We start from the raw sequence: 1153433 nt of genomic DNA on the forward strand, positions 1-1153433 counted from the left end.
AGTTTCTAGAGTTTCTCAATTCAGCATTTAACGCAGCACTGCCCTTCTCCATGAGGCATTGGAAAGCCCACCTGCCCCCTCATCCTGCTTTGCATTCATTGTCCTCCAGAAGATGAGCACCTCACCACTGCTTGCTCAGGAGTCTCCACCGCCCCATTGCAGACCTGGGGTTCATCATGCAACTCTGTCACTACTGAACCTGGACACTGATCTGCAGTTCTCCATCTCCGTTCTGAGGAACACCTGGAATTTGTGACTGCTCACCATTGCTGCTACAAATTCATTGGTCTCAGATGCAGGGCCACACTCTGCACACCCCCCACCCCCCGCAGACCCATGCTGTACCACAATGCAACCCAGCAGAACCTAGTCCCAGGACCACACAGCTGTGATCCTGCAATGCCACTGAATAAAACGTAGCCCCTAACATCACATAGCCTGCAGCAACACACAGATCCAGAATAAAACACAGGCACCAACAACACCGGTTCCCAGAACCACACAGGCCCTAGGGCCACACAGACCCACACACGTCCCAGCACCACACAGTCATCCAGAAGTACACATCCAGTTTAGCACCACACAGCCTCTGGTCCCACAAAATTACTTGGGAAAGTAGCACATCATGGCCCTAGGGCTTGGGTCCCTGCACCCATGTAGGAAACTTGGAAAACCCTGCGGGCTTCTGGCTGAGGACCAGCTCAGCTCTAGTCATTGTGATGGTTTAAATGGGGAGTGAACCAGAGGATGGAGGACTCTCTCCCTCTCTGTCTTTCTCTCTCTATGAAACTCTTGAATTCAAATTAATAAATAATTTATTTTGAAAATCTCAAATATATTTGGAGAGTTCTGCCTTCTACCATCCCATCCAAGCCTGTAATAAACAAACACAATACAAATTATTTGGGCCTAGCACAATGGCTCAGTGGCCAAATCTTCACCTTGCATGTGCTGGAATCTCATATCAATGCTAGTTCATGCCCTGGCTGCTCCACTTCCCATCCAGCTCCCTGCTTGTGGCCTGGGAAAGAAGAAGAAGAGGACCCAAATCCTTGGGACCCTGCACCCACAGTGCAGATCCACAAGAGACTTCCGGTTTTGGATCAGCTCAGCTCTAGCCGTTGTGGCCACTTGGTGAGTGAACCAGTGGACAAAGATGTTTTTCTCAGGTAAACAGAGAGGTGGAGAGACAATGAGAAAGATCTTCCATCCAGTGGTTCATCCCCCAAGCAGCTGCAACAGCAAGAACTGAGTCAATTCAAAGCCAGTAGCGTCTTCTGGGTCTCCCATGTGGCTGTAGGATCCCAAGGCTTTGTGCCATCTTGTAATGCTTTCCCAGGCCACAATCTGGGAGCTAGATAGGAAGCGGAACAGCTGCAACATGAACCAGCACCCGTAAGTGATCCTGGAGCATGCAACACAAGTACATTAGCCACTAGGCCACCATACCAAGCCCGAAACAGTAAATCTTGAAGAAAAAAGAAAATGATTTGAGGAAGCACACAAGGAAATGGTCCACTACGAGTTAGAGTCAGAGAGTGCCCGGAATGCACTGGAGGAGAGCTCAGTTCCATCTGGCCTCCTAGATGGAAACCAGGAAATTTACAGTAGCAGTTCTCAAAGTTTCCCCTAGATTGAAAACAAACAAACAAACAAACAAACAAAAAACACATACACTTCTTTTCTGGTTACCAAGGCCTGACATGTGATTCTAATGATTTTAGAAAATATAAAAACAAATGATGGAGAAAATATCACTCATTTTCCTACTACACAGAAATTGTGCTGGAATTACTGTGCCCTGGTTCAAACAGACACCTACAACACTGCCATCCCACATCAGAGCACCGGTTTGAGTCCTGGCTGCTCCACTTGGCATCCAAGTCCCTGCTAATGCACCCGGGAAGGATCCCTGCACCCATGTGGGAGACCTGGATGAAGCACCTGGCACATAGCATTAGCCTAACCTAAGTCTAAGGTCCTGGTCAATCAGGGAGTAAAACCAACTAAAGGAAGCTCTCTTTACCTCTGTTACTAAGCCTTTCAAATCAATAAATCTGCCATGTCTTCAGTGGAAGATCCTTTGTTCCCTGTGCTGTGGTCTCATGCAAGGTGCAGGTGCCTCCCAGCATGGCCTGAGATAGGCAGAGAGGAGCGTGCAGCTGGTCCTGGGTCAAACCTTGTGCTGGGTCACAGGGAGGCTGTGAGATGAAGTCACGCATGAAACAACAGCAAGAGTGTATCTTGCAACCACCAACAGAGTGAAGGTGATGGGTCTCCACATCCAGCCACTCACAGAGGCAGCAAAGGCAGGGGCCACAGAACGAAAACAGAGGAAACTGCCCACAGGGAAGCTGGACCCACCCCTGGTAGATCATAGCACCAATGGGTGTGGGTGGGAGGGGAGCAGATTGTGAGGGAGGGAAGCAGCAGGGCCTGTGGAGGACTCCAGCCACTGACCCCAGAGTGTTGGAAGCAGGAGGTATCCCTGGGAGAACACTTCCCTTGACTTTTGCCCGGGAACAGCAGGTTGGTGGGCTTGAGAGATGCATGGTGGGTGCAGAGTGAGCAAACCTGGCTCTGGAGTAGCAGGCTGGCAAACGGCCTGCTGCAGACTCTGCATTACTGGCTGTGCCTGCCTGATTCTGGAGCGGCTGGCAGGGTGGTAGGAGGGCTAGAGGCATGGGGACCCCTGCTAACCTGCTGTTTATGCTTCTGTACAAAATGCTTTGCCAGTTTCCTGCTTTTGGGGCCAGATCACTAGGCTAGCAAGTCTGCTAGTCCCAGGAATCAATATTGTATGATTTATTCACTCGTCGTTTGTATGACTGTCTTCTGTGGCATTGTCCCCATGGCAGCCTACTGTAGATGTTATAGCCTACCAATTGTCCACTCATTGTCCCCATGGCAGCCTCCTACAGTTGCTCAATGCACCTGGTACCCATGGCTGTATAACAACTCACTCTTTCTATAAAAACTCATCTAACGCACACTTTGGGGTCACTCTCTGAAGGAGAGGAGAGCTGACTCCAGCCGGTTGGTTTATCTGTCTCCTCAATAAACTTTGCTGCTTAACAGAGTTTTCTGGGGTGCATTTCTTGGGCAGAGGTTTGATTTGGAGGCAACAAAATAAGCCCATTACATACAACCCAAGCAACACAGGGTTATAGAGAATGTTTCCCCCTGGGATTGGACGTAGACTGGGTTGCATCTTCTCACAACCAGATTCCGTGTTACACTGCAAATGTGGACAGGGAAACAATCAACAAATAGAAAGCACAAGGCCTGAGACAACACTATGAAGCAACAGTAGATTTATCAATCAATCCATCAGTCAACCAACCAAAAGACAAAGAGTACCCTACAAAATTCAAATCTATCTTCCACAAATTGGCAGGTGGACCAGATCTCATGAACAGAAAACAACATCCTAAGAATCTCTTTTGAAGTAAAAACAAATAAATAGCTTCTTGAATCCATTCCCGCAACCATGCAGAAAATACATTGAATAGAATACAAATTTTAAATCTTAACCTTCATAATCTCATACAGATTGTCACAAATAAACCTGAAACATACAACGCAAGTAACACAGAATTATTAAAAATGTTTCCTCTGGGATTGGATGCAAACAAGGTTGATCTCCTCCTGACCTGTTTACAATGGAAATGTTGTCATGGAAACAACCAACAAACAGAAAACACAGGGCCTAAGTGTTTATTTCAAGCAAAACAGCTAACTAACTAACCAGCTAACTAAATAATGCAAAGTATAACTCAGGCAATCAAACCCTAAATCAGTCAGTTCACGTGATGACTGGATCCAAAGAAGGAAAAACTACAATTTGCAGAATGACGCAGAGGCATCAAGTACAAACACAAAATGCTGGTCCCTGCCCCCCCAAAAAAGTGGGGTGGGACTAAGAAGGGAGACTACCTAAAATTGAAATGCAGTAAAACAGGATGTAAGATCTGTAAGCATTCTTTACAACAAGCCTGTAAATAAAACCCATGACATAACACACCAAATGCATGGAAAGTATGGAGAAAAGTTCCAAGAGAAGGATGTGGGGGGAAAGTTGTTGAAGTTTGACATTCATAGGATTGTAACTCAGTTGCCATGGGTTGTGACAAGCTCCAGATCACAGTGAGATCTGAGACACGTGGAGGAATGAGTTGGATCATTGAGAAGGTGACAGACAGCACACCAACTTTGGTGGGCCAAGACCAAATAAAAGCTCAGAGGTTTGAACCTGAGCTCTGGCTTCAGCCCTCACTCTTGCTTTCCTAACATACCCTGGTGAGGCTGTCCTGATAATAGGGAGCATTCTAATTGGCTGCTTCTCTTTGACCTCATAGGGTTGCATGGTGATACAAGCTGTCCAATCAGCAGCTACCAGGTCATAGCAGCCCAGAATCCTGCAGCCTCAGCATTCTACAAAAACTTGCTCTCCTGAGTGATGGAGAAAGGTGGTGAGTGGCTCTGCTTTCTATGGTCTTTCTCCCCACAGGGCCTGGCAGGGAGGATGTTCAGCCTCCGTGGAAGCCAGAAGATCATGAGTGTATGGGGCTGGGTGTCCCTTGAGTGTGAGTGCGCTAATCTGCTGAAAATGTGGTGAAGTCTATGGCTTTTTTAACACTGGTACTATGAAAACCTTTCCATTTTCCATCAATTAGAATAGCTGTATATTTCCAAGGAGCCAAAGTGATCTTAGTGTTCAATTAGAGGAGGTGTTTTGAAAAGCGTATGTCATGTAGAATAGCCAAGTCAAGCTGATTTCCACAGGCAGATCACATCATATTCCCTATCATATCTCTCAGTGAGATTTCCTGAACAGCATATAGTGTCATGTGATAGGGTCACCATATTGTAAAAGTGGTCAATTCTGGGTGATGGTTAGGTTTAATGGTGTGGATGTGTGCAGGGTGAGACTTCAGGTTCTCATTATATCAAGGGATAGTGTTGTGGTTAGCCCAAAGCCTAAGTTTTGGGTTAGGGCTAAATTTATTGTTAGTGTTAAATTTAGGCTTATGATTTGGATTCTCAATGGGATAAGAGCTAGAATTAAGATTAGATATAGCTAGGGTTAGGGTTACGGCTATTGTTAAGGTTAGATTAGCAGTGAGGTTACTGTTAGGTTTGAGAGTGAAGTTATGGTTAGCCTTATGGTTAGGGTTAGGTTTAGATTTACAAACAGGATTAGATACAGTCCTAGGATTAGTGTTATTGTATGAGGTAGGATTGGGATTAGTGTTAAGGACAGAGTAATGTTTAGGTTAAAGCTAGATGTAGAGTTTAGGTTAAATTTATGGTGCAGACTTAGCGTTAGGTTAGTGCTAGATTGAGAGTTATTAAAATTAGGATAAGTGCTATGTGGCATTAGAATAGAGCTAAGCTTATAGTTAACACTAGCTTTAAAGCCATGGCTAATTTAGGATTAAGTAGTTTTGTGTTGATTTTTGTATTTTGGTTAGATTATAGTTAATGCTAGAATTATGCTTAGAGCTAGAGTTAATGTTAGGTTGAGGGCTAACGTTAGTGTTAAAGTTTTTGCTAGGATTAAGGATAGGTCAAAATCAAGTGTTAGGCTTATGATTAAGGTTTTGGCAACAGCTGAATTTTGGCTTAGTGTTGTGGTTAGGATGATGATTAGAGTTAGCATTAGGATTAGGTTTAGAAATACAGCTAGGGGATGGTTCAGTTCAGGGCTATGCTTAGTATTCCAGTGATGACTACATTTGTGTTAGGGTTGGAGTCAGGGTTAGGGCTTTGTCTTAGGTTGGGATTAGGGTTAGGATTACATTTATATTTGGGGTTAGACCTAGAGCTAGTGTCGGCATGAGGGTTAGGATCAGGGCAAGGATTAGGCATAATCATCATTTCTGTATTTGGGTATGATGTAGGTTGGAATTAGTATTAGTGCTAGGCCTCATGTAAAGGGTTGGGTTAGTGCTAGGGCTAGGTTTAGGGTTAGGATAATGCCTAGAGGTTGAGCTGTGTCACAGCTAGATTTTATGTTAGGGTTAGTATTAGGGCTGGGGCTAGATTTGGATTTAAATTAGTTATTTCAGGGTTAGTGTTCTGATTAAGGCTAGGTTTATTCTAAAAGCAGGGTGAGGGCCAAGGTTAGAACAAGGGTAAGAATTATGGTTAGTATTAGAGTTAAAATTATGACTAGATCAGGTTGAATTAAGACTAGAGTCAAGGTTAGGATTAGGATTAGGCCTACAGCTTGGCTCATGATTACAGCTATAAAAAGTCAAGAAACAGTTAGTGTTATAGTCGGGGTTAGGATTAGGAGTAATGCTACGGCTGTCACTCGGTTTAGGGTTAGCTGGCAGTGGAGTTAGGATTAGGATAGTTTGAGGCTGGGGTTAGAGTTAGGGCTAGAGTTAATTCATGAGATTGTTACTATCCATACTTGGGGTTAGCCACAGCCATAATCCTGACTCTCATCTAGTCCTAATGTGAGCACTAATGCTAACCCAAACATGACTCCTAATTGTAAATCTAGTACTGATTCTAAATCTAGTCCTAACTCTAATCCCAACCCTTGTCCTAGTCCTAACCTTAATCCTACATTCAACTGTAGCCCTACTGTAGCTCTCATTTCAACCCAAGTTCCAATTCTAATCCTAAACCTAATTATAATCATGCCCTAACTAAAACCCTAACCCTGCCCTAACCCTAAGCATAGACTTAACTCTAACCCTAGCTCTAACCCTAATACCAAATGAATGTTAAAACATAACCCTCCCTCATCCTGTCGTAACCCTGACACTTCCCCTAACATTAATCCTAGCTCTAACCTTAACCCTCACACTAATTCTAATACCAACTGTAGTCCTAACTGTAATCATAATCCGAGCTCTAAATCCTTACACTAACCTTTGCCCTAGTCCTTATGCAAACCTTTCTATAACCATTGAACTATCCCTAACATTAACCATAACATGAACACCAATCATAGCCATAGTGTTAACTGTAGTCCTAATCCTCTTCCTAACCCAAACTTGCTCTAACGCTGACCTAACCTTAAGAGTAATACCAAATTGCAGCCTTAACTCTAACACTAACCTTAACCCTAAATCTAATACCAATTGTCACTCTATTCCTAACTCTAATTTAACCTTACTCTCAACATTAACACTTGCCTTAACTCCAGCCCTATTTCTAGCGCCAGCTGTAGAACCAGCCCAACATTTAATTCTAGCTCATTCCTAACACTACAATTTTCCCAGCCAAGTGCAGCAGCCCAGCAGCTAAAGCCCTAGACTTGCACACACCAGGATCCCATACGGATACTGGTTCTAGTCCTAATGCCTCTGCTTCCCATCCAACTTCCTACTTGTAGCCTGGGAAAGCAGTAGAGGATGGCCCAAAGCCTTGGGACCCTGCATCTGCATGGGAGACCTGGAGAAAACGCCTGGCTAATGGCTTCAGATCAGTTCATCTCCAGCCATTGCAACCGACTGGGGAGTGAGTCAGCAGACAGAAGATCTTCCTCTCTGTCTCTCCTCCTCTATGTATGTCGGACTTTCCAATAAAAATAAAATAAATCTTTAAAAAAGGAAAAAATACACTTTCAAAATGCCTGTACACTCTGTGAAAACAAAACAAAAACACTGCATTTTTCCCTAATTCTAAGAGTAATCCTAACCCTAATGCCAATCAAATCTCTAGCCTTAATTTTAATGCTAGTCCCAATTCTTCCTGTAAAACTAGTCCTAATTCTAATTTTAACCCTAACATTAATACCTATCTTAGACCTATCCTTTCTCTTAATCCTAGCCCAAATACTATCCTAACTTTTGTTCTTCATTACCACTGGCCCTAAGCATAATCTTAGCCAACTCCTAATCAAAAAATTAAAAAAAAAAAATCAAACTGAAATATGAATATTAAAGCTAAACAAAGTCTAAACACAACCCTGAAGATTCAATTAATCCTGAACCTAGTCCTAAACCTAAAATAAGTTCTGTTCCCAAGGTGAACCCTGTCTATAACTCTAAGCCAAGCTCTACACTTTACCTAGTAATATCTCTATAGTTTACCTAATAATACCCCTAAAGCTATCTCTACTACTAAGCACATCCCTAGCTCAAACAAAAATCAAATCAAAATCTTATGATCATTCCTTCACCTTCACCTAGTATTGATTCAGTTGGGTTTGTATTTCTCTTTTTGTCGTTCTTTTGTTAAAGGTCAGTGAGACAGATCAGGGCAACCCAACCTTTCTATGAATGGAGGCCCTTTACAAGAAACTTCTTTTGGGCCCGGCAGCGTGGCCTAGCGGCTAAAGTCCTCGCCTTGAACGTGCCCCGGGATCCCATATGGGCACCGGTTCTAATCCTGGCAGCTCCACTTCCCATCCAGCTCCCTGCTTGTGGCCTGGGAAAGCAGTTGAGGACGGCCCAATGCATTGGGACCCTGCACCCATGTGGGAGACCCGGAAGAGGTTCCAGGTTCCCGGCTTCGGATCGGCGCGCACCGGCCCGTTGCGGCTCACTTGGGGAGTGAAACATCGGATGGAAGATCTTCCTCTCTGTCTCTCTTCCTCTCTGTATATCCGGCTTTCCAATAACAATAATAAAATCTTTAAAAAAAAAAAAAAAAAAAAAAGAAACTTCTTTTTATCTGTTAAAACTATTTTCTTTTCCTAAATCTAAATGCCAATATAGAATAGAAATTTCAAACCCTTTTCCTTTAGGAACTCATAACATTTATCTCTCTTTAGAAGATGCTCCATGTACTTTCTGCTGTACGTGGTGGGAAGCCAGAATGTGTCATTCCGTGTAGTGTAGCAGTTTGGGGCTGTGCGGTAAATAAAATCTTTGTACCTCCAGGGTTGCCATATGTTTCTACAGTATTGCCAAGCCATTTCTTAAGGAGATCATTATGCATCTTAGGGTAACTTCCAGGACAAAGGAGGGCACATAATAAGATGTTTGGGAACAATATAGGCTCGATTGTACTACTGTATACTTTTAGCTGTGTGTTATTGTCTTAAGTTGCTAAAGACCCTTTTACTATATAGCATGATTAATAAAGTCACTTTCAGGTATTATACCAGCTAGAGAAATCATTTCACATTTGCAGAAAACACCACCACCCTCAAGAAAAAAATTGCATGAAATATCAGGCAGGTGAGCAAGGGTCCATTCAATGAGATGAGGCAGCGATGAGGTGATCAGAGAGACTCTTTCAGGCCTTGCCAAACAGCCAGAAATCCCTTGTAGCCTTGCTAACCAGCGAGCCATACTTCTCACACCCTTGTGCCATCTGCCCCAACTGCAGGACTTCCCACAGATCCTAACATGTTTCCATTGTTGAAGACAAAGTTCTAAGAAGCCATGGAATGAAGATCCAGTTTCGTACGCATTTACTGCACAGGTTTCACTCCTGTTCTCACACACATCTCACATGAATGCCATGCACCTCAGCAACATTCCTTTGCCCAAAGTTTCAAGCTGGTAGATGGGATCTGTGAAACAACTGCATTGTTTCTGAAGTTATTTCCAAGAGTAGAGTTCTTCCGAAACTAGAATATGAATGTTGCACCTTCTGGTATGCAATGTATACCTATAACTTTCATTCCACATTTGTAATATGTAATGTAATAAATAAAATGTAATAATGTAATAGAGTACATATAATGTAATGTGTAAGCAGTCACCTTACTAATGTGATAAGGGACAGGGCCTTAATTTTATTGAAAATTTTATTGAAAAAAGTGTATGTTAAGAAAAGTAGTTTGTAACACATACAGTAGGTGCTTAAAACATTTACTTCTCTGGGAGCTCAACGCGTATTGATCACAACTGACTCATTCAAGGAGCATTTCAGTACCCATGCTATTTTCTTTTTATTATTATTATTATATTTTGGCAATCTTTGTTAATTAGGGTAAAAGGTACAAGGGCCACGCGAAAGTGGGTAAGACCACCATTTCCCTATTGTTGCCTTCATATATCTGAGGTAAAGGGAATATTGAGGGAGACGCCCCACCCAGTCTCCCACCCACCCCAGGTCCCGGATGTAGGGCACGCTCTGAGATCCTTGTCCAAGTGGTTCCGATAGTTAACCAGCTATAAATCACTGCCAATCTCGCCACCCCAGGCACAATGAGGCTGTCGAAGAATCCTCTGATTGATACAGTCCATTATAGAGTCTCCCTTTGTCCAGTATTTCGCTGCCAACATATAGCTGAGGTGGTTGATTGACCTGCTCTGTCTTCCATCTTTTCTTGGTTAAGGTTCTGAGTCGCCATTTCAATTGAGGGGATCCCCAAAGAAACTTTGAGGTGTTCCCAGACCAGATTCCTATATGTATTAGCAAGTACAGGGCCCGGCATAGTCCATCACCCCAGTCAGCTGGTGGTTGCAACTGCTGGGTTAGTTCTGTTCTCAGCCCCGACCTCCACTGGAACCAATGAGTGTTGCAGTCCATCCTGGCTCTGCCCAGCACATACTCAGCCCTCACATAAACCAGTGGGAGCTGCAGCCTAGTCAGAGCGACCCACAATAACCCTCACCAGGCCCGCCCCTACCCTGGTTTGCCAGTATGTGTAGCTGACTAGTCCAGTCTGCCCCATATTCCATCTGGCTCTCGTAAATGTTGAAGGGTTTAGTTCCATCTAACCAGCTCAGCTATCCAGCCCTCATGAATGTTGTTGAGTGCCTCTCTGTCTAGCCACCCCAAATCCCGTCCTAGTTATTTTGTGCTCTCCCATGAGAGTGGTAACCCAAGAGGGAGGAGCCCACTATTTCCCTCCCAGGTGTCTCTCACTCCCAGATTATGCACTCTCCAGGTGGCTCTGTGGTTAGACTTGAAGTATTAGCCCCTAGTGCCAAATTCTGCCACGGATAAGCCCCAACAGCTCTCACCCACTCTAATTTTGTTTGCACCAGTAGGAATAGTCCACCCATCCTGGCTCTTCTCTGACCTGGTCCACATGAGGCGCACAGCTGCTGTAGCCCTGCCTATTCTGGTCTGCCCCCATCCCAACTCACGCTCTCCAGTGGGAGTAGCTGTCTGGCGAGGGGACCACCCCTTATTCCCCTGTCAGCTCTGCCCCTCCCTTGCTGATTCTCACGTGTGCTGGTTGGGTGCTGCTGGTTGGGTGCTGCGGTCCCATCTGGCACAGGCAGCCCCACCTTGGCGTTCTGTGTTGTGTACTACTTTTGTCGCGACCGAACCTGGCTCGACCCACGCTCTGCTCCGGTGGATGACGTGAACTGATTCAATCTGGTCCACCCCCAACCCATGCCAAATGTATGCCAGTTACCCATGCTATTTTCATCATTCTCGTGCAACAGTTGAAATACCTGTTGTTACTGAAGTTAGTTCAAGGAATCAAATTGCTTTTCCCCTTTGATAGTGACTGTTACATCCAATTTCTTCTGTGAGGTCAGTGACTGTTGCCTGTTCCCAGGACTCGATTTATATTAGGCACACCAAAGCAAACATAAAGAGAATGGGTTCTAGAGTAACAAGTGCTGTAGGCAAATTTGTATCAAGCCCTGAAATCCATATCCTATTTGATATGTATTTACAATATACACTTACTTTCTTTTAGAACACATAAACTGTATAAATGCTATGCATTTGAGCAAATATCCTTGTCCCAAATATTTAAACTCAGTGTAAGCACAACCAGTTCAAGACATGTATTGTTTCTGAAGTTATTTCTATGAACAGAGTTCTGGAAGTAGAAAATGCTATACCTTCTGGTATGTTGTTTTCACCAACATTTTTCTTTCTTTGCTTTTTCAAAACGTTGTTATTTCTCCCATTTTTTTTATTATTATCATTTTATGATACACTTCCACAGGCCCTGGGATTTCCCCAATCCCCTTCCCTAATCCTCTCCCACCACTGAGATCTCCAATATCATTACAACAGCTTAGTTCTTCATAAACAGTCATAAATCCATCATTGCGGGCATGATATGTCCAGCATCCCATTGTCAAGACACATTCAACAGTTTCACTGGGACTCCATCCTCAATCCAAAAGCAGAGATGCACACCACACCATATCCTCACATTTTTACATGTCAGTCTCCACTACACAGTCACTGTAAATCCCCCCAAGGGAAAAGCCACCAAAGAAAACCAACAACAGGAAGAAAAACAGAACATGTGCATAATATGCCATCAGCTTATAAGATACAGTGTTATTAAAAAGAAGTGAATTTATCTCAGGAAAAAGGAGTTTCTAACTAGTTCAGTAGGTGCTTACCTCCTTTGGTGTCACTGTGAATACAAAACACACAGCAGTCAGACAAGATTTGCTTGCCATGTGTCAGGAACCTTGGCTCAACAGGTTAATCCTCCACCTTTCAAGTGCCAGCATCTCATATAGGCACTTATTCATGTCCCAGCTTATCCACTTCTTCGCCCCCCTGCTTATGGCCTAGGAAAGGAGTGGAGATGGCCCCAGTGTTTGATACCCTGTACCCACGTGGAAGATTCCAAGGAAGCTCCTGGCTTCAGTTCAGCTCAGTTCTGGTCATTGCGGCCTCTTCTTCTCTCTGTAAAGCTGCCTTTCTTTTAATGAATGGACTTACGTCCTTGAGACCCTGCACCCCATAGTATGCCTGGAATATGCTCCTGGCTTCTATCTTTGGGATGGTTCTATCCTAGCTATTAAAGCCATCTAGAGAGTGAATCAAGAGATTGAAGATGTGTTGCTGCATGTCTCATGTTTGAAAGAAAGAGAGAAAGAATTTTAAAAAAATAACTGGTGATGAGATTGATACTTCAATTTATAAGATGGCTATAATAAAAGAGTAAATAGAAATTTCTTCATAAATATGGAATATCTAAATATTGATTATTGATCACGATGAATAATAATGCTTAACATGCAGCTGGTTTATTCTGGAACAAGGAATAATGGCTTTTGTGATCTGTTTTGAATGACACACATTTAAAATGCCACAATGCGAGGAAGAACAAGGGTCCTATTCACATTAGGTGTTGAAACTGCATGTAGCCTGTAGTCCTAGGCAGAAGATTAGAGATATACAAAACCAGACATAATCACAGGCTCATGAGGCGGGAGACATGAGGAGGCAGACAAGGCTTGTTAGTATAGGTTTCTGAAATCCAGGAAGGAGTATAAAACATGCCACATAAACCAGCACAATGGGAGGGGATCTAATAGAACCCATTTCTAACCTCAAGTACACTGAAAAATCAATGACTGAAGCAATTCCTTAACAACATTAATAAGAATTAGGGTTGTGGTGTGATGGCTCAGCGGTTTACCTTGCAGAAGTTGGGATCTAACATGAGTGCCAGTTCATGTCCTGCTGGTGCCACTTCCCTTCCAGCTCCCTGTTTATGGCCAAGGAAAGAGGTAGAGAATGGCCCAAATCCTCGGGACCCTACATCAGCATGGGAGACCAAGAAGAGTCTCTTGGCTTTGGTGAAGTTCAAGTCTGGTTGTTGCGACCACTTTGGGAGTGAACCTGCAGATTAGAGATCTTTATGTTCGTCCCTCTGTGAGCTGCCTTTACAACAAAAATAAATACATCTTGCAATAAATAAATACATCTTTAAATATCAATAAAAGCCGTTAAGAAGGAGAGATGTGACAGAAACAATCACTTCCAGGAATAGAAACATCGTGCTTCACAAAATGTGTAAAAGCTTTCACAAGATCATAACAGCATTTTCAGAACTACTTAGAAATAAGATGTTTTAAAGCAGAAACCAAAAGCCACTAAATTTTTGATACCACTTTACCAAAATACACATATTTAGTAACATAGGAAATATAAACTATATTGAACCAGAATTGGAAAAATCAAATCAACCAATGAACAAAATTCACAAGCAAAGCCGCAGGTCCAGACTTGTTTTGTTCATATGTCCATCACTGCGGCAGACTTGTAAAACATTCCAGACGCTCAAGGAAGAAAAGCACTCCTCCATTTGCAAGATGCTCACAAAGTAAAAACAAACAAACAAAAAACCAGGAAACGAGTTTCAAGTTCTTGCCTGAGTTCAGCATTACATGGATGACACAGCTGGATCAGGACATGAAAGAAAAAGGAAGGAAAAAAGCTTTCCGAAAAAATACACAAATATTTTAAGCACATATTGGCAAGCTAAGTATGAAAACAGGTGAAATCAGTAACAATCAGGATATGCAAAGAAGGTGCAACATGGTTAACATTCCAAAATCAAGTAAGTAACCGATGCAGAAGGCAAACATAAAAAAGACCATTAATATTAAAAGTTAAAAAGCTTTTAAACAAAATTCAGCTTTTAGTGATAAAAGGAAACTGCTAACTGTATAATAAGAATAGCAATTTCCCTACTATAACTAAGGCTACAATGCACCTATAATGACCAGTATTGATAACATAGAACACTGATATTCCCTCGAGTTAAAGCTAGAAAAGGTTTCTTCTTCTCTCTGGTTTTTTTTTTTTAAGATTTATTGTATTTTTATTGGAAAGTGAGATATACAGAAGGGAGAAAAATAACAGAGGAAGATCCTCCGTCCCTTGATTCGCTCCCCAAGAGGCCACAATGGCCGGAAGTGCACTGATCCAAAGGCAGGAGCCAGGAGCCTCTTGTGGGTCTCCCACACAGGTACAGCGTCCCAAGGTTTTGGGCTGTCTTCAACTGCCATCCCAGGCGACAAGCAGGGCACTGGATGGGAAGCAGGGCTGCTGGGATTAGAACTGGTGCCCATATGGGATCCTGGCACATGCAAGTAAAGGATTTTGGCCACTAGGCTACCACGCTGGGCCCACTTACTTTGCCTCTTATGCATTGTTCTGGGTATGTAATCAGGCAATTAAACACAGAAAGGAAATTGTATGCATAGAGGTCAAGCTTTAAGCAGAACTATCAATCTGTAGTAATGATCCTAACATTAATAGAGAGAATAAAACAGAGTGGAAAACCAAATTTAACATGAGAGAATCAAGCAAGATTTCTATGCACTAATGAGAAACATATGAACAACATTAAAATACAAAATACAGACCACAAAGTGAGCATCAGTAAGAGAAATGAGATTGAAAAATTAATCTAAACAGTACTTTCATATATGCTTCAGTTCTGTATATTAAAAAGTCACATGACCTTACAGTAAAAAGCCAACACAAAGAAGACAAGTCCCAGAATTTATTGAATATTCGGTGAATTGTTACTCATTTTGGGGATTGTCACACATTTTTTGGGATTCTAAACTAACAGGATTACAAACAAGGAGGGAAGGACAGACCAGGTGGATTCATCTGTGAGGTGACAGCGCCCCCTGCTGTTGGAAGCCTCAAGCTGCAGGAGATGAGGACGCTTCAGACGTCAGGTGAAGCCCCGCCCCCTACTCCCCCGCCCTCCAGAAACCCAAGTGTCCGCCCTCTTGCCCAGTGTGATTCTGATTGGCTGTGCGTCCTCTGACACCACGCGTACTCGAGGTCTGTGCGCGCCCAGGAAATACGGGGTGTTCCTTTCTGGAGCCGCCATATGCACGTCCCTGGTTCTGCTCCGGGAAGGCCCCGGTGGCTGAGCCAGTGCTGCCCTGTGAGCTCCGTCCCCGCAGGAGCCTCTGCAGGACCCCCGACTCGTCAGAAGCCGAGAAGGGTGAGTGTGTGAGCGCATGTCCTGAGGCCGCGGGGCGGGCGGGGCCGGTGGCCGGGACTCTGCAGCGCTGCCCCTGAAGCTTAGGACTCCCGCTTTCCAAACTGTGCAGTGAGCGGGGGAGGGGGAGAATGAACAGGGACCGTTTGAACTTCATGTTCAAATTTCCTGATTGGTTTTTTCCTTTATTTAATTGTTGTTTTCTTTTAAAGATGTGACGGTTTTTTTTTTTTTATTGGAAAGTCAGCTTTACGGAGAATGGGACAGAAAGATTTTCCATCCGCTGATTCAGTCCCCAAGAGGCCGCAATGGCCGGAGCTGACCCGATCTGAAGCCAGAAGTCGGGATCTTTTTCCGTGTCTCCCACGCGGCCGTAGGTGGGTGCAGGGTCCCAAGGCCCTGGGCTGTGCTCTAATGTTTTCCCAGACCGCAAGCAGGGAGTTTTATAGGCAGTGGAGCGGCCGGGAGGTGGTCTGGTGCCTATAAGGGATTCCGGTGCATGCAAGGCTTTCACCTTTAAAATACCGCGCCGTGCCTTCATTTTTATTTATTTATTTATTTATTTACTATGGCCCTGATTTTTTTTTTTGGAGGGGTGAGGTTGAGAAACAGCGTCTCCAGTCCCCCCCCCCAGCTCAATTCTCGGTATAGCTCCTCCTAAGGGCCTGGGGCAGTTTTCTGGTTGCTGATATCAGACCAGCATAGACTCCAGCAGTTAGAACAGTCTTTTGACCTCACAGTTTCCTCCCAGGTTGGGGGGCAGCATCTGGTGAGGGCGTTGCGCTTGGCAGAGGCCTGGGATGGCACAGCGAGCTTGTAGACAAGGGACAAATCTAAAGGGCCTTCTGTAGGGGAACCGGAAGAAGAAGCTGTTCAGGCAACAGTTGACTAAACTGATTTATCCTGATGACTTCTGATATGGTACCACTTGTCCCCACTGCTTAAGTTCTCCTAATTGGGGTTAGATATCCGCATGAATTGAGAGGTCGGGCTCAGCAGAGAGCATTAAGGCAGGGAATAAATCCCTGATTGGCCAGTCTCTTACCACAATGCCTACTGCTGCCTTCTGCCCTGAGCGATCACAACACTATCCACTATATGCCCCAGGATACAGTTCATTCAGCTTCAGTAAATTGTCTTCTTTTTTTTTAAAAAAGGTAACTGTTAGCTCTTTAAAAGGACTCTTCTGTTTGAACAATAGGCATGAGAGAAAAGCAGTGAATGCCCCCCTGGTACAGCACAGGAAGAAATCATTGCTTTGTGAGTGTGTGTATGTCTGTGTGTGTGTGTGTGTGTGTGTGACAGTAGTTCAGATGACGCGTGTGCACTCCTGTGTCTGTGTCAGAATGTCTGGGTGTCAGCTCTGTGCAACTGCAGTGTGCAGCTAATGCCCAGGCTGGGAGGCAGCAGACAGTGGCTTGGGTACCAGTGTGAAAATTTCAATTTACTGTCTGTCTTGTGGCTTCAGCCTTGCCAGTTGCAGGCGTGAGGGAAGGGAGACAGTACATGAAGAGGTCTGCCTTTGTCTCTCAGCACAGTAAATATACAAAACTAAATTAAGCTTCAAAAGTCTTAGTACATCTCCTTTTACCTAACTTAAGTGCAGACGTTTTATCAGAACGTCCCTGGTTTTTGATCCTCCCTTGAAACATTTATACATGGTCCTCAGTACACACTTTTGATTTTGCTGAGTTCAAAACCGATTGTAACAAACATGACCAATTTACCCTGGCTCCCTCATTCGCCTGAAAGATAGTAGTAGCATGTGGGTTGCCAGTCAGAGTGGCAGCTGAAGCCCTAAAACCGGAGGATATCCACTGTGTTCCATCTATTTTATAAAGCTAACCTCTTGGAGCATTAGTATTTTCTTTACCCATCCACAGTCCCATTCCTTGGTGACATATTAATATCATTTTATTAGAAGCAGATATGTAAGGGGCAATGCAGAAATGACTGATAAACTCTGTGTTCTCTCGGGCTCACCTTGGAAGGGAAACGTTGGCAAAGGCTCGGGTAAATCCTAGGACAATGTGCTCGGGGCATAGGGCAGTTTCATTTTGCATCCCGAGTTGGTTTAGTCATGGGATAGTTTGTACCAACAAAGAGTCTTGGTGAAGGTAAAATGGTGGTGGACTAGAACACTTGTAAATTTGTGACTGCATTTGTGACTGGTTTCATAAATTATCTCAGAGAATGTTTGCAGTGGTCCAATTCTGGTGGTAGAGAGGCTTGTACATGTGTGAGTGTATTTGATTGGTTTAATAAAAAGTATCATTTGTGCTCACTGTCTGGGGCAAGGATCTTAAGACCCAGGGAATTTACTTGGATAAAAGAGTAGCCCTGATATTTTGTTACAAGCCTCTACCAGACCCTAGATAAGCTTCTGCTAAAGAGATGGCTCTGGGTGAGGTCCCAGAGCCATCTGGAACAAAACTGCTTAAAGGGTACAAAAACCAGACAGAGTTAAGACTTGCCATCCACCAACATTAACCTGCTCCTGTGTCTAGAGTTTGAGACTTCACCCTGAGGCCTCTACTAACTCTAGATGCTGAGAGAACTGAATTGCTTTGCCGTTAGTTGTTGGTGGTAAATTGTTATTAAACCAACATAACACATGTGGTGTTAGAAGTGAGAAAAGAAAATCCCAGTGGTCACAACGTTCACTTGGTTTTGAATTTGTGGTTGCAGAAGTGAAGACAGATAGGGAGGAGCCACTCTAGGCTGTGAGGAGTTCCCAGATTGACATTGTCACATTTCTTGCTACTTAGGATTCCTTCCATCAGTGAGGTGAGCCCCCTGGGCACTGTGTCCTCAGAAAGAGTGATCCCCCAGGCCTGGGAACATGGGGAAGCTGCTGAGTGCATCTCCCTGTGAAGTGCAAGCAGGCTGCTTCCCAGAGCTCATTGTATGCTTTTATATTGCTCAGTTATGAAGGAATGATGTGCCATGAGTTGGATGTTACATCTTTGTTCTCTTACATGCAACCTGAATTTTCTCAGTGGTGTCAGAGAAAGATAACAAATTCTTAATACCATCATTTTCTGTTATGTTTGTAATACTATGCACAATATAAACTGATTTGCCTAAGTGAGAAAAAAGCCTGTGTCAGTTCAGGTCTTGGTCTCTTTTACCTCTGTCCCTAGAGGTGACTTAGTCCTGGTTCTGTCTGATGTTTGGTGTTTTTGATTGCTTAAAATTTGTTTCTCTGGTAATGTGGTGGCACAGGCAGTCCAGCTGCTACCTGCCTGTGGGTTCCAGTTCAAGATCTGGCCGCTTCACCTACAATTCTGCTCCTCACTGATGCATCTGGGAAAGCAGTCTAATGTGTCCCAGGTGCTTGGGTCCCTGCTCCCTGTGGGACACCCAGAAGCTCTAATTTCTTTGGCCAGGTTCAGTAATTGCTACCACACATGGAATGAACCAGCAGATGGAGGACCTCTGTTTTCTGCCTTTCAAATAAATGAATAGACCTTAAAAATATACATTTGTTTATTTTCAAGGGACAGTTACAAGTAAAAGAGACAGACATCCTCAGTCCAATGGCTCACTCTCCAGATGGCCCAAATGAACCGTCCTAAACCAAGCTGAGTCCTGGAGCCTGTAGCTTCCTCCAGGTCTTCGGTGTGGGTGACCAGGGCCCAGGCTCTTGGATGATCTTGCACTGCTCTTCCCGGGTGATTACCAGAGAGTTGGGTTGGAAGTGGAACAGCTGATTCCATATGGGATATTGCGTATTACAGCACAATGCTGGCTTTTACCTTAGCTTTTGATACTGATGACAATATTTTTCTTTGTATTTCTCATATGCTAATTTTGGCAAGTGTTTTACATATGAGACAGTACTCTTAGGTTACAAATTGTGGACAAATTCTGATGCTGTATGAGGTGTTTGTAGGTTAGAAGGATTGGAGTCTATCATTTCCTCCCTATGCACTTCTTTAGTTTGTGGATTCTCTAGGATCGGTGTGACTTTATTTTCGTCATTTAGTACTAACTAATATGCCTGGGTGATCACATTGCTGAGTAGTGGCCACCCCTGGCTGGGCACTGCTACTGTCGCATTAACTTGTCCTGATTACTGCCAGTCAGTGTGTACCTTCCCTTACTGTTCTGTGAGATTTTCCTTTACATAATTCACTGCTCTATTTAGGACCACTGGGAACATACATGTGGCCCTCCAAGCTGTGTGTGAAAAGCTGCACCAAACATGCCAACTCTGGTTTTCACATTGTTTCCTTTTGTCACCATTTTTAAAACTAATTTTTTATTCATGTATTTTATTTCTAACATTCAGAGACAGAGTGATCTACCATCTGCTAGTTAACTCCTTGAATTGCTGCAAGATTGTGACAAGGTCTGGTCAAACAGGAGCCAGGAACTAAATCTGTGTCCATGACAAGCAGGGGCAAAGATTCACATTCTGTTTTTTTTTTTTTTTTAAGATTTATTCATTTTTTTTATTACAGCCAGATATACAGAGAGGAGGAGAGACAGAGAGGAAGATCTTCCATCCGATGTTTCACTCCCCAAGTGAGCCGCAACGGGCCGGTGCGCGCCGATCCGAAGCCGGGAACCTGGAACCTCTTCCGGGTCTCCCACGCAGGTGCAGGGTCCCAATGCATTGGGCCGTCCTCGACTGCTTTCCCAGGCCACAAGCAGGGAGCTGGATGGGAAGTGGAGCTGCCGGGATTAGAACCGGCGCCCATATGGGATCCCGGGGCTTTCAAGGTGAGGACTTTCGCCGCTAGGCCACGCCGCTGGGCCCAAGATTCACAGTCTTATGAAATTTCCTGCCTGCTTCCTGGGAGTGCGGTAGCAGCAAGTCCAGTGTAGGGTGACGGTCTCCTAGCAGTTTCTCAACCACTTCCCCAGATGCCCACACATGCTCATTTTAACTGAGCATCTTCCAGGATTGTATTGTCTGTCTTTTATTAAGATATCAAGGCTGTGTCTACTAAATTTTGTTTGTATAGTTTCCTTAGAGCCTGCAATGTACATTTGTCAATAATCTAAACCCAATTATAAGTAATACTGCTCCATTTCTTGAGAAGTTCAGGTATGTTATCGTCCCAGTTTTTTTCACCTATCCTATATATATTTTCTATCATTTCTTTTAGTTATTATAAGTTGTAACATTTTTGTTGATTATTGGCAGTATCATTTTGAATAAAGATGTATATATTAAATGGCATGGAACTGGAAAAAGTGAATGTTTGTACCGTCGTTTGATGTCAAACACTCTCCTTTCAATGACCTGACATCCAAAATCACATTGCAGTTTTTTAATAATGTCTCTTTTATTTGTTTAACAGAATGTGAGAGACGTCAGAAATCCGGTTCACTGATTTACTTCCCATACGCCCACACCTGCAAAGTATGGATCGGGACTAAAGCTGGGAGCTGAGAACTCAGTGCAGGTTTTTCTGTGAGTAGCAGAACCCCAGTGCCTTAAGCCGCACCACTGCATCCCAAGGTCTGCCATACCACAGAAACAGGAATCAAGATCAGAACTAGGAGTGGAACCCAGGAACCCAGGCACTGCAATGTAAGAAGTTCCTTACCTGCTAGCCTAAACACTCAGCATGGTTTTTGGGGTTTTGGTTTTTTTTGTTTGTTTGTTTGGTCTTGTTTTTTTTGTTTGTTTTTTTGTTTTTGGTTGTTGTTGTTAACTAAGATGAATTAATTCAATTTTGAATATCTTAACTCTAATTTTGCAGGGAGATTAAAATGAATAAAACAGCATAAGTAGGGTATGGGAGTGGTAGAATGAACGCATCTTATTTCAATGCAACTAACTCCAGTCCTGGCTACTGTGCCCTCTCACACCAGCCCCCTCCTCATGCATCTGAGAAACATCTGGTGGTGGTGTAAGTACTTGCATATGTCCCACCCACACGTGAGATGCCAAGAGGGGAACCTGGAGTCTGTGTGACACAGCCACAGCTGGGAAAGGCATTCAGAAATCAACCAGTGAACAACACATCTGTATTTCTGTCGTTCTTCCTTTCATGTGAATAGACATTGTAACCAGAGCAGTGTAATTCCCTTTCCATCTAGATTTCAGGTAGGTTTTCCAGCAGGTGCATGTAGAAAATGCCAGGTAACATCATTGTAAATCCTGTACAGGGTGAGCAAGAGGTTCAATGAAAAAGCAAGCCTGACTTCTGATGACAAGGCTGTGTATATTTAAATAATCCTTGTGATGGATATTGTGACGTGACATGTTTTATTGCTACATGCAACGCCAGCGTTCTATATATGGACCAGTGATAGTCTGATGTTCACTTTCTGATCTAATTCCCTGCTACTGTGCTTGGAAGACAGCAGAAAATGTCCCAGTTCCTTGGACACCTGTACCCCTGTGGAGGATCTGAATGGAGTTCCAGAGCCCTGGTTTTGACTGGACCTTGCTGATCATTGTGGCCATGGGGGAGTAAGCAAGTGGAGGGGAGATCTTACTCTTTCTGTCTTTGACTCTTGTACTGTAATTCGCACACTTAAGCAAATAAATAAATTGTTTTTAAAGAATTAGAAAGGGCCTGGCATGGTAGAGTAGAGGCTAAAGTCCTCAGCTTGCCTCCGCCAGGATCCCAGAAGGGCAGTTGTTCATGTCCCAGCTGCTCCACTTCCCATCCAGCTCCCTGCTTGTGGCCCGGGAAAGCAGCAGAGAAAGGCCCAAAGCTTTGGGAGCCTGCACCTACATGGGAGACACTGAAGAATCTCTTGGCTCCTGCCTTGATAGCAGATTGTCTCCAGCTGTTGTGGCCACCTGGGGAGTGGACCAGCAGATGGGAGATCTTTGTCTTTCCTCTCTTTAAATCTGATTTTGCAATGCAACCAAATAAATATATATGTATTTTTAAAAATTTTTATTTATTATTATAATCTTACTTAGCTGATTAGGATACAAAGGGTCAAGGGCTACAGGAAAGTAGGTAATACCATTATTTCCACACTAATATCATTTTTCCCCCTGTATCTGAGGTCAGGGGAGAAACAAAGGGAGAAGCCCCACCCAGCCTCCCACCCATCCCAGGTCCCCAGTGTGAGGCACACTCTGAGGGTCCTGCTCAAGCAGTTTTGATAGTTCAACAGTTATGAATTGCTGCCAAACCTGTCGTTCGAATCGCGATGAAACCTATTCAGAATCCACTGGCTGACATAGTCTCCCCATGGTTGGGGTTCTGAGATCAGCAGTTCAGTTGGAGGGATCTCCAAGGAAACTTTGTCTGATGTGATCCCAGACCTGATTCTTGTGTGTGCTTGCCAGTACAGGGTCCGGCACCGTCCATCGCCCCAATCAGCTTATGCACATGCTGGTTGTTACAGTTGCTGGGTCAGTTCTGTTTCCAACCCTGTCCTCCACTTGAACCAATGGGTGTTGTAACTAAATAAGTGTTTTTTTTAAAAAGACAATAAGTAATTTAAAAAGCACTAACTGAATTTTATACTGTGTATATTGGGACTATTTCGTTTTTTTAGATAGCTCATTGTTTGAAGGGATGATTCTGATTTTTAAAAATTCGAGTGAATTCTGATCAACATGAACTTGAATACTATTTTGTAAGGTACAGTGCAGCATTTGAGTATATATACAGCACAAACTGAGTAAAGCGGGTGGCCGGGCTTTCCATTTATCTTTGTTTTTACAGCATACCCAGTCCTCCGTACCAGTATCCTGCATAAGCACTGGGATGGAACACTGGATCGTGTTCCTTCTGTCTCATTTTCGTTGCTAGCTGTTCTACCTCCTTCCTTTCCCCAGGCCTCACTCTTCCCAACCTGTAATAATCACCACTCTAAGTTTGCACCTGTGAGTTTTTGACACATATATATATATATATATAGTAACATGTTAGATTTATTTTCATATCCAGTTCATCCATTTTGCAGCAGATAACAATATTTTTGTTAATGACTGAATACAGGCTTGGCATTCATTAGGTTTCATTATTAAAATCAGGGAAACAAACACAATTGAATATCTGTATTCTATTTCTGTGCCCTTTATTTCCTTCCCTCGTCTACTTCCGTTGGGAAAATATTAAACTGAATAACAGTAAAAAGTTGGCACTATTATTTAGTTGCATATCTTAGAGGAAATTACTCTCAATTGAGGTATATTGAAGTATATTTAAATATTTCTAGGTTTGCTAAACTTACATATAAGTGTGTGTTATAAGATAAATGGAGAATTTTATTGAATATTGTCTATAAGATTTTAATGATACTTACCCTGCTGATGTGAAATGTTTGGTTTGCTGATTTGCATTTGTTTCCCCCATTTTCTACACCCTTGGGTTAGGTTCACTTTGATTATCATAAGATTGTATTGGTGTGTTGTTGGATTCCTTTTATGTATATTGTGTTAACAATTTTACTTTTATTTTTATCAGGTGTACTGGTCTGATATCTTCAAGTAGATTTCTGGGGTGTGAAAAGTTATTTCAGAAGAAATATTAAGAAATATACAGAAGATAAATTGTGTAGCAATGGAGATTGCATTTTTACTGAGCAATTCCATGGTGTTTTTCAATGTAAAACACAGTCAGATGTAGGTGAAGATCTCCCAACTGCTGATTCAGTCCAGTTTTGGAATCTAAATATTGTTGGGATCAGGATAAGTTTGAAACTGTTTTCTCCCTTTCAGCTTTTTATAATATTTGTAGAAACTTTGGTGTTAATTTGGTAGAATTTAGTAGTAAGACACCTGGTATTGACTTATTTTTGCAAACTTTATTTATGATTCAACATTGTTACTATTGGTTTTGTCAGGGTTTTTTTAATTTAAGATGATTTTGAAAGGCAGATATGCAGAGAGAAAGATCTTGCATCCACTGGTTCACTCCCCATGTGGCCTCAATGATCACAGCTGGCAGAAGTGAGCCAATCCAGAGCCAGGAGCCTCTTCCCGGTCTCCCTGTAGTGTCTCAAGGCTTTGGGCCATCTTCTACCGCTTTCCATGGCCACAGGCAGGGAAGTAGATGGGATCTGCAGCAGAAGGAATTAGAACCAGCACCCATTTGGAATACTGGCACATGCGAAAGAGCCATTGGGCTATCATGCCAGGCCCTAAGGTATTTTTTTAGATTTATTTTATTTATTTTTATTTTTTTTATTATGTTTTTGACAATCTTTACTTAATTAAGGTAAAAAGGTTCAAGGGCTATAGGGAAGTGGGTAAGACCATTATTTCCATATTGTTTCCTTCATGTGTCTGAGGTAAAGGGGGATATTGAGGGAGAAGCCCCACCCACCCCAGGTCCCGGATGTGGGGCATGCTGTGAGATACTTGCTCAAGTGATTTTGATAGTTCACCAGTTATGAATTGCTGCCAGTCTCGCCATTCCGAGCACGATGAGGCTGTCGAAGAATCCACTGATTGACATAGTCCATCATAGAGTCTCCCTTTGTCCAGTATTTCGCTGCTGAGGTGGTTGATTGACTTGTTCTTTCTTCTGTTTTGTCTTGGCTAGGGTTCTGAGTCCAGCATTTCGATTGGGGAGATCCCCAAAGAAACTTTGAGGTATTCCCAGACCAGATTCTTGTGTGTACTAGCAAGTACAGGGCCCGGCACAGTCCTTCGCCATGATCAGCTGGTGGTTGCAGTTGCTGGGTTGGTTCTGGTTTCAGTCCCGACTTCCACTGGAACCAATGAGTGTTGCAGTCTAGCCTGGTTCTGCCCAGCACATACCCAGCCCTCACATCAACCAGTGGGAGCTGCAGCCTAGTCACAGCGACCCACAATAACTCTCACCAGGCCCACCCTCTACCCTGGTTTGCCAGTATGTGTAGCAGAGTAGTCCAGTCTGTCCCACATCCCATTTGGCTCTCTTACATGTCTATGGGTATTGAAGCTTAGTTCCATCTAACCAGCTCAACTGTCCAGCCCTCATGGGTGTTGTTGAGTGCCTCTCTGTCTAGCCACCCCAGCCCCCATCATAGTTTTCATGCCCTTCAGCGGGAATAGTAACCCAAGAGGGAAGAGCCCACTATTTCTCCCCCAGGTCTCTCTCAATCCCGGTTTATGCACTCTTCGGGTGGTTCTGTGGTTTGACTTGACAAAATTAGTCCCCAGTGTCAGCTTCTGCTAGATGATGTTGCTGTGGCTAAGCCCAAACAACCCTCACCCACTCTAATTTATGCTCGCACCAGTAGGAATAATCAGCCCAGCTTGGCTTTTCCTGATCTAGTCTACATGAGGCCCACAGGTGTTGTAGCCCTGGTTAGTCTGGTCTGTCCCCATCCCAGCCCACGCTCTCCAGTGGGAGTAGCTGTCCAGTGAGGGGACCAGCCCCTTAATCCCCCTTTCGGCTCTGCCCCCTCCCTTCCTGGTTCTCACGCATGCTGGTTGGGTGCTGCAGTCACATCCAGTACAGCAACCTCACCTTGGCATTCCACATTGTGTACTGGTTTTTGTCGCGACCAAACCTGGCTCGACCCACGCTCTGTTCTGGTGTTTGGATTTGCCAGTGGATGACGTGAACTGATTCAGCCTGGTCTGCCCCTGACCCATGCCAAATGTATGCCAGTGGGAAACTTTCCATGGCCTATTCTGGGCTGTTTCCTATCATGCTTCTTGCGCTTACCTGCAGGGTCTTTGTCCTGCCAGAGGAGTTGCCCAGGTTCCTCCATTAGAACCCCTCCCAATGCCAGATTTTGCGCATACCAGGGGGTCCATGAGCCAGCCTTACTCAGTTCACCTGCTGTCCTAGCAGGAACAATGGCTTTTCTTGGCTTGCTTTCAACCCATTCTGGTTCTTGCTGTTGGATGTTTCAACCCAGCCATGGCTCGTCCATACCCACATATGGCTCACATATGGCTCACATATGGCTCAGTAGGGTTGAGACCTAGCCTAGTCTGTCCCACATCTATCCTGGTCCTCCAGACACCAGACAGCGTTGGGGGTCTGGCCTGGCCTGGTGCACCCAGTCCCAGTCCACACTTGTGCCAAGGGGGACTACAACTGTTTCCTGGTTAGAACGCAGCCTCCATTCCAGCCTACGTGCTCCTTGGTGGGAACCTCAACCCAGTTAGGGTGTCCCCTTGGCTTCCCAACTAAGCCTATTACCAGCCATAGATCATGCGCATGCCAGTGGTTGCTCTGACTCAGCTTGACTCAGTCCCTCACTTGTCCTGGCCTCTGCCTTAGACACTGTGGCTTAGCGTCCTTGTCTCACACAGACCAATAGGTGCAAGAGTCTAACTTGGCATGACCTGTGCTCCATCCTGGCTTCTAGTTTCGCTTGTAGGCTAAGGTTTGCTCAGTCCTGCCCAGTGCATCCCATTCCAGTACCAATTTACACATTAGCCAACTGTTGGAGCTACTTTGCTCAGCTTGTCCGACCCCCAGGTCTGGACCACATGTTCACCAGCGGGAGCTATGTTTTTATTGGAAATACACATTTGCAGAGAAAAGAAGAGACAGAAAGATCTTCCATCCACTGATACACTCCTCTGGTGTCCACAGTAGCTGGAGATGAGCTGATCTGAAGGCAGAAACTTCTTCTAGGTCTCTGCAAATTCAGTGTCCCAAGGCTTTGGGCTACCCTCTACTGCTGTGCCTTGCCACAGGCAGGGATGTGGATGGGAAATGGTGCATCCGGGACATGAACTGGTGCTCAAATGAGATCCCAGTGCGTGCAAGGCAAGGACTTTAGCCACTAGAGTACTGTGCTTGGACCTTATTGGATTTTTAATGTCTTCCTGATTAAGTCTGGTAAGCTAGTACTGAGAAATTAACCATTTATAATAAGTTGTTAGTTCATAATTAGTATTAGTAGTCCCTAGTGATCTGTTGTATTTTTTTTTTTTGTCAGTGAAGATTTATTTTATCTATGTGGAAGGCAGAGTCGTAGAGAAAGAGGGAGAATTAAAGAGGTCCCCATCTGCTTTATGCCTTTCCAGGTGACCACAATGGCTAAAGCAGGACCAGGTTGCAGCTAGGAGGCAGTGGCTTCTTCCAGTTCTCCCACGTCAGTACAAGGACTCAGGTCCTTGGGACATCCTCTGCATTCCCACGTGCGTTAGCAGGGAGCTGGATCAGAAACGAAGCAGCCAGGACTTGAAGTGCTGTCCACATGGGGTGGTCACACCACAGGCAGTGGTGGAATGTGCTGTCACAGACAGCCCTGGTCCTCTGTACATCTGTGATAGCAATTTTCGTATGTTCCCTTTCTTTTCGATTTTATGTACCTGAGTCGACTATTTTTTTTTTTGACCTAGCTAAAAGTTTATTAATTTGGCTTTTCAAAAAATTAGTGTTTCCTTTATCTTTCCTTGCTTAGTAGAGTTTATTCATTTCTTCACTAATCTTTATTTGGGGTTTCCTTTTACTGTTCCTAGACTTGGTTATTTTCTGGGACATGGAGATCAGTGCTTAGGTTGCTTATTTGATATTTTGTTGTTGTTGTTGTTGTTTAGGTGTTGGGCACCTAAAGTTATAACCTTTGATTTCTATATTTCTCTGACGATGGTGGGTTTTCTTTCTCATTGGCTGTAGGAAGTGTAGTTACAGATAAGGGTGTGCTTTGGTTGCCATCACAAAATAGACTAGATTATGTGCCTTGAATTCAGGTGATTCTTTTCTCGTGTGTGTGTGGTTTTTAAAGACTTATTTATTTTCAACAAAAAAATTAGGTTTAGAGAATTAAGGCGAGACAGAAAAAGATGTTCCATCCACTAGTTCACTCCCTAAATAGCCATAGTGGCCTGAGCTGAGCCGATTCTAAGCCAGCATTCAGAAGTTTCTTCCAGGTCCCCGACATGGGTGCGGGGTCCCAAAGCTTTGGGCTGTCCTTGACTGCTTTCTTAGGCCACAGGCAGGGAGCTGGATGGGAAGCAGGGCTGCGGGGATTAGAACCAGCACTCATATGGGATCCCAGCGCGAGCAAGACGTGGGCTTTAACCACTATGCTATCACGCCAGGCCCTGTAGTTTCATTTTAAATATTATCTGTCAGCATTGGCTGATGCATATCCATACCTACACATACCCAGAACACCTCTATATGCATATATACACCATTATGAAAATGCTTTGATAATCCTGTGTGGGTAATCATGGGGTAATCCATAAAACATAAACTAGAAAGAATGATAAAAATTAACATATGCTAATCAGCATTTATAGTTATTAAAATATAAACTCTGAAATCTGAGAACCTAAACAATGCCAAACCCGCACATAGCAATCCTACTGAACAGTCAATGTGAGGATGATTTTCAATGTTTGTACAAACGTTTTTGGGGATTAAATGAAACATGGAATGTCACATGTCCAAAAGCATAAACCTAATGCCATTGTAGCACAGTTTTAGCTAATGCTTATTTTTTTACGTTATCTACTAAATAAGCCCAGTGAAAATGCAGCGCAGGCTTTCTGCTCTTTGATGAGCAGTTGTAATGCTAAAATTTCCAAATGCATCATAAGTGGTGTATTTGTCAACAAATACACTAATGTTGCCTGTTTAGTGAACTAGGGGTGACATTTCCAAGATGAGAAAGAACATTTATATTCTAGCTATAAGATTGAAAAAAAAATTTTTTTTCTCATGAATCCAGTGCTGTCAGCTCTTCTGATTGAAAATAATTAGGACCCTAGGACAAGGATGAAGACAGTTATTCATGAAAGTCTACAAATCACATGGTTACAAATTCCTCAGAGTTGTGATGAATGGCAGGAAGTAGGAGATTTTGTCATCATAATTCAAAAGGAACCACTTAACTAAACACGCAAATGAACAATGAAGCCAGTTTTCTGTTGGCCGTACCCAATGCTTACATCGCTTGAAAATATGAAATTGTGGACAGTAGCTTCCCTTCAAAAATGTGGTGTTCCCTAAAGTCACACACCATATGAAAGTGAATTGGAGATTAGAAACTACTACAGGGAAAAGATTGTGCAAAAACAAGTTCTGCAGCTGCTGTTTGTTTTTTATATGTGTTGTGGTGCAAAACTTGGAGAAAAGGCAGCAAAAGTTGATATTCATGCTTTTCTCCTTGCAAATTATTCATGTTTTCTTATTAGTGCCAATTTCCACAAATGCAACATTATTTATATTTAGTTCCTAGTAGACAAGGTTATGTCTGATTATTTTTAATAGTATAAAGTATATTAGGTGTTAAAATATTTGATTATTAAAGTTTTTAAAAGCATAATCTATACTGTGGTAGTATGAGGGTACTTTCAGAAGTTTGTGGAAAATAATATTAAAAGGACGAGTTTTTTTGGGCATAAAAATCTTTGAAATCCATGCATACAAGGAGCCTTCAAATATTTGTGAAAATATATATTATGATGCAAACAAGCATGAGTCATATTTTTATTTTTTGTTCCACAATAAACTTATCTTTTTAATTTCACTTCTTGTAAGCATCTACAAGTACCCTTTTACTGTTTTTGACTACAGATCTATTCTCAGCTCTCATGATTAAGCTGGATGAAATACTGGTTGATATCTTGAGTTTGACAAGCAGTGTTGTACAACATAGCATTTTGACACTCAAGCAAATGCATTACAATACAATGGAAAGATGGTGCGTTGTAAGCATCTGGGGTGATATGTCTGCGAGACTTGGGAGCACTCAATGACCTCAGTATCAGTGCAACCACCACTTTTATCCTTTGCTTTTCTAAACAGTACATTAACTGTCCTCATCTCCTGAACAAAAGCAAGCACAGCCCTGAAGCATGAGCATCTTTAAAATGAGACTGAAGACAGGCAATACATATCCACCCAGAAATAGCACAGAATCACAGGAAATTTAAATGCTCCGAAACGCTAAGACCAACCCGAACATAGATGATGGCGGACGGTAATGTCAAGGGGGCAACATATAATGTCAAGCAGACAATCTCATTTCCATCTAGGTAAATATCTTCTTGATCTCCTTTAAGCACATTTCACGACTCTCTAGAAGGTGCCTCTGTCATTTCAAGGACCAGTTCCCAAAAGGTTTCACTCCTACAAGGAAGATAACAAGAAGGAACCAAAGGAAGGAACACATTTGCCCAGTGCTCACCACCAATCACTGTTTTTCTGAGCACAACTGTTTTGCACTTGGGTTCCTGGCTTAGTGAAATTAAATAAATGCTTAAATCATGAGACTGAAAGAAATATACACTATTAAGGGCTATACGCATGAAGAAAGACATTTACTTACAGAAGAAATTGGCCAGCATTATGTTTTCCAATTAAGAAATGAAGGAACTGGGATAGTTTTAATTATGAGTGGTACCGATATCATAAAACATAAATGTGTTTTATTATTAATCCAGTCATTGCCAAAATATCCCCACAACCAAATATTGGGAATTTATAGGAATTATTCATTTTGTATTTATATACTTTTTGTAGATTGGCTGAGGAATTGGGTATGAGTGAATTAGGGTGGGTGGGGGTTAGGGCAGTGAAATAAGAGGGCCTAGGGAGGAAGCTGGATGATGGTAAGAGGTTGTAAAAAATCAGTTTTGTTTAAAGATGATTTAAATGACCACCAGAGGGACTCCAAAGTTCACTCATTGATGTTGAACTTCAGGAAGGGACTATTTGAAAAGATTCAGATTTCTTCCATGGTCTATGATTATACCACGCGTGGGGTTGGGCATTAACTCACAGAAAGGCACTCAGTTGCTTGAAAGGGAGAGCTTTCAAAGATCAACAGGAGACCTGTCAAACTTCACCTGGGCCCCCTCCTGGTCCACAGGCACTGTCGCATTTCTCTGGCTCTTCAGTGTCCCTGTTCTGCCAGAAGGGGCTGCTCTGAGATAGCTGGGATTGGAGGACAACGTTAGGTGAGAGGAAATGTGGTCAGACTGAATAAAGATGTGCACTGTACAAGTCCATATGGCTCAGGCACAAAGCTATCCATTATATGGGGAAAAGAGGCCTTTACTGTAGAATATAGTCAAAGTCTCTGAAACACAAAAATAATGCAGGTCATTAATGGGATACATATCATTGGGTTTAATTTTCTTTTACCTAGTGTTTCCTGCTTCTGTGGCAATGAGACATGTAAATTCACAGAATATGCAAGCACTCATTGAGACAGTGAAATGAACACAAAGAGCCATTCTCCAGTTCATTCCCATCAAGACCCCAGGGTCTCCAATTGCAGGTTTGGCCAGATCCAATCTAGGAGCAAAAAATCACATTAAATTCTCCCAGGGTGGGTATCAGCAGCCCCATCCCTGGCATCTTCCCCTGCCATTTACAGCTGATCAGAAGTAGAGTAGCTGGTACAGGAACTCATGCTCTGATAACAGGATGCCAGTGTTATATTAGTAACTCAACCTGTTGTGTTTCAGTGCTAACCCAGATAAAAAGATTTTAAAGACAAGAAATAAAAATCTTTTTTTTAATAGTTTTTTTTTTTTTTAAGATTTATTTTTTATTGGAAAGGCATCAGATATACAGAAAGGAGGAGAGACAGAGAGAAAGATCTTTCTTCCATTGATTCACTCCCCAAGTGGCAGCAATGCCTGGAGCTGTGCCGATCCGAAACCAGGAACCTGGAACCTCTTCCAGATCTCCCATGGGGTTGCAGGGTCCCAAAGCTTTGGGCCATCCTCTGTTACTTTTCCCAGACAACAAACTGGGAGCTGGATGGGAAGTGGAGCTGCCCAGGATTAGAACCCGTGTCCATATGGGATCCTGACACGTTCAAGATGAGGACTTTGAGCCGCTAGGCTACTGTGCCGGGCCCAAGAAATAAAATTCTTATTAGTTTCTCAAGATGGTATCGTAGACACAACAAATGGAGACATATTTGAAGAAAATTTAATTTTTTTTTTTTACTTTTTATTTTAAATTTTGATTTGTATCGTACGATTCTGTATAGTTTGGGATTTTCCTCTCCCCAAGTCCCACCCCCAACTTGATTTTTCCCGTATTGTCATAACAGTACATTCCTTCATAAAGAGTTGCAATTCCATCAGTTTGCTATTTAAGTGTGCCCAGGCATTGCTGGTACAGACAATGTCAGACAGTCCAGCATCCCATTGTTTAGATATGTCCAGTGCTTTCGTTGGGAGTCCACCTTTTGTTTGGAAGTTGGGATGCATGTTGCATTGTGTCTTCACATCTGGATATGGTAGTCTCCATTGCTCCATCACTGTGCGTTCCAATTTGCATGATAGTTTCCTTATATTAGAGAAAACATGTATTTGTCTTTTTGGGATTGACTTATGTCACTGAGAATAATGGTCTCTAGTTAGGACCATCTAGTTGCAAAGGGTATAATTTTCTTTTTTTTTTTTAAGATTTATTTATTTTATTAGAAAGGCAGATGTAAAGAGAGGAGGAGAGACAGAGATCTTCCGTCCGATGATTCACACTCTCCAAGTGGCCACAATGGGCAGTACTGCACTGATCCGAAGCCAGGAGCCAGGAATTTCCTCCACGTCTCCCACGCAGGTGCAGGGTCCCAAGGCTTTGGGCCGTCTAGCAGGGAGCTGGATGGGAAGTGAAGCTGCTGGGATTAGAACCGGCACCCATATAGGATCCTGGCGCATTCAAGGCGAGAACTTTAACCATTATGCTATTGCGCCAGGCCCAGTTTTATTCTTTCTAATGCTTGAATAATATTCCATGGAGTAGATGTACCACTCCTCTTTGGATGGGTATCTAGGTTGTTTCCATGTCTTTGCTATTGTCGATTGTGTTACTGTAAATATAGTATAACAGATCCCCTTCTCATGCAGTTTTAATTTCTTTTGGTTGTATTCGTAGGAGCAGAATAGCTGGGTCACATGGCAGATTTATTTGCAATTTTTCAAGCACTCTCCATACTGATTTCCGTATTGTTTGTACTAGCCTGCACTCCCACCATCAGTGAAAGAGGATACCTTTCTCTGCACATCCATGCCAGCAGGTGTTGTTAGTTGAGTTCTGAATGTAGGCTGAACTGACTAGAGTAAATGGTACCTTAATGTGATTGTCATTTGTATTTCCCTGATGGTTAGGGAGCCTGATCATCTTTTCATATATCTTGATGTCTGTTAACCATTTGAATCTGTTCTTTTGAAAAATGTCTGTTGATTTCCTTTGCCCATTTTTTTCAGAGTTGTTTCTTTTTACTGTCCCTGGGTTACTGAAGCTCTTTGAAAATCTGGATATTAGTCCCCTATCACTTGTGTAGTGTGCAAAAATTTTCTCCTATTCTGTTGGTTGCTTCTTCACTTTGTTAATTGTTTCCTTTGCTGTACAGAAAGAAGCTTTTTAGTTTGATGTAGTCCCATTTGGTCATTTTGGCTTTGACTGCCTGTGCTCTTGGTGTCATTTATAAGAAGACTTTCCCCATTTTTATTTCTTGGAGAGTATTTTCTGTGTTTTTATTTATTAGTTTGATGGTTTCTGGGTGTAGATTCAGGTCCTTGAACCATTTAGAGCTGATCTTTGTATAATGTGACATGGGCGGGTCTTGCTTCTTAATTTTGCAAGCTGCTATCCAGTTGCCCAACAGCATTTGTTGAGTAGACCAGGCTTTTCCCCTGGATTGTTTTCAGTTTTCTTGTCAAAGATTTGTCGTATATACATGTGTGGGCTCCCTTCTGGTGTTTCTATTCTGTTCCACTGATCTTCTCTGTTTCTGTGCCAGTACCAGACTGTTTGGATGACCACTACTCTATAGTATGTCTTGAGGTCTGGAATTGTGATTCCTCCAGCTTGGTTTTTATTCTTCAGAATAGCTTTGGCTGTTCATGGTCTCTTGTGTTTCCAGATGAACTTTTGTATCATCTTTTCTATTTCTGAAAAGAATGTTGTTGGGATTTTGATTGGGATTGCATTGAATCTGTATATTGCTTTTGGTTATATGGACATTTTGATGATGTTGATCCTGTCAGTCCAGGAATATGGTAAGTTTCTGCATTTTTCAATATCTTCTATTTCCTTTTTAAATGTTTTGTAGTTTTCATCATAGAGGTCTTCTATATGTTTAGTTACCTTAATTCCTAGGTATTTAAGATTCCTCTCCAGTATTTCAAAAGGGACTGTACTTACAATTTCTTTCTCATCCATGGAGTTATTTGTGTACACTAGTGACACTGACTTGTGTTAGTTAATTTTGTATCCTGCTACTCTGCCAAAGTCTGAGTTCCAGTAGTGTCTCGAAAGAGTTTTTTGGTTCTTATATAGAGAGAATCATGTCGTCTAGAAATAGAGATACTTTCAATTCCTCATTACCAATTTGGATTCCTTTAATTCTTTTTTCTTGTCCAATAGCTCTGCTAGGACTTCAAATATTATCTTGACGAGTAGTGGTGACAGTGGACATCCCTGTTTAGTTCCAGATTTTAGCGGAATGGCTTCCAATCTTTCCTCTTTTAGAATGATACTGGCATTGGGTTTTTCATAAATTGCTTTGATTGTGTTGTAGAATGTTCCTGCCTTGCTTAGGGTTTTCAGTATGAAGTGGTGTTGGATTTTGTGAAATACCTTCTCTGTATGTATTGAGATGATCATATGGTTTTAATTTCTAATTTTATTGGTGTGATGTATCACATTTATTGTTTTGCGGATGTTGAACCATCCATGCATGCCTGGGATGAATCCCACCTGGTCTAGGTGAATGATCTGCCTGATGTACTTTTGGATCGTTTTGGCTAATATTTTACTGAGGATCTTTGCATCTATGTTCATCAAGGATATCCGTCTGTAGTTCTTTTTCTGTTGTTTCTCCATCTGGCTTTGGTATTAAAGTGATATTGGCTTCATAGGAAGATTTTGGAAGAATTGCCTGTCATTTCTATTGTTTGGAAATCTTGTGGAGGATTGGGCAAGGTTCCTTTTGAAACATTTGGTAGAATTCAGCAGTAAGCCATCTGGTCCAAGACTTTTCTTGATTGGGAGGGCTTTCAATACTGATTCAATCGCAGTGCATCTTATAGGTCTATTTAGAATATTGTTGGCTTCTTGATTCAATTTTGGTGGATTGTATGTGTCCAAAGATCTATCCATCTCTTCTAGGTTTTCTGATTTATTCGCATATAGTTGCTTGTAATAGTTCCTAATAATTCTCTGGATGTCTGAGGTATCTGTTACATTTCCTCACTCCTCTGATGCTATTGATGAATATCTGCTCCCTCCTTTTTTGGACTATTTGAGCTAGTGGGGAGTCTCCTTTGTTGGTTTTCTCAAATAACCAGCTCTTTGATTCATTGGTCTTATGTATATTTCTCTTGGTCTCTATTTGGTTTATTTTCTCCCATGTTTTGATTAGTTTTTTTTCATACTGATCTTGGGATTGCTTTGCTCTTGTTTTTCTAGTGCCTTCAACTGCAAGGTTAGACATTGACTTGGTGCTTTTCTAGTTTCTTAACATAAGCATTGATTGAGATGAACTTTCCTCTTTTTTTTTTAAAAGATTTGTTTATTTTTATTACAAAGTCAGATATATATAGAGGAGGAGAAATGGAGAGGAAGATCTTCTGTCCAATGATTCACTCCCCAAGTGGCCGCAACGGCCGTACTGCACCGATCCAAAGCCAGAAGCCAGGAATTTCTTTCCGGGTCTCCCATGTGGGTGCAGAGTCCCAAAGTTTTGGGCCATCCTTGACTGCTTTCCCAGGCCACAAGCAGGGATCTGGATAAGAAGTGGAGCTGCTGGGATTAGAACCGGCGTCCATATAGGATCCTGGCGCGTTCAAGGCTGCTAGGCCATGCTGCTGGGCCCAAACTTTCCTTTAAACATGACCTTGATTATGTCCTGTAAGTTTTGGTATGTTGCATTGATGCCTTCATTTGTAGCATGCAATTTTTAAATTTCCCCTTTGTTTTCCTCTCTAACCCACTCACTACTCATTTAGTAACATATTATTTCAGTCTCCGTGTGGTTGCAAGTTTTTTTTTGGTGCTTCAGACCATGATGGTCTGAGAAGATGCATGGTATAATTTTGATTTTTTTTTTTTAATTGCTGAGGCTTGTTTTGTGGGCTATAGCATGGTCAATTCTGGAGAAGTTCCCATGTGCTGATAAAAAAAGAAGTGTATATTCTCTGTAGGATGCAAGCTTCGGTAGATCTCAACTAAGTCCATTTGCTCTTGTGTTTTGGTGAGTTCTGTTGTTTCCTGGGTTGCTGTTTTTTTTTGATCTGTCCATTGATGTCAATGGGGTGTTAAAGTCGCCCTCTGTGATTGAATTGGAGTCTGTTTCTCCCTTTAAATCCATTAATATTTGTTTCATGTAGCTAGATACCTTGGCATTTGTTGCATATACATTTACTATGGTGAGCTCTTCTTGCTGAATGGATCCTTTGATCATTATATGGTGTCCTTCTTCATGTGTTTTAATGTTTTTCACACCAGTGTCTGCATAATCTAAGAAAAGAATGGCTATCCCTGCACATTTTTTCTTACCATTCACTTGAAATATATTTTCTGTCTTTTTACTTTCAGTTTCCTCTTACATTTGTTGGTGAGATGTGTCTCCTGTAAGCAGAAGATAGATGGGTTTTGTTTCTTGATTCAGTCTTCTAATTTATGTTGCTTGATTGATGAGTTTAACCATTTACATTCAATGTTACATGGATAGGTGGCAGTTTGGTACTGAATAGTAAATAAATACATAGTAAGTATACAAAAGTAAATTTAGCTTCAATTGTCTTAGTACATCTTCTTTCAGCTAACTTAACTGTAGACATTCTATCAGAATGTCCTCAATTTGTGATCCCCTTGGAAAAGGAGCATGATCCTCAATACATCCTTCTCTTTCTGTTTTGCTGAGTTCAAAACCCTTTGTAACAAACATGACTAATTTATCCTGGTTCATTCATTCCCCTGAAAGACAGTAGTTAAATAAGGATTGCAATTCAGAGTGGTAACTGATGTCCTTAACTGGAGGGCATCTATTGTGTTCCATCTATTTTATAAGAGAACCCCTTACAGCATTAATATTTTCTTTACACATCCACAGTCCCATTCCTTGATGACATATTAGTATCATTTTATTAGAAGCTGATATGTAAGGGGTGGTGTAGGAAGGATTGATGCACTGTGAATTCTCTGAGCCTTGCCTTCCTAGAGAATAAAACCTTTGCAAAGGCAAGATAAATACTAAGATAATGTGTTTGGGGCATTCAGCAGTTTAATTTGCATCCACAATTGGTTTAGTAAGTTATCTCAGAGAATGTTTGCAGTGGTCCAATTCTGGTGGTAGAGAGGCTTGTACATGTGTGAGTATATTTGACTGGTTTAATAAAAAGTATCATTTGTGCTCACTGTCTGGGGCAAGGATCTTAAGACCCAGGGAATTTACTTGGACAAAAGTGTAACCCTGATATTTTGTTACAAGCCTCTACCAGACCCTAGATAAGCTTCTGCTAAAGAGATGGCTCTGGGTGAGGTCCCTACAAAACTGCTTAAAGGGCAAAAAACAGACAGAGCTAAGACTTGCCATCCACCAACATTAACCTGCTCCTGTGTCTAGAGTTTGAGCCTTCACCTGAGGCCTCTACTAACTCTAGATGCTGAGAGAACTGAATTGCTTTGTCGTTAGTTGTTGGTGGTAAATTGTTATTAAACCAACATAACACATGTGGTGTTAGAAGTGAGAAAAGAAAATCCCAGTGGTCACAACGTTCACTTGGTTTTGAATGTGTGGTTGCAGAAGTGAAGACAGATAGGGAGGAGCCACTCTAGGCTGTGAGGAGTTCCCAGATTGACATTGTCACATTTCTTGCTACTTAGGATTCCTTCCATCAGTGAGGTGAGCCCCCTGGGCACTGTGTCCTCAGGGAGAGTGATCCCCCCGGCCTGGGAATGTGGGGAAGCTGCTGAGTGCATCTCCCTGTGAAATGCAAGCAGGCTGCTTCCCAGAGCTCATTGTCTGTCCTGTCCTTGTGCTTTAATGTTTGCTCAGTTAGGTGGGAATGATGTGCCATGAGTTGGATGTTACATCTTTATTCTCTTGCATGCAAACCAAGATTATTCAATGTTCTCAAAGAAAAAAAAAATCCTTGACAATTTTATTCTCTGCCAAGTTTCAATTTGAGTGTAAAGAGTTTTATACTCTTTAGTAAATGCCTAAGTGAGAAAAAAGCCTGTGTCAGTTCAGGTCTTGGTCTCTTTTACCTTTGTCCCTACAGGTAACTTAGTCCAGGTTTTTTGTGATGATTGATGTTTTCAATTGTTTAATTTGTTTCATTGGTAATGTGATAGCACAGGCAGTCAAGCCGCAACCTGCTATGGGTGCCAGTTCCAAGATCTGGCTGCTTCACTTACAATTTTGCTCCTCACTGATGCATCTGGGAAAGCAGTCTAAGATGTCCCAGGTGCTTGGGTCCCTGCTCCCTGTAGGAAACCAGAGGAAGCTCTAATTCCCTTGCTTTTGCCTGGCCCAGCAAGAACTACCACATATGGAGTGAACCAGCAGATGGAAGATCTCTCGTTCTTTCTGCCTTTCAAATAAATGAATGAACCTTAAAAAAATACATTTGTTTATTTTCAAGGGACAGTTACAAGTAAAAGAGACAGATATCCTCAGTCCAATGGCTCACTCTCCAGATGGCCCAAATGAACCGTCCTAAACCAAGCTGAGTCCTGGAGCCTGTAGCTTCCTCCAGGTCTTTGGTGTGGGTGACCAGGGCCCAGGCTCTTGGATGATCTTGCACTGCTCTTCCCGGGTGATTAACAGAGAGTTGGGTTGGAAGTGGAACAGCTGATTCTATATGGGATATTGGTGTTGTAGTTGGCAGTTTTGTACATTCTCCCACAATGCTGGCCTTTGCTTTTGCTTTTGATACTGATGGCAATATATTTCTTGCTTTTACTTTTACATGCTAATTTATAGCAATTATATAACAATTGGGATAATATTCCTACTTTACACATGGTGGCCCAAAGACTGAAACCATCCTTTAATGCTTTCCTAGCCATTAACTGGGAGCTGGAATGTAGGTACAACAGCCGAAGTTGAAGCAGCACCCATATGGGATGCCAGCACTGTGGGTGGATCCTTAACCACGGGATGCTGGTGCCATCCTGTGGAAGGTTTTTGTTTTAGAGACAAGGACAGAAAGCTTGCAGAGAGATTACTCTCAGAAGCTGGTTCCCTAAACAAATTCTTGTACCATATTGCTTTAAGTTAAAATTGGGAGCTAATGAGCCGGTATGGCAGCACAGAAACTTTAGCAAATTATTTGGGAACCCATATTATCTTTCAAGAGTGCCAGCTTCCATTTATGTTCCATTCAAGGAATTTGTCACCCAGGAAATGAATCCAATGAAAGCTGATACATTAGTAATGAAGAATACAGTGGGGCAACTAAAAGTATAGTAGAGAGTCTTAGAATGGAGGAGGCAGAAGTAAGAATCTCAGAATTGGAAGGTATTTCCTGTCATCAGGGGGAAGCAAACAAAAAGCTGAAAGCAGAGCTGGATCAGGCCAAAAAAAAGTATTCAAGAATTGAAAGACACTATTAAGAGGCCAAATATAAGAGTTATGGGAGTCCCAGAAAGTGTAAAAAGAGAAACTGGTTTTACAAATAAATTTAATGAAAGAGTAAGGGAAAATTTCCCTCATCTAGAGAAAGAATGGGAAAACAAAATCCAGGAGGGGCACAGAACTCCAAACAAGGTTGACTAAAAGTGATCTTCACCACGACACATGATCATCAAGCTCTCTTCAGTTGAACATAAGGAAAAGATCCTTAAATGTGCACGTGGAAAAAATCAAATGACGTATAAAGGAATAACAATTAAATTCACAGCAGACCTCTCACAGGAAACTCTACAGGCCAGAAGAGAATGGAGTGACATATTCCAGATTAGAAATAAAAAAAATTGTCGGCCTAGGAGAACATATCCAGCAAAGCTTTCTTTTGTCTTTGAAAATGAAATAACATTCTTCCATAGTCAAGAAGAGTTAAAAGAAGTTGCCTCTTCCAAACCTGCCCTACAAAGGATACTTCAAGATGTTCTCTTGACAGAGAAGAGGAATAGCACCTACCAAAACCAAAGGCAAATGGGAAGAACATCCCAGTAGAATGACAACAGAAGACTAAAACAATGAACAACCCATTCCTAAATTGACAGGACCAAAGTACCATCCATACATATTAAACTCTGAATGTAAATGGCTTAAGCTCAATGAAATGTCATATTTGTAGACTGGATTAAAGAACAAAATCCATCTATTTAAAGTCTAGAAGAGACACATTTCACCACCAAAAACCAGCAAACACTATATCGCATGGGTTTTGATGTTTTCTGTTAGTTTCATCTCTTCAAAACACTTTTATTATTATTATTTTTTATTACAAAGTCAGATATACAGAGAGGAGGAGAGACAGAAAGGAAGATCTTCGTCTGATGATTCATTCCCCAAGTGACCACAATGGCCAATCTGAAGCCAGGAACCAGGAACCTCTTCCAGGTCTCCAACAGGTGCAGGGTCCCAAAACCTTGGGCCGTCTTTGAATGCTTTCCCAGGCCAGAAGCAGGGAGCTGGATGGGAAGTGGGGCTGCTGGGATTAGAACCTGCACCCATATGGGATCCCGGCGTGTTCAGTGTGAGGACTTTAGCCGCTAGGCCACACCTCTAGGCCCAAAACACTTTCTTCTGATTAAATCATTCAATGACTCGTAGATCATAGAGTAACATAATTTTCTGCAAGAAAGTTCTTGATTTTCGTTTCTTCAGCTACACGTTAGTCATTTAGTAGCATGTTATTTAACTTCATGGTGTTGTTTATTTCTTTTTTCTCCCTGATGTCGATTTTTTTTTTTTTTGTGGCTTTTCATTTTAGGGGATGTATAGTAGCTGTGTAATGGAGACTGTCATATCTAGTAACATGTTATTTAACTTCATGACATTGTAAATTTCTCTTTCACTTTCTGTTGTTGATTTTGTATTGTGACTTTTCATTTGAGGGGATGTACAGTAGCTGTGAAATGGAGACTAACATCCAGATGTGAGGATACAATGTAGTATGCATTTCTACTTCCAGACAAAGATGGACTTACAATAAAACTGTTTACTGTATCTTGACTCTCTGCCATTGTCCATGCCCGCAATGATGGATGACTGTGTATGAAGAACTATACTTTGGTAATGATATAGAGGAACAAGGTTGTGGGGGAGAGAATTGAGGAGGGGATAAGGGAAATGCCAGGAGCCTATGGAACTGTAACATAAAATGATAATAATAATAATAAAATGTAAAAAAAGAAAAAGAAATAAAATTAATTTGAGAAACGAGTTTTCTGAATTCAGTGTCCCCCCATTTTCTCAATGTCTTGTTCAGTTAACTCTGAGATTGTCATGTTTTGCTCCTTTGCAGGGGAGTTTTCAGTAATATTCATTGTGCCTTTGTCTCTCCTTTTGCTTTTGGTCATTGTACTTCTGGTTAGCAGATTCTTCTCCTTGGGGCAGGTTTCTAAGGTGTGCTACCCACAGGTCTACAGTTTGATTTTACTTATTGCATTGGTACACAACTTTTTGCTTGCTCCAATAGTGCCACTCCCTCCAGCATGTTCCAGGTCTGGGTTCTTATGTTAGATTTCCACAAAGAACTCCATAGCCCCAACTCCTGGCTCACCAATATCCACTTCCTATGATACCATCCTGAGGCTGCACTGTTGTCAGTACAACCTTTCTCCTACTTCCGATTGGAGCAGGTCCCATGACTAGGGAGACAATATAGCTAGGTTGTTGGTGGTGCTGATCTGGTCGGAACCTGTTGGACTTTAGGTATGGGAGCCACACGGACCTATTTTGACCCGTACGTTGCCACAGTCAGCATTATTTTCCTGTAGGACCAGTGCAATCCAGTGAACTCAGTGAGTTCTTGTGAGCTCAGCACATGTGCAATTCACTGTTGTCCCCTGTAGTCCAAAACCTTTTGCCACAGTGTACAAAATGGCACCTGATGTGCCACTACTAGAGTTCTTGATCTGCTGGCTGTCAGATCTGAGGGCTACCCAGACCTGTCTTGGGTGGAACCTCTAGAATGCCACGTTGATGCAATTCACTGAGTCAGAAATGAGTTCACTCCCAGCTCTGTGTCAGCTCAGTCCTTTCCCTTGCCTTTTCCTCCTTAAGCAAAATGGTGCCGAGTTTGGCTCTAGGGGCCTGACTGAGCTGTGAAATCCACCCTACTCTCACCCTGTCCTTTTGGGATCTGCTGCTCTGTCTCTGCTCCTGGTCAAATCAAACAGACCAGCAGGACAGGCAGTTCTTTGTCTGGGTTCGCCTCCCAGGCTCCCAGTGAAAGTCCCTTTCCACCTGGTTGCTGGTGAAGTTCCGGCTGCTGGTGGAGTTCCGGCTGCTGGTGGAGTTCAGATTGCCGTTAGCTGAATGCCACTGGAGTATCAGTCACTGCAACACCACACTGTTGTGTCTGCTACTTTGCTGTGTCTGATAGTCTCCAGGTACCTCTCTGCTGTTGTTCTATCCTCTCCTGTTTCCTGGAATGTGTCCTGTCTGCTTCATCCTGATTAAATGTTTCTCTGTCCGTTTAAACATGTCCTTAGCCTATTCCGCCATCTTTAATCCTATGCTTGATCATTTTTATATGATATATGTTTTAAAGTTAGATTGCAGAGAAGAGAGATGTCCCATCACTGATTGATTCACTCTCAAGATTTCAGGACTTGTCATGCTTAGTCCAGCAGCAGGAATCCATCTAGGTTTCCCAGGGGGTTCTTGGAACCCACCCACTGTGTTCCAGGCACAATAGTAGGGTGCTACATTGGAAGTGTTACTTAGCCAGTAGACCTAAACAAGGCATCTGGGAATCAGATGAGATCTATTCCAAGCAGCAGCCCAACCTCCTGTATCATGACATTCACTCCTCCAAGGCTGATGGTTTTCTCTGGCTGTTGCCATAATGTAGCTACTTAATGAGGTAAAGGAAAAACACCTTTCAAACTTTGTTGCTGTTTTATTTGTGGATGTCGTATGGGCTAAGGCAAATAAAATGGCAAAGTCCAGTGTGATTGAGGGTTTAGGAGCTGGGAAGTGTCATCCAAGTCATAAGAACTTGCATTTGGCACAATCACTGGAAAGCTGTGTAGAATAGATGTGTATTATATCCATTTTTCATATATAGGTGTAGACAAAGTTACTCTGATTGAAAGGTGTTTGCCTTCTAGAAAGTTTTTACTATTTGCAGCAAGAAGTGTTCTAATGAAAGTCCTTACATGGAGTCTTTTGCAGCTCATCTGTAGAAACAGAAATACTGAACAGCACGCAAGTGTTGTTCTGTCGCATGAATTTTATTGACAGTGATGTTTCCATGGTGTTTTGTGATTTGAACATTAATTCTTTTTTTTAGTCCTACAATTGTGTACTTTTATTTCAAAAGAAATTTTACATGCCGATTTTATTATGTTTAAGTGTATTTACAATTATTTTTTTGTAATTTTATTAATTACATTGCTTTATGTGACAGTTTCATAGGCTCTGGGTTTCCCCCAACCCCTCCCCATGCCCTTCCCCCATGGTGGATTCTTTCACCTTGTTGCAGTATTACAGTTAAACATTAATTCTTGAAAAATGTTGGTGCTTGGCAGTTTCATCAATATTATTATTATTATTATTATTATTAATTTTCATAGGAATATCAGAGTTACAGAAAGGAGATACAGAAAGATCTTGCATCTCCTGGTTCACTCTCCAAGTAGCCACAATGGCCACAGCTGAGCCATCCTGATGCCAAGAGCCAGGAGCTTGTTCCAAGGCTTCCATGCAGGTGCAGGGTCCCAAGGTATTGGGCCGTGCTTGACTGCTTTCCCTGGCTGCAAGCAGGGAGCTGGAATTGAAATGTAGCAGGCAGGATATGAATCAGAGTCCCTGCAATATCGTGGCTCATGCAAAATGAGCACTTTAGCCACCAGGAGCTGTGCACAGTAGCATTATTCTTGAAATGCAATAATAAAACATTAATATAATGAAAACTTGAGTTTAATCACTGCCAATTATTGAAATTGCTGATACTGTTTCAAGGAAGTCTTCCTGGCACATGTCATTGGTAAAGCACTGTTCTTGCCCTTGGAAGCTGATTGCTTTTGCTTCTCCAGCCATTGTGTCTGCTTCCTCTCCTGACATTGCTTAGCACAGTAGGAACTGCTAAAGAGACTAGGAACAGGCAAGACCAGTTCATCACACCGTCTCTCCACCTTCTCTTGCAGGTGCAGCTCTGCAGCCCAGTACATGCTTCCATGCCTGGAGAACACAAACACACCTTCAGTAAGTTGTTTGTTTACTTCTCAGCTCATTTTACATTGTGTTTTAGGAGCTTGATGATGGTTTTAAGCCAAAATGAAAACAACAAGTAAGAGGGAAAGAAGGCAAAATTGTCATAAGACATTGGAGCTGTCAAAGCTGATTGATTGAAACTTTCTCTCGAGGTTTTTTGATGCTGTAACAGGACATGATTACCAGACATGATTCAAATGAAGATAATTTAATACCAACCCGAAAATAAACACTGAACCTTTTGGAGTACTGCAATTTCCAAATATAAATATATATAAGTCAATAAATAAATATGTATATATATGTGTGTATATATATATATATCTATTAACCTTTCACTTTTGCTTTATTGGAATTGCTGAAACAGTGTAATGCCTATTAACACTTGGAGGATGTACTATACTCATGAGCTGCTACAGAAATGAGTAGAGAATGAAATATTCTGCAGGTTCTTTGATTAAAGATTTAAATGATTCTCATGTGTTATATAATTTTTATTTTATTTATTGCATATTATAAAGTTGGACTTGCAGAAAGAGAAGGAGACAGAGACAGACATGTCTGCTATCTGCTGATTGATTCTCCCAATGGTCACAATGGTCAGGGCTGGACCATGTCAAAGAAGAACCAGGAGGTCCATCTGAGTCTCCCATGAGTCTCCCACCCAAGTGCCTGAGTCATCATGCACTGTTTCCTGTTCACATTGACTTACAGTTGCATTGGAAGTAAGGCAGCTAGTACCTAACTTGCTATGCCACAGTGCCATTTCCTGTTGCTGGGTAGCTTTATTTTGTTTTGTTTTAAGACTTATTAATTTGAAAAGCAGAGCTACTACAAAAAGAGAGAGAAATGAGGAGAGAGCTCTCATTTGCTGGTTTGCTCCTCAGATAACCAGATTGACCAGAGCGCAAGTCTGGCCAGGAGCCAGGGGACTGGTCCAGGTCTCCAACTTGATTATAGGAAGCCAAGTGCTTGAGCCATCCTCCACTTCCTTTCTAGGCCTGTTATGAGAAAGTTGGGATATTCTCGGAGCACCCAGGATATGAAGCAGTGTCCATGTGGGATGCCAGTGGCTTTATCTGCTAAACCACAGTACTGGCCTCTTGTTGTATTATCTTTGGTTTTTATTTGAAATGCAAAGTTGTAGGAAAACTGTGAGCGAGAGGGAGGGAGAGAGAGAGAGAGAAATATCTTCCATCTGCAACTTCACTCCCCACATGGCTGCAGTGGCAAGAGCTAAGCCAATGCAAAGCCCGGAGCCTCTTTTGAGTCTCCCACATGGGTACAGGTGCCCAAGGACTTGAGTCATCCCTCTTGCTTTCTCTGGGCAAAAGCAGGAAACTGGATTAGAAGTGGAACACGCTGGACATAAACTGCACTCGTGTGGGAAACTCAGCCCAGCATGCTACAGTTCATTCCACACATAGTGGCAGCTTTGAAAGGAAGCAGAGGCAGACCATGAAAACACTGACATGCTCCCTACTTCTTCCAGCCAGTGCCTTGCACTGGTTCCAAAGTCTGTGAAAACGTTAACAACATAGACAGCCCTTGAGTACTGTTTCTAGTATTTGTTTCATCATCGCACACTTAGATCAGTAATGCCTTACTTCAGTTTCTCTGTGAACATTTTTGAATGAAGGACATTGCAGTGGATATAAAGTGGTATTGCATGTGGTTACCATTTGATTCACCTAATGATAAATCCTGCTGGGTATCCTCTTGTGCTAATTAAGCTTTTGTTATCTTTATAGAAATGTCTGTTTAGTTCTTTGTCCATTTTGGACTCTGTTTTTATTGCTCTGAGTCTCGGGCTATTTCCTGCCAACAGACCCCGAGACCACCAAGGGGGTGAGGCATCAGTGTTCTTCAGCTGCAAGAATCACTGGGGACAGTCTGATGGAACATATCCATTTATTATGAAGGAAGCCCAAGTCATATTGACTGGGAAAGGAGGCTACAGACGGGCATTCCCTGGCAGCCTTCCCACCCCACAATGACACTAAATGAGTAGTAGACACGTCTGTCCCTTTAGAACCTCCAGTCTTGTCACAGGTCATGTTCTGCACCCACAGCTGGAAGCCATGCCTCAAGTTATGGGCAGTTAGGCTATCGTTCATGTCCACTGGGGAGCATTTAAGTTGACTCTCATACTTATTATGTAATATGCAGTTGTTATTTGCGACTGATGCAAATTAAATTGTGATTGTCCTGTAACTCCACTATGCAGTGACCTTAGTAACATTTTGGATGTCTGTTCTCTAATTATTCTGGTGAAGAAATTCCTACCATCTGCCCACACTGAGTGCGCTGAAATGTGTGAGTAGGAGTGAAATTTTGATGACTACAAATTTGGCTTATAATGCCATTGTTATGGTACAGTATGTTTAATGTATTTTCCAATTTATTCTGATTGGAATGTCAGATTTACAGCAAGGCAGGAGAGACAGGGAGAAAGATCATCGATCCACTGATTAACTCCAGAATGGGCCACAATGGCTGGGGCTGAACTGATCTGAAGCCTGCAGCCACGTGTTTTTCCAGGTTTCCCATGCAGGTGCAGAGTCCCAAGGTGTTGGGATGCCCTCTACTGCTTTCCCATGCCACAGGCCGGGAACTGGATGGGAAGTGAGCAGCCAGGATACAAACCAGTGCCATGTGTGATCCCAGTGCATACAAGGCTTGAACGTTAGCTACTAGGCTACCATGCTGGGTCCTAAATTTATTTTTTGAAATGTTTCTTACTGAATTTCATGTGATCAGAGATGTTACCTAATGATCTTAATATTTTGAGTTTTAGATCTTGTAGTCTTCATGTGCCTTAAAATACATTTAAGGATTATATAGGAAGAAGCAATAAAAAATTTGGAAGCAATGATTAGACCCACTTTTTCCTAACCCTTGAATCTCCCCACCTTGATCCACATGTAAAAATCATCTAAAATAAAAAATATATATATAAACAGTTTTAATTTTTTTAAAAGATTTATTTGTTTTTATCAAAGTCGGATATAGAGAGAGGAAGATCTTCTGTCCGATGATTCACTCCCCAAATGAGCCGCAATGGCCGGTGCTGCCCCAATCCGAAGCTGGGAACCTGGAACCTATTCCAGGTCTCCCACGCGGGTGCAGGGTCCCAAAGCTTTGGGCCGTCCTCGACTGCTTTCCCAGGCCACACACAGGGAGCTGGATGGGAAGTGGAGCTGGCAGGATTAGAACCGGCGCCCATATGGGATCCCGGGGCGTTCAAGGTGAGGATTTTAGCTGCTAGGCCACTGCACCAGGCCCCAACAGTTTTAATTTTATTATTGGAATCACAGATACACAGAGAGGGAGATGCAGGGAAAAATATTATTCACTTATTGTAATCATTGTTTTAGATCCAAGGGTGTTTAGGGAAATGTGATATAAGGTGTTTGTCTTGCTGGCTCTGTCTTCAGACCAGAGAGGGTATACCTAAGAAGCCGTTGAACTTGACTGGACAATAAGATGCTGGACTCTATGTTTGGTATACGCTTGCAATGGGGGAATCTCAACTGAACTTGAGCTGTGGTTATGCAACTAGGTGGAGGAATCCACCATGGTGGGAGGGTTTGGGGAGGGGTGGGGAGAACCCAAGTACCTATGTAACTGTGTCACATAATACAATGTAATTAATGAAGTTAAATAATAAATAATTAAAAAAAAAGAATGGGATTATAAAATGTATTGATTTTTTTATAATGTATGATCAGACACCCGAGGTACATGAGAATATTTTTAGTAGTAATGAGTCAAAAACACTAATCTTTCTTGCTGAATTTGTGGTGTAATGTGTTAGACTACTGTTGGTCATACTGCATAGCTGTGCCAGGCCATAAAGGAAATCTCGGAGACTATTTTTTTTAATCATAAAATTACAAATAAAATATAGGGGAATGAAAAAGAAGTAGATTGCCTAAGTACCTGCAAAAATATCAATGTAAGTATCTTTGTGAAATTCTCTTTATTGAATTTGAAATACATTTCTTCTTTACTCACCAATATATATCCAGAAATCAAATTAAAATGTGTAGTTATGTAGTCTTTAAATACATTAATTTTTGTGATCATTTTTATAAATATGAGATGTGTTTGAAAGTTAGATTGCAGAGAAGAGAGATGTTCCGTCACTGGTTGATTCACTCTCAAGATTTCAGGGCTTGTCATGCTTAGTCCAGCAGCAGGAATCCATCTAGGATTCCTGGGGGTTCTTGGAACCCACCCACTGTGTTCCAGGCACAATAGTAGGGTGCTACATTGGAAGTGTTACTCAGCCAGTAGACCTAAACAAGGCATCTGGGAATCAGATGAGATCTATTCCAAGCAGCAGCCCAACCTCCTGTATCATGACATTCACTCCTCCAAGGCTGATGGTTTTCTCTGGCTGTTGCCATAATGTAGCTACTTAATGAGGTAAAGGAAAACACCTTTCAAACTTTGTTGCTGTTTTATTTGTGGATGTGGTTTGGGCTAAGGCAAATAAAATGGCAAAGTCCAGTGTGGTTGAGGGTTTAGGAGCTGGGAAGTGTGATCCAAGTCATAAGAACTTGCATTTGGCACAATTACTGGAAAGCTGTATAGAATAGATGTGTATTATATCCATTTTTCATATATAGGTGTAGACAAAGTTACTCTGATTGAAAGGTGTTTGCCTTCTAGAAAGTTTTTACTATTTGCAGCAAGAAGTGTTCTAATGAAAGTCCTTACACGGAGTTTTTTGCAGCTCATCTGTAGAAACAGAGAAATACTGAACAGCACGCAAGTGTTGTTCTGTCGCATGAATTTTATTGACAGTGATGTTGTTTCCATGGTGTTTTGTGATTTGAACATTAATTCTTGAAAAATGTTGGTGCTTGGAAGTAACTATTTTAAAATAATTGGCACGATGCTTTAGCTTAGGGTTGAATTCCTCACCTTGATTGCACTGGGATCCCATATGGGTACCTGTTCTAATCCCAGCAGCCCGGCTTCCCATCCAGCTCCTGGCTTGCAGACTGGGAAAACAGTCAAGGACGGCCCAGTGCCTTAGGAACCTGCACCCACAAGTGAGAACCAGAAGAGGCTCGAGTTTCCTAGCTTTGGATTGTCTCTGCTCCAGCTGTTGTAGCCACGTGGGGAGTGAAATATTGGATGGAAGATCTTCCTTTCTTTCTTCATCTTTGTATATCTTACTTTGTAATAAAAATAAATCTTAAAAAAATCTTTAAAAAAATAAGTAGGAATTGATAGCATCAACCTAATGATGACTGGAGTTTAGTTACTGCCAGTTATTGAAAATGCTGATACTGTTTCAAGGAAGTCTTCCTGGCACTATTCTGATTGCTTTCTGAAGCAAAAGCTGATTGCTTTTGCTTCTCCAGCCATTGGGTCTGCTTCCTCTCCTGACATTGCCTAGCACAGTAGGAACTGCTAAAGTTCACTCCCTCTCTCCATCTTCTCTTGCAGGTGCAGCCCTGCAGCCCAGTACATGCTTCCATGCCTGGAGAACACAAACACACCTTCGGTGAGTTGTTTCTTTACTTCTCAGCTCATTTTACATTGTGTTTTAGGAGCTTGATGATGGCTTTAAGCCAAAATGAAAACAACAAGTAAGAGGGAAAGAAGGCAAAATTGTCATAAGACATTGGAGCTGTCAAAGCTGGTTGATTGAAACTTTCTGTCGAGGTTTTTTGATGCTGTAACAAGACATGATTACCAGACATGATTCAAATGAAGACAATTTAGTACCAACCTGAAAATAAACACTGAACCTTTTGGAGTACTACAATTTCCAGATGTATATATATCTGGAAAAAAAAATATATATATATATATTTTAACCTTTCACTTTTGCTTTATTGGAATTGCTGAAAATATATATACATATATATATTTTAACCTTTCATTTTTGCTTTATTGGAATTGCTGAAACAGTGTAATGCCTATTAACACTTGGAGGATGTACTATACTCATGAGCTGCTACAGAAATGAGTAGAGAATGAAATATTCTGCAGGTTCTTTGATTAAAGATTTAAATGAATCCAGTTATTTGTACATTATAAAGTTGGACTTGCAGAAAGAGAAGGAGACAGAGACAGACATGTCTACTATCTGCTGATTGATTCTCCCAATGGTCACAATGGTCAGGGCTGGACCATGTCAAAGAAGAACCAGGAGGTCCATCTGAGTCTCCCATGAGTCTCCCACCCAAGTGCCTGAGTCATCATGCACTGTTTCCTGTTCACATTGACTTAGAGTTGCATTGGAAGTAAGGCAGCTAGTAGTTAACTTGCTATGCCACAATGCCATTTCCTGTTGCTGGGTAGCTTTATTTTGTTTTGTTTTAAGACTTATTAATTTGAAAAGCAGAGCTACTACAAAAAGAGAGAGAAATGGGGAGAGATCTCCCATTTGCTGGTTTGCTCCTCAAATAACCAGATTGACCAGAGCGCAAGTCTGGCCAGGAGCCAGGGGACTTGTGCAGGTCTCCAACTTGATTACAGGAAGCCAAGTGCTTGAGCCATCCTCCACTTCCTTTCTAGGCCTGTTATGAGAAAGTTGGGATATTCTCAGAGCACCCAGGATATGAAGCAGTGTCCATGTGGGATGCCAGTGGCTTTATCTGCTAAACCACAGTACTGGCCTCTTGTTGTATTATCTTTGGTTTTTATTTGAAATGCAAAGTTGTAGGAAAACTGTGAGCGAGAGGGAGGGAGAGAGAGAGAGAAATATCTTCCATCTGCAACTTCACTCCCCGCATGGCTGCAGTGGCAAGAGCTAAGCCAATGCAAAGCCAGGAGCCTCTTTTGGGTCTCCTACATGGGTACAGGTGCCCAAGGACTTGAGTCATCCCTCTTGCTTTCTCTGGGCAAAAGCAGGAAACTGGATTAGAAGTGGAACACCCTGGACATAAACTGCACTCATGTGGGAAACTCAGCCCAGCATGCTACAGTTCATTCCACACATAGTGGCAGCTTTGAAAGGAAGCAGAGGCAGACCATGAGAACACTGACATGCTCCCTGCTTCTTCCAGCCAGTGCCTTGCACTGGTTCCAAAGTCTGTGAAAACGTTAACAACATAGACAGCCCTTGAGTACTGTTTCTAATATTAGTTTCATCATTGCACACTTAGAGCCGTAATACATATTTACCTGTAATTTCTTTTAGTTATATTCTTTGTAGAAGTGTCTATTTAGCTTTTGTCCATTTGGGGTCTGTTTTTATTGCTTTTGAGTTTGTGGGGATTTTCCTGCCAGGAGGTCCCGAGACCACCGAGGGGGTGAGGCTTCATATTTTTGGCTGCATTACTCGCCAGGGACAGCCTGAGGGCAATTTCCACTTGGCTGTAAAGTGAGCACAACCAGGAACACTAAGAAATTAATGGCAGATGGGCAGTCCCCGACAGCCCTCCCACCCAATAACAGTGTAATTGAGTAAGAATGCACAGATATATTGTAATACACAAGCATCATTTATTTTGAAACTTATGCACAAGTTAAATTGAGCTTTTCTAATAACTACCACCCATTGACCTTAATAACTTTTTTGAGCTCCCAGAATGTGTAATGATTTTCGCCAATCCTTTCCTACAACCAGCGCACACGCAATGTGTTGTAATGTGTGAATAGGAGTGAAATTTTGATGACTCCAAAGTGACTTATAATGCCATTGTTAAGGTACAGTTTGTTAGATGCAGTTTCTAATTTATTTTGATTGGAAAGTTAGATTTGCAGAGAGGTGAGACATAAAGACAAATTTCCATCCTCTGTTTCACTCCCCAACAGGCCGCAATGTCTGGGGCTTAGCTGATCCTAAGCCAGGAGCCAGGAGTTTCTTCCATGTTTTCCACACAGGTGCAGGGTCCCAAGGCATTGGACTGCCCCGTTCTGATTTATCAGGACACAAGAAAGAAGCTGTAAGGGAAGTGAGCAGCCCAGATACATGCCAGTGCCCATATGGGATCCCAGTGTATGCAGTGCAAGGACCTTAGTTGCTAGGCTACTGTTCCAGGCCTCAAATTTATTTTTAAAGATGATTTCAAACTTAATTCCATGTGATCAGAGAAACTACCTAATGATTTTAATAATTTGGCTTTTCACTCATATTTTGGTCACTTTGTTTTCCTTTTAACTACTTGAGGAAAACGTAACATCTTTATTGAAATGTGAATTTAAGCTTATTTTGAAACTTATGCTTAAGAAAGTAACAGGGAAAAAGGGAAGATAACTGGTCAATAATGTTAAAGGGCATTCAAAATATAAAAAAGCAAATAGGTTTCTTATAGCATGGCATTTGCCATATTTGTATATTTTCTGTTCAACGTCCGGCAGTGACTGGCTGATACTAGTTAATGTGTTACAAGAAGATAATTCCTAATAAGGCTGTAATTTGTTTACCTACAAAGCTATAGTTTACTATGTAGTGATTAAATTTTAGTGTAATTTAAATATTATTTCATTGAAAAGTAAAACAATTAGAAAGTAGAAAGGATTTTAATATGTATATACTCAGATGTAAAAACTATGGGGTTCAGTCCAGCGCAGTAGCATAGCAACTAAAGTCCTTGCTTTGAACATGTTGGGATGCCATATGGGCACTGGTTCTAATCCCAGCAGCCCTGCTTCCCTAGGAAAGCATTCAAGGACAGCCCAATGCTTTGGGACCCTGCACCTGCATAAGGAGACCTGGAAGAAGTTCCTGGCTCCTGGCTTTGGATTGGCTCAGCCCCAGCTGTTGCAGCCACTTGGGGAATGAGCCAGTGGACGAAAGATCTTCCTCTCTGTCTGTCCTTCTCTCTGTATATCTGCCTTTGCAACAAAAATAAATTTTTTTTAAACAAGTGTGGGGTTCATATTTATATTTAACTCCAGAATAAGCAGTAGGAAATAGTTACTCATTTACTCAAGGTCAGTTTAATAATATTTCCAATATTCCATTATTTAATATGCGAATAAGAACATTGTATTTTATTATTGCTTTATAAGATATTGAAGTATCTCAGGATATTTGAGAACAGCCTAAATTATTAAAAAATTTTCTTCTTATCCTTTGCAATATTAAACATGTCTTCATTATCTGATCTAGCATGTTGTTTAGTTCATGTTATATATAATCTGTATGTATATTATATATTTATATGCATTGTATATACTATATATGTTATATGTATCTACAAATTACACTGTGAATTCATCTTATAATTATAGAAAACAATCTGTTATAGAATAAGAAGGAAATTGTAACTTCAGATTTGCACAGAATTAGCACATAGTGCGCAGGAAATTTGATACATAGCTCAGTAAATGTTGATTAGAATTTTCACTGATTTTTGTAGTTTTTTTTCCTATAGGACAGCTGATGAGACACAGGCATTCTACATTCTCCATGTGCAGGTTTATTCTAGCAATGCCTTTCAAAATTTGCCATCCTGTAACCATACATGTAGATGTATATATGGGTGTTTTCCATGATCCCAAGCACTTGAATCATCATTTGCCACCTCCCAAGATACATTTTCAGGAAGCTATATATGAAACAGAGCAGGCAAGGCAAGACAAATTGGCACTGTTATGCGGTATAAGATATCCCAAGCCTAAGTTTGAATTTTTTTTAAAGATTTATTTATTTTATTGGAAAAGCGGATATACAGAGATGAGGAGAGACAGAGAGGAAGATCTTCTGTCTTATGATTTACTCCCCAAATGACCATAATGGCCAGTGCTGTGCCAATCCAGAGCCAGGAGCCAGGAACTTCCTCCAGGTCTCCCATACGGGCAAAGGGTCCTAAAGCTTTGGGCCGCCCCTGACTGCTTTCCCAGGCCACAAGCAGGGAGCTGGATGGGAAGTGGAGCTGCCGGGATTAGAACCAGTGCCCATACTGGATCCCGGTGAGTTCAAGGTGAGGACTTTAGTTGCTAGGCCACACTGCCAGGCCCTAAGTTTGAATTCTTGTGCCAAATTTTTTGTCCTGTCCCCCCACCACTTAAAATATACAACTTCAGGGCCTGGGACAGTGGCCTTGCAACTGAAGTTTTCATCTTGAATGTGCCAGGATCCCACATGGGCACTGGTTCTAATCCTGACTGCTGCACTTCCCATCCAGCTTCCTTTTTGTTGTCTGAGAAAGCAGTCGACGATGGCCCAAAGGCTTGGGACCCTGCACCCAAGTGCAAGACTCAGAAGAGCTCTTGGCTCCTGGCTTCGAATCAGCACAGCTCTGGCTGTTGTAGTCACTTGGGGAGTGAATCATTGGACGGAAGATCTCCTCTCTGTCTCTCCTCCTCTGACTTTGCAATAAAAATAAAGAAGTCTTTAAAGATGTTAAATCTTAAAAAATAAAAAAACATAAATCTCCAAGTAACGAAATTTTTATTTTTAAGAGTTATGTTGTTAATGCATTAGTACATAAGATGTAATGCTCATTAATATTGCTCAAGTCCATACTTTACTAATACTAAAATCTGCTGTATTTAGACTGTCAGGGAACTGCATTGCCTTTATGTGAGCATTTGAAAAAAAAAATACTTAGATGTTATTCATGGATATGGTTACTCTGTTTTCTCATTTCAGATCCGTACAGAAATAACGAGCTGCTTGGAGCTAATCAGAAAAGTCAAGAAATAATCTTCAGGCAAGTTGTAATCACAACAGTTATGTAATAACCCCCCCCCCCAAATTGCATTGCCAAAATGCTTAATCAAGCTCTGGCCATAATTGAAATATGATATGAAAAAGAAATTGTACAAAAAAAAGAAACTTGAGAAATACTTCTTTCTTTTTTAATTTTTTTTGTTTTTCATTTGCAGGCAGAAATTTTATTTGCAAAGTGACCAGATGAATGTCGAAAAGCAAAGGGAATGGAATAACATTTTTTGGGAGAGAGCAAGGAGATGGGGTGACTAGTGAATGGAGGGAGGGAGAGACACCAAAATTTTTCAGAGGGCTCTTAGGTTTTCTTTTTTTTTTTTTTCTTTAATTTTCTTAATTACATTGCATTATGTGACAGTTTCATAGGCTCTGTGTTTCCCCCATCTTCTCCCCGTGCCCTCCCCCCATGGTGGATTCCTCCACCTTGTTTCAGTATGACAGTTCAAATTCAATCAAGATTCTTTCTTTGCAAACATATACCAAGTATAGAGTCCAGCATCTTATTGTCCAGATAAGTTGAACAGTTTCTTGGTAAGACCATTTCTGGTCTGAAGGTAGAGCTGGCAGAATATCATCCCAATCAATTAAGAGTCCCAACATAACATCAACAACAATTTACAACATTATGGAATTGACATGGTTTTGAGTAACCAAAATGTTAAAAAAAAAAAATGCAAGTTCTTAGCCACATCCTGTGATTAGCTCATTGATATTTCAATTTTAGTTTATATACAGAACCGGCTGCTAAACCCCTTAAAATGGTTAAAGGGTGCTATTCAGCTGTCTCATGTCTATTTTCATTTTAGTATTTAACCGTTTGTTGTGTTGAAGCATAATTTTGCTGAACTTGGCGGATTTTGGCTTATAACTCTGACAAGACATTTGTCGACAATTATGGTGCAGAACATTTTGTTTTTGGAGGGGTGTGCAGAGAAATCTTTAATACCATGGTGAGGAGTGACTAATCTTTGTGTCCCACCTAGTGAGGTATGAGAAAATCCACGTTAGCTCTTCCCTGTCAGATTCTAAGCTTTACTTTTTGTTGTTTGTGTATTTATTCTAGTTGTTTTTTGTTTGTTTGTTTTGAGGAGTTTCGGGAGTGATCCCGATGGTCATGGTTTTTAGGTTTTCTAAGGGTTTCCTGACCTTTTCAGGTCTGGGAAGGAACCTGTGGGTAACACATTTCTCATTGTCTCTCAGTCAGACAGGAAAGAGCTCTTACTGCACAGCTCCAAGTACACCCCTTCCATTCGATGGCTTTTCAAGGCTCAATGGTGGGAAGCCATGTGAATGATAGAATTGAGACAGGAGATATTATAGAGATTGATCTTCTCTCAGTTCATCTATGAAGTATAGAGGGAGTCATCCAAAGGCCCACATAAGTCATTTCAACAGATCAAACCCAAGCAGAATACTTTTGGGTGCTAGAAGTCTCATCACTCCACCAACAAAGGTAAACCAACCTGAAACATGAGAAAAAAGCCCAGAACTTGGGTACTGTGTCAGGTGGTCGGCATTCAGAATCCACCTGGGGTGTTTCAAGTCACGCAGAAAGTGGCTTATTTCAGGGACTGCCAGTCTTTCCTCAGGATTTTTTGTTTTAAACACGCACCAAAAGCTTTGCTTCCAAAATGAAAATTGAGGTGATAGGAAAAGTCCAAATAGGTAGTTGGTGATTAGAGCCTCTTAGGTCTTAAGCTGCTATGCTTCCTATTTCCACCACCGTTAAAGTACAATGCATCTGGTAATCAGTGAATCAACAATCAATGGGAGTCAGACTGCCTATGACCTACATCAAAAAATTTTAAAACCTAATATACTTTTAAGACCCTAAGCTACTTGGAAACGGGGACGGGAGAGCAGAGAAATCTTTCATCTCCTTAGGAGGTATGAGGAAGACGTGAAGTATAACCTATCGGGAACATAACAAGTACTCATAAACAACAGACTCGAAGCAGTATTAGACAATAGTAAAACTACAAAGACATATAGGGGGAACCGAGAGCGATCCTGACAACCTCTCAACAGGAGGTCATATGCACAGAACAAGAAGGGGGGGGGAGACCCCAGAGTGGACAGGAAGAGGCTTGTATCCTAACCCTGAAGACTCTCAGATCCTCACCAAGGACTATCAGTATGGGCACCAAGGACTACATCCCAACAGCCAAGGAGACCACGGGGAATTGCACTGCCTTCAGAGGCCAAGAACTCTGAGGTCACCCAGCCCCATTTGGATCTACCACATGGGATGGAAGAAACCCAAATTCTTCCTTGCATGAGCCAAGAAACAACAGCCAGGATCCCTGAGTGGTCTGCAGAAACAGAAGAACAGTGAACTTCCTTCAGGACTAGGGAGAGGAGCCTTTTCTGGTCCTTACTTAGTTCCAACTTTGGATCCCCACCCTCTCTTGCAATGACCATTAGGGTCACTCCAGAGCCCTCCCCTCCCCTTAAAAACAAATTTTAGAATAGATAGAAACAGAAATACAAGGAAAGCGTAGAACCAGACAGGAAACAGCATGGATCCACATATACCTTACTAGATAGGACACAAAGATTAGTTAGTCCTCACTAGGATATTGAAGATTTCTCTGCACACCCCTCATAAAACTGTTCTGCACCTCAACTGTTGACAAATGCCTTGTTAGATTTATAAGCCAGTTTAGACTATCCTAAAATCTGCCAAGTTCAGCGAATTATGCTTCAACACTATAAACTGCTAAATACTGAAATGAAAATAGACCCAAGACAGCTGAATAGTACCCTATAGCCACTTTAAGGTGTATAGCAGCCAGTTCTGTGTATAAACAAAAAATGAAATGTCAATGAGGTAGTCACAGGAGGTAGTTAAGAACTTACATCGTTTTAACATATTTGTTACTCTATACCATGTCAATTAATTCCATAATGTTGTAAATTGTTGTTGATGTTGTGCTAGGGCTTTCAGTTGATTGGGATGATATTCTGCCAGTTCTGCCTTTAGACCAGAAATGGTCTCCCCAAGAAACTTGCATTTATCTGGACAATACGATTGATGCTGGACTCTATGCTTGGTATATGTTTGCAAAGAAAGAATCTTGATTGAATTTGATCTGTAATACTACAACAAGGTGGAGGAATCCACCATGGGGGGAGGGCACGGGGAGAGGTTGGGGGAAACACAGAGCTTATGAAACTGTCATATAGTGCAACGTAATAAAAAAAAGAAAGAAAAAAAGTACAGTGCACCTGAAGGCTTAGCCAGAGCTAGACAGTAGCTGGAGGTGTGGTGGTTGGATGGGTGGGGCCATGTTTGTATAGAGCTATGATGTACCGAGGGTCATTTGTACAGGTCATCCTGCTTTGAGCAAAGGCATGCCAATCTTGTGAAGTAGTCTCTCATCTGTGTCAAGCCACGTAGTTCTGGTCTTAGAACCAGAAGTCTTTTTTTATGTATCATGTTGAACACCAGAGCAAATGTTACCAGGAAGACTCAGTGGCTCATTCCCGAACTTAGTACATTAACAGAAACCGGGAATCAGTTGTCATCAGAAGTTTTACTTGCTAAGTGAACAGGTGAACTTGGAAGAGGGGAGGGGGGAAGCACCTTCTGGAACAGAGTTCAGAGATGGGGTGCCCTTTGAAAGGAGAGAGGGATATACACCATAATTTATTTCAGAATGTGTTCTTTCTTTTTCCTAGGATGCCTGATGAAATGCCATTTGGGAAAAAGCATGCCTCTGATGCCCCCGAGAACAATCTCCAGTGTGAGGAAAATTTCAGTCAGCATGACAAGATGCATGTTTGCCAGCAGTCTTTTGAACACAATGGGAAACAGATATTCCTTATGTGTGAGAAAGTTTATATGAAAGACCCATGTAGTAAGCAACCTGTCCATGTGGAAGAAACAATTCAAGTTGAACAGAAAGTGTTCCATAACAATCCTTACTTTGGCACACATCAGCAAACACAATCAGGAGAGAATCTCCTCAATCATTTCAAGAGTGAGAAATCTCTTCTTTATGAAACAGATCTCCAAGTAAGTCAGACAACCCAAACAGAAAAAGGTCATTATGTATGTGTCTACTGTAAAAAATATTTTAGCTATAAATTTTGCCTTACAACTAATCAGAGAACTGACACAGAAGAAAATTTTTATGTGTGCAATGAGTGTAAAGAAAACATTTACCAAAAGTCAGAACTCATGAGAGATCAGATCCTTCACACTGGAGAGAAGGCACATGAATATAATGAGCTTGGAAAGGCCTTTTACCAGCAGTTATCTCTCATCAGACATCAGAGAATTCACACTGGGGAAAAACCTTACAAATGTAGTGAATGTGGAAAAGATTTTTCTCACAAGTCATCCCTAGTCAGGCATCAGAGAATCCACACAGGAGAAAAACCTTATGAATGTAGTGATTGTGGAAAAGGGTTTTCTCAAAAGACATCCCTAATCAGACATCAGAGTATGCACACTGGAGAAAAATCTTACGAATGTAACCAGTGTGAAATATCTTTTAACAAATACTCAGATTTCGTTGCACATAAGAGAATCCACACTGGGGAAAAACCTTATGAATGTAGTGACTGTGGAAAAGCTTTTTCTCGGAAGTCATACCTAATCATACATCAGAGAATCCACACAGGGGAAAGACCTTATGCGTGTAGCGAGTGTGGAAAAGCTTTTTGCCGGAAATCATACCTAAGCTTACATCAGAGAATCCACACTGGGGAAAAACCTTATGGTTGCAGCCAGTGTGTAAAAGCCTTTACCAACCAGTCAGATCTCATTAGACATCATAGAATCCACACAGGGGAAAAACCATATGAATGTAATGAGTGTGGGAAAGCCTTTTATATGCAGTCACATCTCATTAGGCATCAGAGAATCCACACAGGGGAAAAACCTTATGAATGTAGCCAGTGTGGAAAATCCTTTAGCAACCACTCAGATCTCATTGCCCATCTTAGAATCCACACAGGGGAAAAGCCTTATGAATGTGGTGAGTGCGGAAAAGCCTTTTATATGCAGTCGGATCTCATTAGACATCAGAGAATCCACACAGGGGAAAAACCTTATGAATGTAGCGAGTGTGGAATAGCTTTTTCCAGGAAATCTTACCTTATTAGACATCAGAAAATCCACACAGGGGAAAAACCTTACGAGTGTAGCGAATGTGGAAAAGCGTTTTCTCAGACATCATACCTAATCATGCATCAGAGAATGCACACAGGAGAAAAACCTTATGAATGTGGTGAGTGTGGGAAAGCTTTCTCCCGGAAGTCATACTTAAGCTTACATCAGAGAATCCACACAGGGGACAAACCTTACGAGTGTAGTGATTGTGGAAAAGCTTTTCGTCTGAAGTCATTCCTTATCAAACATCGGAGAATCCACACAGGGGAAAGACCTTACGAATGTAGCAAGTGTGAGAAAGCCTTTTACATCAAGTCACACCTCGTGAGACATCAGAGAATCCACGCAGGACAGGAAACATGAATGTAGCGAGTGTGGAAAAGCCAGGAACACTAGCCAGGTTTCATTTTACATCAGCATATTAACAGATGAAACCTAATGAATGAGTGTGAAAAGCTGCACAGTGTTAATTTTTCAACAAGTGTGGAAAAATTCTTACACAAACAGATTTTGAATGAAATAGAAACATAAAAATTTCAATAGTTGGCATATACACAGAAAGGAATAAAATATCACTGCATTGACTGAAAAGTCATTTTTCTGAAGTCAATTCTGTTGAGCCATGGAGCTCAGAAATACGAAAGCATACAAAGAGAAAAAGTAGCTACCATAAACCTTTGTTGTGGAGTATCAGAGTTTTCAAAGTGAATGCAAGAAGCATTAGCCAGAATGCAAATAGAAAAACACTGTGAAAGTGCAATGGATGTGGAGAAACATTTTGAATGTCTCAGCAAGTGTTAAATAATAAACATGAGGAGTGTCTATTTCAGAACATAGGCTATGTACTGCTAAAATAATTAAGATGCAATTTGTATGTGACCTCCCTTTGTTGAGAGGAAAAATTGTAAATAATTTTTCATGTTTTGAATATTGATAATAAATATTCAGGCGTAACATTTGTCTGAAATATCATTTTTATCATTCCCACATTTAATATAGCTTTTTTAGAACCTGAATATTCGCCCATATTTCATTGCAGACTAATATTGGAATCACTGATATCAACTGATGCATGTGGGCCATGGTAATGCTGAAAATTCAGCTCTTGTCCACAGTGGAGCTTGTGACATCTCGGTACTCTTATCTCCTTGAATACTCTTGTGTGGGAGATCACCCCTGGGTCTCTACCAGCTTAGCCCATGTGGGAAGCCATAGGCACACAGAACACCCTATGTCCAAGGGAAACCCCTGCCAGTAGAATCGGCTAACAGATTCCAACCTGGCCTATTCAATGAGCATGTAGCCAGAGTGGTTGGCTGCACCCCTGTCTCTTTGATCTTGGGAGGAACTGTGCTAGAGCTTCCCTGATAAGCAGCTCTAAGAAGTTAAAAAACAACCCTCATCTTGTTTACCAGTCATATGAAACGAACAAGATCCAAAGCATAGCTCTCATCCCAGGTGCTAGCTTATCTTGGCCTACCTGCGTGTGGCCTTAAACACAGCTTCCAACCTGTATGTGGAATGGGACCTGTGACTTGATTAGGGGGTCCAGAGAGATAGGCATATCTACTAGCCAGTTATAAGGGATTGTTGGTGGTAGTAGTGCTGGAACCACCCTTCTGCCTTCCTCCTTTTCTGTTCTATATTAGCTTGTAAGATATCCCCAATACACAGATATTCCTCACAAGTTTGTCTCTGGTGGTTCTATAGCCAAAGAATACCATCACTTCGCCCCTCCGTGGTCTTAGGGCCTACTGGTCAGGAAAGCCCCAGTAGTTTAGGAGGTATATCCCAGAGACATAAGAATGTTATGATATTAGACTCTTGGGATGTGGTAATAGCCACTGGAGTTTATGTATCAGCTGCTACCACTACTGATTCCATGCTACCACGCTGATTTCATGCATCATTACTTCCCACAGTAACTTTCTTGCCAGTGGATGAGCTACTCCATTAGATACCAGCCTGTGCCTGAAGTCTTTCAGTTACAAGGGTGAGAACCAGGACCAGCACTGTTGCATAGCAGGGTAAGCTGTCTGAGGTGCTGTCATCCTAGAAGAGCACCACTGGTTCACATCCTTGCTGAGTTCCTGATCTTGCTCCGGCCTTCTGGCTTCATATCAGTTCAGCTACTGCAATTCAGCCATTTGGGATGTGAACCAGTGGATGGAAGATATCTTCCTGCCTCTGTTTCCTTCATTGTAACTCTGCCTTTAAATAAAATTTAAAAAAAAATTAAGAGTGGGTACCATGACTGATGTTAAGGTAAATCAAAAATTTAGTGTGAAGCCCATTAACATGTATCTTTTTTTTTGTGACATCCTTGTCCACTTCCACTACTTAATATTCAGAAACAAGGCCCCATCAAACCCAAAAATGATGGGCATTGAGTGCAGGAGAGGCAATTTTGTTTTTCTGCAGAATGTTCCACATAATCACTGCCTTACCTAAACTGCAGAATGAAGTCTGTACAGTCTTACTGCTTCCCGCCAACATTCCCATGTGAGCCCCCAGCTGTGAACCCTCTGCTATTGTTGCTCATCAGCTCCTGGCTCAGGTCCTTCCTAGGAACAGTCCTCGGAGAGCCTGCTTGGCAGTGAGATTTCATGCTTTGCTGTTCTTGTTTTCAAACATTCCTAGCCTCTCTGACATCTTAACATCCTTTGATTCTTGTGATTGCGTTATAGGAAGGTAGAATAGGGCAGAAGAATAGGATTCAAGGGGATTGAGATAAAACAGAGGAGTGGGTCATGTATTCCTGTTGTAAATCCAGCTTCAGTAACCAAGGGTTGGAACAATGTTCAAGCTGTACTGATTGGGTTTCTCTCACCTTTCAAGAGGCACCTACCACTCAGCTTTCTCAGGGAAGTGTTTTCTGTTTCTTCTTCCCTTCCTCACCTGGCCACTTTGCAAATAAAACTTCTCTGTCTAAAAATGAATAAATGTAGTTAGAGACACAGTTTCTATATCTATGCACTTCTTCAATACGAGCAACTGGGACTTGGTCCAAATCTCCTCATGTGCACTTGCTGTTATCACCTAATCATTTTTTTTTCATGTTTTGGGTTTCTGTGCACTTTTTAATAATTTAATTCCCCTCACTGTATATATAGAATTTCCAAATTTTCTGTTTTATATTTTTTATTCCTGTTTTGGGTAAGTGGGGTTATGGGGAGAAGTCATACCTACCCATCCAACCATCCCAATAGCCCAATGGTGAGTAATGGCCCCCACATACTAAGGCCCCAACACTATCCAGTTCACATTAGGGCTGGACTTGGGTCTGACTAGGCTGGATGGGGTAGTGACCCCCATCAGCAGGAGCCAGGACTGGGAGAAGACCGAGCCAGGACAGGCTACAACACCTGCTGCCAAATGCTGAGTTGATTCATGTTGCGCCAGACTTGACCACAACACCAAGACGTGAAACCTGCAGCGTGGTTGGTGGGAGGTTACTGCTGGCCTACTGCTCCCACTTGAGAGTGTGACTACTGTAACCAGGGGCAGACAAGTCTGGGCAGTTCTACAACACCCCTTGGCCTTCATGTGTACTGAGTTGGAGAGAGCCAAGCTGGGATAACCAACTGTATCCACTGGCGTAGCCATGAGCCAGAATAACTGAAGGCTGGTTTGGCTTTGCCTCAGCATCAGCTGGCATTTGCTGGAAATAAGGGCAGTTCCTATCAGACAAGACAGTAGAAGTGGGCCTGGCACAGTAGCCTAGCTGCTAAATTCCTCACCTTGCAAGCACTTGGATCTATTATGGATGCTGGTTCATGTCCTGGCAGCCCACTTCCCATCTCACTCTGTATTTCCTGGGAAAGCAGTCAAGGTTAGCTCAATACTTTAGAACCCTGAAGCTTGTGGGAGACCTGGAAGAGGTTTCAGACTCCTGGCTTTGCATCATCTCAGTACTAGATGTTGTGGACACTTGGGAAGTGAATCAGTGGACTGAAGATTTTTCTCTCTATATATATCTGAGATCTTCCTCTCTATCTGTTTTCTCTCTATATCTGATTTTTCTTATTTTTAAGATTTATTTTTATTGCAAGGTCAGATATACAGCAATGAGGAGAGACAGAGCGGAAGATCTTCTGTCCTATGATTCACTTCCCAATTGACCACAATGGCCAGAGACTTCCTCCAGGTCTCCCACACCAGTGCACGATACCAAGGATTTGTGCTGTCCTCAACTACTTTCCCATGCCACACGCAGGGATCTGGATGGAAAAAGAGGGCCACCAGGATTAGAACCAGTGCCTACAAGCCATCCCCATGCATTCAAGGTGAAGACTTCAGCACTATGTCACCATGTATGACCCATATGTCTGGCTTTCACACACACACACACAAAAAAAGAACCAGTGGGGGTTGTTGTGTATTCAGAAACAAAAAGCAAGAAAACAAACAACCACCACCCCCCAAAAAACACTAAATTTAAATAACAACATTGTAAAACCACCCAGTAAGTGCAAGTTCCATAGTGTGAGGGGGCCTGTTGGGGAATTTGTGAACACCCGCCCTTATGGGCTACAACTCTGGCCATTGCAGCGATTTGGGGAGTCAATCAGCCAGTGAAAGATCTTTCTCTCTGTTTTTTCCTTACTCTCTGAATATCTGCCTTTCCAATAAATAATAGTAGTACTAATAATACTACTGATAACAAAATAAAAATAATAAGGTACTCTAAATTTATTGAATTTCATTCCTACAGTTGCTTTAGCAGGGTCAGACAAAATTGTTTCACAGGCTTCATACAAAGGTTGGTCCAGACATTACTTCTTTCCTTTTAAGGCAAATGGAAAATCAGTTTAACTGAAATGACACAGAATAGGTTCTTCCCCCAAAATGTTCCCAACATTTGACTAAAGTCTCCTGTTGTTGCGACAGGGCTCGACACCTCTGTAAGATTATCCTGTCAAGGAATTGTTAGGGGTCCCTAGGGACATGCCTCTGTCCTCACTGCCCCGCATGTCAAACTACTCTGTGCAAACACCCACAGCAAAGCTGCACTCTGTGCTGTTAGCATCTACTCAGTACTAGTGTGAGATGTAGAAGTGAACTGAGCAATTCTTTTTTTAAAAAAAGATTTATTTATTTATTTATTTTAAAGATTTATTTTTATTACAAAGTCAGATATACAGAGAGGAGGAGAGACAGAGAGGAAGATCTTCCATCCGATGTTGCACTCTCCAAGTGAGCCACAATGGGCCGGTGCGCACCGATTTGATGCTGTGAACCAGGAACTTCCTCCGGGTTTCCCACGCGGACACAGGATCCCAAAGCCCTGGGCCGTCCTCAACTGCTTTTGCAGGCCACAAACAGGGAGCTGGATGGGAAATGGAGCTGCCGGGGTTAGAACAGGCACCCATATGGGATCCCGGGGCGTTTAAGGCGAGGACTTTAGCTGCTAGGCCACGCCGCCAGGCCCGATTTATTTATTTTTAATGGAGAGTCAGATTTACAGAGAGAGAGGAGGCACAGAAAAAGATATTGCATACGATAGTTCACTTTGCAAGTGCTCACAACTGGAGCTGAGCTGATCTGAAACAAGGAGCCAGGAGCTTCTTCCAGGTCTCCCACATGAATGCAGAGTCCCAAGGCTTTGGGTCATCCTTTACTGCTTTCTCAGGTCACAAGAAAGGACTTGGAAGAGAAGTGGAGCAACAGGGACATGAAGTGGCTGCCATAACAGACCCTGCCACATGCAAGGCAAGGGCTTTAGCCACTAGGCTACCGACAGGAACCTGAGCATAGTCCAATGACAGTGATGTTTCAGTCCCAATTTAGTAAATCAACAGCAACAAAGGAATGGTTCTGGGAGTAGTATTTCCTGCAGGTGTTCCCCAGGTCAACAGATGAGGCAAAATTGCTGAACCTTGGACAGGTACTGAAGGCTCTGGATTCATTCTCACGGTTGTATGATATCCAGGATTGGGAGAGAGTAAAAAAAACAATTGTCTTTGGAGTGTTTGTTGGAGTGTTTTTTGGAGTGTTTGGAGTGCCTGCTAAATAGTCCTGCACCAGCACGCTTTCGTTTGACTTGTGTACTTCATGCAGAAGTATTAGGTGTCTTTCCTGCAGTTATACCCCTCTTCCTAGGAAACGGGTTACTTCCTGATTTTTGCTCTCATTTTGTATTTTCTTTTTCATGTTATTTGACCCTTGTTACTCTTCCTATTTTTTCTTAACAATGCATTGTTTCTTATTTCCTGTAGCTATAAATGCGCTCTCTTGAGAAACTTTTCCCAGGTTTACAATTTCCATGCAGTTTATACTGAGCACATGGCTTCAACTATGAGGAGTTCTTGTGTGGCTCTTTAATCCACAAAATGAAAGAAGAAAGACCGTGTGCATAAGCTGGTATTGCTGACAGTAACATGCATTTTTGATTATGGCCTTGAGAGAGAGGCCCAATGCATTTTCACAGGCTTCATAATGTGCAGATTGCCCTGCGCATCCTAAAGCAATGACAGGCAAGAGCACCCCATGCTGTCCTCCTTGTGCCGGGGCCTGTTTGGGAGAGTTGTCACCTTAAGTGAGGCCTAAATGAAGAAAACCAGCAAAGAAGATGGAAAATGGGGTAGCATTTAGGAAGGGGGATTAAAATGCTCTATGAAAATGAAGTGATCATGAATGATGAATGCCACAACTCTGAGGTGAACAAAGGCTGTGAGCTACTAAGCATTGGTGATTTGATGGCTTGGATTGAAGAGCAGCAAATAGAATATAGGAGGTTTGGATATAGGAAAGAAGAAAAGGGTTTTTGCTTTCTCAGTAATTAAAAAAAAAGTAAGTTGTGCTTCCAGACATAAGGGGAGAAGGCTTTGAAAATGAGGCGCTGTGGGTGGGTGGTTAGAGTGCATGACAAAAAGATGCCTTCAAGATGTACCAGTCCAGTTTCTCCATGTTACAGATAAAGAATCAGATGTGAATAGGTGGAATTGCCGTTGCCTAATCACACAGGAAAAGATGACGGGTTAACTCAGCTCTCTTGAAGGGTAGTTCAGTGTTCCCTCTGCTGTCCTGGCTGTATTCTAGCAATTTGCCTTCCATCAAATAAAAGAAAGATGCTTCTTTTTTGTGAGATCTAGGGAGAAGGACAGAAGGAAAAGCTGAGGTGCAGCCATGGTTTGTGATGGTGAGGAAGATGCATGGAGGAGAAAGAGATTCTTCTGCTCAGCCCAAACTGCGTGGAAATGATTTCATGTAGCTCACCTTGCCAAGCAACACGACATTTAACCATGGGTCAGTGTGACATTAAATGGCATGCGTATTTTTAAAGTCACTTCAGTTTTCTCCCTCTTATCAGTGACTCTCATTAACTTGGGAAAGTCTCTTTCTGGATGTACTCATAGGCAATTATTGCACTTGTTGCTTGATTTTTTTCTACTGCAAAGACGTACGGGCTGTGTGATGAAAATGACCCTAACATAAGATTTTCCTGGATCAGTATTGTGGTTGGTGCAGTGGGTTAACCTGATGCCTGCAACATCAGGATTCCACATGAGTGATAGTTTGAGCCTTGTATGTCTTACTTCCAGCCCAGTTTCCCGTGAATGTACTAAAAAAAAAATAGGCAGATTGCTGAAGTACCTGGCCCATGCCACCCACGTTGGAGAGCAGGAAGGGGTTTCAGACTCTTGGCTTTGGTTTCACCCAGCCCTGGCCATTTGGGAAGTAAACCAGCAGATAGAAGATATCTCTTTCTCTCTCTCCCTTCCTGTCTATCTCTAATTCTGACTTTCAAAATAAATAAATCTTTCCAAAAAATTCCTTGAACATCTGTTAGAATGCATGTTCTTTAATTGGCACTTAATAAAATAACTGTTCAAATACATTAATAAAGGAAAAGTGGTAGGGACAGTGAACGCTGATAAGCTGTTTAAGAAACGAGAGAAAGCAGCATTGAAATACTAGTGTGAAATGCTAAGCGAAACTTAAGGAGTCCCTAGGGTGCAAGATAAATTGAGAAGAATGGGTTAGTAGAGGTCCAAATAATTACAAAGCAGATTTGGTTACTGTGACAGGGGGAAAGCATGGCAAAGAATGCCCTTGGAATGGCTGAGTCGCAGGGGAATTCTGGAACAGCTCTTAGTGGTGCTAAGGTCCAGGTCATAACAGTGCAGTGATCAGAGTACGGTAAAGCACAAATCATCAGCATGGAGAAGGTAGGTGTGAGGTAAAGCAATAGTTTGGGTCACAGGCATGAGTACTACAAGCACACATCAGGATAGCAGATGATCAGGTCGGAAAAAGAATTGAAATGTGTTGAAGTCACTAGGAAGGATCGGTGGAGACTGGATGGTGGTTTGGCAAAGGGGATAGATTTCACCATCCAAGGTGGAACCAGTGAGACTATGGCATGTGGAATTGACTAACACCATCAACTCAACCCAGCAACTGTAGATGCTTAGTGATCAGAAAAGCTGAATTTCGGGGCCAGCACCATGGTGTAGCAGGCTCGGGTTCTGCCTGTGGCACCAGCATCTTATAGAGGTGCTGGCTTGGGTCCTGGATGCTCCACTTCCGACCCAGCTCCATATTTATGGCCTGAGAAAGTAGAAGAGGTTGACTCATGTTCTTGTGCACCTGCACCCATGGGGGAGACCTGGAAGAAACTCCTGGCTTTTGATTCTCTCGGCTCAGGCTGCTGTGGGGAGTAAACCAGCAGAAATGATATTTCTTTCTTCCAATTAAAAATAAATAAATCTTTTAAAAAATGAAATAACTGAATTATTCCACCTCTACTCCATCCACCCACAGTTTAGAAGTAGATACTGAGATACAGAAGAAAAAGATGCTCAGGTGACCTTTAGCATCAGGAAGAAGCAAGGTTTCTGTTTGAGAACTCACTAGGGTCTTTTGGAAGCATGTCTCTTTCAGTTCAATGGAAGAGAAAAGGGAAAGACAACTCAAGGGCAGTTACAACTGCACAGGAGCTCTCCATCATATATGGACCATATTCTCACAATGTACTTTTTAAGAACTATGTATGTGTTTGAAAGTTAAAGAGACAGAGAAATCATCCATGCTGTAGTTCATGGATATCATCCAAATGCCACCTCCCCGAATTGCCACAGGGACCAGTGGCTTGGCCAGGCTGAAGAAAGGAGACAGGTACTTCATAGAGGTCTCCCACAAGCACTCAGGAACTCAAGCGCTTGGGACATCTTGCAGTGCATCAGCAAGCAGCTGAAATGCAAGTGGAGTACATGGGACATGAACCAATATGCATATGGGATGCTGCATTGCAGGCTCCAACTTTACCAGTAAACTACCTGTAATGTAGCCTTTTCGTTATTGTTTGTGCAAGTTTCTATTCTTTGCCAGAGACTTCAAGAACCCTCTTGCTTCTGTCGACACTGGGACTGGTGACACATTGGGGAAGCCTCCTGCAGAGAACACTGAGGTGCTTGCCTCTGGGAGAAAGCTTCTCACCTCTTTGATAATTCTAGCTCACAGCCAAATGTTCCAAGGTTTATTCTTTCCTCTAGGAGGAACAGACAACTTGTATGCTCCAAAGGAGAATCTGGAGAGAGGAAGTGGACCAGGTCCATTCCTATGTCAGACACACAGAGAAATTACATCTCACCCAGTCCTTTGCTTCGCCAAGGATACGCCATGCAGGTGGTGATTCCAGATTCTGAAATATCAGATCCCCTTACTCTCCTAAAAAATCCTGCATCCATGAGGGTTGAATATGAATGGGGGGGTCATACAAATGTGTGCAGCATGGGTCAAACATCCCCACCTGGAGGAAACTGATCCCATGATCCCAACCCACATGATTCTGACACTAAATGCTCAACGTGGCCTTGGGAGTTTCTCATCAGTACACCAATATATTTTGTGTATGTTGCTCAAAGGTCTATATCTCTAAATTTAAGCTTCAACACAGTCAACCCATCTATCCTGTCTCTTTGTGTTCTTCCATATCAACCATCTGCATTATTCATGTATGTGGCATCTAGATTATTCCTGAAAAACATTCTCCCCTTTAATGACACCCAGGTTACATTTTTCTAGCCTTTTCCCTTTTTGTCTCCATCATTGTTTCTTGCCTTGCTCTATAATCTTAAACTCTGCCCTTTACCTCCCTGAACATATCCTGCAGTTTATAACTTCTAACCTCTGGGGAGAGACTCTGTATCTGCTTCCAGATGACTGACTATGCCACTGCTGCCAAGTGGATGCCTCCTCCTGATGATGTCTCATGGCTGCCGCAAACTACAAGCAGTGCTGGCTACCGTTCATCCCAATGTCTACCCATTGCTGCTCATTACCAATGACACCTTCATTTCCCAGTCTCGCAGGCTGTGCTTCCATCTCATTTGGTTCATCCCATATAAAAATGAGCCACTCATTACCATTGATCCCAATTCCTAGTTCGGCTTCTCAGGCTCTCTTGCCTTTGTTTTTCCAAAGTGTTTTGCTATAGTTCCAATATGCCTGTAAAATTAATGTTGATTTTTTTTTTTTTACAAAGATTGATTTATTTGTATTGAAAAATCAGAGAAGAAACAAAGGGAAAGATCTGTTCCTTCCACTGCTTCACTCCCCAAGTGGCCACAATGGTTTGTGCTGACCTGATCTGAAGCCAGGAGCCAGGAGCTTTTTCCAGGTCTCTCACGTGGGTGCAGGGTCCCAAGGCTATGGGCTGTCCTTGACTGCTTTCCAAGGTTGCAAGCAGGGAACTGGATGAGAAGCAGGACCTCACGGACACTAACCAGTGCTCATATGGGATCCTGGCGTTGATTTTACCCACAGGGGTACGGCGCTGGTTCCAACCCAATTAAGATTTAATGGTCAATGTATTGGTTATGAGGTATGTCCTTTAAGACTTAGGAGGAAAGAACCAAAATTGTGCAATAAAGATCAGAACACATTTAAACGGACAGAGAAACATTAGCCAGTGTGAAATAGAGAGGACACATTCCAGGAAACAGGAGAGAACAGAATGACAGCAGAGGGGCACCTGGAGACTGACAGACAAGGGAAAGCAGTGAACACAACAATGTGGTATTGCAGTGATCACTAACCTGGCAGCATTCAGCCAGTGGGAAACTGAACTGCACCAGCAGCTGGAACTCCATCAGCAATAAGGTGGGAAAGGACGTTCCCCAGAAACCCAGGAGAACTGAGACAAGGAACAGCCCATCTTGCTGGTCTGTTTGATTTGAACAGGAGCAGAGACAGAGTGGCATGTCCAGACAGGCAGTGTGAGAACAGGGTAGATTTCACAGCCCAGTCTGCCCCCTAGAGCCAAAATGGACACCATTTTGTATAGGGAGACAATGGCTATGGGACAGGACTGTGAATGCCCTGAGCTGTGACGGAGCTGATTTCACGCTCAGAGAATTGCACCAATGTGGATTCCGACAGGTTACACCCAAGAAAGGTCAGAGTGGCCCTCAGACCTGAAGGCCAGCAGATCAAGAACTCTACTAATGACACATCAGGTGCCATTTTGTACAGTATGGAAAGACTTTATAACTGCAGGGACAACAGTGATGTGTGCCTGCACTGACCTGGGAGAGAACTCACTGACTTGAGTGCATTTCAATGGTCCCACAGAGAAAATACCAACTTTGGCATTAAACAGGTCAAAATAGGTCTGGGTTCCCTGAAAACTAACCCACAACATATTCCATCAGCATTAGCACCTCCAACAACCTAGGACTGCTGTTGTCTCCCTAACCCTGGGAACTGCTAAAACCAGAAGTGAGAGAAAGCTTGCACAGACAACAGCACAGCCTAAGCACATATCACAGGAGGTGAGCCAGGGGTGCAGTGGTGAACCAGGAGCTGGGGTAATGGGGACCATGGTGGAAGTCTATCATAATAACCCAGACCTGAAGCTCACTGGAGAGAGTGGCACAAATGACTGCAGACAAAGATTGCTATGCCAATGGCAATAAGTAACGCTGAATGGCAGAACTGTGGGTGATGCAGATTAGACTCCTGCCCCAAGGAGAAGAATCTGCTAAACGGAAGTACAATGACCAAGAGCAACAGAAGAGACAAATGCACAATGAATATTATGGAAGAATCCCCCTGCAAAGGAACAAAACCCTTGGCCGAGAACAGACTAAACTGAGGGAGACATTGAATCAATAGGGGATACAGAATGCAAAACACTTGTTATAAAAATTCTTATTAACAACCAGAAGCACGTAAAAAGGCATTCAAGGAACTCAAGAAATTTGTCACGCCAGAAATCAATCAAATGAAAGCTGATATATCAGAAATAAATACAGGGGAGCAAATTAAAAGTATAATGAACAGGCTTCAAAATAGAATGAAGAAAGCAAAAGTAAGAATCTCAGAATAGGAAGATATTTCTTTTGACCAGGAGGAAACAAATAAGCTGGAAGCAGAACTGGATCAAGCTAAAAAATTACTCAAGTATTGGAAGACACTCTTAAAAGGCAAAATATAAAAATTAGGGGAGTCCTAGAAGGTGCCGAGAGAGAAACTGGGTTTATAAATGTTTTTAATGAAACAATAAGAGAAAATTTCCCTAATCTAGAGGAAGAATTGGGAAAAAGCATCCAGGAGGGGCACAGAACTCCCAGTAGCATCAACAAAATGCAATCTTCACCAAAACACATGATAATCAACCTGCCTTCAATCCAACATGAGTAAAAGATCCTTAAATGTACATGTGAAAAAAAAACCAACTGACATATAAAGGGATGCCAATTAAATTTACAGGAGACCTCTCACAGGAAACTGTACAGGCCAGAAGAGAATGGAGTGACATATTCCAGATTCTTAAGGCAAATAAATGTCAGCCCAGGATAATGTACACAGCAAAGCTTTTCTTTGTGTTTGAAAGTGAAATAAACATCTTCCACAGTAAATAAAAGTTAAAAGAATATGCCTCTCCCAATGCCTTACAAAGGATACTTAAAAATGTTCTGTTGGGCCCAGGGGCATGGTCTAGCAGCTAAAGATCTCATCTTGAATGCCCCAGGATCCCATATGGGCAGCGGTTCTATTCCCGGTAGTTCCACTTCCCATCCAGCTCCCTGCTTGTGGCCTGGGAAAGCAGTTGAGGACAGACTAAAGCCTTGGAACTCTGCACCCATGTCAGAGACATGGAAGAAAATTCCTGGATCCTGGCTTCGGATTGGCATAGCACTGGCCGTTGCGGTCACTTGGGGAGTGAATCATCGGATGAAAGATCTTCCTCTCTGTCTCTCCTCCTCTCTGTATATCTGACTTTGTGATAAAAATAAACGAATCTTTTAAAAAAATCTCCTCTTGATGGAGGAAAGGAATATCCCCCACCAAAACCAAAGGCAAATGAGAAGAACATCCCAGTAAAATAACAACAAAGATTAAATCAATGAACAAACTATTGTTACAATGACAGGGACAAATTACCACCTATTTATATTAAGCCTTAATGTAAATGGCTTATATTCATCAATCAAATGTAATAGATTAAAATAACAAAACCCATTTGTTTCCTAAAGGAGACATTCCTCACCAACAAAAACTCAACAGAAATTATCTCATTTTTTATTTAGTTTCATCTCTTCAAAACACTGTTTCTCTTCAAATTCTTCACTTACATAGATCATACGGTAGTATGCTTTTCTTCAAGAAGGTTCTTGATTTCATTTTTCCTTTCTTCAGTGACACTTTAGTCAAGCAGTAGCATGTTATTTAACTTCATGTCATTTTTTAAAAAACATTTATTTATTTATTTATCACAAAGTCAGATATGCAGAGGAGAGACAGAGAGGAAGATCCTCCGTCTGATGATTTACTCCCCAAGTGAGCCGCAACGGGCCGGTGCTGTGTCGAGCTGAAGCCGGGAACTAGGAACCTCTTCCAGGTCTCCCACGCAGGTGCAGGGTCCCAAAGCATTGGGCCGGCCTCAACTGCTTTCCCAGGCCACAAGCAGGGAGCTGGACGGGAAGTGGAGTTGCCGGGATTAGAACCGGCGCCCATATGGGATCCTGGGGCATTCAAGGCGAGGACTTCAGCTGCTAGGCCACGCTGCCGGGCCCAACTTCATGTTATTTTTAACTCTTCTTATCTGCCTGTTGTTGATTTTGTAGCTTTTCATTTAAGAGGGATGTATAGTAACTGTGTAATGGAGACCAATATATCCAGATGTGAGGATACAATGCAGCATCTCTACTTCCAAAGATGGACTCCCAATGAAACTGTTTAACTGTATCTTGACAATACCATGCTGGACTCTTTGCAATTGTCCATGCCCGGATAGAAGGACATATGACTGTCTATGAAAAACTATACTGTAGTAATAATGTAGAGGAACTCAGAGATAGGGGGAGGGATTTTGTGGAAGGGCAAGAACAATCTGAGGGCCTCTGGAAATGTATCATAAATTGGTAATAATAATAACAATAATAAAAGTTAAATAAATTCTCTAGAGCCTTCAGGAATGGATCAGTATGGCACTCACAGTGCAGGGTGGAAGCAGTGGTTAGGGACTGGTTACTGCCAGAGTGCGTCTCTTACACGTTTAGCCTTTTTCTGTTCCTTATATCCACAATGACTTCTCTCTTGTGCTTCCAACTTCTGTGATGGGATGTCTCTTGCCAACTATTGTCACAATACTCCTGGATTTTCAGCTCCAGAATGACATTTTTCTGCTACTCCTTAATCATTTCCTGTGATGCTTTAGCACAATTATGAGCTAAGTGATCTCCTTCATCTACTCATTCGCATTCTTGTTATTAAATATGTCTTAAAAAAAGATTTCTAGTGTCACTCTATGTTTGCAACCCGACTGTTCACAATAAAGTTTGCAATCTCTAGAATGAAATTTAAAATACGGCAAACTATATGGAATACATTTCAACTTCAGTATTCTATTTCAACCTAATGAAATCCTATACACTTTTTCAAGGATTTATTTTTTGGAAAATCAGATATGCAGAGAGGAGAGACAGGGAGGATTTTTCTTCTGCCTGCTGAGTCACTTCCAAACCAACCAAAAGGGCCAGACTGGAGTCGATCTGAAGGAAGGAGTCAGAAGATTCTTCTGAGTTTCCTACAGGGGGGCACTTTCCCAAGGCTTTGGCTGCCCTTGATTGCTTTTCCAGGCCACAAGCAGGGAGCTGAATAGGAAACAGGGCTGCTAGGACATGGTATGGATCCGAGCACCTGCATGATATGTACTTTAGCCATTAGGCTACCACATTGGAAACAAGAAACAACCCCACATTTTTTACATTTTTTCTCTTTCTTTTTTTTTTTTGATTTATTTATTGTATTGGAAAAACAGATATACAGAGATGAGGAGAGACAAAGAGAAAGATCTTCCCTCCAATGACTCACTCCTCAAGTAGCTAGCCAATCCAAAACTAGGAGCTCTTCCAGGTCTCACACGTGGGTGTAGGGTCCCAAGGCTTTGGGCCATCCTCGACTGCTTTCCCAGGCCACAAGCAGGGAGCTGGATGAGAAGCAGGTCCACTGGGAATTAAACTGGCGCCCATATGGGATCCTGGTGCGTGCAAGGCAAGGACTTTAACCACTACATTATCGTGCTGGGCCCTCTTTCTTTCTTTCTTTCTTTCTTTCTTTTTTTGGGTGGGGCAGTCTTAAATCCCACCCTTTCAAAAAGTTTTTGTAACTTTCTCCCACTTGCACAGACTGATGCATTTCATATGCTTGTACTGATATTAACGTTGAGATCCACAAACTAATGGAATCCTGTGTGCTTTTCACACTGGCCAGCATAACATAGCATATTTAGCCTGCACCCAGTGAATAACTGCTAAATGAAACATCATCCTAACAACGTTTTCTCCTAGGGTTAGTATAATCTGGAGCAATAGCACAGCTCTCCAAAATGAACCTTCATCCTATTAGTAGTAATAAGAATATAGCTGAAAGTGATTGAATATTTCTTAGTTTCTGGCACAGTGCTAAACATGTGTTTAGCATTACTTATTTTATCCTCTCCAAACATTCTATTAGTTTGAATGTGTGTTACTAACCTTATTTCCCATGATAAACGTGAATTCTTGGGAGATTTTATTCAGCTGTGTGAGTGGCAAGATGGCATTTAAAAACATAAGCTTGATCATAGAATTTATTTTCAGAACTTCACATTTAATAATGCTATATCCAAGGAAGACAGAAAAAAACACTGGATGGATGGAGGGATAAATGGATGGGTGTGTGGGTGGATGCATAGCTTGTGAATCTGAACCGGAGAGAAACTTTCTGCATCCATTTTTAAAGCTACTCTCTACTGTCATGCCAGTGTGAATATACTAAAAATGACAAGTGGAAATTTGTTTAACTTTTAAGGAATCTCTATGATATGCTAGTAATCTTATCCTAAATTATATTTCAAAGTTCTTAAATATTAGATCCCGACTACACTTTAGATTTGCCATAGGAAAGATATGAAACCAACTGGTTAAGGAACTAAACAAGGAACCTGAGAAAGGAGGATTAAGTGCTTGCACATGGGGATATGGCTGATGAAAAGAGGGCGCAGGCCACCCCTGATTGCTTTTGGAACAGGCAGCAACATCTTTGCTATGCAGATCGAGCCTGTGGAGCACAGCCTCCACTTCATTGGCCAATCTTGGCTCATATGTGAAGGGCAGAGCCCACCCGGTTTGCTTTTCAGGCAGCTGGCACCATCTTTGCTCTGTGGCTGGTCAGTGCACCCATTGGGTACAGGGCTATACTGCTGACCACAACCCCAATGAGCACTGAGGACTTTGGGGTGACGAATTAGTGCCTAGGGACATCCATGTTTCCTAATTCTCAATATTGAGCTCTTGCTATATAAACTATGGTATGGACCTAGTGTGTGTGTGAGTGTGTGTGTGTGTGTGTGTGTATGTGTAGCCTAACTCTTTGAGAAATAGGGATTAAAAGAAAGACGGAAAAGGTTCACAGATTCCCTGTAGTGACACTGCGCAGCCTGCTCCACCTCTGCTTCCCACATGTAAGCCCCTGCATCACTCTACTTGGCCTTCCGTCCCCACACCCCACATTATCTCTAGTGTGGTTCTGTAGGCACAGGGTGACTTTGTCAACAAGCCAGCTCCATGACAGCAACCCATGCAACCCAGCACAAATCACTTGGTGTAACAGTACTCCTTACACTACTTAATTCTTTCAGACTAGCATATGCTAAAGCTTCCCCCACCCAATACAATTTCATTAGAAATGAAATGCAAGACACCTTGTGGTGCTGAGGGTCTGCTTGAGCAGTGCATGGTAGACACAGAGAGTCTATGGGATCATCAATCCTAGGTTTGAGACCCAGAACAGGCACATGTTTGCACTGTGAATTTGACCCCTGAGCCTCATTTTGTATACCTATCTTAGGACAGTTATGTCGAGGAAAATAATACCAAAAAATAACACAGTGCTTTCATTCTTAAGGATCAGTAATGCTTCAAATATTCACTAGTCAATAAATATTTATGAATTACTATTAAGAGATCTGCCATTCCTATCTAGAAATTTGGAGATATATATCCTACACACTACCAGCAAAGTGTCATCTGGAAATTTTCTTCAATAAAGATTTATTTATTTTTATTTGCAACATCTACAGAAAGCAGGAGATACCAAGAGAAAGCTCTTGCATCTCCTGGTTCAGCTGCCAAGTGCTGCAGTGGCCAGAGTTGAGCCAATTAAAATCCAGGCACCAGGAGCCTCACATGGATCTCCCACGTTGGGTATATTCTCCCAAGGCTTTGCGGCCTCATCAACTACTTTGCCAGGATACAAGCAGGAAACTGAATAGGATGTGGAGAAGCTGGAATATAAATTGATGACCTTATGTGATTCTGGCATGTGCAATATGAGATTTAGCCACTGCACCACTGCATCTTGTACTGGGCCGGTGCTGTTCTTTTCAAGTGGGTGATCAAGAGCAAAGGTTCACCTTCACCCCCACATCATCCTCCTTCCAATCTTTGAAAACTTTCAGTTGGTAGTGTAATAGTAGAACCTGCATTTCAGATATTGAGGACCAATGCTAGGAGAAACACTGCTCCCAGGGACCACTCTCAAGCATCAAGGGAGAAACCATGTAACTGTCCCTGAGAGCAGAGGCCTTTCAGTATTGACAGCTCTACAGTGTCTTCCAGAGGAAAATTCAAGTGAACAACAGCATCATTGGAGCTCACCTTAGGAACTGTCATTATAAAGCAACCCAAGGGAAGGTTATGGGGCTGAGAATAACAGCACATGATAATGGGATATCGCCTTGCATTGGCACAGAGACCTGAAAACCATCATGAGCTCCTGCAGACACACTATAAGCACATTTCCCCCCTCTGTCTTTCAGAGTATCTGGTTAGTGCTGATTCTGGTATCTACTGGTTCCTAATTCCTTACAAACCACATTTTATACCTGCATTCTGCATTCAAACTTCCAAGAATCAGTAATAATTGTTATGAGAGCTTATAAAAATCACTGTAAATATCCATACATCCAGTTCCACTTTGATACATTTCCATGATACATTCTTGGAGAATAGGAAGCACAGTGGTACATTTGCATAATGGTTGCTTGTTACTTATATGCAGGTCACAAGAGAGAATCAAACTAGTCTTTTATTGAACCTTTCTGTAAAAATTTGTTTTTTATTTTTAATGTTTACCAATTTTTGATGGATACGAATTTTAAGGACTAAGGGAGCTTGGGTGACAAAATAGCTTCCATTTTTTCCTACTCCTGCATCATGGGTTAGAGCAGAAAATACAGGAGCGACATGCAGCTTTTGCACTGCACCAGTAAGCAGGGATGGGGAATGGCCACCCAATGGCATCCTAGGATCCCTGATGTGGGGCATGCTCTGAGGGTGCCACAGAAGCAGCCTCAATAATCCTGACTTGTTGATCTGACCAATCCATGGATGAGGAAATCCTTCCAAGGTCCACTGGCTGATACAGTCCAGTTTAGAGTCTCCATTCACCCAGATATTTACTATCAATGCCTGGCTGCAGTAGTTGTCCAATTTTTTCTGCTCTCCTTCCTCTGATATGGCACCAGATGTGCTCCGCAGGCCACAAGACTGTCATAAGCTTCATACACATCCGGGGATGCCATCCACTCTTCCATCCTAGCAACTGAGGAGGTCCAGCTTTGATACATGAATTCCACAGTCACTCCACAGATCCTGAGGTTCCCCCCTTGGTTGGAGTTCAAACTCCAGTGGTACGGTTGGGCCTATCCCCAAGTAACTTTTTCTGAGGTAATCCCACACCTGACTCTTGCATGTGGTTGCTAGTACAGGGTCCAGCTTATTCTATCACCCATGTCAGTCTGTGCTCACAATGGCAATTGCAATGGTTGGGTCAGTTCTGTCTCAAACATGGCTTTTACATAAGGCAGTGGATCTTGCAGCCCAACCCAGCACTGCCCATCACATACTCAGCCCTCACATTCACTAGCAGGAATTGCAGCCTAGTCAGGGTGAAACCCAAATACCCTTGCCAGGCCAACCCCCAGCCCTGAGTTTTCAACATGCCAGCAGGTACATCAGACTGGTCTAGTTTGCCCCACATCTCATTCAGCTCAGATGCAACTATATATGTGTTGGAACCCAAATGACACCACTGTCCACTTCACACACATGGCAATGGGAGCCACTGCCCATCTAGCCAGGCCTACTCCAGCCTTGATTCTCATGCTCACAATTGGGATTTGCCGGGCCCGATGGCGTGGCCTAGTGACTAAGGTCTTCTCCTTGAATCCGCCAGGATCCCATATGGTTGACGGTTCTAATCCTGGCAGCTCCACCTCCTATCTCTCCTTCTCTCTGTATATCTGACTTTGTAATAAAAATGAAATAAATCTTTAAAAAAAATTGGGATTTGCAGCTCATCTGCGATGTGCCGAAAGCTTCCCTACTGGGCCCACTTCCAGCTGCAGATCTTGAACTCATCAGGTGCTTCTGCAATCTTGCCAGATGGGAATTGCCCAAAATGTGCCAGCTGGTATGGAGGTGAAGCCCAACCAGCCTGCACAGCAAAATACAGTTTTTTAGCCCATCTTGGCTCTCTCCCTAGTTCAGCTCACATGTAGGCCTCTGCCCAGACTGGTCTGCCCCTGGTTCAAGTTCTCTAGCTTACTAGTGGGAGCATTGGCCCAGCAGGAGACACCCTTAAAAGCTCCCCACAAGGCTTTCACCATTCAACCCACTGGTATCACAAGCGTTAGTGGGTGTTCCAGCTATCTGGTATGACATGCCTCAACTCAGCATTTCATGACAGGTGCTGTAGTATGTCCTGGCACAATTTCCCCCATGTCTGAGAGGAGCTTCCTATGGTCCTCAGTTCCAACTTGGGATCCCTATCCTATCTTGCAATGACCATCAAGGTGGCTTCGGAGCTCCCCACCCCCAAAACACACACACACACACACTTATACACAAATTGAAATATATAGAGAACAAGGAAAGCCTGGAACCAGACAGGAAACGGTCAGCTTGTACTCACACATGCCTTACTAAATAGGACACAAAGATTAGTTACTCCTCACTAGGGTATTGAAGATTTCTCTGCACACCCTCCTAAAACTGTTCTGCACTTCAACTGTTCATACATGCCTAGTTAGGGTTATAAGCCAGTTTAGACTATCCCCAAATCTGCCAAGTTCAGCAAAAGTAAGCTTCAACAGTATAAACTGCTGAAGGCTAAAATGAAAATAGACAGGAGACAGCTAAATAGTACCCTATAGCCATTTTAAGGAGTATAGCAGCCGTTTCTGGGTATAAACTAGAATTGAAAAGTCAGTGAAGTAGTCACAGGAAGTGATTAAGAACTTGCATTTTTGAACATATTTGTTACTCAATCCCATGTCAATTAACTCCATAATGTTGCAAATTGTTGTTGATGTTATGTTGTGGCTTTTCATTGATTGGGATGATATTCTGCCAGCTCTACCTTCAGACCAGAAATGGTCTCCCCAAGAAACTGTTCCATTTATCTGGGCAATAAGATGCTGGACTCTATGCTTACAATGAAAGAATCTTGACTGAGTTTGAACTGTAATACAACAAGGTGGAGGAATCCACCATGGGGGGAGGGTATGGGGGAATCCCAGAGCCTATGAGACAATATCACATAATGCAATGTAATCAATAATAACAAATAAACACCCAAGCAAACAAAACAATTTCCCCCATGTCTGGTGCCTATTGATGGGAGCCACTGCCTGCCCAGCCAGCCCTGAATCCCGCTTCTAAAATGGACTGAATATTGGGAACGATCCCAGCATGTTTTGCATACCTTATGATTCTCTTATCCTCTAGTGCGTGTTGTGAACTGGGCCAGCATGACCTGACATCAGTCCTGACCCACACATGTGCTGGTGGGAACAATTGCCAGCTTGGCCCGTGCTGCTGTCTTTGGTCTTGTAGTCACCTAATACAGGGACTGGATCCTGACAGAGGAGTTCCCTGAACTTCTCTGTCAGGTCTCCTTGCAGTGGAAGATCTCACATACACACTGGTGAGTCAATAGCTGAGACTAAATTAGTCCACCTTCTAACCTTGCAGCAACAATGGCCTTTCCCAACGTGTCCACAACCATTTTGCTTTTGTTTTTTTTGTGCTACAGCCCAGACACACCTGGTCTGTGCCAACACAGCTCTCATGAGGTTCAGTGGGTACTGAGATTTAGTCCAGTCCATTATACAACCACCATGGCTCTAATGATTACCAGTGGGTCCTGGAGTCTAACCCTGTTTGGCACATACTACTATCATTCCACACCCAATTTGACGGGCATCACAGCCATGTCTGATCCAGATTGCCACCCCTATTCTGGCATTTGTGCTCACCAGAATGAGCCAAAACCCAGCTAGAAGTCCCTCAGTAGTCATTCATCATCTGCAGCATATTCCTTCAGTGGTCTTCCCTCATACTCATATTACCCTCATCCATGATCAATTCATGGATCTTGTACTTAGGGAATCCCAAGGCTTGTTATACTTACCTCAACATGAGGCAACAGGTCTCCTCAGTCCAATCTGCAACCATTCTCCAGGGCCCAGCCAGACCACCTCCCTATGCCCCAACAAGCACTCCACCTTGGGCCAGGCCACACCCCACAGCAGCAAGGCGAATGATGGCTGTTCGCTCTGTGCTGTGTGGCAGCCAGTTAATGACAGGTGCTTGTGTGAAGCCGCCCAACTCCCCCCAAAAAACAGATTCTTGTAGACAGAAGTAAAATACCCAAATGACAAAAATTCTGGCAGGAACCAAAGTTTTTCTTAAATCTTTACTCAAGTCACTGAGAAATCTCAGGTTGACTATAATACTTGTCCTCAGTACCTAGAGCTTCGGTTCCCAGCAAATTTTATGCATGAAAATGAAATGGTAGTCCCAGGGAGAAGACTGCTGGAGAGATAAAGTCCCAAGGGACCTTCAAGTTCAACCTTCTCACTATTAAGGAGGGAAAACACAGGTCCAGAGAGATGATCTAACTGTACACCAAGGGGTTAATCACATAAGCAGCAATGACTTTTGCCCCAGAGCACATCGTTGTAGATACTGGATGGGGAGTAAATAGAAAAAGAAAACAAACAAGCAAACAAACAAGAGAAATACACCACTCATATCCAAGCAAACATGAACTACTTTTTTCCTCGAACTAACCTGTACAATGCGAGAAATTTAGATATGGTCAATCCAGCATCATGTGCACTTCCTTCTGAGGGAGAAAATCACCTGTGCCTTGTGTGTCAAGCTTGGATTACCTAATTGTAGAAAGGGGTCAGGATGGGCCCGTTAAAACATCCACTTGCAGATCTGAGAACTACGATGGGTTGCACGAGGCCTAGATTGGTCTACAACAAAAGCCGGTTCACATCAGGGTTAGGACTGGGGGCTGGCTATGCTTGGTTAGGCTGTAGAATCCAGCAGCATGAGCTGAAGTTGGGTGCAAACTTGACTGAGGCAGGTTGCAGCACCCATCAGGGCTTGACGAGGTGAGGTGGTTCATGCCAGTCAGGAAGGTAGATGCTGGGCTCATGAGCTCCAGTGGTGAAGTGCCCAACATGGTCTGCTTTGCTGGGCTGAGACCCTGGTTGGATTTTAAAGTTGGTGCCAGGTTTGTGAGCCCAAGGTCCTGGGGTATTCAGAGGTATATGAGTTAGTTGGCCGGTGTCCTTGACCTGCCTTTGTAGTGAGTGCTAGGTCTGTCAGCCCTGGGAGTGGGGGATCCAGTGAAGCCCAAGTTGCTTGGCCCAAATCCTTAGGCTCATAAGTGTGACTGATGCCGGTTCCATGTGGCCTGGGGGTAGGAGAACTGGCAGGGCCTGTACCTCCTGGCCTTGGCCATTGGGCAGTCTGCACAGTTAGTGCTGGGTCCATGAGCCCCATTGGTGGGAGTCCAGTTGGGACCTGGTTAACTGGCTCAGGTCAAGGCCCACTTTTCAGAACTAATGCTTCTCAGTAAAAAAGGTTCAGTGTGCAGCTGGCTCAGCCAACATAGAATATGTTAGCTCACTGAGCCCTGCATAGGACATCTGGACCATCACAGAGGGAGGACAGAATAAATTGGACAACCACCCCAGCCAAACGAGGACAACAAATATCTGGGTAAATGAAGACTCTTAAGGTTTACTATGTCAGTCAATGGGCATACAAACTATTCCCTTAAGTCAGTGCGACAACATATCAGAACTATTGAAACCACCTAGGCAGAACCCTTGGATTATATACCACTAAGGACCCTGAGTTGGTCATGACGGCCAGTCTCCATCCCTGGGTACCTGGGTGGTTGGGAGGGTGGGAATGCCTTCTAGCATTCCACCTCCAGAGACACAGGAAGGAGAAAAAGAAAATTTGAAATAATTACACTCACTTTTGTCCAGTATGCATTCTCTGATGTCTGATTAGGCCCAATTTTGCGCAAGAAACTTTACCACACTGGCTACATGCATAAGGCTTTTTCCCTGTGTGGAATCTGTTAGTTATGATTAGAGATGAATTATGACTAAAACTTTTTGCACACTGGCTACATTTATAAGGATTTCCTATTTATGGATTCTCTGGTATTAGCTTCGATGTCATTTCTGGGAAAGGAAGCTTTTCCAAACTGGTTACATTCATCAAGCTTTCCCCCCAAGTGGCTTGTCTGATGTACAGTTTAGATGTGATTTCCAGGAAAAAGCTTTTCCACAGTGTTTACCCTCATAAGGCTTTTCACTGTGGATTTTCGGATGTCTGATTTGCTCTGATTCCCAGAAAACAACTTTTCCACACTCACTATATTCGTAAGGGTTTGACCGGTGTGGACTCTCTGATGTCTGATTAGCTCTGATTTCCGGAAAAAAGCTTTTCCACACTCGCTACATTCATAAGGCTTTTCCCCAGTGTGGATTCTCTGATGTCTGATTAGCTTTGATTTCCACAAAAAAACTTTTCCACACTCGCTACATTCATAAGGCTTTTCCCCAGTGTGGATTCTCTGATGCGAGCTTAGCTGTGATTTCCGGAAAAAAGCCTTTCCACACTCACTACATTCATAAGGCTTTTCCCCAGTGTGGATTCTCTGATGTCTAATAAGCTCTGATTTCCACAAAAAAGCTTTTCCACACTCGCTGCATTGATAAGGGTTTTCCCGCAAGTGGATTCTCTGATGTCTGATTAGCTCTGATTTGAAGAAAAAAGCTTTTCCACACTGGCTGCATTGATAAGGCTTTTCCCCAGTGTGGAGTCTCTGATGTCTGATTGCCTCTGATTTCCGCAAAAAAGCTTTTCCACACTGGCTACATTCATAAGGCTTTTCCCCAGTGTGGATTCTCTGATGTCTGATTAGTTGTGACTTCTGGGAAAAGGCTTTACCACACTGGCTACATTCATAAGGCTTTTCCCCAGTGTGGAGTCTCTGATGTGAAGTTAGATGTGATTTCCGGAAAAAAGCTTTTCTACACTCGCTACATTCATAAGGCTTTTCCCCAGTGTGGATTCTCTGATGTGAGCTTAGTTGTGACTTCTGGGAAAAGGCTTTACCACACTTGCTACATTCATAAGGGGTTTTCCCAGCGTGGATTCTCTGATGAAAAGTCAGAAATGATTTGAAGGAAAAAGCTTCACCACACTCACTACATTCATAAGGCTTTTCCCTGGTGTGGATTCTCTGATGTCTGATTAGATGTGATTTCCAGGAAAAACCTTTTCCACACTGGCTACATTCATAAGGCTTTTCCCCAGTGTGGATTCTCTGATGTCTGATTAGCTGTGATTTCTGGGAAAAAGCTTTACCACACTCGCTACATTCATAAGGCTTTTCCCCAGTGTGGATTCTGTGATGTGTTATTAGGGATGACTTTGCAGTAAAAGCTTTGCCACACTCACTACATACATAAGGTTTTTCCCCAGTGTGGATTCGCTGATGTCTAATTAGGGATAACCTCTGAATAAAAACTTTTCCACACTCACTACAATCATAAGGCTTTTCACCAGTGTGGATTCTCTGTTGTCTATTGAGAGATAATTGCTGGTAAAAGGCTTTTCCAACCTCAGCACATTCATTTGCCTTCTCTCCAGTCTGAAGTATCTGATCTCCAGTGAGTTCTGACTTCTGACACATGTTTTCTTTGCATTCATTACACATATAGAAACTTGCTCCTATGTCAGTTCTCTGATTGGTTGTAAGGTGAGATTCATAGCTAAAAGATTTTTTACAGTAGCCACATATACACTGATGTCTTCCTGCTTGGGTAATCTGATTTACTTTCACATCTGTTTCATACACAAGAGATTTCTCACTCTTGAAACGTTCATGCAGTTTCTCTCCTGATTGTGTTTGCTGATGTGTGCCAAAGTTAGGATTGTTATGAAACATTTTCCAATCAACCTGAATTTTTTCTACACAATTGACAGCCTGCTTATTACATGGGTCATGGATGTAAACTTTCTCAGACGTAACGAGTAACTTCTTCCTGATGAAATGTTTTGCTTTCCCATTGTGTTCAAAAGGCTGCTGACAAACGTGCATCTTGTCATGCTGACTGAGATTTTCCCTACTCTGGACGTTGTTCTCAGGGACATCACAGGAATGATGCTTTGTTCCAAATGGCATTTCATCAGACTTCCTAGCATAAAGAAAGAATACATTTTGAAATAAATGATACTGCATTACCTCTCATTTCAAAAGGCACGTCAACTCTGAGCTCTCTCCTGGGAGGAGGTTCCCCCTCCCCTCTTCCAAGTTCACCTGGTCACTGAGAAAGTACAACTTCTGTCTGCACTTGTTTCTCAGTTTCTTTCTTTTTATACTAAGCTCAGGAAAGCACCACTTAGCTTTCCTGGTAACATATGCTCTGGTATACAACATGAGGCATTAAAAAGGTTTGTCTGCCTTCCCTCCAGTGGGACTGACCCTGTGAAAACCACCCTGGGCACTCCGTGGCTCTGAGAAAACATGAACACATCCACCATCCCCCACACACAATATTTGCCTAGCTCTGGCTAAAGCTTCAGATGGATTCTACTTTTAGGCATATAGGAAGTACAGCAGTTTAGGATGAAAAAGGCTCTAATCACCAACTACCTACTATATGAACTTTTTCTATCCCCTCAGTTTTTGTTTTGGTAACCATGCTCTGGGTGTGTGTGCTGGAAAAATCCTGAGGGAGGATTAACAGGTCCCACTTTTCTGCATGACTTGAAACTCCCAAGGTGGATCCTGAATGGTGACCCTGAATGGTGACTCCTTTCTCATGTTTCAGGTTGGTTTATTCTCACTAGAGGAAGGATGAGCCTTCTGGTCCCCCAAATTATTTTGCTTGGCTTTGATCCACTGAAATGACTTATGTGGGTCTTTTGATGACCCCCTCTACACTTCACAGATGAATTGAGACAAGACTAGTCTCTTTATTTTGTCATTTAGCTCAATTCTACCACCCATGTTCTTATGGTTTCCAACTCTGTCACCTGAACAGTCATAGAATGGCAGGGGTACATTTGGAGCTGTGGAGTGGGAACTATTTCCTGGTAGCTTCAGAGGCAACCAATGGGAAATGCCTTACCCACAGGTTGCTGCCAGGACAAGAAAGGGTCTTGGGACACTTAAAAACCTAAGACCCTTCTGAAAAACATTGGTGTCTCTCCCTCCTTCCACTCAATAGTCACCCCATCTCCTGGCTATCTCCCCTCAAAATATTATTTCATACTCTGTTCTTTCTACATTAACCTGGTCACTTTGTAAATAAGACTTCTGTCTGAAAAAGAAAGAAAAAGAAACAATGAAAGAAAGAAAGGAAGGAAAAAATCATATTTCTTAAGCTTCTTCTTTCTATAAGTTTCATTTCATATTATGTTTCTATTATGACGACAACTAACACGAAACATATTTGGCAATGCAACTCCCTTTGAGCTTATTATAATTTTCATAATTACAACTTGCCTGAAGATGATTTCTCGACCTTTCTTATTACCTCCATGCAACTCATTTTTTCTGAAGGGATCTGAAATGAGGAAAAAGAGGCACCATATCCATGAATCACTTGTAAGTATTTGCTATCAAAAGCTCAAGTAAAAGCAATGTGATTTCTTGCTATTCTAGATACAGCAGATTTTAATATCAGTAAAATGTGGACATTAATGAGCATCAATTATAAGCATTATATCTTCTTCATAAATGCATTAATGTAAATTTCAATTACTTGGAGCTGTGTATTTTAAATTGACGGGTGGCACAGGAATTCAGACTAAGGCTTGGGATATCTTATATCACATAACAATGCCAATTTATCTTCTCTTGGCCATTTTGTTTCATACATAACTCCTGAGAATGCATCTTGTGTGGTGACAGATGCTGATTCAAGTGCTTGGATCATGGAAAAGACAAATATTGACTTCTAGGTTTATGCTTAAAGCATGGCAAATTTTGAAAGCCAGTGCTAAAATAAACCTGTATGTGGAGACTGTAGATTGCCTATCAGCTGTCCTACAGGAAAAGTTTAAAAAAATCTGAATGAATTCCAGAATTCTAGTCAACATTTATTGAGCTATGTATTAATTTCCCTGCCCACTATGTGCTAACCTACCTGCAATTTCCTGGTGTACAGATTTGTCCGCTGTCCATGGTGCTGATTCCTGCTCCAATTTGCAGATCACATCAGGCTTTGTTATGTTGTACCCTGGTAATGGAAAATAATGCAGACTTTGTGAAGTCACTCTTGGTCCTACCAATGACGACATTTTATAAACTCTACTTTCATTTCTCAAGTATAAAGAAACATCTTGCTTGGGCATGACAGAATTGTACTCACCCAAAGACACTAGATTGTTATAGATCTCAAGAATCACCTCCCTGTACAGGGTCCTCTGAGTATTGTCCATGATCTGCCATTCTTCCTGGGTAAAGTCCACGGCCACATCTTCAAATGACACCAACACCTATAAAGCACATGTCTCCTCAGTTCTGCATCATTAAATCAGAAAGACTAACAGTGCATTGTAGGTACGTGTAATTTGCAACATTTTTTGATGCAGTATAGTTAATCTATACAACATTACAGAGCAAAAACAAATGAAAGTGTATATACTGTATTACTTTGCAAATCTAGTACTACAATAAAATATCCCATATTATTTATTCTGTTAAACCTTATTTTCTGGAAAGATTCTGATTTTAAGCAGCAGTTGAAGGCATTGTTAGAATAAACCTACAAGTGGAAGACATCATCCTGTTTTTCCTGTTATTGGCACAATTTTTTCAACTAAGTTAAATATTCATATTAACATGGAGCAAACAGATTAACTTAGTGTCTGTAACACTAAGCTGAGTGTTTCTCAACTGGCAAGTTCCCACATATTTTCTTTCTTTAGAATTACTTCTTTTTGAAAAAAAAAATTTCTTTTTACTGTAAAGTCAGATATACAGAGAGGAGGAGAGACAGAGAGGAAGATCTTCCACCCGATGATTCACTCCTAAAGTGCCCACAATGGCCAGAGCTGTGATGATTCGACGCCATGAGCCAGGATCTTTTCCAGGTCTGAAACACAGGTGCACGGTCCCAGGCATTGGGATTTTGGGCCGAGCTCAACTGCTTTCCTAGGCCAGAAGCTGAGATCCAAGGGAAGTAGAGCTGCCAGGATTAGAACTGGTCCCCATATGGCATTCAGGCACATTCAAGGTGAGGATTCTAGCCACTAGGCAACCTCGCCAGGCCCCGAGAATTGTTTCTTCTTAGAAGGATGAGATTGGGGCTTTTCTACCAATTTCTTCTCAGAAGTGGTCTTTTTCTTCTAGATCATTCATTTACAGGTATAGGAGTAGGAAATGAATCTGTTCTCCATTGAAACCCATAAATTGAGAACAGAATCTGTATCCACAGTTTCACTGGCTGGCCATTTTTGATCTGGATCTAGAGATGCATACTGCATTGTATCCTCACATCTGGATATGATCATCTCCATTACAGTTACTATACATCCCTCCTAAATGAAAAGCTACAACACAAAATCCACAAGTAGCAAAATAGAAATTTACAACGCCATGATGTCCTCAAGACGAGTTCACAGTCCAGTAGTTGTGAACTGCTCTCAATCCCACTACTCCAATTGTGATGAAATGTCTCCAGAATCCACTGGCTGCTATGGTCCATCTGAGAGCCTCCATCTGCCCTGATACTCACTGCCAATGTTGGCTGGAGTACTTGATCAATTTGTTGTCACTTCTGTCCTCTGCTATGGTAACAGGTTCTCTGGAGGGTCCAATATACTGCGTTAACCTACATGTGCACCTGGATAGGCTGTCCACTGCTCTATCTGAGACTGAGGAGGCCAAGACATAAGTACTCCACGGTCAGACCATGGAAAGTGTAAATCTCTACATCGTTGGAGTTCTGAGTACAGTGATTCAGTTAATAGTAAATCACCAAAGAACCATCATCTGAGGCCATCCCAGACCTGATTCTTCTATGTGTTTGCCAATCCAGGGTCCAGCACAGTTCAGCAACAAAACCGGCAATTGGTATTTGCAATTGCTGGGTCAGTTCTGTCTCCAGTTCTATGTGTTACACAAACCACTGCTTCTTGGAGTCCAGACCAATCCTGCCCACAACATACTCACCCATCACGTAAATCAGGGCGAGATACAGGGTAGCTGGAGCGACCCACAATAACCCACACCAGGCACACCCCCTGCACTCTGGTTCTTGTGCTTGCCAGTATGCAAAGCTGACTGGTACCATCAGTCCCATGTCCCAATCAGCTTTTGGAGGTTTCAATGGGCATTGAAGTCCACTTCATCACAAACAGCACCACCATCCAGTCCACATTGGTGGAGTGCCACAATCTGCTAGCCATGCCTACACCTCACAAAATTTTTCCCCCATCTGCCAGCTGATGCTGGGGCAAATCCTGCTCACCCAGGCCCATTCTGGCTTAATCATGTTCAGAAACTACATTCAGCCCAGCCTTGTTTTTCCCTGAGCAAGCTCACATGTAGGCCATCAGATGGCCCAGCTGGGTCTACACCAATCTCAGTTCTCATGTTCACCAGTGAAAGTAGTGGCCCATTAGGAGGATCCATAGAGCCCATTCTCTAGGGCCATCCCCACCACCCCACGTGGGTGCTTCATTGTTAATGATCAATAATACTTCCAAACATTCACTAGTCAATAAATATTTCTGTGTTAGTATTAAGAAATCTACTAATTCTTCAATTAAAAAAAAAAAAAAGTTCAGCAGCTTGTTAGCTGCTGACGGGTGCCAGGCCCGGATTGTCTACATGCTTGCAGCCCTGATTCCAGCCACTGCGTTCACGTGGTGACCTGTCCCTGGGCCTGCTGGATATAGAACCAACCCAGCAATTGCAACCACCAGCTGATTTGGGCAATGGACTGTGCCCGGTTCTGTACTTGCTAGTACATACAGGAATCTGGTTTGAGAACATCTCAGACAAAGTTTCCTTGGGGATCTCCACAATCGAACTGCCAGAGTCAGAACCCTCACCATAAAAACACACAGGACAGAACAAGTCTATCAACCACCTCAGCTATATGTTGGCAGTGTAAAACTGGGCAGAGACTCTATGATGGACTATGTCAATCAGTGGCTTCTTCAAAGACCTCATCGTGCTTGGAGTGGCAAGATTGGCGGCAATTCATAACTGTTGAACTATCAAAACAACTTGAGCAAGACCCTCGGATCATGCCCCCTATCAGGGACCTGGGGTGGGTGGGAGACTGGGTGGGACTTCTCCCTTAAAATTTCCCTTCACCGGGCCCTAGAACAGTGGCCTAGTGGCTAAAGTCCGCGCCTTGAAAGCCCCGGGATCCCATATGGGTGCCGGTTCTAATCCCGGCAGCTCCACTTGCCATCCAGCTCCCTGCTTGTGGCCTGGGAAAGCAGTCGAGGATGGCCCAATGCATTGGGACACTGCACCCGCGTGGGAGACCCGGAACAGGTTCCAGGTTCCCGGCTTTGGATCGGCGCGCACCGGCCCGTTGCGGCTCACTTGGGGAGTGAATCGTCGGACGGAGGATTTTCCTCTCTGTCTCTCCTCCTCTGTGTATATCTGGCTGTAATAAAATGAATAAATCTTTAACAAAAAAATTTTCCCTTCACCTAAGATATATGAAGGAAACAATATGCAAGTAATAGTCTTACCCATTTTCCTGTAACCCTTGAACCTTTTTATCAAAATTAACAATGTAGAGATTATCAAAAATACAATTAAAATAAGGGGAAAAAAGAAAAAAACGAATAAACCAAATTGAAACAAAAAACATCAAAACACATGGGAGACAGTCAAAAAGCAAGCAGGCAAACAAACAAATACAGTATGGATTGGATAATTGAAGTTACACTTTTCATGTTGGTTTCCTTATATTAAGAGAGAACATACGGGTGGGCCCCAGGATGGGGTGTCCTGCTCGGATCCCGACTCCAGCCACCAAGTGCACGTGATGAGCTGTCCCAGGGCAGCCAGTGCACCATTTGGCACCAGGCTTTTCCTGCTGGCCGCCCGTCTGGGGTGCTCTGGGGTATTGGTTGTCTGAATCGTTGCTTAGGTAGCTTCAGGTTGATCCCACTGTGCTTCTGGGATCTGAGTCAATCCTAAAGATTCCCAGTGGCAGTAACTCTTCCTTTGAAGAACTTGTAATCACATAACAATGCTGAGCGCTGAACACCAGTTCATGCAAAAGCTAAGGATGGGGGCTTGTCCAGCAGGATATCCTTTTACCTGACATGATGCTGAATCAGGAGACTGGTCACATTAGGCAGGGCCATAACATTAACTAGCACTCGAGAACCATATCCGGGGGTAGATTCTGTGTGGGATGTGTGGGCCACACCCTGTGGAAAGTCTAGCCCCACTGGTAAGCCCAAGAGTTTTGGTGGTTTTGGATTAAGCTAGGTGTGACCAAGGAGTCTGCCATCAATCACAGGTAAAGGAACCCGCAGCAGCCTGGACTTGTCAAGGCAGCAGCACCTGAATGTGCAACCCGAATAGGGTGTGGGGTGGGCTGGGCTGCAACATTCACCAGCTCACATAAGGCCAAATGGAAGGCCAGACTGCACCGGGCACTGGTAAAACCCATTGGCATGTATGAGAACTGGGTCTGGGAGTGGATCAAGTGGAGGAACTTGGGAAACTCTCCTGGGGAGTCACAGCTCCTGCTGGTGAACATGTGGTCCAGACCTTGGGGTCGGACAAGCTGGGCAAAGTAGCTCCAACAGTTGGCTAATGTGTAAATAGGTGATGGAACGGGATGTACTGGGCAGGACTGAGCAAACCTTAGCCTACAAGTGAAACTAGAAGCCAGGATGGAGCACAGGTCATGCTGAGCTAGGCTCTTGCACCTACTGGTCTACGTGAGGCAAGTACACTAAGCCACAGTGTCTAAGGCAGAGGCCAGGACAAGTGAGGGACTGAGCCAAGCTGAGTCAGAGCAGCCACTGGCACACACGTGATCTATGCCTGGTAATAGGCCTATTTGGGGAGCTAAGGGGACACCCTAACCTGGATTGAGGTTCCCACCAAGGGGCGCATGTGCTGGAATGGGGCTGCATTCTAACTAGGAAACAGTTGTAGTCTCCCGAGGCACCAGTGTGGACTGGGATTGGATGCACCAGGCCAGGTCAGACCCCAACACTGTCTGGTGTCCTGGAGAACCAGGATGGATGTGGGACTGACTAGGTTAGTTATCAACTCCCTACTGAGCCATGTGTGAGCTGTATGTGGGTATGGATGAGCCGCAGCGGGGCTGAAACATCCAACAAGAACCAGAATGGGGTGAAAGCAAGCCAAGAAAAGCCACTGTCCCTGCTAGGACAGGAGGTGAACTGAGTAGGGCTGGCTCATGAACCCCCTGGTATGCGCTAAATCTGGCATTGGGAGGGGTTCTGATGGAGGAACCTGGGCAACTCCTCTGGCAGGACAAAGACCCTGCAGGTAAGCGCAAGAAGCATGATAGGAAACAGCCCAGAATAGGCTATGGAAAGTTTCCCACTGGCAAACATTTGGCATGGTTCGGGGGCAGACCAGGCTGAATCAGTACATGTCATCCACTGGCAAATCCAAACACCAGAACAGAGTGTGGGTCGAGCCAGGTTTGGTCGCGACAAAACCCAGTGCACAATGTGGAATGTCAGGGTGAGGTTGCCTGTACTGGATGTGATTGCAGCACCCAACCAGCATGCGTGAGAACCAGGAAGGGAGGGGGCAGAGCCGGCAGGGGCTAAGAGGTGGTTCCCTTGCTGGACAGCTACTCCCACTGGAGAGCGTGGGCTGGGATAGGGGCAGACCAGACTAAGCAGGGCTACAACACCTATGCGCCTTATGTGGACTAGATCAGGGAAAAGCCAGGCTGGGCTGATTATTCCTACTGGTGCAAACAAAATTAGAGTGGGTGAGGGTTGTTTGGGCTTAGCCACAGCATCAAATGGCAGAAGCTGGCACTGGGGTCTAATTCTGTCAAGTCAAACCACAGAATCACCCGAAGAGTGCATAGACCGGATTTGAGAGAGACCTGGGGGGGAAATAGTGGGTTCCCCCCTGTTGCGTTACTACTCCCGTGGGAGGGCATGGAATCTAGGATGGGGGCTGGGGTGGCTAGACAGAGAGGCACTCAACAACATCCGTGAGGGCTGGTTAGTTGAGCTGGTTAGATGGAACTAAGCTTTAATACCTATTGAGAAGTAGGACAGCCAAATGGGATGTGGGACAGACTGGACTACTCTGCTACACATACTGGCAAACCAGGGTAGGGGGCGGGCCTGGTGGGGGTTATTGTGGGTCGCTGTGACTAGGCTGCAGCTCCCACTGGTTGATGTGAGGGCTGGGTATGTGCTGGGCAGAACTAGGCTGGACTGCAACACTCATTGGTTCCAGTGGAAGTCGGGACTGAAACCAGAACCAACCCAGCAATTGCAACCACCAGCTGATCGTGGAGATGGACTGTGCCGGGCCCTGTGCTTGCTAGAACATACAAGAATCTGGTCTGGGAATACCTCAAGGTTTCTTTGGGGATCTCCCCAATCGAAATGCTGGACTCAGAACCCTAGCCAAGACAAAACAGAAGAAAGAACAAGTCAATCAACGACCTCAGCTATATGTTGGCAGCAAAATACTGGGCAAATGAAGACTCTATCAATCAGTGGATTCTTCAACGTCCTCATTGTGCTTGGAGTTGTGAAAATGGGAGAGATTCATAACTGATGAACTATTAAAACCACTTGAGCAAGGATCTCAGAGCATGCCCCACATCCGGGACTTGGGGTGGGTGGGAAACTGGGTGGGGTTTCTCCCTCAACTGGGTGGAGCTTCTCCTTCTACTGAGATCCTTTGAGCATTTCTTAATAAAACCGAGGATTTTCCATTGTTAAGGTCACATGGAGTTTGAAAAATGAAATTGTCAATTTGAACAGCACACGCAGCTTCTTGTGTCAGGATATTTGAAAAATGTTTAATCAAAGATCAAAAGAGGTGAATACTAGAATAAAATTTTGTCTTACCTGGCTGAGAACGCAAAAACAATGTGCTGTTGGAAAGAACTCCATTAATATGAGACGCTCTGATGAAAGCACTGTCATTCAGTGACACATGAGGATTCACGTACCATGAAACACAGGTAACGGTACATTTCAGTAGAAATTTAAGAATGTGAAAATTGAATGCTCCCCAGATCCAGCCAATGCTATAATCCTAATAATCCAAGAAACTCATACTACAAGTACAATCTCTTCAGAAAAGAAACTTTTTTTTCTTTTTTAGTGAAATGTGCCCTTCATTCGGATTTGGGGGTTTTCTGTGTCCCTGTTTTTGAAAGATTTATTTATTTAAAGATTTAAACCAGGAAGACAGAGGAGAGAGAGGAAATTGGAGTAATGAACCTGGTGCAGTAGCCTAGAGGAGAAAGTCCTCATCTTGCATGCACTGGGATTCCAAATGGGTGCCTGGTTTTGTCCTGACTACTCCATTTCCCATCCAGATCCCTGCCTATGGCCTGGGAAAGGAGTAGAGGACATCACAAAGCCTTGGAACCCTGCACCCATTTGGAAGACCTTTCTTATATGGTGGCATCAGAAGTGAGTTTATGGTTCTTGGCTTCAGTCTCATACAACTATTGCAGATATTTGGGAAATAAGCCAATAATCAATACCTCTGTCATATAATCTCTTTCTGTGCCTTGAAAGAAAACAAAATTAATATACTTTATCAATGCTAATCATAAGAAGTTACACTGGATATTATATTTACCAGTAATATATAGAATTCAACAAAAAAGACAAATATCATATTTTACTTACCTGTGATTACTAATACACTAATACCTAAACAATGTTACCTCTTTGTATGAGCCACTATGCCCAGACTATTCTCAGTCACTGTGCCCATGAGTTTTGGCAGTTTCCATGCTGACTCAGCCCATCACCACCCCAACTCTTCAGCTAACCAGTGGGACTTGCATTTCTACAAGGCTGACCCACTTATCCCCTGCAGAATCTACCCTCACATCTACTTCTCTAGCATACTGGTTAGTGTCATGATCCTGCCTAATGTGACCCTGTCCAGACATTCAGTCAGGTACTGGAATCAAATCCTGTTAGATAGGTCCCTAGCCCTCACTTTTGCATGGACTGGCCTGTGAGGGTCAGCAAAACCCTGTGCTAACAAGCACTTCTCAGAACTCCTACATGGGCTAGTGCATCAGTCTGACCATACAGATCTTCCAGTCTCTCCACTTCAAACTACCAGGTCTCAGTCCCCTCGCTACCCTGCAAGTACAGTGGCCCTATGTTGGGAGTCCCTCAAAATTCATTCCTCACCTACACACACACACTGGCCTTATCCATGGATGTACCAAGGCAGCAAGTTTACTCCTCTAACACTTCAGAACTTGCTTCTCGGTGGCCAACACTGGTTGGCACTCTGGTTGCCCACAAACCCATGGTGGTGATGGCAGGAGAAAGCTCTCATGCCCAGGCAAACCTGGGACTCACTCACTGCTTGGCAGCAGTGGCTGAGATTAGGAGCCTAAACATTAAGTCCCACCAGGCTCAGGTACCATCAGCTGCCTCACTGCTGGGAGATTCCTCACCAAACTGTTAAGTCAAACTCATTTGGGCCACTTCCAACAAAATGGTGGCACACAGAGCCAGGAAACCTTCCCGAGCTCCTGAGAGATTCCTTCACAGTGGACTTACCATGAAGGGAGAAAATTCTTGGGCCTAGACAAGTCCTGGACTTGCTCACTGCTTGGAATGGTGGCTGGGGTTAGGGCTCCAAGCATTAAGTCCAACCTGGCTCAGGTAACCCCAGCAGCCACCATGCTGCTAGGAGTGCCCTCCACTCAAGCTGACTACTCCACTTATGACACAGCCCCCTGCTTATGGCCAGGGAAAGCAGCAGAGAAGAGCTCAAAGCTCTGACCTGGCACTCTTGTGGGAAATCTGCACAAAGTTACTAGCTCCTGGCTTCAGCTCAGCTCAGCTCTGGCAATTTCAGGCATTTGAGGAGTGAAAGAACGGATTGGGGATCTCTTTCGCTCTCCTTCTCACTCTTTAAAATTGGCCTTTTAGATTAAAAAACTTAAATCAAGAGGCTGGCATGGCGACATAATGAGTAAAACCCCTGCCTACACTACCAGCATCTCCTAGGGCACTGCTTCATGTCCAAAGGCTCCACCTCGATCCTTGTTGCTGCCAAGGTCCTAGGAACAGCAGCAAAGAATGCCCTGTTTGGTCGCCTGCCACCTATGTGGGAGATCAATGAGAAAAGCTTTTAGCTCCTGGATCAGCTGCAACCATCACACCTGTATGGCGAGTGAACCAATGGTTGGAAGGAACCTCTCTACCAAGTAAATAAAGGAATGTTTCTTTTAAGATATGGGTCTAGCATAATAGCCTAGTGGCTAAAGCACTGCCTTGCACCTATGGAGATGCCACACGGGTACTCATTCATGTCCCAGCTGGAAGACCCAGAACACGCAACACCTGGTTTTGGATCCTCTCAGCTCTGTCTGTTGCAGCCACATGGGGAGTGAACAAGCAGGTAGAGAATCTATCTCTGTGTCGCCCTCTCTGTATGCTGTGTTTCCAATTAAAAATTATTATATACATCTTTTATTTTTGATGATGTTTACAAAGTTGATTAGGGTAGGAAGATTCAAGGGTAAGGAAAGACATATGAAGATCTAAAAGTCAAAATATTAAGATCATTAGGTAACATCTCTGCTCACATGGAACTAAGTAAGAAATTATTTTTAAAAATAAATTTAGGACCCAGCATGGTAGCCTGGTAGCTAAAGTTCAAGCCTTGCATGCACTGGCATCACATATGGCACTGGTTCGTATCCTGGATGGTCACTTCCCATCCAGTTCCCGGCCTGTGGCACGGGAAAGCAGTAGAGGGCATCCCAACACCTTGGGACTCTGCACTTACATAGGAAATCTGGAAAAAGCACCTGGCTGCAGGCTTCAGATCAGTTCAGCCTCAGCCATTGTGGCCCATTCTGGAGTGAGCCAGTGGATGGAAGATCTTTCTCTCTCGTCTCTCCTGCTCTCTGTACATCTGACTTTTCAATCAGAATAAGTTAGAAAATACATTAAACAAATTGTACCATAACAATGGCATTATAAGTCAATTTGTAATTATCAAAATTGTACTTGTGCTCACACATTACAGCACACTCAGTGTGGGCTGATTTTAGGAATTTCTTCACCAAAATTATTAGAGTTTGGACATCAAAAATATTAGAGTTACAGGACAATCACAATTTAATTTGCATCAGGCACAAGTTAAAAAACAATTAAATATTACAATATAAGTATGAGAGTCAACTTAAATGTTCTCCAGTGGGCATGAATGAATAATAGCCTACCTGCCCATGATGTGAGGCATGGCTTCCAGCCGTGTGTGTACAACATGACCTGTGACAAGACTGGAGGTTCTAAAGGGACAGACGTGTCTACTACTCATTTAGTGTCATTGTGGGGTGGGAAGGCTGCCAAGGAATGCCCTTCTGTAGCCCCATTTCCTAGTCCATATGACTTGTGCTTCCTTTACAATAAATGGACATGTTCTATCAGACTGTCCCCAGTGGTTCTTGCAGCCGAAGAACACTGACACCTCACCCCCTGGGTAGTCTTGAGGCTCAAAAGCAATAAATACTGATTCCAACATGGAGAAACACTACACGGACATTTTTACAAAGAAAATAACCAAAGACGAATTAGCACAAGAGAATTCTCAGCATGATTTATCATTAGGTGAATGAAATGGTAACCACAATGAGATACCACTTTACATCCATTGCAAAGTCCTTCATTAAAAGAGGTTCAAAAAGAGAAACTGAAATTAGGCATTACTGATCTAAGTATATAATGATGAAACCAATATTAGAAATGCTAGGGAGAATCAAGATGGCGGAATTGGGTAAGGACATGTTTAAACAGGCGGAAAAACATTTAATCAGGATGAAGCAGAGAGGACATATTCCAGGAAATAGGAGAGGACAGAACAACAGCAGAGGGGTACCTGGAGACTGACAGACACAGGAAAGCAGCAGACACAACGATGTGGTGTGGCAGTGACTGATAGTCCAGCTGTATTCAGCAAATGGCAATCTGAAATCCACTAAGCAGCCGGAACTCCACCAGCAACCAGGTGGGAAGGGACTTTCACTGGGAGCTTGAAAGGTGAGCCCAAAGAACTGTCCGTCCTGCTTGTCTGTTTGATTTGACCAGGAGCAGAGACAGAGCAGCAGATCCCAGATGGAAAGTGCAAGAACAGCAGCCCAGTCAGCCCCCTAGAGCTGAATTGGGTGCCATTTTGCTTAGGGAGGAAAAGGCAAGGGAAAGGACTGAGCATATGCTGAGCTGAGAGTGAACTCATTTCTGACTCAGTGAACTGCAGCAATGTGACATTCTATAGGTTCTACCCAAGACAGGCATGGGTAGCCCTCAGATCTGATGGACAGCAAATGAAGAACTCTAGTAGCGGTATGTCATGTGGCATTTTGTACACTGTGGCAATAGCTTTAGGACTGCAGGAGACAACAGTGAACTGCGCATGTGCTGAGCTCACGACAACTCACTGAGTTCTGTGGATTGCACTGGTCCTGCAGGAAAATAATATCGACTGTGGCATTGTACGGGTTAAAAGAGGTCCGTGTGCCAGCCAGTCCTAATATCCAACAGGTTCCGGCAAGATCAGTACCACCAACAACCTAACTCTATAGGACACCTGGTGTCTCTCTAAACCTGGGACTTGCTCCAACAGGAAGTGGGAGAAAGGTTGTGCAGAAAATGGTGCAACCTCAGCATGGTATCACAGGAGGTGGAGAGTGGTGAGCCAGGGGCTAGAGCTGTGGAGACCACGGTGGAAATCTAACATAAGAACCCAGACCTGGAACTCGCTGGAGAGAGTGGCACAAGTGATTGCAAACAAAGAGCCGTGTACCAACTGCAATAAGTAAAATCGCATTGTAGACCTGTGGGTGACACAGTTTAGAAACCTGCCCCAAGGAGAAGAATATGCTAACCAAAAGTACAATGACCAAGAGCAAAAGAGAAGACAAAAACACAATGAATATTACCGAAGACTCCCCTGCAAAGGAGCAAAACTCTATGCCAACTCTCAGAGTTCACTGAGGAAGACATCGAGAAAATGGGACACACAGAATTCATAAAACTCATTTTAACGCTTCTGATCAACAATGAGAAGCACATATAAGAGTTCAAAGAATTTAAGGGAGCCATAAAGTAAATCAAGGCTGGTATATCAGAAATTAAGAACACAGTGGAGCAAATTAAAAGTGCAGTGGAGAGTCTCCAAAATAGAATGAAGCAAGCAGAAGAAAGCATCTCAGAATTGGCAGATATTTCCTGTCATCAGGGGGAAGGGAAGCAAACAAAAAGCTGGAAGCAGAGCTGGATCAGGCCAAAAAAAGTATTTAAGGGACTTAATAGAAGAGCTATGGGAGTCCCAGAAGGTGCAGTAAGAGAAACTGGGTTTTACAAATGTATTTAATGAAATAATAAAGGAAAATCTCCCTCATCGAGAGAAAGAATTGGGAAACAAGTTCCAGGAGGGGCACAGAACTCCAAACAGGCTTGATCAAAAGCAGTCTTCACCAAGACACATGATCATTAAGCTCTCTTCAATTGGCATAAGGAAAAGATCCTTAAATGTGCACGTGAAAAAAAAATCAATTGACATATAAAGGAATGCCAATTAAGCTCACAAGAGATCTCTCACAGGATACTCTACAGGCAGGAAGAGAATGGACTGACAAATTCCAGATTCTAAAAGAAAAATTGTCAGATAGGATAACATATCCAGCAAAGCTTTCTTTTGTCTTTGAAAATGAAATAAAATTCTTCCACAGTCAAGAAAAGACAAAAGAATTTGCCTCTTCCAAACCTGCCCTACAAAGGATTCTTCAAAATGTTCTCTTGATAGAGAAGAGGAATAGCACCCACCAAAACCAAAGGCAAATGTGAAGAACATCCCAGTAAAATGACAACAGAAGACTAAATCAGTTAATAACCCATTCCAAAAATGACAGGACCAGAGTACCATCCATACATATTAACCCTGAATGTAAATGGCTTAAGCTCAATTAAACATCATAGATTAGTAGACTGGATTAAAAAACAAAACCCATCTAATTATTGTCTAGAAGAAACACATTTACCAAAAAAAAAAAAAAAAAAAAATCAACGGAAACTGTATCACATGGGTTTTGTTGTTTTCTGTTAGTTTCATCGCTTTCAAAACACTTTTTTCTGATTAAAGCATTCAATGACTCATAGATCATACAGTAGCATCATTTTCTGCAAGAAGGTTCTTGAGTTTCATTTCTTCAGCTACATGTTAGTCATTTAACAGCATGTTGTTTAACCTCATGGTGTTGTTAATTTCTTTTTTCTCCCTGATGTTAATTTTGTTTTGTGGCTTTTCATTTAAGGGGATGTATAGTAGTTGTGTAATGGAGACTGCCATATCTAGTAACATGTCATTTAAGTTCATGGCATTGTAAATTTCTATTTTTCTTTTCTATTGGTGATACTGCATTATGACTTTTTATTTGAGGTGATGTACAGTAGCTGTGAAATGGAGACTAACATCCAGATGTGAGGATGCAGTGTAGCATGCATTTCTACTTCCAAACATGGACTTGCAATGAAACTGTTCACTATATCTTGACAGTAGGATGCTGGACTCTCTGCCATTGTCCATGCCCGTGATGATATCATATGACTGTGTATGAAGAACTATACTTTAGTAATCATATAGAGGAACTAGGTCTGGGGGGAGGGAATTGAGGAGGGGATAAGGTAAATGGCAGAAACCTATGGCATTGTATCGTAAAGTGATAATAATAATAACAAAATGTTAAAAAAATTATACCAATTAAAAAAAAAAGAAATGCTAATTAAGGACTGCCTAGGTTGCTAACCTTCTCACAGATATTGGAACCATTACAGGGTTATCTGCTGCAAGAATCAGGGAGCATGTCAGTGTTTCCATTCAAAGCTGCCAGTATGTGTGGACCTAACTGTAACATACTGGGCTGAGTTTTCCATATGGGTGCAGCTCATGTCCAGGGTGTTCCACTTCTAATCCTGTCTCCTGCTTTTGCCCAGAGAAAGCAACAGGGATGGCTCAAGTCCTTGGGCACCTGAACACATGTGGAAGACCCAAGAGTCTCCTGGCATTGGATTGGCTTAGCTCTTGCCACTGCAGCCACTGTGGGTACTACACAGTTTTCATTACATCCTTCATAGGATCAAAAATCACCACTTCAAACTTGATGTCCTACAATCATTAACAAATTCTTACTCTCAATCTGAATCATGTCATAATAATCCTGTCTTGTTACTGCATCAGAAACCTGAAGAGAAAGTTTCAGTGAGCTCTGACAGCTCCAATGCCTTAGTTATGACAATTTTGCCTTCTTTCCCTCTTATATCCTCTTTTCATTGTACCGTAAAAACATCATAAAGCTCCTAAAACACTATGTAAAACAAGCTGAGAAGTAAACAACTTACTGAAGGTGTGCTTGTGTTCTCCAGCCTGGGAAGCATGTAGCAGGCTGCAGGGCTGCACCTGCAAGAGAAGATGGAGAGAGGGAGTGATGAACTGGTCTTGCCTGTTCCTAGTCTCTTTAGCAGTTCCTACTGTGCTAAGCAATGTCAGGAGAGGAAGCAGACACAATGGCTGGAGAAGCAAAAGCAATCAGCTTCCAAGGGCAAGAACAGTGCTTTACCAATGACAAGTGCCAGGAAGGCTTCCTTGAAACAGTACCAACAATTACAATACCTGGCAGTGATTAAACTTCAGTTATCATTTGCTTAACGCTTTATTATTGCATGATTCACAATAACATTACTGGGTCCAGCATCATAGTCTAGTGTCTAGAGTCGTTACCTTGAACACTCAGGGATCTCTTATGGGCACTGGTTTATATCCATTCCAGCTGCCTGCTTGTAGCCTGGGGAAGCAGCAGTCAAGGATGGCCCAATACCTTGGGGACCCTGCACCCACATGGGAGACGTGGAAGAAACTCCTGCTTTCTGGCATTGGATTGGCTTAGTTGTGGCCTTTATGGCTACTTGGAGAGTGAACCAGCAGATGCAAGATCTTTCTTGCTGTTGATACGAAAAACTGCAGAAAGCAAACACCTTTCAATCAGAGTAACTTTGTCTACACCTATATATGAAAAATGGATATAATACACATTTATTCTATGCAGCTTTCTAGTAATTATTCTAAATGCAAGTTCTTATGACTTGGATCACACTTCTCAGCTCCTAAACCCTCAATCACACTGGACTTTGCCATTTTATTTGCCTTAGCCTATAGGACACCCACAAATAAAACAGCAACAAAGTTGACAAGTGTTCTTACTTTATCTCATTAAGTAGCTACATTATGGCAACGGCCAGAGAAAACCATCAGCCTTGGAGGAGTGAATGTCATGGTACAAGAAGTTGGGCCACTGCTTAGGATAAATCGTACTGATCCCCAAATGCCTTGTTTAGGTCTCCTGGCCGTGTAACACTTCCAATGCAGTAGCCTGCTACTGTGCCTGGAACACAGTGGGTGGATTCCTGGGAAACCTAGAAGAGGTCACGCTGCTGGACTAAGCATGGCAGAGCCCTGACATCTTGGGAGTTTACCAAGCAGTGATGGAACATCTCTCATCTCTGCAATCTACCTTTCAAACAAATGTCATATTTATAAAAATAATCAGAAAAAATATACTGTTTCTACTTATTTTAAGTTGATTTGTGGATATATCCTGGTGAGTATCAAAGAATGACATGTCAAATTCAATGAAGAGAAATTCACACAGACACTTCTACACTGGAAATTTTTACAGGCACTGGGCATTCTACTGTTTTACACACCCCCTTATTTTATTTGTACTTTATGATAAACTTTCATAGGCTCTAAGATTTCCCTTACTCCCTGTCACTGCTATGCAGTATGACCAGCAGTCGTCTAACACACTGCACAAAGCCAGACCCAAAGATCAGTCTTTTTCATTCATTACTACGAAAAAATATTCTCATGTAGTTTTGGTGTCTGACCATACATTTAAAAAAAAAAAAAAAAAAAAAAACCTTAATTCGGGTCCTGTACAATAGCCGTTCACCTAAAGTCCTCGCCTTAAATGTTCAGGTATCTCATATGAGCATCACTTCTAATCTTGGCAGTCCTGCTTCCCATCCAACTTCTTTCTTGTGTCCTGGGAGAGCAGTAGAGGACCTTGGGACCCTGCACGCAAAGGGAGACCCGGAAGAAACTCCTGGCTTCGAATTGGCTCAGTTCCAGCCATTGCAGCCACTGGGGAGGTGAACCATTGGACAAAAGATCTTCCTCTCTGTCTCTCCGCTCTGTATATCTGCCTTCCCAATAAAAATATAATAAATTAAAAAACTAAAAAATAAAATTAAAAAAATAATTCATTTCATAATCCCATTCTTAAAAAGGCAAACACAGTATATCACCTTTCCACAAGGGCTCTTTTTAGCAATGATTGTAATTCAGGTAATTTCTGTGTTACCATCCCTTACTCTTACATTTATATTCATGCCAACATACATATATGCAACACAGCCTCCAGAGGAAAATCAAGTTTAGTGTGGACTGGAGCTTGACATACTTAAATGCACTTGACAACTTTGAAACGGTTCATTGCATCCTTTTAAACTGGCAAAAATCATCTCCGTAGAACTCACCAGAAAATTTATACATTAAGCTCATTGTTTTTCAAGTGTCACCATTACTACCATCAACTTTCAACTGTTTTTATCTTCTATAAAATGTTGGAGATGACAGGGTGGTCAAGTTTCTGCTTGGGATCAACACAACCCAGAGTGCCTGGTCTGAATGCAAGCAGCACGCCTGACTCCATCACAGCTGCCTGCACAAGTCCATCCGGGACATCACTGAAATGTGAAGTTCAAGCAGACATTTTCAGCTATGGTGAACACTTAGATTTAACACACAACGTCCAACTATTCACCATTATTTAATTGACTTCAATGAAAAATGGCTTCAACATGGTGATTCATGCTCCCCACACACTCACAAGAGGCAAGATGAGTCAAGCCAAAGCTAGCAATGAGGAATTCTATCCATGCTCCCATAGGGATGGTTACAAACCCATGGGGCTGGGCTATTTTTACTGTCTATCCAGGAACAGTAAAAGGAAGCTGCTAAGTATAAGTAGCCAAATCCTTAACTAGCACACTTGATAATCAATATGGGCTGTGCTGCCACACTGGCTCAGCAGCTTCCAGGTTTAACTTAATTTACCATGGTACAAGAATGTGGCTAGTGAAACAGCTTCTGAATACTCTCTCTCTGTGCTTGTGTCCTTGCCTCTAAAATGAAAACATACCAAAAGATGGCACCAGCGTCCTGTGGCTGAGCATCCACCTGCACTGCTGCTTTGAGTACAGCTGCTCCACATACATTCCAGCACCCTGCTAATGGCTAGGGAAGCAGCAAAGGATGCTCTAAGTCCTTGGACCACCACTTGTAAACTAAGAATATTATCCCAATTGTAAAACTCTTGCTATGAATTATATATGAAAAGTAAAAACCAAGAAAAATATTGCCATCAGTATGAAAAAAAAAGCAAAGGCCAGCATTGTGGGAGAATGTACAAACTGCCAACTACAACACCAATATCCCATATGGAATCAGCTGTTCCACTTCCAACCCAACTCTCTGGTAATCACCCGGGAAGAACAGTGCAAGCTCATCCAAGAGCCTGGGCCCTGATCACCCACACCGAAGACCTGGAGGAAGCTACAGGCTCCAGGACTCAGCTTGGTTTAGGACGGTTCATTTGGGCCATCTGGAGAGTGAGCCATTGGACTGAGGATGTCTGTCTCTTTTACTTTGTAACTGTCCCTTGAAAATAAACAAACGTATTTTTTTAAGGTTTATTCGTTTATTTGAAAGGCAGAGAAACAGAGGTCTCCATCTGCGGGTTCACTCCATATGTGGCAGCAAGTGGTGGGCCAGGCCAAAGAAATTAGAGCTTCCTCTGCATGTCCGACTGGGAGCAGGGACCCAAGCTCCTGGGACACCTTAGACTGCTTTCCTAGACACATCAGTGAGGAGCAGAATTGTAGGTGAAGCAGCCAGATCTTGAACTGGAACCCATAGGCAGGTAGCAGCTGGACTGCCTGTGCCACCACATTACCAGAGAAACAAATTTTAAGCAATCAAAAACACCAAACATCAGACAGAACCAGGACTAAGTCACCTCTAGGGACAGAGGTAAAAGAGACCAAGACCTGAACTGACACAGGTTTTTTTCTCACTTAGACATTCAAGTTATACCATTCACACTCAAAATGAAACTTTGGCAGAAAATGAAGTTGTCAAGAATGGTCTTTGCTCTCTCTGAGATCAGTGAATAATCTTAGGTTGCATGCAAGAGAATAAAGATGAAACACCAAACTCATGGCACATTATTCCTATATAACTGAGCAAACATAAAAGCATAAGGACAGGACAGACAATGAGCTCTGGGAAGCAGCCTGCTTGCACTTCACAGGGAGATGCACTCAGCAGCTTCCCCACATTCCCAGGCCTGGGGGATCACTCTCCCTGAGGACACAGTGCCCAGGGGGCTCACCTCACTGATGGAAGGAATCTTAAGCAGCCAGAAATATAACAATGTCAATCTGGGAACTCCTCACAGCCTAGAGTGGCTCCTCCCTGTCTTACTTCACTTCTGCAACCACACATTCAAAACCAAGTGAACGTTGTGACCACTGGGATTTTCTTTTCTCACTTCTAACACCACATGTGTTATGTTGGTTTAATAACAATTTACCACCACCAACTAACAACAAAGCAATTCAGTTCTCTCAGCATCTAGAGTTAGTAGAGGCCTCAGGTGAAGGCTCAAACTCTAGACACAGGAGCAGGTTAATGTTGGTGGATGGCAAGTCTTAGCTCTGTCTGGTTTTTCCCCCTTAGAGCAGTTAGGTAGGGACCCCACCCAGAGCTATCTCCTTAGCAGAAGCTTATCTAGGGTCTGGTAGGTGCAAGTTCCACAGAGACAGGGCTCTTTTGTCTCAGTAAATCCCCAGGATCTTCAGATCCTTGGGCCAGATGTTGAGTCCAAAAGAACTAACTTTTTATTAAACAGTCAAGTACACTTACATTTGTATAAACCTCTCTACCACCAGAATTGGACCACTGCAAACATTCTCTGACATAACTTACTAAACCAGTTGTGGATGCAAAACGAAACTACTCTGTGCCCCAAGAACACTGTCCTGGTATTTACCTGGGCCTGTGCAAAGCTTTTATTCTCTAGGAAGGCAAGGCTCAGAGAACCCACAGTGCATCAATCCTTTCCACACATTCCCCTGATATATTAGCTTCTAATTATTTGAAACTGACATGTCATCAAGGAATGGGACTGCCGATGTGTAAAGAAAATATTAATGTCCAAGGGGTTTAGCTTGTCAAATAGATGGAACACAATCGATGCCCTCCAGTTACAGGGCATCAGCTGCCACTATAAATGGCAACCCACATGCTACTACTATCTTTCAGGGGGATGACTGAGCCAGGGTAAGTTGGTCATGTTTGTTACAAAGAATGCTGAAATTCAGCAAAACAGAAAGAGAAGGGTGTAGTGAGGGTCATGTACATTTTCCAAGGGGATCAGAAACTGAGACCATTCTGATAAAATGTCTGCACTTAAGTTAGGTAAAAGCAGATGTACTAAGACTTTTGAAGCTTAATTTAGTTTTGTATATTTACTGTGCTGAGAGACAAAGGCAGACCTCTTCATCCACTGTCTCCCTTCCCTCATGTCTGCAACGGACAAGGCTGAAACCCCAGACAAAAAACAAATTCAGTTTCCACACACCTTCTCAAAACCTAAGCCACTGTCTGTCGCCTCTCAGCCTGTGCATTGGCTGCACACTGCATTGGCACAGAAGTGAAACCAGGCATTCTGATAGAGACACAGGAGTCCCAATGTCATCTTAACCACCCTTACATACACTCACACAGGGCAATGACTTCTTCCTGTGGTGTGTCAGGGAGGTATTCACTGCTTTTCTCTCATGCCCGTTATTCAAAGAAAACAGCCCTTTTAAAGAGCTAATGACTGTTTTGTGGAAAGAAATAAGACAAAATACCCCTCTGCCAGCCTGGCACCCTCCCCCCAGGTTCTCACATGTGCTGCCTGCTGATCTCAGAACCCTAACCATGGAGAGAATTACAGGTTCCATGGTCTGACCATGGAGTGCAAGTGTCAAAGCTGAGCCTCCTCAGTGGCTCAGATGGAGCAGTGGACAGCATATCCAGGATCACATGGAGGCTATGGCAGTCCATCGGAACCTGCAGAGGACACCTGGTCCCACAACAGAGGACGGAGGACAGAACAAATCGATCACCTACCTAGCCATGTGCTGGCAGTGAAGATATGGGCAAATGGAGGCGCTAAGATGGACTATGTCAGCCAGTGGATTCTGAAGAGATTTCATCATGCTTAAAATGATGAGACTGGCAACAATTCAGAAATGTTAAACTATCAAAACCACTTGAGCAGTGCCCTTGGAGCATGCCCAGGTCATGAACCCTGGGGACGGGTGGGAGGCTGGGTGGGGCTTCTCCCTTTATTTCCCCCCCTTACTCCACAAACAGAGAAATAATAATAATAATGTGGAAACAATGGTCTTATCAATTTTCCTGTAGCCTTGGACCCTTTGTGCCATAATCAACAATGATTACTAAAATAAAATAATGATTTAAAAAAACCAAAAAAAGACAAATTACCGAAGTTAAATGAATTGTATCTTGAGGAAAATAGATTGTGTTGCAATATTTCAGGGCAGTACTTGATCCGAAAGTAGAGCTACATACTGCGTTGTATCCTCACATCTGGATGGATAGTCTCTATTACACAGTTACTATACATCCCCTTAGACGAAAAGTCACAAAACAGTATCAACAACAGGAAAAAAATAGAAATTTGCAATACCATAAAGATAAATAACATGCTACTCAATGACTAATGTGTCACTGAAGAAATGAAAAAGGAAAACCAGCTCAAAGATGGACTCCCAATAAAATCGTTAAATACATCTTGACAATAAGATGCTGGACTCTCTATTATGGTCCATGCTCACAATGGTGGACTTATGACTGCTTATGAGGAGCTATGCTACAGTAATAATATAGAGGAAATCATTTTGTGGGGAGGAGACTTGGGGAGAGGGTAAGGGAAATCCCAGAAACTATGGAACTTTACCATAAAATAATAATTAATTTTAAAATCAAGAAAAATGGGGGAAAAGTGAGCACCTAGCCGTGAGGTAAGAATTCTGGCCACTTAGGGATTTATTCCCTGCCTTAGTGCTCTCTATCGAACCTGACTCATCCCTCTAAACTTCATGGGGATATCTAACCCAATGAGAACTTGAGCAGTGGGGACAGGTGGAACCATACCAGAAGTCCTCAGGATAAATCAATCCAGGCAACTGGTAACTTAATGGTGTAGTGTTTGGGTTCTTCTTTTTTTTTTTTTTTTTACGAGTTATTTATTTCTATTCCAAAATCAGAAACACAGAGAGATTAGAGGAGACTGAAACAAGATCTTCCCTCCGATGATTCACTCCCCAAGTGACCACAACGGCTGGAGCTGAGCAGACCCGAAGCCAGGAGCCAGTTACCGGATCTCCCAGGAAGGTGCAAGGTCCGAAGGCATTGGACTTTCCTGACTGCTTTCCCAGACCACAAGCAGGGAGCTGGATGGGAACTGGAGCAGCCAGGATTAAAATGGGTGCCCATATGGGATCCGTGTTTGTTCAAAGGCAAGGACTTTACCGCTAGGCCACTGTGCCAGGGACGTCTCTTTTTTTTTTCAGGACTTATTTTATTTTTATCGAAAACTTAAACATGCAGAGAGGAGGAGGGGCAGAGAGGAAGATCTTCCATCTGCTGATTCACTCCCCAAGCAGCCAAAATGGCTGGAGCTCAGCTGAAGCTAGGAGCCTCAAGCCTCTTGCAGGTTTCCCACGCCTATTGAGGGGCACAAGGCCTTAGACTATCAACAACTGATTACCGACAATAAGATGATGGACTCTATGTTTGGTATATGCTTGCAATAGGGGAATCTCAACTGAACTTGAACTGTGGTTATGCAACAAGGTGCAGGAATCCACCATGGTGGGAGGGTTTGGGGAGGGGTGGGGAGAATCCAAGTACCTATGAAACTGTGTTACATAATACAATGCAATTAATGAATTAAAAATAATAATAAAAAAGAAATAAAAAAAAATTGATTACCAAGCACACAAATAGGGAGCTGGATCAGAAGTGGTGCCACCAGGATTCGAACTAGTGCCCATATGGGATCCTGGTGAGTTCCAGGGCAAGACTTTAGCTGCCAGGCTACAGCTACCATAACCGCCGGGACCTCCTCGGGTTCCCCTAAACAAGGCCCTTTAGGTTAGTCCCTGCTGCGCCCCCTTGCCTCGTCTACAAGCTCGCTGTGCCATCCCAGGCCTCTACCAACCAGAACGCCCTCACCGGATGCTGCCCCTCAACCTGGGAGGAAACTGTGAGGTCAACAAGACCGTTCTAACTGCTGGAGTCTGAGCTGGTCTGACATCAGCAACCAGAAAACTGCCCAGACCCTTAGGAGGAGCTATACCGAGGACTGAGCTGGGGGCTGGAGACGCCGCTACATCTCAACTCAAGAACATCAGAACCACATAAAAATATTTAATTAAAATGTTTTAAAGTTGACGCCCAACATGAAGTTCAGTTTTTCCCTGATCATTCTCCCCCCCTCACTGCACAGTTTGGAAAGCTTCAGGGGCAGCGCTGCAGAGTCCCGGCCACCGGCCCCGCCCGCCCCGCGGCCTCAGGACATGCGCTCACACACTCACCCTTCCCGGCTTCTGACGAGTCGGGGGTCCTGCAGAGGCTCCTGCGGGGAGGGAGCTCACAGGGCAGCACTGGCTCAGCCACCTGTACCTTCCCGGGGCAGAACCAGGGACGCGGCTATGGCGGCTCCAGAAAGGAACACTCCGCACTTCCTGGGCGCGCGCAGAGATTGAATACGCGTGACGTCAGAGGACGCACAGCCAATCAGAATTACACTGGGGAAGAGGGCGGACACTTGGGTTTCTGGAGGGCGGGGGAGCGGGGGGCGGGGCTTCACCTGAGATCTGAAGCGCCCTCATCTGCAGCTTGAGCCGTCCAGCAGCAGGGGACGCTGTCACCTCACAGATAAATCCACCTGGTCTCTTGTGTTCCTTCCCTTGTTTGTAATGCAGTTGAAGTCTGGGATCCCTAAAAATGTGCGATAATCCCCAAAATGAGTTACAATTCACTGAATGTTCAATAGATTCTTGGACTTCTCTTTCTATTGGCTTTTTGCCATTAGATCATTTCACGTTTTAAAATACAGAACTGAAGAATACTTGAAAATAGAGTATAAATAAGGGCCTGACACAATAGCCTAATGGCAAAAGTCCTCGCCTTCATGTGCCAGGATCTCATATGGGCTCCGTCTCATACACTGGATGCTCCACGTCCCATCCAGTTCCCCGCTTGTAGCCTGGGAGAGCAGTGCAGGTTTGCCGAAAGCCCTGGAGCCTGCACCCATGTGGGAGCCTTGGAAGAAGCTCCTGATCAGCTCAGCTCCAGCTGTTGTGGCCTCTTGAAGATGCATCAGCAAGCAAAAAAAAGTGAATCAGTGCATGAAAGAGCTTTCTGTCTCTCTTTCACTCTGTAACGCTATGCATTCTAAGTAAACTATGCCCACCAGTTCTGACCCTAGCAGCCCCGTGTCCCGTCCTGTACCCGACTTGTGGCCTGGGAAAGTAGTCAAGGTTGGCCCAAAACCTTGGGACCTTGCACCCCTGAGGGAAACCAGGATAAATCTCCAGGTTCCTGACTTTGGATCGAATCGATTCATCTCAGCTCTGGCCATTGTGGCCACAAAGGAGTGAATCATTGGACGGAAGATCTTCCTCTCAGTCTCTCCACTCTGTATATCTCACTTTGAATATAAATAAAACTTAGATAAATAAATAAGGCCTGTCGTAGTGGCCTAGCTGCCTGGGTCTCACCCTGCGTGCCTGAATGTCATGTGGTGTTGGTTCTGGTACTGGAGGCCCTGTTTCCTTTTTTTTTTTTTTTTAAAAGGATCATTTATTTGTATTGCAAAGTCAGATATACAGAGAAGAGGAGAGACAGAGAGGAAGATCTTCTGTCTGATGATTCAATCCCCAAGGGACCAACAACATATGCTGCATTGATCCGAAGCCAGGAGCCAGAAACTTCCTTTAGGTCTCCCATGAGTGTGCAAGCTTCAAGGCTTTGGGGCGTCCTCGACTGCTTTCCCAGGTCACAAACAAGGAGCTGGATGGGAATCGGGGCTGCTGTGATTAGAGCTGGCTTCCATATGGGATCCCGGCATGTTCAAAGCAAGGACTTTAGCTATTAGGTCACCACGCTGGGCCCTTCCCTTCTCTCTATCCAGCTCCCTGCTTGTGACCTGAGAGGGCTGTCAGAGATGGCCCAGGGCCTTGGAACCCTTGGTGGGTGACCTGATGGGGGATGGTCGAGGCTCTTGGCCACTTGGGGAGTGAGGCAGGATGGTGATTTTTCATTCTGCCTCTCCTCCTCTCTGTGTAGCTGACTTTCCAATAAAAATGGAATGGATCTTTCAGGAAAATGATAGATAGATAGATAGATAGATAGATAGATAGATAGATACATAGATACATAGATAGATAGATAGATAGATAGATAGATAGATAGACAGACAGACAGATACACTTGGGCTGCCTCATCAATCCCTCCAGAGACCCTCTTAGGCTGCCTTGACATCCACTCCTCCCACTCCACCCACAAATCACACTCTGCTCCACCTACTTCTCACAGTTCGCTGCTTCTTTCCCCACTTCCGTCTGAAGTTGACTAGCTAGCTCTCCACACTGAGAATCTGAGTGGCCACAATCACCTCTCCCCCTCCTCCTTCCTGTTTCTATGTAAACCACCCACTCGCTACAACTGCAGTTTTTCCAAGGTTTAAACTTATTCTTTCTGCTTTTGTCAACTGCACCCACCATCACCTCTTAGTCCAGTGGGGTGGGGTAAGACGTAACCTAAATAACATTTACTTCTGAAAACAATCTGTTACTTGTCAAACTTGTTGAGTAACTTATTTTTTTTCTTTTGCGTAACTTACTTTAGCAGAGTCCTCCAGCAGCATGAATATTCAACTAGAGATTTTGACAGTTTCAATTTTCATGTAAGTGAGAGAAATAGTTTTTAAGTGAGAGAAACATTTTCTACATGTTAACTTAGGAAGACCTATCATCTGGCCAAGTGAGTTAGCCTACTGGCTAAAGTCCTCAGCTTGCATCCCCTGAGATTCCCATATCAGGACTGGTTCCCAGCTGCTCCACTTCTCTTCGAGCTCCTTCTTTGTGGCCTGGGAATGCAGTAGACAATGGCCCAAATCCTTGGGACCTGCACCCATGTGAGAAACCTGGAAGAAGTTTCTGGCTCCTGGTTTTGGAGCAGCTCAACCATGGCCATTGTGGTCATTTGGGGAGAGAACCAGGAGATGGAAGATCTTTCTGTCCCCTCTGTAAATCTGCCTTTCCAATTCAAGTAAATAAACCTAAATAAAAGAGAGAAAAGGAAAGAACACATAACCTCTTGAATCCTAAGAGCAATGTTGCTGCCTGATTGAATATAACTCTTGGGCCTGGCATGATAGTCTAGTGGCTAAAGTCCTTAGCTTGCACATGCTGAGATCCCATATGAGCACCAGTTCTAATCCCGGCAGCCTTGCTTCCCATCCAGGTAACTGCTTGTGGCCTAGCAAAGCAGTGGAGGATGGCCCAAAGTCTTGGGACCATTCACCCTTGTGGGAGACCCGGAAGACACTCTGGGCTCCTGGTTTCAAATCAGTGCAGCTACAGTAGCTGTGGCCACCTGGGGAATGATTCTGATTTTCCAATTAAAATAAAAAATAAATTGTTTTAAATAAATAAATATAACTCTGAAGTTGTTCTCTAAGAAATACAGCATTCAGATCAAGGACAAACTGCTATAGAATTAAAAACTAATCCAGTGTTAATTTGTGCCAAGCTATGAGATGAACCCATGTTCTCTATCTGTTAGATTTTATATTAAGATACATAATTGTTACAAGCATAGAAATGTGTTCTTGATGAAGATCGTGAATGAAAACCTCATGTAGGATATAGGTGATTGTAGTCCGTAAAGTATCATCTGCAGCATTTCCTAAATATTGACCATTCATACATGGGATTAAAGTCCGATCCTCTGTTAAAGCAACAAAATTACCTCTACGATGTTATTATTTTCAATGGAAAGATAAATTTACAGAGAGGAGAAAGAGGAAGCATTCCATGTGCTGGTTCACTCTTCAAGTAGCCACAATAGCCAAAGAGAAGCCAATCTGAAGCCAGGAGCCAGGAGTGTCTGTCTTCTGAGTCTTCAACGTGGATGCAGGATCTCAATACTTTGGGGCATCCTCCGCGGCTTTCCCAGGCCACAAGCAGGAAGCTAGACAGGAAGAGGGCTGCCGGGATTAGAACTGGTGCTCATATGGGATCCCAGTGTATGAAAGCAAAAAACTTGAGCTGCTACCTACTGTGCCAGGTCCCATGGCAACAATTTAAATACCTGTTTCCCTTAGGTCTTGACTTCTTGAGGATTCCTGAGTTCTTTAGGTTCAAATTTTGTTGTCTGCCAATCTGCTGTAACATCAAAACCCTGTTCTCCTCCAATCTGCTGTAACTTTGTAACCCTGTTCCCACCAATCCATTGTAATCCCATGGCACCATACCTGATAACCCTATGCATCAATCTCTCATGGCCCCTCCCATAACCCTCACATAGCAATCCACTGCAGCGCCAGCAGTCCCATCCACCAATCTCTCACAGCCACTGATATCCACTCTCAAGTGGGTGCGTGCTCTCCCCCTCTCTCTTACTTCACTGGCGCCCCAATCTGCCACTATGGCAGGAAACGTCTCCCCCCTAGCTCTGCTCCTGTCCCTACAGCCATCATCCCTGCTGGGATAAGACCTCCTGTGTCCCTCGCTGTGTCTGGTGTTTTGGGTTTGTTGTGGTGGCAATCTAAAAAAAAGCGAACAGAAAAAGAGCTAACACCAAAAAGACATAATAAAGTTTTCTAGCCCTAGGCAGTACTTCAGACACCTGATGACTTTTAGCTTCTCCTAGGACGACCCCTGAAAAATACCCTGCTGCTGTTTATGTCCTCCTTTCAAAACATGATGCAACCAAAGTGGTCATCATGCCCTGTTCCTAACAGCACATAGGGTCCTTTCTTCTCTGGGAAGGAATGTGAGGAGTCAGCTGGGATATAAGCAGTTAGCGTTTCTAGACCCTGGTGAAGTTACCTTTCTAAAATAGAAAATCATACTTCTCCCCATTTCTTACCCTTCCAAGAGCAGTTCTCCATCAGGTTTAATATATAAATGGAAGAGGAGGGATCTGTAGGAGAAAACTTGATTTGAACTGTAGGACTAATTTACAAAACAAAGTAAGGTCCTTCCAGCAAGGGCTGTGGGAATTCCCACAGTGTTCTAAATGAATCACAATATGAGGTTGTGCAGAAGTGATTGCTTATTATTTAATGTAGCAGGGCAGCCATCATCTGACAGGCTGATGCACCAAGGCAAAGAAAGTGAGGGTTTTCACCAGGAGCGTGCATGATCTGGGAGTGGGAATGGGCCCAGTAGGGATTCAGTGAACGCCTTTCTCTTGGGTGAACACTTCCTCTTGGTGAGCATGAGAACCAGGACTGGGGCAGGGATGGTTAGACAGAGAGTGGCACCCTGTCTAGCATATGCACAGGCTGGATAGGGACGCTGGTTAGGTTGAACTAGGTTTCAATGCACATTGACATGTATGAGAGATGAATGGGATGTGGGAGAGATTGAACCAGTCTGCTGTGTGTACTGGCAAGCATGGGAACCAGGGCACGGGTCAGGCCTGGTGGGGGCTAGTGGGAGTCACTCTGACTAGGCTGCAGCTCCCACTGGTTTACATGAGGGCTGAGTGTGTGGTGAGCAGAGTCAGGCTGGGCTCCAACACCCACTGATTTGTGTAGACGAAAGGGCTGGAAACAGAACTGACCCAGCAATGGCAACCACCAGCATATGCATAGGCTGATTGTGGTGATGGACTGTGCTGGACCCTGTACTGAAAATTACACACAAGAATCAGGTCTGAGATCACCTTAGGTGAAGGTCTTTGGGGATTCTCCCAACAGAACCGCTGAACTGAGAACCCTAACCAAGAAGACAATCACAGGTTCCCTGGTCTGACCTCAGAGTGCACCTCAAAGGTGGGCTTCATCGGTGGCTTCAACGGAGCAGTGGACAGCGTAACTAGGTGCACGTGTAGAATATGGCAGCACATTGGAGCCTGCAGAGGACACCTGGTGCCACAAGAGAGGATGGATGACAGAAGAAATTGATCGCCTTCCCCAGCCATGTGTTGGCAGTGACTACCTGGGCAAGCAGAGACACTAAGGTGAACTATGTCAGCCAGTGGATTCTAGAGAAATCTCATTGTGCTTGGAATGGTGAGATTGGCAGCAATTCAGAATTATTGAACTATCAAAGCCACTTGAGTGGTGCCCTTGGAGCATGCCCCACATCAGGGACTCGGGGATTTTTGGGAGGCTAGGTTAGGTCTTCTCCCTTTATCTCCTCCATTTGCACACATACAGGAATAAAAAATGAGAAGGTAGAAAAAACGGTTTAGCCCACTTTCCTGTAAGAATTCTTTCATAGCTCTACAGTTACTCCAGTTGATAGACTATATTTCTAGTGTCATATAAAATAGTAATACAAAGGAGATTAGATATTTACATATTGTTCTAGCTTCTTTTTTAAGATTTATTTTATTTTCTTTTTATTGGAAAGTGAGATATACAGAGAGAGAATGATCTGCTGTCCACTGACTCACTCCACAAGCAGTCAGAGCGGCCGAATCTTTGCCAAGAAGAAGCCAGGAACCAGGAGCTTCTTCCGGGACTTCCATGTAGCTGCAGGGTACCATGGATTCGGGCTGTCCTCCACTGCTTTCCCAGGCCCCAAGCAGAGATCTGGATGGGAAGCATGGCTGCTGGGATTAGGACTGGTGACCATATGGAATTCTGGCAAGTGAAAGGTGAGATTTTTAGCCACTAGGCTGCGACACTACATCCCCATGTAGTGGTATACTTTCCATCAGTTACAATGAGAGACAAAACCTGGGTTAGGTCAAAAAGGGTGTGAATGGTTTCTTTCTTTGATTTTTTATTTTTCTATTTCAAATAATGTGTTCATGGTTGATCAGGGTGGGAATGATTGTATGTAGTTCAAAGATAATACAATATTAAGCAATTCTGTTTCTTCAGAGGTCAACTTGGAGGGTGAATTCCCAAACATATGAAAAGTATTTTTTTATTTTTAAAATTTTATTTATTTATTTATTTTTATTACAAAGTCAGATATACAGAGAGGAGAAGAGACCGAGAGAAAGATCTTCCATCCGATGATTCACTCCCCAAGTGAGTGCAGCGGCTGATTCTGTGCCAGTCCAAAGCCAGGAACCAGGAACCTCTTTTGGGTCTCCCACATGGGTGCAAGGTCCCAAAGCATTGGGCCGTCCTCGACTGCTTTCCCAGGCCACAAGTAGGGAGCTGGAAGGTAAGTGGAGCTGCCGGGATTAGAACCTGTGCTCATATGGGATCCAGGTGCGTTCAAGGCGAGGACTTTAGCTGCTAGGCCACACTGCCAGGCCCAACATGGGAAGTATTTGAAATCCTGAAGAGATATTCAGGTTTTTGAGGAATCAAAATGGTGCAAGAGAGTAAGGACATGTTCAAACAGAGAAATATTAGTCAGTGTGAAGCAGAGAGTGTGGGGAGCCATGCAGTTGGGTTGGATGGCATGGGTCTGATGAGCACCGCTCCTCGGTTCTCAAGGCTATGAGGAGATTCTGGCTGTGAAGCAAGGTCTGCCGGAATGTCTCTGGTCACCTCATTGCCTCCCCCACACCCGATTGTATGGACACTCAATCACCTCTCTGATGTTTCATAGAATTCTCCTGAGGGTGTTGTTGTTGTTTTTCTGCTACTGTGAAGTGATTCCTGTAACTGGTATGACACCTCAAATTGATCAATCATGTTATGATAAAAGCATCTTTAGTTATGTAAGGCTGTGGCACACAGCTAAAAGTATATAATAATACAGTTGAGCCCACTATGTTTCCAAATATCCTGTTATGTGCCCACTTTTGTCCTGAAGTTTGCCCTAGTATAAGTAATGTTTTCCTTAAGAAATGGCTTGATAATATCTTGGAACTGATGGCAACCATGGAGGTACAAAGAGTTTGTTTACCATGCACCTCAAACTGTTACAACACATGATATGATGCATTTTAGTTTCTCACCACTGAAAGCAAAAGTATATGGGGCATCTTCTATAGGGAAACAGATGTGAACTCCCTCAAAATGGCTTAAAATCTCTATCTTATATTGGCACTTCTGTTTAGGGAAAGAGAACAGTTTATAAAGATAAAAGCAAGTTTCTTGTAAAGCCCTTGTTTGCAGTTTGGCTGTGCTGCCTTGGTCCTTTTTACCACCCTTTAACAAAAGAACAAAAACCAATTGAATCAGCACTAGGTGAAGGTGACGGTAATTAATGTATGATTTGATTATAAGATTTAGCAAAGAATCTATGTTATATGCCTTTATAAAATCCTTTCATTCATGATCTTTCAATTCTGCACTCTTAATATTTTAAGCAATATTAGTTTGATTGTGTTTAGTAAAAATTGATTTTGAGTAAAGTAAACTACTTGTCACTATGTAACCGCATGTGCTGCCAACTGTGGAGTTCCTGGCTTCAGCAAGGTGACTGCAGGTTAAAATGAGTAATGGTTTGTTGAGAATGTTTTCTTTAGGATTGTTTTTTATATTCTCTTAATTATGAAGTAAAAATGAAGCAATTCGTCATTGTGCAAAAGCTTGTGATGATTTGTGTATAAATAAAGAAGGCAGCTTTTCTGAGTTGTCCATTATGAGCATCATGCCATAGTGGTCCATGTCTTATCTCTTCCTCTTATAGTCTCGCCGATCCACGCTACCTTTGCAAGCTCTCAGTCATCTGGAGCAGATCTCCGGCAAGAGAGGGCACATTCTAGGAGATAGGAGAGGACAGAACAACAGCAGAGGGGTACCTGGAGACTAACAAACACAAGAAAGCAGCAGACACAATGGTGTGGTGTTGCAATGACTGATACACTTGCTTGCACCATTCAGCAAATGGCGATCTGAAATCCACCGGCACCTGGAACTCCACCAGCAGCAAAGCCGGAAGGAGCGTTCATCAGGAGATCAGAGGTGAACGTAGATGAAGAACTGCCCAACCTGCTGGTCCGTTTGATTTCACCAGGAGCAGAGACAGAGAGACAGGATCCAGAGAGCCAATATGGAAACAGGGTGGATTTCATTGCCAAGTCAGCTTTCTAGAGCCGAATTTGGCACCATTTTGTTTAAAGTGGCAAGGGCTATGGGGCAGGACAGCACCCGCCCGGAATTCGGAGTGAACTCATTTCTGACTCCGTGAACTACAACAATGTGGCATCCTACACGTTTCACCCAAGACAGGTCCGGGTATCCCTCAGACCTGATGGCCAGCAGATCAAAAACCCTAGTAGTGGTATAACAGGCACCATCTCTTGCAGTGTGACTAAAAATTTAAGACTGCAGGGAACAACAGTGAGCTTCACAAGCACATGCACTGAGCTCATGAGAACTCACCAAGCTCAGTGCATTGCATTGGTCCCACAGGAAAATAATACTGACTATAGCATTGTATTGTTGTGGGGTGTAAGCGAGATCACACCAGACATATCTAAGGTTTATTAAGCAGTCTTTATTAATTAGGCTTGGTGACAATAGAGCACACTAGAAATAGCAAATCACACATCCATATGGCAATCCAACGAATCACAATCCAGCCAGTCATAATCCAACCAAACAAAACCTCAAGAGGATCAAATGGTCATTACCCTCAAGTCAATCCACTAAGCTACACACCTATGTCCCAGCTTCCCCAACAATGTAAGTTATCCTAAGAGACATGCAATGAATAACCCAATCACACCTACAAGCTTGCACACGTTCACCTTCCCCTGGCTACTCTGCCCACATTCCATCACTGTTAGGCTTTACCTCTCCTGGAACTCCTGATAGCACGCAGACCAGAAATAACATTGTTACACTCATTGTACCATCTAAGCAGTACCCAGGGAACATGCTCAGGGGATTACCTGTCCAGGGTCAACCAAGAGTCTAGGTGCCAGAGCAATGGAAAGACCCGAGCAGAAAGAGAGCGAGCCCCTGCTTCACGGGCATTTTAAAGGGGCTTGTGAGGGGAGTGGTTACACAACAATGCAATACCATCCCCTCTCAGATGATAGGTGAGTCACAGGTGGGCAGGAGAGAATACGTAGGTGTGTGGAGGGGTTGGATGAGGGTGGAATGAACATTCCATTGCTGTTAGGACCCACCTTCAGGACAGAGGGTAGGGGTCACAGCCACATTTCATTTGCCCATCGTCAAAGGGTGCTGGCTATCACTGGCTGCACCCCGTAACAGTTTGAGTCAAACTAGGTATGTGTGGCCATCAGACCTAATGGTCAACAGGTTCTGGCAAGATCAGTACCACCAACAACCTAGCTATATAGGACACCCGAAGTCTCCCTAATTCTGGGACCTGCTTGAAACAGAAGTGGGGAAAGGTTGTACAAACAATGGTGCAGCCTCAGCACAGTATCTCAGGAAATGGAAACTGTTGAGTCAGGAGCTGTGGCTACAGAGATCACGGGGCTAAGATCCCAGACCTGGAACTGGCTAGAGGGACTGGCACAAGGGACTGCAAGCAAAGAGCATGTATTAGCTGGAATAAGTAAAATCAAATTGTAGACCTGTGGGTGGCAGAGCTTAGAAACCTGCCCCAAGGAGACGACTCTGCGAACCAGAAGTACAATGACCAGGGAGCAAAAGAAGAGACAGAGGCACAATGAATAGAACTGAAGACTCCCCTGCAAAGGAGCAAAACTCGATGCCAACCTCAGAATAAACTGAGGAAGACATCGAGAAAATAGGAGTTACAGAATTCAAAACATGTGTTATAAAAATTTTTAGCCATAAGGAGAAGCACATAAAGCAGATGTTCAAGGCATTTAAGGAACATGTCACACTGGAAATGAATCCAATGAAAACTGATACATTCGAAATGAAGAATACAGGGGAGCAAGCTAAAAGTACAGTGGAGAGTCTGCAAAACAGAATGAAGGAGGCAGAAGATAGAACCTCAGAATTGGAAGCTATGTCCTGTCACCAGGGGGAAACTAACAAAAAGCTGGAAGCAGAGATGAATCAGGCCAAAAAAGGATTCAAGAATTGAAAGACACTAAGAACTGGTCTGAAATATGAATTATGGGAGTCCCAGAAGGTGCAGAAAGAGAAACTGGGATGAAAGGCATATTGAATGAAATAATCAGGGGGAAATCACCCTAATCTGTAGAAAGAATTGCAAAACAACATCCAAGAGGGGCACAGAACTCCCAACGGGCTTGAACAAAACCGATCTTCACCACGACACATGATAATCCATCTCTCTTCAATCAAACATATGGAAAAGATCCTTCAATGTGCACATGAAGAAAGAGTCAGCTGCCATATAAAGCCATGCCAATGAAACTCACAGGACACCTCTCACAAAAATCACTACCGGCAAGAAGAGAATGGAGTGGCATAGTCCAGAGTCCAAAGGAAAAACAAAACAAACAAACAAAAAACCTCTTGGTCCAGGATAACATATCCAGCAAAGCTTTCTTTTGTCTTTGAAAGTGAAATAAAACTCTATAGTTCAAAGAATTTGCCTCTTCCAGACCTGCCCTACAGAGGAGAGATACTTCAAGATGTTCTCTTGACAGAAACGAGGAATAGCACCCACCAAAAACAAAGGCAAATGGGAAGAACATCCCAGCAAAGTGACAACAGAAGACTAAATCAAGGAACAACCCATTCCTAAAATGACAGGATCAAATGACCACCCATTTGTATTAACCCTGACGTGAACGGCTTAAACTCATCAATCAAACAGCATGGATTAGTAGACTGGATGACAAAACAAAGCCCCTCAATTTGTTGCCTACAGGAGACACATTTCACCAACGGAAATCAGCATAAACCATATCTCATGGATCTGGACGTTTTTGTTGTTAGTTTCATCTCTTCAAAACATGTTCTTCTGATTCAATTCTTCAATGACTCCTTGATCATGCAGCAGCATCATTTCCTCCAAGAAGGTCCTTTATTATCCTTGACATTTCTTCAACGACACATGAGTCATTCAATAGCATGTTCCTCAACTTCATGGTGTTGCTCATTTCTTTTTTCTTCTTCTTATTGTTGATTTTCTTGTGTAGCTTTTCGCTGAGGGAGCTGTATCCTAGCTGTGAAATGGAGACTCTCCTATCCAGATGTGAGGATACACGGCAGTATGCATCTCTAGTGCCAGACTAAAGATGGACTGCCAACGAAACTGTTCACTCCATGACAACAGGATGATGGACTGTCTGCCATGATCCATGGACACAGACATCAACATATCCTGTGTATGAAGAACTAGACTTTAGTCATGAGAGAGGGGAACTCGATGGGTGAGGGACTGGGGAGGGGACAAGGGAAATCTCAGGGGCCTATGGAACTGTATCATCAAATGATCATCATCATGATTCATGAAAGATAAAAAGAAAAACAAAATCCGTATCTGACAAAAGGATGTCTGAGCTTCTAATTCCATCATTGCCAGGCGTCTCCTGGATTCCTCTCCGCCCCTGCCCTTCACTTGACTGGCCATCACTGGCCACTGCCTTGCTTGTTCCGCATCAGTGGTCAGATGTGGGCAGGGAAGGGTATGATGTGGCGAGCCAGCTGGGTGCTGACTGATTGCAAAGCAGAGCTGTTACCTAATGCCGGGTTCTGTCAGAGCCACAGGTATGCTGCTCAGAAGTTGAGAATGAGGCCAGCCATTCAGTCGACACTGAAAACAATTTTGTTTCTGCTTGGTTTATTGGATTTTGCATACAGACTCATCACACTGGAGGAAAAGTGTACCAGTCAATATACATTTTTTATGGAGATGTGCTCACTGTATTCCGGTTCTTCAATCTACAAGGATGCAACTGTGAGCCCAAGTGTGCAAAGTCAAAGCCTTCGGCTGCAGCTGAGAGGAGAGGGTAGGAGCGGGAGCCCAGGGTGGGTGGCATGTCAGAAAGCAGAGAGCCTCCTCCCCAGGGTGAGGGTGAGGGTGAGGGTGAGGCCTGGGAAGCCTGAGGAGCAGGGTAGGGCGGGGAGACTCAGGCCAGGGGGAGGGGGCAGAGACCTCCCTCTGGCCTGGTCAGGAGCCTTACGGGGTAGAGGGCAGGAGCTGGAGAGCACCATTTCCTGCGGGTGGGAGGAGGGAGGGACGGAACCTTCAGGAGAAGCTGGGAGAGGGTTGCCCGCCCCAGGGACAGGCCAGAGCAGGCTGCAGCAGGAAAGACCTGAGGCAGGCACAGTGCCCAAGAACCCAGCTGGCAAGGCCAGGGGAGAGGCTGCAGGAGGGGCAGCCCAGGGGCACTCCCAGCAGAGTCCGGCCCCCCCACCGCGAGGCAGGGAGTGGCAGTGCAAGGATGCTCAGCTAGGGGTCACGGACCCCTCAGGGCCAGCCTCTCTTTCCTCTCTGCTGGGCAAGCAGTTCTTAGTGCAAATCTGTGGGCCGCTCAGCTATGCAGGCCGTGCCCAAACCGGCACCACAGGGCGCACCACTCCCGCCGTTGCAGCCGCCACCCCCGCTGCCAACCAGCCTCAGTCCTCAGTACAGCCGCTTCTCATAAGAGTGCAGGCCATGGACGCCACCCTCCATCTGGGCTGACACGGTCCGCTTCTCGAACTTGAGCTCTCCTGAGTACATCATGCAGCGCAGGAGGGACAGGCTCCGGGCCCCGATATCCTGGCAGCCATGCTGGAGGCCGGCGATGAGGTAGGGCAGGAACTTGTGAATGGAGCCCTTGTCCTGCAGGGAGCCCGACACGCCCTGCGCGATCTTGACCTTGTCCCCCTCGCTCAAGTATCGCTTCTGGCTGCTGCTGCTCTTCTCCATGGCATCTAGCGAGCCCATGCCCCGGTACTTCTTGAGCCTCACCCCATCCGAGAAGAAGTACTCACCAGGAGCCTCCGTGGTGGCGGCCAGCAGAGAGCCCATCATCACTGTAGATGCGCCCAGAGCCAGGGCCTTGACCATGTGTCCCACGGCCTGAATGCCGCCATCAGCTATCACGGGCACCCCAAAGCGCCGAGCGTACTGGGCCACCTGGTACACGGCCGTGCCCTGGGGCCGCCCGCAGGCCGTCACTTCCTGAGTGATGCAGATGGAGCCGCAGCCCATGCCCACGCGCAGCCCGTCCACGCCAGCGTCGATCAGGTTCTTGGCTTGGGCCCTTGTCACCACGTTGCCCCCAATCACCTGCAGCTGGGGGTACTTGTGCTTGATGTAGTGCACCATGGCAAGCTGGTAGGTGGAGTTGCCCTGGGAGGAGTCCAGCACGATGACATCAGCACCGGCCTGAGTGAGCAAGTGCAGGCGGTACTTGTCGTCCTCCCGGGTGCCCAGGGCTGCTCCACACAGCAGCTGCTTGTGGGAGTCCTTGGAGGCCAGAGGGTAGTCGCGGTTCTTCTTGAGGTCGGTGCGGGTGATGAGGGCCACCAGCTCGTCCCGCTCATTGACGATAGGCAGCTTGCCTTTCTTGCTGCGCTGCAGGATCTCCTTTGCCTCCTTCAAGGTCACGCCCGCCCGAGCCACCATCAGCTCCAGGCGCGGTGTCATCACCTCGCTGAGGAGCCTCGTGTGGTCCTTCTCGGCGAGGAAGTCGATATCTCGGGTGGTGACCATGCCCACCAGCTTGCCGCCCATGGCGCCCGTCTGTGTGAGCGGGATGCCCGAGAAGCCGTGCCGAAGCTTGGCCTGCAACACGTCGCCCACCGTGTGCGAGGGACTCAGCACCACCGGGTCCGTGATGAAGCCCTGCTGGAACTTCTTGACCTTGCGCACCTCGCTGGCCTGGAACTCCGGGGTGCAGTTGTGGTGAATGAAACCAATGCCTCCCATGAGAGCCATGGCAATGGCCATGTCGGCCTCCGTCACGGTGTCCATGGGGGAGGAGATGAGCGGTGTCTTGAGCGTGATCTCCCGAGTCAAGGCTGAAGTGAGGTCCACCTGGTCAGCTGTGAAGTCGATGAAGCCTGGCAGGATCAGGAAGTCGTTGTAAGTGAGGCCGTCGGCGCTGGCGAAGAGCTGCTGCGCTGTGAGCCCGTCCTGGGGCAGGGAGCCGGTGCCGCCACCGTCGCCGCTGATCAGGTGGTCCGCCATGCTGCTGCTGCTGCTGCTGCTTCTGCTTCTGCTGCTGCTGCTGCTGCTGCTGAGACCCGATGGAAACACCGCGTGGGCAGACAGACCTCCTCCTCCTCCTCCTCCTCCTCCTCCTCCTCCTCCACCACCACCGCCACCACCACCACTCTGGGTGCTGCTGTCGCTGCTTCTGCTGCTGCTGACGCCACGGAAAAGCTGCCTCTGCCGGCCGGGCGGGGCCGGGCGTGCCTGGGGTGGAGCAGGCGGGGTGGGGGCAGCTTCAGCAGGGCGGTCTGGGCACCACTCTCCCTGCTCTCCCTGCCCTCCCCGCCCACCAGCCCGCCCTGGGGAGGCCTCCCTGCAATGCCCTGGGGAGGCTGCCCTGCCCTGCGCCGCACATAGGCGCCTGCTCCAGTCCTTCAAGATACATTTGAACATTCACAGTGTTTACATTTTACATTATGCATATATAGATTTACATGGCATGTTGATATGGGCATTTTTTTCCCAGGTGTTTGAAGTTATTGGAATATATGTATTGCATTGGGTCTATAGGCTTAGCTTATAAAATAAGGACACACTGCCAAGCAAGGGTGTGGGAACAACTGAGAAGATCTACAGATAGACTTAGCGGAACTCCCATAACCAATATGTCAATCGCTCAAACCCTCCTCCCTTATCCTATGTGGCCCTCAGTCTGTGAAACCTGATGCTACTTGGGTGTGGACCAGTTGGAGTCCCAGGGGCAGGGGATCTGACAGGGATCCAGGTAGCTTGGCTCAGGTTCTGGGACTCCCCCGTGTGGTTGAGGTTTGTGTTTGTGAGCCCCTGGGGGGAGGAGAGAACCGGCAGGACTTGGGTCACCTAGTCCAGGTCTAGGAACCTGCCTGTGAGGTGGGTGATGGGTTTGTGATCCCCAAGGGTGCAGGATCTGGTGGGGGTTGAGTCATTTGCCTCCGGTCCTTGGGCTTCCCTGGAATGGGGTGCTGTTTGTGAGCTGCAGGGGTGGAGCATCCTGCAGGACTCAGGTCCTGGGGCTTGTCTACTCAGTGGTTGTCAGGTTTGTCATGCTTGCCAGTAGGAGTAGTGCCCCAGCATGTGGGCACCATCAGCGACCCCACTTGGTCCCTCCCCACCCTTTCCCTGGGTTTCACTTTCACATGGACTGCTTGGGTGCTACAGCCCAGTCTGGCACAGGTTGCCTCACCTCCCTCAGCATTTGTCAGTGGGTGCTGTGGCCTGTCCAGCCCAGGTCCACCCCCAATGCCAGCCAACACTGGTGCTGGTTACAGCTTAGTCTAGCCCCGCGCATCTGCCCTAGTCCCAGGTCTAATGTGGATTGACTGGTATTGTGCCCTGACCCAGCTGGACCCACACTTCATTCTGGTACTGCGACTCACCACCAGATGAGATGGACTGATACAGCCTGGTCTGTTTCTGATCTGCGCCAAATGGATGCATGTGGATACCACATTTTGGCCTGATCTAAGCTACTCCCCAGCTTGCTCCTTGCACTCACTTGCAGGGACTAGTTCCCTACAGAGGAGTTCCCTAACCCCCTCCACCAAGATATGTTCCAAGGCCAGACCCCTGTTCCTACACTCAAGCAGGTTCTGGGATCCAGCTCTGCTACACAGGCCCCACAGCCATAGATTTCATGTGGGGTGGCATGTGTCTGTCAGCGAGGCTCTGTGCCTACAAGTCCATTTCAGGACTGTCACGTGGGCTGGTGAATCAGTCTGACTCACACAGAGAGATCTTGCAATCTCCTCCATACCACCAAGTTTATCTGTAGATCTTCTCAGTTGTCCCCACACCCTTGCTTGGCAGTGTGTCCTTATTTTATAAGCTAAGCCTATAGACCCAATGCAATACATATATTCCAATAACTTCAAACACCTGGGAAAAAAATGCCCATATCAACATGCCATGTAAATCTATATATGCATAATGTAAAATGTAAACACTGTGAATGTTCAAATGTATCTTGAAGGACTGGAGCAGGCGCCTATGTGCGGCGCAGGGCAGGGCAGCCTCCCCAGGGCATTGCAGGGAGGCCTCCCCAGGGCGGGCTGGTGGGCGGGGAGGGCAGGGAGAGCAGGGAGAGTGGTGCCCAGACCGCCCTGCTGAAGCTGCCCCGACCCCGCCTGCTCCACCCCAGGCACGCCCGGCCCCGCCCGGCCGGCAGAGGCAGCTTTTCCGTGGCGTCAGCAGCAGCAGAAGCAGCGACAGCAGCACCCAGAGTGGTGGTGGTGGTGGTGGTGGTGGAGGAGGAGGAGGAGGAGGAGGAGGAGGAGGAGGTCTGTCTGCCCACGCGGTGTTTCCATCGGGTCTCAGCAGCAGCAGCAGCAGCAGCAGCAGCAGAAGCAGAAGCAGCAGCAGCATGGCGGACCACCTGATCAGCGGCGACGGTGGCGGCACCGGCTCCCTGCCCCAGGACGGGCTCACAGCGCAGCAGCTCTTCGCCAGCGCCGACGGCCTCACTTACAACGACTTCCTGATCCTGCCAGGCTTCATCGACTTCACAGCTGACCAGGTGGACCTCACTTCAGCCTTGACTCGGGAGATCACGCTCAAGACACCGCTCATCTCCTCCCCCATGGACACCGTGACGGAGGCCGACATGGCCATTGCCATGGCTCTCATGGGAGGCATTGGTTTCATTCACCACAACTGCACCCCGGAGTTCCAGGCCAGCGAGGTGCGCAAGGTCAAGAAGTTCCAGCAGGGCTTCATCACGGACCCGGTGGTGCTGAGTCCCTCGCACACGGTGGGCGACGTGTTGCAGGCCAAGCTTCGGCACGGCTTCTCGGGCATCCCGCTCACACAGACGGGCGCCATGGGCGGCAAGCTGGTGGGCATGGTCACCACCCGAGATATCGACTTCCTCGCCGAGAAGGACCACACGAGGCTCCTCAGCGAGGTGATGACACCGCGCCTGGAGCTGATGGTGGCTCGGGCGGGCGTGACCTTGAAGGAGGCAAAGGAGATCCTGCAGCGCAGCAAGAAAGGCAAGCTGCCTATCGTCAATGAGCGGGACGAGCTGGTGGCCCTCATCACCCGCACCGACCTCAAGAAGAACCGCGACTACCCTCTGGCCTCCAAGGACTCCCACAAGCAGCTGCTGTGTGGAGCAGCCCTGGGCACCCGGGAGGACGACAAGTACCGCCTGCACTTGCTCACTCAGGCCGGTGCTGATGTCATCGTGCTGGACTCCTCCCAGGGCAACTCCGCCTACCAGCTTGCCATGGTGCACTACATCAAGCACAAGTACCCCCAGCTGCAGGTGATTGGGGGCAACGTGGTGACAAGGGCCCAAGCCAAGAACCTGATCGACGCTGGCGTGGACGGGCTGCGCGTGGGCATGGGCTGCGGCTCCATCTGCATCACTCAGGAAGTGACGGCCTGCGGGCGGCCCCAGGGCACGGCCGTGTACCAGGTGGCCCAGTACGCTCGGCGCTTTGGGGTGCCCGTGATAGCTGATGGCGGCATTCAGGCCGTGGGACACATGGTCAAGGCCCTGGCTCTGGGCGCATCTACAGTGATGATGGGCTCTCTGCTGGCCGCCACCACGGAGGCTCCTGGTGAGTACTTCTTCTCGGATGGGGTGAGGCTCAAGAAGTACCGGGGCATGGGCTCGCTAGATGCCATGGAGAAGAGCAGCAGCAGCCAGAAGCGATACTTGAGCGAGGGGGACAAGGTCAAGATCGCGCAGGGCGTGTCGGGCTCCCTGCAGGACAAGGGCTCCATTCACAAGTTCCTGCCCTACCTCATCGCCGGCCTCCAGCATGGCTGCCAGGATATCGGGGCCCGGAGCCTGTCCCTCCTGCGCTGCATGATGTACTCAGGAGAGCTCAAGTTCGAGAAGCGGACCGTGTCAGCCCAGATGGAGGGTGGCGTCCATGGCCTGCACTCTTATGAGAAGCGGCTGTACTGAGGACTGAGGCTGGTTGGCAGCGGGGTGGCGGCTGCAACGGCGGGAGTGGTGCGCCCTGTGGTGCCGGTTTGGGCACGGCCTGCATAGCTGAGCGGCCCACAGATTTGCACTAAGAACTGCTTGCCCAGCAGAGAGGAAAGAGAGGCTGGCCCTGAGGGGTCCGTGACCCCTAGCTGAGCATCCTTGCACTGCCACTCCCTGCCTCGCGGTGGGGGGGCCGGACTCTGCTGGGAGTGCCCCTGGGCTGCCCCTCCTGCAGCCTCTCCCCTGGCCTTGCCAGCTGGGTTCTTGGGCACTGTGCCTGCCTCAGGTCTTTCCTGCTGCAGCCTGCTCTGGCCTGTCCCTGGGGCGGGCAACCCTCTCCCAGCTTCTCCTGAAGGTTCCGTCCCTCCCTCCTCCCACCCGCAGGAAATGGTGCTCTCCAGCTCCTGCCCTCTACCCCGTAAGGCTCCTGACCAGGCCAGAGGGAGGTCTCTGCCCCCTCCCCCTGGCCTGAGTCTCCCCGCCCTACCCTGCTCCTCAGGCTTCCCAGGCCTCACCCTCACCCTCACCCTCACCCTGGGGAGGAGGCTCTCTGCTTTCTGACATGCCACCCACCCTGGGCTCCCGCTCCTACCCTCTCCTCTCAGCTGCAGCCGAAGGCTTTGACTTTGCACACTTGGGCTCACAGTTGCATCCTTGTAGATTGAAGAACCGGAATACAGTGAGCACATCTCCATAAAAAATGTATATTGACTGGTACACTTTTCCTCCAGTGTGATGAGTCTGTATGCAAAATCCAATAAACCAAGCAGAAACAAAATTGTTTTCAGTGTCGACTGAATGGCTGGCCTCATTCTCAACTTCTGAGCAGCATACCTGTGGCTCTGACAGAACCCGGCATTAGGTAACAGCTCTGCTTTGCAATCAGTCAGCACCCAGCTGGCTCGCCACATCATACCCTTCCCTGCCCACATCTGACCACTGATGCGGAACAAGCAAGGCAGTGGCCAGTGATGGCCAGTCAAGTGAAGGGCAGGGGCGGAGAGGAGGAGACGCCTGGCAATGATGGAATTAGAAGCTCAGACATCCTTTTGTCAGATACGGATTTTGTTTCTCTTTTTATCTTTCATGAATCATGATGATGATCATTTGATGATACAGTTCCATAGGCCCCTGAGATTTCCCTTGTCCCCTCCCCAGTCCCTCACCCATCGAGTTCCCCTCTCTCATGACTAAAGTCTAGTTCTTCATACACAGGATATGTTGATGTCTGTGTCCATGGATCATGGCAGACAGTCCATCATCCTGTTGTCATGGAGTGAACAGTTTCGTTGGCAGTCCATCTTTAGTCTGGCACTAGAGATGCATACTGCCGTGTATCCTCACATCTGGATAGGAGAGTCTCCATTTCACAGCTAGGATACAGCTCCCTCAGCGAAAAGCTACACAAGAAAATCAACAATAAGAAGAAGAAAAAAGAAATGAGCAACACCATGAAGTTGAGGAACATGCTATTGAATGACTCATGTGTCGTTGAAGAAATGTCAAGGATAATAAAGGACCTTCTTGGAGGAAATGATGCTGCTGCATGATCAAGGAGTCATTGAAGAATTGAATCAGAAGAACATGTTTTGAAGAGATGAAACTAACAACAAAAACGTCCAGATCCATGAGATATGGTTTATGCTGATTTCCGTTGGTGAAATGTGTCTCCTGTAGGCAACAAATTGAGGGGCTTTGTTTTGTCATCCAGTCTACTAATCCATGCTGTTTGATTGATGAGTTTAAGCCGTTCACGTCAGGGTTAATACAAATGGGTGGTCATTTGATCCTGTCATTTTAGGAATGGGTTGTTCCTTGATTTAGTCTTCTGTTGTCACTTTGCTGGGATGTTCTTCCCATTTGCCTTTGTTTTTGGTGGGTGCTATTCCTCGTTTCTGTCAAGAGAACATCTTGAAGTATCTCTCCTCTGTAGGGCAGGTCTGGAAGAGGCAAATTCTTTGAACTATAGAGTTTTATTTCACTTTCAAAGACAAAAGAAAGCTTTGCTGGATATGTTATCCTGGACCAAGAGGTTTTTTTTTTTTTTTCCTTTGGACTCTGGACTATGCCACTCCATTCTCTTCTTGCCGGTAGTGATTTTTGTGAGAGGTGTCCTGTGAGTTTCATTGGCATGGCTTTATATGGCAGCTGATTCTTTCTTCATGTGCACATTGAAGGATCTTTTCCATATGTTTGATTGAAGAGAGATGGATTATCATGTGTCGTGGTGAAGATCGGTTTTGTTCAAGCCCGTTGGGAGTTCTGTGCCCCTCTTGGATGTTGTTTTGCAATTCTTTCTACAGATTAGGGTGATTTCCCCCTGATTATTTCATTCAATATGCCTTTCATCCCAGTTTCTCTTTCTGCACCTTCTGGGACTCCCATAATTCATATTTCAGACCAGTTCTTAGTGTCTTTCAATTCTTGAATCCTTTTTTGGCCTGATTCATCTCTGCTTCCAGCTTTTTGTTAGTTTCCCCCTGGTGACAGGACATAGCTTCCAATTCTGAGGTTCTATCTTCTGCCTCCTTCATTCTGTTTTGCAGACTCTCCACTGTACTTTTAGCTTGCTCCCCTGTATTCTTCATTTCGAATGTATCAGTTTTCATTGGATTCATTTCCAGTGTGACATGTTCCTTAAATGCCTTGAACATCTGCTTTATGTGCTTCTCCTTATGGCTAAAAATTTTTATAACACATGTTTTGAATTCTGTAACTCCTATTTTCTCGATGTCTTCCTCAGTTTATTCTGAGGTTGGCATCGAGTTTTGCTCCTTTGCAGGGGAGTCTTCAGTTCTATTCATTGTGCCTCTGTCTCTTCTTTTGCTCCTGGTCATTGTACTTCTGGTTCGCAGAGTCGTCTCCTTGGGGCAGGTTTCTAAGCTCTGCCACCCACAGGTCTACAATTTGATTTTACTTATTCCAGCTAATACATGCTCTTTGCTTGCAGTCCCTTGTGCCAGTCCCTCTAGCCAGTTCCAGGTCTGGGATCTTAGCCCCGTGATCTCTGCAGCCACAGCTCCTGACTCAACAGTTTCCATTTCCTGAGATACTGTGCTGAGGCTGCACCATTGTTTGTACAACCTTTCCCCACTTCTGTTTCAAGCAGGTCCCAGAATTAGGGAGACTTCGGGTGTCCTATATAGCTAGGTTGTTGGTGGTACTGATCTTGCCAGAACCTGTTGACCATTAGGTCTGATGGCCACACATACCTAGTTTGACTCAAACTGTTACGGGGTGCAGCCAGTGATAGCCAGCACCCTTTGACGATGGGCAAATGAAATGTGGCTGTGACCCCTACCCTCTGTCCTGAAGGTGGGTCCTAACAGCAATGGAATGTTCATTCCACCCTCATCCAACCCCTCCACACACCTACGTATTCTCTCCTGCCCACCTGTGACTCACCTATCATCTGAGAGGGCATGGTGTTGCATTGTTGTGTAACCACTCCCCTCACAAGCCCCTTTAAAATGCCCGTGAAGCAGGGGCTCGCTCTCTTTCTGGTCGGGTCTTTCCATTGCTCTGGCACCTAGACTCTTGGTTGACCCTGGACAGGTAATCCCCTGAGCATGTTCCCTGGGTACTGCTTAGATGGTACAATGAATGTAACAATGTTATTTCTGGTCTGCGTGCTATCAGGAGTTCCAGGAGAGGTAAAGCCTAACAGTGATGGAATGTGGGCAGAGTAGCCAGGGGAAGGTGAACGTGTGCAAGCTTGTAGGTGTGATTGGGTTATTCATTGCATGTCTCTTAGGATAACTTACATTGTTGGGGAAGCTGGGACATAGGTGTGTAGCTTAGTGGATTGACTTGAGGGTAATGACCATTTGATCCTCTTGAGGTTTTGTTTGGTTGGATTATGACTGGCTGGATTGTGATTCGTTGGATTGCCATATGGATGTGTGATTTGCTATTTCTAGTGTGCTCTATTGTCACCAAGCCTAATTAATAAAGACTGCTTAATAAACCTTAGATATGTCTGGTGTGATCTCGCTTGCACCCCACAACAATACAATGCTATAGTCAGTATTATTTTCCTGTGGGACCAATGCAATGCACTGAGCTTGGTGAGTTCTCATGAGCTCAGTGCATGTGCTTGTGAAGCTCACTGTTGTTCCCTGCAGTCTTAAATTTTTAGTCACACTGCAAGAGATGGTGCCTGTTATACCACTACTAGGGTTTTTGATCTGCTGGCCATCAGGTCTGAGGGATACCCGGACCTGTCTTGGGTGAAACGTGTAGGATGCCACATTGTTGTAGTTCACGGAGTCAGAAATGAGTTCACTCCGAATTCCGGGCGGGTGCTGTCCTGCCCCATAGCCCTTGCCACTTTAAACAAAATGGTGCCAAATTCGGCTCTAGAAAGCTGACTTGGCAATGAAATCCACCCTGTTTCCATATTGGCTCTCTGGATCCTGTCTCTCTGTCTCTGCTCCTGGTGAAATCAAACGGACCAGCAGGTTGGGCAGTTCTTCATCTACGTTCACCTCTGATCTCCTGATGAACGCTCCTTCCGGCTTTGCTGCTGGTGGAGTTCCAGGTGCCGGTGGATTTCAGATCGCCATTTGCTGAATGGTGCAAGCAAGTGTATCAGTCATTGCAACACCACACCATTGTGTCTGCTGCTTTCTTGTGTTTGTTAGTCTCCAGGTACCCCTCTGCTGTTGTTCTGTCCTCTCCTATCTCCTAGAATGTGCCCTCTCTTGCCGGAGATCTGCTCCAGATGACTGAGAGCTTGCAAAGGTAGCGTGGATCGGCGAGACTATAAGAGGAAGAGATAAGACATGGACCACTATGGCATGATGCTCATAATGGACAACTCAGAAAAGCTGCCTTCTTTATTTATACACAAATCATCACAAGCTTTTGCACAATGACGAATTGCTTCATTTTTACTTCATAATTAAGAGAATATAAAAAACAATCCTAAAGAAAACATTCTCAACAAACCATTACTCATTTTAACCTGCAGTCACCTTGCTGAAGCCAGGAACTCCACAGTTGGCAGCACATGCGGTTACATAGTGACAAGTAGTTTACTTTACTCAAAATCAATTTTTACTAAACACAATCAAACTAATATTGCTTAAAATATTAAGAGTGCAGAATTGAAAGATCATGAATGAAAGGATTTTATAAAGGCACATAACATAGATTCTTTGCTAAATCTTATAATCAAATCATACATTAATTACCGTCACCTTCACCTAGTGCTGATTCAATTGGTTTTTGTTCTTTTGTTAAAGGGTGGTAAAAAGGACCAAGGCAGCACAGCCAATCTGCAAACAAGGGCTTTACAAGAAACTTGCTTTTATCTTTATAAACTGTTCTCTTTCCCTAAACAGAAGTGCCAATATAAGATAGAGATTTTAAGCCATTTTGAGGGAGTTCACATCTGTTTCCCTATAGAAGATGCCCCATATACTTTTGCTTTCAGTGGTGAGAAACTAAAATGCATCATATCATGTGTTGTAACAGTTTGAGGTGCATGGTAAACAAACTCTTTGTACCTCCATGGTTGCCATCAGTTCCAAGATGTTATCAAGCCATTTCTTAGGGAAAACATTACTTATACTAGGGCAAACTTCAGGACAAAAGTGGGCACATAACAGGATATTTGGAAACATAGTGGGCTCAACTGTACTATCGTATACTTTTAGCTGTGTGCCACAGCCTTATATAACTAAAGATGTTTTTATCATAACATGATTGATCAATTTGAGGTGTCATACCAGTTACAGGAATCACTTCACAGTAGCAGAAAAACAACAACAACACCCTCAGGAGAATTCTATGAAACATCAGAGAGGTGATTGAGTGTCCATACAATCGGGTGTGGGGCAGCAATGAGGTGACCAGAGACATTCCGGCGGACCTTGCTTCACAGCCAGAATCTCCTCATAGCCTTGCTAACTGAGGAGCGGTGCTCATCAGACCCATGCCATCCAACCCAACTGCATGGCTCCCCACACTCTCTGCTTCACACTGACTAATATTTCTCTGTTTGAACATGTCCTTACTCTCTTGCACCATTTTGATTCCTCAAAAACCTGAATATCTCTTCAGGATTTCAAATACTTCCCATGTTGGGCCTGGCAGTGTGGCCTAGCAGCTAAAGTCCTCGCCTTGAACGCACCTGGATCCCATATGAGCACAGGTTCTAATCCCGGCAGCTCCACTTACCTTCCAGCTCCCTACTTGTGGCCTGGGAAAGCAGTCGAGGACGGCCCAATGCTTTGGGACCTTGCACCCATGTGGGAGACCCAAAAGAGGTTCCTGGTTCCTGGCTTTGGACTGGCACAGAATCAGCCGCTGCGCTCACTTGGGGAGTGAATCATCGGATGGAAGATCTTTCTCTCGGTCTCTTCTCCTCTCTGTATATCTGACTTTGTAATAAAAATAAATAAAAAATAAAATTTTAAAAATAAAAAAATACTTTTCATATGTTTGGGAATTCACCCTCCAAGTTGACCTCTGAAGAAACAGATTTGCTTAATATTGTATTATCTTTGAACTACATACAATCATTCCCACCCTGATCAACCATGAACACATTATTTGAAATAGAAAAATAAAAAATCAAAGAAAGAAACCATTCACACCCTTTTTGACCTAACCCAGGTTTTGTCTCTCATTGTAACTGATGGAAAGTATACCACTACATGGGGATGTAGTGTCACAAGCTAGTGGCTAAAAATCTCACCTTTCACTTGCCAGAATTCCATATGGTCACCGGTCCTAATCCCAGCAGCCATGCTTCCCATCCAGATCTCTGCTTGGGGCCCGGGAAAGCAGTGGAGGACAGCCCGAATCCATGGTACCCTGCAGCTACATGGAAGTCCCAGAAGAAGCTCCTGGTTCCTGGCTTCTTCTTGGCAAAGATTCGGCCGTTGTGACTGCTTGTGGAGTGAGTCAGTGGACAGCAGATCGTTCTCTCTCTGTATATCTCACTTTCCAATAAAAATAAAATAAATCTTAAAAAAGAAGCTAGAACAATATGGAAAAATCTAATCTCCTTTGTATTACTATTTTATATGACACTAGAAATATAGTCTATCAATTGGAGTAACTGTAGAGCTATGAAAGAATTCTTACAGGAAAGTGGGTTAAACCGTTGTTTCTACCTCTCATTTTTTATTCCTGTATGTGTGCAAATGGAGGAGATAAAGGGAGAAGACCTAACCTAGCCTCCCAACAATCCCAGAGTCCCTGATGGGGGGCATGCTCCAAGGGCACCACTCAAGTGGTTTTGATAGTTCAATAATTCTGAATTGCTGCCAATCTCACCATTCCAAGCACAATGAGATTTCTCTAGAATCCACTGGCTGACATAGTTCACCTTAGAGTCTCTGCTTGCCCAGGTAGTCACTGCCAACACATGGCTGGGGAAGGTGATCAATTTCTTCTGTCATCCATCCTCTCTTGTGGCACCAGGTGTCCTCTGCAGGCTCCAATGTGCTGCCACATTCTACATGTGCGCCTACTTATGCTGCCCACTGCTCTGCTGAAGCCACCGATGAAGCCCACCTTTGAGGTGCACTCTGAGGTCAGACCATGGAACCTGTGATTGTCTTCTTGGTTAGGGTTCTCAGTTCAGCGGTTCTGTTGGGAGAATCCCCAAAGAACTTCACCTAAGGTGATCTCAGACCTGATTCTTGTGTGTAATTTTCAGTACAGGGTCCAGCACAGTCCATCACCTCAACAATCGTACGCATATGCTGGTGGTTGCCATTGCTGTTTCATTTCTGTTTCCAGCCTTGACGTCTATATAAATCAGTGGGTATTGGAGCCCAGCCTGATTCTGCCTACCACACACTCAGCCCTCACGTAAACCAGTGGGAGCTGCAGCCTAGTCAGAGTGACTCCCAATAGCCCCCACCAGGCCTGAACCATGCCCTGGTTCCCGTGCTTGCCAGTACACACAGCAGACTGGTTCAATCTGTCCCACATCCCATTCATCTCTCATGCATGTCAATGTGCATTGAAACCTAGTTCAACCTAACCAGTGCCCCTATCCAGCCTGTGCATATGCTAGACAGGGTGCTACTCTCTGTCTAACCATCCCTGTCCCAATCCTGGTTCTCATGCTCACCAAGTGGGAGTGTTCACCCAAGAGAAAGGTGTTCACTGAATCCCTACTGGGCCCATTCCCACTCCCAGGTCATGCACACTCCTGGTGAAAACCCTCACTTTCTTTGCCTCGGTGCATCAGCCTGTGAGATGATGGCTGCCCTGCTACATTAAATAATAAACAATCACTTCTGCACAACCTCATATTGTGATTCATTTAGAACACTATGGGAATTCCCGCAGCCCTTGCTGGAAGGATCTTACTTTGTTTTGTAAATTAGTCCTACAGATCAAATCAAGTTTTCTCCTACAGATCCCTCCTCTTCCATTTATATATTAAGCCTGAGGGAGAACTGCTCTTGGAAGGGTAAGAAATGGGGAGAAGTATGATTTTCTATTTTAGAAAGGTAACTTCACCAGGGTCTAGAAACGCTAACTGGTATTATCCCCTCTGACTCCTCACATTCCTTCCCAGAGAAGAAAGGACCCTATGTGCTGTTAGGAACAGGGCATGATGACCATTTGGTTGCATCACGTTTTGAAAGGACATAAACAGCAGCAGGGTATTTTTCAGGGGTCGTTCTAGGAGAAGCTAAGAGTCATCAGGTGTCTGAAGTACTACCTAGGGCTAGAAAACTTTATTATGTCTTTTTGGTGTTAGCTCTTTTTCTGTTCGCTTTTTTTTAGATTGCCACCACAAATCCAAAACACCAGACACAGCGAGGGACACAGGAGGTCTTATCCCAGCAGGGATGATGGCTGTAGGGACAGGAGCAGGGCTGGGGGGAGACGTTTCCTGCCATAGTGGCAGAATGGGGCACCAGGTGAAGTAAGAGAGAGGGGGAGAGTGATATTCACTTGAGAGTGGATATCAGTGGCTGTGAGAGATTGGTGGATGGGACTGCTGGCGCTGCAGTGGATTGCTATGTGAAGATTATGGGAGAGACCATGAGAGATTGATGCATTGGGTTATCAGGTATGGTGCCATGGGATTACAATGGATTGGTGGGAACAGGGTTACAAAGTTACAGCAGATTGGAGGAGAACAGAGTTTTGATGTTACAGCACATTGGCAGACAACAAATTTGAACCTAAAGGACACAGGAATCCTCAAGAAGTCAAGACCGAAGGGAAACAGGTATTTAAATTGTTGCCATGGGACCTGGCACAGTAGGTAGCAGCTCAAGTTTTTGGCTTTCATACACTGGGATCCCATATGGGCACCAGTTCTAATCCCGGCAGCCCTCTTCCTGTCTAGCTTCCTGCTTGTGGCCTGGGAAAGCCGTGGAGGATGCCCCAAAGTATTGAGATCCTGCATCCACGTTGAAGACTCAGAAGACACTCCTGGCTCCTGGCTTCAGATTGGCTTCTCTTTGGCTATTGTGGCTACTTGAAGAGTGAACCAGCAGATGGAATGCTTCCTCTTTCTCCTCTCTGTAAATTTATCTTTCCATTGAAAATAGTAACATTTTAGAGGTAATTTTGTTGCTTTAACAGAGGATCAGACTTTAACCCCATGTATGAATGATCAATATTTAGGAAATGCTGCAGATGATACTTTATGCAGTACAATCACCTATATCCTACATGAGGTTTTCATTCACAATCTTCATCAAGAACACATTTCTATGCTTGTAACAATTATATCTTAACATAAAATCTAGCAGATTGACAACATGGGTTCATCTCATAGCTTGGCACAAATTAACAGTGGATTAGTTTTTAATTCTATAGCAGTTTGTCCTTGATCTGAATGCTGTATTTCTTAGAGAACAACTTCAGAGTTATATTTATTTATTTAAAATGATTTACTTTTCATTTTATTAGGAAAGTCAGAATCACTCCCCAAGTGGCCACAGCTACTGGAGCTGCACTGATTTGAAACCAGGAGCCCAGAGTGTCTTCCGGGTCTCCCACAAGGGTGAATGGTCCCAAGACTTTGGGCCATCCTCCACTGCTTTGCTAGGCCACAAGCAGTTACCTGGATGGGAAGCAGGGCTGCCGGGATTAGAACTGGTGCTCATATGGGATCTCAGCATGTGCAAGTTAAGGACATTAGCCACTAGATGACCATGCCAGGCCCAAGAGTTATATTCAATCAGGCAGCAACATTGTTCATAGGATACAAGAGGTTATGTGTTCTTTTCTTTTCTTTTCTTTTCTTTTTTAGGTTTATTTACTTGAATTGGAAAGGCAGATTTACAGAGAGGACAGAAAGATCTTCCATCTCCTGGTTCTCTCCCCAAGTGGCCACAATGGCCAGAGCTGAGCTGCTCCAAAACCAGGAGCCAGAAACTTCTTCTACATTTCTCACATGGGTGCAGATCCCAAGGATTTGGGCCATTGTCTACTGCATTCCCAGGCCACAAAGAAGGAGCTGGAAGAGAAGTGGAGCAGCTGGGAACCAGTCCTGATATGGGAATCTCAGGGGATGCAAGCTGAGGACTTTAGCCAGTAGGCTAACTCACTTGACCAGATGATAGGTCTTCCTAAGTTAACATGTAGAAAATGTTTCTCTCACTTAAAAACTATTTCTCTCACTTAAATGAAAATTGAAACTGTCCAAATCTCTAGTTGAATATTCATGCTTCTGAAGGACTCTGCTAAAGTAAGTTACTGAAAAGAAAAAAAATAAGTTACTCAACAAGTTTGACAAGTAACAGATTGTTTTCAGAAGTAAATGTTATTTAGCTTATGTCTACCCCACCCCACTGGACTAAGAGGTGGTGGTGGGTGCAGTTGACAAAAGCAGAAAGAATAAGTTTAAACCTTGGAAAAACTGCAGTTGTAGTGAGTGGGTGGTTTACAGAGAAACAGGGAGGAGGAGGGGGAGAGGTGATTGTGGCCACTCAGATTCTCAGTGTGGAGAGCTAGCTAGTCAACTTCAGACGGAAGTGGGGAAAGAAGCAGCGAACTGTGAGAAGTAGGTGGAGCGTAGAGTGTGATTTTGGGGGTGGAGTGGGAGGAGTGGATGTCAAGGCAGCCTAAGAGGGTCTCTGGAGGGATTGATGAGGTTGGCAGAGTGAGATTCTGGCATGTGCAACATGAAATTTAGCCACTGCACCACTGCATCTTGTACTGGGCCGGTGCTGTTTTTTTCAAGTGGGTGATCAAGAGCAAAGGTTCACCTTCACCCCCATACCATCCTCCTTCCAGTGAATGAAAACTTTCAGTTAGTAGTGTAATAGAACCTGCAGTTCAGATATTGAGGACCTATGTTTTGAGAAACACTGCTCCCAGGGACCACTCTTTAGCATCAAGGAAGAAACCATGTAACTGTCCCTGAGAGCAGAGATCTTTTAATGTTGACAGCTCTGCAGTGTCTTTCAGGGAAGAAAATTCAAGAGAACAATGACATCATTGGATTTCACCATTGAAACTGCCATCATAAAAGAACCCAAGGAAAGGTTATGGGGCTGAGAATAACAGCACACAACAATGGGATATCACCTTGCATTGGCACAGTAACCTGAAAACCATCATGAGCTTTCACAGACACACTATAAGCACATATTTTTTCCCTCTGTCTTTAAGAGTATCTGTTTAATGCTGATTCTGGTATCTATTGATTCCTAATTCCTTACAAACTGCATTTTACATATGCATTCTGCATTCAGATTTCCAAGAATCAGTAATAATTGTCATGGGTTTTTATAAGAATCACTGCAAATATCCATACGTCCAGTTCCACTCTGCAATTTTTCCATGATACATTCTTGGAGAATAAGCAGCACAGTGGTACATTTGCATAATGTTTGCTTGTTACTCATATTCAGGTCACAAGAGAGAATCAAACTAGTCTTTTATTGAACCTTTGTGTAAAAATTTGTTGTTTTTTATTTTTGATGATGTTTACATGGATGATCTGGGTAGGAATTTTTAGGACTAGAGAAGCATGGGTGAGACCATTGCTTCCCCTTTTTCCTCCTCCTGCATCATGAATTAGAGCAGAAAATTCAGGAGGAGCTCTATGCAGCCTTTGCACTGCACCAGTAAACAAGAATGGGGAGCAGCCACCCAATGGCATCCTAGAATCCCTGAAGTGGGGCATGCTCTGAGGGTGCCACAGAAGCAGCCTCAATAATCCTGACTTGTTGATCTGACCAATCCATGGATGAGGAAATCCTTCCAAGGTCCACTGGCTGACACAGTCCAGTTTGGGGTCTCCATTCACCCAGATATTCACTATCAATGCCTGGCTGCAGTAGTTGTCCAATTTTTTTTTTCTGCTCTCCTACCTCTGATATGGCACCAGATGTGCTCCACAGGCCACAAGACTGTCATGAGCTTCATACACATCCGGGCATGCCATCCACTGTTCCATCCTAGCAACTGAGAAGTTCCGGCTTTGATACATGAATTCCACAGTCACTCCACCGATCCTGAGATTCCCCCCCTTGGTTGGAGTTCAAAGTCCAGTGATATGGTTGGGCCTATCCCCAAGTAACTTTTTCTGAGGTGATCCCACAACTGACTCTTGCATGTGGTTGCTAGTACAGGGTCCAGCTTATTCTATCACTTATGTCAGTCTGTGCTCACAATGGCAATTGCAATGGTTGGGTCAGTTCTGTCTCAAACATGACTTTTACATAAGGCAGTGGATCTTGCAGCCCAACCCAGCACTGCCCATCACATACTCAGCCCTCACATTCACTAGCAGGAATTGCAGCCTAGTCAGGGTGAAACCCAAATACCCTTGCCAGGCCAACCCCCAGCCCTGAGTTTTCAACATGCCAGCAGGTACATCAGACTGGTCTAGTTTGCCCCACATCTCATTCAGCTCAGATGCAACTATATATGTGTTGGAACCCAAATGACACCACTGTCCACTTCACACACATGGCAATGGGAGCCACTGCCCATCTAGCCAGGCCTACTCCGGCCTTGATTCTCATGCTCACAATTGGGATTTGCAGCTCATCTGCGATGTGCCCAAAGCTTCCTACTGGGCCCACTTCCAGCCGCAGATCTTGAACTCATCAGGTGCTTCTGCAATCTTGCCTGATAGGAATTACCCAAAATGTGCCAGCTGGTGTTGAGGTGAAGCCCAACCAGCCTGCACAAAATAGTTGGTTATCCCATCTTGGCTCTCTCCCTAATTCAGCTCACATGCAGGCCTCTGTCCAGACTGGTCTGCCCCTGGTTCAAATTCTCAAGCTCACCAGTGGGAGCATTGGCCCATCAGGAGACACTCCTAACCACCCTCTGCAAGGCTTACATCATCCAACCCACTGGTATCACAAGCGTTAGTGGGTGTTCCAGCCATCTGGTATGACATGCCTCAACTCAGCATTTCGTGACAGGCACTGCAGTATGTCCTGGCACAATTTTCCCCGATGTCTGGCTCCTATTGATGGGAGCCACTGCCTGCCCAGCCAGCCCTGAATCCCGTTTCTAAAATGGACTGCCTAGTGTTGGGGACGATCCCAGCCTGATTTGCATACCTTCTGATTCTCTCATCCTCTAGTGGGTTTGTGAACTGGCCCAGCATGACCTGACACCAGTCCTGACCCACACATGTGCTGGTGGGTACAGTTGCCAACATGGCCTCTGTTGCTCTGATTTTGGTCTTGTAGTCACCCAATACAGGGACTGCATCATGACAGAGCTGTTCCCTGAGCTGCTTTGTCAGGTCTCCTTGCAGTAGTAGATCTCATATATACACCAGCGGGTCCTTAGCTGACACTAATTTAACCTACATTCTATCTCCACAGCAACAACGGCCTTTTCCAATGTATCCACAACCATTTTGCTTCTTGCCTTTTTGGGATACAGCCCAGACACACCTGGTCTGTGCCAACACAGCTCTCATGAGGTTCAGTGGGTACTGAGATTTAGTCCAGCCCATTATACAACCACTATGACTCTAATGATTACCAGTGAGTGGGTCCTGGAGTCTAACCCTGTTTGGCACATACTACTATCATTCCCCAAGGCTTGTTATACTTACCTCAACATGAGGCAACAGGTCTCAGTCCCCTCTGCAACCATTCTCCAGGCCCCCGGCAAGACCACCTCCCTAGGCCCCAATAAGCACTCCACTTTGGGCCAGGCCACACCCCACAGCAGTAAGTCGAATGATGGCTGTTCGCTCTGTGATGTGTGGCAGCCAGCTAATGACAGGTGCTTGTGTGAAACCTCCCAACTCCCCCCCCCAGAAAAACAGATTCTTGTAGACAGAAGTAAATACCCAAATGACAAAAATTTGGGCAGGGACCAAGGTTTTCCTTAAATCTTTACTCAAGTCACTGAGAAATCTCAGGTTGACTACAATACTTGTCCTCAGTACCTGGAGCTTCAGTTCCCAGCCGTTTTTATCCATGAAAATGAAATGGCAGTCCCAGGGAGAAGACTGTTGGAGAGACAAAGTTCCAAGGGACCTCCAAGTTCAACCTTCTCACCATTAAGGAGGGAAAACAAAGGTGCAGAGAGATAATCTAACTGTACATCAAGGGGTTATTCACACAAGTAGCAATGACTTTTGCCCCAGAACACATTGCTAAAGATACTGGATGGGGAGTTGTGGGGAGCCATGCAGTTGGGTCAGATGGTATGGGTGTGTGATGAGCACTGCTCCTCCATTAACAAGGCTATGAGGAGTTTCTGGCAGCGAGGCAAGGCCTGGTAGAATGTCTCTGGTCACCTCATTGCTGCCCCACCCCATTGTATGGACACTCAATCACCTCTCTGATGATTCATAGAATTCTCCTGAGGGTGTTGTTGTTTTTCTGCTAATGTGAAGTGATTCCTGTAACTGGTATGACACCTCAAATTGATCAATCATGTTATGATAAAAACATTCTTTGCGATGTTAAGGCTATGACACACAGCTAAGAGTATATAATAGTACAATTGAGCCCACTATGTTTCCAAACATCTTGTTATGTGCCCACTTTTGTCCTGAAGTTTGCCCTAGTATAAGTAATGTTTTCCTTAAGAAATGGCTTGATAATATCTTGGAACTGATGGCAACCATGGAGGTACAAAGAGATTGTTAACCATGCACCTCGAACTGTTACAACACATGATATGATGCATTTTAGTTTCTCACCACTGAAAGCAAAAGTATATGGGGCATCTTCTAAAGGGAAACAAATGTGAACCCCCTCAAGATGGCTTAAAATCTGTATCTTATACTGGCACTTGTATTTAGGGAATGAAAACAGTTTATAAAGATAAAAGCAAGTTTCTTGTAAAAGCCCTCTGTAGATTGGCTGTGCTGCCTTGGTCCTTTTTACCACCCTTTAACAAAAGAACAAAAACCAATTGAATCAGCACTAGGTGAAGGTGACGGTAATTAATGTATGATTTGATTATAAGATTTAGCAAAGAATCTATGTTATATGCCTTTATAAAATCCTTTCATTTATGATCTTTTAATTCTGTACTCATAATATTTTAAGCAATATTAGCTAGTTTGTGTTTAGTAAAAATTGATTTTAAGTAAACTATTTGTCACTATGTAAATGTATGCGCTGCCAACCGATGGGTTCCTGGCTTCAGCCATGTGACTGCAGGTGTCAATGAGTAATGGTTCGTTGAGAATGTTTTCTTTAGGATTGTTTTTTGTATTCTCTTAACCATCAAGTAAAAATGAAACAATTGGATATTGTGCAAAAGCTTGTGATGATTTGTGTATAAATAAAGCAGGCAACTTTTCTGAGTTGTCCATTATGAGCATCATGTCATACTGGTCCACGTCTTATCTCTTCCTCTTATAGTCTTGCCGATCCACACATCCTTTGCTAGCTCTCGAGCCAGCCAGAGCTGGTGTCTGGCAGGGAGTAAATAGAAAAAGAAAACAAACAAACAAATAAACAAAAACAAACCACTCTTGTCCAAGCTAACAAGAGCCACTTTTTTCCTGGAACTAACCTGCACCATGCGAGATATTTAGACATGGTCAATCTAACATCACGTGTACTTCCTTCTGAGGGAGAAAATCACCTGTGCCATGTGTGGCATGCTTGGATTACCTTATTGTAGAAAGGGGCCAGGATGGGCCAGTCAAAACATCCACTCGCAGATCTGAGAACTAGCACGAGCACCTAGATTGGTCTACAACCAAAGCCGGTTCACATTAGGGTTAGGACTGGAGGCTGGGAGGCTGACTGTGCTTGGCTAGGCTGGAGAATCCAGCAACATGAGCTGGAGTTAGGGGCAGGCTTGACTGAGGCAGGTTGCAGCACCCATCAGTGCTTGACGAGGTGAGGTGGTTCATGCCAGTCAGGAAGGTAGATGCTGGGCTCATGAGCTCCAGTGGTGAGGTACCCAACATGGTCGGCTCTGCTGGGCTGGGACCCTGGCTGGCCTATGAAGTTGGGGCCAGGTTCGTGAGCCCAAGGTCCTGGGGTATACAGAGGTATGTGAGTTACTTGGTTTGTGTCCTTGCCCTGCCTTTGCAGTGAGTGCTAGGTCAGCCCTGGGAGTGGGGGATCCAGTGAAGCCCAGGTTGCTTGGCCCAAATCCTTAGGCTCATAAGTGTGATTGATGCCGGTTCCATGTGGCCTGGGGGTAGGAGAACTGGCAGGGCCTGCACCTCCTGGCCTTGGCCATTGGGCAGCCTGCTGTTGGTGCTAGGTCCATGAGCCCCATTGGTGGGGATCCAGTTGGGCCCTGGTTAACTGGCTCATGTCAAGGCCCACTTTTCAGAACTAATGCTTCTCAGTAAAAAAGGTGTAGTGGGCATCAGGCTCAGCCAACATAGAATATGATAGCTCACTGAGCCCTGCACAGGACATCTGGACCATCACAGAGGGAGGACAGAATAAATTGGACAACCACCCCAGCCAAACGAGGACAACAAATATCTGGGTGCATGCAGACTCTAAGGTCTATTATGTCAGTCAATGGGCATACAAAGTATTCCTTTAAATCAGTGAGATTGACAACATATCAGAACGATTGAAACCACCTAGGCAGAACCCTCAGAGTATGCATCACATAAGGACCTTGAGTTGGTCATGAGGGCCAGTCTCCATCCCTGGGTACTTGGGTGTTTTAGAGGGTGGGAATGCCTTCTATTATTACCCCACCACAGACACAGGAAGGAGAAAGAACATTTGAAATGATAATGACACTCACTTTTGTCCAGTATGCATTCTCTGATGTCTGATTAGGTCCAATTTTGTGCAAGAAAATTTACCACACTGGCTACATGCATAAAGTGTTTCCCCTGGGCCCGGCGGCGTGGCCTAGCAGCTAAAGTCCTCGCCTTGAAAGCCCCAGAATCCCATATGGGCACCGGTTCTAGTCCCCGCAGCTCCACTTCCCATCCTTGGGACCCTGCACCTGCGTGGGAGACCTGGAAGAAGTTCCTGGTCCCGGCATCGGATCGGCGCGCACCGGCCCGTTGCGGCTCACTTGGGGAGTGAAACATCAGATGGAAGATCTTCCTCTCTGTCTCTCCTCCTCTCTGTCTATCCGGCTTTCCAATAATAATAAAATCTTAAAAAAAAAAAAAAGCGTTTTCCCTGTGTGGAATCTGTTATGTATGATTAGGCATGATTTGTCACTAAAACTTTTCCACACTGGCTACATTCATAAGGCTTTTCCCCAGTGTGGATTCTCTGATATTAGCTTAGATGTCATTTCTGCAAAAAACCTTTGCCACACTGGTTACATTCACAAAGTTTTTCCCCCAAGTGGATTCTCTGATGTCCAATTAGATGTGATTTCCAGGGAAAAGCTTTTTCACAGTGCTTACACTCATAAGGCTTTCCCCTGGTGTGGACTTTCTGATGTCTGATTACCTCTGATTTCCAGGAAAAAGCTTTTCCACACTGGTTACATTCATAAGGCTTTTCCCCAGTGTGGATTCTCTGATGTCTGATTAGACGTGATTTCACGGGAAAAGCTTTGCCACACTGCTCACACTCATAAGGCTTTTCTCCCAAGTGGATTCTCTGATGCCTGATTAGCTCTGATTTCCGGAAAAAACCTTCTCCACACTGGCTACATTCATAAGGCTTTTCCCCAGTGTGGATTCTCTGATGTCTGATTAGATGTGATTTCCGGAAAAAAGCTTTCCCACACTGTTTACACCCATAAGGCTTTTCCCCGGTGTGGATTCTCTGATGTCTGATTAGCTCTGATTCCCAGGGAAACGCTTTTCCACACTGGCTACATTGATGAGGTTTTTCCCCAGTGTGGATACTCTGATGTCTGATTAGATGTGATTTCACGGAAAAAGCTTTACCACACTCGCTACATTCATAAGGCTTTTCCCCAGTGTGGATTCTCTGATGTCTGTTTAGCTGTGATTTCCCGGAAAAGGCTTTTCCACACTCACTACATTGATAAGGCTTTTCCCCAGTGTGGATTCGCCGATGTGTGATTAGGGATGACTTTGAAGTAAAAGCTTTCCCACACTCACTACATTCATAAGGTTTTTCCCCAGTGTGGATTCGCCGATGTGTGATTAGGGATGACTTCAATGTAAAAGCTTTTCCACAGTGGCTACATTCATAAGACTTTTTCCCAGGGTAGATTCTCTGATGTCTGTTGAGAGATAATTGCTGGTAAAAGGCTTTTCCAACCTCAGCACATTCATTTGCCTTCTCTCCAGTCTGAAGTATCTGATCTCCAGTGAGTTCTGACTTCTGACACATGTTTTCTTTGCATTCATTACACACATAGAAACTTGCTCCTATGTCAGTTCTCTGATTGGTTGTAAGGTAAGATTTATAGGTAAAAGATTTTTTACAGTAGCCACATATACACTGATGTCTTCCTGCTTGGGTAATCTGATTTACTTTCACATCTGTTTCATACACAAGAGATTTCTCACTCTTGAAACGTTCATGCAGTTTCTCTCCTGATTGTGTTTGCTGATGTGTGCCAAAGTTAGGATTGTTATGGAACATTTTACATTCAACCTGTATTTTTTCTCCACAATTAACAGCTTGCTTATTACATGAGTCACTGATGTAAACCTTCTCACACATAACGAGTAACTTCTTCCTGATGAAAGGTTTTGCTTTCCCATTGTGTTCAAAAGACTGCTGACAAACGTGCATCTTGTCATGCCGACTGAGATTTTCCCTACTCTGGACGTTGTTGTCAGGCACATCAGAGGAATGCTTTGTTCCAAATGGCATTTCATCAGACTTCCTAGCATAAAGAAAGAACACATTTTGAAATAAATGATGCTGCATTTCCTCTCCTTTCAAAAGGCACGTCAACTCTGAGCTCTCCTGGGAGGAGCTTTCATCCCTCACCTCTCCCAAGTTTACCAGGTCACTGAGCAAGTAGAAATTCTGTCTGCACTTGTTTCCCAGTTTCTGTTTTTATACTAAGCTCAGGAAAGAACCACTGAGCTTTCCTGGTAACATCCGCTCTGGTGTGCAACATGGAGTTGAAAAAGACTTATGCTTCTTAGACCAGAGCAATGTGGTTTGACTCAGCAGACAGAAGATTTCATAAGTTTTGTCTGCCTTCCCTCCAGTGGGACGGACCCTGTGAAAATCACCCTGGGCACTCCGTGGCTCTGCGTAAACATGAACACATCCACCATCCCCCACACACAATATTTGCCTAGCTCTGGCTAAAGCTTCAGATGGATTCTTCTTCTAGGCAGATAGGCAGCAGTTTGGGACAAAAAAGGCTCTAATTACCAACTGCCTACTGTATGAACTTTTCCTATCCCCTCAGTTTTTGTTTTGGTAACCATGCTCTGGGTGTGTGTGTTGGAAAAATCTTGAGGAAGAATAACAGTCCCCACTTTCCTGCATGATTTGAAACTCCCAAGGTGGATCCTGAATGGTAACCACCTGAAATGGCACCCGAGTTCTGGGCTCCTTTCTCATGTTTCAGGTTGGTTTATCCTCAGTAGAGGAAGGATGAGCCTCCTGGTCCCCCAAATTATTTTACTTGGGTTTGATCCGCTGAAATGACTTATGTGAGTCTTTGGATGACCCCCTCCACACTTCACAGATGAACTGAGACAAGACTAGTCTCTTTATTTTGTCATTTGGTTCAATTCTACCACCCATGTCCATGTGGTTTTCCAACTCTGAGACCTGAACAGTCATAGAATGGCAGGGGTGCTTTTGGAGCTGTGGAGTGGGAGCTATTTCCTGGTGGCTTGAGAGGAAACCAATGGAAATGCTTTACACACAGGTTGCTGCCAGGACAAGAAAGGGTCTGGGGACACTTAAAAACCTAAGACCCTTCTGAAAAACATTGGTGTCTCTCTCTCCTTCCATTCAATAGTCACCCCATCTCCTGGCTATCTCCCCCCAAAAATACTATTTCATACTCTGTTCTTTCTACATTAACCTGGTCACTTTGTAAATAAAACTTCTGTCTGAAAAAGAAAGAATGAAAGATAGAAAGAAAGGAAGGAAGAAATCATTTTTCTTAAACTTCTTCTTTCTATAAGTTTCATTTCATATTATGTTTCTATTATGACCACAACTAATACGAAGCATCTTTGGCAATGCAACTCTCTTTAAGCTTATTATAATTTTCATAATTACAACTTGCCTGAAGATGATTTCTTGACCTTTCTTATTACCTCCATGCAACTCATTTTTTCTGAAGGGATCTGAAATGAGGAAAAAGAGGCACCATATCCATGAATCACTTGTAAGTATTTGCTTTCAAATGCTCAAGTAAAAGCAATGTGATTTCTTGCTATTCTAGATACAGCAGATTTTAATATCAGTAAAATGTGGACATTAATGAGCATTAATTACAAGCACTATATCTTCTTCATAAATGCATTAATGTAAATTTCAATTACTTGGAGTTGTGTATTTTAAATTGACGGGTGGCACAGGAATTCAAACTAAGGGTTGGGATATTTTATATCACATAACAGTGACAATTTATCTTGTCTTCTCTTGGCCATTTTGTTTCAAACATAACTCCTGAGAATGCATCTTGTGTGGTGGCAGATGCTGACTCAATTGCTTGGATCATGGAAAAGACAAATATTTACTTCTAGGTTTATGGTTAAAGAGAGGTAAATTTTGAAAGCCATTGCTAAAATAAACCTGTATGTGGAGACTGTAGATTGCCTATCAGCTGTCCTATTGGAAAAGTTTAAAAAAATCTGAATGAATTCCAGAATTCTAGTCAACACTTATTGAGCTATGTATTAACTTCCCTGCCCACTATGTGCTAACCTACCTGCAATTTCCTGGTGTACAGATTTGTCCACTGTCCATGGTGCCGATTCCTGCTCCAATTTGCAGATCACATCAGGCTTTGTTATGTTGTACCCTGGTAATGGAAAATAATGCAGACTTTGTGAAGTCACTCTTGGTCCTACCAATGACTACACTTTATAAATTCTACTTTCATTTGTCAAGCATAAAGAAACATCTTGCTTGGGCATGACAGAATTGCACTCACCCAAAGACACTAGATTGTTATAGATCTCAAGAATCACATCCCTGTACAGAGTTCGCTGAGTATTGTCCATGATCTGCCATTCTTCCTGGGTAAAGTCCACGGCCACATCTTCAAATGACACCAACACCTATAAAGCACATGTCTCCTCAGTTCTGCATCATTAAATCAGAAAGACTGAAAGAGCGTCGTAGGCATGTGTAATTTGCAACATTTTTTGATGCAGTATAGTTAATCTATACAACATCACAGAACGAAAACAAATGAAAATGTATATCCTGTATTACTTTGCAAATCCAGTACTACAATAAAATATCCCTTATTATTTACTCCATTAAAGGTTGTTTTCTGGAAAGATTCAGCAGTTGAAGGCATTGTTAGAATAAACCTACAAGTGGAAGACCTCATTCTGTTTGTCCTGTTATGGCCACAATTCTTTTCAACTAAATTAAATAGTCATATTAACATGGAGCAAACAGATTAACTCAGTGTCTGTAACACTAAGCTGAGTGCTTCTCAACTGGCATGTTCCCATATATTTTCTTTCTGTGGAATTGCTTCTTTTTGCAAACAAAAATAATTTATTTTTACTGTAAGGTCAGATATATAGAGAGAAGAGACAGAGAGGAAGATCTTCCACGCGATGATTCACTCCTATAGTGACCACAATGGCCAGAGCTGTGATGATTCGATGCCATGAGCCAGGATCTTTTCCAGGTCTGAAACACAGGTGCAAGGTCCCAGGCGTTGGGATTTTGGGCCGAGCTCAACTGCTTTCCTAGGCCAGAAGCTGAGAGCTGGAAGGGAAGCAGAGCTGCCAGGATTAGAACTGGTCCCCATATGGCATTCAGGCACATTCTAGGTGAGGATTCTAGCCACTAGGCCACCTTGCCAGGCACAAGAACTGTTTCTTTTTAGAAGGATGAGATTGGGGCTTTTCTACCAATTTCTTCTCAGAAGTGGACTTTTTTTCTAGATCATTCATTTACAGGTATAGGAGTAGGAAATGAATCTGTTCTCTATTGAAACCCATAAATTGAGAACAGATTCTGTATCCACAGTTTCACTGGCTGTCCATTTTTGATCTGGATCTAGAGATGCATACTGCATTGTATCCTCACATCTGGATATGATAATCTCCATTACAGTTACTATACATCCCTCCTAAATGAAAAGCTACAACACAAAATCCACAAGTAGCAAAATAGAAATTTACAATGCCATGATGTTCTCAAGACGAGTTCACAGTCCAGTAGTTGTGAACTGCTCTCAATCCCACTACTCCAATTGTGATGAAATGTCTCCAGAATCCACTGGCTGCTATGGTCCATCTGAGAGCCTCCATCTGCCCTGATACTCACTGCCAATGTTGGCTGGAGTACTTGATCAATTTGCTGTCTCTTCTGTCCTCTGCTATGGTAACAGGTTTCCTCTGGAGGGTCCAATATACTGCGTTAACCTACATGTGCACCTGGATAGGCTGTCCACTGCTCTATCTGAGACTGAGGAGGCCAAGACATAAATACTCCATGGTCAGACCACGGAAACTGTAAATCTCTCCATCGTTGGGGTTCTGAGTGCAGTGATTCAGTTAGTAGTGAATCACCAAAGAACCATCATCTGAGGCCATCCCAGACCTGATTCTTCTGTGTGTTTGCCAATCCAGGGTCCAGCACAGTTCAGCAACAAAATCAGCCATGCACACATTTTCGGTATTTGCAATTGCTGGATCACTTTTGTCTCCAGTTCTATGTGTTACACAAACCACTGGTTGTTGGAGCTCAGACCAATCCTGCCCACAACATACTCGCCCTTCATGTAAATCAGGGCGAGATACAGTGTAGTTGGAACGACTCACAATAACCCACACTAGGCACACCCCCTACACTTCGGTTCCTGTGCTTGCCAGTATGCAAAGCTGACTGGTCCCATCAGTCCCAAGTCCCAATCAGCTTTCGGAGGTTTCAGTGGGCATTGAAGTCCACTTCATCACAAACAGCACCACTATCCAGTCCACACTGGTGCAGTGAGTGCCACAATCTGCTAGCCATGCCTACACCTCACAAAATTTTTCGCCCATTTGCCTGCTGATGCTGGGGCAAATTCTGACCCACCCAGGTCCACTCTGGCTTAATCATGTTCAGAAACTACATTTAGCCCAGCCTTGTTTTTCCCTGAGCAAGCTCACATGTAGGCCATCAGATGGCCCAGCTGGGTCTGCACCAATCTCAGCTCTCATGTTCACCAGTGAGAGTAGTGGCCCATTAGGAGGATCCATAGAGCCCACTCTCTAGGGCCATCCCCACCACCCGCCGGATTTCACAAATGTTGGTTGGGTGTTGTGTCTCAGTCTGGCACAGCCTGCCTCACCTTGGCATTTGCCAGTGGGTGCTATAGCCTGGCTTGGCATGGCAAAACCCCAGTTACAGCTCATGCAGTGTGTCCCAACACAGAAGCTGCCCAAGCTTCTCCATCAAGATGTCTTCCAATACCAAGGCTCATGCACACCAGTGGGTCCAGTGGCCAGCCGTACTTACTCCACCTCCTGTCCCACAGAAACAGTGGACATTCCTGACGGGTCCTCACCCATTCCAATTCTTGTTGTTCAGTGCTACAGTTCAGCCGATCCTGGTCCTCACCCAAACACAGCTCACGCATGGCTCAGAAGGGGCAGAGATATAGCCTAGTCTGTTTTACACCCACCCTGTTTGTCCTGAGCACCCGTAGGTGTGCAGTCTAGCCCAGTCCAGCACATCCCAGACACAGCCTACACACATGCAGACGGATCCTGCAGCAATACTAGACCAGACTGCAGCTCCCAGTTTGACCAACAGGAAATCACACTCTGGCCAGGGCGTCCCATTTGCTCCACAACCAGGCCTCTTACCATCCCCAGATCTTGCACATACCAGCGACTGCTCTGACCCAGCCTGGCATAGCCCCTCATCTGTCGGCCTTTACGTTTGGATACTGCAGTGTGGCATGATCTAGCCAGGCCTAGTCAAAATCTCGCTGGTGGGTGCTGCTACCAGGCCCTGCTCAGCTTGCTTCCATCTGCAGCTCAGGCAAACCAGGTGTGATGCCCTACCCTGGCATGACCTGTACTCCAGCCTGGATTCTGCACTAGCCAGGGCAGAGATTTGCTGGGTCCTGCTCAGTCCACCCCCTTTGAAAACCAACTCCAGCACTTCCCAACTGATGGAGCTACCTTGCCCAGCTTGCCCAATGCTAGGTCTGGAACACATGCTCACCAGTGGGATCTATGCCCCTGCAGAGGAGTTTCCCAGGTTACCCATCTCAGCCAAAACCCAGACAAAGATCTCACATGTGCCAGTAGGTATTAGGTCCTTGCCCAACATAACCTGCCCCTCCATGTTGGCCTTTGTGTTAGCTGGTGGATGTTGTAGCCCGGCCTGCCCTACACCCTACACCCTGTTTTAGCATGCACAAGCAGGTGCTGAAGTTTATTAGAGAAACAAAATGCAGCTGCATACAGAACTATCTTCTTGCAACAGGTAACTAGCATCAGCCAGTCACAGCCTGACAGTTACAGAAAATATACATATAAGCGAGATGCCATGCTGTAACACACCTTCATTTTGTATACGTGTTGGAAGGTAACCAGTTATCTGTTGTGTTTTCTCTTTTTGCTAGTTATTTATTCACACATTTTAATATAAAAGCAGATGTAATGTAATTGATATACGTAATTCTAACAGGAGAATGATTCCACGTTTGTATCTTTCCTTTTAAACCAGCTTTTTAAAATATTTGAGTAAAATAACATGTTTTAAATTTACATCAGACTCAAGATTCTCATTTTCTCATTAATGATTACAAGGAAAGTAAAATGACCATAGTTTAAGAGGAAATGGGTAAAAATAAAATGAAATGATGAGTTGCAATCACATATAATTTACAAACACAGATCATTAAAACTATAGTAGAATATTGGGCATGATGTGACAGGCTAGTGGCTAAAGTCCTCGCCTTACATGCACCAGGATTCCATATGGTGCCCCGTCTAATCCTGACACCCCTGCTTCCCACCTGGCTACCTGCTTGTGGTCTGGGAAAGCAGTCGAGGACAGCCCAAGCCTTTGAGACTCTGAACCCATGTTGGAGACCTGGGCGAGACTTCTGGCTCCTGGCTTCAGATCGGCACAACTCCAGCCACTGCGGTAATTTGGGGGAGTGAATTAAGTGGTTGAAGGATCTTTTTCTCTGTCTCTCCTCCTCTCAGTGTATATGACTGCAATAAAAAAATACATCTTTTTAAAAATAGATTCTTATTTCGAATTTTGAATTATATGATATAATTTCATATAGGCTGGGATTCAACTCCAAACTCCCACCCCCCCCATCAGATTTTCCCCATTTTGTTACAATAGTGTAGTCCTTCATAAGGAATCATAATTCTATCAGTCTCTTATGTAAGTGTAGCCCAACACTGTTGGTACAGACAATGTCAGATAATCCAGCATTTCATTGTCTACACATGTCCAACAGTTTCACTGGGAATCCAGCTGGCATGCAGGAATGCATGTTCCATTATGCCCCATGTCTGTATATGATAGACCACAGTACTCTATCACTATACATTTGCATAAGTGGGAAGTCATGAAAATAGGTAAAAAACTGGCATGAGTTAGAACAGCCATAACAACAACAACAACAAAAACTTACAGCACCTTGAAAAAACATGCCAATGATTAACGAACACTAGGGTGATAATCCATGAGCCCGTATAATCCATGAGCCCGTGAAGAATTTGACAAAAGAAAAGAAATTATTTGGAATAAGCCAAACTGAGAAACTTCCATCAGCCTGCTGGTGGTTGGTGGGTCCCAGGCTGGGGAGTCTCCATGCTCGGATCTCTGACTCAAGCCAATAAATGCACGTGGAGTGCTGTGTCCGGGCCTACCAGGGCTCCATGGGCTGCTCCCTTTAGTGTACTCACCCCAGATTTTTTGGATTATTTTTTTGTATGGGGAATCTAAAATATAATGGCAAAGGTGTGGTTTAATTGCCAGGAATGTTGTTGTTGTTATTATTATTATTTTAATAATCTTATTTAGGTGATTAGGATACAAAGGGTCAAGGGCTACAGGAAAGTGGGTAACACCATTGTTTCCACAGTAATATCATCATTTTCTTCCCTGTATCCGGGGTCAGGGGAGAAACAAAGGGAAAAGCCCCACCCAGCCTCACACCCATCCCAGGTAACTGATGTGAGCCATGCTCCAAGGGACCTGCTCAAGTAGTTTTGATAGTTCAACAGTTATGAATTGCTGCCAAACCTGCCATTCCAAACAAAATGAAATCTATGCAGAATCCACTAGCTGACATAATCTCTTCATGGCTTGGGTTCTGAGATCAGCAGTCCAGTTGGAGGGATCTCCAAAGAAACTTCATCTGAGATGATCCCAAACCTGACTTTTATGTGAGTGCTTGCCAGTGCAGCGTCCAGCACCATCTGCTGCCCAAATCAGCTTATTCACATGCTGGTCATTGCAATTGCTGGGTCAGTTCTGTTTCCAGCCCTGTCTTCCACTTGAACCAATGGTTGCTGTAGTCCAGTCGATCCTGTCCACTGCATACTAAGTCATCATGCAAACCAGCGGGAGCTACAGCCTAGTTGGGGTGACTCCCCATAAACCCTACCAGGTCTACCTCCTACCCTGGTTCCCATGCATGCCAGTATGTACTGCAGGCTTGTTCAGTCTTTCCCACCCTCCAGTTAACTCTCATATTTTCAATGGGCATTGAAACCTAGTTCAACCTATCAACCTACTATCCACCCACACACATACTGGGAGGTGCCTTTCTGTCTAGCCACCCTGTCCCTGTCCTGGTTTTCGTGCTCTCCATTGGAAGTGGTAACCCAAGAAGGAGGTGCCCACTAACCCCCTACTAGGCCACTAAAACTTCTAGATTGTGCACTCTGCAGATGGTTCTGGAATTTAACTTGACAGAATTATGTCCCAGTGCCAGCCTCTGCTAGCTGATGCTGCGAAAAGCCCAACCTACCCTCAGCCACTCTAAGTTTTGCTTGCACCAGTCACAACAGTCAGCCCAATCTGGTCCTTCCCTAATCTAGATCACATGAGGCCCACAGGTGTTGTAGCCCTGCCTGGTCTGGTCTGCCACCATCCTAACTCATGCTCTCCAGTGTGAGTGGTTGTCCAGCAGTGAAACCCACGTTCCACTGCCAGCTTTGCCTCCTCTCCCCCCCCCACCCTGTTTCTCACATGTGCTGTTTGGACCCTTCAACCACATCTGGTGCAACTCAACTCATCTTTTTTTTTTTTCCAGGTCACCAAGCTGTTTTTATTAGGGCAAGTGTGTCTACGTCCCATAACTGATTTCACCTGCGAGCCAGAGCGGAGCAGTGTCTCCCCTACATGGGCCTCTCCCAGGGTCTGGTCACGACATGCCACCACAGTGGGGGCAAATCCCCTTCCTTCCGGGCAGGGGGCAAAGCTTCTGTCTTGGGACCACCAGGTGGGGTTTCGTCCTGCAGCTGCTTAACCTCTTGTCCCCAGCTTTCCTGCTGCAGCTTCTTCCACTGCTCCCTCTTGGCGAAGTAATCAGGATACATGGCCTTCTCCGAAGGATGCCAGTAATCCAGGCACCAGTCTGGAACCTTATAGCACTCATATCGCTCATAGGAGGTGCCCCCAGGAGAGTCGGGGAAGATGTACGGCTGGGGGTGCTGACTGCACCAGAACTCTTCCTCTGCCTCCTTCAGCAGCTGGGTGGCTTTCATCATGTCCTTCTCATTCTTGTGTTCATCAAACCGCGCTCTCATCAAACATGCAAAGTACCGGTACTTGTCCCTGTGGATGCACCACGACTCGAGGTGACGCAGGGCACGCTTGTAGAGCCGCAGCACCTTCTGCTGGTGCGTCAGGTAGGCCCCGGTGGCCGACAGCGCCATGGCGGCCGTCCCTCAGCCGGCCGACTGCCTCAACTCATCTTTTTAATTTGCATTTTTAACGTGCACTGGTATGTGTTGCAACCAAAGCTGGCCTGCTCCACACCCTATGCTGGTGCTCAGATTCGCCAGCATGTGATGTGAATAAGTTCAGCCTGATCTGCCCCCCACCTATGCTAGTGTATGCTGGTGAGTATTTTCCTCTGGACTGCTCCTTATTGTAGTTCTGCTGCTCACCTGTAGGGACTGTGTTCCCTCCTTCAAAACCTCTCCCTATGACAGATCTTGTGTACACTGGTAGGTCCATGGGTCAGTCCTCATTGCTGGCCTTCAACCCATTCTGGTTTTTCTGTTGGATGTTTCATCCCAGCCACAGCTTGTCCATACCCAGACACTGCTCACACATGGCTCAGTAGAGGCAGAGACCCAGTCTACCCAGGTTGTCTAGAGCCCCAGATGGTGCTGGCGTCTAGCCCAGCTTGGTGTGCTCAGTCCCAGTCCACACTTCTGCCAAGGGAGATTACAGTCATTTCCAGACCAGAACGCAGCCACCACACCTTCCGTGGGAATTCCAACTCAGCAAGGGTGTACTCTCACAGCTCCCCTACCAAGTCTATTCCCAGCCCTAGATTACACGCATTCCAGTGTTTGCTCTGACCCAGTTGGCTTACCCCCTCACCTGTCTCCGCCTTTGCCTTCATTGCTGTGGCCTAGTATTCCTGCCTCATGCAGACCAGTTGCTGTAAGAGCCTAGGTCGAAATGACACGTGCTGATTTCTGTTCTGTTGTGTGAGTTGAGGTTTGCTTGCCCCTGCCCAGTGTGCCCTCTTCCCCACACTGTATTTTAGGATACATCTTTGGGTGGTGTATTTTAGCTAGGCCCACCTCACATTGTATTTTAGGATACACCTTCGGGTGGTGCTGCCTTGACCTGCCCAGACTGTTGGTGCTTCCTTTAACTATAAGTGATGGCAGGTGCCATACAGTCACTCCTATCCTAGCCCATTGACACCCAGCTCGCAAGCTAACCTGTGGACTTCCCCCACAGTGTCTACCCCCTCTCTCGCATGCTGGTTAGTGTCCTGACCCTGCCAAATGGGACCAGTCCACTATTCCACCACCCAGTCAAGTAATAGTACCCAGCATGCCAGACAGGCCCCATCCATAGCTTTGCTGTGGAGTGCTTTGTGGCATCAGTGATGCTCAATGCTAACAGCCCATCTCAGGATTCCCAATTGGGCTGGTGAATCAGTCTGGCCCAAACAGATCTTATGGATACTCCCTTGCAAACCATCAGGTCCCCACAACACCCCGAAAGTTCCATGACCACATTGCTGGGAATCACCCAGAATTCATCTCTCACCTACACTAAAACTGGCCTTATTCATGGGTGTTCCTAGGCAGCAATTGCATATCCTAAAAACCCCAGAGTCAAGGACTCAATCACTGCCTTTTGGCAGTGGCTATGGCCTGAGCCCCTAGCATTGGGTCCCACCAGGCAGGGACACCCCCACAGCAGCCACAATGCAGGGAGCTGTAGTTGCCCCCAACCCCAAGGGAAAGGACTGAGCATAAGCTGAGCTGGGAGTGAACTCATTTCTGACTAAGCGAACTGCAACAAAATGGCATTCTACAGGTTCCACCCAACACAGGTCTGGGTAGTCCTCAGATCTGATGGTCAGCAGATCAAGAACTCTAGTAGTGGCACATCAGGTGCCACTTTATACACTGTGGCAATAGCTTTAGGACTGCAGGGGACAACAGTGAACTGCGCACGTACTGAGCTCACGAGAACTCCCTGAGCTCTGTCCACTACACTGGTCCCGCAGGAAAATAATACAGACTGTGGCGTCATACCAGTCAAAATAGGTCCGTGTGGCACCCAGATCTAACATCGAACAGGTTCCAACAAGCTCAGCACCACCAACAACCTAACCATATAGGACACCTGGTGTCTCTCTAATTCTGGGACCTGCTCCAACCGGCAGTGGAAGAAACGTTGTACAGATAACATGCAGCCTCAACACCGTCTCACAGGAGGTGGAGACTGGTGAGCAAGAGTTGGGGCTGTGGAGACCATGGTGGAAATCTAACATAAGATCCCAGACCTGGAACTCGCTGGAGGTAGTGGCACAAGTGGCTCCAAGCAAAGAGTTGTGTACCAACTGTAATAAGTAAAATCGCATTGTAGACCTGTGGGTGACACAGCTTAGAAACCTGCCCCAAGGAGAAGAATATGCTAACTGGAAGTACAATGACCAGGAGCAAAATAGAAGTACAATGGAGAGTCTCCAAAATAGAATGAGGCAACCAGAAGAAAGCATCTCAGAATTGGCAGATATTTCCTGTCATCAGGGGGAAGCAAACGAAAAGCTGGAAGTAGAGTTAGATCAGGCCAAAAAAAGAATTCAAGAATTGAAAGACACTATTTTTTTTTTATAATTTGTTAAGTGGTTAGATTTATTATTATTATTGGAAAGCCGGATATACAGAGAGGAGGAGAGACAGAGGAAGATCTTCCATCCGATGTTTCACTCCCCAAGTGAGCCGCATCGGGCCGGTGCTGCGCCAATATGATGCTGGGAACCAGGAACCACTTCTGCGTCTCCCACACGGCAGCAGGGTCCCAGTGCATTGGGCCGTCCTCGACTGCTTTCCCAGGCCACAAACAGGGAGCTGGACGGGAAGTGGAGCTGCCAGGATTAGAACCGGCGCCAATATGGGATTCTGGGGCGTTCAAGGCGAGGACTTTAGTCACTAGGCCATGCCGCCGGGCCCGAAAGACACTATTAAGAGACCTAATATAAGAATTATGGGAGTCCCAGAAGGTGCAGTAAGAGAAACTGGTTTTACAAACACATTTAATGAAATAATAAAGGAAAATCTCCCGAATCTAGAGAAAGAATTAGGAAACAAGATCCAGGAGGAGCACAGAACTCCCAACAGGCTTGATCCAAAGCAATCTTCACCAAGACACATGATCATCAAGCTCTCTTCAATTGAACATAATGAAAAGATTCTTAAATGTGCACGTGAAAAGAATCAATTGACATATAAAGGAATGCCAATTAAACTCACAGGAGGGGCCCAGAACAGTGGCCTAGCAGCTAAAGTCCTCGCCTTGAACGCACCAGGATCCCATATGGGCACAGGTTCTAATCCCAGCAGCTCCACTTCCCATCCAGCTCCCTGTTTGTGGCCTGGGAAAGCCGTCGAGGATGGCCCAATGCATTGAGACCTTGCACCTTCGTGGGAGACCTGGAAGCGGTTCCTGGTTTCCCGCACTGGCCATTGCGGCTCACCTGGGGAGTGAATTATCGGACTGAAGATCTTCCTCTCTGTCTCTCCTCCTCTCTGTATATCTGACTTTGTAATAAATAAATCTTTATTAAAAAAAAAAAACTCACAGGAGATCTCTCACAGGATACTCTACAGGCAAGAAGAGAATGGAGTGACATATTTCAGATTCTAAAAGCAAAAAATTGTCGGCCTAGGATAACATATCCAGCAAAGCTTTCTTTTGTCTTTGAAAATGAAATAAAATTCTTCCAGTCAAGAAAAGTTAAAAGAATTTGCTTCTTCCAAACCTGCACTATAAAGGATACTTCAAAATATTCTCTTGATAGAGAAGAGGAATAGCACCCACCAAAACCAAAGGCAAATGGGAAGAACATTCCAATAAAATGACAATAGAAGACTAAACCAATGAACAACCCATTCCTAAAATGACAGGACCAGAGCACCATCCATACATGTTAACCCTGAATGTAAATGGCTTAAGCTTAATCAAATGTCATATATTAGTACACTGGACTAAAAAACAGAACCCATCTATTTATTGTCTTGAAGAAACACACTTTACAAAAAAAAAAAAAAAAATCCGTGCACATTATATAGCATGGGTTTTATCGCTTCTCAGCGTTTTGGCTAAGACCAAGTGTATATAGCATGGGTTTTGTTGTTTTCTGTTAGTTTCATCTCTTCAAAACACTTTCTTCTGATTAAAGCATTCAATGACTCGTAGCACCATATAGTAGCATCATTTTCTGCAAGAAGGTTCTTGATTTTCATTTCTTCAGCTACACATTAGTTATTTAATAGCATCTTATTTAACTTCATGGTGTTGTTAATTTCTTTTTTCTCCCTGATGCTGATTCTGTATTATGGCTTTTCATTTAAGGGGGATGTATAGTAGTTGTGTAATGGAGACTGTCATATCTAGTAACATGTCATTTAACTTCATGGCATTGTAAATTTCTATTCTTTTCTACTGTTGATATTGTATTATGACTTTTCATTTGAGGGGATGTACAGTAGCTGTGAAATGGAGACTAACATCCAGATGTGAGGATACAATGTAGTATGCATTTCTACTTTCAGACAAAGATGGACTAACAATGAAACTGTTTACTCTATTTTGGCAATAGGATTCTGGACTCTCTGCCATTGTCTATTCCCGCAATAATGGACATAAGACTGTGTATGAAGAACTATATTTTAGTAATGATATAGAGGAACTAGGTGGGGGGAGGGAATTGAGGAGGGGATAAGGGAAATGCCAGGAACCTATGGAATTGTATCATAAAGTGATAACAATAATAATAATAATAAAATGTAAAAACAAATTATACCAATAAAAAAAAAAGAAATGCTAATTAAGGACTGCCTAGGTTGCTAATCTTCTCATAGACATTGGAACCAGTAAAGGGTTATCTGCTGCAAGAATCAAGTAGCATGTCAGTGTTTTCATGGTCTGCCTCTGTTTCCTTTCAAAGCTGCCACTATGTGTGGACCTAACTGTAGCATGCTGGGCTGAGTTTCCCATATGGATGCAGTTCATGTCCAGGGTGTTCCACTTCTAATCCTGTTTCCTGCTTTTGCCCAGAGAAAGCAAGAGGGATGGCTCAAGTCCTTGGGCACCTGTACACATGTGGAAGACCCAAGAGTCTCCTGGCATTGGATTTGTGGGGCTCAGGGGCAAAGAAGTCGCTAAGATGGCAACTAACAGTTCAGGTCACTGGTGGGCAAGATGGCGGCCAAGGACAGAGCCCTGGGCATGAACGAGGGCTGGAGTCACATAGTTCCAAGGAAATACTGATTAACCAGGGCCATCTCGCTCACCTATCCATGGCCTATGGGAGGTGGCTTCCATATTCATTCTCCTAGCTTCTCCCCTGCTGGAATTCCCAAAATTCCTGGCCTGAGGCTACTCCTTACCCTATTTAAGAAATTGAATTTCCCCAATAAATCGCAACTGCTTAGACAGAACCCTGTCCATCTGTTTGTGTCTCGCGGGCCGGGAGGCTGGGTGGCGGGTAGCAGGCTCATCCCCTCCAGCAACTGGGTACTAAAGGAATCTGTGGGGGAGACCCTGCAAGACTGGCTTAGCCCTTGCCACTGAAGACACGTGGGGAGTAAAGTTACAGAGGGAAGATATTTATCTCTCTCCCTCTTTTCTGCAACTTTGCATTTCAAATCAAAACCAAAGATAATGCAACAGGGGTCAGCCCTGTGGTTTAGCAAATAAAGTTTCTGGCATCCCACATGGACATTGCTTCATATCCTGAATGCTGCACTTTTGCTCCTATGCCAGGAAAGGAAGGGGAGGATGGCTCAATCACTTGGTTTCCTGTAATCAAGTTGGAGACCTGGACAAGTCTTCTGGCTCCTGGCAGGACTTGCTTACCTCTGGTCATTCTGGTTATTTAAGGAGCGAACCAGCAAATGGCAGATCTCTCTCCATTTCTCTCTCTTTTTTTTAGTAGCTCTGCCTTTCAAATTAATAAATCTTAAACAAAACAAAGCTACCCAGCAACAGGAAATGGCATTGTGGCATAGCAACTTAACTACTAGCTGCTTCACTTCCAATGAAGCTCTAAGTCATTGTGAACTGGAAACAGTGAAAGATGTTAGTAGGCATCACACTGGTTCAGTAATTCCAATAAAGCGAAACTGAAAAGTTAATAAAAAAATTTTTTTTGTATGGTTGGAAACTCCTTCTTCTGCCAAATGCTGAGTGTTTATTTTTAGGTGGGTACTACACAGTTTTCATTACATCCTTCATAGGATCAAAAACCACCACTTCAAACTTGATGTCCTACAATCATTAACAAATTCTTACTCTCAATCTGAATCATGTCATAATAATCCTGTCTTGTTACTGCATCAGAAACCTGAAGAGAAAGTTTCAGTCAGCTCTGACAGCTCCAATGCCTTAGTTATGACAATTTTGCCTTTTTTCCCTCTTATACCCTCTTTTCATTGTACCGTAAAAACATCATAAAGCTCCTAAAACACTATGTAAAACAAGCTGAGAAGTAAACAACTTACTGAAGGTGTGCTTGTGTTCTCCAGCCTGGGAAGCATGTAGCAGGCTGCAGGGCTGCACCTGCAAGAGAAGATGGAGAGAGGGAGTGATGAACTGGTCTTGCCTGTTCCTAGTCTCTTTAGCAGTTCCTACTGTGCTAAGCAATGTCAGGAGAGGAAGCAGACACAATGGCTGGAGAAGCAAAAGCAATCAGCTTCCAAGGGCAAGAACAGTGCTTTACCAATGACAAGTGCCAGGAAGGCTTCCTTGAAACAGTACCAACAATTACAATACCTGGCAGTGATTAAACTTCAGTTATCATTTGGTTAACGCTTTATTATTGCATGATTCACAATAACATTACTAGGTCCGGCATTGTAGCCTAGTGTCTAGAGTCCTTACCTTGGAATCTCTTATGGGCACTGGTTTATATCCATTTCAGCTGCCTGCTTGTAGCCTGGGGAAGCAGCAGTCAAGGATGGCCCAATACCTTGGGGACCCTGCACCCACATGGGAGACGTGGAAGAAACTCCTGCTTTCTGGCATTGGATTGGCTAAGTTGTGGCCACTATGGCTACTTGGAGAGTGAACCAGCAGATGCAAGATCTTTCTCTCTGTATTTCCTTTCTTTAATTGTGATTTTACAAGGAAAATTGTTATTGTTGTTAATAATAATGTCACTGCCAAGAACTAACTTATTTTGTCAACAATTATTGTTCAAATTACAAAATTCCATAGAAAAAAACATCATACTGCCACTAAAATTTATGCTACAGAAAAATATTTGGGTGGTGTTAAGTATTTCTCTGTTTTTACAGATGAGCTGCAGAGGACTCCATGTAAGGACTTCCATTAGAGCTGTTGATACTAAAAACTGCAGAAAGCAAACACCTTTCAATCACAGTAACTTTGTCTACACCTATATATGAAAAATGGATATAATACACATCTATTCTATGCAGCTTTCTAGTAATTGTTCCAAATGCAAGTTCTTATGACTTGGATCACACTTCCCAGCTCCTAAACCCTCAATCACACTGGACTTTGCCATTTTATTTGCCTTAGCCTATAGGACACCCACAAATAAAACAGCAACAAAGTTGACAAGTGTTTTTCCTTTATCTCATTAAGTAGCTACATTATGGCAATAGCCAGAGAAAACCATCAGCCTTGGAGGAGTGAATGTCATGATACAAGAAGGTGGGCCACTGCTTGGGCTAAATCGCATCTGATCCCCAAATGCCTTGTTTAGGTCTCCTGGCTGTGTAACACTTCCAATGCAGTAGCCTGCTATTGTGCCTGGAACACAGTGGGTGGGTTCCAAGATCCCCCGGGAATCCTAGATGGATTCCTGCTGCTGGACTAAGCATGACAGAGCCCTGACATCTTGAGAGTGAATCAACCAGTGATGGCACATCTCTCATCTCTGCAATCTACCTTTTGAAACAATATGATATTCATAAAAATAATCAGAAAAGATACACTGCTTCTAAAACTACTTATTTTAAGTTGATCTGTGGATACATCCCGGTGAGTAACAAAGAATGACATGTCAAATTCAATGAAGAGAAATTCACACAGACACTTCTACACTGGAAATTTTTACAGGTACTGGGCATTCTACTTCTTTCCCCCCGCCCCCATTTTATTTGTAGTTTTATGATAAACTTCCATAAGCTCTAAGATTTCCCTTACTCCCTGTCACTGCTATGCAGTAGGACCAGCAGTGGTCTAACACACTACACAAAGCCAGCCCCAAAGATCAGTCTTTTTGGTTCATTACTACTAAAAATATTCTCATGTAGTTTTGGTGTCTGACCATACATTAAAAAAAAAAAAAAACGTAATTCGGGTCCTGCACAATAGCAGCTCGGCTAAACTTCTCGCCTTAAATGCTCAGGGATCTCATACGAGCATCACTTCTAATCTTGGCAGTCCTGCTTCCCACCCAACTCCTTCCTTGTGGCGCGGGAGAGCAGTTGAGGACCTTGGGACCCTGCACCCACAGGGAGACGCAGAAGAAGCTCCTGGCTTCGAATTGGCTCAGTTCCAGCCGTTGTAGCCACTGGGGGAGTGAACCATCGGACAAAAGATCTTCCTCACCGTCTCTCCGCTCTGTATATCTGCCTTCCCAATAAAAATAAAATAATTGTTTAATTCCTTAAAAAAACTTAATTCATTTCATAATCCCATTCTTAAAAAGACAAACACAGTATATCACCTTTCCACAAAAGCTCTTTTCAACAATCATTGTAATTCAGGTAATTTATGTGTTACCGTCCCTTACTCTTACATTTATATTCATGCCAACATACATATATGCTACACAGCCTCCAGAGGAAAATCAAGTTTAGTGTGGATTGCAGCTTGACATACTTAAATGCACTTGAAAACTTTGAAATAGTTCATTGCACCCTTTTACAATGGCAAAATTCAACTCGGTAGAACTCACCAGGAAATTTATACATTAAGCTCATTGTTTTTCAAGTGTCATCATTGCCACCATCAATTTCCAATTGTTTTGGGCCCGGCGGCGTGGCCTGGCTGCTAAAGTCCTCGCCTTGGACGCCCCAGGATCCCATATGGGCGCTGGTTCTCGTTCCGGCAGCCCCACTTCCCATTCAGCTCCCTGCTTGTGGCCTGGGAAAGCAGTCGAGGATGGCCCAAAAACCTTGGGACCCTGCACCCACATGGGAGACCTGGAGGAGGTTCCGTGTTCCCGGCTTTGGATCAGCGCAGCATTGGCCATTGCGGCTCACTTGGGGAGTGAATCATCGGATGGAAGATCTTCCTCTCTGTCTCTCCTCCTCTCTGTATATCTGACTCTAATGAAATAAATAAATCTTAAAAAAAACCAAAAACTTCCAATTGTTTTTATCAACTGTTGGAGTTGACACAGTGGTCAAGTTTCTGCTTGGGATCAACACAAACCAGAGTGCCTGGTCTGAATGCAAGCAGCACGCCTGATTCCATCACAGCTGCCTGCACAAGTCCATCCGGGACATCACTGAAATGTGAAGTTCAAGCAGACATTTTCAGCTATGGTGAACACATAAATTTAACACACAACGTCCAACTGACTTCAATGAAAAATGGCTTCAACATGGTGGTTCATGCTCCCCACACACTCACAAGAGGCAAGATGAGTCAAGCCAAACCTAGCAATGAGGAATTCTATCCATGCTCCCATAGGGATGGTTACAAACCCATGAGGCTGGGCTATTTTTATTGTCTATCCAGGAACAGTTAAATGAAGCTGCTAATTACAAGTAGCCAAATCCTTAACTAGCACACTTGATAATCAATATGGGCTGTGCTGCCACACTGGCTCAGTAGCTTCCAGGTTTAACTTAATCTACCATGGTACAAGAATGTGGCTAGTGAAACAGCTTCTGAATACTCTCTCTCTGTGCTTGTGTCCTTGCCTCTAAAATGAAAACATACCAAAAGATGGCACCAGCGTCCTGTGGCTGAGCATCCACCTGCACTGCTGCTTTGAGTTCAGCTGCTCCACATACATTCCAGCACCCTGCTAATGGCTAGGGAAGCAGCAAAGGATGCTCTAAGTCCTTGGACCACCACTTGTAAACTAAGAATATTATCCCAATTGTAAAATGCTTGCTATGAATTATATATGAAAAGTAAAAACCAAGAAAAATATTGCCATCAATATCAAAAACAAAAGCAAAGGCCAGCATTGTGGGAGAATGTACAAAACTGCCAACTACAACACCAATATCCCATATGGAATCAGCTGTTCCACTTCCAACCCAACTCTCTGTTAATCACCTGGGAAGAGCAGTGCAAGATCATCCAAGAGCCTGGGCCCTGATTACCCACACCGAAGACCTGGAGGAAGCTACAGGCTCCAGGACTCAGCTTGGTTTAGGACGGCTCATTTGGGCCATCTGGAGAGTGAGCCATTGGACTGACGATGTCTCTCTTTTACTTTGTAACTGTCCCTTGAAAATAAACAAATGTATTTTTTTAAGGTCTATTCATTTATTTGAAAGGCAGAGAAACAGAGGTCTCCATCTGCGGGTTCACTCCATATGTGGCAGCAAGTGGTGGGCCAGGCCAAAGAAATTAGAGCTTCTGGGTGTCCGACTGGGAGCAGGGACCCAAGCTCCTGGGACACCTTAGACTGCTTTTCCAGATGCATCAGTGAGGAGCAGAATGTAGGTGAAGCGGCCAGATCTTGAACTGGAACCCATAGGCAGGTAGCAGCTGGACTGCCTGTGCTACCACATTACCAGAGAAACAAATTTTAAGCAATCAAAAACACCAAACATCAGACAGAACCAGGACTAAGTCACCTCTAGGGACAGAGGTAAAAGAGACCAAGACCTGAACTGACAAATACTTTTTCCTCCCTTAGGCATTCAGTTTATACCATTCATGCTCAAAATGAAACTTTGGCAGAAAATGAAGTTGTCAAGAATGGTCTTTGCTCTCTCTGAGATCACTGACTAATCTTAGGTTGCATGCAAGAGAATAAAGACGTAACATCCAACTCATGGCACATCATTCCTACATAACTGAGCAAACATAAAAGCATAAGGACATGACAGACAATGAGCTCTGGGAAGCAGCCTGCTTGCACTTCACAGGGAGATGCACTCAGCAGCTTCCCCACGTTCCCAGGCCTGGGGGTTCACTCTCCCTGAGGACACAGTGCCCAGGGGGCTCACCTCACTGATGGAAGGAATCCTAGGGAGCCAGAAATGTGACAATGTCAATCTGGGAACTCCTCACAGCCTAGAGTGGCTCCTCCCTGTCTTACTTCACTTCTGCAACCACCCATTCAAATCCAAGTGAACGTTGTGACCACTGGGATTTTCTTTTCTCACTTCTAACACCACGTGTGTTATGTTGGTTTAATAACAATTTACCACCAACAACTAACAACAAAGCAATTCAGTTCTCTCAGCATCTAGGGTTAGTAGAGGCCTCAGGTGAAGGCTCAAACTCTAGACACAGGAGCAGGTTAATGTTGGTGGATGGCAGGTCTTAGCTCTGTCTGGTTTTTTGCCCATAGAGCAGTTAGGTAGGGACCCCACCCAGAGCTATCTCCTTAGCAGAAGCTTACCCAGGCTCTGGTAGGTGCATGTTCCACAGAGACAGGGCTCTTTTGTCTCAGTAAACCCCCAGGATCTTCAGATCCTTGGGCCAGATGTTGAGTCCAAAAGAACTAACTTTTTATTAAACCAGTCAAATACACTTACATTTGTATAAACCTCTCTACCACCAGAATTGGACCACTGCAAACATTCTCTGACATAACTTACTAAACCAGTTGTGGATGCAAAATGAAACCGCTCTGTGCCCCAAGCACATTGTCCTGGTATTTACCTGGGCCTGTGCAAAGCTTTTATTCTCTAGGAAGGCAAGGCTCAGAGAACCCACAGTGCATCAATCCTTTCCACACATCCCCCTGATATATTAGCTTCTAATTATTTGAAACATATGTCATCAAGGAATGGGACTGCTGATGTGTAAAGAAAATATTAATGTCCAAGGGGTTTAGCTTGTCAAATAGATGGAACACAATCGATGCCCTCCAGTTATAGGGCATCAGCTGCCACTACAAATGGCAACCCACATGCTACTACTATCTTTCAGGGGAATGACTGAGCCAGGGTAAGTTGGTCATGTCTGTTACAAAGAATGTTGAAATTCAGCAAATCAGAAAGAGAAGGGTGTAGTGAGGGTCATGTACACTTTCCAAGGGGATCAGAAACTGAGAACATTCTGATAAAATGTCTGCACTTAAGTTAGGTAAAAGCAGATGTACTAAGACTTTTGAAGATTAATTTAGTTTTGTATATTTACTGTGCTGAGAGACAAAGGCAGACCTCTTCATCCACTGTCTCCCTTCCCTCATGTCTGCAACGGACAAGGCTGAAACCCCAGACAAAAAACAAATTCAGTTTCCACACACCTTCTCAAAACCTAAGCCACTGTCTGTTGCCTCTCAGCCTGTGCATTGGCTGCACACTGCATTGGCACAGAAGTGAAACCAGGCATTCTGATAGAGACACAGGAGTCCCAATGTCATCTTAACCACCCTTACATACACTCACACAGGGCAATGACTTCTTCCTGTGGTGTGTCAGGGAGGTATTCACTGCTTTTCTCTCATGCCCGTTATTCAAAGAAAACAGCCCTTTTAAAGAGCTAATGACTGTTTTGTGGAAAGAAATAAGACAAAATACCCCTCTGCCAGCCTGGCACCCTCCCCCCAGGTTCTCACATGTGCTGCCTGCTGATCTCAGAACCCTAACCATGGAGAGAATTACAGGTTCCAAGGTCTGACCATGGAGTGCAAGTGTCAAAGCTGAGCCTCCTCAGTGGCTCAGATGGAGCAGTGGACAGCATATCCAGGATCACATGGAGGCTATGGCAGTCCATCGGAACCTGCAGAGGACACCTGGTCCCACAACAGAGGACGGAGGACAGAACAAATCGATCATCTACCTAGCCATGTGTTGGCAGTGAAGATATGGGCAAATGGAGGCGCTAAGATGGACTATGTCAGCCAGTGGATTCTGAAGATACTTCATCATGCTTAGAATGGTGAGATTGGCAACAATTCAGAATTGTTGAACTATCAAAACCACTGGAGCAGTGCCCTTGGAGCATGCCCAGGTCATGAACCCTGGGGACGGGTGGGAGGCTGGGTGGGACTTCTCCCTTTATTTCCCCCGCCCTTACTCCACAAACAGAGAAATAATAATAATAATGTGGGAACAATGGTCTTGCCAATTTTCCTGTAGCCTTGGACCCTTTGTGCCATAATCAACAATGTAATGATTACTAAAATAAAATAATGATTTAAAAAAAAAAGACAAATTACCGAAGTTAAATGAATTGCATCTTGAGGAAAATAGATTGTGTTGCAATATTTCAGGGCAGTACTTGATCTGAAAGTAGAGATACATACTGCATTGTATCCTCACATCTGGATGGACAGTCTCTATTACACAGTTACTATACATCCCCTTAGACGAAAAGTCACAAAACAGTATCAACAACAGGAAAAAAATAGAAATTTGCAATGCCATAAAGATAAATAACATGCTACTCAATGACTAATGTGTCACTGAAGAAATGAAAAAGGAAAACCAGCTCAAAGATGGACTCCCAATAAAATCGTTAAATACATCTTGACAGTAAGATACTGGACTCTCCATTATGGTCCATGCTCACAATGGTGGACTTATGACTGCTTATGAGGAGCTATGCTACAGTAATAACATAGGGGAAATCATTTTGTGGGGAGGAGACTTGAGGAGAGAGTCAGGGAAATCGCAGAAACTATGGAACTTTACCATAAAATAATAATTAATTTTAAAATCAAGAAAAATGGGGTGGGGAGTAAGCACTTGGCACTGAGGTAAGGGTTCTGGCCATTTAGGGATTTATTCCCTGCCTTAATGCTCTCTATCGAACCTGACTCATCCCTCTAAAATTCATGGGGATATCTAACCCAATAATGAGAACTTGAGCAGTGGAGACAGGTGGCACCATACCAGAAGTCCTCAGGATAACTCAATCCAGGCAACTGGTAACTTAATGGTGTAGTGCTTGGGTTCTTCTTCTTCTTTTTTTAAAGATTTATTTATTTTTATTACAAAACCAGAAACAGAGATTAGAGGAGAGACTGAAACAAGATCTTCCCTCAGACAATTCACTCCCCAAGTGACCACAACGGCTGGAGCTGAGCAGACCCGAAGCCAGGAGCCAGTTACCGGATCTCCCAGGAAGGTGCAAGATCCCAAGGCTTGGGCCATCCTGGACTGCTTTCCCAGACCACAAGCAGGGAGCTGGATGGGAACTGGAGCAGCCAGGATTAGAATGGGTGCCCACAGGGGATCCCTGCTTGTTTAAGGCAGTGGCCGCTAGGCCACTGTGCCAGGGCCGTCTTTCTTTTTAAGCTTTATTTTATTTTTATTGAATACTCAGATATGCAGAGAGGAGGAGAGACAGAGAGGGAGATCTTCCTTCTGCTGCGTCACTCCCCAAGCACTCAAAATAGCTGGGGATGAGCTGAAGCCAGGAGCCTCAAGCCTCTTGCAGGTTTCCCATGCCCATTCAGGGGCACAAGGCCTTAAATTATCAACAACTGACTTACCAAGCACACAAGCAGGGAGCTGGATCAGTAGTGGGGCCACCAGGATTCGAACTAGTGCCCATATGGGATCCCGGTGAGTTCCAGGCCAAGACTTTAGCTGCCAGGCTACAGCTACCATAACCGCAGGGACCTCCTCGGGTTCCCCTAAACAAGGCCCTTTAGGTTAGTCCCTGCTGCGCCCCTTGCCTCGTCTACAAGCTCGCTGTGCTACCCCAGGCCTCTGCCAAGCACAACGCCCTCACGATGCTGCCCCCCAACCTAGGAGGAAACTGTGAGGTCAACAAGACCGTTCTAACTGCTGGAGTCTGAGCTGGTCTGATATCAGCAACCAGAAAACTGCCCAGACTCTCAAGAGGAGCTATACCGAGGACAGAGCTGGGGGCTGGAGACGCTGCTACATCTCAACTCAAGAACATCAGAACCACATAAAAATATTTAATTTGCCCAACATGAAGTTCAAATGTTCCCTGATCATTCTCCCCCCCTCACTGCACAGTTTGGAAAGCGGGAGTGCTAAGCTTCAGGGGCAGCGCTGCAGAGTCCCGGCCACCGGCCCCGCCCGCCCCGCGGCCTCAGGACATGCGCTCACACACTCACCCTTCCCGGCTTCTGACGAGTCGGGGGTCCTGCAGAGGCTCCTGCGGGGAGGGAGCTCACAGGGCAGCACTGGCTCAGCCACCCGTACCTTCCCGGAGCAGAACCAGGGACGCGGCTATGGCGGCTCCAGCAAGGAACACTCCGCACTTCCTAGCATCGCACAGACTTTGAGTACACGTGGCGTCAGAGGACGCACAGCCAATCAGAATTACACTGGGCAAGTGGGCGGACACTTGGGTTTCTGGAGGGCGGGGGAGCAGGGGGCGGGGCTTCACCTGAGGTCTGAAGCGCCCTCATCTGCAGCTTGAGCCGTCCAGCAGCAGGGGACGCTGTCACCTCACAGATAAATCCACCTTCCCTTGTTTGTAATGCTGTTGAAGTCTGCACTCCCTAAAAATGTGCCATAATCCCCAAAATGAGTTACAATTCACTAAATAGATAGATTCAATAGATTCTGGGACTTCTCTTTCTATTGGCTTTTTGCCATTAGATCATTTCACGTTTTAAAATACAGAACTGAAGAATATTTGAAAATAGAGTATAAATAAGGGCCTGACACAATAGCCTAATGGCAAATGTCCTCGCCTTCATGTGCCAGGATCTCATATGGGCACCATTTCATAGCCTGGATGCTCCACGTCCCATCCAGCTCCCTGCTTGTAGCCTGGGAGAGCAGTGCAGGTTTGCCGAAAGCCCTGGAGCCTGCACCCATGTGGGAGCCTTGGAAGAAGCTCTAGGTTCCTAGCTTCTGATCAGCTCAGCTCCAGCTGTTGTGGCCTCTTGAAGAGTGAATCAACGAGGAAAAAAATTGAACCAGCGTATGAAAGATCTTTCTGTCTCTCCTTCTCTCTGCAACTCTATGTAATCTATGTAAACTATGCCCACCAGTTCTAATCCCAGCAGCCCCGTGTCCCATCCTGTACCCCACTTGTGCCCTGGGAAGGCAGTCAAGGATGGTCAAAACCTTGGGACCCAGCTCTCCTGTGGGAAACCTGGAAGAAACTCCAGGTTCCTGACATTGGATTGGATCGACTGAGCTCTGGCCATTGTGGCCACAAAGGGAGTGAATTATTGGACGGAAAATCTTCCTCTCGGTCTCTCCTCATTTATTTAAGATTTATTTAATAAATAAATCTTAAATAAATGAATAAATAACTATGACTTGTTGTGGTGGCCTAGCTGCCTGGTCCTTACCCTCCATGCGTAAATTGCATGTGGGCGCAGGTTCTGGCACCAAAGACTTTGCTTCCTTTTTTTTTTTTAAGATTTATTTATTTTTATTACAAAGTCCGATATACAGAGAGGAGGAGAGATAGAGAGGAAGATTTTCCATGCAAAAATTCACTCCCCAAGTGACCGCAATGGCTGCTGCTGATCCAAAGCCAGGAGCCAGGACCTTCCTCCAGATGCCCCACGCGGTTGCAAGGTTCCTAAGCTTTGGGCCATCTGTGACTGCTTTCTCAGGTCACAGTCAGGGAGCTCGATGGAAAACAGATCTGCCGGGATTAGAACCAGCACCCCTTTGGGATACCGGCATATTCAAAGCAAGAACTTCAGCTACTAGGTCACCGTGCCGGGCCCTTCCCTGCTTCCTATCCAAGTCCCTGCTTGTGGCCTGGGAAGGTGTCAGAGATGGCCCAGGGCCTTGGAACCCTCGGTGGGTGACTTTGTGGGACATGGTCTAGGCTCTTGGCCACTTGGGGAGTGAGTCAGGATGGTGATCTTTCACTCTGTCTCTCCTCCTCTCTGTGTATCTGACTTTCCAATAAAAATGGAATGGATCTTTCAAGAAAATGATAGATAGATAGATAGATAGATAGATAGATAGATAGATAGACAGACAGATACACTTGGGCTGCCTCATCAATCCCTCCAGAGACCCTCTTAGGCTGCCTTGACATCCACTCCTCCCACTCCACCCCCCAAATCACACTCTGCTCCACCTACTTCTCACAGTTCGCTGCTTCTTTCCCCACTTCCGTCTGAAGTTGACTAGCTAGCTCTCCACACTGAGAATCTGAGTGGCCACAATCACCTCTTCCCCTCCTCCTCCCTGTTTCTCTGTAAACCCCCCCTCGCTACAACTGCAGTTTTTCCAAGGTTTAAACTTGTTCTTTCTGCTTTTGTCAACTGCACCCACCACCACCTCTTAGTCCAGTGGGATGGGGTAGACATAAGCTAAATAACATTTACTTCTGAAAACAATCTGTTACTTGTCAAACTTGTTGAGTAACTTATTTTTTTTCTTTTGAGTAACTTACTTTAGCAGAGCCCTCCAGCAGCATGAATATTCAACTAGAGATTTTGACAGTTTCAATTTTCATTTAAGTGAGAGAAACATTTTCTACATGATAACTTAGGAAGACCTATCATCTGGCCAAGTGAGTTAGCCTACTGGCTAAAGTCCTCAGCTTGCATCCCCTGAGATTCCCATATCAGGACTGGTTCCCAGCTGCTCCACTTCTCTTCCAGCTCCTTCTTTATGGCCTGGGAATGCAGTAGACAATGGCCCAAATCCTTGGGACCTGCACCCATGTGAGAAATGTAGAAGAAGTTTCTGGCTCCTGGTTTTGGAGCAGCTCAGCTCTGGCCATTGTGGCCACTTGGGGAGAGAACCAGGAGATGGAAGATCTTTCTGTCCTCTCTGTAAATCTGCCTTTCCAATTCAAGTAAATAAACCTAAAAGAAGAAAGAGAAAAGGAAAGGAAAGGAAAGAACAGAACACGTAACCTCTTGTATACCATGAGCAATGTTGCTTCCTGACTGAACATAACTCTTGGGCCTGGCATGGTCGCCTAGTGGCTAACGTCCTTGGCTTGCACATGCTGAGATCCCATATGAGCACCAGTTCTAATCCCGGCAGCCCTGCTTCCCAACCAGGTAACTGCTTTTGGCCTAGCAAAGCAGTGGAGGATGGCCCAAAGCCTTGGGACCATTCACCCTTGTGGGAGACCCGGAAGGGACTCTGGGCTCCTGGTTTCAAATCAGTGCAGCTACAGTAGTTGTGGCTGTAAGGTCCCCAGATGGGACAACCTTACCGTCTATCTCGAGAGAGTGAGTTTTCCCAATGACCGCCGAAGACGAGACTTGATGCAAACGCAAGAGGCTTTATTCGTTCCCTAGTGCGCTGGGGCCAGGGCCAGTTCCTATTGCAGGAGGAAAGAGACAGGGACCCCAAATCATTGCACAGCATTTCTTTTAAAGGCTAGACCAAGGGTAAAACCATAAAACCATAAACAGGGAGAGCAAAGGCTAAAACCATAACCATAAACAGGGAGGGGAAACCATAAATGTAAACAGGGAGGGAGAAACCATAAATATAAACAGTGAGGGGAACCATAAACATGAACAGGTAGGGGGCCAGGCAATTAGGGGCGGAGGCTAGTTGCAGGTGCCCCTTATCTCTCAGGCTCCCAGGCTCTATCTAAACTTAATCATGAAATGTTCCTTCAGCTATTCACTGTCCTCTACCGCAAGCAAATACAGAAAGCAAAGAAAGCAAATTAAATCCTTCTGTCCTTTTAATCCTAAATGTTCCTTTTCATGGCCACTTGGGGAGTGATTCTGAGTTTCCAATTAAAACAAAATATAAATCATCTTAAATAAATAAATATAACTCTTATGGTGTTCTCTAAGAAATACAGCATTCAGATCAAGGATAAAGTGCTATAGAATTAGAAGCTAATCCAGTATTAATGTGTACCAAGCTATGAGATGAACCCATGTTCTCTATCTGCTAGATTTTATATTAAGATACATAATTATTACAAGCATAGAAATGTGTTCTTGAGGAAGATTGTGAATGAAAACCTCATGTAGGATATAGGTGATTGTAGTCCGTAAAGTATCATCTGCAGCATTTCCTAAATATTGACCATTCATACATGGGATTAAAGTCTGATCCTCTGTTAAAGCAACAAAATCACCTCTAAGATGTTATTATTTTCACTGGAAAGATAAGAAAGATAAATTTACAGAGAGGAAGCATTCCATCTGCTGGTTCACTCTTCAAGTAGCCACAATAGCCAAAGAGAAGCCAATCTGAAGCCAGGAGCCAGGAGTGTCTTCTGAGTCTTCAACGTGGATGCAGGATCTCAATACTTTGGGGCATCCTCCACGGCTTTCCCAGGCCACAAGCAGGAAGCTGGATTGGAAGCAGGGCCGCCGGAATTAGAACTGGTGCCCATATGGGATCCCAGCGCTTGCAAGGCAAGAACATTTGCCTTCCTAGTGCTTGCAAGGCGAGGACTCTAGCCATTAGGCTATCACACCAGACCCTAAAGAAACAAGGTTTTAAAACACGCATGGAATTGTAACATCTTTTAAATGCTCTTCACTTAATTAATAACTCAACTTTCCAGCTAGCCCCAGTAAACTCTAGCTCTGACCATTGAATTGTCTCAAGACATGACATGAATGAATGAACTGCCTCTTTATATTAAGGTAATTTTTGTGTTCACTGGCTTTCATCATGTTTTCATTACTTAAGATCAACAAAAGCTATGTAATTGTTTTAAATCTATTTGAGTGATCACTTTATTTCAGTGATGAAATATGATCTATATTTTATTATATAAAAAGATTATATTGCAACCAGATAGTTTTAAGCCTTCTTGGCAACCTTGACAGTCATTCAAATTTTCAAAACGCCCCAATTCTGGTATTTTTGGTATTTATACTAAGGCCACCTGGAAATGTCAAAGGAATTATCTCTCATTTTGTAGAGGCAACACCGATGAGGTGATTTGGACTGCATTTAAAATGCCTCCTCCTCCCATTCTGATAAGCCCACAACTCAAGCACCAGCTCTGACAGCAAGCTGGAGACGGGATTAGTATGAGCTATCTCTCCTTGCTTTGGTTATGACAACTCAGAGATAGGAATTGGCATGTTGCTTCTGTTCTTCTGGTCTCCCTCAAGGGGAGAACTTGCTCTTGGAATATAAGAAATGGGGGAGGGCTCGGCAGCGTGGCCTGGTGGTTAAGGTCCTCGCCTTGATCCCATATGGCTGCTGGTTCTAGTCCCGGCAGCTCCACTTCCTCTCTGTCTCTCCTCCTCTCGGTGTATCTGACTTTGTAATAAAAATAAAACAAATCTTAAAAAAAAGGGGGGGGGGGGAGAAGCACAATCTTATTATTTTGAAAATCAACATCTCCAGGGATCAGATTCCCTAACTATTATCTCATCTGACTCCTCTCATTCCCCGCTTAGATGAAAAACAAATGTCTTTAGCAGTTTCAAAGTTCGATTAAGTTGAAATAATTATGGATTAAAATTCTATATATTGGGCCTGTGGCATTAGCCTAATGGTTAAATTCCTCACCTTGCATGCAGCAGGATCCCATGTAAGTGCCTGCTCCATTTCCCAACTCTCTCCCTCTTGTGGTCTGGGAAGGAAGCAGAGGATGGCCGAAGATCATGTTACTCTACAACCAGGTGAACACCTGCAAAAAGCTCCTGGCTCCTGGCTTTGTATCAGCTTGGCTTTGATCAACTTAGGGAGTGAACAATTGGATAGAGGCAACAATTTAAATATCTGCTCTCCTAGGTCTTAGCTTCCATAAGATTCATGACTCCTTTAGGTTCAAATTTTGTTGCCTGCCAATCCGCTGTAACATCAAAATCCTGTTATTCTATCTGCTGTAACTTTGTAACCCTGTTCCCACCAATCCTTTGTAACCTCATGGTACCACACCTGATAACCCTATGCACCAATGTCTCGTGGCCCCTCCCGTAGTCCACACATACCAATCCACTGCAGCACTAACAGTCCCATCCACCAATCTCTCACAGCCAGTGATACCCACTCTCAAGTGGGTACGTGCTCTCCTCTCTCTCTTACTTCACTTGGAGCCACCTTCTGCCACTATGGCAGGAAACGTATCCCCCCAGCTCTGCTCCTGTCCCTACAGCCATCATCCCTGCTGGGATAAGACCTCCTGTGCTCTTCACTGTGTCTGGTGTTTTGGGTTTGTTGTGGCAATCTGGAAAAAAAGCTAACACAGAAAAAGTGCTAACACCATAAAGACATAATAAAGTTTTCAAGCTCTAGGCAGTACTTCAGACACCTGATGACTTTTAGCTTCTCCTAGAACGACCCCTGAAAATACCCTGCTGCTGTTTATGTCCTCCTTTCAAAACATGATGCAACCAAATGGTCATCATGCCCTGTTCCTAACAGCACATAGGGTCCTTTCTTCTCTGGGAAGGAATGTGAGGAGTCAGCTGGGATAATAAGCAGTTAGGGTTTCTAGACCCTGGTGAAGTTACCTTTCTAAAATAGAAAATCATACTTCTCCCCATTTCTTTCCCTTCCAAGAGCAATTCTCCCTCAGATCTAGTTTACACATTAATGGGGAGGAATCTGTAGGAGAAAGCTTCATTTGATCTGTTGGACTAATTTACAAAACAAAGTAAGGTACTTCCAGCAAGGGCTGCGGGAATTCCCATAGTGTTCTAAATGAATCACAATATGAGGTTGTGCAGAAGTGATTGTTTATTATTTAATGTAGCAGGGCAGCCATCATCTCACAGGCTGATGCACCGAGGCAAAGAAAGTGAGGGTTTTCACCAGGAGCGTGCATGATCTGGGAGTGGGAATGGGCCCAGTAGGGATTCAGTGAAGGCCTTTCTCTTGGATGAACACTCCCACTGGTGAGCATGAGAACCAGGACTGGGGCAGGGATGGTTAGACAGAGAGTGGCACCCTAGCATAGGCATGGGTTGGATAAGGGTGCTGGTTAGGTTGAACTAGGTTTCAATGCACATTGACATGCATGAGAGCTGGATGGGATGTGGGACAGATTGAACTTGTCTGATGTACATACTTAGCAAGCATGGGAACCATGTCAAGGGGCAGTTCCAGTGGGGTTATTTCAAATCACTCTGACTATTCTACAGCTCCCACTGGTTTGCATGAGGGCTGAGTGTGTGGTGGGCAGAATCAGGCTGGGCTCCAACACTCACTGATTTGTGTAGATGACAGGGCTGGAAACAGAACTGACCCAGCAACGGCAACCACCAGCATATGCATAGGCTGATTGTGGTGATGAACTCTGCTGGACCCTCTACTGAAAATCACACATAAAAATCAGGTCTGGGATCACCTCAGATGAAGTTTCTTTGGGGATTCTCCCAATGGAACTGCTGAACTCAGAACCCTAACCAAAAGGAGCATCGCAGGTACCATGGTGTGACCATGGAGTGTATGTCAAAGGTGGGTCTCATTGGTGGCTTAGAGCAGTGGACAGCATAACTAGGTGCACGTGTAGAATATGGCAGCACATTGGAGCCTGCAGAGGACACCTGGTGCCACAAGAGAGGATGGATGACAGAACAAATTGATTGCCTTCCCCAGCCATGTGTTGGCAGTGACTACCTGGGCAAGCAGAGACTCTAAGGTGAACTATGTCAACCAGTAGATTCTAGAGAAATCTCATTGTGCTTGGAATGGTGAGATTGGCAGCAATTGAGAATTGTTAAACTATCAAAACCACTTGAGTAGTGCCCTTGGAGCATGCCTCCCATCAGGGACTCGGGGATTGTTGGGAGGCTAGGTAGGTCTTCTCCCTTTATCTCCTCTATTTCCACACATACAGGAATAAAAAATGAGAAGGTAGAAACAATGGTCTAACCCACTTTCCTGTAAGAATTCTTTCATAGCTCTACAGTTACTCCAATTGATAGACTATATTTCTTGTGTTTATATAAAATAATAATACAAGGGAGATTAGATTTGTTCATATTGGTATAGCTTTTATTTCTAAGATTTATTTTATTTTTATTAGAAAGTCAGATATACACAGAGAGAGAATGCTCTTCTGTCCACTGTTTCACTACCCAAGTAGCTGCAACAACGAAGCTGTGTCAATCAGAAACCAGGAAACAGGAACTTCTTCGAGGTTTTCCATGTGGCTGCAGGGTACCATGGCTTTGGGCCATCCTCGACTGCTTTCCCATGCCACAAGCAGAGAGCTGAGTGGGAAGCATGGCTGCTGGGATTAGAACCTGTGACTACATGGAATTCCAGCAAGTGAAAGGTGAGAATTTTTTTTTGAAAGATTTATTTATTTTTTATTGCAAAGTCAGATATACAGAGAGGAATATCTTCCGTCTGATGATTCACCCTCCAAGTGAGCACAATGGCTGGTGCTGCGCCAATCCAAAGCCAGGAACCAGGAGCCTCCTCCAGGTCTCCCACGCAGGTGCAGGGTCCCAAAGCTTTGGGCCATCCTCGACTGCTTTCCCAGGCCACAAGCAGAAAGCTGGATGGGAAATGAAGCTGCCGGAATTAGAACTGGTGCCCATATGGCATCCCAGCGTGTTCAATGCAAGGACTTTAGGCCACGCCGCCGGGCCCGAAAGGTGAGAATTTTAACCACTATGCCAGGTCCATGTATTGGTATAGTTTCTATCAGGTACACTGAAAGATAAAACCTGGGTGAGGTCAAAAAAGGTATGAATGCTTTTCTCCTTCTATTTTTAATGCTTTATTTTAGATGATGTTTACAGCGTTGATCAGGGTGGGAATGATTGTGTGTTGTTCAAAGATAATAAAATATTAAGCAGTCTGTTTATTCAGAGATCAACATGGAAGGTGAATTATCAAACACGTGGGAAGTATTTGAAATCCTGTAGAGATATTCGGGTTTCCAGGGAATCAAGATGGCAGAATAGAGTAAGGACACGTTTAAACAGACCAAGAAATATTAACCAGTGTGAAGCAGAGAGACCACATTCTAAAAAATAAGAGCGGACAGAATAGCAGCAGACGGGATACCTGGAGACTGACAGACACAGGAAAGCAGCAGACATAATGGTGTGGTGTTGCAGTGACTGATACCCCAGTGCCATTCACCAAACGGCAATCTGAACTCCACTGGCAGATGGAACTCCACGATCAAGAAGGTGGGAAGAGGTGTTCACCGGGAGCTCAGGAGGTGATCGCAGACAAAGAACTGCCTGACCTGCTGGTCTGTTTGATTTGATCGGGAGCAGAGACAGAGAGAAAGGACCCAGACAGGCAATGTAGGAACAGGGTGGATTTAATTGCCCAGTCAGCCTCCTAGAGCTGAATTTGGCACCATTTTGTTTAAAGAGGCAAGGGCTATGGGGCACGACTGTGCATGCACGAACCTGGGAGTGAACTCATTTTTGTCTCAGTGGACTACAACAACGTGGCCTCCAAAAGGTTCCACCCAAGACAGGTCCTGGTATCCCTCAGACCTGATGGCCAGAAGATCAAGAACCTAAGACATGGCCTATCAGGTGCCATTTCTTACAATGTGGCAAAAAGTTTAAGACTGCAGGGAACAACGCCGAGCTTCACAAGCACTGAGCTCATAAGAACTCACTGAGCTCAGTGCATTGCATTGGTCCCACAGGAAAATAATACTGACTACACCACTGTACTGTTGCAGGGTGCAAGCAAGATCACACCAGACATGTCTAAGGTTCTTAAAGAGTCTTTATTAACCAATATTGGTGATAATAGAGCACACTAGAAATAGCAAACCACAAGACCATATGGCAATCCAACTGAGGTGGTCAGGAGGGTGGGAATGGTTTCTGCTATTTTCCCCTGCCAGGAAACAGGAAGGAGAAATAGAAAATTTGTAAATGGATGATCACACTCACTTTTGTCTAACCCTTGATCAGTCCCATCTGATCAACTATTATAGCATCATAGATAGATAGATAGATAGATAGATATACATTGAGAGCAATTAAGTCACCAAAAAAGTGCAGAAATGCAAAATATGGAAAATGATTAGACAACAAGAGCAAGGGCACATAAGAAAAAAGAAAATATGGAAATTTAGACTAAATTCTAGTAGCTTATATTGAGGAGGTGGATAGATATGGCAACTGGATCGCTAATTCTTTCTTATATGTTTATTTATTGCAGACAGAGAGGCTGTATTTGCAAAGTGGCTAAGTGAACAGTGTAAAAGGGGGAAAGCAGAATGCACCTCCCGTGAGAAAGCTAAGTGGTGAGGAGCATCTTTAAAAGACAGTGAGACACTCAATCTGTAGCTCTTGAATGGTGTTTCAACTTGTGGTTATTGAGACAGGATCTACAACCCGAATATATGACCCACTCCTGTTTTGTCTCAATTCCCATGAATCCCACTCTTCTGTCCTATTTCACCTTGCTGGGGTCCGTGCAGTAGGTGTGAATAATGTGAAGGTGTGAAGAGAACAGCTCCCCTGCTTGGCAGGGCCCAGGGGAGCTTCCGGCTGTTTGGATTTCTCTCTGACCACCTTGACACAGTTTCAGCCCCTTTCGCATGGACACTCAACCACCCCACTAAGAATTTTGTAATCCTTTGAGGCATTGTCTGCCCCACCCCCCGTGAGATGGCTTTTACAACCAACATGAGCTTAAGAGTTAATGTTACTGATAATGTCTTGGTGAGTGGACCTTTAACTGCACACAATTATGGAGTACAATTAAGCCCATGCTGTTTCCGGACACCTTATTGTGTGCCTACCCATTGCCATAAAATCTGACCAAGACATTTAGCATGCTTTCTGGGAAGTGGCTTGATAAGAATTTTACAAACTAACGGAAGTGATGGGAGTATGGGCTAAAACTGCCATGACAAAAAATATAGCTACTGGGACCCTGTAAGCTATCCTGTTATAGTTACTGTGACCCTGAAGGCCATCCTGTTATGGCAAGGAACATAGCTACTATGACCCTAAAGGCTATCCTGCTAAGGCAAAAAAATATAGTTACTGTGACCTTAAGGGTTAGCCTGTCCTTGCAACTCTTTAGAACATAGAAAATGTAGTTGCTTTAGCTGCTTTCATAATTCTTTAACTAGAGGAAATATAGGGTGATTTCACTAACATCATAAAGATATACTTTGGATTATTGTTTGATCATGTATGAGGCTGTAAAACCTGCAGTTGTAGAGGAACTTAATGTTTGAAACTTTTTGTCTTAGACCTTTGTGTTTTTTCTCTTTTGATGTATTTCTCCCATGAAGTGATGGATAAGTTGTAGAATAAGAATTGTAGTAGGAGTGTATTACTGAATAAGACGTGTTGTCTACTGAGAAATTCTTGGCTGCAACGTTGGAATGGATAATGCGGTCTTAAGGTGAAACAATTTGTAGAAGTATCTTTGGAAACATTCACTTGTCCATTGTAGAGTTGAAACTTAAATGCAGTGAACATGGCTCATTGCTAATTACAATTCTTTCCGCCATTATAACTCTTGCTTTACTTGTTTAGTTAACAAACTGTGTAAGCTTGCAGACCTAATGGCCTTTAGTGCCAATGGTCCCTAATCCCCATACACCAAGACCGCAGACTTACTAACTCATACATAATTCAAGGTAGGGGTCTGGTTGTCACAGGCGGCGCCAAAGTTAGAGCCCAGACCTGAGGAGAACAGGTAAAGACTGGCAACCCAAGATAAGCAAGGAATGTGGAATCCTTCCTCAATCATTTCTCAGGAAATTGTAAAGTGTGCCCCCCTGAGGCTATGTCAAAGTGCCCCTAAAAGAAAACCTTGTACTGCTTCTGTATAAATAAAGCAGACAGCTTTCTCACAGGGTCCACAATGATCTTGGAATTGTAGCGGTATGTCTCTTCTTCTTTCTATGCCTATTTCACGCACCCTTCTCGAGCTCCAAACTCAGCTGGAGCTGGACTCCAGCATCACCTGGCTATGATGTAATCACAAGAATCAAATAATGGTAAGATATCAGAGAGGCTAAGAGTGCATGAAAAGAGTAGTAGCAAACATAGAGATCTCACTGCAAAGTAGACTCTGAGAAGTGTTCCTAGGGAGGACCTAAGCAGGGAGCTGATCAGCAACGACAGCAGAGGGTTCACAGCTTGGGGCTCACACGGGAATGCCGGTGGGAAGCAGTTGGGATTGTACAGACTTCACTCTGCAGTTTGAGTATGGCATTGATTACATGGCACATTCTGCAGAAAAATTTGCCTCTCACACTCAATGCTCATCATTTTGGAGCTTGATAGAGCGTTGACTCTAAATTTGCAGTAGTGGAATTGGTTAAGGCTGTCAGAAGAGAAACATGTCAATGGGTTTCACACTAAACATTTGATTTACCTCAACATCAGTCATGGTACCCATTCTTAAAACAAGACTTATTTTACTTGAAAGACAGAGCTATAATGAGGAGAGAGACAGAAGCAAGTAGATACCTTCTATCCACTGGTTCACATCCCAAATGGCTGAATTCAGTGGCTAAGCTGATGTGAAGCCAAAAGCAAGGAGCGGATATGAACCAGCTATGCCCATCTGGGATGTCAGCACCTGAGACAGTTTATCCTAGTATGCCACAGTGCTGATCCTGGTGCTCACTCTTATAATTGAGAAACTTTAAGCACAGAATGGGATCTAGTGGAGCAGCTCATCAAATGGCAAGAAAGTTACTGTGGGAAGCCATGATGCACAAAACCAGTGTGAATCTAAGCAGTAGTGATGGCAGTCAACACATAAACTTCAGAGGCTTTTACAACATTTCAAGAGTCTGTTGCCAGAAAATTCTATTCTCTGTGATATGCTTCAGAGAGTCTTGGGTGTTTCCTCACCTGCAGGCCCCAAGACCAGTGAGGGGTGTAGCAATGATGCTCTTCGAATGCAGAACCACCAGAGACAAACTGGTGGGGAGTGTCTGTTTACTAGTAACATCTTACAAGCTTATATAGAGTGGAAAAGGAGGATGGTAGAAGGGTGGCCCCAGGATTATTCCTACCAAACAGTGTCTTATAACTAGGTAGTAGGCATGCCTATCTCTCTGGATCCTCTACTCAAGTGACAGTCACATTCCACATGCAGGGTTGGAAGCTGTGTTTCAGGCCACGCGAATGTAGGCCAAGACCCTAACACCTGGGTTAAAAGTTATGCCTTGGGGCATGTTCATTACATATGACTGGTACACAGGATGAGGATTGCATTTAACCTCTCAGAGTTGCTTATCAGGAAGCTCTACCATAACTCATCCAAGGTCAGATTACTGGGGTGCAGCCCACTACTCCAGCTGTATACCCAGTGAACAGGCCAGGTTGGGATCTCAGTTAGACGAGACTACAGTCAGGGAGTTCCCTTGAGGATATGGTGTGCCATGTGCCTATGGCTTCCTACATGGGACAAGCAGGCAGAGATCCAGGGGTGATCTCTCACACTAGAGTATTCAAGGAGAAACAGTGACCAAACATGACCCACATCTGGCCAGATATCACAAGAGAATTTGCATGCTGGATAAGATTCATCATACAAAGCTTGATCTTTAGCATTACAGTTGCCACAGGCATCAGTTGATAGTTATGATTCCAATTTTAGTCCATAATAGAATATGGAAGAATATTGATATTTTTAAAAAGCTATAGTAGATAAATGTGTAAATGTTAAAGATGGTATTTTAACCAAGTGTTGTGCATTGCATGATTATCAACATTAAAATTTTATTTTTTACGTATTATTATTATTATTATCATTATCATTTTATGATACAATTCCACAGGCTCCTGGCATTTTCCTTATCCTCTCCCCAATTCCCTCCCCCACCTAGTTCCTTTATCATTGCTTAATTTCTGATATATCAGCCTTGATTTGCTTTATTGCTTCCTTACATTCTTTGAACTCTTACATCTGGTTCTCATTGTTGATCAGAAGCGTTAAAATGAGTTTTATGAATTCTGTGTGTCCCATTTTCTCGATGTCTTCTTCCTCAGTGAACTCTGAGGTTGGCATAGGGTTTTGCTCCTTTGCAGGGGAGTTTTCAGTAAGATTCATTGTGCCTTTGTCTCTTCTTTTGCTCTTGATCATTGCATTTCTGGTTAGCAGAGTCTTCTCCTTTCTGACACCCACAGGTCTACAATGCAAATTTACTTATTGCAGTTGGTACACAGCTTTTGGCTTGCAGTCACTTGTGCCACTACCTCCAGCAAGTTCCAGGTCTGGGATCTTATGTTAGATTTCCACCGTGGTCTCCACAGCTCCAGCTCTTGGCTCACCAGTCTCCACCTCCTGTGATACCATGCTGAGGCTGCATGTTATCTGTACAACGTTTCTCCCACTGCTGGTTGGAGCAGGTCCCAGAATTAGAAAAACACCAGGTGTCCTATATAGCTAGGTTGTTAGTGGCACTGATCTTGTCAGAACCTGTTGGATGTTAGGTCTGGGTGCCACATGGACCTGTTTTGACTGGTATGATGCCACAGTCTGTATTATTTTCCTGCGGGACCAGTGTAGTGGACAGAGCTCAGGGAGTTCTCGTGAGCTCGGCACATGCGCAGTTCACTGTTGTCCCCTGCAGTCCCAAAGCTATTGCCACAGTGTGCAAAATGGCACCTGATGTACCACCACTACAGTTCTTGATTTGCTGGCCGTCAGATCCGAGGACTACCCAGACCTGTCTTGGATGGAACCTGTAGAATGTCACGTTGCGGCAGTTCACTTAGAAATGAGTTCACTCCCAGCTCAGTGTATGCTCTGTCCTTTCCCTTGCCTTTGTCTGCTTAAGCAAAATGGTGCCCAATTCAGATCTAGGGGGCTGACTGGGGAGTGAAATCCACCCTGTTCTTGCACTGTCCATTTGGGATTACTGCTCTGTCTCTGTTCCTGGTCAAATCAAACAGACCAGCAGGATGGACAGTTCTTGGGCTCACCACCCAAGCTCCCAGTGAAAGTCCCTTCCCGCCTGGTTGCTGGTGGAGTTCCGGCTGCTGGTGGAGTTCAGATTGCCATTAGCTGAATGCAGCTGGAGTATCAGTCACTGCAACACGATACCATTGTGTCCACTGCTTTCCTGTGTCTGTCAGTTTCCAGGTACCCCTTAGCTGTTGTTCTGTCCATTCCTATTTCCTGGAAAATGTCCTCTCTTCTTCATCCTGATTAAATGTTTTTCCGTCCGTTTGAACGTGTCCTTACCCTATTCCGCCATCTTGATTCTCCCGGTTCTCTATTATCAACATTAAAATTTTAAAAAATGTTTTCCTCTCACACAAAGGGAGATCACGTACAAATTGCATCTTAATTATTTTAGCAACACATACCCTGTGTTGTCAAATAGAGTGACATTCCTCACAATGCAACCTATATGTTTGAAAGTGACAATCTGGAATGTAATTATTGTGTACAGCCTTTGTTTATCCTGAGCAATAGGTTTCTATTGTTACTATTATTATTGCCTACTTGCCATGTATTGATATATTTATCTAATGGATGGCTATACTTGTGATTGTGAAATGAAATCAAAACGTGCTCTTGTAAAAAGTAGAGGTAAAAAGAAAAAAGAAAGGACGGTGGGTAGGTAATGCAGGCAGGAGGGAGCGTAGAAGAGGAAAACATCAGTAAACTAAAATCTGTACTTTGATACATGTGATTAGTTTACCATATACAAGTATACGTATATGTAAGTAATTATACACACTACATAGACATTACCTCATAACAACAAAGCTTCAGAATGATACAGTTATTAAGTAAATGTGCCTAAAAACAAATGTACAAAAGACATGACACAAAATAAACACAAAAAACTCAAAGAATTACAAATAGTGTCAAAAATCTTGTATGCATTTTATACTAACTAAAAAAAAACTAATAAAATTCAATTGTAAACATAAATGACAATGTTTCTACCTCATATTGTGCAACTATAACAAAAACAGACGTATTGCAAAAACAGACGCTGAACCGTAAGTCAAAAGTACAATCATTGCAACCGATGTGGTGGTAGACTAATCCTTCACTTGTGGGGCTGCTCATGTTCTGGCTACTCCACTGCTTTTTTTTTTTTTAAGCAAAGTTGCTTTTTAATAACAGCACAACTCATTTCTAAGTAAGAAGATGAGGAAATTTGGTCCTAAAGTAATTTTTTATATGTAGTGGTCCATTCCGGCTGACTTTTTTGATATTTTCCGTTTTAAATTAATTATGTGTATTTTTGATGATAGTTGATTAGGTAATAAAGGTCAAGGGCTACAGGAAGGTGGGAGAGATCACCATTTCCACATTCTTTTTTTTTTTTTTTTTCTTCCTGTATCTGGGAGGAAGGAGGGCAATAAGCAGAGAAGCCACGTCCAGCCTCCCAAACGCCTCTGCACCATGGGATGGAGGACAACCACCGAACACCATCCCAGGGTCCTTGATGTGGTGCACACTCTGAGGGTCCTGTTCAAGAGTTCTGATAATACAAGAGTTCTGAATTACTGCCATCTCTGACCACTCAGAGCATGATGAAATTGCTCCAGAATTCACAGGCTCCTATGAGCCAGGGGCAGATGATTCATTTATTCTGCTCTCTGTCATGATACCAAGTGTCCTCTATAGCTCCAATATACTGCCACATCTGTAATGTGCATCTGGATATGCTGTTCTCTGCTTCATCCAAGCCACCGAGGAGGCTTAGCTTTGACACATTCACTATAGGGTCAGACCATGGAACCTGCAATTCCCTTCATGGATGGAGTTCTGAGTCCAGCAATTCATTGGCAGATCCCTGAAGAAACTTCATCTGAGGTGATCCCAGACCTGATTCTTGTGCATGCTTGCCAATATAGGGTCTGGCAAAGTCCATCACCGCAATTAGCTTATGCATATGCTGGTGGTTGCAATTGCTGAGTCAGTTCGGTCTACATCCTGTCTTCTACACAAACCAAAGGGTGTTGGAGTCCAGCCCAATCCTGCCCAGCACACCCCTCACGCAAGCCAGTGGAAGCTGCAGCCTATTTGGAATGACCCGCAATAAACCCCACTAGGCCTACACCTTGCCTTGATTCCTGTGCTTGCAATATGTACAACACACTGGTTCAGTCTGTCCCACATCCCATTAATCCAGCTCACATGAGGCCAACAGGTGTTTTTGCCCTGCTCAGTCTGTTCTGCACCCATAACAACTCATGCTCTCTTGTAGGAGTGGTGGTCCTGAAGGGGAGCCCACACTGCACCCATACCAGCTTTGCCCCCTTCCCACTCAGTCTCACGTGTGCTGGTTGAGTGCCATGGCCTGGTCTGGCATGGCCTTCCTCACCTTGGCATTTGACAGTGGGTGATGTAGCATGGCTGGGCCAGGCCAAATCCCAATTCCAGTTCATGCTGGGGTGCTGGGAATACATCTTAATCCAGCCCAGCCCAGCCTAACCCAGGTCCCAGCCCTCATGTGTGAACTGCCAGTGTTGTGACCCAACTGAACTCTGTTTGGATGTTCGGATTCACCAGTGGGTGATGTGAACTGGCCATGCCTGATTTGCCCCAACCTGCACCAAAGGTATGCCACTAAGGTACTGTTCCCTGGCCTGGTCTGGCTACTCCATATCGTGTTTAGTGAACTCACCAAGCTCCACCATTAGAACCTCTAACAATGCCAGATCTTGCACCTATCAGTAGGTCTATGGGCCAGCCTTTCTTAGTCTACCTCCTGTCCTAGCAGGAACAGTGGCCTTTCCTGACCAGGTTTCAACCCATTTTGGTTTTTACTGTTGGATGCCAGCCCAGCTAAGTCTGGTCCACATCCAGAAACAGCTCACACTTAGCTCAGCAAGTGCAAAGTCCTAGCCTTACCTGTCCTGCAACCACCCTGGTTCTCACAAACACCAGTGTTCACTGGAGTCTAGCACAGTCTGGCACATCCAAGATCCAGGCCATACTTGTGCTGAGGAACGCTGCAGTCATATTTAGACAAGAATTTAGCCTCCACTCTGGCACTCATGCTCACCAGTGGGAACCACAATCCAGGCAGGGTATTCACTTTGTTCCCATCCAGTCCTGTTCCCAGCCATAGACCTTGTGTGTGCCAGGGATTGTTCTGACCTAGCTTGGCATAGTCCCTCCCCATCTTGGCCTTTGCCTTTTGATGCTAAATCCTGGCCTGACCTGGCCTGCCTCCAATCCCAGCTCTTACTGCCCAGTGCTGCAACCTGGCCCTACTCTGTATGCTCCCATCCCTGGCTCATGTACACCGGTAGGTGTGACAACCTAGCTTGGCATGATCTGTGCTCCAGCCTGGTTTCTGCACTTGCCAGTGAGCTAAGGTTTGCTCGGCCCATGCCCTTCCAAAACCAACCCACACATTTGCCAACAGTTGGATCTACCTTGCCCAGATTATCTGATTCCCAGGCCTGGACAATGTTCTCACCACTGGGAGATGTGTCTCACTAAGGGTGTCTGCTATGTTCTACCATTCAGCCCACTCATGCCAGTGAGTGTTAGGCCCTTGCATGGCATATCCTGCTCCTTCATCTTGACCTTGTATGAACTGGTGAATGATGTGTCCTGGTCCACCCCACATCCTGTTTTAAGATGCACACACGAGTGCTGCAATCTGGATCTGCCCAGACTATCCTCAGTCACTGTACCCATGAGTGTTGGCAGGTTCCATGGTCACTCAACCCATCACCACCCCAACTCTTTAGCTAACCAGTGGGACTTGCATTTCCACATGATTTGGCCCTGTGTCCCTGAGGAATCTACCCCTGGACCTGGTTCTCTCACATGCTGGTTAGTCATGATCCTTCCTTTGATGACCCATCTCCTGTTCTAACATTCAGTCAGGTACTAGAATCTAATTCTGTTAAGTCCCTAGCCCTAACTTTTGCATGGAATGGCATGCAAAAGTTCTATGCTAACAAGCCCTTCTCAGAACTCCCGTATTGCATGGTGAATCAGTCTGACCCATACAGATCTTCCGGTCTCTCCACTCCAAACCACCAGGTCTCAGTCAGCTCCCTATCATGCAAGTACAGTGGCCCTGTGTTGGGAGTCCCTCAAGATTCATTCCTCATCTACACACACAGTGGTCTTATCTAAAGATTTCCCTAGGCAGCAATTCTACTCCCTAACACCCCAGAGTTTGCCTCCAGGTGGCCAGCAGGCAGAGACTGGCACTGGCTAGCGCTCTGGCCAAATGCAAAACCAAGGCGGTGATGGCAGAAGAAAGCTCTTGGCCCAGGCAAACCTGGGACTCACTCACTGCTTGGCAGTGGTTGAGGCTAGGGCCTTACGCATGAAGTTTCACCAGGCTCAGGTACTCTTGTCAGCTGCCTCACTGCTGGGAGATCCCTCAACCCAAGCCAGTAGACCAAACGCATTTGGGCCACTTCCAACAAGATGATGCCACACAGAACCAGGAAACCTTCCTGAGCTTCTGAGAGATTCCTTCACAGTGGACTTGCCATGAAGGGAGAAAATTCCTGGGCCTAGACAAGTCCTGGACTTGCTCACTGCTTGGAATGGTGGCCGGGGTTAGGGCTCCAAGTATTAAGTCCAACCTGGCTCAGGTACCCCCAGCAGCCACCATGCTGCTAGGAGTGCCCTCCACTCAAGCTGACTACTCCACTTATGACACAGCTCCCTGCTTATGGCCAGGGAAAGCAGCAGAGAAGAGCTCAAAGCTCTGACCTGGCACTCTTGTGGGAAATCTGCACAAAGTTACTAGCTCCTGGCTTCAGCTCAGCTCAGCTCTGGCAATTTCAGGCATTTGAGGAGTGAAACAGCAGATTTGGGGATCTCTTTCGCTCTCCTTCTCTCTCTTTAAAATTAGCCTTTTAGATTAAAAAACTTAAATCAAGAGGCTGGCATGGTGACATAATGAGTAAAGCCATTGCCTACACTACCAGCATCTCCTAGGGCACTGGTTCATGTCCAATTGCTCCACCTAGATCCTTGTTCCTGCCAAGGTCCTAGGAACAGCAGCACATAATGTCATAAGTGTTTGGGCCCTTGCTGCCAATGTGGGATTTCAACAAGGAGCTTCTAGCTCCTGGATCAGCTGCAGCCCTCATGCCTATATGGGAGTGAACCAATGGTTGGAAGGAACCTCTCTATCCATGTTTCTGTAACACTTCCAAGCAAATAAATTAATGTTTATTTTAAGATGTGGATCTGGCATGATAGCCGAGTGGCTAAATCTTCGCCTTGCATCTACTGAGATCCCATATGGGCACTAGTTCATGTCCCAGCTGTTCCACTTCCCATCTGGCTCCCTGTGTGTGGCTTAGAAAGCAGGAGAGAATGGCTCAAAGCCTTGGGACCCTTCTTCTGGGAGGCCCAGAAGACCCAACTCCTGGTTTTGGATTCACTCTGATCTGGATGTTGCAGCCACACAGGGAGTGAACAAGCTGATAGAGAATCTATCTCTCTGCATCTCCCTCTCTGTATACTGTGTTTCCAATAAAAAATAAAATAAAATTTGTTAAATAGATCTTTTACTTTATTTTTATTTTTGATGATGCTTACATGGTTGATCAGGGTGGGAAAATTCAAGGGTTAGGGAAAAGTGGGTCTAGTCATCATTTCCAAATTTTCTATTACTTCTTCCTGTATAATCCTTAAAATGAATTTTGACACAGATGAACACTATAAGATCGAAAATGAAAATATTAAGATCATTAGGTAATTTCTCTAATCACATGAAATTAAGTAAGAAATCATTTTTTAAAAAATAAATTTAGGACCCAGCATGGTAGCCTAGTAGGTAAAGTTCATGCCTTGCATGCACTGGGATCACACATGGCACTGGTTCGTATCCTGGCTGCTCACTTCCCTTCCAGTTCCCGGCCTGTGGCATGGGAAAGCAGTAGAGAACATCCCAACGCCTTGGGACTCTGCACCTGCATGGGAAACCTGGGAAAAGCACGCGGCTTCTGGCTTCAGATCAGTTCAGCCCCAGCCATTGTGGCCCATTTTGGAGTGAGCCAGTGGATGGAAGATCTTTCTCTCTTGTCTCCCCTGCTCTCTGTAAATTAGACTTTCCAACCAGAATAAGTTAGAAAATACATTCAAAAAATTGTACCATAACAATGGCATTAAAAGCCAACTGTAGTCATGAAAATTTCACTCCTACTCACACATTACAGGACACTCAGTGTGGGCTAGATTTAGGAATTGCTTTACCAAAATTATCAGAGTTCAGAAATAGGAAATATGATTAAGGTCAATGGACAGTAACAGCATAATCACAGTTACATAATCACAGTTACAGCATAAACACAATTTATTTACATCAGTGGCAAAACAAATTAACAAACGAATATTACAATTTACATATGATAGTCAACTTAAATACTCCTCAGTGGGCATGAATAATAGCCTACCTGCCCATGACTTGAGGCATAGCTTCCAGCCGTGTGTGTAGAACATGACCTATGACAAGATTGGAGGTTCTAAAGGGACAGACATGTCTTGTACTCAGTTAGTGTCATTGTGGGGTGGGGAGGCCGCCAAGGAATGTCCTTCTTAGCCCCCTTTCCTAGTCCATATGACTTGTGCTTCCTTTACAATAAATGGACATGCTCCATCAAACTGTCCCCAGTGGTTCTTGCAGCCGAAGAACACTGATACCCCAACCCCTTGGTGGTCTCAGGACCTGTTGGCAGGAAAAACCCCTGAGACGCAAAGTAATAAAAACAGATTCCAAAATGGAGAAACAACTACACAGACATATCTACAAGGAAGATACCCAAAAGACTAACTATAGTTAGCACAAGAAGATTCTCAGCATGATCTATCATTAGGTGAATGAAATGATAACCACAATGAGATACCACTTTATTCCCATTGCAATGTCCTTCACTAAAACACATTCACATTCACAAAGAGAAACTGAAATTAGGCATTACTGATCTAAGTGTAAAATGATGAAACTACTATTAGAAGTGGTACTCAAGGACTGCCTATGTTGTTAACCTTCTCACAGACTTTGGAAGAAGTTACAGACAGTGTTACAGACAGAAGATCTCTGACACTCTTTCTCACACATTTTTCTGCAACTTTGCATTTCAAATAAAAACCAAAGATAATGCAACAGGGGTCAGCCCTGTACATTAGCAAAAAAAAAAAAAAAAAATCACTAGCATCCCATATGGACATTGCCTCATATCCTGAATGCTGCACTTCTGTTCATATGCCTGGAAAGGAAGGGGAGGATGGCTCAAGCAGTTGGCTTCCTGAAATCAATTTGGAGACCTGGACCAGTCTCCTGGCTCCTGGCCAGACTTGCTTACCTCTGGTGATTCTGGTTATTTGAGGAGCGAACCAGCAAATGGGAGATCTCTCTCCATTTCTCTCTTTTTTTAGTAGCTCTGCTTTTCAAACTAATAAATCTTAAAATAAAACAAAACCACCCAGCAACAGAAAATGGCATTGTGGCATAGCAAGCTAAACTACTATCTGCCTCAGTTTCAATGTGGCTCTAAGTCAATGTGAACAGGAAACAGTGAAGGATGACTCAGGCACTTGGGTGGGAGACTCATGGGAGACTCAGATGGACCTCCTGGCTCTTCTTTGACATGGTCCAGCCCTGACCATTGTGACCATTGGAAGAATCAATCAGCAGATAGCAGACATGTCTGTCTCTGTCTCTCTCCTTCTCTTTCTGCAAGTCCAACTTTATAATATATGAATAAATAAAATAAATATGATAAACAAATAGAATTCATTTAAGCCTTTAATAAAAGAATATGTGGAATATTTCATTCTCCACAATTTTCTATAAAAGCTCATGTGTATAGTACAGCCTACAAGTGTTAGTAAGCATCACACTGTTTCTGTAACTCCAATAAAGCAAACCTGAAAAAGTTAATAAATAATGTTTTGTTTGCATATTTGGAAACTCCTACTACTGCAAAATGTTGAGTGTTTATTCACATAGGCACAACCTAGTTTTCATTATATCATCTGTAAGATCGATAAACACCATTTCTAACTTGATATCCTACAATCATTAACAAATTCTTACTCTCAATCTGAATCATGTCATAATAATCATGTCTTGTTATGGGATCAGAAACCCGAAGAGAAAGTTTCAGTCAGCTTTGACAGCTCCAATGTCTTAGTTATGACAATTTTGCATTCTTTCTCTCATACTTGCATTTTCTTTTTAGTTTAACAACCACAGTAAAGCTCCTAAAACACAATGTAAAATGAGCTGAGAAGTAAACAACTTACTGAAGGTGTGCTTGTGTTCTCCAGCCTGGGAAGCATGTAGCAGGCTGCAGGGCTGCACCTGCAAGAGAAGATGGAGAGAGGGAGTGATGAACTGGTCTTGCCTGTTCCTAGTCTCTTTAGCAGTTCCTACTGTGCTAAGCAATGTCAGGAGAGGAAGCAGACACAATGGCTGGAGAAGCAAAAGCAATCAGCTTCCAAAGGCAAGAACAGTGCTTTACCGATGACAAGTGCCAGGAAGGCTTCCTTGAAAGAGTATCAGTGATTTCCATAATTGGCAGTGATTGAACTCAAGTTATCTTTGGTTAATGAAATTATGCAAAAATAATATTACTGGGTCTGGCACCGTGGCCTAGTAGCAAAAATCCTCAACTTGCATGTGCAAGGATCCCATATGGGCACTGGTTTATATCCTGGCTGCTACTTTTCCATTTCAACTCCCTGCTTCGAGCCTGGGAAAGCAGTCAAGGATGGCCCAATACCTTGGGACCCTGCACCCATATGGATGACTTGGAAGAAGCTCCTGATTCCTGGCTTCAGACTGGCTCAGCTGTTGCCATTGTGACTACTTGGAGAGTGAACCAGCAGATGCAGATCTCTCTGTATTCTCTTTCTGTAACTCTGGTTTTCCTATGAAAGTTTTTATCTTTAATAATAATGATGATAATAATAATAATAATGTTACTGCTAAGCACTAACTTATTTTTTCCACAACAATTGCTCAAATTACAAAATACCATAGAAAAAAGTCATACGGCCACTAAAATTTATGCTACAGAAAAATATTTGGGTGGTGTTAAGTATTTCTCTGTTTTTACAGATGAGCTGCATAGGACTCCATGAAAGGACTTCCATTAGAGCTGTTGATACTAAAAACTGCAGAAAGCAAACACCTTTCAATCAGAGTAACTTTGTCTACACCTATATATGAAAAATGGATATAATACACATCTATTCTATGCAGCTTTCTAGTAATTGTTCCAAATGCAAGTTCTTATGACTTGGATCACACTTCCCAGCTCCTTAAACCCTCAATCACACTTGACTTTGCCATTTTATTTGCCTTAGCCTATAGGACACCCACAAATAAAACAGCAACAAAGTTGACAAGTGTTTGTCCTTTATCTCATTAAGTAGCTACATTATGGCAATAGCCAGAGAAAACCATCAGCCTTGGAGGAGTGAATGTCATGATACAGGAAGTTGGGCCGCTGCTTGGGATAAATCGCATCTGATCCACAAATACTTTGTTTAGGTCTCCTGGCCGTGTAACACTTCCAATGCAGTAGCCTGCTATTGTGCCTGGAACACAGTGGGTGGGTTCCAAGATCCCCTGGGAAACCTAGATGGATTCCTGCTGCTGGACTAAGCATGACAGAGCCCTGACATCTTGGGCGTGAATCAACCAGTGATGGCACATCTCTCATCTCTGCAATCTACCTTTTGAAACAATATGATATTCATAAAAATAATCAGAAAAAATACACTTTATCTAAAATTACATATTTTAAATTAATCTGTGGATACATCCTGGTGAGTAACAAAGAATGACATATCAAATTCAATGAAGAGAACTTCACGCAGACACTTCTACACTGGAAACTTTCACAGACACTCGGGCACTCTATTTCTTTTCTCCCCCTGGATTGTATTTGTAATTTTATGATAAGATTCCATGGTTCTAAAATTTCCCTTACTCCCTGACACTGCTATGCAGTATGACCACAGTGGTCTAAACACTACACCACAAAGCCAGCCCCAAAGATTGGTCTTTTTGGTTCATTACTACTAAAAATATTCTCATGTAGTTTTGGTGTCTGACCATACATTAAAAAAAATTAATTCTGGCCCTGCAAAATAGCAGTGTGGCTAAAGGCCTCACTTTAAATGCTCAGGGATCCCATATGGGCCTCACTTCTAATCTTGGCAGTCCTGCTTCCCATCCAATTCCTTCCTTGTGGCCTGGGAAAGCAGTTGAGGATAGCCCAAAACCTTGAGACCCTGCACTCTTGTGGGAGACCAGAAAGAAGCTTCTGGCTCCTGACTTTGGATTGGCTCAGTTCCAGCCATTGCAGTCACTTGTGGATGTGAGCCATTGAACAAAAGATCTTCCTCTCTGTATAAATGCCTTTCTAATAAAAATAAAATAAATCTTTTAAAAACTTAATTCATTTCATAATCCTCTTCTTAAAAAGGCAAACATATATATAACATTTCCCCAAAAGCTCTTGTACCTGGATCAATCATTGTAATTCAGGTAATTTATGTGTTATCATACCTTACTCTTACATTTATATTCATGCCAACATACATATATACAACACAACCTCCAGAGGAAAATCAAGTTTAGTGTGGATTGGAGCTTGACATACTCAAATACACTTGAAAACTTTGAAACAGTTCATTGCATCCTTTTAAACTGGCAAAATCATCTCGGTAGAACTCAACAGAAAACTTACACATTAAGCTCATTGTTTTTCAAGTGTCATCATTGCCACCATCAACTTTCAATTGTTTTTATCTTCTAAACACTGTTGGAGTTGACAGAGTGGTCAAGTTTCTGCTTGGGATCAACACAAACCAGAGTGCCTGGTCTGAATGCAAGCAGCACGCCTGATTCCATCACAGCTGCCTGCACAAGTCCATCCGGGACATCACTGAAATGTGAAGTTCAAGCAGACATTTTCAGCTATGGTGAACACTTAGATTTAACACACAACGTCCAACTATTCACCATTATTTAATTGACTTCAATGAAAAATGGCTTCAACATGGTGGTTCATGCTCCCCACACACTCACAAGAGGCAAGATGAGTCAAGCCAAAGCTAGCAATGAGGAATTCTATCCATGCTCCCATAGGGATGGTTACAAACCCAGGTAGCTGGACTATTTTTACTGTCTATCCAGGAACAGTTAAATGAAGCTGCTAATTACAAGTAGTTAAATCTTGAAGTGGCACCCCTGAAAGAAAATACAGTTATCAAAATCACTTGCTAAACTTGCTGTGCTGCCAAACTGGTCCATTAGCTCCCAGCTTTAATTTAATCTAATATGGTATAAGAATTTGGTTAGTGAACCAGCTTTTTAGAACTCACTTTTCATGCTCTCTATCCTTATCTCTAAAACAAAAACCTTTGAAAAGATGAAACCAGCATCCTGTGTCAAAGCATCAACCTGCACTGGTGGCATCCCATGGGTGCTGATTCAAATTCCCAGGCCTTGGGGATCACTCTCCCTGAGGACACAGTGCCCAGGGGGCTCACCTCACTGATGGAAGGAATCCTAAGCAGCCAGAAATGTGACAAAGTCAATCTGTGAACTCCTCACAGCCTAGAGTGGCTCCTCCCTGTCTTACTTCACTTCTGCAACCACCCATTCAAAACCAAGTGAACGTTGTGACCGCTGGGATTTTTTTTTCTCACTTCTAACACCACATGTGTTATGTTTGCTTAATAACAATTTACCACCAACAACTAACAACAAAGCAATTCAGTTCTCTCAGCATCTAGAGTTAGTAGAGGCCTCAGGTGAAGGCTCAGACTCTAGACACAGGAGCAGGTTAATGTTGGTGGATGGCAAGTCTTAGCTCTTTCTGGCTTTGTGCCCTTTGAGCAGTTAGGTAGGGACCCCACCCAGAGCTATCTCCTTAGCAGAAGCTTATCTAGGGTCTGGTAGGTGCAAGTTCCATAGAGACAGGGCTCTTTTGTCTCAGTAAATCCCCAGGGTTCTAAGTTTCTAAGGCCAGATATTCAGTCCAAAAGGACTAACTTTTTATTAAACCAGTCAAATGCACTTACAATTGTATAAACCTCTCTGCTATCAGATTTGGACCACCTCAAACGTCCTCTAAGATAACTTACTAAACCAGTTGTGGATGCAAAATGAAACTGGTCTATGCCCCAAGCACATTGTCCTAGTATTTACCTGGGCCTTTGCCAAGGTTTTACTCCCCAGTTAGGTAAGGCTGAAAAAACTCACAATGCATCAATCCTTTCCGCACCACCCCTTATATATCAGCTTCAAATTATTTGATATTAATATGTCACTAAAGAGTGGGACTGTGGATGGGTAAAGATAATATTAATGCTCCATGGGGTTAGCTTATCAAATAGATGGAACATAATAAACACCCTCCAGTAACAGGGCATCAGCTGCCACTACGAATGGCAACACCCAGGGAAATGAGTAAACCAGGGTATGTTTGTCAGGTTATAAAGAATTCTGAAATACAGCAAATCAGAAAGAGAAGGGTGTAGTGAGGGTCATGTACATTTTCCAAGGGGATCAGAAACTGAGACCATTCTGATAAAATGTCTGCATTTAGGTTAGGTAAAAGGAGCTGTACTAAGACCTTTGAAGCTTAATTTAGTTTTGTATATTTACTGTGCTGAGAGCTGAAGGCAGGTCTCTTCATGTACTGTCTCCCTTCCCTCATGCCTGCAACTGACAAGGCTGAAGCTATAAGACAAAAAATAAATTAGATTTTCCATACAGCTTCTCAAAACCCAACCCACCGTCTGCTGCCTCCCAGCCTGGGCATTAGCTGCACACTGCATTTGTACAGAAGTGAAACCCAGGCATTCTGATAGAGACACAGGAGTCCACACGTGTCACCTTACCTCTGTCACATGCACACAGACTCACATAGGGCAATGATTTCTTCCTTTGGTGTGTTGGTGGTTGGGGGGCATTCACTGCTTTTCTCTCATGCCTAGTGTTCAAAGAAAACAGTCCTTTAAATAAGCTAAGGGCTATTTATTTTTAAAAAAAATAAGGCAAATCACTCAAGTTGAATTAATTATATCTTGGGGGATATAGTGCATATTGTTATGATTTTTTCAGGGCCAGTGACAACACTTGGCATTGGTGTATGAGTTTTGGGCATGTAGGGACTTATTCCCTGACTTCATGCTCTCTGTTGAACCTGACTTTTCCTTCTAAAATTATTGGTTGTGTTTAATCCCAATTACGAGAACTTAAGCAGTGGGGCAGGTGGAACCATATCAGAAGTCATAATTATAAATCAGTTTAATCAACTGCTGCCTTAACAGGTTCTTCTTCAGGTTTGCCTACAGAAGCCCCTTTAGGTGTTTGCAACCCTTGGTTGAATATCAACACATAGACAACATAATATTCAAATGAGTTTTAGGGGAATGTTGTGACAAGCAACGGTTAAAAAGGGATTTATTTTATCTTAATTTACAGAGACAAGGAGAGGCCCCAATGACCAGAATTGAACTGAACTCAAGGCAGGACAGGAGCTTCCTTGGAATGTCCCATGTGGGTGCAGGGTATCAAACACTTGGGCCATCCTCCACTGCTTTCCTAGGGCATAAGGAGGCAGGCAGTCTGATAAGAAGTGGAGCAGCTGGGACATGAACAAGTGCCTAAATGGGGTGCTGACACTTCAAAGGTGAAGATTTAGCTTGCTGAGCCAAGGTTCTTGAGCCATGGCAAGCAGATCTTAAGCAAATCTTTTGTGAATGCTGTGTGTTTTGTATTCACAGTGAAACCAAAGGAGATGAAGTTCCTGCTGAATTAGTTGGAAACTCCTTTTATTGTGATAAATTCACTTCTTTTAATAACACTGTATATTATAAGCTGATGGCCTATTATGCACGTTCTGCTTTTCTCCCTGTTGTTGGATTTCCTTTGTGGCTTTTTAACTTGGAGGGATTTATAGTGACTGTGTAGGAGAGACTGACATGTCCAGATGTGAGGATATGGTATAGTGTGCATCTCTACTTTCGGATCAAGGATGGAGTTCCAGTGAAATTGTTGGGAGTGTCTTGACAATGGGATGCTGGACACTCTGCCATTGCCCAGGCCTGCAATGTGGATTTATAACTGTTTATCAGGAACTATGCTGTTTTAATTATATTTGAGACCTCAGTGGGTTGAGGGGATTAGGGAAGAGGATTGGAGAAAACCCAGGGCCTGTGGAATTGTAGTATAAAATGGTAATAATATGATAATAATAAAAAAGGGAGAAAATAACAACATTCAAAAAAAATGTTTGTGGAAACAACAAACCAGAAGGTATATCATCTTCTATTTCCAGAACTCTATTCATAAAAATAACTACAGAAACAAGATGCATCTTGAACTGGTTGCGTTTACACTTAGTTTGAATATTTGGGACAGGGCCATGTGTTCAGATGCTTGGCATTCATACAATTTTTGTGTTCTAAGAAGAAGTAAATGTATATTATAAATACAAATAGGATATAGATTTCAGGGCTTGATATAAATTTGCCTACCACACTGGCTACTCCAGAACTCATTCTCTTTATGTTTACTTTGCTATACCTAATGTAAATCGAGTCCAGCTAACCAGCAACAGTCACTGATCTCACAATTAGATGTAACAGCGATTATCAAATGGAAAAACTAATTTGATTCCTTGAACTAACTTCAGTAACAACAGGTATTTCAACTGCTGCATGAGAATGATGAAAGTAGCATGGGTAGTGAACTGCTCCTTGAATGAATCAATTGTGATCAGTATGTGCTGCGCTCTCAGATATACACATGTTTTAAGCTCCTACTAAATGTGTTACAAACTCCTTTTCTTAACCTACACTTCTTTTCAGTAAACTTTTCAATAAGATTGAGAGTCTGTCCCTTCACATTTGTAAATGACTGCATATTACAAATATAGAATGAAAGCTGTGGGTGCACACTGCATACCAGAAGGTGCAACATTCATATTCTAGTTTCAGAGGAACTCTACTCTTGGCAATAAGTTCAGAAACTATGCTATTGTTGACCAGATCCCATCTATCAGCTTGAAACTTTGGGAAAAGGAATGTTGCTGTGATGCATGGCATTCATGTAAGATGTGTGTGAGAAAAGGGATGAAACCTATGTAGTAAATGCATATGAAATTGGGTCTTAATTCCATGGCTTGCTAGAACTTTGTCTTCAACAATGGAAACATGGTAGAATTTGCAGAAGTCATGCAGTTGAGGCAGATGGCGCAAGAGTGTGAGAAGTACAGCTCTCTGGTTAGCAAGGCTGCAAGGGGTTTCTGGCTGTTTGGCAAGGCCCAAAAGAGTCTCTCTAATCACCTCATTGCTGCCTTATCACATTGTATGGACACTTGATCACTTGCCTGATATTTCATTGAATTTTCTTGAGGGTATTGTTGCTTTTCTGCAAATGTGAAATGATTTCTGTAACTGGTATAATACCTGAAACTCACTTTATCAATGATGTTATGGTAAAAGGGTCTTAAACAACTTAACACAATGACACACAGCTAAAAGCATACAATGGAATAATTGAGTCTATATTGTTCCCAAACATCTTATTACATGCCTTTGTCCTGGAACTTACCCTAAGACGCGGAACATTCTTTTTAAGAAATGGTTTGGCAATACTGTAGAAACATATGGCAATTCTGGAGGTACAATGATTTTATTTACCGCACAGCCCCCAATTGCTGCATTATATAGAATGACACATTTTGGCTTCCCACCACCTAAAGCACAAATTACACGGGGCATCTTCTAAAGAGAGACAAATGTTGTGATCCCCTAGAGGAAAATTGTTTGAAATTTCTATCCTATATTGGCACTTAGATTTAGGAAAAGAAATTAGTTTAAAAAGATAAAAAGAAGTTTCTTTGCAAAGCGCCTCCATTCATAGAAAGGCTGGGCTGCCCTGATCCTTCTCACTGATGTTTAACAAAAGAACAATGATAACAAAAAGAAAAAGAAAAACTCAATTGAATCAGTACTAGGTGAAGGTGATGATAACTAGTTTAATAAGAATCTATGATATATGTCTTTATAAATTCCTTTCATTTATAAGCTTTCCTTTTAACTCTGTACTCTTGATTTTGAAGTAATATTAATTTAAGTTCAGTGAAAATTCATTTTGCATTTACATAAATCACCTGTCACTATGTAACCACATGTGCTGCCAACCATGGAGTTCCTGGCTCCAGCTGGGTGAGTACAGGTTTGAATAAGCCACAGCTTGCTGAGAATTTTTTAAAAGCAAAATGATAGTAATTTTTAAACGTTTTTTTAAATCATTCTTTTAACCATGGGGTGGAAATACAACACCTGGATGTTGTGCAAAACTTTTGAAGGCAACTTTTCTGAGTTGTCTATTATAACCATCACACTGCAGTGCTCCACGAGTCAGCTTGTCTTTTTTTTCCTGCTGATTCACGTATCTTTCCTGAGCTCTGAACTCAGCTGGAGCTGATCTCTGGCAAAAATTAGATCTAGAGTTAGGATTATGGTTATGGTTATGGCTACTGTTATGGCTGTGATTATGGCAAAAGTTAGGGTTAGCCTTAGGAGTTTGATTTGTCTTTGAGCTAGGGATGTTCTTAGCAGTAGAGATATGGTCATCATTATGTCTAGGGGTATTGTTAGGTAAAGTATAGAGCTTGGCTTAGAGTTATAGACAGGATTGGTCTTACGGCAGGGTTTGTTTTAGGTTTAGGACTAGGTTCAGGATTAATGGGGTTTTTAGTGTTGTGTTTAGGTTTGGAGTTACAGTTGGGGCTATGACTATAATTGGCATTATGTTTAGATTTAATGTTTATATTTCAACAAGATACAAAAATTGGGGGATTAGGATTTAGCCAGGATTATGGTTAGGGTTAGTGGTATGGATGAACAAGGGTTAGTGTTAGTATTTGGGCTAGGATTAAGAGAATGGATAGGTCTATGGTAGGTATTAGTGTTAGGGTTAAGATTACAATTAGAGCTAGTTATACCGGAAGGGTTAGGACTATTGAAAATAAGGGTAAAGGGGCCCGGCGGCGTGGCCTAGCGGCTAAAGTCCTCACCTTGAAAGCCCCAGGATCCCATATGGGCGCCAGTTCTAATCCCGGCAGCTCCACTTCCCATCCAGCTCCCTGCTTGTGGCCTGGGAAAGCAGTTGAGGACGGCCCAATGCATTGGGACACTGCACCAGCGTGGGAGACCTAGAAGAGGTTCCTGGTTCCTGGCTTTGGATCGGCGTACATCGGCCCATTGCAGCTCACTTGGGGAGTGAATCATCGGACGGAAGATCTTCCTCTCTGTCTCTCCTCCTCTGTGTATATCTGGCTGTAATAAAATGAATAAATCTTTAAAAAAAAATAAGGGTAAAGATGTTATTGACATTAGGGTTAGGATTAGGGGAAGTTGTAGGGTTTCTTTTTACTTGTTTTTACAAACTATAGAGGCATTCTGAGCATTTTTAAAAATTACTTTATTTTTATTGGAAAATCTGATATACAGTGAGGAGGAGAGAAAAAGAGGTAGAACTTCTGTCTGATGATGCACTTCCCAGTCAGCCACAGTAGCTGGAACTGAGCTGATCTGAAGCCAGGATCCTGAAGACTCTATCAGATCTCCCACACACGAGTGCGCGATCCCAAGGTTTGGGGCCAGTTTTGATTGATTTCCCAGGTCACAATCAGAAAGCTGGATGGGAACCAGGGCCATCAGGATTAGGACCAGTGCACATATGGGATCCTGGCACATGCAAGATCTAAGGCTTTAGCCAGTAACCTACACACTTGACCCAGAGATTTGTATTGTTAGGAATGGGCTGGTATTAAATTCTGAATTAGTGCTACAGTTGGCACTAGGAATAGGGCTGGGATTAAGGCAAGTACTAAGGGTGAGATTAAGTTTAGAGTTAGGAATCGAGTGATAATTGGTATTAGATTTAGGGCTAAGATGAGCGTTAGGGTTAAGGCTGTGATTTGGTATTACTATTAGTGTTGGGTTAGCGATAGAGCAGGTTTGGGTTAGGATGAAGAATAGAATTAGAGTTAGGACTATGGTTATCATTGGTGTTCATGTTATGGTTAATGTTAGGGATAGCTCGATGGTTATAATTAGAGAAAAGTTAGCATAAGGACTAGGGCAAAGGTTAGTGTAAGGATTTAGATCTCGGATTATCATTACAGTTAGGACTACAGTTGGTATTAGAGTTAGTGTGAGGGTTAAGATTAGAGGTAGGGCTAATGTTAGGGGAAGTGTCAGGGTTAAGGCAGGATGAGGGTTATGTTCTAAGATTCATTTGGTATTAGGGTTAGAGCTATGGTTAGAGTTAAGTCTATGCTTAGGGTTAGGGCAGGGTTAGAGTTTGGGTTTGGAATGATTGTTATTAGGGTTAGGATGAGAACTTGGGTTGAGATGAGAGCTACACTGGGGCTACAGTTGAATGTAGGATTAAGGTTAGGACTAGGGCAATGGTTAGGATTAGGGTTAGGACTAGATTTAGAATCAGTACTAGATTTACAATTAGGAGTCATGTTTGGGTTAGCATTAGGGCTTTGGTTAGTGCTCACATTAGAGCTAGATGAGAGTCAGGATTATGGTTGTGACTAGACCTAAGCATAGACAGTAACAATCTCAAGAATTAACCATAACCCTAACTCTATCCCCAGTCTTAACCATGAATCCACTGCCAGCTCCAACCCTAAACCTAGTATCAACCTTCACATTACTCCTAATCCTAACCCCAACTATAGCACTAACTCAATTTCTTGACTTTTCATATCTGTAATCATGAGTCAAGCTATAGGCCTAATCCTAATTCTAACCTTGCCTCTAGTCTAAACTTCAACCTGATCTAGCCATAATTTTAACTCTAATGCTAATCATAATCCTTACCCTTGTTCTAACTTTGAATACACCTAGCCTACTCTTAGAATACACCTAGCCTTATTTATACCACAAACCCTGAAATAACTAATATTAATCCAAATCCAGCCCTAGCCTTAACACTAGCCCTAGCATTAAATCTAGCTGTGACACAACTCAAACCCTAGCCATTTACCTAAGCCAAAACTTAGCCCTAGCACTAACCCAACTATTTACTTGAGGCCTAGCACTAATACTAATTACAACCCACATCACAACCAAATCCAGAAATGAATACGCCTAATTCTTGCCCTAATCCTAACCCTCATGCCGACACTAGCTCTAGGTCTAACCCCAACATAAATGCAATCCTAACCCTAACTCCAGCCTAAGTCAAAGTCCTAACCCTGACTCCAACCCTAACATAAATGTAGTCACCACTGTAATACTAAGCATAGCCCTAAATTGAACCAAACCCTAGCTGTATTTCTAAACCTAATCCTAATGCTAACACTAATCATCATCCTAACCACAACAATAAACCAAAATCCAACTGTAGCCAAAACCTTAATCATAAGCCTAACACTAGATGTTGACCTAACCTTAATCCTAGAAAGTTTTAACTTTAGCATTAGCCCTCAATCTAACAATAACTCTAGCTCTAAGCATAATTCTAGCATTAACTATAACCTAACCAAAATACAAAAATCAACACAAAACTTCTTAATCCTAAACTAGCCACAACTTTAATCCTAACATTAAGTATAACCTTAACTTTATTGTAATGCCACATAGCACTTCTGCTAATTTTAGTAACCCTCAATCTGGCACTAACCGAAAACTAAGACTGAGTCATAAATTTAATCTAAACTCTACATCTAGCATTAATCCAAGCACTAATATGTCCCTAACACTACTCCTGATGCCAATCCTACCTCATACACTAACACTAATCCTAGGAATCTATTTAGTCTTATTTCAAAGTTCAAACCTAACCCTAACCATAGGGTTAACCATGACTTCACTGTCAGTCCTAACAGTAACCTCATTACTAATCTAACCTTAACAACAGCTGTAACCCTAACCTTAGCTACATCTAATCTTAATCGTAGCTCTTATGCCATTGAGAATCCAAATCATACACCCTAATTCAACCCTAACAATAAATTTAGCCCTAAACCTAGGCTTTGGCCTAACCACAGCACTATCCCTTGATGATAACCCTAAGCTTCACCCTGCACACATCCACATCATTAAGCCTAACCATCACTCAGAATTGACCACTTTTACAAAAATTGACCACTGTTTCTATTTGGAAACTCTCATTGAGAGACGTGGTAGAAAGTGTAATGTGATCTGTCTATGAAAATCAGCTTGAATTGGCTATTCTACATGACATACGTTTTTCAAAACACCACTTCTCATGGAAAACTAGAATCACTTTGGCTAAGTATTCTCTTCAATGGAAATATGAAATGTTTTCGTAGTAATAGTGCTGAAGAAGTCCTAGGCTTCACTACATTTTCACCAGATTTGTACACTCAGACTCAAGGGACACCCAGCCCCATACACTCAAGATCTGCTGGCTTCCACGGAGGCTGAACATCCTCCCTGCCAGGGCCTGTGGGGAGAAAGATCACAGAAAGCAGAGCCTGAGCCACTCACCACCTTTCTCCACAGCACAGAGCAGCATGATTTTTCTAGAATGCTGAGGCTATAGGATTCTGGGCCATTATGACCAGGTAGCTGCTAATTGGACAGCTTGTACGGTCACAGAGCCCTGTGAGGTCAAAGAGAGACAACCAATCAGAATGCTCCCTGTCATCAGGTAAGCCTCACTAGGGTGAAGGAAGAGTGAAAGCCAAGGCTGGAGCTCAGGTTCAGCCCTCTCACTGTGATCTGGAGCTTGACACAACCTGTGGCAGCTGAGTTACAATCCTATGAATGGGGCCTGGCGGCGTGGCCTAGTGGCTAAAGTCCTCGCCTTGAATGCCCCGGGATCCCATATGGGCGCTGGTTCTTATCCCGGCAGCTCCACTTCCCATCCAGCTCCCTGCTTGTGGCCTGGGAAAGCAGTCGAGGATGGCCCAAAGCTTTGGGACCCTGCACCCATGTGGGAGACCTGGAGGAGATTCCTGGTTCCCAGCTTCGGATTGGCATAGCACCGGCTGTTGTGCTAACTTGGGGAGTGAATCATCAGATGGAAGATCTTCCTCTCTGTCTCTCCTCTCTGTATATCTGACTTTGTAATAAAAATAAATAAATCTTTAAAAAAATAAAAACAATTCTATGAATGTCAAATTTCCACAACTTTCCCCCACACCCTTCTTTTGGAACTTCTCTTCATACTCTCCACTATTTGGTACATTGTGTCATGGCTGTTATTTACTGGCTTCTTGTAAAGAATCCATACAGATCTTACATCCATTCATCCTCTTTTGCATTTCAATTTTAGGTAGTCTCCCTTCCCAGTCCCACCCCAACTTTGTACTTGGTGCCATTTTGTCACTGTGCAAATTGCAAACATTCCTCCTTTGGATCAAGCGATCATGTGAATTAGTGATTTAGGGTTTGATTGTCTAAAGTATACTTTGAATCATTTATTTATCTATTTATTCATTTATTTTATTGTGAATTAGATGCTTAGGCCTTGTGTTTTCTATTTGTTGGTTGCTTCCATGACCACATGTCCATTGTATCCCTGGAGTCTGGTCAATAGAAGATGCAACCTTGTTTGCGTCTAATCCCAGGGGAAACACTGTCAATGACGCTGCGTTGTTTGTGTCGTATGTTGTTGGCTTTTTTGTGCCAATCTGGATGTGATTAAGAAAGTTAACATTTGAAATTTGTGTTCTAGTCAATGTATTTTCTGTGTGGTTGCGGGAATGGATTCAAGAAATCATTTATTTGTTTTGGCTTCAAGAGACACTTAGGTTATTGATTTCCATTTGTTGGATTTGGTACACTTGCCAATTTGTGGAAGATGGGCTTATGATTTTGTAGGGTACGTTTTCTGTTACGACTGGTTGACTGATTGATCCAATGGTTGATTGGTAAATTTACTGTTGCTTCAAAGTGGAGTCTCAGGCCTTGTGTTTTCTGGATTTTTTTTTTTTCAAGCTTTCATTGTTAGAGTGTGGGTAAAATGTTATTGTTGGGCAGTGTGAGATTCCTTCGTACTGAAAAACTGCTACTTTGCTAGGCCAGGAGGTGCCTGGACTTTGGGAGGGTTCCTCTTTAGCGATAAATCTGTTCTTTGCTGCCTTGCAACTTTGTGAAGGCAAGGGCACAATTCTCCACCGGTCCCAGAAACAGGAGGAAGATAAGGGTGTGAGAATGGGATGAGCCATAAAGATAGTGCATATGGGAACGGAACAGGCTCCCTGTGCCTGAAGGCCATAAAAAATTAACATGTCTAAGGTTGTTACTTTTGATATATTTCCCAGTCCAAAAGGGCCTATATAATCTTCTGTCTTGGGCTCGTTCGGGGTCCGACCACCCGGCTTGGCTGGCCTGTGTGCCCCAAATGCAGTCTGGCCCCAGCATGCTGACGCAATAAACTCTGATTGCTGTTTGCATTACCAGTGAGACTTTTTGTCGTTCTCTGGGGGTTGACTAGCTCGCACCCTGACATCCGGGGACTTTGGCCCGGACTCTAACAATCTGTTTCTTAAATTTTAAACACTTTTATTACACTTTTATGATACAGTTCCCTAGGCCCTGGAATTTCCTTTATGCGCTCCCAAATTCCCTCCCACCCTCACTGAGTTCCCATATATCATTACTAGAGTTCAGTTCTTCATACACAGTCATATATCCATTATTGCAGGCATGGGCAATGGCACAGAGTCCAGCATTCTATTGTCAAGATATAGTTAATATTTTCCTTGGGAGCCCATCTTTGTCTGGAAATAGAGATGCATACTGCGTTGTATCCTCACATCTGGATATGATAGTCTCCATTACACAGTTACTGTACATCCCTTTAAATGAAAAGCCATAAAACAAAATCAACAACAGGAAGAAAAATATTAAAAATGACATGAATTAAAATAACACGCTACTGAGTGACTAACATGTCACTGAAGAAATGTTAGAGGAAAGCAAGAACCAGCTTGAAGAAGATGATACTTGTGTATGATCTATGAGTCAGTTAAGAATTTTAAGGGAAAGAAAATGTTTTGAAGAAATGAAAATAAAAAAAATCCAAAAAATTTGAAATCCATGAGATATAGTCTCAGTTGATTTTTTTTTAAAGATTCATTCATTTTATTACAGCCAGATACACACAGAGGAGAGACAGAGAGGAAGATCTTCCGTCCGATGATTCACTCCCCAAGTGAGCCGCAACGGGCCAATGTGCGCCGATCCGAAGCCGGGAATCAGGAACCTCCTCCCAGTCTCCCACGTGGGTGCAGTGTCCCAAAGCATTGGGCATTGGGCCGTCCTCAACTGCTTTCCCAGGCTACAAGCAGGGAGCTGGATGGGAAGTGGAGCTGCCGGGATTAGAACCGGCACCCATATGGGATCCCGGGGCTTTCAAGGCAAGGACTTTAGCCACTAGGCCACGCCGCTGGGCCCCTCCGTTGATTTTTGTTAGTGAGTTTTGTGTCTCCTGTAGGCAACAAATAGATGCATTTTTTTAAGTTCAGTCTGCTTATCTATGATGTTTGATTGATGTGTTTAAGTCATTTACACTCAAGGTTAATTTGAATGGGTGGTAATTTGGCCTTGTCCTTTTAGCAGTGAGTTGTTCATTGATTTAGTCTTCTCTTGCTACTTTACTGGGATGTTCTTCACATTTGCCTTTGGTTTTGGTGGGTGCTATTCCTCTTCTCTGTCAAGAGAACATCTTTAAGTATACTTTGTAGGGCAGGTTTGGAAGAGGCATATTCTCTTTTTTTTTGTATTTTTTTCTTTTCTTTTTCTCACTGGCAATAAAACACATTTTTAAAAATTGATTACATTGCTTTATGTGACACAGTTTTATAGGCACTGGGATTCCCCCGGAAGAGGCATTTTCTTTTATCTTTTCTTGACTGTGCAAGAATTTTATTTCATTTTCAAAGAGAAAGCTTTGCTGGGTACATTATTCTGGACAACAATTTTTTGGTTTTAGAATCTGAAATATGTTGTTCCATTCTCTTCTAGTCTGCAGAGTTTCCTGTGAGAAGTCTCCTGTGAATTTAATTGGCATTCCTTTATATGTCAAATTTTTTTATGTGCACATCTAAGAATCTTTTTCTTATGTTCAATTTTTCCTTATTATTTCAGTGAATAATTCGTTAATCCCAGTTTCTCTTTCTGTGCATTGTAACTCCCATGAGTCTTACATTTGGACTTTTAATAGCGTCTTTCAGGTCTTGAATGATTTTTTTTCTTGACCCAGCTCTGCTTCCAGCTTTTTGTTTCCTGATGTTGACAGGAAATTTCTTCCAATTCTGAGTTTGTTTCTTTTGCTTCCTTCTATCTATTTTTTCAGATGCTTAACTGTACTTCTAATTTGTTCCACTCTATTCTTAATTTTTGATATATCAGCTTTCATTTGATCCATTTCTTGTGTGACATACCCCTTAAATTCCTTGAACTCCTGTTTTGTGCTTCTCCTCATTGATAAGAAGCTTTATAACAAGTGTTTTGAATTCTGTAATCCCCCACTTACTCAATGCTTTCATCAGTTTACCTTGAGGTTGTCAAATGCTTTTGCTCCTTTGCAGGGGAGTCTTCAGTAATATTCATAGTACCTTTGTCTTTTCTTCTTTTTTCTTTTAATTTCATTTTATTTATGTTTACTTCTTTTTTTAAGATTTATTTCTCTTCATTGGAAAGGCAGCCGTACATAGAGGAGGAGAGACAGAGAGGAAGATTTTCCGTCCGATGGTTTACTCCCCAAGTGACTGCAATGGCTGGTGCTGTGCTGATCCGAAGCCGGGAGCCAGGAGCTCTTACGGGTCTCCCACACAGGTGCAGGGTCCCAAGGCTTTGGGCTGTCCTCGTCTGCTTTTCCAGGCCACAATCAGGGAGCTGGATAGGAAGCAGGACCACCAGGAGTAGAACTGGCGGCCATATGGGATCCGGCACTTGCAAAGCGAGGACTTTAACCACTGCGCTATCACACAGGCCCTATGTTTACATCTTATTAAATTATTATCATCATTCCATGATACAGTTCCATATGCTCTGGGGATTGCCCAGCCCCCCTCTCCAAATCTCCTCCCCACCACACCAAATTCCCCTATAGCATAGCTCTTCATAAACAGTCACATGTTCATCATTGCAGAAATGGACAATGGCACAGTCTAGCATCTTATTGTCAAGATAGAGCTAATAGTTTCATTAGTAGTCCATCTTTGATCTGGAAATAGACATGCACACTGCACTGCGTCCTCACACTTGGACATGATAGTCTCCATTATACAGTCACCACACATCCCTCCTAAATAAAAACCACAATACAAAATCAACAACAGGAAGAAAAGTAGATATTTACAGTGCCATGAAGTTCTCAAGAGGTTTTGATAGCTCAACAGTCCTGACTTGCTGGTGATACCACCACTCCAATCATGATAAAAATTCTCCAGAATCCAGAATCCACTGGATGCTATACAGTCGACCCTAGAGTCTTTGTCTGCCCAGATCTTCACTGCCAACACTTGGCTAGGGTAGTTGATAAATTTGTTCTGTCCTCTGTCCCTTTGCCAAGGTACCAGGCTTTCTCTGGAGGCTCCAATGTACCGCCATAGGCTCCATCTGAAACACTGAGGAGGCCTAGCTCTGACACATACACTCCATGATCAGACCAGGGAACCTGCAAACCTCTCCATGGTTAGGGTTCTGAGTCCAATAGTTCAGTTGGTAAGGAATCGCCAAAGAAACCTCATCTGAGGCCATCCCAGACCTGATTCTTGTGTGTGTTTGCCAATACATGTTCTGGCAAGTCTGTCACCCAATTCAGCCTACCCACACACTGGTAGTTGCAACTGCTGGGTCAGTTTTGTCTCCAGTACTCTGTTTAATGCAGCCCAATGGATGTTGGAGTCCCAACCAGTCCTACGTACCACAGACTCAGTCTTCACGTAAACCAGTGGGAGCTGCAGTCTAGTCAGAGCAACTTATGAAAACTTCCAACACGCCCACACCTGCCCTGGTTCCTGCGCTTGCGAGTATGAATAGCAGACTGGTCCCATCTGTCCCACATCTCATTCAGCTCTTGTATATGTTGAAGGACATTGAAGCCCACTCCATCCCAACCAGCCCCATTATCCAGTCCACACTAATGCCAGAGGGTCCCACCATCTGTCTAAGCTGTGCCTGGGCATGACAGAATTTGACCCCTGAACCAGCATTTTCCAGCTGATGCTGCAACAAAGCCCAATCAATCCACACTCACACTGACTTATGCATGTACCAGAAGGTAGAGTCAGCCCAGCCTGACTTTTCCCTGATCCAGCTTACATGTGGGCCATCCGATGTGGCCCTGCCTGGTCTGGTCTGCTTCCATCCCAGCTCTCATGCTCACCAGTGGTAGTGGTGGCCCAGTAGGGAGGCCCTCACAGCTCCTTCACTGGGGGCATCCCCACCATGCCCTGGGTTTCACATGTGCTGGTGGGGTGCTGTGGCCCAGTCTGGTACAGCCTGCCTCAACTTGGCATTTGAGAGTGGGTGCTGTAGCCTGGCCAGCCTAGGCCCACCCCCAATTCCAACTCACATTGGTGGGGGTGATAGACTAGCCAAGCCCTGACAGTCCCCAGTCCCAGGCCTCATGTGTATTATGCCCTGACCTGCCTGACCCACACACCATTATGATACTCAAATTGCCAGTTGGTGATATGAACTGACCCAGCCTGGCTACGGCCGACTTGCCCATCCTGGATGTTGTTTCCCAATTCTTTCTCTAGATTAGGGAAATTTTCCCTTATTATTTCATTAAATACATTTGTAAACCCAGCTTCTCTTTCTGCACGTTCTGGGACTCCCATAACTCTTATATTTGGCCTTTTCACAATGTCTTTCAGTTCTTGAATTTTTTTTAGCTTGATCCAGCTCTGCTTCCAGCTTTTTGTTTGTTTCCTCCTGGTGACAAGAAGTATTTGCAAATTCTGAGATTCATTCTTCTGCTTCCCTCATTCTGTTTTGGAGACTCTCCACTGTACTTTTTTCTTGCAACCATCATTAAGTATATATTATAGTGAATACATATATAAGGAGATATACAACCAATACAAAAGATATGCCTTAGTCATATATGCACATTGCAATATACATTTTATCCAGTTGTTGACTGAAAAACAAGCAAAAACATAAACTCCCAATGTAACAATGACTAATGTAAAAACATTTACTTCCACAAAATGCAGTTATTTTGTTAGGAGATTACTGGAATGACCAGAGTAACTGGTAATCTGTTGATCATTATTGGTTCCTGGCACACAACTCATATGCATATAGACCTCAGCAGTGCCAGCTGTCCACTCTGGCTTACATACCCAGTCAGCTGTCCACTACCCAGCAAGTTGTAAACATTCACCACAACTATTTAGAACTCTGGGATTTACTGGAAATTGCAGCACAGCTATCACATTCTTAAGTGTCTCCTTATAAATTGGCACTCATCTCGTTGGCTCAATTGAAGAAGATTACTGGGTGATGTGAACTGGTTCAGCCTGGTCTGCCCCCAACCCTTGCCAAATGTATGCCAGTGGGAAACTTTCCATGGCCTGTTCTGGGCTGTTTCTTATCATGCTTCTTGCACTTACCTGCAGGGACTGTGTCTTGCCAAAGGAGTTTCTCAGGCTCCTCCATCAGAACCTCTTCCAATGCCAGATTTCGCGCATAGCAGTGGGTCCATGAGCCAGAACTACTCAGTTCACCTTCTGTCCCAGCAGCAACAGTGGCCTTTCCTGACTGTCTTCGACCCAGACTGGTTCTTACTGTTGGATACTTCAACCCAGCCACAGATCATCCATAGCCACATATGGCTCACATATGGCTCAGAAGGGGTTGAGACCAAGCCTAGTCCATCCCACACCTACCCTGGTCCTCCACAGCACAAGAAGGTGTTGGAGTCTGGCCCGGCTTGATGCATCCAGTCCCAGTCCACACTTGACCCAAGAGAAACTACAACTGTATCCTGATCCAAATGCAGCATACATTTCAGCCAGCACACTCCTTGGTGGGAACCTCCACCCAGCTAGGGTGTCCCCTTAGCTCCCCAGCCAGACCTATTCCCAGTCATGGATTGTGCGCATGCCAGTGGTTGCTCCAACTCAGCTTGGCACAGCCCCTCACCTATCCTGGCCCCTGCCTTAGATGGTGTGGCTTAGTGTCCCTGGCTCATGCAAGCCAGTAGGTGTAAGAGCCTAGCCTGGCATGACCTGAGGTCCATCCTGATTTCTAGTTTTGCTGGTGAGCTAAGGTTTGCTCAGTCCTGCCCAGTCCACCCGGTTCCATTATCAACCCACACATTAGGCAGCCAGCCCTTGGAGCTACTTTGCCCAGCTTGTCTGACCCCCAGGTCTGGACCATGTGTTCACCAGCAGAAGCTATGACCCACCAGGGGAGTTTCCCAACTTCCTCCACTTGACCCACTCCCAGACCCTGTTCTCATACATGCCAGTGGGTTTTAGGCCAGTGTCTGGCATAGTCTGACCTTCCATTCGGCATTGTATGAGCTGGTGAATGTTGCAGCCCAGCCCATTCCATACCCCACTTTAGGATGCACATTCAGGTACTGCTGCCTTGATCAGCACAGGCTGTTGCCATTTCCTTTACCCATGAGTGAAGGAGGGCTCCTTGGTCACACCTAGTTTAGCCCATCACCACCACAACTCTTGAGCTAACCAGTGGGGCTAGTATTTCCATGGGGTTTCGCCCACACATCCCCCAAAGAATCTACCCTCAGAAATGGTTCTCTCGTGTGCTAGTTAGTCATGCCCTGCTTAATGTGACCCATCTCCTGATCCATCATCATATCAGGTAATAGGATATGGTCCTGCTGGACAAGCCCCGAGCCTTAGCTTTTGCATGGACTGGTGTTCGGTGGTCAGCGTTGTTCAGTGATTACAAGTTCTACACAGGATTCAAAGGAGGATGGTATATCAGTCTTATCCATAGAGATCATCAGGTCCCTCTCCTCCGACCTACCAGGTCTCATTACCCTCACTTACCTTCAAAGGAAAAGTTACTCTGTCATTGGGAGTCTTCAGGATTGATTCATATCCCAGAAGCACAGTGGGCTCAACATGGAGCTACCCAAGATCAATTCAAAGTCCCAAAACCCCAAAGCTGGCCGCTGAGCGGCCAACAGCGGAGCATGGTGCCAAATGGCACACTGGCCGCCCAGGGACAGCTCACCACGTGTACACAGTGGCTGGAATCAGGGCTCTGAGCATGAAGATGGACCTGGCCTGGCACCCACCAGCAGCCAACAGACTGCTGGAAGTTTTAACCCCTAAAATCCAAGGTCACCCCTACTCCATCCTCATCCACTGCACCATGATGGCTGAGGGAATGTCTACTGGGTAAATTCATGTGAGAATCTGAGCTCACAACGCATGCACAAATAGTTGAATGGTTGGATGAGTGAATGGGTGAATATTGACATGTGTAACTGCCCTACTTGCTTGGTCTTTATTCTTGTTCCTTTTGATTTTCACACCACTACTGCCCTCTCCCAGCCAACTTCAGTATTTTTATTTGCTTATAACTTTTTAATTATTATCATTTTTTTGATACAGTGCCATAGGCCTTGGGATTTCACCCAAAATTCCCCACCTGAAGTTCCCTTTCCTCCCACTCAGTTCCCCTATATCATTACTATAGTATATTTCTTCATAAACAGTCATATGTCCATCAGTGCAGAAATGGACAATGACAGAGTCCAGCATCCTATTGTCAAGATACAGTTAAGTTTCATTGGGAGTCCATCTTTGACCTGGAAGTAGAAATGCATACTGTATTGTATCCTCACATCTGGATATGATAGTCTCCATTACACAGTTGCTATACATCCCTTTAAATGAAAAGCCACAATGCAAAATCAACAATAAGAAGAAAAATAGAAATTTACAATACCATGAAGTTATCAGTAGATTTTGATAGTTGGGCAGTTCTGAACTGCTGTTGATCCCAACACTTCAATCCAGAATCCACTGATTGCTGTGGTCTACCTTAGAGTCCCTGTCTGCCCAGATCTTCACAGCCAATGCTTTGTTGGAGTTGTTGATTGGTTTGTTCTGTCCTTTGTCCTCTGCCATGGTACTGGGGTCTTCGGGAGGCTCCAATGTGCTTCCATATCTTCCAGTTGCATTTGGACATGCTGTCTACTTTCCATCTGAACCACTGAGGAGCCCTGCTGTGATACGTGCACTACATGGTTAGACCAGGGAAACTGCAAACCTCCCCTTGGTTGGAGTTCTGAATCCAGGGTTCAGTTGGTAGGGAATCACCAAAGAAACCTCATCTGAGGCCATCTCAGATGATTCTTGTGTTTTTGCCAATACATATTCTGGCAAGTCTGTCACCGAGTTCAGACTACACACACACTGGTAGTTGCATTTGCTGTGTCAGTTCTGTACCCAGTCCCATGTTTTAAGCAAACCAATGGGTAATGGAGTCCAGCTTGGTCCTGCCCACCACATACTTGGCCTTCACATAAACCAGTAAGAGATGCAGCCTAGTTGGAGCAACCCACACTATACCCCACCAGACCTGACCCCTACCCTGGTTCCCATGCTTGCTAGTGTTCCCAATTGACTAATCTCATCTGTCCCATATCCCAATTGGCTCTCAAACATGTCAATGGGCATTGAAACCCAGTTCATCCCAACCAGCCAGTCCATACTGGTACCAGCGGGTACTAGCATCTGTCTAGCCATGCCTGTGCCTGACATAATTCTCCCTCCATGTCAGCATCTACCAGCTGGTCCTGTGGCAAATCCCAAACCACTCACATCCACTCTGGCTTATGCATGTACTAGAAAATACAGTCATCCCAGCCTGGCTTTTCCTGATCCAGCTCACATGTAGGCCATCAGATTTTGTGTACCTGCCCAGCCTGGTCTGCCTGCATCCCAGTTCTCATGTTCACCAGTGTGAGCAGTGGCCCAGTAGGGGGGTCTCTATAGCCCTCTCCCCTTCAACTGGGTCTGCCCCCACCCATGCCCTGGGTTTCACATGTACTGATTGGGTGCTACAGCCTAGTCTGGCACAGCTTGCCTCACCTCAGCATTTTCCAGTGAGTGCTGTAGCCTGTCTGGGCCTGGCCCACCCCAATTCCAGCTCATGCTAGTTGGGGGCTACAGCCTAGCCTAACCTTGCCAGCTCCCAGTACTGACCTCATGTGGATTGGTTGGTATTGCGTGCCAACCCTGCCTGACCCACCCTTCATTTTAGTGCTCGGATTTGCATTGATATGAACTTACAGGGTGCCCTGCCCCCAACCTGTGCCAAATGTATGCTGGTGGATACTGTATTTTGGCCTGGTCTGGGCTGCTCTTCATCTTCATTCTTGCACTCACCTGCAGAGAGTCTGTCTCGACAGAGGAGTTGCCCAAGTTCCTCCATCAGGAAATCTCCCAATACAAGAACTCATGCACACCAGTGGGTCCATGGACCAGTCTTACTTATTTCACCTTCTGTCCCACAGGAACAAGTGGTCTTTCCTGACTGGCCTTCAGCCATTCCAGTTCTTGTTATGTGCTACAGCCCAACAAAGCCTGATTCGCACCCGGGCACAGCTCACATATGGCTCAGCAGCAGCAGAAACCTAGCCTAGCCCATCCTACACCCAATCTGGTTCTTGCAAGCACCAATGGGTGTGGAGTCTAACCCAGTCTGGCACATCCCATTCCCTATCCAAACCCAAGGCGAGGGATCCTGAAGTCATATCCTGACCATACCGCAGCCCCCACCCTGGCCCTTGGGCTCAACAATGGGAATGACATCCCATCCAGGGCGTCCTCTTTGATCCCCAACCAGGTCTGTTCCCAGTCACAGATCTTGCGCATGCCAGTGGTTGTTCTGACACAGCCTAGCATAGCCCCTCATCTGTCTTAATTTTTGCCGTCAGATGATGCAGCCTGGCCACACCCAGCCCCCAGCCACAACTTTCATTGGCATGTGCTGGAAGATTGCCCTGCTCAGTCTGTTCCCATCCCCATCTCATGCTAACCAGTATATGTGATGCTGTACCTCAACATGACCTATACTCCAGCCTGGCTTGGTTTCTGCACTTGACAATGGGATAAGGTTTGCTTGGCCCTTCCCAGTCCACTCCCTTCCAAAACCAACCCACACACTTGCCAAGGAATGGGGCTATCTTGCCCAACTTGCCCAACCCCTAGGTCTGGACTACATGCTCACCAATAAGAGCAATGACCTCACAGGGGAGTTTCCTAGGTTCCCCCAGTTGGTCCACTCCCAGACACAGATCTTACATGTGCCAGTAGGTGCTAGGCCCTTACCTGGCATAGCCTGTCCCTTCATCTTGGCATTTCTATGTACTGGTGTATGTTGTGGGCTGGCCCGACCTACACCCTGTTTTCGGATGCACACACAGGTGTGGCAGTGTGGACCTGCCCAACCTATTCTCAGGGGCAGTACTTGTGAGTGTTGGTGGGTTCCATGTTTGCACCTAGTTCAGCCCATTACCACCCCAACTCTTAGGCTAACCAATGGGGCTTGTATTACCACAGGGTTGGGTCCTCATTTCCCCTGCAGAATCTACCTTCAGTCCTGGTTCTCTCATGTGCTGGTAGTGTTATGGCCCTGCCTGATTTGACTTGTGCCCTTTTCCAGTGGGCAGGTACTGAGATCTAGCTCTGCTAGACAGGCACCCAGTCATAGCTATCATGTGGTGTGTCATGTAGTGGTCAGCTATGCTTACAAGCCCATCTCAGGACTTCCATGTGGGCTGGTGAATCAGTCTAACCCAAACAGATCTTCTAATCTCTCCCCTCCAAACCACCAGGTCGCAGTCACCTTGCTTACCTGCAAGTACAGTGGCCTTGTCATTGAGTATCCCTTAGGATTCATTTCTCACCTACATGTACAGTGGTCTTATTTATGGATGTCCCTAGACCATAATTTGTCACCCACAAGTCCCTTGTGCTTGTTGGCAGGCTGCCAGCAGGCAAGCCCCGGCCCCAATTGGCAGTCTGGATGCCTGAGCCAAGATAGCCAAAGCCACTCTGAAGCAGCCAGGCTAGACCACACCCCTACCCTGACCAGCCAGAAGTGGCTGATGGGGTGAGTGGTCCCATTTGTGCTTAGCACTCCAAGCCTTCCAATTTGGAGAGGTGGAATCTTTGCTAACCAGGCTTGGTGATAACAGGGCCCACTAGAAATGGCAAATCACAAGTTGATATGGCAATCCAATCAATTGTAACCCCAAGAGCAACAAATGATCATTACCCTGAAGTCCATTCATTAAGTTGAAGACCTATGTCCCAGCTTCCCAAAAATATAAGTTATCACTAAGAGATAAGCAACAGATAACCTGAATACAATTACAAAGCTGCAGACATTCACCTTTCCCTGGCTTCTCTGTGCACATTCCACTACTGCTAGGCCTCACCGCTCCTAGAACTCCCAATAGTACACAAATTAGAAGTACAAGGCATCTTAACATTGCTATCTCCCTTGTCCCACCCAAGTAGTGAACAGAGGGAGAGGAATACAGACACACGGGGGTCATGTTCAGAGGATACCTGTCCTCAGAGATACTGGGGAGACCAAGAGTCAGAATTCCAGAGCAGCAAAGCACATAGCCAAGAGAGCCAGCTTCAGTATTATGAGGTAATATATCTATAGTTGGACCATTTTCTCCTTGTGAGACCACAGTCCCTCACTTGTATTCCTTAATCTGGCTCCTTTGACATGTTTTGCCATCAGTCTCTAACTGCCTGCCATTCCTCCTCCACTTCCCATCCAATTCCCTCTCTCCAACTGCACCTGTAGCACCACAAATAACTCAAACAGCAGCACAGTGGTCTGTTCCACATTCTCAGGATGCAGTCTTGCTCCCCAACTCCAGCTAGCAACCAGGATGGAGACAACATTGTGGAAAAGGGCTAAAACCATTTATCATCCAAAGCAGGCCCCAGGAGTAGGGAGACACCAGGTGTCCTATATAACTAAATTGTTGGTAGTGGTGATCTTGCCAGAACCTATTGACTGTTAGTTCTGGGGGTCATACAGACCATTCTTGACCTGTGTGATGCCATAGTCAGTATTATTTTCCCTGTGGGAACAGTGCAATGCACTGAGTTCTGTGAGAATGTGCACATGATACACCACTACTACAGTTCCCGATCTGGTCGTCATCAGGTCTGAGGGCCTCCCAGGACCTCTCTTGGGTGCATGTGCAGCTCAATGCTGTCTCCATAGTCTCAAAGTCCTTGCCACACTGTACAAAATGGCCCCCGATGCACCACTACTAGAGTTTCTGATCCACTGCAGACCACATGGATCTGTCTTGAGTGGAACCTGTGGGATGCCCCATTGTTGCAGCTCACCAAGCCAGAAATAAGTTCACCCCCAGCTCGGTGCATGCACAGTACTGTCTCATAGCCTGTGCCTCCTTAAACAAAATGACACCCGATTCAACTCTATGGGGCAGACCGGGCTGTTAAATCTACCCTGTTCCTTCTCTGCCCATCTGGGATCTGCCACTCTGTCTCTGCTCCTGGTCAAATCCAACAGTCCAGCAGGATGAGCAGTTTTTTGTCTGGGTTCACTTCCTGAGCTCCCGGTAAAAGTACCTTCCCATCTGGTTGCTGGTGGAGTTCTGGCTGCCAATGTAATTCAAATTACCACTCACTGAATGCCGCTGGGGCATCATTCATTGCAGTACCACACCGTAGTGTCTGCTGCTTTCCTGTGTCTGTCAGTCTTCAGGTACCCCTCTGCTGTTGTTCTGTCCTCTGCTGTTTCCTGGGATGTGCCCTCTCTACTTCACACTGGGTAATTTATCTCTGTGTGTTAAAACGTGTCCTTACCCTATCCTGCCCTCTTGATTCTCCACATGCACATTTAAGGATATTTTTTCTATATTCCACTGAAGAGAGCTTGATTATCATGTGTTGCATTGAAGTTCACTTTTAATCAACGCTTATGGGAGTTCTGCCCCCTCCTGGATGTGTTTCCTAATTCTTTCTCCAGATCAGGGAAGTTTTATTTATTATCTCATTGAATACACCTTTAATCCCAGCTTCTCTTTCTGTGCCTTCTGCAACTCCCATAATTCTTATATTGGGCCTATTGATTCTACCTTTTATTTCTTGGATAGTTTTTTAACTTGGCTCGACTCTGCATCCAGTTTTTTTTTTTGTTTGTTTTTGTGGGAAGCCGAGCAGCTGGGAGTGATGGAGCGAGGGTGTGACTAGCACCGCTCCTCAGTTAGCAAGGCTACACAGAGTTTTTGACTGCATGACAAGGCCTGGCAGAATGTCTCTGGTCACCTCATTGCCGCCTCAGCCCATTGTATGGACACTCAATCACCTCTCTGATGTTTCATAGAATTCTCCTGAGGGTGCTGTTGTTGTTGTTTTTCTGCAAATGTGAAAGGATTCCTGTAACTGGTAAAACATCGCAAACTGATCATTCATGTTACGGTAAAAGTGTTTTTAGCAACATAGGGGAATGACATACAACTAAAGTCATACAATAGTAGCACTGAGCCCACACTGTCCCCAGGCATCCTGTTATATGCCCACCTTTGTCCTGGAGCTTGCCTTAGTATAAGTAATGTTCTCCTTTAGAAATGGCTTGATAATATCTTGGAACAATTGGCAATTGTGGAGGTACAAATAGCTTATTTACCATGCAGCCTCAAACTGCTACATTACATGAAATGGTGCATTTTGGCTCTCCACCAGACAGAGCAGAAAGTATATGGGGCATCTTCTAAGGGAAACAAATACTGTGAGCCCTCACAAGGAAATGGTTTGAAACTTCTACCATTGGCACTTATATTTACGGAAAGAAAACAGTTTATAAAGATACACACACCCTGCAGGATGCAAAGCTGATGCTACTCTCCCTGTGGGTTCAACTCAGTGCAAGTAGCTAGAAACGAGCCCTCTCCAGGCCATGCCTTCAAATTCACACTCTCTACCCCACTACACAAGATTGCACCTGGCAGGGCACGGATGGAGAATAGGGGCTGCTGGCTTTCAGATCTGGGGACATTACAGACCCTACAGGATGTGAAACTGGTGCTGCCCAATGCATGGGGTCAGCCCAGGGCTACCAGCCAGAAACAAGCCCACTCCAGACCGTCTCTCAGATCTGCACTCCATGCCCCACCACACAAGACAGCGCCTGATTCCCAAGCTGTGAGATTCACACTCCCAGTGATCAAACCCTTGGAGTCCACCACTCCTTCTCCACTCAATGCTGTGCCAAACTATTCAGCAGGTTGCTCAAGTCTCAGTCTGCGTTCACTTTCCGAGCTCACCACATGAGCCCACTCTCCCACCTGGCTTCCACAAGCACCCTGGCCACCACTGGATTGCTGGCTGTCGCTGGAGCTTGAATCATTGGAGTCTAGATCGTTATGTGGCACTGCTGGTGGGTTTTCTGTTTTCTGTTGTCTGAAACACCACTACATTGTTGCCACTGCTTTCCTGTGTTGAGGGGATCTCCAGGTATTCCCCCGGCAAAATGTCTGACCTCTGTCTTTTCTCTTTGTGCTTTACCCTAATGATTCTCCATCATCCCAAACCTGTCTGCACTCTAAGCTGCCGTCTTACCTCTCTCTGCTTGTAGAATCTTGAGTGGTGAGTCTTTGTGTAGAAGCCAGCCCCCTAACTTCCAGGAACTATAGAGTCAAGGCAGGTACATGTGTTCATCTGTCCCATACATGATCACAAGCCAAATCTGACTTTTTGCATCACACGAGTAGTTCTATGAACTCAGAATTAGAGGAATCATTTGTCCATGGGGTTGCCAAAATGTGTTTCAAGGATCAGTGGAATTCTAAATTGGATATTGGAGAGGTCTTAGCAAGGCATGGGGAGCTTGTGAAAACTGAGAGGTCTTCTCAGCCATCTCTGTAATGGGTCAAGGAGGCAGGTGGTCAAGTGGGTCTAAGTTTTCTTGCCCTCTAAGACCACTGGATTCAAGAGATGCCTGTCCTTGTTATCCACATTCATTAAGGATGCTTTAGTGAGGGAGGGGAAGTGAGATTGGAGTGCTCCCTCATCCATTCAATGGCTCTCAGATTGATCAAATGTATCCCTAGGACAGTAGGAATAGCAAGCCACCTCACTGCCTGCCTTCTATCCACCACCGGGAAGAGGAGAGCTCTGGTGCTCTCTAGGGCAGCTAAAGGGTGACTGCCCCCTGGTGGAGTCGGGCCTAATGCAGGCACCATGCCTCCTCCTTGTTCAAGGATTGCTTATCTTCATTTGCTTCATGTATGAAATGATGTAAGTGATACTTCAGGACACTCTCCTTTGGATCTGTGACCTGCTGAAGACCACCCTTGCTAAGGATCAGCCCCTCCTAGAGTAGAGAGCTAGCAGTCCACAAGGTGGAGTTCCACTCCCAAGGACCTCTAGTTTATGTCCTCATGCAGTTGCCTCTGTGCTGGTAATGGCCTGTGATGACCACTAGAGGGAGGAAGTCTGGGGCTGTGATCCTTCCTTTGCCAGTTCGTGCCAGGGGCAATGCCAAGTAGAAACAGCCTATCAGCCTGTGCTTACGTCCTGCCTCCTTCCTGCATGCATGGCATCCCCCAGTACAGTGACCCTCATATGCCCTTGACATTTGTCCTTTTGTGCCTATGCGATACATTAATTTTCTTCCCAGAATGATGGACTTAATGCAATCAAAGTAAGACACTGAGTCCTCCTCTCCCCCTGTTGACTATAGAATGGTTCTATTCTGCATCACCCTGTCCATAGCCTTTCTCAAGGTCTCCCTCAGATTTTACTCAGTGAGGTATTTTGGGCATGCAGGTGTACATTTATCCCTCCACGACCATCCCCAGGATCCTTGTGCACCTTTAGGTGCTTGCATTTGGCCTCCATGTAGATGTGCTAACAGCCTGGGATGGACTTTGCTTAGTCTTCCATTTTCAGACCTCCACCTTTGTCCAGGTTCCCCCTTCTCCATTAGCCAGATGTGTCTGTAAGCTGTTACAGGCTGGATCACTCCGCTTCCTAGATCTGTGTAGCTTCTCCCAGCTCCATTCTGCAGCTTGGGGCATCACTGAGAATCTGTTAGGACAGATAGCCTCGATCTCATGCCAGGGGTGCCACCTTGAGCATTCCCTTTGAGGCTATGATCCTTAACAAGGCTGCTCCTTCGGGACTCAGGCCCAGGAGTACATAATCACAAGGCCCAAAGTCACCTCTGAGATGCTGGCTGCAGTCCGTGTGGCTGTGAGGGAACTGGCTGGACAGGCAGGAGAACCCAGAAACATGCTCACTGTTGGTTGAGATAAAGCCTCTAGAGGTAGCGGGGGCGGGAGGCAAGAGAAACAGATCTTTGTTAGGCAGATGGATTCAGTTCACTAATCTATGATATTTCATTGATTAGTTTAAACCATTATGTTTCGGGTTCATACAAATAGATTTGGTACAGTCATTTTAGCAAATGGCTGTTTATTGTTGGAATTAGTCTCCTTTTTTGCCATTGTGTGGACATTCTCCATGTTTCCCTTTGATTTTGATAGGTGCTATCCCTTATCCTTAAGTACCATTTGAAGGGCAGGTGTAGTAGAGGCTTTGCCTTTGAGATACTGTTGTCTGTGGAAGTATTTTCTTTCTTTTTCAGGGATGAAGGAAAGCTTTGCCAAGTAAGTTGTTCCAGGTTGACAAATTTTTCCTGTTAGTATCTGGACTATGTCAATGAACTCTCTTCTGGCCTCAGAATTTCCTCTGAGAGTTCAATGTGAGTCCGATCAGGGTTTCTATATATGTTAATTGATATGTTAATTGATTTTTCTCACGTGTATATGTAAGTATCTTTTCCTGTGTTTATCTGAACAGAGCTTGATTATGACGTGTTGTGACAAGAATCACTTCAGGTTGGTTCTATTGGGAGTTCTGTCCCATTCCTGTAGTTTGTTTCCCAATTCTTTCTCCATGTTAGGAAAATTCTCATTTTTTAATTTCACTGAATACATCTTACAGTGCCCTCAGCCACTCCCATAATTCTTATACCCAGGCTTTTATTAGTATTCATTAATTCTTATTTTTTAAGATAATTAATTTTATTTTTGATTAGTTTACATAGCTGATTAGAGTGATAAACATCAAGGGCTCCAGGAAGGTGGGTGGGTGAGATTATTTCCACGTTCTCTTTTTTTCCTTCCTGAACCTGCGATAAGGGTGGAGACAAGGGGAGAAACCCAGCATCCTAAATGCATCCTTACCCTGGGATGAAGGAAAGCCACCCAAAACCACTGCAGCATCCCTGATGTGGGGAAGGCTCTGAGGACATGTTCAAGAGGTTTCGATAGCTCAATAGTTCTGACTTAACTGATCTCACCACTCCAATCATGAAATCTCTCCAGAATCCACTGATTGACATAGTCTAACTTAGAGTCACTATTTGACTGCCAGTTATCCACTGCCAACAATTGGTTGGGGTAGTTGATCAATTTGTTCTGTTCTCTGTCCTCTATTATGGTACCAGGTATTCTCTGCAGACTCCTATGTATTGCCATATCCTCCATGTGCACCTGGATATGCTGTCCGTTGCTCTGTCTGAACCACTGAGGAGGCCCAGCTCTGACACACGCACTCCGTGAAATCTGAAATTCTCTTCATGGTTGGGGTTCTGAGTCCAGCAATTCATTTAGGGGGATCCGCATAGAAACTTCATTCCAGACCTGATTCTTATGTGTGCTTGCCAACACAGGGTCTGGCACATCTGTTGCCCCAATCAGTTTATGCACATGTTGGTGGATGCAATTGCTGGATGCAATTCTGTTTCCAGTCCTGTCCTCTACACAAACTATTGGGTGTTGCAGTCAAGCCTGATGCTGCCCACCACACACTCGGTCTTCACAGACACTTGTGGGAGCAACCCACAATAACCCCCACCAGGCCTGCCCCCTGCCTTGGTTTCCATGTTAGCCAGTACATTCGACAGGCTGTACAGTCTGTCCCTCATCCTATTGGACTCACATACATGTCAGTGGGCATTGAAGACTATTTCAACCCAACCATCTATTCAGCCCACACATGTGCCAGCAGGTGCCACTCTGTCTAGCCATGTCTGCCCCAGTCTTGGTTCTCATGCACAACAGTTGGAGTGGCAACCAAACTGGGAGGTACCCATTGTTTCTCTAGTAGGCCCACTCCCACTCCCCTACCATGCACCCTTCAGATGCATCTGCAGTTTGTCTAGACAGAATTAGTCCCCTGTGCTAACATTTGCTAGCTGTGGCAGAGCCCAACCAGCCCACACCCGCCCTGACTTACACTTGCACCATAGGAACAGACAACCCAGCCTGGCTTTTCCCTGGTCCAGCTCACATAAGGCCCACAGGTGTTGTTGCTCTGCCCAGTCTGGTCTGCCCCCACCCCAACTCACGCTCACTATTGAGAGTGGTTTGTCCAGCAGGAGAGCCCTCTACATTCCCCCTACCCGCTTTATCCCCTTGCTCCCAGATCCTGCGTGTGCTGGTTGGGTGGTATGGCCCAGTCTGGCATGGTCTGCCTCACCTCAGTTTTTGCCAGTGGGTGCTATAGCCTGGCCTAGCCCGGGCCACCCTGAATTCCAGCTCAGGTTGATGAGGTCTATAGCCTAGCCCAGCACAGGTAGCACCCAGTCCAAGCCATAATGTGTACTGGTGTGTTGCAACAGAATTCAGCCTGATCCACACTCCATTCTGGAGCTCAGATTCGCCAGTGGATGATGTGAACTGGCCCTGCCTGGTTCACCCCTGACCCGCGCCAAATGTATGCTGGTGGGTACTGTTCCCTGACCTGGTCTGAGCTGCTCCTTATAGTGGTTCTTGCACTCATCTGCATGGACTGTGTCTTGACAGAGAAGTTTCCCAGTCTTCTCCATCAGAACTTCCTCTCCCAATGCCAGATCTCATGCACATATCGGTGGGTCCATGGGCCAATCATACCTAGTCCATCTCCTGACCTAGCAGGAACAATGGCCTTTTTCTTGACCAGCCTTCAGCCCATTCCAGTTATTATTGTTGGGTGCTACAGCCCAGTCTAGCCTAGTCCACATGCAGACACAGCTCACACCAGGCTCAGCAGGGACAAAAACCTAGCCTAGCCCATCCTACACCTACCTTGGTCCTCACAAGCACCAGTGGGTACTGGGGTCTAGCCCAGTCTGGCACACTCAGCCCCAGTCCACACTTGTGCCAAGGTATGCTTACCAGTGGGAACCAGAATCAAGCCGGACAGAGTGTCCTCTTAGCTCCCCAAGCAGATCTGTTCCCAGCTATAGATCTTGCACATGGCAGTGGTTGCTCTGACCCAGCTTGGCGTAGCCCCTCACCTGTCTTAGCCTTTGCCTTGGATGCTGTACCCTGGCATGACCCAAGTCCCACCACTCTCTGGCAGGTGCTAGAACATGGCCCTGCTCCGTCTGCTCCCACCCCAGGCTCATGCAACCAGGTAGATGTGACAGGCTAGTTGAGCTTGTGCTATGCTTCAGCCTGGTTTCTGCTCTTCTTGTGAGGTAAGGTTGGCTCAGCCCTGCCCAGTCCACCCCATCCAAAACCAACCCACACATTAGCCAACAGTTGGAGTTACCCTACTCAGGCTGCCCAACACCCAGGCCTGGAACATGTGCCCACCAGCAGGAGTTGTGATCCCAATAGGAAAGTTTCCCAGATTCCCCCACTTGGCCTACTCCCTGACCCAGATCTCACATGCTCTAGCAGGGCCTAGCATTGCCTGCCACTCCATCTTGACCTTTGTATAAGCTGGAGGATGTTGTGGCCAGGCCCATCTCACACCCTGTTTTGGGATGATGCATGTGTGGATGCTGCAGCCTAGACCTGCCCAGCCTGTTACCAATCCCAGCACCCATGAGTGTCAAGAGGTTCCATGGTCACTCCTAGCTCAGTCAATCACCACCCCAACTTCTAAGCTAACCAACAGGACTTCTATTTCCACAGGGTTGGGCCCATTTATCCCCCACAGAATCTACCCCTGGATCTGGTTCTCTCACGTGTTGGTTAGTATCATAACCCTGTCTAATGTGATCCTTCCCCTATTCTGACTCTCAGTCAGGCATTGGGATCTAGCCCTGCCAGACAGGTCCCCAGCCCTAGCTTTCATGTGGGCTGGCATGTGGCAGTCAGTGATGTTCTGTGCTAACAGCCGATCTCAGGACTGCCATGTGGGTTGGTGAATCAGTGTAACCCAAACAGATCTTACGAACTCTCCTCTCCAAACCACCAGGTCTCAGTCTCCATGCTTGCCTGTAGATTCAGTGACCCTGTCACTGGGAGTCACACAGGGTTCATTCCTCAGCTACACGCACATTGGCCTTATCCATGGATGTCCCTAGACAGCAATTACATACCCCAAAAACCCTAGAGCTAGCCTCCAGGCAGCCAGCAGGTGGAGCCTGGCGCCACTTGGCATGTTGTCTACCCAAAGCCCAGGACTCGCTCCCTGCATGGCAGTGGTGTCCATGGCCTGAGTCCCAAGTATTGAGTCCAACCTGGCTCAGGTACTCCCAGCAGCCACCATATTGTTGAGGGATCCCTTCACCCAAGCCTCATGGCCGAACACCCCCTAGACTCCTCCTGCCACAAGATGGTGATGGCAGGGCAGAGCCAAGGACCTAATCCATTTCCCCAGATTCTCTCATAGCGTACTTACCCGAGGGGAGAAATCTTAGGGCCTGGGGAATCCCAGGATTCACTCACCATATGGCAGCAGTGTCCATGGCCAGAGTCCCAAGCATTGAGTCCCAAGCATTGAGTACCTGGCTCAGGTACTCCCAGCAGCTGCCACACTGTTAAGGGCTCCCTTCACCCAAGCCCCGTGGTTGAACCAAGAAAAAAATTTTTAAGGAAAAAAAAAAGGTGTTCCAACATTCAAAGCCATTCGATGTAGCACAGGTATTTGGTGCAGTGTATGAGAGACTGGTACTCTCCTATCTCAAATAGTACCTGAGTAAAAGTCCCAGATCCACAACCCTGCTGCTGCATAACCTGAGAAGGTAACAAATGATGACTCAAACAGTTGGGTCCTTGCCATTGAGTTCCAAGCTCCTGGCTGCAGCCTGGCCAACCCTGATGTTGCAGACATTTGGAAAGTGAACCAGCAGGCTGGAAATTATCTCCATTTATCTGTCTTTCTTCCTTTAAACTAAAATAAATGCATGAACAAGAACAAAATGCAGAAAATTGTAGTTTTCAACATTAGGAGCACAAAGAAAACCTATACATTCATCCCCATAAATGCAGTCAGATTTAGACAAAATTCCACATCCATTGATTATGAAAGTTAACAGCAAACCAGAGGTGGAAAGGAGCTCCTTGTGCCAACAGCATCAATAGGGCCTCTTGTGGTGGCTCTATGGCTAAATCCTCACCTTACAAGAGCTGGAATCCCAATTCATGAATTGGTTGCTTCACTTTTTCATCCAGCTCCCTGCTTGTGGCATGGGAAAGCAGCAGAGGATGGCTCATAGCTTGGGACCCTGCATACATGGGGGAGACATGGAAGAATCTTCTGGCTCCTGACTTCAGATTGGCTCAGCTCCACCCATTGTGCCCACTTGGGGAGTGACCCAACAGATGCAGGATCTTTCTCTTTGCCTCTCTTTCTCCCTGTAAATTAGATCTGCCTTTCCAATAAAAATGAAAGTGTTTTTTAAGAGCAATAACAAAAATTCTACAGCTGATACTACACATCAATGCTGAGACATTGCGTGTGGTTCCCTGTGGTTGAGAATGAAACTGGGGTGTTGGCCCCTACCACTTCCCCTTGATGTTTCTTAGGCAATTCTGTCTTTGGGGCTAAGTTCAGAAATCACCATAATCAAGGTCAACATAATGCCGCATCATTTCATTCAATCCAGTCTCCCCACTAAGAGTGGATAAAACAAGTCTGGATAGAGGGAAACATACCCATAATTATTGCACTCACATTTCCCCTCTAGGAAAACTAGAAAGCAAACTCCTTCTACAGGTGCTCCTATTTGACATTCTCTTCTTGTGAGGTTTTTACAGACAGGCATCATTTTCCTAGGCATATAGACTTGCCACTGAGAATCAGTGGAAAGTACCTCACCACCTGTCACACAACCAGCCAGGAAGGGGCAGGAAGTCCCACTTCCCCAGTCTCTGCCTAGATGCTTAAAAATTGTATCTATAAAGATTTCAAACCTGAATGAAGGGATTAGGACTTTACGCTGTGGGTGGAATGGGTCCCCCAATGTTCACGGGTGTTTGATTCCCAAGGCAAAGGTGCTGAGAGCTAGGACTCTTACCAAGAGATTATCGTGGAAGATTCTGCCCCCATGAATGGGTTAATTGTATTATAGTGGGAGTAGATAAGCCATGGAATGAGTGGCTTCCTAGTCAAAGAACATGTTTTGTCCCATTCTTCTTCCTCCTTCTCTTCCTCTCTCCTTCTCTCTCTCTCTCTCTCTCTCTCTCTCTCTCTCTCTCTCTCTCTCTCTCTCTCTCTGCCACACACACCCCAACACACCTATCCTTCTGTTTATTTACCACTCCAAGGACACAACGATGGTTTTCTAATAAAAACCTTCACATTGTTCAATAGTGGAAACTTCTCAGAGTGGCCCTGAAAGAAGCAGACAATAAACCAGCAGCATTACCCAATACAAACTGCATCAGCTCATTCATAATGCACCTGAGGGAAGAGCCCAGGCTGCTCTCCATCCTGTACCTGCGGATGTCCAGCATGTAGAATTCCGACTGCACCATGGAAGGCAGAGGTCTTCTTCCTAGGCCTGCACAACACAGCAGGGATCAACAAGAGAAGGACAGTGCTCAGACTGACAACCCAGAAGGGTGACATGAGAAACACCACAAAAGCTAGAACCAGAAACATGCCCCAGGATTTCACTAGGAAAGCTTTACATTCTACACAGAACATCAGGAAGCGTCATTTCAGGAAAGATTTATCCCACTCCTGGGTCTGACTGCCTGATCCCAGGCAGCAGCAGGATCCTGACACATGCTGATGGACAAGCAAACACAGCCCGTGAGCCTGCAGAATCCCTGAAGCTCTATAAAATAGGATGTTCCTATGTGCACTGGTCACACAAGGGTACTTCCAGTCATGGAAAACAGAATGCAAGTTTTATCTCACCACCAAAGTGCTTGAAAAAATGTAAAAATCAACAGGGTGATCTGGGTCCTCCAGGTGCAGGCATGTCTGGGGCGAGCTGGACTGCTTAAAACCTGGGCAGGTGGTCAGGGTTTCAATGGTGCCTAAGGGGCATCAGGCAGGGCACTCTGGGGACTTGGGGGTGTCGACTTAATGGTTGATCTGTGGGACGGCACAGGAGGAGGCAAGCATGGACCTGAGGGTTCATGTCCAGGTGAGGAATAACTTCTGAGGGTGTTCCATGGACAAGACCACTGTATTTGCAGGGCTAGATCACAGAATCCACCAGGAAAAGTCGGAACAGGGAATGGGTGAACAGCACGTGAACCAGCACGTGAACAAATTAGGTTGGGGGTAGAGCCTGTGGGGGAGTTCCCATGTGGAACAGCCATCTATGCTGGCATGTGTAAGATCTATGGCTAGGAATAGGCCTGGTCCGCTAGCCAGTGGACACCCCAGCTAGGTTGGGACTCCCGTTGGTGAGCACAGGAGCCAGAATGAGGGTAGCAGACTGGGCAGGACATGGCTGCAGTCTTCCCCACCATGGATGGGGACTGGGTCTGGGTAGGGTCCAACTAAGCTAGATTGCAGCACCCACTGGTACTTGTGAGAGCTAGGGTGGGTGTAGAACAGGCTGGGCTAGGTCTCAGCTCCCACTGAACCACGTGAGGGCTATGTCTGGATGTGGACCAGGTGTGGTTGGGCTGCAACACCCAACAGTAAGAAGCAGATTTGGTACTTGCCAGTTGGGCAAGGATAGTGCTCCTGCCAGAACAAGAGGTGGACAAATGAACCTTGGACAAGGACCCATCGGTATGTGCAAGGTCTGCCTCAGGGAGGTAACCTGATAGAGGAGCTTGAGGAATTCTTTGTCAGGATGTAGTCCTTGCCAGTGAGTGCAAGAATCAAGGCAAGAAGCAGCCCAAACTAGGCTAGGCTACAATACCTGCCAGTATATCTTGGTCAGGTCAAGTTGGGCCAGTTCATAAGCTCAACTGGCAGATCTGAGGACTAGGATGGGGTATTGAAGGGGCTGGGTCGGGCCACCACACCAGCCAGTTTCATACCAGGGCTGGGATGGAGGCTGACTGGGTCAGGATAGGCTGCAGCGCTAACCAGCAGGAGCTGGAACTTGGTACAGGCTAGACTGAACCAGGCTGAAGCACCTGCTGGTCTGTGCCAAGGTGAGCTGAACCATTTCAATCTGAGGGTGGTGAGTGACAGGGCTATGAGTCCCAGAGGTGGAGGGTCTGGCAGGGCCTAGGTCACCTGGTCCAGGTCCATAGGCCCATCTGTGCGGGAGCTACATATCTGTGAGCCCCTGGAGCAGAGGAATGGCAGGATCAGGGTCACCTGGCCTGGGTCCTTAGGCTCACCTGAGCAGTGGTTGCTGAGTCTGTGAGCCCCAGGGTTGCAGGGTGGGTCAACCTGCAACCCTTGGGTCCACTTGCAAGAACTGGTCCTCTTCAGCGGAAATCTGAATGGATTTAAGCGGTAATGGACGGCCGGCCCAGATCCACACAGAGGATATGCCAGACCACTGGAGCCTACAGAAGACATCTGTTACCACAGCAGAGGAAAGAGAGCAGAACACACTGGACAACTACCCCAGCTCAGCAACGGAAACAAATATCTGGGTGAATGGAGACTCTAAGGTGGACTATGTCAGCCAATGGACATTGAGAGGGCTCCCTCACCTTGCACTGGTGAGATGAACGTTTCAGAACTGTCTAAATCACCTGGACAGAACTCTGGAAGCGTATTCCACATCAAGACCCTGGGTTAACATTAGGTGGCCGTTCCCCATCCCTGGGTACTGGGGCGGTTTACTGAGGTGGTTGGGAGCCTGGGTATGGGGTATTCCCCTTTCCCCCCCTTTCCCCAGATACAGGAAGAAGAAATAGAAAAGTTAAAAACAATGATCACATCCTCTTTTCCCTAACCGTCAATCCTTCCCATCCTGATCAACTATTTAAACTTTATTTCAAATAAAAATTTATTGTTTTAATTTTATTCTTAATGCTATGATACAAGTCCATAAGCTCTTGGGATTTCCCTTACCTCCTCCCCAAACTCCCTCCCCTGCCACTGATTCCCCCGATTTTTATAATAGTATAGTCCTAAGTCATAAGTCCATCATTCTGCTAAGTCCAGCATCCTAGTCTCAAGACATATCTGACAGTTCCACTGGGAGTCCATCTTTGCTCTGGAAGTAGAGATGCATACTGTATTATATCCTCACATCTGGATGTGACAGTCCCTACTACACAGTTACTATACATTCTCTTAAATGAATAGCCATAAAACAAAGCCAACAACAGGAAGAAAGTTAAAAAAAATTGACAACAGCATGAAGTTAAATAACATGCTACTGAATGACCAATGTGTCAATCGAAAAATGAAAAATAAAACAAAATGCCTTCCTGGCGAAAAAGATGCTACTGTATGACCGCAAGTCAGTGAAAAATTTAATAAGAGAAAAGAGACTATTTTGATGAGATGAAATTAAAAACAAAAATATCAAAAACTGGGTCTGAGTGGCACCCAACTGTAGCAAAAACAGTATTGAATGGATTATTGATCCTGTAATTTGCATGAATAAGAAAAAAGCAAAACTTTACCTTAGCTTTTTGTAATATGCATTTTCCATAAATTTTTATAGTGCCCACAAATAAGAACTTCTTTTTCTCTTAAAATTTTTTTAAAGATTTATTGTTTAACTAAAAGAAAGAGAAAAGGAGGAGGAGACACACAGACATTCTTTCTTCTGTTTGTTTACTCCGCAAACAACAATAACAACTAGGGCTGGGCCAGGCCAAAGCCAGAAGCTATAGCTTCTTCCAAGTCTCCCACATGAGTGCAGGGGCCCAAGGGCTTTCCCAGGTGTCTGAGCAAGGGACTGAAATGGCAGAGGAGTCTTAGTTTCCCTAATGATAACCAAACATGAGCTTCATCCTTAGAAGTGTGCATTGCAGGGCCAGGCGTGGTAGCCTAGCGGTGAAAGTCCTTACCACATACATGCCAGGATCCCATATGGGCACCAGTTCTAATTCTTGTGGTTCTGCTTTCCATCCAGCTCCCTGCTTGTGACCTGGGGAAACAGTCAAGGACAACCCAAAGCCTTGGGACGCCATGTGGGAGATTCGGAAGAAGCTCCTCACTCCTGGCTTTGGGTCGGCTCAGTTCCAGCTGCTGTGGCCGCCTGGGGAGTAAATCATTGGATGGAAATCTTCCTCTCTGTCTCTCCTCATCTCTGTATATCTGATTTTCCAATAAAAAATAAATCTTTTTTTAAAAAAAGTGTGCATTGCTCCTTTTCATTCCGGTGAGTGTCAGACCCATTAATAAACATTAGCCTGTTGTCATGTTCTTAGACATTTAAAGGGGCAAGGTAGTTGGTTCACCCCAAACCCAAAATTCAGAGAGTTTAAGCTGTGGATGTAATCAAGACGATGCTGGTGGATGGCCCTCTTGAATTGCTAACTGAATACTTTTCAGGAGTAATCAGTCTACCTGCATTGCCTCTGTCCTCAGTAGCTATGCATGGCCAATGCTACCCAGAAAAGGCAGATAGAAAATGAATATCAAAGCTAAACTGAAGTCATGTTTCAGCACATGAACAATCTATCATGCTGAAGGTTGCCACCAATGTACCAGGTGAACTGTCGCCTCAGGCCAAAGATGACTTGAAACAGGAAGTGTCTCCAGTCCGCCTAAACCCTATCAGGACAATCTTCTAAGTGCTTCACATATCCTAAACTGCTCATTGCACAGGGCTGCATTTTTAATATATACTTTTTTTAATTTATTATTTTTAAAATGAATGATTACATGGTTGATCAGGGTGGGAAGGATCAGGGTTTATAGAAAATTTGGTGAATTTGTTGCTTCCAAATGTGCTGTTTCTCCTCATTGTTCCTGGGGTAAGGGGAGAAGCAAAGGGGAATACCACTCACGACTTTCCACACATCCCAGAATCCAGGGATGAGGAACCGCCACCTCATTCCAAAGCAGAGTCTCAGTGTGCACACATTCCAAGGGTTCTGTCCAAGTGACTTGGATAGTTCTGAACTGCTGCTGATTTCACTGATCCAAGGATGATGTCACCTTCCCAATGTGCATTGACTCCATTCACTGAAGTTATTTGCTGTCATCGTTTGGGGTTGCTGTCCAGTTAGTTCTGTTCTTCTGCTACAGCAACAAATGTGCTGCCTTAATCTCCTTTTACAACAGGGCCTGTGTTCACTGCTCCACCTTTTTCATTAAGTAGGGTATGTTCTGGCAGGCATGTCCAAGTACCTAGTCCAGGTGTCCCAAGCATTGATGGATCCCACACCCCTGGGGCTCACGAACCCGACACCCACCTATTATGCGGACCCTGGGACCCAGACGAGGAGACCCAAGCCCCGCCAGATCGCCCACCCCAGGGTTCACGGAACCAACATCCACCTAGAAGATGGGCCCCAGGATCTGGGCCAAGTGACCCACACTCCACCAGTTACCCTGTCCCCGGAGCTCAGGAACCCATCCCCCATCACACATGTGGGCCCCATGACCTGAGCCAATCTACCCAACCCCTGTCAGATCCTCTGTCCCTGAGATTCATGTACCTGGCTCCCACTTGGGCCAGGCTGGCATAACTTGCCCCACCTGAGCATCTGCAGTCTTATTGTGCCACCTGACCCAGTCTAGTCTGCCCCCTGTTCCAGTTCCTGTTACTGGGAGCTGCAGCCCTATCCCAGCCCAACCTGAGTGCCGTCCCGGTCCTAATGTGAACTGGCTGGTGTTGCGGCTGGATTTGGCTCCTCCTGCCCCCTATGCTGGTTCTCAGATCTGCCAGTGGGTGTTGTGTGCTGGCCCTGACTGGTCTGTCCACAGACATGACCCACATGTATGCTGGCATGGTCTGGGCTGCTCCTTGCCTTGCTTTTTGCACTCTCCTGCGTGGTCTGCATCCCAGTGAAGGAGTTTCCCAAGCTCCTTCATCAAGTCTCCTCCCAATGGCAGTTCTTGCACACACCAATGGGTTGTTGGCCCAGGGTGACTTTGTCCACCTCCTGTCCAGGCAAGAACAGTGGCCTTGTTCATCCAGCCACATTAATTCTGGTTCCTGTTGTTGGTTGTTGGTTGTTGCAGCCCAGCGCTGCCTGGTACGCTCCCAAACACAGCTTTCATGAAGTTCAGCAGGAGTCAAGACCTAGTCTGGCCAGTTTTAGACCCACAATGTCTCTCACAAGTATCAGTGGGGGCTGGAGTTAAGCCCAATCCATCGCTCCATCATCCCAGTGCGCATCTGTGCAGGTGCAGTCTGTACTCATGTATAATCATGCCTTCTGCACTCAACCCTACCCGACATACTTTAAAAGTTTCATGATGCTAACAGGATATTTAATTCTGACAACTGATTGCAGTTTCCTGTGTGTTTCCTCTTACTCATTTCCCGCCCTGCCCTTGGCCTGCAGGTCCCAGAATTTCACACTCAGTGCTGGGCTCACTTCATCAGGGCACACAGAATCTGTCATTTCAGCACCCCACTCCTGCTGACCTCTGGCGAAAATTCCCTAACCTCTCCCTTTGCCGTGGATCTACGAGCTCCTATCTGCTGCCTTGTAAGCCTGATACTGACCTTGACTACATCTCCTTGCACATCTGTAGTAACATTGACAGCAAAGGATTTCATGTCACAGCCCAATTCCACCCAAATCCAGCGGAAGGTGCTGGCCAGCCACTCCAGCTGCCAATGTCTCAGAAAAGGGTGCTAACTCAGCCCAGACATGTGTCTCCAGTCCTTGCTCGTGACTTTGGCTTTCCTTGTGATGGACCAAGAGGAAGCCTGTGCCTGTTTTCTACCAACAGATACTTTCGAAAACATCTTACATGCCACCACCTCTTCCCAGGGGCACGCTTCATGGACTTGAATGGTCCAGCCACGGATTAAACCACAAATATTAAGATGCACATGTGGGGAGCCAAGGAAATAGACAGCTCACACAGCAGTATTTAATCTGATTTACCAGTCCCAAATGGCTTGCGTTAGGTATCAATTTAAGCCCTAAGACTCCCAGGAAGCTGCTTCAAGGGTGGCTTGGGAGGAGGAGGATAGAATCACAAAGTGAAAATAAAAAACTAAAAATACAAGAAATGCTTTACTGTCGTGAAAATCAGAACAGAGAGAAAAAGTCTCCAATAAACTTTGAACAAAGCTTTACGATAGTCACTGTCATTTTCAGTGTTCTTCACCAGCCATAGGCTGTCATGATGTCAAGTCTGTCATGATGTTGCACTTGATGTGTGTGATAAACAATGATCTTAAACTATAAGCACAGGGGGGCCCTGTGTAGTAGCCTAGTGGCTGAAGTCCTCACTTTGCATATGCTAGTATCCCATATGGACACCATGTTGTGTCTCAGCAGGCCCTGCTTCCCATCCAGTTCCCTGCCTGTGGACTGGAAAAGCAACTGAGGACAGCCCAAGGCCTTGGGACCCTGCACCCACATGGGAGACCAGGAAGAAGCTCTTGACTCCTGGCTTTGAATCAGCTCAGCTCCGGCCAGTTGTGGCCCCTTGGGCAGTGAATCAGGGCACGAAAGATCTTCCTTTCTGTCTCTTCTCCTCTTTTATATCTGACTTTCCAATGAAAATAAATAAATCTTTATAAACACAGGTATGCAATTTGGAAAATAAGCAAAGACTTAAAGAGGCTCCACTTGGTGCCCAGCCAGTTACTGCCCAGCCCCAGGAGCCTGCCCTCCCATGGATCCCTCCTTGACTTTCCTGCCAAGAAGTAAGTGGGCCTGGCAGTTGGCTGAGTGCCCTCCTGCCAGAGCCGACTTGCCCTTGCTGCTCTCTATCGCTCTCTTTTTTTTTTATTTTAATTATTTATTATTTTTACTTCATTAATTACATTGTATTATGTGACACAGTTACATAGGTACTTGGGTTCTCCCCACCCCTCCCCAAACCCTCCCACCATGGTGGATTCCTCCACCTTGTTGCATAACCATAGTTCAAGTTCAGTTGAGATTCCCCCATTGCAAGCGTATACCAAACATAGAGTCCAGCATCTTATTGTCCAGTCAACTTCAACGGCTTCTTACGTATACCCTCTCTGGTCTGAAGACAGAGCCAGCAGAGTATCATCCCAGTCAATTGAAAGCTCCAACATACCATCAGCAAAAATTTACATCATTATGGAATTAATTGACATAGTAATGAGTAACCAATATGTTAAAAGTAAATGCGAGTTCCCAGCCACCTTCTGTGACCACCTCACCTACACTTCAATTTTAGTTTATACACAACATATAACATTCATAATATAACATGTTATACATAACATCATTTCATCTTAAATTAAGGCAAACATGTGGTACTTAACCTTTTGGGATTGGCTCATTTCCCTTAGCATTATGGTTTCCAGTTTGGCCCATTTGGCCACAAAGAACTGCATTTTGTTTTTTTTAATAGCTGAGTAGTATTCCATGGAGTAGATGAACCATAGCTTTCTTATCCAATCCTCTGTTGATGGGCATTTTCGTTACTTCCATGTTTTTGCAATTACTGATTGTGCTGCTATGAGCATAGGAGTGCATGTTGGTTTCTCATAAAACAATTGTTCTGGATATATTCCTAGGAGTGCTATTGTTGGATCATACGGTATGTTGAATTTGAGTTGTTTGAATATTCTCCATACTGATTTCCATAGAGGCTGTACCAGCCTGCAGCCCCACCAGCAGTGGAGTAGGGATCCCTTTTCCCCGCAACCTCGCCAACAAGTGTTGTTGGTGCTTTTATTCATGTGGGCCAGTCTTACTGGCGTTAGGTGGTACCTCATTGATGTTTTAATTTGGATTTCCCTTATTGCCAGGGAACTTGAGCATTTTTTCATATGTTTATTTGCCATTTGGGTTTGTTCCTTTGAGAAGTGTTTGCCCATTTCCCATGCCCATTTCTTGAGTGGCTTGTTTGTTTTGACATTTTGGTTGTTTTGTAGCTCTTTGTATATTCTGGAGATCAGCCCTCTATCACCTATGTCGTGTGCGAAGATCTTCTCCCATTCTGTGGGTTGCCTTTTTACTTTGTTGATTATTTCTCTAGCTGTACAGAAGCTTCTTAGTTTGATGAGGTCCCAATCTCCATCGCTCTCTTTTTTGTCCCAGTGGCAGAGTCCTCTTCTTCTGACTGTACGTGGTATTTTTGGTTTTACCACTCATTTCCTCCCTCACCTCCTGAGTCCTCTACTCTTTGCTTGGCTCCTTTCCTCACGCAATGCCAAGGGGAGATTGAGTCCTCCTTACCTGAACACACATGTGTTCTCCTTTCCACACTACCCTCTTTCTCTTTGCCCATCATCTCCTTGAAATAAAGAGGTCGTGTATGTGGGTCACTTGCATTTTGTAACTGCCTTGACATGATCTCACCCAAGGGACAAACAGACCGCAGAAATCAGGGATCCAGCCAGGCTGTGCGGAATGTGGAACCTGCAGGGGGCACTGCCCCCCAAGAGGAACCCTGGGCCACACCCCTGTCAGAGGGGCTCAGATGAACACCCAGACCCTGAAGGAGCAAAGGACAGAAGATGAGAGGGGAAGGAGGGAAGGGAAGAAAGCCTGAGTGATTTGGAATTGCAAGCTCCTGTTAGAAGGTCAACTTAGAAATTAATTTGATGTGTTTAAGTAGGGAGAAACAACAAAAACACCTCTTCTGGTTGGATTCAGCCTATGGTATTGGCCTTAACAAAATAATGCTTTAAACCTTTGGCTTTCTTCACCCAGTACTCTCCAAAACCAGTTCTCCAGTGGCCTGTCAGCTGCCTGGAACAACAGCCTTACCCATCTCTCTTCTCAACTTCGAGGGTCACCATGTTTTATCAAAAATTAGGATGAACCACCCAAGCTGAGAATCCTGCCTTTTCCTTAAACTTCTTGGTCATTTCTTTTTCTTCTGTTGTACCCAGATTTTGAGATCCCCAGAAATCATCAGGAGTCTGACGTCGATGCAATCGCAAGAGGGCAGTTTAATCAGGCTTGCCTGGGCTCCTAATTATCGCCAGCGGGACTAGGGGAGGGCCACAGCCCCAAGGTTGGACACCATAGGGTTTTTATGCACTTCAGGCTGATTCCACACAATGACACAATTGTGATTGGTCAGTTTAACTGCTAACTTTTTTTTTTAAAGATTTATTCATTTTATTACAGCCAGATATACACAGAGGAGGAGAGACAGAGAGGAAGATCTTCCATCCGGTATTTTCACTCCCCAAGTGAGCCGCAACGGGCCGGTGCGCACCGATCCGAAGCCGGGAACCAGGAACCTCTTCCGGGTCTCCCACGCTGGTGCAGTGTCCCAATGCATTGGGCCATCCTCAACTGCTTTCCCAGGCCACAAGCAGGGAGCTGGATGGGAAGTGGAGCTGCCGGGATTAGAACCGGCGCCCATATGGGATCCCGGGGCTTTCAAGGCGAGGACTTTAGCTGCTAGGCCATGCCGCCGGGCCCTTAACTGCTAACTTTTAAAAAGAGCAAGCTTGCAGGCTTCTATTGGTGGGTTTGAAGTGAGTAACTTTGGAATAGTACGAACTGATGGACTGTGGGATAGTGAGCAACTTTTACCTAAAAAGCATGCCAGGGGCCTCCCTCCTGAGGAGTGCTCTGCCTATGTGACCTGTCAGAGATCCTGTAGGCTGTCAGTCCTGGGGTTCACTCAGCCCCCAGCCAAGCAAGCAAGGCAGAAACCACAAATGCGGAAAACACCACAGTTAGCAAGGAGCCAAGGGCAAATGGTTGGGATCCTGACTGTGAGGTTTCTCACTTCCTGTTTCCAAAACCACTAATTACCAAGGAGCAGCTGTTCTCCGGGCGTCGGCTATTCCCATTACAGAGCTCTCCGCCCCATAAATTGCCTCCAGCGACCCCTGCACCTGCAGCTGGCGTACCTCATGCTTGTGCACTGTGTGTATTATGCACATGAGCCACATATTCCCAGGGTGACTCCTCACTTTCCTAGTGCCGCTGTCATTCCTGTTTCTTCCCAATCCACCAACCTCTCAATGCACTAATAGCTCCCTCTCTCCTCACGCCCGAGCCACCTTGCTTCTGAAAAACCTGGCCCCTCCTCTTCTTCCACCCATCAGCTCTCAGAAGGACTGCCAATCGCAAAGCTTGCAATTCATCCCCCTTGCCATTTCTTCATCCCTTCCCCTCTACTACTGTGGCTCAAGCCCCATCACTCTTCAGCTCAGACCAGTTACTGAATCAATCAGCTTCTTGCCACACTCTGTGAGCTGACCCTGACTGACTTGACCAAGCTGTTTTCCCTTCACTCTCTTTACGGTTCCCCACGTTTCAACTACACTTCCTTGGAGGCCAAGGTTGAGGCACAGGGGCACCAGCATCCCATGTGGACATCTGCCTGTGTTCCAGCTGCTCCACTTCCTCCAGCTTCCTGCTTATGGCCTGGAAGAGTGGTGGAGGATGTCTCAAGGTCTGGGACCTCCGCACCCACAGGAGAGACCCAGAGGAAGCTCCTGGATCCTGGTTTCTGATCAGCTCAGCCGTGAACATTCAAATCATTTGTGGAATGAGCCAGCAGATGGAAGATCTTGCTCGCTCTTACTTTCTCTGCCTTTCCTTCTCTTTCTAAGTCTGCCTTTCCAATAAAAATAAATAAATTTTTTTTTAAAAAAACTTCCAAATGTGTTTCAATGAAAGGCTCCATCCCACACCATAATCCATTAGTTCATCTCAACTGAGACAACGCTATGCTCTTTAGTATGCTTTCAAACGTTGTCCCTCACTTGCAAATATATTTAAAATATAATCACTTCATTTACAGAAACAAAGGAACAGCTAGCATGCCCCGTCTGGCATGGCCCACCTCTCCTCGACATTTGCCAGCGGGTGCTATAGTCTGGCTGCGGCCAGCCCACCTCCAAATCTAACTCATATTGATGGGGGCTACAACCTACCCCAGTTGGCATCCAGTCCCGGCCCTCATGTGAATCGGCTTGTGTTGTGACCTGACCCACACTCTGTTCTGGAGCTCAGATTCTCCAGCAGATAATATGAATTGGCCCAGCTTGGTTCGTCCCCAACCTATGCCAAATGTATGCCGGTGGGTATCATATCCTGGCCTGGTCCAGACTTTCCCTATCGTGATTCTTGAGCTCACCTGCAGGGACTGTGTTTCAACAGAGGAGTTTCCCAAGCTCCTCCATCAGAACTTCTTCCAATGCCAGAACTCACTCCCATCAGTGGGTCCATGGGCCAGCCTTAATTTAGTCTACCTCCTGTCTTAGCAGTAACAGTGGCCTTTCCTGACTGGCCTTCAGCCGATTCCAGTTTTTACTGTTGCGTGTTACAGCCCAGCCAAGCCTGGTCCACACCCAGACACAGCCCACACATATGGCTCAGCAGAGATGGAGACCTAGCCTAGCCCGTCCTACACCTACCCTGGTTCTCCCAACTACCAGTGGGTGCTGAAGTCTAGCCCAGTTTGGTGCACTCTAGACCTAGCCCACATTTGTGCCAAGGAACATTGCAGCCATGTCCAGACCAGATTGTAGCCCCCAATCTGGCCCTGTCACTCACCAGTGGGAACCACAACCTAGCCAGGGCATCCTCTTTGCTTCCCAACCAGGCCTGTTCCCAGCCACGGATCTCACATATGCCAGTGATTGTTCTGACCTAACTTGCCATAGTCCTTTACCTGTCTTTGCCTTTGCCTTGAATGCTGTACCCTGGCCTGAACAGGCCTGCCACCAGTCCCAACTTTCACTGACAGGTACTGGAACCTAGCCCTGCTTAGTCTGCTCCCATCCCTGGCTCATGGAAACCAGAAGGTATGACAGTCTATTCTGGCATGACCTGTGCTCCAGCCTGGTTTCTGCATTTGCCAGTGAGCTAAGTTTTGCTCAGCCCTTCCTGGTCCACACCATTCCAAACCAACCCACACAGTTGGAGTTACCTAGTCCAGCCGACCTGACTCCCACGGTTGGACATAGTGCTCACTAGTGGGAGTTATGACCCACTAGGCGAATTTTCCAAGTTCCCTCTGTCTGCCCACACCATGCCAGCAGGTGCTAGGTCCTTGCCCGGCATAGCCTGCCCTTCATCTTAGCCTTTGTATGAGCTGGTAGATGTTGTGGCCTGGCCCACTCCACACCCTGTTTTAGGATGCACATACAGGTGCTGTAGCCTGGACCTGCCCAGACTATTCTTTCTTGGAACCCATGAGTATCGGCAGGTTCCATGGTCACTCCTCATTCAGCCCACCACCACCCCGATTCTTGAGCTTGCATTTTCACAGGGTTTGGCCCAAATATCCCCCACAGAATCTACTCCTGGACCTGGTTCTCTCCCATGCTTGTTAATGTCATGGCCCTGCCTAATGTGACCCATCCCCTGTCACAGCACTTAGTCAGGTACTGGGAACTAGTACTGCCAGACAGGCCTCCAGCCCTAGATTTCACATGGACTGTTGTGTGGTGGCCAGCAATGTTCCGCGCTAATAAGCTCAACCTGGATTCTCATGTGGGCTGGTGCATGAGTGTGACCCATACAGATCTTCCAGTCTCTTCCCTCCAAACATCATGTTTCAGTCCCCTCACTTACCTACAAGTTCAGTAGTCTTGTTATTGGGTGTCCCTCAGGATTCATTCCTCACCTACACGCACAGTGACCTAATTCATGGATTCCCTAGGCAGCAATTCCAGACCTCCAAGACCCCACAACTTGCTGCAGGACTACCAATGGAGGAATCCCAGCACTATAGGATTCCCACAAGCCCAGGATTTCCATACCGTTTGACAGCATTGGACAGGGAGCTAGGATCTCCAGCAGGAATCCTGGCTCAGCATCAATTCTCTCCCAGCCACAGACAGCCATGTGGCTGGCAGAGTCAGCCACCCGCAACTCTGAGCAGACTTATCTGGACTCTGCCCACCAACATGGCAGTGGTGGGCAGAGCCGAGATCCTGTGCATACCCACAGCTGTCCAACATTTATCTGCGGCATGATCGCTGTGGACAGAGGAAATTCTCAGATCTTGGGCTTGGACAAGCCCAGAATTCACCCACCGCTTGGCAGCACTGGACAGGGAAGCCAGGCTCAGCACATGTTCTTCCAGCCATGGCCACATGGTTGGGAGATTGAGATACCTGCACCTCTGAGCGGACTTACCCAGACTCTGCCAAAATAAATCTTTTCTTAAAAAGTGAATAAGAGCCATCAAAGAGCCTCTTGGCCAATCTGGGAGCTCCCCCATGGCAGAAAATACATTGTTCACCCCTCCTCATCCATGTGTTAAGGCTTTATTGAGTAGTTATTCTGAACCAAGCACTATCCCGGGACCTAAAATACATTGTGAAACAAAACATGTGATTCTGTTTTCACAAAGCTTATTACCTAAGGACCATGATCAATACTTTAAGATAAGTGTTATTTCATATTTAAACAAATAAGGGGAAAAAACTACAGGTGAGATAAGTGAGCTACTAAAGTGTTCAGGAAAGACATGTCACTCTTTAGGTTACGTTGGTAGCAGAGAAGATGAAAATCACTAAGGAGATTTAAGATTTTCTAGAAAACAGGACATAGGAGTTGCAGAAGCTTATGACAAAGGGGAATAACAAAATTTTGGTTTAAGAAACTGGATGATAAAATGTTGCATGAGTTGGCGTTAAGAGAGCTGTGTAAAGGTCCTCCATAAAACCCAAGTGTCCAGATCTCTAGAACATCTAACTAATCCAGAAAAAAATCTTTGCAGATGTAGTTAAATTGAAGCTGTTGAGACGAGATTTTCCTGTGTTATCTCTGTGGCCCTAAGTGCAATAACATGTGTCCTTGTGAAAGGAAAGGAGAGCAAAATTCAGAGAAAGAGAGAAAGAGGAAGAGGAAGAGAAGGAGGAGGAGGACAAAGCAGACAGAGAGAGCTGTTTGAAGACTCTGACCTAGAAGACAGGAGAGATTCACCCACTAGGAAAGTGGCATAGGTCAGTGGATACCCAGATATCTGACCCAATACTAGTCTAAATTCATTTGAGTGAGTGTTTCTGGAGGAGACATAAGTGAGCTGACCACATCCATCAGATGACTCTCCTAATGTCGCTGGGTCTCATCCAGTTGGTTGAAGATCTAAGTCATGAGGGCTGAGGGGGCATTTCTCCTGGCTGGACAATTGCTTCCTGCCCTCAGAGTGGAACTTACGCCAGTCACTCTGATTGGTTTCCACCCAGCCAACTGCAGAGCAAGCCTCTGCTCAGCGTCTGTAGCTGCGTAAGCAAGTCCTGCTAGATTATCGTGAGGTGATAGCTAGCTAGATCGATGCATAGATATCAATAGACAAGAGCCTAGATGGTGTACAGATGGAGAGGAACGTGAGATGACCGGTACATGAGTTGATCGATGATGATGGATATATAGACACATTGGTAGGTGACATATAATATGGATCCTATTGCTTCTACCTCTCTGTAATTGCAATACTCCAGGAAATTACAGCAGCCAGAAGGAGCAGAACAGACAAATAGCATGCCCTGCTGGTACTGGAGTTCAACCCACTGAAACCGACTCTGGATTTCGAAGAGAATGAGTGTATGCTGCTCTAAATCGGTAGACATTTATTACAGAATCCAAAATAAATTAATAGAATAGAAACTACTGTAAGAGGAGCATCCAAGGGGACAGGAGGGACAGCAAAATGCAGCATGAAACATGGATGCTGAGATCTGCTCGAGAGGCAGGCCACACGGGGATTTGGATCTACAGTTGTGGATCTTGCAACACAGTATGGACATGCGTCAAAAGTTCCTCCGTTCTCAGGACTCTGGAATCATGAGGGAGGACGGACGAAACAAAAGAAACTACAGTTACGAAACTCTGTGTCCTGAGAGCCCCTCAGCATTGAGAACCGAGATGGAAAGGTGGCCCAGGAAAGAAACCAGAAGAACACGAGGTCCTGGAAGACAAGGGAGGTGAGGGTGTTTGCATGACACCATGAATTCTGGAGCAGAACCCATTGGGTAGTTGATGGGAAAGCAGAGGCGGCCTGTGTGGACCACTGCATCTTGAAATTTTGGAGGAAATTATACAGAGATCAGAGACTTACTCAGATACTGAGTCCAGGAAGTTTCTATGCTTACTCTCAGGTGGAAGAATCTGGAGCATTACGTATGATTTCAAAAATGACCCAGTAGTGGGAATGCTAGGAAACACAGGTGAGTGTAGGATTAGCTGCCGAAGTCTACAAAGGCGGAGGGCAGGGGCACACAGGCAGCAGAACAAGAGCCTGGAGAACGTTTAAGCTCTCAGTACAATCAAGACCCATGACGGGAGGTTGTCTGAGCTGTGACCTGAGTGTCCGCCATTGCTGACAAGCTTGCTCAGGAGTGCCACCAAATGGTGAACGTTGTTCAAATCATACCTGGAAGGCTTGGCCTGACGTGCAAAGAGGGTCAGTTTTAAGTGCCTCTCAGATACAGCTAGGTCAGGAAGTTTGGTGACCGTCAACCAGAGATTTCCCAATTGCTACTTTTTCTTTGCAAACTTCAAGCCAAGCTCAGGTTCTATGTATTTATTGGACATGACATGTGAGTAGGAGAAGGCAGAGCTCTGAAGTTCAAGACAGGCGACCATGGTTGATGCTGAGAGTGGACCAGAGAAGGTGTCCATGGGTAGCATGGGTGCTGGGAAGGACTGTTAGTGAACAGCTGTCCCCAGCCATCCTTTCACGGAATCCACTTTCGTCAGACTCCAAACAGGTTCCATGAGCAAGACGTTGTCTCCAAACCCCAGAAGGGGAGGCCAATGACGACAAGATTCAGGAGGAAGGGTGGGATGCTAACCTCTAGGGGCACAGAAGGTGTCTCCTGGGCACTCAGCATGTCCCTAAGACACATGCCTTGTTCCCCATGCACCACATGGGAGGGCGTGGAGAAGCATCCAAAAGTGACTCAGCTCTTGTTTCCTAGGGATAGCTAGCACAGCCTGTGGCACTGGGGCATCAGCGGCATAGTGTCGCGTGGGTTCTGCCGCAAAGCAACGTCGGGGAGGCATCTGGCAGGGTTGCAATGTTGTGGTCAACTAAGGTTTTCCCCTGGTTTCTCCATTTGGTGATTTCACCATGTGATGTTCACAATGTGGTCACTAGGTGGCAGGATTCACATTTGCTAAGTCGCTGCCTGCGCAATGCTTACTGTCTGAGAGCTCGCCTAACAATGCCCTCAACTCAAACTTGCAGGCAGGCAGGCAGGTGTATTTCCTGGGTCAGCGTGGGTCTCAAGCAGACGAATAGTAAATACGTCGCCATGTTAGGCCCCTGCCTAATCTAAGCTCACAAACACCCGCTTGGCTTTGTTTCTTGCCGGTTTCTAGCAGTTATATCTTGAGCACTTGAAGTGTGGCTTACGTGACTAAGAAACTGAATACTGACTTTTGTTTCATGTTAGCCCATTTACATGAAAAAACCAGATCCTCCACTTAGTCATTGAAAAACTTTTAACCATGCCTGCCACAACTTGAGTCTGTCTGTATTTGCTTTCAGCTGTAAATTTGATGAAGTCTAAAGGCAGACCCAGAATCTCCAATGAAAACATGATGATGAAATGGAGAGGCGCTGTCGGTGTAGAACCTTGGGGTTGGAAGCCACGGAATGACACTTGGAAGGTAAATAGCCCATGAATATTTTACACCAGTGATATTGATGTTAAATTGATTCAAATAATATTTGAAGTACCTGTGGTGTTTTTTTTTTTTTCCACTTTGGAGAGGAAGAAGTGCTGTGTTAGTTTTGGAAAGGAAACCAGTGGAGCTAAGGGGCTGCGCTGGGAATGCAGCACAGTACAGCAGGTGTGCCCTAATCCCAGCTCTGGCCCCTGTCAGCTGCCCCCAACCAGCCCAGAACCCTGGGCCTGCCCCTTGCCCAGCTGCCCTCCCTGCCTTCCCCAGGAGCCGTTTCTCTGAATACAGAGCCAGACAATTTTCTGTGCCGCTAAGCTGGCAACAATGACCTTTCATTTTCTGTGCCCTTCTCTCCGTCTCCTCTGCCCTCTGTCCTGTTGGACCACAAGGCAGAAGGCTGTGACCGAAGAGGACCCTGCCTGTGTGCTTGTCCTGGTCCGTGCTCCAGCCCCTCAGCCTCCCAGCCCCTCATGCAATTTCTTGTACATTCTTCCAGGGGTTGTTTCAAGGCCTACTTTTCAGCACCCCCAAAAGGGAAAAAACTTATTTAAAAAAAAAAAAGATTTTGTTTGCTTATTTGATGAGCAGAAAGAGGGAGGGAGACAGAGTCCCCAACCGCTGGGGGACCTGGACTGAGACCAGAAGCTCAGTCACGTCTTTTCCATGAATGACAGGTACCTGACTCCTTGAGCCAGCTGCTGCCAGCCCCTAGAGTATGCATTTGCAGGAAGCTGCTATCCGGGGCAGAGCTCAAAATCATGATCTCTAATGTGGGATGCAGGTATCCCAAGTGGAGCAAATGCCTATGTCCAGAACTGAGCAAAATGGAAAAGCAAGGCGTAGAAGGAGGCAGTAGCAGTGTGTGTGTGTGTGTGTGTGTGTGTGTGTGTGTGTGAGGATGCCTTGCTTTTCTTCCTGTAGGTTGAATGTGGGCTCTTAGAGAACTGAGATGAATTCCTATCCAAGGGTGCAGCTCAGCAGCACAAGCAGGGCCAGCTCTTAGAAGAGACGGGACTAAAGCTGAAGGAGAGCAGGAGACAGCACACGAGGAGGCTGGGACGTGAGGCCAGAGTGCAGCTGCAAGGCACAGGGCTGCTATGACCACAAGACCCGCAAGTTGGGCATGAGCAGCAAGCAAAGGATCAGGGCTCTCCTCAAAGCTTGGGCAACCCTGGCTGTTCCAATGGCTTTGCCTTTCTTCAGACTTTGCTGTCACTTCTGTTGCTTCATTTCTGGAGCTACAGTTCCTGGATTCAAGCCCCTCTTCAACCACGCCATGGAGCATCCATTGAGCTCCCTCGTGTGTCTCTACCTGGAAATGACAACTCGGAGTTGAAGCATCGGAGTTAACTGAGCCCTGGGAGAGCTGCCTGACACTAGTCAACACTCTGTGTTGGGGATCTTGATTTTCATGGTGGTAGTGAGGGAAAAGGATGCTTTTTACGAACTTTGTTATAAAGATGAATGTTGTAAAACCTTAACATTCGAAGGTATATTGAAAGCAGGAAGTGATAATCCAACAACGAAAAAGCTGCATGACACGTATTGGACCCTGACCGTGTTAGCTACCAAGTAGAATTCTGGATTGAGACTGAGCTATCTCCGGCCCCCGGAAGCAACCAGCCCTGCCAGTATCAAGCTTCCCACTCCAGCCCCTTACAAAAAACACAGAGGATGACACACGGGACCAGCAGGTGCATTCGCCACTTGACCTAAGGCCTCATTACAGGGAACTCCAGGGATTGTCCATGTCTGCACCCATTTGGACACCAGGACGAACTCCTCTAAACTCTATCACAATGCAGGATCCCCTCACGGTTTCACACTTGCCTGTAAAAACATCAGCCTAGGAAATCTCAAGTGGATTCTGAGAGCAGTTCTCAAATGACTGACACGTGAAGCCAAGCCTTTTGTCACTGGTTCCATTTCTTATTGGCATGTGACTGCTGAGTGTGCAGACTTCCATGCTACAAGTGAGCCTCCCTTTACTCTGCAGCGTCTGTAGAGTTTCATTTTGCAAATCAGCTCAACAGAGCATGGGCCCGGTCTGGGGGCTGTGCAGACATGCATAGGATCTCTATGAGGCAGCAAAAGGGATGACACGGGTCTAACAGGAAGGGTTTTTTGAGCAAACTCTGTACGTAATCTGAGTCCTTTGCTAAAACTAATTTTCCTTGTTTGAATTTTTTGGCGGGGTGGGGAGAGGGTAGGAGACGGATTTACAGAGAGGAGGGACAAAGAGGAAAAAGACAATCCATTTATTTGTTCCCTCCCTAAATGGCCACAGCAGCTGGAGCTGAGCCAATGGGAAGAGAGAGGAGTTTCTTCTGGGTCTCCCACAAAGTGTTCCCAAGGCTTTGGACCATCCTCCATTGTTTTCCCAGGCCATAGGCAGGGAACTGGACGGAAGCAGAGCAGCTGGGAAGCAAACCAGGACCTGTATGGGATGCCGGGACTTGCACATAGAGGATTAGTCAATTGAGCCATCATGCTGACCCCACATTTTATTTATTTTATTTTATTTTATTTATTTTATGGCAGAACCACTTAAAAGCAAATTCAACGATATTTAAAAACGGCAAGAGGAGTGTTAGAATTTCCTCTTTTCTTCTTCCTTTGCCATGTTAATAATAGATTGCAAGAGGAACTGATTGTGCTCCAAAGAGGAAGACAATTGTAGAACTGAAGTGAAAATTCTATACTTTCCCCACCCGTGGCCCCGCTGACTGTATCTGTGTACAGACTTTTTCTCAGCCTGCATGTACCTAATCTCATCATAACAAATGCTTACTTAGCAATATAAGACAGATTTGTTTCATTTCTTCTTGAAGACACACCCATTCTTTAGCTTTCTATTTCTGTTTCCACAACAAAGCTGAGTTTGTACCAGCTCAGAGGTGAACTGCCTACTGTGTCACGGCCACGGGGCATCCGGGATACACTCTCTGACGTTAGGTCACGTGGGCCCATCTTATAGGTCAGGCTAAGCTGAGCACAGGTGCCTGGTCCTGTAATAGAAGAAGTTCAAAGCTGACATGCAAGGCAGATGTTGTCTCACACAGCACTGCCTGCTGAGCCAGTCAGACAATCCAGACAGCGCCAAGGACTCTAGAGTGTGCACAGCCATGAAACAGTCCTCTGAGACAATGAACACAACGGGTTCTGCCTGAGCCACCAGAGATATGAACCGGATGATCCCTGAGACAATTTTCTGATGAGTGGGAAATAGCGACAGAGGCGAGACGGAGGAGTCATGGTTAATAGTGTGGCTCGAAAATAAAGAGGGGTATATAAGCCTGAAAAGAAGAAACCCAGAAGAGAGACAAAATTGCAGCAAGAACCAAAGGCTGATAACTCATCCAGGCCTTACAGTACAAAAATGTTTCATCAGAAATGCAATGCAGCTGAAATTGACAATAGCCAACACATCCATGTGGCCTAGGAGAGAATCCAAAGGAAATCATGCAAAGAAGCCAGACCCAGAAGCCAGGGGATGGTCACGTGCTGCCCCAGCTCTCCACCCAGCTCATCTAAACAGACGAGTATCTATCACTGGAGTTCATTTCTTCTTAAGTCAGAAATAATCATTGATTCAAGGGCAGATATTGAAAGTGAAGACTTAATCGTCATGCATCAATACAGCCCTTTTATTTTGAAGCAAAACTCTTCGATATAAGTCACTCCAAGCTAGCATTTCCCCCCGCCCCAAAATCCTAAATATCAACAGTTATAAAATATGCAGAAACGAAAACAGAACTTTTCACAGTTGTCTTTAGCAATGCGGTTTACCAGAAGAGAAATTTCACCAATTGAATTGGAGTAATAATACTTCTCTTTAGGGGATTACTGGGTGGGAGAGGGTTTTGGTTGCAGTTCGAGGTGGCTTTTAAATACTCATGAGAAAGAACAAAAGCCTTCAAATAGAAGCTGAGGTGGACATTCGGTATCCTGATGAAGACACAGGATGCGCGCTTCCTACCTCCAGGTGCCTGAGCCCAGCTCCCAGCTCTGCCTCCTGGTACAGCGTCCTGCTAACAAAGACCTTGAAAGCTGCAGGACAGCTGTTAATCAGGCTCCTGCTACCCACAGGGGAGGTCCTGATTCAGTCCTTATCTGTCAACTTTGGCCCTGCGCTCTTTGAGGCATCTGGAGGGTAAGCCACTGGACAGAAGTTCCCTCTTGTCTCTGCCTCTCAAGTAAGCAAACTAAAATTAAAATAAATAAATCAATAAAGTAGTGACTAGCACAAGAGGTTCAAGCCATCCCTAGAAATGTTCTGAAACGTGTGGCTGTTCAGATGGTGTCCAGTAAAAGCCATGTGTGAGCAGACTGTTAACCTTGTGCTTCTGGCTCCTCAACTCTCTTCAAACCTCCTCACTGGTCCTTGGAGCCATCACAGGCAGCTGGCATCTCATTATCTTTTGTGATTGGAGAGAGCCACGCCCCTCTCAGGAGGAAGCTGCAGAAAGAGATGGAGGATGTAAACCTGGCAAGCCTCCTTAACAACCTCAGCCATACTTAAAACCCAGCAGCCCGTGATGCTCTCTAATTCAGAAACTCAGTACGTTGGGCCCAGAATGGCCACCCCCTGCCGTAACATCTAAGAGGTCTATTTACACAGGACACTGCAGGCAATCCATCTCCGTCAACTGGGAAACCACCCCAGCTGCCGGTATTGGATGGTGAGGGGCAGCACAACCTTCGCTGGACAATGGCATCAGGCACGCAGTGATCCCAGTGGTAGCTCAGAGCTATAGATTGTGCGCAATTAGGAAGATACATCTGTGCGGAGCAAAGGATGGCTTGCAGGTCTGCGGATCAAGTCAGCACGCCCTTGACAGTTACTTAGTCCTGATGTCTTTATCTTCTGGGCAGAAGTCAGAGCCCATCCAGATGGCATCTTGATTGCTCTCAGCCCTGCTGCTTGCATTTCTGAGGCTGCATGCCAGGAGGTCGTGAGGTGAACCCAAGTGCCTGGGATGCCCATTCTAAGCACGTGCCTTGCCACACAGCTGGAGTTCTCGGATTCCTCTTGCTGCAAGCAAGGGGATTCCTGGGAAGGCAGCACAGGAGGGGTTTGCGTCTAGGATCAGAGAGAGCCAGTTAGGAATCTTGAGTCCTCTTCTTCCAGGCCCCTTAACCTTGTACATTTTCCTCAACTTCATGGTGGTTTTCTCATCCATAACCTTGGCATACAACTAGGAGATATGTCAGTAAGTCAGTGTGGAAGTGTATATAACAATGAGTATAGAGCGTTGACACTCCTCCCTGGCACCCTGGAGGGGCCCTCCACAGGCACAGTTATCTCTGCCAGCTAACTTTCCTTTACACAGTTGTGAATGAGACCAAGGAGCCTGTCTCATTCCTCACACATCCTTTCTACTAGAAATCATTTGAAATTCTTCATAGTCCCTTATGGGCTTCCCTCCTTTGTCATAAACATTCTTGAGAGGTGAGTAGGCAACAGTAGATTATTAAAGATAAGATACATCGGGGCTGATTACCTGTCCAAGGCAACTGTGTCTGAAGAGGGATACCCTGAGCTTGGAGTACAGGAGTAGACAGAAGGTACCCTCACACAACCAGCATCCTGCCCTGAGGGTTGGCTAAGTCGTTTCTGAGGGTCACTAGCACGAAGCAAGGGTGCCACACTGCCTTGTACGGACGTTGTTGTCCAGCCATCGGAGTGGTGTGTCAGGGTAATCCGCCACCTTGTGACACCAACGTTCCATATGCACACCAGCTCATCCCCCTACTGCACCACTTCCAATCCAGCTCTCTGCTTATAGCCTGGGAAGGCAGTGGAGGATGACCCAAGTTCTTGAACCCCTATACCCATGTGGGAGTCCTGGAAGAAGATCCTGGCTTCCACCTTCCAATCAGCTCAGCTCTGCCAATTTCAGCTATTTGGGCAGCCAGCTGATGGAAGCTCTCCTATGTCCACTTGGGCTAAGCGAATTGAACACAACATGCACAGTGAAATGTCCAACTACAAACTGAATGGGAAAAAATGTCCCCGAAGAGCTAGAAGTCAGTGACTGAATGATAACGTGAATAATCCTGACTCATGGGCTGTGTCGTACATTTACATTCCTAACGAAAGAAATGACAGAGATGTATGAGATTGTTTTAAAGTTTATTTTTAACTTTAAAATGCCTACGTTATAAAGCACCACTCCTGGTACCACTTTAATTTAGAAGTGACAGTTTTTATGTCTGAATCCCAATTTGCAGTCCTGAACTCCCGTGCTGGTGTCTCATTGCCTGATCATATTAAATTCACTTAGAGAACGAGTGAAAAAAAAAATAAAATCCTTGGATACTTTTGACATTCACGCCTTTATGAAATACATCAGTTGAAGGAGAAGTGGTTCTTTCTAATATTGGTAGTTATTGTTTTGGGTTTTTTTTAGAATTTTTTTTTTAAAGATTTATTTTTATTACAAAATCAGATACACTGAGAGGAGGAGAGATAGAGAGGAAGTGGAGCCGCTGGGATTAGAACCAGCGGCCATATGGGATCAGGGTGAGGACCTTAGCCACTAGGCCACGCTGCCGAGCCCGGTAGTTATTGTTAAGAAGCAAACCGCGAGCATGGAACTGTCTCTGGATCAGGCCAGGCAGGATTACCCCGTTCTGCGTGCATGTGGTGGGGTGCTCAGGCTAGGACGTGTGAACAGCCTAGAGTGTGTTGTGTGCCATGGGAAGGGACCAGGGCTGCTGTGCTGTTGGTGTTGGGGCAGAGAAAGAGCCCCATTCTGAAACAACCCATCGGGAGAGCAGCAGAAACCTGGAAAGTTTCAACAGGACGCAGCTGGGCATGAAATGGAAAGTCAGAACCTTACCCTCCCCAAAAAATATGCCACTTGGCACGTCGATCGTTCTGAGTTGAAGATAGTTGAAAGCAGGTGCTGTGCTGCCAACCGCATTTCTGCCCAAAAACAGGGATACATTTCCATGACAACGGTACCCTCCCTCACCAGCAAGACTCTGGAGAGCAAGGCAAGGCAAAGCTCACAAGACAACCTTGACCTTCTGTCATTTTCCCACAAGTGACTGCTTCTGGCCCAAACCCCTTTCACTTGTCTTGCCACATCTTTGCATTGTATTGCTCTTTGTTAAGGTGAGATAGATAGATATATATATCCATGGGTTTCTGGCTTCTTTAAGGTGGCTCTGTCTTTCTAGACTGCTCTTTCACACCATGTAAAAATATTAATATCAGATCAATCTAGCATACCCTTTCTCTTATTAATCTGTCTTTTGTCACTTCAATTCACAGGCCTCAACCTCAGAACCCAGGAAGGTATGGGAAAAAGTCTCGCCTACCCCTGCCAAATCACCTGAGGTGAGCCGTGTTCTTTTTCCACAACCACATTAACAGGAAGTCCAATTTCAGACAAGCTGAGGGCCCTGTTCAGATGTGTTCAGGAATCAATACCCAAAGAGCCTTCAGACAGAGGGAGCATCGCTATGCGCTTGTTGTGAACATGTGGTAAAATACTTAAATGAATAGTTATTGTAGAATAAAACAATGAAGAAAAATAGCCATGAAATATTCAAACAGACCTTTAGGTGCAAACAGATGTGACCATCTGGGCCTGGGGGTGGGGGAAGGAGGGGAAACAGGCAGGAGTCAAAAGCAGAACCGAAACTGAGTGTGAGGAGACAAAGAAGTAAAGAAGTAAAGTAAGAAGGAAAGCAGGTCAGTTTGACACCAACTAGTGCCCAGAAGACACTATGGAAGTTACACATCTCTGGTTGCTCACTAAATATGGGCTCTCGACCTCATAATTTGTTTTGCACATTTATGAAAGAATGTAATTATGCTCTTGTGACCACAGGCTAGGGCCTGAAGACTCAAACGAGGTGTCCTGGTACCCAAGGGGCTCCCCAACTCAAATCATGTGGAGACGTGGGGGAGGCAATGTCCAGAGCTCACTAGACACGGAACTGAGCAGTTCTCTCAGCCATCCAGAGAAAAACAACGAAAGACGAACCGCACAGAAGACAAGACAGGACTGCTAGTTCTGTGGGGAAGATAGCGTTTGGATCTGTACGTGAACCTGTGTTAATAGCCAAAGGGAAGACACTTGACTTTCATGGAAACTTCCAGAGTCCACAGATCTGTTGGCCGATCTGAAGAAATACATGAGTTGCCAGCACCCTTTCCTGTCGTCTCCTCCATCATGGCAGAGCTCCAAAAACTGGTCCTTAGCATGGAAGACAGCTCCAGTCCTTATAGCACTGTGAATGAGTTAGGATTGCAGTGGTCACCACACTGTGATGCCAGGTAAACCTTGCTCTCTAGTTTGCATTTATCAAGAACAGCTAAAACAGAACACTTCGAGAAAGAAAGAGAAGATGGTCCGCCGAAAACACTGGAAATGGAACTTACTTGGCTAAAGCCAAAAACTCGGCTATGTAAGCAAACTAGAATCAGTTCTGAATCTGATGGAATTTTACATGAAGTTCTACATGAAGTCTCACAGATAAAGTAGACCAGCTCCATCATTTTATATAAGAGAAAATGGAGGCACCGAGAGACCCTCACAATCCTCCCAGCAAAGCTAGGGTTAAAATTCAAATCAGTGTTTCCTGGGAGATTTAGAAATTATTCAGATAAATAGATGGCTAGGAATCTTAATGCATGAATTTATGACACTCTTGGAGGAACCAGGGATTTTTAACCTGGAAAGGGAAGATTTGGAGGCACAACTGTTTTCAAATACCCAAAGAATTGGCAAGTAGGAAAGCGCTTGAGTTTGCTCCAGTATAAACAAAGAACACTGTGGGGGTGTTAGAGAGTAGGTTTGAACGGTTTAATATAAAAGAAAACCTATTCGGCAGTCAGAATTAGCCAAAACCATTTTACCACCTGAGGCATTTCTGAATAGCCTAAAAATATTATGGCGAATGTGTTTTTTTGTCCACAGATTGCACTGGTGTAAGGGGTGTGGAGGAGAGAATTCAGGCATGAAAATCATTTGGATGGGGTGACTTTTAAGAGTATGTGGTTCTTTACAACCTGGGACCAAATAAGGGTTTCATTCTTGCCTCTGAACTCTAAAACCTATCTTCCCATCTGTTTGCAATAGTTTAAATTTTAATCTATTTCATATTTCAGGGTATTATGCCCTGAATATTTGATTTGAATGCTGTGGCAGAAGGTCACTCATATTCATTTATTTTCTTTTACTCTTATACACTTGCAGGGAGTCTTTTTTGAATCCATTATGCAAACACATGCAAACGATATGCAAATGGTGTGGTCTCAGAAAATGACAAAATCTTATGGCCTTAACTGAGCCATCAAACCTTTCTTCAGGAAGGGAAGCAGTATGCCTTTTCAACATCTCTGGGGCAGGAGACAATTTCCCAAGTGTGATATTTACATGACATTGGAGTCCATGCCTCAGAGGGGTCTTTGCTTCACATTCTTCATATTTATGTAGCACTTTCAAGTGAAGGAAGCATTTCACAGGTACAACCCTGTCTGATCCTCATAATTACCCTGCGAGAGAGGCAGGATAGAAAATCTAAGTCCCGTTCTTCAGATGGGGAACAAGACATGAAATGACTTGCCCAGGGTCACTCCATGCATCATGATGGGTCTGAAGCTTTGGGGTCTCGAGACCCCCCCAGAGCACCATGTCCCCGGGTGCTCTGCAGCAGAGTTCTCTGGGGTCGACCTCTGTTCACAGATGCTTTGCTAAGGAGGATGGCCTTGGAAAGGAGGCTGGTGGTGGTCCTGGCGCAAGGCCTAGGACAGGATTCCTCCAGCCCGGTTTGCTTTTCAGCACCCGCTCTGCAAGTCACCAGAGGGAAAGTACTTTTGCCCCAACTACTCCTCAACCCCTTCCAGAGGCAAAACCTCAGCTGCAAAGTTGCCTGGATTGAAACTTGTGTTCTTGGGGGGAGTCATTTAATTTCTCGAAACACAAGTTCCTCTGTCTATATAAAGAGTGAGTTAGTAGCCCTTTATGGCACACAGGGAAATACTCTCAAATGGGGGAAATCAATGAAAATAAAGATAAAATTTGTTCTGGTAGGTGACACAGAGTAAGAACTCAGTAACTAAAAGCTACCCTAAAAGTCATACTGGTGACAGTGACCCCGTACTAGGATGGGCCGGACCTTGTTGCTCGTGATCTCACATGCCAGGAACCATGGGGCAGGAGAACAGTGCCCACCTGCCTCCACCACCGGCTCCTGTGCCTCAGATCTGGAGACCCAATGTCTGAGGGAACTAGTTCAGCCCCTTGAGAAACAGTTGAACTTGGACTTTCTTACGTTACTGCCACCCTGTGCATCATGGCAAGGATAATGCGCAAACCTCCTCCCAAGTTGTTTCAAAGAGGAACTAGAGCCAAGGCTGCCATCCTAAAGTTGGCTTTCCTGTAGCCACCTTGCTAGGCTCACAACCTTGCCTCCACCTGCCGGGGTCGTGTTGGGAAGAATCAAGGGCAGATTCATCCCAGCTGCCTTCCCGGGCCTTTACAGCCAGAGAAAGTGACAGAGGGATCCTTTCCCTGCACTAAGCACGGAGAGGGCTGCCTGAGATGACCAAGGCAGCAGCTGGGACTCCAGGAACAGGTACCTACCTGAACCTCATCCTGTCCTCATCATTCACTAGGACAAATCAAAGCATCTGTCTCAGTGTGTGCAATTTCCTGCCTCCTCAGCCTCTCTCTGTGTTGGTGACTAGAAAAGCAGCTGTGGGAATTGGCCAACCCTGTGAAATTGGCTCCAAGTCAGTCAGAACCACTGCACTGAGAGGCTGTGTTTGTTAGCCCAAAAGGCCCATCTGACCCATGCATGCCAGGAAATGCATGGGCCAATCCTAGGCTAGGTCTTCTATTATTTTTGGCAATAATGAGTGGTATACCAAAGGGACTTCCCCTTTTCTGCCACACAGAGTCACCAACTGCTGAGCAGTCAACAGCATTTCTTGTTCCCAAATCATCTCTCAGAGCACCTCTCTGGCTGCCAAGGCAGGCCATCCTGGCGTGACTCCGTTTCTGCGTTCCAGGCATTAGGCAATCCCACCAAGCTGGGATGGCTGCTAATGTCAGCTGCTTCCTTTTGGTGCTGCTGATTCCTGCAATCTGTAAACTCGTCATCTCTTCGGATCAGGTGTGCATTGAGGTGAGTCCAAATGGTTTGTCTATATTCAGATGGAAAGGTCTGGAAATTTTGAAATTAAGCTGTAGTCCCATTGGAACCCTGGCTTAGCATCCACTATTTGTGAGAGGGGCAACTGCATACACAGGTTACCTCCAAAAGTGTATAGAACATGGACAAAAAGGTAAGATTAATTCAGTACCAAAAAAAAATGACTGATCCATACACACAAGGATCTTCAAAATGTGCTTGGAAAAATCATTCTGAAATTATGAAATAACTGGGAACCTGTTTTATTTTTAAAATGAATTGAAATAGGCTTATCTTTAGTACCTTTTTTTTGTTCATGGCTTTTTGAAGTGTCCTTATAAGAAAGTTGGTTTGGGTTTTGGTTTTTGGGGTGTGAATGTGTGTGTGTGTGTGTGCACGCGCGCTGTGAGAAAGGAGACAAAGTGTGTAGGCAAGGAATTGTCAGGTGACATCTTAGCAGGAGGAAAGGAGAGGTTTCCTTTCTTACAAAACATTTTCCTCAAAGAATCCACATTGGACCATAAGACATGAACAGGAATCAGGCAAACAGCACATATCCACCACCACCGCTCAAAAAAAGCTTCCACCTCGCCTGTAGAAGCTGTTTTCCTGTCCTCCCAGCATATGACCACCATCCCCAAAGGCCCTTTGGCTTCCTAACTCTGAAGATAATGATTAGCGAGTATAGGATTCTGCCAAAGTTTCGGACTTGTAAAAGCTTACCCTGAATGGGGCTGACTCTCTCCTGTGTTTGGACAGATCGCCATGTTTTGCTAACCCACAGAGGTAAGAGATCTGATAACAGAGCCAAATGACACTTTCTATTTTGAAGCATAACAGTATTTATCAACAGTTGGGAAGTTCTGGGAGTGAGGGATGAGAGAGATCAAAGACCTGAGCTCAGCCTCTTGCCATCTTCTAAAATGCTGGAAGCTTCTTCCCACTGGCTCAGACCCTGCGTTGGGAGATTGATCTGCAAAGCAAGGCAAAGACTGGCCAGAGAAGACCAGAAATAAAATCTTGGCCTAGAATTTAGTTTAGAACAGAAACTAACAGAACCTTTTTAGTCGAATGGTGGGAAAGCCAGGCTGTTCTCAAAACCACAAGGGTCATAACAAGCAAGAAACATGAGAGCAGGAAAATGTCTGGCTCTGCTTGAGATGCCAGGGAAAACTAATATAGAATGGGTGATTTACACAACCGAAACGGATTGCTTCACAGTTCTTCTGGCCACAGGTCAGAGAGCAAGGTATTAGTAGGCTGTTTTCTCATGTGTGCATGTATGAGACACAGAGAGACTGCATTTATCATCACACCTTTGTTATGAAAACTCTAAGATCTTCAGAGTTTATTTTCTTTATATATTTTATTTTTTCAAAGTTTTAAAATTCTGTTTATTTATTCGGAACTTAGAGTGACATGACACAGAAAGAGTGAGAGCCAGAAGATAAAGAGATCTTCTATCCACTGGCTCACTCCCCAAATGGTCACGGCAGCCAAGGCTGAGCCAAGCTAAAGCCAAAACCCAGAAAGTCCACATGGGTTTCCAATATGAATGGCAGAGGCCCAAGATCTTGGGCCATCCTCTGCTGCCTTCCCAATGGCATGCCCAGGGAGCAACAGTGGGGACTCAGGTCACCAGTGTGCTATGGGATGCCAGCATCACAAGTGGCTAGCTTTAATCTTTTGTGCCACAAAGCTGGCCCCATATTTTCTATTTCATAGATTATTTATTTGTTCTTATTTGTAAACGCATTACAGGCAGAATGCTCTTCTGTCTGATGGTTCATTCCCCCAAAGTGCAGAGCAGCCAGGAGTAGGCAAGGCTGAAGTCAGGGCACAGGGAGAACATAGTGCCAGCCACACTGGCTGTGGGGGGTGCCCAGTGACTCATAGCCTCATCATCTGGCTCCCTGGGGCACAGTAACAGCAGAGGTTAGCAGTTGATCCAAACACCCACCCCTAATTTTCAAAATTTTAAATTGGCTTATAATACTTGTACATTTTTTCTGAGCATAAAAACAAGTTTCTTCTGCCTTTGTCTTTAGCCTTCTTTGTGGGTCTTCACAGAACACTCTCATGATGAGTGACTGTGGGCTAATTCCCTCTCCTTTTTGAAAAGGATGATTCCATGTTCTATTTCAGTGTATGTTTAATATAATTGCATCCTTTTCTAAGAGCCATCTTGTAATTTGAAAACTAGCATGGCTGAAAAGTTTTCAGAAGACTTTTCTGGGGGAGAGGTATGTTCCATCAGCCTGCAAATACTATTTATTGTAATACTTTACCTTAAGGCATGCAAAACTATTCAATTGCGTTTACTATGTGAATACCGGATATCAATTTTACTATCTCAAGTAATAATTATTTGAATAATGTTACAGTAACTAGAATCGTTTAAAGAGTGCCAACTGAGACTTTCCTGACTATTGTAAGCCCACCTTAAAAACATAATTCCAGAAGAAGTGCTTGCACCATGTACAGATTTTGATAAGTGCAAAGAGATTACTGGCTATGCTCTACCAAAAAAGATGAAAAGCAAAATTAATTTTATACTGTAGATTTATACAAAGAAACATCTCAAACCTTACCTTTTTATCCTGTGTGCCGAGATTTTTCTTTGAATAAATAACAGAATGCATCACTTCCTGCATGTCGATGAGATGAACTTTTTTTAAAGCTTTATTTATTTTTAGTGCAAAGGCAGATTTACAGAGATGAGGAGAGACAGAATGATCTTCCATCCACTGGTTCACTCGCTAAGCATCCGCAACAGCCGGAGCTGAGCTGATCTGAAGCCAGGAGCCAGGAACTTCTTCTGGGTCTCCCATGGGGGGTTCAGGATCCCAAGGCTTTGGGCTGTCCTATTCTGCTTTTCCAGGGCACAAGCTGAGAGCTGGAGGGAAATGGAGCAGCCGGCGCATGAAGTGGCACCCACACAGGATCCTAGCACGTGCAAAGAGGATTTAGCACAAATAAGAGGAAGTTCTTAGATAAAGATTTAAAATTGTTGATAATCAGCTCCAAAATCTTATGCCTATTTTTCCCTCCTTCTATCAATGCTTAAAGAACTCTGCCACACCCGAAACATCCTGTATTGCCTATCCTGTCTCTTCTTTGCTTTCAACGTTTAGGCAGTTTTTTTTTTTTTTCTTCCTCCAGCAAACTGTATAGTTCCAGGCTCTGACTTTCACAGTGTCAGCTTCCTGGTGCCAGCCTGGCTCTTCCTGCATTCTTTCTTCTGAGTGTCAGATTTGACACTCTCCAAATTGACACTCAGAAACTCTCCAATCGCTTCCACTGGGTTTCATCGGAGCACCGCTCATCTGACATTTTCCCATGCTTCAATGTCTTCCCCTACTTCCCACCCTCCTTGGAATTTAGAAGTTGAATGCTTCTGTTCTACCAGTGTTTACGCAGTGCTTGAAGTTGATCCCACATTTTTCAGAAAATCCCTTCACACACATTTGTTTGCCACAGTTGAGGTGTTTCAGCCATCTGCTGGGAAACAGGAGGGTTCTAGCTTTGTGCTGATGGCACCCCGTGGGAGTGAGTGTGCAGTGTGGCTTCAGCTTCAGGATGCAGCGCAAGTTCATTTTCACGTTAGCTGGGAGGAAACAGCCCCTCCACATCTCTGCTTCAGTCAGGGAAGCCCCGTTACCATGACCCTTGCTTCCTCTTTGCTTGTACGGCAGCTCCCCTTCATTGTGCCTTGAGTACCTCTCTTGAGTCACTCTCTTCAATTACAGCCTGAGATCCTGGGGGGTCAGGATTTTGTCATATGAATTTAAGGGGTGGGAAACAGCAAGGGAAGATCAGGGGTTTTTACCAGCCCCATAGGCTGTTTCGTTCAGGCTACAAGGTCAGTGTCACAAGACATGCAGATGACATGATAAGCAGGCAGGGGGGACAGCACCTCTTGCTGGTCGGGGAGGTGTGCTATCTACCTCCTCCAAATGTCCTCAGATAGGATCGTGTCACCATGAAAGTAGTTATTCTCGCACTTACTACTTCAACTCTCCAGCACCTATGCCCCTGCAAACCTCTGAAGGTCATTCCTTGAATGTTGCTGGCAGGTTTTGTAGAGCCCATGCTAACCTAACTGCCTAGTGAAGACATCAGGCCTCGCTGTTGCCAGTTCATTGGTCATGGCTCCCACTTTGGAACGGAAGAAAGTTCAAACGGGAGAGAGAAAACTAAAAGTGAAATATCAATGAGCTAATCACAGGATATGGCTAAGAACTTGCATTTTTTTTAACATATTGGTTACTCAAAACCATGTCAATTCCATAATGTTGTAAATTGCTGATGTTATGTTGGGACTCTTAATTGATTGGGACGATATTCTGCCAGCTCTACGTTCAGACCAGAAATGGTCTCCCCAAGAAACTGTTCAACTTATCTGGACAATAAGATGCTGGACTCTATGCTTGGTATATGTTTGCAAAGAAAGAATCTTGATTGAATTTGAACTGTAATACTGCAACAAGGTGGAAGAATCCACCATGGGGGAAGGGCATGGGGAGGGGTTGGGGGAAACCCAGAGCCTATGAAACTGTCACATAATGCAATGTAATTAATAAAAAAAAAAAAGGGAGAGAGAAGACTCTGGTCCCTTGACTACGTGCTGGATGGCCTTGAGCACTGGTCTCAGGAGTGCTGTCCAGTGTCCCAGAATCCACAATCCTGGCCTTGTGATGTAGTAGAGGCTTTTCTTTCTGGAGAAGAAAGGTGAGATGGAAACCTCCTAAGACAGCAATTTGCAGCCTTCCCTGTGAAAGCACTTGACTTTTACATGGCCTCATGACATACTCAGTTAATGCTGGCTCCTTTTTAAGAATGATTATTTATTTTGAAAAGCAGATTCACATACAGAGAGAGAGAGAGAGAGAGAGAGAGGGAGAGAGATTTCATTTGCTGGTTGGTTCACTCTAATTGGCCACACAGCTGGAACTGGTGAAGTATGGGAGAGGGAAGAGAGAGAGAGAGAAAATGAATCACTCCCCACATGGCTACCACAGGCTCAAGCCAGGTATCAGGAGTTTTGTGAGAGTCACCCATGTGGGTGCAGGGACCCAATCGCTTGGATCATTCTTTGCTGCTTTCCCAGGCACATTAGCAGGGAACTGGACCCGAAGTAGAGCAGCCAGGACAGGAGCCCATGGCCATGTGGAATGCTTGGCTTGTAGGCGGTAGTTTACAACATTGGTGCTGTGCTTTCCTTTACCTCTCCTGTCTCGCCTGAGTTCTCCGCAGAAGGGTTCTAAAGCTATTTATAGTGTGGGTGCTGGGAAGGAGATGCTGGGGGTCAGAGAGGATGAACGGGAGCTGGCTCTGAGAGTAAGAATTTTCTTGACTGCTGTTGAGTGAAATAATAGGAGTGGTTAGAAGAAATGTTTGCTGATGATAGAAGGGTTTGAAATAACAAAACCAGGACCACAACTGAGCCTTTCGAGGCTGACAAATATCCAAAGAATAGCTGGGATTCAGTGTTTTGTGATTGGGTTGTACTAACCTTAGACATTCTCTGAAACAATTGTGTGTGATTGAAGACATGCCCACAATCCCCTCAAAACCATGGCAAGAGAGACTTCCTATCCCTTAAGGAAGGGGTCTGAACGTTTAGTAGACCTCATTCTTGAGGCAAACTCCAAGTTGACAAGTACAGGGGCTTCCCAGCAGATTTGGGTAATAGCATGATTTTCTGATGAACAGTGACATGTTGATTCCTTTCATTTATTACCAACAAACACTGCATCATTAATCCTCACAGTGGGGCTGCAAAGTGGGGTCGCTTGTCATCTACTGGCCTCTGAGCCCAGAGAACACAGCATGGTGGCTGAGAGCTGGAATGTCAATCCAGGTAATCTGACTTTTCTAAAACAAAACAGAAAAATGAAGTGCATATACTTGGAATATTCTTTTCCTGGGGGAGTCAGATCGACTGCAGAGGGTTAGAGGTGTGCCTACTTAGGACTACTTCTTTTATTTGAGTGTTGCTTGCTCTGGGATTCAGTTTATCCATCCAATTGCTGCCTCTTGGATAGGAATGTGATTAATCAGGGGAGTCAGGAGGCAGCGTCCAGGATGCCTGCTGTGTCAGGGGAGCTGGGTGCTGTGCGTGTCGAGTACAGATGAGCTAGCCGCCAAGTTGGCAAGAAGCACTTGAGAGTGAAATTCAAAGGGCTCCAAATTAGAAAATGTCTGAACCCTTACAAAGAGAGAAAATAAGGCAGGGTGGGAGGGAGCTATAGATGAAGAAAAAAGAAGCAAAATAAGATCTTGATTGAAAAAAATGCAAATGAATACCTGAAGGGAAAAAAGATCTCAAATTCAGATGTCCCACTTGGCAGCCCTGCTGAGGCAGGGGACAAAACGGTGAAACAGGTCCCAGGGCCCAGCAGGTCATAACCCAAAGTCCCCTGACTTAGAATACGGGTGGGCACAGAGCAGTGGGTGAAATCACGTGGCCTTGCTGCAGCTGTGCTTCTGGGTGGCGCACATCCAGAAAGGTCCTGAAGGCAGTGTACCTGCAAAGGAGGGAGGAAATGCTGCTGGAATTGGCCACACAGTAAGTTCTAGAAAGAGAAGCAAGTCCTACAGAAGGTGGTCATGCAGCCCGGGGAAACCACAACCATGGGCGGGTATCTGCCCAGAAAGGCAACTGAAACACATGGTCCCCACAGAGGGTCATGCTGTCTGCTGCTTTTCTGGAACCTGCCCTTTCACTCTCTGCCATCTGGGTTTTGCTGTCACGAAGCACTGTCTGGAAGCTTGGAGCCAAATTCTGACAGCAAGGCTCAATGAAGATGGTATGTTTTAGCAACAAAAGATGTGTAACCTTTGCTGATTGTCAGTGGCAATAGATACACTTTTAAAAAGTGTGAAATAGGAGCTTGCATTCATCAAAACTTGCCCATGTCAGGAAGGACAATGCAAATATAAGAACAGGCCACCACAACTAAATGCAATGTGGGATCCTGGAAGGAAGAAAGAAAAACTACCAATCAGGTTATTATTGGGACAGTTGGTAAGATTTGAATATAAATGCTATGTTGGCTAATCACTACAGATCTGTGTTAATATTCTGAATTTGATCATGACATTGTGCCTATACAGGACAATATTCTTGTTTGTGGGAGATAGGAACTGAAATATTTAGGTGTGAAGGGTTATGATGTTTATAAATTAATCTCAATGAAAAAGACTAAGAATGACAGTGAGGGTGTGTGTGTGTGTGTGTGTGTGTATTTCCTGTCTTAAAAATATACAATCACTGGGGCCAGCATAATGGCTCAGTTGGCTAATCCTCAGCATTACAGTGCCAGCATCCTATATGGGTGCTGATTCATGTCCCAGCTGTACACTTCCTGAAACAGCTCTCTGTTTATCATCTGGAAAAGCAGAAGAGGATGGCTCCTTTGGACCCTGCACCTGCATGAGAGAACCAGAAGATGCTCCTGGCTCCTATCTTCAGGTTGGCTTAGCTCTGGCCATTGCAGCCATTTAGGAGCAAACCAGTGGATAGATGAATTTTCTCTCTCTCCCCTCTATAAATCAGCCTTTCTAACAAAACAACAAACAAAATTAAATCTTTCTTTTTAAAATGCAATCAACTAAAAACAAACTAATACCTCTTAAAAGAGTCCAGAGCATATGGCACTTCCTCAGGAGCCATCTCATCATACCAATTTTGATTGTACAGTGGGATTATAAAAGATATGAAAGGAACAGATGCAGTGGTTAAGCCATTGCTGGGGTTGCCTACAACGCATGTCACAATGCTCAGGTTTGAGCCCCTCTTCTGCTTCTGATCCAGCTTCCAGCTCCCATTCACCCCTTATTCAAGAATTCAGGACTCCCATGTGGGAGAGACAGGTGGAATTCTGGGTTCCTGGATTTGGCTTCCTCAACTCTGGCTGTTGTGGGCATCTAGGGAGTAAATTGGTGGGTGAAACATGACACTCTCTCTCTCTCTCTCTCTCTCTCTCTCTCTCTCTCTCTGTCTCTCTCTCTCTCTCTCTCTGTCTCCCCAACCCCAGCTCCTTTCAAATAAACAAACTTGTTTTTAACAAGTTGCAAGAGAGGGACCATTTCCAAAAAGAGATTGTTTTATGCTGCATTCCAGGTCTGATGTGGTCTTCTGACTACCCTGTGATTAGAGTCATCTGCTGGTTGTTGAGTTTTCACTAGTTCAGATTGAGCTGTTTCATTGCCCTGCCTTTCAGTTTCTGGGTGCTCCTTGCCATTCTCTGGACATCCAGCAGGCCCCTGCTCAGCATAGCTCCTCCTAGATTCTCAACTTTTTGAGTCACACACGTACAGTAACATGCTTAGTATGATTCACAACAGGCTGAGCCTCAGTATCATCTAGGCACCCCTGGGCACTGGCATGTTCAGGAGACAGAGGAAGTGCCAGCACTGAGCTGTTGGATAGAGGGCCAGAGTAGAACAAGATGAATTAAGGAAGTCCCATTTCATCAAATATGTGCAGCAGCATCAGTAATCCCAATAGGGAGCAGAATTTTTTTTTGAAGTGTGTTCCCAGCTCACGGGTACCTTCACCACCATCAGCATGGCAGCTGCATATGCGTAACACTAAAGAGACATAAAACAGCAACTAGAAGTGGCCCTTCTTCAGCTCACCATTCAGGCAGAACAGTTATCACAAGATATTTTATTGTTTTTTTTTTCACTTTTTTTTTTATTATTTAACTTCATTAATTACATTGTATTATGTGACACAGTTACATAGATACTTGGGTTCTCCCACCCCTCCCCAAACCCTCCCACCATGGTGGATTCCTCCACCTTGTTGCATAACCACAGCTCAAGTTCAGTTGAGATTCCCCCATTGCAAGCATATACCAAACATAGAGTCAGACCAGAGAGGGTATACCTAAGAAGCCGTTGAACTTGACTGGACAATAAGATGCTGGACTCTATTGTTTTTTTTTTTTAAAGATGTATTTATTTTGTTACAAAGTCAGATATACAGAGAGGAGAGACAGAGAGGAAGATCTTCTGTCCGATGATTCACTCCCCAAGTGAGCCGCAATGGCCGGTGCACCGATCCGAAGCCAGGAACCAGGAACCTGGAACCTCTTTCAGGTCTCCCATGTGGGTGCAGTGTCCCAATGCATTGGGCCGTCCTCAACTGCTTTCCCAGGCCACAAGCAGGGAGCTGGATGGGAAGTGGAGCTGCCAGGATTAGAACCGGCGCCATATGGGATCCCAGGGCGTTCAAGGCGAGGACTTTAGCCACTAGGCCACGCCGCCGGGCCCTATCACAAGATATTTTATACACTGCCAGTACTTTCAATGAGGATAGGGCTTGATGATTTCAAGGAAATCGTCCATATTTATGGGTACCAAAGCCAGGCCTACCAGCATATATAGGGCTTTCTTTTTCCCTACTCATCAGCTCAATCTGAGTGTTACATGCCAGGTGTGTGTTTCAAAGACATTATGTGGATTTGCGGCAGTGCCTGAGGAAGAATTAATTACCAGAAAACATAAGCATGGTATTTTCATCAGTGACAGTTATAGTATTGTCACCATACTGAAGAGAGCTGGTGATTTCCTGTAGTTGGGCATGCTCTCTGAACCTACTAAAAAGTGTGTCAGTAAGCAGAAATTGGAATAAAATGGAAAGCTACTAAAATGACAGCATCTTGAAAAGTTTGTGTTTCAGAGAGAGTTGTGTGTAGTTCTGTTTATGGGTAAGCAGGTGTCTGCAACTTGGGGAGGAACGCTGCTCAAGTTGGAGGTGCAGGGTCAGGTCTTTTCTCTGCCAGCAGGACAGTCTCTGGGGGTCTACCAATGAGCTCTCATGTGGATGGTTGGATGGACTTTCCTGGATGCTGAGATTGTTGCAGCCCTTGGTCCTTGTGTCTCCAAGGACACATTCCCTGGAGATCATTTTTCTAACTTCTAGAAGCAAAAGTAGATTCCACCAACCTTCACGCCTGCCCCACTACTTCCATTCCGTTCCATTGCATTGCATAGCCCTCTCCCCAACTACCTCCCAGTTTTTGCCTAGCTAGTTCAAGAGTTAGAACTTGGGCCCAGGGATCTAATAAGCCCTGACTAGCAGGCTTTTGAATCCTTAGCTATGCTGGGGTACCAGATGAGGAAGTCATCTACCCCTTGTGCCCCTAGGCCTAAGGGCTGATAGCAGCAGCTGACAGATCCAGAGATCAAAATTAACTCCTACTCGAGATGTCAGAGACTAAAACTAACTCCTGCTATTTTCATGGCATAGTGAGAAAATTCTAAACATAAACAGAAGTATTTACGAAGAAGTTTGCACATATATGTCATGCAATGGCCAATAGTCATCAATGTTTTTCTTAAACTTTATTAGCGCCTCCTTTTTCAATAGTTTTTTTTCAAGTTTTATATTTTGTTAAAAAATCTATTTTTATTGGAAAGGCAGATACACAGAGAGGAGGAATCAATAGTGTTTTAAAGGAAATCCCAAACACCTACATATTTTGTCCCTAAATATTTCAATATGCACTTCAAAAAGAATATAGCATTTCTTTTACATAACCACAAGGTCATTATCATTAACAAAATCCATAATTTCTTGAAGCCATCAAAGCCTATTCTCCTTTAAAGTTCTCTAACAGTGCATTAAAATGTCTTGTGACAACTCTTCTGCCTGAATGGGGATCCGAACAAGGGCCACTCTTAGTTGCTGTTTTATGTCACGTAAGAAATCTCTCTCTCTCTCTTTTAGACATACTAATAAAACAAAGTCACTTCTGTGAGCCTCCCACATTCTGTTTTTTGACTGATTACTACTGTGTGGTATATGCTTAAATCTACCTTATCTCTAAGATATGAAGTTAGGTCAAATGTCTGGAGAGGATTCCAGTTTAATTTTTTTGCATTTGGGTAGGTTTTTATTGTTTTTGTTTTTGAAGGGGGAAGATGTTTATTCCAAAACAGAATATATAATGTCTGGTTGTTTTGCTTTGAAGAATCCAACCAGGAGTCAACTTGTTTTCAAAGGGAAAGAAGACATTTCTATGCATCACCAATCAATCTCAAAAACTCTACACAGAGAAGTCTTTTTTCCATTCCCCCGCCAGTCCCATCCTTTCCCTTAAAGATAATCAGCTTGTAGTTTTCCATGATTTCTTTCAGTAATAGTAGAAAAAGCAAATACACCTTTCTCACACAAAAGCTGGTATGCTATTTATTATTTATGAGAGGTATGGATTTCAAAATGTCACGGAAAACAAAATTAAAAGATAAGCTTATTTTTACAAAAAGCAATGTTTTCATGATTTTTTTCGTAACATGCATTTTTTCCATATACTTTTTCTTTGTACACCATATACACTATATGCAGTTTTGTATTTTTGCTTTCTGTTGTTGCTACCTGCAGTGTGTCTGGAATATCACTCACTATCCATGTAGGGAGAAGTGGCCAGCTGCAGCTAGCTGTGTGCAGGGTTCCATTTTGGGAATGTATCATGATTTGTTCAGTTAGCCCTATGTTGAAGGATCATGTGGTTATTGAGAATATTTTGTTATTACACAAAAACACTGTAATGGGGAAGTTGTTTTGTCATTTCGCAAGCACCTATCTGGTACTTTACTATATGTAGGATTACAGCTGAAAGTGTAAATCACATGTGATTTTGCCAGCTACTTACACAGATTACCAAATGCAATATTAATGGACGATGTTTCTTCTACCAGAAAGAAGTGAACAAAACCTATAACTGTGAAAACTTAGGACTCAACAAAATTCCTGACACTCTATCAAACGAAACAGAAATTTTGGAATTCAGCTTTAATTTCTTGCCTGCAATTCAAAATACAACCTTTAACAGGCTCCCAAAGCTTACCTTTTTGGATATAACCAGGTATGTATTTAAGTTTCTTGTGCATTCATAAACTTAAGTAAATTTACAACTTTGATTCACACTGTTTCCAGAAACTTCTCATGGGTGTTAGAACGAATCTGCTTATCCTGGATGCTTATTCCTTCCCATGAAATACTTTTTAAAATATTTTTAGTTTAATTCTTAATTCTTCTTAACAGATCCATGCAATACATTTATACCAGTTAACTGTAATTTAAGTAAATGGCAATCAAAGGAAGGAAAGTGAATTTTTCTGAAGTCAGTTGTACCAGCGGTGCTATGCAAGACATTCGTATGAATAATTGCAACAACAATTGAAATTCATCCTGTACTAAATCAGATACCGAATGCTGTATTACATAATATTTTAGCATGGCTGACTGTGACTGGGTGATGACACTTCTGAAAATTTACAGCAGGAACACACGCAATCTACTGACCTCTTTTTTCTATGAGTTGGAAAAGGAATTCCTCTGTTGTGTTGCAGGTGTAGAATCAGCCTTCCAAATACCAAGCTTGATTTGAGAACTGGTGGGAAGAACTAAACAAGAAAATGCAGTGTGTGTCTGTGTGTCTGTGTTCCAACATACATACCAAGTTTACACCCTCGTAGCGATCCGATTTCTGCTGCTTGGGTCCTTCCATTTGCAAGGTTTCAGAGTGACTGAGCCTTCATTTCCATGGAGGAAGTCATGTTGTATAGACACCCCCCTCCAACTACATGAAGAAACCAGCTGTACATGAGTGTGCATGTTTACATATGTGTATAATCCAATATTTTAGTTGTAATGCCAATATGAGATTCTCTGAACCTCTGATGACCATACATCTGGAGTTGTCGTGTGTATCACGTGACTCCCAATAGTTCTATAAAGGAGTCATATTTCTGTACTCACTGATGAACAGAAGTTGAGAAAAGAGATCATCTGTCCAGGATGGCACAGAAGCAAGTATTGATGTATTATGAAACAAATATAAGTGACCTTAACAAGTTGGTGGAAAATGGAATTCAAAGTAAGTTTATTTTGGTGTAGAACAGATGTTGAGATCCGTGTGTATAAAGGATATTCAAAAAGTTCATGGAAAGGGGCTAGCGTGTTAGAGTAGGTTCAGCTGTGCACCAGTGTCCCACATGAGTCCTGGATTGAGCCCGGCATCTCCATTTCTGTCCTAACTCCCCACTAGTGGCCTGGAAAGCAATGGAAGAGGGTGTCCAAGTCCTTGGCCCCTGTTAGAACCTCCTGGTTCTTGACTTCATATCAATCTAGTTAGGCTGTTATGGCCATTTGAGGAAAAGACTGAACCAGCTGGTGGAATATCTTTTTCTATCTCTCCTTCTCTCTATAGAAGTCACCCTTTCAAATAAAAACAAATAATTTTTTTAAAGTTCACGGAAAACATGCAGTATGAAAAATCTATGTGATTTTCATTTTTTACACAAAAATAAGTTTAGCTTTTAATTCCATTTTCCACAAGCTGTTAGAAATGTCCCCATGCTATATATTATTGTGTGTGTGTGTGTGTGTATAAAGAGAGAATTTATATGTGTAACTTGAGAGGCAAATAAACATAAGAGAGAGCTCCCATCTGTTAGTTCACTCCCCAGGGACTGGGCCAGGTCAAAGCTGAGAACCAAGAATTTGATCCAGGTCTCCCATGTGGCTAACAGGGACTCAACTATCCCAGCCTGATGTTTCCCAGGATCTGAACTAGCAAGAATGTGGACAAAAGAACCTGAGTTGGGACGAAAAATCAGCCACTCTCATGTACAAAGTTGAGACCTTAACTAGTGTCCTACCTACCAGGCCAAACACTCAGCCCTATTGTCTATTATTTTAGCAAAAATAGTAAATCACAGTTTGATTTTGTCTATAGTCAATTAAACCACCCATAGTTGCTAAGAAATCAAATGCGAACCTCTGAAGGCTCCATATAATGGGACAAGATATCTGGAAGAAATTCCAAGTCAGAGTGTTCAGAACTAATTACTGATGAATAGCTCATTAATTAATTCAAGTACTAAAGTAGGTTTTCCTGTTTACCTTGAGTAATACTATAGACAGCTTCACTTTACAGAACTGTTAATGCATGCTGCATGTCTTGTTCTGTTAAATGATTGTTGAATGCCTATGTTTTCCAAAGGTGTCAGATTAACTGGATACATGAAGATGCTTTTCAAAGCCAAAGTCAACTGAGCACTCTTGTGCTCACGGGAAATCCCCTGGTATTCATTGCGGAAACTGCGTTTAAAGGGCCCGTGTCACTGAAACATCTGTTCTTAATTCAAACAGGGATAACCAGTCTTGAGTTTATCCCAGGGCACCATCTGAAACATTTGGAAAGTTTGTATCTTGGAAGCAACCATATTTCTTCCATTGAGCTCCCTGAAAACTTCCCAATAAAGAATCTGAAAGTTCTGGATTTTGAGAATAACGCTATCCACTTCCTCCATAAAAAAGACATGAAGTCCCTGAAACAGGCTAGCAACCTGAGCCTTAACTTCAATGGCAATGACATTAAAAGTGTTGAATCCGAGGCTTTCATGTCAATGACCTTCCAAAGAGTGAACTTCGGAGGGACTGTGGACCTGTCTGGCATCTTCAAGGGTCTGAGGAAGTCCACCATTCAGTCACTGTGGCTGGGCTCATACGAGGACACTGATGACGCAGAACTGAATTCAACCACATTTGAAGGACTTTGTGAAATGTCTGTGAAGAGCATCAACTTGCAGAAACACCATTTCCAAGATCCCACGGCAGCCACGTTTCAATGCTTCACACAGCTGCTGGAGCTGGATCTGACAGCCACTCACTTGCACCAGTTACCCAGTGCGATTAAGGGCATGCAGTCACTCAAGAAACTAGTTCTCAGTGTAAATAAATTTGAAAACTTGTGTCACATCAGTGCTGCCAGTTTTCCATCCCTTACACATCTCTACATCAAAGGCAACACAAAGAAACTCCAGCTCGGTGTTGACTGCTTGGAAACATTAGGAAACCTTGAGCACCTGGATTTGAGCCATAATGATCTAGAAGCTGCTGACTGCTGCCAGGTACAGTTCAGAGGTCTGTTGCGCTTGGAAAACCTCAACCTGAGTTACAATGAGCCCCTGCAACTCCAGAGTCAGGCATTCAAAGACTGCCCTAGACTCAGATTTCTGGATTTGGCCTTCACCCACTTGAAGCTGAGTGAGCAACCAAGTCCCTTCCAAAATCTCCGTCACCTGCAGGTTCTGAATCTGTCTCACTGCCTCTTAGATACCAGAAATCAGAATCTCTTCATGGAACTGCCTGATCTCCGACATCTGAACTTACAGGGGAATCCATTTTACGACGGGACCATCCCCAAAACCAACCTGCTTCAGACACTGAGCCGCTTGGAGAGTCTGGTTTTAGCCTCTTGCGGTCTTCACTCCATTGACCCCCAGGCATTCCGTAGCCTTGGAGAAATGAGTGTTGTCGACTTAAGCCATAACAACCTGACACATGATAGTCTTGAAGCCCTTGGCCACCTAAAAGGAATCTATCTCAACTTGGCCACCAATGTCATTCGCACAATCCCATACCATCTCGTCGCCATCTTGTCCCAGCAAACCACCATTAATTTAAGTCACAATCCCCTGGACTGCACCTGCTCAAATAATGCTTTCTTAACATGGTACCAAGCAAACCTACAAAAGCTCGAAGGCTCCGAGCAGACCGTATGTGCCACCCCGCCGTCTCTCAGGGGAGTAAAACTCTCTGCTGTCAAGTTACACTGTGGGCTGACAGCCATGGGCATTTGCTTTCTGGTGGTGCTTTTAGGGTTGTTCATCATTCTGCTCGTTTTTGCAATTAAGTTCCTCCTCAGGTGGAAATACCAGCACATTTAAGGATGCAAGTTTTCAGCCAAGGCCAAGAAGTGTTCAGCAAAATTGCCCTCAAGGAAACAAACTGTCATCTGCAGCTGAAAAGATGTAACAGATGGTTTCAGGAGCAGGGAGATTTCCGGGTGCTTTTTCTGACCCCCTCTTTTCACCCTTGTGAGTCACAGAAACCATGAGCCTCCTTGGTGGGGATGCAACCCAGGCTGGAGGACCAGTTGAAGCTGTGAGACACAAACAAGGAAATGGGTGCACAACAAGGAAGAGGCCACGACTGTCAAGTGGCAGGGGCAACTGGCTTTGCAGCCAGACCCCTCCACTCACACAGACACCAGCAGCACCTCACACCCCGTGCTGGAACGGCACTGCCAGGCCACTCTGAACCCCTCATCTTTTCGCATAGCTTAGGCACTGTGCTTGCCTCTGGGTTCATGGTCGTGGATCCATTTGGGAAACAATCTGAGAAAGTCTCACTGTTCGTTTCTTTAAATGAACAGAATAAAAACACAGCGAATTTAAAGACTGGGAAATGACTCTTGCTATTAAATAAACTCTTTAGTGTCCTTAATCCGTAAGTTTCTAACATCTCCACCATGTCCCTTCGGTTCAAATCGTTACTAAATAAATACATGAATAAATATACCTGCCCAGGCGCAATGGCCTAGCTGGTACAGTCTTCGCCTTGCACACACAGGGATCCCATATGGGCTCCAGTTCTAATCCCGGCAGCCCCACTTCCCATCCAGCTCCCTGCTTGTGGCCTGGGAAAGCAGTTGAGGATGGCTCAAAGCCTTGGAACCCTGCACCCACGTGGGAGACCCGGAAGAAGCTCCTGGCTCCTGGCTTCAGATTGGCTCAGCTCCAGCCATTGTGGCCACTTGGGGAGCGAATCATTGGACGGAAGATCTTCCTCTCTGTCTCTCCTCCTCTCTGTATATCTGCCTTTCCATTAAAAAAATGTTAGAAAAAATTAAAAATAAACAAATACACCCACCCTTCTTCAGTGCAAAGCTTAGGATATTAGCCACATCTGGTTCACTCCTCCCAGAGCCAGGCTCCCTGTGGCAGATCTGAGGTACTCACTTTCTCTATAGATGATAATATTCATCTATAGAGAAGGTGGGCTGTGATCCCAAGTGTACTTTACCTCTGAATGTTGGAACTTTAGAAGCATTTCTTCTACAAACATGGTGAGGTAAATGCAGTTTGTTTCTAGGCTGGCCCTAAAAAGCCTGTTCCGCTGGAGAGCACCTGTCACAGCACATTCACTGTGAACAGGATGGTGTGGAAGGAGATGTCCCAGTACGCCACCTACTGGGCACACCAGGAGGCTGATACACAGCAAGGTGATTTCCAAGAAGGCTGAGCTGCCTGCTAAGGTAGTTCCAGGGACAGCCAGGTGACTGGGCCAATGAATGCGGACAACCAGGTCATGAGAAAAATTATATCACAGCTTAGACCTTCCCAAATCCCAGCGCAAACATTGTGAAGTCTGAATTGTCAGACATTCCTTCTTGTCATGTTTGTCCTCCAATACTGCACTGATACGATTTCGATTCAATTCTAGATAAATGTACCAACATTTAGATTGTGTATCAGTGTAAAATGGCTTGACTTCAATATCCGATCAGAAGTCATCATCCCTGAGGCTGTTGGCATCACAGTGGCGCCTAGCAACAGAGCAGCCACGAGGGGACCAGTCCTCTGTATCTCTTCTTCACTCCCGGAAAAGCAAAGCAGGCATTGAGGGGAACTGCTGGGGATCTCCTTCCTGCTCAAGGATTCCAGCTCTTCCCTGCGCTTTCCGTTGTCCGCAGCTGCTGCCACTGCTCTCTGCCAATGAGGTCCCTCGCACAATTGGGTCAGGGCTGATGCTGCTTCCCAGAGAGAAGCTCTTCCCTGCCTCACCCACGCTGCACTCAGTTCACTCTCTTAGCATCCCGATTATCTTCATTACATTTGTTGGGATTTGGAATTATCTTTTTGTTTTGTCTCTCTTCCTGTCTTGCCTCCAGGAACAGGCTATTTTGTAGGATCCAAGACTATACCTGGGATGCAGAAAGGGCTGCATATATATATATATATATATATATATATATATATATATATATATATAATATATATGATATATATGTATACACATATATAATTTTACTTATTTTATTAGTATCATTTTATAATACAGCTTCATAGGCCCTTATCCCCTCCCCAACTCCCTCCCCCCTCACTGAGTTCCCCCGTATCATTACTATGGTATAGTTATTCATATACAATCATATGGACCTCTCTACTGTTCCCTGGGGCTCCTGGAAGTACGCCACCTGAATCTCCTCTGTTTCTGGGTTTTACCCCCAGAGATTGGGATCGTTGGCCAGAAGTTGCCACTGGTAGCTCAGTTAAATGAATCTATGTTAAATCTTTTTGTATGACACAGGTAAGTTTATTGTGCCTACTTCTCCCGTCTCAGAGTGTCGAAGGTCTGTACTCCTGTCTTAGGCTGCAGCAGCCCATGGGGGTCCCTGGGTAATTTTTCGAATGTGAGCACTTGTGGTGTGTGTTTAGCACCATGGAAAAGACCACTCGGATATCAGAGCACCTGGAGTAAAATCTAACTCTGCTTCATATCCCAGTTCCCTGCCTCCTGCTAACGGACACCCCGGGAGGCAGCAGATGATAATTCCAGCATTTAGGTCCCTGCCACCCACAGGGAAATAACAAATTGAAATCTGGGGTCCATGCAGTGGGTGCTTAGAACCACCATCAAGTCACTGCTTAGAAAGTATTCCGTATTTGTGTATGTGGTTCAAGTTTTGGCTAACTCCACTTCTGGTCCAGCTTCCTGCTAATGCACATCGTGAGAGCCAGTAGATGATGGCTCAAGTATTTATATTACTGCCACCCTGATAAAATACCTGGATTGAGTTCCCGGGTCCTGGCTCTGAACCTGCTCACCCCTGGCCATCATGAGCATTTGTGGAGTGAATCAGTGAATGTGATACCTCTATCTCTCTCTCTAACTCTGTTTTTACCTCTCAACTAAAATAGCAACGAATTATTTATTTATTTATTTATTTATTTATTTATTTATTTATTTGCTGAAAGAGGATCAGGCTCCTCGCTTTGGCCTGGCCCAGCCCAGGCGTTGCAGGTATTTGAGGAAGGAATTGGTAGGTAGAAGATGTCTCAAACTCTCACCCCTTCCCCCTCTCAAACTCCCACCCACCTCTACTTTTCAAATAAAAAATAAATTTTAAGATTTTTGTTATTTGTGAACTGTTTTCTGCCTTAGGGATTTATACTGCAAATAGAAATTATAATTGCTGGTCCATCACCCAGGAGCCACACTGTGTCCTTAATACTAAAGATGTAACATAGAAAAACAAAAGCATCCCTGTAGCAAATCTCTGATGCGGATTGCATCACACTAAAGACGACAAGGTCCCAAGGTTAGCAAAACATAATTACCCGTCTTGCTTGCATCCATCAGGCATGCTCCCCTGTGTCACCTGCAACTTGCTGCTCCAATAATGCACTTCTGTCTAAGGCTCCGTGACAGCTCCTCTGTTTTAAGCAACAGTAAATTCACCCTGAAAAGTCAGAACGGGAGGTTTATGTTGGCTGCTGTCAATTTTATTGCTTTATCCTGGTGAGTAGGATAGAATCTGTAGACATTGTGTGTTTATTGGTTTTATGTATCGCATGTTGCTGCTGTTCTGACAAGCCAGTCCTATAAAAATGTGCTCTTATTGCATGATGTAGCTCAGCGAGCTGACCCTGCATTTCAAAGTGTACTGAAGCAAATAGCATTGAAGTCCATAAAGGCCGGCTGGTCTCCGTCACAGAGGCCTCTGCGTGAGCTGCAAATCTTACAGCCTGGCAGAAAATGATCCACTTTTCTGCATCTGTAAAATTCCAAGGCAGGAAAGCCTTATATCAGTCCAACTTGTCCAACTTGCTAGTGAGCGTCATTTGGAATGTTGACATTTATGGAACTAGGGAAGAAGAAGTTTACCTCTTCTTTTACATTAGAAAAGAATGCAGGAGGTGTGCCCTGGGCCCCAGCGGCATGGCCTAGCAGCTAAAGTCCTCACCTTGAACGCCCCGGGATCCCATATGGGCGCCGGTTCTGATCCCAGCAGCTCCACTTCCCATCCAGCTCCCTGCTTGTGGCCTGGGAAAGCAGTTGAGGACGGCCCAATGCATTGGGACACTGCGCCCGCGTGGGAGACCTGGAAGAGGTTCCTGGTTCCTGGCATCGGATCGGTGCGCACCGGCCCGTTGTGGCTCACTTGGGGAGTGAATCATCGGACAGATCTTCCTCTCTGTCTCTCCTCCTCTCTGTATATCTGACTTTGTAATAAAAAATAAATCTTTTTAAAAAAACAAAAAAGAGGTGTGCCCTGAATGCTAAAGAGAAATAACTGGAGTGACACCAAGCTGGGGTGTGGTTAGCTCTAAGCAGGTCATGAGGGAATCCTGAGTATTGGAATAGAATTGATTGGAAAATTAATGTTCAGCTGTAGAGAAAAGACCTTGCCCCAGGGTGGCTCCCAAAATTGGGTAACCAGCAGAATCTCCTGGGGAGTTCTTTACAAAACAAATTCTTCTTCTCCACCCCTAGCTATTGATGTTTGTTGACTGGGGTAGGCCCTAGACTCTTAGCCAAATGATTTTGCATACAACGCTTCCCTAGCCTGAATTTTGGCAATCAATAGCAGGAGTATGTTTAGGCGCCATGTGTCAAATGAACTGTTTCATGTCACAAAAGGAAATTTCCTAAAAACAAAAGGGAGTAGTCACTGGGAAGCCCTCAAGTCCAATGGCAAAGCATGTCAGGCAGGCAGTTTCTTTGTCTCTTCGGCTGTCTCTGCCAGGCTAAGTCCTGAGCTCCAAACCATCACCCACACACTCCAACCCCATCTGAGCTAGTTGCAGCCTGAAATTGCTTATTTGGAAAACAACTTCAAAAACTATAGTTGAAAAAAGAAAATTGACAGATTACATTAAAACGCATTACTACTCAAGAAAGATTAAGCCACGAAATTTATCAAATGCCTTGCTCCATCTTTCCCATCTTTCGTTAATATCCTCTGAGAACTTGAAATCCAAGACGTGGTGCAAGAGTCTGTAAAAGGAAGCGGAAGGCACGTGGCCACCACAGCTTTCATCTACCTCCTCTTCCTCCCTTTGTGTTGTTTTTACAGATTTTCTAAATAGTTTGGGTCTCCCTTTTTCTTTCTCCTCTTAGAAACAATCTAAAATATGCAAAGACAGGTATTAAATTAAGGGGGATAGGGCTCAGCAGCGTGGCCTAGTGGCTAAGGTCCTCGCCTTGATCCCATATGGCCGCTGGTTCTAATCCCGGCAGCTCCACTTCCTCTCTATCTCTCCTCCTCTCATTACATCTGACTTTGTAATAAAAATAAAATAAATCTTAAAAAAAAAATTAAGGGGGATATATCACATGCTTTTAAATAAACCAGCTATAAACATGTCAAGTCCATTAGCAGAAAATACCAGTTAAGATGAGATGAATTGCTAAATCTGATGGAGAATACGGAATAATGGAGTGGGTGGGATGTAGAGTTACAGAAGGTGCATGCCCTTCTTACAGGAGTATAGACTGCTACAGTCATATGGCACTGTGGCAACAAATAGTCCAATATGTGACTCACAAATTCTGCCCTGAAAACATATTTCGTGGAAATTTCTTATGTTAACAAAGAGAGTGGTTTGAATATTTTTCAATAAAAGAGTGTGGATGGAAGAAGTCCAAATCCTACCTTGAAGAATCCAAGGTCATCGGAACGACAGCCAGGAGCCCTGAGCGGTCCGCAGAAACAGAAGAACGGTAAACTTCCTTCGGGACTAGGGAGAGGAGCTTTCTCTGGTCCTTGCTTGGTTCCAACTTTGGGTCCCCACCTCTCTTGCAATGACCATCAGGATCGCTCCGGAAACCCCTCAAAACAAGCAAACAAACAAACAAACAAAATCTAGAATAGATAGAAAACAACAAGGAAAGCTTAGAACCAGACAGGAAATGGTCAGCATGGATTCACTTATACCTCACTAGGTGGGACACAAAGATTAGTTACTCCTCACTAAGGTATTGAAGATTTCTCTGCACACCCCTCCTAAAACTGTTCTGCACCTCAACTGTTGACACACATCTTGTTAGGGTTATAAGCCAGTTTAGATTATCCTAAAATCTGTCAAGTTCAGCAAAATTATGCTTCAACACTATAAACTGATAAATACTAAAATTAAAATAGACACGAGACAGCTCAATAGTACCCTATAGCCATTTTAAGGTGTATAGAAGCCGGTTGTATATAAACTAAAATTGAAGTGTCAATGAAGATGTCACAGGATGTGGTGAAGAACTTGTATTTTTTTTTAACATATTGGTTACTCAATACCATGTCAATTAATTCCATAACGTTATAAATTGTTGCTGATGCTATGTCAGGGCTTTTAATTGATCGGGATGATACTCTGCCAGTTCTACCTTCAGACCAGAGATGGTCTCCCCAAGAAATCATTGAACTTATCTGGACAATAAGATGCTGGACTTTATGCTTGGTATATGTTGGCAATGAAAGAATCTCAACTGAATTTGAACTGTGGTAATGCAACAAGGTGGAGGAATCCACCATGGGGGGGGGGGGCGGGGTTGGGGAGGGGTGGGGAGAATCCCAGAGCCTATAACACTGTGTCACATAATGCAATGTAATCAATAAAAAAAAAAAAAGAGTGTGTATGAGAAGACACACAGCTCCTTATGCAAAGAATAGAGGCAATGATTAAATACAGCCATGGCCATGTTGTTGAATTGTAAAATTGTTAAGAGTCTAGATGAATTAATTTAGCAGAGTTTGAGTAAAGAAGGATTTATGAATTGGAAAGCTCCATGAACCAGTCACAGTTCAAAGAGCTCTACCCAGCGTTTGACTTATTTGGACACGATCCGATGCAGCATATGCCTTAAATGCGCACAATCTGATTAGATGGCAGCCTATGAGTATGTGAGCTTGCCTATTGTGATTGGCTGAGACTCCGGTATCTGGTCCACAAATATACTTGGCTAGGTTGCAGTTCATTTAACGATCATGGCTGCTTGAGGCTAATTTTTTTTTAAAGATTTATTTTCATTTGAAAGGAAGAGTTACAGGGGAAGGAGAGACACAAAGATCTTCCATCCACTGGCTCACTTCCTAAATTGTCACAGTAGCTGCAGCTGGGTCAGCCTAAAGCCAGGAGCCTGGAGCTTCTCTTGGGTCTCTCACAGAGGCTCCGGAGCTCAACAACCCGGACCGTGCTCTGCTGCTTCCTCAGGCCATCAACACAGAGCTAGATCAAAAGTGGAACAGCTGGGATACCAACCTGCACCCAAAGGGATTGTTGGTGCTATAAGGCAAAGGATTAATGTGGAGCCACAATGCCACCCTGAGGCCAAATTTAATTTAATAATAAATTTAACTTAATAAAGCTTAGTAGAGGGGAAAAAACCAAAATAACATATTGACAAGTCATTTTCATGAATTAGAAGGCTTATACAAAAACAAGGATATACATGCTTTAACGTAACACAAACCCAAAAAAAAACCCGTTAACATATTTGCTGAAGTTCAGGGAGAGGAACTAGACGGTAGTGTTGGAATCATCTCAACAGAGATAGAAGGAATTACTGGGAAATGAACTGGCCCTAGCACAGGCCAAGGTGGAGGTGCCAGGAATTGAAGATTAAGATGACCTCTATATCCTGTATAGGAGATTTTCTAACATACATGGGAAAAATTAATATGGCACATACAAATAAGAAAATGCTTTGAAGGCATTATAAATAACACAAACACTACTTTTATAGACACTGAAATGCTCACATATTTGTGTTGTAATATGCAACCAAAATAGCAAGTTGCTGAAGAGTATTTCTGCTATTTTGATTTGTAGCAAAAGAAAACTATACCTATCAATGAATGAGGGGCCGAGTGGTCAGTGGATTTGCAGTGTCTCAACTACTTCCCTTCTTGTTTGCCTGTCTTTTTAATCAGCCTTCTGTGACCAGGTTTGGACAAAGAGGAGAAAAAAAAAATACCTCATTGTTCCCCTTCTTTTCCAATTTATCTTCTGGTTAAAAGTTATAAAATTTTAAATTAGCAAGTGATAACAGCTCATTTTTATAAAGTATAACTTTTTCTTTATTGAAAAGCTTTTTTTGTTTTATTCTATTTTAATATATATATATTTTTTTTACAAAGATGAGGGTTTATAGACCCATGCGGGCTTCCCATTAGGATGGAGAGGGTTGAGCTTTGGGGGACAGTAAGTAGGATATATGTTTCTGTTTTCCACCCTGTATCTGCTGGGGGTGCAAGACAGGTGCACAGCTTCTCACTGTCAGACTACATCGGTGCTGGGGACTAGAACAGTCCTTTGATATCACCCTAGAGTCCCTGTTCTGGGGATGAATGTGCTGATGGTGTTACTTGAGTGGTCTGGATTGTTCTGAGAAGTTATCAGCTTCATTCCGGCAGAAGTGAGACATTCTTTCTAAGGTCTGTTGTCTGTCCATGTCTAACTCTAGGTGCTTGCTATAAAATATAGCCTGGAATGTTACTCAACCTGCCCCTCTTTCCATTCTTCAGAGAGATACTCAAAGTCTTCTGTTGGCTTAGTTGAGCTAGCTGTATTGCCTTTCATGTGCACCTGGATATACTCTCTATTCTTGAAAAAGAGTCAGTAACTGAAGTGGCTGTAATGTGTGCTCTAGGTTGGACCCATTGTCTACATGATTTTCTCTGAAGTCAGAGATTGAGCGCAGTGATCTAGTTGGAGAGCCCCTTAAGGAACCCCACCTGAGAAGTCCTCAGATCTCAAGCACACCAGGTCTACCACATGTCCACAGAAGCATAGATAGTTCATCTGCTTGTCCAGACTTTGGGGATGCAGATGTTGGCTGCCAGCTTTGCAATGCCTTCCTTCTTCACCTCCCAACCACCGGACAGCCATCTCCAGGCAGTGCGTAGTCAAGGGAAGGATGAATCCCGGCAGGAGTGTCACAGCTGTGTAGCATCAATAGGCTTCTGTAAGGCTGTGTGGGCAGCAACTAGGGAACATGCTGCAATTGAGCCTCTCCTCACATCAGAACACGGTGGTCTGGTCTCTGACAGTGTCATGGCTCAGTTCCCACGCTTTGCAAGTGCTCTTCTTCATCTAAGTGAGGCTGTTAAATAAGATTTTGTGAGAAGCCACAGAATTGGAGTGAGTATATTCCCTGGGCCAACAGTTGATACCAAAGTAGGGTTTAACCACAGTAACTCGGCTTTGGCTGATAGCAGGAGTCCCTGTAGCCACTTAACTCATCCACATGTAAACAGTTAACCAGTTTAGCTGGCAGCAATTGACTGCCTGGCTGAAGCAGGTGTGGCCCATTCTGATTTCTGTGCCTTGCTTATGCTGGCTCGTATCTCCGTGTCAGCCATGTTTCCGCTGGAAGCTTTGCGAGTCTGCTCCTGTTTTGGTACATGTCTGACTCCGGAATCATTTTGTGTTGCTCAAGTAAAACTCAACTAAGGTTTTTTGAACCTAAGGAATTCTCCTTTCAGGACCTCCTTGAAGGATCCGAAGCAGGGTTCCAGCCACTCCTGGAGCAACAGATAACCGAGCACAGGGAGCCCTGAGCCTGCTGCACTGTTTGCTTGCTGCATCTGCAGGATAAGGTAAAGTCAAATTTGTGTTTTGAGCTCACTGTGAATGAATTTTTGACCTGGATTAGGTTTGGAAATCGACACTGAAATGAGAGCGTGTGCTATGAGGAGGTTCAGTAGAAACAGAACCGCGACCGTGAACAGACCTCAGGGAGCTGGCTCTGTAGTTCAAGAAAAAAAAAAAATGTCAACCTGGGTCCCGAAACTAGGTATTGTTGCTAGAAGACAGGGGGTTACTATGAGCTCATCTGGATCCATGGAATCTAGAACTCCCCACCTGTGGAACTCCACACAAGGTGAGCACACACAGGAAGCATACCTGCTCCAGGGTGCTACCATGGGGCCTGACTGTGCTGTTGGAGGGTGTATGACCTTTAGGGATTGGTGGGAACTGCCTGGGGTAAACAGAAACAGGACTGACCCAGGGTCCGGCGCTCCTCTGTGTGGCACTCCAGCCAACTTCGTGTGGAAGAACTCCTCTGTGTGGCACTCCAGCCAACTTCGCGTGGAAGAACACCTAGAATTTGTACTGCCAGCAAGGAATCAGGTGAGTCTTAACAGAAATAACTTTGAAGGCACCACAAGGGAGTTTTAACCGAAACTGGGTAGCATGTATTAGAACATATAGGCTCAAGGACTCCACAGAAACAATGTGGGACTCCTCTTTTAATATTAATTAGTATGTAGGGGCTGCTAAAAGACTAAAGGAGGAGAAGAAAGAACAAAGTTGTTCACAGAAATTGAACTTTGATTACTGAGGTCTGCCTGTTTCACCACCTCTATGCCTTAGATAAAAATCTCTTTTTGGAAAAGTATTTTTATTTTAAACATAAAGACAGGTTTTAATTGGTTGATTCATTCCCCTAAATGCTTGTAATTATCAGACCTGACCCTTGGTGAAGCTGGGAGCCGAGGACTCAAGCTGAGTCTCCTGTGTGGGTGGCAGAACCGTCACCTCCTGCCTGCCACAGTATGCACTTAGCAGGAGCTTGGATCAGAAGCAGAACTGGTTGTTGAATCCTGTCATTCAGATGTGGAATCTGAATGTGTTAAGAGCTGTCTAAGCTCGGCACCAAACTCATGCCCCTTGGTTTAAATCTTAGAAAAGCAATGTTGCTCTACTTGTTGATAGGCTCCGGCTTGAACACAGTGACTTCAAGAACTCAGGCTGGGCAGGACACCTGCCTGTTGGTGATCTGTGACCTGTCTCGAGTGAGCTGAACATGCATGTGTGAAGGTCTTCACTTGGCAAGGTGTTTGCTTCTGCAGTTGGAAGAGAGGATTAAGTTGCTGGAAGGTTTTATAGTGAGGAAGGCAAACTTTGGGTCTGGGTAACAGGCCTCACCTTTGACTATTGCTTGAAAGAAGATTCCTATCTGTGCATTTGATTTTGATCTGCAGGTGATGGTATTTAGGCCTGCAATGTGATCACCATGAGCATCTTAGCAAACAGGTGTTAAGGGCATAGTCGGGATATTTTGACTCCCCCTTTGATGAAATAAGAAAAATGGTGACAGCAAGTGGTTTTTTTAAAAAAGATTTATTTATTTTATTACAGTCAGATATACACAGAGGAGGAGAGACAGAGAGGAAGATCCTCTGTCCAATAATTCACTCCCCAAGTGAGCCGCAACGGTTGGTGCTGCACCGATCCGATGCCAGGAACCAGGAACCTCTTCCAGGTCTCCCACGTGGGTGCAGGGTCCCAGTACTCTGGGCTGTCCTCGACTGCTTTCCCAGGCCACAAGCAGGGAGCTGGATGGGAAGTGTAGCTGCCAGGATTAGAACCGGCGCCCATATGGGATGCTGGGACGTTCAAGGCGAGGACTTTAGCCGCTAGGCCATGCCGCCAGGCCCGAGAGCAAGTGGTTTTAAAGGAAAACAAATAAGGCTTTAGGAAAAACAGAAGGACTACAGCAATACCTGTCTTAATGTGTTTGGTATCTTCCCACCTGGGATACAGTTAATTTTCAGAGAACAGGAGACAACTGAGAACTTTTGGAAGTTCAGGTGTGTGCATTTTTAGTAAATAAAGGGGAATTTTGCATTTTGGTGTTTTTCAAGTCACTTTACCTTAAGCAATGTACATAATAAGGCATACTAACATTTTGAAGTGGCATTTCATGCTCTCCAATGGCTGACTTTGTTTAACTAAAGTATAAGTATTAAGAACAAATATATCAAGTGTACATAAATATGGCAAAAGTTTGAAAGAATTTGTCATAGTTTCAGGAATCTTGACATCAGTGGCTTACAGTCTTGGAATCATCAAAGTCTTGAAAAATGAACATTAGGTATTGGTGAAATATGAGTCACTTTCAAACTGAAACGTCTTAATCATTCTGATTGTATTTGTGTTGGAGAAAGGTCTAATAAGTTTAGGATAAATATGATTCTGACTCAAGGAATTCTGATTCTGTTGGTGTCGGATACTAGAAATTAAAGAGAAAGTTCCTGTTAATTGCTTTCATTAACAAAAAGGTGGAATGTGCCTTGATCAATTGGAAAGTAATGAAATATTAATGAAACATTCTGTGTGGAAGACATTTCATTATGGTTGGACATATATGGCAAAGTAGACCTATAGATTCCTTATAGAACATCATACAACAGATGTGCACCTGTAGAACAAGAGCAAAAATACAGAAGCTAATAGTTATATCAAGTACTGTGAAGAAAAATAGGGCATTCCACTGACTGGTGCCTGGTGGTTTCTGAACTAGATAACTGATTGAATTGCACTGCTGTGTCAGTCGTTTCTGTTATTTGTTTAGGACCAAACATAGTGCTGGTCTTCCTTTTATAATTTGCTAAGGAATAATTTCTGCTTGGGAACATCTTGTATGCATGAGATTTGGGAAAGGTAGATGTATTTGATTCTGGTTGTAGATAAGATAAAGGTTGAGTGATGAGGAAACAAAGTTCTAAAGACGGCTCATTGGTACCCTGCTGTGAAATGCTCATAGAAAATCTCTTGCTTCCTACATTTTCATTACAAACTAAGAAAACTGTGAGCTTAAAAAATATACATAGTTGTTAAAACTAGAAAAAAAATAATGTCAGGGAAAATAGTACATTCTTGTTTGTTTTAATAGGTAATGCTCTAGGGCCCGGCGGCATGGCCTAGCAGCTAAAGTCCTCTCCTTGAAAGCCCCGGGATCCCATATGGACGCCGGTTCTAGTCCCGGCAGCTCCACTTCCCATCCAGCTCCCTGCTTGTGGCCTGGGAAAGCAGTCGAGGACGGCCCAAAGCTTTGGGACACTGCACACGCGTGGGGGACCCGGAAGAGGTTCCTGGTCCCGGCTTCGGACTGGCGCATACCGGCCCGTTGCGGCTCATTTGGGGAGTGAATCATCGGATGGAGGATCTTCCTCTCTGTCTCTCCTCCTCTCTGTATATCTGGCTTTCCAATAATAATAAAAATCTTTAAAAAAAAATAGGTAATGCTCTAAAGTATGAACAAACTGTGTGTGGGATAACACATTTCTATTTTCTAAATAGTACATATTTATACAGTAAAGGGTGATAATTTGCATACAGTATGTACTGATCAAGTTGAGATAATCAATATTTCCACATCCTTATTAACTTTGAAGTCTTCCAAGTTTATCTTTCCTGTTTGTTCAGAAAGGGTGTAACAGGCCATTGTGAATTGTAGTTACCCCTCTGTGCTATACAATTCTTGAATATTTTTTTATGTTTGAGTATATTCTGATATCTGTTATCTAAGCTCCTTTTATCCTTGCTACCCATCCCTTCCCCAAACTTAGTAATCAGTATTCCACACTCAGATTCTTTGTTTATACCTTTTGTGAGTAAGAAAAAGATGTAGTATTTATCTTTCTGTGACTTTTTCACTGAACAGATGTTGAATTCCAACTGCTTTACTAAAAATTATAGGATATCAATTTTATAGCCAAATAACATTCCTTTGTGAATGTATGTGGGGGGTTTTTTGTTTCTTATTTGTTAAGACAAGTTTCATGTATTTCATAGATACATGTTGAATAGCCTCATGATACTTCCCACCCTAACACCTCTGCTGCTCATATTCCCACCCTTCTACTTTCTTATTTTTTCTTTTTCTTTTTACAATGGCATACTTTTACCTTACTTTATAATCAGAAGTGTAACTCCCCACCAAATGATCCAAAAAGTTGTAAGGAGAAATGCAGCAGTTCCTGAAGAGTACGGTCAAGAACTGCAACCATCAAATGTCAAAATCTCAATGTCACTCATATTCATTATAGGTTTAGCTCTCTGTATGTTGTCTACCACACAACAGGGGAAACATAAGATATTGGTCTTTTGGCTTATTTGACTGACTTATTTCACTAAGCATAATGATCTCCAGTTGCATTCATTTTGTTGCAAAAGACAGAATTTCATTCTTTTTATGGCTCAGTAGTATTCCATAGTATGTATATACCACATTTTCTTTATTCAGTCATCAGTTGATGGACATGTGGGTTCACTCCATGGTGTCGCCACTGTGGATTGAGGTGCAACAAACATGGGAGCATTCTGTAGAAAATCTTTTGATATGTTGATTTCATTCCCTTTGAGTAAATTTCCAGGAGTGACATGACTGGATCATTATCGTAGGAAGTAGTTTCAGACTTCTGAGAAATCCTCATACCGTAACAGTTACACTAGTTTACATTCTAATAATCAGTATATTAGGGTACTTTTTCTGCTACATCCTCAGTGCTTTTTTTTTTTTTTGATTGTTTGGAGATATCTGTCCTAACTGGGTTGAGGTGAAACATTATTGTGGTTTTAATTCATATTTCCCCGAGAACCAGTAATCCCGAGCATCTTTCCATGTGTCTGTTGGCCATTGGAATGTTATTCTTTGAAAAATGCCTATTACTGTTTTGTTGTTGTTGTGTTTCTAGAGTTCTTTGTCAATTATGCATATTAATCCTTTATCAGTTGCAAAGTTTGTAGATATTTTATTCCTTTCTGTCAGTTATCTCTTCATTTTGTTCTCTTTTTTCCTAATTATTATTTTTTTTTTTTACAATCTTGACATAATTAGGGTAAAAAGGTTCAAGTGCTACAGGAAGATGGGCAAGACAATTAGTTCCGTATTGTTTCCTTAATATATCTGATGTAAAAGGGGATTTTAAGGGAGAAGCCCCACCCAGTCTCCCACCCACCCCAGAACCCTGATGTAGGGCATGCTCCGAGGGTCTTGCTCAAGTGGTTTTGGTAGTTCAACAGTTCTGAGTTGCTGCCAATCTCGCCACTCCAAGCACGATGAAGACGTTGAAGAATCCAAAAATGTCCATCAGAGAGTCTCCATTTGCTCAGTTTTTCACTGCCAACATATAGCTGAGGTGGTTGATTGACTTGTTCTGTCCTCTGTCTTTTCATGGTTAGGGTTCTGAGTCCAGGAGCTCGATTGGGGGGATCCCCAAAGAAACTTTGTCTGAGGTGTTCCCAGACCAGATTCTTGTGTGTACTAGCAAGCACAGGGCCTGGCACAGTCCGTCACCACGATCAGCTGGTGGTTGCAATTGCTGGGTTGGTTCTGTTTCCATCCCTGTCTTCCACTGGAAACAATGGGTGCTGCAGTCCAGCCTGGTTCCGCCCAGTACATACTCGGCCCTCACATAGACCAGTGGGAGTTGCAGCCTAGTCGGAGCGACCCACAATAACCCCCACCAGACCTGCCCCCTACCCTGGTTTGCCAGTATGTATAGCAGACTAGTCCAGTCTGTCATACATCCCATTTGGCTCTCGTACATGTCGATGGGTATTGAAGCTTAGTTCCATCTAACCAGCTCAACTATCCAGCCCTCAGGGATGTTGTTGAGTGCCTCTCTGTCTAGCCACCCCAGCCCCTGTCCTAGCTTTCATGCCCTTCCATGGGGGTGGTAACCCAAGAGGGAGGAGCTCACTGTTTCCCTCCCAGGCGACTCCCACTCCTGGACTGTGCACTCTCCAGGTGGTTCTGTGGTTTAACTTGACAGAATTAGCCCCCAGTGCCAGCTTCTGCCAGCTGATGCTGTGGCTAAGCCGAAACAACCCTCACCCACTCTAATTTATGCTTGCACCAGCAGGAATAATCAGCCCAGCCTGGCTTTTCCCTGATCTAGGCCATATGAGGTGCACAGGTGTTGCAGCCTTGCCTAGTCTGGTCTGCCCCCATCCCAGCTCATGCTCTCCAGTGGGAGTAGCTGTCCAGCAAGGGAGCCACCCCTATTCCCCTTTCGGCTCTGCCCCCTCCCTTCCTGATTCTCACGTGTGCTGGTTGGGCGCTGCAGTCACATCTGGCACAGGCAACCTCACCTTGGCATTCTGTATTGTGTACTGCTTTTGTCGTTACCGAACCTGGCCTGACCCACACTCTGTTCCGGCGTTCGGATTTGCCAGTGGATGATGTGAACTGATTCTGCCCCCGACCCAAGCCAAATGTATGCCAGTGGGAAACTTTCCATAACCTCTTCTGGGCTGTTTCCTTTCATGCTGTTTGTGGTTACCTGCAAGGTCTGTGTTCTGCCATAGGAGTTGCCCAGGCTCCTCCATCAGAACCCCTCCCAATGCCAGATTTCACGCATACCAGTGGGTCCATGAGCCAGACCTACTCAGTTCACCTCCTGTCCTAGCAGGAACAGTGGTTTTTCCTAACTGCCCTTCAACCCATTCTGGTTCTTGCTGTTGAATGTTTCAGCCCAGCCATGGATCGTCCATACCTACATAGAGCTCAGACATGGCTTAGTAGGGGTTGAGACCTGGCCTAGCCCATCCCACATCTACCCTGGTTCTCCAGAACACCAGAAGGTGTTGGAGTCTGGCCCGGCCTGGTGCATCCAGTCCCAGTCCACACTAGTGCCAAGGGAGACTACAACCTTATGCTGATCGGAACGCAGCCCCCATTCCATCTTGTGTGCCCCTTAGTGGGAACCTCCACCCAGCTAGGGTGTCCCCTTAGCTCCCCACCCGGGCCTGTTCCCAGCCAGTGTTCAGCATGCCAGTGGTTGTTCTGACTCAGCTTGGCACAGCCTCTCACCTGTCGCGACCCCTGCCTTGAACACTGTGGCTTAGCATCCTTGGCTCACACAGACCAGTTGGTGCAAGAACCTAGCTGGGCATGTCTTGTGCCCCCATCCTGGTTTCTAATTTTATTTATGGGCTAAGGTTTGCTCAGTTCTGCCCAGTGTGCCAATTCCATTGCCATTTCATACACTGATGAGCCGTTGGAGCTACTTTGCCCAGCTTATCTGACCCTCAGGTCTGGACCACATGTTCACCAGCGGGAGCTATGACTCGCCAGGGGAGTTTCCCAAGTTTCTTCCACTTGATTCCCTCCCAGACCCAGTTCTCATACATGCCAATGGGTTTTAGGCCAGTGCTCGGTGTAGTCTGGCCTTCCTTATGGCCTTGCTTGAGCTGGTGAACATTGCAGCCTGGCCCACCCCACACCCTATTCAGGATGCACATTCGGGTGCTGCTGCCTTGACCAGTCCAGACTGTTGTCAGTTCTTTAATCTGTGATTGATGGCAGGCTCCTTGGTCACACTTAGTTTAGTCCATAACACTGCATCTCTTGAACTAACCTGTGGGGCTAGAATTTCCATAGGGTTTGGCCCACACATCCCGCACAGAATCTCCCCCCAGATATGGTTCTCTAGCGTGTTTGTTAATGTCATGTCTCTGCCTAATGTGACCAGTCTCTACTGGGTCAGTTCTGTTTCCAGCCCTGTCTTCCACTTGAACCAATGGGCATTGTGGTCCACCTCGATCCTACCCATTTCATATTCAGTCCTCACTCAAACCAGTGGGAGCTACAGCCTAGTTGGGGCAACTCCCCGTAACCCCCCCAGGCCTGCTCCCTTCTCTAGTTTCCATGCATGCCAGTGTGTACCATAGGCTTGTTCAGTCTGTCCCACATCTCATTAAGCTCTGGTATTTGACAATGGGCATTGAAGCCTAGTTTAACCCAGCCAGCCTACTACCCAGCCCACACACCTACTGGCAGGTGCCTTTCTCTCTAGCCACCCCTGCCCCTGTCCTAATTTTCATTCTCTCCAGCGGGAGTGGTTACCCACGAGGGAGGTGCCCACTATCTCCCTACTAGGCCACTCCAAATTCTGGATTGTGCACTCTCCAGGTGGTTCTGGCATTTAACTTAACAGAATTTGCCCTCGGTGCCAGTCTCTGCCATCTGATATGGCAAAGCCCAACCAACCCTTACTCTAATTTTTCTTGCACCATTTGGAACAGTCAGCCCAATCAGGCCCTTCCCCGATCTAGCTCACATGAGGCCCACAGGTGTTTCCCTCACCTGTCTCAGCCTTTGCCTTCAATGTTGTGGCATAGTATTCCTGCCTCCTATAGACCAGTTGGTGTAAGAGCCTAGGTTGGAATGACATGTGCTCCATCCTGATTTCTATTTTTTTTTTTTTTTTGTGAGCTGAAATTTGCTTGGCCGTGCCCAGTCCACCCCTTCCAGTTGCAGCTCGGGCCACCCCACATCCTGTTTTAGGATGCTCCTTCAGGTGATGCTGCCTTGACCTGCCCAGAATGCCATCAGTTCCTTTACCCATAAGTGATGGCAGGTGCCATGGTCACTTGTAGCTTAGCCCCACGCCACCCTAGTTCGTGAGCTAACCTGTGGGACTTGTGTTTCCACAGGGTTAGGCCCACACTTGCCCCATAGAGTTTGCCCCCAGACCAAATTCTCTCGCATGCTGGTTAGTGTCTTGACCCTGCCGAATGTGACCAGTCCACTATTCCACCACCCAGTCAAGTAATGGTGCCTAGCTAGACAGGCCCCCATCCATAGCTTTGGTGTGGACTGGTATGTGGCAGTCAGTGTTGCTCTATGCTAATAGTCCATCTCAGAATTCCTAATTTGGCTGGTTATTCAGTCTGGCACAAACAGATCTTATGGACACTCCACTCCAAACCATCAGGTCTCAGTCCCCATGCTTACCCAAAAGTTTCATGACCCTGTAACTGGGAATCACCCACAATTCATCTCTCACCTACACTAAAACTGGCCTTATTCATAGAAGTCCCTAAGCAGCAATTTCATCTCCTAAAAACCCCAGAGCTCGCCACTGGGTGGCCAGCAGGCAGAGCCTGGCACCATTTGGGGCACTGGCCACCAAAAGCCAAGGATTCGTTCACTGCCTTTTGGCAGTGGTTTTGGCCTGAGTCCCCAGCCTTGGATCCGGCCTGGCAGGGGCGTCCCCCACAGCCGTCCTAATGTGGGGGGCTGCCATCCGCCCCCAACCCCAAGGCCCCAAATCCTCCCAGACTGGTCCTGCCACAGGCTTTTGGCGGCAGGGTGGAGCTAGGACTTTAATCCCATTCCCAAGGTTCCCTTGTGGCGCATTCACCCTGAGGGAAGGTTTCTCTTGGGCCTGGGGAATGCCAAGGACTCAGTCACTGCCTTTTGGCAGTGGTTTTGGCCTGAGTCCCCTGCCTCGGATCCTGCTTGGCAGGGGTGCCCCACACAGTCGCCACACTGTTTGGGGCTGCCATCCGCCCCCAACCCCAAGGCCCCAAATCCTCAGTTGTTTTCTTTGCAGCACAGAAGCTTCTTAACCTAATGTAATCTCATTTGTCTAAGTATACTTCATTGCCTGTGCTTCTGAGGTCTTTTCCAAGGAGAATTTGCCTATTGCTGTGGCATACTTTTAGCTTACGTTATAATCAAAAGTCTAACTCCCCTGAGAAAGCAAGGCTTTCTCAATGACTCACGCAAGTAATTTCATGGTATCAGCTCATAGATTTATATTCCGAATCCACTGTGTGTTGATTTTTGTTTGAGATCTAAGTTAGGGGTCTTGTGGCATACTTCCACATGTTGAAATGCAATTTTTCTGGCATAATTTCTTGAATAGACTCATTTCTCCAGGGATAGGTGTTAGGTCACTTATCAAAGATTAGTTGTTTGCATAAATTTATCATAGCGTTCCTATTTTGTTCCGTTGTTCCACATGCCTACTTTTGTGCCCAAACCAGCTGTTTTCATTATAACATTCTTGTAATATGTCTTGAAATCTTGCAATTCCTCCATCATTGTTTTTGTTAGGAATTTCTACTTATTTAGAGGGATCTTGTGTCTCCATGGATGTATACTATCACTTTTTTTTCTAGATCTAAGAATTCCTTGGTGTTTTGATTTTGATTGCATTGAATCTAAATTGCCTTGGAAAGTATGGAATTTTTTTTGAAAATTTACTTTTATTTGAAAGGACAATTACAGAGAGAAGGAAAGACGGAAAAAAATTTCCATCCATTGGTTTACTTGCTAAATGGCTACAGTAGCTGGAGCTGGGCTGATCTAGAGCCAGGAGGCAGAAGCTTTCTGTGGGTTTCCCATGTGGGTTCAGGGGCACAAGGACGTGGCACATCTTCCACTGCCTTTCCAGGCCATAAGCAAGGAACTTGATCAAAAGTAGAGCAACCGGGATACAAACTAGTGCCAATCTGGGATGCCTACATTTTCAGGTGGAGGATTCACCAGTTGAGTCACTGTACCAGCCCCTGAACATTTTGAAGACATGAATTCTTGCAATCCATGAACATGGAAGGTATTATTATTTGGGGTGTGTGTGTGTGTGTGTGTCCTGTTTCTTTTTTTAAGATGTATTTATTTTTATTGGAAGAGCAGGTTTACAGAGAGAAACCTGTAAGCAGGTTTATAGAGGGAAGGAGAAATAGAAAGATCTTCCATCTGCTGGTTCATTCACCAAGTTGCTCAAGCCCAATGGCCTGAGCTGAGCCAATCCAAAGCCAGAAGCCAGGAGCTTCTTCTGGATCTCCCATGTGGGTGCAGGATCACAAGTCTTTGGGTAGTCCTCAACTGCTTTCACAGGCCACAAGCAGGAGCTGGCAGGGAAGAGGAGCAGCTGGGATATGAACCAGTACTCATATGGGATCCTGGTGCTTGCAAGGTAGGAACTTTAGCCACTAAGCTATTGAACTGGGTCCTTTGTTTGTTGTTGTTGTTTGTTTTAATATTCTGTAATTTTCATTTTACAGATCTTTCATTTACTTAGTTAAGTTTATTCTAAGGTATTTAAACTCATTGTACCTTTTGTGATTTGGACTAATATTAAAATTTCTTTCTCAGGGCCCAGCGCAATAGCCTAATGGCTAAAGTTCTTGCTTTGCATATGCCAGCATCCCATATGGGTGCTGGTTTGTGTCCCGGTTGCTTAACTTCCTTTCCAGTTCCTTGATTGTGGCTTGGGAAGGCAGTTGAGGACCATCCAAAGCCTTGGGATCCTGCGCCTGTTATGGCCACTTGGGAAGTAAACCAGTGGATAGAAGATCTTTTTCTCTGTCTCTCCCTTTCTGTGTGAATCTGACTTTGCAGTAAAACTAAGTAAATCGTTTCAAAAATAAATTTCTTTCTTAAAGCATTGTTTATGTATGTAAATGCTACAGATATTTTTGCATTGATTTTATATGTCTCAGCTTTATGAAACTTTTTTATACGGTCCAATAGTGTCTTTTTTTTTTTAGATTTATTTTATTTTTATTACAAAGTCAGATATACTGAGAGGAGGAGAGAGAGAGAGGAAGTGGAGCTGCCGGGATTAGAACCAGCGGCCATATGGGATCAAGGCAAGAACCTTAGCCACTAGGCCACGCTGCCGAGCCCCCAATAGTGTCTTAATGAAGTATTTTGGTTTCCCTGTGATGTAGAATCCTGTTGTCTGCAGATGGATTGACTTTCTCCTTTCCAATTTGCATCCCTTTAATTTTTTTTCTTGCCTAATGGCTGTAGTTAAAATTTCTAGAACTGTAATGAATAGCAATGGTGAGAGTTGGATAGCTTGTCTGCTCCTGGATCTTAATGTAAACACCTCCAGCTTCCCCCCTCTTTAATTTGATACTGGTTGCAGGCTTGTCACATATTGCTTGATTGTGTTGAGGAATTTCAGTGCATAACTAATTTGCTTTATATTTTTATCATAAAAAGGATGTTGTATTTTATCAAATGATTTCTCAGAGTCTATTGAGATAATCATATGGTTTTTATTATTAAATTTGTTAACGTTGATGTAACATATGATTCATTTATGTATGTTGAACCATATTAGGAATAAATCCCACTTGGTCTGTGTGAATGACATTTCCGATGTGTTGTTGGATTTGATTTGCTAATATTTTGTTTAGGATTTTTACATGTATGTTTATCCAGGATATTGGTCTATAGTTCTCTCTTTCTGTATCTTTTTCTGGCTTTAGAATTAATATGTTGCTGGCCTCAAAGAAAAAGTTTAGAAGGATTCTCTCACTTTCAATTGTTGAGAATTGGAATTAGTTCTTGGAAAGTTTAGTAGAATTTGTCAGTGAAACCATGTATTCCTGGGATTCTCCTTGTGGGCAGACGCCTTACTATTGATCAATCCCTTTCTTGGCTATTGATCTAGCTAGGTTTCCTATACCTTTTTGTAATTTTTATTTTAAATTTTGAATTTTATGGTACAATTTTGTTTAGTCTGGGATTCCCCTTTTCCCAATTACTCACCCCCTGACTGTTTTCCCCCATATTGTCACAATAGTACATTTCTTCATAAGAGTTAAAATCCCATCAGTCTGCTATTTAAGTGTGCCCCGACATTGCTGGTATACACAATGTCAGACAGTCCAGCATCCCATTGTTTAGATACGTTCAACATTTTCACTGGGAATCCATCTTTGATTTGGAAGTCGGAATGCATATTGCATTGTATCGTCACTTCCGGATATGGTAGTCTCTATCACTCCATCACTATACATTCCAATTTGTACAATGGTTTCCGTATATTAGAGAGAACATATGGTATTTGTCTTTTTGGGGTTGATTTATTTCACTGAGTATAATGGTCTCTAGTTGGGACTATCCAGTTGCAGATGGTATAATTTCATTCTTTGTAATGGCTGAGTAACATTCCATGGAGCAGATGTAACACAGTTTCCTTAACCACTCCTTTTAGCTTTGTATGTCTTAATGATTCAACTTTGGTAAATCTTATGTGTCCATGAGTCTGTCCATTTCTTCTGGATTCTACAATTTTTTCATATATAGCTGTTTAATATTTGATGACTTTTTATTCATGTGTTATCCATTGTAACATCTCTTTTTTTAATTCTGGTTTGATAAAATGGGTCCTTTATTTTGCGTTAATTGGGCCAACAGTGTGTTAATTTTGTTATCTTTATTTTCTTCCTCCCACCCCCCAAAAACAGCTCTTCATTTCACTAATATTTTACATCATTTATTTTCAATTTTATTAATTTCAGTTCTTTCTTTCCTTCTACTAATTTGGAATTTGTTTCTTGTTTTTCTAGGTTCTTGAAATGCATTATAGAACACTCATTTAATGCCTTTCCAATTTCTTGATGGATGCATTATAAAGTTCCGTCTTAACACTGATTTTGCTGTATCCTATAAAGTTTAACAGGTTATACCGTCACCTTGGTTTTAAGGATGTTTTTCATTTCTATTTTGATTACATCTGTGACCCACTGTTAGTTAGGAGTATAGTGCTTCAGTCTCGTGTTTTTCATATTTTCTAGAATTTTTAAGTTGTTAATTTCTAGTTTTATTCCATTGTATTCTGTAAACACACATGGCATAATTTCATTTTTTGAAGTTGTAGAAACTTGCATTATGACCTAGTGTGTGGTCTTTCCTACAAAAGTTCCATTCCTTGCTGAAATAAATGTCACTGTGGAATGAAATGTTCTATATATATCAAGTCCATTTCATTCATAGTATAGATTGGTTCTGCTATTTAACTTTCTGTCTAATCTATCCATTGATGAAAGTAAGATGTTGAAGCTCCCATTATCAGTGCAATGGAGTTTGTAATCACATCTTTTTATCATTACATAATAACCTTATTAGTCTCTTTAACAATTTCTTGTGTTTTGTCTGATATTAGGATGGTATTCTGTCTCCTTTTTGGATTACATATAGCATGGAATATAGTTCTTCTATCCTTTCACTTTTTACCCGTGTTTGTTGGTGAGGTATGTTTCATGTAGGCAACAAATAGATGGCTATAGCTTTTTAATTTATTCAGCCAGCCTATCTCTTTTAATTGGAGAACTTGGGTTATTTACATTTGAGGTTAATTATTGATAAGTGATGATGTGCCCTGCTGTTTTCCCATATATATCCCAATTGTTCACTTTGGATTTTCCTTGTGCTTTTGCTAGGAGGTTTTCTGCCTTCACATTCTTTCCTAATGATGACTATCTTTTTGTTTCTCTGCATACAACATCCTAAAGTATAAGGCGCAAGCATGGACCAGTAATGAAAAATTCAACTTTGTTATGTCATTTATATAGAAGAGCTAAGCAGGATGCAGTGTTCTGTGTTGAACCTTTTTTTTTTCCTTTGAGGAGTTGAATTGTTTTTCCATTTTCTCCCAGCCTAATGGTTTCTGTTGAAACATCAGCTGTCAGTCTCATTGGAGATCCTCTGAAGGTAATCTGGTGTTTCTCTTATGCACATTTTAGATATTTTGTTTTGTTCTGCTTTGTTTTTTACTATAATGTGTTGTGGTCGTCTCTATTAGCAATGCAGTGCTTTCTGTAATTGGATCACCCATTCCTTCCCCATATTAGGGAAATATTCTGATACTCTTTCACTGAAAGACCTTCTAATTCATTCTTTATTTCCATACCTTCAGGGACCTGTAAGATCCACATGTTAGGTTGTTTGGTGTCCCATAAATATTATGAAACACTGTTTTCAATTTTTCTTGTTTACTTTTTAATCTGAAATACATCCAAAGATTCATCTTCTACCTCTTTCTTTGGATTGCCTCACCAACTCTGTTAAGACTTTCCAATGTAATTTTTGACATTGAAGCCTTCATTTCAAATATTTCACATTGATTTCAAAGTCTCTCTTGACAAAATTTTTCATATATGTTGTCAATGAACTTCTCAAACTCATGAATTTGCTTTGAATTAATCATAATTCTTTAAAATTCCTATTATGACATTTGTCAGTCTTTGTCTCCATATTATAAAGTTTAAGTGCTCTTATGTTTCTTTGGGAAAATTATACTGTCTTCCTTGTTCATGTTTCTCATGCTTCTATATTTTTAGGCACTTCTGGAAACATGTGTTGGTTTTCGTGTTTGTTATATCCCTCCATGTTTGGTGAAATATCTGCTCCTTCAGTGTTTGGTGGGGCCAGGGTACTCCCGTGAGTGCTCAGAAATGGTGCAAGAGTCTGAAAGTGCTCAGAAATGGTGACGTTCCTGTTGGGTATATTACATCTTCTCTATTGTCAGCAGTAGGGACGGTATGATCACATTAGCTGTCGTCATCACTGTCTCCCCTCCTCTCTGTTAAGGTGAATAATGCCCAGGGAAAGACCACAGTGCTGTACATCCCATCCACACAGAGGCATAAACTACACAGAGAATCTGTGTAGCTCTCAACGTGAACACAGAACACTCTGCAGTGACCCATCCCAAGCACTCAGGAAACTCTGAGCCTCTAAAACCAGACATAGTAATTGTCCAGGGATTCAGCTACACCCACAACCACAGTGCTTGATGCTCCCACAGAGGGAGCAGGAAAGCCAAGCTTGGCTCCATGAACCTGCTCCACCAGGGAGAGAGCAGATGCATGCCAAGAGCCTGCTGTTTCAGTGTTCCACCTTGACAGCATAAGGATAGAGTTAGGGGAACCAAGTGCATCACAATCTGAAACTGGCATCCAGCCCTTGCCAACCCTCCAGGCCAGAATTGAAGGCAGTTAGCACCACAGGTTTGTTCTTCAGAAGAACATCCCCTGTGCACATGATTATGAGCCTTGGCTTCCTGCACCTGCCTTATGAAGGTGATGCCTCCACCCTGTGTGTAACCAACAACCTTTGTGGAGGGGGTGGGAGATGAGAAGCAGGCAATGCACTCTATTAGCAGAGCTGGGTAGGCACCCTGCCTCCCTCTAGTGCTCCAGTTCTTACTCAAATACGAGGCAGTCCATGATGTTCTCCTTGAGGTAGTGTCTGCAGTGACATGGACTGCAGAGTCCTCTGGCCTCTCACTATGAAACTGACATTGACTCCTATTGCCTAAGTTTTAGCTGCTGAGTAAGGGGTTCTGGGGAGTCAGGGAGGGGGAACAAAACAAGGCAGCTCCCCTGTATCAAGCCTGGCAATTGCTCAGACCACAGTCAGTTCCTGAGGCTAAAGTCGGTCAGCCACTATGAAATTCCCTCTCAGTTGAAATACTAAGCTGTGGGGCACACAAAAATTCTTTCCTGCCTAATAGGGAAACAGTGATAGGGAAACTCTGATGGGCTGTCACTCCCATTAGTGAGCATGCGAACCAGTACTAGGGGTTGGCCTGACTAAACAGGCAATGCCACCAGCCTGAGTGTGGGCTGGATAGTGGGATCTGTTGGGTCTATTGGATTGAGCTGGGCTCCAATGCCCATTGATGAGTATGAGACCTGAATGGAATGTTGGACAGACTGGACCAGTCTGCTGTGCATACTGGCAAGCACTGGAACCAGAGCTGGGAATGGGCCTAATCCGGGTTAATAGGGGTTTCTCTGACTTGGCTGTGGTTTCCACTGGTGTGCAGGAGTGCAAATTGTGGTGGGCAGGGTTAGGCTGGGATGCAGCATCATTGGTTTGCATACAACATAGGACTAGGGACAGAACTGATCAGGTGACTGCAACTACCAGTGTGTGTGTGTGTAGGCTGATGTGGGTGATACACAGAGCAAGACCCCATACTGGCTAGCACACACAGGAGTCATGTTGGGGTCACCTCTGGTGAGATTTCTTTGAGGATCCACCCACCACTTCAACTGAATCACTAGACTCCAAACCCCACAGTGAAAATCAGTGAAAATCACAGGATCTGGGGTCTGACTGTGGAGTGCATGTATCAGAACTGGGTCTCCACAGTTGCTGGAGCCTGTGCAGTGGATTGTGGGCCCAGATCCCCTTGGAGACATGACAACCAATTCATTGAGGCCTGCAGAGGATGTCTAGTACAATGGAGGGCCGAACAAATTGGACAGCTCCCCTGACAAGTATCTGAGTGAATCAGGACTCTCAGATGACCTATGTCAGCCAATGGACCTTGGAAGGATTTCCTCATCCATGGATTGGTGAGATCAACAGCATGTCAGAACTTTTAAAACCACTTAAGAAGTACCCTCAGAACGTGTACCACACTAGGGACCCTGGGATGACATCATGTGGCCCTGCCCCATTCCTGGGTACTGATGTGGTTGATTGCTAGGAGTAGCCCACTCCCCTTCTCTCTCCACTTATCTCAGATACCAGAAGGAAAAAGGAGATTGGAGGTTGTTGTCTCATCTACTTTCCCCCATTCTCAGCCCTCCCCTGCCTAACTGGTGCTCCACATGGGCATGCATCCCTCTCAACTATGCAAATGTCATAAAAAATAAAATGAATTTGTTATTTTAAAAATAAAATGAAGAAATAAATGTAAAAAAAAAAAAAAAAACAGAGCTCCCTCCTACGTTGAAATGGTAAGATTGCTACTCTCAGCCAGCAGCTGACCAGGGTTTGTGGCTGCATGAACATTGTGTTTGTCTTCTCTCCAACAAAGTCTTCCTTGGTTTTTCATCTAACTAAACATTTCTGTAAGATCTCTGGAAACATTGTCCTTCCTTTATTCTTTGTATATTCCAAAGTAGCTGAGGTAAGCATGGCTGTACACTACTCAGCCATGTTGAGAGTCCCTTACAAACATATTTATCTTTAAATGTGTTTGTTTATTTGAATGACAGAGAGTGAGCAATTGAGCTTCCCATCCACTTATCACTCCCTAAATGGCTGCAATAGTCAGAGCCGGGCCAGTCAGAAGCCAAGAGCCAGAGCTGCTTCTGGGTCCCTCACACAGGGACAGAGACCCAGGCACTTAAACCTTCTTCCACTGCCTTCCAAGGCAAATTGATCAGGCAACTGGCTCAGAAATGGAGCAGCTGGAACTCAAACAGGCACCCATATGGGATGCTGGCACCACAGGCAGTAGCTTTACCCACTATACTGCAGCACCAGCCTATATGTTTTTAATGCGTCTGTTCATTGATGTATATGTAGGCTGAATCCATCTCTTAGTTATTGTGAACAGAACAGAAAATAATATATCAGGTTTCTCTTTGACATGCTGATTTAATATCCTTTGATATAATATATGCCCATCCAAAAATGGGACCATTGCATGGTATAATTGATATATTTTTAGTGTTCTAAGGAACTTCTGTACTATGGTCTATGGTTTTATAACATAATATTTTATAAGCAGTGTGTGAGCTCTTTTTTCTACATCTTTTCCTGAATCTATGTTTTATCTCTTTAATATATGTTGGCATTTAAATTTCCTTGGAGAATTGTACATTTATTTCATTGGAAAATTTTAAGATTTGGTTATCTGTGGGGCTTTTCTTTCCTGTAGTTTCTTATTTATTCTCAATCCTTTCTCAGATGAATAATTTACTTTTTTTTTTTTTGGTCTTCTGTGGGTTATGTTTTTATCCTGATCTGATTATTTGCTTTGCAGTGCTTTTAATTTTATTTTCAAATTATTTTTTGGTGGTGATGGGGGGGGGTTCTTATTAAAAAATGACTCTCTATACCGTTATCTAGAATTGCTTACTTTTAAGTATTACCACTAGGTTTACTTCTAGTGTTTCATCATTTACAGTCTTACCTTCAGATAGTGACTCCTTTTCGCTTTTCATCTTGGGGGGGAGGTTCAAGCTGCAATCTTCTACAAACAGGCCTCCACTCTTCTTAGCATCACGTGTTGAGGAAGCTGTTCCTCCCCCATTGGATTTTGATGATTTTGTTGTATCAGTTTGCAGTAGATAGGTGGATTTGTTTCTGGGATCTCCACTCTGTTCCATTGGCCCATATGTCTGTTTCTATGCCAATGCCATGTTGTTCTGGTTGCTAAACCTCTTTATGCTTTTTGCAAAGTAGCTCTTTAATTTTGGATCCTCATGTAACTGCAGATTCATGGAGTGAATCTGTTTTGATTTGTGTCAGATTGTGATAAATAGCAAATACACCACCTCAGACACTTCTTTGGGGGTGAGAACCTGAGAGTCCTCTCCTGTAGTTGGGTCGAAATTCACATGATTGCGAACTGTTCACCAGACTCCAGGGGGAACACAAGAGCATCATCTTCTTCCCTTCGGATGCTGACACCTTGCCCCTGACTAAGCTCTCTCTGCTCCTCACCCTTCTCCTTGCCTTTGGCCTCTGGTAAGCATCATCATCATCCTCTCAACTTCCCTGAGCTCAACTTTTTAGATTCCAGAGAAGAATGAGATCGCAAAGGAATAATGTTAACGTGCATGTGATGTGATGTCCTCAAGGTTCATCTGTGTTGTCACTAGTGACAGGGTTTCAACCATTTTAATGGCTGTTATTTCCTTGGATGTACATACCACAATTGCTTTATTAGTTTCTCTGCTGATGAAAAATTAGGTGGACTCTACATCTTGGCTCTTGTAAATGGTGTTGTACAAAATGAGAACAGCATAGGTATCTCTTATGGGCTGACATTTACTTTGAGTAGATCTTGGAAGTGGTGTTTCTGGAACACAGAGTAACTCCACTTTTAATTTTGAATGATATGAAATAATTTTGTCTCAAGGATATTGTCAAGCATATGCAATGTACATAATCAAAAACAGAAAATTATAAAATGACAGAAATTTTTGAATAGCTGTCTCTGTATTCAAGAAATTAAATTCATTTTTAAAAACATCTTCCTCCAGAAATAAGAAAAGGCCACAATTTCACTTATGAATTTTGAACATTTAGAGAGCAAAACAGTAATGCAATAGTGTGTAATTTCATGAAACATTAAAATATAAATGCTTTTCAACACCTTTTAAGACACCATTGTAATTCAGATATCAAAACCAAATAGTAAAAAGGAAAAACCACAGAACTATAGTCCTAATTACTAAAGGTGAAAACATGTTTAACTAAATGTTCAGCAAACCAAATCTTGTAAAACATAAGGACTTTTTTCTTTTTGTGTATCTGTTCTACTCGTGGTATTTACCTTTTTATGTGTGATAAAAATGGGAATTATCCACACTACCTTGTAATATTAGGCTCCCTGATGCAGTTCCTATTGGATAAGCTTGATGGTGCTCAAGTCCTGGAGGTTTCTCACTGGAAGTCTTCATGTTATGTTTGTTTCTGAAGGACACTCTGCTGTGGGTAGTATTCTTTGCTGGGACATTTTTTGTTCCCTCATGTCTAGATACTTCATCTCATTGTCTCTGGCCAGTAAGGCTTTTCCAAGCAAGTATGTAGTTGGTCTTCTTGGTACTCCAATACAGAGACTTGATGATTTTCATACTATTGTTCTTACTCTATTACATAACCTTTTATTTCAGAATAATTTTAAGTTTTCCAAATATAAATTGTGAAGTAGTATAAGGAGCTCTTGTGTACACCCATAGAGCTTTCCTTGCTAACATCTTATGGTATTATAATAACTGTCACAATAAATAAATCCCACCCAGTTTCCCCATTACTATCTCCTACTAACATAACGTATTTGTCATAGTTAACTGAACCTAAGTTCCCCTATTCTTGAAATCTAAAGTCCCTCTAGCCCTCCAAGCCTGTAATAGTCAACATTCCATATTCAGATTGTATTTGATGTTTTGAACTCACACATCCGAAGGAGAAATGTATGATAGTTTTTGTTCTGTGTCTCATCTGTTTCACTTAACAGGGTGTCCGCTAGATCCACTCATTTTACTACAAATAACAGAGTTTAATTTCTTTCTGTAGCTACCAAATATTCCTCTGTGCGTGTACACCATATTGTCTTCATTTGGCTGATGATGCACTGACATGGTTACATATCTTAGCTATTGTGAACTGTGCTACAATTAACATGGTGGAGCAGGTATCTCTTTGAAGCAATGATTTCATGCCTTTTGGCTATATGTCCAATAGCGGGATTGCTAGGTTGTATAGCGGATCTGTTGCTAGTTTTTAAGAAATATCCATGATGTTGTCCATATTGGCTGTGCTAATTTACATTCTCAGAAATGATGTCAGTTCCCTTTATTCGTATCCTTGCTAGCATTAGTTATTAGCTATTAGTTACATTCAGACAGGTGAAAGGAGGTGTCTCATTGTGGTTTAAATCTGCATTTGCCAAGAGCATAGTAAAACTGAACATTTATTCATATCTGCGTGCCATTCACAATGTTTTTGAGAACTGTATTCAGGTCCCTTGCACATTTATAACTGGATTAGTTGGGTTTTTGTTGGTGGTGAATCTTTCAGTATGAGTATATGCTGGATGTTAATCCTTTGTGACATAAGTAGCATGGAAATATTTTTCCCACCCTGTCCAATGTCTCTTTATTGTACTGTTTCCAAAACTACATAGAAGCTCCTCAATTTGATATAATTCTACTTGTGTAATTATAAAATTATTTACCTGTGTTTTTAAGGTCTTACTGCCAAGGGTTTTTTTTTTCTAGTAGTTTTAAACATTTGTTTTTTTTATAAAAAGATTTATTTATTTTTATTACAAAGTCAGATATACACAGAGGAGAGACAGAGAGGAAGATCTTCCATCCGATGATTCACTCCCCAAGTGAGCCGCAATGGGCCGATGCGTGCCGATCCAAAGCTGGGAACCTGGAACCTCTTCCGGGTCTCCCACGCAGGTGCAGTGTCCCAGTGTATTGGGCCATCCTCAACTGCTTTCCCAGGCCACAAGCAGAGAGCTGGATGGGAAGTGGAGCTGCCGGGATTAGAACCGGCGCCCATATGGGATCCCTGTGTGTTCAAGGCGAGGACTTTAGCCACTAGGCCACGGCGCCGGGCCCTATGCATTTGGTTTTATATTTAGGTCTTTAATTCATTTTACTCTATGCTTTCGGGAGTCTAATTTCATTAGTCTACATATGTATATCCAATTTTGCCAGAATTATCTATGAAAATATTATCCTTTCTGTAATGTGTGTTCTTATCACCTTTGTCAAAAATCAGTATACTGTAGGCTATATATTTGTTTCTGAGCTCTCTCTATTCCATTGATTTATGTGCTGATTTTAATACCAGCACCCTTATTTTCATCGCCATAGATTTGTTGCTTTTTAAAATCTGGTATTGTGCTATCTGAAACTGGATACTTATTTTTCTTCTTTTAGGGGTGAATAATTTATGATACCATATAAATTTTTGGAATGCTTTATGATTCTGTATGGAATGTCATGGCATTATCATGGGAGTTGGAGTAAATTTGTAGCTAATTTTAGATGGTGTGAATGATTTCATGATTGCTGCTGCCCACAGTGGTGAGAATGGGTTTGGGGTGGAAGGTGACATACAATTGAGAAAATAAGAAATGAGACAGACAGAAGATAAATGTTACAACGGTGAGGCAGCCAATGCAACCTCTCTAAGGACAAGAGGTTGACTCAAATGGCTTCCTGTCTTAGCCTTTTATTGAACTGCTTGTGGAGTCAAATTACAAGAATTGATGCGACACAAATTTTGTTAGCTATTCCCAATATTGATGTTAATCAGTCAATGCTCAATGATCAAGAATCGACAGTGTGAAGCAAGAGCAAAACTCAGCACATAATTCACTCAAGTATATTCTCAAAGCACACAGTTCTGTGGCCTTAGACCTTTGCCCTTCTGGGGATCCTCTCCTGCAGGACTTAGCCTTGCTACTAGACTTTTGCCCGCTCATGGACTATGGCCTGCAGAATTTGAACTTGGTCTGCAGTACCAGCTGCCTGAAAACTCAAGATTCCAGAACAACCAGTTCTGTTCTCCCTTATCAAGTCACTGTTTAACAAATTGCCTGAAGCACTTGATGATATTATAATCCATGAATGTGGAGTATCTTTCCTGTTTTCTGTCTCAGATTCCTTTCATTAGCGTTCATAATGTTATAGTTTTCATTGTCAGAAGAGATCTTTCACATATTAAGTTTCCTATAAATCTTTGTAACTATTTTGAATAGGAATTATTTCCTCTTCTCAGGAATTTTTTTCAGCAACATCAATAGTGTATTGAATAAGAGGGGTAAAAATGAGATAGTTATCTTGTTACAGATCCGAAGAAAAAGGCTTTTAGCTTTCCTGCATTGAGTATGATTTGTCACTGTGAAAAATCATACTAATTTTATTTGGAGGAATGTTCTTTTTCATGAGAAAATGATTATAAAGCTGTATTAATTTTTTCAAATGATTTCTTTACATCTGTTTATTTTGTTCTTCATTCAGGTCTTCTGATATATGATGCTTATTGGATTTAGAATATTGGACCACCTTTGCATTCCAGGGATAAATTTAATTTGATGGGGAAGAAAGATCTTTTGATGCAGTGTTGATTTGGCTTGTTGGAGCTTTGTTGAGAATCTTTGCTGCTGTGTTGATCAAGAATATGTTAATATATTCAGTTTTCATATCAGAGTAATGCTGCCCTCATAAAAAGAATTTAGCAGAGTTTCGTTTTTTAGAACATGTTGAAGTCATTGAAAGAGTCTCAATGCTAGTTCCTAAATGCTTTTCACATTCAAGCATAAAGATGTGGAGTCTAAAACTTAGTTGTTTTTTTTTAAACTTTTTTTTAAAGATTTATTCATTTTATTACAGCCAGATATACACAGAGGAGGAGAGACAGAGAGGAAGATCTTCCACCCGAAGATTCACTCCCCAAGTGAGCCGCAATGGGCCGGTGCTGTGCCAATCCGATGCCGGGAACCAGGAACCTGGAACCTCTTCCGGGTCTCCCACGCGGGTGCAGGGTCCCAGTGCTTTGGGCCATCCTCGACTGCTTTCCCAGGCCACAAGCAGGGAGCTGGATGGGAAGTGGAGCTGCCGGGATTAGAACCGGTGCCCATATGGGATCCCGGGGCTTTCAAGGAGAGGACTTTAGCTGCTAGGCCACGCCGCCGGGCCCTAAAACTTAGTTTTTAAGGGAAACTCATGACTTTTATGGGTCTGTTTGAACTTTCTAAACCTTAATTTAATCCAAGAATTGATTGGTTGCTTTGAAATTTTCCAATCTGTTACCATATAGTTATTCATATTACATTTTTATTATTGTATTTCTGTTATGCCATTTGTAATGTTTCCTTTTTCACCTCTAATTTTCAATTTTTCTCCCTTTTTTGTTAGTCTGGCTAAAGATTTGGCTACTTACAGTTTTAGGAAATAAGTCATAGAATCAACATGGCAGGATGACAGAGACTCATTAGGCAGGGTAAAGTACAGAGACCTAGAGACCAAGAAGTCAAAACACCCAAGAAAACTTGCAAACACATGGAGAATAAATAATATGTTACTAAATGAGCAATGGATTAGAAAGGAAATCAAAGGAGGAAATTATAAAATTGCTTGAAACAAATGAAGGCATCAACACAACATATCAAAACTTACGGAACACAATCAAGATAGTGTTAAGAGGAAAGTTCATTTCAATCAATGCTTATGTTGAGAAACTAGAAAAGCATCATGTAAATGAGATAACTTTACAGTTGAAGGAACTAGAAAAGCAACAACAAGGCAATCCCAACATAAGTAGGAAAAAAGAAATAATCAAAAATAAGGAAAGAAATAAACCAAATAGAGACGAAGAGAAATGTACATAAGATCAATGAATCAAAGAGCTGGTTCTTTGAGAAAATCAACAAAATTGACTCCCCACTAGCCCAACTAATCAAAAAAAGAAGGGAGAAAATATGCATCAATAGCATCAGAGGCAAAAAAGGAAATATAAGATACCTTGGATATACACAGAATTATTAGGAAGTATTACAAGCAACTATCTGCAAACAAATCAGAAGACCTAGAAGAGATGGATAGATTTTTGGACACATACAATCCGCCAAAATTGGATCAAGAAGCAAACAATAATCTAAATAGACCTATAACATGGCCTGAGATTGAGTTAGTAATTAAAACCCTCCCAACCAAGAAAAGTCCTGGACCAGAGGGCTTCACTGCTGAATTCTACCAAATGTTTCAAGAGAAACTTACCCCTACCCTCTACAAGCTTTTCCAAACAATAGAAAGAGAAGCAATTCTTCCAAACTCTTTTTATGAAGCCAATATCAACTTAATATTAAAGCCCAGTAGGAAAACAACAAACGGAGAACTACAGACAAATATCCTTGATGAACATAGACACAAATATCCTTGACAAAATACTAACCAACAGGATCCAACAGTACATCAGGCAAATCATTCACCCAGACCAAGTGGGATTCATCCCAGGTATGCAGGGAAGGGTCAACATTCACGAATCAATAAATGTGATGTATAACATCAATAAAATGAAAAATAAAAACCATGTGATCATCTCAATAGATGCAGAGATGGCATTTGATAAAATCCAACACCACTTCATTCTGAAAACTCTAAGCAAGATAGGCACAGAAGGTATATTCTATGATACAATCAAAGCAATTTACATAAAAAAACAATGCCAGCATCATACTAAATGGGGAAAGATTGGAAACCTTTCCACTAAAATCTGGAATTAAACAGGGATGTCCACTGTCACCACTACTCTTCAATACAGTATTGGAAATCCTTGCCAGAATTATTAAGCAAGAAAAAGGAATTAAAGGAATTATAACTGGAAACAAGGAACTGAAATTATCTCTGTTTGCAGATGACATGATTCTCTACATGGGAGATCCAAAAAGATCAGTCAAGACACTACTGGAACTCATAAGAGACTTTGGCAGGGTAGCAAGATACAGAATTAATGAACACAAGTCAATGGCACTAGGTACACAAATGATTCCATGGCTGAAAAAGAAATTGTAAGTAGAGTCCTTTTTGAAATAGTGGAGAGAAATCTTAAATACCTAGGAATTAAACTAGTTAAATATGTAAAAGACCTCTATAATGAAAACTATAAAACATTTTAAAAGGCAATGGAAGATAGTGAAAAATGGAGAAACTTACCATGTTCCTGGATTGGCAGAATCAACATCATCAAAATGTCCATATAACCAAAAGCAATACAGAGATTCAATGCAGTCCCAATCAAAATCCCAACAACAATCTTCTCTGAAATAGAAGATACAAAAGTTCATCTGGGAAAGCAAGAGACCACAAATAGCCAAAGCAATACTGAATAATAAAAATCAAGCTGGAGGAATCACAATTCCAGACCTCAAGACATACTACAGAGCAGTGGTCATCAAAACAGTCTGATACAGTTACAGAAACAGAGAAGATCAGTGGAACAGAAACCCCAGAGGGGAGCCCACACAGGTATAGCCTACTAAATTACTCCACGGAAAAAGCTTGATCTACTCAATAAATGCTGTTGGGACAACTGAATGGCAGCGTGCAGAATTAAGAAACAAGACCCACACCTGTCACGTAATACAAAAGTCAGCTCTAAATGGATCAAGCACCTAAACCTACACCCAGAAACCATCAAACTAGTAAAGAAAAATGTCAGAAATACTCTCCAAGAAAAAAGGAATGGGGAAAGACATCTTAAAAAAGAAGCATAGGCAATCAAAACAAAATAAACAAATGGGACGACATTAAGCTAAAAAGCTTCTGTACCACAAAAGAAACGATTAACAAAGTGAAGAAGCAGCCAACAGAATGGGAGAAAAATTTTGCATACTACACAAATGATGGGGGCTAATACAAAGAGCTTTAGAAACCCAGGAACAGTTTAAAAAAAAAAAAAACCTGTGGGCAAAGGAAACGAACAGACCTTTTTCAAAAGACATTTGAAAAATGCTCAGTCTTCCTAACCATCAGGCACATACAAAATGAAAACCACATTGAGGTATCACCTACTCTAGTCAGTTTGGCCTACATTCAGAACTCAACTAACAACACCTGCTGGCATGGATGTGGGGAAAAAGGCACCCTCCTTCACTGCTGGTGGGAGTGTAGGCTAGTACAACCACTGTGGAAATCAGTATGGAGAGTGCTTGGAGAATTGCAAATAAACTTGCCATATGAGCCAGCTATCCTGCTCCTAAGATAGATACAAAAGAAATTAAGACTACATATGAGAAAGGGATCTAGAATCCTATATTTACAGCAGCACAATCTACAATAGCAAAGACATGGAAACAATGCAGATGTCTGTCCAAAGAGAAGTTGTTAAAGAAATTGTGGTACATCTACTCCATGGAATATTACTCAGCCATTACAAAGAATGAAATTATACCATCTGCAACTGGATAGTCCCAGCTAGAGACCATTTACTCAGTAAAATAAATCAATCCCAAAAAGACAAATACCATATGTTCTCTCTCATATATGGAAACCAGTGTACAAATTGGAATATATAGTGATGAAGTAATAGAGATTACCATATCCAGAAGTGACGATACAATGCAATATGCATTCCGACTTCCAAATCAAAGATGGATTCCCAGTGAAAATGTTGAATATATAGAAACAATGGGATGCCGGACTGTCTGACATTGTCTGTACCAACAATGTCGGGGTGCACTTAAATAGCAGACTGATGGGATTTTAACTCTTATGAAGAAATGTACTATTGTGACAATATGGGGGAAAATCAGTCAGAGGCGGGGTATCCCAGACTATATAAAATTGTGCCATAAAATCCAAAATTTAAGCTAAAAATTTTTTTAAAGTCTCTCAATTGTTGAACTTATGTATTTTTATTCTTTTAATTTCATTTCTACTTTAATTTATTTTTTTTAAAGCTTAGTCATTTAAAAAATCATTTATTGGGCCTGGCACAGTAGCCTAGTGGCTAAAGTCCTTGCCTTGCACACGCTATGATCCCATATGGTGCCAGTTCTAATCCTGGCAACCTTGCTTCCCATCCAGCTCCCTGATTATGGGCTGGGAAAGCAGTCAAGGATGACCCAAAGCCTTGGGACCCTGTGCCTGCATGGGAGACCTGGAAGAAGCACCTGGCTCCTGGTTTCGGATCAGCTCAGCACTGGCCATTGCGGTCACTTGGGGAGTGAATCAATGAACAGAAGATCTTTCTCTCTGTCTTTCCTCCTCTCTGTATATCTGACTTCCCAATAAAAAATAAATAAAAATCTAAAAAAAATGATTTATGTTCAGATTTCCTACTTCTCATCTCCTGCTATCTATTAATTCTATACCTGTTTAAGTATTTCAACTAGGCCATTATATTATTTGAGTCTTAATGCAAGTACTTACTTCTACAAACTCCATCTTAATATTGTTTTGCTATATTCCAAAGCTTTTGTCATGATTTAGTCTTTAGCTGTTTCAAGAATTTTTTTCTTTTTTTTTTTTTTAAAGATTTGTCAGTTTTTATTGCAAAGGCAGATTTACAAAAATGTCTTCATCCACTGGTTCACTCCCCAAGCAGCCACAATGGCCAACGCTGAGCCAATCCAGAGCCAGGAGCCTCCTCCAGGTCTCCCACCTGAGTGCACAGTCCCCAAACTTTAAACAGTCCGTTGCTGTGCTTTTTCAGGCCACAAGCAGGGAGCTGGATGTGAAAATGGAGCAGCCGGGACACAAACCAACACCCCTATGGGATCCTGGCACGTGCAAGGCAAGGATTTAGCCCCTGAGCCATTGCACTGGGCCTTTTTCCCTTTGTAATGTATTATCAGCTCATTCACATCTCCATGACCTATAAAGCTTCCTATTTTTATGGCTTTTAAAAATGTATTCCTTTGTGCTCTGAGAATATACATAGCATGATTGCATCTTTTCTATTTTATTGAAAGTTCATTTGCAGTCTAACGTATGATCTGTCCTAGAAAATGTTTCGTGTTGCCGGGCGTGATGGTGCACGCCTGTAGTCCCAGCTACTCGGGAGGCTGAGGCCAGAGGATAGCTTGATTCCAGGAGTTCTGGGCTGTAGTGCGTTGTGCCAATCGAGTGCCTGCACTAAGTTCGGCATCAATATGGTGACCTCCCAGGAGTAGACCACCAGGTAGCCTAAGGAGGGGTGAACCGGCCCAGGTCAGAAAATGTTTCATATGCTGATGAAAAGAAAATGTATTACATAAGCGTTGAGTGAAATGATCTAGAAGTACCTTTTAAGTCACTTTAATGTACAGTTTGACTAAACTCCAATGTATATTTGTTGATATTTTTGTCTGCGTGATCAGACAAAAATTGATGATCGTGGTGTGATCAAGTTCCCCACTGTTCAGTTGGAGTCTTCTCCTTTGGGTATAACACTTGCTTTATATGTCTGAGCTGTCTTGTGTTGCATACATCATTACTTAAGATTATTAGGATTCTTGATGAGTAGATCCTCTAATCAACATTTGATTTTCTTTTTGCCTCTATGTATTTGAGTATTGCTATGACAGCTTGGTTCGGTTTCCATTTGGGTGGTATGTGTTTTTATTTCCCTTGCCCTTTTGGTCTGTGTGTATCTTCACCTGTGAAGTGAGTTTTTCGTAAGTAGCATATCGGTGAGTCATAGTTTTAAAAGTTACTTTAGAGGGAGAAAGCACGGGGAAAGATAGTTCCTCATACACTTGTTAACTCTTCAGATAACCACAACAGCTAACTGTGTGTGAGGCCAAGTCCAGCAGTGTGGAATTCCATCTGGGTGTTCAACGTGAGTGACAGGGAGAAAACACTTATGCTGGCTGGTGAGCTTCCCAGGCACTTTAGCAGGGAGCTGCATTGGAAGTGACAAGACCATGACCTCACTTCCTGTTGTGGTCCAAGATCCCCGAGTCACCTGCCACAACGCTAACCCTATTATTTTATATCCATTTGAGCAACCTTTGAATGCAAATTGAATCCATTGGTATTCAAGGTTGATTTTGATCATGACTAACTCTTATCATGTTCTTCAGTGATTATTATTTATATCTTTCTTGCTGAATGTGGTAGTGCGATATGTTGTCGCGGCTAGCTGAGCCGGCGTAGTAGGCACGGCGAATGTCCGAGCGAAAAGTACTGACACAGGGAGACCATGATGGTGTTACAAGTGCTGGGAGCCGTCTCTCTCCGAGCCGTCTCTCCCCAAGCCTCTTTATTACCATCTTATCTCCTCTTTCTCCCAAGCCCATCAACAGGACAATAGGACGCCAATGAGTCTGCAAAGGTTAGGTGCTACTGCCCTAGGCCCGATTCCTGAGTGCTCAGCTTAAGGAATGTAAATCAACTCCTTAGCCCACAACAATATGTGAAGTCTCTATTTCTTGACTTCGAATGTATCAGCTTGTTCTCTTCTAGGATGTAATTGTCTGTGAGAAATCTGCTGTTAGTTTGGCCTATCCTTCATACGCAATTTGATGTTTTTTCTCGTTGTCTTAATATTCTTTTCTTGTCCTTTGCTTTGATGTTCTGACCATAATATGCTTTTTAAAATTTTTTTCATTTATTTTTTTTTCATAATATGCTTTTGCAAAGTCTTTTTTTTAGATTTCATTGAGGTGGAGTACGTTCAGTTTCCTATATATGTATGTTCTAATCTTTCAACTCTTGGAGAATTTTTCAGTTATTTGATTCAGTAGATTTTCAATGTGTTGTCTTTCCTTCTTCAGGTATTCTTTTTTTTTTTTTTTGATCTTTATAATTTGCTTTATTGAGTCCTCTATTTCCAGTAATTCGGCTAGATTTTGTTTCAGTGTTGCTACTTGTGGTGTGAAATATTTCTTAAATTCTAGTGTGTGCTGCTTTTTTTAAATTTATTTTTAAAAATTTTTTAATTGTATTTTTGTTGACAATCTTTACATAGTTAATTACGGTAAAAAAAAAAAAAAGGTTCAGGGGGTATAGGGAAGTGGGTAATAGTATTATGTCCATGTTGGTTCCATCATGTATCTGAGGTAAAGGGGGATGTTGATGGAGAAGCCCCACCCAGTTTCCCACCCCCCAAAGTCCCGGATGTGGGGCATGCTCTGAGATATGTGCTCAAATGGTTTCAATAGTTCTCCAGTTATGAATCGCTGCCAGTTTCACTCGATGAGGTCGTCCACTGATTGACACAGTCCATCATAGATTCTTCATTTGCCCAGTATTTCGCTGTCAACATATAGCTGAGGTGGTTGATTCACTTGCTCTGTCCTCTGTCTTTTCCTGGCTAGGGTTCTGAGTCCAGCAGCTCGATTGGGGAAATCTCCAAAGAAACTTTGAGGTATTTCCAGACCAGATTCTTGTATGTTCTAGCAAGCACAGGGCCCGGCATAGTCCATCACCACGATCAGCTGGTGGTTTCAATTGCTGGGTTGGTTCTGTTTTCAGTCCTGACTTGCACTGGAACCAGTGGGTGTTGCAGTCCAGCCTGGTTCTGCCCAGTACATACTCGGCCCTCACATAGACCAGTGAGAGATGCAGCCTAGTTGGAGCAACCCACAATAACCCCCACCAGGCCCGCCCCCTACCCTGGTTTGCCAGTATGTATAGTAGACTAGTCCAGTCTGTCCCACATCCTATTTGGCTCTTGTACTTGTCAGTGGGTATTAAAGCTTAGTTCCATCTAACCAACTCAACTATCCAGTCCTCACGGATGTTGTTGAGTGCCTCTCTGTCTAGCCACCCCAGCCCCCATCCTAGTTTTCATGCCCTCCCTCGGGAGTAGTGACCCAAGAGGGGGGAACCCACTATTTCCCTCCCAGGTCTCTCTCAGTCCCGGTTTATGCTCTCTTTAGGTGGTTCTGTGGTTTGACTTGACAGAATTAGTCCCCAGTGCCAGCTTCTGCCAGCTGATGCTGTGGCTAAGCCCAAACATCCCTCACCCACTCTAATTTATGCTTGCACCAGCAGGGATAATCAGCCCAGCCTGGCTTTCCCTGATCTAGTCCACATTAGGTGCACAGGTGTTGCAGCCTTGCTTAGTCTAGTCTGTCCCCATCCCAGCTCAAGCTCTCCAGTGGGAGTAGCTGTCTGGCGAGGGGACCAGCCCCTCAATCCCCCCGCTGGCTCTGCCCCTCCCTTCCTGGATCTTGTGCATGCTGGTTGGGTGCTGCAGTCAAATCCAGTATAGGCAACCTCACCCTAGCGTTCCATAGTGTGCACTGGTTTTGTCGCAACCAGTCCCGGCTCGACCCACACTCTGTTCTGGTGTTCGGATTTTATCAGTGTATGACATGAACTGATTCAGCCTGGTCTGCCCCCGACCCATGCCAAATGTATGCCAGTGGGAGACTTTCCATGGCCTATTCTGAGCTGTTTCCTATCATGCTGTTTGCGCTTACCTGCAGGGACTGTGTCCTGCCAGAGGAGTTGCCCAGGCTCCTCCATCAGAACCTCTCCCAATGCCAGATTTTGCGCATACCAGGGAGTCCTTGAGCCAGCCCTACTCAGTTCACCTCCTGTCCTAGCAGGAACAGTGGCATTTCCTGGCTGGCTTTCACCCTGTTCTGGTTCTTGTTGTTGGATGTTTCAGCCCAGCCATGGATCGTCCATACCCACGTACAGCTCACACCTGGCTCTGTAGGGGGTTGAGACCCAGACTAGTCAGTCCCACATCTACCCTGGTTCTCCAGGACACCAGATGATGTTGGGGTCTGACCTGGCCTGGTGCATCCAATCCCAGCCCACACTAATGCCTCAGGAGATTGCAACTGTTTCCTAGATAGGACGCAACCTGATTCCAGCACACACGCCCCTTGGTGGGAACCTCAACCCAGTTAAGGTGTCCCCTTACCTCCCCAACAGGGGTTGTTCCTAGTCATAGATCATGCGTCTGCCAGTCATTGCTCTGACTCAGCTTGTCTCAGTCCCTCACTTGTCCTGGCCTCTGCCTTAGACAGTGTGGCTTAGTGTCCTTGACTCAAATAGACCAGTAGGTGCAAGAGCATGGCTGGGCATGACCTGTGCTCCATGCTTTTTTCTAGTTTTGCTTGTAGGCTAAGGTTTGCTCAGTCCTGCCCAATACATTCTGTTCCGTTACCAGTTTCTTCAAAAGAAGAGTTACCGCCATTGGGAATGTTTAGGATTGACTGAGATCCCAGAAGCACAGTGGGATCAACCTGGAGCTACCTAAGCAGCGATTCAGACAACCAATATCCCAGAGCTCCCTGGCCGGGCGGCCAGCAGGCAGAGCCTGGCACCACATGGTGCACTGGCCGCCGTGGGGGAGGCTGAGGACTCATTCACTGCCTTGGGGCAGTGTCTTTGGCGTGAGCCCCCAGCATTGGGTCTGACCCAGCAGGGGCACCCCCCACAGCCACCACACTGTGAGGAGTGGCACTTGCCCCCAAACCCAAGGCCGGAACCCCTCCCAAACTCACCCAGCTGCCAGATATACCAGCTGGGTGGAGTTAGGAATTTTAACCCAGTTCCCAAGTTCCCTCATGGTGCACTTACCCTGCTTCAGGTATTCTTGTATTATGGATATGGCTATTTGTTCATGTAATGATGACCTTCATGTCTTGTAGGTTTTCTTTTTTTTAAAAAAAGATTTATTTATTTTTATTGGAAAGGCAGATGTGCAGAGAGGAGGAGAGACAGACAGGAAGATCTTCCATCCGATGGTTCACACCCCAAGTGGCCGCAACGGCTGGAACTGAGCCAATCCAAAGCCAGGAGCCAGGAGCTTTTCCCGGTCTCCCACGTGTGCAGAGTCCCAAGGATTTGGGCCGTCCTTGACAGCTGTCCCAGGCCACAAGCAGGGAGCTGGATGGGAAGCAGAGCTGCTGGGATTAGAACTGGCAACCATATGGGATCCTGGCATTCAAGGCAAGTACTTTAACCACAATGCTGTCGCTCCAGGCCCTACTTTATTTTCTTATTCTTATTTTTTCCTGATTTGATTACTTCAAAGCCCTTGTCTTCAATCTCAGAAATTTTCTTCAGCTTCATTCATTCTGTTTGTTGAAGTTCCTGAATTGAACCTTTATTTATTTGATAATAGTTTTAATTTCCAAACTTTCTGATTGTTTTTCTAAAATGATTTCTATCTCTCTGTTGAATTGCTCATTCAATACAGATTGTTTTCCTGCCTGGCTTTCAATCCACTCCGGTTTTTACTGTTGCATGTTACAGCCCAGCCAAGCCTGGTCCACACACAAAGAAACAGCTCACATATGACTAAGCAGGAACAGAGACCTAGCCTAGCCTGTCCTATGCCTAGCCTGGTTCTCACAAGCACCAGTGGGTGCTGAAATCTAGCCCAGTCTGGCACATCCCAGATCCAGCCCACATTTGTGCCAAGGAACATTGCAGCCATGTCCAGACCAGATTGCAGCCCCCAATCTGGCCCTCTCACTCACCAGTGGGAACCACAACCCAGGCCTCTGCCAAGCCACAGATCTTGTGTGTGCCAGCGGTTGATCTGACCCAGCATGGCACAGTCCCTCACCTGTCATGGCCTTTGCCTTTGAATGCTGTACCCAGCCTGAACAGTTTTCCCCCCAGTCCCAACTCTTGCTGGCAGGTGCTGGAACCCAGCTGTACTTAGTCTGTTCCCTTCCCTGGCTCATGCAAAGCTCTAGGTGTAACAGCCTAGCTCAGCCTGGTTTTTGCACTTGCCAGTAAGCTAAGGTTTGCTCACCCCTGCCCGGTCCACACCATTCTAAACCAACCCACACATTTGCCAACAGTTAGAGTCACCTTGTCCAGCTTGCCTGACCCTAGGCAAGTCACTAGGTCTGGACCTAGTGTTCACCAGTGGGAGCTATGCCCCACTAGGGGAGTTTCCCAAGTTTCCCTACTCGGTCTGCTCCCAGACCCAAACCTCATGCATTCCAGTGGGTGCTAGGCCCTTGTCCAGTTACATGGCCCACCCCACACCCTGTTTCAGGATGCACATGAGGATGCTGTAGCCTGCATCTGCCCAGACTGTTCTCGGTCACTGAAATCAAGAATGTCGGCAGGTTCACCCCAACTCTTGAGCTAACCAGTGGGACTTGCATTTTCACAGGGTTAGGTCCACATATCCCCCACAGAGTATACCCCTGGACCTGGTTCTCTCCCATGCTGGTTAGTATTATGGTCCCGCCTAAAGTGACCTGTCCCCTGTCCCAACACTCAATCGAGTTCTGGGATCTAGTCCTGCTACACAGGCTCCCAGCCCTAGCTTTCATGCAGACTGGCATGTGGTGGTCAGCAATGTTCCATGCTAACATGCTCAACTCTGGATTCCCAAGTGGGCTGGTGCCTTGGTCTGACCCGTACAAGTCTTTTGGTCTCTCCCCTCCTAACCACCATGTCTCAGTTCCCTCACTTACCTGCAAGCACAGTGACCCTGTTGTTTGGAGAGCCTCTGAAGTCATTTATCACCTACATATATGGTTGCCTCATCCATGTGTATTCCTAGGTAATTCTTCACCCCGATCCCTAGAGCTCATTTCCCAGTGGCCAGTGGGCTTCGCTTGGCACTGTTGGCACACTGGCTGCCTGAGTCAAGATGGCACCAGCCACTTGGTGGCAGCTTGCATTTTAAATTCCCAGCTCTGGAGCTAGTCTCTGCCCCCAATCAACCAAAGCGGCTGTTGGAGTGTCCAAATTGATCAGGTGCCCAACCCAAACCAAGGTGGTGCACAATTTTCTGTTTTAAAGATAACTTCACCAGGGACCAGAGACCCTAACTGCCTTATATGTCTGACTCCTCATACAATGATAAGAAGTAAGCATTGCTCTGGGGCTTGTGCCCAGAAATCTCAACTGCAAGTTGTGAGGAGCATGTTCTCTGCTCTGCAAAGTACCCAGTCTTCAGTTCTAGGTGTATCTAGTATCAGTGAGTCTGCTTACTGGCCCGTAAGTCAGGAAATTTTATCACTAAACAGAGCAACTCAGTCTGAAATGTTTGCGATGAAGCGAGGTAGCCTGGGTCCCTTTTTGCAACAACACGTAGTTGCTCAGACCCCAGTCAAGTCTCTCTAGGCTGGAGTTAGAGTTGGTAAAGACAGTCCACTTCTCCTGGGGATAAGTCTACCTGTCTGTGTAGATGGCAGGTGTTATGGAACATTCCCGTTAGTTTTCCTGAGCAACATGGGAAGAGAGCCAGTGGTATGTAGCAGCTGTTTTGGCAGTAGCGTGAATTTTTCCTCCTATGGCTTTCAGAGTAGTACTACTTAGTGTCACCAGCCCCTCGTAAGATTTCTGTCGATCAGTTCTGAGTCTGCAGTGTTGTTTCAATATGTTTCTATGGCCTTACTATTCACCCATCCCTGTCCCCTCCTCTTGATGTTTGTGATTTTTACTTCTTTAAAATATACTATATCTTAGAGAAGATCTTTTCTGCTTCAGTTTATTAAAGGCCCTTTGTGTTTTCTGGGCCTGCATGTCTGTTTCTTTCCCAAGCTTTATCAGTTTTCATTAATTATTTTATTGAATCTGGGTTTTGATATCATTTCCTTTCTCCTTTTCTTGAACACGTGTGATTCAATGTGTACTCATCAATGATGACCCATAAATCTCAAGATTTTTATTTTATTTTTTTTAGCTGTGGTATCAGTACACTTAATTTATTTTTTACCATCTTTTAAATTTTTTTTTTAATTACATTGCATTATGTGACACAGTTTCATAGGCTCTGGGATTCCCCCAACCCCTCCCTATACCCTCCCCCATCCCCATGGTGGATTCCTCCACCTTGTTGCATTACCACAGTTCAAATTCAGTTGAGATTCTTTCATTGCAAACAAATACCAAGCATAGAATCCAGCATCTTGGACCCGGCGGCGGCGTGGCCTAATGGCTAAAGTCCTCGCCTTAAATGCCCCGGGATCCCATATGGGCGCCGGTTCTAATCCTGGCAGCTCCACTTCCCATCCAGCTCCCTGCTTGTGGCCTGGGAAAGCAGTCGAGGACTGCCCAAAGCTTTGGGACCCTGCACCCGCGTGGGAGACCTGGAAGAGGTTCCTGGTTCCCGGCATCGGATTGGCGAGCACGGGCCCGTTGCGGCTCACTTGGGGAGTGAAACATCGGATGGAAGATCTTCCTCTCTGTCTCTCCTCCTCTCTGTATATCCGGCTTTCCAATAATATTAAAAAAAAAAAAAAAAGAATCCAGCATCTTATTGTCCAGGTAAATTCAACGGATTCTTGGGGAGACTACCTCTGGTCTGAAGGTAGAACTGGCAGAATATCATCCCGATCAATTAAAAGCCACAGCATAACATCAACAACAATTTACAACATTATGGAATTATTTGACATGATATTGAGTAACCAATATGTTAAAAAATGCAAGTTCTTAACCACATCCTGCGACATCTCCATTGACCTTTCAATTTTAGTTTATATACAACCGGCTTCTATACACCTTAAAATGGCTATAGGTTACTATTCAGCTGTCTTGTGTCTATTTTAATTTTAGTATTTATCAGTTTATAGTGTTGAAGCATAATTTTGCTGAACTTGACAGATTTTAGGATAATCTAAACTGGCTTATGGCTCTAACAAGACGTGCATCAACAGTTGAGGTGCAGAACAGTTTTAGCAGGGGTGTGCAGAGAAATCTTCAATACCTTAGTGAGGAGGAACTAATCTTTGTGTCCCACCTAGTGAGGCATAAGTGAATCCACGCTGACCACTTCCTGTCTGGTTCTAAGCTTTCCTTGTTGTTCTCTATCTATTCTAATTTTTTTTGCTGTTGTTTTTAGGGGTTTCTGGAGCGATCCTGATGGTCATTGCAAGAGAGGGTGGGGATCCGAAGTTAGAACTAAGTAAGGGCCAGAGAAAGCTCCTCTCCCTAGTCCTGAAGGAAGTTTACCGTTCTTCTGTTTCGCTGTTGTTCCGATGAGCTTGGATGCTGCGAGGAAGGATTTGGGTTTCTTCCATCCCATGTGGTAGATGCAAATGGGAGTAGATGATCTCAGAGTTCTCGGCCTCCGAAGGCACTCCAATTCCCCGTGGTCTCTTTGGCAATTGGGATGTAGTCCTTGTTGCCTGTATTGACAGTCCTTGGTGAGGATCTGAGAGTCTCCAGGGTTGGGATACAAGCCTCCTCCTGTCCACCTGCTCCACTCTGGGGTCCCCCCCTGTTCTGTGCAGTTGTTTAGAGGTTGTCAGGACCGCTCTTGATTCCCTCCTGTATGTCTTTATGGTTTTGTTAATGTCTAGTGCTGATTCGAGTCTGTTGTCTATAAGTTACCTGTTATATTCTTGATAGGTTATAATTAACGTCTTCCTCACACATTCTAAGGAATGACCGTATTGTATGACTGTATTGTTGAAAAGGCTGATCTACAGGTTGGCAATTATTTCTTCTGTCTGCTAAACTCTGCTTTTAAGATTCTCAGCCCAATCTTCAATTTTATTTTTAGTTAATTTTTGTTTTCAAGATTATTGCCTGATTCTTTGATGGCTGGCTCTCTCTGCTTCATTTATTTTAAAATCTATTTATTTTATTGTAAAGGCAGATTTACAGAGACAAAAAGAGAAATGGAGAGAAAGATCTGGCCAATCTGAAGCCAGGAGTCAGGAGTTTCTTCTGGGTCTCCCAAACGGGTGTAGCTTCCCAAGGCTTTGAGGCTCCTCTACTGCTTTGCTAGGCCACAGGCATGGAGCTGGATTGGAAAGGGAGCAACCAGGATGCAAACCAGTGCCCATTGAGATGTTGGTGCTTGTAAGGCAAAGATTTTAGACACTGAGCCATAGTGCCCAGCCCTTATTTATTTAGTGGTTTTTCTTTTCTTTTTATTTCTTAGATTTATTCATTTAATATGAAAGTCGGCTACACGGAGAGAAAGATCTTCCATATGCTAGTTAACTCTCAAATGACCACAACAGTCAGAACTGATCTGATCAGAGCCCAAGTTCCAGGAGTTTCATCCAGGCCTGCCTCCCAGGCGGGTGCCAGGGCCTTAAGCACTTGGGCCATTCTACGCTGGCGTTTCCAGGACTAGAACTGGTACCTATAAGGAATGCCAGCATTGCTTGCTATACTATTGTGCAGGCCCTATTTTTCTACTCAATGTCTAATTCCTAGCATGAATTTTCCTTTTTAAGACATATTTTTATTTCAGAGACACAGTTACAGAGAGAGAGAGAATCAATTAGGGACCTTTCATACTCTAGTTCACTGCAAAATGGCTCCAAAAGCCAGGACTTGGCTAGGCTGAAGCCAGAAACCAAGAGCCGCTTCTGGGTCTGCCATGTGAATGCAGGATCACCAACACTTGCTCCACCTTCTGCTATTCTCCCTGGCAAATCAGCAGAGAAGTGCAGGAGCTGGGACTTGAATTGGTTTCCTTATGGGATGCCAGCAATGAAACTGGTGGCTTAACATTGCTACGCCACAGCACCTGCCCACTTAAGTTCTTTTTAAATATCTTCTAATTGTGGGTATTGCAGCTTAGTAAGTTTTCTTAAAATTTGTCTGGTTGAAACTGTGCTTAGGATGCCTGTATTCCAGATCAAAGCACCTCGTTTGTCTCAGCCCAGCTTGTCCTTCCAGCATTTTGCCATTGGAGACAGTAGGCGATGGCTCACCCAGTTTGATCCCTGCTACCCACGTGGGATGCCTGCATTAAGTTCCTGATTATAGCATGGCAGGAGCCCTTAGGGTCCTCTCCCCAGGAAATAGGAAAAAAAAAACACTAAAAAAGGCCAACAATGGTAGATTTTTTGAAGCGGGGCCTTCTCTGAACAGTGGGTTGGGCAGAGGAGGGGGAAGGAATGGTTCTGAACGCTCCTCCAAATGCATCCAGTTCGAGTGAAGCAATGATATGAGGTCAGCTGCAGCAGTCTGGGTATCTGTAGCTGTGACTTCATGTAATGGCTATGCGGGCAAGTGCAGTGGTACTAAAATGTCCAATCAAATACTGCCAAGATGCATATGTATTAAGATGCTTGAAGTTATTTGTGTCAGGTACATAAGACAACGTGCTGCCTTGTTCACGGTCCAGAGTTTGGAGAAAGAATTCTCCTGCGGGTCTGCTGGCAGAAAAGAATCAAGCTGTTATTACTGTCACCAGCCTGGGTGTGTCCTGCTGCTCTGGCCTGGCTTGGTGCTGACTGCTGTGGACACCTGAAGTGTGAACACTAGTGGAAACACTCTCTTTTCCCCCTAGCTTAATACAAATTTTTTAAATCTTTCAGTTCTCTTAAATCATTTTTTTTTAAAGATTTTATTATTATTGGAAAGCCGGATATACAGAGAGGAGGAGAGACAGAGAGGAAGATCTTCCATCCGATGTTTCACTCCCCAAGTGAGCCGCAACGGGCCGGTGCGCGCAGATCCGATGCCGGGAACCAGGAACCTCTTCCGGGTCTCCCACGCGGGTGCAGTGTCCCAAAGCTTTGGGCCATCCTCGACTGCTTTCCCAGGCCACAAGCAGGGAGCTGGATGGGAAGTGGAGCTGCCGGGATTAGCACTGGTGCCCATATGGGATCCTGGTGCGTGCAAGGCGAGGACTTCAGCCACTAGGCTACAGTGCCAGGCCCTTTCACTGAATTCTTACTCGCCAATTTGTGTTTGTTGTTATCACTTTTTGTTGCCTATGTGCATCTGATGGATCACTTCCTTCTACAAATTCTATAATGTGAGTTTTATAGTAGAAGACTTCCGGTTGGTGATGTGGTCTAGGATACTATTTGGGTGTGCTAAATTTGCTTTGTCTCATATTGGTTACTCATTACTATGTCAATTAATTCCATAATGATGTAAATTTGTGCTGATGGTATGTTGGAGCTTTCAATTGACTGGGATGATACTCTGCTGGCTCTGTCTTCAGACCAGAGAGGGTATACCTAAGAAGCCGTTGAACTTGACTGGACAATAAGATGCTGGACTCTATGTTTGGTATACGCTTGCAATGGGGGAATCTCAACTGAACTTGAACTGTGGTTATGCAACAAGGTGGAGGAATCCACCATGGTGGGAGGGTTTGGGGAGGGGTGGGGAGAACCCAAGTACCTATGAAACTGTGTCACATAATACAATGTAATTAATGAATTAAAGATAATAAATAATAAAAAAATAAATAAATTTGCTTTGTCTCTAGCTAGACATCTGAATAATATCTATGCAACTTTTCCAATGCTGATCTACAGTAAGGATGTTTGGGTGGCTCATGGCCTAGGATGCAGGGGTTTGGGCCGATTTCCCTGGCAGCTCTGTGCGTAGTGCAGCTAGCTGTTGCAGCTCTGGTGTACCTGTCAGTTTCTGTAGGTCATGCAGGGGCAGAAATACCTTGGTAGGCCTTGGTGAGTGCGCTGTTGCATGCCTGTTGGTGGACTTGTGTTACCGCTAGTGTCTGAGAGCCACATGGTCTGGGCCTCTGTCAGTATGTCAGAGCTGCATGGATTACTTGGTGAGGCCTCCAGGAACCTATCTGCTCAGGCCAGTCTGCCCAGCTGCTTCCCATACTTGAGCATGGATGGACAAGGCTGAGCATCCGCCTCTTTAGGACCCAAGTGGGTGGGGCTTTTGAAATCAGGTTGTTCAGCTGTTTCCTAAGACCAATGAAGGGTGGTTGGGGCTGCCCAGTTCCTTGTCCAGCTGTCTGTGGACTGAGCTATTCAGGATTGGTCATCTGGTCGCTTTCCAAAGAAGAAGGTACATGACAAGGGTACCCAGCTGTTTCTGGGGCAGTGGGAAAACGGGCAAGGAAACCCACTGTTGAGAGCGCCTAACGATCTATGGGGCTGTCTAGCACAGCACCGCAGACCAACGCCCTGGCGAGGGCAGCAGTAAACAAGTTCAGGAAGTGTCTTCCCCTTGGGGCGTGGCTGCGTGTCCTGCCTGCTGGAGTGACCTTTTAGCTGATTGGCTAGGTGTTATATATAAGCAGGTTGGGTCCTGGAGCAGAGAGCAGAGTAGAGACAAAGAAGGAGCAGACGGCTCTCCTGTTTGCATGCTGCCTGATGGAATAGAGTTCCTACACAGTCACTCAGCGTCTGGTTTTCTTCCGCGGGTCCGGAGATTCCCCGACAACCCACCTCTTCCCTGATGATAGATATGAAGGCCAAATCTACCAGACTGTGCCACCCAGGTACTTCCTGGTTCACAGGCACTGTTCTCTGTGTGCTGTGTGCTTAGTTCCCTTCTTGATACGGCCATTGAGACTCTCCCATCTCTGCACTTCCCATGCCGTGTTGACCCTGCTGCCCACTGCCTCGAAGGTAGGGCCTTCCTCATCTGAGCTACCCAGGGTTAGGGCAGCACTGCTGGAAGCAGTCCTTCTGCTGCATGGCTGCACAATTCCAGAGGCTTGGCACTTGAGCATGGGTCTCACTGCAATAAGTTGCAGAAATACTTAGCAAGCTTAGGCCTGGTACCGGGACCTGGACTGCATTTCCCTCTTCTTTTTGTTTTTAAGATATTTTGAAATTGTAAAGTCAGGTATACAGAGAGGAGGAGAGACAGAGAGGAAGATCTTTCGTCCACTGATTCCTCCCCAAGTGAGCCACAACGGCTGGAGCTGAGTCGATCTGAAACCAGGAGCCCAGAGCCTCTTCCAGGTCTCCCACAGGGGTACAGGATCCCAAGGCCTTGGGCCATCCTCAACAGCCTTCCCAGGCCACAGTCGGGGAGTTGGATGGGAAGCAGGGCCACAGTGACGCGAACCAAAACCTATATGGGATCTGGGTGTGTGCAAGGTGAGGACTTTAGCCACTAGGCTACCAAGCTGGACCCTGCATCCCCTTCTCTTGCCCCCAGGCAGGGTCTGTGTCTCTCCACCCTGCTGTGAGGAGGTTGGAGAGGGATTACTCCTTTCTTTCTTCTTCAAAGTGTCTTTTCCTGTTTAGCTAGATCCAGGCAATACGGCAAATTCTAATTATTTTGGTTCCAAAGTAATATAAGAGCCCCTGAAGCAACTGAAAGGGTGTTATTAAGTTAATTAGGACCACTTGAAAGCTCAAATTGTATGCAAAGCATTTTTGGGTCAGAGCTGCTAGATCTTTTGAGTTGTATTTATATGGCAGTATTACAGTTTTCCAAATCCTATAAGTTGTGCAGAACTTGATAGTAGGATACAGTGCTATCAGACACAACTTCAGTTATCATGTCGTAAGATTATTTCCACATCAATTGCATCATCGTTGTCATGAGTCTCTAACCCTGGCCATTGGAAGCTTTGTCATTTCACACAAGGTTTGTTTACTTCTGCCTAAAGTGTTTCATCTTCACAAAGACTCATTGAAATGACTCAGACAAGTTCAGAGTTTCTTCACTTTGGGATCATGTCCTTGGGCTGAATTAGAATCCCTAGAATTTTCATGGACTGGTTGACTGTTCCTAAGTCTGCTGCTGATCTAGCATCAGACACAACAGGACAGGTTCTTGCAGGTTTCCTTTCTGGGTCAACTCATGCCAGTATTGTTGGGAAGTACAATTGAGTGAACGCCTAAAGATTCATCTCAGACTGCCTGCTATGACTTGTTATATACTTGAATTGGATGAACAAACCTGCTGTTTGGAAGGAATTAAGTTCAGTTTTAAATATGGACTCATGGAGGGCCTGGGAAACCACTTGGTCTCTCCTGGATGTGTTTTATTTATGTATTTGAAAGGCAAGGGAGGCACACACACTCACACACCCATCCCTCTGCCACTCAAGTCCCTGTAAAATGTGGGGCTGGACCAGGTTAAAGCTAAGAGTTGTCTCCCAACCATTCGAGCCGTCACCCTCTGCTTCCCAAAGTGAGCATTTGCAGGAAAATGGAGTGGGGAGTTGAGGCAAATCTCAGACCCAGGTACACTGATATTGGGCGTGGACATCCTGCACCAAATGCCTGCCCCTCCTGATTCTAGAAAGCCTCTGTGGCTGGAGGATTTGCGCTTTGATCTCTGATGGAGTAGGCAACCGTGGACTTATGACTGGTCTTCTGTTATCTCATGATGGACTTACATGGGTACTTTTCTCATGCCTCCCACTGCAGTAAATCTTGAGGGACCAGAAACTTAACATCTCAACATTTAAGGGAGTCTTCCGGACTCCTGGAAATGTACACTATTTGGAGACTTTAAGGCAAAGCCAATGAGGCAAAACCTCCTCTAGAAGCAAACAACATTTTAAGATATACCAGCTTATTTATTTATTTTTTTTTGTCAAGCTGCCAGAACAATCATCATCATGAGGTTCTTATTTCTGATTTCCTAGTGGGGTTTTCAGTTGATTGGGATAGACTAGTGACTCAACCCCCAAAGCCAGGTTCTCATTCTCTGCTTTCTACCCAGATATGGGGTGCTAGATAACTGGCTGAACTGGGAGGAGTCTGCCCATGCTGTATATGGTTAGATACGTTACAATCCGTAAAGACCCCATTACAGAAAATTAACAGGAGTCTTTTGTTAAAATAGAACCCTCACCCAGGGTTGGGGCAGGGACTCTTTAATCATCTGATTTATGAGGATTATGGTTAATGAGCATGCTTCAACTCTTGATAATCTAATTTTTTTAAAGATTTTATTATTATTATTGGAAAGCCGGATATACAGAGAGGAGGAGAGACAGAGAGGAAGATCTTCCATCCGATGTTTCACTCCCCAAGTGAGCCGCAACGGGCCGGTGCGCGCCGATCCGAAGCCAGGAACCAGGAACCTCTTCCGGGTCTCCCACGCGGGTGCAGGGTCCCAAAGCTTCGGGCCGTCCTCAACTGCTTTCCCAGGCCACAAGCAGGGAGCTGGATGGGAAGTGGAGCTGCCAGGATTAGAACCGGCGCCCCTATGGGATCCCGGGGCTTTCAAGGCGAGGACTTTAGCTGCTAGGCCACGACGCCGGGCCCAATAATCTAATTTTTTTTAACAATTTACTGGGCCTGGTACTTTGGCTCAGTGGCTAAATTCTTGCCTGCATCCCCCAGGATCTCATACGGGTTCTGGTTCGTGTCCCAGCTGCTCTATTTCCCATCCAGCTCCTTGTTTTGGCCTGGCAAAGCAGTTGAGGATGGCCCAAGGCATTGGGACCCCAAAACCACATGGGAGACATGGAAGAAGCTCCTGGCTTCAGATGGGCTCAGCGCTAGCCATTGCAGCTACTTGGGGAGTAAACCAAGCAGACCAAAGGTCTTTCGGTCTCTCCTCCCTGTGAATCTAACTTTCCAATAAAAATAAATAAATCTTTTAAAAACTAATTTACTTACGTTACTTAAAAGTCAGAGTTACAGAGAGAGAGGAACAGACAGAGGAAAGGACCATCTACCAGGTTCATTCTCCAAATGACCCCAAAGGCTAGAGGTTGACCTATGCAGAGCTGGGAGCCAGGGCTGTTTCTGGGTCTCCTAAGTGGGTACAAGTGCCCAAGATTTTGGGCCATCCTCTTCTGCTTTCCCAGATCATTAGTAGGAAGCTGGAATTGAAATGGTACAACCAGGACTAGAACCAGCGCCTGTGTGGTATTACAAAGCCATGGGCAGAGACTTAGCCTGATATGCCACCATGCCAGCCCCTGATGCTCTATGCTTAACAGTTGTCATGGTTATCACCCTAGTACTCTCTGTTCTCTCATCTGCATGCCACCATCTGCCAAGTGGTCTTTCTCCAAGAGATGAAAATGGCTTTATCAGGAGGACGCCATAACTTACCCATGATATTTGGAGACTGGAATCCCATGATGACATTGTTTGAAGGTGACACAGATACTCTTAAGTTTTGATCGGATTCTCCAATGATAGAACATTGTTAAAGAGAAACTGTTGAAGTTTTGCAGGAAGCTGTGACATGAGTCAGGCACCCGCATTTCGCTAAACCAAGATAGACTTTAGTCACGGGGACTTAAGTTTTGGCTGAATGTGGAAGGTCCTGCAAAGGCTATAAACATGTAACTAATTAGGTTGTAATCAAATGGCTGATTAGTTAAAGTTTCTGTGCTTTGTTTTTATTTTCCTCTATGTGCCGTCTGATCATGTGGTTGATAGAAGGCTTCAACACCTTTTTTAGTTCTGGGAGCTGCCAATCATTGAACATTTCATTTTTGCTTTACTCAAACTCTATGAAATTTAACGGGTCTACAGAGCTTTCCTCTCTGAAGCACTGACAATCTAATAAGTTGAAGTTATGACATGATTTTGTCTCTTGGAATGCACAGTTCTGGTCATTTTATGGTTTGTTCTGAGAATGGGTGCCAATGATTCAAGATCTACATTGTCTGAACTTTCATACAACTTGAACTTGGGACAAAGTGCCTGGCTTTTAACATGAAGTAAGTAATGAAATCAACCTTGGCTATTGCTAATGCTTATTTTTAATATGTAAAACATGTACAGTAGAAGCCACAGTTGTGGACAAAGAGGGATAACTTAAAACACTTGAGGAATGACTAGGAAACAAATTCAGCTTAGAAAAAGAGCTCTACCGTAGAATTCTGTAACACTTGACTACAATGAAGGCAGCAGATTTCCTTAGTTAATGTAGGCATACTTTTTCATGTTGTATGTGTGCTGTGAGCCAAGAGTGCAGATGGAAAATTGCCCTCTGATTAATTACAACTAATAAAAGAGCCCGGTTTCGGAGAGTGATTAACTTCCTTTGCTGATACTTTTCTACCAAACTAATGATTTAGTACTGTATGATTTTTCTATGTGAAGGGAGAAAAAATACCTGGGTACTTCAAAAAGCCACGGAAGATGAAATTGAAGGATAAGTTCATTTTGGTGCAAGATTTGAGATCCATGCAAGCTTTTGTGTTTATGAGATACATTTTCCACGACCTTTTTTGGCCGTGTGTTTCCCGTGGCTTCTTGGTAAGATTCACCTGCCTCTCCTATCCACTGTTAAAAACAAGCAAGCAAACAACAAGAAACAGGTCCCTAGAGATTTTTGAGTGGCTCTGGGATGAAGCCTGGAAATCTGTATTTTTGTTGGCAAATAACTTCTCCGTCATGTCAAAATACAGAACGCCCGTGGGTGTGGCGTGGGGCCTGAGCGCCTGTATTCCTTGCAGCCTCACAAATAGTGCAACAGTTGCCGGTGTGGTAAAGAGACAGTCTAGGTAACTGGACCAGCAGTCCTATGGGACATTCCTTAGAGATCTGTTGGCAACAGCTTTACAAGGAAGTTGAGTTCATCTGTGTCACCCTGTGTGTCGGTGGTTTCTTTTTTTTTTTTTTGCTTTTCAACCTTGACTGCGTATTACAACCACCCAAGGGAGATAAAGATGCCTGGGCCCTTGGAGATTTGTTCAGGCAGGCAGCACTGACAGGAAGCAAGTCTGGTCATTTGAGATCCAGCGTAGCTGGAGGCTGGGCTGCCGACATGATTCACACACACATCGGGCAGTCATTGTCTCTGTTCCTCTTGTGTCTGGCTGCCGATTGCCCAATGTGACTGGCACGAGAGGGTCAGAGTATACATTTTTTAAATTCTACATCTTAAAAAATGTTTTTCTTCATTTCCGTTTCCAAGGCAAGAGTTCTCTGGTCCTCTTGGTAGTCTTGGCCCCCACTTGTTCTCCCCATTCTGAAAGAGAAATAGTCTTTTCTGTAGGCTGTATCCCACTGTATTTCTAGTTAGTTATAGCAATTTATTAAAAAATAGCGCCCTAGGCATCAAGGAAAAATGTAGCCTTCACTGCTAGGAAAATAGTATATTTCAAACACATATTTAACAACATTTGCATTAAAATAGTTGGAGTAAGTTAACATAATACTTTGTGGATGTTGCAGATACAAGAAGTTATGCCTAGGGGCTGGCATGTTGATGCAGGATGGTAAGCCATCACTGGCACCCCATACGAGAGAGCTTGTTTAAGACCCGGCTCTTGTCCAATGCAGCTCTCCACTCACAGACCCTGCTCCCAATACTTGGGCTCCTACGCCAAGCACTGGGAGAGAATGAGTCACTGTGAAAATGCAAGCCTGGCCCTGGATTCCTCTGGCTTCTAGGCATCTCTTGCACTCCTGTTAGAAAATCCTTGCTAGAGAAGCAAACACATAGGGTCACTTTTGGCCTATGAAACTACAAGTTAAATAATTGTTTAATAAAATATACAGCCTTGGGCATTTTGTTGCAGCAATGGAAAATGGGTTCCTAGGCTAGGATTGTGATTAAGGAGATGGTGTTATCTCAGAGAACATGAACATAGGGGCTTTCGTGTTTATAACATCGCATGAACGTTGGGAGGAACAGACTGGGGGTGATAAGGGCAGAGGAGGGACAGCAGTTAGTAGTCAGCTATTGAGTTTTTCTCGAAGAGAGACTATGCTGGCCACTGAAGTTACTGGAACCCCGGGGTGGAGGATGCATTTGTCTAGGAGAGCATTTTGCAAAAATAATGAACCTGATATTTTAGATACAAAGGGAGAAAGAGCTTACCAAAACATCTAGGATCTGGCTTGGAAGAAAGATAGGGGTATGCGGTGTCCCTTGAGGGAATGAAACACAGGGCAGAAGAACCATTTTTTTTTTTTTTTGGTTGGTTGGTTTTTCCAAAATTTTGGATGTGAGGTAGAGGAATTCAGCAGAAATGCCCAGTGTTCAAGGGGACAGGCACTTGAAGAAGGAAGCGGATGTTCTCAGAACATAGAAAAGACAGTGGAAACAGGTTTGGAGGGTCGGGGAAGAATGATGGTCCATGGGAACTTGGTCCATTGTAAGTGATGTCTTGAAAAGTGGGCTTCCGGCCACTGGTGAGCTTCCCAGAGCAAAGCTGCCGGTGTGGAGGACAGAAGCCAGATTTCAGTGAGGAGAGAAGGGATGTGAAGACGGGAAATATCAAGTGCGGTCCATGGGGCAGTCTAGGCAAGGGTTTCCTTAGAGAGAAGGGAGGAAGCAATGCTGATGCCAAGGGGCTGAGGCAAGGAGGGAGAGGCCCCTTTTGTCTCTGTTAGTGTGGGTGCTTCAGGCGAGGAAAACCATTGGTAGGAAAAACAGGAAGTGGCTATAATTCCTTAACTTTGAAGATTGGATTCTATGTTCATTACTTTTTTTTTTTTTTTTTTTTTTTTTTTAGAAAAAGGAAAACTGGTCCATGCAACAGAAATGCAATTTTCAACCCCCCGCCCCCTACTCTCTCTACTATGACTGGTTAGGACTCGAGTTTGGGTGTGTGTGCGTGTGTGTGCATGTTGGAAAAATCTCATCACTCGTCATCTGTTCATGCTAAATTTTTATTCAATGTTATGCAACTGCATAAGTATAAATATCTGTTCAATGTACAACAATGATGACATCCATAGGGAATTTCTTAGAGAAAATAAGACTGCAAACACTTTATTGCACAGAGTCTAACAAACTTTGAAGCTGGTAAATCTACAGCTGGGAGTACTACCAACGAGCACATCTTACGATCACACAGAGACTGACCAACTAGAACACCGGAGAACTTTCACCAGCTGATTGGAGAGGTTTACAACAAACAACAAGTATTACACGGATTCAATCTTAGGTATTCTCGACTCATCCAAAAATGCAAAAACATATTTGGCAGAAATGATAATATGCTATACAAAATTTACATAAAAATATCATCTGTAAACAAGCAGCTAGTTGTGCTTCAAAGGAAACTGAACAGTTAAAAAGCAAAGGCTGTAAACCATGACCGACCTCCCCAACAGACCTGTCTGAGTGTAGAATTGGGCTAGAACGACCACCATACACAGATATGTATTAACAAACGTTGAGACCACTTCTGAAAGTCATGTGATTTCTTGTAACACAGCCGTTTCTTCTATACTTTCACAATGGAGTGATAGGGGCTAGCTAAAACTACATGGAAAAAAATTAGAGACAAAGAGGAGCACACTTTTTTTTTTTTTTGCCATTGCCAACTCGTAACAAAGGACTACGGACTGATGCCTTTGTCTTTGGATTGGAACTTCTAGCCCCTGTTGGACGAGTCGCACTGCGTAGGCCATAAGATGACGCTGTGCTTAGAGAAACAACTTTAGAGCAGAAAGGTAGTAAGGCATCCCCGAGGGACTCTGGGTGTTGGATTCATTATTGACCTAGTAACAGATATTTTTTTTTTTCTGATAAAACAAAATAAACATCCAGGGGGTGGATCCCAAGCATCTCAGAAATACCTATCTGTGTTTTCTCTTAGTGTCTTCCTTGATTCTTATGTCAGCAAGTGCCATCTGACAGCACAAAACAAGCCATCTGCAAAAACAAGAGAAACTTGGCACGCAAGTGTTGGGACAGAGTGTACACGTTTTACGATATACAAAGTTTAAATAAGGCTTAGCAAAAGTAAAAAGGATGGTCACATTCAAGCACCAAATAGCTCCAACAAGTGTCTTTGTTACAAAAATTGCTGCTCTTGGGTTTTTTTTTTTTTTTTGCATACAAATAAGGAGATCATGTTATGAAATATATGGAGCTACTTGATGCACCAGAAAAGAATGTGAAACCTGGGGAACTTGCTAAAAACAGCAAGTTTCAACTACAACATAAGGCCCCAGCTATGTACTCAAATGTATCTGATGTCCTGGTTATTCCTTAGCATATATGTTAGGATGCCAAAATCCGCCCCCCAGTTCTTTTCTCAAAAAGGAAAAAAAAAAAAAAAAAGCAAATGTAAAAGTTCTTCCGATGTCTCAGCCTAAGCACTCGCAGGTTTTGCACGAGGCCATTTTCCTGTCCCTTCAGGGCAGGGCTGGTGCGGGACCAGTGCGCTGTGCTGTGTGTTATCTGCTCACAGCGGGAAGGCCTGAGTTTAAGAGGTTGAAAAGGAGGAAGAGAAAGACAACAGAAAGCAAGCTTAGGTGGGTAAGTCCCTGCTCTGCCTCACCACTCACACGCCTCCAAAGACGCCTGGCCCATCGGACGTGTGGACCCTATATCACGGCACCCATGGGGACGGCCCTGATGCAGAAATGGCCAGCTCCAGGCGCTCTGGCCATTCCTAGGCTGGGAGGATTCCACAGGCGGCCAGGAGGGGAGAGCCAAGCTGTTGGCTTTACTCTGGACAGTCGGGTCGCCAGAGCCAGTGCCATCAGAAACTGGTTAAAAATCCACATAAAATCTCAAATCTCCTATATTTCAAGGTTTTCCTCTTGACCTCTAGTTCATGTCATAGCTTCTAAAAAATGGAGCCTTAAAAGATCCTCTTTAAACACAGACCCAAACATGTTGGTGAATGTGTCAATATACAAGACTATGGATGGATCCATTTTTTTCACATACACCCCAGTTCTGAGCGTCTTGCTTTATTACATTACCGGAAATGTTAAAGCTAACATCTCATGAGAAATGGAAGCGGGGGGGGGGGGCTGTAGTAGACGCCATTAGCAGCAAGAAATACACTCCACATCCCAAACCAAACACATGGCTAGATATGTACAGGGATCTTTCTCCTCCACAGGCCGCATCTCAGGTCGGGTACTTTCTTTTCACAGTCTCTGGTAACAGTTTCAGAGGTTACAGCTGGGAAGGCATCTGGAAGGAAGCCGCTGGTTCGCTCGCGCCCCTCGTTCCTTTCAGCAGGTGGGCAACACCTGCCGCGCCCAGCAGCTTAGCACGCCTTTTTGTGTGGGCTGCTCCTCAAACTCTCTTTCCCCCGCCTCTGCCGCACTACGAAATCTTTCTCCGAGGAAAGGGTGATGGGGCGGTCCACGCTGGCAGCCGGGGACGGCTTGGCGGCATCTCTGCCCGCAGTGTGCTTCCTGGCCGGGGCAGGCTCTGTCGCCCCCCGTGTCTCCCTGTTTCCCGAGAGCGCGCGGTGCCGGGTACTGGCCCTGTCCCACGAGCTAGGCTCTGGCTGCTGGGCCTCGGTGGGCGGGGTGGAGACTTGGAAGGAGGGCAAAGAGTCGCTCTTGGTCATCTGGGTTCTGCCTTCGCCCCCCGCGGGAGCCCTGCGCTGGTCCCGGGAGGCGGTGAGCTCCACGGTGCCCGCGTGGCCCTTGGTGGATGCGGCCGCCTCCTCGGCGGCGGCGGCGGCAGCAGCGCTGGCCTCCCGTCCTCGGGATCCGGCTTCTGGGAAGCTGCAGGAGTAGCTGAGCGGTTTCTCGGGAGGAGCCACGACCCGCAAGGTGCTCTGCCCGGACACCGAGGGCGACCGCTTCATGCCACCCGGCTTGGCGGCCTCGGCTGGCGGCTTCGGGGCGCCGTTGCCTTTCACTCTGGCTTCGGCGCAGCCCTTCCCGGACCCCGTGGCCGGCCTCTCGGTGGCTCCTTTGGGTCGGCCCTCCGTGTGCGCAGGGGACGGGCTGGCCTCTGGCTTGATGCTGTCTGCTGGCGTGTGGTAAAGTGCTTCTATGGGTTTCTTCCCTTCGGGAGCCGGCTGGCCAGAGCTTTTGTCTGTCTGTCTGCAGGCAGCAGGAGGAGGGCAATCTTTCACAGTGGCTGGTTTGGGCTGCTTTGGAAACAGGCTTGGCTTGTCAGTGGCTGCGGGCAACTCCTGGTCCACTGGCTGGCTGAGGCCCGGGTGTCCTTGTTTGGGTCCTTGCACAGGCTTATTATCCAGGGCCTCTGGGGGCCGCCCACTACTGAGGGTCTGCAGTCTGGCATCTGGCAGGCTCCCTTCAGCTTTCAGGGGGCTGCAGGGCCCAGCATCTCCCTGGTCAACCACGCTACAACCTCTGATCTGGGCGTCTGCATCCAACACGGCTTTGCTGCTGCCCTTGCCCGAACTGGAGAGGGCCTGGCTAGCAGGTTCTTTGCCCTTGGCAGCCCCGATGATGCTGGGTTTGGGGGCGGAGAGGGACTTCTCTGGGTGCTTTGATTTTGTGGGGCTGGGCTCAGGGCCAGGCTGCTTGTGGCTACTGTTGTCGCTGGGCACTGAGGCAGGCTTGGCAGGGTCCTGGAGGCCTGGGTTGCATTCTGCAGTGGTGGCCTTGGGCCCCAGCTCTCTGCCAGAAGCGTGACTCAGGGCACTGCACTGCTGCCATGAGGGCAAGGCCAGGCCGGGCAGGTCTTTGGTGGGCAGCAGGGGCTGAGGGCTACTGGTCAGAGGTCTCTGTGTAGGTTGCTCCTTCCGCTCCGGGGGCTCCTTGGCGTTGTCCTGCAGGCCTGGGAGACGCACAAGCTGCTCGTTCTTGCCTCCGTCACTTCCGGGCAGACAGTACCTGGCAGGAGGGCCCTTGGCCTTGGGCTCCAGGCTACCTCTGCCCTTGCCAAGCTCCTTGTCACAAGGAGCCCCGGCTGAGTGTAAGGAAGACTCCTGCCTGGGCAGTGGCCTCTCCTCCTCCCGGCCATCTTTGTGGTTGGTTTTCCTCCAAGGCCCGGCCACCGTTGCCTCGGTTGCTGCCACGTTGTCTGGGCTCTGGCTCTGCGCATGGAGATACGGGCAGGTCCTTCCCACAGATGGGAGGCCTGGGGAACCGTCGCTGGACCTGATGCTTTCTGGAGGACTTGGTTCCCCAGAGGGCTGTCTGTGTGTGTCAGCCCTGGAGGTGGGTCGCTCGCTTCTGGCTGTGGGAGGGCCCCTCTCGCACGGTTCCCTCGACTTCTCCTTCGAAGGGACCCCTTCGGGGGCAGTTGTTTCCCGTGGCCTGCCAGGGTCTGCACTGTGCGGGCTCTGTGCTGGGCAGGGGAGGAGCTTGGTGTCCATGGGGGTGGGACGACTCTCTCTCTGTGGCAGAGTCTCAGTGACTGTCCCAGGGCTCCTGCTCATGAGGCGAGTAACTCTCCGGTCTGGCTTCAGCTCCTGGGCAGGGGCTGGAGTTGCTGGTGGCGCCTGCAGACTCCGGCTGGGGGGCAGGAACCGGGGCTCGAGGAGGTACGACTTACTCACCTTTAAGCTAGCAGGGGAAAGCTCTTTGGGATCCGCAGTTTCGCCCTTTTTCTCGCTGCTGCTGATGGGAGTGCCCGGTGGCATGGGAGGCCCCACGTCACTGCCTGGGCTGGGACTCAGGACAGACTCTGGGGAAAGCAGCTCCGGCTTGGAGGCCTGGGGTCCCGACAGGAGGGCGATGTCTAAAGTACCCTCGAGGGGCTTCAGGCACGAAACCGATCTACCTTCCAGCTTATACTCGGGGCTCTTCCTGACCGGGGACTCGGTGGAGGTCACCAAGCCCGGCTTCTCTGTTCCCCCGTCCACTCGGCCAGCTAAGGCCTTGAGAGGAACAAAGGAGCTGGTGCTCATCGGGGCTGGGTGGTTGCTGTTGATAAACGCCCGGCTCTCGACTACCGTCGGGGTGTCCTGCTGCCCACCCATGGGCCGGAGGGGGGTCCCCGGCAGGCACTCTTGGGTGTTGGTCGTCAGCCCTGGGCCGGAGCTGTCATCTTTGTCTTCGACTGCCACTTTCTTCCAGAGGTAATCGATGTTGGCCAGCCTGCCGTCTAGCTTCTCACTGCGGAAGTGCTCCTTGACCTGGGGACCCTTCTCCGCGTGCTCACCCCGCCCAGAGGAGGTGGGCCTCTCCAGGGAAGCACAGACCCCGTCCTGCAGGGGCCTGGCAGCAAGGGCCCGTTTGGAGTCCCCTGGGCCCTGGCTGTGCTCCTTGGGTGCTGGACTGCAGCCAGGGGCTGCCACTGCATCCAAGGTGGCCCCCTCGGTGGCCCGCACACTGGCCTGCTTGTGCAGGGCATCTCGTAGCAAGCTGCCCATCGTCGGGGTCTCCGGCCCGGTGGCTTTGCTGTCAAAATGACCTGCTCTTTCTAAAGCTTTGGAGTAAACTTTCTTCTCTCTCTCCTCCCGCCTTGATAGAGGGTGATTTTCCAAGTCACTCTTGAGACCAGGGGCTTTCTGTGAGGGTTCTTGTTTGTCTGGGAGGCCCTCTGGTTTCTTGACCACCACCTTGGCCTTCAGCTTGTCCCGGTCCAGGTCGTCCACCGACTCCTGTCGGCCTAGCTTCCTGGAGACGGGGCGCTTCAGGCAGCCTTGCTCCACCGGGCGGGCGCGGCTGAGAGAGGGCGCATCGCACATACTCTCCTCCAGGCTCTGCAGCGTGACCTCCCGCTGGCTCTGCTCCCGCTGCACCTCTTCCTGGGTCACTTCCAGGCTGTGCTTGCGTGAGCACAGGTGCTTCTTGTCACCACCGTAGGAGGGTGCCAGTTTCTCCTCGGACTGCACGCGTTTGAGCAGTGGGGATCGCGGGGGCTCAGCGCTCTTGGGCCTCACCACGTGTCTGACGATGGTGGGAGGGGAGTGCATCTTGTTGGGAAAGGCTTGGGCGATCTTGGCGCTGCCCAGGGAGTGTCCCAGCAGCGGGGATGGTGAGCGCTGGGGAGAGGTGGGCTGGGGAGTCGGAGAGGGCGTCCGGGCCAGTGGAGACAGGGGGATGCTGCCAGCCGACTTCCGGCGTCCTGAGCGGTATCTCTGCCCGCTGAGCTTGGGAGCCAGGCCATGGAGTGTGCTGGGCCGGATGTGCCCCGACCCCGCTGGGGAGTTGGGGGCGCTAGAACTTGGGGAGCTGCTCTGGGAGGAATTAGTACCTGCAGGGGATTGGGGGGATGGAAGACAAGGCTGTGAGCATCCAAGATCTCCCTGGTTCTCTTCCCACGTCCAACCCACGCTGCTTAAGGTAAGGTTGGGAAAGGGCAGTTGCTGAGCGTCCTCCCCTCCCCCAGGCTAAGCCCAGGCTCTCAAACACTGCCTGTGTCACGCGGAAGTCACGTGGTGGTTTCCCAGGGTCCCAGAGGGTGACTTTTTCTCGCTCCCCACTTTCTCACTGTCTAGATCCGGGACCCTCACTCACCCGATGGGAAGTCGGGGGTGGAGCGATAACTGGGCGTGGGGGAGCGAGGGGACAGGCTGTGCGTGGGCGACCCGGGCAGGCTCTCTCCTGAGGATAGGGACCTGTTCAGGCAGGAGAAGCTCCGGCTGGTATGGAGTAAGGGAGATGGCTGCTTGGCCAACTTCTTGAAAAGGGATCTCCTTCTGCAATGAAAACAGATGTACTGAGAAGGGGGCACGTACGGAGGAGCTCGCGCGTCCCCACCCCAGCACCCACGAGGTCAGCTCGTGGCTTCGTCAGAACTGATGTGTTGACCCCATTTAACTAAGGGAGCATGCAAGGTCTGGGATGGTGATGCAGTGAACAGGGGCTTCATTCATGAAGGGCTGCTTGCGGCGCTTTCACCCCTCCGGGCTCCTGAATGTTCCTGACAATGCAGCCTGTGCATTTACATAGAAAACACCCGGAAAGCTGAGGCAGAAGCTTACCGTGGCGGCAGAGGCTGGCAGCAACCATCAAAGTGAAATGTGCATTTTGAGCACATCTTAAAAAAAAAAAAACAACAGCTCTGGCAGCCGGTATTGAACCTCATGGTTAAGAAGGCAGAGGAAATGGGCCCGGCGGCGTGGCCTGGCGGCTGGGGTCCTCGCCTTGAACGCCCCGGGATCCCATATGGACGCCAGTTCTAATCCCGGCAGCTCCACTTCCCGTCCAGCTCCCTGCCTGTGGCCTGGGAAAGCAGTCGAGGACGGCCCAATGCATTGGGACCCTGCACCCGTGTGGGAGACCCCGAGGAGGTTCCTGGTTCCCGGCTTCGGATCAGCGCGCATCAGCCCATTGCGGCTCACTTGGGGAGTGAATCATCGGACGGAGGATCTTCCTCTCTGTCTCTCCTCCTCTCTGTATATCTGGCTGTAATAAAATGAATAAATCTTTAAAAAAAAAAAAAAGGCAGAGGAAACGCACAGCCCGTACGGGAGTGCCTGGGCTCCAAATGCATCTCCAGCCTTGCCACCAGAATGGACTCTGGGAGCCTGCGGCTCAGGTTCCTGAGAGATCTCGGGTCTGGTCTAGCCTGGAACCTGGCCACTGTGGGCATTCGAGGGATGCTCCTACTGTTTCTTCGATTTTCAAGAAAGAGGCAAAATGAAAATGAACAAGCTCAGCTGCCCTGACTCTTGGGTGCACACAGCTGTGTGGAGCTACTTTACCACTCCGAGAGACTAACCCTCTTCTCGTGAGCTCAAACAAAGCTGAGTCCTGCCCGGCCTTGAGCCAGTTTCTTCTAGATGACTTAAAAATGCGATCAACAATAAAGCGCCACCAAAAAAGAAGGATCCTAGAATTTGGGTGTGCAACTCTAAGCCAAGTAGTCACTTGGATTTAAAAGTCAAACAGTTCTATAAAATGAAAATGAAAAAGAGCTCATATATTCTGGTTTCTCTCCACTCCCCCCAAAGCCCCCGTTTCTCCCAGGTGTCTGTCTAAGGCTAAAAGACTATACTGATACTACTTAATTTTAAGAATAACCTGTGAATTTCCTAATGTGGGAGATGAGGATTAAGCTCTTCTACCACCCTCTACCACCTTTGCCATATGCCTCCCCTGTCTGTCTCTCCTGTATAAAAAGCCAAAACGTTTTTGGTGAGAAAAATGGCTAGTGTTTCATTCTGCAGTAGAAGTGCTGTTCACAGCCAGTCCATGTGCAGCGGAATTCTGTATCTTTGCTTCCACTGCTTGGGACTCTTGGCGTTCACAGATCATTCATTTCGGGTTTAATTTCTATCATTAGAGATCCTCTTAAGATAAGGAGAGATGCCCCGGCACGGTGCAGGAGGCACACCTGGAATGCCTGCCAGCATCCTGCTGGCATCCGCGTCAAGCCCAGAAAGCTGGTGCGCAGCGTATCCCAGGCTGCAAATGTGTGCGACCTGCTTAGGGTTTCCTGTCAGTCAAACAATGCCCTTTGAGTCCTGGGCTTACATAGAAGCTGTAAAGATGAAGTGATTTTACGATAGTTGGCCTTTTTTTTTAAAAGAAGAAAAACACCAACTGTTTGTTTTTAGATAAAGTAAAGGACCTTTTAAATGCGGATTGAATATGAAAAAAACTGCCTACAGGTCTGGTTCCTCAAATCCAAGTGCTCTGAAATGAAGTCTGGAGGCTTGAAAAACAGTAAAAGGTTTTGCATGGTGCTCACGCATGATAAAAAAGCAAGTTCTATCTTTGTACAATGAAAATATGTAAATCCTTTCACTAGGAAAAATAATGCTATTGTGACTACGAACTTGATCAGTGTGTGAAGTGCACTTCTGTATTTCCCATAGAGAAGTGAATGCTTGCATAGGACACGGATCTAAGCGAACCAGGGGATAACTTGTGTCCAGCACAGGCAAAGACCAGGCACTTTAGAAACGCCCCTTCCACTGACCTCTCCAGACTTTCTTTCTTCTTGGATTTCTTGCTCCGCCTCACCATCCGGCTCTTGTAGCTGTTTCTTCTAGCTGGTCCTGTTTTGATCGAAGTGTTTTCAAATGGGGTGGTGTTGATGGATACTTTATTTCCGCTCTGTGAAAAAGAAAAAATGAGGTGCTAGTCAAGCGAAGGAAAGTTGTGATGGAAAAATCAGAATCAGGTAATAAGATCCCAAATGAACTAGAGAGAGGCACCCTCAAATGTACACATGGCTCCGCTCGCTCAGTAACTTTTCCCTCTGTGGGGCTCTGCCAACACAGACCAGCCGTAAGGCCAAATGTGGAGGATCCGCAAGAGGCTGGCCACCAGGGTCCTCAGCTCTGAGTTCGAAATCTGCTCACTGACACAGGCAGGCTGCTTGTCCTTCTGGGAAGCAGCTTCCACTGCTGGCGGGGGGCCCAGTCCCAGCTCCCAGGGCTCGTGTGGCGGTTAAATGAGAGAAGGCAGACACAGCCCGCAACCCCAAGTGTGCCACATGGAAGGGGGCCTATAAATAACAGTTCTCTTCATCCATATGCATAAGGCCGCACATGCCCAGCGGCTGTCTGCTCTCGCTTGATTTATTTAACTTTTTTCTTCCTTTTTGTGTGTTTCCTTTGGCCTCGAAATTATAAGAGGGGAAAACTGAATGAGTCTTTTCATTTTAATTGCTTTAAAAGCTTCCTTTCTTTATTTTCATTAAAAAAAAAAAATCTTTGGAGATCCCTCCAATTGAACTGCTGATCTTAGAACCCCAACCATGAAGAGACTGTTAGCCAGTGGATTCTGAATAGGGCTCATTGCAATTGGAACTGAGAGATTGGCAGCAATCCAGAACTGATGAACTATCAAAACTGTGTGAGCAGGACCCTCAGAGCGCGCCTCCCGTTGGGGATCTGGGATGGGTGGGAGGTTGGGTGGGGCTTTTCCCTTTGTTTTTTTCCCTGACCCCAGATACAGGGTAAAATGATATTGCTGTGGAAACAATGGTATTACCCACTTTCACCCTGTAGCCCTTGACACTTTGTTCCCTAATCAACTAAGTAAGATCAATAAAAAAAAAAAAAAAAAAATCCGTCAACGTGCAAAACTGGTGAGTCTCTGCTCGCCAGAGGGCGCTCTGCCCCGACCCTGATCACAGAATCCAGAGAAGGTTCCAGGCAGAACCTTGTCTTTTCACTCAACCCTAGAGGGGCGCGGGCCTGGGGGTGTGGAAGGCGAGCTGAGGGCGGCTCTGCCTCAGCGACAGAGGCAAATTGAGCTTGGATTATGTCCTGAGTTGGTGGGGTGGCGGGGAGGAAAGAATGTGTCCTTTCAAAGTCAGACATGGCCCTGAGTACCTTAAAAGCAACACAGGGAAGGCCTGTTCCGAAGGCCTGGGACAGGGAGAATGCCCAGCAGCTCATCCCCACGTGGTACCAGGTCTTGGGGAGCTAAGTAGGTTGGGCGTGAGAGACTGGAGAAACAAAAATGACGGCTGTGATAAAATCCACTCTCCCTCCCCGGCTAGGGATAGAACCTGTGGCTTCATAAGATGGAGACTAGACAGCATAAATAGCTAGATTAAAATCACTGGGGAACCCCTCGCCCGATGCCACGGTCACCTCTCCATCCATTTGCTGCTCGGTTTTCTCAGGCAAGTATCAGCATATGTTCTCATTGATGGACATGTTTCACGTTATATAATTCTGAACATGATTTTTTTAAAAATACATAAAGAATATATTGCCTCAATGAGAGAATGAGAATTTAACCATTTCCGTACTGCTGTTTTCCATGTCGTTTATTATGGTTAGTGGTAGCTCTTCAGGAAACGGCTTGTTCCCGTCTCGCATCTGGTTTAGCCCTGGAGAGTCCTGGTCTTTCATTCTTGGTTTTACAGTTGCTTGTATGTTCAAGAACAAATAACCCCACACCTGTGTCAGATTTGTGCAAAATAGGGTTTGAACTTCAACGGAAGTTTGTTATTCTGAAAGAATACATTAGGAACTCTTTATGCAAATGCAAAAACTTGACTAGCATGGCGGCTGACCTTCTGCTCTTGCCTTAAGAGGGGAATTCAGCGGATGGTGATAACTTCAGAGCTCATGGGAAGTTGGGGACTGAATTTACTTTGGTGCTCCAAAATGTTGAAATGCGTGCTTTAACAAAACAAACAAAAAAACTACTACATACTTGGAGCATTTGGAAGAGCCTTTGGGTAATGAATGGCGTCACCTGGAATTTGATGCGTGGCTGCTGTCTTTATTTTTTGCAATCACATCATGAGGTTGTTGGTTTCACCCTCATGACTCGGGACAATGGCCGCTTCTTTCCAAGGTCGTAGAGCCTGGTACATAGCCTGCCCCGGCCCTTCACCTGTCCCCCAGTGGCTTTGGGCACCCTGGCCCCTCAACTCCCCTGTGCCTGATATATGCATGCTTTGTCCTCAGCCAGGGGACAGAAACACCATGACACGGTGTAAGATAAACGCAGAAATGAATGAAGATCAGAATCTACTAAACAAGAGCCTTAGTGTCACTAATTGCTGGCTGCCTTGACCCTCCAAAATCAAACCCAGTTTTCCCTTTGATGGTTGCCAAGGTAACCGGAGTAGGGCGCAGCCCAGGCCCAAAGCTGTAACCCGCATGGTTGGCAAAATCCTGGTGGGTCCCTGAGGCAGTAAGATCACCACTGCACCAATGAAGGGCGACCCCGCCCCAGCTTCCATGTAAGGGGAGTTTAAAACTCCCTTGCACGGCTCTTCCGGGCTTTTCTCTCCCTTTGCAGCCCCTTCCTCCGTGTCTGCCTTTCCACTGCACGGGGAAGCGAAGCTCATGACCATGGTTTCCCGGAATAAAGGCCATCTAAATTCTTCTTATACATTTGGCTGAGGTATTCTTTCCCTGGTGGTCGGCGAATCGTACACCCTTTTCTACATGTGATTTGTTCCACAGGAGTTAACTTTGATATGGGCCCAAAAGATAACCTCCCATTCACCAAGAATTCAGGGGCAAATATGAGGCTGGAAACGTTAGCGGTCGGATAAAAAAATGGCAAAAAAATTGGAGGGAAAAAAATCAAAATAGGCGAGGTTTGTGAAGCCTGCCATCTGGTGGATCCGTTCGGCTATAGCAAGTGCTTCCTTAACTGCTGCACATGGCTTACGGGGCTGGTTTGTCCTCTACTAACATAAAGGAGCAACTCAGTGGCACTTGTTCCAGAAATAACAGCAGCAACAGAAATTCTCACAGCAGACTCTTAAATGTTCAGTTAATTCACTTTCCCATTCAATTCTTTGTGATCCATGCACAGTGGGAGGGAAATTGTTTTAAGCTAGCCGAGTTGAATATAATAGTCTGGTTATGCAATTTCTTCTCTCAATCTGGCTCTCTCTGATAGCTGCTTATCAGTTGGCCTTGGGTAACTCACCTCCAGCTTAACTGTCTGCACACTGCTTTCTCTGCAAAGCTCTGCACAGTCTCCCACACGGACCCCCTTCATTCCTCAGCCCCACCCATCCTGCACACTGCATCCACACAGGCTGGGGGTTCCTTCTCACTAGGTTCCTTCTATCTCACGTGCCTTGCGGTCTCTAGCCATTGAATTTCCATCCCTCTTCATTCCTTCCCATCCCCATGAAAGGTAGCGGCATTGGTGGTATAGTGGTGAGCATAGCTGCCTTCCATCCCCATGAAAGATCTGAATTAACACCTATTTCCTGCACAGATACCCAATTTTTGTATGCAGTTCCTGTGCACCGTGGTGAAAGTCCATCCGTCCTCATTCGGAACTCGTGTTTGTGGCCTGATCCTCATGTGGGATTCTGTGATAACAGCCTGGCATACCCTCCCCAATCCACCCCAGTAAACATTAGACCGGAAGTCACTGCCACTGTTGGCAGTGGAGCGCCAGAGCTACACTGCCTGGTGGAAATTATCTGTTTAGACAGACTTGGGATGCTATAACTTTTCTCTGCTTTGGTTGGTTCACCAGTAAAATGGGGCATTTATTTTTACAGAGTCTAACTGTGAGAGCTGTCTGAGTCAATTTGTGCACACCACCACAAAGCTTGGCAGGAAGCAGGTGCGCCATTTGCTATTATTTGTGTGTGTCATTCCCATGTGATCCTTGCAGGACTTGACCCCAGCACATCAGGAACTCAGTCAATCTGATGCTCATTGATGGCCACCACTGCAGTATCTCCAGGCTTTTTCAAACTCTTGGAAAAAGGAACATATGAACCAGAGGCTGGTGAAGTTTTAAGACATCGCTTATGTCTTTGGGGCATTTACTCTGATGCTGTCCTAAGAAAGCAACCTGGTTAAATAGAAGTTTTCTGATAATGGAAGCTAAGACTGGCAGACTCTCATGTAAGCGGAGTTACAGGTGGATCTGTATGGTCGTCCCTGGTAGATGTAGAACGCAAACAAAGTTTGGAGACTGTAAGTTCTTTGTGCAAGACTGATGCTGACTGCAAGTAAACAGGAGGTGGCTAACTCCTTGAGGAACAAAGGGTGTGAATTCAAGTCAAAAAGGTACATTGCGGGCTTGGCACAATAGCCCACGGCTAAAAATCCTTGTCTTGGGACCAGCAGCCGTGGCCTAGCGGCTAAAGTCCTCGCCTTGAACACCCCGGGATCCCATATGGGCGCCGGTTCTAATCCCGGCTCCTCCACTTCCCATCCAGCTCCCTGCTTGTGGCCTGGGAAAGCAGTCGAGGACGGCCCAAAGCCTTGGGACCCTGCACCCGTGTGGGAGACCCGGAAGAGGTTCCTGGTTCCTGGCATCGGATCAGCACAGCACCGGCCATTGCAGCCACTTGGGGAGTGAAACATCGGACAGAAGATCTCTCCTCCCTCCTCTCTGTATATCTGACTTCGTAATAAAATAAATACATCTTAAAAAAAAATCCTTGTCTTGCGTGCAACAAGATCCCATATGGGTGCTGGTTCATGTTCTGTCTGTCCCACTTTCCATTCAGCTCCTTACTTGTGCCTGGGAAAGTAGTTGAGGAAGGCCCAAAGCCTTGGGACCCTGCACCTACACAGGACCCAGCAGAAGCTCCTGGCTTCAGGTTGGTTCCAGCCATTGTGACTACTTGGCAGTGGTTGGAAGATCTTCCTCTATGTCTCTCCTTCTCTCTGTAAATCTGACTTTCCAATAAAAAATAATAAATCTTAAAAAAATAAAAGAGTACACTGCAGAGGATTCACCGAGCTGAACAGGGTCTGAACTAGACCGTGGTGATGTTCCATAGTTCCATGGGTCTAGGACGCTATGGACAGGCTTTTGGATATAGGCTTCCCTGTGCATGAAGTTATTAGTTTCTCCATTGTACATTTACCTTGAAGTTATGAAGGTAAATGAAGCCCAATGTGAAGCTCTGGGCGTAAGGAACAGGCTTTATGCTAATAATCCAGAAGATGACTAGTGCATGTTATTTCAAAACATCCAGCCCTTCTCCACCTGAGGGAGTTGTGACAATCTGGGGAGTGTTTCGCAACTACAAAATAATACGAGGTACACAGCCTCTGTGAATATTAAAGGAATAGCTCTCCAATGTTAAGCAGGGACAGCACACCAGCACCCAACAGTGCGACTTGTCATTTCACACTCTCTGCTCCAGAATCACTGGGTAAATTTGGAAGAAAGCTGCATGATTACACACTTCACTGGGAAGATAATTAAATCCCTTGTATGCTCTTTGTTTTATGGCACTAGTTACTCTTCTGGAGTGCTTCCTTCACCAACTGGATACAGGCTCGGATTTGAGATGGAGCCCACCAGAGTAGCCTAGAAGGCCCGGGGGCTCCCACCTCTATTTTTGCACGAGCCATTTCAGGGCTGCCTTGCAAAGTGGAGGCTAGAGGTTGTGTTATGTGCCCTGGAACCAAACCAGAGCAAATAAATTAGATGATTCAATTCTTCTAAGAGATGCTGCCAGACCTTTAGGGGAAGCCTACATCCAAATTTTATAAAAGCAAAAACATCAGTTAAATTACAATTAACAAATTAAGTAAGTTTACTTTTTAAAAAAAAAAGATGTTCATAGCAAAAGTATAATGAAAACACTACAGTTTCAAAAAAATAGCTTCAAAATGTTTGTGGTGAGAGTATCTTGTAATTTTATTTTTCCACAAATTTTTGAAGCATTCTTGCATTTCAGGTAAACCTCCTATTTATCTCCTTGCATTTCATTTACCGCCTGTCCTGATTTTTCTGAGCTCAGGATATCACAGAGATGCTATTAGACATGTAACAAAGAATGAAGAAGGCAAAATCCCTTCCACCTTTTTTTTTTTTTTTCAGATGAATGAAAACCAAGAGTTCATCCTCAGAACAGACTTAATCCCTAACACGAAGGGTCAAGGTGAACTGGGAACACTCAGAGAGGATTTGAGAAACAGTAAGACCCTCCTTTCTCCCCACCCCTGTGGTCCTGAGCAAGACGAAGCTTCACTGTTGACACAGGAGACAAGGAGAACACACAACTTCCCTGAGTCCCTGATCACCTGCCACGTGGCACCTGCCCACTGGCTCCAATCCAGTGGGAAAAGCACTTGGTCAGACTTGAGTCTTTGCTCTTGTCCTTCACGCCGGCTTTCAGGAGAATAAGATCTCATCACTTTCCCAGTCAAGGGATCTCAAAGTCAACAACTATGTTCTTCCACGCATCGCCTGAACACCAACTCTGAGAGAGGGGTTCATCTCTGTCGGACATGAGAGGAATACTGTGCAAAACTGATGTTCACTGAAGCTAAAATCTCAGGACTTCCCCACACGGGTGCCACACTGAAGGCATTCGTTTCTACTCAGTAACCACTTAGCAAACATGTAAAGCTTACAGTTTTTACTAAACGAGTTGTGTGATATTTGTCCTCTCGTGGCCACTGTGGGACAACAGGCAAATAATGGCTCATCCACAAAGTAAGCCTCTCTTCCCTATGGGACCTGAGCCCAGGACCAAAATCTTAGTACTGATATGAATCAGTCCACATTAGTCACTTTTCTCTCTTTTCATACCATTTCAATACTGTACCCTTGGATAGCCGTCCTATTTAGCAATAGTTCCAGGACCTCTTTGTGTGGGCTGGGAAGATGGCAGAGAAGGGCAGACTCCTTCAACTACTTGCACCCCACTTCTCTAAATGCCTGCCAAGTGTAGTCTGACGTCACGTCCCTGCGGTGCCTCTCCCTACTCACACACATTTCCACGCACAAGTGTAGTGTTTCTCCCCCACTACAACCTCCATCGACTATGTTTCTTTTTCTTAGATACATCCCCTATACTTTTTGAGGACAAAGATCATATCATGCCCCGGTACCCAGAGTCTTCAGTGGACCTAACTTACCTGCTAGTGCTCCAGCTAGCACTCTAGCTAGAGGCTGAATATTAAAATGGCATACGGGGCTGGTGTAACATAGCAGAGGGTTGGTTCTAGTCTGGGTTGCCCTACTTCTGATCCAGCTCCCTGCAAATGTGCCTCAGAACTTGGGGCCTCTGAGACTCATGAAGGAAACCTGGACAGAGAGTCTGACTTTATTCTGAACTAGCCCTGGCCGCTGTGGCCATCTGGGGAGAGAACCAGCGGATGAAAACGATAATATGGATCTGTTATACAGAGGAACTTTGAAACAGAATGAAATTCGGTGCGAAAGAAGTAAAATTCACGCACAGTTTCACAATGCATATTTTCTATGAAATCTTTAAAACCTTTTGTATGTGTGTATGCTAATTAAGTCATTGATTCTAAGGCCCAAATCTCTGGCACCTAGTCCCTTAAACACTCTGGACACAATGTTTAAGAAGAGATTGTCTGGGCCCGGCGGCGTGGCCTAGCACCTAAAAGTCCTCGCCTTGAAAGCCCCGGGATCTCATATGGACGCCGGTTCTAATCCCGGCAGCTCCACTTCCCATCCAGCTCCCTGCTTGTGGCCTGGAAAAGCAGTTGAGGACGGCCCAATGCATTGGGACCCTGCACCCGCGTGGGAGACCCGGAAGAGGTTCCTGGTTCCCGGCTTCGGATCGGCACAGCATGGGCCAGTTGTGGCTCACTTGGGGAGTGAATCATCGGACGGAAGATCTTCCTCTCTGTCTCTCCTCCTCTGTGTGTATCTGGCTGTAATAAAATGAATAAATCTTTAAAAAAAAAAGAAGAGATTGTCCATAAATCTGCTGACTTGAAAAGTAATGCAAGTTGGGAAAGTATTTCTCATCACAAATAAATTCACCTTTTTCTAAACAAAGTTTAAATTCAACTGTATTTTATCCAGATCCACACTGGAAAATGGACTTGTATATGCTAGAATCAGATGGCAAAGCAAACTCAGTGTCAGGGAGGATGGGGTACAACATACTTTCTCCACACAAACCCATGCTTCTGTTGAGTTTATTCCGTGGGATTCACTCACAATCTACTAGTAGGATCTCTAGTTAAATTAATTGTCTTGGGAGTGGGAAGAACTTAATAATTGATAGAACCACCAGTTTCACAGAGGGATATGTATAACTGTATAACTATGTGTGTGTGTATATATATATATATACTTTATATAAAGTATATAAAATTTTTGATAGTTTTGTATTCCAGAGAAATTCCAGCTTGCAGACTAAGCCTTCAGACTGGACCTCAGAGTTTCACAGTATCTTTTCTTTATTACACTAGAATAAAAATTGCCTGATGGTTCCTGCAGAAAATCATTTTTAAGACAGGTAATTTGCAAACAGGCATATAAAGAAAAAGAATTCTTTCTTTTGAAGGGATTTCAGAAAGTTCTTATGAAATGGAATTAAAACAAATACTTTTGGTCCCCCAAGGTTCCTGAGCTCCATGCATATCATTCCATAATATATATTTCCCATTAACTTTTTGAAGACCCCTCATCATTGCAATTTAGAATGAGAAGCAAAATTAGGGAATGAGTGGGTAGATAAAAGGATCTTACTTATGATGGAAAATCAGAGAAATGAGAATATCTTTGTGTCTATATGATATCAGTAATGGGACTGGTTATCTGGGTGTACTATAGAGAATCTCTTGGTTCCAGCTCCTTTGGTTACCTGCCTCCTTGCGACATAAGACAATACCTTGAGTAGAAGCTCTATAACTTCAGTGTGGACAAGTCCATGGACTGGCTCTCCGTTGATGTGTGTGATCAGGTCCCCGGCCTTCAATCCAGCCTGGCAGGCCAGACTTCCTTCTTCCACATTCTAAAGCCCAGAAGGAAAGTATTTATTTGTCAGCAAGTAGATGGCAACTCTTTCCTGCTAAATATTTGAGTTTGATTAACAGATGATCCCAAGTTGCTCACAGGAAATCAAATAGGCATGGCTAATCTTCCTGTTATGGCACTGTCCTAAAAAAGTGTAGGGCCGGTGTTAGGATGCTGAAATCAGTGCTGCAGAGGGAGACTCCAGGCTCCTGGGAGCCAGTGTCTGGTAGCCTGGTGTTCCAGTTGGATCGGTCCCTGTCACTCATTTGAGAGGTTTGGTCTGAATTCCCAGCTGTTCCTGGCATGTGGGGAGTGAACCTAAAGGGACTTCACGGTCTCTTTGAAATCAACTAAAACTGAAGGTGAATTCAAATGGCAAAGGCTGGTAAAAATGGTGAAGTAAAGTAAAGGGAGGATAGAAATGGGACCGTTTTTGTCTACTCCTATATACCAAGCTGGCAGACATAGTCAATCAAATATGAAAACTTAAGGCTGGCACCATGGTATTGTAAGTTAAGCTCCTGCTGAAGGTGCCAGCATCTCATATGGCCACAAGTTCCAGTCCTGGCTGCTCTACTTCTGATGCAGCTCCCTGCTTATGGCCTGGGAAAGCCGTGAATACGGGCCTGAGTCCTCGTACACCCAGCATGGCAGACCTTGAAGAAGTCATTGGCTCTTTGGGACTAGCCCAGCTCCAGCCATTGTGGCCGCTTGGGGAGTAAACCAGCAGAAGGAAGATCTCCCTCCCTCCCTCCCTCCTCTTCCCCTCTTTCTGTAAAGTTGTCTCTCAAAAACAAAGCTAAAAAAAAAATGAAGTCTAGAAAGAACTATAAGAAATTACTAGCTTTTGCTAATTCAACTCCACTACAAAAACATAAAAACCAAGGATGACAGAACAATGACGCAGATCTTGCTGCCATCCTAACAGATCCCTTTGTGATGAACTCTGCCATGGCCCAGCTGAACTTACCCAGATGATGTGGTGCACGGTATAGACGTCACTGTCTCCCACATACACCCGGATGGCACGCATGGTGAAGCCATAGTTCTTCCCCGAGCTGTGGATCACGATGGGCTGATGGGGACTGGCAGAGGCTCCCGAGGAATCCCGGCTAGGAGAAGAATCCCGGGAAGAGGAGGGATCCGAGGACAGGGAATGGGGAGACATGGGACTGCCCAGTGGAGAAACAGCAAACATGTCTGCAACAGAGAAAGCAGCCGTCAGCGCTGAGCCTGTTCCATCCCATGACCATGCAGTGTGCCCTCACCCCACGGGCCTCCCGGGGTCACAAGCTCAGGCCCCAAACAAAGCCGTTCATCCTCAGGACCATGATGCAGCAATCACATACATGTTTATGCAGGTAGCTTGTATGGACTTCAAAACAGAAAAGGAAACTTCCAAAGTGTTTCTATTTTAACTAGCTTGTCAATGGATACTTAGAAGTAACATTTTCTAAGCTCTCTACACCTACTTCCTGGCTATTTTGATTTACTGTATTAGTAAAAGAAAGAAGCCATAGATGCATATGAAAAGATACTTCAAAAAGGTTGTGGAAAATGGAATTAAAAGGTGAGTGTCTTATGGTGCAAAAATTTTTGAAATGGATGCGTATCAGGAGGTCTTCAAAAGGTCGTGAAAATGCATGTCATGATAAAAGTGCAGGGATTTCAAAAAACTTTGCACCAAAATAAACTTTTAATTTCTTTCTCCACGAACTCTTTAAAGGTCTTCACATTTCAAGTATGTCCTTCAGCACAGACCATAATGTACTTTGGTCAAAGATAGTGGGACTGAAAATCTTGCACTAAACAGCTTAAACATGTTTTTGTTTTTTTTTTAAGACACATGCCAGGAAATCAATCTATCAGTTTACCAGCTGCTATCTTATGAAGTTATTAAATTATTACTTCTAAAAAATAATCAGGAAAACACTGAAGTGGCAAATTCTCTATAAAAGACTGACTCCTTACCATAGCTACAATGGCTTCTCTTGATATATTGCTGGAAATTCTAATAATCCTAATAAGGTTTCTGAAGATAATTCAGATGAAGTACAAAAGCTCAAGGGAAGTTCAATTCATGTTCTAAAACATCAATTCTGTCTGTTTTATAAGCAAACAGCTAAGGTCTAGACGTGTGAGTTCCTTTCAAATTCCTATGCTGAACCCCAAGCTGATGCTAACTGTGAAGTGGGCCTTCTGCAGGGTAAAGACGTCAGGGACAAGGGGCCTTTGCATGAGTGGTTCTAGCATCTTCAGAGGGAACAGGCTTGCTTGTCCTTCAATGACAGCACAGAAGTGCTCATCTTAAGGGCTGAGCCCTCATCAGGAGCTGGAGCTACTGGCACTCCACTCCAGGACTTCCTGGGCCCCAGAACAGTGGACAATAAATGGACTAAGACACATACATTTTCAACTCGAGTTGCTATCACTCTTGTATCTATGCTTTAACCGTGGGCTCAGAGTCAGGCTACGATGTGCTTCAGTGCTGTTGAAGTCATCAGGGTGTGGTGACTTCCACTGTGGGCACAGTAAGCTGAAAGGACCCCCACTGCCATTGCTCCAACTCGTTGACTATCTGAACAAGAACGAAGCTAGATGTATCGTTCCTCCTGCTCCTTCTCTGACTTTATGTCGCCTCCTATGGTGACCTTCTGTCTCCACACTGAGAGAGGTGTCCAGGGGAGTAGGAGTCTTCAGGAGAGGTGACAGGATGAGGCGAGAGTGCTGTGCATAGCTCCAACTGACCCAACCCTTCATTTCATATCACTCTCCCTTCTCTCCCCAAACTGGATAATTTCTCATTTCTAAAGGATGAGTCTTCTCTCTCCAGCTTTCCAAAGTGCCCTGAACAATATCAAACCTACCTTTCCCTTCAGTGTGACTGCACTGGGGCAAACCCCCTCAGGTTATGAAGAGCCCATCAGACGATGGCCAGAGGGAGTGGTCTTACAGCACCAAGACAATCTACCGGCATGCATACTGCCCCAAATGAGTGTGTGTTTAGATCTGATTTCCTGTTGCACAAATATGGAATACAAAAATGCAACCCTCTGTCTACATTGTATGTACTCTCCTAAAGAGAAGCCATCTGTGATACGATCCAGTTCCCATTCCCCCACTCTTAGTGTCACTTAAATGATGTCATAAACATCAGTGTGTGTATTTCATCTCTGCCAGTGGAGTTAACTACTGATTAGTGATCAGCAGAGGCAAAAAGCAAGCTGTGGAAAAAAATATTGCAATTCAATAAAAGCATCATTAAGCCCAGTTTTCCAAAACAGGGCAGGAAATGACTTGACTACCAGTAGGAGGAAGCATAGCTCAACCTACAGTGTCAGGAAACCGTCCTCTTCTCAGGACTACCTGTGACCTTGGATCGCTGGAAAGGAAAAGCTCACATCTCTGTGTCTCTAGTCTCATTAGTTAGATGAGCAACACTAAACCCAGCTCTTCACAGGATATAAATGATACGGTGTAGAGAAGAAAAATGATCCAAAGGAAGAAATGTATCATTTAGCTTAGACTTAGGAAAGAAACAACACACACGGGGTAAGCCATCTTGGCAAGGCCACCTTCACCATCTCGATGTGGAGTGGGATGAAAGCAGGCCACACATGCTCTGTGGGAGCCCCCAGGAGCACCTGCAGGGGCTCAGCAGGCACAAGCTCCGTGTCTTGAGAGGGGTTCTGGCACAGCCCCACCAGCATGCCAACTTGGGGCTGGGGAACGCATGCAGAAATGACGCGGTTTCGGGCATGCACACATCTCGCTACCTCCTGGGATCATGAGGGACAGGGCACTGGCAGACAGGGACTTGGTGACTTTGCCCGAGACTTTCTTTTTCTCTGTGTTTTCTAATCGCTGCCGGGCCATGTGGGAGGCGGGCTCACTGCACGGCTTTGAGGAATTATCTGGACTGCCCACACCCTCGCTGCGTCCATTGATCTGATCCAAGTGCTCTGAAAAACTGCCAACTGCACAAAACAGAGAGGATAAGGGCATTCAGGAAAATCCAGGACAGGGAAAGAGAGAGAAGGAAGGAAGGGCACACAGTGTCAGACAACAGCAGGGGAAAAAACCACAGCAGAGGTGTTCAAGTCTCTGGTCTGCTTGTACACGCGCCTGCTCAGTCCTCCACCAATGACTCCATGGGACCAGAGGAACAAACTGCTTCTGTTAAACCCTGCTAGGTCATTCTCTTCCTGCCCTACACCAGACAAGGGCAGGTAATACTCCCACCATTACCTCATATATATCACGACCTATGACCCCTGTGAGACCAATGACCTTCATTATCAATGCTGTTAATGAGAGTTTTGATCCGTGGTCATCATTTATCCATTCTAGTCAAGCTACGTCTGTGCCATCCCCTTCTGTCTTCCTAAGGCACACACTGCACTAGGCTCAGGTATGTAATTTCAGGAAAATGTCAAGTGGCACCTCTGACTTCTGCTGTGTGTGTTATGCCAAGCTGCTTCCTCATTGCAAAAGACAAGCCAGAGCAGAGCACCAGCACACTGCCATCTTCCAGACAATGTGGCATATTGCTTCCGGAAGTTAATCTTCGTCCCTTCTTAGCCATGCTTTCATTATTTTTGGTTTCATTCATGCGCTAAAAGGGGGGGGGGCTTTCCACAGCAATGGACTGTGAGTATAAACAGGATGGAGGGGATAGAGATGGGAGTTACCGACGTCAGCTGAGTGATAGCAGAGGGACAGAGGGCAAAAGGTCTTAGGAGTCACACATAGGTTGCCAAGAGAGACACTGAGCAACTGTCTCTTGATTCCTCCTACACGTTCTTCCCCAGGTTATCACTTGCCTGTTTTCACTGACAATATTTTAGTCCATCCAGAAGAGGCAATGCTTATTTTTACTTGTAAATGTTATCTTTTCACACTCCTGTGCTGAAGAGTGAAGTCTCTCATAGAAGATATGCAATGCATGAAGAGGATTTAATATCATTATGAATGGTCTTTTCAAACAACAGCCAGCGCATGATGAATTGCTGAGCAGGTGAAATCCTCTGCCCAGGACCGAGGCTGCATTTAGCATGCTCAAGTCTCCGTTACACTCCTGTGTATACGCAAGGGTACTAGTGACCCTGGCTCCAGTTCACGGAGGACGCACTGACTGCCTGTGTGTGGTCTAAGCTGAAGGAAGCCAGAGGCTTGGGAGAGCCGTTGTGGGCCCAGCATGCTCCCTGGCCATCCAGGGAGGAAAACAAACAAAACATGAGCTTTCATGTATCTTCCATCTGCCCAATGATGGAAGATGATCTTAAGGCAAATATCAGCATTCTTCCCCCACAGGCTAACCTCCTTCTCCCTTAACAGTGGCTCCGTTCCATTCCCTTGGAGGAAACAAATGCTGATGGACTTGATGGAATCTGCCTCACTGTTCAGAATCTCATCTCACAAAAGCGGGGCTTCCTTTTGGGTAAGGTACACACTTCTCACTTCTAATTTGGTTTTGGTGCGGCCACTAAGAAGTACAAAATCAAAGTCCGAATGTATTCACAGTCACCATTGGAGGCATCCAAGCATTTACCGGTCATAGAGTCACAAACAATGCTGCTGTGAAAAAGCTGTACTTCCCTGAATGGCACGGTGTGGACGGACACCTTCTGCTTCTAGCACCATTTCTCATTGCTCCTGCCATCTCAACTCACAGCACCACGTCTAAGCGTGTGCTGCTTTTCTGTCAGTGGTGGATAATGTCACCTTAATGTTCTGTAAATGTCAAGAGTTCTTTCTTTTTGATGGCAGAGCAATATAAAAATCAACAAATTTAATTTTACTACAGTCACGGTTTTCAGATTCCCTAATTACTGTTGGCTCTAGGCAGATCAGCTCATCTCTCTCTTCTGCAGAGCCTTTAAGGCCTTTGATTATTTTTAGTATGTTTATTAGGGAGACAGAGAGAGAGAGAAAGGTGGTTTGAATCTATTAATCAAAATGCATGGCAGGACCTAACCAGAGTTTTTTTTTAATTATGAAAATAATCAATCAAATGCTCAGACACCCTGCTCCTCCTCTCCCCTCCTACCTTTCTGATAGTGAGCAGGCTGAGGAGATGAGACCGAGTAAACAATTTTGCATTGGAAGAGCACATTTTAAATGGAGGTGCTTAGATTGTATTTAGAGTAAGCTAACTCAGACCCAGATAGAAGTTAAAACCTAGCATGTAAAACACAGAGCTAGCCAGCCTTGGCTTAACTACAGGATGAGCTAAGAATGAGGGGAAATCTTAGACTAAGAGATTGGTGGTTGCTACACTATTTCTGCATGGGTGTTCTCTTGACCACATTGTTGGGACGCATGGAACAGCAAGGAAACAGAACTGGGGTGCAGAGGGGGATAGCAGGGATAGTATTATTTCTTCCTAAAATATAATCACCAAGCATGTGTGTAGCACGACAGATCCACTTTAGTGAGGCTGATGTATACCAGGTCCACAAAATTTGGCTTAACATCTTTTTTTAAAAAAAACAAATACTACGAAGATTCAGTTTAAACTATTGATGAAAAATCTTGGAATGGTCATGGTTCTAACGGAAACACAGCGACTCTTCCACATACCGTGTTGAATTTTTTTTTTAGGGATAAATGTACATGCCTCTGTAAAAGGATATTGTGGGCATCAAGATTTTTATATAAACAATACTTTAAATGCACGTAGGAAATCTTGTTGTGAGAGAACAAGATTGCACGTTTGACTCTCTAATGAAGACTCCGTGAGTATGGGTCTATAAACTGGATAGGCCCCGCACTTGAAATGTCTTGCCATGTTCATGCTGCTGCTACAAGGAAGGTTACTGCACACACAGGTGCATTCGGAGCGAAGATCCCCAGCCCTGAGACTTCCTCCCAAGCAGGCAAAGTTACCACAGAAGCTTCTGACCCCAGGTACCGTCTAACAGGGAAGGTGAATTGTCTTGTACACAGTTATTCCACATGCACTTAAAATACAAATTCCGATTATGTTGGTATTCTGGAGTCCCTTTCCCACCCAGGGCTAGATGTACCCAAAGGCATCTCTGACTCTCATAGCATGAGCATCTTGTATTCAGTGGGACTGATGGCAACACCACCATTACTACGAGCCCCCTCCTTTGAGGAAGCGTAAAGCATCCCTAGAGGCAAAACTGGCTTTCCATTGCACCTTCTGGGTGATTCACGTCACTTGTTAGGATGCAATCTTGTCTCTTACTCAGAACTACATCTTTGTACCAACAACTGACAGTGCGCTCCCTTGGCAGGCTCCACTGCCAAGGGGTCTGAGACATGACATTGTCCACAAGCCTCAAGGAGTGAGACCAGCAACACAACATACCCCAGCTTACAGTCTGGCGAGGCCAGCCCTGGACCAGCAGCGTAGGGATCACTTGAGGGTGGGCTGAAGAGTGGATGCCAGGCACCCTGTGCCAGGCTTACCTGACAGTGTGGAGCTGCTGATGGTGCTGGCTGGGGTGGTAACCTCAGGTTCCTCCTGGGCACACTCCTCAGGTGGAAGGGCTGGCTTCTCTGGCTCTGCGTGGGCATCACTAGGGCAGGGGGCAGCTGTGTCTTGTTCCCCCTCTGTTGAAATAGCCAATTTGGGAAGTAGGCCAGAACTAAGTTTCCTCTTGTTGCTTTCAGTATCCGAAGAGTTAGAGGTGGATAACTGTTGCCTTCACGAAAACCAAAAACAAAGTCATAAGGTTGCACGCGGGCAGACTGTGTTCAAGGGCAACTGTGGAACCAACTGGGTAACACTGGCTCTTGGACATACCTCACCAAGACATGGCTGGTGTAGGGGTTCCTATTGTGTAGGACCCAGGCCAGCAGCTGGGAATGCTCATTAGTGCACATTCTGCAGGCCACGCCCCGTGTCTACTGGGTCAGAAATCCTGGGGCTGGGCTTAGCTATCCGCAGCTTTTACAAAACCCTCAAGGTCGTTCTGAAGCCCCCTACAGAACCACTGTTATGCTAGTTAGCGGTTTAGTAACTGCTCTAGGACCACAAGGCATTTCACATACATCTCAGAATATTCCGAACTCCAGCTTAACGTTTCTGTGGACGGCAGAGTTATGCTTTTGGCTTTGTCCCCAGGGTCTTCCTTCTCTTCTCCTGGGTTCTGAGTCGTGCGATCTATACTGCTGAACACCTGGAAGGCAAATAATCAGTGATCATTGAAATTTTCTAGGAAGAGCTTGTCAGAACCAACCCTCCCCCTTCACGTCTTTGCAACACAAATCTGAGTATGACTCAAGCTTGAACTGGGATCACATACCCAGAAAGTACTCTCTTGGGCTGTCTACTCGAATCTTAAGAGGCATGAGTGAGGGGCCATGAATTCACTCCCACCCTCGACCCCCACCACATCTCATTAGAGACGCTGTACCTGCAAATAAAATCCATAGATGCATTAGGTTCTCCAGGCACATCTTAGATTACTCCTTAGCCGTGAAGTCAATCAGAAAACAAAATAACAGAGAAAAAGCCTTAATTGGCCACCAGTCACAGGGAGGAAGAAGGAAAAATGAATTGGAATTGGTAGCCAAGAGAATAAATGATCTGATCTTAGACTTGAGCAGGGTGAGGGGTGGGCAGAGAGCAGGCAGGGAGGCAGGATACGTTTGGTCGCGAGGGACAGCAGCATTTGCTTGGTTTACAAATCACATTCACAGTCCGCCTCCTATGTGAAGGGGGTTAGAGTTAAGGCAAACCCAGGGGCTCGGCTCACTTCAGAATCTCTATTGTTGCCCAGGAGACATGGTAAGTAATTCATGAGTGAAATGTCCAGTTCGGGAAGCACACCCCAATACTGCCTTACTCAGCCGCTTAGGAATGGGATTAGGAGGCAGGCGGGTAAGAACAAGGGAGAAAGAAAAATAAAATACTGGCAAAGGATGCGCTCGCCTCGCCAGCACGTATACAAGTGAAGGACAGGGTAATGTTTAGCGGGTGACTTCGACGGGCTGGAGAGCAGGCCCTGGTCTAAGGCTGCATTAGAATCAGCAGAGCTTCGGCTGCCACCTTCTCCAGTGAAATCTCTACAGACACAGGGAAGGCGGTGCTGGGCGATCCGCACATACATGCCAGGTCATCACTTAGGCAAAGTGACAGAGAACTTCAAAATCTATGATGTGCTTAGAAAAGCTAAACAATACTCACCCAACATGCCATGGCAACAGAAAATATGTAGTTCACACACACACACACACAAAAAAAAGGGAACCAGAATTCCCTCAGAGTTTAATTCTACTTTTCCCAGGGTCCCTCAAACTATCAGTTTTCTTCCTTTTTATTATTACTATTACTGCTGCCAAAAAGAAAGCAAATTCACCAAGCATTCATCTTGTTATCTTCTACCACATCCAGAAGTCTAGCATGGCTTCCTTCTGCTTGGCGTGTGTAGCTTCTGGTTTCCCTCACTGATTCCAAGCCCTTCCCATCCCTCAGTCAGCTGTCCCCAAGCATCCTGGCTCATGTCGAGCACTGCCCTTGCTCCGTGTATCCGCAGGAGTTGCTCAGCGCACAACAAAGAGCACATTTCCAAAAGGAGAAATGGGCGAGGCCTCCACAGGCCGGTTCTGAGCTAGGCCGAGGGTGTGTGTGCACAAGGCCAAGCCATATCCTAGCAATGGCTCTACCCTAGACTCCAGGGAGCTGACTCCTGCACATCGTGCCTCTGAGAGCATTAACTGTGCCCACAGCCTGGAAGGGACCCTGCATCACAAGGGAAAGGGGTCCCTCTTCCTAGACAAAAAGGACTTGTAAGCACACAGACTGCCCAAAGCACACGAGGTTTACAATCCTGCCCTGATGTTTCATGGGGGCCGGCTGGCCTGCCAGAGGCAGCTCCTCCCAGACCACATTTCACTTACTTTGGAAAACCTATGTGAACACGAGGAGAACTGCCTTATCTCCACGGTGAAGTCTTCATCGTTGGTGTCATCTTCTTCCTCGGTTTCCATATGATGATACTTTTCTGACCGAGCTGCAGAGAAATGTTTGGGAACAGTTCCAGTCACTCCAAATTTCAGCTTTTGATTTAGACATGTTAATTAGGCATTTTTGGGTCACGTCAACATTAGGGTTATGGACTGGAAGGTTCAAAGTCAAGAGAATGTTTTTTTTGCAAACCAAAGGTCAACTAGCTATTCTATGTTGGATAATGCACGTACTATCGAAATAGCTGGTGTCGTCCTCGGATTCCAGTTGGGGAATAAATTCTGCCTTCTGTCTCAGCAGACTGTTCCAGTCCAAAAAACGGAAGAATTGATGCTGCTTGACCTCATACGCGCCACCTGCAAGGGGGAGTGGGCAGACATTGAGCATGTGAAGCTATCCTTTGAGGGAAAGTCGACAGCAGTCTTTAAGAAGGGTTGAAAAAAAATACATCAGCACAGAAATGAAGAAGTCATAGATATCACCCTTTTCCATCCCGCAACCAAAACTCAAACAAAATTTCCCATAATTGATTGGCAAGAGACTTGATTTCACTAACAGCAGGTGCTATGGCACAGTTTTTTTTCCCTCTGTTAATTTCTCCATGACTTCCTCCATTTCTCAAAGGTTAATGATGCGACCACTTAAAATCACATTATGCTGGACCCATGGATGTGGACGCATGTTGGCCCAAAGCAGCCTCCCTCATTACAACGCAAAGAAATTCTAACAAGGTGCAAAATGCATTCCTAGCGATAGTTCCTTGGGAGCAAAGGCTAATAATGATTAATTTTTGCTAAATGCTATATAATGGTTACCATTCAATTTGATCGGATTTCCCATTAACATAGGTAAGGTATTAGATTCCATGGATTACAGATTCTTAAGTAAGAAACATAAAACCTGTTCGACACATTTATAATGCATCCAGTAAAAAATCAATCACAATGTCCAAATTTTATTATTGGCTTTATTTTTTTTTTGGCCAAGTCAGCAGGATAGCACAATTAAGTAAAATGTTCTTTAGTTCAGTTCACTCTTTTGAAGAATGATTTTGAAGGGCAGGCCTCATCATAAAGATGAACTGTGCACCCCAGGAAAAGGGAAGGAGATAACGCATTATAAAACCCAGCAGAACCAGGCCCTGCCCGAGCACCAGCTCACATGCTGTTGATGGGGGAACAACAAAGAATCAATCCTGGGAACATGCCAGGAAGAGAGATTTCTCTGAAGACCACGCTGCTGTCTAATCGGCCGTCCTGCCGAGAGAGCTCCACTAGGTGTAGCATAAATGCCTGTTTCTGCCAGTTGTCACCCAGGCTCTCATCCTATGCTCTGTGGGGCACAAAAGGAGTCGAATCAGCAATGCTAGCAGAATGGGAAATGGGCTGTGGACGTTGACTTTCGGAGGCTGGTGCTCCCTGGGTACTGCAAAGATGGGGCTCTGTCCCCGCAGAGTCCCTGTAATGCAAGGTATGGAGGTCCACTTGAGCTCCAAACTCACCAGGGGACACAGGTGTTCTAACATAATGGATGGAGAAACGAGAGCAGACGGAGAAAATCACCCTCACCTTGAAAAGTCTGCTGTGTGCATGCTGGGGGCGGGGGGGTGAGGGGAGACAAGGGACTGGATGTATCTTTACAAGGCATGTAATGAAAATGTTCAGTGAAGATTCTATCCACAACACTGCGGTGTGATGTTGATCAGCAGCGGCCGTTGCTACCAAGGTCAAGTAGGTGATACAGATCTCTTGTTTTCCTCAGTTAAATCTTTGACAGTAACTCCATGAAGCAGGCACTATCACCCACTTTGGGCTGGGATAAACAAGACTAAGCAGGAAACCACAGTGGACCAAGAGCCCCTAGAGGGGGAGGATCATGAAGAGCCAAAACGTTAAGTCTAGAGACCCAAGGTCAAGCTCATTGCAGGGCACACATCCTGCGGAAGCAGAAGGCATGTGGCACTCACTCCCACTCTGCCCGCCCTCTTGCAGTAGTTCACACACAAACCCATTAGTGAGCCTAAAAGCCACGCTCATGGTCATTCTGCAGTCCTGAGTCCTCCATGCACCCCAGCTCCACTACCTGTCCCTGCTGTCCCCAGAGCAGCACAATATGGATATTTACAGGGCTTAGATCGCATAGCCACTTGCTCAGCATGCTGATGACAATGAGGCCCACAGAGGCAAGTCTTGCTACCGGCCACAGGTTGCATCTCTGGACATCCGGTCCAGCCACCAGTTCACAGTGACTCACTGCTGTGCACTGGGCCATCACATGATAACAGCTCAGGCACTTGGGTTATGTGGAAGAGCAGTTACTCTAACGCTTCAACAGCACTGCTAAGGGTGTGCATTTTCACAGCTTAAGATCCTGGTTGGGACACCGATATCCAGTAGCATGTATCTGTACTGAAGTCCTGGCTCCACTTCTGATACCAGCTTCCTGCTAGTGCAGCCCTTGGAATGTTGCCAGAGATGACTCAAGTAGCTGTGTTCTTGATACCCCCATGCAAGACCTGGATTAAGTTCCCAGCTTCAGCTTAGCCCAATTCTGCTGCTGTGTGCATTTAATAAACACATAATGACACACAATGGTACTTCCAGAGTGTTGAATGTTCATACTTTTAATTTGAAAGGTAGACAAAAAGAGAGCTTCCATTTGCTGTTTACTCCCCAAATGGGCCAGGGAAAAGCCTGGAGTTAGGAACCCCAGCCAGGTCTCCCACCTGGGTGGCAAGGGTCCAAGTACTTGGCCCATCTTCTGCTGTTTTCCCAGGTGTATCACTAGGGAGCTGGATCAGCAGCAGGGCAGCTAGGACTTTAACTGGCACTCGTGTCAGGGACACTGGTGTCCAAGACAGTAGCTTTACCCACTGTGTCATGATGCCAACCACAACTGTCAGATTTTTCACTCCTCTGACTGCCACCGTCAGGGCCCAGGCTACCGTCAGGGCCCAGGCTACTTACAGCCTCTACTCCCTCATCCGTGTGGACAATGGCAAGCGGGATCTCCCCAAGGATTCAACACCCACGTTTTCTCACTGCTTGGTAGCAGTGCTGCACTGAGAGGTCAATTATCAGTAGGTTCTGTTTCTTAATCGGAGAAAGGAAAGGGATACATTGGAGAAAATGACCTCTATGCTCAACTGTTAAAATATGGTTGATTACTTAAAACTACATATCTATAGTTGATTACAAGCTGAATAGCAGCCACATATGTAAATGACCACAGCTGCTGTGAAGACATAACCCAGAACAGAGGGGAAAGGAAATGGGATTTCTTTGGTTCCTGTTGGGTAGTAAGTCAACATGCTAGATGCCATGATGAAAACGTCTGCACGCCTCACAATATTCCTGCATTGTGAAGCATAACGAACCCATTTTCCTGGAGTAGAAGCTGAGTCTTGGAGCAATAAATGAGCAGCTTAAGCCATCCCACCCACACACACCTGCCAAGCTGGTACAGAGGTAGCAGTCACTTCTGGCAAGCTCTGAAGTCCAATGAGCCAGGTTGCCACTGTGCAGGGTTCTAAAGCAGAGCTGGAGCAGGACAAGGCCCCATATTGTAAGTAATGCTTTGGCACTAACATCCTCCCAGGAGTTTCTCTCTCTCTTTTCATGGAAGTTTCTTAAACATCCATTATGTTCTTCACACCCTTTTTCTCAGCTTCTCTAGTCTCTTGGGGAAATGTGCATTCACACATTTTCACGGTGCATTCTTTTGCCGGCTAAATATGCATTAAAGACAAAATGCTGTCATTGGAAGCAGTATGGCAGGCGTGCGGGACTGTCAGCCTCACTCTCTGGACCCTCTGGAACCTGTCACATTGGACTTGCCTGTTTGGCAAGCACTTCTTGACAATGCTGAGAGCTTGGGCAGGGCCTTTCAAACGTCTCTTTTCGGCTTCTGCTAGAGGGATTTGTTCCTCCAGCTGCCAAATGCTAAAAAGACCAAAAGTAGCAGCCCACAAGAAAATGTGTCGGGGACAACTGGCACCATAGCATACATCTTCCAGGATGTGGTGACCATTATGGCCTGTCTCGTCAAGTCAAGTGCAACCAGGGATCCAGGTGTTCTTGGCTGAGCGAAATGGCAGAATATAAAATGGAGAAATGCTGTTACTGACGTGTGAACTCTGAAGGAGGGACCTGAGCCTCCCTCAGTCTGGTATGTTCTGAGACAGATCTGAGGGTGACATTTCTCTGGGTCAGTTGGACAGGATGTATGAATAGACATTGGTGTTATTGCAGGACAATCTTAAAATGTCACTGCTTCTTGTATTTGGCTCATCTGAGTAAAACAATCACTCCTTAAGCTGCTGCCCCACACATGACCTTGACACGAGTTCCCCGACAGCTCCTCATACCTCTTGAACCAGAAAGCAAACATGGCTGCAGGCCAGACAGGACGGGAGAACAAGGCTGCTCAGCTCTTCAGACAAGTGGAAAAGCAAATAGGGAATGGGGGAAGAATTCAAGTATTCAGTTCAAAGAGTTTAATCAGCTCAGTGGCATGGGGGCCACTGCCACTTTCCTGCCTTGGAGTTTCTGGAAGCCAAGCATGCGAGTCTGTCTGCAGAGCATTTAAAATGACGCCTCCTGAGGCAGCAGCATCCCACCAGGCCCAAAGAGCCTTCTGCGCATGATCTCGTTGTAGTCTTGCAAGAATCTGGGAAGGGGAGACTTCCAAAAGCTCCTTGTTATAGATGAGGAATAGAGAAGGAAGTAACCTACCCACTGTCACACAGCCAAGATTTACACTCGGGCAGACAGATTCTAGAGTCGGTGCCCTGAAGGACAATACATTTCAGTTTTCCAAATTTAAAAGTCTACTCATTCATCACGAAGGGCAAAACGCACAAGGCACTCCAGGAGAAAAAAAAAAAAGATTCAGTTCAAAATAAACCTCCTCAGCTAAACTCTGATTGTAACCCTTGCATTGTGCAAGGTCAGTTCTACAGCATTTTGGGACAAATGGCCAGACAGCATATGATCTTGCCTTCATGGTCCACCCGGTCAGTTCTGAGCGCCCCACCCTGGAGCATGGAGGCAGCCACAGACAGTATGTTGTATGGATGGCCACTGCTGAGTTTGCAGAACGCCTCTTTCACACACCACAGACACTAGGCCTCACGAGGTCCACAGGTCACCGTCTGCAGACCCCTGCCCCAAAAGCACTGGCAGAAAACCCGGGAACACTGTGTCCCATATGGAGACAAGATCAGAGCCCACAGAGGCAGAATCTGTGGACGCTGTACAAGAGAATCTAAAAGAACTCTCTGCAGCTGTCCCAAATGAGTGCTGCCTGAGAAAACCAAGTGGAGAGAAATGATTCTTCAGGAGTTTCTGAGACTTCAAAAATGGGGTGGAATAAAACAATGCAGGGCGAAGAACTCACCAAGCCAGCAGTGTTCGCCTACAAACCTTAAGGATAGTGGCTAAAGCATGTGCATTTATGTTTAATATTGTGGCTCATCTAGAGAAATTCATTTCCTGAGATCCTACACTGGGATTTCTGAGTCTGTCTAGTAAGAATACAGCGGGAGAGGGCCCAGCGCGGTAGTCTGGTGGCCAGAGTCCTCGTTTTGAACGCGCCGGGATCACACGGGCGCCGGCTCTAATTCTGGTGGCCCTGCTTCCCATCCAACTCCCTGCTTGTGGCCGGAGAAAGCAGTGGAGGAAGGCCCAAAGCCTTGGGACCCTGCATCCACATGGGTGATCTGGAAGAAGCTCCTGGTTCCTGGCTTCAGATCAGCTCAGCTCTGGCTTTTGAGGCCACTAGGGGAGTGAACCATCAAAAACAAGATCTTCCTCTCTGTCTCTCCTCCTCTCTACATATATCTGACTTTTCAATAAAAACAAATAAATCTAAAAAAAAAAATACAGGGGAGAAAAGGAAGCAAAAAAAAAAAGATTTGGAGAAAAGTCAGGAGAAATAGTCACCGTGAAACAAAACTATCTGCCTAATATTGGAAAGCATTGGTCTTTTTTTAAAGATTTATTTTATTTTTATTAGAAAGTCAGATATACAGAGAGGAAAAATAGAGAGGAAGATCTTCCGTCCAATGGTTCACTCCCCAAGCAGCCACAATGGCTGAAGCTGAGCTTATCCAAAGCCAGGAGCCTGGAGCTTCTTCCAGGTCTTCTATGCGGGTGCAGCGTCCTAAGGCTTTGGGCCATCTTCAACTACCTTGCCAGGCCACAAGGAGAGAACTGGATGGGAAGTGGGGCTGTTGGGATTAGAATTGGCGCCCATATGGGATCCTGGCGCTTGCATGGCAAGGACTTTAGCCACTAGGCTACAGTGCCAGGTCCAAGGCATTGGTCTTTCTGGGGCCGTGGTTCTGATAACCATGGTGGGATATTGTGGCCCAGCCTCAGGCTCTCGTTTCTAGTAATTATTTCAAGGGTTGATAACCTGTTCCAAAGCCATTGGAGAGTAACCCGCTGGGGTCAAATCTTTATGGGAATGGATTAAAAAGCAAAAACTGAGAACTCCATATATCTCACCCCCTGTTTTAAATGATTAAGATGCATGCTTACCAGGACAGAAGAGTGACTTGTGCCCCTGAGGATTTTTTCCGGAGATGTTTTGGCTTTAACTAAAGCGAATTCCAAATGCTTTCTGCTTTGCAAAGCCCAAAGACAACAAAAAACAAAGAACGATAACCCACCCTCCCCGTATACACGCTGCTCTGAATCAGAAACCAAAATTCAAAATATTATTGCCGGAATGTGCTGCATTCATGTTCTACATCAACCAACAGATGTTGCCTATGCAAAAGCAAAACGCAAACAAAAGCCTCCGACTGCTCCAGCAAGACGAAGTGTCTTGCAGACGAATATTGGCAAAATCGAAACACATGCTCTAACCTGTGCCCAGCCTCTCCAGGGGATTCTGCCTGAGGAGCAGGGTAATCAGATCCTGAGCATCCGGTGGGGGAGCCTCCTCCTTTTCAGGCCAGTTGATCTCATCTAGAAAGAAGAAAAGTCAGTTATAACTCTATTGATTTGTCCAAGGGAGGTCTAGGCCGCAGTCGTATGCGCTTGACTAGGAGGTAGTTATAGATGCACAGGGCTCCTAGCCCGGCCCTTCCAGATCAGGACCTGCATTGTAGCAATATCTTCAGCTGGTCCCTAAGCACCATCAAGGGCGAGAAACCACTGTTTCATGAAATATGTGAAAACACACAGCCTCCTGCAAGGTAGAGAAAAGAATATTCCAAGAAGTAGGATCTGTCATTTCCTTGTTTGATCTATCTTTCTTTGGCACAGTCATTCCCTACAGGTTGCTCCTTGTAGTGATTCGAAGAGTTGTAACAGAAACTCAAACCCCACGTTTCCCGTGCCTGCCCGTCGGGTGACCATCGATGGGTAAGTTTGTCTCTGTCTCTCTCTCTCTCCCCCAGACAGAATGTGGCCCCCACCTGCCCTCCTCAGCCACAGGAACAAAGTGAAATCTGGCAGAAATGACTACCTCCAGAGACAAAGGAAGGGTCAAGCGTGCCAAGAAGGAAGGCGGAAAAAGATGCCGGAGTCATCATACTAATGTGAGTATTTAAACTCTGTCATAAATATTAGAAGATGTTCTCATTGTAACATACTTTGCCTGCAGATAGGTGTGCAAGCTTGTGTGTATAAAAATGCAATAAAAAACATGAGTTATTTCTGCGTATGCCTGCCTCTGGGCTCCTGTGCTGCAGCTGAAATCTGATTTGGAAAGTAAAACATGAATATGCATCTATGCTGTAAGGCATTAAGAACAAAGCTAGCATTTGCTGCTTGTGTTAATTAAGCAGTTGATTCCCCTTGCCATGCAGGACTCGGCAGATCAGAAAACAGTCTAGTTAGAAATCCATAAAGAGCTCAGACAGTGTAGAAAAGGGGTTATGCACTGCAGGCAGCTCACAGATGTACTTAGTTCAAGTTTACAAATCTGCCTGGCTTGCAAAGTCAATAACAGAAAACAATACTATGACTAAGGGGCTCCTCGCACGTAAAATGAATTTGTTTCCCCGATTTCCCTGCATGGCCTTGATAAGCAGTTATAATCCAGAACAGAGTGGACATGGCCGATGGAAATGTTCGTGATGACTGACAAGGTTTCAAGATGGGAAGCCTTTTTTTTTTTTTTTTAACCTAGGCTTTGGAGAAAATTTATAAAATCAGCAGGTAGGGTAATGAGACATTCTATTTAATTATCATCTAGATTTTGCCACCAGCCTCAAAACAATAGTTAGGGTCAGCTTGCAGGTTAAGATCTAAAGGTTATTGAATTTTAAATGAAAGATGAACAGCTGTTACAGAAATAACATTACACCATAACAACGACCAATGAAATCATTAACAATCTGTGGATTCAATTTGCTTCCTTCCCATTCTCATTATTTATTATTTGGTAGACATTTGTTTTAGGGTTTATTACATTTTTGTTAATTTCTTCATTGTGCCATTAGCCATTTTTCCCATTTATATAAATGTTACCCACATTAACCTTTTCTTCCCTGGTGTAGTTTTCCTATTATGAAGAGGAAAACTGGACGGCAGTTACATCATTTGCAAATCCCATACCAATTTCTTTTCCAAAAACTGCACACAATAAAAGTTGTTTCCATTGCTAGTACATTTCCACATGCCATGTTAACAAAACTTCCCTCAGACCAATTTTCAACACAAATTGTTCCCTTGAGATCGTGAAAGTCAGTTATGTGCTATGATGAGTAGTTCTTTTAATTTGTTGGCTCAACTGTTTGATAAAGGTGAACAATTTGGTAGTAGGGACTGCGATACTCAACAGATTGATAATAAGTAGCTGCTTCCCAAAAGGGGCTTAAAGATAACTTCTGCTGATACTTACCGCTGATGACTTGTCCAAATAGCTCTTCTGGTGTGTCCCCAAAGAATGGCACGCATCCAACCAGAAATTCATACAAGATAATCCCCATGGCCCACCAGTCCACTGGCTTCCCGTAGCCCTGTCTCAGAATCACTTCAGGTGCAATGTATTCAGGCGTGCCACAGACCTGCAGGATAGTGCAGTGTTAAAACAATCACATTATTAGACAGGAATGAAATGAGAGAGATGGCTAAACAGCAATGATTTTTGCCCAGTGTGCACCTGCCCAAATATCTGGCACCGTATGGATAAAGAATTTAAGAGTAGCAATTATAGGTAGACACCTATAAACACCAGGGCAAAGCATTACTTTAATACCAAAGAAGGAAAGTTGCAAATTTTGCTCCAATGGGACGCTATGCACAGTGTTTCATTCCAAATGGAAAATCTGACCTTGTTTTTGGCAGTTTTATCTATTTTATGATGTTAAAAACATTTATAAGACTTTAAGATAAAAATGCATTGTTTAAGCTGCCACTATCAGAGATAGTTTGAGTATTCATGTGACCAAAATATATTCCCACCCTAGTAATTTTATAAAAGCATGACAGTCAAGATGTGTTTACCTAAAGTAACTTTACAATGAACAGATTGTTCGCACGTGGTAATGAGGCATGCTTAAAGGGAAATGGGCCATGGCTTGGATTTCAGCACCCAGGATGGTACAATGCATCATGACTTTCACCAGTACTCTACTGAGGCTCCTGAATTCCCTATAAAAACAGCTTTCCATTTGTCTCTCTCACATCCTCACTTGTGCGCAATTAGATCGTTCATCTTGCTAATAGACCATAATGTTGGGGGAGGAATACAGAGAGGCTGGACAGTTCAAAGAGGCCCAGGGAGAAAAATGGGAACAATCTGCACTTTATTAAACGTAAGGCTTATACAGACATCTGAACCGCCAGTGCTAATGGGGAGACGGCCTACCCAAGCGGACTGTGGATGCCGGCAGCAGCGCACCCACCTGCTTATCCAGGAACTCCCGAGCATCCTTCTCAATATGACCTTCATAAAGATTGGTGGTCATACTCATCAGTCCCACTTTAGACAATCCAAAATCTGTCAGCTTTATGTGCCCCATGGAGGTGACCAACAAGCTGTGGAGCAGAAGCACAGAGAATACAGTAGTCATTTTAAAGCTTGCCGTTGCATTTAGGTTCCTTCCTCCCCTGTCATTCTGCTAGACTCTTCAATATATATAGGTATCAACATTATTAGAAAATCCGGCCTTGGAAGGGATAGAGTCCTACAAAGCTGTTGACTCTTGCATGAATGTAATCCACAAGGCACAGCTAGTCTGTATTGGAGCAGCCCCAAACAGTGTCATTACAGTCCTCTGAAACTCTAACAAAAAGACAAATATAGAATTCTGACCCATTTCTGCTTTCAGAATAAGTACACAGGAAAGAAGTTACTACCAATAATTCCATGTCACAGATCAGAATTAAGATAACCAAGCCATCTGTGATTCAAAAGAGACATAATGGATAGAAAAGCTTATGAATTCAACTTCTAACTCTACTTAAAATTTCTCTGCATTAAGCACAAAACCAACATTTCCTATAACCGCAAGGAAATTACACTGAAATATCTGTAAATTTTTCCAAAACCAAGAAACAATCAGTACATATGATAGCAATTAAAAATTAAAGGAATAGACTAGTTAAAAAAAAAACCAAAGCAACTGAAAGGAAACTGGTTAAAATTTGAGTAGCTGTCTTTAGGAATTTTCTGAAATTCTGTCATTTTTCCCTGTACTTACCAAATTTTCTTGAAATGATCATAAGTCAATTTTATCATAAAATTTTTAGCACAGTTAATGTCTTTACATATTAGCATGTGATGTTTTTACAGTCGGCCCAATTAGCAGAGGAGCATGAAATATTCAATAAGTGGAATCAGGATGAATAGTCATTTGGGGGGAAATTGTCTATCTGTTTCTCAAATCAGAGAGCAAAATGAACCCATAAATTAAATATTAATAAAAAATTAAATTGTGAGTAAAATGGAATAGCAAGTATATCATGTTGGAGTTGGGAAAGATTATCTAAAAATGACAAGACATGCAGATACTATTTAGAAACATGTCATAAAAGTAAACTTGAAAAAATTCTGGAATTACAGTCATGTCTGATTTGACACAAGTTATGATCGTAAACACCAGGGCTTTAAAAAAAAAACTACACAGGAATCACCTTAAAACAGTTCAGTATTGGACATTACAGAAGAAGTTTTAAATGTGCAAATCATATTAAAAGAAAATGTTTTGTAGTCATGAAAACACTTTCTGCATTGTGCAAAAGACGATCTGTTCTATCAGTGTACATACTTATCTGGTTTCAGATCCCTGTGTACAATTCCATAATTGTGTAGATATTCCAAGGCCAAAACTGTCTCGGCAAAGTACATTCTAGCCATATCAACAGGAAGAGGGCCCATGTTTTTCATTAAGGTAGCACAATCTCCCCCTATAAAACACAGGAAAAAAGATTTAGCATGTGTAGCGACAGCTCCAATTAATGAAGACCATCAGTTCAGACTGCAGAACTGCAAGGCAGAATCCTCTCCCACAGACACAGGCTCATGTTCATCAGAGGGGACTGGATGTAATCACGTTTCTAATTAAGATGTAGTGTGGAAAAAAATACAGATGTCTACTCAGAGAGGCAATATTCACAAGGGCAGATTTGACTCGAAAGCAGAACTGTTAGAATCATGGAGACCATTTAACATAAATGACTATAAAACTTGGGTTCTGGAACCAAGCTACTTGAGCCAAAACTGTTACTCTTCCTCTTGCAGATGACAGTGTCCTGGTGGCTTCATTTATAATTTCTGGACACAAATGGCAGCATTATTGTGACAATTATATGATATCGCAAAAGTAAAGAATGCAAGCTACTGCCCAATACATACTGAACATAGGATAAATGTTAGTCACTGCTGTTATTAAAAAGGGCAGAACCAAGGCTAAGGATACAAACTCTCGGTGCACTGGAAGAACTAATGGGTGCGAATCAGACAGAAGTCACGTTCATATCTTCCACGGCGACCCACTATCCAGTAAGTCTCCTTTTCTTGGACGTCATGAACTTAATTGAAAGATAGCTAACATTACTTTGAGTTTGGCACTTTTGCTTTTCTGTTCCAACGATGACAAGGGCTTCTACCAGATGCCTTGAAAATAGTCATGGCCTTTACTGATCTGTTCCATTTATTATTTATTAGCTCCCAACCTCAAAATTGTATTCTTTACTATTATTATTATTATAATTATTTTACTTTATGATACAGTCCCATAGGCTCTGGGATTTCCCTCACCCCCCTCCACCAGCCTCCCTTTTCCGATACACTGATTTTCCCCTACATTATTACTATGTATAGTTCTTCATAAACAGTGGTTAAGTCTATCATTGTGGACATGGACCCTTAAAGGCACAGAGTCCAACATCCTGTTGTCAAGATAAATTTATCAGTTTCACTGGGGGTCCATATTTGATCTGGATGTAGAGATGCATACTGCATTGTATCCTTACATCTGGATGTGATAGTCTCCACTACACAGTTCTATATATCTCCTTAAATGGAAAGTCACAACATAAAATCAACAACAGGAAGAAAAACAGAAATTTACAACACCATGAAGTAAATAACATGCTACTGAATGACTAATGTGTTACTAAGAAAATGAAAATCAAGAACCTTCTTAAAGAAAATGATGCTAATGCATGATCTATGAGTCAGTAAAGAATACAAGGAAAAAAACTGTTTTGAAGTAATGAAAATAAAAACAAAAACATCAAAACCCATGAGATACAGTTTCTGCTGATCTTTGTTGGTGAGATGTGTCTCCTGTCGGCAACAGATAGATGGGTTTTGTTTTTGATCCTTTATTAACTATATGTCAAAAAGTCATGCCACTCAAACAAATTTGGAAAATAGGACCTCCTGAAGCATTTAAAAGTTAGACCACAGATAATTTCAAAACATTTGGCTAAAAGGTAAAAATCAGGAAGACTAGCTGAATCTTCCAGAATGAATCTCTTCTTCCAAAATTATAAATGCCATACCATAGACCAAAAAGCATGCTCATTCTTTGAGAAAACCAATTGTAATGAATACTTTTATAATATGTGATTTAAAACAAGGAAAATTCTCATCACCTAAATTCCAACGTTAATGAACCATCGAGAGGAGGTAGTTAAAACTAAATGCTTCTGAAAAAGAAAAGTGATTTTTCTCCAAATAGCAGCGATTTTCCCTTTGCTTCTGTGGAGCAGGCACTGTACAAGCCATTATCAGTAGATACTGACCAGGAAACCAGCCATCACATTGTCTGGCTTCAGTTCCCAGTTTCAACAACACCTACGAGACAGATTTCAGGGCACATGTGTGGTGTTCCCCACGCCACACTCTGACTAACCTTCCACATACTCCATGACCATGCACAAGTGGCGCCTGGTTTCAAAGGAGCAGTACATGCTGACGACAAAGGGGTTTTCTGCAAATGTCAGGATATCCCGTTCCACAAAAGCCTGCTGGATCTGGTTTCGAAGGATGAGGTTCTGCTTGTTAATCTTCTTCATGGCAAACCTCTGCCGGGATTCCTTATGCCGAACGAAGTAGACTGCCCTGCAAAGGAGCACAGGTGTTGGGATTCACAGGGAGAGGGAGTCAGGAGGTCTTGGGATGCAGTACATCATGTGATCAGCAACTGCGTTGAAGTCCAAGTGTCAGATGGAATTCAGCTCACACCACTGGTGACAGCAGTGCAGGCCAAAACCCTCTGGCTAAGCTGACTTAAACAGTTCTTTCACAGAAGGTCCCAGATCACGCACAAGGCGTCCAGCTCCTCTTCACTGTCGACGGCAGGGAGTGGACCACCTCCGGCATGAGCTCTTCCCAACAGTTAGCCGATGTTTTTGGTTTTTGCACAAACAGAGCAAAATATAACATATGCTAAAACAAGACAGAATCAACAAAACCACACATGCATCATGAGCCAGATGCTTCCTAACATCAAATAAGCGTCAGGCAGTTTTTCTTCCTAAACCTGTAACTGACTGAATGACCAAGCCTCTTCCAGCTTCTGGTATCCTATGGAGACTAATTTACTTCCCAAGAGATTTAAAAAGCAGAGAGAAGCAGACAAGAGGTTGTGTGAGGCTGTTCTGCAACAAAGAGTCACCTGTTTCCTCCTCACCAGTGACCTTGGCAAGTGCCACCCGTGCCTGTTCCACCTCAAAGAGGACCAGGGATGCTGCTGCTGACATCCAAACAAAGAACCAGGCATCCCTGCGAAGGACCAGTCTAAGCTGCACTTGATCCTTGTCTCAAGTTTTCGCCGAGTACTCTCTAGAGCAGGTTCTGGGAGATCAGGATACTGGACTCCCCAAGGCTGACACAGGGCAGAGAACGGCAGTACGTAGGAGGAGATTACTTAAAGCCCTACTGGGAGGTGCTGAGCAACAGGGAAGATGTCCTGCATAAACTCCCTTACTTGGAAGTCATTCTCGCTTGTCCGAATCATGAGACAGCAGGCTAGAGCCTTGCCGTTAAGCAGTGACCCAATAAATATTTATAAAGAGCGCCATCAATGGCAAGAAAGAACCTATAGCCTTTGTTCTATGGTAAGGGCTTCTGCAAATTGAAATGTGCTTTCCTCTCATTAGAATTGCACTGTCTCAGGGCTCCGCACATTACTCTAGTGGCTTGAGTCCTCATGTTGTATGTACCAGGATCCCATATGGGCACCAGTTCGTATCCTGGCAGCTCCACTTCCCTTCTTCCCAGCTTTCTGCTTGTGGCCTGGGAAAGCAACAGAGGATGGCCCAAAGCCTTGGGATCTTGCACCTGTGTGAGAGACCAGGAAGAAGCTCCTGGCTCCTGGCTTCAGCTCTGGCTGTTGTGGCCACCTGGGGATTGATTCAGTGGATGGAAAATCTTTCTGTCTCTCTCTCTCTCCGTGTAAAAATGACTTTTCAATTTAAAGAAAAGTAAATATATCTTAAAAAGAAAGAAGGAAGGAATTGCACTGTCCCTGAACAGTGAGTGTGAGGGGCCAAGACTTAACACAGGAGTGTAATGCAACAAACATGAATCCCCAGCATTGTCCACCCCAGCTTAATCAACATTAACACTTTCCTCTTGAAGGTTCCGTGAATTTAGTTTTCTTTCAAGTGTTGTCTGTAAACCTTCATCTTTTTGCAATATTCACCTTTTTAGTTTACTCAAAAAAAATCAGACATATGCATTCATTTTTTATCTTTTTTCCCTGTTTTGTTCATTTTCCCCTCTTCTTTTTTAATTCTTCCTTCAACAACACACATTAAAAAGTTCTCTCAACCACACCTTAAATAACCAAAATAATTTGGTGTTTGTTACTCACACTGTAAATCAAACCACTGTGGGAGCCAGCTAGCTGGATGCCTCACTCTTTGCAACTGACTTAGGGGTGGTACCCAAGCACTGAGCTGCTCAGTCTCAGCTTTTTCCAAAACCTACTGCCTGGCTAGGCATGATGCCAAGGTTCACTAATGTAAAAAGTGTTTAAAATTGACAAAACAGGAGTTTAAAAAATGAAAACTACAGTTGTTTGTAATAAAACTGAACGAATTTTTAAAAATTTTCTTGATTGTGAGTTAGGAAATAAAATTACTACTGATTTTGTATGGATGAGATTCTAAAAGTTGAAAAATAACAGAGAGCAAGATTGTTCCCTTTAGGTTTCTTCAAGCTCTTACCTCACTTACGTAAAGGCTGAAATTGGACAACAGAAACAGGGCAAGCCTGATTTCTGCAGGCTATCATTACGAGGTCTATTCAAAGAGCAGCATATTCACATGTTTAGGTTAAATCTTTGAGAAATAATTTCTGGTTTTCATTAATTTCTCTGTCAACCACCCAACCACTAATTCTTTTTGTAACCACGTGAAGGCTTTCATTATAACTTGTCTAGCTACTGATTGGTTAAAATTAGTAATCCACAGATGATTTGAGGTGCTCCTAATCAGATGATAGTAAGAGGATGTCAAGATAAATACAAAGAAGCGAAGAAAATAGTTGGACCCTCCACACTGGCAAATTATGTCATCAGCAGAGATTTCTGAGAAATTCTACCGTTTACTGAAATTCAGAATTCAAAATGCTGAAAAGAAAAAAACCTAAATTTCCTTTATCATTCATCTATTCTTTTTACAAATTGCTGTTTATTTGAGAGGAAGGAAAGGAGGGAAGGAGGGAGGAGGGGGTGGGAGCACTCCTAGCTGTTGATTCACTTCCAAAATGCCTGAAGTGGCTGGGGTGAAGCAGGAACCCAACCCACGTCTCCTTCTTGGGTGGCGGCAGGGACCCAATCGCCTGACTCCCCCATGCCCTGCACTGAGAGAATGTTAAGATCTGGCACCACAGCCAGGAACCACACCTAGGCCCGCCAACGTGGAACACAGGTATTGCAGCCATCACACTACAGAGCCATTCTCTGATTGCCTGTTCTTGAGTCAACTGGAATACAACGTAATTCGCATTTGTTTCTTCAGTATTGAACACTGAGTATGTTCAATGCTGAAGACCTTTAGACATAATTTACACCGTGATAAAGTTGCCATTTTGATTGTCAATCACGCATCACCAGGTCTAACACAAATGATGGCTCTGCAATGAATGTGTTTGTGAACACAGGAATCAGAGAAGGATGAACAGAAATGTAAAGACTTATGGAAATATAAACAAAAAGGTGCCTCAGGTCTGCATTTGACCAGCATCCTTCCTGGGCTTGACCGGGGACCTGCGTGTCAAAAATGGCTTCCATTCTGCATTCTCAGGTTTTCGACCTTCTTGTTTCCCTTGCTATGACCTACTTAAAGTAATCAGTTAATCCGTAAGGAAACTGACCTTAAACCAATGGAAGTTAATCCTCTAGCTGAAGAAATTGCTGCCTCAGGACACTCACAGGTATCTTGATCAAGTTGCACAAGTCAACTGGCTGTTCTAATTAGAATGTGCTATAACCAGATTTTGTTTTGTTCTGTGCTCCTGGCTTTTTATATTTCTGTACTGCTTAAGGAATATTTCATGCTGAAATCGGTTGCAGTCTCTCACGGACACTTTTCCTTCTTTCCCATAGGTGGATGTTCCAAAGTAAATCAGCAGAGAGCAAGCAACTGGGAAACACAGGGAGGGAACAGAGATGGACAGACACTGTAGCCGCCGGACAAAGGCTGTAAACCTCCTGACGTTAGAAAGCTGCACCATGCCCACATGACCCCTATGCTCCCTGGTCCCAATGGTTGCCTCCTCTGAAAAGACCGCTCCTGTTTCTGTCCTTCAATGACCTCCTTGTGACACAAGAAAACCCAACTGGGTGAAAGGGTCCAGGGGAGGGACCACCAGGGCTCCTGTCATCGCTGAGACAAGCTTCTTTTCATTCACGCGAAACGAGATGCAGGAAGGTGGGAGAAATGGATTCAAAGATCTGGGCCACAAGGAATCAGGCTGATCGGGACTGTGACTGTCTAACGTGTTTGGAATTATGCATGAGGCTGAGGGCACAGGACACGCATCCACGCCAGAGAATCTGCGTGTGGCAGTGAGGATACAGGAGGGACAGGGAAGGCTAGAGGGGGAGTGTGTGGGCTAGGTCCACTCCTGCTCCTGGGATTCTTCTGGGAAGGCCCCAGGATCCCTGAGGGGTCAAACAGAACAGTGTAGAGCAAGCTTAGAGAGAAAAGTAGAGGAGAAATCGTCTTTTAAACTTTGTTTTTTTTTTTTTTTTAACTTACAGTAGACTTTTGAAAGGTTTATTCAAAAGGCAGACACAGAGGGGTTTTCACCACCACTGGTTCACATTCTAAATGGCTGTTAACAGGCAGATCAGTGCGAGGCTGATACCAGGAAGCAGGGATTCCATCAGGGTCTCCCATGCGGGGTGGCAGAGGCCAAGCACCTGAGCCACCTGCTGCTGCTTTCCTAGGCGCATGAGCAAGGGGAGTACTTGGGAAGTGAAGCAGCCAGGCGTTTGAACCAGCATTGTAAACAATGGACTAACCAGCTATGTCCCAATGCCTCTCTCTCTCTCCTCTCTGTATATCTGCCTTTCCAATTAAAAAAAAAAATAAAAATAGATCTTTTTAAAAATATGGCTGAAAGTCACAGATACAAAGAGATGAGCTGTGTTTGAATCAAGAGTCCTCTATAACCACAGCTTTGAAATTCACCTGTCTCTCGTGAAGGTGGGAGTATCAACAACCACACAGGGCTCTTAAGAGAATGAGCCTGGCACCCAAGCAAAAGGCTGAGTGGGTATAAAAGGATGCTAAACTTCCAGGCAATGGTCAGAAAAGTGTGAAACAGAGAGAGAAATCATATGTCCTGATTTTGTACATGGAAGTGTCACCAGTTAAGAGTTTGAGAAAACCATGAGGTGTGCTTAGCAAAGTGGGGAGAAGCCAAAACTTTCCTCCTCGACAGGGCTGGTTCCCAATGCCATCGATTACTGAGCTGTCACAGGATTGGCCTGTGAGCTGCCCCATCACACAGACACCTTCGGAAGCCACAAGAGGCTAGTTCATCTAGCCACCAAAGAATCCATTTGCTCAACCAGTTCACAGTAGCATTTTGGGTAAAACAACAGGGGTGGCTCCAACCAAACTGCAAATGAAAAATAATTAAAACATAGAAGAAATCTGTCAGAAATATAATGAGAGATTAAGTCAGATAAGAGCCAGAAGATAATTTTGGCTGATCAGTGAAGCTCCCGTAGGCAGCTGCAAGCCCATTAATGATTTGGCCTGGATCCTGGGTGTTTACTGATTCACAGCTTGTTTAACTTCTTGTATATTCCCCACCAGTCCCCAAAGCATGATATACCTCATCTACTCTACAGTGGTTTAATTGCACCACAAATGAGTTTACTCAACCAATTAGAACTCCAAATACTGCTAAGATACAAGCCTGAGTTTTATAAAAGTGGTTCACATATCATCTTATTTCAGAAACCCACTGCCATTAACATCTACCAGTGCTTGAATGCACCCAGCCATTAAATTCAAGATGACCCGTCTCTCTAGTGGAGGAGAAAATTCTTGCATCATCTCCCAGAGGACAATCAACTACAAAACAAATAGCAATGAATAAACAAAAACTCACCAACAACTGCACACTAGAATAATCTTCCCAGGCTCGAGAAGTTTCAATGAGCAAATAAAAGACTGCAGTATATACTGTCAGAAAACATTAGAAGCCACTGGAGAAAATACGCTACTTGACGTGATCCTGAAGGTAAATTGGTGAAGCACAGAAAGGACTCACAAATATTAAAGTTCTGCACTAAGGTAACGGTGTGGAAAACGTTCAAGGTTAAAACATGCAGGGAAAAAAAAAACCTGTGTCACAACAAAAGTTGCTTTGATCTCATCTGCTCATCTGTGTGATAAACAGCCATCAATGTCAGCGGGATTGTTTATTAGTCCCCATCCACAGATGGAATTAGGATGAATACTTGATTAAACTAGAACTCCTGGGCTGTCTGATCAAGCAACAGTATGTACACTGATGATCCTTCCAAACTAGGAGTAATTCAGAAAGATCTTGTCAAGTTCACCCTACGCCCTAAGACAGACATTGTGTACCTATACAAATGGGTCAAGGAAGGAACCCCATTAATATGTTGATATCACAGCATGAAGTACCATTTTGAAAATTCTGGAAGACTACCAAAAGAAAAAAGAGTGTTTTGCTCTAACATTTTTAAACCAGCCTTACTTACATTTTACATTTTTTTCTTCCAAGATGGAATGCTGGTCAGACAGAAAATGCAAGCTAATCCTCATGACATAATGCTATCTATTAAACATATATGCAATTTATACTTCCCAAAGGGCTAGAATGAAGGAGGTAGAAACAGGAATACCTAAAATTTTCCCATTACTTTAGTTACAATGTCTTCCCTTCCAACAGTTACTTGGCAGTGATTTGATATGTTTGCTGAGGAGTTTGCAATAAGAAATTATTTTGGCCGCACTCATAGAGGGGGAGCAGTGATCTGAAGAGTCAGATCCTTACACAACACCTATTTGGCACAGACACTTGAAGAACAAATGCAGCACTCGGCTGTTTAAGCAGGCAGGAGAGAGCTTTGCTTGAACTACTCACCCATAGGCTCCATTGCTAATCAACTTAATTGTTTCAAAATCACTTTCTCGAGGTTTCCTTCGAAGTTTCAGGGAAGCATTTGAGCTCTTGGAAAACAAAACACAAAAGATATTTCAGAATTTGAGAATGCTATCTGAATGGCAACACAGAAGAAGGCAGAGGGGAGTATGGGACATTTGCTCCAGAGAACTGGGGAATACAGTAGGGCCGGGTTGTTCATAGCAGTGCTGATGAAGCTGTGTCCCTGACCACCACTGAGCTGCACTCCACCGAACCCACATTTCCACATGGGGAGAACATCCAACTTTTTGGAAAAATCCCAATTTTAGTTTTTCCCTGCAAACTGTTCGCATCACTGTCATCCTTGTCATTCAGCATTTTGAAATTTGATCCCATGTGGCAAATCTTCCTGTTGATCCCAGTTGATGATGTCCGGGCTGGCATGGCTCTTCATGCAGCCTCTCTGCCTAGGGCCAGAGTTGGGCTGTTTCTATTTGGAAAAAGCAGCACCCAACACATGCAGCTCATGAGTGCAAGAAGTCTGCCTTCCTTACAAACCAGAAACCATACCATGGTGGAGATAGCAATTTTCCAAACAAGATTTCCTTAAAATGTTAAGCTCAAACGATAGGAATAAACAAAATGCTTTTATTATTAAAAAAAAAAATCCTGTTAATTCTAGCACTGACATCCTTACACCATCTTGGCTCCCCGTTGAACACTCAGAATTCTCTTTCTATTGCTGTAGAAGAAACCACATGACTATCTGACGGCCCCTCCACTCAGGGTTGTCATAACTGACCGTGTTGTCCCACTCTTTTCCCACTTCATCCTCTCAGCAAAACTTCAGGACCTCACCATCCTGGGCATCTACAGGGAGAGCAGACCCAACCCATGAACTGTGGGCCACCTCACCTCCTCAACCCCCCAGGCCCTGGCCTGACCTCCAGAGAACACTTTCACATTGGGGTCATCACTTGTTTTGCCCACCACTCCCACTCTAAGCTTTCACAGCTGTGGGCAACAAGGCTCTGCACAAGTCCCTTATGGCTCATTGACTGTTTCCCACCTGATGATCTCATTGATGTCCACGGATGAGGCTACATCACCCAGACCTCTAGCAGAAATTCCTCTCTGAGGGTGGAAGGCATCAGAACTCACACATCAGGGCCAGTTTGATGGCTCCTCTTGGATGTTTCCAAGGAAACTTAATTTCAGTGCATGCAAAATTACAATAGTTGTGATAATGCAATTAAGACAACAGGTTATCATTTATTATGCACTACATGATAGTGTCTTAAAATTTTTCCATTTGATTGGGCTTGATGTGGCAGCCTAGCGGCTAAAATCCTCATTTTGTATATGCCAGGATCCCATATGGGCACCGGTTCTAATCCTGGAAGCCCTACTTCCCATCCAGCTCCTTGCCTGTGGCCTGGGAAAGGAGTCAAGGACGGCCCAAAGCCTTGGGATCCTGCACCTGCACGGAAGACCTGGAAGAGGCTCTTGGCTCCTGGCTTTGGATCGGCTCAGCTCTGACCATCGTGGTCACTTGGGGAGTGAACCAGTGGACGGAGGATCATTTTTTTTGTCTCTGCTCCTCTCTATATATCTGAGCTTCCAATAAAAATAGTCAATCTCTAAAAAAACTTTCCATCTGATAATCTTGTGAATCCACTTCACAGATGGGGACACTCAGACACAGAATCATTTCCCACAGTTAAGAAGAGGTGGTGTCAGCTTTAAATCCAGGCGAGGACAAGTCTCCAGCAGCTGGCATCTACTCCAGCCTGTGTGTCTGTGGCACCTCTGAGCTGCTTTCCCAGGCACCCCGCCTGCTCCTCCTGCCCCACTTATTTGCTGCTTTTCAAGATGTCATTCTGATTGCACCATCTCCCTGTGCACACACACATGGGCATTCACACACATGTCGCCACTTCCTGTTCTTCAAAAGAATGTAACCAGGGCCTGGCGCCGTGGCCTAGCGGTTAAAGTCCTCACCTTGAGGGCGCCAGGATCCCATACGGGCGCCGGTTCTGATCCCAGCAGCTCCACTTCCCATCCAGCTCCCTGCTTGTGGCCTGTGAAGGCAGCTGAGGACGATCCAGAGTACTGGGACCCTGTACCCACGTGGGAGACCCGGAAAGAGGTTCCTGGCTCCTGGCTTTGGATCGGTGCAGCGCCGGCTGCTGCGGACACTTGGGGGGGGGGGTGAATCATTGGACGGAGGGTCTTCCTCTCTGTCTCTCCTCCTCTCTGTATAACTGACTTTTCAATGAAAATAAATAAATCTTTGAAAAAAAAAAAAGAGTGCAACCAAGCAATAGTTGACGAACAGGAACAACAGGGACCTGGGCGGCCAGTTTTTACTCAAGTTCTCTCCCATCTCTGCAGTCTCTGCTGTCAATGTCCAGAAAATCTGGCTCTTTCTAGTCTAATTGCTTCTCACATTTCATCTCAAATGACACATACTTGAGAAATTTTCTTGAAAACAAATCAGACCGAGGTCAATCTCTTTGTGTTGCAATCCGGTAAGGAACGGTCTCCCCCACCCCCCCCCCCCCCACCAACCCCATAGATCTTACATCTATCTCTGTGTAAGTGACTTCCTTTTGTTAATTTCTCTTTGATGGGAACAGGTGAAAATGGCATGCCCATTGCCTGGCACCATGCCCTGCACATAGAGGCACAATAGATATTTGGTGAACTGATAAAGTGATGCCACAAAGCCCCCAGACGCTGACCAACATCACAGTTCGTCCAGAGGGTACTCACACTGATAGATTCATCTGTTTCTGGTGTCTCAGCCGTCCCACTGTCATAGTTCCCCAACTGAGCCATTTCTATGTGGGAAGAACAGGAAGCAGCGTTTCAGAGAAACCGTGTTATTCAATAAGAGTACTATGCTAACACAAAATAAAAATAATGTCCCCATTACCATGTAAAAGAGAAAAAAGCTATCTTCTACTCCGAAGTGCTTCCCTGGGGAAAAATCTGAAATTTCAAAACAGCAAGAGCCGGCAAAGGACTCTTGATGCTGTCCCATACACAACTGGTCCTGGGATCCCATTTCTCTTGAACACTGAGACAAAACAACTTCAGAACTGGGCTTCTACCCCAGCTGGCAGGATTCATGGCCTGGCATAGTTAGAGCCACTTGCAAAGGGCTGGGTGGGCCTACATCGCTTGTTGCTGAGACAGCCGTGAGAAGCCAATCATCCCAGGCACTGACATGCAACAGAAGTGCCCTGATCCTCTGGGGCTGTGACCACTCCTTATCCAAGGCTCCGCGTTCGCTGCAGGAGCGCCCAGCAGTGCACTGACAGTGCCAGGGAGGAAGTCTCGGTGATGCGTAAGAGCGGTTACAGATGAAAAGATTCGTATAATCACCAGTCTAAGCACTTTACTAGCTAGGGACCTTTCAACTTCAACTTGCTTCTGGGAGAGATGGGAACAATATTCTTTATCTCTTGGAAATTTCCTCTGAGTAATATTACATATGACAACGTGTGCAAAGCTCCTAGCATGTTGACTAACAAAAATTGCATGCTCATTAAACATTGATTATTGTGTATAATTATATCATGTAAAGTAGTCGGTTCTGGGCTGGATGCCACATGTTTGACACCAGCATAAAGTGCTACCCTGGTGGTCTAGTCAAGAGACAAAGGATTTAATTGCCCAACTTGCACTGGAATGAAGCCTATATTTACATAAGTAAGTGAGAAAGCCTGATGTCTAGTGTTCATTTTCATTCTTAGATATTTTTTAAATAGTGAAACATATCTGACAGAAAAAGAACATGAAAGAATTTTCTCTAAAACTTTGTCAAAGGTGTATTTCAAAGAAGTAGGATCAGAGGGAATCTGTATTCTCTTTCATTGCGTGCATTTTATAATTTTTCAAAATTCATCATGTATAATAAAACGTCATAGGTTTTAACAACATATTTTATAGGCATCTAAAACTTCCCCAGGCTCTTTTTTTTATATAATCATGCTCTTACAATAGCCCATTTTGGGCAAAGACAATGTATAGGGAAGAGGAAGCAAAACAATACTCATGTCTTTAGATAAAAAACTTCCTGGCCAGCCTGACAGCCTAATGGCTAAAGTCTTTGCCTAGCATGAGCCAAGATCCTATATGGGTGCCAGTTCATGTCCTGGCTGCTCTACTTCCCTCCAGTTCCTTGCTTGTGGCTTGGGAAAGCAATAGAGGAGGGCCCAGGGCCTTGGGACCCTGCACCCACATGGCAGATCCTCAGGAGACACCTGGCTCCTGGCTTTGGATAGGCTTGGCTCTGGCTATTGCTGGCCATGTGGGTAGTGAACCAGTGGATGGAAGACCTCTTTCTGTCTGTATATCAGCCTTTCTGATAAAAGAGAAAACAAAACAAAAAACAAACAAAAACTTCCAATCTCCAGAGTCTGAAATAATTGTAAATTGACATCAACTTTCCCAGTTAATATACAAGGAAACTTCTAAAGAATGAGTTCAGCATAAATTTTATAATTTCTTGGTGGCATTCAAATGATGGCAAAATCCAGTGTGACCAGAGCCATATATTTAATGTGCTTGGTGTAAAGAGTTATTCGAATATCCCACCCTGGACCCGGCGCCATTTCTTCTTCCTCACAGCTTACGAAATTTGCGCATGTCCAGCCATCCACCAATCAGATGTAACCTGGCATTCCACCAGAGAATCCCACCCCCAATCTTCCAGCCCCTTCCTCAACTCTGCCCACTCACCAATCATCCCTAGGCATTCACCTGCAGTTGCCAATTCCCTGGGGCCTGCCCTCAATCCCTCCCAATCCCCACCCCCTATACCTGGCAGACAAAAGGGCCCCCAAGTGCGGCTCTCTCTCTTCTTTGCTCTTTCTCTCTTCTCCTTCCTGCCTTCCCCTTCCCCCCTTTTGCTCTCCACCACCTCCACCTTGTTGCTGCCCCGCTGGAATAAACCTCCTAAGATACCTTGTTGCATCTGGTGTTTTCAGCTCACGGTAAAGAACCAGGTTGCAGGAATTAGCTGCATGTAATAATATTATAATATTCTATGAACTAGAACTCTAACCTTTTTAAATAACTAACACTTGGAGGCAAACTAAAATGTATACTTGTTAAGTTGGAAAGACATAATATTTATTATTGTGTGGTGCTGATGCTGTAGCAGAGTGTGTTAAGCTGCTACCCATGACACCCATATCCTCTAAGGGTACCGGTTAGATCCCAGCTGTCTACGTCTAATTCAGTTGCCTGAAAATGCACCTGGAAAAGCAGGTGAGGACAGCTCGAGTGCTTGGGCGTGTGCCACCCATGCACAAGGTGGGGATGAAGTTCCTGGGGATGAACCAGCAGATAGAAGACCTCTCTGTCTCTCACCTCTCTTTCTTTAACTCGACCTTTCAAATTAACACGCTTTCAAAAACAATGTAATAATGTTTAAGTAAAACAGAAGAGCAGCTAATATTTATAAAGCAATTAGCCTGTGTGGTCAAGGCCACTGGGCCTGTGCTGCTGGCTCCAGGGTACATTTCCAGGCAGCTGGACTGTAGCATTCTCACTCCCAGCCTTCAGCAGCCAGGTGCGAGGTGCAGCAGTTCAGATACTGATGAGAAACCAATGCACACGAGCGTTTGGCATCGTTTAGTAAGTTGCACATAGAAGTCACATTTTACGTGTGAGCAAATAGATTTGAAAAAACTCTCTTAAGTCAGGAAAACAAGTGTCGAGAATGAAAGGCACAAATACCAGGGATGAATTTCTATGGCTAAGCTCCAAACTTGTCAAAGATCACCATTCATGCTTTAAGGCCTCCATAAAGACAGCGCTGGGCCTCAGGTCCTTCCCCCGCCAAAGGCCAGGCTACAGCCATGATTCCTGCCAGGTAAGAAAACTGTGCAGAGATGCCGTGGTTGAAATGGCAATGGGCTTGATGTCACCTTCGCCACCGCAGCGTGAAGAGTCACTCTAACATACTCTGACAGCCTCCCCACTCCAATTATTTTTATAAAAAAGCAAATTAAAAGATGGTTCTGTTTTAAATAGAATTTCTGCTAAATAACTATTATCTGGGAAATACATATTATTTGTGAGCAGTGGGTAGTAATGGGATGGAACCAAGGGTCGGCTTTTGAAGCAGGGAGCTAAGGCATCATTTTGTAATGCCTGAAGAGATTTTTAAAACTCATCTAAATACCATTAAACATCTGCCCTTTTTATTTCATTGATTTAAACCATTTCTGAAGACTCATGATTCAAAAAGGTAAAGATGGTAATTTAAAAACCATGGGGAAAAAAAAAATCTCTCCCCAGGGAACTTTTCAGAAAAGCAGCCACCAGTCTGTGATAAGTGATGAATCTGTTGTGGTATTGCTTTCAGTACAGTATAAATTTATCTGGCATTATCTCCCAGTAATGCATGCATCATTTCACTGGGAGCAAAGATACGAGGGCCCTCAGAGCAAGCCAAGCAGGGAAACAGGCTGGAGAGGAGCAGAGAGCAGCAGGCTCCCTCAGCTTCAGCGGTGTGCCGGGGGCTGAGGGGTACAGAATCTCTGAGCCATCATTCCAACTCCATTACAAACAGGATAAACACTGGTTGCAAATTCAATTTAATGAACCAGGAAGACCACTTTGAACGAAGGAGTCAATGATTGTTTATGAGTCTTTTTAGACAGCACATATCCCTAAGTGTTATAAATAACAATCCCAAACAATACTGAACAGGAAACGGTTGGGGGTGGGGATGGGCGAGGTTGGTTTACCAATATTAGATTTTTGAAAATCACCAACAGGAAGCTTCCTCTTCTCTGTAGCTAACAGGATTACACCTTTTTTGTTCTTCATATGAACCAGCCATAAATCCCTATATAAGCTTTACAGAAACATTTCCTTTCCCCCCTTCTGGCTCTCCTGTCTATTACTATTAATTTTCTGAAGACAAGTAAGAAAAATATATCTCAACATTGAACACTGTGCAATCTACCATTCACCATTGGTTTTCTACAAGAAATTTCAGTATTAGTTGTAAATGAATGGTAGTTTCTTTAACAACAACAACAACGAAAAGCCCAACAACTTTGCAAGGGCAGCTATGCTCAGAGACTGAAATAGCAATCCCCCTAGGACAGGCTGGCACGCTCAGTTTGAAAAGCCTCTAGGATTTCACGCTCTGTCCCAGAGTCCGGGCACAATACAAAACGGGGCGTGCTGTGTAACTCAGCAAGAAAAACAATGGCCTGCCACTAAGTCCTCCAAGGGGTAACAGGGCACAAGCTGGTGAAACCAGCCCAACCACAGTACTCACCTTCCAGGGGGTCTTTGTTGAGCCCCAGTTGGCTAATGATGTACCTGGGAATGTCAGTTTTAATCCCCTGGCCTTCTTTGGCATGACCTTCTGCTGCTTCCAATAGATAATAAAATTCTTCAGGATCAAATTCCTAGCAGAAGACAAACACATATGGGTATCTGAGCCAAAACTGTTTGGGGTTTTATGCAACAAATCCTATTTATAAAGAAAAGTGCTGGATACACAAGGCTGTAGTTCTGCAGACACAAAGCAGGGAAATGTCTTGACGTATAGAATCTGCACTTCACATTTGAACCTTATGTACATGGTAAGTCAATACAATTGTGTACTTGATAACCCAAAGAAAACTGTCATTTCCAATTTCCTCATAATGCAACTTTATGCGATCCACTTAAAGTCTCCATCTTGTTGAAACCACATATACATGACTAAATAAAAAAAAAAATCTGGAGGCTGCCACCATTCATTGTGTAGCAGGGTATTCCTCCATCTGTGGTGCCACCATCCTATATGGATGATTCAAAGCCCAGCTGCTCTACTTGCTATCCAGCTCCCTGCTTACGGCCTGGGAACGAAGCAGAGGATGACCAAGTGCCTGGGTCCCTGCATCCATGTGGGGTACCCCGAAGAAGCTCTTGGATCCCAGCTCTGAATGAGGCAGTCACTGGGGGAGTGAATCAACAAATGGGGGCTCTCTGGATCATTCCTTCTCTCTGTAACACTTCCTTTCACATCAAAATATATTTTTTTATATGTGCCTTTTATTTTATTTGAAAGCTGGAGAGAAAAAGACAGCTAGCCAGATAATGTCCATCCATTGGGCCTCTTGGCAAATGGCAGCACAGCTGGGGCAAGGTCAGAAAACCAGGGGCCTGAAACTTGATATAGGGCTCCCAGGTAGATCGCAGTGACCCACGCAGTTACACACTGCATCTTCGGGTGCATGGTAGCAGAAAGCTGGATTTAGAAGCGCTGGGTCTCAGAGCGGCTCTCGGGTGAGCTCTGTGAGTCCCCTGGCAACATCTCCACCACTGAGTCAAGTGTTTCAGATATGCTTTCTAATCATCCTTTGCAGCAAAGTTTGAAAAAATCTGAGAATTCATCCAGAAGATTCAGGGTTTTTTTTTTTCCTTCATACAACCAGTCTTGGAAGGAATAAGTAAGATCAAAAAATATTTCCTCAATAGTTTTAGGTGGTTTTTTTTGTTATTGTTGTTTTGTTTTGTTGTAGGAAATTTAGAGACATCTAAAAATATTAGAATGAAAAACTTCAAATTACCCTTTTTGCTGATTTAAAATTTTTTTTCACATTCACGCCAACATTAAGAAAGAAAAACAGGACATTAATGCTTTCATTACCTTTTTTTTGTACTACGATTTTGATATATCTTTCCCACCATACACTTTGGTTTTCTTTTTTTTTTTTTTTTTTTTTTGCAGATTTACTTATATACTTATTTGAAAAGCAGAATGACAGAAAGAAGGGAAAGAGGGAGGAAGGAAAGCGGCGGGGGCAGAGGAAGAGCATCCATTTTCTGGTTCACTCTCCAAGCGCCTTCAAAAGCCAGGGCTAGGCCAGACTGACGCTGTCCTCTGCTGCCTACCTAGCAAGCAGGACCAGAACTGGCATTCAGATGTGGGTGTGGGTGTCTCGAGCAGGGCCTTAACCCACTGAGCCTCAAGCGTAACCCTCATGTATTCAGTGCTATGTTCATGGCTAGGAGAACTTTAAAGTGACCTTTTTGAAACTTTTTAAACATTTATTTGAAAGGCAAACATTCATACACTTACAGTCAGAAAGAGAGAAACTTGTAGTCTCTCCTCAGGCGCTTGTAAGCAGCCAGGGCTGGGCTCGGCTGGGCCGGGTTCAGGACTAAGGAAGCAATCCAGGTGTGCCAAGTGTGTGGCAAGGGCCTAATGACCTGAACCATCATTGACAAATCCCAGGGTCTATACTAGCTGAAAACCGGAGGCAGAAGCCAGAGCTGGGGATTGAAGCATAGCACTTCAATGTGGGATACAGGCATCTTCGTTAAACACCTGCTCCCTAAAGATGTGTTCTCAACAGATTCTGTAGAATCATTCCGACATCCACAACTTCACATTTATTCAAAGGTTTGACCAAAAATGAAATTTTCACTAAATTAAAAATGTTAAGACAGAAAAAAAAATCGCTGACAAGAAAATAATTAAAAAGGGGAACTGAGGTGTAAAATTCACACTCGTTCACCTTTTGAAAAAAGTAATAATTATAAACACAGGTCACTATCAAACAAATCTCTGATCTCCCTCTCTCTGCACCCTATCAACTCCAAAAAAGTGGGGCACGGCAAGGGCTTTAAATTAGCCGTTGCATACAGTAATTACGCTGAGATAGGCATTATTTCATTATTTCATATCATCTTTCTAGTATGACCAGAATATGATAGGATTAACACTTAATACAGCACAAGTCCCAGAATTCTTTCTTAAAATCAGAAAAGACAAGTCACAGATGGACGCCATCATACACATTCACACGTTGTAGTTCCTCCTGACTCTTTCCATTTAGCTCTGGCGTTTGAAGCCAAATGAAACTGGCGCGTTCTGTTGGCCTCTGCTTTCCCACAGTGCCAGTAAATAACAGAAGTCACGCTGAGAGGCACATACCAGGCACTCCAATAACCGAGCCGGCCGGGCAATAACAATCAGGATCTTTCGGACGAGCTGCTTAATAAAGGCCAGTTCGCCACTTTCGGAGCGGTCATGAGCCTATGGAAAAGCGAGGGAAAGAATGATGACACAGGGCAGCTCCACTGAACAGCAAAGACATTCAGGAAAACATGCTAATTAGGTCATTGCAAACAGTCAAAACTGAGTGATTTAAGTGATTAAAAACATTCTTAAAACACAGACAAGCAGGCATTATCTGCAAATACACAAACGTCTGTATCTACACATTACTCTGCTAACTAAACTTCAATTGCAGAACTTAAAAATCAAACATAAGAGCTCTGGTCATGAACCATGAATGGAGGAGACATTAACAGCTTAAAATACTCTAAGTACGTGGTATAGATGGAACAGGCAGCTGATCCTGACCCTGACTTTGAACATGAAATTTCTCAGAAGCATGACATGGCTAAAGGACTGATGTTGCTACTGTGGGCACCCCCCCATTCACAAAACATTTACATCTACAACACAATTAGCCTGTAATTAGTTTTTAACCACACGCAACAGCATGTAATGCTTACCTCAAATTTAACTGCATGCCTATATTTGGATTTATGCAGTAACACTCAACTCAGGAAAATTTAACCCATTTAAAAATAGTTAAATAAATGTTAATTTTAAATGTTGCTTTAATCCAATAAATATTCTGAAAGCAAGTCGCTTTTTAAAAAGATCACTGAAAATTTTAATGATAGTATTTTAAGAAGTAAGATAGATCTACATCAAGATAATCATAGAACAACTTTAGAAGTTACTACCAGTAGTAAGATTTCTTAATGTTTAACCTCGTATGAGTTAGTTCCTTCTAATAACTTAAAAATATTTATATGAAAAGAACTAGGCAGAACCAAGTTACGAAAGATGATGGAACTTAGAAGCCCATGTCTGCTGACTTTAAGGCATTGAATCAAAGGCAATTTCCCAAAACACAGACATAGAAACCATATATGGGCAAAAGCAAAATAGCTAACATTCAAAACAGAACAGAGAAGATGAGTACTGGTAAGTAATTGCAGAATACAATATGCTCAAAGAAAAGCAAACCAGTACTTAAAGTGTAGGATCCCAGTAACAAGTAATGAGACCAGGACATACACAGCACACACCCCTCAAATTTCAAAAACTGCATCTACATTTTCTAGACAGACTTTAGAAGATATAATGAATACTAAGAAATACGGTTATATGTCTTCTTTATAATTCAGTAAACAGAAAAACTTAGAGATAATGCAAAACCACCACCTAACTTCTTGGCTGATAAGTTAGCCTCAACACTGAAGTTTTTTCTACTTTCACAATTGCTGCTTTACAAATGACAGAACATAAACAAAACCTAAGCAGCCCAAGGACACTTTTATGGTCTCTAGAATGGAAAATGTGAACTTGATTTGTAAATAAAACTTAGAAACAATCCACTTTTGGCTCTATCCCCCAAATCCTAAAACAAGCAGTTCACTTCAACGTTTTCCTACTAAGAATTATCAGACACCACGAAGGCCAAAAGATAAAATCACCAACTCAAACAACACTTTATCCACTTATTTTAAGGGAAGAGAAGGGACTCTGTTAAAACAACATCAAATAAAAAGGCAGCACTAGCCAGGGAAGAGGAGCAGCTTTTTGGTTGTTTGGGGGCAAGCCCTGTGGGGGAAACGTTGATGGATCCTGCCTCTATGGTTTTAGTATTGGCCTCAGTAAAAGCACAGCATGATCCAGCCTTGAGAGGAGGTTGGTGTTTCCCAACTGCTTCATTTTCTTTAGCTAAACACATTCAACGGGATGGCTGGTATCAGAGTTCACCTGGAACTAACCTAGACCTCAGGACTTGAGCAAGCATCAGCTAAAGCAAGGTTGTTGACATTGCAGGATGACTGCCTGTGCTACGCAAAAGACAGATGATGGGAAAATGGTTGGAAGGTAGGTCTGCCTGCTGGGCACAGAACCTCACATCTGGGAGCTGAGGAGAGTACCATGAGGACAACTGTGCAAGTTCCTCAGACTCAGCTGAGCCGGAAGGGACAAGCTTCCCAGTAACCAATCAACCCTAAGATCTGGAAGGACACTACACATGGGATTCTGAAGACAGTGTTTAATTTTTATAAATGGAATAACAGAAAATGTTTATCTGTAAACAATTAGATATTATTCATACCTGCTTCTATAACCAAGAGAAATTTCTCTCTATAGTAAAGATTATCCATTACGTAGCTTCTTCAGATGATCTTTGAAACTCTGTTTTTCCTTCTCTTTTTTGGTTGCTAAGTCTGCCCAGTCTACCATAAAGACAGCAAATTCAGTGGAAGAGTTCACTATCAATAGCTATGACAACCAATGCTACCTTCTCTGGGAATTGTTACGAAGGAAGGAAAAATGCAGGAATTAAACCAGTGATGATGGTCACCTCCTGGAACAGAGCTATGGGATCCCAGAAGGAACAGCCCTCAGAGGCTCACTAACTACTTTGGTTTGCTTCTTCTGTTCACAAGTGTAGCTAATATTTCAGAAAAGGGATTTTTAAGATATCCCCCTAAATAAAAAGAGGCAGAGAGCTTCCATCATTTTCCAGGTACTGATTTGATGAAAATGAACCAACAGAATTAGGTGACTTGACGAGGTGGCACAATGTATAAAATATTTCAGCCATGCTGATATGGTAACTTCTTCCTTCCTCAATCCTACCTAGTTTAGATAGGACCTGAGAAACAGTAGGCATTCAGAGAGGCAGCGGGGAGTGGGAGACAATGCTTGTTCCAAATAGAACCCACCGTCTACTGATGAAGGGAGATGTAAGAATTCATTACAACATACTGCAGATGAAATGGACCAGTGCGGTGGAGCACCACTGTGGCCCATGTTACACTTCTTAACTGCCGTTATAACTCAGTGCTGAAGGGTGTTAGGTATTCTAACAGCTGTGTAGAAGCATGGATGTGCAGGATTAGGGCTAAAGGAAGTGTGGTCCAAAGAGGATGAGGTCTGAGTTAGGAAGGTTATAGATGGGAGCGGGGGTTGGAAGAGGCGTTGCAGAAACATTTAAAGTGCATTACGTGAGCCTGGTGAGAGAGTGCTTGATGGAGGACAGGAGACAGCCAAGCACAGCTAAGTTCCGGCAGGTAACCAGACAGATGGTGCTGCCAAAGATGCAGGCAAAGAGTGCAGAGGAAGCAGGTTTGGATGAAGAGATGTTGGGCATTCCAGCACTGGAATCTTCGGTTGGATCTTCTGATTCAGTGGACTGTGCAGGTGGAAAGATGTCCAAGGGGTGGATAGATACATGAATGAAAAATCAGAAACAGTTGCCTGTCTGAGAAAGATAAGAGGTGCCATTCAAGAGGATATGGCAATGAGCCCAAGAGCTCTGTCAACACCAACAGAGGGTGAGCAGGAACAGCATGACAGCGTAGGGTCTAGGAAACTCACTGGTGGGAAGCATGAGCTGGAAGAGGAAATCCTACTGAGAGGCAGAGAGCCAAGTCAGACAGATACAGAAATAGGGGAAAATGCTAAAAACAAAACAAAAAAGGAGGCAGGGCGGCTGAAGAGAGAGAATATATCACCACTGGATACAAAAATGTTCCAGCAAAATACCCAGCAGATCTGAAGTTAATAAGCACAGCAGGGAGTTTAGTGAGAGAAGACCAGTTTCCTGCATTTGGCAAATACTGGACTTCTTCAATGTATGACACACTAGCCTAGGTGCCACAGCAGACAAGTATTCCTGTGCACAGAGATTTTGCATCCTAGTACCATGCTACTGCTTAAAGGGTGGTCCGCACTTGGGAGTGGAGTCAGCCTATGAACTGTTAGCAATGTGAGGAGGCAAGCGCAACTATGGACGGTAGCAATGAGAAACACTGCAAAATACATGCTGATGAAATACCCAAGTGCACGATCTTCCTCCTGCAAATCTGTTTGCATTTTAAGTTTTGAGGGGACTAGTCCCTGCCAAACTGATCATCTGCAATGATACCCCTGAGAGTTCGAGAGACACAGCTTTAGCAGGTTTCCACAGAGTAGAACCTAAGAAATGGGAACAGGGTATATGGGAAACTGTGTCGGTGAGTTGTGGGTGGGGAAAAGGCGAGAGAAACTGTGGCTATTAACCCAGGAGGACAGGGCTCTATCTCAGTCACCATAACTGTAGTAGGGACGTTACTAGAGCCCAGACAGATTTCCTCAATACTGGGATACTAGTATGTTATTTCAGTTCTGTAAAAAGTATATATTGAAATTCAAAGAAATTCACTTAGGATTTGTTTCAATGACACGATTAATATGCCCTATAAGAGTCAGAAATATGGTACATCTAAATACTGGTGCTAAATAGGTTTTCACACATAGGCTGTGGAATTACAAACTAAACGCCCTTCCACCACTGCACACCCTCTTCCTGTCCCAAGTGCTATCAGGAGTCAGGCATGCCAGCGGGAGGCAGAGGCAGGTCCCATGTTTCTCTGTCATTTTGGAAATTGGATATTTTGTTAGAAGAACTGACACCACTGGAAATGTAAGTTACCATTTACTACCCAACACCATCGCAGGTTAATTAATAGGACACACAGCCTGGAAGAAGCCTGCAGTTTCTCATTTAGCTTTTCCAGATATGAGAACCAGATAGTACCATCAAATCACACACCCATGCTCAGGCAATTTATAACTTTATGGTGAAGGGGAAAAGAAATCACTGCTTCAAAATCCTTCACAATCCACTTATCCCAGAGTCATAGATTGTTGGGTCCCAAGGTTCCTATAAAGGTGATTGCATTAACTTTCTATTACTCTACATAATGACCAGAATCAACTTATAGCAAGCAGCAATCAGCTGGGAGTTTCCCCTTCTCTGTTGCTGCCCTGGAATGTGAGCTCCATCTTACAGCTACAACAAGCAAGCAAACGGTCTCATGCTTTTTTTTTTTCCAGGATATCTGCAAAAGCAGATTAGAAAACTTTGTACGGCGCGTGGTTCTCACCTCCTGTAGCAACTTATCTAACTTGTGCTGCAATTCAAGGAAGTATCGCGAGGTGATGAGACCCTGGTGGGATTTATCTAAGCAGTCCCGGGCCAGCTCAATAACCTGATGGTGAGTGAAACTCAGCACTCCGTCTGCGAGGGGCAGGACACTGTCAGGGGAGTAGCTGCTGATGATCTCCTTGAGACGTTCCTCCATCTGCGCGGTAGCCTATTCAGAGACGGAACCCAAGGAAACACAGTCATCAAGTCAACCCTCACGTTGTCAGAGAGCTCCAAAACCGAATTCTAGACATCACATTTCAAAGATACCTCACTTCTGTGATACAGTAATGGTGCACACACTTCACTAGACGTTTGTTCAAACCCCTTGATTTTACAGCACTCAGAAGGGCCCTAATGCGCACGCAGACAGCGGATAAGAATGAGGAGTCCCTGTCAGTTCACTAATTGTATCTCTCTGTTGTGGGATTCTGGTAATGGAAGAGGGCTCTGCCTATGGAAACAGGGGAAGAGGGCATATGGGAAATCTCTTTATCACCCACTTAATTCTGCTGTGACCAAAGCTTTCAAAATAAAAAGCAGGAAAGGAAGCAGCAAAGTCTCTGCCTTCCAGCGTGGAATGTAGACAATAAAACATTTAAAGAATAAATGTGTTTTCTTCCTATATCCCATCCAACATACAATGGGTCATCTGAGCTGCTTCAAATTAACTCAGATCATACTGAACCATTCTGTGTTCCTTTTAGATTTGAAGCACTTACAGGTGGCCTGAAAAGTATATCAAATATTTCTTTAGGTTTTACTTAAAAATAAAGACTATGGCTAGAGTTCCACAGGGGAGTCCAAGGGTTGTTTTCTTGGGTAAGTTTTAATACACCAGGAGTACAATCTTACATCCTTATCCTTTCGTCAAAATTATATCACGTTAAAAAAATAATGATAATAAGGTCAAGGGAAGTATCTTGATGAAACACACCCAAAGTTTTATATTCAAATCTCATTTCTTTCTCTGCGATCACCTAATGTCTCTTCAACACCCCTGTATCCATTCATTTTTCTAAACAGCGGGATTCCTGCCTCCTGCCCAGCTCTTAAGGCAGGCCCGCCTTTACTAGGTACAGTCAGTATCTGCTTCCCTAGTCACATGTGAGGAATAGCTGCGACAGCTTTAATCAATGACATCAATGTTGGGTTCATTACAAATAATAAGTGTTCCACTTCTGATTTATGAAACTAGAGATTTCCTTTTATTCTCTTGCCTAGGGTAATCAGCAGGGAAGTGGGGGTGGGGGAGACCATCAGAAACAATGTAGAAAGGTTGCCTTTCCCCGACATTGTGGGAACACTTTGGTGGGAAACAGCTGGAAATAAGGAGGTGACAGGGACCTTCAGAGAGCAGTTCCTTGCAGTCAGGGAGTGAGGTAACAATTCTTTGCCAATTCCTTCCAGGTTCAATTCAGATTCCTTCAACCAGTCTGACTTGGGGAACATTGCAGAAGGACTGTTCCTTCTAAATTACAGAGTTAGAAATCTAAGGGTTAAAAGGATGGGACACCAATAAGTTTTTTTTTTTTAAAAAAATAGGCAACTTTCAGGATATATCAATCTACTAGAGCTTGGGGTAGAAAATGTTCTCTGCTTGGCAAAACAGCAGCAGGTGCATAACTTGGAAGGAGCACAGATCTACAACCTTTTAAAGCCGACTTTCCATGTGGCTTCTTATCAGGCCCAAGTGCAGGTGGCACACAACCAGCAAGGCTTGCGTTCCACCCAAACGCAGACAGGAGCTGGTTGGTAGCAGTTCTCAGCTTAAACTTCTTTGTGTTGTACAAGCAGAATGCTGCTTTATGCCGCTTCCCAGCTTGGATCCTTACGCTCTCCTAACCAAGCCACCTTACAGATGCTACTCCCCCTCCCCCACTGCCCGCTGTCCATTCGGTTAGATGCTAGGCATCTTCAATTCAATTCATTACCTTGGGGAATCTTTCTTTGTAGACATGGTTCATCATAATTATTTCATGGTCGCAGCAGGCAGGAGAACGTCCAGGGCTGCAAGCAAAGCAAATTAGCCTTTTAAACTTGCCACAGCATGAAATGAAAAGAAGCTTTGTATTTATAAACAGTCAGTTGTGCATCAAGAGTGCTACGGAACCTTTGTATGAAAAGCATTTGGTATGAGGGGACGCACGGCAAACTCACTCATTAGTACCCATGTATACACATCAACTTACAAATGCAGACACTCTACACAGGATTCAAAAAGGAAGCTCAAGAAGTGGAATGCCACAAAATCATTACACTTACGGCACTATTCAGAAAACGTCTTTAAAGTGAGATTATATTCTGCCTATCATTGGAGCTTATGTAGTTCCTGAAGCCAATTAACGAATTACTATATAAAAAAAGAACAGGGTAGCAACAAACAGCCACATGCAGGACACGTTTAATAGTGCAATTTCACACTTGTCCCATACACCTGAGCTCCGCTACACACCACCGAAGAGGCCTGATTCTTCCGTGGCACAGGTGTCATAATTGAAATCCATTTTCTAACCTAGTGAATATTTATCTGGGATGCTGAGCTGGGCATTACATGCCAGACAAACGGAGGCATACAGCTGGTGTGCACTTCTATTTATTTCAAGAGCAGGCCTGTGCTCCTCCCTGGGGCGTATACGGCGGCACTACGTGAATGTATTTGTATTCCTAGGTGCAATTCCTAGGCATACATGCTATTCTAGGACATCCATTAATAAAAGAAGAAAGGGTGCCCATGTGGTAAAACACAGTGCCCTGGCGTGAAGTGGCAAAAACCTTTTTTGTTCTGTATCTCAGAGTTACGTGAACCATTAATATCAGTTTATGACACTAACGAAAGGTACAAACACAAAAATCTAATCAAGCTGTGATATCCAACACCTATTGAAAAACCCATGTTTTAAAAAATACTAAAAGTCTAAGTATGTCAAGTATACCAAGCCTGTGACATCAAGACCTCGTGGGGGCACACAACAGGTCCTGCCCTATCAGGACAAATCTCGCACCTCTGGTCCTTCAGGGAAGCCGCAGTTCGTCGTCCATGGCCACATCTTGCCAGGGCATCATGTGCCATAATGGACTCAATGCCGAGATGGAAGGGCCATTTGTCCCAGACCCCTGTTTCTGGGTGCAATGTGCAGAGCATGTGTGGCCTGTACTGCAGCCAGACTTCTTCCTCTGCCCAATTTTGTGCATTCCTCCTTCCCCTACCCCCAGGTGTTGATCCCCAAAAGCACCCACTCTCTGATAAACATCCTGAACATGAGTCTGCTTCCTGAAGAAACCACTGGCAACACGTATTGTCTGAAACAATATAAGCCAGTGTAAACCAGCCCCATTTAATATTCAATGGATGACATTTCGTACCCAAAAATCTAGTTGAAACAAAGAAATACAGGTGACAGCAATTCCAAAAATGTGTTCATAACCTTAGAGAAAATAAGACTAATCATGGAAAATAAGAATCAAAAGATTGGAGTGGACTTTTACAAAATCCAAAATAACCTCTTATTTATGCTGCCTTTCTTTTTCAATAGAACATCAACCACTTTTGCATCATAAACATATTGCCCTGAAATTTGAAAGTTTGAATGATCTGGGTAGCTCCCCGAAGCCATGATCATTGCAACCAAGCAGAAAAGAGTGAAAATTCAAGAGATAATCAGCAAGATGTCTCTTAAGGATAATAAACAGCATCAGGCACCAATCCCAAACTCCCCCAACTACACGTGGATTAGAGAGCCAAAAGTCTTCGACAACACTGGTTGAGTGAAGAGTGTTCAGTGCAGTCTACGCACCTCAGACTTCGAGATCGGGGCCGCAGGGGAGTGTTCCTGCATCTGTTCTCAGCAGCAATGCTTTCGGTGGTGCAAAAATGTTTCGATAAGAAGTGCAATTCATCTGGCGTCGGTTGGTATGGCAACTGATGTAACTTCTCCTGGGAGGAGCAGGATGACTGAAACAGACCGAGAGAGGTCACGTGACTATCTCACAAAGACATTCTCCCGAAAGAAGATCAGAGTGCTAAAGCAGGGTGGGGTTTGAATATAGGCAGCCCCTTCCAAAACACACGCTGGAGGAGTTCAGTGCTCTGGTGAGGTCTTCAAACAATGGAAACTTCATCCAACTGTGGTGTTTCCGTCAGGTCATTAGGAGGTGATGGGGAGGAGAGGTTATCAGGGTGATGTGACAAGTCAAAGATGACACCAGCAACACACCTGCTCTCCCTGACTCTCACTGTGTAATGCCTGGCACTACTGTGAGACTTGCCAGTGAGAAAGCCCTCCTCAGGTGTAGGTCCTTCACCTTGGACCAGAACTTCAGGCCAAGTCTGGTCTATTTTTCATTATAATAGATGCAGTTGGAGGCACTGTATCACTATTAACAGCAGAAAATGGGCTAGTAGGATATAGTTTCTACGCTGTAGTTACAACTACTGCCAAAATATGACACCTTGATGCTCTCTCAGAAGTTGAAATCTCTCTACCTCAATTGCCTCTAAGAAGAAAACCGAGGCTCAGAAAATGGCCAGAACACAACCCAAGGCAAAGACATAAAGCACCCATTCAGGGCAAGACTGGGTGCAATCACTCCGCCTACAACTGGATGTGGGATCCTAAACAAGGCCACACAGCTTCCCTTCCTAATGTATGCTGCCCCTTGTTGCCACTACCGTCAACATGTCAACATGTGCTGTGGGTGAAAGTGGGGAGGAACGCAGGTAATGGTATTGTTTGAAAGTTGGGGATTACAGTATCTTCCTTTTTGTGTGTGTGTGATTCAGAGACAGGGATAGGCAGAGCTCCCATCAACCGGTTCACTCTCCAAATGCTCCAAGAGCTGAGGGCCAGGAATTTACACCCAAGTATCCCTTGTGAGCAGCCATTAACTTGAATTTTGTTTGATATGTGGCAGCTAATATAGAAATGTACAGGAATGAATCGGACATCCTGTGATATGACCGCCGCTTACACTCCTGTGGAACTATGATCTTACTGCTTTTTCACTTTGTTGAATATTACGGTGTGTGGTGAATTAAGCCTGTGATTTAGAGTGAACTGAAATCATGTCTCTGCAAAAATTAAAGGAAAGAAATAAAGTCAGGAAGGGGAAGGAGGGTGATTGAGAGAGTGACATTTATTTCATCTGTTGAATGTGAATGCTGATCCAGGCTGCTGAAGACACTGCTGCTGGGTCAGTGCCACTGCGCTACTGCGTCAGTCCAGGGGTCATGCTATCTTTCTAACAGTGCAGATGCCTTCCCAGACACACCCAGTTCAAGAGCTGCACATAAAATATCATGGGTCTGGGCTTGCACAGGACCAAAACTAACTTACTGCAGGGAGGTGCCCCTCCACGGAAGGAGATGGGAGCAACAGGCTGGCTGGAGTCAAATTTTAAGGGTTACCTGTACGATTTCATTTACCAAACAACTTAAAATTCACTTTTCAGATTAGTTATAACGAATAGAAAAATTGTTAACATCTGTTGAGAAAAATTTTGTCATCATACATATAGCAAGGTCATTTAATATGGTAAGGAGTGTGGTCCATGTTTAGGGATAGAGAATATGCTCACACAAACGATGTTGTGGTGTAAGCAGTAGTAATAGAAGCTAATGTATAGAAACTAGGAGGCAAGGAAATTGTGGAGGGAGAGGTCCCATTTCACCTCAGTTGGAACAAGCAAATTGTTAAAGGAAACAGTTCCACATGACACTAGGACGAACTGGGAGCAATGGAGACAACTAGAGGCCAGCCAAAGGGACTGAGGCTGCTTCCAAAGGTGTCCTGTGGGACAGTTGAACACTACAGGCTCAACTTAGTGGAGAGGGACTTGTAGGAGACCCTGTCATGTCAGTCAGGAGGGCCTTCAGAAGGAGCAGGTGTGGCCAGCATTGTCCACAAGAGCCCACTGTTCCTAGCAAAGACACCTCCACTGGCCCACACGTCCTGGGTATACCACCCGTGAAAGTTTGAAGGATGAGTTTGAGGCTCTCCTGGTGTGGTACCAGGGTTCCTCATCTTCCAACCACTCCGCATATGACTTCTGACGACACCATAAATCAAGTTAACTCTCAAAGAATGGATATTTACACAAGAAAAACTGCGGTTTTTCATTCTCAGGGCAATTGGCATTGCAAAAACATTCTGAGTCACAGCACCACCCCCAGGAAGCATGGAACTTCTCAAGGTAACCAGCCTGCAGAGGTACAGGCCCATGTTTCTACTTGCTGCTTGTTAAAAGTCATATAATTTCAGAGCCATACCTCATGTTTGTGCAAATTTATATCCTTATTTCCTTTCCTTCAGCAGAAAAGAACTTCTCTGGCAAGAAATACAGAAGGGAATGTCTTCCTACCACTGCAATTCCAAGTTACTGACTTCAAAAGTAGAAATTACGATCTGAATAATATCTTGGAAAAGTTCCGCCAGTTAACTTTAACTGCAAGACCCAATGTTAAAAGAAGTTGCGATACTAATATCCTCTTGGAGGGCTGATACATTTCATATGACCAAATCTTTCCAATTTCAGAATAAAACATTTTTAACACTTGGCAGTTTGCAGAATATTCAAAGAATAAAGATACAATAATATTTGTAACTCCACAGAAGTGGTCCTGAAGTCCTGTTAACAACATAATCATACATAAAAGGGAAATTATTTTCTCAAAGTGAGTGCTATATTTTTATATGTCTATGTTGTTACTTTAAAATACATAAAGTGAATTTCTCATTAATTAACTGACATCAGTCCAGGGAAATGATCATCTTCTCAGGAATACTTTAGGTTAGACTTTAAAAAAGGAAGTAATTATTAAAGTTTTGCGTAACTTTTGTCCCAATATGTAAAAACCAAGAACACATGTAACACACATACACAAAAACAACTGAGGAAAATGAGAAATGTTTTTCTAGTGTTCACTCATTACCTTTTTTTTTTAAATCAAGAAACAAAAAGGAGAAACGGTGGCTGAATTTTTACACAACAGCCCCTCTAGTCTACAAATTAAACAATTCTGTTAGTCTTCAGGCAAAAATAAAAAAAGTAATTTTGGAAGCTAAAATTTCATTTTGAAGAAGAAAAAGAGTAGGAACACTGAGATCAAAGTATAGCGCCTTTTTTTTTTAATAAAATAAATCACTCTTTTGGAAACACGCTGTTGGAAATGTGGGTCCTGTGAGTCTGACTCAGAACCCGTCTGGGAGCTGCTGCTTCCGCGCACACGGAGTTGGGAGGCAGCACTAATGCCATGGTGACTGATGGCAGGTTGGTTTCTTGATCAGAAGGTCCCAAATGGCGCACGAGGGCCAGAGTTGTGTAGCATGTTAAGCTGCAGCCTGCAGCATCGCCATCCCTTGCAGGTGCATGTTGCACTCCTGGCTGTTCCACTTCTGTTACAGCTCCCTGCTAAAGCAGCACAGGGTGGCGAGGTGCAAAACCCAGAAGATGTTCTTGGCTTCAGTCTGCTCCGTCCTGACCATCGTGGCCACTTACGGACTGAACCAGTTCATGGACGGTCACTCTCTGTAGCTGTGCAGGCCATGTAAAATTTTGAAAAAGCTCAGGGAACTCAGGGCCTTGATTACTTACTGCTGCCTCACTGATACAGCCAGAGGGTGGGTGAAGAGACACCTGTTCTCTGCGCCTTGGATTCCTCTCCCACAAAACTGGGTCCAGCATTGCAGCTCCAGCACAGGATACATGGTAGCATTCAATGAGCCAACCCACTCCAAGGCAGCAGAACAGTGCCTGGCAAACAGGGAGTGCTTGTAGACCCTATTTTAAAAAATATTTGTACTGGGCCCGGCGGCGTGGCCTAGCAGCTAAAGTCCTCGCCTTGAACGCACCGGGATCCCATATGGGCGCCGGTTCTAATCCCGCCAGCTCCACTTCCCATCCAGCTCCCTCCTTGTGGCCTGGGAAAGCAGTTGAGGACGGCCCAATGCATTGGGACACTGCACCCGCATGGGAGACCCGGAAGAGGTTCCAGGTTCCTGCCTTCGGATCGGCGCGCATCGGCCCGTTGCGGCTCACTTGGGGAGTGAAACATCGGATGGAAGATCTTCCTCTCTGTCTCTCCTCCTCTGTGTATATCTGGCTGTAATAAAAATGAATAAATCTTAAAAAAAAAATATTTGTACTAGACAGGGTTCAATACCATGTAGTTCACTGTCTCTCTTCATGATTCACCTTTCTGTAGGATTTACCAGAAAGACAAAGAAGGGCCTGATCTCACCATTTTGAATTATAATAAAAACCTAGCTGAAGTCAATGCAAGTTGACAGTTGAAATTAAAGCAGAATTTGAAGACAGGAGGTGTGAAGTTAAATTGTGGGTAATGAGAATTAACTAAGAATTTTTACTGGAAAACCACGGCAGAAAAAGTCAGGTACTCTATTTATACACGGCTTGGCTCTACTTAAAGACACTCCAGGGTCTGGAGGAGGAAGTGTGCTTGCAAATAAAGAAAATAAGATTATTTCTTTTCCTTCCTGCCAATCTACTTTAGCATTCATGTTCATGCTGTGATGCTCCACATTTTCAACATCTAACATCTGGGCTGGTCAACAGCCAGTGACACCAACAATGGTAACCTGCATCATAACCAGGGCTGAATCCACTGTGTTTTTTTTTTTAGTGAGATTTTCATCCATGGGTGCATCTAGGCTTTTGCAACATCCTTTATCAACATGCAGCTGGTGACGCAAGGTTATTAGGATGTGTTTTGAAAATGATCAAATTCATGAACAAAATAGAATAGTGAATAGAAAAACAAAGTACCTGTCCTCAATAAAAAATACTACACAGAAGTGATTAAAAAAAAATCTAATAGAATTCACATGTTTCAAAAAACCCATGTTAATTATACTTGGCATTTTGGAACCACATAAAGCACTGGTGATACCAGTTGGCATATATCTAATTAATCATAGATTTTTGTGTTAGTTCAAGTATGAATAACCAGCAGTCCTCATGCTGAATACAGTGCTGAGGGCTGTAGAAAAATGCCACTGATGGACATCCCTAGACTATAAGTCACAGACGATGACAAACTAAGGAAGGAAATGGATGAGAAGGGGTTCTAAAATCACAGGTCCATATTCCTGTTGGGTGCAAAAGCATTGAAATCATTTCACTGGATATTCATTAAACAACAACATGGACCTTTTGAAATGACCACCAGGTCTCTAATGCCCTGCAGACACAGACATACACAATGTCACTCATTTATACTAAGAAAGTGTCCAAGCTGGCCCCTGGGTAACATGTTGTAGTGTGGGGCGAGACTGCACAATTTCCTCTTTCCCATCTTCACCGCTCCACCGTGTCTCTTTATCTCAATTCTCTTCTCAATTCTTTTAATCTCTCTTGAAAGCAAAGTTCTTCACCTAGCACAGAGAAATTTGTTTCTCTGACAGTTTATTTATTATTCATTGAAAGAAAAAAACTAAAATGAATCTCAATCTCTGCTATACAAGAAAAAAGACCCAGCCCATCACAGCTTAATAGCCTTTGCAGTGCTACTACCACTGGCATGGAACCAGAGCAATAAAGCCAGATTGTGTTTTTTCTCCCCAAACTACACCAAATGGTATTAAAATAAAAGCTCCCAACCTCCTCCAAACTTGGGATCCTGGGACTTATCCAGCTGACACCCTACAGCTGAAAAGCTTGAAGCAAGAGGTTGTCTTTTCGTGTGCTTAGCGGGCCATCATTTAATGCATCACCTATTCCAAGTGGCAGACATGCCGAATTTATCTTCTCTTTCCTAGCAGGCAACATCCACAGAGAGCCCTGCCTGCCTGATAGCCCTGTGGGGGTGAGGCAGAGGAGCACTTACAGAGACGGTGGAGCTGGGCGTGTTGGTCCCATAGCCAGAGGAGGGGAGAGAAGCCAGTGACCAGCGACGTCCGTCGGTCCTGTGGAGAAAGCGCCAGTGTACCGTTACAGGGGAAGCCCAGGGAAGTTGAGTATTTTCAGCCAAACAAATGACACAACATAGTCTGTGAAGGTGTGGACATGCTCAGCCAAGAACCAGGGTAAACAAACATTATACACCAGGTTGATTTTTATTTAAATGAAATCAATATACCCAAACAAGCAGAAAGTGACTGGGGAGATCCATATTATTGATCTCTCACTAATACACTTGGATGAAATGAATAGCAGGGATAATTACAGCGGTCAGACTCAGCAGATTGAAATGAATAAAAACAAAAAGGAAGAGGAAAGCTATTTTGGAGAGATATCCAGGGCGCAGAACTTTTGTGATTCAGGGTCTGAGCATCAGTGTGCCACAAGGGCCTGTGGACACTTTCCTTGCCTTTGAAGGCTTGAAGGATCAGGTGCCTGATGTCTGGCTCAAGCCCTAAGTGGCCAAGAACTTCAGCACTAAGAAAGTGACTGACCTCATGCTCAGAATCTCCTAAGAGTTACTGCCTTCCGACATGACCTGGCTATAAAGTGTCACATCCAAAACTTCTCTCTGAAATTCTGACCACGCAGCCCAGCTCTCACCAGTAACCGTGGGAGCAGCATGGAGAATTCTGCCCAGAGATCCCTGCCTGACAATTAGAGGCAGCACTGTCAGGGGCCTTAGAGGAACAGTCTGCACCTTCAGCTGCTGACGGGATGCGACCTTTGGACTGGGACTCTGGCTATGAATTACGGTTGTCTCTAGGGCCTCACATGCCTGAATGCAGTAACAGCAGAGACGCTGCAGCTGCCAAAGCAAGGAGGTCTCAGGGACTGCAGGGTGTGACCTGATAAGCAATTTCAAGTACAACTATTAACACTGTGAAAACAACGGCATGCAAAATGACCAAGGTGCAAAATGGAAAAATAAAATTAGTACTGGGGTCTTCATACGTTCATGAAAGATGGGTATTTATCATTTAGAGCTTTTCCAGAAACTTTTGGAAATGCCTTTAGACTACAACTTTCCTGCAGGATCATAAAAGGACATTTTGTAATTCACAATTATACAATCCTGCCAAGTGAAAGACAAGAATGGACAAGAGCTGAGACCTGCTCACATTAAACTGAAGTCAAGGAATTCAACAGCTTGAATTTGAGAAGTCACAATTAGATGATCTTGTGGAATACTGACACATGAGCCTACACTTGCACTCAAGCGAAAATATAATGATAGGTCACCATATGTTCTACTGCCAATAACTTAAAATGGTCCATAAAGACAAAATGAACAAGTTCAAGTGGACATCGCACAGAACTACTATAATGCTAAGATTTCAGTCAAATTTACCTGTCATTTTTGTGACCATGACTGAAGTACAACTGAATCAAATCATCAAAATAAGACTTAAGTGAGGAACTTGGGAAACCAAATTTTATGTCCTATAAAAACATTTTGAAACAACTGAAAGTATTAAAACTTAAGCAAAAAGTAATTACAATGAAGTGATTATAAAGATAGCTACCAACTAAATGGGTAAAAGGCAATCCTACTTCATGTGGCTACTTAGTAAAGATTTTTGAATATCTATGCTTGTACTTTATATTTTACACACTTTCAATCTGGAAAATAAGAGAAACCTTACCATTAAAAAAAAATTATTCAGTCCATTTAATAGCAATTATCAGAAACTCGTCTGTGGAAAGAGGGAAAGACAATTTTCCCTGCCATGATTTTGTTTTGTGATTCATTAACTCTCCCTTCCCTCAGGTATCAGTGAACATATTTCAGATGAATGAACAATTCCAAGAGGAGACATGTTCTTATTACTTCTAAAGCATAAATTACGTTTGCTCAGCCTGGAAAACATACAAACTAGAAAGATGTTTAAACAAGAATGTGTTTTGTACTCTGTAGAGCCACAGACCAGAAATAATTTACGTCTCATAAAGTCCCCTAAGTTGTCCACGTCTATTTACTCAAATGGAGCAAAAGGACCACTACCTTTTCATTACCATGACAACCGCACATCAGAAACTACTATATATGTTCTATACAGTGCTTAAAAGAGAACACGCCTTTTTTTTCCCCCAAGAAAGCTATCACACAAGTGTAATTTGCATCCCACTAGCAGTGTTGTCTTTTTCTGCAGTAGCCTCCAGTACAATGTTATCTGAAGAGAAGGCTACCTTCTTGCCAAAGCAACCAGGCTTTTCAGAAGAGAGATTTTTCGCCATTAAGTGGAAATGTAAGAAGGGACAGACACCTGATAGGAATTTAGACTACAAAAAGGCTAACACAAGATTTCAAAGCTACTTTTAAAATTTTAGATCAGTATGGTGTACAACAGCAAGCATTTGCATGTCAACATGGCTATTAAAATTGCAGGAAGAGGAAAGCAAATTACTTGTCATGTGCGATGGTCAGCTGCGGTAAGAGGCTATACATTCTAGTTGATGTTGGAAACAGCAGAACTACGTCCATTTGCAGAGAGTGACCAACTAAAGTCCACCCCAGGAGTACCTGAGAGAATGGCTAAGGGATTGCATTGCTCACCAGTGCTCAGAAGGGAGGACTGGATGGATAAACAAGCCTCCCCTTAACCCCTTCACACAGAACAATTTCCAAAACACAGCAGTATTTTACTTTACTGAGCTAAATGTATAAGATAAAATGTGTGTATGGAGGGGAGGGGCTCCAAACGGCTCAATTTTTAAGGACTTTGAGACGCACCCCCAAACGCAAAGGACTTGAGAGGCAGGAGTAGAAGCCCTGTGTTCTCCTAATAAAAACAACTCTAACATCCAGGAGATACTACATAAAAAACAAGCACCAAGTTGAATTTCCATACATTATACAAGGTCCTATTTACTTGCATAAGAGTATCAAGGATGATCACTCACGTCCTAATCTACATTAATGCTTTCTGAAGACTGTGGAGGCTGTTCCATCTGGAAACCCAGGCAAAGTGAACCCCAGGTCTCCTGTGATAATCTCTCGTCATGGTGTGTGGTTTATTTGTCAAAAATTAACACGCCTGGAAGTGTTTTTTATTTTTTATTTTTTTGAAGCTCAGAAATCAGATTAATCTGTCCTTCAGTCACTTAATTATTGGATGCTATTCATTTTTATATATCTACAGGACTAAAATACTATGATTTCTGTTGTGTTCAAATGCATGCAATAAATAGATGTAAATTCTTCTTATTAAAGTAATCAGATACATTCCTCCCTTCTTTAGAGATATTTTTAAATTTTTTTACTTTGTTAATTTAAAAAGCAGAGTGACAGGGACAGAAAGACAGAGACCTTCTAGTGGTTCACTCGCCAAATGACACTAATAGTCAGGCTGGGCCAACTCAGACCAGGAGCCCACAGTTCCATCTGATTCTCCCCAAATGACACTAACAGGCTGGGCCAACTCAGACCAGGAGCCTACAGTTCATCTGATCTTCCCACATAGGTGGCAGGGGCCTAAGTACCTGTGCCATTAACTGCTGCCCTCCCAGGTGCATTAGCAGGAAACTGGATCAAAAGTGGAGCAGCTGGAATTTTTTTTTTACCAATGCTAGACTCCCAGGCGGCTACATAACCTGCTGTACCAGATGTGGGACCCTAGAGAGAAGCTTTAAAGAAGGTGGTGGTCACTTGTTTCTCAAGTTTTATGGGATTGTTTTTCCACCTGCAATAGTAGCACCATCAGAAACTAGTATTCAGTAGGCACAGACTTCATGGGACCAGTTAATACGCATGTTTTCTGGATGGTACTTAAGATGAGGAACTAAAATAATATATTTTCACATCAAGAAAAATCAGGGTGAGTTTTAGTAAGCTACAGGTTAATGTCTTAATCACTCTCATACTCTCTTGGCAATGAGGCAGATAGGTGCATTTTAGCATATGATGAGACGTGACTAATCCAAGAGAAAGTCTCTCTTTTTGACATGAGGCTTACAACATTGAGTATTAATTATACAACAGAATTCTGAAAATGCTGCAAACATGCTTTCTTTCAAATTTTGCAGTACAAAATGCAGTATAATCGACAAAAAGTAGTTATAGGCATTGCAAGTTTTGTTGGTCAGTAACATGTAAGAAAAAATACATATTTTGGGCCCGGCGGCGTGGCATAGCGGCTAAAGTCCTCGCCTTGAACACACAGGGATCCCATATGGGCGCCGGTTCTAATCCCGGCAGCTCCACTTCCCATCCAGCTCCCTCCTTGTGGCCTGGGAAAGCAGTCGAGGACGGCCCAATGCATTGGGAAACTGCACCCGTGTGGGAGACCTGGAAGAGGTTCCAGGTTCCTGGCATCGGATCGGCGCGCATCGGCCCGTTGCGGCTCACTTGGGGAGTGAAGCATCGGATGGAAGATCTTCCTCTCTGTCTCTCCTCCTCTGTGTATATCTGGCTGTAATAAAATGAATAAATCTTTAAAAAAATACATATTTTAATCCATCTAAGTGTCTTTATAAAGGGCTACTATAGTCCCTCAGGGTACAGCTAGGTCTCTGAGGAGGATTTAGCAAACGCTGAAGACAATGAGACCATAAGCCAAATATATCCTGAACACTCAGAGTCCAGGCTGAAGGGGCACTTTGTATTCTTCGTGTCTCTTCTGGGCAGAGATGGACAAGGCATGGATGTGACGGGGTGAAGGGGCCAGCACGGGTGCAGGTGTCAAGCTATTCCCACAAGAGGCCACAGAAGAGATGACTGGTGGACAAATCAAAGATGAAGATCGCCTACTCAGAACCGGACATGACCACTCCTTGCTAACGCAACTGGGAAAGACATGAAGGATGGCCCACACCCTTGGATGACATGGACTCCTGTGGGGGACCCAGGAGAAGCTCCTGGCTGGTGGCTTCAGCCTGGCCCAGCCCTAGTCATTGCAATCATTTGGGAAGTAAACCGGTAGATGGACGATCTCTCTCTGTCCCCCTCTCAATTTCTCCCTCTCTCTTCTGTAACTCCGCCTTTCAGATAAACAAAACGTCTTTTAAAAAAGGGAGGGTGGCAGATAAAAAGCCTTCGGGGCAACAACACTTCCTCCTGACTCAATGATTCAGACACAAGATATGTATCTGAGACGTTGAATCTAAATGGGACAGGAAGAGAAGACACGAGGCCCTCTGCTGACCACCATGGTGCTGTCAGCAGGTGCTGCCTTGAAGCTCTCAAACACGCAGGGACTTCAGGATTCTTAACTTATGATGCTAAGGAAGCCCTTGTTACACAAAATAATCACAATAACAAGACAACTGCACCAGGACACAGATGCACCGAGTGTCTATAATCTAAGAGCAGATAATTGAACCAGAATCCATCAAGTACCAATCATGGACAACACATTGCATTAAGAATGGGCGGGAATGGGGAAAGTGCAACTTCCAGCCCTTAGTGGGCACTGCGCACCAGTGAATGGTCACAAGGGCCCCAATGGCCAGTACAAGGCCCAGATGATCTTCCCTGACCTGTTCCGCAGGTCTGTTGGAGCACAGTTCAGTGGCGGCCTGAGGAGCTTCTGAGAAGTTCATCCACAAAAGGGAATGAGCAGGTAAATGGAGAGAGGGGCTGGAAAACTGGATTCTCCACACCACACATCACTTCTCCATTCCCAAGGGGGCCTTACCTCCGTGCAAATGAAAAGTGGGCTGAGGCACTGGGGGAGAAATTTCTTGGACTATCTTGAGGACTATTTCCTGCAGAGAGAATGGAGAAAATGTTACAAGTTTGGTTTTGTATCATTATCCACATCCATGGTCATCTCCCCCTTGGTCATGGGTTTCTTTCCATGTCTGTAAATTGTTATCTCCTTCAGGAATGGGCTGACTTGCCCTGGAGCAGGAGTATTGCGGGGAGCAGGGAGCCTGAGTTCCAACAGTTTCCCAGGTGTGCCAGACATACATATGTTTAAAAAACAAAAACACCTTGCCTATATTATCACACAGTAGCTCTCTGTATATCTAACATTTAAATATTCCACACCATTAGAATAATGCATATATTTATGTCTTGGTTGCAACCCTCCCAAGGCAAACACATTCAAAACCACCACGGCTATAGAGACAGGCTTCAACTGGGGGAGCGTTCTGTTTTGGGGGAGCAGCCTTAGCAGTTGAAGGCTAACTGTATAAAGGTCTGAGGTCTCGAAAATTCAATTGTCAAAGTGCAAACTGTCAAGGTACACGTGTCGGAACTAAGAACTCGGCCGCCTAGACCCAATGAAGACGACCCACACCTGTTTTACTTCAGCACAAGCAGTGGAGGGGCAGAGCCCGAAAAGCTCCTTTGTCAACGTTCCCCTCAACAGCATCCCTGCTCTATCTAGGGCAGCTGGACTGCAACTCGCCAGGCAGGCCTGGAACGTCACAGCCGCAGACGGCCCAGCTGAGCACGTCTTGCCAAGTTCTTCCGAGGTGGAGAGTGGCAGTGACTGCTTGCTGGGAGGAGGGCAGCTCCTCCGGGGCTTGTTACTTCCTCTATTAGCCCACTCAACCTGCTGCTGATCATTGAGAAAGCTTGGCAGGCAGCTGGCGAGGGCAGGACCAGGACACTCCAGACCACCCTGCTGCCCTCTCTGCACATGGTATAGGACTGGTGGAATTGTCTGAGGACCACAGAGGGCTGTAGCTGGTTTAAATACGGAGCTGAGGCATGAGAGCTGCCAAGTAACTGGGCATTCTTGCAAAAAATGGAAAAGAAATCAGAAAGAGATGCTTCGCCCCTAACAGCCAGCCATTTACCACATTACTAGCTTCCTAGTGGAAGTGATAGCTGCAATCAGGTATGAAGAATTCCAGGCAGCACGGGACAGCCAGCGTACCTGGCTGCAAAGGTAAACAATTCATGACCCGTGAGCACCAAGAATAGATGAACCCATTAAAGAGGCCAAATTTAGTGTTACCTTGAGGACTTCTGGATGGGCTACATCTCTACGGAAATTTTTCAATTAAGTGAAGGTCGCAAATTTTGTGGTGATGCCTTCAACAGATGCCATTAACTTTACGACAGTACAATCAAAGCCATTTACTAAGCAAGCGCTCAGCAGCCCGTTTCTTGAGGGAGGGAAAATCAGGAGGCCCTTTCTCCCCCTGTTGCAGGGAAATTTGTCATGCCTTTGCATCTGTTGTTCCAGGAGCCCCTGGAGAAATGGATTCCGCTTTTGCCATCCAGCAATCCACGATTCATTTTGTCCATTTATCTATGTGGCAAATTAAGTTCTTTCAACTTCGCGCAACAGCCTCATTCCCCCCGTACTTCTAACTTGGCTTGTACATTCCTCTTCATACTCCACAAAAGAGCTCAATTATTTCAAGATTTTTTGAAAATCTTTCGCTGTTGTTGTTTGTTTCCTGATGAGAATTTAAAGCCAGAAATCTTCTTACAGGTTTTGTTTGGGATGAATGTATACGTTGCTCACACACCAGAGAAGGTAAACTACAAGTCAATTATTAGAAGAAAATACGCGATTATTCAAAGCAAAAGCATTTTGAGAATAATCTCCTCTACATTAATTCGTTCAAAATGAATGAGACCAATGAAACCTGGAACCAAATCCTTTTTTTTTTCTTTCTTTCTTTTTTTTTTAAGATTTATTTTATTTTTATTACAAAGTCAGATATATTGAGAGGAGGAGAGATAGAGAGGAAGTGGAGCTGCCGGGATTAGAACCAGCGGCCATATGGGATCAAGGCGAGGACCTTAGCCACTACGCCACGCTGCCGAGCCCTGGAACCAAATTCTTAACCTTTGCTTGCTGTTCAGCAAACACTATCTCTGGAGGTTTTAATGTGATCAATCAGAATAATTAGAGAGTCTATGAAATATTTTCTTAACTCTCAAAGAGAGGAATGAGGGACTAGATTAAACGCTTTTCACTTTCAGAGCTTTTAATGAGTGCTCCCCAAGATATCAGGGAACATAACACATGGTGACCTATCACCTTTAGGATGGATGGGCAGAGAAACAGATCCAGTGCTAGGGTAATTTAATCCCATTCTAAAACAACAACAACAACAACAAAACAACCAAACCAAACCAAAACAAAACAAAACAAAACCACCAAAGCTGCCACTACTTTTGGTGTTCAAATTTTGCCTTCCAATCCTGGGCTGCCTGTGTGGGTTCACTGATGGTAAAATTCTCTCCTTTTCCTCTCTCCTACTGCTGTGAAAAGAAATCAAATTATGCATATCTTTGATATCAAGAGAGTCACCTGTATTAACAACCAGAGATCGTTTTGTTCGTTCCTTGTCAGAGTCAAAAGCTGAGCTGAAATGCCAATGAAGTTTGAAGTGGTGTTGAAGACATCATTTGGAGGCTGGGACTGGGTAACGCAGTCAGTCATCTACAGCCCCGGCATCCCATGCGGGCACCAATTTCTGTACCGGCTACTTCAGTTCCTCTTAAACTCTCCAGTAATGAACCTGGAAATGAGGTGGATGATGGCCCAAGTACTTGGGCCCTTGCCTGGTGTCAGCCTGACCCAGCTCAAGCCACTGTAGCCATTTGGCAAGTGAACTGTTTTATCCTCTCTTCCTCCTTCTCTGCCTCTTTCTGAAACTTTGTCATATATATATATATATATATATATATATATATATACACACACACATATATATAAAATATGTGTTATATATATGTGTGTATATATATATATTTTTTTTGAAAAATGACACTATTTGGCACACACAAGTGCCTGGGGGGTTTGAGTTCTCTCTGGTTCTTCCTTCCTGCTAACACGCACCCTGGAGGGCATCAGACCATGGCTCCGTCTGTCACTTACATGGGAAACTGTGATTAAGTTCAGGATTTCTGGTTTTGAGCTGGACTAAGGAGAATGACCCCCCTATTTCAAGAAACAAGTGGGCGGGAGTATGGGTTGGGAATAGAGAGGGGGCAACGCAGTGTTCTGCAGACCCCTGAGTCACGTCCTGCAAACAATTCCTCCATTTTCTGCTACAGACAGACAGAAGTCAGTCTTAGGAGGCTCTGTTCTCATTTGAAATAGAAATGGATTTCTACTTGGCCTCAGAGGGCTTCTCACCTCTATTTGGCTACTGGCAGCAATCAAAACGTCGCTAATGCAGAAGAAACCCTGCTGTAAAGCAAACCTGCAATATTCTGAACCCAATGAGAAGGACTGGCCCACTGTGCTCACTCACCCAGGCCGACAGCAAGAGGGATGAAAGCGCAGTCCTATACATGCCCTTCACTCTTCACAGCACAGTTCTCTGAGTTCATCCACCCATCTGCAAAGCTATACCTGGGAGACTCTCAAAATGAAAACTGGTGCCAGTCAATTCTCTGCCCATATGTGCAGCACGTGATTGTAACTCCAATCTTACTGCTCCAAGGGACTGGCTGGCTGTGGATGGTTGAATGCTAGGATGTTTTATGGACTGCCAGCATCGCTGCTGATATTTCTGACCCCACTGTTGAGCTCAGTAGTGGTCAGAAATCAGGTAGGTAATTAACGCCAGCATCCTCAAAGGGCCCTGCCATGGCTGATGCACAGCCATGTATCCAAAACATACTTTACCTAATGGGGTTGTCTGGGACGCCTCATTTCAGAGGTGTTTATTGTTAAAGTGATTTCCAGATTAATTAAATTGTTTGATTGCTTTGCAATTAGGTTGGCAAAGTCTTATGTCTTTCCACAATGGTGCAAGTTGCAAATCTTTTTAAAAGGCATATGCTATCTCCATTAGGAGATTACGGATGTGCTTCTAATAGGTGTCTGCTCTTAAAATGATAGTTTTTGGTAACATTATCTTTCTATCAAGATGGAGGGGATGCAAAAATTAATGATAACTGCCCTTGAAACTCCTGGTGAATAAGAGAATAAACCCCAGTCCGAATTCTTCTAGTCATCATTTGCTGATCCCTTTAAACGAGTTGTGACTGTGGCACCCCAAGAGTCAGTTCTGTGTGTCACTGCTTTGTAAGAGGTTCCCGGAAAGGCATGAGTACTGCCTAAAACCTTAAGACTGAACTTCACAGAATCAAACAGGAACTCACGGCAAGGTGAATGTAGCAGATAAAGCAGGCTGTGGAATACTGATGCGGGAATCTCAGACTGAGTCAATTTCATGAAATAGTTAAAGGCCATGGAGAAGTTTAAGTCTGTCCCACCAGACCCTGTCAGGTGGTATACACAGAGTGGGTCAGAGATTGACTTTCATGTAGACACCTGTCTCAGAAACTGGCTCCACTCCAGGTGTAATTGCAGACTATTCATTAGGCCTGGGCAGCTGTTTAAGATCCAAATGGCTAAGGCACAATCTTGATTGACTGTCAGTGGAATTGTCCCTTGGTTAGCTGTGAAGTATGCACCGCAGGCCAATGAACACAAGGAAACCTCTGTGCTTGGGTTTTCAAGTGGAAAGAGAAGTATACACTGCCAAGAGAGGCTTTCTTACAATCTCCAGACTGACTCTGGTTTTTCCTGTCCCAGCCTCATTCAACGTCCTAAGAGCCTCTACCCATGGCTTGACAGATTTAGTCAACGGATATTCATTAGCCCACTACGACACAGAGAGGAATGACAAGACCAAGATCCTTCTTAGCTATTCTGTGTCCAGGTAGGCAAGAGTAGAAGCAATGAGGCGAAACAGGGAGCTGCCAGTATGGACGAGGTCACGGGAGACAGTGATCTGTATGTGGTCTTTGCAGATCTCAGCTCGGTTTTGAGAGTGGAGCCAATGGGATGCGCTATGAAACAGGCCAAGTATATGAAGAGAGGAACAGAGTTGACAAGAATAACTTCCGGATCTTGGACAAAGTAAAGGAGTAAATGTTGATATTAACTCAGATGGGGACAATTGAGGAGAAGGACAATTGAGAGAAGAAAAATTCTTGTGTAAGCTTTAGTCTCCTAATGCAGAGTAGACCTCAAATTATTTTGAATATATGAAAATATTTGAAGTGAGATACAGTTACATGTAATAATGTCACATTTACTTGCATTTGTCAGATATAATATTTATATCATCTACACATTTGAAAACTTAGTTTTCTTAACTGTAGTTTAGGGCAAACGACTTTTTCTCACTTCACATTATTTAGTTCCTAATGAACTGAATGGTCCTGATTCGTTTCAGAGACTCAAATGGATCAATTGTGCTAGAAAAGGTATGCAGAGAAGGAACATCATAGACATTAAATATTAAAGCTTGAGTAACGATAATTTCATGGTGTCTCTAGTCACCATGAGTAAAACTAAATGGAATATAACAATATGGATACTATACTCCATTTCTCTCTTGTCCCAATTTATATTTCTAAACGTCATCAGGGGATGCATTAAAGTTATATGTATATATATATATAGGTACACAAAAACTGTATTGTCAGTTCTCAATATCTAGCCTCAGTAAATTAGGGACACAGTAGTTTTTTCTAATTCAATGATGACACACTTGCCTATCTGACAAAACAGACAAACTAGCGTGCAAGATACAAAACCTCAAGGTCGGCTGACGGAAGCAGATACACCAGTCAGCAACTCGGGACAACACCAACTGTGGATACTTGCTCATATGAAAAAGATTTTTTTTTTTTCTGGAAGTAAAGCTTCAATGTAACAAAATTACTGATTCAAAGTCAACACCCCTCAATGACAACATGGTGGATTCACACAGAGTGTTCTCTCACAGCCAACGGCTGACAAACGGACATGTGATGTGTGCTAAGGAGTGATGGGTAAGGTTATAGGGTGGAAAACAAATAGGGAGCAGAAGAGAGACCCAAGAAGAGGTCAATTTCGTGTCACCCCGCCTTCACAGCTACCCACTGTCTCCATTTCAGGGAGCTGCGGCTCTGGAATTTGTGTACTGTATTTGAAACGCGGTGCACTGACACGAATCCCTTGGAGATGTGTTATAATGGGTTCCTGAGAATGTTTTAGCTTTTCATTGACCCTACCTTATTACTCTGAATTGGTGTCACATCTCAAGGTGATCCAAGTAAAGACTGGTGAATGTCAAGAGTGATGAAGAAAGTTGATTTTTACTTGTATGTTTCCCTCCCGTCCACAGTAATTCATCTTCTCAGCAATTGCCAAGAGATTACTTTCAGCCTTTGTTTAAAGTTATTGGGTAGCATTTGTCAGGTCAAGGAAGGAGACGTGAGAACATAGGAGAGAGAGCCTTCAGTTTCATGCAGTTTTGGGAACCTTGATTCATTCTATCAATGTTTCATATTTCATCTCTGAATCTGGATCAGATGGAGCTAAAGAATATATCGTAATACATGCATTTAAAAAAAATCTTACAGGAAGGCATTTCAAATCCTTAACATAATTAGATACAAAAGTTTCCCATTTTTGTCTAGAAGGAGGGGGTGGATGTTATCAAGAAATTGATTCTATTTAGTGTGCTTCATTTGTTGAATAATTTCTAGCCAAAGAGGAGTTATTTAAATGAAATTCTGCATTCCCATATAAATCTTAAATGTAAACCTAAAGGTATTATCTCCTAGAAACTTCTTTCTTCCAGTTCCTGGCTGAACAAGTGATACAAAAGTTAAGGTGGCCCATTTTAACAAATACCAAATGCTTCTTTGGTTTCTGCTATCTATGAATTCCAGCTGAAAGAAGCAAAAACATATTACAAAAGACTACTTTTCCCCTCCCAAATGGTATATCAGTTTTCAGCCTTTACTTCCCAAAATCTGTTCAGATTTAAAAGAATCAAAAGGACCCAGCTCTGTTACGTCATAATAAAATAAAATACAGTGACCCAAGAATACTGGTATTCAGTTCCCACAAACCACACTGGGAACCTTGGAAATCCCCCTGGCCTCAGGACTCCGCCACCTCAACTATTTGTCTCATTATCTTCCGTTCTACTTTCTCAGTTCAATAAAGTCCACAGCCTTTGCTGCATATGGAATCCCTTAGGAAGCTTTTTCAAACAATATGCTTCTACCCAGGCCCTACCCCAGGCTTTTAATTGAGATAATACGCACAGACAGCTGGGTTGAGGAACTTGGCCATGGGCTGTCTCAAAAAACTGCAAATCCCACCCTGAACTTGTACTTGCCCCTCAGAACACTGAAGCAGGAAATCCTGGAAATTTTTTTTTTTCATTTTCCTGTTCTTCTATATAGCGCAACTTCTTCTTTCTTGTCTCATCCACAGGAGTTTAATGTCCCTTTTCTATCCTTACTTCATTCTGATCTCTTAAGTATTCTCAAACAAAACAAAACAAAAACTCAAAGACCTGAAATCCCTTCCCTATCACCCCACACAAATAACATCCTACTCTGTCAACAGTCTGAAATCCCACCTGCCCGCAGGTGTTGTAAACTAAGGACATTGGTAACTTGTTCCACATCCTTCGCTAACTCTGTTCTGAGTTTCCCTGTTTGTGGACCTGACTGAAGTCCACAATTTCTCAATTCCTCTAAAACAGGACCACCCCGCTCCCCCAGTGCTGAGCTGTGAATTATTCCACTGTTCCTGGGTTAAGATTAAGAGTCCCTTAAAAAAGAAAGCATTCATTAACCAAAATCTTGCTGACGCTTTCACTATCTACTTTAATCATTTGTTTGTACCAATCAGTTTTCAGCTTAATCAGTACCTAACGGCTGACAAATAACACAGTTGACTTAAAATCTGTACATTTCATGCTTCATTTCTTTTTCACATACAGCATGCATATTATTTTACTCATGTAATATTACCAGGACAGTTAAAACCAAGGCATGGGATTTTTGTCAGTGGGTGATTATCTAATTTTCTGCAGAAAACATGATTTTCCCTTATCTATGAGAGGGGCGTAGCCATCCCGGTTCTTCGTTTATGTCTAGAACCTGTGCCTAGTGAACATTTCATTTCTAGTAGACAATCCACGAGGGCTGACAAGGTTAGGGAAGACAACTTGTTTCAAATCATACCCAAGTCTAAGATGCTATGTACACAAATATCAATCTCTAAAACTCACGACTTCCTGGAGTCACAGTTGTTAAGGACAATGTGGAGAAACATTATGGTATTTTGCTGTGTATTGAGGCAGAAACACAGAAGTCATGGTTACTTTCTCAAAGAACACAGCAGAGCCATAACAGTCCTCTCTGACTTAGAAACTGGCTACATCAGAGGCACATGTTTGGACATTCTGAAGCATTTATAAGCATCAATCAACAGTCAAAACATGCTGAACACTTTGCTAAGGATACAACGTGAAAGGCCAATGACATGTGACAGTGACAGGAACGATGCAGGAAACAGAATATAGACAATTCCAGAGACTGCAATTAAGCTATACCTGTGCACTTGGTAAATAGAGGATTCAAAGTGCCTAATCTCTTGGGTACCGTATCAGATAGGCCAACCAGTCCTCAGAAGTTGGCCAGGAAAGTGCTGCCACCCTCTCTCTGCCCTTGTGAACACAACGGGATAGTTTGTAAAGAAGAATTAGGCCCTGACCACAGGGCTGATACTCATCTTGCAATTTTACACAGAGTATGTATGTATCCAGAAATATACACATACATGGAAGTATGTAATATGTATATGAAAAGTTCATCCCACTGCATGATGCCATATCCAATGCTATGGTTACATAACTTAAAGCTTTAGTCTCATATTTTTCTTAATAATCTACACCTTTCTATATTAAATCTTAATGAATAAACTTAAATCTTGAAGTTTAAATCTGATTGAATTTCAAAATTTCAATCATCATCTCAGCCTTGAGAAATATTCCATTACATCATGTACCACAGCCTTCGCTCACTGGATATATATATTTGTTTTAGTGTTTTGATAATTCCCAAAACATCTTCTGAATATTAAAGCGATTATACCCAAAAGCTGAATTCCTATAAGGACTGTTGCATGCAAGGGTCAACACAATTTCCGTTTAGCATTGATTGCTAAATTAACACTTTCACTAATAACACACAGGATGCCGTTTGCCCTTCACCTTGCCAATATTGGAATTTCTCTATTTTTGGTCATTTGAAAGATAGAATCATGTACTTTGATACTGTTTTTTTTCAATTCTTTTGGAGAATAATTGAAATAAAAGATGTATAAATATAACAGGATATTTTTGGTACAAAAAGTACATTATGGAAAGGTTTCTGCAGTCAAGCTAAATAACATATCCACCCCCTTCTTCTACATTTTTCAGTCAATTACGTATGGAGCTCAGCATCTCCTTCATATCTTCACCAATTCTGTTTCTTTATGTAAAAGCTTGTATCTTATTCCACTGAGTTCATATGTTAATCTTTTTATTTCTATTGATGTTTTGCCTCTGTGATTTGGAGCAATTCTGTCAATTCTGTGAGCTTTTCCAATAGGTGTCTATGTTTTAATATCACATAGAGAAACTTTTCTTTAAAAGCAAATTTCTTAGATTTATCAACCATTTGCTTTTAATGTTTTTATGGTCTTTCCTGTGTCAGGTTTGGAGAGGACTCTCAAATTAATTTTAAAATATAGTCATACATTCATCCAATACTTAAATAGTTTCTTTTTAAAAAGCTCTTTTCCTTTCTAAATCTACATGGGGGTCATTTGGACACAGGAATAAGAAAGAGAAGTCCAGGTACCTTTTTACCAATGGCCAGTCAGTGGACTCAAACCATATGTTGGCCCGAGCTACTACTTCCCTAGTGACTGAAGCAAGACACAATGAAGGCAGTAGTTTGATGCTGCGGAGGAGGAATTACATTAAAGTCCTGCACGGTAAGGAGCACTGCCCCAGCCTGGCGTCAAGCACATTGTTCATGACATTGGGACCAGGTGCTTCTCCACGTCTGTAAAGCTGGTACTTTCTTTAAAAGCAAAATAACAACAACAAACAAAACCTAAGGATTCCAAGTGCATCATACATGGGTACAACAGCATTTCAGAATCCCAGCTTTAAAACGGTCATCTTAACCTTGGCTTCACATTCAAATGGTCCAGGGAGCTTGAAAAGCCCAGAAGCCTAAGCCACACTGCAAACCATTTAAGTCACCATGGGGAACGAGAGAGGGCACTCATCAGTCACTGGTAAAGCTTCCCAGCTGACTTCAGTGCATTCGAGTGCACTACTTTAGATTCTGCTTAAAGAAGAAAAAATGAACTTTACAGTTTCACTTGTTCTCTAACCCTGACTCTATCAAAATCCCTGGAGAGCTTTTAAAAAGATATACACTGACGCCAGGCCAGACACCTGAAATTTCTGCTTTAATTGGTCTGGGGCCTCAAGGATGACTCCAGAGAGTAAGGAGGCTTTGGAAATCACGCTGCAGAAATTCTCCACCTGCACAGCACGTCAGAATCATCATGGGAGTTGTCAGACTGCAGATTGCCGGCCATCACCCTCAGAGCCATTTCATTAGCAGCTCTAGTTTGGTACCCCAAAGTTTGTAGAAGGGTACTTCCCAAAGTCCAGGGAAAAAATGAAAAAAAAAACAAAACAAAAAACAGCATGGATACAAAACATTATTACATGCACCAAAATGAACATCTTTTCATTTCATTTCTCCATGAACACATGAGGGAGGCTCATGTATCTGTCTCCTGCTGCTTTGGCTGAGCTGCCATCAGCATCACTGTGGAGACCCCTGCACTCCAGGATGTCACAATGAGTCATGAGATGCTTCACTGGTGCTCATATCTGAAAAAAGTCAAGTGACATAGAGAGGAATGTCAATCAGACTCACAGCTGACCTCTCACAAGAAACTCTACAGGCCAGAAGGGATTGGAGCAACATATTCCAGCCACATTCTAAGAGGAAAAAATTGCCAGCCCAGAATAATGTATGCAGCAAAGCTTTGTCTTTTTTCCAGTGGAAGACAGGGATGGAAACAGAAACAACCCAGCAATTGCAACCAACAGCTGATCTGGGCAATGGACTGTGCCAGGCCCTGTGCTTGCTAGTACACACAAGAATCTGGTCTGGGAACACCTCAGACAAAGTTTCTTTGGGGATCTCCCCAATCGAGCTCCCAGACTCAGAACCCTATCCATCAAAAGACAGAGGACAGAACAAGTCAATCAACCACCTCAGCTATATATTGGCAGTGAAAAACTGGGCAACGGAGACTCTCTGATGGACTATGTCAATCAGTGGATTCTCCAACGACTTCATCGTGCCTGGAATGGTGAGAGTGTCAGTATCAGAACTGTTGAACTATCAAAACCACTTGAGCAAGACCCTCGGAGCATGCCCCATATCCGGGACCTGGGGTGGGTGGGAGACTGGGTGGGGCTTCTCCCTTAAAATCCCCTTTTACATCAGATATATTAAGGAAACAATACGGAACTAATTGTCTTGCCCATCTTCCTGTAGCGCTTGAACCTTTTTACCCTAATTATGTCAAGATTGTAAAAAAAAGAAAATGAAATAAAATTCTTACACAGTAAATAAAAGTTCAAAGAATATGCTTCTTCCAGACCTGCCCTACATATGATACTTAAAGATGTACTCTTGACAGAGAAAAGTAATAGCATTCACCAAAACCAAAGGCAATTGTGAAGAATATCCTAAGTGAAGACTAAATCAAACAACTAACAACCCATTACTAAAATGACGGGACGAAATTATCACCTATTCATATTAACCCTAAAGGTAAATGACTTAAACCTATCAATCGAATGCCTTTGATTATTAGACTAGATGAAAAAAACAAAACCCATCTATCTATTGCCGACACGAGACATATCTGACCAACAAAGATCAGCAGAAACTATCTCATGGATTTCAATGTTTTTATTTTCATTTCTTCGAAACAGTTTTCTCTCATATTAAATTCTTCACTGACTCATAGGTCATATATTAGCATGATTTTCTGCAAGAAGGTTCTTGATTTCTTCAGCAACACATTTGTTAGTCATGTTATTTAACTTCAGGGTGTTGCAAATTTCCATTTTTCTTCCTGTTGCTGATTTAGTCTTGTGGCTTTTCATTTAAGGGGATGTATAGCAACTGTGTAATGGAGACCATCACATCCAGATGTGAGGATACAATGCAGTATACATCTCTACTTCCAGATCAAAGATGGACTCCCAATGAAACTGTTATAAACTATATCTTGACAACAGGATGTCGGACTCTGAAGCATTGTCCATGTCCACAATGATGGACTTAACGACTGTTTATGAAGAACTATACTATAGAAATAATATGGAGGAAATCAGTGTGCGGTAAGAGGGGATTTGGAGAGGGGATAAGGGAAATCTCAGAGCCTGTGGAACTGTATCACCAAATAATAATAAATTTCACACACACAATTCCATTGAGAAGAAAAGTTTGATGGAATTGGGGCATGGAGTCTGAGTGCAGAAAGAGATCCCAGCTCTCTGTTTCCCATATAAGCCCTAATCCACATATTGGCCCTGGAACGAGCCTGGGTCTAAACACATTTCAGAGGCAAGCTGGGAAGGAGCCTGAAGCAAAAGCTGCTGCTGAAGTCTCCAGTTTGGGTGAGTAGCTAGCAGGATGATGCATTAATCACAACAGCATGGTGTTAGTCATTCGGTTATGGAGAGCCTTGGCTTGTGAGGTCAGCTAGGACACATTCTGATGGGGAGAGGGTGAGCAACGGAAAACAGGAGCTGTGTGTAGGAGAGACATCCTGGCCCAACATAAAGCTGTGGACCAAAGCAGCCTGTGCAGGAAGCACACCCACGTGTGCACGTAAAAAGGAAGGCAAGGGTTGTCACAAACAATACTCCCAAAGAATGAGGCAACAGGAAGGAGCCCAGAGGACAGAAAACAGACTCAGCTACTACAGGAAGCAAGGGGAAGAGAGACCCCTAACCAATCCTGCAGGTGTCCAGCAGGGAGCTCTGGTCACAGGGAGAAGATAGTAGGAGCAGAACAAGGGCACGAGGTGAAGCTCGGGTCCATAAGGAACTCATCCTGACTGCCAGGAGATCGTCGAGGGTCCTGGAGCAGGAACTGCTTCACCAAGACAAGCAATAAAGCTTGTGAGTCACAACAGCTATCTTTGACCAGCAAGCTATAACTTGGAACGTAAGAAATTTCAAATGTTATAAGAGCCAATTTAATAATTGCATAGTTACTTAGAATACTAACTTTTTTCCTAAAGATTTATTTTATTTGACAATCAGATATACAGAGAGGAGGAGAGACAGGGAGTAAGATTTTTCGTCTATTGATTCACTCCCCAAGAGGCTGCAATGGCCGGAACTGAGCCGATCTGAAGCCAGGAGCCAGGAGCCTTTTCCGGGTTGCCCACGCAAGTGCAGTGTCCCATGGTTTTGGGCCATCCTCGACTGCTTTCCCAGGCCACAAGCAGGGAGCTAGATGGGAAACTGGGCTACTGGGATTAGAACTGGGGCCCATATGGGACCCCGGCGCTTGCAAGACAAGGACCCTAGCTGCTAGGCTGTTGCGCCAGACCCTAGAAAGCTAATATTAAAAATGTATGGAGAGATGGAAAATAAGTAACAGAATGAATAAGTGGTTAGCTCTTATATACTTTTTCCTTCTGTTTTATTTTTAATTTTATGGTACAATTCCATACTGTCTGGGATTTCCCTAGCCACTTCCTTAATTCCCTCTCCCCAACTAATTTTCCCCATATTATTACAATAGTATAGTCCTTCATAAGCAGTCACAAGTCCATCATTTTGTTATTTATGTTTGTCCTGAAATTGCTGGTACAGACAATGGCAGACAGTTCAGCATCCTCTTGTCATGATGTATCCAACAGTTTCATTGGGAATCCATCTTTGATTTGCAAGTAGAGATACATACTGGTAGCACTGTATCCTCACATCTGGATGCGAGTCTCTATTACACCATTATACATTATACATTACCTTAAATGAGAAACCATGAAACAAAGTACAGGATTTACGCTTTGGACATCTTAATGCAGAACAATTTTACCAGGACATTTTTAATGAATCTTTTCAAACCAAAAAATAACGAAGGAAAAAGTTCTGTTGTGTAGTTTTGTGAACCTTTCCAAGCATAATGACTTCTCACCCCAAACAGACATCTTTCTTCAGTAACTTATGTCATAAAAAAGGTACCCCACTGGAATCTTCACGCGGGTTCTCCACCACTCTCTGGAACACACAGAACATTTCTAGGTGGCCGGTAGGTAGGCCACAGCCACATATGCCCGTCAGCACCATGGGAGCTGACTGGAGAGAAACTAGACTAGGGGGATAACGCTAGGATTGAAGCTAATATTGGAAAATGTTACACAGTAATTGTTCAGCTGCTTGAAACTCAAGGCAGATGGTGAGGGTGGCAGTAACACGCACATGGGATTTGTCTGGTAAAACTATTAAAAACTAAACAGGAACTGCTCACTTTTAAGATAACTTTTTAAGGGCCCGGCGGCGTGGCCTAGCGGCTAAAGTCCTCACCTTGAACGCCCCGGGATCCCATATGGGCGCTGGTTCTAATCCCAGCAGCTCCACTTCCCATCCAGCTCCCTGCTTGTGGCCTGGGAAGGCAGTTGAGGACGGCCCAAAGCACTGGGACACTGCACCCGCGTGGGAGACCTGGAAGAGGTTCCAGGTTCCCGGCATTGGATCGGCGCGCATCGGCCTGTTGCGGCTCACTTGGGGAGTGAATCATTGGACGGAAGATCTTCCTCTCTGTCTCTCCTCCTCTGTGTATATCTGGCTGTAATGAAATGAATAAATCTTTAAAAAAAAAAAGATAACTTTTTAAAACCCAATTTTACAGGTAACTTGATACATGATCATAGCTGAGGACTTGGGAGAAATATGTTAAGTTATATAAATGAACTTGTTAATTCTAATGTAATAACCTTGCTGTCTGTCTTCATTTTCTGATAGTGTGTATCTCTACAAACATATCTAAATATACATCCTCTTAAATTGTATCATAAGCTATATTTATTTTTGTGCCCTGGTCTTTATAATTATGTTATGATGTTCCAATGCCAGTAAATACTAGCATGATGGTTTTTTTGTTTTTTTTAAAGATTTATTTTATTTTTATTACAAAGTCAGATATACTGAGAGGAGGAGAGACAGAGAGGAAGTGGAGCTGCCGGGATTAGAACCAGCGGCCATATGGGATCAAGGCGAGGACCTTAGCCACTAGGCCACGCTGCCGAGCCCGCATGATGGTTTTTTAAATGGTTACAAATCATTGCATTATACAGGTGAGCTCCAATATAACCATCACTCTCATCATTTTATGTTTATTTCTAATTTTGTACTATTACAAATACTACTATGATTTATACCTCAAATATGCATTTCTAGGTTCATTTCGGCTTATTTCCTTAAATTTTACGAAGTGTCAACAATACCTCAAATGATATGACCTATTTTCAGGACTTTCCCCCATGAAATATCAAGCCATTTTCTAAGACAGCAGAAGCAGTAAGACTATATAGCTCACTGTATCATCACCATAAATGAACACCATGTTTGCAAATCAGGTGAAAACAACTGCCTCATCATTTCTTTTGATTTTTAATGTTTATTTCTCTATTGGGAAGGAAGATTTATAAGGAGAACAAGAGACAAAAATCTTCCATCTGCTGGTTCAATTCGAAATGGCAGTTGCTGAGCTGATCCAAAACCAGGATGCTGGAGTTTTTCCTGGGTCTCTTATATGGATGCAGGGTCCCACGGCTCTGGGCTATCCTCCTCAGCTTTCCCAGGTCACAAGCAGGGAGCTGGATGGGAAGTGGGGCTGCCGGGATTAGAACCAGCAACCATATGAGATTCTGGTGCTTGCAAGGTGAGGATTTAGGCATTGAGCCATCATGCTGGTCCCTTAGCTCACTTCACGATGTTGATCTGCATTTCTTTGCGGATAGACTGAACTTTTCATTGTATACCTACCTTTCTATTTTTTTTCATGAATTATATGTTCATGTTTTGCACACATATTAATTTACTCAGACATTCGAGTTTTTTTATATATTAATTAAAAATAGCTTATGATTTAACAATATTTCTAAAATTTCTATTTTCGTTTAGAGTCAAAGAGAGACAGAGACAGCTTCCAGCCACTGATTCATTCCTCCCCACCCCCTCCCCAGCCAGGGTTGGGCCAGGCTCATTCAGCTAGGATTCCAGATCTCAATCCAGGTCTCCCACATGGGTGGCACGGACAAGCGGACTGGAGCCTTCATCTGCTGCGCCAGTAGGGAACTGGCAGCAGAAGTGAAGGCAGGACTCGAACCCAGGCATTCTGGGGTGCAAGTGTCCCAAGTGGTGTTTTAGTTACTTTATCAAATGCCTGCCCTGTGACTCATAACATTAACCTTCTGCCCATTTTTTAATATATTACAGTATTTACATAAAAGGTAGAGGAAGAGAGAGCTTTCATCCGCTAGTTCATTCTCCAGATGGCTGCAGCTGCCAAGGCTAGATCAGGTGGAACCCAGGAACCTGGAATTCCTTCCCAGTCTCCCACCTGGGTGGGTCATCCCTCTGTTTTAACAGGTGCATCAGCGGGGACCTGGATCTGAAGAGCTGCAGCCTGGACTCAAGCTGACGCTCTGATAGGATATGTCCATGCTGCAGACAGTGGTTTAGCCCACTGTGATGCAACACCAGTCTCCCTGCCCATCATATGTGTTACACATATCTCCTCAGTTTATGCTATTTGTCAATGTAGAGAATTTTAAACTGTCCAGACACTCATGCTACCAGTCTTTTCCTTCTGGCTGTTTTTCCCCACTTTTACAGGTTCAGACATCTTAACTTTTACATTCTCAATATACTGAATGCTCAACTATATACTAATGTCACTTTTTAACGTTCAACATTATCAGGTATTTTAAAAGCCACACCAAAAAAATATTGTAGTACAAAGTATGCAGCCAATTAACTTCTTCCTTTAGAGTTTAATCAACAAATGACACTGAGGAAATTGGCTATTTCTTTCTCAGTCTGTGATGTTTCTCGCATCAGATCACCATCAATCCTTAGCAATTTTTATTTCATTTGTGAATGACTTTTCAGATTACTGTCCCTTTATGATGCTTTCATCTCAGGTGGCTCAGGTCTGCGTCACTAAATTCACTTGTCTGATTTTAACTATTCAGTTTCCCAAGTGTCTTATGAAGTTACCATGTCAAGTCCCCATGGAAAGCGTCTGTCATCTTTATGGTCACCCAGTGGTACCTCCTGACCATCCTCACTACATAGGAGGAATTACCCACATCATCAGTACCCCCTCTCCAAAACAGAGTGCCCAGCCTGCTTTTCCAGGCTTCCTTACACGCAGCACCCAGGTCAGGTTTTGCCATTTAGGTCCGACCTCAGCTACTGCGTGACAGAAGGTACTAGCAGGGCTGGACACAAGAACTGATTTCAGCAGCAAAATTGGTGGCAGAGCTCCTGGAACCCAGGGTCCAGGAGCAAAGAGCCAGGCCCTGCTGGGGTACAGTGCCAGCTTGTGATGGGAAGGTTTGCGCAGCTATGTGGCCTCCAGTGTTTTCTCTGTTCTGTGCCCCCACCAATTCCCAGAAATGTCCATGAGCTACTACACACCCCTTAAATAAATTCCTCTTCTACTTAAACCAGACAGTGGGCAGCAAGTGCTTGCAATAAAGGAAACAAGACTTCACACACAAAGACCACACACTCCTGGAGGATTCTGATTGGAAATATCTCGAATTATAATTTGGAGGAAGTTAACAACATTTAGGCCCTTCGGCAATGCATGTAGCATGCCATTCCTTTAAACATGATAGCTGAGTTTTCAAATAAAGCTGTGTTGTGTGTTCACAGAAAATCCTTTCAAGTCTCCTCCCCATTACTTCAAAGCGTATTTTCTGTTCCTTGTCAGAGGTGGGGACGGAGGCAGTGGACAAACCACATGGCTGCTGTCATGCCCTCCTCCCCTCATTCCATTATCTTCTCTAATTGTGGGAGACATTTAACACTATCAATTTCCATATATTTATCTTGAAAACAATCCATATTACTATTTTCGACTTAAGATTTTCTAGGTCATTTACATCATATTAATATACCAAGATGATGGCATCATCTTGGAATGAGACATTTTGCTTTAGTTTTATGTGTCACTTAACTGCAAAGACCCGCTGGAATAAAGCTACCTGCTAAGGGGAAGAGAGGTTTTCAGTATCTTGCTAAATAAAAGTGGCCACTATCTCAAATTAGATGATTTCCTATATTATGAGACACTCCATTCATTCTCATTGTTGAAAGAATTAGTAGAAATGGAAGCTTAATTTTATCAAGAGCTTTTCCAACATGTATTCACATGAATAGATGACCTATTGCATAGACACATCCATAGGTTATAATGTTAAACTAAGCAGGCATCTTGGAATAGGGCCCAATAGTTTATAACAAAAAAAATGGGCCTTACACTGTTCTAACTCTTAACATTTCTATTTCAAAGCTCTGGTAGTTTGCTTCTACTGTGCTGAGTGAATACTTTCGTTTTCTCCTGTGGCATATGAGGAGAACGTTGCTTTTCATGTTAGGATGTTATTATCTTTAAATGTTTTTACAAATATACCCCGATGCATGTTTTACTTACTTAATGAATTCCAAAGGAATACCATAATTACCATTTCCTCTTTCATTTCTGAAAATAGACAATTTAAGCGTGTGTGTGTTGTAGCCATTTTTCCATCTCTCAGTCAATGCAGCCGCGAGTGCTGGCTCTAGATTATTATTCGTGAATTAATCTCTGTGCTACTATCTTTTAATGAACCTTTTCCATGTTCAGTTTTCTATCAATGCTCACCACTTTTATACTCCACCTTTTCTATTTCAGTTATTTTAACTGCCAGTCATCTTGGTATAATTTTTCAGGAAAGACACAAAACGTTTGCTGTGAGTCTTCAAATGTGTGTATGGGAAGGGTACAGAGGAGTCTTAGCAAGTAGAATTCTCTAACCATAGCCACCACTAAGGCCAACATGGTCTTAGTTTTTTGTGGACTCAATCAGTGTTTGTTTATTTTTCTGTTCAGACACTTGTAGCTATTTTATTCTTCATTGCATACAATACGATACATCAGGGCTCAGGGCAACGGCTCAGTGGTTAAATCCTTGACTTGCAGCTGCAGGGAATCCATATGGGTGCCAATTCATGTCCTAGCTGCTCCTCTTCCCATCCAGTTCCCTGCTTGCGCCCTGGGAAAGCCGAGGAGGATGGCCCAAAGCCTTAGGACCCTGCACCCACGTGAGAGACCCGGAAGAAGCTTCTGGCTCCTGGCTTTTGCTCCAGCTGTTGTGGCCACTTGGGGAGTGAATCAGTGAATGGAACATCTTTCTCTCTGTCTCTCCATCTCTCTGTAAATGTAACTTTCCAATAAAAATAAATAAATCTTTAAAAATTTGATACATCAAAGAACTTTATCTAAGGTAGGGCTCTCTTTGCATGGTTTATTCTTTCACTTGATTTTATCCAGCTTACAAAAACCTTCATTATGTTTTCTTTTACAATATTTCTGATCACTGCTTTCATTTTTTTGTCAAAAGCATATTGGTACAAATTAATAACTGGATCCTCACCTTTTGTGATGTGGGGTGTTTTAATACCAGAAACTTCTCCATTGCCTTAATGCCGCTTGGAGGACGGCAGATGTCTCCAATCCGCTAACACAGTAGTTTTCTATTTTGTGTGTGTGTGTGTGTGTGTGTGTGTGTGCGCGCGTGCGCGCTTGTGTGTGTGTGCAGGAACCACCAGAACATCTCAGCTCTCAGTGTAGGTATCAACTCTCTGATATACAGGGGAGCAACACCCACTCGCCATCTCCCTGCAGGTTGCCTGCCACGAGACTGTGTGTGACACACAAGGAATAGCAAATTCCTATCAGGGATGTGACATGATCACTGGTAGATCCTCGGTTACCAGTCATTTCACAAACTGGTGGTGATGGCAAGATAGTCTTGGTACTACAGTGAAAAGTATGATCAGCCATGAAAAACACAATCCAGAGAGCAATTTCTGATCTTGGGCTACGGTAACATCATTTGGTTTTAGAGTGTCACTTCCCTTTTGCTAGTGAAGAGGATTTTATGAAATGGTATGGCAAGTCCGATTCCTGCTAGACAGACAAATACTCAGGCCAGAAAGCTGGAAGTCCCCACATCACCAGCAGAACTGAAAACCCATCACTGATGTCAGCAAGATAAATGGGAGGGGTAGGATCGCTGACATTACAGAACCAGTGCCAAAGCAGACTCTACTGCTTGTGGGAGTCAGCTGTCAGGAGGGATGGGAGGCCCTGTTGTTGACAGCGGAACGGAGCATTTGTGCAATGGGGTCTCTTGGGACACGCGTCATCCCATCAGATGATGATCTCCAATGGGTCTCCGGGGAGGAAGAAGAATCTGTATGTGGCTCTGGTCTTTGAGAAACCAGAACTGTCAGATGAAATGACTCATATCCTATAGAAATAATGGCACAAGAGCACCGAACATGAACCAATTAACTTATTTCTTTTTCTCTTCTTTCAGTTTCTAGCATGACAGAATATGGCCATTTTCAGACAGTGATCCCATAAGGAAGGGAATTTTTGTTTTATTAATAAAGGTTAAAAAATATTCCCCCATCTCAGTCTCTCTCTCATTATGGGTTTATTTACTGACTGGCCACCTGGGGAACTACTGTACAGATCGAGAACATTGCCAAAAACTCACTTTCCAATACAAGTATGCCAGCTTATCCACAGAACCACCAAAAGCTTGCATGACCTGCTACTCCACATGAGTCAGGGAACACATGACCCTCAGAGTGCTTGAGAAGTCCAGGTAACAACAGGATAATGTGTCCTTCCCAGAGGCACACCCATCCTCAGATGCTGGGGACATGTCAACCACATCACCTGCAGAACACACCTGGGGGTCACTCAGGCATGTCCTCTTAGAGAGTCCAACCCCCGTTCAGCCTCTTTGTCCTCGTATTTTAGGTGCCAGGAGTGTCATTTGTCAGCAGACCCTTAGAACATTAAAGACATCAATCTGATTTCACCATCTCTGATTTTACAGAAACCACATGGCCTGAAACCCACCTCCTCTGCAACTAACAACTGGAAATACAGAAACACAGCAGTCAAAGGAATCTTCTTACAGAATGTTAGTTCATTTGTTGAACTCTATGTTTAGCAGAGCCACAAATTTTCTTTCTGGCTATAAAGAAAATTAAACATATATTATTTAAGAGGACCACAAACTATGGTAACATATAATACAGGAAAAAGGAATACCAGAAAAATACATGTATACAGGTAACTGCGTATTGCTCTTTTAGTAGAACAGGAAATTTAGGCAAGCAAAGATAGGAGAATTACCCAAAGTCATATCTGATTGTTAGCAGACTACAATAAAACCCTAAGGAAATTAACCTGAAATGGAACTTTTTCATATCTTGGCGGGGAGGGAGTAGAATGTGAACACAGTCCTTGTAATTAACTGATGGTTTTTGTCACCAACTTAGAGGGAGAAGCCAAGTTCTGCTCGAACAGAACAAAGGAAACATAATTTGAAGGAGTCACTGTGCTTAGAAACCAGAGGGAGGGCTGAATCAAAGCTTCCTGCAGACAGACACTTGAAAACTTCCAGAAAGGATCTGCAGTGCCAGATTCCAGGCATTGCTGGAAGAGAAGCAAGGGACACAGGCCACCGGAGCTGACACAGACACCAACCAGCCACGTGGGCCTGAGCACATGGCCACACTGGATCGCCGATTCCTAGAAGAGGGGTGTGTGTGTGTGTGTGTGTGTGTGTGTGTGTGTGTACACAGCTTTAGCTCACACAAAAGACTACTCTCTAACCCAAGAAATGACAAAAGCTGAAGCCACGGTGGAAGTGGGGGCTGCAAACCCCACCCACAGACCGCCCTGCCTGCTCCAAATCCCTGAGGAAGCTCCAACCCCCAGGACAAACCACTTCCCATTTGGTGTAGGAGTGCCCACTCAGGGATGGCCAGAGACTGGTGAGACAAAACAAAAACTACACAACTCCCTGCACGCGTGTCCCAGGCGACCCTCCATTCCACTGTGAACAGCCCACGCGAGACTTCAATAAACCTGTGCCCTTTGCTTCCTATAGACACTTAACAGAGTCTTACTGCTTCTGACTGTCATGAAATCAGATTGGCTAAAGTCTCTTCAAACCTAAAACCACTGTTGTTCTTTGCAATGCTGCAAACACCTCCACATTGAAACAATCCCACGGTTTCAAGGGCAGGTTTTATTACTTCTATGCGATAGACAAGGAAGGTTTTTGTTGATGGAGAGTGATTTGCCCACAGTGGCACTGCTGATGCATGGGCGAGTTGGGTTACAACCTGGATCCTTTCCCAGAGGGCTAGTGCTGAGGGCCTGCACCATTCAGCATGTTATCTGGTATCCAAATGGAAGGCGCTTTGGTCACAGGGCTCCTCGGTTTCAGGAAGGCTGGGGGTTTCCTCACCAGTTCGTTCCTGGCAGAAGCACAAACTGCAATTGCTCCTGCTTCACTGACATCACCACGTCACCAGGATGTTGCTGAACTCCAGATTCCTGGAAGTTTAGAACACTAGCTATTGTTTCCGCCAAAGACAACACACCTGAGATGTACCCTAGCTATGTGTAAAGGTATTATGGTGCACACACAAACATTTTTGATGCCTATTAAATGTCATTTATAGCAGGCATTTTAAGAGCATTTATGTGGACGCAATGTCTGATTTCTAGAGCTTCAAAACTATAAGTCAGACAAGAATAGATGACCCAACAACACAATGAACACAAGAGTAGGAAGGGCAGCATTTCAAAGAATACTTCGCTAAGTTATTCTGAGGCACCAAGCTAAATTAATCAAAAGGATTTCTATACAATGTCATTCAGCAAAACATTATTTCTACAGATCACCTATCCCTAATGCGTAAGTCCAGAATCCAAAATGTTTCAACATCGACAACATTCTGAAAAACTCCATAATATGCAAGCATACTGTATCAAATCACCTCCAGGGCTTCTGAGACGAGTATATGGAACACAGAGGAACGCCTGACTTAGATTTGGGCCCCATCCCCAAGACACATCTCATTATATACTTGCAGGTATGAGTATTCTCAAATCAAAATCCGAGGCAATTCTGATCTCAGCATTTTGAGCAAGGAGTACCCCACCCACAATAACCAGTATAACAAAATCCAGAAACAGCCAAAATGTTCATTAGGAGAAGACAGTAAGAGAAGGTTGCGATTCCATTAAAACCATGTGCTGGGAGGAGAAAACAATTTTCAAAAATTATTTGCATGCTTATTGTTTTCAGAAAATATTTATTTATTTGAAAGGAAGAATGACAGAAATGAAGAGACAGAAATTTTCTATCTATTGTTCGCTCTTCACATGCCTGCAATGAGTGCTAGGCAGTGATAAGCGAGGAGCCCATGTCGCCCACGCGGGTGACAGGAACCCACGGACTTGGGTCATCGTCAGCGGAGATATTTGCTGGTAGCTGGCTAAGAAGCAAGGAACAGAAGGGACACAAGCGAGACCATATGATATAGAATGTAAGAGTCCATGGTGACAGTCTAACCCACAAATCCCATTACCAAAAGCTATTTAGTGAAATATAAAAATATTCAAACACAATCCTTGAAGATGATGTAGACTGAAACTTACATCCATGATGCCTGTATCAACATGTATGGCTATCCTTCAGAAACTTCAAGGGAAGCTGAATTAAAAGATAAGCTCAGCTTGGTACAAACAAAAATGAAATCTATGCATTGTTTTCTCATAATATGAATTTTCTACAAACTTTCTGAAGTCGTCATACACATACATATTCACAACTGTACATGTATATACATAAATTTATGCTGGCAAATTAATTTCACAAGTGTACAAGTACAAATATTTAATATCTAAAATACACACATTTAGACAAGCACTCAAAGTTTATTCGGACTGATGTACTAAAAATATAGATGGTTTTTATATTCTATTTTCCACATTTTTATATTGTTATTATTTTATGATACAGTTCCATAGGCTCTGGGGTTTCCCATCCCTCTCCCCAAGTCCTCTCCCCCTCACTACTAACTTCCCCTCTAGTATTACAATGGGTGGTCCTTCATGAATAGTCATTAGTCCATCATTCTGCTACTGAAGCGTTTCCTGACATTGTGGGCATGGACAATGCATTCGAATATAAGCTATCTACACTGAATATATACAATCTTTGTAAACAGAAAGCAAAAAAGTTTTAAGGACACAATTTAAAAACACAAATGTTTAAAGTTTTCCAAAAGCAAAGGTCATCTCTTCTACTGTGTGACTTTTCCTATAATTGTGCTCTTCTGACTTTCCTCCACCTCATTCCTCTCCTGCCTAGAGAAGCCAACATCAGGATCAGTGCACGAGTGACCAGGCTCCCCTTCCCGGGGTTGCACTCACTGAACCCCAGATGCTACACACAGATGTCCACCTCACTATTTCATAACCGGCTCTGTCATTACTCACTGGTCCTCCTAACATAAAAGCTCAGAACTGGAAAAGCCTGCAATTTGTATGGCTTTAGTAGAGCTGCTGCAGTAAATAAAAAATCTGCCAGCTAGATAACATCCGTAGAGCTGGAATTGTAATTACGTCGAAGTGGATAAGTTCAAAGATTGAGATGGAGTTGTTGCACATGATGCTGATAATGTGCAGAACAGGAAAATGCTTTTGAGCATACAGACTTTTAGATTCCCCTTCACAGCTGTCCAATAGGCTGAGGCCACTCTGCTGGGTTGAGTATTTACCCTCAAGTAAATGTCATGAAGACAGCTGACCACCCTCTGCTAATGGGGCCCACTGCCACAAGTCTTTTTATGTTTGTGTAAAACTTAGTTTGAATATGAAACAGCCCATAAGCTCCTGCCAGCCCTGGCCTAGGGAGGGTGATCTGGTCCTACTCACTCAGAGCAGATGATTTGTAATTCAAATTCAGAGATAACTTGGGGGTGAGCTGAAGCAGAGAGAACCACTTAAATCCTACCGCCACACAGGACGTTGTTGTGCCGGCCTTTGAAGCGATCCAATCCTAGTTTCTCCAAGTCTGAAAACCCAGGAGGTGGGAAGTGGAGGAGTTGGGATTTTAAATGCACCTTTTCCTTCTTTGGTAAGCATCTCTTGCAACAATAAAGGAAACCATAGATACAAGGTACTTTCTCCCATGCTTCAATCGGTATACCAAAAAATTTTTTTGCTTTTTCTTAATTTTAATAAATAAATTACAGGGATCAAGAAGGCATAACACATAGCATTTATAAGAGCTTGTGTATCAAGCATACAGTGTTTTAAAATACACAATTATACTATATGAATTTATGAATTATGATATATGAATTATCATACTATATAAAATATAAATCTCAAAGTGTCTACTCCAAATGTAAACAAAATTGGTAAATCAATCATCTTCATGTCTTTGGTCATATTTCACAAAATCTGAAACTACAGAGACTCTGCCTTGATAGCTTTCAACCAAATCAGCCAATTTTAGACTTCAGTTTCTTAAGAACTCTTTCCTATCCAAAACTTACAGAATCCCTTTTCTCAGAAAAATAACCCCTAGAATCCCCCATGTCTGCTTTCCACCAAAAATAGAAAGGTGCAGATCTCTGTGGTTGAGGTGTTTGCCTCTGCTTTAGGATGGGGAGGTTTGTGTATGAGAGTCATTGCCCTAGCAACTCAATCAACAGTCTAAAAGGCCACTGCTCTGTTCTCAGCAATCGCCAACGAGATCACATGATGGACAATGAATGAAGGATTTGCTTAAATGATGTCCCAAGCCATCAAGATCATGCTCTCTGTGGGGGCCTTGTAAGTACTTCAAGATTTAAGGAGATTCCTTTCTTAGGGGAAAGCAAACCTTGCCTTACAGTAGAGTGCATGCTGTCTTTCTGGTCTTAATCATAAAAATGCAACTATACGCATTTTTTTCTATAAACAGCTATTCATTCACAATGATCACCAGAAGAGCAAAGGGGCAATGGATTTGATAATGTCCCTCCCACTCCTGCCCTGTTTTCCTAAAGTTCCTATAGCACTGTTCCAAGCCTCTTCCCCCTGCTTTTCAGACTAATGACGCTCAGCTTCCTGACAGCCTTGCACTGTTGATCCTGCAGGGCTACCCTAGATCGTCCTAGTTCTCATTTCAGACTCCCTTTTCAATGATTTCTCCATCCCATGGCTCTATATACCATACCATCAGGAAATGGATTCTAAAGTGGCACTGCCAACACAGATCCCAGCTCTGGGCTTCACGCCTAGATGACAAATACTTCCATACGTCACTTGGGTGTTTAATAAACTCAATGTACAGCACAAGAATTCTTTAGCACAGCCTTGGCTCTGCGCCTGTTGCCTCCTCCACCTTGGGAAATGACATTTCCACTGTCCTAGTTTCAGTGTGACATTTGGAAGCCACCTCTGTTTAACACTCTCACCCCTAACCAATCAATCAAACAGTGCTGTCGATTCAAACTTAGAAACCAAGTAAATTAAGATCTAAACAACACTGTAGCAATAAAATTTAAGAAAATCCGCAGCAGATATGCAAAATAACATACCCACAACATGCTGTACAACTTTGGAACAATGACAAGGGACTGGCACGGTGGTGCCATCTATAACACCAGCATCGCCCACAGCATCACAGTCTCATTCCAGCTGCTCCACTTCCAATCCAGTTCCCTGGTAATGACCTGGGGAAAAGCAACAGAGGATGGCCCAAGTCCTCCGGCCCCTGCATTAAAGTAGGAGACACAGATGAAGCTCCTGGCTTCGCGGCTGTAGCCTGGCAAGGCCCAGCTGTTGGGATCATCTGAGCGTGAACCAGCAGGTGACAGATCTCTCTCTCTCTCTCTGTCCCTGTCTGTCTGTCTCTCTCTCTCTCTCCCTCCCTCCATCCCTTCAATTCTGACTGTCAAAATAAATAAGTAAATCTTGAATTTAAAAAAAGGCAAAACACAATGTGGGGCCTTTCTCAATGGATGGGGGAATAAAAAAGGCTTTGTGAGTGACTTCCCAGGCGACCATTTCTAAAACAAACAAACAGAAAAGATGGAATTGCTCTTATTAACACATGGGGGCTTTAAAAATAGCTTTAGAGGTCAGCTTCCAAAAGTGTTAATTTATAATCATGGGGCGAATAAAAGAGTAAACCAAAGGCCATTATGGTTAAATTCTCTCAGGCTCAGATTGGGAGAAATATGAAAGATGTCAGTAATTGAATTATTCCAAGGCATAGATTCCATGTAAACAATACAATGTTCTCAAAGGACTCAAATGGTCAATGCAGGTCACAGAGGACTTGAATCTGCATAAAGAAATTAACAAAGGCTAATATGATGCTGATATATACAGCCGATCAGTGATTCAACACAAAGCAATAGTCCAAACCAGGAAAACACAGGATGACGTCAGTCCATCTGATTTTATCATTCTTTTCCTTAAGCAGGAAGGGCAAGATGTGTCATTACTCAAGTCCAACAATTGCAGATTATACAAAGGCCCAGAATTAAACAAAAGCAAGCTGTGAATGCAACGTGGGATGGAAAGTCAGTATTCTCTAGAATTCTGAGAAACTGATTTATGAAATACTTGAAATCACACAACAGATGCATTATGAAACAGTATAGCTTGGGCACACACACCAGATTAAGAAATCCAGGCCCATGGATGTTTTCAACAAAATGAGATGCTCCCAACCTAGAGATGACCAAGAAAGCCAATGGGACAAAGTGCAGTCCTCTGCTTTGCCTGTGTTTACCAACGCCAGATGAACCACAAGGGCTCTGAAGTACACTAAACTCAAGACAAGGTTTCATGAGTTTCCAGTCAATTTTGTTGAGATCAGCTGATAATCACGAGGGGAGAATGATAATGGATTACATCAAAGATGTTGCTGGGATATAAAGAAAGAAAGTTTATTTTTTAAGGAGTGAGTGACTACCAGGGGTCCAGCACACTTCACTCTTATTCATCGAAGCTAACCATTAATTCTCCATGATCCTGCAGACATAATCTCATTTCTTCCTACTACCCAAAGACAGCAACGACAGTGTTTATTTGGTGCTAGCTAGGGGGGTCTGTGCAGCAAGGGTTGTCAGTGCCTTGCCAGGTGGATAACTTTATCTAAGATCTCTAAAGCAGGTGCAGAATGGTAAATGATATATTTCAAGCATAGAAAACCTGCTAAAGACCTTTGAATGAAAGATGCAAAATAAATGAAACAAAGGCACAATTACGCTCTGGGTTACTTTCCTAGTTTCCTTTACCTGGGCAGAGATCTTTCACTGGTATCTAAAAGATCATTTATCTACTGAGAGATGTTCAGCAGCAAGCTAGTATTTCTAAGTAACAGCCTCCCTTATGGTACTGCAAACATAGGAGCAGAAAGCTATGTGAATCTTCACCAGAGACATGTGGTCAGTGGAGGGAAGCTGCTGAATACCTGCTTGGCTTACACTCTCATTTATCAGTGAGCCTCTAGCAGTTAGGAAGCATTCGCCAAAAGTCTTGCTCAAAAACTTGCTCGCTGCTTGTGAAAACCCTTGCCCAACTCTGACAGTGAAAAGTACAACCAGGGCAAGGAATGTGTCACTGACATTCAATTTGTTTAAGCACAAGGGAAGGAGGGGAAGCCAGGAGCTCAGAGTCAGCAATTCTGAAAGCAAAACCACAAAAATGCAAGAGATCCAATGCAAGTCACAAAAGCATGGGCATTTTGCTACCATATGACTTTAAAAGCTTGGGTCCTCGGGTCTCCATCATCTACCTGTACCTTGTCTGTGGCTCATCCTTGGGAGAGTGTGGTCACACACTCCTCACCTGACTCATCACAGAACATGGACGTGACGCTGCCATCATTTCTAGGCTTCTGGCTAAGTTCGAGTCTGCAACTGATATAGCAGCAGGCAAAAATGCAACAGGGGACTTCTCGAGAGTCTTATCCCCTTATTGGAGGGAAGATATGTTAGTGTAGCCATTGTGGAAAACAGTATGGTGATTCCTTTGAAAACGAAAAAGCGACTTGCCCTATGAGGTTGCAATCATATTCCTGGGTCCTTACCCAGAAGACATGAACTCACTGTACAGAAGAGATCCTTGTGCCACCATGTCTACAGTAACACTGTTCATAACAGCCAAGACATGGACTCAGGCAAGGTGTCCATCATCAGAGCAAAGAAAATGGGAACACACAATGGAAATTCAGTTCTATAAAAGAATGAGATTCTGTTGCAACCAATGGACATAACTGGTGGACAGCATGCACAGTGAAATAAGCAGGACACAGAAACACCACCTGTCCTCCCTTTCATGTGGAACTAAGATAAGGAAAAACCCAACGCAAAAAACACAGAAAGAAATGCATTCACATGTTAGTACGGCTGCAAATAAGCGCTTTGTTATGCTCTGGTTTAAATCAAACAAGTTACCATTGTTTACTGACCTGAGTTTGTTTAAGAATGCACTGAATTGTGAGTGGAATGGGCATTTTATCATTTGCTTGTTGTTGGTACTTATTTATTTGTTTATTTGTTTTTACTTGTTTAGGTGCTTTATTCAATGGAGCACTGAAAAGGATATCTCCAAACATTTTTTTTTCCCAATGGATCAAAGTTTCCCCTCCTAATCCAGTCAGTAATCTAGGTAGCTATGAAAGGACTTTGCAGGTGTCACTGATGCCCCAAGTTAGCTGGCCTTAATATACAAAGATTATCTGAATGGATCTGATCCAAGCAAAAAAAAAAAAAAAAGAGGTTTCTGCTTGGTGGCAGAGGTCAGAGACATGAAACATGAGCATGATTCAAAGTGGCGTTGCTGGCTACAAAGATACAGAGGGCAGCTCTGATAGCTGGTGCTGACAGGGAGAAAGCAAGTGAGGACTCAGGCTTACCAGGACAAAGACCTGACTTGGGACACAAGTCAGAGCAGATTCTTTCCCAGTCTCTAAACACAATCCAGTCCCAACAACACTTCGATTTCCGTCTCATGACATGTTCAACAGAGGACCCAGGCAAGCCTGTCCAGTTCTGTGCATTAAAACTGTATAGCTAATAAATGCATGTTGTTTCAAACCCCTGAATTTTGATGATTTGTTGCAGAGCAACATAAAATTCTTGCAGATGACATTTGGTTTTCTTTTTACAGCCTTGCTTTTCACGACATGTTAATATTTTTTCTCCCTTCTACTTTAAATTCCCTATAAACGTGAGAATACACAAGGATGCTATGCATGTGTACATCTGCATACTGTGACATAAACACACATGAAAGAAAAACATGCATGTTTTTTTTACCAACTTAGGTATTTAATATCAGCATACAAAAGCCTACCTTGCTCTCTGTAGCAAGCACACAATACTGAGTTACATACCTGAACCATTCATGCCACCGGGCCCTTACCAAAGGACAAAGAAAAAAAAAAAAAAGAAAGAAACCGAGTACACCACAAAGGCTCAAGGGCCTAATCCTCATCTTGCAAGTAACAGGATTTCATATGGGCACCAGCTCATGTCCTGGCTACTTCACTTCCTATCAGCTCCCTGCTTATGGCCTGGGAAAGCCATGGAAACAATCCAAATGTGCATCCTCAGAGGAGTGGATAAATAAACTATGGTCTATCTACTCCATGGAATACTACTCAGCCATTAAAAAGAATGAAATTCGACCATTTGCAACCCAATGGTTTCAACTAGAGACCATTATGCTCAGAGAAATAAGTCAGTCCCAAAAGGACAAATACCAGATGTTCTCTCTGATATAAGACAACCTTCATGTAAATTACAAGATCAATACCACTGCAACTCATGGATTTTGATATTCCTTTTGTTCTCATTTCTTCAAAATAGCTTCTTTTTAGAGCATTATTCTGTCCAAGAAGAAGGCTTTTTGTTTTTGATTTTCATTTCTTCATCGGCATATTGGTTATTCAGTAGCATGTTATTTAACTCCATGGTGTAGTAAATTTTTTTAACTTTATTCCTGTTGCTGATTTTGTTTTATGCCTTTTCATTTAGGGGAATATATAGTAACTGTGTAACAGACTATCATATCCAGATGTGAAGATACAATGCAGTATGCATCTCTACTTCCAAATCAAAGATGGACTCCCAATGAAACTGTTTACTATATCTTGACAATAGGATGCTGGACTGTCTGCCATTGTCCATATCGGCAATGTCAGGATACACTTAAACAGCAGATGGATGAACTTACGACTGCTTATGAAGGACTAAACTATTATTATAATAATATAGAGGATATCAGTTGGGGGGAGAGAATTTAGGAAGGGAGTGAGGGAAATTCCAGAGCCTATGAAACTAAGTTATAAAATTAAACATAAACTAGAAGGAAAAAAAATAAAATAAAATTGAATTTCCCCCCACAAAAAAATCCTTTATGTAGATTTGCTATGTTATATGGCAAGTGTACCTATTTAGCAATGTACTCAACGTTCCAATTACTATGTGCTTTTGATTTAGTTTCTCACCGGTGCTCCTGGGAGGCAATGGAGGCTGGCCCAAGTACCTGGGTTCCTGCCACCCATCTGGGAGACTTGGATGGAGTTCTTAGCTCCTGGATCCAGCATGGCCCAGCCTTGCTGTTGCAGGCATTTGGAGAGAGAATATCTTTCTCACATACACAGTCTCTCCCTCTCTGCCTTCTAACGACCTAAATATATAAAAACCTAAAATGTGCCCATTAATTCACAGCAACATGAATATCATACAAAAGGGACTGTTTCTATACATCTTGGTTATGGGTTTGAACATTAAATGCAAGCAACCCAGCGGATTAAGCAGCTGCTTGCCATGCTGATATCTCTTACCATATTGGAGTGCTCTTTCAAATCCAAGCTGCTCTACTCCTGATCCAATACCCAGCTAATATGTCTTGCCAAGCAATGGAAGTTATTCAAAGTACCTGGGACCCTGTCACCCACAAAGGAAATCCAGCCTCAGCTGCTGAAGTCCTTTGAGGAATAAACCAACAAACTGAAAATCTCTTTTTCTCTCTACAAACTTTCCCCTCTCTCTGTCATTCTGCTTTTCAAATAAATAAATAAATAAATGCTTAAAATACACAAATAAGTTTAAAAATGCTGACAATATACAACTGAATGGTACTATCTCAATCTTGGTATATAGATCTCTTACAACTGCAATGAAATGCCACTGTCTAAAGTTGTTGTTGGCCTTTTTCTAAGACATGCTATTTAAACCTTTTCCCTACAGTCCGTTCACCACCTCATATCAATTCATACAAGTCCACTGGATATTAGAACAATCAGTTACAGACACAAAATACTCTTCACAGCTTGTGTCTTTGTCTATTACAGGGGCATTTTCATTTTAGAAGAGATAAAGTGACTTTGTGCTTAGAGATGCTGGATTGTATTTATTTCATTCCTAGTTCTTTCTGAAACTAACGGGAGCAGGTGATGGTCTGCTTTTCCTTCTTCCTATCCACTGTTCTCTTAGGAATCCCTGCCTCTCTACAAGACACTTTGTTTCTAAAGTTATGCTTCAGGACAGGATGCCAATGGCTGCTTCTCAGAGCACCAGGGACACACACACAGGTCGGGCAGTGTTTCCACGTCTCCATTTGGGAACAAACTCCATGGGCCAGCCATGAGATGCCCGGATCACATAGTCCCTCCATACAGAAAACAGAAAGTTCACCTTATCTTTTAGGATAACAAGTGCTGAGACAGGGCAGTTATTCCTCCTTTTGTCTTTCAGGGAGACATCTAGGAATCCTCACCTGGCACACTGAGTTCCAAATACAGGTTAGAGAGCAGAGCACTACGGGGAAGAAGCAAAAGGCATGGCAAGTGGCAAGGCTTTGCACATGGTGGAGACACAGGGCTGGGTATGATTTCATTTCCATTTCTTCCTTTTTGTATGTAGAAATTGGACTCTATTGTTCTGTGATAAACATCACTTCTCACAGGTCTGACAGATGTCTACTGCTCCTGTGTGAATAACAACTTGTTGGCTTGAGACCATCGAGAAACATGAGCTTAGCAGCAGGACAACGTGCTACTGTTTGCCCTCTCCTCCAATGAAACTCACAAACTCAAGCTGGAGATAAGTAGTCAAGGTAAATCCATATGGAGAAAAGAAACGAAATTAAAAGGATTATTTGGGCCTGGCACTGTAGCCTAACAGCTAAGTCCTCGCCTTGCATGCACCGGGATCCATATGGATGCCGGTTCCAATCCCAGCAGGCCTGATTCCCATCCAGCTCCCTGCTTGTGGCCTGGGAAAGTAGTCAAGGATGGCCCAAAGCCTTGGGACCCTGCACCCATGTGGGAGACCCAGAAGAGGCTCCTGGCTCCCGGCTTTGGATTGGCTCAGCTCCGGCCATTGCGGCCGCTTGGGGAGTGAGTCATCAGAGGGAAGATCTTCCTCTCTATCTCTCTTTTCTGTATATATGATTTTGCAATAAAAATAAATAAATCTTTTTTATAAAAGGATCATTTATGTCTCAACCATATTTCTCTCTTCTCAATATTAGAACTACAGAAAATCACAGCCATAAAAGACTAATCAATGGGCCCGGTAAGGTATGGTGAGATTACCGCAAAACATCACAAAGAGTAATGTTCAATTTTAAAATCACTATTATCTGTAAAAAAAAAAAAAACACAATTCATTCTTCACTTAGCATCTAGGAGTGTATTCAAAAGGGTTCATGAAAATGGAATTAAAAGATGAGTTTATATTGAAGCAAAAGAAAATAAAAATTGAAAGCCATGCATACACGTACACATTGCCAGGCTTTGTATTGAGGGCTGGAGGATGACAGATATTTTCAAATGAATAATCTAGCAAACATCTTGCTTCACCTGAGTCTCCACTTTTTTTTTTTCTATATGACAATGATACAAGTCTCAAGAACAGAAATGTTTATAACATAAATGGTGGTGCACTCATTCTGCTGCCTGGGAAATATTACCAACTCGTTTCCTCTCCAGGTGTATCGACCCTTCAAGCCTTCAAAAACACCTACTGTTCTATTGGCCTTAAAAATCATCATGTCTGCCTTTAGAGCTTACTGCAAACACACGAGAGGACTTCAACCAAAGATCTGCATTACCTTTTCATAGGGGCAGGTGTCGCACTACATCAAGTTAGGGTGCAGTCTGGGATGCTCACACCCCCATCAGAGTGTCTGACTGCAGACTGGCGACTCTGCTTCTGATCTAACTTCCCGCCAATGCACATGGGAGGAAGTGAATAATGGCCCTGCACCATGGAGGAGACCTGGATCTGGAAGACATTTGGGGAACTTTGACTCGCAAATGGAAAACCTATGTGTTTGTCTCTCCCTCTCTGTCACTCTGCCTTGCAAATGAAAAAATAGTTCCTTTTTAGGGGCGACTCAGTTGTGCTGTGCCACAACCCAGTCACCGATTTTCTAGCGGATGCATTCTTTACATGTTGTTACACATATTTAACCATAACAAAAGAGCTGCCGACTAGCCTAGAACATGTCTTCCTGTACGCAAGAGCTTTCCTGAGGTTTTTACCTAGGATAGATGTTCCGGAAGTGATTGGCCCATCTTACAATACACCTGCTTTTTCTTGGCCAACATTCATGTATTACTATAGGGAAATTAAAATTTCACTTCTAAGGAGCTCTTGTGTTTCAATTCTTCTCTCTAAACTTCTAATAGACAATTCTCACTCACCATGAGAGCTCCGTTCACCTCCAGCACTGCCTTTTGGGAGAGATGGCAGCCTGGCCTTGGAATATGAAATTGAGGTCATCTGAAAGCCTGTGCATGTGAATCCGGGTGTGCACAGCAGACAGGCCCAATCACTCATCCTTCATAATCACATAGATACCGTGCTAGAGCCCACATCCTCCTACCATCCTTCAGAATCAGGTAGACACCATGCTGGAACCCACAGCCTCTTCCAGCTCCTTCCAGCTCCTCCCACAGTCTGACCATCACCTGCTTTTCCTGCTACAATCAAGCACACAATCCTGCATTACAGCCATTCACTGGGCATTCTTTCTCTTATCCATTCCTACCTTCAAAGTCTTGCCTATTTTCCATATCTTGCGAAAACAGCTCATCCTATGTCTCCCTAATTTTGCTTCTTGGAATTAATTTCTTTTTTTGCATTACCTTAACTAGATCTTCCAGAAAAAAAAAAAGACAGCCTTACAAAGTAGTCTTTGTTGCACAGTTTTTGTGATTTAATTTAATTTTCCTTATAATTTGAATGAAGTATTTGAGGTCAACATACTTCTCTTGAAGCTTCATCTTCCCCACAATGACTTTAATCATATAACAAAAAAATGTTTTTAAAACTTTATGGAAATGGAATTAAGAGATGCTTTCTGTGTAAAAAAATCCTACAAATAATGGGATTTTCTTATAACATATATTTTCATGAACTTCTTGAAAACACCTCATGCACAAATTCCAAAAGTTGTTACATTGATATAAACTTCTATTCTTTTTTTCATGAATTCTTTGAGCTATCATCATGGAAAAGTACAATTACAGGGAGAAACACAGTGAACAGTTCTTAACACTAATCTACTTCTGCACATCCAAACGAGTTTCCTAACATGGAAACCTTATCTACATGTCACAAGTTGGCAAATAAAGAAATAAATAACCGAAGAAGATCTTGAATTAAAAAAAAAAGTTATTCTGCATTTCAGAAACCAAGTGTTCAAACAGAGGCTAGGGTGGGTTTAACCTATCAGAAAGAACAGCTTCATGATAAAAATCACAGGAAAACCAAAACGCAAAGGCAGGCCCGAGTCTCTAAATGCCTTGATTACTTTAAAAAAAAAAAAAAAAAAGCCCAAATCAATAGAGCAAAACTCAAGGAAAAGGGAGTCATTTACCTGCATGAGCAGACAGAGGTGAGTGCGGTCGAGGCAATGCTGGTGACTGTCCATTACCTATCAAGCTCTTCCGGTTGCTTGTTCGGCAACTGTCAAAAGGAAAGGAAAAAGAGAGCGTGAAGAACACAGGGTGGCACCCAGCACTCTCAGGCATGTTCAGTGTAGGCAGAGACGAGAGTGGGCAGCCCATTCGCTCGTATGCTTGCTCCAATATCGCAGTTTATTCCACACTCACGTCTATGGTGGCTGAGTCTTAAATACGAGGAACTAGAATACATTCACACGGCGTAACATCATCAATATTCCTCACCACCAGGGAAGCTATAATCAAATGCCTTCTTTCAGCTCCTGACTGTAAAGATGTGACATGCCATACAACTGAGTGATAAATTATGGATGCAAATCAGCAAACCACAGGTAGCATCTTTGTTGACTTGAAATTTCTAATACAAAATCACATGCAATGAAGCGCAGTAATATTAATCTTAAATGATGTGCTAATTAAAAGTCTAATTATTTAGACAAATTTCCTATTTATGCCTTTTGTTAATAGAACAGCCGATGTCTAAGATAAATGCATTTTACCACTCATTCATTTTTCATCTTGCATACTGCATCCAAATCCCTTTTTAAGGTAAATGTTCAGAGTCATCACACAGATTCCCCTGTATGAAAATAACAGCGGTGGTCTCTTTGTCACAAGCACACAAAGTACAGGTTTTATTCCAAATATCCAGGGATTAGAAATAAATTACTCCATGCAGGCACAGGCACATTTTTTTTGTCTTAGTTTTGCTGGTAGGAAATGATAAAATGGTTAATTCGACTTTCAAAGAACATTACCAAGCCTCGGAAGAATGTAGCCAGCACTAAACCATTTGATGGAAAGAGGGGAAGTTTGGTTGATTTTCATTTGCATTCTTCAGGACAGATTATACTTCATTCTCACTTCCCAACAACTGAGCCCATCTGGTTTAGCCAAAACAAGGTTGGGGCCCAGCAGCCCTCTTCCCATCCTGGTGCTGCCCTCAACCACCAAGATGCACCTGCTGTGCGCCAGCTTAACTGAGAACAGAGCGCTGTTCCTCCACGTGCCCCAACAGAAATGTTCACTTGACTTCTAAATGAGGCATGGAAAGCTGGTGATTTTCAGAAGTCACACAAAATGTTTGAGAGGGATGTTTCTAAACAGTCAAATAATCCACTTCAAAACCAAACCCAATTTCTTTGTGCAGCATTGAGCTGGGAGCCCAACCCCTCTCCTCGATGCTTGTTCTTCATTATCATTTGTCAACATCCTCCTCGCCATCATTCTGTAAGCCCAGGCTACATCATTTTCCTTTCCTTTTTGCAGCAATCAACATCCACTTGCATTATCTACGAATTCAATTATGACCATGTTTACTCACCCTAAAAGAAGCTGAATAAGAATAGGCCCTCGATACTTCATTAAGAAGTTGAATTGCGATATTATCAACTCATCTATCAAGAACTGCATTCGACCTATTAAATTCATAGTCAGATTACTTTTAACAGATACTGCAGAATGCAGTTAATATTCATTTATATTAACTTGCTGATGTTGATAAAACAAAGTATAAATGACAGGTTTATATGCTGGAAATCTCAGCAAGTTTACTTGAGCAAACCCTGAAATCCAGGATAATTATACAAGGACCATTTGTATTTAGCCTACATGGTTCATAAGTATTCCTATGCATTTTAACTGTTAATGTTTATATATCTCAGTGTGTCTATAATAATCTAAAAAACTATGTTAATCAGGCCTGTCACTGAAATATGTGAGCTTCCTTAAAACTAAAATTTAGAAAATGGCATTTCTTTAAGGAAATCTTGGAAAACAGACTTCTTCCTAATAAAAATAAAGTGACCACAACACTATTACAGCAAGCAAAATATCCAATGATTCAAATTCAAAACAGAAAAAAATGACAGAAAAGGAGATTTAAAAAAAAGTATATAAACAAACCTACAAAGATAACTTCCAATGGTCAAAAGAATAAGACATTCTAAATAATCCAAAGCTTTTTCTCTAATTTACTTATCAATCTTCAACACAAAGTTAGAGATGGTACTAAAGCTATACTAGACTTGAAGGCCCAGTGCTGTAGCATAGTGGCTGAAGTTCTCGCCTCATACACACTGGGATCCCATATGGGCACCGGTTGGTGTCCCGGCAGCCCCACTTTCCATCCATTTCCCTGAGTGTGGCCTGGGAAAGCAGTCGAGGACTGCCTAAAGCCTTGGGACCCTGCATCCACAGGGGAGACCCGGAGGAGGCTCCAGGCTCCTGGCTTCGGATTAGTGCAGCTCCAGCTGCTGTGGCCACTTGAGGAGTGAATCAGTGGACAGAAGATCTTCATCTCTCTCTCTCTTCCTCTCTGTATATCTGACTTTGCAATAGAAATAAATAAATCTTAAAAAACATAAAACTATATCATAGGCTTGGAACTTTCTGGAATCTCTCAGCATTCACAGAAGCTTCAAAATACAAAGGGTCCCTAGTGCAGCAAAGCCAAAACTCACAAAGCAAGTCTAATTTCCATATAGAATCTAGAAGAAACCTCTACCCTTACAAAGTAGGGTACCCTTGCAAATTGATTTGCTGCTAACATCCTTCGGGCTGAAACAGGCATTTCATTGGGCATTTAACCTTGGAATACCTGGATTTGGGTGCAGCAAGACATTTTCAAATCCTAAGGAATGTTGCATTGATCAATTCTCCAAGGCAGGGCAGTGGGCAGCCATCTACTCTCAACACAACTGATTCTGTTATATCTGCTAGACACCAATGACCAATGTTCTAAATATCTGAAACTCAATTAGTGAATTAAAACCTACATGTAACTTGCCAGTTTGGAGGATTCGAGGTGGGCAGGACCATCAGTAGTTGCCACCTGCATCGCCACAGCACCTGGCACTGTAACGACATTGGTGTCCAATGCTGAGCTGGCTTCTGCCATCCATAGTCATTCAGGTATCACACCTTTTCCTGCCCATGAAAGGAGATGTTGACAGCATCCACGTGGGAGGACAGGCTGTCCAGGTGTGTGTGACCCCATCCACTCGCTCAGCTCACAGACAGGAAACATCTCCACTTGGGCAGCTTGCAGCTTCCCTCTTTCAACATGACTTACGCTAATTCTTATTGTTGTTGTTGTTTTTTCCCTCACGCCATCACCCAAGAGAAAAACAGATGATGTCCCACAAGATAAACCAGGAAGCAAAACATTTCTTGCAGCAGCAATCTCTTGTTAATGGTTCGCCCTCATTCAATCCCTTGAGATTCTGGAGTTGATCTCCAGTTTTCGGCCTTAAAGGCACAGGCACATGACCAGCAAAAGGAAACTGACAGACAGCTATGAACGGTTCAGTTACTCCGCCCCTACAAACACCCTTTGAACTTCATTCTTCGGGAGGAGTTAGCAACAACTCACCCTGTCTGTGCTTAGACAGGAAAGCCAAATATAGTAATATCGACTTCCCCAAAAGCCCCCTCTCCTCTCTCTCATTCTCCAGCTGGAGCAGCACATGGAGAACCTTCCATTTCCCGTGAAGAACATGCCAAGTCTGTTCACCCGATTTGTAAGGTGTCTGTCACTGTTCTGTCAACACAATGGCACAGATCCTGTCCTTGCAACATCAGAAATTAGTCTGAGAGGCAGTTGCCTGGAGGTGCATGTTATGAAGACAAAATTAACCAATGGTGGATCATCACAAACTAGCATTTCTCATTATCTCATTCCTTTGGTTCCTCCCTGGAAGGGTCTGGTTATGGACAGGCACAGGGCACTAAAAGCCAGCTCTTCCCCACATGAGGTAGGAAATGTTCCCCCGACTGTGGACCTGGACTCTTAGGAGAATGGGAGGGTGCACAAGGTAGAACTGGCTGGGCCCTGGGAGACAAGGACAGAGCAGTGAGCATGCCAGTGTCACAGCTGGACAGCAGAGCAGTGAAGAGGCTCCGTGGTGGCTCAGGGTCCCACAAGCAAGTGTTGTGTCTGCTCAACCAAAATCGGTGAGGATGAAACAGTGGCCACTCCTATTTGTAAATTCACTGTCAATAACGCAGTTTGACAAGGACCTTGTCAATCTTTTAATTACTGCCTCCCTTCACTAATACCCTAACACGGTGTTAGGAAGAAAGATTCACCATCTCTAACCAGGCCTGCTTGGAGGAGTGAGCACCAGGAATCCAGGCGACTGAGATGAAGGAGGAGGGAGGGCAGGTACAATGTGCACTTCAGGCCATTTCTATGCTCAAGACCAGATAAGAAAAGCTGGGGCAGGACTTGTATATGTTCCACAATAGGATCTCTCAGTAGTTAACCCTGTCCTATTGGGTCTCTAAGATCCTTGAGGCCCAGGCACTGTGGCCTTTCACAATTGTTCTGAGTAGCTGAAATTCAGCTTGATTTTAAATTACCTTCACCTGGGCCCAGCTGCGTGCCTAGCGGCTTAAGTCCTCGCCTTGAAAGCCCCGGGATCCCATATGGACGCCGGTTCTAATCCCGGCAGCTCCACTTCCCATCCAGCTCCCTGCTTGTGGCCTGGGAAAGCAGTCGAGGACGGCCCAATGCATTGGGACACTGCACCCGCATGGGAGACCCGGAAGAGGTTCCAGGTTCCCGGCTTTGGATCGGCACACACCGGCCCGTTGCGGCTCACTTGGGGAGTGAAACATCGGACGGAAGATCTTCCTCTCTGTCTCTCCTCCTCTCTGTATATCTGGCTGTAATAAAATAAATAAATCTTTAAAAAAAAATAAATTACCTTCACCTTAAGGCATGAATTCTGATCATGTCTGATCACAACAAGACAGTCATGGGAAAAGTCCCCTGTTGTGGGCTAAGGAGTTGGTTAGCACTCGTTAAGCGGAGCACTACAGTACCTGGCCGAATCGAACTCAGCTGTATCCAATATTCTGCTAATGAGGGTGTGGGGGAAAGAGTAAACAAGAACTAGGTGAAAGGTCAGAAGAGGAGGCAATAAAAGCAGGCCTCGGAGAGAGAGAGATTTCCACCATCTCTGGTCTCCGCGTCAGTGCCTCATCCCCAGATCCTTCTCCGTGTCCACGTTACTGGCCTAGCAGGCCGAAACAGTTCCCAAAGCAGTAATTGTTGCATTCACAGCTGACCCAGGAGTTCCACACGGGGTACACTATATGCGTTGTCCAAGAAGCACCCCAGCAGTTCTGGGAAGTGAGGCTACATTCTTTCCTGATCCTGATACACATGCACAGGAGACCAACTCTAGGCCAAAGATTCAGCGCTTGTGAACTTCTGCTGTTTCCTGATACCTTAACTGAATCGGAACATCTGGATGTTCTTTCAATGGTTGGTAAATACAAGTAAAGGAAAACTAGGCATAATTAGCGAGCAGAATGTTCCCAAAGCTTTCCTGCAAGTGGTTTGAACCAAATCAATCTTTACTATCCCATAGAAAGCGACCAGACCATTTATTCCACCTGTTTCCAAACTTTAAAAAAAAAAACAAAGTAGTTAGAGACAGAAAACAAATATACTCTGACTTCTAAGCCAGTAACATCTTCTACTCTCCAAGCAGGCTTCTGAAAGAATTGTAGCTTGTAGCTTTTCCATTCCTTTCTGGTACCTCTGCATGTATACATACATAGAGAACCTCACATGTATGTGGCCCTTACATTTTCATTAATGGCATCATATATCTGCAAAACCTAAGCTGTGCAAAAGAAAGGAATGGATTTCCTCACAGTATCTTGCCAAACTTTCTCTATTTAATTTTCTGATTCTATAAACGTATACACATGCCTTGTCTTTGTGTTCACTATGCTACATTGAGATTCCACAGGGTTGAAGTTAATTTGCACAAAACTGAGACTAAAGCAAAAGATTTTTCTCCAGGTAGTACACACAAACTACTGTCAGACATAATTGATACCCATGCCATAGAAAGATGACTTCAGATATTTAAACCATTGTCCTATAAAGCAAATTCATTTAATAATTCCTGACACATATTCATGCATGTCTATTTTTAAAAAAGAATATCTTTGGGGGCCCGGCGCAATAGTGCAGCCTTTAAAGTCCTCGTCTTGAATGGGTGCTGGTTCTAATCCCGGCAGCCCCACTTCCCATCCAGCTCTCTGCTCGTGGCCTGAGAAAGCAGTCAAGGACGGCCCAAAACCTTGGGACCCTGCATCTACATGGGAGATCCGGAAGAGCTCCTGGCTCCTGGCTCCTGGCTTCCGACTGGCTCAGCTCCAGCCATTGTCGCCGCTTGAGGAGTGAACCAATTGACAGAAGATCTTCCTCTCTGTCTCTCCTCCTCTCTGGATATCTGCCTTTCCAATTAAAAAAAAAATATCTTAAAAAAAATATATCCTTGGAGCCTGCTTTCAAGTTATGGCTGCTCTCATTAAACTCGGACACATAATCATTTCATATTGGTATGACAGTCATGTTGTTAACTTTTGGATAAATTACACTTGAGCACTGGGTATACAACTTACTCTAACTTATTTTCTTCCATTCAGCATTATATTTTTGAGATTTAACCATGGCAACATAAATATGGGTCTAATCCTTTTCTTTTTTAGATTATTCATTTGAAGTAAACTATAAGATTTTTAAATGCACTAAAATTACATATTATGGACATTTCTTTTTCTTCTTGGCAACACTATATATCCAGGATCCTGCACATTTGTAGTCCTGATTGCAAAAGCCTTGAAAATGTCTTTAATAAGAAACTTCAACATATAACAAAAGGCAAAGTTTCTTGATTATTTTCTTTGGACATTTTCCCCAAATCCTGTGTATTGCCACTTCCCCATATCTCTGTCTTCACCTTCATCCTACTGTCTTCTTGTGGAAACCATATAAATCAATGGGACCTTTCTCGGGCTGTCTGCATGATTACATCTTTATCATTTTCTTTCTTCTTTCTTGTTAAGATTTATTTATTTTACAAAGTCAGAATTACTGAGATAAAGAGAGAGAGAGACAGAGAGCTTTTCCATCTGCTGGTTCATTCCCCAAATAGCTGCAGGTCCAAAGTTATCAGCAAGGAGCTTCTTCCAGCGTCTCCCATGTGGGTGAAGGGGCCCCAGGGACATGGGCCATTCTTTACTGCAGGATCAGAAGTGGAGCATCCAGGATTAGAACCTGCACCCACATGGGATGCTGGCAATGCAAGGCAGGGGATTAGCCTGTTGAGTCATCGTGGTGGCCCTGAAAATTGATGTTTAACATCTACAGTATGTAAAGAAGATGTTTAACATCTACAGTATGTAAAGAAGATGTTTAACATCTACAGTATGCAGGGCAGAAAGCCTTGGTTTTAAATTAGCAGTGAGGAAAGTCTCCCTGGGGAAGTGGTGTGTGAGACACCCAGAAGGGAGGAAGTTCACCGTGAGCAAAAGCAAAGGCCCTGAGATGCACCTGCTTCAGAAGCAGCAGATGGGGAGCCTGGGAGGAAGTACCAGGAGATGAGACAGACAGCAGAGGCAGATCTGTGCTGTCTCGTAGGCCACAGCATCGAGTCAGCGGATCAGACTGAGAGAAGGCAAACTACTGGAAGATTCCAGAGAAACTCTGACTGGGTTTCAGATAGCCATTCTGGCTGCTAGGCTGATGTAGTCACAGGAGAAACTTCGGAGACTCATTAGAAAGTTAAGCTGATCTGCATCCCAGGTGCTCTCTTCTTGTGATTCTGATTTCCAACACAGTACTGATTTTAAGGCATTAGTTCACGGGCAGGCATTTGGCTCAGCAGTGAATCGGAGTCCCAGCTCTGCTCCTGCATCCAGCTTCCTGCTAATGCACAGCCCAGCGGCCGACAGCTGATGGGTCAAGCACGTGAGTTCCTGCCAGCCATCTGAGAGACCTGGACTGAGTTCTCAGCTTTCGGCCTCAGCCTGTTCCATCCCCAGTCATGTGGGCATCTGCAGAATGAACCAGATGATGGGAGAGCTCTCTTTTTCCTTCTCTGCCATTCAAATGAGCAAACACATTTTCTTTAAATGAGCAAAAGTGGCCCCCAAACCCAATACAGGTGTCATAGAGTCCATGCTTTTTTGTGCAGCATCCAGTAAGCTGCGGAAACAGTAACAGCTGACGCTGTAACAAAGGCCAAGCCCGAGTGCAGAAGTTTGTGCGTATTTGCATCAACATAATAAGCTGGTTCACAGTTATCCAGGGGATGCAATTATTGATACTTTTGGCTGGATACCTGAACTAAACTTTTCCATTAGCAGAAAAATTCTTGTTTGAAGGCATTAATTATGATAAGAACGAATGTTTGCTCATGCTGTTTTCACCTAAGAACAAAAAAGGTAGGCTAAGTTCCATAGCTAGAGGAAGAGACGGTTCTCCATGCTTTCAGAGTTTTTGAGGCATGCAAGCCGAAAAATAGAGACACAACTTTACTTCATAGAAACATATCAAATTAATTCAGATAAGCCTCCCGTGGGGTCTGGCCCTATTTTCTGTCTTCATAGAGGAAGAGATAGCTGGACAAACAGGCGTTCAGAAAGCACATATATTTGTGGAACATCTATTCTTAAATACAAAGGACTTGTGGCAGATCAGAAAATGAAAACATCCTCCAAGTTTTAAAGCACAAAAGAAAAGACTTATTTACAGATAATTGGATTATAAAACAGAATAGGGAAAGAACCACACAATGCACTTGTTAGCTCACGCAGGAGATAAATCTCCAATTTTAAACATATTCTCATCAATAATAAACACAAGACTTTAACAGCACATACCATGCATTGCAAATGATCCATTAGTTTCACAGTACATACCACCGGACATACATAATTATCTCCATGTGGCCTTAGTTCTGGCATCACATTATTAGCATTGGACTGATGGGGCCGCCACTCATCATGTGGAATCATAGGAATCCTGGCAAAGAGGGGGGCACTCTATAGTCACTCACTCATCTCACAAAATGACTCCGTGCTAGGCATGAAATCTATCATCTAGAAGTAGGGCATACATTCCTTGAGAGTAATGGTATTCAGCTTTTTTGGATAATCCTTTTGGATGCCCAGGAACATAAAGAAAATAAGAATGACTAGAACAGAGATCCAGTAAATATGTATAAATGGCTGGCTAAATATGATCCCTGCTTTCAAGACATTTAACATATAATTTGCAGGACAGTCTAACTTAAACACCGAAGTGATCTAAAATCGAACAACATAGTCTACTGCTCCTGGATTGATCAAGGTCAGATATGGGACCAAGAAAACACAGGACCAACGAAGGTGTCCTGCTGGGTGTGCAGTGTGAAACATCCTGCTGCTAAAACCTAAACACACATCGTTTTTATAAAAGACAAGGGAATCATAGGTGTGAATAGAAGAAGGAGCAGTGCATAATGGTCAAATACTACCTAGGATTTGCACTAACAGGGGAGACTCAGCTGCCAAAAATATTAGAAGTAACAAGTAATTAAATGAGAAGCATCTAGGTCTCTATGCCTATCAGCATTTTCATATATTTTATTTTATTTTTTTAAAGATTTATTTATTTTCATTGCAAAGTCAGATATATAGAGAGGAGGAAAGACAGAGAGGAAGATCTTCCATCCGAGGATTCACTCCCCAAGTGAGCCGCAACAGCTATTGCTGCGCCGATCCAAAGCCAGGAGCCAGGAACTTCCTCCAGGTCTCCCACACAGTTGCAGGGCCCAAAGGCTTTGGGCCGTCCTCGACTGCTTTCCCAGACCACAAGCTGGATGGGAAGTGGGGCTGTCGGGATTAGCACCGGTGCCCATATGGGATCCTGGCACGTTCAAGGTGAGGATTTTAGGCGCTACAGGAATCATGAGTGGTAACCAGCCTGCAAGTACCATCCAGGAATTTCAAGTTACCAGGGCAGGTCAGGACCTGAGAGCCCTGAATAGCTTGAGGAGTCACTGACAGATGACTTTCAGATAGAAGATTAGCACAACAGCAAAGATCAAAGACACACAATAGTGTTCCTCCTGGGAACAGGGTGGGAGAGAGGACAGGGAAGGCTGGTCATTATCACTGATCAAAGAACAGGTCCTGTGTTCCAAAGCCTGGTCCAAACATTGCTTGGAATCACTCCAAATTCCTAAGTCAATCATCCTACAAGGATAAAGAGCTGCTGCCACACAGCTGGACCTACCTCTGGCTGGGCAAGAGAAGTGCAAAGCAATAGTCGAGGAAGAGAGGGGAAAGTCGGGGCCAGTTTCTAAGTGGCTGCAAAGTCAGTAGCAAGTATCTGTAGGACTAACACCCAAACCTCCAGATGTGCCCCCGGTTGGCACAGTGAGAAACCAAAGAGAAGTTAATAGACAAACTGGCATATCAGGACAAAATAAACAAAACTCAAACTCACGTTTTTCTAATTTCCACTTTGCAAGTGTGTTTGTGTGAGTGCACGCATATGCCTGAGTAAACCATCTTGGGTTTTTTTTTTTTTTAAGATTTTATTGTTATTGGAAAGCCGGATATACAGAGGAGGAGAGACAGAGAGGCAGGAAGATCTTCCGTCCGATGATTCACTCCCCAAGTGAGCCGCAACGGGCCGGTGCGCGCCGATCCGAAGCCGGGAACCTGGAACCTCTTCCGGGTCTCCCACGCGGGTGCAGTGTCCCAATGCATTGGGCCGTCCTCGACTGCTTTCCCAGGCCACAAGCAGGGAGCTGGATGGGAAGTGGAGCTGCTGGGATTAGAACGGACGCCCATATGGGATCCCGGGGCTTTCAAGGCGAGGACTTTAGCCGCTAGGCCACGCAGCCGGGCCCATAAAACATCTTTTTTAAAAAGAGAAAGAAATGGTCATATGTTTTAGAAAGCTGAATCCAGACAAGATCCTATTTATTTACTGTTAATCTATTTTCATTTAATATTGGTTATTGAACTCGGTTACCTCCAAAACGATTTGTGGGCATCAAAGCCTATGGGCCAAATGTGCGGAATACAGAATTTAAATATCTACACACTCTGATATGGGATGTTATTGCTCCATGTAGCATCCTGACTGTTGAGCAAAATGTCCTTTCCACGAACTTCTTGGAGACCCCTTCATGTGACAAACTAAAATAATATTCTTCTACCCATTCTAGCTTCTTTCATACTTCAACATTGAATCTCAGATTGGCTTGCTATTTAAAGAATAGATGTGTCAAATATATTCTAATCCGGCAATGTCATTTAATTACATAGATGAATGCTCCCCCTAAAAAAACAAACTACTTCTTGGTCCCAGGGAGTCTGTGACTGCTCCTTCTGGACCCACAAGGGGAGCTGACTTCTGTGATGACCGAGGCTCAGCAGAAATGGATTTCAGCCCTAGAAAGCACCTACTGACTACTTAGCACCTGTCCGCTCCAATGCGTGCTGTGTTCCCCCAGCAGCCTTGGCAGAGCCTCTGCCCGCACATGAACCGTCCCCGAGGCCGTGCTTCCGCGTGCCTCTGCCACCGGAACACAAACGGCCAAAGATGCAGAGCCAGCATCAAGGCCATGCTTCCACGTGCCTCTGTCACCGGAACACAAACACTCAAAGACGCAGAGGAGGAGTCATGCGGCTCAACGCCAGTCTCTTTCTGTTCAGTATGTTTTGTCGTTAGCCGCTCCTGATTCAGTATCTTGTAAAATGACATTCTGTTAATGACATGAATGTGAAAGCTGTGATAACAGGCAAAAGTAGAAGAAAAATGCTTCCTAAATGGAGAAGCAACAGGAAAGCTGCCAGCTGGATATGAAAATTGATTGTGTGTTTATTCCACACTTTGGTACTTAGTCCTGTACCATTTGTTTTCAACACCAATGGGAAGGAGGTCTCAAAGGAGAGACTTCCCCACCTTCAAGAAAAGCGTGTGCCCAACACACAGCAGGTCAAAGGATTGTTTTCCCTTAATTAACTTGACAGATGTCTTTTCTTCTTCCCATTTGCATCCACTGATGTTTTCTTACTCCTTCTCTCCTTCTGCAACGATGAAATTGGCCACAAGCAGCCAATTCCGTTGCTACAGACAGGAGGGCTGTGGAGATACCAGAAGATGCTGGCCTTTAAGTTGCTCAGTATTCAGGCTGGATAATGAATGAGGTCCTTGTGGTTGTCATTTGTGAGCTGAGTAACAGAATTTTAGGACCAGAAAACGATGCAGAGGCTTGCCAAGGTGGCACCATCAATTAGAGACAAACACAGCCAAGGAAAGGAAGTCATGTGCTCCCACCAGCATGAAGTTAGAAATCTGTGTCAGGCATAAGGATACACTTAGCTGCTGCCTTGTGAATGTATAATAACTCCATTTCACACAAGGAGGAGAAATACTTCTGTTCTAGACGCAATGGATTATCTGCTGTTTAGGAAAATGCGTCTGGGAACTACAGGACCTTTCTGTTGCAAGATCTAGTGTTAAATTCCAACCCTTCTAAGCCTCAACTTACTGATCCATAAAATGGGAAAGAGAATATCAGAGGGGGCTATGTATAGTCTGTGAGCTAATATATGTAAAGAAATTAACATAGTAAATTGTAAACAAAACAATTGGTCTTTCCGCCTTGCACATATTTGTCTCACATGTCTCGAATTCTCATGTCAGACTGAAGGTTTCCTGTAGGTTCTCTTGGCAAAAGAAGCCTAGCTGAATCCGCAAACTTAACTTCTCAAATCAAAACAATTGATTCCGTAAGAGTGAAAGAGGCTGGCTCATTAACTTACAGAAAAAAAATACTAAAAAGAGAGTGATTGACTCTAGAATCACAGGAAAACCAAAGTTTCAGAATTAATTGAAAGTACCCACACAATCAACAGCAAAGACATCAAACTGCCCATGTCATGGTAGACCAACCAACATTGAAGCAGGTGCACCCAACAGACTTCAGGGTTTCTAACTGTCAATGCCAAAGGCATCAGTCTGGCTCATGCCAAGCCCTCTAATCACTCAATTAAAGACCCTACTCGATGGTGCTCTGTCTGCATATTCCCCAGAAAACCTTCTGAGTAACTTTATAGATATATGCCCCGAGTGATTAGAAGAGCAATAACCAATGCTAATGTTGAAAGTGTCTAACACTCCAACAGATGGCTTAAATTTCATGACAGTCACCGTGAAGCAGGAGTTACTTTGATCCACATCTTCATCACTGTGTAAGCTGAGAAGTTCAGTAACGTGTCCAACAACACCCAGCTAACAAGTGGGGGAATTGAAAGCCAAACTCAGGCTGCTTCAGAACCTGTGCTTTTCACAATTGTGTTAGACTTTCTGCAACGCACAGAGTTAGTATCACGAGGGTCCTCAGCCCAATTGACTACTGTATTTAATCATACAATTGAACTTCTTAGCATTGTGATCACACGCAGAAGCCATGCGGACCTCACCTCATAATTAGGAATCCACGCCTCTGAGACGGAGCTGCTTTTGGGGAGCAACCAAAGCTAACCTCCACACCCACAGCCTTGAGGGTGAGAGACCAAGCTGTATGAGCTTGCAAGGTTTTCCAGGAGATAGCAAGCCTGAGCTCAGTGGACACACATTCCACTGGCATGGGGTGTAAGATGACTGCTGCTGCCCCTGAATACACTGTGCACACAGTGTTCAGGGACCCGGTAGACACAGTGAGATGTGGGCACAACGGAGACAGTCCTCCACTACGCCTTCTGCGTGATCAACAGGCTGATGATGCAACAGCAACTGTCCACAGCAAGCAGGACTTTCCTTCCTTCTCCCTGCCCAAACCAGCCAGTCCAGCCAGCACCACTGGGGAGAGAGCTGTGTTTACACACGTGTGTGTCAGATGTTTTGTTCTCCTGTTTCTTCAAGGATTTCAAAATCAAACCCAGATACCTGGATCATGCCCCCGGTGCTATAGCTTTTCTTTGTTGTTTGCCTCTCTGTTTCTAAGCAGGTGACTCAGAGGCATTCAAGGGAACACAGAAATCCAGCATGCACTGTGATGCAGACTTCACATAAAGAACTAACTGCCCACATTGTAATAAGAATCAGGAAGCAATTTAGGATACACATTTAGCAAACATACGAGAGTATATTCACTAAAGAAATAAAGCATTTTTGAAAGCTGAAGTATTTACTAACTAGCTCACAATAAAGCAAATTTAGTGGGACAATATATATATATTTATGGCTCCTACAGCCTCATGGCATCAAATCTTGTATTCTGCTGCATTTATTCTTTGAAGATACTCATTTAGTCTGACATCTCTCCATACTGTCCTGTTTTCCAAAACCCCATCTCCGTGGCCCCAGACTCTAAGCATGAGAGAGATCTGAATATGTAGAAAAAAAAAACAGATTAAAATTAAGGCAGGCGTTCATTCGAGACAGAGTTCACTTCAGGCATCTGTCACGTGGAGGTCTCCAGCCTGCCCCAGGTGGCATGATCGCTTTTTCCTCATAGGTCCAGCCTTCTGTTGAATGACATGACCTCACTCATCCCTAGCTTGGCAAATCCCCTGAGCTACAGGATAACAACAATTCCACCACTTCCCCATATTCAGACACCCACTCTAAGCTCACTCTGCACCCCCTGCAGTGACTCAGAGAGATCCTGTCCATTGTGTTCCTAGATTCTTGTTTACTGGAGTTATGGAATTCGTTGAAAACGGAAACATTTCCAAGTAGAAATTCAATATGACAGAGAGATGGCACCCTACTGTGTCAACTTTCCACACCAAAAAGGGGCCCACATGAAATTAAATTACCTGCCAGGCCCAAAACTCACGACATTTCAATGAGTTGAAAATAAATCACCAATCCTTGCAAAGAAAGGAATGTGATATCTTCCACTGAGTTTTCTAAATACACAACTTTTCTTAGTGTTGTTCTAAATAGACACTAAATACTATAGAAAGTGTAAAACAAATATGCAAACAGCAATGTGGTGAAACTCACCTAGAAAATAAAATCTGTCAATTGTCACCAAATCAGTTACTCCTTTGGCTTTGAGGTCACATTATATTTTCATGTAATCATAAAATCGTAGGGCTCCTTTGTAAAACACACAATATTTTCAGATTAAGCACCTTTCAAGAGGCTTGGTTCTTCAGACACTAATGACAATGGGTGTTTATTAAAGCAGGCTGCAAAGTTTCTGAACTCAAAAAAATCATACAATCAGGAAACAACTTCAAATTAACTGCCTACGTACCGTACAATAAAAATTTTCATGTTCCAGACATGAAATGGCAAAAAAAATCATTTCACATTTTACTGAAAAATAAATCATACCAATCCTACAATATTTATTCTTACATCTCAAAGTTTTGATATTTTAAAATAATGTAAAAGAAAGGAGACAATCAGCAAGCACTAGGTTATACTGCCTTTCTGCCACCTGGCCCCAAATAGTTCTTTCTGTTTAAAGATTTATTTATTTTTATTGGAAAGTAAGATTTACAGAGAGAACGACAGAGAGGAAAAAGCTTTCATTTGTTGGTTCACTCCCCAAGTGTCCACAATGGCCAGAGCTGAGCTGATCCAAAGCCTGGAGCCAGGAGCTTCTGCCAGGTCTCCCACGCAGGTGTAGGATCCCAAGGCTTTGGGCTATCCTCCCCTGCTTTCCCAGGCCACAAGCAGGGAGCAGGATGGGAAGTAGAGTAGCTGGGATGTGAGCTGGTGCCCTTATGGAATAGTGGCACATGCAAGGTTACCACACTGGACCCCTCAATCAGTTCTTAAGACAGAGTTAGTGACACCTCCCCAACAAGTACCAAGTTGCTTTTCATGTTTCCACTCAACTAGTTTTTCTGGTGTGCTCGTAACTGCGTTACTCCACCATAAACCCCTTAGCACTTTTGAAACAGCCTCTTGCCCTCGGAGGAGGAAGATTGATCTGGGGATCCAAGACCCATGCTCAAAAGCTCGCTATCAGCAAATCTGCTGGGGAGAGAGACTTCCCCGCATGTCTCAATGGCTCCATTAAGTAACACTGTGTGATTGAGAGGCCAAAACATACATTAATAAAAATTAAAATTTGCCTGCCTAAAATTTGAGACACTAAGCAGCCATATTTTTACAAAAAGAGATCAAACAAAAATCATCTCAATGAACATATAAAGTTGTCAATTGCAATGCAACTGCTACACAGAAAGATTTCCACAAGCGGTAAGCTAGATGTTCCTGATTTGGGCTACGACATTAAAAAAAAAAGTGCTGAAAAATGAAAATTAAATTAAAAGTACAAAACAAAGGAAAGATATTTAACCAGGGAGGAATTATTAGCACAAAGAATTACAAAAGAGTAAGACGAGGCAGGCTCAGGAGAAGCGCCCTGGGAGCTGATGGAATGTGTCTGCCATGCCTTGTTAAAGAAAGCATACCATTCTACCAGTTTACATAATTAAATCACAGTGTCCATTAGCAGATCTGAAAACTAATGCTCCTGCTCTGGCTTTAGTAAAGGAAAGGAAAAAAACAAAAAACAAGAAAAAAAAAAAAAAGGAAGGAGGAGCGATGACGCACCAACATCATGGTTAGGAGGAATTACTAACATTTGAATGACAACTATTCCCAGCTCCTCCTGTCCACTTTCTAAAGTTAGACACGTGTCAACTGCTAACACTTCGCACAGAAAGAACTTTGATTCGTTTTCTACTTCCTCTTCACAGATGATTTTTGCCTCCAAAAAATTAATCTTCCTTTTTTTCCCAGAAAGTTAATCAATTTGTACAGGAATTAAAAAAAAAAAAACTGTTTCCTTAATCTTTTTTTTTTTTAAAGATTTATTCATTTTATTACAGCCAGATATACACAGAGGAGAGACAGAGAGAAAGATCTTCCATCCGATGTTTCACTCTCCAAGTGAGCCGCAACAGGCCGGTGCTGCGCCGATCCAATGCCGGGAACCTGGAACCTCTTCCAGGTCTCCCACGCGGGTGCAGTGTCCCAATGCATTGGGTCGTCCTCAACTGCTTTCCCAGGCCACAAGCAGGGAGCTGGATGGGAAGTGGAGCTGCCAGGATTAGAACCGGCGTGCATATGGGATCCCGGGGCTTTCAAGGTGAGGACTTTAGCCGCTAGGCCACGCCGCCGGGCCCTGTTTCCTTAATCTTTTTGAAGACTTTTTTTTTTTAATTGTGTAAGATCCATAAAAGAAATTAGAACTGGTTGGCAATTTAGGAGAGTTCATTGTTCTGTTTTTATGGCCTCAAAATACTTTTCAGGTACCCAATGCAACACATACTTTTCACAATCTACACCACAAGAAAGTCTGAGTTCTCTCTGACTCTCACTACCCTACAGTTAAATGATAGAAGACTCTAGAACTGACAGAAGAAGGAGCAGTTAAAAGAGGGACACAGAAAATGACCACAGCTAGCAGGCCCTTTCAGGCTTAGTAGCTGGCACTCACAGGAAGTCCCTCTCTGCCAACTCCCATCCTCTTTTTAGTCATTAATGTTTATTCATGCTTATTTATTTGGAAATAAATTTAGTGATTTATCTACTTGGAAGGCAGCGAGAGGAGAACAGTGACAAGATCTCCCCTCTGCTCGTTCACTCCCCAAATGCCCACAGCGAGTTTGGTCAGCTTGAGGTCAGAAGTCAGGAAAGGCACTGGGATCCCCAACAAGGGTAGCAAAGACCAAGCATTTGAGCCGTCACCCGTTGCCTCCCGGGTGCACTGTCAGAGACCTGGACAAGAAGCAGAGCTGGTATTAATGCCAAGCACTCTTGAGGTGGGATATGGCATCCCGAGTGGCTTCTTGGCCCACTGTGCCACAGTGCCTGTTCCAGCCTTTCTTTTTTTCCCTTCAAGTCATTCAGCAAACATCCCACTCCAAAACGGACAGCCTTTTCGAGGTGGATATTTCTCTGTTTCTACTCAAGCCAGTTGATCACTTGCCCTACCTCTCTACATGAACCTCCTTTTTAGAAATGATAGAGAGGGCCCAGCGGCGTGGCCTAGCGGCTAAAGCCCTCGCCTTGAAAGCCCCGGGATCCCATATGGGCGCTGGTTCTAATCCCAGCAGCTCCACTTTCCATCCAGCTCCCTGCTTGTGGCCTGGGAAAGCAGTCGAGGACGGCCCAATGCATTGGGACCCTGTACCCGCGTGGGAGACCCGGAAGAGGTTCCAGGTTCCCAGCTTCGGATCGGCGCGCATCGGCCCGTTGCGGCTCACTTGGGGAGTGAATCATCGGACGGAAGATCTTCCTCTCTGTCTCTCCTCCTCTGTGTATATCTGGCTGTAATGAAATGAATAAATCTTTAAAAAAAAAAAAAAAGAAAGAAATGATAGAGAGCAAAAAAGAAGGACCTGGAGAAGAAATGGTTCATCTGTCTCCCCAAAACCTGAGTGATGGAGTTCAGCCATGTCAACATTGCAGAATGCGAGAATATGCCAAGTCAAAGACAACGGATCGCAAGGCAATGTCAGCCAGGACAATGATGATAACTTCTCAGCCCAGGGACAGGGGCATGTCCGTGTGGGTATGCTTAAACTTTTGCTTCCAAAACAGTTAATTCTGAGCACTGGAACTTCTTATTTGGAAAAAAAAATTCCATAAAGAAAACCCAGTATGTTTTTAGAAAAAAAAAATTTCCCTAGCCAGGATTCTGAAGAGCAAGGACAATAATGTAGCCTGTAATGGATAATCTAATGCACTGTTTATTCATCTGTGGGCCTGTTTCTACTGGAGAGAATGGAAAGTATTTTTTTTTTCCTTCCCCCATTCCAAGAAGTCTTGACATTCAGAGACTGGGTTCCTGGGTCTTAGAGAGTCTTCAGCAGATTTCAGGAACTGAAACAGATGTTGGCAGGTAGACAGGAGGCCAGCCCCCCACCAGCCCTCTCACAGGAAGGAGACAGCCTACTGAGACATGCTCCAGCCTCAATTGCCTAAGTCTCAAACACAGGCAGCCTCCTTTGGGACTTGAGCATGCACCAGTGTCATTGGGCTGTCCGTGTGAATGACCCAGAGTTGCACCCACTTCATTCCAATGCAGGGCAAAGACAGGCAGAAGACTGGACTGTTAGGGCCATTAGGGGAGCAAACCAGGGGATTCAAGCCCTCTGTCACTCTTAGTCTGCATTTTAAATACATCTTTTTTCAAAAATGATTCTGCCCATTGCAGGTATGCAAGAACATTACATCCTCAGACAAGAACAAGACAGATCATTTAATTCCGTGTGGCCATGAAATGTACACAACCTTTGAAGAGTAGGGTATGATTCCTGGCTCCTATATCACCTGATCATGGCATGAAGCCTGTATCAACTAGCTAGCATGGAAAACATGACACATCAGACCCCCTGTGTTGAGCAACACCCCAACGCCCTGACATGCTTAGCAGCAACCCACAACATCAGAAGCCTGCAACTTACAATACAATACTTCAGAAAGTGTGTGCAAAAGCCGAATTAAAAGATTAGTTTCTTTGGGGCAAGCATTTTTCAAATCTTCTTTTCATAGTAAATATTTTCCACACACTTTTTGAAGAACATAGAATATATGCAGGGATTTCAAAAAGTTTTGAAAAAAACATCTTATAATGCTATTGTTTTTTTAAACAAAGTTTGTGGAACCTACTTACATGTCCTTTCATTGTTTTAGCCAAAGTTCATGGTCCTTTGAACCCTGACTTACCATTGTAACAAACAGAAACGAGCACAGAATGTTACCCATGCAGTTTGCAAATGGACGGAATCCTTGGTACCTTCTTAATTAGAATCCAATGGCTGCCAGCTGTGTGTCCCAGAAGCACTAATCAAAGTCAGGTCAGGTACATTCTAATAGTTATTAATGACAAGGAAAAGATCCAGCCAGATTTTGTCAGGTTTGGTCAACTCAGGCAAAAAGATCTCCTTTATTTTAAATGCAGTAAGGTAAAACAAGTAGAAACACTCCAAAACCAACCAAACAAAAGTCAAGAAAACAAAACCAAAAACATCCCAAATACAACTAGACTTGAAGGTTTCAAAGTGAGTGCAGGCAAGTAATCTCGCTGGTTCTCTCTAAAACAGCCTTCCTTCAGGAGAATCTCTTTTCAGAGCTAAAAGATTAATCACTGAGTTCCATGAGCACACTTGTAAATGATGACTGCTTGTAGAACATCCACATGGAGCAAACAAGTGATAAGAGCGTTGTACATACCTTGCCACTCTAGAATAATGAAGAACCCTACAGAGGTCATTGTCTCCCAGCATGCATCCTTAAATATATCTGCTCCTTTCCAAGCTTTAATTATTGGATCTGCATTCAGGGGCAGTGATTATCATATTGCATCAGCAATTCAAGTGCCTCCCATTCAATTTACAGAATGCTTAAAGCTGTAAAGCTGAATCTAACTGGAATCACAAAGTCATAAAGGAAGAATGTATCCCAGGCCTGGGGTTAGTGGATCTAGATCCAATCATGTTCATGCAGTGCCTGAGATTCCAGTAAGGTCACTGGGCTCTCACTACACAACTGTGATTACAAAATCAATGGTGTGAACGATGCCAATTAAGAATCCTGCACCAGAATCCAGGAGTCTCTGATTTTAGAGTTATTGTTACACAGCCTCCTTCCCTGAGATGACCACCAGTATCACCTGGAATGACCCCAAGCCATTTCCCTCCTGAGCCGTTTCCAAAGGTTATAGAAACGCCATGCTTTTGTGGTGACATATAGCAATTCAATCTTGTTTAGAGTTCAAGCCCCAGAAAGGGTATGTTGTCTTTCAGGGCCAGGCACAAAGGCAGCTCAGCAGAAAACAGCTGAATAAGCTCTAAGGAACAATTGTGAATTCTCTAGGTGTGGCCTGTGATGACAACACAACAAAAGACGGAAGCCGTTTCAGCTTTAAATGAAAAGATTGCACAAAGCCTGGTAAGACGTTTCATACTCAAAACACTGGCCAAGTGGCTTACCTTGTTTGAAATGCAGTCTGCTATAAACTACTAGGAAGGGGTTCTTTCATTGGAGACCAAATAGATAAACAAGGTTAAATACCTTTCCCTTGAAACCTATTTTACTTATGTAAAGTCACTGTAAAACCAAAGGCAACAACAAGAAAATAAACACAGACGGCAGACTGTGTCTTTCCGCAGTAAAGTCAAGGTCAATCAATTTACCATATTGCAAAATCCAGACCATTCTACCATGACAATATTCACAGGGCACCACATACCATGGCCTCCCAAGCACTGCTGCTTTAGAATCGCTTGTTTCACTTATGACTTTGACCAGGCACTGCTGCTTCTGGATCAAAAGGCACAGAACATTTTCTAGAACATTTGCCTGTGCTGTAAATGGACTGGGCCAAACCAGCTGTCTGATCCTGTGCTTCTTTCCGCCCCTCTCTTTTCAGTCTTCTTAAAAAGAAGAGGTATCTGTCACAAAATATACTAAAAAAAAAAAAAGCACGAAGAAATTAAGACCCCAATAAAGTAGTGCTTACAACTTTTATCAGTTAACTGAGAACAAAATTCTACTTTGTTATTTTAATGTCAATTAAAAATTTCTAAAAAGTGCTATAAAATCAGCAAGAGTTTGTGTGTGTGTATGTGTGTGTGTGTGTGTGTGTGTGTTTTAAGGTGGTTAGTTGCCAAGCATTTGGCATTGTCCTTAGGACAGCATTTGGGGTGCTCACACCACCTATCAGAGGGCTTGCATTTGGCTACTAGATCCACTTCCATTTCCAGCTTCCTGGAAAAGTATATCCTGCAAGGGGGTAGGTAACACTCAGGTATGTGGGTCCTTCCCACCCACTTGGGGGAACTCAGAATTCCTGACTCGTGGCTTCGGCCTAGCCCTGGTTGCTGCTGGTATCCAGTTCACTCACCAACAGATGAAAGATCTCTAGCTCTGCCTCACTTTCTCACACAAAAAATAAGGTTTTAGAAATAGTCTACAAAGGGTTACTACTCTATTCACTAATACCAATTTCCACTTATTTCCAGATATTTACTTTGAGGTCTTTCCAAGTATGAAACTCCATGTAAGCATGGTTTAATAAGGACAAAAGATCCTGATACATGATCTGCAGGAATCTTAAGTAACACTGCATTGGAACTTTTAATACATGCAAATATGGCATATAACCCTGATATCGGTACAATACTGGACATGAAACCAACATTAATCAGTGAGTCACTTGGTATCTGTAGTAACTCTAACAGTGTGTCTGTGTATTTCTGCTTACAATATGTAACATACTTTTTTTTGAGTTTTGTTATTCTTTTTTTTTTTTAATTATTTATTATTTAACTTCAGTAATTACATTGTATTATGTGACACAGTTACATAGATACTTGGGTTCTCCCCACCCCTCCCCAAACCCTCCCACCATGGTGGATTCCTCCACCTTGTTGCATAACCACAGCTCAAGTTCAGTTGAGATTTCCCCATTGCAAGCGTATACCAAACATAGAGTCCAGCATCTTATTGTCCCGTCAAGTTCAACGGCTTCTTAGGTATACCCTCTCTGGTCTGATGACAGAGCCAGCAGAGTATAAAAAAAATCTGAGTTTTGTTATTCTTAATAAATCCTTTTGGCATTTGCATATGCTCTCTGGTAAAAAACCATTCTGTATACTGATACATACGACTATACAGAATGGATAAGACATTTGGTTAGAACAGTGAAGTGTGGTAAGAAGTAAACCCTTATTTTGGTGTCAGAGTTAAACATCTGTCACTTCCCCAAATACGAAATGCTCTTTAAAATGGGTCCTACTCTAACATGTTGCCTTGTGACTCTCCTTCTAGAAATTGTAAGCTCATGTCAGACAAGCATCTGCTTTGTTCCCTCTATAGTCGTAGTACAACACCTAGCAAAGTCACACATGATAAAACCTTGTCAAATAACTAAGCTGACGGATGAAGCTAAGAAAAATGAGATAAAGGAAAATTCTACCCAAAATGGGGGTTGGGTAAAGGGGTTTGGTCATAATCAACCCTAATCTTTCTTAACCTCCTTTTTTGGGAATTTCCTGGACACAACAGTGAAGACACACTGGGATGTCCTAATCCCATCTCTGAGGACCTAAGCTCCAGCCTCAATCTACTTCCAGCACTGAATTCCTGCTCACAGGTTGCCTTGCAGGCAACAAAGGATGGCTCAGGTCCTGGAGTCTCTGCTACCCATAAGGGAGATGCAGAGGGAATTCCTAATTCCTAGCTTCTGCCTAGCCCAGTCATGGTTGTGGTGGGCAATGAACTGGTGAACCCAGGGAATGGGAGATAAGTCTTTTGCTCTCTTTCAAACAAATTAAAATTTGAAAATCTTCTTTTTTAAAATTGATGACAATTATCCTGTTGCAGTTTCTCCTAAGAATCCTAAATCTTCACTAGGATGCCATGAATATGTAGCAGGCTGCAGCAAAAGCTATGCAAAATCAAATTCTATCCCTCGCCTCCCTGGGACTCAATCTAAAATGGTTGACTTGACAGGTACAAAGGATCATTTCTACAAAGATTTAAGCAACTGTAAATATATTTAAAACAATCTATATAGGTGGAAGGGTTAAAGCAGCCATGGAGTGAGAGCTTTGGGGGGTGGGACAGATTGCTTTTGACAAATAAGCACACCCTCAACACAACTGACAGAAGTAGGTCATGATGAGTAAGTGAATTTTCCACTGACTCATTTCCACATGTATCCTGGGCAGCAAAAAGACACCACTGATCTAGTTCTCTACCTGAGAGAGCTGTACTAATCAGTTCTCCAACGAAAGAAGCCAGGACGACATGTACCTCAGCATGGAGGGCAGCCATTCTGATGTATAATCAGGTCAGTAGGTAGAGAGGTAGCAGGACTGCTCGGAAGAGGCATGTCAGAGACATCCCAGCCTTTAGCAACACGTCCAACCCAGATGGTAGGGAGGTGGCAGTAAGGCAAGCTGTGTTCTTCGTCCAGCTGACAGAACAGCACAATCAGTTTCAACAGGGTTGCAACAATTAACATCTACTTGATCAGTGTTTAACTTTGAATGCAAATAAACTCTATTTTAAGTTGGATGAGGGGAAGGGGGGGCCTTGGTAAATTATTTCTAAAAACAAATTCATTAATTTTAGTGCAAACGGAGCACTGTAAATGTCAAATAGTCACCATCCATTATGATAATAGGGCCCAGATAATCTTTCTAACTTATTCAAAGTTCAATGCATGAATGATCTGAGCCCTCAGTCTCCAGAAAGAGCTTAAAATATGTTCTTATTTCAAAAGTTCACGGGCAATAAATCAGATTAAAGACGGGACAGGAATGGTCCTCTTCTGCCGCCAACTCAGGGCAATGCCCCGTGGCTTTTGCTGGAGCACAGGGAGCTACAAGTTGGTCAGTGTGCAGGGTCCCTGAATGGGTGGCAATATAGAGACTGACAGTCTCTACCCACGAGAAAGTTATATAATCTAAGTGCTGGATCAATGCACATTTGTTGCATGACCACTGGTGGGAATCCTTCCATACAGCACCTGTGCTGACAAACTTTTCCTACATGAGGGAAGTACTCTTTGCTGTATAAAAGGATTCCAACCAATGGTCATGGGTCTTACTTTTTCTACCACAGTTGGGGAGTTAGGCAGCATTAATTATATTCTGAAAAAAATGTAATCAACTATGAGTAACACTGGCTGAAGCTACGGGGTGGGGGGAAAAGTCAGCATTAAAGCTGATTGATAAGAGCTCAACATCCATGACCTTAGTCTCTTTAGTACAAAGCTCTGTGGAACTAAGATACTAAATAAAATACAGCCATTGAGCTCTGCAAGGCTTTACAAAATGAGACATTGTAAGACAGTGATATAAACACGCAAGATAGGAAAGCTGGTGAGCTACAGAACATTAAGAAATCATTAGGTACTTCAGACATGTAATACTCATATGGCATTCACGTTTGGTCAACTAAACTCTCTTGAAACTATAAAATAGAACACAGCAGTTCAAAACCTGCCATCGCATTGCTAACACAAAATGGGTCTTATTCTATGTATCATTCCCAAGATTGAATGATTAGCCTCAGGATTGCTCTGGAATGGTGATTTACAAAAAAAGAACAGGTTTTTATTTTCTGAGTTAAAATGTCATCTCGATGATCTATTTTTGTCACCAATAGTTACATCTTCGAAAACCAAAATGAAGATTACCATTCTACAGCAGTTATCCAGTAGCCTTAGGATCAGAGACCTCACTCACTATGCAGTTACCCAGTAGCCTTACGATCAGAGATCTTACACACTATTAACCTGGTTTAAATGAAAATGTAACCGAAAAACAACCCTAAATCATTACATAGTGTCTCTGAGCCTCTCCGCAAGGGGGATGTGTGCTTAAGATATCTTCTCCTGAGATTACCAAAAGTAACCGGAGCCTTTCTATTACACTGCTCTGGGAAATGATTTGTTAAATGAAGACTTAAAAGAACATGAACGACATTCATCCACACACATACAAAATATCTGAATCACAGACATAGCCGTTTGGTTTAGAATGCAGCATTATAATTCCCTTGATGTTCCTAAATAACCATTATATTTAACATAGAATCCTGTGAAGTCTTGGTAAATATCAACTTTAAATATGTCTACATTTTTAACTTATGTAAAAAATCTCTCTCAGGGCTGGCATGGTAGTCTAATGGCTAAAGTCCTCACATTGCATCCATCAGGATCCCATATGGGTGCAGTCGAGGATGGCCCAAAGCCCTGGGACACTACACCCACATGGAGACCTGGAAGAAGCTCCTGGCTTCTGGCTTCGGATCAGCTCATCCCTATCCATTGTGGCCACTCAGAGAGTGAACCAGCAGATGGAGGATATCTCTCTCTCTCTCTGTAAATCTGACTTTCCAAGAAAAATAAGTAAATCTCTTTAAAAAAAATCTTTTTAATGAAATTTTTGCACCATGTAACCCACAAGTGACCCCCACAGCATAAACCTTTCAAGTCTGCAGATTGTCATTTCAAAGATGTGTTTCATAATCAAATTTTTTTAAAGATTTATTTATTTTATAGCAAAGTCAGATATACAGAGAGGAGGAGAGACAGAGAAGAAGATCTTCCATCCGATGTTTCACTCCCCAAGTGAGCCGCAACAGGCCGGTGCGCGCCAGTCTGATGCCGGGAACCTGGAACCTCTTCCGGGTCTCCCACACGGGTGCAGGGTCCCAAGGCTTTGGGCCGTCCTCGACTGCTTTCCCAGGCCACAAGCAGGGAGCTGGATGGGAAGTGGAGCTGCCAGGATTAGAACCGGCGCCCATATGGGATCCCGGGGCGTTCAAGGCGAGGACTTAAGCCGCTAGGCCACGCCGCTGGGCCCTCATAATCAAATTTTAAACTCAAGAGAAACAAGCTTAGATTTCCTTCCTGCTCTCATTGTCCTCCCCAAGGAAACACAGCTTTCTTCTACAGCTCCTGTCCCATCGTTCTTCATGGACACAGAGGTTAGATTAGCAAGAGGTTTTCTAAATTGGAAACACTAATTTTACAATAAGGGGGAAAATAAAACTCAACAATCTAAGCACAAACACCTTGCCACAAAATTTCGCAAGCTCAATTTCCAATTCTTCTCATCCTTACTTTCTTAGAGATGGAATATGTAAGATGGTAAGGTTCCCTCACCATCTAGAGGTAGAATCAAACATCGGTCGCTATCTAGTGCTGCTATGATCAAAGCTGTTTAATCCTAAATACTACACCAAAGAAAAATAAAACACATATGTTCATGAGAAAGAGAAGCATATAGCTCCTTGGCTTATCCTGCCTAGAAAACACTACTTGTACACCACGTGCTAACAACTGCTTCACTCTACCTCCATTTCTCTTGGGAATACACAGGGCTCTAAAAGATGAGATTCAGGCTTACTTGTAATCATGTCTAAAGGCTTGAGGCTCCTGCAAGAGACAGTCAATATTAACTCTGGTGCTCCTAATTCATCCTCATGTGAATAACTCAATCCTTAACATGAAACCCTTCCTTGGGATACGGTTAGACCCACATATTCAACATCTCCACTTGAACGTCAGCAGCTGCTCCAATTCAGTGACTCCCAAACTAAAGTGCACTTCTTCACTAACCCCATCCTGGTGCCTGGAGTCCCTGTTCCAGTTACTGGGGTCATTATCTAAAAGCCTAAAGCAGAAAACAGCAGCATAAACCTCCACAAGTGGCCTCCCTCACTCCAATCATCACATTAATCATTCATTCATATGCGTCTCCTTACAATCTCACAGCCACTAACCTGGTTGTGGCATCATTATCTCCTCTCCCCAAGAACCTGGCCAATCACCCTCTCACTGTGGTCCTGGATCCCCTCTGTTCAACTCTCATTCATCTGTCAACGGTCAGAAGTCTTTCCAAAGAGAAAATCTTATCATAAAACCCTTCACTGGGTCCTTTGCCCTTGAAGTGCATTCCACGCCTCTACTATCACTCTCATGGAATTTCTTAACTCTTACCCTTCTCTGTCTGCTATCTGATCTGTCTGCTTGGAATATTCTCATCAACACGCCACTGACCTCTCACCCACCAAGAGTTTCCACTTCTTGGTTCAGTGTCCCCTGGATAGGGCAACTCCAACCTCCCCCACCTCCCCTCCCAGGGCACAGATGGGAAGTGATAAGAGCAGACACATGATCACACGTGATGCTGCCCATGCTTGTCACACCTCTGCATCTTCTTGTTTCCACATCCATTCCCACTGCAGTCCTCATAACATAGCGAGTTACGCAGATGGTGCAAACTATCCCCTCCTCCACGGCCTTCCCAACACAATGGCTTACCACAGAGAAGGCTGAAGTAACAAATGCAAAGGAATTCAGACTGCCCCTAGCTCCGCATTCTAAACCACATGTCACAAGCAAAATCTCCCCTGCTTTAAGCAGTTTGTAAATAACTTTCAAACTATTTATCTATCTGAAAGAGAGACAAATAGGTAAAGGGATCTTCTAACTGCTGGTTCAGTCCTCCAAATTGCTACAATGGCTAGGGCTGGCGCAGGCTGAAGCCAAGAGCCAGGAACTCCATCTGGTCTCCCACATGGGGCCTAAGCACTTGAGTACATCTTCTGCTGCTTTTTTCCAGGCACATTAACAGAGAGCCGGACTGACAGTGAAGCAACCTGGACTTGAACTGGCACTCCAATATGGGAAGCTGGAAGCACAAAGCAGTGGCCTAATTCACTGTACCATGGCCCTGGCCCCAGGTATATCTTCTTAAATTTGAAAGTGACCCAAAGAATAGAGGCTATTGCCCAGGGTAGTTGCCAGAAAAGAACCATGTGCGAAATGTGAGTTGCTGAAAACAGACAAAAAGGCAAACAGCTTCTTCACCCAAGCATCTATTCCTTAAGAAGCCATACACCTGGGCCCGGCGGCGTGGCCTAGCGCCTAAAAGTCCTCGCCTTGAAAGCCCCAGGATCCCATATGGGCGCCAGTTCTAGTCCCGGCAGCTCCACTTCCCATCCAGCTCCCTGCTTGTGGCCTGGGAAAGCAGTCGAGGACAGCCCAATGCATTGGGACCCTGCACCCGCGTGGGAGACCTGGAAGAGGTTCCAGGTTCCCGGCTTCGGATCGGCGCGCATCGGCCCGTTGCGGCTCACTTGGGGAGTGAATCATCAGACGGAAGATCTTCCTGTCTCTCTCCTCCTCTGTGTATATCTGGCTGTAATAAAAATGAATAAATCTTTAAAAAAAAAAAAAAGAAGCCATACACCTGTTACCAGGCTCCAAGTCCTTATCACACACAGTGAAGGCAGAGCATCTCCTTTGAGGACAGACAGGTGAAGTCTATACTCGGATTTGTAGGAAGAAAACTAGGAAGAAATTCCCATGGGTGCATCCCATAGCCATGTCTGAGAGCCCATCACTAAAATGTGTTTCTTCTTGTGGTTGCGCCATCACAAGGCATTCCAGACCTCTATTTGTGGTGAACACAGGAGTACGGTCTACAGATAGGACTGACTTTGCTTTCCCAGGACAGTGGGTTCACTGGAGGAGGATAAAGACCATCTGTAAGAGCCACTGCTCAAGACACATTACGCTGTATTAATGTAATACCTATTGTATTGCAGTGCATTCCACAGTACGGCTGAATAAATGGTCAAACCATCTATCCTAGTACGTTGAAATAAAAAATGGTTGTCTTCTATGTTAATTATCTGCATTTTATCATTAAAACTGTAGTCGGTAAATATTCTTATGTATCTTCCAGCAGTAAGTCTAAAACTTTATAATTACATAAAGATGCCTTCCTGATCATTTTTAATAATTTCACAAAAAATCATGCTAAAATAGAATTCATTGTAATGATCCTACCTTCCGTATTTAACATGAGATATTTGCATTTGACAAATTGAGGTAACCAGATCATTTTTTACCAGATTCTGTTTAGCAAAGAGTTCCCTTTTCATCAGATTTCAGTATGACAACATGAACCAAAGCTCCAAGATAAGGAGGGAGGGAAAAAGTGCCTGCCATTTATTCTGTGCTCAGCTCCTGTGAGTCACTAAAAACATGATGGATTTTCTTTTCCATCTCTTGAACAGAATCCTGGGGTCTCGAGTATTACAGGAGGGGAAAATGTGCCTGAGGGGTTATGATTTACAATGATTTTATTTCACGCTGATTAGCATAAACGACCATGATAGAAAATTGTATGCAAACTTTACAAGAGTCAATAGGAGATATTGACCCACACAGCAGCTAGAGGAGGGAAAGCGCTTACCACCCATGCTTCTAGCTGCCTCTCTCATATCGTGAACAACACTCCATGTTTACAAGGCATTCCTATGGCACATGAGCTGCCTTCAGGAGCAGAGGGACAAACCAAATTTCAGGACTCCACTCTCCTTTCTGTTGGGCGGAAAAGAGTGTACCCAGATTCAAAGAGGCCCAAGATCACTCCTGCCAAGCCGAGAGGAGGATGCTCTGTCGGAAACCACTGTGGGATGCTAGCAGAGCAGACAAGAACAAGGCATTTAGAAACATCCATAGCTCTCCCTTATTCTTTGAGACCATCAATCTTTCTTCTCCTCAAAATACAAAGGTGCAAATGGTAGGCAGGCAGTGAGGAGAAATGGCTATTTTTTTTCCAGAAAGGCTAGGACAGACTTTACTTGCCACCCTTACATCAAAAAGCCCAGGGAAAACACTGATTAAGAAACAACGCCAGGGTGTCGAAAAACGTTGCAACAAAATAGATATAATTTCCTGGTTCTTTTTCCATAAACTTTGCCCTTAAACCCAGATCATTCGGACACAAACTTTAGGAAAGAAAACTACTTGACTAGCAGATAAAAGGAGCCCAGATTATTTGTGGGCTGGAAGAAAGTATCTGAAGAGAATCCAGCAGGTTTCAGATGGCCGATTTCTGGGCCAGGTGAGTCAAAGGTCAAAGGTGACGTTTTTGGGCTTAATCTCCTCTTGCTCATGCCAGCATCTACAGTCCGTGCCCAGACAGACTTCAGGGGCCCTCGGAGCCAGCCTTTGCCTACACTTCAGCGTCTAGGCTGCTGGAGACACCACAGAGCTTCTAACCCAACTATTTCTAAACTAAGATCCATGCACTTGCAGGAGTCCCTGGGGAGTCCATCAGGTCCAGGAACTCACCTTGTGCTTTGCAAATTCTTTATTATTACTGACCAGAAACTGAAATATAACATTTCCTTAACTGGTACATATATAATTACAACATGAGTATTATTTGCAATTTGTCACCACCAGGAATACATGCATTTTTATGTTACTGAAGCCTGACTTACACAGTCTTCCTATTTAGCAACACTTCCCAAACCCACTTTAACCAGATCTGCTTCTAAATCTTGGTAACTGGAAAGCTAAAAAAGGGCCACATGAATCACAAATATTTTAAGGCGTTGATGGGGATTTGAACATAAGTGGTGTCCTTTTATGAAACTATAGAAGAATACCTCAAAAGATCATGGAAATGTGGAATTAAAAGATGTTTATCTTGGCAGCCAGTGTGGTGCACGATAGCCCATACTGCAGAATCCCGATTCAAGTTCTGCTCCGCTTCTAATCCAACTTCCTGTTCCTGAGCCCCAAAGGCGTCAGCTAATGGCCTAACTGCTTGGGTCCCTGTCACCCTGACCTGGGAGACCAGCATGGTGTCCTCAACTCCTGACTTGGCCTGGCCCTGCCCTGCACGTGACTGGCTACTTTACGAGGAATGAATCATCGACACAAGAGCTGTCTTCCTTTCTGACAATCTGCCAATCAGATCAACTTTTTGACAAAAGTTTATTTTGCTTGAAGAAAATTGAGATCATTACAATTATCCCATTTTATGCAATTTCTATGGACTTGCTCAAGTAACCTCATGCATTATATTCATTTCAGATCTTCTGAGAAGACACTGATAATAGGCTCTGCTATACCATCAGTGGAATCCATGGTTTTTTTTAAAAAAAGCTGAGGAACAGGTAAATAGTCGAAGCAGCAAACATTTTTAATGGTCACAGAACCAGTGAGCAGCAGCAGCACAAACATGAGCAACAGGATTCCTTGGCTCACATCCCATCACACTGGCTCACTTCAGCTGATCCTCGCTAGAAAGAACGAGGAATGTCCAAACACGAGCATGTGAGGGAAGCATGTGCCAGGCTCTGCTGCTGCTCAGCTCTTAGTCCAGGCTCTTTCCTTCTCACTTTCATTACCATCAGTATTTGCGGGACCAGAGGCTGATTATCTAGTTTAGATACTAAGTAAGCCACAAGATCTATGCATCTTCGAAACTGAAAAACCAGTTCCCTTATTATTGACCATCAAAGAGGGTTTCTCCCTAAACACCCCCAACAGCAATAACTATGACTAAGGATATTTTCTAATCTTATCCTAAAAAGTGCACTCAAAAGTTCTTTTATAAGGGCCCGGCACGATAGTGCAGTGGTTAAAGTGTTCGCCTTGCAATGCGTCAGGATCCCATATGGGCACTGGTTCTAATTCCTGCGGCTCTGCTTCCCATCCAGCTCCCTGCTTGTAGCCTGGAAAAACAGTCGAGGACTGCCAAAAGCTTTGGGACCTTGCACCCGTGTGGGAGACCAGAAAGAACTCCTGGCTCCTGGCTTTGGATTGGCTCAGCACCAGCCCGTTGTGGCTCACTTGGGGAGTGAACCATAAGACAGAAGATCTTCCTCTCTGTCTCTCCTCTCTGTATATCCGCCGTTCCAATAAAAAATAAATCTTTTTTAAAAAAAGTCCTTTTTCTAAACCACAAAGAGGTAAGAAAGATAAAGCCCCTGAGTGCAAACAGAAACACCTAACAGCTAATATGCCGATGCTCCCCCATCAGCGAACCCAGGTTTGACATCTGAGTCTGGTTCCTGACTCCAATTTCCTGCTGCAGAATCTCGGTGGTGGGGGGAACAGCAATGACTCAACTATTCAGACTGCTACTGGTCAGAAGTAACACCTAGACTGAGTTCCAAAACATCTGGTTTTAGTCTATTCCAGCCCTGGCCATTGCTGCACGCATTTGGGGAAGGAACCAAAGGACGGCAACTCTCTTTTGATCTGTCTCTTTCTCCGAAAACACAGGAAACAATGTTTTAAGAGCTTCAAGTACCCTTCATGTCCATTAGATGACTACTACCAATAAAAAACTTGAGTACTGGTCAGGATATAGATGTAACCTTTGTGCACTGTTGGTAAAATGTAAAGTGATACAGTTGCTATGGAAAACAGTTACCCGTTGCTCAAACAGTGACTAATAGAACCACCAGCGATTGGGCATTATATGCAGAAGAATTGAAAGCAGGGTCTTGAGCTAGGTGCACACACCCATATCCAGGGCATTATTTAAAGCAGGATTACCGGCCAAAGTCAAAAGCTGGAACTAATAACCCAAGTGCCTATGCAGGGATGAGAGGATAAACAAAAGGTGGGATATGAACACAATATAATATTATATCGCCTTACATGGTAAGGAACGGTTGTTCAACCTAATCCCTGAGATGCCCAAGTTACACATCAGAATACCTGGGAACAGCTCCTCACTGCAGCTCCAGATTGCAGCTTACTGTTTGCTAATTCAGGCAATGGCACATAGTTGTGACGGCTCGAGTATCTGGGTGCTTGCCACCAATGTGGAAAACATGGATTGAGTTTCAGGGCCCTAGCTCCCCTAGTTTCAATCCTGGCCCAGACCCAGCTGCTGTGTGCATATGGTAAGTAAATCATGGAAATCTGGCTTTCGTTCTTTGTCAAATAAATACATAAATAAAGTTTTGAAGTACATTTTTTAGAGGAAGAAATTCCTGACACATGTCACTACCTGGGTGAGCCCTGGGGATATTATGCTAAGTGAAATAAGCAGGCCACAAAGAAAGAAACATGGTAAAAGTACACTGTTAGGAGGAATAGTGAGTCCAGGCAGAGGTAGTCTTGGGCCTGTAGAGAGTTGTGGAAACTGGCAGAACTTGTGAATGGACTTAACTATGGAAAGTACATTCGAAATTGACCAAGACAGATTTTTATTTTGTGTGTAGGCAAATACTTTAATCCTAAAATAGCAATACAGTATAGACTGGAAAAGAGATGAACCCTCCACCTCCAAGCCTTGTCCTGTTCGGCTGGATCCCTTGAAACATCACAAGCCATCTTACAAGGTGTTGTTGAGGAGAGTCTGTGCCCTCCCTAACGTATTGGCAGATACGGCCATTTATCACGGGTAATTTATGGGCCTGCCCAAAGGAGAGGAGGGAGGGGAAAATATCAAACTGCAGAAAAAGCTCCTATTGCCCAAGGTCACAGCACAGAGGCTCAAGCTTCTTACACACACACACACACACACACACACACATACACACGTAAGATCAACTGAAGATGAAAATGCATTGTACATTAGACAAACAATGGTAAGCCTTGATAAAAGCAGACCTTAGAATGTGTGCTCACAACAATTTGCATTTAGTTACCTTCCATATGTGAACATCAAGTGAAGAGCAAAAGTGAACAAGAAAAAAAAATCCAATTGCTTTTTTGAAATACTGAGGATTGCTGAGTAAAAGCTCAGAGCAACAGTGAAACCCCAGGAATTATTTGTACTTAGAGTATCTTTTTTATGAACTATGTATTTATTTGCAAGTCAGAGAGCCACATAGAGACAGAGAGTTCTCAGCTGGGAGTTCTCATCCAGTAGTTCCCAGACATCCCCAGCAGCTAAAGCTGAAGCTCGGCCTAGGTGTCCCACAGGGCTAACACAAGGGCTCAAGCCCCCATCACTGCCTCCTAGGGTTTGCACTGGCAAAAAGCCGGAATCACAAGCAGAACATGGGTGTTCACTACTCTGGTATGAGATGCAGGCGACCCAAGCAGTGACTTAACAACTAGGCCAACCACAAGACAATAACTTCTCTCCAACAGTTTGCTCCTGTTGTCTGTCTCTTTCTGGTCCTCAAATACCATTCGAGGCCTTTTTTATTTTTCTAGAAGCATTTCATTCTACATTGCACGCAATATTCATGCCAACCTTGAGTTTGGCTAACATATACTCTACTGTCATTTTTTTTTTTGCAAGCAAAATATGGAACACCAGACTGCCAATCTAGCAATAATGTCCCATACAATATGAGAGTCACAAACTTGGAAGGTACTTCAAGTAGACATAAAAGCTACTTGGCATGCTGTCTTTCCATAAACATGTTCACATCACGTTGGTCTGGGAATCTCTATTCTGGAAATGTATCCTAAGGAAACAGTCCAAGTGAACGGAGAAAGCTTTAGGCGTGAATGTGCTTGCTGTGGGGTGCTGTCAGTCAACAAACCTTTATTAAGTGTCTATTATGTGCAGGCTCTACGCTGGCACAGAGTCTGGGCCTTGAGGATGCAAAATTACACAGTGCATTACAGCATACGCTGTGCTAAATGCTTACAGGGGACTATGCAGGGACAATGGAAACAGCACTGCAATGGGAGAAAGGTACAGAAAAAAGGAGGTTGACTTTTGAGTAACGCCTTTATAATTTCTTTATAGAGTATAAGGCAACAGGACATGTTAACCTATTTAACAAATCATTTTATTATTCTGAGAAATCATTCTTCAACATCTTTTTGGAAAAAAAAAAGATAGAAAGCAAGTATAATTGTTGCTAGGATGCTCAGAAGTCCCTGTTTTTTCTCTCCACAGAATGTGGGAGTTGGATTTCAGTGATCAATCAAGTTCCCAGCCAGTACATTTTACTGCAGACTACAATTTCTACTGGACAACCTGTCCCCCTCTAATGAAGAGGAAAACAGTTAAGGAACTCTGATTTCATTTTGCTTAAAAAGCAGAAGAAAACAAATACTCCCCAAACCTTCTTTGAAAACCTTTTCTTTCAAATTAGCCCAGGGTGGCTGCTTTTAGAGGGCTCTTCGCTAATTTGGCACGTTGAAACTTGTCATGGCTTTTTAGTGTGTTTACAAATGAGGAAATCCCAGGCATAGCAGGTGTGTGTGAGAACTTATGGAAAAGTATAGAAGAGACTCACTTTGCAATATTTAATGAGAAATAATATCAACTCAATGGGGACATGTTGCAATCTATCTAGCCAGCACTTCACTTATTCACACTTGAATTTGAAAGAATCCTATCCCTGTAGCTGGCACAACACTCAGATCAAATCAGGACACGCCACAGATCAGGGTGTGGGAGCCATGGAGATGCCTCTTCCAACATGTTCTGTCCTGTACCACGGATCATGACTTTGGCTAGACTCCAAGGTGGGGTGGGGTGTGGCTTGTGAAGGCTTACACCTGACCTTTGCTTCTTGAAAGAGAGCCTGAAGAGAATGACTGAACTTAAACCACTGAGATGAAGGTAAAACAAACATTGTTTGAGTATCTTTACTTCCCTTATGTGTAGGCTTAGCACAGTTTTTCTGTATGAGGCCAGAAAACAAATGTTCTGCAGCCCAGAGATCCTGCTACAAATACTGGATTCAGCTACTGTCGTGCAGGCAGACATCAACAATGCCAGATGAGTCAGCGCGGTCATGTTCAGATCAAGTTCAATGCACAGAAACAGGTAGTCGGGGAGATGAGGCCTCCAGGCTGCAGTTCACCTGGCCAGTCCTAGATGCTTCACAGACTATTTCACTTAAGACAGCAAAGTGGACTGGTTACTTTCCTTGCTTGGATATGAGGAAGCCAGGTGTCAGGGGGCAAGGCGACGTGCCAAGCTCACATGTCTACGCTGATACAGAGAAGAGTATTCACAGAGGTTTCTCTTAAACAGAGCCTAGTCTCTGCTCTACAAAAGGAACCTCCCGAAACAAAGAATAGGGGTCATTATGGCGCTAAGAACAGACATCAAGTCTCCATCCTTCCTTCTCAGTTAACACGAATGGTTCTAGCCCCATTACCACAAAGCAATGGGGGAGAGACATAAAAAGGCGAGTAAACAGGGTGACAGGGGAAATACTTCCCCCAAGAGAAACTTCCAGAATATTCAGCACTAACCTCCATCATTCCATAAGGAGGGAAAGGAACCAAGTGCTTATTTACAATGTAACAGACTACAGCAAAGCCACAATATGGTCACTACTGAGATGATTCTGTACAAGCCCCCTTGATAGTCACACATTCAGCAAATCATTCTAGTTTATGCCCAGTGAGCTACACAAGCGCTTAATAAGAAAGACCTGTGGCACCTGTCCCTTAGCAGTGTTCAACAGCACTGAGAGAAGATGTGTGCACACTGATCTGAATTGCCACTGAGGGGAAAAAAAACCCTCAAGGAACAACAGTCAACAAATATGACAGTACCTCTCCACCTCTGCCTTGAACTTTAATCTGGGTCCTCACCGCATTTCTTTTTCCCCTTGAGAGATTGCTAATCTCTCACTGTGGTTACCCTAATTTAGAACCTGAAGACAAGGTTCTAAGTCCATCTTTGTGGCTCATCTGCTTGAAACTTTTGCACCTGAACATTAATTTCCTTATCTTACAGCAAGCAGCTTCAACCAGATGCTTCCCAAAGTCTCTTCCAGGCTAGGCCTCTGTGAATCTTGTTTCCAAGATATGCTCACATTTCAATTAATAATAATAATAATAATAATGAAAGTAGTTTGTTGGACATAACTTAGATGCCCACACATTTTAATCTATGATGTTGCATTCTTTAGGTCTTTATAGCCAAGAAAAGTTTTCAAAATTAAAACTACATCCCTGGGCCAGGCATAGTAGCCTAGCGGCTAAAGTCCTCGCCTTGAACAGGCTGGGATCATACCTGGGAGCCGGTTGTAATCCCAGCGGCCCCACTTCCCATCCAGCTCCCTGCCTGTGGCTGGGAAAGCAGTTGAGGATGGCCCAAAGTCTTGGGACCCTGAACCCATGTGGGAGACCTGGAAGGGGCTCTAGGATCCTGGCTCTGTTTTGGCTCAGTTCTGGCCATTGTTTGAGGAGTGAATCATCAGACGGAAGATCTTCCTCTCTGTCTCTCCTCCTCTCTATATATCTGACTTTCAAAATAATAATAATATTAATAATAATAATAATAATAATAATAAATACACTTGCCACTGCCCAAGTTGGGGATCCCTAAATGTCTGGATTCCTATTATTAAAAAAAAAAACTACATCCCTAGAAAACACAGAAACTTTCATTTACAGTGATATCTAATTTATTTCTGGAAATTAAATGATGGTTTTCCCCCCAAGGACAGAGGGTACAGAAGATGTGGAGCAGATGGATTCATTGTTCCCCTATGGAGAAAAAACATTTCTGCACCTTGCAAAAATATATTAATTGGCCTGCCATCTGGCAAGCCTGCTCACATACATAAGAGATAAAGTTTAGAACTTGAGGTTTAACATGTAAGCCTGTGGGGAGATGATAATTGGCGTCTTCCTGAGTTAGTATTAGTATTTTTAAAGGAAGCACTTCCAGGGAGGTCTGACCACAGGTGGAGGAAAGCAGAACTGAGCACACTGCTGTGCAGTGACATCACGGATGTCCTGGGCCCGGCCTCACCACACAGCCTGGAGCCGGCCTGGACAGGCTCACGTCAGGCAGTCTGAGCTGAAGCACGGATGCTTGCCTGAGCGTGGCTCTGAATGATGCACCGAGACTCTATCATCATTCCTCCCATGCCTTTTTGCATTTATCAGTTATTTTTCCAAAATGTCTAGAAACCCTACTCTGGTCAAACTGTATGGTTAAAAGAATCTCATGAAGGGGGAAGCAAAAGCATAACAGAAAACAAGAGGGCAAATAAAACGTTTGCCTGAACTTCACGGTGCGTGCCTGGTACACACACAGACTGCAGCGTCCCCCTGCACATGTTCTTAGTAGCGGATACATCTGAACTGGCAGCAAATTTCTTTCCGTATGGTCACAAATCCATTCTCCTTCTTTTTCACCAGTACATTTGGGTTTAAAATGTATTTTGAAAGCTAGGTAACGTTCACTAAATTAAAATGCAGCTACAAAACAGTCTAGGTTCTTGATCAACAATTTTATAAAGACAAGGGATCCTAGATGTGTCTAAAACAGACATTTTATTCCGTCTTTATTCCCTTGCACAGAAAGCTCCCAGGACTCACTCAGCCACTCCACATTTGCTGCCCCACCATGACAATCTGTGTTGCAATCCCCCTGCCTTGCGCATACATTACCACACCACGCACACCACCTCACGGCCAGGTTTCCTTTCCCAACAAATACTGCCACATTATTTTTAAGCATTTTCTGCTATTCCAATCTGTTTATTCGGTTTCTTACAACTCTTCCATCTATGCAGCAGCAAAAGAATTTATTGTGTATTGTGAATGGACCACATAATTTAAAGTTGTTCTATCGAAGATCCCATTGGGATACACTTTCCTGGTAACTCATTGGACATTATCATGTCATGGGATGATACTCTCATCATTCCTTGCAAAGATGATTGTTAGAGAGGATGACACAAGGTGCCATGGGTCTAGGGTAGGATGCTGGATTAGAAAAATCAAAGTAGGGACAAAAAACAAATGTTCATGGAATACAGAGCATAACTGAAGAGCCCATGTTATTTTCACCCTATATTAATATTACCAAGCTATTAAGAATACTTAGAACTTTTTGAGGTAATAGGAATACTGTAATTCTTGTGGAATAAGCTCTGAGGTGTTTGTTAACCCTCGCTGAATTGCACACCTAAAGAGGATGCTTTTATTGTAGGTATATAAGCTGTATCCAGTAAACCTGGCTTAGAACAAAATGAAAACCGCTGAACTCACCTACCCTTTCTTCCACAGCAAGTAAATGCAAATGATAAATCCTATGCCAGCAGGATCCTGAATTATCCTGGGCCAAGATCAACTACAAAAAGTACTTTTGGTATTTACAAAGTACCCAAAGGGAAGACTTTTATTCTGTCCTTAGGGAGGGGTTGTCATTCCTTAAAAACCAGCTCTCCCACATCCTGTATCACTGGAGGCTAAAAAATGGCTACTGAATGGATTGGCGTGAGCAAAATAGTGTACCCTTTGCAAACTGTAGATTATGGGTAGGTTACTCTCATACAACTATTTTATGCATTGTAAAGCAATTATTTCTTAGTTCTGCAATCACAATGATGTTTTTCCCCAAGGAAAAGATGTATTTAGGTCAGTGCTATCAAGTCATTTCCTCTTCCTGATGTGGGCGTTTAGCATAGAGCTGGAGATGCCCTTGGGACACCCACAGCCCATAGGCAAGTGACTGGGTTGCTGAGTCCAGCATCACACCCTGGGAACTGGCAGGTGATGATTCAACTACTACCCTGCTACCCAAGTGGGAGACCTGAATGGAGCTCCTGGCTTCTGGCTCCGGTTTTGAGCAACCCTAGCTGTTGCAGGAGAACAAACAGAGAATGAAAGCTGGATCTGTCTTTCTCCGTCTTCCTTTTCAAATAACAAACAAAAGTCTAAAATGTCACTTTGTTGTTTTTTTTTTTTTTTTTTTTTTTAATTTTTTTTTTATTGTATTGTTTTTGACAATCTTTACATAGTTAATTACAGTTAAAGGAAAAAGAAGGAAAAAAAAAAAAAGGTTTAGGGGGATAGGAAAGTGGGTAATGCTATTATGTCCATATTGTTTCCATCATGTATCTGAGGTAAAGGGGGATATTGAGGGAGAAGCCCCACCCGGTTTCCCGCCCACCCTAAGTCCCGGATGTGGGGCATGCTCTGAGATATGTGCTCAAGTGGTGCTAATAGTTCTGCAGTTATGAATCGCTCCCAGTTTCGCTCGATGAGGTCGTCCACTGATTGATATGGTCCATCATAAAGTCTCCATTTGCCCCATAATTTGCTGCCAACATATAGCTGAGATGAATGATTGTCCTGTTCTGTCTTCTGTCTTTTCTTGGTTAGAGTTCTGAGTCCAGCAGTTCGATTGGGGAGATCTCCAAAGATACTTTGAGGTATTCCCAGACTAGATTCTTATATGTTTTAGTAAGCACAGGGCCCGGCACAGTCCATCACCCCGATCACCTGGTGGTTGCAATTGCTGTGTTGGTTCTGTTTTCAGTCCCGAGTTGCACTGGAACCAATGGGTGTTGCAGTCCAGTCTGGTTCGGCCCTTACATCAACCAGTGGGAGCTGCAGCCTAGTCGGGGCGACCCACAATAACCCCCACCAAGCCCGCCCCCTACCCTGGTTTGCCAGTATGTGTAGCAGAAGACCAGTCTGTCCCCCATCCCATTTGGCTCTGGTACTTGTCAATGGGTATTAGAGCTTAGTTCTATCTAACCAACTCAACCATCCAGCCCTCACAGATGTTGTTGAGTGCCTCTCTATCTAGCCATCCCAGCCCCCGTCCTAGTTTTCATGCCCTCCCACGGGAATAGTGACCCAAGAAGGGGGAACCCACTTTTCCCTCCCAGGTCTCTCTGTCCCGGTTTATGCTCTCTTTAGGTGGTCCTGAGATTTGACTCGACAGAATTAGTCCCCAGTGTCAGCTTCTGCCAGCTGATGCTGCGACCCTGATCTAGTCCACATGCAGCGCACAGGTGTTATAGCCTTGCTTGGTCGGGTCTGTCTCTATCCCAGCCCACGCTCTCCAGTGGGAGTAGCTGTCCGGCGAGGGGACCAGCCCCTTAATCCCCCCGCCAGCTCTGCCCCTTCCTTCCTGGATCTCACGTGTGCTAGATGGGTGCTGCATTCACATCCAGTACAGGCAGCCACGCCCTGGCATTCCATAATGTGTACTGGTTGTGTCGCAACCAAACCCGGCTCATCCCACACTCTGTTCTGGTGATCGGATTTGCCAGTGGTTGACATGAACTGATTCAGCCTGGTCTGCTCCTGACCCATGCCAAATGTATGCCAGTGGGAAACTTTCCATGGCCTATTCTGGACTGTTTCCTATCATGCTTCTTGCGCTTACCTGCAGGGACTGTGTCCTGCCAGAGGAGTTGCCCAGGCTCCTCCATCAGAACCCCTCCCAATGCCAGATTTTGCGCTTGCCAGGGGGTTCTTGAGCCAACCCTACTCAGTTCACCTCCTGTCCTAGCAGGAACAGTGGTTTTTCCTGGCTGGCTTTCACCCCATTCTGGTTCTTGATGTTGGATGTTTCAGCCCAGCCATGGCTCGTCCATACCCACATACAGCTCACACATGGCTCAGAAGAGGAGTGAGACCCAGCCTAGTCAGTCCCACATCTACCCTGGTTCTCCATAACACCAGATGGTGTTGGGATCTGAACCGGCCTGGTGCATCCAATCCCAGCCCACACTAGTGCCTAGGGTGACTACAACTGTTTCCTAGATAGAACGCAGCCCCCATTCCAGCACATACACTCCTTGGTGGGAGCCTTATCCCAGTTGTGGTGTCCCCTTACCTCCCAGATTGGGCCTGTTCCTAGCCATAAATCACACACCTGCCCGTGGTTGTTCTGAGGAGCATTAGCTGCAAACCTCAAGTTCATTTGGGATTCCCCCATTGCCAGCATTCTGTTTCCTCCATTTTGATTGAAGGGATCCCCAAAGAGACTTTGAGGTGTTCAGAGATCAGGTTACTAGCAAGCACAGTGCTTCATGCCCCAAGCACTATGGGTTCAGGAGGGAGCCTCCCAGGCAGCAGGTCAATGACACAAAGGTCAAAAACTCTTTGGCCGGGCGGCCAGCAGGCGGAGCCTGGCGCCAAATGGCGCGCTGGCCGCCTTGGAGCAGCTCCCCACGTGTACGTGGTAGCTACTGTGTGTTCCCAGGCTTGAGGCGAGGCCATCCCAAGGCCCCCCCGGCAGGCAGCAAGGTAGCTGCCTGCCGGAAGTTCAAGTCCTTGGGCCCCAGTCCCACCCTTCCTGGCTCCTCCCCCCAGCTCAAGCCACATGGCGAGCAGTAGGGGAGGCCCAGACCCGCTACACAGACCCCCGGGACTCACCCAGAAAAGGGGTAGCCATCGAGGTTCCGGCAAATCTGGGAGCAGCTCCCCACGTGTACGTGGTAGCTACCGTGTGTTCCCAGGCTTGAGGCGAGGCCATCCCAAGGCCCCCCCGGCAGGCAGCAAGGTAGCTGCCTGCCGGAAGTTCAAGTCCTTGGGCCCCAGTCCCACCCTTCCTGGCTCCTCCCCCCAGCTCAAGCCACATGGCGAGCAGTAGGGGAGGCCCAGACCCGCTACACAGACCCCCGGGACTCACCCAGAAAAGGGGTAGCCATCGAGGTTCCGGCAAATCTGGGAGCAGCTCCCCACGTGTACGTGGTAGCTACTGTGTGTTCCCAGGCTTGAGGCGAGGCCATCCCAAGGCCCCCCCGGCAGGCAGCAAGGTAGCTGCCTGCCGGAAGTTCAAGTCCTTGGGCCCCAGTCCCACCCTTCCTGGCTCCTCCCCCCAGCTCAAGCCACATGGCGAGCAGTAGGGGAGGCCCAGACCCGCTACACAGACCCCCGGGACTCACCCAGAAAAGGGGTAGCCATCGAGGTTCCGGCAAATCTGGGAGCAGCTCCCCACGTGTACGTGGTAGCTACTGTGTGTTCCCAGGCTTGAGGCGAGGCCATCCCAAGGCCCCCCCGGCAGGCAGCAAGGTAGCTGCCTGCCGGAAGTTCAAGTCCTTGGGCCCCAGTCCCACCCTTCCTGGCTCCTCCCCCCAGCTCAAGCCACATGGCGAGCAGTAGGGGAGGCCCAGACCCGCTACACAGACCCCCGGGACTCACCCAGAAAAGGGGTAGCCATCGAGGTTCCGGCAAATCTGGGAGCAGCTCCCCACGTGTACGTGGTAGCTACTGTGTGTTCCCAGGCTTGAGGCGAGGCCATCCCAAGGCCCCCCCGGCAGGCAGCAAGGTAGCTGCCTGCCGGAAGTTCAAGTCCTTGGGCCCCAGTCCCACCCTTCCTGGCTCCTCCCCCCAGCTCAAGCCACATGGCGAGCAGTAGGGGAGGCCCAGACCTGCTACACAGACCCCCGGGACTCACCCAGAAAAGGGGTAGCCATCGAGGTTCCGGCAAATCTGGGAGCAGCTCCCCACGTGTACGTGGTAGCTACTGTGTGTTCCCAGGCTTGAGGCGAGGCCATCCCAAGGCCCCCCCGGCAGGCAGCAAGGTAGCTGCCTGCCGGAAGTTCAAGTCCTTGGGCCCCAGTCCCACCCTTCCTGGTTCCTCCCCCCAGCTCAAGCCACATGGCGAGCAGTAGGGGAGGCCCAGACCCGCTACACAGACCCCCGGGACTCACCCAGAAAAGGGGTAGCCATCGAGGTTCCGGCAAATCTGGGAGCAGCTCCCCACGTGTACGTGGTAGCTACTGTGTGTCCACTTTGTTGTTTGAAAGTGAACACAAACATATTTAAGAGTAACTGGTATATAATTTTTGAAAGCGGAAAAAGCCTGTAATTCATTTCTCATATCCTAGCAGTTCCAATGTACTACCCTATGACATGCAAAAGAAACCCTCTGGCCCTCCTGTGAACTACATACACTGTTACATGAGTAACGCATATGTTGAGATGGGTACATAACACACACACACACAAATGTGAATGCATGGGATTTTATACAACCCAGAGGGAAATCTCAAAGACGCAGGGTGCAGGAGGTCTGAGTCACAAGGGCTCTGAGCTAGCAGCACTGCAGAGCTGCACCACAAGCAAAGCTTGACCTGAAAAGCACAAGCCTATTCATGCTCCGCTATAAACCATACGTTAAGAAGAGATTACAGGAGAATACACATACAATTTCCAATAACGGGAAAGACAGTCAGCAGGTAACAGTTTTAAAACAAAGTAAAACCTACTTGCATTTCAAATTCTCTTCCCTCAGACAGCAGGTGGCATTTCTATAACAAAGATAAAAATTATCCACAAATGTCCTTGAAACTGCCAAGAGGGTGCCTTTCACTGAAATTAAGACGCAAAAATCTTGCTTCACAAATAGTAGCAGCAACAGTCAGAAAACTGCTGGAGTTGTATTTCCCTTCAAGACAGCATATGAAATTGTATTTTAATTATTATTATTCAGGATTCGCCGCTTACTACTGGTTAGGACTGGGGACAGTAATTTCTCAAAGACTCAAATTTTCATCTGTATAATAAATGTAATAATACTCCCTTACCAGAGCTTTCACGTGGGTCAAACCAGCTGATATGGTTTAATCTGTGCCTAGACTGGCTCTCTGACCCCTCTCCTTGGCTGACGCTCCTATGCTCGTAGGGCTCCTACCAGTTACTGCCTGATACTATAATTATTTGTCTTCATTACTCTTTTACACCTCCAGCTTGAGCTGCTTGAAGAAAAAGATCATGCCATACCTTTTCCATTTCTCAAGTGAGTATCAGAGCCTCGGTCATAGAAAAGGCACTCAGACAGTATGTGGCACGTAAATGAAAAAGCGAGGGGATGTATAAATGCCTGGACTCCGTCCACACAAGTCAAACCTAGTCACACTCAGTAATTAGGTTATCAGATCGCTGAAGATGATTCAGGCTCCTCCACTGGCTCCCACGGCAGGAAAGGGTCACACGAGATGCATGAGCTCATAAATAACCCTCTCCGATATCTTTAAATGTAATTAACTTCCCGTGCCTCAGATGTTACTCTTCGCAGCTCTTGCTTTCACTGGCTTTGGTCTCAGTGTATAACCATATTTGACTCTCCTTTAGTGCCTTGAAGGCAGACCAAGAAAAGCATCTGAAAGAATTATTCCAACATTCAAGACTGGAGGGCCCCCTCCCAACAACAGCCGGAACCCCAAGACATATTAAGTAACTCACTTTTATAGCAAGAAGACAAAACCAAGCAGAGCAAAGCACAAACAAAGCCAGAACCACTTCAATCGAACAGGTCTTAACAGAAGCTAAGATATACACACCTGGGACTTCCCAACAAAGTCCATAAGTGTTGGGCCATGAATCCCCTCCAAACATATTAAATAGATTGGAAAGCAAACCTGTGAAGTGGCAGAAGGGACAGCTACGAGCCACTGCCTGCTGGACACACCTATGAGAATGGAAGGTTTGAAAACTTGAACCTTGTTTCTTCAGCTCCAGGCTGGGCATGCCACTAACATGGGAACTGGCCGAAAACGGAGACTATAATCTTTCTGGAACAATGGGTCATGACGAGCTTCCTTAATGCCAAAATAAGTGTTCAGAAGTGATTTCTGCTAGCTGAAAGAAAGCATGTAGGGCACATATATTTACTCTGGCCTAAGAACAACGCTCCCTAATGTCAGTGCCAGGAGTCAGAATTCTGCAGCCCTTCTGGATTTCCATCCTGTGACTGAGTCCACAGATTGTTTGTATAGCCTAAAATGGCCTCAGAAAGGTGCTCACATTACTAGTAAGCAGTTTGATTTAGGTACCTTTAGCTCCCCAAAGCACCTATGTATAAAAGGGCAACTTTTTTTTTTAATTTCTATCTTTAAGTTTAGATGGTGTTTACATAGTTGATCAGGATGGGAAGGATTTGGGGTTGTGGGTGTGATCATTGCTTCCAACCTTTCTATTTCTTCTTTCCATTTCTTGGGGGAAGAAAGAGATAGGGGGATAGGACATACCCAGCCTCCCAACCAACCCAGTACCTGACGATAGGGATGGGGAAAGGCCACCCTATATCAACCCAGAGACACAATGACGCATGATCTTAAGGTTCTGCCCAGAGGGATGTGATAGTTTTAAAATGCTATCAATCTTTTTTTTTAAAGATTTATTCATTTTATTACAGCCAGATATACACAGAGGAGGAGAGACAGAGAGGAAGATCTTCCGTCCGATGATTCACTCCCCATGTGAGCCGCAACGGGCCGGTACGCGCCGATCCGAAGCCGGGAACCTGGAACCTCTTCCGGGTCTCCCACACGGGTGCAGTGTCCCAGTGCATTGGGCTGTCCTCAACTGCTTTCCCAGGCCACAAGCAGGGAGCTGGATGGGAAGTGGAGCTGCCGAGACTAGAACCGGCGCCCATATGGGATCCCGGGGCTTCAAGGCGAGGACTTTAGCCGCTAGGCCATGCCGCCGGGCCCAAAATGCTATCAATCTTGCCATCTATGGATGAGGAATTCTTTCCAATGTCCATTGGCTGACGCCATCGACATAGTCTCCAATCAGAGCGTAACTTGTTTTAACAGCACAAGCATTCATTCAGAATGTAGAGTGCATGTTTTTCTGTTGTTGTTGTTGTTTGTTTGAAAGACGTGTTTGTTCACTTGAAAAGTCAGAGTTACAGAAAGAGATAGAGACACAGAGAGAGAGATCTTCCAACAGTTAGTTCCCAGGTGGCTACAACAGCCAGGCTGAAGTCAGGAGCCAAGAACTTCTTCAAGGTCTCCCAAGTGAGTTGCAGGGGTTCACACACTTGGACCATCCTCTGCTGCTTTCCCCAGGTACTTCAACAGGAAGCTGGATGGGAAGTGGAGCAGCCAGAACATGAACCAGACATGCTGGATGCCTGAAACACAGGCAGCAGCTTTACGTGCTATGCTACAATGCCAGCCCCAAGGGTCAACTGATTTTAAAGGTAACTTTAAAGGGAAGACAGTCAGACTTGCCCTTGGATAAAGAGCTTTCTTTAAAAAGTCATCAGATGACAAGCAATCAATTACAGTGTAAAAGAAGAATGAAGTCTGTTAAAGTCCCAGAAGGAACTCTAACAATGACTCCCCTGGCCCAAGAATATCTGAATCACTAAGATCCAAGAGGCAGAGTAAAGAGAACAGGTCCCTATCTTGGGCCTGGATTCCTAAGGCAAAAACACCACTGCTGATTTCTCAGCTCACTACAAGGAGTAATACATCCGAAACTGACAAAAGAATTGACTGAGAAAGAATGCTACCCAGAAATGTTACACGCCACATAATAAAGTACATGGCAAATTTCTTTATGTATTAACTTCATTTTAAAAACATCTAACCCTAAGCATCAAATCCTGAAACACAGTGGAAATGAAGATCATCAGTGCAGAACCCTACTTAGCAGAACCCATAATGAGAACTGCTGCTGTGTGTCCATGGACTATCCCACATTTCATCTGTCACCACTGTCCATCACGGCCACTTGAGATCAAAGGTAAGAAACCTTTCAATTTCACTTTGGTTTCACCTACCACTTACAGAAAATACAGATTCATAATCATCCATTTGATTTCTCAAGATGATGTAGCATCCCATCAGTCACTGCGCCACCCACCTGCTTGCCCTTCAGAGTAGTTGGGCCGGCATGGCCTAATTTACAATGAACCAGTTTTGGGGTTATCAATTTATTTGTTTGGGGATCTATGGGTACCAGCATGTGGGATACCAATGGGATAAAACCAATTTTCACATAGAAAATAAAAATTTGTCCCACACAACTTGAGTATCTATAATAATAATAATCTGGTCTAGGTAATGTATTCAGGAAAAGTCTTTTTTTTTTTTTCCATCAAAGGCCTCAAGATTAGCCAAGTCAAAGTTATATTTTTACAGGAATTTTATCTCATGTTCCATGATCAACAATCCATCCATATCAGACTTGGAGAAATAACATTACATAATAGCCTCTTAATAGCTATTGTTTTATAGTAACAAAGGTTTTGGTTACCATATTTCCTAGAGGGCTTTATTTGGCTGGCAGCTTTTCCCATGACAAACATCCTCCTTAGCCCCTCCACACATCCGTGAAGTAAAACATTTAGCAGTGATCAGTTTCCATTTAAGTATATCTTTCTTTCTGCCTTTTAAAAGACGTGAAAAGGACGCAGGTGACACTTAGGCAAGCAACGGGAATCCTCACTGCTTTCAGATTTAGTGCAGAGAAACACAGCTGTGGCTGGCTAATATTCCAACAGTGACTTTTAAGTGCAGTAAATTCTGAGACACCAACATGCACAGTCATTTTTCAAAGCACGGCCAACAACACAGCTTCAAGGAGTACTCAACTGGGTCTGCTGCAGGCACCAGCTTGCTTTCTTATCTAAGATCCCAGGAGACCTCAGCCAGTTTCGCCCTTTTTCTTGTGCTCAACCAGGGCTCACCCTGCACCCAGATGCATCACCACTGATTTCCAAAAGATACCTGCAACATGAACGTTTTTGGAAGCTGGAAACTTTCCAAGGACAGGAGAAGCAGGTTCCCACCTAGGCAGTGCTAAAAGCTTATTCAGAAACTTCAGGGTACCAATGGAGAGTGTCCTATCACACGTACCTGTAATTTGACCAAGAAAGAAAAGAAGCTAAACTCTAAGGAAATCAGAATCCCTGATAGACGGCAAACAACAAAGTCAGAGAAATGTAGAAATTCCCAGGGTTCTAAGGTGCAGCAAGCAACTAACAACAGAGTGCCCAAGATGAGAGATAAACATTAATGACTGCTTGTTCTTCTTACCAATCTATTTTACCTTCAAGTACTGATCAAAGCCTAAATTCTCCACTAGAGTCTTTTTTTTCCCTTGAAAACAAAGCAAGTCCTCTCGGTTTGATATTGGTATAATTACCTTCTCTAATAAGCATATCCAATAGTCATTAGTGTAACTAAATCTCCCACAGGTCCTGTTAATCTTTTAGTAAGGTTGTGAGGTCAACAATTTCCACATGTACAATCGAATTCAGGATGGAACTTTCTGAATTTCCAAGCAGACAGAAGAAAAGCAGATACAAGGGACTAGAACTACGACAAGTAGCTAAAATTTTCTACAACTTTTATTTTGAGAGATTCAAAAATCAAGTTGGCTACTAGCCAAGTTTCTACTGCCAACAGATGAACTCTGCTTTTAATAGACAGTTTTCTATCACCCTCTGTCATTCAGGTAGGTAGCCCCAGGACCATTTTAATGTCTTGGCTCTACTACTCAACTTTCAAAGGGATGACTCAGTTACCGTGATGTCACTCCCAAATGACGAGGCTACACATCCTGAAGACAGCTCAGATGAAAATAGCCTTGCGAATGCTCATCGTGGAGACAGGGTGTGTAAAGGGTGGGGTGGGGTCTTCCTCAGAGCCCAACTACTTCCATTTCAACCCACAGGAGGAGAAACCTCCCCAGTCGTTCCTACTGAACACTATTCCCCAGCTTTCTCCTGATTGGGCCATCCCTAGGCCGAAACTCAAGATTTCCTGATCCCAGCACCTCTCAGATGTGAGCCCAGAATACCTAGATCTCTTGAAGCTAATGATTCTCATTTTAAAGACCTGACTTAGACTTCTGTACACAGGGTATAAGAGAGGCAAGTGAAACCAAAATAGAACAAAACGTTCCACCCCCAAATGTGAACTTCAGGACAGATTCCTCTCTGCTACCATGCCTTGAGAGTTCTCTCTCTCTTCCCGTGGGGTCCAGTGGTAGCACCACACAGCCCATGCCTCCCCAGAGAGCACATGCTCCATATTCAAGTCATTTATTTTTAATGAGCTTTTTCTGAAATCTCCTTTTTGCATTATCACACATCTCTCCTCACCTCAACCCACATCCACACACCTTCCCAGACCAAAAAAAAAAAAAGAAGAAACACACACACACACACTCCATGTTCCAGGGGCACAACAATCTGCAGTCTCCTCCTGTCAGCCTCGCAGCAGAGGCTACAAGCACCATTTTGGAAATGTGCAGATTTCTGTTCCCATCCCTTGCATCTGGTAGATTTTGGCAGGGCCAGGCTGCCCAGACAGCCAGGCTCTCAACGGAAGCTTCAGAGGGGCTGGGAGTGGCTGCTGGGGAGGGCGGGCAGCCTGGGCACCGGAAGGTTTGGGAAAGCATTTACTGTGTTGCAGGGTGGAGGGGCAAGCCTAGCAGTGATTCACAGGACAGAAAAGAGAGCAGGAAGAAAGGATGAAGTGAAGCAGTTAAGAGACAGTTAGGAAACAGGTCTGAGCAAAGCCAGGGGTGGGAGGTCTCAGGGAGAGGCTGAGCGTGCAGGTTCGGCAGGAGTGGTGCGGGGTGGGGTAGCAACAAGTGGAGTCAGGTTTCAGGCACCTGGGGAATGCAACAGGGGACAGGCTGAAGCCCCAGGCTCAGAAGGAGATAGTGGTTAGAAGGCAGAAACATTCCCCTGGGATCCTGTGGGAGAAGCTAGACTCCAGCCATTAACACCTTAGAGGGCAGCTCCTTCTAGGTTTGTGGGAAGAACAGGAGCTTCCAGCGGCGAGGCGAAAAGGAAGCTGGCATTGCCAATTTGGGCAATGAAGCGAGCAGCCAAGTGAGCAACAGTGAGTAAGGGGATGTGATTCAGGGAAGCGGGCTGCTGGGTGGAGGCCAGGCTGTGGGGAGGTGTGCTGGCCTTCCCACCGGGAGGGAGGGAACAGCTGTGGCCCTAGCTCTGCAGTTTCTACCTGCACCACCGTTTCCTGCCAGGGACACTGACAGGCTCACCCCAAGTTGGTGGCTGCCTGAATGCTGACATCATCAGTGACTACACTGTGGCCAGACCCAACACAGGCATCCACCCCAACTTTCTGTGTGGTGGCAGGGCTTGCCTGCAGCTCCAAGATGACTCTGCCTTCCAGAAGACTCCCTGACGCTGGATACACACATCCCATGAGCCTCCTTTCCTGCAGGAGCTCTCACGCATGAGCCAGGGCCCATTGCAGTTGCGTTGTGTACTAACTTAACCTACTTCTCAGATGGTCTCAGCCAGTGACTTCCAGGCCAGTGACTTCCAGGCCAATCTGCCCAACTGCACAGTCTCACTATTCATGGCTTTCTTTTCCTAGTCTCTGAGGCTTGGATGTTCCCAGGGGCTGGCCCCAAACCTTCCACAAATGACTCTCACTCACCCTTTAGATCTCCCCAGTAGGTCCCCTTCCCTGACCATGTTTTCCTGAAGTAATCTCATACTCATCACCAAACAGCCCTTGCAAGCACAGGTCACAATCGGTCAATGAACTAATGTAGACACATGTTTACTGGTGAGGTTCAACCACTCGGTCTTCTATCCCACTGGATGCCCTCAGAAACCACGTGCCTGAGCTGTCCTCCCCAGCCTTGGAGCCCAGGACACATCCCCTTGTCCTCAGGACAGCTCTAATGGCAACAGCTACTAGGGTTTCTCTTTTACCACAGTCATCATAGTAAGCATTGGACAGATACTTTGTGTCAATAATCTATGACATTAATCTTGTATTTATCCCATTTGGCAGGTGGAGCAACTGAACCCCAGTATGAATACAGTGGATGATTGAAGGAATGAACACCCCAGGGCACTTGGCTAACCATGTCCAACAAATAGGGCCTTAATTAAAAATTTGGAGGAACACCGGGATAGAGGGTCTGTGTCTTTCCCCTCCCACACTGCTGCGCGTACATATGGTTTCCTCATCTCCATGTATCCCAAATTCAAAATCCTAGGATCACCCTGGAATCTTTCTTCACCCTCAGAGTCAAAATCTCATCATTTTCCATCTACTTGAAATTCTGAGTATGTTTAAAGGCAAAAATCTTACTACAATCTTTATTCAAAACTTAAAAAATGATCAGAGAGGCTACTCCAATAGTTTTTTAGTTTCTAGGTCTTATTTGCCCTTCCAGCCCTAAACTACCCCCATGCCACAGACGTACCCCTCCCCCAGAAGTGTAAAAGCCAACCTTCCCTCATGGCCTGTGACTTGTCCTCAAGTTGTGACTGCAATGGCTAGGCCTCATGGCCAGTTTTCTGTGTAAGTCATCGCATTAGGCATTTTACAATAGGAATGCTTTTCCATCTTGACAGCAAGCGTAGTAGTAATTTACTTAGTTCATTTACCGAGTGCAACCACTGACGCCTGAAAACATTAACTTGTCCGGTGTCACAGAGTGAAGATTTGAACCCAGGTGGCTGGCTTCGGACCAACTCTTTCAACCACTGTGCTGGGCTGCCTCTTCCAACTTTCTGCTTCAGCAATGCTAAGCTATGCTCTGGTTCTTTATGCTCCAATAATACTGAGCTATGTATAGTTCCTTGAACTTTGCGCTGCCCAGGTCACTGTGCCTTTGTTCATACCATTTCTTCTGTGGCCGGAGAAGGCCCCATCCTGTTTGACAGGCAATCTGTCTTCAAAACCTCCGAGGGGTTGCACTTGTACGTGACCTCCCCCCGGGCTCTGTGACCAATGGCACTCTCACCTACTGATGACTCCTGGGACTCTGCATGTACCCAGCCAACACCTCTTTCCCACCCTGCTTTGCCATTACTTATTTGCATGGTTCATCTGGGTCAGCTTGCCCAGGTACAGAGTAGGTGTGCAATAAATATGAGTTTTATTGGACTTTGTGTGAGGAAGAGTGCAAGTCCACTAACACCAAGAATGCCGGGGCAAAGGAGAAGTCTATTCTATCCAAATCACAAGCATTCATACACAAACTCAAAAAAAGCCCCACCAAACACTACATACCATTCTGAAGGGAAGATGCTGAATGTACAAAATTCAACACAGTCTGACAACTAGAATAGTATGCGTAAGATCCCTGTAGGTATCTGCTGTTCATAGCACCTGCTGAGTAATGCAGAATCAACACACACACAACTCTTCAAAAGCAAACTAAAAAGCCCAAGGCAAACCAAAATAAATCTTCTTCTATCCCTTGGGTTTTTAGAAATTTGGTTTTCAGACAAAAATACAATTAGAAAGATACCCAAAATGATTAACCATGTCACAAATGATTCGCTGCCATGGGTAAGGGTGCTTGGGTGTTGTCAGGGAGGCTTGCAGATCATCACTGCAGTAGGGTGGACATTTTGTCTGAACATTGGGATTGGAAAGCAACATTGTCAAAGCTGCCCTTTCACAAAATGAAGGCCCACTTCATCCTTAGCAGCAATATTGAGAAACCAATGGTGGCCCTTTATTCAGTGTCACAGTGAGGGAACAGAAGTGAAAGAGATCAAGTCCGCCCTCCTGCATAAGATTGGTAATCTAGTTGAGAAACAAAAGATGTTAGAAACACAAGGAATGCCCTAGAAGTCAGTCAAATAATTTGCATCCTATGGTATAAGGTGCTACTTAATGGATGGCATGCGCATAAACCCATAACATGAACACATTTTCTTAACACATGAATTTGGGTTGAGTCTGCCCAGGAAAGCGTATATTTCTGTTTCTTACAGCAGCAAAGGAATGGCCACACTTGGCCTTCTAGGAGAAAACACGAGAAGGGGAGGAAAGGGGAGAGAAGGCTCAAGGCAGAGAAGAATGACTCCCAAAGCAACAGGTGAGCTTTCAGAAAGAACAGCCACAGGCCCTCAGACACCCCAAAGTCTGCAACAATCCATACAAAACAGAAGGAGGGGCATGCTGTACCTCTAGAGACATGGCATCTTGACCATCCCCGGGCTTTTGGGTTATCAGTTCTCTGTGGTTCTAACATTCCCAGCCCCAAGAACAAGCCTATCTTTTCCCAAGAAATCCAGGATCACAGGCCCTGGCAAAGCTCAGAATGGAAGACATCTCTGAAAGGCTCCTATGAGAGGAAAAGTAACTGTGCCACGCAGAACCAGCAGTGATGAAGCAACTGATGGTTCTGACCAAAACTGTTTCAAGAGTTGAAACCATCCAAGCTCTCTTAATATTCAGAAAACAATTATTAGAGAGAGGGGTACAAGGTGAGACAGACACTGTGTGTGTGTGTGTGTGTGTGTGTGTGTGTGTGTGTGTGTGAGAGTCAGAGAGCCAGATCTCCCATCAAGTGGTTCACTCGCCAAAGGCCCATAGCATCCACAGCTGGGTCAGACTGAAGATAGGAACCAGGAACTCAGGTGTCCCAAGTGGCTGGCAGAGACCTAAATATTTGAGTCACCTCCTCTGTTCTGCAGGGTATTTATTGGCAGAAAGCTGCAATAGGGAGAGGAACCAAGGCTCAGGTTAGATACTCCAACATGAACTACAGTATCCTAAAGCATCATCTTCAATGTTGTGCTAAATGCCCACTCAGCTTTCAAACGGCCAGGCAACAAACTCCAAGCCAGGCTAAAGCTAGGAGCCAAGAACGTCATCTTAGTTTCCCACATGGTCTCTGAGTACTTGAGCCATCTTCCTCTGCCCTCCCAGACACATTAGTAGGACATTTGCTAGGATATTTGCTAGTAGGACATTTGTAGGACAGAGAGCAGGCACTCCACTTTAGGTTGCCAACAGTGACCTAACACACTATGCCATGAGGCCAGTCCCTGAACTTTTCTTTCAGTGGAGTCTGCTACCCATATGAGAACTAAGAGGTTCATTCACAAACTCAAAGCTGAATTTTACTCTTTGAAACAAAAATCTGATACTAAAGAAAAGCTTAACAAGCAGGTGAGGTAAAATATCTAAAATGAACAACTTGTCAGACAAGACAGCAGGTGCACAGGAAAGAAACTGGTCTTGGGCAGGAGACGTGTTCCACGATGTCTTCACCTGGACTCTGGGCACCCTCTTTGAGGCTGGCACAACAACAAGGACAGCTTGGAAAGAACAGGTGATTTGCAAGTGATGTACGTTGATCAGGCAGATACAGCATAAGCCTAGCCTGGGAGGAGGGGACAGGATTCGGAGCACCGAAAAGACATCTCCGAAGTGTCACGAGGTGAGCACAGGTTTCAGGACCATATGGAACAACAGAGCCGAAACTAACCACGGGATAATAATAGGACACAACAGTCACATCCACAATCCTGGGGAGGAGAACATCTGGCCTTCTTCTCTCCAAACCTATACTGCAAACGCAAAGCAGGGCTGGCCCGTTGGGAAACACCAGAGAGGTTGGAGTGAACTTCAAAATGCTTATTCCCAAACTTTTCCGCACCTGGCCATGACAACCTTTCCTCTCAGAGAAAAGAACATCCACTCCTCTGTTCTGCTTTTGTTGTTGTTGAGCTGAAGGGGTAGGGCTCACAACTTAGGCAGTGGAAATGGTCCTGCCCCACTCTCCCGTTTTGCTGGGATGAATCCAGGAAAAGTCCAGACTCTGCCAGCATGACTATCTGAATCGGAGTGCAGGGCCGCACAGACACTGCCCTAAAGCCAAAGGTGGGCCATTCAGAACTGTGCAGCTGACTCTATTGACAACTGGTCCAACAGAAAGGGAAGGGGAGAAAGAATCCCAGGTACACGTTTAGACACCACGCCAGAGCTGACTAATATCTCCAAGAATTGGCTCTGGGTAAGACTCAAGGCTGTACCACAGCCAGGACTACACTGCTCAAGAATACCAAAGGGATTCCATTGTGCTGAAAGTTGAGAAGCTACGAGTTTCACCACCATGAGCGGCTGCCCCAGTTCACAAATAGTATGCATGATTCTTCAGTTTCATGAGTTGATTTGGAGGTTCAGCGTGGGGATGACACAGCTTGAATAAAAACGATTGACACCAAAAGAGTCACTGAACACACGGTTATATGACAGACTGAGAAAAGTATGGCCACACTATGAAAACGCACAGTCCTTAGGATCCAGCGTGGCTTGGTGGCATCAACACTGTTCACTTGCATTCAGTGTAACATGACTTTGTAACCTGCCAGATGCTACACATGTGCATAGATTCACAAACTGGTGAGCAAATGCTTGTGTGTTAATATATATTATACATTATACATTACATACTATACTATATATCATATATTCTATATCATATATATTATATATACATTAACACACATATAAACATGCATTTGCGAGTGCTCAAGGATGCTCTGAAAAATCTAAGACACTATGAACATTTTCAAAAACAGAATCTACTTGGGCAGATTTTCATTTAGCATAGCAAGCTCAGATACTGCTGGGGAGTGAACCAGCAGATAGCAGTTCTAGGACTATGTCCCTTAACTTCTCAAGTTAGAATCAACTGAAACATGTTTTAAAAGCTTCATTCTAAAACCTGCTTAGCCTTCCAAAGCACTGCATTCACGGCACAAAACTTGAAAATTCTAACCAAAGAGAAAGAACGATTTTCTTGGGTCCTCTGAACACTGGAGATTCCCAGCCTCCCAAGCTGATAACTCTATTCCTGTTTTTCATCGTATCTTGCTTCTGCAGGCTCATGTGGATGTGCAGGGCAAGTTTTGAATAGAAATAAGGAATCTGTGTTTGCACAACTCAAGAGGGTATATACCTCTAAAATCACAGCTAACCTACAATTCCATGCGGCTCACGACTGTGGAAAGGGGACCAAGACTTTCTCGAACATCCAACTCTGTCAACTCTGGCTAATTAACTCTGAGCCGCCTTTTCACCTGTGCTGCGAGTTGCCCCTTGACTTTAAACATTTCTCCTTCTGCCAAGGAGACACACTGGTCTCCATAACAAAGGCCAGCAAACCAGTAAATTTAAAAAACAATAGCAAAGTTGCCCGCACCTGACACCATGAAGCAGCCTAACTTGGGCTGTGGCTGCACAGAACACTGAACACGGAGGAGCATTAGCAAGGCAAGACAAGCAGGAGCGAGGTCCAGGGTCTGGTGAATGAAGGGGAGACACCTGACCGGAGCAGAGGGGGTACCTAGAAACACATCTCTGCTCTCCTCTCAACCCCTCACTCCGAAGGAAACATCTGATGATCCACAGCTCAGAAGCACATCCAGCAGAAAGACCCAGGAAACCATGAGAGCAGCAGGATACCTGTCTTGGGTGTCCCCCGAACAAGTAACAAACTTTTCAAAAAGTGTCCCATCAGCCAAAGCCCAGCTCTGCAGGGCCTCCCGCAGCCTGGAGCAAGGACAGAGAAGACCCCAGGACCAGAATGTGCCCCCTCTTCTCCAGACTGGCATCCGCGCGAGTTTACCTTTGTGTTCTTCGAAGCCTGTTCCCACTCCTCAAATGAGGCAGAGTGAAGTTCGAGAGCACAGTCCAAAAATTGGGGTCAGACATATCCATATCTTTTCTCCTTCCAGTTCACTGCGGGTTCAAGGCCATGTGACCAAAAATACTGAGAGATACGCAGGGGAGGAAAGAAAAAGAAAAAAAGCAAATCCCAATTATCTGCTCACCCTCTTGAGAGAAAACGTGGTGTGAGCTGAGATCCGAAGAACACCTCGGAACATGTCTGAGAATTACCAGGCGCGGCCTTTAATTAATACGCAGCCACCTCTGAGACACTAGGAAACTTATTTCCTCCCTGGTTCGTGCTCTCCTAGCAAGGCTGGGCCGGCAATAAGCAGTAATTACAACAGTTGAGCCTGCGTTCTGCTCAAAACGCTGTCTGTGTGTGATTCAGTCCAAGGTACTTTGTCATCTGTTTGGCAGATACCATTTGCAGCTCCTGCGAGGGGGGAGTAGGGGCAGTGACTATTTTAAGTCTTCGGTTCCGGGAGGCTTGTCACTTATCGGCAAAACCACTCACATCCGAACATGCCCAGTGCTGAGTTTCCTTTGGGTATCTACATACAAGGAAAAGAATTCAAATACAAAAAGCTTCTCCTGCCCTCCCCTCCTGGGAGAAAGGGGGAGGGAGGGACAGAGAGGAAGGGGGACCAGGAAACTTAAAAGCACTTTGAGAAAACCAGCCTATGGGAGGACTTGAACCTGACACCTTCGCAGTGCCCTTGCAGGGACCGGGAGGGGGAGGGCAGGGGGCGGCCAGGCCCAAACCATCCCTGTGCGGCGCGTGGGAGCAGGGCCTCCTGGGAAAGGGACACCCCGTGCGTCCCGGACCCCCCATGCTCTGCCGAAATGGATGAAATGGATCCGTCCCACAAAATAAATAAATAAAAGCAGCGGCGCTGGGAAGGCGCTGGGGTGCGTGCAGCGCACACCTGAGGCTGCCGTGTGATTCAGCGCAGGCCGGCTCCCAAGCAAAACACTCCCGGGAAAGTCGTGATGACTCCTCGGTGACGCTGTTTGTTGTGTAGGAGACGCGTGCCAGCGGCAAGCCACGTTGGCTGAAAGCTCCAGCAAGCCAAACTGGTGAGTGCAGAGAGGAACTGCAGGTCCAGGTGAACCAGAAGACCACCTGGCATGCATTTAACAGGATTCTTCTCCCCCCCCCCCGCCCCCCAATGTGCTAGAGCTGGAAAGGAAGGAATAAAGGCTGCTGGGGCCCAATCAATGCTGCTGAAATTCATTTGGGAGAAAGGCAGGGGATGGATACAGCGCCGAACAACTACAAATGATGCTTGGTTCAGTGTATACAAGTCCCATGTAAATATAGTTTAGTCCATTCAGTAAACACAAACGCACAAAAATAAGAGGAAAAGAAAAGTGTCGGGGTGCCAGTTGATGAGGTAGAAGGGCCCTTTAAGGGGAAGCTAGCTAGGGAGTCAGTTTAGAGCCCACAGGGAATACCCAGGACAGAAAGCTTGTATTTCTTACATTATCTCCTCCGATTCTTAACAAGCCTCCACAGATACTTGAAGATGGACAAAGAAGACAACACGGTCTTGATTTTTTTTTTAAAGGTTTATTTTATTTTTATTACAAATTCAGATATACTGAGAGGAGGAGAGACAGAGAGAAAGTGGAGCTGCCGGGATTAGAACCAGCGGCCATATGGGATCAAGGCGAGGACCTTAGCCACCAGGCCACGCTGCCGAGCCCGGTCTTGATTTTATAGTGGAGAAACTGAGGGTCCGGAATCCTGAGTGACACTTGGCCCAGTACCAAAGGACTTGGCCAGCAGTTGTCTTGGTTTTCCATTGTTATAGATACTGGTTTTCTTTCTTTGGAAGGCTGAGGGACACAGAGAAGGAAAGACAGAAAGAGATCTTCCATTTTCTACATCACTCAGCGCAGGCCCACAACAGGTGGAGGGTGAGCCAGGCCAAAGCCAGGTACCCAGAATTCCATCTGAGTCTCCCTTGAGAGTGGCAGGTACTCAAGTAGTCGGGCCAGGAGCATTAGCCAGGAGCTAAGGATGGGACGTGGAGCAGCAGGGGCTTGAGCTGGAGTTCTGCTACAGGATGTGAGACTTGGTGATACAACCTCCACACCACAATGCCTACCCTGGGCCCGTAGTTTTGCCCTATGCAAAGTCACTCAATGTGAACCAACTTCCCCAGCCTCCATTCAAGCGATGCCAATACTGACAATCAGACATCTACTCACACAGATGTTCCTCGGGAGCAAAATCACTCCTCATTGGAAGCCACTACTCCAAATAAGTCTTCACGGAGAAGGTGGTATGAATTTAGGAGCAAAATCATGGTGTCCAAGTTGTGGTTCTAATACTTACTGAGACCTTAGGCCCCCAGTGGCAATATGGAATCCCCAACTGGACCAAACTCTAAGAATCTGAGACACAAACGGAACTGAGATGACATACCTCAGCCCTTTCACAGTTGTGGGTTTTTGTTGTTGCTGCTGATGCTTTCAGGTTTTTTTGTTTTGTTTTGCTTTGTTTTGACTTTTTTTTTAAGATTTATTCATTTTATTATAGCCAGATATACACAGAGGAGGAGAGACAGAGAGGAAGATCTTCCGTCCGATGATTCACTCCCCAAGTGAGCCGCAACGGGCCAGTGCGCGCTGATCCGATGCCGGGAACCTCTTCCAGGTCTCCCACGCGGGTGCAGGGTCCCAATGCATTGGGCCGTCCTCAACTGCTTTCCCAGGCCACAAGCAGGGAGCTGGATGGGAAGTGGAGCTGCCGGGTTTAGAACCGGCGCCCATATGGGATCCCGGGGCTTTCAAGGCGAGGACTTTAGCCGCTAGGCCACGCCACCGGGCCCTTTGTTTTGTTTTGTATTTGAATGTTTTGGGAAAATTTTGGACAGTATCCAAAGTGAAAAACTAAAAATTGCTAAGCCAAAAAATAAGAACCAGAAGTGAATTGGTTAATAGAGGGAAATCACCTGATACATTCCCCTACTCCTTTAAGATAAGAGTAGGTGTGACACCAAAGTATACCTTGTCTTCTAACCTGTTTGACTTGATTTGGGAACCATGTGATTCAGAAAGTGAAGGAGCCAGTAAACATGAGAATTAAAGTTGTCATAACCACTGACATTTTCCTACAGATGAAATAATTACATGGGCAGAAACTGAAGCACAGGTGAGTTGAAATGATTGGAAAATTCTGACTATGGAACTAAGAGGGAACTGAAAGCTTTGAAATCCTTAAGATGATAGCTGGTATGGCTCAAGAAACAGACATTCAGCAGGATTTTCGACTTATGGCACAACAGTTAAGCCTACGTAACAAGGAGCAAGCTTTATGAGTCACACGGCTCTATTCATCTAATCAGAATATCACTGGTCATTGTTTTTATGAGAAAGGTAAATGAAACAGAAAAATAAGCTTGTCATCCTACTGAAATATTAGCTTAGAAGAAATGACTATTTGAGAAAGTCAAGTCTTTCATGCAAATGAGGCCTGATCCTTGGTACTGCCTTCAATCTGTCTACTTTCCTCCCTCTAACCCACGCCCATTCTTCGGCACAACACGGGAACAGTGTTTAAAGATCCATGTCTTGAACTCAGACACGAGGGGAAGAATATGTTTTCCAGGTTGTGAGTGCGCGGCCTGGGAAACTATGAGACTATTGTGGCCACAGGCTCCTGTCCAATGAGTGGGCAGTACAGTGGAAATTGGGTTCCTGTCACTATTCCATCCGATCTTGGTCTATACTAGGGATTCTGCAATCCACGAGCTTTGACCTCTTCTCACCCCCATTTCCCAAGTACCAGAAGTGATTATCTCACAGGTCACTTTGGTATGCTTTGGTCATCTTCAAGATGCTGTCCTGAGAACTGGATGATAGACATGTGAACAGCAAGACCTCTATCCAACATGAGCAACTCTTCAAAAAAAATAAAGCTTAAACTGCCATAGAAATGTGAAGAAGGCTGCCCCAATGAGGAGTGAGTTGAAAGAAAACTCTCCTAGTGCTATTAAACAAATCTGTGCTCACAGTGATACACATTGTGAAGAGAAAAAGACAAATGCATATTAACCTGTCAAGGCAGATGTCAGTGATGAAAGCCAAGCAGGGTTACCTCCCCCGAAACTATCACAAAAATGTGTAAACGGAATCACAGGGCACGGGAGATTCAGATTCCTAGAGAGAATGACTCAAAGGAAAAAAGAAAAAACAAGAATTGGTGCCTGTTTCCTGCGTGTTGAGCAGAGAACTGCATAATCCCCAGTGGTGGCGAAAAGGCTAAGGCCAAGCGAGCAAGGGCCAGACTGGGAAGACAGCGATGTGTTTTTCACAGGTAGTTTCTAGACCTCAGGGGACTAAGAGCTCAGAGAGGTAGCTGCTGGGTCAGGCGCCACAGCTCAGTGGCTGAACTCTCGCCCTGCATGTGCCGGGATCCAATATTGGTGCCAGTTCATGTCCCAGCTACTCCACTTCCCATCCAGCTCCCTGCCCGTGGCTTGGGAAAACAGCAGAGGACAGCCCAAAGCCTTTGTCGGAGACACAGAGGAAGCTTCTGGCTTCAGATTGGCTCACCTCTGGCCATTGTAGCCACTTGGGGAGTGATCTCGTGGATGGGGGATATGTCTGTATCTCTTCTCTCTATAAATCTGCCTTTCTAATAATAATAATAATAATAGTAATAATAAAGGTACCTGCTGATTAATACCTTTACTGGAGGGGACACTGGAGACACGGGAGTTAAAGCACTTTGCTCCTTCATTTGCATGATGGAGTTATGCATGCAGGAAGCCGCACAGCCCACAGGCCTGGCCACGGTTCAGAATCACACCTTGCATGCACACCCAAACTCTCCATCTGATTTCCAGGAGGACTCAGGTTGCCTAAGCACTATCTTTCCCTGCCAGAAAAGGTGTGGCAGCTCCCAGACTGGGAGGGCTCATCCAATAGGAGGGAGAGGACCAGGAAATATCCAGAGATGAATGTGCCTTTGCAACCTTAAACAGTGATCCAAGAAGACCCATCAAGAAACCGAGGACAGGAGGCAGTGCAATGGCTCAATTGGCTAAACCTCCTCGTGCAAGCACTGGCATCCCAAAAGAGCACCGATTCCTGCCTCCGCTGCTCCACTTCCCATCCAGATCCCAACTTATAGTCTGGGAAGGCAGGAGAAGGACTGCCCAAAGCCTCGAGACCCTGAACCTGCTCGGGAGATCCAGAAGAAGCTCCTGGCTTCCATCCTGCTCAGCCGCAGCCATGGCTGGCATTCAGGGAATGAACCAGCAGATAGAAGATCTTTCTGTCTCTTTATAAAAATCTGCCTTTCCAACAAAAATAAATACATCTTTAAAAACATCAGAATCCATGGGCAGCACTGGTTTCTGACAGCAGGCAATCCAGTTAAGGCACCTAGAAGAACACGAGGCAATCAATGCCTGCATCTGCTACTAGGAAGGTTTGTGTTAATAGCACACTGGTTGCTGCAGACCCAAGGCAGTCTTCCTTGGATGAGACGTTCCTATCTTGAGCTTTGCCCTTGACAACTCCTACGTGGAAGGGTTCTCTCACGGTAACAAATCTAGATCCATGTAGTTACAGATCAAATTGAGGGGCGGCAGCGTACGTCAGCTTGAAATCCTCAGTATCACTCCCAGGGCAAGAACGGATGAAGCAACCGAGAGAAGACTCGACGTGGAGGGAGTGGGTGGCAGACAGAGGAAGGATGGATATGCTGCAAGTCCATGCTGGAAGTCCTGCGTAGGTTTCACAAAAAGTTTTCTGTCTCCTGTTTGAGTTTCAGGGGCCTAGGAGTCATTTCCAATATCTCTGTCTTTTTGGGCAGTTCTACTGCCTCAGATTTCAAAATCAAGATCCAGTACATAACTAACGGCATGGCCTTGTATGTCTGTCGCGAGCTACAAAGGGCACTCTAAATGCTGTGTGATGGCAACAGAGAACCTCAGGCATTATATTCTCAGGAGGGAGTTAACTGCCAAGGACAGAATGCCTCTTGATCCAGAAGCCTGGGTCTGAGGTACATCATTTTTCACATAGCTCCCGAGCATGAGTTACAGTGCAATTATAAGAAGTGTCAATTTGGTTTAAGTGGGTCAGGGTGGTTATATTTAGCCCCTGAGAGGCTGACACCAAGCCCTTACTATAAGATAAGATGAATTTATCAGATCTTCTTTACTTGAAGTTTTCTCCAGGTCAGACTTCTAAAGCAATGGAAAATTCTCCCATTAAAATGAGAAGTAAAGTTGGCTCCAAAGTAAACAGTCACACACAGTTAGAAATGACATATTCTCTTACAGTTGGAATTTACTTCTTTTTAAGGCTGAGGCAAATTAGTCTACAAATTATAGGTATGATGGCAGTGAATTCAACAAGAAATTGCTAAGCCAAGAGCTTCACAGACAAGCCTTGTGGCTATTAAGTTATGTCAATCTTAAACTAACAAGAATTTTCAAAGTAGCATTGATTTATAGGAAAATGAAGTCAGGAAAAAAAAGTGTTTGTTCTGAGTATTTCCTCATAGAAATTGATCACAGCCAGGTAGCAGGAATATTACAAAGACATGATTCTAAACTCACAGATTCCAAAATAGCTAGAAATATTGTAATGTTCATCAAAAAGAAATGATCAAAATTTGAAATAATAGGGCCCAACGTGGTGGCCTAACAGCTAAAGTCCTCGCCTTCAACGTGCCAGGATCCCATATGGGCACTAGTTCTAATCCCGGCAGCTCCACTTCCCATCCAGCTCCCTGCTTGTGGCCTGGGAAAGCAGTCGAGGACGGCCCAAAGCCTTGGGATCCTGCAACTACTTGGGAGACGCGGAAGAAAGTTCCCTGCTCCTGGCTTCAGACTGGCGCAGCACTGGCCGTTGCGGTCACTTGGGGAGTGAACTATCAGATAGAAGATCTTCCTCTCTGTCTCTCCTCCTCTCTTTATATCTACCTTTGCAATAAAAGCAAATAAATCTTTAAAAATTTTGGAGACGATAAATAACCTAAGGATCTTGAGTGGATAAATGCACAATATATAAATGTACTAAAATGTCATCAGATTGATAAAATAAAAACAAATCAGATATCATTTTTATCCATTTCAGTGGCAAAGATTTTAAAAACTTCCTGGAGCATAATTAGGAGAATGAAAACACACATATAGCTATGTATATGTATGTATATGTGCACATGTATATGAGGGTACTTTAAAATATGTCTGGTATGGACAAGCCTTAGCTAGGCTGAAACATCCAACATTAAAAAGTGGAATGGATTGAAGGCTAGCAAGGAGGGCTAGCCCATGGAACCACCAGAACGTGCAAGAACTGCCATAGGGAGAGGTTCTGATGGAGCAGCCTGGGAAACTCCTCTGTCAGGACACAGTCCCTACAGGTGAGCACAAGAACCATGATAGGGAGCAACCTAGACCAGGCCAGAGAAAGATACCCACTGGAATACATTTGGCATAGGTCGGGGGGCAGACCAGGTTGAACCAGGTCACTTCACCCGCTGGCGAATCCGAGAACCAGATTAGGGTGTGGGTTGGGCTGGGTTCGGTCGCAACACAAACCAGTGCACATTATGGAATGTCAAGGTAGGATGAGCCATACCAGATATGGTCGCAGCGCCCAAACAGCACATGTGAGAACCAGGGAGAGAGGGGGCAAAGCCAGCAGGGGAATGTTGGCTCCCCTGCTGGACAACCACTCCCACTGGAGAGCATGAGTTGGGATGGGGGCAGACCAGACCAAGCAGGGCTACAACACCTGTGGGCCTCATATGTGCTAGATCAGGGAAGGGCCAGGTTGGGCTGACTGTTCCGACTGTTGCCAGCAAAAATTAGAGTGGGTGAGGGTTGGTTGGGCTTTGCCACAGCATCAGTTGGTAGAGGCTGGCACTGGGGGCTTAATCTGTCAAGTTAAACTCCAGAACCACCGGGAGAGTCCATAATCAGGGAGTGGGAGTGGCCTACTAGGAAGACAGTGGGTGCCTCCCTCTTGCGTTACCACTCGCACTGGAGAGCAGCATAACCAAGACGGGCAGACATGGCTAGACAGCAAGGCACCTGCCAGTATGTGTGTGGGCTGGATAGTAGGGTTGGTTGGGTTGAACTAGGCTTCAATGCCCGTTGACATGTGCGAGACCTAAATGGGATGTGGGACAGACTGAACAAGTCTGTGGTGCGTACAGGCACGCATGAGAACCAGGGTAGGGAGCAGGTCTGGTGGGGGTTATGGGGAGTCGCCCCAACTAGGCTGCAGCTCCCACTGGTTTGCGTGAGGGCCGAGTATGAAGTGGGCAGGATCATGCTGGACTACAACACCCATCAGTTCACATGAAAGACAAGACTGGAAACAGAACTGAGCCAGCAATCGCAAGGACCAGCATGTGCGTAAGCTGACTGGAGCAATGGACTGTGCTGGACCCTGCGCTGGCAAGCACCCACAAGAATTTGGCCTGGGATCACCTCAGATGAAGTTTCTTTGGAGATCCCTCCAACTGAACTGCTGATCTCAGAACCCAAACCATGAAGAGACTATGTCAGCCAGTGGATTCTGAATAGGTTTCATCACGATTGGAGCGGCGAGATTAGCAGCAATTCAGAACTGTTGAACTAACAAGACTGCTTGAACAGGACCCTCGGAGTGTGCCTCACACTGGGGACCTGGGATGGGTGGGAGGTTGGGAGGGGCTTCTCCCTTTGTTTCTCCCCTGACTCCAGATACAGGGGGAAAAATGATGATATTAGTGTGGAAACAGTGGTATTACATACTTTCCTGTAAAAAAGAAAAAAAAAAGATGCATGGAAAAGTGAAATTAAACATAAGTGTTTTCTAGGACAAAATAATGAAATGCATCGATTCAAGGGATCATAAAAAATGTGCATTGTGAAGAAATATGCACAGATTTCAAACTTTTGTACCAAAATGAACTGATCCTTTAATTCCATTTTCCATAGTTTTTTGAGGTTCTTTCATATACGCACATGTATGCATATATACATGCAAGCATACCTATAAACACGAATAAGTACATATAAATCTTCAAGATACATACATGTATTTGAAATATAATTGCACATCCTGGAATTTATACAATGAATATAATGAAGTATGCATACGATTTGTGGATGTAGCAATTAATCTCAGAATTCCTTATGACAGCCTAACACTGGGGAAGAAGGACAAGGGCCAATTGTGAAGAAATGATAAATTAATCATAAATTTGAGAAAACTAATGGATATCATTATGGTAAGTGAAGATATCGAGGCTCTAACCTCAGGGATTTAAGAATATGTGATCTTGGGCCCGGCGGCGTGGCCTAGCGGCTAAAGTCCTCACCTTGAACGCCCCGGGATCCCATGTGGGCGCCGGTTCTAATCCCGGCAGCTCCACTTCCCATCCAGCTCCCTGCTTGTGGCCTGGGAAAGCAGTCGAGGACGGCCCAATGCATTGGGACACTGCACCCGCGTGGGGGACCCAGAAGAGGTTCCAGGTTCCCGGCTTCGGATCGGCGCGCACCGGCCCGTTGCGGCTCACTTGGGGAGTGAATCATCGGAAGGAAGATCTTCCTCTCTGTTTCTCCTCCTCTGTGTATATCTGGCTATAATAAAATGAATAAATCTTTAAAAAAAAATATGTGATCTTATATGGCCCAAAAAGGATTTTCCAGATGTGATGTGAAAGATCTTGAGATGGGGTGAGTACCATCTCTAACCCTAAGCCACAGGCACATTTGAAGAACACAGCAAGTCGTAGTTAAAATCGATCGCTAAGTGGCTGGTTCCAAAGGGAGGAAAGGGCCAAGAGACAAGGAATGCAAGGAATGGTACTCTTCTAGAAGGACAAGGCAAGGAAACAAGTGTCCCTGGGGCAGTTCCACTGCAAGATCCGCCCTGAAGGCACCTTGATTTCAGCCCAGGGAAACTGGTTTGACTTTGGATTGCTCAAATTCTGAGAGGATAACTTGTTGTTTTAAGACCCTATGTTTCTCAGAATTTGCTCCATTACTAATTTGTTAGGAGTAGAAACTCAATAATTTTTAAATAAAATATGTAATAGGAAATGTTCCTGAAGTCTTGGCTTTTTTTGTTTTTGAGATTTATTTTTTTATTGGAAAGTCAGATACACAGAGAAGAGGAGACACAGAGAGGAAGATCTTCCGTCTAATGATTCACTCCCCAAGCAGCTGCAACAACAGAAAGTGCCCCGATCCCTCACGCGGGTGCAGGGTCCCAAGGCTTTGATCCATCACTATTGCTTTCCCAGGCCACAAGCAGGGAGTTGGATGGGATGTGGGGCCACCGGGATTAGAACTGGTGCCCAAATGAGATCCCCGGTGTGCAAGGCGAGGACTTTAGCCACTAGGCTATTGCACCAAGCCCCTGATTTTTAAAAATGGAGATATGACCTTAACTATTTAAAAGGTTACATCCAGGGTAAGATTGTGAAAGCCCATAGCCACTATATCAGAGTATGGGTTTCAGTCCCAGTGGCTCCTCTCCCATTCCTGCTCCCACTTTTTCTAATGCTCCTGGAAAGCAAGGAATTCCTGGCACCCACACAGGCGACCAAATTCAGTTCCTGCTTCCTGCCTTCCATCTGGACTAGGCTCAGCCTTTACAGCCTTTTGGAAAGTGAATAGCTGGCTGCAACTTTCGTCTCTCCCTTTCTCTCTCCCCATCTCCTTCTCCCTCCCCTCTCCCTCTCTCTCTGATTTCAAATACATAAAAAGGATATATGTGATTGCAAATACATGAAATATGGAAATGTGTAATAAACATATGAATGTGGGATGATGACTGATTTAATTTTTTTTTACCCTTTTTATATTTTTTAAGCTTAAGTTACTTTTAATTTAAAAATTTGGTTTTAATTTCCAGGAGCTACACATTTCACAGTGTTGTTATCACATCCTAAAAGCTCAAGTTTCTGAGAATTTCAGAATCCTTTGAGGAGTTTACAAACTTAACTTGCAAACACACATTTGCACTCTGACATTCTCATAGACGCTGATAGATATTTTTTGACAAACAAAATAAAATGCATATGTAAGAGCTCTACAGGCCTTGGAAACACAAACTAAAATTGCTTTTAAAGAAAGAAATCTTTTCAACTCCCAGGAATCTTATAATAGCAAGATGAAAAATATCTGTTTTCTAGACATAAATCCTTATCTGTCTATTGCAACTGGGGAAAATGGGTATTTTCAAAGCCTACTGGGTTATAAATCCAAACATTGCTTTGTTTTGGGTTGAATATATGCATTATTATTTGTGGATTGGTGCGACTGTGCATTTATGTAGGCAGTTTTGAATTCCAGACCTGCTTCCCTGCATTGTTTCATAAAATTTTTTTTCATTGCTCTGAAAAAAAATCAGTAAGGAATCCTACTTTGAATATTATCCAGAAATGTATAAAGTAAAAAATGAGGTTCTTCCATCCAAAGAATTAACTAGCTATAATTAGGGATTAATTCCTCTTATCCCCAATATGCATACAATCTTACTAATGCCCATTAGGTGAGAAAATTCAGTTTACTATCTAAAACATTAACCCTGAGTTTCTTTTGCCAGCCATACACATATTTTTTTATTAATAATGTTGCATTATGTGTCACAGTTTCATAGTTCTAAGATTCCCCCATCCCCTTCATACACATATTTTTAAACCAAGGTGTTGTCTTATAGTTAGAGAAAAACAACTGTATTAAAGTACACGCTGATCAAACATTTTAAAAAACAATACTCCAGGGGCCTGGCGCAATAGCCTAGTGGCTAAAGTCTTTTCCTTCAAAGCGCCAGGATCCCATATGGGCGCCGGTTCTAATCTGGGTGGCCCTGCTTCTCATCCAGCTCCCTGCTTGTGGCCTGGGAAAGCAGTCAAGGATGGTCCAAAGCTTTGGGACCCTGCACCTGCGTGGGAGACTGGAGGAAGTTCCTGGCTCCTGGTTTTGGATTGGCTCAGCTCCGGCTGTTGCGGCTCACTTGGAGACGCAAGATCTTCCTCTCTGTCTCTCTTCCTCTCTGTATATCTGCCTTTCCAATAAAAATAAATAAAATCTTAAAAAAAAAATCCAGTTAAAAATATCTGTGACAGTAGCCAGCCACGTGGAGCAATACAGTGACAGATGGCAGATGGATGAAGACCTATCAATGTAAGATAAAAATTATCTTGGGAAATGAAGGACACACAGAGTTATGAAGAAATCAAACACACTGTGGAGAAAAGACAAACAGTACCAGATGATGTGTGCACAGTAGGAACAGAAAACTAGAGAACAGAGAAAAACCCATTTGAAAGTGGCATAAAAATACCCTAGCTTGGAAAATGGAAGTAAATTGGGTCAAAGTTTTTCATATATCCAAAGTGATGAAGGAACCACAGACTGTCCTGCTTTCACTCCATGGCCCATATTCCCGGTTATGGCTTCTGTTATCTGTTGACAGGACTAACAGATTGGCTTCTTGGCTCTCGCTGCTTCCCACTCTGTGGGCAGCTTGCCCTTCCAAAAGACCCAGTTCTAAGACCTGCACTGGGTCCCATTCCTTGCAACAACAGAGTTCAGTGGCTCCCCTAGAGCAGCGCATCTCCGACTCTGGCTTCTGTCCTACCATAGAGTCACGTGGAACACTTATTAGTATGGCCTACAACTGACTCAGGAATCCTGGGAGTGAAGCCCAGGAATCTGTATTAAAATGTCCAGGTGATGCATATACCCAATTGGGCTTGAAAAATAGTTCACAAGAAAAGATCTTAAATGCAGTACTTGATGATGAAGTCCAGTTGTCCCTCCTCTCCTGTCCCTTGACAAGGATTCCATGTGGTGCCTGATCCCAGAGTAGTAAAAAAAAAAGTCCTGTTAGAGGGGATGGCATTGCGGTATAGCTGGTAAAACCATCAGCTGTGATGCCAGCATCCGGTATGGACTCTGGTTCAGGTACTGGCTGCTGCACCTCTTCCGAACCAGCTCCCAGCTGACGGACTGGGAAAGCAGCAGAAAATGGTCCAAGTGTTTGAGTCCCTGCTACCTGTTTGGGAAATCCCAAGGAGGCTCCTGACTCCTGCTTAGAGCCTGGTCTAGCAGCAGCCATCGTGGCTACTTAAGGTAGCCAGCAGATGAAAGATCTCTCTCAGTAATTCTAATGTTCAAAATAAAATGAATCTCTTTTAGCAAATGTGCTTGATAGAAATACTGAATTACTCTGCTCTCTCCAGACAGTTGGCTCTGCTTGCCTTATTCACACTTCCTCTGTTTAGAAAACTCGTGCTCACTCTCGAGTGTAAGCAATAGGGCTCACTTGGGCAGCAAAGTTGACCTGGCTCTCCTGCAGACATAAATGATTTCCCTCCTGGTTCCCTGCCAAATCTTATGCACCTCTTTTATAGCTATCAGTCTACCACAACACAGTTAAGTCCAATTCCCCAATAGGTTCCAAGCTCTCCAGGTACAGGGACATAACAGAAAGCTGAAAATCATTTCTCAAAACACACAGCAGACATTCACCAGAATGCATGAATGCAAACATGTTATTTTGTTATTTTCTAAGGTTAGTTACAGGGAGAAGGAACTATGCCTATGTTTTTGTGTTGTTTCTCCAGTGTTGACATACAAGCCTTAAAGGGATGTCTCCAACGCAATGTTGCCTTTGGTCAACTGAGGTGGATGCTTTTTATGTAAAGGACTATCACTATGGACACTCTTGGAAACAAGTGGTAGAAAGGATAGTGAAAGTACAAGCCGGCAGAGGTGGTGCTTTGCCCAGCAGTTAAGGCAACTCTGCCTCCCCGTTTTGGAGTATGTGGCCCTGAGTTCTGGCTCCTGTTGCTGATTGCAGCTACTGCGGAGCCCAGAAGGCACCAGTGAATTCCAGCCCCCCGCCCCCCCAGGGAGGAAGTCTGGATTGTGTACCCGCCTGCTGGTGTGCCCAACCTCAAGCAATCATGGGCATTTGTGAGTGAACCTGGGGATGGGAGTTCTTTTTTTATTATTGCAGTCAGATACACTGAGAGGAGGAGAGACAGAGAAGAAGATCTTCCATTTGATGATTAAATCCCCAAGTGACACAACGGCTGGAGCTGTGCTGATCTGAAGCCAGGAGCCAGGAACTTCTTCCAAGTCTCCCTTTTCAACTGCAGGATCCCAAGGCTTTGGCCGTCATCAACTGTTTTCCCAGGTCACAAGCAGGGAGCTGGATGGGAAGTGGGGCTGCTGAGACACAAACCGGTGACCATATGGGATTCCAGCGTGTTCAAGGTCAGGACTTCAGTCATGGCATTAGGCTCTGGGGACGGGAGTTCTATCTCTGTCTATATTTTTGTGTGTCTTCCTGTCTCTCAAATAAGAAAAAAAATCAAACCCATGATATGTGGCCTTATTTTACTGCCTTATTAAGAAATGAAAAAAAAAACTGAGTGTTTTCCATTCCTTCACACTGGATTACTATGGTGTACAGTCTCCCCTGAGAAGGTGGATAAAAACAGGAACACAGGCAGAGTGACCTTTCCCCAGGGGTGGAAACTCAATCTTGCTGGGAACATGATCAACATGTACAATGCAGATCTGAGAATTGAAGAGTGTCACACACACAGTGGCCACAATCTATAATTTGGAATGCCTACTGCACAGCCCAGGGTCCTGGTTCAAATCTGTCCAGTGCCACAGCCCAACCTCCCAGCCCATTCAGGAGTTCTACACATGAACTGAACTTCAGGCAAACTTATTGAGCATCCTCAGTCAGGTTTTTCTCCCACCATATCTCCTCTTGGGCCAATGCCCATTCTTACATTGTGTTCTTGCTCTTACTTCACAATCTCAACTGAAGTATTAACTAAAACTAAGGGTTTTGATGACCAAGTCAAACTTGTGTCCAGGGCTGGCACAACAGCCTAGTTATCTTCATCTTGCATGCACCGGGATTTCATATGGGTGCTGGTTCTAATCCCAGCTGCTCCACTTCCCATCCAACTCCCTGCTTTAGCCTAGGAAAGCAGTTGAGGATGATCCAAAGCCTTGGGACCCTGCACCCATGTGGGAGACCCATAAAAAAACTCCTGCCTCCTGGCTTTAGATTGGCTCTGCTTGGGCTGTTACGAACACTTGAGGAGTAAACCTGTGGACAGAAGATCTTTCTGTATCCTCTCCTCTCTGTAAATCTGCCTTTCCAATAAAAATAAATCATTTAAAAAAAAGATTACATGGAAGTTGTTTAAAAATTGATTTTTAAAAAGTTGTGTCCATTTAGCTGGGTTTATAAATTAGAAAGAATTGAAAGTTCTAGAGAAATGTACAAGGTGCAGGTGATAGAGAATTGTACCCACAGATGTTGGCTGAGGGTACCAATGAGAAAGTGGGGCCAGGCATCCCAAGGAGTGCGGCTGTCACTCCAACTCCCCAGGCCACTTCATCAGAAAAATATGCACGTGGGCCTGGTGGCGTGGCCTAGTGGCTAAGGTCCTCGCCAGGATCCCATATGGTCGCCGGTTCTAATCCCGGCAGCTCCACTTCCTCTCTGTCTCTCCTCCTCTCTGTATATCTGACTTTGTAATAAAAGTAAAAAGAAAATCTATAAAAAAATAAATAAATAAAAACATGCACGTAAAGACACAGAACACAGAACAGGCTCTCGGTTCCTGCTGTGGATACTAATGTCTCTTCCCTTTTCCTTACAGTTATGAAGGGTAAAAGGACCCATTTCCAAAGTTCCCAGCCACAAAGATGACCACTGTGAAGAATTACACAATGGCAGAGTAAAACGTCACGTAACAAAATGAGTAAGCTCTAGCTGTGCTTTGATTACAATCACATAAAGTCATGTCTGGATGCACCAACGAGTTTGCAAGCATTCCAGAAAGTGGAAAATAGTTCCCCTTAAGTGATTCATTAGCTTGTTCTGTTCTTGTTTTCATATGTACTAAAATCTACACACATTTTTTTTTAAAGATGGCAGTATCTTCCTTTTTTGGGAGACACAGAACTCAGGAGAGATGGAGCCTCCCTCTGTTACTTCATTCATCGAATGCTTGCAACGACCAGGAGTTTTGACAGGCTGGGCCTAGAGAACTCAATTCAAGCCACCCACAGGAGTGACAAAGATTCAGCCATACGAGCCATCAGTGGTGCCTCCTAGGCTCTGCATTGGCAGTAAGCACAGATCGGCAGGTGGAGCCAGGAACCAAAGCCAGATATTCCACTGTGGGGCAAAGGCATGTCTGCTGGTGAGTAAACTCCCGACCCATATGTATTACATACTTCACTGTTACCTCCTGGTGTCTTGTGACTTGCGCCATGATTGTGTCAGTTTATCTTGCCACCAAGTCATCTTCCCTGAAGTGACTTCAACTACGTGCAAAAGCACACAGGCAACCCTGGCTGACGCTGTGGGCTCCGGGGAGGGACAATGTTCAATTCTTCAGAAACACAAGTGTAAGTTGCCAGGGTCTCAAAGATCCACATAATTGTCACTGAACACCTGATTGGCAGCAGGCATTGCCAACGTTCTCTTCTCCTTCCAAAATAGTCCTTTCTTCTGTGTATTTATCCTAAGTATCCAGTTCTATGGTTTTTCAAAGCATCACTGCTCAATTCAAGGCTAGCAGAGATATCCCGCGGATACACAAGTTCGTGACTGGCCAGGCAGCTGTAGAATTTAACGTCCATTTTCTATTGCTGTCACAAAATGTTTGAGCCTGAGCGCTTTGTGAAGATAAGAGGTTTATTTCGCTCACAGTCCGGAGGCTTAAGAGCAAGGCCCCAGTTTCCCCTCTAGTGAGACCTTTTGGCTACATCACAACATGGCTGATGGCATCTTCAGGTGCATACATGAGCAAGACACAGCACGTGGGAAAGAAGCAAGACACACACAGGAGCCTGAGCCTTGATCTTTTTATAATAAACTGCTTTTCCAGGATTTAACTAGAATCTCCTATGAACTAACTTAATCCCTTCTGAAGGTGGCACGCCAACTATCTTCTACTGGATCCCTCTATCCCCCACTGAAGTTCCACCAGCTCTCAGGGGCACCACAGTGACAACCAGGCTCCCGGCATGAACCTTTGGAAACACACTCAAACAACATCCAATTCACAACAAGTCCTAAAACTAGAAATACTGCTACTGTGAGCTCTGCCAAGGAGTGACGCCTGGCGTGTGTAGCAGAGAACTCTGGTCCAGTCCCTCACATCACAAAGGCCGCTGTAGATGAGCCATAAAGACAGGTTAGAGAAGCTCTAGGTGGGTCTAGCGTCCATCTGTCCCCACGTGATCAATGGGTTACAATCATCAGTGACCAAACAAGGAAAATTGTCAACAAGAGAAACAGAAATTATCCTGGGATGTCATGAGCACGGGCCATGCTGTAAGTAAAGAGGTTTTTATTTGTTTTTGTTTTTTTGTGTTTTTTGTCAGTTACTGAATTTCTGTGTTCTTCTATCAGGGAAGCAAATCTAAGACCAGGTGGGAAATGATGAACACATGTACAGACTGACATATTCAATCTAGACAGACAGTATTTATACCTTGTCCCGTACCCCCAGAATAGATCAGAAGGATATTTTATGTCCAAGTTTCTGTGACATCTCTTGTCCCATTCAACTTTTAACCCTTCAAGTAGACCAGGGCCTAATCGCTTCTTTGAAAGGCATAGTAATTTATGATCCTGAATTTCAAAGTCTTTAGGTTCTGAGAAAATTTTACCGAACAGTGTTTATTATTTTCTGAACAGTGTTTATTATTTTGTTATCCAAAACATCAGCATTCCAGGCGGCAATAACTAAATTCATAAAAACCTGCTATTGTGTAAAAAATAGGCCAGTGGATAGTCCAGTCATACTGATTTCTCCCACTGAAATACATCTAATCTTACTGTCCGATTCTGGGGAACTCCAGAATAGATCAGACCTAGATATTTACAAGACCACTTAGGTAACTCAGGAAAATTCTCAGTCAGAATTACAGGCAGAAAAATGTATCATCAACTGTAAGACAAAGGACAGAACAGTCATGTGACTCTTCAGACAAGAACAGGAAACCAACCCGACACATTGGAAACACTTCTAATCATGGGTTGTGATCAATATCAAAGCCAAGAGTTTTCAAGATGGATAAAATTATTTTTTAAAAGGGAATCAATTTTACTTCTTGGACAAAAGAAAATAAGTCAGGCATGAATAACAGAAATCCACTGATTATTTCACACAGCGACATTTGGAGGTTGACTTTTGGCCACGCTGAATCTTCCACGAAGCTATCGGTCACCGGCAAGCTCTGTCTAAATTTCCCTTCATTTGTGCTTTCCCAGGAAACCTGTGACAGCATGCTGGGAGTCATATGCCCTCAGGTAGGGTTCAAGGATAAGTTTGCAACAGCAAAAACGTCAGCTCCTTTTTCTAAGAGGAATACTCAAGAACTTCATGGGCAAAGCAGAGTACAGAAAAACCTACCCATGGTTTTCAAACATTTTTGCACTAAAACAACCTTTATAATTTCATTTTCCATGGATTTTTTTCTGAAGTACCATTGTCCATCTGTTCTCCGAGTACTCTGGCATTGACTGCAGATTTTTAAACACTGATGAAGAGGAGACATAGAATCAGAATATTATTTAAAGCAGATTTAAGAGATTGATGGTCGAAGCAGTCTTTGTACTTCAATGGAAACAGTACATGTTGTATTTTACTCATTCTAGGAAAAAATATTTTCTTCCTCAGATAAAAAGAAATGGCTGAATGTGACTGCTTTTGATTGCAGACCCTTGGGAACTCTTGAAAAGTTTATCTGAAATTATATTTCTTTCCCTACAGGAGCTGCTTTCAAAATGTCAGTGGGAAAAAATTATGCTTCATCATATAACACATACAATGTAAGTCACAGAGCTGTGTTGCTTTGCCAGTGTGGGTTCTGATGAAAATCACACACTACCACTGCCAATATGCCTCCATTCCCTACCGCCACAGCACAGGCTGGCACTGCCACTGTGCCTCCTACCGCCACATCACAGACCGGTACTGCCACTGTGCCTCCTACCACCACATCACAGGCCAGCACTGCCACTGTGCCTCCACTTCCTACTGGTACAGACGAGACTGTTTGCTCAAATAGATATTGCGCCGTCACACGCTTCTATGAGACAGGGAAAGCCTCACATGGTCAGTATCCGTGCACAGCCACTCTCAAGTTCAACCACACTGCTAGTTGAAAGCCTTGGACAGTACATTGGTTTCCCAAAGGATAAATAAGCAGCCTTAGGAGATGCCAGGAGAGAGTGGTACTCTTTGCAAGTTCTTCTGTGGGGTTCCGTATGTGGCTAAAATCTCCAACCCGTATCCAGTGTCTGGGTTCAAGTCCTGGCTCAAGTACTCTCCTCTAGTTCCGGCCTCCTAGCACAAACCCTGGGAGGCAGCAGGTGATAGTTCAAGGACAGGATGCCCACATGGGGGACACAGACTGAGTTTCAGGTCTTTGACCTTCACCTGGCCAAGCCAGTGTTGTTAACCACAACTCAAAGAGTGACCCAGTGGAATAAAGATCTCAGACTCTGTCACTCTAACTCTCAAATAAATAGAAATAAATGCATTAAACACTTAAAGAACTTTCAAGAATCTAAGAGAAGCAGCAGATCCCAGGGCCACTTAAAAACATTAGTGACTTAGGAAACATTAGGCTTCTGAAATTTACATTTCACATATTGTCAAACTTATTGAAATACACCACATCCCCCAATACGCCATGGTTAACCTTCATTCCTCTTAGAAGAAGTGGCGGGCCCGGCGGCGTGGCCTAGCGGCTAAAGTCCTCGCCTTGAAAGCCCCGGGATCCCATATGGGCGCCGGTTCTAATCCCGGCAGCTCCACTTCCCATCCAGCTCCCTGCTTGTGGCCTGGGAAAGCAGTTGAGGACGGCCCAATGCATTGGGACACTGCACCCGTGTGGGAGACCCGGAAGAGGTTCCAGGTTCCCGGCTTCGGATTGGCGCGCATCGGCCCGTTGCGGCTCACTTGGGGAGTGAAACATCGGATGGAAGATCTTCCTCTCTGTCTCTCCTCCTCTCTGTATATCCGGCTTTCCAATAACAATAAAATCTTAAAAAAAAAAAAAAAAAGAAGTGGCAATGATTTTATATTTTTGTCTCGTATCTCAGTAACTCTCAGACATATTTGGGCTTTCTCTATGAAGGCAAAGCTCTAAAATAAAAATTGTTCTCAAATATTAGCATACCTGTGAATGTTAAATTAGCAACTAAGTTGGTATGTTTTTGTTTACAAATATTTCCCTTAATAAAAGATATAAGCTAAAATATGAAAAGACACAGTACTAACATTTTGATTCTGCTGTTTCCTCCTTGTGTTTTGCAACCAAAATATCTTTCTCTGTAGACTCAAGCTTCTCAAACTTCCACATCTGACTTTTCAGGCTTGGGAAACTGACTACGTGAGGAAAGTGCATTCCATGCTCTGAACGTGGCTTCTGGCTCCCTGCTCAGATCTGCAGTCACACTCACAGGACTCCGCTGCTCTCTCAGCTTGGGTGAGTTGCTTCAACTCTAAGTGCCTGTAGCTTTCCTGTCTGTGAAATGAGAGTAATAATAGTACTTACCTCATAGGGCTGTTGCTAGGACGATTAGAACAGTGACTGGCATTCTAGAAATGTTAATCACTTTGATGTTATTTCACATGGGATGGATGAAAGATGGTTTTGGAAGAATTACTCCCACCAGCAATGCTGCTTTTCCACTGGCTCAACCTCAACATTTAAAGCAAACATAGGCCCACTCTAAAGTCCTAGCTAATATCCTTCATTCTGCCGTTTCCTTCCCAAAGATTCTTCGCAAAGATTCTTCTTTGGGAAGGAAACATGGATGATCCCAACGTATGAATATCGATGCTAAGTATTTCGGGTTAAGGCTCAGCTAGTAAGCCCAAAGTCAAAGCTTTGAACCCCTTTTCTCTCCCCAGAGGAAATACTAGGCTCACTCCCCTCTAGTGGCCAGCATGTGCAATTACAGCTTTTCAGCTAATTTCAACACTTCGGGTCCATTTCAAAGAAAATAGACCAGAGGATGGTAAGTCTAAGGGGAAAGTCAAGTTTAAGCCCGTGCAGAGTAGAATAACAAGCCAATGAGCTTTTAAAAAATAAAGCACTAATGTACATTTGCACAGTGTCATAAATTACCTCCACCTCACAGAGTAATTTTAATTAAATGTAACTTCATTGTGACTATTTCGCACTTCTTCCAGTGTCCTCCAAGCACAGACAGTGTAATCCTCATGAGAAATAGCCTTTTGTTTCCCTAGTTTTTTAATGGATGGGGCTCATTAGTTTACATAATCATCCCTAAAACTAGGACAGTGTTCCACTGTCGCGCCACAGTAAAATATTAATCCTACCAAACCAAATATTTGACATGATTGGTTGGACTTGGAATATTTTCCTTAAACCATTAACTTCCCAGGGGCCTAATAAGACCAAAAAAAAAAAAAGACAAAAAGAAAGGAAAAATACCATGTTTCTAACTAGCGTTATCACATAAGGGGTCTATTTCAAAGGGTATTGGATTTTCTTTAACAGCATCAAAATTATTTTCTTGCAACTTATGTCCTAAGCTATTTCAGCGATCCGGGCATCCAGCTCTTCCGGAAGATGATGACTTTAAAAACACACTGTCCATGATTCCTCCGCACACACCGTATGCGATGAAGGAAGGTTACACCAAGCAAGCTGTGAAGACGTGACTCACTCTTCATTTATAACTTCACCCAGAAAGGCTAGAGATGTGTCACCCACCAGACGTAACACCTTCCCACAACAAGGTTCCCATTTCTTTCACATCAACTTTATACACTGTTACACACATATTTCACTTCAAAAAAATCTCCCCACAAACATACGCCCATGAAAGAGCCGACCTCATTCTTTCATGCTATGAAACACACAAACAGCAAGGAAAAGCTGCTGGGCGTATGCAGTGCCATGACGAATCTAACCAACATGCATGCTTTCGTGTTCATCTGGGATATGACAGCACACACTGGCAACACAAAATACAGTGTTGGGGAGACGGCAAATCTTAGACATTTCATCTGGGGTGAGAGCAAAACCACCCAAGGGATGATGTTATCTCAAAATCTGACACACAAGGCAAGAGATGAAGGGCAGGGGGGAGGGCAGACAGCAAAGTGATACAACGCATTCGTAGGTGTTATTTATTATCAAAAAGACAACTATTCCCTTACAGTCTATGGGGTACGTGTCCCCTCCCCTTCCCCCAGCTATTAAGACGTTGCTTCAGATACCTATGTCCCATATCAGAGAACCTGGCTTTGATATCTGGTTCTGATCCTGAGCCCAGTTTCCTGCTAAAGCAGACCCTGGGAGGCAACAGGGATGGCTCATTTAGTTAAGTTTCTACAATGAACAAGACAGAGCTGGACTGAATTTTTGGCTCCCAGCTTCAGCCTGGTTGTTGCAGACCACTGAAGAGCAAACACGTGGATGAAGCAATCCATCTTTCTCAAATGAATGAGCAAACAAAGCCTACGCATCTTTACTGCCTGAAAACAAACCCTTGCTAGGGCAGTTTCCCTTTCCAGCCTTGGCCCCTGATATGTCTTTTCTCTCTTGTCCCCTCCTTGTGTCCTCACCAGCTGCTCTCCTGCTCCTGATCAACAGCCTTTCACCCTTCTACATCCTGTTGAAACTGAATCAGACAGAATGAATTCCCTCTCCTCGGACCCATGATTATATTACCGCTAACTGTTTTCATGTCTCTCTTCACAAGGGAAGGCTATGGGGCATCCAGCTCAGTAGCCCAGCCTCTACTGTGTGATCGTTACGGGCAATCAATATGAGTTTGTGGGATAAATGGGGGCAGTGCACAAAGGTGGCTTCGATCTTGCTTAGAAGGAGATGGGAAGGAAGCAAGCCTCCCGAGTGAAGCTGAGATGTCTGTCTTTGCTGCATTACGTTTGCACTTTCACTGCCACGCAGCGTCCCAGGACGTGACCTCATGGTGCTTTGCCCTTGTTCCGACTCCTCTCTCCATCCCACACACCTTACTCTATCTAGCCAAATTGTTTCCTTCCTCCAAACCAGACCTGCTATTTTACCTCCTCCACACACTTTTGTCAACTGCATGGACACACACAAAGACAGGCTCTAAGTTCAAGGAAAAGAAATGGGTACCTTGTAACATCCTTCCAGTCCTACCACGCACATACAGCCTGATTTGGCAAAAGGGAAGGGAAAGACATAAAAAATGCCATCAGATATCAGGGACCAAGATGCCCCAATTGCCCATGCAGAAAAATCTAAGGCTCCTCAAGCGTCTGGTGTCATAGCGACATCTGACCTTGCCAAGCATTTCTTCTGGCACCTGCATGTCACCTGCCACTCCCCTGCCTCCCTCTAGATCCCTCCTCCTGAAAAGGTCTCTTCATTCTATGCACAGATGGCACTGACCTTTAAATGCCGCTTAAGAAAAGGGACCCCTGTCCCGTCCAGAACTCTTTTTTGCTTCATCCCTGGAAACTCTCCCACGTGTTCTTCCTCTCAATCCTGCTCATCTCTCCTCCAGCTCTTGGTTTCAATTAAGCAGCATCTCGGCACTTTGTGGTGGATCAGCTCCGTGCTGGAGACTTACGCACTGATTACTAGCCAAGACATCCTACACCTCACTATTCTAGTAGATCAGACTCCTTGGAATTCCTGACTTCATGTGGCTGTCACACAGGCATCCCAAGTCGCATGTGAATGAATTCCAGCCCTATTTCCTTAGACAATCCAGCTCTTCTACCTCCTCTCCTTTTGAAATGGGGTCACCATCTTCTCTACTGCCGCAGACAATCTGGAAGCCATCCTTGACTTTGCTTTCCACCCATCCCCTTCCTCTCAACTCATGCCTGGAGATCCCTGTCTGGAGCCATTGGCATCTCCCCTACTTGACACTATTTTTACCTCCAGAGTCCCAGCCAACATCTTCTCTCGGAATCTTTCCAATCAGTCCACTCTGAACACTGCGACCACAGGATGCTTTACAAAAATAAATAGGTGGGACACGGTGCGGTAGCCTAGCAGCTAAAATGCTCGCCTTGCACGCGTCAGGATCCCATATGGGCACTGGTTCTAATCCTGGCAGCCCCACTTCCCATCCAGCTCCCTGCCTGTGGCCTGGGAAAGCAGTCGAGGACGGCCCAAAGCCTTGGGACCCTGCACCCGCGTGGGAGATCGGAACAAGCTCCTGGCTCCTGGCTTTGGATCGGCTCAGCTCCTGCCATTGTGGTCACTTGGGGAGTGAATCAGCAGATGGAAGATCTTCCTCTGTCTCTCCTCCTCTTTTATCTGACTTTCCAATAAATAAATACATAAATAAATAAACAAACCTTTAAAAAAAGAGTTTTAAGTTGACTTTTTTTTAAAGTAAACATGTTATTTCCCTATTTTAAAGTCTCAAAAATTTCCCACCACAACTAAAGAACGATCACCTTCCAGAGACTTACAAAGCTTTTGAGAGCCAGCCCTGCCCGTTCTTGCACGTCAGGTCACCTCCTCAGACACCTGGCCCAGGCACCCATCACTCCTCTCTAGGGTGCTCCTGCCCTGGATGCAATGCTTCTTGTGTGTGTCTGTAACGTCACAGCCATGCTGGTCTGATCACTGAGCTCTAGCCTGCCTGCTCTGAAAGGAAGAAGTCACCCGAGGCCTTCTCTGCAGCTCGTGTGGTCCAGTGCACTGGTTCTGGTTTGGTTTCCGGAATATCCTTTGCCCCTCTCCCTGAGCCCAGCGAGAATATGAGCTCTGTGCAGCAGCAACCTGCTCTATGTGGCTGCTAAGCACATTCCCCAAGCCAGGAACACTGCCTGGGCCAGGCATGGATGCTCAGAAACACCTGCTGGAAAGAAGGCTGCAAGAAGGCCAACAGGGCTATACGCCTCACCATCCCTGCATTATCCTTTAGCACTCTCCAGGAAAATACAGACATGCACCGTCTAGAATCCTCCATCATCCCTACTCATACTTGATGATACCCCGTGAAGTAACTTGCATTATCTGACAGTGCAGAACTTATATTTGTACTTTTCTGGAATTCTTGTTTTAAAAGAAAAGATTTTTAATTTTTTATTGCAAAGTCACATATACAGAAAGGAGGAGAGACAGACAGGAAGATCTTCTGTCCACTGATTCACTCCCCAAGTGGCCACAATGACTGGAGCTGTGTTGATCCGAAGCCAGGAGCCTGGAGCCACCTCTGGGCCTTCCACGCAGGTGCAGGGTCCCAAGGCTTTGGGCCGTCCTCGACTGCTTTCCCAGGCCACAAGCAGGGAGCTGGATGGGACAGAGGGGCTGCCGGGATTAGAACCAGTGCCCATATGAGATCTAGGCACATGCAAGGCAAAGACTTTAGCTGCTAGGCTACCACGCCAGGCCCAGAATTCCCACCTTTAATAAGAGCCTATAGAAGCCATTTCACTATAACAAAACTCCTGTCAATGAAACTACATTTTCACATGCAGAATTATCTCCAAATCCTCCCCCTTTGTTATCAATGGCTTGATAGGAGTCATTTTACTCATCATCATCATCATCTTGGGTCTGTTCATCTGAGTGAGTGACCTTGATCAATCTACAGGTTGGTCTTTACCAGATCTGACCCACCATGCTGTCCAGTGATGGAAATGGAACTCAGTAGACATACCATAGCCTTCTCATGAAGAAAGCATTCACAGGTGGCAAGCTCACAGGAAGAGCTCCTAGGCATGAAGCCATGATCTACGCCCACAAGAGGAATTCACTAATGGGCAAAGGGCTACCCACCACCATGCTCCCTCAATAAAAATGCCCTACAGATTCTGCTGAGCGGGAGTAGCTCCATTCTGTACATATTTCATTGAATTTTAAGTTGATACCAAAGCCGAATCCAACCAGACGATGAACCCTGGATGATCAGGAGAATTAATTACCAGTGAAGGAACCAGAGTTCCAACAGGGTTGGCAGGCTAGCCAGCTCTTAAAGCAGATTGCATGTAGGTACTCTAGTGAGGGAGATGAGAGGAGCTAACACAACTGTAGTCGTAAGTTCCTGTGAGAGGGAAAGCCATGAACCGATGTGTGCTGGGCTGTGCCTGCGTCACAGCTGGAGAGAACCTTGCTGTCCACGCAAGGTGCCGCAACTGAGCCAAGGTCACCCAGCGGTGGGGCTTAGGCCACCATAGGACAGTCTCAAGCACAACAGGTCAGTTCTTCGATTGTTTTATGGATGTCTTTTTTTTTTTTTTTTTTAAATAAGACTTGCTAGTTCTGCCTGACTACCAACATCTATTGGATGTCACAATGGCTTCAGATAGCACGCACACCGGGACGAATAATCATAGTACATCTTTAAGTACTCTTTTATGGCATAGTTATCCTCCTCTGATGGCTTATCAATGACCAGATACAGCTGCCTCACTGGGTGACACCCCAAAGTGACCCTCCGCACTGTGCTGGGACTCTCTTCAGTCTCTGGAAGTAAAGAGAAGTGAGGAGTGTCTGATGCGCCTATATACTCACACATATTCACACACACTGCAGCTCCCAGTTATCAAAGAAAAAAGGACAATTACCCCCAACAAAAGCTGAGGTGGGCAAGGCCCTTTTACGAGAACACAGCAGATCCTGGCCTTGCCATTGCCCAGCATGCCGGACTCTGGATGGATTCCTTAAAATCCGTAAACTCCCAAATCCTCATCTTGAACATAAGAATGATGCCACCAAGTGACTCTACCTAGTCTACCCACCTTCAACGTGGAGGCCTCACAAAATGTTTAGAGGACCTCAAACATTACAAAGAAATAAATGAGGGGATTGGGCCCGGCAGCGTGGCCTAGCGGCTAAAGTCCTCGCCTTGAAAGCCCTGGGATCCCATATGGGCGCCGGTTCTAATCCCGGAAGCTCCACTTCCCATCCAGCTCCCTGCTTGTGCCCGGGAAAGCAGTTGAGGACGGCCCAATGCATTGGGACCCTGCACCCGTGTGGGAGACCCGGAAGAGGTTCCTGGTTCCCAGTTTTGGATCGGCGCGCCTCGGCCCGTTGTGGCTCACTTGGGGAGTGAATCATCGGACGGAAGATCTTCCTCTCTGTCTCTCCTCCTCTGTGTATATCTGGCTGTAATAAAATAAATAAATCTTTAAAAAAAAAAAAGAAAGAAATGAGGGGATGGAGTTCAAATAAACAGAGTGACCCCACTGGGCTTTTATGAGGATCAAATTAGAGTTTCTGGGTGAGAAGAGCCCTTAAATTGGAGAGCACTTTACAATTACTGAGCCAAATTGAACTTGGCAGAGACCCTACGCTTTTAATGCTTCTACCGAACCAATGCTCCCGCACAGCGCTCAGCACCAAAGTGGGTCAGAGTCTCTTGAAAAATGAAATCTCCAATAATGATGAGGACAGAAAGCAGCTCAGCCCTCGCCAGGGCAGTCTCTGACCACTCAGTTCACCGAGTGACGGAACATATGATCCCCACGCTCAACAAACTAGAAAGGTCTTCTAAAGACCTCCGCAATTTCTGGCGCATTTCTCTCAAAACAGTTACAATGCAAACATGCCTGTTTCAATACGAAAATGCCATTGGCAAAGCAGTGGCATAGGCACTGCTGCCCTCTTCCCACCCGCCAGCAGCACAGCCAGGCCTGCTGATGCCTGTGGAATTCAGCTGTAGAGGGGGCGTCAGAGTATTTCTCTACACGGGGTGCTGAGTACATTTTGCAAAACTAATCAGAAAGGAATACCTCCCCTTCGCAATCCCCAGTGAAACAAGCAATGGGCCTGTCATCACGTGTTTCCAAAATGAGAACTTACAAGATGATCTGATTATTTCCAATGAAAAGATGAATCTTACATAATTCTGCTTACTCTACACATGTAGGTATGGAATATATATATATATATATATATATATATATATATATATAATATTTTTTTCAGGTAATATTTTGTAGGTACCTTAGACTAAGAAGGTTAAAAATGACCATTAGTTCCCAGAGTCACACATTCTAGTAAGTTAAATGTTTCCCAGAAAAGACAACCAATTATAATATTTTTTAAAAACTTATTTGAAAGGCAGTTAGAAAGAGAGAGAGGGGGAAGAAAGGGAAAGAGGAAGGGAGAGAGAGAGAGAGAGAGAATGAATCGAACTGATCTTCCATTCACTGATTCAATCCTCAAATGGCTGCCATGGCCAGGGCTGAGTCAAGCTGAATCCAGGCGCCTAGAAATCCATCTAGGTCTCCCACACGGGTGTGGGTGCCCAGTGACCGAGGCCATCTTCTGCTGCCTTCTCGGGCACAGAACTAGAGACCTGAATAGGAAGTGGAGTGTCTGGGACTCAGCTAGCAGCATGTCAGCATCTCAGACACTGACTTACCATGCTGTGCTACAACATCAGTTCAGGTTACCGTATTTTTGCCTTAACTTTTTTCATCCAGGGTTGGGCAGGTTAGGCCTCCCACTGTAGCATTGAGGTCCAGTAGGGGTGCCAATTAGAGTCCAGACTATTCCAATTCTGACCTACCTTCCTTCTTGAAAAGCAGTAGATGATGGCCCAAGTACCTGGGCCCCTGCACTCCCAGGGGAGACCCAAAAGAAGCACCTGGCTTGTGGCTTCAGACTGGTCCAGCTCTGACTATTCTGGCCATTTGAGGAGTAAACCAACAAGTGTCTCTCCTCGCTCTGCTGTAACTTGCCTTCCAAAAAATAATGCAAAAAATTTTGTTTAAATTATGCATCTAAATGATCTCTGTCATACTCAATTTCCCAAGCTTTGAGCTCTCAGTCCAAAGAAATATTTTTTCTTTAACATATATTTGTTTTTTCTTGAGAAAAAATAATAATTATCTGACCTGCTGCCCCCGTCACTAGAGAGAGAGAGAGAGAGGGAGACAGAGAGAGAGAGAGGGAGAGAGACAGAGAGAGAGACAGAGAGAAGGAGGCAGGGAGAGACGGTCAGCACTGCTCCAATTCCTCAGGCCACTCAATGACATCCAAAGGACTGTCTTCCATTCACAAAACACTTACCTGCTCTTTCTAGAATTAGCCAGGGCCTTTGTTGTGGAATTGTAGATTATTTGAAGCTAAGCAAACATAGGTTAAAGAGATGATACTCTGAAGACAAGGAGAGGTGTGTTAAATATGCATTTCTCAAAGTTGTGCTGTGTTAATTAAACCTCTCCTAGAAAGCCAGGCTGTTGCAAGAAATGCAAAACTTATACTCCCTGATCCCCACTTTTTCTAAAAAAAGATTCATTTAGAAAATACTTTCATATTTTTAGTGAATTGCTAAGGTTATCAATTATTACCTTAAAGGTTACTTGTAGGATTTCACATTAGAAGGACCTGGTGTGATAACGTAGTGGTTAAAGTCCTCGCCTTGCACGCACCAGGATCCCATATGGGCACTGGTTCTAATCCCAGAGGTCCCGCTTCCCATCCAGCTCCCTGCTTGTGGCCTGGGAAAGCAGTTGAGGATGGCCCAAAGCCTTGGGACCCTGCACCTGCGTGGGAGACCTGGAAGAGCTCCTGGCTCCTGGCTTCGGATTGGCTCAGCTCCAGCCGTTGAGGCGGCTTGGGGAGTGAACCATCGGACAGAAGATCTTCCTCTCTGTCTCTCCTCCTCTCTGTATATCCACCTTTCCAATAAAAATAATAAATCTTAAAGAAAAGAATTCCACATTAGAAAAAGATACAGAACTCCAAAACCACCAGTGCTTTTCTCTGACACTGAAATGAAATAGATTTGACCAGTAGGAAACTCAGTTAAATTTAGATCTCAATTACATTACTAATCTTGCTAAAATGTCCCACATAAAGAAAGTTTGAGTTCTTAATTATCTTTATTTCAATTAATTTGTCATGTCTATTTATATTGTAAGCCAATTCAGATCTTTTTTTTTTTTTTCTCAAAGCATTCAGGCACAAATCGTAACATCCCAATCCACTGTGCTGCTGTGTATCCAGTGTTGTGGCAGCAGCTGCTCTCATCACCAAGTCATCCTGGCCCCATGGGCACTTCTGTGTGTCAAGTGTGCACCTTTGAGGCACTGTAAGAATTAGTCCCTTACACCTAGCCACTCAGAAGTAATGAAGTATTATGTCCAATCCAAACAGAATTTTCTGCCTGGGAAGTTAAACTTAGTGAGGCTTGTATTCTTCTACTAATGACTTCTAGATATGAAAGTTGTACATCATCACGGTACTGACAATGATATCCCCTTAGCAAATGAAAGATGCTCACATTCAGGACCATTCCCCACTACTCAGTCACAGGAGTAACAGGTGTCTGCACTCACAGGCTGCTGGCCATGCTGCGTCACATGTATTCTACACATACATTCACAGCCTAAATAACATGTGTTACATGACCGGCAGAGGTGTATTACTTCTCAGAAAGCACACAGACATACTCCAGAAATTTCTGCAGAGAACCTGCCGGATGGTCTAATTATTGCCAGAAAGTTCAGTATCTCTGGCTTGTGGGAAGATCTCCAAAATGAGTTCGCTTGGTCTCTTGACTGTTAACATGTGCTAACAACCTGCACTCTCTTGCATGGCCAGTGTTGTTCAGCAGCCCAATCAGCAGACCAACGTGTCTCTGTCTCCATACCAAAGGACCCTTCCCCAGCTTATGGGCATGCTTGGGGGACTTCATGATATGTGCTCCCAATGGCATTAGCGCCACTCAGAACTTTCTCCAAATCAGAACACTACATTTACTCCACAGTTAACTGGAATCAAAGAAATTTCAGCCCCAGCCCCAGCTCATCCCTGTTCTCTGAAACCATCTGTTTACCTTGCTTTCAGATCTAAACCACAGGACCACAGAGCTAAGTGAACTTGGCTGAGTGAGGCCACTTAGCATCTTTGCCGAGAGGCCCCTACCCTTCAACCACGTCAGACATGAAGTCCTGGCCTTCACCCAAGCTGTATCCAGCAGCGGGTTGGGTCTTGCTACTTGGCTGCAATCCGTCATTTTCTGATGTGATGTTACTAAACATTGCTAATAATGAAACTGTTAGTTCCCAAACTGCCTCTACATCCCTACTCCTGCATTAGATCTCCCAGTTCTCCCAGTCCATGCAATGCCTTCCAACGGATGCAGTGCCCTTTCTTAACATCTGTCGTAGATTCCCTTTCCCCTCCTAATGCTGCCTTTCAAGGTTGGCTCATTTTCTTCCTTCTCTGCGCTTGCTGCTCTATTTCTCTCCTCTATTCATACTGTGTTTCCTAGCCCAGAACTCTTCCTCTGTGTAACTCTCCTCACAAAGCTCACACAAGTCATACTGAAAAATTAAAACCCAAGGTTGGCTTGTGAGATATTCCATACACTCTATTTCCAATCATAATCCAAATCCTGCTTCCTTGGAAGCCTACGCTGAGCCACCCCCTTGCTTTGTACAGCTCTCAAGCAAGCCGGCACATCCCTGTTCCTAGACACTTCTCCTTCATCCCTCCCTCTCCTGCTCCTCTGTTCTTCCCCAACGACCTACTCTCCTTTCAATGACTTAGCCCTAAGCAACCTTCACCATCAGCTTTCCATCCTGCTATAAAACTCCCCTATTCTCTGTACTAAACACATGGTGCTTACGACATAACTCTGGGCATTTCATTTTTCAGGCATTTAGGCTTAACAAAGCCATCACTTAAAGTCAAAATAAGCTCCTATCAAACAAGAACACCTCCTCTTGGAACCTCTCCCATGGCAAGAGGTGATTGATCGTGTAGAGTCAAGTGTATTTACTGATTGAGATCCTACAACTCAGAAGTACTTTTAAGGACTGATTTTATTTTTTAAGAGTAGAAATTAGAATGGGATCATTTTAGGTGTTCAGTTCCTTAAGTAAAATATTCTCATTACCGCAACCCACCCAGCTGCCACCTAGCCACAGAAGCTCTTAACTATGACTTCTTGAGGGAAAAAGAAACAGTAGAGATCATCTTCATAACTGGAATGATTATTTCTGATGTTAGTGCTGTGTTAACATGTTTGTAATAGTTTCAAAGCATATTCTTTCCCATATTCAGCCACAGCCAAACTTGAAAATGCATGCCTACAACAAAACTTACCCACGTGATTTTAGAATAATATTAACTGGGCCTGGAGAGGTGGCTCAACTGGCTAACTCTTTCCCTTCAAGTGTCAGGATTTCATATGGGCACCAGATCATATCCTAGCTACTCCACTTCCCATCCAGCTCCCTGCTTGTGGCCTGGGAAAGCAGTGGAGGACGGCCCAAAGCTTTGGGACCCTGCACCCATGTGGGTAGACCCAGAAGAGGTTCCAGGTTCCCGGCTTTGGATCGGCGCAACACCGGCCCGTTGTGGTCACTTGGGGAGTGAATCATCGGACGGAAGATCTTCCTCTCTGTCTCTCCTCTCTGTATATCTGACCTTGCAATAAAAACAAATAAAGTTCCAAAGAAGCATAAAAGAGAAATGAAATGCCTTGGATAAGCATAGGGCTCAAAGTCCTGAGTTTTGGTCATCCACAGTCCCTATTTACTGAACATGACATCAAAATGCACATCATATGACACAGGGCAGGCAGGTGTTCAGTACAGTGGTTACTGTGCTGATGGGGACATCAACGTCCTCTACCAGAGGCCCAGGGTTTGCTTCCTGTCTCCATTCTTTATTCCATTTTTCTTCTAATGTGTACCCTGCAAGGCAACAGCTGATAGCTTAAGTACTTGGGCCCCTACCATCCATGTTGGAGATCTAGGTTGAACTTTCAGCTCCTTGATTTGAGTCGGAACAGTCATGCCTGTCGCAGGTGTTTAGGGAGTGAATCTGAAGATGGGTGATCTGTCTTAACTTTTCAAAGAGAAAAAAAATACATTTATTAGGCAAAAATGACAAAATAATCAAACCCATTTTCCGCATGGTCTCTGTGTGTCAGACCTCCAGCAGGGAGGGCCAGTGTTGTGGAGCAGTGGATCAAGTCACTGCCTGTGCTGCCAGCATCCCATAGAGGAACTGGCTTGAGTTCCTGCTGCTCACTTTCAATCCAGGTCCCTATTAATGTCTTGGGAGAAGCAGCAAAAAATGAGCCATATACTCCGGTCTTGCGACTCATGTCAGAGACCCAGAAGCTCCTGCCTCCTGGTTTTGGCCTCACCCAAACTCAGCCTTTGCCATCATCTGAGTAGCATAGTGGACCACTGGATATCTGGAAGACTTCTCTCTAATGACCAATCTCTCCTTCTCTTCCTCTCTGCATACCCACAATACTTACACACACGCTCATGAACTCTGGCTTTCAGATAAATAAGTAAATCTTAAAAAAAAGACTCCAGCTGCTTCTCTCATATTTGGAACATAATGATCACATTAGAGCCTTTTGGAAAATCCAAGATAAAATGGGGCCAGGCGAGGTGGCTCTGTGGCTGAACCCTTGCTTGCAACCATCGGGATCCCATATGGGCATTGGTTTGTGTCCCAGCTGTTCCACTTTCTTTTTAGCCCCTACTTGGGGTCTGGGAAAGCAGAGTGGATGGATCAAAGCCTTGGGATCCTGTACCCACGTGGGAGACCTGGAAGAAGCTCCTGGCTCCTGGCTTCAGATTAGCTTAGCTCCGGCCACTGAAGCCATTTGGGGGGTAAACCAGCAGATGGAAGATCTTTGTCTCATTTTCTCTGTAAATCTGCCTTTCCAATAAAAACAAAATAAATCTTTTTTAAAAATACCAAAATGAACCACATCTGGAAAGGGCCTTTTTACAAGTCAAGCAACATCTACAGGTTTCAGAGGTTCAGATATGTAATATTTGGGACGACCATTCAGTCGATTGAATACATCCACTGCATTAAGTGTTGGTGCACAGTTTCCAGGACCCTCTCCTTCTCTTTTTTAAATTCTTATATACTCAGCTAGAAACTTCTCTGAAGGTAAGAACTAACTCTGACTTCATAAGGCCTACTCGTTTTTGTTCATTTAGAAAAAGAAAAGACTTTTTATTCTACTCCATTTTAAATTCCCACCATTAGACTCCGTGCAATAATAGTAATAATAATCTCAGCATGTTCAAGCGTCTCATTTTTATTTCTAAAATAACCAGACCTTCTGTTCAGAGAAGATGGAAATGGTGAGAATGCTTCATAAATGCTTCACTGTCACATGTCAAGGACCGTACCATGAGTGTCTGGTAGTGCAGTGTTATAGCTCTGAATATCACTAGGATCAAAACACAAGAGAATTACCAGAGACAAAATTGTATTGAACTCCAGAACAACTGTGAACATCAAGCTGTTGGTTTGATACTTCCCAATGTCAAGAAAGAAAAAGGCAATGGCCAACCTAGAAGAAGTTGGTGTAGGCTCTGAACAGGGTGAATTCATTGCATGATTCCTGACAGTGTACTGTGTACCAGGTATTGAAGACCAAGTGGTAAACAAAAAGGCAAATCTCTGTCAATGGGGCAATTATAGTCTAGTTGGCTAAGATATCAAGGAAACTGAAAATAAACAAATATGTATTAGGTGGGGTTGTGCAAGACAGGAATTATGATACAGGGGAGGAGAAGGGTGGGGGTGATGCTCTCATGGGCTTGCTTGGGTAGGCCTGTACGTCACAACCACATTTAGCGCAGACAGTAAGAAGTGGGGCAGAGAACTATTTGGTCCCCTGTGGGTGTTCCTCTAAGTGTTCGAGACAACTAGAGCATCTTGCTGTGCCAAAAGGTGAGGAAGTACTCAATGACAAACAGGTCGTGCCAAATGGACCCAGGAGGCAGACTGAAAGGCTGAATTTCAGGTCAACATGTCCAACAAAAAAGAGCAGTGACAGTCATGGATTCTTACATACCTATTTTATTCTTTACTTCAGCTAATAACACAATGAGAAAATCGTAACAAACACCAGTGCCGTTAACTGACTGAAGCAAGGTCATCAGTGAATGTAAAAATCAGGGGGTGAAAAAACTTTGATCAGGAAAGGATTTTCACAGGAACTCGAAAGTGTCACCCTGGAAAGCACTTCGTAGAGCAGAAGTGACATCGCTAGAACAGACGTCAGGTTCTGGGCTTCCTGGTGTGATGTGACAGGGTGGACACAGTCCTCTGCTTTCGTCAAACTCATTCAACCTGACTTTAGAGATGAAAAAATGATGACACAAACCAAGACTGCGGGCAGTCTGCAAGAGGGTTGCTGGTCCTCTTCGGAAATGTCAACGCTCTAAAAAGACAACAGTGATCCAGCCTTATAAATTCGAGGAGACTCGAGAGACATAGCATATTGTTTTTAATGGGGTCCTGGATTAAATAAATCTGCCAAGGATACTTTTTTTGGGGACACCTGGAGAAATTTGACATGGACTGGACAATCGTGAAGTGAAGAGGAATGCATTTGCTTTCAACAGACAGAGATTCAATTATTCAAAGGTCCATGTCTGGATGTTTAAAATATTCTCAGATGGTTCAGCAAAAAAACTGTGTTAAAGATATGTATTGTACATGGCCTAAGAGGAAGAGAGGGATGAAGGGATGGAGGGAAGGTGGGAAGAGAGGAATAGATGGAGGGAGAGATGGATGGATGGATGGAGGGAGGAAGGGATGGAAGCAGGGAGGGAAGGATGAAGGAAGGAAGGGAGGGAGGAAAAACCAAGGGAGGGAGGGAGGGATGGAGGGAGAGTTGGGAAGAGAGAAAACACAAGTGGCAAGTGATAACTGTCATTTGAGATGAACGAGGCTCATGTGTACTGTCCTTTCATCCTGATGGTAGGTTTGGATAAAAAAAAAAGTTCAACGGATACAAGGAAAATGTTCCAGGAATGGGGAGTAGTAGGCCTTAAAACAGGAACATAAAACAATGGTTAAATAAAACCAGAGTGTCTGTGTGGACAGAAGGGCATGGAAGCTAGGCCGCGGGCAACACTGGGGAGCCGCTAAGAGGTTTCGAGGACCACTCTGAGAGGTGGGTGGAGGGCAGAGGCTGCTTGAAGCAGGAGCACAGGCTAGAAGGCTATTCCAACATGTAGGGCTAGGAGGTAGTGACTGAGACTCTGGGTCTGAGCCATGGCCACCACACCACCACAAGGGCCCCGCCCGACCCTCCACATCCTCATATCCATGGGCACACAGCTATATAACTTACAGGGGATGAAAATTAAAGGTCACTTGTGTTTCTGGATCCAACTTAAATTAAGGTTGAGGGGAATTTATAATTTACACAAAGTGGAAAAAAGCAGTTCCAATGCTATAGCTAGAAATCACCTGTTCCCATTACTTTGGATTTTTCCACAGTGGTTTATTAACTGGCACCACTAATGGTTCAGTTGAGCTCATTGTCATGAAAAAAAAAAAAGAAAGAAAGATGAAAAGCTTGGTAAGCCTAAGAATCCATGAGATTCAGTTCATCTCCTTTTCCCAGACCCATGAGTACAGTTCCGGTTTCCTATTTCACCACTGTCAGGTTCAATTAGAATATGCAACAGCCTAGGTACAAAGGGGGAGCTTTGTGGTTCATCCTGAATGCTAGATTTCCAGGAACAGTACAGAGCTAATAATAAAAATAAAACAGAACACTTATCTCAGAGCATTTCACAGATGTTACCTAATTAATTCTCACAACACCTCCAAGAGGTAGGATCATCCACCTTGCTACTGGAGACGTGGGTGTTCTACTTCATTCTGCTGCTCCCAAGACACCCTCTACTTCTCCGTATCATCACTACCCATGCTTTCAAAGAACATCACTTCGAATTCTCCTCTCAACAGACTAGCTGCTGATAGCTTCGCTCACATTTTTAAAATGTAGGAAATGGACTTAGAAACATGATGTGACATGAGTTTTTAGCTAGTCACAATGAAATGTTGTCACAAAATGGAACACAGGATACAGAACATTGGCCCCTTTACCCCAATACTCACAACACACACACACACACACACACACACACACACATGTAATTTGGTCCCTAATAAGATCTAGTCAGTAAGAGATAACTCATTGTCATTTTAATTCCAAAATCAGTCTTCAAAACCTTGGGTAAGTAGTCACAGTTTTTGACCCTGAAAACAGTACATAATAATGAGAATTCCCAAGCTGTACAAGTCAAAGGAATATGCACTAGTAGATGGTAATAGTAGAACACGCACTAGTACATGGTACTAGTAGAATATGCACGAGCAGGTGGTACTAGAATATGCAGTAGTACAAACGCACAGGAGTCTTGCAATAGCGTAGGAGCTCCTTCTGCAAGGCCGCCTAAGGATGCTCCGTGGACACCTGACCAAGAGGACACCAGCAGAGCAGTGGATCTGTCCTGGGGATCCTTCCCACCACAGCTCACCCACCCTATACTGCCCTGTCGTCCTCTGCAGTTCACCAGCCATGGCATCTTCCTTTTTTGCATTCTCCCAAGCAATGAAAATCTCCAGCAGCAGCAGCCCAGTCCAGGTAAGCGGAGGACAGAGACCAACGCGAAGCAATCTACTTACACCTCCTCTACCACCACCCTGTGACGTCTGTCGCTGCTACCAACCACCTCCACCTCTACCAAGCACCACGCCCCCAGGGCAGCAGGGTGGGCACAACCAAGCTTGTGTCTGCAAAGGAGAGCCACGCCCTGTGGTGTATCTGCTTTACACAGACTCAGTCCTACAGAGCGATTCATAAATGAAAAGCCGGGGGTGCATGAGGCAATTCACAAAACCATCACTCAGAAAAGCTCCAATGGCATCTGTAGAGTACAAAGATATGACCATCTGGTCCCAGCTCCTTCGGATTTATTTTTTCAAGGTTCTCCACAAAGTGAAAATGGAAAAAAGAACAAAAAAAGACAAGCAGCCCTACTCATTCTAACAAGTAAGGGAAACCAGAAGGGTTGAGCACTTTCAAAGTCAGCTGACTTTCCCACGCTCATAGGCTTCCCATGGAAAAGAAAAATCACACACCTTGGCTGTGTCCCACAAGTGCTTGTTAGGCTTGATCCTCACCATGGCAACGCATAGAGGGAAAGGGATTGGGCAGCTGTGGATACCCTGCAAATTCAGCAGCAGGGATGCACAAATGGGTTTGCTCTTGGCAAAACTTGACTGGGGCCTTCCCTGCTCAGAAACTGGCTACCTTACCTACATCTGAGGACTTGCTATGTCCCGCTCCTGCCAATGCCAAGCTGTGCTCCTAAACACCTGTTAGCTACTGTTTTTCTGTCCACAGCCAGGTAGGGGCTTCACAGACAGTGAAGGCCCAGAGAGTTCTTGGCTGCTCAAGGCCACAGTACTTGTAGGGCAGCGGAGGGTAAGGACAGTGGCCAAGACTCAGTCACCATATCTCCTAGTCAAGTCACATATTCAAATGCCTCCAGGCTAGAGAGACTATGTGAATGAATGAATGAAGCAATGAAGTTGGCGCCCCAGGGACACAGGGCCACAGTGGCCTCTCACAGGCACAGTGTCAGCAGGAAGAGACACAGACCCACTGAAGGCAAATTTCTGTAAAGCAGCCCCACAGACCAAAATCCGGAATTCTCGTGCTCCTTCAAAACACATTCAAGGACAACAAAAATACCTCCTAAATATTTTGCTTTGTTTTGTTTTTAAAGATCTGTCTGCTGATTCACTCCCCAAGTGGCTGCAATGGCCGGAGCTAAGCCAATCCAAAGCCAGGAGCCAGGAACAACTTCTGGGTCTCCCACACAGGTGCAGGGTCCCATGGCTTAGGGCCCTCGTTGACTGCTTTCCCAGGCCACAAGCAGGGAGCTGGATGGAAAGTGGAGCATCTGGGATTAGAAGTGGTGCCCATCCGCCGGTTCTAATCCCGGCAGCTCCACTTCCCATCCAGCTCCCTGCTTGTGGCCCGGGAAAGCAGTTGAGGACGGCCCAATGCATTGGGACACTGCACCCGTGTGGGAGACCCGGAAGAGGTTCCAGGTTCCTGGCATCGGATCGGCGCGCACCGGCCCGTTGTGGCTCACTTGGGGAGTGAACCATCGGACGGAAGATCTTCCTCTCTGTCTCTCCTCCTCTGTGTATATCTGGCTGTAATAAAATAAATAAATCTCTCTAAAAAAAAAAAAAGAAGTGGTGCCCATATAGGTTCCCAGGGGATGTAAGGCAAGGTCTTCAGCCACTAAACTACCGCACTGGGCCCCACCTAATTCTTCAATATCTAGCAGAGATGCTCTTCAACTTACACCAGAAACATATTGAGGGCAGGTGTTTGTTACCACAGTTAAGGTACCACTGGGGATTCTCTTGTCCTTTATGTGATTGCATGAATTCAAGTCCCAGTTCTGCTCTTGACTTGTTTCCTGCTACTGCAAGCCAGCAGGTGATGGCTCAAGTTCCTGAGTCCTTGTCACCCATGTGGGAGGCCTAGATTGAGTTCCGAGCCCCTGGCATTGGCTTGGCCTGACCCTGACTATTGTGGCAATTTGCGAAGGGAACCAGCATACAGATGATCCTTGCTCTGACTTTCAAAATCAATGTGTTTGGCCAGCAAACACATTGCACATGGCCAGCCTCCTGCACATCCGAGCTCAGCAACACTGTGCACTGTGGGGCGTGGATCCCTTCCCCTCATGACTGTCAGGTTGAGTGGGAGCTGCACTTGCTGTTGCCACACAGCATCATGAGATGGGATCAGCCTGTGTACTGCCAGCCTTGGAGGGGATCCAAATTCAAAGGACAGCTTCTACTAAGCGAGTGCTGCTTCGGCATCTTTGTAAGTGTTGCATACCAGGGCTTGGTACTGGGCAGACGGCAATAAGGGACAATCCTTCACCCCTGGGGGATCATATGCTAACTTCCCCTGTGGTTACATGTCCTCTTTCAGGTGTGTTCTGTCATGACTTTCGGATAGTATTTTTTTTTTTGCCCTCCCCACAGCAAGAGCTCATCATAAAAGCACTTTGGGTTGACCTTTCATTAACCATGCCTTCCCTCTCTGTTCTGGAGCCTCACACTTTCCACAATTGATACCTGATCAGTTTTTACCTGTCGATGGCTCCAATCTACAACATATGGCGGACTCATAATATTCATCATTGCTTCATTCATTAAATCCACACATATCTGTGAAGCTTCTCTGTGTGTGTGCTAGGCACTATTTGTAGGTTCCATGAAAAAAATGTCAGATAGGAATTGTTGTTTTCATGGGGATTACAGCCCAAAACAGCATTCTCTGAAGTTAGCACATGCTCCTATGAGCAACGTGTTCTCAACACAGGGAGATGGAGATCGGAGACATGTAAGAGGCAGAAGGGGAATGTCTTCTGTACTGCTAACCCAAGCAGACCTGACTGTAGAAGCAAAACAGAAGGGGCCCCGGAAATGCAGCAGGTGTCCCACAGACTGTCATCTATGTCCCCACCTAACAAGCGAAACACAGTTGTTGAGTACTAGTAACCAGCCTCCAACTGCTTACTGGGTCCCCCTTGAGGGCAAGGCATCATCGGTGCCATGTGTGAAATGAGGAATCTTGTGACCTAAGCCAAGTAACGATGATGAGCTGGCATAGGTGCCATTAACATCAAAGCTACTGATACCACCTTTGTGCAAACGTCTCCCACCAATACAGCATTCAATTCATTACGTACTTGGGATGGAGGGGATAAAGAATGGCTATGGAAAGTACACACAAACCTCACATAAGATCTTGAAGGTGTGCTCTGTCACATTGTTACCTGATAAATTGACATTTGAAGCACGTATTATAATTTTTCTTGGTGTGAACAAAGTATATAATTTACCTCTTTCTCTGGCCCTGCTGGAAACATTTTTAGAGTATGTCAGAATTTCAGGATGGAATGGCCTTTGGAAATAAAGGGCAAGGCAGTGCCTCTCTCCAGCCCAGCTGCCGTGTGGCCTTCCTGAAATAGACAGCCTGAGAAAGCTACGGTGCAGGTGCATGAAGCTTCCACGAGACACCCTTCCTCTCACCTTGAGCCAAACTCTGCCTTGCTGTACAAGCTCTCACTCCCCTGCTGTCCCAAGCTCAGCTTAAATTCTGCTGAGCCCCTGGGCTGTGTTAGCCAACCTTCTGGGAGCCTGACCTGCAGAAGCACACGGAATCCTGCTGGAGAGGACAGCTGACTCAGGTCTCAGCACAGCCAGGCCACCAGGGATGCAATGCGAAGGGGACAGAATATTCCATCACCATCTTTAGAAACCCTGTATCAACACCTTATGGGGACTAGAACACAGTGCTGCTCACCACACTACCCTCCCCGAGACGCATACTCACTCATGGAGGAACAAAGAGGAAATCCAAACCATTGCAGGCAGTGTATGAAAAACGAAACACCAAACCTCTGTGCATGGATGTGACACAGGCTTTCTCGTTTGTACTAACAGCATGGACATGCTTGGAGTTTTCAGATTCATACAAAGACCATCACTGTGGGGCAAACTCTCAGATGTAATCCATTTCAAGTGCCAATCGGATATCATCACACAGAACTGTCCCAATGTGTTCAAGACAACTACATTATCCCTCCTCTCCAACTCTGCTCTCTTGTCTTTATGTTAATAACAGTAGGAATTCCAGTGCAAATTTTTCACGGAAGATTACCTACCAAACACCTAACATGGACACTTCCCCTTCATCAACTTCTAGGACAAGCATGGCTAACTCTTTACCAAATGTATGTTCCTCCCTGCCCTGGACACAAGGCTTCCTTACCAGTGGGTGTGACTGGGTCAGAATACTACATACTTGGCAGTGCAAGATGAGTGGGATTAAGGTGGTCAGGTTGGGCACTAACCTACGCACTCTCTTCCTATCCATCATGCATGTGTTAAATAAGCCACTGAGTGACTCTATGGAGCAGCCCTTTGGTCTGTGAGTGAAAAATTTGGCTCTGTTGTTTCTGAGCCATTGCACATTATTTTTGTGATTGATTAGTTAGCAGCACTGTATCTATTACACCTTTCATTTCCTATCCAATCATTTATTCACTCTTCAATAAACATCTCTCAAACACTTATTACATTCCATGGCACTGGGGAAATAAAATTTACTAACAAGGAATCACAAGGTCTACCCAAGGTAGATAATTAAAACCCAGTATAAATGATATCACAGCAATGTGTAGATCTTATATGTCAGTCACAATGGAAAGATTTCAAATTTCATTTTGAGTCCTTGGCTAGTTAAGCTAGTTAATCTTTGTGTTAGTATCTGCATATTTAAAAAAAGCAGTATTCCCTTCTGTCTTACAATAATGTCAGGTGGAATAAATTGAATCATTATGAGCACGTGTGTGTGTGTGTAATTCCATGCAAAAGCATATACAAGCATTACATCACACACACATATATTATATATATGTGCATATATATATATCACTGCTTGATTAACAATAAACATTTTGAAATTCTTTATTTCAATTGCCATAACCCAATATCTCTCATTCATGAAGTAATCATACCAACATCCTCACTGGCATTTCTGCGTAAAATGCAATCTAGCCTCAATGCTGGCAAGGGGATATGACTTAAGCCCAAATTCAGGACCGCTATTTCTTTATTTTAAAAAATCTATGACTCGTGAATGCTTACAAACAACAGCCAAAATTGTCTATTTTAGTGTGTACGGCCCTACATAACATGACCCCAAATTAATGGATAAGCCCATTTCCATCTGTACATGAGTTCCCTATTAATCTTTTTCCATTCATTCTATAGTTTAGCAACACACAATTTCTACAATACTCTGTACTTTCTTATCTCCTTACTATTTTCTCTCTGATGTTCCCTCACTCCAGTCCCTCCTGCATTGAACCACAGGATTTCTGGCGATCTAGCTGAAGCGCAAGTAGTTCTATGAAACTCTTCCAACATACTTCTCAGAACTGCCCTGTCTGCAACATAATCACAACGTTTAGTCTTGGCCTCTTTTTTCCTGCACTAGAGCTAACACGTTCATTTGGAATAGCTCATTTTGTTTGGGAAGCAAAACAGAAAGGAAACATGTGTCTTTAATGAAGATATGTTCTACTGGAAATACATAGTTCAGAAGACAGTTCAATTTTGTGTGGTTAGGGCACCAAAAACAGACAAATTACCAGAACAATGGAATTCTCCAGATAGAGAAATAACATTCCTGAGCTTTAAGATCCATTACATTCAGAAGATGCTTTGTAAGAGCTATTATATGGAACTTTCATGCTGAAAGTGACTTTTATAATAACAATAAATATAATCCCATCAGCAGAAGCATAGAGCCAAAGTTCAAAGTTATTAATTCATTTCCCCAGCCAATTCTTCACGGTCACAGTTCAGCCTTACTTTAGAAAAAGGAGAGCAACAAATGTGTTGAATTGTTTCACCAGGATCATCTAAAGCCTGGCAGTTAGTGTTTTTAAGGAACTGGCTGTGAGTTGCAAATTTTTCATTTCTTTGCATATGTAGTAATACAAAGTGTTTATTGATAAGATGATTTAAGTTGTCCTTTCCATCAGCAAAGAGCTGGGTTCTCCTTTCTCACCCAAGATCACAGCTGGGGCTGGCGGGGCTGGGGGAAGCTAGGGACTCACTTCTGATTTCATATGGGAAGCCTGAACAAATCTGTGAATATTGGAATCATGAAAATCTATTAGGGCACAAGTACCATACATATGATGCCAGCAGTATTTTCTGTCATGTAACAAACTATGCTAAAATACAAGATTTCCTCAGGGATATTCCTTTGATAAAAAGAGAACATATTTTAACAGGCCTCTGAATGAGAGGGCATAGACAGATACATGAGAGTTCTAAAAATGGGTCTAGAATCCTTTTAGAACACATATTTTATCCTGTAAATAATGGTGTATGCACTAGGTTGTAGCAACAAATCATGAAACTGTAACATGAACTGGAAGATACTTTCTAGAGACTGTAATAAATTGCACCATTATAAGAGATTGAAGAAAAATGATGGAATTTATCACAGATCACTTTCTAAGAAAGCAACACACACAAAAACATAATATACACACAGAAGTGAAACAGCCAACCATCTCTCACCAATGAAATATTGTTGAGATGTGCTAAGTGGAATAGTACACACTCACTGTGACTCCGTAAGTCATCAAGTCAACAACCGCCTGTTTCTTGTTTCACATATAGTCATGCCAGGGAAACAAGAAATATCTGTTTACTGCGTTTGGCAGAGTCCAAAGTGTTCAAAGGCTCTGCTGGTGGGAAATGTGGACTAAAAGACAAGGCCGCCATGGGCAGGCGTCGGGCACGCTTACCTCCAAAAGTGGAAAGCCACGAGAGGGCTGCAAGGACTGCCTGGGCTGGACGGGGTTGGACTCAGGCTCCTTGGAGTGAGACTGCAAGGTGAAATAACATCATTCCAAGTGGGAGAAATGACTGTGGCCATCACAGCATCGCTCCCCAAAGGGACCACACCTCTCCATCCCACCAGACGATCCTCTCAACAGCTGGCCCTCCTACAGCCCTGAGATACAGAGCCAGTCAAGAGGCTTCCTACCAGAACTTATCTTATAAAAACTACAGCTGCCATTTGAATAGGAGCCGCTCCTCGCCATGAAGCAACTCGGTAGATGTCTTGGGCATTTGATTTTGGCATCACCAAAAATCCAGTCATTTTAGATTAAGCATATTTTATTTCATGTTAAGAATCAATGGCAAATCTGTAACATAACTAAAGGGAAACAGTTGTCTCTCAGACAATACAAATAAAAATTCCAATGAAATACTGTAGTTTTTAAAAAGCAAAACAGTTAACATCATTTTGGGAGATAGTGTGTTGAAGCACTTTGCAGAGAAAGTGAGCTTTCTCATAACAAAGACACAGGAACATTTATTCTTAAATCCTCAGGGCCAGAGGAAAATGTATTCTTGCATAAGTTCCTAATAAAGAACTTCCAATTTCTTGTACAGTGCAAGAAGTTATTTTTTTCAGAGATTTTTCTCACTCAGCTACCAGCAGACCACGGCAAAACCCTGATGCCCATCAATCCTTGCATAACATCAATCATATTCAACAGCCAATTCTCAAATATTCATCACAGGACTGACTAGTGGCATGAAGTCCAGTTCTAAATCTGTTTTTTTTTTTTTCCTTCTTGCCCCAAGCCTCTTTTCTGTTAGGGAGGTAAGGGGACCTAAATTGCATCTCTGAAATACAGGAAAGTCTACCAAAGGTCTAATGAATAGGCAGCTGGCAGTCGAGCCCAAAGAATTTTTTTAGTCATTGAGTTAGGCATTACCTATGGATTCTGGCCTCAACTCTTAGGATCAAGCGAGAAAAAAAAAAAAAAAAACTACTCTAGCACAATGAGTTTCTTCAGGCACATTCTTTGGCTTTTTTCACAGAGTGATGGCTCAATGTTATGCCAGGCTTTCCTTAGGAGACAGGTCTCAGGAATCAGGAGCACGCGGATGGAGACACAAGCTGGTTGTACCCTGAACTGACACAGACAGTAGGCAAGAATGGTCAACACGAAATCTGAGCTTGGTCTGCAAATTCTTAATGCCATCTTCATCTCCTATTATAGGGATAATCGAGATTTGGCTGTGGTTGTCTTATACTGAAATATGAAATTGTTACTCAAAGCCCTCCAACTTATTTCATAAGAAATTTCACACAAAATGTGGTATCTTCCCAAACAATTCTCTGATTTGATGCCAGCACATGTTAAACTAAGACATTGAATTCCTTATGTGTTCAGAGCACATTCAAAGTCTGTGCTGGGAAGCATACTGGACCCCACTTAGCAGCTCATTGGAAAGTTCTTGGGAATGCACACACAGATAGGCCCATCACTCCATCTCAGTACGGGGCAGTCTTATCTGTCCCCGCTACTCCTGAAGGAGGCGCGCTGTGCTGCTGACGACTCTCCCTGTCATTAGGCAGAAACACATGCAATGATGCTCATAGTAACCATGATCCTAGTTCTAAAAACACCTACCCACTTTCTCAGAAATCAAGGACAACACCTATTTTCTTTCCCAGAATTTAGAAAGTTACAAAGAGACCATGGAGATCTCACACATTTTTATATAAAATCATGACCCATCATTCTCTGAAATATTTACACATTTCATGTATTATACTCAGAGCTTCAATTTCTGAACCACAAATCAGAAACTGCTCTCAGGCCATTGATAAGTGAGAGGGAAGATTCTAGATTATGTCTGCAGAGTATAAAAACACTGACGCAATAATATTCCATAGTTATAGAGCTAATAAATTAACTCTGTTAATCCCATCCCCTCAAAATTCAGAACCGTCTCATGCCAGAATAGGCAAAAACTGCTTTACACTTTTGAACTATGAACTAAGGACCACTTACAACGTCCTGGAACAATTAAAATTATATACATTAATTTTTTAATAGTACCAGTGATAGACTTTCTCTATGGTGATTTCATGCTGAATTTACTCAAGTGCTGCAGAATTTGCTTCCTTCATGAATGAATGTATGACTATTGAAGTGTAATTTCACATTTCAAAAAAAAGTGCTCCAAGTAAGTTATGAGCTAATGATATTTAAGGATGAGCCTCTAATTTACCATCTCATGTTCCTTAACTGAGGAAAAAAAAAAAACTATTAAATACGCAGTAACATTTACCAAATCGGAGGCTAGGCAAGGGGATGTGGCCTGCTGCCAAAGTCACATCCAGGGAACTCCCTGTGTGCTGAGTCATCAGTGGGCAGACCTCAATGTGCCAAATCAGATAGCACCCTTGGATTCTAAACATGAAGCTGCACTTTTACAGAAAGCAGAGAAGAGGGTTAAGTGGAAGAATGAGCAGGCCAATGACACAGTTCAGAGAGATGGGGAGGGCAGGATGCCAGGGAGAGGGCAGCAATGGGGGAAGCAGGGAGGCAGCACTTGCATGCCCCTGGCCTTCTATTTGGCAAAAGATCACATCGGGCAGGCTGGTTGCAAGAGCCTCTAACTTTTGAGGTGTGCGTTCCTCATCAGCGGAAGGTCACTGTGCAATTTAAAATTTAAAAAGTGTTCACTTCAGGAGAGTATGCTTTGATGGATCTTTTGTATGAAGCATCTACGGAACTCAAGAGGAGCAACTGACTAATTAACTAATTAATACTTGGAACTAGCCATCTTTCCTTTGCTGCAGCCTCCTGTTAGATGCGGTCCAGTGTGAGATCATGAAGACTGTGCAGATGTCACCCAAATGTCATTTTACAGCTGAACTGTAAGTTTGCAAAAAAGGGTGATCTGGGCCCCTTTTCTGTGTAACATATAACAGGATTTTCTGTGCCAGCACAGATACCTCCCAGCCCCTGCATCTTGGACTACTAGATTTAAAAGTCAGAATTTGCTGACACTTCCGGCATCACAGATGTCTAACTTCTGCGCCACCAGTGAGATGTGGACATTTTCACATCGTTCTGTCACATCCGAAGGCGGATGAGTGAATGGGTTAAAAATCAAACAGCTAAGCAAACACAGAGCTCAACTAGGTAAACACGCTGCAAGCAGCGGTTTGGAGACTGTGCAGACAGGGTTCCAAATGGACTCCAGCTCATTAATATTCCACCGCACAGATGGAACGTGGGTCACATCTAATTACTGTCGCCAACAGCCCTGATGTGGCACTCTAATCCATGGCCATGTCTCCTATTATTCAAGGCAGACAGAGGCCTTTCTTTCGAGAAAAAAGGCAGCATGCAGATAAACAAACAGGAGTGAGAGGAGCAGAAACACAGACACGCTACGGCCTACTGATGCATTCTTTCCCAATGAGCTGTTAAGACGTTTCCAGAACTGAGCTTCAGTAACTTTCAATATGCAGCAGCGCTTTCTCTCCGACTGCAGTGCAGAATGCTGGGTCTGGGCTTCCACAATCGCTGTCAGCATACGGCATGCATTTCAGACAGGCTCCTCCAGCTCACACTGCAGTGCTCCCAGACTGTCAGCACAAACAATCAATCGCTAAAGAGCTATTGGTCGCCCGCAAGCCGGTGCCATGCACAAAACATTCAAACATGAAAGGCAGACAATACTTACTCCAAGGTCAGCCCTGGAATCTGGAGCCGTTCGCGCTGGGCTTTCATGGTTGTTGTGTGTGAGCACACTCTATTGTAACCATGACACACGGTCCTTGCCAGTCAGCGTCCCGGTGATGACAGAGAGCTCCGGCAAACCTCTCCAAAGGACTGGACTAACAGTCTCTCAAGGGGGAGGAGGGAACCCTGCAAGTTTGGGTCCTTCCACCTCCTGTCGTAATCAAGAGGTGCCGGCTGCTTTCGGCAGGTTAATGCCAGTGCACACTGCACTGATTGCCTTAACAGAACGGGGCTTGCAGCTCTGCATAGCAAGTAATTGGGTTCTGATTTTTTTTTTTTTAAAAGAAAGTCGCTCCACTCACAGACCCACTTTTCACCTCAGGGAAATGAAAAGTCCTTTGCATCACGCACACTGGGAAAAAAAATCATAAAGCAACAGTATCATACACAGAGTTGATCGGAGCCCACGCAGGCTATCCCCACCTCCCTGCTACACCATGGACAGGAGAATTCAACCTGTCTAAGGAAGTTGTGCTGATTTTTTCCCCCTGCAGTTCACAAAAATCACCTACATCCCACAAGAGATGAGACACAGGACCCAGTGGAAATAACTAGGGTTGTCATCCCCCCATATGGCTAGAATCAGAAAGAGGAGTGTGCTAACTTCATTTGGAAGAAGGTGAACTCTGTTTGGAGCAAAGAATCCTAGGAACGGGCAAATTCCTCCAGTGGGAAAACATCAACTGGAAATGCAAAGAGAGAGGGTTTCGGAGCTCTCAAAAATAAACTTTTAGTTTTGAGAAGCTGAGTTTTAAGGCCATCTTGGTGCTGTACAGTTCACAAAGCAAAGTAACACGAATCAGGAAGGAGAGAGGGAACACACAATTTGCAAGCCTGAAGTTTATCCCATGTTTATTCAAGGAACACAATTTTTCACAGTTCTGCAAACTTGGAACTACACGTACTGCCATTGTCTGTGAAGAACGCATCAATCTTACAGCCTCACATGCATTTCAGAATGTTTTAGGAACTTGGCAATCACTGAGCTGTTGAGAAGAAACATGAGAATAACTTAGAACCTACTTCTATCAAGAATGCTAAGCTGTCAAGCATTACAGAAGCTGCAGCCTCATACACACACAAACAGCCAAATGGGCACAAACACCAAATACAAGCTACTCATTTGCGGTTCAAAGGTGAATGAGGTCAAACCCAGCCTTCTACAGAGGCAGAACCCAGAGACACACACCAGGTAGTGGAGTGCTGAGATTCCTGAGTGCTTCCGGAGGCCTCGGTCATGGTGGCACGTCACAGGTGGGGGGCCAGGTCGTGTCCCGTGCATAAGGCTTCTGGACACGAAGGATGGAAGTGGCGCTGAGCCCCAGCCTGCTCCCCACATTGCCAAGCCCGCACCCAACTCTGGGCTTCTTACAACCCATCTTTATTATTTTCTCAGTCACCCTTAGTGCCCTGCCCTTCTAGGGGAATGCCTGTTGTAAATTTGACAAAGAAGCCCTTGGTCTGGTGGAGGCTTATGTGAAATTCCCACAATATAATCTTCTAATCGTCAACTGCCCAGTGGCTCTGCATCATTTTCAATGGTTCATTAGGTACCAACTTCTCTTTGAGTGTGGGCTCATGGAGCAAACTAGGCTCCAACTTTTCAGAACAAACAAATCCATACTGGAAATAGAGTCCTTGGGTAGACATGCCTTCAGATAGGAGGAGACAAAAACACCAAAACAACAACAAAAAAATGCAATTTAGTACAGAAATGTGTAATAAGAGGAAATACTAGAAACGCAATGAAACCCAAAAGAAGATGGAGTAAATTGTATTGGAAAGTCAGAGAAGGTCTCAAAGCAGGAGTGCCACGAGGCAGGTCATAATAAAAAAAAAAAAGCAAACAAAAGTTGCTATTGTGTACAGAAAGGAATCTTTTAAGGCAGAGTCCTATTAGATCATATGCTACGATATTATTGAGAAGACTTTTGCACACAGGTCTTGAGTGAACTTTAGGTCCATGTCACCAATGGACTACAGAATGTTACTGCAGCTTGCCTTTTACTACCCCTAGTTGAACACACCATCCTCTCCCTAACCCCTGAAATAAGCCTCCTTCTGGCATAAATATGCAGAATCTCACCTTTTTTGCCACCGAATCTACTGTGATGCAAGATACCCCGGATCTGGAATCGATTGCTGGAATTCCCTCCTACCTACTCTCCCTACTTCTTCCCACCTTTGTGGGATGTACTTTGTGGACCACCTTACTCCAGAACACTTTCATCAGAACATTTCTATCTCGTACTTCTTTCCAAAACCTCTAGCAGGTTCCCTCTTACTTGGAGTAAAAGCCAAGAAGTCCAGCACACTTGGCAAAACATAATAACTGAGCATCCATAGCAGTGAGCAGGGCAATGTATTAAAACCCAATAGTATTCACAGTCATAAGATTCACAGGGAGGAAGGAAGAGAATAAGGTAGCCACCCAGAGACAGGGCTGGAGAATGCAGAGAGCTACCCCATTCAAACTGAAAGCTACGAAAGAACCAGGCATTTGTCCTGCTTTCCTGCCCCTCACAGGAGTGGAAATGATTCTCTTTCTACGAGTGCTCCACCTAGTCAGTAAAGAGATGACACAGCTGGAATACCAACTGGTAGATAAGCAATGGCTGCCGGCATCACAAAGTTCTGCAGCAAACACATGAAGCAGTCACCAACCATGCCAATTCACCCTGGTATACATCCCGGCCTCTACAGCAAAACTGTAGGCAACACTGTCACAGGTGAGTAATCAGCAAACGCCAGGTGTGAAAGCGAACAGATGAAATGCTGTTGTTCTGACAAATAATCTACTTCTTCAAAAATGTTCAACACTGGAAGAAGAGATGGACCCCCAAAGCACAAGCAATAAAAGGCAAAAATAGACATATGGGATCCTTTCAAGCTAAGAAGCTTCTGGAGTACAAAGGAAATACTTAAAGTGAAGAGGCAACCGACAGAACAGGAAAAATATATGCAAGCTATGCAACTGATACAACATTATACCCAGGATCTATAAAGGACTCAAGAAACTCCATAACAACCAAACAACACAGAGATGAAATCAGGAAAGGACATCAACAGGCATTCCTTAAGGGATGAAATCCAAATGACCAACAGGCATGTGCAAAATGCTCAGGATCACCTGCCGTCAGGGAAATGCAAATGAAAGTCATTACGGGATTCTATCTCACTCCAGTTAGAATGGCTCTCATCCAGAATCAAAAAATAACAAAAGTTGGTCAGGATGTGAAGAAAAAGCACCCTCATCCATTGTTGGTAGGAATGTAAATTAACACGGCCATTATGGAAGACAGTTCAGAGACTTCAGAAATGAAAAAAATAGATCTACCATATTACTTAGCCATTTAACTCCTGGAATTTACTCAAATGACATAAAACCAGTAAGTGAAAGAGATGTGTATTCCAATCTTTACAGCAGCTCAATTCATAACAACTTAAGATGAGGAATCAACCAATGATGGGATAAAGAAATCGCAGTATACATACACGATAGAATATTAGTCAGTCATGACAAAGGTGGTACTGAAGCACATTGAACTGCTACCCGTAGTGCCAGTATCCCATGTAGGTGCAGGTTCTGATCCAGCTTTCCGTCAATATGCCTGAGATGACAGTGAACAATGGCCCATTCTTAGGACCCCTGCATCATGTGGAAAATCAGCAAGAAGCCTGGGCCCTGGCCATGAAGGCCATTTGGAGAGTGAGTAAGTAGACAGAATATCTCTCTTATCATGTTTCTCTTGACACCCTATCTGACTCCATCATTCAAATAAATCTTTTAAAAAGTGTATGAAATCCTTTCTGTTGCAACAAAATGGATGCAGCTGAAAATCCTTATGCTTCGTGAAATAAGCCAGTCCCCAGAAGCAAAAATCCTGTTTTCCCTGATTTGTGGTGACGAACATACTGAGTACAAACCAGTGTAAAGCACACAAGTGAAAGTGGCACTTTGAAATTGGATGATTGTTTACAGACTCTGTCCCTACTCCTTAGGGACAGGGTTTTTCCACCTACTACTTGTTGAATGCTCTATTTAGTGGTAGAGTAAGCTTGTGAAAAAGCAAATTGAAAGTACCTCATTGTTCAGAGCAAGAAAGAAGAAAGGAAGGTGCTCAGCTGGGAGGGAGAAAAGGATGGAAATCTGTACATGCAGAATACATGAAATGTATTCCTTTATATCAAAAATTAAAAATTACCAAGAAAAGAACCTGAATATGAAAATTATCATGAGAGGTGTATCAACTAACGCAATACAAGGGCTTGTTATGAGTCCTGATATTACAGTAAAACAATTACTGCCATAATAAAATATTTAGTAAACAATTATGATGCTATACATCATTGCTATAAATTGATATAGAAAGATACACATCAGGGCTATATATTAAGGAAATATGTACTGGTTATTATACTATATATTAACATATATAAGTAGTATAATAACATTTGTTTTATACTAATTACACATATACTTTAACCTTAAATATATATCAAACGCATGCATACATGAATGACTAATATGCATATTACTGGAATCTAGATATCAGATAAAATAAAGCAATAGATTTTAAATATAATAGTGGATCATGTTCACCCTTCACGCCCTATCATTTAAGACACACAGGGCCAGTGTTGTGCAGTCTGTTAAGCTGCTGCCTGCAGTGTCAGTATCTCATATGAGTTCCACCCGAAGTCCTGGCTATTCCATTTCTGACCCAGCTTCCTGCTAACGTACCTGGGAGAGCAGAAGACGGCCCAAGTAGTTGGGCCCATCACTCATAGGGAATACACAAATGGAATTCCAAGCACCTGGCTTCAGCTGGCCCAGTCCTGGTCATTGCAGAGTGAATCAGCAGCCAGAATTGTTCTCACTCTCATTCTCAGGCGCTCATTCACTCTCACAAACACGGTCTTTTCCACCCTTCTCTGCCTTCCAACTATACACTTTTTAAAAATCCTGAGCACAAAAATGTTCATATACGAAAAGAAAGTGCAGAGGATTTGTTCCAAAATAATGTGGGAGAAGGAGAAAGAGATTAAATATAGCATTTATATCTATATAAGTAATAATAGATAAGTATAATAGATATAAAAAGCTACTGATAGGTTGCCATGTATTAAACCTGTGTCACAGGTAGGGGAAAGATTTATTATATCATTCCCTCTGTTTAAGCTTATCCAAGACAAAAACTGAGATGGTCACTCGAGTCTCAAGGCTCTGTAGGACCTGCTGCCCCCCGCGTCCCTGCCTGTCCCTAACACCCTCTCTGCCTAGTTAATCTTCACCTACGCCGAGATCATTCCTACTGCAGGCCCTCTGCATCTACTGCTGCCACAGCCCGGAACTCTTCTCCCTAAAAATGTCCAAATATCCTGTGCTAAACTACCTTTACATTTGTCCTGAATATTTGCTGGAGAACACCCCATAGCAGCATTGCCTTTTCCTCTTCATATATATATATTCTTTTTCTTTGGCTTCTGGCCCCTAGTCAGCAAGGCACTAACACACAAGATGTCATCCTATAACAAAGAACAATCCAGCCCCAAATCAACAGCAATGTTCTAGAAACTCTGCTCTGCAAGGTAAGGGTCCATTTCTGTAGGAGGTTCCCCAGTACCAATCAGTTTCAAATATCTTCCTCCCAGTTGCATTTGCACAGCTTTGCCAGGGCACAAGGAAGGAACCATCTTATTGATTCGTTATTCTTCCCCCATGTCCTCTCTTAGTCATGCCACCCCCCAGAATGTACGTGCAGCCTTCTGCCCTGATTTCAAGGGGAATGGCTTTTTATAGCCAGGGCCCCAGAAGAGTCTCTCAGTCACAGAAACCTAATTATCTCCATGTCACGTAAGAACACCAACCTAGATTTGCAATTTTACAAAGCAAGATGACCCAAGCTACCAACAAAACAAGGTTCCCAGCTACTCTAAGACCCAAGCTAAAAGTCTGGCACAAAAGCAGAGCCAAGTGCATGGGTCCAAGGCTGAAGCACCGGAGGGATGGACACTTAGGGTTTTTGACTTCACAGAAGAAACTCAGGAGCCAAGTCTCCCCCAAATCAGTATCTTCTCACTGCTTTCCTCTACAGATTTAAGGTTCCCGTAAGGAATTCATCATACCCTAAGACGTTTCACATACTCCAGGAACCACTACTGCCATGTTCAGACTTAGTAAACCTGCAAGCTCTGTTCCAGGTGCAAGAGAGACCACAACTGTAGGAGTAGAAATGAACGCACACGCAGGCCATTTATCAGGTGGAAACAGTTATAAGATCACAAAAGAAATCATTTCCACTGATGACATGTCCCATCATGGATGGCAGTCAGTGAGTTGTGGAGCAGACATCCCAACGGAGTCTAGGGAAACTACACTCTGACTAAGCAGAGGAAACATCATCACTGGGTCACGAGAAATTATACAGCCACACTCTACACACTCCAGGCACAGTCAGGAGGGAAAGTGGAATAAGGATCCCAGAGAGATGCTGTAGCAACCAGGATTTGTAAATATCTAACTTTATGCAGCAAAAGGTCCTTATCACTGTGAGCAACTGATCAGATGAAAAGAGCCTTGTATTAACTCCATGGACCCACTGAGATGCTAAGAGCCCGGATGAGGGGCGAGGAAGAGGCGGGAGATTCAGGAATGGGGACCAGAGGAAATCACAGGCTGGAGTAGTATGGCCAGAAGTCAAGGGCTGTATGTGGCTCTCACCCAGTTCTACAAGGTAGGAAAGAGTTTCCCCCATTAAGTCTCCAGATGAAGCAGAGGCTGATTCCAGACCCATAAGACCCATCTCAGACTTCTGACCTCCAGAGCTCGATGATGAATTTGTACTGTTAGAGCCAGATGATAAATTTGAATTGCTTTAAGACACCAAGTTTGGGGTAATTAGCACCAATAACAAACATGTATTATGTAAAATGGGATCAAGAAGTAGGGTTGTCTTGTTACAAAAAAAGCAAAAACAAAAACAAAAAACACACACTGAAATCTATGTACACATGATGTCTTAAAAAAAACACATATGCAGGGTTGGTATGATAGCTCAACTGACTAATCCTCAGCCTACAAGTGCCAGCATTCAATATGGGCATTGGTTCTTATATCAGCTGCTCCATTTCCCATCCAGTTCTCTTTTATGGCCCAAGACAGCAGCAGAGGAAGGGACAAATCGTTGGGACCCTGTAGCCACGTGGGAGACCTGGAAGAAGCTCCTGGCTCCTAGCTTCCAACCAGCTCAGTTCCATCCATTGCAGCCATCTGGGTAGTGAATCTGCAGATGGAAGGTTCATCTCTCCTTCTCTTTGCAAATCTGCCTTTCCAATAAATAATAAATAAATAAAAATAAAAGCTCATGGAAATGTGCACTATAAAAAAATTATGCAGATTTCATTTTATTATATCACAATAAATTTATTTTAATTCTATTTCCCACAAGCTTTTTTCCTTTTTTGTATATTATTTTAAATTTTAATTAGGTTTGAACAGATTCCATATGATTTCCCTTTTTTTCTCCCTCTATGTTCATCCCTCCTCTCTTGCTGTCTTTTTCCACCTTAGGGTTTGAGATATATTTTCCCACAACTTTTTCCAGTGCATCAAAGTACCCAACTATTTTGAGGTTGGAAAGTGGAAAAATAAGGTAGTAGGTGACAAAGCAATATTAAATTTTTCATGTATTGAATATCAAGTACGCACAAAATTGATAAATAAGGAAAAACAACTTGAATGTGTTATTGTGAAATATCGAGAACATTACTAAGAGATCAGGAGGAAACAGGATTAGCATATGGGGAGGGGTGAGCAACACTTTGGTTTTACATAAGCCCAGTGGCATTGTCTAGTTTTTAAAACCCTTTTACATAGGTAAAAATTATGCTGAATAGGAAAAGAAAGTGTCCATGGTCTCTGCTCTGCTGAAAACACCATCTAAGTGCATTGTACTTGTAACTGCCTATTTTTGCTAGATATACTGCTACTTTAAATATGTGAGTTAAGTTCCTACAACTTAGTTTTTCTTCCTCACAGCAGTATCTCCCTCATGATTACTGGGAAGCAAAAAGCTTTGTCCACAGAAATAAAAGTAAAGGAAGCAAATGAAACAAAGAATATGCGGAGCAGCACAAGGAAACGAAGAGAGAATTTAACAGGTCCAAGGTGTTCTTCATATTACATCATCCCCAGGAGACACCATCACACTCAAAAGACACCATACTTCCTTAAGATGAGTGTGGTGGCTGCCTGTCTACCCCAAGCTGCAAACTCTACAGTGAAACTTTATGCTGCTTACTGGAATTGCAATGAAAAATTATCTTCCCCTATCCAGCTTAAGATCAAGACCATAAGCAGCCAGGTTATGCTGACCCAAGCAAATAGGAGCTACTCCCTAAAGCCAGAAGCATGGCACCTGTTTGTCATTTGCAGCACCCCTAGTTTTTCTCTGAGAACACACCTCCACACCTTTCACCCTGCATCCTGGATGCAGCGATGGCTTCCAGGATGGGCTGTGATGTCTCAGGCTAAAGACATGAGGAGGAGGAAAGAAGTAGTGCATCTGTGACTCCAGAATGACACCTGCCATCACTCAAACAGCAGAACTAACACATACCTGAGGAGAGTTGGCCATTAACGACACTGTCGAAGCTACGAGGGGAAGCCTCCCGGAAGCCGGCCACGTAAACTTGGCCAGGTCCAGGACTCCACAAGTCCCTTCTCTTAGTTCAGTGTGGGCTGAACATTTCATCACTTGTAATAATGACACTATTAGTGGAAACAACCGAAAAGCTTCCTGAGCTGTTCACACCATGTTTTCAGTTTAAGACATCCTTCCCCACCATATAAGAAAATACAATAACTCAACAAAGGTGCAGGCCTAGATTTAAAAAGGATTGCAAAAGCAGCACAGGTTGCAATAAGCAAAAACTGGAAATTGCCTAATGGTCCATCAGTGGAACACTAAATACATTCTGACACATTCACTTAGCGTAATGTTACACAACAATGACACCCACACACACACCGCCACTACACGTGGTAACATGAATGAATATTGCAGACATCAAACGAACAAGAGTATAACTCCACCGTGATGGTGTAAAATGGTGAAAACTTAATCCACAGAATGAGCGTATGACTGAGCACTTCCTTTTCTGGGTGTACACCCCAAAGAAATGACAGTAAGTGACTCAAATCGGTATTTGAAGGTGCATACTCATGGCACAGCATTATCAACAACAACCCAAAGCAGGAGTCATCTAGATGTTTATCAGCAAATAAAGAGCCGAACAAGACATGGAACTATCCATGCAATGGAATGCTATTAAAGCTTAAAAAGCAAACTCCAATATATGCCACAATGTGGCTAAACCATGAAGACTTCATGCTTTATGCAAAATGAACCAGACACAAAAGCAAAAACAGTTTATGATTCTACTTAAGTGAGGTGTTTAGAGATGCCAACCAGCTATAAAGTAGAATGCTCACTGCCAAAGAGTAGCGGCAAGAGGACATGAGAAATTAGTGTTTAGTGGGTAGGGAGTTCCTTTTGGGTAAGATGCATATGTTTTGAGGTGGGTGGCATGGATGGGTGTAGGGCAACGTGAATGTAGTACAAGTAGACACGAGTGTGGAATGTGGCTATGAAGAGAGCAGCTATTAGGCCTCGCTTCTCAATGCAGAGCACGCCCCCTGACTCCTGGTTTCCCACCATTACAGACACTGCAAGGTAGCAATGGTGGCTCCAGGAATGTGGGTACCTGCCACCCACGCAGGAAACCTAGATTGAGTTCTCTGCTTCAGCCAGGCCAAGCTACTGCAAGCATTTGGGAAATGACCCTGCTGGTGGGAGTACCCGTTATCGCTCAAGTAAATGAAGGCTTTAAAAAAACAAACTGTGAAATGTAAATTTTGTTATTTTTATCTTAAAACCTTTAAAAAGAAGAAGAAAGTGCACCTATTCTATGTCCCTAGTAATATGAAGTTCAATCATAACTGACTTTTGCTATTAGGAGTTAGGACAGATGGGTAAGCAGTAAGCACTAAAGTGGGCATCCAAGGTATGAACAATGTTTTGGCTTCTTGATCCTAGTGGGCATGCCAAGCTCAGGAAAAATCAGCAAATTTGTGATTGCAGAATTCCTTAAAGTCTCAAGCTACACCTCTCACAAAAACAGAGAACCTATGTTACAATTGTATAACTTCCAGACAGTTTCTAAAGATCCTCTCCTAGACATCTTACTGATACAATCAAACCAGAGTCAGAAAAAGCAGAAGAAAATGATAATTTCATGGGAAATATGCATATATACACACACATGTTCATGGGAAATTATATATATTATATAACACAATATTGCACATAACATATATGTTACAGACTATATATTACATACACAATATATTATATAATGTATTATATATAATATATACAATAAAACATTATCTATAATATATTTTTTGTACATATGTATTATATATACAGAAAACAGAATCCTTAAGTATACGGATAAATTTTATAGAGCTATTATTACTACATTATATGCAGTAACTATTATTATTCAAAATAATTATTCAAATTCATATAAGGAAGTTTAGTACTTCTGAGTTTAATAACATGTTTTCAAATCTTAAAACCACAACTTCATGAAGTTTCACTGGCTACATCCTGGAGAGAAGGGGATAATAGGGGAGGAGAGACAAGTTGATCCAGACATATTTGCCATAATCACTATGTCTATATTGACTCTCAACCTGATATTCCAAATTTGACGAAAAATGAAGTCAAATACCGAAAGAAGAGTGAAAGGAGATTTCCTTGTTGGTTTAGTGGCCACCAGGTTTGCCTGGATTTCAGGCATCTTGGGAGCCTAACAGAGAAAAGGAAGGCTCGTCCCTGTCTGTTTTCATTACTAAGCACTACAGAGGATCCTATTCTATTTTGCTAAGACAGCTTCACAGCTTCAGTGATGTTAGAAAGAGGAGGCTGCAGGAGGAGTAGTAGTGAACAGTGAAGTGAGTGGGAGTTTGGCTTCTCACATCCAGATGACAAAGCAGAAACCTTAAAACATTCAACATCTCAAAGAAATCAGAGAATACTGTTAACCTGTCACACAGTGATTTTCACTATAAAAAAAAAAAGCACAGAATTTACACTGAACATGCTTTGCCAGCAAAAAGAGAAGGGAGAATGATTCACACACCTTTCCCCATGTACAGAGGAACACAACAGAGGAAGGAAAAAAGAGAAACTGTGTTCTTTACGTCGATGTTTTTTTGACAGGTCAGGACCAAGCAGCGACACAGTCTGGTCCCAATCCCTGTAGACATCATAAAAGTCAACCAGACCAAAAAAAAATGCATTGCAGTTCCAAGGCCCTACTTCTTCTAGGGTAGAAACAACCATAAACAATCTGGAGGTGAAAAGAATTAGTACATCATAAAAAACAAGAAAGAAAAATAAAATACCCTCACACGGACTGTCCCTGTAAGAATTTACTCACGTCCTTAAATTTATGCAGCAAGTTGCCAGGAGCCCCATAAATACTGGGCCCATAATCAAGCTGTAATCATTCATTTTATTTACATTTCATCAGGGGCCACTAAGGTAATGATCTTTGAAAGATTTCACTGTAGCCAATGCAGCGAGAAGTGGATATCCTAAAAGGGTCATGAGCATAAAAAGAGAGCATCGTTGGTCCCCGAGGCATGGAATTATTAAAAACAATCTGTTTTAAAAGTTAGTGTGTGCATTTTCTACATTCTTGTAATGGCACTTTAAATTATGTTTACTCCACATAGTACACGTGAGGTGATGTCTGAATTTCTTAGACTAGAGAATGTAGAAGGAACTTTTAGCAGGATGTGGAAAACAAACTTCCATGAAATAGATGCTTGCAACAGTAATTTCCAATGCATCTAGAACATTCACCATATATATTACCACTTGTCATTCACTGTTGAGAAAAATCCATGACAACCTTTCAGGCACTTCCATGACAATTTGAATAGCTGAACAAAAGGGCAGAGCTGAATTAAACTAAATAAAACATCCAGAGCCGGCATCATTCCTTTGAAGGCTGTCAGCCATACATTTTGAATAACCTGAAATGAAGATCAAAAAGGAACAGAATACATTTATTTATTTATTTTACCTGAGGCAGTGAATGAAAAGAAAGCAAGATTTGGAAAAAAAAAAAAAAAGAAAGCCCAAAATTTCAGCAAACATCCATATCTTGTTCATAAGATCCATGAAGAAGTTCAAAAATTACATCAACATCACAGAGTATGTCACTGATGTATGAAATTGAGGCCAAAGCTATGGGAAAAAAAAATAAAGAAAAAATAAAACCAGATGCCCTTTTCCTCACTTTTTTTTCCCTTCCAGACACACTTTCTCTCTTCCACAAACACAGTGGCTCCTGCGTCTGTGTCCCAGAAGGTCGTGGACTTCACTCGGATTCTCTGTGATAAGTGTAGCTGCAGAGTGGTTGCTTTCTCCTAGGGCAACTCCCCCAAAATAATGAGTGTCTCTCCTCCTTTTCTCAAGCACAATTCAGAAACAGGAAGAACTTGATGGAACTCAAGACAGGAAAGAAGCACAGGGAGGCTGTGTTATTTCCAAATCACACATACACATTATGAAACATGTGGACATTCCTTTGACAGGAGCCTTCCTTCCACATCACATCTTAACACAGATGCAAAAGAGCACAATTCATGAAAAACTGAGGGTGAAAGTGGTCATTAAGACAGTTGAACACTGACCTAATGGGTAAGTTTAGTGGGCACCATGGAAAAACCTGGTACTACCAAATAAGTCATTCCCTACAAAAGATAACTCCACTAATAAGATGATTCTGTGCCTAGGGTATAACAAAATGGCTCTGCTGCTACACTAAATATGATGCTAGCACTCGATGCTGTAAGCTTTCCCCACGAAAAGAGCAGTGAGTGGTAGCAGCAGCCCATCAACCCTCAGAGGACACTGAGTTGACACCTGCTCCTTTCCCTCCTGCCTGGGTCCCACCTGGGTGATTTGCATCTTGAGGAAGCCGTTCCCACACATGGCAGCCACCTACCTCTGACTCCTAAGTCAGGTTCAGATACATAGTGCCCAGGTGGTTCTAAACAATACTGAAGAAGGTGTTAGGCTGCAGCTGATCGCTAACTCATTCATCAGCTTCCCTGGGAAAACATACTGATAGGCTTGAGACAACCAACCTGAATGTGAACTATTTTAAAACAGCACATTGGAACCTATGGCAGTTAAGAAAAGGCAGCTAATCAACAAGGTCCCTACTCTACTGGACAGCTTGCCTTCAAAGCTTCTTGCTTGCTCATCTCAGTGCTAAGATATTGAGCCAGTCACTACCTTCTAGTGTCAAGTCTGCTCATTACAAAAAAATTTATTTATTTACTTATTTCTTTTTTTGAAAGGCAGAGTTACAGAGAGAGAAAGACAAAGAGATATTCCATCTGCCAACTTACTTCCTAAATGGCTGCAATAACCAAAGCTGGAACAACCCAAAGTCACGAGTCTCCCACATGAGTGCTGGGGCCCAAAGACTTGGGCCATTAGTGGGGAGTTAGACTGAAATGGAACTACAGGGACTCAAACTGGAACCCAAATATGATGCTGGTGCCTCAGACACCTGCTATGCCACTGCACTGGCCCCAGGTTTGCTCATTTGTTATAACAATGGCCCCAATCAATGGATATTCATTGCTTTTTTCCTTGAACAACTTTCCCCATAGAAAAGTTTGAAAAGTCCAGAGTATAGTAGACCAGATTCTCAGAAGAACTTCAATGACCCATACTCTCATTCAAGCATACTCCAAAAAGCTCACAATGCCAAGATGCACTTAAACAGCAGAATGACGGACTTATGACTGGTTATGAGGGATTATACTATAAATATGGGGGAAAACAATGGGAGGGTAGGATTTTGTGGAGGGGGTAAGGGAAATCCCAGAGCCTATGGAATTGTATCATAAAATACTTTTTTTAAAAAGCTCACAGAAAGTGGAATGAAAACGTAAGTTCAAATCAGTGCAAAAAATAAAATCGAAACATACACAGGAGTCTTGGAAAATATGTTATAAAAAAACTGCATGGATTTCAAAATACTCTTATGCCACAATATGCTTATTTGGGACTTTCCAAAGTGTCCTTGAATGTGGCAGAACCTGTGAAGATGGATGGCCTGTCACTCACATGATGAGGCTTATCAATGGATCAGCCAAGAGACATTTACACTGGCTGATGTCACCTTCGTTAGAGTGAAATGTCACAGAATTGCTTCTGCTACCAGCCTATATGATGTTGCTGCCATGAGTTATAGATGTATAAGATGCTGAATTCTCCCCCAAAACTGAGGGAAGGCTTAAAAGAGGGCTCCCACTGGCCCTGACCAGGCTTCTGCTCTGAAAAACTGTGAGATCATAAACAGGCATTGTTTTAAGCCAATAAGCTTATGGTTCATTGATAGCAATGGAAAATTAACACAGGGAACAACTATACACTTATGTGTTTCTATAACCTCAGAGAAAAAGAGATATCAGAAGCCACATAGAACACGTATACAAGAAAGAGTGAGCTGGCGGAAAGGAGGGATTTGGGACATGCTGGGCCAAACACTGCAGGAGAAGCTTTACAAATATTACGTCTTACAGAAAATGTTTAATTCAGAAAGAAGTTCTATGGTCTCCTATTCCTATAACATGGAATTTTTAACTTAAAGCCCAGTTATCACCAACCTAAAGCTGAACTTCATATCCTAGTGGAAACCTTCTAACCAGCAAAAAAGGAAAGACAGCCTTGATGATTGCATTGAAAATCAGTCAGACATTTGACCCAACGATACATATCCACTTATTTTTCATCTGGACCAGTCAGAATGAATTTTCTCTATTTGTAGGAAAAATGAGCACATCATTATTTTTTTTTAAAAAGAGACACAAAAATCTCTGACAATCACAAGACAATGTGAATCATAAACTCCTTTTTCTGAAATCAGAAAGTACTCTCCAAATATTCTTAAAAATAAGAATAGTTGTATAAATTAATTCCTACAACTCAATACACAAACAGTGGGAATCCTTGGTGTTCTTTACAAGGTAGACGTGGGCAAGAGCAGCAAATACAAAAGAGTCCTTTGCCAGTTCAGAATTATTTTGAAGCTGCTACCATTTATCAGTGCTTTGACTTTTTATTTAAAAAGTAGGTGTTTGGAGCAGGTGCTGTCACATAGCCGGTTAAGCCTCTATCTGCAGCACCAGTATCCCACAGGGATGCAGGTATAAGGCCCACATGCTCCATTTCTCATCCAGCTCCTTGCTTATGGCCGGAGATAGCAATGGAGGATAGCCCATGGGAGACCAAAGGAAACTCCTGGCTCTTGGCTGCAGAACAGCCCAGTTCCAGCTGGTGCAGCCATTAAGGGAGGGAACCAGTGGTGGAAGATGCATCTCTCCTCTCTGTTTATAATTCTGCCTTTTAAATAAAAACAGTCAATCTTTAAAAAACAAACAAAAGCAGACACATCAACCATGGTCTCCAACACTAGAATACTATCAAAGGGAAGACATAGCACTTTGTAGGTAATTTTTCACAACACCAACTGACAGTCTAATGCTTCAGGCAGAAAAATGGAAATGTCAGAATAAATGCTAAAAAAAGTTTTTATGTACTATTAATAACAATTTTTGCTTAAAGACAAAACAATCTGTAATTCCATGAAACAAATGACAGCCAGAGCAATTTACACATCTGAAAATTTCCTGCAGTTATCGCTTACTTAAAAAAAAACTTATATTACAGAAAGATCTTTAAATCTTTCCTTATCGTGGTCTGATCCCTAAATTTTTCATGCTTATCTAATTGCTCCACGCCTGCCCTTAAATCGCAATCTGAATGGGCGTATCTAACTAAACCTACTACCACACAATTCTGTAAGGCAGATACTCTCATATGCCTCATTTCATTCATAAGGAAATTAAGATCAAGAAAGGTTATTTAACCTGTCACAGGTTATGCGGGGTGGTCAGCAGAACTGAGATTGCCAGGGTTGTGGTTGAAATATCTGTGTCCTCCCAAAATTTCTATGTTGATTTCCAAAGTCCTGATTTGATGGCGGTTGGAGGTACAGGTGCTTGGGTGGGGATGTGCAGCTCTGATGAATGAGGTTAGCTTCTGTAGAGAAGAGACCATCCAGATGGCTGTTTTGCTCCTCCACTTTCCCAAGACGCATTTATTTTACCGGAAAGTCAGAGTTACAGAGAGAGATGGAGAGACAGAGAAAGAGAGAGATCTTCCATCCACTGGTTCACTCCCAAAATGGTTGCAATGGCCAGAGCTGGGCTGATCTGAAGCTGGGAGCCAGGGTCTCCCATGTGGACGTAGGAGCACACAGCCTTTAGCCAGCTGTCCTCCTCTGTCTTCCTGTTTTCAGTAAGCTGGATTGGTAACAGAGAAGCTGAAACTTGAAATGGTGCCTTTAAGGAATGCTGGCACTCCAGCTAGAGGATTAATGTGCTATACCATCACACCAGCCCTTTACCCCCCTTTTAACCACTATAAGTACATACAGAGAAGATGCTCTGTACAAACAAGGAAACAGATTATTAGTAGATAATGTATTTGGTGGATCCCTAAATGCTAGATTTCTCATTCTCCATACGGTAGGAAAGACTGTTTTTAAGCCATCACGTTTGTTTATTTTGTTATAGTAGCAGAATCAAACAGCTTCCAAAGCCAAAACAAATTAGCAATTCTGGTTTGAGATTAGTCTCCATGATTTAACTGCCCTTAATAAAACACATTCAAGGCAAGGCATTAATCAAGGCTACCTTAGCACATGGGGACAAATCAATAGACATTTTTTGCATGCATGCACTCCAATAACCAACCATCTGAGACCTCTAAGGCATAACGCACTCTGGCTCCCACACATCAACACAATATTCTACTATTATCAACAGGTGGTATCTCGGGCTGAAAGAGAATCACTAGCTATTTAATCAAACTGGCCAATGTGTCAATCTGGCAACAGTCATATTCATTTGTAAGCATTATTATATTATCTACAGTATAAGTTAACCTAATTGGTGTTACTTTTTAAGAGTAAATTAACAATCAGATGATGACTATGTTCGTTAATTTATAAGCATGATAATTATTTAATTTATATTATAACCCTATTATTGAATTCACATTAGTTAATATATAACATAAAGTAAACTGACAGAATGTAAGTAAGACCAAGAAGGAAGTCAGTCATAAAGCAATGTAACTGTGAATCTTTACTGCTTTGCTTATACAAGTTACATTACCAAAGATAAGACACAGCACACAGACATGGATGTACAACAGTCTGGAATAGAAAAGAATGAGTAAATTATTTTAATGCAATTTAGAAGACATTATGAATGCTAATCTTATATAGTCTTCCAGGATAAATTTTCCATATACAAGCACATTAGATTTCCTTGCTAAAAATAAGATAGTACATGAAACACAACTGCTTCACACTGAGGTCTAGAAAATACATTTGTAATGGAGACCACAAAAGCTTGTCATACCAAAAAACTTCCCAAATTGAAAATGTAAATAATTCCATATAGAAGGGTGAATACACGAGCATATAGGGAAAGAAGGTCCCTGAGGCAGGGATAGGAAAGGAAAAGGCAAAAACAAGTAGATCTTGGATGAATTCTGGAAAATTCTATCCCTCCTGGGGATTCGACCACCAGCCCTTCCACACCTGTGTCATGACAGTGGTGGGAGAACCAATCCAAGTTCTACCCCTCCTGCATGTACCAGGTGAAGGGCCAATACTACATAGATAATGGAAGAAGAAGACAAATAAAACAGAAGAAACCCCCTGTGGGACTCATTCCCAGCTCAGGGGTGTCCTTCCCTTGGGAGAGCATTGGCACTTGTCACAAATAAACTCAGTTTCACTTTTACACTGTCGTTTGGACTTTTCCCTTTATTTCCATATTGAGCAACAAGTTCAAGGAGAACAGAAAGCTGTCTCCTGCTCATTCACGCAGGACATGACAGAAACCAGCACTTCTCAGAGAGGAATATTTAAAAGTGAAATAGAAACATAGGAAGATGTTTTGTTAGTGGGTAAAATGCAAATTATAGTAACAATGAGATACTCTGTTACAAAGAACATTGGCAAAACTAAGCTAAACATTGTTTAAAACAAAACTGAGTTGAAACATTTGTTAAAATGTCTATTGTGAGAAGGAAATGAAAACAAGGGTACTGGGCCCAGCACGATGGCCTAGCGGCTAAAGTCCTCGCCTTGAACGCACCGGGATCCCAGATGGGCGCCGGTTCTAATCCCGGCAGCTCCACTTCCCATCCAGCTCCCTGCTTGTGGCCTGGGAAAGCAGTCGAGGACGGCCCAATGCCTTGGGACCCTGCACCTGCATGGGAGACCTGGAAGAGGTTCCTGGCTCCCGGCATCGGATCGGTGCGCACCGGCCCGTTGCTGCTCACTTGGGGAGTGAATCATCGGATGGAACATCTTCCTATCTGTCTCTCCTCCTCTCTGTATATCTGACTTTGTAATAAAATAAATAAATAAATCTTTAAAAAAAAGAAAGAAAACAAGGGTATTACTTGTCAAGCATTCATATATTGTGTATTTTCTGTTTGCTTATTTCAATTGACCAGTCTTCCAGTTTACCAACGCTGCTTTCTACTGTGCCTGCTGAACCATTAAACTATCCACAGTTTCAGATTTTGTATCTTTCAGTTATAAGTTTTCTATTCACTTTCTCACTTTTTGGGGGGTGGGGGTAATTGTGGTTTTTTTAAATTAATTCTCTGAATCTAAAAATCTATGACCTTAATTGGGTTAGAGACTTGCATCTCTTAGAAAGTGGGATTTCCATTTTTAAAGACACATCTCTATTCTCTGGTAAAAAAAATTTCCAGTTTCTCATCTACTTTTCTTTAGGATATTAATAATGTTTTTTTTTTTTTACCACCCTATGCTCTAACTCCAATCTCTAGAGTTAATCTTTTTTTTTAATTTATTTATTTTTTATTACAAAGTCAGATATACAGAGAGGAGGAGAGACAGAGAGGAAGATCTTCAGTCCAATGATTCACTCCCCAAGCGAGCACAACGGCCAGTGCTGCGCTGATCCGAAGCCGGGAACCAGGAACCTCTTCCAGATCTCCCACACAGGTGCAGGATCCCAAAGCTTTGGGCTGTCCTCCACTGCTTTCCCAGGCCACAAGCAGGGATGGGAAGCAGGGTCACCGGGATTAGAACCGGCACCCATATGGGATCCTGGCATGTTCAAGGTAAGGACTTTGGCTGCTAGGCCACGCCGCCGGGCCCTAGAGTTTACCTTTCATTCATATGGTTCTATGTTTTACATACCCCTAGGTCATGACAATCACATCTTGAACAGATGAGAGCTGAGGAAGACCAAGGGGTTAAGCTACTGTTGGTGATCGCAGCATTCCTTAACAGTAGAGCTCAAGTTCCAAATGCTGTGCTGTAATGCAGCTCCCGATGTGCTTGCGGAAGCAGTGGATTATTGTCCAACTATGTGGCTCCTAACACTCTGATGGGACATCCAGTTCTTGTTCTGGGCTCCTGGTTTCAGCCTGGTTCATTTCCAGTTGTGGTCATTTGGCGAATAAAAAAGCAAACGCAAGATCTCTTTCTCCCTCTTCTCTTCCCTCCCTCCCTGCCTTTCAAACAAGTCTTCAAAAAAGAAAAGAAAAAGAAGCAAAACAACACAACAAAACAGACAGATGAGGCTATAAATCAGTGTTTCTCAAATTTTCCCATTAACGTTTGAATAGGGAGCTTGTTACATATTTTCACCTAATTTTCCCCACCCAGGAGATACACTATATATCTATTCATAGCCTGTGGAGTTTTGGAGGGTTATAAACTGCTGTAATTCTTAGTATTTGTTTCACTCTCCTCCTCCCTCCACTAAAAAAAAAAAATCAGTCTTTGTGTCCTTGGCAATGATAATGTTTATATTCAGAATGCAGTGCCACAGGGCTTGAACTTCTACCAAAGCCACTATTACACTGGTAAAGCATTAGAAATCCTAAAGAAATCATGGCACCAGCTGAGTCAAGATCAGCTGTATTTCCTGCATGATGTACGCCTCTTACTCACCTCACCTTTCAGCCTGACGGTGGGCTTTTGCCCATCCGCCCTTGTGACTGCAGCTCATACAAAAACAGCCATTAGCTTTCTCACTGTAGAGCCAGCTAAGACAGTGTTCTGAAGAAAGATAAATCCATTAAATTCAAGTGACTTATTCCTATCCTGGAGCCATTCTCTCTCTCCCGACAGCACACACCTCTCAGTTACACCAGGCACTATGTGATCAGAGTACTAGACCGGCCTCTGGCACAGCCACTGACAGGCTTGGATCCCACTCTCCATATTCAGACTTCCTACTAACACACGTCCTGGGACGCAGCAGCAGGGACATGAGCTCTTGGGCTTCTGCCACGGACACTGAGCTTGAAGGTCCCGGCTGTAGCCTGGCTTATTTCTGGCTATTTTGGGCAGCTGGGAAGTGAGCACTGCTGACAGAAGATCCTTGATTGTGCCTGTCTTTCCTTTTTGGTATCTCTTCCTTGAAAATGACAAATACATAAATCACGAGAATGTACGAGAACAAAGTGTTTCTTACACTAGAGAGTGTTTTTCAGAGTAACAGTCCACATTTAGCTTAATTCACTAGAAGCATTCCAGGAACAAGCCACCTGCCATCATATATCCTTATTTCAGAAGGAAGTTTCATGCAATATTTACAGTTCATAAAGAAATAAGAAACGGGGAAAGAAGTCATCATTTTTTTGGGCCCAGCGGCGTGGCCTAGCGGCTAAAGTCCTCGCCTTGAACGCCCCAGGATCCCAGATGGGCGCCGGTTCTAATCCCGGCAGCTCCTCCACTTCCCATCCAGCTCCCTGCTTGTGGCCTGGGAAAGCAGTTGAGGAGGGCCCAATGCCTTGGGACCCTGCACCCGTGTGGGAGACCGGGAAGAGGTTCCTGGTTCCCGGCTTCAGATCAGCGCGCACCGGCCCGTTGCTGCTCACTTGGAGAGTGAATCATCGGATGGAAGATCTTCCTATCTGTCTCTCCTCCTCTCTCTCTATATCTGACTTTGTAATAAAAATAAATCTTTTTTTTTTAAAAAAGAAGTCATTTTTAAATGACTTCAGATACAGAAAGCTAAACAAAATCAATTAAGAAGCTAGTAGCTCTGGCAGGTACACTGTCCGAGTATTAAAAAATTTCTAGTTTCATAAAAACAAAGACATTGGGCCCAGCGGCGTGGCCTAGCGGCTAAAGTCCTTACCTTGAACGCACCGGGATCCCATATGGGCGCCGGTTCTAATCCCGGCAGCTCCACTTCCCATCCAGCTCCCTGCTTGTGGCCTGGGAAAGCAGTCGAGGACGGCCCAATGCATTGGGACTCTGCACCTGCGTGGGAGACCTGGAAGAGGTTCCAGGTTCCCGGCATCAGATCGGCGCAGCACCGGCCCGTTGCAGAAGATCTTCCTCTCTGTCTCTCCTCCTCTGCGTATCTGACTTTGTAATAAAAAAAATAAATCTTTAAAAAAAAAAAAAAGACATTGCAAAGCATAATCCTAGTGAGAAATGTGATTTCTAAGGGCACAAAACCAAAATATTAGAAAAAGAACTAATATCTGCACCATTAAAATTAATATAAAAATGTTCTTTGGGAAAAAATGGATATCATACCAATTTTTAAGCAAAATGTATACTCTTCACATTTACATATCTCTTAGAGAAAGAGCATGCTCAGAGAACCTCAGATATGATTGTAGCAATTATCTAAAAAGAAAAATAAAGCAGCTGAGGAATTGAAGAAAGTTTTGATAGAAAAATTTACAAACAATAGCTAAAGTAAAGCATGTGTGTGTAGCTGATAGAAAACATTTTACAATAGTGAAGAAAAACCCAGAGCAAAGGATTAGGAATACGAGGAGACAGAACAATCAGTGGAGACAAAGGAAAGAGCAACAGATTAACAAAGCTGTAATGAATTCAACCTACTCTGCACAAAAGTAAAAGCCCATCAGGTCACCATCATTTATTCTGTGCCTATCAGATGCCAGATACCGTGGGGTATCACAGACGTAAAAATGGAATGACAAACAGCACAACAAATCTAGTAATAAATATGAAATGACATGCAGGTACTCCAAGCCCTTTACAGAGAAGGAGGGCTTGCTTTCTTGAATGAGCACTCGGGAAATTCACCAAGGTCAGCTCTGTTCTGTTTACCAGCATCTTCCACCAAAACATACAGTGCCTGGCATATGGCAGGCCTTCAAACATTATCACATGCGAACGACAGTGTTACGATACCACTGCCCTTCTGGGTTTTTGTCATTCAACCTCCAGTTGGTGCAAACTTTTCCTGTGATTTGGCCTCTGCAGAAAGATAAGGGCACGGACTAAATAGGGGTTTTCACTGCAGCCGCACTGGAGTGGGAGGGAGAGGGGTGACCAGGCAAAAGAGACCCAGCAATACCTGCCACCTGCAAACTGACATCCCATCCTGGATATTCCACCTCTGGTCCAGCCCCGTTAATAATGCACCTGGCAAAGCAACCAAAGAAAGTCCAAACACCTGGGCACCTGCACCAATGTGGGAGACACAGTTCTGGGGTCCTGGATTTAGCTTGACCCATCTTGGGCCACTGCGGCCATTTGGGGAATAACCCAGCGGATATAAGATTCTCATTCATTCTCTCTCTTCCCCACCCACCCCCAACACACTTTCAAATAAACAACTAAATCTTTCCCCTGCCCCACCCCCCAAGAGCTTCTAAGTAGCAAAGAAAAGCAAGGGATGGCAGCAAAGTAGCTCAGTGCTGAAAACTGTCTAAACACAAGAATACATTTCTAGGGGAAAATTTTCGGTTCCCTCACAATGTGGAGGTACTTTATTTTATTTATTACACACCAGGAAGCATGCAGGGTGCCTCTACACATATTATTTTCATTTGATTTTTTAACAACTCATGTTTCCAATACCATAATGACAACATCTGTTACACACATGTAGACACTGAGAACCAGAGACAATTTACATGAAAACACCATGTAGCTATCAAGCAGCAGTGCAAGAATTGAACCTGTCATGGAATGCATTCTCATTCATATGGTTCTTTCCAGACGCAGGAATCCATATGAAGATTTCTTTCTTTTGAAATCAGAATAGCTGAAGGACAAGATATTAAGGGAGTGTCAGAGGAAGGATGAAGACCAGAACTTGAATCTTTTTTCTCTCGGTCCGAGGCTGTGAGATTACGGGCAAGTCAGACAGCTTTTCTTGGGCCCTGACTTTCACATCAGTGAAAGGAAGATGGTGCAAGCTGACTTCAGACTTACAGATGAAGGAAGAAAAGTTATGGGGAAGGTGGATGAGCCAGAGCCAGATGCTGGCTGCCAATGTGGCCACCGCAGAGCTGACATAAAATTGTGCCTGAGTCCTGCGCTGGCAAAGCTGGCCTGGGGATGACACAGGACATACACGAAAGACAGGACAGACTGGCAAGGTGGCTCGGAGGATGCCAAGGGATTGAGGAACAACAAGATTTGAAGAAGGCAAAAGGGCAGATTCAGGTGGTAGCAATGAGGATGGCTGTTGACAACAGAATTGGCTCTCAATGCTACTCCAAGGCAGCATTCACTACCAAAAGGTGATCTCACTAACAACAAAAGAGAATCTGGGGTCAGTATTGCAGCATCTAGGTTAAGCTGCTGCCTGCAATGCCTGAATCCAAGATGGGCACCAGTTTGAGTGTCCACTTCCAATCCAGCTCCCTGCTAATGTGCCTGGGAAAGCAGAGAGCGGTGTAGGTTCCTGGGCTCCTGCACCCCTGTGGGAGAATGGGTGGAGCTGTCGGCTCACGGCTTCAGCCTAGCCCTTCCTCTGCTGTTGTAGCCATTTGGGAAGTGACCCAGAGGATAGAAGGCATCTCTCTCTCTTCGTACTTGTGATGTTCATATAAATAAATATTAAAAGTTAATAATAGGCATGGGTACTGGGATGTAAGAAGTTAAGCTTCCCCTTGAGACTCCCTCATCCTATACAGAAGTGCCTGGGTTCGGTCCCAGCTACACTGTGTTTCTGACCAACATCCTGCTAAAGAGCCTTGAAAACAGCAAAGGATGGACAATGGCTTGGGTTCCTGCAACCCGGAGGCGAGACTCACATGGGGTTTTCAGCTTCTGGCTTCAGTTTAGCTTAGGCCCAGTCATGAGCATTTCAGAAACAAACCAATAAGCGGAAGATCGCTCTCCTTCTCTCTTGATCTCACTCAGTACTTTCAAATACATAATTCAAGAAAAAGTTAATAACACCAGTGCACCAAATTCTGTTATAAACATCACATTATAATGGTATACCAAACCTTAATGAAAAATATGAGATTTCTTCTCTTGGTGTGAAATGAATTTGAAAAGTAGTTTACTGCGCATCTTTGCCTGTTACTACTTGTGGTAGTCTGAGGCAGCAAACACAGCTCAGTGCCCGGTACACTCCCAGTATGACTCAGGGCACATTCAAAGCTCCACATGACATCCTCATTCCCACCTGAGCAGAGACAGAGCGCATGACTACTAAATGGAAAAACTGGACTGGAAGAGAGCCTTGCCACATCTTTGGGAGACATCCCTAGAGCAAGCGTGACCACACAATGAGAGAATCAGGAATACCACCTTTCCACTTGCTGCACAGACCCGCCCTGCTGACACTGCCCTTAGCAAGCCTCCAGCACCTAAGACAGCTCAAAGTACGGCAGGGTTGAATTAAATCACCAAAGCCCACTACCAAAGTAAACACAAAAAAGCAGAGCTGAAGTGAAAAGAATGATTTCAATACAGCATAAGTATTAATGGGCCTGGTGTGGTAGCCTAGCGGCTTAAGTCCTCACCTTGCACATGCTGGATCCCATATAGGCATCAGTTCTAATCCTGGCTTCCCCACTTCCCATCCAGCTCCCTGCCTGTGGCCTGGGAAGCAGACAAGGATGGCCCAAAGCCTTGGGACCCTGCACCCGCGTGGGAGACCTGGAGGAAGCTCCTAGCTCCTGGCTGCTGGCTTTGGATTGGTACAGTTCCAGCCACTGTGGCTCCTTGGGGAGTGAACCAACAGAACAAAGACTGTCCTCTCTGTCTCTCCTCCTCTCTGAATATCTGACTTCCTAATTTTTAAACAAAGGATAAGTTAATGAAACCCAGCCTCACCTATTTGAGGAATACATCATAACTCAACCCACTGAAGCATCAAGTCACACCTGCTGATGCCCTGAAAGTCATCTGCATCAATTTTGGCCCGTAGTATATATTCCGTGCGGGCTTTCCTCATCCTGGAGTCTAAAAGAGATTCTTAGGGCATATAAATATTTAATATCTCTTAAAATGTATTATGTCATTAATAGTCTTAAAAAAATAGGAACAATGAGATGACTAGTCTTTAATTTCAAACTGCCCTATGATTTCAGCGACCTATTTCCATATTGGCTTAATAAGCAATTCAGCCAAGAATTACTACTTCAATTATTCCGAGCTAATGAGAAAAGGTCACAGGCCTAACACACAGAATAAAGTGAGCATCAAATGATGTCATGGAGCACAGTGGAACTTTCCCAAACAGCTTTTCGTTGAAGGAGTTGTAAGAGAACACAGCTTCACACTGCCCAAGATAAATACTCCAACTAAAAAAAATACTCTAACTCAGAAGACAAGAAAGAAAAGAAAGAGAGAGAGAGAGAGAGAGAGAGAGAGAGAGAGAGAGAAAGATCCTGTGCTCCAGCATTCCATTCCACGGAGGATCCTGTTGCGAAGGGTGACGCAGTGCCAGCCAACTCTCATGCTAAGTTCACCCTATTATTTTCAATGATACTCTTTTGCAATCATGTTGGGTTTATTTGCGATTTAGTGACAAAACCATTGAGCCCTGATGTTTACACCTGTTTGAACAGAGTAGCTCTAAAATGAAAATGTTAGTCAACATCGAATAAAAAGTTTTCTCCAAGTTCATATGTAATGTCAATTTGAGGAGCACCCCTAAATCTAAGGGCTCAAATTAAAGCACACGATGAGTTTGTAAGAGAAACCATGACATAGCATGAAATCTCTGTGTGCTCTGTTGTTAGTGCTTCTCAAGGAATCATCATGAGGAAAGGCACATGTCACAGGAACTTAAAGTGCAGGGTCCAAATGAGGGGTATTAAGTAATCCTTCCCTCGTGGCACCCAAGGAGCCTGCCAGGTGCGGACAACAAATGCAGCACACACAGACACACACACACACACACACACACACACATTCACACACAATTTTAGGGAATTCAGACTCCAGAGAGCTGTCCTGGGATGCTAAAATTTAAATATTGGGAAAAAATAGTAACATGGAAGGTGTTTGATTAGATTAAGACACGGCAATGAAACAGCGGCATGCAATTAAGAGGGAAAGAAGTTGGGGCCAAAAAAAAAAACCCCCACAAAACCCACAAAACTGAAAATAACTTGCTGTTCAAAGGAAGCTTCAAGACTTGGACACACAGTTCCAAGTTACACGGTCAACTGCAACAAGTCAGGTTACAAAAGTGCAATTCCGGGAACATGTGTATTTATCAGTCATTTCTCTACAGTACGGGGCACGCACGTACAGTGCAGGCATGGGAGTTGTCAGGAATTCATGTTAAAGAGGCCTGGACACAACCCTGGGATCATCAAATATGGTAATCAACTAACCAGACACACACAAAAGGGCAAATGAGGTCTTAAAGGGCCAAAACTTTTGACTTCCCAGTGTCTATGGGTCTCAAAATCTGACTCTTGCTTATGGACAGAACCATCTAGAAAGTAGAAATAATCACTGCTAAGCTTCCTGGTTGCCAAAGAACACTAAGTAATACATTCAAATCCCAGGACCACGTTTCCCTGAGATTCCTTTCAGCCAAGTGCAGAGTTTGAATAAATGAAAGGATTTAATTGCTAAATTTCATGGTTTGTCATAGAGAAAATATCAAATTTCACTCTATCAATGAGTAATAGAAAAATCATAATAAAAACTGTTCAAATTATTTACATAGCCTAAGTAGATATCAAAGATTGCAGACATGCTCTGAGGAACAGATAATCACCAACCCATGACCCACGCATCGCTAATTACCCACCGCACCAGGGAAAAAGCCTTCATTGCCTATTCAGTTTAGATGGCAGCTTTCAGATCAAGGATTCATCATTTCTGGTCTTAAATAAGAGTCAGCCATGCAAGGAATTTAATTCGAAGTGCAAGCACAATTTTAACACAAGTTCACTTCATATCCTTTTCATTTTTATGAGAAAGCAAACTATGTTATTTTCTGAAATACACAACCTGTGCAGTGGCCTCAAATTTTCACTCACCTTCACCACTTCTGAAATCAAACTACCCAGGCTGAATTAAAATGAGGAAACAGAAGTTTCCGACAGAGTAAATATTTTATTAATCACTTTTTGAGTAAGCAACCTAGAGGAGAAAAGAAGAAATCCATTTCTAGGATTAAACTCCTCTCTCCAGGCCTGAGAATTCCCTGTGGACAGGCCAGCATCAGGGGCAGGTGTCTGGGCTAGTGGTTAAGACGTTTTTATCTCATGGTGCATTGCTCCATTTTCATCCCAGGTTCCTAACAATGCAGACCTGACAGGCAGCTGCTGCAGGCTGAAGTGCCTTGGTCTCTGCCCCCTCCCTGACCCCATGACCAATGAAGGACCAGGATGGAGTCCCCTACTCCTGGCTTGCTTTGCTTTGGCCTTCTATTGGCCACCATATGAATCAATGGATGGGAGATCTCTGTGCGCACGGTTGTCTCAGCCTCTTGAATTAAAGGGAAAAAGACCAATGTCAGAATTGATGAGATTTTTCCATTTTGAATAAAGATTTATTTATTAGAAAGGCAGAGTGACAGACGAAATAGAAAAAGATAAAAAGGAAGATGAGTGAGAGAAACAGAGAGAGGGAAAAGGGACTAATCTTCCACTTGCTAGGTCAATTTCCTAACAGTCCCCACAGCCAGGGCTTGGTGAGGCTGAATGCAGGAGAATTTACCTCTATGCAGGTCTCCCACGGGAGTAGCAGGGGCCCCAAGTATGTTAGCGGGGAGCTAGATGATCAGAAACAGAGCAGCCAGGACTCAACTGGCTGTTGAAAAAAGCATTCTTCTGATAAAGTATCAAAGCTGTACCTTACAATGAATTCCTATGTACTCATTTCCAGAAACACTTCAAAAAATGTAAATCGTAGTTTGACAAATAGCTATTTGTAAAAAGCTTTCATGGGTTCCAGCGTTTTTTTTTAAAGATTTATTTATTTTTATTGCAAATATACAGAGAGGAGATATACAGAGAGGAGGAGAGACAGAGAGGAAGATCTTCTGTCTGATGATTCACTCCCCAAGTGAGCGCAATGGCGCTGATCCAAAGCCAGGAGCCAGGAACCTCTTCCAGGTCTCCCATGCATGTGCAGGGTCCCAAGGCTTTGGGCCATCCTCGACTGCTTTCCCAGGCCACAAGAAGGGAGCTGGATGGGAAGTGGAACAGCCAGGATTAGAACCGGCACCCATCTGGGATCCCAGTGTGTTCAAGGTGAGGACTTTAGCCGCTAGGCCATCGTGCTGGGCCCATGGGTTCCAGTTTTATGTTCAGCAATTCAGAATGGACTATTTATGGAAGAACGTCAATGTCGTATAGATTGTTTAATCATTCTGGCTACTGTTTGGATACACCTTCCATACCAGCCCCTGTCCCTTGAACACAAAGGCTGAAAAGCATGTGTTCATGATTCTTCGGAGATTACGCTGCAGGGCTCCTGGTGTGCAATTGTTCTAGAACTCTACTGAAGTCATTAAACAGGATAACTTGGTGTCAGTGCTGTGGCAAACCATCACCTTTCTGGAACCAACTGGACACTGGCCTTGCTTTGCAGGCTCCTCCGTACAGCACACACACACATACACCCCTGAGAGCAATACTACCCATAGCACGATCTGACTGCACTTGGTGAAAGGTGCTGGGGGCAGCATAGGTGTGAGGAACATTCAGCCCATGGGCCAGGGGAGGCCAGGGAGATCGCAAGATCATATGGTCTGGCTTTGCCAAGGCACCTGCAGATGAGATGCCAAATTTAGTAAATCTTTGACAGGCTAATTTTTAAATTGATCATTTTGTGTGGCCCAAATTGGATATAAACATCCAAATGGCCTTTGGCAGAAAATAAGATTCTCCACATCTATATGGATAAATAAAACCCGAATAATATCAGACCTTCTACATTCCCCTGGAGTAATCACCAGGACCTAACAGGTGAGGTCCAGTGTAACGTCAAGCCCACACTTATTTTCTCAGCAGGTGACAACGATAATCGTTTCATCAGGGATGTGTTAGGAAAACTGTTGGGCTCAGGGTTGGCTGGACTCCTTTTCACAACTTCGCTATGCCCTGTTTCCTCCAAGGAAAATAGTGGAAATAAGACGTTCATGCAAACCACAGCAGACATCCCTCCCTCACCCATCCGCAAAATGTAATTTCTGAGAACTGTAGGAAAAGGGAAGTTCATGTTTGGCAAGATCACAACCAGGAGAAAAGAGGATAAATGGAAGGCAGGTCAGGAATGAACCTTTAAAAGTTCTCATAATATTTGGACGATCATCAACATAAGAGCATTCAGTGAGAACATATGCTGTTTTATATGCTTTAAATATACATGTAGCAGGGCCAGTGCAATGTCATTGTAGGCTAATCATCTACCCTGTGGTGCTTGCATCCCATATGGGTGCTGCTTCGTGTCCCAGCTGCTCCACTTCTTTGCTTGTGGCCTGGACAGCCACAGAGGATGGTCCAAGTCTCTGGGACTCTGCACCCATGTGGGAGACCTAGAAGAAGCTCCTGGCTCCCTGCTTTGGATCAGCTCAGCTCTGGCCATTGTGGCAATTTAGGAAGCAAACCATCAAATGAAGACCTTGTGTTTCTCCTCGCTCTGTAAAATCAGCTCTCCAACTAAAAATAAATATATCTTTAAATATATAGGACACAAGCCTTCTAAGTTCTCTAAGCCATAATTTTAAGTGTCTCATGTCCCTGTGACTCTAATGATCCACCCAGAGTCTGAATGTGCCTTCTCACTGATAAAGGAAGTGCCATGACGCTGCTCCCCACCTTCTGCTCCCCCTGAAAATACTCCCTCCAGGGACAAGCTGTGAATCCAGAGACCGAGCAAAGCATGTGTCATTGGAGATGGAGAAGGTGGCCTGGGAGAACCCCCAACATATCCACACAGCTGGAAACAGCAAGCCCCTCCTCAAGCGCAAGAACCAGGGTCCTTCTAAAAATTCATGGCAAAAATGAAATTAAAAGGCAAGTTTATTCTGGTACAATTTTGAAATTCATGCATTCTTCCCCATAAATCACACTTCATGAACTTTTAAAAGATCTCCTTATACGCAGTTTTTAAAATATTTGCATCAAAAATAAATATCTTGAATTCTATTTTCACAAACCTGTTAAAGACCTTGCAGGTGCAACCTCAACTCTGTCAAAGCAATGTTGCCCTGTGCTATTCCTTCCCCACAGGCCCTCCGCTGGGCAACCCCACAGCAACCCTACCCTCCTGGCTTCTCCCAGTCCATCGTGTTACAGAGAATCATTCAGTTACTATGAGGGTGGTGAAGCCATTAAGAACTGCATAAAGTTCATTGACTGCTTTCTACTTCATGTAGTACTGGGTGCAGGTCAGAGTCAAGTACATATTATCAGAGAGAGAGAGAAAAATTCAGATTTCCAAATTATTTCTTGGCTATTCATTCCTCACTGACATATTCCTAGTCTCTGTATCCTTTTATTCTTTGATTTTCATTTATAAGCATATACACCCCCCACCGGCCTATGATGATGAATGTCTGACTGAAATTAAAGACCAATCTTCCCTGTTGGCTGTTCATCTTTCTGAAAAAAACATTTAAAAGGAAATCAGTGCTCCAGACAGCCAGCCAGGAGGCTGCTACTGCTGCTAGCAGCAAATGCTAATGTTTAAGGCTATTTGTGGTGTGAAGGTGGCATGTTCATGGGGTAAGATGGTGGGTAAGCCGAACTTAGGGGTGAGCGCTGCCACAGCGTTTACTTGGGCTGCCTGAACCCCATGTTGCAGGGCCTGAGTCTGAATCGCAGCTCAACCTCTGATTCCAGTTCCTTGCTAATGCACACCTGGAACATCTAGGACTGCTTTGGTGACCACTGATCATCAGAATTTAAGCTACTTCCACCACCATGACCCTTGGTAGACAGTCTGCCCTCAGGGATGAAGACAGATGTTCCAGCTCCCAAACGCACCCCAGACAGTAAGGAGAAAGCAGAAGGAAAGGGGCCTGTCAGCTGAGTACCCCTTGAGCACTTCTGTACACATCCCATCAGCCACAGCGAGGGACCACAATCACTCCAGTTGTGAGGGAGCAAGTTTGGTGGCTATAACGTCTCAGCTGCATGCATTACCAGCCTAACCAAGACCACTCTTCTCCTGAAAAAGCAAAATCACTGTGCAGACACTGGTTATGCAATGTGCAATCTCCCAGAACATGCAGCGGGCTTTTGTCGTGGGCAGGGACATGGTCTCCAGCAGCTCAGGGGACTTGGGAGAGGCCAGTGCTGAGTGGAGCAGCTCCCTTCCAGCAGGAAAGAGCACACTTGCCCAGAGTGCCTCCTGGACATCTTTCCCAACACATCCCTGCCCAGAAAGCAAATCTGCAGGCTGATTGTATTTACAGGGGAGTGGAGAGCTTTTCAGGCTTACCCACAAAGATCTACTGAACAAGTAGTGTTGTAGGAATGATACGCATTTGCTATCACCTAGAGCAAAATTGATTGGATTTCAGTGGAGTCGTTTTTGCTGTAATGAGGTGTGGAGAAGAGCCTGGAGAGGATAAAGAAACAACAGCAAGGAGAAACTCATACTTCTTCCTGGCATTGTTCCCTGGCAAATGCACTTTCAACCCTTTCCCCACCCTCACCCCCCAGAAAAGTAACTTCTCATAACCCTGTAGTTTTCTCAGCCACTATGCTCAGTATCCATGGGGTTAAGGAATTCATTCTAAAGAATTCACTAAGAGAAGGAAACAGACCACTAGCTGAAGTCGGGCAACAACAAATAGCAGGTGTAATCGTCCTTCCAGCCTTGAGCGTTGGGGATGAGATCAGAGGATTGTGACACCCAAGTTCAAGTCCTAATCCCATTACTCTTGAAGGTGACTTTATTTTTGTTAGAAATACAGTCTGCATAGTCAATCAAGTTCAGATGCGGTCATTAGGGCAGGCTCTAATTCAACAGGAATATTTCACCCTACCAATACCTTGAGCTTAAACTGTTCATTTCCGTTTGGGATGCCTGCTTTGCAGCCCCATTACAGCAGCCCAGCAGACGCGCCTGTGGTAGGTGGAACATCTTCACACCCCTCCCTGCATCCAGCACAATGCTTCCTTTCTCAGATGTCTGCATCCTTTGCCTCTGCTCATTCTGGCTCCGCCTCTACTTCTCAAGCCCCACAATCTTCAGTAACCATCAGTTACACACCAAGGCTCCAGTCCCTATAGATTGCAGAGTCAGTACCAGGAATATTCACTGACAGTCATACAGCGAAGGGAAGCCACGGGGCTTTCCACCCCAGTAGCAGTTGTCTCCTGCTCTGAACCAGGTGCCTATGTTTCAACATCTGTGCCCATGACTCACCCACAGACTTATGTAGAAACTGAAACTACCTTAGTGCAGGAAGTATCAGAGTAAGGGACTATGTCTGGGAGGTAGTTCTCACTCACTTCTGGTGACTAAACAAGTTCAACTATCTAACTGCATCAGTGGGTGAAAGCCCCTTAAATATAACTGCTTGCTCCAATAGCTGTTCTCTAACCTTTCTTTGATTCTCCTGGCCATCTTTGGGACAGGATCTGTTGGGACAGTGCACAGAAAAAGCTGGACAAGAAAGCAAAGTCCTCCCTTAATGAAAGTAAACTGGAAGAAATCTCACTTCCTAATAATCCATTCTCTAGCTTCTATTGTTTTTTTTTATTGGTTTTTTTTGAGAATTTTTATTTACATTGTATTTGAAAAATAGGCAAACATACATAGACATAGAGATGGAGCTATATACTGACATTTACCATTTAGTGATTCATTCCCCAAAAACTTCAATAGCCAGAACTGGGCTAGACTGAAGTCAGAAACCTGCCACTCAATCTAGGTATCCCACATGCTGGCAAGGACTCCACTACCTAACCCATCCCTGCTGCCTGTCAGTAGGATGCTAGAACTGGAAACAGAGCTGGAGCTGAATGTGGCTTTGCCATAGGATTTGGGTGTCCCAAAGTGATGTCTTAACTGTGACACAAAGTGCCCACCCTGAGCTTTTTGAGTATATCTCCAATATTCTATTACTTTTATAACTTTATTCTTTTTGCTTGTCAGAAAGAAGTTTTTAGTCAAAGCAAGCTGGTGTGGGACAATGGGTGACTCAGGTAATAGTGATGTGACTGCCTCACCTTCATGCCAGACTTGTGGCAGCAGGAATCAAGTCCTTCCTGGGGAGGATATAGTGGAGGTTCCCTGCTCTTGCTTTGGGAGTTTCCTGAGGCTGTGTGTGAGGTATAATTGACAACATGTGAGATGAATTTCTAGGTGTCTACAGAGATGAGCCAAATTATGTGTGGGTCTGAGGTTCCAAGCCAGAATGGTCCGGGTGGTCAATAGTTACTGCATCTGGGATGGTGAGCATGAAACCCTCCACCTGCATCAGGAAGTCCATCAGAGGCCTGCAACTCCCAGCTCTCTGCTGTTCCCACAGGGCTGAGCTTATTCTACCTGGTTGTGGACAGCATGGCAGGACAGAAATGATACAGGCCTGTGCTGTGTGAGGACTGCAACCAAGCCTCCATCTGCAGTTTTACAAAAAATTTTGAATTAGGAACCAGATGTGAGTCTAAGGAAGAATGGTTAAAAAAATTGTGGTACATCTATTCAATGGAATATTATTCAGCTGTCAAGAAGAACGATATTATTCTATTCAAAACCAGGTGGTCCCAACTAGAAACTATTATGCTCAGCGAAATGAGTCAATCACAAAAGAATAAATACCATATATTCTCTCTCATATAAGAAAGCCAACATGGAAAGGTAGAGTTCATCAAGTGCCCATGGAGTTCTGATCTAAATATAGATTGCTGCAAGTCAGGTCCCACGGCAAGAGATGGTGAAAATTCTCTGTTCTAGGCATGTTGGCATTTCATGGATGAAGTAACAGCAGAGTATATTTAGCATGTTGTGAACATGAATATGGCAAATTGGTAGTTTCCGTCAGTTGCTGGCAATAGTTTAGAGTGATGACAAATATTATTATGATTTTTTTTGTGTGTTATTTAGTTATGAGGAAAGTGTATGGTAAGCAGTCCATTTGATGGTTTACTAATTTTCTTGTTGTTGAGAAGTCCGAGTTGATTATGTATTTAATATGATAACCATTTGTGTGCTGTGAATTGCATTAAGAGTTATGTAGGGCAGAGATGATGCTTACTAAATGTACAAAATGGATTGATGAGATTAGCCAGTTAAATCTTTTCACCAGTAAGGCACTCAACAGCCCATGAGATATTTATTAAAAATGTCAAGTAAATCCTCTTATTTTTGTATCATACTGTCAAATAGCAGTAAAATAAACATGTTAAGATCCTTAATCTACTGCTATGTTTCACTGTAAAATTTACCTTTGTTAAAATTTGCTTCTGTTCAAATTTGTTGAGATCGCACGTAAAAGTATCCTAATATTACTTTGGCTGGTATTTTCTAATTACTGTATAATATATTGGGAATGCAAACTTTATTTGAATGTCAACTACAGTTAAGCATGTGCCGTTTGTTTTTCTTGCTCAGATTTTGTAATTTGATGGAATGTTTTTATTATAGTTTAATAAATGTTTGCTTTATTAAAAAAATAAAAAAAATAAAAAAAAGAAATCCAATGAAAAATCATATCAGGTTTTGGTACAAATTATATTATTTTAAAAATCATTGCATCTGTAACTGGTTGAGAAGAACCCACTGTAACTCATGAGGTTAGCTCTTCCTAATTCAAAATTTTTATTGTTTTTTAATTTAAAAAATCCAGGCAGGAAACAGCAAATATTTACTGCACATCAGCTTCTGTTTACCCAACTTGGTAAACAAAACATGAATGCATGTACCCCGTCAGAGGCCCCGACATCTCTGCTCTTGATTTCACCCACTAAGGGTGCCTGCCAATGTGTTTTTACTACAAAGATAACTCATTCAAAAAGACAGGGTTTACTAATAACAGCTCAATCCATGACTTTCAAAATATTTAAATTTTGTTTTAGAAATACGGTGACAGAGACAGAAACCTTCTATCTGCTGATTGACTCTCCAGTTGATGACAACAGCTGGGGCTGGGCCAGGCCAAAGCCAGGACACTGGAAGTCAAACAGTGCTGCACACCGGTGGCAGAGACTCACGCACTGAGCCACCACTAGCAGCTATCTCCTAAGATGCGCGTTAGCAGGAAGCCAGATCACAAGTGGGGTTGCAGACACTCCAAAATGGGATGTGGGCTTCCCTAGCAGCGCCTGCTCGGTCCCAATGTCATACGCAGCTTTCGGCTCTTCCTTTCCTCCTCCCTCTCTTACTCCTACCTTCTTTTCATCCTACCTTCCTTCCTTACTCCCTTCTTTCTCGCTCTATCTCCTTTCTGCCTTTCCCTTTCCTAGTGCAAGAGTATCAGTTCCACGCATCCAAACTGTGGAAGCAGAGCTGACAACAATTTCAATCGCACAAACTAAATACCCATTTTGCACCTCTGTTAAGCCACTGTTGCTAGAAGAAATTCAAGTCAGATGAATAGGAAGCACACTTTGCGTGAGGATAGATCTCTGGCATTCCTCAACGCATGTGGACCTGCATTAGCTTTGCTGAAAACTCGGACAAGGTAAAGTGGACCAATTATGACTTAGGATAATATTCCAAGAGAATTGCACTCCTTATCAGAGAGGATTGAAAGAACATTACTTGGGAATGCACCCATAACCACTACATGTTCTCATGCAAGACTTCAATGCAAAAAATAACATTGGACCAGTCTAGAAATTTATACCATTGGGCAACTCAGCATTCACATTTATCAAAAGTTGGAATCAGTTAATGTAGTTAACTGATCAGTGAATCAGTTAACTGCCCAATCACTTCATTAATGGACTGGTAAGGGAAACATGAATCAATAACACACAAAACAGGCCTTTACAAAGACTTACGGGATATCTGTCACATGCCAGGCATGCTTCTAGGACACAGAAAGCACAGCAGGCAAAAGTCCCTCCTCCTAGCAACTTGGACACCTGGTACATACAAAGTTACAGTAATGACATATCCTAGCAGCTTTGAGAAGCCCACCATCATAAAAAAAAAAAAAAAAACCTCACTTCACAAATCACAACTTGACTAAGAATGGCTATAGTGATAGTTCTGGGGAAATCTTAAAAAGCCCTGAGTGTTACAGCAAAACCAAGAGAATCCATTCTATTTTTTAACACAGTACGTCTGTTGACCAACCTATTACAATGGGCTCTGCAGAGTGATTTCCTGCACTTAAAACACCACCCCCATAGCTGAAAGGAAAACGCACAAATGAATTCGTGAAAACAAGAGAAGAGTTGGGATCCTTGAGAACTACACACAACCATTACGAGAAGCCTAGCATTCTGCTCTCTCAAAGATGCAGCAAATTTTGAGGGCAAACAGGACACTCAGCTCCTATAGAACTGGACAGAAAATGTGCACCATTAGTCAGGGTCCAGCAAAGCCACACAGCGGACTAGGCCGCTCCTTGTGATGCTGGCATTCATGTCAGAGCATAAGTTCGAGTCCCAGCTGCTCTACTTTTGATCCACATCCCTACTAATGTATCATCTAGGAAAGAAGTGGATGATGGCTCAAGTACTTGGAACCAGTTCCCCTGTCTGCAAGACCCGGATGGAGCTCTAGGTTATTGCCTTCAGCCTGGCCCAGTTCCAGCCATTGCAGTCATCTGGGGAATGAACCAGTAGATCTCCCCCTCCTCCCTCCCATCTACCTTCCTAGTTACTCTCATTTTCAAACAAATACAATCTTTTTAAAAACTCAATAACCTCAAATGGCAAGGATCTAGTGGGGAATCTGAAAAAAATAAAATTATGAGCCTTATCTTTACATAGTTAGATTATCAGTAGAAACTTACGGCTTCATTATATTTCTATATTTTTCTACAAGGAAATATCAGCAATGATTAATGCTCTATGAACTAAGAATTTCCCCATAAGATAAAATGGCACCCTATTCCTTAATGCAGAGACTGTAATACTAAGGTGCCTAAAAGTAATTTAATGCATCAGAAATCGGAAGCGAAAGCTAAATTGTCTAATTTAATTTTAATTTCAAGACTATCTCGACCCTAAGCGATAAGATATGGGATCACTTTGAATGCATGTGATTCCTACCTGCATCTTCTGGTTTCTCTGCAATGATCATCTGCATGACTGATGCAATTCTTACTTAAACTGCAATTTTCTAACTTTTCAAAATTCTATATATTCTACACTGGCAGTCAAAACAGAGAGCACAATCACAGCAGAGCCATCCATTTGTTCTCTAAAGTAATGCCTGGAAATGTCTCTAGGTTTAAATTATTTCCCTCTTTGAAACGATCCATAGAAGTTCAGAGAGGTCATAACATACAAACTCTTCTGAAATTAGCTATTTGAACAAAATACACAGGTGCCAAGTCCTCGATCCACTCCACTCTGCAACCAATCAGAGGGAGCTCTGATGAGTCAGGGGAAAGAGATGCATGGACACAGGGAGAAAATGGAATAGTGAGGCAGCTTTGGTTTTTAAGTCCCTCTCCCATGCAACTCGTGCCAGGATGAAAGAGTTTCCTGATGACAGTAAAACAACGAAACCCAGGGTCAGCTAACTCCTTTATGATGGGTTTTTAAAGCTCCCTTTAAGATGAGCTTTTCCTTCCTTCTGCTCCTAACCCCATCCCTCAGTAATCCAACAGTGGACAATAGAGCCAGAGAACAATTTGTCACATCCATGGATTCCTCTACCTGCAAAGCCAAATTTAATCAGTTGCCCTTCTAAACAACTTGAAAAATGTGACTGTGTTCTCGGGCTAAGGTCAGGGTTACAGACACAGGCAGAATGACTTCAACAGCGGTGACCGAAAAAGCAAGTGCTATGGCATCCGTAACAGTCATTCTCACCATCGAGAGAAGCAGGTGCTGCCATCACCCTTGGATGTGATAGGATGGAAGCTGCAAAGTCTCAGGAGGATGAAGAGCTAGGACCACAACACAAAGCCAAGAAAGAAAACAACTTGATGGGCGCCACAGTCTCAGAAAGCACCTGCAATTCTCACACCACTGCCCTCTCTGGTTATATCTTTTTGAAACAATTCTTCCATGGGCTGCCCATAGGTCATGACTGAAACTTCATTTGGAAGGCACCTGTCTCCATCATCTTTGCTCATTCCCTCTCCAAGCATGAAGTGTGAGAGTCCCAAATAGGAAGGTACCCCAAGAGAACAATTCTTTCTTCCAGGCCTATATAAGCCTTCTACTAGCTGACACTTCTTTTAATCAGTTCTACTTCTGGGCACATTGAACAAAGCCATCTGACTTTGCAGACATCAATGCATGTCTATGAAAAGAACCCACTTTGTATGATGACCCCACAACAGGAAGCAATCCACTTCAAAGTGTGGTAAGCTCTCAGGGTTCTGGTGCTTTAAAAAAAAAAAAAAAGGAAAAAAAATCTAGCTCTGATTCTCTGATTCTTCATTGTTCAGGCCTCCAAGGAGCCTGGTCATGTAAGAGATGAAAAGGATCTTCTCAAAGCTCCATGTAAAAGAAACGATTTCACAGTCACTGTTTCCTTCCAAATACCATCTTCTGCTCCACAGCTGGAGACCTGCAAAGATGAAAATCAAGGGGCCCTAACCAACAGGGTGGAAACCTAGTTGGATTAATTAGAGGTTGCAGGAACACATAATGCCACAAATTGGGGGATTCTGAGGTGCCCTCCCCACCCCGTGAATATTCCACTCATCCTTATAATACATTCAATACCATAGGATGGCTTTAAGTAGACATGTTTGTCTTTTTATCACTATTGAATAAAACTGAATTCAAAATATCTTTACTTCCTACTGCTTTGGCATGTTCACTTTTGAAGGTTTCTACTCAGACATTGCAATCATCCTGTCCTTGTCCAAGAAATGATACAGTGGCCTCTAACAGTGGCAATACTAAGAAAAGGAACTGGTGGTACCTTTTATTTTTGGCAAGTGGTCATTTTATTCATTAGAATTTGAATGTTAGAAGAAGTGAGGGCGGTACCCTAAGTGGAGACTAACATTGCTATCAATTTTTCCTTCATACATATTGAAACTGTTTTCATTGCATTTATGTTTTAAATTCATAGTTAATTATACCTCTGACATGTTACCATTACTTATCACACCCCTCCATAGATTCAAACTCGGGGAGCCATTTTAAAGAGCAGTCCATTGACATGAGTTCACCTGGAAGCTAAATGCAGTGCCTGCTACCAGCTCACAACAACTTTCCCAAAACAAAAGCAGCTACTCTCACGAAAAGCAGAGACTTCAAGTGACTGACCACTGACACACTGACTTTATCCAAATAAATGGAGAGGCTTCAACACACTCCTGTGTGGCCGGAAGACTTGGCAGCAACCCTCACAATTAGAGCTGATTTATACTTCTTACCACAGGTCCCGGGATGGTGCCGACCCTCCCTCAGAAAGAGCTATACCTGCTCTGGGGATACTGCACTCCACCACTGACAACGCATGGGAAACTTCAGGGGCACAAGGCCCCATCCCAGCACCGGATCAGGTGCATCAACCCTCTGCCACTTGCTACATGCAGGAGGCTTGCCTTGTTCTGCTAATGGCTGAGGCCAACTGAAAATGACAGGCTGGGAACTTTTCACGTGGAGACAAATGAAAATGATCCCAAACACATGAAGATGCTGGGACAGTAAGGAGCACATATTCACGAGCACAAGCTTGTAATGTTTCATTACAAGATTTTTTTTTTTTAAAGATTTTATTATTAGTGGAAAGCCGGGTATACAGAGAGGAGGAGAGACAGAGAGGAAGATCCTCCATCCGATGTCTCACTCCCCAAGTGAGCCGCAACAGGCCGGTGCTGTGCCGATCTGAAGCTGGGAACCAGGAACCAGGAACTTCTTTCGGGTCTCCCACGCAGGCGCAGGGTCCCAAAGCCTTGGGCTGTCCTCGACTGCCCTCCCAGGCCACAAGCAGGGAGCTGGATGGGAAGTGGAGCTGCCGGGATTAGAACCGGCGCCCATACGGGATCCCAGGGCTTTCAAGGTGAGGACTTTAGCCACTAGACCACCGTGCCGGGCTCCACATGAAGTATTGATTTAAGACTTGTCAAGGTTGCCTACAGATGGTTAAAAGAATATGTCACATTTCTTAACATCTTCTAATGAGGGCCCGGCGGCGTGGCCTAGCGGCTAAAGTCCTCGCCTTGAACACGCCGGGATCCCATATGGGCGCCGGTTCTAATCCCGGCAGCTCCACTTCCCATCCAGCTCCCTGTGTGTGGCCTGGGAAAGCAGTGGAGTATGGCCCAGAGCCTTGGGACCCTGCACCCACTTGGGAGACCTGGAAGAAGTTCCTGGCTCCTGGTTCCAGATCGGCGCAACACCGGCCGTTGTGGTCACTTGGGGAGTGAATCATCGGATGGAACATCTTCCTCTCTGTCTTTCCTCTCTGTATATCTGACCTTGCAATAAAAATAAATAAATCTTTAAAAAAATATTTCATGTGTGTAAAATATTCATCTGCATTCAGTTTCAGTTATTAGTTGTATTTTTTTTTAATGTTTGAAAAGTACTACAGCATACCAAGTGGCTTTATTTCAGATACTCCAGACTTTAAAGGCCTGTGAACCAAAAAGAGGGGTTACTGTTTAAGCTCATCTCCTCTGGGTCAAGAGCAATCCCTCTAACATTAAGGGGTGCCACATTCCACACAAGACCTCACATCTTCAGTAGGTTCCAGCATTCCCCATGTCTGCACCACAGGACCCCACTTGCTTGTAGCTTTATGTTGTACTTATGCACTCCAACATGAGCTTAGTTGATTCACTTAAAACAACTTTACCCAATGTTTTTTAAGGGCAATCTTCACTTCCCATCCCTGAAAACTGACTCGGTCGAGGGCATCTATCTTTGCATTTGGTTGCTTCTATCCTCTGATCACAAGTGTTTTTCTGGACTCTTGGTCTACTAGAGGAACTACAATTGTTCTGGCTTTCCATGATCATAACGTTGCCTGTGGATTCTTTCAGCCACACCAAGACAGCTCTGTATGTGTATTTCTTTAACAACAACAAACACATTTTCAATCCTAGTTTACACAAAATCCTGTGTTTTTTTTCTAAGGAGTCTTTACCAATTAGGCAAATTAAAGGCTAAATATTTGACTATTAACAAAGCAGCATTATTGTTGTTAATCCTATGACCTTTGGTACTTCTTGGTTTTAAATTTCTAAGACCCTATATTTTAAAACAATTTAACAACGTGGAATTTACAAAGAACGCACATACATGATTACAGTTGACATACATTTGGATTCTATCTTCTCATATTTATGTTTATCAACACAATTTTGATGATAAACAGCTGCACTTGCTCAAAATACAGCCTATTTGGGAACAACAGACATGTGATACGCCTTTCATTTAGCAATCTGTGTCATTTGTCATCTCTGCATATATCAGCACCATGCGTCATATCAGCATATATCATGTATGACTGCTGGCTTGTTTCAATGTCTTATACAGTTTCACTCTTGGTCAGCAGACGTTTGCTCAAGTTGGTTTATCTGTCTTAAAGCTCAAGCATCATATTTATTGTTGAAAGCACTCTTGCTCTTCGGGAAAAGCAAACAAACTAACAAAAGTCCATCTGCCTCCAACCAAAGCGTACAGTTATAGCTTCCAAAAAAAGCTTCGGCTGCCCTTCGGTGGGGAGTAATAGCAGACACCACCACAACAGTACAAGAAGTACTTGTTCATGGTTTCCTGTGAGTACTAATCAAAGTCAGAAGGGAACTGTCCAACACCTTTAGAACAAAGCACAAAAACCAACGTGACTTGATCTGGAAAGATTTCTAAGTTCATGTAGTTTCAGTTTATTTACTTGTTGTGCTCTTTTGGTGTTATTGTGAATAATTTCCTTTTCAATTCCATATGATCATTGTTAAGATTTATAATGATAGCAGGGGGCAGCACCATTCCACACCTGCATGGCAGGGGCGGCTGGGGCACAGACGTGCAGGGCGCCGGGGGTGGCACCGGTGGGAGTGAACAGGGACCTGGGGCTCATGTCCAGGCAGGCAGAGTGAGCCTGGAGATGCAAACCCCCAGGGGCTTGGTCCTGTGTGGTGTAGGGGAACGGGAGGGGACCCAGGTTAGCATGCTGGGCTGGTGGGCTGGGCTTACGGAACTTTATTTTTTTTTTTTAATTTTGATCATCTTTACATAGTTGATTAGGGCACAAAGGGTTGAGGGCTACAGGAAGTGGGTAAGACCACTGTTTTCACATTATTTTTTTCCTAGATCTGGAGTAAGCAGAGAATAAAGGGAGAAGCACACCATCGCAGGTCGCCAATGTGGGGCATGCTCCGAAGGTCCTGCTCAAGTAGTTTTTTTTTTTGTTTGTTTTGTTTAATTGTTACTTTTTTATTATTATTTTTAATTCATTAATTACATTGTATTATGTGACACAGTTTCATAGGTACTTGGATTCTCCCCACCCCTCCCCAAACCCTCCCACCATGGTGGATTCCTCCACCTTGTTGCATAACCACAGTTCAAGTTCAGTTTTGATTCCCCCATTGCAAGCATATACCAAACATAGAGTCCAGCATCTTATTGTCCAGTCAAGTTCAACGGCTTCTTAGGTATACCCTCTCTGGTCTGAAGACAGAGCCAGCAGAGTATCATCACGATCAATTAAAAACTCCAACATACCTTCAGCACAAATTTACACCATTATGGAATTAATTGACATAGTAATGAGTAACCAATATGGTAAAAGTAAATGCGAGTTTTGCTCAAGTAGTTTTGATAGTCCAACAGTGTGAATTGCTGCCAATCTCATCATTCCAAGCACGATGAAGTCTCTCCAGAATCTACAGGCTGACACAGTCCACTTTAGAGTCTCCGTTTGCCCAGATGTTCACTGCCAACACATGGTTGGGGCAGATATCGATTTGTTCTGTCCTCCGTCCTGTTGTGGTACCACGTGTCCTCTGCAGGTTCCGATGGACTGCCATATCCTCTATGTACATTTGGATTTGATGTCTACTGTTCCATCTGAGCCTCTGAGGAGGCTCAGCTTTGACGCTTGCACTCCATGGTCAGACCATGGAACCTGTACTTCTCGTCATGGTTGAGGTTCTGAGATCATCAGTGCAGTTGGAGGGAACCCAAAAGAAGCTTTATCTGAAGTGATTACAGGCATGATTCCTGTGTGTGTATGTTGGTACAGGATCTGGCAGAGTCCATCACCCCAATCAGCCCATGCATATACCTGTTGTTGCAATTGCTGGGTCAGTTGTGTTTCCAACTCTGTCTTCCACATGTAGTAATGGGTGTTGCAGTCCAGCCTGATGCTGACACTGATTCCCAGCATACACTCGGCCCTCACGCAAACCAGCAGGAGATGCAACCTAGTCGGGGTGACTCCCAATAACTCCCACCAGGCCTGCCCCCTGCCCTAGTTCCCATGCTTGCCAATATGTATAGCAGACTGGTCCAGTCTGTCCCACATCCCATTTAGCTCTCCTACATGTCATTGGGAATTGAAGACTAGTTCAACCTGACTAGCTCCACTATCCATCTCACACATGCTTGTGGGTGCCGTTCTGTCTAGGCACGTCTGCCCCAGTCCTGGTTTTCATGCTCTACAGTGGGAGTGGTAACCCAAGAGGGAGGTGCCCACTGTTTCCCTAATGGGCCCATTCCCAATCCTGGATCTTGTACTCTCCAGGTGGTTCTGCAGTTTACCTTGACAGATTTTGCCCCCTATGCCAGCATCTGTCAGCTGATGCTTCAGCAAAGCCTCACCCACTCTGATTTATGCTTGCACCAGCAGGAACAGTCAACCCAGCCTAGCTTTTCCCTGATCTAGTTCACATGAGGCCCACAAGTGTTGCAGCTCTGCCTGATCTGGCCTACCCAATGCCAACTCGTGCTCTCCAGTGGGAGTGGTGTTCCAGCAGGGGAGCCCTCCACAGTTTCCCTACCAGCTTTACCCCTTCCCCCTACCCTCCGCCGGGTCTTGCATGTGCTGGTTGGGCGCCGTGGCCCAGTCTGGCATGGCCTGCCTCACCTCAGCTTTTGCCAGTGGGTGCTACAGCACGGCCTGACCCGGCCCACTCCCAATTCCAGCTCAGGTTGGTGGGGGCTAAAGCCCAGCCCAGCCCAGCCAGCACCCAGTCCAAGCCATATTGTATACTGGTATGTGTTACAACCAGACCTGGCCCGACCCACACTCTATTCTTGTGCTGCAATTCGCCAGTGGGTGATGTGAACTGGCCCTGCCTAGTTCGTCGCCAACCTTTGCCAAATGTATGCCGCTGGGTACTGTTCCCTGGCCTAGTCTGGGCTGCTCCCTATTGTGATTCTTGCAGTCACCTGCATGCACTGTGTCACAACAGAGGAGTTTCCCAGCTCCTCCATCAGACTCATTCTGGGCTTGAGGAACTTTAAATGGGCCTGCATCTCAGGTGTGTTCAGGAGTAAGGTCCCAGGCCCATACACGTGCTGGGCACTTTGGACCATAATGGGCAGGCAGAGCTCCAGCCAGCACACCACCCCACCAGAAGTCTAGATTTTGGAATGCTGGGCTGGGGAACCCATGTGCTCCTGGGCACAGGGACTGTCAATTAGGGAAAGGGGCAGGGGGACATGAGGGAGGGAGGAATGCTGAGGGACTCCCAACAAGGCCACTGTACTTACAGGCAAGCGAGGGAGCTGAGACTGAGCAGTTTGAGTAGGGAATGGGAGGGCCTTTGAGGGACAAACCGAAGAACCAGCACATGTGGGAGACCTGAGCTGGGGTAGTGAGCATTGACCATCACCGAATACCACTCCCTGGCACACACTAAAGCGAGGGCTGTGGCTTACCTGGCAGGGCTAGATCTCAGTATCCACCAGTGAGAGTCAGAACAGGGGACCGGTGATGTTAGGCTGGCCATGACACTAACCAGCACGTGACAGAATCAAGTTTGGGAGCAGAATCAGGGGAGGACAGGGCAGGGGGAGGGACGCATTGTATGTGAGCTCACACCTGTGGAATCGTAATCTCCACTGGCACACAGAAGATCTATGACTGAGACCAGGCCTGGTCGGGGAGCTAAGGGGATGCCCCAGTTGGGTTTTGGTTCCCATTGGTGAGTGTGACAGCCACAATGAAGACAGCAATCTGAGCTGGACATGATTCCAATGTCCCTCAGCACAGGCGTAGACTGGATCTGGGGTGTGCAAGACCGGGTTAGACTCCAGCACCCACTGATGCTCATGAGATCCAGGGTGAGTGTAGGACAGGCTGGGCTAGGACTCTGGCCCCACTGAATCACATGAGAGCTATGTCTAGGCATGGACAAGGTGTGGCTAGGCTTGCAGCACCCAATAGTAAGAACCAGAATGGGTGTGGGCTAATTGGGCAAGGCCGCTGTTCTTGCCAGGACAGGAGACAGGCTAAGTCAGTAAGCACCAAGGACCCACCAGTGTGCGTACAATCTGCCACTGGGAGGAGACCTGATAAAAGAGTTTGGGGAACTCCTCTGCCAGGATTCAGTCCCTGCAGGTAAACGCAAGAACCAAGGCTGGAAGTAGCCCAGACCAGGCCTGATTATGGTATCTACCAGCATTCATGTGGGTCAGGACTGGGGGTGGGCCAGACTGAGCTAGTCCATAGCTAGTCTCATAGATATGAGAATCAAGACAGGATGCAGGATAGGCCAGTTCAGGCTGCCAGTTCAGATTAGGGCCAGGACTGGAGGTTGGCTAGGCTGGGTTAGGCTGTAGCACCTGCCAGGAAATGCTGAAGTGAAGCGGGCCATGCCAGACTAGGCCACACATCCACCAGCACATGTGAGAATCGGGAGTGGAGGGATACAGTGTGAGACTGGAAGGGGACTGTATGGGCTCCCCTGCTGAGCCACTGCTCCCATTAGAGAGAATGAGAACTGGGAATGGGGGCTGACTAGGCCAGGCAGGGCTACACCTGTTGGCCTGCATGTCAGTTGGGTTAGGGGGAGAACTAGGCTGTGCTAACCGACTGTACCCACTGGTGCATGCATAAGCCAGAGTGGGTGAGAACTGGTTGGGTTTTGCTGCAGCATCAGCTGGCAAGTGCTGGGACCTAGGATAAATCCTGTCAAGCGAGAGTACAGAACTACCTGGAGAGTGCAAGATCCAGGAATGGGAGTGGGCCTAGTAGGGAAACTGTAGGAACCTCTGATGGGCTGCAGCTCTCATGGGTGAGCATGAGAACCAGGCTGGAAGAGGGCCTGGCTAGACAGGTGGTAGCACCCACCAATATGAGTGTGGGCTGGATAGTGGGGTTGGTTGGGTTGAATTAGGCTTCAACGCCTAAACTCGTGTATGAGAACTGATGGAATATGGGACAGACTGGACCATTCTGCTGCACATACCAGCAAGCACAGGAACCAGGCTGGGGGTGGGCTTGATAAGGGCTATTGGGGGGTCACTCCAACTAGGCTGTAGTTCCCACTGATAAATGTGAGAGCCAAGTGTGTGGTGCACAGGGTTGGGCTGGGCTACAACATCCATTGGCTTATGGAAGAGACAGGACTGGAGACAGAACTGACCCAGTAATTGCAACTGCTAGTGTATTCACAGGCTGATATGGGTGATAGAACCAGACCCTTGAACTGCTGGACTCAGAGTTCCAACCATGGGGAGAACCACAGGACATGTGGTTTGACTGTGGAGGGCATGTGCACTGGCCTCCTCAGTAGCTTAGATCGAGCAGTGGACGGCATGCCCAGATGCACATGGAGGATATGGCAGTCCATTGGGACCTGCAGAGAACATCTGGTACCATAATAGAGGAAGGAGAGTAGACCAAATTGTACAACTATCCCAGCAAAATGTTGGCAACAAGTACCTGGGGGAAGGGAGGCTCTAAGGCAGACTTTCAGCCAATGGACTTTGTATTTACTCATCCTTGGATCTGCAAGATCGACAGCATGTCAGAACTATCAAACTATTGAAACCACTTTAGCAGAACCCTTGGAATACGCTCCACACTAGGACCATGAGATGATAGTGGGTGGTCATTCCCCATCCCTGGATACTGACGTAGTTGGGAGACTGGGTGCAGCTTCTCTCATCTCCCCTCTTCCCCCAGATACAGGAAGAAGAACAAAGAAAATGTGGAAACAATGGTCTCACTCACTCCCCTCAACCCTCAACACTTCCCACCCTAACCAACTAAATAAACATCATGAAAAACAAAATTTTTAAAAAATTTATGGGACCAGCGTGGTAGCCTAGTGGCTAAAGTCCTCACCTTGTATGCGCTAGAATCCCATTTGGGTGCCAGTTTGTGTGCCGGTGGCCCTGCTTCCCATCCAGCTCCCTACTCGTGGCCTGGGAAAGCAGTCAAAGACAGCCCAAAGCCTTGGGACCCTGTCCCCACACGGTAGACTCGGAAGAAGCTCCTGGCTCCTGGCTTCGGATCAGCTCAGCTCTGCCCACTGCAGCCACTTGGGGAGCAAGTCAGAGCATAGAAGATCATCCTGTTTCTCCTCCTTTTTGTATATCTGACTTTCTCATAAAAATCAATAAATCTTTAAGATTTATAACCATGCCATTGAGATCCATTTATTGGAATTGCAATCTTATTACAATTTGTAGGAATTTCAACTTTTTAGAAGATGATTGTATTTTTCTGAGTATAGCATCTAATGGTAAACACAATACATTAGTTTTTCAGCAGTTCATTTCTGGCTACGGGACAAGCAAATGATTTCCTTCTGCTTGGTCAAGTAAATCTAGGCTGAGCCTACACAGGAAAGTCCCTCTACTTCCATACACTAATCACAGACCACACATTTGCTTGTACATGTTCACATTTAGCCTATCACCATTATTTCTTTTAGAGATTTATTTTTATTGGAAAGTCAGATATACAAAGAGGAGGAGAGATAGAGAGGAAGATATTCCATCCAATGATTCACCCCCCAAGTGGCTGCAACGGCTGGTGTTATACTGACCCAGAAGCCCGAAGCCTCCTTTGGGCCTCGCATGCAGGTACAGTGTCCCAAGGCTTTGGGCCGTCCTCGACTGCTTTCCCAGGCCACAAGTAGGGAGCTGGATGGGAAGCAGGACCACCAGGATTAGAACTGGTGCTGGGCCCTATCACCTTATTTTTAATGCAAGGCAGTTTCAGTGTTGTAATGTTACCAATGTGTCTTTTTAAAAAAAACAACAGAAGTATTTGCGAGCTTAATATTATGTTCGCTACAGTTTCTGAAAAGCAATTAAGAAAATCAACAAAAATGATTAAAAAACACAAATTTAAAAGAACTATCAAAACATACAAATATTCTGTGACTTCACTGGAAATTTCATGTGTGTTTATTTCCAAAGTTCATACAACATTCAACATACAGCTTAAAATAATAGAACCATGAAACTTCCCCAAATACATGGCTTATTACTGTCTTTAGTTAGAGTTCATTATATTGTACACCCCTCAACCAAAACAGATGCCAACCTGTAATAACTTAGAAAATAAACAGAAGTACAAATTGCTGATAAAGTTACAGTCCCTGGAAGCTTCTGCTTGAAGGTAGTAATACAGTTTTTGCATAGATTTAAATGGTATGCCTCTCCTGATTTCAACATCCTGAAGTCAATTTACAATTAGCACACTTAAAGAACTGAAAGTGACAGGAGAAATTAGGCTATGTTTTACAGTAAATATTTTTCCCAACTAGTGGCATCAGGTAAACAGATGCCCATAGTGAAAAATATTTTTTTAAAAAAACTTTTTAATTCTATTTTACTTCTAGTGTTATATTACCTTTCACATTAAAAATATTTAAAATTCCTCCAATTTCAATCTTAAAAATTTTATCAGAACAATATGGTAGAATATGTAAAAAGCACAAAAAGAAGGCTAGTCCAGAAGAACTTACCAGACATTACAACTCAGTAGAACAGCGCTGCATTGGAAACACAGTAATACTGACACAAAATACAGAGACAGGGAACAGAACAGAGGACCCCAAACAGATCCAGGCATGTCTGTCACAAGAATGGCATTTCACTTCTACGAAAAACAAAGTTCTCGAAATAATTAGGAAAAAATTCCTTCGAGGAACTGTGCACAAAACATAAAATTAGAGATCTGAACAATTAAAAACGGAAAGATTTAAATGAATATTTGCATGATCTGGAAGGAAAGTTAATAATATGACTTCAGTAAAACAGGTAACTCAGAAACAATAAATGAAAGGACTTTTGATTAAATGCTGAATAATAGTTTTCATTTGGCAAATGACATCATAAACAAGATAAAAACTATAAATCTACATCTGCACAAAAGTAACAAGATTCATATTTCTGAAACATAAGTTTCCATAAAATGAGAAGGAAAAACACTATTAAATGGGAAAATGGGCAGTAGAAATGATCATGAAGGAAAGAGAAACTCAAATATACAATTAACATATAATATACACTCAACATCAGTGACAGGGAAGGACATGTCAATTAAGGTCATCAGAAACAGAGGACTGGCAAGGACGAATAGGGTGACATCCAGTGCTGGTGAGAATGTAGGAGATGGACGTTCTGACGTGCGAAGGTGATTATTCCTTTGGGTAATCTAGAAATATCCATTAGAATTAAAATTACACATACCGTTTGACCAAGCAATTCCACTTCTGGGAATCTATCCTATAGGGAAAAAAAGGACCAGTATGTAAGGATATACATACAAAGATGTTTACTGTAGCATCGTTCACTGCAGGGTGAGGAAATGCAGGCACTGAAAATGACATGGATGTCCATTAATAGAGACATGGTTAAATGAGATGTGGTCTGTGATGTGGAATATTATGTAATTGTTAAAATGAAAAAGGATAAATCTACCTACTGATTGAGAGGTGGGAAGAAAAACACCTTGAAGAGTGTTTCTTAAGACAATGTGGAAGCACTTGAATGTTTATGAAGGTAGGGAAGAAGTTAACTCAATCAAAGTAACACTCTAAGGATGAGGATGGAGACAGGGATCAGAAAGAGTGATGATATCTGCTTCGTACTGTTTCTCTAGCTCCCATATGCATACAATATTAGTATATTCATGAAAAATTGCTACTTTCACTAGCAGTAATAGAGTAGTATTTTGACATCTGTCCTTAGTAAAACAGCAGCAAATGAACAAACATTCTTTCTTGTGCCAGTCTCACCACAGCGCTCACTAAGGCCAGCTCTCTCTGCTATGTGTATCAGCCAGCGCTCACTAAGGCCAGCTCTCTCTGCTATGTGTATCAGCCAGGAAGTCCAGTTGGGATTGCCTGAACTCCATTTTCAAGGACTCCTAAATGGTCTAAAACACTGCCCTCCATTCCAGATGCAACTGGGATCCATTTTTTTTTAGCATTTTGGGTAATAATATTGAAACATTTTTTAAAAGAAAAGGTAAGTATGATTTTCAAAAACCCAACACATCCAAAACACTATCATTTCAACATGTAATTAATGTATGAAGCATTAATGAGATCGTTCACATTCTTTTGTCACTGTTCAATTCTAACCAACTGCAACGCAGGACCTCAATCAGTGACATGCGTACAACAATGAAAGAGAATGGTGCCACAGTCACAACTGGATGCATAATTTAAAGATTCAGTCAAAGAGAAAACCTTACAATAGGAAGAAACCTGCACTTTCTCCTGATGAGAGTGACCATGAACCTGGGCGCTGTGGAAACCAATGTCAGACATCCACAGTTGTGCTGAGGAGGGAGGCTGCAATAGGATGAAGAAATGCATCCTGCACAGCAATACTGAGCTCTGGGTCAATGCACACACGGAGCCCGGACTCCACTCGCAGAAGCTGGTAACTTTCCTCTATGTTATTCAGTAACTCAGGTCTTCCACTACCTGCCATCCAAAGTAGACTCACCGATAAGTTCATGTATGGACATTACCTATGTCAAGTACAAATAGAAGCATTTTCTTAAATGAACTGACTCAAACTTTTCAAAGATTCTTCCATTTACCTGTAATCCAGATATTCTTCTGTTAAAGCAGTTTCATGGAATAACAATTTCAGGAATTTTTCGAGAACAATTCTGAAGAATCCCACACACTCCCCTGGTGGCACAGGGTCAATTTTCACAGCGACTATACAAGAGAGAATACACTCCTAACCAACACACCTCCCACACACACTATCTTCTGTTTCTAGACCTGCTTTGCACCAACGCTTCTCCACCTTAGTACCACTGTCATTTGGAGCCTTGACTGAATATGGGCAACGTCCCCTGCGTATTTCAATGTTCACAAGCATTCCTAGTCTTCTCCCCACAGATGACAGAATAAACCCTACCTCATCCATCCCAATAGCTCTGACAATCAGAAATGTCATGATGCCGTCTACAGTGTCACAACCTTTCTGGCCGTATGAACCTCATTCACTGAAACTCACATAATGACTCTGTCAAGTCTCAGCTCTCTACTGCAGTTCTTTGCAGAAGAAATAAATATAGCTCCCACTGACTACAGCCCCAAACCATTATCTGAGCTGCTCCCAGAACTACACACTCAACTGCTTCCTTGGGATTTCTCTGAGGGATTTTTCTGACAAATGATCAAATCATTTATGCCATTCATCTTCTCCATCAGTACATCCTGGGGTTCATTCCTTCCCCATCTCCACAGTGCATCAACCTATTTATTGATATTTCTAATCCACCACTTATGCTAGATTATAATCACTGGCTGATTTTGACAGCTCCTCAATAGATTCAATGCAAGGCCAATAAAAGTCTCAACGTGTATTTTCTCATAGACACTGGCAGTCTAAAACCAAAGAACCTAGAATGACAAAAATAATAAGAAAAAAAGAATTTGGAGGACTAACACTACTGATATCATGATTTGTTCTATGGTTACAACAACCAAGTAAGTGTGACATTGATACAAAATAAGCCAATGGAATAGAAAGCTTGTAAATGGGTTCACATACACCAGGATAACTCATGTTCAAAGCACAAAACATTTAAGTGGAGAAAGGTAGAATGTTCAATAAATGGTGCAGGAATAATTAGATATTACAGGCAAAAACACGAACTTCATCTCACACTTCATCCTATGTACACAACTAGGTCAAAATTCAACATACATCTAAATGTAGAATCTAAAATTATAAAACTTCTAGAAGAAAATATAGGAGAAAAACCTTAGTGATCATGTGTTAAGCAAACACATTTAACTTGTAACACCAAAAGCATTTAAGGAACAAGTTGATAAATTAGACCTATTTAAAAGTAAAACCTTTTGCTCTTAAATAGATGCTGTGAAGAGAATCAACGCAAGAACTACAGTCTTGAAGAAACATTAAGAGATCACATGCACAAGCCAGGTTTCTCTTGTCTGCATGCCTCTAGTTATCTCAGACTGAGATTTCTAGACTTAGGGACATTCGCCTGGACTTCCAGTTTAGTACCCATCATCTGAAAATTCAGAAGGTTTTGAGTGTTGTGTTGGTTTCAGCTTTTAGAGCATATTCAAATTTTAGGTTAGGGATAGTCAACCTGCAGCAGGCTTATTTGTACAGACCAGAAACCTATTAAAAACAACAACCCAGGGCCCATCAACAACTGAATGGATAGTCAAAGTGCATCATAGGTTTTCAATAAGATAGTATTCGGCAACAAAAACCAGTTAACTATTAACACATCACAATGTGTCTCGATCATGCTGGAGGGGCGAGATGGAGAGTTTATTCTCTTGATGTAGAGGTGGTTTTTCTCACAGGTGAACATACATGTCAAAGTCTGTGAGACTGTATAGTTCATCGCATGCCAACAAAAGCAGTTTTCTGTAGTTTCTTCTTTAGTTTCTTTTTTTATTTTAAAGGCAGAGAGAAAAAGGACTTTCACCATTAAAGTTCATACTCCAAATGTTCAAAACCACTGGGCATCCCTCAGGAAGGTGCCAGAAGCCAGGAACCCAAGTACTTGGGCAGTCCCGTGTTGCAGCAGCAGCAGCAGCAGCAGCAGGGAAGTTGGGATTAGCAGCAGGTCTAAGACTCAAACCCAGACACTGCATTGCAGGATGCAGGCATCTCCAGCAGGGTCTTAACTGTGATGTAAATGGCTGCCCCAAAGCTATGTCTTCATCCAGACAAAATCAACAGTGCTACCTACTGGGGGAAGCTTTAACTGGCAGAGCACTGTAGGACTGCACTGTGAGACTCCCGATACTGATGGAGCCACCCAGGCTCCTCAACAGCATTCTGCTTTATTCTTTTAAATTCTAATGTAGACTCACACAATCAGAACGCACACAGCTTTGGTACACCGACATAACATAAGCTAATGATATTAAATAGTACATGTGGCAGACATCAGGATGTGGAAAGAGTAAATGGAGCCTCAGGAAATAACAGCTTCAACTGTCTGCTTTAATTCTTCTATGCACCTCCCAGACAACCAGCACCATTATCATTCATATCACAGTGTTAAAGATCTACTCAATTAACACCTTCAAAAAGAAAAGAAATAGAGTTAAGTGGTCTGAAACACAATCAGGTAATAAGCTTTTCTGGCTATACTGTTCACTGTCCAGCAGCGATGGACGTGGTGCACGGAGCCTAAAATGACATGTATGGACTACTGACTGATGGTCAATAGCTGAAGCTTATTAGTGGCATCAGACTTTTACAGACAGGGTCACATAGGATAAGGGAGGAGGTATTGAGCTTACATAGTTCCCATAAACCTTTCTAAGGAACCCATCAATTGTTTCCACACCCGTTTGGAAGCATCCTTTGTTTTGGTATATCCCATCAAGTGTTCTCATTCAAATGATATCCAGAAACTACACAAATGATATGCAATCAGTTATACAAATGGTATCCAATCAGCTGTTCTCATACAAATGTTATCCTATTGTTTGTAATCCTATGCTTGCTATCCTTCTAGAATCACGATGTCCTTCTACCAGAATCAACTGCATTTGCACAGAACTCCACCTGCAGGAGCTACCACTACTCTCCTAAGGTAGGAAAGCTGTGTACTGATCTATTAATTTTATTTCAGTACATAATGTCAAGTGCAGTTTTAAAACATTTTCCATCACTTGCGAGTGTTTCTTTAATCCAGAAGGACTGGTTTTTAGCATTTAAACTAATTCATCCTAGACATAAAAAACCTCTGCCTATTCTCACAGATAATTGATTCTTGATTTGCTAAGATACTAAACACAGGGCTTTATGCCCTGAAATACAAAACCCTTTGTGAACTCAATCCTCTCCCTCATACAAAACAAATGCTAATGCCTATTGCTTCAAAGAAAGCAGAAAAAAAAAAAAAAAAAAAAGACCAAGCTCTCCTTGCCTTATCCCAGCAGCCAGCCCAGAGAGAAGGTGTCCATCCTGCTACAGTCAAGGCTGTCTCTGGTCCCACAGCAGCTCCACGTGGAAGTCACATGGTGCTCACTCCTCCAGGAAATGTGCTTCTCAATTTCCTAAAGACCATCTAAAACATAATCTCTTCCTCAAAGCTGCCACCTCCAGGCCCAGAGCACACAGCATCCCAAGCTGCAATGGTGAAGGCTGCCGTGGGGAATCAGGGTTCAGGAAGATCTGGGAACGGTGGGAATGACATCACATAGGTAATTCCGTGGGTCTCCAGCACACACCAAGAGTTCACAACCATTTGTTCTGCCAGAATCAAGAATGCAAAAGATATGCTAGGTTCATGTTTTTTTTTAAAAAGTTGAGGACACTTTCACATGAACTGAACAAACACTTGTTGAAAGATCAAATGATTAGAATGAAGGCATTAAAAAATACATTTCAATGCAATATACATATTTGAACTTATTATCAGTATTTCATTCTTAAAAAAATAAAATAGGAGCAGGTCCCACAGTGCAGCAGGATTAAGCTGCTGTGCACAGAGTGCCAGTTCAAGTCCTAGCTGTTCTGTTTCAGAGTCAGCTCTTTGCTAATGCACCGTAGGAAGTGGCAGAGGTGGTCCAAGAACAATGATGCCATCAGCCATGAGACCTGGCTGGAATTCCTGATCCCTACCTTCAGCCTAGTCCAGCCCTGCCTATGACAGCCTTTTGGGGAGTGTACTAAAAGAAGAAAATAAGATCTATCTCTCTCTCTCTCACTCTCGCTCTCGCTCTCTCTGGCTCTCTCTCTCTATCACTCTTTCAAATACAATTTTATTCCAAATAGATCTACAAAATGTATCCATTAAAATAGATACTACTGTGCTCCATCAAAGTCTTGACACCTACTTTCTCATGCAAATCAAAGTTACATCCTATACCAATGTTTGATTTGGGTAGAATTTGAAAAAGTTTCTTGAAAGCTCTCATCTACTGGCCCAGTCTGTAAATGCCCACAATGGCATGGTCTCTGGCAGGGTAGGGGCAAGGAACCAGGAAAAAAACCGATGTCTTCAGGACCTGCACTTGTGGCAAGATGAAGTCAAGAACCCAAGCAGTGTTTTGGTAGGGGATGCGGGCATCTCAACCTCTAGGATAAATTCTAGCCCCGCATTTGTTGACATTCAATTCCCTGGTGGGGTAGAACCTTAACCTAACTGTGGTGTTTACAGGTTGGATCTTTAGGAAACGGCTGGCATTATACAGGTGCATTAGGCTGCCTTTCATATAAAGGAAAAACAATTGCTTTTACATTTTACACAGACTTCATCTTGTCACAGATTTAGGCCAAGGTCATCTGGGTGCCCCTGGGAGGAACAGTGTGGAGTTGCCAACCCACTCCGCAGCCACATCCTGAGTTCTAACAGGTAAGTATGGGAGAGCCACAGACACTATCTTAGAAATGACCCTGCAGGACTGTATGTTCAAAGAATCCCGTTCAAACATGACTCCAGGATCCTCAGGGGTCCAGGGCCCACCCTGCTGCAGCTGAGCAGACTGAAGAAAACTCGGACGCACATTTCAGGCACAAGGAGAGGGGGAAAAAAAAGCAAGGTGCAAAAGGCAAAGAGCAAGCAGTGATGCAAGGAGAAATGGGAGAACCAAGTGCAGTCTCTCCTCTTCAGGGGTCCTGTCCTGCCCACCCAGGCCCAGCAGGCTACCACACGATGGGGCCAGGAGAGGACAAGACAGAGCGCAGCCACCCCACTCACATGTCCACAGCACAAAGGATGTATTTGGCCATTGCCAGGGCCTGCAGCTGGGCCCAGGAGTCCCCAGTAGCGTGGCTGTCACTTTTGATTTGGCCAAGTCCACTCAGTTCCTGGCAGCGCCAGGGGTGTGGATGTGAGGTTTGCCCTTGGACTGCAGTGCCGAGTCCAAGCTTTTGAGAGGAATTTGGGGTGTTATCTTCCAAAATGTTCCAGGAAACCATGAGTCAGGGACCTCTACCCTTTATTTGTCCCCCTCTGTGGATGTCAATGCTAAAATGCATCTGCCTATAAGACAAAGAGTACACCTCTGCTGCTGTAGTTCTCAGAACCTCAAAGTCAGGAACCCCAAAACACTGGTACTCACGGCTCATAACCAGTGTGCTGTTAGAGCCCAAGCCAGTACCAATGCCTTGGCTTTGTCCATGCCTCACTAATCAAAATAAAAAGCAGGTGTCTCCGAAAGTTTACTACAAACATCTGCCCCGTGGGCAGCTGTACCCTCTCACCCTCTTTAACACCTTGTCTGTTCTCAAACACAATTTCAAGAGTGACTTGCATCCTATGAGAAAAGTAAAAGAGTTTGCTGCAAGAAGGGCCATGGACCACAGGATCTCTTCCCTTGTGGGCTGAAGTCCGACCATGTTAGGGAGCTGCAACACATACTGGACCCTCTGTTAACATGGTGATCACTGCAGAGTACAAGCCAAGGTCCACCCCTAGAGATAAAGTCACCTGCCCTTCGGTGTTCCCCATGGACACAACACAGCCCTGCCTAAGACACTGTCCATACCATCTGGATAGGAGAGGGCACATGTGCCAGTCTACTCCGTGGCCATCTGTCTAACACAACACAATTTGGGGGGAAGAGGAGGAGGGTATACATTCTGATATGTTTTATTTATGAAACAAAACACTTGGTGATGTGGGCAGGAAGGTGGTAAAGAACTGAGAACCCTCCGCTTCTATGCCACAGTCCTGCATGTATTACCCGAGAACACATGCCATCTTGGCAGATGCCAGGGTCCAGCTCATATCCAACACAGCTTCAGCTCAGGACACATGCTCCCATCATGCACCAGAGATTTAAAATGCGATCATGAGATTTCAAAAAAAGAGAGAAGGGGAAGTAGGTGGTCCTCAAGCCCTGCCCCAAACCCTGTCCCTTTTGAAGATTCAATGAAGTGCCACCTCAATCACACCAAAGAATGACCCTGAATTTGGTTGACCGTAGTTCTGCCTCATGAGCTTGCCTGCACTCCCATCTGAGACTGAACGCCCCCTTTGCCTTCATTCAACTTTGCTTCCTTGCTCAACTCTACTTCTCCTCCCTGGATTGTTTCACACACAGAAATAAGAACTTGGACAAAGTTTAACCAGGAGTCTCCTCCACAATGCTGGGACACTCCTATCCCATACCAAGGTCTGTAGGATTGAGGCTTGGCTCTGCATTTGATTCTAGCTTCTTGATAATGCCAACCTTGGCAGGCAACAGATGCTAGTCTAAGTAGTTAGGTTCATGCCACCATCATGGAAGGCTTAGCTGGAATTCCAAGTTCACATTCTACTGCATGTCGGGCACTGCCCTAAGTACTTACATATTAATTGATTTGATCTTCTAAAGAATTCCAGAATATCAGAGTTCCTCCATTTTATAAATGAGGAAACCAAGACCTACAGAGTTGAAGTAACTTTCTGAAGGTCACAGTGCTGGTTAAACAGGAGAGAAGATTCAAGTCCAGACTCTGGGCTTCTGAGGCCAAGCTCTGAAATGTTCCTCAGTGATAAGCTACAGGTGAACGAATCTGACCAGTGCTTTTAGTGAGCAACCAGAGATGTCCACCAGCCTCGGCCAGCAGCTCTCTAACGGCCCCTTGCTGAACAACGACGCTCCCTGAAAAATCCTTCCCAAATGCTGTTTGATTCAGATATGTTAAGAAATATTCCAAGAAATACCACATGCATAGTTCCCTTCCTGCCTTTGGGGATGCCACAGCCCACTCCACCTGCCTACGTAGCACCCGAAGCTGTTCAGTGACTGGCATTGTGGAGTCTCCTTGAGGATTGGTGACACACACAGGACATATACGCATAGACACCCACATTCACACAAACACACATGCACACATCCGTGCACACATTCGTGCAGGCATGCCAGAGATGCAAAGTTGCATTTTTGAGGGTGTTTAGAAACACACATATTTTGATAAACATGACACTACCCCACCACCACCATTAGCTCAACAATTTCCGTGGGAAAGGACTAAAGTGTTCCTCTAATTGGTAAAGGTAAGAAGCTAGAGCAAACATTGTTTCTATCTCCCCAAATTCCTTCCTACCCACTTCGCAGAAGATGAATGCAAGCATGATAAGGAATGCTGCAAATCTATGCCAAATATCAACCTAGCTATTCAATGAATATATAAATGCAATTGACATTCCTTCCCAGTCTGAAATTCTTTCTTCACACTCAGGATATATTACACTGCTCTCTTTTTATATAAACATGCCACTTTAAATGCTAATTCTGCTGCAACACTCAATTTTTTCTTTGTTTGTTTTTGGGTTTCTAACATTCAAAATGACACTGGACTTCCATTTGGCTTCAACAACAGATATTTTGAATCTTTACTTCAATATTTGCAGGTGGGGGGAGGTAAAAAGCACAGATGGGAAAACTAAATTTATTTTAAAACTTATCCAAACATAGTTTATATGTCCTTTATTTTGCTTGAATTAAATTTCTTCATTCTCTTTCAGGAAATGCTCTCTTCACCTTGTTGAAAAATCTCATAAATCTATTTCAAATCTGCTGCAAAAACAAGGTGATTCTTTCTCCTTGCATTCTAGAAATAACCTCATTTTACTCAAACTACTTTTCTAAACAGGCAGCCAAGGCAGTATTCTCAAACATATCAGGCTAGAATGTAAGTCCACTGTCGAAAAAAAGATACAAAGACCTATACACACCAATTACATCAGTTCAAGCCTATTCAATCAGTTAGAAGGTGACTTTCAACTGTACTTCAAAATGAGGACTTCCAACCTTACAAATACCCTAATCCAATGCACACAATTCAATCTATCTAATGCAAGACTGACCCATCCTCCTAACTCCTGCAGGCTCAGCTCCACTAGCGATGGCCAGGGACTACCAGGCTTCACTGTCTCCATCCTAAGCAGCCTGACAGTGCCATCTCCTTCTCATCCTCTGTTACCTGGATGTAAAAAGGCAAAACGAGGGACAGGTGAAATAAGTTCATCATCCTTGTCATGCATTCAGGTGACAAAATGCTCCTCGACACTGGCTCTCCTGTCCAGCAGCCTTGTCTCTCACCAGTGCACCGGGAGCATGTACCAGTCAGCAGCATCTGCTGTGCTCACTAGTGGCACCTGGCTCAAAGAGAAGCACATCGTTGTGAGGCAGTAAAGGGAAGACATCTTTAAGACCCACTTGGATGAATTTCCAGCTTAGGGATGGATGCCTGGCCCTGTGGCAGGTGCATTTAACTTGGACATGCCATCTGGGAGGAGGGAAGGGAGCTTTCCAGGAGCTGCCTTGAAACCGTCACCTAACAGTAGACATCTACTGTGGACCCTTCCACGGTCAGTCCTCCTAAATGCCAACCAGAGTGATGATGACAGAAAAAAATAGGAATGGAGAAGGAACATAAAAATGCTATGCAAGGGAGATTGCTAGTAGAAACCAACATCATCATTAGTTCACGATGTAGAGGCCAAGACTCTTGAACTGCCTTCTCTGGTACCTTCGATGCCCCCAGCAGTTCCTCAGCACACAGACACATACTTCCCCAGGTGACTGTGTTCAAGAGCAGCTACTCAGGATTCCAGCTGCTGGACATCCTGAAACAGTATCTTCCAAGCATGTGTGACCACACACACACACCTGAGTGTCAGTTGCTGCTTCCACTACCCCAGTGACAGCTGCCGATAAAGGCAGTGATCACAGAAGTACAGGGTGCCACAAACAAGGCAGAGGAACCACGTTAAGTAGCAGGGAGAATCTGTTTGCTGAGAATGGACAGTGCGGTTTCCTTCTTTGTGTAAACAGAAGCAGAAGGAGAGGAACAAGAGAGTTGGCCCTAGCCTATTTCCTGCCTCTCTCTCTAGGGTATAAACACTACCATGGGCACTCCATCCTGGAAAGCTGTTTATTCAGGCAACTGTCAAGTCACTGGGGTGGGTGTGGGGCGGGGCAGAGTCCTTTACAGACAGACATCTGGGTGTTCCTCATCACCCATTAGCTCACATTTTGGGCTTTGCCATTTTTTGCACTTGTTTTACTTGAAAATAAGCTCCTCTCAATTTTTCCACTTAGCAATGTCACTTAGGACTAAAACGCCAAATGCGGGTGAAGCCTAGATAAGAGACCCCCAACACTAATGGCACTTTCAGAGATTTAGGCAACTCGGACTAGTCTTAGAAAAGTCAAACTGGGGGAACATCAAGAGAGGGGCTACACATTCCACACTGCATTCAAAACGTGAAGGATCCGTCATCAGAGACCCAGCCACAGACTGAATGAGCCAGTCCTGATCTAGCAGGTGCAGCGACTGGAAGCAGACAGAAGAGGCAGGGCACGTTCAGGTGGCTTGCAGGAGGATCACTTTGTAGTGACGGGGAGACAGATTCCTATGCATGCTAGGGAAGTTACACCATTGGTCCTTTTGTTGAACCCAAAGGCCAGTCCACTAAAAGCCGCTCTCTTAAAAAGGCTAAAACTCCAAAGCTACAGTTCGGAAGTTAAATATCACAATGTGTCATTACCTAAGGCATTATATCAATGCATTATCTTCTACTCCCAAGTGGTACATGATAAAGCATTTCAGTAATAAAAAGTTGTCATAATTTTTATGATGTTTGGCATTAAGTCATAATGCTACAGCAGCTGACAGTCCAATTATCATAAAATCTCACTCATTTGGGTCAGTCCTCATCATGAGAGAAACAATCACCACCAACAACAAAACATAAAAAACAAAGCCCATAAAAAACCCACAAATATGGTATTTGTTCCTATGTAAAATAAATTAATATTTATCTTTTTCTTTTATTTTCATGTCCCCATAACTATTTGAATTGTACTTTTATATAATCACTACCAATTTTAAATAAAAATATCTCAAGAATATCAAAGTGTAGAGGGCATGCTATAAACACACAAGCAAATTTCACCTCTTCAAGCATATAAAGTTCTCTGTAGAGTCTTCCCAAATCTCCTGTCTCGTTCTGGCTCCTGGTACATAACCTTTATCGCAAACTTGCTTCCTCTGCATGTATTACACTTTACATATAAATGTTTTTACTCAGCAACATCACGGTGCATTGTTCTACATACTTTTCAATCTTGTCATGTAAATGCAATCTCTTCTCCAGAGTTTGCTTTGAGTGCTTGCTCACCGTTGTATGTTTTATCATTATACCTACTGATGTATCCCCATCATTTTATCTGCCACAATTCTATCACTACTTTGATAAGCAGCTAGGAAGAGCAGAGAATAAGACAGCTTTAGTTCCAAAGGAGAATGACAGAGGAAGGGTGAAAAGAATGTAGGATCAGAAGTCTCAATGCATGGCTGCTCCTGGCAAGGAGTGTGTGGCTAGCATCCCCCCCGGCAAAGGAAGCTGGAACACAGGGAGAATTGGGAGTCCTGGAAGAGCAGGTGGCTAGAATGACTGGAAACTTTTAGGGAGCTATTGGGTTACCTATTAGCATCTTCCCTTGATTTCTTTTATCTATTGCTCTGAGCATCTTATAAAGAGGTCACATTGCCTTTGCAAATTTTGAAATGAATAGGGAACAAGAAGTTTTTACCAAAAACAACTGTAAATTATAAATTAGTGAGAATTTCATTTTTTCTAGATGTATTAGTTTGCCTTCTCAGACTTTAAAATAATACCATATGTTCTGTGTTCTTTTACTTGCAAAAGCTTTCATTTAAATGTTTTTATCAAGTGTTTTTAAAAATCTTGCAACTGACTTAATGCTTACTTAATACTAAAAAAAAAAAAATCCCACAAATTGTTTCAAAATGATGAAAATGCAATGCTAAGGCACACCCAGCACGGCATATAAATCAGAAGCAACAGATCTAGCGAAATAAGATGCTTTCTTCCAAAAGTACAGTCTTCCTGACGAGTTCAATTACATTGTCATGTAACCAAAGACAATGAGGCAAAATGCAATGTACTGTGTGCAGTTGCTGACTGTTAACATGTGAAGGACTCAACAGAACAGCAGGACCACATCGTCAGTCCTTCCGGGAGGCTTAAAAGATTTGAAAGTATTTATGCAGGAGAAATTTGTGCAGTCAATAAAACAAGCAAGCTTTAACAATTTCAATAGGCAGGTACTAGGATGTGGGCTAACACTAATACCTAAGAGTGCACTTGCGTCCTTCTTCATTAGATTTTTATTAAAATCACTCTAGCGTTTGTTTTAAAGAGCATTTTCTTCTTCTAAAAGTCGTAAAACAAGCTTACATGAGGAGAATGACTGGCATTCTGCTTGATGTCATGGAAAGCGCTGGGTGGCCTGCGTTTCAAAACTGCTATATTAGGCATCATTAATTCTTTAGGGAGTATTTGTTATAACAGAAAATAGAAAATAGCACATTTACTTTTGGTTTGCTTCACTTGGAAGTATTAATTGTGCCAGAATTCACTCAAATGAAGGTAGCTCTGCATTAGTCTATCTTGGCACCTGAATAATCAGCTAGTTTTTGCTAGGGAGAATATTTTAAATGATTTGCATAATTTCATCCTTTTTCTTACTATGTATTCAAAATAGTCTCCAAATAAGTTTCACATCCCTTGTTTTACAAAAGAGCCTACTCTCTCAAATAGAGGAAATTAACATTATCTTTGGCCAGTATGCATTTTCACATCAACTCATAGCTATCAGCTAACATCAAAAGAATTGAGATTTACACAACTGCTAAAAGAGAAAAGTCCCTTACAGAGATACAAGGAACTTAACTTGCTAAGTAGCATGATTCTTATACTTAATGGCAGAATAAAATGATCACTTTAAGGTAGGACCATGATTTTTAGCTCCATTTTATAATCTTGTGAATTGTGATCTTCCTGCCTTTTTACTTGTTGAATATGATGATTAGTGGTAAATTAACTTTGTGAATACAGAGTGGATTAGAATTATGTCTTTGCAAAAGCTAATCAATAGGGGAAGGAGGAGGCAAGAGAAGTTTTACGAGCTGCAGGGGCAGAGGGACATGTGGCTGTCTTCTTGAAACTGGACCTATGGAATGCATAAAACCTGTTCTCTTCTGATTCATTAAAAAAATAATAAAATGGATGGGAATTCACTAATATGATAACTCAGAAATAAGATGGTGACATTAAAAAAACCTCAAAGAAAAGCAATTATAAAGCTTAAAAGCAAGATTTAATCATAATTTTAGTTTCAAACAAAGATTTAGAAGGAAAAATATCTAGGGTATTAAAGCCCTTAAAAAAAAGAATCAAGAAAGTGATTATTTTTCCCTACAGGAATGCTTTATGTAGTTTTATTTCTATTTTTCTTATTTGTCACTATGATGGAAAACAACAGAGGTTTAGACACTTCTAAGTTTAAGCAATAAAGCCCTAATTATGATGCAGAAGAAGCAAGTGTTTAATTGCAGGAGTGTTTTCTATGGGAAATTAGGACAGCTTTATTCCCCAGCAGCAGGGAAGGGAGCCAATGACCATTAATGTGGGCACATTCTCCAAGAATGATGCTCAGGAGGCTTTTCAGGCAGCCTGAACCTGTCCAAAAGCAAGCCACACCTCCACTGCAACTGACTGTGCACAGCTAATGAGCACCAGGTGCCCCCGAGCAAAGGCTGGCCACTACCAAACTCTAGCTAACAGAACAAAATCCCATGGAAACATTCGCCACATAGTTTGCTAGTCCTCCACAATGTGATCTGCAGGAACACATCTTAAAGCTGCCCCATCTGACAGCTTCGCTAACAGGAGTCAGACACCTGATCCAAAAGCCTCTAGACCGGCTTTTACACAGTTCCAGTTGACAACAGCCCTACGTTCACTGTAGTGGGATTCTAAGGGCAGTTAATTCTATGTTCTGCAACTTGTTGGCAAAAAAAGACCCAACTGTGAATGATGTAAATGTGCTACTGGCTTTACAAAAAGCTGAAACACTACATGGAAATTCAAGTTGTTTCATACAAATGTCACTTTAATATAAGAATCCTGCCTGAATCAGGATTGGCTGGTAATATCTTCATAAATTCCAATGCGAACATACATCATTTACTCTGCATAATATCCATCACATAAAGAAGGATCACACATTTCCAGCAAACAGATGACTACTCATTCTTGATTCAGATCAATTTATTCCATCTGCAGACCAAATTAATAGACTCTCTTGATTATACAATAGGATTTTTTTAAAAATTAGGTTCTCCCAGGAATAAATATGCATTTTGATTTGCAGTATTTATGAATAACACTCCAAAGTTATCATGAAATCATTAGCATTGGACTTTTTCAAATAAATTCAGAGTTTTCTGTTTTCTGAATTGTATTGATAATCATTATTTTTTTCAGTACCAATTAAAAACAAAAAAACCCGATCAGGCCGAGAGGAATCCGGACCAGGAAGTATGCGAGAAGAAAACAAAATGCAACTACTTACAGACTGCCTCTTCTGGGGAGACTCAGCTCCTTCTGTAAAAGAAAGGAAACACATGTAGGAGATGCCCCAGCACACGGAGACCACGACACCCAGTGGAGAACACAACATGTACCATGCTTGGCTTGGCAGTCTCTATAGGGGAAATATTCCAACTCTGGAGCCTTTCTCACACTGTTCCTTTGACCCAATGCATCTAAGGTACAAACAGTTTATCTGTATTTCAGAGGACAAAAAGCATCAATCCCCTCCAAAGCATCTACAGTAAAATACCAAGTTGAGTTACACAGACTATAATTGAGCCTGTGGGAAGTCTGAGTAACCCAGGCACTTCAGCAAACAGGAAACAGAACTCAGAAGTAAGAGACATTTTGCAGGGCAATTAAATGCAAGTTGAGATGAAAAGAGCAATTAAATCAGAAATAAATTCATGCAAAACAGGTGTATACCACAGATTATTAGTTTAAAAAAAGATAATGTAAAAGGTTTCCTTCTGGTATTATTTCTCAAAACACATGTAATGCATTACTTGGGTTATTTAAAAAGTAGATCCAGGAGCCTGTAAAAGATAACTAGACACCAAAACAATGACTGAAGTATCTCACAGCTTTAAAAGGGTATACTTTAAAAATAAATACAATAAAATAAAATGCTACTCTGACACTGATCTCAAATTAAGAACATTATTTATCTAGTGATCAAAGAGAGGCTATGGAAAATCAAAGAAACAAAGCAAACAAACCCAGATTCAGAAACATCCCTAGCCACTAAGGAAATTATTTAGGAACCCAGCAACTCAGAGAGTGACCACTGGGTAACAATAATAAAAGAAGAAAAAGCAAGAGGTCATTTGGATGTCAGAACAAAAAAACAAAATGAAGCGCACCATAAATTCAGAAGATTCGACTGCATTTGCTTGTTCCTTACTGTAATTCTCATCTCTTCGTTGCCTTCCAGGAGGCACCAGTACTGATGTGAAAGGAGTGGCCTCCCTTCTCATTGCTCCCTCCCACTCTCAGGTCTCTAACACATCTTTCCTGAACCATTGGTTATGGCTAGGAACCTCAGATATCACTTCTAAATAATGTCATTTACTCCAGCACAGCTTATAGGAAATGGCCTCTGGGGTATCAGCAGACAAAAGGGGGCCCTTGGATCTATTGCCTTAAACACAGGACATCTGATTTCATAGCTGGCAAACCTATTTCTATCCAGGGTGACATCTCATCATCTAACAGAAGAACAGTCTACACTTGGAGAAACGAAGTATCCTCTTTCCCCCAGTAGCAGACATTTTCTTGTGGAGGGCAGCAGGGCTCAGTGGCAATGTGCTTTACTTGCTTTGCTTTGTTTTTGTCTTTAATCCTTGATTATCCTCAAGAAATTACAGTGTTTGCTGAATCTGGCTCCCTGAGTCTGAAACACAAATATACCTTTATCTACCAAAGACAAGAAAAGGCAAGAGAAAGTCCCTGGCCAAGACAGGTTTCCTTAGGAACCAAAACATTAACAGAAAATAATCAGTTCTCTTTAATAGAAAACAATGAGCAATTATCTACTTGTGTAAGTTTGGTCATGACAAGCCCTGAAAACTCATTTTACATACAGGTTAAAAAAAGAAAGAAAGAAAGAAAGAAAGGAAAGAACTTTTTATAGGGCCAGTGCTGCCTGTGAAACCGATATCCTACGTTGGAGCGGGACAAATTCAAGTCCTGGCTGCTCCAATTCCAATCCAGCTCCCTGTATAGTATGGACCAAGTAACTGGAGCCTGACATCCATGCTGCAGACAGACATGAATGGAATTCCACGCTCTTGGTCCTGACCTGGCCCAGCCCTGGCTGTGGCCATCCGGGAAGTAGCTGGAAACTCTCTTTTTCTCTCCTCCTCTCCCTTCTTTTTCCCTCCCTCCTTCCCTTTCTCTCTCTGTAACTCTGCCTTTCAAATAAATAAATGTTTTAAGACAGAGCGAGAGAATTCACTAGAAGAAATAACTCGCTAGACCATTTCCTTCAGAAAGAAACTGAGACCCACTTCATAGCCAAAGGACTTATGTCGAAGTAGGCTAATTCTGCTCTGTCCAGTAAGTTGATCTGACAGCAGCATAAAAGATACCTGAGGTGTTAGCATTAGCAAAAAATAAATAAATCAGACGTCACTGCAACCATGAGCCTATGCAGACAGACCACTGAGAACATAGAAGAAGGAAACAGGTAAATGAATGAGTTCAATAGCTTAAGCACGTTCCACCAAATGACCTCACCATAACCTGGCAGCTTTGCTCTAAGGGAAAGCTGCTGAAACAGCAAGATAAGGGATAAAAACCAACCCCGTTTCTGAGCAGAAGTCTTTCTAGTTGGTCCAGAATTATGAGTTCTAAACAAGGAGAAAGGTTACCATGGGTAACCAGGTTCATGGTTCCACGCAACAAGGGTTCCAATTCCCAGACGTGGAGTAGAAGACATTTAATCAACCACTGTCAACTGACCTACAGACACCACGCTAACCAAGCTGAAGGAGCTAATCCACCTGACGGCTTGAATGTCAGGCTCAGGCCTGGAAACTCAATTTGGTAGCAAATTGGAATCAGATGCGATGGTAATAAAGTGAGAGAAATGAATGTGCCGTGGCCAAGACCTTGTGAACGGCAGCTGCAACAGTCTGCATGTACAGGGAGGGCTGAACAATCACAGACTGAGCAGGGAGCAGGCAGAGCCCTCGGGCTGGGGACCACATGCTGATAGATCCCCACTGGTCTAGGAACAAGAGTTCAGGAGTGGCTCTGGTGGCACTTACACACTTGTCCTCACTTTGCTTTCTTAATGACAGCATCAGGTCACCAGCACCTACTTAGATAATTAGATTAGACATGTGGCATTGGTTTGATTCATTCACCACAGCATATGCTGGAATACATGGCCCACGTGTTCAAAATGCATTGTCAGGTAAGAGAGAAAGGCAGGATGAGAGGAGAATGGACAAAGGGAAGAAGTAGCAGTCATCTGAGCTGAACAGTTACCACTGGATTAAAGTCATCCTTAATGTAGCAAAGACTGAAAATTGCTATTGAATATTCACTGTCTTTGATAATCTTTAGGGCTTCTCTGGATCATTATTTGCTTGATACCAAATCCTTAGCCACCTTTCCAAAAGTGATAACTAGCAAATATCCATACTGAAGACAAAGATGCAATAAAATTAACCATATCTGGAAATCCTATTATTTTATTGACATCCCTTAAGGAGATCTGAGGATACCAACCAGTTATTTGAAACCCTAAAGAAAATTCATGGAGATCTAGAAACACCATAGAGACCAGGCAAATGACTGTCCCTTTGTCCCAGCATGCTTGGCCTGCAAAACAGAAAATACCTTTTTCTATCTTGAAGACAGTCAAATGCTAGTTTGATACATCCCAGCAATTTCCACAGGAATTTGCAAATTATTTATTGGAACTAATAAGTATTTGCCAGTGATACATACACAAATAAAATAATATAGTTACCCACGTCACAAATGTTTAGAGAAATCTCTGAGGTATGCTTTGTGAATGATGGGTAAAAGTGTGATTGAAAGCGAACAAAGGAGTTGGTGTTACAAGCAGTGGTTTAACCCGCTGCATCCTGTTGTCAGAATGCTGTTCAGCTCCCAGCTCTGTTTCAGACACAGCTTCTTGCTAATGCACCAAGAAAAGTGGCTGCTGACGGCTCAAGCATGTGGATCCACAAGGGAGACCCGGATGGAGTCCTTGGTTCCTGGCTCAGGCCTAGCCCAGTCCTGCTTGGTGAGGGCACTCGGGAGTGAAATCAGCATGCAGAGGATACCTCTTCACATCCAGCCACTCTCTCATTGTCACTTTGCCTTGTGAATAAGCAAATGAAGAGAGAGAAAGGAGTTATAGGTTTTTAAAGAGAGAAAGGAGATTTACGAAAATTGAAGTAACGTGTAATGGTATTTTAAAAATCAGAAAAATTCAAATTAAAATTTAGGTTTAAAGGTGGGCATCTGGTGGAGTAGTGAGAGAAGAGGGGCTGTTTAAGAGCTGCATTTACAGAATGCATAAACTCTGTGTTCTCTCTGTATTTAATGTTAAAAAGTTAGACATTGACATCCCACATCAGAATGCTTGGGTTCACGTTCAGTGTCTGCTCTCAATTTCAGTTTCCTGCTAATGTGTATCTTGGGAGGTAGCAGGTGATAGCTGAAAATAGTTGTGTCCCTATCACCATTACAGCAAGCCTGGACTGAGTTCGTGGCTCCTGGTTTAGAAGCCCAACCTGCCCACTGCAGGCATGTGAGTAATACCCTAGTAATTGGAGGATTTATCTCTACTCTTCAAATACATTTAAAAAAAAATGTTTATTTTGGTGGGAGAAACAACTGAAATCCATGCAGTTTTCTCATGATTCACCTTTCCAGGACCCTTTTAAAGACACACAAATGCTCATCCCCTTAAATGACAGACCTCAATTCTCCTCCCTTGCAGGTGAGAAGGGATTCCAAGACCCAGAGCACAGAACAGGAACAACGGAAGCAATATGGTGGAGAAATCACCATATAATCAAGTGTAACATTGCCATGCTGGTTTCAGATACCTTCCTCTGAGAAGATGTGAAGCACACCTCACTCATAAGATATTCCTCGCACAAATCCCTAATTCCTATAGAACCAAGGAAAAGCATCAGGCAAATCCAAACGAGGGACATTCTACAAAACAGCTGCCAAATATTTGGAAAACCTCCAAGCTTCTTTTTTTTAATTATCTATTTTATATTTGAAAGATTTTACAGAAAAAAAGGAGACACATCTTCCATCCACTGGTTCACTCCAACACAGCCACAGTGGGGCTCAAACGATCCAAAGGCAGGAACAACTTCTGGGTCTCCCACGTGGTCCAGGGGTCCAAGGATTTGACTATCTTCCCCTATTTTCTCAGGCCATAAGCAGGGAATCAGATCAAAAGTGGGGCTGCTGGGACTAGTATCGACCCCAAAATGGGATATCAGTGCTACAAGTAGAGGATCAGCCTGTACTAACACCACTGGCCCCTCCAAGCTTATTTTAAGACAATACTTACAACCATTTTTTAAGGAAATTACAGAAATCGCCTAAGTAAGAGAAGAGCAGCTAGGATCAGCACTGAAGTTGTGAAAAGTTGTAAGGTTAGAGATTTTTACACAAGTTGCCAAAAGAATGAATTATAAAACATGAAAGAGAACTCATGGAGGAGGTCCCAGGATTTGGCCTCGGCAAAGAAAGCTAGAGGGAAGAAACATCTTCTCTCTGTTTGGACAGGTGATGTGTACACAGACCGCTTGCTCTAGAGGTCCTCCAGGCAGGCATTTCCAAACAGACCACTCAATGGAAGAACCTGAGTGCAAACAAGAGGTCAGGGCTTTGGTGAGACCACGGAGTCACCATCATCCAGGATGACACAGAAAGCCAGGGGACTGGGCAGGACGAGGAAGAGAGACCCTGTATCCAGACAGAGGGAGGCACAATTCTCTGCATTCAGGGCCTTTATCACTCAAAATCTAGAACTGATGACAGCGTGCCAGAGAGGTGGTCTGCATTCCCACACTCCCCCCAGTCACTGGTGTCCATCAACAGATGACGTGATCTGTCAAAGGTGGTATGTAGTTGGCACTGTGGTGTTACAAGCTAAGCTCAGCTCCGGCCATTGTGGCCGTCTGGGTAGTAAACCAGTGGATAGAAGATCTCCCTTTTTCTTCTTCTCTCTGAAAATCTGACTTTCAAATCAAAATAAATTTTTATTAAAAGAAGTATCTGAATTGATGCCTACACAAATTAGTCTCATCCAGTCATTCCAAAGCTAATATAAATGTGTTGAAACATCTTCTAAATGCTATTAAAAAATTTTTTTCAAAAAGAAAATGGAGAAGGCTTGGCGTGGTAGCCTAGCAGTTTAAGTCCCTGCCTTGAAAATGCCAGGATCCCATATGGACACCAGTTGGTGTCCTGGAGGTCCCACTTCCCATCCAGCTCCCTGCTTGTGTCCTGGGAAAGCAGTCGATGATGACCCCAAAGCCTTGAGACCTGGTTCCTGGCTTCACATCAGCTTAGCTCTGGCTGTTGTGGTCACTTGGGGAATGAATCAGCGGACGGAAGATCTTCATCTCTGTCTCTTCTCCTCTCCGTATATCTGCCTTTCCAATAAAAATCAATACACTTTTTAAAAAAATAATAAATACTAAATAAATATTTAAATAAATAAAGAGAAAACAAAGAACAGCAGAGGACTTTTCCAGGCACCATTAAGTGATGTGTTACGCAAGAAGCAGCCGAGGGGCTTCCAGACAACACAAACTGGAGGAGGACCAAGTCAAACTCTTATTGGCCAGATGGCAACACTTCAGCACTTCTGGAGGCCCGGAAGGCTGAGCAGACACCAGTCAACAAACGGGCAAGAGCAGAGTAACTCACTGCAGGACACGACCACATCAGGAACGACAGTAACACACCCCTGCCAGCTGAGCAGTCTGGGGAGCTTGGTCTCCAGGAAGCAGACCCTGCTGCTCCCTGCTCTCCTACCCCAGGCCTGCCGGCCAGTGCCTGTGCCAGCCTCACCACACCTGTGTCCCTGCCCCAGCCACCAAGTGCATATGACAAAGGAATACCGGGTCCCTTCACAAGCGCAATGTACAAAGAGGCCACTCCGGGGTCAGCTTCAAAAATGGGCGCGCATATGCGCATGTGCGCCGCACACACACACACACACACACACACACACACACACAGTTGCCTTATCAGCTTGCAGAAAGCAGCGAGCTTCAAATCCATGTGCTGTCCCACTATCGTCTTGCCTGAATTTGTCAACAGTGATCCCATTCTGACTCTGAGTGTTACAACAAGTAATTTAGGGCAAACAGTTCAATGAATCGCGATCTGTCAGGCAGTAGCTCTGGAGTCATTAAGGACACATAAGCACAAAAGCAAAACAAAATTCCCTGAGGAGCTAGTTGGAGAAATACATACATGCACAAACCAAAGAGCTACTAGCAGGTACAAGATAACGCAGCATAACTTGAATACGTAAATGCCCAGCAGGGAAGAACGGTAGAAAAGAAAAGGGCTTGGAGATAAGCCAGCCCCTGCAGTGGCTCTGCAGCCTGGCCACACATTAGTGTTCCCCAGAGAGCTTTTAAAACACCAACGCTGGGCCCACCACCCCTACCGATCCTGCCAAGTGCATGCACTCTTTATTAGAGCCTAGCACTTTCACGTCCTTGGAAGGATTATTAGCCTGCATACACCCTTTTTCTTTGGAATTTTCTTTACAGAATATTAATTTTCTAAAAAAGTTGTCGGAGTTGTAGTGAAGTTTGAGGACTGTGGAACAAGGAAAGTTGCTTGAAACTGAACTCTCTTACTGGATGACGTGTTAAATTAGCTCCGGGTGGAGGCCCATCAAGGCACTGGCTATCGAAGAAAGCTTTGGTCCTAGATCTTTCCACAGAGGCTTCAGACTGCATCAGAGCAAGAGGAAAGAATAGCTTACTTTCAAACAACTCTTGAGCAACCCAGTAAACTGTGCCTGAAAGAAATAATATTAGGGTATACTTATTATATACACGGTTTTCTGCATAATTCCAGCAGAATGGGAGCAGGTGTTTTGCGCAACCATTAAGATGTCTACCTCTCACATCAGTACCTGGGTTTGGCTTATGGCTCTAGCTACTGGTTCCAGCACCTTGCCAGTTCCGGTCCTGGGAGGCAGCAGGGATGCCTCGATTAGGTTCCTGCCTCATGATCTGGGGGACTGGTCCAGCCATGGCAGGGGTTAGCCAGCACATGGGAGTGCAAATTTGCTTTTTTTTCCCCCGCTTTTTCTCTCCCTATCTATGTTCCTCTCAAAATTTCCTCTCGACTAAAACTGGCATATCATTTTGGATATCCCTATAGAAATGCCCTAAGCCTATATAAGATCAACAAAATTCTGTGAAATAACAGTAAAACTATCTCTGCATTTCAATGAAATAAATAAAACTTTTTTAAAAAGTTTCAAAATCGGGCCCGGCGGCGTGGCCTAGCGGCTAAAGTCCTCGCCTTAAACGCCCCAGGATCCCATGTGGGCGCCGGTTCTGGTCCCGGCAGCTCCACTTCCCATCCAGCTCCTTGCTTGTGTCCTGGGAAGGCAGTTGAGGACGGCCCAAGGCTTTGGGACCCTGCACCCGCGTGGGAGACCCGGAAGAAGTTCCTGGTTCCTGGCTTCGGATCAGCACAGCACCGGCCCTTTGCGGCTCACTTGGGGAGTGAATCATCAGATGGAAGATCTTCCTCTCTGTCTCTCCTCCTCTCTGTATATCTGACTTTGCAATAAAAATAAATCTTTAAAAAAAAGAGGAAAAAAAAAGTTTCAAAATCAAACACCCAGGGGTGGGCACTGTGATGTAACAAGTTAAGCTGCCTCTAGTGACAAGTGTATCCTGTATCACACAACCTGGGCATGATGCTCACGCCGGCTGCCAATGCAGTTCTCTGCTCATGGGGCTGAGAGACAGCAGACGTCACAGAACGTCAGTTGCTGCCACCCCCGGGGGAGATGAGGATGGAGTTCCTGCCTCCTGGGTCCATTCCAGCCCATCCCTGGCTGTTGCAGCATTCAGGCAGTGAACCAGCAAAAGAAAGAACATTCTCGGGCCTCTCCCTCTCTATTGTGCTTTTCAATCAATAAGAAAAGCACGTGTCTACTTTCTTTGAAAACTGGAGAAGAAAGTAGCTACCCTCACTATGGAGCTCAGTCTTTGGACCAGAGTGGTGACATCAGAGACTGAGAAGAGAGACTTGAATGAACCCACAAGCTGGGAAGGCTAGCAATGAGGATAGGAAAATGAGGATTTTGCCCAACAAAGATGGAAACATGTAGGTGAAGACACACTTCTTAAAGCAGCAAGGTAAAATTCATGAGTTCCGTACTTTCAGTAACACAGAAAGCAAAAATCTCCGGCCAGCGTGAAAGTGAGGGCACGTTTGGGGATGAAAGCAAGCCAAATGGGTTTCCGTGATTCAGTTACGCCCTTGTTAGGACAGTCGGTGTGCCAGCTGCTGCTCCAGGCACTGGGGATAAAATTCCTCACTCGTGGTAAAAGCAGTGTGAACAACTTGCAGAGGTTTCTACGCGGTGGAAGAGTGATTCCCGGGTATCTGAAGAAAGTCAGCTTGGCTATTTTCCCAATAAAATAAATAAATGACAAAAACCAGGTGGGACTGACATTGCTCTCACTGTCCGATCAAGTTCAGCCCATCTGCCTAGGGTGGCGCCACCCTGAAAGGATACCAGTGAGCTGATGGGGGTGGATACAGATAGCAGGCAGAACAGAGGAACAGATGCCTGGAAGCCAAATCCAAGCAGTGGATCCAACCTTGAGCGTACTCAGGAGTTTTTGGGTATGTGAGCCAAGCAAGTCCCTTGGCCAACCAGTTTAACTCGTGTCTTCTGTTCCTTACAATTCAAAAATGTCCAACTGGCAAGCTGCTTGCACCCATGAGCTCTTCCGCAATGCCTGTGAGGTATCCTGGCAGCCTCAGGAATGGGAGAGAATGAGCAGCAGGTGTGGCACAGTAGGGTGCAGTGAGGCAGCGCCAAAGTCTTAGGAAAGCCCACATGGCCAGAGGAAAGGAGAGAAAACCCAACTGAAGGGGCATGAGCTCAGGGAGAGTCTGTCTTTCTCCTCCAGGCAAGGGGAAGCTCAAGGGACATTTTACAATGTGAGAATAACACGGTCACACCAAAATGATGAAAGGGATCATTCTGGCATTAGGGTGTAGAGTGGCTCACAAATGCTAAGGTGGGAGAGAGAAGGAGACACAGAGAGATCTTCTGCCTGTTATTTCACTTCCCAAATGCCGGCAACAGCAGGAGCTGAGTCAGGCCACACCATCAGTGTGGAACTGCATCTCGGTTCCGCTTTCAGCCTGGTCCAGCCCTGGCTGTTGCAGCCATGCGGGGAGGGAACCAGCATATGGAAGATGCTCATATTCTCATTCTCTCTCTCTCTCTCTCTAATTCTTTCAAATGAATAAGTAAATAAATTATATTTTTTAAAAAGCCAGAGATACTCAAACCCAGCCACTGTGATATAAGAATGTGGGCATCCCAAGTTCAAAGCAACTAGCTGTGCCACCACTCACCAAGTGGGAAGCTTTTCCAGTTGCTCAGGAAGTGCAGCTGAGGGCCAGGACCAAGGAAGTGGCAGAGGAGAAGACAGCAGAGTCAAGCATTAAGTAAGTGTAGGATGCACCAAAGCAGAGAAAAAACAGAATTTCTGGGGAGGTACAGAATACCCATGGTGGAGCTAAGGGCTGAGTGCCATTCAGAGATGAGAAAAAGAGATGTCTGGAAGTACTGAGAGCATTTCAGATGGTAAGTATTTAAATCTGAAGCTGGAGGAAAAGATGGGCAATGGGGGAAAAAAATCTACCAAGGCACAGAAGGTAGACCAGATGGTCCCTGCCAAGCAGGAGCAGAAGATAAAGTTGGACAGTAAAACAAAAGCAATCCTTACTTCCATGAAAAGTTAAGCATCAATCATACAAACTGCTTTTCACCTGAAAATTGTTAAACAATTGATGGGAACTGCTCTTCTTTATTAAACTCATCTACCTGTATCAGCTCCATATTGGTGTCCGTACTGACTGCATGGTGACATATATTATCTTCCTTAATCTTCAGTGATTTCACCATTTTATAGGTGAGAATACTGAGGAAAGGATAAACAGCTTAATCTGTCTTTGAATTTACATATACTGGACACCAGAATATTTTATTTTCCATCAATAACTAATGATTTGGGGCAGGGCATTTGGTTCAGCAATCGCTACTTGAAACACCTGCCGCTGTATCAGAGTGCCTGGTTCGAGTCCCGGCTACCCTGCCTCAGATTCAGCTTCTTGCTAACGCACATTCTGGGGGATGGCAGCTCATGGCTGTAGCACCCAGATCTCTCCCATCCACGTAAGAAACCAGGATAGAGCTCTAGGTTTCTGGCTCTGGCCTGGTCAACACTAGCTATTGCAGGCATCGAAGCAGTGAACCAGCGTATGGAGCATCTCTGTCTCTGTTTTTCAAATAAAATGAAAATAAATGATAAATAGAATGTTAAAAACAAGAAACCTTATAAGTAACAAGTTGGCATATTTGTAGCATAATGCCCTCCGTTAGGTGTCAAACTGCCACCAAGGGTATCCCCTACTGCCCCGTGCTCTCAGCAAGGAACGACACAACACAAAATACAGCAGCTCCTTCGAAGCACATTTCACACTTAAATTATTGTTACAGACTGGTTTCAACTGAAACAAAACCCTACAAATGTTATTTTTGACACAGACCTTTTAAAGTAGAACAAGTGTAAAAGTCAAATAATCAGGTAACGCTGGGTAAATGAGCAAATAAATATCATTTCCAGCCAAAAACCATAGTCTTTGATGCTTCCGTATATGTATGCATAATATACTGGATGCCCTAGATACAAAAAAAAATTCAAGCTTAGGATTCAAACATTGCTATACACATCATACAAGGGAAACCCACCCCTACACTCAAGGCTTGCATGCTTTGCTGTAAGGCTCGGCCAAGGCACGGACTAGAACTGTAACCAACAGGAGAGCAGGTCTGTTTTACTGAGTGTTTACCACACATGAAGCAAAGTGTATTTCTGATCTCAAGGTCAACAGCTTCCAGCCACAGCCAAATTGCATCTTCCGGGCTCAGTTTGTTCTCAAAGAACAAAAGAACTGCCTCTTTCAAGCAAAAGATCCCATGTCATTTTTAAAATTAAGTGAAACCGCTCTGATCAAATTAGAGAAGTTACAGTCCTTCATCATGAAAAAGGCTAAAATCGGAACTACATGATCAATAAAACATAAAGCTAAAAAAAAATCCTTTCTTAAATCAATTGACTATTTCATAGTGATTATGCAGACAGAGGGACAGGCACTGCGGTGTGGGGAGCTTAGCCATTGTTCAGGATACCCTAATGCTACACTGCAGTGCTGGTGCAAGTCCTGGCTGATCATTGCCAAGGCATCTGAAAGGCAGCAGACAACAACTCAAGCACTTGAGTCCCTGCTGCTCATATGGATAATCCGAATGGAATTCCTGCATTCTGAAATCAGCCTGATCCAGTAACTGGCCAACTGGGGAGTGAATCAGTAGAAGGAATCTCTTTCTGTCACTCTGCCTTTCAAATAGTCTCTCTCTCTCTCTCTCTCTCATGCCATATTCTAGTCCAAACCTGAAAGTGTCAATGAATGACTTTAATTTATCTATCTCACTTTCCTAAATGGTAAAATGAAGGTAACATCTCCACGACCACCCCATCCTGGAGGTTAGGTTTTTTTTTTTTGACCCACACGAGTACCTGTAGGCAGCTTCATGATGCCCTGGAGGAGGACACCATGCAGCAGGCTTTCAAGACCCCCTGGTTGGAGGCTTTTCAAACATGGTGCAGGTACATAAAGCTGAACACACTGGATCCCTCAGGGAAGGGAAGCTGAGCAGGCCTCCAGGACTACCCCGTCCTGGAGGTTAGGTTTTTTGACCAGCATGGGTGCCTGCAGCCAGGTGGCCTGTGCACCAAAGGTGCTGGGCGAAGCCCCCTCGGGCTGCCTGGGGCACACTCTCACGGTATACAGGGAGAGAATGGGATTGCACAGGTAGCAGTGGGAGATGACCTGTGGTTTTTATACCCAGGTTAAGAATTACATCTGAGGGACTTCCATAGACGAGTCCATGACATGTGTATGTATGTACGGGATTGACAGCAAATCGGTTTGGAGGGGAGAACAAGAGTGAGAAGTGGGTCTGAGAGCAGAATCTGTGGGGGCGATGTGGGCTCACCCCTGTGGAACCGCAATCTCCGCCAGCTCACCAAGGAACTGTGCATGGGGTCAGGCCTTCCTGGGGAACCAAGGGGGCACCCCAGCTGGGTTGGGGTTCCCGCTGGTGAGGACGAGAGTAGGACTGATGGCAGCAGGTGTGGCTGTGCATGGCTACAGATTGCACTGGCGCTTGTGTGCACTGGGATGGTGGAGTAACAGATCGGCTGGACTCCAGTCCCAACTGATACTCAAGAGAGCCAGGCTGGGTGTAAAACAGGCCAGCCCACGTCTTGACTCCTGTTGAACTATGTGAAATCTGTGTCTGGGTGCAGACCAGGCAGCGCTGGGCTGCAACAACCAACAAGAACCAGAATGGGTGTGACTGACTGAGCAAGGCCACTGTTCTCGCCGGGACAGGAGGTAAACAAAATCAACCTGGGCCACCAACCCACTGGTGTGTGCAAGAACTGCCACTGAGAGGAGACTCGATGGAGGAGCTTGGGACGCAGTCCCTGCAGGTGAGCGCAAGAAGCAAGGCAAGGAGCAGCCCAGACCACGCCAAGTTACAGTAACCATTGGCATATATGTGGGTCAGGTCTAGGGACAGACCAGTCTGGACCAGCACACAACACCCACTGGCAGATGTGAGAACCAGGGCAGGGGACAGGAGGAGCCAGATCGGGCTGTAGCATCAGCCAGTTCACATTATGACCAGGATAGCAATCAGGTTGGGCTGGGACACACTGCAGCACCCGGTAACAGGAGCTGAAACAGGGGGCAGACTAGACCAGGCCAGGCAGTGCAATAAAACTGCAGACACTGATTTGAGGTGAGTCGTGCTGGCCTGGGCCGAGAGAGAGCTGGGTATGTGAGTTCCAGCGACAGTGGCTCTGACAATGCTGACGTAGCTTGGCTCAGGTTGGCCCATCTGTGTGGTGGGGGATGAGTTCCTGAGCCCCATGGACATGGGAACCAGTGGGTGTGGGTAGATTGGCCCAGATCCTGGGGCCCACCTTCTAAATGGTCATTGGTTTCATGACCCCCGGGGAGGAGGGCCTCTGTTAGGCCTTGGGTCTCCTTTTCCAGGCCCTGGAGCCCACCTACTAGGTGGATGTCAGGTTCATAAGGTGAGGGATCCAGCAATGCTTAGGACACTGGCCCAGGTACCTGGACTCACCTGCAAGAACATGCCCTACTTAATGAAAAAGGTGGAGCAGTGGACACAGGCCCTGTTGTAACAGGAGAATATGCCAATACAGCACATTTGGTGCTGTAGCAGAAGAACAGAACCAACTGGACAACAACCCCAAACAAACAATGACAGCAAAAAATCTCGGTGAATGGAACCAATGGGAGGGTGACATCATCCTTGGATTGGTGAAATCAGCAGCATTTCAGAACTATCCAAACTACTGGGACAGAACCCTTGGAATACGTACACATTAAGACTCTACATTGATATGAGGTGGCGGTTCCTTGTCCCTGGGCACTGGGACGTGTGGAAAGTCATGAGTGGTTTCCCTTTGTCTCTCCTTTTCCCCCAAGAACAAGAAGAAATAGCAAATTAGGAAGCAATGAATTCACCCAATTTTTCATAAACCTCAATCCTTCCTACCCTGATCAACCATGTAATAATTATTAAAAGAATAAAAGTAAAAAAATATAAAACACATTTTTTAAAAAAGGAAGGCAATGTATTGTCACACAGGACATAGAGAAGACCAGAAGTATGCACCCTGCATTCAGCACAGTTCCTAAACATGCGAACACCTGAGGAAGGGGTGTAAATAGTTCATGGACAAATGGAATTAAAATTTCAATGTATTGGGCCCAGCGGCGTGGCCTAGCAGCTAAAGTCCTCGCCTTGAACGCCCCGGGATCCCATATGGGCACCGGTTCTAATCCCGGCAACTCCACTTCCCATCCAGCTCCCTGCTTGTGGCCTGGGAAAGCAGTTGAGGACGGCCCAAAGCTTTGGGACACTGCACCCGTGTGGGAGACCTGGAAGAGGTTCCTGGTTCCCGGCTTCGGATCGGCGCAGCACCGGCCGTTGCGGCTCACTTGGGGAGTGAATCATCAGGTGGAAGATCTTCCTCTCTGTCTCTCCTCCTCTCTGTATATCTGACTTTGTAATAAAATAAATAAATCTTTAAAAAAATTTTCAATATATTGTGAGAGAAAGCATTTTGAAAACCATGCAAAATATTCTCAGATCATGCATTTCCCAAAAATCTATTGAAGACTCCTTCTAGATATTAGCTATTATTATTTACATGTACTATTCAAGTTAATTGAGGACACTAGGGTGCCAGGCAAGGGTTCTACCAGAGTGGAACAAGGTTAGACAGCAGGTCTGCATGACCCTTAGCCCTCTTCCACATTGGAATGTTGACCTAAGCACGGTGTTTGCAAACAGCCTGAACACACAAGGCCAAGTGGGCTTCTGTGAAGCCACACACCTTCTCAGCAAGTCCGTAGCTAGAGGAGAGCAAACATCCACACTGGACATGCAGAATTCAGCTGCCATTTGACACTGCAAATCCACACAAGATTCAGGACAGTCACAAAATCAAGGTCATGGTGGACAAGTCTTGGTGATGTTCTCTTTCCTTAGAGGAGACTTAATGAAGTCTCTTGAGAAAGATGCAAATCTGCCCTGCCACTTAGCTGTGCTTCTTGCTTCACAGGAATACCCGTGGCCCCCAGTGAGCTGAGAGAAAAAGGCAGCATCACACAGCTGTGCCCCATGAGTCTCGGCAATTGTTTCTCAGTTCTTCCATCTATTACCAGCAAATTACAGTAAATTCAAAATATTGATCTGTATACCCATATATGGGAAGAAAGTTACCATTGACTTTTATTGCTTATTGTTGGATCCAATTCTCTGGAATCAATAAAAGCTACAATGTTCATAAGCTTCTAAAAAGCTAGTTAATATAGTGGATATAAGACGCCTTTCAAAATCACTAGAAATCCATAGAGTTCTTCAACACAATGGTGCCAAACATCTTCAGTGTTCAAAAGCTTTATTTTATTTTAGAACCTTTGCCTTCCCCAGGAAAATGCCCTGAGACTGGAATGAATACTAACATAAGGAAGTAAAAAAACTAAGCAATTAGTAAGGACCCTAACAAATTTGTAACCATCATCAACATCCCATCCACAGCCCATCATTAAGCTATGCCAATTGGATAAGACCTGTTTGCTTATAAACACCATTTCAACTGACCCTAATTTAAAGAATCAATACCCTTTTATGAACCAATTTTTAAAAATCAGATAATAATTCAAAGGTTCCATTAATATTACAGACAACCTGAATACTACAAGAAAAAAAGGCTTTTTTTTTTTTTAAATAGAACCAGGAAAGAGAATTGGATGAGACTATGTGGCCAGTGGTTGTGAATTTATTCTACTGAGATTAATCATTTTTATTTGTAAAGGACACCTCGTAGTTTATCTAGCAGTCACTATTCTGAAAGGCTTTTTTAGTGTAGAAATTTACTGGCAAATCAGCTCAAGGGAGCTCTTGAAGTGCTATATGAAGCTAATATCCACAAGTCTACTTTCTTCTGCCCATTCTTCTCCATCTAAATGCAAAAGACAACACTTAAAATGTACATCTAAAATGTATGAGCCAAATGGAAGATTAATGATGCACATATTCAAATAATCAATAACGTGAACTTAAGCCTCTAATGGTACTGAAATTTATTGTAGGGAGGTCACAGAATAAAATAAACAATTGGCTTGTGGATGGTATATTTCACTTAGTAAGTAATAGATTCTATTTGTTAAAGGGCACAGTACCTGACATTATTATTTTAAGTTGTTTTTATGGTTTGGTTTCTTTTTTTATTTTTTTGGAAAGTCAGATATACAGAGAGGATGATCTTCCATCTGCTGATTCACTACACACATGGCCTCTAAGGCCGGTGCTGAGCTGATCCAAAGCCAGGAGCCAGGAGCTTCTTCCAGGTCTCCCATATGGGTCCAGGGTCCCAAGGCTTTGGGTCATCCTCGACTGTTTTCCCAGGCCACAAGCAGGGAGCTGGATGGGAAGCAGAGTCACCGGGACACGAACTGGAGCCCATATGGGATCGTGGCATGCGCAAAGCGAGGACTTTAGCCACAGGCTACCATACCAGGCCCAGTATCTGGCATTTTTAAAAAAACATTTCCTCTAATGTGCTATTTTTTTAAAAGACTTATTTATTTCTATTGGAAAGGCAGACTTACAGAGAGGAGGAGAGACAGAAAGATCTTCCATCTGCTGGTTCACTCCCTAAATGGCCACAATGACCAGAGCTGAGTCAATCCAAAGCCAGGAGCCAGGGGCTTCCTCCAGGTCTCCCATGCGGGTCGCAGGGTCTCAAGGCTTGGAGGGGTCCTCTACTCCTTTTCCAGCCCACATGCAGGAAGCTGACATGAAGTGGAGCAGTCAGGACATGAGCCAGTGCTCATATGGCATTCTGGCACTTGCAAGGTGAGAATTTAGCCACTGAGCCATTGTGCCTGGCCCTAGCACTCTTATGGCTGTGCCAGGCACTGGGCCACACATTTACCTTCTCAGACTTGATTTCATGTAAACTTTACCAGTGTCCTACAGTTATAGACAAAATGGGTAACGTGAGTCTTGGAAAAGTGATACTGTGGTTGACAGAAATTGACAGGTCAGAAATATTCCATTAAGGCTAGAAGAGCCAAGATTCAAGACAGCTTGAGTCTTGGATGACACTGTTGGAATACTGTTGGAATACTGTCCCCAGTCCTGGATATCCCAGCGAGAAATGCACTTATCTGAGAAAAAAATAAACCCCTGTGTACTTAAGCCATTGGTAATTTGTTCCTTTTAAATACAAGCAAGCCAAGTACATTCCTAATCGGCATTCCCCAAAAGTCCTGCCCATCGATCCTGGCAGGCCAACTTTGGGATACTGTGTTGATACCAAGACTACCCTGGCACCGTGAGGACTGGCATATGCTACCAAAGAAAAATGGCCATTTTTTCCCTAGATTGGGATGAACTTCTATAACAAATAGCAGCCTTGGAAGACATCACTACAGATGTCTAGATTGATTTTCTTTCTCCAAACAGTATCTGGGAGGGGCTGCTACGCGTGTGAATCACTCTGAACCTAACCAAAGAGGCCCCAAGCTTAATGGCATCATATTGTGACAGTTAATTAGCAAATATATATGTATATATGTATATATTTCAGTGCAGTGAGATTTTTGCTTTTTTTTAAGCATAAAAAGGCTTTCGAGTATTAATTGCTTCTTCGTAAAGTCTGAATTTTGTTCTGAGAGACAAGAATCCTTCCTTGAAAGTCAAAAATGAGCCCTTGTGGATTTTTGGAATTACAGGACTGCAAATAGGATAAATGCTTAAATTTGAGATCTGAAAGGACTTTCATAAAGTGGATTCTTTTTAGACGCGCTGGTTTTATTTCAAAGTCAGAGCTACAGAGAGAAAGAACTCTTCCATCTTCTGGTTCACTCCCTAAATAGCCTCAACGGCCACAGCTGGGCCAATTCGAAGCCAGGAGCCAGGAGCTTTCTCCAGGTCTCCTCAAGTGAGTACCAGGGTCTAAGAACTTGTGCTATCCTGTGCTGCTTCTCCAGGCCACAAGCAGGGAGCTTGTGGATTGGAAGTAGAGCAGCCTGGACCTGAACTGGTGCCCACACGAGATGCCAGCGCTGCAGGTGGAAGCTTACCTACGATGCAGTGGCACCAGCCTAGTGGATTCTTACAAAGGAAAAAAAAGTGATTCTTAAATCTGTTCACTAAGACATACAGTAATGTTCAGTCAGGAATGCCCCAGCACTATCATAATGTAACCCTCTGCCGCTCAGGCACCAACTGAAGCGATCTACGCTCTGGTCGCTATGACAATAATTAGGTTCTTGCTTTAAACAGCAGAAAGCATACATGATCATACTGGACTGAAGTACTGAATCACATGCAGGCCTTGTCACTGAATTCATTTGAAAATCTGAAATTCAGTCTTTGTGTCCCAATTTCCTGTAGAAAATGAGTTGATACACAGGCACTCAAACAAATGATAAAAACTGACATTATCACATAGTATGAACAGGACAGGGGGAATCATCTGCAGAATAAGAGAACTTGGAACAATGTAAAGTTTTAGAAAGCTGCATGATCCAAAACCATCTATTTAGGCAAACTGAAGAATTTACATTGCTTTGCAATGGTTCTGTTACTTTAAATGCTGGTCTTAAAAAAAAGATAAAAAGAAACAACAAACTGAACAACACTGAGATGAACTATATGTCAATCAGAAAAATACAGAGTAACTAGAGAATACAGACAGTTGAATGATTATGTGTCCTTCCATGAGGGACTCAAAATTCCCGCATGTTAAATCATATGCGTTAAATTAAGTTACTAACCTGCCATCTTCAGTGTCAAGGCTGCAGAGCGACAGGCTGTGGCCTGGCACTGACTCACCCCGCTGGGACAGGAGGCGTCACGCCCATGACTGTCAGCCTCAGTGGGCCACATGGCATAGAACAACTTCCCCCAACTCCCCTCCTCCACCCACCATGGCTTTCTTCCCTCACTGGAAATTACAGATTATAAGAGCTCATAATGTTATTGTGAAGATTCAAGGGAGTAATACATGTAAACTATCTAGAAAAGTAACTGGCACATACTGAACACTCTAATATTAGGTTATTATTCCATCTTCAATATGCACGCACAAATCTGATAGTGCAACCTTAAGGTTTTGCAATTTGAAAGTATAAAGTATTCATCTACATAATAGGTAGTTATGCTGATTTATTGTCAGTGCACCAAAGGACAGATGAAAACCAGTAATAAATTTAAATACTCTCTAAGGCTGCTTCAACAGAAGCTTAGAGAATCTAGTCTTGAATTTATTATTGATACTCTCAGGTGTTTTCTAAATGAACTCTGCTGCTTTAAAATGAAGCCCGGAATGGATTACCTGGGTGATGGCAATTGGCGTTTATCAAACACGCAATCCGTCGCTTAATGAAAAACGAACTTCTTAAAAAGCCAGGTTCCATTTTTATAACACACATGCTAGTCATACTGGCACATGTTCCAGGCATTCTAGAGCTGTGTATTTTAAGCAGACCCTTTTTATCTCATGTAGCCTTCATTAAATTACCAGAGAAAAAAAGTATTTCCTGCTTTGGCCAGGAACAATATGTGAGGTTTCCAGTCTATTCTTGCATTCTGTAGTTTTCTTATTCTACCTTTCATCAACAAATAACAGCGTTGCTTTAACTAAAAAAAGTGTGGAAAATTCTGATTGAATTTTCCACTTCAAAGTACACAAAATCACTTCATCTAACATGCTGTGTTAGAAAATCCATGCTCCAGTCTGACCTCCTGTTGCAGGCTATTTCAAGTATTGGTGATGTGCCATGTCACACTGCATGACTGGTGGACTAGAGTAAACATATTGACTGAGAAATGATTTGAAACCGCGCCCCTCACCCCACCAGTCCACATAGATCCCAGCTCTTGTCAAAAAACACAAAAATGTTTGCCTTCTTTCTGGGCACGAGCATGCCAGAGGCTCGAGGAGAAATTCCCCACAACAAATAGAAAACAGCTCCTTGAATAATGCTCCCTCCAAGAAGGACTACGCATGGCTTACAGCCGGAGGGAGGGTGGGGTGAGACTCAGCCCCAAACACGTGTTAAGAGGCCAATGAGAAAAGACTTTATTAACTGTGCCCTCCTGTTAACCTACTTGCAAGGTTAAAGTAAGTTTTAGCAGGAGAGATCACTGCCCCGGTGAGAAGGCACAGCTCAGCTGGCAGCCAAGGACCACATGGCCAGAAAGGTAATACATCGATTGATCTTTCCTTCTAATTGTGGTCCAGACAACTGGCTGGCTTTTCTCATTTAGGGGGAGAGGGAGGACAAGACAGCTGACCAATTTTGTCTTCCTGGACCAACAGCCTGAGATAGTCCTTGGACACATAGCAGCCAAGACCAGGATACCATAGCAAAGGCGGAACGTTACGACATCCACAATGTCCCAAGTGAGAGCTCTTCGGCCAAGAATGCAGTGACCAGCCATACTGGCATGTTACAGCTCTTCCTCACTCCAGGATGTAAGCAGCTTCTTGAGTTCTTATCAGAAAGCAGTGGAAAAGAAGTTTCCCAAATGGACAGGGCCCAGTGGGACGGGGCCCAGTGTAACCCTAACCCCGACCCTGAGATGAAGTCAGAGTCCACTTAACCCAACACATCTTCAAAACCAATGTTCTAACTTTGCTGATGAGTACTTGCTGACAAGAAGAACTTGTTCAGCGTAAGGTACATGTTCAAGTACATTTAAGAAACATCTACCAAAACAAAGCTACAGGATTGATTTCTTCCAAGATGTTCCCCCAGACTGTCAAAACTGTTGGCATTTTATTTTCGAGGAGCAAGGGGTTTTCACCAAATTACTCAAACTAAGGAACATTCTGGAGAGACATACATATTCCTTAACATACACAGAGAATTACTTTGTGAAATGTAGGTTTAACTAAGCTCTATTTTAGGAGAATGCTAAGATGACCATAAAAGAGACAGAGATGTGCAGCTGAGTGGGTACCTTACTCTTCCGGCAATGTGACAGTGGCTGGGAGAACCTGTGCCATGCCAAGCTGCCTGCTGGGGACTCTAGCTCTCCAGCTGCTGTTCCTGGATGAGGGGAGGGTCCTGGGCTTGTGGGCTACCAGCACACCATTTGGCCCGCTGGCCACCCAGCAGCAAGCTCTGGGGTCTTGGTGGTATCAATTACTGCCTAGGGATATCTACAGATAAGGCCACTGTATGTGTAGGTGAGAAATGAATTATGAGGGACACTCAAAGACAAATGTACTGTACTTGCAGGTAGGCGAGGGGACTGAGAATTTGTGGTTTTGAGGTGAGAGATTGGAAGGTCTGTATGGGTCAGACTGATTTACCAGACCACATGGGAGTCCTGAGATGGGCTTGGTAGTGCAGAGCGCTGCTGACCACCACACGCCACCCCACACGAAAAAGCTATGGCGTGAGAGAACCAGGTCCAGGGGTAGAATCTGAGGTGGATAAGTGTGCCCAACCTTGTGGAAATAAATACAAGTCCCACTGGTTAGCTCAAGATTTGGGGTGGTGATGGGCTAAACTAGGTGTGAACATGGAACCCACCAACACTCACAGGTACTGGGGCCGAGAATAGGTTGGGCAGGTCCAAGCTTTAGCACCTGCATGTGCATCTTAAAACAAGGTGTAGGGCAGGCTGGCCCACAACATCTACCAGCTCATACAGAGGCCAAAATGGAGGGGCAGGCTATGCCAGGTAAGGGCCTAGCACCTGCTGGCGCATGTAAAATCTGGGTCTGGGAGTGGGCCAATGGGGGAACCTGGGAAACTCCCTTATGGGGCCATAGCTCCCACAGGTGAACACATGGTCCAGAACTAGGGGTTGGGCAAGCTGGGCAAAGTAGCCTCATCCGTTGGCAAGTGTGGATTGGTTTTGGAAGGGGGCAGACTAGGTAGTGACAAGCAAACCTTAGCCCACTGGCAAGTGCAGAAACCAGGATGGGGTGCAGGTCATGCTGGACTAGGCTGCCACACCTACTGGTTAACACGAGCCAGTGATGGGAGCTGACCGAGCAGGGCTAAGTAGCAGCACCGGCCAGTTAGAGTTGGAACTTGGGGCTAGCTGAGCCAGGCCAGGCTGCAGCATCTGAAGGCAAAGGATAAGACAGATGAGGGGCTATACCATGTCGGGTCAGCACAACCACTGGCATGCACGAGATCTGTAGATGCGAACAGGCCTGGTTGGGGAGCTAAGGGGATGCCTTGGTTGGGGAGTGAGTCCCACTGGTGAGCACAAGGACCAGGGAGGGGGCTGCAGTCTGGTCTGCATATGGCTGCAGGATACCACAGCATGGGTATGGGCTGTAGGACAGGCTAGGCTAGGTCTCTTCTCCTGCTGAGCCAGGTGTGATCTGTGTCTGGGTGTGGACCAGGCTTGGCTGGGCTGTAGTACCCAACAGTAAAAACTGGAATGAGTTGAAGGCTGGTCAGAAAGGCCACTCTTTCTGTGGGACAGGAAGTGGACTAAGTAGGGCTGGCCCATGGACCCAGCGCTGTGCACGAGATTTGGCATTGGAAGAGATCCTGATGGAGGAGCTTGGGGAACTCATCTGTCAGGACACACTCCCTGCAGATGAGTGCAAGAACCAAGATGGGGAGCATCCCAGACCAGGCCAAAATACAGTACCCACTGCATACATCTGGCACAGTTCACATTACCTGCTGGAGAATTCAAGCACCAAGTGGAGTGTGGCTCAGGTTGGGTCGGGACACAATACCAGCCAGTCCACATGAGGGCCAGGACAGAGGACTGGCAGGGCTGGGGTAGATTGTAGCCCCCACCAGTGTGAGCTGGAATTTGGGGTGGGCCAGGCACAGCCAGGCTGTAGTACCCAGTGGCAAATGCTGAGGTAGGGCAGGTTTGCCAGACTGGGCTGTAGCATGCAACCAGCACATGTGAAACCCAGGGGTTGTGGGGATGGACCCAGTGGGGGCAGGTGCAGGGGTCCCCCTATTGGGCCACTACTTCCACTGGTGAGCTTAAGAGCTGGGATGGGAGCAGACGAGGCTGGGCAGGGCCAGAACATCTGATGGCCTACATGTGAGCTGCATCAGGGAAAGGCCAGGCTGGGCTAACTATATGTTCTAGTATATGTATAAGCCAGAATGGGTGTGAGAAGGTTGGGCTTTGCCACAGCACCAGCTGGTAGATGCTGGCTTGGAGGGAAAATTATGTCAGGTGCAAGAATGGCTAGAAAGATGGTGGCACCTGCTGGCACCAGTATGAACAGGATAGTGGGGCTGGATGAAGTGGGCTTCAATGCCCATTGACATGTACAAGAGCCAAATGGGATATGGGACAGATGAGACCAGTTAGCTGGCAAGCATGGGAACCCAGGTAGGGGGTGGGCCTGGTGTGGGTTAGTGCATGTTGTTCCAACCAGGCTACATCTCCCACTGGCTTTTGTTAAGGCCGAGTATGTGGTGGGCAGGATTAAGATGAGTTCCAGCACTTTTTGTTTTGCATAAAACCCGGGACTGGAAACAGAACTAACCCTGCAACTGCAACTACCAGTGTGTCCATAGGCTGATTTGGCTGACAGACTGTGCCGGACCCTGTATTGACAAACACACACAAGAATCAGGTCTGTCTTGGCCTCAGATGAGGTTTCTTTGATGATTTCCTACCAACGGAACCACTGGACTCAGAACCCCAACCATGGAGAGGTTTGCAGTTTCCATGGTCTGACTGTGGAGCATGTATGTCAGAGCTGGGCCTCTTCAGTGGCTCAGATGGAGCAGAGGACGGCATATCCAGGTGCACATGGAGGATGAGGCAGTACATTGGAGCCTCCAGAGGATACCTGGTAACATGGCAGAGGATGGAGGAAAGAACAAATTGATCAACTACTCCAACCAAGCAGTGACTATCAAGACAAATGGAAACTGTAAGTTGGACCACAACAGCCAGCAGATCCTGGAGAGATCTCATCGCAAATGGAGTGGTGGGATCAACAACAATTCAGGACTGTTGAACAAAACTTCATGGCATTGTAAATTTCTATTTTGCTTCCTGTTGTTGGTTTTGTATTGTGGCTTTTCATTTAAGGGGGATGTATAGTAACTGTGTAATGGAGACTGTTATATCCAGATGTGAGGATACAATGCAGTATGCATCTCTACTTTCAGATCAAAAACGGACTCCCATTGAAACTGTTTACTGTATCTTGACAACAGGTTGCTGGAGTCTCTGCCATTGTCCATGCCCACAATGACAGACATATGACTGTGTATAAAGAACTATACTATAGTAATGACATAGGGGAGCTCACTGGGAGGGAGGGAACTTGGGCAGAGGGTAAGAAAAATCCCAGGGCCTATGAGATGGATCATAAAATATTAATAAAAGCAAAGAGAGAGACCAACTGTCTGTCACCTAGTATAATATCTTTGTACTTGATACCTGATTTCCACAAGCTTGAACTACACTACGATGAAAAATGGTGGATAGTCTACACTGTCATCCAGTCAAGTGTCTCCTTATATGCCTTGCAAGATTGGGGTACCAAGGTCCAAAGTCCCAAAACAAGAGCTACAGAAACACATTCTTTATGTGTTACAGTGACCAAATCTCTAAACAAACAAACACACACCTGCCAGGGCCAGCACAGAGTTGTTGCACATCAAGCCTCTGCCTGCAGTGCCAGCATCCCGTAAGGCTGCTGCTTTGAGTTTGGCTGCTCCACTTCCCTTCCAGCTCCCTGACAATGTGCCTGGGAAAGCAGCAACGGTGGCCCAAGTTCCTTGACCCCTACATCCACTTAGGAGACCCTGAAGATGTTCCAGGCTCCTGGCTTCAGATGGACCCAGCACCAACTGTTGCAGTCATCTGGGGAGTCCATCAGTGGATGGAAGCTCGCTCACCCTCTGTCTCTCCTTTTCTCTGTATACCTGCCTTTCAGGTAACAATAAATATTTTTACAAATAAATAAATAAAAACACTTGCCTACCAACCCAGAGGCCTACAGTCCATGTAAAAGGTAGACATGGTCAACAGGATGGCTGCCTTGCTCATGTATTTGTGTGTGTGTGTTGTTTGTTCATTCATTTGGCCATGTATCTGTAACTGTGACACAATAACAGAACTGTGTCCTGGTCATCAATGCACAAGGGTTATCTTTGTTCTCTTTCCCCTCCTGGTATATTTCCTTTCTCTACAAACAATCTCCCATTTCTGAGGCATCCACACAGGATGCAGACAATCACCAGGGACCACTGTTCACCACAATGACAATGAAGATAGGAAGAACAGCAAAACATGAAAACCATAATTTGGCTGCCTCCTCCTGCCACTCTGCTGAGCAGACAGCCAGCACGAGCTGCCACTTTCCTTTGAAAATTTTATCACTTGCAGAATTCACTTTATTGATATGTCTGATAGTTACCTGCAAACTATAACTTTGGATTCACCCAGTTTGCCTTGATTGTTAGGGTAATAGCCATGGTCCCTTATGATACTTTATTCCCTGAATGGAAGAAAAAAATCACAGAAGAAGGTTTTGGTTCTTCCCGTGTCTAGAGATTTCAAATTGGTTCTAGGCAATTAAATAAAAGAATGGCAGAAATGGAGGTAAATAGTATATAACTCAGAAAAACAGGTGCCTCTTTCGCAGCACGGCATTTGAAAACAGGTACTGCACTCTGCTCAGCTTAGCTCTGAGTATCACTCACAGTCAAGAAAATAAACAGGAAATACAACCAGATACCCAGAAAGTCAAGATGCTGACGTGAGCACCCAGAAAGTCAAGATGCTGACGTGAGCAGACAAGACATAGTGCAAACAATATGACAACATGAATTAAGACATGGGAAATTTCAGCAAGATAGCTGTACAACTACAAAAATAAACAAAAAATAAAAAAGGCTGAGATACATGATATCAAAATAAATATGCTTATTAGCGTAAAATAACTTCTCAGTAGGCCATAAAACTACCTTTAAATATGCAGCATTTATGGAAAATAGAACTAAAAGACACACAGATTTTGGTGCAAAAAAATTTTCAAATCCAGGTGCAGCCTCTTCGTAATGCACATTTTCATCAGCATATTGAAGACACATGCATTTCAAAATCTCAGTATCAACTATATCTGTTAATCCTTTCTAGGAATACTTTCAATTAGCCTTAAAAGCACAAATGAGTCATAAGAAGAGCACAGCAAAAATGAGGGTTCTAAAATCTGAATGGTCTCTGGAAGCGTAAGAGCAGAGCAAGAACTGTGGCCCTGGGGCCACGGCAGGACCAACATTTAGGAAGCTGCTTTGGCTTTTCCAGCAGGTTGAAAGGAGTACGATGGAAACCATAACCAAAGGAGTCACTATGCTCCCAGAAAAACCCCAAGGCAGTACTGCAAACCACAGTAGCTGTAGGATCTGGGTATAAGGAGAGGGTAAGAGATTCCAGTGTGAAAGCTGAAGATTAAGATCTTCTTCCAGAAACAGAAGCAAAAAAGAAGTTTCAAATGATAAGGATTTTCTATTTAGAGATGGTGATAGTCTTGGAAATATGCATATTGAAATCTCTACAGCATCACACGAAGCTCCCCATTCCACTAAAGCTCTGAAATCTACCATCATGTAAATAATTTCCATATCTTTTTAATAATAAAATAATGACAGCCAGTATCTCTCAACTCTAGTTTCACACTTCTGGTGTGAATGTTTTCAAATAAAACATGTACATGAAAAAAAATTCTGTAGGATAATATAAAATCACCTTACATGTGTATATGTATATAGATATAGATAGATACACACATCCACACATTTATTTATTCATTCACTTACTTATGGAGTCCTAGAAAGTGAGAAAACACAACAGGGTGGAAGATGTCAATGAAGAAATATGGTCTAAGACTTTCCAAACATTGGTGAAAGTCATCAATCAGCATCCCCGGAGATCAAACAGATGGAAAACTAAACCTGGACATCGTGTAGCCCAATCTCTTTTTTAGGCAAGATATAGACAAATATGTGAAATTATGGGAAGGGAGGGCTCATGATTAACACATACATATTAACTTTTACAAATATTACAACAGACTGACATTGTGGCACAACAGGTTCAGCTGGCAAGTGGGAAGCCTGCACTTCATGTGGGATTGAGACCAGGCAACTCTCTGCTCTTTTAAAAATACTTAGTCTTTGAAAGGCAGAGTGAAAGGATGGAGAAGGAGAAAGAGATTCTCCATCCACTTGTTCACTCTGAATAGCCACAGTAACCAGGGCTGGGCCAGCTCTAAGCTAGGTGTCAAAACTCCATGCAGGTCTCCAACATGGGTGGCAGGAGCCCAAACATCTGACCACATTCTGTTACTTTCCCAGAAGCAGCGCATTCAGGACTCAACTGTCACTCCATAAATGTCAGTGCCAGCATCCGCATTAAGCCAAGGATTGGCTTAACCCACTGTGTCTGCCCCTGCACTGCAGATCCAGCTCCCTCTTCACGCATCTAGGAAGGCAACAGGTGATGGCTCATTTCTGAAATCCATTCCTTCCTTGTGGGAAATCCAGACAGAGTTCCTGGCGCCTACATTCAGCCTGACCTGACCTTGGCTGATGCAAGCTTCTGGGGAGTGAACCAGCAGATCGAAAACCTTTCTCTCCGTCACCCTTTCAAATAACTAAAATTTTTTTAGTATTAAAAGAAGCTATGGCGTTGTCAAGATAGGCAGGCCAGTTACAAAAAGACAAAGACACATATTTGTCCTTTGTGCAATGGCCAGCAAAACTGAACTATTCCCAATGTGCCTCTTCAGCACAGCTGGGAAGCCAACGCCTTCTGCAGTCCTACCAAAATTCTCAAAAAAAGGACCACCTGGTTGAAATGTGAGTCATGTTTTGTAGTCACCACTGGTTATGTCTTGTTTTTCTTTTTGCTTAAATGACAGAGGGCTGCAGGGGCCACCAGAATCCAGAAATCCTTGACGCCTGGGGGCTGTTTTCAATTCTTCACAAATCTGGAGGCCAAATTGGGCAATATGGAATGAACCTATTCTGTGACCCGTTCACATCTACATGCAAACTACTTCCAACTTTCCCCTTGTCTAAATAAATTGCAAATCCCATCTTGGCCAACATCCTGTTACACAAGTCGTTGGCAAGCACAGTGCTGATGAGCCACAAAAGTCAGCAAATGTCATTCCCTGTTTTGTTTTCCTAAGATTAAAAAGAAAGAAAGAAAATCTCCTTACTGGTATAGAAGATTGGGCTTCAACAGTTCACCTACACACACTCGGGCTCTGCCCGCTGCCAAAGCAGAATGCTGCACCCCAGTGCCTGGAAACGAAACTAGGTCACTCAGACCACGTTTCCTCTATGCGTTTTCACTCACAACATTCAAGAGACAGAGATACGAACAGCTCCAATGGGTACAGTCCTTGCCCTTGTGTTCTTTGTGTTCCCTGTATTTTCAAGCCAAATCTGAATTCAGTTTCACTGCTAGCTGCTGCACACTCACTTTGTGGCCAGGCATTGTGTACCTGGACTTAACGATAAATGTGACAAAAAGCACATCACTGCCTTCTAAATTAAGACGCAGAGTGACACTATCATAAAAGACGCACGTTTCTGAAAACCAGACCAGTAGCAATTCCAAACAATGGAAATTCCTACAAGGACAACTTAAGGACAATTCACGGGTACAGGTAATACCGTGTGATCTTGTCGTTGATCATGAGTACAGGCAGCTGCTGGAAGTTTACTGGTCACTTTTCTTCAGAACATGTTATTCTTAGAGGGAAACTAAAAAATGTGGCTAAGATCTGTGGGGCAGTATCAAACTTAACATATCTGTATTTTTTGATGTATGCGTATACATATATATACACTTATAAACAGTGCTTCAATTAAAAAAAAAGTTTAAACAAAATAAGAGTGTCTCTGCAACAGGCAGCTGGTTACACTCAGTGCTAAGGCCAAGTACGCAATGGTTGGCCACAAAGTAAATTCTCAATAGTATAGTGAAACTGAATTTGGGTGCTGTTTTTTATCCCTGTTATTTTTCACTGTCTTCATTCTTTGCTTATGTCACACTGTCTAGATTATGTTGTGGAAAACAAGTGGAATCCACTTTCCCTAGAATTACTCACATTGGCCTGAGAACGGAGGTGTTACACAAACTGTGGCCTGTGGTTTCTCCCTGTGGTCCTGGAGCATCCTGCCTTTTGTTGCAATACGGCACTCAGGGAATGGAGAATGTACATGGTTAAGGAAGACACTGAGCAAGTATGTAGAACTTGTGACCAGGCAGGGTTAGGAGATGCCTCACAGTGAAAAGAAATAGGGTCAGAATGCTGGATTTCTTTATACTTAAAAAAAATAATGTCAGATAATGGACACTTCAGATAATGGATACTTTGCTTCACTATAGTAATCATTTTACTACACTCAAATGTATATTGTAATATTATATTGTATTCCTTAAATATACACAATAAACTTTTAAAGTATTTCTGAATGACTTCTTAATTTTAATCTCACTTAAAAGTGCTTTTAGCTTTACATTTTATTTTTTATGATTATTTATTTTAATTGGACAGGCATATCAGATTTGCAGAGAAAAGGAGAGACAGAGAAGAAGAATTTACATCTGCTGGTTCACTCCCCAAATGGCTGCAATGACGCTGAGCCCATCCAAAGCCAGGAGAAGCTTCTGGTTCTCCCATACAGGTGCAGGGTCCCAAGGCTTTGGACCTTCTCCTATGACTTTCTCAGGCCACAGACAGGGAGCTGGATGTGAAGTAGAACAGCTGGGACACAAACTGGTGCCCATATGGGATCCTGGCATTTGCACAGTGAGGATTTAGCAAATCGAGCCATCATATCAGGCCCCTGCATTCAGTTTTATTAAACAAAAATAATTTTAAAAAACCTTACATCCCTTCCAAAACCTGTCTTGACTCACCCAATTCCTGTTCTCTTCCCAAAGATTTCCATTGGTCTGAGTTCTACATGTCTAGAAACTACGATTAAAGAATAGCACTGACAGACTACATAAGCCACAGTGACTAGATATTCATATTCCTCTTCTATTTGCACGGATTAGGAGATCTATTCATCCCCTTGATTTTTCCCTTCCATCAACAGACCCTGCTCTGTGCACAAGAGTGGCCGTGCTCTTTGAAATGGCTGTGTGGCATTTCACAACATGAAGGAAACACACTTTCTTCACTCAGCTAGCCACAGAGAGATACAGGAGTTGTTTCTAATCTTTTGCTCCTGGAAATCTCATCAGGAACAGTCTTGTCCACCACTTCCTGTGCCTGTGTGTTGGTGAATGACTGCACGCCTCCAGCTCCCCAGAGGCCGGGGTGGAGCCTGGACATGTGCTTTTGACTAATTTTGTCAATTTGCCCTCCCCAGAGGCTGTACTTCCTTATATTCCAGAATACCATTTCCCCAGAAAATGTTTTAGTACCTTGAGGGTTTTGCCAATGTGACAAATGAGAAATTTCTCAATATGGTGCTTAATTTGTACTTCCACCATGAAGCAGCTAAGAATCATCTTTTATATGTTAAAATCATTTATTTATATTTGCTTTTCTGTAAATGCTCAATTTGGGCCCTTTTCCCCATTTTTCAATGGACTCATCAGGCTCCCGGAGGCAAAACTCCCCATGAAATAGTAGACAGACACAATGGAACTAAGGACCCTCCCTGTTTTTTTTTTTAAATGGACATAAGAGACAGAAAAAAAAAAAAAAGAAATATTTTCCTTCTTCAATGCTCCTAGTAGCTGAGGCCAGGGCAGTCTGAAGCCAGAAATCAAAGCTGTGTTTTCCACACGAGAGACTGAGAGCCAAGCACAGAAGCCATCCTCTGAGGCCTCACTGGGTGCTGGAATTGACAGTGAGAACAGCACTGAATTCAACTCAGGCACCCGGATGTGGGACACAGCCGCCCCAAGCAGCACCTTCCCCATCGTGTCACAATGCCTAGCCCACAACGAACTCATCAGAGAAGGGTGGGCAGCATTCCCTAGATCCATCGGAGTGTGGACCAGGTGGCAGGAGGATGCGGTCTTCAGCAACGGGTATCTTTGGAGCTCGAGGGAAAAAGTACATCATGACAAACTGAGGCTCAGAAACAGTGCGACTACTGAGATCCTAAGAGCGAGCTGGCCGTGGCCAGATAGATGACAGGTGTAGGTAGAGCACGGGTTCCAGGAAGAGAGCTTAGCCTTCCATGACGGTGGCTGCCAAGAACACGGCAGGACAGGTCAGAGACGGACCACTCTGGATCCTGACTTTACCTTTCACTTGTTCTGGGGCCTTATGTGAGTGATGGAACGTTACTGCGCTGTACTCCCCGTCAGTGACTTTCTGCATGCTGGTTCACCACCTGGGTGTATTACAAATGCATTCCCTGAACTGTGACAGGGTGTTTTTCCTGACCACAAAGAGAAGGATTTGATCATTCTGGGTGTTGGAAAACAAATTTTGTCAGTGGGCTGCATGTTGTCATAGCTACATCCTGTAAACTGGCTAATGTGGCCCAGAGGAGTTGAAACGGGACTCCAAAGACAGTTGTCCCACAGTGAAAGAATGGCCAGAGGAGAGATGAAAACATCATTCATCTGGCCACGGCCAAGTCTTTCTTCTGATCTCAGTAGTGGCAGGTGTTTGTTTACCCAGCCATCTATTTACTGATGTCTAACGAATGCTGGCAGCGCCAACTGTGTCCTCCACTGGGAACACGAGGCTGTCTTTAAATTCATTGAGAGATTTCTCCGCTTTCCTCCTAGACGCATCTGTGCCCGTGGGCCAGTCCTAACCCCAGGGGCCACTTGCTGTGATAAAATCAATGAGACAGTAGGAGGTTTCTCTATGCCCTGGCAGTGTCTAACACCTGCAACAATTTCAAGATGTTTTACATTTCAACTGCTTCCGCTTTGGAAGTCTTCAGTGTTTCAAGATGTTACTCTCCACCGGCACAATATAGTGTCCAATAAAAAGGACAGGAGGTTTTGTTGTTGTTGTACTGTTTTGTTTTAGGATTCACGACTGCCTACTGCATTCTGCTTCCCGGATATGGGTGCTGACAGCAGTGAAAGGTTCCATTTGAGGAAATACATCAAGGTAGGTATTTATGAATCTAGAGCACCTTTCAATCAGGAGCTTCACATACAAGAGCAAACACTGAATGAAGAAACAAACTACTTCAACAGAATGAACTCCTGGGGACTGCCGGGCACACCCCAACAATGAACTTCCATGGGAAAAGCAAGCACTGCTTGTGATCACTGGTATTTAGTGCATCAGGAGGCAGCCACACACAGGACGGTTCAGAACAGGGCCTTGGAACAGGCCTTGTGGCTCAGGGACAGGCTACTGAGCGAGATGTCTGCTGGAGTCTGGCAACTCTGCCCTGCCCCTGCTCACCCTGGGAGGTAACTGGTGACCTTCCTGCCATGCACATGGGAGACCCTGGCAGAGGCTGGGGCTCCGGGCCTTAGTCTGGTCCAGTCTTGGCTGTTGTAGGGGTTTGGAAGTGATGGAAGATCTCTCTCCCTCCCTCTCTCCCTGATTCTCTCCCACCCTGTTGATGTGCCTTTCAAACAAATACTTCTCACAAATAACAAATAATGAACAGCTTCTCTAAGAGCCAGACGAAGTGGGTTTGAAAGTGGCTTTCCTCTCCCTAGCTGCTGTGATCACACGCACATCATTTTAGGCTTCTGCAGTTTAGCAGCCTCACCTGCTATATAGCAGCAGCAGGAGTGGCAGACATCCTGAGGTTGCTGTGAGGATGAGAGGAGGTCACTTACAAGGGGCTTTCTAAAACTTCATGAAAAACGTGCATGAGGAAAAAGCAATGCACAGAACTCAGAAAACTTTTGAGCCAAAATAGACTTGTCTTTTAATCCCCTGGTCCATGAATTTTGAAGTCCCCATGCATGTCTGCCCTGTAGCATCAGCCACACCAGGCCTCCTGGGTCATCTCATCCCCTTCCGAAGCAGCTTGTCTGCCATACAGGACATCTGCTAGCCTATGGATTCAAGTGTAAGAGGAGGAGATGGCAAGGCATCCTTCCCATGTCACATCTTGGCTACCCCCAGCTCTTCTCACTTGCATGTCCAGTTCCAGATCCTTCTCTACCTTCTTTTTAATATGCCCCAGGGATATGCAGCTCTCTATACATGCCCCTGGAAGAGGCACACAGGACACCATGCAACACAAAGAGTATGACACTACACAACCAAGTCGCTTAGGCTCCATCCGCAGGAGTGTGCATCAGCCCTGCAGGCCAGGCTAACTGCTTACTGTGACCTGATGGCATCACTCTGCTTTCCCAGCCACCTTGCCAGCTGCCGACACCACCACATCCCCAGGGGTCAGGAAAATGCTGCAGGAGGCCTCTGTGTGTCCTCTACAGAGGGCACTTCTTCAGGATCAGCAAAAGATTCAGGTCAGAGAGTGGACACCACAGCTAATCTAAAGCAGCTCTGTGTACCCCCCTCCCCAGAGGAGTCTGATTCACCCTGTGCAATGGTTGCCCCTGATTATCTCATTAAAACCACATTGCTAATGAGGTCGATGATGTCATTCTCCACTATGCCCACTTGGAGATAAGAAGCACTTCCGTTTGCATAACAATCCACAGACTTTGAAGATACTTCTGCATAAGCTCAGAGGTGCCATTTATAGATTGTGAAGGGCCAAAGACAGACACAGGGACATCTCAACTTGAATTACATCCCCTCCACTCCAGCTGGACCAAGAACTAGTCCATATATTCACACACTCAAGCAGGTGCATGCCCGTACATGTGCTGCTCTCAAGTCCCTAGCAGAAGTAAACAACCACCACTCCCAGTGAGGCCATTTTGGCCACCGGATCTCCTGCCACTGAGAACCAACATGGCACTGAAACTGTCTGCTATGCAATGTATGGCTGCCTTCACTTACCTTTCCACTAAAATTACATTCTCAAAGGTAACCAAACCCTAGCTGTTATGTTCTTGCATGTCTAACATACCACTGAGTGCACAGTAGCCATTCAAATATGAGCAGACTTACAGAGATTATTTAAATTTTTTTATTTAATTGAAAGTCAAAGAAATAGGAGAGGGGAGATTTTCCATCTGCTGGCTCACTCTACACTACCTTGCAAAGCCAAGGTTGGACCTGGCTAAAGCCATGGGCCGGGGTTGGTGTCCCATGGGAGTGGAAGGAACCCAAGTGTTTGAACCATCATTTGCTACCTACAAGGGTTTGCATGAGTGGAAGTAGAAGCAGGACTGGATACCACCATGGGGTGTAAGTATCCCAAACTGTGCCTCAATCTGTTAGGCCACAATGCCTTCCCTCACATACATTTGTTCTTTGGTAAAGATTTATTTTGTTGGGCCCGGCAGCATGGCCTAGCGGCTTAAAATCCTCGCCTTAAACCAGCTGGAGTCCCATGTGGTTGCCGGTTCTAATCCCGGTGGCCCCACTTCCCAACCAGCTCCCTGCTTGTGGCCTGGGAAAGCAGTCAAGGACGGCCCAAAACCTTGGGACCCTGCATCCATGTGGGAGACCCGGAAGAGCTCCTGGCTCCCAGCTTCAGATCGGTGCAGCACTGGCCGTTGCGATCACTTGGGGAGTGAAACATCGGACGGAAGATCTTCCCCTCTGTCTCTCCTCCTCTCTGTATATCTGACTTTGCAATAAAAAAAATAAATACATCTTTAAAAAAAAGATTTATATTGGAAAGTCAGATCTACAGAGAAAAAGAGATAGAGAAAGATTTTCCTTCCACTGGCTCAATCTCCAAGAGGCTGCAATGGCCAGAGCTGAGCTGATCCGAAGCCAGGAGCCAGAAGCTTCTTCCAGGTCTCCCACGAGGGTGCAGGGTCCCAAGGCTTTGAGCTGACCTCTACTGTTTTCCCAGACCACAAGCAAGAAACTGTGGGTTGGAAATGTAGCAGCTGGGACATGAACCGGCGCCCATATGGGGACCCTGATGGTTGCACGGCAAGGATTTAGTCACTAGACTATCATGGCAGGTCCCACATAGGCTTTTAATGTGGACTGGGGTGGGCGTTGCGGTACAACATGGTAAACTGCTACCTGGAGTGACCACACCTCCTGAGTGTCCTGAGTCCAATTCCACCTTTCCAATGCAGCTTCCTAAAAGCGTGCCTGGGAGGCAGCAGAGAAGGACCCACATACTTGGATTCTGGTTTCCCATGTTGGAAACCAAGATGGCTTAGCGCTGAGTGTTGCCGGTATTTGGGGAGTAACCCAGTGAGCCTCTTGTTATCACCTGTGCTTCAAGTAAATAAATTATTTCCTTTCTCAAAAGACATTTTGACCTAAAGATCATCTGGTTACATTTGCTTCCTTTACAAAAAGGACACAGAAAGTAAAACAACACTTGGTAACTCTGATAACAGTAACCATATACAGGAGTCTGCTACAATTTGGTACTCTAAGTATCTGACCTTGTGCTTCATAGGCTTCAAGCATTATCTTATTTAATCCTCAAAGCCTAGAGAGACTGATGTTACTGTCTCATTTTTCAGATCAGGAAATTGAGGCTTTCTCAGGCCAATTAAGCAATTGGCTAAAAGTGACAGCTAGCACATTTCGGAAATGAGACTCGGGTTCATGTTAGTTGAAGCCAAAGATAATTTACAGATGACTGATGTGAAAACAACAAAAAGTGTAACTGCCTCTAAGACTCCTAATAGAAATGCATCATTCCTGAAAACTGGTTTCACAAAGTTGACATGGTACATTTTATATGACTAAAATACTCCCGGAATAATTATGGAAACCAGTCTTCTAGTCCCTTCCCCATCTTTCCATGTCCTTAAATATAGTAACAAGTATTGCGTCCTCCAAAAAAGAAGAAGAAATTATCCTTTAACGCTTGAAATTCCCAGGAGCGGGAAGTGTTAATTACCACCCAGAAACTCAATGCACAACAAGGCTTAAAAATTTAGGTATTTTAAAGCCTATCCCTTTGTGTTTAAAAACTCACCCTCTATCACTTCAATCTTACAGAGAGAGGCAGCACCACTGCGTGATGTCCCACTGCTTTCCTTTTATGTCATTTATGCCCCTATGCTCTGGTCAAGACAGCTCTTCGTCCCCTTGAATAGTGTCGCTTCTAAGACCTCAAACACGTTCACTCGTCAGATAGGTAAAAATGAAAAAAAAAAAGAGAGAGAGAAAGAAAAAAGATCAATCCTAAAAGGTTTATAGTACTGAGAAACGCAGACCATCTGCTCGGAGATAGCTCTGGGCTGGTTTTCCCAGCAGGGAAGTGCAGGTTTTATAAACCTTGTTCTCATTAGAAAAAGGGAGAGAATTTGCTGAGAATGAGTAAAAAGGATTTCCAAGCCCTACAGCAGACCGGAACAATGTATCTCGGAATTGCATGCAGATTTTTTTTTTTTTTTTTGTCATTGGATGATCTGTGCTTTTGAGTAATTTGGATGTATTTTAAAGACAGACAGATTGTTAAAACACTTTCCGGTTTTGGAATTTATTAGATGCTATGCCTATTACTATTTACTTGCCTAGGCTCAAAATTTCAATACAATCTCCCCGAACCTGTTTATTCTGGATCAGCAGAGCTTGCTATGTGAAATGAGAGCTCATCTAGACTGAAAGGCCATTCCCCTTTGTGCTGAAATGTCAGGAGATTGGAAAACGAATCCTCTGTACACTCCTGGGCTCTCCTTTGTCCCCCGGATCCTGTCCCTGGTGCTCCCATAGCCAATTGATTTTTATTTAACAGAAGCCTTTCCCAGCTCCACACATAACTGCTCTGTGGTCTTTGAACTATTGTTCCTACTGCCCGCTTGACTTCTTTCTTTGTTCATTTGCTATGTTACAGCATTCACACTGGGGGACCCACAGGTGAGCACATTCTCAAAGTGAAAGACACTTTAGGAATTCCTGGTGGACAAGCTCAGCCAATCACAGGCGCATTATCTGTCTTTGATTTACCTCTTACCCTTTACTTTTATTCAAATACAAGGGTTTTTAAAAGCTTGTTTTCCTATTCTTAAAGCATAAAAGACTTCTACAGGCAAAGAAAAATTCACATTAAAAAAATTCCACTCCTCCAGCAAGAGAAAAAAAAAAAAAAAGAATTCCCTCATTTCTGATTTCTGGTTGTATTTTTCCCCCACAGCTTTAGAGGAATTTCTGCTTTCAAAGTTAACTTTCACTGAAGCCACTCACAAAAGACTGCCTAGCAGTAAAGCTTGGCAGGTAATGAGGAATGATGTCATTAGCTGAGATTTCAGGAGTGAGAAATGCCATTCCAACCTCTCAGACTAAATGGTTAAGATACCTAGCTAGCAATATCAGCTAGGAAAACAACGCCATCATTTCATTAAGAGAACATTCCATAATGCTCTCCTCATTTCATGGATGAAAACATCTCATGCAGGGGAGGCTCAGTGGTGACATCTCAAGGCCAACAGTTGTTGTCCCACAATCCAGTCTGGTACATTGTTTTGCACCACACCTTACTGCTACCGTAAAGCTAACCACTTCCACCTGGCCACACTTCTCTGCTGATCGCACAATGCAAACTCACGATCAAATCAATGTTCTCAGAGGATCTGGCAGCTAGCTCACCATGAATTGTTACTCACCCCTGAAATACAGGAACCTGTAATTTGTAAAAATTCTTTACTACAACTCAGGTTATTGAGTTGAAAATGATAGAGTGCAGGCTGTAAGCCAAGAATGCTTATAATGAAAGGTCACTGGCTTCACAGACACACGTTTCCATTTGCCATTTATTGCCCAAGGAATGCACCTGCACTGTCCCATCACCTCTCCATGTTAGGAGAAACTTTCAGGCCCTTCTCAAATTCTTACCATTTCATAGGAGGACAAGATTTGACTTTTTAAACTTACTTGAAAAATCATACAACACATCAAGGCCCCAGATACTTCTTCATAGCAATTTAATTAACTGTTCTTCTAGCTAAAAAAAAAAAGTCACAATTTTCACTCAACACCACAAAAAGACCGTCACCACCATCCGAAGAACATTAGCTGATCACATCATGATGAGGCATGGCATCCCCGAACAAGCCATACCAGAATGCAAGAGAGGGAACAAAGGCAAACGGTGAGCCAAGAGGCTCAACACCACCGACCAAGAGCTGCACGGTGTGTCCAACATAATATTTTGGTGCTTCATGAGTTAGGAAGGGACCAAGAAAGGCCTGCTGGCTCAAGCTGTCCTCCACGTTAGCAAAATCCACAATTAGCTTGGGACTCAGAGGGATGGGAAAGCTCACGCATTTATCAGCTGTGACAAAGGGCTGTGACATCTGTAGCCCTACTCTCAAACACTTGAGAATCTGCATTGTAATATTGTAATGGACTGGAACCATATCTGAGAGTGAGTAGCATAAACAAAATTCTCCCCCTTGCGGGCAGCTCGCACCGACGCAGTGCCATCCGTGTCTCAGCACCAGGCAGCCTGTGCATGGAAATACCCTCATGGCTCTGCACCACAAGCTCACTCGTCACACGGCACTTGTTAAGAATGGGCTCTCCTGGCTGAAACCAGCGGTGTTGAAGATAATCAGTAGGCTAGATAATGCTAGAGAGCTTCCCTGTACAAACAGGGCATGAGAATCGAGGAAGACCTGGAACAGACATACTTCCTCCTGGCACCTGAGGTTCAATTGTTCATTGGCTATGTCCGATAGCCAAGTCAGAGGATCCCAAGTTGCTCCATTTGGACTCCACTGAGGATTTTGGACAAGCTTCATGAATGCGCTATACTTCTCTACCCACAAATATTGGTTTAATAAAAGACTACATGCCACACAGTGGCTTGAAACCAACTGAGACTGTGTGAAATAAGCAAATCCTCACGTCAAACTCCAGCCACAGTACTGTGACTGTTGCTGCCTGTCAAAACCACTAAGACATGGGGGCAGGTGTTAGGCCCAGCAGGTAAGATGCTGCTCGGAATAACCGCATCCCCTATCAGGGTGCCTGGTTTGAACCTTGCCACTGCCACTTACTAATCCAGCTTCCTGCCAGGACTACCACGAGAGGCAGCAGAAATCACACAAGTACTGGGTCCTGCCTCCCATACAACAGACCCAGATGGCCAGACAGAGTTTCTAGCTCCTGGTTGCGACCTTGGCCTTGGGCAGGTCTGGCTGTTGTAGCCACCTGAATAGTCAACCAGCAGATGAAAGATTCTTGGCCTCCCTCTTATTCAAATAAATAAGTAACTAAATCTAAAAAACAAAACAAAACAAACAAAACAGATCTTTGGTTTGGGTGTCTAAGCACCATGGGTTAAGCTACCATTTGGCTCTCCATATGCCATATGAGTATCCAAACTAGAGTTTCACATATTCTGCTTCCGGTATAGTTCCCCATTGACATACCTGGGAAGCAGCATTAAAGAAGCATTTAAGTGGGAGTCCCAAATGGGGTTCAGGCTCCTGGCTTCAGTCTAGCCCAGTTTTGGCCAATGTTGAGGAACAGTGAATTAACCTGCCACTTTGGATACTCACATCCCCTATCTGAGTGCCAATTATAGCCCAGGCTGTTTCGCTGCTGACCCAGCTCCTAACTAATCTACCTGGGAAGGAAATGGAAAGCGGCAGATGCTACCAGCCACTCGGAAGTCTGTATAGAGTTTCTGCCTCTTGGCTTCAGCCTGTTCCAGGATTAGCTCTCGCAGCCATTCAGAGAGTAGACCAGCAGCAGACAGAAGTATGTGTCTGTTTCCTTCTTTCCCTGCAGTTCAAGTTAATAAGTAAACAAATCTTAAAAAGGGTCTCTTGGGGTCGTGGCTGGTGTGGACATTGTGATGCCACAGGTTAAATCACCACAGAGCCACCCATAATCCCATATTGGAGTACCAGTTAGAACTTCCAGACTGGAAGATTTTCAGCTTCAAATCCTGCTTCCTGCTCACACACCCGGGAAACATCAGAGGATGCTTAAGTCTTGGGCCCCTGTCACTCACGAGGAAGCTCAACTGGAATTCCTGCCTCCTGGTCCAGCCTTAATGATTGTGGTCACTGCAGTTACTCAACAGATGGAAGTTCTCACTGCTTTTCCTCTCCATTTCACTCCACCTTTCAAACAGGTAAATAAATATTTTAAAAAACTATTACAAGTCTTGCAAGATGCTACTGAGCATCAACGTCCAGCTCTAAGTTCAAGGACGTACCCTCAGGATTAGAGAATGGCTATCCTAGAGTAAGTACAGGACAAAAAAACCAGCCAGGCCTGAAAAGCAGGGTTTTAAGTGTTTACCTGGATAGCACTGGTGAACATGGCCTTGAACTAACAGAGCAGCTTTACCTCTTCTCGGGGGCCCACATTCCAAAGGCTGTGAATGCACTGGCATCAACGAGACCCCAGAACCCGCCTGGCCTCACGAGACCACGCGCCATGCACACCCACTGCCCAGGGCAGTGGGACTCACTCACTTTTGAAGCCGCTGGCTCCACTAGTCTCTGGCGATGTCGGGCTGAGTTGAAATGACTCTTCGGAAGCTGCCCTTCCTGGCAGTGAATGGAAGGTGGGGAATGAACGAGAGGCAGAAAAGAAGAAGGTAGGGTGTGGGATGATGGGGAAAAATGGTCAAAAAAGGGAGAGGGACAGTGTTTAACAGCACTGAACATTGTCTCAGTTAAAAGTTCAAGACAAAAAACACAACACACTTTCTCCCCCACAACAGCACAAGCCACGCACAAGTGATTTCCGTAAGAAAGTCACACACAATCATTTAGGCTATGAAGACATCTCCCATTAAATCTTCATTTTTTTCTATGATCTGATCTTTGCCTCTAATTATATTTCAGGATAGGAAGAAAAACTGGAACATGATTTCTCTGAACATGAAATCAATCTTCCTAAAATACCAGAAGGTATCACAGAACCATCATAGGGCTACAGCAGCGCCCCCAGTAGGCTCTGACCAGAACGGCAGGGAAATGACAACCAGCCGCAAAATCATGCAAAATCTCTTGCCATACACTCTCCTGTACCCATCCTCCTGGCAGAATGCCTGGGACCGAGCAGTCACCGAAAACTGTGTCTCCAATTGTGCATGACATTTTTACTATATTCTGTATAAAGCTGATAACTCGAACCCACGTCAAAGGGCCCTCTTCCCAGACCCCGCTAATCCTCTCCTGTATACTGTGAACCAATGAGTCACACAGACAACCTTAACATCTCCCCATCACTCATTCCACAGGACCACAGAAACACGGCAGGCAGGGCTCTCTTTCACAGAGGTTCAGAATGGGTGTGGCTGCAAACGGTATCTATTCAGAGATGGACAATTGGAAACAAGGACTTGAGACGAGATATAAGAAGGCAATGGAGACACACATAGTTTTACAAAACCCTTTTGTGGTTTAAAAACCCTGATCTAAGTGAGCCAGGACACAGCCAGTTCAACAGCTCCCGCGTGAGAGCTAACATCTGAGGCAGATCCCAAAAAATCTGCTTAGCTAAAAATGCAGCATCTATGTTGCAGCACGGTATTTATGAATTCACAGTTTCTTCAAGGAATAATAGCACCCTTACTTTTAAGACACCTATCAATCACACCACTGGAATTGCCAACGACCCTGGCTCCTGTGTCCATGGCATAATGCTTACCTTTCAAAAAGAAAATGTCAGAAGTAACAGATTGCAAGTCAGGATGATGTTTTTCCTAGTAACCACCCTGCCAACAAGAATTCTTTCCCTACTCTCTTCTGAAAGGAAGGCAAGGAAATAGTCCCAAAATTCAGTTGACCTAGAAAATGTTCCAAAAGCCTTAACAGCAGATAGGAGACATCATTGACTCACGGAATATTTGGCAAAACAAACAAAGCATTGAGTATGACTTCCCATGTCAACAGACTCATTAGTGTTTTAGGAAGAAACAGAATTTTTAGGGAGAAAAAAAACAATTATAGATTCATTTAGATTTTGCGCTTTTAAACTAACTCTTTTACCAGAAGATAGTATTCACTTCTTTTCCCCCTAAAAGAAGTTACCATAAGTAAATAAATAGCTATCTTCATTAACACACCTGGAGGAATGTTACCCCTATTTACCCCCCTCTGGAATGATTCCAGCTGATTTCAAAGCTCCAATGCACAATGCCAGGTTTCTACTCATCACCAAAAAATTAATCTCAGCATTAAATACACAATTACAGTGAATGTGCAAATTAACTAAATCCTAGCCTTGTGCTTTATTGCTCTTCCTCTCACACCATGGTGAAAACATTTTTTTTTAATTAGCTAATTGTACCATGAACTCGGCAGGGGGCAGATGTTGATAGGAAACCTGGGGATCTGAATCTTCAAGTCCCCATGGGTGGAAGCCTTGTTAATGAGACAGCAAGCACATCCTTCAATAGGTGAGTTTTTGAAACCTGGTCTCCAGTTTACCTCATTTATTATCAAGCACAGTGGATCCTAAACAGCTAGCCTGTGAGGAACCAATAAGCCTGGGAGGTAATCAATGTAGTTACACAGAGATTCCAGTATGTAGCTTCACAGAAACCGAGGAGGAACCGAAGAATAAATGACATTTTAATGAACTGCATACGGAATGAAAAAAATGGAATTATGAAGAGCTCACAGCAGACTTTTCCCCTACACTATTTTTTTTAAAGATTTATTTATTTTATTACAAAGTCAGATATACAGAGAATAGGAGAGACACAGAGGAAGATCTTCCGTCCAATGATTCACTCCCCAAGTGACCACAATGGCTGGTTGCTGCGCCGATCTGAAGCCAGGAACCAGGAACTTCTTCCAGGTCTCCCACACGGGTGCAGGGTCCCAAGGCTTTGGGTCATCCTTGACTGCTTTCCCAGGCCACAAGCAGGGAGCTGGATGGGAAGGGAAGCTGCTGGGATTAGAACCGGCACCCATATGGGATGCTGGTGCAGTCAAGGCGAGGACTTTAGCTGCTAGGCCATGCTGCCGGGGCCATCCCCTACACTATTTACATCTTAAACCAAACTTCCTGTTTAATAGTTACCACACTCTTTAAAAAAAAAATAAAACAATGAGGGTGTTGACTAGTTGCACCTGTACCCTAGAGTTTGGTGATGAGGAGATTTTGAGAAAAGATGCACAGAATGAGATGCCAAATGGAAAAATTGAGAACTGAATCCATCAGACACACCTGCTTCCACGTCTGGAGACAGACCCCTAACTGAAAAGCTTCTTCTGATCTTGACCTTGTCTTGCTGACAAGGCGTCTTGGAGCTGAGGGGGCGGGGAGAGGTAAGTGTTATTATAGGAGTTCATATGTTAATGCGATTTGAGAGGGAGTCTTTAGCAAGTAATTAGGCTTACAGGAAATAAAGAAGGTGGGGGGGCCCACAGGGTCGCATGGGGGGCCCACAGGGTGGCATTGGTGGCACTATAAGAGGAAGCTGGCGGCCTGGCTTACTCTGGCCACCTGACACCCTGCTTCTGTGTCTGGAGTAGCACAACAGCCCTCAGCAAATGACAGCACCGTGTTTTTGGCTTTGGCAGCCGGCGGGACTACTGCCAAATCAACTTCCATTCTTTGTAAATGACCCTGTTTAAATTGCTTCGCCAATGCGACGGAACATGGACTAAGACACTGTGTAACAAATATGTTCACATAGTTTCCACAGTTCAAAAAGGACTGAATTCTATCATTCACGCCATCGTTATAAACAGATTGTAGGATTTCTTCCCCAACCCCCAAACTCTAAGACCCTGAAGGAAGTAACAGTCTTCAAACTCTGTGTCACTCATCTCAGAAGTTATCAGGTACAGGGCACAGGCACCACCTGGCTAATGTCATCACATCAGGAAAATACCAGGCCGGATGTGGGAGAAGACCCTGAACTGCAAGACTCATTATACATGGAAATCAGGGCTGTTCACTGCCTTGGGAGCTGGATGGAGTCGGGAGGTGGAAGGAGTTGGGACACTAGAGAAGTGTCTTTAAAATGTTCATTGCACAGGGCTACACTTTTTAAGATTTTTTTTTTTATTATTGCAAAGTCAGATATACAGAGAGAAGGAGGAGAGACAGAGAGGAAGATCTTCCATCTGTTGATTCACTCCCCAAGTAACCGCAAAGGCCAGAACTGACCCAATCCGAAGCCAGGAGCCTCTTCCACGTCTCCAATGAGGGTGCAGGATTTCAACCTTTGGGCTGTCCTCCACTGCTTTCCCAGGCCACAAACAGGGAGCTGGATCGGAGGCGGGGCTGCCAGGATTAGAACTGGCGCTCATATGGGATCCTGGGTGTGTTCAAGGTAAGAACTTCAGCTGCTAGGCCACCGCTCTGGGCCAAAACTTATGCCACATTTTATCTCTGCTAAATGGTTTTACCTGTTAAGCCATTTAGAAATTATCAACATTGGGCCCGGTGCGGTAGCCTAGCGGCTAAAGTCCTCACCTTGAACATTTTTATGGATGCCCAATGGATGTAGTTGCTGATAGTAGACTATAACCCTTTCAATCAGGTTTTAGTGATTGTCTCAAAAAAAGCACCCCAAGGGTAAATTATAACTCCATAAATCTATGATTTTGGTATCAGGATCACTTTTTTCTTCTGTTAAATCTATCAAACATTTCCAGCCTAGAAATAAATACACCTTTTCATGTTTGAACAACTCCCAAATGACTTCCTGAAAGTGCATTCAAAACATTTTCTTAAATTTTTAAAATGTGTCTAATGAATTTCAGAGGCACAGACATATACACAGAGACACAAAGAGCCCCACCTATTGCTTCTCTCCCCAGATAACTACACCAACCAGGAGCCAGGAGCCCGAGTAAGTCTCCCACACGGAAGGCACAGACAGACAGAATCTACCTAGAGCACCTGCTGCCTTAGAAGAAACTCAGAAGCAAGCTGGAAGCAGAAACAGAAGCAGGGACTCCACATTGCTCATTTTCCTTTCTCTCTTTGAAAGATAGAAACAGGTATCTTGTATCTGCTGATTTATTTGTCAGATGGCCTCAGTAGCCAGGGATTGGCCACATTCAAGCCAGGAGCCAGGAACCTCGTCTGATCTCAGGGTGACAGGAGTTCAAATACTTGGGCCACCTTCTGAGGCTATCCAAGGGCACGAGCAGGGAGCTGAAGCCAAGGCTGAGGAGCCAGCAGCAGTCACAGGCAGCTTAACGTGCTGTGCCACGACACTGCTGTCCACCTTCCCCCTCCAAAAAGAAGTCCCGTTTAATGTTCTAAAGAATCACATCCATTTCTCCAGCCAGTTTTGTCTGATGAATACCTTTCACCCTCAATCAAAATCTGGGCTAAACACTAAAATGCAACAGTGCTATTACAAACAGGTACCATTAAAGTGTCCCGAATATCAATAAGGAAATGAGAATTTTTTTCTTAAAAAAAAAAAAAAAAAAACTGTTGGGCCCGGCGGCGTGGCCTAGCAGCTAAAATCCTCACCTTGAACGCCCCGGGATTCCACATGGGCACCGGTTCTAATCCCGGCAGCTCCACTTCCCATTTAGCCCCCTGCTTGTGGCCTGGGAAAGCAGTCAAGGACGGCCCAAAGCTTTGGGACACTGCACCCGCGTGGGAGACCCGGAAGGGGTTCCTGGCTCCTGGCGCCGGATCGGTGCAGCACCAACCGTTGCGGTCACTTGAGGAGTGAATCATCGGACAGAAGATCTTCTTCTCTGTCTCTCCTCCTCTGTGTATATCTGACTTTGTAATAAAAATAAATAAATCTTTTAAAAATCTGTTTAAGCACTCCATTAAAATGAAGTGATTGATGAAATTCATAAGCTTTGGAGAATTAACAGTCATCAAGCACATCAAAATAGGGACCAGAAACTCTAATGAACATCAAAGAAACGTGCCAGTTAGAAGACGGAACACCTTCTCCATTACCATGTCACAGCTTCTGAAACCTATGGAACTGATCACTGAATAATTTACAAAAATCCTCCATAATTAATAACCTGGTAATGAGGAGAGTGGGTAATCTTTCTCTCATCTCCTTTCAAAGCCTGCTTTTTCAAATTAGTTCAGGAGGTGAGTCACCTCAGTGGGACAGGGAAAGGAGCTGGGCCATTTCCCAGGCCCTGAGACAACGGCTTCCTACTTCGCACTAACACCCACAATTTACCAGACCAAGAACACTTGCCGACACTACCAGCCAGTGAGCTCCTTCTAAAACAAATGCTGCACTCGATCTATCAAACTGATGACGTGACCTGCGGTTAAAAAATCCAGAAAGCCAACAGTTGTTCAAATGCAACGAGACGGCAATCACCAAGGGACCTCGTTAAAAAACACTCTAGGTTGTGTCCCAAACTTCAGTCACTTATTTAATCATGTTTTTCCCCTCACAACCTTGTGCTACATGTCCTGGCACATACATTATAGGTAGCCTTATTTTTAACTAGATTTTTTTAGAAGATGACAACTTCCATTAAAAATTTTTTAATTACCCAAGGTATACATGTACTGATATACAACATGATACTCCATAAATACGTACAATTTTTACTTATCAGGTAAAATGTCATCAGAAACATTAAAGGCTTCAATTTTGCTTTTAAAGTTTATTTAGTTTGTTTATCTGAAACGGCAGAAAGAGAAATCACTTCGATTTGTCGGTTTGTTCCTCACATGTTCACAACAAGGGCTATGCCACCCCACAGCTGCGATGCTGGGATCTGGTCTGGGTTTCCCATGCATGTGGCAGGGATCTGGGCACTTGAAGCAGCGTCTGCCACATTCCAGGGAGTGCAGCAGCTGGAGCTGTGGCAGTAGCCAAGATGTGGCCTGACATGGGAGAAAAGAGTTTCAAGTGTCCACTTCACCAGCTGTGCTACAAAACCTACCCCCGAACAACAGCCTATGTAATGACATCCTTCTTAAGGTTCATTTTTGCTATTTGAAAGATAATAATAATTAAGATATTCCATATGCAACCTTACTCCCACTCCATCCCTGGCACCACCAAAGACCCCCTAAAAGTCAGCGTGCAGCCAGGCCAACACAAGAGACCCTATCTCCATTCAGCTCTCCAAAGTGGTGGCAGGGACTCAAGCATTTAAACCTGAAGCCACCACCTGCTTCCTCCTGGCATGTGCATCAGCAAGAAACCAGATCAGAAGCAGAGACAGGACTTGAACCCACAGCCTGAGCTGGGATGCAGGGATTACAAGCAGAGGCTTAAGCTGTTGTATCACAACAGCTGTGCCTCTTCCTGGCACTATTTATGAAGCCAGTAAGCGAAGAATTCCACATGATGGGTTCAACCCTGTCCCCTGTGTCCACTGAGGCTTCCTATAGGAACCAGAAGGCACTCAGGTCTGAGGCCTGAGAGGAACGTGGTAAAGGGATTACTCGCAAAGAGACAGGGAGTACCTCACCACAGTGCGCAGAATGAAACAGAGCCAGGTGTGGAGGCATGCCCGACAAGTGTCCGTACTTTGAGTACAACATCTAGACACCATGTGCATGCCCACCACCCCCAGAAAGGGCATTTTCTCTGTTCTCTGGGCTTCCCTCCAGCCTCCTGCTGTTAGCTCCCCAAACACAATCCAGACTCCAGAGTGCTGGAGCCCCGAGAAGCGGGTCCATCAAGAAACAGGGAGGGAGTAGGAGAGAGAAAGCCAAGTTGAGAAATGAAGACGGGGCAGTCCCGGCGGAAGGGGCAGGAAGAGGGACAGAGGGCTAGGCACACAGAGGATATACAGAGGTCAGGGAGAAGACATCAGGAACCTTAGCAATCACTGAGCAGAAAGGAGCAGCTTCCTTCCGCCCGCTCCTGCCTGCCTGGCTCACTTCCTGAGCACCATGCGCTTCACGCTGAAAACCATGGTGGCTGCACTGCAGGCTCTGACCTCATCCCCTTGTCCGATGGCAAGAGAGGCAAGCAATGTGAGTGGAAAAGCCACACCCCCACATCCCCACACACCCACCCACACACACACACACACACACACACACACACACACACACAGAGGAGTTTCTCCTCAGGCTTCCACTTCCCAGAAGTGCTGAAGAGGCGAACTAGATATTATCTGTGAAGCCGACATGAACAATCACCGGGATTTTTTTCTTTCGTCATGGTTTCACACGAATGTCCCCATCACAGGTCTGCAGTTCCGAGCTGACAGCAAACTGTGGACTTGCAGATTCCTGATGAAATTCTTACTGGGACATGCAAAAATGACTTCCTGCCTCTGATTCGCTTCAATCTGCCTTTTCAACTTACTGAACCTTAGGAAAGGACACCGTGCGGAGGGAGCCCTGGCATTCTCTGAGACACAGCGGAAAACGGAAATGTTTACTGTGGGTGCTTCCTCCTGGCCAGCTCCTGGTGGTAGCTGTGGCCCAGACCTCAGGACCCCCACTGATAACCAGGCTTGAGGAGCTGAAGCTCTAGAATTCCATAACCCAGTCTGAAAGTACTCTTGGCATCATGGAGCTGAACAGCCAGGGATTAGCCTATTTCAGAAACAAGGCAATTCAATTACTGGGCTCGTGTCATAGTTCGGCTTTGTTCCGGCCTTCACGGGATGTGTGTTTGGGGAATCACAGTATTGACAAGCTATTTAGAAAATGTTTATGTTCACAGAGAAATGTTTGGGTCTTGGACTAAACTATACAACCAGTCAATGATTCTTTGTTAGAGCATTTCGGAACATGGTATATTGACTCAAATTAATGAGTTTTATGTCAAAGACCAGTTAACATATTTCACCACAGACAACAAGTTTATGGATATAATTACTGATTTGAGCTCCAAAAACACAGCACAATTATACTGTAACACATATGTCAACCTACTTAAGTCATTCCAGTTTAGGGAAAAAAAAATTAATGATAGCACATGCTACACATTTTTTAATGAGAAAAAATTATGAGATACGTAATTTAAGAGGACCAATGTTCCACAGGGAAATCTGGGGGGGAAAATGTAAAGATAAACCAATTTTCTGATGGCAAAATAACATTTTCAGCATAGCTCTGAGTTGCACCCAGAGCAAATTATTCACCAGCAAGTAATACGGTTCTGGTAATTAGACCTGATTGGAGTTTAAATTAAGCAGGGGAAGCACTGGACTCCTCTGAGTTGTTTTGATGTGTTCCATCTGGTCGAAGCAAGGTTGAAGACAATGACCAGGGAGGGCCCCGGGAAAGAGGAACCTGCCTGGTCTTATAAACTGGGCAAGGATAGCACTTAACTGACCTCGCTTTCATCGGGCATCCTTACAGCACACAAATTCAGAGGTGAAGCAGAGTCAGGACCCACATGCAGTACGTCCCTAGCACGATTACAGTTCAGAGCACTTAACAGAACACGGCTATTGGAGAACAGAATGGCGATCAAGTCATGCGCAAAAGTGTAGGATAAATGTGAATACTTAAGTGGGAAACATGGATGAGATCTCATCTTGTCACATCTTCTCCTGAATGTTAAAATATTTAATTGTTTCAAAGGCAGAGAGAGACAAAAAGTAAGAGAGACTGAGATATTCCATCTGCTGGTTCACTTCCCCAAATGGCCACAGGAACTAAAGCCGTGCCGGGGTGAATCTAATCCTGGCCTCCCATATGGCGCCCAATGCTTGGGTCATCATCCTCTGCCTTCCCGAGTGCGTTAGCAGAGAGCCAGGCTGAAAATGGAGCAGCCAGGGCTGCAGCCGCTCCTGCCAGCAGCGGCTTCACCTGCCGTACCACAAGGCCAGCTCCTTGTCCTAATGCTTAAAGAACATAGCTTTGCATACTTTCAGGGAGTACAAATAAAAACACTCTTACATTCAAGGCACACTGCCATGCTTTGATTCTCCATTCTTTAACTAAAATCTACTTTTACCTGGAGACAATTTTTTGAAATCACAATATAGCTTCCCCTCCAAACTGGGCTCACACAGCATGCAAGAGAGGTACTGTGCCACAATGGGAATTGCCCAAAACCTCCAGTGATGTTTGTATTCTGATCCTGCATACCTAGCGGAGCCTCAGTGTTCCAACCTGTAAAACGGAGACAATGAAAGTGTCTACTACACAGAGCGCTAACATCAGTAATACACTGATCGCATTCAGCACACGCCTATCTGTGCCTGTCTGAGCAAACATTAACTGCTGGCTACTACTGCTGTCAAGGCAGTGCTCAGGGCCAACCGATCCAGGACCTCTAACACTGACTCAATTCACTTTGGCCTCTAACTCCAAAACCCTGACTTCAATGAGGATGCAGAACCCTTTCTAGAAGGTTGAACGAAAAGTGACAGGGCTGAAGCAAGTGCCCTTGGAAGTGTCAGGTTTTGCAAGGACCATGGCCGTCTCCTAGCTGGTGTGTTCACGTCTGGAAGCAGAGGCACCACAGGGATGCCAGCTGTACTTCTGACCACCCTATTACAAGGCACACTCTGGGCTAACCACTTTGCAAATATCAGAGCACAGTGAGCCCAGAGCAGAAGCAGATGGCTTCCAGAGCCTGTCTGCCCAGCATCAGATCAAGCCCTGTTTCCTGTTCCACTCCCGGCCATGCGTCATGGCGACCTCAGGAAGGGGCCGTCACCATGCACAATGCCGTTCCCATGGCGCTAGCCCCCTCCACGCTCCCACCTGCCCCTCCGCACACACACACACATACAGTGGCCGGCAGAGGAAGGAAGCGTGCTATACAATCAATGAGCAGAGGCGGCGATTTTCTTTCTTCAAGTTAAGAGGATGGGAAGTGGCGGGAGGGATGTGCTGAGACATGGGGGAGTGTGGGGGCAGGTGACGGAAGGACAGAAGCACAGGAAACGCTGGGGAAGAAAAACAAGAGAGGCTGCTGACGAAAGACACCCTAGCGAAAAAGGAAAAGGTGGTCTCTGCCAAGAAAAATGTGCTAATCTTATGCAGCTGAAAGAAATATTTAAAGAAACTCTGGAAGACTTTTGTCTTTAACTCCTTGATTCTTAATCAAGTGCTAAAGGAAGTGCTTGATCCCAGGAGCTTTCCCCCCCAAAGAATCAGGAGCAGTTCATGGCTTTGAGCTCTAAGCATCACTTCTTCAAGGCAACCCTTGCCAGGACAACCTATCTTTCTTCCTCGAATGCAAGGCAAAGTCTTTGAGGCAGAATATTCTTACTGGTTTATGATTTTTTTAAAGAGCAGTCACATACAGCAGATATTATGGGCTCTGTTGTATAGTGCACCTGCTAACTGCTCTAATTTTCCGACGGCCCAAGGAAATGGGCATTATTATTACAACCATCTTTCAGATGAGAAGGTAAAGGAATAATGGGAATTAAAATGTGTCTCTGGCCACAAAGCTGGTAAGTAAAGGAACTAGGATTCAAATCCAGATTGGCCAGGGTCTGGGTTCTGGAGAGCTTCCCCAGAGAGCTGGTGGGTAGTCAGTTGATCATTAACAAGGTTCACTTAACCGCTAGTTTAAGGTGGCACTGGTCTAGCCATTTGATTTTGCAAATTCAGTGGCCTCAAGCCCACCAAGACATTCTGGAAGGAACATACACACACCTTAGTAAGTTCAGCTCTGAAATTAAAGCCCAGTTCTCAGAAAGGCACAATGTGCCCCAGCCTCAGCTGTCCTGACTTCTAGGAGCAAGAGTTCCTACCAGTGCTATGTCCATCATGGCCGTGCAGGAGGGTGGGACATGTTCAAGGGCCACTCTGCTCTCTGAGATCATTCCACTCCTGTGTGTACTCACTCACTGCATGTGGCACTGCACTCAGGGTCGAGTGTTCACCTGGTTTTCTCCAAATGGATGGCTACGACTAACGCATTCCCCATGGTCAGTGCTTTCCAGCTATGCTTGATACACACAGGTTGAAGATAAAAGACATCTGTAGTAAAAGGTAACACAATCCGAAGATGTCAGTGTGTTGAAGAATGGGCCAAGTCCAAATTTCTATATGATCCTATCGCTGGTAGAGTGTGAAAGGCTTATGGAAGAAGACCAGGCCAGAAGGACGGTGGGGTTGGACAGAGAACCAGGGATCAATGAAGCCACTGACCTGTGTTTTACATAAAGGTATTTAAGTCAGAACTCCAGTATTTTTATACTTTAATGCAATACCAAGAAATGGCCAAAATGCCAAAAAAAAAAAAAAAACCCACAACAATGTTTACCAATATGGAAGACAGAATAAGGAACTTCAATATCTAACAGACTATAGAAAGAAAGGTTAGAGACTCCGAGGAAGAGGCAGTGTTTAATTATCTTGCTGCAACCCTGTACAGAAATTAAACAGGAAACACTACAATGTAGTTATAATTTACCAAGGTCCCAGAAGCCTTCATCCATGCAGTAGCAAAAGAAAAAGAAGCAGAAAATTGGAAAGTTATTCTATCTGTAGCAGACAGAATGTCTGGACTAAGATATCATTAGATTAAAAACTACCATTATATATATTTTTTGGACAATTAAAAGGGGAGGAAAAGACATTTTTAGATACAAGATCGACCCACAGAGTTATTTAAATGGACCAGCAATAAGCAACAGGAAAACTGACACAACACCGAGGCAAACCAATCTATCAAACACAAGAGCTACACAGGGAAGCTTACAAAGTGGGCTAACAGGCAGCAATACCAGCATTACCAGAGCCATATGCCATACACGAAGTGATTTCAAAAGTTCATGGGAAGAAGGCACGGCCCTACTGTCTGGGTCCCCGATGGCCACAGGGGAGATCCAGAGAGCTTCCCCACTCCTGGCTTAGAACCAACCAGTGCAGGCATTTGATGAATAAACTGGTGAATGGGAGAAGTGGGGGGTGTGGGGTATGTGTATGTGTCTGCCTGCCTCAAGTTAATTTTAAATACCAAAACAAAATTCGAGGAAGCACTACTTCCTTATTTTTTTAAGTAGCTTTTAAAAAATAGTTCATTTTAAAAAGTAGATCCACCCTGGCCCAGCGCAGTAGCCTAGTAGCTAAAATCCTCACCTTGCACATGCTGGGATCTCATATGGGTGCTGGATCTATACCCAGCAGCCCTGCTTTCTATCTAGCTCCCTGCTTGTGGCCTAGGAAAGCAGTCAAGGATGGCCCAAAGGGACCCTGCACCCGCATGGGAGACCTGGAAGAGGCTCTTGGCTCCTGGCTTCAGATCGGTTCAGCTCCAGCCATTGCGGCTGTTTGGGGAGTGAATCAGCAGATGGAAAAATCTTCCTTTCTGTCTTCTCCTCCTCTCTGTATATCTGATTTCACAATAAAAATAAACACATCTTAAAAAAAAAAAGTGGACACACCCCAAAACGCTCATTTTTAGGGAAACATATGAAAGGAATTGTGGTAGATTTAAAAGATGAAAAACTACCAGCATTTCAAATGAACTAATCTCCGTGAACCTATGAAATTATGTCGGAAAACAATGTTACAAAATCTATATGAGATTGAAAATGCAAGCAGACACACAGCAAATCGCAGAGGACAGTGGTTCCGTGGGGGAAGGAGACTGAAGAAGGAATAACATGGTGGGGGAGGGAAACAGGGCGGTTACACCTTTTCTGTTGCTGGAATACCTGTTGCTTTTACCAAAACTACCACCCGAAGAAAATGACCAGATGGGAATCTTTCAATGTTGGATGCCACACACAGAGGTGTCACGCTGTTTTCTTTACATTTCAGTTCTCAATCAGCTTCTCCGATTTTTCAGACAGATTACGTCATCACGTAACCAGAATTCTTGTCTAGGTAAACACCTCAAGGAAGAGAGCCGTCCCCGTTCATAAAAAGCTCAATCAACAGCTCTTTCCCCTCAGGAAGATGGGCGGAAGGGCCGTCTTTGTGGAAACGCACGGGATTTGAGTCAAAATCAGATAGAACCGAGATCAGCTTGAAAATCAGGAAGGCCACCCGTCAGTGCGTGTGCCTTCCTGATAAAGACAACACACCGGAATTCCTAACCGTCCCCTGCAGGCAGCACTGACATTGACTGGTACATGTGAGGCGAATTAATAACCCTTCAAAACCCAGATCGATATCTCACCTTGCTTTTGTCCAAGAAGAAATAATAAAGCACAACAGCTTACTATTTCCAGCCGCTACAGTACAGAAGGATTTAGCCACTTCGTTTCTAGGTGAGGGCTAATCACACCTTGGATGTTCCCTGCCTTCCCATTCTAACCCTCAAGGGCTGAGGTCACACCTGCCATTAGGCCTGAATCCGCCCCCATTGCAGGTTCAGCAAACACCTCGGTGCCCTCTCCTCTGCCCTGGGATTCCAGGGCCAGCTTGGACTAGCCTGATGTGCTGACAGCTCTCCATCTCAAATGCACAAGCATGGTGCATGCTTCTACCCCCACCCCCGAGCCCTTGCATTCTCAAAACCCAGGGGAAGCCCACAGGCCCAGAAGGAAGAGGAGTTGGTTCTCCTGGGACAGCCACCCATCAATGGAAAACACAAGTCCATGTTCCCAGGGGAGTCCGTCAAACGCATGATGCATTCAACATGTCTCAGGAGCGGTGCCCACGACTCGTCCGAAATCTTCACAAAGCCTTCCCTCCCTCCTCCCTCATCCCTTCCTCTGCAGCACACTTCCCCAACTACCTGCCCTCCGGTTGTTAGACCTGTTTTCCCAAGCATCCAAATTCAAAAGACATTCTGCCTTGTCCAGCTCTCACCACAAAATGCTTCTTTTCTTACCCACAGATTCCACCATTTCGTAAACATTTAAGTGCTAAACAGCAGGTGTACTACATACAGAAAAATAAACAGGACACAACAAAGTCCCAACCATCCAGAAACTCAGCATCTAGCAAAGAAGAATTCACACACACATATAGTAAAGTATGCCACCAACTAATACCAAGTCATATAAAAGATAGAGCAATATGGGGGTTGGCATTGTCATGTAGTGAGTAGAGCTGCTGCCATCCAGTGTGGGCACTGGTTTGAATCCGGTCTGCTCTACTTCCTATCTTGGAAAAGCAGTGGAGATACCTCAAGTGCTTGGCCCCTTGCACCCATGTGGGAGACCTGGTGGACCTGGCCCAATCCTGGCCCTTGAGGCCAATGCAGTGTGAGTCAGATAGAAGATCTCTCCTCTCCCTCCCTCATTCCCTCCCTCTCTCCATCTGCCTCTGCCAAACTCTTTCAAAATAAATATATATATATATATATTTTTTTTTTTTTACAAAGATTCAGCGATGTCATGAAGGTAGGGTGATGATCTCCACCTTTAAGATGCTCCCAGGTCACACATGGTGCTCTTTCCTCACCAGGTCAGCATTTACAAGAATCCCCACTCCGTGGCTCTCATCCACTCACACTCTTTCCGAATCACCTCCCATCAAGTGTGCGATTTGGGACAACAAAACGATGAGCCATCCCTTCTGAGATGGGACAAGACAATGAGTTCCGGGTTGCTTGCCCTCTGGTTCCCCTCCCAGAGCAGCAAGTAGCCTCTTGGAAGTTGCTTTATGGGGAAGCTGGCATAGCTGGAAGCAGAGGTGGCTCTCCAGGCAACGCCCACACCGGAGCTCAGGTCCTCTGTCTAATCGCCTCCAGGGAACAGCACGCCCCCCCACCCACTGGCGTGAGCACAGATGTGCCCACGGCCTCAGCTCTCAGAAACCCTGAGGCAGCCAGCACACACAGTTTAGCTACTCGGATCCTGGATCCACCAAAACTGTGACATGAGAACTTTCAAAGCAACATTTGCAGGTCATTTACTACTCAGCCAAAGATAACCAGCTATCCATGATTTAAAATCACCAACAATGGAGATATAGTGCAGGCAAAGAGTGTCTCACACGTTAAGTGTTTACTCTTGGGACTGGTGTAATGGTTCAGTGCCTAAACCCTCACCTCACTGCCCAGGATTCTATATGGACCCTGGTTCGTGTCCCGGTTGCTCCACTTTCCTTCCAGCTCCCTGCTTATGGCCTGGGAAAGCAGTAGAGAATGGACCAAAGTCTTGAGACCCTGTACCCATGTGGGAGACCAGGAAGATGCTCCTGGCTCCTGGCTTCAGATCAGTTCAACTCTGGATGTTGTGACCACTTGGAGAGTGAACCAGCGACAGATTTTTGTGTATCTCCTTCCTTCTGTAAATCTCCCTTTCCAATAAAAAAAAAATAAATCTTTAAAACAAAAAAAATTTATTCTTTCACATTCTTTTTTTTAAAAAAAAGGTTTGTTTTATTTTTATTTGAAAGTCAGATATACAGAAAGGAGGAGAGACAGAGAGGAAGATCTTCCATCTACTGATTCACTCCCCAAACGGCCACAATGGCTGAAGCTGAGTTGATCTGAAACCAGGAGCCAGAAGCCTCTTCTGGGTCTCCCAAGCAGGTACAGGATCCCAAGGCTTTGGGCCGTCCTCGACTGCCCTCCCAGGCTACAAGCAGGGAGCAGAATGGGAAGCAGGGTAGCTGCTGGGATTAGAACTGGCACCCATACGGGATCCCAGCACATGCAAGGCAGGGACTTTAGCAGCTAGGCTACCACACTGGGCCCTCATGTGTTTATTTAATAAGCACCTGCCACATGTTGGGCAGGGTCAATACAAAAGTCACCTTCTAAAGTGACATGAACTTCATCTTCATAAGCAAGCCAGATTTGCAAAATTAGTAGCACATGCATCTATGCAACCACACTAAAACATTGTTATGAATTCTTAATTCCTACTGACCCTCAAAGTAGTTTCCTAACTGTACAATTAAAGTATCTTTGCAGTATGAATGCATTTTATGTTCCATGCAAGATTCCTAACGGTTTATTCAATTTGCTCAAAACATAAGTCATATATTTAGAAAAGAACTGTGATTTTCTTTGCCACAAAAATTCTTACAGGAATTAGCCCTTTTCCTTCCATTCATTCAGAAAACTATTCCCACAGGCCAAAAACCCACAAAATAGTGGATTGGAAAACTTCACGTGCAAACATTCTGTCACGCTTTCCAAATCGACCACTTGGAAGGCAGCGTCCCGCTCCTCCTCACGAGGCTTGGTAAGTGCTGTGCAAACTGAAGATAAATATTTACTGAGCAAGGACACTCCTGCTTCCATCTGATGTGACCTAATGCTACCCTTGCACTCCACACCACCTGCAAAGGACAAACTGGCAATATGGAGGCATTCCTTCTCACAGACTCACAACCTATGCCTCTAGTCCTATGTATTTACTGTTGAAAGCTACCACCATTTTTCCCACAGCATCGTAAGTAGCTTTGACCATACTTACAGAAATGTGAGCACTTAGAAAACAAAGTTAAGGGGAAAGGATTTTACAGTGAAGAAGTTAAACATACACACACACACTGGCCCATCGATTTCATGGAACTAGACTAGCCCAACTCATCTCAATTGCATCCTAAATAATGAAAATGGAATGTTCATACCAGTTATGGCAGGTTTGCTTTTAACACGTCCTCTCTGAATGATCTACTTGCACCAATGTGACTTGAACAAAAGTTCAGGTTCATCAGAATTAATTCTTGAATTCATCATCAAATATGGCACAAGGCCATGAATCAAGGAACACAGACACCAGAGACAAATTGTTAACAAAGGGCTTGAGATTCATTCACCACCCTCTTCTTAGGCTCACAGTCAAGTTCAACCCAAGTTGTCACCACTCTTAAACTGAGAGCAATAGCTTGTCTTCCAGTTACAGAGGGGAGGCTCTGCTCTTCTTACCCACCTTATACCTTCTTCCTTCCCCTTCTTTCATGACCCAAAAGTGTCACGATAGGATTCTACACAGAGGGGACGACAGCTTCGACTTCATCGAGGTCTGGGGACTTGCCTTGCAATGACTTACCTTTCTCTTTTAATTTGGGGACAAGCCATTTAAATTTCAACTGTGCAAAATGTTCAAATCACTCTGGAGTTACAAAGGGTCGGTGGCGAGACACAATTCCAATAAATCTAACACGTCGAAGGGACACCAATTTATATCCACACAGACAAGTTGTGTGATAACCAGGCAATCTGTTGAACATTTTAGAGCCTCAGTTTCCACTTCTGTTAAATGAGATTGATAACAGCTTGGGCATCTAATAGGCTACAGCTACCATGCGCACAGGGACTGCGGATATAGCACTGAACAAGTAGCTGGAATCCATTATGATCTGGTAGGTTTCAAAATATTTCATTGCACTCAGCCAAACACTAGAATTGGTCATACAAAATCACTACTGGTTGAAAATGCAGGGCCTGGCGCAATGGCTCAATCCTCCACCTGCAAGCATCAGCAACCCATATGGGCACTGGTGCATGTTCCAGCTGCTCTACTTCTCATCCAGCTCCCGGCTTGTGGCCTGAGAAACAGCAGAGAATGGCTCAAGTCCTCGGATCCCTGAAGCCATATGGGAGACCTGAAATATGTTCCTGGCTTCGGATTGGCTGAGCAGCAGCTGTTGCAGCCATTTGGAGAGTGAACCAGTGGATAAAAGATCTTTCTGTCTCTCTTTTCAAATCAACCTGTCTTTCTTTTCAAATCAACCTGTCTTTCAAATAATAATAGATCAGCCTTTAAAAGAAAGAACACTGATGGTATAGGTAGTGCCAGAACACTTCACTGGGTTGTACAATAAAAGAAATACACTCAGTGAATCCACGCAAACTCATCTAACTCTAAACACCAAAATCACACCTACCAAGTCAGAACAGAGTCCAACTAGAGGGTATAGATATAAATCGTTCTCCAAGAGAAGTGTTCTTCCATTAGCTCATCTTCAGAAACCTGCAAACCTGCACCAAGGAAACACTCGTACAAACAAAATGAACACAGGGAAGGGGGGACACGTGCTACAATAACCCAGTGATATGTGGGGCTCATAAAAACACAAAGGGCTTCAGCTATGTAGTGGAGGTTTTTAAAACATTAAGAAAACACACTCTGAAGAGTCATTTCCCAAGGAATGAGAAAGACTGCACGCCGGAGCAGTATCTCACACGAATTAAACTGTCCGTTAAGAGCAATGGCCAGTAGACCAAGAATGCATCGGAGGCTACTTCGCAGCTCTGGCTACGGGTGTTAAATTTTGCGTAACAAAAATTTGTAACTAACAGGTTGGCTCAAATTGCCTGGCAGCCTGATCAATGAGACTGCTGCCCTGCCCAGCCTCCTATTAAATCTTAGCTAAGGAGATGCTCTTTTTCTCTTCCCTAAGACTTTTTGCTGAGTGTTTGCATAATGAGATATAAATAGCTAGTAAGCTTGATAGGATGGGATAGGAAAAAATTCGATTGTGGTCCTTAACACATGAACAAAGCAGGGCCAAGAAGGAACAGTGGCCAGAATCCCTTTTGATTTCAGAAAACTAGGAATAACATCCATGGGGAAATATTGTTGGGTATATAATGAGTATAAAGGCAAGCATCAGCTTATGAAATATTGTTCCCATTCCAAGACAGGATACGATCCTGTTGTACAATGGTTTCGTTTTGTTATGTTTATCTTTCAATGAAGGGCTTAAAATGATTTCTTGAGGAAAAAGGTTTTATGAAGATATATATTGAAAGAAACAACAAACACAAGGGTCCAAGGTTAATTCTGCTCTACATGTGATCTGTTGGGGTTTCATAGTTCCAAATAAAATTAGAATCTGAATGCCTTTGGGAAAGACACACAGTTTCCACTTTGGCTCCTGACTGTACTACCCTCCTGTTCCCTTTGCTTCATGATTTGCACCTGTCTCCTATACCATGATCTGGCACTTCCAATGGGTGCCAGACATGGGTGGGTACCAATGTGAGTCATAGCTGCTGCACTTCCTGTTCAGCTCCTTGCTAATGTGCTCTGGACAGCCAGGATGGCTCAAGCGCGAGGATGCCCAGCACTCCAGTGGAGATCCAGACACAGCCTCAGGCTCCAGCCACAACCAGTGCAACCATCCAGGCTGTGAATCGGCAGATGGAACATTTTTGCCTCTCCTCTTTTCTCTGTAACTCTGCCTTTTAAATACACAACTTATAAAATGTTTAAAGGGCCCGGCGGCGTGGCCTAGCAGCTAAAGTCCTCGCCTTCAACGCCCCGGGATTCCATATGGGCGCCGTTCTAAATCCCAGCAGCTCCACTTCCCATCCAGCTCCCTGCTTGTGGCCTGGAAAAGCAGTTGAGAACAGCCCAATGCATTGGGACACTGCACCCGTGTGGGAGACGTGGAAGAGGTTCCTGGTTCCCAGCTTTGGATTGGCTCAGCTTCAGCCGTTGCTGCTCACTTGGGGAGTGAATCATCGGATGGAAGATCTTCTTCTCTGTCTCTCCTCCTCTCTGTATATCTGACTTTGTAATAAAAATAAAGTAAATCTTTAAAAAATTTGTTTAAAAACACAATAAAGTGCTAGGGAGATGCATAAAATATTCCAGGATTCCTTAATTGTAAGGAATCTCAAGCTTTAGCTATTGAGGAAAAATGAGTCACCCCTTCCCCTACTCAAAAAAAAAAATTACAAAGAAATAAATAAATAAACAAGAGATAAACAGTTCTAAACGTGGACCCCGAGGAATGTCAGAGGCAACAAGAGATAAATCAGGCAAACTTTTCACCTGAAATTGTGCAGTGAGTCAGAGGATATTCAGGGAAAAAAGAATCCAGAATTTATCATCTTTACCGTGGCTGATGTAACCACTATAAATAATTGCCTCATGCCTGTGAGGCTAGACGGTTTTGCCAAGGGCCCCATTAACAGCTGAGCAGAACTCAACAGTTTCCTTTATTTCACTCCCAGCTTTTACCAAATTATATTTCTTTTGAAGCTTTCTGTCCCATCAACACAACACACAACAGCCTCCAAATAAAACGGCTCAATAACAAAAAGAATCAACGTGCCCTATAGGCCCAGCCTTTGAAAGCAGCAGTTACTGACGGTATGTATGTGTCTGACCATACACTGGGGACGCAGCGAGGGAAGAGACGATTTCTAAATCTCTAGAAGTTGGCCCACGCATGGAACAGGGACAACAGGTAGTTGGGACAGTCTGATCAGGACGGAGCAAGACGAGAATCCTGGGGAGAGTATCTTACCGGGCTCTGGGGAGTTAAGAGGGAAAGACTGCTTCTCTGGGCAGGAATTTATCCAACGGTACTCCAGACAAAGGAGGGAGTGTTGCAATAAGGAAGGGGGTGGCGCGAAGAGAAGGAATAGATGGAAGGAAAGGGGATAGAGGTGGGAGCAGCCTGGAGGGGAGACAAAGGAGGGAGAGGAAGAGAGCCTGGCCAGGAAGGCCGAGGGGGGACGGGTGCCCCAGGCCAGCACAGAGGACGTTCGCTGGCAAACATGCCAGATTCAGTTTCTCTGTTGCTTCCTTAGGCTCTGAGATAAGAAGCAGAGTGGAGTAAATTGAGAAAAACTAGACAGAAGCCTCAAAATCCCTGATTCTGGAAAAACACTGCAGGGTCAGCCTCTGGACCATGGCACCTCCCCATCCCCCATGTGGCTTATGATCCATCATCCAACCCAATCCAATCCAATAGTGCCTAAAAGGACCAGGGAACCTAGACAAGAGCATCTCCAGTGGTCCAGGTCTAGGGTTGTGTGAGAAATCATTTCACAGCGTTTTCTCCTGGAAAAGTCTCCAGCCCTCAACACAATTCCACATCAGCTGGAGCTGGAAGGCAAGCTGTCCACGTGGGTGACGCAGTTCCCTGTTGACAGCACACAAGCCAGCTGAATGCAACACGTGCATAGATGCGGGTGACACTCAGAAGAAATCACACCTATGTGTTCATGGAAAGCGTGGCACCAATTTGTCACAGGGCTGAGCCTTCTTGTGGCACAGCCACATCCTGCTGCAGTGTCTCAGAGTTCAAGTGGCAGCTCTGCTTCCAACAGGAGTGTCCACTAATGTCCACTCTTGGAGGGTGTAGATGGTGGCCGGCTCAAGTCCTTGCATCCCTACCACGCTCTGAGAGTCTGGCCTCTGCCTGGCCCAAGCTCTGACTGCCACAGGCTTTTAATAAACCAATGAATGGATGATCTCTGTTTCTGTCTCTCTGCTTTTCAAATAATTGAAAACAAACAAAATAATCATGGGTCTGGCATTGTTGTAAAGTGGGTTAATGTGCAGCATGTGGCACAGGCCAGTCAGGTCCAGTCCCAGAGGCTCCACTTCCGGTCCAGATCCCCATTAATGTACCTGGCAAGGCATCCTAAAATGGCGCATGCATCTGGGCCCCTAGAACTTGCATGGTCGACCTGGGTGAAGATTCTGGCTTCAGCCTAGTCCAGTTCTGGCTATTTGGGTCATCTGGGCATGAACCAGCAGATGAAGATCTCTCTCTGTCACTCTACCTTTTAAATGCATACAATAAATATTTTTTAAAATTGCTTTTCTGGCATATTCTTTTTACCTATTTAAAAGATTTTTTTAAATAATTATTTGAAAGGCAGATTTACAGAGAGAAAAGGAGAGACAGAGAGCGTGAGTGAGATCTTCCATCAATTGGATCATTCCCCAAATGACTGCTATGCAGGAGCTGGGCCAGTCTGAAGCCTGGAGCCTGGAGCTTCTTTCAGCTCCTGCCATTGCAGGATCTCTGGCCGCACACAGCCAAATCCTCCCCTGAGAGCAGCAGATGAGTCAGTTATTTGGAGCAGACAGGATGAAAGGCATGAGGAGTCACAGCTCAGCATGGACTCAACACATCAGCGATGTAGGACTGTCAAATCAACAATGATGACTTAGGCTAAGTGATCATTGCTGAAATCATGCCCAGTAGTTCACTACTTACTGAGCAACAGAAACATCTGCCTGCCTTTAAAAGGTGAACACCCAAGAGCACTCCCAGGCAGACAACAATGTTAGCAGCTTTCTGATAAATGTCACTGAAATAAATTTGCATTTCTTAAGTATCACTTTCTTTTTTGTTGTCTCCTTGAATCTATTCACAAAGAAAATATTCTTCTATAATAAAGATTTATACTGTAATATAATAAAAACAAGAAATTTTTATACAGAAAAAATCCAAGTTGGGGTGGGGGGATATTAAATTTACTATGACAACAAAATAAAAAGCCCTAAATATTCAAAAGGAAAAATTTCTATCTTAGATAATTTCTAAATGAAAAAGATAACGCCATGAGGATGCTTTTTGTTCCAAATAACAAGATACTTCACAGTGAATTCAACAACCTAAAAGATCTACCACTGGCACAACTGACAAATTCAGTGAGAAGTCACTTTTTTGTTTGTTTTTAAATGTATTTTATTTATTTGAAAGTAGAGTGATGCAGAGAGGGAGACAGAGAACTTCCACCCAATGTTCTACTCTTCAAATGACTGGTCCAGGCTGAAGCCAGGAGCCTGGAGCTCCATCTAGGTCTCCCACATGGGTACCTGGGCCACACTCCACTGCCTTCCCAGGAGTATCAGCAGGCAAGTGGATCAGGGGAACAGCATTTGCAACTCCAACCTGAGCTCCAAATAAGGAATACCATGGTTGCAGGTGGTTGCTTACCACTCTGCACACACAATGCTGGTCCCCAGTGAGAAGTCTCACTTCAGTAATAGTTCGTTCCAGGAATCTTTATTTGAGGACCTTGCTTCTTGTCCATTCACTCGAGGCATGACCATTTTTCTCACACAAGAGCCTTCATATACTCGGGTACCTTCAAGCCACCTTATCACCTAACTGATGTCCAGTAAGAAAGAACAGCTTTCCCAGTAGAATTAAACAACTGATAAGGGAGCAACAGAGGGGAATGAGAGCCAGGAAATACTTCGCACCAGGAGACCATGTACTCTAACCCAATTTGGTTCATCACATTCTACCTCCAAATTAATTAAAATGAACAAATGTTCCTAGACACAATTTCCTCTTCTCCAAGCCACTGGAGAAGCTGGGAGGAGTGGACTTATAATTATTTTGCTATCCAGCTCTCACTTCCACACGACACTCTCTCACCCCCATTTCTGAGCTTTTATGCTCCTACAGCTGGTGATCTCATTTTTAAAATGGGGGGAGTTATACCCCCACATGGACCACCCATCATGCCCACCTCTGAGAGGCAAAAAAAAAAGTGGGGACAAAGGTCCAAGCATTAGGAGTGCATGGACAAACCACCTGGACTTCAGTTCAGACTTGCAGAGTTCTATGGTTCAAGCCAGGTTCCATGGCTTCCTAAATCCAGGAATCGACCAAGTGTTAGCAACTCCCCTGTACACTAGGATCACAGGACCTCCCCAACACCGCCACTGAAGGAGGGGAGCGGCCTGACTCACACAGCGTGAGGAGCAGTGCCTGGCACAGAGAGGCTTGACAAATGTCAGGTTCATGATTACGACTACTGCTGTTTTCAAGCGTGTCCTTGAAGTCCCAGCATAGAGGAAGAACTGGCACACACCGCAGCCTAAGTCAATGTCTATCTCACTTGTTTCTTCCTTTGGCCCTTCAAAGATGTCCCTAAAGATTGGTGTACCTAATAGCAGGCCCTTCCAGGCCCTTCCTCGCTTGCTGCGCACCTTCAGGGGCAATCTCACCCGCCCTTGTGGCTTCAGCCACTGATCTTAACTTCCAGGCACTGTTGCTCTTCATCTGTTTAAGCTCAGACATAGTTTCTTTATCTACAGGGCATCCGCCTCTGAATTTCCCCAAAGGACAATGACTTAACATGAGCAGAGCAGAATAGACCTTATCAACCTTTACTGCTGAGATGCCACATCCAACAGCTGAGCTGGTTGGTAACACACTCTTGGGTTCTCTGATGGCCTCCTACATACTCACAAATCTATCCACTTACTGAGTGCCTACTGAGTGCCTGCTACGTAGCAGACTAACCACTAGAACACTTAATTAACTAGTTATCAATCTACTTTCCCTCCTTCTAGACATAAGGTCCCAAAAGGTGACAGGAATCAGGTCTAGTTGGTACTTGTGTTCCTAATCTGCCCAAGCATGTATGCAGAACAAATATCTATTGCATGAATGAGTGAAGGCTGTAATGACATTGCTCCAGTAATGATCCTATTGATCACAAGTTAATATCAAGACATGAAGGCAATGTAGCTAATCCTTATTCTCAAAGCAGAGATACAAAACCCAACGGTGGGGACCTGGTGTGATGGCTCAATGGCTAAATCCTCACCTTACAAATGTCAGGATTCCATATGTGCATTGGTTCGTGTCCCAGCTGCTCCACTTCCCATCCAGTTCCCTGCTTATGCCCCTGGAAAGCATTAGAGGATGGTCCAAAGCCTTGGGACCCTATACAGGAAGAAGGTCTTGAATTCTCACTTCAGATTGGCTCAGCTGCAGCCACTGAGTCAATTTGGGGAGTGAACCAGCAGATGGAAGATCTTTATCTCTTTCTCTCCATAAATCTGATCTGCCTTTCCAACAGAAATAAGTAAATCTTAAAAAACGAGCAAAAAGGGTGCTTCTTCAAACATAACCAGCATTCTTATGCAGCATTCAAAATAATTGCAATGTATAATATAGATGGCAAGAACATTAAACAAATGTATCTATGTCTGAAAATGGAAGAAATTACAGGAGGCCTTAAGTGAGAAAACCACACACACACATTGAGGGCAGCAGCTGTTAGAGACGAATGCCAGACCTCACACCAGCTTTCAGTTTGGAACAACGTAAGGAAGGCACCTGACAATAGCAGGAAGAAGTGTTCTAGTGAAAGACACCCTCCTAGTGTGAGCAACAGGAAATGATGCAACCCCCATGGGCCACCACAACCCAGCCCAGCATGTCTACTTCAGCACATGCGGGGGTCTGGGTGGGGGACTACAAACTGAGACAACTCACACAGGAAAGAAAGCACCTAGTCACAGGATCCTCGGCAAGTGCAGTGTGCTCTGAGCCCGTGCATCGACAGTCCTGGCTGCGTGCATCTAAATCCCCAAGAGTGTTTATTTCACCAGAAGAGCTGACCCTTCCTGGAAATCATCAAACCTTTCAAAGCACAAAGAAAACGTGCTAAGTCCCTCTGGATGGGACTCCCAGAAACTGATGGCCTAATTCAATCCATCTCTAACATTCCTTCGTGCAGACGCAGGCTTAACAAAGAACGCCACTAAAAGCCACATTTCTTTTTCCAAACCTAATGCCAATAGTGTGTCTCATCACATATCGAAGACTATCAGAAAATCTTCCTGCCAGCGCCCACAGGCATGAGGCAAGAGACCGGGCCAGCAGACAGGGAAATCCCCCATCTGGTCCCTTCTGTTAAGGGAAAAGTAGCTTCCACGTCAAAAGAAATGGATTCTTGAAGGTGTGAACCATCCCAAAAGGCTAACTTGTGTACATCGAAGGACAAAGCAACTGCCCTGCTGACACACAATATTCTTTTCAAAGTAGATGACAAGTTCCCACTGGCAGGTGACTAGAAAATACAAGTGAATGGACAGCCCTGGAGGAGTACCTCTTGATTCCACTAAGGTGACAGCTATCAAACAAAATGTTTTGTGACATCAGGGCTAGGTGTCCTGAAAATCTTTGAAGTAGCACAAATAAAAGATCCATTTTTTTTTTCTGGGGCCAAATAAGAAGGAATTGTAGGGCACCCTTAACCATTTTCTATACAGACAGTCATGATTAACACAATGACATAGTACTTATGCTTAGTCACACTTGAAAGCTCGTTTAAGCACCGGGTTTCAAAATTTTTGACTGGTTAGAGTTGTCTGGGCTAGTATGATGTGAGAGATACAATATTTCATTCAAGAGATCTTACATAATGGTGATCAGATTTTTCTAGACATGCAAGCAGAAACTAAATAACAAACATGTGGATAATAGAATGCACGAGAATTTTAAATGCTTATTTTTCAGAACAAAGCAAAGAACCGACTGTGTGAATTCTTGGGAGTCTGTAAGCTAATCGGTATTTGCATTTCCATAGCTTGCAAGGTAAGCTCTGTGAAATTGGCCAAATGTGTAGGCTCTTATCTTGCCTTCACCCCAAATCAGTTGACCAGCTTCTAGAGAACTAGGCATGTGGGAGTTAATACCCAGGAACTCAAAAGTTACGCCAGATGATACAGATCAAAATAAGTTCAAAAGAAGTATGTTCCGGATACAGGTTTTCCACAGAACAAATTTGCGTATCAACAGGTAATGGCTCGAGTGGTCAGTGAAAACACACGTCGAAATGAAACAGACAAGGCAACGCACAACTGAACTATAAAAGGGGAAAGAACACAGAATCCAAAACTGTTCTCCAACAGGTCAAAAAAGCGAGTTTGGCAAGTCTGTATTCATCAGCATTTCAGATGCCACTCCACTGTGCTGATGAATACAGACTTGCTGTCAGGGGTGGTGTGAGTTTGGGGGGGGAATCCCAGTCTATACAAAATTGTACCACAAAATTCAAAATAAAAACATAACAAAAAGTATATATATATATGTATATATGTATATACATATTTATGTGGTTTTTAAAGATTAATCATTTCTATTGGAAAGGCAGATATACAGAGAGGAGGAGAGACAGAGAGGAAGATCTTCCATCCAATGGTTCACTCCCCAAGTTGCAGCAACTGCTGAAGCTGTGCTGATCCGAAGCCAGGAGCTTCTTCCGGGTCTCCCATGCAGGTGCAGGGTCCCAAGGCTTTGGGCCGTCTTCAACTGTCTTCCCAGGCCACAGGCAGGGAGCTGGATGGGAAGTGGAGCAATTGGCACACAAGTTGGTGCCCATGTGGGATCCCAGCACATGCCAGGCAATGATTTAGCCACTAGGCTACCACAAGGCCCTAGGTATTTATTTGAAGGGCAGAGTCACAGTCAGAGAGATCTCCTTTACTGTTTCACTCTCCAAATGGCAACAATGGCCAGAGCTATGCCAAAACCAAAACCAGGAGCTTCTGCCAATTCTTCCCACATGGGGGCAAGAGCCCAAGCACTTAGGCATTCATCTGCTGCTGTCCCACGCGCAGTAGTGGGGAAGTGGATCAAAGGTGGATCAGCCAGGACTCGAACAGGTGCCCACAAGGGACGTCAGTGTTTCAGTTAGAGTTAAACAGCTGTGCCCCAATGCCATTCCCTCTGTCATTTTTCCTTCATAGTGGCTCAAAATAAGATAGTTGTTTCTTACATTTGGTTGTCATGAAAATAATCCTGCCACGGCATGCTAGTGTCCTCATATGACAGAAAAGGAAGCTAATCCTCAAACAGTTTGAAACACTGTGCACACAGCTAGAAGGCAGCAGGGCCAAATCATGCCGAGGAAGAAGGGAAGGAAGGTGGTGGTTCAACTGACTTCAAATACAACTGCAGGGGCTCGGCAGCGTGGCCTAGTGGCTAAGGTCCTCGCCTTGATCCCATATGGCCGCTGGTTCTAATCCCGGCAGCTCCACTTCCTCTCTATCTCTCCTCCTCTCAGTATATCTGACTTTGTAATAAAAATGGAATAAATCTTTAAAAAAAACAAAAAACAAAAAACAAATACAACTGCAGTTGTAACTTAGGATGGATTTGCAATGTACTCACTTTTTAGTACCATTCATACACATCTGATTTATTTTAATAACATTTCTTGGAGGCAAGCATCTACCTGATGACAGAATTCACATCTATAAGAAGAAAAGAGTGCCCTCCTTCTCCCCCCGCCGCAAAAAAATGGAGCCAGCATTGTGGGATATGGGTAAAGACAACTCCTACAATGCTAGCATCCCATCACATCCCATATGAGTACTGGTTCAAATCTTGGCTGCTGCCCCATTTCCAATCCAGCTCTGTGCTAACGGTCTGGGTAAAGCAGACAAAGATGGCCTAAACCCTGCCACTCAAGTGGGAGACTCAGTTGAAGTTCCTGACTTCAGCTTGCCCTAGCACTGGTCACTGCAAGCTATGTGGAGAATGAATTCATGGATGAAAGGTCTCTTTCTTCTCTCTCCCCAAAATAAAGGAAGGTCTCGGTGCATTTACGTTCCAAAAGTTACCTAGCAGATGTCAGAACAGTGCTGTCAACCACAGCCTAAGCCTGCCTTCCCCGTCAGTCACCACTGCCCTGCATGCAGCGGTGCTGGGTGACAATCCGCCAGCAGATGTAGAGTCTTCCAACCCACACTTATTCCCACATTTGCAGGTGTGGAAGTAGACCAGGAGTCTATTGGTCTTGACTCCGGGAAGCAGGCTGACACTCATCAGCTCCTCACGAGTTTTTGCTGAGTCCAAAACATGGAATGGGGCAATGCTCCTTTCATCATGTTCTTCTCAAAGTCGGTCAACAAACCTCAAGACTCTCAAAGTGTACAAATACACTTGAAAAGCCACTAAGCGCTCACAGGCCAGGGAAAGGCACATGGCTGAGCTCAGTGTCAAGCTGGAGGAGGCAGGGTAGGAGTGCCTGTGTCCATCGTCAGGAAATGAGGTTGGGCAAGGGCGTAAATGTACACCTCCACTCGAGGAGAGTGAGGCATTAAGAATAAATGAATCTAGCAGAATGCCCAAATTTGACTGACACTCACCATATTGTGTCTTTAGTTGCATTGCTAAACACCTATTGGGAAAATAAATCTGTGAATTTATATTTGGAATATAATTTTAATTGGAAAGTATAATTAAATTGTTCAATAAATGCTGCCAATCTTACCTCCACAAGGTAAGAGAACAGGTCGTTAGAAAATATGAAACTATCTCATCAAAAATATTGTGAGAAAAATCATGTTAAATACTTCTAACGCTAGCTTTTACTTGGAGTACCAAGATTTTTAAAAAAATAGAAAATAATGTCTCCTATAATAATTTGAGCTGATTATAATAGATTGTACCTTTACAGCTCAACAACGTTCCTGAAGATTTCCATGTTCTCAACAGGCTATCAAGCAGGAACTTAGAAAAAAGCATTGCAATAAAACTAAGTTTGCATACTTATTTGTCGCCAAAAGAGAGTGGCTCAATTGTTTTATTATGAATATATTGTAAAGCCTCTGCATACATATTTATGCACAAAGAAATTGAAAACAGAGTGCCAGAAAACTGATAAAATAGTACATGCCATGCATCTTGCTCAGTGATGTCCCATCTTCAATTATAGATATTCCACTCACATGGATCAAAGATCGTGGTTGAATCTGAGGTAGTACCTCTCAGGTTTCAGATTCATTCAGTTTCAAGCAGTGTGGTACCATCATCATCCTCATCTACAGATGAATTGCTTTTACTATTATTACCTCTACTTTGAGATATTTCATTCTGCCTTTTCAAAATCCTATTAGGATAGACCTTGTAGGCAACTTGTCCAAGTTGGAAGCAATTTGCCAAAAAAAAAAAAAATACACCTTCAAAATTGGGCATGGTATTTTCAAGATATGACACTAAGCCATAAAACTCTCTAGGCAATTTTAACCATTCCTACAAAAAAAAATAAGTGTTAAAAATGCATATTATGGTATAATTCTTAAAAATTATTCTAACAGAAACCCGTTAGTCTGGGAGAAATTGTGTTCTCTCTTATGCTTGGATTATTTCAACTAATTCTACAGCTGATGATTTCAGAGTCTCCATCTCAGCTTGGCCTCTTAGGAAGTCAAAACCTGCAAGAACTACAGGCACAGGTCAAAGACACATCCACCTTCAGATTCACAGCATCAACTAAGCTTGCTCTCACCATCCAAACTTTTCTTGCTCCTTGTTCATTTCTGGTGTCTACTTGGGATTGGAGGTCACCTCCAGCTTGGTGCAGCTCTCCTTTCCCAACCTCCAGAAAGTCACCACGTCCAGTCAGTGCTACCCTCAGTGGCCTTTTCTCTGTTTCTTTCACTGTCAACAGTCCAGCCCCAGCAGTCTTGAAACCAAGCCCCCATAATGTAAGAGTAGGACCTATGGGCCCGGTGCAGTGGCCTAGCGGCTAAAGTCCTCGCCTTGAATGCGCTGGGATCCCATATGGGCACCGGCTCTAATCCCAGCAGCTCCAGTTCCCTGCTTGTGGCCTGGGAAAGCAGTCAAGGATGGCCCAAGAACTTGGGACACTGCACCCGTGTGGGAGAGCTGAAGGAAGCTCCTGGCTCCTGGCTCCTGGCTCCAGATCGGCACAGCATCAGCTGTTGTGCTCACTTGGGAAGTGAATCATCAGATGGAAGATCTTCCTCTCTGTCTCTCCTCCTCTCTGTATATCTGACTTTGTAGTAAAAAGAAATAAATCTTTTTTTTTTTTTTTTTTTTAAAAGAGTAGAACCTAGCCTCCGGTCTGTCTCTCTCAGCACAAGGCTCCCTTGGCTGCCCTTTGCAACAGGAATTCATTGAATTGAGGGAGGGACACAACTGGTTCCACAAGATTCTGACCACAAACAGCCACCTGCTTCTGTGCAGGTGTGGATCCTGATGCCAGTGTGGTCTGGAGGACTCCACTGGGGGCGTTCCTGGAGCACATGGAACATGCAGGTGACCCACGCCTCGGGGAGGTGCTAACTGAAACTGATGCTGAGTAGAAATCATTTTCCTACTATTTGGAGACATGCATCACATTCGACTCAATATACCTGCTTCAACTCCAAAATTTTGTCTGAAGTTTAGTCTTCAAGAAGCTTTTCTTGGGAGCAGTCACTGGACCCAGTTGCAAGGATGCTACCATTGAATGCAGTGCAATGGCTCAATTGCTAAACCTCCCCTTGCAAGAGCTGCCCCACCTCCTCTTCAGCCTGCTGCTTGTGGCCTGGAAAAACAGTAGTAGAAGATGGCTCAAAGCCTTTGGGACATGAACCCACGTGGGAGACCCAGAGGAAGCTCCTAACTCCTGGCTTCAGATTACATCAGCGCCAGCTGTTGCAGCCATTTGGGGAGTGAACTAACAGGCAGAAGATAATTTTTTTGCTGTCTCTCCTTCTCTGTGTAAATCTGCGTTACCAATAAAAATAAGTACCTTTTTTAATGTTCCTATTCATACTCTGCTGGGACACCCTCATCCCATATAAGAGCAATGAGTTCAAATCCTGGCTTTGATTCAGATCCCAGCTTCCTGCTAATATGCAAACTGGCAGGCAGCAAGTGGGGCTCAAATGCTTGGGTCCCTGCTGTTCACACAGTACATCCAGACTGGGATTCTGCTTTCTGGCCTTGGCTGCTTCCACCCTGGCTTCTGTGAACATTTGGGGGAAGGAACCTACCTAGAGGAGATCTCTGTTTCTCTACAATTTAATAAACCTCCAGAAATTTTAAAAGAACTTTCCACTAATGGTACCAAGTACCATAAAGATAATTCTGAAACAACAAATAAAACATTCTAAAAATAAGACCCAGTGCAGTAGCTAAAGTCTTCACCTTGCACGCCCCGCGATTCCATATGGACGCTGGTTCTAATCCCGGTGGCCTCACTTCCCATCCAGCTCCCTGCTTGTGGCCTGGGAAAGCAGTCGAGGACGGCCCAAGGCCTTGGTTTCCTGCACCGACGTGGGAGACCCAGAAGAGACTCTGGGCTCCTGGCTTTGGATCGGCTCAGCTTTGGCCGCTGTGGCCGCTTGGGAAGTGAATCAACGGATAGAAGATCTTCCTCTCTCTCTCTCTCCTCTTCTCTGTATATCTGACTTTGCAATAAAAATAAATCATTTTAAAAACATTCTAAAAAGTGGACGCCAAGCCCCGTTTTGGGGGGGATCAATTCTTTAATGCACTGCAGTCTGAAGAAACAACAAAATCGTACGACCCCCACCAACATTTTTTAGTGCATTTTCTTTTGGTACTGCTGAAAGGAAAGAAACTAGATTCTCTATAGGAATGCATAATATTCAGGCTTTTGATCCCGCATTTTAATTCATTCTCAACAACTCTGCAAAGGAGTGAAGAATTAAGAAACATGGCCAACAGCACATATTTCCTAAGTGGTAGAGAAATCCCGATTCTCCTTCCTCTATCCCTGGAGAGGACTACGCTCATCCTTCCCGCTTCTCCTCCCCACCTGCCCTGCCGCACAGACTGACGCATCCAGCAGGGCCTGTGTACGGCACACATCTTCAGAGAACTGCACATACACCACACACAGCTACAGCTTGTATCCCTGTTATCACTCGACATGCTTGTCAGCCTTTTCCTGTAACATTAAACATGCGTTAAAAGCATCATTTGGGTAGGCACATTGTTTTCCAACTCGTGCTTTTTCTAAGTTATCCACCAACCTCCATGTTTTCAGAAAAATCTGTGACTTCCAGGACCCTTTATAAAACTCCGTTGTTTTCCTTAATTTATTTGGAAAAGCATATCTCAGGTGAATTCAGACAGCCTATTTAATTTTTGTTCAACTCTGGTGCACACAAAATGGCTCTTGCATGCATACTGATCCTTAAAAATTCATGTAATTCTCAATTTTTATAGTTTCTCTAGTTTATGGATTACATGGTCTCAGTCTCCTCATCATTGTTTTAAGTAATTTCACTGTTGAAAATGCAATAATATAAAAAATTTTAGACACTGTTTTGAGACACTTTTAAAGACAGGTTCAAATTTATAAAAAGATACAATAAACTCACTCTTTTTAAAAGATACATATTTTTATTTAAAAGAGTTGCAGAGAGACCAATCTTCCATCAAGTAGTTCTCTCCCTAAACGACCACAACCAGTGGGATGGACCAGCCAGGAGCTTCTTCCAGATCTCCCATGGGGGTGACAGGAGCCCAGTGATTTAGCCCATCTTTCACTGCTTCTCCCAAGCCATAAGCAGGAAGTAGAATTGAAAGTGGAGCATATGCAATACTCATTGGTTCCAATGGAGGTCGGGGCTGAGAACAGAACCAACCCAGGGGTTACAACCACCAGCTGATCGGAGTGATGGACTGTGGCGGGCACTGTGCTTACCAGTAGTGCATGTAGGAGCCTGGACTGGGAACACCTCAAAGTTTCTTTGGGGATTGCCCTGAACAAAATGGAGGAATCAAAACATTAACCAAGAAAAGATGGAAGATGGAGTAGATCAATCAACCACCTCAGCTATATGTTGGCAGTGAAATAATGGACAAGGGGAAACTCTATTATGGACTACGTCAATCAGTGGACTCTGCACCAGTCTCATCGTACCTGGATTGTTGCTGATGATATCTTGGAGTTTCTAATTGATCAGGGTGACGCTCTGCTGGCTCTGCCTTCAAACCTGAGAGGGCGTCCCTTGACTGGACAGTGGGATGCTGGACTCTATGTATGGTGTGAGCTTGTAATGAGGGAATCCCAACGGAACTTATGCATCAAGGTGAAGGAATCCACCATGGGGGAAGGGTTTGGGGTGAAGGGGGGAGAATCCCAGTACCTATGAAATTGTGTCATGTAATACAATGTAATTAATGAATAAATGAGTAGAGAAAAAAAAAAAAAGAAAGTGGAGCATAATGTTGCAGCTGTTGACTTTATGTGGTTATACTGTAACTGTGACCTGAATAAACTCACATTCCTAAAAGAAGGAACCACGAGGTAAGCAATGAAATAGTGGCTAACTGTAGTTAGAAAGCTACTGCCTCTGAACAGGAAATCCAGCAGGAAGAGGAAGAGACGGGGGAATCATGGAGAAAACCGCTTCATCTGGGGAGGGTGAACCTCGGTCAGGGCTGAGCTCTGCACTAATTCATCATGTGGGCCTCCTCTAAGATACAGTGCACAACGTACTAGATGGACTCTGGGGCAAGCTCTATCAAAAGCACACAAACATTTCCTCACAGTCAATATTTGAAGCAAAGTCAAAGTCAAGGATTTCATGTGAGGCTCTATCAGAGCTGGGTCATGCAGGTGTGCCACATCCTGGTTGGCACACGGTGGTTGGCACACCTGCTGGTTGGGAGAGCTTAGGGTGTCCAGGAGATAAGTGGTTCAAGGCCTCTCGGGCCATGCCTTCAACATCACGTCTCTGAGACATGCATGCACAGATCTACTGAGCAGAGTAATTCCAAGTTGAGATTGCTAGCAGGCTACGCAGCTCAGGGTTCCTGCATTATTGACTGGAACTACAGCCATACATTCTCAATGCTTAAGACAAAAGAATAAATAGCATTTGCCCATGAGCAGAGCTGCTGTGTTGTCATCCCACACAGTGGGCAATGGCTGGCCTCAGAAGAATGGCTTTGAATTGCTCCCATGCTCCCACTCAGCTCGGTTCCCAGTGACGGACCCTGAGACCTGAGTATTGACTCTGGCGAAATCTTGAGAGCAAGGGCAGCTCCATGTGTGTTCATTACACACCACACAGAAAGGACTGTGTCTCTTCCAGCCCTCCAGTTGTACCCTTCCTGCCAGCGGGGACACAGAGCCTAGACGACACCAACAATGGATCCTCATCGCATACCTTTCAAACAACGCATCGCAAACTCTCTTGGGATTATCCAGTCCCTCATAGTCATGTTTTTATTGCCTGGACTCAGCTTGAGTCTCATACATAATTATGCAAAACTGTGCTGTGCAAGGACTATTGGTGACAAGAGGAAAAATGACTCAGGACACCTGAACAATGACTACAAACCAGAACTGTGTTCAAAGATTTATAATTGGGTCCGACGTGATAACCCAGTGGCTAAATCCTTGCCTTACACGCCCAGGATCCCTTATGTCTGCTGGTTCACACTCTGAGTGCTCCACTTCCCATCCAGCTCTGTGCCTATGCCCTGAGAAAGCAGTGGAGGATGGCCCAAAGCTTTGGGACCCTGCACCCACATGGAAATCTCAGAAGATGCTCCTGGCCTTGGATAGGTTCAGCTCTGGCCATCGCAGTCACTAGGGGGTGAATCAGCATACCGTATCTTTCTCTCTGTATCTCCTACTTTCTGCATATTTGCCTTTTCCAATAAAAATGTAAATAAATCTTTGTTAAAAATTGTAATTTCCTTGGTCTTTAAACTATTATTTCCAATTACAAGTATGGACACACAAATTCTGAACAGTCAAGAAATCTTACACAAGTTACGGAGTAATTCAACGTCATTGAACTAATATCTAGCTCTAAAGCCATTAATCCGCCATGGAGTTCCAGTGTTCCTATGAGATATTCATGAGTAAAATGTTTTAAAATACTTTCACTAACTTTAAAGCATTGCATTAGGGTCAGTGGCTGTGGCGTAGGGGGTCAGGCTGTTGCATGCAGCACTGGCATCCCATATCGGCACTGGTTTGTGTCCTGCCTGCTCTATTTCAGTTTCAGCTCCTTGCTAATGCACCTAGGAAATCAGTGGGAGATGGCCCAAGTCCTTGGACTCCTGCATCCCCATGAAGATCTGGAGGAAGCTCCTGGTTCCTGGCTTCAACCTGGGCCAGTCTGGATTTGGGACCATCTGGGGAAAAAATAAGTACAAGTCAGTTCTGTCTGTCTCTCTCTAGCTCCACCTTAAGAGATAAATAAATCTTTAATGCTTCATTCTACAGGATCAGGTATGCAAAATAAATAAAACAATGACTGCTGTATAACTCAAAACGGAAGGCAAAATTACGGAAAATTTCATGACTTAGAACTTACACTCTGTGATATGTAGTTGGAATTTGGATAAAGAGAATCAAGAGCTTAAGCAGAAGCACAGAGTCTGAGATTCCCCACGCAGGAAGGAGGACTCATGGGGCAGGTTTGGGGAGACAAAGAAAGGTGGACTGTTTCCTGCCATATGGAAAGGGCTCTTGGCTGCCAGGCAATGTGGCTTGGAGCAGTATGCTTGCACCATAAATTCTGGCATTCCAGGTGTGCAAGGGGTAGGCCTAAACTTGAGATTTTCATGATGGAGTACAGGGCCCAGTAATAGCAGCAAGAGATGGAGAAATCAAAGATAGAAGCTTAGATGGCCTAGATATTTATTGCTTCCACAGAAATGTAGATGGCAACATTCTGGGGTCCTGACAACTACACTAGAGGTAGATGGGGCAAGAGACCCAGTAGGTCAATCTGTTTTTTGTTTGTTTGTTTGTTTGTTTTAATTCTATCAAATACAATGGAGTGGGCATTTGGCACAGTGGGTACGGTAAGACTTAGGGCCCTGCAATCAGTGTCTGAGCATCTATTCTCAAGTCCCAGCCTCAATTCCTACTATTGTGCACTCAGGGAGGGCATCGAGAGACCTTCAACTGACTGGACGCCTCCCACCCCAGGGTAGACCTGTATTGGATTTCTGGTCAGAAGTTTGGCCTGGCCCAGCCCCTACTATTGCAGGCATTCGGGGGACTGAATCTGCAGACAGAATTCCCCTTCTCTGTCTCTCTCTCTGTTTCAAATAAATAAAAGCAAAGTTCAGAAAGATGGAGAAATGGGAAAAGAGTTCGTTCACCTACTGGTTCACTCTGCAAATGGCTGGCAACACCCACGGTCTGGCCAGCCTAAAACCAGGAGCCTGAAATATCAGGGGCTCCTCTGGGAGTGTAGGAGCCCACAGACTTGAGTCCATCCCCTGCGGCTTTCCCAGGCATGTTCACAGGAAACTGGATAGGAAGTGGAGCAGTTGAGGCTCGAACTAGATTACACATGGGATGCCAGCTTTTCAGGTGGTAGCTTAACTTGTTGAGCCACAATGCCAGCCCCAAAATGAACATTTCTAATAGTCTGTTAAGAAAAATAATTCTGGGGACCCAATAGAAGCTTTTCTGAATATTCTGAAAATACACCAGTCTCATTCCTCAGCAATGATTAGGAAGCTATAATATTGTCTATCCCAGAGGCAGAAATTGAACACACTCAAATACAACCGTAAGTTATTTAATAAATTAGGTACCCAAAACTACCAGAAATGTATTAACTATTTATTTTTAGTATTCATTATTTATTTGAAAGGGACAAAAGGGAGAGGGGGACAAGTCTCCCATTCAAGGGTGACCATCCTGATTCCTCTTGTCCCAAAGAAGTGTCTGCTTTAGGACCGGCCTCGTGGCACAGCAAGTTAAGGCACCGTTGGGAATCCCTGCACTCCATATTAGAATGCCAATTCAAGTCCTACCTATTCTACCTCCAATCCAGCCAACCAGTAAGTAAATAATTTTTTTCAAAAAGAAAAAGCCACCTCTGTCCTTCTGAAATTGCTAAACAAATACACCTCATCCCAAAGGGGGGTTAGCAAAGTATTCCTATTATCCTCTAACTACACTTCTTCCCTATTACTGCTCAGTTAGCCAATGCATGGAGATAGAGTAACATTCCCATGTGATGATATCAGTCAATTTATTTTCTTAAGATTTCTTTTTATCGCAAAGTCAGATACACGGAGAGGAGGAGAGACAGAGAAGATATTCCATCCAATGATTCACTCCCCAAGTGACTGCAATGGATGGAACTGAGCCTTCCGAAGCCAGGAGTCAGGAGATTCTTCCGAGTCTCCCACTTAGGTGCAGGGTCCCAAGGTTCTGGGCTGTCTTGAACTGCTATCCCAAGCCACAAGCAGAGAGCTGGATGAGAAGTGGGGTCACTGGTTTAGAGCCAGTGCCCATATGGGATCCCGGTGCATGCAAGGCGAGGACTCCAGCCACTAGGCTACCATGCCAGGCTCTTGATATGACTAAATTTCAAGGGAAGTGCACACACCCGTAATGAAAGGAGAAGGACATGGAAGGAAAAATGAGCTGTCATGGAATGACATCATTCGAGCAACAAACAGAGATAGTCTGATAACCAATTTAAACCTACAAATCCACCTGCTTCTCTGATTCCCAAAATTGAATTCTAGACAAAAGCCAGTGGAAAATTCCAGGTGTAGGCCAGGGCAGCAATGTCAGATTTTAGTGGTGTTATTTTCAAAAAGTTTGGAAGTGTGAGGTTAGGTAGAGAGGAAAAAGAAGCAAACAAAGCAAAATCAAATTCTAAACATGTAAATCCAAACATTCGAATGATTTTTTAAAATTAGCGCTTTGGTTGTCCAGCTGCATGTGGCAACCTGGAAGTGATTGAAATCGTGCTATGTAATCAGGGCAGGTGGGTCAGAAGGCAGCACAGAGCACAGAGGGTGGCTGGAAAGCACCTGGGTTTCTCTGGGACCCTCCCCCATCCCCACCCAGTGACCTGCACCTGCCCCAGTGATGCCTACTCAGTGTTCTCCAGCCTTCAAAATCTATCATGTTAGGGCTTCAACCACTTTCATTAGAACAAATAAAAGGGAAACATACAACAGCAATCACTAAAACAATTAATTTCCTTGACAGTTAAAAAAATATGATCCAAGCATGAGGGATATTAGGCCTGAAAGCAGCCAGTTATCCTTTGACAAATGTGACCTGTCTAGAAATTCAAATTGCCCCAAGCCCAAGGACCACTGAAGCCCATCCACCTGCCAACGTTCGCTTGTTTTCAGATTCACTCTGAACGGTTTCCCAGACTCCAGCAGTGGCAGTTACTGGGGCTTCTTACCCCCACTCCCCTTTCCAAGGCGGTGACTGAAGTGCTATCCGTAACACTGGAAATACTAACACAGTCCACTGGGAAAATGGAAAAGGGCAGTCAGTTAAGATGAACACCTCAGCTGTGCTGCCATTTTACGAAGCAGTCACGCTTTGAGAAATGACACGTCCTGACCCAAAATAATTTTTCAAAGTCCAAATTTTAAGGACAACACTTTTTGCGTTCCTATGTCTCAAGAGCTGTAGGTACTGGAATTTCAACATTGGGTTCTAAACACAGACTGAATTCTTTCATACTAAACACATACTGTAGCTAAATTAGATTTTTATAGAATTAGAATACAGTGTGCTTCAGCTTTCCAACACTAGGCTTCAAGTTATTTAAAGAACTTATTACTGCCACACACTATGCATCTATTCCGTGTATAGACACTTACTGTCATTGTTCTATAAAATCCTTTGTTAGGGCTCGGCAGTGTGGCCTAGTGGCTAAGGTCCTCGCCTTGATCCCATATGGCCGCTGGTTCTAATCCCGGCAGCTCCACTTCCTCTCTGTCTCTCCTCCTCTCAGTATATCTGACTTTGTAATAAAAATAAAATAAATCTTTAAAAAAAAAATCTTTAAAAAAAAAATCCTTTGTTAGCCTGTCATAATGATCACTGTAAATAATTATATTTACTAGCTTTACTGATAATTGCTCTAACCAAAAGACAAATCCCAACAGAAAACATGATGTAAAAATGTAACCATTTCCTTAGCATGACATGGAGTATTCTAAAAAGGAAATCATCCCGATTTCCATTAATACTGAAAATCAAGTATATGCTAGCTTATTCAATGACCTTTAACTTTCAAAAACTTCAATGAACAATATCCTTACTTAATACACCCAAAAGTCACATATTATAGTTTGCATTTTGCAGAAGAATAAAGAGACGGGGAACAGATAGGTGGCTTGCTCAAGATTGCCTCACAACATGGGGTTACAGCCAGGGATCCACAGGTGCCGCCTTACTGTAGCAGCTGCTCCTCATTTACACATTGCAATGTTCCACACAGCTATCTTTGTAAATTGACTGAATTCTTGTAATTCACTAGGTGGCGTTACTCTGACAAACTCTACAGCGACATCACTGTCACACAGAGCCACACTTCAATTTTGTATTTTGTGAATGGTGTCCTGACACAGGAATGCCTCGGCTGCTCTGTACATGTGATCTGTTCTACCATGCTAGAGATAACGGGACTCAAGGCAAAACTGGCTTTGGTTAAGTTAGAGGACAACTGCTAACTAGGAAGAGGAAGAACTTTCAAGCATTTCTATGTTGCTAATACCCCATAATCGGAAGACCTTTCTCACGCATCACAGAAAGCAGACATTCTTGCTTTCCATGACGTAGGGCAAGGCAAGTGTAGTCCAATATGTGAAGAATAATAAAGAGCTGTGACTCAGGACTGTATTAGCAAGGCAGGATGCTTTATTTGGTTACAAATCTGTCAGATAGGAAAGAGCTTTATCCTTTTAAATAACTGAAATAATGATTCTATTATTTCCCAGATTAAACAATCCATGAAACCCACGCCCCTGATGGCTCACCCATCTCATCTGAAGTTGGGCAAAGGCGCATCTGTACAAATGGGAAAGTACAAGGAAACGCTCCTCAAAAGTACACCTGACAATGATCTAAGGTGAATTAAAGAAAACTCGGCACATGTACAATGCTGATGAACACAGCGATGAGGCATCTGGGAGAGCTGACCGTGTTTTAACAAATAACCTTTGCATATCTAATGAGTGGCCCCCCAGAAGACGTGAGCACACACAAACAGCCACGATCACCCAACTTCTAGGGACATAATGAAAACAAAGAAAAGGAAGTGAACAGCAGTGACTAACTACGTACATTCAAAAACAATGACCACACTGACATTCATTAAGGACACAGTCTGTTTACTTAGGTCTGAAACAATAGTTGACATACTGTCCCTGCTTCTTTAATTCCTCTTTTCTTTATCTGCAAACAGTTGTGTAGTTCGCCCGTGACAGTATTGCAAGATAGTAATAGGGATATCATTAATATTGCTAAGTGACACCTGGCACAAAGAGCAGCCAGCCAGACCAGCTGTGATTCAAAAGTCTATTCGGGAAGTCTATTCTCTCAAAGGGCCATGTAGGCTGCACGCTCCAGCACACCTACTGTTTTCATTTCAAAAATAATGAATAAGAGTTCAATGGCCAAAGTAAGATTCCTTCACCAATAAAAATGCCATTTATTGGCAGGAAAAGAAAAGTTATCAAGGAGTGAAATACACTCATTTTGAACATGTTAAGGCTCTTGGCTTCCTCAAACTTACAAACCGCCAAGCAGATTTTTTTTCAAGTTTTCTGATTTGCCAAGTTTTAACATACACTATATCTGAACACTAAAGTCAAAGTCAATTCATAAGGGAAACTTGGGCACAAAGAACAAAGCCATCAGACGTATGGCTCTGCCCATCAACAAATCACAGGGAACTCTGATGGAGCCGGGAGGAAACTTTGAGCTGCCCGCAACTGCAGGGCGGCCGGTCAGCCAGAGGCAGCCTTGCCAAGGCGGAGCCCACACAAAACTGAGTCCCAGCCTCCTAGCCTCCCGCTGACTTCACAGACACTTGACGGAAAGCCAGATCGGCTCGTCAGCTGTCACGGCTCACCAGAATTAAAACTATTCTTGAACCACCCAGCAGAAAAACGATGCCTCCCCACACCCCGCACCAACGTGTCCAGCTCAAAGTCCCGGCTATCATCTATGACAAAGAGCCTCCCTAGCTGAACCTGTGAGAATGTCACACCTGGAACTAGACATTCCGCGAAGCTGCTTCCCGAGGAGCTCCTAAGACCTGCCACACACGCACGCCCACTGAAGGAATGACAAGGGAACTTTGCAGTCCTCTGCGGCTGGCCACTGACAAGGCTAGATGGCAAGAAGGGAAGTGTTTCCTACCTGCAGCCCTCTCCGTCTTAGAATGCTGGACTCATCCATGTCACCCTCTGCTGTCTCTGAGCCTCTCACCACAGCCTAGCCAATGCTGTACTACCTCGGGTTGGCCACGCTAATTCAGAGCCCGGCAGCTGCTAAACACTTACATCACGCCCTAGCTGATTGGAGCCCAGAGTCAGCTGGTCCCGCTTAGTTATTCACTCCAGCAACTTCAGAGATCCCCGCTGCCTGCAGTTGGCTGGGAGTGAGCAGCAAGTGGGGTCCAACACCTAACGCGTTTTATCCAGGCAGGCTGAGGCGGCGCTGACTGGTACCGGGCAACTGGCGCACACGTGGGGTCCCTGTTTTTCCTGGTTTTTCACTCCTTCTTCGGAATGCTGGCCATGGCGTCGCAGGCAACCAGCAATCAGCTTTCCTCAGAGGCTTCAGGTCTAGCTCCTTCGGAAGCAACGGTGAGGTCAAGGTGGCTAAGTCGATCCGGTGACCGACACCTCTTTAACAGGCAGCTGCTGATTGGGACGGTGGAAAAGTAGGGCACAGCTGGGCAGCCAAGCAGCACCGTGCTGCCCGCGCTCCCCCGCGCTCCTCTGAAGGCATCAAAGAAAGTGAAATGTAGCAGAACGCACAGGATGCCTGCGAAGCTGCAGATCTGGGCGGCTCAGGGCGGCTGTGCCCCTAGCCAGCTGCCTTCCAAGGCACACCTCACACCTCCCAGTGGGAAAGCCCTTCATTTACATAAATACTTGCTGCTCTGTTCCTTGCTCGGAGACCTAGAGATGTTTGACATTTTTCATTTCCCTCACAATAACTTAGTTCTATTGCTAGCTAAAAGGGGGGCAGGGGGGTGCGAGGGGGTAGAAATGCTTCAAGCTGTCATTAGCTGGGATATTAACCTATTTAGAATCTATCAGCAGCTAAAAAGAAAGACTCCCATCATGTGCAATTTCACAGTCTGTTTAGGCTTGTTTACCCTGCTCATCCTCATCTTATTTCAATTCGAGGCAACCTAGAGATGAACATTAAGCTTTCATTACTGGCAGGGCACAGAAGCAACAATATACAGTACTGCCAATTTATAATAAATTATTCCCCTGGGTGCCTACTTTCAAAGATACTTAAATTGAGAGAACAGACTAGTCTTGAGGATAATCTACAGTTTGTCTCGCAAACATCCTCTCCCTCGCTCTATCCATCACATTTTTTTTTCTTGAAAGAAAGACAGAAAATTAGGCATCATATTTTTTTTTTCAGAAAAGATCAGTCACCCCTGGGTTTTCCCCAATCCAGAGAGCTAAACATTTTCCACTGTGTGGGGAGGGAAAAGAGCTCCTTCCCGCATTCACCTGCTCTTCCACTAGCTGTCGGTCTAGCTCAGCCTGTCAACACACTATTAGGCTTGCTATCAATTGATTAGATTATGTCATTAAAAATAGCTCAGGGATTTATGAATCTAACCACTGAGGAAAATTGATTGCATTTTACATTCCCAAATGGGCTTGGCACACGTCTTCAGACGTACTGAAAGAGGTCTTGTCAAACGATGATGCCACCCCAACACCACCCCTAACGGATGTATCCAGGGAGGACAATGTGTGCTTTCCCGCACTGTCACTGGATACTGTTAAGGGCGAGGGCCCAGAGTCTTCAGCTACTTCTCCCTTACTCATGGAGCCACCCCATCTCCAGAAAAAGGAAAGAACTAGTCACAGCTCAGGTTCAAGTACACCAACACGCTCCAGAGTGGTTATTCTGAAAGATTTCTAAAGCCTACGTTGACACGTAAGGACAAAAGAATAAGGAGAAGAAATAGCTCTCCAGGCAGGAGATAGGTTTGTCACCTGCCACAAGCTCCATAGCTGCTGGGACACACACCTGCTCCCTCCCCAGGCTTACCTGCACTCAAATCTCTACAAAGGGAGGATCCCAATTTCCAGAGAAGACAAAGGGGACGGTAACCTATGCCTCCTTTCTCCCAAGTGCCCTCTCCATCTCGTCCTTCCCCATCCCTCCCCATCCCCCCCCCCCCTTCAGGATGCTGCTTTCCACAGCCACACCATCTCAACTTCAGCATCGCCATCCTCTCACTCCCAAGGCAGGAGGAATCCCGATGGATTTTAGGCAAAGGCCTTGCCCCTAAAGCTCACATTGTAAAAAGTGAAAGCCAGTCATGAGGTCCTTACAAATGCTGCAGGAAAAATAAGGGCAGAGCCCGGCCTCAAGATCCCACTAAAGAGACAGAGGAAGAACACCTTCTCCTTGAAATCAAGATCACAGGTAGCCAAGGGGGGTGGGGAGATAAACCACGTGCAAAGCCCAGGAGCATCTTACTGTGACCAGTTGAGTAAGCTAGCGGGAAGTACAATCAGAAGATGTGTCGAGGACACACTGTCCGAAAGCCAGCTGACGCGCATGCCAGATAAGTGGACATCCCTGTGTCCCAGACCCTTCTCCACTCTGGTGCTTTGCGGTGTGGGCCTGACACAGAGGAATGAGGCTATAGATGAAGAGTGTGATTCCCAACAAAAGAATACATTTTGAGATAAAATCTGGTTTCGTATTCTACCACTAACTAAGTCTAAAATGAGGATTATGACCACTGCACCATCAAATCTACTATGAGAAATATCGACTACCTGTCAAAACGCATCACGTTGAGAAGTGATGCACATACATTTTAAAGAAATAAAACCAGCTAGAGGCAAAAACATTTGGGACAAAAATGAAAGGCTGTTGTAAAATAACATCAAGCAATAATGGCTTAGTGGAGGGAATAGTAAGAAGAAAATGGCTACATTTACCCTTCGCGATATATTTTCTCATCAAGATAAGCCATGTGTTAAAATGCAATAAAAACTTCAAATGATAACACTAGTCACAGGTAATAATTAGGATCTAGCCTAATTTCCATTAATAAACTCATTTTCCTGCAATTTTATACCTTCGTGGAATACTTTCACAATATTGTGAGTCAATTCACAGAGTGAATCCTTGATGTGTACTGCTTTTACACGTGAATTCAAATAATAAACTCTCAGGCATTGCTATTAATTTCAATCCAAAGCCAAGGGTTTTGTGATGTTTGACTTAAAAAAATTTTTTTTCTATGAGTTCTCCACATGTCCTGTTTATTGTAAGCATAAATTATCAGAATATTCAAAATCCATGACCATTGTAATCCAGGTCAGATTTCAATTTTTATAATTTTTGCGATTACATGGTTCATGGAAACAGAAACAATTCCACATTCCCACTGAGAAAAAGCAAAGAGAACTTACAGAGTTCATTCATCCACAACTTCCCAAAATTGTTGATTGAGATTTGTGTAGTCTCTCTTTAGCGATACTGCTTGCTGCCAAGACTCAACTTTGTCAGATACCCGTCACGTATTTAGAAATGTTAGCTCTGTTAGTTCTACATGGGTTACCCTCAAGTAAACACATCATTGTTCTAAAAATCTATTTACTGATTTGAGAAGTAGGGACATAGAGACAGAGCTGCCATCCAATGATTCACTCCCCAAATTCTCAAAACATACATCACCAACTGCAACCCAAAGCTCTCCCACGGGAGGCAGGAACCCAAGCACTTCAATCCTTATCTATTTCCTCCCAGAGGACATCTTGGCATCACGACGAAGACAGGAGTTGGAGACAGGCACTACAACACAGGATGCAGGCATCCCAAGCAGCATCTCAAACACCTGGTCCCAGTGGACAGGTTTTCTCATTATACCCATTTTGCAGCAGTAATTGGATAATTGTAGAGGAAATGCTGTTTTTTTTTTTGACAACATTGAGACATATAATGTTACCAAACTTTCACCATTTGAATCCCCCATGGAGCTGGAATCAGCCAAAGGGGTACAGAAAGGATTCTTTGCCACAGGAGGCTTCTCCCTGTTTCTCAGCCAGGGTAGACATGCCAAGGACAGTGTAGGCTGAGCACCTCATCTCCCCAGAGTTTTCAGGGGGCTAGGAAGGTCACTGTGAGCACTTTCACCACAACCATGGCAGCTTCAATCTAAATGAGCCATGTAAGTGAGCCACGTCACTCAACAAGGTAGACCCATAACCACAAGCAACATTAATCCTTGTACTCTGCTGGTTACCCGAGCCAAAGGTTTTTGTCTTTATAAGAAGATCTCAAAAAGTTCAAGGAAATGGAATCAAAACATGAGTTTATTTTGTGCAAAAAAGAGTTGAAATTCATGCACAGTTTTTGCATCATACACATTTTTCTGCAAACATTTTGATGACATCACACATGTTCATTCACAAGGCAAGTTAATATTTGTCAAGTGGATAGCCCTCCATTCAAGCACCAATCACTTTTTTCATTCACAAGATAATGGTTAATGGCCTATGACTCCACTGCATTTAAAAAAAAAAAGCAGTGTAAAAGTTACAAAAAAAGGCATGTGGGGTAAAGATCTGATTCATGAAAGCACACACAAAGATCCATGAAATGATTACAATCACACGCCTTTGTCAAAAGTGGTGAAGAGAACTTGAATACCAATGACCAATCAGCCATAGGATTTGCTAAAATAGGTATTTCCCTGTTTTACACTTATAGTCCTTCTTAAGTTCTGTACCTCCCCCTCTTCCAATTTCATTTCTAAAAGTTAGCAGTAACGGCCAAACTTCACTGATCACCTGCTAGCTGCCCATTATGGCTGTTAAGCACGTCACAGGAACCATCGCATTGAACACCCCTAAGAAAAAGCTCCCCATCTTCTCTCCTGCTATTTGGAGGAGCAAAATCAATATTCAGACAAGTCAGGTAACCTCCTTAGATCACAAAGCCCAAAAAGGGAGACCTCTCATGCCAACACTGACCAGGCCAACTGCAGAGTCTGGGCCCCTAACCAGCACGCTGCACGTAAACATAGGAAAATAGAGATTCTTCAATTACTCAGGGAAAAATGACCCCATTATAAGCTGTCAGTGGTCAGTACCTACCAGAGAGAGCATTTGGGATTCCAAATTTAAACATGCTGTGCTTCTGAAAGAGAAAGCGAGGTCTCAACAACTTCAGGAACTTCAGGAGAAAAGCTGGGTGGCTCCACAGGGCATGAGGGGACAGAGGAAAAGGCTCAGCCAGAGCAAGTTAAAGGAGGTGGTCTCTACTTTCCAGTTGATATTCTTGGGCCTCCAACACTGTGAACAATCCTTCATCCCCCTGACTCCAGAATTACACAGTTCTAAACAGAACCTCTGTTTATCCGCAAACACATTCCACAAAGCCCAGTGCCTCTTTCAGCCACCATGCTGGGGGACTGGGAAGCTCTTTGCTTTCCACCCTGACACTTGTGTTGGAATGTCCCATTGAAGGAAGCTCTCTTTCCTTTGGGGCAAAATGACTCAGGGCAAGGCTGGTCTCCCTGAGCAGTGCTGGGAAGAAGCACACAGGGGAAATCCCAGGCAGACTTCTCCCTTCCTTTTTGGGCAGTGCTGGCTTCCCAGCATATGGAGAAACACTTGTGCTGAAAGGCAGCTCAGGCTCAGCCACGGAGAAACCAGGTAAACTGAGAAAGTCCCTTGACCTCCTAGAGCTGGGGCTTTGTCAACTGTTCTCATCAAGATGTCGTTACAGGCTGTGGGCAGCAAACTAGAGAGCAGGTGACCTCCCAGGAACTGGCCTCACAGCCTTCAGTGAAGAGCCAGCACACAGCACCCCCATGCTGTGGACACCTGCTCCTTCTCACTGCCTCCCAGCCATGGCTCCCTACTCTCCTATCTGCGTCATGCCCAGAGCTTCTGTTTTACACACACTCAGCTGCTTGGTGGCTGGCCTCAAGACTCCTTCATCCTGGCCAGGCACCTGTTCCTGGCTGCGGAGGGGGCGGTTTCCCACCCACCCATCCTCCTCTTCAGTCTTCCAGCGAAAGTTTAGTGTGCTTGAAACAAACACCTCAAAAGTATTAATGGTAACTCGTAGATAAGAACAGGTTAAGACTGATGCTAACATTTTTACTAATATTAGTACCATAATATAATATCCCCATCTTAGAACTATCTGCTATTTATTGGAATAATATAAACATGAAATTACTAGTGTGATTGTACTCAAACATCAAAAAACACCTCCCATTCTATGTAAAAGGCCAGGAGACAATATATGGAACTAACACTGAGGCCACCCACGATCTTTTCCTGTAGTTTTAAATAGTCAGTTGGAATTGGAAAATGAAGTTCTCACCTCTGCAGTTAACAAAAGTAAAGAAACAGCCGTTCACACTGGATGGGGCTCTATTTCCACCCTCCATCCTCAAGACAGACTCGAAGCCTGTCAGGAAGGAGGAAACAAAGGGTAGGCAGGCGGTCATCCAGGAAAGATGGAATCTTAAAGGAAAAGAGGATCTGATGCCTTCCCACTTACAACACACTCCAGTCGGAATTCATCCATAGAGTAGCACTTTCTAAAACAAACTTTGTTTAGCAAAAAAGGAAGAAAATGCAGGTGGGGTCAGCAGCAAGCACCGGCTGCACGCACGCCTTCTGCAGTTTGCTCCCTCTTCCATTCTGCTTGCAATCCTGAAGACTTCTTCAATAGATGCCTTTGGTGACTTGCACTGTGCAACATGCATAAGTACGCTTAAGGCTTTTCACAAGAAAGCTATATTGTCTTGACGTTTGCGTCACCTTTTTTTTATCTAATTATTTCTGGCATATTAGCCATCAAATCACTACTGACAATATGACAGGAATCATGGTATTGAAAAAATTACAGCCTAGGAAGAAATAATAAAATATAAATCACATACATAATTTTCTTTTGAACATTTTAACAATGACATCCTCATATACATATGAAATATAGCAGACTATCCTCATAAATGCCCTAACATCAATCACAGCGGGAAAATATTCTCTACTGCGCGAACACACGAATCCAACAAAATATAGCATTTCCAATAAAACTGGGTACTACGCCTTCATTTTTTTTCTGATGAGACCATTTATGAAGATCAGACAATTGCAAACTGTGCCAGTATCTTTTTTCAATTATGTCCCTTTATCTCTAAATGAGACACGGCTAACAGTGCAATCATGAACATATCTTCTTTGCATCCTACATCTTCAGTTTGGGCGACTTTTCCATAGATGCTCAGCGCAACCAAAGCAGTCAGACACAGGAGGGAACTCAAAAAGTCCAGGGAACACTGATTTTAAAACATATATTGATTGGCCCACAAAAAGAATTGAAATCCATGCAAATTGTTTCATAAGACACATTCTTCAAAAACTTGTTCAAAGTTCCCTAAGAATGGATTTTCACTATTTTTGGCATCAACATATTCTTTGAATGCAATCTACCACATACCTTTTGAAGTATGCTCACATATACAAAAATGATTTTTAAAAGTGACTAGATGTCTTTCAGACAACAACCCAGAAGTTGAGATGCACTCCTGAAATCTTGTTCATCATTCCACTAGTCTCACATCTGGTTTGACTTTCATCCTGCACTCAGATGTCATCCACTACAGACACAAGCAGAACCAAGGCTGCCACCTGCCAACTAGCTTTGAGCTGAAAGAGGATGAAGTACTCTTTGGGACTCCATCATATAACACAGTAAGCAATATAAGCCTCCCTTCACTCTGATATTAGCTCTGTCCTCTGGCATTACTGCAATGTACTCAACTGAGAGACACCAAATGGGCTCCAGATTCCACCTCATTAATCCTCATCAGTTGCTTGTGAAGTAGAAAGGAAAGAGACTGGTTCAATTTACCAATGAGGAAAGTCAGACAGTGAGGTTAAGAAAAGAGCCCAAGGTCATGCAAACAGTAAAAAAAAAAAAAAAAGGCAGAGCTAACAAGGGAGTTGAGGCTCCTCGGGTCACAGCCCAAGGTCCGGATGGCCACCATGTTCCCAAACACCTCCCTCTCCTCCCACACTGCCACGATCCGCCCCATCACGACACCAACAGCAATTCAAGGGCAAAGGCTGCCCTGCAAGACTTGCAAGCAGTCAGCACATAAACCAAACTGTGTGCATACTTGACTATACATATGCATGTAGACAAAGAAATGCCAACAGGAAACGAAGATCAGACCAAGGATGTATATATATGAATATGAAAACGTTGCACCAAGCGCCACTAGAGGACATGGCATTTCTATCCAAATTGCTGAATGAGACAGAAAACACAGTGCTTAAATCTGTTCTAGCTTCCACTGTTCTTAAGAATTTCCTTCAATGGTCTAAAAACTATTAAGTGGGAAATTTTAAAAATTCAAAAAAATAAGTATATTTTAGTGTAGAATATAATTTTGATAGCTATGCACAGTTGTTTCATACGACACATTTTTGTGAACTGTTGGACGAATGCAGGAATACACAGATTTCAAAATTTTGGCCACTGATTCATACTTTGCTTTCAATGTCATTTCCCATGAACTTTCTGAAGTGCTCCAACACAGTCATGTATCAGTATTCGAAACACCTCATGTCTCGTGGATCACGTTACACCTTGAGTTTGTGGCTCTTCCAAAAAACTTAATTTTAAGACAGGCAGAGTGACAGAGAAGGGGAGAAAGAGGAGAGAAAGAGCCTTCATCCAGTGGTTCACTTCTCAACTGCCACAAAGCCAGGAGGCAGGAGGTCCATCCAGGTCCCACCAAAGGATGGAAAACAGAGCAGCCAGGACTGGAACTGGCTCTCAGACACAGGACATCAACACCCAACGTGGTGGCTCACGTCCACTGCACCACCATGCTGGATCCTCTTTGCCCAAGATCATTTTAAATTTTCCGAATTTTAATATCGCTTACAAAATTGAGTGGGATCTATGTCCATGTGGGTCTTTGATTACGGTGGGGAAGATCGGATATGGAGGATGGTGGGTTGGACAAATGTTTCAGACTTTTTTTTTCTCTTCCTTTGTCTCCAGGAGAGGAAGAGGAAGAACCTGCTCCTTGCAGACAAAGTACATCAGACAGGGGAAGGACAACAGCTGTTTTCCCTAGAATCTTGGCAAGCACCCTCTCTCGCCCTACTGACATCTTTATTTCAAGAAAAATAAAAATTCTTCTTTTTTAAAGATTTATTTTTATTACAAAGTCAGATATACAGAGAGGAAGATCTTCCGTCCGATGAATCACTCCCCAAGTGAGCCGCAACAGGCTGGTGCTGCGCCATTCCGATGCCGGGAACCTGGAACCTCTTCCGGGTCTCCCACACGGGTGCCGTGTCCCAAAGCTTTGGGCCATCCTCGACTGCTTTCCCAGGCCACAAGCAGGGAGCTGGATGGGAAGTGGAGCTGCCGGGATTAGAACCGGCGCCCATATGGGATCCCAGGGCGTTGAAGGCGAGGACTTTAGCTGCTATGCCACGCCGCCGGGCCCGAAAAATAAAAATTCTAGTTTTTAAAAAAAGACTGATTTATTTTTGGGCCCGACGCAGTAGCCAAGCGGCTAAAGTTCTCACCTGGCTCCTGGCTTCGGATCAGCTCAGCTCTGGCCGTTGCGGTTACTTGGGGAGTGAATCATCAGATGGAAGATCTTCCTTTCTGTCTCTCCTCCTCCCTGTATATCTGCCTTTCCAATAAAAAAAAATAAATCTTTAAAAGTAGGAGAGATGGAGATAAAAATCTCCCATTCATTGATTCACTCCCCAAATGGCTACAACAGCTGCCGCTGAGCCAATCTGAAGCCAGGAGCTTCTTCTGGGTCTGTCATGAAGCAGCAGGGTCCCAAGGCTTTGGGCCATTCTCTCCTGCTTTTTCAGGTCGTAAGTAGGGAGCTGGATGGGAAGTGGAGCAGCTAGGACACGAACTGGCGTCCATATGGGATCCAAGCACTTGGATACAGAGGATTAACCACTTGAGCCATCATGCAGGCCCCCTACTTTTCTTACTATTTTTTTTTTAAAGATTTATTTTATTTTCATTACAAAGTCAGATATACTGAGAGGAGGAGAGATAGAGAGGAAGTGGAGCTGCCGGGATTAGAACCAGCGGCCATATGGGATCAAGGCGAGGACCTTAGCCACTAGGCCACACTGCCGAGCCCTTTTCTTACTATTTTAACATTATAAATGCAATGAATGTCTGGAATATACAATGATACCATAAAGTTACAGCTAACGATAATGAGCCATGATTTATGACACTTTTTTAAAATTTTTTATTTGCAAGGTAGAGTTACAGAGATAAAAGAGAAGAGAGATCTTCCATCTGCTGGTTCATTCCTCAAGCAGATGCAACAGCTGAAGCTCCAGCAGGCAGAAGCCAGGAGTCTGCACTGTCATCCTTGGCTGCCACGTGGAGGGAGGAGCCCAAGGCTCTGGGCCGTTCTCCGCTGCTTTCCCAGGCCATCGGCAAGTCAGACAGGGAGCAGCAGAATTCCACTGCCGTCACAGGGGGAGGCTTAGCTTCTTACATCATGGCACTGTCCCCTTTACATTAAAACAGAAAACTCATGAAATTTACATGTGCTCGTGCACAGACGGAGCAAGACAATTCTTATTAAAGCTTTCTTCATGATCATTCTTTAAGTACAACTGCTGGAATCAATTTATAACAGACTTCCCCAAATACAACAGTAAATATTTTTTAAAAATTCGATCCTTCTAATGGCTGACTGAATTTCTTAGGTTAATTTGCTCTCTGGTCTACAGAACAATTCAATAGCACATCGTCCTCTAAAAAAAAAATCAAGAAAATCTATCTCAAGTTTTACATACTGATATTAAGTCACTGTGTTCTATCTGAAGTCCCCAGCTCATTCATTTATACTCATTAATCTTAATGATATCATTAATGTTCAATGTGTTTCACAGAAACTAATTGTATTTTGCCAGAATCAAACATTAACAATTATGCTTCCCATTATCAGAACATAAAAGAAAATAAAACTTGGAAAGTCTCAGGCACGTCAGTGAATATTTTGGTATGGCAAGTGAATTGCATGTTAATGCTACAACACATTCACCAGATTATCACCAATTAGATAAATTACTATACCCTGGGCAAGGTGAGAGGGACTCTTGTGTCAGAAAGCCACAAGTCACCGGATTCAGGCTCAGCCTCCCTCTGTGCCTTTATCTAAAGCTGGCTTTGTGATGGAGGCTAATACCTTACTGCGGATGGATTCCTCTTTAATTTCACATACTTATCACTGCGTAAGGAAAGACAGAAGGTTACACAATCTATGCTTTTCAAGTAGAGGAGAAAGACAGCTGCCCGGACAATAAAAGGGCCCCGAGTCACAAGCGAAGGAATTGATTTGTTTAGATTATTGGAATGCTAATTTTTTTTATTCCCTGTTTTAAAAACCAATCACCAAACATCCGATCTGCACAGGACACTATGACGGATGTTGAGGACACAAAGATGAAAAAGACTCAATCGCACCCGCAGGCAGTCCTGGGGTCCCAAGGACAAAAACACACCAGCCAGGGAAGTAAGTGGCGACCCTAGGACAAAATGCACATGCTGCTGGTGCCACAGAGATGCTGAGGAAGAGAGGGACCATGAGCTTTGGGAGGACAAGGCAGGGTCTGGACAGGAGGTAAGCTGTGCAGCATATCCCAGACTGATCTGCGCAGAATCACTGCGGGACAGGTAGGGTCACACCCAACCAGCATGCCCCACAGTCCTGAGGGTGGCCCCAGCCACCAGAGTTTCTAAAGTCCAGATTCCAGTGCCCAGACAAGCCCAGGAACCAGCAGGGTGAGAATGAGGGTGCTGGGAGACAACTGGCCAGGCAGGTCCAGATGTGGGGAGGCAGAGGGACAGCACCAGGACCAAGCAGGTGTGGCCCAAACAGCCATCCTTGTGCCAGTGCAGGAGACCTGAACCCCCAACTTCTGGCTCTCCTCCCAAAGTCACAGAGTGGAACTTCCTTACACTTAACCACACACACATAAAACAGCTTTAATTCTAACAATACCGTCTTCCTACCATATACCTGTCTTTCTTTTCTGTAAATCATTCTATCATTTGAGAAAACGGGAGGGGAAGAAAGGAGTGATGGACAGAGAAGGGGAGAGGAGGAGAGGGGAGCAGGGGAAGGAGCTGGAAGGGGAAGGAGATGGAGGGGGGAGGGGTAGAGATAGGATAGGGGAGGGGGAGAAGGGGCAGATGAAGGGGAGGGGAAAGAGCAGAGGGGAAGCAATGATTCCCACCCCGAGGAAGACTCGGTCTCTGCACTTCCTTGGAAGGACCAGATCCAGTTCCCACAGCTGCTCTGGATGGGAGTTCACTGAACTGGTCAGCCCCGTCAGGGAAGCAGGAGCCTCCATCCTTTCTTCCTTGGGGTTGTTCCCATGCCACCTGAACTCTGGTGATGCTTTCAACACCGCCTGACACCCTTGAACACCTGTGCCCACACTCCTAGGAGACCACAGGTAAGGGTGTCTGTGCCGAGCCTGCTAACTGTATTCCTTAACTGTCCTCTACAGGAAGCTGGGTGTAACCGGATGTGTGTCCAGAGAGAATGAGTGGATGAAGTCTGATCCCACTTTGCGAAGTAATACATGGAGATAGCTTACAGCACAAAGCCACAGGTTTCTTTGGAGCAGGGGTGGGGGAGAGAATGAAAGCCTCCTACGTTACTAGAAATCAGAATTTTTTAAAGTCCGTGCTTGCCTTCTGACAACATGTCTCAAGTATTACTGATTTTCCTACTCCATTTTCATTGTGTTACAAAGTAAAAAATTCTGCTTCCCCCACTTACTTCTAAAGAAACATCTTGAACCACCCGAATCGAAACCTGAGGCCAACATACTTTGAGCACGGAGTTACTCATTTAGCCATGGTGTCTAATTGCACATGCCGTTGAGAGATACTCTTCATGCCTTCCTGAAGTCTTTTCCTTCTAAAAGAAGTTCTACTCAATATGTTCAATGTAAATGTTATAGAAGGCATTTTTCCAGCTCAAGGATGCACCATTTTTCAAATATAACTCAAACATAGAAACCTGGGTTGCCAAATGTCATCTACACATTGTCCTCTGTGACTCAAAACACCATCACAATCATCAGCTTGTCTGTCTTGCAGCCCCAGCTACTGTAGGGAAAGTCTTCACAGGCCTCCTCCTTTTTCTTCTAAGATTTATTTTATTTTTATTGGAAAGCCAGATATACAGGAGGAGATACAGAGAGGAAGATGGTTCACTCCCCAAGTGGCTGCAATGGCCGGAGCTGAGCCAATCCAAAGTCAGGAGCCAGGAGCCTCCTCCAGGTCTCCCACGTGGGTGTAGAGTCCCAAGGCTTTGGGCCATTCTCAGCTGCCTTCCCAGATCACAAGCAGGGAGCTGGATAGGAAGGGAGGGGCTGCCAGGATTAGAACCGGCACCCATATGGGCTCTTGGTGTGTGCAAGGTGAGGACTTTGGCTGCTAGGCTACTGCATGGGGCCCTTCATTAGCCTTCTTAAAGCATGGTAATTTCAACTAATCTATCAGCTGCTGAAAAGTTCTTCCCCGTCATTTTCTGACAAGGAAAGAGTCATGTGCTCAATTATTTCTCTCCCAGCTGATTTTCTGAATACTCGGCAAACAGGCCAGAGCTTTCTTTGGCATGAACTGGGCACCTCCTTCCCTCCATAACGAAGGAGGTTGCAGACACACCACCTAGTGGACAAAACACGGTCAGCATCGCTTCAGCTCACCTGGCTTCTGTTTTCCAGCATTTAACCATTCAGAGGCTGCTCTACCAAGAAATGCAGAACACCCAGTGCTCTGTAGAGCCATACTGGGAACGCTGTGTGGGGAGTGCTGGCCTCTGCTGCTTCTCTAAGGATGCTCCAAAGTCATGACTGAGAAAGGACAGGCTTCCTGCAGACCTGGAGCACAGAGACTGCCTGCCTCTTCTACCTGCTAGCGCACAAGCACCAAGGAGGCACAGCAGCCCGTTCTCCAACAGATGCCATCAGGCGAACGAGGGCCCACAGATCATCCACGGGCCATTTCGATTTCACAATTTGCCATTAGCTCAGGTAACATTGCAAAACTGCAAGACTTTCCTTTCCACAGGCTCCAGGAGAGATGAGAAAGCAACAGGCAAATAGTACCTTCTTTTTATAGATTATTCATCCCATATAGTGCCTCTGTTTCTTCCTCTTCTTTTCTTTTCTTTTTTTCTCTTTCTTTTTCTTTCTCTTTCTTTCCTTCCTTCCTTCTTTCTTTCTTTCCTTCTTTCTTTCTTTTCTTGCTCGCTCTCTTTCCTTTTCTTTCCTTTCTTTCCTTCTGGGTTTATATTTATTTATATATTGGAAAGTCAGATATACAGAGATGAGGAGAAGCAGAGAGGAAGAGCTTCCATCTGATGGTTCACTCCCCAAGTGCTTGCCAACAGCTGGAGCTGAACCCTGATCCGAAGCCAGGAGTCTCTTCTGGGTCTCCCATGTGGGTGCAGGGTCCCAAGGCTTTGGCCTGTCCTGCACTGATTTCCTGGACTGCAAGCAGGGAGCTGGATGGGATTAGAACCAGCACTCATATGGGATCCTGGGGTGTGTAAGGCGAGGACTTTAGCCACTAAGCTACCGTACCAAGCCCTCCCCGTTCTTTCTTTTACCCCATCCAGCCTGGGGCCAGATGGAGTAGCCTTTAGCTTCCCCGTCCTTTGGCAGGAGCAAAAGACAAGGAGGACAAGTAAGTAGCTACTCAGACCCCACCTCCTGCTCACAAAGCTCTTCCAGGAACACATCCCATTCCGAAAGCCCCAGAAGGGTGTGGCCTTCGATTCTCGCCTCCTCTGCCTATCTGACTACCACAGCAGCCCTCAACACTTTACTCTCTGCTAAGCATTGCTTCCAGGACTCACTCTTTTGTTCCAAGCCATCAGAAACAAAAGTTCTAGGCCCAGTCTCTTCAGTGTAGGAAACATTGACCTAATATTATTCATGGTTTGCAGATCTGTCAAACCCACTGGCCATTTTGTAAGCAGAAACGTCCACACTATGAGGTCCACAAGCAGAGCCTGGAGGAGAGATCTCCATACACCTGTCCTCTCTAGCAAAACGAGCAGCTGACATCTCTTCCTGCTTTCTCCACTTCACTTCCTCGTGTCTTTGGGAAGATCAGTTCATACATTGCTTTGTTGAGTTTGTCTTCTTTTCCTTGGGGGAGAAAGAAATACACTAGCCTGTTTCTACCTCCACTGTTTTAGTTTGAAAATTTTTCAAGCCTCTACAAAGTGGGAAGAATAAAACAATGAATGTGCTTACACCCTTCACGCAGATTCACCAATTGTGAACATTTCTCTACAATTTGCTTTGCTATGGATACGGGGCACTTCCAAAGTTGCGTGGAAAAATGGAATTAAGAGATATATTGGTTTTGCTGCAAAGAAATGAAATGTATGCAGCGTTCTGTTACAATATGCATTTTCATGAACTTTTTGAAGAGCCCCCTCATATGCATAGGTTGCAAAATCTTTCTGCACCAAAATAGATGTATTTTTAATTTCATTTTCCGCAAAACTCAAATGACCTTCTTATTTGTCAAAAGTGCATTCCAGATGAAAAAGGGCTTTTCATCCAAAGAGTCTGAGACAAGAAGTTTTGCAAAAGGAGGGAACAGAATCAATCATCGGAAGAGCAAGATTTCCTACGAAGGAGGCTTTCGTGCTGCACCAGGTTAAGCACTACATGACACTGGCACCCAGTTTGAGTTCCAACTCCTGAACGTCCAAGGCAGCCTTTCGTTGACGTACCTGGGACATACGGCAGATGGTATCCCAAACACTCAGGTCTCCGCCACCCATGTGGGAGACCCAAATGGAGTTCCTGGCTCCTGGCTGTGGCCATCTGGGAAGTGACTGAGCCAGCAGTTGCAAGATTCTCTCTGTCTTCCTCTCTCTCCCTCCTTCTCTCTCTCCGTCCTTTTCTTCCTCCCCCCTTCCTCTTGCCACTCTGTCTTCCAAATAAATGATACACAAATATACATATTTGCTATGAATCTTTTGCTAGGAATGAAGACTTCTGTAAGAAAGCTTAAAGCCGAAGAGTCCTCATTAATACCTTCCAGGAAATGCTTCCCTAAGCACAGTGAGCCCCACGTACACCCCAGAGACCAGGCTTTCTCAACCCATCTTTTTGGAGCTGTGTCAACGGACCAGCAAAACTGCTTCTTGCTGGCACTAACTTTTTAGCCTGCTATAAACAACATGAACTTCACCAGAAGAGAGCTAGGAACGCCAAAGGGGAAAGCAGAGCAGAGGGAGGAGGGGAAGGCAGCGGGGACAGTCAAGGGCAGCCACTGCCCTCCCCCGCAGCCCTCCTCCAAGGCAGCCCAGCGTCCCTGAGCACCAAGGGCATGAGAGAGGGTGCCCTTCAGAGCAAGCCCAAGTCTGCCAATTCCCCTTCCCATCCTCAGCCTTGCACCCGCCTTCCCCCAAGCCACAGCTCAGGCCCACTTCACACATACACTGCAAACATACTCATTTTTCCCTCTTTGCGTTCATGCCCCTTCTCGCTGCAGAGGAAACACAGGTTCTATCAGAGCAGAGATCTGAGCATGGCAAATGAGGCTCTAGCACACGCAGCTTTGCCAGATAACCGCCTCTCTAAGCCAGCCCAGGCAGGGCCCTCTGGAAGACACGTGCACAGGCAGGTGGGCTGCTCCCCCAGTCTCCTATCCTGAGGGCTTGGGTTAGAGATGGGATTGCCTCTGCTATTTTGGTCTTGTGCTCGGGAAATACACAGGCTTTTGTTAATAAAACTATCCAAGGCTATTTCCAAAATCCCCAAATCAATAAAAATAATTCAACAGAATATTAATTTTCAGCAACGTATCTTCTATTGATCATCTCCTTGCCATACTTCCTGAGGCGGTTTGGTCCAGTAGCCAGATGTGTACCCACTGGCTGTATTGCAATGATAATTATCGCTGGAGCTCTATTGTGTAAGATCACACTATTACCCAAATGGCCCATTCCAGCCTTTCATTGTGGGTTTGGTTTGTTTTTTTTGTTTTGTTTTTGTTTTGTTTTGTTTTGTTTTGTCATGTCATGTTCTGCTTCCTGATCCAAACCCAGCTCCACATGGTGGACAGGGAGCAGCTTACCCTTACCATCAATTGCTTCATTTGTTAAATTAGGCCACTCGTGAGCTCCTCTATTGAATACTCAGGATGCCTTGATAAATTCCAGCAAAGGCACACAATTCCGGTATTGATTCTTAAAGTTGCCAGGTTCTTTGTCAGTCCTTGTTGCCTTTGAAGCTATCTTGTTAAACATCTTTTCCCCTGTCAGAGAACAGTGTCCAAAATCCCGACAGGTACCATTATTTCAAGGGCAGATAATGCCTTCAGCATCTGAGAGTAACAGGTCTTTGTATGTGTCCGTCTGCCCTCTTTCTATGTGCCTGCACTAGGACACAACAAATGGTAAAATCAAGATGTTCACCACATACCACTTTCCTGACATACGAAACTGCTTAAAGATAACAGATGTTAAGCTACAGGTTCTATCAAGACATCAGAAATACTCTGAGGCTTTCCCAAGCTCAGAAATGCAAACGCTTTCCTTGAGAAAGGAAAGAGGCAAAGGAAGCAGGCTGGAGTGTGGAAGGCAGGAGAGATGCGTAGCAGGACAAAGGACCTGTTTTCCAGCCCTGCCTGGAGGATGTCCTCATGTCCTCAGAATCCAACCGCATGTAGAGTAGGCTTTTAGGGATTTGTTTCTCATGTTGAAAACATGTCTACATGTCAAGAATAGAACTGCCTTTCATTCTTTACTCCCACTCTAAAACAGTAGCATTAAAAAAGCGCTAATGTACAAGTGCTGTCTTCAGTAATTCTCCAATGATCAAGCTACATGGAGCAAGCCATCCACTGTCTGTTGCTTGCCCTGGGCAGGCTGGGATTCCTGAGCAGTCAAGGGGTGACAGACCATTACTAATGTCTCTCTCTCTCTCTCTTCCTCTCTCTCCTGCTCTCAGAGCTCAACGGGGAAGAGAGCCCAGGTGGCGGGACAGAAAGGCCAGCATGAGCCACTTCTGCTTGGCAGAGTCTCTGGGCCGCTGCCCAGCTCCTGTGCCTGCCTGGCCCTCCTCTCTTTCAGAAAGCCAACACCTGGCAAAGGCCCTCATGAGGCTTTCCGCGCAAGCGTTACACAGTGGTGGACACAGGGAGTGGGTAGCAAGTTGTTGTGTAAAGTGACAGCAGTGTTGTTACAACTTGTGCTTCTACGTCAAAGTTCTCACAGAGATTCCACACACACTACCTTACCCCACAGGGCTCTCCCCCTCGTCTCCTTAAGCTCAGCCACATCTGCTGTGACCGTCATGAAGGAATGTTAACTTGGAAAGAAAATGGTAGAGCAGAAGGGAGGACACCCTTCTGGAACAGCAACTGGTTCAGCCCAGGAGAGGAAAGTCACTTCCAGGAACAAGTCTTGCTTTGGTGACACAATTGTCCAAGTGTTTGGCCACGTCTGTCACATCTGTTTCCGAGAACACAGAACGCCTTTCCCAGCCTGCCCTCGAGGTGAGTGTGGGCACAAGGCCAAGGGCTGGACAAGAGAACCCACGCACAAGAGTGACATCCTCTCAGATCTAATGCGTGCCTCCTGGACTCAGTCTCCTCCCCCTCCTCCTTATACAATGTCAACTCCAAGAGAGTTCCCGCCGGTGACATCAGATAGCAGGAGCTCTGTCCGCCCAAGTGCCCAAAAAACTATGTGGAGTCGAACACAGTGTGTCGGTTAAGGAGAAGCACACTTCCATGGCCATAAGGCAGTGACAAGTCTGAGTATATTTGTGATGACAGCTAACATCTCATGTGACCCAACACACTCACTCGAAGTCATCCTGATCAAACTCTGGAAGATGATATCCCTCACCCATAACTATAAAAGGCCATACAGACTAAAAATAAGTGTGTGCCAGCATTCTCACAGCAGCCAGCATGCATGCCACAGATAGTCACAGTGCCTGCAAACTGAGGTCTGGGGACGCGCCCCACACGGGCTGCTCAGACGGTCCCAAGCAATGCTGTATTCATACCATATCGTAGCGCATGTCATTAAAATAGACGTGGCAAGCCTCCACACACTGCTGTGTGACCCATTCAGGTCAAATAGAAAAGTCAGGCTCTATAAAAATTGTTGATATTTATTTAAAAATTATATATGCTTTTTTTCCCCTGGAACAGCTAACAGGAAACAGAGCAATAGCTATCCTCAGAGAGAGGAGAGAAAAAGGAACCTCTTCATTTTAATACTGTTCTAATTTTTTTGAAATTTTCTAGTATTATGTATTATTTGTAATAAAACTGGCAACAGGGGTATATTTTTCTTCTTCATACAGTGCTTTTTTTTTTTTAAAGATTTATTCATTTTATTACAGCCAGATATACACAGAGGAGGAGAGACAGAGAGGAAGATCTTCCGTCCGATGATTCACTCCCCAAGTGAGCCACAACGGGCCGATGCGCGCCGATCCGATGCCGGGAACCTGGAACCTCTTCCAGGTCTCCCACGCGGGTGCAGTGTCCCAAAGCATTGGGCCGTCCTCCACTGCTTTCCCAGGCCACAAGCAGGGAGCTGGATGGGAAGTGGAGCTGCCGGGATTAGAACCGGCGCCCATATGGGATCCCGGGGCTTTCAAGGCAAGGACTTTAGCCGCTAGACCACGCCTCCGGGCCCGCTTTTTTTTTTTAATGCTACTGTTAGAATGTAGAACAAGGATGGGCATTTGGCTGGGAAGAGAGCATGCATCCCAACACATACTGCAGTGGCTACATGTAAGTTCCCAAACTAGGTTCCTGCTAATGTGCACTGTGGGAGGCAGTAGGTGACACCTGGGTCTCTGAGTGACACCCACGTGGGAAACCAGGGAGTGCCAAGCTCCTGGCTTCAGCCTCACTCTAGTGGGTGCTTGGGAAGTGAATTGAGGGATGGGAGATATCGTCCACCCCTTTGTTTCACTCCACTTTCCAAATAGTTTTTTTTTAAAGATTTATTTTTATTACAAAGTCAGATAAACAGAGAGCAGGAGAGACAGAGAGGAAGATCTTCCATCCGATGATTCACTTCCCAGGTGACCCGCAACGGCCGGTGCTGCCAATCTGAAGCCAGGAACCAGGAACCAGGAACCTCTTCCAGGTCTCCCACATGGGTGCAGGGTCCCAAAGCTTTGGGCCGTCCTCGACTGCTTTCCCAGGCCACGAGCAGGGAGCTGGATAGGAGGTGGAGCTGCCGGGATTAGAACCGGCGCCCATATGGGATCCCAGCGCATTCAAGGTGAGGACTTTAGCTGCAAGGCCACGCCGCTGGTCCCCCAAATTGGTTTTTAAAAAAATCAGCAGTACTGAAGGAAAGACTCCTTCAACACTGCCAGAATGACCCCCCTCGGATGAGGAATACTAGGCAGCCGTTGGCAGGCAGCTCCCATCCTAACGACACCGTTCTGGCTGGGCCTGGGTGCCATGACGGTCCGTGAGAGCCGTCCTGATGGCTCACTAGGAAAGTAACCCGTGACAAGGGCAGTGCTGGTGAGCCGTAAAAGCAGCTCTGTCTGGACCTGGTCTCTCCACCTCTCCCTGGGAGTCCGCCTTCAGGGGAGGGAAGAAGCGGGCATCACTCAGGTTCAAGCTACACGGATGCGGACAAAGGCAAAGTGAGAAACACGGGAAAGGTGACAGGCCTCGGGCATCGTCCTAGGGCCACATTCAACCACCTCTGCTACCTCAGTGAGAAGTTTCCAGAGCCCCACCACACAAATGCCCTTCAGAAAAAGAACTGTTCTTCAACCTGCCCGGTTCCCAGTCAAGCACAGAAATGCCTCTTACAGTATCCTTTCCAGTTTAATGGGCCCTGGGGTGGCAAAAAGCTGCCCCTGCAACTCCATGTTTTGCTTAAATCAACTGAACCCTGTTCCACCAGAACACAGGAGTGAAGCCAGAGACAACGTGTGTCATGTGTTTAAGCATTCCAAGATGAACGTTTCTGAGATGCTATCAGATACTTTCAACCACAGGGCGGAGAGGGTGCTGTGAGAGCAACAGCTTTGCAGCTTGGCCTTGACCTTGGAAAAACAGAGGACACACACACACACACACACACACACACACATTCACTCCCCAAATGGCAGTACCGGCCAGAGCTGAGATGACCTGAAGCCAGCAGCTTCTTCCACGTCTCCCAAGTGAGGGCAGGAACCCGAAGGCTCGGGCCATCTTCTGCTGCTTTCCCAGGCCTTAAGCAGAGAGCTGGATGGGAAGTGGAGCAGCTGGGACATGAACCAGTGCCACAAGATAAAGAATTAGCTTGCTGTGACACCACCCCGGCCCTGCAAATTGTAGTGAAGAGCACTGCCCTAAAATGTACAATTCCTCATAACTGAACCAGACCAAATGGTAAGAATTGGGTCTCAAACATGGCAAGCTTAAGACTGTACAAGGGAAGCCAGAATCAGGATGTGCTCAGCATTCTACTGTATGACCATGTGCAGAGTTTAAAATACACCACCAGCTGAAACCAGGGCAAGGGAGACTAGGGCCGTGCCGTCCAGCATTCACCATCATCATCACCATCATCACCCCAGGAAGACACCCACGGCTGCTGCACCAGGGTCCCCTGCAGGCAGAGGGAAGTCAATGCTGCCCTCTAGAGACGCCCAGGGATATCGCCTGTGAGATCAACGCAGCCAGCACAGGCATCGCGGAGGAAGAGCGAGGGCTTCACCAGGGCCGCCCGGGGCTCACAGGTTTTTAGGAACCAAGTCCCCATCCCCAGCTCATTCCAAGAGAAAGCAAGGAGGAAATGCCCAAACCAGAAATCCATCAGCTCCACAGTTCCCAGGAGCACACACGTGTGAATTTCTCCGTGCAAAGAAAGTGGGGCACCAGGAATCCAAAGAAAGAGAGATCAAATAAATAAAAGATGACGTCTAAATGAATACAAGACAAGAGCGCAGGTAGCAACAATGAGATGTGTCAGCAGGGACCAAAGGTGAGCACCTGCTGGGGTGTGGGAAGCCCTTGAGTTCCACCACCAGAGTTATGAACTGCAGAGAAGGAAAATGAGGTTAGGGAGAAAGCCAAAGAGAGAAATTAAAACCAGACAGGCAAGGAAATCAAGGAGATATGAGAGTCCGTCTCAGACTGGCAGCCTGGGGAAAGGAAGAGTGAGTAATAAAAACGCACACTTCCATCACCAGGTACTGTGACGCAGGAAAGGGAAAAGGAAAACGGGTTTACATTTGTGTCCTGTTTCAAGTTTCTACGGCAATTGACAATAAAAAATTACTGAACGGTTTTTAAAGTAAAAGACAAAACACAGAGGTTATCTTAGTTTCCCTACTGGTCAAGTGAACCTAAGACACAGTGATATGGAGCTAAATTGAGTTCTACCTGATCGATGATACTTTACCTGCCCTGATACGGGATCCCTACCCCTTTCCTCACTGTGAACTGGCACACACAGAGGATGGTCACAAATCAGATGCAAGTGTGTGCCACCTGCCAGGCTTCCAGGACAAGTCAGAAGCTTCCCGACTGCGGTGGGAGCTGTTGTCACCAGCAACTTCAGCCGCGTCTCGTTCATCTCAGATCAAACGCAGATTTTTTTTCAAAATGTCTCACAAGGCAAGATCATCCAGGGCTGCTCAAGACTCTTCCAGCCCTGACAGTGGCTGTCAGGCTTGGTGAATGAGGGAAATTATTCCTGGTGGGCTGGCAGCGCCCACCCCTGCCCTGTGAGCACAGCCCTCCCAACAGTAGCAAGAGGTAGAGGATGTTCTGAGTAACTCCATAGAGAGACAGTTGGGGCAAACAGCTCATGCCCAGTCACATGGCACAGTCACCAAGTTTCTACTTCTTTCATTGGCTGCCACCAGGAGAAAGTTTCTACCACAGGAAAAATCTCAAGTTACTGTGGCACTTGGTTCCACTAATAATATCACACTTATAACCCACAAGAAGTTTGCTCCCCCTCATTCTCCATAAACATCAAAACAGTGCCCTTGAGACTGGCAGAAGGTGGGCAGGATGCATGATGCCAAATCCTGCCTCTGCCCAGCCTTGGGAGACTGGGGACCAGGGAGCTCCTCTTTGCTGGGCTAATGTCTGCGGTGCACAGGCAGGCCTGCTCCAGGGTTCAAGGTCTGGGGTTACCCGTCATAAAGCTCTGTGTGAACAAGTCCCACAATAGCCTCCAGGCTAAGAGTGGGATGAGGAGAGGCAGCCAGAGAGGAAATCATTTCTCTCTCCACTGACAACACAGAGGGACCAACGGTTTTACAAAAGTAGCTGTTGTTTAATATTTTCATCTCACTGGTTCTTGAAGAAAACGCAGTCACTTCCAGAGACAGAAAAGTGTTAAATCGAGAGGCTGTCTTTTAAATACAACTCAAACTAAGAGTTATGAGATACCCCTAATCAGCCCTACTAGATATGAAAACATAACATGAAACTACAGGAATTAGTTATGTGATACGAATCAACAAAAGACAAATTGAGGGGGAAAAAAAACATAAGCTGGGGCTGGGAAAACGGCACAGCAATTAAGTCACAGCTAGGGACCTCTGTATCCAATGTCAGGGTACCTGGTTCCAGTACTGGCTACTCCACTTTCAATCCTGCTGCCGGCTGATGCTCACCCTAGGAGGCAGCAGGGGACAGCTCCAATACGGGAGCTTGTACATCCTAGCTGTGGCCTGACCCAGCCCTGGCTGCACTGGGTATTTGGAGAGTGAAACACTGAGTGGATGGGCTGTGTTTTTATCTCTATAAAAGTACTGGCATTTAAATATTCCAAGCAAACAAAAAAGGACATTCTTTCCCTGCCATAGAGCGTAGGGGGGGGGGGTGGGGTGGGGTGGGGGGGGAACCAAAAACTTTAAAGCATGAATCAAAATTAGTATGAATCACACAGCAAATGATGTCAACACTCCTATTCAACCAGCTCTTAGACATTCTAATGAATGAAGATAAAGAAATGAAAACAACAATGCCTGGAAAAGGGAAAATCAAAGCCATTATCCGTAGATCTCATCTACAAAGCCCCCTTATCCTCCACGGATTGAAAAAAACAGATCAGTGAGAAGTGGCAAGCTTAGGTGGCTACTGACTGCAACAGAAGCATCTTCAACTGGACCATGGGTTGAAGTCCCAGGGGCTCTGGTAACAATCCAGTTCCTTGCTAACGCACCTAGACAGCAGTGGATGATGGCCCACGTGTCTGACTACCATCCACATGGGATACCCGAATGGATTTCCTGGCTTTTGTTTCTTCTAACTCTAGCTCCTTGCTCACTTGGAGACAGAACCAGCAAGCAGAAGATCTTTCTTCCTTCTCCCCTCCCTCTCTGTTGCACTACCTTTCAAATAAACACACACACACACACACATACGACTAGTGAGTTTATTTTTAAAACTAATATATAAAATACAGAACTCTCATGTATTAGCAAACAGGTAGAAATGCTTTTTTGTAAAGGTTATTTGAAGTTCCTAAGAAAAAATATCTAACAAAGAATATGCAAATTCTTTCTGTTCAAAAAAAATCTTGTAGAAAAGTGAACCCTAAGTAAATGCAGCAATATGCTACATTCCAGAATAATGAAACTCAGCCACATAAAAATGTCAATGTCCACAATCTGATCTACAGATTTAATGCAATTTTAATCAGAATCTCAATCATCCTGCAGAACCTCCCAAGCAAATTTATAGGGAAGATTAATGTGCCAACGAGAGCCAACACTCTTGAATCACCGCAATGACGTAATGGGCCTTTCCCAATGGGTACTAAGATTTGTCATGAAGAGTCCTTAGGGAGGTGTGATGCTGGCACAGGAATAGGCTGACCAACCCGTGAGGGAATGAAGACCAAGAAACACACAAAGGACACCCAGAGTTAGCTGCTTGCTGGGATAGCACACCCTCCAATGGTTACAACACTGCGGCTGGGATTAACCATTCTCATTAACCAGGACTCAATGAAACTCAGAGACAAGTGCCCGGCATTGCCAGGCCAACAAAGCAGCCACAGAATTTAGTCCTAGGCTTCCCAGCCTTGAACACACCTGCCTTTTTCCTCATCTGTTATGTTTTGAATAACAGCTAATAAATAAAACAAGACGAAAGGCCTCCTGCTAAGGGTGACAGGAGTCCCTCAACAAAAGTCTTCACAGAAAACCAAACAGAGCATGGCAAGACAAACAATCATTGCAAGGGGGTCAAGGAGAAACGCTCTCTCCTCTGAGACCCTCACTCTGGGGCCAGCCCCAAGCCCACTTAATTGAGGAAGGTATATTGCATGTCCTGGAGAATCAAGGACACAGCACCCGAACTGCTGGACTGATTTATGTGGGTCACAATTGGAAAACAAGAAAACAACAAAGCAATCCAGCACACTCAGGTGAAAAGGATCTCTTATCAACACTCACAGAGACCAAAACTCTTGCAACAGATATGGTTCCCAAATCATTGGGCACAAGCACACTGCACACATCACCTATGCAAGAAGTGGTGAGGATTTAGATAAGCCATTAGAAATGTTATTTATTATTATTATTATCATTGGAAAGTGAAAATACACAGAGAGGAGGTAAGACAGAGACAAAGATCTTCCCTTGACTCACTCCCCAAGTGGCCGCAACGGCTGGAGCTGCGCTGATCTGAGGCCAGGAGGAACCTCCCCCAGGTCTCACACACAGGTGCAGGGTCCCAAGGCCCCAGGCCATCCTTAACTGACCTCCCAGGCCACAAGCAGGGAGCTGGACAGGAAGCAGGGCCAACAGGACCAGAACTGGTGCCCATATGAGTCCCCGGCCGCTAGGCTATCACACCAGGCCCAGAAATGCTAATTTTAAAAATATATATATATATATGTGTATATATATATATACACATATATATATATCTTATTAATTACATTGCATTATGTCACACAGTTTCATAGGCTCTGGGATTCCCCCAACCCCTCCCTGTACCCTCCCACCATGGTGGATTCCTCCACCTTGTTCCAGTATTACAGTTCAAATTCAGTCAAGATTCCTTCATTGCAAGAGTATACCAAGCATAAAGTCCAGCATCTTATTGTCCAGGTAAATTCGATGGTTTCTTGGGGAAGCCATCTTTGGTCTGAAGGCAGAGCTGGCAGAATATTATCCCAATCAATTTAAAGCCACAACATAACATCAACAACAATTTATAACATTATGGAATTATTTGACATGGTATTGAGTAACCAATATGTTTTTAAAGAGATGCAAGTTCTTATCCAAATCCTGTGACTACTTCATTGACATTTCAATTTTAGTTTATACACAGAACCAGCTGCTACACACCTTAAAATGGCTATAGGGTAGTATTCAGCTGTCTTATGTCTATTTTCATTTTAATATTTAGCAGTTTATAGTGTGGAAGCATAATTTTGCTGAACTTGGCAAATTTTAGGATAGTCTAAACTGGGTTATAACTCTAACAAGGCATATGTCAACAATTGAGGTGCAGGACAGTTTTAGGAGGGGTGTGCAGAGAAATCTTAAATACCTTAGTGAGGCATAACAAATCTTTGTGTCCTACCTAGTAAGGTATATGTGAGTCCACGCTGACCATTTCCTGTCTGGTTCTAAGCTTTCCTTGTTGTTCTCTGCCTATCTGTTCTAATTTGTGTGTGTGTGTTTTTGGGGGAGACTCTGGAGCGGCCCTGATGGTCATTGCAAGAGAGGGTGGGGACCCAAAGTTGGAACTAAGTAAGGACCAGAGAAAGCTCCTTTCCCTAGTCCCGAAGGAAGTTTACTGTTTTGTTTCTGCAGAGGCTAAGAACTCTGAGGTCATCCACCCCCTTTTGGATCTAACACACGGGATGGAAGAAGCCCAAATCCTTCCTCGCAGGATCCAAGGTCATCTGAACAACAGAAATGCTAATTTTTAAACATCAGTAGCAGAAGGAAAATCGACAGCACCATGTCCCATAAAGTTTGTTTCCAAGGAGCTGTAGTTCTCTGCTTGGGTTCTCAAATATTTAGTTTAGTTATGTGAAACTCCTATTAAAATGTTTTATGTTCTAGGCTTACTTAATAGCTTGATTGCTCTAGTAGTTTGTTTATGCCTGGCTTCCATGAATACAGACAGACTCCTGCTTTAAATAAAAATGAAATACAAGAAAAATGGCATTTTAAAGAATGGAACTCAAATTAAAATCTAAATTGCAAATCGTCTAACATATATAAGAAAGCTAAATTAGAATTCCAAGAAATGCTGAAAGGGAATATATTTTTAAGGGTCATAAACCAAACGATAATATTAATTGCAATAAGAAGGCTTATCTAAATGAAAAGCCCCAAACCAAGGATTTCATAAGCAATGGTCCTAATTTACATGCTTCACATGCTAACATTTGTTTCTTTCCTATACGCAGCTAACCAATTAGAGTATATTTCTAAAGAACCAATTTTATTTGCTGACAATTATTTGTTATCTTAGCTATAATTCTGCAGCTTTTCAAGCAACAAATGAATGTCTTACATCTGGAGAAGAAAACACAGAAGTGATGGTATAATGTTTGAATACATGCAATTACTGGTATGTTACATTCTAATTAACATAATGAGCTTGGAAACAGTTCTCACAATAATTGTCAACACTTATGTCAATTTAGTGGCAGTTAATGACATGTGTAACAAAGCTCTGCTAGTATTTCCACTTAAAAATAAAATAAAATAAACCTTGTCAAGAAATCAAGGCCAGGCAGGCACCCTGCCTGAACACTCAGAGTTCATGTTCATCAATGCCTCTGCTCCAAAGGCCGAGAATGCAGACCTGGTATCTCATTGCAGGGGTCTACAAACTGGGTACGAGAACTAGCACAGCACACAAAAGAAATACTGGAAATGTTTAGGGAGACAAGAGCAAGACACTAGTTTCTATTTTTCTATATCTTCTCTTTTTTTGTGGATTTTAGAATACATTCCATAAGCTAATACTTGGCAGAGACACACCAGCAATGACGGCTATCAGGTTGGCCACCAATTGCTGCCCCCAAATGCTCCGAGTGCAGTACAACCCGGAGTTGTCTGAAGAGAGGGCCTTATCTTTGCAAGGCAAGTTTCATCAATTCTGTAAGTCATTAACGTCATCTCTGTACATAACAAAACTTACATTTCTTGGCTTAAATCAGTATGTCGCCTCTTTGCCCAAAATGATACAAATGGTTATCATTCAATACAATCTTAGGTGCTGCAACTAGATGTCCCTGTATGTGTGATTTTTTTTTTTTTTATTCCAGCAACCATCGTTTCAGCAGTCCCACTGCTCAGAGGCACTGGACGTGACGTTCCTTAGCCAAGGTCATGTCTCCAGTGGTGAAGTCAAGATTCCAGCCGAAGCAGCCAACCTGCGGAGTCCAGGCTCTTCAACCTCACTCTGAACTGCTTGTAATCATGAAATTCTAAATCTAGCGCCTGTCAATGATCACGATTTAGAGAATGCCCACAGCAGAGCATGAACTGCCTGGGTCAGGGGAAAGGATCCTGTGAACACAATTCTCTGCTTCCAGGATGCTTTCTGAGAAGCAGTCATTGCAAAGGTCAACTACATGCAGAGAGGAGCTATGGACACGATCACACAATGCTTCGTCTAGCGTCATCTCCAACAGTCCATGCCAACAAAATCTTTTACACTCCCATCTTCCTCGGTTAGCGCTCATTTTTGGAGCCATCTGGGGATGAGGAGAGACAGGAAAGAAAACGGGACACCCTCAAGTCCTGTGTAACCATAGAATGAAGGCACAATTCAAAGCAAGGTCATGTACATGACCCTGACTGGAGCAAGCATGGGCAGAGGTCAGGAAAGAGGCTCTGCATGAGCCAAAGACAGGGCAAAATGACATCAAGGTTCACATTACTGACCATGCTAACACTGATCACTATGTGTGTCTTGGGACCAAATCCAAAAAAATAAAACCAACCATAGCTGATACTTAAGGAAAGAGACAGGCATAGCTAACAGAGGAAGTAAAAGAAAAAAGTCCGCGGAAAAATCGAATTGAGGCTTGTGTTGTGGCATCGTAAGTAAAGCCACTTCCTGTGACAACAGAATCCTATAGCTGGTTCCTGCGCAGGCTGCTACGCTCCCAATCCAGCTTTCTGTTAATGGCCTGGAAAATAAGTGACAGAGAATGGCCCACGTATTTGAGCACCTGCTACATGGTCAGTCTCTCTCTCTCTCTCTCTCTCTAACTCCTTCTAACAAGATGGTGGAAAAATAAAAATTAAAATTAAAATTAAAAGTGCATCCTGGTAAAAAGAAATTTTGAAATCCATATATACTTTTTCATGACAAGTGTTTCCCACAAACTTTTTCAAGACTTCTGTATAAAGAAAGTTGATTTCATGCAATAAGATATTTTATAATTAAGAATACTGAAAGAAGTGCTAGGTCATGGGCTCAGCAGCGTGGCCTAGTGGCTAAGGTCCTCGCCTTGATCCCATATGGCCGCTGGTTCTAATCCTGGCAGCTCCACTTCCTCTCTATCTCTCCTCCTCTCAGTATATCTGACTTTGTAATAAAAATAAAATAAATCTTTAAAAAAAAGTCACTTCAAATGGATGGAAATAGTTTATATATATATATACAGAATGTGCATACATTAAGGACATATTAGTTCCAGTCATTTAGTAACTTTACAATGCTACAGTGAAACAGTAACATAGAATCTTTGATTCTTTTTTAAAAAGATTTACTTATTTTTAATTGGAAAGGCAGATATACAGAGACGAGGAGAGACAGAGAGGAAGATCTTCCATCTCATGATTCACTCCCCAAGTGGCCACAACAGCTGCAGCTGCTCTAATCTGAAGCCAGGAGCCAGGAGCCTGTTCCAGGTCTCCCACATGGCTGCAGAGTCCCAAAGCATTGGGCCGTTCCAGGTCTCCCACATGGCTGCAGAGTCCCAAAGCATTGGGCCGTCCTCCACTGCTTTCCCAGGCCACAAGCAGGGGGCTGGATGAGAAGCAGGGCTGCTGGGATTAGAACTGGTGCCCATATGGGATCCCAGCACTTTCTTTCTTTTTTTTTTTTTTAATTAGAAAATCAGATATACTGAGAGGAAGAGAGACAGAGAGGAAGTGGAGCTGCCGGGATTAGAACCAGCGGCCATATGGGATCAAGGCGAGGACCTTAGCCACTAGGCCACGCTGCCGAGCCCTCCCAGCACTTTCAAGGCAAGGACTTTAGCTGCTAGGCTACAACACTGGGCCCAGAATCTTTGATTCTTAAATCATTTTAAATATTGACCACTCAGAGTAAAATTCAAGTTTGAGTTGAGGTTCATCTTGAATATACAGAGAGATACAGAGACTAAGAAAGATAGGTAAAAGGACAGACATCAGGACGTGAAGGCTGGATCGTCGTCAATCTTGCTATGAGGACATTTATCAAAGCTTATCCCAGTTTTTAGGTTTCTGTCTGTTATTTGTTGAAATGCCCTCTGCCTACACCAATTGTTGAAAATTGGGGCCTGGCATGATGACTCGGTGGCTAAATCCTCATCTTGCAAATACTGGGATCCCATATGGCCGCCGATCTGTGTTCCAGCTGCTCCACTTCCCTTTTAGCTCCCTGCTTACGGCCTAGGAAAGCAGTAGAGGAAGTCCCAAGTCTGTGGGTTCCTGCACCTGCTTGAGAGACTCCAAAGAGGTCCCCGGCTTGTGGCTTTGGATCAGCTCAGCTCTAGCCATTGCAACCACTTGGGAGTGAACCAGCAAATAGGAGATCTTTCTTTCTGTTTCTCCTCTCCATAAATCTGATCTGCCTTTCATATAAATAAAGGTATCTTTTAAAAAAAGTAAAAAAGAAAATTCTTGTGACTTAGACAAAAAGATTATTATATTCTCACAATACAGAAATGGAAGGTAACAAAAAATATGTATTTCCTTCTAGCTAAAACATCTAAAGATTTCATGCTTTCCACCATGAAGACTTCCTAAGTGGAAAGGATTTGTGGGCGCGGTGGTTAAGACGCACATGGAGGGGAATAGCATTGAGATACAACAGGTTAAGCTGCCACCTGTGAAGCTAGCATTCCCACACGGACATGGATTTGAATCTCAGCTGCTCCACTTCTAATCCAGCTCCCTGCTGATGCCCTTGGGAAAGCAGCAGAAGATGGTCCAAATGCTTGGATGGAGTTGCAGGCTCTTGGCATCAGCCTGGCCGTCCTGCCCATTGCAGTCATGTGGATAGCGAATCAACAGATCACAGTTCTCCTTCTCTTTCTTCCTTTCTGTGTAATTCTGCCCTTCAAATTAAAACAAATCCTAAAAAAATTATTTACAGAAATGACCACTTGTCTGGGTGGCTGGAGGATCCCCACACACTTTAAGCAGGGACTCCCCTTGCTAAGTGGTAAAGGTAGCAGTAAAGGTGGTAGTTTTCTGAGTTCCACATTAAGTCAGAAATCACCCTATCACTGATGTGCAAGGTACCTCAGAATTCTCATACAGTCCTGGAAATATCACGCAGGGATAACCACCACCACTTCCCATTCCGATCTACCATCTCCCTCCCCTATTCCACTGTATATACATTTCCTGATGCCCTGTGTCTAACCGAAGGCTACTCAACTTTTAAAACTCAATCAAGTTGCAAAGCTCTCCTAGAAACCTGCAGTCTAAGTTATTCTGCTTCTACAAGTTCTTACAGCTTCAAATTATCCAGCATGTCTCTTTTACCTTGCTCCAGTTTCTTGAAAGTCTTACTTGAATTCGCGTATAAGCATCTCAAAAGACAGCCATGTGTTACTTCTTTTCTATACAGATTTTAACAGCAGTCCCATAAAAGAGACTCTATTAATAGCCAATTAAGTGATAAATGAGTATTTGGGGAATACATGGATTGAAAAATTCAACCTAACTTGATGCTTCAGGTGCCAACAACCCAGAATCGAGCATAATTACCAATATCTCTCATTATACCAACTGCAGAAGTCTATCTAGAAAAGGAAGGGTGCAAGGATATTAATGCATGCTTTCCATGAGCCATAATAACCAGCAATTTCCTAAGAAGTTTCTGAAACAAAACACAAATTTTCCTTTTTTTGCAAAAAATGGGATACCCCAACACCTCTATCCCAATACCTTTCCTCTACAAAGCTACTGTCTGCGGTTCTGTGGTTTCTTGGTTTCCTCAAGGTCACAGAGTCCTTCTGTGAAAACTACAGTGGATAGATGCTGATATTTTACCATGGGACCAAAGAACATCAAAAATGATGCTCCAACAGGTGTGCAATTATGCGGCATCCATCCACCACCACATCAGTGAGCACTTGCAGACAGAAGCTGTTCCTGCTTTCCATCCTTTATCCACAGGGCCCAGGGAAGTCTCCAGCTGTCCTGGCATTCAACCAGTGTGGGCTCCAGGAGCAAGAGGGAACCACTGAAACTTAGAATGGAGAAGTCCTCCCATCTGTGAATTAGCAGCTACTTTCCACAGATTAATTAGACACCAGGCACTTTCCTAAAGATGCAATACCTGTTCCTCATTCCTAAAGAGACAGGGCAGAGTAAGAGCTGAGCTGCTAACAGACAGCTGCCACGGGGTCGTGTTTTAATACTTCACATCCAAGTTGGCCAGCTCCTGCAAAGGTGCACCATTTGGGCCAACAGGTCATCAAGGAAGCTTAGGCTTTAACATACACATAGATGTATGCATTTCTTTATACAAAGGTACTGCAAAAAAAAAAAAAAATCCCACGGGGCGTGGCCTAGCAGCTAAAGTCCTCGCCTTGAAAGCCCCGGGATCCCATATGGGCGCCGGTTCTAATCCCGGCAGCTACACTTCCCATCCAGCTCCCTGCTTGTGGCCTGGAAAAGCAGTGGAGGACGGCCCAATGCATTGGGACCCTGCACCCGTGTGGGAGACCTGGAAGAGGTTCCTGGATCCTGGCTTCGGATCGGCGCGCACCGGCCCGTTGCGGCTCACTTGGGGAGTGAATCATCGGACAGAAGATCTTCCTCTCTGTCTGTCCTCCTCTGTGTATATCTGACTGTAATAAAATGAATAAATCTTTAAAAAAAAATCCCATAGGAAAATGAAATTAAAAGATAACGTGACCTTTCCATGAACTTTTAAGAGTCGTGCTCTTACAAGTCTGCTTTGCTCCCCTCTGCCATGATAAGAATGTAAGAGAGGACATGTGTTTCTGTTCTGGAAATTCCACAGACCACAGAAATCTGGCCACCGTTAACCTGATTCTCAAATGCCTTTGCTAACAGGAAGCTCATTCACTGGGCTGGTCTCTCCAGGCACACACACCGAGATCTGCCCTGACCCCACGGTTGGCACACGCAGAGATAATGAATTGCAGCTTTTTAACCTTTGCTAAATGAAAAGAGGAAAAAACATGTGAAAAAAATATGAAGTGGCTACTCTTGGTGGAATTTCATTTCAGAAAAAGAAAAATCTTCCAAATATGTAAAGGTTGATTCATTCCTTCAAATGCTGTCTGCTCATATCCCTCCTCACAGCTATGTGGGCTTAAGGAAGGACGCACGTTTAGATCATCTCTTCACAGAGGCAGTAGTTGGACTAAAATTAGATTTTTATCATCCATTTTTAAGCTGATCTTTGCTTTACAGACTCCTGTTAAACCAGCTACTCTGTGGACAAGCCCAGGTGAGCCTATAATGAGATTTCTCTTTAAGGATTAGGCCTGACCTATTATAATCTGCTCAGGACTCCCCACTGCTATTTCAGCCCTGAGTTATGAAAATTCATCCCTTTACTATAAACAGAGCCAAGCTCAGAGAGTAATAACTATGAGATGTATTACTCCTCGAATACAAGCACTCCAGAGACTCTGATTATAATGTCCACAGCTGAAGGCACTATTTCACAATTGAGATTACTACTTTCCAGATGAAAAAAAATACTGAACTGAGGAATAATGCCTTCAGCTACACACACTGTAATCACACTCAGCAGTTCCCATATCCCAAGAGCATTACAGGTTACCAACAGTTGGTATGGTAAGTTGATTTAGGGAATGAAGGGCAGACATTACGGGAGCAAGCATGGATAACCCTAATTTCCTATTTGCTACATCTGCAGGCTTTACCGTAAGACTTCAACTTGTCCCCAAACCACATAATCCTAATGAAGAGATTGCAAAGAACAATTATTTTCCATCAAACAGGCAAAGCTTTCTTTGCTTTTTGTTTTAAGAAAACAATGTTGGGCCCGGCGCAATGGTCCAGTGGCTAAATCCTCACCTTGCATGTGCCAAGATCCCACATGGGTGCTGATTCATGTCCCAGCTTCCCATTCAGCTCTCCGATTGTGGCTTGGGAAAGCGGTAGAAGATGTTCCAAACCTTTGGGACCCTGCACCTGCACAGGAGGTCCAGGGGAGGCACCTGGCTTTGGATCAGCTCTGCTCTGGTCATTGAGGCCACTTGGGGAATGAACCAATGGATGGAAGATCTTTCTGCCTTTTTCTCTGTATATCTGACTTTCCAATAAAAATAAATAAATCTTTAAAAATTTCTAAAAACCCAACATTAACTGTTGACCAAGGTAAAGTGAGATGACTTTTCCAATGTATGCAAATATAACTTTGAACAGCACTCCTAAAAACCATTCCTCAAGAGCCATGCAGAACCTTAAGCACCTTTTACTTTCTATTCCAATAGACTCACTCCAAGAACCTACTATGAGAAATAATTAGAGGTGAACAGGGTTTATTGAAAGTCTACTCATCCCCATTATTTGCAATAGAAAAAACTCCAAAATCATCAAAAGGGGAAAAGAGTTTAATAAATTATGATAAACCCATACATTGGGCTGTTATGCAGCCTTTGAATTGAGTCACAATGACAATGAGGGAATGCTTATTCAGAGATGTATTCTATAATTTTTGTGAAGCAATTTATCTAATGGCATTCAAACTGTTCCTGCATCAATATTTAACACACACTCTCTTGGAGTTAACTAATACGGCTTTAGATTGGGTTTTTGTTTTTGAGCTATAAGGCTAATGAAGTATTGATATAATATTAAATGACTGCAAATAAAGTCTGTATCCTAAATAAATGCTGACATTATGTCTCAACATTCTGAATGAATGGAAAAGGAAAAATGCATTTTTGCATATGCTTAGTGCATTCTCCCTGACTTCTCATAATGTATTTTTGCAAATAGAAAAGATGAATATTCATCAAGGCTCTCTGAATATATTACAGTTTAAATAGTATGGTTTTAATATTTATAGTACATCATGAAATATAATTTTTCCATTAAAAGAAATGGATATGACAGCCACTGCAGAAACAGAAAAACACACAACTTAACCTAATATTTAAAAAGTTGAAACACAGTGTTTGAAAGCACCTTGCCCTTCACAAAAGTTAAGTATTCTGGAAAAAGATCTTTGTTTCCTCAACGGGTGAAGTTTGAATGAAGTCATGGAAGAAAACACAAGCTATTCCACCATTATGCAAGGTAAGGGCAAAGGGCAGAAAGTCCTACAAGAGTCTAATGATCAGAAGGGAGAGTGCCTGTTTTTCTCTCTCCTAGAAATATCATTCCAGCAAAGCCTAACTCACAAGCTCCAAGAAGCATTTTTTTCCCTATCAATCTCAGAAATCCTGCAGATAGCTTTCCTGAAAGGCAAACAACATGTACGGAGTCTACTCATTTTATCCACAGAACGACCGGAATAGGGACAGCATGACCATTAGTCCCATTCCTCAGATGAAGAGACTGAGGCTGATAGCATTAACCCTGAGGATAATAAGTGAAAAGACAGATGAACCTGGGCAGCCTATGTTCTTACACTCTACTTCTCCCCTTAACTCCCATTTCCCAATGGGACAATTAATTGTACGTTAATTTCTTAACATCCCCAGTTAACTTTTCTCTGATTTGATGAATCAATTATGCATGGTTAGTATTGTATAGCCTAATAAAAATAGTTATTTTAATTGAAAATAAATACAGAAGAGCCATTTTTAGAACACTGACAATGTACAGAAAGGAATATACTATTTACATAAGCAACAGGCATACTGAATATCTACTGTGTGACTAGGCACTGGAAAAACAGATGGAAAACAGAAAAAATATCTCTACTATCATAAAATTGATAGTACACTAAGAGATATACAATAGGCCTTCTATACTCATGGCTTCCACATCTGTGGATTTAACCAATCTTAGTGCAAACACACTTTTACATAAAAATCATGTCTGTATCTGAACACATACAGAATTTTCTTTCTTGCCTTTATCCTATGTGATACAATACAACAGTTAACACACACAACAAATAATGCAAAGATGACTTAAAAAACATGGGAGTATATATGGGAGCAGGCACCTGGAACACAGCTTGGGACACCCGAATCCCATGTTGCAGTGAATGAATTCAATTCCAGGCTCTACTCCTACACTCCAGATCCCTGCTAACATACACTCAGGCAGGCAGCAAGCAACGGTTGAAGCAGTTGGCTTCCTGCCACACACACATGGAGACTTGGGTTGGCTTTAGCCTGGTGCAGCCTCAGCAGTTACAGGCATTTAGGAAGTGAACTGGCAGAGAGGAGATCTTTTCCCCAACCACCCACCTGTCAAATTTATAAATATTTTAAAATATATACAATGACTGTGTCAATGATATGCAAACATACCATTTTATACAAAGGATTTAAGCATTCTCACATTTTGGTATTCACAGAGAGTCCTGGAACCAATCCCCTATGGACAATAAAGGACAACTGTATAGCGCAACGTGCAAATGGCATGGTGCACTGGAAGGTGAAAGTGCCATGAAAAGCAAAGAAAGGAAGTGAGTGGAATGTATAACAAGCAATAGACGAAAGAATGTCAAACAGGACAGCCAAGCAAGGTCTCTGTGAAGAAGTATAGGAATGAGACCAGTGCACAAACAAAACGGATAAGGAACAAGACTCAAACAGAAAAATGAGAAAAATATTGGGAACTAACTTGGACACTGCTTCTGCCATTTGATTACTTGAAAACACAAAAAGCCATGAATATTCCTCATGATGGTCACGTGCAACATGTCTAAACTTCAGCCATCAAGGCTCACGACCTTATTTCCCTACAAAGAAGTCAGTTACCACTGGCCCTGCATTTGCCTCCTGAAATTTCCATCTTTCTTGCCAGAAAACAGCATCTGTATAAATCCCTTGGTTTCTGACGAGTATGACTTCTTTGATAAACTACCCATGTGTGTGGGGAGGGACAGCAAGATGGAGGCAGCAAATGGGAAAATGAGTTTTCCCTTCTTCAGATTAATGTATATGAAGCAGACAACTGACACTTCATCAGCACTCGCGGCTGGTGTCCCAGCAGGCCAAGGCTGGAGGAGCATGTATCAGGCCCGCCACCAGGCTACTTAGGAGGAATTGGCAACATGCCATTTATCTGAAACGCTCAACGTGTCTGGGCGAGGGAACACAACTCCATTTAGCATTGCCAAGGAAAACTAGATACTTCAGGCTAGGAATTAATCTCTTCTGGAGAAGGTAGTTAGCACTGCCTTCAAGTTGGCCTGTGGCATTTAAATCACTATAGGTCATGCATTTACTAAAATGCGTATCCTACACAGCACAGGGCCTTCATTTTATTTATTTATTTTTTTAAAGATTTATTCATTTTATTACAGCCAGATATACACAGAGGAGAGACAGAGAGGAAGATCTTTCGTCCATTGTTTCACTCCCCAAGTGAGCCGCAACGGGCCGAGGCGCGCCAATCCGAACCCGGGAACCAGGAACCTCTTCCGGGTCTCCCACGCGGGTGCAGGGTCCCAATGCATTGGGCTGTCCTCGACTGCTTTCCCAGGCCACAAGCAGGGAGCTGGATGGGAACTGGAGTTGCCGGGATTAGAACCAGCGCCCATATGGGATCCCGGGGCATTCAAGGCGAGGACTTTAGCCGCTAGGCCACGCCGCCGGGCCCAGGGCCTTCATTTTATAACTTACAAACATATTAATACCTCTCAGTTTAAGGGTCTGTGCTTTTCTGAAATGTACAGTGTTGTGATGGAGCACGATATTTTGTTACACTGAATATAATGCTGCCATCTGGGCATAGAACACATTGATTCTCTATTTTTCCCATTCTCCCATACTTGGAAACACATATCACTTCCAACCTAGTTATTCCAAGAATCAACCAAATATTTAAACCAGTGTGACTACATGACTGATTAAAAGTGAATACATGAAATATCCTTGACCGTGATCACTGATAATGCCTTCTTTGTCACCCTCTCGTCTGAGAACTCCATGGGATCTGCCTTCCCCATGGACTTGAAGGTTGGTCACAACGGTAGGCTGCATACTGAACAGCAAAACCTTGGAGGTTCTGGATGGACAGGCTCACAAGGTCAGCCGTTCCGGCACGTAGGATCACACGTCACTCTCACCTTGTAACTAGAGATACCGTCTCTCTCGGGAGTAAGGTTATCTATTGAGAGTCTAGGTAAATGTGATTGTGCTAAGAGCAGGGAGGAACAGGAAATTCACCAGTCATGAATTCTGCCCTCTTGGAGCTTACAGTCACACAGGGACATATTAAACACAAACACAAAGCAGAGAAACACAGTAAATGCTAAGGAGATTCCTGGGGAAGGATGACTCACAGGGGACATACGGGCAATGAGGCAGGACGAGTGGCCAAGGGGATCCAGCAGAGTGAGGCCAATTCTACAGCAAAGCACACACCCATCTCGTGAGTTTGTTTGGAAAGCCAGGAAAAGAGAAAGAAAGAAAACCACGGGGGGGGGGGGGGGAAAGCAGAAGGGTTCTTTTGCTTACATTTCTACTTCAGCATTATTCCCCATCAAATCTCTTAGTTTGTAACTGGCAGAAAGAGTTTAGATATGATCCAATTCAAACTTGATAACATGAAGCAGATGATAAATATCGGTCTATCTAGCTGGGTAGTTCCGCGATGAGTCCCAAAAGGCAAGAAAAGAAAGATGATTATGAATGGTTTTGAGTGACACATTAAAGTAAAGGATGTGGCGCCGGAATGCGGGCAAGCATGTGGCAGAGAACAGGATGGCACACTGCCCAGTAGCTTGCCCTGGTTCCTCTGCTCCCCATCCCAGCAAAGAAGAATGCAAATTGTCTCCATAGTCTATGATTAGCAGCTAGAGAAGTTTCTGAAGGGAGAACAGCAAGCCTTCATCACCTAGTAGCAAATGCTAACCATATTCTGGCCTCTGTGTTCAAGCTAACCAATGACATAACTAGGGAAGAATGAACACTGCTGGTACTGGACACTTGTGGCAGCTAAGTACTATTTTAAGTTTGCACCACATGGCACTTCAGCATTTTTCTCTAATTTTTATCTTGGGCAATTCTAAAAACATAAAAACCTGCAGGTAGACTCATTAATAATTTGTGATTGTTTGATAAGAATGCCAACTCAGAGATTTTAGATGGTGTTCTTAGATTTTTCTAGTAACCGTTATTTTTACTTTTGAATCCTATTCCTAAATACTTAAGGTTATTACACATGTTTTATTACTGAATAGATCACCTTCTGAATACATATATGTGACTAACAGCATTAGGCATGTTCTTTGTGATAGTTTTTTTTAAGATTTATTTATTTTTATTGAAAGACAGATGTACAAAGAGAAGCAGAAACAGAGAGAAAGTTCTTCCATCTACTGGTTCACACCCAAATGGCCTCAATGAGTCGGAGCTGTGCCAATCCAAAGTCAGGAGCCAGTAGCTTCTTCCGGGTCTCCCATGTAGGTGCAGGAACTCAAAATTTTGGGCCATTCTTGACTGCTTTCTCAGGCCAGCAGGGAGCTGGATGCAAAGTGGGGCCGCTGGGACACAAACCAGTGCGCATATGAGACCCCAGGGCATCCAAGGTGAGGATTTAGCCACTAGGCTACTGTGCTGGGCCATGATAGTGTTCTTTTAGTCTGAATTATTTAAATGTTAAGAACAATATTAATAAAAATATATATTAAAAAAAAAGAACAATATTGCGGGCCCGGCAGCATGGCCTAGCAGCTAAAGTCCTCGCCTTGAATGCCCCGGGATCCCATATGGGCGCCGGTTCTAATCCCGGCAGCTCCACTTCCCATCCAGCTCCCTGCTTGTGGCCTGGAAAAGCAGAAGAGGATGGCCCAAAGCTTTGGGACCCTGCACCCGTGTGGGAGACCTGGAAGAGGTTCCTGGTTCCCGGGTTCGGATTGGCGTGCCTCGGCCCGTTGCGGCTCACTTGGGGAGTGAAACATTGGATGAAAGATCTTCCTCTCTGTCTCTCCTCCTCTCTGTATATCCGGCTTTCCAATAATAATAAATCTTTTAAAAAAAAAGAACAATATTGCAAAGACAAAAAAGTGCATATGACCAAAAAATCAATAATATAATATAATATAATACAATATAAGCATATATTATAAAAGCACTCATCATAAAATATGTTTTCATAAAGTTTGCCGAGAACAATAAGCTACTCTAGGCTTGGAAACAGGATGAAGCTAAGTGTTCTCTCTCATGCCATCATTTTAACTGTGCTTTTAAAAATAACTCCCAATATTTTTATTGGGGTCAAAAGACAAATTTCGGCTTAAAGATCACAGTCAAAATGTGAAGTCACAATCATCAGAGATAACTACTCTGCACATTCAGAGTCTGAATTGTTCTGCCGGGAGAACCAGTTCAAATGGACAGAGACGTCCCCATCTACACAACCATCTCCTCATCTTCCAGGTGCAGACATGGCGACAGAATTCGAGAAACTAGGTGATGTGCCCAAGTTTGATTTTTGTTTTTTGTTTTAAAAAATGTTTATTCATTTTATTGGAAAGGCAAATCTACACAGAGAAGGAGAGACAGACAGAATGATCTTCCATCCACTGGTTCACTCCCCAAGTGACTGCAACAGCTGGAGCTTAACTGATCCAAAGCCAGGAACCAGGAGCCTCCTCTGGACCTCCTACTCAGGTGCAGGGTTCCAAGGCTTTAAGCCATCCTATACTGCTTCCCCAGGCCACAAGCAGGGAGCTGGAAGGGAACTGGAGCAGCTGGGACATGAATTGGCACCCATATGGGATTGTGGTGGTTGCAAGGTGAGGATTTAGTTCCTAGGCTACAGCACAGGACCTTAAGTTTATATAGGTACTTGGTAGCAAAGGCAGGACTATAGGCTAAACCTAAATCAAATCTATATGCATAATTATATGAGTCCCAAATAACCAAGATGTTGTATTGCCAATGAAGAAAACTGTAAGGTAACTATGGCATCCCAGTTTAGTACCATTCACATCTTCACCAAAGAAGATGTTCAAAAATCCATTTCTGTATCCTCACACACTACAACCAAACGCAAAGTAACTTGTAAAGACTTCTGAGCAGAATACAAGCTTATAGTAGAGAAGGAAGGAGTCTACCAGCAAAAATCATCATCCTCATCATCACCACCATGACCACCATCATCATCATCACTATGGTTCAAAATAAAGGTCCAGGGTGAACTTTTGGTGTAGCAGCTGAGGTGCTTGGGTCTCACATTCAAGTGTTTGGTTTTGATTTCTGGCTTTGGCTCCAAGCTCAGCTGTGCCCCAGCGCAGACACCCAGTGCAGACACTGGATGAGAGTGATGATGGCTCAATCACTGGGATCCTATCACCCACAAGGGAAAGCTGAATAGTGTCTCCAGTCCCAGATTCAGGCCCTTCCCAACTGTTGGCTGTTACAGGCATACAGGGAACATGCCAGTAAATAAGAGGGCTCTCTCTATGTCTCAAATAAATAAGCATCTACATAGTAGGGGTAGAGGTGGAATAGAGATATGTATGTTTGCTTACTGATAAATATTTATGTCATGTACCAACTGGCAAATCTACAAAGTGCTGGAGTTGGGGGGGAAACAATCACCTTTTCAATCTCCACAGCAAACAATGGCCCAGCAGGAATCACCAATGGATGCTGAGTTTTCAGGGAAATTTTGATGAGATGCGTATTTGCATGGCCTGAAAAATATCTCCCCACAAACTGCTTAAAATTGCAAGAACAAGTTATCACTTCATAACCATTAGCGTAGGATTTGGGTAAAACGTGGGGATGGAGGAGCAAGTGGAGGAATGGGGTAGAGTATCTGAATGCTCCTCAGCTGAATTTCCAGAGGGTATTTCAGGAGAGCTTACTTTGCAACACTACTCAGAGAGGGCTGAAAAACTAAACCGGTATGGTGTGAGCTTTTAGAAATCAACGTGGGGTCAGCATTGTGCCTTATCAGGTAAAGAGAGGCGCTGCCTGTGGCACTGGCATCCAATGTGGGCACTGGTTCAAGTATCAGTCACTCTACTTTGACTCAGCTCCCTCCAGATGCACTTGAGAATGCAACAGAATAAGGTCCAAGCATCCAGGACCCTGCCATCAGTGTGGGAGACCTGGGGGAAGCTCCCAGCTTCTGGCTTTGGCCTGGCTCAGCCCGGGCCATTGAGGCCATTTAGGGGGTGAATCAGAGGATGGAAGATCTGTCTCTCCCTCTCTCTCTTCCAAATTACTTTTAAAAGAGTAATAATTTCATGCCTGGAGAGATTGCCAGCAACCATGAAGACACGCCCCTCACAATGAATTAGAAGAGAGAACTGTGTCTCTGGGAGGTAGTATCTATCCCCAGAAGGAATCTACCTTACCGTTCTCTCCTTTACTCGTCACAAGCAAATACAGATGTCCTCTGTATCACTCTTGCTTGCAGCTGATTCTCAGGTGGCAATTCAAGCAAATGAGCCATTGTATCCACCAACAAAATGGGTGACTCAAATGGGACTCTCCCTAGCCAAGCATCGGGGCCTCTGAGTGCAGATCACCCAAGGCTACCTTGTTCTCTGAACCATGAGCACGAATGATTTGGCCTGTTTGTGCCAGCCAATCCTAAGTTGTTAGAACCCAAGAGGTTAAAGAGACCTCCTGGGGCCCTCTCTGTCTAGCATCACAGAGAAGCCAGGAGTAATTTGGGACTGCTGCTCTAACCAGTGTCTAAGAATTGCTGAAAGGGAAAGCACAACCTCAGGTGCGAATCAGAGCTAAGAAAAAGACAGCCTTTCCCAGGGAACCAGAACAGTGTGTCCGATTTTGCTCTGGGAAGTTAAGGAGTGCAACAGGAATGGGCTAAGAGACCTCCAGCTGGTTTTCTGGTTCTGTTCCTTGACCTTCACATTTTAGAGCAGGAAAACACTGCGGTATCTTGGGTTCCCCTCCCTCCATTGCTCTGTGGCATTACATCTGGAATTTCGTTCCTCCTTGCACATGCATCCCCACCACTGTGCAAGTTTTGCCAATGTCCTATGCCTGCCCAGTTGGAAAAGATCTCTTCCCTTTTGTGTACTGGAGCACCATGGCTGGGCTCTGACGGCCTCCTCTGTGGGAGCACAATCCTCATCCCACTGAGATGTACGGTGTTTGGTCCCCTGATAATTTGGCACCGTGTGACCAAGGAGGAAGAGAAAAACCCAAAGAATAATTAAAGCTAGTCTTTCTGGAAGTCTCTTAGGGGAAATATAGGACAGGTTGAAGGAGGATCCGCAAAAGCACCCAGCAGGTTCCTAACTCCACAACCAGCCTTCCGTCTACAGCAGCAGCGTGGCCAGCACCATAAGCACCCTCTCCCAGGGGCTGCACTGGCATGACCCGGCACAGCACCCACTGCAGATCTGGGGGCAGTGTGCTTCCTGTCTCAGGTTCCAGGGTAGGAGGGAGAACTGATACACATGCATCTGCCATTCACCCCCTCAGACTCACATAATAGAAAGGCACACAGTGAAGGCCTGAGGGCCATTCCTGGAGGAATTCCTGCCTCTGACAGGAGCATTTTTCCAATTCCTAGCCCCACCTATGCTTCAAAGCTTTCTCACAACTGGACAGTCAGCAGTGCTACCATAGCTTTGGGGGTAGGAAGGCTGATGAGCAGCTGTCAATCAACCTAATGCCAAGTGTGAAGGCTGATACAATCCATCCAGTGGTGGCCCCCAAATGGTGCCCTAATACACTAAAGGCCCTATCAAGAGTAGAGCATTATGGGAATATGTTGTTAAAAGGCATGCAAGAAGCAAGCAGGGTTCTACAGCTTGGAGTAAGCTCAGAGGCACTGCAGGAACCAGGGGCAAACCCTCCTGCCTTCCCCCAAAAGGGGTTAAAAAAGGTCTCAGCCAGTGTACGTCCTGAGACCCTGACGTCCAGGCAAGACAGGTAGCTGTAAACACTACATCCTGTCCCAGAGTATCCTGGGGACATGTAGAGAAAACTGCAGACACTGGCTCCCAGTCCCAAGACCAATCCTTTCCACTAGTAGAAGCTTTTCTTTTTAAGTTTTAAACAAACAAGGCAGAGAAGATGAGAACCTAAACAGTGGTGTGAAGGCAGATGGCTTTACTGGCCACTGTTCTGTGGTTCATTCTAGGTAAGCTAAAATGACAAGAGAGGCAGCCATGCTCCCAACGTGGGACCCACAATAGACCACTATCTAAGTTAGAGCCTAGCTAATATATACAGTAGAATCAGGAGGGACCATGGAACGAAGACAGCCTGACTTGTCTCCAGAGACAAGAGTTAGAGGAGGAAATCGAATTCCTTTCAACAATTCTGGACAGAAGAGGAAAACTGATGGGGCTACAGAGTTCTATGTGGTAGAATCCAACCTCCCTCAAGAAGTTCCAGGCAAGACCCAAGAAATACAAGGAAAGTGAAGTTTTTGCTCAATGCTCATGCCACATTCTGTGTTAATTCCTAAAATGGATCACTCACTCATGTGCGTGCTCTCTCCCCCTCACTCTGGGAAGGAAGGAAACGATGAAGGAGTTATAAAGAGATTTCTCAAGCCTCTGACTTGTGAAGTAGATTCTCAATTTCTGATTTACTTATTTCTCTATGTCCTTGAGGGCCTCATCACGCTTTTGTGAAGATACCTATTAACTTAAAAACTAAGTGCCGCATCATATTTAAGTCACAAATAAGTAGAAGTGGAAGCCCAAAGAGCAAAAGGGCAGAATTCCCAGCTCTCCTCCACAAGGCACCTATGATCATTCCAGAAAGCATTCTAGCTCAGGTTCATCCCATCCACAGGCATATGTCCAGGGTCAGGTTGAATGGTCTATTGATGCCTAACCTTTAAAAACAACACTGAAGCCTACTGGTCCAGAGCCAGGCAACAGTCTCTGAGAACTGAACCAACTTCTAGAATTTTGGCAGCTGGAAACAATCTCCAGCCAAGGACCGACCACCCAACACCCCTATACTACCCTGCTAAGAATCCTGGCTCTGATGACTATAGACAGGACATGAGGGAAGCAAACCAATGCAGATCATTCAACCCGTAGCACCCACCCTACATTCCATTGATTAGTTTGCTTGGGGTAGAAAGTATTACACAGTCACAGACTTAACTGGTGAATCTTTGAGCATTTGCGTGGACCCTGAGTGGGAAGACCTCAAAACTTAGGACATATCATTGCTACTGGCTTATTTCACCACACGCTATAGAAGTAATATCTTGTGAGAAACTGAATAAAAACTTCTAGGGCTGCTTACTGAGTCTCAACAGGCTAATCCTCTGCCTGCATCAGTAGCATCCCATATGGGCACTGGTTCATGTCCCGGCTGCTTCACTTTCATCCAGTCCCCTGCTAATGCAGTGGGAAAGCAGCAGAGTGGGAAAGCAGCAGAGGATAGCTCAAGTCCTTGGGCCCATGAACCCACAAGGGAGACCTAAAAGCTCTTGACTTCTGGCTTTAGATCAGTTCAACTCCCGCCATAGTGGGCATTTTGAAAGTGAACCAGAAGATGGTTTGAAAATTTGCTTTTGAAAAAAAAAAATTTTTTTTCTTTTTAAAAAAGCAAAGGTCCAGTCCCACTATATGCAGAAGATATGCTTCCTGCCAGCTCCTCAGAGACTTCTGATAAATGATATGGCAATAACGTAGTAAATTTTCTAAAGAACCTGAATTATTTAAGGCATATAATATCCCAAAGACACAAAGCCTATCCCAAGATGGGGAAACTGTAGCCTGTAACTGACAAGCAAATTAAGAAGGATTCCTGGGAATGGCTATATTTGGATAATCAACTTGGGGCTAACAGCAAAATCTTTTACAGGAGAGGAAGATGGCTCCTTTGAAATGGAATAAACAATGTAATCAGGCCTCCTCACTGCAAATGCCCCTGCTTTGGTCCTACAGAACTGCATGGAAAAGCCCCAATTCTATATTAGTCACTACCTGACCTAGAAAAGCCCTTTCCTGAATGAACAAAAAGATCAAAAATTATAGTGGGTGTCCTAACTCAAACACTGAGAACATTAAAATAGGGGATTGTTTTTGCAAAGTTAGCTAAAATGTCCCAGACCTGCAGGTGGCTGTAGCCACCTGCTCACAGACTGGAGAAGTGGGAAGAATTTACTATGGGACAACTCCTAACTGTCTGAGCCCCACACTAGGTGGCAGGTGTTCTGGAAACAAAAGGGCATTGTCAGCTGGCTGGTGGCCAGATGGTGCAGGACCAGGCTGCGCACCTGGTCAGATTCTGAACCCTGCCACATGGCTGCCTGTGTCTCAGGAGATTTGGCCTAGGCCCGCTGTGAAGTAACAGACCTGTGTGGTCAAGCAGAGGAGCTCTTAGAAGTGACCTCTCCGTCTGCCGTAGAAGCCACATGGCTTCTACAAGGCACCAGTTTTATAGTAAATGATCGCTGGAGGGCAGGGTATCAACTATGCCTTTCTTTCTAAGGATGTCTGCAAGAGGCAGAAAGAATAGCCAGCACATAGGCCCATTACTAGAAGGAAGAGAAGGACTTCAACAATCCAAAGGACTCATAGCCCTGGAAGGAAAGAGGGAACCGAAATTCAAACAACAGTAAAGGAATTACGTACAGCAAAGGAAGGCTGTGGAAGAATCTAAATAGTAGGCCACCCAAGAAGAAAATGTTGTTACAAAGTTACATCCTAGCGCAGGTGGCTGGGAAGCCCAGAGCTGTCACTGCACTCCACTTCCTGAGGATTCCCCGCTTGCCCCTATCAAGCTGAGCCTAATTTGTCCCAGGCAGACGCATAGGAAGCTCATTGGGAGGGCTCTCTAAGCAACATGGTCTAAGACAGGGAATGGAGTACAAGGGATGGCAGACAGAAGAGGAACAGTGTGGACACCCTGGAACCTAGGCTGGGCTCTTACCAAGTACACCCATGCTTTCTCCCCAAATGGTAAACAATGTATAACTGATTGACACACTTAAGGGAGCCAAAGCCTCCCTCCACCCCCGTGAAGGAATTGGTAGATACATTGTTGTTTTTTTTTTTTTAAATGTACATATCAGCTTGAAAGTAACACAGAGATCAGACCTTCCCTATCCCTTGTTTCCCACTCTACCCCCCACTCCCAACCCCAATCTAACTAAGCAAAACCATTCAGAGAGGGGTAGCTTGCCTGGAGAAGACTGGCCAACTGATTACACAGTTATGCCAACAGAGAAAGTTAAACACCTCCTAATATTTGTAGTTACCTTCACTAAATGGTACAAGCCTTCCCCTACCAAACTGACAAGGCTGGGGAAATCATTAAAAGCCTGCTAAGAGAAATTTCCTGGAGATTCAGTCTCCCTAGGGCAATATACAGTGATCATGTGGCAGCTTTTGTTTCAAAGGTAGTGGTTGCGGATGCAAACACTCACATCGCATACCAGCGAACCAGTTCAAGTTTCAGCTGCTCCACTTCTGACCCAGCTCCCAGGTAATGTTTCTAAATACTGAGGACCTTGCAGCCCCTGTGGGATACCCAGAAGGAGTTCTAGGCTCCCAGCTTTGAGCTGACCCAGTCCTGGCCATTGTGCTCATCTGGGGAGTGAACCAGAGGATGTAAGATCTCTTTATCTTTCAATCAAATAAATCTTAAAAAGAAAAGAAAAAGAAAAAAGTTGGTGGTTGAAATGTTGCAGACGTTCAAGGTTAAATCAGAAATCACAGGTTTCCTGGAGACCCCAGCCATCCAGTGGCATTGCCAAAACATCTGGATACTAAAGCTAACCTTAGCTAAACCCTCCCAGGAAACTCATCTTAACGTGTGAAGGCTCTTCAAGTTGTCTTAAACCATGTTAGAGCAGACCCCAAAGGAAAATTAGGCCTTATCCCATTTGAGTTGCTATAGGAAAGACCCTTTGCTAGTATGACTGGGCCTCTGACCTGCCCAGAGATGGAAACTGGAGCGATAAATAAAACGTAATAAATACAATTAGGGCAGGTAATGATTACTCTCAACAGATACACACATATGACTCTACCCCCACCTACAGTGGTAAAGCTCCACCCATAAGAACCAGTAAATGAAGTCCTCCTTAAGAATACTGGAGATCGTGCTTTTCAGAGCATCAACAGAATACCACCTGGACAAGATTCCAGTAAGTTTTTGCTAGTTGCTCATTCTTTTCTTCAATTACAAGATGTAAATTCTGAGGTTCACTAGAGAAGAATAAAGAAAGCCCTTTGGATAGAGACTTTTGGAAGCCAGTGATTTTCCAAAGGAACCAACATTGACTGTAAGATAAGTATACTTTCCAACTTGTTGCCATGTTGCTGACAGCCCCTCTGTGCTACCGTGGCCACCGAAGACTTACTGAATCTTGCAACGTGAGAGTTCCACTCCCGTACTCAGGAGAATGCCAGCACCCCAAATGCAGCTGCAAGCAGTTTCAGAAGGATGACCTCTTTCCCTTACCCCTCAAGAATGAGGAATGAAATGTCTGCAGGGGTGACACCTATAATCAAGAGTGCAGAATTTAGCAAAAGGGGAGGGCAGAGGAGGCACGAGAGCAGAGAGCAGCTGTACTCTCTGGAGCTTGGTTTTTCAGAAGAGCTTATCTGGCAGTTGTACTCGGAGGGCTCAGGACCGTCACACGCAAGGAGCAGTAAAGGTGCAGATCAGCGTTGGTCAGGTCTGGGGACAAAGCTAAGCTTTCTTCATGGAACGGGAGGCTAGGGGAGAAGACGGCCTTCTTTACTGTGATGTGCACCGCGTGAAGAAGCAACATGATGAATGTTGCTTGTACTGGGCAGCAGAAGCAGCATCCCCCTTTCTCTATTGCGACATCTTGGACATCCTCCTCATCTTCGCCACAAAACCACTATCCATCTGCATCTAGAGAAGGCAGCATCTTAGGGAATTGTCCCCTCCAATGGCCCCCTTCAGTTGTCACAGGTAAAGCTTCCATCTAAGTGTCATTGGAGGCTCTGGTCTGGTGGCCGCACCAGCCAACGGGCTCCTTATCTGCTAACAGTGCCCTCCTCTTTGCTGCAGCAGCTACGGGGGGAAAGCAGGCAACACTGACTGGAGGCTCAACGTTACCACCACAGTAAGAGACAAAAGGATTGTGGGCTGCCATGCCCCGAGGACACACCCCACAATGCTGTATTCTACCCTGGACTAGCACAACAGGATAAATACAGACAACAGCACTCCAGTTAGGAAAGTTTTTCAGAATGTCCATTTTTGACAATAGGCAAAAGCCTAGGGAAATGTCCCCCATTAGTGAAGATAAACAGATGAATGATTAAATACAAAACATGATGCCAGACTGGCTCCTGCCCAGGAGGCGGTACAGAGCCAACTGATAACCCTGAGTCATAGATGGCTTAGGTTTGAGGCAGCCACAGATTTACCCAAGTTGGTAAGAGTAACAAAGGGCTTTTACACAACTTGCTGTCAACTAGCTCACACATGATTATATGTGTGGGCATGGGTATCTGTGTCTATACACACACATGAGGATACATGTCTGCTTACATGTAAAGAAAGCAACAAAGCAAATCAAGTAAAGTGCTGAAGAGCCTAGATACAGTATCAACTGGAAATCTATGCATTTTTCTTTGCAGCTTTCCTGCAAGTTGGAAATTATTTCCAAATGCTTTTTTTTTTAACAACCCAGAAACATTTTCATTTCTTCTGAGAACAGTGAAAAAATACAAATGGAGAAAAATATTTCAAATTGGGAGGTGGGGGCGGCATCAATCAGTACACTAAGAGAATTCTGGCCTGCCAAACCTGTGCTTAATGCTCCATGGGTATGTTTGAATGTAGACAAATACAACTCATTTATACAATTCCCAGGCGGAAGGGGACTGGAAGGGAGGCTGCTCTTCCCCGCACACGGACACTCACCAGGCTGGCGGTGAGCGAGGGCGCCGACTGGCCCAGGGCCTGGCTGCGCATGCGCACGAGGTTGGACGTCTCAGCAGAGGCTGGCCAGGCCTGCCCGGCAACTGGGTTCGGAAGGAGGTATCGCCCTGTTGGGGGAAGAGGAAGTCAATGTTAAGTGGCAGGCAGAGGACAGTAGTTCCGTCGCAATGGGGCCTCTCTTCTAAGCCATCCTTCTTCTATATTAGCTCTGTCTTCTTCGGTAATTACATTTATTAATAGCAACCAGAGAAAAATTGTTTTAATTAAGCCAGGCGATCCAGTGGTGCGTTCTGACCCTGACTTCCCACAGAAACCCAAGGAAACTCTGTCTCCTGCACAACGAGCTGGGTCAGGACAGGATGAGGGGTTTTCATCCATCTGCCTGCCCCAAGGGAATGTGCGGAAGCTATATTTAAACACGCAGAGCACTCACAGAAATGAACGTTCGCATTTATAAATGCTCTTGGAAACCAAGCTCATATGGAAAGTGATCTAAGAATCGACGCTGAAAGAGCTCACCAAGAAGAGGTTATGACCAACAACAGAAAGCTGGGGATTCTTTCAAGATGAAATGGGGCTGGCACCTCTCCTCCACCTTCTCTAGGGAGGCACTGGCCATCCAACCATGACTGATGCAGATGTCAGGATGTCAATGTCTGTCCAGGTTCATGGAACAATGTCTTTGAACGCTAATGTATACATGCATGTTTTTAAAGTCAGGCAAGTAAACCATTTCACTCTATCCTTTGGTACCTCAGCTGGTTATCAGTACACAAGAAAGGAAGCTTTTGGATTCAGGAGAAGCAAGATGGACCGGAGTATTCACACGCTCAGTAAAAGCAGAGGCTACGTTTGGTTTGGATCTGCTTTGTACTAGCACAATGACGGGCCTTAAGAGATGTTCCATGAGCTTTTACCGAGTAATCAAAGGATGAATGGGCATGCACTTGCCAGGAAACACAAGGGGACAATGAAAAGATGGCAGGTGATTCCGAAAATCTATTCAAGAACCTTGCAAGGAGGAAGGTGGGGTGGGATGGAAATCAGCTCTGTTCCTCTGCAATCATGAGGGACTTTTGCGTGCATGGCTGATGATTTTGCAGGAGAGGTGAACATCTGTGGCTCACTGCTCTCAGGTACGTATTATACAAGCATACATCCTGCGTAATAAGTGCGGTCATTATATTGACTTGGGTATCATGACCGCACATTCTAACTCAAGAGTCCATGGGACTAGGGATACCTCCAATGAACTGTCCATGCCAAGAGACCTAATATTTTATTTAATCCAAGTGCTTTTAGGAATTTGCTTTAATTGCACAGGGAAAAAGACTTAATTTGCCCAATTACTCATTGTTCTCTTATTGTACAATCAAAGCAAAGATTCCAGAGGGGAAAGTCAGATCAGCTTTTGAAGTTTTGTCTGATAGTTAAATGTTAAGTTTGTCAACCTCTGCTGGCCTTAGTTTTTCTGCCTCTAAAATGGAGATGACAGAATCAGTTAAGTTTAACTTGTTGAAGGGATTTGCAGCATTCATGAATAAAGAACCCAGTAGCTATTTAGTGCTAATAATGACAAAAATGCAAAGTATCTCCATGGCTTTGATTTGATTTCCTTCACTTATAAGAAAAATATAAATTTAAGAAAATACCTTGCCCACCAGATGCTTAACTGTGGCTGATGTCATCTTGGGTCAGGCTGGGCACATGAATGGGAGCTTTCACTCCACCAACCACACATAGTTTCAGTTGGTGAGGGGGAGAACGGCCTAGCCTCCAGAACCAGGAATTTCAACCCACCAGCTGCTTAAATGCGCCTGGTGCCATCTTAGGTCAGACAGCTAGGGTACCAATGGTGCTGGGAAAAGACCTCTGCCGCCTCCCCACCAGCTTTGAGCTCTGGGGATTTGCGGGTGTCTATAGGCTCTTGTGGGGTTCTGTTGCAACCTGAGAATTCATGTCCAGGTGAGGAATGACTTCCGAGGGACTTCAATGGACATTACCACTGTTCTGGCAGGTGAGCAAGGGCGCCGAGACTGAATTGTTTTGAGCAGGGAATAGAAGGAGCTTTAAGATTCAGACCGAAGTACCAGTTCATCTAGGAGGCCTGGGCTGGAGCAGTTAGTATCGGCCATCACCAAGTATCACAGGCACATACTGAGGCTGCGATGGGTGCCCTCCTGGTAGTGCTGGATCAAGGTGCCCATCAGTGAGAGTCGGAACAGTGAATGGGTAACGTTTGGCTGGACCATGAAACTGAGCAGCATGTGAGTGAATCAGGACTGGGGGCAGAATTTGTGGGAGCGTATGGGTTCTCACTCCTGTGGAACAACAATCTCCACTGGTATGAGCAAGAGCTGTGGCTGGAAATGGGCCCGGTTGGGGTACCTAGGGGACACCTAGCTGGGTTGGGCTTCCCACTGGTGGACATGAGAGCCAGAATGGGGGCAATGTTCTAGGCTGGACATGGCTGCAGTGTAGTTGTGGACTAGGTCTGGGGAGCGCCAAACTGGGCTAGACTCCAGCTGAACCACGTGAGAGCTATGTATGGGTGTGGACCAGGTTTTGCTAGACTGTAGCACCCAACAGTGAGAACCAGAATGGTTGTGGGCTGGTTGGGCAAGGCCACTATTCCTACCAAGACCAGAGGTAGATGAAGTCAACCTGGACCAGAGACCCCCTGGTGTGCGCAACATCTGCCACTGGGAGAAGACCTAATAAGGGAGCTAGAGAAACTCCTTTGTTAGAACACAGTCCTTGCAGGTGAGCACAAGAACCATGGCAAGTAACACAAACCAACCAGCATACATGTGGGTCAGGTTTGGAAGTGAGCCAGGCTGGGCCAGTTTATAACATCCACTGGCAGATCTGAGAACTAAGATAGAATGCAGGAGGGGCCAGGTTGGGCTGCACCACCAGTCAGTTCACATTAGATCTGGGACTGGAGCTGCGTGAGCTTGGCTGGGCTGCAGCACCCACCGGCACGAACTGGAACAGGGGCCAGCCTGAACCAAGCCAGGCTGGTGGATCCTGAGGTGAGGCAAGACATGACAGTCAGGGGAAGGTGGTGCTGGGTCTGTGAGCACCTGGTGGTGGGAGTTCTAGCAGGGCTTGAGTTGCCTGGCCTGGCTCCTTTGCCCAGTTGGCTCCTGGCCCATCCAGATGGGTGCCAGGTCTGTAAGCCTCAGGGCCATGGGGTCCTGCAGAGCCTGGGTTGCTTGGCCAGGGTCCTTGGCCCACTTGCACCGTGGGTACTGGGTCCATGAGCTCCAGGGATGGAGGATCCAGCAGGACTCAGGTCCTTGACTCAACTGTGTGGTGGGTACTGGGCCTGTGAGCCTCAGGGTGGGGAGTTCAGTGGGGTCTAGGTCACCTGGCCTGAGTGCTTGGCCCATCTGCAGGAACCTGTCCTTCTCAGTGAAAAAGATGGAGTAGTGGACAACTGGCCCAGATCCACATAGAGGATATGGCAGTCCACTGAGGCCTACACAGGACATCTGTACCATCCCAGGGAAAGGAGTGCAGAACAAACTGGACAACTACCCAGGCAAATGATGACAGCAAATATCTAGGTGAATGGAGATGCTAAGGCCAACTATGTCAGCCAATGGACATCAAAAGGGTTCCCCCGTGCTTGGATCGGTGAGATCAACATTTCAGAACTATCAAATTCTCCTGAGCAGAACCCTCGGAGTGTGCGCAACATCAGGTCCCTGGGTTGATATTGGGTGGCTATTCCTCATTCCCAGGCTCTGGAATAGTTGGGAAGCTGGGGATAGCTTCTCCCCTTCCCTCACCCATCTCCTCACCAAAACAAGGAAAAACAAAAAATTCGGAAGCAATGATCACACCCACTTTTCCCTAACTGTTGAGCATGCCACTCTGATCAACTATGTTAAATCATGTAAAGTTAAAAACAAATAATAATAATAAAGAAAATACCTCAAAAGAACCAAAGAAAATTAAATCAGTATGTATTTTTGGTACAAAAAGCCCTCAAGTATGTAAAGTTTTTCATAATATGCATTTCCATGAATTTCTGAAGACACTCAAAACATCTGAACAAAGAAAATCACCTTTAATCATACCAGAGAAAGTTATTCTCAACTTTTCTGTGATTTTCTTCCTGCCCTTATCTCTACAACCTGTATTTTCTTACAAAAATGGGGTCTTACTGGTTTTTGTCACCTGTTCCCTGTCAGTGCTATAAGCGATTATGATGTTTTTCTAAGTAAATAAATATAGCAAGTGTCAATTAAGTCAAACATAAACACCATCATTGAAAATTCAAATGCAATTACTCTCTGGGGTTGTGATGACCATTTCAAAAACACAGACACAGTTTTGTGTAGGCAATGTCATATTTCAAGCCTAGCATTTGGTTTTTTGTTTCATAGCATTATGCTGAGATGGGAAGTAATAAACTAGTGAAGAAGGGCTTTAGAAAATCTGCACCTGTTCAGCCCGAAAGCAACAGATGAAGGAGGAAAAGCAGAAAAAGCAGACTGCATTTAGGAATGCGGAGTTAGTGTCACATGAATGCCTGGTTCTCTGACAGGAAGCTCTCCACTCTGCGAAGGCCATCACTTACTATTTCAGACCGGCCTCCAGCAATCTGAGCCCAGTCATGATCACCTCTTCCCTCCTGGGTCCTCTTCCTGGGCTTTAGGTGTGCTGTAAATACTTTGTTGTAAAGGCAAACAAGGGTAGAGAAGAAAACACTGGGACGGTTGACTGTAATCCTAGAAAAGCTTCAAAGTCAAATATTCTAGCTCAATGAACAATTTTGTAAAATTAGTTTTTTCCATTAATAGAAAATTGATTATGAGATTATCTCCCTACAATCCCCCTGATGCACAGACATGCTCAGTGTATGTTCAATAAATGCTTGTTGGCGCAAATGTAGTTGAACTGAACAATACTTGATCAAGTTTTAACCAGAAAAGCACTGCTGAAGAGAGTATTTTCTGGACTTTCATCGGAAGATAAAGCACAAAAGCTAAAATATACAGACATCTTCACACATGCCCGGCAATGTAATAACCTAGCCTCCACATGGCATAGGTGTTACACCCACTTCCAAGCCAAGGAGTGGGTAAAGGCATATAGCACTCTGCAGCCAGCTGGAATCATGACTCCAAAGCTCATTACTCATCATCAATGTAGACATGAAAAAAAGAAGTCATAAATGAAGATAGATGACTTCACTTACTTAGTGTGTTCTTAAAAATATTAGGCTTTAATAAACTCACTTGTTCAAACATGGACCACATTCTGACAAGAACCCCTACAAACAGGGGGATAAAATACCATGTACATAAGCCTACCAGCTAGTTTTATTAAAGCTTAGTATTTGCTCTATTATTTAGACGCATTTAAACATTCTACACTTAAGGCCACTTAAGTCCTGAGTGGCTCTCTGATGTATACATGTAGTCTTGGCAACAAGGACAACAATCCCTTTGTTATCATCACAGAGCATGTCCTGAATAAGACATTCTGATATTCCAGAAAGGGTCTCACACTGCCCATGGAATTACCTTAGACCCTCATTCCACTCAACAGGACATAAAGGTCCTTGCCATTCACGGTCAAAGCCAATTGCTTTGCTGTGGCTGACTTGATGGTATGGACTGCTGAGTTCCTATTCTGAACCCCAAAACTGATCCCATTACTTACATCATGAACTTTAATTCTCAGGTTCCCTCGCTTTAAGGCAGCTGAGAAGGTTGAGGGTTATTGTAAAATCTTAAACAGAAAACATTCTATAAAATGAACTCCAATAAACATGAACATTAAGAAACACAAAGAGCTAGCCAGCACACAATAGATTACAAACTGAACAAGAAACAAAATTGTGCTCAACCACCAGAAAAAAATAGATGAGGAAGCAAATATATACATATACAATGTAGTGTCCCTAATGATGAGGAGTCAGATTTTAGATGTCATTATTTTTATATGGGCCTCATCCTGAGGACTTGTATAAACGGTACAAATTGGAAGGTCTATTAGCACAACACATGGGATATTTTATTCCTGCCTAGATCCCCATTAGCACTAATAGGGAAAAGAGGACAACAGATGGATTTAAGGCAGTCATTAGAAGGCACCAACGCAATGCCATCATGGTAGCGATTGCATCAAACTTTATATAAATCCACTTTCTGATGACTACCAAGAGCCTCTAAAAAGTGTGTTGCTGTTATATTCATGCATCATTTGCTGCCTACAATTTAAGAAAATTAGCATCTGTCAACAGCATTCTTCAGCTGCACAGGGTGGAAATTAATGGATTATTCCATTTCCAATTTGTTGTATGAGAGGTGAGCTTTCCTAGCAATCTGGCGGCTCTATTTTCATACCGAATTGAGCTTGTTGTTACATCTGGAACTTCCATCAGTTCTGTGTTCCTTGGAAACATGCTTCAAAATCTCTCTTTGGGTATGAAGGTATTTATTGCATATTTTCTAATGACATAACTAGAAATTTAGACGCAATAAAGAAGATTCCATTTTAAAGTAGGATCCACTGGCTAGGTTTGTACTCCACATGAGCAGGTTGTTTGAATGGACACTTTTGCAGACCACTGTGACTGTTTTAGCTATGGAGCCTCTACTGAACATAGGAAGTTCTGTGGCCTTGTGAGCTTTACAACATGTTAAAGCAGGTTGCTGAGCCAAGGCGCAGAAGGGACTGTGGCTCCGTCTGGGGTTACGCAGAACCTCCTTTACAATGTGCTGTCCTTTATTTCCACGCCAAGTTCCAGATGAAACCAGCAACTTTACAAATTTGTGCTTTCGTACATGACATACATGCACTGAAGTCCCCCAAAGCTCGAAGTATCCCTCTGAAGTAAAAAAAAAAATGGCAAGTCAGCAATAACAGCAGTGACATGGCCGTATAAAGAATTAAATATTGCCTCTGATGATCGACTTTATCACTGGACAATAATGGCACCTGACTCAACTTGAAAGCTTCCATTAGGAAAGGTCTCTGTTACCTGAAGTGCAGTGCTGCCTCAGTACTGGGTCTGGAGTTTTCTATTTTAGATGATTTCTCGTGGACTACAAGTAGGATATCAAAGCAGAGGGGAGGACTTAATAACCATTCAACAGATACCTCTTTTGATATGGCTTTTGCTGTAGAATTATACATAAGGACTCAGAAGAGTTTGCTCAGCCCTCTGAGGTACCACCCATCAGGAACAAAGGAAGCTAAGACCAATGTGGGGCAGTTAAAGGTTTCGTGGAAGGAGGGAGAGCAAGGGGAGCATGATAGGGGCTAATGAGATGGAACCTTCCAAAAGTTCGTAAAAATCCACATTAAGAAAAAAAACCCCTACATCTTAAAAACCATTTTTTATTCCATTTTCACCATGGACATTAAAAGTATATTAACTTGCGCCCTGTGGCGTGGCCTAGCGGCTAAAGTCCGCTTTGAACACGCTGGGATCCCATATGGGCGCTGGTTCTAATCCCGGCAGCTCCCCCCTTCCCATCCAGCTCTCTGCTTTTGGCCTGGGAAAGCAGTCGAGGATGGCCCAATGCTTTGGGATCCTGCACCCGTGTGGGAGACCTGGAGGAAGTTCCTGGCTCCTGGCTTCGGATCAGCGCAGCACCGGCCGTTGTACTCACTTGGGGAGTGATTCATTGGACGGAAGATCTTCCTGTCTCTCCCCTTCTCTGTATGTCTGACTTTGTAATAAACATAAATAAATCTTTTTTTGACAAAAGTATATTAGGGCCCGGCGGCGTGGCCTAGCAGCTAAAGTCCACGCCTTGAACGCCCCGGGATCCCATATGGGCACCGGTTCTAATCCCGGCAGCTCCACTTCCCATCCAGCTCCCTGCTTGTGGCCTGAGAAAGCAGTCAAGGATGGCCCAAAAGCTTTGGGACCCTGCACCCACGTGAGAGACCTAAAAGAGGTTCCTGGTTCCCAGCATCGGATCGGTGCGCACCGGCCCATTGCGGCTCACTTGGGGAGTGAATCATCGGATGGAAGATCTTCCTCTCTGTCTCTCCTCCTCTCTGTATATCCGGCTTTCCAACAACAACAAAAAAAGTATATTAACTTTAGGACCGAGCATGATGCCTCAATTGGTTAATCCTCCACCTCCAAGCACTAGGTTCCGTTATGGGTGCCAGTTTATGTCCCAGCTGCTCCACTTCCCATCCAGCTCCCAGCTTGTGGCCTGGGAAAGCAGAAGAGGATGGCCCAAAGCTTTGGAATCCTGCAGCCATGTGGGAGACCTGGAGGAGGCTCCTGGCTTCAGGTTGGCTCAGCTCCAGCTGTTGCTGTCACTTAGGGGAGTGAATTAGCATTTGGAAGCTCTTTTTCTCTGTCTCTCCTCTTTGTGAATCTGTCTTTCCAATAAAAATTAGTAAATCTTTTTAAAAATTATATTTACTAGTACAATTGACATATTTGAGAGACAGGGAGAGACAAAAGAGAGATTTTCCATCTGCTAGTTCATTCTTCCAATGTTCCGAACAGTTGTGAGTTGGCCAGGAACTCTGTCTGGTCTCCCATATGGGTAGCTGGAACCCAGACACTGGAGCCATCACCTCCTGCTTTGCAGGGTGTGCGTTCACAGGGAGCTGAATTGGGAGCAGAGTCAGGCCTCAAACCCTGGTACTCTGACATAGGATGTGGGCGTCCCGACCACCTACAGCTCCAGAGTATTTCTGACATATCCTTACACTAAGGTCTACATCAGGCAGATGGGGCCACAAGGACTTCTAGGAGAATTTCTTCTTTCATCCTGTATCTTTTGGGGAGGTCTCCTTACAGACGGTTGTGGCCTGAGCTGTTACTGAAGTTCCAAGAGCTGTGTCAGGAAGTTTCCGTTCAGGACCCCGCTGGAGGGAGGGACATTTCCACCATTTTACCTTCCTGCCCACCAACTCGAATTGCCCCTCATCTGCATGTGCACACAAAGGATGTGCCAATAGGACCATAAACAAATATTTGTGCACCTGTGCATTTGGAAGCCTTATTCACAACAACCAGAAGATGGCATCGATTCAAATACCACCTGATAGGTCAAGGACTAAACAAAATGATTTGCAGGGCCCGGCGGCATGGCCTAGCGGCTAAAGTCCTCGCCTTGAATGCCCCGGGATCCCACATGGGCGCCGGTTCTAGTCCCAGCAGCCCCACTTCCCATCCAGCTCCCTGCTTGTGGCCTGGGAAAGCAGTCAAGGACGGCCCAAGGATTTGGGACCCTGCACCCATGTGAGAGACCTGGAAGAGGTTCCTGGTTCCCGGCATCGGATCGGCGCACACCAGCCTGTTGTGGCTCACTTGGGGAGTGAATCATCGGATGGAGGATCTTCCCTCTCTGTCTCTCCTCCTCTCTGTATGTCTGACTTTGTAATAAAAATAAATCTTTAAAAAAAAATAAAATTACAAAATGTATTTGCATACAATGAAATATTGGCCAGCCTTTAAATGGGATGAAATTCTGATGCTTGTTATACAATGAAAGAGCTAGGAAGATGCCAAGCTACATGAAATGAGCCATTCACACAAAGTCAGGTGTTCTAGGATTCCATTTACATAAAATACTTGAAACAGTCAAATGCATCGAGACAAAGTGTAACAGTGGTTTCCAGAGGGGAGAGGAAGGAAGAGTAGGGCTTCCTTATTTACTGGGAACAGTTTCACTTTTGCATGATGAAATAGTTCTGGAGATGGATAACACCGATGGTTACACAAAGATGTGAGTATACTTAATGTCACCATACTGTACACTGACAATTATGCAGGTGGTAACCTTTGTTATGTCTATTTTTAACATAGTGTATTTTTTAAAAGATTTCTTTTGCTTACGCCAAGCCACCTTAGGAGGAAAAACTAAAGGCCTCCTTTCTGCTGTTCAAAAGGAGGCATCCAATTAAATCGCATTTGTACATAATTTTACAAGTGATAATAACTGGAGTTTTTCAAATCATGTGCAAGTCAGGGAAATGAATTTCTTAAGACCTGTCTCAACCTCAGAAATGAGGAGTCTAGACCACTGTTATGTCACTGTGGATGCTGGACAGAGCTCACGACTCAGCATCCCTCAATCTAACTGGTGCTCCCCCATCACCCAGAGATTTGTCTTCTATGCCCCATTGCTCCCTCCTAAACATTTGTTCCCGGGTCGTCACAACTCTTGTCCTCACAGGCAATGCTAGCCTCCTGTTATCCATCTGGGACTGTGCTACTACACAGAGAGACATGGTTCCTTTCATCTTCCCACTCACATGGGTGACTGACTTCCAATTTCTTTGTCCCCACTGCAAAAGAATGACTGCGCCTAGACAGCATCGGCAATGCTGCTACATCGTTCTTCCTAATGGCATAAATAAATATAATCTGAGAAGCCAGAAGACCTGGGATTAGAGTGCTGAAACTCACTGAGTCCTACACTGGGCTGCTGTTCTAGCATCTAAAACAAAAACCAAACAAAAAAGTGGTATGTGTTTACTTACACAGCAAGACCTAAGCAGACCCCCAACTTCAGGTCCTTGAGACATTACAGTCTACTGGCCAGTCATCTCCAGATGACAGGACACCGGACACTGAGTGGACAGAACACACGTGTTTTGAGAAGTTGGTCTTCAGGGAAGTACGATTCTGCCAGGGCATCAAGGTCTTAATCAAGTGAACTTTTTTTTTTTAAAGATTTATTTATTTTTATTGAAAGGCAGATATACAGAGAGGAGGAGAGAGAGAGGAAGATCTTTTGTCCGTTGATTCATTCCCTAAGCAGCCACAACAGCTGCTGCTGGACCAATCTGAAGCCAGGAGCCAGGAACTTCATCTAGGTCTTCCATGCAGGTATAGGAACCCAAAACTTTGGGCCATCCTCACTGCTTTCACAGGCCGTAAGCAGGGAGCTGGATGGGAAGTGGAGCTGCCGGGATTAGAACCAGTGCCCATATGGGATCCCAGCGCATGCAAGGCGAGGACTTTAGCCACTAAGCTATCATCCAGGCCCGAACCTCTCTTTTTGCTACAAGATTCATCCACCAGAAATGCCCTGTTTCACTTCTGAGAATTTTATCCCCAAGATTCCATGTTTCACAGGATGCTAAAAACTACAAGAGCCTGGTGACACAAGTCAGAAGAACGCTTTAAAATGAAGCTTACAGCAAGCAGCACAGGTCTCAGACGTTAGCAGCCACATTTGAGTCCATAGCACAAGTCTGCAGGAGTCACTCTAAGAGTGACTGGAAAGCTCGATGTCATGTTGAGACGGCCAGGACAAGGACAGATGCAGACGCAGAAGCCCGAGCTGCTGGATAAGCCGTGTTACACCATCATTCTACATTAGAGTACTGACTCCAGTGCCAGCTGTCATGCTTCAACCCCAGGTCCCTGCTAGCACACTCAGAAAAGGAGTGGAAGATGGTACTTCCAAGTGCTTGGGGTCCCTGTTACCCAAGCGGGAAACCCAGATGGAGCTCCTGCTTTCTGGCTTAGAAGCCATTTGAAGAGTGAAGTGGTATATAAAATAGCTCTCCCTCCCTCCTTCGTTCTGTTCCTCCCTCCTTTTTTCTCCTTCCCTCCCTCTGCCTTTCAAATAAATACACTTTTTAAATAAATAGTAACTTGTGGTGTGGTGATACGGCAAGGCTATCAGAGGTAAAGCAGTGTTCTCCCTTACTGACAGCCAGCTGTTTCCCTTGCCATCTTATGAGAAAGCGGCAATGACCTCAACATGTAATATACATTAAAACAGAAACAGTTCTCAATCATGCTTGGGAATGTATCTGTTCTTTCTTTCCTTTTGCTTTCCCTTCAATTGTTCTTACAGGATGCTTCAAACATTACCACTCTTCCTTAGTAGAAGTAGACATTAAGATCAAATAAGAGTTAGTAGGCTGTGGTGTTGGCAATATTAGAAGAAAGCCAGTGCCCAGAAGACTCTCCCATTCTGGGACGAGACCCTGCCAGGGCACCTGTCTCCTGCACCTAGACCACCAAGGCAGCCTCCCTTCAGGTGCTCGTTGTCTGCATTTCAAATTCTAATCCCAAAATAAATAATGGTTTAGCCCTAAGCTCCAGTTTGCACAGACCAAAGGCTAACGTGACAACCCCAAATTGATTTTAAAGAAGCATTAAATGGAGCCTACTCTAATGAGAACGAGGGAACAAGAATCTGACACCACGCAGCGTGCCTTGGAATGAATGTCTGCGGGAATGGGGGGGGGGGCGCCCCAGTTGCTGGCGGCAGCTAAGCGGCGCTGGGCAGAGGTCAGAGCTAACATCTGCGAGCTGAACTCCCTCCATCCACGTATCGAAATATAATTCAGCAGAATGAATTGCTAGACATGTCTAAACCCCCTGGGAAATGACAGATATTGATGAATGCTGCTGGCGAGATATATGGAAGGAAAAGGCAAATAAATAGAACCATTTTTTCTGAGAGTCATTTCGTAGCTACGTGGAACAGCTGTTAAACTACTCGTCAGCTCCCGGTTCTTCCTCCTCCTCTTCCTTCCTCTCCTGCCAGTCTCCTCCATGACTCGCTAAGATCTCCTCACAGCCCAGTGCCTCCTCTACCTCAAAGTAGCCAGCAGAAGAGTAAACACTGTCTCCTCCACTTCCCCATCAACCTCTGCCTTCTCAATCCATGAGTGCCACCCTGCCCCAAATGCCACTCTACCCTCAGCGCACTTGCTGCCCCTCCACCGCCGATCATCCTCCACTTCTTAAACCCAGGAGATAACCCTGTTGATTTCAAAACCACCACCACTCAATCCCACCAGATCAAATCCCAGATTCCAATCCTGACCATGTAGGCGCTATATGACTTTGACCAGGCTTCTTAATTGTCTAAGCTATGGTTACCCCTAAACACTCTGTAAAACGGAGACACTATCCAGCTCATGACATGACTGTGAGAATGACTGTATAAAGAGCTACTTGTGGAAAAAAAAGAGCTAGTGGGACCATGCAGCATGGAGGAGGTCTGCCTCAGTCAATGACCTTCAACGGTCGCCCCCTTGGAGTCAGCCTCTGACAGGGTCCGATTCTTTGTGGCAATGGACACGTGGGAACAATTAGGTATTCCACCCACCAGGCAGTCTCAGGAATACAGGTCCCAGCTTCTCAGTTCACCACCCGCAGGCAGGGAGCCCTCTTCAGGCTTCTGTTTCCCCCCTCTGGTGACACACACAGAGTGTCCAGCCCAGGCCTGAAGCCATCGGAACACACCACCTGTGGGACTCACTGCACGTGTCCCACATCACCTGCTTATGCTGCTGCACACTGATGCTCCACTTGGTCTCTGAAATGTGTTTCTCTTGCAGATTGCATTTTCCCAATATTGTTTAGTTTTCCATTGCCTCAATGAATATTCCAATGTAGTTCAACTCTTTCATAACAAAGACAATCATGAGAAGACTCGGGCCTTAAATGTGACATGGAGGAGATTATGCTTTTATCTCTTGACTTTGATTTTTCCTTCTAAGCAAACAAACAAAACTCCAAGAAAGCTCACTATATCCACAAAGCTATGATCGTTTCAAAGCAAGGCAGTTAACGTCTATATGCTACAGAACAATTCCTCCTTGGCATGAGACCTTTGGAGACTAAGGAATCCCACTCAGTGATACCTGCACACAGCAAGATGCTCGGATTGATGTACCCATGTGTCCCTGGCAGGCCTGAGAAAAAATGACCACTTCTGATGAACGCCCTCCATCTAGACAGGTGGGACAGAGGCCAAGCGGGAGCTAGGGACCAGGAGCTTCCTAAGAGAAACAATAGGACAAACACAGGGAGGCAAGGAGCTCATTGTTCAAGGAGAAGTCACTATTCAAGCAGAAGTTCTGCAGAGCTCCTAATTTCCTAACAGCTTCCTTGTTTTTCACAAGGAATCCCTAATACAGTCTAATGCACTTCATCATGCTTTCCCAAATATATTCTTTTGAAATGGTTTCTAGTTGCAAGCTGGGTCTAATTCAAACAGATTTTCAGTTGCTCCTCTTCATTCACCATGGCTATCTAAAGTTCCAAAGAGAAAAGTTTGCCTTAAGGAAAGCTTGTTAATATTAATTAGTGAATAAGAAGTCAAGCACGTAATCATAGATTATTCCCTTAAAATTAGTAGATAACTCTTCTAGCACATCCCAATACAAGGGGTTAAAGGCCTCCTATTTCTAGACAAGATGTCTCAGCCAAGGGCTTCATAACCTGCTCTCCCCTCTGACTTAGCAGGGAAATTAGCTTAATCTTCCAGGCTTAAAAGTAAAAGGATGGTAGCAACCATTGCTACTATCCAAACAGCAAGCCTGCTGCCAGAATTAAATCCCACAAACTGCTAAGTGGTTTACAAAATATAACCATGCCCTTGTTTTTAAGAGAAAAAACAAAGCCAAGACTATCATCCTGATTGCCTCACCACTGCCAGAAAACAGAGGGCAGACACAGTGTTGGAACACAGTCTGCCCATTTCTGGACTGTTACTCAGCCGCTGACCACTTCTGGGGTCAGGGTCTCATGCTGGAATGCCACAGTGTTGCCACGGCGCTTTGCAGAGAATCCAGCCATGCTTACGGGAGGCTGGAACAGCGGAAGGAGGCCAATTCGTTCCAGTCACCCTCCTGAGGACTCTCCAAATGGAAAGGCTGATCATTCTCATTTGCTTATTCCCTGACACACACTTAGCTATCATTATTTGAATCCACAGAAAGCCTCAGATCTATCAAAAGCATTGTAAGAAAGTCCTGGCTCCTGGCTCCTGGCTCCTGGCTTCAGATCAGCTCAATTCTGGCTGCTGCAGTCATTTGGGGAGTAATCCAGCAGATACAAGATATTTTCTTTTGTCGCTCCTTGTTTCTGTAAATCTGTCTTTTCAATAAAAAACTGAATCTTAGACGAAAAAAATATTGTAATAGGTCACATGCACAAAGTCTGTTTATGTCAAAGAGATGTATCATCTATCAGATAAGCTTGGAGTCATCCACAAAGATGCTCCTAACAGTGTCACACACTGGACCAGTGTCTGTAAGTAACACATCCAGGCCTTAACCATTCTGATTACACAGAGAGCTGCATGACAACAATTCTGATAATATTCACACAAGGAATCACAGTATTTTCTGATAGGATGATCAGGTCAGCAAATAAAAACGCAGAATGCCTGAACACAACTGACTGCAAAAACATTTGACTATGTAGGCGCCAGCTATGATTACAACGGATGTAGAATAAAAATTGCATTCATTTTTAATCTGAATTAAAATTTCCTGGGCTGTCCCCTGATTTACCTGTCACATCTTTTTTCCTGGGCATATAATACATGAATTGCATGGAACACTGCCTGGGGGATACACGGGAAACATCTTCAAGAAAAGAAGACAGCGAAAGGGCTAACAGGTACACAGTAGAAAGTTGAGAGTGATCTTTTCTTTAAGAATAGAACACTCAACACAAGATGGTATCAGCAGAAGAAATAGCAAATGTAACCTGTAGGGGTTTGAGACTGGAATACAGCAAAGGACTCCAATGATTGCACACTTCATCTCCTTTTCCTGAGGTCAGTGTGCTCACACACTCACTGCCCGGCACGTGTGTGTGTGATGCATTACTGTCCCCTTGCTTCTGCCTCGGTATGAATACCACAGTCACCTTAATGTACTACAATCAAGCAAAAACCAAAGAATCTGATCAACTGCTCTGCACCAAAGTTTCTGACACCCAAAAGCACAGACACTAGCAGAGCGGGGTATCCAGTTCTGGTGACAAAAGAAAGAATTCAAGTTTCTCAGCCTGGTCCAATCCCTTTTACTTTCTTCTAGAGAAATGGGTTCCAAAGATTTCAACAAAAGGGCCATGAGATGAACAACTTCTCCTGTCATTCAAGGGAATTTCGAGAAAATGCAGGAGGAACATCTTACAGTATGGGACACTGCATAAAACATGAACACAGACGAACACATAACCATGAGGCTCTTTCCCCTGCTACCTTATACAAAATCCCTCCTAAAGCTGTATTTGGTGGCATGACATTAATAATTTACAGTGGCCCCAATCTGTCTTAGTTGGCACTGCTACAACAAAATACCTGAGCTTGAAGGAATTTAGAAAGAACAGAAATTTAATTCTTGTGGTTCTGGAGACCCAGACTGGGATTAAGGTCCTGGCATGAGGTCTGTTGGGAGGCCTTCTCCTGGACCCTTGGGGGGCAGAAGGGAACACAGCCCTCACTGTGTGAAGCTTCTTATAAAGCGGGCTCAGTCCCATTAAACAAGGGCACAGCAGCCCCTGGTAACCTGAGCACCTTGTACACTGTTACCGCCATCCTGCAGTCACCACCTGACCTGGAGGAAGCCTGGTTGAACCCTCACAGGATTCCCACCTGAATTCTCACTCAGATAGAAACAAGCAGGCATTCAACTCGCACCGTCTTGCTTTCACAAGCATTTTCCCCAGTGAGCAAGTCAGCAAGGAGTTAAAGCTCCCAGGAGGAGTCAGAGCCTCCAGCTCTCCCTTCAGGACTAAGCCGGACACAAGTGGCTCAGACAGCAGTGTCAAAGTACAGAGAAATTATCTAGCTAGGCAGACATGAGAAAATAAATGTAGCCTTGACAATACATGTTGATTAAGCACTTGAATGACAATGGAACATGACAATGACAAATGCAGCCTACCACCACCAGAGTCATTAATACATCAGAAACACTAATTTTTATAAATCTTTAAACTTCCCAGTTGGTGGCATTTGCATTTCTTTGCCTGCTCTTTCTCTCGGGGAGCTGACAAAGAATCATTTTCAGTTTCCATCTGGGATGTTAAAAAAAAAAATACCTTCTAGGTTTTCGGTGGCTTTGACAGGCCACTGAAAATGAGTTTCAAGAGATGGATGGTGGGGTGGGCGCTGTCTCAGAGAACAGTTCCTGACCCCACCAGGCCTGCTCAGTGAGAGGAGGGGCGGGGCCTCTGCAACTGCAATGGGAAGAGACGTGAGCATGCAGGGGGCTGGAAGAGAGGACTAGGGAGTGAGGGGCGAGCAAAGAAAACCATTTTCTGCAAGGATTTCACTCATTAAACTTACTATCAAAGCTCAAAGGGACCTTGAGAGTAAGAATCTAGCCAACCCATTTTACAGATGATTAAACTGAGTATCTACGCAGCAAAGCCATAGGTCCTTAGAGGCTGCAACAGCAGCCTAGGATCCCCACTTCATCTGTCCCCTTGCACCCCCAAAACAGAGAACCTCAAGATGCAGGATCCATGGTGCCACCCACCTGTCCTGGTGCCTTCTACTCCACTGCAGTCTCCATGGTGCACCCACCTGCCTTCGTGCCTTCTGTGCCACTGCTTTCCTCATCACTATTATCCAGAACCTGTTATTGTGCCTCTCTTCTAGAGGGGACCTGGGTACAGTCTCACTGACCTACTCAGCACAGCAGCAGTTGGCACCTCACACACACTGCTATACCGGATGCCCTGCACTGTTACTGATAAGAAAATGACACCAGAAGAATCAAGTGCCTACATCCACCACTGTGCCCATGCCCTAGTGTGGCAGGCCATGATGCCACCAGCACTGGGTTCCTGCCTTCTTGGGCTTCATTCCCTCCTCCCCAAGAACTCCAGCACTGTTAGCTTTGAGATTTACCTGTTCACGTTAACGTTCTGCTGTTTCAACTAATACCCGGTGCTCTACAGTGTATTATAATGGTGTTCCGGAATTTTCATGAGCAAATAGAATGAAAAGACACTGATGTGAGTGTAAACATTTTGAAATTCGCACAGATTTGTCATGACAGGCATCTTTCAAAAAATATTTTGGATATCCTTTGCAAGGATCTCAAAAGCTCTTGCATAAAAATAAACTTTTCTACAAACTTTTCCAAGCACCATGGTATATACAATTCAACTTTTGTGGCTCCCTTGCATACCCTAAAGACTCACCAGGAACTAAAACACCACCATCATTTCAAGGCCTCTCACACAGGACAATCAGTGGATTAGCCATCAGCCTTGCATTTGCAAGGCACCAAGTATCAGGAAACCATGCCCAGTGATGCCCAGGCCTTGACTCATTCCATCTGGACAAAACAGATTTTCAGGAAAGTATCAAGCCAAACCAGAAAACCACCAATCACCACATGGAAAGAACGGACTGAATATGACTGCATCAGAATTCCATGCCTTGACAGAATGCTAGAAAAGACAGAAATACATTTCCTATAATAAAGGGAATTCTATGAATAAATGTCACTGGCTGGAATTTTTCATATATGGACTCAATAATTCAGTAATTCATTTTTTTATCCTCTCAGGAAGGATAAAACTTCATTATATAAAGATTCACACTAGAATGCAAGAAATGGGCAAGATGGAAGAGAGCAAAGCCTCCTCAATATGTTTTAATGGATCCAAATGTTCTATACATTTACGGTGTATTTCTGCTAAGTTTCTTTGTTAGCTTAATTGGTATAGAGAGTCCCTTTCCAGAAACATATTTAAAAACACTTCTAAAATCCTGCAGCAATGTTTAAACGGGAGCATGCATTCAGGCTACAGATGATGGTATCATGTCCCATTTTAGAGGGTCTGCCTTTAATTCTCAGCTGTGGCTCCTGACTCCAGATTCCGGTTAATGCAAACCCTAAGAGGCAACACATCATGACAAATGACTGGGGTCCTGTCATCCACGGGGAAGACCTTATTGAGTTTCTTGCTCCCAGATGTTGGTATTTAAGGAGTAAAACAGTGGATGTGATTCTCTCTCTGGGGTGAGTACGCCGAGGGGGGAGGCCTCCGTGACTGGGCATGTCCGGGACCCACCCAACACCCTCATTGGGTGGTGGGTGAACGGGATTGGGGAGGGGCGCAACCTCGGGCCTGCGGGATTTAACCTCCGGCTGCCAGAGGCGAGCCGAGGGCTGCGGGAGAGGACGTCTAGCTTGGATCCCGAACCCAGTCCGCCATGTGCCCATGGCTCATGGCGGGCTGGGCCCGGACATGCCTGGGTGCGGCCTGCTTCCTTCTGGGGTGAGTACGCCGAGGGGGGAGGCCTCCGTGCTCCGTGACTGGGCATGTCCGGGACCCACCCAACACCCTCATTGGGTGGTGGGTGAACGGGATTGGGGAGGGGCGCAACCTTGGGCCTGCGGGATTTAACCTCCGGCTGCCAGAGGCGAGCCGAGGGCTGCGGGAGAGGACGTCTAGCTTGGATCCCGAACCCAGTCCGCCATGTGCCCATGGCTCATGGCGGGCTGGGCCCGGACATGCCTGGGTGCGGCCTGCTTCCTTCTGGGGTGAGTACGCCGAGGGGGGAGGCCTCCGTGACTGGGCATGTCCGGGACCCACCCAACACCCTCATTGGGTGGTGGGTGAACGGGATTGGGGAGGGGCGCAACCTCGGGCCTGCGGGATTTAACCTCCGGCTGCCAGAGGCGAGCCGAGGGCTGCGGGAGAGGACGTCTAGCTCGGATCCCGAACCCAGTCCGCCATGTGCCCATGGCTCATGGCGGGCTGGGCCCGGGCGGCCAGTGCGCCATTTGGCGCCAGGCTTTGGCTGCTGGCCGCCCGGCCGGGGAGCTCTGGGGTATTGGACATCTGAATCGCTGCTGAGATAGCTCTAGAGTGACCCCACTGTTTCTGGGATCTGAGTCAATCCTAAAGATTCCCAATGCCAGTAACTCTTCCTTTGAAGAACTTCCAATCCCTTAATAATGCTGAGCTTTGAACACCTATCAAGTAAAAGATAAGCTCCGGCTTGTGTAGCAGGCTGGCACCTAATGGTCCTCGGAGCAACCACGTGCAGGTGTGTGATTTACAGCTAGGAACGGTCCCAATCTGGGATGCCACAGCTGAGATGAGGTTCCCACCAAGGGGTGTATGTGCTGGAATGGGGGCTGCGTTCTATCTAGGAAACAGTTGCAGTCACCCGAGGCACTAGTGTGGGCTGGGATTGGATGCACCAGGCCGGTTCAGATCCCAGCACCATCTGGTGTTATGGAGAAACAGGGTAGATGCGGGACTGACTAGGCTGGGTCTCAATCCCCTTCTGAGCCATGTGTGAGCTGTATGTGGGTATGGACGAGCCATGGCTGGGCTGAAACATCCAACAACAAGAGTCAGAATGGGGTGAAAGCCAGCCAGGAAAAGCCACTGTTCCTGCTAGGACAGGAGGTGAACTGAGTAGGGTTGGCTCAAGAACCCCCTGGCAAGCGCAAAATCTGGCATTGGGAGGGGTTCTGATGGAGGAGCCTGGGCAACTCCTCTGGCAGGACACAGTCCCTGCAGGTAAGCGCGAGAAGCATGATTGGAAACAGCCCAGAATAGGCCATGGAAAGTTTCCCACTGGCATGCATTCGGCATGGGTCAGGAGCAGGCCAGGCTGAATCAGTTCATGTCACCCACTGGCAAATCCGATCACCAGAACAGAGTGTGGAATGGGCCGGGTTTGGTTGCGACAAAACCAGTACACATTCTGGAACGCCAGGGCGTGGTTGCCTGTACTGGATATGAATGCAGCACCCATCCAGCACACGTGAGATCCAGGAAGGGAGGGGCAGAGCTGGCGGGGGGGTTAAGGGGCTGGTCCCCTCGCTGGACAACCACTCCCACTGGGGAGTGTTGGCTGGGATAGAGACAGACACGACTAAGCAAGGCTACAACACCTGTGCGCTGCATGTGGACAAGATCAGGGCCACAGCATCAGCTGGCAGAAGCTGGCACTGGGGACTAATTCTGTCGAGTCAAATCACAGGACCACCTAAAGAGTGCATAAACCGGGACAGAGAGACCTGGGAGGGAAAAAGTGGGTTCCCCCTTCTTGGGTCACTATTCCCGTGGGAGGGCATGAAAACTAGGACGGGGGCTGGGATGGCTAGACAGAGGCACTCAACAACATCTGTGAGGGCTGGATGGTTGAGTCGATTAGATAGAACTAAGCTTTAATACCCATTGACAAGTACCAGAGCCAAATGGGATGGGGGACAGACTGGTCTTCTGCTACACAAATTGGCAAACCAGGGTAGGGGGCAGGCTTGGTGGGGGTTATTGTGGGTCGCCCCGACTAGGCTGCAGCTCCCACTGGTTGATGTAAGGGCCGAACCAGACTGGACTGCAACACCCATTGGTTCCAGTGCAACTCGGGACTGAAAACAGAACCAACACAGCAATTGCAACCACCAGCTGATCGGGGTGATGGACTGTGCCGGGCCCTGTGCTTGCTAGAACATGCAAGAACCTAGTCTGGGAATACCTCAAAGTTTCTTTGGCGATCTCCCCAATCGAACTGCTGGACTCAGAACTCTAATCAAGAAAAGACAGAAGACAGAGCAGATCAATCATTCATCTCAGCTACATGTTAGCAGCGAAAAATGGGGCAAACGGAGACTTTATGATGGACCATATCAATCAGTGGACGACCTCATCGAGCGAAACTGGCAGCGATTCACAACTGGAGAACTATTAACACCACTCGAGCACATATCTCAGAGTATGCCCCACATCCGGGACTCGGGGTGGGCGGGAAACCGGGTGGGGCTTCTCCCTCAATATCCTCCTTTACCTCAGATACAAGATGGAAACAATATGGACATAATAGCATTGCCCACCTCCCTATCCCCCTGAACCTTTTTTTTTTTTTTTCTTCTCTTTCTTGATTTTCCTTCAACTATAGTTAACTATGTAAAGATTGTCAACAACAATACAATAAAATGGATTATAAAAAAATAAAAAAAAAAAAAAAAAAGAAATGTCTAAAAAAAAAAAAAAAAAAATTAGAAAAGGAAAATTTTAAATATCCATTAGATATATATCTATCCTTTGGTGTTGAGAGTTTCAGAAACTGAGTTTGGTTTGCCACATTCATAAACATCAGTACAAGGGGGGCACTCTACTTATTTCTGCAGGTAGTGATTGTTTAGCTGTGTCTGCTTCCTTGAAATTCTACATCAACAATCTATGAATTCAATGTTAACTGTGACTTGAGGTCCCGGTCTCCTATTGCAAGAGGAAACACTCATCAAGGAAATGGAGAGAAACCGGACCTTTGTGGAGCCTATCATTTTAACAAACACTCAGGACAAGTGTTAAACCCTTACAATCTCAGGTACGGAATTGTGAAATGGACTGCTAATGAGCCCGGTTCTCACTGAGTCCATCAAAGCCAACAGCAGCCCAGGCCCTCATCTGTATCTGAAGTTTCAAGTCCTCATTAGGCCCTTTCCTTAATTAAGTCTCTCCTCATGCCTGACTGGTCACCTCTCTGGAAGGCTTCCTTGGTGTAAAATGCCCAAGAGAACAATTTGGGCTTCCACAAGGGCTCTGCTGCCAGGCCAAGAGTGAAGGGGGCAGTTTGGCATTGCCTAAGTAGCAGGTGCCTGGAGGCATGGGGACGGGGGCTCGGGCAGCACCATGCGAGGGTGTCCCGGGGGGCACAGCTGCACAGATGGACCATCTGCATGGGAGATGTGCATTGTGGGATGCTCCCGGACAGATAGCCGCTGGGAGGCAGCATCTGCCAAGGAACGTGCTGACAGCTGCGTGTCCCATTAAGTCATGGTCTCAGGAGTCCTTCTCTTCTGACACTTACACACACAGCAACATTCAGCTTCTGTCTAGAGCACCCAGATTGTTGGCAGCTACTCCAGGCTAGCAGTTGACACACAAGCAGCGAAGGCAGTCAAGGATTTTAAAGGCTTCTTAAAATTACATGCTCGCTCCAAGAGCAAGAGGCTAACAGAACTGCTTCTCTATTGCTGGGCCATTCAGCAAGACAGAGATTGCCTCTAATGTCATAAAATACTGTTGGCCAGCAAGAGAATCCCTGCGTGGAGTTAGCGTGTCTTCAGCGTAGAGATTCGATGGGACCAAGAATTGTGTGAGCTCTCTGTGATCTGGGCTTTTGTCTTCCTCTCGACGGAGAGCCCAGAACCCAAGAAAGCATAACAGAGCGCCAACGCTAAGAGTTCTAAAGATCTTGGGAGTAAAAAGTTCCAAATGTGCAGAACTATAAGATGCTAACATTCCAGCCACCCACTAGGAACTGGTGAAGTCAAGGGTAGACCACCCACTGCCCAACCCTCCACCCTCCCCCATCCCACTCACTGGTCCCCGGTCCCCACTTGCAGTTATCTTTCTAAGCTTCCACTGGAACTTGGCCCTGTCCCCAGGGGAAAAGCCCATGGTGCGCACCCAAATGTCGCCTTCCTGTATGGGTGAGCTGCACCATGCCCACAGCCCCGAGGGCTTTTGACCAGGTCTCTCTGCTGTGTTTCCCAAAGCCAGCATCCCCATTGCACAAGCTGTCCCAGTGCCCAGCCCTGCCCTTGGACATGCACCCAGCCTTCATGGTCAGCTCCTGACAGCAGACCCCACTCTGGCTAACTGTCTCCCACTGCACCCCCTTCCCTTCCCTGATTTTCAATCTCACCCCATATAAGGCTACCAATGCTAGCCAACAGAGTGTCACAGTGCTGTTAGAAAAGCAAAACCATGACATCTATCCAACTACCTATGCTCTTTTTTTTTCTAACATTTATTTGTTTTTATTGGAAAGGCAGATATACAGAGAGGAAGATCTTCTGTCTGTTGATTCACTCCCCAAGTGGTCGCAATGGCCGAAACTGTGCCTATCTGAAGCCAGGAACCCAGAGCCTCTTCTGGGTCTCCCTCGTGGGTGCAGGCTCCCAAGGCTTTGAGTCATCCTCGACTGCTTTCCAAGGCCACAAGCAGAGAGCTGGATGGGAAGCAGGATTGTCGGGATTAGAATTGGTGCCCATATGGGATCCCTGGTGCATGCAAGGTGAGGACTTTAGCTGCTAGGTTACCGTGCTAGGCTCTACCTATGCTCTTTTGAAATATTTATTCATCTGAATTGCAGAGTTACAAATTGAGCGACAAAGTGAGGTCTTCCATCTGGTGATTCCTGCCCAAATGGCTGCAATGGCCTTATGCCAGGAGCTTCTTCTGGGTCTCCCTCATGTGTTGATGCTTGGGCCATCCTCTGCTGCTTTCCTATGCACATTAGCAGGGAGCTGTATGGGAAATGGAGTAGCAGGGACTCAAATCAGTGCCCATATGGGATCCTGGCACCACAGGCTGTGCTTTACCTGATATGCCACAGCTCCATCCCCTACCTATGCTTTTTATGCAAAACAAACTCATTAAAAATCTCTGAAAGGGATATTCTACAAAGTTAACTCCTTCATCTGAGATTGCTGTAGGTGTCTATACAGTTGGAAGAAATTACTACAAAGAAATCCCCAAACTCCAATGTACCGAGTTTTCCCCAATGATAACATCTTGGAAAACCACATCACCATTCACAAACTGCATAATATCACAAACTCAGCAGAGCCTCTTAGCCATGCTCGTGCTGAAGATCCAGGGAAAACCACTAGCAGCAAGGAAGGCGGAGGGAACCTTCCTACAGCCACAGCCACTCCCTCTCACCTCACTCCCTACAGAAGAGTCTAGCCATCAGCCGTCAGGGCCTCGGTTCTAGAAGGTTCTATATGAGCAGACTTCATATAAAACAGAGGGAACAGATATTTTCTAGGGACCTTGTGATGGCCCACATCATGGAGTAGATCCTTTTCTCCAACCAGCATGATGTCTGCTGGGTCACCCAGGTTATTGCATGCTCGTTCCTTTTTTTTTTTTTTATTGTTCTATAGTATTCCACGGTAAGGATGTACTTCCATCACCTGATTTTCATCTATTTTCTCCTCCACAAAGCAGGAAGTGTCCTCCTCCTGCAACCCTTTCCCGTGTGCTTGGGCCCCCTGCCCTTCTCTGCCAGTCCTCTTTCCCGTGATGAGCATCCGCAGCCTCTTGCAGTCACATTCTCACAGCTCTCTCACTGCTGGCTCACACTGAGCCCTTGGACCTTCCCAGATCACACTTTACAGCAAACTTCTCAATGGCATCATTGTGTTCCTTCCTGTCCACGCATAAGCTATGTCCAAGTGCTTTGGTCACCAATTTATTTTAACCCACTCTAATCTCTCTATCTCGCTATTCCTTTCCCATGCTTATCCAGGGATCATATTGTCAAATCCAAGGATACTACTCTGCCCTCGTTGTACGGACATGCTCAGATGCAGCCTATATACAATTTGCCACTCTCTCCTCAAATAATGATTGTTTCTATGACTACACAACTCCAGTTGATTCGCAAGGTGGTGTTAGACACAGGGACATCTTCTATCTGCTAGTTCTCAGGAGGCAGGCAAGTCCTCTGGGTCTCCCACATGAGGGCAGGATCCCAAGCACTTGGTCAATCATCTACTGCTTCTCCAGCACTCTACTAAGGAGGTGCAGCCTCATTAGAGCAGCTGGGATTTGAACCTATGCCCATATGAGATGCTGGCATTGCAAGCAGCTGCTTCACCCACTGTGCCATAACTTTACAATTCTGCTTGACATCTCTCTAGAGCACGTCTCTTTGGCCTTTCATGCGTCATACAGACAAACTTGAACACACATCCCATCTTTATTATAATCTATTTGTTTCCCAGCCTCCCCCACCTTCCTTGGTGCCACCTCACATGTAATTGAATTGAACAACAGGTCAGCTGAACCTGCATCCTGGCATCCTCCACAACAGCAGCAGCCATGGGATGGGCTGTCCCCCTGTCACTGGCTCCCCCCACCCCCAAGAATGGAAAAGAACAGGAGCTCTCCTCCAACTGAGACTGTCCCAGCGCCAGAAGCGTTCCTCCTCTCCCTCTCCACTTTGGCCAACTGGAAAGAGACCAACTTACAGATGTAAATAGGGCAACACCAGAAAACAGAATAACTACGGTTCCCTGATTCGTGACGTAGAAGGGAGGTGCGCAGTATGCTCAAACTCAGTGGGCCAGCGCTGTGCTCCAGTTCTGTGACCCTGTGCTCTGCTCCTCATAGCACATGGTGTCTCTAACAGGCTCCACTTTTTGATGGATGGGGACTGGATGGGGACTCTTTCAGTGGCATTCAGAAACTGAAAAAACAATGTGATGGTTCAGGTTGTATTTAGATACAATGTCTACTAAACACGATGGCCACCAATTTGACTGAATCTGAATACTTCAGATTTGCTCAAAAAGTTTAGATGACTTGTAGGCTGAGAAAGGCATTAGCCCTAAACAATATTCAAAGGCAATGGCTTCCAAGTCAATCTTATTTTTAAAAAATTATTTGAAATGCAGAGTTATAGAAAAACAGAGGAAGTGATAGATTTTCCATCTATAAGAGTTGGGTCTGGGCCAGACTGTGCCAAGGAATTTAACCAGGTCTCCCATATGATTACGTACAGGAACCCAAACTCTTGGGTCATCTTCCGCTGCTTTTTCAGGTCATCAGCAGGAAGCTGGATCAGAAGTGGAGCAGCCAAGACATGCACAGGTGCTCATGTGGGAGGCTGACGGTGCAGAGCACAACGCCAGCCCCCACCCAGGTTAATTTTAAAAGAAAAACTGGGTCCTAGGATTGGGCTGTTTTTCTTTTCCCTGTTCAAGTAAAATTCACACTGAATTCTCTTTTTAAGTTTTTTTAAATTATTATTTGATTTTGATGATCTTTACATAGTTGATTAGGACACAAAGGGTCAAGCGCTAAAGGAAAGTGGGTAAGACCATTGTTTCCACAGTTTCTTTTTTCTTCCTGTATCTTGGGAAAGGGGAGAGATAAAGCGATAAGCCCCACCCAGCCTCCCACCCATCCCAGGGTCCCTGATGTTAGTCATGCTCCAAGGGCACTGTTTAAGTGGTTTTGATAATTCAACAGTTCTGAATTGCTGCCAGTCTCACCATTCCAAGCACGATGAAATCTCTCCAGAATCCACTGGCTGACATAATCCACCTTTGCGTCTCAACTTGCCCAAATTTTCACTACCAACACGTGGCTGGGGCAGATGATTGATCTGTTCTGTCCTCCATCCTCTGTTGTGGTACCAGGTGTTCTCCGCAGGCTCCATTGGACTGCCATATCTTCCAGCAGCACCTGGACATGCTGTCTACTGATCCCTCTGAGCCTCTGAGCCTCTGAGGAGGCTCAGCTTTGACATTCACTCCACAATCAGACCATGGAACCTGCACTTCGCTTCATGGTTGGGGTTCTGAGATCAGCAGTTCAGTTGGGGGAGGATCCCCAAAGAAACTTTGTCTGAGGTGATCCCAGACCTGATTCTTGTGAGTGCTTGCCACTACAGGGTCCGGTACAGTCCGAAACCCCAATCAGCTTATGCACATGCTGATGGTTGTAACTGCTGAGTCAGATCTATTTCCAGCCTTGTCTTCTACATGAATCAATGGGTGTTACAGTCCAGCCCGATCCTGCCCACTTCACACTCGGCCCTCACACAAACCAGTGGGAGCTGCAGCCTAGTAGGAACAACCAGCAATAACCTCCACCAAGCCTCCCCCCTGCCGTGGTTCCACCAGGGGCTGGTGTTATGATGCAAAGATGAAGCCATGGCCTGCAGCACTATTATCCCATTTGGGACACTGGTTCAAACCCGTGCTGCTGTACTTCCAATGCACTGTTAACACATCTGGGCACAAACACTGGGTTCCTGCCACCCACATGGGACACCTAAGTGCAGTTCCTGGCACCTGGCTTTTGCCTGGTCCAGGTCTAAACACTGAATTTATTTGGGCAGTCTCTCTGTCCCACCTCATTTTTCAAATAAATAAAATAAAATCTCAAATATTTTTCCAGTTGTTATTCCAAACTTACTTCCACAGCCCACGGTGTTTAAAAAAAAAAAAAAAGCCTTTTTTTCCTTTAGCCCAAATTAGAATCCCACGATTCTAACAATTTTAGAAAATACAGTAATATATTATCTACAAAGCTAATTTCACGCCTTCTCACTTTGGAATGTACAAAAATTCCTCTCCTACATTCCAAACAATCCCTACCCTCCAACACATAACCCCCTTCCCGAGGAACAAGGACCACTCCCTGTATCACTGTACCAGCTGGGATGCGGGATGAGGACTGGGGCGTGAATTGGCATCTCCAGAAGCCAGGGTGAGATCCTGTCATCCCATGCATCACTGTGCAGCCTCCTTCCTGTGACTGTCAGGCACATTACACTACATCCACGCCCAGAGCCAACGGACAGCGTCCTGATGACAGCAAGGTTCCTCGGCCTCACCGGGGACTCCAGAGCCCAGCCACCTTTTACACAATACTTGCCAATTCAGCAAGCAGTGGGCTGCGAAGCCACCAGTAACCCCAGCCTCCAAAAATAAACAAACCAAATGGAGGCAGTGACAGGCCTATTGTTTAAATGTTAGCTCTGAAAAAACAAAACAAAAAACCCCACCAGTTGTACTGTTTTCTCCTTTCCTTTTAATCTAATATCCTTAGTGATTTGGGAAAGAAAATATCAAAATTTCAACTATGTGTGAAATCATGGGTTTTGTTTTTCTTTAGAGTTTATTGTTTCTAAATTTTCTGCATTAGTGTAGATTATTTTATAGATTATAAATAGGCAATGAAAATATTTTTATTGTAAATGACTGACTTTTCTAGCGAAAGAGAAGCTAATTATGATAGCTAAATTACTGGACTCTCCAATGGTAGTGTTATGTACAGTCACGCGCCATTGATGACAGGGTCTTCATTCTGAGAAACGTGTCATGAGTAGATTGATTTTGTTGGGTGCACATTACAGAATGCACTTCACAAACCTAGATGGGATACGTCAATCACTTGCTGCGGCCTCGTGATGCAAATTTATGAGGCTGCCGCTGGCCTAACACGGCAGGCCATCTTACAGTAGATTATTTTTTAGGAAGTAAGAGGGAGTGTACTCTTAAAAGAATGGTAAACAGTATAGTACAGTGGTACTCCAGAAAGCACATAATCAGGGGCAGGCAAATTCAGCCCACAAGTTAAAATGTCAGTTAAGAAACTGACAACCCACTGGCAGGGCCTGTGTCGCCTGGCCTGGGTCCTTGGCCTACCTGCACGATGCATGCTGGATCTATGAATTCCAGGGGAGGTGGTCTGGCGGGGCCTGGGTAGCCTGACCTGATTCTTTTGGCCCGTCTGCAAAAACTGATCCTCCTCAGTGGAAAAGAGCAGTGGTCAGCAGGCCCTGATGCTCATTGAGGCCTACAGAGGACATCTGTACCAGCCCAGAGGAAGCAGAGCAGAACAAACTGGACAACTACCCAGCCAAATAATGACGGCAAATATCTGGGTGAATGGAGATGCTAAGGCCAACTATGTCAGTCAATGGACATTGAAAGGGTTCCCTCATCCCTGGATCAGCGAGATTGACAACATTTTAGATCCATCAAACTCACCTGGGCAGAACACTCAGAGCATGTGCCACATCAGGACCCTAGGTTGATATTGGGTGGCCATTTTCCAGCCCTGGGTGCTGGAACGGATGCGAGGCTTGGTAGGGCTTCTCCCCTTATCTTCTCCCTCTCTCCCCAGAAACAGGAGGAAGAAATAGAAAATGTGGAAACATTGATCACACCTGTTTTTCACTAACCCTTGATCTTTCCCACTCTGATCAACTATATCAGAGTGTTAATATCATCTAAAATTAATATACATATATATTATATATATATACATATTATATTTATATAATACATATAAAGAAGCCAATACTCCAGAGGGCTGATGCTGTGGCACAGGGGTTAAGCCACCACTCGCAACACCATCATCCAATACAGGCCCCTACTCGAAGCCTGGCCATTCCAATTCTGACCCAGCTCCCTGCTGATGCACCTTGGGAAGCAACAGAGGATGGCCCAGTCCTTGGGCCCTACAATCACAAAAGCAGACACAGATGGAGGTCCAGCTTCATGGCTTTGGTGTAGCACAGGCCCAGTCACGTGGCCATCTGGGCAATGAAATGCTGGATGGAAGAACTGTCTGTGGCACTGCCTTGCAAAAAGGAAAGGAAGCAGAGAGGAAGAAACGCACAGGTCCCTGAGATGTCCAGCTCCAGCAGCTCCAACTCTTCTAGTCTCTCACTGGGGAGCAGTCTTCTGTCAGTCAGTCCAGGAGGCCACAGACTAACAGCTCCAGATACCACTTAAGAATTCACTGCAATTAATCCTGATAGAATTTACAGTGTATTTAAAACCTTCTGAATCATCGTTATGCTGCTAAAGAGATGGTATTGAGGAGCCCAGGGCAATGACTCAATGGCCAAATCCTCACCTTGCAAGAGGCAGGATCCCAAATGGGCACTGCTTCATGTCCTGGCTGCTCCACTTCCCATCCAGCTCCCTGCCTGTGGCCTGGGAAAGCAGTAGAGGATGGCCCAAAGCCTTGGGACCCTGCACCCACCTGGGGGATTCAGAAGGAAAACAAAGCAGAGCAGTGGACAGGAGGCTGGTATTTAAGGAGCTGGCTTCAGATCAGCTCAGCTCCGGCTATTGCAGCCATTTGGGGAGTGAACCAGCAGATGGAAGATCCTTCTCTGTCTCTCCTTCTCTCTGTAAATCTGATCTGCTTTCCAATAAAACTAAATCTTACCAGAGAGAGAGAGAGAGAGAGAGAGAGAGATATGGTGGTGGTGGTGAGGACCGACTCCCCAGCCATAGGGTGTGGCCAGGTTCAAATTCAGATACTGCTTTTCATGAGCACCATGACCTAACTTGGCCTGCCTGTGCCTCTGTGTCCTTACCTGTAAAACAGAACAAGAAAGAGTCCCTCACATGCAAAGAGAGATGGAGGATGTCAGTAAACTGACTCCTCTCAACAGTGTCCGCTACACGGGAAGTTCTTAACGTTAGCCGGCACTCTTGCTACCCTCTTGATGTGAATTGTCACTCATCCTCAGCCTAACAGGAAGAGCCATCACTCCTCCTAAGGCTAAGATTCATGACATCAAGAACAACTGGGCGGCAACATGTTCCCTCTCTCCACCATGGCACCACAAAACCGTTGATGCACATTAGCCAAGATGAGAACGATAGACAGGAGGCTGGTCTTTAAGGAAAAGGCTGAGGCTGTCGATGGGAAAAGCAGTTTGAGGTCACCGTTGTTTAGCCTCAGGGTTTGCCCCCCAAGGAGAGGTCCCTTGTGATGATTCACCACTGTCCAGGCCTCACGGAAAGCCCCCTTATTCTAAAGACCCCGGATGAAGCTGTGATACTGGACACGAGCCTCCATGAGCAGCGCCTAGCACAAGGGGAAATCTAGCCAGCTTCCAGGAGCCCGTCCTCCCCACCAACTTTAGAAATGCCACACATTCAGTGACTTTAATGCCCATCAGTAAGTTAAGCGCTTTGCATATATTATTCTATTAAATCCTTGGCTAAGCCAACCAGAGGGCTAATTAACAATATATTTTTATATTCTAATACATCTTCGGAAGAACTGTTTTCAAAAACTGGCAGATGTTAAGCAGATTGTTAAAATCTCTTCTAAGGACTGGTATACATTTTTTTTTAAAGAAATCTGATGGAACATTCCATGATAATATAAACTGGATAGCAATTTAACTGCCTACGGATAGAAATGACAGTTGTTAAAATTTGTAAATAAGGATCAAGTCATTTTTTTCTAAGCTTAAAAGGCCAAATGTCATGTGGCTGCTCAAGTGCTTACGCCCAGAGCTTTGTGCTAGCATCAATGTGAGGTTTGAATAAGTTGCTTTAGTAAAAATGGATAAAATAACTATTGCCTCTATTATTTGTCAAGAATGGCTGAATTCAAGCAAATAAACTTCCTAAGTGAAATTAATGAGTAAACAAGGAGTCTTTTCAGCTCTAAGATTTCCCTGTGATAAAATGAAGAGTGCCCCACTTACAAAGCAGCCGCGAAAGCAAAGCAGGAATGCCGCCAGAACAAGCATCAGCCACAACTTGACTGAAACACTGGCCTTGAACTTGGTCAAGTGTGGCAGTTTTCCTTGACAAATCTCTTCCTTGCCCTTGCCTTAAGGTTAGGTTCGCCTTCCATGCCAGCTGCATGCCAGACTGGCTCAGATGTTCCAGACTCCACCGACCATGTGGCAAAAGCATTTTTGTTCCCAGAAATTTTTCTCTAAAAAGTCAATCATCTATAAGTCTCAAAAGAAATGTGAACAATTCAATTAATTTTCCAGATCATTTATAACCCAGCAGTCAAGACCGGTGTATAAAGAGAGAAAAGTTTTCTTAGCGCTTAAAAACAATAAAATGCCTTCAAAATGTTTATGTCGAAGGAGAAAAGGATCCCTCCAAGGAGCTAATAGAGATCTAGACTTTAGGGAGTGAAGTTTAAGGCCATGCCATTGCAGACGACACGTTCGATCTCAAAAAGTCAAGCTTTAGCCAGCTTAGTTTCATTATTTTTCAAATCATTAAAAGCTATTTCTGAGCTTTCTGGATTTAAACAGCTTTAATTCATTGTGACAAAACAGGTGAAAGATCTGAACAGATCCTTGACAACAAATGTCCAATAAGCTCATAAAAAAAATATCCTGAATTATGGAGTCAATGTAATGCCAATTAAAGCCACCATGTGATACAAACACACATCATTAAACATGGCTAAAACTACAAAGGCAATGTCTCAGGTTAGCAAGGAGCAGAGAAGTGACGTGCTCATCCATGGCTGGCATGAATGCCATAGGACACAAATTTTGAACCTGTTTCTCATCATGTCAAACACACACTCCTGTAACACACAACATGGATGAATCTCAAAGACCAAGCAAAAAAAAAAAAAAAAAAAAAGGTAGTCACCAAAGAGGATGTAATATAGGCTTCCATTTATATAAAACTGTCTTCCTAGGAAGACAGCTGTGCCCTACAGGGACAGGAAACACATCTGTGGGTGCCTAGAGCCAATGCCCCCAGTAGGAGCAAGCGAGAGGTGAGCCCTGGTCCTGGTGTGCCCAACCCACCGTGTGCGCACTCAACTGAGGACATTTCATTATCTGCATGTTATCCTTTACTGAAGTTCATTAACAAGATTCTCCACGTAACTGCGTTCTGCCCTGAGTGAGGCTGGACCACATGGGTTTGCAGTGGCCAGTTGTGAGGCAGGCTGGCATCCACACGTGGCCCCCACGGCCACTGGGTCCTGCCAGGGAACCGGTGCCATCTGCTGGAGAAGTCCCCCGGACTCACCGGTGAGGGCTCCCCCCAGACTCCCTCGCCGCAGCTGCCGGCCGTCCTCACTCAGCTGCCGTTTGTACTTCAGGGACTTAGAGGGGCCAGAAGCCACATCTGGGTTGCTGCATTTCCGAAATGGCATGGGTGGCGGCGACAAGATGTGGTCAAGCTGCAGAGAGGAGGACAGTAGTGTCATTTCATTGTGAACGGGCAACATAACCCCAAATGTGGGCCAGCCCCCCACCCCATGTCCTCTTGCTTTTCCTCCAACCCTGTTTTCAATTTGGCTAGCTTAGAGCGTTCAGCATTTCATTGTTATGTCTTCCATCTGCCTGGTCACCAAACACTAGAGGGTCATAAAATCAAGCTCAAAAAAATTGTGACTACTATTTTTTTTAATGTACCAGAACAGACAAGAATGCAGTGAAAAAGAGAAAAGTTCTGTTTCATGACACGTTTTAATCAGCTACACATGCATGTATGTCTCAGGTCACTATATAAAATATGTCATATGATGAACACTGGCCTAGCAGTGAACAAGACACTCAGGACACTCAAGCCGCTCGATCCAAACCCTGGTTCTGGTCCCAACAGGGCATGGCTCAAGCAGCTGGGTCCTTGCCACCCATTTAGGAGTTGTACACAGAACAGCCAGCTCCTGGATTTGGCCTGGCGCTTCCCTGGCTATTGAGAGAGAATGAAACACTAGACGGTAAACTCATTTTTTTCTCTCCCTCCAGATCAAATAACCTATCTAAATACAATCTAAAATGTCTTCCTGTGGACCATGGTCCAGGCCCCAAAATGGAAGACGGGTGCTCTAAGGAGAAGTAACTGCTTTAGTTCATCACGAAAGCAAATTCACAGACGGCTCACAAATATACATCCACGAGAGAAATTCCCAAAGACCACAGCCCTTAATGGAAATCAATACATCCTTACATGACTTCATAGCTTTTTAAAAGAAAACCTGTCACGAGAAGCAGAGAAACCAAACTCACTTCAAGAGACGGCATCTTACAAAGGGATCCCTCGTGCACAACACTTATTTCAAGAACCGGTCTGCTTTTAGAAGAAAACCTTTCAAGCTTGAATTGTGCCACACCTTCTAAAGTGCTCTGCTTCAAGTAGACACATATGCATGCGTTCCAGATAGATAATTAGGACAAAACCACGGCTGTGCTTACATGTACATATACATAGATGTGTATGCACACACGCACATGTGTGTACATGCATGTCAGCCATACATGTATACACATGTATGAATGAAAAAACAAACATCAGACATTCAAGGAATTCCCATTTCACAGAAAAAGGCCAATTTCATAGCAATTAAAAAAAAAATAAAGATGTGGGCAATTGCATAAAGCCAGGCATTTTATTTTTAAATAACTTCCTTTAAAAATATTTATTTATTTATTTATTTTTTATTTTTTGCATTCCTTAATAAACGAAACTTATTTAGTCTGGCAACATATCCAAAAGTATTTGTTTTTCGTACATCAGTCGCAGGTAACTAGTATGTTTGTTTACATAGCTGCTGTGAGGTTAGTAAATGATAGTACAACTTCAAAAACTGGTTTTCAAAATATAATGAAAATGTGGCACAGATTGTTCTGTCCTTGAAAAGCACTATGTACCTGCAGGTAAGACTCTGGGAACTGTAAAACTGAATAGACTCAAATTTGATCAGAATTACATAATAGAATTTGATCAGAACAACTGGAACATCAGAAATAAGAAATCAATCCTGAAGTTTATTTTAAAATGATGCATACAAAGGTACCACTCTCAGTCAGCATTCTTCTTATTCAGAATTCTTGTCCCGAATTTTAAAAAAAATCATTGAATGAATTTCCTAAAGTTGAGTTAGGAAAAACAATTTACAAATTATAATTAACACTATGTTTCCATACTTTTTACAGTAGTATTTATATTTTTCAATCAATTTGTTTTCTAAATACACAGTTTAAAATCCTTAGTCAATTTCTCATTTGTTTGACTATCTGATTTTTAAAAATCCTCATGTGTAAGAGCACAAGAATATTTATTTATTTTGATTGGCAAGGCAGATTCACAGAGAGAAGAGACAGAGAGAAAGGTCTTCCACCTGCTGATTGACTCCCCAAGTAGCTGCAAGGGCAATGCAAAGGCAGGAGTCTCCCTCACAGGTGCAGCGTCCCAAGACTATCAGCCGTCCTCCACTGCCCTCCCAGGCCACAAGGAGGGAGCTGGATGGGAAACAGGGCAGCAGGGACAGGAACCAGTGCCCACAGGGGATCCTGGCGGATGCAAGGTGAGCACTTCAGCCACTAGGCAATTTAAGAGATGCTTAACTGAGATTGGTTTTATTTCCATGAGACAAAAGGAACTCAGTGGGTGGTTACTGTCTGAAACTTTTCCTCTGAAGACAACCTTGGATCTACTTCCAGCAAGAAGAGATCTGGGATGAGGCCGTTTACCCAATTGTCTCTGCACAGCATGCTTAACACTGCACATAGGCAGGCCTGTAGCCTGACAGTGCAGCTGTCACAGCACCTGGCTCCAAATCTCCCACATGGGTGCAGTGGCCCAAAGATGTGGGCAAAGTCCAGCTCCCTGTTCATGCAACCTTGGGAGATCTGTGGTTCCTGACACGGGTAGGTGGGAGAGGGGATTGAGCTCCCAGCGCTGGTGTTGCAGCATTCAGGGAATCCATCTGCCCTTGGGGGCCTGTGAATGTGCTTGTCTCTGATTCCATCCAGCTGCCTCTCAAAGACATAAAGGAGAAAAATTCTATTTGAAAAAAAAAAATGTAAACCACAAACTTGGTCCTGCTTACGAACAGTCTCTCCCCAGGGTGGCTGAGGCAGAAGAGGCTTGGCGGGCTCAGCTGCTGCCCGGAGTCCTCTCTCTGTGTCACTGGCAGCCCTTGGCGCGCTGGCGGTTCCCACACTCCAGGATCAAAGTCAGATCAGCAGGGCGAAGGGATTCCAGGGCGCGCTCTAACAAGTCACAGCTCCCACAGAGTGGCACGTAGGGAAGGCGTCCTCGGAGGCGCCTGCTCACCCATCCGTGTCCAAGCGGGTGGGAGCCAGCGGACAGCATTGTCTGGCTTCAGATCCGAGAGCAGCCAGGCCAGGGAAGCCCAGCCACTCTGCACCAGCCTGGGCCGTGGTCCAGCGGTCAGCAAACCGTCATGCAACACAGTCATTTTGGCCTCCTCCTTAGATTTCATTTGATGCCATCACTGCAATTAGTTTTTTCTGCCCCCTTTCTTTTGAGAAATTTCACAAGAAGAGTTACAGCAAATATAAGAAAGTTAGGAGAACAGTACAATGAACGCCCATCCCTTCTTTCCAAGGGTGAAGTTCTGACCTTGTGACATTGCTTTTGCTCGCTCCCTCTGCACGCATGCGCATACGCACATGCACATGTACAGTGACCGTGACTAACAGTCAACACACCGTGCATCGTTGTCCCTAAATATTTCAACATGGAAAGGACAGAAATAGTCGCTTTGATTCTCTTGTGCTATATCACACCTTCTCACAAGAGGTCTCCAATCTTGCATGGTCAAGGTGCAGCATAAATACCAGAACTGATGTTGCACCAGGCTATGTATGTGCAGTCAGCCACCAGGTGGCAGTGTGTCACAGTCAGTCAAATGGTTCCTCCCAAGCTCCAGGTCCTTGAAAAGCACCCAGAATGGCTGACCGCCCCCAGCGCCATCAGGCGAGCCAGGGTCCATTCTACTCAGTGATTTGCTCTTAATTACTAGTGGCAGCTGCATCAAACATAAATATTTACTGTTTAAGGTTCATCAGCTTCTCTACTTATTTTTCATTCAGCTTGAAGAACTGCAATTAATTACTCTGGGGAAGACCGTTCTATCACAAATTAACGCAGGGTAAGAAAATAAGTAGAAAAAAAAAAGATAATCCCTAAACAGGAATTCTGTGACTTCCTTACATATTTCAACAAAGTCATCAAAGACATGAAACAAACATGGGAAGAAAAAAGGTAATCAGGAGGGAAAAAAAATATTTCATCACTGACACAGCCTGGGTTTTAATCAGAATCACTGCCCCAGGAGGGGAGTATTATTTTAAATCTGGGAAAACTGAGGCAGTGAGCTGTGAGGGCTGCAAATGTTTCCAACACAATATGAGTTACATCATGCGAGGCTCCAAGATCCTATTTCTACGTTCCCATCAAATCACACTCCCAATAGGGCTCTCTCTAAATAGATCATTTTTCCAAGTTTGCTGTGCTGTCAGTGGCTTAACTATTCTTTCTACAATTAGTCAAAGCTGCTCAAACGCTCTGCTGTGGCCTTGCAATTTATTTTCCATTTTTTTGGTCCTGGTTCAAACGCTCAGGATCTCTTTAAAAACATTTCATCACACCCTCGTGCTTACAGCGGACATCAGACATGACACTGTGGACGCTGCCCTTGAAATAACTTCAGTATTATGTTTGTCAACTTTTCCGAACTCTTAAAGTCATCATGTGATAAGGAAACTAAAGGCAGAGGGTGTCTTCAAACTTCCACTGGAGTCCACAGGCAGCTGAACCTGGGCTTGTTACACTTGTGTCAAATGCTTGTAATTCCCCGCCCTAGGCAAACAGTAGGCGTCCAATCTTACCCTCCTCTCGCCCAGCACTGAGTTAGCCCCAGAGCAGCCAGCACTGAGCTAGCCACAGAGCAGCCAGCACTGAGCTAGCCACAGAGCAGCCAGCACTGAGCTAGGAGAGCACCCAGCACTGAGTTAGCCCCAGAGCAGCCAGCACTGAGCTAGCCACGGAGCACCCAGCACTGAGCTAGGAGAGCATCCAGCACTGAGCTAGCGCCAGAGCCCCTTGAGCTAGGAGAGCACCCAGCACTGAGCTGGCCACGGAGCACCCTGACTGAGCTAGGAGAGCACTCAGCACTGAGCTAGCCACAGAGCACCCAGCACTGAGCTAGGAGAGCACCCTGACTAATCTAGCTACAGAGCACCCAGCACTGACCTAGGAGAGCACCCTGACTAATCTAGCCACAGAGCACCCAGCACTGAGCCAGCCACAGAGCACCCTGACTGAGCTAGGAGAACACCCTGACTAATCTAGCTACAGAGCACCCAGCACTGACCTAGGAGAGCACTCTGACTAATCTAGCCACAGAGCACCCTGACTGAGCTAGGAGAGCACCCAGCACCGAGCTAGCCACAGAGCACCCTGGACAAAAACAGGCTCTGCAGCCATCCATCCCCGTTGCACTCACTGGTAACATGGATTGATTCTGGTGGCTTGTGCTTGCCCAAAACACCGCGTTACTCTCCAGGAGGTACATTTCCACACAACTGAATTTGGAAGTCTGATGGAGGCGCAGCTGACCAGCAACATGTGAGGGCTATGTAATCCCTCTTGCTAGCTGGCTATTCTCAAGTCAGCATCTCAAGGAACAAAAAGTCCACAACCAAGGTGAATCCAGGGCAGCCTTGGGGGACAGTGTCCACAATGACCGGTCCTACAGAGGTGCTGACCCTCTCCGGGGCAGATGATGGAATTTCATAGGTGCGCTTCTGTATTTATCACTTCCACCTTGTGGATGTGATGGCACGGTGAACAAGGGAAGAATCCGCCAGCATTACATCATGGCTCCTGCCAATGAGGAGGGATCTGCACGGTTCTCCACCACCATCACTGCCACTGCACAAGGACCACAGCCCTCCACCCACGCACGTCGTCAGCCCTCTCCCCTGACCATCTTCTTCAACTTGATGTCTAGACACCCTCAAGGCCAAATCCAGTTTCCAAACATTAGTAACACTTGTATGACAAGAAGCATACCTTCATCCAACCCCTTCTCCAGATTTCAGCTACCTGTCTCGGCCTTGCCATCCACATCTCCCCCAGGATATGTGGCAGTCTCTCCAATGGCCAGTGGCCCCTGACCCAGCAGCCAGACGCCCCAGCTCCACCACTGGAGTCCTCTCCTGGCTGCCCTTCACCCTTGACCATGGCCTACAAGGTCCTACACTTCTTTTCACATCTTTGATTCTAGTTCCCACCTCTCTACTCTAGGAGATCCACTGGCCTCTTCAGATGCCAGGAATCTCCCACCTGGGACGCTATACTCGTTATTTCTAGGAGGGACACTGCCCAGAAAACAGGTGCCATGCCCTTCACCTGCCGTTTCACCCATGCGGGAAGCCATCCCTAACTGGCAAGGCGGAGCAGCAAGTCCACCACCCCATGCTCTCCTAAGTCCCCTCAGCACCATCTATTGCCATGAAAAACGAGATCATTTCAAACCTTTTTCTTGCCATTCTTCCCTTGGTAAAATAGAAGCTCTATAAGCTCCCACTGGTTGATGTAAGGGCCGAGTATGTGCTGGGCAGAACCAGACTGGACTGCAACACTCCTTGGTTCCAGTATAAGTCGGGACTGAAAACAGAACCAACCCAGCAATTGCAACCACCAGCTGATCGGGGTGATGGACTGTGCCGGGCCCTGTGCTTGCTAGAACATACAAGAATGTGGTCTGGGAATACCTCAAGGTTTCTTTGGAGATCTCCCCAATCGAACTGCTGGACTCAGAACTCTAACCAAGAAAAGACAGAAGACAGAACAGGTCAATCATCATCTCAGCTATATGTTGGCAGCGAAATATGGGGCAAACGGAGACTTTATGATGGACCATATCAATCAGTGGACGACCTCATCGAGCGAAACTGGCAGCGATTCATAACTGGAGAACTATTAACACCACTTGAGCACATATCTCAGAGCATGCCCCGGGACTTGGGGTGGGCGGGAAACCGGGTGGGGCTTCTCCCTCAATATCCCCCTTTACCTCAGATACATGATGGAAACAATATGGACATGATAGTATTACCCACTTCCCTATACCATCTGAACCTTTTTTTTTAACCGTAATTAACTATGTAAAGATTGTCAACAATACAATAAAACAAATTAAAAAAATAAAAAAAATAATTAAAAAAAAATAGAAGCTCTACGGAACAGGGGAACAGTCGGCTTCGTCCTTGACGCCATCCCTACGACACAGCTGATGACATAAAAGGTTGCCCTGTAAATACTGATGGAAAGAATAAACTAATGGCAAATATCTGGTATTCAGATTAAAAAATTAAAACAGGGAGAAAAAAAATAACACAGCTGGTGTCATAAAGGGTTTTTGTTGTTGGAAAAACTGAATAAAATTATATTAAATGCTACTGAAGGCGAAATGCTAACGTGAGTCCAAATTCTGTGAAAAGAATCGAACCCTCCATGTATGAAAAAGACCTGCAGGTTATGGCAAATGGCATCTTTCCAAAGGGCTCTTTTTATATAAGGCAAGCTAATATGTTAATTTTTGAACACAGCTACCTCTGAAGGTGATTCCTAAATAATTAATTATTCGACCTTTCCGCCATATCCTTGTTAAATTGACTTGTGTCTATCAATCCAGCCCTTTCCGGGCCCACTCCTCTCCTCCAGCAGCTCAGCATCACTTGCATTTTAAAGAGCCTTCCAGAAAGCACGTGTCCTAAGGCCAAAGTTCACAGTTTAAAGGGATCACACTGTCATTTGCAAACAGAAGGGGAGGGGCTCACCCACCAGGGTTTTTGTATGTTCACAAAAGAAAAAAAAAAAAAAAAACCACGTGGTGACTGACTGAGGAAGACACTGTTAATTCTTCTCATGCTTAACATTAAAAATTCTTTAAAAAGGGGACGGTAAGTGAATGCTGTCATCCTCCACAACTGTTCTCTTCCTCCATTCCCGCCACTCAATAAAGGATCAAATTGCCAACCTCCACCGTCTCCAATCAATATTTTAAAATTTGATAGACCAGGGGCTTCTATCCTTAAAGCAGTCATTATTGGAAATGTACTAATTCCACAGTGGTTAGGCACACGCAAGGGCCAATACTTACTGTTCCAAGTCAGGTAGTTAACTATTTCTGCACCTGCCTCCTCTTCCATAAAAATCTCAGTAGCGATAATAACTATTACAGGGGTGACTGTTGAGTTTCCAAACATAAAATACTTGGTGCTGAAATACATATTGTAGTTGCAAAACGAACGGGGCCCAAGTCACTACTAACATTCCTAATTGAGAAATCACTTGCCTCGCTGGGGAGCCAGAGGTGGTTAGCAAGGAAAGGCAACTGATCACAATGTGGCCGAGTTTCAGATTGTTTCATGGTTTTCATTTCTAAAATGAAAATTGGGTTGAGACCACCACCACACGGCTGCAGACTGCCCTGCCACTCCTGCATCGTGGGGACAGTGTCGCTAGAAGCTGTTGGCAGTTACTGCCTTGTTTTCGGCGGGAGGCAGGGTGGATCCCAGAGTCTGTGGAATGGGTCAGGAACAGAACCCCAGCAGCAGACCCTGGTGGGGGGCGGCTGCTCTCCTACGCATGGACCCCACAGGTGGGGAGGTTGCCGCATAGAAAGCACAGGCACAGACATACACTCAATAGCCAGGGGAGCTCACGACAGCGACCGTCGCAACCTCAGCTCAAATCTCCTTATCCCACTGCCAGGGCAAGCCCATGGCTGGTACCTGGCCCTTCTGAGTTACGTCTCTGCTCTGCTCTGTTCAAAGAATAGAAGGAAGCAGAAGCATTTCCCATCCTCTGCGCTGCCAGAACACACATTCCCCTTTCGCCTGGCATTCTAAGTGTAGCTAGAAATGATACTAGACACCAAGTCAGCAGGCCTTCTGGTCACACTGTGTACCCTAACCCGTCGGCTCATTTCGCTGAGGCTCCAATGTGAAGACACCACCCAGAATGCTATCCTTCAGTGAGAAACAGTGTCGTCAAGACCCTTAGATTTTTTATTATTATTATTTTTTTTAGATTTACTTATTTCTATTGGAAAGTCAGATGCACAGAGGAGGAGAAATCAGAGAGGGAGATCTTCCATCTGCTGATTCACTCCCCAAGTGGCTGCAACAGTCAGAGCTGAGCAGATCCTTAGCCAGGAGCCAGGAGTCTTCTCTAGGTCTCCCACATGGATGCAGGGTCCCAAGGCTTTGGGCTGTCCTCCACTGCTTTCCCAGGCCACAAGCAGGGAGCTGGATGGGAAGCAGGGCTGCCGGGATTAGAACTGGTGGCCATATGTGATCCTGGCCCGTGCAAGACGAGAACTTGAACTGCTAAGCTACCACACCAGGCCCGAGACCCCCAGGTTTTTGATTGTGTTTGAAGAAGCAGCTGTTTGCCTGAAAGTGCTCTGAGCTTAGCACTAGGCAAAACAGCCATAAATGAAACAGACAAAACTCCCTGGCCGCTGGGAGCTTCTGCGCAGTTCGGGGGACGGGCACTTGGCACAAATCCTTCCTGTCCTCTGCAACAGATCTGCTGCTATCCAGTAGGTTCCAGGGTCATCCGCGGAACTGGGAGATACAGAAGCCAGCTCGTTCTCTCCTGAGTGAGGCTCGGACCCCTTCCCAGAGGTGGCCTTGTCTCCTCTCCAATCCAGACTTCATGGGTCAAGGCACGGTGTGACCCTCAGGCCAGATTCACCTTTGCCATTAAGAGAGTGCCTCTCCTCACACCTCCATTCCCGGATACGATGGCATACTCAGATGGGTGTGGGCTACTATCTCCTGGCTAGAGGTCAAGGGCATTACTAAGTATTATATAGTGTCCTGGATAGCTCTGTAACTGAGACCTATACAGCCCCCAGAGGTCAGTGCCATGGCATAGCAAACTTAGCCATCTGGGCCACTGGCTTCCCATGTGATTTGAATAACGGTTAGCTGCTTTATTTCTAATCCAGCTCCGATGGCCTGGGAGGGCCAAGGAGGATGGCCAACTCTTTGGGCCCCTGCAACCACTTGGAAGACTGGCTCCCGGACTAACCCAGCTCTGGCCATTGTAGCCATGTAGAAAATAAACCATTGAATGGAACATCTCTTTCTCTCTGTCTCTCCTTTTCTGCATTTCAAAGAAAGAAAGAAATCTAAAACTAAAAAGGTTCTTTTGAAAAAAGCTAGCCAACGGTGTCTACCATGCCGCCATTAAGCACCACGCTCTCCACTCACTCCCCTCTGTATGGTTGCCACCGATTTTTAAGTTGTTTGCCTTGTTGAGTTACATATTCTTACAGCTTGTTTAATCTGTGAAAACAAGAGGGATGAGAAGGGCCTGGTGCAGGAACCTAACAGCTAAAGTTCTTGCATTGAACGCTCCAGGATCCCATATGGGTGCCGGTTCTAATCTCGGCAGTCCCACTTCCCATCCAGCTCCCTGCTTGTGGCCTGGGAAAGCAGCCGAGGACAGACCAAAGCCTTGGGACCCTGCACCCACGTGGGAGACCCAGAAGAAGATCCTGGCTACGGATCGCCTCAGCTCTGGCCACTGTGGCCACTTGCGTGAATCACTGGACAGAAGATCATCCTCTCTGTCTCTCCTGCTCTCTGTATATCAAAGACTGAACCTTCTGAAAGCTGCATCTGCCAACAAGCCTCAGCCTACCAACCATTTCCTGGGCAACATGAATTAGCCAAAAGCATTTTGCTGTTAATTGCACTTTGTTTTCTCAATCAGCATTCATACTAAAAACAAAACAAACAAAAAACCACATTGATAGAATATATTTAAACTCGAAGACATACTACAGACCAATGTAATTTTCCAACTTTGGTTTTGTCATTAATTCTTTGAATCACAAACTTCAATTAGCTATATTAAAAGGGTTTCAGAAACGGTCCAAAATACATTATAGGATCAAAATGCAATGGCATTGACCTCAACAGAGTTGTACCACTGCCTTTGTCTGTTAACAGATTGATTTTCTTTCTTCCCTTCCAAGAGAAATATGTAAATGAGCACTTTGATAGCACTATCTCACTTTTGTCTGTCAACTTGACTTCAAGAAAGTCAATTCCTTTGCTTACGAACACACACAGACACACACACGCCAGCAGCACAAATTTCATCACAGCTCAGGGACAGAGATCTATACAGGAGGCATTTAATCACAACTGTGTGATCTGTGCATTGAACAATAAACTCAACAGTTTAAAGCTATGAAAAAAAAAACAAAGCTCATCATATTTTTTACATGTTTTTACAACATGACATTTACATGCATAGTGTTGGGAAGATGAGGCGCTTCTCCAACTTGAGCAACAGTGACACCAGGGAAAAGCTGGGAATACACAAATACGACTTTGCATATGTAACACCCGCTCTCCTGTCACTTTCATATTGTAGATGTTCCCTGACCTTTATGTAGACGCCCAATCCATGCTTGAAGTTGTTTACTCATCTGAAGCCATTAGATCCCCTGGAACCCTCCTGTCACAAGTCAGAAAGGAAGAACCCCGCCCCGTCCCCAAATTCCACCTCCGACTCCACAAAACGTGGTGACCACTTCCCCAGGGACAGAGCAAGCTCCCCGGCAGACAGAGCTATTGCTCCCACTCCTCCCGCGAGGAATCAGGTGCAGAAAGATTAATCAAAGTATCACCCAACAGCAGGCACTGCCAGGAATAAAGACCCACATTGCTCTCGCCGCTAGGTGTGTCTTCCAGAGAGTGCCCTCTGCTGGCTGGACGGTGAGTCTGCACCTCCTCTTCCTCAGTCCAAGACTCCCTGGAGAAGACCACAGTGGGAATCCTAACAACCAACTCCAACAGTCCCGCTCAATTCTAACTGGAGGTTTACAAAATCAGTTCCCAACACCCCTAAAACTAAACTCTTCAAGTGTCTTCTCAGAACCTCAGGCCCTGAAGAACATCAGTTGTCTAATTTCCTGGAGCCCGAGAGGTCGATGACTCAGGTGTAGAAGCCCCATCTCCACGCGGAGTCTGCTGCCTGCCCCCACCGCACTCCCTTCCCTGCCTCTGCTTTCCGCAAGCCTGCAGCACGTATCACAGAGCCACAGACAACAGACAGGACTCCCTGTGGTTTTCTGGTCAATACATGTTCCCACAACACAAGGTTTCCAAACATTTCTCTTACTCTTGTGTGTCCTGTGGGTGAGACATTGCGCTTAGGGCTCACGGCGGAGAGCAAAGCGGATATGCTCACCTTCCACAGGGTACTAACTTCCGAAGCCAACGACACAAAACCACACGCGCACACAGCACAGCAAATGTCAGCACAGAGTCAGACACAAGTGTGCCCGTAGGGCTTGGAGCAGGGTCATGGTCCCACATCTCATTACTGGCATGTTCTTGCTGCACTGGCTGGGTGATGCTGGGATTATTCATGCTTGACATGCATTTCTTCACACAGGTACGGGGCTTCTCAGGCGCCCGACGTAGCATAGCACACTTGTTCATCTTCCTTCTGGTCTGTGAACGTACAAGCCCATTCACTGTTAAGAAGTTCAGACGGAGTGGAGTCTCTCTGTGACAGGACCCCTCCTCACAGGTGCCTTTAAGATCCTACTCTCCCGTGGACATCAGCAAAGATCCCCAAGGAGCTGTCAGCATAGCTCAGGCTGTTTCCCAAGACTGGGAGGGGGAGGATGGTGGCCGGAGGCAAGCCCTGCTGGGACCACCTTCCTCTGTCTATCTCTCAAATAATGTTAAGGACTCCCTGCTTGCAGCATCCTTGTGGATCAATACAAACCTCCTAGTGTAATACCTGGCCCAGGAAGCCTCCTTCTCTGCCCTCTCTTAGCCACGTCCATCTTGTCCAGACCATCAAAGAGCATAACGAATCCTTGGAACTTCCTCTGTTCAATAACACACATTGGAGCTAAACATAAACCTGATACATGCTTCTAGGAAAAATGTCAGGACAAACTTTCCTTTTTAAAATGATGTTTAAGCTCTCTCCCTGGATAAAGGCCATAAATTTAATTCATTTATGATTTTACATGAACAGGAAATAGGCTGTGGGGGTAAGTCCCCAGAGAACAGCTGACATCAACTGACCTCTGACCCAAGAGGAAAAAAAGCATCCTTAAAGCCTCAATGACAGGGTTTCACAGCCTAGGGCTCTTGCCTAGCGAAAAACGGAAATACTTCGGCAGGATCTAGAAAGGCAATCATTGGCAAATCGTAGGAGGGTAAAATGGCGCCAACCAAAAGACATTAAAGCGAAGGCAGAAGAGCAAGGCTGCGGGGATGGGCAGAGGAGAGAGCGAGAAGAGGAAGTTAAAAGGAAAAAGTGATCAGATAACAGATGTCCCCACTAAATGCCCTGCTTGTCTCTCACCAGCTCTTCCCATGGCTCCACTCAACGCTGCCTCTACTGCAGAACCCAAGACCAATCTTCTGTGTTAGACGAATTCATCATTAGCAAATAGGTAGTATTTATGCACCGTAAGATGTATTCCACAACAACTATTTTAGTTGTAAGAGCTGAAGTCAGACTTTCCCTGGTACAGCACCAGCTCCACGTTACCCATGATGTCTGTGTGGCCAGAGTCCAGCCCTGTGCTGCTGCCCAATCTGTTTCACTGGGCTCAGTCCCTGCTTCTTCACATCCTGTGTCCCAGATCTCAAGGTCCGGAGGTTTGCTTTGTGTCCAGAGCTTGCACCAACTGCCTCCTGCTGCTGAGAGGCCACCTGCTGGACATAGGTCCCCAAGTGGTACCCAGCCTCCGCGATGCCAGTCCATCTCCAATGCTCTGTCACATGTCTGTCCCCACCTCTGCCGGGGGCACATATGGAAACAGGACTTGCTTTAGCACTTTACTCATTGGCAGTGGGTACCCCATCCCTCCATGGCTCACCGCATGCCACCCTAGAGCTGAACCCCAAGGTGCTATGTGTCAGCTGAACTCCCAGTCCCCAAGGCAGGCAGATCTAACTTTCAACTCCCTAAGGGAACATGGACTCAAGAATCAGCGGAAGGTGAAAAATTGAAAGAAAGACACAAGGAGGAAGAAGGGAAGTGATCTGAAAGGAAAAAGGACAGCAAGGAATAGCCTGATCTATTCTGCAGAAAACAAACCCCCCTGGAGTTCTTCCCCATAGCCTTCTATGCATGTAGGCTGTTACAGGGCTCAGAAGCAATGGCACATCACAGAGAGGCTCCCACCTCCTCATACAGCTTTATTCTTCACAGAAAGAGCCGGTTTCCACCAGAGTTGATCCCTCAGCTCGCCAGGAAGCCAGTATCTAGGTTGTAGAAGTAACCAGGGTAGTCCCAGCTCCCACAGGCAAGCAGGAGACAGGGTCTTGCCTTTGGGAGCAGGTCCATGCCGCGCAAACACAAGTTTGCACCAACTGTCATCACACGGGAAAACAGACAGCAAGCTATTCAGTGTCAGGAGCCCCTTGCACCACACAGAGACCTCAAGGACTGGGCAGCTAGGAAGGTGCAAATAACACAACAAACCCACAGGACTTGAAGAGCTTTGAGAGCTGCATGCTAGCATGTCTATGAATACTAACAACAATTACTAAAATGAATCCAATTGTAGTCACCACGAAGAGCAACTGATTCTTTGTGTCCTAAAGAACACAAACAAAAACCATCCAACGCACAAGAACCCCAAGGCAGAAGCTGCCAAGCTGGGAGTCACCTGTCTCCTCCTGGAAAGCATAAATGTAGTAACACCTGAAGGTCAGCCTCTTTCCCAGCCTGTCTCCTACACCCAGGGTTCAGTTCCCCACTCCTTCCTGCCTCTTACGGGAGGCTGGGCTCACACAAATAGGGGTGCAGCTAAAGGCCCGGATGGAGTGACAATCTAAAGGAAGTTTCACTTTGGAACCTGAAATCTGCCCAAGGAAAAAAACACTCCACTGCACACAGAGAATATTCCTCTCAACAAGTCCAAGGGCGGAGTGGGCCTTGTGGCACCCTTGCTAACCTTAGGTTTGGGAGACCTAGATCCTATGTCAGAGTACCAAGTGGAGTTTTGAATACTCTGTTTCAATTCCCGCTTCCTGCTAATGCACCTAGCGGGCAGCAGATGATGTCCAAGTGCTTAAGGCACCATGTGGGAGACCTGGCTGGAGTTCTTGGCTCCTGGCTTCAGCTTGGCCCAGCCCTAGCTGCTGTGGACATTTGGGGAGTTAAACCAGTAGATACACAATCTCTCTCTCTCTCTCATTTTCTTTCCCTCTATGTGTGTGAATCTGCCTTTCAAATGAATAAATCTTTTTTTTTTTATTTTTGTTATCTTTTAAAAAACTAATGTATGATGCTAATGTATAAAAATCTAAAATTAAGAGACTTGGGAGGGAAGAAAATGGTTAACAGGAACGAGGGTGGGATTATGTAAGAGGAATAACTCGTAACATTCCGTAGCCCTGTAGATTAACTACAGTTGGCAGAAATTATTTGCACACGTTGCAAAACTAGAAATGAGGATTTTGAATGTTCCCAACACAAAGAAATGAAAAACGCTTGAGGTAATGCAAATGTGAATTATACCCATGTGATCAGTGCAACTGTATATACATCTATTGAGATGCAATACTGCAACCCCAACTTTCATTAAATCAATTAGACCTCTTTTCCTTACACAGAGATTTTAAACGGTTAATTCATTTTCTATGTGTTTATTTAAAGATAACAAAAACTAGTTCTCAGTGTGTGAAGGAACAGCTCCTATGGGCCATGGGAGGTCAGGCTGCCTCTTTCCCAGGGCTATAGACTCCTCTGTCCTCCAATTCTGCACTTTCCCTTAAAGATAGTCATCACCTCCCCACTGCCCACAGCAGACATGCCTACCACTGCCACTTCAGGCCCATCCCTGCCCCACACCATTTATTGGCATTCCGGGGATCAACCACTCTTGGTCCATATGCCAAATTAACTGTTTTGAACTCTAGTCATGCTTGCTTGTTCTTGAGTGTCTATACTCTTCCCAGAAGAGCATGGTTGACCAGTTGCCACAGAGATTGTACAGTGCACAAAATCTAAAGTAGGTGTTATCCAGCCTCTTTAGATCCAGTGTGTAAATGCCTGGTATAGTGAGAAAATTTGCCGGGTTAGCTAGCAAGCAATGAAGGTAGCTTGGGCACTGCAGAGACGGGAGTGACTGCAACCACAAAGTCCCTTACGAGGGCAGGAAAGAGGAAGAAAGCAGGCTATGGGACAGAGAAAGAGGCCAATCCACTAAGTGGAGGATGCCTTTGAGCAGACACACAAAAGAAGGGCAAGAGGGAGCTAGGCAGGGAGTTAAGAGGCTTCCAGGAATCGGCATGTGTGAGTGACAGCAAACAAGGTGGCTAGGCCGGCACCGCCCCAGCACTGATGGGAACGCTCTCCGGATGGCCTTACCTGGTGAGACCATCAGCCCTCCCGCACAGTGCAGGGACCAGCTGGGGAGTCTCCTTAGCACACAGGGTTGAGATGGGATAGTGCAGATTTCTCCACTGCACTCCTCAAGTTCAACCATCACCTCAAGCTCTGAGCCCAGACGCAGCTTCCTCACCAGCCAGACATCACACAATAGTGTGATGTGACTCCCTTCGTCCTGTCCCCTGTGTCTCCTGTAAGTCTTCATAGCAGCCTCTGATGCCTTCATCACCCGCGTCCCTTCCCCTGCCCTCCCACACTGGGGTCCAGAGCACAAGTGATTGGCCCTGGAGCCACCATGGGCCCACATAGCACCGACTCCTCCCAGAAGCGCAAGAGCCCACAGGTAGCTAAGACGCATCAGGATTTTCCCATGTGTCCACGCCAGATATGGGGGTGGAATGTCCATTGCAGCCCTCCAGATAAGAACACTGAGAAACCTAACACTTTTTTACAACCAGGTTCCATAGCAACATGTGCCACAGAGCAAGGAACCCTGTCCAAGAAATATCACCTACAAAAGGTGAGGTGGGAAAACAGCAGAGGAAAAATCACTTAGCCAGCCCAGTGGGATGAGAAGTGCCAAAGTGTTCTGGCTGATTCCCCTAACTGCCATAAGAAGACAGACCTCAGTCCTGGTTAATAGGTTCATGACCCTCTAAGCTCTACTCTCCCGCCCAACACTCTTAGGAAAAGAGTTGATACAATCAGTACTTGGGATATCAGGAACCTAAGTAAATGTCCACTTGCATTTGAGGGCACTTCATCAAGGTGGTAACTTTTGTTTCCACTTTGACTTGAAAGGCCCAGAGAGAGAAAGAGTGGGAGAGAGTGAGTGGGACAGAGAATCTGCCATCCCCAAATACAACAGCCAGGGTTGGACCAAGCTCAAAGCTAAGATGTCAGAACACAATCGATGTCTTTCACGTGAGTAATAAAGACTCAAGTTCTTGAGCCACCACCTGTCTCCAGGGTGTGCCAAAGCAGGACGCTGGGCTGCAAGGGGAGCCAGGAGTTGACACAGAATGCCAGAGTCCCAAGCAGCAACTTCATCACTGTGCAAATGTCCTCGCCTTCTCAAAATGAGATAAGAGAGGCACCACGGAGGGCAAATGGTAAGACTGAAACCAGGTTTAACTGCTTCTTCTCGGAGAAATGGAGAGGAGCCCTGGCTATTTTGAACAAGTCCTCGGAGCGGGGTTAGGAGAGGAGGCATTCAGTTCTCTAACACCCTCCTGCTTCTCCTTAGGATTGAGGCTGAAACCCACTCTCCCAAGAATCCCTGGCTGCAGGGTGTCAGAGGTCAAAGAAAATAAACAGGAACGGCCGCTGCCCCACAAGGGAAGAAAGGGGGCTGGCACCTGAGCAGGGAGTACCTGCAAGTTTAGAATAATGTCACATTTTGTCATCTAAATGCTATTATATGTAAAAAAGGCAAACCATGTGTCATCTCACCCACATCCTCTTGTGAATGAGAAAAGAGGAAAGAGCAGAAAACTCAGCTCTGAGAACTACTTAGAAAACTGTGGGCAATTGGTCCGGGGGCTCTGCCTGCTGTCTGGTGGGCGTGGCTTAGAGCTCACCTGCCTATCACCTGAGGCACAGCTTCCAGACCTACATGTGGAACATGATCTTCAACATGACTAGGAGGTCAAGGGGAATATACATGGAACATGACCTCAGACATGACCAGAAGGACAAGGGAAATAGACGTGTCGTGTGGTATAGCCAATTACATTTCTTTGGTGGGTGGGGGATCCTGCCGGAAGACGCCCTCCTCCCCTTCCTTTCCAAAACCTTTAAAACCTGTAACCTGTGCGTAATAAAATGGACATTCCTCACCAGCTTGTCTCGGGTGGTTCTTGTGGCTGAAGAACACCGCTGCCTCACCCTCGGGGCCTGTGGGCAGGCCTAAACCCCGAGAGAAAACTTAGAAATTACCACTACCAAATCACACAGATACAATTAAGTGATGACATTTTTCACATGATACTAAAATTATTATCACCATCACTAACAAAAGCAAAAATCCAAACTGACCTACAGAAAAAGGACAATGAAGGCATCAATCATTCAAGACTCCCAGCTGCTGCCAGAGAGAAGTGATCAGCCTAGAACTTTCTGATTTGCTTGTTTGCTTCAAGATTTATTTTTAATTATTTGAATATTAGCATGATGGAGTAGAGAGGGGTGGAGGCAGATCTTCCAACTGGTGGTTCACTCTCCGCCTGACTGCCAATGGCCAGGGCTGTGCCAAACGAAGTCAGGATCCAGGAACTCCATTCCGTATCTCCTCTGGTGGTGACAGGGGCCCAAGCACAGGACCATCTTCTGCTGCTTCCCCAAGTGCATTAGCAGGGAACTGGATTGCAAGTAAAGCAGCTGGAGTCAAATCAGTGTTCCAATATGGATGCTGGGGTGGTAGGCCTTTTAAAGGGACTTCTAAAGGCTATGCAGCCACAACACCTTACGGCCAAAATTGAATCGACAAAGGAACTCAAGTTAGAAATTAAAAGTCAGAGGAGTTAAATGAAAGGATCCATGAAGAGACCAAGTTTTTAGCACAGTCAAGAAGAAGGCAGGATGGTCATTTGTCCTCAGGCTTAAACCACTGGGTTGGAATATCTGCTTCCCATTACTGGCTTCAAATTCCTGGTACACTCCTGATTCCAGGTTCCTGCTAATACAACCTTGGAAGGCAGTGATGGCAGATGTAGTAGTTAGGTTCTGCCACCCATGTGGGAGACCTGGACTGTGATCTTGGATGCCAGCTTTGGCCTGGCTCAGCACCAGCCACTGGGGACATTTGGAGAGTGAGCCAGTGGATGAGAGCTCTGTCGGTCTCCGTTTGCCTCTCACATTTAGAACAAACACTGTAAGAAGGAATACCTGTCACTACATTTTCATACTGGAGGACGCCATCAGGGCCACCTACACAGCCTTGCAGGAAACTGTTAGAATAGAGTCAGCTCTTCCCCGCCACACACAACCTTGACCCAACCCCTTTCTGCCTTGATCTGACCCGTGGCACCTTTCACCTACCACAGTACATGTTTGACTTGCTTGCTCACGGTCGTCCTAACCTCATTCAATGTACACCTCAAGGAGGTAGAGACCAGAATCTGTTCTGTTCCCCAGTGAGTTTCACAGGCCAGAAGAGTGATCGGTACACAGAAAGTGGCCTAACCATCAGAGCCCAGCAAGTTGCTCTGAACTCTCCACTTTCCAGGCACTCAGGAATAGCACACACCCTCTGGTTATCCTGGACTTAGCTGAGGCCACATGACAAGGTCCATGTCTGGCCAGTGAGGGTGACAAAAAGTGGCATGTGACTTGTCTGGCCTAGTGCACTTACCTGCAGGAAGGACCCTTGGGGGCTCTTGCCCAACTCTGCTCAGCAGTTTCTGGAGGACTGTTCTGTCAGCCTATCCCAGCCAACTCCCAATGGATACAAAGTAGGTGCAAAAAATCAACTTCTGTGCCTTAAATCTGTTAATTCCATGGGGGTTGGTTGTGGCCACTGCTCTCAGTGCTCACAGAGCAGAACAGATTCTAAGGGACTCGATTGGCTCACAATGCATTCCATTCCAACTTAGAACACACCACAGTTCTTAGCTGACACTGAGTACTTGGGCAGGTCTGTGGCACAGAGGTCAAGCTGCCACTTGGGTTGCCCACATCCCCTGTAAGTCCTGGGTCTGCATCCCACCTGAGCTTCTGCTTCAGCTTTGTGTAACACAAACCCTGGGACACAGCAGATAACGGCTTAGCAATGTAACCTGGACCGCATGGACCATTGACCGCATTTGGAGTTTAGGCTCCTGGTTTCCACCTGGCCCAGTTCTAGCTATTGCAAGCGTTTAAGGAGTACATCAACAGATGGAAGATAACTTTATTTATCTACCTACCTTCCTTTCTATTTTTCTGCATCTCACTCACTGTTGCTCTGCCTCTTACAGACACGAGTAGACCTTAAAAATAGCATCAGTGTGTGAAAAAAAGAAAAACATGTTCTTGGAGAATGTACCTGGCAGGACAAGGTTATCAGTTCCTTCCATACACACGTCCAAGGCTTAAGGCTTCCAGCCTCAAGGCTTCTCGTAGTTTTTAATTGATCATAGTGCAGGGACAAGCATGGTGGCATGGTGGTCTCCAACCTGTTCCACTTCCCATCCAGCTCCTGGGTAAGGCCTGGCAAAAGCAAAAGGTGGACCAATTGTTTGGGCCCACATGGCCTGGTTCAGCTATCTGGGGAGTAAAACAGCAAATGGAAGATGGCTCTACATAACTAGGGCTTTAAAAAATAAATTAAAGAAAAGGAAAAAAAAAAGAAGTCTTATTGTAAGGAGTGGTTGTCGTTTGCAAGACAAAGGTCTACCTTGGAGATGTTATACTTGGAAGTCTTTTTAATTTTTTTAAATTTATTTTTATTGGAAAGTCAGATATACAGAGAGGGGCTGAGACAGAGATGAAGATCGTCTGTCTGATAATTCATTCCCCAAGTGGCCGCCAACAGCCAGAGCTGAGCTGATCCGAAGCCAGAGCCTCTTCCAGGTCTCCCACGTGGGTACAGGGTCCCAAGGCTTTGGGCTGTCCTCAACTGTTTTCCCAAGCCACAAGCAGGGAGCTGGATGGGAAGCGGGGCTGCCAGGATTAGAACTGGTGGCCATATGGGATCCTGGCCAATCAAGGCAAGAACTTTAGCCACTAGGCTACCACACCAAGCCTGATGGAAACCTTTTTAAAAGAGCTTAAAGCTCTTTCCAGCAAAGTACAGAACCTGGCGGCGGGAAGAGACTTTCAGGATGGAGTCGCAGCAAGTCCAGAAGTAGAAGGCTGAAGTGACCCAGGGGGCCAGAAGATGACCAGACCAAGGGGAGGTAGTGGGGTGCCCGGAAGTGGTGCTTTAGGGAGTTAGCACCAAATTCCACTTCCCTTCTTCCTTCAGTATGTAGTGCCTTAGAGACCTCCCATAGACTGTCATTCCAAAGAGTGACTCGCCTCTCGGGGTCGCAACTCAGAATCTATGACCTCATGACCCCCGAGGCTCAGCCACCTCGGTGTTGTGGCTTCCTGTCTCCATGTTCTCTCTCCCTGTGCCCCCACTATTCCATCTGGTAGAAGATGTACTCTTCCCAGGCAGCCCTAGGCAGAGGAAACAGAGCCTTCCTAATGTGGCCGGCATCGATGTGCCAACAGCATGAGGGCCCCTCTCAGGCCACAAGATGACCGCAGCCCCCTGGAACCTCAAGAACGACCCAGAGCCAGAAACAACCAGTTAAGCTGCCTGGGACGCAAACTTTGGAATTAGTTTTATGGGTTTTTTCCCAAGCTGCTACATTTGGGGGACAACTGTGTACAAAGCAAAAGGAAAGGAATATTTCAAGTTTTGTGGGCTGGGTATGTGCTGGTTTGCGTGTGTTTTACAAGTGATGTAGGGCCAGCGACTTCCTGTAATGCTTTTACATGCCGACCCAGATAACAGATGCAACTGTGAGAATACAAACAGGTTCAACCCAAGTACAGCATCCTCAGCTTCATAGGCCCACATCCAGCTGGTCAGTGGAACAGTAATTCCCATCACTGCAACTTTGACTTTTTGCAAATAGCCTTCTATTGTGAAAAAGTTGTATTCTTTACAACACATCATGTGCAATAGACCACCTAATCACAACCCAAAAAGCTCTTGCACAACAGCCAAGAAAGGAAGAGCCCACTGTGAGCAGTAACTGAATGTAGTAACTTTATCTTTATTCAGCATCTACCTTGGTCCAAAAAAGACAAGAAAGACCTTAGCAGCATGGCCTGAGAAGGAATCCTTTTCCCTGCCAGTGACCCACTGCCAGCTTCAACTAAAACGTAACTCCAGATAGCAAGCTGAACATTTCTCATTAGTTTTTGTGGTTCAAATAATTTTTGGATATCATAAGAGCAGGAAAAACTCAATTTCATTTTTTTTAAAAAAAGGGCTCAAAAAACAAAAGCTCAAATTCTCTACTTAACAAGCCAATTAGGAACCAGGGACTTAAAATTTTTTTTTCTCTTGGTTTCTGCTGCATCTTCCAGGAAAACAGGCTCTCAGACACATGACAGAGAGTGTGTACTCCAGGGTGGGCATGTGATGCCAATGGGTGTTAGGTGCAAGGACCGAGTACAGCAAAGGGAGTGAAGAATGCTACCTGCTGCGTGAAGGCAGAGCCCTCACATGAAGAAAATGGGCAAAGAAAAACCACAGACTAAGGCATTCCCAGGGCTTCAAGTTGGAGATATCCCACCTACCAGCCCCTCCTCTTATGTGCCTAATCATTAGGAATTCAGTTCCTTGCTTGCAGTAGCATCGCTGTAAGAAGCTCAAAGACACACATGGCTGATGGCTACCATGCTGGACACTGCTGAATAAAGAACATCTCCATGGCCTTGGCAAGCCCCATCGGGAGAGAACACAGAATGCACTCAGACTCAGGCTGGAGCAGAAAGTACCTGGCTTCAGAGATGAGTCCTTTTCAGCTAAGCTTTGCTATCTTAAAAGGACACATGCAATAACAAAGGAAGCAGAAAACAGGATTAAGAACATGGAGTTCAGCACAGCAATGTCTCACATGACACAGTGACAGCCACAAGGCCAAGGACTTCAATGGGGGCCTAAGAGCAGACTCAGGAGCACAGAGCTCATACTTCGCCTGCTAACTGCATTTACCGAGTTTCTAACGCAAGGGCACTGCAGAAAAAATCATTAGAAAATGAAATTAAAAGTTTATTTGACTCATTTTTTTCCCTTAAACCCCTGTACACAGATATCTTTAAAAAGGTGCATGGAAGGGCCCAGTCCGGTAGCCTAGTGGCTAACGTCCTCCTCTTTCATATGCCAGGATCCCATATGGCCACCAGTTCCAATCCCAGCAGCCCCACTTCCCATCCAGCTCCCTGTTTGTGGCCTGGGAAAGCAATCAAAGGCAGCTCAAAGCCTTGGGACCCTGACCCATGTTGGAATCCCAGAAGAAGCTCCTGGCTTGGTATCGGTGCAACTCCCGCCCTTTGCAGCCATCTGGGGAGTGAATCATCACACAGCAGACCTTCCTCTCTGTATATCTGACTTTCAAGAAAAAATTAAGAAAAAAAAAACTTAAAAAAAAGTGCACAGCAAAATATGCTCTGAAAAACCACAGGGATTTCAATATTCTTTGCACCAACATGTAATTTTTAATTCTATTTTCTATGAACTTTGTGAAGTACCTTTGCATCCATGCAGACTCTGCAGAGGAAACGTTTTGAAATAAGTAACACATATTTTATACTTCAGAAGGTAGAGAGGGTAAGGGGGAAGAGGGCAGGGCTTATCACTTGTATATCTAACTCACATAGCTTCCGGAGCCACATGTCAAAGCCACCATTAAACGGCATCCGGGGCCTGGCGGCTTGGCCTAGTGGCTAAAGTCCTCGCCTTGAAAGCCCCAGGATCCCATATGGGCGCCGGTTCTAATCCCAGCAGCTCCACTTCCCATCCAGCTCCCTGCTTGTGGCCTGGGAAAGCAGTTGAGGACGGCCCAATGCATTGGGACACTGCACCCGCGTGGGAGACCCGGAAGAGGTTCCAGGTTCCTGGCTTCGGATTGGCACAGCACCGGCCCGTTGCGGCTCACTTGGAGAGTGAATCATCGGACGGAAGATCTTCCTCTCTGTCTCTCCTCCTCTCTGTATATCCGGCTTTCCAATAAAAAATTAATAAATCTTTAAAAAAAAAACAAAAAAACCGCATCCGGCACAAGTACCTGGTGAATCATGCAACATGACTGTTAGGAGAGATACTCCTGATTTTCACTGAAACATTATCCTTTCCAGAGATTCATCTCGTTATGTGTCTCCTAAATCCTTTTGCCTCGTGACTGACTGGACATGATGTCTACGTGAAAATAGGAACTTTTTGGAAAGCCTCCCTTTCATCGCATAAAAAAATTAAGAAATTAGACAAACCACCCAAGCCTATTTCTCCTTTGGGTTCGGTCAGGTCTAGGATCAAGTCATGCTCAGAATGCTCTAAAAGTAACCCCTCCCCACCCCAAAGTCTGCTATCCAGTTGGGGAGTTTGCAAACACTCACATAGGAACCACGGCCGAGTCACAAATCCCACGAGGCTAAGTGACAAGGAACACAATGACAACTTTCCATAGAACATGCAAAAGTGTCATAGAACAGAAACAAACAAACAAACAAATAGGGTTCAATTTTGTTGTTTAGTAACAAGGAAGGTTGAGAGTAAGATTTCCAAGACAGGCTCACACAGCAGCCAGTTAACTTGTCAACAAAATGGAACAGGAAAAGAGGCAACCATTAGCGAACATTCAAGAAACTATTATGTCAGTAACTTTCAAAACTACCTACAAACCACTCTAGCAAAGGCATTTTGGGCTCTACTCAGCACTGTGCCACAGAAAATTCCCATTTTCCACGATGAAAATTTGGCCTTTGCTTGCTATGCTAGACTTCTTCTGCAGTGTCATTTCATCTTTTAACAAATCTAAGTTGTGGCCAACTGAGCTGATTTTGTGACCCATTCGTGGGTTCTTAATAACAGGATGTAAAACACTGCCTTTTACAAGGAATAAGAACACCTGTGATAGCAACTGGTAAATAGTCTACCTGAAGAAAGAGAGCTATATTTGTAAATATAGCATCAGAGTGGCCAGGCCTGTGGTCCACAGGTTAAACTGCCACCTGCTGTAATATCCCGTGTGAGTGCCAATTCAAGCCTAACTGCTCCACCTCCAGTCCAGCTGTCTGTTAACGTTTCCCTGAAAACAACAGAAGATGGCCCAAGTCCTTGGGCCCCACCGTCCATGTGGGAACCTGGCACGTAGTTCCTGGGGCTTGGCTTAGGCCCAACCCTGGCCATGCTGACACTTGGGAAGTGAACAAGCAGATGGAAGATCTATCTCTGTCATTCTGCCTTTTAGATCAATAATTTTTAAAAAATAAGAGGATTAGAAAATCACCTGTGCGTGTATATATGATTGTGTGCTAGAGGCAGAAAAGTTCAAGGGAAGTGTTAGTGAAAGAAAAACCTTCCATGTGTATTTCCACCTCTGGAAGGCTAGGACAAAGCATTCCAGGGCAGACTGGCCCAGCGGCTCTGTAGCGGGTGAACTAGGATGTCAGCATGCACCTGGAGAGCTGGCATGACTACTGAAGCATCAACATTCTAAATAAAGCGAGGACCTGGGTGACCATGGTCAGAGAAAGGAAGCGGGCTTCACAATGGAAACAGACAACACGAAGAACAGATCATGAGCGGAATGATCATGATCATGGGAAACAGATGCGAGCAAGCTCATCAATCCATTCCATCCATAGCCTGGTCCTGTCTGACCTAGCTGGAATGCATCATGGGTAACTACGACAGTAACCAGAGATCTCTGTCCCAGGCCCAATACATTCAGACGTGGAGCCATCGGCAGGGTTAACTATGCATCTATCCAGTCCATCCCCAGGGAATCAGACGACGTACGAGCCACTGGATACACCAAATTCATGAAGACTGTCCTTGCCATTAAGAAACACAGTCAAAAACAGCTTCTAAAATAAATAAATGAGGTGGTAGTGAGTGAGCATGGTGGGGACACAGAGCAGCACCAAGTGCTACACAAACACAGAAGACAATGTGTGTAGCCTTCCAGGATGACCAAGGCATCAGGACGGGCAGCAGGGGGACAGCTCTTCCACGGGAGGCAAGAGCGTCTGCCAGGTGGTAAAGACAGCCAGTGCGTGGTGTGCAGAAGGGGGAAAATATACCATGAGGTCAGCCAATAAGGACTGGGGAAAGCCAAGAGGGTGTCAGAAAGAAGGGTGGGAAGAAGATGCTGGTGGAAAAGAAGGCAGAGACTGGTTGGTGAAGGATCCTGTAGGTAGAACTGACCAGGACAAGTTGTAACTCCAACATAATAGCAAGTTAGACACTCTGAAGTTAGGAAACAATTCACACCAGCAGTGATCTCTCAGAAACCACCCAGTGAGAGGCGGGAAGCCAGGAAACAGAGGGCACTTTGTGAAAGAGCCTGCTGCCACAGCACGGACGGGTACAAAGCATGCGAGCAGGTGCAGCCACTCCAGAGACAAAATGAGAGATCTTTGTGGCTAACCAGAGGGAGGGTGCTGAACCCAAAGCTTAATGCATTCAAACGCTCACCTGGGGAGAGCAGGGTGGTTTCAGAGGCAAGATAAGAAAAACTGTTCCTCAACAGGTTGACCTGAAAATGCCTATAAAATACTCTGAAGGATTGATTAGGAAAACAGGAGAGAAATCCAAAGAAGTGACACATTCTGGGACTACAATATTGAGCGATAAGCAAAATGGAAGCAGACAAAGCAGCTACTAACTCTTAAAAAACAACCAAACAAAAACGTGGATGAGAAATAGGATCAAGTGGCCTTCAAGAGCAAGCTGAAGTGACACAGGCACACTGAGCAGCACGCTGAGCACATTTGTCTTGCCTGGTTGCTACGTGTGTTTTAGAACTGAGCGGCTATCACCTAAGCACACAGTCATAAAAGTGAAGGCGGTTCAAGAAGGGAAAATTGATGGGTTGCCAGCTCATTGGATGCTCTTGAACAGGAATCAGGCAAAGTCCCAAGAAAGGTGACGTAATTAAACTATCATGACACATGAGCAGAAACACCTTGTTCTATATGTGGATGCCTGACAGATAGACCCCAGTCTCCACAGACAGCAGCTGTTCTGATCGCAGGCGATCACTAAGCTGCGCCAAATGTTGCTTCATCACAAAGCACGTCATGAGACGAGCGTGTGCTAGGAGACCGTTTCTGCACCTCTCTGGGAGCTCCCAAGTATCTGTCCCACCACTCCTCCTCCGTAGCCTGCCCTGATGCCACGGAGGAGGAGTGCTGCTAATTTTGAGAGGTGGGCTAGCGTTCATCTGTGGTGGTATCTGTAATGAGGCCAGACTCTCAACAGCACACCTGATTAAAGTTCCGGTGCTTATTTCGATCTGGATCTGACATCTGCTTCTACTTTCAGTGTCTTCAAAACTTTGAAAATCAACACTTCCGTCCCAGCCCTAGCTCCTTACTGACTAAAATTTGTTTGGGAATGTGAGGGTATTTTCAAAAAACAAACGCAAAACGATAATGAAAGAGATGTTTATCTTTTTATAGTGAACCATCTGGGAATTCAGGCATAGTTTTTCCTAACTCTGTGTATTTCTTTCCCTTGGGGGGGAGTGCATTGTGGGAATATGTAGACGGTAAAATGGTGTTTTTAACACATGCCTTCTTCCATGACCACTGAAGGACACAGGGAAAAAACCACAGCAAGCAAGCTCACCAGGTTCCGTACATTCCCGACAACCAGCTGCCAAGACCCACAGTTAACAGAGCGGCTTTTAAAGATACTCATAATTTAGGCTTTCTTGATCTTAACTGATTAATGTGAGGAACATATTCCACCTTAACTGCTGCTCAGAATCCCTTTAAATTACCACAGATCGGCAATCTGTCATCAGCAAACACACTTACGTCAGATGCCCCGATAATGAGCTATCACGTCTTCCAACATTTTCTTCCATTACCTAACCAGGAGATTTACACAACACACCTAACCGTCAGAGAGGAGGGTAAATGAAATATTGAATCTGAGTTTAAATGAGCCAACCCCAGCCTGAACAGTAGGGGGGAAAGGAAAGTATAAATTGAGAAAAGAATTACCTATTCATCTTCATCAATAGTTGACACCATCATCATTGGGCCTCTTAAAGGGGGGGGGTGGGGGGATATTTTAATTTGCTGGGAAGAATACATACATCTCTTCAGGGAGGAGATTTGGGGATCTGACCATGAATAATAATGAGATATGCAGAGTTTTCTTCATATGTAAAATCTAACTCCAGTCTTTCAATCCAAATGAGATTCTAAATTGCAGAGGGAGGGCAGGGGGTTCCATTTATTTATTCAAGACCATGTAGGCAAGCTTCATCCATATCAACCAGCACTACACTTCCTCTCATTCAAATTAACATGAAGACAAAAGGAAAAAAAAGACAACATCCCCATTTGTATTGGCCAGCTTGTAGCAACAACCCCAAGTTCAAAAACCAGCCACCTCCCCCCCCCTTCATGAAGCTGCTCAGGGCCCTGCCTCAATGCTCCTCTTGCAGGAAATTTGGGTACCCACTACCAGAGGCCTCTCATCTTCCCCCCACACCTTCGGTAATTGCAGACCCTTTCCGTGGCATCTGTGTCTTGCAATGAATCATTCAGCCTCATGTCAAAGTTCAAACCCAAGCATTTATTAATTTTAACTAAGTTCTGATACCTATTATTGGCTATGAACAATGACACTATTTTTCTGAGCCCATTCTTCCGCCTATGCACCTCAAAGCTGAGAGAAAGCAATGATACATCTGACCTTCTGTGGCTGCCTAATCATTCCTGCTTCCCACAAAGGGGAAAAAAAATCCCAGAGAATCCAGGAATATTATGCAAGTCAGGTAGACCAAATGAGAATCTGGGTAACGCAGACTTACAAAGAGGTCCTCAATATGCAGCACTGAAGTGATGTATAAATCAATAGCAAATGATTAAAACACTGCTCTATGAATGGCCTGCATAGTTAATATGCATTTCATTATGGAAAAAAAGAATGCAGTAGTCAGACCAAGTGCTTGGGCAAAACATGTACCAAGCTATTTGAATATAAAGAATAACAAGGAATAGGTTTCATTAGCACGATCATCTTTAATTTCACTTAAAGCCCATTTCAAATATTTCATTTGTAGTTTAAATGTTCCCAATACACACACACACACCTACTTACACCTTGATTCCTTATGTACACCATCATTTTACAGATAGTCACCCAATTCAAAGGATCAATTAAAAATCGTAGTATTCACACACAGATACCAGGCACAAAAAAAAATCTTGAACTAAATATCCCTAATTGCGAGACCATGACACTCCAGGGAATAAAACACATTCTTATCCTTCTTGCTAACTGGATCAATTAATTCGGTGCTGTTGCAATTCCCACTCCCGCCCTCCCTTTTTCTAGAAAAGAAGTTTAAGAACTAAATATTGTGTGGTTTTACTTCTATTAACTTCCTTGGAAATAAAGCATTGTGCATACAAAATAGAGCAAGAAGGCCTGAGGAGTGGATGGCATTCAAGGAGTCCAGAAGTTCAAGAACATTCATCAATCCTAGCTCAAGTCAATGTGCCCTCCTCTGGACCCAAATACAAGGCCCTGACCTTTGGAGCCACCTGCTGGTGTCAAGAAAGCCATCAGGGCTTCTGTTCTCTTAGCATGTCCTTCCCAAAGAAAATAGTCTTTGCTCTCCTTTTCCACATTTTAACCACAGGGAACAAGGAAGTTGATCCCAACACAATTCACCTGAGGCTCATAACCTTTGTTGCCAGTGACGTCTTTGAGTTAAATACTAACTTCCCCTATTCAGAAGAAATTCATCTCTTACAGACATGACTTTCCCATCATTCAAAGAAATCTCAAAAAAGGGTTAAACGGAGTTATCTGGAGTGCACCAGAATCGTACCACGCAGAGAGGGATGAAACCCATCAAGATGAACCCTAAGTTCACGTTACAGACGGGGTACAGTCAGTGCCGTTGACGAGCTTTGTGAATCCTCTGCAAATTCAGGGTGTGCCTGCTCTTCCACAGAAGCCGGCCACAAAACTATCTACACTTGGATGTATTCTCATACCTTTCTGCATTCCAGTACATCTTTAATTTTCATGGTAATTTTGACACTTCAGCATACACCAACGAAGAATTTTTTTTAAAGATTTATTTATTTTTTATTACAAAGTCAGATATACAGAGGAGGAGAGACAGGAAGATCTTCCATCTGCTGATTCATTCCCCAAGTAGCTGCAACAGCTGGTGCTGAGCTGATCATAAGCCAGGAGACAGGAGCTTCTTCCAGGTCTCCCACGCGGGTGCAGGGTCCCAAAGCTTTGGGCCGTCCTCGACTGCTCTCCCAGGCCACAAGCAGGGAGCTGGATGGGAAGCGAGGCCGCTGGGATTAGAACCAGCGCCCATATGGGATCCTGGGGCACGTTCAAGGTGAGGACTTTAGCCGCTAGGCCAAGCCGCCAGGCCCGGGAAGAATTTTAATCACGGCTCATTTGGGCTTGGCACAATTGCTCCATTGGCTAATCCTCCCCTCCAAAATGTCAGGATTCCCATATGGATGCCAGTTCGTGTTCTGGCTTGCTGCTCCACTTCCCATCCAGCTCCCTGCTTGTGGCCTAGAAAAGCAATAGAGGATGATCCAAAACCTTGGAATCCTGCACTCATGTGGGAGACCTGGAAGAAGCTCCTGGCTCTTGGCTTCAGATTGGCTCAGCTCTGGCCACTGCGGCCCTTTGGGCAGTGAGCCAATGAATGGAAGACCTTTTTCTCTATGAATCTGCCTTTCCAATAAATAAAAAATTTTTAAAATGAACCTTGAAATCATTCAACATCTCTCCCAGTGCAAAATAAAGTTGCTCAATAATTTAGTTATAAGAAGACAATAATGATTCATTCATTTTCAATGTTTGCTATGCTTCACAAAACCTACAAACTAAATAGATGATACTATATCCTGTTTTATTCTGAAAAGACCTAAGTCTTTGGCCAGAGGAGACCACAACATTTCCCAGTGAGAACCCAACCCAGACTGCTACTCTGTCCTGGAGCTCCCACAGACACCCTCAAGAATAAGCCAAGTGCAAGCAGTCTTTAATGGTGACCCTTGACCTTGGGAACACCACCAAGGAGTCTTCAGCTCTAGATAAGGAGAATGTGAACTCAGGACCTCTAACACGTTCCTGACACTCCAGTGTCTGTTTGTCTATATTCAGAGGAATGCGGACAATTCAGCAGCATAAGGAAGACATAGAAGGCCACTTTCTCTCCTCCTCTCCAAATCCCTCCCAAAGCATCTACAGGAGTGCCAGCAGGACTAACAACCCTACTGGTTGAGATATCAACTGGGAATGAAACCCAGGTTGCCCAGGAAGGTGGCAAGAATTGAACCACTTGAGCCATCAACACTACTCTTCAGGGTCTAGTATTAGAAGGAAGCTGGAGTCATGAGCTAGAGTTGGGACTCAAACCTAGGTACTCCGATGTGGGACACAGGTCCCTGAACCACTAGGCTAAATGCCCACTCCAGCATGTAACACCGTCACTGCACCGTATGACCATTTGTTGGCAGGTCAAGCACGTGGCAATGTGCCTTGTCCAGAAAACGTTTCTGTAGTACAGTCAATTCAGAAGCAATTCTTTGTATTGCCTGCTGTCTCCTCCACTGTGTGTGGAAGGTATCCAGAGACAAGGAATCAAAAAGAAACTGAGAAAGACAAAGCTCCTTGGCCGGAGATGAAGAAGAAGCCAGAGCCAATCGTGTTTGCCCTGTTGGTCATGACTCATGGGTAGAAGAGTTCAGTCAGTTGTTGGCAGTACTTTAAAAAAACGAGAACAGAATAGAATGCCAAGCGCCGTGGTGTGTACACCCAGGAAGGTGAAACACTGTGCAGCAACATTTCTTTGATCCGGTTATGTGTATGCTGGTAGTCTGAATGTCAGGCTGTAATCTAAAATGCATTTTTACATTTAAAAAAACATCATGCAGTACTTGACACAGCTGTCAAGATGTCACGTCATCCCATGATGGAGTGCCTGGGTTCAAATCCTGGCTCTTTTGTCAACTCCAGCTTTGGAATACATGTACCCTGGAAGGCAGGAGATGATGGTGCAAATAGCTGGGGAAATGTCACACCCACAAGAGACACGAGTTGGCTACTGCAGACATGAGGAGTGCATTCTTATGGGAGATCAACTTCTCTGTTAGAAAAAAAGAAAGTTACTTGATTCCTCCTCCGACCTTCACCCTGGTATGCCACTAGCTGCCTCTGTCAAGGTCACCTTCCTGAATCCATCTAACCTCTCTGCCTCCCCTCCGGTGCACACACTTCCCAGGAAGGCCAGTTTCTCTCACCACCAGCTTCCACTCTGATCTCTAGGACAGCCTCTGCCAGAAGGACCAATCCAAGACAGATCCCTACCAATCCCCAAGCTGCAGGCTTTAGAGCTTGCAGAATCAAACCAAAGTGGCCAGGATGGCACAGTACCTGCCCAGAGCCCACAGGGGAGTACCTGCACATCCATCTCCGAGGTCACCCACTCCCCTTCACTGCTCAGCCGGGGCTCTCTGGATGCTCCTGGACATCTCCACGACACTGGCACAAGCGTGTTCTCCTGTGGTCACACACAAGCCAATCTCTTTTCCTCCAGTGTCTTTCTGTAACCTTGGAATGCACTCCTAGCTCTCAGCATACCCCATATCTGCCTCTCTCTGAAACTTTATCCCTGGGAAATGAGATTCCCTGTTTACTTGCAACTTCTATTAGACAACAGGGTTTTTATCTAATTCCTCCAGGCCTGTACTCCAATGGCACCTCAGTGAGACCCTCCCTCCCTACCCCTGACCATCTCATCTAGATTTTAAACCTGTCACTGTCACTCTGTCCCACTGCAAGCTCCTGATTTTGGTTTCATCTTGTTTTTTTCACTTATCATGAACTAATATGTATACACACACAGACACATCAGTAAATATGCCAAGTATGGGTACACATTTTTTAATGTCTAATTTTTGTCTATCTTTAGTCAAGAATGCCAGGTGCTTTATCTCTTCCTCACTGCTAGATTTCAATATCTGGCACACAAAAGGCTCTCAAAAGATATTTGCTTAATGAACAAATGAAAGAACACCATTAAGATCAGACATGGAAACTAGCTCAACTTTAAGTGTCTGACATGTATCATAGGGCCAGTGCACAGTCCATACGCTGTAAATGTTTGCATTTTAAAAAAGGAAAACAACCCCCATGTGATACATTCTTGCTTGTTTGTTTGGGGTTTTTCGTTTTTATTTGCTTGCTTAGTTGTGTTTTTTTTTTCCTTCATATACTTCTCCTTCAGGAGACATAAAACAGGAACAAACAAAACAAAACAAAACAAAACAAAACAAAAAGGCATCAGGCTGGATAGACTGGCAAGCTAAGACCAAAAGAGAAAGCAGAGGTTTAGAACATGATTTGCCTGTGGCCTGGGCAGGCCACCAAAGTGAGGTTAAGATATCTCATGTCCGGCTGTAAATATTATTGAAAAAAGTCTTTCCCTTGTTTGACACAAGGGTCAAAGGATAAGGAATCTAAATGGCTGTATTTTTGGGATACTCATATTTGTTGATAAACCATTAAAGCTCTGAAGGCGGCTGAAGCCAATGAATCGTCAGGCATCCTATCCTTTTGGGGAGAGAGACGGGTTTTCCTTGATAATAAATCATGGACATACTCAACATTTATGCTCATTTTGCAAATCAAATCAAGAATGTATACAGAATGATAAAATACGCATATGTTCTTTAAGTCGAAAACTAAATCTCACGCATGTACTTCAGTAGTTTCCACTGCAACACAAATTTGTGAAGAAGACTTCAAACTGAAAAATAAATGCAGTCTTTTTTTTTTTAAAAAAAAAACCTTCTTGTGACCCAGTAAAAATTATGATATAAAACTGACGGAAGTTTTAAGATGCATCTTAAAAAATACGGCCAGGAGAGACAGTAGTTGTTCAAAATGATAGGGTGGTATATTAGGAACAAAGTTGACTTGGCTGAAAAAATAAGGAAACATTTTTAACACCTCCTCCTTCCCCCAAAAGGAATGGAACAAGGAAAGAGAAAGAAATGGAAGGTGATGATCCACCGAGGAAAAAGCCAATAAAGACAGCAACTAGTAAGATTCCTCGAGCAAAGGTCCTTACAAATGTTCGCCCGTTAAAATGGCCTCACATGCTGGAACCCTGGAACAGAACACGATCCCAGAGGGTTCCACTTTCCACAACACAGCACCCTGTTCCCAAGCAAAGGCAAGAAGGAGTCAAACCTAGATCCACGACTTGTCACAAGGAAGCAAAACCCTGCCTGCCAACTTACTGCGTGTGACGACTTTCAAACTTGCCGTGACCGTGAAATTGTGCTTAATCGGGGTTAACGAGCCAGCAAACGAGACCCTCCCTGGTACTTCTTTGTAATCCATACTGTATAAGCGAATGTTTAACTTAACAATGTATAGCCAGAACATCAAGAATACTGTTATAAATGCTGTAAAAATAAAAGGAAATATAGCAAAGTTCTTTCCTCTGCCAGGAGGAAAATTAATACTTTTCTTCCTTAAATGGGCCAAGATACGATCACCATATTTGCATGGAAAGAAAATGAGAATAATGCTACTGAAAGTGACAGATTTATATTTTATAACCTTGAGTCAAACTTTCAAAATATCTCCATGTTTCCCTTCTGCCCACTAGCCCCAGAAATATCCTAGCCATGGATTTGGCAAAGGTAGGTGCGGGAGCAAGAAGATGTTCCAGTAAGTGCTGTAAAATCCACCATAGCTAAATGTGCTTTTCAAAGTATTTCTAATTTTAAAAGGGGAAGAACAAATTAAGACATTGGATTCACAAGGCATAATTAGCCGGGGCCGGTGTTCGGCCCATCATTTAAATTGATGCCTAAGACGTCTACACCCATATTGGAGTGCCTGGATTTAAGTCCCTTCTCTGCAACCCATTCAGTTTCCTGCTAACACACATCCTGAGACATAGCAATCGATGATTCAAGAACCTGTGTCCCCACCATCCCTGCAGGAGACACTAGGAGCTCCTGCCATGGCCTGGACCAGCCCTAATACTGCAGGCATTTGGAGGATTTTCTAGTAGATGCAAAAATATCTCTTTCTACCTCCCTACTATGCAACAAAATTGCTTTAAATTTAATATATGTATATTATAATATATATTTTATATATAATTTGTTTTGAAGAAATGTGTTCTTTTCACTCAAATGAACTGGTTAAGTAAGAAAAACACTGTGGGGATCAGTTCAGTGGCACAGCACACTAATCCTCTACCCTATGGAGCTGGCATCCCATATGGATGCTGGTTTGTGTCCTGGCTGCTCTACTTCAGATCCAGCTTTCTGCCTGTGGCCTGGGAAAGCAGCAGAGCATGGCCCAAGCCCTTTAGACCTTGCACCCATGTAGGAGAACCAGAAAAAGTTCCTGGCTCCCAGCTTTGATTCAGCTCAACTCTGGTCACCACAGCTGGGTAGTGAACCAGCAGATGGAAGACCTAGCTCTCTCCCTCTCTCTGTAAAATCTCCCTGTCAGACACAAGTCAATAAATCTCCTCCTGCCCCACCAAAGGAATTCAGCATGTACGAATCTCTAACTGAAAGAGACACGATCTATTTGAGATCATTCCTCAAAAGGCACTGAAGGTAACATCTCCATAGATTCCCATTTCCCTAGGTTCACCAAGTCCAGTCAAAGTTTCAAGTTTGCAAGAGGGAACAAACACTTCCTTTTGTGTACAAAGCTGCTTACTTCCCTATGCAACATCAAATAGGAAACATAACTAGCACTTATCTGTAAGGTTACGCCATTATTAAAGAATCCCAACAAGGGCAAAGCCGGCAGTTCCACAGCCAAGCCTTCTGCTCTTCCAGCCCGCAGCACCGTCACTTCCACGGCAGTGAGACACGGCTCCGGACTACTTCTCCACACATTCAACACGCTGAGTTTTCCAGGAGAGCTAGAGTCAAGGGTCTATAACAGATGGTGCCACGCTTAAGAAGAAACTTCGGGATGTAGGACAAAGGGCAGTTGGAGACACAGAACCTGTCCACTAACATTCTGGACAAGGGATTCCAAGAATTCATATCCTAAAGGAGTGATTATTCCCACGCCCTCTATAGTATGAGGAGGCTGGAAACGTGACAGACAGAACCAGGAACGACCCGCAAGAAGGAATGGGCAGAAGCGTAGCCATGCGTTTAGTTATGGACCTGTTCCTCTTCCTAACACTCAGAGAAGGGAACGGTGGGAAGTTGCTTCAAGAGTTCACCGGTCCTGGCACAGTAGCCTAGTGGTTAAAGTTCTCCCCTTTCCTGTGCCAGGATTCCATATGGGTACCAACTAATTTCGGCAGTCCTACTTCCCATTCAGCTCCCTACTTGTGTCCTGGAAAAGCAGTTGAGGACGGCCCAAAGTCTTGGGACACTGTAACCACATGGGAGACCCAGAAGAGGCTCCAGGCTCCAGGCTCCTGGCTCCAGATCAGCTCAGCTCCAGCCACTGCAATCACTTGGGGAGTGAATCATTACACAAAAGATCTTCCTCTCTGTCTCTCCTCCTCTCTGTATATCTGACTTTCCAAAGCAAATAAATGAATTTTAAAAACAAAAGAATTTCACCACCAGCCTGACTTCAGCACATCCTTTTCTGCCCCAGGTCTGGATGTTGGATGCAAGGGTCCCTCATTGCCCCAAATGCTGCTTCCTCAGGGCTCATCCTTCTGCATCCAGAAACAGAACAGAGGGCCCAGAAAACTATTTCAAAACCAAGTTCATTTGGATCCTGAACATCAACTTTCCTGAGCTGTGGCCAATATGGCTTCCATTTGTTCAGTTGCTTGGCAAATATTCAACGGTTTTCCTCCATGTACCAGCTACTACTGTGCATGTGTGGAACACATTAGTGAAAAATCAGAGATCCCAGTCTTCCTGCAGTTTACATTCTTCTTCTTTTGATTGGTATGTTCTTTTTTCGTTTCTTTTTCTTATATTAGTTTTTGTTTATAAAGTGAACACATATCATGTATTTCATACACAGATTTAAGATCAAAATGTTACTCGCCCCCTCCCCCTTACCCATGTTCACATCCTGCTTCCTTGTTAAATTCCTTTTGGTGGAGGGTTAAGCTTGTGATTTTGACATCAACTGAAATTACGTCACTGAAGATTACGTTGCAGTGAGGGAGGCAGAGAATCAACGAACAGAACATGTGATGCCATTTGGCAGACGACCAGCAACGCTGGATGAAGGGCAGGCATTTCCTGCTGCAGGCTACGCTGTGGGCTGAGATGTGCACATTCCAGAGGGACTGCCTGGTCTGCTTAGTCAGCTTCTGCTCTGGCTTCTTGCTAATGCACATCTTAGCTGACTGCAGATAATAACCCAATTCCTTGGGCCCAGCAAAACGACCTAATGGTTAAAGTCCTCGCTTTAAATGTGCCGAAATCCCATATGGGTGCTGGTTTTAATTCCGGCGCCCTCCTTCCCATCCAGCCTGCTTGTGGCCTGCAAAAGCAGTCGAGGATGGCCCAAATGCTTGGAACCCTGCACCCACATGGGAGATGTGGAAGAAGTTCCTGGGTCCTGGCTTCAGACTGGCTCAGTTCTGGCCACTGCAGCCTCTTTGGGAGTGAAATATCGGATGGAACATTTTCCTCTGTCTTTCCTCTTCTCTGTATATCTGCCTTTCCAATAGAAGTAAATAAATCTTGAAAAAAAATTCTATTCCTTGAACCTCTGCCACCCATGCAGAAGATTTAGCAGGAGTTCCAGACTTATGACGTGGTCCCGGCCCAGCCCAGGCTTATTAAAGGTATGTGGAGAGTGAGCCAGCAGATGGAAAATATTTTTATCTCTCTCTTCCTTTCAAATAAAGGAAAAACAAGCTGTTGAAGTGCTATATTTAAAACTATACTGCCAAGTTAAACGATTGGGAGCCAAGGGCCGTGGCTGAATAGGGTGGTTAAGGGCAAGCCTCATGGAGAAGACAACATTCGGCGAAGACGGAAAGAGGTTGAGGGAACTGGCCTCCAAAATAGCAAATGAAGCATTTCTAGAGAGAGGCTTGAGGCAGCCATGAGACCACAGTGTGTCTGGCCCATCCCAAGGACACAAGGAAGCCACACAGCTGGACTGCGGGGAGGCAGAGATGTGCAGGAGCTGGCAAGGCCTGAGGAGGAGCAGGTGAAGGCCTGTGTGAGGACTTCGGCTTCTACTCTGAGCACAATGTTTAACAGGTGCAGAGTTCTGAGCAGCAGAGGGATCTGGCTGACATTTGCAGAAGATCCCTCTGGCTGCTGGGCCTGGCACAGACCATGAGGCAGGGCAGTGATGCAGACTACAAGAGTGCAGGCTGAGCATCTTGCGTGCAAAAAGCCAAGAGCCAGAATCTGAACCTCTCAGCAAAGACACAAGGCAGCAAGTGCAAAATTTCGCATTGCACCTTCGTGTGACAGGTGCGCTAGAGGTACTGCATGTGATCTCCCTGGGCTGTGTGTAAAGCTGTGTGTGACGTACAAGTGAATTTCCTGTTTAGATTTGTGTTCCATTTCTTTTTTTAAAAAAGATTTATTTATTTTTATTACAAAGTCAGATATACAGAGAGAAGGAGAAACAGAGAGGAAGAGCTTTTGTGTAATGATTCACTTTCCAAGTGGCCACAACAGCCAGAGCTGAGCCAATCTGAAGCCAGAGCCAGGAGCCTCTTCCAGGTCTCCCACACAGGTGCAGGGTCCCAAAGTTTTGGGCCGTCCTCGACTGCTTTCCCAGGCCACAAGCAGGGAGCTGGATGGGAAGCAGGGCTGCTGGGATTAGAACTAGTGCTCATATGGGATCCCAGCGTGTGCAAGGCGAGGACTTTAGCCCCTAGGCCACCGTGCCAGGCCCTATGTGTTTCATTTCTAAGATACACTATCATTTCCATACACAAATATCCTGAATTTCTTTTAAAAATCCCAAATCAGAAACACTCTTGGTCCCAGGTATTCTGGATAGGGGTATTCAGCCTGTGCTTGCTGGCTGACGGAAGCTGTAATGTAGATCACGGTAACAGCAATGGAGGAACTGAAAGTAATCTAAAGATAAAACAAAAAAGTTGCCCAACAGTCGGGATACAGAGTTTGAGAAACTTAAAAAATCCAGGGTGATTTCACTGTAGCCTGAAAAACTGAAAGAAGAAGCAGACTTTGGAATGGAAGAGAAGAGAACAGCACTGGAAGGCAGATGAAGGTTCAGTTCAGGACACTCTAAAGTTGAAGACACTTATGAGGCATTAACAGGGATAGCAAGTCATGGGATATGCTCATGTGGAGGTTGGGAAAGAGGTCAAGCGTCAAGGTTACAGACATAATTTTGAAGTTCATGAATAGAGAGTGGTAGTCATTGTACAGACAAGAGCACACATGCCTGGGAAAATTTTAGGCAGCAGGTCTGAGCACCAGACTGTAGAACTGACCAACATCAAAGAGGCAGAGGAGAGAAAAGGTAGACAAGAGGAGAGTGGAAAGGGGTAGCCAGTGAGTCAGGAGAACTACTAAGAGTTGGAGGGGCTCCTGCAGACAAAGTGAGGACATCTCATTCCCAATGTCCAGGGAAGGTCAATTACTGGCAACTTTGACAAGAGCAGTCTCCATGAACTGAGGGGAATGAAACTCCCATTGACTGGGTTTAAGGGGTACTAGGAGCTACTAGGGGAGGATGCATTTGAAGCAGTGGGTAGGAGGAACTCTGCAAAGTATGGGAACCAAGTGGAAACCAGAAGGCCAGTGGCAGCTGGGTCTGAAACAGCTTGCTTCTGTGTGGACAGGAGAACCTAGCAGAGGGAGGGGATTGCTGGGGTGGGGGCACACAGGACTGGCTCTAGGCAGGAGCATGCATGGTTACCCATGGCAACCAGCACAAGAGAGGTGTTGGAACGGAGAGACTGGCAGTGGGCAGAAGAGGTAAGGAAGCCTCCGGAAGCTTTCTTCTGGTTCAGTTTTCTCACCAGTGGAGGAACTCAGTTCAACAGCTAAGGGTAAAGACAGAAGGAGAGATGCTTTCAGTTTGAGCAGAGAAGAGAAAATAAGAAGTCACCTTGAATAATGTAGGAAAAAGTCAGTATAAGATTATTTAATAAGACGATGATACATTATTCTACAGGATGCTGAAGAAAAAAAAAAGAAGCAAAACAAACAAAAATCATTCAAAAAAAGAATCATTCAAAAAAGAATCATTCAAAGAATAAAAGCAGAAACTAAAGGATTAGAATTTAAACAGTGGAACTGCTGGGTTTTTGAAAAGGCCAGTAAAACACATAAATCTCTTATAAAGTTTATCAGGAGGAGAAAATACAATTAAACAACACTGAATATAAGGAAATGGATAGAGCCAAAGAAATACTTAATACAAAACAACACGCACAATTTCCTGCTGAAAATTATAAAACACTGGATTAAAGAGCTCACTACAAATGATCAAAATTGACTCAGGAACGAAACTGAACAACTTAGTCACTAGACAGTCGCAAGCAATGCTGCTGGTTTGACCTGACAGCACTGTGGAAACCTGACACAACACAAGGATGCTATGCTGTTTCACCTGCTCCCGTCTATGCAAAAATCAAGCCGTCTCCATTCACTTTATAAAAAGAAATCACCGGCGGCATGGCCTAGGGGCTAAAGTCCTCGCCTTGAACACCCCGGGATCCCATATGGGCGCCGGTTCTAATCCCGGCAGCTCCAATTCCCATCCAGCTCCCTGCTTGTGGCCTGGGAAAGCAGTCAAGGACGGCCCAATCCTTTGGGACCCTGCACCCGCGTGGGAGACCTGGAGGAGGTTCCTGGTTCCTGGCTTTGGATCGGCGCAGCACAGGCCAGTGTGCTCACTTGGGGAGTGAATCATCAGATGTAAGATCTTCCTCTGTTTCTCCTTCTCTCTGTATATCTGACTTTGTAATAAAAATAAATAAATCTTAAAAAAAAAACAACAAAAAGAAATCAGCCCAAACAGGACATCAAAACTCCAAAAACTAGGCCAAGAAAAATAAATCCATCTTACTTGTAAGCTAAAAAATTATAGAAAGTCAGATACGCCTACCCAATGGAATACTACCCATCCATAAGAAAGAATGCTTTCCTACCATTAACATCAAAATGGTCCCAACTAGAGACCATTATGTTCAGTGAAATAAGCCAGTTTCAAAATTACAAATACCATATGTTCTCTCTGATATAAGACTACCTTCATGCAATATATAATAAATATAAAGGTTAAAAAGTATATACATATATTCTAATATAATGGAAATTAGCATACAGGAAGTGAAAATACACTGCAATATGTGTCTCTACTCCCAAATAAAAGGAGGACTCCTGGGCCCAGAGCAGTGGCATAGTGCCTGAAGTCCTTGCCTTGCATGTGCCAGGATCCCATATGGGCACTAGTTGCAATCCCGGCCTGGGGACCCTGCAGCTTCATGGGAGACCTGGAAGAGGCTCCTGGCTCCTGACTTTGGATTGGCTCAGCTCCAGCCTTTGTGGCTGCTTGGGGAGTGAATCAACGGACGGAAGATCTTCCTCTCTGTCTCTCCTCCTCTCTGTATATCTAAACTTTCCAATAAAAATAAATACATGCTAAAAAAATAAAAGGACTCCCAATGAAACAGTTATATATACCTTGACAATATGAAAATCGATTTTTTTTTTACCTCTGCTTATGCCTACAATGCCATGATACACTTAAACAGCAGAATGCTAAACTTGTAACTGTTATTAAAGTATTATACTACTGCGATAGTATGCAGAAAAATGACTGGAGGGAAAAGTGTGTATGGAGGAAGCACAGAGGGAGGGAGGAATCCCGAGACCTACAAAACAGCATCACAGAAACTAACAAAAAAAGAAAAGAAGAAATTCTAAATTAAATGTAAAATAAATATCAGATACAATGACCGAGAGTGTAATCAGTGTTAGACACCAAAATTTGCAACATATCTTAAATCATTCCTGATAAAACTCTAGTAAGTTTACATTAAAAATATTGACAAGAAACCGTAACATGAGAAATAAAGAATTAAAAAAAGTGAACTACAAGTCTGGAAAAATAGTCGACACTAACCTAGATCTTCCCGCGGATCTGAGATATTGATCACTCCTGCGTAAGCAATACGAACTGCTCTATTATTACACTGCAACTTGGGTGTCTGTTGTCACCAGGGAATTTGACTTTCTGCTCTCCAGAGAGGTCATGCTCCCATGACTGTGACTCCTGATGTAAACTCAGGCAGTCTGATTACCAAACTGTCTGAAACAAAATACAAATTCTTTAGGGGAACAAGTCTGGTTTTAACTGCATTTTTGCAAAACTATGTAATAGATCTTGATAGCTGCCCAAATTTCCAAGAATTAAGAAAAACAAATTTGTAAAAGACTGAATACTGGGGCCACAATGATTTTATTTTCTCTCATTTTGTAACCAATTTTAGATAATGGATAATTCACTAGGCATTTAGTCTTAATATTTACTCGGCTGTAGTTTACAAATAGGAAACTCTTCAGCTTCAGGAAAAGATAAAAACTTTAAAACTCTCATTTCTCTTTCCCAGCTTTATTTCACTAGGATTTCCCATTGGGAAAAAGGCTCATTTGAAATTAAATGAGTGTCTGTTTCCTCCAAGTGGAATCGATGAAATCTTTCCTAACTGCTTTTTTGGTTCCAGAAGCCACCAAGCCCAAGGTTGGGATGCTTCGAAGCTGCTCCCAGACTACCATGATAGCTATATTCTTGAAATAGACACAAAAGTAAGTCCCAAACCCATTCCGTTCCCTTCTGCAGTGCACCCCAACCATCTTGAAGCTCAAAGACTCACTGTTTTACTTCTGGAGAAGTCAGGAAATTAGATGATATTTCTTGGTTCTTGGTGGTATAAAACTCAATGATGCTAAAGACCAAGAGAGGACAGAGTCCAAGACAGTTAAGGCACCAACACACAAAATCATTATTATTAAAGACAATGCCAGGTTAAGCTTTCCAAACACTAAATTGTACCGAAGAACAAGCCTGGAAGTGAAGCCAGAAGCAGGGGGAGTTGACACTGCTGGTGTGTTTCTAAGAGGAAGCCTGGTCTCTAATGCAGGATCCGGAAGAGCAGGAAGGTTCAGGAAGAGTGCCAGTGCATTGTGGGAAGGGCACATTCAGACCTACACGGGGAAATCAGAATTTGCAGAAAATGCAAACACTGATAATAAACCCGGACGAGACCCCTGTAATACTTATCCGTAAAGCTGTCTGCAAGCACTCAGGTTCCTTCCCAGCCTCTGTCTGGGAGACACGGCAGCCGTGTTTGCACCTCTCGACCTAGCGGGATTGAGTAGCCCTGGGGAAGCTGCCTTCCAGCTGAGCCTCCATCCCCTCTCTCGTTAGTCTCTGTGGGGGCACCTGCACTGCTTCCTGCATCTCTAAGTTGTCAGGGTGAGCAGATGCCAAGAGAGCACAAAATCCATGCACAGATGCAAGAGACCGCATGTCTAATCCAACAGACAAGGAAATATTATAACTCAGTAACTCGTGCTTCAAGGCAAGCTTTTTAAAGGGCACTTCCAAAACAAATTATACCGTCCAACACAGCCTCCTTCATTTTGTTTGTGCTCTATTTCCTAAGCAAATCTAACCAAACACTGGTAGGGAATATATACAGTCAGTCGCCGTGTCTAGCACCACAGAAACTCATGGACACTGAAGAGCCTTTGAGAGAAGCATTTTTTTTTTCAAAGTACACAGGATGTGAGCCACTGTGCAAGGGCCAAGAGCAACACTGTCAGGGCTTGAAATGTAGTCCCCGGGGTTCCAGCCAGGGCATGGGGAGAGGGGCGCATTAGCAGCTGTAGGAAGACGGGCGTGGGGGAGGGGACTGAAGTCATCCGGCCTCCTTGTTTCTCAAGGCGGTGAGCAGGGCCCTGTCTGTCTGGGCAAGACCAGACAGCTAATAGCTGAGACAAACCAGCCCTCGGTGGGGAGACATGACCGTCTAGTGACATGTAGCCTACGTGAGCCTCCAAGGAGATGAGATGCAGTCTCCACCAACACAAAACTGGGGCCAAAGCGGGAGGGGTGGGGGGAGACACCTAAGGCTGAAATGCCAGGAAGAATTTATTTTCCTAACATGGCGATCTAGCAAATGCTTAGCAACATCCCCAGGGAAATCGTCGCAAAATCAGGGTGGAGAGAGAAATTCGTTTCTGAAAGCTTCTTTCCAACTTGGGAAATGCAGCTCTCTGCCTCCGTAATCCTTAGAGACCGCCTGGCTGCAGTGGGTGGATCCATATGTCAGAATTCATACAGAGGCTATGCTACGCACCCACCGGAGGCCAGAAAACAGTCAAAACTCAGAGCACCAACAAGTCTCATCTTATGCATACGCAGAGGCTACCACTTTATAATATTAAAAATAACCACGTTGTCACCTATCTAGATAAGACAGTTATTTAAAGCAGAAATATTTGAACAAACAAAAACCCACAGAAATGGGCTTCGCTCCTATCCCCTCTACAGCAGGGCTGCTAGCACCTTGATCCTCTAAAGCACTTGGTGTCGCACAGCCTCCTGCCTCAGCAGGCTAAGTCCTCAAAGTTCAATCCCAAGTGCTCAGCTGCCAGGGTCCAGCTCAGGCGTAAGCCCCTGCTCCTTTAGCAATGCCTTCTCTCCAGGGTCCACTGTGTCCTGGAAACCAATGACCCACCGGCTGAGGAGAGCGTGGTAGCCTCCCCCTGCACAGGAGTTCCTTCCAGGAGAATTCTGTCCTTCTCACCTGTGAGACTCCCGCTTAGCACAGTGCTAAGCCTTGTGTTTGTTGAATGAATGTTCCTAATGCGAACTGAGTGGACACAGAGAAGAAAAGGATTACGGAAAACATGAGGGATTATTACAGGGAACAGCACTGGCCATGAGACCCCAGGACGCTGCCCAGTGCAATCGAGGGGATGATCAGAAAAACAGAACGTAGCTGTCGTGGGCGTCACCGTTCAGCTCAGGGCCCTGCAGGAGAGCTCTACGAACATCTCTGCTTCCCAGCTCATCCAGACAATTCTGAAATCAATGTTCTGCCACTACGAGTTGACACTTCGACTTGTCCATGCCATACTTCAGCAGCGGCAAAGGATCCAGTTTCTGACATTTTGTAAATACTGACATTTTTTAAATAAAACTTTCATTCCGTCTTTTAAATGTATTGTTATTTAAATATCACACTGACCCAATGCCAAAAGCCATCTAAAAAATACACGAACAACCTTCTATTTACCATTTTAGTTTGTTTTCCTGCAATCTTTATGTCTATTTCATTTCCTTACATTATTATGTCCCAATAATTTTATGCCTTAAGGATTTTTCTTATTGATCACACTATCCTGCTTCTCTACCACAAAAAGCTATAAAATTATTACTTTTTTTATTTCCAGCAACCAAAAGGATCTAACAGAATTTTCATCTGGATTCAATTATCACTACATCTATCGGGAGGAAACAACTTACTGCACAAATTCATAATTTCATCAAAATTAGAAACACACATTAAAGGAAATTTGTATTGGAAATATACATATCAATGAGAGAAGGATATGGCCTATTTGTCCAATTGGCCAAATATTAATAATAAAGAGATTTTGTTGTTGGGCTAAGAAATGTTTCAGAAGCGATTTTACTTCATTGCTTTAAAATAAAAAGTAAAAAAAAAACACTTTGCTCATTAGTTCAAAGAAATCTAAAGAGTTATCACAGCAGGTATTTATACCTCTCAAATCCCAGACCATTGAGCAATCTTACACGATCATCGGTATCCATTGGCAACTGGGGTGATCTTTGGCTCGGATTTCCAAAGTCACCTGATTTCTATAAGGATCAATTTCCAAGCCATTACTCATTCCCTTTCTTAACACCACAGCCTGTCTCTACATCTGGCAGTTGGGTTTGGCAGTGGATTTATTTCCTGTGGCTTCAGGCTAAGATAAGATTTGGAAGAGGTAAATTGAGGCAATCCTTTAGCAGAAGTGTGTTCCTGGAAGGAGACGTTTCAGGGAAGAATAGAAAGTTGCATATTCTCATAACCCTTGATGGACCTGGCACTTCTTAAAGAGCTAAGGAGGTCACCTACAACCAACATCTGTCAATCTGGAGGGCCAGTGTGCTAGACAATGCCCTTAACTAGGGGGCGCAGTTTCAGCAACTAACCAAAGGCAAGACAGACAGACTGAAAAAGCCATCCTGAAAATGGGATGTCACTGCCAACCATGGAATGACCCAGAAGGCACAAGAAGCCCAGCAGAGATGTGGATGGGACCCCACCACAGAGCAGACCAAAGTGCTTCCCTCCGACCAGATGTGAGCAGGCACTCACACTCTGCCAGTGGCAAAGCTAACAAGTGCCATCTAAAAAGTGGGATTAAAAACAAAGGTAAAGATCCACAACAAGAGCAACAAAGGAAGCAGCTTTCAGAATATTACAGGTCAAGGTTACATTCAAGAAAATGCAGAGAACTGCTTTCAGAGGGAGTGTCCTGCCTGCCAAGGGCAAGTGCAGGAGTGAGGCACGGTGTGCAGCAAGCAGAGTCAGCAGGCAGTGATTCAGCGCTGTGTCGCAGGAGTAACCCAGGCCTGAGGTGGGCACCAGCAAACCAACAAACAGCTCCTTACCTTTATGTTGTCTTCTCAAATAAGAGAACCACTCTCACTTCCTGAACTTTGAAAGCCAGGCAAAAAAAGCAAAGAGGGCCCAGTGTGGTGGTCTAGCGGCTAAAGTCCTCACTTTGAACATGCTGGAATCCCATATGGGCACCGGTTCTGATCCCAGCAGCCCTGTTTCCCATTGAGCTCCCTTCCTGTGGCCTGGGAAAGCAGCTGAGGACTGTCCAAGGCCTTGGGACCCTGCACCCACGTGGAAGACCTGGAAGAGGCTCCTGGCTTCAGATTGGTTCAGCTCCAGCTGTTGTGGTCACTTGGGGAGTGAATCATCGGATGGAAGATCCTTCTCTTTCCTCCTCTCTGTATATCTGACTTTCTAATAAAAATAAATTAATCTTTCAAAAAAAATAGAGAGCAAATCAAAGAGAAGGCGGATGCTCACAGCACCAGCAGTTAGTCCACAGGAAGCAGCAAGAACTAGATCTCTGCTGAACTAATGGTAATCAATGCTTCTAACAAAAGCAAGAAGACACTCTTTTAAAAAAAAGACTTTTTTTTTTATTGGAAAGGCAGATTTACAGAGAGAATGAGAAACAGAGCAAAAAATCTTACATCCAGTGTTTCACTCCCCAAGTGGCTGCAATGGCTGCAGCTACATCAGTCCGAAGCCAGGAGCCTCTCCTGGGACTCCCACATGGGAGCAGGGTCCCTAGGCTTTGGGCCATCCTTGACTGCTTTCCCAGGCCACAAACAGGGAGCTGGATAGGAAGTAGAGCAGCCAAAACACAAATCAGTGCCCGTATGGGATGTTGGTGTGTGCAGCGCCAGGATTTAGCCACTAAGCTATCACACTGGGCTCCAATTTTTGTAACACCACCACTAACAACAAAAAACAGAGTTCATAATCTAGAATTATTTTTTCCCTTCAAAATTCAATGTATTAGCTAACACTAATGTAAGTAGGAAAAGGATATGATAGAGAAGTCTCTCTGAATCCACTGAGCTATAGAAGATGTGCTTGTATCTGCAGTCCCGCAGTTAAGAAATTTAAAAGAAAAGATAAATATTCACAGAGAAAATCTCCACCCACTGAGCAAGGTCAAGATGCTACTACAGTGTATTTCTCTTTTGTCCTTTTGTCCAGTAAAAGATAAACAGCTTCATACTTGGACCTTGTCATGGCATGCATTATAAAAACACACAATATATGTTATGGGCAGAGTTTAATATCAAACATATAATTCTTCTCCCTCCAAGACAACAACCATTGCTTCCTCTGGCAAATCTGATCAAGATGAATTTGAATGCAGTCACAGAGTGCTATCCTGAAAAATTTCAAACTCCAGGCCTGGCATTGTGGCCCCGCACATTAAGCCGTTGTCTGTGACCCTGGCATCTCATGAGCACCGGTTCGGATCCCGATTACTCCGTCGGACCCACCTTCCTGCTGATGCACCTGGGAAGGCAGTGGAGGATGGCCTAAGTGTCTAGGAGTCTGCCACCCACGTGGGAGACCTGGCTGGAGTTCCAGGCTCCTGGCCTCAGCCTGATCTAGTCCCGATCATCAGCCATTTGGAGAGTGAACCAACAGATACGATATCTCTTTCTTTCTCTGTCTCTCCCTCTCACTGTGTCTCTCTGCCTTCCAAATAAATCTTCATAAGTAAAAATACAATAGAACAAATGCAAAGAATCACAGAGGGCAGGCCTGGGCTCAGAAAAGAAGGAGAGAGGCAGAGAGAACAGCATCCTCTTCCTTTTAAAGATGAGAGTCCAGGGTGTGAGGTAACACAGAGGGCAAGCGGAGCCCAGATGCAGCCTGTCCAGCCACTAGCACAGCTCGGGGCTCTCCTGCCTTTGTGGCAACGCGTTCGGGTAGAACACCTGCCTTCTCATGTTTATGATCACCTTACTGCAACACCCACACACGAGAAGGAGACCCAGAGGCAGAGGGAAGCCTTCAACCAGATTGGGGATTTTCTGGGGAGTGAAATAACATTAGTACCAATATGTGGTTATGGGTGTAAAGTTAAAATTTACTGAACATGAAATTTGGATAGGAAATGAATATTTTTCTATGTAAAGTTATAAAACTTTATATACAACTGTGATTTCCATATATATGTGCGTGTATATATATCCATACATATATGTATATCCATCCATATATATGTGTGTGTGTGTGTGTATATATATATATATATATATATATATGACATATATATGTATGTTTTGTAACTACAGAACCAGAATGCCAATTTGGCCTTCAGCATTTATTTCGCTCTGCAGTGTCCCTGAATATAACATAATCAAACTAAAAGCATACAACCTCCAATGCCTTTAAGATAGAGCAGTGAAATTATAGCTTCAAAAACCTGAGAATGTTGAAAATCTGAAGCAAAGCAGTCACAACTGCTAAATTTGGATAGTGTCTACAATGTTCTTGATGCTGCTCCAGATACATGGAATATTCCAGCATTTTCAAAGGAGGCAAAATGAAAGAATGTCAGGAAATTTCTATCAGACAGTTCTCTGCAAGAAAACGTTTCGGTCATTTCTGGAATAAAGTAACAGATATCAAAGAGCCCCCTGACTATGAAAACCAGCTGAACTCTTACTAAAGTTGATGTTTTCTGCCCACATAGAGCATTATTCTCTCAATATGAACTCTTAGTAGTATCTATTCCCTTTTCTTAGTTTGGGGAAAAATGTAATGCTATTTTTTCCTCAATCATTTATATTTTTAGAAATATTGCCACTATTCCAAGAAGTAAATCCACATGGTCAAGCACAATCTGTGGCAAAATGAAACTCAGGTTTTGTGGATGGCACTGTTTTACACGACTCAGGGTTGCTGGATGGAATTACAACAGCTTGCTCATCCGAAACAGCCAAAGTCATTCCAAGACAGCCAAATGCACAGCTCACAAACACCAGCAGCAGACGAATGTCTGACACTCCAAACAGAACACACCAGGCCAAGGGAAGACAAAGCAGGATGCCAACGGCAAGTGTGATCCCGACCCGGATGTCAGGGCCGTCTGCCCAGGCACTCTGCACGCAGCACAAGTCAGGCACAACCTTCCCTTTCACAGAGAAGGTAACCAAAGCTCAGTCTACAGGGCTTCCCCGGCTAGGTATGATGGTGCCAACACCAATTCATCACATAATTTATAGGAAGTCGTTTTTAATAACACAGTTCAACAATGACTGAGAGCTTGCTGAGATTTAGAGAGGTCCAAAGCTTTGCTACTCCTCATTCTGTCCTGACACCATCGGTGACAAACAAACACATTAGCACCAATACCACGTGATTAACCAAGACTAAAGTTCAGAATCAAAACTGCCCCGATGTGTTCAGCTAAGGCACTAACCTTATATTCTAACTCAAAGCCCTTGATTCTGCATAAAACCAAAAGTAAGTGTGATGTGGAGGCTGCAAGGTGGAAGTAAAGCTAGGAGAAGCTTTGCAGAGCTGAGCTCGACTCTCAACTGGTCCTGGTGTGAAATACGAAAAGTCATTTCAAGGGGCAGGTGTCTGGCACAGCAGTTGAAGTGCTGCTTGGGACACCTGCACCCCATTTTAGAGTCCTGACTCTGCTTCTAATTCAGCTGCCTGCTAATACACACCCTGGGAGGCAGCAACTGATGGCTCAGGTACCTAGGTTCCTGTAGCCCATCGGGAAGGATCAAATGGAGTGCCTAGCTCCTGGTTTCAGCCCAGTCAAACCCCAGCTTTTGCAGGCATTGCAGGCACTTAGGGAGTGAATCAATACACAGGAGAGCTGTGTGTCCATGTGGCTTTCTGTCATTCAAACAAATAAAAGTTAGCGTCAAAAACATGGAAAGTCATTTAATTCTTTGGATTTCAATATTCCCCTTGCAGCTGTAGGAAAGATCTAGCAACCCATTCTCTTCTCTGTGAGGGACCAGAGGGATTACGTGAAGGGTCTGGTACTCACGGCACTCCAGCAGCAGTTGTTACTGTTATGAGTTGAGCATAGGCTACTAAGGGAACCCAGCTTTGTGTCGTCAGCACTAAAGCACCCCAGAGTTTGAAAGCCACTGCACTTTACCATACTACACTGCCCTGCCTATGGTTTCCATCACTCCAGGATCCTAGGCTTTCCCACGGCTATGGGCTCTGCTGCCCTACAACAAAATTCTCATGTTGGTAGTCCCATCCCCTAGTCCATAGGGCTACAGAGAAACAAGGCTTTTATAGGGGGCAATTAACAGTGAGTTAAGATGCCACCTGCCATGGTGGCATCCCATATCAGAACATCGGCTGAAGCCCTAGCTGTCCCACTTTGGATCCAGCTCCTTGCTAATGTGCCTAGGAAGTTGGCAAGTGATGACCGAGTACTTGGGACCCTGCCACCCACAGGGGAGAACCAGGTGGAGTTCCTATCTAATGGCCTCAGCCTGGCTCAGATCTGGAGGTTGTGTCCATTTAGGGGGTGAACTCATAGATTTTAGAAGATCTATTTCTCTACTAGATAATTTTTCTAAATATGAAGCCACCAAGACTTGGAATTAATCCAGGCATGTGATTGATGTCCTTATTTAAAAAGTGGAATAGAAACAAAGGTAAGGAGAAGGCCTATGTAAAACCAAGAGAACTGCCGGTCAATAGCACATTAAGCAGCCACATCAGAAGAAAATAGCACTGGGACCTTCGTCTCAGACTTGAAGATTCACCTGTGCTGTTTAAAAGGCTCTCCACAGGCAAACCAGCACATCCCCTAAAGGGACAGCTTGTCCCCACTGGCAGCCCATCTCAGGCAGGAGGAAAACTAAGTCCTGTCACTGCACAAGATTCCAGAAGCCCATCTGAATGAGTGCACCAGTTCACAAGACAACCAACAGTTCCAGTACTTTCAACACTAGGGGCTACTCTATAGGCCTCCTCCAGGAGGGCCTGGAATTCAGGAGTGAGACAGCTCTGGTCTCTTACTAGAATCTATTAACATGGACTGGGATCTCTTTGGGGGAAAAGATGAACAAGAGATAAAAGACTTCCTGTCTGAATGTTGAAGTGTGGCGGGCACTTAGGAAATCAACCAGAAGATCAGAGCTTTCTCTTTGAGAATATATATTTTTTAAAAAAGCAAAATTACTGTAGGTAGAACTACAAGTAAAAACAGTAATTTTCAAAGTCTAGCAGTACATTAGTAGTTTCTTAGAGGATGAAGAAATTCTATAATTATTGCTATTATTTTGAAATCTTCAAGTGAGGTCTGAGAACACAGTTGCTTAGGGCAAAAGCATTAAATCAACAGTGAATAATTTGGCTAGAGCCATGTAAATCCACGCCAAAGCCTCTTGGCCCATCACTGGAAAGTGGAATCTCTTGTTTATAGAATGGCAATCATTCAAACTGCCAAGTCTGAGGAATGAAATGGACTGACTAAACATGAAAAATGTTTATGAATCATTAACTTGAGGATTTTCTCTGATCATTTTAAAGGACAAAAATAATTGCTATATGTCTCCTGTCATGAGTCAGAAGGGACACATTTTCGTGGAAAATTCTATATTTTCATAGAATATCATTAGACAAAATAAAATTACACATATTCATTATAATAAGAGCTAAATGTTCTTTAAAAGAACGTGTGGGCTAGCAGGTCTTATTAAACTTAAATGTTGCTTCCTGTTCCCAGGAACTTACATTTCAAACCATGGGTTGTATCCTATTTCACATGGCACCTTGACCAAGTGGTAGACTTGGGACTACCCCCCAACGGGCTACTCCCTGCCCCCACAGGCATGTGCTAACTCACCTAAGGCCTCCATGTTTCCCAAATCCCTTGTCCTGCGAGAATGAAAGGCCTTCAGGGACAGCATCCCAGCATTTCTCAAAGATGAATCCCTGGATCAACTTACATAACATTAGATAAGCGATGTGGATGGAGGGGCTATTAATGCATGTTCCTGGGTTATGTCTAAGTTTACTAACTTAACCTTATGATACAACCCAAGAATTCTCACATTAATCAAATTCCCCAGTTGATTCTTATTCTGACTATAACTTAAGACCCTAAGCAGCCCTATGTGTCGGCTAAGGCCATTCAGCTTAGAGCCAAAAGTATAACTCCAGAAAAGTTGCTCCATTCTACTAAATCTTAATTCTCTGTCTACATACTGTGCATAATGATGGACCCTATTTCCAGGAGGTGCTGAAGCCTGATACAAAATAATGTACACACAGCCCTCAACACATTGCCCAAAATGGCAGCTGCTATCATGAGACACAAAAGATTCCAAATTAATTTGGATTCCAAAATACTTTGATTACCTAATGCTTTAGCAGAGCAAAATGAGTATGTTGCAAGGGAGTCAGAGAAATATGTCCTCTGCTTAAAAGCCATACATACAGCTTGAGCTACTCAGTCCTTAAGTAATATTTAATACGTGCCTGGCATATGCCTGCAAGAACACACTGTGAAAAGGCAATGCTATAGTCACCTTGCCTTGCATTTCACAGCGTCTTCAATGGAAGTGTCAAAGTAGTCAGGGCACCCTGCAACTGTTCCTACGAAACAGGAATTGCCCTGGCTGTCCAATCGAACGGCACAGTACTTGCTTGTATAACCGTGTATTTGGCTTGGAATTCTTTTTTTTTTTTATCACTTAAATCTTTTGTTTCTATCTTTGGGAAAAAAAAAAATCCCGATGTACTACTAAAGCAGAGATTAGAAACACACCTGGGACTTGGGGAGGAGTGAGGCAGCACATGGATTTAATTACAGGGAGGTTTCTGGCGTTATCATGCTGAACATGCCCATGCTTTATCCATTAAAAACGGGGAAAAGGGGGTGGGGGAAGCTGCAGGGAAATGCAGACAGCACACAGTAAGTTTAATCTTTAGATGATCTCAAATGAATTTGTGCCAGCAGAATTCTAAATTACTGCATGTAAATAAAAGAGCAAAGCCAGCCCCTTCACCCTCAGCTCTCTGGAGACAGCTTCTGGAAGGAATCCCCCTGCAAGAAGTAGGGCATCAGGGAACTGTGGGTAAGTGAGGCTTAGTGGGCACCAAAGATTCGCTGCTTGATCCCGGGCCAGGAGAGCACCCACCCCTGGTGCTGGCAGCGGCGACTCCCCCACCTCGTCAGGGATCCCAGCCCCCAGAAATATGTGAGACTTGTGTTTGCCTGGGAGATGGTAAGCACCGAGACTCTTTGACATGACAAGATACAAAAAGAAGTGGATAACAGGCACGACCGTGGGCAGTCACAGTACCTTTTTAAGGTGTAAGACTTACTGACTTCAAAGACATAGTGATTGAGAAGGACACAGAAATCTTCCATCCATTGGTTCATTCCTCAAGTGGCTACAACATCCGGGACTGGATCAGGCCAAACCAGGATCTAGGAGCTCCACCTGGGTCGCCCAAGTGGATGGCAGGAGCCCCAGCACTTGAGCCGTCTCCCACTGCCTTCCCACGCCCATTAACAAGGAGCTGAATGAGGGAAAGCGGTTGGCACTCCAACTAAGCACCCCAACATGGGAACCTGCATTCCAAGCAGCAGTTCAACCCAGTGTGCCACAATGCTGGCCCCGCAATCGCAGTCTTAACAGTGGGACAGCACAGTGAACAAGCACCAAGTAGAATGTAGAGGGAATACTTCAAAAAACATGTGGAAATGGAACTGGATAATCTTATATTTGTATCCAAACTTGAAATGCATACAAAAAGTCTTCAACATCTTCATGGGAAATGCCTATTTACAAGAAATGCCTAGATTTCAAAACACACAATGAAAGAAACATCTTTTCGCTCCATTCTCATGAACGTCTGAAGTCCTCTTTTAGAAGGAGTCAGGAGTTTCCAACACAGATCAAAGATGGACACGCAGCTCTAGGGTTAACAGAGACTGGCCTGGAGCTCAGCACTTGAGTGCAATAGTACAGACAGGAGTACATTAACATTACAGCTACAATCAAGCCTGCCACCTGGTAAACCATCCTTAACTGCCGTCATTCAGCGCTTCACATCCAACCCATGAGGGCTGCCATCAGGATCCCCATTTCACAAACAGGCAAAAGGAAGCACACTTGGCACTTTTTGTTGTTGTTGTTGTTGGTTTGTTTGTTCTAAAGGGTTTTTTTCATTCTTCTTGTTAGAAAAGATAGGTATACAAAGAGAAGGAGAAACAGTAAAGGACATCTTCCATCCGCTGATTCACTCCCCAAGTGACCACAATGGCCAGAGCTGAGCCAATCCAAAACCAGGGACAGGAGCTTCCTCCAGGTCTGCCACATGAGTGCAGGGTCCCGAGGCTTTGGGCCATCCCTTACTGCCTTCCCAGGCCACAAGGAGGGAGCCGGATGGGAAGTGGAGCAGCCAGGATACAAACCAGTTACATATGGAATCCCAGGGCATGCAAGATGAAGACTTTAACCACTAGGCTACCACATCGGGTCCCCATTTTGCACTTTGTGAGGATTCAACCCAACTAATCTTTGAGTTTGTGCACACAAACATATGTGGTATGATAAATGAGACATAAAGGGTTGCAGGGGAGGGGAGAAATCAGGTACTTGAGCAATCTGCCTTAATAAAACCCTGTGGACCACACTAACAAAGAACAGAAACTGTTGCAGAAAATCACTCTCTTAGGCCTTCTTCCATGCTGGCAACCACCAAACACACCAACTAGCTTCAACTACCCACAGCACTACCACATTTCACATTCGACATGGGCATGCCGGTGCTGCTGGGATGCATCATTGCTTCTGGATCCCATGGGAAGTTTACGACTGATCTTTGTGTTTCCAAGACAGCTCACAATTCCTTACTCCTTGAAGAATCCAAATTGAAACACAGGTAAACATTTTTGTCTTCCGGTTTCAGTCTTGTTTGCAAAAGCTTGAAGACTATTTCTGAGTTTTGGACATTGCCAAGGAACACAAAAATCACTCCAAAGGAGGAAGCAGGATGTGACTACGAGTGGGCGTGGGGATAACAGCTTTCCACATTGACTAGAAATCACAGCATCATATACCGAACATGAGTACATTTCATGGCATATAAATTATACCCCAATAAAGCTGCCTAAACATGACAAGACAACAATATTCCTTTGCTGCATATCCAGGGCTCACCTTGTAAAAGCAGTCACTAGCTGAGAAAAATCAAAGTTCTCATCTTGTTTCTATTGTTCTCTAACTCTGCATTCCCCACCAACATGCTACTCAAAATATGATCTGATGAGAATGATCACTTATTTGAAAGAGCCTGTAACACATTCAATAGGATGATGGTTTATTTAAAAAAAATGACTTTCCAAAAGCATTTTAAAGTCACTTTTATGTCACAAATCCTTAGCTTAAAACTCAGGACTCTGTTTCCATCCACATTCTCTTCTTTCTGGAGCTCTTTGCTATGACTCAAGCCTTACTCGAAGCAGAAGAACAGCTGAAGGTGACAGGATAAGCGCAGGAGTACTACACCCAACACACCCTGTCAGGGCGAAGGAAGCCACCGAGACGTACATCCAGGGCCCGGTGCTGTGGCGTGGTAGAATAAGTCCCTACCTATGACACTCTAATCCCATATGGGTATCGCTTCATGTCCCAGCTGTTCCACTTCTGATCCAGCCTGGGAAAGCAATGGAGGATGGCTCAAGTCCTTAGGCCCTCTGCACCCACATGGGAGACCTGTAAGAAGTTCCTGGCTTTGGGCCCGGCGGCGTAGCCTAGCGGCTAAAAGTCCTCACCTTGAACGCCCCGAGATCCCATATGGGCGCCGGTTCTAATCCTGGCAGCTCCACTTCCCATCCAGCTCCCTGCTTGTGGCCTGGGAAAGCAGGAGAGGACGGCCCAAAGCTTTGGGACCCTGCACCCGCGTGGGAGACCTGGAAGAGGTTCCAGGTTCACGGCTTCGGATCGGCACAGCACCGGCCGTTGAGGTCACTTGGGGAGTGAATCATCGGATGGAAGGTCTTCTTCTCTGTCTCTCCTCCTCTCTGTATATCTGACTTTGTAATAAAAATAAATAAATCTTAAAAAAAAAAAAAAAAGAAGTTCCTGGCTTCAAATTGGCACAACTCCAGCTGTTGCAGCCATTTGGGAAGTGAACCAGCCGATTTGTGTCTTTCCAGCTAGCTCTTCTACCCTGCTTTATCCCTGCTCACCCCTACAGGGCTGAAATAGTTGCCTGAGTGTCAATCACCTCAATACTGACTTACGTCCCGCTATTCCCCACATTCAAAAATCTGCTCCTTGAGAGAAAGGACTCTGTCCAGAGCCTGGAGCCCAGAGGGTTCTTAATCAACACTTGCTAGTGAGTGAGCAAACCCCGGTGTAAGAGGGGAGGGGCAGAGCAGAGGTCCTCTGCTGTCCCTGGGGTAGTCACACACAGCAGGCCCAGCAGTCAATGTCCCCATGGCCTTAGAGGACAAAGAGCAAACGAACGAAGAACAAGCCAACATGGAAGATACTTACCTCCCTCCTCAGAAAGCTGTTCCTGGGAGCAGGACTCCTTCAGAACCATCAGTCGGCCTCCGGAGCCTCCCAACTCCTGCTCCACCGACACAAAGATGACTCAGAAGCCAAGACAGAGTCTAGGGTGGAGTGCTGTAGTGCGGCAGTGCGGCTGTCCCAGGGGACACATAGATTCTACATTAGGGAGTCAGTTCACTTCCCAGCTACTCACTTCCCATCCAGCATCTTGTGAATGCACCCTAGGAGGAAACAGCTGATACCTCAGGTGCGTGGGCTCTTGCAAGACCAAGATGGAATTCCTGGCTCTGGGCTTCCACCTGGCCAGCCCTGGTTTTGCAAGCATTCGGGGAGTGAGCCAACCAATCAGAGCTCTCTCTCCTGCCCCTTTTCCTTCTCCCCCACCCCACCCCCGTGCTCCCTCCTTTTGTCTCCTCCCCACGTGTGTGTGTGTGTGTGCGCGCGCGCGTACGTGTTGGCAGCGAGGGGGTATCCTGCCTTTCAAAAAGATGGAAATAAACTGATAAAAACAGACAGACTTTGAATAGTATGCAAATTTAATTTTTAAAAACTGCTAACTTAGAAATTTTTCTGTTTTAGGTAAAGCAGAGTCCTCTAACAGGTGAAAATGAATACTTAGGGGGCACTTTCACTGTTTAAAATAATAACTTTCATAAGATTAGTATGCTTATCATTTGCATTTGATAAAAGAACAGAACAGCTCAAAAAGGTTAAGCAACTTGCTCAAGGACATGAAAGTCCAGCATACAAACGTGACCTCATTTCTTCCGTTTCAATGTACTACTTACATTATTTATGTTAGGTTTATAGAAACTTATAATGTGTTCTGTGAGATGAAGACCTAAATCACAACATTTTAAATTTGAAGTAGTGGCCTTTAGCCCATGAGAAACTCAGTGGCAGCAGGTCAGAAACAACCAAGGCCCTCCCACTGTGCTAAGTAAAGAGACGACACGACCCAAGACTTGCTCTGCAGCAGATACAGATGGGGGGAAAATGAAATCAGGTGTGAGGGGTGGGCCCTATGGCCCAGCACACTAGGCCACCACTGGCAATGCTGGCATCCCAGGGCAGATAACCAAATCAAGGCCCAGCTGCTCTACTTTCAGTGCGACCCCATGCACATGCTCCTGGGAAAGCAGTCCAAGAGGGGCCATCTGCTTGGGCCCCTGCCACCGCACATGGGAGACCCAGATGCAGTTCTAGATCCATAGCTTTGGCCTGGCCCAGCATCAGCAATTATCATCTTGGGTGTGGACCACTGCATGGAAGATCTCTTTCTGTGACTCTGCCTTTTAAGTACTTTTTAAAATCATATTTTAAAAAATCATGGCTGGGCCTAGCGTGATGGGCTAGTGGCTAAAGTCCTCGCCTTGAATGAGCTGAGATCCCATATGGGCGCCGGTTCTAATCCCGGCAGCTCCACTTCCCATCCAGCTCCCTGCTTGTGGCCTGGAAAGCAGTCGAGGCTGGCCCCAAGCCTTGGGACTCTGCACTGCATGGAATACCTGGAAGAAGCTCCTGGCTCCTGGCTTATGATCAGCTCAGCACCGGCCGTTGCAGCTACTTGGGGAGTGAATCATCAGATGGAAGATCTTCCTGTCTCTCCTCCTCTCTGTATATCTGACCTTGCAATAAAAATAAACAAATCTTTAAAAAAAAAGTCCAGATGTTCTGTATGGACAGACACAGGGATGAACCATCCAGAGGCACAGCCACAGGCCACCACAGAGACAAGTCCAGCCAAGCACTCCCAGGATGTCAGCACAACCTCTCACAATGAATTGGAGATACATTTACACAACAGCCAGCTTCAAGGTCACAAGAAGCAAGGCAAACACAGCCAACGGTACAGGGACAGGCAAGCTCAATTCAGACTTAAGCTGACCCCCATTTCCTGAAGTCCATCGAAGGTCTATACTGGCAGTAATTTTAACAGGCTGTTATTAATAATGATAATAATTGTTTTAGTCATTATTGCTTAATTATATTAATGATTTTATCAATGACTATAATTACTATACTTTATTATCAATAATTAATAAAATGAGCATTCATAATGCAAAAGAAAAAATTAAAAACATTTGCTAACCGTATTCTTAAATCATTCAACTTCTACTTCTCAGTATATTAATATTTAAATATATAAAGGGCCATAAGTTATACAATCCATTTGATACCAATACAACATTTGAACACTTGTTATACACACACATATTCCCTCACTCTTAAATATAAATATCTTTTTGAATATATGAAAAAAAATATATATATATATGAATGTGGGTTTTTTGCTGTCTTACTTCCCTGCTGGCAACACTTGCTCACAGTCAGTTCTACTTCAAATCACTACCAATGAACATTTAGTGACAAAATAATTTATACATAAGACATATCTTCATACAGGAGAATCTAATCCATGAAGACATTACTACAAAGGCATACTTTTAAAAAAAGATTTATTTATTTCATTGGAAAGTCATAATTTCAGAGAAGAGAGATAGAAAGATCTTCCCTCTGCTGGCTCACTTCCCAAGAGGCCAAAACGGCCATGGAAGCGCCAATCCAAAGGCAGGAGCTTCTTCCGGGTCTCCCACGTGGGTGCAGGGTCCCAAGGCTTTGGGCCATCCCTGACTGCTTTCCCAGGCCACAGGCAGGGTGCCAATGGGAGGTGGAGCAGCCAGGATATGAACTGGCACCGATTTGGGATCGCGGTGCATGCAAGGCGAGGACTTCAGCCACTGGGTACTGCACTGAGCCTCAGAGACACACTTCCAAATGGTTTCAACTGCTAAATGGCCCAGTCAAGCATTAGAAGTTAAAAAAAACAAGTGACAAATAGCTTAACTATTAATAAAGCATTAAAATTAGTTTTTTTCTGCATCTGCATGCATTTTAGCTTTCATACTTATGGTAGGCTACCCATGTTGAACAAGTTCTAACCAGATTAACACAACATTAAAAAAAAAGTGTGCATACCAAATCAAAATCTAAGGCTTAACAGATTTTAATAAGATTAAATCCAGCCTGAACATTATAAAAAGAGAAAGGACAGGGTCCAGCCGGTAGCCAGAGGCTTAAAGTCCTCACCTTGAATGCGCTGGGATCCCATATGGGCACCAGTTCTAATACCGGCAGCCCTGCTTCCCATCCAGCTTCCTGCTTGTGGCCTGGGAAAGCAGTCGAGGATGGTCCAAAGCCTTGGGACCCTGAACCTGCATGAGAGACCTAGAAGAAGCTCCTGGCACCTGGTTTCGGATTAGCGCAGCACTAGCTGTTGCAGTCACTTGGGGAGTGAATCATCGGAGGGAAGATCTTCCTCTCTGTCTCTCTTCCTCTCTGTATATCTGATTTTGCAATATAAATAAATAAATCTTTTTTTTTTTTTAAAAAAAAGAAAGGGCAGAACAAGATTCTGTTTGGGCCAGAATGGACAATCACGATTTTCTATCATGAAATGATCGATTTCTATACAATCTCCATGTGCTAAGAAAACAAAGGTATCAAAATTATGCTTTTCAAGTCAGCATTAATTATTCTCTTTGTACCAACAGAGCGAGCACAATTATCAGTCTCCACTCGGGCCTTAACAACTTTACACTCTAAGGAAGAAGGGAGGGGGAGAATAAGCCCAAGGTCACAGAGCAGAAACAAACCAGGGTACAAATGACACCAAAATTACTACCACAGCAACCACACAGCATCTACAGCATCCCTGGTATCATCCATGCTGGAAAGTAAGCAGCACATCCACTAGGACACACTGGTGATGGAGTGGTGGTCAAGACAAGGTCCCCTGGGATGTTCTGCTCAACCAAGTGAGATGGGGAAAGTGGGGTAAAGAACCCCAGGCTTGGCTGGGGGTGTTGGGGTGCTGCCTCAGCCAGGGCAGTCAGGACATCCTGCTGAGGACTGATGAAGAGGTGCAACTACAAGAGCTGAAGCAGACAGCACTGAAGGGAGAAACAGCAGCAAACTCAAAGTCTCTGAGATGAAACCAGGGTGCTCCAGGGGACAGGAGGAGGACCAAAGTGGCAGGGGGAGGCTCAGGGCAGAAGCAGGAAACCGTCAGTTTTAACCAAATAGCACCGAGATGCCACCACAAGGGTTTAAGCTGATGAGTGACATGACCAAGTTTAGACATCAAGATCTACGTGATGGATGCAGAGTAGCTTATCTGAAGGTGAGAGTGAAATGGAAGTGGGGAAAGTGGCATCCCGCCTGAAGGAGCTGGCTCAGGAATAGAGCTCAGTGGCAGAGACCAGAGAACGTGGAGGGGATAAAGGATGGCTCACAGCTTACGGCCCTGAAGGTACACAGTGGTACCAATTAGGAAATGGGAAACCAACCAGGTTTATTAAGATGCCCATTAGCTATCTAAGTGGAGAGGCTGAGCATTGCCTGGACTTTAAGCCCCAGCCTGGGAGGAATCGGGATGGTCAGGAACACAGGAGACACCGTGTCACAGCAGAGCTGAGGACCGACCGTGACCTTCAGTGAACTCGGGCACATGACTGCATCCCAGTCGGATGCTGCGATCAAGGGCAGGTGTACTTGGTTGTGCTCATGCACTGGGAGAATGGACAGTTAGATTAGACAAAAGCCAGGCCATAACACGAGTGACAGGCAAGGAGTGGCAGAGCCTTGGGGTTGGACATTTTCAAAGAACACTTCAGACACATATGAATGGAAGGGCGGGGAGTGGTGGTAAGACAGTGGACTGAGAAGAATTGAAACTCTGGAGGTGGTGTGGACTTGGATGAGGACAGCAGGGCCGAAACATTCTGCCCTCAGTCCCCTCTATGCTCCTTTTGAATTATTGAATGCCAGGTGTCTCTTAAGTTATTATGGTCCTATCTGTTGATATTTTCTGTGTTAGAAATGAAAGCAGAGATTTCCAAACAGCAGTTTGCAGAGTAGCAGATCTATTTCATGTCAACATAAAGTCCTTTTGAGTGATATATTCAAAAAGCCGGAACAGTGGCATTTGCTTTTCCCCACACTTCGTTGACATCCAGCTTGAAAGAAAACAGCTGCGTTCTCTTATCTGCTTCTGCTTTCTATCTACTGCAAGGTGTTGTCAGTTGAAGTCTGTGAAAAATCACTCGCCATCACAAGGACGCAGGCAGTTGAAGAGTCCTTTGAAACGCTGCAAGTGCTAATTTCTTAAAGCACTGATCAAATCAGAATGTAAAACCCTTTCTATGAAACTTTCTGTAAGATTAATTCTTGGAAAGAGCAATAGAGCAGACGACAGATCTTCCACCTGCTGGTTCATTCCTCAAATGCCCAGGAACTCCAACAGGGGTCTCCCATATAGATGCAGGGGTCCACACACTTGGATCAGCTTTAGCTCCTCTTTCAGGTGCAGGAAGCTGACCTAAAAGCAGAACAGCTGGCACTCGAACTGGCACTCCAACAAGGAATGTCCGAGTCACAAGCAGCATCTTAATCTGTCGTGACAACACCAGCCCCTAGCCATGAACTTTAAGGACTCTGTACATAAAAGAGGAATCCGGCATTTTTACTGGGTCTTTTATCCACCCAAGATCCTGCAGGATCACAGATCGATCATTTTGGAAAAGTACCGATCACTGAGTTACACAGATCATCCCAAATTGACCCTTCGGAAAAGTCTACAAGCACCAGGAAGCTTTCGAGCCCAGGACAGAAAGTGTTAAGTTTTTCTAAATTTTCATTTTCCCTTGAAGGCTTGAGTTTGTCACTGGCAGCAATGTCAGTTGCTACTTTGGAGTACTGGTTTGAGACCTGGCTGCTGTTTCTGAAACAATTTCCTGCTAACATGCCTGGGAAGGCAGTCCTTGGGGCCTTGCACCCAGGTGGGACACTTGGAGGGGGTTCCTGGCTCCTGGCTCCTGGCTTCAGTCTCTCCTACCCATTTTCAAGAAAATGTGTCAAGTGCCCAAGCGCAATAATCACCGTGTGGCTGCCAGTCATGCCTGCAAGTCAAATGTAGCGGGCAAGGAGGGAAAATCAGCGAGTCCCACTTGTCATTCCAGTAATCACGTGCTTATCCCTGGCACAACCAATGCACTTCACCATGCAAGATGTGCTCTGCGTGACTTCCTACTTCACCACACAGAATATTAAACAGGAGTGCTCTCAAGGGTTGAGATGCAATAAAATTAATCTTTAACTGCTTCATCAAGGACACTGAACTGAGACTGTCGCTGTTTTCCACAGTGAGTGACGGTGGTGAACACAGTCACTACTCATCCTCTTGGGCTTCCTGATTCCAGCAGTGTTAGTTACCATTTCTCTGGCCCATGTCAACATAGTGCGAAAGTCAACATGCCAAGCACCACACCTGATGGCTTCATGTCACTGGGAGAACAATTCTGACACTGAAGACTCTTCCAGGGACCTAGTGGATCCCAAGGCACCACAGAGCACTTTGAGAACCTACTGATATCCTGAAGTATGGCTGTCAAGTGTGTGTTAGAGAGACACACAAGGGGGTGGGGGGAGGTGGAGAGAGAATGTGGTTGAAGTCAAAAGGAGAAAACATTGGGTTGAGTAAATCAAGGATCTAAAAGGCCCAAAGGTCGACTTAATCATCACAGCGATGCTCCCAGTTGCTGACAATAACAGAATTTTTAGGGCAAAAGCAGAGAAAGGAAGCAAGTAAAGGCCTTAGGAAAGACGTGGGTGTGGCTACTACACAAACCTGCAGGGAGAACCCAAACCTGAAGACATGTTCTTCAAAGCCCTGCAGGTTTTTTGCTGATATTGTTAAAATTTTGTAATATTTATTTATTATTAATTTATTTACTGAAAAGCAGAGTGATGGAGGGACAGACAGAGAGAGAGGCAGGGAGTGGGGTGAGGGATCAATCTTGCACCTACTTGTACTTTCATTCCCCAAATGGCCACAATAGCCACGACTAGGCCAGACTGGAGCCAGAAGCCAGGAACTCCCTCCAGGTGTTCCACCCGAGTACAAGGCCCCAAGGACTGCCTTCCCAGGCATGTTAGCAGGAAACTGCCTCAGAAATAGAGCAGCCAGGTCTCAAACCAGTGCTCCAAAATGGGATGCAGATGTAGTGGGTAACAGCCTAACCCAATGAGCCATGACAACAACCCTAGTCCAGCAAATTTTTCAAGAAGGAGCAATAATTTGCAAAGATTAATAGTAGCAAGGAGATTCCTTCGCTACCTCCGGTAAGTGAAGAGAGGAGGAATATTGGAGTCAGGAAGGGTGCAGGGTAGTCCTTCAGCACACCTTCCCTGTTTCTTATGACCAAGGCACTTGGTCCAACACTTCAGAATCACCTGAGCAAGTTTCAAGAAATACCAGAGTCAAAGATTCCATTCCAAGAAATTCAAATTTCAAATTGCTAGGGGTAGGTTCTGGACACCAAATCCCTCCAGTGCATTTCTGATGCCACTGCTGTTTAAATCATGTTGAAAATCACTGATCTCCCAAGCCAGTCTATTCGATTTTCACTTCATGTCTCCAATCCAGCCAACTTAAACATAGTTTGGGCCCCTTAACCATGTGCATGTACCATTCCCCTCACTGCAAATACTCTATCCTAATGGGTCTTTTAAGTTTGATCAGTATTCCAGAATTAAACCAAATTCCTCCTCTTGTTTAAAGCTTTATGTGTGATGGTCACAACGCCAGATGAGACTCTCCTACCATCTCAAGTATTGACCAACTCGCTTATCTTTCCCCCAACCACATGCTGATCCACTTCTGTACTCCAACTGCCTATGGCCCCATTGGGACTGAAAGCTCCAGGAGATTTGGGTCATACCCTCAATGATTTGCTAATGTTTAACACTGTGATTTCTTAATAGAGGCATGTAATTAATCCTCTCTTCATGTTCTTGTGGCAGAGTGAAAAAAAACACATTAGCTAGTACAACAATTTCATTTCCAAATCCAAGTTTTTCTTCAAGAGCTTGATTTGTTAAAATGAAAATGAATGAAAAAAGCATTTTAGAGCTTTTGTTACATATGAAGCTTTCACGCATTTAAAAATATTTGAATGTTTATTTGCCATTTGGGTTTGTTCCTTTGTGAAGTGTTTGCCCATTTCCCGTGTGTATAAACCAAAATTGAAATGTCAATGAGGTGGTCACAGAAGGTGGATAAGAAATCGCATTTACTTTTACCATATTGGTTACTCATTACTATGTCAATTAATTCCATAATGATGTAAATTTTTGCTGATGGTATGATGGAGCTTTTAATTGATCGGGATGATACTCTGCTGGCTCTGTCTTCAGACCAGAGAGGGTATACCTAAGAAGCCGTTGAACTTGACTAGACAATAAGATGCTGGACTCTATGTTTGGTATACGCTTGCAATGGGGGAATCTCAACTGAACTTGAACTGTGGTTATGCAACAAGGTGGAGGAATCCACCATGGTGGGAGGGTTTGGGGAGGGGTGGGGAGAATCCCAGTACCTATGAAACTGGGTCACATAATACAATGTAATTAATGAATTTAAAATAAAATTTAAAAAAAAATATTTGAATGTTGGTGTTTTTGGATGGCACATAATTGGAAAATTACATTACATGCAGTCAACATTTGTAGAACTCATATGATTCCTTGATGACAACATTGATCTTTAATAACTTGCTGAAAGCTAGGCAAACTTAGGCCAATGAACATTAAAGGGAGATGGGAATGGGTGCTAGATGCTAAATTCACAACAGGTCTTCAGTTTCACTGCAGTTTCAATAATACGAAGCAAGAGACATGCTGGTCCCGAGGAAGAAAATTCTGAGATTTTTCTCATACTATAGGGAGATCATTCATTTCTGTAGTCCATCTGGGAATTTCCTGACAAAACAAAATGATATCACCTTTGAAATCAGGAAATACTTACTTTTTGCATTCATGTGAGTGATTTTCAAAATTCAGCACACAGACTGTCTAACCACACTCTTTTTTCCCCTCAACGGATGACAAATATTATCAATCTACCTCAAAGCCCACTGGTCTACTTAACTGCAGAATGGTGCAGGAAATCCAAAGGGAATGATCCACACGCAGTCACTGTTCTACATGTCAAAACCCCCAGCAACGTGCTGCCATGAGTCTGACATCTGGAAGCAGTCATTCAAACACCTGAGTTTGCATTCTGATGGTAGAATATCTGTTCCCTGGTGTGTGTGTGTGTGTGTATGTGTGTGTGTGACTGTGTGTGTGTATGTGTGTGTTTATTTTTTGCTTTGATTTTGAAATACAGAGAGTGCTCCGATTGGCTAGTTCATTGTTCAAATACTCAACACTGGGCTGATGCCAAAGCCAGGAACCAGGAGTCACCTGCCTGCCAAAGCATGCTGGAGCCAGTGGCTGGCATTGGGAGTACAACAGGGACTACAATCTGACACTATGGCCCAATGCCTGTGGCTCCACTGCCTCACACATACAAAGGAACACCACAGTGGACTAGCTAGACTGACCCTGCTTGCACCTTAATATGTGCGTTCCCAACTTCCAGGGCCATGAGAAATAAAACCTTGTTGTCTATAAGTCACCCAGTCCCTGGAATTCTATTACAGGATCCCAAACAGACTAAGAAACCCAGCTCATCGTCTAGGTGGCTTTCTACTTATTGTAACATATCTACTAGAAATTTTTAAAAGATTAACTTACTTTTTTGTTGGAAAGACAGATTTACACAGAAAAGAAAGGACAGAGGAAAAGAGAGATCTTCCATTTACTGGTTCACTTCCCTAAAGGTCTCAATGATGACAGCTGGGCTGATCTAAAGCCAGGAGCCAAGAATTTCTTCTGGGTCTCCCAGATGGATGCAGGAGACCAAGGATTTGATCCATCTTCTGCTGTTCTCCCAGTCCATGCAGGTTGCTGAATGGAAAGTGGAGCTACCTGGACTAGAAGTGGTGCCCATATAGAATGCTGCAGCTACACGCAGAGGATTAGTCTATGGTGCTACTGTGCCAACTCCAGGAATTTTTTTCCTTACTGTTTAGACTTTACACATTAAAATGGTCCTGCTATCATATGACATTTCTTTGAAGTTAGCAACAACTATATGAGAGTAAAGATATTGGAAGGATTGATCATTTAAAATTAAGTCATCATGGAGGTGGTGCGGTGACATAGCAAGCTAATCCTTTCCCTGGTATGCCGGCATCTCAGAGTTGTGCCAGTTGGAAGGTGTGGTTGCTCCACTTCTGATTCTGCTCCCTGATTGTGCCCTGAGAAAGCAGCAGAGGATGGGCTGAGTCTAGGGGTCTCCACATCCACAAAGACCTGGAAGAAGCTCCTGCTTCCTGGCTGCAGATCAGCTCAACTGTGGTCACTGTGGTCATTTGGGGAGTGAACCAGCAGACTGAAGACTTTTCCATTTTTCTCTTCTACTCTTTCTATAAAATTCTGCTTTTTAAACAAAAATACATGAATCTTTTAAATTAAGCCATCAAAATCAATAGGGCAAAAAAACCCCCTGAATTCCTAATAATCACACCCAAATGAATCTGAAATTCTCTAGTTTTTCCCCAAGAAAATTCCATTTATTCAAAATGTTAGTGTATGAAATGTGTGAAATGAAGAAACTTCTTCTGTATTAGTGATCCACAATCCCAGCCCTCCCACCCCAGGCAATTTGTTCCCCTGACTTCCTGCTGTCCTAAGTACATATGTAACTGAGATGACAAAGTCCATTTCTCAGAGGCAGCAGTCCTGAAGTCAGAGTCAAGTGTACTCAAGGACAGCCACACAAGAAACAGAAGCCTTCAATTCCTATTGACGAGTCTGAAAGCAGCTATAGACATTCTACCCCCAGAAGCCTCCTAACACCGGAGCCGGAGGAGCTGTCCCACACCACAGCAGCACAACCTCCAGTGCACTTCCTCACCCTGCCAGGATTACAGGGACACAGCATCCAAGGAGAGACAGTGTTCTTTTCAAAAGCTGTATTGCTCTGGCTCGGCTAAAAGTCACCGCTGCGAACTCAGCTACGTAAGAATTACTCTCATTATGCTTTCTGCTGTCAGAACCCCGAAACAAACATGTAATAAAGACCCATGAAGGGTTGACCGCTTAGATGAAGAGATCAGAACCAAGGGATGGGAAGGGACATGAGCTATTATTTAGAATACTCTAGAATCTGAAGAAAGAGAAGTTGACAATCTTAATGGTTGCCTATTAGTACATGAAAATTTAGCTTAAGCTATAAAGCAAAAACTGGAAGAAAAATAGAGCAAATATTTTCTAGTCCTGGACAACAGAAGAAACTGACATAAAATTCCCCATAAACATTACTTGGTTTTTAAAATAACAGCTGAAAGAAGCTTTTTTTCCCTAGATTTCAAAATCCTGTAACACTATTAACTGGCAACATTATCTTCTGCTGACAAACTTACAAAGTTCTCCAAATGTTTGCACAATCAGAATGGAACCGTCAAGTTGTTGATTCTGTGAGCTAGACTATGATAAAACTTGTGGTTCGTATTTTACCAATGAAGAACCTAGGAAATCAAGAGCAAAATGACTCGCTCAAGGTCACATGGCCAGGATGTAACGGAAAGGAGAGCAGAGGTTCCTTCAGCCAAAGCTTTTCCATCACACCCCATGGATTAATTATTACTGATGGTGATTAATGCCATAGGAAGGATCCTAACTGCTCCAAAGTTTCCGTATCACATGCCCAGAACACACTCAAGTCTTTCCAACGAAGGGGGCCAATTGGAGGTGTATCTAATTCATGCGGAAAGCCAACGACCTGAAGCATACAAATCATTACTCAAGTAAGTTGTAGAAAATAATTTTGAGATCTCACTGCCCTTCTGCAGTACCTGCACTTTCGACACAGACAGCACCATGCGACACACATGTATTACCAGGCACTTTAATGACTGGGGTGATAAAAGTCAACCCATCATAAACACAGAGCTAAGGTTCTACAGCCACTGCAGGTGTTACTCATAAACCTCAGGGACAAACACCCAAAGGTAACCAGCATGCGCTGGATTAGGGCACACGTCAAATGCCAAGTGACTTGGTCAAGGCAGGTCCTATCACCAGTAAGGGAAGACGGAGCAGTGGGAGGCACAGGACAGAAAGCACCTGAGAAAGGGAATGGCGGTCACAAGGGCAGGGAGGGACAGCATGCAGGGGTGACAGGAGCAGATGAAACACAGAACAGCCCCTGGCAATTGAGCCCCAGGAAGAGCTCCAAGCAGCCTACCTCTTGCTCTCTGCTTGGAACTGTAGCAGCCCTGATAGGCTCAAGTTCAAATCTGACCTGATCTCCTCTCAAGCCCCTAAGATATGTCAGAGGAGAACTAAGATAACATGATAAGGCTGCCAGATAGCCCAATAAAAAGAATACTAAGTGGCAATTAGTGTTCTTCCCACAAATGAGGAATTCATAGGAAGATCAAAGTCACCCACTTAAATCGCAAAAAGAGGAAGTGCTTAAGGAAAGCAGTTACTGAGTCTTGAGAGCCTGTTACTAAGAGACTCTAGGCTCCTCCTTGTAAACCTCTTCCCCAGGGGTAGTCTATACACTGACATGTCTGGGACAGGACTTTGGATGATGAAAAGAGGTTGGGAAGATTAATAAGTACAGAGCTTTCTTTGGTTAAATTTTACAAAGCATTCCTCATCAGTTAACTATATATATGCAGCCCTGGTCGCAGCATGCCACGAGGGCTGCCACCCCAAGATTCTCCCTGGCTCCATACAGCTGGCCCTCATTGCCAGTCTTGACCCAAACAAGATCCTTCCCTACCTTCCCCCTTCATGCAGCAGCCTCGGTCAGAGTCCTGTTCTCTTCCCCTGAATTCAGCACACCGCAAAGGAGAATGTTTTTTCCTGATGTTGATCCTTAGTAATGCAACAATCGTCACTCTCTCCACTTTATTTCACAGAAAGACAGCACCTTTTAAATTAAAAATCATTTGAAAAGATTTCCAGAGATAGGGAGAGACAGAGAGATCTCCCATCTGCTGCTTTACTCCCCTACTGGCCACAACAGCTAGAGGCTGAATCCATCTGAAGCCAGGAGCCTTTCCATACATGACTTCAGGGGCCCGGGGACTTGAATCATCCTTCACTGCTTTCCCAGGCCAGAAGTAGGGAGCGGGATCGTAAAACGGAGCAATTGGGACACGTTGGCACTACATGTGGAAGATTAGCCTGCATGTCACCACGCCAGCCCCAAACAGCACCCATCTAACCACTCAGAAAGACTGAGACATGTGTTGTTCAGGGAAGCAGAACATGAGGTATATTAAGATACACAGGCTCCTTTTCATTCTGAACCATAAGCACAGCTCAGGGTCCCAAGCCATCACTTCTGGCTCAACGTCCGCAAGGGCAACTACGCAATCAGCTTGGCTGGGAAGGCTCATCTCAGCCAAACTCCGTCTAAAGCCTTGAGCAGATTCCGACCCAGAGAGCAAGCCCTTGAGCATGTAGGATTACTGGAACATTCCTACAGTCACGCCCCTTCATAAGGAGGGGGCGTGTCCAATGCCCACAGGTACCCGACTGATGCCCTCCATGTCCTCCAGGAGGCACAGCAGCTTTAGACAACAGGTGGTCCCATTTGGTCAAGCAGCAGACACACTTTGGGACAGGGACACTTGGATCAAGTGGGATAAAGTGGGAAATGTACTAAAAGTTCAATCCAAAAGCAGACGTGATCTATGATAGCAGCTCATTCTGTTTTATGGCTAAGCAGAAGGTTAGCCCAGAAAATTTTCTGACAACTTTAACAAACAGACAATTAGCACATAAGGACAATACAACTACTTACACAATTACTTAACCACAAGCTAAGATTCTGGCCCATACCTCTGCACCTGGAAAATGCTCAGAGTGCATTGATGAAATACCCACTGAACTTAGGGTCAGTGGCTTTACACTTGAAAAAAAAAGCATGCGGCCAGTATTGCAGCAAAGTGGGTTAATTAGCCTGCAAGGCTGACATCCCATATAGACACCAGTACACATCCGAGCTGCTCCACTTCCAATCCAGTTCCCTGCTAACGGCCTGAGCAAAGCGGTGGAAGATGGCCTAAGGGTCTGGGTCCCTGACACTTGGTGGAAGACCCTGATGAAGGTCCTGGCTACTGATTTCTTCCTTGCCCAGTTCCTGCCAAAGCAACCAAGCAGGGAGTGAAACAGCAGAAGAAAGATCAAGCTCTCTCAATTCTGACTTTCAAATAAATGACTCATTTTTAAAATAATAAAATAAAATAGCTTCTGGAAACAAGTTTAAAAAACCCAATATCTCATTGAATTTAAGATTTTTCACCCACTGAAAAAGAAATTTCAAAAGATCAATTTCTGTACTTACAACTTCCAATGTTATAAATGACAAACAAATGAATTTTGTTATCAATGACTTCTACCAGTAAGACACCAAATTAGGTAACTGGGCAGTAAGATATGTCAACTGAATTCCTTGCCCACAAAATTCACAGATTTCGCTGGCAGTGGTTTGTGTTAGGGAGACACTGGAAAGTGCAAATAATTTTTTTACAAGAGCTTCTGATGGAAGTTCAGGATGCGGGTGAGGAAGAAGCCTAGAAAAGAGATGCTTATGGGCCACAGAGGGTGCAATTCAAGTGGAATTTTGATAGTATAAAATGTGCTTTCTTTTAAAGATGGATTGGTTAATTTTTATATATAATTTTCTTTCGTTTTTTATTGGAAAGTCAGACATACACAGAGCAACAGAGACAGAGAGGAAGATCTTCTGTCCACTGACTCACTCCTCAAGTGGCCACAACGGCCATAGCTAAGCCGATCTGAAGTCAGCAGCCAGGAGCCTCTTCTGGGTCTCCCACTTGGGTGCAGGGTCCCAAGGCTTTGGGCTGTTCTTGACTGATTTCCCAGGCCCCAAGCAGGGAGCTAGATGGGAAGTGGGGCCATTGGGACATGAATCAGCACCTGTAAGAGATCCCACCCATACAAGGTGAGGACTTTAGCCACTAGGTTATAACACCAGGTCTGGATTGGCTAATTTTTTTAAAAAAATATATTTATTTAAAAGTCAGAGTTACAAAGAGACAGAGAGAGATAGGACATCTGCTGTTTCACTCCTCAGATGGGCCAGGCTGAAACCAAGAAACTGGAATTCCATCCAGGTCTCCCACATAGGTGGCAAGAGGCCTCAGAAACTGGGTCATCTTCTGTTGCTTTTCTAGTAGCATCAGCAGGGAGCTGGATCACAAGTGGAGCAGCACTCCAATGGGTGCCCACAGGAGGTGCCAGTGATGAAGATGAAGGTTAAAGCTACTGTGCCACGGCAACACCAAGCAAAGGACTGAGGAAACAAGGGCTCTGATACCTCCAACAACTGGGGCTGAGCCAGGAACTCCATCCGGGTCTCCTAGTTGGGCAACAGGGACCCAAGGACCACAGCCGTCATCGAGGCGTCACACTCATTAGTGGGAAGCTGAATCCAGTCACTCCAATGAAGATGCAGGAGCTGGAAGCACAGCTTAATCCGCTATGTCTTATCTATCCCTTTTGTCTTAAAGATAATGTGTTGTTTTAGATGCCCTTTCGGCAGCAGAGCTAATGGAGGAAAATCTCACCCTTACACGGTTACCTGAGAAGCATAAACAAGGACTTGCCTTTAAAATGTGATTAAAATTGCTACAGATTCATAACAAAGTTTATCTAACTTTCCATCTCAGAATTAGGCAATTAGTTTTGGCACTAGTCACTCCATCTAGTCTAACATTTCATGCCCTTCCAAAAGCACGCAGAGCCACAACAATAAGATTAATAATGGCAGTGGCTACTGGAAGTGGCTAATACTTTTTTGAGCACAGGTTATTATGCTGGGTATTGCACTCAGAATTCAATCACACAGATAAGTTAATGTAACTATATTAAGTCATGTTATGCTCGTCTTACTGCTAAGGAAACTGGGGCTTAGAAAGCTCACAAAGCTATTGCTACGAGATATTTTAATGTGGATGACCTGACTCTAGAGCTCACACCCAAACACCCTTCCCTCTGAAGCACACTTCAACAGAGAATGGTCCCCAAGATGAATCAAGGGGCACATTTACAGCCCATTAGGCCGTCTCTAGCAAAGGGCTACTGCATTCAGCCATTACCAGTCAGAGTGGGGGAACACTATGTCACCAACAGCTCCCAGCAGAAAAAACATCTCTAGGAAGAAAGCAAAGCAGGCAGCTGAACTTGCCTCCATTAAAGTCACTAGGCAAATGTTTCTCAAAAGCCTTCTTTGAATTCTTTGTTTTACATCTCTGATCTTGAGAATTTCCCAGATTACCTCGTGGCTGGATGTATAGCTTCTAGTTCTTCTACCAGAGCAACTTCTAAACTTCTAGAGGCCAACACCATATCCTAGTATCATCAATCATTCATTCATTTTATTTGAAAAGCAGAAGACAGAGACAGAAAAACAGAGCCGTTCCAGCCAATGGTTCATGCCCCCAAAGCCTGCAGCACTTTGGGGGCAGGATCAGACCAGAGCCTGCAGCCTTGAACTCCAGCCAGGTCTCCCTGTGGGTGGCAGAGGACTCAAGTACTTGAGTTAGCACCCGCTTCCTCCCAGGTGCACCTTATAAGGAGCCTGGGCTTGGAAGCAAAGGCCAGACACAAACTCCGGGGCTCAGCTGGGATGTCGACATTCCAAGCACAGCCTTCACCACTCCACTGTGCCTGCTGGACCAGAAGAGCTCAGAGCGGGGTTGTCTAGACCCCACTAAGAGCTGGCTCTATGCAGCGCCTTTAAACAGAGCGATCGCTGTTCCCAATCCTCCTCCCCAACTCTTCTACTTCAATGCCTCACAAACATCAGAATTACTCTTTCCAGGAACAGTGAGGTGAAAATGAAAATCTCTTCGTATATCACTGGCAAAGCAATGCTTATATTGCATATGCATGGCTAATGAGACATGTGACTGGCAACTAGCTCTTCGAGAAATTTTTCAATCTTGATTTTTAGCCAAAAGCACATGTAAAAAACATACACACGCTCCTATACCCATATTCACAATCCATATATACAACATATAAATATTCATCCTTTTCAGAGCAATTTATGCACCTTATTTCCAAACACATTTAATTGAACCTACTGTTGCTTCAAATGAAATTTCTACTTAATTGGTAACCAGTGCTCGTTGAGAACAGGATAGAAAGAAAGACTCCTGACATAGTTCAAGTTGTGAATATCTTTGACCTTAATGGTGGCCCAACAGGATATCCCCTTCCCCCCAGTTCCAGTGTGTGCTGTGAACAGGTGAGTTTCGACCACCTCGCAGGCAAAGGACAGTTACAACCTGTGTGGCCTGAGTGCAGAGGTATTGAAACAAGCTCTGTAAACAGGCTACAGTTCTCAGCAGGTGTGTGGAATAAACCCCAGTGACTTCCTTAAACTCCCCCCTTGTCCTTTCAGGCAGCATGCACACATCTTCAGGTACTCAAGTATGCACAGCTGCTCAGGGAACTATGCTCCAGGAGTCCCAGCTTCACCTGTGTACCAGTGAGCTGGCGGCCCCGATCCTAGCGAAAAGCTCTTCAACAAAGAGTATGGCAGCACACACAGGCACAGCTAGCAGAGACAGGCACCAACTGCAAGGCCAGGCCCTTGGTGCTGGGTTAATCCAGGGAACTTAACATGTACCTCTCAGCTACAGGTGGGCATTAGCCGGCAGAAAGCATCTACGTCCCAGAGAGCCAGAGTAAGATAAGAGTTCAAGAAAAATGAAGTGTCAAGGGGTCTCCAGGTATCAGTTCTTAGCGGTATTCTTGCTCCAATCTAAGTGAGGCCCAAGGGCCAACCTCCTTAGCTGAGGCTGGGGCGAGACTGACAAGTTTAATGTTTGCAGGGCAGCAAAGACAATGCGAATATGGCCATAAAGGAACTGCTTCTTGGAGACTGTGGCCAGCCACCAATGAGCTGGAACAAGGGGGAGCTCCCGCACCGAGGCCAGGTTGTTTTCTTGTGGAGGGAAGCCCAGCAGGAGGGGCTCTCCTAAGTGGCCCTCCACTCCTGCAAGGCCCCTCTGACCCTTCCTCTGCCCTCCACTCCAAAGGCTCCCAAGTGCCACCAGCCCAGAGAACAGACCCAGGGACAATCCAAACACAACAAGCGACCTTGCAAAGGTCGTCCTTGGAGGAATTAAAAAACCCACAAGGGTTTCTCAGATTACTTTGGCAATTATTCCCTCCACCTCTTCCAAGGGGTAAGTCACTGTCAATAGCACTGACTATGGGCATTAATAACCCTCAGCTGCTCCTTAGTCTGAGCCAGGCAGCAGCCCAGGTGGTTTGATTTGATGGCTTCTCGAATCCAGCCACTCTAAAAGATGGGCACCATCAAGGTCCCTGTTGCCCAGTTACAGCACTCGCTGAACAGGATGTCTGGAATTTGGAGGTCTGACTCAGAGCCCCAGCTATATCCAGCCCCCTTTATTTTTAGCTTCTCTCCAGATGCAGTTCACGGTTAGCAGTACCGACACAGCATCGTTCACGTGTGAAGGCATTTCACATTGAGGTGTTTCCTCACATTGTCCTTCTGGAAGTCACAAGCACAAGAAAGTGCTTTCAACCATCATTAGGAACTCACGAAAATGTTAACAAAATGAACCTCAGTGCCCATCACAATATGAGCACCACACTCTCAAGGCCAGGCAGGTCATGGCACACACTGATCCGTTTCTGGGATGTCTGCCCTGGCCCTGACCTAAGAGACAACCTTAGAACTTCCATCTGTGAGATTTGTAACTGTAGGGAGTGTGGCAGTTGGCATGTCTAACTCAGATGCCTTCACACGGAACAAGTTTGTTGATAACCCAAAAGAAAACCTAGACACCTAACATTTAAATGACAAAAATGCATATGCGCACTGCGCACACACGACTGTCCAGAACTTCCACCTAATCTTGAGCAATCAATCTCCTGAGTACACACTCCAGGCGTCAGTAAGCAAACTCCCCAGATGATGCCAAACTGGATGATGAACAAGCAACTGAGGGGCCTCCAGCAGCAGGTGCCACACATTGGGAGGTCTGTGCCACCTGCAGGCTGCTGTGTCACCCCCAGTCCAGGAGATCTCGATCCAGTCACTGTGGAGTGCCCTGCTTCCTGTGGGAACCGCAGATGGGCTGCTTCAGGGAGGCCCCCAAAACCTTGATGAACATTGACTCAAGTTAGCCCTGTCCAAGTAGGGAAGCAATTCTCGAAGAGGCACTAACGGACCCAGGTTCATGTTGTGACTCAAACTTTGAAGCTAAGGTTCTGGGGTAAGTCATTTCACCTCTCTGGGGCTCCTTCATTTTGTGTCAGGTGGAAGGCAGTGAAACTGATCTTGAAGGGCCTCGTCTAGGTCTGAAACACTCTCTCTGTGAAAAACGCTTCTGATGGTAACCGTCACAGCCTGACATGTTTTTTGCTTCACACACACAAATAACAAAGTGAGCACCTCATCAGAAGGAGGCTATGCTGGATTTGGGAGTAACACACGTAGTTAATTGGCTTGGTCTCCTTTTGGGCCAGGCTTGATGTGTGCCAGGTCAGCGAGGCTGGCTGCCGCACAGAGGGTGTCAGCCACTATCCCGGGTGGCAGGAAGCCCATGTTCTTGACCTCTTCAGGCTTAGTGGCGTGCCTTCCAGGGCTCTAGTTTCATGTCAAGGTGACTCCTTCTGAAGCCAGGGCTCCAGAATGATCTTGCCAGCAAAGAGAACATTGAACCAGGACATGGCTACTGTCCACACTTCCTTCTGTTTCAGGTCTGCTCAGGCTAGGGTGGAGTTGGGGTGGGATGACACAAACAACTTGGGAAAATCTCTCTCACCCATGTGCACAGCAGAAGGGCACAAAGAGCCATTTTTCCCCCTTTCTTTCAGAAGGCTAACACTTGTTCCCTGTGAAATCACGGCTTGTTTGTTCAGTAAATAAAGCGTCTGATTTAATAGGGGATTTAAAGAAACTGGAGGGGAAAGGCCTCGCCCTAAAATAAGATCTGTGGTTAAGACCAACTCTCAGCAAGAAGGTGAACTGACATTCTCATTCTCTCTTTAATTACGCAGGGAGGGGAACGCCGCAGCTGGCACTGCGGGGACTGCCAAGGAGGTTAGGACGGACCCTGGAGGACAAAGGGAGAGAGAAAGACAATGAATGACAGCGCAAATACAAGGTTAGAAACTGCTGCCCGGCGCTCCCTGATCTTCTTCCAAAACAACCAAATAAATTAGATTACAAACCAGTGAATCTTATAAACAAGAAAGTCAACAGAGTTCTGCCTCAATTTAGTGCATCCTTCTAGGATGAAAGGAGCCAGAGGCGCACAACGCCGCGAGGTGCCCACATTCAGAACAAAGCCCATTCCCAGGCTGCCCCGGCTCTCCCTCTAAATCAAATGCACTATTTCAGGTGGATGCCTGGAGCCCGTCCCTAACAAGTGAAATGGAACTCTCTGTGAGGGAAATTCCCTGTCTTCAAGATGCACTTGACTCATCTATATACCCAGTGGGGGGGACACAGACAGAATTGACTCCCAGACTTTATACGTGTATCTGCACACAACAGAGTAATAATATTAATTGCAATGTCAATTTAAAAAATCTGAATTTAGTGATTTGGAATATGGGTTTGCAGCACGGTGGGTTCCATTATTAGCCTCATGGCCGTGCTCAAGGTCAGAAACAAACGACAGCCCTGCACATATTAGGGTCAAGTACCTGCTGCAGAGGACATGTGGGAACGGTGTGCAAGCGCACCGCATGGAAAATACGTTACAAAACAACTAGGAATGGATTTCAAAGGATTTTGTTTCCCCAGTAAACTACTTTCTCCATACACTTAGAGACTGTGTTAGCTGCTGCCCCAGTACCGGAGAGCCTACACTGCACTGGGAAGCTTGTACCTGTTGGGAATCAGTGAAATGGGGCCACTGCCTGGGCTTCACTGCCAGACCACAGTGGCAGTGAAGGGAGAAGGCAGCAACCAGGGAGAGAAAACCTCACAGGCCACCCTCTCTTCTGTTATCAATCCAGATGACACAGAAGCTGCTCCACGCCCAATCCCAACACCAGCAGAGCTTCCACGGGAGCCTCCTTCTGCACACAAGGTGCCCTCGAGTCCCCCAGAAACCAAAGAGGCATCCCCACTTGGCCAAATGCCACCAATCATGACATCAAGTCAGTTCTATCTTCTAAACGTGATTTAGGCTGTCCCCTCCCCGCAGCTTTAATCCCTGCCTTTATCCCTCCTGGTATCACTCACAACACCCACCGCTCGCTCTTGTCCTCTTTTCATCTTTATCCTACTTCATGGTCAGAGTAATCTTTCTTACCACACTTCATTTAACTTTCTCACCACACCCCAGCTTCATTAAGTTGTGACTGAAAAAATGAAATGAGCATACATGTACAGTGTAAAAGGTGAGGTCTGACATATATGTATACGGTGTAAAGATGATTGAATCAAGTTAATGAGCCTATCTATCATCTCACACACTTGTCATTTTGTGTAGTTCACACATTTAGGATCTACTGATCCATTTTCAACTACACAATTATTAACTGTACTTACCAACACTGTACAAATCCCTAGAACTTACCCATTCTAACTAACTTTATACCCGCTGATCCATGTCCCCCACCTCACCCCGTTCCAGCTTCTGGCAACTACCATTTTGCTCTGTTTCTATGAGGTCAGCTTTTTAAACTTCCCCACAAAAGTGAGATCGTGCAGAGTTTGTCTCTCTGTGCCTGCCTATTGCTGACCATACCAACTCTCAAACTCAGCCCCACCTCTAGGGACTCTCATCTCAGCGGGGAGGTGGGGTATTCGGTGCTGGGAGTCTGCATTTCAACTGCATTGTTCAGGTGGTTCAGAGCAAGCACACAGCAAGGACAAGAACAAACTGCAGGTTCTCTCCACGCATCTCCTGGGCCGCACCTGCTCCTCCAACCCTCAACAGAAGCCAGTCTGGTGTCTCCATGGAGTCCCCCGTGCCCTAAACCACACTTTGCTAATTTGTATGCAGCTGCCCCAACTTGGCTCAAACATCAATTCCTTGGGAATATATTTCTAGGCACACATCTTGCTCTGGGCATCCCTAATTCCCCTTGCTTGAAACTGTTTCCCCTCTCTCTCCTATTAGCCTCACAGTTGCAGGAGAAATCCTATTTTAATCATCACTGTTGCAATCATACACAGTAGGCACCCAAAAATGGTACCCTCTGATTTTTAATAAACACATGCGTAGCCTCTGAACAAATCGAAAATGGAGAGCTAGAACTGTTCACCTTTAGACTGTCTTTGACCAATTCAGAACAAAGAGATGAAAGGCTGGGGAGGAGAACAGTAAAGCAGTGAAACCAGTTCAGAGCCCAGCACAGACTTTTGAAAAACTTATTTTTTCTGTGATACTTTTCCATAGGCTCAACATGGCTCCTGGAGACTGTACATTTCCAGCAGTAGGAACTTGAGGAATCCCTTATAACTGTAATTTTCCAATCATGCTGCATGCTAGATGGTCTCATTCAATAAATACAATCCCTAGAGGAGACCAGAACACTTGTTTGCACTGTAAAAGGACAAAAATCCTGAAAATGTCACTTTTTTAAACTTTGCATTTCCCTGCCGGGTATCTGTAGCCGAGTCGAGTCTTCCTCAGCTGCACTCCTGGTTGCAGGAGGCACTCAAGCAATGCTCACCAAGAAAGACTGGTTCCCTCAGGTGACAGAGCCCACACATGAGTACCAAATGCAGAGGACAGCCCTCTGCTCAGTAACCTTCAACAAGGAGAGGCTTCTTGTACAAACCCTTCAGCCTCACTCCTGGTACTGAATGATGAATCAATATGTAATTTTCTTGACAGAACCATTATTTTGCAACTTGTTTGTTTCTTAAGTATGAAAAAGACTTCTTTAGGTCTCTCACAAGTTAAACTCACAAGTTAAACTTATAATTTACTGGATCAGCCAGGCACATCTAAAATGCCACCATCTTAAGGATGTAAACACGTTGAAAATAAAACGCCTCCAACATGAAAACTAGGCCCCTCCTCCAGAGTGGCCACTGACTACAGGCAGCCGGCGCCCTTTAACACAGGGCTTTGTTCTCCGGAAGTGCTCTGCTGGCTGGCTCACGATCCCATCTCTTCAAATCAAATATTTATCATCTATGTTGCTCCTTATTAAGCCCTTCCTTCCAGCTTAATGACGAATTAATATTCCCAGGTCTAAAAACTGTTCTGAGCTTTTCACCAAAACTCACACAGATATTAAAATTTCCAATAGCCTAGTGAGCAAAAGAGCTCTGGAAAACTTCAACCATCAGAGAGCCCAAACACACTTGGGCATAAGATGCTAAATTTCCCCAACAGCCTAACTGGCCACAACCAGTGGCCACAGGCAATGTGAAAAGTTCTATTTCCTTTCAAGTTGCAGCCAGCTCTTTGGACTGGAAACCATCTTGTAACTAACATCTTGGGTTACAGCTCTTCCATCTATAGTCACCCCATCTGACCCCTGCCCTCCAAGCACCTGCTGTGTTTACAGACAGGGGCCGCATGCTCCAGTCCTCAGAGACTAACAATCACAGTCTTTGACCTACCCTTCACATGCCAAGCTTTTACACTCCCTTGCATCTTGGTCCTTGAGAGTATCCTTGAATGTGTTCAAAACTGATATATCATCCGAGCCACCCAGAGCAGAACAGGGTAAACTGTTTCTTCTGGTGGACACTTCATTTCCACCAAACACCATAGGAACATCCTAGCAGTTCCAGTCCTTGGGTTTTGTTTATAAAGATATCAAATTATCGACACATACACAGAGTTTCCATTGAACTAAAACGTGAACGGCATTTTCATGTGATGCTTGATAGTGATGACTTCTTTATTCATCACACAGAAGCAGCTGTTCTTTTTTCTGAGCATCAGAACAAGATGTAAGATTTATTCCCTATTACATTTCATCCTGTTAGAGTCAGCTCTTTGTTGCGGCTCCTGGGAATCTTTGGGGATCCTGATTCTCTTCATCAGTGCACTCACTAACCCTTGCAGCTAGCTCAACTTCAAAAGCAGATTTGATGAACCTCCCCCCTGACGTGCCCAGTTGATTCATTCCAGGGGCCCAGAATCCCCCTACCCCCTAGGGGTGCCTCAAGGCATCACTCCCATTGCCCAACACTCTTTGGGTTAAGATGTTCAATTGGTTGTGACTTGGACATGACACTTGCAGGAGAGTTAAGCAAAGGCCTTCCAGAAACAGAATTATCATTTTTGTACCTTTTTTTTTTTAAACTGAGGACTCCCTTCAAAATGATTGCTTTTCAATTGGCAGGGACAGACCATAGCTAATCACACTGGCTCCCAGTGGCAATCTCTTTCCTTTACTAATGACTTCTGCAGTCAACATTTGCTTTTCCTGTTGGCCACCTGGAAGAAGGGGTTTGTTACCAGATTTTGCTAAGGAAAGTGAACAGGAAGCTAAATATACATATAGTCTCCCAGAACACAAGCAGCCAGGGAAAGGACAACTTACCTAAGCTCAGCAGAGTTCCACTGAAAGCTTGGTGAGTAGTGAGTCCAGTAGAGAGCCAAGGCAATTCAGACTGTCCTGGAGGCAGGCAAGGTCCAGCAGGCATCAGTAAAATGCCCAGTAGCAGGGTTCCCAGCAGGAGCTTCCTAAGACTTCCATTCCTTTAACGTAGACTGGCAGCGTTCTTGACTGGCTGGCTCCTCCGCTTTCTGAAACTGGCTCTCAGCCTTCTTATCCCTTATCGTTCTAACACTCATCTGTGTTTGTTATTCAGAGTGGGCTTCTGTTGTTTGTAGCCAAGGACTCTGTCCGATAGTAGCCTCACAGTCTATTGGCTCATCAGTTTAGAATGCAGCTTGGAGTCCATAGCAACACAGTAGAATCAGAAGGCTAGCCCCAGCTATCTCCACTTGGGACACTGCTAGCCCTGCCCAAGAGTTTCAAAAGATGGGTCAGCTCAAATTTAGCAAATCCACATCCAGGTCTTCCCAGGACACTGGGAAACAATTCTTCCAAAGCAGAGTCTGAACTCATTTAGGCCAAAAGGTATTGACTCTTTTCACTGGTCTTAGGTTTCTGACTCCTCTTACCAAATCTGTCCTCATGCATTTCCTATCCTGCTCATTGACAGTAAGAGCCAAACCACACCTTGGTAACCTTTCTCCTCTGCACACCCTATAGATACTCTAAGAACTATTCCTAGAGCTCCACAGCTGCCCTGTTTCCCCTTTGATTAGTTAAGTAGTCCTTTCCCATGGAATGCAGAAACTCACAACAAACTAAGCAGACAGCTGGGGTCTGGATAAATTTAGAAGGAAGACAATTCCTCTGTCAAGATCCATTCCCTCCTCCAACCCCTCAAAACTTAGTCACTGCACTTTGTTCCAACCCAGGTCCCACAACACACTCAATTCCCAAGTCATTCTTTCCAAGTTTAAACACTCAAAATTCCCAGGCTGTATATTTGTTCTTAATTTTAAGGGAAAATGACATTCTGTGACCCAATGATTAGCCACACTCTTGTCAAGTCTTAACTTTCATGCTATATAAGTTCTTTTCCAGAGAAACAAAGCTAAATACACAGACTTCTTTGGACTTTGTATAACCTTGAGACCTTTACTATGTAATGTTGTCTTTAAATTTGTAACTAATAGTAGCACCAGGTATAGTTTCCTGGAGGTGACTATTTTGTTATGCTAATGGCAGATAAAGGCCCAAAAGTCATGAAATAATGCAAATGTAGGAAATACAAGATGAAACATGCAAATATATTCAAATAAAATACTGAGTGTGTGATAACCCAAATGGAAACATACACATAAAAATGACTGCCCACGGGCAGTAGGAAATAAAAACTGACCATGGAAAAGAGAGGAAGAGGACAGAGGAAGGCTTTAGCTTCAAATAAAAGTTTAACTTGCAAAAGATGATAATTCCTAGGAGTGAATGCTTACCTTTATTTTTAGGAACAATGGGAGAAGGCCAAACACACACACATATATAATCTGGGGAAACAAAACAAGCTAAAACACACACACACTCGTCTATGAAAACCAACTATATTCCATTACTTATGTCCAATGTTGCCTAAGCTGTTTTAGATTCACAGCAGATAGCACACACAATAGACTGCATGCTGAAGTTAGGCAAAATTGAGTCACTTGGAAGGAAGAATTAAAATATTCATATACATCTTAGGCATATTTCTAACTCAGCTAAAAATGGGAGAAATTAAACTGATTTGCCAACGTTAGATATCTGATATTACATGATGCTTTAAAAATTAAATGGCATTTCCCCCAAACTTGTAATAACATTAAGTACCGTTTAGAGCTGATCACGCGTAACACAATCTCAGTTAATGAAACGTACCCTTTTGAAACAGTTAGTGAATCTGTTCACTTTATTTTCAGAATTAAATTAAGGAAAAAATGAACTTGGATGTTGTGGAAGATCACTGCCCCTCGCTTGAAGGAGTTCAGTTTAACCTTTCACAATTTTTGTGCAGTCATGGATGTCATAGGGTTTTTTAGTGGTGTAGCTGTGGTTAATACTTCAGATAAAGTTGTCATTTCCAAATCCTTATTTCTACACCCCATAAAGCAGCATTCTACAGCTATGGCAGCATTTGTGGGAACAAAAGGCCATTCACACCCCTGTGGCACCTTCTAACACAAAGAAATGAAAAGTTCCCAGATCCTTTACTAGTGAGGATCGCACATGGGACCCAATTACGGCCAACAAAAGCACCTGCTATCAAGGCCTTAGTGCATCGCTTCTATAAACGGGTAGACTTCCCCGCCAGAACCCCTGGGCTGTTAGCTCTTCTCTTGTACCTACTGGACCACAGCTGTGATGCTTGCAAGTGCAGCAGGAGACTAAAGCAGCAAACCACAAGCATGGAAAAGACCAGGTTTCCCTGCTCAACAGCAGCCTGCATGGCCATGCCAGCCCTGACCACCCATCTCCAGACTCCTTGTCAAGCGAAGCAGGGAGACCTTTCTTATTGTTTAGTTGGGGTTCTGCCAAATACATTCCTACCAGAGAGTAGCAGTTAAAAAATATTTATCTAGCCTGGGCAGCAAGGTAGGTGATATTTATAAAATTTATTAAGTCAAAAATACCACAACCTGGCATGCGCATCATCGTAGTCCCTATGTAAGAAACAATAAATGCATCTGGTCACGCACGAAATAGCAAAAAACAAAGTAAACACAGTGGTGTCAGGGACGTAGGCTTATGTTTAGATAAAGTGACAACATAATTTGGTTTTCTAATTCAGGACACTTTAAAGAGAAAAGGGCCTTGTTAATAATTATGCTGAGAGAAAGACAAATAAAGACTGTCCCAGGCGAGCTACAATATATGAATCACGTTTTTAATATGTTCGCAAGTTTTAAATAACATTTTTATCTCACACGTTCATTTCCAAAAGACTGAAATGATCATGTTTACTTTCAGTTTTCCCTCCAGTGACCGCCCTTCTACCTCTTGGAGACATTTCCTCTGCCTGACATCACAAGAAGTCATCGCCAAACAGGTCCAGCTCTCTGGGACCCTCCAGGAAAGAGAAAAACCTCTCAGAATTTTCCTGTGCCCCTCGGAAGAAGAAGCTTTTCTGAAAAATTCTCCAGGCAAAATTTCATTGTCTGTGAGCATATTTTGTTAAAAAAAAACAAAAACAGGCCTCGAGCAGGCCACGTTCCCCTGGTGGCATCACTGAACGACCTCCCAAATTTTAATTTATTACAAGCTCTGCAAGAAAACATTCCAGCCAAAAGAAAAGGAATTTGAAGGCTAGCAGTAGATGAATGACTACAAGCTAGTAGAATATGAATTGTGAAAATATTTTGATTATATGTTCCTTGCAACTGAGACCCGGGCCACGCAGGATGCTTTGTGGGCCACTAGAGAACAGTCTACAGTCATGGGAATCAAAGCAACAGGAACTCCAAGCGCCATTTCACAGTGACCTTGGAACATCTGCTTCCTTACTTCCTTTTGAGTAAGAAGACACACAGGACTGTCATTTTCCATAATGACCTCGCAAAGTCTGTTAACTGCACAGGGCTGAAGGTTAATTGCCACACCTTCACTGGGACTCCCCACGCTGCAGCATGAGAGAAAGTGGAAAGAAGCCCTGCATGTCCCCACTGCAGCCTGGTGCCTCAGGCTCGTCCCCCTCACTGTTCTCTATACCCCAAGAGCTGGACAGAGTCTCAAGTTCCCATGTGGGAACACAGCCTATGACCCCTTGTTCTTGGTTAATGCCTATTCACCAAGCAAGGCTCAACTCAGACGTCACCTTTCCCACGCTGACCCACACCCACTGCAAACCTCCTTCCTGCTCTGTGCCACACTGTCAGCTCCCTCATTCCAGCAACACCCTGCCTTCGCTCCATGGAACTCTCCAGACCCTCACCTGCCTCCATCAACCCCGGGTGGGCAAGCAGAGCAGCACTTCAAAAGCACTCATCGGCCAGGGGCTCCAAGACCACACTCCCCTAGTCTATCCAGTGTCTGTCACAGTGCCAGCAGCCTTGGCTCTTGCTCCCCAATCCTACAGCTGCTGAGCCCAGGGAACATCATCTTTCTTATCTGCCACCCCTGTGTGCCATCCTCACCCAGTCCCTCTTACAGAACCATCTCCAACTCTGAGCTCAACTCAAATGGCCTGGACACATGCTAGCCAAGAAGCCATATAAAGAAACAGAGCTGCAGGGAAAACAATACCTTTTACTGTCCCAGTTGGTCTTTTTTCATTCGTCTATTTCTTTCAGAGCAAAAAGATACACAGATAAAGAGTTTCCATCTTCTGGTTCACTCCCCAAATATCCACAATTGCTGGGATGTGGGGTCAAAGCTGGAAGCCAGGAATTCAATGCAGACAGGTCTCCCATGTGGGCAGTAGAAGCCCACTGAGCCATCACCCCTGCCTGCCAGGGTCTGCAACAGTGGGAAGCTGCAGTCAGGAGTGAGAGCTGGGGATCCAAACGCAGGCTCACTGATGTGTGAGGCAGGCACAAGGGCCACGGGCTGCACCCCGTTTGAAGTAACAGGAACGGGGCATCCACTCTTCAGCATGCTTCTGAATGGTGTATCATAAACAGGATCGCAGCCCCTTCAACACACAGGGCAGGTGATTCAAGGAAACAGTGCTGGGCTGTCTTTAAGATCAGCTTCCCTGACAATCAGTTCCAAGATGTGGTTGATTCTAAATAAGAGACAAATTCCCCTGTTCTGGTTCAACAACTGTGCTCCAGCTGAATTCTTACAGAGACCAGAGACCAAGATTTGGGGAAGAGGGATGTGTAATGTGGAGGCTGTGTTCTTACCAGGCCCCCTTGGCTCCTTACTCTTGGAGCTGCGGGCACTTCCTGGATTTTTGTTTTCCCTTGGGAAAACTCAAGTAGCTTCCAGGTTTCTCTTTCATGGGAACTCTTGGGAGCAGAACAGTCCTGCTAAATTGCAGTCTTCCCGCTTTCCACATAATCAGCAGCTGTCCATGGAGCTGCCAAGGCTAGGTCACTCCCACCTCCTCTGTCTTACCACCTCCAATCATTTTTTTTTTTTTTTTACAAACGCACAAAGCCTTCCTGGAACATAAGGTCCGAGGATCCTAAATGAAACTACACCGTACCGGTGGCATTCTTGCAGCACTGATGATGTGGCACCACTGCTGCCAGTACTCTGCGTGAATCAGCGCTCAGACCACACCCCCCGAGGGGCTGCTCCATCAGTGGGCCCCTTCTGTGCTCAGGGGCAAAGCCTGCTTTGCACCCTTAGTCTCAGCATCTCCCTCTGCCACTGCAGTCCTTGCCTAAATGGGGAACAAAATACCAATCTACGCAGGAAAACCACCTTTCAGATTCTTTCTTGGGAGAAGAAAAAAGAGGGGCTGTGTTGGGAATGGGGCGAGTTTGGAGATGAGGTTTCAAACACCTTGCACACTCACTACAATCAAGAAGACTACAACGTCAACATAAGCAAGCAGGGGGAATCCAACACTCCAAAAGGCTACGAGCAAGACTTTCTCGGGATGTAAAATTTCTTCATAAAAGCCAAGTATTTGAGTATCAACACAGTTAATACTAAGCTAGCTGATTGTATGTAGTAATATCTAATTACAGAAAATAAAGCCAAAGATACAAATTCAACTGCTAACACTTTCTTTGCATCTCACATCACCATTATAAAAGAAATCTGTTCGGGAGCCAGCGTTGTGGCTCAGCAAGTTAATCCTCCACCTGCAATGCCAGCATCCCATATGGGTTCCCAGTTCATGTCCCAGCTGCCTGGGAAAACAGCAGAGGATGGTCCAAAGCCTTGGGAATCTGCACCCATGTGGGAGACTCAGAAGAAGCTCTTGGCTTCAGATCGGCTCAGCTCTGGCTGTTGAGGTCATTCGGCAAATGAACCAACAGATGGGAGATCTTTGTCTCTCTTTGTATATCTGCTTTTTAAATTTAAAAAATTTAAAGACAAAAATGCTAAAATTATAAAACAAAAACAAAATAAACAAAATAACATTGTTCCAAATTGAGCACAACCTTGCTCATACTGTCAACAGTCTGGCATTTAGTCCGAAGCCATGATCAATCCTGTGGAATCACTTATGCCTCATTGGAATTCAACTGGAAAATTGTTCTTAATACACAGTGAATAAGAACTGATTCGATAAATTAAGCAACCCAGAGTTCCATGCATGAAAAAAAAAATTAAGTCATCAATTGTTTTAGCAAACACCAAAATGCAGTTCTTGTCGCAGCTACCCTTGCTGGGCATATACACAGTAGAAAAGGCCCTTAACATGATGAGCAGGTAAAAATGAATTGCATCACACTATTTTCTGCAGACATTTAAAAAAATCAATTAATATTTGTTGTTGATGCCATTAGGAACAGTCCCATTCTACGGACGGAATACTAAGCAAACAGGTACTGGTCCCAGGAGCTCGGTGTGTCCGTAGCAAAGCGAAAAACAAAACGTACTGGCAGTGATGAATGCCTGGGTAGGAATTCAGCATCACCAAGGATGGAGAACAGCGAGGTGAGAATTGGAGATGAACGCAACTCTGGGCTGCCACTGGGAGTCACTACATTAGACAAGGCTCCTGGCAGCAGCTCAGGCTGAGGAAGGTGAGACAAAAGGAGAGGACAGGGTTCCAGAGAAAGGCCTTGAAAAGCAAGCATTGTCATCTGTACCAAAATGGTGCTGCATTTCCTGATAAAGAATCAAAGAAAAAAATCTATGTTTCCTGTAAAGGAAGACAACACAGGCAATTATTGCTGTATACACAATAAAACCCACTGTCGTCACCTCTCTGTATTCATGAGGAATTTGTTCCAGAACTCCTCAAGGATACCAAAATACACAATCAAGCACCCACTATAAAATTTGCATACAACCTGCACGCATATTCCAGTAGCCTTTACAATCACCTCCACATCACTTACACCACCTGATACAGCAGTAAAGAACTGTTCCACTGGTCTGTCTAGGGAGTAATGCTGTGCTACGAAGTCTGCCCATGTTTAGTACATGGGCCATGTTTTTGTACTGAGTATCTTCTACCTGTCATTGGTTGATTCTGTAGACGCGCAGAGGGTCGACTATTTCTAGACAGAGACTGGCTACGTGCAAAGGTTATGCCATCTGAGAGGACAGAAATTAACGAGTTTCATGGCTGGACATTTTTTCTGATCATTCCTTAGTATTTAACCCTGAGTAGCAGCAGTATAGAATTAGGAAATAAGTTTAGAGCTGGCATTGTGGCAGAGCAAACGAACCCACTGTTTGTGACACCAGGAGCCCATATGGATGCCAGTTCGTGTCCTGACTGCTTCACTTCTGAGCCAGCTTCCCGTTAAGAGACAGGAAAGATCAGGAGATGGAGTACTCACGGCCCTGACACTCACATGGGAGACTCCGGAAAAGGCGGCTGGCTTTGGCCAGCCTAGTGCTGACCACTGCAATGGGCTCTGATGGATGGAGTACTGGTGCCCTGTCTCCTCTCTCTCCCTCTCAATATTTTCAAATAAACACACCTTTTTAAAAAAACCTAGTGTAAATATTTTGAAATCAATGACTGGTTTTTCATAATAGGCTTTGCCTATGATGCTTTTCATAAACATATCATTTATTGAAATCATTTCTTTTGGGGGGCAAAAAGGGATGCTGTTTCTAATTACACAAGATAGGTATAAATGCATATCCACATATCTCCCTTGGACCACTCTTATCTGCCACGTTCCAGCACGTGCTCCTCTGCCTAGTCCAAAACGCAATGCTCTCCCTCAGACCCCACTTTCACATCCACCCCTACCAGCCCCACAGCTCTTACCAGAGATGCTGCCCTTCCCAGCAAGCTGTCCCCACACCCGAGTGAGCCGCCCTGTCACATGCTTTTGCACAACTCAACAGCTTCCCCCCGCCCTAGCATTTGCCACACTTCATTGTCTAACTCATCTGGTGCCTTTACTAGCTATGCCCAAATTTCATTTGCATGCTGTGATTGTAAAATGGCCCCACATTGCTCAGAATTATGAATCTATGGGGAAATGATGTTTAGCATTATAAAGTCACAGTCACATGAGTTATGGGGGCTTCTGGATCAATCTGTGGGCTTGTAAATTTTATGGAAAAAACAGTAGTCCTTGAAAAGAAGAGGCAGTAAAGTGGTTTCACGTTTATTTCTATTAGACAAGACACTGCAGCCAATTTCTCTACTAAATTACCTTTCCTTGCCATCGTGGCGTCACTGTGATAACAACTGTCCCAAAGGCTATACATTTTAAGTCACATAAAAAGAAAAGCGTGCAGGAATGAATATTCTATTTTATTTTGGCAAGCCACACAATTCATTTGGTGTGATTTGTGCAATTTCTCCCGGACTAGAGGTTTCGTAAGGAAGAATCACACAGCGGAATATTGACTATCAGACATGACATGGAGGTAAATACCATGACCAGCACACCCATTCCAAAGAGATCCGAAAGAAAAATCTGAGCCAAGTTTAGAAGGCTCAACCCCAGTGTATTTGTAAACACAATCTTGGCAAACTTAAGACCAATACAAATAGTACTGTGGGTAGTGATAGGTGAATGACTGAATTAACCACCTCGTTCGACCAGGGCCACCCTCTCTGTAAATGAGAATAGCTGTAGTGTTTTTGTTTTTAATGAAAACACAAATGGCCTAGTGCTTTGAGCCTATCTTGATTAAATCAGAATTTTTAAAAAAGATTAAATGTGACTTTTCAATAATAATAAATAAAAGAGAGAAGACGACACTGAAAGATTGATCCTCCTTCCATGGTTCACTCCCCAAGAGGCCATAATGGCCAGAGCTGACCTAATCCAAAGCCAGAAGCTTCTTCCTGCTCCCCGATGCGGGTAAAGGGTTGCAAGGTCCTGGACCATCCTCTACTGCTTTTCCAGGCCACAAGCAGGGTGCCAATGGAAAGTGGAGCAACCTGGACACAAACTGGCACCCATAAGGGATCCTGGCAGATGCAAGGTGAGGGAGTATTTAGCTACTAGGCCACTGCACTAGGTGAAACTTCAGATTCCCAAACTGGTATATTCAGGCATAGGTATTTTCAAAAGCCAAGATGGTATTCCATTACACAGCCAACGTGAGCACTCACAGGTTCTCCCAGGCCCAGAGAGGGGAGCTGGAAGTGGTACTTTCCGGGCCTGGCATTGTCCTAGGAACATGTATGTATTAACTCATACAATACTCAAAACAGCCTCATAATGTAAGTACTAACATAAAAGTACCACCCCCCACATCTTACCAAGGAGTTAAACAATCAGTTCCAAATTCCACATCTAACAAAGAAAATGGGGTTTTAGCCTCATCAGTTTGTCTCCCAGGCTGGCTCTCATCAGTAACTAAGGTTCTAATACTGTCTATGAAGGAAATCCCAGGGTCCAACATAGGTGACTGTACATTGCACTGAGGGGTACACATCAGAGGAATGCCAGAATGGGGGCATAAGAAGTGTTGCCTAAATATGCCCCCCGGAATAGATCAAATCAATCAAAGTGAAAAATCACACAATTTAAACTCTGATTTCCAATGCATAATATTCGTCTTTATATAATTAATTAGAAAGGTGGACTTGTATTAACGTGAATCTCAGTAAGGCTTTGGAGATAGTTGCGCAGAAACGTTGGTCTAATTCTTACAGCAAACACAGCCTGCTGGAGGACGTCACCCAAGCATTCCCCTCCTACCCCCTGGATGAGCCTCATCAACACATGGACACATTCACTTACACCCAGGAAGAAAAACCAGACACATGTTGCTTGCTCGGTTCTCTTTTACACAACATTGCTCAAAAGAGCTTTCTCCACACACTAAACTCTCCTGCCACTCCTCTTTTAACTTTTCTGAAAAATTACCTGCCACTATCACTTAAAGTTGTTTGTCCTATTTCTCTTTTTTTCCCTCGTCTTTTGCATTCCAAATTCACATACATTGGGAACTTCCTACCTTACCGGATTTGGTAGAAAGTTATTGTCAGCCTTTTTCTGTGCCTCCGTTCGAAGATTTCAATCTGACCTACTATCCAGGCAACTAATTCTCTTCTCTCATTAGTCTAATCTTGCATGAAACCAATTCATTATGTATTTTATTTTGGGGACTGCCATTGTAGTGCAGTGGGTTAAACCACTGATCGAAACTGCAGCATCCCAAGTGGGTACTAGTTTGTGTTCCAGCTGCTGCTACTTCAGTACAGCTCCCTGCTAATGAACTGGGACACTGGAAGATAGGCCAGTGCTTGGGGCCCTGCCAACCAGGTGGCAGAACCGGAAGCTGCTGGTTCCTGGCTTCAGCCTTGCACAACCTCGGCTGCTGCAGCCACTTGGAGAGTGAACCCGCACATCTAGCACCCTATCTGTAGCTGTTCCAAATAAATCATAAATCTTAAAAAAATAATTTTACTAGTTCATGTTTTGGTTGTAACTTTACCATTTGGAGCTCTCTGAGAGAATGCTCAATCTCACATCAATTCCTTGAGCACACTATACGAATGCTTACTCAAAAATGTGTGCCCATTTTCTGATCCCTAGAGAGCCTGGTTCTACTTTTTTTCCTTTTTCTGTTGGTTTTTGAACATGTATACTCACTCCATCACCATGCCAGCCAAAGGGTTCAACTACCTCCTGCATTCTGAGAACTCCCACATTAACATCTCCTGCCTCTCAACTTCAGACTCAGACATCCTACGTTATCCAGTACACATCTACCCTGGGCTGTGCAACACGAACATACTGACAAAGCTAATGCAAAAACTAAGCCTCCCATTTCCACCGCTTTCTCCTCTAGCAACCTTCCCCATCTCAGTAGACGGAGATTCTGTTCCTCTCAGTCCTCCAGCCAGATGCTCTGGGTTCATCATTATTAAGCCTTCTAGGCATCAATTTAACGTTGGATTAACCTTTTCACTGCATCCAGCGTGTAACCACCTCTACCTCCCTCACCATCTGGGTCCAGCAGTGTAGCCACCTCTGCCCCACGGCCCTTTCCTCGCCTCCACATTGGCCTCCCACCATCTGTTCTCAGTGCAATAGCCAAAATAATATTGGATTTTAGACTCGAGAATTATCCTTCACTAATTTGATCAGTCTTTCACTGAGTGGTTTTACTTCTCAACTAACATAAAAAGCAGAGATCTTAGGATCACTGCCACCATTCTCTGAGCTCTGATGCTCTCACCTCCTCCAGCAGTAGCGAGCTCTGCTCTTCCCTGATCAAGCCAGATTTCCCAAGCCTTACAACTTCTGCTCCCTCTGACAGCCCCATGACTAATTCTCTCATTTCTCTCAAGTTTCTTCAGAGGTCACCCTCTCTGGGCTCTTCCCTGACTGAGCAACAAAAAACGGCATCTCCTCTCGTCACTTCCCATCACCATTAACCTACTTTATTTTTCTCCTCTTGTTCTGTCTGACCATCTCCCCTCCTAGACTTCAAGTTCTGTGAAGGCAGGACTTCGGCCCAGTTTGGTCATCGCTGAGAAGTCAGAGGTTACTAGCTTGTAGTAGTTAGTGAAATAACTGTCAAAGAAAAAGAAATAGTGAAGAGCTAAGTTGGCTGGTAACGGTATACTAGCCTTCCCTATCTGTTCATTAAGATCACGCTTGGAAAGGAAAGAAGAGTATCTCAAAAGGAAGCATCTTCCAAAAGGAGGAGACCATTCCTAAAGAAGGATTTAAGATACTAACAATGCTCATATACACACACAGTATCACACAACACAATGGTGTAACACTGAGGATTCAACAGTGAAATATCAAAGTTATCCAACACTCCATAACTAAATAAATATCTTTAAGGGATCACCAATGTTTTTTTTAAGCACATTCCATAGCTAATAACCCACAGTGTCTTAGAAGGTCCCCTGTCCATTTCTTCTTTTCATTATCTTTAAACAGATGGAGACAATAAAAAGCAACCTGCATGTTCAGCATTCTAATTACTAAACTGTAGTTCTTTCAAAATATCGATGTCCCTTTAACTGTTCACATGCCCCAAGTTCAGAATATTAAGTGCACTTATGCATATTAAGAAGTGCCTAAAGAACTAAAATCCTTGACTGTATTACAATACGCAATTAGGAAAAGAAAAGAATTCTGTAATTAAGGTTCGTTTTATGATGGAAATGTGAAATGAAGAGCTTAAATGAAATGATTTGACAGACTCCAAAGAGAAATTTCCCTGCTCACAACTTTCATTGCCTGTGTTTTGCCTTTCTGCAATCAAAAACTATGGCTTAATTAATTAATCATTGTGTCCTACAAACAGGCAACAAAACCATCAAGGGAAAGAACACAAAATGAAAGGGCCATAAGAATAGTGCAAAGATTGGTTTTAAAAACAGTAATTCTCATGATTACATGATGAAGAGCTCAACCCTCTGGATGACACAAGGAGACCGGAGATTGCTCTTGGATTCTCTGCTGTATCTCCAGAGCCAAGAATAAGGCCTGATGAAAAAGTAAGAGCAGCTGACAAGTGCACCTTACACTGGGCATGGCACAGATCAAAACTACTACTTTTAACTGCTTTCACTACTGGAAGCAAAAAAAAAAAAAAAACATAGTACCTAAGAAGCATGGCTCCCCTTTCATTTGGTTACTACCCAAAAAGTCTCAGACCATCCCCCACTCCAAAAAAAGAAAGCTTTTTATGAAGAATATTATTCTTATACCCTATTGGTTTGAAAATAAAAAAATAATTGACTATGTAATTCAATCATTTGAGCACAACCTCTTCAGTTAAAATTACTAAGAAAATTATGATAACTCTTTTCTAACCCATTAAAAAATACAGGTGTCGGGCCTAGAGTGGTAGCCTAGTGGCCAAAGTACTCATCTTGCATGCGCCAGGATCCAATATGGCCAGTTCATATCCTAGCAGCCCTACTTCCCATCCAGCTCCCTGTTGGTGATCTGGGAAAGCAGCAGAGGACGGCCCAAAGCTTTGGGACCCTGCACCCACGTGGGAGAGCCGGAAGAGGCTCCTGGCTCCTGGCTAGGGATTGGCGCAGCACAGGTTGTTGCGGCCGCTTGGGGAGTGAACCAGAGGATGGAAAATCTTTGTCTCTTCTTCTCTCTGTATATCTGACTTTCCAACAAAAATAAATAAATCTTTAAGAAAAATACAGGTGTCGGGCCCGGCAGCGTGGCCTAGCAGCTAAAGTCCTCGCCTTGAACGCCCCGGGATCCCATATGGGCGCCGGTTCTAATCCCAGCAGCCCCACTTCCCATCCAGCTCCCTGCTTGTGGCCTGGGAAAGCAGTTGAGGACGGCCCAATCCTTTGGGACCCTGCACCAGTGTGGGAGATCCAGAAGAGGTTCCTGGTTCCTGGCATCAGATCGGTGCGCACCGGCCCGTTGTGGCTCACTTGGGGAGTGAAACATCGGATGGAAGATTTTCCTCTCTGTCTCTCCTCCTCTCTGTATATCCGGCTTTCCAGTAATAATAAATCTTAAAAAAAAAAAAGAAAAATAGAGGTGTCTATCTTGACTTTGAATTTTCTTATTCAACCATCCACATGATGCTTGGAATACTCTTTCCATCTCCTAAGACAGTGTGGTCACTGTGTGAAAAATTCAAGCTGAGAGTCAGCAGATCCGAAAACACTGAAAACGGGGCCAGCACAGTGGCTCAGCAGGCTCAGCTGCCATTTGACCACTAGTAGCCCATATCAGAGGGCCAATTCCAGTCCTGATCGCCTCACTTCCCATCCCGTTCCCGGCTAGTATGCAGCAAAGGCAATGGACGATGGCCAAAGTACTCAGGCCCCTGACACCTACCTGGGAGACCTGGGTGGAGCTCCTGGCTCCTGGCTCCTGGCTTCAGCCTGGCCCAGTCCCAGCTCCTGGGCCACTTGAAGGATGAACAAGCGGAAGGAAGCTCTTTTTCTGTATCTGTGACACTGCCTTTCGAACAAATTACTAGAAGAAAGCCCTGTTTTTGAATATTGTGACATAACTATAGCTGACCACTACATGTTGAGTTCTTGCTCACATGACAAATTTATGTTTATTTCAGAAAAGCAGTGTGCCCGAGCAGTAATAAGATTAAAAAACAAAACGCAACAACCTGACAATTTCTGGATTCCTTTGCAGGGATCAGGAGCAGCACAAACAGTGATGGCCAGTGACAGTCACTGTCATTGTGCAAATGAGCAGCAGTGATATGCACGTCTTGATCCTTCCCTCTCCATCCTGTATGGAGCGCAGGTGCAACGTCTGAGTAGAGCAACCATCCCAAGCCCAAGAGGGAATACATCCAAGCCAAAGCTGGTTCGACGTTAGGACAGAAAGTGCCCGATTCCCTGGGGAAACATGAGAGCCACTGAACCAGCGGAGGATTACCCACCTCAATTTCCCTTCAATGACAAAAAAAACAGAAAATCCAAGTAGGTTAAAACCAATGTGTCCAGCCATATTTCTCACCACTGTATCTGATGCTTATTGACAGAGGTACTACTGAAGAGAACAGGATCAGAGGGAACAGCATCTTTTAAAAGCTCTCCTTAGGTTTATTCATTTGGCATCTTCATGAAACCCAAAACACACCACATGTTAATCTCAGACTTTTCACATTTCAGTAAACCAGTATTGAGAGCCTCATTGTGGTTGTCTGGTGCAAAGAAGAATTAAGCTTTTAAGAAGACATTCTTTCATTAAACAAAATTAACTAAAAAATTCATGCAGGGGTTGGGAAATCCAATCACCATTAATGAAAAGTCTGAATTATAGGATTTAATTGTATTATTTTTAGTTGGGAAATTAGTAAGATGATTATTTGCACACAAATAATGTTTCTAAAGTACTTGCTACCATCAAAAAACTGCTCCACTAAAAATTTAAAGTAAGGCCCAGCACAGTAACATAGCAGCTAAAGTCCTCTGCTTGCATGCACCAGGATTCCATATGGGTACCAGTTCTAATCCAGGTGGCCCCATTTCCCATCCAGCTCCCTTCTTGTGGCCTGGGAAAGTACTCGAGGACAGCTCAAAGCCTTGGGACCCTGCACCCACGTGGAGAGCAGGAAGAAGCTCCTGGCTCCTGCCTAGTGATTGGCTCAGCAGCAGCCATTGTGACCACTTGGGGAATGAATCATTGGACAGACGATTGTCCTCTCTCTCTCTCCTAGAGGCTCTCTGCATATCTGACTTTCCAATAAAAATAAATAAATCTTACAAAAAATTTAAAGTCCCTCTCAAAGCTTGCAAAATTCACTAATTTAGAGTGGGGCTAACTCTGGCATCCCACGTGAAGTATTAGTTCGAGGCCCAGGTGTTCTACTTCTAGCCTAGCTTCCTGGTACTGCACCTGAGAAACTGTTGGGCCCTTGCCTACCACATGAGAGATCCAGATGGAATTTCTGGCTCCTGGCTTCTGCCTGTCCCCAGCCTAGGGCCATATGGGGACTGGACCAGTGGATGGTGGATCTCTCTCTCTCTCTCAACTCTGGCTTATAAATAAGTCAATCTTTGTACAAACATCACTCAGTTGCATCACTTAAAGATAATGCTCCCTGGACTGTGGCCAGTCACGTGACACCAACTGTGTTATATCTAGCACAATTTTCCAAGGACTGGAGGACAAGACAGTGAAGTTTTAGCATATATGCACAGATGCTCTTTAAGAAATTCTGAGATGAGAGCTGACTCTTCTAATTCCACATCCTCTGGTTTTGGAGAACAGAGATCCACATCTCTCAGGGATTCTCAATGCGGGAAATACTCAAGTTAGGTCACACGTCTATGCCTTCCCAAGCAGCACTTTTCCCATGCTGGGGAAGACCAATCCCTCTAGGCTCCCACCCAGCCTCTTGGGAGCAAACCTTGAAATGGCTCCTGGCTCTATGTGACAGTTCTAGCCTCTGCAATCCTGATTCCCACCTTTACCAGAACATGTACCATGCAGCCTTGTTATTATAGGCTGAGACTATTATATATGAGACTATTACAAAATGCTCATGGAAAAATGAAACTCAAAGATAAGCTTACTTTGACACAACATTTGAAACCCACATTCTCAAAATATGCATTTTCCATGAAGATTTTTTTTTTTAGGATTTCTCATAGTTCTTAATCTCTCTTTTGGCTATAAATTCTTCACAAGGACAATACTTTTCTCACTTTTCCATCTCCAGGGTCTATAAAAGTAAAAACAGCAACATCTGTCAAAGACTTAACAATTCACTGAATCTATGCTGTCACTTCCTGTTGTGAACATCATGGGAACAAGCATTGTTCTGACTTACAGGGGATACATACAGTTGACCTGTTTGTAAACAAAATTTCTCCAGGAAAAAAAAGTTTGGTTAACTCTAGAAATCTCTTACTCCTGGACTTCAAAGCCATCTTACATTGGAAAAACATTGGAACTCATTCATACAGTCTATTCAGGCTACAGCAGGAAGCCTACTGTGTGAAGCCTACTGATTACAAATGGGATGAGCCAAGTTCAAGTCCTAGTCCTGCTATTTCCTGGCTAAGAAATAGCAATTGCAGGCTTTTGTGAGGATTAACTTTCTTGTTTGTTGTTGTATCTCTGAGAAACAGGGCACAGCGACTAAGTACTTCAGAGCCATGCAAACGCCACTGAGCTGAAAAACCCCCAGAGAGCTGATGGCTGCACTCCAAGGTTAGGCCTCTTCCCAGCACACCCTGCGAGCTCACAGAACTTCATGCAGAAAAGATCACTTTTCTACAACTCACTTCAACAACACTCGTGACTTATCAGTACAGAGTTGCCAGTTTGTGGCCTTGACAAGTCCACTGTTTCAATTTTAACTCGATATTGATTTAAAAGCAAGAGTGAGGAAAAGCCCCTAACAGTTCTCCAATTAACAGTTAAGCTTACACAAAACTTGGCTGGAAATAGGCTGGTCTCTGTGACATTTCATTTTCAGGAAACTGGAACTGGATTCCTTTTCACGAGGTTACATTGTTGGTTTTTAGGGGTTTTTATAATTATGCCTATAAACCAACAATGTAACTTTACAGGTCTTCATGATGGAAGGAAATTGTTTTAAGCTTCCTGTTCCTCAACTCTTTCATATACACTGTATATGGAGCTCAGGGGGTCAGCCCCAGGTAAAGTGGCAGCATCAAGTTGCTCTGCACAGCAAAAGATACAGCCACACCGCCTACACCACATCTTGGTCAATACACAGACAATGGATGCAATGGTGGTCAGTCCCCATTTCCCAGTGACATTATGGCACGTGAGGGGGAAGCAAAACTTCCATACTCTCAGTCATACAAAACTCAATGTGTAACACATATTTGATAACACTATTACCTGCTTTACGTCTTTACTATTAGCATTGTTAGTGTGTGTTCCTACTTATTGAAAGTTTACTGCATAGCAGTATGCCGTGATCTACCAGTGGCAGTCTCAGACATCTTCTTAAATAACATTAAAAAAAAAAAGATTTATTTGAAAGGCAGAGTTACATAGAGAGAGAGAGAGAGAGGAAGACACTGAAATCTAGCCACTGGTTCTTTCCCTACATGGCTGCAATGTCTGAAGCTGAGCCAGTGCAGAGCAAGAACTTCATCAAGGTCTCCCACATGCATAGCAGGGCCTGGGAACCTAAATGGGATGCCAGGGTTGCAGGCAGCAGCTTAACCTGGTGCACCACAGCACTGGCTTCTCCAGAGAGCTCCTAATGACGCCACTTTCCTTGTACCTGAGTGAACCTGACATTTTTTCCCTCATCATGACAAAGAAGCAATTGACTATTACACGTACACACACACGCTACCCTACAGCTTGGGAGTATCATCGGTCCCACATCAAGTTCTGTGCAAGTACAGTGCAGCATTTTTGTATGACAGTAAAATCATGTGATGGCTTCTTTTTCCCATCAGAGCACATCCCTGTCCTAAAGTGACGTGACTATCAAGTGCAGGCCAATCGTAACAAGCTCCTTAGAATGCAGAGTAAAAGCACGTATGCAGACCCTGCAATTACACGCAAGCATCCCGAACACTGCTTCACACCCACAGGTCCCCCGTGAGAGCACAGCCGAGTCCCACTTGTTCCTTTTCTCCTGTGTTCTCTGCTTTCCCACCTCCTGTGTGGTTGGGTGGGCTCCACCTTTTTCATCGCTCCCATGTTCTATCACAGACTGGATGAAGACTATCAACAAGCAAGGCAGCGCATCTCCCAAGCATATCCACGGTCAGAGAAAATGACCGGCAGTGCAGCAGGAGGAAAGAGCATACAGATAGACCAGAACGCAGGCCAGAGAGAACGCAGATATCCCTTGCAGATAGCTTTCATACATGCGTCTTCATTCAAAACCACACATTCATAAAAGTGAAATTCCATTAACTGCAAATGTATGCAGGGAATTACACTAGCAATGCTGATCTCATTTTCAATTGCAAAATGCAAAAAATATATATATTTCCTCTCAATCAAGGTGGGAAATGGAATATCTGCACATTAACACAGAATATGCAATTTTTTTTCTCTGCAATATATTAGGGCTGCACAGGATACAATTAGAATGTTAACAGGATGCTTGCACATTGTCCAACTGTGATCAGTTCACAGACTGCCAAACTATCGGAAAACCTGAAGACAGTTTCCTTTGTGATAAGACAAGGTCCTCTGTTAAAACAATGATAATTTTTATCTATGCTTGTCACCTCGCAAACCAGATAGGCTATCGATTTTGGCTGGACATCCAAACACCTAAGCAACCATGAATGGTGAATATGTGGTGTCCTTAATCAAAGGCAAGGACAGATATTTTATTTAGCCAATCAGCAAATCCGTCTGTTCAGTAGAAATAATTTATAAACCCTCTGGAGAAGACATTTTTAAGTTTCTTACCTTGGTTGAAATTTCTCAGAAACAAAGTGACTATTTTTGTAACTGCAAAAATAAACAAATAGATGGAAAAGACAGACTTGACACTGCCAGGCAAAGTAAGACAAATGGGCTTTCAAAATAAGGTCTTACTTGGGAAAAAAATGAAACGACTATATCCAATACTTGAACCTCCATGCCTTATGTCTCACTGGTATAAACAAAGGAATGTTTCCTTTCCAAGGCACTCGCAAAGGAACACATTTCATTTAGTATGTTATCATGTATAGGGAAACACTTTAAAATTGGGAGCCATTTTCATTTTATGAACTCAAGTCACGTCAGAAAGAAGGCGCACCTGCAATGGCGATCTTTCAGCCAATCAAGCAAGCTGCCTTAGCATTGTGTCTCCTCTACGTGGGAACGCCAGTGAACCTTAGCAAATGAGGTTATCAGAGTTTCTTCAATCGAACCTTCAGTCCTACCCACACAGTCTTCTCATCAATAATGCTCAGTGCCTCCTCCCACTCAGTCACAAAACACCAGGTAGCCCTCTGACTGATGGGCCGTACACACAGGCCGATTTCCCACTGCTCAACAGCCTTAATATATCCAGGGAAGCTATTTCCATAACTGAATAAATGGAAAAGGGTTAGAAATAGAATTTAATGGAACTGGATCTCATCATAGTCTCAACCTCATCAGCAAGCCAAACAGGCAATTTAGGAGGAAAAATTACTCAAGAGAAGACACACCTTAATGTAGGGACAGCCTTCACATTATCTCAGAGCTACTAACAATATTAATACAACACCTCCAATCTTAAACAATATTTGTTATTTTTCTGGCCATTTTGGGGTTGCTTCCACCAGGCTGCCTTGGAGAAGTGACGTGATCTCCTGTCCTCACCAGGGTTCTTGGTTCCTTGTTCTCTCTCAAGATTGCATTCCCGCCTTTTACACACACCTAGAGCTTTCAGAACTGCTACATTTGTAAGGACTGAAGTTTGCGATAAATATTTTAAAAGTTTGCAAAAGAAGGGAAGAAGGAAGGAAGGAAGGAAGGAAGGAAGGAAGGAAGGAAGGAAGGAAGGAAGGAAGGAAGGAAGGAAGGAAGGAAGGAAGGAAGGAAGGAGAGAAGGAGGAGGGAGTGGAGGGAGAAAGAGTAGAGGAGGGGAGGGAGGGAGGGAAGCAGACAGGAAGACAGACGCGGGACACTCACACTAATGGATTTTTGTGGGTTTATTTTGTTCTCAGCACACAGAAAGTTCTGAATCACACCATTCTTTCAACACAGGAACAGGGCTATCTCCTAGATTTCAACTAGGTTACCTGCTTACTAATCAGTTTCCACAGCGTGGCTATTAACACATGCAGTTCTCACTGCATTGTGATGCATGAGTAAGTGTAGAATAATGACAGTGACTCATGTGGCTTCTCAAATTAGGTGACAAACTCCTTAAGAGAGCAGCGTGCTCTGAGAGCTCTCTGCAGCAGTGCTGCTGTGTTCATTCTTGACAGCACTCCAGTTTCTGGTGGTTGCCAGGGGGCAGGCTGGCCACACTCCCACAATGGTTTCCTACAAAAGAAACCCGGAAACCTGGACAACTGCCACAACTGCTGGTGTTACATCAGGACCATTGGTCTTGACTGATGCTCCCCTCGATCTGAAGTCTCTTAGCATCCAGATCACCACATTTTCTAGCAACTTCTGCATCTCTAATCAGCCCTTCACCTTCTTTTACTGCTCACTGGGAACCTAATGCAAGTTCTTGCTCCCACTCCGCCACCACCCGGCTCATACATTGAGAAAACTCACTTTGTTTTCTATTGGCTAGGATTTTGTTGAGAATCTTAGCATCGATGTTCATCAGAGAAATAGGTCTGTAGTTTTCCTTCTCAGTTGGGATACTGTAACTATTAGTTACACAACGAAGTTAATTGTTGCTGAGGGTATGTTGGAGCCTTTAATTGATCGGGTTGATAATCTGATGGGAGACAGGGTCTCCCCAGGAAGCTGAGGAACTAGATTGGACTATAAGATGTTGGACTCTATGTTTAGTTTATGCTTGCAAAGAGGGAATCTCAACTGTACTTGATCAGTGGATATGCAACAATGTGGAATATTCCACATGGGGGGAGGGCAGGGGGTGGGGTGGGGTGATTCCCAGTTCCGACGAAACTGTATCACATAATACAATGTAATCAATGAATAAAAAAAAAACTCACTTTGAATTCTCTGACCTTCAGTCCCTCGTGTTGCAAAATGCTTACATCTACTGTTCTTTGAAAGTGTCATGAATCTAGTTTTGTTAGACTTTTTAACGTGCACTAACCTTCAAACATGATACATCTACACTGATGATGTCATGACACATTTAACACCAAACTTTTAAGGCTCCAATTACACTGCAGTGTGTCTAAGCTGAGGAAATAGGCCACAGTCAGGGCCTACCCCATGCTGTTGCTGCTTGTGATGAAGGTCACATCGGTAATAAGCTCCATGTCTGGCTTTCAGTAAGCATTCAGTAATACTCCATTATCATTAAAACCAACCTAATTGGAGCCAAGTTTAACAGATTTTCATTACAATCTACAGTTGCAATACAGGTAGGTTGAAACACTATCTACAAATTCTCCTTTAAAAAAAATCAAACAATGCAATATTTGCTTTTTGGCTTCTAACCAGATACATGACAGAAAGTAATCTCAGCCATAGTCAACATTATGTGATTCTCTTCTACTAAGCCTTTTTTGTTTCCTGTTTAAAAATCACCTGAACATAACTAAAGCCAACCACCGAAGTGAAAATTTTTTCTACAAAAGTGGTTTTACTAATGCAATTGTCTAAGTATTCTTAACCTCTACTACTCAGGCTGTACTATCAGGACTTTACAACAAGCATTAGCTGTCACAGGAGTCTCCTGAACCTGTGTTTCATTTTCTGAGCACACTGCATTCTTTATAGCACCAGCCATGATTTAGATGTGATTTAGTCCTGGAATTCATGCAACACTATAAACCCAAGATTTAAGTTAATTGCGCAAAAAAGAGGGGAATGAAATCCAAATATGGTGTCTAGAGATGATGCTTTTGGGAGGTGACTGGATTAAGACATTAGAGTGGGACCCCATGATTTAACCCCAGTGGTTTTAGGATAGAAAGACTCATGAGTGTTCTTGTGTCTGAGTCACGTCAAGACTCAGCCAACAAGCAGGGCAACAGCAGGTGAAGGCCATGGACTTTGCACCTCTAGAGCTACAAGCCAGGGAAAGATTCTTGATCTTATAATGCTATCCCTGCCCCAAGTCTTTTTTATAGTAGCAAAAGGCTAATCAGTATGTATCTCACCATGTATTAATTTAATACCTGCCCCCTGCACTGCTCCTTAAGGCCCATGAGGGCAAGGATTTTATTTGGCTAAAGAATACATGTCAAGGGCCTGGAGGCATGGCCTAGAGGCTAAAGTCCTCGCCTTGAAAGCCCCGGGATCCCATATGGGCGCCGGTTCTAATCCTGGCAGCTCCACTTCCCATCCAGCTCCCTGCTTGTGGCCTGGGAAAGCAGTCAAGGATGGCCCAATGCATTGGGACACTGCACCACGTGGGAGACCTGGAAGAGGTTCCAGGTTTCCAGCTTCGGATCGGCGCGCACCGGCCCATTGCGGCTCACTTGGGGAGTGAAACATCGGACGGAAGATCTTCCTCTGTCTCTCCTCCTCTCTGTATATCTGAATTTGTAATAAAATAAATAAATCTTTAAAAAAAAATACATGCCAAATACCTATCAGTATCTCTTAAAACACAAAGTAATGTGTGTGTGTGTGTGTGTGTGTGTGTGTGTTTTAAATAAATGAGTGAAATCTGGATGCTTACGTGGCTCAGCACTGCACCAAGCTCTACCTCACAGACGGGAAACCACTTTCCTGCCAAGGGCCATCTGTATACTTCTATCATTTGTAGGCCACACAAAACTATGAACTTAAAAATTAGCCTGCTGTGGATGCACTGAATTTTGAGTCCAACCTGTGATTACCTTGGCAAGGCAAGACCAGATGATTTTGTGGCCCTCACTGGCCTAGACATTCCTATTCCTACATAAATGAGAAAGAAAGTAACAGGTCCTGTCTTTCCTTACAGAAACCGTGGTATTATTGGGAAGCAAGAGGAAAGGGAACAAGTGTCCAAAGCCACTTGACCAGAGCCCTCAGAGAACGGCACATGGAGGGGAGCAGGACGTAGGCTGGGCCTTGGTGTGAGCATTAAATGAGGGCTGAAGAAGAACCCAGATGGCCTTGCACAATGAGAAAGCTGCCAGAGCATGTCAAGGGAGGACAAAGAGCTCTGTCTGACTCAGGCAGAAATGAAACATGCGAGACCCACGATGCTCCAGGGAGAGCTGGCTGGGCAGCTCGGGTTACACAACCTTGAATATAAGGCTGAAGTGGTCACACTGGACACAGTGCTCCCAAGACCCCCTCCAGAGCTCACAGAGCACCTCAGACTAGCACTGAGAGGGACCTGGCCCAGCAGTCACAGATCTACCAAGGATCAGAAGAGTGGGGGCAAGGAGACTACCTAAGGCCTAGCGGTCACTGGGATACCAGCTATGGAAGCAGAGAAGTAACATGCTGAGGTGAATACAAGTTACACAACTTCTACGTCTCAGAGCAGAGCAGAAAGGGGAAAAGTAAACTATTTCAGCAGGAGGAAGAATGGACACACATCCTTCACCTCAGATAAGGCGCTACACCTTAGGAGGTGTAACACTGACAGAACCACTAAGGAAAAATGCTGAAGTACTTATGCCAACTGGCATTTCTGAAGACTGGCTAAATGTGGCTGATTACCAGGGTGAACTGCTGAAAATCCACCCAGGATCATAGCTCTGGACCTTTGAACAGCTATGCCGTCACAGACTGCTAGGTGAACTGCCCATCAAGGGCACATGGCCTCCCAGGCATCGAGGACCACATGAATCAGGCAAAGCTCAAACTCTAACACAAACGCTCGAGGCTGGAACTTAATAGAAAGAAAAAATGAGTAGTTCTCTTTGTGAAAAAGAGAACAATGGCCCAGTGCGATTAGCCAGTGGCTAATTCCTTGCCTTCCAAGCACCCGGATCCCACATGGGTTCCAGGTCTCGCCCCACCCAGCTCCCTGCTTGTGGCCTGGGAAAGCAGTAGAGCATGGCCCAAAACCTTGGGAACCTGCACCCGTGTGGGAGACCTGGAGGAGGCTGGCGGCTCCTGATGTCGGATTGGTTCAGCTCTGGCTGATGCAGCCTCTTAGAGAATGAACCAGCGAATGAAAGATCTTTCTCTCTGTCCCTCCTTCTCTCTGTACCTTTGACTTTGCAATAAAAATAATCTTTTTAAAAAACAGAACTTGGGCCCGGCGGCGTGGCCTAGCTGCTAAAGTCCTCGCCTTGAACACCCCGGGATCCCATATGGGTGCTGGTTCTAATCCCGGCAGCTCCACTTCCCATCCAGCTCCCTGCTTTTGGCCTGGGAAAGCAGTCAAGGACAGCCCAGTGCTTTGGGACCCTGCACCTATGTGGGAGACCCAGAAGAGGTTCCTGGTTCCTGGCTTTGGATCAGCGTTGCTGTCCCTTGGGGAGTGAATCATCGGATGGAAGATCTTCTCTCTGTCTCTCCTTTTCTCTGTATATCTGACTTTGTAATAAAAATAAATAAATCTTTAAAAAAAAAGAACTTTTTTCCTTAAACAGAAAAACAAAATCTAAATAAAGTTAAAGATAATATTGACTTATACCCAGATTTCAAAAATAATTCTGAAAGTCAAGTTGATCGGGAGAAAACAATATGAAGAGGCCAACATTGTGGCTAAAAAGATTAAGTACAAGTTCAAGTCCTGACTGCTCCACTTCCAATCCAGCTTCCTGTTAATGCACTTGAGAAAGCAATGGAGTTTCAATTGGAATTTCAGTTTCTTGGCTTCTGCTTGGCCCAGCTCAAGCCTTTGAGGCCATTTGGGTTATGGATCAGCAAAAGAAGGTCTCTGTTAATCCCTCTCTCTATAACTCTGCCTTTGAAATAAATTGTGTTTTTAAAAAAATAGGAAAACTACATTGTTATCTATCAGCTTGCACTAAAGATTGAATTCTATCTCTTAGGCAATGTGAAATCCAGGTAAACAAATGGGTATTTGTATTGTGCTTTACACCTTTCTCTAAAATAAAGACACAATTCTAAATATGCCTTCTTTGCTGACAGGTTGTATTACATTAGCCTAGAGACTCAGGCAATGTTTAGTAACCATTTTTAGTATATATGCTGCCAAAGTGAGCATAAGAGTAACCATTTTTAAGCAAGTTAGAATAATACAAATAAATGAAGCTGATGGATTTTTTTCAAGCTTGAATAGTATTTAAATGTATTTTTATATACTATACAATATTTGGTGGTTCAGGAAGCAAACAATGAAAGGTGGAGAAACTATTGTGACAGACATAATATCAATGACATTTAGCCATTCATTCAATCCAAGTATCTACAGAACATAGTTCTCTCTCTGTATACTGGGAGCATTCTCATTCCAGAACACCTCCCAACCCCACCCCTGCCCATCTACTAAAATTCACCATGCTCATCTCTCCCACATAAAATAGCATTTGTGTGTATAACCAATGTACATTCTCCCATATACTCCAAACCATCCCTAGCTTGGTTATAATCCTCCTATGGTCTTAGGAAAGACTTCAGGCTCTCAGTTAAGTACACCAAGATTCCGAATCATCAGAAACTGGCAGATATTGATGTTGCGAGCTACCAAACTAGGGAACATTTGTTATACAGCAATAGATAATTAATGCAGTAATATAACTCCCTTTTTAGAGTTATAACCCATTATATGAGGTTTTTAAAGATTGCATATGCAACAATAGGAAACAAGGTCAAGAAATAATTCTTTAACGACTATCTGAAGTAAAAATCTACTTTTGACCATTTTAAACAATTACACATAAAATTTATCTGACTGATTTATTGATCTTAACATTCACTGTAGATGGTGTATCAAATCAGAACCAAATTACCAACCATCAGAAAAAGATTTTTGACAATTATGATGAAGGAATCAATTCTATTTAGGATACACAGGAGTAAAACAAAATGGGAGAGGAAGACGGAATATTAACATCAGTCCAAACCCTCTAGAGCGGGGAAGAACATCAACCTAAGCATAAAGAGGATCTTGAAAGAGTTACTGGGAAGTAATGCTCTTGCATCCATAAGTGACTGCCCCCGCCTCACTATATACACTCAGAGCAAAAATTCACATTTCCTATCTTACCCTTCAATCACTCCTGATTAACATCTATTACAGTGTATGAGGCATACTTCAAGGGATTACCTCCTATCCACCTGCTAACAAAACTTTACCCGTGAATACTGCCAACAAGAAGGAATACTCGGTGTTTCAAAGACACATAATGTTCCGTGAACATCATGATATCAGAGGAGACAGGCTGAGTCACTGCCCCAGCCCTCGCTCCTCCGTGTAGCCACCTGTGGCAGGTGATTGTGCAGTTACGCTCTCCGAAGGCCGAGTGGATTTACTCAGACGGAAGACATGCTTTGATTCAAGGACTGTGACCAGCAGGGACAACAAACCAGCTCTGAGGCTCTGTCTGAGGCTCTCAGGCTTGGTTGGATGTACTGTACTGGGGCCAACCCAGCGTTACCAGCTCAAAGCTCACTGGCAGCTGTTAAACACGCTGATTAAAATAGCTTAGATCATGTGGATCGGAAACTTACAGTAAAAATAAAGGTACACAACCTTCATAAATTCCTAATGTATCCACTTCATTCTACTCTGGCTTCTGTTGTGGAGACTGTGCATCATAGGGGTGTGATGGAAGACACCTCACACAGGCATGCCCCAGTAGTTCTTCCCAAGGATTTCATAAAGCTGGCTGGAAACCGGCCTTGGTAGAAGCATTTACACCACAGGCATGGGTAATCCAGACTAGGGTTTGACCTCATCACAGAGTGTACATATTCTTTTTTTTAATATTTATTTATTTTTATTGCAAACTCAGATATACAGAGAGGAGGCGAGAGGGAGGAAGATCTTCCTTCCGATGATTCATTCCAAGTGGCTGCAATGGCTGGTGCTGTGCCGATCTGAAGCTAGGAGCCAGGAACCTCCTCCAGGTCTCCCATGTGGGTGCAGGATGCCAAGGCTTTGGGCCGTCCTTGACTGCTTTTCCAGGCCACAAGCAGGGAGCTGAATGGAAAGCAGGACTGCCAGGATTAGAACCGGCATCCATATGAAGCCCCAGCACGTGTAAGGCAAGGACTTTAGCCACTAGGCCACAGTGTCAGGCCCTTAGAGTTCAGATTTTATCACCACGAGAAACGTTTCAAGTATTCAGCTGAAACCCCAGAAAGAAGATACAAAGAGCAGACTGGAGCCGGGCCATGGCAAGGAGGAGACAGGCCGGGTCAGAGCACAGCTTGAGGTAGAGCCTGCAGCCAAGGCCAGCTGAGTACAGCCAAGACACACTCAACCAGCAGCCAGTCTGAGAATAAAGGCTTATTGAGTAAGTCAACTTAGGAAGAAGGGAATTCAGTGAGAACCAACTCAGTCCTATATTGAATTTGTTATATCATCAGACACTCAGGATTCAAGAGCAGAAGGGCACAGTCAGGGTGCTTACAGACCAGGAAGAGAAGGGCAAACACAGAGGCAGCTCTAACCTGCAGAAGAAGGAGGGAGGACAAGAGTAGTGCGTTATGGAAGCACACAGGGAAGGATCTGACCCAGGACGGGAAGGCTGCCCAGGGGACATGATCTGTGAGCTGAGAATTTTCCAAGATGGCAACCAGAAACAAAAGCTCAACAGCCAAGAAAGCCGCTGCTGTGAAAAGAGATACTACAGGGAAAATGGGCAGGATTTGGCAAGTGACTGAAGTACAGCTGAGATGACCTTGGATGAACCCCGGTTGGGGAGGATCCCTTTTGGCACCCCTGAATCAGGTGGAGGAGGTGCAGAGCAGAAGCACCATTCACCTACGCAACCTCAGAGATGCGCGCAGAGCCTGGCCCTACCCATGGGCTCAGGCACAGACGTCACCATTCTTATCGCTCATTTAATGCTTAATCCACCTGTTTTCCAGGCATCCCCGAACACGTTCCAGTAATGAGACTCCACAGCTCAAATTCACTCAGCATCTCCTAGGAGCATTTACAGACAGGTATTGTGTATAAATGATAAGAGATCCACGTAGATTAATTCAGCATTTGGGGCTTGCTTCCATGAAACACTACGTCACAAAAGCAAGAACGCCCTATACTCCCAACCAGAGATGAATGAGAGTGCACTTTGGAGAATACCACATTCTTTCACACTACACGTTTTCAGATCCAAAGCATACACCTATCACTTATGAAGGCATGTCTGAACCAACTCACTAAAGCAACGAATTTTAAGTAGAATTGATGAAACATAAAATGCTTGTTGTTGTTTAATTTTCATCCTTTTAAATGAAAACAGTCCCAACTCATATGGAATGGTCGTAATTATAAAACAGCAAGTCTTCATGCAAGATTTTTTTTGCTTCCAGGATTTATTCTGTAAGTCAAGTCTGACTACCCTGTAAAATAACAGAAAAACCAACTTCACTTTAGGCATACTGGTAAATCAAGCACACAAATGCCATTTTACTAGCTGACAATTCAAATATTGAAACACAGACAGAAAATAAAACATATGACAAGGTTTTCATTTAGTGACATCCCAGAACACAGTTCAATCAAGGATCAATTTATTCTTCTAAAGTTGTTAGCAGAAATGAAATACTAAAATTAATAAGGTCATCTTCTTTGGAGTCTTGAGTTAAAAAGAAAAACTCAATAGAGATGCCTTAGACAAGACACAACAGTTCAAGGGGAAAAAAGTATGTTAAGTCAAACTATTATTTTCTTTCTCTTCTACCAACACACACACACACCCCTCCTGAACTTTCGGGAAGAAGAAACACCCATTCCATTAATAATGGCAAAGGTATCCCACAGGCCCCTTGTTTGACTTGCCCGTTTCTGCTGGACTTCACTGTTGAGCATCTTACATATGGGATTCTTTTTTCAAATATTTTTTTTCTGCTCAGCTGCCTCTCAGCCATGCCAAGTTAAACTTTCCCAAATCTTCTTGTTCTAATCATAGCACTGCAAACTCCAGTAAAAATAACTGAGTAGCGCCTCCCTGAAATGACTGGTATCTACAGCAAAAAAAAGCAACTTCAAAATTGAAGGTTTTTTTCTTAAATATGTTATAGCCAAGGTACCACATTTCCATAAAGCCTGAAAGTGGCATTAAATACAGAATACAGCACACACGACCACACTCAGGACACAAGTGAACTTAGGAATCTCCCTCAAGCTGTATAGCAACAACGATGCAAATGACTTACCAGGAACAATTAAGGTACACATTGACTTCTTAGAAAAAAAAAAAGATTTATCTATTTATTTGCAAGTCAGAGTTACAAAAACAGAAAAGGAGACAAAGATCTTTCACCCTCTGATTCTCACAAACTTTGTGTCATAAAACAGATCACCAGCCTCCAACCTAACTACAAACCACTCAGGTCCCAGCCACATTACAACACTTAACAGTTTATCTTCCCTTTTTCAACGTATTCAATATGATGCAGATAGCTTAAGATGAAAATTTTTTTTAGATTTACTTTATATAAGACATTGGAAGATAACCTTCAACCTTCAGCATGAGTGAACAACTGGCTTGGCCATCATTGATTTTCTTTAATGCAACATCCAATATCATGAGAAGGCAGAAGAGTTTCGATGTCATGTTCAAGGACACGGAGCAGCCACTGAGCAGTGGGAGGAGAGGGGGACTCAGAGGTCGAGACAAGGAGAGGGCTCCGATCCTCCATGTCTTTAAACACTGGAATCTTTGTAATGGAAGGAGCCAAATATTTATATGCTGTTCCAATCAGTAATCCTGGAGCCAGGCTTGTGAAAAAAACACCCCAAGTTCTCCTACATAACCAAAGATTTATAACATGAAGATTATTTGGGAAGTTGCTTATGAAGCACTGACATTCCTAACTCCAAATCTTCATCTATTCCAAGGCAGTTAGCCTGCTGGGAAAACTAATCGATGGTATGTTACATGTTGCAGCAGCAAGAAATCAGCAGGAGTGACTTACACAAACAGCGACATAAGACATCTTACTTAAGGGTTCTTTTCAAAGTCATTTGTATGTTCAAGCACACTGGTAACAATATGGTCGGAAAAGTTATACTCTTTAAACCCAGACAAGGACAAAGACACATGATGTCAATCCCAAATCTGACATGGGCTCCTGTCAGCCAGGGCAGCCGCTAGCGGCCATGGCATTCTTGAGTTATGGGCCTAGCAGTTGTGATAAACAGGTTTCATGAAGTGTTCGTGACACATCTGACATCATCCACTAGAGCTGAGGAATCAGTAAAGTATGAAGCAGAAAATACAGGGTGCAGTGATTTTCTAACATTTGGTGTTAAAACAGGTGAATGAAGAATTAGTAACAGCTCTATGAATACAGATAATAATGGATGCAGTATTCTTCCTTCCAATAATAATACTGGCTTTCTGGAAAAAAAACTGTATTAGATTTACACGTTATCACTGTGTTTTTGTTATTCCTACATCAGCTAAAATGACAAGTTAAGTAGTGGCGGAATGTCATTTTTTTCAAGCTAGCAATTGAAGAGAATTTTTAGCACTTAGAGAAGCTCAAGGCTTCAGCAAGAACTAAAGCATTAAAATCAGAGGCTAAAATTGGGCTCTAAAATATATGCTGCTGTCACAATTCAATTTCTGATGCCTGCCTATAACCAGCGGCATCCTTATGGATGTTGGGCTCTGAAGTCAATCAAAATGATTTGTCACATTGTTTTAAAGTATATCCCTTAGTATTGATTAATGACCAAAAAGTTCTCTCATCCCAGTATCCAACTGACTGGCAAGAAGACAGGTTGATGACATTTAGTATAGTAGAGAGAATTAACTGAGACAAAGGGGAGAGGGGAGATTACTGCCAAAAAAGATACATTGTTTCCATCATGAGCAAATGCCCTATCACTTCCTATGCTACCCATTGCAATTCCAAAATATTTTAATCTCTGTATCATGAAAGAAGAGCATTATCAGTAAGGAACTATATTATGCAACTATATTCATGTAAAACTTAAAATAGTTGTAAAGAAAATGTTTCAAAACTCTTTTAAAATTACAGATGGAGGGAAAAAAATCTTCAAAACTGAGAAGACTCTAGCAAAAGAGGAGGGAAGGTGGAATGAAGTAAAACGTGAAGGACAAAATAAAAATCGACATCAAATGGAAAACAAAGACTTCGAGTGACACTGTCAAGGTTGAAAGTACTGGCAGTTCAAAATGCAGTATTATAAAATCGTAACTTCACATTTATCTTCATAATTCTTAAAGATGATTTGTTTTCATCTACTTAAAAGCAGAGCAATAGCCAGAGATACAGAGAGAGATTCTCCATCCAGTGGTTCATTCCCCAAATACCCACAAAGCCTGGGTTGGGGTAGACTCCAACAAGGAGCCTGGAACTCCAGCCAGGTCTCCCCCAGGGCTGGCAGGGCCCAAGCACTGGAGCCAGGAATGCAAGAGCAGGAAACTGGATTGGAAGGGGAATTAGCAGGGACTTTATTTGGCATTCCACTCCAAGATGTGATGCAGGCACCACAGGCAGAAGCGTAACCCACCACACCACAATGCCTGCCTAGAGGGTATTGTGAATCATTTCAAGATACCTAATTGGTTGGGGGACACACATGCGCAAGACCACAGCAGCTGTGCTGAACTCAGGGTTCTGCCTTCTATTCAGCTTCCTGATGAGCAATAGATGATGAAGTAGGTACTGAGCCCCTGCCAATTACACAGGAGTTCACGTGACTGCAGTTCCTGCCTCCTGGACTCAGCCTGGCCTAAGCCTAGCTGCTGCATTCTTCTGGGGCTGAACCAACAGAATAAAGTTATCGCTCTCCTTACCTCTTCCTCAGTCTGCCTTTTTAACCTTTTGATAAGGTGAAAATTAAAACATTTTAAAAAGAACTGGAAAAAAAATGCCCCATATCGCTTAATGGTCCAACTCACTACCGCTGCCCAAAGCCCCAGCTGAGTTTTTAGTTCTATTACTAAGAACACTGGTTTGGACAAAGCCTTTGTGAAAACTGAAATGCCTTCTTCCCCACCCACATCACAGTCTAAAACAACTAAATTTAGGATGTCCCATTTTGGATAATTATAAAGCCAGTGTACTTGTAACAATTACGGACAAATAACAGAAACATGAGAAATGCGAAACATCTCTAAAGAGTTTATGGAAATGTATATTACAAAACGCTATGTCAGGCCCAGCATGATAGCTTAGTAGCAAGTCCTCTCCTTGCACGCGCCAGGATCCCATATGGGCACCAGTTCTAATCCCAGCAGCCCCACTTCCCATCCAGCTCCATGCTTGTGGCCAGGGAAAGCAGTCAAAGACAGCCCAAAGCCTTGGAACCTTGCACCCACATGACAGACCTGGAAGAAGCTCCTGTGTCCTGGCTTCAGATTGGCACAGCTCCGGCTGTTGCAGCCCGTTGGAGAGTGAATCAATGTACAGAAGATTTTCCTCTCTGTCTCTCTTCTATGTATATCTAATAAAAATAAATCTTTAAAAAAAACTATGCATGCATGAATTGAAAAATTTTTGCATCATAAAAAAACTGATCTTTTGAGTGCATTTTCCACAAACTTTCTTAAATATGATCATATCGCTTCATTTTCATGTGATGACTCAGAAAAAAATGATTGAAGAACAGCTCCTCACCTCTCCCTGAACCTTAATTTCATTGCTTATAAAGGACAAGTTTGAATTTATAGTGGCTCTAGGCATTATTGATTACAGAATTCTTCAACACTGTCTTTAAGATTCATTTACTCATATGAAATGCAGAGTTGGAGGTGGGGGACAGGAAGGGGAGGAGTCAGGAGGCAACGAGATCTTCCACCTATAGGTCCACTTCTCAAATGTCCACAACGGTCAGCACTGCATCTGGCCAAAGCCAGGAGCCTAGAAATCTTTCAGGTCTCCCATGTGCATGGCAGGTGGCTAGGGCCATCTCCAAAGCTTTCCTAGACAGAAAAGCAGAGAGCTGGGTTGGAAGCAGAGTAGCCAGGACTTGAATCAACGCTCATATGGAATGCCAGTATTGCAGGAACGTGACTCGAACCCACCATGCCACAATGCTGGCCCCCCAGAAGAAAGCTTTAAGAAGCCTTCTTTCCCTACTTCCCCCAAATACACAGACAACTTACCTAGTGTACACATGCACCCTGAAGTACAACATGCACTACACCTGTAACCCCTGCACTGGCTAATTCCCAGGGTCCAACCTAGACGTAGCACACTAGCATCACATGCACTGACCCTCCATGTCAGACCTTGTAAGATTAGAACAGGCCATCCTGGACTAGAGCTGGCTATGGGAATGGAAAAGCACCTTTCACAGCGTTATTAGACATCCCAACCAATTTCAATCTTTAAACATCTTAACTCCAAAGCAAAGAATCTTAACTCACTGGAACATCACGGTCCCCCTCCCGAGAGCCCTGCTTGGGGTGTTACCTGGGGCTCGCTTGCAGCCCTGTGTTCTTTGTTATCACTAATTATTTCTGTAGCCTGTGTAATCCACCCCATCCAGATGAAACGCCCTCCTTCCCAGAGCAAAAACTGTCCACAAGGTTTTGGTTCCCCTCTTGAAATTTCAGTTCATAAACTGAAGCTGAGGAAGTAAGAATTGTCTCTCAATGATCTAAACGAAGAAACAAACTAGAATAAGATGCAAGAACGCATAAACAAAGCTTACCCCTAGAGTGTAGCCTTTGATTGGTAAAATAATTTTTTCATCTTTTCCTCTGCCTAAAGGCAAAGTTGCCATAAAGTTAATTTCCTAAACCTCTCTCAAACACAATCATTTGTCTAAAATGAAGTTGAGATATTTAGATCCCTCTCACACAAAACTTGTACTATTCCAAGAATTTCAGAATTGAGAGGCTATTAATAATATTCACATATCCATCTAACAGAATTAAATTTTGCTTTAGACCTGCAGAAAAAGGAAAATAGGAAAAACCAGTCTAACAGAATTTCTCCCCAGCAGTTTATGAAAATATTCTTAAGTATTCAAATCTGAAAATACAGTGTAAAGCCAAATAAAAAAGAACTCGTAAATGAATGCTATTACTTTTTGGGCTACTGGAATGTGACAAAATTCAAACCCCACTCTTCTTTCCCTCCCAATAAACCCCTTCGATTCAGAAACATCAGCAACAACTTGGGAATGCAAAGGAATTTTCCATTTGCATTTAAATTTAACCATGACTTAAACAGAAGAAATACAGTTTAAATTTTTAGAGGTAGATTGAACCCAGAGGAATAGGTTGTTCGAACAGGAATTTCTTTAAAACTTATTTTTTTTTTGACTAGCAAAACAAGAAGGCTGTCAGAAAAGAAAACAGTATGAAAAAACACAGCTGAAGCCAAAGAAGCATCTTAAAATATAGCCTGCCATTGGAATGCTGCACAACAGTGAACTAATTACTGAAGCCCACCTCTAGTAAAGCCCCCCTAAACATCCATCTCATAGGTTTCAGGTTAAGTTTCTTTAAGCGCTTTTGCTACTCTGGATTTTTCAAATGACTGCAAAGTGAAGGACACTTTTTCTTTTCTTAATAGATGTATGTGGGCATCGTAGGAGAATATCTAATCTTACATATCACAAGGACACAGCAATAGTTAGGACACACAAAGGCCAGGCAAGTTCCAAGCTGACATGCTGCAGCCAGCACTCCAGCCAGTTCAACCAGTCCCCTTCATCTGACAAAATACATTTCCCATGACATTTTAGGGGAAGGGAAACACAGTTATCAAGTGAATAATTCCTACGTCTATCCTGCAAGTGCTTTTAATTCCATGTCAGACAATGGATTCAAGCCAAAATCTCTTGTTTTCCAGAAGGCAGTGCTGAGCACATGTCAGCCATATATATTTTGTAAACAACCATTTGGCCCATTGAGAGAGAAATTAAAAGCTTATGCTGTGAAATTCACATTGACACGCTGGTTTATGCTCAAAAGCTCAGGGCTCAATTTAGACTATTTTTCCCAGGTTTCCAGCTAAAAGAAAAAGTAAAAACATAGTAACCACAGCGGACAATACTCCAAGGTATTATTAATGCTGTGCCTAGCCTAAACTCCCAGAAGAAAAACATCAAGTAAGAAACAGTGCAGCACCATTAGGACCAACATTGACAAAACACTTGGATCCAGGTTTTTGGATGAATATTCTCAGGATTGGATATTCGCAGCGTGTGTAATTATGGGTAGTGATATCTTGATTTTATCCAGTGATCTCTTAATGAGGTTAGGAATAAGTAGTTGTTTTTTTTTTTAAGAAGTGAAAAGTTTCAAAGCTAGCTAAAGCAGAGCAGTGATCCTGTCTTTATTCTCATTTAGAGACTATTCCTGGTTCCTCTGGCTCAAACCCCTTTCCCACCATCCCAGACATCATTTGATCAGATCAAATCTCCGCATATACACATCGTAAACACATCTCAACATTTTAATTTCTTTATATCAAACACCAACACTGATCAGTTTTTCCAAGTATCTCAAAATTTTTTTGTTTGCTTGGTTTGGTTTGGTTTTTTGTTGGCCAGGGCCACTGTGACAAGAATATTCCCATTGAACACTCCAGCTTCTCAATTACCTCATCATCCTGAAGTGTAACGCCAAGTGGAAAGACAGAATTAAATGTTTTTTTCTTTATCATGTTTGAAGTAACAAATTAATTTTCTATCATCCTTCAAAGGTGACTAATGAGGTTCTTATATCATGAAATGACTGACTCATACAATTTGAATCATTTCAACCTACTGTCGCCATTATTGTCCCTGATCTTTAAGCATCACAGTAGCCACTGACGGAATCCTGGGACAACCTTTCCTCATCTTTGATGGCCTTGATGTTTTGTGGTATGACAAAATACTTCGATTTATATTTTCCATTTTCCACTCTAAACCTGGGGTCAGCCACTCTTGTTGGTGGGAAGCAGCATTTGGGGTCGACAGTCTGGGCCTTAGGAATGCTCACTGCAATCGGATTCATCAGTATTGCTAGTCCTTTTCAGGGAAGCAATAAGCAAATATATTTCTAAAATACACCCAGATTTAACTGTAACTGAAGAGCAATTAATGTTAAAGATATGTTAGAAACTCATAAAACCACCTAACGTGCCAGCAATCCCACTTCTGCAACCCTATCACCACCAAAATTTAGTGTGTAACTTGTAGAGGTATCCGAACCCTTCCGTTCACTGTACCATTACTCAAAATGCACAAAATACGGAAAAAATCCACGTGTCCACCAACAGATGACCAGTAAACACACTGGGATGGAAGTAAAAGAGAAAACTATTCACACCTTACAAAAGGAGGTCCTGCCATGTGACAACAATGTACATGAATGACAAGAACATGATGCCAGTTAGAGAGTGAAAAATACCACGTAATTCCTGATATACATAGAATCATTAAAAAGAAGCTGAATACACAGGAAAGTATGGAACACGGAAGGTTGTGGAGAATGGAGAGAGATGCAGGTGCGGAGGACAGAAGTGCAGCTACCTAACATGAGTACTTCCTGTCAACATTTTGGACCAAGTCAACATTTCTGTATTACAGACTAGAAACTGGGTGACAATAGGTCACAGGCGCTCTTCCCAACCGGACAACCAGCTGAAACAAAAGAAATGTTCCCATCATCTTTACAAGTTAGCGGGAAAATGGTACTAAAAGATTTTCTTAAACATTTATTTATTTGCAACACAGTGATGAGGGAAAGAGGGAGAAAGTAAAAAAAGTTAGACCTATTTTCCATAAACTTGAAGATTCTCAAGAGAAATCAGGTAGCTGCTAATTTTAATTTAAGGTCTTTGACACAGACATAAATCCATAGAACTTAGTCAAGTACAATTATAAATTCTAGCATTTTTAATTGACATATTTTAAACATTTAATCAGATTAGAATAAATTACAACTAAACATTTAATCAAATTAGAAAAATTATAACTAAAGATAGTATATAAGAACATATAGCAGTTTCAAAACAAGAAAAACTGAACTTTCATACTATAATACAATTGAAAACTTTCTAATACTATCAATTACTAACTTTGATGGGAACAGACTGATACTAATTTGTAATAGCTGCATATATTTTCAATAAGAGAATGATGGATTGCCTGATAGGCAAATGTTCAATAAAAAATGAGTTAGAAAAATAAATAAATTAACACAAAGATTTTCAACTTCATTAATAATCAAAGAATTGCAGATTGAAATAGGATATGTAATTATAAACAAATCACTGAATATTTTCATTTTAATAATGTAACCTATCAGGTTAACAAGTTTTAAGAAAATATAGGGCTTGGTGCAGTAGCCCAGTAGCTAAAGTCCTCACCTTACATGTGCCGGTATCCCATATGGGTGCCATTTTTTTCCAGGCTGCTCCACCTCCCATTGGCACCCTGCTTGTGGCCTGGAAAAACAGTGGAGGAAGGCTCAAAGCCTTGGGACCCTGTACCTGCATGGGAGACTAGGAAAAAGTTCCAGACTCCTGTTGCAGTCACTTGGAGACGGAAGATCTTCCTCCCTGTCTCTCCTCCTCTCGCTATATCTAACTTACCAATAAAAATAAATAAATCTTTAAAAAAAAGAAAAAATATAATGTCCCTTAAGAAAAGTATAAGAAAAATACAAAGATTTCAAAAAATGTCTCCAACAAAATAAACTTCTCTCAATTCCATTTTCCATACTTGTTGAACTCTCCCAGTAATACCTGCTATGTTACTATTCCAAGGATAATTTAATGACACATAGCCATTTTTTTTCATTGTATCCACTTTGTCCCAGCAATTCAACTTATAGGAGTTTATAAGGGAACTTTAAAAAGTACATAAAAATTAGAATTTAAAAATGGGTTTATAATGGACAAAAAAATAGAAATCCATGCATAGTTTTCTCATAATATTCATTTTCCATGAACTTCTGGAAGACCCTCTCACTTGCATGGATTTTAGCAACAGGATAAACTTTGAATTCCATTTTTCTGCCAACTTTTCTGAATACTTAAATATTCTCAGAGCAAGACTAAAAGAGCAAATAAGGACTTATGTGAAAGTGTAATCAAAGTCCAATTTACCACCAGACTTAGGAATGGAAACAATCCTGTGTCCAACAGGAAATTAAATGTTGGCATATCCATATAAAAAATATCACTCTTTAAAAATCCATTTTTTCTCACATGGAAAAATACTTGAGATATTATGGGGGAAAATATAGATAACTAAATCATGAGTTTGTTATGAATCTCAGTTTTATGTAAAGTATATGCACACTTCCATAGTGAGGAAGGCTAGTAAAAGGCTGGTAGTGGTACCCCTCCAAAGCTGTGGGTATACACAAATGGCTTTTATTTTCATATTTTAGTTTTTCTGAAACTTTAACAAAGTCATTTTTTTCATAAATATGTTTCCTGTGCAAATATCTAATTTCCATGTTTAAAATTTTTCTAGGACATAGAAGATGATGGAAGTCAATCATCCAATTAAACAAGATGATTTTTTAAAATACAGATTTATTTACTTTTTGAAAGTCAGAGAGAGGGGGAGGGAGATCTTCTGTCTGTTGTGTCTCCCCCACAATGGCCACAGGGCAGGGCAAGCTGAAGCCAGGAGCTTCTTCCGGGTCTCCCACCTGGTTGGTGGGAACCCAAGCACTTGGGCCATTTCACTTCTCTTCCTGGGGATTAGCAGGGAAATGGATCAGAAGCTTGGGCTATTGTAGAGGTGGAACAGCTGGGAGTCACAGCAGTGCCCATATGGGATGCCAGCGTTGCACGCCTTGGCTTTACCTGCTGTCCCACCATGAATGCTGGCACTCTTCCAGACACATGCTCTGCTCACCTCCTTAGCCTATATCCTGACCACTTGAAATATACTTCATATGCAACACTGGAAAACTAAGCTCCAAGTACAAATCATAACTACAGCCTCAACACCAAAACCTTCCATAAAAACTTTCCAGATTCAGTTGAGGGATCACAGCCTGCAGGGTACGGAATCCACCTTTTCCTCTCTAGTCCACATCTAGATTTGCCCAGATCAGCCCAGAAGCAGTCTGATCCGCATTTGTACCTCCTCAACCACCAGTGCCACTCACCCCATAGACGTGATGCTGGTGAATTTGGTGCCATGGATCCCATCGTGGTACTCAAAATGTGCCTGGGACACTCACCATGGCATCTATCTACTGTGGGCACGCAGAACTTCACTGACAAGTCTTGCAATTGCTCCTGGAAGGAATTCCTGTGTGAACTTCGCTTCAGAGATCTGTGCTGCTTCTTGCAATTAAAGGGTCTGTATTTACCTCATTTGTCAGGCAGGGAAGCAGGGACACACACACACACACACACACACACACACACACACACACGACTTCTCTCTCGAGATGTGTGCTACACTGGGCAGTTTCAGGGAGTTCAGACACATCCTCTCTGCCCCCAGCTTTAAGAACACCCATCTCCTGTCACATGGGTGGCTAGAAAGGGTCACTTCAAATTTAACGCCCATCACCAACAAACAGTGCCTTGTAACGGGCATATTGCAATATGTGAGTATCTGCTTTCCTGCTTGGACTGAGAGGTGCTAGGTAGGACCCTGGCCCCCAGGCCTCAGTGTCAGGGCCCAGAAGGCGAGTCCCACCCTGGCATGGGGTGGGCCTCGTGGTGGTGGCCGCTTCCCCAAAGTTCCAATTCACATCTCGTAACTCATATTTACCCCAAATTTTAACTCCACACTTTACTCAAGTGCATATATCCTGGAAAATAGACTTTTTACAACAAGGCGAGGAAGAATAAACAAAGCATCATACTAATTCTAAAACCTTGTGTGACTTGTGGAAGACTTCTGCTTTCCTCTTCCATGCATCTTACGGAGTTGCCCAGAACAAATAGCAGGTTCTAACATGCAGAAGCGGCAGGTGTCATTTCCAGGCCAGGACCTGTGATTGCTGATGGAATCTTCAAGGATTCCAACCTTGTCATCTGTCACACTCTCTGCCCCTGAGCCAGGACAAGCTGCTGGAGGGGGCATTCAGCCAAGAAGGCATGGGAATAGTTATGAGCTTTAACCTCTCGTGACCAATGGCACCACAGAGCCGACACTTTTCAGAGAAGGCAGGTGGGGCGAGTTTCCCTTTTCCAAAATTCTTGGGACCAGAAGTGTTTCTGGTTTCAGAGATTTTTGGATTTTTCAATTTTCACACAGACTTGACCAGTGAGCAAACCTAATGTAAATGGTCAAAATCTTGCAAAATCCAAAGCTTTTTGAGTAGGTTACTGCTCAAAACTTTTTTTTTTTAGTTTTGAATTTTATGGTACAATTCCCTAGGGCCTGAGATTTCTCTACCCCTTCCCAAATTCCCTCCCCCCAAGTGATTTCCCCCATATTATTACAGTAGTACGGTCCTTTATAAGCAGTCACAAATCCATCATTCTGTTAAGTGTGTCCTGAATTGCTGGTACAGATAATGGCATAGAGTCTAGCATCTTCTTGTCAAGATATATCCAACAGTTTCATTGGCAGTCCATCTTTGATCCGAAAGTTAAGATGCACACTGCAATGTATTTTCACATGTGGATATGATAGTCTCTATTATGCTGTCACTATACTTTCCCTTAAATGAGACGCCATGAAACTAAGTCAACAATAGGAATGAAGTTAAAAAAAATTCACAGCACCATGGGGTTAAATAACCAATGTGTTGATGAATAAATGAAAAGACACAAAAGCTTCCTGGGTAAAACGATGTTACTGTGTGATCTATGAGTCAATGAAGAATTTGGTAAAAGACACTAGCTCAAAACGTTTTGGAGGAGCCAGTGCTGTGGCATTTCAGGTAAAGCCTCCATCTGCAGCAAGAGCATCCTACATGGTTATCAGTTAAAATCCTGGTTGCTCTGCTTCCCATCCTGCTCTCTGCTGGCAGCCTGGAAAACACAGCAGAAGACAAGCCAACTGTTTATGCCCCTGGCATCCACAAGGGAGACCAGAAGAAGCTGCTGGCTTCTGCCTGCCCCTGCTTTGGCCATTGCTGCCATCCGGGAATGAGCCAGCAGATAGTGGACCTCTCTTCCTCTGACTCCTTGTAAGTCTGACTTTCAAAATAGATAATTCATGAAGCTTTCGATTCCAGGGCATTTCAGATTCAGATTTCTCGATGAGGGATGCTCAACCTGAATTAGTACGGTAGGAAGTGCACGCCAGAGTCAGGCCTTGATTCTCAGCACATCTGGCCACATCTAAGCATTCACGGGGCAGGTCAGGGTGCCCTGAGCAGCACTGGCTAAGGAGGAGATGGCAGAAAGGGGCATGCTGGGTAACAGAACAACGGCTGCAGAGGTAACCAGGGAGGAGCTGACCCTATCACTCAGGCCCTGCCCAGGACCCAGCCCAAGGCCCCCACACTCAGCCTGGAGGGAGAAGGACCACAACCAACAATAACCAGCTCCCTGGCTGCTGCCGCTCTTGGCTGGCGACACCGCACTTGTTTCAGCAGGCGCCAAGTGCATATTAGAATTCTTTTTTCGGGCCCGGTGGTGTGGCATAGCGGCTAGAGTCCTCACCTTGAAAGCACCGGGATCCCATATGGACGCCGGTTCTAATCCCGGCAGCTCCACTTCCCATCCAGCTCCCTGCTTGTGGCCTGGGAAAGCAGTCGAGGATGGCCCAAAGCTTTGGGACCCTGCACCTGCGTGGGAGACTGGATGAAGTTCCTGGCTCCTGGTTCTGGATCGGTGCAGCACCGGCCGTTGCGCTCACTTGGGGAGTGAATCATCGGACGGAAGATCTTCCTCTCTCTCTCCTCCTCTCTGTATATCTGACTTTGTAATAAAAATAAATAAATCTTTAAAAAAAGAAAAATTCTTTTTTCTACAAGGGAAAAAAAACTGATGATGTGGGCAGGAGGAAGAGAACAGAATTTTTTTTAATATTTAAATGATGAAGTCAAGAATGAATTGTTTTTTGTTTAGATTTGTTTTGTTTTTAACATGATTTCAGGTCCTAGGCACTACAGCAAGACCACAATTAAGTATATTAGCAAGGTCTTAGGCAGCATGAAGAAAAACAAAGTTCCTAGGAAACTCAGAACCAACAACTCAGAACAACACAGCTCTCAGTGCTGAGTGCAGGAGAAATTGCTCTCCTGTGTGCTCATAATGAGGTGACTATGAAACCCAATCCTTGGGGAAAAACAAGGGTTTCTCGGGGATCTTTCTCAGGAGTGTGTCTCAGGGTGGGGGTAAGCTAACAGTCCCTCAGCAAAGCGCCTTTCAGAAGAACCAAGTCCGTGGCTCAAAAACCAGGTCATCAGAACTCAGCTATGATGGGTTAGAGTGATCTAGCAATGAATGTCTCAGTACTTGGAATAATTAGACTGAAAATATTAAAGAAAAAAAAAGGCAGGCAACTTGATTGGAAAACAAACTAACCAGTTTAACCCAAAATCTAACAGGATGCTAGAAAACATCTTTGCAAGCGTTTGAGAATACTAAACAAACAGGGATAGATTAGATTGGACCACATGATGTGCAGATACGGTATGGCGGTAATAAAATGTTTTTTAAATATTTATCACACAGCACTGGTTTGACTGTGTACTCTTCAGGCACGTCTCCCTGACTACGACACGCACCCAACCCTGTGGTAGGTTACTGGGTGGTCCTGACACAAACCCTTCAGGCATCAGCTGAGTAGATGCAACAGCTCCGCATCTCAGCCAGCAGCAGTGCCGAGAAAGCTATTCTTAAAAAAAAAGGCGTTTGCACCTGTGGACACGAGTCCACTGAGGAAAGAGCTCCAAGCTCAGCCAGGCTTTTCTCCTCTTTTAAAAATATTTACTTATTTTTTATTGAAAAGTCTGATATACAGAGAGGAGAACAGACGGAGAGAAAGATCTTTGGTTCAGTGATTCACTCCAAGTGGCCGCAATGGCCAGAGCTGAGCTGAGCTGAAACCAGAAACTTCTTCAAGGTCTCCCACAACAGTGCAGGGTCCCAAGGTTTTGGGCCATCCTTGACTGCTTTCCCAGGCCACAAGCAGGGAGCTGGATGGGAAGTGGAGCAACCAGGATATGAACTGGCGCCCATATGGGATCCCAGCACATACAAAGCGAGGACTTTAGCCACTAGGCTGTCACACCGGACCTAGCCAGGCTTTTCTAAACACCAAATCACTCCCAACACAAGAACCAACAGGCAACCAGGGGCCCAGAATCAGACTTTGTAACTGAGATCTGTCACCCAAGGAGTTCACAACTGGCAATGAGTATAGAATAGGTGAGACACAAATGAAGGCAGGATGTCTAAGTGTCCCTTTCACAACAGTGAAAAGTCATTAGATATTAATTTTCTTTGTAGTCTCAGATATATCAATTATTGGCTAATGAGCAGAAAGATTCAGTCATCTACATTAAAGGAAATTTAAGACTGTAAATGTATATTCATTAATACACACACACACACACACTTCATTTTACACTTACCAATGATACGTGAATAGTGCAAGAAATCCTTCCACATGTCAAAGCCAGAACAATTTTAGATTGGACATTTCATAATGAATACCAAACAAGCATCTGCCTTGGCCATACAACACAGGGAGATACAGAAAGCACATGGCATCATTACATCAAGTTCAGCACAACTTATTTTTAAAGATGTATGTATGTATTTGACAGAGTGACAGACAGAAACAAAGATAAATCTTCCATCTGCTGGTTTGCCTCATAAATGCCCACAAGAGCCAGGGATGCTCTGGACCAAAGCCAGGAGCCCGGAGCTCCATGTGAGCCTCCACATGGGTGGCACCAGCCCAAGGACCTGGGCCAACACGCATTGACTTTCCAGCTGCATCCCAGGGAGCAGAGAACTATACTACTGTTAACAACATGGGGAAAATCAGTCAGGGAGTGGCAATTTTTTTGGGGGGGAGGGATTCTAGACCATAAAATTCAAAATTTCAAAGTAAAAAATCAAAAAAAAAGAAATAATGAGCCTCTAGATAAGCAGGTGGGGAAAAAAGTAGAGCAGCACAGCACAACGCAGTAACCTAGTGGCTAAAGTCCTCACCTTGCACACACCAGGATCCCATATGGGCACTGGTTCTAATCCCAGCTGCTCCACCTCCCTTCCAGTTCCCTGCCTATGGCCTGGGAAAGTAGTCAAGGACGGCCCAAAACCTTGGGACCCTGCACTGTTGTGGGAGACCCAGAAGAAGTGCCTGGCCCCTGGCTTTGGATCAGCTCCGGCTGTTGATACTTCGGGAGTAAGCCAATGGGCACATCTTTCGCTGTCTCCCCCTCTCTCTGTATATCTGCCTTTGCAAGAAAAATAAATAAACTTTTAAAATAAAAGTAGAGCAGCAGGGACTCTAACCAGCTCTCAGGTGGCACATCCCAAGCAACAGCTTAGCCTATTACAACACAACATTGACACAAGCAATAGAAATTTTCAATAACCCACCTGGCAAAACTACAGAGCGCACACTAGGCTGCTGGCAGTGCAGACATGTTAGCAGAACTAGATAAACTCTCATTACTAGAACTCCACATGAGACGTCCAGTTTCTAGGTGAAACTTTTACTTACCCCCGATCGGCTGGCTGCAAAGTCCCTGTTCAACCACTGTACTGTTCACTCAGTGTTATTACCATTATCCATACCAATCACAGACATGGCATTAGTGTTCTATTAATACTTCCCATATCTCTATCGCCCTCCGAACTATTTTATAAGGGAACAAATTAAAACCTAAGAAAGTAGTTCTGTACTCCTCCCCAAGGCTTTTCAAAGGGACAACAGCAAACCTACCAGCAGCAGCATGGCTCTCAAGCTTGCCTAAGAAGTTGACAAAAACCAGGCATCTTCCACACACTTCCAAGGATGAAGCAAAAGAGCAGAAGCTCCTTGGGTGGAGGAATCAGTGCACCTGCTGTCATTTGACCCCACATGGATTCCATGTGGGACGAAAACTAAGGATCCAGCCACAGGACCTATCCACTCAGACAAAGCATGAATGCTTCTCCAGAAAGAATGCAACTGCCTTGGAAATGCATTCACCGCCCAGAATCTAATTCTGAAGACCCAATGTAGGGGAGGAAAGCTGTGGAGATGTTTATTTTGAAAATGTTCTCCAGGGCCCAGTGCGGTAGCCTAGCAGCTAAAGTCCTCACCTTGAACGCGCCCATATGGGTGCCAGTTCTAATCCCAGCAGCCCTATTCCTATCCAGCTCCCTGCTGGTGGCCTGGGAAAGCAGCTGGAGATGGCCCAAAGCCTTGGGACCCTGTACCCATGTGGGAGTTCCTGAAGAAGGTCCTGGCTCCTGGCTTTGGACTGGCTCAAATCCAGCCACTGCAGCCACTTGGGGAGTGAATCCACGGATGGAAGATCTTCCTCTTTGTCTCTTCTCTCTGTATATCTGACTTCACAATAAAAATCAATAAATCTTTAAAAAATGTTCTCCAGGTATGTGCTACTTCAACATGACTTGTCCAAGGGGATATTCAAAACCACTACGTTGCCCCCAAGGCCAGGCTATTGTGGAGGACCCAAGCCAGACGGACAGTGGTCTGTAAGGGGACTGGTTCCCCAAGATACCAAGGTCCTTGGGCTCTCCAAGCCCTTAGGCAAAATGGTGCAATGTTTACACAAAGCCTGTTCACAACACCAGTGAATTGTATCTTTAGATCACCTATAATATACCTAATATAATGTAAATGCTATGCAGACATTTGTTATACTGGATTGTTTCAGAAATTGCTAAGACATTCCTATATGCTTAATACGGATGCAAATTTTTCCTGCTATTTTCTATATACAGCTGGTTGAATGCATAAACGCAGAACAGAGATACGGTGAACAACTACAGCAGGGCCTACTCGTTTCCCCATTGGTGGCATGCCACTGGCTCAGTCAGTCCCCGTTAGCTAGGGTTACAGTCACAGAAAGCACTGCAGTTTTCCTTTTCTTTAAAGATTTATTTACTTATTTTTATTGAAAAGGCAGATATACACAGAGAAGTGGATAGAGAGTGAAAGCTCTTCTGTCCACTGGTTCACTCCCCACCGGCCACAATGGCCAGAGCTGAGCTGAGCTGATCCGAAGCCAGGAGCCAGGCATTTCTTCTGGGTCTCCCATGCAGGTGCAGGGTTCCAAGGCTTTGGGCCACCCTGGACTGCTTTCTCAGACCAGGAGCAGGGAGCCAGGTGGGAAGCGGAACAGCTGAGACATGAACCGGTGCCATATATGGAATCCCGGCACGTGCAAGGCGAGGACTTCAGTCGCTAGGCTGCTGCACTAGGCCCAGCACTGTTTCTGAAAACATGCAATTCTTCAAGTAAGATAACCAGAAGTCATATGCACCCTCCACATAGAACACCGCCTATGGAGAAAGGATTTCACGGTTCTCCCAAGCCCAAGTGGGCAGGAGAAATACCAGCTAGTAAATAATAATGGTTAGTTGGCCATAAGGAAAATTAAGATAAATTACTAGTTCTTCTAAATGTGCCTAAGAAGAACAGACTTTATTTCACACTTAAAATTAACAATTTGGTTTGCAACTGCATTACACACCGTTGGTGAGCTGCAATGGAACAGCCATACTCACACTGTGCAGACTGGATCAACACAGACATTTCAGAAAACCAGTTTGGCAACAGAAGAGTACTTAAAAACAGTCGGGGCAAGGGAAATTGAAAGACTAAGTTGATTTGGGTACAAAATTTGGGGGGGTCCATACAGATATTTCACAGCACACATTTTTCATGAACTTTTGGAAGCCCCTTCATGTGCACGTATTTCTGAAATGTTTTGTAACAAAATGCCGTTATCTTTTAATTCCATTTTCCATAAACTTCGTGAAGAACCCATGCACTATTTGTCATTGGGCAGCTCTCTACGCATCATCTCTCTGTTAGTCAGGGTTCAAGAATTTAAACTCACATAATCCTTGGGAGGGATTCAGTTAAAGTAAATAAAATCTTCCCAAATCTAAACACAAAAACGACAACCCGGCACCAGGAAGATTCAAACTCAAAACATGTCGGGCTACCACCTTCATTTCTGGTCCACTCTCCCTCTTTTTCCTCTACTGTGACCCCCCCATCTCTGTTTACCACCTGCTTGCAAGTGGCCCCTCCAAGACCCCAAATGGTGGCCCTAGTTCCCAAGTATTGATTACTTATCCATTCAACTTTCTAACATTTCCAGGGTCTCAATCCCAAGTACACATGGTCCTTCCCCCTCAAGACAGTTCAACCTACATTCCATTGGTGTGAAAGCAATACTCAGTAGAAACCAATTCTCAGAGTAACACCCAAGTTACCATTGTTCCCCATTGCATGAAGTTTTTCCTATGGGCACACTTAGGAACAAAAGGGGATCAACTCTGAGATGCTTCATCAATTTCTCAGCACCGAAAAGCCACAGTTTGATGTCACCACATTCTTTTGCAGGGTTCTCAACATCTGAGAAAAACTGCTCCTAGAATCACCAGGGAGCTCAGGCCAGGCCCAAGCCGCGACCTCCACAAAGTCTGCCTTCACCAGTAGTCTGGAGAGAGGTCAGGGATTTTCATTCGTTTAAGTTCTTTCAAAGGTTCCAACCATTGCCTTCCATGGTCCTTTCTTGTTAATAAAGGTCAGATCTTCTAAGCTGACAGTGAGCACCAGGCCTGCTGTTCTGAAAAGATTCGCCACTCCATCCTAGTTAATTTGCATCCATGGCTAACTCAAATATCAGTTTTGAAATAAAAATACATTCCTGTTCAAATGTGCATATTAATGACTTACAGGCAATCTTTTCAGTTGATTGAAAAGTATGAAGCATTAACTTATCAATTAATCTGTTTTAATACTCAAATCAATCAATTATGGAGATTTCTTTAATCATCATACATTCCCAATTCTTCTTGCACCAGTTCCCAGCAGCCAGTTCAGGGTGTGACAATATCTAGACGTGTTCCCCTAAATTCTCAGACACACGAAAGCAAAGCAATGGGAGAGAGGCAGACAGCAAGTGCCACATTTGCTGCAGAACACTGATGTTTTATTTGAAATTCATTCAGGGAGATGAATGGAGGTATGTATGGGCTCAGGTGGAAATGGTTCATAATGTTAAACATGAAATGCCCTAAGTAATTTGCTAAAACTTGGAGTCAGACAGCTGAGACTGTAGAGGAAAAAAAAAGACTTACAAAGGATGAGACCAATCTACGGGCTGGTATGGACCTGCCAGACCCTGCAGAGCTGCCTGCCCTAGGATCAGACATGGGATGCTACTAACATCTTGACTCCCACCTCCACCTCTTCTAGCTGACAGTGAAGCCTGCAGGGTCTGGAGCAGGATTTACAACAGTCCTTCCACAAGAATTTAGGTGCAAGAAGAACATTGGTTTGTACTCCAAGTATGGTTTTTTTCACCCTAACATTCAGTTAGAGAGAGGGGCCTAGCCCTGCCCTGCCTCCCCGCCCCCGGTGTTGGTGGTCCCCCACACAAGCACACAGTCCCAATAGGCTCCTTAATTCCCAGAATGAGTCCTTGGCCTGCACTCCTTCACTCAACTGTCAAAACACACAGGCATGTCCTTAAATGGACAACATGGACTATCTCAGGGGTAAGTTTCCACCTCAAGACGATAGCACTGCTTGGTTCCCTAACAGAACTATTCTTTCAATGAAGTCCCTAGGTAACTCTGGGATGTCACTGAATCGGTGAGGACACTGACTCTGAACGTGGGCAGATTTCTCAGACTTTAGTACAAGAATGGGTCTATTCCTCCTCAGTAGCTGTTTTTGCTTCATGCCAAGCCACTGAACAATCCTATTTCCAGCTGCCAAGGCTGCTGTCAAGCAAGCAAACTCAAAGTGTTGCCCTCCTCCAGTGCCAGTGGAAGATCTGCGCTCATATACTCCTGTACGTTTGCGTCACCAGAACCCTACGTTTTCTCTCTTCTTCCTTTAATTTTCCCTTTGCTCCACTTTCCTGATCTATTAATTTTATTCTCTAAATAGAAATTCCCTCCACAACCTATAGGAAGAAATTCAACCTGATCTGTTAGATGAAATAACCGTACGCAACTGCCATATCATGTTGGCTAAACAGATGGCCACCACCTCCCACACCTCTAATCTATTGAGAGGGACCCTTTTCCACAGCTCTGGAGCATACACATACACACACCCCTATATCCAGAGGAGTTGAATCATATTTAACCTGCCTAAACTTCCGGTAATCTGAGAATGCTATGTAACCACTGGAAGTGTGAGGACAGTAAGTAAGATCTCAAAGTCAGATGGATTAACTGTCATCAATGGGAGACTTTTAAAGCAGCTTTGTATCTTCCTATTTCAGCTTTTGAAGTGGATTAATTCTGATTCTCTTTATACAAGGTTGTTATCTTTAATAGTACTTACATGACGATAATAATTATGGTAAAAGATTAGAGAGACAGCAACTTGTATACGTGCTACAGAGGCCCAAATTGTACAGGCTGCTACTTACCTGCACTCACTGATTTAGAAACCATTTCCTGAACACCTAATCGGCACTGATTGAACTGGAGCCTTTGATGGTGTCCCTCCTGCTCAGTCTCCTCTTTCAACAGCAGTGGGCGTGGCCGGCCACATCTTGACTTGCTTTCCAGGGTAACACAGATGCTCCTCTTAGGGCTCCCAACTTTGGCTAGATGCTTCTCACCTCCCTGACGGGTGATCTCCAGGGTGTCCCAGGGGTTGGCTGTCTTCTGTCTGAGACTAACTACTCCCACGAGGCCACTTGGTCCCACAGCTACAGTTACCTCGGTGACACTCCTGACCTCCACTCACTTATCCAACTTCCTTCTTCACATCTAACAAAAATTTCAACCCACCACCTGGAAGGATTGAAAACAGACACGACACTGTCAGCACTGGCATGTAACACTCTAATAAGACAAAGGTGGAACTAAACTATGCGTCTCGTTAGAAGCAATAGACATGGCTTCCAGCCTTCACATCACGATTGCACTGGAGTTGTCATCAAGTTGGCAGTGCATGTAGGAAACAAGCTGCAGATGTTTTAGTAAACAATTTACAGAATGCCCTAAGCAGATAGGCTGTCCTCAACTGCCTACTGGTGCCAATTTTACATGTTGCTTAGATGTGTGATGGAGCGGGAGAGAACTAGAAGTACAGCAAGAACCAGCAGTGTAAGGAAACGTACACTATGCACAGAAGAATACAGAGAATGGAAAAAAAAAGAATTCTGCACTGTAGTGGTTTAACAGTATAAGAAATTATACACATTGTATACATTTAAATTATATAGCTTGATGCATTTACAAGTACCTAGTGATCCACTTAATTAACTTCCCTATCACCTCTACACAATTAGTATTTGTGCGTGTGATAAAAACATCTTAAGACCTATCTTCTAAGCAAACTTCAAGCATACAGAGTAGCACTATTCATTTTCATCATGCTGTATGCTGGATCTCCAGAACTCAGTCATCTTGCCTAACTGAAACCTTACACCCTTTGACCAACCCAATCCCCTATTTCTCGTTCCTGGCAGAGACCACCCTACTCTACCGTCCCATGAGTCTTACCATTTTACCTCCCACAGGTGACATTATACAGTGTTTCTATGTGTCTTACATATTTCATTTACCACACTATCCTCCAGTCCCACTCAAATTGTTGCAAAGATTTCCCTCTTTTTAAGGCTGAGCAATATTCCACTTAGATAGGTGCATCAGATGGTCTCCACTTTCTTCTGGTTCATCTGCTGCGAGTCTTTTAGGTTTGTTCCATATCCTGACCCTTATGTGTAATACTGCAATGAACATGGGAGTGTAGCAAGCTCTTTGGAGTTCTGAACTTAGTTCATCTAGACACACACACACACACACCCCTCCAGCTCCATTAACGGGGTTGTTGGACTATACAGTTCTATTTGAAATTTTTCAAGTAACCTCCATCCCCTTTTCCATGATTCTACTACTTTACATTCTCCTCAGCACTTTATAAGGACTCTCTTACTTACACAACTGCTAACACCTTTTATCGTTTTGTCTTTCATTTTCCTCCTCATTAAAAACATGGAGTACCATCTCTTACCCGTTAGTCATCTGAGTTTCTTCACAAGTATTCTTCAGAAGTATTCCTCTGCCCATTGTTTTACATCAGTTTATTTGTATTTTTTGAATTTAAATGGACTAGTTCTTAGTCTGATGTTAATTCCTTATCATTCGATAGTTTGCAAACACTTTCACTATCTCTTGTCATCCACAAGGGTTATAACAGCCCTGGAGGGACAGACTGCTACTCAGAATGCAGTCAAAAAAAGAACAAATGGGATTTTTGTTGGAAAAACATCCTTTTCCTAATTTATAGGCAGAAAGACACTTGTGCCCTAGAATGGGAGACAAGTAGGTTTTTTTTCCCCCCATTCTCTGGGCTATCAATTTATCTCAACCTAAATCTCATATCAGCATGTGGTCTTGTTACTGCAACAAGACACCAGAGAGAGAGAGAGAGAGAGAGAGAGAGAGAGAGAGAGAGACCGACCAACTGAGACCATGGCAGGAGCAAAATGCCACAGTGCCACAGTGCACCGTGGGTCAGTTAGAGAAAACACGAAGACTGAAGCTTTCTGTGTGCTGAGGCGTCCTCTGGGACTTGTCTGCACCATCTGCTTCAAGGCTTCCTTTGCTGAAAAGCAGCTTTTTAGCTGGGCATAATCCCATTTGTCTAACTTTACTTTTAGTGTCATATCCAAGAAATGGCTTTGAAGATCAAGGCCAGCTCATCCCTATGTTGTCTAAGACAGTTCCAGCTTGGGATCTTACATTTTAGACAGATGCGAGTCGATTTTGTGTATGGTGAATGTGGATATACAATTTTTCCAACACCATGGGCTGGAAAGATTGTTGTTACCTTATATGTTTGGCACCCTTCTCAAACATCAGTTAACCGTAAATGTGTGAATTTCTGCCTGATTTTATTCTGTTCCACTATTCTATATATCTGTTTTTATGCTAGTGCTATAATGAGGAGATAACTGCAGCTATATCACACAATCTGAAGTCAAAGCATAATGCTTCCAGTATTGCTCCTGTTCAGATTGCATTGGCTATTTGGGGGTCCCTTTTGGTTCCATATAAATTTTAAGATTTTTGTTTGCAAAAGTAGAAAAAGCAAAGGCATTGATATTCTAATAGAAGCGAACTCAATCTGTAGTATGCTTTGGGGTGGGCACTTAAAGCACTGAATTCTTTTTTTAAATAAAGTTCCATAGGCTCAGGGATTTCCCTTTTCACCCCCCCTTCCCTCTCTCTCCCACTGTCTTCCCTCATATTACAATAGTAGTCTTTCAGCAACAGTCACAAGTCCATCATTCTGCTATTTAAGTGTATCATGACATTGTAGATGAAGACAATGGAAGAAAGCAGAGCATCCTACTGTCAAGACTTTCATTGGGAGTTCTTCATTTTCTCAGGAGTAGAGATGTATACTTCAATGTATCTTCACTTCTCAGTATGCTGCTTTCCATTACACAGCTGCTCTAGGTGAACATACGTATATGCATGTTTACCTACATACTACTGCTCTTACATTTTGCATGAAGGCTGCCTTACATCAGAGAGAACATGAAAGTTGTGCTTTTGGGATTGGCTTATTTCACTGAGCATTACAATCTCTAGTAACAACACTGGTTCTTGTAATCCTTATATACCAGATGTCTCCCCACTTCGTGTGTCTCTTAAACATCACTTATCCAGGGTAAAATCTTTCCCCCTAGCTGATTCATTCCTAAGATGGGTTAGTGTTAGTTCACAGAACTGACGAGTCTTACAAGGTTTCCCCATGTTAGCTTACACATCTCTCCATGCCAAGGACAGGCTGGTACACCAATGCAGAACGTGATTTCCATCGCTTACTCATATGTATCAAAAAGGGCACACTGAAAGAATCTATGTGTGGTGTTTTCCTCTGTGCCTTAAGAGATCCGGACTCTGAAGGACCCAAGTAACAAACTGTAGGCTCTTAATAACTCTCACATGGACCACAGACACAGCCTTAGCTATAGAGTCCTTGCAGTCAGCAGGACACATTCAAACGCAGAGGACGACACTGCCTTGTTCAGTCCATATGCCTTGAAGGGCCTGAGATCTTGCCTGGCAAGACTGCTGGTTGATTGGGAAAGTGGCCCTCTAATACCCCTTCGCCCAACAAGCAAATGGCACCCCACCCTTCCAGTTCACCTCATCTTTGTTCCTCTCCTCATCACTCCCCCTCAGTTCACTTCTAGGACCTAGCTCCACATCAGCCTGACCTAAGCAGCAGCATCTCCCACCTGGTACCTTGTTTACTCAGCTTCCACTCAGCCTCCCGAATCTATGTCTGTGATCCTGTTAAAGATCAGATCAGGTCACTTTTCTATAAAAGCCTCCGAGGGACTGTGCAGCTCACTGGGCTTAAAGAGCATTTCCTGCAAGGTCGCATGATGAGGTCTTACTCTCAGCCCTTGCCTTCTCCTCTGATCACACCTAGGCACACTCCTCCACATTCACCTTGACTCCAGATCCTCCGGCCTCTGACCAGTCCTCAAATCCTCCACCTCTGTCCTGCCTCAGGGCCTTTGCACTCTGCTGTTCACTCTATCTGGATCCTCCTCCTCCCCCAAAACACACATGGCCAAGTAGTGCATCTTAATTAGAGCTTCACCTGTGTCATCTTTCCGGCAGGACTGCCCCGACCCTGTTGTCAAAAACTGCAGCAACACACACCAGCTCTCCATGTCATATCCCCTTTCACTTTCTCTTCTCCCTAGAGTAAACAATCATCTAAACACGTAAGTCTGCCAACTAGGGGTCATGGGTCGGATCTAGCTCAACACCTGCTGACGCTATAAACAAAGTTCCGTCAGACACAACTATACCCATTCACAGATGTACCACTGATGGCTGTTTTCACACTCAGAGTTAAGGCAATGTAGGAAAACAGCGAGCCCACAAAGCTAGAACAGACACTATCTGGTTCATTACAGAAAAGGCTTGCTAACTCCTGCTCTAATGCACTATTCTGTGTCCCATCCAGGTATGTATCTCCACAAGATCAAGAATTTAAAATGTTGCAAAGTTAGCTCACTGCAGTTTCCAGCATCTGTTGCACAGTAGGTGCTAAGCGAACCCTTGCTGAATAAGTAGCAGAATGTATATGTGCTGCCAAAGCAAGCACAGAAACAGCAGAATGAATGCGTGAGCTGACAAGACTGACTTAGCAAGTCTTGGACATGCTGGTGACTTTTCTTGAAACCATATCCAAAAGGAAATCAGAAAGATACCAGTGATACAAATGTATCATAGAACACACTCAAAATATTCATGGAACTACTACCCAAGCAAATGAGTAGAATATGCTTAAGGCCTTTGCTTCTCAAACAGCCAAATTAAAAATAGCTAAATGCAAAGCGGAATGTTATGATACCTGTCATAATGATCTTAATCACCTAAGGAGCAGCCCTGGTGCCCTCTGCATGCCCTGGCTCTTACATCAAGAACTCAAACACGTCACTTCTACAACAGCATATTTTAGGAAGCCTCTAGAAGCTCGCAATGAAGCGGTCTTGCTAAGGTTCAGGCACTGTAAGTCACTCACAGGAGAGCTTTGGGCTCTTAATTAGAACCAGGCCCTCTTCTTGAGGTCCCCAGAATCAAGTCCCTCTCTAAACTGAACATCGTACTACTGAGGTACCTTGTGTTTATGTAAATCTCCAACCTGTTTTTCATCTTAAGCATGTCTGATCCCTCAGAACAAGAAATTAAGTCATTCTCAGCTCCTCTTCCTTTCTGTCTCCCTTTGATTTATTAAAAAGACACGGCTGCCAGTGCTCAGAGAATTTAGAGGTGGGGAAAAACAATCTATTTAGAAACAATTCTGACTTAACTGCTGTGTCATTTCCTATATATGTCTCCATTCCTCTGAATTAGGGGGGACATTTGCATTAAAGCCATATCTCTCTTACTTAGAATGCACCTGCTCAGGCTGATTAGGCCCCAACTGAAGTCATAATCCTCTACTTTTTGAGATCACATCCATTCTAACAGAATGAGTTATCACTTCTACTGAGACAAAGAGATAGAAAAGTTCAGGATCTGTAAAAACAGAATTGCAGAATTGTCACCAAACGAAAGAAGCAAACAGTGAGGGGGGCGGGGGCAGGAGATGTGAACAAAGAGACAAGGAAACAAATATAAGAAACAAGTGCTAGCAAAGATTTTCTTATGAAAAGCACTATCACAATTTGGAAATAATTAACATTCCATGGGACTTTCTGCTCACAGAGCTAAATTCTTCCCTAGTGCCGGAATTGCTGTGTGTTACAGTATTTAACTAAAGGTCAGGCAATGCTGTTTGCTCACAGGCCACTGGGCAAGGGTGACCATCATTAACAGCAGGGATTACAGATCAGTTGCTCACACTATTGTCCCATAATGACACACATGATCATATAGGTAAGGGCTACCCAAGCAGGTTCAGAAGCCAACGCTCTACTGAGCTTCTGCAATGTCTTCATGCATAACAGCATGAAGTGTGACAATGAAAGACACACACACACACACACACACACACACCGCAATACAATGCTATGGTTTGAAAGTCCTGGGGAAAGGACCCACATCTACCTTCAATCATGCCCAAAGTTTCAGTTCCCGAAGCCAGCCCAATGCAACAGGACTTGCACAACACTCTGTTAATGCTACAGTAGAATCAAAGAGTAGCAACTATTGTTAAACATAGTCCCCTCCTCACTCCACCAGAAGGGAAAAAGCATTTCACTCACTGTAACTCCTATTTTACACTATTAAAACTGTAGTACAATGTATTGGACTAATAGCATCTTTTTTGCCTTTAAGCATTGGTAAGAATTTACAAGTCTGATGCTTCAGACATGACAAAAACTGGCCTTGCTAAAAATGAGTAGCATAAAATAATTACATTCCCTAATTTCCTTTCTTTCTAGATACACAACTAAGCAAAACATTATTCAAATGATATTAAAATAAATAGGTATGCTGAATAGGTATTCGGCTAGATATATATAAGGTTAATGAAACTGCAAATATTCCCCAGGAGCAGGTCAAGAGTATGCAGCAGTATCTTAGACACAGTGAACTATATGGGGGAAAATTACTTCATTCCCCTCGGCAAACCTATAGTGGCATTTATAGGAGCCACCTGTGTGGATTCACATGTATGCAGCTGCACCTGTAAATATGAGGAGGATGATCTATTTATTAGGAGAAAGGTGTGTAAGCAGCTCAACAAAATTTTACAGGATCCTGCAGGCATTAATATCACAACATGAATTTTTATGAGTTTTCAGGAGAAAAAACTATGCATAATAAAAGGTTGATAGGATCTGTCAGCTCCCAGCAAGTGAATATATACAGCCTGGAGCTCTTAGTGACCAGGCCCTGCTCTGAAGAGGGCACTGCACCCAGGAAGCCTCTGCCCTGCTTAGCACTGGAAGGTTCGGGAATCCCATTCAAGCTCAAATGCAAAACTAAGTCCCAGAGAAGCTACACCAGCACAAAGTTCAGACTCGCCCTGAGGATCCCAAGTACCAAGGAGTGAAGAGCAAGACCTGCTAGATGACTGTCATCCTCTTCCTGCTAAAGCCTCGTCACCATTTTTAGGATCTCTCGTCTTCTGCGAGGGTGAGGGCCCTGCCTTAGAGTGACAGGTGGTATTTAGAGCATGGCCCTGAACAGAAGGTTGTGGCTAGAAGTGGTACCTTTAGGAGATAATATCCTTCGGCTGGTCTCAGGATAACAAAATGGCACAGACAGCCTGCAAAGAGATGAACGGAGGGAGGGCTTCTCCATTTGCTCTCTTTACAGCCCCGAGTATCCATCAGTTCAGCAAAATTAACTCGGAAAAAAACAAACCTTTTCTTTTTATAAATTGTGCACAAGCAATTCTCAGACTACTAAGGGAAATGAGAAGCACACTACCCCTAATGGGGATGACACTTTTTAATGGCTGCCTTGCTATTTGAGGCTCCACTTGCCAAGCACCAGGGTAAACATCCAAGTCGCATCTACTTAATCAGAGGTCTTGCAGCCCAGCGTCTCTCTCTCTCCCCATTGCAGAGAGAAGTGATCGGTGCTGAAACGAGACATTAGTGTCCTTCTAGAAGTCACGCTGAAGCAGGGACGCAAATGTGTGAAGAAGTGTGCTTTCAACACACACATAAACACTTGGGAACTTTGTACAAGCTACAAAAACATTCAGGAGCAATGCAAGGAATGCCAATGCGCCCCACAATGCTTTGTTTCTTGGGGAGAGCAGGTCAGTGCCCTTTACCTTCAGGTCCAAACTGAGAATCACAGAAAAGCCAGAAAGCAACCAAAAGTCAGACAGAGAGGGCAAACAGGTTACGTTCAAACGCTATCCCTGTTAAGAAGTGGAAGACAAGGATGTCTCTGAAACCAGGTTCCTTACTGTGAAATGGGGTTGCCACCCTCCACCGCGCAGCCCCAACAGCACAAGGTGAAGACGAGGATGCGAAGACACACCCAGCACAGCTCCAGCTCCCAACAGAGCCCTATGGGCAGCACGGGGCCAGCCGTATGAGCCTCGCCACAAGGCCGATGCTCCCCTCCTAAAGCTCCACAGCAGGCCTTGCCCTCACACAAGCATCAGAACTTGCCGTCAAGCTCCCAACAATACTCAAAGTCAAACCTCTATTAGGACTGCAAAGGAAGGCACAGCCCATACCAAAAACATGGCTTCCAGCTCTCTGTTGAGCCCCAGCACCCAAAAACTCAATACACAGTCTGTTATGAATAGTCCTTGGGCCGCCCATTTGTATTCTGAGGGAACTCTTTTAAGGTGGTAACAAGGGCGGGGTGGGCATAGAGGTAGGATGAGCATGCAATGGAGAGAACCAGAAAAAGCCAAGGCCACACGGACCAGGGATTCACAGGCTGTCAAAGCTGAGGGGTGTCACCAATCGCTGTTGTGTCTGACCTCCCAGGAACCCAAACAGCACTCTGCAACTGTGCTCCACACAGTTCATACTAACCATTAATAGATGGGTCATTCCATTCTTGAGTCCCTCCCTGCTTGTCCTGTGGGAAACAGAACTACTGAAATCAGACAAACCATGACCAGTAAAATCGCTGTGAGCTTCACTCTCCTTACCTGGAAAACGACACCCTCTACCCTCCTCCCAGAGCAAGGGAAGAATTAAATGTTACAATGTATATTAAACATTTGTACATTATCCTGCATACAGTAGGTCTTCTTTCTTGAATAAGGCCCACACTAAAATGCATTCTCATATTTTCCAAAGCCAGATGGCCACAGTGGATCATTCCTTGAGTTTTGTGCCCATCCGTTTTTTAACTTGAAAAGCAAAAAATACAGATTCACTCCCTAGACATCCATAACACCTAGGACAGAGCCAGGATCCCAGAACTCAACCTGGGCCTCCCATGTGGGTGGTGGGAACTGAAGCAGAGCGCACGCTGGCAGGAAGCTGGAATCAGCTGGGCAGCCAGGACTCGACGAGCACAGGGATCTGACACAGGAGGCAGGCGTTCTCAGCCACATCTCACCTGCTATAGCAAATGCCCGCCCCAAGAATCACTTGTAATTAACAGCATCTGAAAACCCAAGTATTTTTAACAAGATGCACACTCCTGGCTGTATCTGAAGGCAATCTGAATGCCTCGTACTTAGTTCTAATGTTGCTCCTTTACCTTTTAGAGAAGGAATCCAGTCAATTAAATCATTAATGACAGATTTAACGTTCTGTTTGCAGTCCAGATGTGAATATACCAGGTGTCTATTTTCAGGGCTCAGTCACTGAAGTTGAGACCACTTTCCCCCAGCTTTATATGTTTTTATAGCACGTTATTACACACATAATTGAACACTGCAATTCAGCAACCAATTGTGGAGAAGAGGTGCCAGCAAGCTTTGCTGTCAGGGAAATTAATTAGTCAAAGGAAATAAAGGGGCCGTGCTCACCAACTAGTCAAACAAGGACGCCTCAGTCTTACTGCCCAGAATTTGTTTCTGCAAATAGAGGGAGTGTGCACGACCCTGCCCCTCCAGACCTGCCCCTCGTACAAGGGCACCTGCCAGCCTCTCACTGCACACTTCACTAAAACCTTGGCTTGCTTGGGGGTCCTCATGTTGATCCAGAAAAATATGGCCTTCACCTCCCTGGAAGCCATGCCAGGCTTTCTCCTCTCCAGGATCATCATGGGAAGAAAATCAAGAACTCTGAGACCACAGTCCCAACCTGTCAGCTAGTCTCAATTTTTCCCAGATAGCTCTGTCAAAGGGGTGGCAAGTGACCAGCCAGAGGATCAGACATCTAGAAACTGATTCTTGAGCCAGTGCTGTGGCACAGTGGGTTAAACGGCTGTCTGTGGCACTGGCGTCACATACTGGAGTGCCGGTGTGAGTTCCAGCTGTTTTGCTTTCTACTCAGTTCCCTGCTAATATGCCTGAGAAAGCAGCAGACAATAGCCCAAGTGCTTGGGTCCCTGCCACCCACACGGGAGATCCTGACGGAGTTCCAGGTTCCTGGCTTCAGCCTGGCCCTGCCTGGCTCTTGCTGCTGCTCGGGGAATGAACCAGCTGATGGAAGATCTCTCTGTGTGTCCCCTGCAACAAACCCCATAATGCTGCCTTTCAAATAAATTTTTAAAAACCATAAAACCTGATTTTTACATACAACCTAAACCTACAGAGGTAGTTTTTAGAAGTTCAAGATAAATGGCATTAAAAAGTATATTTTGATGCAAGAAAAAAATTTGCAGTCCAGCCATACTCTTTTCATAACACACGTTTTCCATGAACTTTATGAAGTGCCTTCATACAAGATTTAAATTATTTTCTATGCTTTAATCATCTCTTCTTTGAATCCAGCTGTGAAATGCTCAGGATCAAACGTGGAAAATTCATGTATTGTGCATGACCGTGGCCTCTGGGGTCCTGAGGGGACCTCTGCCCTGGAAGGCTGCATTTAGCTACCAGCAGCTGGCACTCACAGCACAGCTGCAACAGCCCTGAACCTGCAGTAAAGGTCCCTCTCTGCATTTACTTCTTCAACCAAGATTTACTGCATACTGGGAGGCAAGGGCTATGGTTCCAGAACAAAGCAGGGCAAGAGCCTGAGCCTGCGAAGCTCCCAGCCCAATGCGGCAGAGAACACCTGTGATGTAATGAGCTAACTGCACCCACAGGAGGGATGGGAGGAAGCACAGCCCTTACCTTCTCCAAGAGAAGTGGACTCTCAACAGCTCTTCTTGACTTCACTGGTTTTTAAGCAATATTACAGAGAAGACCGAGATGTTCAGTCTTGTGGGGCTACAGCATCCAAACATTTTCAAGAACCCAACTCCTGATCATGGAGGCAGCAGGAATAAAATCTCAACACACCAGGTCAAGGTCTTTCTTAAGACCAAGTAAATTCATCTTCCAAGACCCATGGCAGGAAACTGATCCCACTAACTTGCTCCTGGCCTGTCACCCAAAGGGCAGGGTCCCCATGTTCCTACTCTTACTACCACAGCCCTTGTGCTCAACCAGGGGCCCCTGTGACCCAGCACATCACATCTGCCTTTCCACCACAACAGCGGCACCAGGATCTCTACCACACTGGAAAGCCAGGTGTCTCCTGCAGGCTCTCTAGGCCCACCCCTCCTAAAATTGTTATGCTCCTCAATCGTTAATATATGGCTTGTTAGAGTTATATGCCTGTTTGGACTATCCTAAAATTCACGAAGTTCAGTAAAATCTCGCTTGAATTCTATAAACTGCTAAATATGAACAAAAAAAGACACGAGACAGCTGAGTAGTACCCTACAACCATTTTAAGGTTTACGGCAGTCAGTTATGCATAAACTAAAATGAAGATGTCAATGAAGTAGTTACAAGATGTGGTTGATAACTTGCATTTTCAAACACATTGGTCATTCAGTAGCATGTTTGTGAACTTCACGATGTTGTAAATTTTCTTTTTTCTTCCTGTTGTTGAATTTGTGTGGTGGCTTTTCATTTGAGGGAAGGATATTCTGCCATTACTTTCAGATCAAAGATGGTTTCCCAACGAAACTGTTGAATTTATCTTAACAATAAGATGCTGGACTCTCCGCATGGTCCATGCCCGCAATGATGGAACTATGGCTGTTTATGAGCTGTGCTACTGTAATAATATAGAGGGAATTAATATGGGGGGTGAGGGCTTTGGGAGGGGTTAGGGGGAATCCGAGAGCCTATGGAACCGTGTCATAAAATGAAATTTAAAAAAAAAAAAAACCTTTACTTGGGGAGTGAACCAGCAGGTGAAAGATCTGTTTCTTCCTCTGACTACAACTTTGCCTATAAGTAAATTAAATCTTTTTTTTTTAAAATGGATGAATGAAAGAGTCCATCCTCTAACTCATGGGAGTAAAGAAACTAGAAAACAAAACCTTATTTTAAAATAATTTTTTAGAAGCCCAAAAAGAATTATCCTGCCACCCATATCCCACTACCAAAGCATCAGGAAGGACACCCTATGGTACACACCAAACCAAAATCCCCCAGGGAGCATGAGCTCCCATTTCCAACAGGCGGGGGCATTGGGCTTCTCCCTGCCTCTGACCATGAAGTCTGCACTCTCCCAGATCTCTAATGCTAAAACCCCCTTGGTGTTGCAAGGCTCATAACGAATCGTGTATTTTGGGGAAAAAAAAAAACACAGAAAGAAACTGGAGGTCCCCCTACATGATCCCCTTTTCTGGCTCATAGAAAAATCCCACAGATGTATGGTTGAGCTTGTAACTGCTCCCACTGAAAGACAAATGATTCTGGAGCCCCCAAACGCCACTTTAATAACAAACAATAAGCTGCTTGGCACTCCCTGCCCAACAGACAGCCTTCCGGGAATCGCTTCTCTCCCACCACCCCATGCGTGCACTAGACTGTATGCAAGGCCTTGGTGCGATGAGTTAACAGTGAGCTTGATTTGGAGTTCAGAACGAATAACGCGACCATAGCCACACATTTCAGAAGTCCAGAGCATGTACTACGGTTATAACAAAAATAACTGGGACACAGCAACTCTGCAGGAGCACTAGAGCTGCCTGACCCTCAGCTGGAACCCCTAGACTGCTCTCCATGTAATTCTTCTCAAAGCCAAGATGGTTAGGAAGTACTGGGCCAGGAAAGGTGAGGAGGGCAGAGAGCAAGTTCATCTGGGAATTTAGTGTTTGTCTCCTCGTTATTTGCCTGGGCTTGGGCACTGCTAAGCTGTAGCCCCTCCTCTGGGTTTTGCCCATTCTCGTCATAAGCTCAAGATCACAATTCACTTGGCTGCCTTGCTTATGGCATTGGGAAGCAACTACCATGCCCCACGCAGCCTCCACCTGCCCCACCAACAGACATCCACTCATGTGCTGAGAGAAGAAATCACCCCCTGCTTAGAAAACTGGAAGAGACACACAAAGTTAAGACCGCATTTAGGAATTCAGAGTTTCTAGGAAGTTCAGTTCCCTCCGCTTCCGCACATACTGGGAACCAGCTACTCAACAGGACTGAGGCCTGGACAAACTTCCTTCCTGAAGTGACTGGCTCTGTGCCCGAGACCAGTCAGCCTGTGGCTGCTGAGAATGTTCTTCCAAATCCCTGAGAGATCTTGGGAAGCTACAGTGTGGGCAATCGCCCCAAGTCCCTGCCCTGCTACCTGGTGGGCGTGGCCTAAAGCTTACTTCCCTATGGCCTGAGGAACAACTGCCAGGCCTACATGTGGAGTGTGACCTCTGACATGCCTAGAAGGTTAGGGGGAAATACACGTGGAATATGACCTGTGACATGAAAAAAGATCAAAAGAGAGAGACATGTCATATAGCCAATGACAGTGTCTTTGATGGGTTGGAAGGGGCGTCTGCTGGAAGATGCCCTCCTGCCCTCCCCTTTCTTACTCTTTGAGAGCTGTAACCTGTACATAATCAAGTGGACATTCCTTACCAACTTGTCTCTGGTGCTTCTTATGGCCAAAGAGCACTGCTGTCTCACCCTCGGTGACCTCAGGACCTGCTGGCAGGCCTAAACCCCAAGACCCCAGGGTAGAGGGATGTGACGTCACAGGAACATCAGGACCTCACCAACTAGGGACCTCCATCGTCATGGTGCCCTGTCGGCTGCCAGAGACCCAAAAGGTGAGAGTCTCTCCCTTAACAAGGTTTTCCCAAGTCTACCAAGAAGAGCAGGCAGGAGGAGGAGGAAGGGAGAAAATACCCGAGGCAACGGTGTTTGGAATTTCATCTGGGCCAAAAACATCACTGCTGTAGACCTGCCCAACTTCAAGCACTGAGCAAGGAAAAACATCCCAAAGCAAGGGACGAGGATGTTATCCCAAAGACGGTGTTAAAGATGAGCTATTGGGTTCACTCTTACCAAGCATTCTTCCTCCTTAAACCTCTAACAAAACAAAAACACAAAGTTCCTTAAGAAAACAACTCAAAAAATATTGATTGTAAACACTGCTTCATTACCCAGGGAAATATAAATCTCAAAAAAAAGATGCAATATTCTTGATTAGAAAGTTATGAAGCCATAAATAAGCCGGTACTAGAGAAAACACAGCCTTCCTGGTAGTACATTTCATACCAGTAATTTTCAATTACCCAGGCACAAAGAGTTACCCATAAACACATCAACAATAACAGCAAAACCCAACCTGTCAATTGATGTTCATTGTAAATATGACTGTGTTCCAAAGACATAAATAGAAAACTTTCCTAAGACTACTTCCCAGAAATATGTGTGAGAGGTCAAGTAACTTCCTCTCCTTTCCAAAGGTTAGGGTCTTTAAGGCATGGTGGACAGACAACTAAGCTGATCACTGGCCCGCCTTCCACGGGCCTCAGCTGTTGCCTGTGCTGGGAGTGTGCTGGGCACCTTTCCCCAGCCATCTATAGGTGCCTTTAGGTCCTAGCCAGGCCATCTACTTCTTTTTGCATCCCCCTTCCCACCTCACCCACCAACACCTACGGCCTGTTCCAAGCAGCAAGGCTCAAGAAATAGCTCCCAAATGGATAAAGAAAAATGGCAAGAGTTTTCACACCAGCAGAGCAGGAAGGGTTAGCAGCAGCCAAGTGGGGGTGGAAGGTAGTCCCACACCTCACCTCCAAAAAGGGCTCTTACCAAGCACCTGCTTGCGTGAAGTGGGAGGGGAAGGCAGTGATCCTACCTCCCGCACCCTTGTCTGCCTGCTCCCCAAACACGCCAGCAGCAAGGATGGCCTGCAAAAAGCAAGCCTAGACCCCAGAGAGGCTGCCCTGCCTCAGCCCTGAGGCTCACGTGCCAAGACAGGTCTAGCTCACAAGGAACTGAAATCAACCAACTCCGAAGCAAGCAGCTACTTTAACCACATCAAGCCCAAAGCTACCCTTCAAAATTCAAATGATTCCGATCACCCTGGGCTGAAAGGGAAGGTTTGAAAAAAAAAAGCAGTTATTCATTTTACAAGTTTAGAAACAAAACTTTGGGCCCAATACAATGGGCTAATCCTACCCTCAAGCACCGGAATATCACCTAGGCGCCAGTTCGTGTCCTGGCTAGCTGCTCCACTTTCCATCCAGGTCCCTGCATGTGGCCTGGGAAGGCAGTAGAGGATGGCCCAATGCAAGGGAGCTTGTGGCTCCTGACTCCAGATTGGCTCAGTTCTAGCCATTGTGGCCATTTGAGGAGTGAACCAGTACAGGGAAGATCTTTGTCTCCCCTTCTCTCTGTGAATCTGCCTTTGCGATCAAATTATATATACATATCTTTAAAAAGTTTCAACAACCATGATTCAAGTTCTACAAAATCACCTCATGTCAATTTTAAAAACAAAAAAAACTACATTTTTGTAGAAATTTTATCATATAATCTGCCACTTCTAAGCCCACAGAGAAAAGAAGCAGTAATTAAATTTTCATCCGTAAAAGTCCTTAAGTGTCAAAATAAATTTCTAACAACTGCAGGTAACGGTGTCTTAATTCAAAACAGGGCCCATGTGATTACAGGTTTTTCGCAAGTACAAAGAGCACCCCTGACGCGTGTCGGCAGGGCTCACAGTTACCATTAGGAGAGCACTTGATAAACCTGTATTTACCACAGAGGAAGCTCTGCAGTTCGCCTTCCCTTTAATTACCAACAAGGGCTCCAAAGGGAAGCTGGGAAAGGCTCTACAGGAAGTTGGGCTCTGTGCTAGAACCTGGCTAGAGGCAATTTTGATGGGGCTTCTGCCATCTTTTTACAAGAACAAATTGCACCAATTCCACAACTCTGCCTTAACCCTCCCACAAGAGCAGCAGACATGGCGAGAGAAGGGAGAGAGAAACCGGCAGCAGAAACCCAAGGGACAAAAACATCCTCTGTTCAGGAATGATGCGTCCCCCCCTCACACAAACTCCTAGGAAGGCCTCATCCACAGACCAGCAGATGCCATGATCAGGGACTAAGAAAAGAAGCATGGGACAACGTGACGGATGGTAGTGAGAAATCAGGCCATTTGTCATATAAAGACATCTTACATACACAGGATATGCCTCGGACAGAGCTCCGTTATTTTCCAACAATAGCACTTCAGGTTCTTGGAAAACAGTGCTGTGGGACTTCCTGGGAGCGACTACCTGATCCCTTAAGTTCTGACCCTTCACTGCCCTCCCTCCCACTACAAGTGGCCTGAAAATGGCAGGAGGCATTTGACTTTGGGTTAAAATCATTTGTGAGAGTTATGGATATCTATGAGGGTCCCCCAAAAAACAAAGTCTTTGCCACATCTCCAGGAGGGTCCCCTTGACTGCCACCTGGCTGGGACTGCAGGCTGACTCTGAGTTCCTCCTCCTCCAGCCCCCGTGTTCCCTAACCCAGAACTCCTGGGCAGGAAGGGCCTGCTCTCCATGGAGACAGCAGACAGCTGGGGACTGAGGGTGCCATGCTTATCCAGCCCCAGAGGCTAGAGAACAAGGGGTGGCAGCCTTCTTCCTGCCCACTTTTAAAGTTAGAAAGAGTCAAGATATCTGCTCTCAGTAACAGCACACACAATCCGATGTCCACTTTCCACCTCTTCTCACACTCTCATATCTTCAAGAGTTTTTGAAGATGATTGATGCCCACTGTGAGGCCCCAAAGCACAAGAGGCCCGATCGTTTAAAAAAAAAAAAAATTAGCTTGTTCAGCACAGAATAATAAGGCTGGAAAATGCACCGTGATGTTACAGGGGAAAAAAAAAAAGGGTAAGGCATAGGTGGGAACAAAAAAACCTTTCCAATTAATCATCAATGAATCATAAAATCCAGGAACTGAGCAAGACTTTTCTCCTCCAAGCATCCTATTAAGCTAAGGTTTTACTAGTCTCCTGGAGCAGTTTGTCATTCTTTTTTCCTCGTGTATTTTAAAATCTCAACAACCAATCTATAGACGGGAAGGAGAAAAAAAGAAACAAAAAAAAATTCGAACCAAGGCATGACAGTCAGTCTCATACACACAAGGCGATGACTCAGAAATCATATTAAGGGAATACAAAACAGTATGATTTTACCAGGCTACAAAACTGTCACGTTGTTCCTCCACTGGAGTTAACTTTGCAACGGATCTCATTTTGTAATGTTTAAACTTGTAGCCTCAGGCTGTTCCCACATGTGAGCTGGGCTTTCACCGGGCGGAAATGTTTTCAATTTCAAAGTGGAAATCCTAAACACAAAAGCGATACTGACGTATTTTTTTATATGAAGAAAATCCAAAACAGTTTCAAGCCTTCATATCCATTTCTCTGTGTCCTCCCAACTAAGAATCCGCATCCCGGCTGGGCCGCACCCATCCCGGCCGGGCCGCACCCATCCCTGCCTTCAAGGTTCTACAGGTGGTAAGTTCACCCTCCTAGGCCGCAGTGAACCAGAGTTACAGGGCCAAGGCCCGCAAAACAAACAGCTAAGAACTTCCAAGGAAACCAAGCCGGATACTAAATAAAGTTGCCCAAGGTAGTATTTTGAGCAGTAGAAAAATATTTCAAAGTATCAAAATGTAGAGCAAAAGGAATACATACAGTCTTTTCATTAGCTCCAAGCAGCTTTCCTCTCACACAGTCCAGTTTGAAAGCTGGGCTGTGCCTCTACTCACCATGCTGATGAAAGCGACAAGGGCACATGCCTGGGGCTTCCTGGTCCGTAGTCTACTCATGGGGATCCGCTCAAGTTCTCCGGCTACTGGTGAAGTCGCTCAGGGGTCCTTTGTCAAGCCCCGAGCCGGTGGAACTGGCCGCCTGCTCCCATAGAAGCCCCTGCCTCGGCTGCCTCCAGTATAAGCCGAGCTGCTCTGTTAAGAGCAGGAGCCTGGGGAGCAGATTCCTTCAATTCAGCCATTACAGGTGAGGAGCACCTGGTGCCGGCGCCAAGGGTGTGAGCCTGTGCCTCGTGCTCCTCTGGAGCCACTTTACTCATCAGGTGCCTGTTTGTGAAATTCACCAGCCACTTTCCAAACTAACTGGATTTCATCACAACCGCATTCCATTTTGATACCTCAATGTCGTGGAGTGGGCGGGCTGCATAGGCACCTGTTTTCAGTTTGTGATTAGGGAGGAAATCAATCTGAGTTGGCAGTGCATGGTGACCTAAGATGTTAGCCTTCACTTCTTACCCCTGGTGACCTTCATTTCCCCATCACTGAGGTCCCTCCCACATTGCAGAAGGTGCATCCAACTCTGTATAAAGAAATGTCCAAAAAGTTACATGTGCAAGTCCACTAGTGTGAGATCTGATAGGTGTCAAAAAAAAAAAAAAAAAAGACACAGGTAGGAGGAAATTAGAGACTTCGTTACTTGACTAACTTAAACAAAATATGTTGCTGGCGAGATTCTAAGGCAGAGGCAAAAGACCTACATGCTACGTGTAATGTAAGTTTGTTCACTGGTACTCGTCTACCCACACTGAACTGGAGGTACCTGTGAGTTTGCTTTCTATGGAAAGCACTTCTAAAATCAAAGAGGATAAAATTAAATTTTCATTTTCCAGGAGACAGCCTGTGAGATTAGTTTATAAAAAGAGGCCTGCTTTGCCAGTATCCTCACCTTCCCTGACACATATCCCCAAGTCCCCAGCTGCACTGCAGAGCACTAGGGCTGAAAGGTTTACTGGAGCTAAGTATCATGATCAGAAGTATACGGACCGTGTCTGAGAGAACTGATGGGCTGGCACTACAATACGGGTCTAAGCTGCGAATTTATAACCGTCTCACAGACAGGTGTCTAGCTGTGCATTCAAATCATTAAACGCACGCAAGACGGTCTTCACTAAAGAGAGATGGGGAAGCTGCAAGTCACAGGAGTCCTTCCCATTTACATGCCACAGAGTGTAGGGGGCTTCCTGACGACCACAGTCCGACTCCACAGTCGGTTCTGAGTGCTTGGTTTTGCCGGCCAATCCTGACAGCACAGGTCCCTCCTATGCTGGACTATCAGGGAAAGGATTCCTGAACCAGGGGACAGCGCTGAGCCAGAGCAAAGAGAGAAACAGATGAGACCAGTCGTTCGAGGAGAAACAACCTTCTGTCGCATCTTGTATTTTATGTCATGTTTTAACCTACAATCACATTACCAGAGAGCAAATCACAGACAAAACATTGGACACATAAAAGGAAACACGAATCTTTAAGCTAAAGTAGACCGAGTTGAGTCATGGTCACCCTGAGCACAGGACGCAGCCAGGTCCCTCCAAACTTGCAGCTGCCACACTGGCATTGGTGTTTTATCCAAAAGGCTCCTGGAGATCTTGCACGTTTGTTAAAAAAAAAAAAAAAAAAAAAAAAAAAAAAAAAAACCTGAAATGCTTATTATGGTCCCAGAGGCACAAACCAGAACTTTGGTTGAGTACCTGGTACACACGAGCCTTACATTTTGGAGTCTCATCAAATTCCCATAGATTGCTCCTCCAAGATGATCAGGTGGCTCCATGCCACCCCCTACCCCATTCTCGGGCCCCCAAGTCATCACTGAGGAAAGCAAAGTAGGGGATCATCCCACTGGCCTCCCCATCTGGTTGACCTGGCCCTTCCGACTGTCTCCCCACTTGCAGCCTTTTCAGACATTAGCTATTAACTATCAGAAGTAGCAGCTTCCATGTGCACAAGGGAGATGGCATTTTAACGGAAAGGCCAAGGAACCATATGCCCCAAGTTTTGTTGTTAGCACCTCACATGAGATGCTCTGTCCATGAAATTAAGTGCCATCTATGCTACAGACCTGTCTACTCATGAGCCAAAAGCCCACCAGGACGTGGTGCTAGCAGCATCATCCAGGAAGGGAGGGAGATTTCTAGGCCTCTGTTTACTCCGGGGAAGTGACAGCACTGACCCTCTGCATTCCCAAGCTTTCCCAAACCCAGTGCCTGCTCCATCCGCCAGGAATTCTACACCAAATATCTCGTTCATTCTCCTAACTGCCTCCTATACTAACTGTTAGCATGCCTGTGTTCAGATGAGCAAAGAGCAGCAACCCAGGCAAAGCCCTACAACCCGAAACACAGGCTGCTGGCTCAGAGGGGACACAGGAAAAGAACCCAGGTCCTGTACAGACAATACTAAAGAATTATCAGACACGACAAAGGTGGCTTTCCTCTAACAAGCACCACCATTCCCTCAAAGCTGTTTGCATCTACACACTTGTGTCAGCTTCCCCTACTGCAGGCCACGTGATTACGAACCCGTCTCATTGTGGGCCACATTCCACAGGCATCTGTTTATTAACCTGGTCTTTTACTTCCACGCTCCTCCTCACAGGGTCCATGTGAAACACCAACCCGGACAAGCCTGAGTGCGTATCCTTCATCACAGGTTCTAAAAGGCCAAACAGAAGCACCTGCCATTCCCTTGAAAGCTTCAGACCAGAGCTGGGTAGGGTCAAAGCTGACCCGGTCCTCTCCAGGAAGATTCAGGTGAGAAGACCAGCCAGCAGGTCGCGGGGTCAAGGCTCAAACAGCACACCTGCTGCCAGCAGGAGCTACATCTCACAGCAAAGGGCCTGCAGCTCCCACCTCCCAGGGAGCAATGCACATTACAAGGCCTTGTATCACACAGGGCGCTACATTCACATTCACGAAGTTGTTCCTCACTGAGAAAACGTTAGACCTCAGCTAAAACTGCAGCAATCGGCCCCCCAAGATGCTCTTTGGGGTCAGTGTTCATTCTTTTCCTTCACTTCAGGAGGACTTCCAAAAGTCCATGGAAGACCGGAACTAAAAGGTAACACATATTTTTCATGAACACATTGATGGTCCCTTGCATTTGATTTGTATTTACCTGCAGTCCCTGAACTACAGGAGCCCAAGTCTGTCCCCTGGACACCATGTGTCAAGATGCTGCCTTCTCAGGTTGCCCACCCCAACTCGCGGGCATCCTCACAGGCCACACCAGCAGTTCCCAAACAGTGGTTTGCATGCCATGTGACCCTCTGACCCCAGCACATCCTGGCTCCCAACCTGCCAGTGCCCTTCTGGAAAAGTCTAAGCAACACTGGAGAAGCTTAGTGCCTTCTCTCCGGCAAACATGATCCAGGGTCCTGGGCTCCTTTCCTCCCTGTCAGGGAGCCTGGGGTTCCTCCTGGAGCCACCATCTCAGAACACTCGTTCTTGATCAGGGTTCTCCTCTCTTCGGATCAACCCTTGCCCATCCCTGCTCCAACATCACTTCCTGAGTCAGGCAGTCACCCATGACCAATGAGGTACATACGTGGTCACACACATACACCCTCCCAGGCTCTCTGCCCACCTCCCACCATTGACACCAGGGAATTCAGCAACCAGCCCCCGTGTGGAGGAGACATTCAGGGAGGTCAGTGTCATTGCTGGGCCTCCCACAGAGCTGGACTCAGCACACACTGGCTGACTCTCTCAACTCACGGCTCTCACTGCAGTAATGAGCCCAAAAGTGGACTAAATAATAAATAGGCTAAGATTTATGCACTATTCTTTTCAAGTTATGTAGTTGCTGTGATTAATAAAATATTAACCCAGTGGAAACCCTTGTTAAATTCATGACTGCTTTTTGTTATTTATTCTCTTAAGCATCCAACAGCAGAAATTCTTCCACTGCGTTTCTGCCATATGGGGAACACCCACACACACACACACAATGACACCAGAAGCAGTCCTCAGAGCATCTCAGCGTAACTCCCAGCTCTAGTTCCTAGTTCCAGCTTCCTGCCAATGCATCCCCTGGAAGGTACAGATGATGCCTCCCTGCCACCCACGTGGGAGATCTGTATTAAGCTGGGTCCTTCTCTGGCCATTGCGGACATTTGCTTAGTGAACCAGCAGGTAGGATGGCTCACTTGGACAGCAGTGTGTGTGTGTGTGTGTGTGTGTGTGTGTGTCCCTGTCAAAATATAAGAAAAAAAACCCAGCTGTCCTCAGATTCATGATCCAGTTAGAATAATTCAAAGCTACCCCATAACTGTGCTTTTACGAATATGAGAAACTGTCAACTTATGCCAGTAAGTCTCTTAGTTTAGCAAAGCACAAAAGGGTTTTGTACATTGAACTGGAAAGCCTTTTCATTCTTTTCCACCTTTCTATTCCTCAAAGTCTCTACAACGAAAAGCACAGTTAATAAGTTTAACACACGAGTCCTTGCCAAATCAGAGTGGATTCTCAGGGAACTAGCTTTGTTTACAATTTGCCTGGAAAAAAAAAAGGCTCCTAATGGTTTTTGCTGTGAGCCGGTCTTTTCACGCTGCGAGTTCTAGAGGTCGAAGCAGCATAACTCACAATGATGTCCACGAATACACAGGTAGACACCCTTTGATCAAATGTATAATTCTTTACAGATAGTTCCCCTTTCAGTCAACATTTGCTAAGCCTGTTAATACAAGGGGGCACCCCACAAGCAAGGCACATGAAGTGAAAAATCCATGCCTTCCATAAATTTACTGACCAATAATCACCAAACAGCACTCAAGCATCGCATTAAAGTCATCACAAGGTGTTCTGGGCAGACAGGAAAAGGGTCTAAAGGCAAGTCTTAGAAATGTTGTAGGTGGCAGGTCAGGGAAGGGGGGTGAAAGCTGGCACTGTGACATGGCAGGCCCACCTGCAAGGCCAGGTGAGCGCCAGCTCCAGCCCTGGCTACTTCACTTCCAATGCAACTCCCTGCTAATGAACCGGGGAAAGCAGGATAAGATGGTCCAGGGTTTGCACCTCTGCCATCCACGTGGGAGATCATGATGGAGTTGAAGGCTCCTGGCTCTGGCCAGGCCAGCCCCAGCCACTGTAGCCTTTTGGGAAGCAAACCAGTAGATGCACAATCTCTCTCATTTCTCTCTCTCTCTCTGTAAGTGTGCCTGTCAAACTTTACAGGAATCTTTAAAAACATTTTAGGGGTCACCTCTGTGGTATAATAGGTGGTCACCACCTGCTAGGCAGGTATTCTGTATGGGTGCCAGTTCTAGCCCTGGCTGCTCCACCTTCTCAGAAGTACAAGAAGGTGACCACATTGACTTACACGAATGAGACATGGCAATTTTATATAATTCCTGCTGACATTATGAGAAACACCCAAAACCACTTCGCCCAGGCTGTCCAAAAATTAGCACTAGAAACTGGAATTGCGCTTTTTAAAAGTTAATACAACAAGTTGCACTAAAAAACCAAATAAACAAACAACAACAACAAAAAAAAAACCACCTTGGAAAATGATGAATCTTCTGAGCTAGACATCACAATTTTAAAATCTAAATGAACTTCTTTCCACTTTATGAGCCGCACTTATGCCTTTTACTGCTCTACACACAGTGCCCACTAACAAAGCCACAACCTGAGGCAGATAAAAGCCGTTTTCCATTTTATGTGAGGAAAATGGGAACTATGTGGGCACTTTAAATTTGGGGGTTTGGGGGGGACATGGAATTAAAAGATAGGTTTATTTTAGTGCAAAGAAATGAGAAATCCTTACAGCATTTTGTAATACACGTTTGCATGAACTTTCTGAAGTGTCCTCCAAAAACAGTCACAGATCCTTGAAAAGTAACACAGGAAGTATGCATCTTACACGGTGTATCATGCTAATCCCCCCATCTATGGTACAGGGGCCCTGGTTTTGTGTCCCGGTTGCTCCTCTTCTGATCCAGCTCCCTGCATATAGCCTGGGAAAACAGCGGAGAATGTTTTGGCTCCCTACACCTCCGTGGGAAACTGGAAATAGGCTCCTGGCTTCAGATCAACTCAACTCTGGCTGTGACAGCCATTTGGGAAGTGAGCCAGCAGGTGAAAGATCTCTGTCTTTCCTTCTCTCTTTATCTCTTTCAAATAAAAATAATTTTTAAGAGAAAGAAAGAGGACAGCCCAACCTTGCATTTCCCTTGCAGAAAGTTTTGTCACAAATGAACATAAAAGTTGACAACTACTAATAAATATGTCTGACTTGCTCTTAATGTAACTAACATTTGCTTGGCGCTCAGTGTCTACGCTATTGCTAACACTCCCACTTAAGGGGTGAGAAAACCGAGGCGTGTAGAAATATAATGGTCCCTGATCCCACCACTACTCAAGCTGGTTTAAGTAGAAAGGAATACAAGCAGCTTCCAATGAGCAGACACCTGGCATTCCTGAGCCCTCAGGGCGGTATTTATACTTGGACAAGCTTTCTGAGAGAAGCCAGAGAGCTTTGCTAAGATTCCCCACAAGGCTCACCATCCCCTGCCAGGTTAAGAACCTATCATCATCAATCTAAGAACCACAAAACGCACCCTGTCCTTCAGCCCCTCTCACAGAGCCATCACTTCTCTATGGCGGAAAGCAGAGAAGCCTACCTGGTTTTAGCTTCACTCAAAAATTCTGAGACAAGTCCAGATTTCATTCCTGGCCACTTTCCAAGCATCTGCCGCCACAGGTTAAGATACACAATAAATTGCGGTGCTGTATCCATTTACATCCAATTCTGGGATTTCACAAGTAGTGACCAATGTTATTTAGCCATTCCACTTTCAAAATGTGTTTCAATCAGCCACTCCTCACCATACTGCCTCTGAAATAAGCTATCATTATATCCACTTCGCAGACAGTAAAACACCATCACCCTGAGGCCAGGCAGCAAATGAGCTACAGAATTGGGATAAAAAGGGAGCCACTCATAACTCCCTCCCTGCCATCTGCAAACCCGTGCCGTTGTTTTCCTATAGAACACACTCCTGGCTAATCAGAAAACACGGGGCCTTTGGTGACAACATGCTATTAGGGCCTGGCAGTAAACCACTGTGTACACCCCAGCATCCCAGCGGCAATATGCTCATCTCTCTGAAAGTTGAAGCACAAACGACAAGGTGAGCACCTGGCATCTTTACAGGGACAGGCAAGGAACACGGGAATGGTCCAGGGTTTGATCAACGGTGCCAGGACCCTGGTCCAGGAGGGTGTGGCACTCACCGAATTCCTGGAGTCCTGCCCCTGCGAGCAAGCTGGAACTTCAGAGCCATTCCAAATTCCTGATAATGAACAGAACCATTCCTGTGAAAAGGAACTTGACCTCCAAGTCCTCAGGAAAGGAAAATAACACCCCCAATACCCCAAGGTCTCCCAACTTCTAAGCAGAGATAGCTTCAGAAAGCAGGTCAGCAACCACCTGTTCTGAATCCCTACACCCGGACCAATGGGTCACTGATGAGGACCAGCCTGAGTTTATTCCATTTCTGCCTGGCCAGGATCTGCCTTTTTTCCCCTTGCCCCAAATCCAGTCTGAGCTTCCAGTCTGGGGACCCAGGAAGCTATTGCCAGGGCTCTGACCTCAGTTCGTTCCCTCCAAAGACAAAGGCAATTATTTACTAAAGCTAACCCCATCAATGCTAAGGAAAATCCCACTCTGCCACTGAGGAATAAATTTCACAGGAAGGCCAGGTTAGGCTGATGTTTTATTTATGGCCCTGCCCGATCCAATGACTGAAAACAACAGCGCAATCTTCCAGGCACGAAGAACTTGGGATTCCTTTAACTGTCTTCCAAAAGCAGATAAAAGCCACTGGTTGAGGCCGGGAGAATACCAAAGTCACAGTGCATTATGAAGACACACACACACACACGTTCTGGACACACACCCTCCCAGGAAACAGGGAGATGTGGTCCCCCTGAACCAGGTGAGCCGCCCCAGGTTGGTTCCCTGGGCAGCGCGCTCACACCAACGTCCTGAAAACTACTCCGAGGGAGCTCAGCTCCCTGCCCACCGAGCGCCAGGGCTCCTGGCTACTGGAGGACGGCTGCTGGCTTTGGGGACCCAGCCGCGCGGGCTGCGTCCAGGGAGCCGTGCTATTGAAACCCCGCGGGACCGCTCGGAGACCACAACTCCCGCCTCCGCGCACCGCCTCGCTCGCTAACCACCGTGCCCCCGGCCCACGCATGACGCCCACTTTGGAGAAGCGCGAACACGCCCGGCGTCCAGTTTGCGCCCTTCTCAGCCACCCGAGCACAGACCCCCATCCAGCGCTTGGCCGCGCTGACACTTTAAGCACACGTCCGCAGGCAGCACATGGACGCACACCCCCGCATAGAGCGATTCCGGCCCCGTGGGAGTCCACGACCCACAGCAGCCTCCGACCCGTCACCAGGAACAGCATCCAGGGTCCCTCCCCGTCTAAATGCCCCGGTACGCTGCGGTCCAACGCCCGGGCCGACAGGGGTGCAGTGGAGTAAGACGGGGCCCACCTCCTCATCCTGCTCCTCTTGGGACGCGCTGCTGCCCCCGGGCGCAGGCGGCGCGGCTCCTCCAGGGACCGGTGGCCGGGCAGGGACTCCGCGGTCCAGCAGCGTGCGCACCGGAGCCCACGGGGCGGGCGGCCGGATGCCCAGGGAGCCGCCCGGCGGCGGTGGCGGTGGTGGCGGTGGCGGTGGCGGCGGCGGCGGCCTGCGGGAGAAGCCGTCGGACTCCCCTTCTTCCGACAGAGTTTCTGAGCCTGAGGAAGACTCGGCGGAGGAAGCGCCGGGCGAAGACTCGGCGGCACTCGCCGCCGTCGGCGCGGCACTCCGGATTCTGTGGCCGCTGCAGCCGCTGGGCACGGGCTCCGGCGCCTCCGAAACTTTCTCCCCCATCTTCCCCTCGCGCCCAAAGTGCTGCCCGCGGGCCGGTGGGGCGCGGCGCGCACTCGGCGCCTCCTGGGGAAGCCGCGGGGTTGCCCGGCTGTGTGGCTCCGGCTCGCCGGCGCTGCCGCTCGCGGGCTGAGGGGAGCCCCGCCAGCTACTACATGGCGGCAGCGGAGCCCCAGGAGCCCACCGCCAAGTTAGACGGCGTTCCGGCCCGGGGGTCGACAGGGGCTCCCGCGCGCAGGGACATGCCCGCTTCGGGCCGCGACCGGCGCGCCACGGTGCTCTCGCGCTGCGCCCGAGCCGCCGGGACTGCGGCTTCTCCGACAAAACCTGCCTCCGGGCCGGAGCGGAGGAGACGGGCAGCCCGGGGAGCCAATGGCAGGGCAGGAGCGCCGGTGGGCGGAGGCTGCGGCTCCCACGGCCGCGCGGGCGCCAGGTAGGGAAGGCGGGGTCGGGGCGCGGCCACCGAGTCCCGCAGCCGTGCGAGGCGGGCAGCGCGCGGGTCTGGAGCCGGCCCCCGTGGAGCGGGGCACCGGGGCGAAGGGCGGCTCCTCGAGACGTAGCAGGGGAGTGAGGACCGCGGGTCGGACGCCAGAGGGAGACGGCGAGGGGCTGGAGAGACCTTGGGCCAAGAACTGGACCTTATCTGGAAAAAGTGGAATGGGAGAAACTAGCCAGAAAATTTTTTTTTAAAAAAAACGGGCTTTCTAGGCTGAAAGGAGACACGCGCGGTCACGCGCACACACGCACGCACCGCGTGCTAGGGGACAAGAGGGGTGCGAGGAAGGAATAAACTTTGTGGTATCAACCCAGACGATCTCGCCTGCCCAGTATATTCTGCTTAAGCTCCGGCGTGTCAGTTTCCTCAAGTGTGAATGGAAACCTTAAGACGGGTCTTGGCTGGCCTTGAGCCAAAAGGGCGTCAGAGCAAATCTTGAATCTGTAGAAGACATCAGCAGAAGCCTCGTATCCATGGGAGTGCTCCCAAGAGACTGTGCTCTCCTGGTTGCTGTGTATAAATCAAAAAAAAAAAAAAAAAAAAAAGCAAGTCGAAGACTTGCAGCTTTTAGAGGAAAGGAAAATAGCCAGGGATGCCCCCGCTGGATGCAAAAACTCTCTGTGGCCCTAACTCTTGTCTTCTTAGGGCCATTCGACTGACTTTCTCCCAGCCCTGGATGGCAAATCAGTGGTCTGCGCTTCCTGCTTGTTGCCTCTGGGAGCTAGGAGAGAAAGCTTTAGAATCGCTTGAAAGGCCTCCGATGCCTCCCTCGTCTTCAGCTCTGATCCCATTCTGAGCTCTGGCGTTGTGTGAGCAGGCGCTCCCTTCGACCAGAGGCTTGTGCCAGGGGCTTGCGTGGCTACGGACAGGAAGAAGGCAGGTCCTGTGGGAGCCTGTGGTCAAGGCAGGGACTGAGCCTGGGGAAAACAGCTTCATCCTTCTTGTTGAAAAGCACCCCCTGAAGCGCCACAGGCAACGCCCTGCTGGGGGAAAGAGGAGAGTTACAGACCAGCCATAGCAGCTCCCTCCCCCCCCCAACCTGCCCAGGGGTCTTCCAGAATGCCCCTTTATTTTTCTTTGTCACAGCGGTTTTTGTCAAAAGTGCCTAAGAGCTGAAGGACTCCTGTGAAAAGCCCTTCAGCGGAGGAGCCCTTTTAGGCTGTGTTCACCTCCCCACTCAACAGGGCTCTACTGGACATCACTGTACCCTGACCAGCATCCCCACCCGCCTCCACTCAAAGAGGAAGGCGAAATCAGCCAGGTGAGATCCGGTTGCTGCAGACAGCCACTCAGCACAGCGGACTTCCGCAGCTGGCAGGCTTGCCTTGTGACACTTTAGAATCAGCCACAGAGAAGCCCGGACCTGCTCAGGTCAAACGACAATGACAGTGACTGAGCCAAGTGGTGTGAGCCAGGATGAAGAGAGCACAGTGGGGTGGGCCAAATCCAGCCCTGCACCTCACAATGGCTTTCCTATCAGGAAGACTGGCTTTTATGTGAGCCCCTATGTGGTTGGTTCACCAGAGCCATTCACAGAAAAGAACAGGCTTGGCTGTTGACCCACCTGAAAGGAAAGAACAAGGATGTGATCTGCATTGCCAGTAGCAGCAATGCTACCAGTTACCACTGCTCAGGCCCTATGAGCTCCTACGGATGGTCTGATTTCTTCCTGGCAACAGCTTTATAGACAGAGCTAATCGGTCCCACTGTATTGATTAAGAAATTCAGAACCACAGAACCAGCATTGTGGGCAACAGGTTAAACTGCCAGCCGCAATGCCAGCATCCCATATGGGTGCTTATTCAAGTCCTACTGTGCCACTTCCCATCTAGCTCCCAGCTACTGCACCTAGGACACAGTGGACCATGACCCAAGTGCATGGGCCCCTGCCATCTACTTGGGAGACCTGGAAGCATTCCTAGGCTCTCCCGCCTTTAGCCTGGCCCAGCCCTGTCCTTGTGCCCATTTGGGGAGTGAGCCAGCAGATGGAAGATATTGTCTCAGTATCTCCTTCTCCCTCTCTATTTATGTAACTCTGCATTTCAAATACGTAACTTTATGTTTAAAATAGAAAAGGAAAAAAACCTGGGAATCCATAAATAGCTTGCCCAAGGTCACAGAGCCCAGCAGTTGGTGGAGCTGTGTGTAGCCTGAGCCCAGTAGTCAGCTTCCAGGGCACCCTTCTGTAGCAGTCCAGCATGATGCTACTCGGAACAGACAGGTGTTTCAAGCCCATGTGTATAGATAAGACAACAAATACTCATAGCAAAGGGACTTTATTGTATTGACTCGATGTTAAAAATATATACTTGAGCCAAAGTGCTTTGTATTATAAAAAATAATAATAATTTATTGAAGGACAGAGAGTAACAAATAGAGACAAGGCTTTCATCTGCTGGTTCACTCTCGCAAACCCCTCAGGACCCAGGACTACCCATACAGAAGCTAGAAATTGAATGTTATTGTCCACATGGGTGGCAAGAACCCAATTCTATGAGCTATCAGCATTGCCTCCCAGGGCACAAGGGCAAGATCTGGATTCAACAGTCGATTCCAGGGGGCAAACCCAGGTATTCAGAGTAGGAGGCAAGCCCCTTCTTAGCCCCTAAGCTAAACCCTCACAGCAGGGAGTAGATGCTTTCTTGTATAAGCCATTTACTATGTGACTGCAAAGGTGGCAAGCACTTTATATAACTGAATCCCCTGATCAACTCAATGACACAACTATTATTATTTTCATACCACATTTATGAAATGCGTAAAAAAGATCCTAACACAAAAAAGTTAAGTAATATGTTCTAAGTCGCACAGCTAGCAAATAACAGAATTGGAATTCAAACTTGAGCAGTGTGGTCCAGCATTTGTGCTCTTAACTCCTTACAGGTCAAAGTCAAGTCCTGGACAAGTATTACAAAAAGATTTTAAACACTAACCCTAAATAAGAAATAGATTTCACATTGCTACTCACGATACATATAAGTGCATATAAATAAATTTTCATGAAATCATACTTATTCTTCCTGTAAGCACTAGAGTCTGAACTTTTATTATATCTTATTAAAATGAAGGCATTCATTGTGATCTGGTAAGTGGATTCTGCACTCTTTTCTGAAACCTGTAATTTCGTCGGGTGCTTGATTACCTGCACACCCACCTGTTGGGGGTACAGGTGAGAGTGTCCAGACCAGAAGGAGGCAAGCTCAAAGGATGACTCTGTAAATAGAAGATGATCAGAGGCTTAGGGTAGTTGCCCCAAAAGTCTCCCAGGTAAATGCTTTTACAAGTCCTAGGGCATGGCTGAACCACAGGGCCAAAATACCTAAACACAAGTTTGGCTTTCCTGTCTTGTGACTTAAATCATAAACATCTTGGTTGCCAGAAAAAGTATCTCCTCCAAGAGAATTTCTCAACTGAAGATCTTGAAAAACTTTTGGAAAAAATGTGTCTTGCAAAAAACAAACATGAATTTCAATATTTTTGCACCAAAAGAGACTTAACTTTTCATGTCATTTTCCATGAAATTTTTGCAGTACCTTTTTAAATGTTCCCTATGTTGGAGACTTTGACAACCCTATAGGGTGTGAAAACAACTTATTTTTTTTCTGCAGTGTCATTGCAAGCAGGAGCCAGAAAAATAGAAATGTTGGAGTTGTAACTCTTAGCAAACCAACAGCATAGCTGCCCCTGACAGAACCGGAATAGCCTTCAGGTGAGGACGGGTTGGGTTAGCCCACTGTGAGGTAAGCCGGCTCCATGTTCTGTCCTAAACTCCCATTGTTTCATGTAGGGCCAAGCATCCGTGGGTACCCAGCGGAGTGTGCATTGTGTTGAGGTTTCCGTCTTCTCCTTGGGGAAGGGAGAGTCACCTCTGGGAGTCTCTGCAATGTGGATAAGGCCAAGTGTAGGTCAAGTTCTGTCAGACAGTGTTGCCACACAAGTCCTCACTGCTTCGGTGCATCTACAGCGTCATAGCCTTTCTCCCATGCATCAGGTTTTGGATTTCATGGAACACAATTGTCCTTTTTTTTTTTTTTTTTTTTTGTCCTTACACAAAATAAATTAGAAAAGTTGTAAGCTCAGAAAGAATGTTTTTGCAAAATTTCAAGTATATACATTTCTGATTAGTATACTAAAAATCCTACTATCGGTTTATTTGGATTATGAAGATGTTGATATTATTCACCTATGGTAAGTTATTATCATCACTAATAATGATGAATTTACCCAGCATCCCATGACAAATGGAGTGCAACTTCAAGGCAGAGTAAACGTCCATCAAAAGGAGGTTCCGGGGGCCTAGGTGGGGTTGTCCAGTTTACACCTGCCAATGTAACGCAATGCAGGTGATGCCAGTTTTGACCATCTAGCCGGGAGGAAAAGCCCTGGCAGCTTCTCATGCTTTTGTTCGTGTCTGAAGCTCTACAGAAAGCAGCGTGACTCTGCAAGATTCCAAAACAAGTAGAATTGTTAAATGAGCAAAAAGGACTAGATGGAAACTGCAGCTGTTGGAGTCTCTGACCTAGAGGAAGGATGGGAAACAACCCCAAGTTACCAAATCAAAACAAGACGTTGGTGGACCAAGGAAGAGTATGCTGCCCAGTCCCTCAAAACCAGGTCTGCCAATGTGCTGTATGTAGAGCACTTGCTGAATTACATCCCAAGGGAGAGTCTGGCAGGGCTGGTTTCCTAGGCCTACTCAAAGGGCTGGGCTCTGTAAGGACCACCCCAAGTGAGTATCAGGTATTCTAAAGCTTTAGGATTCCTCAGCAGGCTCCCTGGTTTGGAGATCAAAGAGCCATTTACCCAAGCAAATGGGCACTGTCTTGGAGAAAGTGGTTAGACTGATCTTGGCTGACTGCAAGCTGTGTCTGTTTAGACCTCATTATTCTTTCTCCCCTGAAAGTTGACCACATTAAGAGGACAGCTGGACAGGAATATGCCTATTTTCAAAACAGCTGGGAAAACTGAGCTAATATACAAAGAGTACTGAGGGTAACGGTCCCTTGAGGATTCTGTTGAAAAATAATTCAAAATGGTGACCTACTTCCCACAGAAGACTCCAGTCTTTTGCATTTGTCTTGCAAAATGGATACTCACATCTGGCATGCTTTTGCTACATCTTCAGCTTGATTTTTTTTTATTATTATTGTCACTCTTCATTTCTCAAAAATGATTTATTCAGTACTCTTTGCCTGTTGAGGAAATAAAAGACAAGCAAACACACTTGCTCGTTTTTATTTACTACAGAGGTTTGCTTTCAGAGTAAAGAGATCTTTCCATTTTTCTATTCCTAGAGCAATCTCTTTGCCTCTGTCTGCACCACATGGCAAGCAGTTCCTTCCACCCTTAACCTCAACTAATTGGAAAGGCAAATGATGTGGAATAGTGACCCAGAAAATAGTCACTCCACCCTGCAGCCATGAGCTACTTTACAACCCCAGGAGTAACTTTTAGAGCTTTTTGTAAATACTACCTTCTAGGTCCTTGCCCTGCAGAGTATGTCCTGCCAATAAGCCTATGGGGAGCTCATCAGAAATACAGAAGCTGGACCACTGCCCCCAACCTACTCAGACTCGGAACAAGATACTAGGAGGCTTCATGGGCACTGGGAGGTCTAAAACACTGCCCCACCGCAGTGTCAAACTCACCTGGGTTTGACTGGACTCTTTTGCAGATCTTTAGAAAATACTGCCACCTTAAAAAAGAGAGAGAGAGAGAGGGAGGGAGGGGTGGCATGGTGGCCCAGTGGCTAAAGTTCTCACCTTGCATGCCCCAGGATCCCATATAGGAGCTGGTTCTAATCCCAGTGGCCCTGCTTCCTGTTCAGCTCCTTGCTTGTAGCCTGGGAAAGCAATTGAGCAGGGCAGCCTTGGGACCCTGCACCCACGTGGGAGACCCAGAAGAAGCTCCTGGCTTCAGATTGGTGCAGCACCAGCCATTGCAGCCACGTGGGAGTGAATCTTCGGAAGGAAGATGTTCCTCTCTCCGTCTCTCCTCCTCTCTGTATATCTGACTTGCAATAAAAATAAATCTTTTTTTTTTTTAAAGAAAGAAAAAGAAAATACTGCCACCTGGGTCCCACCTCAAGCTCATCTGATTTGATGGATCTGGAATGGGTTGTGGGTGCCAGGATCTAAAGCAGTTCCCTAAGTGGGAAATGATTGATTTTAGAGCTGAAGCAGGGAAAATATACCATGAGCCTGGACCCACTAACAGTACCACAAGCGAAGCAAATGCTTCAAGGCAGAGTGAAGAGGGAAGGTGGCTGAGAAGCTCTCCATGGCCAAAGCCGGGGCACTCAGGCAAGAGAACACGTGTTCATGCCGTAGGATGTATCTGGTTGAGCTGTAAAGACACTGCTTGTGGCATCCACAGGCCTGTCACATGGGCTGGGGACATGCCCCAGCTCTGCTCCCGGTTTCAGCTTCCTACTAATATGCACCCTGCGAGGCAGCTAGTTTACTCAAGTAAAGTTTCTGCCATCAATGTGAGAGATCAAGATTGAGTTCCTGGTTCCTGGCGCCGGCCTGGCCCAGCTCTAGCTGCTATGTACTTTGGAGAAACAAATCAGTGGGTGGAAGATCTCTCTCTGTGTCATTGCGTCTCAAATAAGATAAATCCTATTATGAATTAAATATCCATGAATCAAAAAGCCATGTAAATAAAGAAATATACTGACATGTCCAGAAAATAACGTTTTTCTGTCCTACTGTTATCAGTGGACCTATCTAGGGAAAGGAACGGCATCTTAAAAGGCCACACCAATGTAACTAAACATCCACTTGGGAAAAGATTTGTGGTCAGCCTGGGTTCATACTGAAGAGCCTCAGGTCTCCCTGAGGGAGGGCTCTCAAAAGGTCAATTTCTTACTGGACACAGATGCTCAATTTTCTCCCTTGCCCTTCTCTCCTGGGCCGAGATCCATTTAAAGTGACTGAGACATCTCTGGCCGTGGGCTTGTACTTGGGGATATCTCCACTTCTACCACTCTTTACTTGTCCCTCTGACACCTGCCCCTTTATTAGGGATGAGATATATTGATGAAGGTCCTTGTAGGCTTAGTCTTGGCCCCTGATGTAAAGGTTGTTTTCCCTCTTGGGGTAGATATTGACTATGGTCTAAGGTCAGCACCCCCTGTCAACCAGATTCTACAGAACCAACCTGGGACGCATTGGAGGATTTAAAGCAGCTTTTCAAAAAGGCACCTAACAGGGCCCGGCGGCGTGGCCTAGCGCTAAAGTCCTCACCTTGAACGCCCCGGGATCCCATATGGGCGCAAGTTCTAATCCCGGCAGCTCCACTTCCCTTCCAGCTCCCTGCTTGTGGCCTGGGAAAGCAGTCGAGGACGGCCCAATCCTTTGGGACCCTGCACCCGTGTGGGAGACCCAGAAGAGGTTCCAGGTTCCTGGCTTCGGATCGGCGCGCACCAGCCTGTTGCGGCTCACTTGGGGAGTGAAACATCGGACGGAAGATCTTCCTCTCTGTCTGTCCTCCTCTGTATATATCTGACTTTGTAATAAAAATAAAATCTTTTTTAAAAAAAGGCACCTAACAGATAAGTGTTTTCTATATGCTCCCCCACATCTTGTCACCCGATACCATCACAACTAGCAAGATGAGGCCCTAACTAAGAACGTTATCTTGCAGGCTTATAGAATCAGGGCCATTGTTGAGCAGGCTTGTCAACTTGAGGTTATCAGACAGAAGCCTAGGTCTAGCACAGCACAGGGAACAGGAGCGGATTTTTCACTCCTGGACACAAGCATTTCTGATGAAGACATCCCAAAGGCATGGAAGGTCGATCGAGTGTGAGTCAAGTGTGCTGATCTCACCCTCACCTCCTTCCTCTGACTGTGGTCTTCAGTGCACACCTGGATGCCACAGGCTAGCCATAGGTATCCTCATTGCAATACTCCCAGCACATGCTATTCTGAAGAGTGTGTCCAAGTGCAAAACCAGGATATACTTGAACTGGCAGGAGTCCCAGAACTAGCATGGCACAGGAAATGGGAGGCTGAACAGAGATATTTCAGTCTCTGCCACCTTAGATACTGGGAGTCCTCTGAGCACCAGAACCTGCTGTACCACAGCCTGACTGTCTACTTTGAGCTTTCGAATGGCGAGAATTAGCCTATGGGCCCTCTTTGCATCTGTGCTGGCTCCTGCTCATGTGGAGCACGCAACTGGCTTCTCAATTGTCTTATGTTTGTTTCCTGATTAGGGGTCTTCAGACTCCAGGTGGCCTTGAACATGCAAACTTGTATGACAACCAGACCAACTTCTGCCATGGCAACTTAGATGACCCGGACCATCTCTCTGGATCCCACACCTCTAGGGGCCCCTTACCCAAACGACGCCCTGTTACAGCAAGAAGCAGCCAGAAGACATCGCCACCCCTTGCCCCTACAGAAGTTGGATGTGGGATTTCAAGAGGGAGGTCTGAGCCCATCCAGGCCTGCTGAGGTCTTGGCCACACCTTCAGGTGGGTGACACCAGCGTTACCCACTCATTTTGTAGCTAGTTAAGAGACCACCAATGGGGAACATCTTACCTGTAGGTTCCCCGCCCAATAAGGAGGGATCAGGGAATGCTTAAAATCCCAAGACCCTTCCTCATACCTTTGGTGTCTCTCCCTCCTCTTCCGAGAGGCAACCCACCTCCCGGTTTTCTCTGCAGAGGTGCTTCCCCTTCCCTCTCCCTTCCTTGCTCACCTGGTCCCTTCGCAAATAAACTTTTCTGTTTGCAACAGAAAAAAAAAAAGGCTTTGTGGTCAGTGCCATTCAAACTACATGTTGAGGGCCAACATGATGGCTCAACCCACCCACATGGGTACCAGTTCATGTCCTAGGTGCTCCACTTTAATTCAGCTCCCTGCTTGTATCCTGATGAAGTAGGGAGGATGGTTCAAAACCCTGGGACTCTGCACCCACGTGGGAGACCCAGATGAAACTCTTGGCTCCTGGCTTCAGATCATCTGACATTTGGCTGTTGCAGCTACTTGGGAATGGACCAGCGGATGAAAGATATTTCTCTGTGTCTCTCCTTTGTGCTGTAAATCTGACTTTGCAGTAAAAATAAACCTTCAAATGAGAGAGAAGACAGAGAGAGAAAAACAAAGAAACAGAAAAAGAGAAAGAAAAAGGGAGGGAGGGAGAGAGATACAGTTAAAGTGGTATATGGGAACCTGCCCCCCCATGTCTGTTCTGCATTCTTTTGGTAAGCGCATCCCAACTGTCAGGAAATGACCTTTATCTTCTGGGAGGACTTGACCCTGCCTCAGGACTGGCCTATCTTTGAGGAAAGTAACATGAGGGTACTTCAAAAGTTCATGAAAAAGGTCCCTGCTGTGTGTCTGGGAAAGCCCAAGTACTGAGATGCCTGCCACTCACTGGGAACAGGATGGCTTTCTAAAGTCCTTGACTTCAGCTTGACCCAGTCCCAGGCCATTGGGGCCATCTAGGGAGTAAATTAATGAATGGAAGCTCTCTCTCTCTCTCCCCCATCCCTCTTCTCCCCCCTCCACTCCCCTCTCGCTCTCCCTTTCCCCTCCTTCCCTCCCTCCTTCCCTTCTCTCTTTCTCTCTTCCTCCCTCTTCTCTCCCTATCTCTTTCTCCGTCCCCCTGTCATTTTGCCTGTCAAGTAAATGATAATTAAACAATCTTTTTAAAAAGTTCATGGAGAATGTATATTATGAAAAAACTGCCTGGGTTTCAACATTTTCTGGTTGGGGAGGCAGGGGGTTGGGCACAAAACAAATGTTAAATTCCAGCTTTCCATGAACTTTTTGAGGCCTACAAGCCCAGTTGGGTCAGGACAACATCCCTCCACTCCCCTGGCCCTTTCTGTTAGATGTAGAGCTGCTGAGTTTCCACTACTTTTCTGGGTCTTACTCTCCGGCTTTTCCTTTGATCCTGACTTAGTTATGTCAGCCACAGCTACCACTTGCCACCATGAAAGCAAAGCAGCAGATCTGAATCTCCAACTGTCCAGATCAGGTGTAAGACATATGAGTGCAAACCAGCAGTTACTAATGATGCTCTAGGATTCAGTTCTGACCTCAGCAGGTGTGCCCAGCTGGCCTGGCCTGGCCCACAGCCAAGTAGTAGCTTCACCAACTCAGAGGAAGTTATAGGAAATCGTTACTGTTTCAGGGACAAGAAGGAATTTTTCTTACTCAAGATCTAAGTACATAAGAAAAATAGTGTAATGGCAGAATTAAGACTACCTGTTCCGGCAAAAACAATTTCCAGCACCACACGTTACTGGAATATCTGCCTTCCTACTGGGTTTTCAAACAAGATTGTACTGTCTCTTACTTACTACCCATGACATTATTTGTGCCATCACCTAGCATAATGGTGTATAGTAATTCATTAAAATTCCATGCATATCCAAAAAAGGGTTTACCGAGTTTAAAATACAATATAGGTTAGTTAAAAGAACTCCAAATATTTGGGCCCGGCATGGTAGCATAGTGGCTAAAGTCCTGGCCTTGCATGCACCAGGATCCCATATGGGTGCTGGTTCTAATCTCAGCAGCCCTGCTTCCCATCCAGCTCCCTGCTTGTGGCCTGGGAAGGCAGTCGAGCATGGTCCAAAGCCTTGGGACCCTGTACCCTAGTGGGGGACCTGGAAGAAGCTTCTAGCTCCTGGCTTCAGATTGGCACATCTTCAGCCATTGCAGCCACTTAGGGAGTGAACCAGCAGACAGAAGATCTTCCTCTCTGTCTCTCCTCTTTGTGTATACTTTCCAATTAAAAAAATAAAACTTAAGAAAAAAACAACTCAGGCCAGGCAGGCAAACTGGAACTTCTGCTCCATTGGCCACTTTTGGTCGGGTAGCTATCCTCCAAAAATTCAGCCAGATGCCAACTGACCTATTGACACCAGGCTCCGCCCTCTGGCCACTGACCGACAGGCTCTTGGAGTTGAGGAATTACCGCCTAGGGAATCCATGGATAAGGCCACTGTATGTGTTAGAGAGACACCCAACTACTGGGCCACTGTAATTGCAGGTAATCAAGAGGACTGAGACAGGGGAGTTTGGAGGGGAGAAATTGGAAGATGTGTTTGGGTCAGACTGATTCACCAGCCCACATGGGAGTCCTGAGATGGGCTTGTTAGTGCAGAACACTGCTGACCGTCACCTAGCAGACCACACAAAACTAGGGCTGGGGGCCTGTCTAGTAGGGCTAGATCCCAGTAACCTGACTGTCAGAACAGAGGATGGGTCACATTAGGCAGGGCCATGACATTAACCAGCACGTGAGAGAACCAGGCCTGGGGGTAGATTCTGCAGGGGATAAATGGGCCCAACCCTGTGGAAATACAAGTCCTGCTGGTTAGTTCAAGTGGTGGGGTGGTGATGGGCTGGGCAAGGTGTGATCATGGAACCCACCAACACTTAAGGGTCTGAGGCTGAGAATAGGCTGAGCAGATGCAGGATGCAACGCCCACATGTGCGTCCTGAAACAGGATGTGGAATGGGCCAGGCTACAACATCTACCAGCTCGTACAAAGGCCAAGATGGAGGGGCAGGCTATGAAGGCAAGGGTTGCCACTCTGACTGGTGAGCATGAGAACCAGGACTGGGGAAGACATGGCTAGACAGAGAGTGGCACCCGCAGGCACATGCGTGGGCCTGATGGTGGTAGGGGTTGGGTTGAACTAGGCTTCAATGCCCATTGACATGTAGGAGAGCTGAATGGCATGGGGGACAGACTGGACCAGGCTGCTGTACATATTGGCAAGTACTGGAACCAGGGTAGGGGGTGGGCCTGGTGGGGGTTATTGTGTGTCACTCTGACTTTGCTGTAGCTCCCACTGGTTTGTGTGAGGGCCGAGTATGTGGTGGGCAGGATTAGACTGGGCTCCAACACTCATCGATTTGCATAGAAGACAGAGCTGGAGACAGAACTGACCCAATAATTGCAACTATCAGTGCGTGCATGCAACAGACTGTGCCACTCCCTGTACTGGCAAGAACATACAAAAATCAGGTCTGGGATCACCTCAGATGAAGTGTTTGTGGGAATCCCCCCAGTTGAATCACTAGACTCAGAACCCAAACATGGAGAGAAGTACAGGTTCCATGGTCTGACAGTGGAGTGCTTGTGTCAGACCTGGGCCTCCTCAGTGGCTTTCAGAGCAGTGGACGGCATATCCAGGTGTACATGGAGAACATGGCAGCCCACTGGAGCCTGCAGAGGACACCTGGTACCATAACAGAACACAGAGAATGGAACAAATTGATCAACTACCCCAACCACATGTTGGCAGTGAATAACTGGGCAAATGGAGACTCTAAGTTGAACTATGTCAGCCAATGGATTCTGGAAAGAATTTGTCATGCTTGGAGTGGCGAGATTGGCAGTAATTCAGAACTGTGGAACTATCAAAACTCCTCAGCAGGACCCTTGGAGCTCACCACACACTGGGGACTCTGGGATGGTGTCAGGTGGCTATCCTCCATCCCAGAGTACAGAAGTGCTTGGAATGCTGGTTGTGGCTTCTCCCTTTTTCTCTCCCCCTTCCCCAGAGGTAGGAAGGAAAAAAAAGAGAATGTGGAAACAATGGTCTCGCCCACTTTCCTGTAGACCTTGACCCTTTGTATCCTAATCACCTATGCAAAAATCATCAAAAATAAAGATTAAAAAAGAGAACTCCAAATATTTAAGGAGGGGAAAAATGGGAGGCAGTAAACGGACTGCATTCCCATGAAGATTTCCTCACTGTAAGAAAAACAATAATTACCTAAAAATCTTTCGTTCAGACCTCTAATGGGATGGGTGTTTGGCACAGCATGTAGGATGCCCCTTAGAGTGAGCATGGGTGCCTGGGTCAAGTCCCATCTGCACTTCTGAGTTCTACTTCCGACTGAGGCACACGCTCCGAGAGAGCAGGTGGTGATGGGCCAAGTACTGGGCCCCCTTCCTCCCACGTAGGAGACTTGGTTTGTGTTTTGTTTCAGGCCCATCACAGTCTGGATATTGCAAACACTTCGGAAGTCAACCAATATCTTGTAGATCTCTATATATATTTCCTTTATTATTTGCCTTCCCAAACAGCCAAATTAAGCAACCCTTGCATTTGATCTGAATAGGATGAAGGATTGATTCCTTGACACGAAAGCTGTAAGACCGGGCCTGGCGTTGACGTAGTGGCTAAAGCCCTTGCCTTGAATGCACCGGTATCTCATATGGATTCCAGTTCTAATCCGGGAGGCCCAGCTTCCCATCCAGCTCCCTGCTTGTGGCCTGTGAAAGCAGTCAAAAATGACCCAAGGACTTGGGATCCTGTACCCACATGGGAGACCCGGAGAAAGTTCCTGGCTTCTAGCTTCGGTGTAACACAGCTCCGGCCTTTGGGGTCCCTTGGGGAGTGAATCATTAGACACAAGATCTTCCTCTTTGTCTCTTCTCCTCTCTGCCTATCTGACTTTGCAATAAATAAAAATAAATAAATCTTAAAAAAAAAAAAAAAGCTCTAAGACCAGCCTGCAGGTGACGTGAAGACATCACGGAGGGCCAATGGTCACAGTGGAAGGAGTCTTTGCTCCTCATTGAAAAAAAAAAAAAAAAAAAAGATCTCTTACTTGTGTAAACTCAATCCTCGTGCAAAATGATTCAGATTGTTTGCTATGCTTAGCCATGTTACAAACATGTTAAAAAAAATTTTGTTTTTGAGGGAGAGCAAGAACCAACTGGCTCACTCTCTAAATGCCTCCAAAAGCAGTCTGGGCATGGCTGAAGTTGGGACCCAGGAACCCCATCTAGGTTTCCCATGTGAGTAAAGGAAACCAGTTACTCAGAAAGTTACTGCTGCTTTCAAGGGCCTGAATCAACAGGAAGCTGGAATTGAAAGCTAAGCCAGGACTCAAACCCCAGGCATTTCAGTCTGGGATATGGGTATCCCAATCATTCGCTTAAACACGAGGTCAAGCACTTGCCTGCATATCGCAAAAACGGATGCAGGGCAACTATGACAGGCAGGGAGATGGCATATAAGGAGGAGAGATTTCAGCCCTACGTGAAAGTCAGGCTTCTCAGCTGCCCAACCACAGAATTGCTTCAGTGGTGTGAGTAGAAAGTGGTTTATTAAATTATTAGAATGCTTTATTTCTGGAGGAAATAAAGATACAGGCTGTGGAGTCACCTTCCAGGGAGAAACCCCAGAACCCCAGAAGTGGAAGCGAAGGGAACTGCAGCTCCTGATGATTCCAGAACCACTCTGCCTCCCTGCCATCTGTCCCTGCAAAACAGATGCCCTGCACACCCCCTGTTTTTCACAGAAATCTCTGCTGCACCTCCGTGTGTGCATTCGGTTAGCAGAACCAGAGTCACATGGCTGTACCTCGGAGGCACAGGAAATGGAGAGACGTGGGAGCTTTGCATTCTGTCTTGGGAAGATGGGGTTCACACCATGGGGAGCCATCCTAATGCAGTAGGAGTGCCAATGGATTTGGCTAACAGAGTGAGCCAGAATGGTTTAGATTTTATACAGCTCCATCCTTTCATTGTTTGGACCAATCTGCCCTCTGGCATAATGTTTTCAGCCACTAAGTACACATAGTCCTGAGCGTCCATTTCAGGACACCTGCTCCAAACGTCAGTGTTGTTTCCTCACTAACAACTTCAGACGGGAAAAGTGTTATCAAGTGCCAAACATAAACTCAATACAAGTCACTGTGCAACATGTCTTCTTAGACACCATGTTTGTCATCTATCCCATAATATCAGTTCAAGGATGTGAGTCCCATCATATAGACATAGAAATCAGGGCTGAGAAATTAAGGAGATGTTCTCTGAGTCTCAGAGGAAGGCAGAGAGCAAGACTTTCATTCAAGCTCTTCCTTGAGTCTATGTTCTTCCTGTATTGCCTTCTTACACAAGGTTTTTTTGGAGTCACAGTAGTGGTCCAGCGCTGACATCAGAAGCCATTCCTGTGGATATGCAGCTGTCTTTGGGTATCATCTACAGCTTGGATGAGATAACAGTGAAACTGGATTCTCCAAAGTTGTCATCAACCCCTTCGGGATCATTAAGTTATTGTTACAGGTGTATTACCCACCTCCCCCCAGATATACATACACATACATACATATACGTATATATGTATGTATATTCACACACACTATGCACATAATGGCCAGGGATGGGCCAAGCCAAAAGCATGAGCCTAGAACTCCATCTGGGTTTCCCATTCAGGAGGCATGGACCCAAGTACCTAAGCCATCACCTGTTGCTTCCAAAGATGGGCATTAGCAGAAAGCTGGATATAAAGTAGAGACAGAACTCAAACTCGGGCTCTTCAACGCAGGGTACAGACATACCTAGTGGTGCACTGAGTCACAGTGTCATCACCACTGTGCATACATTTGTAGGCATATGATACATTGTATTAGCTGTAAGTTCAATGCTAAATGGGAGAGTGCTAGTTTTTTTCATTTTTAATACAGATATAATTTATTTGAAAGGCAAATTTACAGAGAGACAGCGATAAAGAGTGACACGCACCATTCAGCAGCTCACTTCCCAAATGGTTGCAATAGCTAGCACTGAGCCAGACTGGAGCCAGGAGCCAGGAGCTCCATCCAGGCCTCCTTTGTGGATGGCAGGGGCTCAAGCACCTCAGTCATCTTCTGCTGGTTTTCCAGAGAACTGCAACTAAAGTGGAACATCCAGAACTCAAACCAATGCTCACAGGAAAGTTGTCATTGCAGGTGGTAACTCAACCCGCTGAGCCACAACACTGGTCACAAGAACTTTTTCATTTTGCCCAACTGAAACATTAGAAGCTACCAACAGCAACTTTTAGTTTCTTCCCTAATTCCAGCCACATGACAATGAATATTCTACTTACGGCTTCTATAATTTTGATTAGTCAACTAATTTTTAAAATATATTTTCTCTTAACATTTACTGTTTGTGATGTCATTTTGCCATATTGGATTTACATCTAAAATTTGAGCCCAGAGCCCTGTGTCTTAGGGCATGGGAGAAGGCATGTCTATGAAGGGATGAGATGAGAAAGGTTTTCTCTGAAAAATGAGAAGGCGCTGAGCAAATCCAGAACATATTTTTCTTCTAACCACTGAAGTCCTGGCTGTACAACAGCAGGTCTCTCATCTGTTTGTGACTTTCCGGCTGACTCCATTTACCAGGGCCTCCATCACCTGTATGATGTGGTAATATAAAACCCGCCATCATTTTCCCCATCACAGTGTTATGAGATTGTTTTGAAAGTACTTTCCTTTCCCCAACAGAAAGGCATTATAGATCTCTATATATTCCTGTTACGACTTCCTGGGGGGAAGAAAAGCACCACAGAGAAGGCTGGGCTCATGGCTTCCAGGACTGAATGATTTCTGAGCCTCACAGGCATCCGTACATGTGATGTTTTTCACGGAGAAAGATGTTATTTCTTATTTTGTTCATTTCCAGTGGGCTGCTTTCCCCTCCTCTGTTCATTTGTTGTGTTTTTTTGAAACCTCCAATATAAACAAGCTTCTCAAATTGTGTTATCTAGCAGGCATGTTGGTTGAGAGGGTTCATTATTCATGCCGTGCTGTCATTATGCATGTTCTACAGAACACAGAAGCTTTACTGTGGAAACAAAATGAAGGCTTTCTAAAGTAGAATGATGCAGAGGAGCACAAGAGAATGTGCATCCCTCACTTACACTAGTAGCAAGATCCCCCATCAATGACTGAATAGCAGAGTCTGTTCATGCGGTATTTTACAAACAGCGCCAACATTCTGAGTATAAAATGTACCCCCTCTCTCTGTCTACTCCCCAAGCAATCAGTTTGTAAATGGCATTTTAGAAAGCTAGTGAATATCTGAGATCTAACACCACGCACAAACTTAATTTCAAAGCTATGAAATGGACCACAAATAAAGTCAGTGAGTGGTTTCCATAGTTCGACCTGCTCAGGTCAACAGATATATAGATCAGCAATAAGAGAAGCCAAGAGCCCCTCTTTAATAGGTAAACTAGCAGATAGCATGAAGTCCAATTGGTGGTTATCATTATTCCTGATGTTGTTGCTATGTTTCATTTCCTTAAATGGCTTTCATAAAGAAAAATATGAAGATATTCACAATCATGATGGTATCTAATATAAGAATACTTTAAAAACAATCATGGGAAATTCATATTATGAAAAAACCCATGCATCAATTTCAAGAATTTCTGAACCAAAAGAATCCTTTCACTCCATTTCCATGGACTTTTTGAAGTCCCTTTGTACAAGGGATCAACACATATTGGTTAAGCAGCTGGCAGAAGAGAGTTGAGGAAGGAGTTTTGTAAATAGCTTCCCCCTGGCATCTTCTTCGATTACTGTAGCTCTTCATTTCAAACCATACTCTCATATGGGACTTCGCTTGGATGAAAGGTAATTGTACTTACTCAACTACTCTCCTGATGTAGGGGCTGCTTCCTGGCATTGAAGAACTTCAGATTGCCCCTAGCACAGGACAACTGAGCTATGTTGTTTTGTCCCATAGGGAGCAAAAACCCTTCAGCTCCCACGCTAGCCTCCACATGTCTGGTTGAGTGTTCCCACCCAAGCCTTCTGTTCTGTGCCCAATTCTGCCTCCCTCACTTAGGCAGGTGGCTTAAGTTTACTGTAGCAGCCCTCTAGGCAGCGTCTTGCTTGCAGCCCAGCCCCTCTATTTTATCTTGTATCCTCATGGCAGAGTATTTTTTTCAGAAACTCTACTTTTCTCATGCCGCTGTCCTACATGTCCAGGGCTACTCGTTGCTAGTAAGATAAAAGAGCAGAACTCTCAGCTGAGCATGCAAACCTCACTGGCCCATCAGTGAGAGCTCCCTCCATAAGCCCTGTACTCTTGTCAAACTGGATTATCATTGTCTAATGCAGATTACAGGATAGCTCTTTGGTCACTCATTAAAATCTGGCAACCTTTTCACTAAAATCCAGTCCCCTGGGTTGCAGTTTCAAAACATGTCTACTGATTATTTGACCATTATCCTCCTGAGAGGTAGGGTTTTGGTCCCTCCTTCTTAAATTCAGGCTGACATTCAGAGAGCTGCTTTAAGCCCTCAGAATGCACAAGGGTGAGTGCATAAATATCAAGGTTCCATCATAAATGGCTGAAGAGTTTTCACCTGCGATTCTTGGGAGCCTTGTTCCAGGGGAAGCTAGGTCCCATAGCAGAAGCTTGAATAACTTAGACTACTAAAGACACTTGGGTGGATAGCTCCACTGGGCTCTAGTGTAACTACCAGTCATGGACATGTGTAGGAGCCAGTCAAGCCTTCAGCAGACTGCCCAGGTCAACATCCCAGGATCAATCCACTTCCCAGATTCTTGACTGCCAAATAAGTGGCTGTGTTCCGTTGCTAGAGTTTTAAGGTCAATTTGTTTCCAACCATAGTAATTAGAACACTAAATTCTCTTTCCAGGTTCCAGATCTAAGGGTCACCTCTGCTAAGTTTCCAATCAGTTGCACTATATACTCATTCATTGAGAAGACATTAAGGTGTCTGTGAAGTGACAGGTTTGAGTTGGATGCCAAGGAAGCAACAGGCTTTGAGAAAGATGCTAACCCACTTGCAACATATTCCCAGTCTGTTGGAGATGGTCAAGAAAACATGGAACTGTGACATATCAATACTTATCTGAATATGTAATTTCTGCCAACATTTTACTTTGTCATGAGAGAAAATTTTGAAAATATTGAGTGTGTTTTTAAAAATAGGTTATGGAATAATAATGCAGAATGAGTCTACAGAGAGTGGAGAATGCGGCTCTACAGTTCTGGAGAGAGAAGCAGGCTGGGGGTTTAGATTTGAAATGAACAACATATAGATCACAAAAAAGTCATCAGCATATGACTGACCATATGAGGGACCAGAGGGGAGAAGGGCAGGGAATCTGGGCAAGAACCCAAGGCACAGAAACATGTCATACAGAGAAAGAACATTCTGCAGGGCCAGTGCCGGAGCTCAACAGGCTGATCCTGCAAGTGCTGGGATCCCATACAGGTGCTGGTTTGTGTCCCACTGCTCCACTTCTGGTCCAGCTCCTTACTTAGGACCTGGGAAAGCAGTGGAGGATGACTCAAGTCCTTGGGACCCCTCACTCACAAGGCAGGCCCACAAAGAAGCTCCAGACTCCTGGCTTCAGATTGGCTCAGCTTCAGCCATTGCAGCCATTTGGGGAGTGAACAAGCAAACAGAAGCTCTCTTTCTCTGTCTCTCCTGCTCTCTGTTAATTTGCCTTTCAAATCAAATAAAATAAATTCCTTAGGGTACAGGATTGTTCATGCTGCAAATCTGAATTTCACATGTCACAAAACTTATATGTGTAAAGCTACAATTACTTCCTGTTAACTGAAATTAATTACAATATCCACCTTATCAGAGAGGATATGTTCTAAGACCCCCAGTGGATGCCAGAAACCACATGAGTAGTACTAAATCCTTTATATTACACTAGTAACCGAGATGGTTACCAAGTGACTGATGAAAGGCCTTAGAAAGTGGATTTAAACATTGTGATTGGTGCATTTATGGAATTTTGTATTTAATATATTTGGGATATAGTTGACCTTGAGTAACTAAAACCAAGGAAAGCAAAATCTAAGAGGGAAGTGTCAGATCTGGTGCCCTTTTTATGAATGGATTTAACTTTGCCATCACTCACATAATTCAGATCTATTTGCCTTCAAACACACCGTGTTTTTGAAACATAATGAAATCCAAGATTCTAAGTCATTGCACTATCTCCAGGGGTGCTGATGGCTGGTCGTGGCCGGAAATGCTTCCACACTCTACACTCAGAGGTAGCTCCCCCATCTGGATCGTGTGTGTTAACCTCTGTCTTCATTGCATCCACTGCTGACGTCTGAGGCCCCATCAGGGGCCACCGTTGTGGACCCGTGTGGCTGAATCATGAAACTGCTCTTTCTCAGCTCTGCTAGTCACTCCTCCCTCACTCTCTTCTAAGCTGGTGACCTTGTCCTCTATTCTCAAGGATAGAATCTGGACACACCTGGAGACTGCTTCCGTTGTCAGTAATCTACTCCCTTGGGGCTGTGTTAGACATGGGACATCTTTAGAGTTCATGGTATTGGTTCTGTAAACCAATGCCAATTCAGGTCATAGAACTTGTAACACAAGGGCAAGTTTCTGGAATTATCCCTAAACCCATTTTCTCTTAAGAGCCCCAAACTCTTAAAAATCAAAAATATTTTGGGGCTTGGCGCAGTAGCCTAGTGGCTAAAGTCTTCATGTTACACGTGCCAGGATCCCATAAGGACGTGAGTTCTTTTTATTTTTTAAGATTTATTTTTTTTTTATTACAAAGTCAGATGTACAGAGAGGAAGAGAGACAGAGAGGAAGATCTCCCATCCAATGATTCACTCCCCAAGTGAGCCGCAACGGCCGGTGCTGCGCCAATCCGAAGCCAGGAACCAGAAACCTCTTCCAGGTCTCCCACGTGGGTGCAGGATCCCAAAGCTTTGGGCCGTCCTCTCCTGCTTTCCCAGGCCACAAGCAGGGAGCTGGATGAGAAGTAGAGCTGCCGGGAATAGAACTGGCGCCCATATGGGATCTCAGTGCATTGAAGGCAAGGACTTTTAGCCACAAGGCCATGCCTCCGGGCCCAAGCATGTGAGTTCTAATCCCAGTTGCTCCACTTCCCATCCAGCTTCCTGCTTGTGGCCTGGAAAAGCAGTCGAGAATGGTCCAAAGCCTTGGGATGCTGCATCCTCATGGGAGACCTGGAAGAACTCCTGGCTCCTGGCTTCAAATTGGCACAATTTCAGTCATTGCAGTCACTTGGGGAACGAAAATTTTTTTTAAGTTTTTTTTTTTTTATTGCAAAGCAAGATATATAGAGAGAGGAGAGACAAAAAGGAAGCGCTTCCATCCATTAAATTCACTGCCAGGGCAGTACAGGAACTGGAAGACAGGGCCCTGGGACTGCATCTGGATCTCACATATGGATGGGAGAGATCCAAGCAGGTGGGCCATCCTTTGCTGTGCTCTTAGGCAGATTAGCAGGGAGCCAGATCAGAAGTGAAGTGGCCAGACTAGAACAGGCCCTCCTAGGGGATGTTGGTGCTGCAGATGATGGCTTGGCCTGCTGTACCATAAACCAGGTGCCCCTGCATTTACAATTTTCTTGTTTAAATAATATACATGTGCAAGAGTACTTGTGGTAGGAATATTTATAATGCAAAAAAATTAGGAACAACTGGGTTACTCAATAATAGAAGTTTTCTCAAAATAGAATAGAGCATGACATATTTAAAAAGTGAGCTGTCACGTGGTCACCTAAAAGATAATTTTTTCAGTGAACATTTAGAAATGTGGAATGGTGTGCTTGATTTGTCAAGGGAAGAGTCTGAGTGGCAATACATATATACAGAAGAATATCAAATTTCAAAAATGATTTTCAATAAAATTCCTCATGCTGACCCAGTTTTATGCTTAAAAAAGTAATTACAAGAACATAAAAAGATTTATTTGTACAGATGTTCATTACAGAGTTTAATATACCAAAAAAAAAAAAGTTTAGAAAACTAATCAATCTCACATGGTACATCTATTTAGTGGGAAACTTTATAGTCATTAAAAGCTGTGATTTTTAAGAATATCTGATGAAGCTAGAAAGTGTTTGTAAAATAGTATCAAGTACAATGGCACAATGTAGCATTGTTCACATTTATTGAGAGGAGAATCAACTTTCCTTACAGCGTAGTTGCTCATACAGTTTTAAAACTTCAAGTACAGAGCAAGCGACTGACATAGACTATAATTATCTGGGTTAGAATTATCCTTAGGTTAGGATTAACCCACAGATACAAATATACAGTGCTCCTAATGATTGCTGAGTTCTTTTTAAATCATACGAAGCCTACAGAATTGGTCTCTCTGATCCAGGCTTTATAGCAAGATTCCTCCTGGTGCTAAATAGGAAAAGAGTTCCTAGTACCTTTTTGGTCCCTTTCCCATCCTTGGCCCCAGGCTGAGGCTTTTTGGTTTGCAGTATTTTGGTATCCAGCTCCAAATAGCCACTTCCTTTCTGAGCCCTACATCTCTCCTCCAGGTTCCAGACTGTCTAGTTAAAGACCCACCAATCTGTCCCCAGGCCTTAACCACATGGCCCTTCCTTCATTCAGAAACACAACATTCTTCTCCAAAGGTTATCAGGCTCCATGGAATGGCAGCGAATCGGCTTAGATAGATCGATAAAGAGGTCACCCTTATCCCATATCTCTGTCCGTATGTCCATCTGTCTAGTGAGGGACTTCGACACGGCCTTCATATGACTTCCCAAGCCATTCACTAGAAATGGAAAAATCTAAGACAGAAGGATGGTCCTGTTACAGCATCTTAATCACACATGCTCTATTCTTGTCCATAGCAACATGGTGACAAAAAGCAGACAATCCAAATTAGATGCTTCATGTGGAAACAAACCATTTCTCAAAATCACCTGGACGCTCTCACTCATAAAACCAGAGGTGAAATATTTCTCCCAATAGTTTTTACAAATAAGTTTAAAAGCAATTACATTTTTATGCACAAAGTGCCATTTTTATTGTATTTTTTTAATTGGAAAGGTAGATACACAGAGAGAAAGAGACAGAGAGAAAGATCTTCTGTCTGCTGGTTCACTCCCCGAGTGGTCGCTACGGTCAGAGCTGAGCCAGGCTGGAGCCAGGAGCCTGGAGCCAGGAGCCAGGAGCTTCGTCTAGGTCCCCCACGCAGGTGCAGGGTCCCAAAGCTTTGGGCTGTCCTCTACTGCTCTCCCAGGCCACAAGTAGGGAGCTGGATGGGAAGTACAGCAACCTGGATCTGAGCTGGGATATCAGCCAGGACACGAACTGGCACCCTTATAGGGATCTCAGCGTTTACAAGAGGAGGTTTAGTCAGTAGAGCCATTGCACCAGGGTCCAAACTTAGTTTTAATTGCTGAATGTCAATGGGCTCACTCTGTAAAAGCAATTACATTTTCCCCTGGTTCCCAATGTGGAGTGTGTGTGTGTGTGTGTGTGTGTGTGTGTCTGTACCATGCAGAATTTTTAGACACCAAAGTAGATTCAGTTATCACTGATCATGACTGTGGATCCCAGTGCCTCAGATGGGCATTCTGGAAACACACCTTGCACATCATGCAAGCTGACAGTCCATGTCTGCTAGCTCACCCCTCATTCCAATGGTCTGTTGCCTAGCTACTCTGGATGCTAGTTTTAATAAGGCATCAATTAACGTAACAGTTTACAGGACAATGAAACCTTTGGAGATAGAATCACTAAATATTCATGCTGCTATGTTAAAAATGAAACAAAAAACTTCTCCCAAAATGTGTAGATCAAGGTTATTTGATGTGCAGTTACCTATTTTTTTTTTTGTAGATCACTATTAATCGTGATTTACAAGCCATTTGCTTTAACAACCGCTCACAACACTGAATGTCCCAAACGACCAAGGGGATTTTTGCAAGTCAAACAACCCTTTAAGTAAAAAGAAAATGATGGAATGGGATGAAGAAAAAACAAATCTCAGAGGCAAATGAGAAAAAGCATTTAGATGAGATCACCCCGTGTCCACCCATGGATGGTGTGAATTGCCCCTGCAGGAGGCCTCTGAAGCTTCCTGCCAATCAGGTCTGCGCGAGCGCCGGGCTCTGCCTTCTCTCTCACTAGGAGATGATAGTCCAGCCCCACTCCAGACTGCATCACTGCTCCAGTCTGCAGCTGCCCCAGCTCCCGGGCCTGCAGTACTCATCAGCAGGATGAATCAGAGCACCTGCTGACACAAAGCCCAGCACACCCTAGCAAGTGCAGGGCAGAAACCTTTGTCCTTCCAGAGGGTTCTGTGGTTGACTCTGGCTCCTCATCACACGCCCTAAGTGCACACGCCTGTTCCTCGATTGGCTTCTGCAGTCTCAAATCATAATGATCTCTACAAGCAGACACATGATACCGCTAACACCACAAAGGAGTAACAGATCCTGTGGGGACAGGCTCTGTAAGGAGCAGCCTCAGCAGCTTTCGTGTGCTGCCTACTCACTAAGGGCTATTAGGTGCATTGTTCATTCCTTTTTGGAAGACAGGATCAAAACACTTGAAATATAGCAAATGCTACAATTTGAACCAGCAAATGGTTTTCTAAAATATTATTCTGGGGGAAGAATCAGTGAGCAGGTATTTATAGAAGAGGACACTTGTTGGGGCTGTAACACCAAAATATGAGAAATCTATGCCATGTAACTAAACAAATGGTGTTACACACAATTGGGATTTTAGTAACTGTTTAAATACCACGATACAGACAATTTAAAAATATTTCTTTTACATTTGAGAGGTGGAGAGATCTCCAATCTACTGGTTTACTGTCCAAATTCTAATGACAGACAGAGCTAGCCGAACTTCTGGAGCCAGGAACTCAACGAAAGTCTCCCACGTGGACAGAAGGGACCCCACTGCTCTGCTGGCTGTGGGGATACAGCCATCACATGCTGCCTCCTGGAGTGGCATCAAAAGGAAGATGAAATCACCTCTAGGAGAGTCATCGTTTTTAAGTGACCAGCTCAAGTTTTGTTAAATGAAAAATTTAAATTGGGAGTTGGCATTGTGGCATAGTGAGTTAAACAATCACTTGCAAGGCCAACATCTTGCATTGCAGTGCCAGTGTGAGTCCTGGCTGCTCTGCTTCTGACCCAGCTTCCCGCTATTGTTCCTGGAAAAGAGACAAGGGATGGTGGCCCAAGTGTTGGGGACCCTGCCACCCACTTTGGAGATCTGGATGAAGTTCCCGGCTCCTGGCTTCAACCTGGACTAGACCTGACCACTGTGGCCAGTTGAAGAATGAACTAGCCAATAGATGATCTCTCTGTTCCCCGCTGCCCCCACCTTGTGTGTGTGTGTGTGTGTGTGTGTGTGTGTGTGCGTGTTTATGTGTATAATTATCTTTGCAATAAATACATTTGTAAATATAAAAAATTAAAAATGTAGGCTAAAGTCAGGATCTATGGTATGATTTCATTAAATTTAAACATAACAGAAAATACTTCTGATGACTCCACATCAAAACATGACCAAAATTTTATTTCTGCTGGTGGCATTACAATCAAATGTCATTCTCTTCTTCATAGCTCTGTATGTTAACTGAAAAATCACAAAATAAACTTAAGATTCCATCCCTACTTTCTAGGACATGGGAAGGTTTTTATTAGAATGATAATTTGAATAGCCTAAGAGGCTCTTTTGAGTATAACATCCTATTTATTTCTGACCTGGAATGCATTGTTTAAGCTTAAACCAAGCAGTGAGAGTGTGTATATAACATACTTTATTCTCCTGCTCACCAGTATTGGCAACTCAGAAAATCATTTGGCTACAAGTTGAATAAAATCAGACGAAATCACATCAGCCTCTTATCTCCATGCTGTTGAAGTATGCTCAGCATCTCCCAAACACAATCTGGCCACCTCATGGATGAGTGGTTCCATTCACCGAAGATTCTTATTCAGGGATTAAAATGACGAGGCACAGCTACCAACCAACCTTCTCTTACGACCACGGCAGACATCATTAATCACACTTTGTCCCGTGAACCCAGATGTGACCTCAAAATCCTTTCCAACACAGCTGTGTTCTAGGCAGCCCCTATCAATCATTGATTTCAACTCTAGTTGAAATCTATTAGCCATATCTGCTCTGATTACTCTGGCTAGAACATTATTATTCCTTCGTCTAGTTCCCAGGACTATGGAATTGAGGAGCATGACCGCTTTCTTTCTTTAATGATTTCCCTTCCCCTTGAAAGATTTAGAACACAAGAAGGTGTTGGGGACTGGACATTAACCCTCAGTAGCCCAAGTGGCAAGAGTACCAAAGCTCCTGCTCTCAGCCTGACCTGGAGGAAAGGGTGACCACTTCCCGAGACCTTCAAGAATTGATGGAATGTGAATCCTCTCCTCCTAGTATATGTTCTTATATATTGTATCATCTCACATAATCAATAATAATCTTTTACCCATTTCTTAATATAATATTAAGGACAGTCACATATATGTAGAGGAAATAGAATCCCCAAAGGAATGCCATAAAGCAAAATGGAGCAAGTTGATATCTACCTGGTATCTGAGCCATAAATGAACCAGTTTTTGAATTCCTTATCCAGAAAAAATTGAACTTTTCCCAAAGGTTTGAGGAAAAGGCTGTGAAATCCCCCAAAGGAATTTCCACCTAGGGGATGAGCGGAATCCAGACTTACAGAACGGCCATTTGGAAACGGGGGTCCATATGGTACAGTAAACACAGATCTTAGACAACGATCCTAGGAGACATCCTAACACACACACACACACACACACACACACACACACACACAGTGAGAGAAAGAGATTCAGCTCTGGAAAGAAGAAACAGTGCATCATTAGCACACCAGAAATCTTGAAGGAAACAAAAGAACACATCTAGTGCAAAGTAGTCCAAAACATGCAGTGGGGGTAAAGGAAGAAGAATTCTAGAATGAAGACACTACAACTGGCAGGGGCCTAAAAAATCACAGAAATACTGAAGGAAAAACTCCAGAGGCCAGGGTTGTGACGTAGTAGGTGAAGTCACTGCCTGTGGCTCCAGCATCCCATATGAGCGCCTGTTCGAGCCCCACTGCTCCGCTTCTCACCCAGCTCCCTGATAATGCACCTTGGAAACAGCAGAAGGTGGCTCAAAGGCTTGGTCCCTGCACCCACATGAGAGACCTGGATGAAGCTTCTGGCTCCTGGCTTCAGACCAGCCCAGCTCTGGCTGCTGTGGCCATTTAGAAGTGAACCAGATTGGGCCTGAGGCAGAAGCCTAGTGGCTGAAGTCCTCATCTTACATGCACCAGCATTCCATATGGTCACTGATTCTCTGTCCTGGGAGCCCTGCTTCAGATTCAGCTCCCTGCTTGTGGTCTGGGAAAAGTAGTCGAGGACGACCCAAAGCCTTGGGATCCTGCACCTGCATGGGAGACCCGAAAGAAGCTCCAGGCTCCTGGCTTCAGATAGATGCAGCTCTGGCCGGTCATTGTGGCAGCTTGGGGAGTGAATCAATGGACAGAAAATCTTCCTCTCTATCTCCCCTCTCTGTATATCTGACTTCCCAATAATAAATAAATAAATCTTTTAAAAAGTGAGCTAGATGGAACTTCTGTCTGTCCTTCCTTCTCTGTAACTCTGCCTTTCAAATAATCAAATAAGACTTTAAAAAAAGGGAGAGAAAAACTCCAAGTGCTGAACAATGATGGGTTTTCAACAGAACACTGAAACACAGAAGGTGAAGCAGGCTGGAACACACATCTCTTGATTAAATGTTAGACACTAAGGATCCAGAGAGAGAGAGACAGAGACAGAGAGAGACAGATGGTATTTTTTTTTAAAGATTTATCTCATTTTTATTACAAAGTCAGATACACTGAGAGGAGGAGAGACAGAGAAGAAGTGGAGCTGCCGGGACTAGAACCAGCGGCCATATGGGATCAAGGCGAGGACCTTAGCCACTAGGCCACACTGCCGAGCCCAAGAGAGAGAGATGGTATTACGGAAGAGCAAGGATGGATCTGGCATCAGCGTTCTCTAGGTGCTAACAGACAATAGGGAGCCTCTTCCGAAGTTGAGGGCAACATATTTTGAATAGGTTTTTTGCTCAACAAGCAAACAAACAAAACAAAACAAAACAAAACAAAACAAAAAAAACACCACAACATTAGAGAAATTAAAAAAAAAAACCGACGGTTTCAGTCGCAAGAAATTCTTGATGCATTAAGCAGTTTACAATGGGACGAGAAAAGGGGGAGAGAGAAATTAGAAACAAGCTCCTGCGCAGCTAGTCACATGGCGGTGATGAGTTCTTTGCGCCCTACGCCATCCGAGCCAGCGTGGCAGTCCTTGGTCCCGACTGGAAGTGCAGGTAGCGTGCTTCCAGCAAATATGGCAACTGTTCCAGCCTTGTCTCCTCTTCTAGTGCAAGGGCAAAGGGCAAACCAACAGATATATTTCCCTTCAGATTCCTCAGTGTCACCACGTCAATAGCTGGGCTTCCCATGGGACTGCACGAGGGTCTCATTCTCTCATGGAATTGGGGCAGGGTAAGGGGGCCTGGCTGCTGAGCAGCTATCAGCCACATAGACCCGCTGCCCACTGGGTCTCCCTTGCTGCAGTATGCAGCACTAACACACACAATGTCAACAGGAGGATGGGCCAGAGAGCTCAGGAGGTAATCCCCTCATAAAAATAACCACAGCACACTCTGTATGCAAAGAGCTTTGGTGTAATTCTGATTCAAGCCTCACAAACAGTTTCATGGAGGGAGCAAGAGATACAATTACTAATCTGCCTTTTTTTTTGCATAAAAATAATTTAACACTTAAATGATGAAATAGAATGTCCAAAAACATTCAGCAAGCTGGTTAGGTTCAGCGAGAACCTTCTGTGTGTCGAGAGACTTCGCTGCTATTCTGAACTCAGTCTCATAAGATGGCAAGCAGGCCCCCAACAGAGCACTTAGAGTGTCAGCAGAACCTGGTGGTGATCACAGAAGCATCATGATGACAGTTACTCCCAGGACTGATCATTGTCGTGAAGAAGATAGGAGAGTCACAGAGGACGATGGCTTGAATCGGGGCTGGGGGGTTGCTGTCTGACCCAGGTAGAATTGGGGACATGCTCTGAGCTGAAAGCTGTGTGGTAAGACAAGTGTGTGAGGATAAGGGGGAAAAGCATCCCTGTTGGAGGAGCAAACAGCATTAGAGAGGATAAACTGGCCTGTTGGAAGGATACAAGCCAGGGCTGGCATATGGGAATGCCGTGAATGAAGGGAAGGGCTTTGGACCAGAGTTCAAGGGGTAGGGGGAACCCGTCTGTCAAGTTTTGTGGGCAGTGATAAGGAGCTTGGGTTTGATGGTATAATAGGAGGTTTGGATGTTTTTAAAAAATATTTGTTTGTTTTTATTGGAAAGTCAGATATACAGAGAGGATGAAAATCGGAGAGAAAGATCTTCCGTCCGATGATTCACTCCCCAAGTGAGCTGCAATGGCTAGAGCTGAGCCAATCTGAAGCCAGGAGCCAGGAGCTTCCTCCAGGTCTGCCACGTGGGTGCAGGGTCCCAAGGCTTTGGGCTGTCCTCAACTGCTTTCCCAGGCCACCGACAGGGAGCTGGATGGGAAGTGGGGCCGCTGGGATTAGAACCAGCGCCCATATGGGATCCCGGCGCCTGCAGGGCAAGGACTTTAACCACAATGCTATTGTGTCAGGCCCTGGATGTCTTAAAAAAGCATCTTTGTTAAGATATATTTTATGTATCTCAAAATTCACCTATTTCATGTGTGTAATACAATGATTTTTACAAAGCTAAGGAAGGGTGAAACCATCACCATCAATCAATTTTAGAACATTCTCTTCCTTTAAATAAGATCCCTTATGACCACTTACAATTATTTCTTGTTCTCACAGAGCTACTAATTTCTTTTTTTTTGGCCTAAATTAATTTGCCTGTTCTGGATATTCCTATAAATGGAAATCATTTATCATTCATGTGTCAATAGCTCATTCTTTTTCATTGTTGAATGGTGTTCCATTGTATGGCTAGGTCACAATTAGCTCATCTCTACATGTTCTGATGAACAGGTAGGTTGTTTCTGGGGCTTTGCCGTTATGATCAATGCTGCCATGAATAGTTGCAGGCAAGAGTTCATGTGGGCATATTTTCCTGGTTTCTGGTTCTCAACGTATTCACGAACATTTGTCACTGTCTGCTTTACGTACAGTATCCATTCCACTGGATGTGGAACAGTGTCCTCCTGAGGACTTAATTCATATTAAACTAGTGACAAAGGTGTTGAGCATCTTCTAAGGGCCAGAGCTGGTCAGGAGCTGGAGTCTGGAAACATTCCCAGATCCTTCAGGGTAAGGTGCAGGAATCTGACCTGCTGAGTGCCCTGCCCAGCCCTGATGCCCAGTGGCCTGCGACCTAGGAAGAGGAGGCAGACAAAAATGAAAGAGTTGCTTGTGGAAGTCAGAGAGGATAGCTGATTATTTAAAAGTTAGAATAAGCGTAAACTTGGGCTAAGGGAAGCATCAAGAAATAGGTTTAAACCCACTGGCCATTACCATTAGGCACATGTGGTCACTGAACACTTGAAATCTGGTCGTGGAATTAGGATGTGTCTAAGCATAAAGCACACACAATCATTCAAAGATTTAGCACAAAAAAGGCATATACATTCTCATCAGGAATTTTTTAAATTGATGGTATAATGAAATAACATTTTGATAAATTGGGTTAAACTGATATTAAAATTAATATCACAAATCCTTTGTGCTTCTTAAGGTAGCTGTTAGAAAATTTAAATTGCGTGTGTGGCTCAGGTTAGATTTCTTTTGAACAATGCTGGTGTCAACTGTTCTGCCCACAGTCTCACCCTGATTTTCCAGAACTGCCACTGTGGCTCCTGAATTTATAAATTCATAAATATGTAGAAATGTATATAAATGGTAGATTTATATAAAATTATATGAATGTATACAAATTTTGTTTTACTTTCATGCACTCAAAGAAAGCTTTTGTTTCTCTTATTTCCTCTCGGACTCATAGGTCACACAATAGCATTATTTTCTTCAGGAAGGTCTTTGATAGTCTTTTTCATTTCTTCAGTGATATATTGGTCATGTAGTAGCATGTTACTTTGTGTTGTAGATTTTCTATTTTTCTCTCTGTTGTTGATTTTGTTTTATGACTTTTCATCTAAGGGGATGTTTGCTAACTGTGCAGTAGAGACTATACCTACAGATGTGAAGATACAATGCAGCGTGCATCTCTAGTTCCAAATCAAATGTTGCCTGTATCTTGACAATAGGATGCTAGACTCTCTGCCATTGTTCATGCTTACAGTGTCAGAATACACTTAAATAGCAGAATAATGGACTTATGACTGATTGTGAAGGACTGTACTATTGTAGTGAGGGAAATCAGTGTGGGGGTGGGGACTTAAGGCTGGGAGAAGGGAAATTGCAGAGCCTATGGAACTGTATCATGAAATAATAACACTTAAAAAGAGTTGTGCTGGTATTTGTTACAAACCTTCTCAAGATGCTAATAAGCATAAATTATGTCTACAGATCGAAAGACAGGTGCCAGGATGTTGGGTATTCTTGCTATAGATTTACATTATGCCGGGAGACTTCTATTTTCACAAAGGCAATGCTACCTGGACCACTGATCCCTTTTTGAACTAGGCAATTATGCTAAAACGGAGGTATCATACACATGACATTCATAAGACTTAATGTGTCCTTGCCAACTCTGAAAAAATCAAGTAAATTTCTCCTTCCATCTGGTTAAATGCAACTTGATTAAGTGATGTGAAACATAATTATTTAATATAGTCACCATATGAGCTAGAAACAACTTTTTGTCATCTTTGAGATTCTTTTTCTTCTTTTTAAAAATTATTTATATTTTTGATGATTTTTACATAGTTGATTAGGGTGATAAGGGGCAAGGGCTCCAGGAAGCTGAGTGAGATCACCATTTCCACATTCTCTTTTTCCCCTTCCTGTAGCTGTGGGAAGGCGGGAGACAAGGGGAGAAGCCACACCCAGCCTCCCAACCATCCCAGGGTACCAGATGAGGGGCATTCTCTGAGGGTCCTACTTAAGAGGTTTTGACAGTTCAACAGTTCTGAATTACAGCTGACCTCACCAACCCAAGCATGACGAAATATTTCCAAAATCCACTGGCTGACATAGTCTACCTTAGAGTCTCCATTTGCCCAGATATTCACTGCCAACACTTGGCTGGGGTAGTTGATCAATTTGTTTGTCCTCCGTTCTCTATTGTGGTACCAGGCATCCTCTACAGACTCCAGCACACTGCCATCTTCTCCATGTGCACCCGGACATGCCATACACTGCTCCATGTAAGCCACCGAGGAGACCCAGCTCTAACACATGCACTCCACGATCAGACCCTGATTGTGGAGTGGAATCGCAATTCTCTGTATGATTGAGGTTTTGAGTCCAGCAATTCAGCAGGGGGGATTCCGCAAGAAACTTCATCTTAGGTGATCCCAGACCTGATTTTTGTGTATGCTTACCAATACAGAGACCGGCACAGTCCACCACCCCAACCAGCTTATACACTCTCTGGTAGTTGCAATTGCTGGGATAGTTCTGCCTCCAGGCTTGTCTTCTACACAAACCAATGGGGTTGCAGCCCAGCCTGATCCTGCCCACCATACTCTCAGCCCTCACACAAACTAGTGGGAGCTGCAGCCTAGATGGAGCTACCCACAATAACCCCCACGAGACCCACGCCCTACCCTGGCTCCCATGCTTGCCAAAATGTACAATAGACTGGTCCAGTCCATTCCTCATCCCAGTCAGCTCTCCTACATGTCAATAGGCATTGAAGCCTAGTTCAACCCAACCAGCCCCACTATCAGGCCCACACATGTGCCTGCGGGTGCCACTTTCTGTCTAGCCATGTCTTCCCCAGTCATGCTCACCAGTCGGAGTGGCAACCCAAGAAGGAGGTGTCCACTGTTTCCCTGTTGGATCCACTGGCACTCCTGGTGCCACTGTTTCCCTACTGGACCCACTGCCACTCCTGGATCCTGTATTCTCCAGGTGGTACTACAGTTAAACTTGACAGAATTTGATCCATGTGCCAGCATCTGGCAGCTGATGCTGCGGCAAAGCCCAAGCAACCCAATCCCACTCCGACTTGTGCATGCACCAGTAGGAACAGTCAACCCAGCCTGGCCTTCCCCTGATCCAGCCCACATGAGGCCAACAGGTGTTGTAGCCCTGCCTGGCCTGATCTGCTCCCATCCCAACTCTCATGCTTACCAGTGGGAGTGGTGGTCTTGCAGGAGAGCTCTCCACAGCCCCCTTACCGACTTCACCCCCACCCCACTAGGTCTCATGTGTGCTGCAACCCAGTCTGGCATGGCCTGCCTCACCTTGGCATTTGCTTGTGGGTGCTATAGCCGGCCCATCCCCAATTCCAGCTAATCCAGCCCAGCCAAGCTGGCCTCCAGTCCTGGTCCTCATGTGAACTGGCATCTGCTGTCACCCAACTCAGCCCGACCCACACTCCATTCTGGTGCTTGGAGTCGCCAGTGGGTGATATGAACTGGCCCAGCCTGGTTTGTCTCCAACCTATGCCAAGTGTATACCCGTGGGTACCAATACCTAGCCTGGTCCTGGCTGCTCCCTACCTTGCCCTCACCTGCAGGGACTATGTCCTGACAGAGGAGTTCCCTAAGCTCCTCTATCAGAACCTCTCTCAATGCTAGCTCTTGCACCCATTAATGGGTCCATGGGCCAGCCTTACTTAGTCCACCTCCCGTCCTAGCAGGAAGAGTGGCCTTCCCTGACTGATCTTCAACCCATTCCAGATTTTACTGTTGGGTGTTTCAGCTCAGCCAAGCCTGGTCCACACCCAGACACAGCTCACATATGGTTCAGCAGGGGCAGAAGCCTAGCCTAGATCATCCTATACCTATCCTGGTTCTCACAAGCAGCAGTGGGTGCTGGAGTCTAGCCCAGTCTGGCGCATCCAGATCCAGTCCATGCTTGAGCCGAGGGACACTGTAGCCATGTCCAGACCAGATAGCAGCCCCGTTCTGACCTTTGCACTTACCCGTGGGAACCACAATGAAGCCAGGATGTCCCCTTAGCTCCCCAACCAGGCCTGTTCCCAGCCACAGATCTTGCGTGTGACAGAGGTTGTTCTGACCCAGCTTGGCCTAGCCCCTCACCTGTCTTAGCCTTTGGGTGCTGCAGCCTGGCCTTACCTGCCCTGCCCCCAGTCCCAACTCTCACTGGTGGATGCTGGAACCTGGCCCTGCTCATTCTGCTCCCATCCCTGGCTCATGCAAATTGGCAGGTGTGACAGCGTATTCTGGCATGACCTGTGCTCCAGCCTGGTTTCTGCTCTTGCTGGTGAGCTAGGAGGTTCATCAAATTCTTTTCCAACTGTCATAATGACAAGAAATTTTCATTAAATGCTAGGAAAGTTCCCTTTGATTAGAAGTTATCCCAGAACACAGCACAGATGTGTCTGAGTCAGCCTTCCCCACTCTGCCCTACCCCAGTGCAAGGGGTCATTTCAGTAGGGTCATTCCCTCAGAGAGGTAGGGCTACGTGATCAATAACTAGCTAGATTTTATCAGGTCTTCGCAAGCATTTTCATGATCCCAATATTGGATATTCCCTACTGCTTCTGATTCAAGTACTGAATCCAGAGGTGTAGTAACAGCTTATGCATACAGCCCATTGATAGGCTGCTTCTTGAAAGTCTTTCTAAAATACAAAATACAGGCCCAGCGCAATGGCCTAGTGGCCCTAGGATCCCACATCAGCACTTGTTCATGTCCTGGCTGCTCCACTTCCCATCCAGCTTTCTTGAGATCTGGGAAAGCAGTAGATGGCCCAAAGCCTTGGGACTCTGCACCCACAAGGAAACCTAGAAGAAGTTCCTGGCTTTGTATTAGCTCAGCTCTGGCCATTGTGTCCATTTGGGGAGTGGATCAGCAGATAGAAGATCTTGCTGACTCTCCTCTCTGTAAACCTTCCGTTCCAAGAAAAACAAATCAATGTTTCAAAATAAAATAATAAAATTATTATTATTTTATACAGCTGGGTTGGCTCAGCTGTACCTTATCTTTTATTTTTAATATTGTTTACATACTTGAGAGGGAGGGTCAGATACAGAGGAAGGTGGGTAGGACCTTCAGGTTTTTTCCTCCTGTGTCCACAGAAGAGGGGAGGGAGGGCGCCCCCTCCTTGCTGTCAATTTACATTAGCAAGCAGGGATGGGAAATGGTCCTTTGGTGAAACCTTACAGACCCCGGTGTGGGGAAAGCTGTTCCAAGGGTATTACTTGAGTGGTTTGGATAGTTCTGGGAACTTGTTGATTTTGTTGCTCCAGGACTGAGAGAATCTTCTCAAAAGCTATTGGTTGAGAAAGTCCCCCTTAGTGCACCTCCAGGCTCGCAGCTTCAGCCTGGCCCAACCCAGGACACTACAGGCATTTGGGAAGAAAACTAGCAGGTCTCTCTCAAACTCTGTCACTCTGCATTCCCAATAAATAAAATAAAATCTTAAAAAAAAAACCATTCTGTTCATCCTCTACACCCTGTAGATTTTCTATACCATTAGACTGAACCCTGGCATTGTAACACAGTGGATAAAATCACTGCCTGCAGTAGGGGCATACCATATCAGTGCTAGTTGGAGTCCTGGCTGCTCCACTTCTGATCCAGATACTTTAAAGTTTTTCAAAATATTTATTTTTGTTTTTCTTGGAAAGTCAGATTTACAGAGAGAAAAGGCAAAGTCCAGTAGCTGGTTGACTCCCCAAGCGTCTGCAACAGCTAGACTTGAGCCAATCCGAAGTCAGAAGCCAGGAACTTCTTTCGGGTCTTCCACATGGGTTCAGGGTCCCAAGGCTTGGAGCCTCCTTCCACTGCATTTCCCAGGCCACAAGCAGGGAGTTGGAAGGGAAGTGGAGCAGCTGGGATACAAATTGGTGCTTATATGGGATACCGGTGCATGCAAGCTTTAGCCACTAAGCTATCATACCAGGTCCTCCTCTGTTTTTAAAAATTTGGTTTATTTTTATTGGAAAGGCAGATTTATAGAGAGAAGAAGAGACAAAGAGAAAGATCATCCATCCACTAGTTTTCTCCCCAAATGGATGCAAAGGCTAGAGCTGAGCCAATCTGAAATCAGGAGCCAGAGTCTTCTTCAGGTCTCCCATGTGGGTGCAGGGTCCCAAGGTTTTGCACCTTCTTCTTCTGCATTCTCAGTCCACAAGCGGCAAGCTGGATGATAGGTGAAGCACTTGTGACACATACCAATGTCAATATGGGATACTGGTACTTGCAAAGAGAAGGATTAGCCAGTCGAGCCATCGTACCAGGCCCAATCCAGTTCCTTTCTAGTGAGCCTGGGAAATCAATGGAGAGTGCCCCAAGAGCTTGGGCTCTGCACTCAAGTAGGAAACTCTTGAAAATCCTGGCTCCCAGCATTGGCCTGAGCCAACCCTGGCTGTTGTGGCCATAGGGGTGTGAACTAATAGATGGAAGATCTCGTGTTGTCTCTCCTTGTCTCTCTGTAACATTGCCTTCCAAAGCAATACATTAAAAAAATTTAAAAATCAACCATTGAGGGCCCAGAGGCGTGGCCTAGTGGCTAAAGTCCTCACCTTGAATGCGCTAGGATCCCATATGGGCGCCAGTTCTAATCCCGGCAGCTCCACTTCCCATCCAGCTCCCTGCTTGTGGCCTGGGAAAGCAGTCGAGGACAGCACAAAGCTTTGGGACACTGCACCCACGTGGGAGACCCGGAAGAGGTTCCTGGTTCCTGGCTTCGGATCGGCGCAGCACCGGCCTGTTGCAGCTACTTGGGGAGTGAATCATCAGATGGAAGATCTTCCTCTCTGTCTCTTCTCCTCTCTGTATATCTAACTTTGTAATAAAAATAAATAAATCTTTTAAAAAAATCAACTATTGAGTTAAGCCCCCAAAATTTGCCTTTCTGATCAAGTTCCAAGTTCACGCTTTTACTGCATGTCTAGGGACCACCCTGAGAAGCACTGGTCACCCCACCTTGTCCCTCCAATACTGCCTTTGCACTTGCTTTGTTCAGAGGATGTTCATTTGCTGACTGGCTCACTTAAAGCAGAAGTTTCCCAAACGTCAGATAGTTTGGCAACTCTAAAATAGGCTCTCAGAAATCAAGCCAGTCATCAGAAATGTAGGCGACTCTAATTTTGATAAATGGAAACTAGATTATTTTATTAGCATGCCGAGATTATATGTAAAAATATGCTTTGCAGTTGGGAGCGAAGATCAGTCAGTATTAATTTCTTCTCTCAGTATACCAATTACTGCTTATCCATCTAACCACTACACTTGGGCTGGAAGATGAATGTGAGAAACATGAGGCACAGACTGCTCATCACTGCCTGCATGAGCTTCTCTGACGGAAGAGGTTTTCTCCCTGGACCACTTCAGCGTTGCAGAATCGTGTTTCATTTTCATCTTTGTTGCAAAAATTTGATCATCAAAAAGATTTCCAGGTAGGCGTGATAAAATGATGCTTACGAATTCAACCATTTGCAATGGGAATCACCCAGTGAAAGTGTTTTAGTGTTTCAGCAATAAACCAAAGGTTGTACCTTTCTTACACTGCATGAATGGTCTAGCTTTGGATGCAGTCCTAATGCTTTCAATGTCTAAGTCATGACTCAAAACTTTAGGGGACACTTAAGATGCCCACATCCCATATTGGAGTGTCTGGGTTTGACTGCTGGCTCTTTTCTGATCCAACTGACTGGCCACACACACCTGGGAGGCAGTGTGTGGTGGCTCGAGTACTTAGGTTCCTGCCTTTGGCCTGACTCTGCCATGGATGGTGTAGGTATTTGGGAAGTGAATCAGCAGATGGAAGACTTTTCTCTGTCTTCTTCTCCGTCTTTCTCTCCCCGCTTCCCCATTTCAAGTTGGAAAAAAAATTTAAATTAAAATCTTTCTAAGGAACATTTACTGCAGGAAAGTAAATGCCAACTGTAATGCTGGCAAAGATTTTCTAGATGCACTTAGAAAGCTCACTTTGTCTCTTTATTTCTGTTTTCCATTTGTGTTATAGGAGCAGTCCTTTTCTTCTTATACAAAGTGTTGATACAGATATATTTAATTTTTAAACAACAACATATGTCCCACAGCTTTTGACTGAAAAGGCTGAATTTTCTGTTAGAATAGGTTGTTCCCTTTCACCAGAGTGTGACTTCTGTAGGTGCCTGGCAAGCTAAAGAGATGACGTCACCAGCTCAGCCATCCAGCCAAAGTTGGATGGTAACACCAGGTCACCTCAAATCCAACTCCTGAGCCACAGTCACCGCCAGTAGCAGCAATGGTCAAGAACAATGCGATGAGATGGGTGTTTGGCACGGTAGTGAAGATGCCTTTATCCCACATCATAGTGCCTGGGTTCAAGCCTCAGCTCTGCTTTGAATGCCAACTTCCTGCTAACACACACCCTGGAACACAGCAGCTCAAGAAGCTGAGTCCCTTGCCACCCAAGGGAGACACTGAGTGGGGTTCCTCGCTCCTGGCTTTGCCTGACAACAGCTGAGGCTGCTGAGGGAATTTGGGAGGTAAATCAACAGATGGAGCTCTTTCTGTCATTGTGTCAGCCTGCTTCTGAGAGAGAGAGAGAAGAGGAAAGGGAAGAGGAGAGGAGAGGAGAGGAGAGGAGAGGGGAGGGGAGGGGAGGGGAGGGGAGGGGAGGGGAGGGGAGAGGAGAGGAGAGGAGAGGAGAGGAGAGGAGAGGAGAGGAGAGGAGAGGAGAGGAGAGGAGAGGAGAGGAGAGGAGAGCTCAATGCAGAGTGGGTAGTACTAAACCAAGTTTCCCAGCCCAGCACCTCTCATCTCTTGGCTTTTGCATGCACTTCTTCCACTGCCCAGGGCATGGCTCTTCCCTTCCTGGCTTCTTCCACTTTGCTGTCCCTTGCTCTTGAGGCCCCACTGTCTGTGGGCAATTTTCCTTAATCATCCCAGAATATGTCTCACTTTTTAAGGATGAATGGAATTGAATAACAACAGGATGCCCATCTATTTTATATAAAATTATGCAATATTGAGGGCTCGCTAAGCCTCTGCCTGTGGTATTGGCATCCACATATGGGCTCCAGTTTCAGCTACTCTACTTCTCATCAAGTTCCTTGCTAAGGTGCGTAGGAAAGCAGCAGAAGAGAGCCCAAATTCTTGGGCTCCTGAACCCATATGGAAGACCCAGAAGAAGCTCCTGGCTGCAAACCAGTCCAGCTCTGGCCAATGCAGTCATTTGGATAGCAAACCAGCACATGGAAGCGTGCGTGCGTGTGTGTGTGTGTGTATGCGCACATGCATGCACATTTCCTTCTCTCTCTCTGTAATACTTTAAAATAATAAACATTTTAAAATTACACAATATCATGGAGAAAGTTCCAAGATTGTATTACTTTGGAGTGACCTACTTCCTAATAATCATATTGTTTAAAAAACATTTAAACACTTTGAATCTTGTTGGATTAAGTTACACTCCTCTACAATCCCATAGCAGCCCCTTGCCTACCTGCATACCTCTGTCAAAGCATCAATCATACGATTCTATCCTGTCCAACTCCTCCCCAACCTCTAAGCTTCTTAGGGACCAGCTCCCTGCTCTTTGCACGCTGTCACCCTTCTGATCCCAATCCTATGTAGACTGTAACCCATCAGATATTAAACACGAAGTGGCGCAAGGGCAGCACCCTAGCTGCTCCGAGCCTGTTTCTATCTGGGAGGATGTGAAGTAGGGTTGCACAAGCCAAGTCAGTGACTCCTCATTTCTGAGCAATGACAAAGGCCTTTACGCTCACACTTCCAGACAGGAAATGACTCTTTCTGCTTTAAGGGAGTTTTAAAACACTCCACCCCTTAAAAAGATAGAAGGCTGAGAAGGCAAATCCCACAGAGAGCATCGGGGAGCTCATCCTTCCCCAAGATCAGGAACCAAAGTCTGTCTCTCTGGGGTTAGCACACAGGGTCTGCAGTAAGGAGGCCATCTCCTTCCACCTCATGCGAGAAAACCACATGGGTACAAAACATACCAGCTTGGACCAGAACTTTTCTGTTTGTTGCAATAGTTCAGAACGATTACCAAGGTCTTTGGTGAAGAGAAAGCCTAGGCTTGTACGAGGCTCACCGTGGAGCCATTACTTGGCTGTGCATTGTGGAATGAATCAGGAAACAGAACAGTTGTCATTTGTGGATTTTATTACTATCAGCAAAGTTCTGTGTCACAGAATCCCTTGTTACCATTACTATGGACCCGAAAGTTCAAAGTTTCACACCAGATAACTAGAACAGAAGTTTCAGCCTTCAGAATAGGCAACACCAGGTAAATACTCACTTCCTCCCCTTCCAGCTGCCAGCCATTCGTCCACACACCTCTGGGAGACTAGATCATAACAGGTTCTACTTTAAGCTTGGGGGACAATATGCACCTATAATTAAAGCTCAAAGTTTGCTGAATGAATGAATGATTGAAATCCACATGCTACCTGCCAAAACTGCAGGTTCTACATCTTAACATTTTATACCTTATGCCACTTCTTCCCTCACAAACATAAATCTTACCAACGGAGTTCATGTATTTCTCCTCTCTTCTATTAACAGCTAGATGTAGCTCTAATGCCAAAGATTGTGTTTTCTTCTACCATTAATCTTTCTCCAGCTTGTGAGCTGGAAATGTCATAATGATGGGAGTTGTCATAATGAACCCAAACAGTAATTGTAATAAGAAAATGGAGGAAGGAAATTGAAAAGGAAAATGTCTCTCTCACAGCACCACAAATGATCCTATTCTTGCCTGATTCCAAATCCACATGGTTGTATTTGTTCTTGTCAAGATCATTAGGCACCAAAGGACCATTTGACATTAGGGGGAATGATATCTATAATAGGAGTAATATATTGATGTTGAAAAAGCTTGCCTCTTCATTCTGTGGGTTCCTGTATAGTCTGCAAAACTTAAAATGCACTTAAAATGCTTAATATAAAGTTTCTATGAATGTGACATGAAAGTGAGCAGCCTGTCTCAGTCAATTTCCTTAAACTGAGATAAGCAATTACTTCTAATAAAGCAATCAAGGGATTGAATGAGAACAGGTTTGGTGCTAACTTAGTCAAATATTAATTTGGCGATTTAAAAGACTCTTTTCCTAGCTCTTTTCTCCTCCTAAAGAAAGCAAAAAAAAAAAAAAAATGTTTCCAAAGTCATTCGCAGTCATTTTGGTAAGTTACATCTTCCTGTCATACCAAAGCATTTAACATACAATGAGAATTACTAGAGGATATAGAGTAATGTATAAGATCGCTAAATCATCCTGACACCCTTTGGGGCCTGATGGATTTAGTAATGAGCTCCTCAATGAGATCCCCGACAAATGAAGTAATTAAGCCTCCATCCAGAGGAGGAGGGTAGCCCTGTTGTGAAGCACCAAGAACCTAGCCTGCAATGCTTGGGCCGTACCACGCTGGCTCTTCTGCAGTGGCACTGTGCGAAGGCGTTCCTTATGCCGCACGTTCCCAGTGCCACGCAGCTCCCACGCTGATCCACCTCCTTCCAGATGATGGCAAAACACCCTACTCTTCTCCTATTCTTTATGCTTTATTTTTAGCATAGTGGAAACATCATTTTGCTTTAATTTAGCTTATTTATTGATTTTTTTCTTTGAGAGGCAGAAAGAACTGCCATTGACTGATTCATTCCTCAAATGTCCACACTGACTGAAGCAAAAAGCTGAGAACCGGAAACTCAATCCAGGTCTCCCCCATGATAGCAGGAACCCTGCTCCTTGAGCCACTAGCATTGTCTCCCATTGCACATTCAAAGAAGCTAGAATCAGGTGCAGAGCTGGAACCCAGGGACTCCAGTGTGGAGCAATGCCTGTCCTAACTGGTGACTTCATCGCTGGGTCCAATGCCTGTCCTGGACGTTCTTAAAACAGAGAAATTGATTCTCTTCCAATCTCTGTTTTTCTGAACTTCTTTGAAGTCACTATATAACATTCAACCCAATTCTCGGCAAAACTATGAAATCAAAGCAGTGCTGGTTTAGTTCCACGATGCTCAGGCTTGGCTGCATATTGGAATCCCCTGCAGAGCACTCAGAGCAGTCTGGTGTCCAATTGCTGCTCCGCCCCGCACCTGTTAGAACAGCACAGGGTACCTGCCTCTGGACTGTGTCTAAACTTCTCCAAAGGACAGTTGTGTGTGCCCAGCTGCCCAAGGATAAGCTGGCAAGTTGTGCTTTATGTGTTTAAAAAGGCAGTCGGTCCGTACCGCTGCCTAGGTACAATACTGGAACTGGAGAGAGAACATCAGTAGCTCATAGTGTGAAAGGATGGGAAGGATGATTCACACACCATGGAAAACACTTCTAGTTTCAAGCCCATACACAATGCTACTTCAGGACACTCAGAGATTCACTCAAACAAGAGAAATCAACTAAAGCAATAAAATATTGCTATATGCCCAAGAAACCTAATGGCAGACACCACCAAAATATCCAATGCAAACATGCAGGGATGTCCTAAGAAAGCGAAGCCAATTTCTTGCTCAAGAGGCAAAAGGGTAAGGACTTGGGCAGATGTTGGTTCACAGATGTTATTACCCACAGCTGTTCCCACCATCCAGGGTGACTTTGTAGACTTCACTCAAGTGTCAATGACAACACATTGACAATGACAATGGCAGCATGTCAGGGTGGGCAGGCTCAGCATGAGCAGGACAGCACCCCCAGACGAGATTTTATGGACGGTCTCCAAGATCAGTTTCTGAAGGACTGTCTTAACCACTGAAGGGAGAGGCCCTGAGGGCCAGATGTGCCGTGATCACAGCAGGCAAGGCTACATTACACAGCCGGGTTCTGTGGTGACCAGCAGGGCCCTGTTGAAGGGCCAACATTGTCCAGGATGCCTATTTAAGGTGTGTCCACTAAATTAGACCTTGTTGCAGCCCCATGCACAGAAATGAGTAAGTTCTGCTCCATGGCTTACATCCGTTTTTTATTTGGGTATAGAGTATCTTTGTTTTAAAGTTCTGTACAAGCCTTACAGAAGAAAACACTTGGGGGAGGGAAGGAAGAGGACTGGGGAACAGTGGTGGGAGAATTCTTCCATTGAATGGTATCTGGCATTCTAAATTTTCTGGTTTTGCCATTCACCAAATCATCCGGCCAAGATGTGTAACCAGTGTTAATAGTTTAGGCTTTTTTCAATATTGACTTTTATAAAAACCTGAAATACTGATATGCTTTGCTCCAAAAGTTCTGCCTCTAATAGAGTATTCTAAGGAAACAGGTATATGTATGTCATGGGAAAACTCTGTAAATAGCCCAAGTGATGAAAGTTTGCTGTGATTTATTGTAACACATTGAACAATCCTTGGATCCATGGTGTCCTTTGTGGATGTCACTGGGGCCCCCACGTAGAAGAGGGGAGGGATAAAGACAGTTAAGAAGAGCCTGAACAGGGTCTTGGATCACACATTCCTGCTTCATCCTTAAAAATCTTCAAATTTATGTTTTGTGTAAGATGATCAGCCTTTCAGAAAATTAGTTCTGTTGCAAAAAATAGTTGGGAAAGAACCGAAACTTATTTGTAACAGAAACATATTTCTAGTATTTGATTAAAGTGGAAAAAGTCTGTGAAATATTGATCTCCTTTTGCTGTAGACACATGTGTGTATATGTGCATACGCACAAGGGAAATAACAGGGAATACGCACAAGGGAAATACCACATACAGAAAGGACATAAATGACAAGATATTCTTTTGGCTGATAGGAAAAAGGCTATTTCAATTATTTAGTGTTTTCTGTGTGTTTTTTTCCTCCAACATTTCTAGTTCTCAATCATTATGATGCCTAAATCATGTCAATAGTTAACTTCTAATTCCTCATCTTAAGACTGATTTCCAACTAAGAATTTCAAAACTAGCACGTTGCCTCCATTCTAAAGGTGGCAAGCCTGAGGGAATGAAGTAAGACCAAATCCCTTTGCCGGTCTCTCCTTTCTGAGTTAGAACATTTTCTTTCTTTTTTTTTTTTTATTATTATTATTGGAAAGCCGGATATACAGAGAGGAGGAGAGACAGAGAGGAAGATCTTCCGTCCGATGTTTCACTCCCCAAGTGAGCCGCAATGGGCCAGTGTGCGCCAATCCGATGCCGGGAACTAGGAATCTCTTCTGGGTCTCCCACGCGGGTGCAGGGTCCCAAGGCTTTGGGCCGTCCTCAACTGCTTTCCCAGGTCACAAGCAGGGAGCTGGATGGGAAGTGGAGCTGCTGGGATTAGAACCAGCGCCCATATGGGATCCCGGGGCATTTAAGGTGAGAACTTTAGCCGCTAGGCCACACCGCCGGGCCCAGAGTTAGAACATTTTCAACATTATCATAGAACCTCTAGATTTTTCAAAGAGGGACACACCAGCTGATAAACAGACCCAAAAAGTGGATGCTACCAGAGTAAAGATAAAATCCTTCTGAGTTCTGCACTCCATGAAATTTCAACAGCAAAATGATGCTGATGAGGAATGACTACACCAGCAACAGATGGTGGCTCCGTGGATCCAGCAGACAGGGCAAGGCATGGCAGCTGGAAGAGCCAAGGCTGGCCGAGAGCGCTGGCAGTGGGACACTTCACTCAAGTGTCCATGATGACATGCTAATGATGACAATGGCAACAGTGACGTGGACACTTATTGAGAGATTGGGGGATGCCATGACACACAGGCACCGGCTCTTCATCTTCACGCCACCCTCCTGAGCTAGGAACTATTTCATACAGTCCCATTTCCTGGAAGAGAAAACTGAGAAACGGAGAGAACACACATAGGGTGCTGATGCTAGGATGTAAAGCACTTGATTCATTTTATTGTCAACATTCTAAATTTTAAAATGCAAGGTGAGATAACTGGCCTTCCCTGAAAGTTCAAAACCCTTGGCTTTGTCAAACACAGTAAAAGCCACAATGAGAAAAGGCTTTTAAGGCAGGAATACCAGGGTTCAAATCCTGGATCTGCTACTTTTCAGCTTTTGGCAATGCAGTTTCCTCATCTGCAGAGAGGCCTAACAACTCCCACCCTGCCCCAGAGCTGTGATTAAGATGTCACACACTATGTCAATCAGTGGACTCTGCACCAGTCTCATCGTACCTGGATTGTTGCTGATCTAATTGATCGAGGTGACGCTCTGCTGGCTCTGCCCTCAAACCTGAGAGCGCCTCCCTAAGAGGCCGTTGAACTTGACTGGACAAGTGGGATGCTGGACTCTGTATGGTGTGAGCTTTTAATTAGGGAGTCTCGGCGGAACTTGGGCTATGGTTATGCATCAAGGTGGGGGGACTCACCATGGGGGAGGGGTTTGGGGTGAAGGGGGGAGAATCCCAGTACCTATGAAATTGTGTCATGTAATACACTGTAATTAATGAATAAATGAATAGAAAAAAAAAAAGATGTCACACACAGAGCATGCTGCAAGTGGATACACTGTGAGTGAGGCAGGACAATGAAGCCAGTGAACAGACTCAACAGAGTAACATTTTAAATTATTTTATCACTTACAGACACTATATAAATATGCTTAGGAGCGGCCAGCATTGTGGTGCAGTGTGTTAAGCCACCACCTGCAATGCAGGCATTTCCTATCAAAGCATCTGCATGAGTTTTAACTGCTGTGCATCTAATCCAACCTCCTACTAATATGTCTTGGAAGGAAAGGGAAGAAAGCCCAGGTCCATGGGCCCCTTTCACCTAGAGGGGGCTCCTGGTTTCAGCCTGTGTCAGTCCCAGTACTTACAGCCATCTGGGGAATGAAACCACACATGGAAGATTTCTCACTCTCTCTCTCTCTCTGTCTCTCCCCCCACCCTTCCCTCCCTCCCTCTTGCTCTCTTTCCCACTCCACTTTTCAAATACATAAATCTTATTATGATTTTCAAATGAACCTAGGAACACATGTGCTCTTAATGCTGATTATTATAATTTCTTGTCTAAACCAGAAGACTGCAGCAAGGGAAAGGGTGTCACTAGCAATTATCCTGGATATGAGGTGTCAAGAAACTCGATCCTGCCTAAGGACATGCACTTCCTGTAAGCCCACCATTATGGGATCCTTCCTGGGCCATGAGCTCCAATTCTGGGATGGTCATCATACTAGGCAAGAGACACATCCAGGAAGAAATTCCTTGGGGAGTTCAATTTCTCTCAGCTGGAATCAACTTCATTCTATGAATTATCTGGAAAAGCCAGTCCTGGTCCAGAATACAGAGTCCGGCACCATGTGCTGACATACAATTCCTCCACTTCTCAGTGGTCTGTGAAGGGAAACACTATACTAGTTGGGAGGTGTGAATGTAAAATTGGTCCCTTCATGTGTGTGTGTGTCCCTTTAAGAGATCCCGTTGTCCTGGTAACTGGATCTGCACCACTTCTGCATCCCGCACATGAAGGGCCCCTTGTACTGGCATGGGCCTTGGCTTGTACACACGACTTCTCAGGCACAGGATCCTGGCCAGATTTGCTACTCCAGGGCCGTCAATGCAAGCACACAGAGCTCCAAGGACAACTTGGCCAGGGCCATGCTCTAAGCCACCTGCAGAAGAATCAGAACCCAGGACCTTGCTCACTGCACACTGGTCCCTCCACTGCTTCCCATTATTTCACAGCTGTTTCCCTGAAAAATAGCCCTCCAGCTCAAAGTGCAATATAGTCATTCCAAAAATAACACACAATTTCAGTGTTATTAGTAGGAATTCAATATTCTCCCACTGTCGTCTGTCACATTCTCATAATTAGACATATTTTTCAGTTCTTAGTGGGGGGAAATTAAAATTAGATTTATGTTGACACTTTAAATTCTCTACAATGGCCAGGTAATAAGGTGCTAAATAACACGTGCAGATGATGAATAAAACTTCCAAAGTTGGGATGTTTATTTCCTGTATTGACATAGCTGGTGATAGAAGGAGGGGAAATGATCTCATATCCCAATCCAAGTAAGGAGGCTGAAAAGAAATTCTGATAGACATGAAGCTGGTAGTGAGGTCCATGAATCAAAATTAACCTGCAATCATTGGTTTCCGTCACTTGCACTTCATATTTTCCTACCTTACGTATCTAGAATGGTAGATACAAAGATAAGATAAGATTGAGGGTGACAAATAATGGATGGATCCTGGGCAATGTCTAACAACACATTTGAGAAAGAGACAGGCTTTGCTTCATATAAATACTCCTTCCGTGGTGTCTCGGTCAGCTCAGGCTGCTGTCACAGGACCACCATGGGCAGGGTGGCTTCTCACCCTTCAGGAGGCGGGGCAATCTGTGAGCAAGGTGCTGGCACAGTTAGGCAAAGGCCTTTTTCTCTATGTGTTCCCAGGGCTGGAAAAAGGTGGGAGCTGGGCTGTAAGTCTTCACTTCAAGGGCAAGATAAAAATCTAAAAAACCTAAGAACCACAATGAGATGCAACTTCACACTCAATGGGTGGGTAGCAAATAACCCATGAGTTGCAGGATGTGCAGATCTGAGAATCACATATACTGTTGCTGGGAACATAAAATGGTATACTTTGGAAAATCATCTGGAAGTTTCTCAATGAGTTACCGTACGACATCTGGAAGCTCTTCTAACACATACCTGTTAGATGCGTTCATTGCCACTTCATTCCCAACACCCAAAAAGGGAAACAATCCTTTTTGTTTCCTTTTTTGTTTCCCATGAACTGATGAATGGATAAGGAAAACATCGTGTATTCCTCAAATAAAATATTAGTTGATGATGAAAAAGCATGGGTGAACCTTTGCAAGCAGTATGTGAAATGCAAAAAATCCACTCACAAAAGACCAAATGTTGTTTTGTTCCATTTACAGGAAATGTCCAGAATTGGCAATTCGACAGAAACAGAAAACAGATTGGTTGTTCCATGTACTGAAGAGACCATGGGAGGATGGAAAGTGACAGCTGACAGGTAGAGAGCCTCTACTGAACTATAAACATGTTTTGAAATTCGTTGTTGGTGGTAACACAACTTTATAAATACAAAAATTATACCTCAATGAAGCTATTACTTTAAAAAAGTGGAGTGCTGAGTAGGCCTGCCACTCCCAAGGGCTCAGCACCCTGTAATTATAAACTAGTACATGCATTGAAAACAAATACGTTAGGTCTGGGAAGAGCCGCACACCTGACTGTACCCTTTCTCTGCCTGAAATCACTGTTCGTCATTGCCAAGTGATTCACGCCCCTTTGCTCTGATCCCCTAGGTAGGGAAGGCCAATTAAGAGAATGGAAATATCTGTGGCTCTCTTGTGCAATGTGGACCAAACAGTGATGACTGTGTCGGTGACGCACTGTTCTAATCCTGGGCTTTGCTCAGCCCGGATTCGGCGAGGGCAGTGAGGCACACAGCTAGGTCAATGAAGCCAGACACAGACGACATGCGAGCAGGCACACTCCGGCCAGCGAGAAGCCACGCACACGCACACCGCACTGCCAGAGCTCCCTGAGCTTTCCCAGAGCCACCGCTGAGAACAAGGAAAGACACCATCACACTGGGAACACAGGCAAACAGGTCCACAGAGATTCCCAGCTCCACCAGGTGCTGCTACATTCCTGGAGTCTGGCAGGCACACAAAAGACAATGACGGCCAACCTGAGAAAATGAATTGGCCAAAGTGAAAGGCATCTCTTTGCTGTAGAAAGTATGATGTCTTTTTAAAAAAGATTTATTTATTTTTATTGGTAAGTCAGATGGACAGAGGAGGAGAGACATTGAGGAAGATCTTCTGTCTACTGATTCATTCTCCAAATGGCTGCAATGGCTGCAGCTGAGCTGAGCCGAAGCTAGGGGTCAGGAGCCTCTTCCAGGTCTCCCACGTGGGTACAGGGTCCCAAGGCTTTGGGCTATCCTCAACTGCTTTCCCAGACCACTAGCAGGGAGCTGGATGGGAAGCAGGGAAGCCAGGACACAAACCAGAGCCTGTATGGGAGTTGGATGGGAAACATGGCCACTGGCACACAGACCAGCGCCCCTATGAGATCGCAGTCCATGCAAGGCCAGTACTTTAGTTGCTAGGCTACCATGCCGAGGGATGCTTTTTTTTTTTTTTGTAAGCCAGATTTTACAGAGAGAGAAAGAGAGAGATAGATCTTTCATCTGCTGGCTCACTCTCTAAACGTCCACAAGCCAGGAGTTGAGCTGATCTGAAGCCAGGAGCCAGGAGCCTCTTTCAGGTTTCCCATATGGTACAAGGGGCTCCAGGGTTTAGGACATCCTCTGCTGCTTTCCTAAACCACAGAGAGCTGGATCAGAAGTGGAGCAGCCCATACCACAGGACAGAGGATTAGCCTACAGTGCCATCATGCTGGCCCCCAAAATGTGATGTCTTTATGCATTAAACAGTATTTCAGCATTTTGTTTGTTTATATATAATATCTCTAAATTGACCCCAAAATGGTTTCAGATAATGAGAGAGAGGTAATGACCTGGCCAAATTTAAAAAAAAAAAAAAAAGATTCGCAGCTCTTTTTCCTAGCTGTAATTCTGGGCATATTACTTAAGCACTGTGACTCTTTGCTTTGTTTGTTCCATGAGACCAGCAATGGCCCTGCCATCACAGAGCTACTCCCAAGGACAGGCTGTGCGGCTAAGTGCTCAGGGCAGGACCTGGCATACAGAGGGCACAGCCCCCACGGGCTCCCTGGTGGGACAGCTCGCTCTTACTGGAGCTAGGGGTGTGATTTGTCAGAGGGTCTCTCTCACCACGGGAACACTGGGCTCCATCAGGTCCTGCTGCGGGCTCCCAGGGGAAACAATGCCTTGTGCTAACCAGCAATTTCCTTCTATTCTTCCTCTGTCAATCAGCTTCACTTTTAAATCCGGCCATCTCTCTCAATGGCAGGCTCACTGATCCTCCATGGTCTTTGTTGTAGATTGGAAATCTTGAAGCTCTCTTTGATTCTCTCTCCTCCCTCTCTCTCTAAAAAAAGCCTCTCTGATTCTTGCCAGCTCTTCTTTCAAATTGTCTCGGCTCCACGACTTTTCATGACATCAGCACGGCTTCCCCTTCTCTCTCCCAAGCCCCTTCACTCCCACTCCCCAGCCCAGTTAAGCTGGTTCTGTTTTTGACTGACCTTCCAATCTGCAAGCCTTCCTCAGGTACAACATCCCCGTGTACAGTGGGCCAGAGCTGAATATCAATTTTGATGTAAAGATCAATCACTTTCCCTGTTCAGCTTTGTTTTCAACCACCTTTCAGTATCAATCATTTGCTTTATTGTATTGTTTCAAATGGTGTTAAGCAAGCAATAAAGCATAATCCTTTACTTTTCACCAAACCAATTCTTTTTTTTTTGTCTGTCACAAATGCCAGGATTTGTTTGCCCTTAGTTCTTACAGACTATTTCAATTTTAGTTTTGAATCATCGTACAGCAAAAATTACTTTTGAGTGCAATTCTACAAATGTTCATGCATTTATAGAGTTATAAGACCACCCAGCATAGTTAAGAGACAAAACAGACTTTCTGGGGATAGCACAATAATCCTCAGCCATCGCACACGGGCACTGGTTCACGTCCCGGCTGTTCCATTTCTGAACCAGCTCCCTGCTTTCGGCCTGGGGAAGCAACAGAGTATGGTTCAAGTCCTTGGGGCCCTAGACCCACATGGAAGATCTGGAAGAAGCTCTTGGCTCCCAGCTTCGGATCAGCTCAATGTTGGCCTTTGCTGCCATTTAGAGTTAACCAGTGGATGGAGCGCCTTCTCCCTGTCTCTCCTCTCTCTGTAAGATCAGTCTTTCAAATAAAAATAAAAATATATATTTTTTAAAAGTCTCCCAGCCCCCCTAAGATTGTTTATAGTACTACTCCATTCATTCTCAGTTCTTCCTTTCTTATAAATCCTGATAACTGGATCTGGCTTTGTTTATCCTGGTCCTATGAATGCCCACACTCCGGTCTTCCAGGTCAAATAGTAGCCATCTTTTCATGGATTGTGCAAATTCCAAATCCCATGAAGCTTTCCCCTCATGTGCCATTCACTGTCCAGACCATGCAGGCATGCATTAGTCCTTCACCGACGTGAGAATCAGCACGAAGCTTCTGCTGTATAACACAGGATCAGATTTTGAGAGTGCAAAGATGCATTAACACACTCTTGTTCTGGAGAAATCCACAGAGGGTGGTCCAGGGACTGATGTTCAATGTGCCTTGTGGAACAGGATGGGGACACATACAAGGCACAGTGAGGGGCCAGCAGAGTGAGTGGTCAGGGTTGTCAGGGCAGAGGGAGAATCTGAAAAGCCTTAGGAGGGGACATCATTGCAAATCACAGCCCCTGAGAACACAGCTTGCTACAAAAAGGGAGTAGTGTGTGTGCTACACGGCAGCTTTATTCAAGCCTGGAAGTAATGCAGTTTAGAATCTTTTAAAACAAATTGAGGTCAGTATTGTGGTTCAACAAATCAAGCTACGACACCAACATCTCCTGTCAGAATCCTTGTAGGAGAGCCCTATGTCCCATATCCAATTCAGCTCCCGATTAATGCGCCTGAGAAACCAACAGAAGATGAGCCAAGTTTATGGGCTGTTGCCACCTGTGTGGGAGACCAGAAAGAAGTTCCAGTAAAGAAGTTCCTGTCCCAGGTCTGGCCATTGAGGCCATCTGGGGAATAAATCAGTGGACGGAAGATCTCTTTCTCTCTCTCTGACTTCCAAATAAAAAAAGAAACAAATACAAAACATTCAAATAGAAAGTCAGGTAAAAGTACACACATTCCAAATCTGATACATACCACGAACATCACACATTCCAGGAAAGAGCTGCCTTGTTATTGTTGCTGCATTGTTGATTAGCATTAGTGACGTAACTGAGCCATCTCTCTGATGCCCACTGCTCCCCCACACCCCCAAACATGTATACACACCACAGTTTAACCTCCTTCTTCTTGTTTGATTGTATGTCATTTCCTGGAGAGAGAAGGAGGTCCATTCTGGCAGGTGTGAGAAATCCTGTTGCGGTTATAGACAGTTTGGGAAGCTTCTTCCGAGCTCAAACATAAAGTTGGTGGCTAAGTGAGGTCTGGAGGTGTGGAGGTGAGGAGGTGAGGAGGCTCTGACCTCAACTCCCCAGGGTGCCATGTGCTCCTTGGCTCAGACCAAGTTTTGCAAGGGGGTAAAAGAGGTGACCTGATTTCCTTTGGAAAAAGCCATTGGGTGAAAGTTGTAGGGTAGATTCAGAGGGGAAATCTAGAAGCTGTGATTGGCCCAGGAAAGGAGTAACTAACTGAGGCTAGCACACAAGCAACAGGAGGGAGATGTGATGCTAATATCAATAAGAATTTTTACTAAGCACTTCTATGAGTCAGGAACAGTGTCATGTGCGTTTAGGCGTCTTCACTTATTCTCACCAATTGTCAGAAAACACATGAGGGAATGGAGACTTTCAGAGGTTACATAACTTGTGTGATGTCAGTAAGTGATTGGGATCTGTTTCCAGAGCCATGGGAAAATGACGACAGATTAAATCTGGGGGTGGAGGGAGATCAGAAGATGCAAGGAGGAACACATTCTAAAGTGAGTAAGATGCTATAAACTGAATGAGGAAATACTTTCCCCTCTCTTTATTCTCACGACAAATAATTTCACTCTCGGGATGTTTTGCAGGTGAATAAAGTATTGTTCCTGTCAGGTCACAAATGGCCTGAGCACAGCATTACTGGTGTCTTGCTTATCCATGCGTCATACATTTAGTCAACAATTTCTGGGCATCTACAGTGAACTTGACCCTGGACTCAGCACCAGAAACAGAAAGATTAACAAGTTTTACAGCCCAGGGGGAATGGAAAGGGGTCCTGATGGGCCCTGGAGTGCAGTTCTAGGGTTAGATGTGCGGAAGAGGGTACAGTTGTGGGAGCACATCTCGATCCAACAGAGTTGGCAGAAGTGATTCTTGAGCTATGAGTCAACACATATGTAGGAGATCACTAAAGATTAACAAGCTGCAGAAGAACCTTCCTACTTGGGGAAATTAACTATGGCAAAAGCAGAGATGTTCAGCATTTTTGCTCAAAGACATGAGTGAGAGTACAAAAGAGATGAGACAAGACTTAGGTGGAGCCACCACCAATGAGGGTGTGGTTGCGGATGAATAACAAGGAATTCTGAGTTGTCATTAAGGACCAGCCTATACATAGGGAGACACAAGATGAACCAACCCAGTGTTGAGCGTATTAGCTGTGATTCCTTATAGTTATGTTCAATTCAACACAAATGACTTGACTGCTTTTCCCATCAGCAAGTGGAGTCTATCTCTTCAGCATTTGCATCTGGGTATGGCTAGTGGTCCTCAGTGAAAGTGAGGCAAGTAGAAATCTGAACGCTGCTTGCACTTGGGACTTCGCTACTTTTTGTTGCTCTCTGGGAACTCTTTCACCAACTATACGAATCAGCATAGCCTAGCTTTGTGGAGGATGAAAGCCACACGCAATAGAGGCTCTAGCCCATTCATTCTTACCAATCTGAACCAGTGGGCCTCAGCTAAGTTGTCCTAGACAAGAAACAGCCATAAATCCCACAAAACAGATGTATAATCAATGTTTATTATTTTAAGCTACTAAATTTGGTTGTAGGACGAGGCACTGTAGTGTGGCGGGTTAACGCACTGGCTATGACATGGGCCTCCCATATCGAAGTGAATGTTCGAGTCCTGACTGCTGTGCTTCATAATCCAGCTCCCTAATAATGTGCCTGGGAGAGAAGCAGAAGATGGTCCAAGTACCTGGGTCCCTTCCCTCTGTGTGAAAGACTTGGACAGAATTCCAGGCTCCTGGCTTCACCCGGGCCCAGTCCTAGCTGTTGCAATCATTCAGGGAATGAACTAGTGAATGGAAGATCTCTTTCTTTCTCTCTTTCTTTCACAGTGCCCTTTCAAGTAAACAAAATAAAATATTTTAACAAAATTTAGGACCCAGCAAAGCAGCCTAGTGGCTAAAGTCCTCACCTTGCATGCCCTGGGATCTCATATAGGCACTGGTTCATATCCCAATTGTTTCACTTCCCTTCCAGCTCCCTACCTGTGGCCAGGAAAAACCGTCAAGGACAGCCCAAAGCCTTGGGACCCTGCACCTGTGTGAGAGACCTGGAAGAAGCTCCTGGCTCCTGGATTCAGATCAGTTCGGCTCCAGCTGTTGCGGCCACTTGGGAAATGAGCCAGTGGATGAAAGATCTTTCTGTATCTCTTCTCTGTATATTGGCCTTCTCCATAAAAAATAAATAAATCTTAAAAAAAGTTTTAGTTGGTTTGTTTCATAGCAAAAGTTTACACACACATGGATTCTATTCATTATTTCCATAATTAGCCTCATCATCAATGAGCATTCTTGACTTGGCTTTTTCTTAGATTTCAGGAGGATAAATCGATGTGCCCTCAGAGATACAAGAGCAAAGCCACCCAGGTCTGGAAGTCAAGCTTCTGAGGCCTGAGCACTAGGATTCCAATGCCTGTAGAACCTGCAAGTGTGCACACGACTTTGCACTGGGGTGGTTTGGACTCAGGTGTGCAGTAACAACCAAGAAACTTCCTACTCCAGTAGGGTGGGGGTCCAGTCTTGTTCTCTCCACTGATCTTTATTAAGAAAGAGTGGAGAGAGACTGTGAGTGGCTGGTTCTGCCAGCTCCGGGAAAAAGTGAATGACTGTTGCCACTTCATTAGCCTGAGTTGTACCAGCTGCTGCACCAAAGAGCCTGGCACAGTCTCTTAAACTTGATCCCAGCGGAGGGAAGTTTAAACCCTTCTGCTGTGTTTTCCACATGGTTAACGTGTACCTAGTTACTTGTGTGTAGTTTCTACATGGGTAACTTCTCATCTGTTAACTTGAGTGATTCATGTGGAATACCTGAGAAAGCTTTTACAAGGGATTTCACAACATATTCTGTGAGACAGAAAAGTCAGGACTGCTACCAGGTAGAAAATACAAGGGAAACTGTAAAGAAAATAAACGAAAATATGAACACAAGCTTCTTACCAGCGTCTATGGGGCAGTCACCCCCAAGTATGAAAGGACTGACACATTAATCTAAAATTTTTTGCCCTTATTTCTTTCCAAATTAGAAAGTTAACTGAAGTTAATTCAGACAAAATTTCATCCCCAGCACATGTAAATTACAACCAAAGTGAGTTGCCCATCAAACAAAAAACAAAAAAAGAGTCAAATACAGTCACTATGTGGGTAAACAGAAAAGATCACTCTTTTTCTCTTTTAAAAATGCTGAGAAGATAGTAAAGGCTTCAAAATATCAATATGTTCTGAAATTGTAAACTAGAGTATCGTAAAGTAATTTATAATAACTAACTGTAAACTAAGTAAACTTTTCAGGCCCCATGTGATAGAGTAGCGACTAAATCCTTGTCTTGTATCCGTCAGGATCCCATATGGGTGCCAGTTCATGTCCCAGCTGCTCCACTTCCCATCCAGCTCCCCACTGATGATCTGGGAAAGCAGAGGAGGACAGCCCAAAGCCTTGGGACCCTGCACCTGCATGGGAGCCCCAGAAGATGCTCCTGGCTTCAGATCTGCACAGTTCCGGCCCTTGCAGCCACTTGGGGAATGAACCAACAGAAGGAAGTTCTTTATCTCTCTGTCTCTTTCTCTCTTTCCAATAACAATAAGTAAATCTTAAGATAAAAAGAAGTAAAATTTTCACAAAAATATCACAACAAGAGTACAGCAACGAAAATATTAGTTGTAAGGATCTTGTCCTATCTGTAAAGTGACACAAAGTTACTTGAGGCTGGTTTTCAGTAAATTGTCAGATTTGATATATTCGGAGCAATGAAGCAACTGCTAAAACTTGATGCAACAAATTGGGATAACTAATGAAGCAAAAAAGAAAAGAAAATGGGGGCCTGGCGGCGTGGCCTAGCGGCTAAAGTCCTCACCTTGCACATGCTGGGATCCCATATGGGCGCCGGTTCTAATCCCGGCAGCTCCACTTCCCATCCAGCTCCCTGCTTGTGGCCTGGGAAAGCAGTTGAGGACGGCCCAAAGCCTTGGGACCCTGCACCCGCGTGGGAGACCCAGAAGTTCCTGGATCCTGGTTTTGGATCGGCGCAGTTCCAGCCATTGCAATCACTTGGGAGTGAGTCATTGGATGGAAGATCTTCCTCTCTGTCTCTTCTCCTTTCTACACACCTAACTTTGCAATAAAAATAAATAAATCTTAAAAAAAAAAAAAAAGAAAATGGGAACATGGAAAAAAGAACAGAAAAAAAAAAGGGAAACAAAGTAGATATATTAAACAAGAATTTAAAAGCAATAGCTAAATGTTTAATTGCACTAAGTATAAATGCTCTAAGAATATTACAGAAAAGCAAGAATTTTTGGATTGAATGGAAAAGAACAAAATCCAATTGTCTTTTAGAACAAATAACTAAGAAATTTGTAAACACAGAGATACAGATTTAAAGTAAAAGGCATGAAGAATAACTTCCATAAAAAGAATCAAAAGATAAAAATAATCAAAAGAAAGCTGCAGGAGCTGTCTCAGTTGGAAATAAACAGACGTGACTGCAAACTCAGAAACACATTTAAAAATAAGGGGCCCCATACAAATCTTACATATAAGATCTATATGTATATATATATATATATATGTATGTGCATATTAGATCTTCAAAATATACAAAGTGAAACTGATAGAACTAAAGAGGGAAACGCATGAACTCACAATTACATTGGAGAGTTTCAAAAATCCGCTCTTAGTAATTAACAAAGCAAGTTAGTGGAAAATCAGTGAGGGCACTGAAGAGTTGACCAACACCATCAACAAAATCAATATGAATTTAATCCTTCACTTTACAATAACAGTATATATATATTTTTTTCTAAGGACACATTGAAATTCCCCCAAATGATATTCTGTACCAAAAGCAAGCCATCAATCAAATGAGATTACGGGGGCCAGCACAGTGGCTCAACAGGCCAATTCTACTTTGCAGTGCCAATGTACGTATGGGTGCCAGTTTGTGTCCTGGCTGTTCCACTTACAGTACAGCTCACTGCTCATGATCTGGGAGAGTGGCAGAGGATGGTTCAAGTTCTTGAGCCCCCACACCAAGTAGGAGACCTGGAAGAAGCCCCTGGCTTGTTGCCACTTGGGGAATGAGCCTGCAGATGGAAGATCTCACTTTCTATCTCTCCTTCTCTCTGTAAATCTGTCTTTCAAACAAGAATAAGTAAATACCATCTTTAAAAAGATTTTGAATGTAATTATACCACATACATATGTTTCAGACCATAAGGAAGTTAAACTGGGAATGAATAATGGGAAGATATCTATTCCTATAGATAATAAAAAGCTAAGAAAATATTGTGACTAACTTTTACCAATAAATTTGATAGACTAATTAGACAAATTACTGAAGGATACACACGATAAAGCCGATCTGATAAATAGATAACTTGATGGTAAAGAAGCTGAATATGTAATTTAAAACCTTCCTACCAAGAAAATGCCAAGCCCAGATGAGTTCATATTCATGGGTGAATCTTACCAAATACTAAAGAAGAAAGTGGACACCAAGCCTATTCACCTTCAAAAGCAACAGGTGGCAACATTTTCCAAATCACTTTAAGAGTTCAACATTGTCCCAAATCCAACAATGCCAACGAAAAACAGAAGTAGTATTGCTGTGCAGTGGATGAAGCCACTGTCTGCAACGCAGGCATCCAATCCAGGCACCTGATTAAGTTCCAGCTGCTCCACCTCAAATCCAGCTCCCTGCTAATGTGCCTAAATCCCCTGAATCCACGTGGGAGACACAGATGGAGTTTCAGACTCCATTTTGGTCTGACCCAGTCTAGCTGTTGCAGACATCTGAGGAGCCAACCAGTAAATAGGAGATGTCTTTGTCTCTTTCGTTCGCACTCTCTAACCCTACCTTTCAAATAAATGGTTTTTTTTTTTTTAAACAAAAAGAAGGAAATTAAAGAAAGCTAAACTCTTGGCATTCTCTGTCAGGATGCCTACATGAATCATATGTACTTGATCCAAGAGCAAACTCCAGTTGCTGCCTCTGGTGTCCTATTGATGCAATCCTAGGAGGCAGCAGGGCAGCAAGGCTCAGCATGGGGTACCCTTTGGCTGCACACAAGCCCCTCCTGGCTCCTGGCTTCAACCATTCCAGTCCTGACCCTTGGGGGCATTTAGGGAATGAGTGAGTCAGTGGATTAGCTCTCTCTAGACTCTCTCTCCAACTCTCACATTACTTTTAAATTTAATATTAAAATTGAACCCAGGTAGAAATCAAATGAATACTATATCAGGATCATGGGGATATGATTGTATGAATGACAATGGATTTAACATTGCAAAATCAGTTAATGGAATTCACACCACTGGCTGACTAGTAAGAGAACAACAAAAACTATGATCTCAAATGGATACAAAAAAGATTTTGCAATGGTTAAATTATCCACATGCCACACCTGAATGTGGATTCAAGTCCGGCTCTGGCTCCTGCCTCCTGCTTCCCAGCAGTGACAACCGTAGGAGGTATCAGGTGATAACGGAAAGTAGCTGAGCCCTGAATTGCATGGGAGACCTGAATTGCGATCTTGGCTTCTTGCCCCAGTCCTGGGCCCTGCTGAGCTAGCACAGACATTTAGGGAGTGAACCAGGAGGAGGAAGCTCTCTTTTTCTCTTTCAAATTAGTTAATTAACTAATTAGTTAAACTCATAAATAGATGATTTCTTAAATCCAACATCTGTCTTCAAAGTTCTCAGTGGGCCCAATGCAATACCCTAGTAGCTAAATCCTCGCCTTGGCATCAATAGGGGTGCTAGGATACCATATGGATACCAGTTCATGTCCCAGCTGCTCCACTTTCCATCCAGCTCCCTGCTTGTGATCTGCTTAGTGGAGGACGGCCCAAAGACTTGGGACCCTGCACCTGCATGGGAGCCTCAGAAGATGCTCCTGGCTGTTGGCTGTTGGCTTCCACAATGACTCAGCTCTGGCCATTGTGGCTACTTGGAGAGTGAACTAATGACATAAGATCTTTCTGTCTCTCCTTCTCTCTGTAAATCTGCCTTTCCAATAAAAATAAATAGATTTTTAAAAATAAATAAATAGGGGCCTGGCGGCGTGGCCTAGCGGCTAAAGTCCTCGCCTTGAAAGCCCTGGGATCCCATATGGGCGCCGGTTCTGATCCCGGCAGCTCCACTTCCCATCCAGCTCCCTGCTTGTGGCCTGGGAAAGCAGTTGAGGATGGCCCAAAGCCTTGGGACCCTGCATCCACGTGGGAGACCCGGAGGGGGTTCCAGGTTCCCGGCTTCGGATCGGCGCGCACCTGCCCGTTGTGGCTCACTTGGGGAGTGAATCATCGGACGGAAGATCTTTCTCTCTGTCTCTCCTCCTCTCTGTATATCTGGCTGTAATAAAATGAATAAATCTTTAAAATAAATAAATAAATAAATAAATAAATAAATAAATAAATAAGAGTTATCAACAACGAAGTCTAGAAGGGGACTTTTCAAGCCTTATCAAGGGCACAGAGACAACCTTCAGCTCAAATCATCCAAAAAGACAAGAAACAAACTGTGTGTATCAGGAAAGAAACAGCAAAACAGTCTGTGTAGAAAATCCTTATGCTTTAAAAAAAAATGAAAAAATAATACTGGTATAGGGGCTGGCATTGCGGTATAGCAAGTAAAGGTGCTGCCTTCGATGCCAGCATCCTATATCGGCACTGGTTTCTGCACCAACTTCTGTACTTTCAATCCAGCTCACTGATAATAGCCTGGTTAAAAAAAAAAAAATAGCTGGGGCCTGGCGGTGTGGCCTGGCAGCTAGAACACGCCTGGATCCCATATAGGTGCCGGTTCTGATCCCGGCAGCTCCACTTCCCATCCAGCTCCCTGCTTGTGGCTTGGGAAAGCGGTCGAGGATGGTCCAATGCATTGGGACACTGCACCCGTGTGGGAGACCTGCAGGAGGTTCCTGGTTCCCAGCATCGGATTGGCGCGCACCGGCCCTTTGCGGCTCACTTGAGGAGTGAAACATCGGACGGAAGATCTTCCTCTCTGTCTCTCCTCCTCTCTGTATATCTGACTTTGTAATAAAAATAAATCTTTAAAAAAATATATCTGAAGATGGCTCAAGTGTTTGGTCTCCTACCACCCACCGGGGGACCTGGATGAAGCTCCTGGCTCTGCACTGGCCCAGCCCTGGCTATTGCAGCCATCTGGGGAGTGGCTCAGTGGATAGAAGATCTTCCTGTCTCTCCCCCTCTCTGTTCTAACTCTGACTTTCAAATAAATAAGTACATCCTTATAAAAACCCCTACTAGTACAACCAGAAATTTAGCAAGTCCAGAAAACACAAAACCATTATATAAAAATAAATGGAAATTTCTTATCCCATTGAACTACAACCAGAAATAAAACGTTCAAATAGAGGGCTGCGGGAGAGGACGTCTAGCTTGGATCCCGAACCCAGTCCGCCATGTGCCCATGGCTCATGGCGGGCTGGGCCCGGACATGCCTGGGTGCGGCCTGCTTCCTTCTGGGGTGAGTACGCCGAGGGGGGAGGCCTCCGTGACTGGGCATGTCCGGGACCCACCCAACACCCTCATTGGGTGGTGGGTGAACGGGATTGGGGAGGGGCGCAACCTCGGGCCTGCAGGATTTAACCTCCGGCTGCCAGAGGCGAGCCGAGGGCTGCGGGAGAGGACGTCTAGCTTGGATCCCGAACCCAGTCCGCCATGTGCCCATGGCTCATGGCGGGCTGGGCCCGGACATGCCTGGGTGCGGCCTGCTTCCTTCTGGGGTGAGTACGCCGAGGGGGGAGGCCTCCGTGACTGGGCATGTCCGGGACCCACCCAACACCCTCATTGGGTGGTGGGTGAACGGGATTGGGGAGGGGCGCAACCTCGGGCCTGCAGGATTTAACCTCCGGCTGCCAGAGGCGAGCCGAGGGCTGCGGGAGAGGACGTCTAGCTCGGATCCCGAACCCAGTCCGCCATATGCCCATGGCTCATGGCGGGCTGGGCCCGGACATGCCTGGGTGCGGCCTGCTTCCTTCTGGGGTGAGTACGCCGAGGGGGGAGGCCTCCGTGACTGGGCATGTCCGGGACCCACCCAACACCCTCATTGGGTGGTGGGTGAACGGGATTGGGGAGGGGCGCAACCTCGGGCCTGCAGGATTTAACCTCCGGCTGCCAGAGGCGAGCCGAGGGCTGCGGGAGAGGACGTCTAGCTTGGATCCCGAACCCAGTCCGCCATGTGCCCATGGGCACATGGCGGACTGGGCCAGGGCGGCCAGGGCGCACTGGCCGCCCGGCCGGGGAGCTCTGGGGTATTGGACATCTGAATCGCTGCTGAGATAGCTCTAGAGTGACCCCACTGTTTCTGGGATCTGAGTCAATCCTAAAGATTCCCAATGCCAGTAACTCTTCCTTTGAAGAACTTCCAATCCCTTAATAATGCTGAGCTTTGAACACCTATCAAGTAAAAGATAAGCTCCGGCTTGTGTAGCAGGCTGGCACCTAATGGTCCTCGGAGCAACCACGTGCAGGTGCGTGATTTACAGCTAGGAACGGTCCCAATCTGGGATGCCACAGCTGAGATGAGGTTCCCACCAAGGGGTGTATGTGCTGGAATGGGGGCTGCGTTCTATCTAGGAAACAGTTGCAGTCACCCGAGGCACTAGTGTGGGCTGGGATTGGATGCACCAGGCCGGTTCAGATCCCAGCACCATCTGGTGTTATGGAGAAACAGGGTAGATGTGGGACTGACTAGGCTGGGTCTCAATCCCCTTCTGAGCCATGTGTGAGCTGTATGTGGGTATGGACGAGCCATGGCTGGGCTGAAACATCCAACAACAAGAGTCAGAATGGGGTGAAAGCCAGCCAGGAAAAGCCACTGTTCCTGCTAGGACAGGAGGTGAACTGAGTAGGGTTGGCTCAAGAACCCCCTGGCAAGCGCAAAATCTGGCATTGGGTGGGGTTCTGATGGAGAAGCCTGGGCAACTCCTCTGGCAGGACACAGTCCCTGCAGGTAAGCGCGAGAAGCATGATTGGAAACAGCCCAGAATAGGCCATGCAAAGTTTCCCACTGGCATGCATTCGGCATGGGTCAGGAGCAGGCCAGGCTGAATCAGTTCATGTCACCCACTGGCAAATCCGATCACCAGAACAGAGTGTGGAATGGGCCGGGTTTGGTTGCGACAAAACCAGTACACATTCTGGAACGCCAGGGCGTGGTTGCCTGTACTGGATATGAATGCAGCACCCATCCAGCACACGTGAGATCCAGGAAGGGAGGGGCAGAGCTGGCGGGGGGGTTAAGGGGCTGGTCCCCTCGCTGGACAACCACTCCCACTGGGGAGTGTTGGCTGGGATAGAGACAGACACGACTAAGCAAGGCTACAACACCTGTGCGCTGCATGTGAACAAGATCAGGGCCACAGCATCAGCTGGCAGAAGCTGGCACTGGGGACTAATTCTGTCGAGTCAAATCACAGGACCACCTAAAGAGTGCATAAACCGGGACAGAGAGACCTGGGAGGGAAAAAGTGGGTTCCCCCTTCTTGGGTCACTATTCCCGTGGGAGGGCATGAAAACTAGGACGGGGGCTGGGATGGCTAGACAGAGGCACTCAACAACATCTGTGAGGGCTGGATGGTTGAGTCGATTAGATAGAACTAAGCTTTAATACCCATTGACAAGTACCAGAGCCAAATGGGATGGGGTACAGACTGGTCTTCTGCTACACAAATTGGCAAACCAGGGTAGGGGGCAGGCTTGGTGGGGGTTATTGTGGGTCGCCCCGACTAGGCTGCAGCTCCCACTGGTTGATGTAAGGGCCGAACCAGACTGGACTGCAACACCCATTGGTTCCAGTGCAACTCGGGACTGAAAACAGAACCAACACAGCAATTGCAACCACCAGCTGACCAGGGTGATGGACTGTGCCGGGCCCTGTGCTTGCTAGAACATACAAGAATCTGGTCTGGGAATACCTCAAAGTATCTTTGGAGATCTCCCCACTTGAACTGCTGGACTCAGAACCCTAACCAAGAAAAGACAGAAGACAGAATAGGACAATCATTCATCTCAGCTACATGTTGGCAGCGAAATATGGGACAAATGGAGACTTCATGATGGACCATATCAATCAGTGGACCACCTCATCAAGCGAAACTGGCAGTGACTCATAACTGGAGAACTATTAACTCCACTTGAGCACATATCTCAGAGCATGCCCCACATCTGAGACTTGGGGTGGGCGGGAAACCGGGTGGGGCTTCTCCCTCAATATCCCCTTTTACCTCAGATACATGATGGAAACAATATGGACATAATAGCATTGCCCACCTCCCTATCCCCCTGAACCTTTTTTTTTTTTTCTTCTCTTTCTTGATTTTCCTTCAACTATAGTTAACTATGTAAAGATTGTCAACAACAATACAATAAAATGGATTATAAAAAAAATAAATAAAAAAAAAAAAAGTTCAAATAGTGTTTACAGTGACATTAGAACAAGATGTGGGGATAAATCTCAGCAAATCTTGTAGATTTTCTATACATTGAAAACCATAACACATCATCAAGAGAAATACAAGAAGATGTAAACTACAAACATACATCATTTTCATGCTCGTAAGGTTCAATTTCACTAAGATATAGAGTTTCCCCAAAATTGTTCCATAATGCAATCCCAATCAAAATCTCAGCAGTCTCTTTGGAAAAGTTTACATTTTTTTTCTAAATCTTTAAGCAAACACAAGCAGCCTACAATAGATAAAATAATATGTAAAAGAAAGGCGGACTTCGAGGACTCATGCTACTTGATTTTAAGACTTACTGTTAAGCTACAATAATCAAGAAAGTATGATATTTGTGAAAGTATAGGTATTTAAACCAATAGACCAGAACATAGTTGATAAATGCACTCACTTGCACATGGTCAAATGATTTTTAATGGAAGTACCAAGGGTAAAACAATCGTCTGGAACACTTGGACATTTGTGAGCACAGAAATGAGCCCTGACCCTGACCTTGTATCAACCACAAAAATGAACTCAAGATGTACCACAGATGTAATGCAAGAACTAAAACAACAGGACTTCTCAAGGAAAGCAGATGGGAAAACACTTTTGACCTTAGACTAGACAAGGGCTTCTTGGGATAGAAAAAGCACAAACCATAAAGGGGAAATACGATAATTGGGCTTCATCAAAAATAAAAATTGTTCTTTGAAAGACTATCAGTCACATGAAAATGCAGGCCACAAAAATGGAGTGCAAAACACAGATCTGCTCAATTTCCTACGTCCAGATTAATAGAGAGCTCTCATAATTCAATAAGACAAATGTTCCATGTTTTTAAGCAGTGCATAAAATATTTGAATGTATGCTTCACCAAAGCAGAGTTAGAAATGGGAAAAATAAAAGGACATGAAGAATAGTTTTATCAGTGATTTGGGGAATATCAATTAAAACAATGAGCTATCACTGCACACTTGTCAGAATGCTTAAAGTTTAAAGGACTGCCAGACAGCAGCAATGATAATGGAACCAACTAATCACAAGTATTGCTGGTCAGAATGCAAAATTGTACAGCCACTTAGAAAGGTCTGATGATGTTGTGTGAAATCATATACTGACCATATGACCGCATGGTCACCTTTAGGCATCACCCAAGAGAAATGAAAATGTGCATTTACACAAAGATTTGACCTCTTATATTCATAATAACCTTATTCACAATAACCATAATCCATCAACTGACTTTTGCTTGGTTAAAATATCAGACATCCTTTCGATGGAATATTAGCAATAATAATAAGGAAGGAACAAATGGAAAGACACAACAACATGGATAAACATCAAAATCATTCTACTAAATAACAGCAAACAAAAAAATTCCATGCATCATATGACTACTAATATGCGATTCTAGAAGAGTAACTCAGAGTGGATAGATGGTTATCAAGGGCTGGAATGGAGAAGGGCGCAAAAATGTTCACTCACTACAAACAATCTATGCAATGACTGCTGTGGTAAACAGTGGCATAGCATTGCTGCTGTATGCCAATTATACCTTATCAACAGATTAAAGTTGGTTTCAGTGGGGAGGAATGGGATGCAGGAAGCATCTCCCCAGCTCATTCCAAAGCTAGTGCAGCAAAGCTAGTAAGCCCTAGTGATGCGTGACAGCACTGGCCTTGCTCTTAAGTAATGCATCTTCGAGAGTGAGGGGCACCTAGTGAATTGCTTCTAAGACAGAGAAATGGGCAACAGTGATGGGATCCCACCTCAGTAGTTAAGCGACCGAAGACTGTGTCTACCTGAATAGTACTGCTGTGTCCTGCTGACTCACACTGCCACACTGTAAGATTCTCCGTGGAGAATCCACGTGATAAGGAATTAAGGGGGGCTCCAGCCAAAAGGTCTGGAGAAAGGAGACCCTACCAACAACTCCTGAGAAAGCCAAGTCCATTAACAATTACAGGAGTGAGCCACAAGGGAGGTCTTACGTGTAGTCTTAAATAATGATAGCCTTGTGAGAGACCCAGAGCTACATGATCTACTTGTCAGGTGCTTATATTCTAGACTCATAATAAATGGCATCCGAAGTCATCAAGTTGTAGGGGGATTTGTCGTGAAGCAGCAGATAACTCAAAGCAAGGTGGATAGCTGGAGCTCTGAGTGTAACCTGCATATCAAGGCCTTCATTCTATTCTAACAAGGAAAATGTTTCTTAAGAAATAATTGCTGCCACGGGACTTGAGTCACACAGAATTCACTGGAAGAAAGGAAACTGGAGGGCCTTTCTTCCAGGTGGGGAAAGATCAGAATAAAAGACTAATATCTGTATTTTTACTTTTCTCCAGGAGTAGCCTTGAGAACAACAGGTTTCTCATGATTACAGAAATTATTCTCATCTACCCATGAGAACTCTCTTCATTCTTGTATATGGAAAACTTGCCCTAAAAGAAATCAAAGCAAACGCCAAGTGAAAATGAACCAGAGATGGCCTGGCACGACAGCCTATTGGTTAAATCCTGGCCCTGCATGCTCCAGGATCCCATATGGGCACTGGTTCAAGTTCTGGCAGCCCCACTTCCCATCCAGCTCCCTAATGATGGCCTGGAAAAGCAGCAGAGGATGGCTCACGCCTTGGACTCCTACACCCAAATGGGAGATCTGGAAGCAGTCGGAAGTAGCCGCCTGGATCCCGGCTTTGGATCTTCTGAGCTCTGGCCATTGTAGCCATTTAGAGAGCAAATCAGCAGATAGAAGGTCTTTGTCTCTCCTTGCCATAAATCTGCATTTCCAATAAAACTACAGAAATCTTTAAAACAATTAGCAAAAGCAAAGCCTTGCAACATCACCATGTTCCTCAAACCTGATGAGATACAGATGATGGTTTGGCTCCTTTGAGGATGGAGACTTGGCAGAAGCGAGCTTGGGGACGCAGGAATCACCTTGCGCTGACCAGGCTCGATGAGGAGTTCTCACTGTGATGAGAGCCCTTCACTTAGGAGCCAGGGATTCATCGAATGGCTGAGCCTTCGGAGAAGAGCCTAGAAAAGCAGAGCCTAGACACCCGTAATGAACCAATTAGGAGCACTGAAATGAGGATCTATGAGTGAAAGTTTAAAAAGGGGTTGGAGGTAATTTTGCATGAAAAGGATGAAGAGTGACTCGCTGTCTTCAAATAAATTAGGAGGAATTACTGATAGATAATTAACAGTATTGCTCATTCCCTAGCCATGCAACAGAAACAAGAAGAAACGAGTTTCAATTGCAACAGTGACGTTTGGTTACACTGAAAGGAGAATTTATTGACCAGAAGAGTGATTAAACACAGAGAAAAACCCAGCTTCCGCTAGCATTTCAAGGGAAGCTGGCTCTCTCTGACAGCAGACCATCTGGTGACAGAGAAAATTTCATCCAGCTGACTGATAAAAGTCAGGTGGATTAAACATCTGCATGATAACTGGATTTTTTAATGGATTAATTGAACTGAATAAATATCTTGTGGCTTATGGGAAATCTTACCAAAATAATGAAAAGTTAAAGGAGCCGCATTCTTATCTTATACTGTTGGGGGAGTCATTTATATTATGTGATTAGAATAACAATCTCCATCTGACAGCGGACGCGCTCCTTTGCACTCACATGGCAGACAGAGCGCCTCCTAATTAGTCAAGTCTCCACACTGAAATTTACTTAAATTACTCAATGTCTCAACTCCCCAGTGAATCACAGTTTTCTACCACTTAAAAACCCAGCTGCCTAAGAGCTTCTAGAAGCCTTAAACAAACCGGTCGTTAGTTTAGAATTGAGAACAAAAGAATTCAGAAATCTCGTTCACATTTGCTTCTTCCATAGATTCAGGCCCTCTACAGCCATACCACCCGGAACGCGCCCGATCTCGTCTGATCTCGGAAGCTAAGCAGGGTCGGGCCTGGTTAGTACTTGGATGGGAGACCATAGATTCAGGCCAGAAAGGTTTCCACTAGGAAGGAAAGACTTCCATGCACACAAAACCTTTGTTCCCAGAAAGCCAGTCCCCAGGGTGGGATTAAGGTACTGTCTTCCCAAGTGTACTTCCTGGATCAGGTTTAGCATTACCCAAGAACTTGTTGGAAATGCAAATTTTGGGGTTCCTCCCCAGTTGCAAGACAACCTCATAAACTCTGGAGTGGGGCCCAGGAGCCTGTGTTCTAGCCAGACCTCCTAGTGATGCTAACCCACAAGCAGATCTGACAGCCTCTAGATCAGAGGACTGCCCCAAAAGGCCTCCCAGCTGAGCCAAACCTGCCTGTCAGCCTCTGACTGCTCAAGTAAGAGTGGGTCCCTACGCCTCACTACTTCCATGAATTGGGAAGAGGCACCCAAGATTCAAGCGTTCAAGACAAAAGCAAAGGACAGGAAAGATGGAAGTACGTCCATGTTTAGATATTCAGTTTATATTCAATATCTGTTGGTTGAAAAAAAAAAATAGAAGCCTGGTACCTAAGAGAATCCATGAATGTTGATAAGTTGTTTGATTCCTCCTGATCTTGGGCAACATTTTGGTCCCCAAAGGAGTGGGTTGGGCCAGCAATGGAAAGGTGTATGTTCATTGAAACAAACAAACAAAATAAACTACATCAAAGACATGGGATGAGTCTTGGAACAGAAGCAGCTGTTTCAGAGCCCAGGAAGCAGTGTCGCTCCGCCGTGGGGTGGAGGTCTTCTTTGCTGTACTCATCAACAGCCCTGGGGAAAGGCTGGACACCCTGAGGTTCTGGGCTGCCGGTGGTTGGAGAGAGCTGGCTGTGCCCACTGGATAAGAGCTGTAGTAATGATAAAGAACACTGGAGACACTGAGCCAGATGCTGTGATTTGAATATCAATAGGACCTTATCTCACTATCCACAGGTTGGTGAGGTTAAGACAATCAGGTTACAAATACAAAAAAGATAAACTATATAAGATGCACTAAGCGGGAGAAGTGAAAGAGCATGCTAAGCTCTGTTCGGAGCGTTACAGAGACTAATTTAAAGCTTTGGCCAGCCTGCTCTAGATGCTTTCAGATTCAAAGCAGTATAGTGATTGTCGGGTCTAATAGCTATCTGTTGATGTCAATGAGTTGGGAATTGTGCACACCTGAAAAAATCAATTTCTATAAAGTGTTTTAAATGGAGAAAGTGACGTTGTCTTCTATACGATGAGTAGAATAGAGAACATGGAAGCAGAGGAGTTTCAGTTTGTCCACAAACTGGTGACCCACGTGTGTTTATTGTTTTCCTAATGTAAATCATCCACCCACAGTGGGGATGTTTGCTAAAAGCCCACCATGTGTCATGACATGTGCTGGATGTTGCTGGTAGGACTGGACAAACTGGGCGTGGAGCCCTAGAGCCACTTGTCCGTCATAGTAACCACGAGCCACATGCGGCTACTGAAAGTCTGTTAGTCACATTCACTCCATTCTACATGCTGTGCTGAGCTAGCGCCTCCCATGTGGGGCAGCACAGATGCAAGGACACTCCCTGTGGGGCCTGTCCAAGTGTCGGAGGTGGCCTTGGCCTTTCCTGCCTCCATCTCACCCCCAGGAGCCACTGCGTCACTCACTCTCAGGGTTGGTGGTGTGATGAGCGCCTGGGGCCCTGGTATAAGCAAGAGGTGTCTTGATGGATTATTTTGAGCAGATGTCAGAAAAACTTCGAGACCGACTGAGGTTTTCTTGCAGCGGACCATGGCTAATCCACGGGCCAGGAGAGGGCCACGGTCTCTTTTCAATGCCATTATTAATGCAATGAATTCTGGGTGTGTGTATCAAAGCTTCAGACTTTCTCTTGTAATTCCCAAAGATATCCACCTTGTAAGTGAAACAGACAAACTACACATCTGGAATGTGGGCAGCTTCCTGCTCATGTCTCGCTTCACCTTTCCTGCTAGAGGCAAAAATGCAATGTCTCCACTTGAGAGGGGCCACGTTGCTAACAAGGACAGGAAGAAAACAAAAACACAAAGATTGATACTTCAAGATATTCTCTTGCCATATCAACTAGAAAAAAAAAAAACGTGATTCTTACCTCCCATCTGCCTATATAACTGAGAAAATATGGGAAAAGTGGAAAACATGGAAAGTGAGTAACCACCCTGAGTGAAGTAGCAATATAGGACAGAAATAAAAAAAATGTCGTCTTGCTCTCCACGATTAATACAGCCAAGTGCTGCTGCAAACCCTCACTACAGCTTTACACAGGGGCGTAGAGGGGATATCTCAGCTACATGGATTTATCTGTTGTAAAAGATGTATTTATTTATTTGAAAGTCAAAATTATAGATACAGAGAATCTTGTATCTGCTGGTTCACTTCCCAGTGGCCCAAAAATATCTAGGGCTGTGTCAGATAGAAACTAGGGTCCAGGGAGCTTCTTCTGGGTCTCCCATGTGAGTGCCAAGGACCCAAGTACTTGGGCCATCGTCCTTTGCTTTTCCCAGGACTTTAACAGGGAGCTGAATTAAAAGAAATAAAAAGATGCTCATATGGAATGCTGGCAGTTCAGGTGACAGTTTCACTGGTGGTACAGCTGCATGGATGTAGATGGATAGAGGGTAGGAATAGCAGAATTTCAATTGGGGAAATCAGAGAAGCAGAATACAGATGAAGGTGTAAGGATTGGATCTGACTCCACTGTGTGGTGCTACAGCGAAGTACCTGACGCTGGGAAATTCATAAAGAATACAAGTATATTTAGTTTATAATCCTGATGGTCAGAGTTCAAATAGCATGGTTTCTGGTGAGGGTCCCCCGGCTGTGTCATAACTCGGTAGATAATATCCCACGGCAGGAGCACATGTCAGAGGTCATGTGGCAAGAGAGGAAATAAGGAAGAGAACTCAACTTGCTTTACAATAACCCTGTTTCACAGGAAACAAGGCACTCCTGCCAAACCTCACCCACTCCTCAGAAACCGGGATCTTTTCTTGAGGGTGGAGTCCCATCAAAGAACCACCTTGCACCAGATCATGTATCTTTTTCTATTGTTATTATTTTATTTGAAAAGAAGAGTTTTATACACACACACACACACACACACACACACACACACACACACAATCTTCTATCTTCTGGTTCACTCCCCATATTTGTTCCTAGTGGCCAGGTCTTTACCAAGCCAACACCAGGGGTCTGGAGCACCAGATCATGTATCTTTTTCTATTGTTATCATTTTATTTGAAAGGAAGAGTATTGTACACACACAGAGAATCTTCTGTCTTCTGGTTTACTCCCCAAATTTGTTTCCAGTGGCCAGGTGTTTACCAAGCCAAGACCAGGAGTCTGGAGTGTCTTCCAAACCTCCCACATGGTACAGGGCCGTAATCACTGGGGCTTATCTTCCACTGCTTTTGCAGGTGTATTAGCAGAAAGCTGGATCAGGAGCCGAGCAGCTGGGACCTGAGCCGGCACCTATGTGGGATGCCAGTGTCTCAGGCAGCAGCTTTAACCACTATGCCACAGCACTGGTTCCAGCCTTGTGTCCACCACTTCTCCCAACACCACCATACTGGGAATCAAACCTCCGGCATGAGCCAATAGAAAACAAATCCACGGAAGTCACTGCATGCTGTTTAAAGGGACAGTTTCACTGTCACATAGAGTGACAGCAAGCAAGACCAGAAAAGTGGTTTGTAGAAACACTGTGGAACATCTTGACGGTCAGGCCACAGGGTTTGTTATCCAGTAGAGGGATGGGGAATGTCATCAATTGATTTGAGTTGGAAAGTGGCATCATAACAGCAGCATTATGACGGTGCATCCAACACTGAACCTGACCTTGACATTTGCATATGTTGAAGCTGAGTGGAGACAGAAGGGTGGTTAGTGGACCACTGCTAAGGTATAGACACGAAGTGGTTCAGGCATGGGACAGAGAGTATGCCATAGCAATAAAAAGCGAGCAGCATGTTGATCAAAAGCAAATCAGGGCTTGGATTCTTTGAGCTGAGAGACAAGTCAAATATACTCTGAACTTGGACAAATTACTTAGCACCTATAAAACAGCAATAAGAGGTATGCTCTACAGGTTGACCGTGTGAGTTAATGAAAGACCTTTGTAAACTCTAAGGCATCTCCAGCATACGGATGCAATGTAAATGTCTTGTTTGGAACTCTGATGGCCCAGAGCTGGCCTCCCCATCCCCATGGTTTACAGGGAAGCAGGTGCAGCCAGAGGAACAAGACGCATGTTCGCCTCTTCCTTGTGCTCTGTGAGAGCTGGCACGCTCAGGACACGATGCCCTCAGGCAAAGGCCAAAGGGAGGGGACAGAACTGTAGGAGACCTCCCAGGACTCCCCCTCCAGGTTCAGGCACACACCAGCTTTCAACTCTCCCTTAAAGGTTTCTGAGGCCCTGATCATAGCAAATAAAAGATAACAGCTCCAACTCCAATTGTACTTGCACATTTTATTGCCCCCACCATCTGCTTCCCTTCTATTTCTAGTCACTTCTGATAAAAATACTGCTTACATATCCACACAGTCCACAAGGTTGCACCTCACATAGAATGTTTCTGTATGTGTCTTAGAATTATAGTGAAAAAATAGAAAAAGGGACTACTCTACTATAAAGCTGGCTATTCTTTATAAAAAGATAAAACAAGGAAAATGAAGGAAACTTATTTTCTATTTATGTTGAATATTTGTGCTCAAGAAAAGTTATGTAACATAATATATAAAGAGACAGATGAAAATTTTTGTACAATTGTGAATAGCACATTCGAGTGCTCTAGGAACTGAATTCCTGGGTCTTTACTGTATTTAATACAATTTTAAATCTCTGATTCCACTTTTTATTCATACAAAGGTGAATAGAATTACCAAGGAGTTGGTTGGTTTTAGTGTTTGTATCTAAAGATGATATTCTAGAACTAATCAATTAGGCTCCAAAGGTTTCTTGGTCCCATTGGCAGGTTACTAGGGAAGAGAAGTTTGACAGAAAGTCTTTGGCCACACTGCATGAAGTTTTGATTCAGCCAGGACAGAGACATCCAGGGCAAACTTCCCTTTGCCTTCCATAGACCGTCGCCAATGGTCAAGGCCATAGCAGAAAGAAGCCTGGCTGTGTGGGAACTATGTTGTACTGCTTCCATTGAATTCTCAGAGAACTGTGACTGCGGGCATTCCGGGACTGGGCAGTTCATGGTCTCCACACTGAAGGCCTCCTGGGAAATGGAAAACTCAGCGTTAAGGCCGGGAAAGCGGAATGTGTGTGTGGTGCAGTGTGTTAGGTGGCCACTTGGGCTACCCACATCTCCTAAGAGGATCTGGTTCCAGTCCTGCTTGCTCTTTGAAGGCAGCCTCCTGATAAAGTGCCGAGAAGACAGACAATTACAGGGCAAGTACTTGTGTGCTGGACAAGTATTTGTGTAGGAGACACAAATGGTGTTTCAGACTACTGGCCTCTCCTATGCTGGCTATTGTGGTAGTTTGGGGAGCAAAGCAGCAGAGAAAACTTTCTCACTCTCGTTCTCTCTCTCCTTCTCTCCTTCTCTTCCTTCTTTCCTTCCTAATCCGTCCCCTTTTAAATAAATAGAAATAACTAAACCAAAAATATCTGTGAAAATCATAGGTTAAGTCAAATGGCTGCTACCTTAGAAACAAGAGTGTAACATACACACAACCCTCCATGCCACTCACTTAGCTAATCATGGATTGAAAATACTTGGGGGGAAAAACTGCATCTGTACTAATGTGAGCAGACTTTTCTCAACATTATTTCCTAAATAACACAACATAATAACTATGTACATAGTGTTTACACTGTATTAAGCATTATAAGAAACCTAGAGATGATTTAAAATATACTGGAGGAGGTGCCTAGATTATATGCAAATATTCCACCATTTAATAGCAGGGACTTCAGGTTTTGGAATATACAATGGTTTCTGAATCCAACCCCTGTAGGTCTCAGTGGATGGGACAATGAAATACACTTTCAGGCTGTGTTAGTTCTCATTGTCTTCCACCCACCCTGATATTTCTTTAGTGACATCAAAGACAAGTTCTGTTATTAGAGAGTATTCGCTCAGTGCCAGCGTTGCATTGTAGCACGCTAATCCTCAGCCTGTAGCACTGACATCCCATACACATGCTGGTTCATGTCCCAGCTGCTCTACTTTCAATTCAGCTCCCTACAAATGGCCTGGGAAAGCAGCTGAGGATGGCCCAAGGACTTGAGCTCCTGAGCCCACGTGGGAGACTCAGAAGAAGCTACTGGCTCCTGGCTTCAGATTACCTTAGCTCTGGCCATTACACCCATTTGGGGAGTGAATCACTGAATGGAAGGTCTCTCTCTCTCTCTCTCCCTCTCTCTCTCACATTCTTTCAAGAAAAATAAAGAGCATATCAACCCAAGTGAAACAATCCAGTCAGAGTGCTAGTATCTCTATATTTTACAGTACAGGATCTATGGACCTACTCACATGGGAGTAAGTTACTGGTATTAATTAATGAGTAAATTGCTCCAAGTGGAGTTCTGGGTTCCTGCCTTGGCCCGATCAGCCATTGTGGCCATTTGGGGAGTGAACCAATGGAGTGAAGAGCTTGTTCTTACTGTCTGTCCCTGGCACTTTGCCTTTCAAATAAGGAAATCTTTGTGGGTCCTACAAGTTACTAGACTCCGTGGCTTGCTATAGCATTAATGGTTTAGTTTATAAAGTATAGGTCTGGCCCTAAGCAAAATGATAAGGTACCTATTTGAAGTTGTCCCAAACCCATCACTTTCTTCTCTGACAGAACTTGAGTTCTTCCTTCTTTCTCATAGGCAAATCTGTTCCCAGGGAAATAACTAATACCAGCAATTTACTCATTAGTGTGAATGAAGTGGTATCTCCCCCAGGCTGATTTAAATTGTAAGTTTTATCTTTAATTATATTCATTCATTCCTTCTACTAATAAATATTCACTGAGTGCCTCCAATAACTAAGTTGGGGATGCGGTAAGTGAAAGTGACACAGAACCTGCCTGAAGGAACTTAGAAATTTGGCCTCCCTTAATTACTGACATCAGATAGCCAGTAAGAAAGGAGAATGTAGGGTAATGATGGCTTTCCTGACTGCTGGGGAAATGCTGGCTCTTCAGCTGGCATTGTAAGAGGTCGTTGTGCTAGGGTGAGACGGTCATGTAGTCCCTGAAGGAATTCATAGAGATTAAGACAGTATTAAAGCTTGAAAATCACTCAGTTCTGTCATATATTGTATTACGTTATATTTATTCCTTATTGAAAAATGATGCTAAGTGGAGGAGCGGGGATTGGAGAAGTGGGTCCACTGAAGTCTACACCTGAAATAAAACTAAAAAGAGGGCATAAAATAGAGAAATGTAAGATGCTGAGCTCAGTCCGCACAGTCCTTGGCTTGGGGATCATATTCAAATGCCCCAAAGGAAAGCATTTTATGTTTAAATACAGAGCCATCTCCATGACCAAGACAGTGAATGGTCAAGTAAATCCAGTACCTCTGACTACAGAATTTAACACAGCTTTTTCAACGTGTAATTATAAAAGATAATGTGGTAGCTTGGGAAAACATTAACACATTAATCTTTAAAATTAAGAAATGGAAAGTTATCTAGATTATGATGAAAAGTATGTAAGATTTATGAAAGCATATGAGCAAGGATTAGCAAGGAACATGAATGATTGAAAATTGCTGGTGCCAGGTCAATAAGATTTGAGACCAATTATTTCACTTTTATTTACATTTTTATAGTATTTGTACAATAAGAATGATGAAAAATCGATTGGACAGATAAGAATTGGAGAAAAATGCTAGTTGATAAAGAGCCTAATGATTTGATTGACTCCAAGCTCACAATAGGCCAAATGACAGTGTCATGTGACTACTCTCTTAATAAATGGATTCAGTCTTCAGCCACGGACACATAATCCAGATCCAGCAAAGCAAATGTCCCCAGACATTATGCATGAACCCAGACACATCTGGGATATTCTTTTTTAGTTCATGGTGACCCATTTAGAAGGCAGAATTAAAAATAAAAATCAACCAATGCTAGGTAAACACGGTTAACAATAAGGAAGAATTATTTTAATAAGAGCTGGCCAGCAACACAATGGCCTCTATTGCCAAGGAGTGTGCTCAGTGTAGAGTGTTCCACCACCAGTGGCTGCTCTGCATACCACTGAGAGACTCATTGGATCCTTAGGCTGTACGTTTCTATCAAACCTGGGAGTGAAGGAATTTGTTAGTCTCTACAATTCTTCAGCTACAGGCATGAGATAGGTCAGGTCTTTCTGTACACACCCTCATTCAATTTAGACACATGCAATGTAATTAGACTAAAGCCAAATGAGAGGGAATAGATTTTGTCAATTCCCATTGGATTGTATAGGTGCACACTCAAGAGTTTCGTTTAAAATTCCAATGCTCAACATCCATTTGATTACTCTCAACCTAATTACTTTTGGCCACACTATAATTGCATTCTTGACCTTTAGGCTAATCACTAAGGGAAAAGACCTTTAGGAAACAACATCTATAGACCAAGGACCATATTAGACCTACTATATATATATTCCTAAATTTTATGACTGTATGATGGAAGAATCATTGTTCCCATTTTATAGTCAAGGAAAAACGTTTTGTTATAACTAAGCAAACATATCCAAAGTCCCACAGCAAGTATCAGAGCTGGGCTTCACACCATGGCTGGTTTATCCCAAAACTCCATTTGTGACAATGCTATTGCATCAGATTGTTCAATCCAAATCAGTGTTAGGTGAAAATGCACCCAGGAGTAACTACCATCCTAGCCCGAAGGAAGAGCCTCCCAGCTATCAGTTGTGTTTCAGGAAACTGAGCTCATTCTCTTTAGAGTTCCCAAAGCTGCTGTTACTTTAAATGGGAATGTTCAATGCACGGACATTCTCCCAGAATTCCAACCTTCACTCCTGTGATTTAAGAAACCCCTCCAAACCATCCCCACCACCAAAACATCCATGTGGTGGGGCTAGCACTGTGGCTCAGTGGATTCAGCTGCCCCATTGAGGTGACAACATCATACATTGGAGTTCTAGTTCAAGAATTGGTAGTTCTGCTTCTGACCTAATTTCCTGAGAATGTGCCTGGCAAGGCTACAGAAGATGGCAGGAGACCTGGATGAGTCTCTATCTCTCCCTTGGGGAGAGAGCCAGGAAGTTAATCGGTTCCAGGTTGAGTCCCCACTGCTCCACTTCTGATCCAGTACTTGCTAACATGACTGGGAAAGCAACAGAAGATGGTCCATGTTCTTGGGCCTCTGTACTCACAGGGGAAACCCAGACAGAGTTCTTAGCTCCTGGCTTTTTTCCTGGGCAATTTCAGACACTGTTGCCATATGAAGAGCAAACCAGCAGATAAAAGCCACTTCTCTCTCTCTCTCTCTTCCTAGCTTTGAACTAAATAAATAAGTCTAAAAAAAAAAACCAAGGAAGAGAAGAAAGTAGGATGGAAAGGAAGGAGGTAGGGTCAAGAGGAAAAGATGGATAACAGAGCAAATGTGGAGAACATAGAGGAGTACTTAGTTGACAATGAGCCCACAAAGAGAATCAACTGGATTCAGACTGTTGAAAGAGAAGTTTCTAAACTGATTAGACCCACATAAGTGCTATTTTCTGAACACACACAGCCTACACAGTCAGAAAGCCATCCCAAGGGTAGGAATGACCATGAGCTTGTACTAGACAAGCCTCATCCTTGGTTCAAAGGCCACCCTGGTGACTGCCCAGCACTTCTGCCTGCTCATTGCCAACAGTCAGCATTCAAACTGTCAGCCTGCTGGTAGGCACCTGCTCCTACCCTTTCTTAGTTTTAGAAAGACAGCCTCAAGCATGGCTCTGGAGGGCAGGCCTGCACTGGGATTAACTCGAGCACTCCCCAGTCATTGATAACTCAAGCCTCTATCTGAACAGATTGCTATTATGTGCGCTATAAAATTAGGAACATTTGTCTTCTCATGAAGTTCATCTCACTTGTCCAAACCAAGTTATCAAGTTATAACCTGGCTTGAACTGATGATGCAGAAGCTGTATTGGTTTCTACATGACCAACGACGGTAATATGAACTGAGATACTCTTGAGTTTCTGAGAAACACAGAAGCTTACTAGTTAGGGGATCCCAATAGACTTATTCTTAAATAAAACCTCTTTAGTGCACTGTATGGACTGAAAGTTCAGGCTCTATTTGTGAGACTTTGGTTGAATGACTTACCTCTTTGAATACCAACTTGCTCAGCTATAGTATTTCATGCACTACCTGGGCTGAGTCCTTAAGCCAAAGTAAGTAACACGCACTGTTCCCTCTTGGCTTCCTCTAGCCCCTCTATTACACAGCATTTACCCCATCTGGTGTGTGCTATGTTTGGAAATCCAATCACTCTTCTTTGTGAATAGATTAAGGTGCCAAAGATAGGACTGAATTCATCTCCACAAGAGTGGCTTTGTCACCCAACTCAGCTCTGTTAGTCACCTCACCCTCTGATGCCCTGTGCCACACCCTGATGCCTCAAGAAACCTCTCACAAGACAGTGGTACCAGGCTCTCAGATTTCAACCTCCAGCACCACATGCTAAGTAATCTTTATTCCTTACCCACTACCCAGTCTACAGCACTCAGTTGTAGCAACAGAGGTCAGAAAACACACCTTCTCTAAGTATAAAATTTAATGTTTTTTTCTTTCCCGTTTATCTAGATTGTATTTAAAATGGGCTCATCCTCTCTGTGAATCCAAAAGCCATCACTGTGCTCTTGTGCTTGGTCATTTGGGGAGCAGCAAAAACATAGAGGAGCAAACAGGGCAGTCACTGGAGAAGCATCCTCAACTAAAAAAAATACATGTCCAGTGTATATCCATGCATGTTTTTCATATTGTGGGCCTCCCATGTGACAGATCCTATGTTAGGCACTACTAATAAAGCAATGAGGGTCCATTATGATGACACAGTGGCTAAATCCGCATCTTCCAACCACCTGAATACTGTATAGGTGCTAGTTCACATCCCAGTCCCTCCACTTCCCATCCAGCTCCCTGTTTGTGGCCTGGAAAAGCAGTCAAGGATGGCCCAAAGCCCTGAAACCCAGCACCCATGTGGGATACCCAGAAGAAGCACCTGGCTCCTGGTTCCTGACTTTGGGTCAGCTCATTTCCAGCCACTGCAGCCACTTGGAGAATGAACCAGTGGATGGAAGATCTTTCTGTTACTCCTTCTCTTTAAAGAACTACCTTTCCAATAAAAACAAATAAATCTTTAAAAACAGAACAATGAATTAAACAGAGAAAGTTTCTGCTTTACGTAATTTGATTTCTAGTAGGGAATCCACACAATAAACAAGAAACACAAATAAGAACAATGGTGGGTCAGAGGATAGAAGAGGATGAGGGAGGCACACACAACGCCGTGCTAAGCAGGTGCCATGAACAGTGGCAGAAATCATCAAATGCCAACTCTATGTCTTAAAAAAATTTTTTTTAATTTGGAACAAGGAATGAAAACTGTAACCTAGTATTCAGGAGCCCAAAGCAAACTAGTTTATAGGTTTGAGCTAAATTCAAAAGATGAGATGAAGAAGTTGTGGGTGACATAGAGATAGAACACGGAGTTCATAGTCAGAGGAAACTTGACTCCATCATACGGCTCCAGGATGGAAGGCGTATTGGAACAAAGGAGCTACTGGCACAGGAGTCCTAGCAATGGTCTTGGAGCCCATGCTACTTTCTGATCCTGCTTTTCAGAGAAAGCCCAGCTTCTGCTGCCTCTTCTCTAACGTGCCTGACCCCATGTCTCCCAAAGGACAAGAGAAGACTGATGGGGAAATCTATGAGGCTGGTACTCCCCAGATTCTTGGTAAAAGGCAAATTATAACCAGGTGAAGTCACAGCATCTAGAATGAAAATCCTGTAGTAAAAATAGCCTAAACGTAAGAGAGCACATAATCTTTACCTAATCAGACAAGTCAGGGTACAGACGATATGAGATGGTTTCCTGTCTTTTCTTACCATTTGCCACCTTCTAACCTTTGGCTAGCGATATGTGAGTTTTGGGATACACTGTGGAAAAAGTACAACCGAGTTCTTGTGAGCTGCAGGACGGCGTTCCAAAGTAAACCAGGACACAGATATATCAGGCATGTTCTTTCCCTTGGCTTGTGTTTGGCCAGATGATGTCAACACTTAGTTTGCCATAACTCTGGTTCTAGCTGGCAAGCTATGCCTGTGCAAATGATAGGGTCTTAATGTCTAAATGGAGCATCATGAACTAAAAAATGAGGTACAAGAGAGTGAGACAAACTTGACTTTCAACAGTGACTCAACATATCAGCTTATCCTAAAACTTCGATTCATCATCTTCGAAAACCTCTTGGACTGCTAGGCGGAGTTTCATTGAGTAGGTACTTTCAAAATGCATTTCAGATATGAAATGTAATGGAAACACTTTAGAACAATCAAATTACACACCCCCTGGGGTTTTATGAAGTGTTGTTGAAAGGTTTAACCATGGAAAACCTGTTTTTTCCCATCAAGAAAAGAAGGCTATGTTTGGCCTAGCAGTTAGAACATGGATTAAGACATGAACCCAACAAGATGTCCATATGACTGGGTCTGGCTTCCTGCTAATGCATTCGCTGGAAGGCAGCAGCATCGCTCAAGCAGTTGGGTCCCTGGCACCCACACAGGAGATGTGATCCGAGTGTCTGATGCCTAGCTTTGGCCTGGCCCAACCCTAGCCACTGCAGATATTTGTGGAATGAAACAAGTGGATGTGAATTGACTCACTCACTATAGTAATTTTTTCAATGTTGATTTTCTTTAACAAGGAATCTTCATTTTTGAAAATTTAGAAAATGTTTCAAACCATAAATAACAAAATCAATCTCATCCGCAATCTCAGCGAACTGATCACAAAAATCATTTGCTAAATATCTTCCCATGATTTTAAAGTCTACATTTTTTTTTTCTTTTTTGCAAACTTACAGATCATATCCAGCTAGGGTATCGTCCATGGATGGCAGGAACCCAGGACCTTGGACCATCACCTACTGCATCCAAGGGTGTGTGTTAGCACAAAGCTGGAATCAGAAGCAGAACTGGGACTGGAACCAACATGAGATGTGAATGTCCCAGGCAAAGTTTTAACCACTGTACCAAACATTTGCCACCAACCTAATTTACTATCCCAGTCATGTTGCAGAACATATGAGGAAGTAAGCTGGGTGAAAGTTATTTCCATTTCTGTTTTACAAGTTAGGAAAATATGTCAAAAAATGGACAGAGTTAGTCTGGAACCATGAAGAAAACACCACGGGCTCTCAATAGAAGTGCAACTCCTATTACTACATCCATCCTTTCTTTTCCTAATGAACCCTTTAATAAGAGAGTTTTTGTTTTGAATAATACATATTTTTACTTTTATCCTCTCTAATTTGCATGATCATTTAATCTGCATGAACACTTAAAATAATGCATTTGCTTTTAAAATTTTTAAGAAATTGTTTTTAAGAACTGCAAACCTGTTGTCCTTTTCATGGTGGTCTGTATGTTTAGAGGGAAGAATGTAGAAGTGAGAACAATGAACTTTGTCTTTAAAGTCCTAGGGCTGCTTTCCCTGATGAGTCTCTGTCAGGTCTTGCAGGTGAACCCAGATCCAACCCTAACAGAAAACCATAGTGGGAGGTCCTTGTTCCTGCCTGTGTCATTGTGGCCACTTGGAGGTGGCCCACAGTCATCTCCCCCTGAATGCTCTGACCACCATGGTGTCCCCATTAACTGGGCCCTTGATGGGTAGGGGAAAGCCCTGAATTGAATAGCATTTGAATTTCCATGGTGTAACTTAACCCCCAAAGCGGGTATGATGACACTGAACCTGGACTTGGAAAGACACCCTGAAAGCTGTCTCAGGTGAGAGCCAGTGTCAAAAAAAAAGTCTGTACCGGAGCTCTGTGGCAGCATGGGAGACCAAGTGCTTGTCATTCCACATAGTGTAGCATCCCAGCTGCCCCTCAGGGATGTTTTAGCAACTTGACACAGATCCAGACATGGTTCTGAGAGATTTAATATATCCTAAAAGCAATCCCTTATACAAGGTGTAGCCAATGAACTCGCAGTGTAAGGACACACAGCATTGGCTTCCATGAAGAGCAACGTTATAAACGCAGAATCCCAGCTTCTCCCCAGGCCTGCTGAATACAAACGTGCATTTTAATAAGATTTCCAGTCGAAGAAACTCTGTTGTACTAATTTCCTCTTGTCTCAAAGCTATAACGTAAACTAAGATCCAAGAACAATACTAGTTATGCTGTAATTCCCCAAGGTCAAATATTAAATGGAATCTAAAATGAACCAGAAATTGCAGATGAGCTTCCCAAATTAAAACAAGTATAAACAAATTTATTAGGATAGGTTGAGGCATGGGGACTCTGTTTTCTGCAAAGAACCATTTGGGTATTTATACCAGGATTCACAGGGCATACAGAATTGTCAACTTAAAATGCTGGCACTGTGGTACAGCTGGTTACGCTGCCTCCTACAGTGTCAGCATCCCACATGGGTACTGGTTGGAATCCCAGATGCTTCAGTTTGACCCAGCTCCCTACTAATGGCCTGGGAAAATAGTGGAAGGTGGCTCAACTGTTTGGGCGCCTGCAGCTATGTGGGAAACCAGGATGAAACTCCTGGTTCCTGGCTTCAGCCTGGCCCAGTCCCAACCATTGCAGCCATTTGAGGAATGAGCCAGAGGATGGAAAACATCTCCATCTTTTTCTCTTTCTCTTTCCTCCCCTCTCTTTCAACTCTGCCATTCAAATGATGTGTGTGTGTGTGTGTGTGTGTGTGTGTGTGTGTGTGTGAGGCTTAAAAGTTAGCCTGCTAGAGATTCATTGGATTTCAGGTCCTGCCTGTGGTTGCCTTGCCAGAGCCAGATCAAATAATCTTGCAGCCTCACACAGACTATGCAATAGATGTGCCCCAACCCAAAGCCAAAACTGCAAGAAAGCAGTTTTAGAATTGGGAAACCTTTCCCAAAAACCACAGACTGAGAGCAATATATAATCATTAAAAAGCAATGATTTTTTGTCCACCCAGTTTTTCAATAATAAATAGCATGTATTGTGATGCTTTTCAACAATAAATAGAAATATTATTTTAATTAGGAAAAAGAAATGAAGATCTTTCCCTATTGTTCTATACCAATTAGCTTGTGAGAGCTGACATTTCCTAGTGTTTCTGTGCCACTCTGTAGTGTTCCAGAGCCCCAATAAAGAACAGTTGGCATGTTTCCTAGTTCTCACCCACTGGAGCAAGGCATGGACAGTCGCACATATGACCCTTCCTGGACCACCATGAGAGCCACACTGGGTCCATGTCTGTAAGCAGAGTCCCTGAAGTATGAGATGCACACACACTTACTTTTTTTTTTTTTTTTTTAGTTTTATTTACTTATTTTATTTTTTGAGAGAGATACTTTTCTGTTTATTTTTCTACCTGCTCTTCCATCCACACAACTGCTTGTCTGTCTACTCAAATCATTTTTTTTTTAAATTTTATTTTAAATTCAGTAATTACATTGTATTATGTGACACAGTTTCATAGGTACTGGGATTCTCCCCACCCCTCCCCAAACCCTCCCACCATGGTGGATTCCTCCACCTTGTTGCATAACCACAGTTCAAGTTCAGTTGAGATTCCCCCATTGCAAGCATATACCAAACATAGAGTCCAGCATCTTATTGTCTAGTCAAGTTCAACGGCTTCTTAGGTATACCCTCTCTGATCTGAAGACAGAGCCAGCAGAGTATCATCCCGATCAATTAAAAGCTCCAACATACCATCAGCAAAAATTTACATCATTATGGAATTAATTGACATAGTAATGAGTAACCAATATGGTAAAAGTAAATGCGAGTTCTTATCCACCTTCTGTGACCACCTCACCTACACTTCAATTTTAGTTTATACACAACATATAACATTCATAACATAACTTGTTATACATAACATCATATCATCTTAAATTAAGGCAAACATGTGGTATTTAACCTTTTGGGATTGGCTCATTTCCCTTAGCATTATGGTTTCCAGTTTGGCCCATTTGGCCACAAAGAACTGCATTTTGTTTTTTTTAATAGCTGAGTAGTATTCCATGGAGTAGATGAACCATAGCTTTCTTATCCAATCGTCTGCTGATGGGCATTTTGGCTGCTTCCATGTTTTTGCAATTACTGATTGTGCTGCTATGAACATAGGAGTGCATGTTGGTTTCTCATAAAACAAGTGTTCTGGATATATTCCTAGGAGTGCTATTGCCGGGTCATACGGTATGTTGTATTTGAGTTGTTTGAATGTTCTCCATACTGATTTCCATAGAGGCTGTACCAGCCTGCAGCCCCACCAGCAGTGGAGTAGGGTTCCCTTTTCCCCGCAACCTCGCCAACAAGTGTTGTTGGTGCTTTTATTCATGTGGGCCAGTCTTACTGGCGTTAGGTGGTACCTCATTGATGTTTTAATTTGGATTTCCCTTATTGCCAGGGAACTTGAGCATTTTTTCATATGTTTATTTGCCATTTGGGTTTGTTCCTTTGTGAAATGTCTGCCCATTTCCCGTGCCCATTTCTTGAGTGGCTTGTTTGTTTTGACATTTTGGTTGTTTTGTAGCTCTTTGTATATTCTGGAGATCAGCCCTCTATCACCTATGTCGTGTGCGAAGATCTTCTCCCATTCTGTGGGTTGCCTTTTTACTTTGTTGATTGTTTCTCTAGCTGTACAGAAGCTTCTTAGTTTGATGAGGTCCCAATTGTTTATTTTGGTCTTGATTTCTACTGCATTTGGAGTCTTTTTTAGGAAGTGAGGGCCTACCCCTAAGTGTTCCAGTGTGTTTCCAACATTTTCTTCCAAAAGTTTGAAGGTTTCTGGATGTAGGTTTAAATCTTTTATCCATTTAGATCTGATCTTAGTATATGGTGAGAGATGTGGGTCTATTTTTTTGTTTCTGCAGGCTGTCAACCAGTTGTCCCAACAGCATTTATTGAACAGACCTTCCCATTTGCCTGGGTTGTCGTTTGTCTTTTTGTCAAAGATTATTTGGCTGTATTTGACACACACTTACTTTTGCTGAATCTTTCAGTGGCCTCTTCAGTCTAGCTGCCCGACTCACATCCCCACCACCAGCGCTGAGGGGGCTCCACTTTTTTCACTCCCTTTTTTACACCTTGATTTTTGGATTCATGCCAACTTGATGAGCCAAGAATGCCATGCCATCACATACTCCCTTTTGTTTACATTTTTCTGACACGAAAGTAATCGTCTTGGGGCCAGCACAGTGGCATACCAGGCTAATGCTCCACTCTGTGGTGCCAGCCTCTCATATGGGTATGAGTTCAAGTCCTGGTTGCTCCACTACTGACCCAACTCTCCGCACATTACCTGGGAGAGCAGCAGAGGATAATTCAAGTTCTCAGGACCCTGTGCCAACGTGGGAGTCCTGGGAGAAAATTTTGGCTCTCAGCTTGAGATCAGTTTAACTCTGGCCCTTGAGGCCATTTGGGGAGTGATCCAGAGGATGAAAGACCTTCTCTCTGTATCTTTCCTTCTCCCAGTAAAATTTGCCCTTCAGATCAAATAAATAAATCTTAAAAATATATCTATCATAATAAAAAGTAACCACCTCTCCACATATTCACTGCCAATGATGTGTTCCCTTCTGGCTAACTACTCACAGTCTTAGATGCTTTTCTATGGGATTCTATCCTGGCTCATGTATGTTTTCAGGAGTTTAGTCACATTCACTTGACAAACGTTCAAAATCATCTATTGTGTGTCAAGCCTTATTCTGGGTGTTAAAATAGCAAAGTAAACAAAATATTGGAAAAAAACAAAGCCCTGACATCACAGAGCTTAGATATTATTGGGGGAAAGGACAGGAATAACTAGTCACGTGCTATAATACTGGCTTTGGAAGGGTGTTGTCAAGCAAAACAATGACTTAAGGGAATAGATCATAAAGAGGGCATGGTCCTGTGAGAGCAAAGTCAGCGAAGTTCTCTGTGAGGTGGTTTTACATGAGTAAAGACCTGAATCAAAGTGATTTTTCATGCTGTGTATTAATATCTTATCCTTAGAGGATATAAATATATTTTCCCAGGATTAACTCGCTGTGATTCCCTTTGCTATTCAGGAATCGTTACTGTCAACACAGTGAAGCCCATTGATTATTTTATGGTTTGTGCATTTTTGGGTCTTATTTAAGAAATTCTTAATCAAGGAGCGCATGAGCCGAAATTGGGGCTGCGTTCTGATCAGGATACGGTTGTAATCACAAGTGTGGACTGGGACTGGAAGCACCAAGCCGGGCCAGACTCCAACACCATCTGGTGCTCTGCAGGACCAGGGGAAATGTGTGACAGACTAGACTAGGTCTCAGCCCTTACTGAACCATGTGTGAGCTGTATGGGGGTATGGAAGAGCCATGGCTGGGTTGAAACATCCAACAATAAGAACCAGATTGGGTAGAAGACCAGTCAGGAAAAGCCACTGTTCCTGCTAGGACAGGAGGTGAACTGAGCAGGGCTGGCTCATGGACCCATTGGTATGTACAAAATCTGGCACTGGGAGAGTTTCTGATGGACGAGCCTGGACAACTTCTCTGGCAGGACACAGTCCCTCCAGGTAAGCACAGGAAGCAAAATAGGAAACAGCTCAGAACAGGCAATGGAAATTATCCCACTGGCATACACATGGCATTGCTTGGGGGCAGATCAGGCTGAACCTGTTCACATCACTCACTGGCGAATCCGAGCACAAGAACAGAGTGTGGGTTGAGCCAGGTTCAGTTGCAACACATACCAGTGCACATTAAGGAATGCCAAGGTAAGATGAGCCATACCCTCGGAGCGTGCCTCCCGTTGGGGATCTGGGATGGGTGGGAGGCTGGGTGGAGCTTTTCTCTTTGTTTCTCCCCTGACCCCAGATACAGGGAAAAATGATAATATTAGTGTGGAAACAATGGTATTACTCACTTTCACCCTGTAGTCCTTGACCCTTTCTACCCTAATCAACTAAATAAGATTATAAAAAAATAATAAAAAAAAAAGAAATTCTTACTCAAGCTGACAGAGATATCATCCCTCATTTGTTATATAACTTTCTAATTCTGTTTTTTACATTTAGCTTTTTACTCCACTTCACAAGCTTTTTACTCTTACAATAGACAGGGTGTTCTTTCCTGACTCATTGGTTAACTCTGCTTCCAACAATCACTACGCATTAGTCATTTTGTTCTATGAGTTTGTAAAATATATATACGTATGTATATATATATTTGTATATGTACATGTGTATGTACATGTATAAATAGATGAGTACTCTACTCTGACTAATACATGGCTATAGATTTCTGAAAACTAACTCACCCCGTGTTGCCTGTAGGACTTGACACATCACTCAATAAATGTTTTGAATTTCCATATAAACTGTTCTTCAGATATTGCTATTCACTTCGACTGTGAACATTATAACCAGTTATCCACTACTGTCTTCCACTGGCAGAGCTGAATTTTTCTGAATTAGGAAATGGATTTTCTTCATTTGCAAGCATAAAACTACATTTCAAAAAAAAAGCCTTATTTTGACAGGTAAGTGGAAGATTTTACATAAGTGAGAGACTAGAATAGAAACTTAATGGACCAGTGAGTCTATTATTTAGACCAGAGTCTATCATTTAAGGGTTATTGATTTCCTTGGATTTTGGGAAAAAGTGGACCCTCACATATTTGATAATGATTAAAAAGTGTCTTAAAGCTGGCAAATATTCCATTATTTCCAGCATTTTCTGAATCAACTCTAGTAAGGTAGAATATAAAATAAAATTCAAACTTTATTTTATAATTAAATTAAATGCTTTGTGATCATAGCGCTCCTGCTTCTGTTAATGATAAGCTGGATAATATGAAATAGCTTTCTTTTTTTTGTTACAGCATATTTTTTATTAAATTTATTCATTAATTACATTGTGTTGTAATTACATAGATTCTGGGATTCTCTCCCCCACCATCCCCCCAGGGTGGGTTCCTCCACCTTGTTGCATAACCATAGTTCAAGTTCAGTTGAGATTCCCTCTTTGTAAGTATTTGCCAAGCATAGAGTCCATCATCTTATAGTCCAGTCAAGTCCAACTACTTATTTTTTTTTCTTTTCTTTTTTTTTTTTAAGTCCAACTACTTATTGGGTAGACCCTCTCTGGTCTGAGGGCAGAGTCAGCAGAGTATCATCCCAGTCAAATAAAAGCACTAATATACCATCTGAAATAGCTTTCTTAACAAGGATCATTGAAAGCACAGGGGAGTTAATAAGACAACGCTGAGTCATGGGGCACAAAGAAGAAAGGGATACCCAAGCAGCACATTGACATTTAAACCTGTTTCTTCCAGGAAATAAAAACCATTATGCCGACTTTTCAAGAGGCCCTGAAAAGGTCAGGCAAAATAATTTAATTGAAAAATTGTCAGGCAGATTATGACAAAGCTATCAAAAGCAAGTAGTCAAGCAAATTAGTAACAGGAAAAACAGGACAGGGCAGGAAGGGATGGGACAGGAAGGGAAGAAAAAGGAGGAAAAAGATAGGAAGGGGGAGAGGGGAGGGGAGGAGAGGAAAGGGGAGAAAAATCTTAAGAGCAGCCAAAAAGTCAAAGGATCCTCAAAACCTTACACCTCTCCCTAGAAATAATGGGCGCCAAAAGACAATAGAATGAATCTACGAAGAAAACATCTGCAAATCAGAAATCTCCGCTTAGAAAAAACTGTCAATAATTAAACTGAAATATACAAAAAGCAATCAGAATCTGACTGACAGACACACCCTATAGAAAACATTGAAACACACAGCATGAACATGATCCCATCTAGAAGCTTGAAGATACAGACAAAAAAACAAAGAGAACTCATCAGATAATTGTAAATAAAGAATTATCACTGCTGTGTAAAATGGTGGTAATCATTTTTTCCATGGCAAATAAGACATATAATTCAAATACATGAAGGAAGATGAAGCAAGGCGTTTTGCCTGGTTGGAAGTCCATATCCCATACTGAAGAACCTGAATTTGATACCCGGCTCCCATTCCCAATCCGCACTTCCAACTAACACGCATCCTCGAAGGCAGTGTGTATCGGCATGAGTAACTGGGTCCCTGATACCCATAAGGAAGATTTTAATTCAGTTACTAGCTCCTGGCTCTGGCCTGCCATAGACTTGGCCAGTTGTGATCAGCTGGGGAGTGAACCAATAGCTGGAATCTCAATCTGTCTTTTGCTTTCTCTTTCTGCCTCTCAAATAAAATAAAATAATAGCTTACATGAGGGTAATTTTTTAATGCTGTAAAATGCAATTAAATATGCATTTATTTTAGTGCAAATATTAGAATCCATGCATAATTTAGTCATAATACATATCTCCATGACCTTTTTAAAGACTCTTAGTGTGCTTAAATTTCAAGAATATTTACCTCAAAATAAACCTTTTAATTCTTTGAAGTACCAAAGTATGTGAGAATGAAGAAAAATCAAGAAATTTAAGGTGTTCTACAGCCTTTTCATTGGCCAGAGAGAAAAGTATTAGTATCTATTAATCCAGGGTTAGTGTTTAAACATGCTTGCATCTGTGGACAAACACTAAATCAAACAAAAACAGTAGAGAGATGTGTAATGTGTAATTTGTGATAGACTGTGTTTCTGAAGATGGTCATAGCAGAATCTATATTCACCTGTGCTTTTTGGAAGTGTGAACCTGCTCCTGCTCTGACAACAGGTGGACTCCTTTCCCACTCCCTTGCATCTGGGTGGGCTCTGGCTGGAAGAGCAGCATTTGACAGCAGTGAACTCCCCGGACAAGTCCTTCACCACACGAAAATGGTTGTTACAGCTGGTTAATTTGTTACACAATAATAGATCATCAAGATAGGTACCAAGCTGAAAAGCAGGTACCTTTAATTAACTTTAATCAATCCAAATAGCAAGAAAGGTGGCAATTAAAAATACACAGTGAGGGTCTGGCACGACAATCCAGTGGCTAAATCCTCACTTTGCAAGTACAAGGATTCCATATGACACCAGTTCATGTTATGGTTGCTCTGCTTCCCATCCAGTTCCCCACCTGTAGCCTGTGAAAGCAGTGGAGGACAGCCCAAAGCCTTGGGACCCTGTGGGAGGCCCAGAAGAGGCTCCTGGCTCATGGTTTTGGATCACCTCAGCTCCAGCTGTTGTGGCCACTTGGAGAGTGAACCAGCAGATAGAAGATCTTTCTCTCTGTCTCTCCTTCTCTCCATAAATCTGAATTACCAGTAAAAAATAAATAAATCTTTGAAAAAAATACAAAGGAATACAGTAGATTTAAATCTAGGTTACCAACATATACATTAAAGGAACTGAAATCTTCAAAAGACAGAGACAACTAGCCAGAATTCACTAAACAAACAAACATGATTCTTAATCATCTATTAAAAATACAATATAATGTAAAAAATGTGAAGCTATAAAAAAGTAAGACAATGGAAAGCCACAAAACATCCAAACACTAGCCAAAATATACTATAACAATTTGAATATCAAAGTAAAATTTCAGGTAAAACCACTATTAGAGCTAAATGGGATACTTTATATTGATAACATGTTTAGTTCATCAAAAGAAAAAAGTTTATGGGTATACATACAGACACAGGGGGCTTAGGGAAGGAAGTACCTGGAGACATGAATTGAATTAGGAAGTCCTGAACTGTAACTACTGAGGTGCTGGAGGTTTTGTGTAGACATGTTTGAGAGTAAAAACAGCTCCTGAGACTCAAGATGGAAGAACAGGGTAAGGAAACGTTTAAACAGACAGAGAAACATTAGCCACTGTGAAGCAGAGAGGACACATTTCAGGAAATAGGAGAGGACAGGACAACAGCAGAGGGGTACCTGGAGACTGACAGACAGGGAAAAGGGGTGGAAACAACGGTGTGGTGTTGCAGTGACTGACTCCAGAGGCATTCAGTAAACAGTGATCAGAATTGCATCTGCAGCCAGAACTCCACCAGCACCAAGGTGTGAAAGGGGTGTTCACTGGGAGCTCAGGAGGTGAACCCAGATAAAGAACTGCTTATTCTGATGGTCTGTTGGATTTGACCAGGAACAGAGACGGAGCAGCAGATCCCAGACGGGGAGTGCAGGAACAGGGTGGCTCTCACAGCCCAGTCTGCCTCCTAGAGCTAAATTGAGTGCCATTTTGTTTAAGGAGGCAAAGGCTATGAGACAGAACTATGCATGCACCAAGCTGGTAATGAACTCACTTGGGGCTTGGAGAACTGCAACAATGTGTCATCTTACAAGTCCTACCCAACATAGCTCCAGGGAGACCTCAGACCTGATGGTCAGCTGATCAAGAAATCTAGTAGTGAAATAGCAGGTGCCATTTTGTACAGTGTGGCAAAGATGTTGAAACTGCAGGGACAACAGTGAGCTGTGCATGTGCTGATCTGAGAGTAAACTCACTGAGCTTAGTGCATTGTACTGGTCCCACAGGGAAAATAACATCGACTTTGGCATCCTATGGGTTAAAATAGGTTCACATGGCCCTCAGAACTATTGGCCAACACATTCTGGCAAGATCAGCACCGCCAATACCCAACCTATAAAGGACACCTGGTGTCTCCCTAATGCTGGGAACTGCTCAAACCAGAACTGGAAGAAAGGTTGCACAGACAACAATGCAGCTTCAGCATAGAATCACAGGAGGTGGAGACTGTTGAGCCAGGAGCTGGGGATATGGAGACAATGGTGAAAGTCAAACATAAGAACCCAGACCTGGAACTCATTGGAGGAAGTGGCACAGCACAAGTGACTGCAAACAAAGAGCTATATACCAATTGCAATAAGTAAAACTGAATTGTAGACCTGTGGGTGACACAGCTTAGAAATCTACTCCAAGGAGAAGAATCATAACCAGAAGGACAATGACCAAGAGCAAAAGAAGAGACAGAGGCACATGAATATTACTGAAGACTCCCCTGCAAAACAGCAAAAGCCTATACCAACCTCAGAGTTGATTGAGGAATACATAGAGAAAATAGAGGATACAGAATTCAAAACTCTTGTTATAGAGTTTCGTATCAACAACGAGAAGCATGTAATACAAGAAGTTCAAGAAATTTAAGGAACATCTCACACAGAAATGAATCAAATGAAAGCTGATATATTAGAAATAATGAATACAATGGAACAAATTAAAAGTACAGTGGAGTGTCTCCAAAATAGAATGAAGGAAGCAGGAGAAAGAATCTCAGAATTGAAAGATATTTCCTATCACCGGGGAAACAAGTAAAAAGTTGGAAGCAGAGCTTGGTAAAGCTAAAAAAAATTTTTTCAAGGACTGAAAGGCACTATTAAAAGATGAAATATAAGAACTACAGGAGTCCCAGAAGGTGCAGAAAGAGAAACTGGGATTAAATATGTATTCAATGAAACAATAAGGGAAAATTTCCCTAATCGAGAGAAAAAATTGGAAAACAACATCCAGGAGGGGCACAAAACTCCCAACAGGATTGACCAAAAGTGCTCTTCACCAAGACACATGATCATCAAGCTCTCTTCAATCGAATATAAGGAAAAGATCCTTACATATGCATGAGAAAAAAAATCAATTGACACATAAAGGACTGCCAGTTAAATTCTCAGGAGACCTCTCACAGGAAACTCTACAGGCCTAAAGAGAATAGAGCAACATATTCCAGAATCTAAAAGCAAAAAATTGTTGGCCCAGGATAACATACCCAGCAAAGCTTTCCTTTGTCTTTGAAAATGAAATAAAATTCTTCCACAGTAAAGAAAAATAAAAAGAATATGCCTCTTCCAAACCTGCTCTACAAAGGACACTTAAAGATGTTCTTTTGTCAGAGAAGAGAAACAGCAGCCACCAAAAACAAAGGCAAATGTGAAGAACATCCCAGTAAAATAACAACAGAAGACTAAATCAATGAACAACCCATTGCTAAAATCCCAGGACCAAATTACCACCATTCATACTAACCCTGAATGTAAAAGGCTTGGACCCATCAATCAAACATCATAGATTTGTAGATTGGATTAAAAACACAAAACCCATCTATTTGCCTACAGGAGATACATCTCACCAACAAAGATCAGCAGATACCATAGCTCATGGATTTTGATTTTCTTTTTCTAGTTCCATCTTTTGAAAACACTTTCTCAAATTCTTCAGTGACTCATAGATCATACAATAGCATCATTTTCTTCAAGAAGATTCTTGATTTTTTTCATTTTTGCAGTGACACATTAGTTATTAGCATGTTACTTAATTTCATGGCTTTGTAAACTTCTATTTTTCTGCCTGCTGATGATTTTGTTTTGTGGCTTTTTCATTTTAGGAGATGTATAGTAACTGTGTAATGGAAACTATCATATCCAGATGTGAGGATACAAACAGTATGCATCTCTAGTTCCAGATCAAAAATGGACTCCCAATGAAACTGTTAACCATATATTGACAAAAGGATGCTAGACTCTCTGCCATTGTCCGTGTCTGTAATGATGGACATATGACTGTGTATGAAGAACTATACTATAATAATGAGGTAGGGGAACTCATTTTGGGAATAGGGTCTTGGGGAAGGGGAAAGGGGAATCCAGGGCCTATGAAACTGTATCATAAAATGATAATAATAATAAGTAAAATTTAAATTTAAAAAGCTTAAAAAAGGGAAAAAAAAAACAGCTCCGAAGAAACCCCATTACAGCAGAAGTTTCACACTTCTGTAAGTGTGACTTCCAGAGCCTTTGGTAAATAATTTAGAAACGTGCCCTTGTATTTCTACAGAGGAAGGGGAGAGGAAGTATTCTGAAGGCTGCTAGAATCCTCTCTTCTTTACAAGGCGTAACCTCAGGAGAAACAATCTTCCAGCAGTTTAGGCAACTGGGTTTGTCAAAGCTTAGGCAAGTTGGGGGAATGAAAACTCCAACTGCAGCCAACTCTTGCCACCTGCAACCACGTCAGAGGGGGTGCTGAGAAGCACAGTGAAGCTCACAGCCTAGGGGTTTAAGCTCACCAAATGTGTATGCGTATAGTAACTCTTAAAACATAAAGTCCTCTTAAAACATACAAAGCCAAGAAAGCCACAGGTGAATCCATAGTCAAAGTGGGATATTTTTATAAAAATATTCCCAGATTAAGTACATTAGCTCATTTGTCATTTACCTCCTTTTTTGTGTCCTCACTCACCAATGCTTTTCTGGGGTGGAACACAAAATCTAAAAAAACCTACTCCAACTGATCCTTCGAGACAAAGAAATTAAAATGAAGCCCAAACTGAATTTGAAATCTTAAAATTTCTCACCCATCCTTCATCTAAGCTCTACTAATGGATAGTTTTTGTGGGGGGAGGTTTTGAAGAGAACTGACTTCTAGAGTCTCAGGGAGATAATTTTCCACAGGATTCTATTTATGGATTTGTGTGGCCATGTCTGCAAAAGAGAAAGAGAGAGAAAGGAGGAAGGGAAGGAGAGAGGAAAGAAAGAAAATATCTCAGCCAGATCTAGCAGTGATAAGGCACTATGATACAATGAGGTAGCCAGCCAACTGACAAAATGAATTATCATTTAAGACAAAATTACTTATTGCTTAGAGCAGATTGGCTGAGCTCACTCCTCTACGGCCACATTTACTTACCAATAACAACAATCACTCAGTTTACACAAATATTCAAATATCCAGACTGCACCATTTTCCATCTCCCTCCATTGAAATAATTCAACTGAATCACTACATAGTAGCTACCAATGTCAATAATCCTATAGTTGGGACCAGCACCTTGGTCCAACTGGCTAATCCTCAACCTCCAAGCACCAGGAAATCATATGGGCACCAGTTCCTATTCAGCTCCCTCCCCCAAGGCTGGGAAGGCAATGGAGGACTGCCCAAAGCCTTCTGGCCCTGAACCTGCATGGGAGACCCAGACGAAGCTCCTGGCTCCTGGCCTCAGGTCGCCTCTTGGGGAGCTAAGCAGCGCTCGGGGATTGAACCAGAGAATGAAAGACCTTTCTGTCTCTCCTTTCTGTGAATCTGCCTTTCCAATAAAAATAATATTTTTATTTATTCATATTTCAATGATATATTTATATTCTATTAAAATGAATATTTAAAATGATAATCCTATAGTTGATATGTGGCACATTTATAATGATATCATCTTTTATATCCATATACAGCACTGTCGATGACCACCTATGGAGCAGTTCATACCGATCTTGATGTTTTAGCTCTGTTTACATCACGTGTTTCTTAGGAAATGAGGTTTATTTTATTATAGAATGTAGTGCATCTAGAAACCTTCTCTCATCTTATCCCCATCATAAACATTCAGAGAACCTTGCTTTTGCAATCATCTTTGATAAGCTTTCCACCTTTACAGGGGTATATCACACGGCAGTCTGGGTTATGCTGTGCACTGTTTTCCTGGGAGCAAGACATATGCTGACAGTCTAGCTCCCTCTATATCCTACAGGTTTTCAAACAAAGTCTGGACATATCTGTGATGCTACTCCTGCCAAGTCTTTGCACCATGACCGCTACCATCACCTATTCCTGGTTCTCAGCCAGCAACACCTTGATGTCTGTCTGCAAGACTAAAATTGAGGAGCAGGTTTTGTGCTGACCTGCCAGACACATGGCAAGAGACATTCACTGAAGCACAAAGCAAATCGTCCTACAAAATACCTGCCCGTGGGTCCTGTAACAGGCGCCGTATCTAACCTCCAATAGTTCTCGTACCTGGGCTGTCTAGAGTGCCACTAGGAAACTCAACTCCCTCAGCGCCCACCGCAGTTTCTAACTACAGCCTTTGGGTGGCTATCCCTGCTTGGTTCACTGGAGTTGATCTGTCACCGAGAGCCAGACTGTCACCATTGACAACAGCATCAGTTCCACTCTGTAAGTGGCATGCCTCTGTCCTGACGACAGTTCACACACTTTGCTAGGCTGCATCTTTTTTTCTTTGAGGCATTGACAAAATAGATCTTGAACTTCCATTGGTTCTGCTGCATTTAGTATGGAGAGATCTCTGCCTGGCTGTCTAATTCCCTCTTGCTTGGTGAGTGATGTCTGAGCTCGTTACTGTTTCTCTTTTTAAATTGATCGTTAAGCTGATTTAACGAGGTCTAGGTGTGGTGCTTCAGGACTTGCGGGTGGTAGGAGTCAGGTGGCAACGGTACAGACGCAGGTGTGTAAACAGGACTCCACCGTGTTTTTGAATGTGTATCACACCCCCAGGGAGTCGGTGGAGCACTTTGGCTTAGCACAGTTATCTATGAACAGGCACACTGAACATACAACACCCTGAGCTTCAAAGAGGCTTGTTGCCAAAGCATGTTACCACTAAGATTTTGGTAGTTCCTCATAGAAAAACAATGCCATTATTTAATACTTGGAAATTTAAGACCTACATGGGCATTCGTGTGATTTGCAGTGCAGCCGTACCTGTTGGAGCACAAGAAGGGATATGGAAACACAGGTATGACATCGTGATCAGTAGGACCCTTGCCTAGGATGCCGAGCCCTCCCTGTTTCCCTCTCAGCACAAATGGACCCAGGCTGTCCCTTTTGCTTGAAAGAGCCTAAGGGCATCTGAACTGAAGAGGGCAAGGTGGAACAAAGGTCTGCCTGGAGCAAGGTTCTCTGTCTAGTTTACAAATGATCCTTTCCTGAGGTGACTTCCCCACCCCCTGCGTGAGTAGATAAAGAAGAGAAAGAGGTTATAGGTAGCCTCACGTTTCCAGGGTCTTGATGGATAATTAGCCAAATGACTACCCATTATGGTTAAGGACTTCCCTCGGTTCAACTCCCTTCCATTGGATAACGTTGGCAATAGATTCTTGGGGTCAGCGATTCAGCAAATGTGAACGTCTCTGTTCGTGAAAAGATGCCACTCCATAGCCTGCCTTTGGCTTACTGGTTAGTGACAGCTTCAAAATTAGTCAGGGACAGAGCCTGATTCTGGACTGCAATGTCAAAATTAAGCACTAAGGAGAACTGATCCACATGCTGAGCCGAAAGGCTGAAAGGAAGCAGCACTTGTAGGAACTGCAGGTGGAGAAATGAAGCCAGCTATGGGGGGTAAAGCAGCTCAGGAAGGTGCTATGAAGAATCACCTGTCTACTAAAATCACAGCAAAGCAGCATGCTGGCAAATTGAAGATAGATTTTTATGCAGATGGGGTTTACATGTCTTTTTTTTTTTTTTTTTTTTTTTTTTTTGGTGCCTGCTGTCAGTAAGCATTAGCCCATAAGCATCAGCAAACATTGATTAAATATATTGCCTTGATGAAACTTCAGGTGAGAGAAGAAAAGTAGTTCAGCGGGTCCAAAGCACAGAAGACAAATTACTCTTGGTATGGCAATTAGAATGGGGGAATTTGCTGCACTTTCTTTGAAAAAGCTCTCTAGCCTTGGTTCGGAGACAATCTAATAATAGCTGCTGTGACTTTAGAGAAAGCGCTCACATTCTCATTACTGTTGTGTAGTTTTTTTTTTAAAAAGTACTTCAGGTCCATAAAGCACCCCCGATCAAAACTATAAAGGTCAGTCTCTTTCTAAGACAGACTTAAGACTAGATGTTTCAACTCATTTGCTCCAAGAAATATGTGCTGCAGTAAATGAGCTGAGAGAGACTGGGGGGACCCTGCATTCCTGCACTTCCTAGAGCAATGTCCATTCTGAGCTGGGTTTTCTAGCAATTTCCTTCCGGCAGGTCGATAGCATGAATGTTTCACAAGCAACTTGAAAATGCATTAGTCATTTTGGGATTCATTTCTTCCCTGTTCGTGCAGCTGCTTTTGATCATACAGCTGTACTTGGGCTGTGAGAATAAAATAATAACATACCCAGTTGGGACCACCTATGAGCAGTGTGAAGCAATGCTGCCAATGAGTACCAGTACATTCTAGTTTCCATTTAAATGCATCAAGCTGAACATGACTGGGAGTAAAGATAAGGACGTGTACAACCGTGTGTCTGTATACTGAGCCAAAAATGCATATGGCGATACCTCGGTTTTGTATTATCCCTTTCCTCAAAGTGTTGAGAAAATAAAATTTGTGGGTTTGTTTCTTTGTTTGTTTTGTGTGTGCATTTATTGTGTGTTGAGCTCTGCGTGGACAGTTGCAAGTAGCCTTGATGGGAGAAGCCTCTCTAGGGCAGGGCCTATGGCTGATGAAGTTAAGACGTCTAACACTGCACCTGTCATGATGAACCATGTAATACCAGAGAAATACTTTAAGATTCAGCTTGCCACCTTCTTTTGTACTGTTGTTAGAGAGCATATAATGAAACAGGCCATGTCAACTGCTCAGCACAGAATGCGGTACATGGCAAGATTCAATGAATGAGCTGGTATGACACCTCCGTTGATATGACAACAACTCCATGAAGTATGTGGCATTAGCTCTATTTTACAGATGTGAGAATAGAGATGAGGGAAGATGAACTTCCTTCCCCACCATGGACATGACTCCATTTGGCAACTTCTTAAAATGTTTCCTCTTTATTGCACATCACTTCTCCAAATGAAAATGTCAACCCTCTTTTACCTGGTAAAGTCTTCACTGCTTTCCCAGGGAGCTTCAGAGCAATCTATTTGAAGGCACTAAACAACTACCTCCTGGACCAACGTAACTGTGCTCTGCCAGGTGTAAAATGCATAGAAAGCTGCCCAACTCAATGAGCAGTCTGCAGCTTGTGGTTTGGTTGTGTGTGTGTGTGTGTGTGTGTGTGTGTGTGTGTGTTTCTGGCCTTCAAATATTGATAAGGATGATCAAATGAGCTCATCATCTAGAAAAATCGAAGTCTTGTGCCGATTGTGAACTAGAGGGGTTTTGCATCGAACAGCGAATATCACCCTACAGAAAGCATACTCGATGTCTGGAAGTGAAGCTGGGTTACATAAATAATTAAACAAGACCACACACATAATCAATGACCTTTGCTTCCGTTATCTCTTACCCTGTAAGAAGCAGCAACAGTAGTTTTCAATAAAGCAAAAACAACACTTTCTTACCCTCACGGTCAGTATGTTGAAAATTCTTTTTTGCTCCACCAGATTGAAACTGGCTGTGGACATGTCAGGGTCCTTTTGGCCAGGCACATCCACAATGGCTCTCTTACACGTCTGGGGCTGCAGTGGGGATAGCTTGGAGACTAGGCAGGTCTGGATCAGGGGGACATTTGGGCCCTCTCTCTCCTTCCTGTAAAGCCTCAAGGCCTCTCTGTCTCCATATGACCTGCACCGGGGTTTCACCAGCACAGAAATCACATTGCTAACATGGTGTCTTAGGAGTTCCTAAGGCACAGAAGTGAGGCTTTCACGTTTTCTCAAGGATTAGCCTCAGGACTAGCATAGAATTCTGCCAAACTGTGTTGGTTAAGGATTGCCACAGGTGCAGCTGATTGTCCAAGTCAGAGGGAACACGAAAGGATGTATCCGAGGAGGTGTGGCACACTAGACATCAGGCCATTGGTCACACCCCCAACCCAACAACCAAAACAAGCAGCCTCCCGCCTCCAAAGTCCAGAGAAGTCAGGATGCTGTGCTAAGATACTTGATGTGCTCGGCTTCTCATCTGCTGCTTTTCGACTGACTTTTTTTCTAGGATTCCATTTTTCAGAGGAACATTGCAGCTCCGTGGCATTGCTGGTCTTGGAGTGAGAAAAGGCAGAAGGTAGCAATCTGAGATTACTATATTTTTTGGATTTGTAGAGAAATGACTATACTTTTGGGATTTTCGAGAAATACAGTGGATAGAATTTCTGTCCACTGTTTCACTCCCCAAAATAGCTGCAGGCGTGGGAGGCTGAAGGCAACAGTCAGGGAATCGATGTAAGTCTCCCGCCGGAGTGGCAGGAAGGCAGCAGTGTGAGCCACCTCCAGTGCCTCCCCCAGCGTGTGCGTCAGGAGGGAGCTAGAACCAGGATCCCAAGGGAAGAGGCAGCCCCGGCCACTCTGATGCACGACACAGCTGTCCTAACTGGCATGTTCACCACCAAGGACAAACAGGCTATAATGATACATACAGTCTCACCCAGATCACAGAAATGATTCTTGCACTGCTCCACTTTTAGGTAACTGAAGAAATGGCATACAGGGGGGTAAAAAAAAAAAAGTAGACCAAGACCAGAAGCAATCAAATAATCTCTTAACAAGAGAATGACAACTCTGTCATTGAGCCTATAGTGGAGGCTGGAATACAAGTTGGGGAGCTCCTGATATGAAGTATTAGCAGCGGGTTTTTAGAAAAAGGGGGGGGTCTATATTTTAGAAATATCTACAGAATAGAGCCATAGGATTTAATGGCCAGTAGCCTTAGGAGGAGAGAAGATTAACTTTGAGCTTAGGGGCTAAAGTGACTGGGTGAATGATGACTCAATCAGATTCCAAGAAAAAGAGAAGAGGAGTGAGTTTGGGGTGAAAGATGGTTGTTGACCTGAGGACAGAGTTTGAGGAGTTTGCAGGAGAGTTAATGGATCTGAACAGCGGGCAACTGGATCAATGTCTCTAAGGTGGCGATTTACTGTCCCTTTCCTTTCTCTTCCTTCCTTTCCTTTCCTTCATGTACTCCTAAGTGCAAGGATTCCTGCTTGGTATGGGTAGGAAATTTCCCACGGAATAATTCCTGCTGAAAGGACACACTCAAATGTCAAATCTTAAAGGGCCAGAGACTTGCTTCTGCAGCTGAGATACATCATATAGGTTTGGCTGAATAGGCAGAACCCATCCTAGATTCTGAATTCAGAACAAGTGAGCCAAAGAAGCAAATTCAGGGCAGAAGTGATTCTGGGAGTGTCAGCAGCAGCCATCTCCCAAGGGAGCGATGCTGGCAAAGGAAGCTAGCCCTGAGCGTTTGGGCCAGCTAGGATCTCACTGAACAGGTGTCACGGCTTGCCTTCGGCCCTTTTCCCTCCGTTTTCCCAACAACTTTGAGAGGCACACAATCTGTTTAATCAGTTACTCCTCTGCTTCAATAAGTCTCTGCAGCTCACAATTTATATTTTGGGCAGTTCAGATACCCTCCCCACCCGTTCACCCCCGGGTCCTGCAAGACAGGCCAGGGATTCATCACAGACAAGAAAGAGGCTGGGCAGAGCCCTGAGGGCTGACTAGGGTGCAGTCACACTAATTTCGACTTCTTTAAAATATGAAAATAACCCAAGAAGGAGCGTGTTTCCAGGGGTCTGACTGGTGGAAAGTTTCGCTGAAGAAGTGAGAAAAAACAACAAAGACTTTGTGTGACAAGAGCAGATAGGGGCGCTGCTGCCCTCACGCACACGGCGCCGTCACACGCGGAACCCCCAGCAGCTGGCTGTGAGAAGAAATCACCCTGTGGCCTGCTGCTTGTGGTTTCAGCTGGGAAAGAACGCCACAATCAACCACGGACTTTTTTTTTCAGCCCAGCCAGCCAGCAGGGGTCTGCGCAGCCGCCACACTTGGAGCAGGGACGCCACCTTGCTTCCCTTCCCTGCCCCAGTCCTACCGAGGCTGAGCAGTGCTCATCTGCTCCACCCCTACCAGGATCAGAACCGGCGTCAGGAGGAGACACCATCTCCTTTAAAGAGACGAGAAGGCTGCCCCGGCCCATCACCGGAAGGAGAGCCTTGCGCAACACACAGATTTTGAATCCAGCCCAGATTGCTAGTGGGGACAGGGTGCGCACTTAAACCCGAGACACGAGAGCACATTGCCTGTTCCCCAGCCCTCTCTCACTCACCCCACGAGGGCTGTCAGTGAGTAGAGGAAGTACAACTGGTAGATGCAGGCTTGCACAACTTGCACACCTGTATCAAGAGGATTTTTATCTCAGAGATAAATGTATGGTCCTCACTGAATAAATGTGATTCAGAGCATCAGCAGAGTGGAGGACACCCAGTTAAGCCTGTGAGGTGCTCCCCTCCCCAGCATACCTCTGGTGCCTCTATTCAAACAGCTAACCAGAACATCAGCAGGCAGCTGGCCTGGAAACACCTGTGCCCTCCTCGTGGCCAGAGCAGCCTCCTGGAGCTGAGTGGGTTCTCTGCTCCCTGTGCAGTGTCTATGGGGTTCTGTGACTGCAGGCCAGGGTGTGCAGTAAAGCGCTCTGTTGGCTATCACCGTGTCTGTCTTCAGAGGCTCAGTGCCTGGGATGAGTCATCACAGGGTATTCTGTCCTCACACTGAGGACCACAGGGGTCCTTTGGTGCTCGCAAATGCATGGGTGAGGAGTGTAGCCACTGTGGGCACTCCCTGGGCATCAGTCGTCTTGGCAGAGAAGAGCTGAGGCTGTGAGCAGCCAACGTGATTATACCTTCTGCCTGCTGACAGTAGACAAGCTGTGACAAATGTCACCCTGGACTTTTGCACCACATGTGAGCGGTGACCAGAGCTCACTGCTGGGATCGAGAACACGGTTCCGAGCACCCACTGCAGGAGCAGACATTCTACCGAGGCACAGGGCACATTTCAAAGACAAATGTCATCAGAGGAGAAACGGATTAGAAGGCCTATTCAGTGAAATGATGATAGAACACTTTCCTAATTTGAAGAGACACCCGAGCACCAGAAGCAGGTGAAAACAGGTCTTCACCACAACACGCTGCATTTATGGCATCCAGTGCCTACATCAAGAAATTGAAAAGGCATCAAATAAACAGTCTAACAATTCATCCCAAGAAACTAATAAGCAACAACTCAGACCCCAAATTAGTAAGAATAATGAAAATTGGAGAAGAAATAAGCAAAACTGAGACCAAAAAACAAAAAATATATCAGTGAAATGAAGAGTTGATTTTTAAAAAATAAACAAAATTGATGCACCATTGGCCAAAGTAACCAAAAAGAGATAGGACCAAAATTAGCAAAATAAGAAATGAAAAAGGAATATTGACACCACAGAAATAAAAAAAGAATCAGAAGGAATTACTACAAACCACTACATGTCAACAAATTGGAAAATCTGGAAGTAGTGGATAGCTATAGATTTCTGGACACACAGAGTTTGCCAAAATTGAGTCATGAAAACACAGAAAACCTAAATGGACCAATGACCAAGATAAAGAATGAATCAGTCATAAAGACCCTCCCAACAAAGAAAAATCCAGGACTGGATGGCTTCACTGCCGAATTCTATCAGACTTTCAAAAAAGAAGTAATTCTAATTCTCTTAAACTATTGAAAACACTTGAAACAGAGCAAATCCTCTAAAACTCTTTCTATGAGGACATAATTACCGTAACCCCCAAACCACAAAAAGATACAACAAAGGGAACTGAAACATAGGGACCAATACCCTTGATGAATATAAATGCAAAAATTCTTAACCAAATACTAGCTAATAAAATCCAACAACGCATCAGAATATGTTTCCCCTGGGCTAAAGATTTATTCCTAGTATGCGGGGATGGTTCAGCATTTGCAAATCAATAAATGTGATACACCTCATTAACAAGCTGAAGAATAAAAACCATATGATTATCTCATTAGATGCAGATAAAGCATTCGATAAAATATCCTGTTGTGTTTAAAAACCTTAAACAAACTAGATCTAGAAGGAACATTCCTGAACACAATCAATGCAATAATGACAAATCCACAGCCAGCATCGTGTGGAAAAGGGAAAATCGGTAGCATGTCCACCAAGACCTAGAGTCAAACAAGGATGTCTGCTTTCACCATTGCTACTCAAGAAGTTTTTCAAGTTGTAGCCAGAGCCATTAGTTAGGAAAAAAAAAAAAAAATCAAAGCTTTCATGAATTGAGCTGCAATAAACATGGGGGTCCCCATAACTCCTTCACGTGCTGATTTCATTTTGTTTGGGTGGGTTCCCTAGGGGAATGGCTGGGTCATATGGTAGACCTATTTTTAGATTTCTGAGGATCACCATGTGGCCTTGCGTAGCGGTTGTCCTAGTTTACATTCCTATATTTACCCCCAATATTCTTGCCATATTCCTTGTGGTTTGACTTTTATATAATAACCATTCTAATTGGGGTGAGGTGAAATATCATTGTGTTTTTATTTACGTTTGCCTGATGGCTAGTGATGTCCGTCAATGAATGACTGAACAGAGAAAAATGTGGATGATATACATTAAGAAATACTACTCTGCTATTTTAAAAAATGAAATACTGGCATCTGTAACAAAATGAACGCAACTGAAAACTGTAACACACAGTGAAATAAGTCACTCCTAAAAATACGAATATCAAATATTCCCCTAATTTGTGATAGTTAATACACCAAGTACAAAAAATTCTAACTCATGGGGGTAAAATTGACATTTTGAGATTTGATTATGGTTTACATATTTTGCCAGTGGTTTTTTTTTCCTACTTTCTACTTGTTGAAATTTTTACATAGCGCCGGGTTAAGCTTGTGATTATAAAATAAATTTAAAGTATATAACATTTGAAAGAGAAAATGATAAAGGAAAGACGGCAAGTGGGCTGGAGGGAGTGTAGAGTGCAAAGCACCATTATAACCTTCAATCTGAACAGATGTTCTCCTTACATAAATAATTTTTTAAAAAGAGATGTTAAAAATCCTCAGGGATGAATGAGCTTGTCCGGGGAAAAAAGAAGGGGGCTGAGGACGCGACAGGAGGAGCAGCAGTTTAAACGTCAGTCCTTTGCTTCTGAGAACAATTACCTGAAGGACCATCTCAAGTCACCAATGCAAAATCATCCTGGACTAGTCGCTTCAGCTGTCAGAGTGGCTGTTTAGAACCTGCAGCTCCATAAACATCAGAGATGTACTGACACCCTGGGTAGGAGAGGGAGACAGAACTGGAAGCAGGAAACAGCTCAGCAACCAGGCAACACAAGAGAACAGGAAATGCCACAGGCACCAGGCGTGGGCAACAGGCCAGAGTGAGGTTTGGGGTCCTGACTCAGGAGAAGAGCACAGGCATGGAGAGTGTCCCAAGGTGACTGACGCTGCTGCTGCTGCTGCGACAGGCGCTGCTCTCTGGCCTTCTGCACTTGCACCACCTGCTTGCAAGCACCTGGCCTTCCAGATGCAAGCGGCAGTGCTGCAAGGCTTTCTCACCAAAGCAGCTCTGGGTCTCCTGGGAAGTTCTTGTTTCAGGCTACTCAAAGGCCCGCATGATTTAAGTTACAAAAAGATTATATCCAGGGCCTGGCGCCGTGGCCTAGCGGCTAAAGTCCTCGCCCTGATCGCGCTGGGATCCCATATGGGCTCTGGTTCTAACCCCGACAGCCCCATTTCCCATTCAGCTCCCTGCTTGTGGCCTGGGAAAGCAGAAGAGAAAGGTCGGGAGCATTGGGACCCTGCACCCACGTGGGAGACCCAGAAAGAAGTTCCTGGTTCCTGGCTTCGGATTGGCGCAGCGCCGGCCATTGTGTTTACTTGGGGAGTGAACCATCAGAAGGAAGATCTTCCTCTCTGTTTCTACTCCTCTGTGCATATCTGCCTTTCCAACAAAAATAAATAAATCTTACCAAAAAAAAGATTATATCCAAATTAGAACTAATAACAAAATTTATTTCTGGGCCATGATTTCATGCCTGATGTGAACAGCTGGGACTGGGTAACAAACAAGTCACAGTGCACTGCCTCTCACATTGACTCAATCCTCTGTTACAGAGAATGCCTCATTCCTTAATGGTTGCCATTGAATGGTGTCATCCTGTCCTGGGCTCTAATTGTTACATGTCCCTTTCACCAGCCTGACACATCTCCTAGCATTTAATATCTCCTTTGTCCAGCCTCAGAAGGACCAGAGATGCACGGACATATTTTAGGATTCAGTCACTACCTGACCTAGATCACTTCTATACAGAAGTAACTCAAAGCCTTTGCAGACCAAGGAATTAAGTTTACTTGCATGCAAAATAACTGAAATCCATGCATAGGTTTTTGTTCTCATTTAAAAATGTACTTTGCTGGAACTTCTTGTGTATGATTTCAAAATTTCTCGCACTAAAATTAATTTATCTTTTAATTCCATTTTTCCAGACTTTTGAAATACTGTTGCATCAAAACTAGCCCTGAGCTTTCATACCTGAAACGTTGGACCGTTCCCTGCCACAGATCATGATTTCTCTTACAAGTGGTTTTTTTTTTTTTTCTTTTTGGGTCTAACGCTGTTCAGAAATTAACGAGGGCACTGAAATTTGAGGACTTAATGGGATTTGGTAGCCTCACTTATCTGATGGCTATGAAGCCTGACCATTCCACTTCCAGCCTGTAAGACTGCAGGGAAGTGGCCTGACAAGCCTCCACTTTGCTAACGATTTTATGATCCTGTTACCCAATGTAATTGTTTAAATGGCATTTTAATTAGCCGCTTTAAATGACTCTGCTTTAAAAAACTAACACCAATGTGTGTTTTAGTCTAGAACATGGGTCACCAGTGTTTCTTGCTAGATGACTGTGTTTGTTACAAGAAATGTGCACACATCTGTAGAGGTTTAACTAATCATTTCTGTAGCTCAGGTGGATTTTTGGATGTGCATTCTATAATGTCAGGTAAAAGCTTCCTACATTCTCTCTGGTTTTTGACTACCGTTCATGCGTTCATGGCCTCTCCAGGAACTAAGTCATGGAGACGGAGTATCCCTGATGACACATCAGCAGGATGTTCATTTCCTGTCTCTGTGACCTTCTGTGCAGCTGGCCTAGAGGCCTCGGTCCAGTCAGGATTCTATGGAACTTGGAAGGGGGGTATACCACCTTGGGCTGTTGGTGCCTATAAACAAAAGAAGTTATTGTACTGCCTGAGGCGGCTGAACTTGCCTACCAAGGACACACAGAGCCGGTATTCTGCGACGGAGGTGATGAAGAGTGGCTGAGTGCAGGGGATGACTTGGTGCGTCTCTGAGTATTACCACATGCTATGATGAAAGTCAATAGAAAACTTCAACAGCACAGTCTATGCAGAAGGACGAATGGTCCAGAACCTTCAGCAACGAAGGTTTGGGTGACATCACATCCCCGCCCAAGAGGAAGCCCTTTGACCAGCTGTGGCGTCTGATGAGGGCAAGACACCAACGCCAGGCACAAAAATGAAGACTTTAATCACCATGAGTAGGTCCTCCTCATTTTTTCTGTATTGTGTATGTCCCAGACTTCTTCGGTTCATGTTAACTCTTCTGCCCTTCTCATGTGACGTAAATATGGTTGGCTTTGCATCACACTGTGTACATCATTTTCACTTTTTGTCAAACTTTTGAAGTTATGAGATATGAAAGAAATCATCCAAAGTCTATACATCAGTTTCTTTGTTCCAGCTTCATTTATTAGAAAATTGAAGTTACCGAGAGAGAAGGAGACATGGAGAGATAGAAAACTTGCATTCTTCCAGATGGCTACAATAGTCAGGGCTGAGCCAAATCAAAATCAAGAGCTTTATCTGAGTCCCATGTGGGTGGTAGGGCCCATAACCTGAACCAATTTTCATTGCTTTTCCCAGGCCATTATTGCTGGGGAGCTGGATTGGGCATGGAGCAGCCAGGACACAAACTGGCATTCGTATGGGATAGCAGTGTTGGAGGCTATGTCACAACTCCAGCCCCAGCATCATTTTCTGGAGAAAGGATTGGTGCTCCTTTACTCCTATGCAGAATAATTTATTTGAGGATTAAGCACGGCTTAAGAAGATACACAGAGGTGCCAACCTGAAAAGGGGATTACTTGTTATAATTAATTTTATATGCTCAGGTATGTACCTAGCTATGAGGCCATGTGTTATTCTGGGTGTTGCTGTGGGAGTGTTTTCGATGAGATGAACATTTCAAGTCAATGAACTCTGAATAGAGCAGATTGTTCATCAAAACATGACTGGGCCTCTCCCAGGCTGTGGAAGGGCCGAGGGAACAATGGATGGCCCTCCATTGTCACACAGACTTACTAGGAGATGGAAAAACGAATTTCGTCACTGAGATTTTATCAGCTGGAATTGTGCCTGTTGAATCACTATTTGTCAAGAATTAAAATTTGTCCATTCAGGAGAGTGTTAGGAAACTGCTTAGCTAACAGTGCAGCAGGACTACGAGGCGTTGATGTGCTAGGATGTATGTAGCTCTGCTTGCCTCTGAGGCAGCCCCTGCATGCATGCAAAGACTGTGCTACGTGAAACCTACTTTCAGCTTTGACTCATACTTCTACACGACGAGAAAGTCATCAATAAAGAAAGTAGCTAACAAAGTGAGAGATCGATTGAGTAAATTCCATAGGGAGTCAAGAGGGGGTGAGAATTCTGCCAGGTTAGAAGATAACAGGGAGGAGAATATCTTCTTAAGACACGGGAAAGGATGTGTGGGGACACAGAGAGGCTGGTATGGAAGAAGGCAGTGGGGGGGGGGGGACCTAGCTGAGGGGATTGCTTGCTTCCTCTCAAGTTGCAAGTTGCAAGAGTTATCTGAAAGTATATACCCCACAAGGAAGATACCTGTTGCTCTTGTTCAGCATTATTTCCATGACATCTAAAACAGGACCGGGTACAAGGGAATACGCAGTAATCATTTGCCAAATGTATCAATGAGCGACTGGTATGGGGAAAGTGAGCAAGCCAATGGCCATGGAGCCAGAGACCTTGCAGGTGAGCTGAATGCTGTTTACGTCTCTCAGATCGGACTTTGCCAAAGGAGCCGCAATCTTCAAGCCAGGAAGAGCCAGAAGGTACTTTCATGGAGTTCTTCAGACACACGAGCCTAGAACCAGGGAAGATGCAACCATGTGTTTTCCAAGAGTGAAACCACTGTGGCTCCCAGCTGATGAAAGTGTTTTATAAAACCAGTGAAACACAGGCAGCAGCTCAGGGGTTTCAAGTCTAGACCATATCTGGACCCCACATACAAATCGGGATTCTCCAATAATCTTTCTTTTCTTAACATTCTGGACTGAGACATTCAGACTTTTCCTCCCATCTCTAAAATTGTAGTCGTTGTAGACTACAATAGTTACACCTGAGTTGATGTATTCTGTTTCAAGAGGTCACCAAACACCTCTCAAAATATTTGAAAACATCATGGATCTTAGTAGGACTGCACTAACAAAATATTTCTTAGCCAGAATAACTTCATATTAGGCATGAGTGATTTTTTTTCCAGGTGTCTAGTTACACCTACTTTTTATAAATTCTAAAAATATTATGACTTATAGGGGAGGGGAGAAAGAGAGAACGCTGTTATCAGTTGATTATCTCTCCCAGTGTGTGCAGCAGCCAGAGTTGGACCATGCCACAGCTGCAAGTTCATCTCTGTCCTCTGTGTGGGCAGCATCAAAGCATCACCTGTGCCTCCCAAGACAGGTGTTAGCGGGAAGCTGAAGTAGGGAGTGGAGCCGGGCAATGACTGCAGGTACCCTGAGATGGAACATGGTCTTCTTACGCTGCTCCCTCCTGCACACCTCTGCATCTATTTTTCATGATATTTCAAAGGGTGATTTCTTTTACCTTAACAGAAAGAAATCTTCAACTTCCTTTCAAAATGTAAACATTTCCCTTATAGAACACTCCAACTCAAGCATGTCAAAATATGATATTAGGGAACTTGACAAATCTAAGAGAAGGTGCTAATTTTTTTTTTACTCACTCTAAGGTTGTAATTGGTTTCTTTCTTCCACCTGCTGGTTTACTCCCTATATGTCAGGAACAGCTAGAGCTGTACAAGAAAAGGCCCGGAGCCAGGAACCCTGACTACATCTCCCGTGTGGGGGTGTCAGATCTCAGTAACTGAGCTATCACCTGTGCCTTTTGTGGCACACATGAGCAGGAAAGTGGATGAAAAGCAGAGCTAGCTTGACCCCCAGAACTCTGACACAGGGTGCAGGCCTCCCAAGTAGCAGTTGAATCACTACACCCAAGTCCATCCCTCCCTACATTACTCTATTGTTTTTGCTGTTATTATCAGTGGTATATATTTTTGAGATAGTATCAATTTAAATTTCATAATCCACTTGGCCAAATGATACCATACTAGGCAAAATATGCATAATTAGCAAATAGCAGCAACCTGTCCAAATCAAAAGTTCAAGGGAACAAAGACATAATGTGTTTCTCCTCTTGGGCCTGAATTACTCTGAATTACTCTGAATTACAGCATCACAGTGGCCTCATCTCAGACTGGCTCTCTCCAAATGGCGAGAAGGATATCCCTGGTACCGCCAAGTTTATATCATGTCTTGACTTCCAAACCGTTTTCCTTCCACATCCATATCAATCCCAAAACATATTCTGGCCTCTGAGTTGGATCCTCTCTCCAAACCAATCACCATTTTAAGTAATCAGATTGGTCAGCCTGGGTTCTGCCACTCCCTACCCACACATACCCCAGAGCCTCAACTCATGGAAAACTGCCCTACTATGCTTTCACAATATTTCTTATCTTTCTTCAGGCTGAGTCCCTGTACCATCCCTGGCCACAGACTCTCCAGTCTGTGCTGTGCTAATGCCTCTTCCTACCCCATTCCAGGCCAGGAAGCCAACAGAGCCTGGGACAGCACAGCGAGTGCAAAAGGTTTCCTCGGGAGTAACAAGATGCAAGTGAAAGAGAAAAGGCAAGACTGGGCAGGGCAACCTCAGAATGAGATACAAATCCAACAAGCTTCCTGCCATTGCTACTGGATGGAAATGGCCGAGCTCCAGCATCACTGTCCCTTCAGGTGCAAGAAGGGTGTGACCTCGGCCTGACCTCGAGGGAGCAGTATGAGGCAGCAGCTCATCACCCTCTCTGCATCTGGCCAGTGAGTCCTTCCTGGCAAAGAGATCTTGGTCTGCCACATCCACTCTGATCCTGTGGAGCCAGAAATGCCCAGAAAATAAGACCAATATCTGGCCCAACTGGGCACCCCAGTTTTGAATGGGAAAAGGTAGGACAAATTTTCAGTCTCTCAAATCACATAGGCATCAGCTAGCCAAACCACCCAACTCCTCTAGCATCTCAGAAAGCCATATGCCCTTCCAACTTAATTCAATGTATTTTTTTCACCCCTTTAAAGACCTTCCAGATGGAATCCTGGCTTTTTCACAGATCATACCTATCACAAAGTGGCCTAAGAGTTGCCAGGAAGGAGAACTACTTAGTATGATATTGTATACCCATGGTACTACTCCATAGTGTTCATTTTACAAGCTAAGAAACAATTAAGTGACCCTGGCATGGTAGCCTGGAATGCACCAGGATCCCATATGGACACCGGTCCTAATCCCGACAGCCCTGCTTCCCATCCAGCTCTCTGTTTGTGGCCTGGGAAAGCAATAGAGGATGGCCTAAAGCCTTGAGACCCTGCACCCATGTAGGAGACCTGGAAGAGACTCCTGGCTCTTGGCTTCAGATTGGCACAGCTCTGGCCTTTGCAGCCCCTTGGGGAGAGAATAAACGGATGGAAGATCTTCCTCTCTGTCTCTCTTCCTCTCTGTAAATTCTGTCCTTCCAATAAAAATAAATAAATCTTTAAAAAAGGAACAATTAACTTCCCAAAGTCACTCCGATGGAGCTGTGGGTATTCCAGCTCTCTTGATCTCCAAGGTTTACACTCTACCGGCCATTCAGGATATTACAAAAAACTTTCCCAGAAAGCCTTTCACCCAACACATTTTTTAAAAATATTTTGTGCTTAATTAGAAGAATGTGTGGCTATGTATTTTACTTCTGCTTAGCTAGCAGGAATCATGCATTCCAAAAGGGCATCTGGAAGATGAACTTTACTCCCCCATAAATTCTCTGCAAGAGTTCAGCAAGAAAGCTACCCAAGCGCATTGTCTTTGGGAAGAATCACTAATTTATTGCTGATTCATTTCCTCTAAGCTTTGAAGGCTCGTCCCCATCTCTTCTCCCGCCACCAGATGGTGTTACAGTTTTCAGTTGACCTTGGCCATGTCGTTGAAAACTCATACACGCCCTATCAACCTGAAATATCTGATGCTAGACTTGTTATTCACACCATCTATGCCAGACCTTCCTGGGAGGAATCAATAAACATGAAAGAATAGCAAAATCTAAACCTCACTCATTAAAGCAAGCAAGCCAGAATGGCCACGGGCACCAGTATCAAAAGTACACAGGCAGTCCTTGGTTACTCTTGCTTGTTTGTGTTTAAAAGAAGCTGGCATCTTTTGTCTTCAGACATGCTCTTGCAACAAAAGAGAAAAGTAATAAGGACAGAGATGTCCACATTCGATATTTGAAGAAGACACAGGGAATCTGGTACGTATTTGCTTCTCCATGTTACTTATTGCTCCATTATTATCCTGTTCAATGTCTGGCTGTGCTCATGACCACTCAGGGCAGGCACCCATAGTTTGAGATGCTTAATTCTTGACTACGAAACAAACATGTGCGACTATCTCAGGAACTGGGGGGATGTGGGCCAAAAGTCAACAGCAGAGCCTCATGATGTATATATTACAGATATGGAAGAAAGGCACGCGGGTCCTTGTGTACTTGCCTTTAATATTTTTTTTCCTGCCTTAGGCCCACAGTGATGCTCACCTGAATAAAGGCAAACTGTTAATATAGACCCTTGCAGCCAAGTTAAGAGAATGCGTTACCCAAGCAATGTGGGATGCCAAGCAATGAGGCTTTCTAGCAAGGAGCCCTGTAGGGTGACAGGTTCAGTGTAGGTACTATTTGATCTTTTTTTTTTGCTACAAAGCCAGGTAGTGGCCTGGATGGCACATAGGGAGGCCATAGCTCCCGTTGCCAGTCACAGCTCCTCTTCCTGCCAGTGCCAACCCGGGCTCAGTTCTGGGTTTACCTCCAGTAGAATCATGGTCTATGTGGAAGACTCTGCAGGAAACACAGCACACGCTCGCAAAACCCTTGCTCACAATTCCACTTTATACATTTTTTTCCATCTAGAAAACCTCACAAAACAAAAGCACACATAGCTTATCAAATCACGATGGCAAACACCTTTAAATCCCCCATTTGGGTCAAGAAAGAAACTTGGCCAATGAGTCCAAAAACTCTTGCGAGTGCCCTAGTCACAGCCCTCTGAACACTTACAGAAATCTTTTCTTGTGTTTTATTATGTGCCCAAGTGACAAAAGTTCTAGTTCAGCCGGCCTTATTTTTTAGAAAGCTGCTTTTTAAGTCCCTTCTGACCTTCACATACCCTCAGCTCTTTCACCTTCCCTAACAATGTATCAGTTGAAGAACTCAGGAAGTGTCAGGGGAAGACTTGGCCTCAGCCTGGATTTTGCTGGAATTTGCTGGGTTTAGCACATACGGACAGTGCAGGCCAGAACTTCTGCCCTTGGGTTGCCTTCCAATTAGCAGCTGGATTCACTATACTGCTTGGCTTTCCCTAAACCTCACTGCCTTCCCTCTCTCTGCCAGGAGGTGCCTTTTCCCACAAGGTACAGATTCAACCCCTTTAGGCACATACTGGCTTCTATGCTTTCTGTTTGCTTAACCAGCGTTCCCCTCCTTCTTTCTTTCACCAGAAAAGACTCCCTGAGTCTTATAGGGCCCACAGCCAAAGCCAAAGCCACTCACCTGCTGTGTGCAGGCATCAGGCATCCTGCAGGTGTGGAGTTGGGGTTACAAAGCTGGGTGGCATGATTTTCTCTTAACAACAGTAATGATAAGGGAGTTTCTTAATTGTTAGCATAACCGCTCTATTTGGCTTCTGTAATTGTTGTTTGGCTTTGCCGCATAAAGAACAGGACCGACGCCATGATGCGCCTAAGGTCGGGGAGTAGGCCTAAGTTTCACTTCACTTCAAAGTTTCATTTTCCTCAGAGTGATGAAGTGGGCAAGGGGGAATGACCTTGGAGATGGGCCAATCAGGGGCATCCGCACGTCCACAAATGGAATGTAGCCTACACCGGTACGAGCTATACGTGACCAAGATAAGGACTGCACAGCTTGCTGGAGACGCGCTGTACGTGACTAAGGGAACGTAAAAACGGTTCGCAAGAGACAGGTGGGGTCCTTGTCAAGACTCCATTGCAATGGATGCAACATGGACCCTAGCTCGAACTAGCAGTAAAGTTTCTTTGCTTTTGCATTGTTGCATGTGGAACCTGTCTGTCCGTGGTTCGGGGATCTTTTGGACCTAACACAGGCAGAATCTGTCACCTGGGTATGCAACCTGCGCTCACTCACCTTGTGGTCCACACTTGTCATCATTGCTAGGATTAGCTGGTCTCCTGGCCCCACTCCGCCCCTACCCCTGTTAGCTGAGCAGAAGCTGCTGGGATTCAGCACCTGCTCCACTTTACAGGCAACACTTGCATTCCTTTCACTCCACCCATCCTCTCCCCAGTGCGTCCTCCTTTCCAGGGCCTCCAAGGTCAGCTTTGCCCTGCTTCACAATGCCTTCCAGCGCCTCTTTTGTTGGGAAGCATCTGTGCCTTCATTTCCTCTAGGTGGCGCTGGACCTGAGCATCCCAACGCCTGATCACCTGATACCACCTGGCCTCAGGCTGCCCTCCAGCCCAGCACCTCGCAAAACTACCAGCATGATGGCACGTCCATTCAGCCACAGTTTACCAAGGCAGATCACTATGGTATAAACACCTCCCGCCCTCAAGCAGGAGTCTGCAAGCAATGAGGAACTGGTTCTCTCATATCTTTGCATTAAACTCTCTCTCACCTTCCAAACCCAGCTTCAGAATCACTAAGACCTTCCCTGATTAACTCTACCCAGTTCTCTCAATGCCGCTACTCAACCTTAATTATGTACCTAGAGATTTTACTCTATTCAAATGTTCTCCATACGTTATTCTATGCAAATGCGTTTCCTCTCTTTTCATGTGCGTTTCTTGAGAGGAAGAGCTGGTTTTTTCCTTTCTTTTGAATCTCTCCCACATCTCTGAATAGACAGACCTAATAAATATCACTAACCAACAAATGCATGTGACTATACATGCACCTGTATCCTTGTAATTTTCTTGAACAAGAACTGAAGGAGCAGAGAAAGAAAAGATGCTGAAATTCCCAGCCTCTCTGAACGTTGTACCCAAAATGTCTGTTTTTCTTTTCCTGAATGGAGCCCCTTTTTCCTCCTGCTTGCTAATCTGCTAAAATGTGCTAACCCGTCAGTCTCTTAAGCTCTTTAAATAAAGACGTATTGAGCAAGTTTTGCCTTTCAAAGAAGGATTTCAGAAGCCAATTTAAAGTTTTCAATACGATTAAGTATATTACACACTGGCCAGGTGTGTTCACTGTAAAGAAATACCAGTAAATCAATGTTTTTTTCATCAGTCACAGGGGTTGAGAAACTTTTCTCTGCCATGGGCCATTTGGATCTTTATAATATCATTCTCAGGCCATACAAAATTACCAGGGTAGAGTTAGCTAGAGATCTATTGAATTTTGATACGCACCTACAGTTGCCTTGGCAAGGTGAAGCCAGATATTTCACTGGCCTTCCCCATCTGTGGCAGATAGCTCTAGCTCTTCTTACAGACCCTTCTGAAATATAGGCATGAATTTCTTTGAGACAACGAGTCCTGGTAGAGCTGAAGTTAAATTTGAATTATTCAAATTTTTATTACATTTTACTTTCCAAAGGGAATATCTTTCAGGTCCTAGACTTACAGATCTATGATAGAGTAAATTTAAAACTTTTGTTACTAAGATTATATTTATTTGAGAGGCAGAGATACAAACAGAGAGAGAGTAAGAAAGAGAAAGAATGTCTTCATCCAATGGTTTACTCTACAAACGGCCGTAATTGCCAGGACTGAATGATGCTGAAGCCAGAAGTTTGAAACTCCGTCCCATTCTCCCATCTGGGTACAGGATCCCAAATACTCAGGTCTTCTTCTGCCTTCCTAGATACATGAGTAGGGAACGGAATTGGAAGTATAACAGCTGGGACTGGAACTGGCGTTCATTAATGTGTTCAGCTAAGATGATTGCTACTCTCAACAGGGAGAGAATGGGACAGGGTGGGGCAAGGAGACCAGCAAGCCTTGAACTGGACAGAAGGAGTTCCAATGGGCAATGCAGTTTATTTCAGTGAGAAACCACAGACCCCCAGCGGTTAGGAAGAGTGCTCCAACAGAAGAACTGACCAGGAAACTTGTCATTGTTATGTCTTTTATACACAAAATGACTATCTGGATTTAGCCAATTAAGAAAGAAGCAGAAGAGCAGCTAGCAACCAATCAGAGGCTAGGATGACACCCGATCAGGGACTTGAATTACAACCAATCAGAGGCTAGGATGACACCCGATCAGGGACTTGGATTACAACCAATCAGAGGCTAGGATGACACCGGATCAAGGACTTGGATTACAACCAATCAGAGGCTAGGATGACACCGGATCAAGGACTTGGATTACAACCAATCAGAGGCTAGGATGACACCCGATCAGGGACTTGGATTACAACCAATCAGAGGCTAGGATGACACCGGATCAAGGACTTGGATTACAACCAATCAGAGGCTAGGATGACACCGGATCAAGGACTTGGATTACAACCAATCAGAGGCTAGGATGACACTCGATCAGGGACTTGGATTACAACCAATCAGAGGCTAGGATGACACCCGATCAGGGACTTGGATTACAACCAATCAGAGGCTAGGATGACACCCGATCAGGGACTTGGATTACAACCAATCAGAGGCTAGGATGACACCGATCAGGGACTTGGATTACAACCAATCAGAGGCTAGGATGACACTCGATCAGGGACTTGGATTACAACCAATCAGAGGCTAGGATAATAATCAATCCGAATCAAAGGATGCTGACTGTTCAAAATACAAGGAAAAAAAATTTTTTTAAAGCCCAAATGTTGCTCTGGGCAGCCTCTGGAAGGAGGTAAGCACTTCATCCACTCTCAAAGAAACTTTTCCTTTTTTTCGTCTCAACAAGGACCTGACCTAACTGCCTGTTAACCCATCTAACTCATTCAACAAGGGATGCCAGTGACACAGGGGGTGGCTTCACTGCTATTCCACAATGCCTGCTCCTAAAACTTTTCTCAAAGACAAAGGCATTTGACCACATCTAAGCCAAAGAAATTTCATATTCTTGTGATATAAAGTAGCTCCCAAATGCCACATTTGCCCACAGAGTTCTGAGGAAAAAAACCAGTCCCATGTGTGTGTATGTGTGTGTTTACACACGTGTGAATGGATAGGCATGTTACACACTGCAGGGTAGGCTCCAAAGAGGGAAAGACACTGGGAACTGCAGAGACTTCACAAAAAGCCTCTTGTGGTTTTTGCTCATGACTTTTTTGGCCAACATGTTAAGAATGATTTAGTTAACTTACAGGAAAAAAAAAGCAAGATTATCTGTGTGTGTGTGCATGTGCAAGTAGCTACTGGGTAAATGCATAATCAGACTTCATCTATTAATTTGAAAGGGAATTATCACTTTGATTATGCTAACTAAGATGAAATACATTTTCATTTACTCATGATAATTTAGCTGTTTAAAGCTGGGGATATGACTTAAATAAGTGGCTAATTCTGACAATATGAATAAAAGAATTAAGTTTACAGAAGTTGTAGTATAAGCTCTCGGGGGCCTTGGGTCCTGCCTACCCCAGCAGCCTGTGGTCCCTAGGGCTCAGTAATACATCTCTGATGTATTTTCTTCCCTCTCTTCCTCCTCTTCCTCCCCTCATCCTCCTCTTTCAAAGATACATGGTAGCCTTGCCTGTCTTATTTCTAGTGGTTGCCATAGCCTCTACTTTGGATTAGTTTATTCTCTATCTCTTCCTCCCCTTCTTTTCGTTCTCCTTAATATAATCAGGCCCTTGTACCGTTAGCTTCTTACTGCGCATGCCTAAAGCAGAGGAAATGAGAGTGGAGAAATCCTAAGCAGTTAGCGACTTACTGTGCAGCTCTGCCCAGACGTCATTGTCTGCCGCAGTAACCAGCACCTACATGCGGCTACTGAAATACATATTTCAGTGAATTAAATAAAATTAATGTGCAGTCCCTTGGTTTCTCTAACCACCTTTAAACTACTGAATACTCACACAGTAGCTAAGGTATTGGACAGCATACGCCATTTTCATCATCACAGAAAGTTCTGGAGAAAGTGCTATCCCAGATTCCATCCTCGGATGGGCACAATGCCTCTGTTTACCACACTTTCCTGGCAGGAAATGTCTTCCTTTCTTCTGTAAGAGGTTATCCACCCTCGGACCTCACTAAACCCCCCCGAACAGTGACTTAAAGCTGGATCCGCATCCTGTTTCTGAATCAAATGGATTCCACTGGCTCTTAAGGGAACAAGGCTACTCACAGAAACACAAGGAAATGGGCAAGCCTGGAGGATCTTAGCCCTGCCCAACAGGAAGTAGCAAAGGATAAATTCAGTAAATCAGAAACAGCAAAGAAGTATTTCAGCTACCATTCTTGTCCCAGTTAGAAAAGGAAATTTAAAATACCTCACGTTCAACAACACTTAATTGTGTGTCAATAAACATAAATGCACCAGCCAGTCACAGTGAAAAGAACCCTGAAGTGGAAATATTGCTAACTTAAGAATCCCTTTTCAAGTGCAAATTGACAGCTATTACCAGGATCAAGCGACCAGGCACACCTGTGACCAAGGCCTCCAGGAATTGGCAGGAAGCAAAGCATCTTATTAACAGGGATTACATTTTTTTTTTTTTTAGGGTTTATTTCATTTTTATGGGAAAGTCAGATATGCCGAGAGGAGAGACAAAGAGGAAGATTTTCTTTCCTATGATTCATTCCTCAAGTGCCTGCAACAGCTGGAGCTGAACCAATCTGAAGCCAGGAGTCCGGAGCTTTTTCTGGGTCTCCCACGTGAGTGCAGGCCCAAGGCTTTGGGTCATCCTCAACGTCCACAGGCAGGTTGCTGGATGGGAAGTGGGGCCGCCGGACATGAACCGGTGCCCACATGGGATGCTGGCATGTTCAAGGCAATGACCTTAGCCACCGGGCTACTGAGTTGGGCCCTGGGATTGCATTTCAAAGGCTCCCATAGGATCCAGCCATGGCAGCAGGGCCTGCCTTCTTCACTGGTTCTCTTCTACCGAGCACAAAGCTGGACACGCAACAGAAGCCCAGTGAATGCTCTTGAATGTTTCTCCCAATTGTTTGTACCTAAGGTTCTCCCCCTTGACTGCCAGCCTCCCCACATAGTCACCTAGTGTTTTTTTTTTTTCTTACTTAATATTAAGATTTACATCGTGGTGGTTGTATTAATACTATATGTTGCTGAGTCAAGTAATCTTTGTGGTTTCTTTTTTACTGACTTCACTGGCTTTCCTGGCTTCCCATTGGCTTAATTTTGCCATGTATACTTCAGCAATTCTTCCAATAGTTCCAACAGGGCTGGGAAACCACTCTCAGTATTGTTTTCCATCACACTAGCTAGCATCTCACTTGGTATGGGAACAGTTCCACACTGGTACCCCCATCCCCCTAGTCCCATACCGGCTGAATCGCCCGGTTGTTTGGGGGCTTCTGTCTACTGCTCTGTTTTCTATTTGAGTCTCTTGTTTCATTCCTTCTGGATTTACTCCATTGTCTTGCTAGGTGACATCTTCCTCTTGCTCCTTTTAGAAAGGATGTACATTCCTGGCATGATGGCTCAGTGACTCAATCTTCACCTTGCACGTGCCAGGATCCCATATGGGTGCCATGGTGTCCCAGTTGCTCCACTTCCCATCCAGCTCCCTGCTTATGCCCTGGGGAAGTAGTCAAGGATGGCCCCAGGCCGTAGAACCCTGCACCCACATTGGGAGACCCGGAAGAAGCTCCTGGCTTCGGATTGGCTCAGCTCTCGCAGTTGCGGTCACTTGGGGAGTGAACCAGTGGACAGAAGATCTTTCACTCTGTCTTTCTTTCTGTACTTCTGCCTTTCCCATAAAAAATAAACAAATCTTCAAAACAAAAAAGAAGCTGTGTGTGGCTGGGGCGGGGGGATGTATGTGTCTGGGAACATGGCCAACCTACACTCATGTCTGGTTTGGTTGAGTTGTCTGCCATGATCTTGCATGCACCCTGCAACAATTATCTCTGCATTTTATCTGTTTAATCTTTAAAAATTCTCCCAAAATCCTACATGAATTATCTCATTTTCCTTTTCTTCCCTTCCTGTTTTCCATTCCTCTTTTCTCCTATTGCTTCCTTGGAGATCTCTTCAACTTTGTCTTCCAAAAGTTCTGAAACTGTAATTGCTGCCGTTATATTCCCATTTCCAACACATTTCTGACTCCTTCGGTCTGTACCTCTCAGAGGGTTTTAAGCAGGAGTTGTTTCAAAGTTGGTCATTGCCTCCTGGTTGTCTCTGTTGCCTAGAGGTACCCTTCTTCTGTTTATAAGGCCTTTGTCTTTCACACACAAGCCTAGTGAAGCTCTCTGGCCATCTCTCATCAGCTAAAATGCTGATTGGAAGCTGGGGTCTGGGCAGGGACTGTCACTTGGAGGGTTTTGCACACTCAGGATTTGTAGAGCTGTTCTCTCCGTAGGGCTTCAAGATCCCCAGGGAAGAATCATCGTTAAGGCTTCCAGCCTCAGCAGGAGTAAGCAGTTCTCTGGCTTTCAGGAAGGAGGTTGGAAGAAGGGGCCTGAGGGATTGGGGTTTCCCAGTTGGCAACAGTGGCATTCAGGAGGCCACAGGCCATGGAGGGCCCCTCTCAACTCAGCTCTAATGCACCAAGGCCTCCTTTCTGGTTTGTGGGAGAATGTCTCCCGGGGGCCTCCACAGTCATACCTTCTAGGTGCCACATTGGAGACAGTGGAGAGAAGAATCCCTCATGCCATTCCTGAAGGATTTAGGCTTTAACCCCCGTGAAAAAACCTGGGAGTGCTCAGTGGCACAGATACCCCAACACTGCCCCCATGTCTTACCCCTGCCTTCCCGCAAGTCCCCAAGTCCCTGTGGTTTTTGCAGGGACCCAGGCTTGCCCCATGGGGGCACCAGGCTGCAGCCTCCTGCCTCTGATGAGCTGCCACTGCACCCACCTGCCTTTAACCTTGCCACCACGTGCAGCTATCCAGCATTCTTTCTGGCCTCCTCTTGGCTCATCTTTGGCTATTTTGTGTCCTTATCTTGGTGGGGTTAACAGGACAATGTAATAGTTAATTTACCGAGCTTTCCCAGAGGTCTGTGTTCTGAGTATGTGCCAATTAACTGTACGTTACACAATTCGTCATCCAAAGAATGAAAGGGGCACCAGGAATAATTCATTGTAATTTTCACAACTCTTAAAAATTAATAAATGCATTCATAACACATTTGTGGATCTACAAAGCTTTATTTAAATCTTTCTGAAATATAAAGCTTTCTAGAAAATTTAAATACGTCCACAAATAAAATCACATATCCATGTACATTAAACTGCCTTGGTGCATTAGAGACATTGATTATCTGTAGATTGTATGGAACAGTGATTCCTGCGTCATATTCAAGTGCTTTAGGTATTTAGTCTGACCTGCTTCTGATACCAGATCGCCATTTTTTAAAAAAAGATTTATTTATTTTTATTGCAAAGTTGAGAGGAGAAGACAGAGAAGAAGATCTTCCATCCAATGATTCACTCCCCAATCGGCCTCAAAGGCCGGAGCTATGCCGATCCACAGCCAGGAGCCAGAAGCTTCTTCTAGGTCTCCCATGCAGGGGTAGGATCCCAAGGCTTTGAGCCATCCTCTACTGTTTTCCCAGGCCACAAGCAGGGAGCTGGATAGGAGGTGGGGCTGCCAGGATTAGAACCAGCACCCATATGGGATCCCAGCGCAATCAAGTAGTTTGCCATTATTTTTCTGATCAAAATTCTTTTGTTAAGCATAGTCCCTAGTAAAATTATTAACTTTTTCACAAAATCAGCTGTAATATTTTCAAAGTTGCTGTACTTGAAATTGTGGAAACTTTCAATGAAGTTTTCTCAGGAAATTATAACAGTTTAGACTAACTATAGTCTAGATTTTAGTTTAAAAAACCTACCCTCTGGGTGCAACACAATGTTCAATTGGCTAATCCTCTACCTCCAAACACCAGTATCCCATATGGGTACCAGTTCATGTCCCAGCTGCTCCACTTCCAGCTCTCTGCTTCTGGCCTGGGAAAGCAGTAGAAGATGACCCAAAGCCCTGGACCCCTGTACTCACATGGAAGTACAGGGAGACCTGGAAGAAACTCCTGGTTCCTGGCTTCAAATTGGCTCTGCTGTGGCCATTTCAGCCATTTAAGGCATGAACCAGTGGATGGAAAATCTTTCTCTCCATCTCTCCTCTCTAAAATCTGCCTTTCCAAGAAAAATGAGCACATCTTAAGAAAAAAGGAAGGAAGGAGGAATTCTAGTCTGTATATCTCCCATGAGACCCACGGGAAGCTTGGGCCCAATTTTACTAAAAGGAAGCTATCCTTAATTCCACTTTCAGAAACTGAAATGCATAAATATCCCGGCCTGGCATTTTCATAAACACTGCCTTTTCATACTACCGTTTTGGCAGTTAATAAGATAAAAATTGCCAAGGATGTTCTCTCTGCTTCTTTTTATATGCTATTTCTTGAATCAAACACAGCTAAGATTTCGATGATTCTTTGATAGGGGCCAGTGTTGTGGTGTCGTGGGTTAAGCCACTGTCTGTGATAATGCCAGCGTACCTTAATGGACTGTGAGTTCGAGTCCTGGCTACTCTGCTTTGGATCTAGATCTTTGTTAATGCACGTGGAAAGACGAAGATGCTGGCCCAAGTCCACAGGCCCTGCCACCCACGTGGGAGTCCCAGATGGAGTTCTTGGCTTTTGGTTTTAGTCTGGTCCAGCCCTGGCCACTGGGGGCCCTTCGGGCAGTGAAGCAGCAGGTAGAAGATCTCTCTATCTCTCTCTAACTTTGTCTTTGAGATAAATGAAGTAATTAAATCTTTTTTTCAAAATCGAGTTCTTTTACAAATTACCCATTTGTGTGTTAGGTCAGTCACCAAGTTGGGCTTATAAAGCAGTTCTCCCAAGGCTCAAAGATAACAAGGAGCCAGGCTGGAACATCTCCCTATAGTCTGCAACAATTTTTTTCAGGAAACGTTGTAGTTCTATCACTCTGAGCACATACAAAATACGTGTAAATCTTAGCAACTAGAACTAGTGCTTTGGTAGAATTCTGCAGCTTCTCAGAACACAGAATTGTGATTGACAATCTTTGTACACAATCAATTTCAAAAATGCTTCTGTTCCATCGTTTCCTTATTTAGTAAAAACATTGCTATTGCTATAATGTTGTACCTCACCCCAATGTGTATCTGTATTATTATTATTACAAAAAGAAATCTATTACTTTGCTTCAGTGTTAAACTTTTGAACTGCACTTACAATGTCATCCACATTGAGCGCAAGCAAATGTTTCAAATTCAGCACAATGAACTGATGAAAGTGTTACCTGACTCCATGAATTTGATGAATAAATTGCATCATTGTTTGAATTCACTTGACAGATCTTTCCATCCAAAGCATTCGGTGTCACAGATAGCAAGGAGGCGGCAGGTGCAGGTGTTTGGCCTGGAGGCTGAGATGCGCATGTCCCACACTGGAGAACCAACGTTTGACTCCTGGTTCAGCTCCCTGGGAGGCACCAGTGAGGACTCCTAGAATGAGATCCTGCCATCCACCTGGGGAAGTGAAATGGCTCCTGGCTCCCAGCTGTGGGTCCCTGGCCTTTGAGGGCCTTTGGAGAATGAGCCAAGCGATGGGCTTACTCTGCTTCTCCCTTCTGCCCTGCCTCTCCCTCCTTCTCTTCCTCTCCACCTTCCTCCCCCTTCTCCACTAAATAAATTAATAACATGTTTTTAAAAGGCGCCACTTGTGCATTTGCAAATTTTTTTCATTATTGATAGGGCCAACAAATTGATATTTATCATTGTTATTATTATTATTGTTTTGCACAAGCACTAAACTCAGGGGTAAAAATGAGGGAAATTAATTTAGAAAAATAGTTACTGTATCAAAAGCAAGAGTTATACTTCAGAGTGTTTGTAAACACATTTGATGCAACCGTATGTGCTAAGCTGTCTTGGTCACAGCCTTCTTGGAACAACTGTCTTTAAAGTAGATGACAATAGTTATTCAGCAAACTGGTATCTCCTGTGTTGGAGTGGTCAGCAACGTCACCATGTTTCCATGGTAAATGGTCACAGTGAAATGTCTTTGTCTGGGATTATCTATCCACCACTGATTTCATAAGAAATTACAATTTAGTTCTTCGTTTGTGAAATCTCATGTCTGAAAGAAAGTGGGAGGAAAATCATCTAAAAACCCACTCCTCCTTAAAAGACATGGAAAAAAAGTTCAAAAATCAGAGCCAAAATTTTTAGAATTTTGAAATCAAACCAAAAATTTTGCAGCAGCCCAGAGCGCAGGTGTTTAAGAAAAGCATCTGGGGCCCGGCGGCGTGGCCTAGCAGCTAAAGTCCTCGCCTTGAAAGCCCCGGGATCCCATATGGGTGCCGGTTCTAATCCCGGCAGCTCCACTTCCCATCCAGCTCCCTGCTTGTGGCCTGGGAAAGCAGTTGAAGATGGCCCAATGCATTGGGACCCTGCACCCGCGTGGGAGACCCGGAAGAGGTTCCTGGTTCCTGGCATCGGATCAGCGCGCACCGGCCCGTTGCGGCTCACTTGGGGAGTGAATCATTGGACGGAAGATCTTTCTCTCTGTCTGTCCTCCTCTCTGTATATCTGGCTGTAATAAAATGAATAAATCTTAAAAAAAAAAAAAAAAAAAAAAGAAAAGCATCTGAATCTCAATAAGAATAGTGAACTTTGCATTCCATTAAGCTATCCTGGGGCATCCCACTTCCTCAGCCTGCATTCCTCGCCCCTCAACAGCCAGCTAGACCAGGCCAGAAGAGGCATCAGTTGCTAAGTGTCCTTAGCTGATCTTTCCAGTGGCTCCTGGGAACACATGCTCAAAACATTTGTCATTACATACTTCATTTTACTTGAAGTCTCCCCTTGTGCTAAAGCTGGTAGAAGAGTAGAGACCTTTTGTTCAAAACATCCACAGGCCATTTTCCAGTCTCTATTGTTGGGTACAGTAAATCACACTTGGGGCAACTAACAGATGAACACAATGTTTGGAAGCAAAGTCTTGGGAGTGAGATTTCTTAGGGAGTAAGAGCTCTGACTGACTAGACCTGGGATCCCAGAAGTCTGCCTGAATGTCCAGGGCCATTATGCCTGTTTAGAAACCAGGAAGGCTCTCAAGCCTTGCATGACCTTGAGGTCCTCCGGGAGTAGGAAGTAGGACCTGAGACAAGGTGTACAACTTGCTGACTGGATGTCAAACGCAAGCTCTGGTACAAAGGGAGTCCCTCTGTAAACAATGGGAGTTTTGTTTTATTTCAAGCATTAAAAGTCAGTCTCTATTTAATCATTGGCTAAAACCTAAGCAGAGGCTGTGGAGAGTGCTTGAGTAGTCAAAATAATCACAAGACCAAAACTGGAGGGGGACATAGACTTCTGGCTTTAAAAATTTAGTACGAAGTCACAGTAGACAAAACAGCATACAACAGGCGTGAGAAAAAACATTGACCAATGAAACAAAATTGTGAGTTCATCAGTACTCACATTTTGGTGGTCATTTCTTCTCCTTTCCTCCCTCCCCCTCCCTCTCTTGCTTCCTTTCTTCCTCCCTTCCTTTCTTCTTTCCTTCCTTTCTTCCAAAGCAGAGTGACAGAGTAACAGAAAGACAGAGAGATCTCCCACCCGCAATATCCAAGCCAAGTGCCAGGCACGGGGTGGCAGGAACTCAAATACTTGGCAAATCATCTGCTACCTCCATGGCTGGAATGAAAATGGAGGTGGGATTTCACCCCAGGTACTCTGACATTGGATATAGTTGATTCAAGTGCTGACTCAACCTACAATGCCCACCTCTAGACAGCACATTTTTGACAAAAGATGGCAAGCAAACAAAAATATTCCCTGGAAAGAAATTTTTTTGGTCAATAATGATTGAGATAGCTTTTCCCCCAAATGATTCTGGGACAACTGGATGTCCACATACAAAAAAAATGCACTTGAAATCTTAGCTCACATTATATATAAGAATTAACTCAAAATAGATTTTAAAATCTAAATATGAGAGCTAAAACTTTTAGGATAAAACATGGATATAAGTGTTTTATAATTTGTCTTTGGCAATAGTTTCTTAAACATAACACCAAAACCACAAGCAAGAAAAGAAAAACTATGTAAGTTGAACTTCACTAAAACCAAAGCCATATGAGTGGGTCTTTGGGCCTGGTGACCGAAATAGATCCCTGAATCCCATGTTGCAGTGCATGGGTTCTATTTCCGGATCTGGATCCTGACTTCAGTTTCCTTCCAGTGCACATCATGGGAGGCAGCAGGTGATGGCTCGAGTGATCAGGCTCCTGCCTTCCATGTGGGAGACCTGGACTGTGTTTCCAGCTCCTGGCCCTGGCCTCAGCCCTAGTCTCAGCTCCAGCCTCAGCTCCGACCTCAGCCCCGACCTCAGCCCTGGCCTCAGCCCTGGCTTCAGCCCTGGCCTCGGTTCCAGCCTCAGCCCCGGCCTCAGACCCAGCCTCAGCCCCAGCCCCAGCCTGGATTTCAGCCCCGACCCCAGCCCTGACCTCAGCCCCGGCCCCAGCCCCGACTTCAGCACAGCCCCAGCCCCAGTCCACCTCTAGCTCCTCCAGGCATCTGGGGAGAATTATGACTGTCTGCTTCTCTCTCTCTCACACTCTATCTCCCAAATAAATTTTAAAGTTTCTGTTTTTACTAAAAACACTTGTTCTTCAAATGATACTACCAAGAAAGTAAGATAAACATATCTCACAGAATGGAAGAAAATATTTGCAAATGAGTTATCTCAAAAGGGTCTATTTTGTTACATACAGTGAAGATATACTTGATGAAAAGACAAACCAGCTATGCTAACACCGGTCAAGGGATCTGAATACACATTTCCCTAAAAAATATTTGCAAATAGCTGGTATGCACAAGAAAAGATTTTGAACATCATCAGTCATTAGGTAAATATAAATCAAAGCCAAAATGAGGTAACACTTCACATACACAATCAAACTAGACAAACTTTCACAAGTTTTGGCAATGATATAGGCATATTGGATTATCTCACACACTCCTGAAAAGGCAATAAAACAGTACAGCCACTTTAGAAAAACAAGTTTGGCAGTTCCCCAAAGATTGGATCCAGCTGTCCTATGACGACTCAGCATTGACATCCCCAGATAGCCAGCCGAGAAGTGAAAATAATGGATAACAAATACACACAAACATTCCTAGGTGTCTGATTCATAATAATCAAAAAGTAGAAACAACATGAGCTGTAGCTTTGCTCATCCCTTAGCCAACACATGCATAAACAAAATGTGGCACCCATACGAGAAAATTTCAACTGCAATAAGAAATATTATACATGAGACAACACAGATTAAACAATCTGGACTCATGCTAAGTGAAAGAAACCAGATGCAAAATAGTGCATATTTAATAATTCCATAAATGTAAAAATGTCCAGAGTAAGCAAATCCATGAAGATAGAAAGCAGATTGGTGATTTCCAAAGAGCAAGATGAGAGGATTTAGGAGTGATGGTTAATGGGCTCACAACTGTGAGCAGTCCTAACTCCTTTGGCTTCATGTCAAAACCATTGAGTACTGTACTTCAACTTGGTTGAGATGGTGAATTCTTTTTTTTTTTTTTTTTTTTTTTTTTAGATTTTTTTTTTTTTTTTAATTTATTTTATTTCCATTACAAAGTCAGATATACTGAGAGGAGGAGAGACAGAGAGGAAGTGGAGCCGCCGGGATTAGAACCAGCGGCCATATGGGATCAAGGCGAGGACCTTAGCCACTAGGCCACGCTGCCGAGCCCGAGATGGTGAATTCTTTTAAAGCTTATGTTGGTAACAGTGGTTTTTTTTTTTTTTTTAACAAAAAAATTTTTAGAAAGTTGCCAAAAAATAAATCAAGGTTGGTGTCTTCCATACAATAAATGAGAGAATTACTACAGCTAAAATATTCCTAAAATTCCCACTGCAGTATAGCAGAAATATTTAGCCCCTGTTTTTCACATATGTTTCACTCTCTGACCTATAATGTCCCCAGTGCCTCCCTGCCCATCATGCTGGTGGTGGCCTAGAAGCCCCATTCCTTGCTTCCGGGGGCCCTGCATGACTGGCTGATACCCCAGCACCCAGCTGCAGCCAGTGCTGATCCCTTCCACCAGTCCTGGAACCAGCAGGAGCTCTCAAGCACTTGACATTATCAGTGAGCATCCTGCCAGCTGCCCTGGAAAGGGAAAGGTTAGTAGATACTGCATCTTTTAAAAATGTCAGGGACAGAGACACAGGGTTAGTGCTGGTCATTTGTACACAGGACTACCTGGTCTGGTGAGAAGGCTGTTCAGGACACGCATAATCCCTCACTGTGGCAATCAATGTGAGGGTCTGCCAAACCCATCCTGGTTCCTTTCCATGTCATTAGGAATAACAAGATTTGGATTTTCATGGGCCCTTGCCTGATGGTTTAGTCACTAAATCCGCCTCCCCTTGCATGTGCTGGGATCCCATATGTGCACCATTTCGTGTCCCAGCTGTTCCAGTACCCATGCAGCTCCCTGCTTGTGATCTGGGACAGCAGCTGAGGACGGCTCAAAGCCCTTGGACTCTGCATCCACATGCAAGACCCAGAAGCCCTAATTCCTGGCTTCAGATCACCTCAGCTTTGGCTGTTGTGGCCACTTGGGAAGTGAACCTGTGGATGAAAGATCTTTCTCTCTGAAAATCTGCCTTTCAAAGGAAAATAAATCTTTTTTTTAAATGGATTGAGAATTGGGACAAACGCTAAATAAGAAGGCCTATCAGGAGAAAAGGTGAGTTGGACTGTATCCATTGAATCAAGACCTAGGTCAGGTTCGCTTGAACGCAGGCCACTTGCAGAGTAAGGGTCAGGTGTATGGTATAGAAATGAAGCCCTGGGAGAACCCAAGTATCTATGTAACTGTGTCACATAATACAATGTAATTAATGAAGTTAAATAATAAATAATTAAATAAATAAATAAATAAATAAATAAAAATAAATTAAAAAAAAAAAAGAAATGAAGCCCTGCAGAGTTCCCTGGTGAGGATCGTGCCCAGCCTCACCAATGCACATGTTTTGTGCTGTAATAACATCATACAACACTAACAGGTGGGAACAGAAAGAAAACGATGACCCAGGACAATAGGAAAGGGAAAGAAAAGCAGAAGATACATTTGGAAAGAAGCAAAGATTTGTTGCTGAATATTGGTGTAAGTCATGTTGTCCTTTAATGACACATATTTCCCACTTACAAACTATACCCAGATACTGTTCACCTTGTCTCTCTTCCAGCCTAATGCCTTGTTTTTCCCATGGAAAAAAAACCAAAGAAACAGCTTGTAAAATTCTTCTTGGTTTTTCGTAGACACATCAAGCTTTTCCAAATATTTGCATGCGGAGCTATCATTGGTAAATGGATGATTTTATGGTGCCCGTTACAAAATAGAGGTTTACTGTAGATTTGATTTCATTCAAGCAAATATAATGATGAGCGGAATCCAGACTGAGCTGGCTCTGTGCACTTTTCCCCTGCCCAGGCTGACTCCTGCCCCTAGCCTGCTTCTGCTAAAGGTGGGTGGTGGTGAGGTGGCCCTTGGTGATGTCTGCCTCTCACAGCTGAGGGCTGCTTTGCACACCGGCCCAGCCCCCTCCCACTTGCAATCCAGCTTCCTGCTCATGGGCACTATGGGAGGTTGCATGCAATGGCCCAAGCACTTACATCATTGCCCACCCACAGGGGACACATAACTTTCTCACTTCTGTCTTTGAGTTGGTGCCACGGGCATTTGGAGAGTGAACCTGAAGGTGTCAGATGCTTGCTCACTCTCACTTTCTCTTTCTTACAAATAAAATTTTAAAAAATTGTTTTAAGGAATTAAACTGCCATCTAAAGCCAGACGCCTTTCCAGAAGGCACCCAGTGCCAGGGTCTTTTGGAGCTGTTTCCTTGCAGGTTTTTTCAGAGCCATTGGCCTCATGGAGACAACAAGTAGCTGTTAGGTTTACCAAATGTGTTTGGTCCTATTTTCATTTCCCCAATCCGAAAGCTCCAACTGCTACTATAGGGAATTTTCAACATTTTGCCAGAAATGTATGTGAACACATTGAAAACCAAGCCTTTGTAATTTGGACATACAGACTTCATCTCCCAGAATGGGGATGGTCACACAGGGTCTAAGGTGAAAGTTATCAAAAATTAATCAACATCTTCCTTTCTATCTCACCCCAGGCCATCAGGAGGCGTTCTCTGGGAAGAGCATTTTCCTGGAGCAGTACAAGCATCTTAGTTAGCAGGAAAAACCAAACTGGACATAGGGTCCTGCTGCCCTGGGTTGCACTTGGGCGTTTGTGTTCCTTGTGGCAAGGGAACTATGATGGATCCCAAACCTACCATAATAGTTGTGGATTTTCATGGAGACTACAAATCTCTGGGAGATAGCTTTAGAGAATAGGATGAACTTCAGAATTCAAAAATCTGAGCTGACACCAGTTCTAACAGTCACTGAACAGCAGTATGAGAGTTTTCAGGTATGAACAAGGTGGAGAAATACCTGTGAATAAGGCAAGTCCAAATTGTGAACAATGCACTATGCTGAGTGATCGTTTTTGTTAAAATTTTGTATTTAGTTATTTGAGTAGCAGGGTGGCAGAGAGATAGATGAACACACACACACACACAAAGAGAGAGAGAGATCTTCCATCCACTGGTTCGTTCATCAAATGCCCACAACAGCCAGGGCTGGGCCAGGAGCCAGGAATTCCAGCCCACATTCTTAGGGCATGTTCTGCTGCTTTCCCAGGTGTGGGAGCTGATGGGAAGCCAGGGTTCTGACACAGGATGCCAGCATCTGACATGGGATGCCAGCATTGCAAACGGCACCTTGGCGCGCTGCCCCACTATGCCAGCCCCCGTTGAGCAGTCTTGAGACACTCCACATGTGAGCAGTTTCTGAGGGAGAGACATTCTATTGATTCAGGGCTTACCTTTCCTCTGGTCAGAATGCAAAACAGAAGCCCCTCCTAACAAGAAGATAGATTCGCAGCTTTACTGGCAAGGAAACTCAGACAAACCAGTGTCAAAGCTAACAGCCTACTCTGCAATGTTTAAAATCATCTGTGTCACACCAACGAGAGTTACTGAAACTTCAGTTGCCCCCCCACAAGTGACTCTGTCAGTCACTTCAGCTTAGGGCGTGGCAGGCAGCTGGCTAGAGGAACACACAAAAGCAACCAGCTGAGGGAAAAGGCTGCTTTTAAAATTATTATTTTGTTTCACAGAGAATTTTAAGATTAGATTTATGAGCAATGTCATTGTGAGAGAGTTGAGCCTCTTCTCCCACAAGGAGCCCCAGCGGCTGTAAGAACAGGACTCGCTCTTGTCCGAGATCAGCAAGGATGGTGGCGTGTGACCTCGCGCAAGGTCACGGCGACAGCCAGCTGTGGGCTACGCCAACCAGCTGCCTGTGGGCCCTGAAGATGTGGCACAGGTGAGAACCTCTTCCTTGGAAAACCCAAGGAAAGCAGGATTAAGGCGGTGTTTACTGAAAAAGAGGAGGTAGCTTTTCTTTTTTTCCGATGGTGTAATCAACCCAAAAGAAATTCTGATTCCCGGCGAAATGGCCGGCGCTCTCTCTAGGGCCCTCTGCAAGTGCGGTTTTTCCTGGTTTGTGCTGTGAGGAGCACAGTCCAGGGTGTGTGTGACTGCCTCAGGGTTTAGAATGCCTCCGGGCAGAGAGCCTGGTGGTTAGGACACCCATGCCCTGCACCACACTGCCTGAGTGGAGTTTCCACTCTGGTTCCTGACTCAAACTTCCTGCCAGTACACACTATAATGTCTAATCAAAGAATCTGCACAAAACAGAAGTTTACCTCAAAGCCATCATTATTAGGCGCACTCCCAGGCGAGTTCTGCCGCAGTCCACAGGGCTAGGAAGCATGAACTGGGGCTTTTATACTCAGATTCAAACAGGAAGTGGGGTGGGGCCCAACAGGGGAAAAAACTTTTCCTTATAAGGTAATATGAGTGCTGATAGGCTTCCTTGGGCCTAGTCATGGCTTACATCACTTCTGGTCCAGGCAGGGCCTTCTGGACATTGTAGTCCCTTGGCCTGATTGCATCAACCATTCCCCCTCCCATCTGTCTTCTTCCTGCAGGCTGTCCCTTCCCCACCCGGACTGGTCCTTACACACACCCTCAAAGGCAATGGTGATGGCCCAACTTAACTGGATCTCTGCCCTGCACATGGGAGTCTCATAGTAAGTTTCCTTCTTCTAGCTTCAGCCTGATCTAACTCCTGGACATTAGAGACATATGGGGAATAAACCTGCAAATGAGAGATCAATCAATGTCAATCCTACCTCCTCAGACACACTCCCCTCCAAACCTGCTCTCTGTAAATAAAAAAACAAAGCAAAGCAATCAAAACCAGGGAGGCACACATGCCACAGCTAAGTCAGGCACAGACAGAAGAAATGATGCTGTGGTTCTCATGAGCCACCAAGGAGACTCCAGTGGCGTGTGTCACAGTGGGCTCCGCCGCCACTCAATGCTCAAATCTGAGTAGCCGGGTTCTAAGTCTTCCTCTACTCCAGCCAGCCTCCTGCTCACACGCCTGGGATGCTGCAGATGGGGCTCGTGGCCCTGAGTCCCTGCTGCCTACCAGGAAATGGGCTGGCAGGCTCCCAGCTTCAGCCTCTTCCCCAGCTCTGGCTGTGGAAGGCCTGAGGGAAGTGCATCAGCACACAGGAGATCTCTCTCTCTCTCTCTCTCTGTCTGATTTTCAAAAAACTTAAAATCAGTAAACATTAAAGAGAGTTACTGATGAGGAAGCCAGCTCATTGGACACAATCAGCTCTGAAGGAGCCATTTAGTCCTTGAGAGTTTGGTCAAAACTAAAAAGTCTACTTGCCCGAGCCTGGTGCGATAGCGTAGTGGTTAAAGTTCTCACCTTGCTCACACACCAGGATCCCATATGGGCACCTGTTCTAATCCCAGTGATCCCGCTTCCCATCCAGCTCCCTGCTTGTGGCCTGGGAAAGCAGTGGAGGATGGCCCAAAGCCTTAGGACCCTATACCCACGTGGGAGACCCAGAAGAGCTCCTGGCTCCTGGCTTTGGATTGGCTCAGTTCCAGCCATTGAGGCCACTTGGGGAGTGAAACATCGGATGGAAGATCTTCCTCTATGTCTCTCCTCCTCTCTGTATATCTGCCTTTCCAATAAAAATGAATAAATCTTCAAAAAAAATAATTAAGTCTACTTGCCCTTAGAACAGAGAGGTAGGCCTTAAAAACAATCCAACGGCTTGTGCTTTGCCGAAGCTGGCTTTTTCAGTTCTGCCTCAGATGGGGAGAACTTAACCCTTTAACACGCTCCTGCCTGCACACTTCAGATCTGACGTGACATTTCACTCCTCGGTCAGGAGTCTGCAGCCATAGCCAGGGCGCACTGCCAGGCTCTGGGCTCCCACTGAATGTCCGCAGCTTGCAGAGGCAGGCCTGGGAGCTGTTTCTTCCCTTGTGCCACCTGCTTCCCGCTGACCCCGCCCCAGCCCTTCCCGAACACAAGCAACTTGAAAAGGTGAGATTACAGAGGCGGCAAGGCAAATGAGTGCCATCTGCCGCGGAGGCTTTGTTATTTACACCTGAGCCAGCTGCTTCCACTCACAATCAATCATTTTTTGAGCTTTTTCTTTTTTTTTCTTGATGCAAAGCCAATTTAAGAGAATTGTGCTTCCTCTTTTCTTCCTGACTAGAGAAGTTCTCATGACCAAATAACCTCCTGTTTCATCTCAGAAAGGCTCCCCTTGGAATTAATTACTTTGAAATCAAAGTATTCCTGGACTCACAGTTCCCTTTAAGAAGCATCATGGGCACTTCTCCCCGACAGATTATCTTCCCTAATTGAATCAAACCTTCACTAGACTGTCACCAAGAAGAGTTAGAGCAATAAAAATACACGCTAATACCATTACAAGTTAACCTGTATCGTCACTGCGTGCCAGTTTTCAAATGATATTATCATCATTATTCTTTTACGTTAGATAAAAAATGTCCTACTGTGAAATTAAGCCTGAGATCTAAACGTGAATATAGGAAACTTTGCCTGGAGTGCAAAACTATACAAAGAGGTTATTGCTTCTCAGTAGGAAAAACAGCGTTAACTAAAGTACATACGGCTATTGCTCCATTGAAATTTGGACAGGTGACTCTCAAGCAAGGAAACCCGCTCTGCCTGGCTGAGACAACTCAAGAACAGCTTACTGATTGTTCTGTATTCTCTTGATTCCTCCTTTCCCTTCCTCCTAGCAAGGCATCTTGAATTTTGCCTGTTTTTTTCTGTAACCATTAAACAAGAACTTCCTCCACCCGTCCCCAACTTCCTGGCAATCATCGTACTAACTTCTGCATTTCTGGATCTTACCATCCTGGGTACTTGTTAAAGAATAGGGTGTTCCCACTCCCATGGAAAATGGTATGGCAGTTCCTCAAAAAATTTAAAATAGAAAATCTAATGTGATCTAGTCATTCGATTTCTGAAATTTTACTATCTCTGACTACTCATGTATTATGCTTCTGTTGACAGCCTTTTCTCACATGGCCTCAAGGTTGATCTGTGTTGCAGCATGAGTCGGGATTTCTCCCCAAGGCCAAACAACATTCCTTCGGATGTGTACCCCGCATTCTGTTGATCCGCCCATCTCTCCGTGTCATTCCAGTTTTAGTGTGTGTGCTGCCAAAGCAAGCACTGCCCATCTCTCTGTGAACACTGGCTGTCAAGAATAAGGCTGCTCTGAGCAGAGGTGTTACGGTCCTGCCTGCTTTTCTTTTGAGGTGGTTCTGTGTTTAGGTGTTTGAGGAACTGCCATGCCTTTGCCTCAAAGGTTGTACCATGTTATCTTTCTTCCAACATCAGTCCAATTTCTCCACATCCTCACCAAGGCTTGCTGTTTTCTGATTTTTTGCATGAATTTTTTTTTTTGTAATATCATCCTAATGGAAGTGACGTGGTATCTCATCATGATTTCATTTGTATGTATTTGGGCAACAAATAATTCTTGTATTCTCTCACCTTGCCCCTGATTGCCTCTTGGCTCATTCATGTTGTTTCATTTTTCTCACATATTCAACAGATGTGCAAATATCTGTACTGCGTCCTAGAGTATGAGCTCCTTAAAGGAAGGCAAAGAATTTTGTGTTTCTCTTAGAGTTCTCAGAGTTAGTGTCTTTGTTCCTATATGCTTTTTGATCAGGGTGATTGTTTCAATCACTTTCAGTGGCAGAAAGCAGGAACCACTCTGGCTGCCTAAAGGAGAAGCAGAATTAAGAGACAACCATGGATGTCTGCAGGTTCATAAGAAGAGTTAGAGAAGGGGGAATGGCTGAGCATCCAAGAGCAACTCTGCAGGACTGGCCAACAGGACAACTGCTGTATCCGGCAGGACCCCCCCGAGGCTCTCTGGGACATGATTTCACAAATGTGTCCCGGGGATCAGGAAGTCATTGCTGCTACAACTGGAAGTTCTTTTTTTTAAAATATTTATTTATTTTTATTACAAAGTCAGATATACAGAGAGAAGGAGAGACAGAGAGGAAGATCTTCCGTCCGATGAGTCACTCCCCAAGTGAGCCGCAACGGGCCGATGCGCGCCGATCCGAAGCCGGGAACCTGGAACCTCTTCCGGGTCTCCCACACGGGTGCAGGGTCCCAATGCATTGGGCTGTCCTCAACTGCTTTCCCAGGCCACAGGCAGGGAGCTGGATGGGAAGTGGAGCTGCCGGGATCAAGGTGAGGACTTTAGCCACTAGGCCACGCCGCTGGGCCCAACAACTGGAAGTTCTAAGATCCACTCATGCCCATTGTACCAGAAAAAAAAAAAAATGGAGGCTCCACATTCCACCTCTTGGTACCCAGGAGCAACAACTGGTTCATGAAATCCTCTCTAACAAAATACAATCTATTCTTAAGTGGGTTTGCTCACAGAGTACTGCAAAACTGGCAAGAAAATGTCCAATACCTTACTCCTGCCTCTTAAATTTCATTTGACTGTATCTAATCGATGAGATATAAATCTTGTCAATAATTTCAACTTCAAGGGAATTTAGCAGATAACCCCTTTTATCTCTCTCCAATCACTGAAGAAGATAAAGGCGTATCAGAAAGGGCTGAGAGTTGAGTGCAAATCACCCCTTTTCCAATATTTACCATCAGGATGAAAATGATGATTACAAAAATATATCTCTGATAGCAACTGCCATCACCATGTAAGAGATTAAGCCACGTTTGAAGCCATGAGGTGTGACTTCAGCTTGATACTTTCTCTTAGATTGTTCTGGGTAGTACATGTTGCTCCTTGCGCCAAATTCCTGGCAAAATTACAAAGTCAAAGAAATGACTTTCTTGGTGGCCCTTGAATGGTGTCCCAGAGTCGCCAATCGCCACTGTTTTTCCTGGCTGCTCTCAGAACTTAGCTTTCGTTCTTTGTCAAAGCTATACTTCACAGAGTTCTCGATCTTTCTCTTTGTCAAGGAGAGCAAGCATTTTGGGTGAGCCCATTGGTTCACGTCTCCGTTCTATAGCTTCACATTAAGATCCTTCAGAGCAGTTGGCCATTTCTCATGCATCTGATAATTTTAAGGAATTATCTGAATGCTATATCTACTTGATCTGGACAAGTATTTCAGAAAACCAACTCACTAAAAAGCTGTGAGTTGCACTGGTCGCTTGGGGTCACGTACTTGAGATTCTTGACCTCTTTTTTCACTGTGCATCCGGTAGGTCAATGTCACTCTGAAGATGGAGAGCATGAGAAAGGGAAGGAGTCTAGCCAACTGTTTTTGTTCACAAATCTTATTTCACAAGTTCACAAGTTTCATATTCTCTCATTCTCTCTCTCTCTCTCTCTCTCTCTCTCTCTCTCTCTCTCTCACACACACACACACACACACACATACACACACACACACACACACACACACACTTCTTGAAGGTCCTGAACTGACTGGCAGTTAACACAGGCTCTCACAGCCTCTTTTCTATCCACTGAAAAATTAACCCTCAACTACAAACTACAAAGTTGGTTGTGAAACCATGAGGTACAGGTGTATAGGGCTAGCTTCAGCTACAACTAGATGTTACATTCAGGGCTCAAATAACTTCCTGTATCCGGTCTTCAGCATCCCTAGGGCTGAGTCTCCTACTACACTGACTTAATGCTCCTACTCCGTGATGACCTCTACCTGCTCTGAGCTTTCTCTTTGTGGTGGTGAAATGCAAGTACCTGCCAAAACATCTCAGGTAAGTAAAACAACCATGAACCCTTTCAGATTACAAGATTACAAGAACAAGTCTCTTGTAATCCAACCCTCTTGAAAGTCAAAGATGTTTTCCGTTTCGAATAGGTTAAGCCCCTTGACATATCTTGAGTCAATTATTATGACCCAAGAAATACGGCATAGAAATTGATTTTAAAGGTATCACATGTGCTACCACAAAGTCTTAGGTTGAGGGTCCTTAGATGTCACAAATTCAATATGGAGGGCATTTTACCCATCCCCCAAGTTGGAGTTTGTAACCAGAGAAGAAGAGAACATTACCTGGGGAGATAAATGTTGATGATGTTTCTTCTTCTTCTGAAGGGCAACAAGTATGGAACCTGATATAGGATAGACTGATTAATTGAGGTATAAGTGGGTAGTACTAAATCCTAAGTGTTTCCCTTCCTTGCCCCAGCCCAACAACTTCTGCAGGTAAAAAGGCATCTAACAAATTCTTTACTGATATCCAATGAGTATCCTTTTATGCAGCAACTGAGCTCTGAGAAGGTGAGAGTCCGGTGAGCTACCAGGAGCAATCCAATTGCTCCAGAAGAAATTGGACGGAACGGAGTTGCTTGTTGACATCTCCAAGGGGAAGCAAATAGTGTCTGAAAGGGCTGGGATTGACTCAATAGCATTCAAAAAGACCTTACTGTTCAAGTAGACTCAACTATCGTTCAGGCACAACTCTACGGCATGCAACCCACGTCTCTGCATGAAAATCGGTCTAAGTAAGGCCTTTTTACAAAAGTTTTGACCAGAATTTTTTAAAAAAAGATTTATTTATTTATTTTTATTGGAAAGTCAGACTTACAAAGAGGAGGAGAGACAGAGAGAAAGATCTTCCATCCACTGGTTCGCTACTCAAGTGGCCACAATGGCCAGAACTGTTTTGATCTGAAGCCAGGAGCCGGGAGCTTCTTCTGGGTCTCCCATGTGAGCGCTGGGTCCCAAGACTTTGGGCCATCCTCTACTGCTTTTCCAGGCCAAAGGCAGGGAGCTGGATGGGAAGTGGAGCAGCCAAGACACAAACCAGTGCCCATACAGGATCCTGGAGCATACAACGCGAGAACCCCGGCTATTATGCTACCAGGCTGGGCCCTTGACCAGAAATTTATTTTTTTAAAGACTTATTATTTATTGGAAAGCCGGATATACAGAGAGGAGGAGAGACATAGAGGAAGATCTTCCATCCGATGTTTCACTCCCCAAGTGAGCTGCAACGGGCCAGTGCGTGCCAATCCTATGCCGGGAACCAGGAACCTCTTCCAGGTCTCCCACGCGGGTGCAGGGTCCCAAAGCCTTGGGCCGTCCTCGACTGCTTTCCCAGGCCACAAGCAGGGAGCTGGATGGGAAGTGGAGCTGCCGGGATTAGAACCGGCGCCCATATGGGATCCCGGCGCGTTCAAGGCAAGGACTTTTAGCCGCTAGGCCACGCCGCCGGGCCCGACCAGAAATTTTAATCTATTTTTTTGTGGTATTCAAAAAATAAATGCGTTTTTCTAGTGGATATAAAGAAAGCTAGAGTTTTCTATACAAATAGCTATCTAAATAGGCAGATGTATGACAGTAATAGCCAGAAGCATAAATACAGTTGGGGGATACAACGCTAACCCCATGGCAGAAGAGAGAGAAGTGAGGAGAATGTTGAACTTAGAAGGCCAGCTGTGAGGCACTGTCTCCTGTGGACCAAATTACAGATGAGGACCATGCAGTCCAGGTCTCTTCTCAAATGTACTAAGAGTTCCACTTTGGTCTGTCACAAGGCAGAGAATGAACGTGATAGAACACAGATTAGCGAAAGTCACATCAATGGCTTTCCAATTCTTTGGTCTTACCTGCTCTAACTTAGAAGGCCTCATGAGTTTTACCCTAACTTTTATCTCTGCTGTGATTATTTCTGGTTCCTTCGCATTTTACAACAAATAGCTGAATCCAAATAAGGAACAGAACACTGGGGGAGTGGGGGTGTATCATTCCTATTTTGTTACCATAGGAACCTGCTCTCAGTAAAAGTATCAAGCAAGTCGTTTGTCTTCCCCAGCTCTGGGTTGGCACCCCAGCTGTGTCTCTCAGAACCTTCCATCCCCTGGGTAATTCCTCATATCTCAATTCTTCAGTGGCCCTTGTGTTTCTACAAATTGGTGCTCTGAAGTCAGTCACATACTCTTAGCTAAACGTATCTGATAATAGCTTCAAATGCAATTTCACCTCGGATGTTTGAGTGTTGGACTAGGCGCTGAAAGTCATTAACATCAGCAGTGCAATTCCATCCACCAGCTGCCGAGAAGACAGGACTTTGGCACGGTTCAGGTCATAACTGGGCTTCTTGCCTTAGGGTTGATAACACAGGTGTGTTCAGTTGCACAAGAATAATGTGTCCACTTTTTTACATAGTAGATCTCAGTGTTTATTTTTTTCATGCAGAAGGAAGATAGGGGTCTGAAGTAATGTATGAGTAAGGAGAAGAAGCCAAATTTGAATGATTTCAGAGACAAAATGAAATCTGATGGGAGTTTGTGAGCAAGGAATGCCAGCTTTTTGGCATCTACCAGGACAGAGCTCTTAAAGGAAAGATGTCAGAGAAAGTAGAGGCACAAGAGAAAAGAGTGTATTTTATTTTTGGATATGTCAAGCTTGGGCCATTGAGCTTGAAATAGAGCCTCTCTTCTAGGGAGGGAAAAGAGGCCTGGGAATAGATATAAATTGTTGACATGTCAGTGGTAAATGAAATGATGCCAGCTGAAAGTTAGCCAGGAGAATGTATTTCAATGAATCATTTGAGAGAGAAATGGGTTGAGATTGGGCCCCTGGAAAGCATCAATATATGTATTGGGGTGGGAGGAGAGGGAGGAGGGGGAAGCCATACAGGAGATCAGAAGGGGAGATTAGTAGGAGCAACCTGAACAGTTTCATGGGAATTCATGGTCTTTGCAGGATGCAACACTACAGAGTAAAATGTTTACTCTCCTCTGTTCCATCTCCCTTCCATACCAAGTTATGCCTGCTCCAATCTTTGTGCTACTAAGCTTTCCTGAGGACACAAGGAAGAAGGTATACAAAGCAAAAAGCCTACCGGTCAGAAATCCCAGTTCCTAGTCCGGGAACTGAGCAGGACAAGTCTAGGGACCTCTGCTACTTTCTGGGCCTTAGCTTTCTCACTTACTGATGAGTAAGTTCAAACAACTTGTCTTTAAAGAATAGCAGTAAAGCTTTCATCTTCGGTGTTTCTGCCCACAAGAGCAGCAAAATCCCTACCCTGCTGGCCTCTGAGGCACATGAGATAAAAGATATGGAACCAGAGCTTGCAGATGAAAGAAACGCACTGAAGTTGCTATCGAATTAAAACCTTCAGCAGTCAAGAAGGCTTAACACGCCGACCAACCACTGCAATACATTGACAGGACATACACAACGTGTGAGGTCATATCTATCCCTACTGGCTAGCCTTGCACCTCCCAAGGCACTCACCAATGACTGCTGAGGAACAAACAAGGTAGAATTGAAGATGATGGACTCTGGATCCAATTCACTCAGTTTCTGGTCCACCAGATATGCTGTTTCTTCACCTCTAGAATGATGATAATCATAGAGCTTGAAAATTAGTTGAAAAAACTTTAGAGTAATGCCTGGCACACAGAATGCCCTAGTAAATATTGGTTCCTATTATTTCCAAATAATGACCTATTCTTGGGGCAATGAGCATCCATCCATCCATGTACGTACATAATGAGCCTTGTTCCTGGACACATGTTGGATCACAATAGCAGGTGGCAGTGCTTCCGTGTAGCCAGTATCTCCCCTTGGAAAAACTTCTAAATGCAAACAGCTTCCAAGTCCAACCAAACAGTGGAAAAATCCCAACTGCTCGAGACACTTTTTTCAGATGATTTCCACAAAGAGGCAAGGAGGAGCCTTTGAAAGCTTACCAAAAACTCACCATAGATAATATTTCATGGTTGGAACTACAAGAATTTTAAAGGCATTTGCTTTTTGGAGCCAGATTTGGGGGATCTGACTTACAAGGCTGTTTGAGAGGTAGAATTTGTTAGAAAGAGATGCTGTATTTGTGGTTAAAAAAAAATGTAGGTTTCATATCCACATGCTAAAGTGGACTTTGGCCTGAAAACTTGCTCAGATTCTGTTTCTAGTGGGCTATTAGGTTAAGGGAAAACGAAAGGGATTCTTACATCACAAAGAAAAGGCAAGGAGATATATCAGAATGAACAAAGAAATTATAAAACATATTTCCTCTGTTTTATCAGAAATATCTGCTCTACCATTTCCTATAATTTGTTCCAAAAAGAAAAACTCTAGAAACAGCAATGGTATGGCAGCTTAGCAGTAATTTCTTGTATTTTGTAGGGGAACTGGTGAAGTACCAAAATATTCAAGCATTCTGCTAGAAGAGGGTGGGTGATTAACAAAGAGATCAGCTCAGGGATTCACCATGGCAAAGGCAGGTGCTTTGGGCGTCGTCCTCAGAGACCAGCTCTCCTCACCCTCGGCATTCTAAGACTCCCTCGAAAGTTCTCCAGTCCCTTTGCTTACCATTCATAGAGCACTGCCCTCCATCAAAATCCCTCTACATGTTAGTTGTTTTCTTGCTTATTGTCTCTTTTCTCCACTAGAATTGGTTCCCTGAGACAGTGGGTGTCGTGCTACTTATTGTTCTCCCAAGTTCTCAGACCTTCCAGGACACAGAGGGTGCTCAGGAAATATGTACTGGTTGAATGAGTAGATGAGTGGATGAATCCAAGGGCACCCACAGCCGTTTTGAATAAGCCATCAAAAAATTCAGTGTTGCATATACATTCTCAGCCAGTTGGGTCACCTGATTGCACTGACAAGCATTTGACCAAATTAAATGGTCCAATCAATCAAAAAAGATGAGCTTGAGAATTTCGTTCAGAATCTCAGTGTCCACTAATTTTGACAGAGGAGCTTAAAATTATCCTCGTGGTGTACCTATTCAATAAATGTATTCCCTACTTGGCTGCTTCTACAGCTATAACTAATGCTAGAAGAACAAACAATATATTAACTTGCAGAACAATTAATTTGTGGGAGTATAATGGTCGATTGAGGGCAATCAAATTAAATCAAGGGCTTAGTGATTATGGAACAATTGACCTGCATGTGGGTAGGATATTGACCGTGGAATCAACTGAGAGCTGGGGCAAGGCTCATGATGCTATACCAAGCTTGCATGCTTATCTTCAATGACTAAGAAGGATTTCCCAGAGTTCAGTAGTACTGAGTGGTTGAGAGACAGCTGCTTCTCCTGTAATTGGGGGGAAAGAAACATTGAGAAACAACAGGAAGGAGGCGAGAGGACAGCCTGGCTGGCAGGCACCAGGCACTAATACTCTCACACTCACGCACGCAGGCTCCCATGGGCACACGTGCCTGAAACAAAAGGCAGTTCTCCAAAACCCCAAAGCATTGAAGATAAAACAGTGCCTCCAAAGTACATACCCAGCAGGAACGTATAAATGAGGGACTAGGACCGTGTCCTGCGTGTTTTTATTAGGAAGAAATATAAACTACTGACTGTTGGAATGGTTTTTCTCAAAAAAAAAAAAAACTATTTTACCAAAGGCACTGAGTTCAATAAGTGTTTCTTCAAGTGAAGAAAGTGTGAACTGTTCTGTATGCCTGATATCAACTGCTTGTGGCTATAGATGTGAAATACAGATAATTTCAAAGCCACATCGACAAAGCCCTTCCCTGAAGTCACAAGGAGGGGTTGTTCATATCCTAATGATGATGAGTATCACGGTTCTTTACCAGTAGGAAAAAAAACATTTGCTGTGGAAAAAGAGATTATTCTCCCGGGAGTTAGCTTGTAGAACCAATACCATGGACATCAGAACTCAGGGCCAAAAATAAAAGTTGGCAATGCAGAAGGGAGAAAGAGTCATGAATTTTCCAGTTCAACGGATTCTATACTGAGCGATGAAGAGCTGCGTGGTGGCAAAGGGGAGGCAGAGATGTTTTTATGGCATAAGTAAAACTTGAGAAAGTGGAACCAAGATGGCAGCTAAGAGGCTTGGGGCTGAAGCACCTCCCACAAAGACACCAGTGCAAACCACTTCACAAGAACCGCAGAAGTCCAGGGGCCGGGGAGGGGTTGTCAATGTGCAGGGAACCACGGTACCTCATCTTGTTTTCAAGAAAATTCCCACTGGGCCTGGTGCGGTAGCCTAGTGGCTAAAGTCCTCGCCTTGCACACACCAGCATCCCATATGGGTGCTGGTTCATATTCCAGCAGCCCCACTTCCCATCCAACAACCTGCTTGTGGCCTGGGAAGGCAGTTGAGGACAGCCCAAAGCCTTGGGACCCTGCACCTACGTGGGAGACCTGGAAGAGACTCCTGGCTCCTGGCTAGGGATCAGCGCAGCTTCAGTCATTGTGGCCACTTGGGGAATGAATCAGCGGTTGGAAGATATTCCTCTTTGTCTCTCCTTCTCTCTGTATAGTTGACTTTCCAATAAAAATAAATAAATACTTTTAAAAGAAAAGCAGAAAAGATTTTCTACTGAAGAAAGCAAGATGCAAGCGTGCTTTGTCACCGAGTCCCAATGCATCCTGCTGGAGAGAGGCAGAGTGGGCGGGGCCCTGGTGTCAGGCCCATTGTGAAACACTCCATCACATGGAGCTTTGCAGGCTGATCCCTGGAGGTGTCTGGAGCCTCCACAGAAAACATCTGCCACCAAGCCTCTCCTACCCACAGGCAGAAAACAGAATTCCAGCTGTGCAGAGGGACTTCAGCAGGAGCTGGGACCTCCCCTGAGAGCACACAGCTTGGCCTACTGCTGACGCCTAGCATCTGATCCAACCCCAAAGGCCTCCAGCCCCAGCCACTGTGTCCAGAATGGGCATCTAGACTTACCTGGCCTCAGGCTGAGATCCACGGTCCCAGGGGTTTGGACTCATTTGCTGAGTGTCACTGTCTGCACCTGCTGGGCCCCCCAGGGAATTGGTGGGGACTTGTGGTGGTGGGTCCCAGGCATGACAGCCTGGGGTCACAACACAAGATGGCCAGGGGGCCACCTTCATCACACTCTACCAACTGTTGGCACACAGCAAGGGGCCATGGGACTGTGTGTTAAGACTCAGTGCTAGGCAGATCCATGAAGCAAGTGTCCGGGCACAAAGCATGTGGATTTGCCGTAGGAGCAGGCACGCAGGGAGACAGACTCTTCTTGGCATATGTCAGCCTCCCTCCCAGCTCCCGGTGAGGCTGGTATCACCTCCAAGATGACACAGGGCCCAGTGCCTCTCTGCCCCAATTCATTCGTGCCTGTGTAGCTGAGGGACTGCTCCTACCACTCTCAGCAGTCAGCAAGGAACCCCTGGAGCTCCAAACCACTGGCAGAAAATTGCCTGGCACCGGCTAGAACTTCATGATCTTTGTGCCCAGGTCAGTGCACTGGACCGCAGCAGTACTCCAGGCAGTCCCTGCCCCAGCCAATAGCACCAATGCCTGATGGACGCAGCATCAGACAGTGAGCTCTGCTCGGCCGCAGGCAGGCCATAGCCAGAGCAGCTTGTGGTTCAACCCTGAGGCTGCACTTGGGAGCTAGTAACATGGCCTCTGCAGGCATAAAACAGACAGTGCAAGCACACCACAAGCCCAGAAAGAATCTTCTAAGAATCTCTAGGTACTTCTCAGTTCACTCTGAACAACACGTCCACTGCAGCTTTCTGATAAATTTCGGTCTGGGGAGAATTGTTAGACTGAATTTAAAAACACACTTACACACACATCAATAACAGACGTGAGGCAAACCATGACGTACGGCGCTATTTAGTGATGACATAGCAAAGGCATTCCTTGGCTCTGAGAAAATGAACAGATTGCTTAGGGTTCTAGTAGCACGGCCACAAAGAAAACCAGATTTCTACCATCCATCCTTCACTGCAGAGACAATATTGTGCACAAACAATCATCATGAAATTTCAGGGAGCCATGACCACATCTAACAGGCGCAGTCAGTGCTGGGAACCATCCAGCAGCTGCAGTTTCAAAGTGCTCACATGAAGACTTCGATGGCGTTTTTAAGGAAATCCAACACATGTCAAGAGAACAGAGAATTATTTAATATTCTGACTGAGATCTGATAGAACTGGAAGCAATTAATCAAAGCCAAGCAGGAATTTTTTCCAATAAAAAGTGTATTCAGTGAAATTTAAAATGTGATAGAAGGCATGACTTAGATGAAAACGGGGTGGGGGGATAGTGAGCTTGGAGTTGGCGTTGCAGCGTAGTGTGCTAAGCCATTGTCTGCAATCCTGGAATCCCATGAGGGATTTGAGTCCCAGCTTCTCTACTTCTAATCTAGCTCTCTGTTCATGTTCCTGGGAAAGCATCAGAAGGTGGGCCAATTCTTGGGTTGACTGCAGCCATGTGGGAGACCCTGACAATGTTCTAAACTGCCTGACAAAGCACCAGCTCAGAGTGAACCAGCTGGTAGAAGCTTTCACTCTCTGTATCTCTATATCTCTCTCTGTCCCGCTTTATAATTCTGCCTTTCAAACATACAAAATTGAAAAAAATTAAAAGAGAATCAGTGAGTTTAAATACAGGCTTTGTAAACATGCATTTGGAAGAGCCACAAAGACAAAGAAGAATGAAGAAACTTGTGGGCAGTGTGAATGGCATCAAAAGAGTGAGTCTTTGAGTTCCTGGGATTCAAGAGAGAATTGAGAGTGACAAGGATAGAAAGCACACCCAAAGAGACAGTGCCGGAAAGCTTCCCAGAGAGGAAGACCAGCACCAGCAATGAAGATCGCTGTAGAAAAAGAGTCTGTAACTAGACGGCACCACTGCTGAATTCCTTTTTTTTTTCCCCTAAAGATTCATTTACTTTTATTGGAAAGGTGGATATGCAGAGAGCAGGAGAGACAGAGAGGAAGATCTTGTGTCCAATGATTCACTCCCCAAGTGACCGCAATGGCTGGAGCTGAACCAATCCGAAGCCAGGAGCCAGGAGCTCTTCCGGGTCTCCCATGCGCATGCAGGGTCCCAAGGCTTTGGGCCATCCTCGACTGCTTTCCCAGGGAGCTGGATGGGAAGTGGAGCTGCGGGGATTAGAACCAGCACCCGTATGGGATCCTGGTGTGTGCAAGGTGAGGACTTTAACCACTAGGCTATTGCGCCAGGGCCCACTACTGAATTCTTAAGGAGGACTCACCACCAATCCATCTTAAAGCATTTCAAAATTAGAATAGGAAGGAGTTCTTTCAAATTCATTTTATGAGGCCAGCACTATTTTAAAACGAAAACCAGATAAGGATGCAACAATAAATGAAGGTACAGGTCAATATCCTTAATGAACGTACTTGCAAAACATGAACAAATTGAATTCAACAACATATTACAGAAAAGGCTGGTTCAGTATATGTAAGCCAAAAAATGTAATACATTCTTGACAGACATGACAGAGAAAGAAAGGACATCCAAACCAGATGGAGGAAATATGACTGTCCCTGCTGGCAGATGACAGCATCTTATATACAGAAAACACCAAAGATTTCACCAAAAAGCTGTTGGCATTAATAAAAACAAATAGCAAAGTTGTAGAATACAAAATCAATGTATAAAAATCAATGGTGTTATGTACTAAGAGTAAATCATCTAAAAAGGAGTTCAAGAAAGCAATTCCACTCCTAATAACTATCAAAAGAAACCCTTATTAATTATTTGGTAATAAATGTATCCAAAATGGTGAAAGATCCCTATAGTTAAAACTGTAAGTCATTGATGACATAAATTTAAGAGGACAAAAAGAAATAAAAAGGCATTCTATGTTCATGGACTGGAAGAATCCATCTTAAAAATGTAGATACTACTGCAAGGGATTTATAGATCCAATGCAATCCCTATCAAAGCCCAAATGGTATTTGTCATAAAACAATTTTTAAAGCTACTAAAATGTATATGGAACCACAAAAACTGTAAAAAATCAAAATCATCATGAAAAAAGTACAATGTAGAAGAGATTATACTACTTGATTTCAAAATTTATTACAAAGCTACGGTAATTAAATAACCTGGTGTTCGTAAAAACACATTCATAGACTAGTAGAACAGAATTAAAAACCTACAAGCAGACTAACACATCTGATGCCTGACATGGGTGCTAAGAACACTTCAATAAATGTTTCTGGGAAAACTGGAGAGCTAAATGCAGAAGAGTGAAACTTGACCCCTCTCTCCTATCATGTAGAAAAGACCTAAATGTGAGACCTGAAATTTGAAACTCTTAGAAGAAAACATTCAAAAAACACTTCAGGAAAATGGAATGTGAAAGGGTTCTCTAGACCAGATCCTAAAAGCACCGGAAATAAAAGCAAAAACCAGACAAATGGTATTTCATCAAACTAAAGTGCTTTTTCACAGCATAGAAAAAGACAAAGTAGAAATATAAGCTACAGAATGGGTGTAAATATTTCTAAAGTCACATTGTGGCAGAGAAGGCAAACCTGCGCCCTCAATGCCAACATCCCATATGGGTGCCAGTTCAAGTCTTGGCTTCTCCACTTCTAATACTGCTTGGGCCTGGAAAACAGTGAAAAATCCCCCAAGTTCTTGGCTCCCTGCACCTAAAAGGGAAACCAGAAATAAGCAAATGGCTCTCGGCTTCTTCAGCCAGGCTCAGCCCTGGCTGTTATAGACATTGGGGTATGAAAGTACAGATGGAGAATTTGTGTGTGTGTGTGTGTGTGTGTGTGTGTGTGTGTGTGAGAGAGAGAGAGAGAGAGAGAGAGAGAGAGAGAGAGAGAGAGAGAGAGAGAGACTGCATTTCAAATAAATAAAGAAGTTCTTTTTTTTAAAAAAAAAAAAAGGATGAGAAAATGAAAAGATTTGGAATATGCACTCAGGGCAAGGGGTTAATATCCAGGATATGCAAGGACTCTAAACCAGTCAATAGCAAAAAATAAAATAAAATCTAAAAAATATAAAATATAAAAATCTACAAGAATCAAGATGGTGGAATAGAGTAAGGACACATTTAGCAGACAGAGAAACATTAGCCAGTGTAAAGCAGAGAGGACACGTTCCAGGAAATAGGAGAGGACAGGACAACAGCAGAGGGGTACCTGGAGACTGACAGACAGGGGAAAGGGGTTGACACAACAGTGTGGTGTTGCAGTGACTGACTCCAGAGGCATTCAGTAAACAGTGATCAGAATTGCATCTGCAGCCAGAACTCCACCAGCACCAAGGTGGGAAAGGAGTGTTCACTGGGAGCTCAGGAGGTGAACCCAGATAAAGAACTGCTTATTCTGATGGTCTGTTGGATTTGACCAGGAACAGAGACAGAGCAGCAGATTCCAGACAGGGAGTCCAGGAACAGGGTGGCTCTCACAGCCCAGTCTGCCTGCTAGAGCTAAATTGGGTGTCATTTTGTTTAAGGAGGCAAAGGCTATGAGAAAAGACTATGCATGCTGGTAATGAACTCATTCTGACTCAGTGAACTGCAACAACATGGCATCCTTAAGGTCCCACCCAACATAGGTCCAGGGAGACCTCAACCTAATGGCCAGCAGATCCAGCACTCCACTAGTGGCACATCAGATGCCATTTTGTCCAGTGTGGCAAAGATGTTGAAACTGCAGGGACAACAGTGAGCTGTGCATGTGCTGAACTGGGAGTGAACTCACTGAGCTTAGTGCATTGTACTGGTCCCACAGGGAAAATAACATCGACTTTGGCATCCTATGGGTTAAAATAGGTTCACATGGCCCTCAGAACTAATGCCCAACACATTCTGGCAAGATCAGCACCACCAATACCTGAGCTATAAAGGACACCTGGAGTCTCCCTAATCCTGGAACTGCTTGAACTGGAAGTGGAGAAAGGTCGTAGAGACAGTGATACAGCATCAGCATCAGCATAGAATCACAGGAGGTGGAGACTGTTGAGCCAGGAGCTGGGGATATGGAGACAATGGTGAAAGTCAAACATCAGAACCCAGACCTGGAACTCATTGGAGGAAGTGGCACAGCACAAGTGACTGCAAACAAAGAGCTGTGTACCAACCACAATAAGTAAAACTGAATTGTAGACCTGTGGGTGACACAGCTTAGACATCTACTCCACGGAGAAGAATCTGAACCAGAAGGACAATGACCAAGAGCAAAAGAAGAGACAGAGGCACATGAATATTACTGAAGACTCCCCTGCAAAACAGCAAAAGCCTATACCAACCTCAGAGTTGATTGAGGAATACATAGAGAAAATAGAGGATACAGAACTTAAAATACTTGTTATAAAGCTTCTTATCAACAACGAGAAGCAATAATAAAGGAGTTCAAGAAATTTAAGGAACATGTCACACAGAAAATGAGTCAAAATAAAGCTGATATATCAGAAATAAAGAATACAGTGGAGCAAATTAAAAGTACAGTGGAGTGTCTCCAAAATAGAATGAAGGAAGCAGGAGAAAGAATCTCAGAATTGAAAGATATTTCCTATCACCGGGGTAACACACAAAGGGCGAGAAGCAGAGCTAAGTCAAGCTAAAAATGGTATTCAAGAACTGAGACACTAATAAAAGGCTAAATATGAGAACTACGGGAGTCCCAGAAGGTGCAGAAGGAGAAACTGGGATTAAATGTGTATTCAATGAAACAATAAGGGAAAATTTCCCTAATCGGGAAAAAAAATTGGAAAACAACATCCAGGAGGGGCACAAAACTCCCAACAGGATTGACCAAATGTGATCTTCACCAAGACACATGATCATCAAGCTCTCTTCAATCGAATATAAGGAAAAGATCCTTATATGTGCATGAGAAAAAAATCAATTGACATATAAAGGACTGCCAGTTAAATTCTCAGGAGACCTCTCACAGGAAACTCTACAGGCCTAAAGAGAATAGAGCGACATATTCCAGAATCTAAAACCAAAAAAAATTGTTGGCCCAGGATGACATACCCAGCAAAGCTTTCCTTTGTCTTTGAAAATGAAATAAAATTCTTCCACAGTAAAGAAAAATTAAAAGAATATGCCTCTTCCAAACCTGCCCTATAAATGATAGTTAAAGATATTCTCTTGACAGAGAAGAGGAATAGCACCCACCAAAACCAAAGGCAAATGTGAAGAATGTCCCAGTAAAATAACAACAGAAGACTAAATCAATGAACAACCCATTGCTAAAATCTCAGGACCAAATTACCACCATTCATATTAACCCTGAATGTAAAAGGCTTGGACCCATCAATCAAACATCATAGGTTAGAAGACTGGATTAAAAAACAAAACCCTACAGGTGATATATGTCACCAGCAAAGATCAGCAGATACCATATCTCATGGAATTTTACTTTTTTTAGTTCCATCTCTTCAAAACACTTTCTTCCTCATTAAATTCTTCACTGACTCACAGATCATACAATAGCATCACTTCCTTCAAGAAGAGTCTTGATTTTCTTTTTCATTTTTTTGGTGATACATTAGTCATCCAGTAGCATGTTATTAAACTTTGTGTCATTTTTAATTCCTTTTTTTTCTTCCTGTAATTGATTTTGTATTGTGGCTTTTCATTTAAGGGGATGTATAGTAACTGTGTAATGGAAACTATCACATCCAGATATGAGAATACAATGCAGTATACATCTCTACTTCCAGATCCAAGACGGACTCCCAATGAAATTATTAACTGTGTCTTAACAATAGGATAATGGACTCTGATATTCTTCATGCCTGCAATGATGGAAATATGACTAGCTATGAAGATCTACACTTTAGTTATAATAGAGGGGAACTCAATGGCTGAGGGGAGGGGTTTTGGGGAGGAGTTTAGGGAAATCCCAGGGCCTATGGAACTATATCATAAAATGATAATAATAATAATAATAATAGTAAAAAAGAAGTTAAAAATAAAAATAAATAAAAATCCAGGTTTAAAAAGGGCAGTAGAGATAAGGAGACATTTGTCAAAGGAAGACATACAAATGACCAACTGCTGTACACAGCATGCTTGAAGTCACTAATGATCAGGGAAATATGATTCAAACCATGAGGAGATATCTTGCTCCAGTATGACTTACTAATACCAAAAAAGGCAAAAGATAACAAGTGTTGCCTGGAATGTGTAGAGAAGGGACCACTTACACACTGCTGACAGAAATGTAAATTAATGTGGAAAGCTGCCTGGTATTAAAAAAAAAATGGAACCCATAGGATGCAGCAACCCCACTCCTCAAGGAAACAAAACCCAGGAGACACCTGAACCTGCCTGTGTATTGCAAAACTACACACAATACGGCCCAGCGGCGTGGCCTAGCGGCTAAAGTCCTCGCCTTGAACGCCCCGGGATCCCATATGGGCACCGGTTCTAATCCCGGCAGCTCCACTTGCCATCCAGCTCCCTGCTTGTGGCCTGGGAAAGCAGTCTAAGAGAGCCCAAAGTCTTGGGACTCTGCACCTGTGTGGGAGACCTGGAAGAAGTTCCTGGATCCTGGCTTCGGATCGGCATAGCATCGGCCGTTGCGGCTCACTTGGGGAGTGGATCATCGGATGGAAGATCTTTCTCACTGTCTCTCCTCCTCTCTGTATATCTGACTTTCCAATAAAAATAAATAATAAATCTTTTAAAAAAGAAAAAAACACTACACACAATAGCCAAAAATAGAAAAAAACACTACACACAATAGCCAAAAATCTGAAACAACCCGAGTGTCCACAAACAAATGAAGGAACGTGGTACGTATACTCAATGGAATATTACTCAGCCATCAAAGGATGAAAGCTTGTCACTTACAACAATATGGATGGAACTGGAACTCATCCCGGTCAGTGAAATAAGCCTGGCACAAAAAAAACAAATACCCTATGTTCTTACTCATACATGATGTGTTTAAAAATAATTTAAAAACAAACAAAAAAACTAGGTAATCCTCTAGATGTTAAAAACATATTGAGGATTAGCAACTGGTGGCCGGGGAGGGGAAGATTGGGAAAGGTGGATTGAGGGTGCTGATCTTGGCTCTCTTCATGGAAGTTAGCTGTGGGGCTCTGCCCAGCAGGGTGCCCATAAACAATGTGAATGTACTATGCATTTTTTTCCACTTTAAGAACACTAGAAGATGGCATTTCAGATGCTCTCACTATTAAAAAATAAGTTAGATGCTGAAAAGAGTAAATATATTTACCCTGGTTGGATATTACACGATTTAATGTTTGCTAAAAGTTCTTCTTTAAAAAAGATTTATTTAGTATTTTTTATTAGAAAGTCAGATACACAGAAGAGGAGAGACAGAGAGGAAGATCTTTCATCCGCTGGTTCAGTCCCTAAGTGGTCATAATGGCCGATGCTGAGTCGATCTGAAGCCAGGAGCCAGGAGCTTCTTCCAGGTCTCCCAAGGCTTTGGTCCATCCTCAACTGCTTTCCCAGGTCACAAGTAAGAAGTCAGATGGGAAGTGGGGCTGCCGGGGTAAGAACCAACACCCATATGGGATCCCAGCGCGTACAAGACGAGGACTTTAGCCACTAGGCTATCACATTGGACCCTGTTAAAAATTCTTAAATTAAAAATCTCTTTCTATGCTTCATAGGTATCTGATGAATTATGAATGAATTAATTATTGTTCCCATAATGTTTTACATAAAGTACTCCATTTAACTTCACAACAACCCCACAGGATAAATGCAATCATTTGGGGTTTGGCAGAATGGAATTTAAGCTCAAACAGCCACTGAAAGATGGAGCCAGCTATAGGAGACATACATACTGCCATGAAGCAGCCAACAATTTGGGAAAGATTTGCCAGCGAAAGTCAGGTTTGAATTTAGCATCCAGGATGGGACACCCTGAACTTGGGAGCAAGCTGATTTCCTCTGGGATCTTACGTACCTTGCTCCCAGGAGAGGGAAAGAAGAGTAGAGAAAAGTACTGGTCAGCCCAGTGAGAACCAGCACTCAGCATGAGCCCTGGTGGCACTTGGGAACTTCCTCAGGGACTTGGCGTCCTCAGCGGCAGAAGGCATACCTTCCTATTTGGACCACTACAAGGCTTCATGCCTACTTAAAGAGGTGCGAGTCAACTCGACTCCTACAGGTGTTTAATGGGCCCGAGGAGGGAACGTGAGGTGGTTGTGCTGGTGGTCCATGGTGGACATCATCCAGAGTCACTTGGTCATATTTTCTAGAGGAAAATGATTCTCAGAAACCAGAGTCTTGAGAGAGGTGGCAAGGAAATTGGGACGCTGTCTCAGACAGAAAGGACTTGGGAAGAGAAAAAGAGGAAAGAGAGTACCTAGATACGGGAGTAGAATGAAGATGACAAACGGGCATAGACCACGGACAGAGCAGCCTTAGCAGGGGCTGGCTGGGCGAGGGCTGGCTGGTTACAATGAGACGGGTGGAGCAGTGAGCCTCCACTACCATTTCATCACCTTACACAAACCAGAGACAATTCAGCAGGAAGCAAACCATGCAAGCCTCTGCGTCTCTTAGTGCATCCGGATTTGTGCAGTCCTGCCCCACCTGCTTAGAAATGATTGCTGAGTCCACAGCCTTGTCAGCAGCCATCGGATCCCTTCACTGCGCAATGCATGTGACAGGGGAACAAATGAGCATCAGATGAGAAAAGGCAGGAGGACTCCATGTTGTATGTCAAGAGACAGAGGAAGCAAAATCCTAACGTTGTAATGAAGAGATGGAAAGATTGTCAAGACATCCCAGGTACAAGATAAATCATCGCCTCAACAATGTGATCGCCCCGTTCCCGGGCACACAATACTCCAGGTGAACATCCCCTTTTCTAGACAAAGCAATTGTGCCCCGAGACAAGAACAATTTCCCCGCATACCACAGAGGAGGCGAGAGGTGGCACTTTGGATAAGAGGTTGAACGTGCCTGTCGCACGCATTCTCATTGCCTGCCCAGGGGGCAGCCATTGGCCACGACAACTCTCTCATGCTATTCCAACTAATCCAGCTCCCAAACTGGCCATGGGAGTAGAAACCTGCTTGGAACTGAGCAAATTAAAGGCTGTTCTTAGAAAAAACAGCACTGTGAGTTCCTCCGCAGCCCGCCTGTCTGCCTCTAGCCTGGCTAGGTCCTTCCTGCCTCTGTATGCAGAACAATCCCACATTGCAACAACCTGCTGGTGACAGGAGGTCTCTCTCTCTCTCTCTCTCTCTCTCTCTCTCTCTCTCTCTCTCACTCTCTCTCACTATCTCCTTCTCTCTTCCTATCTCTTTCTGTCTCAGAAGTACAGTATTTTGCCATTCAAATAGAGTTCGACTGGTGCTTAAAATAAGTGTTAACTCCAGGTAGGCCACTTTTTTTGACTACTACAGGGAAATGCAGTTAGGACAAGAGGGTTTTAAAACAAAAGGTTGGAGGACTGTTGAATGCCATGAAGGCATTTACAGACTTTGGCAATAGTTATATTATTATTTATACATTTCCATAGAAGAACTTCTTTGCAAGGGAGCTCATACTGTTTTATAAAAGCAAGTGTCTTAATCCTTAGAATATCCCAAGGTTACAAATCAGAGATCCACTTTATTAGCTCTATTTAGAGAGAGAAAGACAAGCTTTAGAAAGGCTAAACCTCTAGCTTCCGGTCACTGAGCAAATGAAGATGGAAATTGAAGATGCAACTGCAGTTCCTGCCTCGCACTCTAGAGCTGTTGCCATTGCAGAAGCACAAATTGGAGATGTGCAAGGAAAAAAAAAATGATGTCTTTTACAGCTCTGAAATGCAATGGAAAGTATCCAACCAAGGCAGAGGTGGCGGCCAGCCACGAGGAGTGTGACCTCGGCAGCTTCAGGAAGCACAGTTTTGATGTTTTTGCTGCTGCGCAGTCTAACAGGAAGGAGATGGGGTACAGTGGAGCGACAGGTGCTAACAGCTCTCCTGGGAGCCGTGTCACAGTGGAAATCCTGGGCATCCCTTCTTCCTTCTGCTTCCTGTGTCAACAGAGAGGAGTGGGCAGTCGGGGCAGGCGAGGAATTGGGAGACAGACCATCACTTAACTCCTAGCTGGGGGTGGCTGGCAGTCTAGCAGCTCCCCAGCGCTAGGAGCACCCAGGAGCCTGTTCGAAATGCACTCTCAACTGGGGGGGAGGAGGCAAAGCTGGCAGGAGAATGTGGGCTCCCCTGCTGGATAACCACTCCCACTGGAGAGCATGAGTTGGGATGGGGGCAGACCAGACTAGGCAGGGCTACAACACCTGTGGGCCTCATGTGAGCTAGATTGGGGAGGGTCCAGATAGGACTGACTGTTCCGACTGGTGCAAGCAAATAAGAGTGGGTGAGGGTTGGTTGGGCTTTGCCACAACAGATGGCAGAGACTGGCGCTGGGGGTCAATTCTGTTAAGTCAAATGCCAGAACCACCTGGAGTGTGTAATCTGGAAGTTGGAGTGGCTTTAGTAGAGAGATAGTGGGCACCTCCCTCGTGGGCAACCACTCCCACTGGAGTGCACGAAAACCAGGACAGGGGCAGGGGTGGCTAGACAGGAAGGCACCTGCCAGTATGTGTGTGGGCTGGATAGTAGGTTGGTTGGATTGAACTAGGCTTCAACACCCATTGACAAGTACCAGAGCTAAATGGAATGTAGGACAAACTGAACAAGTCAGCAGTACATACTGGCATGAATGGGAACCAGGGAAGGGAGCAGGCCTGGTGGGGGTTATGGGGAGTCACTCCAACTGGGCTGCAGCTCCCACTGATTTGTGTGAAGACCAAGTATGAAGTGGGTAGAATCGAGCTGGACCACAACACCCATTGGTTCAAGTGGATGACAGGACTGGAAACAAAACTGACCCAGCAAATGCAACGACCAGCACGGGCATAAGCTGATTGGGGTGACAGACTGTGCCAGACCCTGTACTGGCAAATTCACACAAGAATCAGGTTTGAGATCATCTCAGATGAAGTTTCTTTGGAGACCCCTCCAACCTAATTGCTGATCTCAGAACCCCAACCATGAGGAGACTATGTCAGCCAGTGGATTCTGAATAGATTTCATCGCGATTGGAACGGCGGGATTGGCAGCAATTCAGACCTGTTGAACTATCAAAACTGCTTGAGCAGGACTCTCGGAGCTTGCCCCACATCGGGGACCGGGAATGGGTGGGAGGCTGGGTGGGGCTTTTCCCGTTGTTTCTCCCCTGACCCCAGATACAGAGGAAAAAAATGCTATTAGCGTGGAAACAATGGTATTACCCACTTTCCAATAGCCCTTGACCCTTTGTGCCCTAATCAACTAAGTAAGATCATTTTTTTAAAAATGAATAAAATTATAAAAGAAAAGAAAAGATATGCACTCTCAGACCAGAGGGCAGATCTCTGGGTGATTCGGAACCCCAGGAAAAGCTGGGTCAGTGTGGGGGCTGGATTTCTCGCATCTGAATTAGAATCCTCAGCTCTCCTCAACCACCTTTGCAGCCCCAGGCCCATGATTTAACCTTTGACCACTCCTCTATTAAACTGGGGACACTCATAAAGTTTCCATGAGATTATCATGCTGCTCACACAAGACAACTCAGTATACTAAGGACTCTACTAGAATTCACCTATTTATTACGAGCAACGCCCAGCACCAAACAGCTTTTTTATTCATGCTACCTTGAGGCCCCTCCCTCACATCCATTGTAATATCATTTTGGCATGGTAAAATACTTGAGGAACGACACACTGATTTTTCTCTGGAACCTCATTTCTTTAAGAATGCCTTCTGTGTCATGACCCACATGCTGTCACAGATCTTTCCTCCCAAACTACCCCGTGGCCACCCATCTCAGCCCCCAGAATTCTGTTCTGTGGGGGACAATTGTTATGTCCTGGGTACCCGTGGGTGGCAGAAGACCTGAGGACAGTCAGCCGCACAGCTCAGCCGCACTCCAGAATGCTGGCTCCCATTGGCATTCTGATACTATTCAGGAAAACGACTCTAAGTGGGAGAATGGCACAGCCCCGCCACGCGGAGCCTAACTCCAAGCCCTGTATTGTCTGAAAGAGGGGAAGGCTCACCTGGTTTGTCACGAGACAGGGACAGAATGGGATGAAACAGACCACCCACTGTTCCACTGACCTTTATTTAGCAACAGGCAGAGCCGGAGACTGCAGTCTGCCAGGCAGGTAAAGGCCAACCTAGATGGGTCTATTCATAAAAGATCGCCCTTTCTTTAACTGCCAGAGAAGTTTATACAAGGAGACCTGCTTTCATCCATAAAGCAGGCATCAATTAAGCAGCAGTACAAGGACAGGCCCCCACGTGGTCTTTGGCACTGTCTAACGTTAGGAGAGAACAGAATCATAGCATCCTCCCAGCTGCTGACCAGTAGCAGCAAGCCACAGCTCAAACCCTTACATTGAACTTACCAATGGACATATGCATACAGAGCTCCATGACTAGAATTTACAAACAATTTAATTATGATATGCTGCACCTCTTTCCTTCCTTGAGACCACTGGGAGCCAAAGCAAGGATTGCAGGGTTTAGAGCTGAAATTAGCGAAGATGGAAAGAACAGATAAAGCAGTGAACCACTTGCTTACCAGAGCAACGCCTGGAAAGCTACACTATGTCCTTTGTCAACAGGCAAATAGCAGGAGTGTTACCACATCTTCCCCTCCAACCCCCCCCCACCCCCAGTCACCAGTGCAGCAGCCTGAGGTGTTACGTAAGCTGCTGATGCGAATTCAGATCCTGCCTTCCTGCCGCCCACTGCTCAGCCTGTCATGCCCTCCACAATCTTCTGATTTTGTCCTGGCCTCTTTGAATGACCTGGTAAACAGCGATGGGCACTACCCAGTGTACCTGAGGAAGGTCCATTCTGGTGTTTGTTTGTTTGTTTATTTTATTATTTCAGACCTCCCTCCTCTCTGGGCTCTCCTTGGAATGTGCAGGCCTGTTAGCTTCCAGATGTGGCCTGAGCAGATGTTGTCTGCCATCAGCGGCCCACACATTTACAGCAGGGATAGGATGTAACAGGAAGAGAGGCCACCTGCTGTTCTCCTGACATTTATTCAGTTGGAGTGGGGTGCATGTTGACATCAATATAAAACAGCTGTCACATCAACACAGTTCTCCATAAAGAAGGAAAATAGAAGGCAAGCAGGGAAGCAAGGTGGAGGGGATGTGACTGCCTAAGACGAAAATGCTTGCTAGGTGGACGACAGCACACACAGAGGTAGAGAACTGAATGTTTGGGTTAGTACACTCGGAATCTGGTATAACGCTAGTGAGAAAAGACAGGCACCATCAACGACTGGGCTTTGGCCTTCTCAAGTAAAACTGGAGCTGGCAAAAGTGCTGTGCTGACAGCTCTGTAGGTAAAAACATGCAAAAATAGCTGGCTTGGGGGTCTCAACACAGTCGTGGTAAACTCCATCATGGTATTTCATCATGGACATGCTGACATCTCCATTTCTGCTTATGCAAGAGCTAGGTGCCACACAAACCTGGGCAGGGCCACGGGGAGCCAGACAGAAAGCATCAGACAGCATCTTCTCCCTACTGCACAGGAAGTCGCTGACGAAGCCAGTAGAATCCTGGAGGCAAGGTGGCTGGGATCACTGTGGACTTGCACAAGCAACTCCTTTCTTGGTGGGAAGGGAGCTTGTGAGATCCAGGTTGGACAGCAAACCAGCCATGAATCCCCATCCCTCTGTCTGCCCTGGAGGGCCATGCAGCTGCTCTCACATGCCAGCAGGCATCCACATCTCCAGAAGGGCCAGTTCAGACACAGATAGCCAAGACCTCCCCCGGAGCTTGTGACACAGTGCCTCTGGGGCAGACAGCTGAAGGTCTAACTGGTTCTCTAGTGATGTTGCTGCCAGTTCAGAGACTATATTTTCAGGACTGCTATGTCAGATAAACTCATGGGTTGGGAAGTTCCAAGAAAATCCCATGGTGGTAACGGTGTTTGGGCCTGAAGTGTCTTAAGAGCAGAGCACAGCAGAACGGAGGGGGCCAGCAAAAGCAGAGCATCATCAGGCCTGGACCTGGCAGGAGTAGACCTGTATCCCACAGGAGAAAGCAGAAACAGCTTGCAAGCAGTGCCTGGCGTTGGAACATCAACAACCTGCCACAAGTTGGATGGAGCCAAATTGTCCCACAGGCCACATAAACCTGCAGAGAAACCCCACACTGAAGAATAAGATTCACTTAGGGTTTCTTTTTCCTTCTTAGCTTGGGTTGTTTAGAGCAAAAGACCCAGAAAGATCATGAGTTCTAGTTCAATGGACACAGAAGATTCTTTTTCTCTTGAGCATTTAATCTGGCTTGCCAATCAACGAAAACTATAGAAAATTCACTGGAACAATTTCCTATTAGAGTCATGTTATCATTCAAACCAACACTTATCCAACTTTACTTTTCTAATAAGAACTTTTGCTTTCTCACTTTTCCTTGCCTTTGGCTTCCTACCATAAGCATTAACTACTTTTCATGAGACAAAATAAAACTCCAAGGCATCCCAAGAATGATTGTGTAATCCATACACACAGACCTTGAAAGTCCATGTGAGAGGTGGATCTGCACTTACTGCTCAGGGCCTCACTCCCACACACTGGCCTTGAAGCAAGCACTTCATCAAAGCTGGAGCTGAAAATGCCAAAATTAAAGTCGTTGCACGTTGAGGGCTGACCGCTCGGCGTTGCCTTGTATTCTGGATTCGGAACCAGGCCCTGCATTAGCTGTTTCCCTGCCCTTGGACTGGTGTTTCATCATACTGGACCTCATCTTCCTTATCTATGCTTTGGCATTCCCCATGACCTGCCGGAAAATCGCTGTTTTGCAAGGCAGTGGATTCCATTGTTGGCCAGTGAGTGAAGTCCAACGATTCTTCAGTAATTTATGCCCACGTCTGACTCCTCTTATCGTCTTCCCACTTTCCCTAATTGTGCCCTCTGCAAAAACACAGATAAGACTTCCCCTCCTTCACATACCTGGAAATAGCTGTCATGTCTCCTTTAAACCTCTTCCGGTCACACAGCTGATGTTTTCTCAGCCATTCATCGTAGCAGATCACCCAAAACTGTACCAGACAGAGCTGCCAGCCAGTAGACGTTCAATAACAGTAAGTTCGATCCGTGAGGAAGGATTGCATGGCTGGTGCAGAAGAAAATACAAGTGCTAACCCTGCCACTCTCTATGCTTAGTCCGTCATTCTTGTTCAGTGAGGTGGCCAGATCCTAGACTTAGCACAGCTGACTTCTGACAATCACCAAGTTAGCATTTACAGTTTCAGTTACTTGTGAGTGACTCTCAAGGCCTACACAATGCAGTAATTTATGGTTCCAGAACAGCAAAAACAAAATAGAACAGGAGCCACAAGTTTTATGTGACAGGTACGTCACTTAAATCACATAGCCGGTGACTGAACCCAAGTGACTTTCCAACATTTGAACTTCCATTTAACTTTTATTATGTGTATGTAATTAGGGTGTAAATGATATTCCACGATGGTGTCAGGAATCCTGAGATTTTTCAAGCATCTTAGATTACATTATTCTAACATTGTAAAGGAGAAAGATTCCCAGCACGGACTAATAAAGAGCCCAATGGCATAAAGCTTGTCCCTCCATAAGTGTGGGACACAACCTTCCATCAGCATTCTTAGTTGGATCACATCATCTGATCATACTGGCATTTTCACTGTGGACTGTTTGTGTTGTTCCTTTTGCTGTATTGTTCCTGTTGCATTATCTGAGACTAAAATGTTCAAGATGGAAGTTGGACTGTTCCTCTGCTAGACCTCCAAGGGAGATAAGGTGTAAGTAGATTCTGCACCTTGGTTTTACATGTCAAGAAAGTCCACCATATTAATCATTTCTGTTCAGACTCTTGGGTATAACACATTTAAGCCAAACACCCAAACAATTAATGTATAATTTATACTACCCTTTTAAAATTTAATGAGGTCTGTTTTTCTGTAGTGGTTATGATATTTGTATCTAATATGAGGGGATCCCTTATAGAAACCCAGGGAAGCTTAATCAGTAACCAGAAGTTTGCTTTGTTGAGCACAGTATCTAAACAAAGGGAACTGAAATGTTCTTGAGCGATGTAAATTATACCTTGTGCTACTGCAGTACTCACACCTGCTAAATATTGCCTTTCTCTCTTTATCTGGGTAATTATTGACAAATCCTTACCATCCAATTTCTCTTTGTTTGGATTCTGAGCAGGCCAGCCACATCCTATAAATCTATTCTTTCCTTTGGCAGAAGAAAACACAATGGCATAGGTCGTAACTCTTTGCAAGTTGTACCCCATGCTTGAAGGTGAATAAGGGTAGAAGACTTTCCAGTTTTACTTCAGTGACACATTTAGAAACTACTGCTACTACTACTATTATTATTATGGCAGATTTACAGAGAGAAGGAGACACACACAATTTTCTGTCTGCTGGTTCACTCCCCAGGTATCCCCAATAGCCAGAGATGAGCTGATTTAAAGCCAGGAGCCAGAAGCCTCCTCTAGGCTTGCCACGCAGGTGCAGGGTCCCAAGGCCTTGGGCCGTCCTCAACTGCTTTCCCAGGCCACAAGCAGGGAGCTGGATGGGAAGTGGAGCTGCCGGGATTAGAACCAGCGCCCATATGGGATCCCGGGGCGTTCAAGGCGAGGACTTTAGCCGCTAGGCCACGCCGCCGGGCCCTAATACACAGAATTCTTGACCACGACTCTGAAAGGGCTAAAGAAGCAAAGAAGAAAAGAGCGTTAGTAGTCATCACGAAGCAGCTGGGGCCTCTGAACCAGTTTGGGAGCATTGCAAAGCCACTGGCAGTGTGGATCTGGCTGATCTGGGGGCAGTGTGACAGACTGAGCTGGAATCCAGGAACCCACATTCTAATGATGCTGCAAAAATGCCCAGTACTGCCATTAATGCTGGTGTGGCCAACACTGGTTGCTGTGGGCGCTACCAGATGATGTGGCAGAAAGAGGGAAACGGCTCCTGCCTGTCTTTCACCTCTCAACCCCAACCAGGGAGTACCTCTCCATTGCAACCCGCAACTAAGGGCAGCTGGCCAGGATATCCGGACGCACAGTGCTGTCTTCCAGCCAGCACCTTTACAGGGGACATGGAAGGGTGGGAAAGGGCTAAGTGTCAACATACAGTCACCCCACCTGTCCATTTGAAAAACTCCACCATGCTCGAGTCTTTGCTTCTACATTTTCTAGTTTTGTCCCCATTGCTCTATTGAAGGTCCACTGTCATATTGGGTAGAATATTACAACCCAGTACAGACAGTCTCACTATTTTTCCTCTTCAAAAATGTCCTAATTTTCCTGGATTATTTTTCCGCACACATTTTATAATTCATTTGTTTAATTCCGAAAAAAAAAAACACTTTATTTTATGGACGGTCTATAATAAATTTGCTTTACTTTAGACAGAATTAAAACCTATGTGATAATAGATGTTTCTATTGATTTATTGTACAACTTACTTGTACAAGTCTCTTATTTTATTAGTTTTTCAAGATTTCCTTTTTGTTATAGACATCCACTGGTTCACTCCTCAAATGTTCTCAATGGCATGGACTGGGATAGCCGAAAATAGATGCTCAGAGGTTCCTCTGGGTCTCCCACATAGGTGCCCAAGTGCTTTGCCCACCGCTACTGTGTTCTCAGTTGCACTAGCAGGGACCTGTATGCAGAAGTGGAATAGCTAGGTCTTGAATTGGTGCCCATGTGGGATGCTATTGTTGAAGGCAGAGGCTTAACATGCTATGTCACAACACTGGCCCCTTAAGATTTCTTTCTAAAGATTTAGCACATGCATCGAAAATGTGTTCGTAAGTAGTTCATGTATTTTGGATCTGTTTTTAGAGTCCCTGCTTACTGACTATGGTTAGTATACATAAAAACTTGTGATTTCCATGTTTGTTCAGTGTTTATGCTGATTTTCCTGTTATCATATTTCAACTGATTACTTAAAGTATTGGGGCAAGAGTCATTTTATCTGCTAATATTTATCATGTTTATAGCTTCTATACCAACTTTTCACTCGTTTTTCTGTCCTCTAATTGTTGGTGATATTCTCTTATTCCTTTTTCTGTTCTGGTTTTAACAGAAATTCTTTCACTCTTTCCTGTTAGGAATGCTGCTGACTCTTTCATACTGGAGTAATACCTATTAATTGCCATTTTAGTAAGACTTCTTTTTAAGAAAAAAAAATCAGTCAATGGATTTTCACAAAATATTCATAAAAATGATCATCTTATTTTTCTAGCCGAACTCGTTAATACAGAATATATTAGCAAATATGCAAATATTACAACATTTTCATGGCATGACAAAAATTCTTTTGGTCATTTATTAATGTTTTAATGTGCTCTGCACACAAACACTTGCTATTTATTCCCGATCATTTCATCTAATGGTTTTATTTTGGTGCAGAGTCAATCAACATCCTTTTGAATCTTGACTTCTCGAAATAGATTCTGTCTGTGAGTTGAAGGACAGCATGTAGCTGCACTGAAAGTCAGTAAGAGGCTGACTCTAACCTCCCCCCTTACCCTATGAGAAAATACAGAAAAAGTAGTCATACAATGACTCCCCATCCCAGAGAACAGGGATGAGGAATGGGCTGTCCCCATGCCATGTAAGGCCCAGAAAATCACCTGGTCTGGCCCTGCCAAACCAGCAGCAGGGAGGACTCAACATTCAATACATCTAAATCAAGCTAATTTTTCAGTTGGTGATTTATATAGCCTAGGAATGATGTTTTAAACTTCCAAATGGCTCTTGGTATAGAAAATGGTCCCAATCAAGTAAAGAAGGACACAAAAGAAGAGCTTGCTAGAAGCATGCTCAGCTTGGACCCCGCCCAGCAGGAGGGGATCATGGTAGCCTAAGAACCACTTCCTTCAGATTACCACAACAAGTACTTGATGCTGAGGTTCTTGGCAAGAAAAGACATTTACCTTCCATAGGTCTGAAGGCCGAAGAGGCCAAGATCCAGGGACCAACAAAGCCCATACCTGGCCAGAGTCTGGCCTCTGCTTGTGAGCTGCTGCCATCTGCCCCAGCCCACTTGGCAAGGTGGCAAGGTGGCAAGGTGCCAGAGCGCTCCCTTTCACCTCCCTTCCCTCCTGTAAGGGCACCGATGCATTCATCAGGACAGATTTCTCATGAGTTAACCACTTCTTAAAAACTGCCCCCTCTCAGTGCTACAACCTTGGGGTTTAGGCACGCACCTAGGAATGTTGGAGGGACATGCATCCTCAAACCATAGCCATTGTCAGGCTCAAATCCAATGATTAAAGCAATAAACATGGCGGGGCGGGCACTGTAGCTCCTGGGCTCTCAAAATCTCTAAGAGCATAACTCTGGTTTCCAGAAATGCCTCCCCCTGCCTTGAAGTGGGTAGGCACCTTGCGACTAGCACTCAGGGCAGTACGTATTGTTGTTAGTATGTGAAGTTACTTACGCTTACTCTTGCCAATGACAGAAACCAGGAGCCAGTCTTCAGACCTCTTTGCCATTTTGGCTCAAGATTCCTATTGTGAATAAGGACAGATGAACATACACTTCCGAGAGATGGTTTGTTGACTGGCAAATTAAGAGCTAGGTTTACATGATACAATAAATATGGTGTTTTACTTCTGATAATGACTATAGGTAATATAGACGAAATATAAATACCTATACAATATACATACCAAGAGTGAGTCACTAGAAAAAAAAAACTTTGATTATAATCATTGTCCCCATGGCAGGTATTTGGCCTATAGTTCAGATGTCAGCTAAAAGTACTCCTGTGCCTTTTGGCTAGCATCAAGTGCAGTGTAAGAAATCAGCTAAGGTGACTGCGTCCCCCATCAAAATGCCTGGGCTCCAGCCCCCACTCCAGCTTCCTGCTAATGCAGACACAAGCAGCGACAGATACTGGCTCGTGACCTTGAGTCCCAGGCACCTATGGGGCCCTCTTTGTTTCCCTCTGCTAATATCTCATGTTCTCAAATGCATTGTCTGCAAACTTTCTTCTTATTACAGTTTGTATGATGGATTTTTACCCACTTAATTTATCTGTATCTTTATATTGAAGATGATGACTTGATAAGTTCAGATAATTCATACCTTATTATTGATACAGTTGGACTTAGACCCATTATTGTTCTTTCTCTGTAGCTTCTATCTGCTTGTGTTCCTCTGTGGCTCCATTTCTGCCTCCTTTTGATTTAAATAGTTTTATGTCTTATTATCCAAATATTCCATTTTAATTTATCTGTTGGCATTCTGAGTTGCTCTCTGAATTTTTATTTCTTAGTGATTAGTAGGGAATTATAATGTTGCTGCTTAACCTGTCACACTATTTTGAGCTTTCTACTTCAAGTAAAACATTTTCTTACAAGCGTACATGTCCTTTCCCCTTCAGCACTAACCTTTATGCTTTGTTGCCATGTATCTTACACACATCTATATTATGTCAGACATGCCGTGAAACTCCCACAAGATGATGTTACACTTTTGCTTTCCATGGTCATACACATTTTTAATGAACAGATGAGAACATGTTTTCCCTGTTACTCGAATCCCTGGAGATTTCGTTGCATGCTTCCTGGCTCGCCTAGCATTCCCCAATTTTCTTCCAAGCCAGTCTGTTGGAATTTTAATCGTAATCCTATCAGCCACAAATAGAGACAATTCTATTTTTGTTTAATTTCCAATCGTATGCTTTTTTTTTTTTTTGGTTTGATACAAACATTTTTTAAGTCAAAGTATGCAACAAATAAAATCTACAGAAAATGGATTTTTCCATCACAGTATGTTGCTTTAACTAAGAATATTTTGAAAATACATTTCTTCAGTCATTGTAAAGTTCTTAAAATAGACAAGAAATCCATGAGGAAGTCTAGTAGACCAGATGCCATTGTTAGGACTTGTATGTAAATTGGTGGTGATGCTATCAGAACATCAAACACCACCCATCATACCACCTTACCCGTAGCGACCTCCACTGCCTCCACCATCGTGGCCACACTACCAAGCCATCAGGAGTACCACAGCCTCCACTGTCATTGCTCCCCATTCCCATCCCTTTCTTGCGTGATTGAACTGGCCAGAATTCCCAAAACTGTTTTGAGTAAGTGTGATGAGAGTGTTTGAGTAAGTGTGATGAGAGTGGCCATCCTTGCCTTGTTCTCTATCTCGGAAAATGTTCAAGCTTTCATCTTTCAATTTGTAAGACATTTTTTTCGGTGCGCTTTACCAAGTTGAACTTCTAGTTATTATTTTTCTGAGCATCCTTAACCATAAATGAATATTATATTTTGTCAAAAGACCTTTCTAAATCTAGATTTATGACCCAGGAATTTTTTGCTCCAAAGTCTGTTAAGATGGTTGGTAGGCTCCATTGGCTAAGTTTTAAGTATTGAGGCAGGTTTGCATTCTTGGAATAAATTCTGTTTGTTCATGGTCTTTTATGTATTCTTGAATTTTATCCATTCATATTCTAATAAAGATTTTTGCATCTGTATTCAGAAGGATGCTGGTAATTTTCTTCTTTTTTGCATAGTTTTTATAATACAAATAGTATCAGTATACTATTAACCTCATTAGATGAGTTGAAAATTATTCCTTCTCTTCTGCTTTCTGAACTAAATTGTGTAAGATTTATTCATTTTTGTTTAAATGTTTGGTAGCATTTTCCAGTAAAACCAGACCAGCCTGGTGACCTATAATTGGGGTGGGCGAAGTTAAAAAAAATAATTATATTTCTTTACTACTTACTAATAGGGCTACTCTAATTTTGTATTTCACATGGAGTAAGTAGTAGGAGTTCTGTCGTGTTTTCTGAAAAATGGATCCAGGTCATCTATTTTGTTAAATTTGTGTGTGAACGTGTGGGTTTATCTGTTCCTTTCCGATCTGTGTACACTCCTATCACATTTTTCTGCTCATATTATGCCGCTTTACTTCTTGGTGCATATTAATGATCTCCTTCTGCTAAAGGGTTGACACTATTATCATTATATAATTTTTGTGTTCTGAAGTCTACACTATTTGGTATTAATATAGCTATTCCTGCTTTGCACATATTCTTCTGTTGTTTTTATTATTACCATGTCTTTACCCTTCCATATGAATTGAATTTCTCACAAATAACATCCAGTTGCACCATGTTCTTTAATCTTTTCTGTCCCCTTTCTTACCATTGTCACTAAGACATTTTAAAATTAAATATAAGATAATTTACATGTAATGCAATTGTTGATATGTTAAGGATTAAATCCGTCATTTGCTTTGGCTTTTCCTGGCTTTCAGTTCTTTGCTTTCTTCTTCCTGGGTTACTTGGGCAATTTTTAGAATTCCATTTTGATACGTCTAGAATGCCTTTGAGTACGTCTCCTGCTATTGCATTTTTCAGTAGTATATGGACATAACACTTACTACCGGTTTCGTTTTATCAGTTTAAGTAAGTCTAAAAATATCACTTCCTGCAGGCAGTGTTGTGGCACAGCCGGTTAATCTTTCACTTGGCAATGCTGACATCGATATCAGGAGTGCAGATTCAAGTCCCTGCTGCTCTGCTGTTGATACAATTCCCTGCTGATGGACCCGGGAAAGTGGCAGAAATGGCTTACATTCCTGAGCCCCTGCTGCCAATGTAAAAGGCCCAATTGGAGTTCTCAGCTCCTGATTTTAGCACAGCTCAGCCCTGGCCATTGCAGCCATTTGCAGAGTGAAAGAGCAAACAGAAGATCTCATTCTATATGTCACTTTGCTCTGAAATAGATAAAACTCTCTAAAGCATAATATTTCATTTTATGTTCTATAACCATCCCTCATCTATAAAATAATTTTTAAGTTTCTTCTCCAGATGCATTTATGGAGACATGAGACAGTCTCCCAATTTTTGCTTCCACCATCAAACATAATTTAGAAAGTTCAAGAAAAGTTCACTGCATCTACGTACGCTCATATCGTTGTTTACCATATTCTTTCTTCTGATATTTCAAAGTTCCTTCTTTTATCTTTGCTAGTTAACTTCCTCTAGCCACTCATTTAGTGTAATTCTGCTGGAGACAAATTCTTTTGCTTGCCCTTCATCTAAGAATGTCATGATTTCCCCTTCATTCCTGAAGAATCGTGTTCCTCAAAGTAGAATTTTGCATTGACAACTTTTCTTTCAGCGTTTCTGGAATCATGTCACTTCCTTCTGGTCTCTGTGGTTTCTAACCAGAAATGACTATCATTTGACATGGTTTTTCCCACTCAGGTAAGGCATCATTTCAAGATTCCTTCCTTTCTGTTCATTTCCAGCAGTTTTTCTATAGTATTTCTTGGCATAGATTTATTTCAGTGTATTTTGCTGAAGGTTCAGTCAGTTCCTTGAAACTGAACTTTATAACTCTTGTAAAGTTTGGACAAGTTTCAGACATCATCTCTTTGAGGACTCTCCCAGTCCTTCCCCCTTCTTCTCTTGTCCTAGAACCTGGAGGACAGAAACGCTTGAATTTTAGTTGTAATTTCACATATTTTTGTGGCTCTGTTCACTCTTTCTCCATCCTACAACTGTACCGCCCACTGTATTGTTTTCCCCTCTGCCCTCTCCACTATGCTATGAAATCCACTAACTGAGCTTTTAATTTTGGTTATTGAGTTTGTTAGCTCTAAAATGCCCATGTGTCCTTCTGTATAGCTTTTTTTGTTTATTTCAAATGCATCCATCATTGTTAGTTGAAGCATTTTTATAGCATGATCTTTTCAATCATTTTTAATAACATTATCTTGGCAATTGTTTCTCATTCAATTTTAGATACTGATGCTAGGATTTTAGTATTAGTTCTTGTTGTAATTATTTTAGTTAAAGCATGTACGTGTGTGGTAATCTGTTCTGTGACTGGGGCTCCTGTTTAACCCCTGTTTTGGTTACCTGCTTTCATATCACTCTGCTATGTCAGTTGGGCTCTTGTTCATACCTTGCTCTGACAGCACTCTGACAAGGGACTGGAGGGGTGTACTTTCACTAATTCAGGTGCAAGTCCCAATCCGTGTTCTCCACCCAACCTCCATTTGCACCAAGGTGGGGAGGGAGCCCGTCATTACACAAGGTGAGCTGGGAGTTCTTAATCCCATGAGGACTCCACCCATACCTCCAGCAGGGAGGGGAATGTGTACCTACCCACTGTCATTGTAAGTATGAAAGTTTAGTTATTATTTATTTATCTATTTATTGTATTTTGAAAGTTTTTAAGTGGAGCTGATACAGTGGCATAACAGACAAGCTTCCACCTGTGATACTTGGCATGCTATATGGGCACCAGTTCATATCCTTGTTGCCACTTGCCATTCAGCTCCCTGCCTATAGCCTGGGAAAGCAGTAGAGGATGGCCCAAAGCCTTGGGACCCTGCACTCACATGGAGACCCAGAAGAAGCTCCTGGATCAGCTCAGCTCTGGCTATTGGCAGCCATTTGGGGGAGTGAACCAGCCGATGGAAGATCTCTCTCAGTCTCTTTCTCTCTCTCCCCCTCTCATCTTACCTCCCATTCTGTCTCCCTGTCCCTCTCTCTGTAACTTTGACTTTCAAATAAAATAAAAGTTTTAGAGCACCCTCTTGTGATCTAGGATTCTGGCTGTACTCGGGGGTGCAGAAAAGGAGAACTCCAGCTTTCTGGAAATGGAACTCCTTGCTTTGATGTTTGTGGTTTAGGTTCTTCTTGGTTGGGTTAATATGCCATCAGGCACAGGAAGTGCAATTGAGACTTTCTGGTGATAATTTCTGTAAAACAGCAGTAGTCTGTTTGGAAATATTAAAGCCAAGAAACTCTGAGCCCATATACTCTATTTACATCGTCACACAATGAGACCACATTCACACATCACCCACAAGTTTACTGAATGCTCACCATTCACCATCCACTGTCATTAGTCAGTGATAAGACATTGTACTTGCACTTAAGAAATTTGTATCTAGTAGGACAGAAAAGCCAAGTGACATTTTAATACATTGTAGTAACTACTGTGAAAAAGATAAACCCACATAAGAGATAGAGTCTGGGGAATCATAGATGACATTGTTAAGAAAAAGCCAACAGAAGCCAACTCTTTCTAGAAAATGTAAAGGGATTTTTTGAGATGATACTGGACACAAACAGAACAATTGGAGGAGCTGGCTGATAAAGAGACAAAAACCAAGCCAGCTTGAAATAGGGGCTAAGCAGGAACCAAGGCAAGAGCTTTGAGTCAGAACCCCTCTGGTCGGGTTTGGAGTTGTGACACAGCAAGTTAAGTCACCACCTTCAACACTGATATCCCATGTGAGCGCTGGTTCAAGTCCTGGGGGGGCAGCAGAAGGTGACCCAGATGTTTGTCCCTCTGCCTTTTGTGATCATTTGGGGAGTAAACCAAAGGATGGAAGATCTCTTTTTGTGTTTCTCTCTTGCTCTCTGACTTAGGAAGCCTCTCACTGAGCAGCTCACCTACAGCTAGCTCTGTTAGTTTCTAGTAAAGACACCAGACACTTGGATCGGTAGCTAACCAAGGAGATACAGAGGAGAAAGGGTTAATCCACCAGAAGGCAATCAAGATGCTGAGCAACAGAAAAAGCTGGCCAAACTCCCTGACGACAGCTAAGCTGAGGCCAAGGTGTCGGGGTAGAGTCAGCTAGTTTCAGAGTGAGAAAAAAAAAAAGCAAATTTGAGAGGAGAGACTAGCATGTACAGCCTGGGAGCAAAAGGAGGCATGAAAGCAGTTTATGGCACCTGGGGCACAGAGTTGGGAGAGCAAGTGGACTGGGCATAAAGAGACGACACTGACCACAGAAACAGGAGCAAGGTGACACTGTACCTGGAGACAAGGAAAACCCTTGGAGTTTCCTCCTAAGTGTAAGAGAGCTATTCAAGTGTTTTATGGGCCATCGTGACATTTTTACTTTTGAGTGATGCCTTTGGCTCTTGCAATGACTCAGGTAGAGCCAAAGGTAGCCTGAAGCAGGATGGAACTGAGTAGATGGAGAGAGTGATTAATAGGATTGCAGGGAGGAGAGGTGAAGGAGTAGGAGCAAACAGATCGTTCCCCAGTGGTCTGGTTTAAGACACCACCTGCATCGCAACCCCGTAGGTAGGGGAAGGGGACTGTGGAGGAGGAAATGAGCTCATCGTTGGATATATTCAGTTAAAAGTAGATTGTTGAACGGCCTTGAACTTTGAAGACCAAGATAGAGATCTGAGCTCAAGGTTTAGACTAGGCATCCATCAACACGGGAAAGCCGAGCAGACACATGAAACACCCCAGGATAATTCTGTAGAGTGGGAAGAGATGGAACCTTTGTGGCATTGACACTGAAGGACTGGGGAAACCGTCCTGGACTCATGTGCAAGGAGGGAGTGGAGGATGAGCAGGTGTAAAGGCATGAAAACAAGCAGGCAGGGCATCTCCGTGCACACAAGAATCGCCTGCAGTCTTGAACATCAGGAACATCTGGACTCCCCGTCTCATGATCGGGAGCCAACAGACATGCTATGCCAGTTTCCTGAGGCTAATGTTGTCAGTGAACACACCTTTGGCAGCTTAAAGAAACACAAATGTATTACCTTCCCCTTTCGTTGGTCAGAAATCCTGCAGCGGCCCCACTGAGCCACATGCAATGTGGCCACAGGGCTGCAGGCCTCTCCAGAGGTACCCGAGTACCATCTACCTTCTCACTTTGTCGCGCCTCAGTCTCCCTCCTCCATCTGATAAAACCTCCCTCTGATTCTCTTCTGTTTCCCCTTTTCCCTTACCAAGACCCTTGAGATTACAGATAGGGCTCACTCCATGTAGGATGCTTTCCCACCGCAAGAGTCTTAGTTTAGGAGGGAAGAGGGTCCTAGAAGGTAGGTTGTATGCATCTTGGTGGCACAGCACATAGGGATGCCACCTGCTACGCTGGTGTCCCATCTCAAAATGTCAGCCTCAAGCTCAGACGCACTACTTTCTGAGCAGCAGAAAGATCATTGCCAAGGGTGTGTCACCAAAAGGAGCTCCTGGCTCCTGGTTTCAGCCCGGACTCAGCCCCTAGCTGTTGCAGCCAACTGGGGAGTGAGCCAGTTGAGGATGACCTATCTGAGTGTTACTCTAACTTTCAAATAAAAACACATGCTAAAAAGAAAAAGATTGCATGTGTAATTGCAGAAATAAAGTCCACCATCTTTCCCATGCCTTGCTTCTTTTAAATTACAGTAAAGAAGAACAATTTTTACTTGACGCTTTTTAAGGTCAGCCCAGAGCTAACTCTTGTCCGCTCTTCCCTTCGTCAAAAACACGGCACATTGTGGAAGCCTCCAAAGCTACAGTTATAATTAAAAAGTGAGCAAAAGATATGCAGCCGCATGTTCAAGGTGAGCCCGAAGATATCCAAACCCAGATTTATAGAAAATGAGCTTCTCCGAGGCTGAAACTGAAGAGGCTAATCGGAAATGAAACTCAATTTTCTCCAACGCGGCGGCCTGAGGTTACTCGGGACGGGTCTTTTGTCAGCACAGGGCCGCTGAAACGAGAGAGCACAGACATGATCAAATGCCAGGATGGCCATATTGTGCAGGGAAGGCGAGCATGTGTTTTGGTTAGAAAGAGAAAGAGTGTTCAATTAATCCTGAAATGTTTGCAAAAACAAATGATGGGCAGAAAGAAAACTCAACTTGAAAGGGGTGTGATTCTTATGAAAGAACCATCTCCACCAGCCGGGCAGCTACAAAATAAACACATCAGCCAGCCAGGCCTCAGCGCAGATAATGAGGAGTGAGGAACTCTGTGCGGACGGTTTTCATTAGAGCTGAAGCAGAATGGCAGATGGGCAGGCCTCAGCAGCTCTGCAGCGCGGCCTTGGAGGAGGCGGAGTCGGCTCAGCACCACTGCCTTGAAGGATGCAGGGCTGGGCCTCTCCGGGTCCTCCTGGGGCCCAGAGAGCAGCCCTTCCCTTTCAGGTGAAAGCCTGGACCAGAAATGAGCTACATTGTAACAGCGAAGGTGTCTGCTCACACTTTAGTTCGTGGCCAGAGGGGTCCACGGGCAGGTGCCTCGGTCCTGGGGGAACCCCACGGGTCTGTCAAAGTAAGGGAACTTCTCGTCTACACTTCAGATAAATTCCTTGCTCCCACCAGCCCCCAAGACTGCAAACGGGTCCAGGGTTGCCTCCATCACAGCAGAGATGGAGATGCCTGTGGGACACTGGGCAGATGGGCACCAGGTCATCTGGGAACATCTCCTCTGCTTTCACCTTAAATTCCAGTCAGTGGGGGACACGTCATAGTTCATGTATCGTTTTGTCTGACTTGCTTTTTCAACCTTCGTTTTAGGCTCTTGGACACAGCTTCTAACTCGCCTTTGTGTTTTTCTAAAACCCAATACAACAATCTGTCTTTTAAGAGCTGGATGTAATTGGAGTTATTCTTGCTGTAATGCTTTTGCATTTTTGCTTACTATCCTTTATTCATGCTTTTTAAATTTCGTGTATATTTCTTTGCTGCCTGTCTCTGCTGTCTTGCAGTCTATAAACAGTGTTTATCTTGCTTGAGTGGTTACCTTTACATTTTTAACATAAACATTTAACCACCCGTTTTCTCGTGAAGTCTACATTTGTTTGTTATTTCTGTTTGCCTACGGAAGAGGAAAAGGATTTAACACAATTCTAAACACTGCCTTCTTCCTTCCACGGCTTGGTTGTTTATTCCTTTTTAACCCAGATATTTTTCGAATCGAAACAATCATTTTAAGTACTTTTTAAACAAATTGTTAATTAAGTTCACCAACTTTTTCAAAAGTTTGAGCGCTCACAACTGCTTCATGGGGCTTCCCTCGGGGGCTCACTTTGGTCTTGCAGAAGATCATGTTTGCAACAATATTATTCTGAGGGAGGTGAACTCCTTTTAGACTCTACATCTCTTACAATTTTATCACTTGTCCCTTACTTTTGAATGACAGTTTAAATGGCCCTAAAATATCAGCCATGTCCTGGGGGCAGAGAAGTCAGCTGACACCTTGCTGGTTTCTCGGGGTCAGGGGTATTTTCCCTGCGGTGCCTCTGAAGCCCTTCCTGCTGTTCCTGGGGAGCATGCGGTTCCATGTCTCATGTGGTTCCATGTCTCATGTGGCTTTGCTTTGGCTGAGCCTGCTGATGCTCAAGACGTCCTTACAGTCAGGAGCCCCAATTTTCTCTTCTCTAGCACTTCATGATCATCTTCCGGAGCTCCTGTGAAGACGGCTGGTACAATTTCCTAGTCCATTCACCATCGCTCCTAAATGGGTTCCTTAGGTTATTTTTATTTTTACTTTTTTTAGTTTAGATGATGTTTACATAGTCGATCAGGTGGGAAGGGTCTGGGGTTAGGGAGAAATGAGTGTGATCATTGTTTCCAAACGTTCTATTTCTTTTTCCCATTTCTGGAGGGATGGGGGATATAGGGGGTGGGTCATACCCAGCTTCCCCACCATCCCAGTACCCGAGGATGGGGAAAGGCCACCCAACATCAACCCAGGGTCATGATGGTGCATGTTCTGGAGGTTTTGCCCAGGTGAATGCGATAGTTTTGAAATGTTGTCTTTATCGCCTATCTATGGAAGAGGAATTCTTTGCTATGTCCATTGGCTAACACCATCAACTTTATCGTCTCCAATCTCCCAGGTATTTGCTGTCATCGTTTGGATGGGGTAGCTGTCCTTATGTTCTGTTTTCCATTCTCTGCTATGGTACCAGATGTCCTCTGCAGGCCCCAATGAGCTACCATGTCCCCCATGTGGCCCATGGTCTGCAGTCCAACACTCCACCCTTTACATTGAGGAGAACCAGTTCTCATGGACCTGGGCCAGGTGACCCAGGCCAAGCCAGATTCCCAACCCTTGGGCTCACAGATCCAGTGATCACTGTGCAAGCGGGCCCAAGGCCCAGGGTCATGCAACCCAGGACCCACCAGACCCTCTATCCACAGGGTTCATGGAACCAGCCTCCACCATGCAGGCAGGCTTGGTGACCTGGACCAGGAGACACAGGCTCTTCTGGGCTCCCCACCCCTCGGGCTCACGGATCCAGCACCTACTACAGAGGTAGGCCCAAGGACCTGGGCCAGGAGACCCATGCCCTGCTGGACTCCCCCACCTCGGGGCTCACAGACCCGACAACCAACTATGTAGGTGGACCCTAGGGAGACACAGGGCCAAGCTGGACCTGTGAGGCTCATGGATCCAGCACCCACTGCACAGGCAGGTCCAAGGCCCCAGGCCATGTGACCCAGGACCCACTGGACCCCCACCTCTGGGGCTCATGGACCTGGCCCCCACCAGGAAGCTGGGCTTGGTAACCTGGATTGGGAAACCCAGGTCCCTCCGGATCCCCTACCCCTGGGGTTTATGGATCCAGCACCCAGATCCCGCTGGACCCCCACCCCCAGGCCCACAGGCTCCTTAGGTTTTTTTGTAACCTCTTTACTCTGTTACATCCAGGTAAACTTCTCAATAGTATTCCAACTCATTAATTACCTTTTTGATTGTTATAATCTGAAATTTATCCCACTTTTGAGGCTTTAAAATTTTCAGTTATTAAATGTTTTATTTCTAGGTTTCTTAAATTCATCTCTTACAGATTCATCTTTTCTTGTTAGTTATGGTTGTTAAGCCATTTCATATTTTATATTGTGGCTTTTTTCTCATATCCTTTGAATATCCTGAATGGAGTGTTATTATAAAGTCTTTATAATTTTATTTCATCAAACTAATTTTATTCAAATTGAGTTTTTGTCTAATCGTTCATTGTACTGGAGAGCTTTTTAGCATGCGAATTATTTTAGCATGTGAATTCCTCTTCTAGATGAGTTATGGAGGTTTTCTTTGCAATTTCTTGTGTACTTAAAATTTTGTTTCCCCTTTCTCTCAGCTATGTCATGATTCCTCCTCATGAATCCCTGGTCCTCCAGTTGAAAATCAGTTTTCACTTGCGCTTTGCAACCTCTGCCTCAGAGTGCTAGAGCCAATCCAGCTCTTACATTAGTAGGCCATTCTTAGGCCCAGAACTTCCAAAAACGCCATACCCCTCAAGAGCTGTCAGTAGCCGGTGATTTTTTTATGGCTTCCATTTTAAAAAGTATTTATTTACTTATATTGGAAAGGCAGTTTAACAGAGAGGAGGAGAGAGAGAGAGAGAGAGAGAGAGAGAGAGAGAGAGAGATCGATCTTCCGTTCGCTGATTCACTCTCCAAGTGGCCAGAACAACCAGGGCTGAGCCAACCCAAAGCCAGGAGCCAGAAGCTTCTTCCAGATCTCTCATATGGGTGCAGGATCCCAAGGCTTTGGGCCATCCTCTACTGCTTTCCCATGCCACCTGCAGAGAACTGGATGGGAAGTGGAGCAGCCAGGACATGAACCACTGCCCATATGGGATCCTGGCGGATGTCAAGGTGAGGATTTAGCCTCTAGGTTATTGCACCGAGCCCTATAGCTTCCTTTTATGAGGAGGGGAAACCTGTTCCTATCCATGACATCCAGCAGTGACTCTGTTCTTGTGGCCCATCTCGCATGGAGCAGTCACCGCACAAGAATGAAGCAAGCAGTTACCATGTCCGCCTCTGGACTTGGAGCTCAGGAGCCTGAGGTCTCAGCCTGACTTGGCCCTTGCATTGCTGGTTCGTTCCTCATTCATGTTTGTCTTGGTTTGAAGCCTGTCCATGCCTTTTTCATGGTATTGTTTTATGTGTTATCACTGTTGACATGTGTCTGAAAGGGATTAGATAGATCAAAGCCCAAATTCACAAGGCCATGATGAGTCAAGAAAGGACAACAGGAGTAGAGGCCAACAGCATTGGCCGCAGTGGACAGGAGCTTCTCACCCCTCTCCTGGAGCCCTGGAAAGCTCGGGGGCCTGGGAAAAGAACCAAGTAACCTGGGGGAAAGAAGGCTCTGTCAGCAGCAATAGAAGGTGATGTTCCTATCAGAGAAAACTGAACAGCATCTCCTGGTGGCCTCAAGCAATGGAGCATGGGCTTCACAGTATCACCATTGGTTGTGAAAGGCACTCTGTTTAGTATAAAGCACTAGCAAGGGTATCTCTCCCACTTTGTGGTATGAGAGAATCATTACAGATCCTTTCCTTCAAATGCGGGAGACAGGTGCCTGTCCAGGCTAAATGAATTGTCACAGAATAGATCCTCCAAGAGGCCCATTCTGAGCAACAATTAGCATAGAGAATGCTTAACAGGATGTTCAGTTCTTCTGAATAAATACCCGTTGAAGACAAGAGAAGTGGGGGAGAAGCTGAGCTCTGACGCAGACGCAATAGGGGCCTGGGGCAACCTCCTCTCCCTCCGAAAACTCTGAAATGAAAGTGGTCCATGGGTTTAGGCCTGCCAGCAGGGCCCCGAGGTCACCAAGGGTGAGGCAGATGGTGGCCTTTGGCCACAAGAACCACCGGAGACAAGCTGGTGAGAATGTCTGCTTTATTACGCACAGGTTACAGATTTTAAAGGGTAAGGAAGGGGAGGGCAGGAGGGAGCCTTCTGGCAGACCCCACAGCCACCAAGGACATTGTAATTGGCTGTATGACATGTCCATTTCCCTGGATCTTCTGGTCACGTCAGCGGTCATGTTGCACGTGCGCTCCGCTTGACCTTGTAGCCATGTTGGAAGTCACACTCCCCAAGTAGGTCTGAAAGCTGTGCTTCAGGCCAAGGGGAAGGTTAGACTTGGGCCACGCCTTTCAGGCAGCAGGGGACGGGGCCTGGGTTGATTGCCCACAAGTGGCTCCACATCAGGCTAAGATCAGCTACTAAGGGTGAGTATTCTGGGAAGGGGCACTGTGTTGGGTGTGGTCATTCTGTGCCACCGAGGCCATCCCGATGGCACCCCAATGGCACTCCCAACAGCTGTGCACCAAGCTCTTCCAAAGGACAGATTTGGTTGGCACATCTGTGCCCACACAGCATTAAAAACAGAAAAGGATTCTTTGAAATATAAAGCAACATGATAGAACAGAATGTTACCCAAAACCTCCAAGTTGGAAAGCAGACTGGCCTCCTTCTAGTTAAATAAAGCACAGATTTCCAGGCTAGCAGGAGGTTGTTTTTCTGTTTTTTAACTCCTTCAATAGATGAGACTTTCTGAAGCTACATCACTGTAATGTCCTCTTAGCAATTCCCATTGTGGTCACCACAGGCCTGCACATCAGGATTTAAAGGGTTTCAATTCCACATCTCAGGCAGCTCTCCAGAGCAGAGCAGAGTGACAGCCCGTGTGTGCCAGGAACTATGACACAAGAACCAGTAAGAATTTAGGTTGGAGGGTAGGGAGAGTGTGGAGGAGAAAACAGAGGAAGGGCCATGGAAAGGAATCAAGGGAATCCGAGGGTGCCTTCTTCCCTGGTTTAACAAATGCCCACTGGGGACACCCTTGCAAGAGGCACACACAGGAGACATCCCAAGTTTCAAGTCCCTAGCATCCTGTGGGCTTTAAATGCAATTTTTATTACATCACTCAAACCTAAGGAACAATCCATTCATCAGCTCAGGCTGCTATAGCCAGCTGCCATTGACTGGGCAGCTTCAATAGAAGCCTATTTTCTTAGAGTTCTGGAAGCTACAAGCCCAGGAACAAGGTACTGGCAGGGATTGAGTTCTGGTGGCAGCTCACTTCCTGGCTCATAGACAGACGGCCCCTTCCCTTTGCACACACAGGATTTGTGGGATGTGGGATGGGGAGAGAGATCTGGTGTCTCTTTCTCTTCTGACAAAGACACCAGCGCTCTCATTTTAAGCCCTCAGTTTCCCTACTTTCATTTTTCTATTTTTATGTATTTATTTGAAAGAGAGCAAGATGCCACCTGCTGGCTTGCTACCTAAATGCTTACAATAGCTGGGGCTAGACCAGGCCAAAGAAGTCCTGAGTCTCCCACAGGAGTAACAGGAGCCCAGCCACACTGAGTCATCCACATTGCCTCCCTGAGTGTACATTCACAAGAAGCTGGGTCAGAACCCAGAGCCAAGAGCTGCATCCAGGTACCCCAATGGGGACGTGAGTGTCCTGACTAGCATCTTCACAGCTAGGACACGTGCCTGCCCAACATCCCCCACTTTAGACCTGACTCAATCTACAACTTCCTTATAGGTCCTATCTCCAATGAAAGTCACCCAGTGGATTAGCACTTCCACAGATAGGTTCCAGGGGCAGGAGACGGGCAACACAGTGCATGGTAAACATATCAGACGGAGTGTTGCTTGGAAGTATTGGCTTGGAAGTGTTGGCTTTGTGAACGGAAGGCCTAGGACACTTGTATCTGTACTTTACTGCTGGTATCACAACCAAGTCTCTGGAGCTACAATCGGACAGAGGGAAAGGATTGCAGTTCACACCTGGGACCTACTCATTTCTCAGCACAGCTGTTTTGGATCACTGACTGTACCTCCTCCCTTTTCAAAAAAACAACGGGGTACAGTTCCTGGAGCTTCTGCTCGACAGGTGCAGCTTCCAAAGGGCCCAAGAGAGGCCTCCATGGGAGATGAGCAGAGGCAGACACAGCCTCTTCCAGCGTTCTCAGATGGAGCTGCTGCAGTTTCTGGGGCCAGAACGGGCAGGGTTGTTGACGAGGTTGCAGCTCCTTGTTTAGGGGGACAGGCAGGGCTGCCTTTCCTATTTGGAGCCATGGGCAAGGTGGTGGGATGCTTAAAGCCCTCTGAGAATATTTGCTGTTTGAGAAAAAAAATTATTCCCAAATTTAAAAAGAAAGAAATCTATCAGAATTCATATTTGTTTAATCATACCGAGAACTTCAGATGTAGAATAACCAGTCCACATTTCAATTCATCTCTGCCTACTTGCACCTGAAGATTCCTTTGCAGGAAACACATTTCTCCTCTTCTCAGCCTCATGCCTGCAGATTCATTCAGCACACACTTCCCTAGCCTGTGCTTGATTCCCTGCGCCCTAGAGGCTCTCTCCCCTGGCACCTCTCAACACATCAGACACGACTCCCCTGTTTGTATTATATTTCCTCTGTGTTTCTTCCCTCAATCCTGAGTCCCAAGGAAAAATTCCCTGAGGGCTATGACTTTAGGCTTTTTCCTCAGAGCCCAGTAATACACTGATGCTGGCATATCGATTATTTTGTAATCTCAGTTTATTGCTGGAGGCATTGTCTGTGCATTTAATTGTCCTACCAAGACACTGGCATATAGCTCAAGAGCCTGCTTGTCCTTCTACTCTGCTTCTGTATCTAATCTCTCCTTGGTCAGCTCTGCCAGTGGGAGGCCCTGGCAGGAGACAAGTGTAGAAGGCAGGAGAGGCGTGTCCTTCAGAATCCACCTGACATCCCAGTAGACCATGACCCTGACTCCGAAGACCCAGCCATACTGTCTTCTCCCTCTAACCCTCCAGGAGAGCGATGTTGGTAGCTCCCTTCTGTTACTAACCTCTGGGTGGTCTCCTTATTGCTTCTCTGCTATTCCATCTCCCCAAACCAATTCTTTACACTGGATGCACTCCAGTTCTCTTTATTGTGGTGGGGGAAAAAAAAGCATAAAAGCTAGCATCTTAACCATTTCTGAGTAGCAAATTCAAGCCTCTTAAGTGTATCTCCCTTACTATTGATGTGTTTTAAAAAAGATACATTCGGTTCTTATTTGAAAGGCAGATTTTGCAGAGAGAAAAGGAGAAACACAGAGAGGTCTTCCATCTGCTGGTTCACTCCCCAGATGACCACAGCAACTAGAGCTGAGCTGATTCAAAGCCAGGAGCCAATGACCTCTCTCCAAGTCTCCTCATGTGGGTGCAGGGTCCCAAGGACTTGAGCCCTCCTTCACTGCTTTCCAGGCCAGAAGCAGGAAGCTGGATGGGAAGTGGAGCAGCTGGACCTCGAACTGGCCGCCCACATGGCAGAGAATTACCCTGTTGTGCCACCGTACCAGTCCCAACTGGGCTCTGTTTTAAATATTAGAAAAATTTCTATTTTTTTGTTGCTTGCTTGAGGTTCTTATTCTTGCAGTGGTTTTCAGAAGCAGGTACTCAAGATAAATTGCAGTTGCCCCCGCCTCTCCCCTGCACATGTTATTGGTGATGATCCATTTGCAGATCAAAGTAACACGTGACCTGCAATGGCACCAGGTATGATAAGGCTTTGGGAAATGAGATAAATCAGTCACCCAGTAGTTGAAGCTGTTAGGTGACCTCTGCTTCTAAAGGCACCAAAAGTTTACAGAAAGCACGGTGAAGGCCCCTGGGCTGCTTCTGTGTCTTTAAGAACTGCTTATTTCTAGTAACCACTAGATACAAACAGCTGAAGGTTTGGCCTCCAAATCTAACTGTGCATGTTGCAAAATGACAACGTAAACGGAGCTCCGAACCTGGCTCTATCTCGAAGGTTGACATTAGGACATTGGTCAGAAAGATTTAAGATCCTGAAACTTGACAAGTAGACATCGGGATAGTTTGCATTGCTTAAAGACTGGAATTAGCAAATCCTTTAGAGTTCCCTCTGTTGTGGAGCTGGTCTCCTCTGCCCCACATGAGGAAGGTGGCCTTCCCCTATCATTTTGCTGAAAGTCACTGTAATGCAATGATCTCACCTTGGAAAAGCTTCTTGCGATGGGATACTATTCTCCCCAACACCCATTGCTACAAGTTCACATTGCTTCTAGACCTATAAGCAGAATCAGGTATCACTATAGTCTAGGGAAAGAATTACATGGCTTGTTCCTTTGTACACCAAAGCAAATGCAAGAGCTTGCTCATTCACATAAACAAGAACCTGGAGAACAGCTGTATGAGTAGAAATGAGGGGTGATAGCTCAAGAATAGAAAACAATAGGTGATTTAATCAACAAGGATATACTTACTCAAGATTTCAGACTTAATGCTCTAGCTCATGCCTCTGGAAACAGTTCCAACAGTTCCCATGATTGGTTGACGGAACCTTGGATCCAACGACTTATATTCAATTACAACAAGATGCAAAGCTTCCCTAGTATAATGAGCTCTTGCATACCTCAGTCAGCACCACTATCTGTGAACTTAGGGAATGCCTCATCTTTCATGATATTACACGTATTTCTAAACAAATAATACATTTTATAGAGAATACAGAGCAGTGTTGACTTCACATGTATGGGATTCATTGGTCTTCCCATATCCTTCACTTGCTAAAGGAAGCTGGCTGGAAGAAGGCCAGTGAATTTGGGTTTTACATAATAGGTTGTTCAACAAGCTTTAAGTGTGAAATAAAGTATTGGGTATCGTTCTGCTATAGCCAACAGCTGCCTCTGAGAACTGAAGAATGATGGCTGGCCCCATTCATGGCATAAGTTTCTCAGAGGCCTGTTTCCGGTCCCTGCAATCTTGAAGCTGTGCACACGGAATGACAGCTTGCTAGAAACCAGAAGAGGAAACTTTCATCCACCTATGTACACTTCATCCTGTCGCTGGCTTGATTTCAATTGGCAGGGGATATTGGGTTGTTATGACACAGTGAAGGCCAGGGGTCATCGTGGGAGCTGGTGGCTAATCTGAAATACCTGTTATAGTAGTTCAATGGAAGACTACAGCAACTCAACAGAGATGGGACCGTTAAGGACTCATACCCTCTAGTAATGTGATGTGTTAGCCACTCTACTCGGTTAAGAACCCCAGCCTGAGAGAGGTTGGCTGAAGAATAGGGCACAGAGAGGAAGTGACAAGCATTGACTTCATGATCAATTGCAAGATGAAGATTATAGGAGCTGTGAATATTTCTGCTCTATTGTTTGATTCTGTTTTTCATTTCCTTTTCCCTTGTATTTTATCATCAGCATCCATGGTGTTGAACTTAGCATTGGGCTGGTAGGCTATCAGACTGTGAGAAGCCACATCCAGACCTTCGGGGAGGATCTTCGCAGCTGGAAATCATGGCTTGAAGTAGAGACAGCTGGTGGGACCTTGGGGCTCCCAGGGCTGGGGAGAGCATGGTGGCTTGTGTGACACATGGCCCAAGTCAAGCAGATGAGGATGGATGACAGGTTGGACAAGAAGCCAGATGCATAAAGCAGCTACTGCTCGCTTTGGTCTCCATTCTCTGTCCCTCTTTTGCGCTTGGAACCACACTGGTTCTCAGCCTCTTTTCCTTGGGCTTCTGAAGAGATGCCAACAACAGGTGGGAATGAGGGAAGCTTGGAGGGCCAGAATAAAAGAAAGCTCAGAGGTATTTCTCCTCCTTGCCCTGCTCCCAGTGGTAACTACAATTTGTTCCAAGAATTCCAAACCCATTAGAAAGATCCTCTGTAGTTCCTGATCATATTAAGTGACACCAGCAGGAATATTTATTATCTCTTGGTTTTTCTTTCCAATATAGGACTGCTTTTGCCCCTCTAATCAATTCTCTGTATGCAATTTGCTGTGATTTAAATATTTAGAGGGTGTTCTACTTTCCTAATGAGATGTCACTTACTGTTTCACTATGCTAGTTTAAAAAGATGTTTTAAAACTTATTTGTTAACCCAATATGATATCAGAGATATCCTTCTATTTCTGACCAACAAATCTAACTCATTGTTTCTAAAGATTTATTTATTTATTTCAAAGAGTTACAGAGAGAAAGTGAGAGACTGAGAGTTAGTTTGCTAACCAAATGACCACAATAGCCACAACGGGGCCAGGTGAAACTCAGGACCCAAGAAGTCTCCCAAATGTGTAGTAAGGGTCCAAGCACATGGGCCACCTTCCACGGCTTTTCCCAGGTCATAAGCTGGAAGCTGCATCAGGGGTAGACATGAACCAGCACCCATATAGGATACTGGCATTACAGGCAGTGGCTTTACCAGCTATACCACAACATCAGTCCCTTACTCATTACTTTTGTTGACACATAATTCACATACCACAAAATGCACTCTTTGAAGGTACAAAATCAGCAGTTCTAAGTATACTGCTCGCAAATTGTGCAGCCTCAACATGATCTAATTCCAGAATATTTTCATCACTGTCAAAAGAAAGCCCACATCTATCAAGTTACTCCTTCTTTTCTGTCCCTAGAAAATGCCTATCTACCTGTTTCCTTCATTCACTTGCTTCTCCAGGATAGTCCATGTAAACGGAGTTGTACAAAATGTGACCTTTCGCATCTGACTTATTTTCCTTAGCATACTGTTTTCACACCATGGCATGGATCAAAACTTGCTTTTTACAGCTGAATACTACCCCACTGAACGGATATACGCCAACCTTTGTTCATTTGCATCAGTTGATGGATATGGGAGTTATTCCCACCCCATCACTATTATGAACAATTGTGCTATAACCACTTGAAGTTTTCACATGATGGGTATTTTCAACATTCCTGGGTATTTTCTTCTGGATCGTAGGGTTGCTTTCTGTCAGCTTTCTAAGGAACTGCCAAGTGCTTTCCAAAACAACTGAGCCATTTTGTATTTCTAACTCAATCTTTTTAATAGCTACAGAAAATTCTACCACATGGAGTTCCACAATTGACTTAACACTTCTACTATCTGAATATATTTAAGTTTTCCCAGGTTTTCATGAGTATAATTAATCACAAACATATAACTTCATGTACCTCCATAGGAATAGGGATTCTTGAATGGAACACTGTTACAGCAACTGAAATTCAAATTTTTGACATGGAATATGTCAAAGTAACCATGAAATGTTGTTACCAACCCACACTCACATTTGGCACATGAAAGAGCACCTTTTCCCATCCCCCTTTCTAATCCTGGATAAATTCTTGTTTTTGCCAATGTAATGGGACAAATGTCATGTGTTGGTCTTAATTGCTCTGCCTTGCTCACTATTGAAACTGAATGCTGTTCCAAGAACTCATGTATTTATTGCTCAAGCATAAACAGCCAGATTAGCTTATTTCTAAAGGTCTCCACCGTTATAAAATTTGACTTGTGTGATTTATGTTCTGGCAAAAAACAGTGATTATGAGAATGCTGGCTGTATGGCGCATGATTCACGGGTGGTGGACCAGGCCTTCATGCTCACCAATACCCTCCCTCCCACTCAATGTCCATTAATGGGAAGCCTCCACTTGTTAGGTGTAGCCCCATGTGGGGGGAGGTGAGAAGGTTGGAGGAGCAATGCCTCTTAGAGAGGCTCAAGCTAGCACCACCGAGAGAAGAAGAGCTGAATGATTGAAAATAGAGAAATGGCCTTTGCAAGAGCAGAGTGTCATGGGAAACAAAACTGGGAAGGCAGAAGGTTGAATCAGCTTACTTCTCATTTCACTCAAGCCAACCATTTGCCAGAGCAGAAACTCTGCTGCAATGGGATGGACCTGGAATATAGGATAGCAGGATTTAGGATCTAGTCCTGATTCAAGCACTCAAGTAAGATTTTTGAGTCATTTCCGGCCTCACTCTTTTTGTTCAATGATAACATTTCCCTATTATATCAAATATTATAAAGTTCAAACATCAGGTGAACCACAATGAAAAAAAAAAATAGCATTCTAAGAGCCAGAGCTATGGATTTTTCTCTCCCTTCCCCAGTAGTTAGAATCACAGATGCCACATTACCTGGCCTGTAGTTTGGGTGGAAGTGCCCTGCTCCTTTCCTCCACATTCGGCTTGCATCTCACGATAGCGCCTCTTAGGACATGGTTCAAAAGAGCCACACTCCCCAGATGGCCACAACAGCCAGAGCTGAGTCAGTCTGAAGCCAGGAGCCAGGAGCTTCTTCCGGGTCTCCCATGTGAGCACAAGTGGGATAAAAACTGGCGCCCATATGGGATCCCAGTGCTTACAAGGTGAGGATAAGGCTATTAAGCCATTACATTGGGCCCAATCAGCCTATATATAAAAAAAGGAATTTTGGTAAGTACTAAGGAATTGCATTTCTGAGTCCTATGACACCTACAGATCACCTTGTCACTAGTTTATGCCCATGGATTGCAAGTTGGATTCATGGCACCTCATCTCCTGACAAGGGCTTTTTAGAAGTGAGGGCTCCTTCATCACAATCTCTTTAACCTTCTCATAGTCGGATGCAGATGAAGGCAAGGTCATGGCTGAACCACAGCGGATGGAAGATGCCCTGATCCTCAGACAACCACATTGAAGACAGATGCCCTGCCTTGACCATTACCTGAAAACAAGTAAGAATTATTTTCTCTGGGACTGGCACAATGGCTCAGTGGCTAAAACCTTGCCTTCAATGCCCCAGGATCCCATATGGGCATCAGTTTATGTCCCAGCTACTCCACTTCCCATCCAGCTCCCTGCTTGTGGCCTGGGAAAGCAGTTGAGGACGGCCCAATGCATTGGGACCCTGCACCCGCGTGGGAGACCCAGAAGAGGTTCCAGGTTCCCGGCTTTGGACGGCGTGCATCGGCCCGTTGCGGCTCACTTGGGGAGTGAATCATTGGATGGAAGATCTTCCTCTCTGTCTCTCCTCCTCTCTGTATATCTGGCTGTAATAAAAATGAATAAATCTTTAAAAAAAATAGAATACTTTACCAGTGCCCAAGAAATCCCTTATTCCACCCAAAGTGTGTTGGATTACATAATGGAATCGTGGACTGAGCTCACGAGAGATGAAATTGGCATGCTACATTTACTGATACATTCTAGACATCCAGATGGCCTTGGATGCCAGGTGAAGGAAGTGGCACATCTTTACAGAGGCAATGAGGAGCTAGTCATTTTAGGTCCCCTTTAAGCCACAGAATTTTAGAGCTAACTATATGACTTGCCCATAACTAAAGCCATAGCAGCTGACTGTTCCGGTCCGTTACATTCTAAGTCTTCTTTATTTTCTCGTGACCTACTTCCATGGCTTGTTCTACAAGTGCCACCTTCACATTTTCAGTCCATATGTATGTATTCCTTGCTTATTTTTATGTAATTTTTTTTCACATCCACTTCTAATTAATGCCTTAAGCAAAAAAATAAATCTGTGAAAATAGAGTGGATTTCTATGCTGGATTAAAATTTCTTCTAACACATGATCAAATAAATGCACACCCATTAAAAACTTGCAAGTGTTTCCCTTTTGCAGGTCCCACCAGGAGGAACGCAGTCCTACTTAGAACCACCTTCTGGGTCCCAACCTCCTTGTCTCACCACATCCACTTCCCAGCTTGTCCTGTCCATCTGCCACACCCAGTAACTGAAGAATCAGCGATGTTGCCACAGATGATCCTTAAATCTCACTGGTTCGACAAGAATAAAGTGTGGGGTCAGCGCTGTGGCTCAACAGGCTAATCCTCCACTTTCAAGCCAGCTCATGTCCCGGAAACTCCACTTCTGATGTCCCAGCTTATGTTCTGGGAAAGCAGCTGAGGATGGCCCAGTTTCTCGGGACCCTGCGCCAAGACCCAGAGGAGGATCCTGGCTTCAGATTGTCCCGGCTCTGGCTGTTGCAGCCATTTGGGAAGTGACCCAGTGAATGGAAGACTTCTCTCTGTCTCTCTCCCTCTCTCTCTCTCTCCTTCTCTCCATTTCTCTGTAAATCTGCCTTCCAAATAAAAATGAGTACATCTTTTTAAAAAATGAAATTGTATCAGCTTTCTATTGCTGCTCTAACAAACTGCTGCAAGTGTAGTGGCGCAAACAACACAGATGTATCATCTGCTATTTTCATGGTCCAGAAGTCCAAGCTAGGTTTCACTGGGCTAACCTTGGGGTGTCAACTAAACAGAACTTCCTTGCCTTTGCAGGGCTCTAGGGAAGAATTTGTCCTGGTCTTTCCAAATTTCCAGAGGCCTCCTGCATCCCATGGCTCATGGCCTGTGCCTATCTGCAAAGCCTGGAACCCTCTCACAGCCACTCCCTGTGACTCTTCTACATCCGTCCACTTCCAGGCTCCTCAGTGATGACTCAGGGCCCACCTGTGACATCCAGGGTGCACCCTCTCTTTCCCAAGGTCAGCTGATTAGCAACATAACTCCACCCATAACCTCAACTCTCCCGGGCTGTAAAACACAACACATTCACAGGGGAGCAGGACATCACCTTTGGAGAGAAATCGTTATTCTGTTTACAAGTCTGCCCACAAGACAAACAGTCCATGAACGTGTTTGTTTGAGCAGTTTAATATTTTCTTCTTTCCTTTCTTGTTTAACCTTTTTTTTCATTTTATTTAAAAAAAAAATAATAAAGCCTTGGGAAACCTAGGAATAAGGGCCTGGATCCTCTCACTAGCAGGTGCTAAGCAGCGACTGTCCCTTCAAAGCGACAGAGAGCCCTCTAGGAAGTCATGACCTCCAGCGCATTCAGTTATGAATTAACCACAGCACACTTACGGGTAACAGACCTGCCTGTTGCCCTGATGTGTCTTTAAACTTTGCCCCAGAGATCCTACTAGTATCCAGATCCCAAACTATGACTCCCTCGTGTGTCACTGGACTTCAGACACCAAGGTTCCCTCCCTGAGGGCTGCAAGTCTTCCTGTCCAGAATTCTACTGTTGCCACGGCCATGTCCCAAGAGGCCTCTCTTCCGACTCCAGAGCAGCACTGTGCCTGGGGTTGTGGGGCTGGGTGCTCCCAGGCTTGCACAGCCCGTCCAGTGTCAGGGACCCAAACACATCCTCAGCCAGCGGACAACTTTAACTTACTGTCCCTGATCCACAGCGGCCCTCCCTACTCTGTTCTCCAGCCCTTGATAGGAGATCTTCTTGAATGAATATCTTTACTCTGACAACAAGCTCGATTCTGGCTCATGCCCAAGCTGCACCTCAGCTTACACTGTCCTTGTGGGCGCCAGTGAAGGGCAGATCACTCTGTGATGCGAATAACAGCAGCCTGCCATTTTGCCTTCATCAGTGGCTGGAAGGTGCACGGGCACCCTGGATGATGAGCCTCTCCTGTGCCCAGGCTGGGGCCCCCTTCCCAGACCTGAAAGCCATGTTAGCAGGGCCACATTAGCAGGGCCAAATCTCTCCTGCCACAATAACTTAATGCTGGCAGTGAGTGAAAGAAGGAGACGGTCAAGATCCAAACTATGTTGGAACTCTTAGCAGGCTCACAGGTGCAGAGACCACGGCGAGAGGTTGGGCCCTAAACCTGATGTCTTTTCAACTCCTGGCACCCACTGCCTCCTCTGTGTCGGTACCGCTTTCACAACATCCCTGCAACTGTTCACATTTCATACTTTTTCTTAAGTCAGTTGTGTACTGATTCGCTTTTCTTTTATCTGATTGAGAAAGAGAAGAGCGTGTGTGTCTATTAGCTTCTGTCCTCTGGCTCACTCACTTACATGCCTGTGACAGCCAGGGCCAGGTGAGGGCCAGGTGAGAGCCAGGTGGGGACCAGGAATCAATCCAGGTCACACATGTGCATGGGAGCAACCCTGTCACTTAAGTTAACAACAGTGCCTCTCCAGGGGCATGTCAGCCGGAAGCTGCAGTCAGAGTTGGATCACGGGAGCCAATCCAGGTACCATGACAAAGGACACGAACATCCTCACCATTATCTTACCACTAAGCCAAGTGCCCATCCCTTCTGTGCCTTTTTTTTTATTGGAAAGGCAGATTTACAGAGATAAGGAGAGACACAGTAAAAGATCTTCCATCTACTGGTTCACTCCCCAAGTGGCTGCAACAGCCAGAGCTGAGCTGATTGGAATCCAAGATCCAGGAACTTCTTCCGGATCTCCCATGCGGATACAGGATCCCAAGACTTTGGCTGTCCTCAACTATTTTCCCAGGTAACAAGCAAGGAGCTGGATGGGAAGTGGAGCAGTCAGGACATGAACCGGCACCCATATTGGATCCTAGTATTTTCAAGGCAAGGATTTAGCCACTGAGTCATCCCACCGGGCCCTTTTGTGCCACTCTTAGGACTCTGGGTAGTTTCCAGATATGGTTAAAGTACAGATGCCTGTGAGTACCACTGTCACCAGGAAGTTCTCTCTCACATCTCACTCAAATCGCTCAGGTTACTCTCTCCCCATATGGTGTTTTCTAGCAGAAGCAACAGAAATCACAGCCGTCCCAGCACACAGTGCTAGAAACAGTCACCTCTCCTAATGCATCACTTTCATGGTACGTGGCAGAAACCAGCCCCTAGTTCAAAGGCGACACAGACCCCCCATCTCAGAGACAGAACCTCAAGAAAAGAAGCCAACAAAGTCGCCCAAAGGAAGCAGGCACAGCCTGTTTATTTCCTCTCCAGCTGTCCTTTGACCTTCTGCTTCAGAGACCACCCCGTATACCTGTAGAAGAATGGGGAGTCCTTGCCCCCTGAAGCCACAGGAAGGACAGTGGCTGGGCAGCATGCATGCTTCTGGTTAACCTGTGTGCCCATGTGGACTTGGGGCAGCTACTGGCATTTGTGCTTCATCAGACTTCATTGACCTTCTCAAAGATGGCTGGCTCCAGGAAACAGGTTGGGAAGACAGGACAGACACATGGGCCATATGCAACTTGCAGTCAGAGGCGGCAATGCCCTCCAGCATGGCCAGGGACTGGTGGCCTGGTGGATGGACTTTTGCCATGGTAGGGTCTGGGCCTGAGGGAAGCTGTGTAAGGGAGGACTTGGGAGGGACTCTGGGTACCCCTGGGCAGGAACATAAAGGAGTACATGAGTGCAGGGATCTAAGGTGTTGGGCCTGCCTATTGCACATTCTGTTATCAACGCAGCATGGAGGACAGCACCCTTTTTCTTTGAAACTGGCCTCCTCAAAGCAATGTGGGAAGCACTGCACCTGTGAGATCCAAAGAACCACCTGCAGATTCAACTGCCTTAAGGAGCAACTACACAACCTGGTAGGAGCCTTACAATCTAACTCAGGGCCCAGACACTCAGATGGAGGAGCAAGGCCTCATGGGCCCTTGCAGCTCTGACATGCAGATTCCAGGGTTCTGGGAGGTCCCTGTGTCCAAGTACCCGATCCAGCAGCCTTCAGGTGTGTCGCTTGTCCCCTCCGTAAAGGACTGGTTTGCCAACTTTCAGAGCAACGTTAGGAAAGGCTAGAGATCCTGCCATGGGATAGGCCGAGTGTAGTACTTCCTCTGAGGTTCCCAACACCTGCACAGTGCTGCTCCGTGGGAAGACCTCGGTAGACAAGACTGAGTCCCTGATGTGCAGAGACCATGTGAGGAAGAAAGCGGGTCCTAGAGTGACCTCAGAGTAGAGGAGACTGGGGAGCCGGACAGGGGGACTTCATTGACCTTCTCAAAGATGGCTGGCTCCAGGAAACAGGTTGGGAAGACAGGACAGACACATGGGCCATATGCAAAAGTGGGAAAGTCTGTTGGGATTCTGAATTTCTGGAAGTCGACATTGCACTGTGTGGGATTCGTAGCTTCTTCCTGGGATGAGACCAGCAGCATGCCAGGTGCTGTCTCCAAAAACCCCTCTCTGTGACCATCCGAGAAGGTTCTCATCAGCCTATCTGACCCCTCACCTTTGCAAACATCCCATAACGCGCCCATCCTGATCACGTGGAAATGTAACAGAGCTGACTGGCTACCTGAGCGATTCATGCCAGGCACGTACGATGGCAGGGAGTGTGGAGAACCATATGCCTCTCTAGCAAAGCCCTCCAGGCTGCTGTCCCCTGTCTTCCCACACTCACCATATCCAAGTGTGGGAGATGGGGTGGCACCTCCTAACTACACCCCCTACCACCACAACCACTGAGAAAAGATGAGAGAAGCGAGCTCACTGCCCTGCCCCACAGAGTCCTGGGCTTCTATCTTGTGGCTTTGCACTGTCCCTGCCCTGCTTTGGTTCCCACCACAGTCTGAATTCTCTTCTGGCTGCCTCAGGCCACTTCCTGCCTCATCTGGAGAAAAGGCAAGGGCAGTGCAAGGCAGGCACCCCACGAGCTCCATGACTCCTGACTCACGTGCTTACCTCCGCCATGTCAGGAGCGTTAAAGCCTGCAGCTGGACGTGAAAATCCGTGTTAGTACAACGATCCAAGTTGTCTTATAGACTCAAAGCCGAGATATGCTGCACAAATTCGGGTCTTTTCCCCCAGCATGTACTTCCCAATAATTTCAAGATGGAAAAACTTTCGCTAATTTCCCTATTGGATGGAATCATAGTAAGGCAGTGGCACTATAATCATTGCAGACCATATGTTAAAGTAGTTCCATGCTAGACCATGACACTCCAGCCTGTCTTGTTCGTGGCTGCAGACTGTTCCACTTTGGAACCGCTCCCCTCCGCTCCATTGCTGTGGCTACACAGAATATCCTACAGCACATGTTCAAGTACATCTGTGAAGATTAGTTCCTAGAACTGGGATGGCTACATCAAAGGGGGAAGTCCCACTCAATGTTTTTACAGTAAATACCAATAAGTCAGGTATGAATCATAAATGTAAATCTTATTAATACCTCGTACATTTGACTTTCAGAAAGTCACAGGAGAGAGCCCTCAGTCTGGATGGTGCCATCTGAGCCTTCCCACACCTTTTCCCCTGCCCTAGAAACTGCAGTTTACAACATGTTTGTGTCTTAAAGGCCCTCTATTTTAAGAGACATCATGGAATTTTCTGGAAGAATTGAAACAGTTGATGGGGCCCGGCGGCGTGGCCTAGTGGCTAAAGTCCTCGCCTTGAACGCCCCGGGATCCCATATGGGCACCGGTTCTAATCCCGGCAGCTCCACTTCCCATCCAGCTCCCTGCTTGTGGCCTGGGAAAGCAGTCGAGGACAGCCCAAAGCTTTGGGACACTGTACCCGCGTGGGAGACCTGGAAGAGGTTCCTGGCTCCTGGCTTCAGATTGGCGCGCATTGACCCGTTGCGGCTCACTTGGGGAGTGAATCATCGGACGGAAGATCTTCCTCTCTGTCTCTCCTCCTCTCTGTATATCTGACTTTGTAATAAAAATAACTCTTAAAAAAAAAAAAGAAAGAAAAGAAACAGTTGATGGAGGAGTGCTTGCAGAACTAGTAACAAGATCACAGAGCATGAAGACATCAACCTCTTCCCGGCTATACTCGTTCCTGTTTAGTCTGTCTGATATTGTACAGGGACTCCAGAACAGATTTGAGCAATGAATGAAAAATATCACTGTAAAGATTTACTCAAAGATCCAGGACCAGAGAATGGTTTAGTTTCGCTACCCTTATCTCCTTTTTACCTATACCCTAATGAATCAATACCTCTTAAATCTATTAAACTCAGTTTTGCCAGTTTATATGCGAATCTATTTTATAGGCTTTTGATTTTCATTTTGAAAATCAATTCTACATTGACAGTCTCAGTTACCAAGAATGATGGGGGGTTTCTTCCCCATATGCTGATGTGTTTTGGAATTGGATCAAGATTGTTCAATTCCTAAATGCTTCATGATCTAGCAGAAAAGAGTCTGGATTAAGAAGAGGTTCTGAAACTGCGTCTAGCTCATTCTACCACCATGCTAAACACGCCTGGTAAACACAATGCAAGTCAACTGTGGCCCAGGCAACCTTCAAGCCCTTCTCTTCTTGGACTTAAGCAGACTGAATCCCCACCTCTAAAATCTGTTAGAAATGAAAACACTATGAACCTGATCAACAGCCATGTGACTTTCAAGTTATTGAACTTCCCAAAAAAGCCCCAGTTTCCTCATCTGTGAAATGGGAACATGGCTTCGGGAAGCCGCTTCAAACACTGTACTCAGTTTTGCCAAGAAGCCAGGATGGATTTTCCGTGGCAGTTCTGACCCTTTCCCACAGGCACCCCTGGCAGCGAAAAAACAAATCTAATCCCATCCAAAACAATTCACCCAATCCGATACAGCAGTGTCTTTGTGTGATTCCAACCTGTCTCAGCACGTCACGCCCTCTGCCTCCTCCCTTCTGAGATAACAGCTGGCCAATGGGCTATTTCAGGGGAAACTAATACCCGAGCGGCCATGTCTCCGTACCTTCTACTCACCCCTCTAGTCCTTCTTTGGCCTGGCTCAGGGTGTTCTCTGGCTATCTAACAGTGGTTGATCTCATGCTATTTGTCCTCCTTCCTAACTCCCCTTGCTGACTTGCTTCAGCTGAGCCCTTGAAACATCCAAGATGCTGTCTGAGCAACCAGCCTCATAGCCACTGGCCACAGTCTCACTTCGCTCTAACCACCAGGAATCCAGCTCTTCACCCCTTCCACCTGCCCCACAATCTCTCCAGCCTGAATCTAAGTGGATACTAACTATTTCTTTGGATAACACTCATCTATAGCCAAAAAGTAAAATTAAAAAAAAAGAAGTTCACTCAGATCCAGGCTTCCTAGGTATTCATACTTCGTCATTCTCAAATCAGCTGACCAACTCACTAAGAAGGCATCTTGGGCTCCAGCAATTACATCCAGAGAGTTATAACCAGCAGACATTATTGCATATTCTAGAAAGAAGACTCAGAAGCAGCTTCCATTTCTGCTACCTTCCCAGAAGTTCCACTTAAACTTTCGCTTGCATTGCATTACCCATAACATGGTTTTGTGATCATTCCAGCTCTAATGGTGCTAGGGAAATACAGTCTTCCAAGTTGGTTAATAACCGTTTGCAAACTGGGGTTCAGCTACTTGGGAAGACAAAGGCATGAAGAGCAAGGGATCTTTCAGTCCATGTTGATGGCCCAACCCAAGGCGTTTAAGGCTCCCAGCCTGGCTGCCCAGAATGCGGTTCATTCGACATAGCTGTTGTCACCAGGAGCTCCACTTGGGGCTGTGTCATGAAGATTTGCTCTGATTCCAACAGTGCTCCCACCCCACCATAAATCCACACTGCCCTGCACTCTGGCCGGATGAAGCCAAGTTAGAACCCACACTTCCTGTTTGACCCCCCTTCCCTACTCACAGTCCCAGAGGGTAGAAGGAAGAGCTTTTCCACATCCTTTCTCATGTTGCATTCAACAATCCTGTCCCCTTTCCCACAGTCAAAAGATAGGGTAATGGAAGACTACAGAGGAGACAGTTTTAGATGCACTGGCATCGGATTTTGAAAACATTGTTCTTCTCACACCTATGTTTATTTTTTGTATGGAGTACCTGGTAAGCACTACAGAGACCTTTTAAATGAATAATCATTGGGCTGTAGTGGAGGCCCCAACAAGATAACACAGGCAAAGACTTTGCCACAATATGTGGTATGTCAGAGATGCTTAGTAGCCATTATTGCTGCCATTAGCCATTAGCCAGTATCACTACTGTTACTTAAATACCATTCCTGTCTGCCTCAGTCAGCCTCGGTTCTTTTCATGGCTCCCAAACCATCGCTCCAACAGGCAAACACAGACCCCATCTCACAAAGGAACGACAATCTGCCCCCTCCCCGCACTTGCTGTTTTCCTTTGTTTGAAAGCCTGTTTACTAGAAACCAGAGGAATTTTTTTCCTCAGGAAAGGAACAACTACTCATAGACCTAACTTCTAATTAACTTTGTTCCTGAATGCTGTGTAACTGTGGGTGAGTTGCTGTTCTTTAGGGAAGAGGCTAATTAGAAGTGGAAAGATTGATGAAGGTCAGGGTGGCTAGTGACGTGGAATTATGGCCGGAGGCTGGGTCAGCTGAAGTCAGGCCTTTCCAAATGGGACCTCATCGTAGGACTCTAAATTACTTCTTAGCCCTGGTGACCCGCTACACTTTATGCTGTTTGTGTAACAGGAGCTCAAGAAAGTATATAAGTTGAATCAAGAAAGATGGGAATTGATCTATTGACAGTTAATGGGGGCGTTTGCTCCACGTGGCTGTAAGGTGTTGCCAATGAGCTCTGAACTGGAATTGCCCTTCAACAGATTGAAGATAAACAAGTACACTGCCTTTAAAATGAAAAAGTAGATGATTTGGGGTACAAACTGAAGATAATTACTTAGAAATATGAGAAAAAGAACTCACTTTATTGAAGGATACCTCTGAATGGAATTAAAAATTCCTTCATTAGCTGAAAATCACCTGCCAGAAATTTATGTGACCATAGTACTTTTCAGTTCGTTCCAAAAGGCTCAGGTCTTAGACCTAAATTTTACTGCTGGGAGTTTCATACAATAAGAATTGTTATCGTGACTTATTCTTAAAACAGTATGGGTCTGCCCAGCCAGACTCTGAATTGCAACCGAGCAAACTTCAGCTTCAGGTTTTCACTCGTGGGCTCTACAAACTAGATGTTAGGAGCTGTCATTTTCTCAAAAAGATCTGAACTTTATTGCCAGGAATAAAAATAGCCTAGGCCATTTTGTGTTCATATTTTACAGTTCATTTTCAGAATTAATATTTCATAAGAAAATTATTTTGATTCAAAATGTGACTTTTAAAAGGTTTATGGTCTTCTTGAGTATAACTTTTATTATGCCTTGGGGCAGCCGCTTTTCCAAAGGACTCGACTGGAGGTATTGATGTATGGTACCCCTTGTGAATTGCCCAGCACAGTGTTCTGAGCTTTGAACATGAGAAATTCTCTTCTGTGTATAATTCATTCCTACCCCTCCTCCTTTTTCCTGGCTACTCTTATTTTTCTTTCACTGAAAAAGTAAATAAACCACCTCTATTATCAGTGGAAGCTTTAAAAAAAAAAAAAACATAGGTTGTGTTTTTACCAAGTTAAGAGTGAAAACAGCCAATCCCAGAGGCCTGGAAACTTATAGTGGAAAACCACACTCAGCCGGTGGCCACCTGTTCTGAACATTGTTTCGCTTCTGTCCTCCTTGGTCTGGGTGGAAATGATTGAATTCCTCTTGCACCTTTCGCAGGATGGGGTGAAAGACGGCGATCTACAGCGATAGCACCTGCGCAGTGCTCTTTCAGAGGGTCTGGAATGCTGAAGTCCCCAAACTGAAAACCACACACATTCAAGGCACATGTGGACCAGTTACTAATGCACAATACACCCCAAAAGGAGCAGCTTCCATCAGAAATGATTGGCTGTTTTTCATGGTCTCTGGGTCAGGGAGATGGAGGAGGGCTTTCTGACCTCAGCAAGTTTCTCTCCGGCCTCTGCAGTCGGTAGTCTTCAAATGACAATGCCGAGCAAGAGCGAAAGGCACAATCACAAAATTATTCCCACAATGGAAGCCAAGGGAAAGCAGGGGTCATCACGTATGTGCTTTTTTGTAAGTGCATCTATGATGTAAGGAAGGTCAAAGGCATTCTGTCTTGTTAGGGTACCGGGTGTCCCCCAAAAGCTTGGAGCCTCTCAGAGGTGATGCTCTGGGTGCTGAAGAGGCCAACCAGCACTGTGTTTAAAGCTCAGGCCTTTCCTGTCTGCCACGCCACCATTAGGCCTGACTCACCTGAACGGCTGCATCACATGGCATAAGACAGCCCTTTGGGGGACTTCAGTGTCTCCACACATAATAGAGGTGTCAATGCAAATGTCACCAGACACTTAATGAGTGCCAACTAGGAACCAGTCACCCTACTTACCAGGAGCTTCATTTTTTTTTTTATAAAGATTTATTTTATCTTTATTACAAAGTCAGATATACTGAGAGGAGGAGAGAGAGAGAGGAAGTGGAGCCGCCGGGACCAGAACCAGCGGCCATATGGGATCAAGGCGAGGACCTTAGCCACTAGGCCACACTGCCGAGCCCACAGGAGCTTCATTTTATAAAAAATTATTTATTTATTTGAAACAGAATTACAAAGCAAGAAAGAAAGACGGAGATCTTTCACCCATGAGTTCACTCCCCTAGGGCTGGGCCAGGCCTAAGGCAGGAGCTTCATCCAGGTCTCCCATGTGGGCAGCAGAGGTCCAAGGACTCAGGCCAGTCCCATGGCCTTTTCCAGGCAGACTGTAAGTGAAGCTTGCAAGACATGAATCAGCACCCACCTGGGATGTTAAGGCTGTGGTGTTCCTGCCCTCTATGTCACTACACCAACCCCAGGAGCTCCACTTGACATCTTTCATCTTCAGGGATGTCTTATGTGCCAGGTACTGTCACCATCGCCATCTGATCCATGAGAAAGTAAAGCAGTTAATGTCTTGTCAAGATGTAGGCTTATCAGAGTCATAATTTGATTCCAGGCATCTGACTCCAACTACCTCATTGCGTTGTTTGAGAAAGTCAAATGAGATAACGCATACAGAATGTTGAGCACAGAGCCAGGTCAGCATTAGAAATTCTCCAAAACATTCTTAGAACCAAGAGTGCCTTACCCATTCCTGTTGTTGCCACATCCAACACATCTACAATAGTTGTTTGGCTGTGCTGGGAGTTTGTGTGGGGACTCTATCCTGAATCCTACTCTATGGCAATTGCACAGCGAAGTTTTCCCTCACCAGGAATAGCGTTCCAGACCATCCTCTGGAGACATTTCTATTTGTCATCCTGAGTGGAAGATGATAAATACTAGTGGGGCAGTCAGATCCATGATTTGTGTTTTAAGAATCTCTCCTGTTGAGGTTCAAACCTTTAATGGTGTGGTTCAGCCCTTCTTAACTCTGTTTATTGAATCCATATGATATGGTTGACTTGCTCTTTGTCTCAATCTCAAATGTAACTATATTGTTTTCATGAAAAACATTTTCAACAGTGAAACCAGCTGTGTAAGCCAAGCTCATGATAGGCTAAACCGAAACCCACGTATCTTCTGGGTTTTCATCTGTGTGGGAGAGGAAGACCAATACCTTAGGGTGCCATATTGACCTTCACAACTTCATAGATTACTCGTTTCATCAAATTGTCAAAGTCAGGTTTCCCTATGCCGGCAGTTTAAGGCAGGACAGACATAGGTCCGATAAGGGATTGCTGACTGTCCCCCGCCTTCGGCAAACATAGTGACTGCGTCCTGGATCCCCAGCCTGCATTGGGTCTTCAGGGCTCCTGGTAACTTGAGCATCCAGGAGGTGGGAGAAGAATGGGGGAAAAGGGGGCAGAAAAGAAAATATTCCTTCCGCACCATTCAGAAACTACATGCTGGCTGGGAACACCTGGACATGCACATCCAGCCCGGAATGTGAGCCTCAAAGATGTGCAATGCACCAATCAACGGCACAGAACGCCCAGCAAGGAAATCCACGCGTCTGTCAGAACCGGTACCTGCACAGACTCCCGAGCCAGATGGAGAGGCGCCACACACCCCAGAGCGGGCGCCTCCGGTAGACCTGTTGTCTCACCTGCATCATCCCGTTCCATTTCAGGTTCCTGACAAACTAGTTTAGCAGTCAGTGGTGGAGTGGCACTGAGAACCCCAAAGATCTCCTACTGGGAGGGCCTGTTCTCCCCTAAAGGGAAAAGCCTAGAACTGAGGGGCAATATGTCCCTTAGGTAGAGAATTTGAAATCTGGAAAGAGTTTTGAAAAAGACCTTCCTCCCGTTGGCATTGAGGGATCCCCCAGCTGACCGTCCTCTCCCCAGCCCCGCCATACATTAGTAGAAAGAATGCAGAACGGGCTCGAGAGAAGACAGCACCTCAAACCTACCCAGTCTGTTTAAAAAAAAGAAGAAAGAAAGAAAGAAAGAATCCTGAGAAAGAAGCACTTCAAAAAAGAGAAGAAATCTTCACGTACCTAACCTGATTTTTAAAGGAAAACAACTTAAGACTTTTTAAGGAAAAAGACACAAGAAACCAGAGAGTCAATGATTTATGTATAAAACAATAGAAGAAAATAAAATACTGAGGTAACACTGGAAGAAATTTCAGGTAACAATAAAAACTGAAGGACAAAGAAATCATATTACAGGCAGCAGGAGGAATCAGTAATATTGAAAACAAAGTCAGACCTTGGAGTATAGCTTCTGAAATTCATACGAATGAAATAAGGAGAGAACAAAAAAATAAACGAGATTATGGAGAAGATAATCGCATTTGAGGCAGCGGGAAGAAAAGATAATACTGGAGACAGTCCGTGGGAAAAGGCTTTTCATGTAGACATTTGATTTGCCTAAAGTGGAGGACAGAACAAATATTTCAAGATACGAAAAAGAAAACTTTTCTGAGATGAAAGAAGACGTGAATTCACTGATGAAAACTGTAAAACACAGAATTTGTGTTCAAGGAAAAATATGATCTCAAACCTGAGCCATATCTTAGTGGGGTCCCTGAAATTCAAGAATAGAAGGGGGAAAAATAACCCTACAAGGCCTCTTGAGGAACCAAAATCATGTTTCCCAAGGGGGAGAAAATGGCTATCCAGCAACCCTTACTGCTGGAAGCTGGTGGGACAACGTCTACAGAATTTTGAGGAAAACGTGTGGCCCAAGAATTATACACTCTGTTGAAAGGTAGCTGAAAAGTAGTTTTAATAAACCATTCTGGTAGTATAGCACTTACAAGTCTTCTCAAAAGAGATGCTTGGTAACAAACTCCAGCTAAGCCAAGATCAGTAAGAAGCATTTAAAGTCCTCTCATGGATGAAAGTCCCATTGGTGACCACGGAGTATGTAATTGTGTTTCTGGATCTCTGGTCTGTGTAAGGCATAAATCTTAATAATACAAATATAATAAAAAGTGAGATGAAGAAAGAAGCTAGAGGGAAGGAAGAAACACAAAATGTTTTCATCTTTCATCATGTGATATAAAAACTGCCCAAGATGGATAACAGAAAAAATAATCTTATCTACATCAAAGTTTTGAACATTAATAGAAGACCACACAAAATGCAAAAAGGCAAAATAAATACAAAAGAAAATTTCCAAGAAACAATACAGAGATGATACAGGTGCCATCATGATGGTGTAACAGCTAAAGCTGCTGCCTGACACACCATTATCCTGTGTGGATGCCAGCTCCTGCCCTTGCTGCTCCACTTCCCATGTAGTTCCCTATTAAAAACTTGGGGAAAAGCAGCAGAAGATGGTTCAAGTGTTTGGAACCCTGCACCTACATGGAAGACCCAGAAGAAGCTCCTGGCTCCTGGCTTTGACCTGACCCAGCCCTGGCTGTTGTAGCCATCTAGGGAGTGTAACAGTGGATGGCAAATGTTTTGATGCTGTGCAAAGATCTTTAAACAAGAATATCTCATTACAATATAGTTTTAGTCAATTATAAAAATAGAAAAACAGCGGTGATGCATTGCGCACTAGGCTCCTGCCTGCAGTGCTGGCATTTCAAGTGGGCGCTAGTTCCTGTCCTGGCTGCTTCTCTTTTGATTCAGCTTGTGGTATAGCAAAGCAGTGGAGGATGGGCCAAGTCCTTGAGCCCCTGCATTCACATAGGAGACCCAGAGGAAGCTCCTGGCTCCTGGCTTCAGATCGGCTCAGCTCCAGCCATTGTGGCCGTGTGGAAAATAAACCAGCGGATGAATGGTCACTATCTCTTTGTCTCTCCTCTCTGTGGCTCTGCTTTTCAAATAAAAATAAAGTATATCTTTTAAAAAAATAACAAGTGTATAAAATAGATGGACCTAAGAAGACAGAGATACAATTAAATAAATTTACTTTGGTTTTCCTGCCAGGTACAACACGCACAGCACACACACAAAATAAAACATAGTTGTGCTCATATTCCAAAATCTATCCCAATACATAGTGTGTGCGTACACACACACACACACACACACACACACACACACACACACACACACAAAGACATTTTGTAAAAGCTTAGTGGGAAAATTAATAAATGAATATATTCAAGATGTTTTATGGCAATTCACTTCAGGAAATGTCACATGAATTGTATCACTAGTGACACTTTCAAAAAGACACAGAAAAGATAGAAAATCACTTGCAAAATGACCCTTTGTTAAGTCAACCCTCGGGAGTTTCAACAGCGTGATACTCAATTTTATGTCCTGCTACATCTTTCTGTAGGGAACTCAAAAGCATTCATGTGCTGCCTCCTGCAAGCCTGAATTAATACACATACGGTGCTTACAGGATATAGGGAAACTGACATGGCGTAGGTCTTTTAGACTGTCTCTTTCAGGTGAGCAATGGCTCAAGTGGCCGTTAGCAAGAGCTAGATTGCTGGCAACTTCCATGTGAGACTCTCACAATACGTGAAGCGCCACGCTCATTGCTGTCTGAAGAGTCCTCTCCCTTTAGATGCCCGACGAGCTGGTGAGAGTAGATGCAATATTCATCTGTTTAAGTTCACTCATTGCTGTGGAAGAAATAAAGTGGGCTCTGAAGGCTGTTTACAAAAACATCCGAATTCACAATGTAGGTAAAGAGCAAGATGGCTTTTCTTCTATCTCTCATCCTTCCCAGTGGGGAGGGGAAGGAAGGGATGAAGCTAACACAAGATTCGAATTTCTCACTCCTCTAGGCAGAATCGAGCCCATGTGAATGGCAGAAAGGGGCAGGAGTTGTATCTTGACATTTTACAGGCTCCCAGCAGGTGGAAGAGCTCAGACTCTCTGCCAGGGAACAGGCGTGAGGCCTCTCCACCCATGAGACCAGCTGAGTGTGCTCTTGATCTTGCTGAATAACAACTTCTAGCACAAGTTTACAAAACAAACACAATTATGGCAGTCATATAGTAACACGGGAGTGTGAGCTTGACACTGAAATTCAAGCTGTATTGTTCTGATCCCTGTGGACCAACCAGTCTCCTCTCCAGGCTCCACAATTTTCCTACTCCAAGAAGGAAGATCTCTTCACTCAGAGGTATTCTCTTGCGGGGACCTAGGCCATAGGGAAGATTAGTCTGGAGCGAAGGATGGTTCTTACCGTAATACTTCCCATTGTCATTATTGATGAACTTAAGAGGCTGACCAAAGAGTTGGTGATGAAGGACAGAACCAACACCCAACATCTCTGTCCCTGAAAATGAACTTTCAATGTATTCTGCATTTGCAAATATTAGTATCATCCCTCAGGGATCTGCATCGAGACCACCTTCCCCAGACAGGCCTCTCCACTGCCTCTGCTTCCTGCGCTCCTGCCGTGATCACACGGTGCTCTGCAGTGGATACCCCAGAATGCAACCAGACCTTGTGCACTATGGGAGGTCACTGTGGACTCCAAGTTTCTGCACATGAATGTTTCTTCTACACACGCTGGGTATAAATGGGCCCAGTTTCTGGTCATCCATCCACCCCTCTCCCTCCCCAGTGCTCACTCATCGGTGTCACTCTATGTCTTCTGGTACAGTTGAGGAGTAGTCAAAAAGTTTGGATTTCAGGAGCAAAGGCGCTCTGTAGACTCCAGCCTGAGCCACAAACCCAAAGTGGAATTTCTGGCGGCCACCAGTCATTCTAAGTGGAACTTTTTGCTATGACATTCTGTCAATGTCGAGATCCTTCCAAATATCCAAAAAAAAAATTAGAAAATAAGTTTATTTTAATGCAAAAACATTTTTGAAAGCCATGCATATGAGGGGTCTTCAAAAAGTTCATGGGAAAAAAATCATGTTAAAAATTACATGGATTTCATACATTTTTTTTTTTCGAGTACTTAAAATTTTCTTTTTTTTTGTTTGTTTGTTTTTTTTTTTTATTGTATTGTTGTTGACAATCTTTACATAGTTAACTATAGTTGAAGGAAAATCAAGAAAGAGAAGAAGAAAAAAAAAAAAAAAAAGGTTCCGGGGGATAGGGAGGTGGGCAATGCTATTATGTCCATATTGTTTCCATCATGTATCTGAGGTAAAAGGGGATATTGATATGCCAAAATAATTTATCTCTGAATTCCATTTTGTGATGAATTTTAAAAATTTATATATTTAAAAAGCAAAGAGAAATTAGGCTTGCTTGTTCATTCCTCAAAGACCTGCACTAGCTGGGCTTGAACCAGGCTGAAGCCAGGAGCCACAGATTCAATCTAGGTCTCTTCTGGGGTTGGACCACAAAGATGCACATTAGCAAGAAACCGGAATCACTAGCAGAGCTGGGATGCAGGCACCCCACACAACATCTCCGCCAGGACCCTGTTTGCCACTCTACACATTTTTAAGATTTAATCATTTATTTGAGAGATGAAGTGACCGCACAAGGGGCCACAACAAGTCAGAGTGAAGCCAGAAGCTGGAACTCCATCTGAGGTTCTCCAAGGGTGTCAGGAACCAAAATCCTTGGCCTGTCATCTGCTGCTCTTCAGGAGGCTCAGCAAGAAAAAGGCTCAGAAACGTGGGCCGATGGGACTCAAATCAAGCACTTCAATATGGCTGCAAGCCTGCCACGTGGTAGCTTACATTGCTGTACCACAATGCCCATCTCCCTCAACAAAGTTGGTGAAATGCCCTTTTACGCCTCCCTTGTTTAACTGCACAAGAGAAAGAAGCTGATAAGGATGGGGCCAGCCAGGAGTACCACCAGCCACCATGCCTATAGTAAGCATGCCAAAATTTGTTGAGATGAACGAGGTTGAGCATAATAAAGAACCAAAGTGCCTTAGTTTCCACAGCAATATTGCATCAGCCACAACTGCATCAAGAGAATCCTCTGGAATTCATGCCTTGAGGTGGAACAGTTGAATAAAACAGTCTGTGGCTGCACAAAGTAGTCCAGGTGCACAAAGCTTCTCTGATGAATGCGTTTTACAAACACATGGGAGGTGTGTGTCCTCCCATGGATATGCAAGAAGATTTGCCACACAAATGAGCAAATAACATTATTCTGAATATATTAATGTTAATTATGAAAAATTATTTCACAGATACTCTTGATTAAAACACTGTTAAGTATCTGTGTTATAATTGTTTGAGTTAAACAGAACGTTACCTCATCTACAAACAATAAATATAAATAACAGTCTAGGTGACATGAAGTCCCAAAATGATAAATATAGGGTCATCGCTGGACCTGTGGCCATGTGGGCAGTCTTCCTCTGTCAGCTCCACAGAGCTGCCTGACGGAACAGCCTCAGATGCTGGAGGGACTGTGGCCTTCCCCAGAGCCTCTGGAGAGTTGACGTGCCTTGTCTGTGCCTGGGCCGGCTGCTGGGCTGGGTCCCTAAACTTGGGGATAAACGTTGGCATAGGCACTTATCACAGGAGTTAAGATGTTGCTTGGGATGCTTGCACCCCATTTGGAAATGCCTGGGTTGAAATGCTCTGCACTCCAGCTTCCTGGTAACACACACCCTTTGAGGCATCAGAGAGTCCCCGCCTCCCTCGTGCCTGATAACATGCACCCTGGGAGGCATCGGGGAGTAACTGTGTCCTCTGTAGGAAACAAACCGGTTCCAGGCTCCTGGCTCCAGCCAGGCCCAATCCCAGGTGGAAGATGGCTCTGTGTCTGACTGTCTCACAGCTTCTCTTTCAAACAAATAACTCTTTTTAAAAAAAAAAAAAAAGATGAAGGCTGGTGATAGGAAGTATAAGAACAATGTTGTAAGAATTAAATCTCAAACTGTCACCAGTAAAGTGATGGGAGCCACACGAACTCTGCTGAAGCACTAGAAGGCACAGCATGGCTAAGATGTGTCCTGAACACACACCAAGTTGAGGCTGAGTCATGTCCTAGAGGCTAGGAGCCTTTGCTCCTGCCCTGGCCAATCCTGGAACCTAGGCGGGAACTAGCCCTCAGGGTCCCTCCTAGGGCAGGACAGTGTTGAGAAGGCCAAGCGCTAACGCCTGTGAGCTGTGATATATGAGATGGGATTGATCAAAACTGCAAAGAATCTTGGAGGGAGCCAAGCTGGAGCCTGGAAGTCAAGATCAGCCAACATTTAGCCTGACACCACTGGGACAAGGTCACGGTCAGCGGTGGAAGCCTCTCTAGCACTGGAGAGTTGGTGAACACTTGTGCTACTGCTATGCCCCAGGGCCCCTTCCGGGCAGAGCCAATGCTGAGTGGTTACTGGCACACACATGGTCAGAGCTCAGTCAAGAGAAGCTGCCACCCAGGAAATACCAAGGAGACCCAGAAGTAGGAGTGAAAAAAAAACAATAAGATTTAAAAATTTTATTTGAAAGGCACAGTTCAAGAGAGTCAGGGGGAAGATTATGTTTAAGGACAGACTGTCCATCCCCTGGTTCACTCCCCAAATGACTACAACAGTCAGGACCGGGCCAGTCAGAAGCCAGGAGTCAGGTGCAGGTGCCCAAGCACTTGGGCCATCAGCCACTGCTGCTTTCCAAGGCACCTTAGCAGGGAGTTAGACTGGAATCAGCTGACACATGAATCAGCATCCGTGTGGGATTAGCCCATTACAGCAGAGCACAGGCCTCAGAAAAAATATTTTAAGGATGCACAAATACAAGAAAGAAGGGACAGTACTTGAGCTAAGAGCCAGAACTTCCCAATATGAGAGACACCGCATGACTCACTCCATGGTCCAGATCACCAACCTGGCAGTTGCACACCGCCAAGGTGTGTGCTCAACCTTTGCTTCCAGGGACCCTCAAAACACATCCCCCTCTGGGACCCTGGCATGATCCTCAAATGTGGGAGAGCCTGGTCATCATTCCAGAAGCCTCCATGGGGCAAAGCTGCTGCTTGAAGCAAGTAGCTATGGTCAGCTATCACATGGGCACACACAGGTGAGCTGGGACTTCCGGTGCAAGGAGATACAGAGGAGCCTCTCACATCAATGGTGAGCCAGCAGGAGAGCAGAGCAGGTGGTTTGAAGCTACTAGAAACAGAAGCTCAATTTAAGGCATTAGCTCTACAGAAAACTTGAACAGCCACCAGGTAGGTAATTCATGGTCTGGTTCCAGACATTAGGTCTCTCTAAAATCCTGCAGGGACCTTGATCTAGGCTTGGTTAGATGGCCTCCTTCTCATGTCCTACTGTTCCTTTCTCCACAGCATGGATCGCATGGAACTGTCACTGTTGAATTACTGTCCTCGTTCCCCTTAAGGGCAAACCTTAGGTATTACTCATCTGGGTAATTCTAATACCCAGTACAAAAATACCTAGTGCAAAATGGAGAACAGAGAAGTGGAAACAGGGAAATACATTAAGTGAACCGAACTGAACTGGCGGATGTCCAGCACGGCCAACTCACTTGAAGATCCCAGGAGGTATGTTATCACAGTATGTCAAGTACATTTCAAAGTTTAGACCACGCTTGCCGATGCCTCCAAGTAAATGATTGTTCAAGGTGGGAAGACAGCCTTTGTCACATTGAATCTCACCACGCCACCACGCCCCTCCACCATGCCAGCAAGACTCCCCTTTCCCTTGCTGTAAGGCTTGATGCTCCCTCCACTTAATATCCAGTCTTCTTGACATGAAAAATGCCCTCTCAAAGACAGAATTGCTAATTACATCATTGAGCAAACCCCAGCTCTCAAACGTGGAATGATTAACCACAGAAAATCCATTTTCAATGATGTTTTTCCAGTTCACTGTCTTCAGCTAAAGCTGGTTTTCCATCCATGTAGTGGGTTTTCCTGGCATCCATTCACGCTTGCACCCATCCCTGGAGAAACACTCTAGCCAGTTGGAAAAGTCTTGGCTCTGCGTCACCTAACCAAACTGTGTGGTGTCTCACATACACGACTTCTTCCCAAAGTCTTTCCCTTGAGATGCCCATGTTATCTCCTCTCTCAGGTAGAGGATCTTGGCTCGACTTGGAGATGAGCAGGGTAGCAGGAAGTGACGGCATAGGAAGACAAGCCCCTGTGTTTCCTTTCTCTCTCTCTCTCTCTCTCTCTCTCTCTCTCTCTCTCTCTCTCTCGGAGCACCTTCTCCAGAGCTAGTCAGCTCCCTGTCCCACAGGGACAGGATGTGGAGCCCCACTGAGTGCTTCTGGATGTGTGAAGGCTGAGCTCAAGACAGAAGATCAATCAGGTTGCTTCTGGTGCCTCTGGGTCACCCCCTGCTTATGCCCTTACACTCCTCCCGGCTCAAATGTCACTTCCTCAGGAAAAGCCAACTTGACTCGTTCCCCTTCCTTTTGACCTCACAAGGCTCCACTCCTCCTGTCTCTGGGAGAGTGCTGATCCTGTGTTAGGATTTAACAGAAACCATCAATTAGATCCTTCCCTTATGGTTTTGGAATCAATTGAGAAATATGCACAAGTCTGAGGTGGAATTCACAGTGTCAGCTATGTGACATGACAGATGAAACTGCCTAGGAGAACACAATGGACCCATGGCTAAATGAGCTTTCCAACAGGGCAAACCCCAACTGCCCAAGCCCAACTCCCACGCCAACTGCCCTGACTCAGCCACCTAGGCACACTGAGCAGCTGGAGAACCTGAGGCAGCCCCAATAGCACAGATCTCCAATCACGTGGGCGTGCACACCCAGCAATAAGTTGCTTTAAAGTTGCTTTAAAATGCAGAGCAGGGGACAGGCCTTTGGATAACAATGATCTGAAATGAATGCGTCACTGTTGTCAATCTTTTATTTTTTTATAACCTAGGCCCAGTGCTATGTAACTCCAAGTGCAAGCTGCTTTCAGTACTTCTCCCATTGTCTTTTGTTTTAAAGATTTATTTATTTTTATTGCAAAGTCAGATTTACAGAGAGGAGGAGAGACACAGAGGAAGATCTTCCGTCCAACGATTCACGCCGATCCGAAGCCAGGAACCAGGAACTTCTTCCAGGTCTCCCACGCGGGTGCAGGGTCCCAAAGCTTTGGGCCTTCCTCGACTGCTTTCCCAGGCCACAAGCAGGGAGCTGGATGGGAAGTGAAACTGCCGGGATTAGAACTGGCGCCGATATGGGATCCCGGGGCGTTCAAGGCAAGGACTTCAGCCGCTACACTATCGTGCTGGGCCCCACTGTTGCCAATCTTAAGTAGCAGGTGTCAGCTTTTCCTCATCTCAGAGAGCAATGATGTCACTTCTGCTTCTTGAAGAAGCGAGGGACAGGTGACAAGCAGGGCGAAACCTTGCTTCCACTATTCTAGAAGAGACAAGGGCAGAAGCATGAAAAAAGAACTTTGTCCATGCACAAGCCTCTGTGTGTATGCACACACACCCACACCCTAGGAACTATAATTTTCAGCATAGAGTCATGCCTCCCACGCTGGACTTTGAGTTTCAAGGGCAAGGACTACCTCATTAATCTTTGTATAACAAGACAAAGAAATTCCCTGGCTGCTACAAAGGTTTTATTCAAGAGATGTGGCCTGAATAAATGAATCTGTAATCCAAGTGTAGAAGGGCCCTTCTCTTCTATCTTACAGGTTATTGGCCCTCCCATGAGAGTGAGAGCAAAAGGGACCCAGTCCTAACAAATGAGAAATGAGACTGAAATCATCAGGACCGCATCTGGCTTACAGATCCCACACCTGCTGGCACCCATGGGGGCCAGCAGGCCTCCAACTCGGTCTTGACGGGATCCCATGAGTTGGCTGGCAAGCTGTCCATCATCTCAAATCCTACCCTCAACCCTACCACAGGATTTCTTTGACTCTCTGGGGACCAAATATACAGCAAGCTGTGCTAATATGCAGACATCTTTGTACTGTGCCATGCAGGATGAGCGGAAGTGTTTTTCTGCTCTTTCACTACTTTTTCGTTGTTTTCCCCACTTCCACTATCAGAATATTCCATGGAATGTTCCATTTCCCCCATCTCTTTTAAATGCCACCCTTCCTGGGGCAGGCATTTACACTCACAGTTAAAACACAAGTTAAAACACCCACATCTCACAACAGAGCACCTGAGCTCAATTCCCGGCCGTGGCTCCTTAGCCCAGAGTGAGCGACTTCCTGCCACTCCCA

General features: G+C 44.5%; 9 protein-coding genes and 1 pseudogene across 17 annotated transcripts; 4 read left to right on the forward strand and 6 right to left on the reverse strand.

The window, feature by feature from the left end:
• Nucleotides 1-4414: 4414 nt before the first annotated feature.
• On the forward strand, nucleotides 4415-61499 carry LOC101534462 (zinc finger protein 260-like). 2 transcript variants are annotated; one of them, XM_058680086.1, is made up of 6 exons: nucleotides 4415-4472; nucleotides 20917-21149; nucleotides 44737-44794; nucleotides 50267-50324; nucleotides 55371-55431; nucleotides 59130-61499. In XM_058680086.1, coding segments are annotated over exons 2-6 (1980 nt in total). In that variant the 5' UTR covers nucleotides 4415-4472; nucleotides 20917-21147; the 3' UTR covers nucleotides 60931-61499. The 2 variants fall into 2 exon arrangements, with proteins under 2 accessions (XP_058536069.1, XP_058536070.1); XM_058680087.1 differs by lacking the exons at nucleotides 4415-4472; nucleotides 20917-21149 and adding an exon at nucleotides 15522-15607.
• A 23153-nt stretch (nucleotides 61500-84652) lies between these two features.
• LOC131483079 (zinc finger protein 883-like) lies at nucleotides 84653-86628 on the reverse strand. Its single transcript, XM_058679989.1, is given in 3 exon segments — nucleotides 84653-84825; nucleotides 84828-85550; nucleotides 85719-86628. Coding segments are annotated over 3 exon segments (1806 nt in total).
• A 1074-nt stretch (nucleotides 86629-87702) lies between these two features.
• On the reverse strand, nucleotides 87703-111608 carry LOC131483080 (zinc finger protein 10-like). The gene is made up of 6 exons (XM_058679990.1): nucleotides 111456-111608; nucleotides 103062-103119; nucleotides 88823-88949; nucleotides 88598-88690; nucleotides 87955-88015; nucleotides 87703-87769 (listed from the first exon to the last, which is right to left on the reverse strand). The coding sequence occupies exons 2-6, from the start codon at nucleotides 103095-103097 to the stop codon at nucleotides 87703-87705; spliced, it is 384 nt and encodes a 127-aa protein (XP_058535973.1). The 5' UTR covers nucleotides 103098-103119; nucleotides 111456-111608.
• Nucleotides 111609-124501: 12893 nt separating this feature from the next.
• Nucleotides 124502-126059, reverse strand: LOC131483090 (inosine-5'-monophosphate dehydrogenase 1-like). Its single transcript, XM_058680048.1, has one exon. The coding sequence runs from the start codon at nucleotides 126057-126059 to the stop codon at nucleotides 124506-124508; it is 1554 nt and encodes a 517-aa protein (XP_058536031.1). The 3' UTR covers nucleotides 124502-124505.
• A 2362-nt stretch (nucleotides 126060-128421) lies between these two features.
• LOC101517459 (inosine-5'-monophosphate dehydrogenase 1-like) lies at nucleotides 128422-129979 on the forward strand. The gene has a single exon (XM_012931301.2). The coding sequence runs from the start codon at nucleotides 128422-128424 to the stop codon at nucleotides 129973-129975; it is 1554 nt and encodes a 517-aa protein (XP_012786755.2). The 3' UTR covers nucleotides 129976-129979.
• A 17587-nt stretch (nucleotides 129980-147566) lies between these two features.
• On the reverse strand, nucleotides 147567-173540 carry LOC101534217 (zinc finger protein 260-like). Its single transcript, XM_058679991.1, is given in 6 exon segments — nucleotides 147567-149177; nucleotides 150552-150616; nucleotides 151204-151296; nucleotides 151429-151555; nucleotides 164693-164750; nucleotides 173401-173540. Coding segments are annotated over 5 exon segments (1932 nt in total). The 5' UTR covers nucleotides 164729-164750; nucleotides 173401-173540.
• LOC131483114 (NADH dehydrogenase [ubiquinone] 1 beta subcomplex subunit 9-like) lies at nucleotides 157725-158374 on the reverse strand. Its single transcript, XM_058680156.1, has one exon. It carries the CDS (start codon nucleotides 158363-158365, stop codon nucleotides 157826-157828), a length of 540 nt encoding a protein of 179 aa, XP_058536139.1. The 5' UTR covers nucleotides 158366-158374; the 3' UTR covers nucleotides 157725-157825.
• Nucleotides 173541-260835: 87295 nt separating the features above from the next.
• CD180 (CD180 molecule) lies at nucleotides 260836-277087 on the forward strand. Its single transcript, XM_058680052.1, has 3 exons — nucleotides 260836-261053; nucleotides 272775-272941; nucleotides 275084-277087. Exons 1-3 carry the CDS (start codon nucleotides 260964-260966, stop codon nucleotides 276810-276812), a joined length of 1986 nt encoding a protein of 661 aa, XP_058536035.1. The 5' UTR covers nucleotides 260836-260963; the 3' UTR covers nucleotides 276813-277087.
• Nucleotides 277088-337710: 60623 nt separating this feature from the next.
• On the reverse strand, nucleotides 337711-944402 carry MAST4 (microtubule associated serine/threonine kinase family member 4). 8 transcript variants are annotated; one of them, XM_058679961.1, is made up of 30 exons: nucleotides 943717-944402; nucleotides 786397-786550; nucleotides 753331-753455; nucleotides 620659-620690; nucleotides 605498-605533; nucleotides 450279-450367; nucleotides 414082-414151; nucleotides 408372-408450; nucleotides 402325-402482; nucleotides 400462-400537; nucleotides 398487-398696; nucleotides 393451-393552; nucleotides 390799-390931; nucleotides 386265-386332; nucleotides 383490-383575; nucleotides 376762-376970; nucleotides 374668-374806; nucleotides 373303-373435; nucleotides 372297-372462; nucleotides 370313-370414; nucleotides 363674-363796; nucleotides 363374-363486; nucleotides 361523-361650; nucleotides 360938-361173; nucleotides 357277-357477; nucleotides 354471-354700; nucleotides 353376-353498; nucleotides 344283-344419; nucleotides 341873-342054; nucleotides 337711-341609 (listed from the first exon to the last, which is right to left on the reverse strand). In XM_058679961.1, exons 1-30 carry the CDS (start codon nucleotides 944098-944100, stop codon nucleotides 337747-337749), a joined length of 7887 nt encoding a protein of 2628 aa, XP_058535944.1. In that variant the 5' UTR covers nucleotides 944101-944402; the 3' UTR covers nucleotides 337711-337746. The 8 variants fall into 8 exon arrangements, with proteins under 8 accessions (XP_058535944.1, XP_058535945.1, XP_058535946.1 ...); XM_058679962.1 differs by lacking the exon at nucleotides 605498-605533; XM_058679963.1 differs by lacking the exon at nucleotides 357277-357477.
• Nucleotides 642807-647712, forward strand: LOC131483125 (10 kDa heat shock protein, mitochondrial-like; annotated as a pseudogene).
• Nucleotides 944403-1153433: the final 209031 nt, after the last annotated feature.

The sequence above is a fragment of the Ochotona princeps genome, chromosome 23 (genome assembly GCF_030435755.1).
Source record: "Ochotona princeps isolate mOchPri1 chromosome 23, mOchPri1.hap1, whole genome shotgun sequence".
In the NCBI taxonomy this organism is placed as follows: Eukaryota; Metazoa; Chordata; class Mammalia; order Lagomorpha; family Ochotonidae; genus Ochotona; species Ochotona princeps.

Excerpts from the sequence above, each read along its gene's own strand:
- LOC101534462 (XM_058680086.1), top strand. Across the intron at positions 44,795-50,266 it reads AGAACACAAACACACCTTCA|GTGCAGCCCTGCAGCCCAGT; the intron begins GTAAGTTGTTTG and ends CTTCTCTTGCAG. Across the intron at positions 55,432-59,129 it reads AGTCAAGAAATAATCTTCAG|GATGCCTGATGAAATGCCAT; the intron begins GCAAGTTGTAAT and ends TCTTTTTCCTAG.
- LOC131483080 (XM_058679990.1), bottom strand. The coding sequence starts at position 103,097 with ATGCTTCCCAGGCTGGAGAACACAAGCACACCTTCA. Across the intron at positions 88,016-88,597 it reads TGTACACCAGGAAATTGCAG|ATCCCTTCAGAAAAAATGAG; the intron begins GTAGGTTAGCAC and ends TCCTCATTTCAG. Across the intron at positions 87,770-87,954 it reads GGTCGAGAAATCATCTTCAG|ACAGAAGTCTTATTTACAAA; the intron begins GCAAGTTGTAAT and ends TTTCTTTTTCAG.
- LOC131483090 (XM_058680048.1), bottom strand. The coding sequence starts at position 126,059 with ATGGCGGACCACCTGATCAGCGGCGACGGTGGCGGCACCGGCTCCCTG.
- LOC101517459 (XM_012931301.2), top strand. The coding sequence starts at position 128,422 with ATGGCGGACCACCTGATCAGCGGCGACGGTGGCGGCACCGGCTCCCTG.
- LOC131483114 (XM_058680156.1), bottom strand. The coding sequence starts at position 158,365 with ATGGCGCTGTCGGCCACCGGGGCCTACCTGACGCACCAGCAGAAGGTG.
- CD180 (XM_058680052.1), top strand. The coding sequence starts at position 260,964 with ATGGCTGCTAATGTCAGCTGCTTCCTTTTGGTGCTGCTGATTCCTGCA. Across the intron at positions 261,054-272,774 it reads CGGATCAGGTGTGCATTGAG|AAAGAAGTGAACAAAACCTA; the intron begins GTGAGTCCAAAT and ends TTCTTCTACCAG. Across the intron at positions 272,942-275,083 it reads ACCTTTTTGGATATAACCAG|GTGTCAGATTAACTGGATAC; the intron begins GTATGTATTTAA and ends TGTTTTCCAAAG.
- MAST4 (XM_058679961.1), bottom strand. The coding sequence starts at position 944,100 with ATGGGGGAGAAAGTTTCGGAGGCGCCGGAGCCCGTGCCCAGCGGCTGC. Across the intron at positions 450,368-605,497 it reads TGGAATTGCTTGGTCAAACG|TTGCCGAACAAGCAACCGGA; the intron begins GTATGTGTAATT and ends TCCTTTTGACAG. Across the intron at positions 390,932-393,450 it reads CTCGGTTATTGGAGTGCCTG|GAATTTGATCCTGAAGAATT; the intron begins GTATGTGCCTCT and ends GTCTTCTGCTAG.